The 1,117,172-nt window shown below is 38.5% G+C and overlaps 10 protein-coding genes, 2 non-coding genes and 4 pseudogenes across 59 annotated transcripts; 9 read left to right on the top strand and 7 right to left on the bottom strand.

Moving 5' to 3' along the window:
- Window positions 1-31,151: 31,151 nt before the first annotated feature.
- Window positions 31,152-31,663, bottom strand: LOC145521317 (large ribosomal subunit protein eL32 pseudogene; annotated as a pseudogene). Its single transcript, XR_014065318.1, has one exon. The product of XR_014065318.1 is annotated as a large ribosomal subunit protein eL32 pseudogene (transcript).
- An 18,430-nt stretch (window positions 31,664-50,093) lies between these two features.
- EGF (epidermal growth factor) lies at window positions 50,094-145,737 on the bottom strand. Its single transcript, XM_081516912.1, is given in 24 exon segments — window positions 50,094-50,197; window positions 52,193-52,298; window positions 55,865-55,982; window positions 58,903-59,070; window positions 64,989-65,097; window positions 69,885-70,010; window positions 71,043-71,159; window positions 76,454-76,564; window positions 79,352-79,516; window positions 80,237-80,404; window positions 84,369-84,592; window positions 86,005-86,109; window positions 93,725-93,783; window positions 93,785-93,874; window positions 97,620-97,756; window positions 98,852-98,977; window positions 99,963-100,083; window positions 106,402-106,535; window positions 107,596-107,721; window positions 122,644-122,846; window positions 125,349-125,576; window positions 125,988-126,169; window positions 128,181-128,379; window positions 145,610-145,737. Coding segments are annotated over 24 exon segments (3,354 nt in total).
- On the top strand, window positions 104,578-105,701 carry LOC145534251 (large ribosomal subunit protein eL30-like; annotated as a pseudogene).
- A 575-nt stretch (window positions 145,738-146,312) lies between the features above and the next one.
- Window positions 146,313-155,525, top strand: LOC145515701 (small ribosomal subunit protein eS26 pseudogene; annotated as a pseudogene).
- A 23,603-nt stretch (window positions 155,526-179,128) lies between these two features.
- On the bottom strand, window positions 179,129-197,167 carry LRIT3 (leucine rich repeat, Ig-like and transmembrane domains 3). Its single transcript, XM_081560622.1, has 4 exons — window positions 197,052-197,167; window positions 193,924-194,396; window positions 182,753-183,058; window positions 179,129-181,851 (listed from the first exon to the last, which is right to left on the bottom strand). Exons 1-4 carry the CDS (start codon window positions 197,165-197,167, stop codon window positions 180,743-180,745), a joined length of 2,004 nt encoding a protein of 667 aa, XP_081416748.1. The 3' UTR covers window positions 179,129-180,742.
- A 6,240-nt stretch (window positions 197,168-203,407) lies between these two features.
- RRH (retinal pigment epithelium-derived rhodopsin homolog) lies at window positions 203,408-216,473 on the bottom strand. Its single transcript, XM_081560756.1, has 7 exons — window positions 216,368-216,473; window positions 211,037-211,227; window positions 209,211-209,310; window positions 208,522-208,675; window positions 207,450-207,618; window positions 205,242-205,420; window positions 203,408-203,776 (listed from the first exon to the last, which is right to left on the bottom strand). The coding sequence occupies exons 1-7, from the start codon at window positions 216,471-216,473 to the stop codon at window positions 203,662-203,664; spliced, it is 1,014 nt and encodes a 337-aa protein (XP_081416882.1). The 3' UTR covers window positions 203,408-203,661.
- A 5,771-nt stretch (window positions 216,474-222,244) lies between these two features.
- On the bottom strand, window positions 222,245-230,096 carry GAR1 (GAR1 ribonucleoprotein). 12 transcript variants are annotated; one of them, XM_081560881.1, is made up of 7 exons: window positions 229,826-230,096; window positions 229,269-229,485; window positions 227,613-227,767; window positions 226,986-227,045; window positions 226,632-226,770; window positions 222,931-222,996; window positions 222,245-222,566 (listed from the first exon to the last, which is right to left on the bottom strand). In XM_081560881.1, exons 2-7 carry the CDS (start codon window positions 229,471-229,473, stop codon window positions 222,553-222,555), a joined length of 639 nt encoding a protein of 212 aa, XP_081417007.1. In that variant the 5' UTR covers window positions 229,474-229,485; window positions 229,826-230,096; the 3' UTR covers window positions 222,245-222,552. The 12 variants fall into 12 exon arrangements, with proteins under 12 accessions (XP_081417007.1, XP_081417282.1, XP_081417184.1 ...); XM_081561156.1 differs by having other exon boundaries at window positions 229,911-230,096; XM_081561058.1 differs by having other exon boundaries at window positions 229,942-230,096.
- Window positions 230,097-230,161: 65 nt separating this feature from the next.
- On the top strand, window positions 230,162-284,524 carry CFI (complement factor I). 21 transcript variants are annotated; one of them, XM_081560077.1, is made up of 19 exons: window positions 237,185-237,288; window positions 240,874-241,013; window positions 241,354-241,491; window positions 248,302-249,111; window positions 249,256-249,303; window positions 251,791-251,950; window positions 255,310-255,369; window positions 258,276-258,555; window positions 260,399-260,552; window positions 263,409-263,575; window positions 264,423-264,536; window positions 264,674-264,784; window positions 269,560-269,583; window positions 272,473-272,508; window positions 274,362-274,465; window positions 274,639-274,742; window positions 278,207-278,484; window positions 281,795-281,899; window positions 284,109-284,524. In XM_081560077.1, exons 9-19 carry the CDS (start codon window positions 260,482-260,484, stop codon window positions 284,324-284,326), a joined length of 1,332 nt encoding a protein of 443 aa, XP_081416203.1. In that variant the 5' UTR covers window positions 237,185-237,288; window positions 240,874-241,013; window positions 241,354-241,491; window positions 248,302-249,111; window positions 249,256-249,303; window positions 251,791-251,950; window positions 255,310-255,369; window positions 258,276-258,555; window positions 260,399-260,481; the 3' UTR covers window positions 284,327-284,524. The 21 variants fall into 21 exon arrangements, with proteins under 21 accessions (XP_081416101.1, XP_081415831.1, XP_081414861.1 ...); XM_081559975.1 differs by lacking the exons at window positions 237,185-237,288; window positions 241,354-241,491; window positions 248,302-249,111 and adding exons at window positions 230,162-230,326; window positions 231,128-231,184; XM_081559705.1 differs by lacking the exons at window positions 237,185-237,288; window positions 241,354-241,491; window positions 251,791-251,950 and adding exons at window positions 230,162-230,326; window positions 231,128-231,184.
- Window positions 284,525-297,184: 12,660 nt separating this feature from the next.
- On the top strand, window positions 297,185-312,137 carry PLA2G12A (phospholipase A2 group XIIA). The gene is made up of 4 exons (XM_081558610.1): window positions 297,185-297,611; window positions 304,144-304,220; window positions 305,404-305,569; window positions 307,857-312,137. Exons 1-4 carry the CDS (start codon window positions 297,416-297,418, stop codon window positions 307,973-307,975), a joined length of 558 nt encoding a protein of 185 aa, XP_081414736.1. The 5' UTR covers window positions 297,185-297,415; the 3' UTR covers window positions 307,976-312,137.
- A 3,742-nt stretch (window positions 312,138-315,879) lies between these two features.
- CASP6 (caspase 6) lies at window positions 315,880-336,545 on the top strand. 4 transcript variants are annotated; one of them, XM_081557782.1, is made up of 7 exons: window positions 315,880-316,227; window positions 328,632-328,674; window positions 329,205-329,351; window positions 329,736-329,812; window positions 331,860-332,035; window positions 335,109-335,268; window positions 335,976-336,545. In XM_081557782.1, the coding sequence occupies exons 1-7, from the start codon at window positions 316,008-316,010 to the stop codon at window positions 336,212-336,214; spliced, it is 1,062 nt and encodes a 353-aa protein (XP_081413908.1). In that variant the 5' UTR covers window positions 315,880-316,007; the 3' UTR covers window positions 336,215-336,545. The 4 variants fall into 4 exon arrangements, with proteins under 4 accessions (XP_081413908.1, XP_081414165.1, XP_081414081.1 ...); XM_081557955.1 differs by lacking the exon at window positions 315,880-316,227 and adding an exon at window positions 316,336-316,414; XM_081557865.1 differs by lacking the exon at window positions 315,880-316,227 and adding an exon at window positions 316,336-316,926.
- A 2,901-nt stretch (window positions 336,546-339,446) lies between these two features.
- On the bottom strand, window positions 339,447-425,429 carry MCUB (mitochondrial calcium uniporter dominant negative subunit beta). 5 transcript variants are annotated; one of them, XM_081558222.1, is made up of 8 exons: window positions 425,227-425,429; window positions 354,261-354,336; window positions 353,572-353,742; window positions 349,617-349,721; window positions 344,191-344,351; window positions 341,786-341,989; window positions 341,063-341,179; window positions 339,447-339,683 (listed from the first exon to the last, which is right to left on the bottom strand). In XM_081558222.1, exons 1-8 carry the CDS (start codon window positions 425,320-425,322, stop codon window positions 339,651-339,653), a joined length of 963 nt encoding a protein of 320 aa, XP_081414348.1. In that variant the 5' UTR covers window positions 425,323-425,429; the 3' UTR covers window positions 339,447-339,650. The 5 variants fall into 5 exon arrangements, with proteins under 5 accessions (XP_081414348.1, XP_081414264.1, XP_081414609.1 ...); XM_081558138.1 differs by having other exon boundaries at window positions 339,447-339,658; XM_081558483.1 differs by lacking the exon at window positions 425,227-425,429 and adding an exon at window positions 425,087-425,198 and having other exon boundaries at window positions 339,447-339,658.
- Window positions 414,642-414,715, top strand: TRNAC-ACA (transfer RNA cysteine (anticodon ACA)). Its single transcript has one exon. It is a non-coding gene; the product is annotated as a tRNA-Cys (tRNA).
- A 16,511-nt stretch (window positions 425,430-441,940) lies between the features above and the next one.
- Window positions 441,941-520,805, bottom strand: SEC24B (SEC24 homolog B, COPII component). Of its 7 annotated transcripts, none has more exons than XM_081557113.1 (24): window positions 520,639-520,805; window positions 505,956-506,699; window positions 495,175-495,348; window positions 486,878-486,982; window positions 473,895-473,975; window positions 470,859-471,076; window positions 464,009-464,193; window positions 460,459-460,561; window positions 458,667-458,793; window positions 457,640-457,749; window positions 456,700-456,812; window positions 453,920-454,038; window positions 453,511-453,566; window positions 453,060-453,266; window positions 451,022-451,145; window positions 450,438-450,596; window positions 449,769-449,942; window positions 449,050-449,160; window positions 448,226-448,401; window positions 447,477-447,614; window positions 446,418-446,522; window positions 445,558-445,650; window positions 443,074-443,177; window positions 441,941-442,837 (listed from the first exon to the last, which is right to left on the bottom strand). In XM_081557113.1, exons 1-24 carry the CDS (start codon window positions 520,763-520,765, stop codon window positions 442,723-442,725), a joined length of 3,768 nt encoding a protein of 1,255 aa, XP_081413239.1. In that variant the 5' UTR covers window positions 520,766-520,805; the 3' UTR covers window positions 441,941-442,722. The 7 variants fall into 7 exon arrangements, with proteins under 7 accessions (XP_081413239.1, XP_081413334.1, XP_081413421.1 ...); XM_081557208.1 differs by having other exon boundaries at window positions 464,009-464,190; XM_081557295.1 differs by having other exon boundaries at window positions 495,175-495,342.
- Window positions 520,806-526,827: 6,022 nt separating this feature from the next.
- LOC145525867 (elongin-C pseudogene) lies at window positions 526,828-527,151 on the top strand (annotated as a pseudogene).
- Window positions 527,152-617,098: 89,947 nt separating this feature from the next.
- Window positions 617,099-1,116,603, top strand: COL25A1 (collagen type XXV alpha 1 chain). Of its 3 annotated transcripts, none has more exons than XM_081556824.1 (34): window positions 617,099-618,017; window positions 619,098-619,167; window positions 867,275-867,319; window positions 869,344-869,351; window positions 897,900-897,917; window positions 932,126-932,152; window positions 932,298-932,324; window positions 985,284-985,355; window positions 986,096-986,203; window positions 987,992-988,027; window positions 1,007,077-1,007,103; window positions 1,009,121-1,009,165; window positions 1,032,248-1,032,301; window positions 1,034,221-1,034,247; window positions 1,036,903-1,036,947; window positions 1,044,168-1,044,200; window positions 1,044,600-1,044,635; window positions 1,049,425-1,049,469; window positions 1,063,090-1,063,152; window positions 1,067,296-1,067,364; window positions 1,068,314-1,068,358; window positions 1,069,959-1,070,003; window positions 1,070,985-1,071,062; window positions 1,077,351-1,077,374; window positions 1,077,998-1,078,042; window positions 1,082,090-1,082,134; window positions 1,084,266-1,084,346; window positions 1,085,197-1,085,259; window positions 1,085,905-1,085,955; window positions 1,088,367-1,088,393; window positions 1,097,728-1,097,781; window positions 1,103,210-1,103,263; window positions 1,104,694-1,104,720; window positions 1,105,667-1,105,738. In XM_081556824.1, exons 1-34 carry the CDS (start codon window positions 617,721-617,723, stop codon window positions 1,105,736-1,105,738), a joined length of 1,863 nt encoding a protein of 620 aa, XP_081412950.1. In that variant the 5' UTR covers window positions 617,099-617,720. The 3 variants fall into 3 exon arrangements, with proteins under 3 accessions (XP_081412950.1, XP_081413034.1, XP_081413113.1); XM_081556987.1 differs by lacking the exons at window positions 617,099-618,017; window positions 619,098-619,167; window positions 869,344-869,351; ... (1 more) ...; window positions 1,077,351-1,077,374; window positions 1,105,667-1,105,738 and adding exons at window positions 665,258-665,401; window positions 682,786-682,927; window positions 685,134-685,207; ... (1 more) ...; window positions 1,112,062-1,112,100; window positions 1,116,369-1,116,603 and having other exon boundaries at window positions 867,275-867,343; XM_081556908.1 differs by lacking the exons at window positions 985,284-985,355; window positions 1,068,314-1,068,358; window positions 1,077,351-1,077,374; window positions 1,104,694-1,104,720 and adding exons at window positions 984,484-984,543; window positions 1,092,837-1,092,917; window positions 1,095,566-1,095,601.
- On the top strand, window positions 875,715-875,787 carry TRNAC-GCA (transfer RNA cysteine (anticodon GCA)). The gene has a single exon. It is a non-coding gene; the product is annotated as a tRNA-Cys (tRNA).
- Window positions 1,116,604-1,117,172: the final 569 nt, after the last annotated feature.

Raw genomic sequence — 1,117,172 nt, 5'->3', positions numbered from 1 at the left:
TCCAGGAACTAAAGAATGGATTTGAGAAATGGCCACCACACTGAATCAGAATGGCTATTTCCTCTCCTGCCAGGGGCAAAGCTGGCCCTTGGGTTGAGCTCATTGGATCTCCTTTTACGTAGAGAAGTAGTATCCCCAGAAGGCCCTCAGCCCCACTATAAATGGACTCCTGTGGCTACCACCTCTGCTCCCTAGACTTGCCCTGACGTCTCTGAGTCTAGCAGAAGACACAGGTGGAGTTCCTTTTCTAGAAGCCTCCAAGGTCTCCTCCAGGCTCCCCGTTATCTGTTCCTCACTACAGGTCCAGGCATCTCTGAGATGCACTTAAATTCAGCCCTGGCACCCAGCCAAGTTTGTAAAAATGAAATGCAAGCACACTGACCAAGGGAGCATTTCAAGAAAAGATGCACCTAACAGAAGCAGAAAGACATTAAGAAGAGGTAGCAAGAACACAAAAGAACTGTATGAAAAAGGTCTTAATAACCTGGATAACCACAATGGTGTGATCACTCACCTAGAGCCAGACATCCTGGAGTGTGAAGTCAAGTGGGCCTTAGGAAGCATTACTACAAGCAAAGCTAGTGTGGGTGATGAAATTCCAGCTGAGCTATTTCACATCCTAAAAGATGATGCTGTTAAAGTGCTGCACTCAATATGCCAGCAAATCTGTAAAATTCAGCAGTGGCCACAGGACTGGAAAAGGTCGATTTTCATTCCAATCTCAAAGAAGGGCAATGCCAAAGAATGTTAAATCTACCCCACAACTGCACTCATCTCACGTGCTAGCAACGTAATGCTCAAAATACTTCAAGCTAGGCTTCAATAGTACATGAACAGAGAACATTCAGACGTACAAGCTAGACTTAGAAAAGGGAGAGGAACCAGAGATCAAATTTATTACATCCACTGAGTCATAGAAAAAGCAAGGGAATTCCAGAAAAAATCTACTTTTGCTTCATTATCTACACTAAAGTCTTTGACTGTGTGGATCACAACACACTGTGGAAAATTCTGAGAGAGATGGAAATACCAGACCACCTGACCTGCCTCCTGAGAAACCTGTATGCAGGTCAAGAAGCAACAGTTCAAACCGGATGTGGAACAGCGAACTGGTTCATCCTGCTTACTTAACTTATATGCAGAGTAAATTATGTGAAATGCCAGGCTGGATCAAGTTCAAGCTGGAATCAAGATTGCCAGGAGAAATATCAATAATCTCAGATATGCAGATGACACAACCCTAATGGCAGAAAGCAAGGAGGAACTAAAGGGCCTCTTGATGAAAGTGAAAGAGGAGAATGAAAAAGCTGCCTTTAAACTCAACATTCAAAAAGCTAAGATCATGGCATCTGGTCCCATCACTTCATGGCAAAGAGATGGGGGGGAAAAATGGAACCAGTGACAGACTTTATTTTCTTGGGTTCCAAAACCACTGTGGATGGTGACTGTAGCCATGAAATTAAAAGATACTTGCTCCTTGGAAGAAAGCTATGACAAACCTAGACAATGTATTTAAAAGCAGAGACTTTACTTTGTCAACAAAGGTCTGTCTAGTCAAAGCCACGGTTTTTCCAGTAGTCATGTATGGATGTGAGAGTTGGACCATGAAGAAGGCTGAGCACCGAAGGATTGATGCTTTAGAATTGTGATGTTGGAGAAGATTCTTGAGAGTCCCTTGGACTGCAAGGAGATCCAACCAGTCCATCCTAAAGGAGACCAGTCCTGGTTGTTCATTGGAAGGACTGATGTTGAAGCTGAAACTCCAATACTCTGGCCACCTGATGAAAAGAGGCGACTCATTGGAAAAGATTCTGATGCTGGGAAAGGTTGAAGGCAGGAAGAGAAGGGGGAGAGAGAGGATGAGATGGTTGGATGGCATTACCGATTCAATGGACATGAGTTTTGAGCAAACTCTGGGAGAAGGACAGGGAAGCCTGGCGTGCTGCAGTCCATGGGGTCGCAAACAGTCTGACACTACTGAGTGACTGAATTGAACTGAGCTACTGAACAATGAAAACATACTTAAGTCCTTTCCTTTCTAGTGAAAATCAACTTTTGAATTAGACAGGCAAACTGCAGAAAGTCATGACAATTTCTTAGACTTTCTCTCTTTATCCCTGACTTATGGCCTTCTCATGTGCACATTTCATCTGCCTGGAAAGTAGAGGTTAGGGCACTTGTGTTGAGTTCTCATATCCCTGCCCATGCTTTCCTACCTTGTGTGGCCAATCACCACATAAATATATAATTTGTTATTTGTGGCCTGTTGAAAAATCTGACTTCAATAGATTACAATCTTTACAGCAGTGGTCCCCCACCTCCAGGATCTAATGTCTGATGATCTGAGCTGGAGCTGATGTAATAATAATAGAATTAAAGTGCACAATAAATGTAACATTTGGATCATCCTCAAACCATCCCCCCCCTGCTCCTGGTGCATGGAAAAATTGTTTTCACAAAACCGGTCCCTGGTGCCCAAAAAGTTGGGGACTGCTGCTTTATAGCTCAAAGAATCAAGTTCTCCCGTCCTCCCTGGCAACTCCAGTGCCTTGGAGTTAAATATTTGTTGAACTAACGAAAAAAAATGTTAGTTGCAGCTGTGGATATAAACAGCATTTTAGATCTGTCTTCTTTCTCCTCTGTGTGCTAAGTGTGTGTTTGTAAATGTTTGTGTGCCCTGGGAAAGCCCTTGTCCTTTCTCACTGTATACTTACAAATAGGCAGAACTGTGTTATGAGCCACTGGATTAGTTGCTTATTCCAGGGGAAATTTTTTAAATCTCATGCAATATCATAGTTTGATTAGCAAAAGTTCTTGTCTAGGGCTTCAGAAAACAGGCTCTGGAATCAAGTTGCCTAACTCTGCCATCTGCCTGGAGGTAGTTATTTGACTACCTCAGTCAAATTGTGCCTCAGTTTTGCCATCTGTGAAATGGGCATAAGAATGATACCTACCACATAGTTATTGTGAGGAATTAATGAGATAATCCATGTAAAGCCCTTAGCATAGTACTTGCCACATAGCAACTGCTCAATAAATATTAGCTAATATTACTACTTCTGTTATTTCTTACTTTCTCTCTTCTGGGTGATAAAATACATGTGTTGTGCTTAGTCACTCAGTCATGTCTGACTCTTTGCAACCCATGAACTGTATGTAGCCCACCAGGCTCCTCCGTTCATGAGGATTCTCCAGGCAAGAATACCGAGTGGGTTGCCATGTTGTCCTCCAGGGGATCTTCCCAACCCAGGGATTGAACCCAGGTCTCCCACGCTGCAGGTGGATTCTTTACCATCTGAGCCACCAGAGAAACCCAAGAATACTGGAGTGGGTAGCCTATCCCTTCTCCAGTGGATCTTCCCAACCCAGGAATCAAACCAGGGTCTCCTGCATTGCAGGTGGATTCTTTACCAGCTGAGCCACCAGGGAAGCCCACAAATACATGAACCTCTGTTTTTTCCTCACTGTGATCCTCCTACAGTTTGTCTATATAACTTCATTGTCTTATTATTACCATGCATTCTACAAACAACAAAAATATCTTTTCCAGGTTAAAATAGAATGGGATGCTAGGTTAAAAAAAAAAAAATCAATGAGAGTAAATGTAAAGTTTTTTCTGACATTTCTGTCATGGTTTGTTTTTTGTTTGCTGCTTTTGATATCCATTCCTGATCAGCCAAGATCCTCGAGAGAAAGAAAAAAAAAATCTTCCATCTGAGTACCCAGTATTTGTGCCCAGATATTATTCTAACTTGTCCTAAAAGATCATTTCGCTCCACAGCTCACTTCTAGCATGAATATTGTAGCAAAAAGAATTCTTGAGGAGATAGAGGTGAGTTCTTGTGATGCATAGCTTTAATATTAGGTTTTCAGCATAATGCAGTGAAAAGTTGCCAGGGCTCTCAATACGACACAAAGAGAATGGCCTTCCTATATCATGGCTCTGGTGGGTGTGTCTGTCAATAACAAATTTGTGCTTTTTAATGAAGCTTTCTAATAAAAGAAACTTGACTCCAGAAATACAGACATCTCTCAAAGGATTATTATATTCAAAAGGCCCTAAGACTCTAGAATCTACATATAAAATTCTAAGCTAATTAAACATGTACTTGTCATTCAAAAGTAGTGAATGAAATATTGATCACTAGAAGCATCACTAGATGTAGACTTATTCCTTTACCTTTAAGCTCACAAATAAAACTTCAATTTTTAAGTGTCTGTAATGAAATCTGATGAAGAAAACTTGTCCCTGTGCAAGGAGGTATATTTGTCTATTTGAACTAGATTAAAGACATTTTGAGGTTTTAGACCATGGATTTTGCTTTGAACTGTGGGAATTATTTAAACCTCATTTAATTTATATTGCTATTAAATATAATAAGAGTGTATAATGCCACTAAAAAGGGTTCTCTTTGTCTAGAATTTTCGTGCACTATACATTTCTGTATTAATCAGCAATTATTTTACAGTAACTGCATTTTAATTATAACAGCATGCTTTTTCTTCAAAACTGCAGTTCTACTTAGTGTATTTATCCAATGTACAGCTCTGAAGCTAGAATAAAGTCAACATCCCTAACAAATAGGATGTTAGAACCTGTTTACATTTCCTTTTTTCTTTTTGTTACATAAAAATTGTTTATCAAGAAAAATACTTGCTATATCTGAAAAGCTGTTTTAGTCCTTATCAAAATATCTCACATTTACATATATATGTTTATTTTTTAAAAGAATTTTCAGTTTTATCTGTATTTTGAGCTGCTCCTTAGAGCTTAATTCATAAAGATTTTATTGAGCCTAACCACTCCATGGGGAAACAGTGGAAACAGTGAGAGACTTTATTTTCTTGGGCTCCAAAATCACTGCAGATGGTGACTGCAGCCATGAAATTAAGAGACACTTGCTCCTTGGAATGGAGAAGGCATTGGCAACCCACTCCAGTACTCTTGCCTGGAAAATCCCATGGACGGAAGAGTCTGGTAGGCTGCAGTCCATGGGGTTGCACAGAGTCAGACACAACTGAAGCGACTTAGCAGCAGCAGCAGCTCCTTGGAAGAATAGCTATGACCAACCTAGACAGCATATTAAAAAGCAGAGACATTACTTTACCAACAAAGGTCTGTCTAGTCAAAGCTATGGTTTTTCCAGTAGTCATGTATGGATGTGAGAGTTGGACTATCAAGAAAGCTGAGTGCAGAAGAATTGATGCTTTTGAACTGTGGTGTTGGAGGAGACTCTTGAGAGTCACTTGGACTGCAAGGAGATCCAACCAGTCCATCCTAAAGGAAATCAATTCGAATACTCATTGGAAGAACTGATGCTGAAGCTGAAACTCCAATACTTTGGCCACCTGGTGTGAAGAACTGACTCATTTGAAAAGACCCTTATGCTGGGAAAGATTGAGGGCAGGAGGAGAAGGGGATGACAGAGGATGAGATGGATGGTATCACCGACTCAATGGACATGAGTTTGAGTAAACTCCAGGAGTTGGTGATGGACAGGGAGGCCTGGCGTGCTGCAGTCCATGGGGTCGCAAAAAGTTGGACGTGACTGGGCGACTGAACTGAACTGAACCACTCACGAAACCTTTTATTATAAGAACTTTTAAACACATATAAAAATAGAATATAATAAGCTCCCATATTCTCAGCATCTAGCTTTTTAACATTTATTAACATCTACCATATCTGCCATATTTGTTTTAAGGTAAATCCCAGGCATTATGACATTTCATTCTGAAATATTTCAATAATCACTGCTTTAAGAAAAGGCATTTGTTTACATAGCCACACTATAGATATTGTGATATTTAGAAAAATTACTAATAATTTCTGATAATCATCTAATATGCCAGCCATTTTTTCAAAATCCCTGGCTATCTCCAAAATGCCTTTGTTCAGAGAGCTTCTCCTTGCTTTTTTTCATGCTGAGTGCTTTGTTAAAGAAACAGGGTCAATGGTCCTATGAAATATCCAACATTCTAGATTTTTCTGTTTGCTACTGTGGCATCATTTAACTTATTCATCTACCCCTCGTATTGTCTACCAGCGAGAAGTCAAACTTTTTAATTTTTTATTTTGTACTGAGGTATGTGCTAAGTTGCTTCAGTTGTGCCGAACTCTTTTGCAACCCCATGGACTGTAGACCATCAAGCTCCTCTGTCAATAGGACTCTCCAGGCAAGACTACTAGAGTGGGTTGCCATTTCGTACTCCAGGGGATCTACCTGACCCAGGGATTGAACCTGAGTCTCTTGTTTCTCCTGCATTGGCAGGTGGGCTGTTTACTACTAGCACCACCTGGGAAGCCCAGGGATGCAGCTATATTGGGGTATAGCCAATTAACAATGTTGTGATAGTTTCAGGTGAACAGTGAGGGGACTCAGCCTTACATATACATGCATCCATTCTCCCCCTCCCATCTAGGTTGCCACATAACATTGAGCAGAGTTCCATGTGCTGTACAGTTGATTCTTGTTGGTTATACATTTTAAATATAGCAGTGTGCACATGTCCATCCCAAATTCCGTAACAATCCCTTCTCCCCATCTTTCCCCCCATAAATCTTAAGTTCATTCTCTAAGTCTGTGAGTCTTTTTCTGTTTCATAAGTTAATTTGTATTATTTCTTGTTTGATTACACATATAAGGGATGGCATACAATATTTCTCCTTCTCTGTCTGACTTAGAGAATAGCTTGATTAGATTCAAGCTATTTTTGGCAAGAACACGTCATTGGTTTCCTAGGTGGTACAGTGGTAAAGAATCCACCTGCCAAAGCAGGAGACACAAGAGATGTGGGTTTGATCCCTGGGTCCGGAAGATCCCCTGAAGTAGGAAATGGTACCCTCCTCCAATTTTCTTGCCTGGAAAGTCCACGAACAGAGAAACCTTGCGGGTCATGGTCCCAGGGTCGCAAAGAGTCAGACACGACCAAGCATGTGCACACGTGTGTGATACTGCTTCTCAAAGGAGCACATGGCGCCTGCATATCCTACTTTTAGGGAGGCTGAGATTAATGTCCTCTTTCCCCCTTATACTATGGGCTAGTACTTTGACATCTTTCAAATATACAGTTCCCTAAATTAAAAGACACTTGTTCCTTAGAAGAAAAACCTATGACAAAACTAGACAGCACATTAAAAAGCAGACATCACTTTGCCAACAAAGGTTTGTATAGTCAAAGCTATGGTTTTTCCAGTAGTCAAATACGGATATGAGAGTTGGACTGTAAAGAAGGCTGAGCACTGAAGAACTGATACTTTTGAACTGTGGTGATGGAGAAGACTCTTGAAAGTCTCTTGGACAGCAAGGAGATCAAACCAGTCAGCCCTAGAGGAAATCAACCCTGAATGTTCACTGGAAGGACTGATGCTGAAGCTGTAATACTTTGGCCACCTGATGCAAAGGGCCACCTCATTGGAAAAGACTGATGCTGGGAAAGATTGAGGGCAGTAGGAGAATGGGGAGACAGAGGATGAGACAGTTGGATGACATCACCGAGTCAATGGACATGAATTTGAGTAAACTCCAGGAGTTGGTGATGGACAGGGAGACCTGGTGTGCTGCAGTCCAGGGTCGCAAAGAGTGGGACATGGCTGAGTGACTGAACTGAACTGAACAGTCTATGGAATCACAAAGAGTTGGACACCACTTAGCAAATGAACAACAATAAACCTTTCAATAAACCTAATCCTATGGGCATCCATTTTGATAATAGTTGCCTGAATCATCTACTCCACTGGGGGATTAAAAACAGATGAGATTTTATAATTCTTTTATATTATCCCACAGTAACTAAAAAAAGATCACTCCTTAAAGTGAGGCAAGGTGAAGGCCCACTGGTGAGGAGCACAGGCTGAAATGCAGGCAGCAGGGGCCTGATGACGAGACCATGTGTGCCTCAGCCTCCCGGGGTCTGCCCACCAGTGTCCTGGCTCCGGACCAAGAATCAGAGGAGGTGCTTAGCCTAAACCAATTGCCTTTGAAGCTGCTCTTGGAAATGCTGAGCTACCTGCCGCCAAGCATGCTGCTCCGGCAATGCCGCCAGATATGCTGGTACTGGCACCCCCGGTGGACACCCAAGATGCGTGGCTGAACATCCTGCCCTATAACCACACCAAGCTGTGGCCCATCGTCAACGCTTATCTGTCCCCCCACCCCTACCCCACTCAGGACCATGACAACCCCAGGCCCTGCCTCCTGGGCTGCTTCTGTGAGTGCAGAAACAACGGATGTAAATTCATCCTGAACCCCACGGGCAAAGAAGACTTCTGTAACCATATGATGTCAAACGGTGGCAATGACTAGGAGGAAGAGGAGGAAAACTTGGGGGTCAGGCCAGGAGCTTCTTAGGAGGCAAGCTACTGCCCTGCCTACAGGTGTTGGTACAAGGGAGAAATGTAAGACTTGGAGAAGGAGGGTTTGTGGCCGGAACCCCGGGTAGAGCAAAGATTTGGATTTGTGTCTCTTGCTGCTGGGCAGAACAACAAGGCAATGACCATCCGTATCAGCTAGTCCTCAAACTTTTAGATGCTAACTATGCCATCCTGCATCATTTTTTATAAACATTTTCCCGTCTGGTGGCAGACAGTTTCTCCTTTTGGATCACGCATGCATTCACCAATATCAAGAAGAGCATCTGCTTTGTGTTTTTTGAGCCCAGGGTCGAGGGCTTTGACTTGTAGCCTGAGCAATGTGGAGTCTCCACGTCCCAATCCAGTGTCATTGTGCGGGTCCGTCAGACCCAGTCGATGGCTGTCCCTGTAAAACAATGAGAGCGTGCCTCCCAGGAGCTGGGACCACCGGCTGGGCCAACTCAGTTCTCAAGGGCTTGCAGATCCTGGTGTCCTGGGTTCTCCTGGGTCCAATCAAGCGTCCTACTCGGCCCTGTCCTTAAATTCTGGAAGCTATGAGAAGAACGTTTCTACATCACATTTACTAACTGCTGCTGCTCTAATGCAGCCCCTCTTCTCCTGAGTGGAGATGCATGCGTAAACACAGGGCAATGGTGAGAGGGCTTCTCACCCTCCCCCGCTCCACGCCAGGCCCCTCTGGTTCAGTCCCGTGCCCTCTGCCTTTGTCTTCTATTTCTGCTGCAGAGGCTTCATTGGTCCCTTCCAGGAAGCCCTCTCCTCGTGTCTGAACTAGAAGGTCATCCCTATAGCTGAGTAATTCCAGCCCCTAACTTTCTGTGATTTCAAGCCTGGGACCAAGACTCAGAGCTGAAATCGAAACTAACTCAAAACATTGTTTGGAGGCAGAGGGTTCTGCCCACACTGTGAACAATGAATTTGGTCCCCTGAGCCCAACTCTACCCTGGATTGTATGGTGTATAAAACTTTTACTTTGTTACTTTGAAATTCTTTTTTAGTATGGAGATAATAAATCAGGAATATATCTTTCAGTCATAGGTAATAAATATAATATTTGCTTAAAAAATCACTTCTTAAAATTCAACATCCATTCAAGATTAAAAAACCTTATTAAAGTGAGTATAGGGGGAACATCTCAACAAAATGAAAGCTCTGTATGCCAAACCCACAACCAACCTAATAGTCAATGGTGAAAAACTGAAAGCCTTTCCACTGAAATCAGAGCAAGACCAGGATGCCCATATTGGGGCATTTCTATTCAGCATAGTATTGGAACTTCTAGATTCAGCAATCAAAGAAGAAAAAGAAATAAAAGGTAACCAACTTGGAAGAGAAGGAAGCAATCAAGATGGTGGAGGAGTAGGACATGGAGCTCACATCCTCTAAAAAATACATCTACATGTGAATGATTCTTACATAACGTCTACTGAACGCTGGCAGAAGACCTCAGACTTCTGAAAGGGCAAAAAAACCTCCACATAACAAGGTAGGACATGAGAAAAGAGAAAAAGGAATCAGAATGGGACCTGTGCCCCAGAGAGGGAGCTGTGAAGGAGGAAAGTTTCCCCCACCCTGGGATGCCCCCTTGCTGGCGGGAAGATCAGCCTGGATGAGGGGGAGCTTTGGAGCCTTGGAGGAGACCACAGCAATCAGTCTGAGGAAGGAAAAACAGAGAGTGACCTGCACAGACGGTTGGTACCACTGCCCTGCACTCTCCAGGCTGAGACGCTTGTCTGCCAGTAGAGGTGGGGGCTGGATGCTGAAGCTCAGGATTTAGGGGTCAGACCTGGGAAAAGGACCATGGTTGGCTGTGCAGAGACAGCCTGAGGGGGCTAGAGTGTGGCAGTTGAGGGTGTATGTGAAAGAACATTGGGCGTACAAGAGAGGCAAAGTGCCACTGTTAGCGGGCACATGAGGAGAGAGGTGGTATTGTCATAGAAGCTTCTTTCCCCATATGTATGTTCTCGGGCAATAGGAGATCACCAGGAGCAGGTATGAGCCACCACTGCCAGCATGGGCTCCAGAGGCAGGTTCAGGCAGCCGCCTTTGAGAGACCATAGCAAGCTCCAGTCACTGCCCCCACCATCCCAGGAGCATGCCCAGGCTGCTGCTGCCACTTAAGGATCACCAAGCAGGCACCAATTGCAGATCGCACCCAGCGCGGGCCCTGGGAGTGTGCATAGGCTGTAACGCTTGCACATGTCTTATCGAGAGGATAATAGCCAGCACACAGAGACAAGAGGCAGCACGCATCCAAACTAAAAGCAGCCCTCGCACCAAAAATACTAAATCCACACAAGTTACACGGGGACACTCCCAGGTACAAACAGCCTTCCAAGACTACCGTGGATAATTACTTCTCCTAAAGTCACAGAGTAAGAGAAATACAAGTAGAATGAAGAAGTAGAGGAACCACTCTCTGTTAAGAGACCTAGAGAATTCCCCTGAAGGAACAAACGATGAAGCAGACTTCTTCAGTCTAACAGACACTGAGTTCAAAAAGGAGGTAATGAAAATACTGAAGTAATTAAGAAAGACTATCAACATAGATGCAGATTACTGTAAAAAGAAGGTAGAAGGAGGAGCCAAGAAAAATTAGAAAATTCATTTGCTGAGATGAAAGCTGAGCTAAAGGCAATGAATAGCAGAATGAATAATGCACAAGGATGGATAAGTGATTTGGAAGACAGAATAATGGAAATCACCCAATCAGAACAGCAGACAGAAAGCCAAATGAAAAAATGAAAGCAATGTAAGAGAGACCTATTGGATAATATCTGGAGAAGGAAATGGCAACCCACTCCAGTATTCTTGCTTGGAGAATCCCATGGACAAAGGAGCCTCGTGGGTTATAGTCCATGGGGTAGCAAAGAGTTGGACACGACTGAGCAACTAACACACACACACATTGGATAATATAAAGCATGCCAATTTACACATAATAAAGATTTCAGAAGGATAAGAAAGATAAAAGGTGTTTGAAAATATATTTGAAGAAATCTAGCTGAAAACTTCCCAAACCTAAAGGAGACAGATATCCAGATACAGGAAGCACAGAGGGTAACAAGATGAACCCAAACAGACCAACATCAAGACACATTATAATAAAAATAGCAAGTTAAAGAAAGGATTCTAAGGACAGCAGAGAAAAGCAGACAGTCAATTACAAGGGAATCCCCATATGGCTATCACCTGATTTCTCTACAGAACACTGCAGGCCAGAAGGAAGTGGCAAAATATATTCAAATTCTTGAAAAAGGAATATATGCGATCTAGACTACTGTAGGGAGAAGGCAATGGCAACCCACTCCAGTACTCTTGCCTGGAAAATCCCATGGATGGAGGAGTCTGGTGGGCTACAGTCCATGGGGTCGCGAAGAGTCGGACATGACTGTGCAACTTCACTTTCACTTTTCACTTTCATGCACTGGAGAAAGAAATGGCAACCCACTCCAGTGTTCTTGCCTGGAGAATCCCAGGGACAGGGGAGCCTGGTAGGCTGCAGTCTATGGGGTCGCACAGAGTCGGACACGACTGAAGCGACTTAGCAGCAGCAACAGCAGCAGACTACTCTAGACTACTCAATCTAGACTACCCAGCAAGATAATCATTTAGAATAGAAGACAAAGAACTTCTCAGATTAGCAAAAACTAAAAGACTATAGCAATACTAAACTTATCCTTAAAGAAATATTGAAATAGCTTTTCTAAATAGAAAAGAAGATGATATAGGAAAAAGGAAATCACAATTAGAAAGTAAATCACTTAAGCCAGTATATAGATCAAAACGGAAAAATAATCTATTTGTGAAAGTGAAGATAAACACAAGGAACAGCAAAAGGATAAACCTGAAGATACAAAAGAGGACATCAAAATCATAAAATATGGAGGAGGAGAGTAAGAAAATGTAGATTCTTGTTTTAGAATGTGTTTGAGCCTTATGACTATCAGTCTAAGGTAAGAAGATACAGGAAGGAGTTCATATGCTTAAAAAACAGGTTAACCACAAATGGAAAACATAAAATAGATTCACAAAAACCTAAAAGAGAACCTAAGGATAAAATAAAATCAGACTACAAAAACAAAAATGAATAAAAGAAGAAATATAGAATCTACTGGAAAACAAAGTTTAAAATGGCAATAAATGTATATTTATCAATAGTTACCTTAAATATCAATGGATTAATGCTCCAATCAAAAGACAGAGTGGCAGACTGGATAAAAAAACAAGAGTCTATATATAATATGCTGCCTACGAGAGACCTACTTTAGGGGAAAAGATGCACATAGATTAAAAGTGAGTGGATGGGAAAAGATATTTCATGCAAACAAATGATGAGAAAGGAGCGGTTGCAATATGGAAAACAGACAAAATAGACTTTAAAACAAAGGCCATAAAGACAAAAGGAAACTATAAAATGATAAAAGGATCAATACAAGGAGAGAATTTTACACTTATCAATATATATGCACCTTACGTGTGTGTGTGCACTAAGTCACTTCAGTTGTGTGACCCAATGGACCCCAGCCCGGCAGGCTCCTCTGTCCATGGGATTCTCCAGGCAAGAATACTGAAAGAGGTTGCCATGCCCTTCTCCAGGGATATGTACCTAATATAGGAGCCCCCAATACATAAAACAAACACTGACAGACATAAAAGGAAAAGTTGATGGGAATAGAATAATTATAGGAAACTTTAACACAGTACTCACATCAATGCACAGATCTTCTAGACAGAAAATTAGAAAGACAACAGAGATCCTAAATGATACAATAGAACAGCTAGACTTAATTGATATTTTCAGGACATTACATGCTAAAAATCAGAATACATATTCTTTTCAAATGCACATTGAACATTCTCTAGGACTAACCACATACAACACAGGAGACCTGGGTTTCATCCCTGGGTCGAGAAGATCCCCTGGAGAAGGGAATGGCAACCCACTCCAGTATTCTTGCATGGGAAATCCCATGAAGAGAGGAGCCTGGTGGGCTACAGTCCATGGGGTCAAAAAAAGTAGGACACAACTAAGCGATTAACACTTTCACTTTCACTTTTCAACCACATACCAGGGCACAAACGACAACAAATTTAAGAGTATAGGAATTATTTCAAGTATCTTCTCTGACCACAACAGCATGCAACTAGAAAAAAAACAACTACATGGAGACTAAGCAATATGTTAATAAAAACTCATGGATCAATGAGTAAATCAAAAAGGAAATTAAAAAATACCTTGACACAAATGACAAAACACATCCATAAAAAATCTATGGGATGCAACAAAAGCAGTTTCTATAGGGAAGTTCATAGCATTACAGGCCTTCCTCAGAAAACAAGAAAAATCTCATAAACAACCTAACCTACCGCCTAAAATGATTAGAAAAGAAGAACAAACAAAATCTAAAGTGAGTAGGAGGAAGGAAATAGTAAAGATCAGACAGGAAACAAAATAGAAGAAAGTCAATCAAATTAAGAGTTGGTTCTTTGACAGGGGGAGCCTCTGGCCAGGTTCACCATAAAGAAAAGAGACAATACAAATAAATAAGAAATGAAAAAGAAATACCAACCAATACCCAAAATTTTTTTAAAAGAATACTATGAACAATTATATACCAGCAAATTCTACAACCCAGATGAAATGGACAACTTTCTAGAAACATACAACCCATCAAAGCTGAGTCAAGAAAATATTTGAACAGGCTGATCACTAGAAGTAAAATGTGTGAAAAGTGAAAGTCGCTCAGTCGTGTCCGACTCCTTGTGACCCCATGGACTGTATAGTCCATGGAATTCTCCAGGCCAGAATAATGGAGTGGGTAGTCTTTCCCTTCTCCAGGCGATCTTCCCAACCCAGGTCTCCCACATTGCAGGCGGATTCTTACAATCTGTAATTTAAAAAAATAAAATCAAACAAGAGAAAACAAACCCTCTACAAAGAAAAATCCAAATCTAGATGGCTTCAGAGGCAAATTCTACCCAACATACAAAGAACTTTTACCTATCAGTCTCAAACTCAAAATACTTCACACATTGTATGAAGCCACCATCACCTTGATTCCAAAACCAGACAAAGATACCAAAAACTGAAATTAAAGGCCAGTATCTTTGATGGATATAGACATAAAAATTCTCAAATGCTAGCAAACCAAATCCAACACATAAAAAAGATTATATACTATAACCAAATGAGATTCATTCTAAGCTCACAAGGATGGCTCAACATATGCAAAATCAACATGATACACCACATCAACAAAAGAAACGACAAAACCATATGATCATCTCAATAGATGCAGAAAAAGCACGTGACAAAATTCAACGGTGATTCATGGTAAAAACTGCTACCAAAGTGGGTATAGAGGAAGCACATCTCAACATAATAAAAGCCATTTATAACAAGCCCACAGCCAATATAATACTCAACTATGAAAAGCTATAATCTGGAACAACACAAGGATGCCCACTATCACCACTTCTCTTCAACCTAATATATGTAAACCATCGAGGACCTACTGCATAGCACAGGGAACTCTACTCAATATTCTGTAATAACCTAGATGGGAAAAGATTTTGAAAAAGAATAGATACTTATATATGTATAACTGAATCACTTTGCTGTACACCTAAAACACAACATGTTTAATCAACTATGCTCCAATATAAAATAAAAATTAAGGGAAAAAAGGACAGAGAAAATAAAGTCAGTCAGGTCTGCTTGACCCAATGTGGTTTTCCTACATGAAACTCTAAAACTGTGCTTTTGCTCACCCTCACTGAAAAAGCCATATGGCTTTCATTGTGTAAAGATAGAATTGTATCCACTCTTCTCTGGTTTAGTTTTTGTATCCATCTTTCTGTGTTAGTAGAAGTATAAATTCAATTATTTTTGATAAAGATAAAAAGGAATCTTCAAATTGTTCATTACACAAAAATAAAGGATCCTTGTGCTAACTGGCTGCTCATGAACAGAAATTAAATTCACACACATTATGGCAATTTCTACAGATTACAACTACCACAATTTTATGTGGTACATATTATATGGAAGTAGAATAAACAAAATTGCAATAACAAAAAGCACTTTGTTTCCCTACATATTTCTTATTGAAATATTTGAAGTGCAAAACTGGTTATGGCCTAAGAAGGCTCATGATATTTGACAACACTAGGTACTACTGCTGAAAAAGTTTGAGAATTTTTTAAGCAATCAAACATGGATTAATTTGAAACTAATTTTTATCACAAGAAATTTAGTGAAGGATTGCCATTATCAGATTTTTTTAAAATGTTACTACTGGTAACACAATGGTTAAAATAAAAGTATATACCTTCCAAAAAAAGAAAACCGGGCTAAGACATATAGATGGCCAATAAGCACATAAAAAGATGCTCAACATTGTTAATTATTAAAGAATGCAAATCAAACTTACAATAAAGTATCATCTCACATCAGTCAGAATGGCCAAATGCTCCTACACTTAGCAGGAATGTAAATTGGTCTAGTCACTATGGAGAACAGTAGGCAGACTCCTTAAAAAACTAACAGTAGAGTTGCCACATGACCAATAATCCCACTCCCAGGCATATATCTGGACAAAACTTTAATTCAGAAAGATACATGCATCCCTATGTTCATAGTATCACTATTGACAATATATGCCCAAGACATAGAAATAATCTAAGTGTCTCTTGAGAGATGAGTGGCTAAATAAGATATGAGATTATATATATATATATATATACACACACACACATATACATACACATACAAACAGGGATTCCCTGGTAGCTTAGCTGGCAAAGAATCTACCTGCAATTCAGGAGACCCCAGTTTGACTCCTAGGTCGGGAAGATCCCCTGGAAAAAGGTATAGGCCACCCACTCCTCTTGGGCTTCCCTGGTGGCTCACACGGTAAAGAATACGCCTGCAATGTGGGAGACCTGGGTTTAATCCCTGGGTTGGGAAGATTCCCTGGAGGAGGGCATGGCCACCCACTCTAGTACTCTTGCCCGGAGAATCCCCAATGGACAGGGGAGCCTGGTGGGCTACAGTACATGGGTCACAAACAGTTGGACACAACTGAGTGACTAAGCCCAATACAGCACACATACATATAATGGAAAATTGCTCAGCCATAAAAAAGCATGAAATACCATTTTTATCTACATGGATGGACCTTGAGATGATCATACCAAGTGAAGTAAGGAAGGAAGAGAAAGACAAACATCATATGGTATCACTTATGTGAAATCTAAAATATGACACAAATGAACTTATCTATGAAACAGAAGCAGACTCACAGACATATAGAACAGAATTGTGGTTGCTAAGGGGGAGTGAGGGTTGGAGAAAAATGGACTGGAAATTTGGGGTTAGTAAATGCAAACTATTGTATATAGAAAGGATAAACAACAATGTCCCACTGTACAGCACAGGGAACTATATTCAGTATCCTGGGATAAACCATTATGGAAAAGAATACAAAAAAAATGCATACATATGAATAATTGGGTCACTTTGCTCTATAGTAGAAATTAACACATTGGAAATTTAGTCTAGTTCAATAAAAATTTAAAAAGAAATTGGAAGGGAAGAGTAAAATTGTCACTGTATGCAGATGATATGATACTATATATAGAAAACCTTAAAGATTCCACACGAAAGCTACTAGAACTGACAAACGAATTCAGCAACATAGCAAGACACAGGATTAACACACAGAAATCTCTTGTATTTCTTTACACTAACAATGAAACATCAGAAAGGGAAACTAAAAACAATCCCTTTTAAAATTGCATCCAAAAAAAACACTTAGGAATAAATCTGATCAAGGAAGTGAAAGATTTATACACTGAGAACTATTAAACATTGATAAGGAAACTAAAAATGATTCAAAGAAATGGAAAGATATCCAGGTTCCTGGATTGAAAGAATTAATATTGCTAAAGTGGCCATGGTACCCAAAGCAATCAACACGTTTAATGTTATCTCTATTAAATTGCCCATGACATTTTTCACAGAAATAGAGCAAGTAATCCTAAAATGTATATGGAACCACTAAAGACCCAGACTTGCCAAAGCAATCCTTAGGAAAAAGAAAAAAGCTAGAGGCTTAATCCTACAGATTTCAGATAATAACACAAAGCCACAGTAATGAAAACAGCTTAGCATTGGCACAAAAAATGATATATGGACCAATGGCATAGCATAGAGGGCCCAGCAATAAACCTGCACACCTACAGTAAATTAATATTTGACAAAGGAGGTAATAATATACAATGGAGAAGGACAGTTTCTTCAGCAAGTGGTGTTTGGAAAGCAGAACAGCAAAATGTACATCAATGACGTTAGGACACATCCTCACACCATACACAAAAATGAACTCAAAATGGCTTAAAGACATGACACCATAAAGAGAACATAGGCAAAACATTCTCTGACATAAATCATACCATTATTTTCTCAGGTCAGTCTCCCAAGGCAATAGAGATTAAAGCAAAAATAAACAAATAGGGCCTAAACAAACGTACAAGCTTTTGCACAGCAAAAGAAACCATAACAAAATGAAATGACAACCTACGGACTGAGAGAAAATATTTGAAAATAATGTAACTGACAAGGGCTTAGTTTCCAAAATATACAAAAAACTCACACAACTCATTAACCAAAAAAAAAAACAAAAACCAATAGTCTAATTGAAAATGGGCAGAAGACCTGACCTGAATAGTCATTTCTCCAAAACAAACAAAAAAATCCAGATGGTTGATGGGTACATGAAAAGATGGTCAACATTACTAATTCCAGAAGTAATGAAGAGGCTGAGCCAAAGCGAAAACAATGAACAGTTGTGGATGTGTCTGGTAATGGAAGTAAAGTCTGATGCTGTAAAGAACAATATTGCATAAGAACTTGGAAAGTTAGGTCCATGAATCAAGGCAAATTGGAAGTGGTCAAACAGGAGATGGCAGAGTGAATACAGACATTTTAGGCATCAGTGAACTAGGATGGACTGGAATGGGTTAATTTAACTCAGATGACCTTTATATCTAGTACTGTGGGCAAGAATCCCTTAGAAGTGGAGTAGCCCTCATAGTCAACAAGAGTCCGAAATGCAGTACTTGGATGCAGTCTCAAAAATGACAGAATGATCTCTGTTCATTTCCAAGGCAAACCATTCAGTATCACAGTAATTCAAGTCTATGCGCCAACCACTAATGCCGAAGAAGCTGAAGATGAATGATTCTATGAAGACCTACATGACTGTCTAGAACAAACACCAAAAAAAAGATGTCCTTTTTCATCACAGGGGATTGGAATGCAAAGTAAGAAGTCAACAGATACCTGGAGTAACAGGCAAGTTTGGTTTTGGAGTACCAAATGAAGCAGGGCAAAGGATAACACAGTTTCGCCAAGAGAACATACTAGTCATAGCGAACACCCTCTTCCAACAACACAAGGAACAACTCTACATATGGACATCACCAGATGGTCAATAACAAAATCAGATTGATTATATTCTTTGAAGCCAAAGATGGAGAAGCTCTGTACAGTCAGCAGAAACCAGACCAGGAGCTGACTGTGGCTCAGATTATGAATGCCTTATTGCCAAATTCAGAATGAAATTGAAGAAAGTAGGGGAAACCACTAGACCATTCAGGTATGACCTAAATCAAATCCCTTACAATTATATAGTGGAAGTGACAAATAGATTCAAGGGATTAGACCTGATGGACAGAGTGCCTGAAGAACTATAGAGAGAGGTTTGTGACATTGTATAGGAGGCAGTGATCAAGACCATCTCCAAGAAAAAGAAATGCAAAAAAGCAAAATGGTTGTCTGAGGAGGCCTTACAAAAGCCAAGGAGCTAAAGGCAAAGGAGAAAAGGAAAGATGCACCCATCTGAATACAGAGTTCTAAAGAATAGCAAGGAGATATAAGAAAGCCTTCCTAAGTGATCAATGCAAAGAAATAGAGGAAAACAATAGAATGGGAAAGACTAGAGATCTCCTCAAGAAAATTAGAGATACCAATGGAACATTTCATGCAAAGATGGGCACAATAAAGGACAGAAATTGTATGGACCTAAGAGAAGGAGAAGGTATCAAGAACAGGTGGCAAGAATACACAGAAGAACTATACAAAAAAAGATCTTAATGAGCCAGATAAGCATGATGTTGTGATCATTCACCTAGAGCCAGACATCCTGGAGTGGGAAGTCAAGTGGGCTTTAGGAAGCATTACTATGAACAAAGATAGTGAAGGTGATGGAGTTCCAGGTGAGTTATTTCAAATCTTTAAAGATGATGCTGTTAAAGTGCTGCACTCAATATGTCAACAAATTTGGAAAACTCAGCAGTGGTCACAGGACTGGAAAGGGTCAGTTTTCATTCCAATCCCAAAGAAAGTCAATACTCAAACTACTGCGCAATTGCACTCACTCATCTCACATGCTAGCAAGAAATGCTGAAAATTCTCCAAGGTAGGCTTCAACAGCATGTGAACCGAGAACTTCCAGATATTCAAGTTGGATTTAGAAAAGGCAGAGGAACCAGAGATCAAATTGCCAACATCCGTTTGATCATAGAAAAAGCAAGTGAATTTCAGAAAACTTCTATTGCTTCCTTGTCTACACTAAAGCCTTTGACTGTGTGGATCACAACAAACTGTGGAAAATTCTTGAGAGATGGGAATACCAGATCACCTGACCTGCTTCCTGAGAAACCTGTACTCAGGTCAAGAAGCAACAGTTAGAACTGGACATGGAACAACAGACTGGTTCAAAATTGGGAAAGGAGTATGTCAAGGCTGTATATTGTCATCCTGCTTACTTAACTTTTACGCAGGGTACACCACGTGAAATGCCAGACTGGATGAAGCTCAAGCTGGAATCAAGATTACTGGGAAAAATATCAATAGTCTCAGATATGCAGATGAGAAATATCAATAACCTCCGATATGCAGATGACACCACCCTAATGGCAGAAAGTGAAGGGGAACAAAAAAGCCTCTTGATGAAGGTGAAAGAGAATAGTGAAAATGCTGGCTTAAAACTCAACATTTAAAAAACAAAGATCATGGCATCTGGTCCCATCACTTCATGACAAATAGATGGGGAAACAATGGAAACAGTGACAGACTATTTTCTTGGGCTCCAGAATCAGTGCAGATGGTGACTTCAGCAATGAACTTAAAAGATGCTTGCTCCTTAGAAGACAAGCTACGACCAACCTCAACAGCATATTAAAAAACAGAGACATTATTTTGCCAACAAAGGTCCATATAGTCAAAGTTATGGTTTTTCCAGTAGTCATGGATAGATGTGAGAGTTGGACCATAAAGAAAGCTGAGCACCAAAGAACTGATGCTTTTGAACAGTGATGTTGGAGAAGACTCTTGAGAGTCCCTTGGACTGCAAGGAGATCCAACCAGTCAATCCTAAAGAAAATCAATCTTGAATATTCATCGGAAGAATTGATGCTGAAGCTGAAACTCCAATACTTTGGCCACATGATGAAAAGAGCCAACTCATTAGAAAAGACCCTGATGCTGGGAAAGACTGAAGGCAGGGGGAGAACAGACGACAGAGGACAAGATGGTAGGATGGCATCACTGACTCAATGGACATAAGTTTGAGCAGTCTCCAGGAGATGGTGAAGGACAGGGAGGCCTGGCATGCTGTAGTCCAATGGGCTGCAAAGAGTTGGACACAACTGAGCAACTGAACAGCAACAAATTATTAGAGAAATGCAAATCAAGACTACAAGCAGGTATCACCTCACACCAGTCAGAATGGCCGTTGTTAAAAGATCTACAAATAACAAATGCTAGAGAGTGTGTGGAGAAAAGGGAACCTTCTGACCCTACTGTTGATGGGAAAGTAGGCTGGTGAAGCCACTATGGAAAACAGTAGGCAGGCCCCTTAAAAAACTGAAAATAAAGTTGCCATATGATCCTGCAATCCCACTCCTGGGCATATATCCAGAGAACACTCTAATTCGAAAAAGATGCATACACCTCAATGTTTATGGCAGCACTATTTACAACAGTCAGGACATGGAAACAATCTAAATATCCATCAATAGATGAATAAAGAAGATGAGGTATATAGATATACAGATAAAATGGAATATTACTTGGCCATAAAAAAGAATGAAAAATGCCACTTGCAGCAATATGGATGAACCTAGAGATTATCATACTATGTGAAGGAAGTCAGACAGAAAAAGACAAATATTATGATATCATTCTCATGTGGAATCTTAAAACTGATATAAATGAACTTACTTATAAAATGGAAACATACTCACAGACATTGAAAACAAACTTATGGTTACCAAAGGGGAAAGTGGGTGGGAGGACAGATAAATCAGGAGTTTGAGATTAGCAGATACACAGTACTATAAATAAAATAAGCATCAAGGTCCTACTGTATAGTACAGGGAACTATATTCAGAATCTTGGAATAAGCTATAACGGAAAATAAAAAATAATCATTCTCCATCAACTCAGGTAATTCGGGCCTCTAAAATACAATTTATGTTGGAAACTAAAGGTAGGATAAATTCTTAATTCTATCCTTAAATGATTTTCAGAGTATCTGTCTGGTGCAGCCATGACTTCCAAAGGTGACAAATGAGTTTTGAGATTTTTTTTTCCCCCTTTCACTCTCTTATTTTCATTACCTTTATTAACTCACTGGTTTTTATATTTTCCATATTTTTCAACCAATTGTAGTTATTATTTTCTTTTGGCTACTCAGCTTGTCCCATCTTTAGGCAGTGAGCGCCCTTTGGGACTGCTGTGTCCCTGTTGCATGTCCTCAGAAGTCTCTGAGAGCTTCCTCTCCTTTGGCCAAAACAGAAAGTTCCAAGCTCACGTGTGTTTTTCCTTACCTGGACCCAGAATCACCCATCATCTCTCTAAGGAGTCACAGCTACTCTTAGTGGGGGTAAGTTCCAATTTTTGTCTACTCTAAAATACATTTCAAAATGAAGCTGAATTTAACTACATTATCGATTTGAAAATCAACCTATTTCAAAGACTAAAAACCCATTTACGTGCTGCTCACAGAAGACATATTAATTAATATAATAATCACCAGGCACACACAAGTAAGATTATCAAAGCACTTTGGGCATTTCGTCACTGGCTCTTCAATATTCCCATTAATTTGGTACAAGGTAGTTTTATCCCCATCTAACAAGGTGAGCTGAATAGAAAAGCAGAAACTTAATTGCACAGAATATTAGATGCATGTAAACCTTAAGGCATGAGTCGTGTTCTCTCATTATTAACAAAAAGCTAGTCAAGACTTTAAAGAAATTGTACAAAGCGGTCCAAAAACTTGTTATGCAAATAATACTAACTGGCAGTTCTTTGCTTAAATGTTAATTAAGTAACTTAAAAGAAGTGTTTTGAGCATAATTTTAAATTTTTATTTCACATAAAAATAAAGATTAGTCAGGGATGTAAAGTACTGGCTAGAGCAAACACTCATTCATTTAGTCAATAAATATTTATGTACTTAGAAACACGAAACACTAACACTTAGTCTTTTGGGCTGTGATGTTTTAAATTAATTTTTAGAGATAGAATACTTTTCCTGTGACTTTAAATTATTTACATTTGAATTATCCCACAACTGTCAAAGGTAGGATTACGGTATCATGATCTCTTCAAGACATGATCTCTTCAAGATATAAGAAGGAAAAATTGGTCTAATTTCTCGAGACATCAAATCCCTTGAGTTCCTTGGCATTTGGCAGTTGATAGTCTCTTGTTTTACACTGTAGGTAGGGTAAGGTTCTCAAGCTATAAATCTGGGTTATTCCCATTTTGGTTGCCAGCTTGTCTTTATCACCATTGAAACCAGTCCCAGCCACCTCATTGTCAGCCATCTATTGTACCAGAGAGTAAATCTGAGCCAAATATATTCCTCCCCAGAGGGTTTCTCTGGCTGAAAGGACCTGGAGACTTCCAATAGGACAGTTTCACCATTGGAGTCTGCCTCTGTCAGCAGATGCCTTAGCACCAGCACTGTTACTTTTCAGCTTCTTCAGTTTACAGGGCACCATTGCGGAAAGAGCTCTGTTCCAGGAATGCGAGCATCCTAGGCTCCCAAGAAGTCCCTCTTGGAACTATGGCCCCTGATAATGCACAAGTCTCTGACCCTCAAAAATCCGTTAAATTCACATTAGCAAAGAGAAACACGCTCAAGGTCAGATCCGGGCGACTTCATATACATCACTGCGCTTCAGTTCTTTTTAGTTGGTACAAACCCAATCGATACAATGAAATGGAGAATTTAGGAAAATGGGTGGAAAAAAAAAAACAGTAATTGAGAACTTAGACACCATCCATCATCAGCAACCTGACTTTTTCAAAATATATGGGTTGCCAGATACGGTTGACTGAATTCACCAGAAAATAATCCAATAAACCTTTTTGCTGGGACACTGCCTTTCTTCAAAGTAATTTGAATGATATAAACCTACAAATGCCTCCTCCTGGTTAAAGTTATGCCTTTGGAGGCTGTGTAGCAAAATAGAAAAAGAGCATGTACTCTGGAGTTAAAACTATCTGGACTGAAATCTTACTCTATCACTAATTAGCTGTGTGACCATGGGCACGTTGCTTAGCCTCTCTTTGCCTCAATTTCCTCATCTATCAAACGTGGGTGGTAAAATACCTCCCTTGGGCTTCCCTGGTGGTCCGGTGGCTAAGACTCTGAGCTCCCAAGGCAGGGGGCTCAGGTTCAATCCCTGGTCAGGGAACTAGAACTCACATACCACAACTAAGACCTGTAGCAGTCAAATAAATAAAAATAAATATACCTTAAAAAGTACATCTCTCATAAGCAAATACATTTAACTTCTCAGATAGTGTTTGGTACAGCCTGAGCCCTCAATAAATATTAGCTAGTAAGCATCAAACCAAGCTGCCATTCCTGACCAAAAAAAAGAGAACTGTGATTTCTTTCAACATATCACCATCACTCTTCACCACCCACCACCAAAAGCTCATGAGTCACTACACTTTTACAGATTATACAGCACCTGTGGGGACGGTTGAATTTTCAAGGCAGTCCAATCGAGAAATCATAACTTCCACATATTTCTAGAACACCTTCTTCAAGTTAGTGCCTATCCAGTTGCAGATCAATCAAACCACTGCTGAGCCAGTATTGCTCTCCTGAGAACTGTTCAAACATTCTGTCTCCTGGCAGGCAAAGCAATACACCTCTTTGGTGGATTTTTTTTTTTCCCCTGAAAGGTCATTATCTACTTGTGGCCTTAAACTTACATTGAAATGTGTAAGTCTCTCTTTTTAACAGGATTCTTCAGGCCACTCGTCCTACACCACAGACCTCAGCAGCTCTCACTTCTAATTCTCACAACCAATGACTTGAACAAATATTGAGCACTTCCTCAACAAAGATTGAGCACTTCCTGTCCGCATGATTGCTGCAACTGTTATAATATTTTCACAAGAAAAATTTATAAATGGGTTTCACTCAACGCAAAATTTCCCCTAAATTCCTTCACGTATGCCGAATATGGGAAGAAAATTAGAGTTACCTTCAGAAAAGTACTTTTTTTTCCTTTTCTGCAATGAGGACTAGTCAAAGTAGCTTGAAACTATGAGAACATGCCTGAGACGTATTTGCTTGTCAACTATAAATAGATTCACATTTCTGGTTTAATAGATCACTCTGGAAGTTTCCCAGCAGCTTTCAGAAAAGCAATTTCTCAGGTGTTTCCATGAAATGATTGAAACAAAATGGATTTTTCTACCCAAAATGTTAATTCTGGTTCACATATTGAAGCATGTATTTTGGTAAATATATAATGTGATACTGTATCCTCCTTAGCTAGCTGTAAGCAGGAGACAGGGGATTAATTCGCCAAATGGAAAACCTTTGCCTGGATTATAGCTGACCAAAAAAAAGAAAAAGTGTTCTTACCTCAGAAGCCAGCAGACAGGCATGCTTAGGAAAGGAGTGTGGGGGAATCCATCAGGAGGCCTGTGGGGAATGGGAAGAAAAAAATATTACAATACATCTTTTCATTAACACTCTGTTTAATAAATTCACTTGTTTTTCCCATTCAAATTAAAAGACTTTTCCACTTGGACACAGTTTAACATTAAGGAAACTATAGCCTTTAGTAAAAGGAAAAAACTAACGTCAGTTTCACAATAATTAAAGAGAAACTTTCTAGTTGTAAAACTGGGAAACTTTTTGGTTGTCAAACTACAAACTACTTTTCCATAATATTATCCATCACGTCAATGGTTAATAGTTTTCTAATGATGGGTGCCCCACTCCCTTTACCACCTGCTGTACCCATGCCCCTAGTTGCTGTGTTAAAACATAATTAAGGAAAACAGTTTCAGTGATATACAAACAAAGTCAGGACACAGTCTCCACTTGAAGAATTGCAAAGTGGATCAGAAGGTGGGATGCTTTCAGAGAATAAAAAATAAGAAAAATTTTGGTAAAGGAAGAGAAAAATAGAAAACATATGATTGGCTGGGCCACACAGTTAACCTGGGATGAAAGAACAAGGAAATAAGTCGAGTCCAGAGTTGTCTGGGCGTTTGGGGATTGGTTGGCTGGATGTACTGCATTTCTGGTCGAGAGGGGACTTTACAGGGACACACAAGGTATCTAAGTATCTGTTTGCTGATATAGTACCCCAGGCAGGCTCCTTCCTGGGCCTAGAAATTCAGTGCAACAGCTGATAACAACTCAATGGAGAGCTGTGCACTGCTCTCTGGGTGTGTACTGAGGGGGTTGGGGACGGAAAAGGCAGACAACCATCAGTTACTGACTAGAGGTGAAACAAAAGACCAGTCCTCTCACCTCGGGAGAGGTGAATGCTTCAGGGCAGTTCCTGCCCGGATTTTCCACACCAGAAAGCCGGTCTCTAGCTCTGCCCTATCCCTGCCTCCTCTCCTCTTCTCTAGAACAGGAAACCCCAAGCAAGCTCCTTCTGGGGAATCTAACCCGGTGTTGCTTTTGGCCCTAGGAAGTAATGCCGAGGGTGGACGCTCTGCCTCCCTACCTGGCTGGTTGAAAAGGAGGCTCACTTCACTGGTAGGGGCGAGGGAAGGCTGCTAGTTCTCAGGCAGGGTGATTGCCAAGACTTTAACCTGTGGAGAACTGCAATGAGATTCAGGTGGAGAGCTGTGCGTTAACTGGTTCAATGAGCTAGGCATTTAGGGTATGTGGAAAACAGTAAGGCCTGAGGAATTTAAAAAGAAAATGACTGGCAGATCTACTAACCAACAATTGAAAGCAAAGTTTGAGAGAAAAAAAACCTCTGGCAGCTTTTTACAGGGACCCTCCTCTCCCACAGTTAGAAGACTTACTTGTAAGAACAGCAGAAGTTGAGAGAAAGTTGGATTCCCAGCAAAGGCCAAAGTCAGGGCCCTAATGGGGAAGACGTTTCTCCCCATTGCTGCATTTCTCTTTGTGGGATCCAGTCTCTGGCAGGATTTCCCCTGGGGGTGACTCCCAGCTGCACCATCACTATTTCTTATCAGCTCAGCATCTCTGCAAAAACAAAGGGAAGAACTCTATCTCAGGGAATTTGCTGGTGGTTCAGTGGTAAAGAACCTGCCTGCTAAACAGCAGGTGAGGGTTCAATCCCAGGGTGGGGGGTGGAGTGCCGGGAAGATCCCCTGAAGAAGGAGATGGCAACCCACACCAGTCTTCTTGCCTAGGAAATCCCATGGACAGAGGAGCCTGGTGGGTCACAAAGAATTGGACACAACTTAGCAAATGATCAAACAACAAACTCACTCAACAAACTCCCAGCAGAAATCCCAGGAGAGAGTGTTATTATCCTGATTGAGATCAAGTGTCCATTCTGGAACCAGTCAGTGTAAACTGAGGGATGAGAAATGCCGATTGGCCAGGCTTGGGTCACATGGCTAAGAAATGGCCTAAACCTTACCCATGCTGAGAATTAAGAAAGGCTATCCTAAAGAAAGAGCAAAAAGGAGAAAGGAGTGGAGACTAACAATAAGATACTGCCCTTTCCTGAAGGCACAGAGCTTTCTGCTTTCTAGAGATATTAACTTCCCTGCCTCATCCCTCATTTGAATAATCTTGGCCTACAGGAATCTTTCCCTTCTTTAGGTTGACTGATTCTCCTACAACAGCAATAATAGTAGCTCACCCTTATGATACTCACTATGTGCTGTTTACATATTGTTACTCATTTATTTCTCACAGCGTCAAATGAAGTTGTTACTATTATCAGCCACATTTTATAGATGAAGAAACTTAAATACAGAGAAGTAAATAATTTGCCAAGTTTACACGCTAGTAAGTGGTAGAACTGAGGGGCAAACCCAGCAGGCTGGCTTCAGTGGATATTAATATCTACCTTGCTATTTTGCCTTCGTAAAACACTTTTCTTTTATTGCCATTTTATACAATTAGGCTGTTTAAAGCATGGTTTCAAAAACAAGAGTGATGCCTGAAATCTTTTTCTCCCTAGGTTTACATAGAATTAATTAATCACAGAACTCAAAGACTCTGCAGTGAGTAATGGTGACAAAAATTCTTAGAGATTTTTACATGTTGATTTTTTGACTCAATCAAAAAAAGCCTTGGAAATAGAGGAAGTCTGAAAAAAGATCTTCTGTAACAGTATTTCTCAAGCTTCACTCATTCACAAATTTTCCATATCCATACACCACCCTCAACTATTATTTACTTGGTGTTTTTATTGAACTTGATCTTAAATTGACTCACTATTTGGACTCCAGCATGACTTACCTGAAATTATGTTGTTCTAATTGTCTTTTTCCTTTGTTGTTGTTCAGTTGATAAGTCGTGTCTGATTCTTTGTGACCCCATGGACTTCAGCACGCCAGGCCTCCCTGCCCCTCACCATCTCCTGGAGTTCAGCCAAGTTTATGTCCATTGGATCAATGATGCCATCCAACCATCTCATCTTCTGTCTCCCTCTTCTTCTTTTGCCTTCAGTCTTTCCCAGTATCAAGGTCTTTTCCAATAAGTTGGCTGTTCACATCACGTGGCCAAAGTATTATTGGAGCTTCAGTTTCAGCATGAGACCTTCCAATGAGTATTTGGGGTTGATCTCTCCTAGGATTGACTGGTTTTATCTCCTTGCTGTCCAAGGGACTTTCAAGAGTCTTCTCCAGCACCACAAAACATAAAATATATTAAGCATAACATTAAACATAAAGTATATTTCCTAAAACATATTAAAAATAAGCACCTGAGAAATCAACTTACAATGAGGTACCACCCAGAAAAGCTAAAATTAAAAAGACTGACAGGAGAATAGCCAAACCACATGCACATTATTGGTGGAAATATAAAATGGTACAACCATTTTAGAAAAAATATCTTTCTTATAAAACCAAAAGATACACCTAGAATTAGAATCCTACCTGAGAGAAATAAAAATATATCTCCACAAAAAGACTGGCATAAGAATGATCATAGAGGCTTTACTCATAATGGTTAAAAACTGGAAACAGACAAAAGAATGGAAGCAAACTGTGGTGTATTAACATAATAGAGTACTATTCAGCAACATAAAGGAACACAGTACCAGTGAGCACAGAAAAATAGGAATGAAGAAAAAATTAGGCTGAGTGAAAGAAGTCATACACAAAAGAGTACATATCATGATCCTATTTAATTGAGGTTCTAGAATAGGTAAACTTATCTATGGTGAAAAAAATTGGAACAGTGTTTCCCTGGAGATGAGGGCAGACAGAGATGAAGAAGGACCAGGCAAAAGGGAGCTTTCTGTGGTGATTCTGTATTTTTACAGGAGTTTGGGTTACAATATGTAATCATTTTGTCTACTCAGTAAATTTTACTAATACAGAAAAATAAATGAAATAGATAATCAACAAGGACCTACTGCACAGCACAGGGACCGCTACTCAATATTCTGTCATAACCTGTATAGGAAGAGAATCTGAAAAAGAACAGATATGTGTATATGTATAATGGAATCATTTTGCTACACCCCTGAAACTAATACAACATTGTAAATCAACTATACCCCAATATAAAATAATTTTAATGTAAAAAACAAAAAAGGAAAAAGAAACTATAAGAAGTATTGAACTCTTATTAATAACCTGCACACAGAAAGGTTTTAGGAGAAATGCTCTGTTGTCTGCAATGCATTAAAAATAAGATGAATTGATGGCTCCATCAAGGGGTGGCTAGAAGTTTAGATATGTGATGAAGCAAGCACAGTGAAATGTTAGTGGAGAATCGAAGTGGTAGGTTTACAGCTGTTCATTGTAAAATTCTTTACAACTGGCTGCATTTCAAAAATTTCCATAATTAAATGTTGGATGAAAAGTGAATACCTAACCATTAAAATAGTTCACCTAGCTACCACTTGAAAGCACTTTACCTCCCTCTAGTAGTCCATGTTCAGAGCCTGCACACACTGCTGGAGCAGAAATTTGCTTTTTCTTGACATCTAGATTTGCAAAAGAACATTTTTTTTCAGCTCTGTTTAAGCCTATAAACTGAGTGAAAAAGTTATGATTTAGGTTCATATCCATCTCTCCACTTTTCATGTCAAAAATTACACATTTCCTCCAATTTGTCTCCTTTCCAAGCCTCTCTGAAACAAAGGAACAACTGACTAAAATTTTGTAAATGAGCTCTATTGTCCTGCAGGAAGGTCATTCTTTAGGAAAAGAGAGGGATTTGGCTTTTGGAAGTCTTGGTCACTGCACAAATATGTCTCTAACTTAGCATGGAAACAAATGGAAACAGCATGGGAAAAAAAATCAAAGCAGACCATTATGGAACTTGGTGAGTTTTGTAAGCATCACCACTTAAACCATTGCCTAAGATACTGTTAAAGTTGCAGTATGCAGCTATCAAATACTTGAATGTAATAACAACCCAAATCAACATTGATTTGGACTAAAATATTTTTGTGTGACAAATTAATGACTGCCATTCACAAAGCTGAAACAGCAGTCCTTCATTAAAAGAAACTGAGAAAGCCAGAACACCAGAGCAAGCTAATATAAATCAAATTAGAATAGAAGAGCTGGAGCTTGGCAGAATAAATAAAATGATTATTTTTCAAAGCCATAACAATTACTATCTTGATCAAGAAAAGCACTAAAGAGAAACATTCATCAGTCTGAAAGAGTTTTAATAGCTATTAGCATAGATTAAATTTGTGAAGGAAAAAAAATAGCACATAGGCTTGTGCCTTGCTATGGAATCCAAAAACTCAATCAAAGCCTATAAAATGCAGAAATTATTCTAATTAGACAATAACAAGGACTGTTTATTAGAACTGTAATTCAAATGCAAGCTTCCACTTTACATTATCTAGCACTAAAAGGAATAAATTAATTGCTATTAGGAAAGAAGAAATCCTCATTGCTATGTGCTTTATATCTGTGTATAATCAAATAGAAGGTAGGAATCAGATCAATGTTTCTTCTTATAATATCTATGTGAAAGTTATACTTACTAACTACATAGATGAGATAAACTCAGACAAACTAATGATGTTTATTTGAAATTAAAAAAAATGACAGTGATACAAAAAGAAAAATTATAGAGCATATTAAGACTGTAAGCCTTCAAAATTGCCTCCTATGGGAAGAGGACAAACCTCTGCAGCTACAGCCAAAGATAAATTACAGAGAGCTAAAATGAAAAAAAACGACAAGAGAGACGTTCCCACTAAGAAAATCAGAGTGAGGAAACTATGGATTCGGTCTTGATATCTCCCATTTGTTTTGTTTTGTTTTCAGGTTTGATGCTTTGTGAACAAAATGTTCACACGAGCTGTCTATTCATTTTCCTCACTGCGCAGTCTGGCATTGGGATTGGTGATTCTGATGGCCAGCTCGGCTGCTCTTTCCACAATGGCCTTGCGGTTCTTGGAGGAGACGTTGTGAGCAATCTCAGCGCGGTAAGATTTGTTGCACATCAGCAGCACCTCAAGCTCCTTGACGTTGCGGACCAGGAACTCCCGGAAGCCGCTGGACAGCATGTGCTTGGTTTTCTTGTTGCTCCCGTAACCGATGTTGGGCATCAAGATCTGGCCCTTGAATGTTCTGCGCACCCTGTTGTCAATGCCTCTGGGTTTCTGCCAGTTCCGCTTGATTTTGACATATCGGTCTGATTGATGCCGGATGAACTTCTTGGTCCTCTTTTTGACGATCTTGGGCTTCACGAGGGGCCTGAGGGCGGCCATGATGCCGAGTCAGAGATGGCTGCCACCTCCGTAGGCAGCGCCGAGGAAGAGTGGTATCTCCCATTTGGTAAAAATAGAAAACTCTTGTTGAAACAGACACACCATGAACATGGCTAGGATCATGCATAATGCAGTGGTACTGATGCTGACAGGTTCACACAAAGATGCTTCCATTTATTTTTCATGGGCTTGAAAGTTGATCTCTACAGTGGTCCACGGTGTCTTTTTGGCCTAACACATCTCCCAGAGTACTTTGATTTTCTTTGCATCCCAAATAAATCTATCCATTGTGGCCATGCCTCTTAATTGACAAAATTGAAGAGATGGAAAGGAAGCCAAGTTTCTGATTAAATTAATGTGCCAATTTGCTGAATTATGGACGACCTCTTGCAAACCCCAGATGGATCCTATGGTTTTTCTAGGACTAGTTTTTTTTTTTTTTTTTTCCTTAACTGAATGAATGATAGTAACCAACTCTGACAAGCTAGGCTTGAAATTAACGGTTATAAGGTTTCATCCTAGGCTCCCCAAGGTAGAATCACTTGGTTACCCTCCCCAGTCTCATGCCAGAGAACTTTCTTGTTTTTCTGTCTCATCATCACTTCTCCATTGCACATTCACTCACGTACTTCAGTCTCTAGAAACTACCTATGTACTAGAGACTAAAGAAACTCTGGAGCCAATTGGAATACCGAAGCACTGTAGTATCACTACCAAGGAGGAAGCCTCTAGATTAGGCAGCAGAAGTAAAATGCTGACATAGTTTCCAGTATCTTTAATGTAGTGGGGAAGTCAGCTTTCTGCATGGTATGTGGGTGGGGGTATTGGGTGTAGGTTTTAATTCTGAACTACAATGTTTCCATCTGGATATTATTTGCACAGTTTACAAATCACAGACTCCTGGAAGGGCCATGTAGGCCCCCCATGAGAGGCTATTGAAAAGGGACATGTGACCATTGTAATTTCAAGTTTGCACCAAGTTCAGGGCCTGGTACAAAGATCAAGAATGCTATATAAAGGGTTTCCTTTAGGATATCTGACGTGAGAGCAAGTCTTTGTTTCCTTCCAAAATCTCACTGAAATGACAGAAGAGTAGAATCTAAAGTATGAACATCTATTTTAAGAAGATAACTGACAATTTTTTCTTTTTTGGAGTATTTTAACTTGACAGTTGTAAGCCCCACACATCGAAAACAGGTTTAACTTAACAATGTGGACAGGGTTTAAAGGAAATCAGAACCATGCCAATTATGTTGAAAATGACAGTCTTTCCCATTAGAAAAATTATACAAGGGCAAGATATAAAATTTGACTTAGTGAACCATTTGTATAAAAATGACCTGGGGATTGAGTTGACTGTTGCCATAGATGCATTCTGGCATTTGGCACTACTCAGTCTACCCACAGCTCCTGGTGAAAGGGCCAACCAAGGTGGCTGTGTTTGTATTATGACCATTTATTCTCCTGCCAGTGGCTAATTGGAGCAGTGTGACCCAAGGTGAACAAACCAAAAATTAAACAATGATAATCAGATTCTTTCTCCCAGGAACTAGGAACTGGGAGACTGGATCAGCTGCATCCCAATTGCTTTGCTTCTCCAAATGTGGTTTGTGGGTCAGCAGCGTCAGTGTCAGCTGGGAACTTTAAAATATACACTCCTTCCCTAGACTGAGTGAACCATTCTTCGCATTTTTTTAAAGATCTCTATGTGATTTGGTGGATATGAAGGTCTGAGAGACACTGAGCAGGACGCTGGGGAGGGGGGTGCTTCAAATGAAAGGTTGTGTAGAAATTGGGTTAGGTTGGCTTCAGAGCACACTGGAGCGAGCACAGGCAAGCCAAAGTTACAAGGAAACAGAAAAGGCTGGAAGAGGCCACGTTGTTAAGAGGAAGATCAGAGTGGAGAGAAGCAGAGATGAGAACCCCTTCGGGGTAAGAGACTAAGAAAGAGCCTAACTTCTTACATTCGTGACCAGTCCTCAGACCCAGAGATCTCTCTCCTCACATCTTGTATGGATGCCCTGTAACCTGTGGCAATGTTACATTCAACACTTCTTTAGGGCTAGTCTCTAATCCCTGATTATTTATGTTTCCTATCTGATGTAGTTGCTATCAGAACTAACAAGATTTAGGAAGCTGAGTGCAAAAGGGGAAAGAAATCACTTAGTTCTCCCAGGATCTGGGCCACATCTGGAGTATGCTTAGATGCTCAGGTGGTGCTAGTGGTAAAGAATCTGCCTGCCAACGCAGGAGACATAAGAGATGCAGGTTCGATCCCTGGGCTAGGACGATCCCTTGGAGGAGCGCATGGCAACCCACTCTAGTATTCTTACCTGGAGAATTCTATGAACAAAGGAGCCTGGTGGGCTACAGTCGATAGGTCGCAAAGAGTCAAACATGACTAAAGTGGACTTAGCACGAGTGTGTTCAGTTTGGGCCTCTCACATCAAAAAGGACACTGCCACCCAGGAATCAGACCTCCAAAGAGGCATAGTCTGAACTATGTCGGCAAGGTCTGAAACGTGATCAAGAGCGGAATGGTCAACAAAAGCAGCAGTATTTGGCTCTTGGAAAGGAAGATTCTCAGGACACATGGTTTGAAAAAGGAGATACTATTTTCTGATATTTTAAGGATTAAATGAAGAATGGGTCTTTCTAGATGTCAGACCCACCCCAGTGGATGAGTTAACAGCTCATATAAGGAAGAATTTTCTTACAACTCAGACAGTATAACAAACTGTCTTTGGGAGTACCAAGCTCCCTGTGACCACAAGTCTCAAGTCAAAAGCTGAAGCCAAAGACCCTCTTCCAAGACTTGGGAGATAAAATCCTACTTTGAGCATGGACCTAGAAGATCTTTAGGGTGTGTTGTATCTCTAAGATGGCTCAGTTGCCGGGCTAGGATTTTAAAGGCTCTTTTCCCTCTTCTGTCCTTGAGCAGACAAAGAGGAACTGCTTTAGGGATCTGAGTGATCATGCAAGTCCAGACTTGGCTATTTGCCTTTATTGTCTGAGAACTCTACTGAGTTTTATGACAGTTTTTGAATAACAAGATGGTAACAATTGTGAGGGAATAAAAAGTCACTTGGAGTCCAAGAGAGAAACAGAAAGAAAGCTATGAGTTTGGAATGAGAAAGGAACAAAAGTTGGTTTCAAGCGTTTTAATATTGCAGAGGGTTAAAAAAGCTGTTAGAGGATCTTGAAGCTTCTGCTTTCTTGCATTTGTGATCTTGATTCCCTCTCTATTTTAATTGCTTAAAAATTATCCCTATCAACTATCTCATGATTGCAGGAAGTACAGACAGCTTCATTATCATTTCCAGCTCAGACCAAACATAAGCAATGCTGTGTGAATCTGTTGAGTAATTTAGCAAACACAGAAAGTTGCATCAGGAATTGAAAGGCAGAATCTAAAACTAAAAGTTAAGGGGAAAGCCTTAACAATGAATTGCTAAAGGTCAGATGTTTTAGAAGAATGAAACAAATCGTATCACCAGAATTTGAATGACTCTTCTCATCATGCTTATAAACATCATTTTTTACTATCCCCATCCAGGTAATTTCTTATGAGACTCCAAATGCTAATTTCTTATTTTTCTATATGTTGCCTCCTACACAGCCTTTCTTTCTTCATAATCTGTGATCTCATTCTTCTTTCTTATCCCTCTATTTGCCAAAACTGTTCAGAGTATGTGGTAAACAGTACTCTGTGCTTCTCCTCATTCTTCCAACTGTGGAGGAAAATTCCCAGTTCAGAAACATGTTAATCCAGCATACATGCTGCATGGCTTCTGCGATCCAGAGTTCAGAAAACCTAACCCAGACAAATGCAAGGAATGTGAATAATTCTGCTTTGGAATCCATGAAATGCTCAATAGAATTGAGGGACAATTTCTTATGTATTCTTTTCACTATTTCTTTTTTGAAATAGTTTTTTTTTTTTTTTGGCAACTGTGAAATACACATTTTCCCCCCACTTCTTGTGTGATGTGATATATGGGTAGTTTACAGAGAAATAATAACAATAGAAATACCTATGTCCCTACCACTGAGACTTAGAGATAGAACACAACCAGACCTCAGAAGCCCTGGATGCCCATCACTGAAGGTCTCCTCTCCAGGTATCAAAGACAACTACCCTTTAGAATTTGTCAATGATTCCCTTGCTTTTCTTTATAAGTTTACCACATAAGCCTACATCACCAAATAGTATATTGTTTAGCTTTACCTGCTTATAACTTTATATAGTGGAATTATTTCATACTTAATTTTTTCTTTTCTGTTTAAATACTGTTTTTCAGATTAATCCACTTTCATGTGGGTAGCTGTACTTCACTTAACAGTATTCTGTAATAAACCTATATGGTAATTTCTTACTCACATCACTGTTGATGGATATTTATATGGGTTCCAGTTTTGTTTTGTTTTTTGCCATTATAAATACTATTGTATGTGCCTTGAGATATATTATTGATGTAAGAGTTTCTCCAGGATATATATCTCAGATTAGAATTGCTAGGTTGTAAAATATGAACATGTTCAAACTTGGTTGGTGATGCCAACGTGATTATACCAATTATCACCCCACCAGCAGAGAGTACTGGTTGTTCCATACTTCTTGGCAACACTTAGACTACACTGACTTAAACATTTTTCCCAGTGGTTGAGAGAGAAATGATCTCTCCTTGTGGTTTGATTTCCCTGGCTACTAAGGGGATTAATTGTCTCTTCATGTGGTTTTTTTTAATTTATTTTAATTAGAGGCTAATTACCTTACAATATTGTAGTGGTTTTGCCATACATTCACATGAATCAGCCATGGGTGTACATGTGTTCCCCATCCTAACCCTCCCCATCCCATCCCTCAGGGTCATCCCAGTGCACCAGCCCTGAGCACCCGGTCTCATGCATCAAACCTGGACTGACGATCTATTTCACATATGATAATATGTATGTTTCAGTGCAGTGGTTTTGAGGTCACATCTGTGTTCTCTTCCCTGCCTTTCTTTCTATTGCGCTTTGTTTCCTTCTTTAGGAAGTACTTATATAGTCTAGGTTTACATCCTTTGTCAATTTCAAGCTTCTTTTCAAAGTAACACCTTGCTTTTCTATTCTCTTTATGATGTGCTTTGAGGAACAGAAAAGTTCTTAATTTTAATTATAATTTATTGATATTTTTCTTTCTGAGGTCTTAAGAGATTTTCCTTTAACCCGAGGTTATTAAAATATGATCCTATAAATGTTTGTAAAGGCATTATAGCTTGGCCTTCCACATTTAAGTACACAGTCTACCTTAGATTGATTTTTTTTTGTAAATGTGTCAAGTGGGTATTTGTTTCATTATTTTCTGTACAGAAAACTGATTGTTTTTCAGGAGTGTGTACTGATACTCCATTCTTATCCTACTGATGTGCCACTCTGTCCCATTCTATCATCTTTCAAGTTTTTTTATATCGGTATTTTGTATTTTATTTGTCCATTGTTATTAATATATTCCTACAATGATATTACATCTCTTAATGGCTATTGGTTTGTAAATAATTTCTGGTATCTGATAGATCAAGTCCTCCTAGTTAATTCTTTTTAACTTTTGTTTTGTAAATAAGCTTATTTGTGTTATCTTTTAGATTCCTTATATAAGTGATATCTTATGGTATTTATCTTTATCTGACTCACTTCACTTAGTGTGATAATCTCTAGGTCTATCCATGTTGCTGCATATGACCTGATTCATTATTTCATTCTTTTTATGACTGAATAATATTCCATTATATAAACAAACCACATCTTCTTTATCCATTCATCTGTTGATGGCCACTTAGATCGTTCATGAGTAACTTTTGACTTTGTTTATTTAAGTTTACTTACATATTTGTTCTTTTAATTGTTCTTCATTTCTTATATTTTCATGATTTGACCTGGTATCATTTTACTTCTGTCTGAAAAATCACTAGTATTTCCGCTGGTACATGTCTTCTGGTGTCCAATTGTCTGTTTTTGCTATCCAAAGTTTTGATTTTTGCCTTCCTTTTTTCACCAATATTTTTGCTGGATCTAGAAATACATTTATTTTCTTTTAACACTTTAAATATATTATTCCATTTTCTTCTGACTTTTATCACTTCTGTTACCTGTCTTTTTAAAGTATATTTTTTAAAATTTCTGGATGCTTTAAAAATTTTATTTTTTGTATTTAAGTTTTTAAATATTTATCTTCTTTAATTTTACAGCATTTCTTTAATCTGCACTTATTAAATTCTTCTTTTAATTTGTTACTGTTATGCTTATTGGTTTAAATATTTAACCAAATTTTCATTTATCATATAATTTCCATTTGGTCATTTTAAGCTATCTCTTTAATTTCTGAATTCATTAGTTAATATTTTGTTAAGACATTTTGCATCTATACTCATAATTGAGTTTGATTTATAAGCATTCTTTCTTGTACTTTACTTGTCTACTTTAGAAATAAGAATTATATTAGCCCCATAACAGGGCTTCCCAGGTGTGTTGATGTAGGCAACACAGGAGACACAAGTTTCATCTCCGGGTCAGGAAGATGCCCTGGAATGGGGCATAGCAACCCACGCCAGCATTCTTGCCTGGAAATCCTGGACAGGGGACCCTGGTGGGGTACAGTTCATGGGGTCCCAAAGAGTCAGACATGACTTCGTGACTGAACAACAACCCCATGAAACGAGTTAGGCAGTGTTTTCCTTTAAAATAACTTTTTTTTTATTGTTTTATAGAAGTTTTAGTTTCCCAGAAAAATTGGGAGGAAGGCACAAGGTATCCCATATGCCTCTTGCCCCCACACAGGCATAGCCTCCCCCATTTCTGACATCCCCCACCAGAATGGTATATTTGTTACAACTGATGAACTTTCATTGACATATCATAATAACCCAAAGTCCCCAGTTTAAGATTTACTCCTTGGTGGTGTACATTCTTTGAGTTTGGAAAAATGTATGACATGTATCTCCCATTATAGTATCACATAGAGTATTTTCACTGCTTTAAAAATCCTCTGTGCTCCACCTACTCAGGTATCCCTCTCAACCCTTGGAACCACTGATTTTTTTATAGTTTTGCCATTTCCAGAATGCTGTACAGTTGGAATCTACCAGTAGCTTTTTCCAATTGGCTTCTTTTACTTAGGAATTTTTTTTAAGGTTCTTCCTTTTCATAGTTTTGATAGCTCATTTCTTTTCAGTGCTAAATAATATTCCATTATCTGAATTATCACAGTTTATTCATTCACCTATGGAAGGACATCTTGATTGCTTCCAATCAATTTGGCAATTATGAATAAACCTGTTGTAAACACCCATGTGCAGCTTCTGTGTGGAGACAAGCATTCGAAACCTTTAAGTAAATACCAAAAAGTTGATTGCTGGATCATATGATAAGAGTATGTTTAGTTTTATAAGAAATCACCAAACTGTCCAAACTGTGACATGTGAGATCTTAGTCCTGCAACCAAGCATGGAATCCACATGCTCAGTGGTGGAACGGTGGATTCTTAAACACTGGCTTCCCAGGAAAGTCCCTTAAATTTTTAAATTTCTGTAGTGGGTTTAAAACTATTTCTTCCTCTGAAAGTTTGGTAAGCTGATTTTTTTTCCTAGGCAATTGTCCATTTGGCTTAAGTTTAAAATTTTATTATCAAAGTTATTTATACTTTCATTTTTTAAAAAAAATTGATACCATGTCTATAGTTTTATGGTGATTGCAGCCATGAAATTAAAAGACGCTTACTCCTTGGAAGGAAAGTTATGACCAACCTAGACAGCATATTAAAAAGCAGAGACATTACTTTGTCAACAAATGTCCGTCTAGTCAAGGCTATGGTTTTTCCAGTAGTCATGTATGGATATGAGAGTTGGACTATAAAGAAAGCTGAGTGCCAAAGAACTGATGCTTTTGAACTGTGGTGTTGGAGAAGACTCTTGAGAGTCCCTTGGACTGCAAGATCCAACCAGTCAATCCTAAAGGAGATCAGTCCTGGGTGTTCATTGGAAGGTCTGATGTTGAAGCTGAAACTCCAATACTTTAACCACCTGATGTAAAGAACTGACTCATTTGTAAGGACCCTGATGCTAGGAAAGATTGAGGGCAGGAGGAGAAGGGGACGACAGAGGATGAGATGGTTGGATGGCATCACTGACTCAATGGACATGGGTTTGGGTGGACTCTGGGAGTTGGTGACAGACATGGACGCCTGGCGTGCTGCGGTTCATGGGGTCGCAAAGAGTCGGACACAACTGAGCGACTGAACTGAACTGAACTATAGTTTTATGCTCTTTTCATCCATAACATTATATAGTTTTTCCTTCTTTTTTCCTCTGATTACTTTTGTCATATAGTTGTTAAATTTTTCTCAAACAACTATATTTTGGCTTTTAAATTTTTCTTATGTTTTTTTCTCTATTTCAGTAATTTCTGCTCTTTGTATCTTTGGTTATACTTACTTTAGATTTACTCTGTTTTTTAAAAATTTCTAAGGTTGAGTGCTTCTCAACTCACTAACTTTCTTTTTTCTTATATAAAATAAAGACATAAAGGTATAAAATTCCCTCTAAATGTCAGTTTAGTTATATACCATAAACTGTGGTACACAGAATTGTCACAATTGTTCAGGTCCATTCTGATTATAATTTCTACTATGATTTCATCTTTCACCCACAAGTTACTTAGAAATGTTTTTGTAATTTCCAAGCATACTCATTATTGCTTATCATTTAACTCTTAATTTCATTACGGTCAGAGAATATGGTTTATATTACCACATTCATGTGGTCTTGTGAAACTTGTTGAAGATACATTATGGACTAGTAAATATTAACACTCATGAATTTCTATGCATACTATATATATCCGATTGTAAAAATTATATTTAAAGTCTCCTATATCCTTACTAATTTATCTCCTAAGTTTATTAACTACCAAGAGCAGTATGATACAATCTCCTAATGTGATAGAGTTTTCTTTAATACTTCTTACGAGTTGTCAATTTTTTGCTTTATATATTTGAGGCACGGTTCTAAGTTTATATGATTTTTGAATTATATTTCTGACAAATTGAACATTTTTTCACTATTAAGTAACTTTTACCTCTAGTAATGTATTTTATTATTCATCTTCATTTTGCTTCAGCTTTGGACACAATCTGGCTTTAAGAATAAGTAAAATGGAAAGAATGTCTACCCCACTAACTTTATAGTTTGGGTGTGAGAATTAATGAGATCAAATAAGATAATGAATATAAAAGTCCTTAGTAAATTAAGAAGTACAATGCAAATGTAAGATAGAACTCAGGAGAAAAATATCTTAATAACACAGATATAAAGGTTTTTTGACCCCAGTATAAACAATCATATATCCACATCTATGGGACTAGGTGGGCTTAAATAAGATTTGAGTACAAATGGTTTAAAAGCTCAATCACAGTCCAGGCATTACTAAAGTTTTTAAAATGGTATTTCCTTATCATTGAAGCAACAGGTATAAATACTAAAAGCAGGAAATAATAATGAAAAATTTGGAAAGTTACTGATGACAGAGATCAAGTGGTTTTAGAATTCTAACTGTATAATTTCCTACTGATTATTAGAAGCTACCACCTGCACAGTTATCTATGCTTATGCTGCACAGTGTTGTCTCATACTAATGTAGTCATGAATTAATGTTCTCATTAATTTTCTTTATCCAATGCATAAAACTTGAAAAATAAAAGACCAACTTGTTCCAAAGATAGATATCTAAGGCGGTGATTTTAATGTAAAAACAAAATTGAATATTCAGTATGCATTGATATTTGCATATAATGCCTCTTAAAATTTTGACCCAGGGGTTTAGGGCTCTGCTCTCTGCCCCAACTTCATGCTCCACTTGCCTGGGTTACAAGTAGTACAAATAAGGTCACCATAATGGCAACTTTTCTATTAATGTCACGAACCTCCATCCATAGTTCATCAGGCACTCTGTCTATCAAGATCTAGTCCCTTAAATCTATTTCTCACTTCCACTATATAGTCATAAGGGATTTGATTTAGGTCATACCTGAATGGTCTAGTGGTTTTCCCCACTTTCTTCAATTTCAGTCTGAATTTAGCAATAAGGAGTTCATGATCTGAGCCACAGTCAGCTCCCGGTCTTGTTTTTGCTGACTGTATAGAGCTTCTCCATCTTTGGCTGCAAAGAATACAATCAATCTGATTTCGGTGTTGACCATCTGGTGATGTCCATGTGTAGAGTCTTCTCTTGTGTTGTTGGAAGAGGCTGTTTGCTATGACCAGTGCGTTCTCTTAGCAACACTCTATTAGCCTTTGCCCTGTTTCATTCTGTACTCCTAGGCCAAATTTGCCTGTTACTCCAGGTGTTTCTTGACTTCCTACTTTTGCATTCCAGTCCCCTATAATGAAAAGGACATCTTTTGTGGCTGTTAGTTCTAGAAGGTCTTGTATGTCTTCATAGAACCGTTCAACTTCAGCTTCTTCAGCGTTACTGGTTGGGGTATAGACTTGGATTACCATGATATTGAATGGTTTGCCTTGGAAATAGAAATCATTCTGTCATTTTTGAGATTGCATCCAAGTACTGCATTTCAGACTTTTTTGTTGACTATGATGGCTACTCCATTTCTTCTAAGGGATTCCTGCCCACAGTAGTAGATATAATGGTCATCTGAGTTAAATTCACCCATTCCAGTCCATCTTAGTTCGCTGATTCCTAGAAGGTCAATGTTCACTCTTGCCATCTCCTGTTTACCACTTCCAATTTGCTTTGATTCATGGACCTAACATTCCAGGTTCCTATGCAATATTGCTCTTTACAGCAATGACCCTTGCTTCTGCAAGTCCCATCCACAACTGGGTGTTGTTTTTGCTTTGGCTCTATCCCTTCATTCTTTCTGGAGTTATTTCTCCACTAATCTCCAGTAGCATATTGGGCACCTACCAACCTGGGGAGTTCATTTTTCAGTGTCCTATCTTTTCGCCTTTTCATACTGTTCATGGGGTTCTCAAGGCAAGAATACTGAAGTGGTTTGCCATTTCCTTCTCCAGTGGACCACATTCTGTCAGACCTCTCCACCATGACCGTCTGTCTTGAGTGGCCCCACATGGCATGGCTTAGTTTCATTGAGTTAGACAAGGCTGTGGTCCATGTGATCAGATTGGCTAGTTGTCTGTGATTGTGGTTTCAGTCTGTCTGCCCTCTTATGCCCCTCTGTCAGTGCCTACCATCTTACTTGGGTTTCTCTTACCTTGGACATGGAGTAGCTTTTCACGGCTGCTCCAGAAAAGTGCAGCCACTGCTCCTTACCTTGGACGTGGGGTAGCTCCTCTCTGCCACTCTCCTGCATTGTTGCAGCAGCCGTGATGAAAAAGAAATGAAAAAAGCAAAATGGCTATCTGAGGAGGCCTTACAAATAGCTGGGAAAAGAAGAGAAGCAAAAAGGAAAGATATACCCATTTGAATGCAGAGTTCCAAGGAATAGCAAGGAGAGATAAGAAAGACTTCCTCAGTGATCAACGCAAAGAAATAGAGGAAAACAATAGAATCAGAAAGACGAGAGATCTCGTCACGAAAACCACAGATACCAAGGGAACATGTCATGCAAAGATGGGCTCAGTAAAGGACAGAAATGGTAGAGACCTAACAGAAGCAGAAGATATTAAGAAGAGATGTCAAGAATACACAGAAGAACTGTACAGAAAAGATCTTCATGACCCAGATAATCACGATGGTGTGATCACTCACCTAGAGCCAGACATCCTGGAATGTGAAGTCAGGTGGGCCTTAGGAAGCATCACTACAAACAAAACTAGTGGAGGTGATGGAATTCCAGTTGAGCTATTTCAAATCCTGGAAGATGATGCTGTGAAAGTGCTGCACTCAATATTCCAGCAAATTTGGAAAACTCAGCAGTGGCCACAGGACTGGAAAAGATCAGTTTTCATTCCAATCCCAAAGAAAGGAAATGCCAAAGAATGCTCAAACTACTGCACAATTGCACTCATCTCACACACTAGTAAAGTAATGCTCAAAATTCTCCAAGCCAGGCTCCGGCAATACGTGAACCATGAACTTCCAGATGTTCAAGCTGGTTTTAGAAAAGGCAGAGGAACAAGAGATCAAATTGCCAATATCCGCCCAATCATTTAAAAAGCAAGAGAGTTCCAGAAAAACATCTATTTCTGCCTTATTGACTATGCCAAAGCCTTTGACTGTGTGGATCACAATAAACTGTGGAAAATTCTGAAAGAGATGGGAACACCAGACCACCTGACCTGCCTCTTGAGAAACCTGTATGCAGGTCAGGAAGCAACAGTTAGAACTGGACATGGAACAACAGACTGGTTCCAAATAGGAAAAGGAGTACGTCAAGGCTGTATATTGTCACCCTGCTTATTTAACTTATATGCAGAGTACATCATGAGAAACACTGGGCTGGAAGAAGCACAAGCTGGAATCAAAATTGCCAGGAGAAATATCAATAACCACACATATGCAGACGACATCAGCCTCATGGCAGAAAGTGAAGAAGAACTAAAGGGCCTCTTGATGAAAGTGAAAGAAGAGAGTGAAAAAGTTGGCTTAAAGCTCAACATTCAGAAAACTAAGATCATGGCATCTGGTGCCATCACTTCATGGCAAATAGATGGGGAAACAGTGGCTGACTTTACTTTTTTGGGCTCCAAAATCACTGCAGATGGTGATTGCAGCCATGAAATTAAAAGACACTCCTTGGAAGAAAAGTTATAACCAACCTAGACAGCATATTAAAAAGCAGAGACATTACTTTGTCAATAAAGGTCTGTCTAGTCAAGGCTAAGGTTTTTCCAGTAGTCATGTATGGATGTGAGAGTTGGACTATAAAGCAAGCTGAGCACCGACGAATTGATGGTTTTGAACTGTGGTGTTGGAGAAGACTCTTGAGAGTCCCTTGGACTGCAAGGAGATCCAACCAGTCCATCCTAAAGGAGATCAGTCCTGGGTGTTCATTGGAAGGACTGATGTTGAAGCTGAAACTCCAATACTTTGGCCACCTGATATGAAGAGCTGACTCATTTGAAACGACCCTGATGCTGGGAAAGATTGAGGGCAGGAGGAGAAGGGGACGACAGAGGATGAGATGGCTGGATGGCATCACCAACTCAATGGACATGGGTTTGGGTGGACTCCAGGAGTTGGTGATGGACAGGGAGGCCTGGCATGCTGCAGTTCATGTGGTCGCAAAGAGTCAGACATGACTGAGTGACTGAACTGATGACTGATTCTATTAATATTATAACAGTGGCCTCAGAAAACAGCAAAATAATAGCTATAATACCATTTGATTTTCTGGTAGACATTGTGCTAAGTGCTCTGCACGCATCATTTCATGTAAAAATCACAACAATCCTCTGACAACAGTAACATTATTCTTCCCATTCTCAGTTTAGTTCAGTTCAGTCACTCAGTCATGTCCAACTCTTTGTGACCCCATGGACTGCAGCACATCAGGCCCCTTGTCCATCACCAACCCACCAACTCCCGGAGTTTACTCAAACTGATGTCCATTGAGTCGGTGATGCCATCTAACCATCTCATCCTCTGTTGTCCCCTTCTCCTCCACCTTCAATCTTTACCAGCATCAGGGTCTTTTCAAATGAGTCAGTTTTCGCATCAGGTGGCCAAAGTATTGGAATTTCAAACTGGGAGTTGTTTTACTTTGGCTCCGTCTCTTCATTCTTTCTGCAGTCATTTCTCTACTGATCTCCAGTAGCATATTGGGCACCAACCTGGGGAGTTCATCTTTCAGTGTCCTGTATTTTTGCCTTTTCATACTGTTTATGGGGTTCTCAAGGCAAGAATACTGAAGTGGTTCACCATACCCTTCTCCAGTGAACCACATTTTGTCAGAACTCTCTACCATGACCTGTCCATCTTGGGTGGCCCTACAGGGCATGGCTCACAGTTTCATTTAGTTAGACAAGGGTGTTGTCCATGTGATCAGATTGGTTAGTTTTCTGTGATTGTGGTTTTCAGTCTGTCTGCCCTCTAATGGAAAAGGCTAAGAGGCTTATGGAAGCTTCCTGATGGGAGAGACTGACTGAGGGGGAAACTGGGTCTTGTTCTGATGGGTGGGGCCATGCTCAGTAAACCTTTAATCCAATTTTCTGTTGATGGGCGGGGCTGTGTTCCCTCCCTGTTGTTTGGTGGTGGTTTAGTCCTGTCCCATTCTTGCGACCCCATGGACTGTAGCCCCCCCACCAGGCTCCTGTATCTATGGGATTCTCCAGGCAAGGATACTGGAGTGGGTTGCCATTTCCTTCTCCAGGGGATCTTTTCGACCAAGAGATCGAATCCGAGTCTCCTGTGTTGCAGGCAGTCTTTACGAACTGAGCCACAACCTAGGGCCAAACCATGGTGGGGGTAATGAAGATAATGGCAACCCCCTTCAAAAGGTCCCGTGTACGCACTGCTACACTCAGTGCCCCCAACCCTGCAGCAGGCCACCGCAGACCCAGGCCTCTGCCAGAGACTCCTGGACACTCACAGGCAAGTCTGGATCAGTCTCTTGTGGGGTCACTGCTCCCTTCTACAGATGAGGAAATTGTAGTTGAGAGAGATTAAGCAGTTTGAACAGGGTAACAAAGCTACTTAAGTGATGCAATGGGATTCAAACAGGGTTCTGTGACTTCAGAGACCATCTTTGTAACCACTACATTTTGTATTGTCATTAAATACGTACAAGCATCACTTCTTCTATCTGGAATCGATAAATGTGCACTCTGAGAATTTAGCTGAGAAGAGTAAGGAGAACATAAAAGGATGCAACATGTCAAAAGTTTAAGGACTAAAGTATAAGTAGTACTTTACACAGGAAATATTCTTAAACTCTCCTTCAATATTCATGTACTCATTCCCAACAGTGTTAACTTGCTTGGTTATCTGAACATCAACTTTACAAAACAGAAGCAACAGGGAAGGTGATGAAGAACATCTACGGATACAGGCATGAGAGCAGACAACCCGAAAGTTCATAAAAGTAATAAATGATAACAGGTTAAAGTATTTCAACTCAAGTTCTAAGGACCTTTGTATTCAGCAAAGGAGCTCTGATCATCACAAAATTGTAGCATACTATTATGTTATACCTCGTGTGTAACAAAATTCTTATGTCATCAGGAAAATGTGTAATTGTGCTCAATGTGTTTCATACTGTGGTAGAGAAAAACCATTATTCCAAAAAATTTTTTTAAAAAATATTTGGTGTTTAGAGCAATAGACCTTGATTACCTCAAAACCTCAGTGATAGAAATAACACCTTAGTTTGTATTGTTGTAGCTGTTACTTTAACTTGCTTCACACAAAGGATGCCTCATTTAGAGCTAAAGAAACCAAGGTACAAGCACCTGCCTCAGTGTCCAAAAGGAACTCACCTAAGGGTTCTGAAAAATACAGTTTTACTATACTTTATTGTTTTGGCAGGTGAGTGGTATAAATGAAAAATAAGAACCCAGATAATTCAGGCATTGGTCTGGGATTTACAACTGTTAGTTTAGAACGCACTCTGAAGGCTTAATTGTTGAGCAGGGCACATGGTTTTTCCTTCTGGCCCACCAGAAATGGAAACTGAATCATGTCAGAAGGGCCAAATATTCACTGTAGAGGAGAAAAAGTAGGAAATGATCACCAGTTAGGAAATTTTCCTGTTTGGTAATTTATGTGCTTCCTAAGGTCTCTGGTTCAGACAGGTAAGTGATTAAGTTGCAATGTCCATCACATTATTTTCCTACTGAGCTATGTCATTGTATGTGAATATGCCTGCAATGCAGGAGACTCAGGTTTGATTTCTGGGTTGGAAAGATCCCCTGGAGAAGGAAATGGCAACCCACTCCAGTATTCTTGCCTCAAGAAGCCCATGGACTGAGGAGCCTAGCGGGCTACAGTCCATAGGGTCACAAAGAGTTGGACACAACTGAGCGACTAACACATGTTATTGTAAGCATATGGCTACTAGCTACAGAAACCCTGCCAAGTTCCAAATGGAACAAAAGAATTCAGCATGAAACAATGCAGAGAGGGTTTCTCATTTAAAGACTTAGAAAAAGAAAAAGAAAAATTAAACAGCAACAACCAAATCTTGCCTGTCACAGCTGTTTAAATTACCTAGATAGTTCCCCTTTCTCCCAATCTTTCTTTTTTTTAAGAGTTTATTTAGTGCTTTTAATACATTTTCAATGATCACATGATAATCATTTATTTACATGAAAAGGATATAGTTGGAAATCAAGATTAGTAGGAAGAACTGGAATCATATGTTTCAAAAGAATTGAGTATACTACACCTTCTATTAGGTGCTAGAAAAGAAGGCAGAATGCTCACGTTATGTGTAGTAGGTGGTGTTGTTCAGTCACCAAGTTGTGTCCAACTCTTTGCGACCCTGTGGACTGCAGCATGCCAGGCTTCCCTGTCCCTCGTCATCTCCCGGAGTTTGCCCAAGTCCATGTCCATTGAATTGATGATGTCATCCAACCATCTCATCCTCTGTCACCCTCTTCTCTGCCTTCAATTTTCCCAGCAATGTAGTAGGTGACATTTAGTCAAACAGAATCACAATCAGGCATTGTGCATGAGAGCATGAGATTTAGGAAATAAAAATATTCAGTCTGGAAAAGTGCAAATCAAATATCTTAGATGAAAATGCTCTTTTTAAAAAATAGATTTTTAAAGGAGGATATTTCTGATAAAGATGTGAAGCCTCAACAAAGGGAAATAACTCTTCAGGGTGACTCGCTGACTAAGGACACAAAACGTGCTTTTTCACTGTTTTGACCAGGGAGATGGTGTTAGAGCCTGATCAAGGACACAAGCTCCCAGTTTGAGGTATCAGAGTCACTGTCCAGCTTGAAGATAACAGTTCAAAGAAAATGCTATGTTATGGGCTATTATAGTCTCATGTCATCTCTTTGGTTATCATTGGAATCTTAAAAGAGGTGCTAAAACACTAAAATGTAAACACAGCTTTGAAAATGCTCACTTTTGGAATAAGAAAAAATATTCACACTTAGTAATATAATTTTCCCATCATAATTGGGAGAATTATAAGTATAGTTTTTCTGAGGTCTATTCACTCATTAGAGATAAATGACAAGTCTTCAGATCCTCCAGATTATCAACTGTCATAGGAAAACCAAATGCAGACAAATCTGAATTAACTAGAGGAAAGGGTCATGCTGAATAATTGACTAATGTAAGTTATTCTCGTCCCACAAATCTTTACCAAAACTTTTAAGAAGTATCTGCTTGAGATGTGCTTCAACTGCTTTTCATGCTGACTTTTGATATAACCAAAGTTCAAGGAGCTGAAGAGGAAGGAAAGACAAGACAAGCAAAGGGACTAGTGTTAACGCATAAATTGAATAATCCAAAGCCCCAAATGATCCACAGATAACTGTATTAGGTTGTGTAATTAGTAATAACTATGTCTTGGCTCCAAGAATGATATTTAATTGGAATACCTTGTGAAATTTTATTTTATACCAGAGAGAAAGATTTCAAATATGTTTTGCTTAAAGTAACAATAGCAAGCTAGTCAAACCACTTTGCTTTAACTCTAACATACCCTTAAACTATAATTTATTACTTAACCAGGTATACAGTAAGATGTTTATGTTATATACTGATTTTATTTAAATAATTAGAAGAAAATTGATTGCTGTCCAAAATAAAAATAAATCAGGCAATTTGCTTACAATCTCATATTTTGAAAATAAGTAAAAATTCTGTGCAAGCATACAGAGGGAGAATTTACCATTTTCATTAGAAGAAAAAATTCTGTGGGGAAAATGATAGTAATGAAAGAAACAAAGAAATCTCTTAGGTAATGGTTTAAAAGTTTTCCTTCAAAGATTTTAAAATAGAAAAAATAAGCCATGTAATCTTGCAGAAATCAGGTTCTAAGTTAATAGATTTTTCATTAATTTATCAAAATTCATTCTGCAAAATTACCATCATGGACCACACTGATGATAAGTTAAATGCCTACAATGTATTATAACAATAATTTTAGTATTCTAACCACTTCATAAGATTGAGCTAAATATTCTGTCCAAATAAAAGAAATTATAACTGACCAAACCAGTATGATTGATTGTTTTAACCCCAGATTTCTTCTGGGCAGGAAAAAAATTTATATTGATTATTGAACACTTGAACACAATTTATAAAGCACTATTTCCCCCATTTTGGTGTCTAATGAGATACCAAATAATTCTCCAGGTTACTTTACTTGAAACTCTGCAGTAAGACTACTTGAAGGAAGAAGCAAAAACATAACATATATTTGCCTTCAACGCTGAGTAGGTGATTTGTTGTAGAGATTATAGATTGAAAATCTGTATTTTTCCTCTACTTTTTAAATGAAGTATTACCATCCATCAATACAGTTTATTCCTCATGATCTTACTTTTAATTCAAGTTTTCACTGGGTCAGCTCCATTTGGTGTGGAGATCTTTGTTGCCACAAAGGGTAAGCTGACGGGAGAGGACAGGCTTTCTCAACCCCCTCAGCAATGGGCCGTGCCCCTTCGGAGATAAGATGAAAGCTACACTTCATCCCCTGTTCACCAGAGCCTTTATCGTTGGATGATGCAATACAGCTTCCGTGTTCTGTGCCCATATACATCTGGGGCTCCATTCTCTATGATGACTGTTCCTAGGATGCTATACAACAGAAAAAAGACATTTCAGTATTCCCATCACTTACAGTGTCCAGCAAACGAGACCCTAACAGTGGTTGGAGAATAGACCTGAAATATGAGATACAAATGAACCTATTTTCAAGCCATTCTGAACCCAATTTTAAAAAAATTAAAATAGTTTTGGTTAGTTAAGATGATTCAAAGGACTGTACTACTTGACATTGCTATTTAGGTTTCTCTGTAAATTTTCTCTCTTTCCATTTGGCCCATAAATGACTTGAAAACAGAGCTCAGGCTTTAAATGCAGTTGCATTCCTATTCCCTGACACGGTATTCTACCCTTAACCTGCACCAGTTGAAGTTGGTTTACATCAATGAATAAGTAACTTTGGAGGCACTACTAGTATAGCTTATAGTTTACTGGGTTTTCCAGGAGTAGAGAAAGAATTGGTTCAGAGCCAATCTTGAGCTTTTATCTCATTTTCCACTCTACCTCCCCACCTCCAATCTCTACATGCTCTTTCATAACTGTTTGCAACAGAATGAGCAAAAAGAGACAGACTCTAATTTATTCCTGAAAATACTCAGCTAACTGAGTCCTCAGTGTTTTCTGGGCTTAACCATACTCTTTCATTTGCAAAATTACATTATATGTACCTCTAAAGAAGATTACTTTCATACCAGAAAATTATTTGCTTTTAGCTCCTCAAGAAAAAGTACTACGTAAGGTATTCCACTACTTTCAAAAATAACAAAACCCTAAGCAACTTTTGAAAATGCCAAATATTTTCATTATCCAGGTTAACAACACATATTAAAACTACAATAAATATTACATATAGTATATATTTTATGTTATTAATATATATGTATAATATATAAAATATTTACTAGAGTTTTAATGTTCAATTCTGAAGTATACTTTAGTATTCAGAGCCTTCTTCAAATTAGGAAATAAAGTCATACTGAATCTGGGTTTCACGGCAACATGAATGAGAAAGCGAGTTGGAGTGAGTTTTTCAAAACAAGAAGCCAGTGTTCTCTCTACAAGGAAATTCTAGGAGGAGAGAATGGTAATCAGCGTATTTATGAAGGGCAAATATCAGAAAATATAAGTGGGGCTGAAGTGCCTCTCATGAGCAGAGAAACTATTGTCTCAAAATTTTTTCGGACCTTTCTAAAGGTTTATGATACAAAGCATATTCAACCTTGTCCTGTGAGTTAGGAAATAACGACTATGATACATATCTAAGACCCAAGCCCAAGAAGCTTATCATAATGCAACTCTTGGTAAAAGTACTATGTCAAATCACATCTAACACCATTTCTACCTGAAGCAGATTGAGCTCCACAACAGCCTGAAAATGTGAGTTGATTTTACGGCCTCTTTTCCAGGGGTCTGACTGGATTTCACAGATGGCCAGGCATCTGGCTGAGGACTAGACCCTAATAAGACTTAAACAGTCCTCAATCCCTAGGAGTAACCCCAGATCAAGTTAAAATCATAAGAACCCTTTATTCTAGAACATGGAACACATTTTCTTGGAGTCATTTGCAATTTCTCTGGAACAATACTGACAGCAGCCAATATAGATCCCTAACCCCAAGGATGACCTCAAACTCCAGTGTAAATCAGAATAAGGTGGCACTCATTGTGTGCTTGCTTAAAGGCATCTAGCAAACTGCTCTGTGACCAGAGTTTTGAGTGAATGTGGTAACCTCACATAAGACAGGAGCCTGGTATTTCTTTAATCTCTATGGCATTCCAATACAGCCAGTTGCTCACAGAGCTTATACAATTTCACTATTGCTTCTGTGCATAGATGAGACTTTCCACAACCATGGAAACGTCAAGATCCAGATAAAGATAATCATTCACCAGGATCCAGGGGGGAAAACTGGCCAACATCTGCTGCCAGGCCTTCCTTGAGGGCCTCAGGTGGACTCCCGTTCCCGAGGTTTTGATGTTCCTTTACAACCACAAACTGCAGAGAACAAAAGGGAAAGAGAGAACACTGTTAAAATTCATAAATTATCTCCACATACATTAAAGTCTATGGGTTTGTAATGTTCATCCTATAAGAGGTAAAAGCCAAAAGAAAGGCCCTATCAAATTGGTTTCTCTGGCTAGTGAAGGGTTCAGTTTTCAGTGAGAAGCCTTATGTTACTCTCTGTTAAAACAACTAGGCACCACTAATACCTTTACTGAAGGATCTATTCTAATTCTGAAATCCCAACTTTTGGGCCATGGATCCCTAGGGACTACTTTTTCCCATAGGCAACCCATGAATCTACAAGAGATCTCAGGGTTGCCCATAGATCAGATAAATAATGCTTCTTACATGTATCTGCTCTAACTTTCCAAACATGTGTATAGGTGCTTAGTTAATAAAATTCACCTAAATATGATACCAAGGTCTGAATAATTTGGGCTCATTAGTGACTAATAAGAACTCATAAATGCAGCTACTATTTTTCAGGGATCCATGAAATGTCTTCTCATGCTTGAACAGCTTGGGAACCAAAACTCTAAAAGACAGGCCCGGAAAACAACATTCTTTCTCTTTGGTCAACAGAATCATTATTTATGTCATTGTTTGTACTGTCCACATTTGATTGGGCACTTGCAATGCAGGCTAACCAGAGTTAATTGGCTCACATTCACAAGAGATGAATCAACCTGCAATGCAGGAGACTCCAGTCCAATTCCTGGGTTGGGAAGATCCACTGGAGAAGGGATAGGCTACCCACAGCAGTATTCTTGGGCTTCCCTGGTGGCACAGCTGGTAAAGAATCTGCCTGCAATGCAGGAGACCTGGGTTTGATCCCTGGGATGGGAAGATCCCCTGGAGAAGAGAACAGCTACCCACTCCAGTATTCTGGCCTGGAGAATTCCATGGACCATATAATCCATGGAGTCCCAAAGAGTCGGACACGACTGAGCAACTTTCACTTTCACACAAGTTAGATTAGAGATTAAAGTATTAATAGGTCAAAGATAAAGGGAAAGAAAAGAAGTTACCCCGTACCCCAGGATGAAGGATGCAGTTTGGTCAAGTCCTTCCTTGCCACTCAGTAACCCAGCAGAGAGGCTGCCCCAAGGCTCTCGTTGATTATGCTCCATTGGTTCAGAAATTGGCCCTCCACATAATGAGCCCATAACTCAGAAATATAGTGAAGAAAAGAAAAAAAAGTTCCCTTGATCATGTTTCTTTTTGAGAAAAGTATAGGAAGAATAATGAGTGGTTGATTAGGGAAAGAAATGTTGGTGAGAGAATGGTGAATCTCTGAACACATTTTCATTTTCTTATTTTCCACAACACTAAGCATCCTTGCCACCTCCTCCTCATCAATAGTCTCCTGCGGTAACACAATGGAAAATTAATACATGCCCATTAAGGGCACATGCCCATTTTTCTCACTGGAGAAGGGAATGGCAAACCACTCCAGTATTCTTACCATGAGAACCCCATGAACAGTGCGAAAAGGCAAAAAGATATGACACCAGAAGATGAGTCCCCCAGGTCAGAGAGTGTCCAATATGCTACTGGGGAAGAGTGGAGAAATGAATGAATGAAGAGGCTGGGCCAAAGCAGAAATGACACTCGGTTGTCTGGCTCAAGCCAGACTTCAGTTCTCTTCACTGCAAATTTTCCAACCACATATCTCTCTGCTAGAAGACCATAGGTTCCAGGATTCTGGCCTGGGTTGGGGAAGGCAGCTGATGAAACCAGATTTGTTTCTGCTCCTTTTCCTCCTCGTTCAGGTGCTCAGCTCCCTCCCCTTCTCACTGATGGCTGCAGCAGCAGTTGGTGTCAAGATGGTTCTGACCACTGGGGGTCAGCCTCTCACCATGGCCCTGTATCAGTATGCTGCTCACGACAGCGGCAAGTGTCTCTGAGTTTTAAATAAGAAGATACACACAGATTACGTTTTTCCTTCTCTCCTATAATTTAAATAAAATGAACTAAACTTGCTATCTAAAACCTGAAGGAAGTACCATATAGACTAACAATGCTGCTGCTGCTGCTGCTGCTAAGTCACTTCAGTCATGTCCAACTCTGTGCGACCCCATAGACGGCAGCCCACCAGGCTCCCCCGTCCCTGGGATTCTCCAGGCAAGAACACTGGAGTGGGTTGCCATTTCCTTCTCCAATGTATGAAAGTGAAAAGTGAAAGTGAAGTTGCTCAGTCGTGTCCGACTCTTAGCGACCCCATGGACTGCAGCCTAGCAGGCTCCTCCATCCATGGGATTTTCCAGGCAAAAGTACAGGAGTGGGGTGCCATTGCCTTCTCCGAAACTAACAATGAAATCAGGGTAATTAAGGATTCCACGCGTCATGAAGCTTCAAAGATCTGAGGACATTTCTATAACTAAGTTCACCCAGAACCACCCATTTAGAGAATCACTAGAAACAGAAGGGATCTTACAGCCCATGTAATCCAAACGCCTTGGAGTCCTGATGAGGAAACAGAGGTTAAGTGACTTGCTGAAAATTAGTCAATTGCTAGAAGAGTAAAGTCAGAATTCTCATTTCTTATTGCATTTCTGTACTCAAGTTCAACCAAAAAATAAGTACACACTGAATGCCTACAACGGGCAGAGACAGATGGTTGTTTGTCAGTCAAAAGCACAGCCACAGGAAAGCTATTCTCTGAAATGCATATGAGGTGGAGGCAGGAAGATGCAATATAGAAGAACCCCAAATGATGCCTTTGACCCTCCAAACCCTCTTAATAAACTTTTCTCTATGTGCCCACAGGTTTCACTTCCCCATGGGCCTGCCGTATATTCCAGCTTCTTCCACAATACATACCACAAATGATGCCAACAACACACACTGAACCAGTCAACGTGTCTCTGACAGGATCCTGGAAATGGAAATCCCAACCATTCCAAGAGAGCTTATCCCATGTCTGCCCTCTAGTGTTCTAAGATCAGTGACTGAAGAGGACAATCTATGAAGCATTTTGAACTTTGCAGTTACTATGCTTTTTGGAAAATAACAGGGTTGTCAGATAAAATACAGGATACCTAGGAATATTAGAATTTAAAATTGAACTTTCAGTATGAATTTAACTAGGTGTTCTGTATTTTTATTTGCTAAAGCTAACAAACTGTTTTGCTGCTGAAGTTTAAGGATTTAAAATACGTCTAAGAAAAGAAGTTTTAAGAAAATTAGGAGCATAATCTTCAGTTTGTAAGACATCCATCTGAAAGGAATCACCTAAAAATTGGGAAAGACTTTTCACAAACATATGAAAAACTAAGTTATAGCAAGAAAGTGCATGATAGAAAAAAGGATTCCATAAATGTCTTGTGCCATTACATTATGGCACTAGTTTAGCTTGTCTGATTAATTTAGGACACAGTTGCCCCAGCCCCATTGCCCACCCAGGACCTCCCAGTTGTTGTGGTGTTGGGTAATATTAACACCAGCTGGAAGTTATAATAGGTTTCAGTCTCTCTCAACTCAGCAAAGAACGAGAAAAAGTGAACTGGGATTAACATAAAGCCAATTTCTTGCTTCATGTACTTTGGTTACATTACCCACATTTGGGGGCAAGAAGGCATCCCAGCCTCGCCATCTGCAGGCCTGCTACGGATCACATCTCCGCTCGGTTCTTCATAAGAAGTCTTTGGATTTTTCAATAGCCGCTTCTGAGTCCTGCAATACAGCCAAAATGTGAGACAATCCTAAAACAAAAGAGTAGCCCATTCAGCGATAGTCAGATGATTACTTTTGTTCCTGAAATTTAGGTACCTAAGATGCATGAGAGAAGTATTAAGGAAACTAGGAGCATAACTTTGGGTTTTAAAGCCTTCTTTCCTGCATTATTTTACAGATTATGTTTCACTATTTCCAAGGTACTGTGAGAAGGGAGGAGGAGGGCATGGGAGGCAGGGGAAGTCATGCATGTATTCATGGATATATCGACTGAGTACTAACTATATCCTGGGCCTTGTCCTAGTACTGGAGACATAGCAATGGAAAAGCAACAAAACCTCTGCTTAAGTGGACTTTGAATTTGTAAAGAGAGAAGTGCCTATAGAAACACTATCACAGCAATTGTGTGACACACACAATATTAACTCCATTTTACAAGTGAAGCCAGTGGGGTTGGAAGACAGTAGTGATGTACCCAAGGCACATGGCTACCAAGGGCAGCCCAGGAGCTGGGTCACAATGATGGGCAACTACAAATTGGCACGTGCCATCTACCTCTATAAGGATTAAGTCATGAGCTGCTGAAGCTGCTGACCTTCAACACCCCCTGAAAGAAGTTCAGGGTGAAGAGCAGAAGTGAAGCACTCTGTGCTCTGGGAAAAACTGGCAGGACACATCTTCGGAAAGTTAAAATTTTTTCAGGAAAAGATTTTATGAACCAAATTGTTGCATCTCCTTGTATCCAGAAAAATACTAAAATTCTTCATGGTGATGTTTGCTCCTCATGACTAGCAATAACCTGCAAAAAATATGTGCTTGATCACATGTACTACCCCCGCCTTCACCAAAATCACATGTATTTTGACGTCCCCGTCTACCTCTTCGGAGCAGTTTCTCAGAGCTATCTGAACTGCTGTCTCCTGAGCTGTAGTCTTCATTTTGCTCCAGATAAAACTCAACTCATAACTCTCCTGTTGTGCTTTGTTTTGTTTTGCTTTCAATCAACAGATGCAAAGCCTAGGCTCCATCTAGGTCTATGCTAGGCATGGTGTCATGCCCTAGGGGAGGGGGTAAAAGGAAAGGCGATCTAACAGGGACCCCTGTCCTCAGAGCCCAACCTCAAGAGGGAGAGAGACAGGTACCTCACATCTGAGCAGCTGTCTAAGGGAAGGCAGTGAAGGAGAGGTGGTGGGGAAGACACCAGCCAGCCTCAAGATTCCCAAACAGCGCTACTGCCTCAAGGCAGATGGCAGCTCAGTTCCCTTTGGAAGTGTAACCCTCAGCCACACAGGCCTGTCTGCCCATCTGAAAGTGAAAGTTGCTTAGTCGTGTCCAACTCCTGGCGACCCCATGGACTTTAGAGTCCATGCAATTCTCCAGGCCAGAATACTGGAGTGAGGAGCCTTTCCCTTCTCCAGGGGATCTTCCCATCTGCCCATCTGAGGAAAGGCAATAGGAAGACAGGGGCTGCTCTGGAAGCCCATCCCAGGAACTGTGAATTCCATGTAACAGATGGAACCCACTGGGAAATGGTGTGGGTTATTATTTTTAACCAAAGGCATCAAGGAGAACAATTGAAGTGGTTAATAAAACAGTTCCAAAGTTTCAAGGTATAGTTTGTGGAACATACTACTTCCTGTTGATTTTCTTACAAAGCAGGCCTTTCAAAAAATCAAGTTTCATGAAGTAATTACATTACCATACTTTAAAAAATTATTTAGTTTCACAAATAGCCTTTTCAGAGATACACAAGACAAGTAGTTTGGACAGTTAATCTAAATAAGACAGGCAAGACTGAAACAAAGGGAGGAATAACTCATTTTATCTCTTTAAAGAAAATTGCTTAACACACCTAACTGACAAACTCAGTGCTGGAGTTGTATTTACTGGTATACATCAGTGATGTGGCAATATTTAAGTTGGCAGTTTTAATTTGATCCCAAGAGAATCTTACTATGTTATAGTCCACGAAATAAGAAAAAAAAAACCCTTAATAATTATAGTACATGTGGACTTAAGTTTCTTCCTTCCATTTTTTTTTTTAACAGTATTTGCCAAACATCTGCTTTTCTTTTGACATTCTGTCCAATGGATGAATAGCTGATTATTCAGTATCTGTCTACAAACATCCAACATGTTGATTGAACACTAGGCTAAAAAGTACAGAGTTTACTGATGGACCACGGAATTGAAGTGTCAAATTTTTGCCCATGAATCCTGTGTCTAAGATAGAAAAGGGTTTGGAAGGTGGGACTCCTTGGGGAAGCTTACAGTTCTTGGAAAATCATAACAATAACAACAGAAAGCATTTATTAAGCCCTAAATTAGCCAGACAAACTACAATAGTGCATAAAATGCTTTTCAATATTGAGGATAGTGGATGATGCTGGCCTACTTTTTAAGAAAGTGGAAAATAAGCAAACAATGTGATGCCCAACATAGTGGGGTGTTTTTGTTTTTTTGTAATAAATATGTAAATACTATTATTCCACAGTTCTAAGCTTTTAATTGGAAATGATTAAAAACACAAACTCCAAGAACCAGAAACTTCCCTCCAATTTAGGGAAGATACTAATCTTCTTGAACAGAAGTTAATATTTTGTGGGAAATCAACTCAATGGACAGGACATATGAAAAATTATAGTTATACAGGCTGGGGATGGGGTAAGGGGAAGCCTGTGATGCTAAAAGAAAAATGCATGATGTAAAATAACCACCCAATAAACTACATAGGTCTATGGACAAAGACTAGAAAGGAACAATAAAACCACTGATGTTTTAGAGCAGTGAAACCCTGGATCATTTTGTTTTGTTTTCTTTTTAGTATTCTCCCAGTTTTTAAGTGAAATAAGTATGTAGAAGAAGCTCATCTCCAAGATCCCCTGAAGGAAGATGAAAGTTCCAGTGGAAGCAAAATCACCTATAGTAGTGAGCTCAGCACAGCCTCAGGAGCAGCAGGAAAGCCAGCACCACCACACAGACAGCCACCAGGCTGATGGTCCCCTGCTGCCCATGGCCAACATAGTGCAGATCCCATCCATCGAAGTCTGTGTACTCACATCACTTCCCGGTGTAGCCAACGGGACAGCTGTGACAACACACAAACAGAAGTCAGCAGTGAGCCATGGCCACAAACGCATGTTTTTGTACTCACTATCCAGTCATCTCTCAACCTCTACATTTCAGCCTCACATTTTGGGAAGAATATGGAAAATCCGTCAGGGGTCAGTTGCTGCTGTTGTTTAGTCACTCAGCTGTGTCCCACTCTTGCAACTCCATGGACTGTAGCCCACCAGGCTCCCCTGTCCATGGGACTTTCCAGGCAAGAATACTGGAGTGGGTTGCCATTTCCTTCTTCAGGGGATCTGCCAGACCCAAGGATCAAACCATGTCTCCTGAACTGGCAGGCAGTTTCTTTACCACTGAGACGCCAGGGAAGCCAAACGGGTCAGTGGAAAGCACTCTCATTTACAAGTTAACGCAGCATAGATTTCCCCCATTGGTCTGTTGGCCCTGGAATTGATTCGGGGTTATTTGCATACCACCTCGATAAGGCACTGCAGAACACTGATTATAGATCAATTTCTGTTAAAAGAACTACTGCCTCTCTCTAAGACCAACACAAAGCAACTCTGCCCTAGGAGCCAAGGGAGTTTTCAAACAAATGTTTGGCCAGATTGCAATCAATATAAGTCAAAGGAAGGAAGAATTTGAAAGCAGAGTCTTTTACTTGAGACCAGGTTATGAAAGAATGTGAGTAGTCTCTGAACAGGAAGCAGAGCAAACCATTTTTCTTACTTATTTTCTTAAAAGTCATAGATCCAAAAGGTCTCAGTGGTAACAATAAGCACTTACTTTCTTCAAGAGAGGAAAACTAAGTGAGGGAAAAAAGGCATTCACCAACAACCTGCTGTTTCATTAGTGAAATTGTTACTCGAATTATTGTTATTCATATGGGGCTTCCCTGGTGGCTTAGACAGTAGGTAAAGTATCTGCTGGCGATGGAGACCTGGGTTCGATCCCTGGGTTGGGAAGATACCTTACAGAAGGGAATGGCTACCTACTCCAGTATTCTTGCCTGGGGAATCCCATGGACAGAGAAGCCTGGCGGGCTACAGTCCATGGGATCTCAAGAAGTCCAAGACACAAGACAGGACAGAGTGACTAACACTATCAGCACCCAACACAAGCTATGAACTTTTATGTGAAAGTAAATGAAACAATACTGCCATCTACTGGGAATGCATGCTTCCAGAAACTCCCAGGATCTTGAGTAGAATTAATTATTCTTTGAAAGAGCATAAACTTTAAAAATAGTCTATTAAACATTTTGTGATGCTCACTTGTTAGGAATTTCTTCCCCTTGGCCCTAGATCCACTAATTATATACTCATGCCCCCACTTTATTCCAGAAGGAGATGAAGGAATGAATACACAGAGAACTGACATCAGTCCCCATGATGGGAAGAGGCAGCAAGGGGACAAGCTTTAGATGAATCATGCATCTACTGCATGGATGAAGCCCCAGAAGAGATCTCAAGTCTAGTTCTAGTTGTACCTTGAGTTAGTCACAGGAGCTTTGGCAAGTCACTTTCAGAGACAGAAGGGACAGAAACTAACATTTGTTATACACCTTAAGTTTCTGATACTGGGATAGTTAAATAGTATCATCGACTCAGTTCAATTCAGTTCAGTCGCTCAGTCAAGTCCAACTCTTTGCGACCCCATGAACTGCAGCACGCCAGGCCTCCCTGTCCATCACCAGCTCCCGGAGTTTACCCAAACCCATGTCCATCGAGTCGGTGATGCCATCCAACCATCTCATCCTCTGTCATCCCCTTCTCCTCCTGCCCCCAATCCTTCCCAGCATTAGGGTCTTTTCCAATGAGACAGCTCTTCGCGTGAGGTGGCCAAAGTATTGGAGTTTCAGCTTCAACATCAGCCCTTCCAATGAACACCCAGGACTGATATCCTTTAGGATGGACTAGTTGGATCTTCTTGCAGTCCAAGGGACTCTCAAGAGTCTTCACCAACACCACAGTTCAAAAGCATCAATTCTTCAGCGCTCAGCTTTCTTCACCATCCAACTCTCACATCCATACATGACCACTGGAAAAACCATAGCCTTGACTAGATGGACCTTTGTTGGTAAAGTAATGTCTCTGCTTTTAAATATGCTATCTAGGTTGGTCATAACCTTCCTTCCAAGGAGATCAACTCAAGGGACATGAATTTGAGCAAAATCCAGGAGATAGTGTAAGACAGGAGAGTCTGGTGTGCTACAGTCCACGGGGTTGCAGAGTCAGATATGACTTAGCAACTGAACACTGGGCACTTTTGTTTTGTTCTCAATGGTAGATTTCCATTTTACAGATGAGGAAAGTGAAATGCAGAGGAGTTACATAATTTGCACCAGGTCACACAGCTAGTGAATGGCAGTTTTGATTCAAACGGTTCTCTGATTTCAAGGTCTGTATTCTTTCTACTACTTTGGGCCACATCCAAAAAGAGTTTTAAGTTCCATGCACCTCTGAAAAACTGTTCTTCTAGAACTGACTCTGCAAGAGTATGAACAATATGAGTATAGGACCCATGGAGAACCATCCAGTTATTTCTGGCTTTCCTGATGCTATTTTAATTCTAGCAGACTTTGGTTATACACATCCACTATTGACACCTAGCAGCCATTTTTAAACTGGTGGATATTAACAGGTCACACCTCTGATCCTCTCAGAGATCGTAAAGTCTCAAGTAATAAGTCAAGCACATGATAACAGGTCTGGAGAGCCAAGCAGGTTGCAATATCAAAGTCTTTCAGCCTTATAAGGCCCAGAGCAATCAGCCGGCATTTCACAAGGGCAGGCCACACATCACTAATTTTTTAGGTTTTGATTAATTCTTCTCCTACATTAAACAGAAAATTTCCTAGCCAAATAAGTTTGGTTCCACGGCCAAACAATTTCAAGTTCTGGACTAAACAAAGGTAAACAAGACTTTTTCACATGTTGTGGTGACCATGAATCAAGAATCGAAGGCTAGCATATGCAGCATTTCTTAAATTGGGCCACACAATCCTTTTCTCATGAAATATTTCACAGCACCATAGTTTGGGTAACTTGGGCTGAAGAGGACCTGCCCTAGAGGCTGTGGGTTGGTTCAGAGCCAAATCAGAATAAATGAGGACCTCTTCTGTGCTCAAGAGGTTTGGAGTCCTCCAAGAATCCCCTGAGCCAGGGCCCTCTGAGGAGGCCTGTTGGTGTGGAGACTTCCGGTTCTCATATCGTCTGCATCCCCAGGGCAGCTGGGAGTTCCTGCATCTGGGAGGGGAGCTTCCATTGCCTCCAAGCAAAGAAGGAAGAAAGTTCCTTTACTAAACTGCTCACAACATTGTGACAGTCTCTGGGCTTCCCAGGTGGCACTAGTGGTAGAGAACCCACCTGCCAATGCAGGAGATGCAAACGACCTGGGTTCAGTCCCTGGGTCGGGAAGAGCCCCTGGAGGAAGGCATGGAAACCACTCTAGTATTCTCGCCTGAAGAATCCCATGGACAGAGGAGCTTGGTGGGCTATGGTCCATAGGGTTGCACAGAGTTGAACATGACTGAAGTAACTTAGCACTCATGTATACATGTGCAGAATGATGCCTGTGAGATGTTTCTAATAACCGTTGGACTGGGAAGCACTCCCTAGAGATTTTTTTTTTTTATGGAATTAAAAAAATACAAGGTGAGGTCATTGGGGCATGGAAGGACGGAAGGGTTGGACATCTGATAAATCCATGTTTTTATTAGATATATAATTCAAAAACAAAGTTATGATCCAGATTAATGGGAACTCTGCTGATATTTTAAATATTGCTTTTGATTGAAAGTGAAAGTGAAGTCGCTCAGTTGTGACCGACTCTTTGCGACCGCATGGACTGTAGCCTATCAGGCTTCTCCGTCCATGGGATTTTCCAGGCAAGATTACTGGAGTGGGTTGCCATTTCCTTCTCCAGGGGATCTTCCCGACCCAGGGATCGAACCCAGGTCTCCCGCGTTGCAGACAGACGCTTTTACCCTCTGAGCCACCATGCTTTTGACTAAAGGTGCTTAAATTTAAGTGTTAGATCCAGTGTAATTGTCATTTTGTACAGAAATGAAAGCAGTGTGCTAAAGAGTTCACAAGTCATTTAATGAATTGGTGCTATCAGTTCCAAGTGAAATGAATGTGCTACCTACAATACATAACTCTGCAGTACCCTTCTTCTTCTTATAATGCCTTTAATAATCCAAAGTTAGTGTTAGAGAGAAACATAAACCATTGCTAGGATACTTGTTTTCATAATTTCATTATTGGGAATAATAAAAAGCCATGAACAGATGAAAACAATTTGATTCTTATTATCAAAATCAAGAATGATTATCATCAAGTACTAAATTTATCTTAGGTTAGAAAACCACAGCATGAAATATGAATATGAAAACAGATTTCTATTAGGACTGAGTCATTTTTGCTAATTTTCATAAACATTTTCCACTGTTTTTGTCAGGATGACGTGATTTCTAATGCAAGGCCATATTTTTCATCACAGAATATAATTTATTCTAGTAATTTAGACTATGTTTCTACTAATTATTATTAATAATCAAAGCTTTTAAGCTTATAGCATCTACTCATGAGGATCAAAGGATTCTCTTACTCCATCATTAGGCACAGAGAAAATTACCACTGAGTCAGGAGGCCAGCCAGAAGAGACCTATTTATTTTTCAGTATCTATCCATTCCCTCATATTGCCTTCAGATTATAAAAGTCACTAAAAGTAAGATTTGATACAGAACTAGATCTTCTGGGTGTGGTTTTACTAAAGACTGAGGGGCCTGGTTTCTGGGCGAGTGCGGTGGGAGCACCTCCGAGCTCCAGGGCTTCCTTGAACGTCCTCTTCAGGTTGACACTTAACCCACCAAAACCATCATGGTGACAAAAGCAGAGCAAAGGTAGCCGTGGCTGCATTTATCAGCCGTTAACAACAAAAATGTAAATACCAACTATTAGGATGTAAAGGAGAAAAGTGGAAGCCCAGTGTAACTATATGTAACACTTTTTAAAAATTAGAAGCATAGCATTGATGCTCCCCATCTATTTGGCATAAAATAAAAGTTGTAAGAAATTCTCTCAGTTTAATTCCCAGACTGTACCAGTAGTAACATCAAGTTATTTAAGTCAGAGGGAAAATCACCCAGTTCCTTAAATTTTATATTTACCGCTGACACCTGGGGTGTGTGTGAAATATTCAGAAAGAGTGTAATACACACATTATATATATATATGTAAATAAAGATTTACATACGTGTGTGTATGCTTAGTCACGTCAGACTCTTTGCAACCCCACAGACTGTAAGCCCACTAGGCTCCTCTGTCCATCTCCAGGAACGAATACTGGAGTGGGTTGCTACTTCCTCCTCCAGAGGCTCTTCCCTGACCCAGGCACTGAATCTGAGTTTCCTACATCTCCTGAACGGGCAGGCAGATTCTTTATCACTGCACCATGTGAGAAGCCCAGATTTATATATATAAATTACATATATTTTTCACTATGGAAAAGTTTAATTATAGAAAAATCTCAATATGAGTTTTCTGAATTTACTAAAAGGTATGGGCTGCAATATCATATCTCTGCAGAAAAATAGTTTGACTTAATGGCAGCAGAACAGGTTGGCAATGCCAAAATATATACAGGCACCACTATTGAGGCTGCTGCTGCTGCTGCTGCTAAGTCACTTCAGTCGTGTCCGACTCTGTGCGACCACGTAGACGGCAGCCCACCAGGCTCCCCAGTCCCTGAGATTCTCCAGGCAAGAATACTGCCATGGGTTGCCATTTCCTTCTCCAATGCATGAAAACGAAAAGTGAAAGTGAAGTTGCTCAGTCATGTCCGACTCTTAGCGACCCCATGGACTGCAGCCTAGCAGGCTCCTCAGTCCATGGGATTTTCCAGGCAAGAGTACTGGAGTGGGGTGCCATTGCCTTCTCCGACTATTGAGGCAGTACTCTTCAAAATTCGGGGGGCATTCAGGGAAACGATTTTTCAAAAAATTGTGTCCATTCTTCCCAAGGTGAGATGGCGGAGTATAGTCTAGAAGAATCAAAGGCATTTCGTTTACTTTCTGAAGTGACTGGAGTCTTTCAGATATCAACATCAGGAACTAGTTTCTGTGAACAAATTGGCATATGGAACAATAATTTCACTTTCTTAACCAGACTTTATGGAATTTGCTACGGAGTCAGCCATTTTGCTTGAGGTTCAGCACTATTTGACATAAAGTATATTGGAGGCAAGTAAGAGAATGGTCAATCCTAAGACCATATGAACCCTGAGTACAGATCTCATCATAAAAGCCATCTGTCATCCATAAAAACACACCATGTAAAACAACAGTTAGCTTAAGAGGGTCTCACTGAACAACCATATCTTTTCATGGCTTATAAACCACCCACCACTATACAGTCCATTACCCCCAGTTCCCTGGGAGTCTCAAAATTTTATCCCACAGGACACTTGCTTCTAAAAGCAATTTAACTTTCAGGGGAGCCCTCAAAGACAGGACTAGCAACTTTGACAGACAGGAAATGTTACCATAACAGAGGAGATGCCCAAGTGGAAAAGTCCCTTTTATTGAATGGTTCATTGCTCTTTAAAAGAAAAACATTAGGGTGTTAGCTGACTATATAAATATTAGGAGTCTTTCAATACCTCTAAGAAGAGCAAACAGTTTTTGTTCCAATCCCAAAGAAAGGCAATGCCAAAGAATGCTCAAACTATCGCACAATTGCACTCATCTCACATGCTAGTCAAGTAATGCTCAAAATTCTCCAAGCCAGGCTTCAGCAATACGTGAACCATGAACTTCCAGATGTTCAAGCTGGTTTTAGAAAAGGCAGAGGAACAAGAGATCAAATTGCCAATATCCGCTGGATCATCGAAAAAGCAAGAGAGTTCCAGAAAAACATCTATTTCTGCTTTATTGACTATGCCAAAGCCTTTGACTGTGTGGATCACAATCAACTGTGGAAAATTTTGAAAGAGATGGGAATACCAGACCACCTGACCTGTCTCTTGAGAAACCTGTATGCAGGTCAGGAAGCAACAGTTAGAACTGGACATGGAACAACAGACTGGTTCCAAGTAGGAAAAAGAGTACGTCAAGGCTGTATATTGTCACCCTGCTTATTTAACTTATATGCAGAGTACATCATGAGAAATGCTGGGCTGGAAGAAACACAAGCTGGAATCAAGATTGCTGGGAGAAATATCAATAACCTCAGATATGCGGATGACACCACCCTTATGGCAGAAAGTGAAGAAGAACTGAAGAGCCTCTTGATGAAGGTGAAAGAGGAGAGTGAAAAAGTTGGCTTAAAGCTCAACATTCAGAAAACAAAGATCATGGCATCTGGTCCCAATTCATGGGAAATAGATGGGGAAACAGTGGAAACAGTGTCAGACTTTATTTTTTTGGGCTCCAGAATCACTGCTGATGGTGATTGCAGCCATGAAATTAAAAGACGCTTACTCCTTGGAAGGAAGGTTATGGCCAACCTAGATAGCATATTTAAAAGCAGAGACATTACTTTGCCAACAAAAGTCCGTCTAGTCAAGGCTATGGTTTTTCCAGTGGTCATGTATGGATGTGAGAGTTGGACGGTGAAGAAAGCTGAGCGCCGAAGAATTGATGCTTTTAAACTGTGGTGTTGGAGAAGACTCTTGAGAATCCCTTGGACTACAAGGAGATCCAATCAATCCATCCTAAAAGAGATCAATCCTGGGTGTTCATTGGAAGGACTGATGTTGAAGCTGAAACTGCAATACTTTGGCCACCTCATGTGAAGAGTTGTCTCATTGGAAAAGACCCTAATGCTGGGTAGGATTGGGGGCGGGAGGAGAAGGGGACGACAGAGGATGAGATGGTTGGATGGCATCACCGACTCGATGGACATGGGTTTGGGTAGACTCCGGGAGTTGGTGATGGACAGAGAGGCCTGGCGTGCTGCAATTCATGGGGTCACAAAGAGTTGGACACGATTGAGCGACTGAACTGAACTGAAGAAGAGCAAATTATTTGAGAAAATAATATACTAAAATCCAGAGCCCCAAACAAGTGCAGAATTTTCCTTTTCCAAGATGTTTTCTGCTTGCAGAGCTGAGATGGGTAAATGGCTGACAGTGACTCAGCTGATTCTGGCTCCCAGTGTCTATGAAGCCAACTGCCCCACCACCCTCCTACCATCCCTCCCCATTCTGGAATGCTGATGGTGAGAAGATACTGCTCTTGTAGGGGAAGGGTTCAGGAAGCAGAAATGGACTGTAATTAACAATTTAAAAAGCTCTCATTCAGCTCAAGAAATACTGACTTTTTAACGTAATACTTTAAAATCCTTGAAAGTGATTCAAAATGCCAGTAGTCCAGACAGCCTCCCCAACCTGTCTAGCCCGGCCAAGTTCTCCCAGTGGCCCCCCAAATCAACATTACAAATCAGGACATTAGTGAATAGTTAAAGAGAACCACCTGTGCTCTCACCTATATTGCATTGTGAATAATAAAAAAGGATTTATTCCAGATGCTATTAAATTAAGAAAACTTGGACCATTTCATTCTCGACCCCATCATCAATCTAATCAGGAAAGGAAACTCACCAGCCTGATTGACCAAATGATTTCTCAAAGCTCTAATGAAAACACACTTAAGTAGAGATTTTTTTTGGAATCAAGTCCCTCCCCTTGGATCCAAACCACCCACCAACCTACCACGGCAAATCTGTCCAGGCTCAGACAAGTTGCCAGCACACGTGCAAATGTAGTTTCCCTCCATATTTGTGCAGGTGGCATTTTCCCCACAGCTGTGCATGTCCAGTCAGCACTCATCAATATCTGTCAGGAAAAAGGAGTAAGAAAGAGAAGAGTGAGGTGCAGAGGAGATCAGAGGCTCATATAGTAATTGAAAAACCCAATATTCTGGAAAAGAAGCATCTTCAATTTGTGTCATGATACATGTTCTCAGAGCTCTGTACATTTTTAGATTCAAAAATTCTATTATCCATGGTAGAAAGAGTGATGAACTGGGTCCCTGGGGTGCATACCCATACAGGTAAACTCCTGATGTCAGGCTGGAAGCTTCCCTACTGCTTGGAAGGAAAGGAGACTTCCCAGCACAAATAGCTCCGTGGGAAAGTTGGAGATGGTAAACTATCTCTAGGTAAACATTTAGAAGTTCAGATCCTATTAAATACAACATTTTTGCCTTTTTAACACAGATATAAATGAAATCATCTCTTTCTTTCCCAACTACCCATCTTTTCTATTCTCAGTTATCACCACCGTAACCTTTAGCTCCTTCCTCTCTTCAATTTTCCATTGCTGTAAGAGGAGTCGCCTTACTACATTCCCCATATACCATCTCTCCTCCACTCCTCTCCTAAACATCAGTGCCACATTGATCTTCCCCAATCACATCTCCCATCATTGCACCACTGACTCAAATGCCTAATAAAATGTACTCATGCTCCCAGGTTCATCCAAAATAATACTTCCTCCACGAAGTCCTTCCCAATACCTCAAACAGGTATTTCTACCTATTCTAAACTCCCACTTCATTTTTAGTTCTCTTATGATGTACATCTTTCTTCACTACTTATCACAGCTGCATTGATTTTAGATTATATTCTAAAGGTAGGGAACAGTGCAGAGAACAAGAACAAGCTCAGTGTTTCTATGTGGCTTGAAGACTCCATGCCAATCAGGCAGGCTGGGCCATAACGCTCTGCTACATGAAAGGAGGTATGTGAGTAATAGAGTGGGAATCCAGAGTATACTGACTTTAAATATCCAAGAAAGTATACCTTCCTTTTTCTTCAAAGTAAATGAAATATAAAGCCTGTTTGTCTAAATTATCTATGAGCCTGTTTAATTAGAGCAGTGACATTTTCCTGACTGACAGCCAAATATGTGCTTAAAAGAGCATTTACAGATGTTTGTGGACTCCACAAAACTAATCTGATAAAGGTCTGATTTAAATCAACCAGATCCAGAAAATTGGTAGTTATGACTGATATTTCATCTTTAACCTCAACATGTGGGAGAAAGCAGTGCCATTTCAGTTTGTTATCAGGGCATCTGCCCCTCCCCGTGAAAAGATTTTCATGTTTTCAGGAGGAAAAGAAAACATTGGAAGAGACATTTTAAAGCCCCATAAAACTTGAGATAACTACTTTACTGGGCCAGGATGGCTTCAAGTCAGGTCTTCACTTGCACAGTGATGCTGTGCTATTGACACCTGGAATGGTACATGACATCCACTAAGTGAACTCCCAACCCAACCAGCCACACCCAGACCTTGGCAGAGGATGGTGATTTTGAAAGAGGTCTTAATCATTCGTTGCTTATATTTAAATGTAAGTGGCTTGAACTTATCAAGAGCCAGCCAGTGAACCCTTTCATAGAATCTTCACGCACAGCAGTGACCTCCAACAAACCTGTGTCAGCTCTGAAGTTCACCACAGTTCAGTTGCCAAATTCAGTGACAAAGAAAATGCTGTCCGGTTTCCCCCAAGATGGCTCAAAGTGTGGAGTATTGATCAGGCACTGATGTCACTCAACCCCCAGAGAAAGAATTGGAAAGGCAGAGGGGAAAACAGCCTCTGCAGAGTGTAGGCACTAAGTAGTGCGCTCATGGCCAAAGGGCACGGACTTGACTATTTACCAAGAACTGAAATATGCCAGTTTGAACAGATCACACAACTCCTCTTTTAGACTTAACATGTACCATCGCAGTTACATCCTGTCTTTTCTCAAACCACCACACCCGGCGTTCAGTGATTCTCCAAGGCTTGCCCCTACCCACTTCCTTCCACACACAGCTTTCTAACCCAGACAGTGGATTCCATCTCCCTGGTAGCCTTCTGAGCACCGGCAGACATAGCCACCTTCTGTATTGACACACTTGGAGGATGTGGGAGGGCAGACTGAGAGACCCATCTCACATTCATCTACATCTGTGGGCAAAACAATGAGCTAGTGAAATATGTATGCAATCCTGGTATAAATGACTATAGTAGGAAAGTGAAAGTGTTAGTAGCTCAGTTGTGTCTGACTCTTTGTGAGCCCACGGACTGTAGCCTGCCAGGCTCCTCTGTCTATGGAATTCTCCAGGCAAGAATACTGGAGTGGGTAGCCATTCCCTTCTCCAGGGGATCTTTTCAACCCAGGGATCAAACCCATGTCTCCTGTATTGCAGGCAGATTCTTTACTGTCTGAGCCACCGAGGGAAGCCCATAGTAGGAAAGAATAGTATAATCTTACATACACTCATCTAGCCATTTACAGGTACTGTTTGCAAACATAATGCAAGCCCTGCGTTTGGACATAAAGTTCATTTCTGAATTAATTTCCATAGATTTCTCAGTGTTTGACTAGCTCAGTTTGTGCAAGTAAATCACTTTGTGCCAGAGTTTCAAACCATAAGAACGTTTGCAATGGCCATCAAAATAAAATAGAAACCTATCTAGCTTGGATGGAAGGGGAGTTTGAGGGAGAATGGATACATGTATATTCATGGCTGAGTTTCTCTGCTGCTGTGCATCTGAAACTATCACAACACTGTCAATTGGCTATACTCCAACATAAAATTAAAAGTTAAAAAAAGAAACCTATTCAGCAAAACCTATTTAATAAATTAGAACTTATGATCTAAGCCTTTGAGGGGAAAAGTTGTTTTTATTGGAATTGGGGAGCTTATAAATTTAACTTGAACTCACATTCATGCTTCTAAAGCCAATTATAAATTCTTCTCCTTAATATCAACTATATATATTATGGAATTCTAATATAAACTCAATGTATTAGAGCATATACTTTATGTTTCATTTTTTCTATTCATATATCCACTACCTTTTAGCTAATATCAAATAATTTATTCACACCTGAGGATAACATAAATCCTTCTGGAGATTTTGAGTCAATACAATCTGAGAGAATCTTTTTTATTTACTATTTTCCAGATATGTGTATTTGGATTTTGCTCTTACCAGAACATTGTTTTCCATCTCCAGCAAATCCTTTCAAACACTGACATGCAACATCCTCTCCCTCTGAAACGCACTCAGCCTGTGTACTACATCCCATGGCATCACAGTCTTCATTATCTGCAAACAGCGAGAACCCTATCAGATTATTTTCAGACCTCAGAGAAAAAAGATGGACTTTAATGCTTTGCATTCTACAGAACATTCTAGAACTTCCTTTGTCAAGTTCTGGGACAGGTTAGCCTCCAAACAGAAACACCATGTTCATCTGTAATCTGTATCTATATCAAAGGATCCACAAGCCATATGTTTCTGTTTATATGCTCTCAACAAATCTTTAGTCTTAAAGAATTATGTGGTGTTTACACCTGTCTGTGAACTTATTTATAATTTTTTAAAGAATTTGCAAATTTGAACTATAACATTTCTAGGAGTAAATGGACTCAAATTTTTTAAATTGTGTTGCTTTATTTGAGAATTCCCAACCATCATGAAGGTGTCAACATATTCTTATCTCCCAAAGATAACATGTAGCAAGTAGGTCTATGTACCAACATGGCAAAGAGATTTGATCATAAAAAGATTTACTGTCAATTTACTAAAATTATGTTTCATATATAATAGAACATGTATGTCAAAATGTATGTTTTACTATCCAGATTTATGCTGTGACTTGCAAACCTCTAGGCACTTTTACAGTCATGAACCATGCAAACTAAATGCTGTAAATGGATCATTTCATTTCATACTCCATTGAAATGCAAATGCCCCAGGGAACAGAGTTGCCTGTTGAACCATAAACATGAGCAAGTTTTTTGTTTTTTTTTTTCCTTTAGCTGCTTATGTATGAAATCATTCTCCAAATGCCTCCCCTCTATTGGAGATGGGGGTATCTGACATACCACAGCAGGATATAAACTATCTTCTGTCTTTTCACTGGTAAATTTGCTCATCTAAGTATAGGAGAGGTCAAGAAACTCTCCAAAGTTGCCCATAAATTAAAGAAAGTTAAATGATCTAAGTAGGATTCAAGTCCCATGCGAATGCAGACATCGGGTAATTGCATTTGACTTGCTTAGCTATTTGAGCGAAAAGATTTCTTATGTGGGAACACATGCCTTTCATGCTTGCTTGGTCACCTCCTGTCACTCATGACTCGAGATGGATAAGTTCAGCCTAAATCAATTATCCATTGGATTCAGGATTTATTTGGAAGACTAGTTCCCAAATCACAAGGCTGTTCAGAGCGTATGGTGGACAGCATCCAATTACCCAAGACATTTTAAGTCACTAGCAGAAATAGAATATGATTCAGGAATTATTTGGTAACTTGCAATCCCCCAGGCAATGAAAAGCAATGGACATGCATTTGCAGTTGGGGGATAGGCCATAGCCAAAGTTCTTTTTGCCACCCACTGGCTCCAGAAGGAGGGAATGCCTGTGCTCCACGTGCCTCCTCTCTAAAATACAGTGACAGTTTCCGTCCAGTCTACTTCACATGGTTGTTTTAAGAACTCGAAGAAAAAGTAATTAAAAAAAAAAAAACCTGTTGAGAATTTTGAAATATACATATCTAGATAAGGGTAATAAAGGAGAAGAGCATTGTGATGGCCTATATCAGAATTAGCCTTATCACACTAGAAAAGACTCAGCGGTCTGTTAGTAAAACTAACAAAATTAATTAATTCCAAAATGCCTACTATGTGTCAGATCCTCATGAGGGCCAAAAATACAGTGGTGGAGGATATAGATGAGAGTTCTGCTTTCTTACATGATTAACTACTGAAGTATATGTGTAATGAGCACAATCAAAAATAATACTGGGTTCCAAGAGGGCTAAACAGCTTTCATATTGCCTGGTCAGGAGACTAGGAAAGTCTTTCTGAGAAAGAGCATATTATGAGATGTGAAGGATTCACAGGACTTGGTGCGGAGGGGCTTAGAAAGGGGACTGTAAGTCAAGAAAGCAACACCTTCATGTTACAGGCAAGGCCTCTGTAATGGAAGAAGGCCATCAAAAGGGGGGATAGAAGGGCACAAACTAAGGCTGATGAGGTGGATACAAGTGAGTTTCTCCAGGGCTCAACAGGCTACATTAAGAATTTCACATTTTAGTCATGAATTTAGAAGAATTTGTGATTTTAATAAATTTGACAATGAAACTTTTTATGTTTGAATCACTTTGCCATGTGGTACACAGATCTACTTGCCACATATCATTATGTGTCTTTGAGGAATAAAAAAATATTGACCTAAAATCTAATATAAAGTTTTCAAACTCTTTTTATTATAGCTACTTGCCTGAAATGAAAATTTCACTACAAAACATAAGTAAGACCTCAACCTCACACAGGTAGAACTAAAACTTCACAGGCTAAGACAAAATAGAATACAATCCAGGGAAGGAAAGATGAGGCAATTCACCTGGACAGTTTTGTTTATTCTGCAGGAGGCAGAGTACAGTCTCCAGGTACGAAGCCAAACATAGCCTATTATATGTATATTCCAAATCCCTGGCCATTTTGTCACTCCCTCATTCCACCCATGTGGCCTAGTTTACCATCTGTCATTCACTTCAGTTTTTGAGTCCCCCAAACATTAGGCTTCCAAAATATCTTCTATCAACTTAGAGGAAGGTTCTCTATACTGCTAATATTTATCTATACTGTTTTATTCTATCATATTGTTTGTCTCTGCATCAGACTGTGACTTTGGAGGTTGGGGCTACATTTAGCTCAGCATGCGATCACCAGCACATAGCACAGCGCATGGCAAATAAATAGTCATTAAATGAATAATATTCCTAACATAATTATGTTTCCAGTACTTCTTTTCTTGGCATGAATTACTGATAACTACTCAGTAATAATTTTCAAAACCTTTGGTCAAGTCATTAACTTAATAATACAGCTTAGTTTCAGTTTCCAAATCTGTAAAATGATAGATTGTGATAAGGGTCAAATTCAGTTCAGTTCAGTTCAGTCGCTCAGTCGTGTCCAACTCTTTGCGACCCCATGAACTGCAGCACACCAGGCCTCCCTGTCCATCACCAACTCCCGGAGTTTACCCAAACCCGTGTCCATTGAGTCAGTGATGCCATCCAACCATCTCATCCTCTGTTGTCCCCTTCTCCTCCTGCCCCCAATCCTACCCAGCATTAGGGTCTTTTCCAATGAGTCAACTCTTCGCATGAGGTGGCCAAAGTATTGCAGTTTCAGCTTCAACATCAGTCCTTCCAATGAACACCCAGGATTGATCTCTTTTAGGATGGATTGATTGGATCTCCTTGCAGTCCAAGGGACTCTCAAGAGTCTTCCCCAACACCACAGTTTAAAAGCATCAATTCTTCGGCGCTCAGCTTTCTTCACCGTCCAACTCTCACATCCATACATGACCAGTGGAAAAACCATAGCCTTGACTAGATGGACTTTTGTTGGCAAAGTAATGTCTCTGCTTTTAAATATGCTATCTAGGTTGGCCATAACCTTCCTTCCAAGGAGCAAGTGTCTTTTAATTTCATGGCTGCAATCACCATCAGCAGTGATTTTGGAGCCCCAAAAAATAAAGTCTGACACTGTTTCCACTGTTTCCCCATCTATTTCCTATGAAGTGATGGGACCAGATGCCATGATCTTAGTTTTCTGAATGTTGAGCTTTAAGCCAACTTTTTCACTCTCCTTTCACTTTCTCTTCATCAAGAGGCTCTTCAGTTCTTCTTCACTTTCTGCCATAAGGGTGGTGTCATCTGCATATCTGAGGTTATTGATATTTCTCCCAGCAATCTTGATTCCAGCTTGTGTTTCTTCCAGCCCAGCATTTCTCATGATGTACTCTGCATATAAGTTAAATAAGCAGGGTGACAATATACAGCCTTGACGTACTCCTTTTCCTATTTGGAACCAGTCTGTTGTTCCATGTCCAGTTCTAACTGTTGCTTCCTGACCTGCATGCAGGTTTCTCAAGAGACAGGTCAGATGGTCTGGTATTCCCATCTCTTTCAGAATTTTCCACAGTTGATTGTGATCCACACAGTCAAAGGCTTTGGCGTAGTCAATAAAGCAGAAATAGATGTTTTTCTGGAACTCTCTTGCTTTTTCGATGATCCAGCGGATGTTGGCAATTTGATCTCTGGTTCCTCTGCCTTTTCTAAAACAAGCTTGAACATCTGGAATTTCATGGTTCACATACTGCTGAAGCCAGGCTTGGACAATTTTGAGCATTACTTGACTAGCATGTGAGATGAGTGCAATTGTGCGGTAGTTTGAGCATTCTTTGGCATTGCCTTTCTTTGGGATTGGAACGAAAACTGATCTTTTCCAGTCCTGTGGCCACTGCTGAGTTTTCCAAATTTGCTGGCATATCGAGTGCAGCGCTTTCACAGCATCATCTTTCAGGATTTGAAATAGCTCAACTGGAATTCCATCACATCCACTAGCTTTGTTCGTAGTGATGCTTTCTAAGGCCCACTTGACTTCACATTCCAAGGGTCAAATTAGAGAATACATTTAAAGGGTCTGGTAAACTCTAAAGCTCTATAAAACTTATTACTAAAAATATTCACCTCTTTGTATTATATCAAAAATCACACTGATAAATTCCTATAAAGAGGGGTAAGAGGTTCCAGGGCCTTGTTAACTATAGTTTGCCAACCACAAAAGTTGTAGTTGAGTATATATGAGGTCCTAATATGGAGTTCTCCAATTGATTTTTAAGCCACATACTGTGTTAAAATTTAGATTTACTCAGAAATACAAATAAATAAAATGTTTCAAAGCAGAGCTGCACTGAGTGAATGGCAGAGACGTAACATGAAGAAGAGGTGGGGTTTGCAGGAGCTTTAAGGCTGAGCTAAGCCCTGTTTGAAACCACTATCATCATGAGTGAACAGAGTATAAAAGAATTAGGTTCCCTAAAGTTGTTACATATTGAATATATTCTTTAACATCTTAGTGATAAGTGTACAATATAGAAGAATAAAATCTAACATTTGTTGTTTGTGAACTTCCTGGAGCAGCTGAAGCAACCAACCTATATTTGCTTATCAGTTACCATCTGCTTTTCACAATGATGGAAGTAAAGCTAAATGGGTCAAATACCAAAAATACTAGGCATAGATGAGGATCCACTCAAATCTGTTCTGGCCTATTTTTCACTTTTGCCTCCAAGTTAGATTTCTTTTAAAAAAAAGAAGTCCAACAACTCTCATCAAGTAAAGCTCATGTCCAGTCTAATATGGAGCCATCTAACATGGGAAACCATTGGGAAGAGAAGGACCAAAGTTTGAGTCCAAAGTCTGGCATCACTCACTTTGTACAATTTAGTCAACATTAAGTTAGAGAGATCATTCAGAATTTCGAATGAGTAGGAGGAAACTGTTGGAACCAAAGCTGTATCAAAGATCTCCTGATTCATACCTGACACCATGATTTCAGCCACTAGCATGTGTTGAGACTCTGTCATGTTATCTTCAAGCTCTCTGCTGCTGGCTAAGACGTCCAACGGTGTGACTCCATTACTCAGATTTGCTCCACTACCTATGGAAGGCCAACAGATACAGTTAATTTAACATTTTTGATTTATGAAATGTTTGAGTTAATTTATGTTTATGGCTGCTTGTTGGTTATGAGTTCAGACTCATACTTAGAGTAGGAGGATTCAGAAAAACTGGCAGAATCTAGCTTAGAAAACCTTCCTCACCACACCACACCCTCTCAGCTTCCCTCCACGCACTTGAGATTGAGGGTGGGGAGAGCCAGGAAGAAAGACAGGACTCTTTTAGGTATTGGCATAAGTGGTAAAAGTAGAATACCAAAATCCTTATGCACAGAATAAGCTCATAATCACTGTTTGCCATTGTTGAGGACAAATTGACTTCTCCAACCTGCCTTCATATATACTCTTTCTCCTTCAGGCTGCTTTAGACATTTATTTTAGCCTGACTTTGCCAGTATTTAGAAATGTGGAAGAGCATAAATGAACCCTACCTTAACATAGGCATGGGACCTAAGCAACTCCCCAGAACACAGGAGAAATGAATCCTCTAAAACACTGTGTGTTCTCTAAGTGTGGTCCATGGATCCCTGGGGTCTCATTGCATGCCATCTAGAAGGTGAAAACTATTTTCATAAAAGGCAGATAACTTCGTTATTATTTTCACTGTGTTGACCAATGGGGCAAAAGCAATGATGGGTGAAAGTGTGGTGCCTTAGCATGAATCAAGTCATGCTTCTAGTGGCATCTCTAATATGGTCATGTTCTTCACTGCCACATACATACACATGCATGCATACACACACTCCAGTTTCACCTTTAAAAAGCCATGATGGAGCAGTAAAATTATTAATTTTTAAAAATCTTGACTATGGACTACTTGCTGTTTAACGTCCTGTATAATGAAATGGGAAGCACATAAAAGACTGCACAGACTGAACTCATAATGTCTATCTGGAAGAAAGGCACTCGTGAACTCTTAGATGTTTGAGCTAAAACTAGCCTCCTTTTCCCGTTGAACATGATTTTTACCTGAAAGAATGTTTGGTAAACTATGTCAGTAACACTTGAGGATTTGACATTTTTTCAAAAATGAATGAAGCGGTGCTGTCTCTTCAAGGAAAATTAACTCATAGTGCTTGTTGCCAATAAGAAGATTGGAGTTTTCAAGTGAAAAGTACAATTCTACAAAATTTTCCACAAAAAGTTTTTGACAAAATCCAGACAAAGACTTTTCTGATGAGTTTGATGGTAATAACTCATGAACATTATTGTAGGTATATTAGTATGACATTCAGAAGATCTGCATAACTCAATCAACCAATATTTTTAAATGACCAAAATACAACAAAATCATGCCTAGCAAAAGATTCATGCAAAATATAAAACAAGAATACTGGGTTTTAATATAGCAGAGGACAAAAAGTTCATTGCTATGACTTCAGATTCACATTGCAACAGGCTCTAAGAAACTACCATCTGTCTGGTTCTGAAATAATATCAAAAGAAGATACACAAAAAGGGCATCTGAAAAGGCTGTTAAGCAATCTTCCCTTTTCCAGCTCCATGTCTATCTGAGGCCAGATTTTCTTCATAGGCTCCAACCAAACCAACACAGCAACAGCTTTAACTGAGAGGCAGATGGGAGGATCTGGCCGCCCTCTACTAAGCCAGACATTAAAAATACAAATGTAAAACAATGCCATGCTTCTCACTACATATTTTTGTTTTGAAAAATAGAGATTTCCTTTTCATAAAACATATTCACATATAATAGATTACTGTAACTTTAATAGATATTAGATTTTTAGTTTTAATTTCTAATGTCATAAATCTTAACAGATAAAACCCACGCAAAAAAACCTTCAGTTTTTCAATCATTTTAAAAGCGTAAAAAGGTCCTGAAATCAAAAAGATTGAGAATTGTTATCCTAAGGCAACAATTAATAGATCTGAAAATCCAAAATATCCAGTTCTGGTCCATGGATAAATTAATCCGTTTGCTGTCAATCTGTCACCTAACTTATATCATGTCTATTGGATAAACATGAATTTTATAAACATCTAAAATAAAATTTAGGTTCTCTCTTATTAGATGTCTGTCAAGAGATGAATCCAAATACACCTTACTTGTCTGGATGCACATTCACGTGATGTAAATTAGTACCTCTGGTTACATGTCATATCAGATCTATTCTTCCTCGAAGTCATGTTTAGTTGTTTAAAATATGGATCTCAAGACTTGTCAGGCTGGATTCCCTACACTTGTTTGGTATCCTCAACTTATTTATTATAAAGGACTTTTCTTTTCATATTAAGACAGTCATGTGGCCGGGAAGTTGTATATGACTGCCTTTAAAATAGAGGCCATAAAACTTCTGGACAAAATGTCTTTGAATATTCCCTGAGTTGGTAAAATACTGGTGTTTTTTTCTAAGAATAAGTTGTGTGTGCATACCTGCTCAGTCGTGTCCAATTCTTTGTGACCCCATGGACTGTAGCCCACCAGGCTCCTCTGTCCTTGGGATTTCCCAGGCAAGAATATTGGAGTGGGGTGCCATTTCCTACTCCAAGGGATCTTGCAGACCCAGGGACTGAATCTGGGTCTTCTACAGTCTGAACCATCAGGGAAGGGAGGCCAATTGAATTTAATTTGTAATGAGGAACCCAAACTCATCAGAGAGAGAGAGAGAGAGAAAACACAGTTGGCATCCCTAAAAGTAAGGGAGCTTTTAATAACACAAAATATTAAAAATCAGCACAAGCACAGGAATTGATATAGAATGATATTCCTGAGCCAAAGTAAGATAATTCAGCTGCACAGTTTGTCATATTATCTGCCAATATCCAATGGCCATTGAGAGCCAGACACGTTTTTCCATCTGGAGCTTTCACAAAACCTTCACGACACAAACACTGAGCTGTTCCAAACCTCTCTTTGCAAATATGTTCACAGCCTCCGTTTTGATGTAAGCAGGGATCTGCTCCTAGCAGGGAGAAGACATGCATTCACAGATGGGCTTGGAGATGAAAAGGTTGCCGCTGATGCAAACTACAGCATACAGCTTGAGGGAGAGACACTGTATCTAAGTGGAGTTTATATCAAGAGCTATTTCAGGAGAGTTCCTATAAAGAGCCACTGGTTCTCAGATAAGCTCAGAAAGTTATTACCTTATGAGTATTTATTGAATTTAGCCAGTACTTTTGTTAGAGAAGCTATTTGGGAAGATAGGAATCCTATTTCCTGATTCATCATCCAGCCAAACTGACAAAAGGTGATTCAGAAAGAAGAGTTACAATGGAAAACTAAGTGGCTTTTCCATTTTGCTTTACCTACTCCTGGCTGAAGCTTCCTCACTGGCATTCTCAGGAGGTGGGGAAAAAAAAGCCCAATGTAGGTAGAAGCTTCCACTGCAGGTTTCTAAACTGCTCCCCCCTCCCAACCCTGCTCCTGGACTTAGTGCCTTTAATCTGGGTCTTTGAAAAGGAGCAAGTAAGTAAAAGCTAATTAGGAGAAGAAAAGATGAGCTTGGAGGGATAAAGCCCAAATTCATTACTAGACTGTCTTAACTTAAACAAAATTCAAGTCTCAGGAAATCTTAACATCTACCCAAATTAGTGAGAATTGCAACACCCCCCTCCCTTCCCTGCCATCAAGCAGTTTAAATAGTTGCAGATGACAGTCAAAGAAAGACTGCCCAGTGTACCTGGTTTTGCCAATGGATGAACTACAACCAGAGATGAGGGCTTCAGCATGCTGCCTCAGAGACATACGCTATTTTTGCCGGTCCTCTTGTTCATCTTTATTACCTATGGCATAGCCCAATCGGAGAACCACGCTTGATCCTCAAACACAGCCACAGCAAATGGGTGACCTGGAAGCAGTCAAACCCATTACAAACATCTTGCTTTTATCAGAAATATTTTTCAAAGGACAAAGAATACCCAATTCCTACACTAAATCAATTCTTTAATAAACTGCTAAGCAATGTAATGAGCCACCTACATCAAGGAGAACCCACGTGATGAGGAAACCTGTTAGAAGGGGAGCCTGGTGGTATGAAGTCCTAGCAAAGCCTGTTGCCACTCACCATTCAGAGAGTGAGAGAATGTGGGTGATTGACATAATATCACCAAGAAGGAGAAGACCCGGGCAGGAATGTTTCCGTGTTCAGTGATTCTATCACTATTTACAGACTAAACAACTTGACTATGTAAGTTATTTTCCTCCTCTTTGTCTTAGGTTCCTTGTCTTTTTTTTTTCCAGAAATTTTTCTTTTTTTTTTTTTAACTGATTTCCATAATGACCAGTAGTGATTTAGAATTGGCACTCCTTTTAATAAAGAACAAGTTGCTGTTAGGACTATGTATCTGCCTACCCTGTAAAAATACATTCTTCTTAAGCTAAGTGAGTACCAATTGGAAGCCAACTTTCCCTTTGCAATATTGTAAGCAGTAGTTTGACTCTTAACTGGAGCTGAAATGGGAAGATATGATTCACAAAAAGTAATATAAAGTAATAAGGCATTTTTATTTTCTTTAAAAAAATTTTTTTTAAGTTCCTTGTCTTTTGAATGGCAGTAATAAGTAGTAGACTAAATTCACAGGTTTTTGTAAAAATTTTTAAAAATCTAAGGTAACTGAATAACAGTCTCCTCAAATTCCCATCTCCAACACATTTCCATGCATTAAACCCCTACCTCCTTTCCTACTCTAGGACCTTGTTCTGTCAATTACCCCTTTCATTTATTCATTCTCTTCGTCTCTCCAGCTTCTTTCCTTTAGCTGATTAATATCTCCAGGTCTCTCCTATCTTAATTCCCTCATCCCCTTGACCTCTCTTCTTTTCATCTCTTTCCTACCCTTTGCAGCCAAGTTCTTTGGAAGTCATTTATTATCTGCTGCTTCTATATTCATGGCTCTGATCAACCCCCAAGTGGACTCTTCCCATCTTACCTTAACTAAACCCACCTCTCCATGCCACTGAAACTGCTCTGATAAGATATTCCAGTGTTTAGTAAGCTGGGAGATGTTTTAATATCCATCTCAAGTGGTTAGAGGCTAAGGCTAAGGACCCCTAAGTTTGGAAGCTTTTTATCACTGCACATACAGTCACATTTCCCAGGCCAGTCGTTGTTGCAAATGAGCAACGGATTTGGTGGACTAGGATGAATGTCTCCCTCTAGTGGCAGCAAACTCAAATTATTTGTCCAGGTGAAATGAGTCTCTGCCCATCTTTATTGATGGGGGCCCTTAAGATTCATTTTGGTATCTAGCCTTTGTTCCAAATTAAAGCCACTAATGCAGGAAGGGAACTTTTTACATAACTTTTGTTTTGTTTTGCTTACTGAGATAAAAAAAATACCTAACACAAAATTTACCCTCTAAGCCTGAGACTTAACCCAGTTTCTGTAGTGTAAACTACATTCACATTGCTGTACAACCAATTTCCAGAAAATTTTTTTTATCTTGCAAAACTGAAAATCTATACTCATTAAACAACTTCTCAGTCCCTGCCCGGCCAGTCCTTTGCAAACCCTATATTACTTTCTGTTTCTGTAAGTGTGACTATTCTATTCAATAAATACCTTAAGTTAACAATATTTGTCGTTTGTAACTGGCTTATTTCATTTAGCCAAACATCCTCCAGGACTGGCAGCCCACTCCAGTATTCTTGCCTGGAGAATCCCATGGGCAGAGGAGCCTAGCGGGCTACAGTCCATGGGGTTGCAAGAGTTGGACACAACTTAGCAAATAAACAACCTCAAGGTTCACCTATGTTGTAGTATGTGTCAGAATTAGCTATAGTTTTTCATTGCAAACCCCAAACTAGATATAATCTTCCTTATTTTTTGTTTACAGGAGAGCCACAATTGTGCGTTAAATTAAGAATGAATTCCTTCAATCTTTAAATGAAAAACCCTGAATTGGTCATTGAGATGCTACCATTTATATACCGGCAGGTGGCACTATAATGATGAGAATGGTTATTTAGACATTTTCATACCAAATTATTTGTATTTGTGAATGTGTTTAATAGGAAGTTGCATTGGTCATAGATTAGAGCAATGCAAATTATTTATAAAATATCTGCTATACGTTTTGGCTTAGAATATGGTGTCTTTACATTCTAGTTAGGAATTTTAAATCCCTTTATATATCAAAGCTGTAATTTTACATTTATTTGGGAGATTCATTTTTTAACAATGTGTATCTCCTTACTAGACTCAGTGACTTCACAGGAACCATATTGTACTCTCCACTCTATCTCTACTTCCTACAAGATTCTATAAATATCTGTTGGGCACATGGATGATAAAGCCTATGATTACATACATGTGAAGTATGTCAATTTTTAAGAAGCTTGGAAGCAGGTAGAATTTTAAATTATATTTATCTTGATCTGTTTAATGTATAATGCAAATCTAGAAATTCATTATCAAAGGCCAAAATTAATACCTTATACAAATTATTAGTTTTGTTAGCTTTTTCCTAAAAGAGAGAGACCATGTTTTCTCATCTTCTCAACCAACCAGTTTCTAAATTCCTGAAGCGTCTTTAACATCTCCCTGGCCTTTATTCTGACACCCAATCGGTTACTAAATCTTGTTTTTCATTCACAGTGTTGTTGTTGTTTTTTTTTAATACTCTAATCCTCCATTCTACTTTTAAATGGCAATGTTCTAGTTCAGGCTTTTATTAACTGTTGACTGAACAACTGTTGTAACCTCCTAACTCATTTCCTTCTCTCCAAATTCCAATCCAACCCTTGTACTGTTACCTAAATGGCTATCCTGATATACCAATTTTATCAGATACAGTTCCTGCTCAAGAATTATGCAATGGCTCTCCAGTACATTCAGAATGAATTTCAGTTAACATATTCTGGCAGGACTAACATACAAAGACCAAATTTTACAGCCTTATTTCAAATGATAATGTTTTATCAGCATTTATTTACCACATGGTCCAGTTCAAATACTGTCAAAGTGAATCCCCCACTGTTACATCATCTCATAACCATCTGTACTTCTAACAGATAGCATAATCTACAATGTTTCAAAACTATTTATGAAAATACATGACACCCTATGCAAAATCTGAAAATATAATAGAAGGGAAAATTTATTAATCTTTGCACAGAATGGCTAAAGGGAATGTTATCACTTGTGAAAATGACATTTTATAAAACATAAGAAATGATAACAGCTGAACAAAATCTTAAAAAAGTTTTAAAACGTTTAATATTTTCATTCTGCTTTTAAGAAATCTTGGCAAAGAGAAATGATAATGCAGCACTGTTTTTTTTAATCTAATATTCCAATGTTAAAATAATCTTCATAGCTTATAAGCCCCTGGAGAAATCTTTTAGCCTGTTTGTTTCTATTCCTTTCTCATCATGCGTTTAAGGGTATGTATGTGGGTATGGGGAGAGGATCGTGAGTGTATGTGATTGTGTGTGTGAGTGTGTGTGTGAGTGTGTGTGTGAGTGTGTGTGTGAGTGTGTGTGTGAGTGTGTGTGTGAGTGTTAACACTCATCAACACTCAATCAAGTTAAAGAAATCACCCATTTCAGAGCCTTACCAGGGCTTCCCTGGTTGCTCAGTGGTAAAGAATCCACCTGTAATGCAGAAGCCACAGGAGACACAGGTTCGATCCCTGGGTCAGAAAAATCCCCTGGAGGAGGGCATGGCAACCCACTCCAGTATTCTTGCCTGGAGAATCCCATGGACAGAGGAGTCTGGCGGGTTACAGTCCATGGGGATGCAGAGTCAGATAAAACTGAAGTGACTTAGCATGCATGCATGCATACTGGCAAAAATATAATCAAAGCCTTACCTACATCCTTCTGGGCAAGGCTTTGGCATTTTGAACCATCCAGATTGGACATTTCAATCACAGACTGCTTGGCATCGCACCAATACAACTTGTCAGTTAAGTAATCAATTGCTATTCCACTGGGCCAGACCAGATCTGAGCTAGCTATAACTAGTCGGCCACTGCCTTGAAGAGAAGAACTTTCAATTCGTGGATTAATTCCCATATCAGTCCAGAATAATCTCCTTTAATCAAGAAAACATATAACAAATAAAATTTGCAAGGAAAAAAATTCTTTTACTCTTTTATTATTAAAAACATCAATGCAAATCGCTTTAGGATAAACTAAAGTTGTACACCAAGGAATACAGAAAACATAGCACTGTATGCTGGACAAATAATGTTCAAAATCAAAAAATTATCTTCTCTATGTACAACAACTTGGACAGATAATGCTGAATTTAAGCTCTGATAATTAGATAAAGAAGAATAATTAGTTTTTTAAAATGTAGTATATTGTATATTACAAATATACAAATACATCAAAAGTTTGTGAGTGCATATTCTTATTAGTATTTTACACTGTAAAAGACAATGGAATCTTGCTAGTCTATCCCTTGGCTATACATATGTAAAATTCACTGGTTATGCAAAGTTATACCATAAAGGGAAGAGCACATTTATCTATTATCCAGTTTTATATGACAAACTTGGTTAACTTGGTCAGTTCTAAGTTCTGTGAGTCAAGTGCTGAGAGTTTTCTGAGTTCAATATGGTTCAATATCTTTTCACTGTTCTAATCATATGTCTAGCTCCAAATTAATGATCTATTTTCTATTGGTTTATTATTTCCCACAGACCATTATAACATTTTCATTATAGATAAAATAGTGTTGGTTTTTATCTTCAGTTTTTAACTAGGAAGGATTGTTTATTCTCTTAATTTTCTAAACATAAACCAACATTTGTCACCAATTCACAATTAACAAGTAGAGCCTTCTGCTGCTGCTGCTAAGTCGCTTCAGTCATGTCCGATTCTGTGCGACCCCATAGATGGCAGCCCACCAGGCTCTGCCATCCCTGGGATTCTCCAGGCAAGAATACTGGAGTGGGTTGCCATTGCCTTCTCCAGTGCATGAAACGGAAAAGTGAAAGTGAGGTTGCTCAGTCGTGTCCGACTCTTGGCGCCTTCTAATCTTTCACAATTTCTCTTTCCTCTTGTCTAAATCCAGGAATGACCTATCACTGCAACTCATGATTTTTCTAAAGAGAATTCATAAGCCATGTAATCCAAATATCATCCTCTCAGGGAATAGTATAGTTTTTAAAGAAAGTACAAAGTGTAGTGGGCTTATGCCTCATTGATTAATGAATCACAACCCATTTCTTTTCAAAAAGAAATTGAATTTGCTTAAAATGAAGGGTTTTCTAAACAATAAAATTTTATACAAAAAAAGCAAATCAAAAGACATTAAAAGGAGGAGGAAGTCATGCTAGCCATATAATTTCCAAACATTTGAACAAATCTCATGGATTTTCTTGGTTTCTGATTCCACTGATCACCTGAGATCTTAAGACAAATTTTGGACACTAGCACATCAAACGTAAAGTGTTCTATGATCTCTGCAAAAAGGGCCTTATTGTCACAATTACTTACTTGGCCATTGGATGAACAGCAATTCTTTGTGGCTGAGAGATGTCCTCCTTAATGATTATTTCACGATACTTTCCATTTAAATCACTTCCTTCAATGAGAGATTTCCTAAAATGCATGTAGTATAAAGGGGCTTGTTATGCTAACTTTAGTGTTTAAACAAAAATACTTTCTCTGTTGCTTATTGAAGAGCGAACTAGGCATTCTAAACTACCCTGTCACACATGTGCAGAAGCACATACACATTCTCACACACATTCTCACACACATTCTCACACACAAGTCAGGAGTAACACTCTCACAGTCTGTTGTTGTTCTTTTTAAAACACAATGTTTTAACTAGTTTCTCAATATTTAATCCAAGTAATTAAAATACGCAGTGAAAGGTAAGGTAAGAGGGGCTATGCCGGTGGCCTGACAGGGTTAAAACCAGGATGTGTAAATAAATACCGTCATTTCTTTCTCTTCACAACTTCCCAGCTCCTGCTGAAATCAGTAAGAGCCAGAGGAACCACCAGCCTCTGTCCACAGACCACAGGGAGCAGGGAGAGCAGATCTCTCAGGGCCACAGAGTCAGCCAACACAAGGAAGGGAAGGGGAGCGTTATATTGACTTTAATTTTCTTCCGTATGATTCTAAGACAAAGGGGAGAATTGAAATATTATTTGCTACCCTTCACATTAAAAAATGATAACAACTCTTTGGAATCTAGCTGGGGAGAAAACTTTTGTTTTCTAAGTTTTTCCATTTGCCAAACAAGTCTTTATTATCAAATAAACACTTATGAAGCACCTAATGTGTGTCAGGGATTGCCCTAAGCATTGGAGACACAGTAGTATACAAAACCCAGCTCTGTCCTTAAAGAGCTTAAAGATCCACAGAAGAGTGAGGGGGAGGGAGAGGGCCAGGAGGGAGGGCAGGAGGGAAGACAAAAAGAGGAAGAGGGAATTATATTACGGAATGTGTAAGAATGCAACTGGCACAGAGGGAAGTAAGTCAGAAAAACAAATATCATACGCTGTACTTAGTCGCTCAGTTGTGTCTGACTTTTTGCGACCCCATGGACTGCAGCACGCCAGGCAGCTCATGGGGATTCTCCAGGCAAGAATACTGGAGTGGGTTGCCATTCCCTTCTGCAGGGGATCTTTCCAATCCAGGGATCAAACCCAAGTCTCCCACATTGCAGGCAGATTCTTTACCATCTGAGCCAGCAAGGAAGCCCAAATATTGTATATTAATGTGCCGGGAGCCAGCTCACGAGATCCCCACCCATGACAGAGTCATGAGGAGAAGGACTGATGAGCAGAGCAACTCAGGCCTCAGGGATTCTCGAGAGGCTGCCTTAGCGCTCACCTTAAAGATGACATCTGTCTTTCTGACGCTTGCTATAATAAACCTCTTCCTATTTTCTGTGACTTAGGCAAAAGGCCTTTCCTGATTCCCTTCTAAAACAGATCATTCTGAAACCTCAAATCAACAAGGCCTCTGAACGGTAGCACCCTAGATAAAATTATCTGGGATATAGAGTATGCTGATCTAAATTCCTTTTGCTAACATATTGGTTTGTTTAATAAATGTACCTGTGCCTTTGGAGCTAATGTGCATAACTGCTCCGTAGTAATAAAACAGCATTGAGAGCCTCCACACAGAAAGCCCCTATGGGCACAAAACCCTTCACAGGAAAAAAGGCTTGTTAGGAAATAAAAAAAATATTGCTTTGTGAAACTGTTACTTAATCTATATTTACTCACTATGTTTTTACTCTTAACGTATTTAGCCTATATAATGAAAGCATAATAGTTAGAGATTTATATAAATAGAAGTTTAGCTTTAATACAAATAATAAGACAATTGTTGATTTAACTGATGATTCTTACTTAGAGCTGAACTTCAGCTTGCTGTTCTATGACTTTATGGAACCACGTTCTTTTCTGTTACGCTCAAGGCATGGAGTAAATTACCAAAAACAGGTTTTACCTTAAAACTTCCTGTTGATAAATTCTTTCCTGATGCGCTCGATACAAAAGTGTTCCGACTGATCAACCCTTATCAATGGAGTCACAAGGTGTTAGCAGGCCACCAGGCCAGAAGATTATGTAAACAAAATGAGGCTTTTTGTAACTAAAGACATGCAAACGGCTTCGATGAGGGTCGAAACTGTTGGCCCATTGAGCTAATTTGATAGGCCCATTAAGATATACCCATTAAGCTAAGTTGGTATGTCCCTTAAGCTGAATTGGTATGACTCTATGCTTTACATTTGTTTCTATATACCACTAAAAATATAAAAGCTGTCTTAAAAAACAATAAAGTGAGTAGACACTTGGAAAATGCTAAGACTCGCTGTGCCTTCTCATTCGCATCGCCGACGCCGTCCATCCTGAGGGAACCCCTGGACCTGCTGGAGCTGGACTCCGGCATTAATGCATATATATGGAATCGAGAAAGATGGTACTGACGAACCTATATGCAGGGAAAGAATAGAGACACAAACATAGAGAACAGACTTGTGGACAAAGAGGGGGAAGGAAAGGGTGAGTCAAATCAACAGAGTGACACTGACATGTATACATTAACATGTGTAAAACAGATGGCTAGTGGGATGTTGCTATATAGCATAGGGAGCTCAGCCTGGTGCTCTGTGACAACCTAGAAGGGTGGGATGGGTGGGAGGTGGGAAGGAGTCTCAAGAGGGAGGGGACATACGTACACGTATGGCTGATTCATGCTGCTGTGTGGCAGAACCAATGTAACATTGTAAAGCAATTTTTCTACAATTAAAAATAAATTAATTAAAAACAAAAAAGAATGCAACTGGCAGATTCAGGGCCATGGCTTGGAGTGCACCATGAGCCCCAGCAGCTCCCTGGAACAGGCAGGATCACAAACAGAGGGGAGGCCCTTCCATGTGAGGCCTGTTTGCCCGGTTTCCCCACTGCAACCTAGAAAGTACAGCTACATTTCATTCAATAAACATCTGGAAAGGCCTAGCCCTTGTTCTTTCAGGCAGTGTGTGCACACAACAGACCTGCCCAGAAACACAGGGCAGGATCATTCTCTCCTCCCTGTCCTACAGAACAGACGCTAAGGAGATCTTCTCCAGGTGGCTTGCTCGAGTGCCCTTTCTAGATGGGGGAAGGGGCTTGATTTCTTCTTCCTCACATGCCATATGCAAGAGGGAGACACAGGTAACACTGACTCAGGGCCCGGGCTGGGGCAAGGACACTTTGCAAACTATCAACTTAGGGCAGTGGATAATTGGAAATTATTTGTACTGCAGTGCCACTTTATTCCTAGATGAAGGAGTTGTAGGAAGGGCACTGCTAGGCAGAAGGCATTTTTGAACTCAATGTGTCAACTTCATTCAGTCACAGCTGTCACTGTGCCTGTGCCCTTGGTAGGAGGCAAGGAATTCTGAAGCCACTTGCGTGTGACCAGAGGAGATACAACTGTCAGTTCTGATCTCGTCGTTTTATCATCCCTAAATTGTCACCGTTTCGAGCGGGAGTGAGGGGATGAGAATTGATACAGATGTAAGCTCCTGATTCTGGAGCTGTCTCAGGCAGGACAGCTGGCATTTGCTCTCAAAGCTCCCCAAGGGGGTCACCCAAAACACACTTCTGCTTGATTCAGCCAGAAAGCACATCTTGAACGCCAGTGTTGGTCATGAGAAAGCAAAGACAAGGACGAATATTTGGGTTCACGAGTTCAAGCATAACCCTCAATCGAGTGGAACATCTTTCTTTTTAGAGTCGTTATCTAATTGGTCTCAATGCCACCACTGGGATCCTCTAAACCAAAGGTCCTCAACCTTTAGGATCTACTGCCTGATGATCTGGGGCAGAGCTGACCTAATAGTAACAGAAATAAAGTGCATAATAAATGTAATGTATTGAATTATTTCAAAACCATCCTCCCACCCATGGTCCATGGAAAAATTGTCTTCCACGAAACTGGTCCTTGGTACCAAGAAGGTTGGGGACACTGCCCTAAATCCACCCTGTTTCCAGGGCAAGAGCTGTCTATCCAGAACTCTAGAAGAGTGATTTTCTTACCTTATAGTGGTTTTTGTCACGTCAAAAAGATGAGCAAACAGATACTTTGTTTTCTTCCTGATTCTTTTTACTAAGGATCTGACTTTAGAAATTGGGACCTCTTATCACTAAATAATAATGTTGCCAGGGGAATTACCAACTTCCTTCCTTCCTACAGTTAGATGTTAATATGAATATGTCTTCTCCTAAGCCAATATAGACCATAAGCATCCATTCTGCTTTTTTTTTTACTTGGTTAAGAGTTACTATATAATCTAATATCACAAGCTAGGAATCCCAGTTATTTAAATCAAATTTCTAGCTAATATCAAGGTTTTCAAACTACAAACCTCTCATTTCCAGACAAATTAAAGGTTTTCTCTTAGCAGCTGCCTTTAGAGGGAAGAGGACTTGAGAAGGGCTTGTTATTACTCAAGTCAATGAACTAGGGAATTTGAGGTCTGATACTCCAGGATAGGGTGGTGCTTGTCTATCTCCTGAAGGCACTGCCTTGGCAGTAGGTACTACAGTACTATTAATCAAACACATAAAATTAGAGGTGCCATGCGAATGTGAGAAATACAAGGAGACCCAGCATCCTCAGAGAGTCCAAAAGTGGCTGACATCTGCCGTCCTGATCAACGTTTCTGAGAACAGCTGTGTACAAGCTCTGTTATTATGCACAGGTAACATTTTAAATGTCCTCTTAAGTAGGTTCAAAACAGAGAAGACCATTATTATGATTTTTATCATTATTACAACTGAAGTTGATTTTCACTTGTTATATGACTCTGGGTCTAGCACATTTAATCAACCCTGGTTGTTGGAGGCAGCACATACCTATGATTATTAAAAACATAGGTTTCGGAAATGGTCACCCTTGAGTTCAAATTCCAGATACAATACTTGCTGGCTGCTTGACCTTGGGAAAGTTGTTTTACCTCTTTGATTCTCAGTTTTTAAAATTTTTCAGTTGGGGATATGAAAACTTACCTTTTGGGGTGTCAATATGGATACCAAGCTCTTAGTGCAGTATCTGGTGCATATCAGTTATTCAATAAATGAATAAATACAAAAAGAATAAAGAAATGGGATGAAGGTATGGCTAAATGAATAAGCAAATAAATGAACGAATTACTTAATTAAAATATACTCCGTCTGGACAGAGAAATACCGCATTATTCTTAACAGCAGCACATCATACATCTGCCTCATTTTTAAAAGCCCGTTTGTTTCCCATGGGTTATCCAGGCCAAAAGAGATTTTCTGGGACATAGAAAACCTGCCCTGAAGCATTTAAACCCACTCCCTGGGACTTCTTCCTCTGTGTTGGGATCATTGATTTCAGAAGTGAAATCCCAGCTCATTCTCTCTTCTTTTACTTTAACGTGGTTGCAGAGGTGCCAGAGGTTTGAGTTGGCCACCAGGTCGCTCCATAGCTTTAAGATACTCTGAGAAAGTGTCCCAGAGCCTAGAATCTCTAAGCCTCCCCAGTGAGGTACTTGTGATTGGCTCTTTCTCACTCAGAAGCAGGAAGTGGACTCTCATTAGCAAACACAAGAGACGCAGCCATTTCTTTCCTCTCCCTCCTCCCCACTCCACCTGTTCCTGGGGCTCACAGAGGACACACACACACACTCAAGTGCAGCAGTGCTTCCTGCAGCCCTAGAGCAGTGTGCCCTGTGGGCAGACACACCACAGCTTCTCTCTGGTCCTGCTGTCTCCCATCAAAGAGAAGACACACCATCTCTCCCACCTGAAGAGGACTTTCCTCACAACTCCAGCGTGAAGCACTTGCTCCCTCCTTCACGCTCATTTAAAAGAGCCAACATGTGGGTTTCAGCAAGACTTGTCATTTGAATGCTGTACAACTTTGAGTAAATCACTTAGTCTTTATGAGCCTTAGATCCCCCCACCCCACCCCCCAACCTGTAAAATGAAGGGGAGGTTGATCCCTGAAGCCCCTTCCAGAGCCCCCTCTGGGAGTACCCACCTTCATTTGGCAATTATTAATGCATGCCCTTATGACATTTTTTGTACTGAGATTCAGACCAAGTGTTTGCATTAGTTTTTCTTGTGTATATGCACTTTGCCTCCCTGGCCACACTAAGCTGACCGGAAACATGGAGCTCCTCATGCTCCTGTGTATCTTCCATGCCACCTAGGTAACAGCTGACCCATAGCAGATCCTCAGAAAATGTGTGTGGATTGTATCCAGACAGGCTTTGCATTTCTCTGATTATAACAGCCTGAAGTGCAAAAACACACACTACTTTCTTGGTCCTCAATATTCACCCTTAATGAAAGGAGGGAGGTCCTGCTTGGTGGTAGGGAAGGGGAGGAGGTGCCGGGAGCCAGCTCACGAGATCCCACCCATGACAGAGTCATGAGGAAAAGACCTGATGAGCAGAGCTACTCAGGCCTCAGGGATTCTCGGAAGGCTGCCTCAGCACTCACCTTAAAGATGACATCTGTCTTTCTGATGTTTGCTATAATAAACCTCTTCTTATTTTCTGTGACTTAGGCAAAAGGCTTTTCCTGATTCTCTTCTAAAATAGATCAATCTGAAACCTCAATCGACAAGGCCCCTGAACGGCAGCACCCTAATAAAATTATCTAGGATATAGAGTATGCTAATTTAATTCCTCTTGCTAGCATATTAGTTTGTTTAATAAATGTGCCTGTGCCTTTGGAGCTAATGTGCATGACAGCTCCTTAACAATAAACAACATTGAGAGCCTCCACACAAAAAGCCTCAGTGGGCACAGAGCCCTTTGTAGGAAAAAAGGCTTATTAGGAAATATAAGAGATACTGCTTTATGAAACTGTTACTTAGTCTACATTTACTCATTATGTCTTTGCTCTTAACGTATTTAGTCTATATAATGAAAGCATAATAGTTAGAGATTTATATCAATAGAAGTTTAGCTTTAATACAAATAATAAGACGATTGTTAATTCAGCTGGTGATTTTGCTAAGCACTGACCTTGGCGCTACATTATTTTCAGCTTGCTGTGCCATGACTTTATGGGACCACATTCTTCTCTGTTAGGCTCAAGGCATAAGATAGAGTACAGAAAACAGGTTTTACCTTGAAACTCTGGGTTTATAAATTCTTTCTTTGTCATAATCTGCTGTGCCTGTATTCTTTAAAAAAATGTAACCCTGGTACTTTCTGTGCCTGATGCAAAAGTGTCCTGGCTGATCAACCCTTATCAATAAAAGAGTCACCAGATGTTAGCAGGCCTCCAGGCCAAAAGATGATGTAAACAAAATAGAACTCTTGAAACTAAAATATACAAACGGTGTCCTGGTCTCGATAAGGACAAGAAACTGCTGACCCATTGAGCTAATTTGGCACGACTCTACATTGTACATTTTCCTCTATGTACAACTAACAATATAAAAGCTGCCTTGAAAACAATAAAGTCAGAAGACACTTGGAGACGCTAAGACTCGCTGTGTCTTCTCATTCGCCGACGCCGTCCATCCTGAGGGAACCCCTGGACCAGCTGGAGCAGGACTCCGGCAAGGAGGGACTGTGGACAGCATCGGGGGCATCTTCCTCTGATGCCAGTCAGGGGACCAGCAATATCTTCCTGTTTTCAAAGTGAAGGATGAGGCCAACTGTATCATATATTCCATCACTCCCATCCCATGTGACTTAACAATGAAAGAGGAAACAAACCCTCTGTCTATCCAGTAGAATTTACAGCCAATCCAGTCTACAGCAAGACTTTCCGGTATTACCTACTTCTTCCTCAATAAGCCTTTCTCGCTGGGAACCATCAATATTAGCTCTCTCTATCCACTTCAGGACTGTGTCGGCAAAAAAAACCTACAAAAGAGAACAAAGGCCTTTCAGTTTGATTTGTTTAAAAAGTTAATGTGGAATATATACAAACAGGGTGAGTAAATCTTTGTATCATCCAGTATAATCATTCAGAGCTTGGCTTTGGAGAGAGATGCATCTGGAACTGAACTCTATTTCTGCTGCTTCCCAGATGTGTATAAACTTAAGCAAATTACTCAATGTCTCCGAAGTTCAGCTTCCTTATTGGCAAAATGGGAATAATGCTATCAAGTGCATTAATTATATATTATTATATAATTATTAATTATATATAATAATATATAATAATATATAATAATTATATATAATTATATAATTAATTAATATATAATTATATATGTATAAAATCTCTCTCTCTCTCTCTCTCTCTCCTTAGTCTTGTGCCTGGCACATATTTCTATTGCAGGTAATTTGTTCATCTATATCATATATAAATTAAAATCTAAATCATATATAATTATATATATAATTAATTATATATATACAATTATATACAATTAATTATATATAAAATATATAATATAATTAATTGTAATTAATTAATATATAATTATATAATCAATTATATACATAATTGATTAATATATAATTTTTTATATATATATATATATATCTCCTTAGTCTTGTGCCTGGCACATATTTCTATTGCAGGTAATTTGCTCATCTTTGATCACTGGTCAATAACAAAGCCATCATATTTAAACTCTAATGGCTTCTACAGCCTGAAAGGGAGCAAAGAGGAGCAGTTTAATGGGGGCTGTAAGCTCAGCTTTATCTTCCACTGCTTGATCCACAGGACTCTACTTCACTGCAAGTCAGGGCACACAGCTTCATCTCACTGTTTGGCATTTATTTGTTTGATTGCCTTGGTTAAATCATTTTACTTATTTATATATTTTTAAAACTGAAGTATAGCTGATGTGTGATATTATATGTTGCAGGTATATAATATAGCAATTCACCGTTTTTAAAGTTTATGTTCCATTTATAGTTATTATAAAATATTGGCTATATTCCCTGTGTTGTACAGTATATCCTGTAGCTTATTTTACATGCTACATAATAGTTTAAACCTCTTAATTCCCTTCCCCTATATTGCCCCTCTCCACTTCCCTCTCCCTACTGGTAATCACTAGTTTGTTGTTTTATATCTGTGAGCTTGCTTCTTCTTGTTATATTCACTAGTTTGTTGTATTTTTTTAGATTCCACATATGAGTTATATCATATAGTATTTTTCTTCCTGTCTGGCTTATTTTACTTAGCATTATACCCTCCATATCCATCCATGTTGTTGCAAATGGCAAATTTTCATTTTTTATGGCTTATTAGTATTATACTGTTTTATTTGTTTATACCACACCTTTATTCATTCTTCTGCTGATAGACGCTTAGTTGCTTCCAATCTTGGAAATTGTAAATAATGCTACAATGAACTTTGGGGTGCATGTATCTTTTTGAATTAGTGTTTTTGTTTTTTTCTGATATATACCCAGGAGTGGAATTGCAGGGTTACATTGCTGGGTTTATTTTTAGTTTATTGAGAACTCTCCATACTGTTTTCCGCAGTGGTTGTACCAATTTACACTCCCAATAACAGTGTGCATGGGTCACAAAGTCATTTAATCTCAATTTTCTCAGCTATAAACATGACAAAATCAGATGAGATATTTGCTAAAGTTCCTTTCATCTCTAACAATATATAATTTCATTTTAAATAATCAATTTTGTTCAACAGAACATACCCTGCAAGTACAAAGTTCCTTTTCAGTTTAGTATGCAGACTATCAAACAGGTACAAGAATGAAAAATTGCTATGAGTGGCCGACAATTTGATGATAGCATATGTAGAATATTAACTGTGAGTACATATATGTATATAAACCCATCACCAATAATGAGAATATTCATTAAATAGTAATTAAATAATGAGCTATCATCTTTCTGGATAAAATAGAAAAGGTTCTATTCCATAATTCAAAAATGGGTACTTCTTATATTAAAAAATAATTCTGCTAGTGCTCTGCTTCACCAGCATAAATGTGTACATGAATCATCTGGGGAATCTTGTTAAAATGCAGATTCTGATTCAGTGGTCAGGGGTGGAGCCTGAGAATCTGTAGTTCTAAAAAGCTCCAGGTCATGTTGATGTCACTGGTCCAAGGACCACAGTTTGAGAAGCAAAAAGATGGGACCATTGACCAGAGAAATGAAAAAACATGCATAAGCCATATGACCTAGAGTTCATTTTAGGTTTTCTTGTTCACCTCATTGTAAAAATTACTGACTGCATAGGAAAAAAATAATTTGGTAATAAACGAGTCTTGAACTGATTTTATTAATTTTTTTCCTGTTAATACAATTATTCTATGGAGTTACATAGATTCAGTTCATAGAAAAGAAATAATTATTTTCTAGTGTTAAATTATAATACTTCTATTTGCAAAAATAGTTATATTTGGCTACCAATCCATATCGATTAAACACAGAATCAATTTACTTCACTCTGTCCCTTTTGGCCATTTACTAGAATGCTTTAAATCAGAAAAAAAACAGAAGCACAAAGTTTAAAAATTCTAGGAACAAAAGCACCATCTAGTAATAATTAATCGTTATGGAGGGAGGTTAATAACTATATAACTTCATCATTACTGGGTGATCAATTTTCAAAAAAATACTATAACATGTCTTTTCAAGCACATTCTAATCTAGCGCAAAGATAACTAAGAAATTAAAGACCAAATAGCTGATTGGGTTGATAATTTAGAAATTCTAATGCTTACACAAAAATACTTCATGTAAAATTATGTAAATAACATCCTAGATTGCCATTCACGCATGGACTGTAAGACTTATGTTTCTTGATTTTCATGATCAGGAGATCACCAAATTCTTTCACTTATGTGTGTTAGTCACTCAATCATGTCTGACTCTTTGTGACTCCATGGGCTGTAGCCTGCCAGGCTCCTCTGTCCATGGAATTCTCCAGGCAAGAATACTGGAGTGGGTAGCCATTCCCTTCTATAGTGGATCTTCCCAACTCAGGGACAGAACCTGGGTCTCCTGCATTGCAAGCAGATTCTTTACCATCTGAGCCACTAGGAAAGCCCTCCTTCCCTTAAAGCTATGTATTAAATGCAAATTAGTAATCCATACTTACTATGCTGCATCCCAACCTCCTACTTCTCCCAAAACATAAATAAACCAAAACCTATTTATGGCACTCCCCTGGTGTGTATGGTACTGGGCTAGCTTCCCATTCTCACCTCCAAAGAGGAAGCTAAACCTCAGATTCTATTTAAATCATCCCCAAAGCTGAATCATAGCAAGGACCAGGGTTGGTTGCTTGTTTAGTTGCTAAGTCATGTCTGACTCTTGGGACCCCATGGACCATAGCCTGCCAAGTCCCTCTGCCCATGAGATTCTCCAGGCAAGAATACTGGACTGGGTTGCCGTTTCCTTCTCCTGGGCAGATTCCCAACCCAGGAATCAAACCTGGGTCTCCTGCATTGCAGGCAGATTCTTTACCAACTGAGCTACACAGCTTATGGTAACAGAATCACCCTTAAAATTTTCTCAAGTGACATTTCAATGACCATTTAAATTTTTCTTTGCCTAATCATTCCAAGCTTTGTAGAGGATTTTCAAGTAGCCCAAGTTATCTTTTATGATAAAAATCCTCTATTCTGTCCTTGAAGCACAGCCACGTCTGTTCAAGTAGCAAAACCATACCTTATTTTCCACAGGGTCACGATCAAGGGCAAAAACCATTCTTATTTGTTGTTGGAGCAGAGTTCCATAATCTGTTCCATCAAAATGCATGTATCGAATATCTTGAGAATTGTCAAACAGCGAAAATGGCGGTGGTCCTAATAACCAAATTTGAATATGGCAACATTTAAAATAAGCCTTGGAACCCACAAGGCACTTCGGACTCTTCCCATTCATTGCACCCTCTTCCTTAATTCGTGCAGTACTTGTTTTCTTCATTTCCCACCAGTGTTGTGGTATGTTAAGACAGGCAAAAAGGCTGCCTTTTCCATGAGTTGGCATATGGTCAGATTTTATCACTGGATTCCTCCCTGCCTATGTGTCTGCTTTTAAAATGCAAATTACTTCTAGAAAGACACAGTATTAAGTAACAAATATCTCAGCTAAATTATGCAAGTCTTATGCTGTAATCTCCTTGATTCACATATATTGAAACATTAATATTATCAGATTGTATTGATTCATGTCCAAATAAATACCCTTTTCTGGACTGGGCACTTTTTAAATGGAGGTAACACTGTGTGAGTTAATAACAAGACCCCTCATAATTTCAGAGCTCAGATTATGCTATATTAACTAAGAAGTTAAGACTATTGGAGTCTGTAAGGCAAGCTATGCAGGTTCATCATTTATGTTACCCCTGATTACAGGCATAATGAACCTCAGGAGAGATTATGTCAATTTGGGATAAATCCAGGATTTCCAAGGCTATTGAAGGACATGAGGGATGTAATATTAGAAGATGAAAAAATAGCTGGAGCACACAACTTCATGTTTAATTTTGTCATGGAAAGGACAGAACTTGTCAAAGTATTATGATTATTACATTTACTGGAGAGATGAAAATCAAATCAATCAACAAATATTTATTAAATGCCTCTTAACTATAAAGCATTTTAAGACTATTCTTATTCTGGTTATGACTTTCATATATACTGAATGCCATACTTGATGTTATAGCAAATCTTTGCTTAATGTTAATTAACTTTAAAATGTTTCTCAAACACATAATTATTATTTATACAATAGTAACTTATTTATACTTATGTGATCTGTTTTCAATTTCCAAAAATGAAAAAAAAATTCAACTGCCTATGCAGAAGCCAAAAGCAATTTAACTCTTTCTAAATTAAATGGTGTTTTTCACATAAACTTTTTGCAGAGATGCACTTTTGAATGTTCACAGCACTAACCTGAAGATCTACAGCTATTTTTGTCCAGTTGTAGGTCACACCCAGGAAGGCAGCCACATTTCCAGGATACTGGGCTGAGAGGGGTGCAAAGCTGGCTACATCCACCATTATCAGGTGATGAAGAGCCTACAAAAAGCAGCTCCTTGGTAATGATACTATGTCACTCAAGAATCCACCAATTTTTCCTCAAAATATTGAGGTGAACCAAATATACATTGATTTTTAAGACCATTTCCACTGTAACAGTCATTCATACTGTTACAATCAAGTTTATTTTTCAGATATTAGGAGGAAAATGTCACTGTACGCTATTTCCCTATAACCTGACATCGTGAATGTTAAACCTTCACATCCCAGTGACCCTTGCCTTCTTGATCTGTCACTCCGTTTGTGAACAAGTGCTCTGGCAGCTGGCTGGAATAAGTAGTATGTTTTGATGAGTTTGGCAGCTGGTCTAATTCTTCTGGCATGTATGCTAAGTCGCTTCAGTCATGTCCAACTCTTTGAGACTATATGGACTGTAGCCTGCCAGGTTCCACTGTCCATGGGGTTCCAGGCAAGAATACTGATTAACATATTTTTTTCTCCCTCACATTTTTGGACTCTTGACTGCTTTTGCCCTTTTTGTTTAAAGAAAGTTACACATAACTCATCTGCTAACTTTGAGTTATAACCTTCACTCTACATACTTAAGTCTCTGTGAAGAGGAAAGTAGGGAGATATTCATAGGTACACAGAACAGGCAAAGCACTCCATATCCACCATCTTGTTTAATGCTGGCCACAAATCCAGGAGGCAGGTATCATTAACCTCTACAGATGAGTAAACTGAGACCAAAAGAAGGCAAGTAACAAGTTTAAAACATGCTGCTAGTAACTGATGTACTACCTCAGGGCTGTCTAGCTTCAAAGCTCTGGCTTACAGCTACTACACTATGCCCTCTAAAAACAAGAAACAAACAGAAATCTTCATTAAATTCATATGTTAATCCATTATGTAAATATATTTCAATGTATAATGTTGGGAAATCTATTTTCCTTTGTCAGCAGTTGTGATTTTTAGGTGTCAGAAAATAAATGTTTTCAAACAAACAATAGGTAAATAAGCTTACCACTGCATGTTTTTCCATCTGTCTCAAGCACTGAGCCTTCAGGACAGAAACATATGGGACTGTCTGAAGTCAGAACACAGTCATGACTGCATTCAGACACATTGCTTGGGCAGGAAATTAACTCTAATTAATGAAAAATAAGGCCAAAATTAATGTTAAATCAGATTTATGGAAATTTGGTAAAATCAGTGCTAACAAAAAAATGATCTCCTGAAAAGAATAAGTTAAACAAAGACTAAACATTTATGAATTGCTATGGTAATGGAGATATAAAAATAAAGAAAAAATTCCAAATCTAAAGCAAATTAATGAAAGACTTCTGATTTTGGAAAATGACTCGTTTCCTCAAAGTTTCTTTTCTGTCAAATATTGTTAAGTTATTAGTCATCAAAATTCCAAAATATTTTAGATAGAACTTGGGCAAAGGATTCTCAAATTCACCTAGAAAACAAATTATATGGCTATGAAAAATAAAAACATTGTATGACTGTCATTAGATGAAAGAAGAGAATGAGAGGCAGTAAATAATATCAAAATTATCATAAAGCTACAATAATTAAAACAGTTGGTAATGTGTAATAATAGATCATGAGGATAATAGAATCAGATAGAAGGTTCATTTTAGAAAAGACTCAAGTACAGATAAGAATACAGTATATGATAAAGCTATTTTAAGTCACTGAGCATGTGGAATATCATCCAGTAAATGGTAAATAAATGAGTAATGATTTGGGGCAAAAATTAAATCCCTGTACTACACCACACATCAACATAAATTCTAAGTAAATCAAACATTAAAATGTAAAATATATACCATACAAGTTCTTGAAGTTTGGACAATCAAGTGAGATTATATGTGTCCTATTTGGCATATAATGAACTCTGTAACATATTAACACCACGCACTTAAGTACAGCTGCTCACTGGTAAACCATATGGCATTAGAAGAAGGGCAAGTTCCATAAACAATCACAAAGGTGGTGGGTAATTTCCAAGAAATTCATTACCATTCATCCTTTATTCTGTGCCTCATCTGATAAGACATATGACATTTTTTCATCTGTGAAGCAGTACTAGGCAATATATGTGTGTGTATATATATATATATATATATATATTTTTTTTTTTTTTTGGCTACAGTGTGACTTTTAGGACTTTAGTTGCCAGACCAGGGCCAAACTAGGCCCTGTGGCAATAGAAGCTCGAAGTCCCTTACCACTGGACCACCAGGGAATTCCCACATAATTTTAAACCTTTGTTTCTACTTAGCTATGTTAGTAGATTCAACAAGAAACCTATAAGAAGTTATTTGAGTATGTAATCCTAAACTTGAATTGAGAATATCCATATAAACTCATATTTCTCTTTTTAAAAAGTGCTTTCCTAATTTTGATGCCCCAAAAGCCCTCAAAACAATTACTAACTTTGTAGCGAATTATGTTCTCTAAATACAATTTCTCATTAAAAGGAAGAAGTAGCCTTGAGAGATTGCTGATTCTAGGTCTAGAACATAAAACATACAAGACAAGACAGGAAAATATGTCCTGCCAGGTAAGAGGAAACTATCAAAGACTGCTGGGACCTGGAATCCATTTGGAGAGTCTCCCATCAGCCAAAGAGGAAATAGTTTGCTCATTGGTAAGCATAACAACCGCAATGGATTGAAACATATAAAAAATGTTAAAAATTCAGGAGTTCATAATGATACTTACAAAAAAATTCCCAAAGTCCTTCTATGAAGACACTATCACCCTGATGCCAAAACCAGACAAAGACACTACCAAAAAAGAGTTACAGGCCAGTATCTTTGATGGATATAGATGCAAAACTCTTCAAGAAAATATTAGCAAACTGAATCTCACAACATACGCAAAGGGTCATACACTATGATCACGTTGGATTCATTTCAAGGTCACAAGGATGGTTCAGTATATGCAAATCAATTGATGTGGTACACCACATCATCAAAAGAAAGGACTAAAATCACATGATGCAGAAAAAGCATTAGATAAAATTCAATATCCATTCATGATAAAAACTCTTGCAAAAAGTGGATATAGAAGGAACACATCTCAATAGATATGACAAACCACAGCCAGTATAGTGGTAAAAAGCTGAAAGCCTTCCCATTAAAATATGGAACAAGAGGATGCCCACTCTCACCACTTCTAGTCAACACAGTATCAGAAGTCATAGCCACAACAATCAGACAAGAAATAAAAGGTATCTGAATTGGGAGGATAGAGGTAAAACTGTCAATATATGCAGATAGCATGATACTTTATATAGACAACCCTAAAGACATCACACAAAAACTATTAGAACTGATAAATAAATTTGTTACAAGACTGATATACAGAAATCTCTTGCATTTGTTTATACTAATGATGAAATATAAGAAAGAGAAAGTAAAAAAATCAATCCCATTTATAATTACATCAGGAAAAAAAATACCTAGGAATAAATCTAACCAAGGAGGTGAAAGACTTATTCATTGAGAACTATAAAACATTAATAAAGAAGATCACAGGTGATTCAAGGAAATGGAAAGATACCCCATGATCTTAGATTGGAAGAATTTTAACAATATTGTTAAAATGGCCAATCTATTGAAAGTAATCTGCAGATTTACTGTGATCTCTATCAAATTACCCATGGTGGTTTTCATAGAACTAGAATGAATAATCCTAAAATTTATTTGGAAACACAGAAGACCCAGAATTGACAAAGCAGTCCTGAGGGAAAAGAACAAAGCAGAAGGCATAATCCCTCCATATTTTAGACAAAATACTACAAAGCTACCGTAATCAAAACAATGTGGCATTAGCACAAAAACAGACATGGATCAATGGAACAGAAATAAACCCACACACCCATGGTCAATTAGTCTTTCACAAAGGAAGTAAGAACGTACAATGGAGAAAAGACAGTTTTTTCAGCAAGTGGTGTTCACATGTAAATCAATGAAGTTAGAATACTCCCTCACACTATACACAAAAATAAAAACAACATAAAGGCTTAAATATAAGACACGACATTATAAAACTCCTAGAAGGGAATATAGGAAAAACATTCTCTGACATAAATTTCATCAATGTTTTCTTAGGTCAATCTCCTAATGCAAAAGAAATACAGACAAAAATAAATAAATCGGGCCTAATTAAACTTACAAGCTTTTGCACAGCCAAGGATACCATAAACAAAACGAAAAGACAACAAGCGTTGGTGGTCAGGATGTAAATTGATGCAGCCAGTATGGAGGTTCCTTAAGAAATTAAAACTAGAGTTACCATGTGTGTGTGTGCTTAGTCGTTCAGTTGTGTCCAACTCTTTGCCTGGCTCAGATGGTAGAGTTACCATATGATTCAACAACTCCACTACTGGGCATATAACCAGAAAAAACAAAAGTTCTAATTCAAAAAGATTCTTGCACTCCAATGTTCATAGCAGCACTATATATAATAGCTGAGAAATGGAAGCAATCTAAGTGTCCAGCAACAGACGAATGAATATAGAAGATGTGAGATGTATGTACAATAGAATATTACTCAGCCATAAAAAAGAATGAAATAATGCTATTTTTAGCAACATGGATGGACCTAGAGATTATTATACTAAGTAATTCAGACAAAGGCAAATATATGACATCACTTATATATGGAATCTAAAAAATAGTACAAATGGTTTTATTGAAAAAACAGAAACAGACTCACAAACATAGAAAACAACTTAGGGTTACCAAAGGGGGAGGGTGGGTAGGGATAAACTGGGAACATGGGATTAACAGTCGCACACCACCATATATAAAATAGATAAACAGAAGGTACAGAGAATTGTATTTCATATCTCAATATCCAAAAAACTATAATAGAAAAGCATTTTTTTAAAAATAATGTAGATATATACATATATGTGCTTAGTCACTCAGTCGTGTCCAACTCTTTGGGACCCCATGGAGTGTAGCCCACCAGGCTCCTTTGTCCGTGGGATTTCTCAGGCAAGAATACTGGAGTGGGTTGCCATGCCCTCCTCCAGGGGATCTTCCCAACCCAGGGATCGAACCCATGTCTCCCACATTGTAAGCGGATTCTTTACTGTCTGAGCCAACAGGGAAGCCCATATACATATATATGTATAAGAGAATCACTTAGTTGAACACCTGAAAGTAAACAGTATTGCAAACCAACTATATTTCAATAAAAAATAAAATTAAAAAACCCATCAGCCACCTTTGAAAGGTGTTAAAGAACCAACCCATTATTCTAAATAAAGAAAACAATCCAAGATTTATACTGCCTTAACTTAAGATTCTTGCACTCCAATGTTCATAGCAGCACTATATATAATAGCTGAGAATTGTAAGGATTGTAACTTAAAGTAACCAAGTAGTTAATGAGAGTACATTTTCTTTATAAAAGTATTATAATTAATAATGTAAAAGAAATATAAGAACTAGATATCACCATTCAAATCCCTTGATGAAATAATGGATACAGGAAATGAGTGTTCATGGCTGCTACAACCATTCCCTTAAAGATGACTAGGCTCTTTCTTGCTCCCAGCCATTGTGGCAGCTGCTCTGTGTTGGGGGCAGTCCTGCACGTATGGCAGAAAAATGGTAATCCAAAAGAAGACAAAAAAGTTGCTGACATCGATCAGTTCTAGGCTCCAACTTGTTATAAAAAGTGGAAACTAGGTGCTGCAGGTACAAGCAGACCCTGAAAATGTTCAGATAAGGTAAGAAGAAACCAGTCATCCTCACCAACAAATGCCAAATGCCCAAAACCAATGGAAATCTGAAACAGAGTACTACACCATGTTGGTCAAAACTGGTGGCCACCACTACAGTGGCAATGATAATGAATTGGGAACAGCATGTTGCAAATCTACAGTATGTATGTCACTGGCAAAGCCCACTGGGGTCCTTGGAGGTGGGGGGGGGCGGATAAGACAGAATCTAGGTAATAAGGTCTAACCTCTTCTTTGGATTTATCAGATGGAACAGTGGCAAAGAATCCACCTGCCAAGCAAGAGATGCGGGTTCGATCCTTGGGTTGGGAAGATCTCCTGGAGAAGGCAATGGCAATGCACTCCAGTTTTCTTGCCTGGAAAATCCCACAGACAGAGGAACCTGGCACACTACAGTCCATGGGGTTGCAAAGAGCCAGGCATGACTTAGCAACTGAGCACATACACAACCTCTTCTTTGAGCTGGTTTTTTTTTTTTTTCAGTTGCCTATAGGAGACCTTGTGCATAACACATGGTATTAGGGTTCCCAGTGAAGAATTACTGTGCCTGACACTCCAGCTCCCTGGACTGCAGGGGACTGCATGCAGAAGCACTGTGTTCAACATCTCAATTCAACATGGTAGAGACAGGCCATGTACACAAACCTTAAGACCAGTAGAGAGAGCTGGAGTGTGAGCACTACACCAGTCAGGGGGGCCAATGGAAACTCTACCCCTACCTGCTACTGAGAACCCTATAAAGCAGCCCTGCCTGTTGGGGGAGCTGGTGCTATGCAGGTCAGCTCACATTTCTCCAATCTCTGATCAAATAAGGCTTTCCTTTGCTGCTGAACCAAACTAGGTCTCTTTCTATTGGCATTAGTGATGCTGGGCAGGAGGACTTTTGTGGGGACTGATTGAAAAGGGGTGGCAACATGCACGCTGGCTATTATTGACCCAGGTGATTCTAATATCGTTAGAAGAATGCCAGAATGGACTGGTGAAAAGTAAATGGTGCATATTTTTTCTTCAGTAAAACTGCCCAGAGTTTAGAACAAATGTCAGAAAGAGAAACAACCAGATGTTATGTGTCTCCTGACGGAAGTATAAACACACCAATGAAGCACTATTGTCAAAATTGCAAAGTCTAATTTGATCAAGACTGCAGATCTAGCTACAAGTGTTCAGAAGGACAGGGACATCATAGAAGATTTTCAATAAAATCCAGAGTATGAGAAATTCTGCAGGAAAAAACATATAGTTTCTTCAGTAAATACTTGAAAGGGGGAAAAAAGAAGAGAAAGAATCTGTAGGGTAAAAGAGAGAGAGGTATCAAGCTAATACAACACAAGGAACTTATTTGCATATTAAGTCAAACAAATCAACTATTTAAAAAATCTTTTTTAAGATAACTAGAAAACAGTTTTTTAGATGTAATAGTGTACTATGATTATATTTTTTACATGCTTATCTTTTAGCGATATATAATGGAATATAATAAAATATAGATAAACAAACAGTAAAATATATAAGTACATGCTTAATGGAGGTTTTGATTTAACAGGTCTTGGGTAGCGTCTGGTCACTTATGTTTTAAAAAAACAAACCAAAATAAAACTCCAAGTTAATTCTGATATATACTATTGGTCACCAACCCAGACCACAGGCATATTATAAACAGTGAAAATGGAGGAAATAAGGCAGTTAATACTTGTGACTTATGGTGACACCGTTTCCCATCAGGAAGCAGAACATATCCTTCAGGGCATGTGCAGTAATAGGATCCAGGGATATTTTCACAGCCCGCTGTGCAGCCATGATTCCTAAAAGCACACTCATTGACATCTACACCATGACAACAGCAAAAAAGTCAGAAGGTAATTTTTGAAAATAAATTGTAGTTATCATTAATATGTCAGCAATAAGTAGGATATCTCACACCTCTATCTGCTATAACTGACTGTAGCAAGACAGTTTTTGCTACTCTAACAAGGGGTGAAAGAAAGTCAGTTCAATTATCCGGAAAGCCACCATTTAAACTGTCATAGTTTATTCTTTCAAATATAGATTTTCATATCAGAATTACTCTTGGGATAAAGTAGCACTATTTCCCCTGAAAAGATATAGCCGTTTAAGGAAGGACCATGGAAAGTTCTTGACAAGGACAAGACATCCCATGCTCTGCTCTTCAGCCTTCTCAATGCTGACAGGGGCCCTTTACCTGAACGTGGGAACATTTCCCAGCAGTTTTACTCTGGCCGAAACCCAGCCTTCCAGATCACTGTTCTATGCAATAGGTCTCATCTACTGGTCCCATGCAAGCAGGGGGCCACAATTTACAGGCAGATCCCGGGTTTACCTAAAGTCTCATCTCAACTAATTCCACTGAATTCTTTTTGTCAGTACTTCACTGGCCCTCCTAGGAGAAGGGACACTGCATTTCTCCCTAGGTTCATTATACTGAGTCTGGAATCTCAAAACAGGAAAAGCCTAATATAACCAGCCCTGGCACAGTCTCTCAAGATTTCGACCAAACGGTTACATGATGAGATGTGGGAATCATATACTCTTTGAGGATCTCTTACAAGAGTTAAAAAACTTGACAATACTGACATTTTGTACACTGTCAAACTAAACCCATGGAAGTCCATGGAGTTCACTCAGAGAATTCCTGCCTTATACTCATCCCTGAGTAGCCTCTGAAAGTATTTGATCTAGGAACAGAAGATATAAAGGAGAACTGAAAGTGCTACAAAGGCTTTAAAACTGGGGGGAAAAATAACATTCCTTTTCTGGGGGGAAGAATATGAGGAAACTTGAATTTGGTTTCACATTGAGGCTCTTGATGACCCACTGACGACCAGCCACTGGCTAAGCTGAGCTGAGCTTGCTCACCACAGATTACCTTCACAGTTCTTTCCATCTTGGCTTAAAGTGTATCCCTCTGCACACATGCACACTTGGGACTTAGGCTCTTCCTCACACATGCTGCCTCTGCAGTTACCTTTCTTCAGTTTGCAGAGTTTCTGATCTAAAAGAGAAGACAGCTAATTTGGAGCAGAGGTGTATTTTGACAGGGATACTACATGATCCCTGCCTGGTTCTTAAGAACTCTAATCTTCCTACGACGTCAGCAGGGGTGTTGTTTCACAGTGGCACTGCTCTAGGGTCAAACCATAGCCCAGATTACTCAGCCTTCCAAAGCCCATTTATTTCTCTAATTGTACTTCTCCTACAGTAGCTCTCAGGGTGAACAAAGTGAAAGTGTCAGTAGCTCAGGCATGTCTGGCTCTTTGCAACTCCGTGGACTGTAGCCTGCCAGGCTGCTCTGTCCATGGAATTCTCCAGGCAAGTATACTGGAGTGGATTGCCATGCCCTTCTTAAGGGGATCTTCCTGACCCAAGGACTGAACCCGGGTCTCCTGCATTGCAGACAGATTCTTTACTGTCTGAGCAAACAGGGAAGTCCTAGTTCTCAGGTTGCTGCTACTGCTAAGTCGCTTCAGTCGTGTCTGACTCTGTGCGACCCCCATAGACGGCAGCCCACCAGGCTCCGCCGTCCCTAGGATTCTCCAGGCAAGAATACTGGAGTGGGTTGCCATTTCCTTCTCCAGTGCATGAAAGGGAAAAGTGAAGGTGAAGTCGCTCAGTCATGTCCAACTCTTTGCGACCCCATGGACTGTAGCCTACCAGGCTCCTCCGTCCATGGGATTTTCCAGGCAAGAGTGCTGGAGTGGGATGCCATTGCCTTGGAAATGTCATTCCTTGGGTTATAAACACTAAGTACAACTTAATAGCTTTATCTTTTTGACCTGCTTTTATGAAAATATGTATTTATTTATTTAAAAAACAAGGCACAAAAATAAATGTTTTTGTTTTTCTGATGCTGTTTCTTGTTGAAAATGCTGAAAATGAAGTATCTGTTTAAAAAGCAAAAAAGGTACAAAATTAAGAACATATTTTCTTAAGTATAATATTTATGGGTCAGATCTATATATTTATCTATTTTAGGGTCATTATGTAAAGAATAGCATCTTTCAGACAATATATTCCATTGCCATATGTCGTATCCTCAAATTTATGAATTTATTGCTGCCAGCATTCCTTGTTTCATAAAATAGCCCAGGGTGGGTAGTAAAATCTACTCAGTGAGGTAGGTGCTCAGGTTAAATTAGCCAAATACACTAAACAAAAAATGGCCAGCTTGGTACCTTTGGTTATCAGAACCAGAGTCATGGGCTAAACTGGCAACACATATATCGTTATTCACATTTTGCTCATTTTTTTTCTACCAATTTTAATGACTTTATGAAATACTATGGGATAAGCTTGAGTTTGAGGGCAGCTCTCAACATGCATTTTGGAGGCCAGAGCTCTGGCAATAGGTGACGGCAGGGGAAGAAGATTGGGGCCATGGACCAGGAGTCCTGGCATAACTGAGATCAGTGACAGCCTGAATAATGTGAGGAGCCAAGGACCTTCAAAAAGGACCACTGAAAACCCAGCCTTCTGTGAAAGAAACAAGCAACAAGAAACAAGTCAGCGAGAGCCGAAGCATGGCAGTGTGAGAGGCCTAAGCTGTCCTCCATGTAGGTTTGTGTCCCTGGTCTCTGTTCATCTGTGAGTACTTAGGATGATGGCACCTGACTCTGACTCTGCCCCTTTCCTTCTACTCAAAGTTACTAAACACATTCCTTGACCAACAAACCATCACACATGCAAACGTCTCTAACCTGTGTCCGACTCCTCGCAACTGTAGCCTGCCAGGCCCCTCTGTCCATGGGATTCTTCAGTCAAGAATACCGGAATGGGTTGTCATTTCCTTCTCCAGAGGATCTTGCCAACCCATGGATGGAACTCAGGTGTCCTGCATTGACAGGCAGGTTCTTTACCCCTGAGCCACTTGAGAAGCCCAAAGCATCACACGTTGAAAACATAGTCTTGTCCTCTTGAAAATGTTTCTAATGTACATTAAGATCTCGTGGGGGGCATGTCAACTTCTAGAGATTCTGACCTGATAAATGAGGGGAAAGGCTCATCTTCACCAGAATCTAGAACAATTCAGATGGTAGGAGTCTTTACAGCACACTTTAAGAAACACTGGCCTAATATGCTAAGGGAACACCCCACTTTCACCTAAGTTACCGACACCACCTTTTAGCTAATCTGTGTTATTTCTTTGGTTATTTTAAACTTGTTTACTCATATCTCTTGAAAAAATTAAATGGACAGTATTTCTGATTATTTAATACTACTGCAATACTACCTACTAAGTCAGGTAAGATTTACACAGAATAGTTTTGGATATTGATTCCAAAATTTTTGTTTCTTGTCCACAGTTTTTATGCCAATTACACATTTAGTTACATTGTTCTTCATGTTCCTACATGCTTCACATATCAACATTTTAATTAAGAAAATTAAGAACCAAATGATTCCAGTTTTTAAAGTAAGTGACTAAAGTCAGAAACTCGAAGACATATTGGAGACAAAATGTACCTACTTTGATTTCTAAAAAAGAGCATGTGATTGTTTTAACTGTACTTTTTATAATATTTACAAGTGAAAATCAATAAAAATCCAGCAAGATCTGATTCAGCCTTTTAATAGCCCCAAAGTGCTACCACTTTCTTGAGAGGGATCATGCTTCCTGTAAATATCTCTTATAAAAATATTTCCAAACCAAGCATGATAGATGACCACTGCACTCAAGAGTTGGGAAAACTGAGTTCTGTCTCAGTTCTGCTTTTACATAAAATAACTTTATCTCTTTGACTTCAGTTTCCATGAAATAAAAGTGTTGAAGTAGATAGTCCCTGAAATCTCTCACTGAAAAAAACATTATGGTTCTATACAGAATCAGATGTTTGTTGTAAATTTCTCTAAGTTTACGTCTTTAAAGATTCTCAAATCTTAATTACTGCTTATAAATGTTAAGGGATATTCAAACCGACTTATGAAGAAAACAGTGAGTGTCTAGGGTACAGGAAATTGCTCTTTCACCTACATCCACTGTTATTTATCTCTTTTCTTCTTGTACTTTTCTATTACCTCTTACCTGCTCTTCTGTGTGTTCTTATCATCATTAACATTGCCATTATCATCACAATTATGTATGTATATGTGTGTATATGTATGTGTATATGTGACTGTGGCTCAGACCATGAACCCCTTATTGCCAAATTCAGACTGAAATTGAAGAAAGTGGAGAAAACCACTAGACCATTCAGGTATGACCTGAATCAAATCCCTTATGACTATACAGTGGAAGTGAGAAATAGATTTAAGGGACTAGACCTGATAGAGTGCCTGATGAACTATGGACAGAGGTTCATGACACTGTACAGGAGACAGGAATCAAGACCATCCCCAAGAAAAAGAAATGAAAAAAAGCAAAATGGCTGTCTGAGGAGGCCTTACAAATAGCTGTGAAAAGAAGGGAAGCAAAAAGCAAAAGAGAAAAGGAAAGAAATACCCATTTGAATGCACAGTTGCAAAGAATGGCAAGAAGAGATAAGAAAGACTTCCTCAGTGATCAATGCAAAGAAATAGAGGAAAACAATAGAATGGGAAAGACTAGAGATCTCTTCAAGAAAATTAGAGATACCAAGGGAACATTTCATGCAAAGATAGGCTAAATAAAGGACAGAAATGGTAGGGACCTAACAGAAGCAGAAGATATTAAGAAGAGGTGGCAAGAATACACAGAAGAACTATACAAGAAAGATCTTCATGACCCACATAATCACGATGGTTTGATCACTCACCTAGAGCCAGACATCCTGGAATGTGAAGTCAAGTCGGCCTTAGGAAGCATCACTACGAACAAAGCTAGTGGAGGTGATGGAATTCCAGTTGAGCTTTTTCAAATCCTGGAAGATGATGCTGTGAAAGTGCTTCACTCACTATGCCAGCAAATGTGGAAAACTCAGCAGTGGCCACAGGACTGGAAGAAGTCAGTCTTCATTCCAATCCCAAAGAAAGGCAATGCCAAAGAATGCTCAAACTACCGCACAATTGCACTCATCTCACACGCTAGTAAAGTAATGCTTAAAATTCTCCAAGCCAGGCTTCAGCAATACGTGAACCGTGAACTTCCAGATGTTCAAGCTGGTTTTAGAAAAGGCAGAGGAACCAGAGACCAAATTGCCAATATCCGCTGGATCACCAAAAAAGCAAGAGAGTTCCAGAAAAACATCTATTTCTGCTTTATTGACTATGCCAAAGCCTTTGACTGTGCAGATCACTATAAACTGTGGAAAATTCTGAAAGAGATGGGAATACCAGACCACCTGACCTGTCTCTTGAGAAACCTGTATGCAGGTCAGGAAGCAACAGTTAGAACTGAATGTGGAACAACAGATTGGTTCCAAATAGGAAAAGGAGCATGTCAAGGCTGTATATTGTCACCCTGCTTATTTAACTTATGCAGAGTACATCATGAGAAATGCTGGGCTGGAGGAAGCACAAGCTGGAATCAAGATTGCTGGGAGAAATATCAATAACCTCAGATATGCAGATGACACCACTCTTATGGCAGAAAGTGAAGAAGAACAAAGAGCCTCTTGATGAAAGTGAAAGAGGAGAGTGAAAAAGTTGGCTTAAAGTTCAACATTCAGAAAACTAAGATCATGGCATCAGGTCCCATCACTTCATGGCAAATAGATGGGGAAACAGTGGAAACAGTGGCTGAGTTTATTTTTCTGGGTTCCAAAATCACTGCAGATGGTGATTGCAGCCATGAAATTAAGACACTTGCTCCTTGGAAGAAAGTTATGACCAACCTAGATAGCATATTAAAAAGTAGAGACATTACTTCGCCAACAAAGGTCCGTCTAGTCAAGGCTATGGTTTTTCCAGTGGTCATGTATGGATGTGAGAGTTGGACTATAAAGAAAGCTGAGCCCCAGAGAATTGATGCTTTTGAACTGTGGTGTTGGAGAAGACTCTCGAGAGTCCCTTGGACTGCAAGGAGATCCAACCAGTCCATCCTAAAGCAGATCAGCCCTGGGTGTTCATTGGAAGGACTGATGCTGAAGCTGAAACTCCAGTACTTTGGCCACCTCATGCAAAGAGTTGACTCATTTCAAAAGACCCTGATGCTGAGTAGCAAACACCCTATTCCAACAACACAAGAGAAGACTCTACACGTGGACATCACCAGATGGTCAACACCGAAATCAGATTGATTATATTCTTTGCAGCCAAAGATGGAGAAGCTCTATACAGTCAGCAAAAACAAGACCGGGAGCAGACTGTGGCTCAGATCACGAACTGCTTATTGCCAAATTCAGATTTAAATTGAAGAAAGTAGGGAAAACCACTAGTTCATTCAGGTATGACCTAGATCAAATCCCTTATGAGTATACAGTGGAAGTGACAAATAGATTTAAGGGACTAGACCTGATAGAGTGCCTGATGAACTATGGACAGAGGTTTGTGACATTGTACAGGAGACAGGGATCAAGACAATCCCCAACATAAAGTAATGCAAAAAAGCAAAGTGGCTGTCTGAGGAGGCCTTACAGATAGCTGGGAAGAGAAGAGAAGCGAAAAGCAAAGGAGAAAAGGAAAGATATTCCCATCTGAATGCAGAGTTCCAAACAGTAGCAAGCAGAGGTAAGAAAGCCTTCCTCAACGATCAGTGCAAAGAAATAGAGGAAAACAACAGATCGGGAAAGACTAGAGATCTCTTCAAGAAAATTAGAGGTACCAAAGGAACATTTCATGCAAAGATAGGCTCGATAAAGGACAGAAATGGTATGGACCTAACAGAAGCAGAAGATATTAAGAAGAGGTGGCAAGAATACACAGAAGAACTGTACAAAAAATATCTTCACACCCAAGATAATAACGATGGTGTGATCACTCACCTAGAGCCAGACATCCTGGAATGTGAACTCAAGTGGGCCTTAGAAAGCATCACTACGAACAAAGCTAGTGGAGGTGATGGAACTCCAGTTGAGCTATTTCAAATCCTCAAAGGTGATGCTGTGAAAGTGCTGCACTCGATATGCCATCAAATGTGGAAAACTCAGCAGTAGCCACAGGACTGGAAGAGGTCAGTTTTCGTTCCAATCCCAAAGAAAGGCAATGCCAAAGAATGCTCAAACTACCACACAATTGCACTCATCTCACATGCTAGTCAAGTAATGCTCAAAATTCTCCAAGCCAGGCTTCAGCAATACGTGAACCATGAACTTCCAGATGTTCAAGCTGGTTTTAGAAAAGGCAGAGGAACCAGAGATCAAATTGCCAATATCCGCTGGATCATCAAAAAAGCAAGAGAGTTCCAGAAAAACATCTATTTCTGCTTTATTGACTATGCCAAAGCCTTTGACTGTGTGGATCACAATAAACTGTGGAAAATTTTGAAAGAGATGGGAATACCAGACCATCTGACCTGTCTCTTGAGAAACCTGTATGCAGGTCAGGAAGCAACAGTTAGAACTGGACATGGAACAACAGACTGGTTCCAAATAGGAAAAGGAGTATGTCAAGGCTGTATATTGTCACACTGCTTATTTAACTTATATGCAGAGTACATCATGAGAAACACTGGGCTGGAAGAAACACAAGCTGGAATCAAGATTGCCGGGAGAAATATCAATAACCTCAGATATGCAGATGACACCACCCTTATAGCAGAAAGTGAAGAACTAAAGAGCCTCTTGATGAAGGTGAAGGAGGAGAGTGAAAAAGTTGGCTTAAAGCTCAACGTTCAGAAAACTTAAGATCATGGCATCTGGTCCCATCACTTCATGGGAAATAGATGAGGAAACAGTGGAAACAGTGTCAGACTTTATTTTTTTGGGCTCCAAAATCACTGCTGATGGTGATTGCAGCCATGAAATTAAAAGACACTTATTCCTTGGATGGAAGGTTATGGCCAACCTAGATAGCATATTTAAAAGCAGAGACATTACTTTGCCAACAAAATTCCGTCTAGTCAAGGCTATGGTTTTTTCATTGGAAGGTCTGATGTTGAAGCTGAAACTCCAATACTTTGGCCACCTCATGCAAAGGGTTGACTCATTGGAAAAGACCCTAAGCTGGGTAGGATTGGGGGCGGGAGGAGAAGGGGACGACAGAGGATGTGATGGTTGGATGGCATCACCGACTCGATGGACATGGGTTTGGGTAGAGTCTGGGAGTCGGTGATGGACAGAGAGGCCTGGCGTGCTGCAATTCATGGGGTCGCAAAGAGTCGGACACGACTGAGTGACTGAACTGAACTGAACTGATGCTGAGAAAGATTGAGGGCAGGAGAAGAAGGGGACGACAGAGGATGAGATGGTTGGATGGCATCACCGACTCAATGGACATGGGTTTGGGTGGACTCAGGGAGTTAGTGATAGACAGGGAGGCCTGGTGTGCTGCCGTCCATGGGGTCGCAAAGAGTCGGACACGACTAAGCAACTGAACTGAATGTATGTGCATATATGCATCTCTTTTTCATTAATCAATAAGCTTTTGAAGATATGGCATGTATCCCATCACATTTATAGTCCAAGTAGCACCTAACCTGTTGCCTTTTACCACACAGGGTGCTACAAACATCTGGAATACATGCACAAAAATCTGTGCTAGTGAATCCTGCAACTTAACTCCCTTCTTTGGTTTCTCCTTGAATATCCAGTCAACCTCTGAGTTAGAGCTCAAACAGATGGTCAGTACTCTTTTTACTATACCACAATGCTGATGGTTTTACTGATACTTATTAACAATATACATTCAATGCTGAACATACGAGAAAAGTAATCACTATTCTACTCTGAATAGTTGTGCTAATCATGTGACCTGAATTCAGACACTCAGACTTAAAAGCCATTTTAGGAAGTGGCAAAACAGAGGATTGAGAGCTGTATTTTGCTTAATCTCCTTAATCTTCTGCTGTTCTTTAGCCTCAAATTAGGCTGAAGCCCGCACTCAGAATGCTGCAACTGACCTCAGATAACATCCCTCCCGGAGCTCAGCAGTGCAGCCTGATTACCTTTGAGATCAAATTAAAGCTCCTTAATCATGGAATTTAATGTCCACCCCCAACTGTTCCTTCAATAACTGTCCAGCACACAAGCCCTTATGAGCTTTGCTACAGCCAAGCAAACTAAGATTTTTACCTTGGCCTAGTTCTGAAACAACACACGTGGGGTTCCCGAGCCTGCTTCTTTCCACTGATCACACCTTTTTCTTAACCTCTAATTCAGTGTCAGATTCATGTCATCAACAAAGCCTTTCTAGTCTCTTCCATTTGAAACCATTCACTTGCGTCATTCTTGTAACTAAATATTTAGCAACCCCAATGGTTACAAAATTTGAATAATGTTTTATAAAGCATTTATATTATCACATGTAATTTTCATAACAAGCCCTTGAGCTGTGTAGAGCAATTATTGTCTTCATTTTACAGATTATGAAATAGTATCTTAAGGATCACATATAGATAATAAGGGGTAGGACTGGGACTCGAATTCCAGGCTTCAGTGATACACCCCATCTCTCTAATACAGATAATATGTATGTACGTATACATGTAATATGTATACTTATGTGTGGGTATATAGAACAATGGTTTTTATAGAAAAACACATTTAGATTAGTGATATTATATATTAATATATACCATTTACTGATATATATCAGTTATTAACATATTAACTAATGTTATACTATATTTTTATATAATATGTAAACTATATGTACATAGTATATTTTTCTATAAATGTCCATGATTTTTGTTTATTTATTTATTGTCTATTTCATTAGTGAATTTCCTGAATCAATGGTTCACTCACCTTGCTCTAAAAACCTCCCAAACAGTATAATATAGGAGCTCTTTGTTAATAGAAAAGAAAGAGGAAGAAACAAGAAAGGTTATTCTGTGCTACTGCAATTCCTAATTATAGTAGAAAATCACTTAAGCCAGAATTTAGCTACTTGGTATCATTATCCATCTAAACCTAAGAATCAGAAAGTAAACAACAAATCAACAGCCTCTGAGCAGTTAAAAAATAAGTGCCTTTCACTCACAGAAGAGCCTTAACTAATTAGGCCCACTCAGTCTTTGTGTATTTCAGACCTATCTCTGAGGAGCTTGGCCAGCCCACAACATGATGATGGTGTGCAGGCCTCCACCCACCTCCTCACTGCCACTCCTCACTCCTCTGCACCCAAGGCAGGGTGGCTACATGATTCCAGGGTTCCTTCTTGCTGAGCCCAGACACAGCCTCAGGTCACTTTTCCCACCACTAGATGCCTCAGGTCATGACTCTTCTTAAAGAAAGATGGCATAATTTAGAGTGTGAAATTTAGAGTGTGAAAATGATAACTGCAATGAATAAAAACACGTCAAATATTTTTTTACATCCTTGAATTTATAAAGATGCTTTCCAAAAAAAGTAAAAAGGTTACCTCTGGAGGATACACTAACCCTTTATTCTGAAAACAGGTAAAGTAAGGGAAAGATTAAATCAAGCATTTAATTTACCTTTTTTTAATAAAAGATGCTCCTCAGGGAAATCATATACCTGATTGGAAAAGTTCTTCAACTAATAAAGCAGTGGTAGAATTAGAATGTCATTACTTCAACCCTCTAATGAAAAAATGGCTCTAGACAATGATAATCAATAGCTTGTAAAGCCATTATATGAAAGGCTTAGAGAAAACTCTACAATGGACTGACCAGGCTGGTAACACCTAAATCCCTGACCAGTCTTTGAACATCACAAGGGAAATGGAGACCCAGTCACTACATGCCCTCTGGCTTGGTCCCTAGCTACACACAGTACTACCTGCACTACCACCTGTAAAGTACTCTTGCAAAAAATCTGAATCTAATCAGGCTTCTAGGCCAAAACCACCAGTTTATACAGACTCATGTTAAATGATACCATGGGGATAGAATCTGCAAAGTCGAGAATGTGGGGAATTCTAAGGGACAAGATCTGGATTCCTCAACAAACAAATGGCAGAGGAAAGCCTCAGAGAATAAACAGAGGCCACAGAGAGGCATATGGAAACCACCAAGAAGAGACAACGGCAAGAAAGATAAAAAAAAATGATAAAGAGTTATTCAAAGTATTTAAAAGGCATTTCAAATGGCAGCCATTTGGTGTCAGGGCAAACTTGCATTAAAAACGCAGCTTTGCCTCAAATCAGTCCTATTCTTGCCCCAGTGGTGTGTCATCTTTGTAAATGTGATCCTTATCATTAAGAAAATATCTATAACTATCTATAAATGTTAGGAAGATATAGAAATCCATAATTTGCTAAGAATTCTAGAAGAAATAACACATTTGGGTACTCAAATTGATCATTTAAACAATATGAAAAGAGAATATAAGTGTAGGTGAGGATATGGGGAAACTGGAAACCCTGTGCCCTGTCAGTGGGAATGCAAAATGATACAGCCGCTGGGGAAAGCAGTGTCGTGTGCCTCCAAAAAACTGAAAATGGAATTACCATGTGATCCAATAATTCACTACTGATTATATGTTCATAAGAATTAAAAGCAGGGTCTCAAAAAGAAATCTGTATACCCACATTTTTAGCAGCATTATTCCCAATAGCTAAAAGGTGGAAGAAACTCAATTATTCATCAATGAATAAAATGGAATATATACATGCAATGGGGTATTATTCAGGCTTAAAAAGGAAAAAAATTCTAAGACATGTTACAAAACAGATGCATCTTAAGGACATCATGCCGATGTCCTTTATTTTACAATAAACTAGTCACAAAAAGAGAAATACTGCATGATTACACTTATAGGAGGTACTTAGAGTAGGAGTCAAAAATCCTTGAAACAGAAAGAACAATAGAATGGTGGGAGCCAGAGACTGAGGAGAGGCAGAAATGGGGAGTTGTTATTTAATGGGTGGAGAGTTTCAGTTTTACAAGATGATAGCGTTTACAGAGATGACTGGTGGTGATGGTTGCATACACACATACACACAAACCATAAATGAACTTAATGCCACTGAACTGTACACTTAAAAATGGTTAAGATGAGGGACTTCCCTTGTGACTCAGTGGTTAAGACTCTGCACTTCCACTGCAGAGGGCATGGATTCAATCCCTGGTTAGGGAACCAAGATCCTGCATGCCACATGGCACAGTAAAAAAAAAAAAAGCCTAAGATGATAAATTTTATATGTATTTTACCACAATTTTTACATTTCAGAAAAACTACATGAAAAAAATACTCATATATCTAGGATGATTCTTTTCTAGAAGTTTCACAAAAACCCTAAGGTTTTATAGTAGAAACCCTAGCAATGACATAATCAAAATGAATCAGAGTTGCACCTGGACAGCTTTAGCTACACTAGCTACTTTTATAAACAGGTACATTTTTAGGCAGAAGCAATTCTCCTCTCAGAAGTAATGACATTCAGCAATCTTTCTGTGCATGAAATGAATGCAAAGTATTTTAAATAGTGTTGATGACAGATGTCCTATATTTTCTAAAGAATATGCTCTTGAAATTCTCTTATGAATTTTAAACTGGAATCAACATTTTAAAGAATTACAGAAGAATGCAGAATTATTTGCACCTTTTACAAAAGAACATCTGTGAGCAGCAAAACTATAGTTGCAAATTCCCCAAATGTTGAACCCCAAATGTTAATGAAATAATGTCATTAACATTATATACAAAGTTTCCACACTGACTCTGAGATTCATATACAATCTGCCTTTCATATTTGTGCATTCCACATCTGCAGATTCAATCAACCATGGATTGAAAATATTCTTTAAAAAAATTCTATAAAGTTTCAAAGAGCAAAATTTGAATTTGCCTTGCACCTGCAATGGTTTGCATAGTATTTACATTGCATTTACAACTATTTACACAGTAATCCTGAGATAATTTAAAGTATAAGGATGTTAGGTAATATGCAAGTACTATTCTGTTTTACATAAGGGACTATTGCAGCCTTGGATTTGGTACTGGTGAGAATCCTGGAACAAATCCCCATGGGTACAGAGGGATGGCTGCAATTGTACAGGTGTCAGGGCAGCCACAAGAGCATTGTTGCCTCATAAGTTTAATCTTGACAACAAAAATGTGAGATCAAGCCAGTCTCTTTTCAGAGAGCCAGAGGAGAAGAAAGAGAGAGAGAGACTGTGTGTGTGTGTGTGTGTGTGTGTGTGTGAGAGAGAGAGAGAGAGTGAGAGCGAGAGCGAGATTGATTTTTCTGAGTTCCTGTAATAGAAAACATTTTCAAAAGAAAAAATAAGATTTGGGTCCCATTGATCTGTGCAAACTGAAGCTTTTAACCACCAGCATGCCATGGATAGACAAGAATATGCCAAATTACAGATTTTCCCAAAACAAGTAAGGCAAATCTAAGGTATGAAACTATAGAGAATAGTGAGAGTAAAGCTGAGGAGGCAGCATGGTGTTAGTCTGCCTGGGTTCAAATACCAGGTCTACCCCAGTGTGACCTTAAACAAGCATTTGTGACATTGCTGAACCTCAGCTTTTAACCTATAAAATGGTATAAAATAATCACATGATTTGTAGGGTGGTTAAGAGTAAATGAGATAACATAGCCCAGAGCAGATCATTCTGCACCCATCCTATAGTCATGACTATTACTATTATTTCTAAGAGCACTACAACCTGTGCCATTTTTCTATTTTATCTCCTATTCAACAGCCTATGTGATCCCCAAATCTATTATTCCTAGCCCAGATCTTTTCCCTGAAACCTAGACCAATTAACTAAGGCATTAAAAATAAAAAGTCTCTGAAGCACAAAAGAGACTAAAAGATTGAAAAAGACTCTCACTAGAGTTTCCCTAGTGGCTCAGACAGTAAAGAATCTTAGTGCAACGAGGGAGACCTGGGTTCGAACCCTCCAGGGAAGACCCCCTGGAGGAGGGCATGGCAAACCACTCCAGTATTCTTGCCTGGAGAATCCCATGGACAGAGGAGCCTGGTAGGCTATACAGTCCATGAGGTCGCAAAGAGTCAGACATGACTGAGTGACTAAAGCACAGCACAGAGCTGAGCTGCAAAGATCTGTGGCAGGGAAAATTGATTTAAAACACTGGGATTCGTTCATAATATACAAAAGGGAGCAGCCCCCTAAAAACTATCTGGCCAAGGGTGAGGGTAGGGCTTAAAACATGTAAGGAAGGCAGTATGTACTCAGATATTAAATATCTTTAGGACTTGTTCCTTGTGGTATTATTTAGGGGAGAAGGTGTCAAAGGGTGTTTTTTTAATTCTTTTTTTTTTTCCTACTACAGTTTATTAACTGTCCTCTAGGCACTGGAAATACAATGGAGAGTTGTATTCTCTATCCTCACGGGACTAAGGAAGCTGAGGAAGTCAGACAATTACGGCAAACCATGATAAATGCTCTGTGATGGGAAATCTGCTATTTTCTAAAAAGAGCTACTGAGGCTCCAGTGAGTTGGTCAGGGAAGAGGTTCCCGAAAGAAGAGATATTGGAGCTATTAATATTTCTTAGAGGATGAAGAGTAAGTCACTGCTGTGAATTAGAGAGTGTTCCCAGGGAGTTCCCTGGTAGCCTGAAAGAAAGTGAAAGAAATTATTCGTTGCTCAGTCATGTCCAACTCTTTGTGACCCCATGGACTATAGCCTGCCAGGCGCTCTCTCTCCATGGGATTTCCCAGGCAAGAACACTGGAATGGGTTGCCATTTCCTACTCCAGGAGTTCTTCCTGACCCAGGAATTGAACCTAGGTCTCCTGCATTGCAGGCAGAATCTTTACCGTCTGAACCACCAGGGAATGGTAATTAGGATTCATGGCTTTCACTGTCTCAGCCTGGGTTCAATCCCTAGTCAACGAACTGAGATTCTGCAAGCGGTGCAGCCAAAAAACAAAAGAGAGAGAGAGAAACCATGTTCCCAATCATGCTGAAAGACTGGAGGAGAGAGCAAGCGTGCCTCCTAGGGTAAGAGAAAATGAAAACTTTGAGGATGGCTGCAGCCCTGACTATAATGAATAGTAAAAGAGGAAACTGAGAAACAGGGTCCCTGTGAACCAGTTCAATAAAAAAGAATGGGTTTTATTATTGGCAATTGAGAGTGTTTTAACCCAGGAATAACAAGATTGAGTTCTCCTTTTTGAAGGGTGATGCTCCCTGCAGCATGGCAGAGGGGAGTCAGGGATACTAATGAAGTGGACCCCAGGGATGGAGAGCTGCCGAGAAGAGCACAAGACGGTAGGTGGTGGAATTGCTAGGAGTTGGAGAGTGATCTCACAGGGATGGATCTATGCCTGGGGATACGGAGGTAAAATGTCACTCACCAATGCCTATACCTGGGGGTCTTCAGCCAGACACTGGAGGGAGAAGAGCTGGGCAGAAGGGAAGGGAAAGGGAGTGAGTCGGTTATTCCTTCTGTGCCTGAAGCACTTGCAAGAAATCCAAGTAGAAATGCTCAGAAGCAGATAAACATGGGCCTTGAGAGGCAAAGGTGAGCTGAGCCTGAATATGTACATCCTCTGTGCCCCCTTGCTTGGCACGTCTGAGCAACTACAGGAAGCTTTGTGTTAGAGTCCAATGAGGGGAGGAGGAAAGAATGCTAAATCAAGTTGGTCAAATATTGATAGGCCTACTTAAATGTCAAATTACAATCTAACTGCAAAGGAAAGCTTCTGAAGGAATTTAAGTAGAGGAATTAACCCATCAGATTTACCATTTATAAGCAAGAGGAGAAAATGAAAAGATTAAGTGGCTGCTCCAACAGGCCAGACAAGACATGCTGGCTGTTTGGATTATGATGGTGGCAGTGGAAGAGAGAAGTGGACATTTGAGATGTATTAGAATGTAGAATGGAAAGGATTTGGCAGTAGGCTGAAAACTGGGGTGAGGTAGTGGCAGAAATCAGGGATGACTCCTAAATGTCTGTCTTGAGTCAGTGGGTAAGTGGGGACTATGTGCCTGACCCTGTTTGAGGTCAAAGATGACTCACCAGGTGCCCAAGCATCACCCTCTGCTTTGGGCTGTTCGAGTGGATGAACCACTTTAATTCCACTGGGTGGCACAAATGATGAGTTGAGGGTGATTTTAATCATATCTTTCCCTGTGTGCTTGTTAGCTATCCAAATTGTCTTCTTTTTCCATGTTGAATAGAAGATACGATCACCAAAGAGGGATGCTGCAAGCGGATTGCACCTAAAACAACAGGAGAAAAGCATAAAGAATGGCAGAATATTTCTTCCTGGACTTATTAAAGTTTCATTTCAATTTATGGTCTTAATTTTAATCACCTACATTTTTAATCTTTTCTCATTTAGGGTTAGAAACAAACATTAGGTTTAAATTTGTATTTATGTAGCCATAATCTGAATTAATAGGATATATTTTTAGCTTCAGATCCATTATCTCATTTTTTTTTTTTTTTTTGCTACTCAGCATGTAATTGTGGTGAAAATAAAATACAGAAGAAAATAGACAAAGGATAAGAGTGGATTGCTGGTTTCATCACTTTCACATGCCTAATTTCTGCTCTCGCTAAAGGGAGCTAGATTAGTTGCTGGCAAGATAGCAAATCAAGTGAAACATAGATGTTTTACAAAGCACAAGACATAAAAACTTTTTAAAAAACTAACCAGCTTGTGAAAATTATAAGCCAAAGGCTCTATTATTTTTATTTATTTTTTTACTTAATCTTCACAAAAATCTCAAGAAATAGGTGCTACTATTACTCCCACTGAAAAACTTCTGCTTCATTGACTATGGTAAAGCCTTTGACTGAATGAATCACGACAAACTGGAAAATTCTTAAAGAGATGGGAGTGCCAGACCACCTTACCTGTTTCCTGTGAAACTTGTATGTGGGTCAAGAAGCAACAGTTAGAACCAGACATAGAACAATTGATTGGTTCAATATTGGGAAAGGAGTACATCAAGGCTGTATATTGTCAGTCTGCCTATTTAACTTATATGCAGAGTACATCATGTGAAATGCCAGGCTGGATGAATCACAAGCTAGAATCAAGATTGCTCGGAGAAATATCAACAACCTCAGATACACAGATACTATTCTAAAGGCAGAAAGTGAAGAGGAACTAAAGAACCTCTTAATGAGGGTGAAGGATGAGAGTGAAAAAGTTGGCTTGAAACTCAGCATTCAAAGAACTAAGATCATGGCTTCTGGTATCATCACTTTGTGGCAAATAGAAGGGGAAAAAGTGGAGGCAGTGACAGACTTTATTTTATTGGGCTCCAAAATCACTGCAGATGGTGACTGCAGCCATGAAATTAAAAGTCGATTGCTCCTTGGAAGGAAAGCTATGACAAATTTAGGCAGCATATTAAAAAGCAAAGATATTACTTGGCCCACAAATGTCTGTATAGTCAAAGCCATGGTTTCCCCAGGAGTCATGTACGAATATAAGAGTTGGACCATAAAGAAGGCTGAGTGCTGAAGAATTGATGCTTTTCAAACTGTGGTGCTGGAGAAGACTCTTGAGAGTCCCTTGGACTGCAAGGAGATTAAACCAGTCAGTCCTAAAGGAAATCAACACTGAATATTCACTGGAAGGACTGATGCTGAAACTCCAGTATTTTGGCAACCTAATGTGAAGAGCTGACTCATTGGAAAAGACCCTGATGCTTTGAAAGAGTACAGACAAAAAGAGTAAGGGGCAGTAGAGGATGAGATGGTTAGATAGCATCACCAACTCAATGAACATGAATTTGAGCAAACTCTAGGAGACAGTGGGAACAGAGGAGCCTGGCATACTACAGTCCATGGGGTCACAAAGAGTTGGATGTGACTTAGCAACTGGGCAACAACAGATTATCCCCACTATATGGCTGTCAGCATAATTGATACCATATCAGGCCTGTATAGTTTCTCCTGTCTTTTCACTGACCCTACTCTACTCAGGACTGTACTGTGCAGCAAATAACTTCTGTTGTCAAGGGCTTTGCAATTAATTGTTGTTGTTTAAGTCATGTCCAATTCTTTGTAACCCCATGGGCTGTAGCCTGTCAGGCTCCTCTGTCAATGGGATTTCCCAGGCAAGAATATTGGAGTGGGTTGCCATTTCCTTCTCCAGTGCATCTTGTAATCAACAGATATGATTTAATAATCATTAGGATCGAGTAGCCTCTATGCTCTGTTAGTCACCAAAAACTGAAGAGGACCTTCACTGTTGTATTTCCAGCACCCACAAGACTAAGTTACTCATTCATGACTCTTGACTTAGGAATGCACTTCCTGTTTCCAAGTATGTACTCCTAGACCCTAGGTTAATCATCAACTTGTCTCAATGGCCCCTTCACAGTATGGAGTGCAGCTACAAATGCTTTCAGATCATTGTCCACTTGATCCCACCCTGTAAGTTACCCCAAAATATACTGATCCACTGATTGTATGGAGCAGCCTCCCTTCTTTTTCAATCTCAAGATACTTTTTCAATTCAGTGGGCACTTTCTGTTGCCTCCATCCTCCAACACACGCATTAAAGGAAGCAGGATGAGAGAAGTCATGTAACCTATCTAAGTCACTCACCTAATAAATAGTATATCTGGGACTCAAACTCAAGTCTTTTGGACCCCCAAATCTGTGCTAAACCACTACACCAGTTTAGCTGACAAAAGTAAAATTCATTTATCCACAAACTCCAAATGGCAAGTGTTTTATTTTACACGAAAAGCAAAACTTACCGCAGGAGATACTTGCTAAAAAGGACAGAACCTCCGTCATAATCACAGGAACAAATATGAGGATCACCTCCTTCTCTATAGCACTGAATCCAAAAGAGCCGTTTATCAAGCACATCCAATGATACAGCTGCTATTTTCTCTGATGTCTCTAACAGAAGCTTCACTTCCATACCACCAAGATCTGCTCTGTGCAGGCTGCCAGCCACCTCTGAAGACCAAAACACAAACCTCAGGGCAAACGTATCACAGAGACACTTCAGTGAATGTGAAGTCACTGAAATGGTTGACTCAGTATTTCAGTAGTCCCCAGATGTCTGCACAGGACGAGCTTGACTAATTGACTGAAAATTCAATTCAACAAATATTTATTGCCCTGTTACTGCAATTCCATGTGATTTCAAGTTAGAAGGAGAATTTTGCTTCTCTAGTGGGAAACCTTGGTAGTCAAGATGCTATTGGTAGAGGAAGCCTGCTTCGGTTCAAATCCAGGCAAATGCCCTATTGAAGATGGGCTTTGTGCACCATAAAAGGTGGTCTTTGTCTCAATCAGGAGGTCCCTCTGAGTCAAAATGTTATGATTCCTTGACTTTTCATCAGATTTTGAAATATATTTCAATGTCCAAAGCTAACAGAATTTACCTTGCTACTGGATCATCTGCTATATTTGCGGGATATTTTAAGGCACTTAAGAGAACCCGGGAATTGTTTCCTTTCATATCAGTTACTGTAATGACTCCTTCCTGTTGATCTGACCAAATAAGTTCTTCATTGATCCAATTTATTGCCATTCCTGAAACGTTTTTATCTATATCGCATACTTTCTGTAAAGCCAAAATTTTAAATTGTTATTAGTATTTCTTCATTCACAACAAAATTGTTTATTTTTATGTAACAAAGTTTATTGTTTTAAGTAATTGTCATTTTTGTACTTTCCCAAAATTATTTAAATGATAAACTATTTGTAGATACCATGCCATTGTTCAGATGCAGCAATATTCATTCTCTCATGTGAATATTTCTGGGCATAGAATTTATATCACAGTTTTGAAATGAAAATTTATTCTCTATTTATGTAAATTAGACAGTCAGTCATAATGTGTGAATAATTTTAACTACAGTAATGGCAGAATTTCAATTTTACCTTACAGTTAGTTTATTCAATTCCATTTGCCAGTGGAATTTCCCAGATTTTCACCTGAATCCAATTTCAAGCTTTGCTAAGTTCTAGCAAGACTGCCTTGGAGTTTGTGCATAGGGTCATGAAGTAGATTTCGCATTAGGGCCCCCCCTTTTCTTCTAGCACCTTCTCCACCAGGTCCTACTCTTTCTACAAGTCCTCACCCTTCCGGCTATGACCCCAGGATCCTCATAGCAGGGCTTTTCTTTATGCTTTCTCATGATAAAAACAACTTAACCAAGCCTCTTCTAATTTCAGGCTGTGCAAGTAAACCAGTCCTCTAACAGGGTGGAAGGTGAGAGACAGGAGGAAGCCCTGGTTTGCACCACAGCAAATTTCCATGATGTAATAGTCCCACAATCTCTGGTTTTCAGCTACCAACATGAAGTCACTGAACACAGAGTTGGGCAGAAATCAGTCTCCAGAATCTGTGCTATTCCTACATCTCATACAAAGTAATCTAGCCAATCCATTTAATCAATTGCTAATATATTAATTCACGCAGGTAAACAGTTTGCTTTTTAATGTTTGTCTTCTATAAACAATGTTTTAACCCAAAGGAGGGACTAATACTAGTGGATTTTAAGCTTCAGGCCAATCTGTTGCTAATGATTTGCCACAAATTCCCAACTGTCTAATGCTTTTTTCCAGTTCTCTGACAGTAAACCCTTCAGATTCTTAAACTCAAGATTTTGAAACTAGTCTACAGATGGCTGGAGAATAATGAGTAGCCATTTTTGTTAAAAGTGAGATTAGCAAGTATTAGAGATGTGATAAAACAAATTAGCACCTAATTGAAGGCTTTAGGAGGGTGAAAATCTTGCTTAAAAACAAAAATTAAACAAAAACACAAAAGCAAACAGTGGGTACTTTGTATTGGGGATAAATAGGAAAGATGAAGCCACCTGCTCTCTATAATTCACTTCCCAGGAGAAAACATTCCTATTGGGACTCATTTAAGGGTTTTACTAATTAAGAAGAAAGATTAAAGCTCTTTTGTATGTGCTTGAACCAAAATATTTTGCTATCTATCACCTGCTTTATTATTTTTTTCCAGCATGCAAACACCTTGAGAAGAAAAAAAATTTCTTTCTATATTTCAGGTGCAAAAATCCATGACATATTTTAAACAGACAAAACAGGGCTTCTCAGCCTCAACACAACTGATGTTTAGGGCCTGATAATTCTGTTTGGGGGACTGTCCTATATATTGTAGGATGGTTGGCAGTGCCTCTGGCCTCTAACACATTCTCTCTTCTCCCCATTCTAGATGTGACAACCAAAATGTTTCTAGACATTGTCAAAGGTTCCCTGGAGGCAAAATTGCCACCAGCTGAGAACCACTAGAATAGAAAATAATGATGTAAATAATCTGTCTTAACCATAAAATGGTGATCTGGCTTATTAAACTTACATCTTTCCAAAATTACATTGACATCCTCACTTTCTGCTTTGGGGACTTCTGAATATCAATGCCACATGCATGGGCTTGTTCAATAATGTGATAGTATAGATGCAGATTAAATACCTACATATGCTGGATGCATATCTGCATTGTAATAATTTTCATTTATCTGAATGTTACAAATTTTGCTTTATCATTTTTGACAGCCTGTTCAAAAATCCCTCAAATGACACAGGAAATGGTACTTTACCTCTTGCCTTGTCCCATTCAAATGAACTCTTTGCAAGAGTTGTCTTTCTAGATCAACCCAATAGATTCTTTCTTCATTGTAGTGAAAATCCATGATCACTGATACACCAACATCTGCCACCAATTGCTCATAATTCGTTCCTTCCAAGTCAATCCTAAAGATACTATTTCCATGGGAGAAAATTAAGACGGGCACAGGATTTGCATGGGAAGAAACCAAACAGTATACTTTCAATGCTTTTTTGTCTAATTTAGACAAAATACTTCCCCATGACAAATAACACAAGCAGAATTAATTTTTAAGTCCTATTTTATATTTTAAATAAATACCATTGTTTAGAGAATAAGGAATTCCTATAGATGTTCACAATTAATTTTGTAAATCATCTCCACAAATTGATTGTAAGAAATGAACGTTGCCAAATTATGAAAAGAAAAACAACTGTTTGAAGAGAAAGACACTTCCTAGCTTTATTATACATTCAAAAAGAAACCACCTACTGTATTCTATTATACAGAGGGTCTGAACAAGTATCAAATCTAATTATGTAAGTCAGAAATAAAATTACAGATACTACTGTTTGGGAAATGGATCTCTTCCTCCTCTAGTCTTACCTTATGAATAGAGCCTCCAGGTTACTGACAGAGAAGAATATGGTGAAATCTAGAGGTCTTGGATAGAAGCAGGAAAAACTGAAATGCCGTCCATGAAAGCTCTGAAATAGTTTGTTCCTGTTAACATTGCCACATAAAATTTAGGATTCCCAATTAAATTCAAATTGCATATACATTGCACGGGACATCCTTTACCTTTAATAATTGTTCCCTGCTTAAAAATGGCAACCCACTCCAGTACCCTTGCCTGGCAAATCCCATGGAGAAAATCCCATGGACAGAGGACCTCTATGGGATCGCAAAGAGTCAGACATGACTGAGTGACTTCACTTTCACTTTACCTGAAATTCAAAACTCAAGTAACTGAGTGGCCTATATTTTTATTTGCCAAATCTGAGTAGTGGACCTCACTGGACATCTTGATTTCTACAAGGCCTTGCCCTGTATACTAACCCCATACCTGAGATTCTCTTCTGTTCTAGTGATGAGCATCTACCCATTCTGACTCCTAAGTACTCAATACCTGCTTGGGAATCTGATACCTTTCTCTGGAAATTTCAGCAGAAATTCTAGCTGATTCCACACAGAGCTTGCCTGTGATGCTCCAAGACAGTGGACAATTTCAATCCCTGCAGCCAGGTTTAGAAAAGGTTGGTTTTCTTGATCTTTCCTGATTGAGGGTGGGGAGGCTTCTGCCACTCTGCCTTTAGATAACAATACCAGGTAACCACAAAGATGAGTGGAGGATTAGGAAATAATTCTAACATATTCTTACTGCCCTGCCAGGGTGACTCCATTCTGTTTTAATATTTTCACCAATAGGAACAAAGTCAAAGAAACTAGCAGACCTACCAAACTAATTAAAGCAGAATCTATCCTATGGTAGTTATTTTACTACTACTAATAATAATGAACTTTCACATCCTGATTTCATCTACCCTTAATATAACAACATGGGCTATATAGGCCATATACTATATTCAGTGAATCAAAGAGAAAAAAAGAAATCTGAAAAACACTGAAATCCATAAAACACAAATCATAGCATTAACTTCAATAGCTTTTCAAAAATATTTATAAAAATACTAAATATAACAAATATTATCTTAAGATTTTTCTCATTCATGGGTGAATTCTAGCATCCAGGGTTTTATCCCAGCTTTCAGAACTAGAAGACCCAGACATTATCTACTTCAGTGTTTCCCAAAATTATTCAAAAGAATCACACAGGATGTTGTGTGTGTGTCTTTGGCAGATCACTTCCCTGGAGATTCCAATTCAGTAAGGTTGGGCTGAGGACTAGGAATCTGTTTTTTGAATAGATAATCCAGGTGATTCATTTATCCTACTGAATTTGGAAATCATAGATCTAGTTCAGATGAGGAACTCGACAATGCTTCCCAAAGTCCCATCAAGAGTTGGTGGCAGAGTTAGATTTAGAACTCAGGTACTATCTTCCCAATCCAGCACTCTCTCCTGCCTCACTCTGGGTTGTCATGAGTCAAGACATCACAATATTCATTTTACTCAAGTAACTGATTTTAATTTGTCTCCCCTCCAAATGCCATTCCTATACTGTCAGCATCGTTTTGTGTAAACCAGAGCCTAGGCTGAGTATTGTAAAAATGAATTATAATATGATTTAAAAGAAAGTGAAAAGATTATTCCTGGTGAAATAGTATTAGTCTGTACTATGCTGGAAATGATAAATATGTTAGTGGTTTTTAAGACCTGTCAAGGACTCGTAACACCAGTGTGTGGTACAAACTGTAGATGTGTCAGCAGGGTGTGCATGTTTGAACAAGTAAATTTTCCCATGTCAAAGCCTACAGTGTTTATTTTGGGTGCAGTTCAGTGAGAAGAAAGGGCACAGAAAATCACTTCTAAGCAATACCCAAAGACAGCAAACAGGTCCCAGCAAATCAAATGGAAACTCTGACTTCTCAACCTGGGGATTAGTAGGGGATCTTCAGGAATTAGAAAGGAGTCCAGGATGTTTGGAGCACATTGAAGATCTGGGGCTTCCATAGCACAGAGGTTAATCACAAAAAGCGGGGTTTTGATTGAAAAGTTTGGGGGTGGGTGGGCGGCAATATTTCACAACCAGCACCTCTTCATCTGCTCTGAGTCTGGGAGAGTGGCCCCACCCAGGTAAATGAGAAGAGGAACCAACTGTCTACTTTGGGCCTTGGCGGCAAAAGCTCATGGGACCAAGTGAACACATCAAGGATACTGGCAAGCATATTAGCAAGACACCTAGTCTTCTGAGGCCCACACGGTCACCTGCCCTCAACACCACAGGTTTCCTGCTCTAAATCTGGAGACAGACTGAAGAAGGCACACAGGACAAAAGAGAAAATAGAGCTCTGCACCTTCAGGATTCAATGACACCCTGAGAAAAGAATGTAGATTTAAACTGATGGGCCTGGTATAAAAGAGCCTGATGCCTCCTCACTTGCTCCTACCTAAGCTCCCAATAGGAGTGATTTGTTTCTCCCCAGCAAGGAGCTGACTTGAGTATTATCTATGTTTTATGAAGTGCAAAAGTTTTATTTCACTCTAAAAGTCTATCCTCATCTTTTTTCAATTACAGGACTTAAAAGGATATACATTTACTTTTTGGGAAATCACAGCTTTCTTCTCAACTTATTCATTAGAGTCAAAACTCAGGACAGGTGAGAGAGAAACCAACCGGATGACTCAGAAGTAACACATTGAATAAAAACAGCTCATACAACTCAATAACAAAAAATACCCAGACAACCCAATCGGAAAATGGGCAGAAGACCTGAATAGACATTTCTCCAAAGAAGAAATACAGATAGCCAACAGGCATAAGAAAAGATGCTCATCATTGCTAATTATTAGAGAAAAGCAAAGTCAGTAGAAAAGAAAAAGATATCACTTCATACCAGTCAGAATGGCCATCATTAAAAAGTCTACAAATAACAAATACTGGAGAGAGTATAGAAAAAAAGGAACCCTCCTACACTGTTAGTGGGAATGTAAATTGGTGCTGCCACTATGGCAAAAGAGTATGGAGGACCCTCAGAAAACTAAAAATAAAATTATCATATGATCCTGCAATCCCACTCCTGGGCATATATGCAGAGAAAGCCATAATTCAAAAAGATTCATGTCCCCATATATTCATAGCAGCACTATTCACAATAGCCAAGACATGGAATGTCCATTAACAGATGAATGAATAAAGAAGATGTGATACACATATACAATGGAATATACTCAGCCATAAAAAGAATGAACTAATGCCGCTTGCAGCAACATGGTTGGGCCTAGAGATTATCATATTAAGCAAAGTAAGTAGGAAAGAAAAAGAAATACCATATGGTATCACTTATATATGAAATCCAAAATACAATACAAATGAACATAACTACGAAACAGAAACAGACTCACAGACCCAGAGAACAGACTTGTAGTTGCCAAGACGGGGAATGGGGGGATGCGGGGGGGGAAGGATTGGGAGTTTAGGATTAGCTGATGCAAACTATTATATATAGGATGGATAAACAACAAGGTCTTACTGTATAGCATGGGGAATTATATTCAATATCCTGTGATAAACCATAATGGAAGAGAGTATAAATATATATGTATAACTGAATCACTGTTGTACAGCAGAAATTAACACAACACTGAAAATCAGCTATACTTCAATAAGATTTTTTAGAAAATAATAACACATCTAGAAAGGTGAGAAGAGAGATGTGAACTTAAATTGTTACCAAACCAAACTTGGATCTGCTCGCCTGTGTGCAGTAAGGCCCATCTGCTGATACCAGGTTGTAGTGAAAGACAGCACAGTGTTTATTGTAGGAAGCCATACAAAGCCTGGAACAGCTAGTGCTCAAAAACCCTGTACTCCCCATGGCTTTCTGCAAAGTATTTATAATGGAAGGTGAGGCAGGGCGGGGAGGGCATCCCAGACTGGGAGATCAGCTCACAGGGCAGTGCCCCAGGGGTTATCAATATCAATCCTTAGGCACCAATAGGTGTGTGTAGGGAGGGCTACGTGTTCATGGTCATCAAATAGTTAAATACTTCCATTTGGTGGGGGGGTTACTACTTAAAACAACTCAGGAAAAGTACATCAAATCTGTTATGTATGTACTTCAGAGAGGAGCTGAAGCACAGGGTAAGAGGGAGGGGTCTGTTGCAGGAGGGTCCCATTGGGTCCTGCTCAGTTACAAAATCTTAATTCTATAAGAAAAGCTCTGAAAAATGTGAAGATTGCCACTCTAGACCCTGAATGGTGGTAAAATGGTGGTAAAAATCACCTGAAGTGAAAAATAGCCCCTTTCTGACCCTCAACTACTTTCTCATTATCAGCTAAAGAGGATCCATTGCCAGGTCCTCAAGATAGTAACTGAGGCTAGCAAGTTCTACAAAATTAAACTTGTTCAACAGAGTTGCTCAGTCTTTCCTGTGCTATCATACACTTTGATTCTCCAAGAGGGTGGGTGGTGACTATCACCATAATAGTAACAGCCGACCTCTTGAGTGTTGCCTCGAGGGTAGCACATTAAATGCATTATTTGGTTTCATTGGGTAATGTTAGGAAGTAGGTGCTCTTGGCATCTTCATTTTACAGAAGAAACTGAAGTTTAGAGCCATTAACTTGCCACAAGTCACATGTCCAATAAGTAACAACTGGAGATTTAAAGGCATGTCTTTCTGGTCACAGAGTTTAACTTTCAAATATCACACTTATCCTGAACTGAATTCATCAGGAATTCATTGTTTAGCATCTTGTAGTTCATATCTGTGCAGACACCCACTTTGGGTCACATGTTCTAGGCATCTCACCAAAAGGCTGGGTTCTCTGCATCCACCCATGTTCTAGGAACTAATTAGAAAGTGGGTCCTTTCAATGGATTCTATAATTATATCACCTGGATATTTTTATACTTAATTCTATAATATATTGCAACCCACATATAATATAATCGCTGCTTTCATGGCCCCTTTCTCCATCTTCAAAGCCATCGGCGTATGATCTTCAAATGTCTCTCTGCTTCGATCATCTTCCTCCTCCTCTGACATTCTGGCCTCCCTCTCATAAGGATGCTGGTGAGTACATTTGGGATCCACCTAAAAGTCCAGAATAATTGCCCTATCTCAAAATCACATTTGTGAACTCCCAGTTGCTGTGTAAGGTCACAGTCACAAGTTCCAGGAATTAAGACATAGATATATTTGGGGTCCCTATTCATCCTGAAACAACTAACAATGGTGAATATCTTTTCATGGACTTATTTACCATCCTTATATACTTTTGGTGAATATATCTGTTTAAATCTTTTGCTCATTTTTAATTAGATTATTTATTACTATTGCATTTGAAAGGTTTTTTTTTAATAATTCAAAGGACTTTAATACAAGTCCTTTGTCAAATGTGTGTGTGTGCTCAGTCACTCAGTCATGTCCAACCCACCAGGTTCCTCTGTCCATGGAATTTTCCATGCAAGAATACTGGAGTTGGTTGCCACTTACTACTCCAGAGGATCTTCCTGACTAAGGAATCAAACCTGAGTCTCTTGTGTCTCCTGCACTGGCAGGCAGATTCTTTACCACTAAGCCACTTGGGAACCCCGCTCTGTCAGACACATGCTTTGCAAATGCTTTCTTCCAGCACATGACATGACATGCATTTTCATCCTCTTGACATTGCCTTTTGTAGAGCAGAAGTTTTAATTTTGATGAGACACAATTTGACAAAATTTTTCCTTTGTATACTATGCTTTTGGTGTATCATTTCTAAGAACTCTTAACTCCAGGACATAAAGATTTGTTTTCTTCTAAGCTTTTACATCTTAAGTTTAGAGCTATGATCCATTTTGAGTTAACCTTTGTATAAGGTGCGCAGTTTAGGTTGAGGTTAATTATTTTGCTTGTGGATGTCTAATAGATTCAAAATCATGCTGAAAAGACTATCCTTTTTCTGTTGAATTGCTTTGGCATCTTTGTCAAAGATCAAATGACTATTTTTATGTAAGTCTATCTCTGGACTTTCTAGTCTGTTCCATTAATTTATGTGTCTATCACTCTGCTAATAGCGCAGCTCAGTATAACTTTTTAAAAAACTAATGATAATGCAGTTTGGGGGACTTCCCTGCTGGTCCACTGGTTAAGACTCTGCTTGCAATGCAGGGGGTCCAGGTTCAGTCTCTGGTCAGAGAAGTAGATCCCACATGCTGCAACTAAAGATCCTATATGCTCCAGCAAAGACTGAAGATCCCATGTGCCGCAACTAAGACCTGGCAAGGCCAAATAAATAAATAAATATTTTAAAAAATAATGCCCTTTTGAAGAACAGTAAACACTGTTAGAAGGTTCCTATGCTATAGGTAATTGTTCATCTTAAGTAAGCAGCTCATCAGCATAAACTATGCTCAATTTTATTTAAAGATTAATGCTACCAGACTAAAATGCATTCCCTTAACATTAAAGCATCGGAAGTTTTTTCAGATGTTACACACAAACACACACAGCATGACTCAGAAGTCACTATCTTGACCTGTTTTCTGAGTTTTGCCCTTATATTTTCTATTTTCTGCTGGACATTTCCAATTGGGGATGTTGCACAGCCCCAAAAGTCCTTATGCATGTTATAAATTGAGAGTATGCATCACTTTCTGATTCATTTGTACCTACTGAAAAAATTAAATATGATATGTACTTAGTCACTCAGTTGTGTCTGACTCTTTGTGACCCCATGAACTGTAGCCTGCCAGGCTCCTCTGTCCATTGGGGTTCTCCAGGCAAGAATACTGGAGTGAGTTGCCATGCCCTCCTCCAGGGTAAATATGATATAGGAATTCAAAATTTTGGTTTAAAGTTCATTGTGTTTTGCTATTTAGTCTTTGATAACTGTAATAGACAAAAAAGGTATTTCACAATTATATCTATATCAAATACAAGAAAATGCTTCACTGGCTGTATTTACAAAATCATAAAATAGGCCTTTTTAATTATATCTATCAGCTATTCACAAATTTTATTGAATTAGACTAGCAAATTTCTGCCTTCCTGTAATTCTAATCAGTAAATATAAACTAACCAGGTGTTGCATTTTATATTTTAAGCAAGTGGAATTGAGGGACAAAAATTCTTTATTTAGAAGTTTTTTAAAACAGTTTGGAAAATTCTGCATACAGGAATAATTTTAAGAATGCAGACATGAGTGTCTTTAATAAATGACATATTGACATTGATTCAACAACCAAATCACATGACAAAAATACCCATTTCCAACATCAGTTTTCAAACCACTTTCTACATCATAAATTTCCTACCATCAGCAAACCACTTTCTCACCAATTAGAATGTCACCTTTAACTTGGAGGGATAAATTTCTATTGTTTTAGTTATTTTTTGAGTAGCACACCTGTGACATCAACATCACAGAAAAGGTAAAAAAAAAAAAATTTAAATACTTGTCTCTTTTTAAAAAGAAAAATATGTAATATTTGATTGTTGTCATAAGTGCTTTACTTCCAGATAGTCTGCAGAAAGCATGTAGGGCAAATATTAACATTTTCATGGTTACTCCCTATTCAATACAAAGTATATAAAGAATCTAGTTTAGTCTTGCTTTTATAGGAGTAATGACATCAGTGACATCCCACTGCACTTTGTGCATTTCCAGTTTCAGTGTTTTTGCTGCCCTGTTTCCCTAAAACTGTGGAAACTGTACTGTAGGGCCCACTGTTATCTCACCCAAGAATTTTTGTTGATGCTCCAGTAAATGCAGTGGCTCTACTGCCTCTGGGTATAGGTGAACTATTTTTTCCAAAATATATCTGTTAATATAAAGAAGTCAAGAAGTCATTGACTGCTGAAAAAATTTCTTCTCTGATGCTTGTTTCTTTTACTGGCTTATGAAAAGGTATCTCAGTTCTTTGTACATTTCATTGCTGAAATAGAGAGGTGATACAAATGTGGCTAAGATCACTGACACTGGAGACAGAATACCCAGGCCGACTCTTTACTGGCTCTGCTATTAGTTATAATAGCCGTATGACTTGCAGTTCATTACTTAACCTCTCTGTGCATAGGTTCCTTCATCTTGGAAATGGAAGCACTTCACACAATGCAAAGCGATAAGCGAGTGGGACATGGGAACCACCACCTCCTGTCTGAAACAGCTCCAGTTTTTCCAGGGACGAAAATCAATCCATTTGTGTGAAGCACCAACCAAAATTCACTCTGTCTAAAATATATCCTCTGTTTGAAAATGGCACTTTATTCTGTCTCTTTAGTAGCAAAAAACCTGGTCATTTCACATGTGTCAACATAATCTGCATTAAAGAGGAATATCCATGCAGAAGGTGCTTCTGTTTAGCTTTCTGTTGCAGAAGATAACACCTTGATGTTAAAAAACAATCTCCTATTATCCTTTCATGAACCTTGTTGGGTGCTTTGTAAATGCACTGAGGCTCACAATGGAAAGTTTTCTTCATATACCTTATTTTTTTCCCCCTCTTACATGAAATTTTTGCCATGATTCATTAGAATAGCCAAGAAATATAAAAGTTTCAGAATTTTTTTCAAATGTGTTTTCCAAAACTAATGACTTTTAATCCACTTAGTGTTTTTAAAATTCTCAACAACATTGGTTGACTCTTAAAAGATATACATTTCCACACACTGGGTAAATTACCATTAATGATAGTAACCTTTGTAATTTCCTTGCAAACCAAGAAAAAATTAAGTTCCTATAGTAAACAGAATAATTGTAAGCTTCAAAGGGAAGGAAAGAAACACCAAAACATCCCTAGTAGGTTCTATCTCTGGACATATTTTGAAACCTCATTAGGGAAGGACCCAAAATGCAGAGGATTGGTGTCAGCAGCCATATATTATGACAGTGTTGAGTTTCAAGAATCTTCCATCTTTGACCTGTTTATTCAAGGATAGCTTATATAAGAAGAAAGATTCTTCTTCAAGCTTCTGAAATTTTAACCAGAAAAGCATTGAAATGAATGAAATAAAATACTATTTCTCAACTGACAAACCAGGTGCTAAAGAATAAGACAGCTGCTCTGATGTTGTTAGGGCTGTCTGTATCCTAGCTACCAAGCAGCCACAAAAAGAACCACCTCATGAATGAGATCTACTTACTACACACAAAGCTGGTCTGCAGCACTCTGATAGGCAACTCTGAAGTGAGGAAACAGGTAATGTGTTTCTCTGAAAGCCTTCATCTATTCTACATTGGATGGGGCTTTGCAAATAAATCAGTGCACACCATGAATCACTGTCACACTCACACAAACTCCAGGGTACTAATATCCTGGAAAATCCAGACACTGAGTGACATTAGCATGGCTAGCCTTGGGAGAATTCCAAAATCAAAGTCATAAGTGAAGACAGGTGCATACACCAATTCAAACTCCAGACTTAGGTCAAGAGATGATGAGGACAGACATTCCTGCCTTGTATTTAGCTAAAAAGACTGAAATTTCTACACATTAACTAATTTCCAGCATCAAAGGAAAGTTTTGAATGATGATGTTAAGGAAAAAGATCTCCTAAAGAAAAACATATTTGTATGTTTTAGTCTACAACTGCCCGCAGAGGTTACTAACACTGGCCATATAAAATAAAATAAAATATTTTCTGATACAGCAAGACCTTTCAAGAAATATAAAGGTCCCTTCTATTTAAAGTAATTTTTTCTTTTTCTACACCTGACAAAAACATCACTTATCCTTCCAGGCCCAGATCTCAGTCATCTCCTTGTCGTGGATCCCAACAACTGGGACAGCTGGGGACATGCCTGGAGTGATGGTTTACAAAGCCAATATTTATTAACATTACTGTTAAAAAAGAATCTCTACAAAATAAACCTTCACTCCTGGTTCACCTAATATCCAGGTAACAATGCCTTCATGGTGAGTAGTATTAGCATTCTGGATGCAAATACTGACCTGTAGGCAAGAAGTAAATAGACAATGGGGACAATTATGCTCTGATGGTCAAGGTTTTGTTGTTGCTGTTATTTTTGTTCCTGGTTCTTTCTTAAAGTTAATTTTAACATTAGAAACTATAACATAATGTAGCTCACATTTTGTTCCCTAGCTCTAGGATTGCTCAAATTTGGAGTTATTACTAAAACTTAACACTAAGCTGTTCTCTGGAATTTGAGAGTGTCTTGCAAAATACTGAGGAATTCCTTGAAGAAAAGTACATTGTTTAAAACTAGCCTGGACATTCTGAAAAAGTTCTCTATCTATTCAGGCTAGTTATTGAGTCTTTTTTTGTTCAGAACAAACAAAACTGCTTCATTAAAATAACTGCTGAAATAGATTAGGCATTTTACATATATTGGAAAGTTACTAGTGTCTTCTCCAATTTTTCTCCACTATAATCAAAGTGACTGAAATATTAAGAATGCTGAACTGATTTTAGAAGACTTATTTTCCAGTTAAGGAATTTTTGTTTCCTTTCATCTGAGGCATAATGTTTGATTTTTTAACTGTCTGGATTAAGAGACAATATGTAAAGTTAATCTAAATAACTCAGTACAATAGAACCTACAAGTCAATGATAAAAATAAGAGAGGAGACATAGTAATTGCTTTGTAATCCAAACTGTTTGATTCTCCTAATAGTAGACCACTGACTAGGAACTACTCTGCCTCTCAGCTTCACCCATCGGCACTCTCCTCTGTTCTCCTCCCACTCCGGCCACACCCCTGTGAGGCCACAGTGCCTGTGCAGGACAGTCCCTCCTACCTGCACTCATTCTACCATTTCATCTGAAATGTGCGGCTAGCCTTTTTCTTGTTTTCCTCTGTATAAGTGAGATCAATCTTTTAATAAAATCTTCTTTAAAAACTAGTGACTGATAGAAAGGGGCTTCCCTGAGGGCTCAGGGGTAAAGAATCTGCCTGCAATGCAGGAGACTCAGCTTCAACCCCTGGGTCAGGAACATCCCCTAGAGGAGGAAGTGACAACCCACTCTAGTATTCTTCCCTGGAAAGTCCCACGGATAGAGGGGTCTGGGGGGCTACAGTCCATAGAGTCACAAAGAGTCAGACACGACTGATCACGCATGCACTACACTGGTTTAACAGAAAATAAGAACAACCCACCTTAAAATGGCTGGCTAAGACCAGACTTCTGAAGGTCTCCTCCATGGCAATGCCTGCCTCATTTCTGACCTGTGTCCACCAGGCCAGAGAAAGGGCTCCCCCAGCCCTGGAACTCCGCAGCCCCTTCCTAGCCCCAGAGTTCAGGAAAGGTCTCCTCTTCAGGTGGTGTTCCCAACACCTGGGCCCTGCCTCCAAGATCTCTTCTGTCTCAAACTCAACCTTCTCCCATCGTGGAAAGAAAATTGTAAAGACTGGTTTAATCTGTGGCCAGAACTTCTGAAAAACACGTTTTGTTTTTACTACAACACGTCAGTGTACTATTTAGTAATTTAAGGTTTTAAAATGATTATTTATAAAGAGAGGCCCTAGAATATGATTTTTTTTAAAAAAATAGAATTGGGAGAAGAAGATATCTACAATGTTCTACATAAGGATGTAAGTCATCTGAAATAGATGAAGGAGGCCAAGATAAGAGAAACAGACGTAGATCAAGGTCACTGAGAGTGAAAGAGGGGTGGCTAACATGGCAGGAGGGTCACACTGAAGAGAGAAGACTGATAACTAAGTCTTTTCCACAACAAGTACTTGAGTTTTAAGTACAAGAATGAAAAACATTTTGTTCTAGTTGTTTGATGTGCTGGGTCAGGATGTGACCATGAGTTTATTTTTGTTTTGCCCTTAGCCTTCAGTTAAAGTCTGTACCCTCACAACCCAAAGCTCTTTTAAGAAATGAAACAGGGTGACGTGGGTGTAAGGTGCTGGAGTGGGAAAGGGACATGAGGGAAGCAAGCCACAGAGGCATCAATGATTCAGTGGGAGGACCAAGTGGACATAGAACCTTTCCTTCCACATTACCATCCCTGCCCAGCAATTCTCCAAGACAGAGGAGGGGAGATGGGATGGAAATGAGACTGTTTTTATTTAAAAATTCTAAGATACTATGACCCAGCAGGCCATAGAGCTTTGGAATTTATGAAATGCCAGTCCATTCTTAGGGATATAGTCTGTTCTTCTGACTCTTACAGCAGAATTTCAGTGCAACCCTACTGTATGCAAGAGGGATCCTGGGGCACTAAGGTAGCCAACTGGGGAGATCAATTTTAATTGCTACAATTACACACTACGAGAAAAGGTATTCACTATAAATAACCCCCTTTTACTTGAAAAATAATTAGCAGTCCTTTTGTTTTTCTCTTCATGCCTAAGTGAAAGGAGCTGAGCTAATAAAGAAGGATATAACGTTTATTCCATCATTTTACCACTTCTCTGAAACAGTCTCTCCCAAGTAGGATGTGCACCACTTAGAGACTATAAGATGGTTCATTATTGTGTAGAAAGAAAATGTTAGAAATGTTACATGTTTCATAATATTCATAATATTAATGTATATAACTAATGTAAGTGATAAACAAAAGTATTGGGAGCATATGTCCACATTTTAACTTTTTTAAAGTGGAAGGGAGTTTGGAGGTTACGGAAGATAAAACAAAAAACCCCAGCCATTTATACTATACAAGGAAATATGTCACTAGATTCTCATGAAGGCAAATTTGTAGATGATAAAGTAAGATTTTGAATTTAAAGCCAAATTACGGATCCATTTACCTTTAATGGGAAGCACTTGCTCTACTCAAATAAGCAAATATTTCTCACCTTCCAATTTCTAAATTGAATGTCAAATAAAAGGGTCAGCCCACAACAAGCCCCAAAATGTAAATTCGTTTAAAGAACTAATTTATCATTTCTTTATATGCCCTCAACAATTTTACAAATCTTAAAAAAAATTGGTTCCAAACATAGGAAAGAATACATAAGAAATTTAAATACATAGTGGCTTGTTTTTGCTACTGTTTAAGTGACCACTGGTAAGAAACCTAACAAGCAGACTTACTTTGCATTCAGTGAAACTTTTTATCAGTTGATGTCCCAGAAAGACAAATGCTGGAGCTACAGTTCCACAAGGGCACTCACTCAAACCAGTTTGATATGGTTTTGTATTTTTAATAAATATTTCTTCTGAGCACAAAAATACAAGCTATGTGTGTTGAAATTATTTTGAATACAAATTGTAATGTTATAAAACTATAATCAGGTTTTTCAACCTGGCATTTTTCCATGTGTAAAAGAAATTTAATTATTATAGAAGAAACTAAGTCATATCTATAAAATTGTTGTTGTTGTTCAGTTGCTCAGATATGTAATAGATGAGCGGTCCTGAGCCCAGACTGCCCATTATGCCGGTTAGAAGTACCAAGGGAAGGTAATAAAAAAAATGCCCAGATTCCATCACCAGAGGAGATTCTGACTCACACTGACCAGGTGTCAACCTCACTGGTGGTTCTAATGTGCAACCAGAATTGAAAACAAATGCTTTAACACAATCCTGACAACAGTCCTGGGAGGAAGGGGTAATTATCTTTATTTTACACTGAGGACAATGAGACACACAGTTCACAAGCAGCAGAACTGGGATCTGAACTCAGGCCGGCAGACTCCAAAATTGAAGCTCTTTACCACTAAGCTCTACTACCCCCGCAAATACCGGGAACCACTGAGGACTTAGTGGTTTTATTCATGCGGTATGCATAAGAGATCATTCCTGTAATTTCTGAGCACTTAGATTTTTTTTTTTGAAAAAGCTTTTGCATAACTCTAGCTGAAAAAGTAAACCAGATTTTGATTGTGGAATTACTCTGGTTTGCACATGACCGGGAAGCTGACGAAACCCTAGCCGGTGCTGAAATCAGTGATTTCACTGTTTCCTGCTAAAGGTGATCTCCCCAGATGGCTGACTAGCGCTGAGGTTTGGCTTGCATTTCTTCCTCACTCTATTTACCAGGAAAGTTTATATAAATAATGCAGGTAGAGACATCAAACAGAAAAGGTTCCTTTTCAATTGCTGTTTCTCCTCCAAGAAAAATAGGCTTGAAAGTTCAAAAGCCACTCAACAGCAGTTTTCCTTATTGCTCTCCTTTTGTACTGTAGCCCAAACAGAAGCTAACAGAATACTCAGTGATTAAAAAAAAGAAGCAATAGCAGCAGGAGGCATGGGGGAGGGGAGAAATGAAAAGACAACCCATGTCTGTGTTATCATTTGGTTTATCAGGCTCATAGTCACATGCAAGACAACATTGCATAAAGTTACCTGAATCAGACCACAAAGGATTCTTCCTCCTGGGTCAGGCTGGCCATAGGTCATCTATCTCAATGTCAAGGGTGAGGGATAAGGCAAGTAGAATTTAATTAGAGGAAAAATAGATGATGGCACCATATCTATTTAGAGAGGAGAAATACTATCCTCTGAAATGCATGGGCATATGGTGCAACCTGGGTAGTTATTGGCTAACATAAGACGTGGAGTGTCAAGTAGAGGTTTTAAACCTTTGACTTGCAAGGAATGAGGGAGCAAAGAGTCAGAGTCACAAAGTGGCATCCAGACATCCCACCCTCCATGGAGTCTGTGCCATGTCACTGCAGTGTTCAAATAAGGCATCTTGTGACATGATTTGATCACAGAGATTTAGCCAAGATATGGAGCCAAGAGGATATTTATTAAGCACAGTCTGCCATCCTCTGTGGTAAGTGCATTTCCCATATTATCCCATGGGATCCCCACAGCAATTCCAAAACGGGGTATTATTATTTTTCAACAATATTTCACTATGTGGTTGTGGTTTAGTCGCTAAGTCGTTTCTGACTGTTGCGATCCCATGGACTGCAGCCCACAGGCTCCTCTGTCCATGGGATTTTCCAGGCAAGAATACTGCAGTGGGTTGCCATTTCCTTCTCCAGGGGATCTTCCAGACCCAGGGATCAAACCCTGGTCACATATGCTGCAGGCAGCCTCCTGCATTGCAGATGGATCCTTTACTTGACTGAGCCACCAGGGAATTACAATATATTCCACTATAGCTCCAGTATTAACTAGGTAGCATAGATTTGAAATGAGGTATGTTTGCATCTTAAACCTCGGTTCCTTCCCTTTTGTGACACAGTCCTCTTAACTCATTGTCTCTATCCTGGGCTTCAGGTTTATTTCTTCAACTAGCCTCAGTGAAGGCACTTTTGAGCCACCAGCAGGGACTAGTGAGAAGCATGAGGTGTAGGTTCCCTTGTTAGCAGTGAGTTCCTTGAGACTCTAAAGCCATGTACAGAAGTTTATTTGCATCTTATTTTTTATCTCTCAGTTTCTGCTTCTTGACTGGTTCCCACTCTCTCTTTGCATCCCATGCAGATGCCTGGCTGTGGTCACTTGCCAATTACTCTCTCCCAACCCAAAGAGGGTCCAGGCCACTCAACTAAACTATGCTCAAAAGCTCTGCCTCCAACAGCTGAGTCACCGGCTCATGGGGTTATTTTTGCTTTTTGCCATCTTTTTTTTTTTTGGCCGCACTGCACAACATGTGGAATTTTAGTTACCCAACAAGACTAGGGATGGAACATGAGTCCCCTGCAGTGGAAGCATAGAGAATAACCACTGGACCTCCAGGAAAATCCCTGTCATTCCTTTTTTGCTTTTATTGTTTAGGACTTGCATTATCAGGTCAGGGATACTCATTCATTCAGCAAGAATTTACTGAGTATAAACTGTGACAGTGGATATGTTCTAGGTGCTGGGGACCCAGAGATAATTAGAACTCAGTCCTTCCTTCCAATACCCTAGGGTTATGCTCAAACGTTCCAGTGAATACTGCCTGGTGACAGAGCCTTGACTTCCTCATCCCTGTAATTTCCTTTATAGGAGAGCCAGGGCAGGAGCCCAATGTCAGCAGTTTGGCTCAGAACTGTTCCCTTTATTCCCATTATTTTGTGCTAATTTCCAGAGGCTTCTCTTTCTCTTCTGGAAAATTTACTATTTCCCTCAATCTACCTCTTTTGGGGAGCCAGACTTCTTCTCAAATGGGTAAAATGACAAGAAAGGAATATCAGGGCAGTTTATGCCCTTTAGTGAATGGAAATGACTGCCTTGTTTGAGCAACAGGTTGGAGAGCCACCAAGGATTAAAATAAATTCTTACTCAGCATTGCTATTTTGCATTCAGTAGAATTCCCACTTCCTCTTGATGAAGAGCCCATTTAATATGAGAAGGGTTGTGGCATATTATCATTTCTTAGCAGTTCCCAAAGTTACAATTCACCTGTTACTAAAACTGGCGATGCCTCAGAGTTTCAGAAACAGCTGTGGGGGAGAATGCAAGGAGGTTCAATTTGAAATTTAGCTTAACTTTCACAATGAAGGAATTACATTTGTTCCCAATTCCCCTCCCCATTTTTCACTGGTTTTTAGCAACCTTTTAGTTCCTACACAAAGTTATCCAAAGGATGATATTTTTTTTCTTTATGGCTTAGAGACAGTTTCAAAATTTTTAAAAAAGTCATCTGTTTCCCCAATTTCCCATATAAAGCTGATCAACTAAGTATTTAACCACTCCTCACATCAGAATCAAGACAGAGGTTTATGTTCAACTAGTTAAAAATAAGACCTATTAACTCACACACAGAAGAATAGTTTGAATTTTTATAGTTAGTCCTAACAGCCAATAAGGAAATAAACGTGCATTGAAAACAAAAAGGAAGCAAATACACACATCCAAAGACAAATCGGAAACAAATGCCAAGTATACAAGATGGAACAAAGAGGTATCAGAAGGTAGTTTCTGGGAAGACATGAACTCCTTTTGATTAGATTACTTACCCACACAAGTAGAATTCCCATTTCCGGAGGGAGAGCCTTCAAGACAATTCCAGTGGTGCAGAGCTGAGAGGCTAATAAAACTAAATTTGAAAACTACCATCAACACAATGACAAGGAAATGCAGCATGATGTTGATGGGCTTGAACTCTCAATAGAAAATAAGCTGACTTTGCTTGAGCACAGCCCAGGCAAAGGTAGGTACGTCTGACTCTCAGTGTGTCCGCTCAGGTTGGCCTGCAGCTCTGGGGTATCTTTTCCTCTGTTGCCCTCTCGCTCCTTCTCCTTCAACTCAAGACAGCATCCAAATGCAGCCTGAGGGGAAAGATTACTTTAAGTTTTGGGGAAGCTGGTAAGAAATACCTGACACTCTTATGACAAATTTCACAGAGTTGAACAGCCATGCACTGGAGGCCTGCCGCTATCTTCACTGTGACAAGGCAGAGTTGCAGGGCCAAGGCTAGAAACAGGAAAATAGTCAAGAATTGGTGGAAAGTTCCAACCACGACCCTTGATGAAATAAGGACATATGATTCCTCCCCAACACGGTTTCTCATTTTGAAAAGTAGAATGACCCCTCTTTCCTTTTTAAAGCTTCTTTGGCTCCCCTCTCCTTTAGTAGCACTTGAGTGAGCCTCTGTTTGCAAATACGAATATAGGCAATTCCATGCTCCAGGAAAGCAAGGACCACTGCCAAGGAGATAGATGACTGCTCACCATCAGCGTTCCCGGCAAAACCAGGGCAAGAGCCATGAGGGGGCTGTGGAGTTGCTTCTGGTGTCTTGGAGGTACCTGCTGAATATTGGCTATGTTTTAAACATCTGGCAGGATGGAGACAATGTTAAATCATCTCGTATAAATCAGTGGTGAACAGCACTGCTGATAATGCAGACTTAGAACAACTGATCATTCATCTGAGCAATACTAAAGAAAATTGACCTTCAGTTCATTATATGAGTGAATGTCAACACCAGTGCACATTCCTGGAGCTTTATCCTTCTCCCTCCTGTATATTTCATAGCGGAATTTGAAAGAGTATTCTTTCCAAATCAAAGGGAAATCCCTGATGCCAAATGAAGAATTACAGTATGCATAGTCGCCCTTTCTTGCAGCAGGACCATAATAAAACACCATGGGGGGCCAGGAGTACGGGGAAAAGAGGGAACTGTTATTATAGAGCAGTGTTGGAAAAAAGCAAGCTAATAGCACTGTTCTGCTGGAAGTTTTACTTTTGTTACCTTACAGTAGACAGAGAGGAGGATCCAGCCTCTCCAACCCAGCGCAGTACATTCTTACCCTTTCTCAGGTGGCACCAGCTGCAAACATTCAATAACTTCTAACAGTTTGGCCCGCATTAATTTGGGGTCCCAATTCTCACACAATCCAGTGGATATGCTCTATTCAGTAGCTAGCAAGCAGTAAGGCAAATCTTCCTACCTGGGAATAAAAACTTGAATAATCTTAACCTCTTTCTTTTTAAAGTGTGGCATTTTGTTTCACAAATCCTGCTCACAGTGCCAGTTTATGTTTTGCAAAAATTTTTATTTTGTTTCAGGTTCAAAAGATTTGTTAACAAAAGAAATCACTTGTTACACACAAATATATAATTTCAATATATAATAGAGGATTATTTGACTTAATTTCAATATACAGTCATTAAAAGAAGAGAAATAGAAACAATAGAGAAGAGTAACAGCACATATATCACCAAATTGGGATGACAAACATCCAGACTTAGCACTGGGAAGTCTCTCGTTAATAGCAATCTGGAGTTCCAGTTGGGAAAGGGTCCCAGGGTGCATCCACCCCATGGGTTAGACTTTAAATTGCAGTTTCAGGGACTCCTCATTTATAATCCCAAGCTGCAATCTGATATCGTTATCAGTTTGCGTATAAAAATGCAGCTCTGTTATTTTTAACTTTTATAATGCCATATATTTCACTTTGTGAATCACAAAACTTCTGAGTCCCCACGGGTTGGCCAGACCCTCAGGGGCTCAAGAATTCCCAGATACACTCCCTTGCTTATTATCTAAAGTGCCGCCTGACTTGCTATGCATGTAGGCAGGCATGGAATCCAGGAAATGTCCAGGCAGGTCCAAGACAGGTCAGAGTCCTGCTCTCCTGCCTCTGAAGCTGAACAAGACTTCCTCCATTTTAATTTCCCTAACAGCTGGCCTTAGGATTATTTAAGCTAAATAACATAGGAATAAGGCAAAATAAAATGGGCAGTCTTCTTAATTCTGTAAGTCAAATAACAATTCCACATAGTCAAAAGAAATAAAGTGATCAAAGAAATAAGTAATGGGAAGTTTTGGCCACAGCAATCAGAGCTGAAAAAGAAATAAAAGGAATACAGATAGGAAAAGAAGAAGTAAAACTCTCACTGTTTGCAGATGACATGATCCTCTACATAGAAAACCCTAAAGACTCTACTAGAAAATTACTAGAGTTGATCAATGAATATAGTAAAGTTGCAGGATATAAAATTAACACACAGAAATCCCTTGCATTCCTATACTCCAATAATGAGAAAACAGAAAGAGAAATTAAGGAAACAATACCATTCACCATTGCAACAAAAAGAATAAAATATTTAGGAATATATCTACCTAAAGAAACAAAAGACTTATATATAGAAAACTATAAAACACTGATGAAAGAAATCAAAGAGGACACAAACAGATGGAGAAATATACCGTGTTCATGGATTGGAAGAATTAATATAGTGAAAATGAGTATACTACCCAAAGCAATCTATAGATTCAATGCAATCCCTATCAAGCTACCAATGGTATTTTTCACAGAACTGGAAAAAATCATCTCACAATTTGTATGGAAATATAAGAAACCTCGAATAGCCAAAGCAATCTTGAGGAAGAAGAATGGAACTGGAGGAATCAACCTGCCTGACTTCAGGCTCTACTACAAAGCCACAGTCATCAAGACAGTATGGTACTGGCACAAAGATAGAAATATAGATCAATGGAACAAAATAGAAAGCCCAGAGATAAACCCACGCACCTATGGACACCTTATCTTCGACAAAGGAGGCAAGAATATACAATGGAGAAAAGACAATCTCTTTAACAAGTGGTGCTGGGAAAACTGGTCAACCACTTGTAAAAGAATGAAACTAGAACACTTCCTAACACCGTACACAAAAATAAACTCAAAATGGATTAAAGATCTAAACGTAAGACCAGAAACAATAAAACTCCTAGAGGAAAACATAGGCAAAACACTCTCCGACATAAATCACAGCAGGATCCTCCATGACCCACCTCCCAGAATATTGGAAATAAAAGCAAAAATAAACAAATGGGACCTAATTAAAATTAAAAGCTTTTGCACAACAAAGGAAACTATAAACAAGGTGAAAAGACAGCCTTCAGAATGGGAGAAAATAATAGCAAATGAAGCAACAGACAAACAATTAATCTCAAAAATATACAAGCAACTTCTGCAGCTGAATTCCCGAAAAATAAACGATCCAATCAAAAAATGGGCCAAAGAACTAAACAGACATTTCTCCAAAGAAGACATACAGATGGCTAACAAACACATGAAAAGATGCTCAACATCACTCATTATTAGAGAAATGCAAATCAAAAACCACAATGAGGTATCATTTCACACCAGTCAGAATGGCTGCTATCCAAAAGTCTACAAGCAATAAATGCTGGAGAGGGTGTGGAGAAAAGGGAACCCTCTTACACTGTTGGTGGGAATGCAAACTAGTACAGCCACTATGGAGAACAGTGTGGAGATTCCTTAAAAAACTGGGAATAGAACTGCCATATGACCCAGCAATCCCACTGCTGGGCATATACACCGACGAAACCAGAATTGAAAGAGATGCGTGTACCCCAGTGTTCATCGCAGCACTGTTTACAATAGCCAGGACATGGAAGCAACCTAGGTGTCCATCAGCAGACGAATGGATAAGGAAGCTGTGGTACATATACACAATGGAATATTACTCAGCCATTAAAAAAAATACATTTGAATCGGTTCTACTGAGATGGATGAAACTGGAGCCCATTATACAGAGTGAAGTAAGCCAGAAAGAAAAACAACAATACAGTATACTAATGCATATATATGGAATTTGAAAGATGGTAACGATAACCCTATATGCGAGACAGAATAAGAGACACAGATGCATGGAACAATTTTATGGACTCTGAGGGAGAAGGTGAGGGTGGGACGTTCTGGGAGAATAGCATTGAAACATGTATATTATCATATGTGAAACAGAACACCATTCTATGTTCGATGCATGTGACAAGGGCTCAGGGCCGGGGCAATGGGATGATCCAGAAGGATGGGATGGGGAGGGAGGTGGGTGGGGGGTCCAGGAAGGGGAACACATGTAAACCCATGGCTGATTCATGTCAATGTATGGCAAAAACTATTACAATATTGTAAAGTAATTAGCCCCCAACTAAAATAAATAAATTTATAAAAAAAAAAAAAAAAGAAATAAGTAATGAATTACACAATGCAGAAAACAGTTTTTGAGCTGTAGGGGATTTAGTAAATAAAAAGTCCCACCATGAATGAGAAGTATGCTTTTGTACATCAACTTCTACATCCATTAACTTATTGGCAGCAATGGTAGTAACAACAGAATGTTCTATCAAGGTACAATTATGTTTATCTATGAAATTTTGTAACTCTTTGGTTCCTTGCAAAATCTTACATAACAGTTCTAAGAAGAAGCTAATATTAGGAACAGACAAAGTAGGGAATAATATTTGGATCCATAATACCTAAGTTCTCATTGGGGAAAGTAATAATTGGTCCCCCTCCAATATAAATGATCAACATGTGTTAGATATGTGTTTGTGCAGCGGTGGTGGTATAATGGTGAGCAGCTGCCTTCCAAGCAGTTGGCCCTGGTTCGTTTCCTGGCCAAAGCAGTGGGCCAACCTTTGTGCTTCCCTGATAGCTCAGTTGGTAAAGAATCCACCTGCAGTGCAGGAGACCCCAGTTTGATTCCTGCATCAGGAAGATCCGCTGGAGAAGGGATAGGCTACCCACTCCAGTATCCTTGGGCTTCCCTTGTGGCTCAGCTGGTAAAGAATCCACCTGCAATGTGGGGGACCTGGGTTCGATCCCTGGGTTGGGAAGATTCCCTGGAGAAGGGAAAGGCTACCCACTCCAGTATTTTGGCCTGGAGAATTCCATGGGCTATATAGTCCATGGGGTCGCAAAGAGTCAGACGTGACTGAGCAACTTTAAAAAATAATGTGCTAGACATCTGGAAAAAGGAGTTACTAATTGATATATAGAAGTCGTGTTTACATTATCAGTTACAATACATACTAATTGAGGGGCTATTTTTTAAAAATTCTTACAGGATTTAGGGAAGATAGTTCATTCACAAGGGTTGGTGGGTTTCCCCAAAGGCAAGAAGTTGGTCCATATAGCAGTTCCTCAGTAGTCTTGTCACAGTCTATCAATAAGTGGGTACAACTATTAAAGTAAATTGGCACATAATATTTGTGTTCGGGGCTTGAGCTATATCTTTATCAGTGCTGTGTAATCTAGGAGACAGACAAATTTTGTCCATAGAAAGTCTAAGTTAAGAAAGGACAGACCTTGTCTGCTAGGAAGACAAAATTATCCTGAGTCTAGGTCTGGCTCATGTTTCAAAGACTTAGAATTGGACACAACTTAGTGACTAAACAACAACAAAACAGCAACTCTTGTGATAGATTATTCTTGGAAGCCTGACTATAATGTGGATTGTCACTCACACCTCAGCCTTCAAGGATATGCTACAAGTTAAAGAAAAGTATGAAGAAACCTATTTGGGACACTTCTCTTCATATTTTTCTTTTAATTGTAGCATATCCCTGAAGATTGAGGCATGAATGACAATCCACATTATAGTCAGGCTTCCAAGAATAATCTATTCACAAGAGTTGTTGTTGTGTTGTTGTTGTTTAGTTACTGAGTCATATCCAACTCTAAGTCTTTGACTCTGCAACTGCATGGACTACATAGCCTGCCAGGCTCCTATCTCCTTGGGACTTCCCAGGCAAGAATACTGGAGTGGGTTGCCTTTTCCTTCTCTAAGGGATCTTCCTGACCCAGGGATCAAACCTGAAGCTCTTGTGTCTCTTGCTTGACAGGCAGATTCTTCACCACTGTGCCACATGGGAAGCCCCATTCTTTACCCACAGGGGACTCAAAGTGGCCAATCCATTGGCTACTCACCAAGAATCTGTGTATATGTATCAGTCAAATTTTCTTCTTTTAAAGCCTACTGTTGACAGGGTTTCCCAGGTGGCACTAGTGGTAAAGAACCTGCCTGCCAATGCAGGAGACATGAGATGTGGGTTCAATTCCTGGGTAGGGAAGATCTCCTGGAGAAAAGCATGGCAACCCACTCCAGTATTCTTGTCTGGAGGATCCCATGGACAGAGGAGCCTGGCAGACTTCAATCAATATAGTCGCACAGAGTTGGACATTACTGAAGTGACTTAGCACACATGCATGCATATACTGTTGACACTTTTGAATTGTGGTGCTGGAGAAGACTCTTGGGAGTCCCTTGGACAGCAAGGAGGTCAAACCAGTCAATCCCAAAGGAAATCAACCCTGAATATTCACTGGAAGGACTGATGTTGAAGCTAAAGATCCAATACTTTGATCAACTGATGTGAAGAGCCAACTCATTGGAAAAGACCTTGATGCTGGGAAAGATTGAGGGCAGAAGCAGAAGAGGGCCAAAGAGGATGAGATGGTTGGATGGTATCACCGACTCAGTGGACATGAGTTTGAGATAGTGAAGTGCAGGGAAGCCTGGCCTGCTGCAGTTCATGGGTTTGCAAAGAATCAGACACTACTTAGCAACTGAACAACAACAGCATACTGTGTATAATTCAACAAATTGACTACTCTTGGTATACTTCTTTCCAGTTTCTGGAAATTTCGTATTCCAGAAATCCAAGGACATTCTTTTGTCTTATTTTTTCCATAAGCTCTAATTAGCACATAGTTCATTGATAGATACATGTAATTTTATAATCCCTGGGTGTAGTTCATTAGGTGGTGGTGGTTTAGTCACTAAGTTGTATCCTACTCTTGCGACCCCATGAACTGCAGCCTGCCAGGCTTCTCTGACTATGGCATTTCCCGGGCAAGAATATTGGATATTGGATAATCCAAGAATACTGGACACCCAAAAATATTGGGTAGCCTTTTTCTTCTCCAGGGGATCTTGCCAACCCAGGGATAGAACCTGGGTCTCTTGAATTGCAGGTGGATTCTTTACCAACTGAGCCACCAAGGAAGCTAATCTCTATCCAAAGATAGATTGCTGAGATGAGCTTTAGAATAATTTAATTAAACTTTTTAGTAATCAAACATAACAGGAAGGAACTATCTGGGAAGTGAGTCTTCCCAGTATAGATCTCAATTAACAAAACTAGAATCTACTATTCAGTGAAACAGAAATTTTTTGTGAGGACATTAACCCTGCAGCCAGGGAAGGCTTTATCCTATCAAATAAAAAATGAGGTTTGTCAGGGAACCAGGAAAAACCAAGCAGTCTTGGATTTCCCATAGCCCTGGCTGTTTGATTTACAGCTATTGTTTACCCATTTTAAATTCCTTGATTTAGTAGTAGACTCTTTCCATATCCTAAGGACATCAAGATAGCAAAAGTCTGATAATGAAGGTCAATTTTTTGTAGACACACAAGGAGCTTTATCTATGTGTGTCACAAACTTCACAGATCATTGTGAAATAATATTTATTTACCAAAAGATTTTAAAAACAAATATAAATCACTTAAAGGCAAAGAAATTCATATATTCTGTTATCAAAAGCCACATGATAAGAAAACTTTTTTTCTCTTAACAGAGAGAGAAAACCAAATTCAGTCCAATACCAGTTTACTATTAATAACAAAATTTGCTTATCTAGTTAATTTTAATTTAATCTTAAGAAATCCTTTCTATAAATCTTGAAGAGGTAGTACTTTTGCAAAGGCATCAGAGTGAAACCCGTAGCTCTCTATAATGACAAAAAAAGGCTTTAAAAGGCATGTTTAAAATCTGATTACAGGGGTTTCCCTGGTGGCTCAGTGGTAAAGAATCCACCCACCAATGCAGGAGACTCAGAGTTCGATCCCTCATCCAGGAAGATCTCACATGCCTTAGAGCAACTTAGAGCAAGCCCGTGTGCCACAACTATTGAGCCTGTGCTCTAGAGCCTGGGAAGCCCAACAATTGAGCCCATGTGCCACAACTACTGAAGCTCAGTGCCCTTGATCCTGTGCTCTGCAACCAAAGACGCCACTGCAGTAAGAAGCCTGTGCAACGCAATGAAGAGCAGCCCCTGCTCACTCCAACTAGAGAAAAGTCCAAGCAGTAACAAAGACCCAGTACAGCCAAAAATAAATAAATTTTTTAAATTATTTTTTTAAAAGTCTGATTACAGTGCAATTGACAAAGTAACTTGGTTACTGCTGTGACATGTAACATTTTAGATAGCAATTAGAATTATGACTGATCATGTTTTACCAGGACATGTCAGATCTTTATGAAATCTATATTATTTCTAGAATACCTATATTAATAACATATTCCATACAATATAGCCTGAGAAGATTTATTACTCATTTGACAATTTGTTACTATTCAGTCACTAAGTCATGTCCAACTCTTTTCAATTCCATGAACTGAAGCACACCAGACTCCTTTGTCCTTCACCATCTCCCCAAGATTGCTCAAATTCATGTCCATTGAATCAGTGATGCTACCCAACCATCTCATCCTCTTTGGCCCACTTCTCCTTCTGCCCTCAGTCTTTCCCAGCATCAGGGTCTTTTCCAACGAGTCAGCTCTTCACATCAAGTGGCCAAAGTATTGGAGCTTCAGCTAAACATCAGTCTTTCCGGTGAATATTCAAGGCTGATTTCCTTTAGAATTGACTGAGTTGATCTCCTTGCAGTTCAAGGGACTCTCAGGAGTCTTCTCCAGCACCGCAATTTGAAAGCACCAGTTCTCTGACACTCAGCTTTCTTTATGGTCTAACTCTCACATCTGTACATGACTACTGGAAAGACCATAGCTTTAACTATAAGCATCTTTGTTGGTAAAGTAATGTCTCTGCTTTTTAATATGCTATCTAGGTCTATCATAGCTTTCCTTCCAAGGAGCATTTAACAATATTTCCCATGAACCTAACTAGTTTAATATCTCTCTTTGGGATGTTCTACAGGCTCTTTGAGGGCTTCCCTGTTGGCTCAAAAGGTAAAGAATCTGCCTGCAATGCGGGAGACCTGGGTTCAATCTCTGGGTCAGGAAGATCCCCTGGAGAAGGGAATGGCAATCACTCCAGTATTCTTGCCTGGAGAATTCCATGGGTAGAGGAGCCTGGTGAGCTAGAGTCCATGGGGAAAGAATCAGACATGACTGAGCCACTAACACACACACACACACCTACACAGGGGCTCTTTGAAGCATCCCAAAGTTAGCCAGAGGTCAAAAGGGCTTCATTAGAATTTAAGTTATGTCAATAAATATCAAAGGGATCTTGCCTCTGCACTTCCAAGATGACCAAGAAAAAGAAGGAACAATGGTGCCAAAAAGGGCCACGGCCTCATGCAGCCTATTCCTTGTGCCTTGTGCCCACTGTGTGCCCAAGGATAAGGCCTTTAAGAAGTTCATCATTTGGAATATAGTAGAGGCCGCAGCCCTCAGGGACATTTCTGAAGTAAGTGTTTTTGACTCCTACTTGCTTCCCAAGCTGTATGTGAAACTACATTACCGTGTAAGTTGTGCCATTCACAGCAAGGTAGTCAGTAATCACTCTCCGGAAGCCCGGAAAAGCAGAACACCTCCACCCCGATATAGACCAGCCGGTGCTGCTCCACGCACTCCACCAAAGCCCATGTAAGAATCCAAGTCCTTAAAGACTGAGGAAATACTGTTTTTTCTGAAAAGACAATAAAATTATACTTAAAAAATATATCAAAAGGGTTTAGAACACTCAAGATCAAAGGTCACAATCTGTTATCATTATCAGTTTGTGTGCAAAAATGCAGCTCTGATTTTACCTTAACCTTTTTACAATGCTATTTGTTTCACCTTATGAGTCAGAAGACTTCTTAGACCCCAGGGGTTGGCGACCTTCAGGGGTTCAGTACTTCCGAGACCCACTCCCTCTCTTATCTGAGGTACCACCTGACTTGCTGTGCATGCAGGCAAGTGTCCAGGCAGGTCAGAGTCCTGCTCTCCTGCTTCTGAATCCTGAACAAGACTTCCTCCATTTTAACTTCCCAAAAAACACAAAATCTGGGAAGCATTGGGAATCCAGCACTGCTAAATGCTGTTCCTTCTCAAACAGATTTGGCTATGTTTTCACAAATCAGTGATAGAAAATAAAAGCTCCAAGTTTCCTGGATCACTTTCTACTTGGAACAACAGCAGTTATTTCTTCAGGAGTGAACCCAGGACCCAGAAATATCTGGCTCAGGCAAATCATCTACAACAGATTTGATGAATAATGGAAATTTCTGCCAATTTGCTTCGAGCTGTAAAACAAGCTTTCATTTAAGTTGCCCAGAGGTAGTGTTCCAAGTGCTAGTCAAAACATAGGTGAAGCAATAGTCAGAAAAATAACAGTCACAGTAGTGAACACCCCTTATAGAGAATGGGGACGACTCCAAGTCTTTCTACTCATATTTAATTATGTCCTCCTCATTTCTCACATACTAGGTCACTTTTCTGAAAGTCAGGATTCTTCTGATTTCAGCTAGCCTCAGCCAGGTAGCTTTGACCTTTTATATGAGAAATAGACCCCAGGGGCAGCAGGAGTTGTGTGTGGGGGGATACATGGAATTTCCATTGCTTTCTGGACTCACAAACTCAAGACTCAGAATGAACGTCCTACAAATACACTGCGTAAGGGTTACTAACCTTGTTAATAAGCTTTCCATCCAGCAAACACATTGTTGTCGTCACAGGTAACAGCAGTAGAAGGAACTTAGAAGACAGTGTGTGTTAGTGGAGAAGAGAGAGGAGAATAACATGAAAAATATAACATAATCCACAACTACATTCTGTTTGGATTTTGAATCTCTCATATTATTTTTGGTTGTAAAAAGCCTTGCTTTCCGAATTATATGGCACTTGGGCTAATGTTGCCATTCATGTTGAGCGTAAGCTTCTTCCTTAGGAGATGATGGAGTCAACATTGATAGAGCAGATGTGAAGACTAGTGACTCATGTTAAAGGTCAACCCCAGCTCATCCACAGACAGCCAAGGGTTGCCCAGATGGCAAACATAGGACAGAGCAATCCACCTAGAAAGGACATCCAGGGATATTTAACAAATCCACATTCTTCCTTCTAAATAAAACTGCATCTCTCCTGGACAAATGAATGTCCTTTTACAGTTGCCTAGAAAGCTATATAAGCTTTATGGTTTGAGCTGCCTAACACCTTTTAGTTTCTGCGATTGAATCAAATTAACTAATACAGTGATAATTAAAGAGCTCTATGTGACAGGGTGCTGTATGGAATACAAGAAGTAGAAGTCATATTCCCTAAGGTCAAGACTTTGCTGAGATTGATTAACCACTACGAAAGGAAGAGTTTATGAGTAATGAGCTAATGAATGGCCAATCACTAAGTATTCTGGAGGTATCAGGAAAGAAGGGGAACTTCACAAATTCTGTGGACCAGAACATGCAGCAAAGTTTCCTGGAGTAATTAAAAGCCTCAGACAGGCATGGAAAAGGAGGAAGGCCATGCTGACAACAGGACTGGGACAGGACAAGGTCAATAATTGCTTATTTATTAGATCCATAGATCCTGAAGTGACACAGCTGGATAAGAGGAAACTCTGCTGGCAGGTCTTAAGAGAATTAGATGTTAATGACAAGTGAACAGTTCTGAATGTTTTAAAATGTGAGTGGACATCAATAGATGAAAGGAGGCTATGAGAGACATGTTTATGTGTGCTGGTCATCATTCTAACTCTTCAGATAAAATTTCCCCATTGAAGCTCAAAGCACTTAATTCTCCTGGAGTATACATTGGCCATACACACAACTACTATTAATCATTGCCATCAATGATTGCCGTCAGCAGATTGCTTCCACTGTGTCAGGCATAGAGGAAGTGCAGATGCTTTATTCACATCACTTCCATTCCTCAACACCACCTTGTAAGGTGGATTGTATTGCCCCATTTCACAAGTGAGGACACTGAAGACCAGAAAGGCTGAGAATTTTCCTTCATAAATTACACATTTATGAAGACTATGAATTCTGAAATCATGATTCTCTCATTAGATGGTGCTTTTGATCAGAATGATCAGGCTAGGACATCATCAAAAGAAATATGTATATGACTGTCAGAATCAGAAGTAACAAGACAATGTGTTTTGTTAGGCATGACTATTAAATATCCACCCACAGAAAGAGTACACAGGCTATTTCTATTAATAAGGGTCAATTGTATCAGGACATTTCCTACAAGATTTGAAAACATTCCCTTATTTTTCAGAAAGAAAACTGTTGACATGTGTTGCATTCTTAACGATACATACATGCCAGAAACTGAAATAGTATTAAGGTAAAGAAATTAGGACCCCAGGCACAGGAGATAGCTATGAGAGTGGTTTAGTCACTAAGTCGTGTCCGATTCTTGCAAGCCCATGGACTGTAGCCCGCCAGGCTCCTTTGTCCATGGGATCTTCTAAACAAGAATACTGGAGTGGGTTGCCATTTCCTTCTCCAGGGGATCTTCCGAACCCAGGAATCAAACCTGTGTCTCCTGTATTGCAGGCAGATTCTTTAGCGACTGAGCTACGAGGGGGCAAATTACAATTTATCAAGATATAAATAACAGATATAAAAATTGTGCTGAAAAAAGAGGTCAGTTGTGCTCCTGGGTTTTTACCAAAATGAGTTGAAAACTTATATTTACTACAGCTTTATTCATAATTTCCAAAATTTGGAAGATGACCTTCAATAGATGCATGGATAAAAAAAATTGTGGTACATGAATACAATGAAATATCATTCAGGAATAACATGAAATGAACATCAAGCCACTAAAGGCATGAGGGAATCATAAATGCATTTGCCAATCTGAAAGGCTAAGTATTGTATAAATTTAACCGTATAGCATTCTGGAAAAGGCAATGCCTCAGGAAGCATTACAATGAACAAAGTTAGTGGAGGTGATGGAATTTCAGTGAGCTATTTCAAATACTAAAAGATGATGCAGCTAAAGTACTGCACTCAGTACCCAGCAAATTTGGAAAACAGCTGTGACCCCAGGACTGGAAAAGGTCAGTTTTCATTCCAATCCCAAAGAAGGGCAATGCCAAAGAAGGTTCAAACTACCATACAATTTTACTCATTTCAAACACTAGCAAGGTTGTTTTCAAAATCCTCAAGCTAGCCTTCAACAGTATGTGAACTGAGAATTTCCAGATATTCAAGCTGGATTTAGAAAAGACAGAGGAACCAGAGATCAAATTTCCAACATCCATTGAATCATAGAAAAAGCAAAGGAATTCCCGGAAAACATCTGCTTCATTGACTACACTACAGCCTTTGACTGTGTGGATCACAACAAACTGTGGAAAATTCTTAAAGACATGGGAATACCAGACCACTTTACCTGACTCCTTAGAAATCTGTATGCGGGTCAAGAAGCAACAGTTGGAACTGGACATGGAACAAAGGATTGGTTCAAATTGGGAAAAGACTACATCCAAGCTGTATATTATCACCCTGCTTATTTAACTTCTATGCAGAGTACATTATGCCAAACGCCACCCTGGATGACTCACAAGCAGGAATCAAGATTGCCAGGAGAAATATCAATAACCTGAGATATGCAGATATCATTCTAATGGCAGAAAGTGAAGAAGAACTAAAAAAGTCTCTTGATGAGGGTGACAGAAGAGAGTGAAAAAGTTGGCTTAAAACTCGACTTTCAGAAAACTAAGATCATGGCATCTGCCCCCATCATTTCATGGAAACAGTGGAAACAGTGACACACTTTATTTTCTTGGGCTTTAAAATCACTGCAGAGTGACTGTAGCCATGAAGATGTTTGCTCCTTGGAAGGAAAGCTATGACAAACCTAGAAAGCGTATTAAAAAGCAGAGACATTACTTTGCCAACAAATGTATAGTCAAAGATACGGTATTTTCAGTAGTCATGAACAGATGTGAAAGCTGGACCATAAAGAAGGCTAAGAACTAAAGAACTGATGCTTTCGAATTGTGGTGCTGGAGAAGACTCTTGAGAGTCCCTTGAACTGCAAGAAGTTCAAACCAGTCAATACAAAAGGAAATCAACCCTGAATACTCATTGGAAGGACTGATGCCGAAGCTGAAGCTCCAGTACTTTGGCCACCTGATGCAAAGAGCCAATTCACTGGAAAATACTCTGATGCTGGGAAAGATTGCAGGTGAAAGAAGAAGGGGTGGCAGAGGATGAGAAGGTTAGATAGCATCAGTGACTCAGTGGACATGAATTTGAGCAAATTTGGGGAGATAGTGAAGGACAGGGGAACTTGGCATGCTGCAGTCCATTGGGTTGCAAAGAGTCGGACATGACTTAGTGACTGAACAAAAACAACATGGAGATAATAAAAAGATCAGTGATTTCCAGGGTTTGGGATGAAGGAGAGATGAATAGGGGGAGCACAAAGGATTTTTAGGGCAGTGAAACTATTCTGTATAATATGATAATATTGGATACGTGTCATTATACCTTTCCTGCAACCCACCGAATGTACAACAAGAGTTGTAAACTGTGGACTTTAGTTGATAATAATAATGCATCAATATTGGCTCATTAATTGCAGCAAATGGACCACATTAATACAAAGTATTAATAATAAGGGAAACTTGAGGGAAGGCAATATGTGGACATTCTCTGTACTCTGCACAACTTTTTTATAAACCTTAACCTGCTTTTAAGAAAATGTCTATTAATTTTTTTTAAAAAAAGAAGGGGACTCACTATCCAATTAAGTAAACCTATGCTTAGTGCACAGCTTAAGTAGTTCCATGCTTCAAACAAATGAAATCAGATTTTTAAAGGTACTTGGTAAACAAGAAGTAAAAGGTAAGTCCTACCCACGTTCCGTCTTTCAGCTAAGTTGCCTCCAGTCACCTAGAATGGTTCCTCTGACCAAGAGGAAGAAATGAGCCCCCAGAAACTGGGTTGTTGTTGTTGTTCAGTCGCTCAGTTGTATCCGACTTTTTGCAACCCCATGGACTGCAGCACTCCAGGCCTTTCTCATTATCTCCCGGAGTTTGTCCAAGTCTATGTTCATTGAGTCAGTGATGCTATCCAACCATGTCATCCTCTGCCACCCTCTTCTTTCGTCTTCAGTCTTTCCCAGCATCAGGGTCTTTTCCAATGAGCTGGCTATTCAAAACTGGGTATTTAGTTTTAAAACAGCGTTAACAATCCGCAATATATAATTTCTAATTCTATGAAGCTGCAACAAAATTTAAATTAAAAAAAAGAAATATCTCTTTAGATTGCATAATTACATAATCTCAGTGTGCCTATTGGTTTGCAGCCTTGGAAGTTCCCTGGGAGAAACTCAAAAACTGGCCTCTGAACACAGAGGGCAGGAAGAAGCCAAAGAAAGAGGCAGACCACTCCTAACTGGTAGGTGGCAGGTTTAATAAGGGAACTTAGTTATGAGGTTTGTCTTGGATGTCCACAAAATGAATAAATCTTCACACCTACCCCATAGAATCTTAAAATTATATGTAGAGGCCTTAACTGAGTTCAGTCACATATTCCATCCAAATGATCTAAATAGCACATTGTTCTCTCAAGGCTGTGTCCTTGAAACGGCTCCAGCTGTGAAAACGGTGGGCAGAACATAACATTCCAAGGGCAGGGGAGGGGTTGAAAAGCCTCTGGTCAACTGGTGGTCACATCCTCCTGATGACCTCCTTCAACAATCCCTCCTTCATTGCTCTCATGTATTTTAACTTCTAAAAATGTCAAAGGTTAATGAAAAGAACGCTTCTATCACCCACAGGTCTGCCGTCCCTAGGTATCTGAAAGGGATTGGTTCTAGGACCCCCTGAGATACCAAAAGCCAAGGATGCTCCAGTCCTTTACATAAAATGGCATCATATTTGCATATAACCTACACACATTCTCCCCTATACTTTAAATCATATCTAGATTACTAGTAATACCTAATACAATGTAAACATTGCCTTCATGAGGCAAGTTAAAGTTTGGCTTTTTGGAACTTTCTGAAATTTTTTTCAAAATATTTTCCATGCAGGACTGGTTGAATATGCAGATGTGGAATCCACAGATATGAGGGGTCGACTGTAGAATCTTTCCCCTGAGCTTCAGTTCTGCTGAATCTATAGAAAGCACCATCGCATTTGATGGCTTGACAACATTACTAGAGATGCTATAAATTACATATAATTTCACATAATTAAAACTACTTTCTGGGAACTCCTGAAAATGCAAACAATAGTTTGCAGCTCTTCCTCTGTTTTTATCTATTCAGTTCAGTTCAGTCGCTCAGTTGTGTCCAACTCTTTGCGACCCCATGGACTGCAGCACACAAGGCCTCCCTGTCCATCACCAACTCCCGGAGTTTACTCAAACTCATATCCATTGAGTCGGTGATAACCATCCAACCATCTCATTGTCTGTCGTCCCCTTCTCCTCCTGCCTCCAATCTTTCCCAGCATTAGGGTCTTTTCAAATGAGTCAGCTCTTCGCATCAGGTGGCCAAAATATTACATAAATAAACATAAGTATTACATAAATAAAAATACAAATAAATATATTATATATTATATGTAATATATAAATTATACATTATATTATCTATATATAATAAATATATTTTATTATATAAATAAATATAAATTAGATAATAAATATAAGTGTTTATATTTATTAAACTGTGAAGTAATATCTTTGATCCTTTCCTTTTTACCTTCAGACAGAAATTATTTGTATAAAACTCATCATGGTTTACAACTTAAAATTGGAAAGATGTACAAAATGGATGATGAAGAGAAAATATCTAAGTAAATGATGTATTTTTAAATTTTCAAATACCAGAGAAACAAAATTAAGTTGCTTTCATTTGGTTTACCCAGCCTGACTCCCCACTGAGATGAACTCACTTTTTATTTTTATTGAAGTAAAATTTATAAAAAGTGAACAGATTTTAAGTATAAACTCTTATGAGTTTTGGTAAATATTGTACTCATCTCACACACTAGTAAAGTAGTGCTTAAAATTCTCCAAGCCAGGCTTCAGCAATACATGAACCATGAACTTCCAGATGTTCAAGCTGGTTTTAAAAAAGGCAGAGGAACAAGAGATCAAATTGCCAACATCTGCTGGATCATCAAAAAAGCAAGAGAGCACCAAAAAAACATCTATTTCTGCTTTATTGACTATGCCAAAGCCTTTGACTGTGTGGATCACAATAAACTGTGGAAAATCCTGAAAGAGATGGGAACAGCCAGACCACCTGACCTGTCTCTTGAGAAACCTGTATGCAGGTCAGGAAGCAGCAGTTAGAACTGGACATGGAACAACAGACTGGTTCCAAATAGGAAAAGGAGTACGTCAAGGCTGTATATTGTCACCCTGCTTATTTAACTTATATACAGAGTACATCAGGAGAAACGCTGGGCTGGACAAAGCCCAAGCTGTAATCAAGATTGCCAGGAGAAATATCAATAACCTCAGATATGCAGATGACACCACCCTTATGGCAGAAAGTGAAGAAGAACTAAAGAGCCTCTTGATGAAGGTGAAAGACGAGAGTGAAAAAGTTGGCTTAAAGCTCAGCATTCAGAAAACTAAGGTCATGGCATCTGGTCCCATCACTTCATGGTAGATATAGATGGGGAAACAGTGGAAACAGTGGCTGACTTTTTTTCTGGGCTCCAAAATCACTGCAGATGGTGATTGCAGCCATGAAATTAAAAGACACTTACTCCTTGGAAGGAAAGTTATGACCAACCTAGATAGCATATTAAAAAGCAGAGACATTACTTTGCCAACAAAGGTCTGTCTAGTCAAGGCTATGGTTTTTCCGGTAGTCATGTATGGATGTGAGAGTTGGACTATAAAGAAAGCTGAGTGCCAAAGAATTGATGCTTTTGAACTGTGGTGTTGGAGAAGACTCTTGAGAGTCCCTTGGGCTGTAAGGAGATCCAACCCGTCCATCCTAAAGGAGATCAGTCCTGGGTGTTCATTGGAAGGTCTGATGTTGAAGCTGAAATTCCAATACTTTGGCCACCTGATGCGAAGAGCTGACTCATTGGAAAAGATCCTGATGCTGGGAAAGATGCTGAGGGCAGGAGGAGAAGGGGACGACAGAGGATGAGATGGCTGGATGGCATCATTGACTCGATGGATATTGGTTTGGGTGGACTCAGGGAGTTAGTGATGGACAGGGAGGCCTGGCGTGCTGCGGTTCACGGAGTCGCAAAGAGTCGGACACAACTGAGCAACTGAACTGAACTTACACAGTAAACCAACACCTCAACCAAGACAAAATGTTTCTGCTACTGCCAAAATTTCCTTTGTGCTCCCTCCAGTCAATCCCACCCATATCCACAGACAACCATTGTTCTGATTTCTATCATCATAGGTTAGTTTTGTCTGTTCATGAACTTAGGTTTGCTTTTATGTCTGACTTCTTTTGTTCACCATACTGCTTTTGGTTATTCATCCATGTTGTTGGGTGTTCATTCTTTTTTTTTTTTAAATCTCCAGGAACTATTCTTTTGTATGAATAGATCAAAATTTGTTTATCCATTCTCCTGTTGATGGACATTTGGATTGTTTCCAGGTTTGGCTGAATGAATGTTTTCATTTCTTTTCAGTTAATACCTAATTACTGGTTCATAGGGTAATTATATTGGGGCTTCCCAGGTGACGCTAGTGGTAAAGAACCTGCCTGCCAACTCACGTGAGGTAAGAAACTCAGGTCTGATCCCTGGATCAGGAAGATCCCCTAGAGAAGGGCATGGCAACCCACTCCAGTATTCTTGCCTGGAGAATCCCATGGACAGAGGAGTCTGGCGGGCTACAGTCCATGGGGTAGCACAGAATCGGACACGACTGAAGTGACTGAGCACAGCACAGGTTAAGTATATGTTTAACTTTATAAGAAGCTGCCAAACATGTTTCCAAAATGACTACTCCATTTTATATTCTCATAAACAATGCATGTGAGTTCCAGTTGTTCCACAGCCTCACTCACACTTGGTATTGGCAGTCTTTTTAATATTAAACATTTTAGTAGGTGTAACATAGTATCACATTGCAATTTTAATTTGCCTTTCTGTGATATTGACCATCTTTTCAGATGTCAATTGATGATCATGTATCTTTTTTTCTGAGATGTCTATTTAAATCTTTTGCCCATCTTTATTGTATTTTAAATTTTTTATTGATTTGTAGAAGTTCTTTACACATATTCTGGATGCAAATCTGATCTATGTATCACATATACATAAATATGTATGTCAGACCTTTGAATTACAAATATTTCCTCCCAGTCCATGTCTTATCTGCTCATTTTCTTAACAGTATCTTTTTTTAAATCTTAAAACATTCATCTTTCCATAACCCAGATCAAACACCTTCAATCATGCTTGTGTTTACGTAATTACATCACCAATCTACTAAGTCTTTTTAAAATAAGGCCCCAATCACATCTCTGACTGTATTTCATAAGACTGTTACTCTGTTCAACATTAAAAGCAAATAACAGCTGAAAATATAATAAAATTCAATGCAATAAAAAGAAGAATGAGGCAAATGTATCCCTGGCGATATAGAAATTCTCCAAAATAAGAATGAAAAGGCAATTTTAGGAGTGTTTGTTTGTGTATGGTATTGTACAGTTAAGAATCTCTCTAAAAAATTTTGAAAGATTACACACAAAGCTGACAATTTGTTGTTATTTGTTGCTGTTTAGTCACTAAGTTGTGTCTGTTTTTCTTTAATTAACAGTAATTTTTTTGATGGTCTGACTACCTGATTTTTGTTACAAGAACTAGACATCCCAACCCACTCTAGTATTCTTACCTGAAGAATCCCATCGACAGAGGAGCCTGGTGGGCTATAATCCATGGGGTCGCAGAAGAGTTGGACACAACTTAGTGATTAACAGTATCTTTTGATGAGCAAAAAATTTTACTTTTGATGAAGTCCAGTTCATCATTTTTTCCTTTATGGTTATATTTTTGTCTGTGTTTTCAATTATTGCCTACTCCAAGCCCTCAGTATAGTCTCCTACTTTCTTCTAGGCACTTTTAGAGTTTCAGCTTTTATGTTGGGGTTTGTGATTCACTTTTATTATTATTTGTATATTATATGAGGTTGAAATTTATTTTTATCTACATCTATATTCACCGCATAGATAGTTCAATTGGGAACGGACTGACATTTTAATAATATTAAGCCTCCCAATCTAAGAATATTACATATTTCTCCATTTATTTAGGTTTTCTTTAATTTCTCTCATCAATGTTTTTGACTTTTCAGTGTAATGTTTTACAAATCTTTTGTTAAATTTATATTATATGTTTTTGAATGCTCTTAAAAATAAATAGCCTTTCATTTTATTTTCTAGTTGTTTGTTGCTCTTTTATATTTATAGAGATAAAACTGAATTTTATATATGGACTTGATCCTGTTACCATACTAAACATTTCATACATGAGTAGTTTTTTCATTGAGTCCAAACCCTAATGTTTTACTCATAATACTGGAGGTAAAATTTAAAATGTGAACAAAATCATGTGTTTCTTTTCTCCTTCAAACATTAGCTATCTTTACTTGCCATCAGTTAGGAGCAACCATCAGAAAGTTACCACTAGCGCCACCTGGGAAGTCTCACGTGGAGATCACAGTGAGTCTTATTCAAAGCTAAATAAATCTCAGCATACAGGGTGCCCTGGCATAGGTGGATTAGCAAACACCAGTGGATTCAAGCCAAAAAGAGGCTTTATGCTTCCCCTCTTCTAGCCTTGGAAGCCACCCAGACAAAGAACTGGATCCACAAAGAGAATGAGCTAGAGGGAGACCACAAGCTACCTCAGCAGCCACCCAGGCACCCACAGCGTAGACAAGTAGACCTGTCTTCTGTCCCAGCCTGGATATGATCACCACAGGAGACCAGATACCATGTAAGATGTTTGGTCCCGACCAATCCACAAGGTTGGCTGTACAGGAGGAGGGATGGGGGGCTCAAGTTTGTGAAACTGCTGCTAGAGACCAGGGCCAGTTGACGTCTGACTTTCACCAGTCATATTACCAGCCCCTCTTCCTTTGAAGAAAAGGCTTAGAGGGAAATAAAATATACAAAGGAAAAAAACAACAAAAGAGCTAATTTTTATACCTCTTTGCATGAAAATATCAGCATGGAAAAATATATTTTCTCCACTTGAGAGATCATTATTAAGTTGTGAAGAATTTAAATCAAATAAAATGTTTAAAATAAAATCCTTTTTAATAGAATACTACTTAAATGGCCATATTGGCTTTACAAAATGAAAGTTATTAATATTTGGCTGATTTATAGAGGTCCATTATGAATTTTTAATTAGTTTATATATTATTTTCCCCCTATAGAAGTAATACATGATTATGCTAGAAAACTTGGAAAATAGAAAAAAAAACAGCAAGAAGGAAAAAATCAGTTGCCTAAGGTCCTAACCATCTAGAGACAACAACTTATAACAAATGCATTCTTTCTGAATATTTTTTTAGAGTTGTAACTGTACGATATAAATGCAAATTTTAACTTTAAAAATAACATGTATATTTTCGATGATAAAAGTAATTTGTATTCATTATAAAAAAACTTCTTGACAAATATAGAAAATAAAAATCACTCTGCGTGTGTGCTCAATCACTTCAGCTGTGTCCGACTCTTTGCAACCCCATGTACTGCAGCCCTCCAGGCTCCTCTGTCCACAGGATTCTGCAAGCAAGAATACTGAAGTGGATTGCCATGCCCTTCTCCAGGGGATCTTCCTGACCCAGGGATCGAACCTGCGTCTGCTGTGTCTCCTGTATTGCAGATGGATTCTTTACCACTAGAGCTACCAGGGAAGCCCCCCAAATCACTCTAAAATCCACAATTAGCATAGTACTTTATAAAAAGGAAAATGAAAAATGACCACATCTGTGCCAAAATTTTACTTTACAAAGTTTTCACAAATGTCTCTGATTTTGAATCTGAAAAGAAAGTAGTAGTAGAAGGTTATAGTTCTAAGATGAGCTTCTATAGTTATACTTCTAAGGTAAATTTATAGCTTTTAAATTCTCTCTTTTGTGGGAAATTATTCTGAAAACTTTTTAGCACATCACTCTTTCAAATTTCTTAAACCCATTGTCTACATGATGCACCTAGAAGTAAATGAAGATTATATTCAATGCAATAACAAGTCCTAGTGTTTTCTCTGGGCTGTAATCTGAACTGATTCTATAATCTGAACTGATTAAAACCAAGAGATGCAGGGCTTCAAACTAAAATTGAAAAACACAACTTTAGTTCAATCATGGCTAAGTGTTTAGCAAATAATACCACTTAGGCATCATTAAGCAGCTCTAAGGCAGTGGTCTCAACCTCAGTTGTGCATTGTAAAATTACCCAGGAAGCTTTTAAAATCTCAGATAGGTAGGCCCAGTCCAGTGAAAAAAAAATCTCTGGGGTCTGGTAGCAGCACATTTAAAAGCAGCTGATTCAAATTTATACAGGTCCATTATCAGTTTTTAATTAGTTTAAATAAATACTATTTTCCCCTTATAGAAGTAATATATGATTATGGTAGAAAACTTGGAAAATAGGGGGGAAAAAGAAAACAGAAAGAGGGAAAAAATGTACATTCAAGGTTGGGAACGCTGCTGAAGGGAAAAAAACATTTCACCTTCACCCCCAGTAGTGCTTAGAAATGTATAGAATGTCTTTCATCTAAATGGCAAAATATGTTGCACACTTGTCCCATGGGGTAGATTAGAGATAACCAGAGATGAAGTGCATTTTTTTGTTTTCCAATTATATTTTTTCTCCTAATTTTTATTATAAATGTATTATATTTCAAACATATATAGTCTGATTCTCTTATTATAAACTTACACGGAGTATTTTTTAATTTTCAAAACTAGTTCAGTTTAGTTCAGTCTCTCAGTCGTGTCCAACTCTTTGCAACCCCATGAACCGCAGCACGCCAGGCCTCACTGTCTATCACCAGCTCCCAGAGTTTACCCAAACTCATGTCCATTGAGTCGGTGATGCCATCTAACCATCTCATCCTCTGTCATCCCCTTCTCCCGCCTTCAATCTTCCCCAACATCAGAGTCTTTTCAAATAAGTCAGCTCTTCGCATCAGGTGGCCAAAATATTGGAGTTTCAGCTTCAGTCCTTCCAATGAACACCCAGGATGTTCATATGTCCTTTAGGATGGACTGGTTGGATCTCCTTGCAGTCAAAACTAAATTAATATTAATTCACTGAAAATTTGTATTATATCTGTTCTCTACTTCACATCATACATACATTAAAATTGTCTAGAAATTAAAAACTCAAAGTAGGGGGAGGAAGTAGAGGGTAGGAGGTATGGAGAGGGTAACATGGAAACATACATTACCATGTGTAAAAATAGATAGCCAATGGGAATTTGCTATGTGACTCAGGGAACACAAACTGGGGCTCTGTAACAACCTAGAGGGGTGGATGGGGAGAGTGGTGAGAGGGAGGTTAAAGAGAGGGGACATATGTATAGCTAAGGCTGATTCATGCTGATGTTTGGCAGAAACCAACATAACACTGTAAAGCAATTATCCTTCAATTAAAAATAAATAAATTTGAAAAACCTCAAAGTAAAATATAGCTATAATAAGTGCAGGAGAGCATTTTGAAAATATATATGCAATTTGGGGATGGGGGTGCTTTTTAATCACAATAATAAGGCCAGAAATTAAAAAAAAGTGTGAATATGACTGATTTAACTATGTGACAAACCTCTGTGCAAAACACCATAAATAAAGCTAAAAGACATACATAAAAAGCCAGATAAGAATATTTCTGAGATATATATATATATAGCAGATATACAGTTAATATCCTTAATATTTAACTATTCTTGGGCAAATTAAAAAGGCAAAGACCACCAATCCACATTAGAAAAATGTAAAAGTCAAAAAAATAAGCTATTCACAAAAGAAACATAGACAACCAAAATATATAGACAGATGTTCAATCTCAGCGAGGAAAAAATTACTTCAAATTGAAATTATAAAGAAATGTTTGGCCATTTACAGGACTGTAAGGAGATCTTGATTCTCTTGGCAGGGAAATAACTCCCCAAAATAGTCTTTATTCACCTTCACCAGTTGTTAACATTTTGCCACATGTGCATCATTAACCTCTTGCTCTCTTGAAATATATATTGAAGAATAGATTGCATACATTGTAATACATCACACCCCTCCACTCCTCAGTATTACATGTACATCTTTTATCATCCTTTGTAAGGATTTTGTTTACTGACATTGAGAAAAAGATAATAATCTAGCTCATACTTAGTAAATATATTAGTGGATATCAGAATCACAAAACTATTCTCCAGAAGAATTTCATTGGTCATCATAACACTCATTAAACACCTGCCAAATGGACAGACATGGTTGTTTCCTTCTGCGAGTCTGACCTCTAAAACCTGACCACAGTGAAGAAACTTGTAGCCATACATCAAGAACTTTATTTGAATTCCAAGAGAGTAGCACAGGGCCAGTTTATCTAGGAGCAGACTGTCATATATATGCACATAAGCATGAACACCAGATGCACAGGCATATTTAAAGAAGTCAAGAAGCTGGGATATACCCCTTGAGAAATGTTTTGAACACTAAAACCCTAGGTGTCCAATTTTACAAATGTGCAAATTGCTAAAGTGAAATAAGATTCTGCTAAAAGTAAAAAGATATCAGGATTGGCAAGGGTGCATGGGAAGGGAGGTGAAGGAGTCCTAAGGAAAGAGAATTCAATGAATGTTGAATTTGTAAGTATTTCCTTGGCGTAAGGAAACTACTCCATTTGTCCAGAAGAAAGAGAATCAGTTGCTATGTTTGGACCCTAACATATGGCAAAGATCATACTAAAACAAATACCAAAAATGCCTGCCTAAAGCAGTCATATTCTAATAATATATATGCACCATTGAATTCTACCTGAAGATTCACCATAATTGCACTAATATCAGAGTCAATTTTCACTACTTTTCCTTAAATGTTCATCTTTCCTTAAGCTTAGGAACCTGATCTAATTGCCTATGTTCATTTAAGCTCTGGTGTATTTTCTAGTTCAGGTTGAACATATGAAAAATGATGATAATCACAAGCTCTGCCAAGCTGAAAAAATAGTTTCATAACAGATTTCTGTCTGTAATTCAGAGGTGAAGCTTTAGCTGGGTTTCTATTTCCTATTTCATTCTAATATTTGATCAACTATCCTGTATTTCTTTTTTCCCTTTTTTAAAAAATAATTTTTCTTAGTTTTGGAAACAATTTCAAACTCACAGAAAGGTCACAAATGAACTCCAAAAGGTCCTTTATCCACACTCGCCAGTTGCTGGCATTTTGCCACATTTGCACTACCAATCTCTTGTTTCCTCCAAACATATGTTGAAGTTTGGGTTGCATAAAACATAACACAGCACACTCCTTTACTCTTCAATAGTATATATGCATTTCCTAAGAACACAAATGGGCTTCCTAGGTAGCTCAGTGGTAAAGATATGCCTGCCAATGCAGGAGACCCGCATTCAATGCCCGGGTTGGGAAGATCCCCTGGAGAAGGTAAAGGCAATCCACTCTAGTATTCTTGCCTGGAAAATCCCACGGACAGAGGAGCCTGGTGGGCTACAGTCCATGGGGTCTCCAAAAGAGTCAGATGTGACTTAGTTACTAAACAAGGAACACAAATACTGACTTTTTTCACTTTTATAACCTTAGTATAGCTATTAAATTCAGAGAATTTAATATTAATATATTGCTTTTACCTAATCAATTATCCTTATCCCAGTTTCATCAATTATCTTAATAATGTCCGATATACTTTTTACTCTTCAGAGTCCAGGACCCAGTCCAGGGTAATATATTGCATTTAGTTGTTATTCAGTCTTTGTTCTCCTTCAATCTGGAATAATTCTTATTATTTTTGAGAATGTTCTTCAATTGGGGTTTATCTATTTTCTCATGATTAGATTCAGTCTATCACACCCCCATCCAGAAATACTATGTAAGTGATATTGTGTCCTTCTCATGAAATGATATGTAGGGGCAGGTTATGTCTGGTGTCTCCCATCAGTGACATCCATTTTGCCATCCAGTCAAAGGATTCTGCTCATCCACTGTATAGTAACTATTTTTTCCCATTGCAGCAGTGAGCAAGCTGTGGGAAGGCATTTAGAGACCATGAAAATATCCTGATCCTCCTCAAAAATTTCCCCTGGATTTATTACGCATTGATGATTCTCCCCCAAACCAATCTTTACCATAATGATTACAAAAGGGTGACTCCTGATTTATCAGTTTTCTGCTATAAGGAAGAACTTTGTCACATCTCTGTCTACCTACCTATCTATCTATCTACCTAATACCTACCATCTACTATAAACTATCAGTAATGACTCATGGATTTCTATTTTATTCAGTGGCTTATAAACTATTACTGTCTTTATTTCTGTTTATGCTTAAATTTTTCCAGTTTTAGCCAGGAGAGCCTTCAAGCTAGATTTATTGCCCTACCATTTGAGTACCTCTTTATCAGTTCAGTTCAGTCGCTCAGTCGTGTCCAACTCTTTGCAACCCCATGAACCGCAGCACGCCAGGCCTCCCTGTCCATCACTAACTTCCTGAGTCCACCCAAACCCATGCCCATCGAGTTGATGATGCCATCCTGCCATCTCATCCTCTGTCGTCCCCTTCTCCTCCTGCCCTCAGCATCTTTCCCAGCATCAGGGTCTTTTCCAATGAGTCAGCTCTTCGCATCAGGTGGCCAAAGTATTGGAATTTCAGCTTCAACATCAGTTCTTCCAATGAACACCCAGAATTGATCTCCTTTAGGATGGACTGGTTGAATCTCCTTGCAGTCCAAGGGACTCTCAAGAGTCTTCTCCAACACCACAGTTCAAAAGCATCAATTCTGCGGTGCTCAGATTTCTTCACCGTCCAACTCTCACATCCATACATGACCACTGGAAAAACCATAGCCTTGACTAGATGGACCTTTGTTGGCAAAGTAATGTCTCTGCTTTCAAATATGCTATCTAGGTTGGCCATAACCTCCCTTCCAAGGAGTAAGTGTCTTTTAATTTCATGGCTGCAATCACCATCAGCAGTGATTTTGGAGCCCAAAAAAATAAAGTCTGACACTGTTTCCACTGTTTCCCCATCTATTTCCCATGAAGTGATGGGACCAGATGCCACCTCTTTATATTTCGGCACAAAAAGATGTTATCTTCCCCATCACAGTCTTGAAATCAGCTATTTCTCCAAGAAAACGTGGGGTTCTCTTAGTGTGGCATAATATTAGAAGACAAGACTTTGGTGCTGGGTGTGCTCATCATTACTGGAGTGTAATTGCTTCTAGCTGTTCAAAAGATAGTGCTAAGAGAGGAAAAACATATGTACGCAGATAGATGATATTGATAGATAGATGTGAAATAATCAGTTCATACCTTCAATTTCAAATTTCAATCCATCTCACAAGGTTGTTTCTTGCCTTTCCCTATCCTGTATTTGTATCTCCCTGCACAGTAAAAATCCTGGTTTCCAAGAATATGAACCCATTCACTCATTTACTTATTCCTACAACTCATAAGAAATAATTTTAGAATTGCTACTCCTATAGTACTCTGAAAAGCAAATCTGAAAAAAAAAAAAAGAATTCAAGATTCATTTGCGGGTCATTTTCTCCCCCTAGACAGAGTATATATAAAGGGCTATATTCAAAAGATATTTGAGGGGAAATTTCACTTCTAGAAAGATAAGATAAACATGCTTATCTTTATTTCTTCTGTTCAGTACAATTAAAAACCCTGGACTTTATATATAAATCAAACATAAAAAAACTGAAAGGTGGAGAGAAGAAGACCCAAGGAATGACATGATGATGAGTTCCCTGGGTTTTCTTTTTGCCTTCTGTATCCCACACTTGGAACTGAAGAAGCTGGCAATCCAGAAATTTCAATAGGCATAGATAAACACAATAAGAACAAAAACCAGCTCTCTTAGCCGAAGAACTAGAAATCATAGCCTAGCAAGATGGAAATCATTTGAATAATAAGTGCCCTCCCCCAACAAAATATCACAGAGAAACCTGGGTCCCACCCCCACCCCATGCCAGCAAAGACCAACTGGGGACCCTGGATTTTCACCCTTCCTGGGCTGAAAAGAGATATCCCCACACTTCCCCAATTACAACTACATGTAAATCTATAATTATCTCAAAATGAGAAGGGTTTATAAAGAAATGCAAAGATGATTCAATGTTAGAAAATCTATTTATACAAATATATTAATGCATTGATTGTTCTGAAAAAGCCTCTGAAAAATTTCAACATTCATTTCTAATAAAAACATTGAGGAAAATAAAAATTGGTGAATACTGCCTTTATGTACAATATTCTGATGTCACAGATCATAGATTAGGAAATGCCAAATACCACTGATATGACATACCACCACATAGAAGTATGACCACGACAGACCATGTGCAGAGCCCTGAAGCCACAGAGAAGGGAAGGGACTCAACCTTCCATACCTCATTCCCACCAAGGAACCAGACATGCTTGGAGAAGCCATCTTTGAAGTGTATCATCCAACCAGGCTATCCCAGCTGACACCATAGGATTAGAAATGAACCAACCAATAGAGCTTTTTCCAAATTCCTCACCCACAAAATCATGTGCAAAATATAATGTTTTAAACCACTAAATTTCGAGTCACAAAGTTTAAACCTCTTAGGAGATAGAGAAAACAGTTTTTTATCTCTTCTAGTCTTAAAAGGCAGCATAGCTGTATAGAAGAGTTTTGGCTTGCATTTTCTCTGGTCTAAGTATTAACCCGGCTCGACCCTGCTTAGCATTTGAGATTAGACGAGATCGGGTGCATTCAGGGTGGTATAGTAGTAGACTGTATCTTCTTTCCTTGAATTTTATGAAAATACAGCTCTGCTGTAGTTTGTTTTATATGTGGCTTTTTAGAAGTCCAATGGCAGCCTAATTTCCTTAACCTTATAACTAATTTGATTTTTTTTTTTTTTTTGCTTGGAGGCCCTAAGGATGTTTTTCATTGTCTTTAAAGAGTAATGGTTTTAATCTTTCTGCACTTGGTGGCTTGCTTGCCTTTTTGTTTGTTTGTGTTAATTTCCCTTGTTCTTTAAGGAACGCATGCATTTTGGTTTTGTTGCTTTAAAGAGTCTTTTAAAATGCCTTTAAATCTCCCCCCAACCCCCCACTTAACATCTTACTATCTGATCTATAGGCTTTCCAAGTGGTGTTGGTGGTGGTAAAGAACCCACCTGCCAATGCAGGAAACAAGAGACATTTGATCCGTGGGTCAGGAAGGTCCCCTAGAGAACCCACTCCAGTATTCTTCCTGGAGAATCCATGCACGGGGGAGCCTGGAGGGCTACAGTCTGTAGGGTAGCAAAGAGTCAGACACAACTGAAGCGACTGAGCAAACACACATCTGATCTATAATTCTTAAATGGTGTCCTTTGACTCTCATCTTCCTTCTCTTCCTTCTCTTGCTCTCCAGGCTTGCAGCAATGGCAAGACATCTTTGGAATTTGCTCTTTATTTCTCTTACAATCATTGCAAATTTCATGGTATTCTCTATCTCCTATTAATGCTAAAAATGTGGTCATATGAAGGGGTTTTGAATTTTTAGTTAAACTAATAGATTCTTTTGAGGGACAAATGCATGAAAATAATAAGATTCCGGTGGCTACCGTTACCCTCCAGATTGCTATCTTGTTTTTTGAGATGCTTTCTTTCAAAATTCTTCTGTACTTTCACCCTTCTTTCTTTGTTCCTAGGAATCACAGAGAATATAAGAAACCCAGCATCAATGGATATCTATGTAATTACTTCAAGAATTTAACTCCTTACTATTGTCACAGTGTTAAATACTTTGGAAATTCCTTAAAATAAAAACAACTAGCACACTTAATAAATGGCATATCAAAATAATGCCAATGATCGGAAAACTGCTGCTTTGCTGTAAGGACTTAACTGTTTATAAATTATATCAAATTAATTCATAAAAACATTGGGCTTTTTTTCTGAATAGTTAAGGAATGAGTCATCTGTGTTACAACCTATATCAAGGACAAGAAAAATTACAGTGACTCTCATCCAACCACTTTGGAGAAGGGAATGGCAACCCACTACAGTGCTCTTGCCTGGAGAATCCCATGGACGGAGGAGCCTGGTGGGCTGCCGTCTATGGGGTCACACAGAGTCGGACACAACTTAAGCGACTTAGCTGCTGCTGCTGCATCCAAACACTTAGCTGAAATTAATTGCATAAAAAGAGGACAACACAAAACTACCCAATAGTTAGTAGCCTAATTTTTCCACTATTTAAACAAATTAAGACTCAGATGTTTACATACGAAATAAATTTTATTATAATTGAACAAAAGAGGCTACTTAATACAAATATTAGCATTCTCTTCCACTGAAACCAAAGGATACAATTTTATTGATATTCCTTTCTTTCTGCTACAGTCCAAATGATTGAACTTTTTGGTCCACAATGTCCTTTAGGGTGTCTTTCATCATTCCTGACTTCTGGAATATCTATGAAAGTCTTGAGTAATATTATGACAATAGGACTTACTCCACTGTTTTCTGACTGTTAGCAAAAAAAAAAAAAAGTTTGTTTTTCATGCGGAGTAGTTCTGCTTCTTTGTCATCGCAATATTGCTTCTATATCCATTGCACAAAACAGTGTTTCTCAAAGTCATTACATCACCTTCATCATTCCCCTGGGTTGAGTATCAAAGTGCAGTTTCCAAGACCCCAGGCTGCTGAATTCATATTTCTACTTGTAGAACCTAAAAGCCTCAATTTTAACAACCCAAGCAGATGGTCCTAAACCTAGTCCTCCAGGGAAGAGTTAGTACCTTGTGCTGCACTAAGTTAGTCTGGTCTCCCCACAGTCTGTGCTCCAGATCCTTAACCCTTTCATGCATGATAGTTTCCAAATGCTTGGTGATCTTAGTTGGTTTTTAATGGACAGCCCATAGTTGTAATCAAAGTTCATAATTATTTAAATTTGGCACCCCAAATTAAACCTGATCCTGTAGAAATGGTCTATTAATGCAGAGGATAACAGACCACTTGCCTTCTTTGATCTGTTACTTACACTAGAGTAACCTAATGCTAGCATTTTTAGCAGTTACCATACATAACTTGTGGAAGCCCAGGTGGCTCAGTGGTAAAGAACCCACCTGCCAGTGCAGGAGACACAGGATCCATCCCTGGGTCAGGAAGATTCCCTGGAGTAGGAAATGCTCAGTTGGTAAAGAATCCACCTGCAATGCAGAAGACCCCAGTTTGATTCCTGGGTCAGGAAGATACCCTGGAGAAGGGAAAGGCTACCCACTCCAGTATTCTGGGGCCTGGAGAATTCCATGAACTGTCCATGGGGTCACAAAGAGTCGGACACGACTGAGTGACTTTCACTTTTCCAGTGTTCTTGTCTGGCAACTTCCATGGACAGAGAAGCCTGGAAGGCCACAGTCCATGCAGTCACAAAAGAGTCAGACCGGACTTAGCACACACATGCATTCATAACTATCAGTTCATTGAATGATTGTAACCAACTGAAGTCATGAATTTTGCTTTTTACATGAACACCCATATTTATGCTAATCAAAACATAAAAATTTACATTTATCCCTGTTAGCTTCAATACACCATCTTATTAAGATACTTTTCAAGATTTGGTTTCTTCACCTGTTATATAAGTGTGTTCACAAACGGCTTCAACAGCATGAAATAGTCTCTAACAGAAAGTCACAGGTCTCTCTCCCTTAACCTATTCAAGGGCCTTAATTACAACATATTTATAATAGATTCCCTGATTTCTACAGTTATCTTAGCTACTCTTTCTTCTTTATATCTTTTACACATACAATTTTAAATCTGAGATTACTAAACAGCCCTTCAACTTTCCTAAGCTTTCTCTCACTTTATTAAAATTATTTCATAATTATTCAGCAGAAGTCTGTGTGTGTGTGTGTGTGTGTGTGTGTGTGTTTAAAATCTCTCTTTGTTAGCCATAATCCCTTTTTGGATTCAAGTCCCTGGGTCAAAAGTTTCTTCTTTGAACTTTTTGCAAAAGTTTACCAAGGCACCTCTCTGACTCTCTTCAGGGTTTGCTTTTCTGGACACTATGAACAATTTGCTTGGTGTTCTCAATATTTTTTATGTCACAGCACATCACTGATGATAGCCTCACATGTGACACACCCTCACCATGTATCCCGAGTTTTACAACTTCAAATATATTTTGTCTGAAAGTGAAATATTGTAATCATATTTAATTACCAGATATATTACTATCTATCATTTATGACTGGTCTTCACAATGCATATATGTCAGTTGTTCAGTTGTATCTGACTGTTTGCGACCCCATGGACTGTAGCCTGCCGGGCTCCTCTGTCCATGGAATTTTCCAGGCAAGAATACTGGAGTGGGTTGCCATGTTCTTCTCCAGAGGATCTTCCCAACCCGGGGATCAAACCCCGGTCTCCTGCATTGCAGGCAGACTCTTTAACATCTGAGCCACCAGCATATAGTGATAGTGAAAAACAGGCTGCTGCTTGTGTGGAATTCCATGCTGCTTGCTATAATATCAGCCTTTCCCTCCCACTCAAGGAAGCACATACTTGTAACAACATAACAGCAATGATATCATCAAGATAACCCTATGTTCAAACGTAAGTACTTTTAGAAACTAGATGATTTACAATTTTCTCTTACTATGAGTAACAAGTTGCTTGTGACTCACCTCATTTGCCAAGTCCAAGTTGAGGATGACAAAGGTGCTTTCTCCTGCCATTCCTATCCCCTCTCCACCACCAATTAGCTTTTCCTTGCTGGGAAAAATTAAGTCCAGGCTGCACTTGATTTTAATTATGAGAGCAGTCAGTAATTCACTTCATCAGGATGATCCAAGTATCCTTTCTTGACAAATAGCCTGCCTTTGTACAATTTGGGTGTCTTTTGGCTCAGTAGTCTGTAACATTCGCCCATAGCTATACTATTTCTAAGGTGGAAGTATTTTGGCAGTCTGTTTATATGAACTTTTTAAATATGGCAATGAAATTCCATGATGTCTTTAGAGTAAAGAAATGCACGTTTTTGCAATCATTAAATTTAAAATAAATCATCTGACATAAGTTGAACACAAAACTGTCTTTAAAACATATTTTTTTTAATCCAAAAAATGTATACTGAATTTAAAACTGTTAGATCATTAGACAATGCACATAGTGATGAAAGCACCAAGGTCAAACAGGTTGGAAAGGACAGGAAAAGAAGATAACAAGGGGAGGTTTGGGAGTTCTGAGCGGGACATCCATCCATGCTAATCTTCTAATACAGATTATGGTGAAACTAGGTTTCTCTTTTTTCTTTTTAATTAAAAGCCATTTGGAATGAGAAGTTTTTCATCCTCTGGCTGCTTATATTATGATTTCCACAATGTGTTACATTAAAGCCTATTTGTTTCTCATGTAAAATATAGTATTTTCTTAGAACTTGCTTCTCAGTATATTTCAGGACTCATGACACACCTTTATAAATCTGTTCTATACTCCAAAATCTTCAATGTAGAGACTATAATATTTAGTAAATATGTTTGAAAAATTTCTTTAGAAGAGCTAAATTTTATTTATCAATTCCCTTTCCTATCTAATCATGTGGGCCACTCCAATCAAATTTCCCTGATGTTTTTAACCTAGAGTTTGACTAAACCAATCCACTGAATTTGCTCTTTCAAAATCCTAAGACATCCTTTTTGGATCTAAAAGAGTTTCAAAGACCATTCCTTTATCCAGGTAATCAAAATATAACATGGCAAAAGACAAACTCTTTAGCCATGGTCCTTTGGCTGCATGAATATTTTCTGACAAAGCAGAAGGAAAAAAAAAAAATGAAGGAAGGAAGGGGAAGGGAGAGAGAGAAGGAAAGAAGGAAGGGGAAAAGAAGAGTAAATATAAAACTATTAAAGAGATTGTTTTAAAATGAGTACATTTTTTTAAAAAGACCCCATACAGTCTGTCAGCAGATGTATTAGAATGCAACAGTTACTGTCTTCTCAAAATGGTCTTACTATTTGCCATGATCCTCTTTTTAACTTATTTTTGCTAGTACCCAGATTTCTAAGGACAAGGGAAATTTTTTTCATAGTTTCAATACGAATATCACTATACTATATTATAATGCATAATGGTACTGAGAGCTGGAGCCCTCCCCGTCCACTGGGTTGCATTTAACCACAGTGAAAGCAAAATTATGTACTATTCCACTCTACCAGGGAATGGCAGCAAACGTGCACAGCAAATGCCATAAAGCACTTTGAACAAGAATGAACATCAAGGCTTAGCTGGTTATACTAATCTTTCTTCACTGCCCCCAAAAGCTATCTTTTTAAAATTCAGAGTTTACTTTTTATGACTGTTTTCACATGAATTTATTTTTAAGAAATAAAGCATTATCCTAAAATATATTATTAACTGACTTAGCACTACCCTAAAAATGATTTCTATGGACATTTTCTACAGAAAAAAAATCAAAATTATTTGTCTTTTCAGTTCAGAAGTCTCATAATTTTTTAAAACACACTTTAAAAGCACTCCATCTGTGATTTTTTTCATAAAGGATGTGAACAGCGTCCAAAAGTCATCCAAACAGAGGGTCAACTATACCCCTAGATCCTTAATTTTGTGAAAGAAATTCTGTGGAGCTCACATGTGCCTGAGCTGTAAAACTTTAGCAATAATACTCCAATCCAGAACTCTCACTTTTAATAGTCAGGAGACTCCACACTTGACCTAGAGCAAAGCGGCAGTTTTTCTGATTCGGCTCTGGGCCTTCGCGTCCACAGTTCCCCTATGCTTTGAGACCTGGGGGACAGCGTCTCAAACTGGATATAAGTCTCTTTTGCCAAATCATCTTCCCAGAGGGAGTCTGGCTTACACTGGAGTTTACAAACTTTGTACAACAGGAAAAAAATCAACGGCAAGACAGCAACGCAGGCAGCGCCACTCACCACCATCAGGAAAGACTCTTGAGAATCTCCTTCTTCTTCAGCTCTGTCAGTAGAAAAGGTGATACACTGGTCTTTCTGGGGAGGCATTCCCTTTGGACAGACACATGCTATATACTGCCAACCAGGCAGCAAGCCGTTTATGGTGACTTGGTTCTTGCTAGAGTTCACATTAAGCAGCAGCAGGTCCTTCTCACCATATTTGGAATAAAACACGGTCACATCCGAGTTCTGGGTGGTGTTAACGGTGTCCCATGTCAAAATCACGCTTTCTTCTGTTTCGCTGACTACCTGGAGGTTTTCTATTGTGGCATTCGTTTCCACCCGCAGCGCTCGACCCAACAGTGCCAACTCTTCTCTTCTACTGGCACTGGCTGGGGGAAGCTTCCTGCCACCCATCTCTGCCTTGGCACTTCTTCTCCCATCTGGGCGGAGTGACTGTCGGCTAGCTATGGTGGTGCTTGTGGATATTCTAGTGCTTGGAGTTGTAGATGAAGAAACAGTGGAGGAGAAGAAAGGAGACAAGGAAAAGGAAGCAGTGGAGGGAGGAGATGAAGTTGAAGTAGGAAGAAAAGTGGAAGAAGAGGAGGAATAAGGCCAGGGAGACAATGATGAACCAGGCAGAGATGTGGGTCGTCTAGATCCTGGCTGGACCTCTTGTTCAGGGTGATCCCCAGTTCTTCTTTCGGAAGTATCTGATGAGATGGTGGCTGTGACAACACCAGCCACTGTCACAGTGACCACAGCTTCTGACATCCCAGCCAAATTTTTGGCCTTACATTTGTAATCCCCAGCATCCATGTAAGAAATGCCCGTCAAGCTTATTATGGACCATCTGACTCCCTCCCCTGGAGATTCCTGAATTACTGGAATAGAGAAAAATGCATACACTGTGAGAAAAAAAGAAAGAAAAGACTCAAGCAACATGCCAACTGAAAAGTAAACAGTTTCTTGTCCTACACGCATAGCTCTCACATAAGCGAAGAGAGAAGTGGCACACGGCAAGTCTCTGAAAGCAGGTGATGGTTCTGTAAATGGTTTATATGGAGATCTAGGACATGCCAGGTGACATGAGATTTGTTTGGGAAATAGTATTTTTAAAATACATGGGGTTGAGAATTAAGAAACTTTGGCCTTAGTAAACTTTTGTCACTAAATAGTACGTGATTCTAGACAAGCTATCAGTTTTTTGACCTCTGTTTCCACATTTTTAAAATAAGGGGATAAGACAAAGTGATCTCAGATATCCCTTCCAATTTTAACCCACTGTGATTCTATAAAATGTTTATCACAAGACATTACTTAAATATTTCTCAAAATATTTTTTTCATTGTAATAAAATGCCAACTATCCACAGTCAGAAGGCATTATGGACCATTTTCTAGCATGCAGGAGTCAGAATTTCTGTTCCTTTCTTTCACAGTATATGTCATTTAGATAACCTGGTAAACCATGAGTTTTTTTAAAAATTTTCCTTTGATGGAGGAAAGTTAAAGACAGAGGCCTATCTGCAACCATCCAGATGCTGTATCATGTTGTTTTCCATCTAAGAAAAAAAAAAATCAGATTGTCGAATTTCATCTATGTGGTTAATCAAACTGAGGAAAATATTAATCAGTAAAGTGTACCTTTCAAATTTTTTCCATTCAACACTCTTAGCAGTATTTTATTAGAAACAGCCAGCCAATCTCAAACCATACAAAAACACAAGATTAAGTTCAGACATTTGTAAACACCTTATTTCAAAGGCCTGAATTAAGAAGATACCTGTATAATTAACTGGCGAGCTATCTGGTCTGGTCCACGTGAGCTGCGGGGTGGGGTAGCCAGTGGCATCACACCGCAGCAGGACATTGCTGCCCAGAGCAGATGTGATCTGGGTAGCTGAGGTCATCACTGATGGCTTCAGACACTGCTCCAGCTCAGCCCGCTGAAACAAAATCCCTGTGAGGCGTTCTGGTTCACTACACACCATCATCGGATCAAGAAGTACTATTGCAGGGTCAGCGACTTTTGACAATGACATTATTTTGGAAATGTGACAGTCACAGAACCATGGGTTGTCCTGCAGACCTAGACCAGAAGGGAGGAAAAGGTTGATAAAGTTTTTTCTGATGACATCCATCTACTCACAGCCTCATGGGATGGCATTTCTGCACTCAGGCCCTAAAAACATAAGTACTTTGAGGGGTCAGAGTCACCTCTCTGACAGTTTTATCCTGCACTCCAGCCACCAAATTCAATGTGTCCTGTCAGTTCAGATCATCCATGATCATGTATCTGTGCGTGCGTACTCAGTTGTGTCCGCTTCTGTGACCCCACAGACTTGTAGCCCGCCAGGCTTCTCTGTCCATTGGACTTTCCTGGCAAGAATACTGGAGTGGGTTGCCATTTCCTTCTCCAGGGGATCTTCCCAACCCAGGGGTCAAACCCGGGTTTCCTGCATTTCAGGCAGACTCTTTACCATTGAGCCACCTGGGAACCCTTTAATGACCATAGCTAATAGTTATTGAACATTTATTATATACTAGGCTCTGTTCTAAGCACTTACCTGTTATTATTTGATTTAACCCCTACAGTTCTATGAAAAGAATATTATTTCCCCCACTTTAAAGATGAAGAAGCTGAGACACAGAGAAACCAAATAACTTGACCAAGGTCATGTAGCTGATTAGTGTCAGAGTCAAAATCTGAATCTAAGTATCACAGAATGTCATAAATACGGTGACAGATTTCTAGAGTGCCAGAAAGTATTTATATTATTATAAATATTATTATAGGGGGTGCTGAGAGGCACCTAACTCAGCCTGCAATACGTCAATATTTTGTGTGACTTTGAGGTAGTACAATTTCTGTGTAACAAAAGCATAGAGTGAGACATAGGCAAAGTTAGGTGACAAGATTGGAAAAAAGTGGTAGAACATGGCTTGGCATGAATGTCGCATGTAGTGGCCATGGAGGTACACTGCTCAAATCCCCCTTCAAGAGAGAATCAGCAGCAGGAAATACAGTTAGCTGACAGCCTCCAGTTGCAAGTGCCTTCAGGATCGGCCTTGGCTTTCAGAACTGTTAGCCAAAGTATTGGACCCTTCAAAGAGGCTGTCAGTGAAAGCTTAAAGAAAAGTGAGAAAAATATTATTGGAAAGTAGAGAAAAGGGCACATCCTTGTTATGAAGTAGCAGAAAGTTTAGCAACACTATCACTGGTGTTTAACATAGAAAGTAGAAAATGTACTCAATGAAATGAATGTTCTAGCTAAGGACATTTCCACATGGTGTTGAAACTGCTGCCTGGTGTCTTCTTGCTGCTCATAGTAAAATATAAAGGAGAGACAACAGCTAAAGGAAGAATCGTTAAATGTAAAGGAGCTAAACCCAATAAAACTGCTTCTTACACCACCCTCTCCAAAATTCTCAAATTAAGAAAGGGTCTCAGAGCAAAAGTCAAATTCAGGTGGGTGGTTCTATATAATTAGTTGCTAGGATCCCAGAAAGATCTAAGATGGTGCCTTCAGAGCATTCAGTCAGACAGAAATATCCTTAAGGATCTTAAGGGTGATGTCCCATGCCAGCCTTACAAACAAAGCCCAAGGTTAGAAAAGATTTATCTCAAAGAGATTTGTGGTTGTGGAGTGGATTTGTATTGATTTTTAAGAAGAAAAAACAGAACCGCAAGTTTAAAAAAAGTCTAACCATGGTGGAAGACTTAACTATTCATTCATAAATTCCAGATTTCTATCTATGCCTATTTTTATTATAACAGCACTTTGTGAGTAGTTCATATTGCTCTGCCAGTGTTGGTAAAGCTTGCTATTTCTACTATCTTCTATATTAGAAATTTCTTTTTTTTCATGGGTGAATTACCTTAACCTTCTTCTCACATTTAGTCCCATGAATCTATAATCAGTTCTCTAATACTGATTTAAATTTTACTCAACTTGCCAATAAATATCAAATTCATTCTGTCATATAATATAACATGTGTAGAATACTCATACTTTCAAAAGACTTTGACTTGGTATGCCAGATTTTTTTCTTTATAAAATAATAACAAAAATAGACTTGTAGTTGTCAAGGAGGGGCGTGGAGGAGGGGAGGAAAAGACTGGGAGTTTGGGATTAGCAGATGCAAACTATTGCATATAGGATGGATAGAGAACAAGGTACTACTGCACAGCACAGGAAACTACATTCAATATCCTGTGATAAACCATATGAAAAAGAATAGACACATGTATAACTGAGTCACTTCACTATACAGCAGAAATTAAACTCATTGTAAGTCAATTATACTTTAATAAAAGTTAAAATTAAAATAATAATAACACAAAACAGCAGTTATTGGTTGCTTCCTATGTGACAAATACTGCACTTACCAAAAATTGTAAAAGGTCTACATTTTACCCTGCTTTAGGGTGGCCTGGTAGCTCAGCTAGTAAAGAATCCGCCTGCAATGCAGGAGACCTCAGTTTGATTCCTGGGTTGGGAAAATTCACTGGAGAAGGGATAGGCTACCCACTCCAGTATTCTTGAGCTTCCCTGGTGGCTCAGCTGGTAAAGAATCTGCCTGTAATGCAGGAGACCTGGGTTCGATCCCTGGGTCGGGAAAATCCCCTGGAGAAGGGTATGGCTACCCACTCCAGTATTCTGGCATGGAGAATTCCATGGACTGTATAGTCCATGGGCTCACAAAGAGTTGGACATGACTGAGCAACTTTCACTTTCACTATCCTGATCTTAAAGCTCTCATTCTTAACAACTGTATATATGTTTTATATTGACCTCAGGAAGCTAGTATGATTCTTCCAATTTCATACCAGAAGACATTAAGGCACAAAGAAATTACTGCCTTGACATTTTAAGTAGCTTCGAGTCCCAAGTCCTAGGTGTTTGAGCCTCCTAGTCTAATGCTTCTTCCACCATAACTCACTTATCTCTTTGCCGCCTAAAAGCATCTAGAGTATGGGTGGCAGCTGTAAGTGCTGTCATCTACAAATAATTAGTGTTAAAACAGCAATGACTGCAGCATAACTGTCTACATAGGGAAAGATCAAGAGCTATAAAATTAAGAGTTTCATTTATACTTTGAAACTGTTAAAAAAAAAAAAGTGTCAACGGTAAAACAAAATTCTTTAAAAATTAATCCAAAAGATTACATCTAAAAGCAATGTGTTTATTTTTAAATCCCTCAAAAATAAAATATTTATTCATGCTACAAACATCTAAAGTTAAGGGTACAACTTTTAAAGCCTTAATAATAACAGTAATCTAGAGCTGAACACATTCAAGAGTTTTTTTCTTCTGGGGACAAAGATACAAGAACTCTCTGAAAGTTAAACTATTACTTGTACTGCATTCCTTGGCAAAGCACCAACCACAACCAGCAATTTGCGTTAATTTTAAACTACTCTTGGATAGGGGTAAATGAACTTTGCCTTGTCCTTTTTCTCAAAGGACAATGTTTTTTGTGTATCACAGTAGTTGGATATGCTATCCTTTATGAAAAGGAAGCAATACATTTCAGTACAAAAGTTATTCTGTAGACTATTAGCTCTTGAAGGCAAAACCATGCCTTGTGGAGGCAATTTTACTTAACAATTCAAAACGTAAAGTAAAGCCTTTTTAACAAATGGTGCTAGAACTACTGGACATCTATTTGGGAACAAATAGACCTTAACCCCTACCTCACACTATACTCAAAAACTATTTTGAGCTGGGTCATAGTCATAAGCGTAAAAGCTAAGAATATAAAGCTAAAAACTGAATATAAAAGTTAAAACTACAAAGAAAGACTTCTCTGTGACTTGTGAAAGTGAAAGTGAAGTTGCTCACTCGTATCCGACTCTTTCAGACCCCATGGACTGTACCTGCCAGGCTCCTCCATCCATGGGATTTTCCAGGCAAGATTACTGCAGTGGGTTGCCATTTCCTTCTCCAGGGGATCTTCCCAACCCAGGGATCGAACCTGGGTCTCCCGCATTGCAGGCAGACTCTTTACTGTCTGAGCCACAGGGGGGCTTCCTGTGACCTGTAGGTATGCAAATATTTCTTAGATGGTACACAGAAATCACTAACAATAAAAGGAAAAACTGATAAATCAGATGTCATCAAAATTTTAAACTTTCTTACAAAAGACATTATGAAGAAAATTAAAAAAAAAAGACATCATGAAGAAAATTAATGACAAGTCACAGACTTGAGAAAATATTCATAATACGTATAATTAATGAAGACTTATACTCAGTAATAAAAAGATGAACATTAAAAATTATAAATATACAAATGTTCAATAAGTAAATGATAATGTCAATACTATTACTCATCAGGGAAATGCAAACTAAAATGACAATGTAATACCACTCCCCTGACATAACCACTCCCAAGAATAACGAAAATAATAAAGACTGACAACGTCAAGTGCTACTGATGATGTGGAACAAACAGACCGTGCTAATGGAAGTGTAGAACAGTACAACCTCTGGAAAACTGGCAGTTTCTTTCTTAAAAAGTTATATATCTAGCCATCCTATGACTTAACAATTTCAATCCTAGGAATTTATCCAAGAGAAATGAGAACATAGCCACAAAAACTTTGCACAAAAGTGTTAATAGCAGCTTAATTCATAATAAAGCTAAAAACTGGAAACAGCCATCTGTCCAACAACAGGACAAAAGATGAATAACTGGTACACTTTTACAACTGAATAGACTGAGCAATAAGAAACTACCAACATGTGCAATGACATGGTTGAATATTAATAAAATACATAATGTTGACTGAAAGAAGCCAAGCACAAGAGTACCTCAAATGAAATTATAGAATAGGCAAACTTAACTTATGGTCATAGAAATAAAAGTAGTAGGTCTCTGGGGTGGAGGAAGACTGATGAGAAAGGGCACAGGGAAACTTTCTAGGGTGATGAAAATACTCTGTATCTTGATGAAGGTGTGTGTTTTGTGCAGGTATAGGTTTACCATCATTTGCTAAATTGTAAACTTAAGATTCATGGTATGCATATGATATCTCAATTCCTCAAATTAAAAAATAGTTTAAGGAGTTCCCTGATTGCCTAGTGGTTAGGATTCCTGGCTTCCACTGCCATGGCCTGGGCTCAATCGCTGGTCAGGGAACTGAGATCCCGTAAGCCATATGGTGCAGCCAAAAAATTTTTTTTTTAATAAAAATTTTTTTAAAGTTTAAAAAATAAAAGTGATGTCTCTGGAGATGGACTGTGAAGTTGAAACTTGACTCTGCCTCTTTACCAGCTGGAAAAAGAAGGTGATGACAATTACAGACCCACCTCATGGGGTTGTCCTAGAGGCTGAGATACTGCCAGGCAGTCCTCAGATGAATGTCTGGCAAAGGGTAAGCCTTAATCATATGGATTTATCTCCTCTGTGCCTAGGAAAGAGCAGGTAAGCCAATAGAGAGTCAGAAGTATTTGTCGAACTAAATTAATGCCATTTTACAGAATTCTGTGGGAATACTCAGGGCCATCACTGCCCTTTGGCAAACTCCATTCTGATTTTTTGTTGTTTAGTTGCTAAATCATGTCTGACTCTTATGACTGCATAGATTGTATCCCACCAGACTCCTCTGTCCATGGGGTTTCCCAGGCAAAAACACTGGAGTGGGTTGCCATGTCCTTCTCCAGGGGATTTTCCTGACCCAGGGATCAAAACCATCTCCTGCATTGGCAGGCAGATTCTTTACTCCTGAGCCACCAAGGAAGCCATTCTGAAGAGAAGAGTCCTTTATAACTAAGCAACTTTGGGTTCCAGTAAGGACACAAAAAAGCAATTTATACTCTTCTACTACAGAGTTTTTCCTCCAAGATAAACAGTGTTAGGCCTTACAGACTTTGCCTATGTAAATATTTCCTTATTCTTGAGAAAGAGGTCATGGAAATTTACCTGTACTGCAAATCAATCTAGTTTCATAGTTAATTTAAATGCTTATTTGCAGGACACTACTTCACATTTTTATAACTACATTAAAGGACAATTTTATTAGGTTGATATTTTTATTCACACAGAAGAGAAATGGAGTAATTGAAAAGCCTCTCCCTAAATTCTTTTTTATTAAATAAATACTTGATTTAAATAGATCAGTAAAATAATATATATGAGGAAAATAACTCTGGTATTACTACATACTTTGCATTACAAAGCAGTGGGGAAGAGCATGGGTTCTACAACCAAATGGTTTGTATTCAAACCCTACCTCCATCACTATGGCATAAATGAATCCGGGCAAGTGTTTAAACTGTGCCTCATCTCTTCATCTATAAAATAGGGATGAAACAGTACTTATCATGGGGTTGATGTGAGACTAGAAGAAGTTATATCCATAAACTATAAGAACTAGGCTTGACCTAGCATCCATCGGTATTAGCTACTATTTTATTATAAATAGAACCTGTTAACAACAATAAACATAGGGCAATAAACATGAAATGAAAAGAGAATGTATCCCACTATAATAATACAAAAGTAAATTCTACAGGGCACCTGGAAAGATATAATTGCTACAGTTAAGCACTTGAGTTCTAAAAAATCTAGAGCTGGTTCTCACTACCATATTTTAACACTGAAATTGGAAGACTTAGGTATATTATAGTTAAACTAACAAAAAAGTCAAACTAGAGAGGTCCTTCTTTGTAAAATATTCATATCTCAACTGTTATGGACTGTTGTTGACCTAAAATCATAGCCTCAGAAACCGTCCAGTTTACATTCTAAAGGACTGTCACATAAATTGCATTCACATTACATTTCTATTAGCAAGATGGAGTAAATCCTGTTATCTCCATTTTCCAGATGTGAAAACTGAGTTTTCTGTGTGTGATGCACACACATGAATTAGTCTGCTTTTCAGGGGGTAGTACTTCTTTCCTCATTTTGTTACGCAGCAGTCATGACTTTGCTTTGGTGAGCTGCCACACGTGGCTGGACATGTTTCAAAATATCTTTTGTTGCTTAAATGGCACCCCACTCCTGTACTCTTGCCTGGAAAATCCCATGGATGGAGGAGCCTGGTAGGCCGCAGTCCATGGGGTCGCTAAGAGTCGGACACGACTGAGCGACTTCACTTTCACTTTTCACTTTCATGCATTGGAGAAGGAAATGGCAACCCACTCCAGTTTTCTTGCCTGGAGAATCCCAGGGACGGGGGAGCCTGGTGGGCTGCCGTCTATGGGGTCGCACAGAGTTGGACACGACTGAGGTGACTTAGCAGTAGCATTATGATTATAAAAAGTAATGCATGGTCATCGCAGAACATTTTGAAAATACAGAAAAGCAGAAAGACGTCAAAGAGAACAGTTAATCAACTTTTAGTCTTTTTCTTTGCAAATTGTAAAATACTCATGATCATGCATTATGTAAAATTACATAAATTTAATGTTATACTAAAAGTTTCTTGTGTAAGTTTTTAAATAATCTGAACTGTTCCTTAATAAAATGTTAGCAAACCAAACCCCAGAATATAGTAAAAGGATCATATATCATAATCAAGTGGGATTTATTCCAAGGATGCAAGGATGGCTTAACATCCACAATTTAATCAGTGTAATATATCATTTAACAAATTGAAGGATAAACACATGATCATCTCAATAGATACAGAAAAAGCATCTGATAAAATTTAACACCCATTTATGATTTAAAAAAAAACACTCTCAACAAAATGGGTATAGAGGGCAGGTACCTCAACATAGTAAAAGCCATATATGACAAACTCATAGTTAACATCATACTTAAGGATGGAATGCTGAAAGCTTTTCCACTAAGATCAGAAACAAGATAAGGATGCTTAGTCTCACCACTTTTATTCAACACTATATTGGAAGTTCTAGCCAAAAAATTTAGGCAAAGAAAGAAACGGCACTTGTATCTAAAAAGGAAGAATTAAAACTGTCACTATTTGCAGAAGACGTGAAACTATATATAGAAAACACTAAAAAACCACCAAAAAAAGAACTATGAATTCAATAAACTCACATGATACTAAATCAATATACAGAAATATCTGGCATTTCTATACACTTAACAACAAGCGATCACAAAGAAAAATTAAGAAAACAATCCCATTTATAATTGCAACAAAAGAATAAAATACCTGGAAATAAATTTAACTAAGAAGATGAAAGATCTGTACACAAAAAACTGTAAGATGCTAATGAAAGAAATTGAGGATGATGAAAATAAATGGAATGATATACTATGCTCATAGATTGAAAGAATTAATATTTTTAAAATAACTGTATTACCCAAAGTGATCTATATATTCAATGCTCTCTAATCAAAATTCCAATGGCATAGTTCACAGAACTACAACAAATAATTCTAAAATTTGTATCAGACCACAGAGGATCCCAAATAGCCAGAACAATCTTGAGAAAGGAAAAAGCTGGAGATACTATGGTTCCTGACTTCAAATTATACTACAAAGCTGTAAAAATCAGAGTATAGTACTAGCACAAAAACAGGCACACAGATCAGTGGAATAGAACTGAGAGCCTAGAACAAATCCACACATGTGTGGACAATTTACAACAAAGGAATAAAGAACATGAAAAGGAGAAAAGGCAGTCTCTTCAATAGGTTGTATGGGGAAAGCTGGACAGCCACATGTAAAAGAATGAAAGTAGACCACTATCTTACACTATACACAAAAATTAACCCAAAATGGATTAAAGATTTGAATGTAAGACTTCAAACCATAAAATTTCCAGAAGAAAATATAGGTGATAACCTCACTGACTTTGGTCTAAGTGATGTTTTGTGGATCTGACTCCAAAGGCAAGGAAAGCAAAAAGGAAAATATTAATGTTATATAAAATTATTTCTTCATATTAATATTAGGAACTAATCATTAGAGAGCTATTAATAGCCATTTAGTCATTTGATTTTATTTTCTAGTCTGTATCTCCATTGGGTAATTTTATCAGAATCAGGAATTGCATTCAAAGAAACTTTTAAAAATACATAGCAAAATAAAATTCCAATGTTATGGAATTTTAAGTTATGAAAATTTCTAGCCATTAGTGTTACTCATAAGAATCAAATTAGTCACTAGAATAAAGTAATTAAGTACTACACTATGGTTTTGCATGGCTCCTATCACAGTATATATATTAATATTTAAGGCCTCCACAACTATTGCTAAATTAAACTAATTTTTTTTCTCTAACCCACCCTAAAATGCTTCCCTTCTTATATAAACAAAAATGTCTAAAGGATAGATAGTGGTCAAAACATGAAATAGCTGTGCAAGAAAAATTTTGTGACTTTTTCTCTATCTGGTTCTTATGGAGAAAATATTTTTAGTTTCATAAGCACTAAAATGCATATACATTTCAACAAAAGTAATGCTAAAGCCATTTAAGTGCTGTCACAGTATTTCTTTTTTTTTCCAGTTAAAACACTTTTTATTGAAATGTAGTTGAGATACAATATATGTTATAGGTGTACGATATAGTGATTCAAATTTTTTAAAGGTTATACTCCATTTACAATTATAAAATACATAGTACTTTCCTTTCTATAAAAAAATATCAAATTTATCTTTCACTTATACTTTATTTCAGAAAGTATTTAGCAAGTGATATTGGTCAGCAGAAATTTCTGGCACAATTTCTTAGCATCCAGTTGCTTCTCACTCCAAAGTCTTATAAGTCATTTCACTGACGGAACACTCAAAATTTCTTCCGTCTTTCTGAAAATTACAACTTCTTCTACAGCCATGATAAACATATCTTGTGCAATTCAAAAAAGCCTTATGGGATGAGCAAAACTTTAGCAAATCAAATTGCTTTGTCAAAGCTTCAGGTCTGTGTCTCATACAAAAGTAGAAAAAGGCCTCACTGCCCACAGATATTGTTGAGAAGGGTCTCAGTTTACTGACTTCAATCGGGCAGTCACATTTACTGGCCTTCACCAGAGCACTGTGCAAAGCACTGTAGGAAGACAAATAAAAAGAAGAGAAGGGCTTGCTAGAAGGAGCTTACGTGTTAAGAATCCAAGATAAATATCCATAGAATCTAAACAAATTCAGGATCAAAATACACAAGATTATTCACAGCTAAACTAAGAGATCAAACCCATTGGGTCAGTAAAATAACTGGTGTTTAGACTAGGTTGTTTATTTGTTTTTTAATTAAGAATATATGGAGGCTATAGGGCTTTCCTGGTGGCTCAGATGGTAAAGAATCTGCCTGCAATGCAGGAGACCTGGGTTTGATCCCTGGGTTGGGAAGATCCCCTGGGAAGGGAATGGATACTCACTCAGTATTCTTGCCTGAAGAAGCCCATGGACAAAGCAGCCTGGTGGGCTACAGTCCATGGGGTCACAACAAGTTGGACACAACTGAGCAACTCACATACATACACACACATCTGGAAGCTATACTTCCTAACCAACTAAACCACTGCTACTTAATAAAGATGCAGATGCCCTTCCCTCACTCCTGAAGACCCTGATAAAGGGCTGAAAAGAGACCAGAGCAAAACGTCAGTTGTGGCAGAGTATGGAGCACTGATGTGCTCATGAGAATCAGAGTGGGTTGATAGATTTTGTCATTCTTCTCCAGGTTCTCTAAGAGCAGCATTTATCTCTCAGTTTATGAGGCAAATTTCCTTCCCTCCCATCACACGCACACACAAACACCTGCTGCCCTCGTTCCACAAACATGGATGCATTCATGCTCATACACGTACACATGTGGTGTGCACGTATACAGACACAAAAAGAATCATTATACCTTACACAGGGCAGACTGGTACACTGACCTTGGTCAAACGATAAAGTACTATTCCATCAAAAGTGCAAGTACAGAGTAAAACACCATATTCAATAGATGCGAAAATACTGGACAACTGAAGAAGGTACACAGAGCAAACTGTCTGGACCTGAAAAGCCCAGAGGCTGTGAGCTTACCGAGAATAATTCTTCTTGGTGGAAGGTCCAGGCTTCTGGATGATGCTGTCACTAAGTGGGACCAGCTTTCCAGGAAATCTGGTGGCAATGTGGTTAATTTGTTGCTTGATAAATCCAAGTAGGCAAGGTTCTTCAGGTACCTGACCGCCTCATTTGGCACATTGGTTATTCTGTTATTGTGCAAATCCAGGGTCCTCAGACGGGGCATGTCCCTCAGAGATGTCCAAGGGAAAGCAGTCAAAGAATTTCCATCCAAGCGCAATTCATGCAGATGGTTTAGGTTGTAAAAGCTGCTGATGTCAAGGCTGGCCACAGAATTGTAAGTCAGCCAGAGGTACTGGAGCTCCACCAGGTAGTAGAAGGCCTCGGCGGGGATCCTACGGACAACAGTCTTTTCTATGCGAAGCTTCACAGTGTCCACGGGAAAGTTTGTAGGTACCTCATTCATATCAAGGTCATTACATAGCACTACCCTAGTGTCACAAAGCAATGGAAGGAAATCTGTTTTCTGAGGCTCATTTGAAAAAAGTAATACTTATTTGAAATATGCATTGAATTTTTCGTTCCCTACTGTTTTGCACAAAGTATCCATTCAGCCTAGCTGAATGCTCATTAATAATTTGTCATTCTCATCACCTTCTTCTAGGTTGAACCATATGAAATGGTCATTGTTGCAGGTTAAAAACCATCAAGTATCATTAATTTCATGTGACTCAACCTGAGCTTTTTATGTGTCAGGCATGTGCAATATACATCACATTCCACCCCTTTTTAATCATCACAACAGGCCAATGAACTGATATTAGGGAATAGATAGGTACCAGCTCTAGAGTCAGTCTGGTCTTGGTTTGACTCTAAGCTCTATCATCTTTGTGGCCACGGAAAGTCACTTCTCCAGTCTCAACTCATTTTCCCACATGGTACTCTTATGGTGATTAATTGAAATGGATGGAAAAATTTACACCCTCTTGGCACTCAGTAGGTGTTTGCTATTATTATCATCAATCTCATTTTTAGATAAAGTAACTGAGGCCCATCAACATTAGGTAACTTCCCAGAGTCACAGAGCTAGTGATTACACAACCACCTTTCAAAACCACATCTGTCCAGCTCCCAAGTGCACACTCTAAACTTCTTTAGGAAATGCTCCATTTTAAAAGAATCCCCTATTGAAGTTATAAATTGGTCCTTATGAAGAGGAGCACAAGAGAAAGGAAGAAAGAAAGGAGGGAAGGGAGGAAAGAAATGGCAAGTGTTCATATTGGATGACTAAAATTAAGCTCTGTTTTAACAATGTGGCCAATGCATTGCTTTCAGCCTAAGAAATAAACCAATTAACCGCAAGTTGTTTTTTTTTTTTTTTTACCACTCATAATTTAGGTTACCTTGAGCAAATGACATCATGATCTTGTTTGTGGCATGTAGAAAAACAGGCATAGGAAAACAAGCCTGTCCATGTGGGGGTGTAAAGTATGAAAAATCAGAAAATTTAGATTCATTTAAACCTGAAAAAAAAGACCTATTTATCTCCCATTATATATTCATCTCCACCAGATTGCTATAAATGATTAATATAAAACATCAACTGAATTATGATACATTACACATGCAGTAAATAGTAACAATAAAATGGCCATTCAGTAAAACACATCACATTAAATCAGTGAATTTTTAAAGCCAGGCCATGATGTAAAGAGAAGGAAGCAGCATAAGCAATGTGCTGGTTGCCTCATCTCCTCTCTTTAGGAGAAGCGCCTATACATCATTGGAATTCTCTAGGCATACCTCTTCATCTCCATTCTGAATCACAGATTTCAGTGTACTTTATACCAGAATGATCCAGCTTCTCATTAAGTCAGCATTCCAGTGCATTGTATTGGAGAAAGCCTCACTTGGAAGCTAAAAGACCTAGTCTCTTTGTCAGCCAGTCACTGCAATAATTCAACACTGTGACCTCAGAAAAGCCATTTCGTTTCTATATGATTTATTCATTTAAAAAATGACAGTGGTCAAACTAGATTATTTCTGGAGTTCTTGTCAGACATAACATGCTATGATTTTTATAAAATGCATCAATAATGGGGCCACCATGAAGAACCATGAAGAAGGACTGTTTTCTGAAAGGTCTGATCTGAGTCATTAACTGCAGTATATCTTTTGCCAAGCAGGTCTTAAATTGTTACATTCTTCTCACTGTCTTTAACCACCTTGAGTGAATATCTCAAACAGATACCAGGAGTTAGTAAATTTTATACAATAACATGAAAAATTATACAAAAATATGTGTTAGTTATTATTTATTTGTATAAATTTGTAAGACATAAATTGAGTGATTCTTTTAACAAATTACTTTGAGGCTCACTGTTCACTTCAACTGAGTCACACAAAAAATCAGATTTTGTTATTAAAAATTCTCTCAAAAAAAAGTTTACTATGTTTACCCAATAAGAGTTCTTTTTTGTATTTAACTTCTATCTGAAAGGACTCATGCATATTATAAATAAACACTTGTTCTCACTTCACAAGCATATATTGAAGAAACACAGAGGTTAAGTAACTTCTGCAAGGTCCCACAGTGTCCAACACAAAAGGCTGACCCATTTCTTTCAAACTCTAACATCTTAAAATGAAAAATTCTGATTATGAACATCTCTAATTTCACTCATGTGATCGTCCTTTCTACTTTCTAAGGTCTATTCAGTTGGCATAAATAATCCTCAAAATGAAAGGGAAAACCCTGGAAGCAAATGATCTGGGCATGTCACACAACTTCTGATCAGCCCTGCCCCCTTCTGCTTTCTATAATCAGGTTGAACTGTCCACACAAATTTCAGTGCTTTGACCTCCTGCAAGGTTCATTGTGTGAATACAACTGCAATGAATATTTCAGTAACACAATGTGTTTGAGAGTCTCAAATAATTTGAGGGGCTTTGAAAGAGTTAAACTGCTCGAAGTGAAAACAATGGAGTAGGCAACCAGGATTAACACAATTACGTTAAAGCTTATCTAAATTAAGCCTCCTCTCTGATTTCTGAGCAGAGTCAATCGCTTTCAAAATAAGGCCACCTGGTTTGAGCCCTTTTCCTCGGAATCATTAGAACACTGAGTAGCAAGGAGAGAAGCATACCTTGATCCCAGGCCATCATCTCTGCCGTGATAATCACAGGTGCACTGTGAAGGACATGAACAGCTCACTCTCTCCAAAAAGCTAAGCGCAATGCACAGACTTACAAAGAGATGCATGGCTCCTTTTAGAGGTTATTTGGACAAAAGATAAAAACCAAATCCTAAGCATTCAGAAACTGGTGCGCCGGGAATACAAACGGCCATTTAGTAACAGCAGATTACACAGGATTAGCTGAGATCTGTAGTTACTTAACCTTCAAGTGTAGCTTGCAGGGGATCAATCCACCTAGACTTTGAAACTGGTTTCAGCAAAGTAACACATTCTAAGAGAAGTAAAAATCAAACACGTGTCAAGAAAATTTCAATAGTTTCTCATATCTAAATTTGCCAGGAAATGCCTATCAAATCCCTTTTCCTTAGATGTATTGCTACTATACCTTGAAGAAACACATAATGTTCAAAATACTTCAGTGTCTTATCAGATGTTAGAAAATACTGTAGATTACTTGCATGTTAAACATGATAAATTTTACTTTTTGCTTTCTACCAGCATGCATAATATTCCGTTTTATAAAATTTAGCTTTAAAGATAGAAGTACATGACATAAAATTGATTTAATCAATATTGCCACGTTCTGCTTAGCCCCCAAAACAAACTAGAGTGTTTTGGGCAAAATGCTTGAATTCACCACTGTCGCAGCAGCACTGAGACTCTGGTAAGAGAGCATCCTGCGATGCTCCCAGGTCCTCACTGTGCAGTGCAGGCTCATGACCAACACATTTATTTTTCAGTGAAGGTGATTATCTTTGTTCTGGAACATATTTTACTCCAAGCTAACTTCCCAAGTTATGAGCAATCAAACCTTATCTGAAGCTCACTTCTCCTGTCTGCTAGCATATATTAGGTTCTGTCCAAAAATTAGAATTAAATACTTAAAAAACTACTTCCATACACATAACATGGAATGGAATGGTCAGTCAAGGGTTTAGGTAATAACTATATAAGGCACTTAACTTTCTTTTGACATGGTTCTATTCATCTTTAAATCAAAAAAATTTTTTTTAAGAAAATTAATTCTATAAAAATAAGATTATGGAAAGCACTATTTAAAACTAATAATACACATACAGAAACAGCAGCATCAAATGAAATTTCTCAAACTAAAATACTGTAAAGTTGCAGAATCTACACAATTCATTTGCTCACTCAGTATTTACTGAGCATTTAAAGAATTCAGTGCTTTGTACTATGTACGAGGCACTAAACTAAGTCCTAGGAGTAGAATTGGTGCTTTTGAACTGTGGTGTTGGAAAAGACTCTTGAGAGTCCCTTGGACTGCAAGGAGATCCAACCAGTCCATCCTAAAGGAAATCAGTCCTGAATATTCATTGGAAGGACTGATGCTGAAGCTGAAACTCCAATACTTTGGCCACCTGATGCAAAGAACCAACTCATTGGAAAAGACCTTGATGCTGGGAAAGATTGAAGGCAGGAGGAGAAGGGGATGACAGAGGATAAGATGGTTGGATGGCATCACCAACTCAATGGACATGAGTTTGAGTAAACTCTGGGAGTTGGCGATGGACAGGGAGGTCTGGTGTGCTACAGTCCATGGGGTTGCAAAGAGTCAGACACAACTGAGTGACTGAACTGAACTGAGAGGTAGAAAGATGGATAAGACATGATCACTACACAAAAGTAATCACATGATGAAGAGAAGCACAGAATACATTTGGAAGAAGCACAAAAGATCACCAGACCCAACAGTATTGGTGGGGAAAGGCTTCCTAGAGCAAGTGGTACCTGAGATGCCCCTATGAGGCACAGCAATGTATTAAGTGGAAGATCGGAAAGAGACAAGCAGAGGAACAGCAGAGACAAAGGGAGGAAGCAAGAAAGAGCATGTGGTTCTTAGAGAAATATAAGCATTTCAGGTTGTGTGTACAATACACACACACAGGAGTAAGACAAAAAGCTGAAAAGTCCCTGTGGGACCATGTTAAAAAAGGGTCATGAGAGTCCAACTGACAGACTTATAGTTACTTGGCAGATGACTGATTTTTTTTAAGATATGTGCATTTTTTTTAAAAAAGGAGAAATTACTTTTCTTTGTTTAAAATATTTATTCATTTTTTTGGCAGTGCTGGGTCTTAGTTGCAGTCTTTGTTGTGGCAGGCAGGATCTTGAGCTGTGGTATGTGGGATCTTTTTGCTGCAGCATGAGAACTCCTCATTGCGGCATGTGGGATCTAGTTCCCTGACCAGGGACTAAACCCAGGCCTCCTGCCCTGGGGGCTCGGAGTCTTAGACATTGGACTACTAGGGAAGTACTGACTGAAGGTTTTTTGAGCTGAAAATTTGGGGGATGGGAATTTTATTTTTAAAAGAAGAGTATTCCAGTTATAAAGCTGATACACTGATTACAGTGGAGAAAGGCAGAGGATGGGGAAATAAATTGGCAGATTATAGCAGTTTACCAATCCAAACATACGGATAGTTGTATATATTTGGATTAGTGTCCTGATTTTATTTGCAGTCAAAGGTGCTAAAGAAACAGCTTACAAAAATAAATACATAAGAAAACACAATATGCAAAGATACACAGCCTCACTAGCAGTTAAAGAAATGTGAAATGAAATGAATGTTAAAGTACATAGCTTTTAGTTTTAAAAAACTGATACAGCGCTATTAGCAGGACTATAATGGGAAAAGTGAACTTATTCACTGCCAGTGGCCGTGTAAATTAGTTCAGTCTTTCCAGAGAGCAAGCTCACAACAATAATACTGCTTCTATATTTTTATCCAGTAATTCTGAGGAAACACTCAGATAGAATAATTTCTCCTTGCCTTCAACACACAAAAAGTATTTGTACTAAAATATTCCCAGTGGTTCATCCACAGCTCTATTCCCAGTGGTTCATTCATAATTCTTGTGTTGTGGAATATTTCAACAATTTAAATATCCATTATTGGTCCACAATTAGTACAGAACAGACTAGGTCAGATGACCTGGGAATATATTGGGCCACACGTAATGGAAATTCTTAGCTTAAACACTTGCTCATGACCTTATTAATGTTACTAGCTATATTATTTGTATTCAGTCTGTTTTACCAGATTATTGTTTCCTGCATTACCAGATGTATGCCTGAGCCTCAGATAAAAGTAATGACTTGAGAACTTAAAACAATTGACCAAATATATAATTCTATAATAAGATCAAGGATTGTAACAGTGGAAGTCTATATAAGGGGATAACCAACAAGAGGGAACAGTTCCTGGACCATAACAGACTGGTAAGACAGGTAGCTCAGACACTTTTGGTTGTTGTTAATGGGGCCTAGTCCAGGAACAGCAAACCGAGCGGCCTATCAACAAAATCCCTGCCTGACCTGGGAATGAGCATTCCTAGCACTGCAGGGCAAATGAGTCACAAAATCCTTCTCTAAACTTGGTCAAAATTATTACCCAAACAAGGGGATTATAAAATAAATAACGTTGCCCACTATCCAGTTCTACAAGAATCAAATCATTAGCCACAGTAGTCACTGACCTACAATACATACTGAAAGGAATTCAGGGTGAAAATCAGGATGAGGCACTTTTTGCTCTAGGGAAACTGGCAGAACTGACCCTCAGATGGTTATACATTTTAAGGAGAAAATTTTATGAACCCAGTTTCTTGCATCTTTCCATACTTAAAAGAGCACTAAAAACATTAGCTAAGATATCTATTCCTCGAAAAAGCTGTAACTTTTTACCAAGATATGTTCTTGATTGCACATATATACTGGCCTCCCCATTCACCTTTCTGGAACAGTCCTCAGAGCTTTCAGAAAGACTGTCTCTTGGGTTATAATCTTGAGGCTGGCTTGAATAAAATTTCCTATTCCTTTCTTACACTATTGATTAATTTTTTCATCAACAAAACAAGATAGGAAAAAAAGAACAAACATACAGAAACCCCCACTCTGATTAAACTTAATTCTAATGTCAAATATATGGAAATACATACACACAAAAATAGTAATTAAAAAAGCAGAACACATATTAATATGGCATTGACTGACATGTGATTTAAAAACAATAGTTCTTAATATTCATTTTATTATTTCTGTTAAACAGTAGGTGAATAATCGCACTAAAATTTGAAAATTGTGAAATGCTGACAGTTTCCCATTCTAGCTGGAAATAGATTCCAACAACTTATTTCAGTAATTATTTATTAAAGACTGCTGCTGCTGCTGCTAAGTCGCTCAGTCGTGTCCGACTCTGTGCGACCCCATAGACAGGAGCCCACCAGGCTCCCCCGTCCCTGGGATTCTCCAGGCAAAAATACTGGAGTGGGTTGCCATTTCCTTCTCCAATGCATGAAAGTGAAAAGTGAAAGGGAAGTCACTCAGTCGTAGCGATCCCATGGACTGCAGCCTACCAGGCTCCTCCATCCATGGGATTTTCCAGGCAAGAGTACTGGAGTGGGTTGCCATTGCCTTCTCTGTATTAAAGACTATTAACCATTATTTGTTGTTGTTGTTTTTTAGTTGCTAAGTCGTGTCCAACTCTTTGGCGACCCCATGGACTATACCCCAAGGCCCCTCTGTCTGTGGAATTTCCCAGGATACTGGAGTGAGTTGCCATTTCCTTCTCCAGGGGATCTTCCTGACCCAGAGATTGAACCCATAACTCCTGAATTGGCAAGCAGATTCTTTACCACTAAGCAACTAGGGAAGCCCATTAACTATTATTGAGTTCAGTTCAGTTCAGTCGCTCAGTCATGTCCAACACTTTGCGACCCCGTGAACCGTAGCACACCAGGCCTCCCTGTCCATCACCAACTCCCAGAGCCTACCCAAACTCATGTCCAGTGAGTCGGTGATGCCATCCAGCCATCTCATCCTCTGTTGTCCCCTTCTCCTCCTGCCCTCAATCTTTCCCAGCATCAGGGTCTTTTCAAATGAGTCAGCCCTTCGCATCAGGTGGCCAAAGTACTGGAGTTTCAGCTTCAGCATCAGTCCTTCCAATGAACACCCAGGACTGATTTCCTTTAAGATGGACTGGTTGGATCTCCTTGCAGTCCAAGGGACTCTCAAGAGTCTTCTCCAACACCACAGTTCAAAAGCATCAATTCTTCAGTGCTCAGTTTTCTTGATAGTCCAACTCTCACATCCATACATGACTACTGGAAAAACCATAGCCTTGACTAGATGGATCTTTGTTGACAAAGTAATGTCTCTGCTTTTTAATATGCTGTCTAGGTTGGTCATAACTTTCCTTCCAAGGAGTAAGAGTCTTTTAATTTCATGGCTACAATCACCATCTGCAGTGATTTTGGAGCCAATGTTTCCACTGTTTTCCCATCTATTTGCCATGAAGTGATGGGACCGGATGCCATGATCTTAGTTTTTTGAATGTTGAGCTTTAAGCCAACTTTTTCACTCTCCTCTTTCATCAAGAGGCTTTTTAGTTCTTCTTCACTTTCTGCCATAAGGGTGGTGTCATCTGCATATCTGAGGTTACTGATATTCTCCTGGCAATCTTGATTCCAGCTTGTGCTTCTTCCAGCCGTGTTTTTCATGAAGTACTCTGCATATAAGTTAAATAAGCAGGGTGACAATATACAGCCTTAACGTACTCCTTTTCCTATTTGGAATCAGTCTGTTGTTCCATGTCCAGTTCTAACTGTTGCTTCCTGACCTGCATACAAGTTTATCAAACGGCAAGTCAGGTGGTCTGGTATTTCCATCTCTTTCAGAATTTTCCAGTTTATTGTGATCCACACAGTCAAAGGCTTTGGCATAGTCAACAATCAGAAATAGATGTTTTTCTGGAACTCTCTTGCTTTTTTGATGATAATGACTATTACTATTAATTTATTCTAACATTAAAATTACAGGGAGGCCTGGTGTGCTGCAGTTCATAGGGTTGCAAAGAGTCGGACACAACTGAGCAACTGAACTGAACTGAACATTAAAATAGCAGTTGCTTCTGATCTAGTGGAAGAACCAGGGAAGACACCAGGTCACTGATACACTGTAATATATACCATGACAGGGAGAAAGAGACGGAGCAGGCACTGGCACCCTACTCCAGTACTCTTGCCTGGAAAATCCCAATAGACGGAGGAGCCTGGTGGGCTGCAGTCCATGGGGACGCGAGGGGTCGGACACGACTGAGCGACTTCGCTTTCACTTTTCACTTTCATGCACTGGAGAAGGAAATGGCAACCCACTCCAGTGTTCTTGCCTGGAGAATCTCAGGGACGGCGGAGCCTGGTGGGCTGCTGTCTATGGGGTCGCACAGAGTCGGACACTACTGAAGCGACTTAGCATTTAGCAGGGAGAAAGAGAAGAGGCCTTAATCTCATGTGTCTCTATTTATCAAACTAGATGAGTAATACATTTACATACAAGGAAATAGTGAAACATTCCCAATGGTAGCCAGTGCACAAATAGAACTAACTATAAACTACACTTGAGAAATTTATAGTCTATTAAGACAATATTCTATGTCTGTATTTGATTGAAATGAGCTCACATTTAAAATGAAATTAAACGACTATAAAAAAAAAAAGTAAAGAAAATGTTTTGATAAATGTGTGAGTTCCTCTTATTTCAGACTTTTCCAGAAGTCAGTGGGTTTTGAGGTATATCCATTGGTAAAATACTCGTCACAGGCATTGCTTGGGTAGTCTGACATTTGAACATGGCAAGCATCGCCCTTCGAAACCTATAATAAAAAAGGGAAAATCTGGCATTATCCCATGATGACTTGGAATGTTTAAAGAACTTTCAAATATGACTGAGATGCCACTACTGCCAATTAGCATCTCCAAATAAATTTCTACTTCCAACTTTAACATATCCTATTGAGACCCTTTATAAATGTATTATAAAGTATACAGTACAATTAAAGACCAATTTTGCACCACTGATTGTAAACATTGAAGATATTTAATAAAAATCAATAACTATGTCTAAGATGACACTTCTAATGTCAGTTGCAAGGAATCATTTACTTGAACTAAGGATGGGTATTTCAGACATTTGCTCTAATGAGCAAAGGCCAGTTTAATGCCTGACCTTTCCGAAAGAACTATCAATAGACTCTAAATTTAAGATGTGTTCTTTATTCTTCTTATGTGGTCTGTTTGATCTTAAAAGTTTTTATGTTTCTTCATATACCTACGGCTAAAGTTGCTTTCCCAAACATGTGCATAAATATATAAGCTTAATAGAAGCAGCACTGGCAATCCAGGATCAAATTATCATTACTTCACATCTGGTCAAATATTTAAGCACACTAGATTGGTTCAATCCACCTTTAAGCAGTAACAGGAAATGAAGTAGTCTAAGCTGCCCTACCCGGAGGCTCAAGGATAAAGAAACTGCCTGCAATGCAGGAGACTCAGCAGGAACCTCAGGTTCAATCCCTGGGTCAGGAAGATCCCCTGGAGAAGGAAATGGCAACCCACTCCAGTATTCTTGCCTGGAAATCCCGTGGACAGCCCATGGAGTAGCAAAAGGGTCAGACACGACTTAACGACTAAATGACAAAAGCTGCACTGAGGAGGCAGGAAAGAAATCCTTGCTCAGAGGCTCAACAAAAGGGGAAAAGGAAGATTCTCCATTATCGTCAGTGACTACACAATCCTGAAGCCTGTTGTGTTAACAACGAATTTTTCTCTAGCATCTGAATGATATGTCTTCCTTCTAGTAAATATACAGTTATGTTACCCACGTAGGGAACTCAACTGGCCTTGCTTTGTCCACTTTCCAGTAATAGAATCACTCTTTTCTTTGTAAAACTGATTACATGTATTTTGAATAGAGTAACCATAGGAACCAAGCTGAGCTCACTAACAACCTTCCAGGGTCATTGCTGCCAGAGGGCCATCAAAGATGAAACTTGCATTTGGGGATGCTTAGCTGGTGGAACTTGGTCTTGAATTACCCATGATCATCTCACCTCTATGTGGGAAGAGTCTGTCCAGAACTGGAGTCCTAGACATTTCAGGTCCTGAATGCTTCTGCAGTGCAGTTCCATGAACCAAATAACTCTTAATTTCATCTGAAGTGAGTTTCTGTCATTTACCTCCCCCCAAAATTTAGAACATTATCCACTGCCTTTCTAACATTCTTTCTGTAGACACTTTTTTTTTTTTAAGTTGAGAAGCATTTTAGACATGACTTACTTTTTATTAGCAATCACATAAATACAAGGATTGTAGAATGTAGAAGATTTTGCAAACAGAGGAGCTATGATGGCCATTGAGGGAGGAATCTTCTTTGGGTCACCAAAAGATGCCCATAAGCACACGATGGAATAAGGGGACCACGCCACCAGAAACATGAGTATCATTATCACAGACATCTGTAAAAGAAATCAGTATTCACCAAGCCCAGTAACTAAAATATCAAAATAGCTAGCATATCTAAAACTGCATAAAAAATTATCTGGATTGGAACTTGAATAAGTTTATGATGTTGATGACATAGAGGAAACACTGAAATTTTCCCCTCATTGTACTCTGCTAATGCACCTAAAGTCAGCTATGATAACTGGAGCTTGTGTAATGGATGGACTGGTTCATGAATATAAAGAATGCCCTCTTTCTGTTGGTGAGCTGAGGAGAATACAGCTGGATTTATCTTTTTGGGTTACTGAGCTTTTCAGTGCTTGCTTAAATTTTACAACCCAGGCTTGAGCGTCTCCTCACCCAATCTCAGCCCTGGACATGGTTGAGGAAATCTCTAAGAAAGTAGAAACCAAGACAAACAAACAAAACTCCAAAGAGGTAGGAGAGAATATTTAAGAAAATTAAAAGATAAATCCAGGAGATTAAATACCCAAATAAAAAGAGTTCCAGGAAAAGAGAACAGAGAAAATAAAAAGGGAAGTCAAATTCACGAGAGAAGTAATACAAGGAAGCTCCCAGAAGGGGAAATCTGAGCCTTGACATTGAAAGCACTCACCCAGTATCCAGCACATGGGTGAATAAAGAGCTATACCAAGGCACATCAGCATCACATCTCAGAGAGAAAACTGGAGACACAGAGAAAATCACAAGCTTCCAGAGAGAACACAGACCACCAGTAAACTGTCAGTCTTCTCAACAGCAACACCTAAAACTGAGAGACTATACAGTAATGCTTTCAAAAATCTCTGAAAATCATTTTTCTACTTTGAATTCTATGCCAAGTGAACAATCAATCAAATATAATAGGAGCATTAAGACATTTTCAGGCTGGCCAAATTTTAAAAATTTTACTTTCCTGCAACGTTCTCAGGAGTCTGTTAGGGGATGTGTTCCACCAACTGTGAGAAAATCAACCAAAAAAAAAAAGAAGACATGCAATCCAGAAAACAGGTGATCTGATCCAGGAGACAGGCCAAAGGCATTCTCAGCTTGTGATAAAGGAGATGTGGGGATACTGGCTTTCTAGGTAGTCATCTTAAAGAAGAGCCAATGTAATCTGGAGCAAGAGATCTGGGAGTGTCAGGAGGTAACTCCAACAAAAGGATAAAGTCAAGTTAGTCTCTGATGCATATGAAAATACTAAGAGGAAACTGAAACTTCTGATAGATTATTTAGAGATGAATTAGGGACAGGTGCATAGGACACTCAGGCTTCCCTGGTGGCTCATATAGTAAAGAATCTGCCTGCAATGCAGGAGACCTAGGTTCAATCCCTGAGTTGGAAAGATCACCCTGGAGAAGGAAATGGTTACCAACTCTAGTATTCTTGCCTGGAGAATTCCATGGACAGAGGAGCCTGGTGGGCTACAGTCCATAGGGTCACAAAGAGCTGGACACGACTGAGTGACTAATGCTTCCACTTTCCAAAATCACTTCATTTTCACACAGAACAGTCAGGAAACAAAGCTACAGAGAGATGGGAGTGGAGGGGGAGAAGAGAGGGAGAGAAGAAGAGAAAGGGAGAGAAATGGACAGAAGATAAGAAAGCAAAAGAAAAGAAATGAACTGTTAACTCCAAAGGGGGAATAGTTGTATAAAAAAAGAAATATAAACCATATAGCCTTACAGAGATCTGCAATAAATGAAATTTAGAGAATCACAATAATGTAAAATTGACTCTTCTTTTAGCCAAATATTAACATTTTATTGACAAGATGAGAGAGAGATATTGGTGGGGAGAAGGAAAAGATGGTGGTATAAGAGAAATTCTCTTTGTCCATAGTAGGAAATCAAGAAGTAGCAGCAAACAAAAATACCTGAAACAGCAGATGAGTACATTGTTTAGAAATATGGAGGCCAACACTAGAAAAAAAGAGCCCAAAAATAAGAATCGGGAGCTGGGGAGAAATGGGTACAGGGTCAAGGAACCATGTCCATGTAGAAGCTTGATTACAAAACTTTTTTAAGGATTTTAATGCCTTACCTTTGTTACATCTACCTGATCTGACCAATCTCTGTTGAGGTACTCAGGGCAGTTATTAGTACCATGATGTTTAATGGATTGAGTGACATGGTAATAACAGTAAAACATCACTGTCAAGGGCACGATAAAATTTATCACAACTACCATCATGGTGTAAGAAACAAAAGACCTGAAAGTAAGAAAAGGAAATAATTAAATCATGACATTAAATCACTACTCATCTAATGTATTATTAAATAGGGGAAGGGAAACAGAATAATTACCAGAAGTAATATCAGCATTGTCTAGTATTAGTAACAGCTTAGGAGGTACATTTGACTTTTAGTTCATTCGGACTAGGGATTGGCAAACTATTACCTGTGGGCAAATCCAGTCTGTCGCCTATTTTTGTAAATAAAATTTTATTGGAACCACATTCATTTCCTTACTGCCTATGGCTGCTTCCACAGGCAGAGTTGAATAGTTGCAGTGGAGACAGCCTTGCCTGTAAAGTCTAAAATATTTATTTTTTAACCCTGTACAGAAAAATGTTTAGACTTAGATTTAGTTTGAGAGAAATTTTCTGTTTACTTTTCTGAGTAATCTTTCACTTCCTTTAATGAACTAAATTACCTTCTTTTCCTTAGTAAACATAGAAGAGCATCACTGATGAGTAAGCAATCCTTGCAGTGACTGTGCTTTTGCTGTGTAATTCTCAGAAGATGCTTTATCACCAGAAAAGAAAGCCTGGACTTTCTCCAGAACTGCACACTGTCTAACTCCACCAACACTCCTTTCCCCCTCAGGTCCCACCTCTAAGGTGCAGCTATCAGAAGGATGCTCTGTATCCCCTTTGCTGCCAAAGGATAGAGAGGCGGGAACAGAGCAGGGAGACAAAGGGATGCCCTGTCCTTGCAAATTAACATAATTCACGTTTCTCAATTCGTCTCTAGTCAGAATCACATTATCTAAACCAAGGAAACCCTTTGCCACACTCTATATGAGAAACATTAGATCTGAGGTTAAATTTGAAATAGTGAAAACATGTCTGCATTAGAAGCTTTTAATTATAAACTGTATACACGTTTCTTACACATCATTTTTCCGCCAGTTTATGGTACAGGTGGCCCCAGTAGGATCTGGGGCATAACTAGCCCACCCAATGATAGGCATCAAAGCCCAAAACAGGCCATTGGTCCAGGCCCCCAGAATCATGCTGATGTAAGTGTTGGTGGTCATTCTTCTTCCTATTAACAAATACATGGAATATTAAATCATTTCCCAATGATGTGATTCATATCTTCATCTTGTTTTAACTGATTATTCAAAATTATCACCAAGTAGATTCTTTACAGAGCTCTTTAGTTCACACAAAACCTATGAATTCATATTCTGGGAAAAAAATAACATTTAAGCTGAAACTTAAATGATAAAATGATGTATCAGAGGATAGACAGGGAGAAACACTAGGGAAATAGCATTTAAAAAGACCCCCAATTGGGAAAGGGTTTCGCCAGTACCCTGAAGTGACAAGATCCCAGGCTATGCTGCAAAGGTAGTCAAGGGTCAGAACACGTAGGGTCTTGGAGGCCATGTTATGAAATTTGAATTTTATTCTAGGTATAATAGAAAACCACTGAAACTTCCAATCAAGGATTATCAGAGAAAGAAGACTGATCATGTCACAAGTCATTACGTTTATTAATACATTTTGAAGTGAAGGTGTGACAAGCAGAACTTAGGCAAATGGGTTCATTGAAAAAGCTGAGAAAAGTGCTGTACCTGAATCAGGATGGCAGATGGTCAGGTATCGATCCACGGCCACGACCATGAGCAATCCAATACTTGCCATTCCAAAAAAAATATTCAACCCAGCATAAATCTGAAAATCAAAATTAGAACGATTCCACCATTCTACACACCCTCCCAAGAGACATTTATACTTTTATCCCATTGCTAAAATACATTTTAAATACGTTGAACAGTAAATAAATACATTGAGTGTTTTCTATTTTGTGTGTGTGTTCAGTTGCTCAGTCGTGTCCAACTCTTTGCATCCTGACTCCTCTGTCCATGGATTTCACAGGCAAGAGTACTAGAGTGGGTTGCAGTTCCTCCTCCAGGGAATCTTCACAACCCAGGGATCGCACCTGCATTGCCTGTACTGTAGGCAGATTCTTTACCACTGAGACACCAGGGAAGCCCCATTTTCTATTTTACTAATGTTAAAATACATCATCTATTGTCAAATTGTAAGTGGCTTAATAAAGGTACTTATAGAAAACATTCTGGGACTTCAGTAAGTAAAATAAGCTTTTTTAAAAAAGCTAAGACTTAAAGTAAAACTTCTATACATACTCTACAGAGGGCAAAAACAAATCATAAATCAAGCGCAGTGCACATCACCAACAAAAGACTGGTATTCAGAAAACAGACAATTCACTAAAGGGAAAAGACAAACAGAAAAATGGGCTGTTCACACAAGAGGAAACCAGAGTGTCTATGACATAAGATGTACAATCACATTAAATATTGAAAGAAATGCAAATCATAAGATACTATTTTACATCCATCATAACACTACAAATTTAAAAGTCTGACAATCCCAAGCACTGGTGAAAATGTGGATCAACAGAAGTTCTCATAATTGGCACAGCCATTTTGAAGAATAACTTGGCCACACCTGATAAAGTTGAAGTTGTGTTATCTACAACCAAACCATTCCTCTGCTAGTAATGTAGCTAAAGAAACTCTCATATACTGCAGAAAGAGACATGTATGAGAACATTTATTGAAGCCTTGTTTGTGATTTTAAAAAATTGGGAACAGATAATTCCCTGGCGGTCCAGTGGTTAGGACTCTGCACTTTCATTGCCAGGGCCCTGGGTTCCATCCCAGGTTGGGGAACTAAGATCCCACAAGCCGTGAAGCACAACCAAAAACAAAAAGCAAGAAGCCCCAAACAACCTGAAGGTCATATTGCGAAACATCAAGATTTGACAAAACCTGTTGATGCATAAACGTGTATTCACTATTCTGTACCATTTTCATTTTATTCTCTACAGTTATATAGTTTAAAACAGCAAACAGTTCTAAAAAATTGGGCCAAAAGTCATTACTGCAAACTATATTAATTTATTTTCTTGTCAGTAAAAATTATAGTAGATATATTTATCAGCAATTCTCACAAAGAACTTACCACAGGAAAAAATCAACAACATGTAGTTTAACTGTATCACTTAGACATTATGACATAGACATTAAATATTTTATTGTTTCAAATGAAAGCAGAGTATTTCCTCTTGAATTTGCAATATGCACGTTTTTATTTGAATATGGAAATGTTCCCTTTTCTTCTCTAGCTGATTTCTAATTTTTTGCTAGTTTAATTTTTTCCTTTAGGTTGGGGAAATTTTGAAAATATAATGATGGCTACTGCTTTCATTTCTCTTATTAAAGAATTTATTTCCCAGTCGCTCCTGAAGCTGTTTTCAATAAGAGCACCATATCTATTATGCTACATAAAACGATTTGATTTTGTAAAGACACTTAAACTTACAAGTTCTTAATCTAGTTCATTTTGCTTTGATTATAAGGATCTCTGATACCTGACATCCTGCATATCCAAACTTCCAGCTTCCATGCAGATCTGAAGCAGCAGACATGGGGTAGCCAACGCTACTAACCCCTATATCAGTAACAGCCAGGTTGATGATAATGGCATTTGTGGGTGTTCGAAGTTCCTTGAACTTAATGAAGATGCCTAGAACGATTATGTTGCTGAGGATACTTATCATACCTGAGAACATAAAAAAAAAAAAATCACATACTTCCCTTAATTTGAATGTGCAAAAGTAAGATAAAAATATTTAAATTCCTTCAGAAACAAAGCAAATTCACAAATCGGTTTTGGCTCATTTACTGGAAGAGCTCCAGCTATTCTTCAAACTAGTTGCAATATTTTCACGGCCCTCTTGTGAAAACAGAAATATAAAAATAAAGTCACAAAGAATGTGCCACTTGTATAAACAAGCACCAAAGGCTGGCATTTAACAACATCACTATTGATCACTCTGTCCTTGAAGTGACTCCCATGATACCACCAATGCGGATTTTTAGGATACATATATTTATATGTGTGTGTGTGGGTGTGTATGACCATATGGTCTCCTTTGGCAGCTTAATTTCCTCTCCTCCTTCCGGAAGATGGAGGTTCTTCTTTCTCTATTGTTTCTCAGGCCTAGCTATCATTCTATCCTAACAGCACTTCTGTCACTTTTTATTCCTGAAATATGCTCCAGTCCCTCATCCCTTTTCATACAACTCATTGCCATTGAACATTTATTAAGCATCTACAGTATGTAAGATCATATGACTTTCAATATTACTTAAAACTTAACATGTTCAAATCTGATTACACACACACATACACATACATCCCAAATAAGAATGCACACAACAAGGTTTGGCTAGCTAGAGAGGAAGTCAAGCTGGCTCTCGGATCCACTGAGAAACCTCACAGGCCACATCACCCTAGTGAGGTTTCCACAGTCTGGGATCTGACTCTTAGCCCTGCAGGTCCAGAGACTCAGTGTTGTCAGTGCCCCAGAATTGGCTGGATTCAGGTAGACTGATGACTGAAATTCTTAATCTGAATGCCAATGTATTAATTTACAATGAGAAATATTGTTGAGTAGACTGGATGTGAATGTTAGCCTGTTTAACACCCCCATCTGATGAATAAATTTCCCATCAGCCAGATGTAAGCCATACTAGGTCCTAACACCTGAGAGAGGGTGGAGCCATTACCAGACTCCTAGGGGCTAGAGGAGAGGTAAAGGACAAAAGGAATAGAGGGTGTTCACCATCATGAAGAGAACTCTGGTGAGCAGACCCAGCTATTGCCAGAGAGAGGGAAGGTTTCCAAGTACCAACACACAAAGGTATCAGCTAAGGAAGAACTTCTATTATATTTGGCACCTTGGTCAAAACTTCTGTTCAACATCCTGTTATACTAATCTTCCAGGTTCCTGTTCTTTTCCTCCTGCATGCTGCTGGCAGAATACGCGTGCTACAGCATAGAATTAACCAAGGCTCTTCTCAGTTTACTCCCCAACGTCTGTGGGATACAAGTGCACATGTCCCAGCCTGATAGCCCAGTCTCTGCTTCAAACTCTTTTTACCTTCTCTAAGCAAATGTTCACACTTGTCAAATAAGCCCTCCATCTAGTTATCTATCAGATACACCAGGCGTGTGGTAAATTTCAACTCTCATTTCTCCCACTTGGAACACCCTATTCCTTTACCTATCCAAATGCTACCCACCCTTCAAAATTCTGTTCAAGCCTGATTCTGCCCTCAAAGTCTTCTCTTCCTCATAGCATCCTCTCATCACTAATCAATTTTCAAAGTACTTGTCTATATTATATTTCATCTTATGTGATGCTATATTATTTAACTCATATATTCCTAATCTTCCTGTGTAAATTACAGGCTTCTAATGACTTCTATGTTGAGTATGTGACATACAACAGATTTATTTAATAAACAGACAACTAAAACTCATATTGCTTAATATCTATTATTCCTGCAAGCATAATTAAAATACAATGATATCAAATTCTATGATTCTTTGGCTCATTATTTTTGCATCCAGTATTGTAGCTCCAAAAAGTTTAGTAAACTGAAGAATCTTTCTGGTTAGTTACAGACGTGTTGATTTTTTAAATGTCAGATAAAAACACAGTGTAGTAAATTTGTTGCCTACCAAGTATGCAACTAGAATAAAGTAATTGTACTTATGGGGTAGTTTTAGATATAATGTGGGGAATGAGGTAAACAGTTTAGTCCTTTTCTTTATTTTTTCTGCAGCTGTCTCAAGCACTCTGCTCTATTTCCTAGCTGCGAAAGTGTCAGTTGCTCAGTCGTGCCTGACTTTGAGACCCCATGGACTATAGTCCATCAGGCTCCTCTCTCCATGGGATTCTCCAGGCAGGAATACTGGAGTGGGTAGCCATTCCCTTCCCCAGGGAAATCTTCCTGACCCAGGGATCGAACCCACATCTCCTACACAGCAGGCAGATTCTTTATTGACTGAGCAACCATGGAAACCCATGTTTTCTAATGAGTAGACAACAGATTATTTAGTAGTTAGGTCTAAGTTCACTTAATTGGGGATTTCCCTGGTGGCTCAGAGGTAGAGAATCTGCCTGCAATACAGGAGACATGGGTTTGACTCCTGGGTTGGGAAGATCCCCTGGAGAAGGGCATGGCAACCCACTCGAGTATTCTTGCCTGGAGAACTCCATTGACAGAGCACCCTGGTGGGCTACAGTCCACGGAGTCAGATACGACTGAGCAATTAACACACTTTCACTTAATTTCCCTTTGGCTTCTGTGGCTCTTCTCCAATCTCTTCAGGAGATCCTTCTCAATGTACTTCCTGGTCTTTCTTTCTTCATCTCTACCTTGTTAAACATATGCATTGTCCAAGTTTCTGTCCTAACCTCTTTCTTTTCACATTCAACATACACTCAGTGAATTCAGAGTCCAGGCTATATGCTGATACTTTCCAGATCAATCTCATAAAATTCAAACCCATGTGTCCAGCTTTTTATGGGACTTCTCTCAAACTGAACCCAGAGATTTTCATTCCTTCCCCAAACATGTTCTTCTCCAGGTGTGAATATCTTCACCATTTATTCAGTGGCCCAAAAAAAGAAACCGAGTTGTCATCTTTGATGCTCCCTCACCTTCTCCCCCAGTCTCCACATCCAACCACCATGGATTCTAAATTCTAGCTCTTTCTATCTCCATTGCCACTACTTCCTCCTCATTAGTCTTCTTAACCTTTACCATACCTCCTTCCTAGGGTGCCTCCTACCTGGTCTGTTAGCTACAGCATATATCTAAAACACAAATTGGATCATGTCATTTAGTGGCCCCCTATTGCCTTCACAGCTTAGGTCCTTCATTAGCTGGTATGCAGTCATCCTCTCAGCCTAATATCTTCCCTTTATCCTATAATGCACCCATAGTGAATCTATTTCAGATCCTTAATTCACAATGCCCTCTTACCCCCAATATAAACTAGAAAAAGGGAGAGCTTAAATTGGTAAAAGTTTGTAAGAGCTAAAATCCAAAGAGAACTATTAAATTAAAAATGAAATTTAAAATGAAAAATAGGCTTTTTGTAACAGTAGCAAATGAAATAAATGCTTTGTTAAAGGTGGGGGCTTGGGGGCCCAAAGAACAATAAATATTTAAACAAAAGCATAATGAGGTAAGATATGCTCCCTTCAGTTCACCTGCTAAAAATACAACACATACACATTAAAACTGATCCTTGTGATTATACATGAGGGTTCTAGAGCCAAACAACCTGAGTTCAATACTGGTGTAGCTACTTAGTAGATGTGTGTGTTGGGAAAGTTACTTAAACTCTATCAGTATAAATGGAGAAAATAAAACAAATTCACTTACTGAATTAGTTTAAGGATGAATTATTCCGTACAGGTAAGTGCTTATAGCAGTGCTTGGTATATACCAAGTATTCAAATAATAACACTAGTAGTAGTGGTGGTGATGGTGGTTGTAGCAGTGGCAACAGTAGTAGTAGAGTCATCATTGTCATAGTAAGACTACTATTCTGTTATTGTTGTTACAAGAATAACAACAAGAGAGAACATTGTCTTAACAGGAAATTTTCTCTGCATGCTTCTTTTGTAACCAGATGAAAAAAGATAGCTTTTCTTGGTCATCTACTAAAAACTAATTAAACCAAAAGTTTGTATACAAAGTATTCCTATGTAGTTGTGATAAGGAGATTATCTTATTAAGTAGCATATTGTTTTCTCCTTTTTGTTGCAACACCAAAAAAAAAAAGAAAACAGAACTCACCCAGGGCTTATCATACAGAGGTATTCAAATGAAAAAGTTATTAGCATGTCACTAAAATTTACGAAAATTAACCGAGGAATCACAGTTTCTAGCAGAGAAGTGATACTCTAATTGTGAATAATGGGGAAATCAAGCAATTATAAAGAATAAACTGGGTATAGTAGGATTTGCTATGCTTTTGCTCTACTTTTGAATATACATGAAATTTTTCATGAGTCAATCCAAAAAATAATAAAAGAGTTACTTCTAAAATTCATTAGTATTTGCCCAACATACACTGTATATATCATTTAGGTATATTTGTGCATTATTTTTTTTTACTTTTCACAACAATCCCAAGTGGTAGCTCATTCTTATCCCCATTTTATCGATATGAAAATGGAAGAACAAAAAGATAAAGGAACTTGCTCACTGCTGCAAAGAGACTAAAAAATGAAAACCAAACTTCAGTTTTCCAATACAGCATTCAAAACCGAGCTCAATCGTCAAATTCTGTCCTCAATGATAATACAATCTGCTCTCTTTTTACAACTTATTTTCTTTCCAGGATCTTTCAATCTGAACTAGATTACACTACTGATGACAAAACTACAGAAAGTATGTACGAGAATAGTAAATGCCATAAAAATACATTTTTGCCACAGTGCACATTCTCCCCCAATAAAAATTTATTTGACAATAACCAAACATACAGATGATTATTTGTTTTCTAGAAAACTTTTCTCAGCCCCATCTCACTGCCTATCAAAATTCAAAATAACTTGTTAGATTAACCACCATTAACAATGTTTGCATTTATCCTTTCAGCTACATTCTCTTATTTGATCTTTACAGCCAGGAAGAAGAGCAAGTATTATCCTTATAATACACGAGCACAACAACCGAGAAAGGGTAAGTGACTTGCCGAGGTCGACCAACAGTACAGAATTTGAAACACTATCTCTGAACCCATGCTTCTTCTACTACCTTATGCTAAAAACCTCAGCTTTTCTTCACTCTTTCAAAAGCAAAATAACTGTTAATGGAGTAAACATCCATACCTGCAGTAATCAAGTAAGCTGCAACAATGTTGTGTTCAGTCTGTGAAAAGACAGAGCTATTTTCATTTTTAGAGTCTGAACTGTTGCCTAAATTATTCCTTAGCATTTTGGAATGAAGATATTGAGACATCCTTCATAATGAGCTTTCAATATCTACGAAATGTTTCAAAAGCCAGTGAGAGAAAAATTTTCAGAACCAATCATTTCCATTTCCACTTAAACACCTCAAAGAAGAGCCTTTTCATAGAGGCCCTCCTTTAACAAATCTAATTGGGCTAAAGAAGAAAGGATTTTAATCCCCAGAAGAAGGGAAAAGCTTACTAGCAAAATAAAGAGAAATACCAAACGACACACATTTTAACCAATTTGGGTATCAGCTTTATATCCAAGGAGATTATCGAGTGCACACGTCCCATTTAAACAATAAACAAACTCAGAAAATCAGATCAGGCCCTGACTTAATTGATTTGTGCTGGAAATTAAGCGTCAGCATTAGTCCTCTAAAACTATACAGGTTAAGGTGACTGTTTTCTGCTGATCCTTTCAAGTTTTCCATTTCACTTCCCTTTGTTTTTTCATAACAATTTAAATCATTAGAGATAAAGAAGTAATCTCCCTCCAACCTTCCAAATTTCACTCTCCTAATGATACTAACAGTTTCATGTATATTCTTTTTCTTTGCTTATAGAAACATTTATTTATAGAACTATTTAAGGTTTCCTCCACTTTTTCCCCCCATTCCTTTCAAAAAATGGGGAGTTACATATATACAAAATAATTCTGCAATTTGTTTTCCCCTAAAGCTATACAATAAATTCCAGGTCAAGAAACCTAAATCTACGTTATTAATAACTATATATTTCAAAGCACAGATACAGTATGATCTACTTCACAATCCACCTCAGTTCATTTACCCTACATTCTGATATGCATCAGTTGTTATCTGGTTAATAATCATAGCATACACCAGCAAAGTACCTAGAATGAACGATTCATCTCATAAACTACAGAGCAATTCTAATATTCTGGATTATCGTTAACTCCAAAAGTATGTTACATAAGTGGATGATAATCTAATATGAACATTTATTGCTAGAATAAGATATCCCTACCATCTTTTTTCTTTGTAATTTTTTATGCCATATATTATAAAAATCTGATTCTACTCAATAGTGAAATTCCTAAAAATCGGTTACTTTAGAAAAATGCACCAAAGTTAACAGTGTAAGTATATAACAGAACCACTAGAGGGCTATATTTACCTACTTAATTCTATAATCTTAGCATGGCCTCACAGGAAGGGGATAAACATAATCCTTTTGCCTCAATTTTTAGCTACACACTTGAATAAACTGAAGAAGTTGAAACCAGGTGGGTTCATCTGTCCCAGATCTTACAGCTACTAGTATTCAAATTTTTATGACACATATAGTAATATTGTGAAGAGTATACTAGAAAAGTGAATCTCATTAGTATTCCGATATCAAAATATTTTCAAACAACCCTAAAGCCATTGAACGTAATCCTAAAATGACCTCTCCATTTAAAAAACCATGGGTTATTAGGTTTCAAGTCTTTCTTTCTTGTTTTTTTTTGCAATCACTATTCACTCAGAACATTTTGAGTTTTTTGCTTTTGTTTATAGTTCCTATCTTTTCTGTAAAGGATTATGTCTAGTTAGTTGTACCACCCATTTAAATTTTCAAGAAATAATTAGCTCTATTTATAAAAACTGAAGAAAAATAATTCCAAAGATGACTAACTGCTATTGATAAAAGCTTTATAGATTATGAGTGTGATAGGTACATTCTAAATAATTTTTTATGCTTCCTTCGTAAGTCATAAGTCACATAGAAAAACTATATTGTGATGAGGTTTAGAATACTAAGAAATATAACTATAAGCATGTCAAGTTGACACAGCTCATGATTCTTCGATTTTATAAACTTTAATTGGCCTAAAATCAGTCCTCCTTTCGTAACTCTTCCCATATGCTTAGGGATACCAGGTAATATTGCTTGTATTCCACTAAACCTTTTCGTTGCTATGGCAACAAGTATATTTTAGCATGATGCAAGCACTCAGAAAGTTATTCAGCTAACATGTCAAAAGATTTAATATGTCAATAACTATTAAAGTATCTTTTACAATGGAGCTCAGTGATACCACAGTACAAAATGTATTAATGTTAGGTTCCCTAAACATATGAACTAGATTCAAAACCAAATGCCTTAGGGACTTCCCTAGCAGTCCAGGGGGCACAGATTCAATTCAATCCCTGGTCAGGGAACTAAGATCCCACATGCCATTCAGTGAGGCCCCCCCAAAAAAAAACAAAAAAAAACTAATATACCAAAGGAAACCCAGGAAGAACTACTATAAGGAAAAAAAAGAAAAATAGGATGTGGAAATAAAAGTTTAAAGATGGCTAATGCCTAACAAACTGGTCATAGCAAACACCCTCTTCCAACAACACAAGAGACAACTCTACATATGGACATCACCCGGTGGTCAATACAGAAATCAGCACCCAGTGGTCAATACAGAAATCAGACTAATTATTCTCTTCAGCCAAAGATGGAGAAGCTCTATACAGTTAGCAAAAACAAGACCAGGAGCTGTCTGTGGCTCAGATCATGAACTCCTTACTGCAAAATTCAGATTTAAATTGAAGAAAGTAGGAAAAACCACTAGATCATTCAGGTATGACCTAAATCAAATCCCTTAGGATTATACAGTGGAAGTGACAAATAGATTCAAGGGATTAGATCTCACAGACAGAGTGCCTGAAGAACTATGGATGGAGGTTCCTGACATTATATAGGAGGCGGTGATCAAAATCATTCCCAAGAAAAAGAAATGCAAAAAGCTTGTCTGAGGAGGCCTTACAAATAGCTGAGAACAGAAGAGAAGTGAAAGGCAAAGGAGAAAAAGATATATCCATCTGAATGCAGAGTTCCAAAGAATAGCAAGGAGAGATAAGAAAGCCTTCCTAAGTGATCACTGCAAAGAGAGGAAAACAATAGAATGGGAAAGACTAGAGAGCTCTTCAAGAAAATTAGAGATACCAAGGGAACATTTCATGCAAAGATGGGCACAATAAAGGACTGAAATGGTATAGACCTAACAGAAGCAAAAGATATTAAGAAGAGGTGGCAAGAATACACAGAACTATACAAAAAAGATCTTCACGACCCAGATAATCATGATGGTGTGATCACTCACTTAGAGCCAGACATCCTGGAATGTGAAGTCAAGTGGGCTTTACGAAACATGACTACAAACAAGGTTACTGGAGGTGATGGAATTCCAGCTGAGCTATTTTAAATCCTATAAGATGATGCTGTGAAAGTGCTGCTCAATACGCCAGCAAATTTGGAAAATTCAGCTGTGGCCACAGGACTGGAAAAGGTCAATCCCCAAAAAATGTTCAAAATACTGCACAATTGCACTCATTTTGCATGCTGGCAAATGCTCAAAGTTCTCCAAGCCAGGCTTCAACAGCACATGAACTGAGAAATTCCAGATGTTCAAGCTGGATTTAGAAGTCAGAGGAACCAGAGATCAAACTGCCAACATCCACTGGATCATAGAAAAAGCAAGAAAATTCCAGAAAAAACATCTACTTCTGCTTTATTGTCTATGCCAAAGCCTTTGACTGTGTGGATCACAACAAACTGTGGAAAATTCTTCAAGAAATGGGAATACCAGACCACCTTACCTGCCTCCTGCGAAATCTGTATGCACGTCAAGATGCAACAGTTAGGACCGGACATGGAACAATAGACTGGCTCCAAATTGGGAAAAGAGTACGTCAAGGCTGTATATTGTCACCTTGCTTATTTAACTTATATGCAGAGTACATTATGCGAAATGCCAGGCTGGATGAAGCACAAAACAGAATTAAGATCGCCAGGAGAAATATCAATAACCTCGGATATGCAGATGACGCCACCCTTATGAGAGAAAGCGAGAGGACCTGAAGAGTCTCCTGATGACAGTTAAAGAGAAGTGAAAAAGCTGGCTTAAAACTTAACATTCAAAAAACCAAGAACATGGCGTCCAATCCCATAACTTCATGGCAAATAGATGGGGAAACAATGGAAACAGACTTTATTTTCTTGGGCTCCAAAATCACTGCAGATGGTGACTGCAGCCACGAAATTCAAAGACGCTTGTTCCTTGGAAGAAAAGCTATGACCAGTCTAGACAGCATATTAAAAAGCAGAGACATTACTTTGCCAACAAAGGTCCATCTAATCAAAGCTATGGTTTTTCCAGTAGTCACGTATGGATGTGAGAGTTGAACTATAAAGTTGAGCATCAAAGAATTGATGCTTTTGAACTGTGTGTTGGAGAATACTCTTGAGAGTCCCTTGGACTGCAAGGAGATCCAACCAGTCCATCCTAAAGGAGATCAGTCCTGAATATTCATTGGAAGGACTGATGCTGAAGCTCCAATACTTTGGCCACCTGACACGAAGAATTGATTCCTTAGAAAAGACACTGTTGCTGGAAAAGACCGAAGATGGGAGGGGAAGGGAAAGACAGAGGATGAGATGGTTGGATGGCATCACCAACTCTACGGACCTGAGTTTGAGCAGGCTCCAGGAGCTGGTGATGGACAGGGAAGCCTGGCATGCTGCAGTCCGTGGGGTCGCAAAGAGCTGGAGAGAACTAAGTGACTGAACTGAGTGACTAGAATAGATATACCCAAGGTAAAAGGTGAAGAAAATCTCAAAAATGGTTTGTCTACAACCTATACATTACTTCTACACAGCCATTTTAGACTTTTTTAATGTTAAAAAAAAGTGTAGGAACTGTGTATTATTTGTCCTTAGGACAATACCATAGTCACTTTAGTGACAATACCATAGTCACTTTTTTTTTTTGCTATGTCTTTTACAGATCAAGTGTAAAAACTCTGGCCCTAACTTTAACTGAAAGTTTCAACCCAAGGATTCTAAATCAAACAGATTCCTTTCCGAAGTTGTAATAGCATAAGTGCTTCTGTGAAAAATTTTCAACATATTTGTTCATCATATATACTTATGTTTTACACATTTATTAATCCTGCTACAATTTCATTAATCAAAAAGGATAAGGAAAACCCAAATACTGACTTAGGCAATACTATATGCTACTCAAATAAACATTCATGAGTTAACCAAGTATTAGGTAAAGCATGCTAGAAAACTGAAGAAATAACACAACAACTCATTCCTTCTAAGAATGAACCATGCTGGGGAGGGAGGGACGGTTGGAATCAATGGCAGGGGAAATTATCCTATATCACAGTATTCTAACTTGCTATCATTGTTAGATATTGATACTATAACAGCATTGAGGACCACAACCAATTTCATTTGTAATGTCCCTATCCAAGAATATGAACATGTAGCAAACAATCAAATATTTATGGTCAGTAAAACCTTAAACCTGGAGTCCCTTAAAAAAGGAAAATAAAAACATTCAGTGAAACTTTCAACATTCCAGCTATGTTGAATGAAAAAGTTAAATATTTCTTCAGAAATGTCCTGTATTTCTAGTTCTCAACCTGAACAGAGCTGTTTCAACTTTAATAAATTCATAATTAATGGTAAAATTTTCTAATCAATTATGAGTTACAATTAGAGAAGTTGTCTTACTTTGTGTCCTAACACACAAAAGGGAAAAAATATCATAAAGGGTGCTGATGTTCTCATATACAAAAGGCAAACATTTTAAAGGGAGTGTTAATTTATAAATAATGTGAAGTACTGCTCTACTAGCCTGTTTTTCTTTAAAGCTCAGTTAGATATGTAAACATCCTCTTTTTCTATCTTAAATCTACTGGGCTGTCCCTTTAAACTCTGGTTTAATAAACACAGCTCTAAATTACTTAAAGAAATAAAACACTTTATTTACAAAATTCAAATATGCTCCAAATAAAAGCTGTCCCTTTATTAAACACCCACAAAGTTCCAAACATTGTACAAAATGTTAAAACAGTTCTTCATACTCTTTTGAAGCAAAGTTGCCTGTTCTGCCGCACTCATTTTTCCATGACATTGACATTTTAGCTCCACTGTCCTAAAATGACCAGTTCTTCAAAATTTACTCAAGAAACAAGTTTCTGATCCACTGAAGTAGATTATGAGGTTAATGCAGAAGTCAACTGGTGAAGTTTCTGTCAACTGTTACACTCAATGTCCTCTTCCTGATTAAGAGAAAATGAAAATATTAAAAATATAGAAAAGTGGAACTTTAAATAACACTATTACCCAAAACTCAACTTTAAAATCACCATTGGTTCTGGTAAAGTTTAACAAACATACTTTACCAAATTTAACTATCATTTATATTACCACCTTTTTGCTTTTCAAATTAATAATACGGCAAAGTAAAGCAAAAGCAGGTGAAAAAATTCAAAGGTAAAAGTGATATAAAATGAAACTGTATATTAGGCTAAAAAAAGGAATACCATGGTGTTCTACATACTTGCTGGCAAAAAGAAATAAAAGTTAGTAGACAATACCATTTCTAGAAATTCAGTTATTTCAAGTTTTTTCTTCCCCACTCACCTCTGAAACCACCACCCCCTCTTCCTCCTCTGAAACCTCCACCTCCTCTTCCACCTCTAAAACCACCTAAAAATAAAGGAAATATTCATTAAATAACTGTAACCTATCATATTTTGGTAAACCTATAAACATCAATATATTTCTTACAATTATAAAGAATAGTATTAGGTTGTTACAAAAGTCACTGCAGTTCCAGACCCTGAATTTTAAATTATAACTAGGCTCAAGTACTTCCTTATTAATCAAAATAGTAACCATGACAACCAACACACTTTCGCCAACAAGAAATAAGTTTGTTTATTCCTGTAACTTAAAAACTCATGTTATGGGATTTAACAAACTCTTGGAGAGCATTTTCTGTATCCTGCTGGTTGTGGAAGCTTCTTCCCTGCAAAAAGTAGTCAAGATGCTTGAAGAAGTTGTAGTCGTTTGCCAAAAGGTCAGATGAATAAGGCGAGAGGTCAGGTGAATTCAGCAAATGAGGCAAAACTTCACAGCCCAATTTGTTCAAGTTTCGAAGCGTTGGCTGTTCAACATTAGGTCAAGTGTTGTCACAGAAAAGAACAGGGCCCATTCTATTGATCTGGCTGCAGGCATTGCAGTTTTCGGTGCATCTCCTCAATTTGCTGAGGATACTTCTCAGATGTAATGGTTTCACTGGGATTCAGAAAGCTGTAGTGGATCAGAAGACTGGCAACAGACCACCAAACGGTGACCACCACCCTTTTTTTGGTGCAAGTTTGGCTAAGGGAAGTATTTTAGAGCCTCTTCTCAGTCCAACCACTGAGCTGGTCATCACTGGCATCATATAAAATCCACTTTTTGTTGCACGTCACAATTCAATCCAGAAATGGCTCGTTGTTGTTACACAGAATAAGAGAGGATGACACACTGCAATGATTTTTTTTTAACTGCAGTCAGCTCATGAGGCACCCTCTTGCCAAGCTTTTTCACCTTTCCAATTTGCTTCAAATGTCAAACAACCACAGAATGGTCAATGCTAAGTTCTTAGGCAACTTCTTGTGTAGTTTTAAGAGGATCAGCTTTAATGTGGTTCTCAACAGCTCGGAGTCACTTTCTGGTGGCCAGCCTCTGCACTCCTCATCTTCAAGGCTCTCGTTTCCTTTGCAAAACTTCTTGAACCACGACTGCACTGTACATTCGTTAGCATTTCCTGGGCCAAATGAGTTCTTGATGTTGCAAGTTATCTCCACTGCTTTATGATCCATTTTGAACTTGAATAAGAAAACTGCTCAATTTTGCTTTTTGTCTAACATCATTTCCATAGTCTAAAATACATATAAAATAAAGAGCAAGTAATAGGTCATTGTTCAATCACTACATCGTGTCTGACTCTTTGTGACCCCATGAACTGCATGCAGGACGCCAGGCTTCCCTGTCCTTCACTATCTCCCAGAGTTTGCTCAAACATGTGCATTGAGTCAGTGATGCCATCCAACCATTTCATCTTCTGTGGCCCCTTCTCCTGTTGCCTTCAATCTTTCCCAGCATCAGGGTCTTTTCCAATGAGTCAGCTCTTCACATCAGGGGGCCAAAATATTGGAGCTTCAACTTCAGCACCAGTCCTTCCAATCAATATTCAGGACTGATTTCCTTTAGAACTGACTGATTTGATCTCCTTGTAGTTCAAAGGACTCTCACGAGTCTTCTCCAGCTCCGCAATTTGAAAGCACCAGTTCTTTGACACTCAGCTTTCTTTATGGTCCAACTCTTACGTTCATACATGACTACTGGAAAAACCATAGCTTTGACTAGATGGACTTTTGTCGGCAAAGTAACGTCTCTGCTTTTTAAAACACTGTCTAGGTTTATTACAGCTTTCCTTCCAAGGAGCAAGCGTCTTTTAATTTCGTGGCTGCAGTCACCATCTGCAGTGATTTTGGAGCCCAAGAAAATGAAATCTGACATTGTTTCCACATTTTCCCCACCTGTCATGAAGTGATAGGACCAGACGCCATGATCTTCGTATTTTTATTGCTAATGTCATTAGCAAAAAATATAAAGAAATGTGCATTAAAATGAGGTATACTATAATCATATTTATTTAAGAATGTATTCTAGTATCAAAAGGCAAAGTTCAACAATGCAAAACTGCAATTATTTCTGCACCAACATAACATATATTCACATATTTGATCTCGCAGAATTTTTTAAAAGATAAAAATGGAGAAACAGTAGCAGTTTGTCAATCCAGCAGAAAGCTAAAATCCTAGGTTACAACTTTTTAAACAAGTTTTGTTTTAATACATTAGAAAAGCTTGTTAATTTAAAGTTCAATTTAGCCCTAATGTTAAAGGTATGAGTTCCTCAACTTTTGCTTATGGTATACACTTTTTAAACTGCGCTAAGTCTTCTTAATCCTAAGAACAAAAAGTAGCAGACATGGGTGGTTTGGTTCTGGGAGTACTACCATGCCTGCTAAGCCGCGTCAGTCATGTCCGACTCTTTGTGACCCAATGGACTCTAGCCCACCAGGCCCCTCTGTCTATTGGATTCTCCAGGCAAGAATACTGGAATGGGTTGGCATGCCCTCCTCCAAGGCATCTTCCCAACCCAGGGATCGAACCCATGTCTCTTATGTCTCCTGTACTGGCAGGTGGATTCTTTACCACTAGTGCCACCTGGGAAATACCATGGATACAACATTTAAGGTTAACTGAGCTGGAAACAGACACACTGATGTTCACATGCTGACAAGCTTTGAAATTTAAAAATTTTAAATTATTTTTTCTATTATCCAACACATTTGGCTTCCTACTGCGGTCCCTACTTTCACTTATTTTGGGGGATAGCTTTGTAAAGAATGATGAAACAGAAAAAGAGAAATTATAAGGAAACAAACACATATGTCCAAAATACTAATAGAAAAAGATTAAGATTTTAAGAAAACCGAGTTGTGAATTTTTAAAACTATTATATATAAGACTGAATATAGAATGGGAATTAGGGGATCTCCATTCAAATTCTCAAAGGGATACTTCCAAAGAAATAAATATGTACATATCTCTTAAGAGATTATCTCCAAGTTATCTGGACCCCAAAAAGGCACATTTACAGAGTGAAACGTTCGTTAAATTGAGAGGCAAAAATGAAAACAGAATTCTCTTTTCTGATACAGTAACCCACTTGGCAGCTCCTCTTCCTTACCACTTTGGCTCTGCCCATCATCCTGTCACCCACCTAGCACATCATTCCCAGATGCTGCATCCCAGCTCATCCCCAACCTTGCTTATCACCTGGCTGCCTACACAATAAATGTACCAAAGCTGTGGGGAAATACATAATATCAACATACTGAAATCAAAGCAATGAATTTATTGGTAATGGTCTTCAACCTGACATCAGAAGATATTGGTTTTATTTCTGAGCCGCCAATTGTTTGATTAGGACAAATTAACATTTCCAAGCTCCCATTTGCTCATCCATAAAATAAAGCTATCACCCTCCTTCACGAAGTTTTGCTAAATATTAATTAAAAAATTAAAATTCAATTAAAATAACTGTATATGTTGGAGAAACTAAGCATTATTACTATGGTAATCTTCCAAGATTTGAAAAGAGCCTTACTAAAAGAAATAAATAACCATAAGGGAGGTTGGCTTATATTCAAAATTAAATTGTACTCTTTAAGTAGGCTATGACTTTGAAATCTCAGAAATTTTCCTCCATGGGGAACTTACCACCTCTACCACCTCTGCCACCTCTGCCTCTTCCTCCTCCTTGACCTCCCCTGCCACCACCTCTTGGAGGTCCCTTTTCACCAGGAGGTCGAGGTAGAAACCTCTGCAACGGCAGCAGCTTATATGGGTCTATATAAAACTGCAAGTATAATAGAAACAATTAGTGTGATGAGCTAGGGGGTAATATAATCATTAAGAACAGACACACTAGACTCAAAACTGCCTGGGTCAAATCCCAACCCTATAACTTCACTAGTGATACACTGAGGAAGTCTCAAGTGCCTTTAAGTAAAACTGTCCTAAGGTAGGTCATTCATTTATAAAACCAAGGATCTAGGTGTCAGCTTGACTCACCTTCTGTAGCTTTTTAAAGGAAGATGCTTTCATGTTCTCTGATAATTTAACTGAAAAATACTATTAATTTTATTAAGGAAGAAGCAAATACAATGAAAGATAATCTTCTGAATTCACGTGTCATTTTTAAAATAAAAAGACATTTTAATATACAGAAATATTCACGAAAAGTAAGAAATGAGTTTCCAAACAGAAGTGAATTTTTGTTTTAAAACTTCCAGTTCCTGGTGGATTCATGTCAATGTATGGCAAAACAAATACAATACTGTAAAGTTAAAAAAGATAAATAAACTAATTAAAAATAATAATAATAATAAAACTTCCAGTTCCACCATACTATTGCAGGAGCATCATCATATTGAAAGCAAAGTAACTCAAGTGGCACTGATCCAAGTGACAATCATTTCTAAAACCGTCCAAAAAGGAAGGCACACTTAAGAGGCCTATCTTTTCAATTTATGTGGAAATATATTCCCCTGTCTTGATTTTCCTTTATGGTCCATTCTTAGCAATACTGCATCCACTTCAATGAAGCACCAAATTCAGTTTAATCAATACTTAACTCCAGAAAAAAAAAAATCATGACCTTTCAACAGGACTGCTACATTTTCCAATTAAAAAGGATACAAAATCTCTAAGCTGTCCAAATATTTCATCCACTTTTCCAATTTGTTCTTTGTTTTCTAAATAAACTGGAGCATTAAAATAAGGTACTTTATTTTCATCTGTGGTACATTTACACACTATGTCATCTTCACAAGGGTGCAGGAACTCTCCTAATACTGAAATAGGACATAAAATTATTAAAATATAAAACAGTTTCAAATGATATTGACCAACCTCTTCTAGATGCGTTCCTCTTGGCCGCCTAGGATTTCGCCATATCTGTCTTAAGGCAAAAAAGCTTTCCTGGCTTAGTACCAACTCCACAAACTACTAGCTACGTGACCTGCAGTAAGGGTCTCACCTTCTCTATTCTTCAGCGTCTTCATCTTTCATGTAGGGCTAGCAAAACCCTCGCCTAACACCTAGTAGTGTGAGGATTAAGTACAACAATAAGTGTCAAATGCTTAGCAAGTGCCTGGCATATTAAGACCACTCAACCTGTAAGTTATTCTATTATAGTTACTATCATTATTTGATTAAATACTATGTTTCATTCTATTGTCTCTTCTTCCTTCTCCCCATCCATAACTCTAAGACAGTCTGTTGTTCTCCTGCCTTTTTTCCCCCCTTCCTCTTTTAAAACTTCCCACTACCACCTTTTCACTGACTCTTCGATCCTTACCAAGAAAGTCTGGAATTTCATATTTTGTATCTAACTTTGTATCTTTGTATCTAACTTACATCCACCCCAAACTAAAATACTCACCATATTCCTCTAAAACCAACTCTCAATTCCCATCACCCAAGCTCAAAATCGAGGATCTTTTATTTCTAGTATTAGTCAAGTTCTAAGTTTGTTTCCACTGAAATATCTCTCCCATCTAACCCTTCCTTTTTTCTTCACCTTCGCAACGCTCTCAGTGTGTCATGCGTGGACCGTTATGGGGACAGGACCTTTGACTCTAGCCACTGCCCTCTTTACACCATTTTGCATACTGATCCAACTTTCTCTTCGTATATTAGACGCTATTTATCCTGTCTCCTCTTTAATGCCGGCTTCTACTGGCTTCTACTGTCAAATTTCTGCCTCACTTTCTAAAACTTCCACCCTACCTCTTTGATAATTACCCCAAAACTGCTCTAGTTGGGTCTTTTTTATTTTTTTTACCCCCCTCTGCAGTTTCCCTTCTGAGCAAGTTGTGTTGTTTTTTTTTTTTTAAGTCACTTGACTTACTTAAGAGTGGCAATTAAGAGTCAGGAAATTGGCTTTGTATTTCAAATATATCCCTTACTGATCACTCATCACTATGACCCTAGCAAAGAAACTTAACTCTGAATCAATTTTCTTATCTGTAAAATGGAAACAGTAAGGGTAAGGACACAAAATACCTATTTATGTCTCCTTTTCAGCCCAAACTCTAGTTCTATTTCCATAACGCATTTTTAGATGTCCTTCAGCTTTCTTACCTTCTACAGCACGATTAGAAGTCAGTTTACCGCCTCTCCGTAGGCTTGACTCCACAACTAAGGACCAACCCCGAGAAAGACAGCTGCTGCATCTACCTTTCAGCATCAGACTCTTAGTCAAACTTACTATTAACACAGACCTACAACCTCCGCCCCCGACTCCATTCCACCCTCCCTGCCCAAGTAGGCCAAGCTCTGAAGCCTACATACAAACTACTTGCTCTGGAGGTCCTTGGTCTTGGCCTTTGTTAAAGCCTCCGCGGCCGCCCCCTCGTCCGAATCCTCCTCTGCCGCCGCCGCCTCTGAAATTACCGCCGCCTCCACCTCGGAAGTGGTTGTTGCTGCCGCCGCCGCCGCCGCGACCGAAGCCGCCACCTCGATTAAATCCTCCGCGACCTCCGCCTCGAAAAGACATACTCGCTCCTACCTGGTGAGAAAAACAGTGCGTGCCTTTCAGTCACTGGGGCGTCTGGGTACACCACCTAACGCCTCTGGGCCTCAATCAGAAACCGTAAACGAGGAAAGCAATGATAACAGCAACCTTGCCACCTCAACCACGGCCAGAGGGCCAGCGACTCGCCCGAAAAGTGAGTGTGACCTGCCGACAGCCCTGTGAGCGCCGACCGACCACTCACGAGCCCCGTCGCCCCGGGTGAATACCTCCTCCCCCCGGCAGGAAGGAAGGGCCTCAGCCGCATTCCCTCCCTCCCTCCGCTGAGTTCCACGTTCAACATTCTCAGACCGCCTGGCCTCCTCCCGCTACTCACCGGCGCCACGTGCACCTCAGGCCCGGGTGCTCACACCCACCCACCCGGTACTTCCGCCCCACACGAGCCTCTTCGGCCACCGTACCGGGACAAAACTGAAGTGGGGAGGGAATCACCTAGAAACTCGAATAACTGGTTTAGAAAAAAGCCAGGCACCTGCTAAAGCAGGTACGCTGTCGCCTGTCCGAAAGAGCCTTCAGTGCTGGAAGAGTATCAGTAATATCTCAATATTACTTTACGACAATCAGCTTTCCTTCCCTACAGCGAACACAGGAAGTGACGTACAATATCGGCGTCATTTGAAGCATGACGTTGCAGGAAGTTCCGCTCTGCGGCGTTGCCCTTGGCAATGACTGGCGTCAGGGCCCGCCCCTCTCCCCGCGGCACGGCAAGTTCCAGTTGGGAGCTGGGTGGAGGCGAATGCTGTACTGTTAGACTGCGCTGCGGTCCTCTTGCTCCACAGTTGGTTGCGGCTCCGCCAGTTGTCTACCCCGCGGCACGGCAAGTTCCAGTTGGGAGCTGGGTGGAGGCGAATGCTGTACTGTTAGACTGCGCTGCGGTCCTCTTGCTCCACAGTTGGTTGCGGCTCCGCCAGTTGTCTATTGAGGAGATTTGAGCCGCGCTCTGCTGGAAGGTGTAGCTCTCCGCATCGGAACCCAATGAAAGGGCTTGTCTGAGTTCTTTCGAGTCGTTTGTTTCTTCCGAATCCTTTGAAGTACGCACGATTGTGGGCAGTACTGTGCCCATCGTTTTGTCCTATGGTTTCACTAAGTTCAGTTCAGTTCATTTGCTCAGTCGTGTCCGACTCTGCGACTTCATGGACTGCAGCACGCCAGGCCTCCCTATCCATCACCAACTCCCGGAGTTTACTCAAACTCATGTCCATTGAATCGGTGATGCCAACCAACCATCTCATTCTCTGTCGTCCCCTTCTCCTCCTGCCCTCAATCTTTCCCAGCAGCAGGGTCTTTTCAGATGAGTCAGTTCTTTGCATCAGGTGGCCAAAGTATTGGAGTTTCAGCAGTCATCCGCGCAAAGGCTTTAGCATCATCAATAAAGCAGAAATAAATGTTTTTCTGGCACTGTCTTGCTTTTTTGATGATACAACGGATGTTGGCAATTTGGTTTCACTAAAGCAAGGGGGGAAAAGTGTGTGTGTATGTGTGTGTGCTATTAAAGAAATTGTTGTCTGAAATAAAGCTAGACCATATTTTTATGTTTTGTGCCAGATAGTTTGTCTTATCTCCCAAAGAAGGCTAGCGACCCTCCATTTGCTAAATTTGAATTATCTTTTTTCACTAGGATCTTCTGAGGCCTTGCCTTGATGTGTAGCACAGTCACCCACCTTTTTGAAAGAAGGTAGGGATTGGTATCTTTTTTAGGGGGTTATTTACATATTGGAAGAACTTCATAGACTTTAACTACCGGTATTTTAGGAATCACAATATGTCACCTACACTAAAGTACAAGCTTCCTGAGAAAGCACCTAGCAATATAAGAAATTTCTTCTAAATACATTTTTATTCAGATTTGATAAATGTGCTTTAAATTCTATACATCATACAGAGGCAGAATTATTCATAACAGCCCTGCTCTGTTTTGCTCTGTTTACATTCAGTGTTTTATCTCCAGTTCAGTTGAGTTCAGTTGCTCAGTCCTGTCTGACTCTTTGCAACCCCATGGACTGCAGCACGCGAGGCTTCCCTGTCCATCACCAACTCCTGGAGCTTGCTCAAACTCATGAGATGCCATTCAACCATCTCATCCATCTCCTCTGTGGCCCCTTCTCCTCCTGCCTTCAATCTTTCCCAGCATCAGGGTCTTTTTCAAGGAGTCAGTTCTTCAAATCAGGTGGCCACGTATTGGAGTTTCAGCTTCAGCATCAGTACTTCCAATGAATATTCAGGACAGATTTCCTTTAGGATTGACTGGTTGGATCTCCTTGCAGTCCAAGGGACTCTCAAGAGTCTTGGTGTCTGTTATCTCCAACTCAGTGTGTTGAAACCATTGAACTTCAATGGAACCTTCAAGATTACATGATACCCCTTTATTTTACATGTAAGAAACTGACAGAAGGAAAGAAACTTCCCCAGCTAGTTAGAGGGACAAAGTGTAACCATGGATTCTCACACCCCATCAATCCTTTGCTGATTCACCACCCTCAGACTCCCTCCTTCCTCTTTTCAAGTTATTCATCATTCCAATTCTCTGTTTGTCTTCATGGTAGCATCATACTCTTGGTTTCTGAATCTTTGGACTCCAACATCTGAGCACTCTCCTGTCATCATCCCCACCCAACCTTGGTTGCAGTCTCTTTATTCAAAGCTATGTATTTCTAGTCATTCCATCTAAAGTAGATTCATACTGTCGATACAGGCCTCCTGTTGCCGCTACCACACTCTCGTCTATCCTAAATCACTGAATATAATCTACAACAACTCAAAAGTTGAGAAATAATTGCAGTGAACTACAACATCCTCACATTCTGAGCATCTTTGTTGTCTTGAAGTAAATGCCTCCACCCTTTTCTTCCTTCCATCTGTAATGCATGTGATGACATACTGAACTTAATAAAAGTTTCCTCATACCATAGCCATCTTCATGACCCTAAACAGTTTCCCATTTCCTTTAGTAACAAGTCTAAAGTAAAATTTCTCCATTGACTAGGCCTTCTGTATAATTAATTTTATTTCCCTCCAGTGCTCTACACCATTTTTCTGCCCCATCAGACCAGCATAATTGCCTTGCTTCTCTTTCTCTGCCAGTGGCAATCACCTCCTTCTTGGAAGAGCTCCATTTCCCATCCATTAGATCAGCCTTTTTCTATCCATTTACCCTGAAAGAACCATTGAATTAATTTTTATGTCTCAGAAAACCCTGCATAAAAATTTTATATACCCAGGTGACACAGTGATGAAGAATCTGCCTGCCAATGCAGGAGACCCAAGAGATGCGGGTTTGACCCCTGGGTTGGGAAGATCCCCTAGAGAAGGAAATGGCAACCCACTCCAGTATTCTTGTCTGGTCTGGGAAATCCCATGGACAGAGGAGCCTGGCAGGCCATGCTCCATTGGGTCACAAAGAGTTGGACACAACTGAGCAACTGAGCACACAGCACAAGTCTCCATCCCAGTACATTAACATGATCAGCAGCTTATAGACATGTAGACATAAAAATCCAATAATGACTATCAATGCTCTTTTTTCCAACTATGGTAAAATATGCATAACATAAACTGTACCACATTAATCATTTTGAAGTGCATAGTTAACACGGTTCACATTGTGCAACTCAGTGCTGTTTAAAGAATGGTATTTTTCTATGACTCTGCTTATTTTTGTCCAAGACTAAAACTTATTGGCCTACTCTGTGTTGTTTCCTCCTCCTCACAAAGGATCTCAATTCTTTTTTTTTTCATTTTTATCAAATTAGAGTTACTGTATAATATTATATGTTATCGTTGTACAATAGTTATTCATAATTTTTAAGTTTAATACTTGATTTATAGTTATTTAAAAATAGGATATCAATTCTCATGCAAACTGAGTAGGTGAGGAAACTTCAATTATTTGATTTAGTAGAGTGCAAATTGGCTTTAATAAATATTAATCTTTTTATAGGCGTACATGTATGTAAAAGTTATTTAATGCATAAGTTGTTTCACATTTGGCACGTGAGAGCACTTTCAAGTTTGGTCCTATGTCTTAATACCACTCACTAGCTTCTGACGGCTTCTTCTCTCTCTGACACTGGATGGCTCTGTCTGACATACACTTTTCCTGCCTCAGCCTTTTTTTTTAAGAAGCCCAAAGAACACAATCTGGCACTAAGGGGTGGTCATTGCTTCTGAATTATCATGACTTCTGTGTCTTATCATTGGACAGAGACAGGAGGTACATATTTTTAGAAAGGAAAAAAAAATGGTTGAACTATGTCCAATTTAAACGTGAAATTCTCCTACCCTGAAATTAAGACATTTAACATAAATATTTTATTTACTTGAGCCTATATACATATTTATGTGTGTGCAGAAAAAGTTGTCAAGTAAGTGTTAATGTTATTATTAACAGACAGCTGAATCCTATTTAAGATTTTGTATCTGTTGGTATTTTGTTTAGAATTTTTACAGCTATAGTGATAAATGAGACTGGTCTTTCTTTTTCTTTTTATTGTGCTATACATACTGGCTGTGTTGATTCTGACTACAGAGGACTGTGTGGATGATTGTGTAGGAGAAAGTGGAGTAGGATGTGAGGCCTCAGGAACTTGCCTATAGCTTACTTTTTTAAGTGCAGAGATTCCCTGAACGCCAGGAAGTTTTGTGTTCTACGGTTCTCTGCTTCTCCCGCCCCAGTGCTCACTCCAGAGGCACTTGGTTAGAACATGCACCACAGAGAATCTTTGTAGGCTTTATCGTGGAGAAAATGCTGAGGTGAGTTTCTGAAGAATGGGGTACTGGCTCAACTGTTTTGCTCTTTATTTAATTAATCACCTATCTATCACTTCTCTCAGATTCCACCGTCTTTCCTTTATGGTCTCCCTTATTCTGGATACAGTTGTCACCTGCATCAGTTCAGTTCAGTTCAGTCACTCAGTTGTGTCCAACTCTTTGTGACCCCATGGACTGCAGCACGCCAGGCCTCCCTATCCATCACCAACTCCCCGAGCTTACCCAAACTCATGTCCATTGAGTCGGTGATGCCATCCAGCCATCTCATACTGTCTTCCCCTTCTCCTCCTGCCCTCAATCTTTCCCAGCATCAGGGTCTTTTCAGATGAGTCAACTCTTTGCATCAGGTGGCCAAAGTATTGGAGTTTCAGCTTCAGCATCAGTCCTTCCAATGAACACCCAGGACTGATCTCCTTTAGGATGGACTGGTTGGATCTCCTTGCAGTCCAAGGGACTCTCAAGAGTCTTCTCCAACACCACAGTTCAAAAGCATCAATTCTTCGGCGCTCAGCTTTCTTCACAGTCCAACTCTCACATCCATACATGACCACTGGAAAAACCATAGCCTTGACTAGACGGACCTTTGTTGGCAAAGTAATGTCTCTGCTTTTTAATATGCTATCTAGGTTGGTCATAACTTTCCTTCCAAGGAGTAAGCGTCTTTTAATTTCATGGCTACAATCACCATCTGCAGTGATTTTGGAGCTACATCAGTTTGCAGTTAATCTCTTCCCCTCTATTGTATGTCTTCTAGTAAATCCTCACTGTGTCCGCTGGATGGATTCCCTCTTCATTTTTTAGTGCAGTGGAATTATTTTTATATTTGTTTTCACTGAGATGTTAGGAGGTAAGAGATACAAACTATAGAGTATGTCAGCCATTGTGAGCTATTTACTGCATTTTCTCTTTGTTAACTGCTGACAAATAGGAAATTTATTTTCTTACCTTGACTCCATATCCAGTTGCTTTAACAAACTTTAGGTCTAATAGTTTTCAATTAATTTTATCTGAGTAAACAATAATCTCAACTACAAATAGTGGCAATTTTGTCTCTTCCACTCCAACATTTATAAATTTTTCATATTTATTCCCTCTAATTATAACAACAATATTGAAATATTGCATCCTTGATTTTATTCCAGACTTTGAGTTTGGCTCCAGTGTTTCACTAGTGTATATAGTATTTACTGTTGGTTTCTACATTTTATCAGGTTAATGATATTTGTTCTTTTTCTAAATTACTTTTTAAAAATTAAAAATTGGTGTTAAACTCATATCATATACCTTTTCCGTATTTTGTGGTATAATAATACAGATTCTCTTATTTAATCTATTATTTTAATTAATTAAAGATTTCAGTATATAGAATTACACTCAGAAGAAATATCAACAACCTCAGATATGCAGATAATACCATCCTAATGGCAGAAAGCAAAGATAAACTAAAGAGCCTCTTGATGAAGGTGAAAGAGAGTGAAAAAACTGGCTTAAAACTCAACATTCAAAAAATGAAGATCATGGTATTCGAGCCCATCACTTCATGGCAAATAGATGTGGAAAAAATGGAAACAGTGGCAGATTTTATTTCCTTGCTCTCCAAAATCACTGCAGATAGTGACCGCAGCCATGAAATTAAAAAACACATGCTCCTTGGAATAAAAGCTATGACAAACCTAGACAGCATATTAAAAAGGCAGAGACATCATTTTGCTGACAATGGCCCAAATAGTCAAACCTATGGTTTTTCCAGTAGTCGTGTATGGATGTGAGAGTTGGACCATAAAGAAGGCTGAGCGCCAAGAGTTTATGCTTTTGAATTGTGCTGGAGAAGACTCTTGAGAGTCCTGTGAACTACAAGGATATCAAACCAGTCAATCCTAAAGGAAATCAGTCCTAAATATTCATTGGAAGGACTGATGCTGAAGCTGAGGCTCCAATCATTTGGCCACCTGAATCGAAAAGCCAACTCATTGGAAAAGACCCTGGGGCTGGGAAAGATTGAAGGCAGGAGGAAAAATTGGGACAACAGAAGATTAAATGGTTGGATGGCATCACTGACTCAATGGACATGAGTTTGAGCAAACTCCAGGAGATATTGAAGGATAGGGAATCCTGGCGTGCTGCAGTTCATGGGGTTCAAAGAATCTGACCTGACATAGTGACTGAACAACAACACTAATAGATATCCTAATGTTGAACACCCCCGTATTTCTGAAATGGTCCACATTTGGTCATGATATGTTATTCTTTTACTACAGTGTGTTTTATGGAGTATGGTTTGCTAACATTTTATTTAGGATCATTGGATGTATATTAATAATTAAGATTAGCTTATAGATTTCTTTCAAAGGCTTATCTTACCCGGTTTTGGATAAGTATGTCAGAGTATTGCTAATAAGTCAGAGAGCTTTTTATCTTTTTTCATGTGCTGAAAAAGTTTAAATAACAGAAGAATGATCTTTCTTTAAAATGATGGTAAAACTTAGTATCTTTGGGAGTTAAAAATCTTTAATTTTTCCATTTCATCTTAGCTATTAATTTATTTGAATTTTCTGTCTCATCCCAAGTCGATTCTGATAATTCTATTTTCCTTGAATTTTTTTTTTTTTGGATCTTCAGATTATTTGATAAATTGTGCATGACTTTATCACTTAAATTGCTAAGTGACAAGCCACCAAGCCAACATTGGCTAACTTCAGTAAAAGAAAATTCAGCAGAAAATAATAGGATGTTCGCAAGTACTGACAGGTGGCTAAGAAACTAGGCTTAAGAACTAAGGATACTAAGGAGGCCTAAAGAATCCAAGGAAGCTTATCTGAGCTGAAACCGTCTGACCAGTATGCTGCTTCTCCTGCTGCAATAAATAATTCACAACTGTTTCTTTTGTTCTCTTATCACTTAACTCAAGACCCAAACACCAGAGAGACAGAGACTCTTTGATCAGTCCCTGGGCTATAAAAAGGAATGGAAGGAGGCTGGATATGGATTTCTCAACTTCCATTTGGAAAGCAGGTGCCTGGAATTACTCTCCTACCAAAAACAACTCAAAATAGAAAAAAGATAGTTCCACACAGGAAATTGGGACCCTATTTATGAAGGACAGTGGATGTTGGCAGCCCCCTAGAAATGACCACTTCAATAGCTTTCCTCTAAAATTGTTTTACTCTCTCTTTTTAAAAATTATTTCTCTGAATGACTCATGTTACTTATCAAGTCTACTAATTTTTTACTTTCTGGTTTATTTACTATTGTTTATGTCTTTATTAGTTCCTTTCTACCATTTTGATTCTTTTTCATTATTTTTTAGATAGTATTCTGAGTTATATGCTTAGTTCACTTTTCAGTGCTTTTTTGTTATAAAATGTTTAATATAATTTGGATATATAAATGTCTTTTTGTTTTCTTCTATTCTTTCTAAGCTTAGAAATTCCACCACTGCTAAGGTTTAATATTTGTTTCAATCAAATTTCTTTTAGAGATAAGAACCTTGATTCTAGTTTCAGCAATATTATAAAGTATATCAATAAGAATGTTTTCAGGAAAACTGGAACCACTGTAAGTATTTTAAGCAGAAAAGAATATCAGAAACAGTTTGCATTCACGTGGGATGAACAACAGTATACATTTATAATTTTCTCGTAAGTCTTCTCTCCCAACTTCTGCCATAAGAAAGTCTGAAGAGATCTAGGTATCATTGAGATTTCTTATAGAACATTAAATTGTTTTATTACACTGATGGCATTACCTTAATCAGAGCAGATAAGCAAGAGGTGGCCAGCATGCTGAATGCCTTGATAAGACATACATGCTCCAGAGAGCAGGCGACAAATGGCACATGAGTAAAATTGTGAGAAAACAGAGCTCAGATTTCTTCCAAGACATCTAAAGTAAAAGAGAAATTATTTTGTCTTATACTTCATTTCACAAAGAAGGAAGCATAAAATTTAGTCAGTCTTTTTTGGAGATATTCCTTTTGGGGAATATTTGATTTGGGGACAAATATTTCACACTGAAGAAGAATGCTCTGGCTCCCAGAGCAGAAAAGAGTTCTGCAGTAATCCAGAAGATCCTGGGGTGTTGGAGGTATCACTGGTGGGGAAAAACATTGCAGAGTGTTTGAGGAAGACCCAGTGGAAGAACAGCACCCTGAGGTTCTGGAGCAAGACCATGCCATCTGCAGCAGAGAATTATATTCTTCTTGAGAAACAACCTATGCACTGCTGAACACTGGTAAATGTGGAATGACTGGTATGTCACTGTACGAGAAATGCACACTGCGAGCTGGGTCCCAACAGACCCATGAAGTACAAGGTTGAACAGGCCTAGCAAAAACATAAATGAACCTGTCACGTCTACAGCAAAGGGCACAGAGGAGCAAAGGGCACCAGCAAAGTACTTGAGCAGGTGGCCCAGATTTCTCTCTTTTCCCCCAAATCCAAACTGTTGCACCTGTGTCCCTCAGCTCACACCTGTGGCTCTATGGGAACCCTGGTATGAGCAGCTGAAGGAGAGAAACGTTTGAGTTTGCTTCAGAGATGGGTTGGCTCTGTATGTAGGTACAACCTGAAAATGGCAGCTGAATGACAGCCATGCTTGGTAATTGTTCTGAAAGACAGTGGTGGAAGAAAGTCCTCCCAATGGGCAGAGCTTCAGGTTGTACACATGGCTATCTACTTTGTGTGGAAAAAAAAGAGGCCTAAGGTTAGACTATATATGGAATCACAGGCAGTAGTAATTGGCTGATGGTCTTTTTTCCTATAATGAAAGATATTCAAAGATTAATAACAGGAAGGTCAGAGTAGAAACTTGTGGACATACCTATAGAAGTGGGAATGAAGTATAAAATCTTTGTAATGCATGTTAACACCACCAGAGAACATCCACTAGAGAAAAGTAATAAATAATCAACAAAATGACTCAGCTAACCGATATCAGCCAATCTCAGTCATCAACCACCTCAGTACTAGCACAACGGGCACAAGGATAAAATGGCTATGGTGACAGAGATGAGCAATAATAGCACAGGTCCTGAAGGTTTCTTTGGCTACTGCCATCAACAAATGTCCAGTCTGACAGCAACAGAGACCAGTGCTGAGCCCCCAAGATGGCACAACTCATCAAGGATACCAGCTAGCCACTTGGTGGTAAATTGATCATTCAGTTGTTTCCATCTTAAAAAGGCTGGAGGTACATCCTCACAGGAATAGACATAAATAAACAGACATAAAGACAGGTACCTTTCCTACCCGCAGGGCCACAGGGTCATGAGTCAAAGGATTACAGAGTATTTAATCCTCCAACAAGGGATCCCATGTAACATCCTGCTATATAAGGGAACCTACTTTCTAGCAAAGATGTGAGCATGGAGCTCTGGCCATGCAGTTCACTGGTCATACCATATAACCGCACCACTGTGAAGCTGACAGCCTTATGGAGCATTGGAGTGGCCTGCTGAAGGCCGAACTGAGGTGCCACTTATGACAATACTCTGAGGACTGGGTGCTGTCCTCCAAGAAGCAGTATATGCGTTGAATCGAAGGACCGTCATGCAGCACTGTGTCTGCAACAGAGAGAAGACACAGGTCTGCGACCCAAGAAACAGAAGCAGGAGTGACCACACTTGCCATCACTTCTGATGACCAGCTGGAGACTTTGTGCTTCCTGTCCCCACACTTCGTGCTCTGAGGTCTGTTTCTCAAAGGAAACACACTGTTGCCCTGGGGCACAACAAGAATCCCAGTGCACTATATGCTATGCCTCCTGCCTGGTGCACACTGAGCTGCCTGGGGAGAGGAGGAGTCACCGTCTTGACAGGATAACCTTTCTCACTTCAGAGGAAGGAAGTCTGCTGTTATACAGCGAGGGTGGGGAGAAATGTGTGGGGAACCTTATGAGCTACTCAGGTATCTCTTGTGACAGTAAAGGGATAGGAACAGCAGCCATGGTCTGAGAAGGGAATGGTATTCAGGGGCTCAGGCCACTCCTGGAAGAGGTTGAGGGTCATGCCACCAGGTAAGCCACTGAGGCCAGCAGAGAGAGAAACTCAGGGTGAAGGGAATGTAGAATGGACAGGAAGGAGGCAGAGGCTGAGGATTAACTGCAGCCCCAAGATCAACTGCAAGGGCAGGGGCTGCAGTTCCTTCCCCCACCCCCACCCCCTGCAACTTCCCTCTCCTAAATTATCTCTCAGGAAGAGAGGCCCACTGCAATTTTGAAGGAGCCACCCTTGAAACATACATGGAAAGTAGACCTCAAAGGTGCAAATGGTAGACTCTGAAAGGCCAGGAGATGAGTTTCCCAGATCCCCCTTTCAAGGAAGGTCTGGCTGCCTGGCTGTGAAGAGTTTGGTCAGCGGACACTTCTTTCTGACAGCAACTGAAGACCTGCCTCACCCAAGGGCATGCATTTCCTGGCAACTGTCACCAGGTCGCTGAGCAAGGCAGGCAGGACCCAGCCATTTCTGCATGACCCAGGGCCCCTGTGACTGGCCACTAGCATTCCAGAGCCCCGCTGAGCTGGCTGAGGCTTTGTGGAACCCACGTTGCAGTCTGCTTTCTCTTTCTGTTCATTCCTGCTTCTCCTTCCTTCCTTTCCCAGGAGCTGATTCCTGATAAGTATCTCCCACCCCAAACTCTGTCTCGCATCTGCTTCAGGAGAATCGAACTGTGACAGCATTTCTGCTGAGAGAAAAAGAATTTATCACAGGACAACCCATGACTGATAAAGGAACCATTTTGGTGAGGATTTTTAGTGTTCAGCATAGCATTCAATACGATGGACTTTTTACTCCTTACCATTTCCTAGTCTTTGTCGTTGAAGAAAAACATGATTCTGTTTTACCAAAGCATAAGGAATTTCTTTCAGTGGTTTCTGTCTACTCTAGCAAACAGAACAAGGCATTGTTCAGTATCGAGGTGGGGCATCAGTTTTCTCTGCAGGAAACACAGTCCCTCAGCTATTTGCTGAGGTCTTTTTTGGTTTCATTTACGGTAAAACTCTGGATTTTTGCCAAATTCTCCACAAGTTCAAAAGTACAAAGCTCTTTAGGAGGACTGCTCTTTTTAAATATTTTTTCAGAGGTTAAAAATTAAATTTCAAAAGAATACCTGGGGTGCAGAAGAGTCCACAGTAGAGACACAGACCCTGATTGTCTCCAACATGAAGCTTGGTCATGTCATTCTCTTACTTTTGTGCTTCTACTTAAGTTTTTGTGAGGTAAGCAATTCAATATTTATGCAAACTTTTAAGTAGATATTTCAAATATTGTAAAAATACAGAAAAAAATCGCAAAGATATTGTTTTGACTTAAAGATTACATAGTTCACTTGCCAACGATGACAGTATTTAGTCAGTAACCAAGATTTTATGTAATACCTTGATCAAAGAGCTTGAAGAAATTGCTTTTTTCATATGCTATTATCTGCGTAGAGATTGGATTGAATTAGAATTTTACTAATAGATCTATGATTTATATTAATTATTAAATCAGTAAACATTTATCAAGCCCTATCTATGTGCAAGGTATAGTGATGGGAAAGACTAATCCTTCCTTCAATAGCCTTTTGTACAGTTGTAGAAAGATGATACAAATATACCAATGAGGAAACAATAAGTATAATTTGAAAAATATTTGAAAACACGAGAAGGAACTGTTACAAGACATATATATTTAATTGCCCAAAAATGGCACAAATATCATCTGCCAAGGGACTTTAATGAGAGGAAAAATCCGTTCCTGCTTGGAGATCGGAAGGGCTTATGGGCCAAGTGGGATTTGAGCTAGACCTAAAATTCTGGATTAGATCTGATCAGTGGAGAGAAAGAAGAAGTGATTTTCAGCCTGAAAAACAGCAAGTGGTATGGCCAGAAAGACAGCAAAGCACTGGGCTCCTCTCCATGAATAAACCCACTTGATCAGAGTAGAGACTTTGTAGGCAACTCAAGGAGTTAAAGCCAAAACAACAGATTGTAGCCAATCTGGAAGGTAGCCTGTTAAGGTTAGAAATGTTTAAGACATTTAGAGACTTACTGGTGATTGCCTACTTTTGTGATCAAAGAATTTTGAAACAATTCCAAAAACTGTTTTGTTTTAAAGTCTGTTTATAGCGGCAAGTGTTTAAAGAAAACTGCCTAAGGTATCAGAATTAAATACTTAAGTTTCTTATAAGTTCTAAACTATATATGCATTGTTTATAGTATAAACCAAATGGAAATCAAGTAAATGCTTGTTGATTAAAATAGATTAAATTATTGCACATCCAGAAATAACTATCAAATTAAAATGGTGCTTTTATATTTATTGAAATAAAAAAGTGCCTCACTAAAATCTTATTTTTGTTAAGAAGAAAAATACACACACATAAATACACAAATATATTAATAAATGCTTATATAAATGGCAGTTTAAAAGTTCATGAGGGGTGTATATTAAACATAATGTTATAGCCACGTGTTTTGGGAAACAAACTCACTCGGAAGGACAATGCAGGTAATGGAGTGCAGTTTATTACACCGGTGGGCCCAAGGCAGAGTTTCCTCTTAGCCAAGGACCCCGACCAGCATTTGTGAAAATCTTTTATACCCCCTGTGTACGTGTCCGAACTCACCACCCCAAATTCCTTGAGATTTAAGTAAACAAAGGAAGGGTAAATATAATCACAATAATCTCATCATTTAGATGTTATGTGTTCAAACAGTTAAACAATTGGCCAATAATCAATAAGCCCGAGGTTACACTCCAATAGGTACATCAAAATTTAAGGCCTGTCCAGAGACAGGGGTGATTAGTGTATGTTTTCTCTTAGGTGATGAGTAACCTGGATAGGATCTTCAAGGTTCCTCTGTCCGGAGGGGGTCTTATCCTTCTATTGTCGTTTCCACAGGCACTAGGCACAGAGTTCAGAGTCCATTAGAGAGGTGGCCGAGCATGATCAACACGAACAGGGGTCCAGGCCCCATGAATTCCTTCTTCAATAACAGCTGGTATCTCTGAGTAATGGGATTACTCATGATTTTTATGTTTTATATAATTATGAATTTTCAGAGTTCAAAAATTTTGTCTTATTCATTCTTCATTTTTCTTTTTTAAATACCAGATAAATGTGTGTTACATTATAACAAGAAAAATTTGTTTTCTGAAAGGATATTTCAGCCACATTTTGGGTTCCTGGAACAAAACTAGAATAAAAAAGAAAACTGAAAACAGTTTTCTCTTACACAAAGGAAAAGAGCCTCTTTCTTTTACTGAACAATCATCCAATCGTAAAATTTTCATTCCTTTAAGAAACAGCATTTTGAAAAGAGTTAATATCATATTTGTGAAACCACAACTTCGTAAAATACTATTATTATTTCTTTATAAAAGGAAATGGAATGATTTTTTATGCCATGTGCTGAGAAATAATCATTTTTAAATGTAGTTTACCATAGAGATAGGGGCTTCCCTGGTGGCTCAGCAGTAAAGAACCCACCTGCAATGCAGGAGACCTGGGTTCTTCCCTGGGTTGGGAAGATCCCCTGGAAAAGGAAATGGCAACCCACTCCAGTATTCTTGCCTGGGAAATCCCATGGACAGAGGAGCCTGGTGGGCTACAGTCCATGGGGTCACAAAGAATCAGACCTGATTTAGCAGCTGAAGAGCAACAACCATAGAGACAACATAAATATGTTCGAAGTTTTAAAATGTATCTACATTTTCAACATGAAATAAAATATGTACAGCTGGGAGAAACTTTTGTATTTTAAAAGCTGGGAGCAGATTTCCTTGTAGGGGATAAAAAGCCCCACTCCCTTTTTATATCAAAACATTTCGATGGACTGATTTGAAAGTGGATTATGTCAATGATGGGATGGGCTGGCAGGAAAGTTGTTCTGAACAGTGAAATGAGAATCCTGGTTTTACTGAACCTCCCCAAAGAGATAAGGGGACTTAGGAAAGGGTGGGAAAGAAACTCAGAGCACAGAGGGAGTGGCTGCTGTGTCAATAACAAAGGAATACTAAAGAACAGGGGTCTCCGTCCTTGGAATTCTCCAGGCAAAAATTCTGGAGTAAGTAGCCATTCCCCTCTCCACAGGATCTTCCCAACCTAAGGATCCAACCATCTCCTGCATTGCAGGCAGTTTACCATCAGAGCCACCAGGGAAGTCCCAGTAGTGAATAGGGAAGCCAGATATTTTAGTCAATATGGTAAAATACTGTGATATACTTGGCTGTGATATAATCCCTGACCAAAACCTTAAATTTTTTTTTTTACCCTAAAGGCATATTATAAACTTTGGTTTATATGGGTAGTATTTTGGAAGGAAAGAACTGGGGTGATGGTCCACAGAGTGACGAGATCTGGAAAGAGAAGATGCACAGGAGGCAGTACACAGCGCAGAGAGTGATGTCAGCTAGCAAAGCAGAGTAGGCAGATCCAAACACTTGTCCCTCCACCAAAAAAAAGTAGGAAAGCCAAACAAACTTTCAAAACCAACTTTGTCAGAACTCCAGTTATCAAAATCCTAGAGTACCCAAGTGAATGCTGAATGAAGGAAAAAGGCAACTTAAAAATGGTAGGAAAACTGCAGCATTTCTACTTGCCCTTACCCCACCCAGATACCAACTCAGAGGCAGCCTTGAAGATAGCAATCCAGATTCCCAGTGTGGAACTTTAGTCCCCAGTTCTAAATGGAGCAGAGCAGACTTTATTTAAAAAGAAATTGTGTTTGTCTGTTCTAACCTATCCAGGGGCTACTTGAAAGCCTGAAACAATAAATTTGTCTTTGTTTCATCTAACTTGGAACTCAAAGTGGAAAGGCAGCAGGCATTCCTCAAAAACATTATAAAGGCAAGCAAATAAACAATCTACCGCCACCTGAGACAAAAGATAACAGTTGAGGCCTGAGATAGAGTGCTGAAGCTTGGAAGGAAAAGTTAGAGTTTCAGTTGGAAATGATGGCATTCAAAAGCCCCTGTGTATCCTGGGGAATTTAGAAAGCAACACACATGCCCAGGGCAAGATGAAGCCCAGAAAACACCTAAGAAGACCCCAAGCCTACACCTCCAGCGCAAGCATGCAGTAAAAGCTAAGACAGAATTGTAAACACTCTGGTTAAGCACTGAGCGCTGAAGTGCCCCAGCACAGAGCCAATTTGCAAACTCGGAAGAGGTTTTTTTGTTGTTCTCAATTTCAAGGATTCCTTATTCTTTTCTTTCCTCTTTCCTTTCTTTCTTTTATTTCCTTCCTCCTTCCTTTCTCTTTTTTCCCCTCCCTGCCCCTTTCCCTTTCTCTTTCTCTCTCTCCGGTTCCTTGTGTGGAAGGAAATCTTTGTCTAAATCCTAGCTAAGTGCAAGGTAAAGGAACCAAGACTTCAGAAACCACACATGACAAAAAAAAAAAAAAAATTTATAGAAACAATTTGGAAAAATTAGTAAACAGCTATAGTCTACAGGAATCAAGGAAAGCAAACACTGAGGAGAAGAAAGAATTTGATTTCAAGAATTACAGCATTATAATATTCAAAATATCCAGTCTTCAACAAAGAATATGAAGCATGCAATGATACAAGAAAATATGGCCCATTCACAGGAGAAATTATTTCTGAGGAAGAACAGACTTTGAACTCACCAGACAAAGACTTTAAGTCAAACATCTTAAATATATTCGAATAGCCAAAACAAAACAAGGAGGATGTAGGAACAAATAGAGAATATACATGAAAAGATAGAAATTATAAAAGGAATCAGACTGAAAAGTATAACAAAGAATTCACTAGAGGGTTTTAATAGCAGATTTGAGCAGGCAGAGGAGTAAGTGAAGCTGAAGGTGGGTCAGTTAAATTATCTAATCTGAGGAGCAGAAAGAAAATAGAATAAAAAGAGAAACTATCAGCATATACACAACTGGAATCTCAGAAGAAGAAGAGAGAGTCAGAGAATATTTGAAGAAGTAATAACCAAAAACTTCTTAAATGTGATAAAAGATAATGAATCTAGAATGTCCCTGGTGATCCAGTGGCTAAGAATCCGCCTGCCAATGCAGGGGACACGGGTTCCATCCCTGGTCTGGGAGGATTCCACATGCCATGGGGCAGCTAAGCCTGTGCACCACAACTGCTGGGCGCATGCACCCTGGAGCCTGTGCTTTGCGACAAGCAAGGCCACTGCAGTGAGAAGCACCACAACTAGGGAGGAGGCTCCAATTGCAGCAACTAGAGAGGGCCTGTATGCAGCAGTGAAGACCCAGTACAGCCAAAAATTAGTTAATTAATTAAAAAAAAAAAGAAAGGTGTTCAACCTCAGTCATTGGGGGGAAAATGCAGGTAAAACTATTCTCTGATGACATTTTTATATACCTAACTGACAAAGATAAAAATGTTCAATGTTGTCTGTTCTGTGGTCAAGAAGATGCAAAATAGGCCATGTCTTATACTGATGACCCCTGGAGAAGGGATAGGCTACCCACTCCAACATTCTGGTCTGGAGAATACAATGGACTGTATAGTCCATGGGGTTGGAGAAATATCAATAACCACAGATATGCAGATAACACCACCCTTATGACAGAAAGTGAAGAAGAACTAAAGAGCCTCTTGATGAAAGTGAAAGAGGAGAGTGAAAAAGTGGCTTAAAACTCAACATTCAAAAAACTAGAATCATAGCATCCAGTCCCATCACTTCATGGTAAGTAGATGGGGAAACAATGAAAATAATGACAGACTTTATGTTTTGGGGCTCCAAAATCACTGCAGATGGTGACTGCAGCCATGAAATTAAAAGGCATTTGCTCCTTGGAAGAAAAGCTATGACCAACTTAGACAACATATTAAAAAGCAGAGACATGACTTTGCTGATAAAGGTCCATGTAGTCAAAGCTGTGGTTTTTCCAGTAGTCATGTATGGATGTGAGAGTTGGACCATAAAGAATTGATGCTTTTGAACTGTGTTTGAGAAGACTCTTGAGAGTCCTTTGGACTGCAAGGAAATCAAACCAGTCAATCCTAAAAGAAATCAGTCCTGAATATTTGTTGGAAGGACTGATGCTGAAGCTGAAACTGTTTCAACAAACTTGAAACTCGAATACTTGGTCACTTGATGCAAAGAAATGACTCATTGAAAACGACCCTGTTGCTGGAAAAGATTGAAGGCAGGAGCAGAAGGGGACATCAGAGGATGAGATGGTTGGATGGCATCACCAATTCGATGGACATGAGTTTGAGCAAGCTCTGGGAGTTGGTGAGGACGGGGAAGCCTGACATGCTGCAGTTCATGAGGTTGCAAAGAGTTGGACATGACTGAGCGACTGAACTGAACTGATACATTGATACATTGATGATAAGAGTTCAAATTTGAGCAATTTCTAGAGAGAGAAGGGCTTCTCAGGTGGCTCAGTGGTAAAGAATCCACCTGCCAATGCAGGAGACCCAGGGTCATCCCTGGGTGGAGAAGATCTCCTGAAGTAGGAAATGGCAACTCACTCCAGTATTCTTGCCTGGAAAATTTCATGAACAGAGGAGCTTGGCGGGCTATAGTTCATGGGGTCACAAGAGTTTGCAACTGAGCATGCACACTAGAGAGAGAAATTAGCCAATGTCTTTCAGAACTAAAACTGCTCATTTTTTTGATTCAGCAACGTTACTCCCAGGTAAGTACTGACAAATATACTTAGCATATGGGGGAAATGATGTGTATTATATAAGGAGATTTATTACAACACTGTTTATAATAACAGAACATTGGAAACAATCTAAATGCCCTTTGTGGGCTACTGGTTGTAAATTATACTGGTGTTGGGGGTGCAGAATTAGAGAGTAAAGTATGGGTTCACATACACAGTGATGATCTCTGGAAAGGTTCACTAGGAGCTATTAAGTGGTTGACTCTGAGGTAGTGCTTGAGTGTGTTGAATGGATAACAGAAGGAGAGAAATATAATTTTTACAGGCACCCTTTTGAACATGTTTGTAATATTTCCATGTGTTTTCTATTTTTAAAAATATCAATTAAAAATGAAAAAAATTTTCTTCCATTTTACATTCACTACAGAAAAAACAAGACCAAGAAACTACACCATTGTTTTGCACTCACTGAGGCAAAAGTGATGGAAATGACCCTGAAATAAAATTGGAGGAAAAAATTGCCAGTGAAGACCACGATGAGAAGGAACTGAGGCCATATAGGGCCTAAAACTCTTCAATGGAATATTTTTGATATGATTGTTAACTTTCAGGATATGAGCTGTTTATTCACTTCTGCAAGAAAGACAAAAGTTTATACTGCTTACTCTTTTTGAAACTTTTCCATCTTATTCCTCAGTGTTTTCCAGGGAAATCGTGATTGTACCTGTTGGCCATCATGATGCAATCATCACAAAATCTCAGTGGCATATAACTTTATTTAGTTTACTCATCTATAGGTTAGCTGGAGATCATCTCATCTAAAGTGGGCTTAGCTGGAGTGATTCTTTGTTGCTGGCCTGATCATCTTCTTCCCATAGCTGTGGCACAGAAGCAGAAGGACAAACCCAGTTGCACAAGTACCCTCCAAGCATCTCTTATGTCACATATGCTGACTTCCTGTTGTCCAAAGCAAGTCACTGGCCAAGCCCAGAATCTAGAAGTAGGAAAATATACCTCCCCTCTCCGGAGGAAGAGATGACAGCAAAGGATAGGATGAAGAGTAGTAGAATTGGAGCCATAAGCAGTCTACCACAGTCAGCATGACATTAGCATTTGTATAGGATCTCAAGTGTTTATTTGTGCCTTCCCACATATTTTGCACTTACTCTTCACAAGAGCTCTGTGAGGATATTATTTTTATTTTCCACATTTCACAGAAGAAGAAACAACCATAAAGGTAAAGTCACTTACCAAAAATCACACAACTAGTTAGCAGTAGAAGGGGAATTTTCGACTTTTTTACAGCAAACAGTAGGAGGGAAAATGGTGGACTTTTGCTCTATTTGGTCATAATTGATCATTTTTTTTCTTTTGTTTATAGAATAAATTTGGAAAACGAGGAAAGTCAAAGGCAGTGAAGAAATTAGAGGTAAAGCTATATGGCTATATACCGGGATAGTAGATTGGCTTTTTTTTCTTGTTTGTTGTCTAATAACCAACTGTCCGTCTAAAATGACTTCACTGGGAAATTCCCTGGAGGTCAAGTGGTTAGGACTTTCACCATGCTTTCACTGCCAAGGGTGCAGGATCAATCCCTGGTCAAGGAACTAAGATCCCACAATCCATGTGCCATGGCTAAAAAAAAGGCTAACCTGTACTCCTGCCTAAAATAAAATATAAAGTTTATAGCAGGATAATTATTACAGCATCACAAATACCAAAGAAATGATCCCCCCTACAAAAAAAGAAACAGCAGCTAAGGGAGTTGAGTCATGTTTTAGAAATAACTAGGCTATAGTAGTAATCACTAAAAATTTTTGTGCATGTGCCCCCAGTATATGTGAATATATTTATTTATAAATAATATATACTCTATAAATACACTTTAAAAAAGAAAATTTTAAAAACAAGTATTTTAATGATAATCTTACTGTTAATCTTTAATGAAATAATGTCATCAAACACACTATTTTTAAATTTTTTCATTTGATTTTAATATCATATTAGTTGGAAAAGATACCTTACAAAGAGCAACATATACAATAAACACAGGGAAAGTTTCAATAATGATATTAGATGGAAACCTATATTTCAATTAGTCTTTTTAATATTATTGATTGGGGGAGAGTGGCTTCTTTTCATATCTGATTAGCTTTCTATTGTCTTGAACCCCATGGTATGGCTAATGAACAGCTTCTACTGTAGCTGGAAGTGTAGACTCTGCCATTTTCTTGTTTACTGATGTTGTATTTTGGCATTATTGTCAATTTGGTATAATTTCACTACATGAATCTCTAAATCACTTGTCCATCTGTGAAGATTATTTCAGCTAAAACTAGATGATGTAATCTATAATGTCCCATGATCAAGCACATGAGTATGATTCTCCATCCTAAAACAGAAGCCTTCTCTTGACCCCATGTTGTTGTTCAGTCACTCAGTTGTGTCCAACTCTTTGCGACCCCATGGACTGCAGCACGCCAGACTTCCCTGTCCTTCACCATCTCCTGGAGCTTGGTCAAACTCATGTCCATTCAGTTGATGATGCCATCCAACCATCTCATCCTCTGTCGTCCCCTTCTCCTCCTGCCTTCAGTCTTCCCCAGCATCAGGGTCTTTTCTTATGAGTCAGCTCTTCACATCAGGTGGCCAAAGTATTAGAGCTTCAGCTTCAGTACCAGTCCTTCAAATGAATATTCAGGACTGATTTCCTTTAGGATTGACTGGTATGATCTCCTTGCAGTCCAAGGGACTCTCAACAGTCTTCTCCAACACCACAGTTCAAAATCAACAATTCTTTAAGGTCCAGCTCTCACATCCATGCATGACTAATGAAAAAACTATAGCTTTGACGAGACGGACTTTTGTTGGCATAGTGATGTCTCTGTTTTTTAACATGTTGTCTAGGTTTATCATAGTTTTCTTCCAAGGAGCATGCCTCCTTTAATTTCATTGTTGCAGTCACCATCTTCAGTGATTTTGGAGCCCAAGAAAATAGTCTGTCACTGTTTCCATTGTTTCCCCATCTATTTGCCATAAAGTGATGGGATCAGATGCCATGATCTTAGTTTTCTGAATGTTGAGTTTTAAGCCAGCTTTTTCACTCTCCTCTTTTACCTTCATCAAGAGGCTCTTTAGTTCCTCTTCACTTTCTGCCATAGGGTGGTATCATCTGCATATCTGAGGTTATTAATATTTCTCCTGGTGATCTTGATTCCAGCTTGTGCTTCATCCAGCCTGGCATTTCACATGATGTACTCTGCATATAAGTTAAATAAGCAGGGTGACAATATACAGCCTTGACGTACTCCTTTCACAATTTTGAACTAGTCCATTGTTCCATGTTCGGTTCTAACTGTTGCTTCTTGACCTGCACACAGGTTTCACAGGAGTGAGGTAAAGTGGTCTGGTGTTTCCATCTCTTTAAGAATTTCCCACCGTTTGCTGTGATCCACAGAGTCGAAGGCTTTAGTGTAGTCAATAATGCCCTCCAATTATTACCCCATTTCTCTGTACTTCTTGACATCTAATCTTCAAAAAAGTTGCTATGCTCAATTTCTCTTTCTATTATTTCTTGGGGCTTCCCAACCCAGTCTGGCTTGAGTTCCCACATTCTACCAAAATAATCTTTGTCAAGATCACCGTCTTACTGGAGGAGTATCACACAACTGCTAATCATTCCTTCCTTCTCTCTGCCTCAGTGTCACCATTTTCTGTTTATTTGTCTTTTACTTCACTGGCCACGTCTTCTTATCTCCTTTACCAGTTCTTCGTTATCTGCCTACCCTCTCAACATCATTTGCTCACATCCTCCAGCGGATAAGCCAAAGTCTTTTCAGTAGCCAACAAGGTCCTATGTGATCAATCACACATCCCTCCAGTTCTCTGGCCTCATGTCCTCTTGTTCTCCCTTCAGCCATTCGCAGCCCTCCAGCCACACCAGCGTCCTGGTCCAAGAGCACATCATATATACTTCTACCCCTCAACTTTTGCTCTGGCTGTTTCCTCTGACTGTGACACTTCACCTCTAGATATCTCCATGGCTTGCTCACTCACCTTCAGGCATCTGCTCCAAGGTAAACTTTTCCTCAAAGTCTTCCTTGACAACCCTATATGCAAAAATAGCAATCCTTCCACAATCGCGCTCTCTCTTACTGTGTGTTTGTATTTGTCACCTTATGTCATGCTACATATTTATTTTTTTTAAATATTTATTTATTTGTCTGCACCGGAATCTTTAATTGTGACATGTGGGATGTCGCTCATGTCCTGGGATTGAACCTGGGCCCCCTGCATTGGGAACACAAAGTCTTAGCCACTGGATCACCAGGGAAGTCCCTATGTTTATTCTTTATTTACTTTTTGCGCTTGTGTCCCCAGGACCCAGAACAGTGCCCAGCACATAGTAGGCTCTCAATAAATAGTGAATGAATATGCTGTGAAGAGCCAATCCATATTCAAATATTAGTGAAGGTTCATTTCTTTCTTTCTATTTTTTCAATAAAACATACAAAGTTATTTTACCCTCTGGGTTATCTTTACATCCCCAGGGTTTATGTAGCCCACTTTGAAAATTATTGGACAATAGGAGAGGCTCTCCATCCTTGGGGAGTGTAAGAATCTCTATGGAGCTTGTTTACAGTACAGATTCCAAGATGTTCCCTCAGAAATTCTGATTCAGGAGGTCTACTGCTTGGGTGCAAGAATCTGCATTTGCAAGATTATACACCTCACATGAGTGATGCAGACCATCCCAGGCTACAGCTGGGAGTACTTTTCATGTATTTGACACTCTTCTTTTTCAGCTTTTAATTCCAGGCTCAATAAAAATGGGAAAAAACTTCTTTAGCATACTCCATCAGCTCACACATTGCTTACACACAGAATGATTCAGTTTGTCCCAATCTCCCTAGACAAGTGGTTCTCAAGGTTTTGGATTATAAAGACTTTATCTAGATGGCTATCTGTATCAGTCAGTTTTGACTACGCTGCAATAAGAACCAATCCTCAAATCTTAGTGGCTTGACATAGAAAAGTTAATTTTTTCTTGTGCAAAGACTGTGGGTCTGGGTGACTCTCCAGTAAACATGTCCTCCATGTGTTGGCCCAACCTTCTGAGCTGGTTTGATTCTATGGTGCCTCTGAAACACGTGTTCCCCTAATCACCATAGCAGAGCAGAAGTAAGTAGCATTGTTGAGCACTGGAAATTAAATGTTTCTACCTGAAACCAATACATGTTACTTCAGCTCACATTTCTGTGGGCAAAGCAAGTCACCGCCACATCTAGCCACAAGAAGGAAATGTAGTCTCACCATTTGCTTGGAAGTAAGAGTTACATAAGATTTTGTGTTTACCACAAAAACAAATCCTAAGAAAATACTTAGATCCACCACTCTACCTTTCATCATCAACTACAGGCAGAATAGTAGCTGTAATTTTAGTATCCATTATTGTAGAAATTAAGGAAGTTACACAATCAATATAATTCAGTGATGATTTAAATAATTTTGCTTCTTATTAATTTTAACAGCTTCCACACACATTGGAAAAATAAATGCACATGAATGTATGAGGAATAGTTTATATTCTGTCTACAGCAAACACTGGTGTAAAAATGCATGTACAAACCCCTTTAATAATGTCCTCTAAGATCATCAGCCTACTGCCCTAGACATTGAGGATCCATGGACAACTGTGACTTACCCAGTCCCTTTAGAGTTAAAACTTTTTGCCCTCAGGTTTTACACAGTGAATAAGAAAGCCTTACTTTTACTGTTTCCAGCCATCAACCCACAATAATTTTCTAACTTTCCTTTGATTATTGCCATTGTCAGCAGCCACAGTGTTGGTATTTCCCATTACCATCAACCTTAAATTTTAAATGGTATTAGTATCATAAAATTGATTCCACTTACAATAAGAAATTATAGAAATAGAAAACTGCTTAATTTCAAAGGCAATCTTCTCCCCCATGCTCTGGTTACACCTTCTCCCATCCCATCCTCAACCTTGTTTCAACAATTTTTCCCTTTCTCTCTTAAAGCTTCAATCTTTCCCATTCCATTGGACTACTAACCTTACCCTTTACTCATGATGAAATCTCACCTATCCTAACAACAAAAATCTCTCTTTACTGTGTCCCTTTATGATACTATCTTTCCATTTTTTTCCCCCTCAAAGCCTAACCTTAATGTTTTCTATACTGAAAGCATGATGACCTTCTTTTTCATTTAGCTGTTTTTTACTAAATTAATTCTATATACAATTACAAAGGCAAATAATACCATATGGCTTAAAATCATGGTGATATTAAAATATTTAATAATTTATTTAACAATTGGTTGGGCTTAGATGGACTTCCCTGGTAGCTCAGATGATAAAGAATCTGCCTGCAATGCAAGAGACCCAAGTTCGATCCCTGGGTCAGGAAGATCCTCTGGAGAAAGAAATAGCAACCCACTCCAGTGTTCTTGCCTGGAGAATCCCATGGACAGAGGAGCCTGGAGGGCTACAGTCCTTGGGGTCACAAAGGGTCAGACATGACTGAGCGACTAACACAGACACACATAACATAAAACACCTCTATCACACACACACCTCCTCACCCTTGATTCTAACTAGAGACAACAACTTTCAAATATTTGTTGTTTCTTCTGCTGTTTATATCAGATTCCTTAAAAACATATTCATACAGCCATTCTTTTAACTAATCCTGTGGTTCTTTTAGCCACTCCATCTTCTTCAGAAGTAGTAGGTGCCCCAGTTCCTAAGCTTTTCTGGGGTTCTCTGGGGGTTAATTTGCTTTATTCTTATGGACTTCCCTCATTAGGTTTGGGTTTCATTTCTCTCTCGTGTGCTAAACCTATTACCACCAGCCCATCTGCTTTCTGGCTTCCAACCTTTCAATAATATCCCAAGTCTATAATCCTCTCCCCCATTCTCCTTGGCCTTATTGATCATGCCTTTTTAAAAAATTCTATTACTCTCATTTTAATGAAACTTGGAGAGAAGACAGAAGTTTCTGTAAAGTCTATGTTCAGTCTCCCATGTCTGAGTACAGGACCAATCAACAGAGTTAACCCATGCTTCTGTTTCCATTTCTTCACTGCCCATTCTGGCCTCAGCTCACCAAGGTCTGGTTTCTGCCTCTGACATTCAGCTAAAACTTCTGCTTCAAGGATCCCAGTCATCTTTGTTCATCAAATTCAGTGGTCTTTTTTCAACTTCCTCTTCTGAAGCTCTGCAAAATTAGACACATGAACAACATCTCTCTGGCTGAAAAGCAAAATATCTTCTGCTTATTCCACATCTTCAGCTACTACAGTGTAAAATTCTCCTCAGTGTTCTTTGTGGGGTTTTTTTATTTGTTTTTTTGGGGGGTCTTTCTGGTTGTTCATGTGTTTTGTTTTTCACCATTCATTCAATGCATTCCAGGCCCAGCATGCCCCTGAAGCAAGTCTGAGAGAGGAGAAAGAAGCTTCATCTGAAGTGAAGGTCAGAATCTATATACTTACCCAGAACTGGACACTTGCTGTTATATTGTTGTAGCCACGCATTCCGGGAAACAAACTCACTCAGAAGGACAATGCAGATAGTGGAGTGCAGTTTGTTACACCGGTGGGCCCAAGGCAGAATCTCCTCTTAGCCAAGGACCCCAACCAGTTTTTGTGAAAACCTTATATACCCTAAGTGTATGTGCCCAAACCCACCTCCCCAAATTCCCTGAAACTAATCTGAACAAAGGAAAAGAGAGATACAATCAAAGTTAACCCATGATCCATATGTCTTAAGCCTAGGTAGTTAACAGTGGACAATTATCAATAGGCCTGTGGTCATACCCCAATAAGCATCATAGAATTTATGATTCTGTTCGGTTATACAGATAATTAGGGTATTCTTTTAGGTGATGGAGAACCTAGGTACGAGCCCTGGGGCTCTTCCACCTGGGGGGTCTGGTTTTCCAGTTCGTATGTCACTTGCATAGATACTGGGCATATAGCTCAAAGTCCACAGTCCAGCCCAAGATGGAGTCCTGCTTTCAAGATGAAGCCTATTCTGTTTCCTCCTTCAATATATGACTCTTCCTGAGACCAAGAGTCTTTTAATTTTTTGTTTTTGCTCTAAAAATGACTGAAAAGTCGATGACACTTGCCCAAGTTTCAATCTAAATCTCAGGGGAAAATGACACCTCAGAAAGGGATAAATTTGAGAAAAAAAAATTTTCACCCAATTAAAATATTGCTTTTTCAATAGAAAGGTGACTGTCCCTGAAAGGGTGACTGTCCCAGCTGTCAGGGCACTTAAATTTTATTAGTACAAGGTACAGGAGCTAAATAATTACAAAGTTCAACTCTAATAAGTGCTACCAAAAAAGGCACATGGAACCATGGAAAGTATTAACTGTAGATTTTATTCTAGACCAGTGTATCAGAAATTGGTGTATTTAATGATAAATTTGTCAAATTTCCTGGTTATTTGATAAAGTTTACTAAAAATCACGTCAGATAAAATGACTTTCACAGCTTTTGCAAAGTTTTATGTGGTCTTTAAGTGACTGATTTTTGTCTTCATCATAGCCCTTAAAGATTGTTTAACTGTGTTTCTGCCCCAGCTTGCTGTTACTGTAGCTGGAGGGCACTGAGCAAGAGTAGGGGTTGGGGGGGTGGGGACTCTTATGGCCAGAGGCTGGGGAGACCAGATAAAAGGATGCCCATCCTTCAAAGGGATGCCTGGAGCACAGAGAGAGAGAGCTCGCATTGACTTTCCACAACTGGCTTTTGACCCAATTGAACTATTTCCAGCCTTCACTGTGTTTCCTCTGGATCCCTGCAGGTCTTTTTTTTTTTTTTTTTTTTTAGCAGCACTGATCACATGTGGGATCTTAGTTTCCCAACCAGGGATGGAAGAGGGGCCCCTGCAATGGAAATACGCGGTCTTACCCACTGGACTGCCAGGGAATTCCCCCACAGGTCTAATTGGCCTCCTGCCTATCTGTCTGATCTGATCTCCAGAAAGATCTTCCTCCAATGCAAATTTGAGGAAATGCAAACAAGTCTCCCAGGGGCTCCCTCAGGACCTGCTGCCTTATCCCCCACCACCCTCTTACTCTATCCCTCAGCCTGAAATGCACTGTTTTTACTGTCAGGTTTTCACAGTTCTGCCTGGAGTGTGTACCCACCACACCCTGCCAGTAGACTCCTCCTGAGTGCTCTCAGAACTCAATCCAGACATCAGCTCTTCTTGGAGATGTCCCCAAGCCTCCTAGTCAGGCCAGGGACCCAGAACACAGTCCTGAAGGCATCTTTGGCCTATGTCTACCAGGGAGCTTGAGCATGTCTACCTTGGCTCATGTCTACCAGAGATGGGCTTGCCTGTCTCTCTTCTGGTTGGTATACTCCTTAGGCAGGGTTTCCTAACCAGTGACCATCCCAGTTGAAGCACACACAAACCTGGAGCCCATCAGGTGAGACTGCTCATGATGTGCACCACCCTTCCTGTGATTTGCTAGCACCAACCCTCTGCTAACACCTGACTTTCCTCGCTTTGCTTAGATGCTCCATGAGGCCTTTTAAAATGCACCTGGAGGGACTTCCCTGGTGGTTCAGTGGTTAAGATTCTGCATTTCCACTGCAAGTGTCAAGAGTTTGATCCCTAGTTGGGGAACTAAGATCCCTGATGCCTCATAGAGTGGCCAAAAAATAAATAAATAAAATGCCCCTGAAAAGATGTATTCTCTCCCACTCTGGATCTCCAAGAGTACTGCATCTTGTTTGTATGACTGTTACATCACTTACCCTAGTTATTATGTGTATTTCTATCTTATTGTCTAGATGTCAAACCCTTGAAAGACAGAGCCAATGTCATGTTCATTTTACCAGGATTTTGCACAAAGTAGGAGTTTGGCAAATGGTTTTGCATTTATTAATAGAATTGATCAACTTCATTCATTAGTTCATTCCATGAGACTATAATCAGCACCAAATTTGCTACTCCTTAAGGTGACTGATGAGATACATTGATTTCTTCAAAGGCAGAATTTTATGTTGGCTTTTGAATAATTACAGCTCCCACTGATTTCATGCCTCGTACCTGCCAACCATTATACACATCTTATTTCTAATCCTGGCAATAACCTTGCAAGATAGAAGATAATATCCCCATTTTACAGATAAGGAAGCTCATGTTTCATGAGGGTAGGTAACTTGCTCAAGACCACTTAACTGTAAATGCCCAAGTTGGGACTAGAAGCCAGGGTTGTTTGAGTCTAAAAACCACCAGACCACATCCCCCTCATCTGTGCTGTGAAGTAGGTAAGTCTGTTTTGTTTCTTTCCTTCAACTATTCATCTTTAATAAGATTTTAGCTTGTTGCTAAGTTAATGTTTATTTTGTGCTTTATAGCCCACTTCAACACCAGACACATCTCAAAAAGATTTCGTGGATAAAAAGTGCTTAACTGAAAAATACACACATCTCTCCTGCGATAAAGTCTTCTGCCAACCATGGCAGAAATGCTTCGATGGGCTGTGTCTTTGTAAACTTCCTTATCAGTGCCCGAAGAATGGTACCAGGGTGTGTTCCACTAATGGGAAAAGCTACCTAACATACTGTCAGCAGAAGAGTTTTGAATGTCTTCGTCCTGAGGCAAAGTTTTTAAAAAGTGGACCATGCACAGGTAGAGGTAGGAAAAGCCTAGTTTATTATATAAGAAGAAAATTGTCTACTATATTTTCTATTAGAAAATACTTTTCCTTTGAAATATTATAATGACAACTCAAAATTCTTCTCTAGACCCTCAGTAGTAGTTGGGGTGATAATAAAGAAATCAGGAATCATCAGAATACAGCCAGCCATTGAATCTAGAGCATGTGACCCTGAGGCTGGTCCTTCCCACTCCCTCAGGGCCTATGCCACTCTCTGCTGCCCAGCCCGTCAGAACCATCCCTACTCTCACTTCTACTTGGCTAAAGGGATTATTCCCAGAGCTGTTGAGTTGCTTTAGAACCCAGGGGGAAATGCTTTACATGAGATTGGTACTGAAATAGAACCTCTTTGGACCCCCAACCCCAATCATTTCTTCCACTTTCCCTCCCACCAACACCTACCCCTCCCCCTAGCCCCAGCCTCATCAGCCCTGATCCAAGGTTTAGCTCAGGCCACTGCTGGCCAAGGACATACTCCACCCTAGCAAATGACACATCAGATCAGAGAGCTTGTCAAGACTTCATCCAGGTGCCTAACGTAGCGAGGAGGCTGGGACCCTAATATGTGAATTAGTGGAGTGATTAATATGAAAAGACTCTTGGGCTGCCCTGGTGGCTCAGTGATAAAGAACCCACCTGCCAGTGCAGGAGACATGGGTTCAATCCCTGGTCCAGGAAGGTCCCACATGCCTTGGAGCAACTAAGCCCCTGCACCACAACTACCAAGCCTGTGCTCTAGAGCCCAGGAGCCACAACTCCTGAAGCCCACGCACCTTAGAGCCTGTGTACCACGACAAGAGAAGCCCCCACAATGAGAAGCCCATGCGGGGCAATGAAGACCCAGCACAACCAAAAATACATAAGAAGATTAAGGGTCTCACTGTCAGTCAGATTTAGTTGTGAGCCCCTCCAAGCACCCCCTCCATTATCGACAAGCTGTGCGGCCTCTCTGGACTGCAGTTTCCGCATCTGTAAAGTCTGAGTAACAGTTGTTCCTAACTCATAAGACTCTTGTGAAACTTAAATAAAACAATATACATAAAGCTCTGTGAAGAGTGAACAAGAAGTGCTCATGAAATCTGAACTATGACAGCAAGTTTCAAGCTCGTTGTCTTTGGATATGAATTATCACAGACATTTCATGAATTTACAGAAGAATACACTTGAAACATTCTTTTTAAAGATACCATGACGTGCACCAGAACACAGTAGCCTAAATATTTTTATGTTGCTGAGTTAAGATGCTGAGGTACTGTGGACAGAAGGAAGGAAGATCCCTGAGTCCAGCTCTCTTACCTTTTGGAGAGGAGGAAAGCAATAGTGGAGATTATCCTGTCAGTGTCAGAGTTCTGTTCTCTTCAGGCATACAGTGCCTTAAGTATGTGAGAATACATAAACCTTTCTTACATTTTCTTTACTTGTTCGGCTTACTTTTAAGAGCACAGATTTTGGAGTCAGATCAATATAGCAAGTACAGATTCCTGGCTTCACATCTTGAGCAAGCAACTTAATCTCATGTATGAAACTGGATAAATGTAGGTTCCTCGTGTATAAAAACAGGAATAAATATCACCCTAGTCTTCATAAAATTGACGTGAGGATTTTATGATTTTTTTTTTTACAACTGGGTAGCTCAGCCACTGATACATAATAAACTCATAAAATAATTGCTTACCATTATTTGTTAACATCTTCATAGTGTTCAAAGTTAATTAAAAATTATGCATTTTATTTCTTCAGAGGCTTTTAATCAAAAGGAGAAAAAATGAATGCCTGACTATTGCTAATTCTTTAAAAAAAAGTGTTTTTTTTTAATTTTAGGGCAGTTTAGTGTTTCCTTGTCAAATGGACAACGAGATTCAGAAGGAGTTGTTGAAGTAAAACTTGCAGGCCAAGATAGAAAAATGTTTGTGTGTGGAGACAGCTGGAGCATTACTCAGGCTAACGTGGCCTGTCTTGACCTTGGATTTCAACTGTGAGTGCTTGCTCACTAAATTTTCCCAGGGCTGATTTTATTCTTCCAACTATTTGTCTTTTGATTACCCTGTCTTTCCATGCCTCAACTTCCTCAAATGTAACCTGAGAATACTAACTACCTGCCTCACAGTGTAGTCATGAGGATGAAATGTGTTTATGCTTGACTAGTACTTAGAACACTGCTGAGTGCACAGACTGTAGGTTTACTCAGGTCTCTGAATGCAAATCCTTTGCTGATCCGTAGAGTTGCAAACTCTACATTTGCATCCGTACAGTTGCATGCATAACTGTTCTATTCATCTATGATTATGTCCATTCCTTCATACCTAATGTTATTTGTATACTCTTTCTTTCTCATTTTTTCTCATCAACCTTGCAAAGATTTGTCTATTTGATTATTGTCTTTAGCTTTTATATTTGTAAATTTTCTCTTGTTTCTTTGTTTTCATTAATGTTTGCTGTTATCTTTGGCTCTCTCTCTCACTCTGCCTTTCCCTATTGTACTTTTTCTAAATCTGTGAGTTAAATGCTTAGCTTGTCAATTTTCAGTTTTTCTTACTTTCTAATATAAGCATTTAAGGTACAAATTTCCCTCTGGTTAATGCTTCATCTGCATGCCTTTACAAGTGAGTATTTTATTTATTGTTCAGTTCAAAATATTTTCTAATTTTCAGTATAATACTCCCTTGACTCAAACATAATTTAGAAGTTTCTTTTTTTACTTTCCTAATGAATATATTAGTTTGCTTTTGGTTAACTTTTTGTTATAAATTTCCTATTTAATTGTATTGTGGAGAGAGAATTTCTCTACATGAGGACAATTGTTTAAATATTTTTTGAGACTTCCTTTGTACTGAGTATATTTCAAATGCTTCATATGCATAATAGATGTGTTAGAATAAAAATGTTTATTCTATTAGAATAAAAAAGCATGTCAATTGCTTTATTCAAATATTTCCCCACTTATTTATTTATAAGTTTTCAAGGTCTTTATCTTTTGAGTGTGTCCCTTATAAATAGCACATATCTCATTTTTTTTTAAAAATACAATATGGTGATAACTGAAGAGTTTAGTCCATTTACATTATTGTGATTATTTACATTGTTGATTTTCCTGTCTTATTTGGGGCTTGTTATTTACCCTTTTCATATCCTTTTGTTTCTTCCTTTTAAAAATTCTATTTAAAAATTCTTAATAAAGCTGTTGTTGTTTTCTTAATCTTCTTTTTCTTCCTCTACTTGGTTTGAAAATTATATACATCCTATTTCTATTTCATTGATGATTATCTTCACGTTTATACCATGAATCCTTAACTTATGAAGTTCTTGCCCTCTTCAGAAATAATACAAAGAATGTCGTTATCATATCAACTTTTCAGTATTTTGTTCCACCTTATTTGTGTATGTTCCTGAAGTTATTTGCTATCATTATGTAATAAGAAATTATCAGTACTGTTGTTCAGTCAGTGGTTATTCAGATGGACTTCATGTTTGCCAACTTCTTGGTTTGTTGTTGCTTCTTGCATCTCACTTCTTCATTTTTCATTCAATTTTCTTCTTCCTAAACCACATCTGCTAGTAGTTCATTAGTGAGAGTCTCTTATCGTCAAATTGAGTCATGAGATAGTTCTTATTTTTGACAGTTTGTGACCTATAACCTGTGATTCAACCTAACAGCAAACTCTCTCACTCTTTGATCTCCCAGTATTTTATTCTTATCATACTTTGTGTAAGCTCATGAACAGACTTCTCTGATTTAGCCAGTGGGTATTTCCCTTAACTCCTTAAGAGCTCATTGAGGGCATTTATCTAGCACTTTCAGATAGTCATACGTTGAGAGGTTTCTCAGATTATTCACCTGTCAGACTGCCCCGAATGACTCCCGTTTGTTCTCATATTTCGACTCAATTTGGCACAGTTTCATGACTACTATATCTTCATTATGGATCTGAACCTCTTTGTTCCCTTTAATTGTTCTCTTTTTCCCTTTCATTTATCGGATATTTATATTGCCATTACTGCTTAACTTTTTGCTTACATTTGCCTCGTGCATCTTTGCTGAACCTTTTATTTTTAACCCATTTCCCCCATTAACTTCTAGAGAAAAGCAGAGAGCAATTGAATGTTCTGGAAGCTCACTGTAACTCACCATCTCTAGGATACTGGGTCATTGAGGTAGCCTCTTAGCTACACAAATTCTGAACAAACTGAGAAGTCAGAGAAATGGCATATAGATGTCAAGATACCACTTAACACTGTCAAGACTGAATTGAAGCCATAGCTTAGCATAAAAGTAGAGAATTCAGCCAACTGTTAGAATTAAACTAACTCAACCTCCCTGATCCCAGGTAACCGTGGGGCCAACCAGGTAAGACTCAGCATGGGGCAGGGGGAGAATGGAAGAGCAGGGGTGACCTGGCCTGCTTTTTATTTCCAAGATTCCCTGATCAAATTAATCTTCTCCCTTTTCTGGAGAAAAGAGGAGTTAACCAGTGGAGAGGCCAAGGATGACACATCTCAGGTTGGAAAGAAATCAGGAATGTTTGATCAAAGAGGCATTTCTTCTTAACAAGAAACAGAGGAGGAACCAATATTTTTGGTTGCTTGTCGTATTTTGAACTTTTCCAGTCAGTTTAAATTGATTGTTTTTGTTTATCTTGACAAAACTCAGTGAGGGAGTGACGTTCCTTGTTACTGGGGCAGATATGGAAGCTCAGAGAATGTAAGCATCTTGCCTAACCTATCACCCATACATAGAAAAAAAAAGGAAATTAGTCCCTCACCTCCTACAGTAGAATTATAAACAGAAAGCACTAATTATTCTACTTTAACATTTCATTTATTTGATTTGCAGAGGTGCTCTTGATACTCATAGAAGAGATCCTGATCTAAATTCCGCTGAATGTCTGCATGTGCATTGTCGAGGATTAGAGACCAGTTTGGCTGAATGTACCTTCACTAAGGGAGTAATCAACAGTTTGGAGGGGTTGGCTGGCGTGGTGTGTTACACAGAGAGTGCAGGTTAGTGGAGTACTTGCCCAATATTTTCCCTTCCTTAGAGATTGTTTATTTCACACCAAGTCTGTAGTAAACAAACAAATTACAGACACCCTGTTGCCGGTCACACACAATGACAAAATCACATTTTGGGTTTTAGAGCCCAAATCAGTGCTTTTCCCCTATTGTACATTTTTCCCATTCAAATATTACTTCTATCCTGGTTCCTACATGGGAAATAAAGTTGTTTGATTCCCCTTTGATTCTTTGAACATATGGATTAAAATTGATGTAGCAAACACAAGTGAATACTAGAAGAAACTCAGCATCTCCCTTGAGGAGTCCAGCCCATCACATATTCCTTTAAAATGGTGAAGTGATCACATCTATGCTTGTGACAATCACTGCCACTTTTCTCCTTCATCCTGACGTTGGAATATTTTAGCTATATATATAGTGTTAAAGATCAAATCCTTTTTGGTTCTTAAAAAGAGAGCCATCAAAATGTAAATGGCACTGCCCGAGTAAGCCTCGGGTGGGGCTGGGTCAGCATGAAAGGACTGGCTGAGCACCAGGGTTTGCCAGTGTCAGCAAGGGCTCCGGACTCCCGGATGCCCTCCCCCAGTCTCAGTGAAACGAAACCTCCACAATAAACGCTGGCTTTCAGAGATTATCAAAGGACCTCCATAAGCCAGCTTTGGCATTTATTTTCCCTATTAATATATTATGTTAATGCTACCACTCATGCATTTTATATCACTTTTTATTTGTGCCTGACTTTATCTTCAGGCCCCCATTATTCCAAACATGTGATAAAGATGTCATCCACAGCTTCATAAATAAATTTCACAGAGACAATTCTACTTTACAGCTCCTCCAAAAAAGGACTCCTTTCAATGTGTGAATGGGAAACGCATTCCTCAGAAGAAGGCCTGTGATGGTGTCAATGATTGTGTAGACAAGAGTGATGAGCTGTGCTGCAAAGGTAGAGATGAACCCAGCCTTTCAACTCCCAAGTGCTTTCTTCTAAGAAAACAGAAGCAACTTTCCCATTGACTTAAGATCCCATCTTCCATTTTAAGAATGAAAAAAACCTCCCCTCTTCTATTTGTGTTTGCACAGACTGCCGAGGTGAAGGTTTTCTCTGTAAATCTGGTGTCTGTATTCCAAAGCAGTATAAGTGCAATGGTGAGCTGGACTGTATTACGGGAGAAGACGAAGTTGGTTGTGAAGGTAATTTAAAGTTTTGTGGTTATGTTTTATTATTATTATTTGATCCAGGGGTTTTAGCAGACTTTGTAATTATTACCTAGATCCAATTTGTCAATAGGGCTTGTAAAATGGCAATTTCTTTTTCCAAAGTTTTTACTGAAGTATAGTCAACTTACAATATTGTATTAGTTTTAGGTGTGGGCTTCAATTCTCCAGTGGTAAAGAATTGAACCTGCAATGTTCGATCCCTGGGTTGGGAAGATCCGCTGGAGAAGGGAACAGCTACCCACTCCAGTATTCTGGCCTGGAGAATTCCATGGACACAGGAGCCTGGCAGGCTATAATCCATGGGGTCCCAAAGAATTGGACACGACTGAGCGACTAACACTTTACCTCACTTCACAGTGGTACATATCCATATATATATATATTCTCTTCCAGATTCTTTTCCCTTAGAGGTTATTACAATATACTGAATATAGTTCCCTGTGCTATACAGTAGGTCTTTGTTGGTTATCCATTGTGTGTTGGGGTGTGTGTATGTGTCTGTGTGTGTCTGTGTCTGTGTTTATTAATCTCAAACTCCTAATTTATCCCTCCTCTCTTCTTTTAAAAAAATGGCAATTTCTAATTCAACATTCCTTCTGCATTTATTAACTGGAATCTTATAGAGAAGAACTATCTTGTTTCCATGAAATGCAGTTCATTATTGAAAGGCAAAATGGTATTTAATTCCTTCCTTTTGCTTACTAAATTTCAAACCAGTGAGCAGGTGCTCTTTGTTTTTTAGTGCTCACTGGAAAACCTCCAAAGGTGGGGAATATTTACTAGGTACCTAATGCATGCTGCAGTCCATGGGGTCGCAAAGAGTTGGACATGACTGAGCAACTGAACTGAACTGAACCTAATGCATCCCACCCAGACTGACTTCATGCTCCCATTAATGCATTCTGGAGGAAAAATCTTCCTAAGTTAATATATTTATTCATCTACTCAGTGGATATTTATTGAGTTCTTACTATGTGTGCTGGATCCTATTCTAAGATGCTGGGGTTACCACTGTGAATAACATTTCAAAATACCTGTGCCTTCATAGATGTTATATTCTAGTGGAGGAAGAGAAACAATAAAGAAAATAAGTAAAAATATCTAGTAAAATAATAAGTACTTTTTTTTAAAAAAGCAGGAAAGGAAGGTATAAAAGGGGGAATAAATTCTGGAAGTTTAGATAAGGTGGCTTGGGAAGGCTCACTCACTTGTATTTTTAGGTAAAGAACTGAAGGAAATGATGATCCAGCCATGCAGAAGTCTGCAGAAGAGTGTTCTAGGCAGAGGCAACAACCAGTGTGGTTCTGCTAAGATAGGAACACTCCAGTATGTTTGAGGGACAGTCAGCTAGGAGGCTCCTAGAGAGATTAAGAGACAAGCAGGAGGGGACTTCCCTGGGGGTCCAGTGGCTAAGATTCCACAGTCCCAAAGCAAGGGTCCCAGGTTCAATTCCTGGTCAGGGAACTAGACCCCACAGGCCCCAACTAAGAGTTCACATGCCACAACTAAAAGTTCCCATGTGCTGCAACTGAAACCCAGAACAGCCAAATAAATAAATTAAAAAAAAAAAAAACAGGCAATAGGAGAGGTTGGAGAGGTGCTTGGTTGGGGTGATCAGGGCAGATCTAGGGAGGTCTGTTAAGGAATGAAATGGGGACTCTAAGCAGAGGAACAGCATGATCTGAGTTGCATTTTAAATCAAGATTACTCTGGCTGCTGCGTGGGGAATAGGCTGTATGAGGGTGAGGGGAGAAGCAGGGTGACCAGTGATGAAGCTACTGAGTAATCCAGGGAAGATGACAGTGACTAGGAAAAGCTGGTAGGAATGGAAATGATGAGAAGCAGATTCTGGATATATTTTGAAACTAGAGCCAAAATGATTCACTTATAGATTGGGTGGGGCTGTGAGAACAAATGAGCAGTCAAGGATGACTCCAGGGATTTTGGCCTGAGAATGGAAACGATAGAGCTCCCTTCCTCAAAGATAGGGAAGGCTGCTGGAGGAGTGTCTGTGGGTCCTGGCATCCACCTTACTTACATGGAGCGAATCTGGTGGTGTGCTAGTAAATGTTTAACAGTGGGCTTTGAGGAGGGAGAGGGGCTCCCTGATTTGTAGCTTTTGCTAATTTCTGTGGTGTAAATTATTCCTGCTGCTGCTGCTGCTAAGTCGCTTCAGTGGTGTCCAACTCTGTGCGACCCCATAGACGGCAGCCCACCAGGCTCCCCCGTCCCTGGGATTCTCCAGGCAAGAATACTGGAGTGGGTTGCCATTTCCTTCTCCACTGCATGAAAGGGAAAAGTGAAAGTGAAGTCACTCAGTTGTGTCTGACTCTTAGCGACCCCATGGACTGTAGCCTACCAGGCTCCTCCGTCCATGGAATTTTCCAGGCAAGAGTACTACCATGGGTGATTTCAAGCCATTGATGTGATGTCACAGAACACAAGCTGGGAAGTGATAAAACAGCCTCTTGTATAGCGGTCGTGTCTGTGTCAGGACACCACTGTATTACTGTTAATGGTTTATTGTAGTGTTTTGTACTTGCCTTACCTTCCCTTTTCAACAGTACATGCCTTTAAAACAGAGTCTAACTATTTTTACCTTCCAAATGCCCCCAGTAAAGTGCCTTCTACATAAGTATTAAATAAATGCTGAAGATACGTATGGATAAGTTAATTGATATTAGTTATATTATGTATAATTACTTGACATGCCAAGTATTAATATTTGACTTTAATGAAATTTTGATTAATTTTCCATTGGTATCAGTTCCTAAGTTTTTAGCATTTCAAATCATGTCATTTCTTTTCAAGGTTATAAAGCAGTTGAGCAAAATACTTTTATGTTCATTAAATGTAGTTAAGTCTTCAGTGAAGAAAGGAAAGAAAGAAATTTCAAAATTTTTTTCAGGAAGGAAGACATTACCACCCTCAGTTTTATTGAGATATACTTGACATACAACAATGTGAGTTTAAGGTGAGCTTGATACATATATTGCAAAATCATTACCACAGTAAGTTCAGTTAATATCCATCACCTAATGTAGCTACAATTTTTTCCCCTGGTGATGAGAACTTTCAGGATTTATTCTCTAAGCAGCTTTTAAATATACCATAGTAATTACGGTCACCATTCTTTGCAGTCCACTCCCCAGTGCTTTTTTATCTTTTTTTAATTATTTATTTTTTAATCTTAATTTTGGCTGTGCTGGGCCTTTGTTGCTGTGCACAGGGCTTTCTCCAGTTGCCGTGAGCGAGGACTGCTCTTCACTGCAGTACCTGGGCTGCTCATTGCAGGGGCTTCTCTTGCTGCAGAGCACGGGCTCTCTGGTGCATAGGCTTCAGTAGCTGCAATTCCCCTGCTCCAGAGCACAGGCTCAGTAGTTGTGGCACAGGGGCTTAGTTACTCCTTGGCATGTGGGATCTTCCTGGACCAGGGATCAAACCTGCGTCCCCTGCATTGGCAGGCGGGTTCCCATCCATTGTACCACCAGCTGCTGCTGCTGCTAAGTCGCTTCAGTCTGTCCGACTCTGTGCAACCCCATAGGCGGCAGCCCACCAGGCTCCCCCATCCCTGGGATTCTCCAGGCAAGAACACTGGAGTGGGTTGCCATTTCCTTCTCCAATGCATGAAAGTGAAAGTGAAGTCGCTCAGTTGTGTCCGACTCTTAGCGACCCCATGGACTGCAGCCTACCAGGCTCCTCTGTCCATGGGATTTTCCAGGCAAGAGTACTGGAGTGGGGTGCCATTGCCTTCTCCCTGTACCACCAGAGAAGTCCTTTATTTATAACTGCAAGTTTGTACCTTTTGTACCTCCTTCACCCAGTTGTTCCCCACCCTCACCCAATTCCCCACTCTCCAATCCCTGCCTCTAGTAGCCACAAATCCGATCCCTTTTTCTATGGATTTTGATTTTTCAGCTGCCATATACAAGTGGCATCATGTAGTATTTGTCTCTCTCTGAAGCTCGACAGTTTGATTTCACTGTTTCAGTATTATAATATTTGGGGTTTCTTATCTATTTTCTCCTCTTCTTTCCCCTCTTCCTCCCTCCCCTCCTCCTCAGAATTTGTTAGTTTATGATAAAAAAAAAAATCCTACTGCAAGGGAGTAACTGCAACCTAAAGCTTACCTTTAGTATTAATTTCTTGAATCCATATCAAAAATACATTTAGTCAACTGTTGCTACTTCAGTGTCCGTCTTTAGAGTGACCTCTGCTTTGCATTTCAGTAATGATCCTAATTTTTCCCTGTCTAAGAAAGAGCAAATGAGAGCAGAGATGTGAAATAAATATATTAATATATTCATTGATTTCTCCTTTCAGTGAATAGATCAGAATCACCAAGCCAAGGGAGATTTGGAATATATCTTAATTTCATTTATCCTTTATAAACTTTTTCTTAACATGAGTTAGAAAAGAGTAAATAAATTTTTTGTCTAACTATATAATAAATCTGCTGTGAGGTATATATTCAAATATATCTAACATATGAACCTCTTTTAAACTCAAGTGAAAATGATTTCCTTGCTGTGGTAAAATTGGCGTGTGTTTAAATGTAAGAGGAAACATTTGTTAGGCACTATTAAAAATCAAAGTATTTGCTACAAAAAGTGGCATACTGTGGGCCCCTTTTATCTTTTTATAAATGTTAAGTTGTTACACTGTACTGAAAATTGATGATTAGTGTACATTTAATTCAAGTGAAAATGATCTCTTTGCTGCAATGAGTTTTTTTCTTTTGTTTTTAGAAACTGGACATCCTGAAATTAGAGGTAAATATACTTTTATCACGGAAAATTTATATTATAGAATTGAAAAGAAGAATAAGGAGTCATAGCTTGAAATGGTATGTTTTTTTTTTTCAAGTAAAAATGATGCTTTGCTGTGGTAAATTTTTTGTATGTTTTTTCCATTCCCTTTACTTGTAGCTCAAAGTAAAAATTTTATTAAAGTCTTGGGATGTTGCAGAATTGAAACAAAACGCAAGCACTGCTTTTATGTTATATTGTTATATTTGAAGGTAACCGTTAACCAAGGATGATACATATGACCAGTTTCAATGTTTGCTGAGACACAGAGGCCTTGTCCTGCAGTGGGGTCAACTTTCCTTCTCACACTCCCCGCTCACAGCCTGCCAAGCGCCTTCTCTGCACATTGCACCTCTGCCAGATATCCTTCTCTTCCTTTCCTTTCTCCTTAAAACCAAGACAACTGCTGAAGAAACTGTCCCCAGAGGAAAGATAACATCTTTTCACCTTAGCTATTTTCTTATTTACTTTTGTAACAGACATCCCCAAATCTTCCAGCTCTTTAGAGTCATCCTTTTCTTCATCATTCATCTAAAATGACCGCCAGAAGCTTTTGGTCCTCCTCAGGATTTCTCAGGATTCCTGAATGACTTCTATATACTCAAGATCACCCCTGTTCGAAATGGCTAATTTCAACTCTTTCTTTGCATTCCCTGCCTCTCCTCATTTTGCCCTCCAACGCTGCTGCTGTCCTTTTTGTTTCATTTTGGTATTTGTTTGTTTGTTTCCTCTTCTTAATTCCTTTTCCCCTCCCCTCCCTCTTGCCCTTCCTTCCTTTCTAGTTTCAGACTTAAGGTGCAAAGTGATGAGTTAGGGACACTCCTCAGCTCAGTGACAACTCCTCACCAGAGATGATCAGCACATGGTCATCTCTGCTTCAGGCAAGGCCCCTCTCTTCCTTCATTGATTCTCCATTACTCCTGTACCTTAGACTCACTCATTCCCCATAGCAACCACTGTAATGTGATTTAACATGTATGTCTTTTTGTTCATATACATTCTTATCCAGTGTTGGTTGTTACCTTGTGAGGGTACATTTGTAATTCACACAATATGGTGTTGTGTATCCTCTATTTCCTTTTTACCTTTTCACAAAGCATTACATTTTTAAGACCTGTCCATGTTGTGATGCAGAGAAGGCAATGGCACCCCACTCCTGTACTCTTGCCTGGAAAATCCCATGGACGGAGGAGCCTGGTAGGCTGCAGTCCATGGGGTCGCGAAGAGTCGGACACGACTGAGCGACTTCACTTTCACTTTTCACTTTCGTGCATTGGAGAAGGTAATGGCAACCCACTCCAGTATTCTTGCCTGGGGAATCCCAGGGATGGCGGAGCCTGGTGGGCTGCCATCTATGGGGTCGCACAGAGTCGGACACGACTGAAGCGACTTAGCAGCAGCAGCAGCAGTAGCAGCATGTTGTGATGTTTCTGTCTAATCTGTTGCTTCTAACTGCCATGCAATAAAACACTATGTGGTGCTCATCTTTCACAAGTCACTCTCTACCTGCTCAGTACTGGACTCTCAGCCCACACTCACGTGCAATGATGAATATCCTCTCCTTAAGGATGTGTGGGAGATTTCTCTGAGGCATCTACCTGGGCCAGAAATTGTTGGAGTCATTTGACAAATTAGAGCCTGCATGTTCTGTGACGAAGCTGCGCACCTCCCCAATACCACCCAAGGGCTCGCCTCAGCTCCACTAACATTTAGTACTATCCAGCTTTCTAATTTTGCTGGTCTCATACTCTCAAGTGATAGGGCATTGTTTATTCATTTGAACTTTTGTCATAACCAATGATTCTGGGTTTCTTTTCACATGCATACTAGCCTTTTGAGTTTCCTCTTCCTTTTCATCTATCCTTTTGCCAATTCCCATCTTTTGCCTCATTTCATATTGGGGCCTCAGTCTTCTTTCTTCTAGCATTCTAGATATTAATCCATTTTCAGTTTTAGACATGCAAATACCTTCTTCCATTCTGTCACCCACCTATTAACTTTGGCCATAGTGAACTTTGTTGAATAGAAGTCTTTAATCTTTAAATTTTTAAATCTTTATTTAATCAAAGTCATTGATTGTTTTTCTTATGATCTGTGCTTTGGAGCTTTCTGCTCGTCTTGTAATATCCAGTATATCTCAGCTATACTGAACTTTCCCCATTTCTCTTTGTTGAGCAGTTAATGTGAAGTCTTCTCTTTGGTTTATGTTACTGCTTTTGTGAAAGCTCCGAGGAGAAAATAACCTAAGTGTATAGTGTAACAGATACATGTAAGTCTCGAAACCCAGTTATAATACCCAGGATTGCTGCAGCAAAGTAACATTGCCTCTCTGGGCTGCAACCTCATCCAAGACAGAGCAACCTATTGTGGGAATTCACCTTTGGATGCTCAGGTCAAAGAAATCACGATTCTGTTCACAACTGAAATGTTTTAGGACAGCAGAGTGAAGATGGAATCATCCTGTATAACTTCAAGCCGAAGTCTAAGAAAGGAAAAGAAGAGCAAATCTGTTCTTGTTTTTGTTTAACTTCTGACTTGTGCATCCCAGATACTAATAATAACTCTGCTGGATACTGAAACTGATGAAATATTGCATGACCCCTGTTAAGAGATACCTTATTATATACAAAATGTGAAGACCCTTTTTAACGTCAGCTCAAGACTCTTTTGCTCAGCGTCTTGAGCCTTCACAATTACCTACCTACAGAAAGGAAATAAGATGATTTTGTATTGTCCTTTTTAAAGGTAGGACAAAGTTTAGACAGAAAATTATTATCAAAGTTTAAATGATTGTAATGATTTAATTTTTACTATAAACATAACTTAAACATTAGAACTTTTGTTTGATTGTAGAAGAAACAGAAATGTTGACTGCTGATATGGATGCAGGTAAGTTAACATTATTCTTTTTCACTAGTGCTTCACTGGTCAAATATGCATTTTAATGTCATGTGCGTGTATGTGAGTATATATGCATATATGCAATATAATTGATTCAAGCACCAATTTCCTTTGATTTCAATTTAAATCGAAAAAGCCACTGCTACTTTTCTTATCATTTTTAAGAAAAACAAGCTTAAATACTTCTTGAGAACTACTTTTAAAATGGGTTAATATATATGGCTTATTTTGAAATGAAAAAAATAGTCTAGTTCTACATACAGTTTTTCTGTTTGCTATGAGCTTTGTCAGGTCAGTTTTGTCAAAGCCAACCAGATTTCAAGCGTGACCCAGGACATACATTTTAAGTACAAAAATAATAGATTCTTTTGCAATATTTTAAACCATGATAACAGGAAGTCTGTGAAGATCTGTTTTTTGGCCAGGTCTACACTGAGAGCCAAATTTAAATAAAGTATTAAGTTCCTGGGAAGACAGTGACTGATAGGAATTTTTGAGTCAAACTGACATTAAATCCTGACTTAGTTATTTGTTAGCTGTGTGACCTTAGGTTAGTAACAAGCTCAAATACAAATTGGGAGTGAAATATCTCCCTATTTTAGGAGGATTGAAAACTGAAGCTCATGTAAGACTCCCTTCTGATTGCCAGGCCCCAGAGTTAATCAACAATTTTTTAAATATCAAGCAATGAGTGGAAGATTTAGATCTCAAAGCTGCAGATATCAGTCAGAGGGATTTCCAACAAAGGCCCTTTATCTTCTCCTCAGGGTAATAAATTAATTTTCGGGTTCAATCCAAGCTGATTTGACAGTCCTCAATAGATGGGGGTCTCTTTTCTTAAAGGTACAAGCAGAAATTTAAAATTTATCATCCCACTCTTCCCCTAACCCAGTTCTTAGGCTAGATGGGACTCCCCCAAAATCTTTTATCCACATTTGTTCACAACTTCTCTCCCTTGAGGACCTACCTCTTTCTTATGTGCTCAAAGTAATTGACAGTGACATTAATTTTCCTTTTTCATTTGGAACTAAGAAGCAAGTTTACAAAAATTTTCATGACATGATAAAATAGAGCGAGATAATAAGAAGAGCATCTTATACTTTTACTTTCTTCCTTTATCATCCTGAATTCCCTTGCAAATTCATGTCTTAAGCCTGACTCTAGCATGCCTCCCAGTGACAAGTGGGCTATGTCTGAGTGTTCACCGAGGAAGGAAACACCATCACATGTTAAGTAGCTAAAAACACAGCCCCCTCACAGCCTACTGATCCTGGATTGTCCAGGGGTTCCTGGCATGTTACCTCTCAGTATTAATATGATGATTAAGTGATTAAACTATATACAAAGTATTTAGTATGGGATCTGACACATAGAAAGAATGCAACATTAACATCATTAATGTTAATATTACCGAAGAGTCCCATATAAACAGTCTCTAGAAAGTAAGAACTATGAAAGTGAGACTCCGGAGTTCTGCTTGTGAACCTCATCCAGAGATGTCAACCCCATCTTGAACTGTCACAGTAGTAATGTCTGGGCATGTGGCTTCTCTTATCTGCCAGAGGCCTGTCAGTGTGTAACCCCTCAGGCAACCTCCTTCTGCCACAAGTCCATCTTTAGGTAGAACTTTAGAGAATCAAGCCAATTTTAAGCTTAATTTTTAGTATTAAGCCATCATTTTTAAGCAAGGTGAATAGCATCCAAAGTAACTTACTAATGAATCTGGCCTGCTTCAGATTAGTTGCGACTCGGCTGTTGTTGTGGCATAGATAATCAAGAAGTTTGCCCAGAAGGTAATGGTTTCAAAAATCATAATGATACAATCTCTTCTTTTCTTAAAGAAAGAAAATTTACAAAGTCACTTTTGCCTAAACTATCCTGTGGAGTTAAAAACAGCATGCACATTCGAAGGAAAAGAGTCGTAGGAGGCAAGCCAGCAGAAGTGGTAAACCCGCACAAAAAGTTATAATGTCATTTCCCAGGAGCAGCCCAAGTTTGAAAAAAAAAAAAAAGTGGGGGGAGAGGGATGGTGATTATTAGAGACTGAGAACCTTGCAATGGAAATCTTCAAGCCACCTGTCTGGCAGAATGGCAATGACCACATGAATGTCTTTACAGGGAGACTTCCCATGGCAGATGGCAATCAAGGAAGATGACAAAATCCACTGTGGAGGAATTTACATCGGTGGCTGTTGGATTCTGACTGCTGCACATTGTGTCAGGTAAAAAAAAAAAAAAAAAAAACCCTCTCCAGTAGATTCCTGATTTCTGAAACAATGAAATTAGGTAATAGAGGTTGTGATAAAGTAAAATGATAAATAAAAACATATGTAAGAAAAATCGCTAAGTTCCACTCTATTGTCTGCTAAACACCCTCTCTGATGTTCATGATCAGGAGTCCAGAGGCCAGTTCCTCAGAACCCACTATGTTCCCCACAGACCAAGTTGTTGACCTCAGCTGGCAAGGGCAGATCAAACCCGTAGGTACCAAGTTGTTTCACTTGGCTCATTTGCATGGATCAAGGTCAGCCTGAGGGACAGAGTTCAGAATTCTGGCTTCAGTTCTGACGTTTAGAATGAATGAAACACCATTTATGTTTCACCTCTTACAGACCAGATACTGCGCCCAGAGTTTCATAGATGTTATTTTGTTTTAACATTCTTAACATTCCCGAGAGGCAAAGATTATTCCTCCCATTTTCTAGATAGGCAGACTGAAACTAGAAGTTATATAACTTGGCTAAAACAAAACTACAAGTCTGTAGCAGTGCTTGCATGGGTGCTAAGTTGCTTCAGTCCTGTCCAGCTCTTTTCGACCCCATAACTGTAGCTACCTGACTAAAGCCCGCCAGGCTCCTCTGACCATGGGATTCTCCAGGCAAGAATAGTGGAGTGGGTTACCATTTCCTACTCTATGGGATCTTCCTGACTCAGCGGTCGAACTCCCAGGTCTTGTATCTCCTGCACTGGCAGGCAGGTTCTTCTCCACAGCATCACCTGGGAAGCCCAGTCTGTAGCAGAGCCAGGGTAAAACCAAGTTCAGCATATCTGACAGTAACTTAGATGAAGGCCTGTTTAGAAAATCTGCAGGTGACCCAAAGTTGAGAGGGACAGGAAATCTGTTGAATGACACCCATAAAAATCCTCATGGATTGGAGCGAAGCACCAAATCGCATTTCTTCCTTCTGAACGACCCTTTTCTCTTAGCGTCTATAACACAACACTCTTCTGGTTTTCTACCTACTTCTCTAGCCACACCTTCTCTGCCTTCTTTGCAGCTTCCTTCTCCAGTGACTGAGCATTATGGCTCAAGTGAAATACTGAAGTTCCTCGATGTGTATCCTGGCTTCCTCTTCTCTTCTTACTTCTTCTTTCTAAAGTTATCTGCACTTTAAAATACCACCATATGCTGACACAGTGGTATCTCCAGCCTAGACTTCTCCAACCCTGACCCTACAGTACACTATCTTGGCTGTATCAGAAGTATTAGTACATCAAATTCAAAAGGTCTAAGACTGAGCTCTGAGACTTCCCTAGTGATCCAGTGGTTAAGACTCTACCTCCGATGCAGGGGAACACCGGTTCAATCCCTGGTCGGGGAACTAAGATCCCACCTGCCCCACACTGCGGCCAAGAAATTAAATATAAAAAATAATAAGACTGAACTCATGACTCGCCCCTTCCCCCAAATATTGTCCTGACCTAGTGTTCCCTATCTCAGCAGATGGCAACACTATTCATCTAGCTACACAAGGCAGAAATCTAGAAATGATCGCATTTCATTCCCTCAACACTACCACACAGTTCAGCTGTATAACACCAACTCCAGATGTCCTTTAAAAATTTTTTTTAATTTTTAATTGGAGGATAATTGCTTTACAATGTTATGTTGGTTTCTGCCATACATCAACATGAGGCAGGCATAGGTACCCATATGTCCCCTACCTCTTGAGCTTCCCTCCCATCTCCCACCCCATCCCACCCTTTTAGGTTGTCACAGAGCACCAGGATGAGTTCCCTGTGCTATATAGCAACTTCCCACTGGCTCTCTATTTTACATATGCTAGTGCATTTATTTCAATGCTACTCTCTCAATTCATTCCACCCTCTCCTTCCCCCATTGTGTCCGTAAGTCTGTTCTTTATGTCTGAGTCTCTTTTCCTGCCCTGCAAATAAGTTCATCAGTACCATTCTTCTAGATTCCATATATATGTGTTAATATACAATATTCGTTTTTCTCTTTCTGACTTACTTCACTCTGTATAACAGGCTGTAGGTTCATCCACCTCACTAGAACTGACTCAAATGTGTTTCCTTTTATGGCTAAGGAATATTCCATATTCCACAATTTCTTCCAGATGGCGTTTTTAATTGCCAGTTATTTAATTCTCAAAGTTTCTTTTTATCTCCACTATTACCATGCTCCCACCTCTCTCCTGGATTATACCATCTGCTTCCTAGTCGGCTTACCCACATTCACTCGGCACATTAAATATTTATTAAGTAAATTGAATGAATGAACAGTTAACCTTTGAACAGTATTTAGGACCTCTTGTCCTGAAATATAACCAAAATTAATGTGAAACACAGCATTCTTAGAACACTGAGTGTAAATAAAAACATGCTAAACACCTCATTAGCTCCTAGCAGTAAGGTGTTTCCCTGAGAAAGTGATGTAAGCTGTGCTGTACTTAGTCATTCAGTCGTGTCTGACTCTTTGAGACCCCATGGACTGTGGCCCACCAGGCTCGTCTGTCCATAGAGAGTCTCCAGGCAAGAATACTAGAGTGGCCATGTCCTCCTCCAGGGGCTGTTCCCTACCCAGGGATCAAACCCTGGTCTCCCGTATTGCAGGCAGATTCTTTACTGCCTGAGCCACCAGGGAACCCCAAGAATACTGGAGTGTGCAGCCTATCCATTCTCCAGGTGAACTTCCTGACCCAGGAATTGAACCAGGGTCTCCTGCATTGTAGGCAGATTCTTTACCAGCTGAGCTACCTGGGAAGCCCAAGAAAGTGAAAGTAGATGCCAAATTTGCTGGAAACCACAAGGTGAAAATTGGTAAGAAAATGGAGTGAGGCATGAGGACAGGCAATATTTAGCCCATTCACCATTTCAACCAAATTTTAAAACAGCTACTGTGTTCCAGATACAATACTCAACACAGGTATCTGTCTGTAGATGAATAAGACCCAGTAAAGGTTCTTGAGCAAATAAATACAATGCAAAGTTAGGATGAAGTCAGTTTTAAAGGTTACAATGATGATTCCCAGGTCTTCACACTGGGAACCTCTGGGATCCTGTGCTCTGACTCCCCACTGCCTCAAGCACATTCCTGGCTAGATGCTCTCTGGTTTCTGTTTAAATACCCTCAATTCCCATGCTCTTACTTCAGAGGCAGACAACTCATTCTACTGTTGGCATCTCTGGTAAGTAGTGAGACCTTTATGTCCCTAATAGTTAGCAGGTAGATGAACTATTCCTTACTACATTTATCCACTGACTTTAATTCTGTCCTAAGAAAATTTCATTGCAATGCTTCATGGCAGCAAGGGTTAAAAAAATCTGGGAAAATGAAAAAGCTCCTTAAAAGGGGAGAATTTGAAGATGAAGCATCAGAAGTCAAATTTATACTTGCTTTCCCCCCTTACCTCAATATATTTTCCCCCTTTCCTATCTGTTACAGAATGAGCAGAATTCATCGTTACCAATTATGGACATCATTTACAGACTGGTTAAGACCTGACCCTCAGATAGTTGTTCAGTTTGTGAATCAAATTATTATCCATGAAAACTACAACGGAAGTACCTACCAAAATGACATAGCTTTGATTGAAATGAAAAAACGCCCAAACCAAAAAGAATGTGTGTTGAGTAAATCCGTCCCTGCCTGTGTCCCCTGGTCTCCATATCTATTTCGACCTAATGATAAGTGCATCATTTCTGGCTGGGGTCGAGAAAAAGGTATGTTTTACAGTTTGTTCATCAGAATTCAGGGATTGAAAAATGAATAGGAAGAGAAACGCATAGGAGCTAATCTCCCAGTGTTCAGAGAGAAACAGTGCATCAAATCCAGAAAAGTGAGTGTCCAGCCAGGGCCACCTCATGGGCAGAGGACCTATGTGGTTGCCCAGCACCCCATGCTCTGGGCACCGAAGGGCCTTGTGCTTGGTGTACTACTCTGCTGTCACCATCGTGAAATTCTCAATCATTTTTACAGGGGCCCCACCTCACATTTTTAATTTTTAAAATTAAATTTAATTTGGTTCTACAAATTATGTAATTGATCCTGACCCAGAGTTTCAAGGATACCTATACTCTGCGATAGTGAAACATCCATTGAAGGGTAACCATTCGCCAAGAAAAAAACAGAGTGACGGGGACAAATAGCATGGACTTTTTGGATTTGTTGGAATGATATGAATGAAAGATAAATGTTTTTCAAAGGTATTGTCACAGTATATGCCGAGTCAGTGATCCCATAGCCTTTCACCTCTCTCCTCTGCTCTCCTCTGTTCTTCATGCCTCACACCCCAACATCCCACAAAGAGAAAGATAATTTAAAGAATTTATCCTTTGAGCTTCTAAGAAGACTTGAGGTGAACATTCATATAAATCAGAGATATACTTTGCTTTTAGTTCAGTTCAGTTCAGTCGCTCAGTCGTGTCTGACTCTTTGCAACCCCATGAATTGTAGCACTCCAGGCCTCTCTGTCCATCACCAACTCCCGGAGTCTACCCAAACCCGTGTCCATCGAGTCAGTGATGCCATCCAACCATCTCATCCTCTGTCGTACCCTTCTCCTCCTGCCCCCAATCCCACCCAGCATTAGGGTCTTTTCCAATGAGTCAACTCTTCGCATGAGGTGGCCAAAGTATTGGGAGTTTCAGCTTCAACATCAGTCCTTCCAATGAACACCCAGGATTGATCTCCTTTAGGATGGATTGACTGGATCTCCTTGCAGTCCAAGGGACTCTCAAGAATCTTCTCCAACACCACAGTTCAAAAGCATCAATTCTGCGGCACTCAGCTTTCTTCACCATCCAACTCTCACATCCATACATGACCACTGGAAAAACCATAGCCTTGACTAGACGGACTTTTGTTGGCAAAGTAATGTCTTTGCTTTTAAATATGCTATCTAGGTTGGCCATAACCTTCCTTCCAAGGAGTAAGAGTCTTTTAATTTCATGGCTGCAATCACCATCAGCAGTGATCTTGGAGCCCCCAAAAATAAAGTCTGACACTGTTTCCACTGTTTCCCCATCTATTTCCCATGAAGTGATGGGACCAGATGCCATGATCTTAGTTTTCTGAATGTTGAGCTTTAAGACAACTTTTTCACTCTCGTCTTTCACTTTCATCAAGAGGCTCTTTAGTTCTTCTTCACTTTCTGCCATAAGGGTGGTGTCATCTGCATATCTGAGGTTATTGATATTTCTCCTGGCAATCTTGATTCCAGCTTGTGCTCCCTCCAGCCCAGCATTTCTCATGATGTACTCTGCATATAAGTTAAATAAGCAGGGTGACAATGTACAGCCTTGACGTACTCCTTTTCCTATTTGGAACCGGTCTGTTGTTCCGTGTCCAGTTCTAACTGTTGCTTCCTTACCTGCATACAGATTTCTTAAGAAGCAGGTCAGATGGTCTGGTAGTCCCATCTCTTTCAGAATTTTCCACAGTTTATTGTGATCCACACAGTCAAAGGCTTTGGCATAGTCAATAAAGCAGAAGTAGATGTTTTTCTGGAACTCTCTTGATTTTTCGATGATCCAGCAGATGTTGGCAATTTGATCTCTGGTTCCTCTGCCTTTTCTAAAACCAGCTTGAACATCTGGAAGTTCATGGTTCACGTACTATTGAAGACTGGCTTGGAGAATTTTGAGCATTAATTTGCTAGCATGTGAGATGAGTGTAATTGTGTGGTAGTTTGAGCATTCTTTGGCATTGCCTTATAAAAACGATTCCATAATATCATCCAATAGCCAGTTGTGTTGAACATGCCTTAATCATTTACAAAAAATTTCTGCAGATTATTTCCAATGGGATCCAAGGTCTACACATTGCATTCAGCGGCTATTTTTCTTAAACCTCTTTAATCTAGAACAGTTACGTCTTTCTTTTATTTAAAATGCATTTATTTTAAATAAATCTGGGTCAGTCTTACTTTAGAATTCCCACACCTTGAAATTTGCTGATTGTATTCTTGATGCAGCATTGAACATGTGTTGCTATTCCATGTATTTTCTATAAGCTAGTAGATTTGTTCTTATACATTGGCTTATTTATTAATCATCACATTTATTGAGCCCTAACTGTGAGTACAAGATAGTAATGCTAAAGTGCTGGAATCTCACTGATGAAAATCACGGACATAGCCAACAAACAAGAGGTGCTAAGGCTACAAAGTGGAATGACAAGGGTCAGCTCTCCAGGACTTACAGTGCAGAGGCGCCATCAGACATACATGCCACCACCAGACAGCAGACCATGAGGGAGGCTTCAAGGAGCATACAAAACAAGAGTTCAGGGGAGGAAACGTCTCTGAGGCTCAAAAGTCACCCATGTTGTACAAGAGCCCCCAGTTTTGGAAGGCTTATCCTGAGTTAGGGGAAATAATAAGTTGCTAATTTTTGGAAAGCTCTTATCCTGAAGAAGGCAGTCATCTTAAGATTAACTTGAGGGACTTCCCTGGTGGTCTAGTAGCTAAGATTCTGAGCTCCCAATGCAGAGGTCCTGGGTTCGATCCCTGATCAGGGAACTAGATCCCACATGCCACAGTTAAGTCCCAGCGCAGCCAAATAAATTATTTTGTTTAGTTGCTAAGTCATGCCCAACTTTGTGACCCCCATGAGCTGTAGCCTGCCAGGATCCTCTGTCCATGGGATTTCCCAGGCAAGAATACTGGAGTGGAGTGCGTTGCCATTTCCTTCTCCAGAGGATCTTCCCAACTCAGGAATCAAACCCAGGTCTCCTGCACTGCAGGTAGATTCTTTACTACTGAACGAGCAGGGAGGCCCATCTCACAGTACCTAGGGCAGATATTCAATAAGGCTTCTTGACTATTTTTAGAAAGACAATTACAGAAATGGGATACGAGCAGTGTATGACTAAATTTGCAAGTGAGTTCTTCTCAAAAGTTTACATATGTATTAAAGAATATATATATATATATTTTATATGTTCCTAATGGTTTACTAAATTATGAAAGTAAACACTTAGATTCCTCATTTGTAACTTCTAAATGCCTCTTTGTTTTTTCACTTTGTTTAGGTAACCAAAAAGTATATTCACTTAGGTGGGGTGAAGTTCGTCTAATAAACAACTGCTCAAAGTTCTACCCAGGTCGCTACTTTGAAAAAGAAATGGAGTGTGCAGGTAAGCACAAAGTGGCTTCTGGGAGATGGCTCCATAGTCCCTACCAAACACCTTTGTCCTCCCCACTGAGTCACCGCCTTGTTCTGGGCCTCCAAGCTTTTCCTTCGGCCTCTGGCTGTAAAGATCCCCTGGAGAAGGAAATGGCAACCCACTCTAGTATTCTTGCCTGGAAAATTCCTTGGACATAGGAGCCTGGCAGGCTACAGTCCATGGGGTCGCACAGAGTCGGACATGACTGAGGCAACTTAGCAGCAGCAGCAGCAAGTTCCCGCAATCTAACACCCAAAGGAAAACTCTTCCTTAAGCCATTATACAGCAGTGTTCCTTTAGCCATTATACAGCAGTCTTCCTTTAGCCATTATACAGCAGTGTTCCTGTAGCCATTATACAGCAGTCTAACAAGGTGATTAAGAGCACAGACTCTGGAACCAGACTGCCTGGGTTTACATTCCAGTTCTGACCAATTACTAGTTTGTGACCTTGAACAAGTTTCCTCATCTGCAACATTGGTGATATTAAGAGATGAGAAAAGTGAGGTGCAGAGCAGTTATGCAAGTTGCCCAAAGTCTTACAGGGGCTTCCCTGGTGGCTCAGTGGTAAAGAATCTACCTGCAATGTGGGAGACACAGGAGACATGGGTTTGATCCCTGGATCAGGAAGATCCCCTGGAGAAGGAAATGACAACCTATTCCAGTATTCTTGCTTGGGAAATCCCACGGACAGAGGAGCCTAGCAGGCTACAGTCCATGGGGGGGGTCACAAAGAGTCAGATACAACTTAGTGACTAAACAACAACACAACAAAGTCTTACAGACAAGCAATGGTATATTCGGGATCGAAGCCTAGACTTCCAAGTAAAAATGCAAATGATCTCATTCCCAATGCATCCAGTTGGAAGTCAGTTCTCCCCCCTTAGAAATCCCTTTGGCTTCTCAGGATCCCTGCCCCTCTCTCCTTCAATATCAGAGGTATGCTAGCACCACCACCTAACATAACCACATCAATGCCTACTTCTGGCGGTGACCCAAAGGCAGGGTGCCAGCCATGGCAGGGCATTTAGCACACTTTGTTGAAATCACTTACAAATAGTGGATTATAGAAAAAGGCAGAGTTATTGACATCTTGTAACTTCTTGGATGTGTGTGTGTGCTCAGTCGCATCCAACTCTTTGTGACATTTTGGACCGTAGCCCGCCAGGCTCCTCTGTCCATGGAATCCTCCAGACAAGAATACTGGAGTTGGTTGCCGTGCCCTCCTCCAGGGTATCTTCCCAACCCAGGAATCAAACCCGAGTCTCCTGCGTCTCCTACATTGCAGGCAGATTCTTTATTGCTGAGGCATCAGGGAAGCCCCAACTTCTTGAATACAGTGATTTAAAATCTTGGAAAGTCACAAGAGTGAGAAGAAAGTAAACAGACCATTTCCTGTGCCTCCCCCCCACCCCACCATGTTAAAATGGAGCTAAGGATTACAGAGCACAAAAGGAGAGAACAGCACAAAATCTACCCAGGCACAATTGCACAGTTAAGAGGATAAGCTCTGAAGTCTGGCTACCTGGGTTCAAGTTCAGGCTCTGCCACTTATTAGCTGTATGACCCTAGACAAGTTCATTAATGTCTCTGTGCCTTATCTCATCTTAAAATAGTGATACTAATAATCCTTCCCTCATAGGGTTGTGATGAGGATTAAAACAGTGAACAATTAATACATATTAAGCACTCAGTGAGTACTAGGTACTCCTATTATTTTTCCACTCAGCCGTTGATGCTACTTTGAGATTGCTATCTCATTATGAAATATGCTTCCACAAAGTAGAGGAAGCAGGACACTACTTGCTAAACTTGGAGAATGAGTATTAATAAAAGACACAGTATTTCGCAACCTGCATTTCCACAACTCTTTGGGCCTGCTCTTTAAGGGAGCCCATCATTATTGCCTGTTAGGAAAGTGTAAGAAAGTCAGTGTTTGGGACTTTCCTGGAGGTCCAATTGTTAAGACTCCACGCTTCCAGTGCAGGGGGTGGGAGTTCAATCCCTGGTCGGGGAACTAAGATCCTACATGCCACACAGCACGTTCAAAAAATACAAACAAAAAACTTGAAAAAAAAAAAAGAAAAAAAGAAAGTCCGTGTCAGTACAGACACTGGTGGGAGAACAGCCTTGACAATGGAAGTAAATGTGTGATTTTCTTTGTCCCTTGTCTTCCTCAGGTACAGATGATGGTTCTATTGATGCCTGTAAAGGGGACTCTGGAGGCCCCTTAGTCTGTCAGGATATCAACAATGTGACTTATGTTTGGGGTGTTGTGAGTTGGGGTGAAAACTGCGGAAACTCAGAGTTCCCAGGCGTTTACACCAAAGTGGCCAATTATTTTGACTGGATTAGTCTTCATGTAGGAAGGTCTCTTATTTCTCAGCACAATGTGTAAAACTATGATCTCTCTCTTCTTTCTACTCTTTTTCTCTCAGGAGCTCCTTTTAATTGAAATGATACTGAATAATTAGTACTTCTTCAAGGTAAAAAATAGAGGTGGTTTGATGGGACATTTTTTAAAGGTCTCTACAAAGTTTATGCCATTTTGGAATTTTGCTGTATAATTCTCAAATAAATATTTCAGTCAAGCATACATATTTTATTTTATTTTATTTATAAGAGACTTGGATAATCTGTTCATTCAGGAGTGCCGTATGTTTCTTTTTTAAGATTTATGTATGTATTTTTTGACTGTGGGTCTTTGTTGCTGCGTGTGGACTTTCCCTAGTTGCCACGAATGGGGGCTACTCTTCACTGCGGTGCCCTGGCTTCTCATCGCGGTAGCGTCTCATCTTGTTGCAGAGCACACACTCTAGGCGCAAGCGCTTCAGTAGTTGCAGCACTGGGGGCCCAGTAGTTGTGGCCCGCAGGCTTAGTTGCTCTGAAGCATGTGGGATCTTCCTGGACTAGGGATTAAACTGGTGTCCCTTGCATTGCAAGGCAGAGTCTTAACCACTGGACCACCAGGGAAGCCTGGGAGTGTTGTATTGACTGTACTGCTGCTGCTGCTGCTAAGTCGCTTCAGTCATGTCCAACTCTGTGTGACCCCATAGACGGCAGCCCACCAGGCTCCCCCGTCCCTGGGGTTCTCCAGGCAAGAACCCTGGAGTGGGTTGCCATTTCCTTCTCCAATGCATGAAAGTGAAAAGTGAAAGTGAAGTCACTCAGTCATGTCCGACTCTCAGCGACCCCATGGACTGCAGCCTACCAGGCCCCTCCGTCCATGGGATTTTCCAGGCAAGAGTACTGCAGTGGGGTGCCATTGCCTTCTCCATTGACTGTACTAAGGTCTAGCAAGTGGAAGGACTTTGGACTCCCATGAGCCCGGTTCAAACCCCAACTCTACCACCTGCTCATGGCTTGGCCCTGGGCAATTTACTATCTTTTTTTGTGTCCCATTTCCCCCTTTTAAGAAGGAAACTGGAATTTTGAGAAAATGAAGCTACATATTACCATAAAATGGTTGCCATAAAACCTGTCACAGGAAAATAATGGACCTCACAGCTCTTGTCCCATTTTTCTGTTTAAGTATTCGAAGTTCCTGGAAACTTTTAGTTCCTTATTTCACAAGTCCTCCTTAAATCCCACCACAGTCCAGCACCACACAAATCCGTATCTCCAGCCCTGACCTTTCCTAGAAGTCCACACTGTGCATCTCACTGAGCACTTAACATGTCTCCTTGATACCTAATAGCATTTTCAAAGAAAGGCCAAACCCAAACTCTACCCCCATTCTTATTTTTTTTTTAATAAATTTATTTATTTTAGTTGGGGGCCAATTACTTTACAATATTGTAGTAGTTTTTGCCATACATTGACATGAATCAGCCATGGGTTCACATGTGTTCCCCCTCCTGGATCCCCCACCCACCTCCCTCCCCATCCCATCCCTCTGGGTCCTCCCATTGCCCCAGCCTTGAGCATTTGTCTCATGCATCGAACATGGAATGGTGTTCTGTTTCACATATGATAATATACATGTTTCAGTGCTATTCTCCCAGAACGTCCCACCCTCACCTTCTCCCTCAGAGTCCATAAGACTGTTCTATGCATCTGTGTCTCTTATTCTGTCTTGCATATAGGGTTATCGTTACCATCTTTCAAATTCCATATATATGCATTAGTATACTGTATTGGTGTTTTTCTTTCTGGCTTACTTCACTCTGTATAATGGGCTCCAGTTTCATCCATCTCAATAGAACCAATTCAAATGTATTTTTTTTAATGGCTGAGTAATATTCCATTGTGTATATGTACCACAGCTTCCTTATCCATTCGTCTGCTGATGGACATCTAGGTTGCTTCCATGTCCTGGCTATTGTAAACAGTGCTGCGATGAACATTGGGGTACACCCGTCTCTTTCAATTCTGGTTTCCTCGGTGTGTATGCCCAGCAGTGGGATTGCTGGGTCATATGGCAGTTCTATTCCCAGTTTTTTAAGGAATCTCCATACTGTTCTCCATAGTGGCTGTACTAGTTTGCATTCCCACCAACAGTGTAAGAGTCTACCCCCATTCTTAAACCTATTCTTCCCACCTTAGTAAATCCCCTACGGCCTCAATGTACAGTGGGCATGCAGTTGCTCTCTATCACATGAGCCTGTTTTAATCTCACCGTAGCATTTGTCATCACTCAACACATTCTGTTTTCACTTGTCTACCCCTTCCCCAAAATGCCCACCCACCCACCACCCCGCAGCCCCCACTACACTGTAAGACACAGGAGACTTTGTCTTCTTCTTATCAGCATCCCTAGCACTTTGTTCATGAACAGTGCTCACTGATTTTACTATTATCTTTTTTTTAAGGGCAGCTATCAACATCCTGAAGACAGAGGTGTATTTCTTCACATAAATATTACCTTTAAAACCTGAGAGCCAGAACCAGTTCTGGATAGATTCCAGTTGTTTTACTAATATGAATGTCCATTTCTACATTTGTTCCAAAATCAGTTACTGCCCAGATTCTTTTTCCTTTTTAAAATTTTAGTAAAATAAACATACAGTTTTTTGGGTTTGTTTTTTTTTTTTTTTTACCGTTTTAACCATTTTGAACTGTGCAGTTCAGTGGCATTAAACACATTCGCATTTTTATGCAGCCATCTCCAGAAATCTTTTGTCTTCCCAAACTGAAACTGCCCCATGAAGCAGTAACTCCTCCTTCCCTCCCACGCTGCCCATTTTTAATTCCTTTTGTCATTGAATGCAAGAGAGCATCTGGTTACTTATAGCTGTGAAAGAAAGGCCCCAAAAGCAGTGATTACTTGACAATTGTTTATGATTTTGCTCCTGCATCTGGGGATTGACTGGACTGGCTAGGTAGCTCCTGCATCCTTTCATACAGCTGCCATCACGCGGGGCTGGGACAAAGATAATCTCGAAGCCTTCTTCACTCATGGCTGGTGTCTGGTGGCTGGGCTGGGAGACTCAGCAGCTGGGGTCCTCAGGCATCTCTCTCTATGTGGTCTTTCCACATGAGCTCTCAACGAGGTGACTTGGGCTCACCAGACTTCTTACATAGTAGTTGACAAGTGTCCCAAGAGAACCTGCAGAACCTGCACTGGCTTTCTAAACCTAGCCTGGCAAGCTTAGCTTAGCTTCACTTCCATCACAAAGACTGGACCAGGTTCAAGGGGAAGAAACATAACTCATCTCTTGACAGGAGGGGTGTCAAAGAATTTGTGGCATGTTTTAAAACCACCATTTTGTGGATCAGAAGGTGAAGCCCTCATGCACATACCATTCCATATATCAGTCAATAGCACAGATTCCCAACAGGAAGAGGCTACTTTGCATTTCCAGCAGGAAGTGACACCGGTACTTTACTACCACCAGCAGAAGGAAGAAAGATTTTCTCCCTACCTGACAACAGCTCAGCCAACTTGGAGTACATGCCCCGTTAGCAGGTATCTGTTTATGAGCAAAAAGAGAAGAGTACTAAGGGCTACAAGCTGGGAAACTCTGCATATGGGCACCCTCAGCTGACCCAGGAAGGAGCAGCACCGTGGCAACTCGATGGACCAGTCTGCACAGTGACCGGAGACCTAGAGACCGCACAGAAGAGTGGACCAGAGTGGGGCAAGAAGAGTGAGGAGCCAGCTTCTCCACGGTGACCCCGTGTGGTAGAGACTGGGAACAGCAGGAGTGGGATGACCTGACTTGAGGGCTCTCCCAGTTTAGAGGTTTGTGTGAGGGCTCCTGGTTCCACACCACAGAAGCCAATAGTATTGCTTAAATGAAAAACAAACAAACAAACAAAGATATATTCAAATATATTGTTCAGTTCACAGAATCTCCAAAAAAGCCAGAAAGTTGGAGGCAACAAAGGACTGCTCGTCAGAGATCCCCACTGCCACTAGCTTGGGTCCCAGGCTCTATGCCTAGCTCCTACTGCAGAAGCTGGGCACTGGACGCTACTGGTTCACCCTTTGCCATCACTGCTTCTGTGAGTTAGCATGATCTTCCCTGAAGGTGGTCAACAACAGAGGTCACTAGATGTGAAACTCTGCCATCACCACATTTAACCCTGGTTCAGAACTCACCAGCGTATAACGCAGATGGGAAAATAAATTACAAAGCTGCACTTGCCAGGTACAATGGTAAGAAACCTCATAGGAGAATCATAAATCATCCTTAAGAGTCCAAGAAGACTTCCCCAGAGATGAGCTTAATCTGAATTATGGAAAAACTTTCCAGGCAGATACAAACACAAAAGCCCTGTGACTTGAGGAACCAAACTCTTCACCAAAGGGATGGAGAGCCATTCAGCATGACTGGAGCCCAGGGTGCAGCTGAGGAGCTGGAGACAAAGAAAAGTTCACATCAGGGAGGGCCTTGTGTCAAAGAGTTGGCACCAATGAAAGACTTTGGAAAGCTCATGCTGGAGGCATTGCGGAAGATATATTGGAGGGAGTGAGATGAGGTAGGGAAGAGAGTTAAGAGATAATTGGAATAATCCAAATGAAAAATGATGAATGGAGAAACCAAAGCAGGGTCCTTATAAAGAGAATGGAACTAATTCTAGATATGTTAAGGAGCGAAACAGATGATATCTGGGGACAGAAGACATATGGCACTAGGGAGAGGACTAGGAGTCTAGGGTAATTCCCAGGTTTTCTCTTGGATAATGAGGTGATCGGTGTTGCCACTGATTGCAGAAATAGAGGGAAGAGAGGAATAGAAGTAGGTTTAGTCAGGAATATTTTGAAGCTGTGCTGTCTATGGGAGTCCGGTGAAGAGAAACAGTGGGAAAATATAAAGTAGGAAATAAAAGTTCAAAATCAATCGGAGGTTTGAAGGTAGTCAGAAACTCTACTGAGAGAAATCACACACCTGAATTTATCCTGACGGTCTAAAACCTGCAGTTTCACTGAAGTGGATTCCTTTCCATCTTCTCCAGTGCTTCCTCTTTGTGTGCCAGTAATCATACATTCCAGCCACAAAGGTCACTTGAACATCTCTCTCCCTGATTACTATGGTCTGAAAACTTGTGCCCCACTGTGAAAATTAATAAAGGGAAACCTCACTAAAATGCAGTTGGGCCATCAGGAAGGGAAGCTCTCATGCATATGCCCTCTGAATATCAATCAATGGTACAGATCCCAACAGGAAGAAACTACTCTGCATTTCCAGCAGGAAGTGACACCACTACTTTACTACCACCAGCAAAAGGAAAAAAGATTTTCTTCTTGTCTGGTAACAGCTCAGCCAATGAAAGATTGTCACAAATTGGCCAGTGAAAAGCCAGTAAACATCAAGCTCAGAGTTTTCTCCAACGGCCATTTCTTTTATAACAGGTCCCTCCCAACTTTCCGATATCCTCTATAAGAGTTTCCTTTCCTTTGTTTGCATGTGGACTTGAATGCGGTTCACCATAATTGCATGTCTTGAATTGTAATTCTTTGCTGCTCCAGAATAAACCTGTTTTATTGGGAAAAATAACTGGCTGTTTTATTGTTTTAGGTTGACCCTCCATACTTATATGCTGAAATTCTAATAACCAGTGTGATGATATCAGAAAGTGGGATCTTTCAGAGGTGTCTAGGTCATTGGGTTGGAACCCTCTTGAATGAGATTAGTACCCTTATGAAAGAGACCCCAGAGGTCCCACACCTCTTCCACCATGTGAGGACACGGTGGAAAGTCAGCAGTCCACAACCCTGAAAAGGGCTTTCTCCAGAACCTCACCATTCTGGCACCCTGATCTTTAACTTCCAGCCTCCACAGCTATGAGAAATAAACTTTTGTTGTTTGTAAGTCACCCAGTCTGTGGTATTTTGTTACAGAAGCCGAAAGGTCTGATGGTAGACCTCCTCAAGCAAAGAGCCATTCAGTTCAGTTGAGTTCCGTTGCTCATTCGTGTCCGACTCCTTGCAACCCCATGAACCCCAGCACACCAGGCCTCCCTGTCCATCACCAACTCCCGGAGTCCACCCAAACCCATGTCCATCGAGTCGATGATGCCATCCAGCCATCTCATCTTCTGTTGTCCCCTTCTCCTCCTTCCCTCAATCCTTCCCAGAATCAGGGTCTTTTCCAATGAGTCAGCTCTTCGCATCAGTTGGCCAAAGTATTGGAGTTTCAGCTTCAACATCAGTCCTTCCAATGAACACCCAGGACTGATCTCCTTTAGGATGGACTGGTTGGATCTCCTTGCAGTTCAAAGGACTCTCAAGAGTCTTCTCCAACACCACAGTTCAAAAGCATCAATTCTTCGGTGCTCAGCTTTCTTGGTAGTCCAATTCTCACATCCATACATGACCACTGGGAAAACCATAGCCTTGACTAGACGGACCTTTGTTGGCAAAGTAATGTCTCTGCTTTTTAATATGCTATCTAGGTTGGTCATAACTTTCTTTCCAAGGAGTAAGTGTCTTTTAATTTCATGGCTGCAATCACCATCTGCAGTGATTTTGGAGCCCCCCAAAACAAAGTCTGACACTGTTTTCACTGTTTCCCCATCTATCTGGTATGAAGTGATGGGACCAGATGCCATGATCTTAGTTTTCTGAATGTTGAGCTTAAACCAACTTTTTCACTCTCGTCTTTCACTTTCATCAGGAGGATTTTTAGTTCTTCTTCACTTTCTGTCATAAGGGTGGTGTCATCTGCATATCCAAGGTTATTGATATTTCTCCCAGCAATCTTGATTCCAGCTTATGCTTCCTCCAGCCCAGCAATTCTCATGATGTACTCTGCATATAAGTTAAATAAGCACAGTGACAATATACAGCCTTGACGTACTCCTTTTCCTATTTGGAACCAGTCTGTTGTTCCATGTCCAGTTCTAACTGTTGCTTCCTGACCTGCATACAGATTTCTCAAGAGGCACATCAGGTGATCTGGTATTCCCATCTCTTTCAGAATTTTCCAGTTTATTGTGATCCACACAGTCAAAGGCTTTGGCACAGTCAATAAAGCAAAAGTAGATGTTTTTCTGGAATTCTCTTGCTTTTTTGATGATTCAGCGGATGGTGGCAATTTGATCTCTTGTTCCTCTGCCTTTTCTAATACCAGCTTGAACATCTAGAAGTTCACGGTTCATGTATTGCTGAAGCCTGGCTTGGAGAATTTTAAGCATTACTTTGCTAGCGTGTGAGATGAGTGCAATTATGTGGTAGTTTGAGCATTCTTTGGCATTGCCTTTCTTTGGGATTGGAATGAAAACTGACCTTTTCCAGTCCTGTGGCCACTGCTGAGTTTTCCAGATTTGCTGGCATATCGAGTGCAGCACTTTCACAGCATCATCTTTCAGGATATGAAACAGCTCAACTGGAATTCCATCACCTCCACTAGCCTTGTTGGTAGTGATGCTTCCTAAGGCCCACTTGACTTCACATTCCAGGATGTCTGGCTCTATGTGAGTGATCACACCATCAGGATTATCTGGGTCATGAAGATCTTTTTAGTACAGTTCTTCTGTGTTTTCTTGCCACCTCTTCTTAATATCTTCTGTTTCTGTTGGGTCCATACTCTTTCTGTCCTTTATCGAGCCCATCTTTGCATGAAATGTTCCCTTGGTATCTCTAATTTTCTTGAAGAGATCTCTAGTCTTTCCCATTCTATTGTTTTCCTCTATTTCTTTGCTGTGATCACTGAGGAAGGCTTTCTTATCTCTCCTTGCTATTCTTTGGAATTCTGCATTCAAATGGGTATATCTTTCCTTTTCTCCTTTGCTTTTCACTTCCCGTATTTTCACAGCTATTTGTAAGGCCTCATCAGACAGCCATTTTGCTTTTTTGCATTTCTTTTTCTTGAGGATGGTCCTGATTCCTGTTTCCTGTACAATGTCATGAACCTCCATCCATAGTTCATCAGGCATTCTGTCTATCAGATCTAGTCCTTTAAATCTATTTTTCACTTCCACTGTATAGTCATAAGGGATTTGATTTAGGTCATACCTGAATGGTCTAGTCTTCTAGAGTCTAGAAGACTCTACACATGGACATCACCAGATGGTTAACATCGAAATCAGATTGATTATATTCTTTGCAGCCAAAGATGGAGAAGCTCTATACGGTCAGCAAAAACAAGACCGGGAGCTGACTGTGGCTCAGATCATGAACTCCTTATTGCCAAATTCAGACTGAAATTGAAGAAAGTGGAGAAAACCACTAGATCATTCAAGTATGACCTAAAGAACCATTACCTTCAACATATTAAGATTATGGAAGCGGACCTTGTTCTGATGCAGCCATTTCTTGTCTTTCACTTCATTTCCAGCTTGAAAGCTATCAAACCATTAATTTTTTTACGGCAGAGGCTAGAACCTACCACTTGAAAGAGAAAGTGTTAGTCGCTCAGTCATGTCCAATTCTTTGCGACCCCACTGACTGTAGCCCTCCAGGCTCCTCTGTCCATGGAATTCTCCAGGCAAGAGTACTGCAGTGGGTTGCCATTCCCTTCTCCAGGGGATCTTCCTGACCCAGGGATGAAACCCAGGTCTTCCGCATTGTGGGCAGACTCTTTACCATCTGAGCCATCAGGGAAGCCCCACCTAGCACTTATTCCCCCTTAACTTGAGCCTCTTTTAGAAACTAACCTTCCAGCCTTCGCATTGGGTAAAAATTGATCATTATGGCTGAAATTATTTCACTACGTGGCATTTATTTTTATCATGATAACACTGCTGAGGCCATTTAATGAGACACTGGAAAAGACTAAAAACAGAAACTTCCCATGATCATTAGCATTTCGTTCATTTTATTTCACACAACACAAAGGATTGCATAATATTCTAGTTTCCAAGCATTCTGAGTTAATATGTCACATTAAACCCAATACATTTTGCATTCTTACTTCATTAATACCATCATGTACCATGATGTCCATGTCCAGTGAAGAGACCATAAGGGGTTTTTAGAAGCGTATCTGACTGATCTTACTTATAACTGTACTGTGACACTCTCTATAAAAAATGGCATAGTTGCAGCTGCCCAGAAGTTCCCATTCCAAGGCATTTAATCATTCAGACAAGAATCAGCACAAAAATAGAATATTTTGTATTTTCAGAATTAGCTTTGATAGTTTCCACCATAATTAGTTTCCCTAGTTCCTCTTCCTATCTTTTCTTCCTTGGACTGCAACTGTGTTTTGACCCTAGTACCCCACAGAGGTGCTCCTAAAATTCACCAGTAACTTCCATGTTATTAAATCCCATGATCAATATTCTGTCTTCATCTTCCTCCACACCAGTTGAACCGATGGTTCTATCTTTTTTAGATATACTGGAATGTAGCACTCTCCTGTTGCACTTGGCTGTTTCTTCCTAGTCTCTTCTACTGATTCTTAGTTACTTGATCTCCAACATCTTAGACCCTGTTCTGCTTCTCTTTATGAATTCACTTTTTAGAGGATCTCATCTAGTTCCATGGCTTTAAAAGCCCTTTCTATGCTGATGATTTCCAAATTTAGTTCCAGCTCTTATCCCATTCTGAACTGTGAATTCAGAATACTCTTCTCAAACATGGTATGTCTGAAAGTAATTTTCTAATTTTTCCCTGAAATCTTTTACTCCTGGAATCTTCCCCATTTTAGTTAGTAAGAACTCTCTATCCTTCCAATTGTTTAAGCCAAAACGTCAACGTCATCCTTGAGTTTTCTCTTTCCGTTTTTACCATAGTCAATCCATCAGTAAATCCTGTTGGCTCTGCCATCAAGTTACATCTAGAATGTGACCACTTTTCATACTTCCACTGCTTCCTCCTTGGGCCAAGCTATAATATCTTACCTAGTTTATTAGGTCTTAACTGACTACCTGGCTTCAGCTCCTGCCCAATCCACAGACAAAGTGTATATAGATAAAACTAGCCATTTGCTAGCAGGAAAGATCTGGAAGCCATGGGTTTGCAACCAATAGTGTCACAATAAGTATAGGCTTTCCTGATTAGCTGAAAGTGTCCTGTAAAGGAGGCTCTTTTCAAACATTCTAAGCTAACTAGTTAGAAGAAAAGATGGAAGTGGGTCATCTAAGAGTTATACGATATTATCAATCAGGCCTGGCTTCATGAGCAAGCATCCTGTGCGTTTGCATAAGGCCCTGGACTCAGAAGGGTTCCAGACTATATCTCCCATTAACATCCTGAAATTCTTAATAATTTTTGAACAAGGAGACCTGGATTTTTACTTTGTGCTAAGCCCTGCATGATCAGCCTTGATTATGTAGCTGATCAGGTGATCAATGCCATACCCTGGTATCTGACAGCAGGAATTGAGAGGAAAAAGTAAATCTTGGAATCACTACAGCAGAACAAGTATCTAATGATTGACTATGAAGAGAAAGTGAAAATAAAACTTAGAATCTTATTTTCTGGGAAGATGGCAGTGATTTCCATGAAGAACATAGTAGAAAAGATTTGTTTGAGAAAAAAACAGAGATCTCTATCAGCCAGAGGAAATGGAGTTTGAGGATTTAACCCCTAAGGAAAGCTGAGACAAAGAGGACGAAATCTGAATTCGCAGAGCTGAAGCTGTATTTGTTGTTGTGTAGTTGCCAAGTCGTGTCTTTTGCAACCTCATGGACTGTAGCCCACCAGGTTTCTCTGTCCATGGGATTTCCCAGGCAAGAACACCTTGCTATTTCCTTCTCCAAGGGATCTTCCCAACCCAGGGATTGAACCCATCTCTCCCGCATTGGTAGGTGGATTCTTTACCACTGAGCCACCTGGGAAACCTGAGGTTGCATTTAGAGTATAAGAAATTAGGTGTGATTACCAGGAATACATATACAGAAAAGGTATAAAGGAGAGACTTGGGACATCTATAGCAGGGCTGGAACTAGGTAACATTGCTATATTTTGTCTTTGTGAAGACTTATTCCTATACCACAGAGTTTCTCTGAAAGAACCAAGCCTGGTCAAGGGAGCTAGGTGGGACCTCAAAGGTACTGTAGGACAATATCCACACTTTAGAGATGAGAAACCCAAAGCTCCAGAAAGCAGACCAAGAAAAGAACTCTATGTTTTCTCTTCCCAGCCGTTGAAATGTGCTGTCCAAAAATTAAGAAAAAAAACAATCTTTGGCATCTTGTGATGGCAGAAAGAGGTCTGGGAATTTGCTGGGGGTCCAGTGGTTAGGACTCTGCTCTCATTCCTCAAGTGGTGTGAAAGAGGCCTTGATTTGACTGGATCCTATCACACGACTTCTCTGTAGGCACTTCAACTCCTTTACTGTAAAAAGGATAATACCCCTCGAGCACATTTCTCCTCTTCCTCCACTGTGGTTCGAGTTGCTCACAGCCCTGAGGTTCCTGGCTGAGCATCTGAAGGCAGACTTGAGTCTGGCTGCTCCCCAGTCACCTAGCCTGGGGTTAGTCTCATAGGTCAGCCGGGGAGGGACAACCTTTCTAATTTGTCCAAAGGCTGTATTCCTGAAAAGCGCTGTTTTGAGTGTAAGAGAGCGAGTCCATGAAGTGCCTGGCACAGAGTAAGCTCTAAATAAAGAGACATATAATTCTTATAAGCTCTGCAATGTACATTTATTATAAACTCAAGAAGTTTGTTAACAAACATAACTCCAAACTAGAATCATTGGTGTAATTTTTATAGAAAGGACACATCTATTCTCAACACTTGCAGTATTACCCTGGATCCTATTGTAAAATTCTTGGAAACTGCCAGGATACTAAAATAATTAGGTGTTTATAGCTCTGGTAAAAACTACTGCAACTGTTATTTCAGGATTCTGCACTGTGCTGGGATTAAAAATACAGGGAAACGTCACTGGAGCCATGAAGCTACAAAATATCATCTTCAGTAGGAAAATTGTGCTATTTTTTTTTTTTTTAATGCTTTCAAGTTTATAGTATTGGCTTCTTCCCTATTACGGAAGAAAACTCATGGTTTTTATTGTCAAACCATTTTCTTCTAAAATTTCTAAACCAGCATCTACATTTCTCAGCCCGGTACCGCCAGGGCCTTCGTTAACATGTTCCAGTTCCTGTCCCCCAATTGCAGCCACCGCAGTTCAAGAAGACCGGTGAGGACCCAAGACGAGGAGATGAGAATCTGAATTCTCATCCCATGCACCACAAAGAATCACACGGTTTCAAACCCCAGATTCAGCTGGTCCCCTAGCAACGCTCTCTGCAAGGGACTACGGAGGCTTGTTTCTCTGACGTTATCTACACCCTGAATAGCTTGTCGCTCCGCTCGGGATGGCTGGGCTGCACGCCCCCAAGTCAGAGGAGGTCACAGGGGTTCACCACCTCGCTGCTGCTGCTGCTAAGTCCCTTCAGTCGTGTCCAACTCTGTGCGACCCCATAGACGGCAGTCCACCGGGCTTCCCCGTCCCTGGGATTCTCCAGGCAAGAACCCTGGAGTGGGTTGCCATTTCCTTCTCCAATGCGTGAAAGTGAAAAGTGAAAGTGAAGTCGCTCAGTCGTGTCCGACTCTTAGCGACCCCATGGACTGCAGCCTACCAGGCTCCTCCGTCCATGGGATTTTCCAGGCAAGAGTACTGGAGTGGGGTGCCATTGCCTTCTCGTCACCACCTCACTACACCCTTCAATTACCCGAAGAGCTTTCAAAATATAACAATGCCCACTGACGCCGGGATGAACTTAATCAGCCTGTCTGGGATATGGGGCCCGGCATGGTATTTAGTTAGTACAACCATCCCCTAAGGTAGTACTAACGAGCACCAGGTGCTACTGCCTCCCCGTCCAGTCGGGAGCACCGCGTGGGCCAGGAGGGAGCCTGGGCCACTCTGCGTTCCCACCTGCCCCGCGCCTCTGACGCACCACGCCCCGCGCAGGCGCACAGGGCAGCGGCCGGCTCGGGTCCGCGCGTGCGCGTCGCCCGGCGTCTCTGCCGCGGCACGGTCTCCCGGCGGGAGAGCTCATTGCGCGCGGCGAGCCCCGCCTCCCAGCCGGGCGAGGGGCGTGGGTATGGAGCCGGCCGCCGCCGCGTAGCCCCCGATCCGCGCCGCTGCTTAGGGCGCCCTGACGTCTCCGTGGGGTGGGCCGGGCGCGGCCTGGCGCTGCGCGGATGGCCCTGCTCGCCGTCCTCCTCGTCTTCTTCCTGACCGCCGCTGGGAGGTGCCAGGAGCAAGCCCAGACCACCGACTGGAGGGCCACCCTGAAGACCATCCGGAACGGGGTTCACAAGATTGACATGTACCTGAACGCCGCCTTGGATCTCCTAGGAGGCGAGGACGGACTCTGCCAGTATAAGTGCAGTGACGGTGAGGGGGACCCCAGGCCTTGCGGGGCCTATGCTTTCGGGGCTTTTGGGGGGACTGAGGTCGTGGAGGTGTGAGATGCCAGGCGAACCTTGTCGGTGTCCTTCTGGCCCTGGAACACCGTAAGCACCGCTAGGATCTTGCCATTCTTGTGACTGAGCAACCTGCTGACAAGTTCACACCACTGCTTTTAGAATGTGAGAGATCGCCTGAGAGTACTCTCCATTCTGTTTCATTGCTTCTGAATTACATTTTTTTTTTTTTTTTGCAATTGCATGATGACGATTGCCTAAGAACTTAGTGACATACGCTTCATAGGGATGGAGTGAAACAGACAGATTTTAGAGCCTTTAAATTAGCTGACTATGCAAAACATACGGAGAATTTTCAAGTCATGCTGTTTTATGATAACTTTTTCAAGAATTGGTTTAACTTTTAAAGCTACAGAAAATAAATTGCGACCTTTGTACAGACTTTGGTGTACTTTATTGTTGAGAAAGAGTTCTGATTGACTCTTCTAGAATGATTCTATCAATACCTGACAGGAATTTTCTTTCCTTAGATGTCAGTGACCTGCCTTCTCATTGTTGGTTGCTATTAATATTATTCTTTTGATTTACTTTTTCATATTTTTAAACTTGAATTCTGTTTGAATCTGAGAATTTGTTTGGTTTCATTGCTGGTGATAACTTGGTATTTCTACCAAGATAACTCTACCGAGATTACTTGGCAGAGATATTTCTTTTGAAGTCCTTGACTTTTTTGAATACCTAAATGCTACAGTAGTTCAGATGAGGTACTTGGGCTTCTTTTTTGAAATTCAGAATGCTAAGAGTAATTGGGAGACTGTGTTTCCCATATACGTGGACAAGTGTGGGGCCTAGTTAATTTCATGTTTAGCAGCTCAAAGTAAAAGGCAACTGGGTGACTTTAGTGATAAAACTGAACTATACACAAGTGAATTTAAAGGGACTCTGTCATGTGAAAGTATGATGCAACATGCAGTCATAATTTCTGGTTTTCTGTTAATGGAGGTAAAGAATGAATTATATGTTGTATGCTGTGAACTGCTAAATATCATTCCTTCTTAAACATATGCCTGAATGCTACTACCAGTATTCGATCAGGAAAGATGTTTTTGTCCTTTTAGAGCTTGTTAGGAGGAATAAGAGAGTAGCTTGAAGATTAAATGGTTGCTTTTCTGGAGACACATGTCACCGTTTTACTTAGTCATCCCCATTCATTAAACAAATATTTGAGTGCCTGGTTTGTGTCAGGTGTTCCACCAGCTGGAGATTTGGCAGTGAACAAAACCGACAGAAAAATGGGGAGAAAATGTGAAATAAAACTGACAGAATCCGTGTCCGTGGAGCTTACATTCTGGTGGGGAGAGACAGTAAACTAAAAACTAAGTAAAAGAAGCCAGGTCTGCGGTGTGTGTAAGTCTGGAGTGTACCAGCACTTCCAGAAGAGTACAGCAAGGAGCCAACAGTGGTGGTGCAGGGAGGTGATTAGTTTACTCTTTTAAACAGGTTCAGGGAAGGCCTCACTGATGAGATACTACTTTAGAAGAAGTCTGAGATGGTGAAGGTGACACTGTGATGATCTAGGGAAAGAACAATCCAGGCAGAGGGAACAACAGGCATAAAGCACCAGAATTGAAGGGCCAGGAAAGGATGACTGTAGGTTTTGGCCTGAGCCAAAGGAAGGATGTAGCTGCCATTTACTAAGATAAGAAGAGTTGGAAGGATCAGTCTTCATAAATTTATTATGAGTCAAGGGTTCTGGAGTTTATTTTATTAAGTTTAAAATATCTCTGAAGTTAAATGGATGCTATTCTTTTTCTTTTAACTTGTATATTAGAGTATAGCTGATTAACAGTGTTGCTGTAGATTCAGGTGGACACTAAAGGGACTCAGCCATACATGTACATGTATCCATTCTCCCCCAAACTCCCCTCCCATCCTGGCTGCCACATAACATTGAGCAGAGTTCCCTGCGCTGTACAGTAGGACCTTGTTGGTTAGACATTTTAAACGTAGCAATGTGTATATGACCATCCCAAACTCCCTAACTATTCCTTCACCCTACCCTTTCCCCCAGCAACCATATATTGTTCTGTAAGTCTGTGAATCTGTGTTTTGTAAATAAGTTCATTTGTATAATTTCTTTTTAGATTTCACATATAAAGGGTGTCTAATTCTCCTTATCTGCCTGACTTAACTTCCCTCAGTGTGACGATCTCTAGGATCCATGGATACTATTCTTATTAAAAATATTGTTTTAATCTTCCCTTTTACTTAAACCTCTTCCACATCCTCACTAAATTTACCATTCAGAGTTTAGAGCAAAGTTTCCAGCATAAAAAACACAAATGAACTTGAGAATTTAGGAAATGGTATGTTTCAGTGAAAATCTTTTTGTGTCTTAGTAAGTACTGTCTGCTCATAGGACTCATAGGTTCCAAGTCACCAAGTTAATAATTCTGACATAATGAAAATTGTTCCTTAATTGATGTTGCTCGAGAAGTCTCCCTGGAACAGTGTTTCAACCTTTCCTATATTTTGAAGTGTGAGTGACCTTATCAGAACCAAATAGAAACAGACAAATCTCAAAACTAGAGAAGCATGGTAATTAAGGGATGTAGCAATAAAGAAGTCAAGGGAGCCTTTAAAAAAAAAAAAAGACTTAATGGTGGAAGAGATGTTGAATTAAAGGGCACAGATTTGTTGCATTCATTTATCTTTGCTCTGTGGGAGGACCAGCCGTATGAAGACTCTCCCCTTGGCCATTCTCCCTAGGGTGGGAACAAGGCTTTATTGAGAGTGAAATAAAGTAATTTAGGGGAACAAACTTAATGGCCGCTATTTTTTTTTTTTTTTACTTTTTTCTCCTTGACAGCAGACAGGATTGAGGGGAAAAAAATCTCCAATTTCCTTTGAAATATAGAAAATAAAAATTGGCTTGTAAAGTGTTTTTAGAATTATGAGTAAGTCATTAATTCATTCAGTGATTGATGTCTTAACAGGATCCCTTTGGCTGTTGTACTGAGAATAAAAAGAATCAAGGGAGATGGGGGGCGGGAAGCAAGAACGGAGGCAGAGTGACACGTGCAGGAATTCAGACCAAAAATGGTGGTTCTTTTGTTCAGTTTGGTAGCAATAAACGTGGTGAGAAGTGGTTGGATTTTGGATATATTTTGAAGGAAGAGCCCAAAAGGTTTACCAATGGCTTAGAAGGAGGGTGTAAGTAGAGTGAAAAAGGATTCCAAAGTTGCTAGTCTGAATAATTGTGAGGATGGAGTTGATGTTAACTGAAAGGGGGGATATCATGGAAAAAATAGTTTCGTGATTCATTAGGAAAATAATAGCATATTTGTATGCTTTTGAGAATGACTAGTAGAGAGTAAAAACACTAATGAGGAAAAGAGAAAAGAGAATTACTGGAGTTACATCCTTTGATAAATGAGAGGAGTGACTTCTAGTACATACATAGATTGGCCAGGAGCAGTGATGGCGTATCTCTGTTAATTGCAACAAAGGTGTAGGACACGCGCACAGATACCGGTTGGGGTAGCATGCAAGTTGTCTTCTCCTTCCTTGGTTTTCTCAGTGAGGTAGAAATAGAGGTAATCCGCTGAATGAGAAGGTGGGAATGAAAATGTTGGTTGGTGTTGTTTAGTCTCGGTCAGCGATGTCCAATTTCTTTTTCGACCTCGTGGACTGTAGGCCACCAGGCTCCTCTGTCCATAGGATTTTCCTAGGAAGAATACTGCGGTGGGTTGCCATTTCCCCAGGAAGTATTGGAGATTGAAGAAAATAGGAGAGTGAGTGTACTAGGGGGGAAAAGTGGCATTAGGGCTTTTTGGAGATTGATAATCAGAACTTTAAACTCTCAAGTGTTTGAGAAAACAGGTTGGAGTTCTGTACTATGCTTCCTACAAAACGCAGTAGTAAGAGCTTTCTGAGACCCAGTAGCCTACCCCCTATGCCTCTCATCTGCTTCAGGGTCTTTCAAGTGAAAGACATTGGTCTGTTGAAAATATTTAAACCAAATTAAGAAAAATATGTAGAAAAGGACTATCATTGTCTTAGTCCAGGTGGATCTTTAGATTTCAACTGCCCATACAGATGATAAAATGTAAAGCATCAAGATAAGAGCAGTTGTTTGGTTAAAAAATGAGATCAGTGAATAGGATTTGTGTGTAGTTGTGCGAAGTGGGTTTGTTTTGTTTTTAAAACTCTTATTCATAGCCCATTTTACCCTTAGCTTTCTGTACAAAAATGCTGAGAAATTATAATTTCTAATATCTGCTTATGTATTTTAGGAGACAGTGACCACAACACATTCTGGATTTTTGGTTTGACTCTATGCTCCTTTTGCTGTGGAGTTTCTCCTGGCACTGTGTATTAGCCTGCTCAGGTTGATATAATGAAATACCACAGACTGAGTGGTAAACAACAGGAGAGTCTTTCAGTTCTGAAGGCTAAAAAGTCTGAGATGAAGGTTGAGCCAACCCCTCTCTATGGTGAGGGCCCTCTTCCTGGCTTGCAGACCTCGGCCTTCATGCATGGTGGGGGCGGGGAGTGCAAGGGAAGCAAGTTCTCTGGGGCCTCTTCTTATAAGGGTACCAATCCCATCATGAGGCCCCTACCCTTGTGGCCTCATCAAAACATAATTGCCTCCCAAAGAACCTATCACCAAATGCATTGATAGTTAGGGCTTCAGCATATAAATTTGGGTGCAGGGAGACACAGTTTAATTCATAGCACTTAGTAAAAACTGGCACCCAGTAGAAATGCTAAGTACTTTTAATGTTCAGCAGCTTATAATACCATTTATAACAACATTTAAAATAGTATTAATACAGTTGTAATCTTGGTGTCCGTATCAAATTAACTTTTTTCTTTTTTTTTGAACTCTTCTTTTTATTTATTAAAATTTTTTTTAATTTTATATTTGAGTATAGTTGCTTTACAGTGTTGTGTTAGTTTCAGATGTATAGCAAAGTGATTTAGTTATTGTTGTTCAGTCGCTAAGTCGTGTCTGGCTCTTTGTGACCCCATGAACTGCAGTATGCGGGCTTCTGTGTCCAACACTGTCTCCCTGAGTTTCCTTGAACCCATGTGCATTGAGTCAGTGATGCCATCCAACCATCTCATTCTCTGTTGCCCTCTTCTCTCGCCCTCAATTTTTCCCAGCATCAGGGCCTTTTCCAGTGAGTCAGCTCTTTGCATCAGGTGACCAAAGTATTGGAGCTTCAGCTTCAGCATCAGTCCTTCCAGTGAATATTCAGGGTTGATTTCCTTTAGGATGGACTGGTTGGATCTCCTTGCAGTCCAAGGGACTCTCAAGTCTTCTCTAGCACCACAGTTCGAAAGTGTCAGTTCTTCGGTGCTCAGCCTTCTTTATGGTCCAACTCGCACATCCGTGTTTAGTTATACAGGTACATATATCTATTCTTTTTCAGATTCTTTTCCCATATAGATTATTACACAGTATTGAGTGGAGTTCCCTGTGTTGTACCATAGGTGTGGGTTGATTATTTTATGTATAGTAGTATGTATATGTTAATCCAACCACCGAATGTACCCCTCCCCCCGCACCTTTTCCATTTGGAAACCATAAGTTTGTTTTCTAAGTCTGTAAGTGTTTCCGTTTTGTGAATAGATTGATTTGTACCATTCTTTTAGATTTCAGATATAAGTGATATGTCTTTCTCTGTCTTACTTCACTTGGTATGATAGTCTCTAGGTCCATCCATGTTGCTGCAAATGGCCTTATTTCATCCTTTTTTATGGCTGAGGAATATGCCATTGTATTTATGTACCACGTCTTTATCCATTCATCTGTTGATAGACAATTCAGGTTGTTTCTTAATGGTAAAGAATCGGCCTGCAATTTAGGAGGTGCCAGTTCTGTCTCTGGGTTGGGAAGATCCTCTGGAGGAGGAAATGGCAACCCACTCCAGTATTCTTGCCTGGAAAATCTCATGGACAGAGGAGCCTGGCGGGCTACAGTCTATGGGGTCGCAAAGAATCCCAGATGACTGAGCAACTAACACACACACAGTAGTTATGGAGGTTTGTGTGCAATGGAACAGTGACTGAGGTTGGTAAGATACAGTTCTTGTCCTGTAGATTTTAACCTAAAAATATAAGCATTAGAATGTGCAGGAAAATAGGTTGGATTTATGTTTCATACACATGGACCCAGTCTGGCCTGTAAGCTCTGAAATAGAAGTCCAGAATAAGGATTTATATGTGCGTATGATGTAGGATTACAAATAAACTGTCAGAACACTTTATAAACTGCCATCTATGTGTACATGTATACACTTGTACATATTTTGCTTGAGAAGTAAAAATAATTTGGTAGACAAATCAGCATTTTTAATGCTTATCCAAATAAACACATATTCACTTATGTCAGCATCAAACAGTAAATATTTCCAAGGCTAGTCTAGCATATTGTAGACTGTGTGTATTTTCTAACATATTGGAAAATTAATTTTTATAACATTTGTATTTTATAGGATCTAAGCCTTTTCCACGTTATGGATATAAACCCTCCCCTCCGAATGGATGTGGCTCCCCAGTGTTTGGTGTTCATGTAAATATTATTTTTTATTTGTAAGTTTTTATGATTGGTAGTCTTTGTAACACTCTTGATAAACTATCAGTGTGTTCTCAGGTTCAGAAATAATTTTGTTTGTTATAATAGTGATCTTTTATAGCTAAAACACAATAAGTTCTAATGAAACTAAATAATGTAAAAGTCATGTTTTGATTTTTCTAATCCTGTAGATGTTAATACCATTTAAATGATATTTTCTTTATGTCACAAATACGATTGAAAAGTTTGGAGTATAGAAGTAACACTACTTAGGATGAAAAAGTATAGGAAAGCATAGTATTGTCTGTGTTGAAACTAGACTGAGTGGGAAAGCTGTGTGTTTGTTATAAGGGAGGCTGAATCTGAGCCAGTATTATGGGAAGAAAATGTTTTATGAAAGTGATTCCTGGACACAAAAGTTTTGGATATAAAATTATTTAAAATAGTTGAAGATGACTATGAATTCTAAGGAATAATAATATCTTTAGGGAATTGGTGAACACTTAAAGATTAAACATAAAAACCAAAAAAAAAGAATTCAGTTGTAGGCGCTTAGACAGTGTCAGTGATACTTCATAAAAAGGACATTGTATTGAGAATCTGCCTGCAATGCAAGAGACCCAATTCAATCTGGATCAGAAGATCCCCTGGAGGAGGGCATGGCTACCCACTCCCGTATACTTGCCTGAAGAATCCCATGGACAGTGGAGCCTGATGGGCTACAGTTCATGGGGTCACAAAGAGTCAGATACAACTGAGTGAGTAACACTAACATTGTATTGAGGGAGGAGACACAAAATACTTTGGAATAGCCAAAAATCATACTTGTGTAGCCCCTGCAAAAATCTTCTAAAGTTCTTAGCTTTATCTTTTTGTTTTTAAAGCTATGTTTTATGTCTTGGAAATTGTGTTTGCTGCCAGCAGATGACTGTGAATACTCTAGCACAGCAAAATAGGGAGCTTTGGGGCATGGCTTCGAGGGAGAGGACGCGGTCACATGGGGGGTGCAGGTGAGAGTAATGGAGAGAGATTCAACCTGAAGAACATTTGGAGGCAGAAACAAATTTTGAAAATGATCTATACAACAGTATTGTCTTTGATTTCTAAGTCTCTTTGAATGCACTACTTTGGAGAAAGTTTGAGTTTCATCAACAATAATCCATCCAAGTGTCGCTTTCAGCTTAACATCGGCATCCCTTCCCTGACAAAGTGCTGCAACCAACACGACCGGTGCTATGAGACCTGCGGCAAAAGCAAAAACGACTGTGACGAGGCGTTTCAGTCTTGCCTGTCCAAGATTTGCCGAGATGTGCAGAGAACACTGGGCCTGGCTCAGCACGTGCAGGGTAAGGCTGATTTCATGCGATGGGGTGAGTGTGTGTGAGTATAAGATTTACTGGCAGAAATCTCTCACTCTGTACTACCTTATCTATTGTGACATAGTCCTATCAATTTCCCGAGATGATTTTGTCGTCTCAAATGATTTACAGTCACGGAAGCAAGAAGTGGTAGGAAACCTTGGGAGGAGGGTGTGTGAGGCAGAGAAGAATTCGTCCAAGATCTTGTGCCCTGTTGTATAGTCCTAATTATCCAGAGCCTGAAGTTTGAAACTCTGGATCCAGTGAACTTCCCGGTATACCACAGTGGATTTGGAGTAGGAAGTTCCAAAGAGTTGCATCTTAACTCTGTCTCTTTATATGTGTCTGTGTTGGGAAGGTCCTTAAAACCACCCCCAGGCTCAGTGATTTGCTAAGTGGACTCACGGGACTCAGCATGTAGTCATATTCATGGTGATGCTTATTGCAGAGTCAGCAAAGATGACTAGATGTTTCAGGATCCTCATTTATAGAATGAGAATGATAAGACCCATCTTGTAGAGTTGTCATAAGGGTAAAATGAGCTATTTGTAGAAATACACATTGCTGTACAAATACCAGTAGTTAACAAGATTTTTTTTTTTTTTTTACTGACAAGCCAAAGAATATACCATACACTAAAATAACAAGAGGAAGGGCAATAAGAAGAGGCAGGAAAGGAAATTGCCATTTTTAAGCATTTTCCATAAGATACTGTACTAAATACTTGAGACATGTTTTCACTGATGTTCACAGAAACCCAAAGTACTAGTTGGCATTATGCCCCTTTCTAAAGGAAGGAAACTGAGGTTCAGAAAGAAGTATCTTGTCCCAAGTTACTTATATCTGGCTACTCCAGTACTCCTCAAGTCTCATAGGTGTCTTGGATTTTGAAATCCTAGTATTAATAATAACTAGGAAGTAATAAGAAGGAGGAAATCTCTGTTCCAAGTGAAGCTTGAACTCACTCTCTCTGAATCCCTTTAAATGCTTTTGGCTAAGGTAAACTAGTTGTCCAGCTGAAGCACAGATACATATCATTTCTGCTTTCTGACCTAAGGATATACTAATGTTAAACAATGAAACCAATTTCCTTGCGATTTCCTATTTAATAATCATAACCTGTACCCTTCTGCAGTTAGTTGTATTCCTTAATGGCGCAGTCTTTTGGAAACTTTGAAAATGCCAAGAATTTGTAATGAAAAGTTTCTTTCTTAACCTGAATGTTGGAAACTAGAAGTATTTGAATAACTAAAAATCACTCTGTGCCACGTCTCTGTAAGTATATTAAGATAATCTTGGACTTTGGTGGCGCGGTGGATAAGAATCCGCCTGCCAATGCAGGTGACACAGGTTCAGTCCTTGTTTGGGGAAGATCCCACATGCCATGGAGCAACTAAGCCCATGTGCCGCAACTGGAGCCTGTGCTCTAGAGCCCGCGAGCTCCAACTGCTGAAGCCCTCTTGCCCTAGAGCCTATTCTGGGCTACAAGAGAAGTCACTGCCATGAGAAAAGCCCGTGCACCACAACAAAGCATAGCCCCACTCCCTGAAACTAGAGAAAGCCGGTGCACAAAAACGAAGACCTAATGCAGCCAAGAAAATGAAAATAAAAAGTTTAAAAAAAATAGATAATCTTACCTGGGTGTTCTAGGTTTCTTAGAATAAGAAAAGTTAAATCTGTTGTCTTTTCTTACAGTCTTTCAAAAAATTAAGAATTCCCACTAGAGGGAAAACACCTTCGATTTGTGTGTCTCCCCTCCCTAGCCAAATTTGGATATTGGTCAAAGAGAGAGACTGAGGTCCATTTACTTTAAGCACCTTAAATGTGTAACCATTAAAAGCTATTGGCTTATAATTAAATGTTTTGAGGTTTCTCCATTTTTAACTTTCATTTTTTTCTGCACCTAAAAGTCACTCCTTAAAGTGCAAACTGAAGAGTATTATCAGGCTTCTCTGTTAATGGTATTTTTCAGATACAAGGGAAATTAACAGTGATGAGCTTATCAGTGATACTGAGAGAGACTCATTGTCTGGTACAAAAAGTTGGGTTGAATAGTTGCATGCAAAGAAAACATACAGGTGAAGAGGCTGAAATGAAAAGTCTTTGTATGTATGTTTATGTGACTAATTTGCAAGAGCTTGGGAAGACATTCACCTAAATAGGTTTAAGTGCCCACCACGGCTGTGCCTGACACTGTGCTGAAACATGTAATATATGTGAAGAGTGAGTGATGCTTTGCAGTTGCCCAGCAGTGATGGCACTTCTTACTTTGCAGCCTGTGAAACCACCGTGGAACTCTTGTTTGACAGCGTTATACACTTAGGCTGTAAGCCGTACTTGGACAGCCAACGAGCCGCATGTAGGTGTCGCTACGAAGAAAAAACTGATCTTTGAAGATGCTGACAAGTGGTGACAACAGATGAGGACAGAAGAACATAACCTTTGACAAAGAGCTAATGTTTTTACAGCCTAAAGTTGCCTTATTTTTGTGAAAGGGTTATTTTAAGACCTTACTTTGACATTAAAACTTCAAACTAAAGAAACAAATGCAGGTTATCTTCCCAGATGTTTTGCTGCCTCAGTGTGCCATATTGTCTGACCAGTCACAGAAAGCAGTGCATGTTAAGGGGAGAATATTTTAAAGAAAGAGTATGACTCAATTTTCACAACTGTGTTTACCAAAAAATAAGGTCAAACGTGAAATTCATGATAAGGTATGTTCAACATTATCTTATTTGGAAATATGGTGAAGTTTTCACTTAGAAGTATGTTTGTTTTCTTTAAAATTTAAAATATATGTATATGCCCAGAAGGATCTGACTTTTATTTTTGCTCTTTTAATTAACACATAATATACGGTTTCTCCATAGCCCACTGAAACAACGAATAAGCCACATTTCTATGAATGATGGGACTAGTTACAAGGACAAGGGCATGTCTGTTTCTCTTGTAAAATTAGAACCATCTGCTGGGACCTCTTAGGAAGCAAAACTAGGATATCTAGGTATTAATATAATGTGCCTATAAGATGACATGAACAAAATTCAGAAGCATAGCCATTCCCGTTTTATGAACCACTCATGACAAATGCCATATTTTGCTATAATCTTTGCCTATTGGAGAAAAGATGGATTCAGAAGACAAAATGACGAGTCATTTAACACACATGAGAGCAATATAATCTATTATGCTTTGGTATTTACTCCTTAGTACTTGCTCTTCATAATAGATTTAGGGATATTTTTAAAAGACCATAAACCTATTACTAATAGTGGCCTTAACAAAACTGTTCTTGATATTGTTGGGTTTTTTTTTTTAAAGTCTTTAACTGTGGAATTGAAAGAGATGGAAAAACAAGATACAAAAAACTGTCTTTTATAGAACTCAATTTATGCTGAAAATTATTAATGCATATTTAAGAGCAAATCCCAGAACTTTAGCTGCCTCTGAAAATCTTTTCAGCCCCTTGGAAAGCTCAGCTGTGTCCTTCTACCGTTCTTTGCTTACCACTGGCTGTTGACTTTCCCTAGCCCAGGCTATGTATGTCTTCTGGGTAACGTACAGCCAAAGTTATTAAGATAAACCGCTTGGAAAGTCAGAGAAAGACAATACCAGGAGAAATGTTCTTTTTAAATCATTACAGGCAGAACTGAGAAGAACTAAAATATGTTTTGGAAAAAGGACCACATTTCCTAACTTTGAATATATGTCATTGCTGAGAACTTGATGGCTTCCCCAACTGATATGATGGCGCTCTTCTGCTAACAGATGTCCTCTATTAAACAAAGCAAGTGTGTATCTCAGGGCTAAGTAAGCAAACTAGACTCCAGTCAGCAATATTTAACCAGGTAGCTTTAAACTTAGAATAGATTCATGGATTTTCTTGGCAACCTTGGCTTTCTCAAGAGGACAGAGTCAGAATGTCTTTGTAAAATATTTAATTCATGATCATAAATTATATACACATATCAGCAGAAGCAGATTTTATGTTCAGATTTTTAAAAACTTGTCTAGGAATAATTTTAGATTTACCAAAAAGTTGCAAAGATAGTATAGAGGCTTCTCATATACACTTTATCCCTAATGTTAACATTTTACATAACCATGAAACATTTAAGGAACCAACATTGGCTGGTTCTATTAATGCAACTCTAGACTTTATTTGACTTGCACTCTCATCTCACATGCTAGTAAAGTAATGCTCAAAATTCTCCAAGCCAGGCTTCAGCAATATGTGAACCATGAAATTCCAGATGTTCAAGCTGGTTTTAGAAAAGGCAGAGGAACCAGAGACCAAATTGCCAACTCCATTGGATCATCGAAAAAGCAAGAGAGTTCCAAAAAAAATCTATTTCTGCTTTATTGACTATGCCAAAGCCTTTGACTGTGTGGATCACAATAAACTGTGGAAAATTCTGAAAGAGATGGGAATACCAGACCACCTGATGTGCCTCTTGAGAAATCTGTATGCAGGTCAGGAAGCAACAGTTAGAACTGGACATGGAACAACAGACTGGTTCCAAATAGGAAAAGGAGTACGTCAAGGCTGTATATTGTCACCCTGCTTATTTAACTTATATGCAGAGTACATCATGAGAAACGCTGGGCTGGAGGAAGCACAAGCTGGAATCAAGATTGCCAGGAAAAATATCAATAACCCCAGATATGCAGATGACACCACCCTTATGGCAGAAAGTGAAGAAGAACTAAAGAGCCTCTTGATGAAAGAGGAGAGTGAAAAAGTTGGCTTAAAGCTCAACATTCAGAAAACTAAGATCATGACATCCGGTCCCATCGCTTCATGGCAAATAGATGTGGAAACAGTGTCAGACTTGATTATTTTGGACTCCAAAATCACTGCTGATGGTGATTGCAGCCATGAAATCAAAAGACGCTTACTCCTTGGAAGGAAAGTTGTGACCAACCTAGATAGCATATTAAAAAGCAGAGACATTACTTTGCCAACAAAGGTCTGTCTAGTCAAGGCAACGGTTTTTCCAGTAGTCATTTATGGATGTGAGAATTGGACTACCAAGAAAGCTGAGCACCAAAGAATTGATGCTTTTGAACTGTGGTGTTGGAGAAGACTCTTGAGAGTCCTCTGTACTGCAAGAAGATCCAACCAGTCCATCCTAAAGGAGATAAGTCCTGGGTGTTCATTGGAAGGACTGATATTGAAGCTGAAACTCCAATACTTTGGCCAGTTGATGCGAAGAGTTGACTCGTTGGAAAAGACCCTGATGCTGGGAAGGATTGGGGACAGGAGGAGAAGGGGACGACAGAGGATGAGATGGCTGGATGGCATCACCAACTCGATGGACATGAGTTCGGGTAAACTCTGGGAATTGGTGATGGACAGGGAGGCCTGGCATGCTGTGATTCATGGGGTCGCAAAGAGTCGGACACGACTAAGCGACTGAACTGAACTGAGTTTTTCCACTAATGGCATTTATTTTTTCCAAGATCCACTCTAGGATACCATACTGCAGTTAGTCATCATGTCTAATTAGCCTCTAGTCTGTGATGGTTCCTCTGTCTTTCCTTGTTTTTCATAACCTTGACAACTTTGAGAAGTACCGGTCAGGTGTCCTGTAGAATGTCCCTCAATTTGGGTTAGTCTTTCCTTGTGTTTGGACTAGGGTTATAGATTTTTAGAAAGAAAACCAAGAGTTGACCAGTTCTTCTCATCAAATCATATTGGTAGTTGATTGTTACCAGCTTGTTAGGTTAACCTAACTCAAGACATTTGGATAAGGTAGTATCTGTTAGTTTTCTGCACTCTAAAGTTACTATTTTCCCTTTCCAATGCTTCTGTTCTTTGGAAACCAGTCACCAAGCCCTGTCTGTGGTAGGTAGGGGATGGGCAAGATTACATTCCACATTTTGATTTTTGATATATCTAGATATAGTACTTGAAATTCTTGTTAATCTCCCCCTCACCCACTTATTATTCAATTATTTGTATCAGTATGGATTCATGCTTATTTCTTTTGTACTCTGGGTAATATATACAAATCCTTCCAGCTTGGCTGTTGGGAATTATGTCAGGTTGACTCTGTATGTCTTTGACCTGCACCCTCGTTTTAACTTTTGAGCATCTCCATACTTTCTGGCCAGAAAGTAGGAAAGTTGCTTCAGGCTCATCTTCTATATTCCCCGCCCCAGCCCTAGAATCAGCATCTTTTCAAAGGTTACTTTGATTGAAGAAGGGTTTCCAATGACACTTAGAAACCAAGATCTGGACAGTGGATAGCTTATTTCTACTGGGGTGTCACTGCTTCTAGACCCTCCCACCAAACAGGGCTAGGAGATATATGTGTACTAACCCATGTACATGTACATATCTGTAATTACTTATGTGTATATATATATTAAGCTGTCTTCACTTGAATTCTGTACAATGGGGCATGTATTTAAGTTTTAAGGATGGTATTTTCCTTATCTACAGAATACATTAATGAAAAAACAAAATCACATGCCAAAAAACTAGCTTTCAGCAGCTCTTTGCAAGACATATATTGATATTTTAAAATAATAAAACTATATTGCCTGCAAACAATGCCTGTCTTTTTAAAATCTTTTGACTCACCTCTTCCAGGGACAGATATGGCTGTACTCATTTCATAGGTGGAGGAACCGAGGTACAAAGAAGTTGCAATGAAGACAATTAAAATATGAGGGCAAAAGCAAATTAAACCCATCTTCTTGAGCAGGCTTTCTTCAGTGACCGCCCAGAATAGTCTAGACTAGTAGTACTAATTAAAAGGTTGTTTGTTAGCTTATAACTACTTCTCCCTAAAGTGAAAAAGTGGTATTTCTGGCAGTATGGATAGAAGCGCAAGATTGTCAGGAGGTCAAAATGGTCATTATTTTATGTACAAAACAGGAATAACATCTAACAAAGTGAAGATAATGGAATCTTTCTGCAAAAACAACTCTTTTTAGTACACTGGCTTTTTTAACTTTTGGGTGTAGAATGAAACCAATTAAGTAAGGATCCTTCCACATAGTTGCATTGGTCACAGTTCACAGACACTACCCACAGTGTATTCAAGTCTTGTAGAACGCCTGGCTCTAATGTTTGAAATAGCCCCCTTCATTTGCCGTTTTTCCTCAGAGAATTGGTTCAACCAGTATATGAAAAAGAACTAAATGAACAGTTACCAATCAAAATAACTAAAACTAGAGCAACAGTGTCATCTTTGCATTCAGGCTGCAGTGATGGTATGCTTTGGTTTGGTCTCAGGCTTCATTTGGTTTCCAAAACATCCTTCAGTCTCCTTGCTGACTATTTAACGAGGTTTGTCTTTGTTGGCTCTCAAATGTAGGAATCAGAATTATAAAAATTCGGTATTTCTATGATTTGTATAGGAAGAAACAAGGTTTAGTGGGGGTAAACACTGAAAAAAGAAAAGCCACATTTTAAGTTTTAGAATTATCTCTGAATTTAACTTTAGCCCATGTATTTCATTCCTTGGATAGGTTACAGTTGACTAAGAGCTTCAGTTTCAGTAAATTCCATAAAAGTGACTATTTATAATGGCAAGAATCAAGCCATCCTGTCTGGTAACTTTTGGTCTTTAGTATATCTTAATTATTTTAATAATATGGATTTGCTGTGAGTTCTCTGTTTTCCTTCTTTGAGAAGGAAGAGATTGCTCGGTAGAATTCTAATTCGTCTGTGTCTCCAATGAGAGCATGCTGCAGTCACTGGAGGGCCTGTTAAAATATTCTCCTGGACGCCACCTGCAGGTTCTCATCCGTTATGTCTGACTGCGTAGGTCCCAAGAGTTTGCATTTCTAGTATGTTCCCAGATGATGTGGTTACTGCTGGTTCAGAGGCCACAGTTTGAGAACTGTCTAGATAATCTTCAGTAGCTAAAAATAACACCGATGGAAAGCTTACTGTGGGCTGGGTACTATTCTAGGAGTTTGGCAGTTTCTGTCTCAACTATTGAATTAATTTGGTCCCCATTTTAAAGAGAAGAATCTGAAGCTGGGAGTGGTTCAGTTCAGTTCAGTTCAGTCGCTCAGTCGTGTCCGACTCTCTGCGACCCCATGAATTGCAGCACGCCAGGCCTCCCTGTCCATCACCAACTCCCGGAGTCTATCCAAACCCATGTTCATCGAGTCGGTGATGCCATCCAACCATCTCATCCTCTGTCGTCCCCTTCTCCTCCCGCCCCCAATCCTACCCAGCATCAGGGTCTTTTCCAATGAGTCAACCCTTCGCATGAGGTGGCCAAAGTATTGGAGTTTCAGCTTCAACATCAGACCTTCCAATGAACACCCAGGATTGATCTCTTTTAGGATGGATTGATTGGATCTCCTTGTAGTCCAAGGGACTCTCAAGAGTCTTCTCCAACACCACAGTTCAAAAGCATCAATTCTGCGGCACTCAGCTTTCTTCACCGTCCAACTCTCACATCCATACATGACCACTGGAAAAACCATAGCCTTGACTAGACGTACTTTTGTTGGCAAAGTAATGTCTCTGCTTTTAAATATGCTATCTAGGTTGGCCATAACCTTCCTTCCAAGGAGTAAGAGTCTTTTAATTTCATGGCTGCAGTCACCATCAGCAGTGATTCTGGAGCCCAAAAAAGTAAAGTCTGACACTGTTTCCGCTGTTTCCCCATCTATTTCCCATGGAGTGATGGGACCAGATGCCATGATCTTAGTTTTCTGAACGTTGTCCAAGGCCTCACAGCCAATAAAATGGTGGAGCAAAGATTAGAACCTTGGCAGCCTATTTCCCAATCACACCCTTTCTCTCAGGGTCAAGGTGAGGGGATAGCTATTGCTTTAAAAGGCTAAACTTTAGCACTTATAATTTTGAAATGGCTATCCTAATACTTTATACTTACATTTCCTAAGGTAAATCTTTAAAATATATCACCCCATATGCTATAAAGGCAATACAGTATTCTGAGATAACAAACATCTGGGGGGAAAATTTAATTCCTTTCATCTGTTCCTTTCAGGTAAATGGAAGGTTAGCCAATTGGAGTTCCACTTCTATATAAGGAGTATTTTTAGGGCTCAAGTAGAGAAGACCATGAAAAGTAGGCAGAAGAACAGGAAGCTCTGGTGGTCAGATAACTCATTCAAACTGGGTAAAGTCCAGAGCACAAATGCTGAAATTATGAATCTCATTCAATGGGTAAATATTTATTGAGTACCTCCTACATCCTAAGCAACTTCCTGGTAATGGTCAAACCAAAAGAAGGCCAAGTCGGCTTTCAATATGCTTAAGATGGTGGCAATAAAAATTTACTGAGCTTTTCACAAGCTAGGCACTGTTCTGAATACAGTAATTTAACTCAACTGTCTCAACCAGCTTATGAGGGAGATAGTGATATTCCACGTCTTCACTGCACTAGCAACAAAGTGATTTCAGAAATATTTTATGCCTACAATAAAATGAACAGTAAATGGCATGGGGTGAGTAAAATCCTTCGATTTCACATTCTGTGTCCTTTTTTGAACCACAGCATAGGTAGGAAGTTAGATTTTATTTTTCTCTCTCAAAGGGTGAATGCTAAAGTCGCTTCAGTCCTGTCTGACTTTTTGGGACCCTATGGACGGTTGCCCGCCAGGCTCCTCTGGCCATGGGATTCTCCAGGCAGGAATACTGGAGTGGGTTGCCATGACCTCCTCCAGGAGATCTTCCTGACCCAGGGATTGAACCTTGTCTCTGGCATCTCCAGCATTGGTAGGCCAGTTCTTTACCACTAGCGCCTCCGGTGGTGATGGTTTAGTCACTAAGTCGTGTCAGACTCTTGCAAGCCCATGGACTGTAGCCTGCCAAGCTCCTCTGTCCATGGGATTTTCCAGGCAAGAACACTAAAGTGGGTTGCCATTTCCTTCTCCAGGGGTTCTTCCCGACCCAGGGATCGAACCCAGGTGTCCTGCATTGCAGGCAGATTCTTTACCGACTGAGCGCCACCTGGGAAATCCCATTTATAGAAATCGGATCTCTTAGGCTAATATATTGGAAGTCGTGTCTTAACACATTTCCCCCCCGTCTGCCATTGGTTACTTTTTAAATGACGAGACCATGAGAAGTTGGAAAAGATGAGGCCACGTTTTCTTCCAATCTCAGGAGTTACTCGTTGAAGCAAATTTACACAATAACCCGCCACCCGAAGAGGAGCTCAATTAAATGCAGCAAACATGCTCTAGCTCAGTAAAAGTTATAATCTACAGAGCCCCAAATCGGGTCTCCGAATTTCTGCATGATTCCTTTCCAGAATTAACACTACATATGAAAGTCAGACTTGAAAATTCTGGAGTTGCCTCTAGTTTACTTTGTCCCGAATCCGCTATACAAACAAAGAGCGTTTTAAAAATCCTAAAAAGTCACCGGCACTGGAAAAAGGACTACTTGGAAACGGGGAAAAACACGGCAGCGCACACCTTTGAGATGCGAGAGGAGCAGAGACTGGGGCGGAGCTCGAGCGATCCGGGCTCGCCGCAGGTGATTTGTAATTGCCTGCAGCCTCCCACCCCAGGACCGCGGGTTGTCCTCGGAATCGTTGCTGACGTCTCCCGAGGGCCGGCTTCGGCTCCCCAGGCGCCAGCCGGGCGAGACCGCGTCCTCTGCCTTGCCCGGGCGCTCCGGCCGCGGCGAACTCCGAGCGAAGGTAAGGGCACCACCGGACCCCCCACCCCGCCTCCACCGCTAGAAGGCCGGGAGCCAGGGCGACGGGGGCGGAGGAAGGGGCGGGGGCAGCGGCCGGGCTTCAGGAAGCGGAGGCCGCCCGGGCGTCGGTGCTACGCTCTCCGCTGCGATGAGCTCGGAGCCTGGGCTTCGCCGGGCTCGCGGTGCAGGTAGGTGGCGGGTGCCGAGCGGGGCGCGCGGGCGCGAGCGGGGACGCGGGTTCCTCCGGCTTTGCTCGGCGGCTGGGAGAAGTTGAGGGTCTTGGAGGGAAGCGCTCAGGTCGGGTGGGCGCAGCTGAGCTTCTGGGCTCAGGAAAAACAACTCAGGGACCTCGCCGCCGCCTCCTTGCGGTCCCTGGTGGCGGCGCTGGGCGCTGGGGGGTGCCCCGGCCGCTTTTGTTCTCCAGGCGCTGATCTCTTTCTAGCTGTCGTGGCTATTTGAACTTTAACTGCGCCTGGTCATAAGAAAAGTTAACTTTTGGGTCTTGTTGGGCCTTATTTTTTCACTTCTAAGTAAAGATAAGTGGTTGCCTGTAGTAGCGGTGGAGCGTGAGCAGCCCGCGGGGCGCCCGGGCAGAGAGAAGCCCCGGGCTTGCCCGCCCGGAAACTGGAGATGGAAGTCAGGCCCTGGCAGCTTGACAGCCCCCATGGTTCTCCTGCATCCGGGAAACCTGCAATTCTTTGTGAGTTTAACTTAAAGCCACGGTAACTTTTCTCTGGGGGTTTCCTTGGTGTCTCAGATGGTAAAGAATCCGCCGGCTAATGCAGGAGACCTGAGTCGGATCCCTGGGTCGGGCAGATCCCCTGGAGGAGGGCATAGCAACCCACCCCGGTATTCTTGCCTGGAGAATCCCACGGACAGAGGAGCCTGGCCGGCTAAGGTCCATGGAGTCTCAAAGAGAGGGACACAGCGACTAAAACAACAAACAACTTTTTTCTACAAAATAATCAGCTTCTAGACACATGCTTTAGGACGTTCTTCCCTGTTACTTATAATTATATTACTGATAAGGTTTAGAAACTCTGAGCCTGGCCCTAGTTTTAAAAAAGGGCTGGGCGGGGTGGTGGGGGGAGGAAGGTGGAGAGCTGTTTGACGCGCCCGCGGACAATCCACATAGAATGCCTTTATTTCAGAGCTTTTTGTTTTTTGCTACATAAAACAAGCCTTGTCCCAGAGGCACGTTGTAAAAGTCACCACGGTTGTTCAGGAAGTGTGGTTACCCTGACGGGACAGTGTGAGGTCCATCAACCATTTCCCTTTTGGAACCCGAGGGGACGGGAGGGAAGGAGGGCAGGATGCTTGAGGCACCACTAGTCACTGCACGTCCCCCGCAATTCTTGTGATGGTTTCCTTCCTTTTCCTGCTTGCTCCCCTTTCTTTGTTCACATTACTCCTTTTCCTGTGTATTCCAGGCCTGACATGAGTCACTGAAGGTAGGGTTATTAAACCAGTCCTTGATAAGGAATATGGGTAGATTGTCACAGATACTGCAGTGAATGAAGATGATGACAGTAGATACTGAAGAAGTTTGGAGAAGTGAGCACTTGGTTTAGAAAGGTTTCTGGTCTCTCCCTGGTGGGAGTGGTTTTACCATGTTAACAGGGAGTGCTCGGACTTTGGAATCTGCAGGCAGAACCGGGCCTTTCGGTACCAACTCCAAAGCACCAACCTTAGATAAGCCCCTTGCACTTTCTCTGTCTCAAAGGGCCTGTGGAGCAGAGTGAGATAAAGTTATCTCATGTGCCAAGCCATCAACAAATGGTAGCTGGAGGCATTCTCAGGTTAAAGTGTGGAGGAAAAAGAATGATTGATTGGTTTTGTAAAAAAAATGGTTTGAGCAAAGAGATGGTTACATTATGATGGAGAGGAAAAGTGCATAAATCAGAGACAAGGAGAAGGGAGGAGAGGTCAGGAGTCTGGTTGACCCATTTCTGAGAATAATTGCACATGAAAAGGAATTTATAAATCTTATATGGAGTATCTCCCTCACTAAGATTTATTTTCTCCATGTCAACAAAACCAGTTTATTTGTATTTATGCAGTATGTCATTCAGTCACTAAGTTGTGTCCGGCTCTTTGCAACCCCATAGACTGCAGCACGCCATGCTTCCCTGTCCTTCACCATCTCCTGGAGCTTGCTCAAACTCATGTCCATTGAGTCAGTGATGCCATCCAACCATCTCATCCTCTGTCTTCTCCTTCTCCTCCTGCCCTCAGTCTTTCCCAGCATCTGCGTCTTTTCCAGTGAGTCGGCTCTTCGCATTATGCAGTATAATGATACTGTGCACCCTTCCTGAAAGCTGGCCTGTTGGGCACATACAGTTTTAAATGACTGTGACAGAATCATAATGATGTCGGAGAGGCAGCAGTAAGCTGTGGCATGAAGCGAGATTATAGTTCCCTGCCCAGGAATTGAATCTGGGTAACCTCGATGAAAACCAGGAATCCTAGACCAGTAAGGGCTAGAGGCCAGAACCTGTTTTTCCCTGACTCTTGCCCCCAGTGAAAAATGCATTTTTCACAGAGGCAAAAACTGTAAATGCAGGTACAAAGTTTATTATTGGAGACATAGCACAATGACAGATGGGAGCGAACACAGAGAGACTGTTAAGATAGCAAGCCAGAGATGCACACCTGCAGAGAAGGGGTGTGGGTGTGTCCTGTCTAATGAGGAACACCGTAAAAAGACCGTTCATTTCAGTCACTCAGTCCTGTCCAATTCTTTGCAAGATGGTTAAGTCATTTATATAGGACAGTGCTGGTAGCTAAGACGGTACAGAAGCTACCTGCAATGAGGGAGACCCGGGTTTGATCCCTGGGTTGGGAAGATCCCCTGGACAAGGGCATGGCAGCCCACTCCAGTATGGTTGCCTGGAGAATCCCATGGACAGAGGAGCCTGGTGGGCTTCAGTTCATGGGGTCACAAAGAGTCAGACATGACTGAGCAACTTTCACTCCTGCTCTTTGTTTACCTTTGGCCAGTTGTCTTGTTTTGACACTCCTACATGCCCCTACTCTCCACCCCCCGGTCAGTTTGTCTCAGGACCCTCCCCTGAGTATGCATGCACCCCTCAGTTAAGATGGATGTCATCGCAGAAGCATATGGTGGGGGGAATAGCAAGACTTACTGTGGTCTGACATTCCCTGACTTTTTGGCCCCTTGAAGCCTTTTGCACATGTGTAGTGTGTCCTTTGCCCTAAGAGTGGGAAATGTATGACCTCTTGATCTTCTAACAGAGTTTATCCCCTCTCTGTTCCTGCCATAAGGTACCCAGTGGATAACCCATAAGTTCTGGTTATCCACTGTATTCCTGTTGTTTTTATATCAAAGAGCAGATCTTAAAATGTAGATAGCAGTCTGGTCATAAATACATAGCCCAAAGCCCCTCTGTCTCTTGCCTCAGGAAATGTAAACAGGGGCCTGGTAGTATTTGGCCTGGAGCCTATCTTTTTCTTCCCCCAGGAATTGTGATCAAGGGGCCAGTTGTAAATGTCTATTCTAGAGCCCAGCTGTCTCCTGCCTCAAAAATGTATGTTCTCTGAAGCTGGGTTAAATTGATCAGCTCCGAGGAAGTTTTGGAACTTCCGTTCTAATGTCTGTCTCCATAGCTTTCTGTTCTGATTCAGCAAACTGCTAGAACAGACCGGCAGCTGGACCAGGTCAGTGCTGATATTGTAGGATACAAGGCTCCTGTTTATAGCAGAGTGAAGGTTAGATCACTTCATGGGAAATAGATGGGGAAACAGTGGAAACAGTGTCAGACTTTATTTTTTTGGGCTCCAAAATCACTGCTGATGGTGATTGCAGCCGTGAAATTAAAAGACGCTTACTCCTTGGAAGGAAGGTTATGGCCAACCTAGATAGCATATTTAAAAGCAGAGACATTACTTTGCCAACAAAAGTACGTCTAGTCAAGGCTATGGTTTTTCCAGTGGTCATGTATGGATGTGAGAGTTGGACAGTGAAGAAAGCTGAGCGCCGAAGAATTGATGCTTTTGAACTGTGGTGTTGGAGAAGACTCTTGAGAGTCCCTTGGACTGCAAGGAGATCCAATCAATCCATCCTAAAAGAGATCAGTCCTGGGTGTTCATTGGAAGATCTGTTGTTGAAGCTGAAACTCCAATACTTTGGGCACCTCAAGCGAAGGGTTGACTCATTGGAAAAGACCCTAATGCTGGGTAGGATTGAGGGTGGGAGGAGAAGGGGACGACAGAGGATGAGATGGTTGGATGGCATCACCGACTTGATGGACATGGGTTTGGGTAGACACCGGGAGTTGGTGATGGACAGAGAGGCCTGGCGTGCTGCAATTGATGGGGTCGCAAAGAGTCGGACACGACTGAGCGACTGAACTGAACTGAACTGAAGGTTAGAGCCTGTGAGGTTCAGAATTAAGTTTTCAGAGCCCAGTTTCTTTCTACATCTATTGTGTTAACAGTGACAACAAAAAAAACTTTAAAAAAATGCCTCATTGAGATTGTCCTGTTAACTTTGAAACTGAATGTCATTTTAAACAAATTAACCTTGAACTACTTAGTACTAGCTGTCTTCCCTAAATCTATAAGCTGACGGCAATATTTGAGATGACTCAAACGCACAGCTTAAATTACATCAGCCCAGGAGAACTGTGATGCTCCTTCCTCAGACTATGAAAAAGAAGCCTTAGAGACCCAATAGCATGTACATTTCCATTGCTTTCACTCTCAAGGACTTGAGTTCGTTTGTTGACCAGCCACTTGGCATAACCTCTGCCAGGGACACTTCAAGCTGCCTTAGGCTCACTACCAACAAGGTGCAAAAGCTGGGGGAGGTGAGCTGCTGGGCCTGCTACTCCTCTGGGGTTCTCAAAAGAGACTCAGTGCTTTCCAACCTGTGCAGGTTCTTGGAGGGTGAAGGAAGTGATTGGCTTTCAGATAAAGATTTTTTTTTTAATTGGAGTGTAACTCCTTTACAGTGTGTGTTAGTTTCTGCTGTTCAAAGATGTGAATCAGCTGTATGTATACATATAGAGCCTCCCTCATGGGCCTCCTTCCCACCGCCCACCCGCTCTATGCTATCCATCTAGGTCATTACAAAGCACTGAGCTGAGTTCTCTGTGCTATAATGGCAGGTTTCCACTACGCTATCTATTTTATATATGGTAGTGTGTATATGTCAATCATAATTTCCCAGTGCATCCTACCCTCGCCTTCTCCCACTGTGTCCACATGTCCATTCTCTACAGCTGCCTCTCTTTTCCTCTCCTGGAACTAGGTTCATTTACCATTTTTCTAGATTTCCATATATATGCATTACCGTATTTGTTTTTCTCTTTCTGACTTACTTGACTCTGTAGGGAAGACTATGGGTCCATCCAAATCTCTACAAATGACCTAATACTGTTCCTTTTTATGTCTGAGTAATATTCCATTGTATATTTGTGCCACATCTTCTTTGTCCATTCATCTGTCAGTGGACACTTAGGTGGTTTCCATGTCCTGTCTTTTGTAAATAGCGCTGCAGTGAACATTGGGGTACATGTGCCTTTTTCACTTCTGGTTTCCTCAGGGTATATGCCCAGTAGTGAGAGTGCTGGGTCATGTGGTAGTTTCATTCCTACTTTTTTAAAGGAATCTCCATACCGTTCTCCATATTGGTGGTAGCAATGTACATTCCCACAGTGCAAGAGGGTTCCCTTTTCTCCACATCCTCTCCAGCATTTATTGTTTGTAGATTTTTTGATGATGTCCATTCTGACTGGTGTATACCTCATTGTAGTTTTAATTTGCCTTTCTATAATAATTAGCAATGTTGAGCATCTTTTCATGGGTTTGTTGGCCATCCGTATGTCTTCTTTGGAGAAATGTCTATTTAGGTCTTCCTCCCGTTTTTTCATTGAGTTGTTTATATTTTTTAACATTTATTTATTTATTTGGCCGGGCTGGATCTTAGTTGCAGCACACGGGATCTTCGATCTTTGTTGCAGCATGTAGGATCTTTAGTTGTGCATTTGAACTCTTAGTTGTGGTTTGTGGGATCTAGTTCCCTGACCAGGGATTGTATCTGGGCCTCCTGCATTGGGAGCTTGGAGTCTTAGCCACTGGACCACTGGCAAAGTCCCTGTTTTTTGTTTTTTATATTGAGCTGCATGAGCTGTTTGTGTATTTTGGAGATGAAGCCTTTATCCGTTGCTTCATTTGCAATCATTTTCTCCCATTCTGAGAGTTGTCTCTTCATCTTGTTTATGGTTTCCTTTGCTGTGCAAAAGCTTTTGAGTTTAATTAGGTCCCATTTGTTTATTTTTGTTTTTCATTACTCTTAAGAAGTGGGTCAGAAGATCTCGCTGTGTTTTATGTCAATGAATGTTTTTCTTATGTTTTCCTCTAGGAGTTTTATAGTGTCCTGTCTTAAATTAGGTCTTTGATCCATTTTTAGTTTATTATTTTGTACAGTGTTAAGTACTGTTCTAATTTCATTCTTTTCTGTGTAGCCTGTTTTCCCAGCACCACTACTTGAAGAGACTTTTTCTCCATTGTATATTCTTGCCTTCTTTGTCATAGATTAGGTGACCATAGGTGAGTGGATTTATCTCTGGGCTTTCTGTCCTGTACCACTGATCTGTATTTCTGTTTTTATGCCAATACCATACTGTTTTGATTACTGCAGCTTTGTAGGATAGTCTGAAGTTGAGGAGCCTGATTCCTCCAGCTTCATTTTTCCTTCTGACAATTGCTTTGACTATTTGCTTTCAGCAATTTGACAGTTGCTTTCAGGATCTTTTGTATTTCCATACATATTGTAAAATTTTTTCTCTTAATTCTGTGAAAAATGTCATTGATAACTTGGTAGAGATTGCATTGAATCTGTAGATTGCTTTGGGTAATATAGTCATATTGACCCATCCAAGAATATGGTGTGTTTCTCCATCTGTTTGTGTAATCTTTCTGTCTTTGATTGGTGTTTTATAGCTTTCTGAGTACAGGTCTTTTGCCTCCTTGCTGCTGCTAAGTCACTTCAGTCGTGTCTGACTCTGTGCGACCCCATAGACGGCAGCCCTCCAGGCTCCCCCGTCCCTGGGATTCTCCAGGCAAGAACACTGGAGTGGGTTGCCATTTCCTTCTCCAATGCGTGAAAGTGAAAAGTGAAAGTGAAGTCGCTCAGTCATGTCCGACTCTTAGCGACCCCATGGACCGCAGCCTACCAGGCTCCTCCGTCCATGGGATTTTCCAGGCAAGAGTACTGGAGTGGGGTGCCAGTGCCTTCTTTAGGTAGGTTTATTTCTAGGTGTTTTATTATATTGGTTGTGATGGTAAATGGGTTTGTTTCCTTAATTTTTCCTTCTGATCTTTCATTGTCAGTGTATAGGAATGCAACAGACTTCTGTGCATTAATTTTGTATTGTGCAGCTTTACCAAATTCATTGATGAGCTCCAGTAGTTTTCTGGTGGCATCTTTAGGATTTTCTATGTATAGTATCATATCATCTGCAAACAGTGACAGTTTTACTTCTGCTTTACCAATTGTATTCCTTTTATTTCTTTTTCTTCTCTGATTGCCATGGCTAGGACTTCCAAGTGAAAGTGTTAATCGCTTAGTCATGTCCAACTCTTTGCAACCCTGTGGACTGTAATCGTCCATGGAATTCTCCGGGCAAGAATACTGGAGTGGGTAGCCATTCCCCTCTCCAGGGGAATCTTCTCAACCCAGGGATTGAATTCAGGTCTCCTGAATTACAGGCAGACTCTTTACCATCTGAGCCACCAACTTCCAAAGCCATGCTGAATAATAATAGTGAGAGTGAACATCCTTGTCTCATTACTGATCTTAGAGGAAATGCTTTCAGTTTTTCACCATTAAGAATGATGTTTGCTGTGGGCCTATTGTATATAGCCATTATTATATTGAGGTAGATCCCCTCTATGCCCACTTTCTGGAGAGTTTTTATCATACATGAGTGTTAAATTTTGTCAAAAACTTTTTCTGCATCTATTGAGATGATCATATGGTTTTTATTTAATTTAATATGGTGTATCACATTGATTTGAGTATATTGAAGAATCCTTACACCCCTGGGATAAATCCCACTTGATCACAGTGTATGAATCTTTTAATGTGTTGCTGGATTCTGTTTGCTAGTATTTTGTTGAGGATTTTGTGTCTTTGTTCATCAGTGGTATTGGTCTGTAATTTTTTTTTTTTTGGTAATTTATTTGTCTGGTTTTGGTTATCAGGTTGACGGTGGGCTTGTAGAATGAGTTTGGGAGTGTTGCTTCCTCTACAATTTTTGGGAAGATTTTGAGAAAGATAGGTGTTTTCTCTAAATGTTTGACAGAATTTTCCTGTGAAGCCATCTGGTCCTGGCCTTTTGTTTGTTGAAAGATTTTTAACTACAATTTCAATTTCCGTACTTGTGATTGGTCTGTTTATATTTTCTAATTCTTCTTGGTCCAGTCTTGAAAAGTTGTACCTTTCCAAGAATTTGTCCATTTCTTCCAGGTCATCTATTTTATTATCATATAGTTGCTTATAATAGTCTTTTATGATGCTTTGTATTTCTGCAGTATTAGTTGTTAATTTCTCCTTTTTGATTTCTAAATTTATTGATTTGAATCCTCTCCCTTAATGATTCTGGCTAAAGGCTTATCAATTTTGTTTATCTTCTCAAAGAACCAACTTTTAGTTTTATTTATTTTTGCTATTGTTTTCATTTCTATTTCATTTATTTCTGCTCTCATCTTTATGATTCATTCCTTCTACTAAACTTTAGTGTTTTTGCTGTTGTTGTTATTGATATTCTTTCTCTAGTTGCTTTAGGTGTAAGGTCAGATTGAGATTTTTCTTGTTTCTTGAGGTGAGATTGAATTTTAGATATAGATTTAATGTGTTTAGTTTGAGTGATTCTATTTCTTTATTATGTAATTGTTTAATGATAAGGAGGTAAGAGTATTAAAAGGAGGTAGAAAAAAAAAGTAGATCATGGAATGCTTTTGAAAATGGAAGGAGAGGAAACCCTGCACATTGCTTATTAGAGCAGTGTGGGGAGCAGGAAGGAACCTCAGTAGACAATGTGTGGAATAAGAGGTCTTCTGGGAGGGCAATCTGTGGGGTAGGAGGAATCCCAGTTGGAACAGTGTGTGACTAGGAAGTCGCCCCAGTAGAGCACTGTGTGGAGTGGGAAGTGTCCCAGGGGAGCAGTGTGTGGTCGAGAAAGTATCCTACTGTATCATTGTGTTCCAGGAAGTATTCTGGGTGGAGGAGTTGATGGGCTCGGAGGGTGGGTAGCTCAGTATGTAGAGTAGGAAATCAGCCTTGAAGAGTTGTGTATTCAGAAGGGCAGCATCCCTGAGCAGAGGGGAGTCTTGGTAGGAAATGTCCCCTGTGGAGCAGTGTGGAGCAGGAAGTTCTCCCTGGTACAGCAGTGTGTGGAGCAAGATGTATTCTGGGTGTGGCTGTGTGTGGTGTGGGAAGAGTAGGACGTATATTCAGTGGAGCAGTGTCTGGGGTAGGGAGTATCCTCGGTGAGCCCTGAGTGCAGTAGGGAAGGGTCCCTTGTATAGCACTTTTTAGGAGATCTCCAGGTAGAGAGGCGTGAAGGAATAGTGAAGGAACTGTCCTTGGTGGAGCACTGTTGTAGTAAGAAGTGTATCACATAGAGCTGTGTGTGGAGTAGGTATCCATGTAGAACACTGTGGAGTAGGAAGATCCCAGGTGCAGAGCAGAGCGTGGAGTAGGAGACACCTCTTGTAGAGCGGTGTGTGGAGTAGGACATTTCTGGCAGCTTGTGGCATAAGAAGGGAGGTTGTCTCCTCGGGTGAGCACTAAATGAAGTAGGAAGTCACTGGTGGAAAGTGTGCAGGGAAGGAAATAACCGTCCACAGAGCAGTGTGTGGAGCAGGGAGAACTCTGGGTAAAGTATTTGTAGAGGAAGGAGAGGTTGTATCCCGAGTACAGCAGTGTGATGGGAAGTAACCTGGCAAAGTACTGTGTGCAGTAGGGTGTGTCCCGGATACAGGAGGGTGTAGGTGGTACCGGGTGACCTTGGTAGGTCAGTGTGTGGAGGACGAAGTCCCCAGGCTAGACAGTGTGTGGATTCAGAGCTCCTGTAGTAGAGCAGGGTGTGGAGCTGGCTGCATTCCCTTCAGCAGCATGTGAACTAGGAAGTATTCCAGGTACAGCAGATTGTAAGTGTCCCGGGTAGAACAGCATGTGGTGTAGGAAGTAATCCTGGTAGAACAGGGTGTGTAGGAGGTAGTGTCCTGGGCCCAGCAGAGGGTGGAATCGGAATTGCCCCCTAGAGCTGTGTGTTCACTGGGTCGGCATCCCGAGCGGAGGTGTGTCTGATTAGGAAGCATCGGCTGCTCAGCAGTGTGTAGAGCAGGGAGTGTCCTGGCAGTAGAGCAGTGTGTGATGTAGGAAGTATTCTGGATAGGGGAGTTTTGGAGTAGGAAGTGTCCCTGTAGAGAGCTGTGTGTGGTTGGAAGTGTCCCCCGTATCAAGTGCACAGGGTAAAGAGTTCTAGTAGAAAAGCGTGTGGAATGTCTCTGGTAGGACAGTGTGTCCAGCAGGAAGTATTAATAATCCCCAGGGTCAGTGCCTGAAGTAGAAGTCTCCTGGTGGGACAGGGTACGAGGTACCACGTAACCTTAGTAGAGCAGTGTGTGGAGTGGGCGGGACCCCTTCTAGAACACTGTGTGGAGTAGGTCATGTCTCAGTAGAGCATTGTGTGAAATGGGAGATCTCCCAGTAAGCAGCTGCATGGTAGGGATGTCCCCTGATTGAGGAGAGCTTGGTAGGAAGTGTCTGCAGTACAACACGGTGTGGAATACACAGGATCCGCCTTAGAGCATGATGAGGGTAGCATGCTAAGCCTCAGGAGAGTGGGGAGGATGCATTAGAGAGGCTGCTTCTGACTCCTAATCTTTGGTGTGAGTAAAAATCACCTTGTCACATCTCCCAGGATTCTGATTCTGTAAATCTGGGTTAGGGACCGGGAATCTGCATTTTATCACCCAGGCCAGGGATTGATGCAGAAGGTTAATAAGGAAAACTGATTGGGGACTATTGGACAGGGGAAGGGTGATGCCCCTCTGGGGTCTTGGCTGGTTTGAATGCTGGGTGCAGTCCAGGAGGAGCAGGCTGACAGTGACTGGTAAAGGGCCCTGGGGTTGAATTCTCCCTCTCCTCCTCCTCTCTCCCTAGGTGGATTTTTGTCAGTGAGGAGACATGAGGTTAGAACTATCGGGCGTGAGGGAGAGACTCCAAGGAGTGAGGGGAACACCACCCTCTTGGCAGGGGGATGATGGGTAGGAGTTTTACCCTTAGGGTCTGTCCTCCTTCCTTCAAAGACTTCAACTGAAAGGGGCATCTTGCTATATTATTAGTATTTGTGTAATCGTCACCTTCTGTCCCCTCTCAAGCTCTTTATCAGGTAAAAGCAGATTCATGAGCATATGGACTCTTCTGATAGATGTTGGACTCACTACTGCTGTCCAGTAGAGAAGCCACTGGCCACACATTATATAAATTTAAATTAGTTGAAGTTAATTAAAAATTGAGTTCCTCGGTTGCACTAGCCAAAGTTCAAGGGCTCAAAAGCACATGTGGCCAGTGGCTGCCCCCAGAGACAGCTCGGGTATAGAGAATTCTGTCACTGCAGAAGGCTCTGTTGCACACCACTGTTCCTGGGAGGAGAGGGATTCAGTGAGAGGTTGTCTTGTGGGTAGGAAAGTCTGATCTTGGCTTGGGAGAAGAGGGTCCCTATTACAGGATCATAACAAGTGCACGTGTCATGCAGGAGATCAGAATCTGAATCTTTGCCCTTCCCTTCCTCCACCAACACGTCTGCCTCTTCCAGGCAGTAGGGTAATCCAGTGGCAACCACACTGTGTTTGGTTCTCTTGCTTGACTTCACTCCTCTGTTTCAGAGAATATTTGCAAAAACATTTTCTGCAAAATAAAGCAATTTCATATTTCATTTAAGCTTCATAATCACAGAGCTACACTTGTTATTTTTGGCATAGTGTGCAGCAAATGAATTTGAGTAGTATTTTTTTCATTTCTGTTTATGATCTTTTTTTATTTTGCATGTAAGAGTTGGAGGTGAGAAAGAATTCAGCTGTGAGTTTACGGTTCATTTATTTATTTTGGCTGCGCTGGGTCTTCCTTGAAGCGCGTGGGCTTTCTGTAGTTGTGGTGTGCAGGCTTCTCTAGTTGGGGCACGTACAGTTCATTTATTATTAATAGCACTTTCCCTTCCTTCTCCCTTACCCCTTCTCACATACTTTGACTTTTAAACCAACCAAGACAGGAGCTTAGCATATAGGAATCAAGGCAGCTGGGAGTTCCTAATGTATTTTATGACCATAAATCAAAAAGTATATTAACAAAACCCGGCTTTCTTTTAATAGGTGAAGAACAAAACATGACCGAAATAGATGCCTTCCCTAGGAGGTAATAATGTTCTGTTTACTCACAAAAGTCTTTTCCTTTAGTGTTCATCATCAGCCTACAGAAATCAAAGTAAGAAAGGGACATGGCCGCTGAAAAGCAGAGCGGAGAATGTCAGGTTTTAGCATCTGGAGGGTTGGTTGCAGGTGTGCAGGTTGGTTGCTGCCCCTGGTTCTGAAGGGACCTAGACTGAGGCTCAAGATATTGAACAATTGGGACGGCCTTGGCCTGGGCCAGACCATTGTCTTAGGTCCCCCGTTCCTGGAGCCCTGGGGGAAAGACACCCAAGCAGAGGAATTGGGGGTGGGGTGGGAGGGGTTGGCTCAGGATGGCTGCCGTTTACCAGTTGGTACAGAGATGTTTCAGGACTTTCCTGACCAGTGTGGCTGGGAGGCCTGCCCAGGGCATGGCCTATTGGCCTGGTAGAGGAGGAAGCAGCAGACCTCTGTGTATTCTGTGCGTTGACCTTGGGCTGGAAGAGCTCATTATTTAATATGACCTGAGTGATTGTTTTTTAAACTTTTTCTAAACAGAGAAATGTTTGACCCGGCTGAAAAGTACAAAATGGACCACAAGAGGAGAGGAATTGCGTTAATCTTCAATCACGAGAGGTTCTTCTGGCACTTAACCCTGCCAGACAGGCGGGGCACCAGTGCTGACAGAGACAATCTTAGGCGCAGGTAGTATTGTTTTATTTAACGTCCAGATGGTCTGATATTTAAGTGATAACTTCAAATAACAGAGCAAGAGTATTTGAGGATGAACCTCACTTGGACCCAGCCTCCCTTAAGAACTTGCCTGAATTTTCCCCTTAATCCTGTTCTATTAAATGTCAGCAATCTGCATAGTAGACGGCAGTGATCTAACTTAAATCAGTTATCATGAATAAATCCTTTCCTGCCATGGGTAATCGAGGAAAACCATCATTGTCATATTTGATTTTTCTTTCTCCCTAAAGAAAAGTCAATTTATATGTCATAAAAATGTGTATAGATTCCTCAAATAATTAGGAGTATATGACAGTTTTGAATAGCTCATAAGCTAGTATCCAATTTAATCTCCAGGTTTTCAGATCTAGGATTTGAAGTAAAATGTTTTGATGATCTTAGAGCAGAAGAACTATTGCTCAAAATTCACGAGGGTAAGTAGTTTTCCTATCCATCTTCCTTTGATAGGACTGAGTACTTTTTAATTATCCTTGTATGAAGCCAGGTCCAAATAATTAACTGTTGTAAAAAAGGCTTGTCAATTAATTTAGCATGGGTTATAGGTTTTGCTTGTGCCTCTCTGATTATACATTACTCAGCAGATTGAGAAACCTTTGCAAAGTATTATGCCTACCAAGTTATAGTTTATATACCACTAGTTACAGTCTGTTACTCTGGAAATGAATGTAATGATCTTTTCATTTGGCAATTAAAAGCCTAAGATGCAAATACTACAGATGCTGGGCAGTCATTTTTTAACTGACTCCTTCCATACCCAAGTTTTTTACTAACTTCAAAATACCGCTGATTTACATACATTATCTCTTAATTTCTACGTAACTATGCAGTAGGTTGGAGAAGGAAATGGCAACCCACTCCACTATTCTTGCCTAGAGAATCCCATGGACAGAGGAGCCTGGTGGGCTGCTGTCCATAGGGTCACGTAGAGTCAGACATGACTGAAGCGACTTAGCATGCATGCAGGCATTGGAGAAGGAAATGGCAACCCACACCAGTGTTCTTGCCTGGAGAATCCCAGGGACAGAGGAGCCTGGTGGGCTGCCATCTGTGGGGCTGCACAGAGTTGGATGCGACTGAAGCGACTTAGCAGCAGCAGCAGCATGCAGGAGGTAAATTAACAACTTAATGGGTATAATAATCACTACATGTCATGGGTTTTTAAGTAATTTGTCAATGGACTATTACAACAATTACATCATTAAACTTTCTTCAGAATTTGTTTTTAATTGAGGTATAATTGACATACAGAGGAGCCTGGTGTGCTGCAGGCCACGGGGTTGCATTTGTGTACATTGGGGAACGACTGCCACCATAAGTCTAGTTACCGTCTGTCACCATAGTTACAAAATCTTTTCTAGTGCCTTTTAAGATTTATTCTTAGCAGCTTTCAAATATGCAGTACAGTACTGCTAACTGTAGTCATCATGCTGTGCATTAACATCCCCAGGACTTATTTTGTAACTGCAAGTCTATACCTTTTGACCCCTTCACCACTTTGCCTCACACTTCTTTCCCCTGTTCCAGCTGCCACCAGTCTCTTCTCTGCAACTCTGAACTTGGTTTTGCTTGCTTGCTTGCTAGGTTTTTAGTTTCCATATATAGTGACATGATCACGTCCTTCTCTGACTTGTGTCACTTAGCATAATGCCCTCAGGGTTCCTCCATGTTGTTGCAAATTGCAAATTTTCCTTTTAATGACTGAATGCTATCCATTGTATATGTACAGACCACACTTTCTTTATCCATTCATCCATTAATGGACATTTAGGTTGTTTCTGTATCTTGGCTGTTGTAATAATGCTGCAGAGAATACGAGGGTTCATATATCTTTACAAGTTAGCGTTTTCGTTGTCTTTGGATAAATACCCAGAAGTGGAAGTGTAGGATATGGTAGCTCTGTTTTTAATTTTTTGAGGACCCTCATACCAGGGTTCTTCTTTAATCTGTAAATAATTTCAACTGGCCAACTTTCCTACTTTGCTTGCTCCTCAGCTTTGGAGGGCATCAGCCTCTGGTCTTAACACTCTTTGGGAAGCTCCAGGCACCGCAGACATAATAGTGGCGGTGCTGCCTTCCTTAGGGTGCAACGACGCGTAGGCAAGTGTTACGGGGTTTCTGTTTTTTCAGTCTGCTCTAAGAGGGTCTCTGCTCATTCAAACAAACTTTTTAGGGGTTCCCCATAATAATCCCTTTAAGTTTTCCATGTCATTATTCTGTGTTTTAAAAAAGCTAACAAAAACCTGTTCAAACTCTGTTACTTTGAACTATAATAATTTGGATGTTTAAAAGTCAGATACAGTATTGTATAAATTATTGCTTAAATAAGTTGTTTCATTAGACATTTTATAATAAAATTTCCCCTCAATTATGTGAAACTTTAATATTAGTAAATTAAAATTTTATATGTAGATAATAAGTACCTTGTGTTCATTTCTAAATAACTTTTGGGGTCCTTTTTAGCGTCAACTGCTAGCCACGTAGACGCAGATTGCTTTTTGTGTGTCTTCCTGAGTCACGGTGAAGGCAACCACATCTATGCGTATGATGCCAAAATTGAAATTCAGACGTTAACAGGCTTGTTCAAAGGAGACAGGTGTCAGAGCCTGGTTGGAAAACCGAAGATATTTATCATTCAGGTAAGACTGATTATGTTATAGTCTTAATTATAAAGGCCATGGTCCTGTACCTGTGATTAGAAAGAACTAAAGCTGATTTTGGAAGATAACTTTCTCCAGTAATCGGAAAAGGCCCTTTTTGAATCCTAGCCAATCAAAGTTGCAGCTTGAGCTATTAGTGGTAGTTGTTTAACATAAAGATGCTCAGTATCTTTATTACTTGGAAATGACTCAAAATAACAAATATTGCTTGGGAATGACTCCCTGGCCCAGCCCAGTGTCAAGGTAGAGCCTCTGGAGAAGGTGTCTGCTGATGGACCAGTGCAGTGGCGGGCCGCCTGTTCAGACCAGGTTTAGTTTGGGGGCTGGAGAACATGCCAGCCAGTGAGGAGAATGTGGGCATGAAGACTTCTAGTCCCAGCTAGACTTCTAGTCCTTTCACATTTTCCCTCAAGCCAAGATGTGGCTAGCTGCTGCCCACCTTGTATTAAGAATAAAAACATTTGGGGAGGAGCTTCAATAACAGGTACCCTAAGGTACCTTTGGTACCTCAGTAAGGATTTCTGGGAAAAAATGAGAATTCCTGATGTTGCTGGGCTGCATGAAGGACACAGCCACATTTCACACCCTGCCATTCCTTGAGAGAGGCAGTAGGGGGCTACTTAAGAAAAAGCAGTCAAGGATGACTCCCTGGTTTCTTGTTTGGACTGCATGTCTGTGAGACACATTGGAAATACAGGTCGAAACTTGAGACAGGCAGCCTAGGCTAGAGAAGTTAGTTGGGAGCAACAGGGGGATGGATGGTAATTGAGACAGGCAGCCTGGGTTAGAGAAGTAAACTGGGGCAGTAATGAGCAGATAGATGGTACTGGGAGGCATGGGAGTAGATGAGCTTCTCCGTGTTAAGGATACCCTGAAAAATGTATGTAGAGAGGGAATTCGTTTGTGGTCCATTGACAGCATGCTGTGACTGCCAGGGCTCTGGCTTCAGTCCCTGGTTGGAAAACTAAGACCTCACAAGCTGTGCGGTGCCACCAAAAACAAGTGTAGAACAGAACTGAGGGATACCGATGAGGAATGAGCAGAGGGAAGACGATGAGGAGGATGGCTCAGAAGAGTAGGAGAAAAATCACAAGAATGATAGGTGATTGTTCATGAAAAAGGGGGAGTGGCCAGCACTGTCAGGAACTAAATCAAGGAAAATGTTTTGCCAAGTTGTTTTATTTCTCTATGCCTCAGATTCTTCATAACAGGAGCACTGCCTCATAGGGTGATTGAGAGGATAAGATGACCTGGCCTAAGATGAAAAATGCTTTGAACAGTGCCTAGGAAATGGCACACCCCCAGCCAGTAAAGGCCGGCTCTTACGCTTACTGCAGTTGATTTGACAAGTGATGGTACTGAGTTCCACATGTTCTACATTCCATTTAGAAGACAGTAGAAAAGGTCTGAAAATAAGCCTGATAATACAAAATAAGATTAAAATCTCCCTGTAAAAATAGGGTATTAGGAATCTTCTGTTTATCCGGTAACTATGAAATCCATCAGAATGTTTCTTTTAAAGCTTGTAATTCTTCAACCATTTCAGAATTGATGGACACATTTATAATATAGCAGAATCTTGTTAGAGCACTGTACTAAGTTTACTAGGGCTGCCAGAACAGAGTACAGGCATATCTCACTTTATTGTACTTTGTGTATTTTTACACTTTCGCTTTTTTCAAACAAACTGAAGGTTTGTGGCAGCCCTATGTTGATGCCATTTTTCCAACAGCATTTGCTCACTTTGTGTCTCTGTGTCACATTTGGGTAATTTTATATTTCACACTTTTTAAATATTATTTGTCATGACGATCTGTGATTTTGACATTATTATTATAAAAAGATTATGGCTAGCTGAAGATTCAGGTGATGGTTAGCATTTTTTTAGCAATAGAGTATTTAATTAAGGTCTGTACTTTTCTTTTAGAATTAATGCTATTGCACACTTTAATAGACTACAGTATAGTATAAACATAACTTTTATATGCACTAGGAAACAAACAAATCCATGTGACTCACTCTGTAGCAATATTTGCTATGTTGTAGTGGTCTGGAACTGAAGCTGCAGTATCTCTGAGGTCGGCCTGTACAAAGACTGGGTGGCTTAGACAACGGAAGTTTATTTTCTTGCAGTTAGAAGTCTGATTCAAGGTGTCAGCAGGGTTGATTTCTTCTGAGGCCTCTCTCCTTGGATGGGAGGCTGATTCTTGTCTCTTTTGTCTTCACATGGGCTTTTCTCTGTGCCCTGGTCTCTTTTTATAAGGACACCAGTCATAGTGGGTTAGGGCCCACCAATAGACCTCATTTTACCTTAATTACCTCTTTAAAGACCATATCACCATATACAGTTACATTTGAAATATTGGAGATTATATGTTTTATATTGAAGCCCTCAATATTATAAATGGGGGTGGGACCTATTGACTGAAAGAAGACCAAATTCCCAGGGAGAAGGACCCTGCCAAAAAATAAATAAATGGAGTGGGGACAAAAAGCACATAATAGTCATTTAATATTAGCCTTTGTATGAGTCAGAATTAGTAAGAATTTGAGCCCGCACTTTAAAGTAGGAGCAGAAGGCAGGAGGCACATTGATAATGACTCTCAGGTCAAGTGGTATCATTTTGACCCTTGCAGCTTGGCAAGGAAAGCCCAATCTGGGAATATATTACCTGATTAAATAGAAACACTTAGGGATGTACTATAATTATCTAAAAGAAGGGGTGGCTCTTGGTGCTGTGGTGTGCATAATGCATAACAAACTTTAAAACCACAGATGTTTTCCCCTCTACAGTATACCTTTTGATCAACATAATTTGGTGTCTAATTGAGGATGCCAGTTTTTAAAAACATCAACTATGAGAAAGCCTAGGTAGGAAAAAAAGAACTGTCAGCTTTGGCCTGCTGTAAACCTGAATGCGTTGTTTCTGAAATGCCTATAAAGTGGATTCTGTTGATGTTGCTGTAAAGGCGTACTGAACATTCACTGTGAATGTGAAGCACTGGGAAGAACAGGTAACTAAAGGAGGGGATTTTCCTCCTTGTCCTGTAGGCATGTCGGGGCAGCCAGCACGATGTGCCGGTCATCCCTCTGGATGCAGTTGATCATGGGACAGACATGCTGGATGCCAACCTGACCCAGGTGGATGCAGCCTCCGTTTATACACTTCCTGCTGGAGCTGACTTCCTCATGTGCTACTCCGTGGCAGAAGGTGTGTGGGTGTTTCATACAAATGTATAATTGGCTTTCTTGGCTAAGTTTTGGTACATTTTATCTTGGCTTGATTCAGGTGATGTCTTCCTAATTGGACTTGTAATCTGGTCGTGAAGCCCACAAGCTTAATGGACATCTGCCATGTGATAAGAGTGATGTTTAAAACTATAAAGTACCTTATAGAAAAATCCTTCCTGAAAACTATTATATGTTAAATAAAGCTCTAAGGCTAATTATATTGAACATCTTAGCAGCAGAATGTGTCCGTTAGTGATGGTAATACTGTTTTTATGGTTAACACTTGTGGAAAACATTGTTGAAAAATTTTTTAAGTGTGGCATCTAAACCACTGGACCACCAGGGAAGTCCCTGAAAAGTATTTTGATGACAGTTGTTCTCTATTGTAGTAAATAATTTTATGTTTTTCTTTTTTCTAATCACTGGTCTCAAAAATCATTGCCTAGGTACTACTAGCTTGGGAATTTTTAGGAAGTGGAGAAAATTACATAGCATTAACATCATTTTTATAGAACTGTGTGGAATTAATCTTTTTTTCCACATGAGAATAGTCAGCAGAGAAAAAATTAAACTGAATCATGGACACATCTTAGTCTTGCCCAATGATTTTTGAGAACTCAGATTTGAAAAGTGCTTTTCTGTCACAGGTAACCAGGAAACTTCAGTGGCTTCTCCTGTCTTTTTTAGGTTATTATTCTCATCGGGAAACTGTGAATGGTTCATGGTATATTCAAGATTTGTGTGAGATGCTGGGAAAATTCGGCTCCTCTTTGGAGTTCACAGAACTCCTCACCCTGGTGAACAGGAAGGTTTCTCAGCGCCGAGTAGACGTCTGCAGAGACCCAAGTGCGATTGGAAAGAAGCAGGTTCCCTGCTTTGCCTCAATGCTAACTAAAAAGCTGCTCTTCTCTCCAAAATGTAAATGATAGGTGCTATTTTGTTTTATGTATTCAAAATAGATTTTCTCTTCTTTTCACATAAAGGAGTATCGCTTGGTTGAAGCAATTTAAATGGTACAGCAATCTTAAATGTTTTAAGCTTTAATAACTTAAAAAGTTCATACTGGACATGGTGAAGGGGTTTTGATATATGGAGAAATGAAATCCTCAGGGAATTCCTATAGCTAAAAATCCACAAGCATTTGTAATACTAGACTTTTGTAGTAAACTGCAAGTTTACTCAATATCTGGCTGATTTAACTTGTATTTTGTGACTTTTTTTAATAAAACTTGATAATGTTTTTAAGGGCTTTTGAAATCTAAGAACTTGTTTTCCTTTAATATTTGAAATTTTAATTAAATTTTTCTAATTTACATTCTTACTTGTATAATTTATAGATGACTTGTTTTACTTGGTCATAAAAATTAATCTACATATGAATTACCACTTTTTTGTATAAGACTAACTCTTTAAAAAAAGCCTTCAAGAACTATTACATGGCATTTTGAAGAAGAAATATAAAGCAATTAATTCTTAGTAGAGGCCACAAACTTGTGAAGTTTGACTCTGTCAGTATCTTGCATGGTAAGTTATTATACACTGTCTGGTAGTCCCACTCACAGACCATCGTATTTATGGAATAATAGATGGTGTTGTTTTTTTTTTTTGGCAGTGCTGTGCAGCATGTGGGATCTTAGTTCTCAGATGAGGGATTGAACCCATGCCCCCTGCAGTGGAAGTGCAGAGTCTTAACTACTGGACTGCCTGGGAAGTCCCAGATGTTATTTTTAAGATTCAGCTCTTACTAATACGATATGTAAAATTTGAGTAATATGCTTTGCTAAATAATCTGCCAAAGGCAGAAGATGGTTAAAAGTCTGGGTTTTGATAACAAACTTGGGACCTGCTAGTTCAGCAGTAGTTTGTGCTGTTTCAGGTATAGTTCAAAACACGTGCCAACTATATGCCAAGGTCAGTGGGGCATTTATACCTTTTCCTGTGGTCATGACAGGGGTTTCACTGTCAGTTGAACAGTTTACCTTTCCTTTAACCTCTGACCCTCAGGTGCTGCTGTCTCAATGGCTCTCCTTGCAAGGGTGAATGACTATAGTAACTCCTCAGCTCATCCAGTGAGCACAGGCCCAGCCCTCTAGGCAAAGATTATAAAGCTCTGGTTACCTAAGAGAAGTTGGCTGATGTTATTAAAAAGCTCAACCCCTGCCACCCACCACATGCATACACACACATTTTGTTTTTCCTTCAGTGATCAGTCAGGGTTTATTTGAATAAAATCCTCTTGTTCAGATGCAGTGACACTGGTACCAATGTATCTGGGCACCAAAGTGCCATCAAATTTGAGCTGTGGAAACAATAGGGACACAGCTGAATTTTGTTTATAATAGTTGTCTTATAAGACAACCCTTTTGTAATAAAATTAACGTGCAGTTTCTTTGGAATCCTTTAGTTTTGGTTTCAGTCTGTTTAACTTAGAACTTGAGTAGAAAGATCATACTGTGTGTTAATAAATGATCTCTCTAATCAGTAACGTTTTAACATATATGACATCTCGCATTTGAGAAACTACAGTTTAAGTATTTAAAAAGGTCAGAATGTCCTGCCTCTGATCACTGAGCTGTCATCCCCGGTGCTCAGAAAGCAGTTTCACCTGTCACAAAAAAAGTACAATGTGACCTATGTGCAGCTCCTTCTCTGAAGAATTAAACTCGATTTTAAAAGTAAAGTGTATTTTACTTTGTAAAGTGGGATGACACTAGTCAAAGGGAGCTATCTTTACTAAGAATTCATTCATTTTTCACATGACAGATTTTCTGAAGCTCTAAAGACAGAAGTATTCTTTGATAATTGTCTTTCATATCCTCTTTCAGAGGTCAGTGAAATTTTTCTGTACAGAGCCAGAGATGAACTGTGTTGGGCTTTGCAGGCCACGCTGTCTGCTGCAAGCAAACCTTGATGCTATATTGTGAGAACAGCCATAGACGGTGCATCAGTGTTATTCATACTTGTGTTCCAATAAAATTTTATTTACAAAAACAAGCACAGGTATTAGTTTGCGAACCCCTGCTCTAGTCTACCTGTCTTCCCAAGTTTTCCTTTAGAGGGAGAATTCAGAAGCCATCCTTTCTCTTTCCTATTCCCAGCTTTCTCCTAGCTCTATACCTGAAAACGCCACAGACACCTCTCTCTCTCAGGTATGTCACAGGGGCCAGGCATTCTTCTTGGTGCTGGGGATGGAAGCATCAGTGAATTCAGTACGGCAAACGGCACTCCCAAGAGGTAAGGCCCACCTTGCCCAACTGGTTTCTCTTAACTTTCATTGTATTGATAGTCTTGTCCCTTCCTGGAAACAGGGTTCCTCAAAGGCAGAACATGTCCTAAGTGCTTGTCATAAGTGCATATTCTTAGCTTGTTAATAAAACACTTAACATACTGCTAATCCAGACTGTCCGGGTTTCAGAGATACTGATACAGACTAGCACCTGGATCACTGGGTGTTGCTCTAATTAAGGTATTCGAAGTTTGAATCTGATTTGACTGAAAGGTATGCCCTTAAAACAGTGTTCTTTTAAAGCAAATCTCAGTATCAGGGTGTCATCATTACCCTTTCTGTCCCATAGTCAATCACTGAAAAGGTGACATCCTAGGTAGTGGATTAAACACCATTAGTTGTACATTTATAAAGATTTATGATCTACTCTGAGTAGGTGCTTAAATCTTTTCTAGCTATGTACACTTGAGCAAATTAACCACGCTAAACCTTAGCTTCCTCACTGGGATTAAAAACAGCAACCTCATAGGATTATAGGATTACAAATAATTATATGTTAAGTGCCTAGAACAATACTTGACAACAAATGATAAATAGTAACTAAGCAAATATTAAGATGAAACATTTCAAATGACATGATAATTTTAACTATTGAATGATAAAAATCTTCCAACTACTGTGAATTAAAAAGAAATTAATGACCAGATGATTTTAAATGAAGCCTAAGAAAGGGAACCCAAGCACACTGACCGTTTCACGTCTGCACGGGAAGGAACACGGGACAGGCTGACAAAGCTTCTTAAATGCTGAACTGTAACAGCAGCAGCTTTGATTTTGATGGATGCAGCCCAGATCCTTCCAGCAGTAAACCTCAACAAGCCGTGAAAATCCACAAACCGAAAATCTCAAATGAGAACATCAAAGAATACCTGTTTTGCAAGCACTTTTTTTTTATTAACAAGAGACTGAAACAGTCATCAAATGCAAATGAACTATGGGATTCAAAAAGTTCCAGTTGCAAAATAAACACACAGTGGAAAAATTCACTGACATTAAAAATGTAAGATTACTTCTTTTCATCGAGTTCCTCTACTTGCATCCGCAAATAGAGAGAGCGGCGCACTTGTCTCAGGGATTCAGTAGCCTGTCCAAGGGAAGAGGAGGAGGCGCTGATCAGAGAGAACCACGAGCATATCAGATTACTGTTCCAAGGAATTTTATAACTTTAACATCTCCTGAGGTCAATACATGGATCTAAACTACAAGTGGCAACTGCCTACAATATTTCAATTTATGTGGATTCTTTTGTAAAAGAGTTTTATAGTATGAGTTTATAGTATATGGTTTATATACTATATATAGTATATGGTTTATATATAGTATATAAACTATGAGTTTATAGTACTTCCCTATAGTTCCTATTATGTTCGTTTTCCCCTTTACAGTGGTTTTTCTAGCTCATGAAAAACAATAGCAACAACAAAACAACAACAAAAAAACTCCATTAATCTGACCTATTAGCTTCCCCTTTTTCTCAACTTTATTACCTTAAAAAAAAAATCTAAATCTTCAGTGCCCAGTGCTGGAAACTAGTTAGGAGAACATTCTTTAGCCTTCTTGGATTGGATCATTTAAATGTAAGTACCTCCAAAAAATATCATTACATTTTTCCTAAATAATGATTATATGGAATGTAAATGTATTTTTAAAACCTCTTTATCTCCAATTTTTGGACTGTAAATTCCTGTTATATATTACCTTTTTTTTTAATTTGAGGGATGGGTAGTTTAGAAGGTACAGGTAACAAAAGATATGATGATCACTGGCTATTAAATGATCATGTATTGAACAGTAGAAGACATTTTTACGAAAGCTTTCTTATAAAATTACTAAGAAAAATTTAAAAAGCCAATGGGTCTGCTGAGAGGCCAGAGATAACAGCTGCCTAGGAATCAGATTATAAGGAAGTGTTCCAGAGTACAGGCTCCAGAGCCAAACTTTTGGCTTCATACCATGGTTTCCCCACTTTCCAACAGGGTATACACCTCTATTTTCTCATCTGAAAGAAGGAAAAGATGAAAGGAGGAATGCCATATTGATTCAGTTTTTAAGGTGAAGAAACTTGGAAAGCCTTTAGAGAGTTTAAAATTGTTTTATCAGAGTGCTCACCTTCCTAAAAGTCTTTTATGTTCTTAATGGGTTCAGAATTTGCAACTGAGCTTGATAATGGACTTCTTTAAAAACACATCTTCACTTAGAAATAGATTTCTGTTGAAAACTATTATTTTATTATCTCAGAGTCATTTAAGACTTTTCCTATTTACATTTAAAGCTATCCCCATGTAGAATACAGATGACAAGAAAAAAACTGTAGGAAATTAGTATCAGGACACGTCAGCTGTTTCACTGAACAATCCAAAATACAGAGAAGCCTCTGTAGGACCAAGATTTAACCTGTGTGAGTGAGCCACTGATTATGCTTCCCTGACTCTAAATTCTGGCTCCCAAATAAGACCACCTATAAGATGTCATATTTGTAATGAGGTACCTTAGCAAGGTCATCTTTTAGCTTGTTGTACTGTACCACATCAAAATGCTGTTGCTTTGATCTCTTATGGAAGAAGTGAAGAAACTGCCTACTCTTTACAGCTGAGTAAGTGTAATCCTAAAAAAAAGCAAAGCAAAACAGAACATGCTTTAAATGAACATAATACCTCGGCAAGAAAGACCCTTGTCTTAGCAACAACAAAGCAAAGGAAGGCACATCAGTAAAATATTTGCCATCATATCTGTAGCCATCAGAGCCAGCATAAGGTAACCGCAAGTGAAACATTTAGTCTCACTTGAGATCAGCTGTTCCCTTCAAAAGCAAGCAAGCAGGAAAGAGAAATCACACATGCAGGGATAGAAAAGAGGAAATGGAAAATGGACATTTTTGGCAAAACAATCACAAGACAAAGCTAAAGTTACTAGGTGGTTTGAAATATAAATTCATTTATAAACAGGGCACAGAGTACACAAATTTGATTTGTGTATCTCAAAGGAGGAGTTTCAGCTGCACTATATTTTCACTATAGAGGTTATACACACTTTCTCTGTGCTAATATAAATCTCCATCCTCTGGACAAAACAACAAAATTTAACAGCTGATAAGAACCCAAGTAGCAGTAATTCAGTAAGTAAGGTTTTTTTTGGCTCATTATTTGATTTGAGTGAGGAATTATTTACAAAAGACGTTATAACTTAACCATTTTCTACACAAACTACTTACCTGTTGAGTGACTATAAAGTACGCAAAAAAGACCATGGAATTTGCAAATGTGATGAAGTATGTAACTGGTTCCATGATATCCCAGGAGTACACCCACCAGGTGAGCCAGGCCATTGCTCCGCCCTGAACAGACAGCATGGCTAATCCAGCCCACAGGAGTCCACTGATTTTGGCTTCTGAGCGCGCTTCGATTCTAGCTTTCATCTGAGGAAAAACCAAATGACTGTTAGTTGTTCACAGGGCACCAACTTAAAACAAAAAGCAAAGGAAAGAAAGTAACACACATCAGCATTAAAGAGGTAAGATTTGTGAAAAATCAGAATTTATAAAACATGTACGTTCATGAGTGATCACTTATTTCCAAATCAATTCATTAGTCAACCATTTTTTAAATTATAAAGGTAATACCTGGTCATGGAAAAAATTTAGTACAGAAGGGTATACAATGAAAAACTTGTATATCCTTTAGAAGATGAGGGTAAAATTATGAGACTAAAATTACGTCTACTTTCTTTGACCTGGCAATTTCACTTCTGTGTATCCTACAGGTAATACTTGCACACACATGATTCATTATAGGTTCATTCTTAAGGGTAAAAAACCAAAAACTATCAATTTTTCATCAAGCTATCATGCAGCGTTAGTGAGAAGGCTCTCTAGGTCTTTCCTGGATATACTGTCAGTGAAAAAAGGTGAGACTAGTGTACGACAGCATATACTGTTTACTGGAGAAGGAAACAAAAGCATATATTTGCATTTGTTTGTACACAGATAAAGTCTGAAATGATTCACAGTTCAGGGATATGGTACTTGGAGGACAGTAGGAGGAAAACTTTCCATTAGCCATTTTTTTAGATTTTTGAATCTTAACACAAGTCAAATGTATTACCAACTTTTTAAAAAGTAAAGAAAAAATGAAAATGTGGGTGTGCTTAGTTGCTCAGTCATGTCCGACTCTGCAACCCCATGGACTATAGCCTGCCAGGCTCCTCTGTCCATGGGGATTCTCCAGGCAAGAATACTGGAGTAGACTGCCATACCCTCCCCTCCAGGGTATCTTCCCAACCCAGGGATCAAACCCAGGTCTCCCACATTGCAGGCAGATTCTTTACCATCTGAGCTACCAGGGAAGCCCGAAAAAGTGGGTACACAATCCAAAAACAACGTCCCTCTCTCTGGCATCCCCTAAGTATCCTTAGAGCTAATTACTATCAAAAGTTTCTTTCAACAAGGTAGTACTGTATAGAACAGGGAACTATATTCAATATCCTGTGAAAGTCTCTCAATCATGTCTGACTCTCTGCAACCCCATGAACTATACAGTGCATGGAATCCTCCAGCCCAGAACACTGGAGTGGGTAGCCGTTCCCTTTTCCAGGGGATCTTCCCAACCCAGGGATTGAACCCAGGTCTCCCGCATTGCAGGTGGATTTTTTACCAGCTGAGCCACAAGGGAAACCCAAGAATACTGAAGTGGGTAGCCTATCCCTGCATAGCTCTATGTCCTGTGACAAACTATAATAGAAAAGAATATAAAAAAGAATGTATATATATGTACTACTGAATCACTTTGCTGTACAACAGAAATTAATACTGTAAATCAACTATACTTCAATAAAACATTTTTTCTATCTCCAGAAACTCTTTATTCATACACAAAGATACACATATACCTACCCATTTATAAAAATCACAAACAGGAACAGAGGTTTTAAAAAATGCATTTCATACACAAAGATACACATATACCTATCCATTTATAAAAATCACAAACAGGAACAGAGGTTTTAAAATATGCATTTTTCCCTTAAAACAGTCTCCTGCCCCTCCTCCCTAGAAAAGTTTGTGGTTGTTTTTTTTTTCCTTCCGCCACTGATTAACTTCAGATGTTAGGAAGCCATTGCTAACTTTCCAGTTGCAGCTCAGCTGAGCAGAGTGGGAGTGGAGGGGCTACTGTCTTACAAAAAAAAAAAAAAAAGGTAATGCTCCAGCTAGTGCATCCCAGTTAATCTTACACTCAGTTACTGAGACACTGTGGCCCATCCACAGAGAGAACGCACAGCACAGAGTTTAAGATGGCAGCCTGGAGTCAGACTGCCAGAGTTCAAGTTCTCTTCCACATATTAGCTATGTACTTTTGCTGTCTTAGTTTCCTCATGCAAAGAATGAGGCTGATAATGTCGAACTCACAGGTTCACTGCAAGGATTAAAGGAGAAAATAAACCTATGTGAAGCATTAAAAAAAAACGCTCACATGGAGCAATTATACCAACATTGGGTATTAAAATCTCATGGGCAGAGGAGCCTGGCAGGCTACAGTCCATTGGGTCGCTGAAGAGTCAGACATGACTTTGTGAGTAAACGATGATTATTTACAAACAGACTCAATCAAGATGCTTCCAAACCTGTTCTAGGGGCTGCAGCTGTCCCTTCAGGTGGTCAATTTTCTCCAGCAGATGGTGCTCTCTCTTCTTCTGAAACTCTTCTAAATGTAAGGCAGTGAACAGTCTGTAAACCAACGATTTCATGTTTTCCATCTCAGTAGCCTGCTCGCTGCTCAGTTTTTCTAAGAAGATAGAAAGGAAACGTAAGGCAGTCACACCTTTTCCTCGGGGAACCAAATCTGAGTCCCCATGGCTGGCTGCCTGGGCGCACCCCACTCCTTGGGGGGCATTTCATATCGGCCTTTATTTCTGTCTCAGGTGATTCCATTCATCTCTTTCTGGAATAATAATGACCAGACAAGTAGGCTTAAAATTCATTATGTTTTTGTCTTTTTTTATTTTGTAATATGACCAGCACTGATTCTTTTCTTCAAAAAAAAAAAAAAGGAAGAGTAATACAGGAAAAAGGAATATCCATCTACCAGAACCCAGGTAAATACCTCACCTGAGTTTATAACACATCAGTTTACAGGTTCACTTTTATACTTGAGTTAACCTAAGATCCTTCTTAACTCTCAACTCTCTATCTAAAATCATTTTAGGGTCCACTGGGGAGGGAAGCTGGTGTATAAACATATAAACAACAGTACAATATGTATTTGAAAAGCAATTCAAGTGTAAGTTATTTTCAATAAGATATAGATCTAAAGGGAATCACAGTTTCCGATTTTTTTAATTATTTAAATTTTTTCTTTTTAAAATTTTTAGAAATATTTTTCTTGCAGGTATCTTCAGAGAAAAGGCTGGTATCGGTGCTGGAGTATAAGATCAGCCTGAATCATCTAGTTACATGAGAAAGAAAGAAAATGTTTAAAATAAAAAGGGGCAGGCAAGTCACAAGGACATGGGAGCCAATGATGTTCAAATTGTACCAGATATGGTTAATGAGAGACCCTTCAGCTGGTTCCTGTGTCCTTATGACTTACTCCCATTTTTGTTAGCATTTCCTTATTTTTTTTGTTGACATAATATTAGTTTCAGGTGTAGAGCATAGTGATTCTGTATTTTTACATATTATACTCCATTAAAAGTTATTAGAAAATAATGGCTATAATTTTCTGTGCTGTATTCTTGCTTATTTTATACATAGTAGTTTGTAGTTCTTAATCCCCTACCCCTATCATGCCTCTCCCCCTTTGTTTCTCCCCACTGGTTACCACTAGAGTTTGTTTTCTATATCTGTGAGTCTGCTTCTGTTTCACTATATCCATTAATTTGCTTTATTTTTTAGATTTCACATATAAATGATATCATATAGTATGTGTCTTTGTCTGACTGACCATAATACTCTAGGTCCATTCATGTTGCAGCAGATGGCAGAATTTCATTCTTTTTTAATGGCTGAGCAATATTCCTTTTTAATGGTTCAGCAATATTCCTTCTTTTTTATGGCTGAATAGACATTCCAAAATGTCTACTGAGGTCTGAGGATATACAGCAATATTCCTATATATACACACACATCTGTTGGTGGACACCTGGGCTGCTTCCATATCTTGGCTATTGTAAACAGTACTGCTATGAACACTGGGGCACATGTATCTTTTCCAGTTAGTGCTTTCACTTTTTTCCATATACATACCTGGAGTGGAACTGCTGTGGCATATGCTAGTGCTAGTCCTATTTTTATCTTTTTGAGGAACCTCCACACTGTTTTCCAAATGCCTGCACTGATTTACATTCCTACCAACAGTGCACAAGGGCTCCCTTTTCTCTGCATCCTTGCCAACATTTGTTATTTGTAGGCTTTTTGATGACAGTCACTCTTAACAGGTGTGAAGTGATATTGCACTGTTTGGATTTGCATTTCTCCAGTAATTAGTGATGTTGAGCATCTTTTCATGTGCCTGCTGGCCATCTATATGTCTTCTCTGGAAAAATGTCTACTGAGGTCTTTCATTCATTTTCCATTTGCATGAAATATCTTTTTCCATCCCTTACTTTCAGTCTGTATGTGTCTTTAGCTCTGAAGTGAGTCTCTTGTAGGCCACATACAAAAGGTTCTTGTCTTTTTCAATCCAATCAGCTGCCCTATGTCTTTCAATTGGAGTAGTCAGTCCATTGACATTTAAAGTAATTATTGATAAGTATGTACTTATCTCCATTTTGTTACTTGTTTTCCAATTTTTCTTGTAGTTCTTCACTGTTTTTTATTTTATCTAAATCACCTCCTCCCTCCCCTCTCCATCCCCTTGGCATCTGTTGATGATTCTTGCCTGAATTTGGCTGCAATAGAACGATTTTTCAACTACAGCAGCCCTCCCATATTTACCAGTCAGAACCTGGCATTCTAATTATAAACATGGGCCCTCCCTTATGTGTTGATTTACTTGTCTCATCATCTGTTTATTAAGGCATAGACTCACTATTCATCCTACTCTCAGCAGTCCACAATCACAGTTTAACTGACAGCAGAATTCTCTGGGGCCAATGCAGGCAGGAACACTAAACTACAACTGTTGAAGTGCTGGAGGCTCAGTACTGACTAGTTTGAGAAATAAACACACTCACATTCATGAGTTTTACCTCCAGCAGTCCCATCAGGTTCTCAGAGTGAAGGTCAGAGATCTGCTTCCAGCAGAGACAGTAGAAAATTAACCATTCTGAAGTAGTCCTGCACATTACTTTCTCTATACCTAGGAAATAACCAGTTGACCCTCAAATAACATGGGGGCTAGGAGCACCAACTCCCCATGCAGTCAAAAATCCACATGTAACTTCATAGCTGGCCCTCTGTAGCCATGATTCTATGGATTCAACCAACTGTGGACCACGTAGTACTGCAGTGCTCACTGAAACAGATCTTCATGTAAGTGGACCCACACAGTTCGAACCTGTGTTGTTCAAGGAATCACTGTGCTCTACCAGAGCTTAATTTGACCTGGAGGAAGGGCAATCAGCCAACTCCAGGCCCCTCTAACCTTTCTGTCTCATATTGGAAAGAGAAAAGAGATAAACTCTTCTGAAGGTCACAGCACAGTAATCCTGGCCCAGTAAAAGCCCTGAGATTTAATCATAAGATTACAGACTGCTTCTCCTCCCCAATACCTTAACATTACATCAACAGGGCTCCAGTTCTGTGCAAGACCCAGACTCTATTCAAGTAAGAATTTCTGGAGAAACTTGAACACAACAGGGGAGAGAAAAACAGGGACCCTAGAAGAAACTGAAGCCTCTGATACCTACAGCTATAGCAAACAGCTGGACTCCTGGTCAGACTCACACAGTACCTCACAATAGAGACCTACTTGCTTCAGCTTCTATTTTCAATAATATCATGTCCAGCTTTCAACAAAAAATTACAAAGCAGGTAAAAGGTAAAAAGAAAACCATCTAAAGAAACAAGGCAAACATCAGAATCTCATATGGTAGGGATTTTGGAATTACTAGACCAGGAAATTAAGACAAATGTGATTAATATGGTAAGGCCTGTGATGGGAAAAGTAGGCAACATGCAAGAACAGGTTTGGCGATGACTTTTTAGATACAACACCCAAAGCACAGTCCACGTAAGAGATAACTGATAAACTCAACTTCATTAAAACAAAACCTCTCCTCTGCAAAAGACAATGACAACCAAATGAAAAACTGGGAGAAATACCTGCACAATAGATATCTGATAATGAACTGTTGCCCAAAGTATACAAAGAAACCTTAAAAATTAACAACATGCTTAAAAAGCGGGTCAAAGGCTTGAACAGACACCACACTAAACAAGATATATAGATAGCAAGTAAACATGTGAAATATGTTATCAGGCAAGTGCAGACTGAAACAATGAACTGCTGCTACTTCACACCTTTAAGAAAGGCCAAAATCCAAGACACTGCCAACACTAAATGCTGGCAAAGATGTGGAGCAACAGTAACTCTCATTCACTGCTGATGGGAATACAAAACGGTACAGCTTGTTTGGAAGAAAGTCTACCAGTTTCTTACACAACGAAATATATGCATTACACAGGCAATCATGTTTCTTGGCATTTACCCAAACAAACTGAAAAATTATGTCCACATAAAAACCTGCATACACATTTATAGCCATTTCATTTGTAATGATCAAGACTTGGAAACCTCCAAGATGTCCCTCAGTAGGTAAACAGATACATAACCTATGATACATCCAGGCAATGGAATAATAGCGCTCACAAGAAATGAACTGTAAAGCCATGAAAAGACAAGAAAACTTAAATGCATACTACTCAGTGAAAGAAGCCAGTCTGAAAAAAAGCTACGTGTTGTACCATTTCAACTATACAACATCCTGGAAAGGCAAAACTATGGAGACAGTAAAAAGGTTAGTGGCTACCAGAGGTTAGGGGTTAGGTAGAGATGAAGGAGAGCACAGAGGATTTGAGGGGCAGTGGAACTATCCTGTGTGAAATGACAATGGAGTGGTGAATCCATGTCACTATACATTTATCAAAACCCATAAAACAAGTGGGAGATAAACTGGAAATCTGGAATTGACATATACATACTCCTATATACAAAATAAACACTATCTGCCAGATTTGCTCAAACTTATGTCCATTGAGTCAGTGATGCCATCCAGCCATCTCATCCTAACTGTGAGATAATTAAGGTCAGGGAAGCCTGGCATGCTGCAGTTCATGGGGTCTTAAAGAGTTGGACACAACTTAGGGACTGAAAAACAACAATAAAACAAACAGTAAGTACTGTATAGCACAGGGAACTACATTCAATATCTTGTAATAATCTATAATGGAAAAGAATCTCATTCATACACACACACATAACTGAATCACTTTGCGGAACTCTGAAACATTGTAAATCAACCACAGTTCAGTAATAAAATAAAGCCTTAAAAACCCCATAAAATATACAACACCAAGAGCAAACCATAATGTAAAGTATGGACTTGGAGTGATAATGATGTTTCAACGCAGGTTCATGATTAAAAAGAAATGTTCCATTCTGTTGTTTACAGTAGGGGAGTCTGTGGGGGATGGGTACACTAATATACAGGACCTCTGTACTATGTGCTCAGTCTTGCTATGAACTTGAAACTGCCCTTTAAAAAATAAAGCCTACTTAAAAAAAAAAAGTTAAAAACTGTACAACAGTATACACTTGAGTTCATGATTTCAGGTCCACTTCTTCTTAACCCAATAATGTCAGATTAAGCATTCAAGATCCTAGAACGAAGTCTTAAAAGTCTAAAGAGAGTATGTGAGACTACATTAATCCCTGACACCCAGCTTCTACCGATCATTTCTACCCTTGCTAGAAAAGCTTAAATACTGGTTCTCTAAAGCCTTCTTGGTCATTTGGTTAATTAAAAAGATTCTCAGGATAAGCCTGCTCCCTGAAAAAGGCCCAGAGCAACAGGGAAACGTTAAGATAGTTCATAGCTGTGCTTCTTACCTTTCTTAGGGCACTGTACATCATATGTTATTTTATCAATAACAAGTTTAAAATCATTCATTAGCAAAATTTCCATCAAGGTTGAAGCTGCAATTTCAGTGCCATCTGAAAATGCAAAAATATGTCCTTGTTTTAGAATAATAAGAACCATTTTTCAACATACGGAAAAATGCTAATCCAGGTCTTTATAATACAGTAGTGGACATTTGCCTTTTTGGGTGGGCAGAAGCTCCCTAATACCCAATACTGTTCCCACTGGGAGTATCCTCCCAATACTGCCCGCTACACTGGACCAAGACGAACAAGCAGACACCCCATCACCCACTCTCTGTCAGCAGGGCTGGGGTCCAGACTGATGTTCCTGGTGAGACTGTTCCTACAGTCAGTCATGTACAGAGTCTGGGGTGGGAGGCAGGAACTCATCACAGCAAGGCCAGAACAGTGGAGGTGGAGGCTGAGGGATGGGGTGTCAGCAGCAAAGCCCATCAACCATTCCCAGGCTAACTTCTTCACCCACGGCCTTTTGAGGCTCCTGTCCTCTTCTGAGCCTGGTTTTCTGTCAGTTCCAATCAGAAAGCCTGCTGACACACTCTTCAGCTTATAGCCAAACCCCTGACTGCGTGGTGGAGGAACGTAGGTAGTAACATTTTTAAAAAGCCCACCTTTCTCTTATTTTTTTCGAACTTCCCTGGTGGCTCAGCTGGTAAAGAATCCACCTGCAATGAGGGAGACCTGGGTTCGATCCCTGGGTTAGGAAGACCCCTGAGAGAAGGGAAAGGCTACCCATTCCAGTATTCCGGCCTAGAGAATTCCACGGACTATATAGTCCATGGAATCACAAAGAGTCGGACACGACTGAGCAACTTTCACTTTCCCTCGTGGCTTAGACAGTAAAGAATCTGCCTGCAGTGAGGGAGACCCAGGTTCAATTCCTGGGTCGGGAAGATCACCTGGAGAAGGAAATGCAACACACTCCAGTACTCCTGCCTGGAGAATTCCATGGACGGAGGAGCCTGGTGGGCTACAGTCCATGGGGTCACAAAGAGTCTGATGCGACTGAGTGACTAACCCTTTTCTTTTATTTTTAATTACTAAAGGTGAGTGATTTATATTGTTTAAACCACCTCAAACTACCACCACACAGGGCTCCCTCCCTTTCAGGCTTAGGAAAGATGAAAAGAGGCAAAATTGTGAGAGGAGTACACGTGCCCTTGTGTGGTATGTTTTAGAGGCAGGAGAGATTCTAATAGTGATTTCAAATATCCTAGGAACATTTCAGAAAAAAAAAATCTCTAGGAAAATTTCAAAGTCAGTGTGCTTTGCACAGCTTCCTATATAGCCTAGCTGTTATATTTTTGAAGTTTAATGTAATCAAGGGGTTAAGATTCAAACTCATTGAATAATAAGCAAAAAACGTGCTGGGAGGGGTTTCTCTATCATTATTCTTTCAGAATAGTCTATACATGATTACCTGATATAAAGTCCAAGACGTATATTTTCGCCTGGCCTGGCATTTTCATGGCTGCATTCAACCAGAGAGGTTTCAGCTACACTAATACACATTGTAACAGTAACACTGCTAGTAAAATCAGGATGAACCCAGATGCCTGCCTCCTGTCTGGTTCTCAGCAATTCTTTTGTTCCAGAAGGCAGCAAGTCAAGTCTGCACCTGGGTCTGTTCCTAGAATTTGGCTGTTTGGGTTCCTGTTCATCAGCTGGGGTGAGATCATCTTCCCAGGAATTGCCAAATAGCTCAGCCCACGTTATGGGCAAAACTGTGACAAGCTTAGAACACTCTTTTCAAGCCCAAATTAAATGCCGGCATTTCCACCCACAGAGCCTCTTAAAAAAAAAAAAAAAAAGATAAGAAACACACCAAATCCGTTTTATCTGATTTGCAAGTGTCATTTAAAAATTTACATTTAAATGACTTCAAACTTGCTCCTTAAAATATTATTATAAAAAGAAATCAGCTGAGTATGATTTCTCAGTTGAAGTACTACATTCTCCTTTATACTAATACAGGATCAGCTAGAGACAGATATGAAACACTTTTAAGGAGCTCATGATACAGTGATGAATTTTTTCACCTATTCTTGGGCAAGTACTGATATGAACCCCAAGAAAGTTTTTTCACTCAGTCCAGAGAGCTCCTTTACTCTAAGAATTCTGGTGTTTTTCTGGCGCACACGCCAGGCGAGCACTGTGTTTGGTGCCCTTCTGAATTCTGCCTGTTCTGAGGAAGGCAGGCCTGCCCCATAGGGAAGGCCCAGGGGATTTGGTGTTCCTGTGACTGGCAGGAATATGTCCAGTCAAGGATGAAGTATTAGGCCATTGTGGCCACAGGGCTAAATCCTCATTTCTCTGATCTTGGTTTTACCAGGAAGAAACTCCCCTTCCAGCTGAATCCAAAGTCCTTCCAACAACTTACATGGAGGCTTTCTCTAGTCTGCCCTACCCCTCCTACCTGTATCCAGTTCCCCCCCTTTATGGCTGACGTGGAGTTAGCTCCCACCTGAGGGTCTCTGTCTGGAAAGCTCTTCTCCCATCCCTGTCATGTCTCTTTCAGGTCTTCACTCACATGTGACCTTAGTGAGCACCTCCCCCAAACACACACACTCCCACCTCCCCATCACTCTGCTTTTTCACTGTAACACTTATTATCTAATATATAAATTTAAAATTTATATAATTTATAAATTAAATAAATATTTATTTGTTTCGTTCTCCTTGTAAAATAGTTCCATAAGAACAGGAGTTTAATCTTTATTGTTCTTTGCTGTCTCTAGCATCTAGAACAAGGCCTGGCATATGTTAGTGTGAAAAAGGATTAATACACAGGAACCTCAATTAACTAGTCTGGAGACCAGAAGGGGGAGCTCTCACAGCCTGTGAGGGCAGCACAGCCCAACAGGAAGAGCTCCTCTTCTTTTCCAGCAAGGACTCAGCCAATGAAAAGTCATGGACCCTTTGTTTGCTACTGTCCTCCCCACTTCCTTTGCTTCTACAGAAGCATCCTCCTTCCCTCGTCCTGCAAGTCCTCACACGTGGGGCGTGTGAGCGGCTGCAGACACTGAACTGCAGTTCTCCACTATCTGCAATAAACACATCTTTGCTGGAGAAATATCTGGCAGTCTATTTGTTTCAGGTCAACATCTGTTAGGTGCTCAATGTTTGTTAAGTAAATAAGTTCTTTAATCTCTACTCTTCCAACTTTTGTATCTATCCCTTAATTGGTTCTGAACTTGGACAGGGAAGAAGAATGTTAATTTCCCTTCCAAAACTGTAATAGTAATCATTAACTTTTAAATAAGCTTATTCTAAGAATTTAATACTACAATAAAATAACAGTGCAAATTTATTCATTTATTTATACTTATAGTAGCCTGGTATATTGGGCTGGGGTAAAGAATTCTTTATTCTCTTTTAGGGGCAGTAAGGCCTACTTTTATGTCCTCAGATCATACAAATATAAAAGCTACATCCTAGATTTATTTAAAAGTCTATCTGATTAACTACCTCTGCTGGTATCAAACGAGCTTCCTGAGAATTAATTCTGTCAAAAAACACTCGAGACCATAACTGCTTTATAACAAAGATCAATGAACTATTTGTGCATTATTCACTGTCTGTTTCAATCATGGAGCCTGCATTTCATTTTCTAATTATTCACATTTCTTATAGAAAACTAGATGCTAATTACTATGTCATTAAAATTTTCTCAGAGAAAAATTTGGGGACTAAGTTTATGAAATAACCAAAACATGAATTAAACTTATTCCATTTCTTTTTTCTTCATTAGAGTTCATTTTTTTTAATATTACTCATGTTCAAAAATGAAGGACTCAGTAAAGACCAACCATTTATTACATAATAATTTTCTAGAAAGTAAAGAAACAAAGGTTCAAAAGAAAAGAAAAGAATAAGACAAAGTTGGAAATATATATATATATACCTGCTGTGAAGATGGCAGCTGTTCTGATACCTTTATCTTCACTTTGTAGGTCCTGAAGGAATGAACCGACTGTTGAAAGCATTGGCTTGACTACAAATTGACAGCGCTCTTTTCTGGATGGCAAAGTAAGTGTTATCAAGGGAAGGCCATGTTTATAATTAATTGTGATTTCTGTTGGGAAAAAAAAAGTTGCTAATAGAGGATGGATAAAATTTACTTTTAAAAATAACTTTATTATTAAACATTATGAACAACAAAAATTCTAGAAGGAATACCTAAATATGGAATTCATAACCCTCTGAATTCCTGTAATAATTTGTATTACTCTTATAGTGCCTTCATTATACTAGTTAACATATTCTCCCCACCATTCTATTAACATTTTATTAAGTGTGTACCACACTTTGTTATAATTATCTGCTTAGAGTCTTCCCAGGTAAAAATTTACTGAGGGCAGAAACTACCTTCAAGTCACCTCTAACTCCTTTGATTACTGGGATGGGAGTTTGCCAAAAGACATCAGAGATCTTATGGGAGCAGAGATGGAAGAAACTGAACTCTGAAGGGGGAAGAGTGGAAGGGGAAACACAAGAAAATCTGTGTTGCTCAAAACTCACATTTCTCACTTAATTTAGAAGGATGAAAATAAATCAGCCTGAGGAAATCAAATAAGTGATAAGAAAGCTTACCATCAGATGGCATCAGTGTACTATAAAGATTTGATTGATAGAATTTCAGGTTTCCACACAGTTTCACACACAAAACCTGTAATGATATAAATGATTATCCATGTATAAGAGTATAATATAAAAGATAGGGGAAGGTAGCAACTACCCTCCTATAAAATGTTTTTCAAATGTAGGTGGTAAAAGTTAAAGCCCCTCCCTTTACTTCTTCACAGTCCCCCAACTTTCCCCAAAGATAATCACAGTAGAGGTGATGAAGACTCGCTCCTGGACCAAACTTTAGTTGGGATCTTCTGAGCCTGACTAAATCCCAACCTGTGCATGTCCTCTAGGAGTCCAGTTAAGCAAGAATGTTGTCAAAGTTAGCTTAGCCACCCGCTCCCCACACACACACAACCCTCAGTATCTGATCAAATTCCTCGTCCTCCACCATTCCCCAGGTATTATCTGATCATCCCAGTCTGTCTTCAACAAGAATCCTGCCAGGTCAGATTAGCAAAAAATTACCCTATCCTCCTAGCAATTTCCCATCCACCACCTCCCTCCTCCATGTCCCCAACTCTGCTCCTTGGATACAAATCCCCCCTTTTCCCTGTTGTATTCAGAGGTGAGCTCAATCTCTCTCCCGAACATCAAAATCCCACCATGGCAGTCACCCTGAATAAAGTCTACCTCACATTCCTTAACAAGTGTCATGAATCCCCTTTTCTTTCACAGTGGTTTGGTGTATAGCCTCCCAAATGTTTTTCCACCTTCACATGCAAGTTAAATTTGATGCTAGAGTTAAATTTAATGCTAAAGACAGTTTATAAGTCAGGTTCCTAGATGCCAATGATGATACATTGCTCATAAAGTACTTATTGTTTAATGTGCTGATGAAGTTTCTGTACTACTATTGAAGAAATCATTTTAGAGGCAGTCATTAGACAACCAGGAAATGCTGAAAGCAGGTCAAGTGCCCAGGGAAAAATATCAAAGCTTTCTCAAGCTTCTGCATACCTAATAATCATCTGGACACCATAATATTGTCCATTGATAAATACACAGCTTCCTGGACTCCACTCCCAGAGATTTTTGATCTAGTAAGTCTGAGGTAGGGGTATAAGAATTTGCATTTTTATTAATCTCTGGGGTTATACTCAAGTTATAGGTGTGAAGACCATACTTCAGAGTAGCTGGGTTCTAGCAGACCCTCTGTGGCTTTCAGGTCACTACTTCTAAATTTCAGCATAGAATCATTTTGAAATTCCAATTTTAGTGCTGGACAAGGGCTACTGCCTTCAAATGATATTTAGTATCAGGTCAAAAGAAGACTCAGGCCTCTCTTTCATCGCATCTTTTTCCTAAATACAATTCTAACCACTTCACTTAAAACCCTGAAGACTTCAACAGCTTATATAAAGCACTGATAGAAAGCACAGTGACCCCATAGTTGAAAAGACTGGTATTCTAAACTCAGTTTAGCCACTTGATAGCAGGAGATCACAGATAAGTCACAGGACTGAGCTTTTGTTCTCTGAAACCTCAGGTGGGGATACCCATATCTTGTGGGTTTTGTGGAGTCAACCTAAGGAGTAAACAACACCAAGTATCAAGCAAGGGTCAGGTACAGTCTGTGAGCCTCACCTGAGCAGTATAGGCCCCCTCCCCTCTACAGCTCCATCACTTACTATTCTCTTTCAGCAGGAACTTGGGCCAGATAAGCTGTGTGCCACTGACATATTGAAATGCCTTCTTTATCCACTTCCAACAGACCCTGTCATTCCCTCCATGCCCAGCTCTAAGTCCTTCTGCAGGGTCATGATGGTTGAGTGTGATGGCTTTGCCATCAGAACCAAGTTGGAATCCCTGCTTCAAGATACACTAACTGCCATGATCTCTGACAGGCAGAGGAAGTTTCTGGAAGAAATGAGTTCTAAGAAAAAGAAAAGGGCAAGTTTCCTAGTAGAAAAAAGAAAAGGAAAAGAGCCAGGGCTTTAGTAAGAAAAGGAAAACAGCACTAACATGAGAAAGATCTGTTTGAGCTTCAAAGTAAAAGAGAGGCAGGTGTTAGTGGAAAGGAAATGTATAATGATCACATGTTGGGCCAATTAACAAGATCAGATTGCTTTGCGAGTTTTAACATATTTTAGATTATGTATCTTTATTATTAAGTAAAACAAGACGTGATTCCCACTCAAGACAGTAAAAATTAATACTTAAGCAACACCTCTGCTCCATGTTCAAAAAGAATACACGTTCCCCTTGTAGCAACATCAAGAGCAAAACAATGTGATAAGCAAGACTCAAGCAAGTAGGGAGTCCACTAAGGTTCTCTATTCTGCAGGAAAAGGGTTTCAATGGAAAATGATGCACTGTTTATACCACACTTTCCTTGGGGAGGGGAGTATTAACGATTTTATTTTTATTTCTTTTTAAATCAATATATTTTTATTGAAATACAGTTGACTTACAATGTGTTAATTTCTGCTGTACAGCAAAGTGATTCAGTTATATATATATGTACATAAGATATATATTATATATTCTTTTTCATACTCTTTTCCATTGTGGTTCATCACAGGATATTGAATATTGTTCTCCATGCTATACAGTAGGACCTTGTTGTTTATCCGTTCTGTATATAAAAGCTTACATCTGCTAACCCCAGCCTCCCACTCCATTTCCCCACACCTCCCTCTCCCTGATTGGCAGCCACCAGCCTGTCCTCTATGTCTGTGAGTCTGTTTCATGTGCTAAGTTGCTTCAGTCGTGTATGACTCTTTGGGACCCTACGGACTATAACCTGCCAGGCTCCTCTGCCCATAGCATTTACCAGGCAAGAATACTGGAGTGGGTTGCCATTTCTTCCTCCAGGGGGTCTTCCTGACCCAGGGATTGAACCCATGTCTCTCACATCTCCTGCAATTAGCAGGCGGGTTCTTTACCACTAGCGCAACCTGGGAACTTTGTTTTGTAGACGGGTTCATTTGTGTCATATTTTAGATTCCACATATGATATCATATGGTATTTGTCTTTCTCCTTCTGGCTTGCTTGGTATGGTAATCTCCAGTTGCACCCATGTTGCTGCAAATGGCATTATTTCGTTCTTTTTGTGGCTGAGAGTTTTCCGTTATATATTTGTGCCACGTCTTCTTTATCCATTCATCCACTGATGGGCATTTCGGCTGCCTCCATGTCTTGGCCACTGTGAATACTGCTGCTGTGAACTCAGGGGTGCATGTATCTTTCTGAATTATGGTTTTGTCTGGATATATTCCCAGAAGTGGGACTGCTGGATCATATGGTAATTCTATTTTTAGTCTTCTGAGTAACCTCCATATTGTTCTCCATAGTGGATGCACCAACTTACAGTCCCACTAACACTGTAGGAGGGACTTTTCTGCACACCCTCTCCAGCATTTACTGTTTGTAGCGTTTTTTGATGATGGCCATTCTGACTAGTAATAGGTGATATCTCATTGTAGTTTTGATTTGCATTTCTCTAATAATTAGCAATGTTGAGCACCTTTTCATATGCCTCTTGGCCATCTGTCCATCTTTTCTGGAGAAATGTCTGAGTAGTATTCCATTGTCTATATGTACCACATCTTTATCCGTTTGTCTGTCAATGGACATTTAGGTTGTTTCCATGCCTTGGCTATTGTGAAGAGTGTACAGCCCACTTTTTCAAGTTATCACATTCCAACCCTGTTTGCTGGTGTGAAGCCATTTGGGAACTATTTGTAAACTGTAGGTAATTGGTAGGTATATAAATTTTGTCCAATCTGGTAGTAATCTAATTGAGTTCCCCACCTCATCCCAAACATCAGTTTTATCTCTACCTGCAGTTCATTTTAACATTCTTTCCTCCATATAAATTTGTGGTGTTTTGACTTTTCCTTTTAACTGGATAAAATATGTGCCTGGTTCCTTCATATCATAAGAGTAGAATAAATTTTTTAATGCATATTCATTCTTATAACTGTATGAGAGTCATATTTTTATCTTTTCCCAAAAATTATCTTTTAATAGTCCAGAACAGAAGTAACTGAGAGTTTGACTCTTTGGGGGTAGGAAAGATTAAAGCAGCCCATGACAAGATTGAGTAAAGATTCTCAGTGATCTGATGACCTAATCTGTGATACGTCCAATATCACTGAAACCTGGTCAGGGACTTTAAGGTGGCAATTTAAGAACCATTTCTGAGCTCTGACTACAAACGTCTAGTTGGAGGCAATATAAAATTACTAGTCAGAAAGGGGTGAGGACAGAATGAAAAATAAACTTCTACTTAGAGCCTGTAACCCAGAGTTTTACTATATGAGAAATTAAATGCTAAGAAGGAACCAAATTTATTAAGAAGATTAATTCCATTTAGGGAAAGTAAAGAGAGTCATCCAAAACTGACTTTAACACCAATTATAGAGTCTTCAAAGAGATAAACAGGAGAATTAGCTTCCAGAAAACCAATAAGAAATTATGATATTAAACTTGTAGAAATAAAACAAACATTAGTAAGTTAGATCAACTAAGATTTCTAGAAATGGAAAAAAATCTATATACATGTAAAAAACCCAGGTTAATGAACTAGATAAATTCCAGACAAGACAAAGTCAACAGAAAAGAGAATTAGTGAATTACACAATACTTCACCCAGGTACAAAACAGAACCTTAAAATTTTAAAAAGCAATCAATCTCATACACTGAACGTAAAATGGTACAGTTCAGCTCTGTTCAGTTGCTCAGTCGTGTCCAACTCTTTGCGACCCCATGGATTGCAGCATGCCAGGCCTCCCTGTCCATCACCAACTCCCGGAGTTTGCTCAAACTCATGTCCATTGAGTCGGTGATGCCATCCAACTATCTCATCCTCTGTCATCCCCTTCGGTACAACCATTCCGGAAAACTTTCAGCAGTTTCTTATAAGATTAAACACACACTTCCATGCGACCCAGGCATTCCCACTCCTAGCAGTATACCCAAGAGAAATGAAAACTTACGTTCACACAACTGCACAAATGCTTTTTCCTCCCTCTAGAGTTGAATACTCCCTGTTCACTAGTGTATTGCCAGCACCTGGAATAGTCCAGTACCTGACACAGTATAGGGACTCAATAAACACATGATAAATGGATGTATAAAGATTCTCATGGTGCTAAGGGAAAATAACTAACAACCTAAAACATAATATTTAGGAATATTACATAAGGTTGAAAGAAATGAAGAGATTTTCAGATGTACAGAGATGTACATAGTTTCTTTCCCACACATCTTTGCTAAAGAACTTCCTAGAGAGAAGGGAACTAAACCCAGGCAGGAGAATATGATCATGGGCTGAAATGTGTCCTCCCTTCCTCACCAAACTCGTATGTTGAAGTCTTAACCCCACGATCTCAGAATATGACTGTATTTTAAAGATAATTAAGTTAAAATGAGGTCATGAGTGTGGACCCTGATCCAGCAACACTGGTGTCCTTGTAAGAAGAGGTTTGGACATAGACATGCACACGTGGAGGAAGACCCTGTGGGGACACAAAGAGAAGGTGGCTGTTTGCAAGCCAAGGAGAAAAGCCTCAGAAGAAACCAACCCCGTGGACAATTGTACCTTGGAATTCTGGCTTTCAGAATTGTGAGAAAATGAATCTGTTGTTTAAAATCTGAGGAACTCTGTTATGGAAGCCCTAAGAAACCAATACAGAACCAAACCTGTAAAATATGTTAATAAATAAACTACTTACTGTAAGGAATTTTGAACCATTTTTTTGTGTGTGTTAAAATGAGTGGAAAGCTAAACAAGATTTGGCATGCTATCTTTAGTGGATTCTTAGAACACGTGAAGATCCTCATCACATCAGAAGAAGGGCAAAAATAGCGAGAAACCAAGAGTTTGTTAGGAAACTTATAACTGAGTATGTTAAACACTTAAAGGAAACCATTCATACACAATCTATAGTTTCTACAGTGGTAGAAAAGGAAAAAAGAACAAACTTTTTTAAGCCAAGTAGAAGAAAGAAGCAAAAAGCCCTATAGAAACCAGAAAATTAAAAAAAAAAAAAAGATGAAAAGAAATACAATAAAAATCATTGTGGAAACTTGGAAATAGAGAAAATGAGCATCCCCAATCCCACCACCCCTAGCTTATGCCAGCCTTGCCAGAGATATATATCCTCATATAATCATAGAGCTGAACACTAGTGTTTTATAAGCATTTTCTTCATTAAAAACTTTTCATAAACAAAATAAATAGCTCCATAACCACATATCCTACAGGTGTAACAGAATTTACTATTTACCTATTGTTGGACATTTTATACATTTCTACAAATTTTTTTCCATGTCAGAGAGTATAATGCATGCTCATTTTAGAAAATCTATAAATCACAGACTCTCAAAAAGAAGAAAATAAAAGTCACCAATAAGGTCATTTAGTAACTAGAGTCTCACTTCTCAGGTGGCGCTAGTGATAAAGAACCTGCCAGCCAATGCAGGAGACATAAGAGACGCAGGTTCGATTCCTGTGTCAGGAAGACCCCCTGGAGAAGGACATGGCAACCCACTCCAGTATTCTTGCCCGGAGAATCCCATGGACAGAGGAGCCTAGTGAGCTACGGTCCATAGGGTCACAAAGTGTCAGACAAGACTGAAGCAACTTAGCACGCACACACCACAGTTATATACCTTCTAGTTTATTTTCTACGTATATTGTATTTTGTTTTCACCATTACAACTAACCTGATTCGAAACATCTTTGCAGGTAAATCTTGGTTAGGATTTTTTCCTTTAGGGTAGACTGAAGAATGACTGAATCATAAAGTAGTGATAGTTTTAGGACCCTGATATCATATTATCAAACTCTGGAAGTAATATTTTATTTTTTTATGTTGTTTTATTCAGAATAACCATGAAATTATTAATCTGAATCCAAACAAGAAAACCTGCATAAAGTTCAGAATCAAACAATAACAGACCCAGTTGCACATCCTTGGAACGAGAAGTTTCCCTCTGGAGGCTCATCCACAGACAGGCTCACCAGACATATTCACCAAGACAGCCCACAGGTACCACAAGCTCAGTAGCTCCTCAACTGAGCTCTTTCTTCTTCCTCCATGGACCTGATCTTCTCCTTGATGGACTCACACTACTAACTGCCAGTCATTAGAACTAGAGGCCTGAGTGTTACCTCAAACAGTTAATATTCTATAAAGTCACCTGGTAGACCAGTAGTTACAACTGAATGGTCACTAAGGCCTACTGGTTCTACTTCTTAATAGCACCCCCAGATCCATCCTCCCCTCTCCATCTCCACTTCCACTGCCCTAATTCAGATCCTCACCATCTCCCCCAGATCACTGTAATGACTTCCTAACCAGTCTCTCCCACCAATCCATTCCAGGTTAAGATCTCTAATTTTCTAAAATTACATAAAGTCAAACCAGTTCAAGATTTAAAAACCTCTATCTGTTCTCTGTTGCAAAGGGAAATCATTCCAAAGTATACTTTCCATGAGCTGATTCTCATTAGCTTCTCCCACCTCCCCTTACCAACATCGCCCACCTCCCAACCCTCTATTTCAGATATGCCGAGGGTATTTCTCAAGTAAGGAACACTGTTCATGCTTCCTTGTCTTCACGCTTACTCCCATCCTGCCTAGGAAGCCCTGCCCGGTATACCCACCTGCACGTCTGAACACTCTCATGTTCCCTCTGTAAAGCCTACAGAACTTCATCTGAACCCATCATCGCATCCTCCCCTCCTACTGCAGTCAAGTTGATCATCCCTTATAAAGGCCAGTCCCTCCTCAGATATTCTCCATCTTATACATCACAAAGCTTTTTTTAACTCCCCCTTAATCACTGCCTCTCACACTCACTCCTCTCTAACCACTGGCCAGCAAAGATCCTTTTACTGTCTCCATAAGTTTGCCTTTTTCAGAATGTCATATAGTTGGAATTAGATAGTATGTAGCCTTTTTAGATTGGCTTCTTTCACTTAGTAATACACATTTAAGATGGTTCAATGTCCTTTCATAGCTTGATAGTTCATTTCTTTGTTATTTTTAATTTTTTATTGAAATGTTTCACATATAACATTCTGTAAATTTAAGGTGTTCAGATGTTGATTTGATGCATTTATATATTGTAATATAACTGCCACTGTAGCAACAGTTAGCAGCAGCTCTATCATATCTCATAATTATTTTTCGTGGTAGGACTAATTAAGATCTAGTTTCTTATAATCATTGAACTTGCTAACACAATATTATTGTCTATATTTCTCATTTCTTTTTAGTGCTTTAATATCCCTTTGGATGTATCACAATTTATCTTATTAACTTATCTTGATTAACTTAGTTGAATGCTTCAAGTTTTGGCAATTATGAATAAGGCTGCTATAAACATCCATGTGCAGGTTATTTCTCAGATTTTAATTACCAGAGTATTGGAACACAAGGAGATTAAGTAATCTGTCTAAAGTCACACAGCTAATGAGTGAGCACAGTCAAGCAGTTAGGAGTGCCTCCCCCCCCCCCACCCCGCTTTTTAAATTGCTTCACTGCACTGTCATCCTGTGGGAAAAGCAATCCTGGCTCAGGTTATCACCTGCTGTGCCCACATCTGTGTGGAGCAGTGGGTTCTGTTTTCAGATGAAGAGTAAAGAAGGGGTCCTGGGAAGACAGAAGCAACTGTTAATACCAGTTCCACACTATTGAAACCCATGTACAGAAGGCTCCCAGGTGTAAGTGAACTGAACCAGAGGAATGCAATATTTGCTACTTCTATTACAAACAAATCTTAATTGCATTCACACAATAATGTTGAAACCAATTTATTAATTGTAATTTATTTTTCCGCCAATATATTCTAATGTTTCAATATGTTTTGCAACAGACTAGAGTGGGACAAGCAAATTAGTCTAATATCTTCCCTCTTGGTTGTAATCCTTCTTTAGAATTTTGCTCTCAAAAGCCGTTTCCTTGTTGAAGAAAGAAGGAAAGAAAGAGAGAAAGGAAGGAAAGGAGGAGAGGAAGGAAAGGAGAAGAAGGGAAGCAGGGAGAGAGGAAGAAATATACATAAAGACACACACAAGAATATAATTTCAGGGGTCCTGCTGAGGTCAGTCCAGGAAACAAAGGATGACTGGATTAAATGCCAAGTGTTTACAGGGATATAAATGGGGCCTGGCTGAGATTCTACAGTCAACAGGTGAAAGTTATTATTGGTTATGAACCAAGTACTGTATGCATTACTCCTGTATCTTTTCTGTTTCAATCTTGCTATGTATTAACTACTCTTCCTAGTCTGCCCAGATCAAAAAGAAAAATGTATTTTAACAGTGATTATTCATGTAGCATGTGAAAGAGACTGGAACATTAATTAAGATAAATGCCTAGTGTGTGCTACAAAATGCAATTTTTGTTCGGAAGATTTAAAATATAAATCTAGAGACAAGTCAGAAGAGTTCATCAAAAGAGAGTTGCTATATTGCAGTTTGATTTTTGCTTTTGTCCAGGGAAGCAAAAAAGAAATCATGAAAGCCTGGAACTCAGTGTGAGGTTCTGCAGAAAATCATGATGCACCACAGGTAGAAAACTAATGAACTCAAGGATGAGCTTCAAAGCAAAACAGTTATATAACCAAGGAGTTCATCTACTTGCTTCACACATTCCACAAAACTGCACTGTAGGTGGTACATAAAATACAGTTTAAAATTATTGAGTTCCATTCTTTTCTGTGCTTGTCTTTTACCCATTTCCTTGTTCAATATTTCTTCTGCATCCTTATTCCTTTCATGTTAAATTTTGCTCACTAGAACTTTGATCAGTGCTTTCACTGAGAGCCTATGTTGAGTAGTAAACCCTCTGTCTATGTTATAAATTCAATTTCTGTCATTTTCCTGTTGAATTTAATCTGTTTATATTTGTTGCTATATCAGATAAATTTGGATATCTGTCATCTTATTTTGTGCTTTCTGCTTATAGTGATTGTCTTTTGCTTCCGTCTTTTTTCTTATCTTCTAATAATCTAACTGTTCCTTTAGACTCCGTTATCTTTCTCTGTTAGTTTGGAAATATTTGGGTTTTTTTTCTCTGAGTCCTTTTAGTGTTTGTCCTTTACATTCTGAGACATTCTTACTTGGCTTAGAGTGTAAATTTCTCTATCCTATGGCTGAACAACAGGATCTTAGTACCAATCACAATTAAGAACAGATTATTTTGACCTTATTTTTTAGAACCTCCCCTCCCCCCATAGACCTGGGTTCAATCCCTGGGTTGGGAAGATCCTCTGGAGAAGGGAAAGGCTACCCACTCCAGTATTCTGGCCTAGAGAATTCCATGGACTGTATAGTCCATGGGGTCACAAAGAGTCGGACACGACTGAACGACTTTCACTGACTAAAATGGCATCTCATGTTGTTTTATACAGTGGTTGTTTCTTGGATTCACCTGTAAGTTATCCAACTATTTTGCTCTCCATTTCTTCTTACATTCTGTTCACTTATGTGTTCAATTTCATGCTTCCTGAGAACTTTCAATAAGAATCTTTTAATCTCTCAAACTTAATGCTGTTGAAAAGTATAGTTTACTGGATATAAAATTCCAGATGGTTACTTCCTCTCAGAACTTTGAAGATATTCCTTTGCTTTCTGACCTCTATAAACACATCTTCTATAAATTTAAGATTTTCTGAAAGATTTTCTTTCATCTTTCTGCTTCTGGGATTCCACAGTTTCCCAAAGTGTGTCAGACAGAGGTCTAATTTCATTTTTATGCTTGGGACTCATTTAAAGATTCCTTCTGAGAAGGGTTCTTGTGGGGAGAGGAGAGGCCCGAGGTTGGGAGTCTGAATCCAAGTGTGGCTGGAGGGCATCCACACAGAGGGGCAGTTGGCATGGAGGTGTCGGGGCCTAAGCATGGTGAGGAGGGCGTCCACACAGTGAAAGGGATTAGTGTGGGGTAGCAGAGCCTGAATGGGGTGAAGAGGACACCTGCATGGGAAGCAGGCTCAGAACAACATGCTGGAGCCCAAATCGGGTGAGGAAGGCATCCATGCAGGGAAAGGCTGTCACATACCAGAAAAGTGACCAAATGAGGAAATATATTACTATCAAGAATAATGGAAGTCAGATTTATTCTGTCAAACAAGGGAGCTACACCATGGAAAGGAGAAAACTGGAATAAACCCTGTAGTACTAGAATGTATTTGAAAGTATTGGTATGAATTCAAGGTTTTTAACATCTAAAAATATAAATAAAACCAACAAAATACATATAGAACTTCAAAAAAGACTGAATGTGTATGTATATATAAATGTAAAAGATTTAAGTTTTATATATGTTTCTATAAATAAAAATATATACAATATTTTTTTTGAAAGGGACAGTACCACTCTCAATAATGAAAACATATGGCATCAAGATCTTGGCTTCTAAGTACCATTCTTATCCAAAAGGAACCAGAGCTCCTTGGAGACCTCCTTGGAGAAATGACTAATTTCAGGGCTGGGGCATGAAAAGGACAAGATGAGCTTGGGAAGCAAGGAAGTGCTCAATGAATGATGGGAGACATATTAAAAGGATGCATCAGTCAACTTGAAAGGAGTCTCAATGATCAAATCTGGAATGATCTGGGCATTAAATGATAGAAACAGATTATAATCCACTGAATAGGAAATTATGAGCCCACTCTGATATAATGAAGTAAACAAATGATAAAGAACAAGATATTTACATAGTTTTAATATGTCTCCAAACAAAGGCATTAATACCAAAGGAACAATAATAACTGCAAAGAAGAGAAGTCTGATCTCAATTAAGCGACCAAAATGCATATTATCAGTCATGGGGCAAACTGATGTCATTGCAGTGAGAGAGAACATATGTAATACTTCTGTGATATTCCTGACAAAAATGTATAATCTGAATCAAACAGGAAGGAAGCAACAGACAAACCCAAAGAGAGATACTCTACAGAATAACTGTAATCTTCCAAAGAGTCAAAATCATCACAAGTCAAGGAAAAAAATGTGATAGTATTTCAGACTAGAGATAACTAAACTCAACTGTGATTCTGAACTTTTCACAACAGAAAACATTACTGGGAAAATTGGCAAAATTTGCATGGGGGTCTAAGAATTAGATAGTGGTAAGGTTAGTTTTCTGATTTTGATGGTCATTTGTCGTTAAGCTGGAGAATGTTCTTGCCTTTGAGAGGGAATGGCATTATGTCAACAACTTATTCTCAATTAGTTCAGATACAAAGTGTTTGTACAACTTTTCTACAGTTGGCGATTGTTTCAAAGTAAAACAATGCTAAAAGTAATAGGTTTAGTCAAACACCAAGATTGCTATTTATGTAGAGAAGTGACCTATTAACAAAAAGTCAAACGTTAAAAAAAACTTTTTTGGACACCACTTGGAAGCTATGGTTACTTAAGGAATTAAAAAATTTTTAATTGCAAATTTTTTTTTAAAAAGCACAAAAACTCATGTACCCTTTACAGGTTCTTATTTAGGAACTCTACCATTATTCTTCTGACATATGTCAGTAAAGCTTAAAAGAGAAACTATCATATTTATCCTACGACAACCATTTCTTAGCAGGATATTATTTAAGATCATTCTGAAAATCTTACACAAGCCCACCACACACGCAGAGTTTAATTATTTGAAGATTGATTCACACAAAATCAGCTGCTTCTTTCAATTTACATCCCATCTATGACCCACCTTGAGAAGTCTGTCAGTTACTAACCCAGTCAGGGCCTCACGTTTCCAGGACAGCATCAGTTGTTTGTAAAATAAACTGACCTATACAGTCAAATTTGAATACTATTGCTTCTCTTGTATGTTAACAAATGGCTAAGTATTTTCAGAATTAAAGTCTAGTAGAGAGTATATCACCATAACTCCACTACACGCCATTTCACTAAAAATAAGTCAGGGAGTATAACTGAAGGAAAAAAAATTAAGTTAAAAAAAATTCAGTTTTCATCCCTTTAAAGTAGCAATAGCAGCTTTTTGTGCTCCAAATTTATACTCTAAATATATTAAGAAAATGACAAGTATCAAGAAGTAGAAAATATGGCTTAAAAAGAAGTCTAGCTTATTTGAAAAGGAAACAACTTTTCCACGTGAGGTGAAGAAGAGATACTGATGTATAATGGTCAGTAGCACAAACTAGCCTAATTTGTGTAACTAATATAAATCAGAGAGTAGCAGTTTATTTAAATTTCTTAGCTGAAAAGCAACAGTGATACATTGATGGAGAAAAACAAATAAAATCAGAGTACTTCCAAATAGAAGCCTTTTTAGCAGGACTTTAATTACTCTGCTACAAAAGCACTCCATGTGACACTAGTCTCAGTAGCAGGCTTTCAACAACCATGTGGTTCTACCTTTGCCCTTCCCACATCCACAAGTGTAAACTCCATTATTACTGCTTTCAGGGATTGCTTGATCGTATCCCATAGATATCATTAGATTGTGTAATTTACTTTAAAAAGATTTAAGACAGAAGCTGGATAAGAAAAAGCAACAGACTTGGTTCCTAACATTTGGCTATTCAAAACTATCAAATGGTGAGTTCTTACCACCTTTAAAAGATATTCAAAATAGCATGGCTTAGGGTCAAAAAACAACTTCAAAAATGCAGTCATAATATTTTACCAAGTCAATGTAATTATTAATTAATGTATTTTCAATTCATTCAATTAATCAATGTATTTTCCCAAACTAAAGATATTTCTTTAGATAGTGTTTGGTCTGGTCTAGTATGTGTTATACATATATGTATATATTTATGTACATTTATGTATATTTATTGGAGAAAGAAATGGCAACCCACTCCAGTATTCTTGACTGGAGAATCCCAGGGACAGAGGAGCCTGGTGGACTGCCGTCTGTGGGGTCGCGCAGAGTCGGACACGACTGAAGTGACTTAGCAGCAGCAGCAGCATGTATATTTATATATGAATCAGTTTAGTTCAGTCGCTCAGTTGTGTCCGACCCTTTGTGACCCCATGAATCGCAGCACGCCAGGCCTTCCTGTCCATCACTAACTCCCGGAGTTTACTCAAACTCATGTCCATAGAGTTGGTGATGCCATCCAGCCATCTCATCCTCTGTTGTCCCCTTCTCCTCCTGCCCGAAATCCTTCCCAGCATCAGGGTCTTTTCCAATGAGTCAACTCTTCGCCTGAGGTGGCCAAAGTATTGGAGTTTCAGCTTCAACATCATTCCTTCCAATGAACAACCAGGACTGATCTCCTTTAGGATGGACTGGTTGGATCTCCATAATATAATATTTATATATATTAGAATGAATATATACATACATATTTATTTAAATCAGTGCATATGTTTCTAGTCACAACTTTATATACTGGAGAAGTACTTGAAGATCATTGCATGACAAAGCGGGTAGTTCCATAATGGGAAACACATGGGCGCTATATAAAGGAAACGTATCTGGATGTCTTTAGCAAGCACAGAATTCCAAGCTATGACACACTCTGCTGTGGGGACGTGGAAGTGACTGTTCCCCTGAGTGACAGAAACTAAGAAGCAGATCTCTGTCACTGGAGATCTGGGTGTGTGGGGAACTGATGAATGAAACTGCAGCATATAATGTCTGAAAATACAAAGTCTTCCCCTCAACAATTAAGTCAACAAATATTTACTGGGGCATCTGCTATGTGCTGAGTGACCAGACTCTTTCAAACTTCTGTATCAATCCAGCCATACTTCCCCACTTTCTTACTGTTACAGAGATGAAGTCCTTTTCTGTTCCCCCTAAGGCTAACACATTTCCCCTGAGCTCAGGATCCCACCCCTTCCTGCTACACCAGAGACCTCGCTTTTCTGAGTATTTTCCTAATCACATCTTTCCCATCAGCGAGTAAGCCCGCTCCAGCATCTCCTACCTTCTGGCTATCTTCCTTCCATCTCCACCCTGTTCGTAGCTAACTGACTTCAAAGGGTGGGTCACATTTGCTGTCTTACTTCCTTCAGTTCAGTTGCTCAGTGATGTCTGACTCTTTGTGACCCCATGGACTGCAGCACACCAGGCTTCCCTGTCCATCACCAACTCCCGGAACTTGCTCAAACTCATGTCCATTGAGTTGGTGATGCCATCCAACCATCTCATACTCTGTCAACCCCTTCTCCTGCCTTCAATCTTTCCTAGCATCAGGGTCTTTTCAAATGAGTCAGTTCTTCACATCAGGTGGCCAAAGTATTGGAGTTTCAGCTTCAGCATCAGTCCTACCAATGAATATACAGGACTGATTTCCTTTAGGATGGACTGGTTGAATCTCCTTGCAGTCCAAGGGACTCTCAAGAGTCTTCTCCAACACCACAGTTCAAAAGCATCAATTCTTCTGCACTCAGCTTTCTTTCTAGTCCAATTCTCACATCCATACATGACTACTGGAAAAATCATAGCTTTTACTAGATGGACCTTTGTCGGCAAAGTAATATCTCTGCTTTTTAATATGCTGTTGAGGTTTGTCCTTATTTCCTTAGCTTTCACTCATTCTTTACCTATTGCAGTCTGGCTTCTGTTCTTTCGTTTCATTGAAATTACTTTCAGAAGGCCACTGCTCTCCTTATCTCTAAAACAAATGAAAACTTTTTAGTCACTGACTTCAAAGGAGTGATCATCATACTTTATCACTTGATACTCGATCTCTCTTCTGGCTTCCATGATATCATGTTCCCTTGGATCTCTGATCACATCTTCTCAGTCAGCCTTCTTTAGAGATTCCTCATCTTGTCATCCTTTAAATGTTCGTGTTTCCTAGAGTTCCATTATATGTGAGTGAAACTAGTCACTAGTTTCACCTACTCACATGGCTTCAATTAAATTCTTTTCCTAATGACTCAAAGCTGCATGTATCTCCAGTTCAGAGCCTCTCTTTGTGCATCTAATTTATATACATGATAAAACGTTTCAGGATATCTACCTAGATCACGCAATTTTCCGTTTTCTAAAAACTGCCTCTGCTTTCACTTCAAACGTAGTAATGATGGACACCCCCAAATCAGGTCTGTATTATGTGAGCCCCAGTCCCTCCATCACAAAGGAACAGACATCTGTTCCAAGCTGGGTTGATCAGATTCCCAAGCCAGGAATCTGAGACTAAATCTGTGTTCAAACTGGAATTCTCAAACACTGCTGGTTGATTGTGTAATCTACAACTTTGAAAACTGACAATAGCTCCAAATACATACATACTTAATGACCCAGCAATCTACTCCTATATATAAAACAAGAGAAATAATTGCATATGTGCTCAAAAGACAAATGTAAGAACATTCATAGAAGCACTCTCTATAATAAGCAAACACTGGAAACTACAGAAATCTTCAATGGTATTATGAAAAAAGGAGGTATTCATCAGATGGAATATTGTAGCAATCAACAACATGAATGAATCTCACACATATGCTAGGCAAAATGGTACAAAAGAGTACATGCTCTAAGATTTCATTTTTATAAATTTCAAAAACAGGCAAATACTTCAGGATTTAGGCAGTGACTAAAAGGGAGTATAAGGGACGTCTAGGGTGTTGATAATATTCTGTTTATTTATCTGAGTTTTAATAACATAGGTATGTTCACTCTGAAAATGCATTAAACTTAGGCACAATGTATTTTCTATATGCATGTTATTCTTCAAGATTATCAGCTAAATCTGAACTAGACTCTTGAAATGACATTTATAATTCTTTACAATAATAGATTTAATACAGGGATAATGAGAAGAAGTATAATGGAGAGAACAAATAAAGAATAATAGAGCCCAGAGAAAGAAATTATTTAGGAAGAAAAAATTTCTATGGGAGGTGCCTTTCAGATAAGAACATTTACCAATTGTTTGCTCCTTATCTAAGCTAATTATTATCCATAATTATCTCAAAGGAAGAGAATAAAGATATGAAAGGCCTAACCAGATGGAACTAATCAAGCTGTCTTCCTGGCTTTGATGCCTGGATGTCTGAGATGATAGAAGGCTGAGGGCCCCATGGGGTAGCACAGTTGGCAACTCCACTCAAGTTCTGCAAACCAACACACAAAACGCTCTCAATCTATCCCACTGCAGGCATACTTACAGGTTTTTGAAAAAATTTCTTGTCAAATATCATGTTCTATTCTAATAAAAGTGAAACAAAAGACATCAGCTTAAAACCAGGATGACTTAAACTTTAAAAGGTATGTCTTTGCATCTGTCATTTCTAATGTTATGAATTTGTAATTATATATATCATTTTGGATTCCTTCCTAAAACACAATGGATATATTTCTATCTTCTGTCTGCCTCTTAGAGCTCCACTACTTTCTAACCTCACATCTTACTGCCTCCATCACAGTCTCAGTCATCAGTTTGTAGTCTCAGCCTCAGGGCCTGACAGTCACTTGGCCACCACACCCTGATACCTATCAAGATGGTGATGAAACAAAAATTGGTAGTCACAGAAGACTCAAAGGGAATAAAAAATAAAAACCAACTAAAAATATCATAACCACTCAGTAAGTCACCCCTGGAAATAACTATATGGCAGAACAAATGTTACGGCATGATGCTATTTTAAGTCTAATTGCATCCAGTAATTTATTTTAAGAAAGAAAGGAAACTGCCACAAAGATCAAATTAAATATGGTTCAGTTCAGTCACTCAGTTGTGTCTGACTCTTTGCGACCCCACGGACCGCAGCACACCAGGCCTCCCTGTCCATCACTAACTCCGAGTCCACCCGAGTCAGTGATGCCATCCAACCATCTCATCCTCTGTCGTCCCCTTCTTCTCCTGCCTTCAATCTTTCCCAGCATCAGGGTCTTTTCAAATGAGTCAGCTCTTCACATCAGGTGGCCAAAGTATTGGAGTTTCAGCTTCAACATCAGTCCTTCCAATGAACACCCAGGATTGATCTCCTTTAGGATGGACTGGTTGGATCTTCTTGCAGTCCAAGGAACTCTCAAGAGTCTTCTCCAACACATTTCAAAAACATCAATTCTTCAGTGTTCAGCTTTATTTATAGTCCAACTCTCACATCCACACATGACTACTGGAAAAACTATAGCCTTGACTAGATGGGCCTTTGTCAGCAAAGCAATGTCTCTGCTTTTTAATATGCTATCTAGGTTGGTCATAACTTTTCTTACAAGGAGTAAGCGTCTTAATTTCATGGCTGTAGTCACCAACTGCAGTGATTTTGGAGCCCCCAAAAATAAAGTCTGACACTGTTTCCACTGTTCCCCATCTATTTGCCATGAAGTGATAGGACCAGATGCCATGATCTTAGTTTTCTGAATGTTGAGCTTTAAGCCAACTTTTTCACTCTCCTCTTTCACCTTCATCAAGAGGCTCTTTAGTTCTTCTTCACTTTCTGCCATAAGGGTGGTGTCGTCTGCATATCTGAGGTTATTGATATTTCTCCATGCAGTCTTGATTCCAGCTTGTGCTTCATCCAGCCCAGCATGTCTCATGATATACTCTGCATATAAGTTAAATAAGCAGGGTGACAATATACAGACTTGACGTACTCCTTTTCCTATTTGGAACCAGTCTGTTGTTCCATGTCCAGTTCTAATTGTTGATTCCTGACCTGCATACAGATTTCTCAGGAGGCAGGAAAGGTGGTCTGGTATTCCCATCTTTTTCAGAATTTTCCACAGTTTATTGTGATCCACACAGTCAAAGGCTTTGGAATAGTCAATAAAGCAGATGTTTTTCTGGAACTCTCTTGCTTTTTCGATGATTCAATGGATGTTGGCAATTTGATCTCTGGTTCCTCTGCCTTTTCTAAAACCAGCTTGAATATCTGGAACTTCACGGTTCACGTATTGCTGAAGCCTGGCTTGGAGAATTTTGAGCATTACTTTACTAGCATGTGAGATTAGTGCAATTGTGCAGTAGTTTGAGCATTCTTGGGCATTGCTTTTCTTTGGGATTGGAATGAAAACTGCCCTTTTCCAGTTCTGTGGCCACTGCTGAGTTTTCCAAATTTTCTGGCATATTGAGTGCAGCACTTTCACAGCATCATCTTTTAAGATTTGAAATAGCTCAACTGGAATTCCATCACCTCACTGGAGAAGGGAATGACAAATCACTTCAGTATTCCTGCCTTGAGAACCCCATGAACCATATGAAAAGGCAAAAAGATAGGACACTGAAAGATGAATTCCCCTGGTCGGTAGGTGCCCAATATGCTACTGGCGATCAGTGGAGAAATAACTCCAGAAAGAATGAAGAGATGGAGCCAAAGCAAAAACAACACCCAGTTGTGGATGTGACTGGTGATAGAAACAAAGTTCGATGCTGTAAAGAACAATATTGCATACGAACCTGGAATGTTCGGTCCATAAATCAAGGCAAATTGGAAATGGTCAAACAGGAGATGGCAAGAGTGAACGCTGACATTTTAGGAATTAGAATTAGCAAACTAAAATGGACTGGAATGGGTGAATTTAACTCAGATGACCATTATATCTACTACTGTGGGCAGGAATCCCTTAGAAGAAATGGAATAGCCATCATAGTCAACAAAAGAGTCCGAAATGCAGTACTTAGATGCAATCTCAAAAATGACAGAATGATTTCTGTTCGTTTCCAAGGCAAACCATTCAATATCACGGTAATCCAAGTCCATGCCCTGACCTGCAACACTGAAGAAACTGAAGTTGAATGGTTCTATGAAGACCTACAAGACCTTTTAGAATTAACACTCAAAAAAGATGTCCTTTTCATTATAGGGGACTGAAATGCAGAAGTAGGAAGTCAAGAAACACCTGGAGTAACAGGCAAATTTGGCCTTGAGTACAGAATGAAGCAGGACAAAGGCTAATAGAGTTTTGCCAAGAGAAAGCACTGGTCATAGCAAACACCCTCTTCTAACAACATAAGAGAAGACTCTACACGTGGACATCACCAGATGGTCAACATCGAAATCAGATTGATTATATTCTTTGCAGCCAAAAATGGAGAAGCTATATACAGTCAGCAAAAACAAGACCAGGAGCTGACTGTGGCTCAGATCATGAACTCCTTATTGTAAAATTCAGACTTGAAGAAAGTGGGGAAAACTACCGGACCATTCAGGTATGACCTAAGTCAAACCCCTTATGATTATATAGTGGAAGTAACAAATAGATTTAAGGGACTAGATCTGATAGACAAAGAGCCTGATGAACTATGGGCGGAAGTTCGTGACATTGTACAGGAGACAGGGATTAAGACCATCCCTATGGAAAAGAAATGCAAAAAAGCAAAATGGCTGTCTGAGGAGGCCTTACAAATAGCTGTGAAAAGAAGAGAAGTGAAAAGCAAAGCAGAAAAGGAAAGATATTCCCATTTGAATGCAGAGTTCCAAAGAATAGCAAGGAGAGATAAGAAAGCCTTCCTCAGTGATCAATGCAAAGAAATAGAGGAAAACAACAGAATGGGAAAGACTAGAGATCTCTTCAAGAAAATTAGAGATACCAAGGGAACATTTCATGTAAAGATGGGCTCAATAAAGGACAGAAACGGTATGGACCTAACAGAAGCAGAAGATACTAAGAAGAGGTGGCAAGAATACAGAGAAGAACTGTACAAAAAAGATCTTCACGTCCCAGATAACCACGATGGTGTGATCACTCACCTAGAGCCAGTCATCCTGGAATGTGAAGTCAAGTGGGCCTTAGAAAGCATCACTATGAACAAAGCTAGTGGAGGTGATGGAATTTCAGTTGAGCTATTTCAAATTAAATATAGAAAAGATGCTTATTTTTAAGGTGATTCAGTGAAATCATAATATGCAAACCAATAGACAATTAGCCCAACACGTAAGGACAGAATGTATATGAGTCTAGGACCACAGTAAGGACTGAACACTTCGCCCTCAAGCAACCAGCCTACTGGCTATGAAGACAACGGAACCTCAGAAGGAAAAAAAAAACGTGTCATTGGTTGCTACGAGGCATGGGGCAGATTACAAGTGCAAGACAGGCAGACGTCAAAGGAAGAAAGGCCTAGGGGAAAGTACTCAGTGGAAGGTCAGCAGAGCCAAGAGATGAGAAGCAGGCAGTCCCACAATGAGGAAGGGAGAGCAGAGAACTGATGGCGGGGGTGATGCCTGAAAAGATGAAATAAAGTATTTAATACAATACACTCAAGTTTCGTTTTGCTCTGTGATAGGTCAAAACAACATCATTTTTAACAACCGCAAGTTGTTATTTCAGTATAATAGTAAAAGCTTGTTAGACTTCTATTTCCTGCATTTTGAATGTAGCTGCAGGCAGTTAGAGTTTATGTACATACAATATAAGGTTAAAAGACTTGTAAAGGAATGAATGGAAAATAAAAAGAATTCTCTCAGAAATTAATTTTTCAAGGAGACAGAGCATGGTGAAACAGGAAATTCATGCAGAGGCATCAGCTCACTAGGGCTTTTTTCCTGTTGGTTCTCTCACTGACTCACTCTTGCTATGTTCCCTTGGGCAAATCCCAAACCTTCTTTCAGGAGCTGTTCAAGGGTATAATTAATAAGTAGATAAATCATTTCAAATATTTTTTTTAAATTGTGAAACCCTTGTATGTCCAAATCTATTCCTACACAGGAGGAATGTATAAAACAGATACATGAGAAAGGAAGACCACAGCCCAGGGACTGGCCCACGTTGGAACTCTCCTGTAGGAGACAGCATGTTCACTGTGCTTAATTCCATCTAAATTAAGTATTTTAGAAGCTGCTGTTTACATGTAATTGTGTGTTAATTATACATTATTTCATTAATTGAATTTCTAAATAAAGAGCTGGGTTTGCAAGACTGTCTTCTTGTCAACACTTGACTTAGTAAGCGTCACTGAGTACAATTAAAAACAATTACATGTAGAGAATGTCCTGGCTGTCCAGTGGTTAGGACTCTGCACTTCCACGGCCAGGGAACTGGCATCAGGCTGGCTCATCAGTTACCAGGGAAACTAGCAGTGGGGCATCCACCACCCCTTTGATAAGACGGATCACCTGCTGGGGCCTGGGGCAAATATGTAAGAAGTCAGTCATGTAAGCAGGGTGTAGGTGAGGCAGGCACTGGCGGAGCACGAGACGTACACAGAGCAAGAGGACCGCCACACTGAGGGGCATGATCATACAGCGTGCAGTGTCTCTCTAGCCCCTCTGCCGAGAGTGCACCAGCTGGCAAGAGGGAAAGGTTTACAGGTCCAATTCCAAGATCACAAAGCAAAGAAGTGGAGACTGGGAGTTGATGGATAATAAACTATTAACTGCCACCAAGTGTCGGCAGCTTCTCAAATGGCTCAGTGGTAAAGAACCTGCCTGCCAATGCAAGAGACACAGGAGGCATAGGTTCCATCCCAGGGTCAGAAAGATCCCCTGGAAGAGGAAATGGTTACCCACTCCAGTATTCTTGCCTGGAGAATCCTATGGACAGACGAGCCTGGTGGGCTACAGTCCGTGTGGTCACAGGGACTGAGCATGCACGCCCAACTGCCACCATACTTTCTCTTTTTTCTCATCCACTTTGCCCCCACCCCCTTTCTTAAAGGAAAAGCATAAGCATATGTTGTGAGATTCAATATTTATCACTATATTTAGTAAACAAGCCAAAGGCTCTCAAGTTCATTCTATTATGAAACTTATTTTCAGAGTTAAAAAGACTTCAGGTGAATTGAAGGAGTATCACATTCCTATCTAGCTATCCAATGTTGGGGGAGGAGGGAGAGGAAGTGTGATAGCTGAAAACCAAATTCCTAAATCCTAAAGCACAAGAGACTGAGTAATACTCATAAATTAGAAATATGTTCTTTATCATCAAAAAGTCACAGGTCAACTGTCTGATTATGGTGTGGTGTTAAATTCTGCACTAAACAGAATTATAGAGGCCGGATGTGTATTCAGTTGTTTCCTGAGCACAAATTATTTATTGCTTGCTTCCTCTGAAAGAATTTCCTGTATGGCAAAATACCCTAGCTTGGTCACATCTGCGATGCCACCGACCTCACCCAGAGATTGAATATTTAGGCGGAGAAGATGAAGGGAGAGAGCAAACTACTGCATAAAGAATTAAAAGGAATTCTAAATGCTCCGAAATCTGTGAAATGAAGAAGCTCAGTAACTATTCAAATAGCAAGTCAGCTCATATAACAGAAGAGTCCAAGGAAGGCAGTTCATATAATTCAGGGGAAAAGAGGACAACTTTTGTAGCTAAAAATAACCCTTCAGAAGAAAACCTTTAGAGGGTTCTTTTTTAATCCAATAAAAGAAAAAAGAAAGAAAAAGAAAAAAAGAAGCCATGTTTCCCAAATCAAATTTTGAGTAAACCATCCAGCCTGGATAAATACTCTAGCTTCAGGTCTTAAAAGTTCTCAAGAGGATGGACTAGATTTTAATTGAGGGAGATTAAGAAGGAAATTCGATCTAGGTTTCTCCGAGACCCTAACCAACCAGGATCCACGAAGAACTCTTCTCCAGTGACAAGTCCCAAATTGCTGCTCCAAGGCTTCACACTTTGTGACCCACAGTTCCCTCTCCCTAAATGCCCTCCCCTCCTTGACTCTATCCTTAAAATTCTAGCCGTGAAGCCAAACAAGGGTGTAAAGATAGGAGCAGGGCTGTTTGAATTTGACTCCTGGTCCTGTCCACAGGACCTATGCTCAGGGTCTTAACCTTCTAGTCCTCATCATCTCCCTCAAGGAAACCCCAATTTAGAAGAAGGGGATAAATGATTCTGTCTCCCACAGCAGCCCCTGCTGACTCTTCCCATATCAATAAATGCTACTACCATCCACTCAGCTATTCAAAATTCAAGTCCTTCTTCACTGCCCTTTCTTTTCATACATACAATCCCTCAGCAAGTGCTATCTGCTCTAGTTCCAAAACAAACTCCAAAATTCATCAAATTCTTCCCTTTTTCCACTGTTGTCAACCTTTTCCAAGCCACCAGCACATCTCCGTGGCTACTCTTGCCCTCGTCAATCTGTTCTCTATACAAGAGCCAAAATATCTTCTAAAAGCATATATTAAATCTTGTCACATCCTTGCTAAAAGCTCAGTAGCCCACCAATTGCACTTAGAATAAAATTTGAAGTTTTCCCCTGTCTGGACTCTGTCTACCTCTCTGACCTCTTCTCTTCACTCTAGGCTCTCTAGGCATACAGGCTTCCTCTCTGTTCCTGAAATTCATCAATTTCATTCTTGCCCCGGGACTTTGAACATACCATTTCCTCTGCCTGGAAAACCCCTCCATCTAGTCTGTGCATCACTGACCCCCATCATTCAGCTCTCACTCAAATGCTGCCTCCTCGAGTGGACTTCCCATCACCCCGTTCAAGGCTATTTCTCTTGCAGGACTCCTTGTCTCTCATCTCTCCTTGTTTTAATTTCTTTCTAGTTCTTCTCTTGACCTACAATTAAATCAGTTACAGACTCACTTTTCACTGGCCTACCCCCACTAAAACTTCAAGAGAACAGGGACCTTGACTCTTGTGCTCTCTTGTCAAGGAGCCATATTTTGGGGTCATGCATCCTGAACCTCATCAAAAGCTGTTCACTTCCTAAATTACCTAATGGATTCCATTTGAGGAGGCAAAGCCTGAGCCCTTTGATTCTCCCAAATCATGCAGCACATCACCTTATACTCAAATAATTACTGAGATTAATTTAATTCTTCCTCAATACCTATAGACTTTTTTGGTTACTCTAAATATTTCAATGAAAAATTAAACTTCTTTTGTCATTCCTTCCAACATGCTTCCAGATACATGCCAGTAAACATACGTCAACTTCCAATGGTCACAGAAAAACTGGAAGGATTAAGATCTATTTGGGGATAAAGTTAGTATCTTTTGAGGCAGTTTTTTTAAATTTCAAAAGCTTAACTTTAGAAATAATGATAATAATGGTCAGAAGAATTGAAAGCTGTGGTGCATCTTGAGCTATGTTAATTTTATTAGAAATTAAAAAAAAACAAAACTGATATCCCTAGCAAAAGTGCACAATGGAATCATTTACCCATTACTCTAACATGTAATACTAGTGTTATTTTTCACGTTAATCTCCACGATTCTTCCTTTTCTCATCTCTATGCTTCAGTGTTTAACAAATATCCACAATCTGTTGTGTGATGGTTGAAAAAAGGAGCCTGTTTTAATCATAATATAATAAAACACAGCAAATATACCTCAACTTATTCAGTTCAGTCCTGCAAGTATGACTGCTATCCAGGCGTCCTCAAAATAGAATTCTTCTTAGAAACACAAATAATTAACAGTGAATTCCTAACATTTCTGCCAGCTCCCCTTTAACTTCATCTTAAAACCTAGCTGTACCTTCCAAAAGCTGTAGAAAACAGCATCCATCCTTTTAAAATTTTAGCTGTTTCTCTGAAACCCAAAGCCTAGCCTACAAAATGGAAATAAATTAGGCAAAGCACTCAAACACTGCCTTGAGAGCATAATTAAGTCCAAATAGCTGAACTGGTAACTATGCATTTGATTGGTAAGTAACATACGTCACTTATAGATTACAGTCATGATTTCTTAAACAAAATATCAGATATTAAGATCAAAGTTTTTCAGTTCAGTTCAGTCGCTCAGTCGTGTCCGACTCTTTGCGACCCCATGAATTGCAGCACGCCAGGCAAAGTTTTTAACAAGTTAAAAAAAGGTGACCATTTAATGATAATAGGTAGGTATAGTATAAGCATTTTCCCAGAGAAATTCAGCATCTGCTATACCTTCCTATTTCAAAAGTCTCTCCTTTCTGTTCCACATATCTTTATCCCAAACTATTTGAAAATTTTCATACATAGAGGAAATATTGGATTTCTGAAATGGATTGGATTCAAATGAGTAACAGTTGGAGCACCAGTCCTGACTGTGGGACAAAATGAATGACTTTGACAAGCCACCTAACCACTTCAGGCCACAATTTATTCATCTGAAAAAGATGGAATGGGACAAGATGATTTCTGTATTACCATCATCTTTGAAATTCTGTCCTTGTGAAAAATCATAAATAATTACAACAATTAATACTACAAATAAATTCAGAAAACACGAATGTCCATAAATAAAACCATCATTTCCTAAAAAAAGAGATGCAGTGTTTTCACAAGGAAACTGGAACGGCCGGATGGAGGGGGGAAGTGAAGAACAGATTACATTGGGTGCCTACTGGTGATCAAATTTCAAAGTTACTCTGATTTTGTCTCTGAAGTAAACTGCAAAATAATCAGACTGCTGCTAACCGTATGTCTTAGGCTAGCTGGAAATAAATCCTTAGTCATTTGTTAAATCAGGCACAAGGACTGGCACATAGTAAGTACGCACAAAAAAGTCTGTTAAATGAATAAATGAGTAGACAAATACATACACAGTTTGGTTCTTACCTCAAGAGCTTAAGTTTTATAAATCAAAATGGAAAAAATTCAAAAATACTTCAAATGTTACATAAGGAGACACAGTTAGGCAGCTGTCCTGTCTAGAGTGAGTCCCAATGGCCAGACTCTCTCTGGCCTTCTTAGCTGAGCAGGGCTGTAAGACCTGAGTTGGGCCTCCACCTTCTCCTGGGACCACCTTCTCCTGGGAATGTGAAAATCTGAACAGGCAGAAAGTGACCGAGGTGGCTGAAACATCTTATGGGGGAGCCCTGGAGAGACAGACAATTCCCTGCTGCAAAGTTCACAGACTTGCTCTAGTTCCCCTCCCTCCAGAAGACAGGTATCTATCCAGCTGTTCCTTCCAGAAGCTACTAAAATTCTTTCAATAGGTTTCTTTGTTTAAGAAAGTCAGAGTTGGATTCTGTTTTTTTCCACCAAGATTAATCATGATTAATACAGGAAAGGTATCAGTTCAGTTCAGCTCAGTCGCTAAGTCGTGTCCGACTCTTTGCGACCCCATGAATCGCAGAACACCAGGCCTCCCTGTCCATCACCAACTCCCGGAGTTTACCCAAATTCATGTCCATCGAGTCGGTGATGCCATCCAACCATCTCATCCTCTGTCGTCCCCTTCTCCTCCTGCCCCCAATCCTACCCAGCATTAGGGTCTTTTCCAATGAGTCAACTCTTGGCATGAGGTGGCCAAAGTATTGGAGTTTCAGCTTCAACATCAGTCCTTCCAATGAACACCCAGGATTGATCTCTTTTAGGATGGATTGATTGGATCTCCTTGCAGTCCAAGGGACTCAAGAGTCTTCTCCAACACCACAGTTCAAAAGCATCAATTCTTCAGCACTCAGCTTTCTTCACCGTCCAACTCTCACACCCATACATGACCACTGGAAAAACCATAGCCTTGACTAGACGGACTTTTGTTGGCAAAGTAATGTCTCTGCTTTTAAATATGCTATCTAGGTTGGCCATAACCTCCTTTCCAAGGAGTAAGCGTCTTTTAATTTCATGGCTCCAATCACCATCTGCAGTGATTTTGGAGCCCAAAAGAATAAAGTCTGACACTGTTTCCACTGTTTCCCCTTCTATTTCCCATGAAGTGATGGGACCAGATGCCATGGTCTTAGTTTTCTGAACGTTGAGCTTTAAGCCAACTTTTTCACTCTCCTCTTTCACCTTCATCAAGAGGCTCTTTAGTTCTTCTTCACTTTCTGCTGTAAGGGTGGTGTCATCTGCATATCTGAGGTTATTGATATTTCTCCTGGCAATCTTGATTCCAGCTTGTGTTTCTTCCAGCCCAGCATTTCTCATGATGTATTCTGCATATAAGTTAAATAAGCAGGGTGACAATATACAGCCTTGACGTACTCCTTTTCCTATTTCGAACCAGTCTGTTGTTCCATGGCCAGTTCTAACTGTTGTTTCGTGACCTGCATACAGGTTTCTCAAGAGACAGGTTAGATGGTCTGGTATTCCCATCTCTTGAAGAATTTTCCACAGTTTATTGTGATCCACACAGTCAAAGGCTTTGGCATAGTCAATAAAGCAGAAATAGATGTTTTTCTGGAACTCTCTTGCTTTTTCGATGATCCAGCGGATATTGGCAATTTGATTTCTGGTGCCTCTGCCTTTTCTAAAACCAGCTTGAACATCTGGAAGTTCATGGTTCACGTATTGCTGAAGCCTGGCTTAGAGAATTTTGAGCATTACTTTACTAGCGTGTGAGGTGAGTGCAATTGTGCGGTAGGTTGAGCATTCTTTGGCATTGCCTTTCTTTGGGATTGGAACGAAAACTGACCTTTTCCAGTCCTGTGGCCACTGCTGAGTTTTCCAAATTTGCTGGCATATCGAGTGTAGCACTTTCACAGCATCATCTTTCAGGATATGAAACAGCTCAACTGGAATTCCATCACCTCCACTAGCTTTGTTCATAGTGATGCTTTCTAAGGCCCACTTGACTTCACATTCCAGGATGTCTGGCTCTAGGTGAGGGATCACACCATCGTGATTATCTGGGTCATGAAGATCTTTTTTGTACAGTTCTTCTGTGTATTCTTTCTACCTCTTCTTAATATCTTCTGCTTCTGTTAGGTCCATACCATTTCTGTCCTTTATCGAGCCTATCTTTGCATGAAATGTTCCTTTGGTATCTCTAATTTTCTTGAAGAGATCTCTAGTCTTTCCCAGTCTGTTGTTTTTCCTCTATTTCTTTGCACTGATCACTGAGGAAGGCTTTCTTATCTCTCCTTGCTATTCTTTGGAACTCTGCATTCAGATGGGAATATCTTTGCTTTTCTCCCTTGCTTTTCGCTTCTCTTCTCTTCCCAGCTATCTGTAAGGCCTCCTCAGACAGACATTTTGCTTTTTTGCATTTCTTTTCCATGGGGATGGTCTTGATCCCTGTCTCCTGTACAATGTCACGAACCTCTGTCCATAGTTCATCAGGCACTCTGTCTATCAGATCTACTCCCTTAAATCTATTTGTCACTTCTACTGTATACTCATAAGGGATTTGATCTAGGTCATACCTGAATGGACTAGTGGTTTTCCCTACTTTCTTCAATTTAAGTCTGAATTTGGCAATAAGCAGTTCATGATCTGAGCCACAGTCTGCTCCCGGTCTTGTTTTTGCTGACTGTATAGAGCTTCTCCATCTTTGGCTGCAAAGAATATAATCAATCTGATTTCGGTGTTGACCATCTGGTGATGTCCATGTGTAGTCTTCTCTTGTGTTGTTGGAAGAGGGTGTTTGCTATGACCAGTGCATTCTCTTGGCAAAACTCTATTAGCCTTTGCCCTGCTTCATTCTGTACTCCAAGGCCAAATTTGCCTGTTACTCCAGGTGTTTCTTGACTTCCTACTATTGCATTCCAGTCCCCTATAATGAAAAGGACATCTTTTTTGGGTGTTAGTTCTAGAAGGTCTTGTAGGTCTTCATAGAACTGTTCAACTTCAGCTTCTTCGGCGTTACTGGTTGGGGCATAGACTTGGATTAATGTGATATTGAATGGTTTGCCTTGGAAACAAACAGAGATCATTCTGTCGTTTTTGAGATTGCATCCAACTACTGCCTTTCAGACTCTTCTGTTGACCATGATGGCTACTCCATTTCTTCTAAGGGATTCCTGCCCACAGTAGTAGATATAATGGTCATCTGAGTTAAATTCACCCATTCCAGTCCATCTTAGTTCGCTGATTACTAGAATGTCAACGTTCACTCTTGCCATCTCCTGTTTGACCACTTCCAATTTGCCTTGATTCATGGATCTAACATTCCAGGTTCCCATGCAATATTGCTCTTTACAGCATCGGACTTTGCGTCTATCACCAGACGCAAGAGAGGGGCTAGGCCGGGCCCGGGGCCGGGGGCGGCGGCCGAGAGGGGTTAGGCCGGGCCGGGGGCCGGGGGCCGGGGGCGGCAGCCGTCAGGGGCTAGGCTGGGCCGGGGGTGGCGGCGAGAGGAGTTACCCCAGGCCCAAGGAGCAGGGGCTGCGTGGGCACAGGAGGGCCGAGAGGAGTTACTCCACATTCAAGATCAGGAGGGGCCGTCGTGAGTAGATACCCCTTGTTGAAGGTAAGGAGCAACGGCTGTGCTTTGCTGGAGCAGCCGTGAAGAAATACCCCACGTCCAATGTAAGAGAAACCCAAGTAAGATGGTAGGTGTTGTGAGAGGGCATCAGAGGGCAGACACACTGAAACTAAAATTACAGAAAACTAGCTAATCTGATCACACAGACCACAGCCTTGTCTATCTCAATGAAACTAAGCCATGCCGTGTGGGGCCACCCAAGACGGATGGGTCATGGTGGAGAGGTCTGACAGAATGTGGTCCACTGGAGAAGGGCATAGCAAACCACTTCAGTATTCTTGCCTTGAGAACCCCATGAACAGTATGAAAAGGCAAAAAGATAGGACACTGAAAGATGAACTCCCCAGGTCAGTAAGTGCCCAATATGCTACTGGAGAACAGTGGAGAAATAACTCTAGAAAGAATAATAAGGTTAGAGGAAGGTAATTGTGATGCAATAGCTTATAATTAGTACTTCCAGTGATGAAGTGTTTCCTGCCCACAATGTGAGATAAGAAAGAAATCGGTAAGAGATAAGGGCAGGCCTCACCCCTATCCTGTCACTGAGGCTGATGAGCCAGAAGGAGTCACTGTAAACCTCTGCTATGGCGTTCCAGAATTCAAGCTGACCTTAGGGTTAGAGGCTGTCAAGGCATCTGCCTGGCATTTACAGGGCCTGTGCACGAAAAGTGGAGAAGGCAGTGTCTCTAACACTGTCCTCAGGGACATCATGTCAATCTCCAAAGACCTCAGAAACTATCTGATGAGAAAGGATGGCGTATTTAAAGGCAGAGCTAAGACAGGCAGACAGGGATGAGCATCTAACCTGTCACTCAGTAGCTCTGTGATCTGGGTGCATTAACTTCTCTGAATCTCAAGTGTGCTCACCTATACAATGGGGACCACAGTGCTACGTCTTGGGGTTTGCATGAGCATTAAAGCTGAGCAGGTGTGTAAAGTACCTGAGCACTCAGTCAGTCCATCATCATCACCATTACCCTGTTACTACAATTGTTGTAAGCTCTCAGGCAGAAGCAACATGACCCCAAAACACAGTTATGGGCAAACTCCACTGATAACCTAAAAGCCCTTGTTAATTTCAGGAAGAACAGCACAACACAGAAAGAGATTCAATAATGGACTTGAAACCAACTGGGATGGCTGGTATATCAGACACCGGTTTGGGGAGGGTAGTAAGCATATCCTCTAAGAAACTTGTTCAATTGATAATTTTCTTTGCTGCATGTAAGTCATAAGCAACAAAGAGCCCATGGAAAAAATTAGGTAAATTTTAGACAATGTAACTATTTAAAGACTAATGACATTTACTAGAAAAATCATATCCTCAGTCAGGCCATATGATTATTTTACTTCTACAGTTGCTACTTGACTTTGGCCTAGTGTTTCTGTATCTTTGCTAATTTTAATTTGTTGCTAGGCTGTTTCCTCACTTGCCATTTGGTTATGTAAAAATGCAATAATTTAATAAGAAACAAAGTAACCAAAAAAGTTAATATGAGAATTTGTTTGGGCTTCTCTGAAGCAGAGCCTATGACAAGGATGTGGATGCATTCATTTATTTTGGAGGGGATCCTACGAAGCAGGAGTGAGAGAGGGGAGGCATGAGACAGGGAAGGAAGAAAAGCTGAATCTATGAGCATTACTGAAGTCACTGCTAGAGACAACAGGGGATGGATTCTGCCAGGACCCACAAGAAGCATTTTAAATACCTCCCAGGACTCTCCATCTGGAAGACAGGAGGCTGCAGCATTGACTTAAGTCTGGTTGAGGGTTGCCTTCCCCACCACAGCCTAATGATAAGCTTTCTGGAATGACTATCAGTTGGGGTTCAACCAAAGAAGCAAACCACAGTGACTGTGTGTGTGTGTATGACTGCATGAGGCTTGTTACAGAGAGGTGGCCTTGTGCAACTGTGGGAGCTGGTTAAGCGGTTTCTATAAGGTTGTCAGGGCTTCCCTTGTGGCTCAGCTGGTAAAGAATCTGCCTGCAGTGTGGGAGACCTGGGTTTGAAGATACCCTGGAGAGGGGAAAGGCTACCCACTCCCGTATTCTGGCCTGGAGAATACCAAACATCCACAGAGCAGGCAGGCAGTCAAGGAAGGGGGAGGCAAAGTTGGGGAGAGAAAAGCTAAAAACCACAGCACAACCTGGAGCCTGTGAAATCTGTATCATTCTCAAAATCTGTACCATTTCCTGCTGCCTCTGACCTTGGTGACAAGGGTTCTCTGCAGAAGCCAGAGCCCTGCCTCAGAGAGGGAAACTCACACGACTGGCCTGGGAGCCAGAGACACTACAGAGGACCCAGGGGGAGAAGGAGCAGGTACAAGTCCAGCTGCTGCTTCACGCCAGTGAGGTGTCATCAGCTCAGCAACAAAAGCTGGGGCCAATGACCTGTCTCTTTAGCTTCATGGGTCTGTGGAGGGAGAGGGACTGTGCTCATGGAGCTGTTCTTAAAGGCCTGGGCCTGATCCAGACCACACGATTCTGGACTTGGAACTGATGCTGTGATGGGACGACACTTCTGGGGCCTTGGTTGGAGGTGAAGTTATGTTTGCACGTTGGAGGGATGTGAATCATCAGGTGGACAGTGGTACACGGTTTCAATATGGTCCTCCAACATGAGGAATCCCACTCTGTGGGTGAGAATGTACAAACCTCCACGTGAAACAAAACCATACAAACTTGTATAGAACTAAACACACAAATGAGGACAAGGAAAACGGGGAAATGTGAATAAGACTGGTAGATTATATCATTGTTAAGATATAACAAGACTTGAGAGTCCCTTGGACTGCAAGGAGATCAAACCAGTCAATCCTAAAGGAAATCAGTCCTGAATATTCATTGGAAGGACTGATGCTGAAGCTCCAATACTTTGGCCACCTGATGCGAAGAGCTGACTCATGGGAAAAGACCCTGATGCTGGGAAAGATTGAAGGCAGAAGGAGAAGGGGATGACAGAGGACAAGATGGCTGGATGGCATCACCAACTTGGGCATGAGTTTGAGCAAGCTCCAGGAGTTGGTGAAGGACAGGGAGGCCTGGCATGCTGTAGTCCATGGGGTCGCAAAGAGTTGGACACGACTGAGCAACTGAACAACAACAACATCCTGGCTGTGCTATTATACTACTTTTACAAAATGATACCTTCGGGGAGAAGGGGTGAAGTGCACACCAGATCTCTCTGTATGATTTCTTAACAACTGCCTGTGAATCTGCAAATATCTCAATAAATATTTCAATTAAAAAGACAAAGACAACCATCTGAGATCCCATTCCTGGGCATCTCCTGCCCTGCATAATCCCTTCCTCTTGAGTGTGAGAGGGACCCACTGATGTGCTTCTAATGAATGCAACACAGCAAAAGTGGTGGTGGTTTAGTCACTAAGTCATGTCCAACTCTTGTGACCCCATGGACTGGGAACCTACCAGGCTCCTCTGTCCATGGGATTCTCCAGGCAAGAAGACTGGAGGGGGTTGTCATTTCCTTCTCCAGGGGATCTTCCTGACCCAGGAATTAAACCCAGGTCTCCTGCATTGCAGGCAGATTCTTTACTGACTGAGCTAGTTACTTCTATGATTAGGTTTCAAAGGACTGTGACTCTGTCTGCTGCACAGTTCCTTAGCTTGCACACTTTGATGAAGGTCCCTGCGAGAGGCCACAGGGCAAGGAACTGAGGGTGACCTTTGACCAAGAGACAGTGAGACATGAAGCCTGCGGCCCACTCCCCTGTGAGGAACTGAACTCTGCCAACAGCCAGGGAGTGAGCTTGCAAGCCCCAAGGTGACTCAGCTCCAGCAGACACTCGACTTCAGCCTGGGAGACCCTGAAACATGCCTGGACTCCTGACCCACAGATAAAAGTGTGTTCCTTTAAGGCACTAACTTTTGACATATTTTGCTATATAATGACAGATAACTAACACAGGCTTCTTATTTTTTAATCCCTCTTTTTGGCTCCAGTATTTTGTTGCTTCATTTCTTTATCCTTGTGGGTTTGAATCTCTTTTTTATTTCCATATTCTTCCTTTCTTAGGGTAACAGGAAGGAAATCATTATGTATTTGTTGAATCTGCCATTTTTTACTACAAGTCACTCTCAAATCTTGTTATAAACTAGTTGTGTTCCCTCGCCCCCAGATTCATATGTTGAGGCCCTAACCCTAAAGGTGGTGGTAGTTTGGGATGTAATTAGGTTTAGATGATCTTCCCTGGTGGCTCAGACAGTAAAAGTGTCTGCCTACAATGCGGGAGACCCGAGGTCAATTCCTGGGTCAGGAAGATCCCCTGGAGAAGGAAATGGCAACCCACTCCAGTACTCCTGCCTGGAAAATCCCATGGATAGAGGAGCCTGGTGGGCTAAAGTCCATGGGGTCGCAAAGAGTCGGATACGACTGAGCAACTTCACTTTCTTTCTTTCTTTTCTTTAGGTTTAGATAAAATTTTGAGGGTGGAGCCCCCATGATGGGACCACTGCCCTTAGAAGAGGAAGAGATACTAGAACTTTCTCTGCCATGTGAGAAGGCAGCCATCAGCTAGCCAAGAAGAGGGTTCTCACCTGGAACCAAATCTTTCAGCACCTTATCTTGGACTTCCAGTCTCGAGGACTGTGAGAAATAAACAACTGTTGTTTAGACCACCCAGTCAGTGGTATTTTGTTATGGCAGCCTGAAATGCTAAGATACCATGAGACCAACAAAATTAATGAGACAAATTAACAAGCAGTCTCTTTTAAACGACAGTCATTTTATTCTAAAATTTTCACGTCATAAGTCTAGTACGGAAGATGAGACTTCTGTTACAAAATGAGTCTTTTCATTTTAATCACTTGATCAATGTAGCATAATCAGAGGGCTTTATGTCCTTATAGTTTTAGCTAGCAGTGGAATTTAAAATGCCCCAGTTTGCCATCTGCTTCATTTTCACCAGCATGAGCAAAACCAATAAAAAGAAGTAGCCTTCAAACATCCACCCTTTTTCCAGAGAAAAAGAAATACATGCCTAGACTGATTCTATTTGAATCACAGTGAGATTTGGCCCTAATTTCCAGATATCTCCACTTATATGATACAGAAGCAACTGAATTACTCCTTTTACTTCTCTTTTAAGTTACTATTCAGAAAGCAAAAAAGGAATGCCAGAATCATGTAAGCATTATTGGTGGATGTGAGGAAATAAAATATCCCTGGATTTCTCAGTGCTCCTGTAAAAGGCCCTGGCTTCCTGAGACACAGAAATATACACAATATAATGAATGCTTGCTCTCATCCTTAGAAGCATTTTACTTTTCACATACCCTGAGGATTAGATCTATAGTGATCAGTCTAGTTAACTGCTCTCTTCTGAAAGGGATGATAAAACTTCTCTTATCTCCACAAGAAGCCAAATGGTGACATTCCAGACTAGGCCCACTGGCTGAGCTCCCATACCGCCAGGAAGACTGGAGAGCTATCTCCAGAGAGCTACCGCTATCTCTCTAGGTTCTTACACTGAGGACTTGGAGACATCTCCTGGTCATAAGAATGTGCAGACAGGAATGCTTAACCTGCCCTCACAAAGATGCATTTATATTCTATTAATAAAAGTTTAGAGTCAGAACCCAGGACCCTTTCATCTGTCTCAAAGGAGCAAAAGTTTTTCTCTCTCTTTAGGGAGAGGAAGGGAGGGGAGGAACTGCCTCTAAATGAAGAAAATACATGTTCTCTGTCTCAAAGCAGTGGGGTGAAACCTGCCATCTACTTAGAGAAATTCCACAAGCTCTCACGTGCTGCCTGTGGGTTTAGTTGTGGGGAACCAACAATGCAATGGTACTCTGATTGTGGATCTGGTTGTGCCAGTCTTTACTGACTCTTCTTCCTGACCCAGGTGCCCCATCTTCCTACAGTGTGTGTGTACACACACACACATACACCAATCACATAACTACACCAGTAAGCTAGTGTCTCAAACCTTTTACAGTTCTTAACAGTCCAGATTAACAAACCTAAGAGCAAGCAAGGAGGAACTAAAAAGCCTCTTGATGAAAGTGAAAGAGGAGAGTGAAAAAGTTGGCTTAAAGCTCAACATTCAGAAAACTAAGATCATGGCATCTGGTCCCATCACTTCATGGGAAATAGATGGGGAAACAGTGTCAGACTTTATTTTTTTGGGCTCCAAAATCACTGCAGATGGTGATTGCAGCCATGAAATTAAAAAATGCTTACTCCTTGGAAGGAAAGTTATGACCAACCTAGATAGCATATTTAAAAGCAGAGACATTACTTTGACAACAAAGGTCCATCTAATCAAGGCTATGGTTTTTCCAGTAGTCATGTATGGATGTGAGAGTTGGACGGTGAAGAAAGCTGAGCGTCGAAGAATTGATGCTTTTGGACTATGGTGTTGGAGAAGACTCTTGAGAGTCCCTTGGGCTGCAAGGAGATCCAACCAGTTCATCCTAAAGGAGATCAGTCCTGGGTGTTCATTGGAAAGATTGATGTTGAAGCTGAAACTCCAATACTTTGGCCACCTGATGCGAAGAATTGACTCATTGGAAAAGACCCTGATGCTGGGAAGGATTGGGGGCAGGAGGAGAAGGGGACGACAGAGGATGAGATGGCTGGATGGCATCACCAACTCGATGGACATGAGTTTGGGTAAACTCCGGGAGTTGGTGATAGACAGGGAGGCCTGGCGTGCTGAGATTCATGGGGTCGCAAAGAGTCGTACACGACTGAGCAACTGAACTGAACTGAAGAGCAAGCAAGTAAGTTAGAAAAGGAATATCCACTAGGAAGGAAAAGAGATTCCCTCAATATATTTTAGATTAAATCTCACAGAAAAAGCCTCCTCAGAGGTAAGAGCATCATATAGCATCATGGGATTAAAAGATATAATAAAAATATGTCTTAAGCCCCCCAAGATTCCCCATGGAAGGGCCATGGGTCTCACTTCTCTCCCATTCTAAGAACACCCTGTTCTTCAAGCCAAGTTCAGGAATCAGGATTTTTCCAGCCCCTTCTCAGATCTACTCTAACCACTATGCTGGTAGGGCCCCAGGGAAGTCTAAGCATCTAGTGCAATGTTCCAGACCCAAAGAGCTGATCGTTCTTAAGTCAGTGTGGGCTTCCCCAAGCATCAGATGGATGACTGTGCTGGACTGAGCTTTAAAACAGCTTATAATCTATGAGTCAACCATTTTATTACAATAAGCACCAAAAGAGTAGAAGGAGGGAAATGTAGGCTACTCTTGGCATCTGGATGAGAGCTGGAATTTATTACAAGCATCAAGCTCTAGTAAGGCAAGGCAAACGCTGCATCTGAACTGTGAAGGCTCAGATTCCAGGCCTCTGAATTCTACCCCTTCTTTTTCAGACAAGGGCACCAGGGCCCCAAAAGGTAACAGGAGTGCTAAAGTCATACAGGTGGGCTTCCCTGATGGCTCAGTGGTAAAGAACCCACCTGCCAAGGAAGAGGATGCAGGATTGATCCCTGGGTCAGGAAGATCCCCTAAAATAGGAAATGGCAGCTTACTCCAATATTCTTCCCTGGAAAGCCCATGGACAGAGAAGTCTGGCAGGCTACAGTTCGTGGGGTCACAATGAGTTGGACACGACTGAGCATGCACGTGCCCAAGGTCATAAAGGTCAAAATTACAACTAGAACCCAGGTCTTTTTTTTTTTCCCCCTTCAGCTAAGGCAACAAAGAGAGGATTTATCATACATGTGCTACATTCAGCCGCAACTGAGAACTAGTCCAGAATGTCACAGGTCCAGGGCAAAGGACCAAATGGGACCATTTTGAAAGAGCAAGGTGGGTCTCTCAAAGGTGGCTGAGGCGATCACAATGGCCACAGATGTCCTAGGTCCACTGAGACAAGTTCCAAACAGCAGGAATACAGTCCAACACTTTGTCCCAGTGTCCCTGGCCTCTGGCTCCCCTTGTTTCTGCTCCTGTGGCTTCCATGGGTGCACAAGTTTACCTGGGCCTCATCTTTCTTCTTTTGCTCTTCAGCTTGCACATTCACTTCTTTCTCCACTTCACTTTCAAGGTGCAGAAGTTTCTCAGAAGATGGTGCTAAGGCCAAGAGGAACCCAGGTCTCTTGATAAAGTACATTTGCTATTTAATCATTAAAATGTGCATTTCCTATAGTGGAAATGAATTGTTCATCACAACCTGGACAATACATCCCTTAAGCCTTTGTCCAAAGAGCAACCTCTTGATTGGCTGGTACCTCCAAGGCACCTCAATACTACACTGTCCCACATCTGACATACAACATTTCTAACTACCAAGTCATGTTCCATGACTTTAATAAGAGGTCAGTACAGCTCACTTCTTACTGGCACTGGACCAGCCCAGGGAACGGATAAAACCAAGGTTTTTGAAAACTTGAGACCACTCACAGGATCCCGCAGAGAAGAACATTCTAAGGCAGAGTCACCTCCAAGGACCTTCTAGACAGTCTTTCCTCAATTTGTTGTTCAGTCAACTAAGTCATGTCTGACTCTTTTCGACACTACAGACTGCAGCATGCCAGGCTTCCCTGTCCTTCACTATTTCCTGGAGTTTGCTCAAACTCATATCCATCGAATTGGTGATGCCATCCAATCATCTCATCCTCTTTCGCCCCCTTCTCCTCTTGCCCTCAATCTTTCCCAGCACCGGGGTCTTTTCCAAGGAGTTGGCTCTTCCCATCAGGTGGCCAAAATAGTGGAGCTTTAGCTTCAAAAACAGTCCTTCCAATGAATATTCAGGGTTGATTTCCTTTAGGATTCATTGGTTTCATTTCCTTTAGAATTGATTGGTTTGATTTCCCTGAAGTCCAAGGGACTCTCAAGAATCTTCTCCAACACCACAGTTCACAAGCATCAATTCTTTGGCATTCAGTCTTCTTTATGGTTCAACTAGTACATCCATACATGACTACTGGCAAAACTACAGCTTTGACTATATAGACCTTTGTTGGCAAAGTATGTGATGTCTCTGCTTTTTAATACACAGTCTAGGTTTGCTATAGCTATTCTTCCAACGACCAAGTGTCTTTTAATTTCGTGGTTGCAGTCACCATCCGCATTGATTTTGAAGTCCAAGAAAATGAAACCTTATACTGTTTCCACTTTTTCCCCATCTATTTGCCATGAAGTAATGGGACTGGATGCCATGATCTTCATTTTTTTAATGCTGAGTTGTAAGCCAGCTTTTTCACTCTCCTCTTTCACCTTCATCAAAAGGCTCTTTAGTTCCTCTCCACTTTCTGCCATTAAAATGATACCTATCATCTGCCTATCTGGGGTTGTTGATATTTCTCCAGCAATCTTGATTCCAGCTTGTGCTTCATCCAGCCCAGCATTTTGTATGATGTACTCTGCATATAAGTTAAACAACCAGAGTGACAATATACAGCCTTGATGTATTCCTTTCCCAATTTTGAATCATTCCATTGTTCCATGTCCAGTTCTAACTGTTGTTTCTTGTCCTGCATACAGATTTCTCAGGAGGCAGGTAAGGTGGTCTGGTATTCCCATCTCTTGAAGAATATTCCACAGTTTGTTGTGATCCACACAGTCAAAGGCTTTAGTATAGTCAATGAAGCAGAAGTAGATGTTTTTCTGGAATTACCTTGTTTTTTTCAATGATCCAGCATTAATACATTAAGAATATCTTCTACCTTCTCCACTTTCAGCTTTTTTTGTCCAAATGAAGTGATAGCTGATTGGATTTTTTTAAATATATTAAATGTCATGGATATTCAATCCTTTTTATCCAAAAGTTAAAATTTAAGCACTCTTCAGAGATGATAAATGTCCACCCTATTTATTCTGACACAACATTTGGCTAGTATATAATAGCTGACTGACTATATTCTGAACAGCTGAACATGAATTGGTATATTGAAATACATTCACAATTTATTTCTTTTAATGCCAATTTAGAGAACAAAAAGAAAATTCACCATTTGACTATGGAAAGACAACTGCATATATGTACTTTAAAAGGAGTTCAGTGAAAGAAGTCTTAGCTTTCAGTTCTCAGACAAATTCTTTTCTTTTTAATCAAGCCTCACTGCCAATGTGAAAAATCAAGGCCCCAGACTATAAGTAAAAGAGAAGCTGACCCAGTGTTCCTGAGGTTTAAGCTCACGCCGGAAGACCCTGGTTCATAGTCACTGCAGGAGCAGGTCCTCCCCAGTGCTTCTGTGTCCCAGCTTGGGACACTTCTTCTGGTCATCCCCTTCCATCCGCACTGCAGGCTGAGTTGCCATGTCTTTGTAAGGCATTCTCTCCAGGGACTAGCGAGAGGGCTGCCTTTTCCTCCCTCTTTTTAATGCCAGAGTCCAGTAACCTGACAATATGCCCCATGGTGCCCCTCACGGTGCTCCTGGAAAGCTGAGAAATCTCAGGCAAACAGGCCAGCAGGTAAACTGCCGTGACATTCCTGAAGAGCACACACAAACTGGTCCCTACTGTAGCCCTCCCAACAGAACCATACTTACACAACCTGCAGAGAATCGATGAAGCGATTTTTAGGCAGATATTTACTGAGTGCCCAAAATTCACACAGGCTGCATGCCATGTTAAGTGCCCTGTTGCAGAAATTCTCAGCAATCTGCTGAATTTAGAAGTGGCAGCAGGTGTCATCAAATGAAAATGGAAGAACACTACCTCTCTTCCCTCAGGCCTTTCTCCTCTAGTGAGACAAGCAACACTTGGCCAGTAACTGCATCTGGGGATAAGTTGACAAGTACTTCCGGAGGCCTGACATCACCCCTGCACTGACTACACAGTTCAAAAGGCAGACAGGCAACACCAGGGAATATTAGGCAGACTTAAGTTCTGCCTCCCTAACTGCATCTCTCTGGTAGAATGCCAGGGAGTAATTGGACTAAATGATCCAGAAAATATATTTACTGAAGATGACAAATTACAGAAAAAATCAAAATGGCTAAAACTGCTACTGTGGTATCATTAGCTCACTTTATGACTAGATGCAAAGTAGGAGATTTAAGTGTATAGTACACTGACAATCTGAACCAAGTTCTCTCGATTACAGGGTCTGTTGACAATAAGTCTTTTCCATCATTCTGAATAAGAAGATTCACCTTGGTGTTCTAAATAAATTCTACTAAAAACCATCATTTCATACTTTGGACACTCTACATGATTATTATTACATGAGAACATAGAAAGGAATGGGACACACTTACTTCTCAGAAAGCCCAGTGAAAGTGAAAGTGAAGTCGCTCAGTCGTGTCCGACTCTTGGCAACCCCATGGACTGTACCTGCCAGGCTCCTTCATCCATGGGATTTTCCAGGCAAGATTACTGGAGTGGGTTGCCATCAGAAGTGACCCTAAATAATCATTCAGTCTCTGCCTTACATGTACTTGAAAGTCAAGAGGGCTGCAGCAGATGACTCTTCAAGTTCCAATAGCTGCTTTACCCAGCTTCATGAGAAAACTGGAAATTAAGCGAGTTTGGTACTTTTCTCAAGTCTTTTTCAACAAAAGGCTGGATTTGAGTCTGTCTTATCACTCTAGTGATTCCCTGCACACTGCCCCAATTTTTAGGGAAAGCACCTATTTTTCTTAATTATGTAGGAAAATTCTGATCAACATGAAATAAGACGTCTGTATTTATACTTGCACACGCATACAGAGCCACATGCTCTGGCACTGAAGCGAGACTGACACTCTTCAGCATTGAAGGAAACATTAGTCTGTTGTCTGGAAATAATAAAGAAAACATTAAATAATGAGTGGAGTCTTCCAAGCAAGTGTCTAAAACAGACTGAATTTATAACACAGAACATACCTTAATGCTTTTTCTGGCTCTCTTACTGCCAGTATCTCCATGGGGACATTACTGCTTTTATATTCTTCAAATGACTAATGGAGGAAAAAGCCTAAGGGAACTTTCGGCTGTGATGAAAATATTCTCAGCTTTATACAGGGACAGGTTACACAGATCTGTGCCCTGTCAAAACTCATAAGTTGTGCACAGAGGATGTGTGTATTTTACTGGATGTAAATTTTACCTAAAAAGGAATTATAAATAGATACTGAACTCTAGGGATTAGATTTTCTAAGCAGTGGCACAGAATGCCTATTTTAAAATCTCTATTTTTATGTGTATTCAAGGCTTGAACAAATGATTAAATAAATTGAAATGAGGCAGAAAGTTTCCTCATTGTTAAATATGCAACCTCTGGTGTTAGACTGCAATTGTTGGTATCAAATATGAATTCATGGTATATATATATGTATGTGTGTCTGTGTGTATATTGTGTGTTATATAAAATACACTTATAAAATATACAGGAATAATATACATATACTCACTTATTATTTTTCTTACTAGCTTTGTCTTCAATTGGCAGCAAAGAAGACACATAGCCACCATATCTTGGTGTTTAAATTACCACAAGGCACCAAAAGACATGAAACAACAGACTGGTTCCAAATAGGAAAAGGAGTACGTCAAGGCTATATATTTTCACCCTGCTTATTTAACTTATATGCAGAGTACATCATGAGAAACACTGGCCTGGATGAAGCACAAGCTGGGATCAAGATTGCTGGGAGAAATATCAATAACCTTAGATATGCAAATGACACGACCCTTATGGCAGAAAGTGAAGAAGAACTAAAGAGTCTCTTGATGAAAGTGAAAGAGGAGACTGAAAAAGTTGGCTTAAAGCTCAACATTCAGAAAACTAAGATAATGGCATCTGGTCCCATCACTTCATGGCAGATAGATGGGGAAACAGTAGAAACAGTGGCTGACTTTATTTTGGGGGGCTCCAAAATCACTGCAGATGGTGACTGCAGCTATGAAATTAAAAGATGCTTGCTCCTTGAAAGGAAAGTTATGACCAACCGAGATAGCATATTAAAAAGCAGAGACATTACTTTGCCAACAAAGGTCCATCTAGTCAAAGCTATGGTTTTTCCAGTAGTCATGTATGGATGTGAGAGTTGGACTATAAAGAAAGCTGAGCGCAGAAGAATTGATGCTACTGAACTGTGGTGCTGGAGAAGACTCTTGAGAGTCCCTTGGACTGCAAGGAGATCCAACCAGTCCATCCTAAAGGAGATTAGTCCTGCGTATTTATTGGAAGGACTGATGTTGAAGCTGAAACTCCAATACTTTGGCCACCTAATGAGAAGAGCTGATTCACCTGAAAAGACCCTGATGCTGAGAAAGACTGAAGGTGGGAGAAGAAGGGGATGACAGAGGATGAGATGGTTTGATGGCATCACCAACTCAATGGACACGAGTTTGGGTAAACTCTGGGAGTTGCTGATGGACAGGGAGGCCTGGCGTGCTGCAGTCCATGGGGTCGCAAAGAGTCAGACACGGCTGAGTGACTGAACTGAACTGGACCAAAAGAAACCTGGATTCTTTGGAGAAAAAGCTAAGTCCAAGGTTATGGCAACAAAAATACAGCCTAGAACATCTTTCTACACTACAAACTGAAGTAGCACTCAGAATCTGAGAACCTACAAGTTAAAAAATTCCCTGAGCTGAAGGATACAATTTCCAGATTCAAAGGGCCTAACAATTGATGCTTTTGAGCTTTGGTGTTGGAAAAGACTCTTTTTTTTCTAATTTTTTTTTTAATTTTTATTTTTTGGCTTCCTGGCATGTAGGATCCTAGTTCCCTGACCAGGGATCAAACCCACAGCCCCTGCATTGGAAGTACAGAGTCTTAACCATTGGACCACCAGGGAAGTTCCCTGGAGAAGACTCTTGAGAGTCCCTTGGACTGCAAGGAGATCAGATCAGTCAATCCTAAAGGAAATCAGTCCTGAATATTCATTGGAAGGACTGATGCTGAAGCTCCAATATTCTGGCCACCTGATGCAAAGAACTGACTCATTAGAAAAGACCCTAATGCTGGGAAAGATTGAAGGCAGGAGGAGAAGGGGACAATAGAGAATGACATGATTGGATGACATCACCGACTCGATGGACATGAGTCTGAGCAAACTCCAGGAGTTGGTGATGGACAGGGAAGTCTTGGGTGCTGCAGTCCACGGGGTCGCAAAGAGTCGGACATGACTGAGCGGCTGAACTGAAGTGAACTGAACAGTTGACAGCACAATGATGAAGCTATCCGCCACAGGCCCACCTTTATAAATTTCTGAACATCAAATTTATTTTAGGGCAAAGAAAAGGTCCCATAAGTTTCCAAAGATTTAAAAAAAAAAAAAAAAAGATTGCATACTAAGAGCCAAGAAGCAGAATGACACTGGATTTAACACTGGAACCTAAAATATAATGGAGAAATGCCTCCAAAATCCCAAGGAAAGTGCTCTAGATCCAGAGCACACAGCCAGTGCAAGCAAACTACTCCATGTTAAGTCTTTAAAGCATTTATCATTCACATATGTACAAATCCCCTGGAAGAGCTGCTCTACCAAACTGATTGAACAAACCAAGAAAGCTCTCCAGGGGTCAGGATCCAACATGCAAGAGGAAGACAGCAAGGGAAGATCACGAGGGCAGCTGCAGGCAGAAGCCTCAGAAAGAGCTCCTCAGGAAGGTACAACTGGAAGCATCTCTAATGAGTGTCCACATACCGAGAGGACATTCACCCAACCAAAGGGAGGTCTGAGACTGAATTACTGAGGAGTAGGAAGAAAATTCAGTGCAGGTGTGTGTGCACACATGCCTTCAGACCAGCAACTGTTAACTTCAGACAAGACAAATCTTGGACAGAAAAGGAAAAGTAAGCCCTGAACACCGAGCTACGAGTATAACTGTATAGAAAGAATGGGAGACAGAAGTACAGGGTAGGAGTGAGGACAGCTGAATTCTCATCTTCCACAGAAGCCAACAGAGAATGCCTCAAACTGAAATATCAAAGGAGAGCAATACAAGCATTTGTGAATGATTTCACAGCCATGATGGTAAATGAAACTTATCAGTTAAAAAGTCTAAGTGCCTGCTTTTAGGAAGTAATGTTTTTCACAGCAACTTGTATAACTATCTGACTCCTGATGACTACACATACAAACACAAGAAAAATGAAAACTAAATTTTAAAAATTGGTTTTTGTTTACCATTTTTTTTAACAGCCTTTCCAATAAATTCAATTTTAAAATCTCACAGAATAGTTAGATAAGATGAAACCACATTAGATGTACTTTTTGCTTTTCTAATCAAACAATATTTAAAAACTAGATTAGAAAGGATGCAAACTATAAGCAAACAAAAGCAAAAGGAAGTCAGGTACACAGCAATGACAACATTGCAAGCACCTTACTGTTCGCAAAATACTTCCAAACATACCTGTATTCATAGACATATCCAAAGATGGAGAAACTGGGGATCAGAAGGTTACTAACTTACTCTAAGAACTAAGAGAAAACAGACTTATGATATTACTCTTAGCATAATTCTAGCAGCCTTTTAGTAGAAAAAAAATTTAAGAATATTCCTTCCTCGAACCTTCCTACACAGTTGGTGGGAAGGTAAGTTGGTGCAGCCACTATCGGAAACAGTACGGAGGTTCCGCAGAAAACTAAAAATAGAATTACCATATGAGCCAGCAATCCCACTCGTGGGAATATACCTGGACAGAACTGTAATTCAAAAATATACATGCACCCCTATGCTCATAGTAGTACTATTCACAATAGCCAAGACATGGAAACAACCTAAATGGCCATCAACAGATGAATGGATAAAGTGGTACATATAAACAATGGCACATTCCTCAGTCATAAAAAAAGAATGAAATAATGCCATTTACAGCAAAATGGATGCAAATAGAGATTACCATACTAAGTGAGGTAAGCCAGAAAGAGGAAAAAAATACCATATGCTATCACTTTTATGTGGAATCTAAAATATGGCACAAATGAACCTGTCTACAAAACAGAAACAGACTCATAAACATAGAGAATAGATTTGTGGTTGCCAAGGGGGATGTGGGGAGGGAGAGGGATGGACTGGGAATCTGGGGTTGGTAGATGCAAATTATTACTACATTTAGAATGGATAAACAAAAAGGTCATCATGTATAGCACAGGGAACTACACTCCATATCCTATGATTAAACCATAATGGAAAAGAATATAAAAAATAATGTATATATGGGGACGACTCTATTTGCTGTATACCAGAGACCAGCACAATACTGTAAATCAACTATACTTCAATTTAAAAAACTATTTTTAAAAAAGGATATTCCCTCCTTGCAAAATGACAAAAACAAAAAGATAACTGATAAGAATTTGTCTGTTGAGGTGAATGTCTTCCTAGTTAAAAAAGAAAAGAAACAACGTAGGGAGCTTACCACCAGATAAATTGTCAATGGTAATTTTTTTGTACCCATATCAACTAGAGTGAAGAAACACAAAATATTCCTAGCATTCTTATGATAATGCAGCTCTGTGTCTAAGAAATAGTAGGATTCCTACATGATCAGGAAGATAGACAAAGTCAGACAGGAAAGTAACATATATTGTTGCCGTTATTCAGTTGCTAAGTCATATCTGACTCTGTGATCCCATAGACTGTGGCTCAGTAGGCTCCTAGTCTATCCTCCACTATCTCCCAGTGTTTGTTCAAATTCATGTCTATTGAGTCTGCGATGCTATCCAACCATCTCTTCTTCTGCTGCCCTCTTCTTTTGCCTTCAGTCTTTCCCAGCCTTGGGCTTTTCCAATGAGTCAGCTCTTCACATCAGGTGGCCAAAGTATTGCAGCTTCAGCTTCAGCATCAGTCTTTTCAAGGAACATTCAGGGTTGATTCCCTTTAGGATTGACTAGTTTGTTCTCCTTGCAGTCCAAGGGACTCTCAAGAGTCTTCTCCAGCACCACAGTTTGAAAGCATCAATTCTTCAGTGCTCAGTTTTCTTTATGGTCCAATTTTCACATCCATACATGACTACTGGAAAAACCATAGCCTTGACTATATGGACCTTTGTTGGCAAAGTGATGTCTCTGCTTTTTAATTCACTGACTAGGTTTGTCATAGCTTTCCTTCCAAGGAGCAAGCATCTTTTCATTTCATGGCTGCAGTCACTGTCCACAGTGATTTTAGAGCCCAAGAAAAGAAAATCTGTCACTGCTTGTGTGTTTTTCTCCTTCTATTTGCCATGAAATGATGGGACCAAATGACATAATTTTAGGTTTTTTTAATGTTGAGTTTCAAGCCAGCTTTTTCACTCTCATCAAGAGGGTCTTTAGTTCCTTTTCACTTTCAGCCATTAGAGTGATATCACCTGTATATTTGAGGTTGTTGATATTTCTCCCAGCAATCTTGATTCCAGCTTGTGATTCATCCAGCCTGGGTTTTCACATGATGTACTCTGCATCTGCTGCTGCTGCTGCTAAGTCGCTTCAGTCGTGTCTGACTCTGTGCGACCCCATAGACGGCAGCCCATCAGGCTTCCCCGTCCCTGGGATTCTCCAGGCAAGAATACTGGAGTGGATTGCCACTTCCTTCTCCAATGCATGAAAGTGAAAGTGAAGTTGCTCAGTCATGTCCGACTCTTCGCGACCCCAGGGACTGCAGCCTACCTGGCTACTCCGTCCATGGTATTTTCCAGGCAAGAGTACTGGAGTGGGTTGCCATTGTCTTCTCCGGTACTGTGCATAGAAGTTAAATAAGCAGGGTGACAATATACAACCTTGTCATACTCCTTTCCCAATTTGGAACTGGTCAGTTGTTCCATGTCTGGTTCTAACCATTGCTTCTTGACACGCATACAGGTTTCTCAAGAGACAAGTAAGGTGGTCTCTTGAAGAACATTCCACAGTTTGTTGTGATCCACACAGTTAAAGGCTTTAGCATAGCCAATGAAGCAGATTTTTTCTGAAATTTCCTTGCTTTCTCTATGATCCAACGAATGTTGGCAATTTGATCTCTAGTTCCTCTGCTTCTTTGAAACCCAGTTTGTACATCTGGAAGTTCTCAGTTCACATACTGCTGAAGCCTATCTTGAAGGATTTTGAGCACAACCTTGCTAGCACGTGAAATTAGCGCCAAGTGCACTGAGCACCTATAATGTGCTGGGTACTACTCCAGGCCCTGGGGATATGAAATGGACATGATCCCTGCCTTCATAAAACCTACTGATCAGCAGAACTGAAAGAAAGAAAAATGCTATGAGAAAAGTGATTAACATTCACCCAGGGATTAATCTTAAGACCACTGAAAAGACAACTCCATAAAAGAAAGTCTGTCTACATCTCAATTTCCATATCCCAGAATAGGAATGAAGGTGACTGAAATGGAAGGTTATTTGTATAACTTTGCCCAAGATGCCTAAACTGAAGGGTTCTCTTTACTGCTTTCAACTAAAGCAAGCAGGTATCTAGCATGGCATCCATGTTTGCAGCAGGAAGGAAAATACTTACTGAAGCTCCAGGTACTTGAAAGTTATTTCTATGCCTATGAGAAACAGGTGATATATTCTATAAGATGTGTGTTTGCCAGTTCAGTCACAATTCTACCTGGCCCTTCAGCTGGGACATTAAGGTGAAAGTTGTAGTTTGGGTTCTATGAATATAAACTGAAGATTACTGATAAACTTAAAAAAAACTAACTTCTTACATGACAAACAAACGAACCTTTTCATATCTGCCCCTTAGGTACTGGATGTAGCTCTTTAAAGTTTATGATTTTAGATCATGTTATAGCTATTAACCATTTAGGATTTTGCTTCTAATTATTTCAAACATATCAACTGAAATAGCTAACAAGTTTTCAATTCTACTGTGATAATTTTTCCAGTACAGCAAAATTACTACTTACAATGTCTGAGAAAAGAAATAAATACTTCTGAAATTCATTCATTTATAAAGCTTCCAGCATAGGCTTATATGTGTTTTTATACGTGCCCAGGTCTTAGAAAGGGGTTTCTCTAGTGGTTCAGTGGCAAACAATCTGACTGCAATACAGGAGACTCAGGTTTGATACCTGGCTTGGGAAGATCCCCTGGAGAAGGAAATGGCTACCCACTCCAGTATGCTTGCCTGGGAAATCCCATGGACAGAGGAGCCTTGTAGGCTACAGTCCTTGGGGTCACAAAAGAGTAGGACACAACTTTTTGTTTAAACAACAAATAAACAACAATAACAATTTAGACCTTGTTATTGTTGTTTAAAGCAACTAAGGTGCAAACCTGGCCTGGCCCCTCCCAGGATTAGAAATTCACACTGTGGGGGTTGATTTCTGGTTCTCTTCAATAGCATATTTTGTTACATTGATTAAATCTCACATTTGATTAAATCTCACATTTAAATAAAAGCAGGGCTACCATGTAGAGTTGTGGAGGCTCTGTATTATTCAAGGGCACATGTCCAAGTGGGGACATTTTATCATAGACATTGTGATAACAATAACAAGGTCTTTGAAAAATGTTATGATCTCAATAATGATGGAACACTTAAAACATGGTTTTATAATTTAGTCATTTAGTCACTGTTTCTTATTAAAACCTAGAACTCTTTTAAGAGAATACTCTTGAGTTCCATAAACTTTTGTTTCAAGGTTGTTGTAAAAGTAATTTTCAAAAGTTTTTTGTTCTGTTACAGGAATTTGGTTATTTCTCCTTCCATCTAATTGTCATTTTCAGTCAGACTTCAAATATTTTTGTTTTGACTCAACCTCTGGATAAATTTAAAGTTGAATATAATACATAGAAAAAACCCTGATGTTGGGAAAGATTGAAGGCAGGAAGAGAAGGGGACGACAGAGGATGAGATGATTGGATGGCATTACCAACACTATGGACATGAGTTTGAGCAAGCTCTGGGAGATGGTGAAGGCCAGGGAAGCCTGGCATGCAGCAATCCATGGGGTTGCAAAGAGTCAGACACGACTCAGTGACTGAATAACAATAATACATAAATCTCTTCTATGTGGCAGTGGTGAGAAGTTCTGCACTGACCCATAGTTACCTATGAATTAATTTAAAAGTCACTTCCCCTTCCTCAGATACATTTATGACCATTTATCAGAAAAGCATCATAACTGACATCACAATGTCTATGATAAAATGTCCCCACTTGGACATGTGCCCTTGAATAATACAGAGCCTCCACAACTCTACATGGTAGCCCTGCTTTTATTTAAATGTGAGATTTAATCAAATGTGAGATTTAATCAATGTAACAAAATATGCTATTGAAGAGAACCAGAAATCAACCCCCACAGTGTGAATTTCTAATCCTGGGAGGGGCCAGGCCAGGTTTGCACCTTAGTTGCTTTCTTAGACGATGAAGGGGGGTAATCTGGGCACCATCTCATAGGACTTCGATGAACGTCTGTGAGATAAGGCAGGGAGAGAGCCGACACCATGCCCTGCCCCTGCCCTGTCTGAGCCAGCATCATGGACAGGATGCATCAAACAAAAGCAGTGCTGACTTCAAATGCCACTAGTGTCAAAAGAGGGGAAACAATACCTAGAGGCTTGACTTAGAATGAAAGTGTTAGTCATTCAGTTCTGTCTGACTCTTTGCAACCCCATGGACTATAGATTGCCAGGCTCCTCTGTCCATGGAATTCTCCAGGCAAGAATACTGGAGTGGGTTGCTTCTCCAAGGGATCTTCCCGATCCAGGGATCAAAATGGGTCTCTTGCATTGCAGGCGGCTTCTTTACCATATGAACCACCAGGGAAGCCAGCTTCTTCATTAAAAATGAGTTAATAAAACACAGGAAGTCTTAAGCCGGACCAGTAAGACTGAGAATTTTGCAATTTCAGTTTTAATGAATGTTAATACTTAAAGGTCCAATAAGAAAATAATTTCTGAGTGACTATCTGGCTGGGCCCTTCAATTCAGGGCCACTACTCCCCTTGAAGTGGCCTTGGGTCCACCTCACCCCAACCTCCACTACCACCATCCCAGGATTGCTGCACCAGCCCTCGCAGTTCCCCTGAACCCCAAATGCTGTGAACAGCCCTCTATGTATAAACCCTCCTCTAATTACCCTTATCTAACTGAGCCATCTATTTCCTGTTGGGACTAAATTATACAATCACTTCACACACTAACAGTACAGAAGAGTTCCTGCATCATGACATGTTTTACGCTTTGAGTATCTGTTTTTCTCTGCTATTTGTTGTTTTTGTATTTTTTTGACTATAATTCTTTTGGGCTTCTCTGGAAGCTTAGATGGTAAAGAATATGCTTGCAACACAGGAGACCTGGGTTCGATCCCTGGAAAATGCCCTGGAGAAGGGAATGGCAATCCACTCCAGTATTCTTGCCTGGAGAATTCCATGTACAGAGGAGTCTGGCGGGCTACAGTCTATGGGGTTCCAAAGAGTTGGACACGAGTGAGTGACCAACCCTTCTACACTTACTATTTTTCATACATTTATTCAATTCACTCACCCAGTCGCGTCTGACTCTTTGTGACCCCATGGACTGCAGCACGCCAGGCTTCCCTGTCCATCACCAATTCCCAGAGTTTACCCAAACTCATGTCCATTGAGCCGGTGATGCCATCCAACCATCTCATACTCTGTCAACCCCTTCTCCTGCCTTCAATCTTTCCTAGCATCAGGGTCTTTTCAAATGAGTCAGTTCCTCACATCAGGTGGCCAAAGTATTGGAGTTTCAGCTTCAGAATCAGTCCTACCAATGAATATTCAGGACTGATTTCCTTTAGGATGGACTGGTTGGATCTCCTTGCAGTCCAAGGGACTCTCAAGAGTCTTCTCCAACACCACAGTTCAAAAGCATCAATTCTTCTGTGCTCAGCTTTCTTTACAGTCCAACTCTCACATCCATACATGACCACTGGAAAAACCATAGCCTTGACTAGATGGACCTTTGTTGGCAAAGTAATGTCTCTGCTTTTTAATATGCTGTCTAGGTTGGTCATAGCTTTCCTTTCAAGGAGCTGCTGCTGCTAAGTCGCTTCAGTTGTGTCCGACTCTGTGCGACCCCATGGACTGTAGCCTACCAGGCTCCTCCGTCCATGGGATTTTCCAGGCAAGAGTATGGAGTGGGGTGCCATTGCCTTCTCCACTTTCAAGGAGCAAGCATCTTTAAATTTCATGGCTGCAGTTTCTCATGTAGCCTAAATTAAGGATTCAACTGAGCCTTGGGAATGGACTAGAACTAGGGACTGGAGTGTCACACTGAGATTAGCAAGCCCTCTTGGTCCATGTTGCATTTCTCTGTTTCTCTGCATGTCAGTGTCATTCTGCTTTATCACTACAGAATGATCTGCACTGCTTCCAGGTACACATGATAGAAAATGATCATTACCGACCAGCTGCAAGTATGTAACTCCACTATTCAAAGGAGCAGCCAGCAGAGATGGCAATCCTATACTCAATCCAATTTCCTCAGTCAGGTGACCAACTGAATGAAAGCCATGTTCTACTAAGATAACCAATTCTGTTACAACCATGTATTTAAGAGCAAGGAAATTTTCAGAGAAAGCAAGATGACTAGCTGAGACCACAAAAGTCATTTCTAAAATTTCAAAACAAAGACCATTACTATGCTAAAATATAATAGTGATAGTTTTAACAGTTACTGCTGTGCCTGTGAAACCTTTTCTAAGATCTAATAGCTTTCAGTAAGCAGGATAATTACAAATAATAACATATTTCATCCTAATTCTGTTCCAAAGACACATTCAGGTAATATAATTACTCTGCAAGAGAGGTTACACTTGGATGTTTCCACATAACTGCAGGCATCAAAACAACTGTTGATTACAAAGCTTAGTCACTGCCACAAATTCAGACTTCGCTAATTAAATGGAGGCACAATCCCACTAAGTAGAATAACTAATTAAATGAAACTGCTTGGATTCATTATAAAGTTAATTTCATATGTGAAAAAGTGTTACAGCCTGTTAGAAGAGCATCCATGCTTAAAGCTTAAATGGACACCAGTTACAAACAGCACACTTGGGTCACTTCCAGCAAAACCTCACAGCAAACATTCTAAACCCAAGCCTTCACAGAAAGATTAATATCACTTACATAAAAAGTCAAAACACAAACCACCTCAACTAAGTTGTTAATACACTATATATAAGCAATCCAAAGCTTTTTCTTGGTGGGGAAGGCAGATGGCAGGGGTGGTCAGCAAGGGATGTACAGCTGTGGACCAATATTTAGCTCAATGTTTGGGTTTACCAATCCTTAGACTACAGCAGTTTCTGACTCTGTGATGAATATAAGAGGCTGTGTACCTGAGAGACTTCACAGAACAATAGATATAAAAGGAAGCTCAGAGTTCACTTCAGCTGACCTCCCATTTTGACTCAGACCCCACTCAGGTTTTAACCACCCCCACTTCAGCCTACTTCTTGGTTTCTCCATAGTTCACCCCTTGCCATCCTGTCTACTCAGTCTAACTTCCTCCTGCACTTACATGTCTCATACTTTTTTTTTTTAAATCTCTGTCTGCCTTACCTGCTCCTGTTTGGATTGCACTCTCTGTTCCTAAATCAGTCAAGTTCCCTGATTCCTGGTCTAGGCTATCGCACTGTAATCAAAGCAACCACTCCCTTACCCAAGCCAACCACAGTCTGGCCTGTCTCCCATCGCACCTTGGCCTGACCTATGAGTGCAGCTGCCGCTTCCAAGTACTGCACAGGCGCTGCCTCACCCCTCCTGTGATGGCTATACACTCACGGCCTATAAGCTCCAGATTCACCCTCTTTCACTGCTCTGTGAAAATGAACCTGAGTTCTTTAAATGTTTTTCCTTTGATGGTTGGCACTCAAGTTTTGTCAGTAGGAGGAGCTGAAGAGACACTGTAGGAGGAAAAGGAGTTTTGCTTCCTGTTTCCGGTGTTCTCACTGAGCAGGCTCCCGCAGCACCAGAGGGTCCTCCAGTGCTTCTCTAGCTTCTGCTTGAGGTTTGTCTAGTCACCTAAGAGCCCTGTATTTAAGGAGCAGTCTACCCAGTCTCTTCAATAGGAGATGCTGAGAAAACAGGCACATTAAAGCAATGAAATTAGAACATTTTCTCACTCCATAAACAAAAATAACCTCAAAATGGATTAAAGGTCTAAGTGTAAGACCAGAAACCATAAAACTCCCAGAAGAAAACATATACAGTACATTCTTTGACATAAGTCCCAGCAATATTTTTTGAATTTGTCTCCTCGGGCAAGGAAAACAAAAACAAAAATAAACCAGTGGGATCTTATCAGACATTGCGCGGCAACGGAAACAAAAAGACATGGTACTGCGAGAGAATATATTTCAAAATGATGCTTGATTAGGCATTAGTATCCAAAATATCCAAAGAGCTCATACAACTCAATGTTAAAAAAAAGCAATCTGATTGAAATATGGACCGAAGACCCGAATGGACATTTTTACAGGGAAGACATACAAATGGCCAACAGGCACATGAAAAGTTGCTCAACATCACTAATCAGGGAAATGAAAATCAAAACCACAATGAGCTATATCATCTTGCCTCTGTCAGAATGACTATTATCAAAAAGACAACAAAAAATAAATGCTGGCGAGAATATGGAAAAAGGGAACCCTAGTACACTGTTGGTAGAAATGTAAATTGGTATAGCCACTATGGAGAACAGTATGGAGGATCTCAAAAAAGTTAAAAGCAGAACGATCACATAATCTAGCAATTTCACTTTCTGGTATAAATCAGAAGAAAATGAAAAGACTAGTTTGAAAACACATGCACTCCAATGTTCACAGCAGCATTATTTACAGTTGCTAAGATATGGAAGCAACCTACGTGTATATCAACAGATGAATGGGTGAAGAAGATGTAGCACAAAAATATATAACAGAATATTACTCAGCCATAAAAAAGAATGAAAACTTTCCATTTGTAACAAAATGGATGGACCTGGAGAGTATTATGCCTAGTGAAGTAAGTCAGAGAAAAACAAATACTGTCTTTTCACTTATATGTGGAATCTGAAAAATAAAACAATGAATATAACAAAAACAGGCTCACAGATACAGAGAACAAACTAGTGGTTACCAGTGGGGAGAGGGGTTGGGGGGGCAAGGTAAGAGAAGGGGATTGAGAGGTATAAACTAATAGGTCTAAAATAAAATACAAAGATGTCAAGTACAGTACAGGGGATATATTTTACATTCCCAACATTTTATAATAACTTTGAATGGAATATATAAAAATACCGAATCATCTCAAACTAATATAAGATTGTAAATCAACTATACTTCAATTAAAAGCAGTATATGCATTGGTGAACAGGCAGAATATATATGATTTCTTAAACTAAGCTGAACTCTGCCCACCCTTTCTGCCCAATCTTAGGAGTGATTTCCTTACCCTGAAGCAACACAGAATGACAAATCTTTCACATACCTTCTCAGATGTTTGAAAACAAAGATTTTGCTTCTGCTTTGCCTTCTTTTCACCAGATTAAACACATCCAGTCCCTTTAATCTCTGATATAAATCTTTATCATCTTAACAGCCTTGTGGATGCACCTCCCCTTCCACCAGCTTGGCAGCATCCCTTCCAAAGCCCTGTCCCAGTACCAAAACATAATTCCTCATATGGTCTGACAGCCTGGTGCAGTGTAACAGGACTTTTGCTTGTGATTAAGACTCTGCATCTCCCTTCAATGAGTTAGGAGCCACACTAGCATTCTGGAAATTCCGTGTTCAAAGGTGGCTCGTGAGTCAACTGAAATACCCAGATCTCTACACAAAACTAACTATCAAGCAGGATTTACTGATCTTATACTTTTTCCTTCCCCCGCATCAAGAGAGAGACCGCTTTCTTCTAGCACTGCTCAATTGTTTCTTTTCCCCTACTACTCTTAAAGCAATGTGCTGTGTGCTGTGCTTAGTTGCTCAGTCATGTCCAACTTGGGGAAGGCACTGGTGACCCACTCCAGTACTCTAGCCTGGAAAATCCCATGGACAGAGGAGCCTGGTAGGCTGCACTCCATGGGGTTGCTAAGAATCAGATGCCAACTGAGCGACTTCACTTTCACTTTTCACTTTCATGCATTAGAGAAGGAAATGGCAACCCACTCTGGTGTTCTTGCCTGGAGAATCCCAGGGACGGGGGAGCCTGGTGGGCTGCCTGCCGTCTATGGGGTCGCACAGAGTTGGACACGACTGACGCAACTTAGCAGCAGCAGCATGTCCAACTCTTTGCAACCCCATGGACTGTAGCCCGCTAGGCTCCTCTGTCAATGGGATTCTCCAGGCAAGAATACTGGAGTGGGTTGCCGTGCCCTCCTTCAGGGGCTCTTCCCAACCCAGGGATCGAAACCAAGTCTCCTGCATCGCAGGCAGGTTCTGAGCCACCAGGGAAGCCCTCTTAAAGCAACAGCCCGGATTAAAAATACTGCTGCAGTATGGAATAAGAATAAGCCTCCAGTAAAAGATAATTCCACACAACCCAGGATGATCTATTATGTTCAGATATGGCCAGACCAGGCCCAGCCACAGTTCATAATACAGTAAGCATTCATTTTGGTGATATATTTCCAATTATATATATATATGTTACATATATCACCAAATATTTTTGTTGTTCAGTCACTCAGTCGTGTCTGACTCTTTGCAACCCCACGGACTGCAGCACATCAGGCTTCCCTGTCCTTCACCATCTCCAGGAGCTTGCTCAAAGTCATGTCCATTGAGTCAGTGATGTCATCCAACCATCTCATCCTCTGTCATCCCCTTCTCCTCCTGCCTTCAATCTTTCCTAGCATCAGGGTCTTTTCCAATGGTGGCCAAAGTATTGGAGCGTCAGCTTCATCATCAGTCCTTCCGACGAAAATTCAGGGTTGACTTCCTTTAGGACTGATCGGTTTGATCTCCTTGCAGTCCAAGGGACTCTCTAGAGTCTTCTCCAACACCACAGTTCAAAGGCATAAATTCTTTGCCTCCCAAAATAGCCCCTTGAACAACTCTTTCATTGAAGTCTCATTTACTGTTTCATGAACAATATAGTGTCCAAGTTCAAGGAATGTATAGGAACCTATGAAAATCTAGCCTTTCGTTATATAAAGCAATAACTATGTTGAAATGCATGAAAAGTAATGAGAAAGGAAAACATTTCTGATATTCCAAAGTCAAAGTTATGCATTTAAGGCTGATCAATAGTGCTATCGGGCTTCGCTGGTGCTCAGATGGTAAAGAAACCGCCTTCCACTGCAGAAGACCTGGGTTCAATCCCTGGGTCAGGAAGATCCCCTGGAGAAGGAAATGGCTACCCACTCCAGTATTCTTGCCTGGAAAATCCCACGGACAGAGGAGCCTAGTGGGTCATAGTCCATGAGATGGCAAAGAGTCGGACACGACTGAGTAACTAACACACACACACGCATCTACCTAAGATTTCCCTGTTTTAGACTATATTTATAACAGGTTAGCCTACAAAATGCCACTAAACTCAAATATTAGATATGCACGATACTTTTATAATTTTCACTACAGCTCCTTTATCTATTAATGACCATAATTCCTCTACAGTAAGTCCTTCCCTGAGACGTACACTGTCAGCATATTCTCCACCTCTTTTTCTCATCAGGTGTCATTGCACAAACTTGGCCTCAAATCCTAATTGAACCACTAGAATTTACTTCTCCCTCTTCCTTAGTTTAACAAGTATAAGTAAGACCACACCCTTTCCTATTAAGTTGCAGCCCGGAGGGCAGCTTATAATGAAGTAGACCAGGTGTCAAATGTTCCTGCTCTAACCTAAATTAAAAATGCTCCATTTCCACCATTTCCTTTTTAAGTTTTCCAGGGGGAAATAAAGTTTCCCTGAAAATATCTACTGCTGAGGAATACCATACAAACAAGGCACGACAGAGCCTTGACAATTCAGTACCCACAAAAAGCAAAACTGTCCTGTTTCTGGCCAAGGGGGACTGCAGCCGGAAAGCTAAACATCCATTAAAATTCTATCTTCCTTTTGTCAACGGTTTTCACGTGTTCAGTGGAATGTGGCTCCCAGCCAGCACATCTCTCAGCCCCCCTGGTGGCACAGGGTGGCATCTGACCCTTTCAGTGAAATATTCATTCAATGGAACATGAGCACAAGCCTTATGTGACTTTGCCAGGCCCAGCCTGTAACACCTTGAAAAGCCCTTCCACGCTCTTTTGAGTTTGGAAGCCACACTCTGAAGACGGCAGAGGGACTGGTCAGCTTAGGGTCCCTGAACAATTACGAGGAGCCGAGTTACTGCTGACCTGAAAAGCTTACCTCAGACGAATTTCCTGAGAGAGGGAAGAGTGACTTAAAGCATACAGAAGTTCATGGACTGTTGGGTCTTTTGTTTCAGCAGCACAGCTTAGGTAACAGAAAATTCTTAAAAAAACAAAAAAAGTTTGGGGAAGGAAAAGCGAGGAAAAACATACATAGACGGCAAACTCTAACGCTGGGTTCAGATGAGAGACAAACAGCATCCATGGTTTAATAATCCCAAAGGGAAATAACCTACTGGAATAAAGCCTGGGACAGCGTACTGCCTCTTGAACATCACTCAGCCACATCTTCACCTTCTCACTCATCACGTCACATCTCCCACAGGAATAAGAACTCACCCCACGACTCTGATTCTTCCCCTGACTTCAGATGGCAGTTCATCATCTTAGTCCCAGCCATGGATTCTTTTCCTGCTCTCCAGTGCCAGACACCATAGCTTCATGGTTAGGTATAAGCCTAATCACAGAAAACTGCTGGAATTCCTACACACTTTCATATTCTTCATTTGCCCATTCTACCAGTTCCTGTTATTTTAGCTCCATTTACGGTGACCAGGACTTTGTGACTGTTCCTTATTAATGAAGTCACTGGTCTCATCCCATTATACATATGCTACTGCTGCTGCTAAGTCGCTTCAGTCATGTCCGACTCTGTGCGACCCCACGGACTGTAGCCTACCAGGCTCCTCCGTCCATGGGATTTTCCAGGCAAGAGTACTGGAGTGGGGTGCCATTGCCTTCTCCACATTATACATATACTGGGTTGCTAAATTCAGATTCATCTCCTAGAATAGCATCTCTATGACTACTGCCAAAAATGGAGTCTACAGATTAGGGACTGGCAAATTATGGTCTATGGGCCAAATCTGGCCTATTGCCATTTTTGTAAATAAAATTTATTGGAACACAGCCATGCGCTATTACATAGCAGCTTTTGTACTGCAATGGCAACACTGAGTAGCTGTAACATCATAGGCTGCAAAGACGAAAATACTTACCATCTGGACCTTTAAAAGTTTACCAACACCTGGTATAGACCAACATCATTTCTCATAAAGACAATGGCAGTTATCTTCTTATACCTCATTCATTCAGCACCACTACAAGCACCTGAACTAGCAGAATAAGAAAACCAAAGATAAATAAACATATATATGTATATACGGTACCAAGGATATAAAAGATATGTTACTTACTCTTCAGGAGTTACTAGTGTACAGAGAAAATGAATATTCATGGGGGGAGGCAGACATGCTGGTAAGATATATACACAAAAAGCCCTAATATAAAAGAGTGTACAAGTACCAAATGAGTAGTAAAATGAGTCAACTAGGCAGACACAGGAAGGAAAGATAGGGAAAAAATGGGCAGAGGATCTGAATACAGATTTTCCCAAAGAAGATGTACAGATGGCCAACATGTACATGAAAAGGTGCTCAACATCACTAATCATTACAAAAATGGAAATCAAAACTACAATGAAGAATCCCCTCACACCTGTTAGAATGGTGCCTGCATGCATGCGTGCTCAATCATGTTCAACTCTTTGCAATCCCAAGGACTGTAGCCCGCCAGGCTCCTCTGTCCCTGGAATTTTTTAGGCAAGAATACTGGAATGGGTTGCCATTTCCTACACCAGAGGATCTTCCCGACCCAGGGATTGAACCTGCATCTCTTGAGTCTCCTGCATTGGCAGAGAGATTCTTTATCACTGTGCCACCAGGGAAGCCCCACCTGTTAGAATGGCTCCATTCAAAAAGACAAGAAATAAGTATTGGTGAGGATGTAAGGAAAAGGGAACCCTGTGCACTGTCAGTGGGAACATAAATTGGTGCAGTCACTATGGAAAACAGTATGGTGGGCCCTCAAAACATTAAAAATAGAACTACCATATGATCCAGCAATTTGAAAACACTAATTAGAAAAGATATCTACACCTCTATGTTCACTGCAGCACTATTCACAATAGCCAAGACATGGAAATAAGCTTACCGTCCATCAATGGATGAATGGATAATGATGGTGCAATGGAATATTATTTGGCCATAAAAAAGAAGGAAATACTGCTATTTGAGGGGTGGGTGAAATGAATGAAGGAGACCAAAAGGTACAAACCTCTAGCTATATAATAAGTAAGTCCTGGGCATGTAATGCATAGCATGGTGACTACAGTTATAATGCTGCATTGTATCTTTGAAAGTTGTTAACAGTAAGTCCTAAAAATTCTCATCACGTGAAGAAAAACTTGTAACTATGCATGGCTTCTTTGGTGGCTCAGATGGTAAAGCATCTGCCTACAATGCAGGAGACCCAGGTTCAATCCCTGGGCCAGGAAGACCCCCTGGAGAAGGAAATGGCAACCCACTCTAGTACTCTTGCCTGGAAAATTCCATGGACAGAGGAGCCTTGTAGGCTACAGTCCATGGGGTTGCAAAGAGTTGGACATGACTGAGCGACTTCACTTCAATTCATGGTGATGGATGTTAATTGGACTTATTGTGATGATCTTTTCGTAATATATGCAAATATCATATTATGTTATACACCTAAAACGAATGTAATGTTATAGATCAAATATATTTCAATTTCAAAAAAAGAAGGAAAGGTGATTTCCATCTAGTAATCAAGACAGGATTTATGGAAATGATGAAGCCAAGGTACGACTTTTAACCAGGAATAGAGCGGGTGCATAGTAGATAAAGATAGCACAAGGTAAACTGTTTCAGTCTATAAAACATATTCCATCCACATACTGTTTTTCAACTTCAGGTTTCAACCACTGGTAACAATGCTTTGGGCATTTGTAGTACTGCTTTCTGAGAGCCTCCAACAGCATCGGCCTCATAATGTCTCTGGCTCATCTCCCCGTTTTTCTTGCTCTTCTGCTTTAATCTCTCCACTCAGAGACTTGCAGCTGGGCTGCTCTTCCACTGGACAAGATAAGGCACAAGCTACGCTGTTGTAACAAAGGGACTGAAAAGCACATGGGACTCCAGAAATGTTTCCTTTCCTGGTAGGTAGGCAGTTGAGGGTAAGAGGACATTAATGCCATCCAGGGACCCAGGTTCCTTCTATCTAGTTGTTCCACCATCATCTAGAGGGTTATTTGCCTCCACAGGGTCCAGCTGACCCATCCCTTCCACATCTACATTCCAGCCCAAGGGAGGGAGAAAAATGTAGAAGACAGAACAGAAATCAGTTTCCTAATTAAGGATGTGAACCAGAAATTACACTTTTATGCCATGTGGGCTACCCAGAACTTAGTCATGTGCTAGCTGCAAAGAAGGCTGAAGAACATAGCATTTCGGAATGGTCCAATACACTAGAGCCAGAGTGCCAAGATTAGTGATGCCAGAGGAAACAGGCTAGGAAACAGGAGGATTTCACCTGTCTTTTCCAACATCATCCATCCCCAATCTAATTTTTTAGTGCAGTGCTCCCCAAATTGTGTCCTACAGACCACTCTTCTGGGAGAAGCTATTAGGAATGCTGTGGAGTAACAGACGTCTGTGATCAACGTCCTTCCCACTCTCAGATTGTTCTGATGCCCAACAGCAAAGGTGTGTAGCGAAGGAACACGTCTAACTTGGTATGGCTTAGCCCAGAATTCTTCAGACTTAAAAGAAGAGGCAATTTGTTTTTTCTATATTATCTATTAACACCCTAGGGATCAATGTCCAACTACAGGGTATCAGTTTGTGATACAGAGTTTAATTTAATAAACATAATTTCTACAAGGTTTTAACATGGCATCTAAAACTCTAATCCAAGTCAAATCAAGGACCATACTTCACAGAGAAAGCTTCCTGCCACCTGATCAGAGAGCCTACTAGACCCCAGTTCCTCTCAGATTCCAACTCTCTGTGCTCATACCTTTTCTCCCTACTCTAGATGTGTCTGCTAAACTCTTCCTCACCCCCTGCTCTCAGAGCTTGATTGAAATCTCACCTCTTTTCATCTCTTCAATTCCTAATGCTGTTTCTTCTCTGAATTCTTCCAGTATTTATTGTCTCTGATATTTGACTCTCATGATCCAAATGGTGAATAAACATGTATCTCTTTTATGTATAGGTATGTTGTCTTACATGTAATTTTTAGGGATCTTTTCTGCAAGCATTCACACCTAGCATGAACCACCACAACTCCCATTTTATAACTGATTTTAAGGGGATTATCATTCTAAATTATTGAAGTTTTAATGATTAAGTTTTTAGTGCTGATGTGCTCAGTCATGGCTGACTCTTTGTGACCCCATGTACTGTAGCCCTCCAGGTTCCTCTGTCCATGGGATTTTCCAGGCAAGAATACTTGAGTGGGTTGCCATTTTCTTCTCCCAAGCTTTTAGTACCAACACTAATAATTTTGGGCAATCACAAAACAGCACATCACAAAACAAAAACCAATATGATCTAATGCGCTGAGAATTCCATTTACGAACAACCTCATCAGTAGAGAAAAGCACTGCCTTCCCCACATGTAAGGAATCACCCAAAATCACCATCACGCTTACAGAACAGCCAAGAAAACAAACACCAGGCTGTCCTGACAAAATTTATGTTTCATTAAATCACGTTGACTTATGTCCTTTAAAAAGCCTGATGTGAAAGCATATCTGAAACAAAACAATGAACCAAAATCTATTTGAATACTACAGTTTTAATATAAATATGATACATGAAGATTATTTTGGTTAACCTTAAAACAATCTTCAACATTCAAGGCTCAAATCACAAGAGGTAGGTAAGAACACTTTAGGTGTCTCCCTGGCTGGAGTCAGTGAGGAAGAGGAAACTGAGAAGGTCAGATCTGAAGAGAATGCACCATGAAGGTAATCTATATAATGTTTAGTTCTTTATCATTCAGCCCTTCATTCCTCTACCCAATAAGCATTTATTATGTACCTACTGTGACAGGGCAGAAGCCAGAGAAAAGGAAAAACAGTTCTGACCACAAAGGGCTGAGAGAATCCACATGGGAAAATCGTATGAACCCAACTAATGCTAATACAGGTTAGAGTGAAGTCTTTTCATACTGTTCATGGGGTTCTCAAGGCAAGAACACTGAAGTGCTTTGCCATTCCCTTCTCCAGTACTGCAGGTACCGTGGGAGTGAAAAGGAAGTGTAATTAATTCTGCTGGCAGAGACCTACAGAGACTGCGTAAAGACTGGGGTAGGCTGTGTGGGTACTGGAACTCAGTCTTGGAGGATGCGACTTCAAAAAGGTGAAGGGGAGAGTGATCGGGGGCAGTGTTGCCAGTGGAACATCATAAAGGCCACCAGGGACAAGCAGCAAGAAGAGGTGTGAGTCCCTCGTGGCTGATGTGGGCCTCGCAGAGGATGCAGTGGAAAGTGGGACTGGAGGGATGAAAACACATGATTTCTGGGTCAACTGTAGCTTATGTACAACGCTTGCTTACCTTGGTTTCACTAACAACAAACCCACAAAAGCATCTTGTCACAAACCCACAAGGTCAAAATAAACCATACATTCTCCTGAAAAAATGAAAACGGCTACACGGTACATTCTCTGAAACATTCCCAAAGCAGAGTTACAGAAATGAGTTATCAGACTATAAAACGTCACAACAAATATCCTCTAGCAAGGGCTCAGACAGCCAGCACTATGCAGTTCTGTTTGCACACATTTTCTAAAACAAAATTTCAGGTTTAAGGTCACATTACTGTCAGTCTCTCTAATAAAAATGCACATTTGTATTTCAGCTACATTACTGGCTGAAAAAGCAGTTTTTCATCAACAGCTTTTAAAAACCCCCTCTTCAAATATCCCATTCATCTACTAGTCTTCAAGTTCGATTTAGAAAAGGCAGAGGAACCAGAGATCAAATTGCCAACATCGGTTGGATCACTGAAAAAGCAAGAGAGTTCCAGAAAAACATCTACTTCTACTTTATTGACTATGCCAAAGCCTTTGACTGTGTGGATCACAATAAACTGTGGAAAATTCTGAAAGAGATGGGAATACCAGACCACCTGACCTGCCTCCTGAGAAATCTGTATGCAGGTCAGGAAGCAACAGTTAGAACTGGACATGGAACAACAGACTGGTTCCAAATCAGGAAAGGAGTACCTCAAGGCTGTATATTGTCACCCTGCTTATTTAACTTATATGCAGAGTACATCATGAGAAATACTGGGCTGGATGAAGCACAAGCTGGAATCAAGACTGCTGGGAAAAATATCAATAACCTCAGATATGCAGATGACATCACCCTTATGGCAGAAAGTGAAGAAGAACTAAAGAGCCTCTTGACGAAAGTGAAAGAGGAGACTGAAAAAGTTGGCTTAAAACTCAACATTCAGAAAACTAAGATGGTGACATCTGGTCCCATCACTTCATGGCAAATAAGTAGGGAAACAATGGAAACAGTGGCTGTCTTTATTTTGGGGGGGCTCCAAAATCACTGCAGATGGTGATTGCAGCCATTAAATTAAAAGACGCTTGCTCCTTGGAAGAAAAGTTATGACCAACCTAGACAGCATATTAAAAAGCAGAGACATTACTTTGCCAACAAAGGTCCATCTAGTCAAAGCTATGGTTTTTCCAGTAGTCATGTATGGATGTGAGAGTTGGACTATAAAGAAAGCTGAGTGGTGAAGAATTGAAGCTTTTGAACTGTGGTGTTGGAGAAGACTCTTGAGAGTCCCTTGGACTGCAAGGAGATCCAACCAGTCCATCCTAAAGAAAATCAGTCCTGAATATTCACCGGAAGGACTGATGCTGAAGCTGAAACTCCAATACTTTGGCCACCATTGGAAAAGACCCTGATGCTAGGAAAGATTGAAAGCAGAAGAAGGGAACAGCAGATGATGAGATGGTTGGATGGCATCACTGACTGAATGGACATGAGTTTGAGTAAACTCTAGGAGTTGGTGATGGACAGGGAGGCCTGGTGTGTTGCAGTCCACGGGGTCGCAAAGAGTCGGACATGACTGAGCAACTGAACTGAACTACTAGTGAAACTCATACCAAAACAAACAAAATATCTGACACAAAGAGACAGCCACACATGAACACACACACAAATAAACACACAGTCAGAAAAATACACACAGTCAGGATTTGTCAAGAAAATTGATAACTTCTTCTTTCCTCCAATCAGGCTCAGGGCACTTACTTTTACTGTCATGCCTTAGAAATGTAATTTAAGAAGCACATTCAGTATAAAAACACTCTTACAACAACAAAATAATTGAGAGTTCCCAGTGGAATTAAATATACTAGGATTACCACCTGTGTCCACAGCAGTATTATAAACCAAACCATCTTACTCAATCAGGTAATAAGAACCTCGGGTAGAAGCCAGACTCATGGTGTGACCCTTGTCAATCTTGAAGACTTTTTCCCCCCTTAAGTTTGCCACAATAAAACTGTGCATCTGTCAGTTTCTTGATATGAGGTTCAATGTTTCATGTCACTTCTTGATTCTGCGCACAGGCTATAGCAATTTCAACTCTTGCTCCATTTCTTGCCTCTCTTTTCACTGTTCCCTATTTCCTGCCCTCAAATCTATTCAGAGAAGTCTCTTCAATGGACTCTGTTGACAGTGCAGGTTTCACACATCACTTCTCATCAGCATCGAGCTGATGAATCCTAGATCGAGCTCTAATTGTCCCCGAAAAAGCTGCTGAACAAATGCCTGGACTGCATGCTCTCTGTTCCTGTAAACTAAGGTAAAAACGATGTAAAATCAAATAGCGTCATTTACGAATTAAATAGGAAAGTCACAATAAAAAGTTGACCCAAACTCTATTTTTTACCCAGGTGAGGCTAGTGGAGGTACGAAGGAGCTGGGAAGATTTAGGACAGGTAAGGGTAGTAAGAAGCAAAAAAGGTGAGACGACAGTCAACAACCTCAGTACCACTGCCTTTAAGAGACAATCACACTTGTCAATTACATCTCAAGACAAAAAAGAGAACCATGGCATCAAAAGTAGATTCTTAAGGCAACTCAATACAATCAATATGTGTGGCACACTTTCTGCGGGTGAAACACCAAGGAGACTGGACAGCAGACTGATTTGCCGCGCTCTCACAAACCGTGCTGTGCTTAGTCACTCGGTCGTGTCTGACTCTTTGCAACCCTTCTGACTGTAGCCCACTAGGCTTCTCCGTCCATAGGATTTCCCAGGCAAGAACACTGGAGTGGATTGCCATTTTCTACCCCCAGGGGAATCTTCCCATTCTAGGGATCAAACCTGTGGGATCAAATCCAGGGATTGTCTATGTCTCCTGCAATGCAGGTGGATTCTTAACCCGCTGAGCTATCAGGGAAGCCTTTGAACACATTTCTTCAAACACCAAAGAGCTGATTTTTAGAATTTAATAAAGCCTTCTTTACGTACCACTTTTCCCCATTAAAAGATAATTACAGAAAAATGGGTGAAGATATGAATGGAGGGAAAAATGAAGGCAGAGATGATGAAACCTCTCTGAGTATAGTAAATGAGTATGGTAAATACATAAAAGGCGTGTCATAAGATCTTTCACATTTGTTAGAAGGTGGAGTGAAAATCTGACTCAAGGCTTTCTGGCAGCCAGAGCATAGAGTGAACACCCCTGGCTGTATACTTCAGTCTGCATAATAAACCCTAAATCAGCTCAGGGGAAGCCCAATTCTAAGACTAAGACTAGACAGTGGTATCTTCCATAAGTCCTTGTAAAAGGCACCTCTTAAAGTGACCACCAAGTTTTATAGTACTGTTTCTTAAAAGGTATGCCAATGAAGAAAGTTCAGTAAAACATTTGGGTGGTGGATCCCACACCATGCAGTCTAAACACATAGCTCAGAAAAAAAAGCTGACATGTTGTTTTAAAAACCAGGAAAATTAATACTGCATGGTAAGTTAAATGGGATCAAAAATCAGATACTTCTCAAATACAGCTAAGATAATGCTATTTTATTATTAATACCTATTGGTTTATAGCCTGTAGGTTAGGCCAAGATGTCTATTATATAACGGTTTTAGGATTCTAAAGCTGGATTCTCTTGAAAAATAACACTTCACAGATGAAATAACTAGCAATGACAGAATTAAGTATTAGAACACGACAAATCATAATTCCTAATACTACTATGCCATGCTCACCCCATGTCAAATAAATTTCAGCTTCTTTTTAAAGGGTAAAACAGTTATTAAAATCATTAGTTAAAAATGCCACTTTACTGACTGCCTAAGATCATAAAAGAGGATTTTCAACCACTAAGACATTCTGACACTGACAATATTTTATTCAACAGTGTGTTTACAACCTGTGGTAAAATAATAAAATGGTAATTTTAGAGATGAAAAAGGCTTTTGAGACCACTTAGACAAATCTTGTTTTGAAAAGGGAGTAAAACAGGCTCAAGTAGGCTGAATGACTTGGCTAAGTTCAGGAGCTAAGTGGCGGCGGGGCTGGGTTGACCATCAAACGTTCCAATTGCTTAACACCAACGAAATTAGCTGCTCATTTTTATTCTATGAAGTAAACACATTTCGTTTACACAGCTACTGACCAACCAATATTTAGCCTCTGGTTTTCTACTGCAGTTTCATAGGGACTGCATTCAACAAATATTGAATATTTATCTGTCAAGCTACAAAATGATCTTCCAACTTAGAACTTGCTGTAAAACAGAATCCTGTTAACTTGAAATAAACAGTAAAATAAAAAAAATAAATAAAACTCAGCACTAATACCTATGTGCTGGGAAAGTAGTAACGTTTAACATTTAATAGACAAATTGGTCTAGAATTACTTTGAGACCAAAACATCCATGTCTTCTCTACAGTGTAAGTACAATCACAGGAAGACAGCTCTGAAGTCAGGATTATAGACTACAACTTGCCAATTACAAACACATGACAGAGAATCATAGGAAAGTATCAAACAAGAATGACACGTTTATTAAAGATGAAAACAACTTCTAAATTGACATTTGGTGGTGGCATTAAAGGCTTCCCTGGTTCCTCAGATGGTAAAGAATCTGCCTGCAATACAGCAGACCAGGGTTTGATCCCTGGATCGGGACGATTCCCTGGAGAAGGGAATGGCTACCCACTCCAGTATTCTTGCCTTGAGAATTCCATGGACAGAGGAGCCTAGTGGGCTACAATCCATGCGGTCTACAGAGAGTTGGACACAACTGAGTTGAAACATGTTTATGCTTTGTTTCTAGGGGTTAGGAAAAAAAAAAGCAGAGGCAATACTTCTCTGCAAAGTACACTTGACTTTTTAATATTTTAAACGTAGCTTATGTAGAGACCCACATACAGTGCCAGTGGCTTGAAATCACAGCAGGGAGTCTCTTCAGCTAAGTAACAGAAGATCCAAATTAAGGAAGGCACAATAAGGCAGGAGCTTTCTGTTTAGTGATTAATTCATTAGGCATCACGATCACTCGAAGCTGCATGCTCGAAAACAGAAAAGCCAGCAGGAGCCGTGGACTGCCTCGACAACCACTCGGCCACAGTGCAGGAGACAAGCAGAGATGTGGGACCCCCCTCCCACTCCCCCCTACCCCCGAACATGACTGTGGACAACAGGCCATGTCGCAGCCAAAGGCAACACAGCGTGCTCTGGCTCTCTTATGCCTCAGACTAAATGTGTCCTTTAAAAAGCAATTCAGCTATACTAAACATACCCATGTTGACAAACTTTCTTTCTACCCCCAAAATACTGGCAATTACTCACCTACCATGTGAAACATATAAACTGTCTATTTTTCAAAATCACCAAATGCTCCTGTAAGGCACATTCATACTTTCGGCAAAGGCCAAATATAATTGGGACTGCTTACTTGAGATACTATTAATGACAAGTCCTTGCAAGCTAGGATTTTATGAGCTGTCAGGTCACATATATCACTTTTTTTTTCCTGCTGCTTTCAGAGGCTCTAGGGATCTGAATGTTTACAACAAAATATAAAGAGAAATAATACTTGTCTTTAGTCACAGGACTTTTCATATCAAATGGGGCAATCACAAAACAGTGAGATCTTAGAATGAAAGATGTCCTTCACTATCAGTTAATTTGATTTACAGAAAATGGTTTAGTAGCCCTAACTAAAACTCTGAGGCAGCCAGGATATTTGTCAGTTCCTTTATGGTACAATTTCAAGAGCATATAAAGAAGTACACTCAAAACTTCTCTTTATTCTTTGGGGGTCTTCAATTAGACAAGTAAATCGATGGAAGCATTTCCATTTCTAAAGTTCAGCAAATTGACTTCACAGCACAGTGAAGACTTAAAAATCTGCAAATTAGAAACAGTCAAACATAAGGCTTCTTCAGATGATTACACAGACGCCAAGTGCTAGTCCGAGTTCCCCTGTAATTCCCCTAAAAGCCAAGTGAGCCCCACGATATCATTTTCCACCTCTTTAAAAGAGCACCCAATTCCTGCTGGGGCATGCAATGGCACTCCTTGGATAGCATCAGGTGGGAAACATGGAGAAAAGAGCTTAGAGTTGACAATCTGAGAAAGAGCAGCCAGTCTGAGGACCCATAAACATTCTACTCAAAATGTTAAATGGATTTAACAGAAAACTGACTCAGTCATTTAAATTTAAATGGTATATACTGAAGGGGGGGGTTGGTGGTCCTTGCATTGGGTTGCTTTACTGTTTGGTATATTTTTGACTGTAAAGTGCAACATTTATACTAAGACACAAATTTCACAAAATGAAAAAAAGCCTCTCTCCAATTAAGTCTACCACTTCACATCTTAAGAAGTCTGCCCCTTTCCTAGTTATAAGGAACAAAATGTTCTTCCTCATTCTCTTTCAAACTTTCAGGGAAGGCATTTAAAAATGCATTAAAAGATTTTTTTCCATCATTCCAAGCCCCGAGAGGCTTGGAGAGGAAAAGAAAAAAGAAAAAAATGAACAGGAAGTGAAAGTGACAAGAAAATGGTAACGGCATCACTTTCCGCTTTTCTTTCACAGCGCACAACTGAAGGGAACACATCTTTTCCTCGATAACAATCTGAAACGGATTCATGAAGTGGGGAGGCGGTGTTAAGAACTCAAACCACGCGCTCCCCAACCGCTCACACCTGGAAGGCTCGATTTAAAAAGTATGTCTTTCCTCATCAGGCTCTGAGTTGGGGCACCTGAGCTCCTGTCCGGCTTCGCAGCAATCCCAGCTACTACCAGCACTGTCCCCCTCTCTTCCTTGCCTCTTTTAGGGCACATCCACTCCTCCCCCCTCCTCCAAGCGACGGTTCCACACAGACCACATACAACCGTGTCAGGCCAACTGTTACTCACCAGCACACACGCATGATTCACCCGTCTCTCGAGTCTCGGAACAAAACGCGAGTTTTTCTTCCCTCTTCGAAAGGGAAGTGCTGGAGGTTTTCAGGATGGACATTTCGCTTTCCTACCACAGTGCTCACTCGGGGCAGTACTCCAGCCGCCCTACCGTTTTCTTAGCCCCCTTCGGCACCGATGATCGAGCCGACAGCAGAACGGCTCTGAAAATTTATTCCAGACAGCGGTTTGGACACGGACAAACTGCCTCCCGGGGTATTTGTGCTGCCCCCCACCTCCGGGCCGCAGCCTCACGGTCCCTGCACCCCAACTTAACCGAGGTGACGCGCCGGCGCACGTCCCCGCCACCCCGGTTTTCCCTTCCCTGGGCTCCCGGGGGTGACTCCGATTGTGGACACCCGGCCCGCATCCGCAGCCCGGGCGACCACTTGCCGGGGGTCCTCCCGCGCGCCGAGCCGGGCGGACGGGCCAGCAAAACGCAGAGGGTGTCCCTCCGCTGGGCTTTCGCGCCCGCCGAAGTTGCCCCACGCAAAGTTTTCCGGTCGCCTGCCTCGCCCCGGGCTCGGGCTTACCTGGGGCATGGGCGGCCGCCGGTGCGCTCGGCCTGGGGTTCTGGGGGTCGGCAACAGCCACGCGCGCCAGGGCCAGGGGCCCCTCCGGAGCATCATCCCGCCGGGCGCGGCGCTCCCGCTCCAGTCAACGGGCCATCGTCGGCGCCTCGCCGCGGGGAGCCGGCGTTCTCCGTGGGCGCAGCCTCGCCGGGCCCCCGCCTCCTGGCGCCGCGCAGCGCGGGGAGGGCTGACGGGAGGGTGTGTCCGTCTCCCCTCGGCTCGTCTTCGCGCGCACCCTGGCGCGACGCTGTTTTCTCTCCTCCGACCAAAATTTGAAAAGCGGGGGAGGGCGGGGTGGAAATAAAGCGCGAGGCAGCCGCCCTCCGCTTCTCCCGTTTTGAGGGGCAGCGCGGTTGCCAGGCCGGCCTCCTTGCCGCGGAAGCCCTTTCTGGAATGAAGGCGGCGGGCCCCCTTGCACCTTGCGGGCTGATTTCAAAAACTCGCGAGTAAATCTGGGTCCTCGGCGCTCTAGGGGCCGTCCGCTCCATTCCACCCCGCGGGGCGGGGAGGCGTGCGGTGAGCGGAGAAGAGCCACGGCCGTCTGGAGAGAGGCGGGGTCTCTCTGGAAGTTTCCCTCCTGGACTTGAGAAGAAAGCAGGAAGAGAAGCAGGTCCACCAAGGCCCCACCTCTCAGTTGGCTTAAGGCGTTGGGCTGTGATCGTCCTAGGCCCCAGAGGTTTTGCGGTTCACTAAAATGGTGACCCACCCAGAGCTATTTGGGACAGTCTTTCCCACAACCGAAGTGGCTTCTTCTTTGAAGCACGGGTTTAACTGAAGGAGGTGAAAGTTCTTAGTCTTCCCCGTGATTGGGAGATCTCATGTTTGACTTGGAGACATTTTGTTTGTAAAAACAAACACAAGCCATCTAAAAGGAGCCTAGTCCAACTTTCACATAGCTTCCTTACAACGGAGTTGCTAGATAAAACACAGGCTGCCCAGTTAAATCGGAGAAGGCAATGGCAACCCACTCCAGTACTCTTGCCTGGAAAATCCCGTGGACGGAGGAGCCTGGTAGGTTGTGGTCCATGGGGTCGCTGAGTCGGACACGACTGAGTGACTTCACTTTCACTTTTCACTTTCCTGCATTGGAGAAGGAAATGGCAACCCACTCCAGTGTTCTTGCCTGGAGAATCCCAGGGATGAGGGAGCCTGGTGGGCTGCCGTCTGTGGGGTCGCCCAGAGTCGGACACGACTGAAGCGACTTAGCAGCAGCAGCAGCCCAGTTAAATATGATTTTCAAATAAACAACATATTTTTTTTTTTTAGTATAGTGAAATTCGCTCAGTGGTGTCCGACTCTTTGCCACCCCATGGACTATACACTCCATGGAATTCTCCAGGCCAGAATACTGGAGTGGGTAGCCTTTCCCTTCTCCAGGGAATCTTCCCAACCCAAGGATCGAACCCCAGTCTCCTCCATTGCAGGCGGATTCTTTACCAGCTGAACCACAGGGAAGCCCAAGAATACTGGAGTGGGTAGTCTATCCCTTCTCTGGCGGATCTTCCCGACCCAGGAATCAAAACCGGGTTTCCTGCATTGCAGGCGGATTCTTTACCAACTGAGCTATCAGGGAAGCCCTTTTTTAGTATAAGTATGGCCCAAATATTGCATGGGTCATACATTCTTTTTTTCTAGAATATTTGGGACATACTTAAATTATTTATTACTTACCTGTAATTCAGATTTAACTGGGCATGCCCTATTTTTATTTGCTAAATCTGCAAGAGGCTTGAGTTAATGAATTAGCTGGCAAACAATGCAACAAGTGGCAAATCTCACCTGATGACTGTCTCCTTTATTGAAAAAAAATGTAAGTTTCTATGATAGCAAAAACTGTGTCACCGCTTAAGGCTCATTCATATGTGTTAATGAGCATCTGCGTTTCAAAATACCATTGCTCTTCACTGAGCGTGGCACATTAAACAATAAGTCCACATGGGAAGTAATTTACTTTACCTGAGTCCTAGAAGGAAATTTGCTAGTATTTGCTAGTATTCCCAATGGGAGATCTATCTTGTCTTCTGTGAATAATGTTGCAATAAACAAGCAAGTGCAGATATGTTTTTGAGATACTTATTTCATTTCTTTTGGATATTTATCTAGTAATGGGATTGCTGGATCTGTGGTAATTCTATTTTAATTTTTTAAAGAAACTCATACTGATTTCCATAATGGTTGTACCAATTTACATTCCCACCAGCAGTGTACAAGGGTTCCCTTTTCTCTAGTAGCCTAGATATGGAAACAATTAAAGGGGTCCAAGGTACGACCGGGCAAAGAAAATTATATATAGATGACATACATATATTCATAATGGGATATTAATCACCCATAAAATAGAAGGAAATTCTGCCACATAGACAATATAAATAAATGGAGAGAACATTATGCTAAATGAAATGTTATAGAAAGACAAATACTATATGATCTCACTAATATATGGAACCTAAAAAGTTAAATCCAGAGAACCAAAGTAGAACAGTAGTTTCCAGGGACTGGGAGATGGGGAAAATGGGGAGATGTTGGTCAAAAATTACTTTCAGTTATAATATGAATAAGTTCTGATAATCTAATGTACAGTGTGGTGACTATAGTTAGTAGCACTTGAAATTTGCTAAGAGTAGTTCTTAACTGTACTAACCACACCAAAAAAAAAGTAACTTTATGAGGTGATGAATGTGTTAATCAATTTGGTTGTGGTTATTATTCACAATGTATACAGATATCAAACCATCACATTGTTCAAGTTAAATATATACACTTTTTATTTGTCAGTTAATTATACCTCAGTAGAGCTGGGGATAGGGAGGGGGAAAAAAGGAATTTTATTTGGAGAGAAATGGAGAAGAGGAGGAGAAAATGTCCATTTTGAGCACAGACTGCTGCTATATCACTGTAATACTCTTTTTTCTACAGGTTTTTTGGGGCTACATTCCCTTCAGTTGCCTTTTTATGGAACAACAATTTTGTAATATTTTCTCCGGAGAAAACAGAAAATATAATTGTCTTCTCTCTAGCACATTAATTTGTTTTTACATATCATTAATAGTTTAGAAAAGTCTTTAAGTGTTACAATTCACTATTGGTAATGTCATGAAAATTCTTATGATTGTTCTTAAATTTGGAAAAGTTTCTGTCAAGTGTTTTTCATACCTGAGCTGTAACAGTTGGAAGCATAGTTCACAGACTAGCTTCTGAGTCCATTGATTCCAAGCATTTCTTTTTTACTAGCCACATACACTGGTCATTTGGCACTGCAGGGAACATTCATAATTCAATGCAATCTCTGGTCCTGCATTTTTGTCACAACAGTAGGGGATAGTATTCTTGGAAGTCATTCCTACAAGGGCATGGCTAATGATATGTAATAATATTTGGAAATGATGGTGAGCCACATACAATTATCCCACTAAACCCAAACTAGATGTATTTTCAACTCAGTTTTTGTTGGATTTTGAAAATGGTCATAGCCACTCAGCCACCTGACACGAGGGAACATATGACAGAAGGGTAATTGGAAAGGAAAGTGACAGTGGTCTTAACTGATTCCAGTTAAAATATTTTACAAATATTAAGAAACATGTCACCAAGCGAATGCATCACTAGGGATTGCCCCCCACAAGGGGACTTGGGAAGGGTTTATGCAAGTGAAGACCCTTGAAGTTTAAGCTAAATCAAGTTTGCTGACACCTAAATCCTCAAAAGGGGATTCTCTGGTGGCTCAGTGGCAAAGAAATCCACCTGCAATGCAGGAAACGCAAGAGACGTGGGTTCAATCCCTGGGACGAGAAGATTCCCTGGAGAAGGCAATGGCTACCCACTCCAGTATTCTTGCCTGGAGAATTCCATGGACAGAGGAGCTTGACGGGCTACAGTCCATGAGGTCACAAAGAGTCAGACATGACTGAGTGACTAACTTTTAAATCCTCAAAACATGCTATTACTCCAAACCATTCCATAGCACTTAGCGCCTGCGTATTTTGTAGAACTTGTCACACTATTTATTTACGCTCATATCTGGCTCTCCAGCTAGATTAGAAATGCAGGGGCAGGTGCTGCGTCAGAGTGCCTAGCACAAAGACCTGCTTTAAATTAGACACTTGATCAGTGAGGAACAGATGAAACTGCTAAAGGGCAGGAAGATAAATTGCAAGAACTCAAGACAGATGCCACAGAGGAAAGGTTTGGGTGCTATGGATAACAATATTCAGAGAAGGAAGTGCCCTGCAAGTGCTGGAGGGTGAGGACCAGAGACCTCAGAACTAACGAAGGATAAGACAGGTACAGGAAGAACGTTTAAAGCCACCAAGGTGATTCTATTTATATAAGATATCCAGAAAGGGAAAATTCATGGAAATGAAAAGTGGATTAGTAGTTGCCTGGAGCTGAAGGTAGAATTGGGAGTGAGGCAAATAAATGAGCATGAGGAATATTTTTGGGGTGCTGGGAATGACCTAAATTGGATTGTGGTTATTGTTGTGTAAGTCTTTAAATTTGCTAATAATCATCTGTACACTTTTGAGTGAAATTTATGATACGTAAATGATAGCAATAAAGCTGTTTAATTTTTTTTTGTTTGTTTCTGAAAAGGGAAAACGAAGATTCAAATGCGAAGAGGTTGTAATATGTCAGTAGTGTTAATGAACTAGCTGTAATTGTTCAGTCTCACCAAGATTCCCGCACATGGTGGTGAAGTGTGTTGTGCACATGAGCCAGTGTGTGGACAGGGCAGCCCTAGAGCCTGTCTATCTGCAGTGTCCAGAGCGCTTTCACTTTGCTGACTCCCCAAGTTACTAGTTACTGTGTGGCCAGTAAAAAGAAGCAACATGCGAAATTAATGCCCAGACACTGGCCTGTGGAATATTCTTCAAATATTACAGCTCACATATGAAAAACACTTTAAGAATTGACATGACATTATCAGTGCTGAGTTATAAAATTCAGAGACACTTTTCTAAACTAAAACGATGTATGAGAAAACAAAACTGTCATGGGAAAAAAAAGAGTATTACAGTGATGTGAGCAGCAACTAACTTTTAAAAAATTATTGTGGTGGGGGTTGTGCTTTTAAAAAGTTTGTTGTCACTGATTTTCTCACTCTTAAATATTCATTACCATGCCAACTTTGCATTCCTAGTTTTAGTATTTTTCTTAAAGAAGTTCTCCCAAATTATATAACCTCAGGCTCCACAAAACTTGGATCTGCCTCTGTGGGTCAGGCATAAGCATTTTGTGTTATCTCGTTTAGACATTATAAAAACCTTATGGGATTCCTGTTATTAGATCCCCATTACTGGTGAAGAAACTAGCTAATAGATTAAGTAACTTATTTAAAGTCATATAGTCAGAATTCGGGCTTCCCCTGTGGCTCAGCTGTAAAGAATCTGCCTGCAATGCAGGAGACCTTGGTTCGATCCCTGGTTTGGGAAGATCCCCTGGAGAAGGGCATGGCAACCCACTCCAGTCTTCTTCTCTGGAGAATCCCCATGGACAGAGAAGCCTGGCAGGCTGCAGTCAATAGGGTCGCAAAGAGTCGGACACGACTGAGTGTCTAAGCACACACACACAGTCAATTCAAGCCTAGAACTGTGTAACTATGACACCATGTTTTCCACTCCAAGACCCCAAGATAACCTTGACCTTACATTGCCTGTCTCTTCTGACATCACTTAACCACCAACCTTCTCATAGCTATAGCTGGGATCAGCGAGTGAGGTGAATCAATTGCAGAGTCACATCCTTTATTTAACATTTTGATATTCTATTCGTGGATTTTTTCCATTAATTTTGATTTTTAAAATATTACATTAAAATGTTATCTCAATGGCTGAATTTTGTGGTGTATTTGGTACCCTAGACAAGTGCTTCAGTTGCCTCATCCTACTTTTAGCCTTGTGTCACACTGAATGAAGATGTGAACAACCACTTAATGCTTTAATTTCTAATGAAGGCAGTACCCACATTTCAGCCATTGACTTTCATACAATCTGTCTTTGCAGACATTATTCACTTACGTTCTCAAACTACCATTTGAAAACTCAATTCTTCACAGATAAGTTGACCAATAATAATATTGGATTATCTATTGATGGGACCACTTGCCAGCCACTGGCAAAGGAGTTGGCTTCAGTCAAGGTTGAAGGAAAGTTTATTTCCACAGAAAGTTTTGTATTTATGTCACCTGGTCTTGTAAAATCCTCTGAACGGAGCAACTTCACCACATCCTCTGCAGATGCTAGCAGCACTGGCTTGCAGAGTGGACTGGCAGACTGTCAGATCCTTGAGACTAGGTCCCCTCAAGTATGTTACTTGGAGGCCTCCACACTGATTGAATTCCAGTAGTGACCTGAGAAGAATTTTCCTCTTCCCTATTCTGCCTCCAGGCCCAAGGCTTTGGGTTTCATTTTTAACGATTAGAGTCACAAAGAACTTTGTGCCCAATAAGAATACATATTATTTTCAAACTCATATGGAAGATTCACAATGTAATGACCATAATTGAGGCCTCAGAGGAAATCTCAAAAAAACTTTAACTTGCAAACATATAAGCTCTGTTTATGAAATGAGAAATTAACAAAAAGATAAAACATCATTACCATTGGAATTTGAATAACAAACATAAATATTCATAGATTAAGTGGAAGATAAGTAGAAGTTGAGAGCTATTTTTAAATTATACAGCAATGAAAGCACTTGACGTTAAAACCTTCACTAAAATGTATAGTCTTAAATGCATTTATTAGAAAACAGGAAAGTCTGAAAGTAAGCTTACATTCTAAGAAGCTATAAAAACAGTAGCAAAAATAAACCTAGAGGATGTAGTGGGAAGAAAATGATAAAGGTAAAATCAGAAAACAAATCAAACTGTTCTAAAGCAACCTCTCTCAGAAATAGTGAGTCAATAAAACCAAAAGTTGTTTCTTTTTTAAAGGCGCCAAGACTGACAAACCTGAAACAAGAATGATTAAAAGAAAGAAGGGATACATAAACATAATAGAAAGGATATAAAAACTAGCCCCAAATAATTGCTTGTATCAATCAAGTTAAAACTATAAAAACTAAACTTGGCTCAACAAAGAGAACCTGAAGAGATCAACAGTCACAGATTGTAACAGTGGTTAATAATATACCTGGAAAAATGCCCCAAGCCCAGAGATTACTGATCAAGTTCAACCGAAAGTTCCAGAATAAATAATACCTATCTTACATACCTAGACTTTAGCTAACTTCTTTACAAATTGTTCCAAAACCTCAAAACAGATAGGAAGCTATCCAATTCATTTAACAAAACTAGCATAATGCTGATATCAAAATTAAACAAGTACACACAATAAAAGCAAGTCACAGACCAGTCTTCTAAAGTAAATAAAAGATCCTAAATGAAGTGTTAGCAAATGGAACCCAGTAGTGTAATAAAAGAATGATCAAGTAAAAATTCATGCAAGCTGCCAAGGTCAATTTCCAAATTTCACATTCTTTTAATCCAAACACACCCCACCTAAACCAGGCTTGGGGGCTATTTGTTCATAAATCGTTCACTGTGTCCACCCTTCCTCTCTTCAGCCTCCTAGGGTAGGCTGGCTAGATGTCACCTTTGGGGGTCAGATCACATTACCCCTCTGTTCAGTGCTCTTTGAAGCCTTTAAGCTTTGATCTTTCTTGCTTAAACATCGAATTCTTTCATCCTTCTGTCTCCCTGTTATTCTTAACTCTAAAAATTACTTATCAGTTCAGTTCAGTCGCTCAGTCGTGTCCGACTCTCTGCGACCCCATGAATTGCAGCACGCCAGGCCTCTCTGTCCATCACCAACTCCCGGAGTCTACCCAAACCCATGTTCATCGAGTCGGTGATGCCATCCAACCATCTCATCCTCTATCGTCCCCTTCTCCTCCCGCCCCCAATCCTACCCAGCATTAGGGTCTTTTCCAATGAGTCAACCCTTCGCATGAGGTGGCCAAAGTATTGGAGCTTCAGCTTCAACATCAGACCTTCCAATGAACACCCAGGATTGATCTCTTTTAGGATGGATTGATTGGATCTCCTTGCAGTCCAAGAAACTCTCAAGAGTCTTCTCCAACACCACAGTTCAAAAGCATCAATTCTGCGGCGCTCAGCTTTCTTCACCGTCCAACTTTCACATCCATACATGACCACTGGAAAAACCATAGTCTTGACTAGACGGACTTTTGTTGGCAAATTAATGTCTCTGCTTTTAAACATGCTATCTAGGTTGGCCATAACCTTCCTTCCAAGGAGTAAGCGTCTTTTAATTTCATGGCTGCAGTCACCATCAGCAGTGATTCTGGAGCCCAAAAAGTAAAGTCTGACACTGTTTCCACTGTTTCCCCATCTATTTCCCATGAAGTGATGGGACCAGATGCCATGATCTTAGTTTTCTGAATGTTGAGCTTTAAGCCAACATTTTCACTTTCCTCCTTCACCTTCATCAAGAGGCTCTTTAGTTCTTCTTCACTTTCTGCCATAAGGGTGGTGTCATCCGCATATCTGAGGTTATTGATATTTCTCCTGGCAATCTTGATTCCAGCTTGTGTTTCTTCCAGGCCAGCATTTCTCATGATGTACTCTGCATATAAGTTAAATAAGCAGGGTGACAATATACAGCCTTGACGTACTCCTTTTCCTATTTGGAACCAGTCTGTTCTTCCATGTCCAGTTCTAACTGTTGCTTCCTGACCTGCATACAGGTTTCTCAAGAGACAGGTCAGATGGTCTGGTATGCCCATCTCTTTCAGAATTTTCCACAGTTGATTGTGCTCCACACAGTCAAAGGCTTTGACATAGTCAATAAAGCAGAAATAGATGTTTTTCTGGAACTCTCTTGCTTTTTCGATGATCCAGCGGATATTGGCAATTTGATCTCTGGTTCCTCTGCCTTTTCTAAAACCAGCTTGAACATCTGGAAGTTCACGGTTCACGTATTGCTGAAGCCTGGCTTGGAAAATTTTGAGCATTACTTGACTAGCATGTGAGATGAGTGCAATTGTGCGGTATTTTGAGCATTCTTTGGCATTGCCTTTCTTTGGGATTGGAACGAAGACTGACCTCTTCCAGTCCTGTGGCCACTGCTGAGTTTTCCAAATTTGCTGGCATATCGAGTGCAGCACTTTCACAGCATCACCTTTGAGGATTTGAAATAGCTCAACTGGAATTCCATCACCTCCACTAGCTTTGTTCGTAGTGATGCTTTCTAAGGCCCACTTGACTTCACATTCCAAGATGTCTGGCTCTAGGTGAGTGATCACACCATCGTGATTATCTGTGTCGTGAAGATCTTTTTTGTACAGTTCTTCTGTGTATTCTTGCCACCTCTTCTTAATATCTTCTGCTTCTGTTAGGTCCATACCATTTCTGTCCTTTATCGAGCCCATCTTTGCATGAAATGTTCCCTTGGTATCTCTAATTTTCTTGAAGAGGTCTCTAGTCTTTCCCAATCTGTTGTTTTCCTCTATTTGTTTGCACTGATCACTGAGGAAGGCTTTCTTATCTCTCCTTGCTATTCTTTGAAACTCTGCATTCAGATGAGAGTATCTTTCCTTTTCTCCTTTGCTTTTCGCTTCTCTTCTCTTCCCAGCTATCTGTAAGGCCTCCTCAGAGAACCATTTTGCTTTTTTGCATTTCTTTTCCATGGGGATTTTCTTGATCCCTGTCTCCTGTACAATGTCACGAACCTCTGTCCATAGTTCATCAGGCATTCTGTCTATCAGGTCTAGTCCCTTAAATCTATTTGTCACTTCCACTGTATACTCATAAGGGATTTGATCTAGGTCATACCTGAATGGTCTAGTGGTTTTCCCTACTTTCTTCAATTTAAGTCTGAATTTGGCAATAAGCAGTTCATGATCTGAGCCACAGTCTGCTCCCGGTCTTGTTTTTGCTGACTGTATAGAGCTTCTCCATCTTTGGCTGCAAAGAATATAATCAATCTGATTTCGGTGTTGACCATCTGGTGATGTCCACGTGTAGAGTCTTCTCTTGTGTTGTTGGAATAGGGTGTTTGCTATTACCAGTGCGTTCTCATGGCAAAACTCTATTAGCCTTTGCCCTGCTTCATTCTGTACTCCAAGGCCAAACCTGCCTGTTACGCCAGGTGTTTCTTGACTTCCTACTTTTGCATTCCAGTCCCCTATAATGAAAAGGACATCTTTTTTGGGTGTTAGTTCTAGAAGGTCTTGTAGGTCTTCATAGAATCGTTCAACTTCAGCTTCTTTGGCGTTACTGGTTGGGGCATAGACTTGGATTACTGTGATATTGAATGGTTTGCCTTGGAAGCGAACAGAGATCATTCTGTCGTTTTTGAGATTGCATCCAAGTACTGCATTTCGGACTCTTTTGTTGACCATGATGGCTACTCCATTTCTTCTGAGGGATTCTTGCCCACAGTAGTAGATATAATGGTCATCTGAGTTAAATTCACCGATTCCAGTCCATCTTAGTTCGCTGATTCCTAGAATGTCAACGTTCACTCTTGCCATCTCCTGTTTGACCACTTCCAGTTTGCCTTGATTCATGGACCTAACATTCCAGGTTCCTATGCAATATTGCTCTTTACAGCATAGGACTTTGCGTCTATCACCAGTCATATCCACAGTTGGGTATCGTTTTTGCTTTGGCTCCATCCCATCATTCTTTCTGGAGTTATTTCTCCACTGATCTCCATTAGCATATTGGGCACCTACTGACCTGGGGAGTTCATCTTTCAGTGTCCTATCCTTTTGCCTTTTTATACTGTTCATGGGGTTCTCAAGGCAAGAATACTGAAGTGGTTTGCCATGCCCTTCTCCAGTGGACCACAATCTGTCAGTTTCTGACAGAAATTACTTATCAGTTTCTGATAATAGGAGACAGTCTAGAGATACCTTTCGTTCTAGTAAAATTACTCAGGTTTCAATAGGAAACACATACTAACAAGTCTTTCCTATTGTTACTATGCAAATCATAAAACATTAAGTCCCAAAGGAGCAGAATTTGAAATTGAAATACAGAAAAAATTTCTGTAAAATTTTCATTAAAATTTCCAAACGGGTACTTTCTAAACTGGTACCATGGGATGGGGAGGGAGGTAGGAGGGGGGTTCAGGATGGGGAACACATGTACACTCGTGGCGGATTCATGTCTGTGTATGGCAAAACCACTACAATATTGTAAAGTAATTAGCCCAACTAAAATAAATAAATTTATATTAAAAAAAAAAAAACCAAAAACTGGTATCAGCTTTCCAAACTGGTAGAATATTTCACAGCTTTTCCAAGGGTCATTCTGAAATTCCTCCATTGTAAGAAAGGCTAATATGTGAGTTGGGAGTACTAAAAAGACTAAGTAATACCCTGATTTAAAGTAAATTTCTATGTAATAAAGAACTGAGAGAAACATGAAAATTATTTATTTATTTCTAAAGAGAACATGATTTAATATTATAAAGTCATTGCCTACTAACTTTAAAAGAACCTAGTAATTATTTTGCACTTACCTTAATTCTATTTACAAATTACTTAAATTAGTACATATGGACCAGCTACATCATCAGTAAAGTTTACAAGCAAGGTAGAAGTGCAGGTTACACATATTTCTGTTTTAACAATGACAGTATAATCATTTTATGTCTACCCAAAATGCATTTTAAAATCTAGTTTAAGAAAATTATAGTGTAAATCTAAGCATATGCATCACTACACACTAATCCAATAATCAACAAATTAGTTGGCTAATAAGCTAAAATAATACGTACCTGAAAAGCAAAAACAGCCGTAAAAACCATGAACATCTCTGAGCAGTGATGATGCAGTCATAAAAAACTGGCCCGTCACTGACTATAGGGTAGTTTCTGTCAATTGTCTGACAGGCCATTGACCCAAAAGCTGGAAACTCTCACACACACTCACTCCTCATCCTTGGATCCTGCTTGCCTCCCCTACTGCCAGAAGCTGCTCCAAGGACCTAGCCTTGAAATAGAAGTGTGGTCTTGAGGACTGGATGCGTGACTACGGCCACCCGAGACAAGCCATGTAAGTTCCTTTGTTTATGAAATCTGCCACCCACCCATCTGGAGCAGCTACCTCTTCCTTCGGCCCCTCCTTGTCCTCTGCACGTGTGGGGGTGTGTTCCAGATTTTACTCAAGAAGCTTCTGAGGAGGTTGCAACCCAAAATCTGTATACACGCACTTTGGGGAGTTTTTGCAAAATTGACAAGCTTCTACAGGAACCAGGTTTCTTAGGAGTAATCTCTAATAAAAACTGATTTTCACTTGACTACAAACTTAGCAATCGTCAGCAAACTCATTTGGTGGGTTGCTGGTAAGCAATGCTTTTCAGCCCCAAAATTGAAATGAAAATTTACCAAACTGTGCCTTGTTAACTAATGGGAACTAAAGTAAGGGCTTTCATTTTTGGCTCAGCTCAAGATGCCTGAGAAGGCAATGGGTTAAGAAAAACCTCGAATAGCCAAAGCAATCTTGAGAAAGAAAAATGGAACAGGAGGAATCAATCTGCCTGACTTCAGGCTCTACTACAAAGCCACAGTCATCAAGACAGTATGGTACTGGCAGAAAGACAGAAATATAGATCAGTGGAACAAAACAGAAAGCCCAGAAATAAATCCACGCACCTATGGACACCTTATCTTCGACAAAGGAGGCAAGAATATACAATGGAGAAAAGACAATCTCTCTAACAAGTGGTGCTGGGAAAATTGGTCAACCACTGTAAAAGAATGAAACTAGAACACTTTCTAACACCATACACAAAAATAAACTCAAAATGAAAAAAAAAAATAAAATGGATTAAAGATCTAAACGTAAGACCAGAAACTATAAAACTCCTAGAGGAAAATATAGGCAAAACACTCTCTGACATAAATCACAGCAGGATCCTCTATGACCCACCTCCCAGAGTAATGGAAATAAAAGCAAAAATAAACAAATGGGACCTAATTAAAATTAAAAGCTTTTGCACAACAAAGGAAACTATAAGCAAGGTGAAAAGACAGCCTTCAGAATGGGAGAAAATAATGGCAAACGAAGCAACTGACAAAGAATTAATCTCAAAAATATACAAGCAACTCCTGCAGCTCAATTCCAGAAAAGTAAACGACCCAATCAAAAAATGGGCCAAAGAACTAAACAGACATTTTTCCAAAGAAGACATACAGATGGCTAACAAACACATGAAAAGATGCTCAACATCACTCATTATCAGAGAAATGCAAATCAAAACCACAATGAGGTACCATTTCACGCCAGTCAGAATGGCTGCTATCCAAAAGTCTACAAGCAATAAATGCTGGAGAGGGTGTGGAGAAAAGGGAACCCTCTTACACTGTTGGTGGGAATGCACACTAGTACAGCCACTATGGAGAACAGTGTGGAGATTCTTTAAAAAACTGGAAATAGAACTGCCATATGACCCAGCAATCACACTGCTGGGCATACACACTGAGGAAACCAGAATTGAAAGAGACACGTGTACCCCAGTGTTCATCACAGCACCGTTTGTAATAGCCAGGACATGGAAGCAACCTAGATGTCCACCAGCAGACGAATGGATAAGAAAGCTGTGGTACATATACACAATGGAATATTACTCAGCCATTAAAAAGAATACATTTGAATCAGTTCTAACGAGGTGGATGAAACCGGAGCCTATTATACAGAGTGAAGTAAGCCAGAAAGAAAAACACCAATACAGTATACTAATGCATATATATGGAATTTAGTAAATCAGTAAAGATAACCCTGTATGCGAGACAGCATAAGAGACACAGATGTATAGATCAGTCTTTTGGACTTTGTGGGAGAGGGCGAGGGTGGGATGAATTGGGAGAATGGCATTGAAACGTATATTGTCATATGAGAAAAGAATTGCCAGTCCAGGTTCTATGCATGAGACAGGGTGCTCAGGGCTGGTGCACTGGGATGACCCTGAGGGATGGGATGGGGAGGGAGGTGGGAGGAGGGTTCAGGATGGGGAACACATGTACACCCGTGGAGGATCCATGTCAATGTATGGCAAAACCACTACAATATTGTAAAGTAATTAGCCTCCAATTAAAATAAATAAATTAAAAAAATAATAAAATAAATGTTCTAATTGAAAAAAAAAAAAAAGCCTCTGTGTCCCCTAATCATGGCTCACTTCTCTGTCTCTCGGAGGTATCCTAAGAAGGCAGAGGAGGAGGATGCCCAGTTTTCTGTTTGACACAGATCCCATCTCTGAATTTAGAGATAAAAGATGAGTGATTCATGAAGTATCTATCATTTTTATTTTTCAGGAGGTCTTTGTTTCATGTGCCAAAGATTAAGTGTTTTGTTTTTAAATTTTAAACTGTCTTCAGTAATTAGAGATTCCACCTAAATAATACCTGCAGTGCTGCTTTCAGTCTTGTTAATTTTCATTGTTTTTGGCCTTTGAAAGTATTTTCAGTGTCTTCAAAAATTACTTTGAACAGAGGAGTCATGGTTTTCTAAACACTTTGCTATTAATAATATATGCATTTCATAGCCTCACAGGTTGACTACAACAGATTCATATCTATAAACAGCTTTCAAATAGTTTTTAGCACACAAATATACATTAATGTATAAATGAAAATTAGAATTTTTTCATCAATGCACTCGATTTGTGCTAGGATATATTCCTTAAGAGTAGTGTGTCATCTATAAATCAAATTGTATGTTCCTATTAAACAATGGTTCGAATAGCAGATTAGCAGATTTTCACATCACCTGGGATACCCCTAAACTGTTAACTTTAATGACAGTTTCAATTAGTTTAAAAGGGGCTCAGAGAACTCCTGGTGAGCATGCCCCGTTCTCTCATCACTCCCCACCTCAGAAAACAAATGGCCAGAGACTTGTCCCATAGGAGGGAGTGAGGATGATAGATAATCTATCTACAGCCCATTAGGATCAACCTCTTCACACCTATGTCAATCTCCATTCTCTAACTGAAGTCTGGCTGCCTTTAGAGGACAAAGCTTTTCAAGGTGGCTCTTTTTGATCTCAAACCCCAGGTAGGCATCTCTCTGCGCATTTGTAGACATCTAGATTAAACTTCCCCAAATCTCAATTTCAAGCATCCCATACCTGACCGTCACTTCCTGTCTTTCCAGTTCATTCCCTCTGGTCTCCACACTCTAACAGCCCTCTGACCTCAACAGCACCTTCACACTACTAAGCTCTTCTCTATCACTCGGTTTGCATCCCTTTCACTTGAATGAGAGAGTAGCTTCCCTGTATACATCCACAGTTCCTCTGTTCTTCTGTTCTATCTTAAACCCAACTTTCCACCAAGCAGTAAATGTGGCTGGAAGGAAGAGGCATGCTAACTGGTTTAAGTTCATGCTGCCTGACAACCCTACTACAAGCCACTGGTCAATCGATCTCTTACTCTTCCTAGGCGACTATTTCTTGGGATTCTAACGCTCTTTACCCTTTCTCAACTGATAACTCCAAGTGCTTCTTTAATAGGGAAAACCAGAGTGACCAAAGGCGAACTTCCACATTTACCTACCATAAAGATTCACCCCCCGGGTGCCTCTTCTTCCAGACAGCCACATGGCTCTCTTCAACTGTCACATTTTCAGAAAGGCCTTCCCTAGTTACTGTCAAAACCAGCATTCTTGATACTTTTTCTGCCTTATTTTTCCCCATTGCATTTCCCACACCTGACATACAAACGTGCTGTCTTTTCCCCAGTCCTCCACACACTCACTCTGGAGTGTAAGCACTGTGGAATCAGGATTTTCTGTGTTTTGAGCCTAGACCAATATCTAGCAAGTATTAAGTGCTAATAAATACCTATTAAATGAGGAACAAACTATCCAAAGACAAAAATATTTAGAAACATGATACTTTGTATTGTATAATTACAGTATATAGCTGCCCTTGGAACACTGCTGTTTCTCCTAATTCAGTAAGATTCTCTCCTGCTGGAGGCTGCATGGCACGGGGACACATACAGTGCTGGGGGTGGGCTGGGCTGGGAGTAGGTGGTGGGTGGGTAGAACAGTTGACTTCTACTATCAGCTCTGTCACTAATTAGTAATGTCATTTAGGGCGAGTCATTTAACCTCTCATTTCCAGCAGGGAATGTGAGAGAGTACTTTTATTTTTATCCAAAGAAAAGAGATCCAGCAAGCGCAAAACCACTCATTACACACATCAAGAGTCTTTTCCCTTCCAAAGTTCATCAGTAGGACTTTTATAGTATTTATAATAAAATTTTATTCTACAACCTAATGGATCATTAGCAGTTTATATAGTAAATAAATGTTAGTAAACGAGATTTTTAAAAATCAGAATAAGATCACTCTCAAAGTTCCAGATGGTAATATTAAGTCAATTAAACAGGATAGTCACATGTTATAAAAATTTTGCTATGAATGTGCAAGAATAAAAAATGCCTAATTTACCCAAGAAAGACAAATTAAGGTTATGATTGGTTAACAGTCATATATATTTTGAAAGTAGGGTTTGTTTTCTGAATACAAACAGAATAAGTACTTGGTAATGTCCACAAATTGATGAAAACATATTCACATATATTACTAGTTGAAATACAGTATCATTGCATTTCCTCGAGCAGTAAATCCAATACATCCTAGATGTAAGAATACCACCAATTCTCCCCAACCATAAACACACAAAACACCAAGCCATATTGTCAAGCAAAATATTTTTAATTAGTAGGCTGATCATAAATAAATCCACATAAAAGATTTAACAGAATTACAAAGTGTTTTGTGTTTCTTTTGTGGACTCAATTCATAATATGCATTAGTCAACCTCATTCTCTAACTGCGACAAAAAGAGTTGTCATCCAACAATGCAGCACAGTTTAAGCAATTCATATTCTGTAGTTACATTTTTACATTTTCTTTACAAATGTAACATTTATGTACATTATATATATATTTTTTCTATAGTTCATGTACTGAAACTCTATTGTTTTTACAGGGAAAATATTGAATTCATTTAATGAATATGAATCATTCCTTGTTAAAAAGTAATTCATATAAACAAATAACAGGGTACCACTGCCTTTTGGCATCTTCTGTCAGAGTTCAAGTCCAGAAGTGTTGTATTAATTATAAGAAAAAGGAATTTATCTAATTTTTCATTGACATATCATCCCACATAGCTATGGAAGTTTGCCAGCTTGCAATGAACAGAGAACTGTACTGCTGCACTCTGGAAATGTGTGGAAACCAATTCAAAATATACTTGGTGAAAAAGCATCATCAGCATCAAACTTAGGGTGAAGAAAATCTGTCAAGTTCCTTCTTCCTCTTTACCTTTTGCCAAAGCCTCAGACAAGGTGCTATGCTATGCACTGCCTCTTGTAACAAGTGCCTTCATTTCAAATTTCCTATGTGCTTCTCTGACAGATTATGCTTTACCTAGGTTATAGAGCTCTTTCTTCTTATTCAATTTTATTTCACTTCACTTACAAATCTGCTGCTGAACATGAAGCAAAAATTCATAGTAAGAGAAGGCGGCTTCTGTCCGGTCTTCAATCAAATGTTGAAAAAATTCTGTTTTGGCAGGACTCTCATCTCTGAAAAAGAAAAAGGGACGTTTATCTAAAAATGCATATTATTAAAAAGAATACTTATACATTAGAAAAAATAGGTGGGGACTTTTACGAAAAAGGGTAGGGGATGTTAATCAAGTAACAGCTTTCTACCACTACAATGTATTCTGATATTATTATTTAAAATTTGATTTGAAGACAATTTCACGTGGATTGGACAGGATAAGACAATTTCATAATTAAGTTACAGAAGTACTTACTTTACTACGTGAAGAACTGGGCTTAATGGTCTGCTGTCTCTAAGCCAAGTTATAAAGGATCTGGCTCTCTCTGATGAAAGTGTGTCTAGCTCTGGAAGATGTGTCTGATAAAAAATGCAATTAGGAAGTCATTTTCTTTCTCATAGACTTAGGCAGTATTAGAACTCAATCATAATCACCACTACCACCAAATGCCAGCACTCGATTCCAGCCCCAACAGCAGCAACCGAACACAAGAAATTTATTACATTGTTGATAAATCTGTTTTTCTGACTAATAAGATGTATTTAGTGATAAGTATGCCACTGATATTTTACCTGAATATTACAGTTTTTCCAGACAAGTCAATAAAACATACACAATTAGTATGTTACTCATATTGTGTTATACTTTTTGTTTCTTCCAAAGGAAATATTCAAATCAGGGGGGCTATCAAGCTTCAATTTCACTTATAAACAATTATACATTATTCTAATAACAGACATTCTTAGAGAATTTTATGTTTCCTTTGTCCTTAATATTTAAGGGCAAGAAATTTTTAAAAGAATAGTGTGAATGTTTAAATATATTTAAAAACCATACGCAAGACTATTTTTTAAAAGACGTAAAGAGTCTATACTTTTTATATATATGTGTGTGTATATGTGTATCTGAGGGCTTCCCTGGTGGCTCAGACGGTAAAGAATCCACCTGCAATGCAGAAAAAGTATATTCTTCTATGTGTACAATGAGTTTTTTCCGAAGTACATAGTATACAAAAATTTAAACAGAAAAGTTTGAGTTAGTTATATTTAAATTTATATCAATATTTAAAAAGTACAAGGAAAACATTTTTATGTACATTCTTTCATATATTTTCTAAATATATATAATATAGCCACGATTATATATAGAAACACATTTTGAAAATACAAATGGATATTATACACATTGTTTTCTTTTTCAGATTGTATTCTTTTTAATAGATTCATAGATTTTACTTGGGCTTCCCTGGTGGCTTAGCGATAAAGAATCCACCAGCAATGTAAGAGCCACAGGAGATGCGGGTTCAGTCCCTGGGTTGGGAAGATCCCCCTGGAGAAGGGCATGGCAACGCACTCCTGTATTCTTGCCTGGATAATCCCATGGACAGAGGAGCTTGGGCTACAGTCCATAGGTCACAAAGAGTTGGACATGACTGAAGCGACTTGGCATACAAGCACGATATCCTCTTAAGTATATGTGTGCATATGAATACTTCTATGAGTATATCTGTAGGATACATTCTTAGGAGTGAATAATTTACTGTGTCATATGCTGTGTGATTTTAATATCAACAGATATTGTCAAATGGTCCTCCTAAAGACTGTGTAAATGTATACAGTTCAATCAATAGGCCTGCTGACCTATTCCCTCTGCATCATTGCCTATCATCAAATTAAAAAAATTTTTTACCAGGGGGCAAAATCTGATAAATGAAAGAAATACTATGCTGTTATTAATAATTTATTTTGTTTTCTTAATTATAAATGAAGCTGAACATTGATTCATATAGCCACTACTATATTTTCCACCTATGAATTACCTGTTCAAATAATTTTCTCATTTTTCTTCTTTGTTGAGTCTTAGAAATAAACTCTGGATTAATGTGGCAAATTTTACAAAATAAATAGTGAACATGGTTAAGAATTATGTTGACCTGTATTAATTTTAGGAGAGAGGGCATATTTACAATATCCAAGAATAAGGTAGGCCTTTTCCATTAAGTAGCATAGAGAACTGCTTTCAGAATCATACTTCTTTGGTATCAACATACATACAATACAGGCTTACTGAAAAAAGTATGTTTATTATCAGCAAAATAATTTAAATTAGAGAAGTTAAAGTAGTTGGAAAATAGTTTGGAGTTGCTCAAAAATTTTACCCTATGACCCAGCAATTCTACTTCTAGTTACATATCCAAGAGAACTTGAAAACATGTTCACACAAACATTTGTACACAAATTGTTCATGGAAGCGCTTTTCACAATAGCACCAGAGTAGAGATAACATAAATGTCCAAGAAGAGATGACTGGATAAACAAAATGTGATACATTCATACAATGGACTATGATTTAGTCATAAAAAAGGATGAAGTACTGATACACATTACAACATGGATGTTGAAATCATGGTGAGAAGAAGTCAAGCTCAAAAGGCCATGCATTGTGTAATTCCATATGTATGAATTGTCCAGAACAGGTAAATTCACACAGATAGAAAGTAGGTTAGTTGTTGTGCAGGGAAAACAGAAAGGAAGAATTGGGAGATACATGTTTCTTTTTGAGGTGATGTAAATGCTCTGAAATTATATACTTTCTTGTAAACACTGTGAATATACTAAAACAAATGCATTATACATTTAAAAATGATTAAAATGGTGACTCTTATGTGCATTATATCTCCAAAAAAAAAAAAAAATTTAACAAGTACACAAAAAGTTAAAGCTATATAAATCCACTGACCATTTTCTGTGGTATTGATGCAAAATCAGGATACCCAAGCACATCCTCTATAAAGTTACTGTCACAGCTCTTTCCAATCCAAATGTAAAAAATCTAAAAACAAAACAAATCACAGTAAAACTCCCTAATTGGATACCCATTACAGCTAATTTTCTCAAAATCATCAAACATAAAAGAGGCAAAGTACATTAGCTCAAATCAAGTAGGAACAAACATGAAAGTAAAAAAGAAAACTTGTAACCTGCATATTTGGAATCTGCATTCAGGAATCCAGAGTGGCTCATATCTTTTCTGCTTAAATTTCAAGCTTCTCATAAAATATATTTTACCATTTTCCTTACTTTTCCCCCAATGCTTCAACCAAGACATATGACTTACTATATTTCCTACCCACTATTTGCATGATTTCAGTCACTGTCTCTGTACTTTAACTAATGTCCCCCTGCTCCCTACCACTGCCCCACCCCGTACTGTGGCTACTGGAATTCTTTTCCTGCTCACAAGGTATCATTCATGAAGCCACCCTGCCTATCCTGACACCCTTCACCACCACCCTGTCCAATGACATCTCCTGAAATCCTAATTATTAAAGGCATTTCAGAAAATAGATCAAGTTGAACTACAAAAATTCTTGAAGTCTCTTAGAATTTTATGACTCTAGACGAAAAATTCCTTGAAGTAAGGAATTTATCACTTTACTTCTCTTAAATAAATTGATCTCCTGTGCCAGTTCCAATGTATTGCCCCTGAATTCCCAATCCAGCTTTCATTGCCTGATCTGTGATAACAGAGCTGGATCCTGTAAGTGTTTCTCCTTTTGCCAGCTGCAAGAATTAAGCTTTGTCACTAACGGTACTTACAGAGCCACAGTCCATAAGGAAAGCACCTTCTCGTGTCAGTTTCTCTGCAGACAATTTTTGAAGAGGTGGCTGAGGTACAACCCTGTCATTAACGTGTATTGCACCCTGAAAAGAAAAAGGAATGTGAATGACCTTACATTACTATTTTCCCAGGCTGGAAGCTAATGGCCACTAGCTCTGATACTGAAAAATGATACTTGATAATTCTGTAATATGTAAAAACTACAGTTGACCTTTGAACAAAGTGAGTTTGAACTACGTGGGTCCACCTATATGCAGTTTTTCTCAATATACACTACAGAACTACACAATCTACAGTTGGTTGAATCCGTGGACACTGAATAGAGGATACAGAGGACTGACTATGAAGTTATACATGGCCTTTCAATTGCACAGCGGTTGGTGCTCATAACCCCCACGCTGCTCAAGGGTGAATTATATTGATAATATATACCTCCTTGGCTGTAGAATCAAAACTCTCAAATGTATTTAAACTAAAAGATGCTCAAAGGTATTCAAATTTAAAAGATAAAAACTTGACTAGGTAAAAAGATCTGCCCATTTCCTTCCCTTCTGGGGTCAGGATATATTAAAAGTACAACTATAGTATCTGCTACAAAGGACTTTTTGAGTCCAAAGAGTAGGAAAAAAAGATATTACATATTTGCATATTAAAAATAGTGTTGGATACCAGATTAGTTTTACAATAATGTAGTCAAAGTTGCACTCTGATCACATCAGAAAGTGTCAATATCTTCAAAATATAAATGGAAATGCCCTTCCATAATGCAGCTTTGTAGTAAACGTAACCAAATAAACAAAGTCAGTCACTTCCCAAATGAAACTATTTTTGAAAATGCCATAACCATGATACTATCTAATAGTCCTGTTGTCCAATCAAATCCATAGTTAACGTCTGTATTTAATGTATTATTGTCACAGGGGAAAAACAGATGGAAGAAATTGTTAACAACACATTACTATTTTAGATGCAGAATCAAGACAGAATTAACTAATTTAAATTTAAAAATTTCAAATACAATGAAAAAAAAATCATACCTCATCTGTCAATCTGTCTATCCTGTAGAGGTTGGGATGAATCATTTTCATTAGATGAACAAGTGGCTGACACTTTATCTGACACATGGCATATACACGATCATCCAGGCGTGTGCTTGTGCCAGTTCTAAATGCTTTCTACATGGAGAAACAATACACATTTTTCAGTAAAACATAAATATGGTGGACAAATATTAAAACAGATATATACCATCAGCCACGGGAAAAGCACAGCCTTCACACCAGATAAGCCTGGATTCAGTTTTCAGCTCTGACAATTTAATTGGTAGATATGTGAGCAAGTTACTTAGCTTCTCAAAGGTATATTGACATCATAAGAAAAAAGGGGAAAATAATACCTCTAGGCAGCTGTAAGGATTAAATATGATGATGTATATATAACACGTATTATGGTGCCTGAGATGTGGGAAGATGTTCAATGAGCAGTAGGCCCTTTCCTTAGAGTCTCTTTCCAGGAGCACACACTAGGAGTGTGCTATACACACAGCATTATTCAAGCTGCTCCCACATATCAGAGTGAGAGCATACAGTTTCATGAGAGTCATCATGTATTTGTATATCTTCATTTTCCATTCATCTCTTCCTGTTTAAAATTCTTCCAATGCTAAGCTCCAACTGTCTAATCAAGTATTTAATCACCTACCACCCACCAGAAAAACTAGGTTTGGAAACCTATATATTGAAAATTTCAGAAGACTTTATTAAATCTACAGTGTATAGAGAGCTACCTGTTTGAGAAGGGCCAAAACATAAAGAGGAAACAACTTGAGGGAGCTGGGTGCTATCAACCCCGAGTGCTGTAAATTTGAGACAGTTGAGCCGTAAGCAGATAATGAGTCCACCACAGCGTTCACTAAGGCATCTCTTGCATCTGATAGACTTGAGGAAATTGATCGATCCACAGCTATAAAGCAACCAAAATTAAAAAGTTTTCAACCATTAGATGCCAGTAAATACTGTAAGAGATAAAATTTACATGCAATACGTAAGAAACAAACAGAAATTTCATTTTTAGGTCAGAAAAATACATTTCACTTGTTCCCTTGAGTGTGGCTGCCCCTTTGTAGTAAAAATCCTCCTCTTGCCACCAACCCTGATAATCAGTGAGCTATTCTTCATTCTTATAATTTTCACTTTTCCAGAATGTTGAATGAATGAATCATTTGTATGTAGCCTTTTGAATTTAGCTTCTTTCACTTAGCATAATGCCTTTGACAGTCATCCACGTCTGTTTACATATCAACAGTTCAGTTCATTCCTTTTTATTGCCGAGTTGTATTCCATCATATGGATGGACCACAGTTTGTTCATGCAGTCACCATTTGAAAAACACTTGAGATGCTACCAGTTATTAATGATTATGAATCCCACGCATGATTTTTAAACTAAAGAATTTGTAAGAATGAGAACAGCCCAATTCACACTGTTGTAAATGAAAACGTAAAATATAAATACATTTTAAATGAGGAATTTCTAGGGTAAAACAATGTCCAGGCTTCAGTTTTTAGTATAGAAAAATATATTTCACCTGTTGCTTCACTTTTTTACTTACCCATGTTTGCCAGGAGGCAGATGGCAGCTTGTACATCCACTCCTGCATATACGTCTGCTAATGAACTGACCACTGGCAAGCAAAGAGTGTGCACTCTAATTCTCCGCTCACCTAATGAAAGGATGAATGCACGTCATTGCAAAATACATTAGGCCAAGAAATAAAGAAAGCATATAGGTCAAAATATAATTCAAGTTATTGTTTGATGGTATTAAATTACCAACAGGATTTTGAAATGGCAAAAGCAAAGTTTTACAATGAACATGTTTTAAAGGAAATTAAACATTCTCTAAACCTGGACATAGACTATGAACATACACTACATTTTGAACACTAGGTTCTGGTTTTTATCTTAGCATCACTCATTCTAAATTATATGTTACATGGTATAATGTCAGAAAATAGATCACATAGACCTTAAGTGCCATGGAGAATTTCTCATGTTATGGATAAAGAAATAACGCTCAGGATAACCCAGACAGATTTAGTTTGAGTTATTATGTTAACATGATTCTGGGGGTACAAGTCTTCCACAAGTCAAAAAAGGTACTCTCTGAAGATTCAAAAATGAGTATTAAAAAAAAGAACGGAATGTATATTTGATGAACACAAATTCCATTACTTCCCATTGGTGTTCACTCTCTTTCCCCAATCTCCCGGTAGGTGAAAAGAAGGGAGAATTACTGGGGCAGGTTACACTTCACTTCTGTTAACATTACCTTTGCTGGATGTATATAATAGGGCTGTTTGAAAGCACACTAAGGAAGTATCTGTCAAACTTTCTTCAATTGAGAGTTGTACTGCAAATCCAGCATCAGGATTGATGTTGGCGAGGGATAACAAATCAGTGGAACGGACAAAGAAATTTCCATGAAAAGTGTGCATGGAAAGACCTAGGGAAGAGAAAACTTGTTATAAAAGATGAGATAACACTAGTCTCTCTACCTCAGGTTAAAGCTACTTTTAAATAAAAAATATCTCCGATTTTGAATCAAAAGGATAACTGGAGAGCAGTACTTTTCCCATAAAACAGAGATAACCTAAACTGAAGACTGTTTGAATGATGAGGAAGGCAATCATTAATTTGACAATTTTTACTTAAGATCCTCCCTATTCCTCAAATTCATCTGAAATCACCTCCAATATGGGCTTTCTCTTGACTTCCTCCCAATAAGGCAAAACATTACCTCTGCCCACTTATTCAAATTACTTAAAAAACTGAACAATGATTATTTAATAATAATATTTAAAACAGGGTACAGCTAGTTGGATCAAGTAGAAAATCTTTTTTATGATAATGAAAGGTGGTCACAGGTTGTCAATATATGAATGCTTATTAATTTTGAAAAAAGTATATAATATAAAGCATAATTTTTATAATTTCATACCTTTAGTACACCTTATTCTCATAACAGCTTCAAATCCAATTTTTCTTGTGAGATACCGTTTTAGATCTTTTTGTAACTTTTCTGCTTGTGAAGGATTATGAGTATAGTGGAAAGATGGATAATAATAGATGCACCCTGCAGAATACTTGGACATGCAAGCTTTAGAGAGAAAAAGGAAAAGTATTAGCTACTGAAACGATAACATTTTACTTGTCCAACAGCAGTGCAGATTTCGTATTATGAAGAAATCTAAGTTATAATGAAAAAAAACCTACAGTGGTCAAAAATGGGGATAATATATAAATCTGAGAAAGAAATATTTATAAAACATAATATATATTTACTGTTGAGCAGAATGGTAAAAGAATTTTATTTAAACAAAAACAACAACCCACATTAGCATTTTATATTTGTATAGGGTTAGGGTTTTTTTTTTTTTAAGTTACTGGTAATTTTCATAGACATTATCTAATTCACATGTCTTTCTCCCCAAACTATTGAGAACTCTTAGTAAACAATTTACATTTAATTATATGCCAAAAATGTTTATGTAAAAACAGATAAATACAATAGTATCTCCTTACCTAGAGAAGCGAGATCAGAATACTGTGAACTTAAAAGGAACAGATCCACTGCAGTCTGCTGCCCTGAGCAATCTAAAGCGAGTTTCTTATAAAAATCAGTTGCAGGGCCAAGATGTTGTACAACCTAAGTCAACAGGTCATAAAGTAAGAGCTAGAAAACCTTGAATTATGCATATATTTCTGTCTGTCACAATAAGGAAGGGAATATCCTCTGTCCCCCTATCAAACTAAGGATTTTTTTTTTTTAATGTCTAGGTATTGACATAGATTTCTTATGAGAATAATCACTAACATTTATAAAAGCACATATAGGGCAGCATAGATGTCTTATATAGTTAAATTATTTAATCCTCATAATAATATATATTTCACAGTTACCAACATTTTTACAGATGAGGGAACTGAGGCAAACAAATGACTATGTAACTCAACTAATTACATAGTTATTGAGTGGTAGATGCTGGAATATCCACGCAGTCTGGCTCCAGAGTGAATGCTGCTACCAACTATTACATGTATATTGTTACACTATAACCTGAGAGACTAACAGATTAAGCAAAGTCTTTCCTGTAGGTATGAGGACACTTGAGCTGAGGAGGTGGCACTAGAGAAGAGTTAAGAATGCAAGAGCTCGGCTCCAAGTTCTTAATTATTTCACTACATTGCACAACAAAATGTTTCAATTATAATGTATGACTATTATATTAGAGTTTAAAACAGAACAGATACTTAAATTCTTGAGTCTCAGGCAGATAGACAATACTTCTAAAAGTTAAATGAGAACAAAAAACTAGAAACTGTATCAAAGAAATCAATACACACTTTGCTTTTGTTCAGTATTCCATAATGGATTACAATGGATCAACACACTGGATAATGCTAGCTGTACTTGTTGATGAGTTAAAAAATATACTTGTCCCCAGTTTACTTTGAAATTAGCTTCTTTCTCAAAAGCAACTTAAAAACACAATTTCATAAAAAGTAAAATACGGTGCTATTCAAAAGTAAAATACAGTGCTATTCTTCTTTAGCAAACTGGTAAAGAATAAAAAAGTAGCAATCCTTAATGGTGCCCAGAAGATCAGAATCCTTAAGGTATAGGTTGATTAAAAATCCCAATAAGTAAAATAAAATAGTAATTTTAATACAGTTTATACTCATTGATCCAATAATTTCACTTCTAGAATTTATCTTAGGGAAAAACTGAATATGTGGCTAAAGATTTACAACACTATTAAAACTGTTTAATTCATACTCATAATTAGTTGCAATGGCATTTTCATATATATAAGTTGAGGTCAGACGAAACTTATTTACAAAACAAAAACGAGTATTTGAAATTGGGGTTAAAATACCCTGACCAAATCTTCACCATAAAACCCTAGGAACATCCAGCCTCATTTCACTCTTAAACAGCAAGAAGGCAACTAATGAAATCATGTTTTTCACATTTTCTAAAAAACATTTTTTAAGTAGAATTTTTAGGGACCTCCGAAAATGCTCACTATGAATGAATGTTCACTTATGATGCCCGATTATGCTTACTTGTATTTACTTAACTACTATTATCTTGACAGTGAGATAACTGATCATTTATATGTTTCCATGTTCCAAGTTTTATACAATGATTTGTATTACCTTCATTAAAAGTTTATTAGTATGTGCATATTAAATTATATCTCAGATTTAGTAAGTTTTACCAATTGTGAAATAGAAAAGAGCACTGGAGTCAGAAAATCCAAGTCACATCTTTACTATTAAATATTTATTTATCTTTTGGCAAGACTGTTTAATCTGTTTCCTCATCTGTAAAAAAAGGGTTAGAGTAGATCATTTCTAAATTTCTATGACTCATAAACAAAGTATTAAAAAGAACACACTGCAATACAACAACAAAATGGTAATTTGAATTAAACTCTTACCAGTTTTTTTTTTTTACTATCAAAGAATTAGAAAAATAGACTGACAAATAATTAAACAAGTTGATAGAGGTAGAAGCCATGATCTTGAATATGAGAGAGGAACTCATATAAAATACCTTTGTGCTTGATCTCTGATTAGGATCTTCTCTGGACTGCAGAAGTCCTGCCCCCAAGGAAGGTAACTGTGTCTGAAATACAGACACACGGCCACCTGTTGGAGACATTAATTTAAAGGCAGCCTGGAGGGCAGGACCCAGGGCACTGTGTGTTTCTCTTGTATTGGTGAACATATTTGGTAATGCATTCAATAAGTCTTTTATAAGCTGGGAAAACAAAGATTAAAAGTTGAATTACTGAGAAGGAAGGGCAATATTCTTCTTTAAAATATTCCAGAGTACAGTATATGCCACTACATTTTGGAGGACTGTAAAGTGAATAGTCAACAGATATGCTACCTACATTGTTTATTGCAATGTTAATGTATACCAAGTAAACACATGTTCAACATTACAATCAGTTGAAGCAACAAAAATACTTTAATACTTAAAAAAAAAAAATCAATCTCACCTCTTTGCTTTCATATAGATTCACAAGTAAGCTATCCGGAGTAGGTAGAAAAACATCTATAGGGAAAACATATATTTTAACCAAAATATAAATAAACTCAAAAGAATTTCGAATTAAAAAAAATCTTAGTTTTCTAAGTTCATACATGTAAAGGGTATGCACAATATTGCTTTATTTAATATATATCCTCTGTACATATCATACGTGTGTGTGTGAGCATGTGTAAGTACACACACACAGGTGTAAAAAACTTTGACTCAAGTACTTTCCACAAAAGCAATTATTTTAAAACAAATACCTAATGAGCTAAATTATCTGTACAGCATTATGACAAGATGTATTGTCAAATAAAGTACCCTTAATTCCAAAATTGTTTTATTAATAGAGTTTTGTTTTATTCACTGCTTACCATCTATATCAGATACAATCAACATTTGAGGCTGTGATAATCCTTCTTGTAAATTGTAGAAATGAATAGTGCTATCAAAGGTCACGAATCCTATTCTTGTTCGTGAATCTCCAGGGAGCCTAAAGATAAAAATGATAATTTTAAATTCAAACTGCTAAGTGACATATTCTATTTTAAAAAAATACTAAGAATAATTGTTTATGTTTTTTTATAGAGGACAGAATAGTTACCCCTATCTAAACCAATGCATATCAGAAAAGAGTAAGTATATAACATTCCATTTTCAGATGAAACCAGACATGTTTAGAGTTCATGCCTCTGATAAACAGAAGTATCTTCAAATAATAAATCAAAACTTAAAATGATTTGTTTAAAAAACAAGGATTTCTTGCTAACTTTCCTATGAAACAAATTCCTTTAAGTAAAAATTGCTCATATTTTCTCAATATCACAAAAATCATGTATATTGTTTAAGTATTTTAAGGACAGACTGACAAAATGAGTACTTTTCAAGAAAAGATTTTAACAAGTAAAATTTTAAATAAAAACCACATTCAGAAACATCGAGACATTTTATCTATGATCACTCTTTTAAAAATCTTCTGTGAGTATCCAAGTATTCAAATTTTCTGTCAGCATTCAAGTCAGTAATACAGCAAAGAATAAATAACCATTTAAAAGCCTGTCAAGCTATCCTTATTAATAAGATAGATGCCCTGTCTTACAAAAGTATCAGTATATTTCTAAGTACCATCATGTTAACTGCTATAATTTTTAAATGTAATTTATTACAATTTTTTACATAATTTATTGTTTTAGCAATGTCTTTAAAGATATTTTTTAATATTACAGGATGCCAAAACAGTGTGCATCAAAGTAAGAAGCATTATTATTATTATGAAGGATCAATTAGGCTACACAGAGGCTGATTCATGATACTGTAAAGCAGAAACTAACACAACACTGTAAAGCAATTATATTCCAATTTTTTAAAAAGGCATTTCAGAGAACAGAAAACAACAAGTTATGTAGGTATTTAGCTTAGCAATACTGGTCAAGGCTTATCTTGTTTTTACAGACTAATTTCTTCACCTCTTTGAGATTTCTAAGGTCACTGATTATTAGAGTCATTTGTTATCAATCACAATGGAGACTACATACCTATTCTTCCTCTAGGCCAAAATACAAAGCTGAGCTAGAACCGCTCCAGCATCAAATTTCCTTTCTCAAAGTTATATACACAGCCCTTTCCATAATATTGCTATCCTATCACCTTTACTTTTGTTTTTACTTTCCTGATACTTTTAATTTCCACTTTAATCAAACATATATGTTTTAGAAACCGTTTTTCATTCCCAATATTATCTTTTTGGCTTTCCATAGACCATTTAATTTGCAAACAGTCACTCATCTCTGTTGAAAGTGAAAAGTGAGTCGTAGTCTGACTCTTTGCAACCCCATGGACTGTAGTTCACCAGGCTTCTCTGTCCATAGAATTCTCCAGGCAAGAATACTGGAGTGAGTTGCCATTTCCTTCTCCAGCGGATTTTCCCAACCTGGGGATTGAGCCCTGGTCTCTTGCTTTGCACTGGCTCCTATTTCTAGTGCTATATCATCAAATACCTTCCCAGCAAGCTAACTCTTCAGTCTCAACAGCTATTTCTTTGCAGAGTGTCTTCCTTTGCTACTCACTGCTCAAGTCATGTCTGAATTAAGCACCTGTGACTTAAAAAGGGCAAATGCTTCAATCAAAGACAAAAATATGAAATCACTAAGTTACTAACAGAAACTTAAAGCAAATCATTTAATATCTCTGGATGTTTTTAATCTTGAATGTCTCAATGTTATCAGTTTATTCACAGGCCAAGATCAGTGATATGCAATTACAGCGACTAGAGCTAGCACTCAACAGAATAAGGACTCTCAAACACAGATGGAAGATGGGAGAGAAGAACCTTTTGGAATCACCAAGTACTTCTGACAAAATATTCATGTATTTTGAATATTGAAATATATTCAATATATATTCACCCCTACACTTCTACACAAGTCAAGAACCACTGAAGTAGGAAGCTACTCTTACTAACAACCTGAAGTCATATTTCTTATGGGTGTTGGAGTAGAAAAAGAAATGTACAAACAACTTTGTTTCCCAGAGATCTGGAACGTCCACTTTTCAAGTTAGTTAAGGGTCTCCTTCGTGACTAATACTGGTAGATAGACAGGCAGGAATTAGAGCCAAGTTTAATCACCTTATCCTATACTTTGTTTCCACTTTCACCATAAAGCTTATTACTAATGTGCCAGTTCAGTTTCTGGCTTCTTGAAATATTCAGCACAGTATCAATTCCCTCTTTCCCTTTATCTGGCTCATTTTCTCATTAGCACATCTGAAACTATCTGATGAAAAACTTCTTGCTCAGGCATAAATTACAGCTCGATTTCTCTCATCCAGATCCTTGATACCCTGGCTAGGTTGAGTTTTCTGGATCAAAGTGCTCAGACTCACTAAGTCAGGGGGATACTTATATAAAATCTAAATTCCTGAGTATTAAAACTATTATGGTTTTAAGATTCAGATATAAAGTTATATATCCAAATAATATATGTAGCAGATCTTTATTCTAAAGTAGACAGGATGTACTCTTTTAGTGATAAATAAAATCAAACTTAATAAAAGCCAACCCCATAAATTGCTAATAAACACACTTCACATTTTATACATTTACACACACACACACACACACACACACACAGACTGAGTAAAAAAAAATTCTTACTTGTCTAGATTTTCTAACAGTGACTGGCACAAAATTGTCAAATAGCCAGCTTCTACTGCATTATGAGATACATCTAAAACAAACAAGTAAACTGCGGGTTGAGGTGGACGGAGCTGAAAGGAACAGAAATAATATAACATATTTAGTAGGTGTAAGTCATTCTTGTTATATTGCAACTAGTACTGGATATTTACTGATTGTAAAATATATATATATCTACACAAATAGAATCAATGTTTTATAAGATCTTAGATAATGAAAATGACATTCCTTTGATTTTTTTTCTTTTAAATTTGGTCATGGATTAAGCATGATTAGGCAGTAATTTGCACAGTAATGGTTAAACAGATGGGCTAAATGTCTTCCTGACAGAATGATGGCTGAGATATCTTTCCAAGGAAAATTAAACATATTTATTATTAAATATTAACCTTTAAATCCCTTCCCTACTCCTAAAAATATTTTACTTTAAACATTTATATTTTTAAACCTGACAATCATTAGTACCATTGGGTCACCTGATGGCAGTTGAATCCCAAGGGTTAAGTGCTAGGTGTAAAGCAAGTTCTTAAAAGCAATTTTTGACAAAAATACAAGTTTTTCTGTTGAAGGATCTTAAATACTAAACGGTAAAAAGAATATTTATATTCATTCCAAGCAAGTAATGAAATCAAAATGGCAACAAATTGTAGATGACAGTATTTATTAGGAAACATTACCAATGTTTCTTAGTGATGTAACTGCATTCTTCTAGGAGATCAAGTCATCTTTACAAAGATACAAAGAGTTATCTATTTGTTAAGTACAAGCTTTCAGCACTATTTCAAAAAAATCATACTCTGGACAATTTAAAATTTTAAACAAGAATTCACTTAAGAGTAAACTACCAAATGACTGATACAATAGCACTCCAGCACTAATTTTAACACTGAATAGTTACCATATAATCTGAAGAAGCAATGAACTCCACTGTTGAATTCTGAACTTCTGGCCGTTTATGAGGCTCTCCATAGGATCGGGTAAGGGGATTATACATAAATTCTTCAGGAACTAGATAAGATTAGGAATCCAGTACAAATTTAGTAGCACAATTTCTAAACACATATATATGCCTAGAAATAAACATCTCTATCATTAATATTTATGAAGTTTGTAATAGCTTTGTGAAGATTTAATGGTAAAAACTAATCCCCTAAATCTTCTTTAAAAAATAAATCAGGAGGACAAGAAAACTTATCTTCAGAAATCAGATGAGAAAACCAGGACACAAGTAGCCTTGCTTCTTAGGCTTGTGTCCTATTTATTATGTCACATGACATGGGAGAGACATCAGAAACACAGATTTGAAAGCAATCATAGTAAGAGGATCTAAGAAATGTCCCTAAAGGGGACAGTAGATACACATGCACACATGTGTCCACACATACCGGCAGAGATCTACACTGAGTTGAATGAACCAAATGTACAAAAAGAAGACAATCTAAACTTGTCAGGGTCAAGCGTGATTAGTGTGCATGCTCTCATCTGTCTGACCTGCACTGCTTCACTTCACTTCTTCAAAAATAATTTATGAATTTTTTTTACCTTCTCCCTTCCTCGTCACTCTCCACATTATCAATTATCCCCATGGCCAGCCAAAAATGAAGTGTCCCTAGCCTGTATTCTCTTCATTAAAAGTGTCATGAAAGTTTATAAACAGTGAGGAGAGACCAGATAACAGCAAAACTGTCAAAATGTCTAAAATAATATAAGACACATTATTTTAAGAATCTGAGGGACTTCCCTGGTGGTCCAGTGGCTAAGACTCTGCTCCCAATGCAGGTGGCCCAGGTTTGATCCCTAGTCTGAGATCTAGAGCTCACCTGCTGTTAACTAAAGATCCCACGTGCCACAACTATACATCCTCAGCTAAGACCTGTTACAGACAAATAAATGAGATAAATATTAAAAAAGAATGTGAAACTCACCATCATTAACTCTATAACACAAATTGCATTTCCATCTACGTTGATCAATGAAGGATACAAAAGGGTTGATATATGTTCGACAAGATCGGCACCTCACAATGGTATTGGATGTTATCACTGGTAATTGCTAGGAAAGAGAATAAAGATGTTGTAGCAGAAAAAACACCCCTGAGGAGAAATGGACCTGCTCTGCTCCCTATGCAGAACAGAAAACACATTTGTGTTTTGAAACTGAAGTATTTTAATAAACTCCAGTGGTGCACTGAGCAACATAAGCAGCTATAAAGTTTCTCCCTCCTCTGTCACAAACTGTAAAATAACACTAAAATAAAGCCAAATCAAATGTAATGAAAGTTACCGGCAGACAAGAAAAGTCTGGTTGGCCAAGATTATATAATAACCTCAGCTTATAAGCTAAACTGATAAGAAGCAAGAGTGAGAAACACATACTGTATAAAATGTCTCTGTCTTTGCCGCCTGACTGCACCTGGTACCAGACTCCAAGGCCCTGCTTGTTAGACAACCACACAGCCCGGACCAGGACCACGGTCACCAGAAACCAAAGACAACGTGCCTTAAAGACAGTACATCTCTCAAGGCTTAGTTTGGGAAAGGAACTTTATACATAAGTAACCACATGTTATTTGTGAAAAAGTTAGGAAATATATTTAACTGAAAATGAAAAAATTAAAAATTACCCAGAATTCTACATTCCCAAGGAAGTCACTGCTGCCAATTTAGTGTATACACTTCCGGAAGATATCAAATATGGAATACATATTTAGACAAAAATTTTCACCTATGTATATGGGACATTACCTATTTTGGTTTAGAGATAAAGGTTGCAATTTTATTACAGGTGGTCAAATAGTACTTACTGAATGAATATAATGAAAGTACTTATCACATATTATAATTATTTTATTTTCTTTTCACTTGAGGAAAGAAGACTGCACAAGGAACCTTAATGACCTTTGTATCCTCAGCACTCAGCATGACAGGTAATAAAAAAATATTTTTTGGTTGAATGAGAGCAAAAGAAACTCATTAGCAATGAGAGGGTAAAAAAACCACAGTTATAAAGAAGTATGAGGGCGAAATACAACTTATAAAGTATAAATAAAATGTATCTGATTAAATGTTTTTTCTGAAGTTTAGAAATTTTAGTTTAAATATAATATACTTGTATGAAATACCAGAAATATGTATAAAAATCCAGCATGCTAGATATTAAACAGACTATGGAAACTTTAAAAAATAATGTTTTAATTCAATAGGCTTGAATAATTTAGACTTTATTATTACAAAGGTTATTTGATTAATACAGTTGGGAACAATCATATGGTTTTCCTCCCTAACTGTGCGTCATTGGTGGTATTTCCTTTATGTTTAAAAAAGAACTAAAGCTTATCTGTCTTCTATGGCCGTTACACGGTACCGCTAAAACTACTAATCTTTCCAAATCCAGTTCAGATCTCATTGTTTGTAGAAAACATCTGCTACTGTACCCAGAGGAAACCCCTTCCAGTACTATATTCATTACCTAACTACTTCATAGATTCTGATTAGTTACAGGTATTAGTTATCCTGCACTGCAATTATCTGCCTTTACATTTTTGCTCCTGTCAGCAGGTGACAGAAAACGTTCGTTGTATCAAAACTGACAGGAATAATTAATTCCACCTTCAATAAAACAAAATGAAAAAAACTGTAAGAAAATATACAATCTAAACATCTTGCACATAAGTACAGAGGTCAATATCCACAAATATCTTAAAATATGTTACTTTACCGTTAGGTCTCTGAAGGGATGTAACAACAATCCTAAAGGAAGCTTAGCTTTATTCAGTAACGCCTGTGTCTGTGGAATATTTGTTAAAGTACACCGAAATGAACTGTAAAGACAGAAACAACATGGACTACGTTAGCTATCAGGAAAAATATTAACACTGATCTGGACAGTCGTAGACACCTAGACATTTAAGAACATATGTGAAAATCACTGGACATACTACAATAACTATAACTACGAGGGTCCTGATGACTTAACAGGTATATATGTAAATTTATATGTCAAAAGATCCAAATTAAGGACTCAACATTTTCATGGTGAAAAAGTATAACACACTTAGGAAAATACAGTAACTCTAGTATGACTATCAGGGCATGAATAGGAGGGAGCAGAAAACATGAGTGAAAAGGTACCTTTGCATCTTAAGGATGCTGTTCCTGTTCTACTGTGCATCCTTCACCTGTTGAACTCCTCCTTTTTCTATGAGACTAATCAAAGTTCTAGCTTCCTGTGAAACCACCCTCACCCCTGATCACAAGTCCAAAGGAAAGACTTCTTCCTCTGTGCTCTGAGATCTACTTATGCTTCTATGGCATCAATTAGTCTGATCTGCTTTAGTTGTGTCCTTTATCTTCTCTATCAGCAATCTTTTGTTTGTTGTGTCACCCTAGCACTATTCCTCTCACAAGACTAAGTGCTTACAACTTGAGATCAGCAGACGCAGAATCAATAAAGGAGCAACCAGAGATACAAAGCAGAGGTACTGAAAACTGTGACAGGAATTTTAAGAAGAGTAGTTGACAGTATGTAGAGATAATCCAGATATGGGTTGACTCCACACTGGTAAGTTCCTCGAACACACCCAGTTGGTTTCTGCTTCAGGACCACTGCATTTGCTGTTCATGAAGCTTGGCACTTTCTTTCCAGAGTCACATTTTGCTCTCATTTCATTCAGATCTCTATTCAAATGTTAACTCCTTGGGAAAACCTATCCTGACTCCTCAATTAAAAATAATCAACCTCAATCCTTTCTACCCACTACTTCACAGTTATTCTGAGATTACATTACGTACCCATTGGTTTGATTATTCACAGTGCGTCTTCCCTAATAGGATACAGGTTGCACGAGACTGAGAACTTTGTTTGCTTTACTGCTTCATTCCCAGCACCTAGAAACAGTGTCTGGCACCTAATTTAGAAAGCATTCAGTTCCAGTAGTCATATATGCATGTGCTGCTGCTGCTGCTAAGTTGCTTCAGTCGTGTCCGACTCTGTGCGACCCCATAGACGGCAGCCCACCAGGCTCTGCCATCCCTGGGATTCTCCAGGCAAGAATACTGGAGTGGGTTGCCATTTCCTTCTCCAGTGCATGAAAGGGAAAAGTGAAAGTGAAGTCGCTTAGTCGTGTCTGACTCTGTGTGACCCCATGGACTGTAGCCCACCAGGCTCCTTCGTCCATGGGATTTTCCAGGCAAGAGTACTGGAGTGGGGTGCCATTGCCTTCTCTAGTATGGATGTGAGAGTTGGACTATAAAGAAAGCTGAGTGCTGAAGAATTAATGCTTTTGAACTGTTGTGTTGGAGAAGACTTGAGTCACTTGGACTGCAAGGAGATTCAACCAGTCCATCCTAAAGGAAATCAGTCCTGACTGTTCATTGGAAGGACTTATGTTGAAGCTGAAACTCCAATACTTTGGCCACCTGATGCGAAGAACTAATTTGAAAAGACCCTGATGCTGGGAAAGATTGAAGGCAGGAGGAGAAGGGAACGACAGAGGGTGAGATGGTTGGATGGTATCACAGACTCAATGGACATGCATTTGGGTAAACTCTAGGAGTTGGTGATGGATAGGGAGGCATGGCGTGCTGCAGTCCATGGGGTCGCAAAGAGTCGGACACAACTGAGCGACTGAACTGACCTGACTGAAATACTGAATGACTCATCTTAATATGCAGACACAATTATTATTCCTGTTTTACAGCTGACAACACAGATTTGAGACATTGAGTAATTGGCACAGCTGCATGGTCCATGGGGTCGGGAAGAGTCGGACACGACTGTGCGACTTCACTTTCACTTTTCACTTTCACACATTGGAGCAGGAAATGGCAACCCACTCCAGGGTTCTTGCCTGGAGAATCCCAGGGATGGGAGAGCCTGGTGGGCTGCCGTCTATGGGGTCGCACAGAGTCAGACATGACTGAAGCGACTTAGCAGCAGCAGCAGCACGGCTACGTATCAGTGGAACCATGGTAAGTACCTACGTCTGTCAAACTCTAAATCTATGCTCTAAAGCCTACTACTCTGCTTTGCTGTTTAGGTAAGAAGTATTTTATGTATTTTACACATAATTGAATAGAAACATAGAACTATTCCCTATCTATGTGATCTCTTACACATAAACATATACTATATTTACCTACTTGGGGGAGGGTGCCTAACCATTCATAGTACAAGGCCATAATTCACATACTTATTGACCTGATAGCAACTTACATGTAGTTTGGGCAGCTATTTTCAATCTAGAATCAATGATTATACATTTTTATAGAAATGATCTTGGCACTACCTTAGGCACTGATTGCGGGCTGGTGTAGGGTGTGGTAGAAGAGGTGGAACCCTCAAAGCACCCCCATTTTCTGTTTCCTGTATTAGAAATCTATATAAGACTTTGGTTAAAAAGAGAGGAACTTGTTAGCTTTTTTTTTTTTAAGCTAGAAAACTATTGCCTTAAAAGTACATATATATATATGTTGCCTCTAAAGAACACTGATTGTAATGCAAGGAAGACAGTGTTGTCTGTGAATCAGAGTTTATGAGGAGAGATTCCAAAAGCAGGAAGATGTCTGGGTACAGAGAAACAGTCTATACTTTAGGAGACAGAAAAACAGAAAGCAGGCAGTAACAGAGAACTTTTGGTTTGGGGGACACTGTGAGGTGAGTAACAGAGCTCAGCATACACCAGTGGCTTGTAGCCATCAGATGGAGGCTGCCAACTAAACTTCTCCGCAAGGTGAGGAAATACTCAATAAAGAAAATCCAAATCAATATTCAGGCTAAATAAATGCATAAATACATGTTGGGGCAAGGGTCTTCTCATTCAACACTAAGTGGGAAAAGAAAATTTAGAAAAAAACTACTTATCTAATCTGTATCCTTTTCAAGCAGAGATTGAATTGCATTAAATTAAGATTTCACCTAATTTAAAAGGCATCAGAAGTTACTACTGGTGAAAAGTGAGGAGAAAGAAATTTAAGAAAAATATAGTTAGATTTGGGTTTCTAAAACCCTTCACTAAAACAGAAAAAACTTTTCCTAGCATTAGATAATAGGGAATGAGACAAGGAATGAGATTCGATAGCAACAGAGGACAGGAACCGATGACTTAAACTAAATTTTACATCTAGAATTTCTACACAAACTAAATTACAAGAGTTCACATTAACAAAACTTCCAATCAAGAAATTAATACCATAGTATTTTTATTATGTTTGAAAGTCATGCAATGTTTTTGACAAAGTTTTACTTACTAAAGATTATAAATACTTACTCTGGGCTACAGTTTAATTTTTTGAGGTCTAAATTCAAGTTGGGTACAGGAGCCCAAACAGGAGTCATGGGTAAAATATTCCTCTCCTGAGTAAGGTTGACAGGTCTCAAGCTTTCCGGCTGTGAAGAACTCTGAAGACTCAATCCTCCCAGACTGGAGGACAGCTGGTTCATACCAGGATACTGCTGAAAGGGCAATTTGAAACAAAACTAAAGAACAATGTATCAAACACAAATACAATTTATTAAACCATGTATAGGAAATTAACATACAGAAAAGCAAGAAGATAAAATTTGAATCTAGCTTTGTAACAGTAGAAAAACCTAACAGGGCAGCTCAGTTTAAAGCACTCTTAAAAAAACTCAAAGTGAAAATACTGAAAAAATTTAAACCTTATGTGAATGGTTAAACTACAAAATTTCGACAATGCTTTTCAACATCAAGAATTTGGTTTCTCTGAATATCTTTCATACTGGAAAGGAAGAATAAGTGTTTATTTTTAAAGTTTTTCAATTTTCAGAATGTGTTGCTGCCATGAGTTCTGCTTGCTTAGTTTTTGTTTCCTTTTATATTTTTAGTATTATTATGAAGCCATGGCTCTTATTAACTCAAAGTGACTTAATGAATTGTAGTTACTATTCACTTTGATGCCCACACTTCCCAATCTTTTGCCAGTGACAGCCTGTTACAGCTGATTCCAGCGTCCTTTTGATATGAACCCATTGTCTCTTGTTAGTTTCCTTGTTTTCTGGCATGACATTCTGTATCACTCTTTCTTCAGAACTGAAATTAGCCATTTATCCAAAAGAGTCCTGGTTCCTTTTAAATTGGGATGGTATCTAGACAGCATAATTTAGATAACATTGCTATTGTGCTGTTATTACTTCCAGACTTCTACAACAGAGATAGAAATCATAGAAGAAGGAAAAAAAAAATAATGAGTTCACACTGACATTACCAATTCAAATTTAGGTAATGGCATTTTAACTTTTTTGATTTTATGCCTATATCGCTCTTCTCTTTTGCTGAAAATCTTGAATTCTAATGGTAACAGCCTTATGCATATGTGCTCAGTCAAGTCTAACTCTTTGCATCCCCATGGACTGCAGCCTGCCAGGCTCCTCTGTCCTGGAATATTCCAGGCAAGAATACTGGAATGAGTTGCCATTTGCTCCTCCATGGGAAATTCCCAACCTAGGGATCGAACTCCGTCTTCTGTGTCAGCAGGTGGATTCTTTATCATTGAGCCACCTGGGAAGCACTGGTAACAGCCTTACTTATTTGTTTCATCCTACAATATCTTAAGATAGTTCCAATATAACAACACTAATATAGTGTAAGGTTATTTAAAGATTTCTTTGTAGTTCTTTGCCCTTAGATTATTTTCCATTCAGAACATACAAAATACTGAGTTTTAAGATTTGTAAAAACAATACTTTTTTCTATATCAAAATGTATTCAACTTGATAAACTGGTTCACTTCTTTTTTTTGATTTTAATTTTCAAGGATTGCTTTCTATCTTTCATTCATGTTTTTTTGAGTAAAATTTACGTATTTTTAATGTCAAAACTTTACAATAATTCAGAAATATCTTGTTTCACTCTTGATCCCTCTCCCTAAGCTAACTATTTATTAGCTTTTGGTCTTATCTTCCATTGTCTCTCCTTAATAATACAATATAAACTAATATATACACTGCTCTAAATGTGACCTTTTCACCTAAAAAAAAAGTGCTAGCAATAACTCTACTTCTGTATATAGAGATTCTCCACGTTCTTTTGTATAGTTATCAAACACTCCATTATGTAAACATACTGAGGAATTCCAGCTAATCAGTACAGAATGATAAAGTCAAGAAAATCACTATTTTACAACCCATATGGGAATAAATGATACAGGTAATGGTCATCTGGAATAGATGATAAACAGATAGCAAGAGATGAGTGAAAAGAAAGCTTAATGAGGAACTTCATAATGAAAAGACCAGGCTGTCACCAAATGAACCCACTAATCTATCTTAGAACCACTAAAGTGAGACAACCAGGTATTATTATGTTGTACACGGAACCAAAATATATATTTTGGCTTATGAAATAAATAAATGAAGTAATATTCTGAATTTAATCAAGCCACTGGATCTAATTTCTAGTCCACAGAAAATGAAACAGAGGAACAAGTCAAATGATGCCACAAGAAGCAATTAGTCAAATTCAGAATGTGGGACAATCTATAGATCAAGAGACCTAGTTTTAATTAAGAGACATACGCTAATACAATTGGTGATTCTTGTTCAATTAGTGAGTCTTGATTTGAACAAACCAACTATAGAATAGCAACCTGGAAACTACCAGGCAACTCTGAATACTGACTGAATTTTAAACAACATTTAGAAATTATTGTTAATTCTGTTGGCTCTAATAGTGGTATTACGGTTTGCAAGAAATTATCTTTTTCATCTCCCTGCTTCGCCCTGCTCAGGTTTAGCTTTAAGACCCTTAGCAAGAAAAGGTGTGTGTGTGTGTGTGTGTGTGTGTGTGTGTGTGTGTGTGTGTGTGTGTGTGTGTGTGTGTGTGTGTGTGTGTGTGTGTGTGTGTGTGTGTGTGTGTGTGTGTGTGTGTGTACGTGCGTGTTGGGGATAGGTAAGTGTGTGTGTGTGTGTGTGTGTGTGTGTGTGTGTACGTGCGTGTTGGGGTTAGGTAAAACAAGTAGAGCAAATTGTTGATAGTAATTGAAGCTGCTGAAGCTAAGCAAAAGAAAAAGAACACTGCATAATAAAAGGGATTCTCTCAGTTTTCAGTAGAGCTATAAAGGAGGGGAGAAAAATGATTATATGGATTAGTAACAGTGTATAATAGAAAACCCCAAACAGACCCAAGTTTAGGATAAGAATTTAGAATTTAAATTTAACAATTTAGGATATTATATAAGGGTGGAATATTTAATCAATGAGAAAGAACAGATTATTTAATATCAGTGAAATTAGAACTATTTTGGAGAGGGAATGAGATTTATATTTATATACCAAAATAAAACCTTAAAAGATGCAAAAGTAAAGTCACCAAAGAACTAAAAAAATACACAGAGGGAATTTTTCCCTAAACTTAAGGTTGAAAAGACTTTTAAAGGATACAAAGGTAAAAACAAAAGAAATTATAATATGACTATATAAACATTTCTCTAATGTATTAAAAAAAAAAACTTTAAAATTGAAAACAAATGTGAAGTGGGGGGAAAAAAACTATAATACAAATTAGACAAAAAAAAGTTAATGTACTTATTACAGACAGCTTTTACAAACCAGAAGGACCTGAACAGAATAATGGTAAAATAATTTGAACAAGGATTTCAGTACAGAAACACAAATAACTAATAATTATGAAAACAGTAAAATATTTTTGCTTATAAAAAAATAATTCTTGGCATACTGAGAAGTGGGCAGTCATAGACACTTTTGCTAGGAATATAAATTGGTTCATTATTTCTTCATATCTGAGCACCAAAAACTACTGTCTGCTAGACATCTCCACTTGGATGCCTATTGGGCATTTTAAATTAATATGGCCAACTTTGATTCCCATTCCCAGAACTATTCCTCTGTCTTCCATCTAAATAAATACACTACCCTCTATCCAGCTGTCCTGCCAAAAACCTAACAGTTATCCTTGATGCTTCCTTTCTCTCACCTACCACATCCAATGCATCAGTAAGTCAAAAGATATCCCCTATCCATCCACTTTTCACTACCTCTGCCAATACCACCTTAGAACAAAGCATAATCATCTATTTCCAGGATGATGCAAAGCTTCCATCTGTCTCCCTGTTTCCATTTTTATCTTTACAAATACTCCTATACCTAATCTGTTCTTCACTTAGTAGCCAAATGATTCTGTAAATACATAAACCAGATTTCATTCCATTCCATAAAATCTCCTATGTCTCTCCTTTGCACTTGGTGTAAAACTCAAGTTTCTGACTATGGTCTTTCCCAAACTCTCTGATTTCATTACTGTTATTCTTCCCTTTGCCAGCTGAGCTATAGCCACACTGGGACTTCAGTTCTGAAACACACTCAAGTTGCTTCTGCCTTACGTTTCTGTATATGTTTCCTCGGCCCGAAATTCTCTACCCCCATATTTATCCTTGTCTGCCTTTTCCTGTCATTCAAATATTAGCTAAACATAACTTCTACAATGAGGGCTTTCCTGTTTACTCTATATACCCAAGCCCTGCAATTTCTTCAACTCATCTTGTTTCACAGCATTTGTAATTGTTTGAAATCAGCTTGTTAATTTATGGATTTACTTATTGTCCTATCGGTCCTGCCTTCCCACCAAGTTTCTTGAGAGAGGGAACTCTGTTTTGTTCACTTGGCTTCCTCCTGTAGCCTCAGTGCCTAGAGTAGGGCTGTCACAGAGTAGAAACTCAGTTTTTACTGAATGAATAAGCAGAGAGAAATTCTAAAGTCTGGTATTAGAGGCTGTGATTGACTAATTTTACCTGAAGAAATTTCATCTAAGGAAATAATGAGACAAATGCACAAAGGTTTGTGCACACTTGTACATGTTGATTTTGATGCTCAGTTATGCCCAATAGCAGTAGGGTGGGCAATTGTAAAACATTACGCAGCTATTAGATGAAAGGTTCCCTCTCACACTGTTCAAGGATCTTAAAAAAATGTAAAATGATGCTCATATTTATCAACTTGTATGTGTAAATAAGTCATTTAGATGCCCAGCTCCTTTACTGGCTTTCTCCTGTAGATGCAAATAGCAAAAAACCTGGAAGGACAAACTACAAGTGTTACTGTTTACATCCTGATGGTGGCAATACCGGCTGATATTTATTTTCTTCTTTTCTGCTTATCTGCATTTTCCTCCAACTGATCATGCACCTCTTTTTAATTAAAAAAAAAAAAAAAAGCCATACAGTATCTGTATCTGTTTTTTTTTTACATATTCACTAAAATATATTTTTTTAAAGATTTAAAAAATTTTTTTGGCTGTGGTGGGTCTTTGCTGTTGCACACGGGCTTTCTGTAGTTGTGGTAAGCGGGGTCTACTCTCCAGTTGTGGTACAAGGGCTTCTCACTGCGGTGGCTTCTCCTGTTTTGGAGCACAGGCTCTCAGCACCCAGGTTCAGTAGTTGTAGCGTAGGAGCTTAGTTGCTCCTTGGCATATGGGATCTTCCTGGACAAGGGATTGAACTGGTGTGCCTTGCATTGCAAGGCAGATTCTTAACCACTGAACCACCAGGGAAGTCCTAAAATGTTTTTCTACTTTTTCTTTTAAAATTAATTTATTTTTTAATTTTTAGGGGTTTTTTTTTTTGGCCACACTACATAGCTTGTGGGATCTTACTTTCCCAATCAGTGACTGAACCTGAGCCCAGGGCAGTGAAAGCACCAACTCTTAAACACTAGACTGTGAGGGAATTCCCTTCTTTTTAAAACATCAACTTTTTCTGTTTGTCAACTCTGAAAAACTAATTTTAAGTTTTTTGCTTCCTCAAAGGGCAAGTACTGGGGTTTCCCACTACTTAGTAAAGGTCATCTCAAATAAATGAATATCAAGAAAGCCCTTAAGATTTCAGGGCCCTCCCACTGGGTTATACTAAATGCAATATTTAGAGTCATTTCAATTTTACTCCTGTGGCTCAGCTGGTAAAGAATCCATCTGCAATGTGGGAGACCTGGGTTTGATCCCTGGGTTTGGAAGATCCCTAGAGAAGGGAAAGGCTACCCACTCCAGTATTCTGGCCTGGAGAATTTCATGGAATGTATAGACCATGGGGTTGCAAAGAGTCAGACATGACTGAGCAACTTTCACTTTTCAATTTTACTACAGAAAGCTATTTAAAGTAAAATATTCCTATTCTAAATAGGACTTGAAAAATAAGTGGCTTCTTTTAAAATTAGCTTGTTAATGTTAGTATTAGATTAAAATCTATAATTTTTTTTAAAAGTAGACAGATAGGAATTTAAATGCACATCCTAGCTATGTGCTTATTAAATCATTATTGCTCACTTATCCTGAAATAGTGGAGTTCCATCCGGACCAATACAGCCCTAAAGGAAACCTAACAAAACGGAAGGCAGGGAAACCGGAACTAACCAACCGTGCTTCTCCAGTGCCTTTCCCAGTTTCCTTCTTCCTTCAGTGCTGTAATTCTAAAATTAAATTCCAGGAAGAAATGTTTTCCTTTTGTTCTCTAATTTTCATCAGTTCACCATAAGATGAAATCTCTGTAAAGTTAGTCTACTAAGAGCAGTTTTTTATTATAAGTAGAATGCTTTTGTCATTTAAAACTGTTTCCGTTTATTCTACTTTTTCTCAACAAGTATAAATGTAAAATACTTACTGTCCTTTTAATAAATTGCTATGGTATTTAAGAGGTAACTCCATGAAAGGTCAAGTCAAAAATAATGAACAAATGCATTAATGAGCACTTGTTGAGGCTTTTACCAATTTTAGTTATATGTCACAGATACTTCTTCAAGTTAAACGCTGAAACCAAAATCCCAAACTATATTTATACCATGTCAGTTTTTGAGAAAGCCAGCTTAGTAATACAAAATTTAAAATAACATTTAATTTCCTGATCATAAAATGAATATCTGCACATTACAGAGACTCGAAAAATAAAAGTACAAGGCAGAAAAGAAAAATCAGTTTTATCTTCTGTGTATACACACACACATAAACACACACACACAAACTGGAATCAAAGTCTGTGTATGTTTAATCTAGGATTACCTACATTAGCACCTATGATCCATTTGAATCACCAGGGACTTGTCAGAATTGCTAACTTTCACAATTTTTATATAACTGTATATGACTAAATACATACTTGAGCATACTGCTGGAATCCAGAATACATTGGGCTACTGGGTGGTCCTCCAGAATTAAGTGGTGCTGTGGCATTCTGATACCCAGGCTGAAGAGTCGGATAACCATACCCAAATGGCTTAGGCATTTTTGAAGGCTGAGGAGCAGCTGGAGCTGGCGCTGGAGCAGGGTCAGGAGCGGGGTCAGGAGCAGGACTACTTGCTGATGAGGAAAGCACGTCTAACAAAGGGAAAATCATGGTGTTCACTGAAAAACAGCACTCCACAAAGACACCTGGGTGAGCCACAACTTTTGGCACTTTCCTTTCTTTTATTAAAACTTTTTATTATGAGAAATTGTGAATGTATACAAAAATGGAACAAAATGATAAACCCATATATCCATTACTTAGCTTTAAATATTTTGCTAATCTTGTTTCACATGTTCCTATTCCATCTTTATTTTTTTAACAAATATATTACAGGAAAACTCCATCTTGTACCATTTCAATGACAGATACTGCAGTTGATATTCCTAACAGATAACATATTAAATGTATATAATAAATACAATATAGCATATATTATAAGTATATATTTATGTATATGAAAATGCAGTTATTTTTTCCCTTTATTCTTTCAGCAGATATGGGGCTAAGAAGCAGAACACAAAGCGAAACAATAAAAAGAGTGTCAATTACTCTCTTCTCCAACTTGCCTTTTTATCTGACCTTGACATTTACTTCAAAAAAAAACAAAAAAAGGCCCATGGAAGAAGTGGCCTATTTCCACAGTCCCCTGGAAGTCTGCTTTATTTTCAGAGGCAAAACTGTGAAACTATTAAAGACAGTGTCTAGAATAGTATCCAGCTCCCAGAACAATGTCTGGTATATAGTAGAGGCCAAATAAAATTTAATGAATGAATGCTTTTCCTTCATTTCAACTTAAAACAGAAACTAAAACTTGATGAAAACTGTAGGAGGAAAAAAACTGTAGAAAACTTAATTATCATATACAAGAATAACATCAACAAAAGAAAGCCTATTACTCTACTACACAAAACCATTATTAACATTTTGTTATACTGTTAGTCTTATTTTTAAAGTTAAATCTAAAATATATGTGTCTTTTACACTGCTATATTTAAAAGGACCTACTGAACAGCACATGGAACTCTGTTTAATGTTATGTGACAGCCTGGACAAGAGGGGAGTTAGGAGGAGAATGGGTACATGTATATGTATGTCTGAGTCCCTTCCCTGTTTACCTGAAACTATCACAACATTGTTAATCAGCTATACTCCAAAAACTAAATAAAAAGTTTTTTTAAAAAATAAAATATATGTATTTTAATCTATTTTTCATATAAAATTATATTCTTCACTAGCAATCAGATTCTGCAAAAAAATTCTTAAAACTATTTGACTTTAATAAATTTATTTTTTCAAAGTTTATTGAGGAATCCCATCCTTCTATCAACTCTATTAGCTCTCATTTTTGAAGAGATCTTCCTGGACATTCTTAAAAGGACAAAAGCATCAATGTCATGTCATTTCTTTAGATTTCCTGCTTGTCTCTCCTGACAGTGATGGGAATAGAAGCATTAACAGAAAGGTCTCTTAACATAGCAAGAGTCATCAGCTTAAGAAATGAAGAACTGGAGTCCTAAATATGAGGGTCCAAAGCTCTTCCCCTTATTTAGGAAAGGGACAATATTTCGTACATCTCTACAGTCCCTAAGATCTATCTAGTATCTGACATAGAGACTTACTTCACTTAATCTTACTCTGACAAATTCTCATCTTTCCTTAATTTTGGTGTAGTATAAATAGCTAGAAAACTTGCCCAGGATCATTCACTAACTATCAAGGCATAGTCCATAACAAGATTAAGATCTGTTGATTAAATGAATACAGACAAACACAGCAAGGTCCAACTCCAAGGCCACCATCTTTTAACTCCACTACATTGGATATTTTACTTCGGGTTAACTTGATGCTCATGAAATACTATAGTTATAGTTTTCATCTTTTAGTGAATGAAGTGACTCTTGTAGAATATTCTGATAATGAGGATTGCTTTTGGAATGGTCCACAACTTCTCACTCATACACACACACACAGATCCACAGATCCCTAGGGGAAAGAATCCTTAACCACAAAAGACTGAGTAGCTCATTTAAATATTCTTCAAATATTAAAAGGGAACTCTATATTAAGCTGAGAAGACTGAAGTTTTCTACTGATTCATATGACAGTGATAGCAAGACAGGGTGTGAAGTCCAGCACATTCCAATTTCAGTTAAGCTTCATCCTGGATAATTACCAATGTGATAAGAAAGAGAAGAGCATAAAAAGTTGTTTTGTTAGTCCTAAAGTTTGGAATCATTAAAAAGAAAGGCAGAAGGTCAGGTGTGGTTGTCAGGCTGTGGGTGTTAGAAGACAGACAAATAAGGAAAATAACAGTACAAGATGCTAGAATGAAACAACTATCCATTATAGAAGTCAAATTTGTAGATTTTTTAAGACTATCCACCACTCCTGCTCCTACATGATGATCAAAGTTATTTTCAGATATGGTTAGAAGTAATGCCTCCAAAATCTACCCCCAAACTGGTTAATCTATTTACCGGTGGAGGCAGGCAGGAGCCATAGGAGGAGTAAAGTGTCAAAGACTATTAATACTCAGAGGCTAGTTGGAAGAAATTCAAGGACCTAAGCATGAGAACAGAAATATAAATTTAAGGAGTTATTAGCATAAAAAAGAAGAGAAAGATGAGAAAGATTATTCAGTATTAAGTCTTCTAGAAAGAGGAAAAGGATAAAGAGCATGGTAACAAAAATCAAATACTAAATTTCCTTAGGCCTCCCATAGACAGCATCCATAGTCGTTACATGACAATTACACCATAAAATTAAGGCTGAAAATAACAGGAAAATGTTTCCTTTCTCTGTTAAAAATATAGCCTGCTAATTATGTACAGTAAGTGTTCATGTTTGAAAGTAATTGATGGTCAGTAACTTTTCAAATAAACTTCAACTATGCACAAAACAAATTACCTGGATAGCTGCCTCCTTCTAGAGCATCATAACTGTTGGGCATTGGAGAAGCACTGCTTGTCGTAGAAGAGCTGTCAACACCTAAAAGGAGAATCAAAATATCTGCTAAGTTTAAAATGACCATGTATCTTAAAGCAGCCTTGGGCAATTTTGAAAAAAGATGTTTTTCTGATCTAGGAAAATTCCTGATCCTAAAAACATGAGATGGCTAATGTTTAATGAAATTTTAAAAACCATATATAAATTTCTGATAAGAACAGGGGATGAAAGTGGGAAGAATACGGAGCTGATGAGTAGAATAAAATTTAATCAGACACAATGAAGGTATCCTAAAGATATATAACTTTAGAAGTAGTAAAACACACGTATCAATTTAGAATGATAGAAATGTTAATATAATCACACCTCAAAGACAGGCTCTACCAAATCGCAAGCTATTAAATACCTCTTATCAATATCAGGCTATTTTAAGATAATTAAATTTTAATGACTTTTATAACTCAGCATAGCTGTATGAAACCCACATAAGAGGAATCTCTGGCTTAGGTTGCCACCTAGCATGTTACTAAGCTTTTCTATGTCTTGGCTTATTCATCTGCTCAATAAAGATTAAATAATATCTGCTATTTTAATAAGATAACAAAAATAAGTGGTATTCTATTAAATATGTGTTAGACTATAAAAACTTTTATTACTGTGTTCATTTCAAAACTTGTAAGATTAATTGGAATGTCCAGTGGCAATTTATGATAAAACTTAGTAATGTCACACAGATAGTAGAATACAATATAAATCCTCTCATTTATTCACTCAACAAATACTTTATTGAAAGCCTATAGTTAACATAGGTAGATACACAAAAGTATATACTACTGAATAAAACTGAAAATGCATACAGCCCCTCTCTTGTGTTGGCTTTTTTCACCAGAAGACAAAATTCTGAGTTACAGAGATGATCCCTAGCTCTTAATACCAATATTGTAACTGGGGTTAAAACTATATTTTAGGTTAATTTTCAATTGTGATATAAAAAGAATAGGTATGCACAATATCTTTCATTGAATAATTTAGGTTAACTACAAGAATTCAGTGTACTGACTCAGGGCATAATAGCTAAAATTCTTTGTGTAGGAACATTTTGTTATTAGTAAATAACATGATTTAGAGGCAAAAGATTATAGTTACATTAGACTCTGCCACTTAAGTGCTACACAAGTATGGGTAAGTGACAATCATCAATAATACTCTCTCCTGGAAAACAAGAACAATTTTTTAAATGCCCTATGTGTGCTTTTTAATGTTCTTGTGATGCTTAAATGAGGCAGTGGATATTAAGCAACTTACAAACCATGAGGGCTCTAAAATAAATAACAGGCAAAAGACATTAACACAAAGTGCTTTCTTGGTGGTAAAGAGAAAATTGTTGCATATTTTTGTCATTCCTCTTAATTAAGAGTGAGATGTATGCGCTCTTCCTTTTTGTTCCTTTTATTTGTGAATTTACATCTAAAGAAGCATGCTGAATTTACATCTAAAGAAGCAAGCTTCAAAAGTCTTGAAGTAATAGGATTAAAAAACAATATACCAAAACCCAAATATTCACCAGGAGATGAATGGATAAACAAAATGGATTAAATGTAGTATATCTATACAATGGGTATTATTCAGCAATAAGAAGGAATTAAGTACTGACACAGGCTACAATATGAATGACCCTTGAAAACATGTTAAGTGAAAGAAGACAGACACAAAAGGTCACATGTATGATTTATATGAAATACCCACAATAGGTAAATCTACAGAGGTAGAAAGTAGATTGGTGGTTGCCAAGGGCTGAGAGGAGGAGGATATGAAAAAATGAAGACTGAAGTTAGATCCCTTTCTTACACCTTATGCTAAAATTAATTATCATGGACCTAACTGCTAAAACTCTTAAAATATGGGAGTTAATCTCCACGACTTTGGATTAAGCAATAGTAGATTTTTAGATATGACATCAAAGGCAGAAGCAACAAAAGAAAGAAAATAGATATAATGGACTTCATCAAGTTAAAAACTTGTGTTCCAAAGATATTATCAAGAAAGTTAAGAGATAACCCCAGAATGAGAGAATATCAAATCATATATCTAATTAATAAAGGTCTAATATCCAAACTTGGGCTTCCCTGGTAGCTCAGCTGGTAAAGAAAGAATCCTCCTGCAACGCAGGAGACCCCAGTTCAATTCCTGGGTCAGGAAGATCCCCTGGAAAAGGGATAGGCTACCCATTCCAGTATTCTTGGGCTTCCCTGGTGGCTCAGACGGTAAAGAATCCACCGTGCAATGCAGGAGACCTGGCTTTGATCCCTGGATTGGGAGGATCCCCTGGAGAAGGAAACTGCTATCCACTCCAGTATCCTGGCCTGGAGAATTCCATGGACAGAGGAACAAAGCAGGCTACAGACCATGGGGTCGCAGAGTCAGACACAACTGAGTGACTTTCACTAATATCCAAAATATTTACAGAACTCTTATGACTCAACAATAAAAAGACAAATAATCAAATTAAAATGAGCAAAGGATCTAAACAGATATTTATTACAAAAAAAAGATAAACAAATGGCCAATAAGCACAAGAAAAGATGCTCAACATTATTAATTAAGAGAAATGCCAATCAAAACTACAATAAGGTATCACCTCACACTGATTAGACTGGCCATCATCAAAAACTCTACCAATAAGAAATGCTGCAGAGGGTGTGGAGAAGAGAACCTTCATTCACTGTTGATGGGAATATAAACTGGTACAACCACTATGGACACCAGTATGGAGGTTCCTTAAAAAAGTACTAACAAAGCTATCATATGATCCAGCAATCCTACTGCTGGGGGTATATACCCAGACAAAAACAAAAACTCTAATTTGAAAAGATATATGCACCCCAATGTTCATAGCAGTACTATTTACAACAGCCAAGACATGAAAACAACCCAAGTGCCCATCAACAGACAACTGGCTCAAGGAGGTGTGATATATAAATATATGTAACAGAGCACTATGCAGCCATTAAAACCAGAATGAAATATCACCATTTGCAACAACATGGATGGACCTAGAGAAAATTGTAGTTAGTGAAGTCAGACAGACAAAGACAAACACTGTATGATATCACTTATACAGAGAATCTAAAAAATAATACAAATGAATTTATATACAAAACACAAACAGACTCACAGACATAGAAAACAAACTTATGGCAGCTAAAGGAAAAGTGGGGCTGGGACAAATTCCTGCACTTTGCAAGCTGTGCTGTAATCATACACTGTACTGGCTGAGTAATCACAGTATGCTGCCCTACGAGTACACAGAGGCAGCTATGCTACTATATTGATATTTGGAACCATGATACCAAGTAAAATACTGCTTTCTGCATCCAAACTAGTTTTAGCTCAATGAGAAGCTCTGGTACTTGCTGCCACTCTTAAACTTTAGGTCCAGTCTGCCTCAGTCACTTCACACTACAGCTACTGATAACAAATATTCTGAGATCAAATGGATGTGACACTCAGGGAACATTTTTTCTCATTCTTTTACTGGCTCTATGTCACAGGTTGAGAGAAGACAAGAAGCTGGAAAAGAGCGGGAGCTGAGTCAAAAGTAAGAAGGTCAAGTAAATAGCTCAGAATCTGTGAAGCTGGGGGAAAACAAACCATGGTACACTAAAGCCTTCTAAAAAAGACTTTAAGCCATTCTCTCTCCTCGGGTCAATAAAGTCAAATGCACTTATTAATATTTTTCAACTTGAAATTAATGAGGCAATTTAAAATTGCATTTCCTCATAACATGTATAAAACACGGAAAAAGTATAAGCCAATTCCACCTCTACCACTTGGCAGTTGAGAGAAAATGCGTGGTGGTGGTTTAGTTGCTAAGTCATGTCCGGCTCCTGTGACCCCAGGGACACTAGCCTGCCAGGCTCTTCTGTCCATGGGATTCTCTAGGCAGCAATACTGGAGTGGGTTGCCATTTCCTTCTCCAGGGAATCTACTCAACCCAGGAATCGAACCCAAGTCTCCTGCATTGCAGGCAGATTCTTTACCAACTGAGCTATAAGGGAAGCCCGAGAGAAAATGGACAAGACTCCTAACATTTCGAGGTGATTTATTATTTGTAACAACAGATTTTATAACTACACAGGGCTAATGTTAAGATTAAAGAGCTATAACAGATATAAACTAAATAGTTACTAGCCAAAGACTGAGAAAACATTATTCATCTTTTCTCTTCCCTCTTCCTATCCTAAAACAGTGCTACAAGAGAGGAAAAGAAAGAACAAGACAAAACCTCCTGATTGATAAAGCCAAGCATTTATTCTCAAGCTTCGACCAAACTTAATATGCTTCCCTCCTCCAATTTTCTGCTACCTTAGTCTTATTTCTCACTAGCTTATTCCTTATTTCAAAAGCCTCTAGCACGAATCAATTTCTTCTGTTAATGAAAAATCAATTTGCATTTCTAAAATGCAAGTTTGGTTACGTTATCTTCCCATGTAATCTCCTTCAGTGACCTCTCACTACCTTCAAGATAAAACCCAAAAACTCCTTACTAGGAAATGTGAGGTTCTTAAGGATCTTATCCAACCTACTCACCTTCATTCCAAATCTTCTTGTCATTTCCCTCTGCAAACAATAGGTCCAAACTCGCTAAAGTTCCCCAAATATACTACTATCTCTCATGCTTCTTGTTTTGTTTCAAAAAAGTGTCTCTGCCTCTCCCGAGCTCGCTCACCTGCCCTCCAGAACCCTCCCAGTCATCTCCACCCTGCATCTGGTTTCAGATTCTCCTATATATTCCTATAAAGCACCATGATTAACACAGGACTTACTGTAATTTCATTCTATATTCCAAATCAGACTGTGAGCTTCTTGGGTTTTCAATCAAGCTCACATATGGAGCATTGTTAATCTGTTTATAAATTGGTTGTTCAGGACTCAAAACATTTTTCAGAGAAATAATAAAATAACTGGTTTTTATTATCCCAGTTCAGTCAATACCAAAATCAGATTGATTATATTCTTTGCAGTCAAAGATGGAGAAGCTCTATACAGTCAGCAAAAACAAGACCGGGAGCTGACTGTGGCTCAGATCATGAACTCCTTATTGCAAAATTCAGACTTAAATTGAAGAAAGTAGGGAAAACCACTAGACCTATTCAGGTGTGACCTAAATTAAATCCTTTATGATTATACAGTGGAAGTGACAAATAGATTCAAGGGATTAGATCTGATAGAAAGAGTCTCTGAAGAACTTTGGACAGAGGCTCGTGACATTGTACAGGAGGCAGCGATCAAGACCATCCCCAAGAAAAAGAAATGCAAAAAGGCAAAATGGTTGTCTGAGGAGGCCTTGCAAATAGCTGAGAAAAGAAGAGAAGCTAAAGGCAAAGGAGAAAAGGAAAGATATACCCATTTGAATGCAGAGTTCCAAAGAATAGCAAGGAGATAAGAAAAACCTTCCTCAGTGATCAATGCAAAGAAATAGAGGAAAACAACAGAATGGGAAAGACTAAAGATCTCTTCAAGAAAATTAGAGATACCAAGGGAACATTTCATGCAAAGATGGGTATAATAAAGGACACAAATGGTATCAATCTAACAGAAGGAGAAGATATTAAGAAGAGGTGGCAAGAATACAGAGTAACTATACAAAAAGATCTTCATGACCCAGATTACCATGATGGTGTGATCATCCACCCACCTAGAGTCAGACATCCCAGAATAAGAAGTCAAATGGTCCTTGGGAACCATTACTACAAACAAAGCTAGCGGAGGTGACTGAATTTCAGTTGAGCTATTTCAAATTCTAAAAGATGATGCTGTTAAGAGTGCTGCACTCAGTATGCCAGCAAATTTGGAAAACTTAGCAGTGGCCACAGGACTGGAAAAGGTCAGTTTTCATTTCAATCCCAAAGAAAGGCAATGCCAAAGAATGTTCAAACTACCGCACAATTTCACTCACTCATCTCACACACTAGCAAAGTAATACTCAAAATTCTCCAAGCCAGGCTTCAACAGTACATGAACTGAAAACTTCCAGACGTTCAAGCTAGATTTAGAAAAGGCAGAGGAACCAGAGATCAAATTGCCAACATCTGCTGGATCATCAAAAATGCAAGGGGTTCCAGAAAAACATCTATTTCTGCTTTATTGACTACACCAAAGCCTTTGACTGTGTGGATGACAACAAACTGTGGAATATTCTTCAAGAGATGGGAATACCAGACCACCCTACCTGGCTCCTGAGAAAGCTGTATTCAGGTCAGGAAGCAACAGTTAGAACTGGACATGGAACAACAGACTGGTTCCAAATCGGGAAAGAAGTCCGTCAAGGCTGTATATTGTCACCCTGCTTATTTAACTTATATGCAGAGAACATCATGCAAAATGCCAGGCTGGATGAAGCACAAGCTGGAATCAAGATTGCCAGGAGAAATATCAATTACCTCAGATATGTGGGTGACACCACCCTTATGGCAGAAAGCAAAGAAGAACTAAAGAGCCTCTTAATGAAAGTGAAAGAGGACAGTAAAAAAGTTGGCTTAAAACTCAACATTCAGAAAACTAATATCATGGCATCTGGTCCCATCACTTCATGGCAAATAGATAGGGAAACAATGGAAACAGTGACAGACTTTATTTTGGGGGGCTCCAAAATCACTGCAGATGGTGACTGCAGACACGAAATTAAAAGACGCTTGCTCCTTGGAAGAAAAGCTATGAGCAACCTAGACAACCTAGAAAGCAGACATTACTTTGCCAACAAAGATTCGTCTAGTCAAAGCTACAGTTTTTCCAGTGGATGTGAGTTGGACTATAAAGAAAACTGAGTGCTGAAGAATTGATGCTTTTGAGCTGTGGTATTGGAGAAGACTCTTGAGAGTCCCTTGGACTACAAGAAGAACAAACCAGTCAATCCTAAAGGAAATCAGTCCAGAATATTCATTGGAAGGATGGATGCTGAAGCTGAAACTCCAATACTTTGGCCACCTGATGTGAAGAACTGACTCCTTGGAGAAGACCCTGATGCTGGGAAAGGCTGAAGGCAAGAGTAGAAGGGGGCGACAGAGGATGAGGCGGTTGGATGGCACCACTGACTCGATGGACATGAGTTTGAGCAAGCTCCGGGAGTTGGTGATGGACAGGGAAGCCTGGCATGCTGCAGTCCATGGGGTTGCAAATAGTCAGACATGACTGTCAACTGAACTGACTGATTATCCCAGTTATTTCATAGGCATTTATAAAACTCATAATCCATATTATTGATTAAATACCATATATTTATGACAAGCTGGAAAAAATAAGCATTTGCAAATCTTTAGTATTTCAGTTAATTAGTTTTGGGGCTAGCCTGGATATCCAATTACCATCCTATAACTATTTCGACTTGAATGTGCCCTTTGAATTGTAACTCCGGACACTGGTACCAAATCTCCTTTTGCTATGGCTTTAATACTCTGCCCTCTCTCACTGTACGGAAAGTTGGAGTTTCCAGTGATAGCAATCATATACACAGACACTTGCAGGCTCAGTGTTCAGGTAACAGGTGCCACTTGCAAACAGATGACGATATTTTGTTTTCAGTGAATACCGAAGACCCTCAAACTAATATTGTTCTTAATGTCACTGATATCTTTTTACATCTTTCACAGGCCCAGTGCATGTGCTCAATTTCTAAAATTTTAAAAACATACTAAATATGTACTGAATTTAGCTGGAAGATATTTACTTTTTAAAATAATCAAATAGTAGTACATCAGTTAGAGAGAAAGATAGATTGGGGCTTACCTCAGTGGTAAAAGAGTCTGCCATCCAGTGCAAGAGAGATGGGTCCCATACCTGGTCTGGGAAGATCCCACATGCTGAAGAACAACTAAGCCACAACTCCTGAGCCCGTGCTCTAGGGCTCATGAGTAGCAACTACCGAGTCCTGTGCTGCAACTACTGAGCCCGTGATCCACAACAAGAGGAGCCACTGCAATAAGCCTGTGCACTGCAACTGGAGAGTAGCCCCCACTCTCTGCAACTAGAGAAAAAGCCTGTACAGCAATGAAGACCCAGCACAGCCAAAAATAAATAAGATTATAAAAAGACAAAGTCAGATTGAACCCTTTTAGGGATTTTCTTTGACAAGCGGTGTAAGGGTGGTGGAAGAAAAGGGAAGATGTGATCAAAGAAGAAAATCTTCCAATTATAAAAGTTCTAGGGACCAGGGAATCTAATGTATAGTATAATGATTATAGTTAGTAATACTGCATGATACACTTGAACTATTAAAAGGGGGGGGGCAATTTTCTTTGGAAGTTAGAAATAAGGCCAATACTGTCCTGTTCTTTATAAGAGTTGACTTAATCTGTTCTATGTCAAAATACAGCATTACCTTTCAAAATAACCAAGTCAACCAAAAACATATTCTCTCTGAGGTAGTGCCTGGCACTGAACAATTACTATTAGTCTGTGTGAAAGTGAAGTAAAAACTGACTAGCACCTTAAAACTCATTATGAACAAAAAAGTTTTTTCTTCTAACATTATTTACAAAATATAGCATCATGCTGTCACATTATAGGAGAGAACTTCCTCTTGTCCTCCGGCCTCTTCCCAACCTGAAAATTCCCTAGAGGAAAGGCGACTGGGCATACGGGGAGCAGGTGACAGTGTTAGACAATAGCGTCTTCCAGGGACTAGGGCTGGCACTAGTCTTTGGTTTTTTACTGCCCCCTTTCACTTTATCTCACTTCTCAATTTTATTTCACTGCTGATTACCTTTCACTCCCATTTTCAAGTTAGTACTCCTTACTATTACAGGTATGACAGGATTTGTCCACAAAAGGTCCACTCTAGCACTAACAACCGAAGGATAGAATATCTGCAACTGAATAAACTTAGTGAAGAATTTAAGATATAACTATTATGAGCAGCTTGTTATCTGCTTGCTTTAAATTTAAGTTTATTCTCTAACAATTCTGAACTTTCACAAGCTTCCAGCAAAACATAAGACTGTCCCCAGTACAAAATCCTATTTCAGTTTCCAAGTATGCAATTAACAAGGAAACTTGAAAAAGGAAGCTTTGTAGCATGTAATTTTAAAGATATAATTAGATGGTTAATGTAAAATCAGAATTGAAATAAAAATTTTCTTTTAAATCTGAAAACTTAAAAAAAAAAAAAAGGAAATGAAAGCTTTAAAGAAATATCCCTGTACTTGACTCCTGAATAGACACACTTTCAAGCAAACCGTAAGCTTTAATAAATGAAATGCTAAAATAAGTGGAGAGTTACTTTAACTGTAACTATAAAGAATATATATGGGCTTCCCTGGTGGCTCAGATAGTAAAGAATCTGCCTCTAATGCAAGGTTGGGAAGATCCCCTGGAGGAGGGCATGGCAACCCCTCCTGTATTCTTCCCTGGAGAATCCCATGGACAGAGGAGCCTGGTAGGCTACAGTCCATGGGGTCGCAAAGAGTTGGACATGACTGAGTGACTAAGCACACACAGCCCAGCATAAAGAATATTAATATTATGATTTCCAAACCTGCTAGTTGATATTTTACTACTGCTTAACAAATTTTTCCAAAATTGGAGCATAATTTCACATGAACTAAACATACAAGAATCTAATAATTACAGGAAAAAAAAACCACACCACTGAAATGCTTAGCAAATAGAGCACTCCAAATTCTCTATTTCAGAGAGCTACTTACATGTAACCTCCACACCAATTTGAGGCACTTTCTTTTACCATTTTACATATGGAAAAAATACTTTAACTGACCAGGACTTTTAAAAAATCATTTTAAAGCTAAATTTCCTTTCTGTTTTTTCTTTCCCCTCACTCAGAATGTCCCTTTAATTTGCAACCAACAAAAACAGGATTTTTATTTACAAATCATAACGAGATAACACCAGGATCCTAGGAAAAATGTCCATAGTACAGTCTTATTTTATTTTAGTGTGAATAGTGAAAGTCACCCAGTTGTATCCGACTCTTTGAGACCCCATGGATTACACAGTCCATGGAATTCTCCAGGCCAGAATACTGGAGTGGGTAGCCTTTCCATTCACCAGGGATCAAACCCAGGTCTCCTGCATCACAGGCGGATTCTTTACCAGCTGAGCCACAAGGGAAGCCCTTACTATTTTGCTGCATGATAAAAAGGCAAAGGAGGAAGACAATACTTAAGTAACACCACGGTGACCACTGCCATGTGCTCTTTAGTCCCCTCTACTTCAGGGCTTCATATTCTCACTAGGAGATGAAGACTATGCTGTTCACACCTCTCTGCAGACAGAGAGACCTAGTTTGAGGCAAATGCTTTGTTCAGATCTCAATCAACTCATCTGCAAAATGGAGCCAATTATCTCTGCATTGCAGGATTGTAGGGAAGAATAAAACTGAGATAAGAACATATTCTCAATGTTATTAATGACAACTAATTTTTAGAGAGATTTTAGTATTTGCCAGACAAAGCTCTTAACAGAGAACACCTTCAATCCTCAAAACAATCATGTGTAATTGTTACTATTATTCTCCACTGACAAGATGAGTAAATTGAGACTCAATGAGTTTAAGAAACTTATCTAAGGTCACAAAGCTAGTAAGTGACAAAATCAGGGTTTGAATCTAGAAGAAATGATACAAAACCCCACAGGTTTAGTTAAATAATGTAAGATGACAGGAGAAAAGCCATAAATGCTAAATCTTTTTGATTTTCTGATTTTTTTTCCATCTAAGAAAATAGGATTTTCAACCAATGCACCTAATTATTCAGCAGAACAAAAACAGGGGCAATTTAGACTGACAACATTACACAAAGTAACACATTTTTGAAGTGTGTAAAATTAGGATTATAAGAGTAAAAACTGAGACATATGTAGGATCTGAATAATACATGCATTAAATAATTACAATACCAGGGCCTGGGAGCAGTGGCCCATCAGCAGCAAGGGCCATCCATTACAGTATGATCTTGGTTCCTAAAATACCATTCTCCACTACAGGTACCAGGACTGAAGGAAATGGTCCATATCCCAGGTTGCAGCAGCCCAAACACAAGATGAGCTAGGAACATCTTAGTGAGGACTTAACAGACTTAAAATAAGTGCTTAAAGATTCATGGGAACATTTTTAAAAGACAGCTTGAAGGAGCTGCCGCTGGCCAGGTTTAGGACAAACTGCTATTAGAATAACTAATGACAGTAATGGATTATTACCCACTGAATAAAACAAGAATCCATGAGTCATTATAAACCCAAAGAAATCAAAAGGGAGAAGAGAAAGCTCTTCTTCACAGTGAAACCTGAACTCATAAACAAAGGAATGTTAGAACTAGAAAATCTCCAAAGAATGTTCAAACTAATGTAGGCTAGTTTAATAAAGAACAGGATATTTATAATAGTATCAAAGAACTTCCCCAAAAATTACTTATTAATTTCAAGGGAAAAGAGAAGACCTTTACAGTTGAGAAATCTGGCAGACACCATCTTAATCAAGTCATCAAAGTTAACATCATCAATATGGGAACAAATCAACATCATGTGCCTCTTGACAGGAGGCACTGAGAACACATTACTTCAGTGGTAATCTTCAAAAATGCGTGATTTCAATTTAATCAAAAGTGTCAAAGTCAAGAAAAATAAAGAAAGGTTAAGGGACTGTTGTAGGTTGAAGAAATCTAAATAAATAGCGACTAAATTCAACACATGACCCTGGACTGGATCCTAGGCCATGGAAACAGCTATAAAAGATCTTATTGAGACAACTGTTAAGATTTGACTACGAACTGTGTAACAGATATTAAGGTAACAGTGACTGATTTCCTGATAACTATATTATGCTTGTGTTATGTAAGACATTGTCCTTACAGTTAGGAAATACACGTTGAAATATTTAGAGGTGAAGGTTCATGGTATCTCCACCTTACATTCAAATGACACAGGAAAAAATGTATACAGAGAGGATGAGGCAAAAATGGTTTATCTTGGTAAAGTATATATGGTAGTTTCTTCCACTCTTCTGTAAGACTGAAATTATATAAAATAAAAAGCTACCAAAAATTCATAAAGATAAATGGGTATCTGGATTTTTAAGGGAAGAAAAAAATACCATCCTTTTGGAACCCTTTACTTTCACCCTGCCCCCACAAATCACGCATAAGGCTTTGAATGTTTAAAAAATGCAAAGGAAACAGAAAGCTCTATTTAAACAGACTGTTTACAGAGCAAATCCCTCCACTAGGTTATAAAGATAACAGAATCATGGTCATGTATAACTTGAAAGATCATCACTTATTGATTCAGTCTTAAAATACTAGAATTAACAGAGGAACTGAACTACTTAAAATTCAGCAGTTATGCTTATCAAAGGTAGAAAACGATATTAAACAGGCTGCAACACATTGCATGCACAATTTCTTCAACTAGTAAGATGTGAACTTCTACTTCATGAAGTAGGAAAACAACTACAAATTTGGGGTCTTCAAAATATATGACAAGATGGGCCACAAAGACAGACCTCAGAGAAACGCTCTCCAATTTTTGTATCAGTTTTATAAAACCCACATGATTCATTTTGATTATCCCACAGTAGCATGCAAAGCAGAAAATAAAACATTCCTAAAAGGGTGCTACAGCAATCATCAGCCAAAAGCATTAGTCAGGACTCATTCCTTAGCATGTGGCATGAGAGAAAATAAATTTCTGAAGAAGAAAGCACTTTATCATCATGAAAAATGCATTGTTACTTACAAAATGGTAAAGATGTCCAAAAGAGGAAACACAAAACAAGCAAAACAGCTCCAGTGACCCCCCCCACCTTCTATAACCCAAACCAATCTATTGAGCTAAATCTGCAAAGACATGTTGTTTTAAGGACGAGTAAGACTATGGACATAAAAAGAAAACTTGAGTAGGAAAAGTTCAAGAACTGGGGTAAAGCTAAAGCAGACCTGCTTCCTCATCCTCCTCCTCCTCTTCCTCATCATCGGAAGTTGATGACAAGGGAGTTGGTGCGGAGCTAGCTTGATTATTAACATATTCACCATACTGCATGCCTGTAAAGTGGAAAGCACAAACACAGAGTCAAACCAACAGGAAAGATGAGAAATAAAATTTTGATATTGCATCAAAAGTGAGAAAGAACTCTGACATTCCAAAGAACACCCCAGCATGCATATTAATATTAGCTAATTTATAATCACAACTGAAACTGTTAGAAATCTCTGCGAAGCAGTTTAGTAAAAGCAGCTTTAATATGAACTAGTTTAAGTGTAAAAAAAAAAAAAAGCACCATGTCTGACACCAATAATATTTAGGAAACTCCACTGATATTCTCTGAACATTTTACTGAGCTCTACACATGTTTACCTTCTTTGACCTTGGGGCCCTTGTGGTATACTTCCTTTGGGACCATGTATTCTTGGTGAGTAGTGATCATTTCTACTGAAATGAATTTATACAGCATACAACACACATACAAATACTTGGTACCTTCCTTCTGCTAATGCCACCCTGATGGTAACTCAGTTCTCATAACGGAAAAAGAATGACAGTTAAAGAAAAGAACTGTATCTAGCATAGTTCTCTGCTCAGAGTACAAGCTGAAAAGATTAAAAAAAAAAAGAAGACGGGTGCTTATTAACTGTGCCCCTACAAGTGAGACAATTAAAGTGATTTTTCAGAGATAGCAAATCATCTCAGCATCAGCCTACTGCCTACATGTGAGTCTGAATTAAGTGAAGGAGACTGGTCTGCAGTGTGAGATACAGCAAGAGAAGGCAGCCTATGGAAAAGGCACAACTGGTAACTGTAGAATACCTCCCTTTAAAACAAAAAAGTTGGCTGCATATTTTTATTATTTAATTATTCTAGCAAAATCAGGACAAAAAACTAAGATCCACAAAATTTTTAAGAGGGAAAAATTTTAAAACATATATATATATATATATATATATATATATATATACACACACTTAAAAATACATACTCTTCATAAATAAGAATAAACATCCTTACAAAGAAAAATCTTAGAGCTCAATTTGAAAAAGAAAAAAAAGAACCCAGCAAAATAATGTGGACTTTCAAGAACATTTCACAATATTGGAAGCACAATGAAGCCCTGCCTCACTAAAAAATCATGTGGTAGTGGTAGTCCTCTCATGCTCGTTTGTTTTTTTTTTTTCAGGAGACCTTCTTAATTAGCATGGAGAAACATAACTCATATGTATAATAAGAAAAAAATTTTAATGAAGTAAAGTCTGAACTTAGAAGAGAGCAAAGGTTAAACTGTATATGAGTAAAGCTTTGATCTTCATGACTAAAGACATCATTGATAAATCTGCTAGCTTTGCTGAAATATGTTTTAAATACAGATAAAATAGCAGTTATCACAAATTCACCTGAAAAAGTAAAAATCAGTGCGAAGTAAGTTCAGGCAACACAAAAAATAAACTTGATACCTTGAAAGACCAAATTCAGAGTGGAAAGTTCCTCTAATAAAAGCCTAGTTAAAATGAAAATTTGACTAATATTAGACTTTAGATTAAATACACTAAGTTTATATTTAGACACGCTAACAGTAAAAATATTTTATAGAAAAATTCTTCAATTTAAGGACTTCTTTAAAAATGAAATACTTTCTCAAAACACCAATTAGCACTGCACTTTAAAAAGTACATGTATGTGTATGTATATAATAAGAAACAAGAGAAAGAAGAAAACAAGAAATCTCCATCTACTGTGCTAAGCTAAGAGAGGCCAAAAAACAGGAAGAAAATCCATTCTTTTCATGACTGTGTAGACTGTTGATTTTGTATCTAATCAGAGGAGTCAAACCATAGGGCAAACCTATATGTGTTATAAGATAAATATTTTCCTCTTTTTCCAGATTTACTGAATAAAAACAGATTTCACATATTACTGGAAAAATATCCAATGCTTAATTGGAAGCAAAAAAAAAATTTTTATAGAGCAACTACTTAATGCACTGGAACAAACCTAAAAATAAGATGGAACAGAGTAATATTATTTATTATATCATTTTAGATCATTCAATGGTTATCAACATACTATATTAACTGAATGTCTCACAACATACTTAATTTTCCTGTCCTAAAAAGATGCAATCTTTTTTGAGAAGTGCTAGAGATGAATGTATCAATATTTAAGCTCTTTCCCAATTATGACTCAATCTGCTCTGAATTTAACCTTTCTTTGCTCGTTTAAGTAAACTTTGCTAAAAGTTTAGAATACTAGTGGCACAAGAATATAACATTCTATTTAATCTACAGAAGAATGGTAAGAGTTCCAGAAAAGCAATCAATCCATATTTAAATGCCCTGCTCTAGACTGTACACAGTACACTGTAGAAATGTATATGGGGTACCTCCCACCTCAACTACCACCATCACCATCACCAACAAACAAGGAAGCGAAGCCACATTCCTATTTTATTCTGTCTGAGTTTTCAAGATATAAATCTAGAAAACCAAGAGGCAGAACATTGTTTCACAGATTGAATGACAGGATAAAGAATCTGTTACTCACAGGTCCCCAATATTTTAAAAAAGACATTCTCTTTAAACTACCTATCATTGAAATACTCTCTTCAGAGAGTTGGAGTTGCTTAATAAAAGGCATCTTTACTGTTCCCTAGATACAGTTACACTGGGAATAAATAAAACCAGTCTAAAGAGAAAACAAATCCCTTGAGGAGGCTAGCTTTTTTAAATTCAAGAGCTCAGACTTTTGAGCGACTGTTACCTTTCCTAATCTAGTCTTCTAAGTACCTACACCGGAAGACTTTGCAAGGGTTCCCAGAAAAGAATGGTTTTACGGGAATCACTTTCCACAGTACTTTCTTTCCTATACTTTATCCATCTAAGAAAGTACTTGTGTTAAGAACAGATTTTTTCTCAACTTACAAAGGAAACACATTCTCTTAACTTATCCTAAATCTTAATAGGAAAGTTTCCTCCTTCTTTAAATGATTAATCAAAGCACCTTAAATCTACAGACTTTCTTTTACTTTGCCATACATGCTTCAGTTAAAAATTAAACATATTAGAAACAGGGTTGGCTTTATTAATTCAGAAATATTGAAAAGTAAGGTAGTGGGAGTAATGATTTATTTAATGATTCTGCATGTATACAGGCCCCAACCACTAACTATCAAAGAAGCAACTGCTTTTCAGAGTTCAATGAGAACAAAGCAAAAACAGTAAGAAATATTAAATAGACAAGCAGCAGGACATTATGGATAAAATGGGGTCTCTGAGTTCAATTCCAAGAAATACCACTTACTAGCTGTGTGTCTTTGGGCAAATTACTAACCTCTCTGTTCTTCATTTATATCATCTGTAAGACGGGGCAATGACTACCTCAAATGGTTGCTGGGAGGATTAAATGTAGTAATATATTTTAAATCTTAGAATGGAATCTGAAATACAGTAAATACTATACAAGTATTCGCTACAATTACTACTGAACTTCAAAAACATGTTTTTGTGTATATTTAAATGAAAACAATTATTTTCAACTATTCTTAATACTTATCCCTAGGGCGAGTCATTAGAAAAAGAACCTTCCACCAATTTGAGCAATATTTTGAGTAATGCCAGTTCCTTTAAAAACAAGTAGAATATTTTCTAGGGCTACCAGTCTTTTTCAAGATACACTGGCTTTCTCTCAAAGTCTATGAGATATTCAATAAAGTACTTTACAACACATTTTATCATAAAATATTTATAATAATTATAATCATTTCATATCTTCTTCTATTTTATACAGTATTTACTTTTTTCTACCTTCTTTCAAAAACAACAACAAAAAATTTACTAGCAGGTAAACCTATTAGCTGGGCTTTCCAGGTGGCTCAGTGGTAAAGAATCTGCCCGCCAATGCAGGAGACATGGGTTCTATCCCTGGGTCAGGAAGAACCCCTGGAGGAGGAAATGGCAACCCACTCTAGTATTCTTCCCTCGGAAATCCCAGGGACAGAGGAGACTAGTGAGCTACAAGTCCATGGAGTCACAAGAGAGTCATATACACCTTAGCAACTAAACAACAACAATAAACCTATTAGTACTTAGTAGTATTTATATATATTTTATAAAATATATAACATACTGTATATATATTTGTATATGTACAAATTTTTACTATGTCTGATGAAATTAATAGAATTATTTCTAATTTTTATGCATGATTCCTATTTAAATACTAAAAAAAAAGACAAATAACAAGAGTTTGATAAACACTATGCATATATTTGGGGCTTTCCTGGTGGCTCAGAAGATAAAGAATCTGCTTTAGATACCTTGGAGAAGGGAATGGCAACCTATCCAGCATTCTTGGCTGGAGAATTCCATGGAGAGAGGAGCCTGGCAAGCTACAGTACATGGGGTCGCGAGTTGGACGTGACTGGAGCAACTAACACTATGCATGTATTTTACCACAGGAATACAATGCTTTTTAAAACAGTCCTTGCTTCACAAATAGCCTGATATTAGGTACATATTACAATGCCTTATTTCAAATTTGGCAATGAGAAACAGCATATTGATTCACTGTCTAGTTTTTATAACTTACTATAAAAAAGAATAACTTTGACGTTTAAACTTGACAGCTTTTAGTAATTTTGGTTTATGAGATATAAGATGAAATTTATTTCTCAGTGGAGTTTATGATACCTCCTGAAACTTTAGGAACACATTTCATTGGATTAAAAATTAAATCAGACTATTTGACAAAGAATAAAATGTGTCTCACTGGTTTGAAAATGAGGACTGCCTTTGCCAATTAGGTTATGTGGAGATACTACCTGTGAGATAAAAGTATGTGATATTATATTGACAACAGTATAATGAAATTTACAGTATTTTGAATAACTGCTACCTCAGTAAAACAAACACCTCTCTAAACCTCAACTTCTCTCTTCTATAAAAGAAATACATGGTATGTCTGCTTCATGTGATGATCAAGTGAGATAATAAAACCTAAAGCTATTTTTAAATTGTAAACTGTTACATGAAATAATAATGTTACCAGCTATCTACAACCTGGAAAACAAACTCAGAAGGTTAAAAAACCTAAAAGAACAATATTGCTTTAATAAAACCCTTCTAATACCATTCCTATCTACCTTACATGAACAAAATTTTCTCAGTAATTATTTGTACAAAAATAAACAACTATAAATTAAGTCTTTCTAAAATTTATCTTATTTTAATAATGAACTATATGCAACCCAGGTACAGAAAGCTATGGTGGGGAGGAGGGAAAGCCATTAACCTCAATGAAAGATGTATTTCCAATGAAAAGGTACTTCCCATTTAAAAAACACCAAAATTCATAATGTTTATTGTTTTCACCAACTAGAAACTCAAAATAACTGTATTGATAGAATAATCAAGAAGAAAAAGTGTTAACGCTTAGACACCTGTCGTTATGGACAATAAAACAAATTTTAAAACTTCAATTACATATATATACATATGTGTATATATATATAGTAGCAGAAAAGCATGATGGAGTGTTAAAAAGTTTCTAGCTTAAGTATATATTTTTACTACATTCAAGAGAGGAGATATGATATTAAGAAAAAGGAAAAATGTAAACATTCTAAATGTTAAAGAAGGGCTCATTTCACTATTTTTTTTAAAGGATGACAGACTTCATCTCAGTGGATACAACGAAAAACACAACATCTTTGTTTTAAAAGTCAATATATGCAGTATACTGAAAATTATGTAACTCCAAGTATTTAAACTTCTGGTGAAAAATTTTAGATGTCGATCTAAAAATGTTCAAGTAGTTCTAGTTTTCTTCAAAAAAATTTTAGGAGGTATGCAAGCAAAAATTTGAAGTCTCCTCTAAAAACCAGTAAAAAATGCTGAGAGAATAACTAAGAAAGGGTATCTCTCAAACTCTGGGGAAAAAAGCACAACCTAAAGGTTGAGAACTATGTTTTATTTGGCGGCCTTTCTGAGGACTTCAAGCCTGGAGGCTGGTATCTCAGACAGCTCTGAGGGGCTGTTCCGAAGGGGTAAGGGAGGAGCCAGGATATAAAGAGGTTTGGGGGACAAAGACCAGGCAGCTGGAACATCAAAAGATCACCATTAGTTGAAAATCAGTTAATGAATGTAGCACTTTTCTACATATGGGAAGATGCACTGAAATCACCCCTTTGATATGCACCGCTGCTATGGAGGGCAGTGTCCAGTTCTTTCCCATTCCGAGTTCCCCCAGGCGCTCCACTGCGGGGTGGCTGCAGCGGTTCAGGGCTAGGGAGCAGGCAGCCCCACTGCGTCTGTCCTGAGTTCCCTCAGGGCTGACTGCTGGCGGGCAGCTACAGTGTCTTGGTGGCTGCCCCATGCTTTGTTATATAGCAGGCAACATTCTTCATTCACAGGAGAAAAAGACTAATCTCTTTGAAGTATCAGTATTTCAGAAGTCGTATCAGACCCACAGCATATCAGACCCACAGCATACCCACAGCATACGGTACACAGCTGTAGCCTGCACAGCTACAAGACGTATCAGGCCCATGAACTACTATGTGCACAACACGCTTGGTGCCAGAACTCACACAGACCTGTGTGGATATTTCAAATCTATCCAAAGGCAAAGAGACCACTCAGTAGCCAATCTTCTATTTCAGAAAACAGAATAAAAGCAGCAATTCAAATGTCTCCAGAATTATCTTTTCTGTTACTTATTCAAGGAGCGTATCTTGGGTAAGATAAGAGCTTAACAGCTGACAAAAACAATAATTCAGCCTCATAGAGACAGCACAAGATAGAAAGGTGAGTGTTAAAGATCTTTCATTCAACTACTCCCTAATTTATAATCTTGAGCAAGTTACCTAATTGCTGTGAATGTCACTTTTCTCATCTGTAAAACCAGGATGTCTGCCTAGTAGAATTGATAAGGGGATTAAAATAAATTAGCGGGGGCAATGTAAAGGGCCAAAACAAGCAAGATATGTAATATCTGGAAGGCAGCCATCAATGGTTAGGAAATACACCACTCATTTAGTTAGGGCTCCTACCTACCCTTAAATTTCTTCTACTCATGGTAAGTAAAACTCTCATAATAGTCCCTCACTTTGAAGGTAAATGCTGTAATAACTAGATTCTATTCCTAATACGCTTACTGGCTTGTTGGGAACCAATGGATGCCCTCTGGTGCTGCAGTTGGCTTTTCTTAAAAAAAAAAAAAAGAATAAGAAAATCTATAATGTACAGTCCAGTCAAATGATAGAAAAGCCTCTGCTGACCACGGGAACACTTAGCAGATAAGAGCAGTGAGACAAGTCGAAGGATTTATGTTGCTTTTTCCAGGTTTCAAAACATAAGAGGGTTCTTCAGACTCAAGGTGAGGAGTTGGCATTACATAGTGATGCAGTGCCTAAAACGTTACTAAATGATTGTGATGGGAACACAAAGCACACATCCCTAAAAACAGTTCTAGCTCATCAAATGAGAAATGTAGTGTTTCAACCTGAAACATCAACAGATTTGGAATTTTAGCCAGACAGAAAACAATCAAGAATACTGCCAAAAGGAAAGGCAGTGTGGGGAAACAGGGTTAAAAGAATACCTGTCACCTAACACGTGCAAACTATTAATCGAGCAAACAAATAAACCATATTGTTTGTCAACAAGGCAAGAGTGTGGCTTACAATTTCATTTTCATCCTCTCATTCTCAAAACTGGGTCAAAAGCTACTTTCTATTAATTATACTGACAAGCAAAGAAGTCATCAAAGAGGATATGTAAATTCACTAAATAAGGAAATCTTGGGTGTTTCATCCTAGAAGAAACAACAATAATCTTTAAAAAAAAAAAAAAAGGAAATGAAATGGTCCATAATAGAGGGATGATTAGTAAATTATAATATACTGACACAATGAATTAGTCATCACGACTACAAAACTGTACAGACATATATAGAGAACTGCATAATTTAAAAAATGTAAAAGCAAAATACAAAATATTATGTAAACTGATTACAATTATATAAAATACATAACAGACTTAACAAAATTCTACAACATATATAAAATCATAAACAGAGGCTAGAATATATTAAAACAATCATCTGAATAGAAACTATAAATTAGTTTTTTCATATTTTCTATAAATTATGGTTATTGAGTTTGACTTTTTAAAATCAGCTATTTGAATTAGCATGTATATATATGTACGGTTTGTACTATACCTAGTATAACACATTTCTCAAATACCTTTCTGATGCAATAGCTCTGACGGCTGTGTAACCGAGGCCACAGGCTCCACTGGACGATTTGCAGCAGGAGGCATTCTAGTTGACGAGGCTCCTGACACAACAGTGGATACTACTGGGCTGGACTTGGGAGGCTGAACATTTTGCATTACAGAACAGGACAAGGAATCTGCAACTGAAGACAAGAAACTGTTTCATCCACAGCAATAAGCTTGAAATACATTAAAATACCAACAAAACACAGTTTATCCGAAGTTCTTGTAGAAACTTCAGTAGCATCACGTTTATCTAGTATGTCTGTACCTAGGAAATAACAGGTCCAAAGAAATGATTTTCCAAAAAATGAAAAAGTTACTCACTAAATGTTTTAATAACCTTTAACGGCAATTTTCTTAAAACATTCCACAAGCTTCCAAACCTTGTTAAACAAAATGAACCCCAACGATCTTTACTAAAGATCACTATCATTAATATGAATTATTGCACTATGCAGTGGTACCTCAGATGATAGAGGCGGTTTGCTTCAACAGTAATGTGATTTGTGAATTATACAGATGTTTCCAGTACTAGCTCAGATCCCATTTTGTACTGAAAACTGCCACATCGCACTTGTTGTCTCTAGTCAGATGCCCTGTCTCACAGGTAGCTAAGTAAGGTTCTGAGATTAACATTAGGTTGGACTTCTGGAGCAAAGTGCATGTGATTTATAGTCGGTCTCTGTGACAGCTCAAATTGCCCGACCTACAAGATCATCTTCAGCCAATCAAGAGATAATGGAAAAACCTATGATGACAACCTAGGTGTTCACTGGTAGATGAATGGACTTTAAAAATGTGGTGGATCTAGATATATACACATGGAGGTATGTATGTGTATGCATATATACGTGTGTGTGTATATACACACATATAGTGCATGAATGGATACAGAAAATATGGAAATAAAGAAAATACACACACATACACTGGAATATCATTCAACCATAAAAATGTAGGAAATGCTGCCATGTGACAACACGAATGGACCCTGAGGTTATCATGCTAATTGAGGTTAAGTCAGAAAAATAGAAATAGTGTATGGTCTAATTTATATATGAAATCTAAAAAAGCCAAACTCACAGAGTTTTGGTTACCAGAAGCAGGGAGATGAGGGAAATAGGGAGATATTGGTCAAAGGGTACAAACTCTGTTAGGAGTGGGTTCTAGAGCTCTAATGTACAGTATGGTGACTATACTTAAAAACACTGTTATAATATACTTGAAAGTTATTAAGACTGTATACCTTAAATGTTCTCACCAAATACACAAAAAAGGCAATTATGAGAGGTGACTAACCCTACTATGGTAGTCATTTTGCAATAAATTTGTATATTATTATGCAGCACATCTTAAACTTACACAACCAGTATACACACACACACAGACAGGTACGTATGAAAACAGTAAATATACTAATTTTACCTTTGCTCATATGAGAAACTAAAACACATATTTTTTATGTGTTTAGAAATATAGAAAAAATATAGAAATATAGAAAATATAGAAAATATTTGCCTCTGGTAATGATGATCTAAGTAATTAGGACTAAACCTTCTAAGGAAGATAATGTTAAAAACTGTATTTAAAAAGATTCTTAAAATCATCAAAAATCTAACATGACATAAACTAATCTCTGGGGAAAAATCTGTAAGAAATTGAAAACTCAAGAGAAATAAGCCCAACACTCAGAGCTGCTTTCACCCTGTGGATATCTATTGCAAACCAGATCTGTTCTTGGTGGCCCTGCAGAGTGTGGAAAATAAGACATCTCCCACAGCACACCCCAGATAGGGCACCTGATACGGCACCCCATATCTTCACTTTTAGAATAGTATCTGAAGGGTTGTAACTTCAGGACCAGAATAAATCAGGAAACCAAGCCTTACAAAAGCCAGCAGCTTTGATTCTGAACATCTCAACAGTCCACTACATCTAGGGCCTTACACTGGGATGAATGTGATCACAAGCTGGTAGTTCTTGGAGGAAACTGGCAGAAGGAAATATAAATCCTCTCTGGAGAATGATTCCATCACCCTAGGCCTCTAGATGGTCCCACAAGTAATTTTTCAGAAACAAAATTCCAAGCACCAAGTCAAAGATAAGTAGTTCAGGTGTGTACAGGACCCTCTGTTCTCCAGTCTCCAGCTTGATACATGGCATCATCCTGCTTCAGTTCAGTTCAGTTCAGTCGCTCAGTCGTGTTTGACTCTTTCCGACCCCATGAATTGCAGCACGCCAGGCCTCTCTGTCCATCACCAACTCCCGGAGTCTACCCAAACCCATGTCCATCGAGTCAGTGATGCCATCCAACCATCTCATCCTCTGTCGTCCCCTTCTCCTCCTGCCCCCAATCCTATCCAGCATCAGGGTCTTTTCCAATGAGTCAACTCTTCGATTGAGGTGGCCAAAGTATTGGAGTTTCAGCTTCAGCATCAGTCCTTCCAATGAACACCCAGGATTGATCGCCTTTAGGAAGGATTGATTGGATCTCCTTGCAGTCCAAGGGACTCTCAAGAGTCTTCTCCAACACCACAGTTCAAAAGCATCAATTCTGTGGTGCGCAGCTTTCTTCACCGTCCAACTCTCACATCCATAAATGACCACTGGAAAAACCATAGCCTTGACTAGACGGACCTCTGTTGGCAAAGTAATGTCTCTGCTTTTAAATATGCTATCTAGGTTCGCCATAACCTTCCTTCCAAGGAGTAAGCGTCTTTTAATTTCATGGCTGCAATCACCATCAGCAGTGATTTTGGAGCCCAAAAAAATAAAGTCTGACACTGTTTCCCCATCTATTTCCCATGAAGTGATGGGACCAGATGCCATGATCTTAGTTTTCTGAATGTTGAGCTTTAAGTCAACTTTTTCACTCTCCTCTTTCACTTTCACCAAGAGGCTCTTTAGTTCTCCTTCACTTTCTTCCATAAGGGTGGTGTCATCTGCATATCTGAGGTTATTGATATTTCTCCCGGCAATCTTCATTCCACCTTGTGTTTCTTCCAGCCCAGCGTTTCTCATGATGGACTCTGCATATAAGTTAAATAAGCAGGGTGACAATATACAGCCTTGATGTACTCCTTTTCCTATTTGGAATCAGTCTGTTGTTCCATGTCCAGTTCTAACTGTTGCTTCCTGACCTGCATACAGGTTTCTCAAGAGACAGGTCAGATGGTCTGGTATTCCCATCTCTTTCAGAATTTTCCACAGTTTATTGTGATCCACACAGTGAAAGGCTTTGGCATAGTCAATAAAGCAGAAATAGATGTTTTTCTGGAACTCTCTTGCTTTTTCGATGATCCAGCGGATATTGGTAATTTGATCTCTGGTTCCTCTACCTTTTCTAAAACCAGCTTGAACATCTGGAAGTTCACGGTTCACGTATTGTTGAAGCCTGGCTTGGAGAATTTTGAGCATTACTTTACTAGCATGTGAGATGAGTGCAATTGTGCAGGAGTCTGAGCATTCTTTGGCATTGCCTTTCTTTGGGATTGGAACGAAAACTGACCTTTTCCAGTCCTGTGGCCACTGCTGAGTTTTCCAAAGTTGATGGCATATCGAGTGCAGCACTTTCACAACATCATCTTTCAGGATTTGAAATAGCTCAACTGGAATTCCATCACCTCCACTAGCTTTGTTTGTAGTGATGCTTCCTAAGGCCCACTTGACTTCACATTCCAGGATGTCTGGCACTAGGTGAGTGATCACACCATCGTGATTATCTGGGTCGTGAAGATCTTTTTTGTACAGTTCTTGTGTGTATTCTTGCCACCTCTTCTTAACATCTTCTGCTTCTGTTAGGTCCATACCATTTCTGTCCTTTATTGAGCCTATCTTTGCAAGAAATGTTCCTTTGGTATCTCTAATTTTCTTGAAGAGATCTCTAGTCTTTCCCAATCTGTTGTTTTCCTGTATTTCTTTGCATTGATCGCTGAAGAAGGCTTTCTTATCTCTCCTTGCTATTCTCTGGAACTCTGCATTCAGATGGGAATATCTTTCCTTTTCTCCTTTGCTTTTCGCTTCTCTTCTCTTCCCAGCTATCTGTAAGGCCTCCTGAGACAGCCATTCTGCTTTTTTGCATTTCTTTTCCATGGGGATTGTCTTGATCCCTGTCTCCTGTACAATGTCACGAACCTCTGTCCATAGTTCATCAGGCACTCTGTCTATCAGATCTAGTCCCTTAAATCTATTTGTCACTTCTACTGTATACTCATAAGGGATTTGATCTAGGTCATACCTGAATGGACTAGTGGTTTTCCCTACTTTCTTCAATTTAAGTCCTCCTGCTTATAGTCCTTCAATATTCTGCCAGTGCTTGAGGGTGAAGACAAAACATCTTATCCTGAAAACTTAATGTGGTCAACCAGGCCCTGAATGATCCCAGCCTCCTCCTGGTCCACGGTTCTCCTCTAGCTTCACAGTCTTTCAGTCCCTTAACTTGCTGTGCTCTCTTCCATTAAAGGGAATTACACGTAATCCCCTTTAGATGTAACAGACTTTTTTCTTTAAAAAAATAATTGATACAAATAAGTCTATGCCTTATATATGTGTATGTAGTTATAAAATCATAATAAAAGAAATACCCATGAACTCAGCATCCAACCGTGGAAAGAAAGCATTTCCAATATTGCTCACGCTCTCGGCGCATTCCTCACAGAGGGCATTCCCTTGCCTCCCTCCCTCCTGTGTTCACCATCCCCTTGCTTTTGTTTTTAAATAGTTTACCACACAAATAAGTACCTCTAAACATTATTTCTGCTTGTTTTTTAACTTTATCACAATAGCATACTACATATATTCTTCCATGAATCCTATATTTCCAGGACTCATTTGTGTTAATGAGGGTAGCTCTATTCAGCAGTCCATTGGAAGGATATACATTATTTATCCATTTAATTACAAATGGACATTGGGGTTCTGATTTTTTCATTTTCACATGCAGTACTACAGGAACACTAAGGAACCTGGCCCTGGTGCATATGTGCAGTTTCTCTGGGCGGAGCTTCTCAATGCGTGTGCCACAGCTCAGAAGTGTGTAGCTGTGCAGCAAGCAGTGAGAATTGCCCTTGGCCCCAGGGGTAGCCTGTGGGAAGTGAGCTCTTTGGCCAAGGGAACAGACTAGTCTCTTTAGCTCAGAATCCCCAAAATGTCATTTCCCACTAGCACTACACATCTAAAACAAGAAGTGGTGTTCTAGGGCCTCCTTATTCAAAGTGTACTCCATAGGATAGCAACACCTTAGTCAGACACTTGATAAAATCCTTAGGCCAGGCCACACTAGCCCTGGTGAATCAAGACCTGCATCTTAACAGGACCCTGGGTAATTCACATGCACAAAGTATGAGAAGAACACTTCTCTAGAGTACACAGAAGTGGGATAGCTGTGTTCTAGAGTATAAGGCAATGTCACCCCACTCCAGTACTCTTGCCTAGAAAATCCCATGGATGGAGGAGCCTGGTAGGCTACAGTCCATGGGGTCGCTACGAGTCGGACACGACTGAGCAACTTCACTTTCACTTTTCCCTTTCATGCACTGGAGAAGGAAATGGCAACCCACTCCAGTATTCTTGCCTGGAGAATCCTAGGGACGGCGGAGCCTGGTGAGCTGCCGTCCATGGGGTCGAACAGAGTCGGACACGACTGAAGCGACTTAGCAGCAGCAGCAGCAGAGTATGGTTACCTTCAATTCCACTAATGCCGAATTTCCCTAAAATATTAACCAATAGATCCTCCGACAGTGTCTAAGATTTTTTTTATTCCACATCCTTGCCATGCCCTGGTATGGTCAGTCTTTCCAAGTTTCATCATCCTGACACTAGGTATAAGTAGTTTTCCCATTCTAAGCTGCTTTTCCCTGATCATGAGACTGAGTATGTTTTCATTTGTGAAATGCCTGTTTGTGATTTTTTCTTGGGTGTGTATTTTTCTTTTCCTTATTGATCTTATGTGTTATTTGTGTAATTTTGGATAAAATACTATAAAATTTTTTTCTCCCAGTTAATGGCAAGTAAAGTTCTTAATTAGAAATTAGTAAAACTCATCATGCTTATTCTTTATGGCTAGCTAACATTGTGTGTAGTGTCCTTAAGAAATTCTTCCCTACCTGAAGGTTCTTCCGTATTTTCTCTGAAAAGTTTTGAAGTTTTGCCTTTCTGCATTTAGATACTTATTTTATCTGTAATTTATTCTATACATGGAAAATTCATTCTTCAGATTGCAGCTCACATGTCAAATATCAAGGAAAACTTCCCTAAGCTCCATGACTAACTGGCCAGATGTACCTAGAATACTCTTCGCCAAGCACCATAAATGTCTGCCTTATGATACTTAAATGACAATAGCAGTTTTACATTTATTTGCATTTATTTGGATAATGTTTGCCTTCCTAAGAAGATTACAACTTTATGAAGTAAGGCATCAAGTCTTTTTAGTTGCTATTTTATCTCCCAGAACTAAAATAAATGCCTGTCACATAGTTGGCTTTCAAATATCTGTCCAAAAAAATGAAGGCAAATTCCACAAGTATTAAAGACCACCAAAAAAAATGCCAGGGAAAAAAACAACAACAAAACTACCCCTTTCATAAAGAGAATGTGACAGATGAAATATGATATATTTAGTGACAGAACACAACTCAAAAATAAACCATTTATCTATTTATTTGTTGGCATTAAGGTAGTTCCTTTGTTAGTTGTTAGCGGCTCCTCAGTAAATGTACATACAACTCTGTTGGAACTAGGGACATTAAATTCTCAACTAACAACACCATTACCCATTCAAGCTGTTCAAACTAGAAAATTTAAGTCAACTTTTATTATTCCTTTGCCTTCATAAACCCTATCAACCAGTTCTTGAAATCATCTCTTGCCACCTGTCTTCTGTCTAAACGAATCCCAACCTATGTTATCATCCCTCATCTAGATAGTTGTAGTTAATTCCTTCCTAGTTAGTCTTCTTGTCTGCAAGTTCTTCCTCTTCCAGTTCACCTACCACACTGCTCACAGAGAAAGATCTAAAACACAAATCTGACAGTGTCACCACTGTGCTTAAAAATTTCTGATGGTTGCTGATTACAGATAGAATCAAGCTTATGTTTTTCCTTCACCCCATCCTTTCCTCTCACCTTCCCAATGCCACAGCCCAGCAGAAACTGGGAAACTGAGATACCAGAAAAGGAATAACCGATAAAACCACATTTTGAAGGAAGTGGTCATAAAGATGGACCTTTCATCTTCTGAGCTTAAAGGAGTAAATATAGAAAATCTTCAGGTGGCAGGTACAAAAGTAAGACAAGATAAGGTTCAAGAGTGTCTATGAAAAACTGACGAGTATGAGGGGGCAAAATTATTATTATCTCACAACTCTGCAATCTCAACACAAGTTCCCGAAGCTAAAATAATTTCTTAACTGTACTATTTGTACCTCCAATGTAGTTTTCTAACTTATTTCTAACTTGAGCTCCTTATCCAGATAGTCACCTCCCAGTATCTACTTGGCTTTTCCTCAGGCACATCATCACCTCAAGATGACAGATATATATTAACATATCAGTGATTACACCTTAGTATCATGTAAGTTGTAGATTTTTACACAAGGATTTTATCAATGTTTATTATTATTATTTTTATGAGTAGATTTTTAAATGTTTCTTTTTTAAAAAAATAAAACTGTACTTGGTAAAACAGCATTAATCAGATAGTACTATTTTACAATATGTCAGCAAGATGTGATCCTTGTTGAACTTGTATTACTCAACCAACTTCACCTCAAACTAGGAAAGAGCTTCTAAACCTTGAGAAATTTACCTATAGCAACAGTTAAAAAAATTTAATGGCCTAATGATACCTTTTAAACACTAGCCAAAATTTCACCCTAAGTTAACTAAACATAGCACTCAAAACATACATCACTATGTTTTTAACAAAAATAATCTAAAATTCTAGTGCTAAATTATATTAATGTGTTTTTTCCATAAAGAGGCAAATGAGATAATGTTTAAATGTCTCTTTTATTCCACATTTCTGAATATGAACTCAACTGCCTAAAAGTAACAGCATGTATCAATCTCTGTATTTTTGATAATCACTTAACTCAGGTTATGCTTTTGGATCTCAATCCTTCATGAATTGCTGAAGTTTACTATATTACCTGAAAATGAAACTAATGTAATCAATAATAAAATGCAATTATTCTTATCAATTACTCAAAGATTGGTTTTCATACAAAACCATGCTTAATATGTAGGATTCTTACTTTTACAATATAATTTAAAAGTGTCCAAAGCAATTAAAGTGCTTGTCTTTCCAGAAAATTACAATCAATATACCTATGGTTCCCAAACCTTGTACTTAGGCACCCAAGTTGCCCTTGCAGCAAACTCACAGTTCCAAGGGATGTTTTAAATTTTCCAAGAGAAAAACAGTAACATCTGTCAGAAAACCTTATGAACTATTAGTACGATGTAGTGTGGGGCACTGGAAAAAAATATTGAGAAACATCAACTGAGGAAGTTTAGGAACTCTGTAATACTGAATTTTAAAGTAAGTTTTAAAAGTAATCTCTTTATTTCTTTTGAAATGGTGACAAGCAATAGGTCATATTAACCTGAGATATATTTAATTTGTCAACTTCTGAACTACAATTAAAAAGTCATTTACCAATCTAAGGGGGGGGAAACCCATTTCTTTAGACATTAACTTCTAAAATTATATTTATTATGGCTTTCATAATATAGTATTACAATTAAAACAATGGAAATACACTCCCTTCTCTTTGCCTAATGGACTAATTACTAGTCATTCAAATAGAAGGTAATTTTGTAATTATCCTTATTCTTTATTCAATATTTTTTTCAATAGTAGGCCCTTGCCGATAGGTATTCTACTTATAAGCCAAGTGGCCCCACATTTTCTGATACTACATCTTAATATAAATTCATTCTATCCGGTCCTATTCCCATCTCAGAAATAAGATAGGAATTACCTGACTTTCTTCTTCTTTTTTGTCATGAAAGTCATAAAGTCCTTAGGTCAGAGGGACCTTAGCTAAGCTGATCTGTAAAAGGATTGCTGAAAGGAAAAAAAAAAACAACAGGATTTCTACGGGACAGAAAGCCCTGGTTCTGAGATGGGTAGACTGAGAGTCAGAAGAAACTGAGCTTCAGGACACATCCTGTTTCTAGTTATCGGGACTATAGGCTTTCCTAGTTTGCAAAACAAAGGGACAGCACTACAATTTGGATCTGTTACTGGATCACTCAAGATCCAGTCAGAAATTCAGATCCCCAAGACTACCCTGGAGATTATTCTATTCTAGCTCAGTAAGTTGGGTTTGAGGGATTCTATGCAAGGGATTCTGGTGCAGAGCCAGGTTTGGGAATTGTGACGGATACTTCAAGTTGACTTACCTAAGACCCAGTCAATGCTGACCCCTTTTTTCAAGCCTGTCTCTACCATGGAGGCTCCAAAGCAAACTATTCATTTTCTGGCCTTCCCTTAAATTAGACATGGTCTTTTAAAACAGCAATGGCAAATGACACGGAAAATGAAGTCTGTCAGTGCCACGAACCCATCGTCTTTCCTCTCCCTTCTTTCTGCTTTTAATTTTGACAGGTATGTAAGTTATCTTGTTTCTATAAACCAACATACTAAGGCTGGCAGAGTGGAAAGAGACAAAAGACAATGAGGACATCTGGATCTGCATCTGCCTAGACTCCTTGTTATGTGAGGGAAAAAAACAACCTTTTCTGTTTCAACCACTATTATTTGCTTGTAACCCAAGGTGTTTCTAAATAGCATAGCACTGAAAGAATAGGTGATCAAATGTATAGCTCAGATCTAATATTCTAAGGGTCTAACTTTAAATAATCTAACTGTCCAGGGAAGGATACTTTTCTACAACATCCTTGACATATGGCTATCTAGACTCTGATATACAATCTAGAGACATCATTCAGAAAACTATCACAGATTTCCAATACTCATTTTTTACATACTGTTTCATTCAGTTCAAGAGCAGGTTTTGTTAAGGTCAAAGTGACAAGATAAATATTTTATACAAACCCCACACTAAATAAACTACATATATATCTTGTGTATATAACTTTTAAACAAATAAATTTAATCATATCTAGGTCTAGGAAGGTGAGAAAAACTAATTACAAGGGTATTCTTCAAGTATTTTTCTCCATCTTCATTGTCCTTCATTCTAACTTATCTATCTGGGGCTGAAAAAACATCAGCTTTAATGTATAGGAAATATGTCTTCTGTGAAAGTTGCAAATAAGGGTTCACCTAACCAGGCCATAATTTTTTCTACAGAGAATGGAGCTATGGCTGGAAGAAAAACTGTCCCAAAGTTGAACTAATATAAAAAAGAAAGTAGCAGCTAACTAAATATATCCTCAAATGGACTTTTCCACTGTGCCCTATTCCGAACTCACATTAAAGACAACTACTGCAGAGGCAAGAAAACTTATCAGTAAACACCAACTGAGATCCTAATCATGGCAAGGAACCATGCTATACAAGGCAGACGGTCAGGTGGCTAACTGTGAACAAATGAAGGGGAAGGGTTCAAGGAGATGCTGCAAAATTTTACAGTAAATAAAAGCAAATAAATAGCAAAAGTAAGCTAATTGCTGATTTTTCTAATGGGCAATGTCATCTATAACCTTCACGCAATAAAAGCGGATTGGAAATGCACTGACTTTCAACCATGCTTTGGTGGACTTTTCATTCAACTTACCGGTATTTGTTGGGTTGCTGGCTGTAGCCAGGGAGGTGTGGTTTCGAATCAGATTGTCTTGGGTTGATGGAAGGCCTGGAGCTGACCAAGAAAAAGTACTGTATCCTGAAAGACTCTGCTGCTGGTGGTACTGTTGTGACGGTGGAGGTGGAAGCGGTGATGGATGGCTGACCGCTGTATTTAGACCAGAAAATGAATTATCTCTAATTGGCCTGACAGTTGGAGCATTCTGTGAGGTAAACATTTGTTGCCCGTATGGATCACCAGCAGGTAGAGAGGGATATGAAATACTAGGATACGCAGCATTAGAAACAGTTGACAAAGCATAGTGACCACAAGTAGAGGGAAATCCCTGAGAAGCAACAGAAGAACTGGCAGAGTACATGGCTGGACTGTTGTAATGATTCACAAAAGAGGAGTACGGCTGGGAGGCACTCGTATGCAAATGTGATGCTGAGGACGAGGCACCTTGGAAAGATCCCGGAGTGGATCCCACAACATGAGGGGCAGGAGGAACCCTGCCATACATCTGCTGTGCTCCTGGTTGCTGGCTGGCTGTGTTAGGAGTCACCACATTCTGGGTTGGTACCGTATAGAGACCAGAGTAGTAATCACCACTCTGGCTATCCAATGGCAATGAGGTCATTTTCCCAGGTCCTTGAGAGTAATGTCCTGAGGGAACAATATAGTTTTGAGGAGGCAATCCATACTCAGATGGAATTTGCATTTGATTCTGTGCTGGACCTGAAAAAGAAAAGCAAGTATTGACAGGAATTAGTAAGAAGGCAACTAATTTTTAAGCATAGTTCCCATCTAAATGTTGCCCTAATTTACTTCATAATCCCAAACTGTTACAAGAGGTTATAATCTAACAGACCTGCCGTGGTAGTCAGCCTCCAAGATGGTGCCCAGTTACCTCCATGATATACCTCCATGATATACCTCCATGATATAGCCTCACACGATATACCAGGATTGGACTGTGTGACCAGCAACATACAACAGAGGTAATGATGTCACTCCTAAGACCTGTCCTATCTCAGGCACTGGCACTCTTAGATCTCTCAGTGTGGAAGATCAAAGCTGCCAAATTGTGAAGAGCTCTCTGGAGAAACCCATATAGTGAGGAATCGCATTCTCCTGACCAACAGCCAGAGAGAAACTGAAGTCTGCCCACAACCTCAAGAGTGGGTCTGGAAGCAGACTCTTCACACCAAGTAATAGAGTCTTAAAGATAACCAGAGCCCCAGCTGACAGCCTGACTACAATCTCATGCTTGAGACCCTAATCCAGAACCTCCCAGCTAAACTGCTTCATGTCCCTCAGAAACTATGAGATTAGTACTTGTTGTTTTAAGTTGGTAAGTTTTAGGCTATTTTGTCATATAGTAACAGATAACAATATACCTACCACAGACAAAGTTCAAACCTTTCTTACTGCCCCCCTTTTTTTTTAAATTATAAAACTAACAATATACCTACTATTAAAAAAATTCAAACAATGAAGAACATAAAGTGAAAAGTACAAGTTCCCTTCTTTCCCTGGTAGCTGAAATCCTACTTCCCAGATGTAGTTTAGTTAATGGTTTCTTGTGTATTCTTTGGATACCTATATGTACAATATCTGTAATATATATATAAACATATATACATATATTTAACCACAAAGACCATACTACAGTTCGGCAAGGATATCCTTCTGTATTAGCATATATAAATCTTTATTATTCTCCTAAAATAATCTAATAATATTTCATTGTAGAAACATAACATTATTTACCAAATCCCCATGATGAATATTTATTCCAGGGAGTGATCTAATTTATGAGGTCAACCTCTGTGATGAATCTGCAGGATAAGTTCCTAGAATTGAAACTGGAGGTTCAAAGGGTTTAGGGGCAATTAAAATTGACCATTATTGCCAAATATCTCCAAAAATGTCTATCAATTTGTACCTCTCATCAATGATACTTTAGAATGCCTCATCTTCCCAACACTGAGTACCATTTTAATCTCTGCCAATCTAATAAGAGAGAAACATTTTAGGTTGCAGTGCTAAACTATGAGTGATGCTGAGAGTCCTTACAAATGTTTCTTAGCCACTTGGGTATCTTTGTTACCTACCCTTTCCCCACAAGATCGTGTGTCCTTCAATATCATTTACATTAAGCAATTTAACCATGTTATTATTCTGTGTTGCCTGTATTTCCTTCAGGTTACTTAACTTTGTTCACATTGTCTCTTGCTATAGTTTCTCAATTATCATGTAGTAAAATCTTTCATGCTTGATAAAATTTTAATTTATACTTCATAGAGCCTCCCCTACTCCAATATAAAACCACCCATGTTTTCCTCTAGTGCTTTTAATACTTTCATTTTTACATATTTATTTTTGATCACTATAGAATGTATTTATTTTATCGGTATCATTAAAGTTACCATAACTTAATATTAATTTCATTAACAGTCTAAACATTACACTTTGTGCCACTCACTGTTCTAATGTTTTACATATATTCACTCTTTATTCCTCCTCATAACCACCTGAAATAAAGAGTATCATTATAACTATAATAAGATAAATGAAACAAAATTTAAGTTAATAAAGTCACATACTTAGAAAGTAATAGAGCTGGGATGTGATTCAGATAATCTGGCTCAAGTCCATGCTTTTAAACAATGATGTGCTGGCCCTTGCTACACTAAAATCCTACTAGCTTTCTTCAGCCCAGAAGGTCAATTATCTCAAACAATGGAATTCTAGTTTTGGTTCCAAGGGCAAAATTGAATTATCCTAGAATCTAATTTGCTTGTCTTTTGGAATGAAATAGGTATCTGTACCTTACCTCAAATGAAAAGTGAAAGTAAAAGTCGCTTGGTCATGTCTGACTCTGTGACCCCATGGACCATAGCCTGCCAGGCTCCTCTTTCCATGGAATTCTCCAGGCAAGAATACTGGAATCCCTTCTCTAGCGGATCTTCCCAACCCAGGGTTCAAACCCAGGTCTCCCACATTGCAGGTGGATTTTTTACTGTCTGAGCTACCAGGGAAGCCCAAATGAAAGGATAATCAAATATATATATATATACATATATATATATATATGTACACACACACACAGATAAGATATATGTATATAAATTTCAAGCTGCTTCAAGTTCACTGACACAAAAAGTGTCACTGTATTCCTCGCCATAATAATGTATAAAATAGAAAATATGTATTTATAAAAGATACATGAATAATTTCCTTATTCTATTTTCAATTCCTAGTAAATAATCTTTAGTATTTAGTCATTTAAATACATTCTCCAAAGATAACAAAAAATAATGTCCACACTTCTGTAATTCCAAGTATACAAGGAACCAAAACTCAGGTAACACTATTTCACAAGGTATATAATTTACTTTTCTTACAGGATATTTCACACGATCATAGTTCACTTAAAAGAATTTATTTATGCAAAAGGAAACAAGTCTTAACACAAATCTTTCATTAACATGCCTTAAAAAAAAAAAGTGTAAAATGTTCTTCTCCTCTTACTAAAATAGATCTTAAAAAATTGTTTTGTCACTCTTCATTATAGCCCCAGAAAACTCAACAATGTACACATTTATTAATCAAGAGATCAGATAAATCTGTTTAAATATCTACTCACTCTATGATTTGATTTGGCTTATCTATGCTAAATGATCTCTGAAAACAGGACAATAACCATCATTTTGTCCAAGCTATTCAAATGCCCTTCTTCTAAAAATAACAAGAATGTTGGAACTGGTAAAATTTATCAGAAGTAAATTACCCACCCAAAAAAGTCTATTTACTTTTCAATCCATCAAGGAATAGGAAGGTACTTACTTTGGAGAGAGGGTGCAAAGGTAAGAATAGCTAATTTTATGTCAATGCATACCATTCCTTATCAAAATCTAAATGATCCAAGAGTACCCTCCCCAAAAATTCTAGTATAATTTAACCAAAATAATATGTGAATTAACTCCTTTGAAAGTAAAATAATTTTCTGAATGTTTAAAATCAATTTTTTAAAACCTGCACTAAAAAAAAAATAAAGATCAGTTTAAATTGAAAGAAAATGCTAGGACAAGAAAATAATTTTTAAAATTTTGTCTTACTGTGACCTAACAAGGTGTACATTTTCTACAGCTTTAAAATGTACTAGATAATTCTTAACTTTGTCTTGGGGTATATTAATAGTGAATGCTTAGTTGCTCAGTCGTGTCTGACTCTTTGAGACTCCATGGACTGTAGCCCGCCAGGCTCTTCTGTCCATGGGATTCTCCAGGTAAGAATACTGGAGGGGACTGTCATTTCCTACTCCAGGGGATCATCCCGACCCATGGACAGAACCTGGGTTTCCTACACTGCAGGCAGATTCTTTACCATCTGAGCCAACAGGGAAGCCCAGGGTATACAAATATTAAAGTTATATTTATTCTGTATAAACTAAAAAATGAGCCTGGCAAAGATCACAAATGCACCCATTCTCTTTAAAAAAAAAAAAGACACTCTCTAAATTATGGGAATTTTACTAGTATTAGCATTTTCATTTACTTATATTCCCGATAATTGCCTCAGCAACCGTGGCTGTTTTAAAACATGGTCACCAAACTCGTTGACACTCTGCTGATTAAAGGGTAGGATCTGTCTACTCCTCCTGAATTTGAGCAGGCTTGTAACAGCTTTCACCAATAAAGAATGGCAGAAGCAAAGCTGTGTGAATTCCCAGACTCTGTCAGACAATTGAGCATCTGTATTGTTTGATGGGATTATTTGCATGTGGATCCCTAAGCAACTCCATAAGAAGCCCATTTACTCCACAGCTGCCATGGTCTGAGGATGCCAAACCACACAGAGTGGTCACTGCTAGGCACTCTGGTTTGAAGTACAAGTCTGAAATATTCTAGTCTAAGTGCCAGATGTGTAAATAAATGAGCCTTCAAGATCATCCTAATCTCCAACCATCAAAATCACCTTTCCATCTTCCCAGCTCTGGCCCTAGGCATCCTAGAGCAGAGAAAAGCCATCTCTGCCTTGCCCTGTTCAAATTCTTAGCTCAACACAATCTGTGAGCATAATGGTTGTTTAATTCCTAAGTTCTGTTGTAATTTATTATGTAGTAATAGCAACTAGAATAGCAATTACTATTTTTAAAAATTCAGGATTCAGATTCTAAAGCCAAAATACTATTTACAACAGTACACACAAAAAGCAGTACTTAAAATACAAATCTAATGAAATATGTGAAGAATCTGTATGCAGAAAACTACAAAACACTGACGAAAAATCAAGGACTTAAATAAATGGAATGATATACCATTTTTGTGGAAAGGAAGGCTTGACATTAAGATGTAAATTATCTTAATTCTGATCTTTAGATTCAATACAATCTCAACAAAAACACATGAAGGCTTTTTTTTTTTAAATAGATACCAACAAGATGACTCTAAAATTTCTAAGGAAAGGCAAGGTACTAAAATAGAAAAAAAAAAAATAGCTTTGAAGAAGAATAGCAGATTGTTAGTTCCTTGTTTAAAGCTTTCTAACGGTTTCTCTTGCCATCAAGAATAAATTCAAATTTTCTAATATGGCCTGTAAGATAGTGGGAGACAGGATAACCCCTCCCTCAACCCACGTCCATGTCCTAATCCCTAGAACCAGTGAAAATGTTAGGTTACATGGCAGAGGGGTGGTAACATTACAGATAGCATTAGGGCTGTTAGTGGACCTTCGAAGAGGGAATATATAATCCAGGTAAGCTCCACATAATCATGAGAGTCCTTAAAAGTGGAAGAGGGAAGCAGAAGGGAGTCAGAAGGAGATGTGACTACAGAAGACTCCTCTGAGAGAGCCAATGTTGCTGGCTCTGAAGTTGGAAAGAGTGGCCAAGAGCCAAGGAATGTGCACAGCCTCTGGAAGCTGGAAAAGGCAAAGAAACGGATTCTCTCCTAGAGCCTCTGGAAGTGAATGCAGCCCTAATGACACCTGGATTTTAGCCCAGTTAGACTTCCAGCCTACAGAAGATGAATTCATGTTGTTTTAAGCCACCAGTTTATGGTAATTTGTTACAGCAGCAAAGGTAAAACCAATGCAGACGTTTTATGATCTGACCCCTGCCCTGCTTGTGTGTGTGCTTGCGCTCAGTTGCTAAGCTGGGTCCGACTCTGTGACCCCATGGTCTGTAGCGCGCCAGGCTCCTCTGTCCATGGGATTCCCCAGGTAAGAATACTGGAGGGGGCAGCCATTTCCTTCTCCAGGGCATCTTCCCCAACCAGGGATCGAACCTGTGTCTCCGGCATCAGCAGGCAGATTCTTTACCACTGAGCCACTGGGGAAACCTCTACCACTCACAGCTCACTACTCCTCCTTTTCACAATGATTTCCTAAAGGTATACCTTAATATACTGCAAATCCTCACATGAGTTTGCCAAACTTTGATTCATAAAATGTATTAAAAGCTCTGCTACAACTAGGAATGCCTCGTGTTATGATGAAGTGACAGAGAATGCTGAGCTGTAAAGAGATATGACTTGCCACAAGAAAAGGAAAAGAGCCATGGCACAATATCAGGTAAGGTTGCATGCTAGAGCTTTGCGTCAAAAGGCCATCAAAGAGGTTGACTAGGGCAGAATATTGTTAAGTTGCCTTATAAAGATTTCTGAAGAGGATCACGTTAATATATTTTTCCTAGAGCTTGCTCTTTTAAAATACATGTGTTCTAAGTTCCACTCCTTCAAGAATGTCACCAAAAACTTTAGCACTCAAGTAGCCATGAATGAAAAGGCTGAAAATCTCTATTCCACATACACTCACTCTTACCACAGAGAGTTCTCAAGTCATGCTTGTTCACTTCCGATTGTTCATACAGGCTCTTCCTTCTACCTGGAACCTTCGAGGTCCCCTTCTACCGCTTCACCTAACCAACTCTTACTCATCCTTCAGCTCTCAGCTCTTCCTCTAGAAAACATTCTATAATTCTACAAGTCCATGCCCGCTTAATGTCGTACTACAGTATATTGGACCTCTGTGACAATGCTTTCCACGTGGAACTGTAACTAAGTGTACACTCTATAGGTCAAAAACCTGGGCCTAATTTGCTCTCAGCTCTATCATATCCTTAAGGCTTAGGATAGTGACTGGCTCATAGATTCCACTGTTGTGTTTTGAAGAAAAAAAATAAGCCCAGTAAATAATCATCAAATATTTCTTTATCAGGCATTTATCTCATCACAATTATCAACAACCACATGATATTTAAGGGCTTCCCTGGTGGCTCAGTGGTAAAGAATCCGCCTGCCAATGCAGGAGACTTAAGAGATGCAGGTTCAATATCAAGGTCCCCTGGAGAAGGAAATGGCAACCCACTCTAGTATTCTTGCCTGGGAAATCTCATGGACAGAGGAGCCTGGTGGGCTATGGTCCACGAGGTCCCAAAGAGTCAGACATGACTGAGTGACAGTATGCATGCACACGCATGATATTTAAAGAGAAAGAATTCAAAACTTGATACTTACACTCTACTACCAGAACAAATTACAAGTCTGAATATTTTTTTCTCTGCCATTCTACATTTTTTATTCTTTAGCAGTTCAAGTATAAGAACATTCGAAACAAAAGGAAAGTAAAAATCTACTGCATTTCATTGCATCTAAAGTGTTTTGACGTTGCCGCTTTTTTTCCTTCGTACTAGATGTATGAGTTTCCTAGTAGAAGTGTAATAAATTACTACAAATTTAGTGGCTTAAAATAGTACAAATTTAGTACTTTACAGTTTGGAAGTCAGAAGTCCAAAATCAGTTTCATTGGGCTAATGTTAAGGTGTCATGGGCAAAGCTGGTTCTTTCTGAAGCCTGAGGAGAGAATCCATTTCCTTACCTTGTTCAGCTTCTAATGGTCACCTGCATTCCTTGGCTTGTGGCCCCTTCCCTCCATTTTCAAAGTACATCATTCTAACCTCTGCTCCTACGGTCTTGTTACTTTCTCTGTAGGCTGACTCCCCCAGTTTCCAATAAGGATGGCTGCAAGTATATCAGGCCCACCCAGATCTAGGATAATCTCCTCAGCTCTAATCACAGCTTCAAAGGTTTTAGCTGGTCAGCCTGACTGATATTATCATACACAAGGGAGATATAGCCTCTGATTTTCTATAAGCACCCTTGCTATACTTATTGAGAGAAAATTATCACAAAATCTACCCAAAGGATAGATAGATCTCCCTCAGTGACATAATTTCCTTCCTAAGATCAGATTCTCACCAAAGAAAAATGGATTCTATTCCTGCTTTATGCAAACTCGATATGAAAATCAAAATTTACACAGCAAGTATTTTATGGAACATCTAGTCACTATACCAAAAAAAATCACAGGCTCTTAAATGTTTCCTCATTCCCCTCATTTCATAGAGAAGCAACATTTTGAATATAAAAATGTTTGCTTCATTAGTCTTTTCCTGAATTGAAAAGACTGAATTAATTCAGGAAAAATTGAATTCCTGAATCAAATTCATGAAATTTAAAAAATTTCAACACTTAAAAAAAATTTATTCTTATTGTTTATTTTTTGGTCATGCCACACAACATGCAGGATCTTAGCTTCCCAACCAGGAATCGAACCTGTGTCCCCTGCAGAGGAAGTACAGAGTACTAACCACTGGATGGTCAGGGAATTCCAGAATCTCAACTTTTTTAAAAAGGCAGATTAAAAAGTTTTCATTATCTTCTAATGAACATCTAGGTCAGCAAACTACAAGCTTCTCTGTCCTACTGAAATACAATTCATACTAATTTGGAAAAGTAATTACATTACTAAAAATTTATTTCATTCATCACTGAAATAATTCAATAGTCAGCCTGTATGTACTTTAACAATCATCTTTATTAAAACATTGCTGAGCCAGTTGGTGAACAGTCACAGTCCTGATCCTCCTTCCCTATTACATCCCACACCATGTTGTTCTGTTGCCCTAGACCCACTCACGATCCAGCAACTAAAGGAGTAATGCCAGGCTCATTACAGTCTGACAGAATTCTGCTCCAGGTCAAGGCTGGGATCTATTCCATGGTCAGTACGGTAAGTACTAATTAACACATATTTTGAATATAAAGTATCAATAATATTGCTAAAATACATTTTTTAATGAGCATAAAATGTATACAGACACATACACTTCTAAAAAGTCTGCAATTAAAATCCTAGTGATTTTAAAAATGGGGAATCTGGATCACATCTGATTACCCTGGATTATTCTTCTTGATGGAAGGCTAACAGCTACAAAGGTAACTGTTCTAGACAGAGCCTATGGAACCATTTAGATGAAATCTCACTGCACTAAGTATAGATTTTTCCTGCCACTCCATCAGTTGTCCTCCTGGATGCCACCATAATGAGTGCTAAGAGTGAAGGGGCAAAAAGAAAACCAATATTGGTTGAAAACCTACTACATGCCAGGTACTCTGCTTTTCTATCCATAATCTTATACAATTCTCATAAAATCCTGTTAAGTATCACTATCATCACTTTACAAACAAACAAGGACGTGAAAGGTTATTAATTCATATAATTTCACACAGTTCTGAAGTAGTGAAGAAGCCAGTCAGTGAAGGTTCCAAACCCATTTCACAATACCTATTTCTCAGAAACACCAGAAAAAACAAGCGAGTTAGGACTTGGCTACGGTCTAGGCAAGGCATTTTACTACTCCCTCTTGCCTCCCTATTTCATCTCCCTTTTCTTCAATTCCTTTTCCTGGCAGCATTTGGCACGCAATCGTAGAAAACTTAAAACCCCTCTTCCCACAAATCAGCTAGCTGAGGTAGTGGCCTATTGGAGGAAACCTTCCAAGAGGAGAGTCTTTGCAGGGACGGCTGGACAGCGTAAGAAAATTAGTAGCCAAGTTCAAGTACTCCATTGAGTGCCTATCGCATGCTGCCACTGGGAATGTGATGAGGAAAATTCACATGGTCTCTGCTGCCTGAAGAATTTATATAGCGGTGTTTTGAAGGAAATGAAATGAAGGAAACCCTCATTTGCAAAGCATCTCATTTTACTAAACACCAGGTACTTTAAAAAACAGCACCTCATTTAATGTAATCTTCTCAAAAACCCTAAGAGGAAGGTATTATTATCCCCTGAAGCCCAGAGATGTTAAGTAATTTTCTCCACAAAACCCTGGGCTGTAACAGAGCCTACACCTTTTTCACTAGCCTACATTTTCTGGCAATTCTGAGTATGCTTAACCTGCTGGAAATAATAGTGGCTTCCCCAGGGCTGAATACAACAAGATTTGCTCTAACATGCAGTGCTATCTCTGAAGATGCTCTCATTTCTAGGAAAGTCCATTGAAGATTGGCTCAAAATCCCTTCTATTTCAACGTCTTTAGCATCTAATACTTCAGGGTTTACAGATGAATCAGAAAGATGGAAGTTAGCTGAAATACCGGGATCAGTGGCAATGAATGTGATCTATAAAAATTGTTACACATATTATCTCAGAAATTGAGGGGGAGGTGTGGGGTGGGAATAAAAATACAATAAAAATAACTAAAGCAACACAACAACAAAAAAGTAAAAACAATCCAGATAACAGACACTTGTGTATATATTTTATAAGATCCTTGAGACATCCATTCATCAGTTTAGGAGGAAATTATGTATACAGAAAGTTATATTATACCATGGCACTGTCTTCATGAGGACCAGATGCTTCTGGTTGGCTATAAAGGAAGACCAGAAACTTGAGACAAAGACACTGCTCTGATCAAAAAGAACTTACTTCAGATACACTAGTATCTGTATGTACACTTGTATCATTTTAAATTGTACATGTGCTCTCAAAGTTGAAGAGTTTCCTATGAGTGAAAGGTATGTTTATGTAATGCTGCTGCTGCTAAGTCACTTCAGTCGTGTCCGACTCTGTGCAACCCCATAGACAGCAGCCCACCAGGCTCCCCCGTCCCTGGGAGTCTCCAGGCAAGAGTACTAGAGTGGGTTGCCATTGCCTTCTCCAGTTTATGTAATGAAGTCTAACAATAAAGTAATGAAGTCTGATAATTCCCATTACTATCTCATCTTTCTTGCATTATGGACAATAAAATGATAAAACTGCCGATAGCATCATTCTTGGAAAAGGCACATGGTAGGAAGAAAACACATTTTCATTGGAAAATGAGCACCATTTGCTTCCTAAAAGAAGAATCAGAAAGCAGAGTTTTATTGATAAATGAGTGCCCCCTACCAAAACAAACAAACAAACAAAAAAAACACTTCCAAAATACCTCTTTCAATTCAAGTCAACTGGGAGAAATTATGGAGTTATGTCAGGTTCCCTGGTGGCTCAAGGTAAAGAATCCTCCTGCCAATGCAGGAGATGTGGGTGCAATCCCTGGGTTGGGAAGAATCCCTGGGTTGGGAAGAGTCCCTGGAGAAGGAAATGGCAACCCTCTCCAGTATTCTTGCCTTTAGAATCCCATGGATGGAGGAGCTTGGCAGGCTACAGTCCACAGACCCAAAAAGAATTAGACATGACTTAGCAACTAAACAACAACAATGGGATTATGCCGTAATTACCAGGATATTATTCACTCAGTCTTTCCTTGTTTGAGGACTCTGTTTTGGAAGGACTCTCAAAAGGCAAAGTGTAAGCTGAAAAATATTCAACTAGTACTTTCTATGAGAACACAATGATTCTAAACTGCCCATATACTGCTCCATGAAACACTGAAGTACAGAAATGTAACTCCAAGGAAGTAAGTTCAAAAAGAAATATTTCACAAACTCAAAAAAGTCAAATTGTATCTTCAAATAAGTGCGGGGGGGGGGTGGTGCGGGGGAGGGGAGGAATAAGTGGGGAAAAGTATGTCAACAGTTAAACACAGAAAACAAGGACAAATATTAACGAAGTCTGGGCTTCTGCCTCCCAACCCTTTCCAAAGTCAAAGTTTCCAGTAAGAGACTTCTTAAGAGTCTGTTAATAGAAAGAGATCTGGACTTGGAACTAGAAAGACTATATTAGACTTCATTTAACAAATGAAACTATAACTTGTTCTAGGCCTTGAAAATACTGAATATACAGCAGTGAACAGGAGACAGGCAGCTACCCTCAAGAAGCATTGGTGAAAAACACCCATCCAAACCTTTCTGGATCTTGATTTCATCTGTTTAATTAGGGAATTGAACTAGGTGTCTTACAGACTACTCCAAAAACACCTGGACCTCCACCTCTATTTTAACCACAACAGCTCTGTTTTTTTCAGATGTCTGTAGCAGGGCTCTACAAATTCCCTGGGAAAAGAAATCTGTTTTTAAAAATGTTTGATAAACATGAAAGTAAGTGATTGCTAGGTACCACTCCAGTTTTACAACTCTGTCTTCTGTGATGTTTCAAATTCATACTTCTGATCTATTTCTTTTTCACCATGTCTGGAATTCCACAGAGATACAAAAAGGCAAACTAGTTTATGCAGAACTGAAGAATCAATCACAAACCCAATGCTTAACCATTATCTATGGATTCCAAAAGCAAAAGTTACTTTTCTCTGAGATTAACAAGCAAAACAAAAACAGATTTGATCTTGTTACTTACCTACTTAAGCCACTTTTTTTCACAAAAACAAACAAAAATTAACTCTAGTTCTTTATCTTAATCTTCAAATTCCTTAACAGTCAAGACTTTTCTGTAATTCGGCCCCTTTTAAGTATTCTTTTCAGCTTTAATCGTTTGGGTCTTCCCTCTCACCTAGCACTTTTTTTGCCTCTTGGCCCCTAAATTTTTCAACTTAGGTTCATGCCCCTGCAACAGGCCTCCCCTCCTACCTCAACCTGTCAAATTCCTCAAGGTCATAACCAACTTGAATGTCACCAAAATACACGTCAATTTAGGAGAAAGGAAGGGATTTTATCTGCTAGGCTAATCTCGAGTCCCCAACTGCACGAATGCAACAAATGCTGAAATGAATTATATCAAAGGAAAGTAATGATTATAAACAGTAGAAATCAAGCATCATTTATATCTGGTTGCTAAATGTATTAACTGATTTTTTACATATTTAACATCTTGATTACAACTGATATCCTGCCACTCCTTGAGTATTCACAAAATTTGTAAGACTAAGGCAAATATTTGCCACCTTAAAAATTGTACACTACGACAATAATGCATACTCAGAAAATCAAGACAAGACACAATCCTCGGATCACTATTAAACATGGATTCACAATATTCTAAAAGACTGGGGATCTCTTCTTTCAGTTCTTCCACACACAAAGCTATTTCAAAAACTAAACAAAAACAAGAATTTATGTTAAGTTTACAAGAACAAAAACTGCTCACAAATAATATCTTCATGTTTGTTCAGGGCAGAAGAACAAAACCTACTACACTGTTTACATTCAAAACCCAACAGTAAACAATGACCAGAAAAAGTACAGCATGTAACATTGACAACTATGGCTGATCCAAAGGATTATGAAGACTAAGCTATCCCGTTTGACTTACAAAAAAAAAAAAAAATTCAACTTCTGGTTCTCAGGATAAAACGATAAACTGCAAGCGTGAACAGCATCAGCTATAAAAATTAAATGTTCGCTGAACTGATTTATAAAGTCCAGTAAGTTTTCACTAGCAGACTGGATAAAATAGGTCAGTCCAACAATCATTTGAAGAGCACCACCAGACTTTGTTCTCTTATACAAACAGAGAACCAGACATATTCTTCTAAAGTATTCAGTCAATTAGTTTCGAGAGTTCTCATCTGAAATATTATCGTTTATACAGAGAGGGCCCCTCTCCACGGGCCCCAGCCACTAACTGAGGGAATGGATATCCTACAAGCATCATTTTTCAGCGGAGACTGTTACATCCCCAAAGCCCACGACCTCAGTGTGAAAGCGGCCTTCACGTTGGATTGCCTGCTGTCGGTATGAAGGCCTTGCCTCAAACAGGGCCAACCCTAGCACGTTTTTGTGTTTCTGAAAGTGAAGCTGGGGGGCGGGGGGTACACCCAGATCTAAAAGTATTCGTTTAAATCCGTTTGACACCTGCTCCTTTTCAAACATGACCAGCCAGCTCCAGACGCTCGAGTAGCAGCCCCAGCAGCAATGACAGATCTTGAGGCCGAACTGGGTCAGGGTTAGTTACACTTGTGTTGCCTATTTACACCCTTTGTCTACAAACTTGAGCACTAACTTAAGTTTCCTTCCAGGCAGCGTGCCCAACGGGCCTCAGAAATCAGAGCAATTTTCCCCGAGACAGGAAGGGCACAACCTTCCCCAGCTCCATGGCTACAGCAGCCTTCCCCGGACCACGCACTCTTGAGGCCCCGGGTGTCTCGGCGACAGGGGTCGCTCGGGGCATCCCGCCCGCGCCCAGGCTGGATAACCGGGATTCACGTGGTCTCTGGGCTGCCCCTTTTCTACGCCTCAACTCACCCCGGCGGCTTAGGGCCTGGGGCCACACTCCAGAAGCCGCCCGAGTCCCCGACGTCCCAGATCGGCACCGCGCCGGGGCGCCCCTCGCCCCGCACCCTCCCCCCTCTCCCCGCCCCCAGTCAGGCTCTCGCCGGGCGCCCCCCGCCCCCGCCCCGGCAGCCCCCAACTCCCACCGCCCGATCGCGCCGCGCAGGCTGCCCCGCCGGCACTAGGCCCCACGCTCCGCCGCGGCCGCCCTCCTCACCGTTCTGCTGGTGCGGCCCCGGGCCCGGGCCTGCCGGCGCGGCGGCTCCTGAGGCGGCGGCTCCGCCAAGCTTGGGCGGGATCCGGGCGCTGGCGGCTGGATGAGGGGACCCGGCGGGGGCCGACATGACGGCGCTGCTGGCGGCGGCGGCGGCTCGGCTTCGGCGGGGTGGGCGGAGGAAAAGGGAAGGCGGGGCCGGAGAGGCGAGAGGAAGAGGAAAGAACGCGGCCGGCGTCACCGAGGGAGTCACTCGGGACCGCGGCAGGAATGCTCGCGCTCCACCCCGCAGCCCAGCTGGGCCGCCGCGGGCACCGGGACCCCGCCCGTCCCTGCCCCGCCGCCGCCCCGAGCTCAGAGCCGCGGGACTCCCACCCCGGGTCGCTCCCCGCAGACACGGGCTGCGCTCGCCGCAGCGCCCTCTGCAGGCGGAGCCTAGCGCACCCAGGCCGGAGGCGGGCTCGGGGCGGCGGCCTCCTTGCGGTCCCGGCGACCTCCGGTCCGGGCGGACCTTCTGTCGCTCCGGGGAGAGAGTGGTGGACCTGGGTCGAAGGGGCGCGGGGTCGGCTCCTGTGCGGGGCGGCGGTGGCGGGGGGGGAGTTCGAGAGCTGCGTGCGGGGTCACATCCGGAGCCCAGGGCTACGTCTGGCCGGACTGACCCCACTCAACCTTCCTCCAAAGAGGAACCCGGGGTTTGTCTTTGTTTTTCTAATCTTGAGGCGTTTTCCCCCTTAATATTAAATTCTAAACGAAATAGGCGTTCAAACTCCCTGCCCTTTGGCAATTATAATCCAAGGCAAAGGAAAAAGAAACATTTCTCTATGATAAACACAAAATCGCAGTCAGAACGGAGAACTTTTCTCACTGACTTACATACTGGGAAGAGCAAAGGGGAAGATGGAGTAAGGGAAACTGAAAGACAAACTCGAGATTTTTGCCAAGGGTTGGCTCATCCTGTTGGTATTCAGAAGAGAAGCTGAAGCACCCAAAGCAAGAACTCAGCTTCGTGTGTCTTCGTGAGGGAAATCTTTGAATCTCTGGCATGTCCCAGCATGCTAACTGGCAAGCAAGCCCTGGACTACATTACCCAAGTCGTTTTGCCATCTTATTCTGGCCACACTTACTCTGTGTTAGAAATGAAATTGTTCAAAAACATCGAATTCCAAAGGGAATCCGGCAAGATGATATTTCTAATTACTGAATGATTATGCCGACCATAAAGTGAGTTGTAGGCGTGGAATAATGCAAAGTTCCCCTTTTAGTTGTTGCCATGAATTAATGATACTTGGTGCTTTAATGCACCAGATGAATTACAAATAGGGTTTCAGTAGTTAGATTTGTACTGGAGAAGGAAATGGCAACCCACTCCAGTATTCTTGCCTGGAGAATCCCGGGGACGACGGAGCCTGGTGGGCTGCCGTCTATGGGGTCACACAGAGTCGGACACGACTGAAGCGACTTAGCAGCAGCAGCAGTTAGATTTGTAGTTTTTCTTTTTGGAATTTATCTTTATTCTTATTTCCACAATTCTGGCTAGTTTTTCCCTTCCATTTTATACATTTACACTAATAAAGGACCTAAACAGTACCAAATGCTAAAATATACTAGTTCCTGCATGTGGAAGATACATTGTTAGATTCTTAGGTTTAAAGCCTATGATTTTGTTAAGTGTAAATTTTCAGAATCTTTAGAGAAAAATTACACATATAAGACAATCCTGTCCTAGAAAACAGTATCACATTGATAAAAACTACTTGAATTTTTAACATTTTAGGTAGATAATAAAAGAAATACAATGTAAGAGAAAATAGTATAATGGGCTATCATATACTCATCAACTAGAGTCAACGTTTGTCAATACGGGGTAATCTTGTTTCATCTATACTGGCACCAACCTCTACTCTCCTGAGATTATTTTGAAACAAATCTCAGACATACTATTTTATAGGTAAGCATTAAACATGTATCTTTAAATACATAACATAATCACAATATACTGTTATACTTAAAATCATTAAAAATAATGTATTTGTATATCATCAAATATACAATTAACAGTTGTGTTTTGTAATAGTTTGTACTTTTAGTTTTATGATTTTCAACCATACATTATATTTCATCTACAAAAAATGAGCAAGTGCTTTTCCACAGCATTCCCAGCTTTTCCACAAAAACCTAAGCCTCTGCATGAGCAAAAGGTCACACCTTGCTTCATCAAGAAGATTATACAGTAACAGTTTTCAACACTTCCTGGGAGTCCTTTAAAAAGTGGCTCAGAAAAAAAAAAAAAAAAAAAGCCCCTTAAGGGAATAATTAGGCAGTTGGCTTTCTGCCCCTGGAATGTATCCTCTTGGGTGTAAGAAGCCCATTTTAATCACAGGTGTAGAGGATGAAGCTGAACCTTGTCTCTTTAGAGGAGACTCTTCTAAGAGGAGGACTAGAACGCTATGTTTGAACACTTCTTCCCCACAGTCTTTTTTTTCTTCTTTTGGCCACACCATGGGAATCTTAGTTCCCCAACTAGGAATCGAACCCATGCCCCCTGCTTTGGGAGCACAGAGTCTTAACCACTGGATCTCTTTGCAATCTTCATCACCTAAGCTGCTTACACTTGTCCACTAATTCATCATAAAATTTTCTAGCATTTTTATGAGTCTTTTTGCATGACAGATTCTACAGTCTTTATGAAAATATGTTATTTCACTCTACTGCTTCAAGACCACGACTGCTGTCAGCAAAGAGGAAAAGGAAGAAGGACTGAATAAATGCTTACTATGTACCAGGCACTGTGCTAGTCTCTTTAGGGATATTTCTCCCGTTTAGTCCTCACAGTAACTCTATGGGATATTTTTCTTATCCCCATTTTACCAGAGAAAACTAAGGCTTATATAAAATTTAAGTAATCCTGGTAAAAATCATGAATCTGTAAATAGCAGACCCAGTGCTTAAACCAGAGTCTATTTAGCATCAAAATCTTTGCTCTATTCACTACAAGCTATAGTTGGTTAATTTACATTTTTCTTCATAAAGCTATGCTAATTACAACATACTATTTTGCTTGTCAAAAGATTTTCAGTTTTACATATTTAGAATTTGTACCAGTATTCTTTTGAATGGTGAATCTTAAAGTGTTTGAAATGCAAATTCTCAGGTCCCACCCCAGACCTACTGAACTCTGGAGATGGGACCCAAGAGCAAGCTCTCCTGGTAATTCTGATGTACTGGAAAATTTGAGAACCACTGCTTTGAATAGCAAAATGAAGCTGAATTGCTTCCATTCTTTTTTTACATTGGGGGATAATAGTTCTTTTCTTCAGCACATTTCTCCAATTTTTTTGCCAATCATTGAAATTGATATTTTGTAGGTGTGTGACTACAGTGCCAGAGTGCTCAATATGGTAGTGTCAATCCTGCTTGTTTTGATGGGCAATGCTGAGAACAGGTCTGTGTCTAAAAGGAAAAAATGCTGTTATTGAAAGTGAGCTCTGCCACAGGTGCAGGAAGCACATTTTTGCTAAATGTCACATTCTGACACGTGCCACTATTTGTCATCCCCAATTTGGGACTCATATTCTCTGTAACAGAAGTTGTGGGAGCCTTGAACAACTGAACACTTATTTTTATATCAAAAAAATACTAATCCAGTTCCTTCTCAGTTGTGTCTGGCTTCCATCTTCCACAGCTTTTTTTACTCCCTCTAGTTTTTAAATCACATTTGACCTTTGTAGAACACCTTTCCTCTTTTAGTGTCATTCCCTATTAGGAGTCCGTCTACTAATATGAAGACACAGTTTTCTTTTTTCTTCTCCTTATTCTGATCTGTTTACACATTTACTGCATTTTTAATAGGCCAGGTATTGGGGATACAAAGATTAATTGGATGTAACCTGTCCCCATATATCTTTTACATATATCACTACTGACTTTCTTATATATGGATTTCTTTGATTTTTATTTTTCTTAAAACTTACTTTTATTTTTTCTCATGTTTCCTGTGTATCTTCATTTCTTCTTTTTATTAGGGCATCCTAAGTTGGGTTCCAAGACTCATATTATGATAGGAAGAAATAATTTCACTGTTGCTCATATCATTTGATCACCTATGTTGGTGTCATTTAACTAGCATTTAAGTCTGAAGTGTCTAAGACAACTAAGATACTAAAAGATAAAAAAAATAAAAAGGTTGGACTATTAGGCAAATAATTAGCCTATGTGCAAAAAGTGCACTTACAGAAAATCCTCTCAAGTTCTCACTTGAATATTTGGCTGTTATTTTAGCTATATGGTAATTTCTGTGGCTATCCACTCACCCAGCCCACAGCAGGTTAGAAAGAATGAATCATGAGGCAGAGGAAGGAAACACTGTGGATATAGGCACAATGACAGCAGCAACACCATTAGTTGGTAGAATAAATACAGGAGAGATAAGAAAATTGGGAAAAAGGTAGATGTGAAAATGCATAGCAGCCTGAGGCAATTAGTTCAATTGAACAACCTTATATATTCCACTGAGAATATGATAAACATAGCTCACAGGTCTCTACCATCTGAGAATTTCTAAGCTGGTATTCTGAAGGGAACTGAATAGAGCGGACTCTCATTTACTGAGCATCTACTGTATAACTTGAAAACTCTTTACAATATCACTCTTTTATATACAGATATTCATAGCTTTGCCTCTCAACTACTAAGAAATCTAAATTATGCTCTACACTCTGTTTCAGAAAACAGGGATATACAACCCATTTTTAGAATCTTAGAAACTTTCACGTATGAACAGGTTAAGTTCCCAAAGATCCTTTCTTCAAAAGTCCCAATACTCACAAATCCAGGGTGAACTCTCTTAGGTCACAAATGTGTTTCCACCAAACAGAAATTTTAGTTTCTCTGAAGCTTTAGAACCAAGGTTACTCATCTCTTTTCTGTTGATATAAGATGTAAAGTGGTGCATCTCAAACTACAATGTGCCTATGAATCACCTGAAGATCTTGTTAAAATGCAGATTCTGATTTGGTAGATTTGGGAAGGGCTGAGGTTCTGAATTTCTGGCCAGCTCCAGTTGATGCTGATGCTTGTGGTCCACAACCACTCTTTGAGCAGCAAGGTTCCAAAGGCATCTTTTTGTTTACATTTCAAAGTCCACTGAGAAAAGGAATGCCCTCCGAAGGGAGCCTTTTAGCAGCTACTGTGTATTCCCACCCACTCATGTGGATGAAAGAAGAGAGTGAAAAAGCTGGCTTCAAACTCAACATTCAAAAATGAAGGTCATAGCAGCCGGCCATATCACTTCATGGCAAATAGATGGGGAAACGATGGAAACCATGACAGACTTTATTTTCTAGGGCTCCAAAATCACTGCAGATGGTGACTGCAGTCATGAAATTAAAAGATGCTTGCTCCTTAGAAGAAAAGCTATGACAAACCTAGACAGCATATTAAAAAACAGAGGCACTACTTTGCTGACAAAGGTCCGTCTAGTCAAGGCTATGTTTTTTCCAGTAGTCATGTATGGATGTGACAGAAGACTGAGAACCAAAGAATTGATGAACTGTGGTGTTGAACTGCTTTTGAACTGTGATGTTGGAGAAGACTCTTGAGAGTCCCTTGGACTGCAAGGAGATCAAACCAGTCAATCCTAAAGGAAATCAATCCTGAATATTCACTGGAAAGACTGATACTGAAGCTGAAGCTCCAACACTTTGGCCACCTGATGCAAAGAGCTGACTCATTAGAAAAGACCCTGATGCTGGGAAAGACTCAAGGCAGGAGGAGAAGGGGACAACAGAGGATGAGATGGTTGGATGGCATCACCAACTCGATGGACATGAGTTTGAACAAGCTCTGGGAGATGGTGAAGAACAGGGAAGCCTGGCATGCTGTAGTCCATGGTGTCACAAAGAGTCAGAGACGACTGAGCAACTGAACAACAATAGCATATTGAAGTATAGATTAAAATGGGTCTGGCATATCCATGGCTTTCCACACCAGTAGTACTTTTTTAAGATACTGACCCACTGGTGACCCAGCAGAAATGATTCCTCCAACTTCCCCAGAACCCATGGCGGCAGGCAGTTGGGGGTAGAGGGGGGAGCCATGGTGTAGGTCTGGGGACCAGGTGTGGTGACTGCGGGAATGGCAAGAGACTACTAACGTTCTTCTGGATGCAAAGCAGAATTTCATAAGACTCTAAATAGTGGCAAAGAGAAAACCTATGGTGGTCGTGAGGGCCCTGATGCCATGTATGTCAAATTAGTATCTTCCGATGGTCATGAATTTATTGTAAGAAAAGAACGTGAGCTAACATCAGGAACAATTAAAGCCATGTTGAGTGGTCCAGGTCAATTTGCTGAGAACGAAACTAATGAAGTCAGTTTTAGAGAGATCCCTTCACATGTGCTACCAAAAGTATGCATGTATTTCCCCTACAAGGTTCATTCCATGGAGATTCCTGAATTCCCAATGACACCTGAAATTGCCCTGAAACTGCTGATAGTGGGGAACTTCATAGATTGTTAAATAAAATAAATTGTAATAAACTGTTAACTTTTTTCAGTATTTAATACCCATAGTTCCGTTAGTAATTTTTTTCATATATACAAGGTTGCCTGTGTGCAATTGAACTTTAAATTCATTGCAAAATTGATTATCTTCTGTTCCTTTGCATAGCTGATTGAAATTTGTTGATACATCAACAAACAAAGGGCATTTTCACAAATTGAGACATGAACAAATATGCCATTCTTAGGTGGTTTTGCCTTACCCTTAGATGTGATTTTTTAAATTAGAGCTGTGGTGATACAGTAAATGCTGAAAGTTAGGCATAAATTGAACATGTTCTATAGGTAATTAATGGGGTTATATATATATGTTTTTAGTGTTTTTCAAAAAATCTATTCTGATAACAGTTGTTAGCATTATTAGAGTTATAGAATTGCATATCATTGCAAATAATTGCATTATAAGCATGTTTATAATTTAGCCAAAATATTGATTTTTATAACTGTCAGACTTGAGAGTTGAAATTTCTTAAGCATCTTTTGATAAATCTCAGTATTGTTTAAGTGTATCTTATCTTTTTGTTTATTGCTACAATTTAAGAACTTTATTTAAAATTTTGGAAGATTACTATGTACAGCTTTAGAAGCAGAGACTTTTTTTTCTGATTTATCCATTTTATTTTTTATTTTTTTAATTTATTTATTTTAGTTGGGGGCTAATTACTTTACAATATTGTAGTGGTTTTTGCCACACATTGACATGAATCAGCCATGGGTTTACATGTGTTCCCCATCCTGAACCTCCCTCCCACCTCCCTCCCCATCCCATCCCTCTGGGTCATCCCATTGCCCCAGCCCTGAGCATTTGTCTCATGCATCGAACCTGGAATGGTGTTCTGTTTCACATATGATAATATACATGTCTCAATGCTATTCTCTCAGAACATCCCACCCTCACCTTCTCCCTCAGAATCCATAAGACTGTTCTATGCATCTGTGTCTCTTATTCTGTCCTGCATATAGGGTTATCGTTACCATCTTTCAAATTCCATATATATGCATTAGTATACTGTATTGGTGTTTTTCTTTCTGGCTTACTTCACTCTGTATAATGGGCTCCAGTTTCATCCATCTCAATAGAACTGATTCAAATGTATTCTTTTTAATGGCTGAGTAATATTCCATTGTGTATATGCACCACAGCTTCCCTATCCATTCGTCTGATGATGGACATCTAGGTTGCTAGAAGCAGAGACTTATTTAACAGTAACCACATGGTCAACAAGTAAACTACGTGACTTTCGTTTCACGTGCATTGTGCATTTTGGGCAATCCAAAGTACTATATTTTCATTGACTCTAAAGTTTCCTTTGCAACCAAACCACCTCCTAATGGGTTAATATGCTTGATGTTGACATTAATCATTTTGCCACCCATTCAACGATGTTTCCATTTTGCCGATTACTTTTCCTCTGGCTGGGTATTGTTTGTCCTAGAAAACTACTGTATTAGCGCAGGCTGCCATAACAAAATACCATAGCCTGACTGGCTTAAACAACAGAAATTTATTGTCTCACAGTTCTGGCAGCTGGAACTCTGAGATCAGGGTTCTAGTGAGAGCTCTCTTCCTAGCTTGCAGGGCTCCACCTTCTCACTATGTGTTTTCTCATGGTGTGGGGAGAGCTATCTCTCTTGTAATAAGGGCACCAGTCTTATCAGATCAGGGTTCCAAACTTCTGACCTCATTTAACCTTAATCACCTCCTCAAAGGCCCTCTTTCCAATACAGTCACATGATGGGTGGTGGTGGTTTCGGCTTCAACGTGTGAATGTAGAAGCAACAAATCAGAATCGGAGGGGCCTTTAGGTGATCCAACTGCTAGTCTCCTTTGGCTGCAAAACCCTTGTTTACTTATCAAGTGAAAAGACTCTTATTTTCCAGCTCTGCTCTGACATGAAGGAGCTGGAAAGCTCTATCCCAGAAGCAAATTACTTTGTACAATCTTTCGTGCCATCTGCTGGAAGCAGGTGAAATTGATACACTGTTGTTCCGAAAAGCTGATTTTTTTTTCTTAAATGAAACTAGGTTAAAATATAAGGAGTTTATTACAGAAAATTAGTTAAAATTTTTTAAACCACTTTAAAGGATAAACTTCAATTAGCTGAAAAAGAATCAGTTGTGTGAGACAATTCACTATTCAGAAAATGCCAGATGAAAAAAATTCAAATTGGTATGAAATTTCAAAAATTTCATATCAATTCATTTAGAGAGGACATACTTTAAAAGAAAACTATGATGGGAAGATGTCTAAAAAGCTTGCCTTATTAAAAATGTCCAGGAATTTTCAGGGTTGAAGGTATCCTCACCTTGGGACAAAAGTTCAGCAACTTGCACCCAATTCCAGATTCCATCATCTGTCATTCTATTTGTCATTTGGATTTCATTTAGTTTGATATTTTCAGTAATTACAAAGCTTTTATTAATATCCTTAAAGTCTTCAAAGTCATATCCAAGTCTAATTCCAGTAAAATTTAAATCTGTTATGGGCTGAATTGTGTTCCCTCATAATTAAAAAAGGGCTTCCCTGATAGCTCAGTTGGTAAAGAATCTGTCTGCAATGCGGAAGACCTGGCTTTGATCCTTGGGTTGGGAAGATCCCCTGGAGAAAAGAAAGGCTACCCACTCCAGTATTCTGGCCTGGAGGATTCCTTTTTACTTTTTCAGTGAAAAGCCTCAGTATTAATACATCTCTATGGTGATGGTTTGGTGGCTAAGTCGTGTCGGACTCTCACGACCACCCCCACCTCCACCCTCCGAGGACTGTAGCCTGCCAGGCTCCTCTGCCATGGGGTTTCCCAGGCAGGAATACTGGAGTCGGTTGCCATTTCCTTCTCCATGGAATTTTCCTGACCCAGGAATCGAACCCAGGTCTCCCACATTGCAGGTGGTTTCTTTACTGACTGAGCTAGGAGGGAAGCCACCATACATCTCTAAGGAAACTTCTAAATCTTTTTTGGATTAAATTTGTTCAGTCTACAACTGGATACCATGTGATCCAGTGTCTGTGAGGCATCTCACTCAAAGATAATGGGACTAATTTTGTAAATAAGTTTCCTTTAAGGACACTTATAATACTAAAGATCTTTATTATTTACAAAATTAGTCCCATTATCTTTGAATGAGATGCTTCACAGACACCGGATCACATGGTACCCAGTTGATGACTGAACAAACTTAATCCAAAAAGAATTTCCAGTCCACATTGTTCTTATTTCCTGGATCGGGGGGGGGGGGGGCGGTGGTGGTATATGAATAAAGTGGGCCTTTCCTGCCTACTTTCCAAGACGAGAAAGAAAAAAAAAGTCCTTTGTTTTCCATGAAACTGTAGTGGAGCTATAAATTGCATAGCTGAAGCATATAATCTAATCCATATATTTGCTCCACAACTACTAGTGGGAAAATTTGCAGTCCTGATGTCTATTAGTTTCTCCCCCCTCAACTAAAGTTTGGAAAATATGTACTTTGAGACACACTCTGGGCTGAGGTAACATTTCTTTTCTGTGTGTGTTTTATTATTTTTTTTTTTGTAAATTAATTTATTTATTTTAATTGGAGACTAATTTACTTTACAATATTGTAGTGGTTTTTGCCATACATTTACATGGATCAGCCATGGGTGTACATATGTCCCCCATCCTGAACCCCCTATTACCTCCCTCCCCATCCCATCCCTCGGGGTCATCCCAGTGCACCAGCCCTGAGTGCCCTGTCTCATGCATTGAACCTGGACTGGTGATCTATTTCACATATGGTAATACACATATTTCAATATGATTTGTCTCTCAAATCATCCCACCCTTGCCTTCTCCCACAGAGTCCAAAAGTCTGTTCTTTACATCTGTGTCTCTTTTGCTGTCTCTCATATAGGGTCATTGTTACCATCTTTCTAAATTCCATATATATGCGTTCATATACTGTATTGGTATTTTTCTTTCTGACTTACTTCATTGTGTATAATAGGCTCCAGTTTCATCCACCTCATTAGAACTGATTCAAATGCAGTCTTTTAAATAGCTGAGTAATGTTCTATTATGTATATGTACAATAGCTTTCTTATCCCTTTGTCTGCCGATGGATATCAAGGTTAATTCCATGTCCTAGCTTTTGTAAACAGTGCTGCGATGAACATTGGGGTACACGTGTCTCTTTCAATTCTGGTTTCCTCAGTGTGTATGCCCAGCAGTGGGATTGCTAGGTCGTATGGCAGTTCTATTTCCAGTCTTTTGAGGACTTTCAACACTGTTCTCCGTAGTGGCTGTACTAGTGCATTCCCACCAACAGTGTAAGAGGGTTCCCTTTTCTCTGCACCCTCTCCAGCATTTATTTTTTATAGACTTTTCAATAACAGCCATTCTGACTGGGGTGAGATGGTACCTCACTGTGGTTTTGATTTGCATTTCTCTGATAATGAGTGATGTTGAGCATCTTTTCATGTGTGTCTTAGCCATCTGTATGTCTTCTTTGGAGAAATGTCTATTTAGTTCTTTGGCCCATTTTTTGATTGGGTCTTTTTTTTTTTTTGGAATTGAGCTGCATGAGCTGCTTGTATATTTTTGAGATTAATTCTTTGTCAGTTGCTTTATTTGCAATTATTTCCTCCCATTCTGAAGCCTGTCTTTTCACCTCGCTTATAGTTTCCTTCTTTGTACAAAAGCTTTTAAGTTTAATTAGGTCTCATTTGTTTATTTTTGCTTTTATTTCCATTACTCTGGGAGGTGGGTCAAAGAGGATCCTGCTGTGATTTATGTCAGAGAGTGTTTTGCCTATGTTTTCCTCTAGGAGTTTTATAGTCTCTGGTCTTACATTTAGATCTTTAATCCATTTTGAGTTTATTTTTGTGTATGGTGTTAGGAAGTGTTCTAGTTTCATTCTTTTACAAGTGGTTGACCAGTTTTCCCAGCACCACTTGTTAAAGAGATTGTCTTTTCTCCATTGTATATTCTTGCCTCCTTTGTCAAAGATAAGGTGTCCATAAGTGCGTTGATTTATCTCTGGGCTTTCTATTTTGTTCCATTGATATATATTTCTGTCTTAGTGCCAGTGCCATACTGTCTTGATGACTGTAGCTTTGTAGTATAGCCTGAGGTCAGGCAGGTTGATTCCTCCTGTTCCATTCTTCTTTCTCAAGATTGTTTTGGCTATTCAAGGATTTTTGTATTTCCATACAAATTGTGACATTATTTGTTCTAGTTCTCTGAAAAATACCGTTGGTAGCTTGATAGGGATTGCATTGAATCTATAGATTGCTTTGAGTAGTATACACATTTTCACCATATTGATTCTTCCGATCCATGAACATGGTATATTTCTCCATCTTTTTGTGTCATCTTTGATTTTTTTCACCAGTGCTTTATAGTTTTCTATATATAGGTCTTTTGTTCCTTTAGGTAGATTTATTCTTAATTATTTTATTCTTTTCTTTGCAATGGTGAATGGAATTGTTTCCTTAATTTCTCTTTCTGTTTTCCCATTGTTAGTGTATAGGAATACAAGGGATTTCCGTGTGCTAATTTTATGTCCTGCAACTTTTGATTAGCTCTAGTAATTTTCTGGTGGTGTCTTTAGGGTTTTCTATGTAGAGGATCATGTCATCTGCAAACAGTGAGAGTTTTACTCCTTTTCCAATCTGGATTCCTTTTATCCCTTTTTTCTTCTCTGATTGCTGTGGCTAAAACTTCTAAAACTATGTTGAATAGCAGTGGTGAGAGTGGGCACCCTTGTCTTGTTCCTGACTTTAGGGGAAATGCTTTCAATTTTTCACCATTGAGGATAATGTTTGCTGTGGGTTTATCACATACGGCTTTTATTATGTTGAGGTATGTTCCTTCTATTCCTGCTTTTTGGAGGGTTTTTATCATAAATGGATGTTGAATTTTGTCAAAGGCTTTCTCTGCATCTATTGAGATAATTATATGGTTTTTATCTTTCAATTTGTTAATGTGGTGTATCACATTGATTGATTTGTGAATATTGAAGAATCCTTGCATCCCTGGGATAAAGCCCACTTAGTCATGATGTTTGATCTTTTTAATATGTTGTTGGATTTTGTTTGCTAGAATTTTGTTGAGGATTTTTGCATCTATGTTCATCAGTGATATTGGCCTGCAGTTTTCTTTTTTTGTGGCATCTTTGTCAGGTTTTGGCATTAGGGTGATGGTGGCCTCATAGAATGAGTTTGGCAGTTTACCTTCCTTTGCAATTTTCTGAAAGAGTTTGAGTAGGATAGGTGTTAGCTCTTCTCTAAATTTTTGGTAGAACTCACCTGTGAAGCCATCTGGTCCTGGGCTTTTGTTTGTTGCAAGATTTTTTATTACAGTTTCGATTTCCATGTTTGTGATGGGTCTGTTAAGATTTTATATTTCTTTCTGGTTCCGTTTTGGAAGGTTATACTTTTCTAAGAATTTGTCCATTTCTTCCAAGTCGTCCATTTTATTGGCATATAGTTGCTCATAGTAGTCTCTTATGATCCTTCGTACTTCTGTGTTGTCTGTTGTGATTTCTCCATTTTCATTTCTAATTTTGTTGATTTGATTCTTCTCCCTTTCTTTCTTGATGAGTCTGGCTAATGGTTTGTCTATCGTATTTATCTTCTCAAAGAACCAGCTTTTAGTTTTGTTGATTTTTGCTATAGTCTTCTTTGTTTCTTTTTCATTTATTTCTGCCCTAAATTTTATGATGTCTTTCCTTCTACTTACCCTGGGGTTCTTCATTTCTTCTTTTTCTAGTTGCTTTGGGTGTAAAGTTAGGTTTTTTATTTGATTTTTCTCTTGTTTCTTGAGGTAAGCCTGTATTGCTATGAACCTTCCCCTTAGGACTGCTTTTACTGAGTCCCATGGGTTTTGGGTTGTTGTGTTTTCCTTTTCATTCATTTCCATGCATATGTTGATTTCTCCTGTGATTTATTGGTTATTTAGAAGTGTGTTGTTTAGCCTCCATATGTTTGTATTTTTAACAGTTTTTTTCCTGTAGTTGACATCTAATCTTACCACATTGTGATCAGAAAAGATGCTTGAAATGATTTCAATTTTTTTGAATTTACCAAGGCTAGATGTATGGCCCAGGATGTGACCTATGCTGGAGAATGTTCCGTGTGCACTCGAGAAAAAGATGAAATTCATTGTTTTGGGGTGAAATGTCCTATAGACACCAATTAGGTTTAACTGGCCCATTGCATCATTTAAAGTTTGTGTTTCCTTGCTAATTTTCTGTTTAATTGATCTATCCATAGGTGTGATTGGGGTATTAAAGTCTCCTACTTTATTATTGTGTTACTGTTAATTTCCCCTTTCATACTTGTTAGCATTTGCCTTACATATTGCAGTGCTCCTATGTTGGATGCATATATATATTTATAATTGTTATATCTTCTTCTTGGATTGATCCTTTGATCATTATGTAGTGTCCTTTGTCTCTTTTCACGGCCTTTATTTCAAAGTCTATTTTATTCGATGTGAGTATTGCTACTCCTGCTTTCTTTTGGTCTCCATTTGCATGAAATTTCTTTTTCCAGCGCTTCACCTTCAGTCTGTATGTGTCCCTTGTTTTGAGGTGGGTCTCTTGTAGACAGTGTATATAGGGGTCTTGTTTTTCAATCCATTCAGCCAGTCTTTGTCTTTTGGTTGGGGCATTCAACCCATTTACTTTTAAGGTAATTCGTGATAAGCGTGATTCTGTTGCCATTTACTTTGTTGTTTTGGGTTCTAGTTTATAAACCTTTTCTGTGTTTCCTGTCTAGAGAAGATCCTTTAGCATTTATTAAAGAGCTGGTTTTGTGGTGCTGAATTCTGTCAGCTTTTGCTTGTCTGTAAAGTGTTTGATTTCTCCTTCATATATGAATGAGATCCTTGCTGGGTATAGTAATCTGGATTGTAGGTTTTTCTCTTCCATCACTTTAAGTATGTCCTGCCATTCCCTTCTGGTCTGAAGAGTTTCTATTGAAAGATCAGCTATTATCTTTATGGGAATCCCCTCATGTGTTATTTGTTGCTTTTCCTTTGCTGCTTTTAATGTTTGCTCTTTGTGTTTGATCTTCGTTAATTTGATTAATATATGTCTTGGGGTGTTTTGCCTTGGGGGTTTTACCTCAGAGGTTTATCCTGTTTGGGACTCTCTGGGTTTCTTGGACTTGGGTGGCTATTTCCTTCCCCATTTTAAGGAAGTTTTCAACCATTATCTCCTCAAGTATTTTCTCATGGCCTTTCTTTTTGTCTTCTTCTGGGATGATTCTTCTTCTTCTCCTATGATTTGAATGTTGGGGCATTTAACATTGTCCCAGAGGTGTCTGAGGTTGTCCTCATTTCTTTTAATTCTTTTTTCTTTTTTTCCTCTCTGCTTCATTTATTTCCACCATTCTATCTTCCACCTCACTTATCCTATCTTCTGCCTCAGTTATTCTACTATTGGTTCCCTCAGAGTGCTTTTGATCTCAGTTATTGCATTATTCATTATTGATGGACTCTTTCTTATTTCTTCTAGGTCCTTGCTAAACATTTCTTGCATCTTCTCAATCCTTGTCTCTAGGCTATTTATCTGTAACTCCATTTTGTTTTCAAGATGTTGGATCATCTTTACTATCATTATTGTGAATTCAGGTAAACTCCCTATCTCCTCCTCTTTTCTTTGGTTTGGTGGGCATTTCCTTTACCTGTTCCTTTACCTGCTGAATGTTGCTTTGCCTTTTCATTTTGTTTAGATTGCTGTGTTTGGGGTGGCCTTTCTGTATGCTAGAAGATTGTGGTTCCTCTTTATTGTGGAGGTTGCTCCCTGTGGGTGGGGTTGGATGAGTGGCTTGTTAAGGTTTCCTGGTTAAGGAAGCTTGCATCGTCAGTGTTCTGATAGGTGGAGCTGGATCTCTTCTCTCTGGAGTGCAATGAAATGTCCAGTAGTGAGTTTTGAGGTGTCTATGGGTTTGGTGTGGCTTTGGGCTGCCTGTATTTTAATGCTCAGGGCTATGTTCCTGCGTTGCTGGAGAATTAACATGGTATGTCTTGCTCTGGAACTTGCTGGCTCTTGGGTGGAGCTTGGTTTCTGTATAGGTATGGAGGCTTTTGGATGAGCTCTTGTTGATTAATGTTCCCGGGAGTCAGGAGTTTTCTGGTGTTCTCAAGTTTTGGATTTAAGCCCCTGCCTATGGCTTTCAGTCTTATTCTTACAGTAGCCTCAAGACTTCTCCATCCATACAGCACAGATGATAAAACATCTAGGTTAATGGCGAAAAGATTCTCCACTTCAATGAGCAGATTACTGAGAGCTTAAAAAAATATATCTTAGCAAATTTTACCCAGGCAGTGATGATGTTCAGTACCATTTTGTTTCATTTTTTTAAAATTACCAGAAAACGTAATCTAGGTGTTGTTGTTGCTGTTCAGTAGCTAAGTCGTGTCCAACTCTTTGTGACCCCATGAACTGCAGCATGCCAGGCTTCCCTAAACTTCACCATCTCCAGGAGTTTGCTCATACTCACCATCCACTGAGTCAGTGGTGCCATCCAGCCATCTCATCCTCTAGTTAGATTACTAAAAATACTTTGTCACTAACGAATCTTTCGAAAAGTTCTCTTTTATAGTTGGACTTTTTAAAAAACCCAGTATCTGAGGCGCTAAAATGCAACAGCCTTCCACTATTTAAATTTTAAAAAAGATTTAAAAAGCAGCGTCCCCACAACCAATTGTCTTGATTTTCTTCTGCTACGGGATAAACTGATGGTGGGCTTTCATCGCCATCTGGCGGACTATGTGTAGATGTGTCGCAAGACTCTACAGTTGAGTGGACCACTTGAGTAGGCAACTTGGCAAACCGGTTAAATCACAGTTCCTTCACTCTGCGTGGGGCTGGGTAAAATAATCCAGTCTCAGTTTGGAACCTCTCTTGAAAGGAGGAGCTGTACATGTTGGAACTCTAGGAGGCCATTGACAGCCTTAGGGAATGCTTTTCAACAGCTTTTCCTCCCTTGCCTGTGATTCCATCATGGTTATCAGGGAAGAAAAGAAAGGAGGAAAAGGATGAAGGAATGAATGAAAGGCCACTGTGAGCAGGAGGACAGAAGCAGAAGACATGCCGAGAGGAGGAACAGAGAACACTCCTGCCTGCTGGTGGCAGGTGATGAAGGACCTGATTACAGCTCATTTCAGAGTTTCTACTGCAGTTCTACTCCTTATAGGAATAATCTCCCCTCCTTTCCACTTAAGATACTTCGTTTCTTGTAGTCAAATGAGTTTAAACCGACACCACCCTCCCAGGTCCTTGCATGACTCCTGATAAAGTTATTAAAGGAAATGTCTTCAGACCCAGTTCAAAAGTCAATCCCCAGTCTCACTATTACAGTTTAATCACCTTGTATGGGCTTGGTGTTGTTTCATACAGTAAATATTTCAAAAGTGCTTGCTCTGTGCAATGCACAGTGCTTGTCAGTCCTAGGAATGTAAAGACTAGTAGGAGATAATAGTTTCTTAGTGGGTTTCCCTGGTGGCTCTGTCAGTAAAAAATCCGCCTGCATTGAGACCTGGGTTCGATCCCTGGATTGGGAAGATCCCCTGGAGGAGGGCATGGCAACCCACTCCAGTACTCTTGCCTGGAGAATCCCCGTGGACAGAGGAGCCTGGTAGGCTGCAGTCCATGGGGTCGAAAAGAGTCAGACATGACTGAACGACTAAGCACAATAGTTTCTTGGGGAGAGGAAATAACATACAAAATAATAGGTAACCAGTTCCATGACAGAAGTATAAGAAAAGTGATTTGGGACCAAGAAAAGCGCAATTTATTCAGATTAAAAAAAATTTACCAATGCTGAAATGCTAACAACGTGCTGAGAATTGTGTTACCATCTGAAGATATGGTGCAGAATGAAATATAATCTCATAGTTTAAGGAACTTAAGTTTATCACAAAGATAAATGTAAATGTATTTGGCAGCCAAAGGAGCACCAAAACATGTGTTTAAGGGGCAGATCTGAGAAGGCACCCAGAGAGGAGATATCTAAATTGATATTGAAAGGTTTAAAGGTTAAGTAGGATTAGATGAAGATGGGTTAGAAGAAAAGATTTCACAGAGGAAATTTGCAAATGCAGAATGCTGGTACTGAAACAGTTTTCTCAGCAGCATTAGATATTAACTTTCAGATTCTGTTACTTTCCACTTTTCTGTTTTTCTTCTTACTTGTCTGGCTCCTTCTTTTTTTTAAGTGTAATTTTTTCTGAGCTATGGTTGATGCACAGTATCATAGAAGTTCTAAGCATACAACATGGTGATTTGCAATTATGAAAGGCTGTACTCTGTTTATAGTTTTTTAAATAAAATATTGGTTATATTCTCTGTGTTATACAATATATCCTTGTAGCTTATTTATTTTATACACAATGGTTTGTACTTTTAATCCCTGCCCCTATCATGCCCCTCCCTTCTCCCCCATCTCCCCTGGTAACCCCTAGTTTGTTCTCTATATCCATGAAGTGAATCTGTTTCCTAGTTGTTATATTCATGAGTTTGTTGTATTTTTTTAAATTCCATGTACAAGTGATATCATAGAGTAGTCGTCGTTCTCTGTCTGACTTATTTCACTTAGCATAATACCCTCTGTAATATCTTTTCCTTTTACCTGTCAGGCTCGTCTCAGTCTTCTTGGTCCTGAGTTTCTTTCCCTTCTCTTTCCTCACTCCCTTGCTAGGCGTGTTTTAACTAACAAGTCCATATCCTGAGACCTGAGCTGTGATCAGTGAGTGCTGCTGACCAGCTCATGTCTGTGCCCTCCATCAAGTTCTCCATCACCTGGTGGTGGGGCTGCTGTGGCTCATGTTCTCTAGCAGTTTCATTGCCACCAGGATTCCTGCAGCAGCCACACGTCTCCTTGAGGAATGCCTCTCAGCCTAGGGTGCGGAGGCCTCTAAATTTTGAAATTTCCTTCCTTGCTCACTTTCCATTGACTTTAAATATGGTAGCTGCTATCTGCAGTTGCTATTTCTGTGCCCTTAGAATCTTCTTATATCTCCATTTGTGTGTGTGTGTGTGTGTGTGTTAGTTGCTCAGTCTGACTATTTGCAACCCCATGCATTATAGCCCACCAGGCTCCTCTGTCCATGGAATTCTCCAGGCAAGATTTCTGGAATGAGTTTCCATGCCCTTCTCCAGTGGATCTTCCCAACCCAGGTATCGAACCCGGGTGTCCTGCATTGCCGGCAGATTCGTTGCTGTCTGAGCCACCAGAGAAGCCCATCTCCCTTAGCAGATCTCTACATTTTACTACTTAACTAATATTTATATTAAACTTTTCTGTTTAAATAACTGACACAGTTTTTGTCTCCTGATTGGAACTTGGGTGATGGAATGAGGCTGAGAGAGGAGCTGGGAATGATTACAAATAGCATAAACCACAACAAAGAAAAATTAAATGGTTTGACTTCATAAAAGTTAAGGACTTCTCTGATAGACATTATTAAGAAAGTGAAAAAACTAAACAACAAGTCCTACTGTACTGCCCAGAGAACTATATTCAATATCCTGTAATAAACTATAATGGAAAAGAATATTTAAAGAGTATATATCCTGAAATATGACGGCATCACCGACTCGATGGACATGAGTTTGAGCAAGCTCCAGGAGTTGGTGATGGACAGGGAAGCCTGGCATGCTTCAGTCCATGGAGTCGCAGAGAGTTGGATTCTACTGAGTGACTGAACTGAACTGAATTTTCCCCACCCCACCCACAACTTGAAGCTTTCCTCGAACATACTGAAGAATCTTAACAACTAATCATTGAATGATTGATTGCAAAGTTGACCAGGCTTTAGCTTTAAATTCCAAAGAATTGCTGATTTCAAGGAGTGCCTAAGAAGCTTTGCAAATAAACACATTGTCCCGATGTCTGAAATGTTCCCTCCCTTTCCCTCTGTCTTGCAAGTTTACATTAGTGTGTTTCAATATCTCATTAGCAGAATGAATAGGATCCTCTATTCATTTGAGGTGAGGCAGTTGAAGGATTCATATTATCTTGCTTGCATGTGTTTATCAGCGTCTCTCTCTTCACATCTACTCACCTAAGGGCCCTTCCTTTTCTGTCTGCCACTGATACAGTACTTGCTGATATCCCCTCTGCCTTGTAAATATTCTTTTAAAAAAGTTATTTATTTATCTATTGATTTTTGTTGCACTGGGTGTTTGTTACTTTGCACAGGCTTTTCTCTAGTTATGGCTAGCGGGGGCTACTCTTCATTGAGGTACAAGGGCTTCTCTTTGTCGTGGTTTCTCTTGTTGCAGAGAATGGGCTCTGGGTGCCCAGGCTTCAGGAATTACAGCTCGTGGGCTCTAGAGCACAGGCTCAGTAGCTGTGTGCGGGCTTAGTTGCCCTGTGGCATGTGGAATCTTAGTTCCTTGACCAGGGATCGAACCTGTGCCCCTGCATAGGGAGTGCAGAGTCTTAACCACTGAACCACCAGGGAAGTCCCTTCTTTTCTTTCTTGACCAGTTTCACAGCATTTCTGTTAGGTAGTCAGAATAGGAAACAGGAGTCCAGAATGGCGGTGGCTAAAAGGCAAGGAAGGGAAAAGCCTGCGAAAATAGAACAAAGGAAGGTCTGAGGAACGGAGTGAGGACCTTAGGTAGAACAAACAGCACTCCTGGCTAGCCTAATTTACATAGGTCAGGCCTAGGGGGAGGAAAAATCACATAAAAAGAGGAGCCAAAGGGCTCGCTCTCTCCAGCTCGCATGCCTCTCTATCTCTCTCTCTCCCCCATGCAATGGCACGCTCCTACATTCTCTTCTCTTTGAGTCTTTGGGTCGGCATGCCCTCACGCCTCGAGGATGTATTTTCCTGCTATTTTCTAAATAAAATAGAGCTGTAACACGGAGCTGTAACACTGATCTGTCTAAGAGCTATAACACGGTCTGTCCGAGAGCTGGAACATGCCAAGGGCTCTAACGTCCGTCGCTTCAAATTTTTGTTGGGACGAGACAGAACGGAGGAGAATACACTTGCCTTACACTCACCTGACATTTCCAACATCTGTTATGCTTTAGAGGGGACCCTTGTCTAAAAATAGAAGTTCTTTCCAGGCCATGATATAAATTTCTAGTAAAAGCAAATGAATGAAAATATAGCAAGAAATGACATTTCACAAGGAAGTTGCCCTGAAAGTGGTCTGTTGTAGTAAATAGAGGCCAATGCCCAGACCTTAGTCCCCACGGCCTGATCACTTCCACCCCTTGGGACTCCATCACGTCGTGTGGTTGTCTCTTTGATTCTCAGCAGACTGTGTGGATTACACTATGTACATTGGCATTTGTTACACAGCAAGTGCAAACAGCTGGGTTTCTTGCTGTTCATTCACTGCCAAGATATTATTCCTCATAAGGCCTTTTAACTGCTTTTGCAGTTAGTAACTTCAGCAACTGGGAAATCAAACATTTTACCTAGTGGTTTGTTAATGCAATGCTATTTTCCAGATGTTTTCTAGAGCTGTTCCTCAGATGTTGATTTGTGATGGTGTTGATATTTTCTTTCTATAGCCTTTTATTATTTTTAAGCAGTGATATTTAATTTCGTCAGGTGAAATGTCCTTTCCAAACTCTTTGTTTCTGATGACACACAGTTATTTTGTGCCTTGTGTTAATCCCACAAACTATGGGACTTGGCCCAGTTGTAGACAGGACTAGACAATAGACACTTTAGAGGAAATGCTGCACCAGACTTTGGCTTCTATCAAGGCTACCAGATGGATCATAGGCCCAGGGAGATTATTTACTCAGATCTTCCCTTTATTCACAAAACATAGCTAGAAGTTGTAGATGCTAAATGATTTTATTCTGGGCCACACAACTAGTTGTCAATAAAATGAGAACTAGAACCCAGATCTCCCAGGTACATTGTGTGTGAGTGCTAAGTCGCTTCAGTTGTGTTCAACTCTTTGTGACCCTAAGGACTGTAGCCCACCAGCCTCCTCTGTCCATGGGCATTCTCCAGGGAAGAGTACTGGAGTGGGTTGCCATGCCCTTCTCCAGGGATCTTCCCCACCCAGGAATCGAACCTGAGTCTCCTGCATTGCAGGCAGATTCTTTACCACTAAGACATGGGGGAAGATGTCTCCTAGGTACAGGGGAGAAGAAATCTTTTTTTTTATTCTTTTCACCTGAAGGCATATGTGTAGATTTGTTTGTCCCTTTCAGTGGTCCAAGGTCACATTCGTTGACAAAGAAGTCTCTTGGCAGCATTTTGAAAAGGCAGGACAAACTCTTGCTGCCCCAGTCTACAGGAACCATCACTCTTCTCCAGTGAGCCGCCCTGAGTGTCTCTACCACCTTCCCACTCTTCTTAGAGACTGGCACCAAGATATCACACAGATGGAATGATTCCCGTGCAAAGCTGTTTTGCCAAGAATGGTTCCTGTTTCTCTACTCTCCAATTCCTCCTTTCTCCCTACAAGCTCTCCTAGATCACACAAGCCCACCAAGGTCCCCCGAAAGTGTTGTGATCATCTATTTCTCCATCCCTCGTGAGAGAGAGAGGAGAAGGAATCAAGCTCAGGATGCTATGAGGCAGAAATTTTTTGAAAGTTTGATAGCGGTTTATAAATAACAGAGGGTGGATGCAGCCGACAGTAGGAAGTGTACATATGGGAAACACCATCACCAAAAAACGTCTTCCTTGAAAAGGAAGGATGACAGCATACAGCCCAAATCCCCAAAAAGCTTGACAGAAATTCTCATAAACCTGTGGGTAGGCTTACATTCTACGACATAAATTTTAAACTCTGGATGTGGACCGAAAACATCACCTTCTTTAGGTCTTCCCATGGACACTTAAGAGCTACAGAAAAATGCAGTTGACCAGCAAAACACTGTAAGATTCAGCCATAATCTATCGACTGTCAACTTGAGGGTAACTGGTAAAGTAATTTGTGGTCTTTTTTGGCCTGATTTAATTCATGACGTTTCTGCAGCTAGCTTTACAGGAGAAACTGAAGCACAGCTGCTGCATTGTAAACCCACAAAGTGAAATAAACAGTGTCCAGTAACTAGCAACAGGCCCCAGTATTGCTCCTCTAACAACCCTACTTGCTTCCTTCACTGGAATACTTCCTTGTGGGCTCAGTGATGATTCATGCATCCAGGACAGTGAGATCTGGGATTCAAAAGCACAATCGGGCAAAGGAAAGGAGGCCATTACTTGCTATTGGGATTTGGACCAGATGAGTCAGCAATAGCAAAGAAGGCCTGGAATAGGAGCTTCAAAATCTAAGTCAAAACTCACCCCGAATGGAACAGACCTGATGCACTCTATTGGATTCTATTTGCTCTTTTACTATTTGCCATCCTTTCAGTGTGTATGTATTCAGCTTTGTTAGTACTATTGTCTTGTAATGGCCACCAATGCATTCAGCAGACTGTGGTGGTCCAGTCTGGCACCACCTTTAAGGGGTTCCCCTCACCTGGGCACCAAGGCCAGACTCCGCTGTGCAAATATATGAGAATCTGCTGTTCATAGGCCGGGTTCACCAGCTCCACCCCGCCCACGTGGCTTTCTCTCACCTCTTGGATTTCCATGTTGCTGCCTCCCTGGGGTTTGAGTCCTCACCCATCTGCTTTCAGCTTAATATTTCGGTTTATTTTTTCTCTCAGCCACCTTTTCTTCTTTCTCCCTTGTCCTTAAGAATCCACAGACCATCTTGGGGTAGCAATGCCCTTCTATGCTTGGCTTCATCCTCCAGATTTACCAAACCATATCCTGACCTTGGAGACAGCTTTGCTCCAGTCAGGTCCAGATATACCTTAGAAGTGGTGGTAGTGAGGAGTATATTTACAAAGAAGTTTTCTATTCAAGATGGTTGTAGTAAAGAGAGTTAGATATGGAAAGGGAGAGTAAGAGAGTGAGTAACTCAGTTGTTCATATTATTCAGCTATTCAAAAAATATTTGTTCTTCCAATGTGTCAAACAAATGTAATATGATTATGTGTGTGTGTTAGTTGCTCAGTCATGTCCGACTCTTTGTGATCCCATGGACTGTAGCCTGCCAGCCTTCTCTGTCCATGGAATTCTCCAGGCAAGAATACTAGAGTGGGTTGCCATTCCCTTCTCCAGGGGATCTTCTTGACCCAGGGATTGAACCCAGGTCTCCTGCTTACAGGCAGATTCTTTACCATCTGAGCCACCAGAGAAGCCCAGCTGATGATATCAATATGCATTTATATTAAAATGCTCTGTATTCAAATTGAGGGATTCCCAGGTTACTCAGTGGTAAAGAATTTGCCTGCCAATGCAGGAGAAGAAGGTTTGATCCCTGGGTTGGGAAGATCCTCTGGAGTAGGAAATGGCAACCACTACAGTATTCTTGCCTGGAAAGTTTCAGGGACAGAGGAGCCTGGCAGGCTGCAATCCATAGGGGCACAAAGACTTGGACACAACTGAGTATGTATAGTTCATTTACTTAGCAAGCTCTTAGCTTCTTTAGGTCAGAGACTGAATTTTCTATTACCTCTTTTTATTTTTTTGTCTTACAGATTTTTAAAAAACTATTTATTTTTTAATGAATGATAATTGCTTTAGAATTTTGCTGTTTTCTGTCAAACCTAAACATGAATCAGCCATAGGTATACATATATCCCCTCCCTTTTGAAACTGCCTCCCATCTCTCTCCCCATGCCACCCTTCGAGGTTGATACAGAGCTCTTGTTTGGATTTCTTGAGCCATACAGCAAATTCCCATTGGCTATTTTACATATGGTAATGAAAGTTTCCATGTTACTCTTTCCATACAGCTCACCCTCTCCTCCCCTCTCCCCATGTCCATAAGTCGATTCTCTATGTCTGTTTCTCCATTGCGGCCCTGTAAATAAATTCTTCAGTATCATTTTTCTAGATTCCGTATATATGTGTTAGAATATGGTATTTATCTTTCTCTTTCTGACTCACTTCACTCTGTATAATAGGTTCTAGGTTCATCCACCTCATTAAAACTGACTCAAATGTGTTCCTTTTTATGGCTGAGTAATATTCCACTGTGTATATGTGCCACAACTTCTTTATCCATTCATCTGTCGATGGACATCTAGGTTGCTTCCATGTTCTAGCTATTGTAAATAGTGCTGCAATGAACAATGGGATACATGTCTCTCTTTCAATTTTGGTTTCCTCAGGGCATATGCCTAGGAGTGGGATTGCTGGGTCATATGGTCGTTTTATTCCTAGTTTTTTAAGGAATCTCCATACCATCTTCCATAGTGGCTGTATCAGTTTCCATTCCCACCCACAATGTAAGAGTGTTCCCTTTTCTCCACACCCTTTCCAGCATTTATTGTTTGTAGACTTTTTGATGAGGGCCATTCTGACCAGTGTGAGGTGATATCTCATTGTAGTTTTGATTTGCATTTCTCTAATAATGAGCAATATTGAGCATATTCTCATGTGTTTGTTAGCCATCTGGATGTCTTCTTTGGAGAAATGTCTGTTTAGGTCTTTTTCCCACTTTTTGATTGGGTTGTTTGTTTTTCTGGTATTGAGTTGTATGAGCTGCTTGTATATTTTGGAAATTAATCCTTTGTCAGTTGTTTTATTTGCTATTATTTTCTCCCATTCTGAAGGTTGTCTTTTCACCTTGCTTACAGTTTCCTTTGTTGTGTAAAAGCTTTTAAGTTTAATTAGGTCCCACTTGTTTACTTTTGTTTTCATTTCCGTTACTCTAGGAGGTGGGTCATAGAAGATCTTACTTTGATTTATGTCATCAAGTGTTCTGCCTTTGTTTTCCTCTAATAGTTTTACAATTTCTGGTCTTATATTTAGATCTTTAATCCATTTTGAGTTTATCTTTGTGTATGGTGTTAGGAAGTGTTCTGATTTCATTCTTTTACGTGTAGCTGTCCAGTTTTCCCAGCACCATTTATTGAAGAGGCTGTAGGGCAGAGACTGAATTTTTATCTCTCTTATTTTCCTTCCTGAATGGCCACTCAAGTTTTTAAGTGACTGAACTGACAGATCTGCCAAACCAAGGCCAGCATGTCACAAACTGTGAGCTGTAGATCTGTGTACAGATGTCACCACCCATTTGGAGGACAGTTCCTGTGGACTGTGGACCTGGCAAATCACACTGTGTGGGCACGGTTCCTTCCGCCTCCCCATTCAGCTCCAAAACACTGAAGTTTAATTCAGATAAAATTTCATTAAAATGAATATCAAGTAATGACTGTATTAGAGGACCAAAACCAGGACCTTTATTATCATTATTATTATTTTGTTTTTTAGAAATGTATTTTATGAAAATATAGTTAATTTGCAATGTTGTGTTAATTTCTGCTGTACAGCAAAATGACTCAGTTATACACATATATACATTCTTTTTCATACTGTTTTCCATTATGGCTTATCACAGGATACTAAATATAGTTCCTTGTGCAATATAGTAGGACCTTGTTGTTTATCGATTCTATATATGAGTGAGTGAGTTCAAGTCACTCAGTCATGTCCCACTCTTTGCGACCCCATGGATTATACAGTCCATGGAATTCTCTAGGCCAGAATAGTGGGTAGCCTTTCACTTCTCCAGGGGATCTTCCCAACCCAGGGATAGAACCCAGGTCTTCCGCATAGCGGGCAGATTCTTTACCAGCTGAGCCACATGGGAAGCCCAAGGATACTGGAGTGGGTAGTGTATCCCTTCTCCAGCAGATATTCCTGACCCAGGAATCGAACCAGGGTCTCCTGAATTGCAGGCAGATTCTTTCCCAATTGAGCTATCAGGGAAGCCCTTTCTATATATAATAGTTTGGATCTGCTAATCCCAAACTCTTAGTCAAACCTTCTCCTACTCCCTCTCTCCCTTGAAAACCACAAGTCTGTTCTCTAAGTCTAAAACTGACACCTTTAGTCAGTAAAACTGGTGTGTGTGTGTGTGTGTGTGTGTGTGTGTGTGTGTGTGTGTGTGTGTGTGTGTTGGCATGAGGCTGGGCAGACATTAGACTGAGGATGTTATGAAAAGGCATATTTAGCTTGAGGGGCCTGTGGAAGTCAGAGGGGCTTGTGGTTGCCAGGCCATTTGCCTGCCATCTGACATTGCTTTGTGACTTTGGAAGGAGTTCAGGTGGAGACCTAACAGTGCTCTTGTCTCTGTAAGAGCAAGACCTAACTGCCTTGTCTCTGTAATCTTCCCTGAACACCCCCTCTGTAAGTGTTAGCTGCCACTTCTGTTTTCCCACAGAGTGCTGTTTTTCTGTTTATTTAGGTACCTATTTACCTTTTGTCATTCTTAAGTTTAAATTTTTTAATATATTTTTTATTTTTGGCTACTCTGCATCTTTGCTGCTGTGTGTGGGCTTTCTCTAGTTGCAGCGAGCAGGGGCTACTCTCTAGTTGCAGTAAGCTTTCTTCTCATTGTGGTGGCTCCTCTTGTTGGGGTACACCAGCTCTAGGCATGCAGGCTTCAGTAGTGTGGCACCCAGGGTTTAGTTACAGCATGTGGGATCTTCCTAGACCAGGGATCAATCCCGTGTCCCCTGCAGTGGAAGCAAGGAGTCTTAACCACTGCACTGCGACGAAAATCCCCCTTTCATCATTCTTATTTGTATATCTGAACTGAGTGACTACTTGCTGTGGGTCAGACAGCCTAGATTTTAATCCCCAGGTCTAGTCATCTCTATGATTGTTGTAATTAAACATTTTTAGTCCTGACTTCTTCACTGGTAAATTGACAATAATCATAACTATCTCATAGGTTTGCTGATGAAGGTTAAATGAGATAATGAGTGTAATACACTTAATTCAGTACTTGAGAGATAGTAAAAGATAAAAAAATTATGTTATTGTGTTTATTATTGTTGTTATTTTTTTCCTTTCTAGACTCTAACTTTATGAGAGTTAAATCTCTCTATGTAGAAGGCATCAAGAGATTTTTTTCTGTAAAAGCTCAGAAAGTCAGTATTTTAGGCTTTGCAATCAACATATATCTCTGTCACACATTGTTAAACAATAGTGAATATATATGTATTTATATAATATAGTGAATATATATAAATAATAAATAATAGTGAATATATATATAGGTTTCTGCTACTACTTCTAATCATAAAGCAACTAAAACTCTTGTAATTTCCCAAGAACATTAGAAACATCTTTTAAAATTTAGTCTTTGACCTCAGTTGCTGACATAGGGCTCCTGAAAACCTTATAATCTTCTGGTGTTGGAAGTATCTTTTGTTCTAATGAGGTGATTCTCTCTCTTTTCTAAAAATTAATTACTTAATTATTTTTTAACTGTGCCCGGCTGCATGTGAAATCTTAGTTCCTCAACCAGGGATCAAACTAGTGCCCTCTGCAGTCTTAACCATTGGATTGCCAGGGAAGTCTCTCTAAAGAGAGGATTCTAGGTGGATTCCTGGATGATTCTTGGATGAGGACTGGTCACTAGAAAAACCAAGCCATGATATGAATCTTAGAATTTTCAGCTCACAACCTCTCCTTCTTCTCCAGAGAGAGAGGAGAGGGGCTAGACACAGAATTAATATTAGATCATGCCTAGATGAGGAAACCTCCACAGAATCCCAATCATATGGGGTTAAAATTGCTTTCAGATTGGTGAACACATCCACACACTGGAGGGTGATACACTTCAGCTGCAAGGAAACAAGCTTCTGAGCTCAGGACCCTTCCAGATCCCGCCTAGAACTTGATATTTCTCTGTATCCTTTATCATATCCTTCAATACTGGTAAACTAAAGTGTTTCCTGAGTTCTGTGATCCACTCTAGGAAAGTAAACAACTCCAGGGAGGGTTATGAGAACCCGATTTATCAACAACTTGGACAGAAGTTCTGGGTAACTTGGGGTCCATCTGAAGGGAGGGACAGTTACATGGGACTGAGCCCTCAATCTGTGGAATGAGATGCTGTCTCCAAGTAGGCAGTGTCAGAATTGAGTTAAATTGTAGGATAATCGGTTGGCGTCAACGAATTGCCTGGTGGGGGGAAAACACCCATAGCTGGTGTCAGAAGTGCTATGAGTCTGGTAGAAGCGTGAGAGTGAAGGAGATGCACAGGAGGGGAAAAAATGAGTTTTTCCCAATACACATTTTCTTTCTCTATTTCAAATAACCTTTGAAAATGCAAAATTCATCTCTAGCTCACAGGTTGTGCAAAAACGGGCTTCACACTGGCTTTAGCTTGCAGACCCCTCCTATCCGGTCCATAGTACCCAGATCAGTGCTCTGTGGGTATAGAATTTAACTGAGAAACATCTGATTAATTAAATGTGTGATTACATGATGAGTGCTCTAGGAATGCCGCTGTTCTTTGTTTGCCTCTTACAAAGGACTCCATTTTGTGCCCTCACAATCTGTACCAGAATCTAAGTCCAGAATCTCTCCAGTGTGTCTGATTGTAGGAACAAGCTGGATGAAGTCCCCAAAGCGTGGAGCCAGAAATGAGTTGCTTCTTCCACACAGCTAGGCTTTCTGAGTGATCCAAACTAGCAAGGGAGCTGTGTGCACTTAGTGAGGTTCAATTATTCTGGGGAGAAAAGTAGTGAGAGTATTAGAACAATATTATTATTATTGCATTTGGATGGCAGCTATTCATGTTTCTTCATGAATGTGTAAAATCCTCCCTTCCATGTTGATTTTAATTGAATTCTGACAAATCCAACTTTACTGAGGCAAGAGAAAATGAGAATGTTGGTGTTAGAATAGCTTTCCCCCTTGTTAACTGTATTTACATACCAACTCCTGGGACAGCATACATTATTTTCTCCTTTGTGCCTAGGTTTTATCACAGCAGCATCAGTTAGCTCTGTTAAGTATCTTTCTACAGATATACAGGAATGCGAGTGAGATTTTTACTACCAACAATTCAGGCATTGGCTCTGCTTCTCCTATAAAGTCAGTTTTAGGAAATAATTAATATGACATTAAATTTGAAGCACAGACTATACGTGTACCTTCGCACATTTTACATACTTCTCTCTTATCTTTATATACTCAAAAATTGTGAGGTTGATTATCATTGTTTATGTCAGGTGAGCTCTATACATTCACACATTTGCTCACTAGAGCAATGTTGAGATATAAAATCATCAGTAGTACCCATATAAATTGCATTCTTTAGCCGATTTCTTACTTTGAAAGGTAGAGATGTTTCTTAGCTGAGAAGTAGAAAAATTCCCAGTAGGTGTCGCTGTTGTACACTGAATTAGCCAGGAGAGCTTCAGTTCAGTTCAGTTCAGTTCAGTCGCTCAGTGGTGTCCGACTCTTTGCGACCCCATGAATCGCAGCACGCCAGGCCTCCCTGTCCACCACCAACCCCTGGAGTTTACCCAAACCCATGTCCATCAAATCAGTGATGCCATCCAGCCATCTCATCCTCTGTCGTCCCCTTCTCCTCCTGCCCCCAATCCTTCCCAGCGTCAGGGTCTTTTCCAATGAGTCAACTCTTCTCATGAGGTAGCCAAAGTATTGAACTTTCAGCTTCAGCATCAGTCCTTCCGATGAATATTCAGGACTGATTTCCTTTAGGATGAACTGGTTGGATATCCTTGCAGTCCAAGGGACTCTCAAGAGTCTTCTCCAACACCACACTTCAAAAGCATCAATTCTTCGGCGCTCAGCTTTCTTCACCGTCCAACTCTCACATCCATACATGACCACTGGAAAAACCATAGCGTTGACTTGACGGACCTTTGTTGGCAAAGTAATGTCTCTGCTTTTAAATATGCTATCTAGGTTGATCATAACCTTCCTTCCAAGGAGTAAGCATCTTTTAATTTCATGGCTGCAATCACCATCAGCAGTGATTTTGGAGCCCTAAAAAATAAAGTCTGACACTGTTTCCACTGTTTCCCCATCTATTTCCCATGAAGTGATGGGACCAGATGCCATGATCTTAGTTTTCTGAATGTTGAGCTTTAAGCCAACTTTTTCACTCTCCTCTTTCACCTTCATCAAGAGGCTCTTTAGTTCTTCTTCACTTTCTGCCGTAAGGGTGGTTTCATCTGCATATCTGAGGTTATTGATATTTATCCTGGCAATCTTGATTCCAGTTTGTGTTTCTAAGAAATAGAAATAATAATTCCACCCACAAGTTAGTTATCATAATTGTTTAAGCAAGTACTGTTGGGAAGACAAGAGAATAAATGGTACCTAACTTATTTTTATGTAATTTTGAAGACGTTGTCATTTGAAACATTTGTTTCATATACATAAAGTAAAATGTCTTAGGAGAATAGCTAAGAAAGAAAAATTTCATTTTCTTAATTTAAATAACCTTAATTTTTATTTTTTACTAAAATAACTAAAAGGAATCTATAAAATAGAAATTATAAGGAATGCAAAAAATCATAAATAAGGAACATGCATAGACTATAGACAACACTATACTTTTAACAATATTGAAAAAAATTTTGTTAATATAATGATTATTAATCTGAAAATCTGGTAAAGTTCTGTGGCAGTCAAACTAAGTCTGGAAATAAAGAAAACCTCGATTCTGATTCTGGTTCAAAACTTAAGACTTAATCATTTTATTTCTAGGCTTATCGAGTAGTAACAGTTGCCAAAATATCAAGTATAAACTGTACATTTAATGACCTGCACTTTCATTTACCTTTTATGATTGAGCTGTTGAAAGTTGTATGATGTGGCTAGCTTTATATATATATATAATTTGTGTATTTGTTTTTGGCTGTGCTGTATCTTCGTTGCTGAGTGGGCTTTGCTCTAGTTGTGGTGAGTGAGGGTTCCTTGCTTCTTGTGGTGCCCTGGCTTCTCATCGTGGGGGCTTCTCTTGTAGAGCACAGGCTCTAGGGGGCTCTGGCTTGCAGCACACAGGCTTAGCAGTTGTGGCTTGTGGGCTTTCTTTAGTTGCTCTGCCGCATGTGTCATCTTCACTGACTAGGGATCAAACCTGTGTCGCCCTGCATTGGCACGTGGATTCTTATCCACTGTACCACCAGGGAAGTCCTATGGTGTGGCTAGTTGTGACAATACTCCAGATGAGTTGAAGAAGGCTGAGAGGCATTAAGATCTTCCTTCTATTAAATGTTAGTATGCATGCGTGCTCAGTTGCTTCAATCATGTCTGATTCTGTGCAACCCTATTGACTGTAGCTCGCCAGGTTCCTCTGTCCATGGGATTCTCCAGGCAAGAATACTGGAGTGGGATGCCATGCTCTTATTAGTATAGCCACTACGGTTGTTATAGAAAGGTAAGTTTGAAACTACTTGGACTATTTTTCTTTTGACATTAGTTTCCATGTTATCGGGAAGGAGAGTTATCCAAGCTGTGGTCTGTGCACCTTTTCGCTCCTGAGCAGGGGCGCCCACAATGAGAGCATTGCTGCTGCTCTGGTACTTCCCTCTCATGGAACAAATCTGCAAGGTCTGGGCAGTGACTCATAGTTCAGGAAAGACACACCTTCCAGAGGCAATGATGAAGAAAGAAGGATATTATATGTTTAGTCTCCGCTATTTATATCCTTCTGGTTTTCACTTAAATTGTGACTTACAATTGTTTGGTTATGGTGACCCATTAATTCACCAAACAGAAGCTCCATTTGAGTCAAAGACTCCTTTTTTCAAACTTAAAAGAAAGTGGTCTATATGTTCTTATACTTTCCCTATAGTATATTCTTTCATTTTAATAGTATTCAAAGTCTATCCAATAGGCCTGGACTCAGCTTGAATAAAAATATATAGAGTTTCACATGAATAGGTAAACAGTAGCTAGTATTTTCATTAAAAATGAGCACATATAAAGACCCAATTTTTTTTCCTCTCCATCCTGGCCCTTGATAATATGCACTAAAAATTGCTGTCATACTTAGGAATATTTTTAAGACTGAAGCTGACCTGATTGGTATTGAAATATTTGAACATTCTGGTTGTGTCATATGGCAAGAGCCATGTGCCATGTAAAAATATCATTTGTATATTTAATTGTGCATAATTTCTTTAGCATCTGCCTCTCCCTCCAGGCTGCAAACACCCCAAGAACTCTTTTATATAAAGTGTCTGTACAAGTGGATACTTAAACATTTTTGATGATTGGACTAGCAAAAGAATCAGTAAAGATAAACACTGCTGTATTAAACATATGCAATATTAGCCAAGGTTAAATTCAATCTTAGTTCAAAAATAATTTTTGACTCGTGAATCAATCAGAATATTCTGAAAAGTAAGTGCTGCCATCTATCTATAGGAGAATTTAAGATGCTAAGGAACTTACAATCTTGGTTGTTTCTTATTTTCCAGCTCCTTCACACCTCTTCCAGAATACAGATTTCAGTACCTTGTTTATTGACTCTGCTGTTTCATAATGATAAACCCAACACTTGGATAACTGACAGTTGCAGAATACTTTCTGGTTTTATATTTAGCCTCCAGTCACACTAGATATGCCAAGTCCATGAAAATACCAAGTGATTTAATTGATGCCACGAAGTATTTACTGCATACTTTCTTGTGCTTGATGTACTATATTGTATACACACTATGATGTTTTATTCCTTTGTGCCTTTGTTAATGACAATCTTTCTAGTTTGAATGCTTTTCCTTTCCTTCTTCTCTGGGTAACCACTATTCATTCCTTAAGACTCATCTCAGACATCACCTACCCCATAAAGCTTAACCTGAGCCAGAAGGCTGGGGTCCCATAAGACTGTACGTAGCTGTGTAATGGCCATTTTATTTTAGTACATATAAACACTATCTGTTTATGTATCCAAATGTCCCACTGGACTATGAACTCCTCAAAGTAAAGCAATCAGAAGAGAACTGGCCCTTATTTCCATTATCAAATATACCAGCTTACCTGAGTGTACACCTAAATATTTGGTCTTACTTCCTAGTAGAATGAGTGGACTGCCATTGATTCATTAGGGCCAATCCATCTATTCGGGCACTTCTTTTGCACCTGATTTATAGTTTGTTTAGTTACAGAATTCTAGTTTGGAAATACTTTTCAGTTATTAGAAATTTTGAAGGCATTGCTTCATTTCTTTTTGTTTCCAGTACTGCTGAGAAATCCAAATCTTCCCTACCATTCCTTTAAAAAAAAAAAAAAAACAAACTCCACATTACAGAAAATGTTAATATCTACAAAGAGCACAAATGGATCCTTACCTGCTATCTTTCTGCTTCCACAGTTATCAATTCACAGCTGATCATGTTGGATCTAGTTCTTCTCTCCTCCACAGTTGCCTTTTTTTTCTCTTTCCTTTTTTTCTGACCGTGCCCTGTGGCATGTGGGATCTTTTCCTGACCTGGGATCGAACTCGGGCTCCCTGCATTGGGAGGGTGAAGTCTTCACCACTGGACAAACAGGGAAGTCACTCTATTTGATTTCCATTTTCTGTGGCAGAGACTTTCTTCTTTGGGCTTGTCATCTCTTGGCTCTCTGCTTATAATCAAGAAGTGTTAGTCGCTCAGTCGTGTCCAACACTTTGCGACCCCAAGGACGGTAACCCACCAGGCTCCTCTGTCTATGGAGTTCTCCAGGCAAGAATACTGAAGTGGGTTGCCACTTTCTTCTCCAGGGCATAATCAAGAAAGTGTGAGACTAAAACTGATTCACACTGAGCCTGTGGGAAGGACTTTTCAACTGTGAATTTCACTGAAGAGGAATCTGGGTGGGTCATTTATAGGGGAAACTCTGAGGTCAGTGCCTTTAGGTCTTGATCTTGGAAAGGAGTTTCAGTTTCTTTTCTGGAGGGTAAATGTCTGGCTGCCAGCATGCTGGGAGTTGTGTTGGGGAAGAAGGCTAGAGATGTCTGCATTCAGCAATTCACTAGCCATCTGCTCTCGTGGCATCCCTGCTCTTTTTCCTAGGCTGGAGTAAGTGACCTGAGATTTTTACTGTTTCTCAAACAGCTGTTACCTCCACCTCCTTATTTAGGAATGCTCCTTCACACTGTTTCAGATTTTTCTTGACATTGCTAATTTCTGATCTTTTTGAGGCTGTGGTGCAAATTATGTTGATTTTGAACTTTCCTTGCAGCCAACTTGGGATTTGAGTGTGTTGGGGGTGCTAAATCAGTTATCGCACATCCATATGCTTTCTAACTCGCAAAATCTTGTTGCTGCTTTTTCCTCTACTGCTTTCCCCACACGTGTATGTTTAGAACGAAACTCATTTATCATACTTTCAAGGCCTGTTGGGAGGGAGAAAGTTAGATGTGTGTATTTACATCACCTTAATTTGGAAAAGCCCCCCCACTCTTTTCTTTAAACCTTAAAAATGCCACAACCTTTGTTTAATATAAAGGTGAACTCTCTTCCTCATGGTTGGTTTCTCCCTGAGACTTCTAGTAGCTGGGAGTTTCCCGGTCCAGTGGTTGGGACTCCGTGCTTCCACTGCAGGGAACATGGGTATGATCCTTGGTGGGGGAGACAAATCCTGCATGTGGAGTGGCATAGCCAAAAAATAAAAAAGATAAAAAGATTTCTGGTAGCCACTGTGTGTACTGAGGCCTCTGAACTTTTGGGGTTTGCAGAGATGGGGTCAGCTACTAGCAGAGAGTGTGTGGTCCTACCAGATGAGTATGTCTTTGATTTCCTTCTTGAAGCCCCATCCATGTATTTCTGGTGATAGGCCTCCAGGGTTTTGGAGATGGGCTAGCCCATGGCATAAATGTGGGCCGCCCTTCATGCGGGGATGGATGTCCATGCAGGGGAACTGCTCTTTGCCCGGGAACAGATCGGGCTCCAGGAGCATGTATATATAGTACAGAGCAAGCGGCCCAGTCACCTACAGGGGCCACTGTTCAAGTTGTACAAACAGTTGACTCTTCGTGCTGTGCTGAGGCTGTGGTCACCTACTTGCTTTCCAAGACCTGAACAGACTGCAGTGGACCCTCGGGAAGCACGGCGGCAGGCAGAGACAAGGATGCCTCCACAAGGAGCTCTACAGCTGGAAATACCTCTTCATGCACACCTACCTTTCTCACTAGAATTCTGGGGTACTGTATTGGCATGTTTTTGTTTTTTCCTTACCTCATTGGCCACCCAATCAAAAGCATTACTTTGGAGCGCTTGGAGTTTTTTTGAAGTGTTTTCCAAATGGCAGGCACTGTTTAAGATAATGGCAAATAATTAAGGAACAAAACAGACAGTTTTCCCTCCTCACAGAGCATGTATTTCCCTGTTTCTTTGTTGAGCTCTTACCCTTTTTCTGATGTTTAAATTATGTAGGGCCCCAAGCTTTGGTCCTTAGATATTTTTTGTTTTTCCTAAGTTATGCCATTCAGTTCCATGGCTTTAAAAACATCTATAAAATGATGACTCCAAATCTCATCTTACTCACTGCTTACTCAACACTATCACTTGATACTTGTAGGGGGCTGAATGGTGGTCCCACAAAAGGTATGTTTACTTTTTATCCTCAGAATCTAGGACTGATATTTTATTTGAAAAAGATTTTGTAGACTTAAAGATGTTGTGATGAGGAGATGATTCTGGATTAGCCATGGAGAACCTAAATCAAATGACACGTATCCTTATAAAAGACACACAGAGGAGAAGACAGACACAGAGGAAAAAGAAATGTGAAGATGGAGGTAGAGACTAGAAGAAGGTGGCTATCTGTTGAGGAATGCCAAGAGTTACCAGAAATTGCAACAGGCAAGGAACATTTTTAAGTGTAAATATGTAATTATAATTAAATCACTATACTTAAATAAATAATTAATTTCAGGATATAAGATCAACACACAGAAATCAATTATATTTCTATATCCTAGCAATAAATATTTTGAAAAATGATATCAAGGAAATAGTTCCAATTATGATAGCATGAAAAAGAATAAATCCTTAGATATACTTTTAACAGAGGAAGTGCAAGTCGTGTATACTGAAAATTGCTAAATGTTGTTGAGAGAAAGAAGATTTAAATAAATAGAAACACATCCTATGTTCATGGATTGGAAGACAACATTTTTAAGATGGCATTATTTCCCAAATTGTTCTTAAATTCATACAGGTTTATGACAGTTCCAGTGAGACTCCTAGCTTTTTGATGCAAAAGTTGACAAGCTGATATTCAAATCATGTGGAAAGGAAACCTGAACATCCAAGGCAATCTAGAGAAGAGAAACAGTGTTGGAGGACTCATATTTTCTGATTTCAAAACTTATTGTGAAGTGACAGTAATCAAGATGGTATGGTACTGACATAAGGGTAGACATATATTAGTGAAATATAACTGAGGGTCCAGAAATAAAGCCTTACATTTATGGTCATGTGATTTTTGCCAAGATTACCAAGACCATTCAGTGGGAAAAGAACAGTATTTTCAGCAAGTGTTAAAGCAACTAGATATATCTGCATGGAAAAGAATAAAAATTAGACTTTTGTCTCTCACTATCAATAAAAATAAAAGGTAACTAAGAATGGAATACTGAAATGTAAGAGCTAAAATGATGAAACTTTTAGAAGAAAACCTAGGAATAAATTTTCATGGCCTTAGGTTAAACAGCACACAAACAACAAAAGAAACTGTAGGTAAATTGAAATTTATTAAAATTTAAAACTTTTGTGCTTCAAAGGACACCATCAAGAAAGTGGAAAGACAACCATGGAATGGTAGAAAATATATGCAAAACATGTATCTGATAAGAGATTTGTATTCAGAATGTATTATAATAACATTTAATTCTATAATATATAATAAAGAACAAAACTCAATAATAAAAAGACAAATAACAATTTTAAAATGAGCAGTGAATAGACACTGTGCTGTGCAAAATGATGACCCTCCCAAATATGCCCTTGTTCTAATCCTTGGAACCTGTGAAAGTGCAAAGACCTAACCACTGGACCTCCAGGGAATTCCCTAAAAAATGTTGAACTGTACACTTTAAAAGGGTAAATTATACAGCATGTGAATTTGATCTCAATAAAGTTTTTTTTCCTTTTTAAAAAATGATTCAATGAACTCCCATCTATTCTTTGCCCAGCTTCATCAATTGTTTACATTTTGCTCGATTTACTTTTTCATATTCTTTCTATGCATCTTTTCTGAAACCATTTGTAAATCATTTGGGATGATTTGGGGATGATTGCGGAATACGACTCAGCAATAAAAAAATTAACTATTGACACATATAACACAGATGAATCTCATGCAGAGTGAAAGAAGCTAGGCAAGAAAAAGACTACATACTGGATGTTACCGTTTACATAAAACTATGGAGAATGCAAACCAATCCACATGGGCAGAGAGCAGATCTGTTGTTGTCTGAGGGATAGAATGGGAGGCTGAGAGGAACAAGAGAGAGGGATTATAGACCATTGTCTTGATTGTGTGATAATTTCCTAAGTGTATGGTGGTGGTTTGTGCATGCTCAGTCGTGTCCGATTCTTTGTGACCCCATGGACCATACATAACCCACCAGGCTCCTCTGTCCATGGGATTCTCCAGGCAAGAACACTGGGGTGGATTGCCATTTCCTTCCCCAGATCTTCCGGACTCAGGGACAGAACCTTCATCTCCTGCATTCAAAAGCAGATTCTCTACTGCTGAAAATAGGTAGAATTTTATTAAACGGTACACTTGAATGTGTACACTTTGTTACATGTCAACTGTAGCTCAATAAATGTGTTCAAACTTTTCAAGTTGTACACTTTGCTTTTTAAGTTTGCATTTTTTTGGCCACACAGCATATGCAATCTTAGTTCCCTGACCAGGGATCTCACCCATGCCCCCTGCATTGAAGTGCAGAGTCTTAACAACTGGACCACCAGGGACGTTCCAAGCAGAACACTTTAAATATAAGCAGTTTATTGTAAGTCAATTCTATCTCAAGAAAGTTGTTCAAAGAATCAGAAGACAAATGAAGATTAAAAGAATACTTTAAAATCATAAGCAAAGCGCTGATTTCCTTAATATAAAATCTCCACCAAATCAATTAGAAAACAAGAAAACACAGCTGAAAAGTGAATAAATGATAAGAGCAGTTCATGAAAAAGAAAATATAATTGGACCTTAAACAGAGACAATACTCAACCTCACTGAGAAAAATTCAAATTAAAGCACCACTGACACTGTTTTCACTGACCCTGGGCGGATAGCCACAAATTTCATACAACACTATGTTGACATGAGTTTGGGGAAGCAAGTAGTCTTCCACATAGACAGTAAGTGTATGGACTGCTGTAACATGTAAGAAGGATACTTTGATAATATGTATTTAACTGCTGTATCCTTCCCTGTAGTTATTCCACTTGGAATTTTTCCTACAGATATACTTGTATAAGTGCAAAATAATCTACCTTCAATGTTATTAATTAAAGTTTTATTTGTTGTTAAAGACTGGTAAAAGTCTAAATGCCTGTGCATAGGAGATTGGTTGCATAATTATAGTTCAACTGTTGAATGGAGTACTGTGTATTGGTAAACAAAGAATGAAAAAGTTCTTTATATGTTGAAATGAGAAAATCTTACCTGAAATGAAAAGAACAAGGTACAGAATAGTGTGTTATAGTGTGCTGCCATATGGATTAAAAATCAGTCTACAAATACCTTTTGCCACAATACACATAAGTCTGTACAAGTGCAGATTTGCTTCTGGGGAGTGGTTTGAAGAAAGGTTTGGGAATGTCTTTTCCCTACATCTCTTTTATAAGACTTAAGCTTTGAATTATTTGGATTATTTGAATATATTTCCTACACTACAAAACCCCCTCTTTTGTTGATATTAATAAACCCCTCTGGGGCTGCCAAAATTTTAGCTCATAAACATATTGATTTTGTTTCCCCCTCCAACATTTAAAAAATAAGTTCATTTTTAATCCAACATCTCTTGGTGTTTTGCAGTAAAAACTTATTTCTTATTTTCGGTTTACATAGTTCATGATATTTCTAGATATTGACGTCCTCATTATTTCTTATTGTATTCTGGAGGTAAAAGCTGAGTGAAAAAGGTCTGAACATTTTTTTTCAACACTTTGGAAGAATATTGCCAAATTGCCCTTTGAAAGATTATACCAATTTACATTCTCACCTTCAGTGAATGGATAGGCCCCTTTTCTTGAATTCTCATTGGCACTTGTGCAATCATTTTCTGGGTTACATTCATATCTCATTATTTTAATTTTTCATGTTCTAAATTGCAATGAGTTTGAAGACTATTTCAAAGTTATATTAATCATTTAAGTTCTTTAAAAAAAATCTTTTTCTGCTTTTTTAACTATGTAATACATTGATTTCATTTTCACAATATATGATTCAAACTGTATGGAAAAATGCAAATATAGGTTAGGATATAGTGTTAGGTAAAGAATCTAATTATATTTTCCCATAGTTAACACAACTTTTAAGTTGCCATTCATTAAAAATCTACTTGTTCTGTGCTGAGCACCAAAGTGCTTCACTAATTCTAAATTCTTGGATATATCACAAAATTTAGAGTCTGTTTCATTAAACTGTCTCTCTTCTATCAGGCTCTAAACATATCACCTAGTTATTTTTGCTTAAGAGTTTTAAATCTATTCTTTATTCTTTTGCTGCATAGTTCTGGACATGCACATTTAAATCTAATTACATTAAATTTATAAATGAAATGTAGGAGATCTGAGATTTTGCAAAATTAATTTTTCTCATCTGAGAACACGTTTTACTCCATTCATTTGCCACTACTTTCATATTCCCCAGTAATATTTTGTGTGTGTCTTTATGTCGGCAAGCATATTTCTTGTTAAGCTTACTCCAAGGTATTGGAAATTTATAGCCCCTTCCCTGGTGATTAGATTACTTTATGATGCTCTTTCGACTTTGTGTCCTTTTATATCACTCAGCATCCCTCAGGTCCCCTGCTGTCAGAGCAGTTGACAGGAGGTTCAAATGCCATCGGTCTGATGGATGTTATTTATTCTCCTTGGGCTTGAGCTGACCACCTCTTAGTCTCCTTCTATGGCCTGTGGAGAGTTTGCAGTGACCCTCTGCTGGAGCAAGGACCAAGAGCTGTAGTAGCTCTCCTTCATTTGCATAAACAGCTAACTGGCTGGCTGCCAGCCTGTAGTGCTCCTCCACAGGGCTCACCACTCCTGCTTCTGATCCCTGCTTGGATATCTGATTCCAGGCACTTCCTTCCTCACAGAGCTTGTCCCCGCCCAGGGCTCCCCCACCCCCAACAACCCTAGAAGAAAGTCAATTGCTTGTTTCCATTTGACCCCAGAGAACTGTTCCTATATTGACTAAATAACAATTCAGGATTGCAGAACATACAAATGAGCCTAGTCCTCAATCAGAAAATTTTAAAAAGAGGAAAATAAAGATAATAGTAGTCCTTTTCTCTTGAAACTCTGTATGCCACGCACTTTCCAAGTGTTTTTTTCTTAAGGTAAAATAAAATTTTACATTAAAACTTTTTTCTTTTCTATTTTTTTTCCAGCAAAGAATTGTGGTGAGATACACATAACAAAATTTACCATCATAAAGTTTTTAAGTGTACGGTTCAAAAGTGCTAAGCACGTGCACATTGTTGTGCAACCGATCCCTAGAACTTTTTCATCTTACAAAACTGCAACTCTATACCCATTAAATAATAGCCACTCACTAATCCCTCCCCTCAGCCCCTGGCAACAATCATTCTCCTTTATTTCTCTGAGTCTGAGGACTCTTGATAGCTCAGCGAGTGAAATCAGACAGTGTCTTTTTGGAACTGGTTTACTCCATTTAGCAGAATGTCCTCAAGGTTCATTTGTTCATTGTAGCATGAGTGAGAATCTCCTTCCTTTTTTTTTTTCAGCCATGCTGCAGTCAGGTGAGATCTTACTTCCCCAACCAGAGATGGAACCTGTGTTCTCTGCAGTGGTGGAAGCTCGGAGTCTTAACCACTGGACTGCCAGGGAAGTCCTTCTCCTTTCCCTCCTTTTTAAGACTGAATAATATACCATTCCATTGTATATATCATATTTTATTTATCCATGCTTCCATTCACAGACATTTGGATTGCTTCTACATTTTTGGCTATTGTGAACAGTGCTGCTATGAACATGGGTGTACAAATTTCTCTATGAGACATGAGATTTCAATTACTTTCTTTTAAAAAAACTTTGATGTATAGTTGATTTACAATGTTGTGTTAATTTCTACTGTATAGCAAAGTGACTCACTCATATATATATATAATCTTTTTCATATCATTTCCATTATGGTTTATTGCAGGATATTGAATATAGTTCTCTGTGCTGTACAGTAAGACTTTGTTGTTTATCCATTCTGTATTCAATTACTTTCTAATTGTTTTACTAAGTTTATCTCATTTAACCCTTATTACAACTTTATTAATCAGGTGTTATTAATATCCAAGCTTTATTAATGTGAAAATGGAGGTGCAGAGAGGCTAAGTAAATAGTTGTGTATGAGTGTGTGTTCAGTCATGTCCAACTCTTTGCAGCCTCATAGACTGTAGCCTGCCAGGTTCCTCTGTCCATGGAACTTTCCAGGCAAGAATACTGGAGTGGATTGCCATTTCCTTCTCCAGAGGAACTTCTTGACCCAAGGATTGAACCTGTGTCTTCCATGTCTCCTGCATTACCACTGAGTCACCGGAGAAGCTCCTTTTAAGGTATATCTTATACTGAAATATCCTGTATAATGACTTGAAATATTACTCCAGGAAGGAACAATGAGCCTGAGCATGAGAGTTTTCATGGTTAAATTGGCAATGTGGGGTTTGGAAAAACTGGTGATGGAGGCACCCCATGACCTGCATTCCTATATCATTGATTTGATGATGTCCTAACTCACATATATTCCCTTTATGCTTTTGCAGTATAAATTCCAAAACCTTGTGAGAAATGTAAAAATGTGTTCTGGGGAATTTTTTAAAGTCAGTTGTCTATAAAATATATTATATATTGATCATAATATATATATCAATATCATATATATTGATTTTTTCATTTTCACTTTTTTTCAACTTAGCTACACTTTAAATTATCCATCTTCTTTAAGGATCAAAACACTACTGAGTTTTCAGGATTGAGAAACGAATGTCTTTATTTCCTGCCCTCCAAAATAAATTATTTGGGTTGTTTTTACAAGCTAAATTGTATTTAACTTCCTTTTCGTTTTTTGGGCTTTTTTACCACTAGACTTTTTTAAGTTAGTATAAACTCTATACCTAGCAAATACATTTCTTTAAAAAAAAAATGTAAAGTCCTTTCTAGAGATAGAAATCACTGAATACTTTTTTCATAAAATTATCCATTAAATAGATGGAAAATGCTTTGCTAAGTCCAATGAGTTTTAGTTTTTCAATGAGATACGCTGCAGTGGATAAATAAAGAAAATATTTGAGGAAATTAAAAAAGTGGCCTCAATTTAAAAATAAGTAAAGCAGTTCCTACTATGGAGGGAAATACAGACATTATTTGTTACTCTACATTTAAAAAAAATTATTTATTTATTTCTGGCTGTGTTGGGTCTTAATTGCTGCGTGGGCTTTTACCTAGTTGCAGTGAGCCTCGGATGCTCTGTTGGCGCGTGGGTTCTCATTGTGGCACCTTCTCTTGTTGCAGAGCACAGTCTCGAGAGCATTCTGGCTGCAGCAGCTGCAGCATGCAAGCTCAGTAGTTGTGGCTCCCAGACTCGAGCACACAGGCCCAGCAGCTGTGGCACATGGGATGAGTTGGTCTGTGGCATGTGGGATCCTCCCTGACCAGGGGTTGAACCCGTCTCTTCTGCATTGGCAGGCGGGTTCTTTACCACTGAGCCACCAGGGAAGCCCTACTCTATCTTTTTTTTTTTAATTACAGGACATTAATTCGCTGCTTTGACAGCTTATTATTTTGTTTCTTTATTTGACCTCTCGGCATACAGAATCCTAGTTCCCCAAGCAGGCATCAAAACTACACCCCCTCCATTAAAAGCATGGAGTCTCAACCACTGGACGGCCAGGGAGGTCCAACTGTTCTGTTACTCTACTTTGATCACATTTATATGATAGGATTTTAGGGCAAAACTATTAATATCTTATCATAGGGATGGAGGTGATAATATCATAATAAGGTTAATATTCAGGCTTCTCTGGCTACGTAACAGAACCCCAACTCAGATTTGTTTTGTGATTTTAATTGCTCATGGAATCCTTGACAGGGTTGACAGATATCACTCACTGAAGACAGGATATATGTTGGATGATGCCTTAGTTTGGTATATGAAATAATAGGTCTTTACTCATAAAGTGGTTAAGAGCATGTTTTATAAAATGTTTGTTCTGAGCATTTTTTTGGGGTGGGTAACTTTGTTTTAAATTTCAAACTTACAGAAAAGTTACAAGAGTAGTATGAGTAACTATCAAATGCCTATTGTTCAGACTTATCAGTGGTTTATATTTTGTCCCATTTCTTTAAAATTTTCTCTCTTCTTTTTTAACTGAAGTATAATTGATATACAACATTATTAGTTTTCAGAATGATTTGCTATTTGTATATGTCCCATTTAAAAAATTAATTCTATTTTTAAAATTATTTATTTATTTATTTTTAGCTGTGCTGCGTCTTGAGGACAACAACTAGAGAAAGCAATGAAGACTCAGCACAGCCAAAAATAAATAAATAAATAAAATTTTAAGTGAGATTAATTATTTTATTTTTTTGGATGGTTCAGACAGTAAAGAATCTACCTATAATACAGAAGACCAGAGTTCGATTCCTGGGTTGGGAAGGTTCCCTGGAGAAGCAAATGGCAACCCACTCCTGTATTCTTGCCTAGAAAATCTCATGGACAGAGGAGCTTGGCGGGCTGCAGTCCATGGGGTCGCAAAGAGTTGGACACAACTGAAGGACTAACACTTTACTCTCTAGTTGTGGTGAGTGGACTTCTCATTGTGGTGGCTTATCTTGTTGCAGAGCATGACTCTAGAGTGTGAGGCCCTCAGTAGTTGCATGTGCAGGCTTAGTAATTGCACAGGGGCTCAGTTGCCCCGTGGCATTTGAGATTTTCCCAAAGTAGGGATCAAACCCTTGTTCCCTGCATTGACAGGTGGACTCTTAACCACTGGACCATAAGGGAAGTCTCCCATTTGTTTTTATACTATTCTCTATATCTACATACATACATACATATAACACATATATGTCTTTATAGATACATATGTCTGTATAGATATATGCACTCTATATATTATATATGTGTAAAAATATATTCATATTTTTTTCTCTGAACCATTTGAGAGTGTGTTAGAGGTATTATGCCTCTTTATCCTTAAATACTTGAGTGTGTTTTGCTAAGCACAAAGAATTCTCTTACATAATTGAAATGCATTCACAAACTCAGAAAATTTATTATTGATTTTATACTATTATCTAATCTATAGTCCTTGTTCAAATTTTAGCAGTTAAATCAATAGTATCCTTTCTTTTTCCCTAGTCTAGAATCCAATCAGGGTGCATATACCATATTTAATTGCCAAATCTCTTTACTCTCCTTTAATCTGCAACAGTCTCATCCACCTTTCTTTTTCATCAGTCTTGTTACTTTTGGAGAATAGAAGCCAGGTGTTTTATAGAATGTTCTTCAATTAAAGTGGTGAGTATGTGGGGAATGGAGAGAGAGGAGTGACAGGGGCTTCACAGATAGCCTTGACAGTCTGCTCATTATCTCTGAAGTGGTTTCCATTCTATTTTCTAGGTAGCTCTAGAGAGACTACACATGAGAGAGAATGCTCATTGATTTAAGTCAGACAATGCAGTATTATTAGAAAATGTTGGAACATGTGGATGTAATCAAAGTGATGAATGCTTCAAATCATCTTTTAAAAAATAATACTGTTCAGAGGTGGTCTCTAACCAAAACTTCTAAATAGCGAGTGGCTATGTTGAATATATCATAGAAATTTATAGCTCAGTGGAGCTAGATATTATTTAGTGCATTTTCTAGAACAAGAACTTCAGATTCACTGAGCTTAAGAAATTTGACTATGGTAGTCAGTGGAAAGCCAAGATCAGATCCCACATCATCCTGATTCCTTGCCCAGTGCTCTTTCTTTTTCGTTCTGCCCCCAAGTGATCAAAATTATGCTTCACTGTAATTGTCATCTTGAATCCCATTTGTGATTTGGTGGTAATCCAATTTTCAGTGTATGCATCTCTTTATTAAACAAGTGAAGCTTAACCAGGAAATTTCTCATTTTAAGGGCTACCACTTAAAAAGCATTACTAAAATTAGCATTTATTTTGTATCTCAAGGCATTCATTCTGCCACTAGAAAGGTTTCCATAGCCAAGTGAACAACTGTTTTGATACGTTAATTTCTGATGTGTAAACTTTTATATTTTAGTTATTGGTCTTAAGAAAACAGAGTTCCTCCATTAATTGTTCTAATTTAAGAACAAATTACTCCAGAGGAATGCAGATCCATTCCTCTTGTTAGTGACAAAAATTGTATACAGAGCTTTCCCCTCAACAGGGAGAAACGATTGAAAGTCAGACTAGTGTAGTGGGAAGAGCGTGTGTGTGTGCCCAGCTGTCTGTCTCTTTTCGATCTCATAGACAGTAACCCGCCAGGCTCCTCTGTCCATGGGATTTCCCAGGCAAGAATACTGGAGTAGGTTGCCATTTTCTCCTCCAGGGGATCTTCCCAACCCAGGGATTGAACCTGAGTCTCCTGTGGCTCCTGCGTTGCAGGCGGATTCTTTACCACTGAGCCACCAGGGGAAGCCCTTAGTGGGAAGAGCATGAACTCTAATTAGCCAAATAGAGTTTCAAAATCTGTAGCAGACAATACTAGCAGTATGAGCTTCATTCCTCATCTGTGTAATGGAAAAGATAATACTGATTATCTGACTCTCTGGTTCTGTAAGTACTTACTCTTAAGGATGACAGAAATGTATCTCATGGTGGAAGTGCTCAGTGTGATTATTTTCAGCTGGGTAAATTGCCCAAGTGCTGTGCCCTGAGTAGGTATTAAGGAGCATCATTAGAGGGTGTGGAATCTGATCCTACCAGCTGGTGCTAAAAATAATTTAAGACTGTCATAAACAGTCCATACAATTATTCTTTAAACTTGCTTTGCCCCAGGTTTGGGGTTAGCAGTTAGCAACAGTGTTACACTCCTCCATTAAAAAAAAAACCCACAACTTTTTCATTCTTCAAAGCTACTCCAGATTTTAATTTTCACCAGGTTTCCCCAGCATAAATATTTTGGGGGTTCCTTATGCTAGGGCTTTTTCTGTTTCCTTTGGGTGACCACTGCTGTATTTATGAATTCCTTATTTAATTGAAAAGGTGACCCAGGCATTCAGACCGTACACTGATTCAGACTCAACACTTTCACTACCTTGACCCAGAGTTCAATCCCTGGTGGGGAGCTAATATCGTGAGGGTTGGTGAAAAAAAGACCCAAGAGTCCATAGTAAGTTAAAGAAACTAGACACAGAAGAGAGATTTCTTGAAATTTTAAAGTATTTCTGTGCTTTTTGTTTTTCTATTAGTTTTCTCATCTCTAAAGCAAATTGGTAAAATAAATGTCACAGTCTTTCATATGAATACTCCCTTCCTGTTTAAGTTGGTAATGTTGTTCGGCGTGAATTACAAAGGTCTGAAAATGGGACCTATAATGGAAATGGAAACTCAACAATATAATGACGGTATTGCAAATTTGAAGCTGACACAGACTCACTCGCCTCCTGAATGGATTTCTCTCCTTTCTAGTCCATGGAGGTGCTCCTCTCTACTCTTCTCTTTCTGTTTGAACAGGACAGACACCGAGTATCACCAATTATCTGTATGAATCAGTACTTTTGAATTTGACAATTTTCTTGGAAAAATATTTTAAAAGCCATTTGCCTAGCATGTGAAGATTATAAAAAGGCTAATTTGGAAGGAACAGGGGAGACGGCAGGTACAGGCATTCCCTCTACAGTCTGACAGTCGGCCAACCAGGCTCTTTATCATTCAAAATGATAAAATAAGTCATTCTAATGAAAGAGGTGTATTTTTGTAGTTTTAGTTTCACAGTCCTTTCCACTTCATTTTTATCATTGTCTTCCAGGCACAGACTACAAAAATAACAGTAAACTGGAATACTGTGTTAAAAAATCTATATCTATAGAAAGAAAGGCAATCTTTTATTTCATAAATTTAAAATGATTCATTAATTTTTGGCTGCTGTGGGTCTTCATTGCTGCATGTGAGTTTTCTCTAGTTGTAGTGAGCTGTGGCTACGCTTTGTTGTGGTATGTGGTCTTCTCATTGCAGTGGCATCTCTTGTGGAGCACAGACTCTAGACTTCAGTGATTGTAGCACAAAGGCTCAGTAGTTGTGTTACTTGGGCTTCAGTAGTTGTGGCATGGCACATGGAATCTTCCCAGACCAGAGATAAAACCCGTGTCCCCTGCATGGGCATTAATTTTTATTCTTTATTCTAATGGTGCATAAACATATATACACAGGCTGCTAAAGAATATACAACATACGAACACACATGTGTTTGTGTATTTTATTTCAGGCCACCTCAATTTATTTTTGTAAACAATGTTTAAAATATTCAATAAAAATGTGGTGATGAGAAGGCTGAACCTGATACTGGGGACTGGACATTTTCCAGGTGGCAGGCACGCGTTAGACACAACAGCGTCTCAGTCCCCAGGTGTGATTTTTGTACTAGTGCAGGCAGCTCTCAATCCTGAGCTGCACCGAGCTTCCTTCTCCTGGCACCTCTATTTCAAAAAGAGCCCCGCAGGTAAAGCGAAAGCTGTAACAGCTGAAACTAGAACCAAGTATGATAAAAAGCACTAGTAGAGTTTTGGTGGCATATAGTAAGCTTTTTGAAGAACATAGCAAGCCACTCCAGTATTCTTTCCTGGAGAATTTCATGGACAGGGGAGCCTGGTGAGGTTGCAAAGAGTTGGAGACAACTGAGCAACTAATACTTTCATAGTAAGCTTTCTTTCTTGGTAGTTTTACAGAGTAGCGAATTTTCTTTTCTGCCTGCTTTTTTTAACCTGTCCCTTGGGAGACCCTCTGATGATCAGCCCTGGTCTGATATTGATTTCCTTTCAAAGACCACTGCTCATGTTGGTCGGCATTTCCGGAAGTGCCTCCTGTCCCATGGGGCTGGGGCTCTAGGTGGGAGAATGAGGGGAGAGCTGGGAGGGAACAGCTGTCTGTCACATAGTAACCAGTGACGGCTGCCCATCAGGGCCCAGCTGGAACACATGGCAGGCTGCAGGGACCAGAGTCGCTGAAAATTGAATCCTTCCACCTAGCTTCTGACCCTATGAATCACAGAGCAGGAGTTATTCTTATATAGTTGAAGTTCCTAATTTTTATTCTGCTCCACATATCACTTTTGATTTTACTCAGAGGAACCAAAAGAAGGCCTGAGAAGCAAAGAAAGTGGTATTTCAGGAACTTGAGTGCAAAAGTCTCCACTGAAACCTCACTTAGATGCTAACAAAAATCAGTTATATTTTCCAGCTGGATGCCTACCTTGAGAATGAATGCTCTTATGTCATCTGTTGGTTACAGTTGATTATATACCAGTGGGTCTTAAAAATGAAAGATTAAAGTCACAATATGTTTAGTACTGGTTTTCAGAGATGACTTTAAAAAAAAAAAAACAAACTCAGTGGCTGCAGAAATGAAATGCTTAGTCATTTCTGAGCACCGATGTGGTCAGAGCAGCCTGTTTTAGACACTGACTACTTTCAGGTCTCAAGAAACTCTAGCTGTTAATGCTTGCTTAGGGTTGTTCCACCTACTTACAGGGCAATTCAATCCATCTGTCAAGGTTTGTTAAGGTTTCTTTTTGTGCACTCTTCAAAATAAGCAGAAGACACACATTAAGTCATAAATTCTTGGGGAGTTTACGATTTAATGAGAACCAGAGAGAACACAAACAAACAGAGAACTGTAAACATAAAAGACAAAACAAAACAAGCTCTCTTCCTTATAGTGTACTTGGTGCCTTTAGTAACAGAGGTCTTACCCCTGTGCCAAGGGCACTCGTACTGTTACTCGTGGGTGTTCAGGAAATAAAAGCCTTTTTGGTATTTTTCCTCTCTTCAAAAAGTGGTAAATGTAGCACCACAGTTTCATAGTTCCAAATTCATAAAGTATACAGCACAGCTTTGATAGAGAAGTAGCAATGTTCTCAAGTATCAGAAATGATGACTGAATTGGGCAAACTAGTCAGTTCCAATCATGCAGTGAACATGCTGTTTTGGAACTAAAGGGCAAGAATTGTATGTGGAGGATTCTGAGGCTAAACTTCGTGATTCCATGGATCTAAACTAAGCTTGTCAATTTAGTTAATTCATTGAAGGAACATTTGAGTGCCAACTACCTGCCCAATACATTTTTAGGAGATTTAAGAATGAGTAACAAAGAGGCCTTTCTCTCAGTGAGCTTATGGTGTATGAGGATGGAGGTAGGGGGAGTTTGGGCGGAGAGCAAGTCGGCAGAAAATTGCATTAGTGTATGGCAATTACTGTAATGACTTTTATTTTCTATTTTTGGATTTAGTAGTGGAGTATGGATAGTTGGTAGCTATACTTCTACTATAGTTTCTGGTGGAAGGGGATTGTGAATTATGGAACCGTTGCTGGATATAGCTGTTAAGGGTTAGAGAATTAAGGAGCAAAAGAGCATTATGCTTACTGATGGACTTCTGGTACTCTGAGGGCAGTGGAACTCTCCGTCATGACTGTAAGGTGGGAGAGAGTCTATAATGACCACTGTCAGTGGCTGGCTCATTTCTTCTCTGCCTTATCACGATAGTAACTCCAATGGCTGAACTCTAATGGCCTGAAGGATTTCTGTGGTAGTGTTGGTGGGCTGGATATTCCAGAGAACTGATGTCTCCTCTCCCCCACCCCCAAATCCCATCAATAACTGATGGGAGTAGGTGCATAAATACCCCAATTTTTGCTCTCCCAATAACTCTGAGATTTGGCCCACAGAGTTCTACAGAGTGATTAATTGGTGGAAGCATTTAGGTGATCCTAGAAAATTGGGAAGGGTAATTACATCAACTGCTGGCAATCCCCCAATACCCCTTAACCAATCCAATTTTTCTTTCCTTTGCTAGATCCAGACAGGGTAAGGAACTTCCATAGGCCAATGTCCAGAGATGAATAGTCATGTTTTGAGGGCCAGTCCACAGACTCCTGCTGAGAAAAGCAGATTTTCAACTTTTTTACACATAATTGGTCATGTTTTATACCATGCATCCTCCTTGGCTACAAATATAGATAGATTAGCAGTGGGCCAGTCTATGAATTGGTCTAAATTAGGTAGCCATTCATTCATTCACTCATTCATTAAAAAAATATTTATTGAGAATCTATAATGTGCCAACTACTACTCTAGGCATTGTGTAAAGCTGTGAACAAAGCAGATCTAAATTCAATCCTTTATTAGTCTCTGAAAGCAATGCTTATAGAGATGGCAAGCAGGAAATGATAGCCAAAGCTAGGAGGTACACAAAGGGTATGTCACTCAGAAATGCAAAAGCCACTGAAGGTAGAGAGTCACGCCCATGTGACAGTGGAAGACGAAGTTAAGTTAGAGTTAAGGAGACAGAGACTGGCAAAGTCATGGTAATGCTGGGACTCTAGAATGGACATACCACAAACCTGTTGGTGAGATGGTGCCAAGGTACCTGACTTAAAAAAGCTACACTGGATTCTAAAGGCCCACCTAGTTTCCAGACTCCACTTGTCTCTGAAAGCTCGCTTTGCTGTTCAGTTCAGTCGCTCAGTCATGTCTGACTCTTTGAGACCCCATGGACTACAACATGACAGGCTTCCCTGTCCATCACCAACTCCCGGAGCTTACTCACACTTATGTCCATCGAGTCGGTGGTGCCATCCAACCATGTCATCCTCTGTCATCCCCTTCTCCTCCTGCCTTCAATTTTTCCCAGCATCAGGGTCTTTGCCAATGAGTTAATTCTTTGCATCAGATGGCCAAAGTATTGGAGTTTCAGCTTCAGCATCAGTCCTTCCAATGAATATTCAGGAGAATTTTAAGCATTACTTTGCTAGCATGTGAGATGACTGCAATTGTGTGGTAGTTTGAACATTCTTTGGCGTTGCCTTTCTTTGGGATTGGAATGAAAACTAAGCTGACCTTTTCCAGTCCTGTGGCCACTGCTGAGTTTTTCAAATTTGCTGGCATATTGAGTGCAACACTTTCACAGCATCATCTTTTAGGATTTGAAATAACTCAGCTGGAATCACCTCTATTACCTTTGTTCACAGAGATGCTTCCTAAGGCCCTCTTGACTTTGCAATCCAGGATGTCTGGCTCTAGGTGAGTGATCACACCATCGTGGTTATCTGGGTCATGAAGATCTCTCTCTTTTTTTTTTTTTTATGAAGATCTCTTGTACAGTTCTTCTCTATATTCTTGCCACCTCTTAATATCTTCTGTTTCTGTTGAGTCCATACTCTTTCTGTTTTTTATTGTGCCCATCTTTGCATGAAATGTTCCCTTGGTATCTCTAATTTTCTTGAAGAGAGCTCTAGTCTTTCCCATTCTGTTGCTTTCCTCTATTTCTTTGCAATGATCACTGAGGAAGGCTTTCTTATCTCTCCTTGCTATTCTTTGGAACTCTGCATTCAAATGGGTATATCTTTCCTTTTTTCCTTTGCCTTTACCTTCTCTTCTTTCCTCAGCTATTTGTAAGGTCTTCTCAGACAGCCATTTTGCCTTTTTGCATTTTTTTTTCTTGGGGATGGTCTTGATCACTGTCTCCTGTACAATACCACAAACCTCCGTCCATAGTTCTTCAGGCACTCTGTCTATCAGATCTAATCCTTTGAATCTATTTGTCATTTCCACTGTATAATCGTAAGGGATATGATTTAGGTCATATCTGAATGGTCTAGTGGTTTTCCCTACTTTCTTCAATTTAAGTCTGAATTTGTCAATAAGGAGTTCATGATCTGAGCCACAGTTAGCTCCCAGTGTTGCTTTTACTGTATGTATAGAGCTTCTCCATCTTCGGCTGCAAAAAATATAATCGATTGCTTTGCTCTAGACCCTGTTTGTCCATATCTTTGGGGAACAAGATTCTGTTTTCTTATTTCCCATTGTATTGTTATGATTATGATTTTACAACAGTCCTTCACTCATTAAGGAAACTTGTGATGAATTCTTTTTTATTTTAAAGCTGATTAACACAGAAATTTGAACATGGAATTAAATTCTCAGTTTTCACTGGTAAGGAAACCGAGGCCCAATGAAACAAAGTGATCTTCTGGTACGGAGAAAACCCCGACTCCAAATGCACGACATTTTAGGTCTATTAGCAAATGCTAATAACCTCAATTACTGTAAGTAGGCCTAGAAAAAAGGACATTTCTTGGGTATTCAGCATTCTGAACTGGCTTTCTTCATAGTTTCCAAACACATTACCCTCATTATGTATGTTTTACTAAATTTGCACTGGTCCAACCCATAGTTATCAGTGCCATTCTCTAATCCTCCTATTTATTCTTTTGTTTTATACTACTGCATATATTTTTAACCCAATAGCATCAACATCACTTGGAAACTTGTTAAAAATGTAAATTATAGGGTCCATCCCAGAGCTACTGAATCAGAATCTCAGGAGTTGACACTCAGCACTTTCTCATAAGCCCTCTGGTTGATTTTGATGGCATATTAGTGTTTGGAAGTTATTGCTGTAGGTTAAGAAACCATCTGGATCCACTTGCAGCAAGTATTCAGAGTGTTCCTACAGATACCTCTGGAGAAGTTTTGAAGAAAGAAAAAACACTATAGCCTTTGAAAAATTAATCTCTCTGTTTGATGCTTATTAGGCTTATTTTGGTGGTGGTGTTGATAATGATGTGTATTTGTATCTGTGTGTGTGTTTCAGTTCTAAGTACATCAATTCTAGTGGTGTGCTAGGAAATGTTTAACAACTGGCTCTCTGGAAAAAGAAAAGGAAAGACATCATTTACAGGATTTACCAATTTCTGTCATGTAAATACTCCCACTATGGCCAGTTTCAAGGTGTCAATGGAGTCAAGAGATGTGGAATTGGGAAGAGATCAGCATAGTCAACTCTCAAAAGTACTGCCTCTACCCACTGATTTTTTTTAAAAAATTGAAGCATAGTTGATATACAATGTTGTGTTAGTTTCAGATGTACAGCAAAGTGATTCAATTATATATCTATCTACCTATTCTTTTTGAGATTTTTTTTCCCTTATAGGTTATTTCAAAATTTTGAGTATAGCTCCTTGTGCTACACAGTAGGTCCCTGTTGTCCATCTATTTTATATATAATAGTGTGTATATGTTAATCCCCAAATCCTAATTTATCCCTTCCTTGTTTTTCTGTTTGGTAACCACAGGTTTGTTTTCTCTGTCTGTCTACTATTAATTTTAATTCTACACATTTAAGTATAAAACTTAAGACATAGCTGTACCTACATGTTTGGTGAATAAAATCTGAGAGAAGAAAATAAAGCTATAGGGCTGGAATTTTATCTTTTGGGTAGGAAAAAAATTAGTGTAATTAAAGCTTTTAATTAGCATCTCAAACCATTCTTCCTTGATTTTAATGACTTTCCAAAAAGAGAAAACAGAAAGAAAACTGAGATTAAGCATGTATTTATTTAAAATGTGTTTTAAAAATAGCTCTCTTTATCACCCACTGCAACAAATCAGGCTATTTAAATACAGGGCATTTTCAACATAGCACTTTATGGCAATAAAACACTTTGCAAATCAATTTTATTGTTCCTCTCTGTAACCTCAAGAGGTAATAGATATGAGCTCCCTATTTTTACAGATGAAGAAGGTAAGGCACAAAGAGATCTCCAAACTTTCACATAGTGCATTAATAGAAAGACTGGGATTAGGACTCAAGCTCTGGAATTTCCCAGCCGTAGTTTATTAGGTTGTATTTTCTGAAATCTGAATAATTAAAAACGAGACTTTAATTGTATTTGGCCTGCAGAAGTGACTGAGATTTCTGAACGAGATCAAAGGTTCACCCTCTTGCTTGACATCCCAGACTTCCCATAGTCCTTGCTGAGAAGCATCTTTGAGGGCCAGTATCCTGCATATACCTAAACCGATCCACCCTCCAAACCACAGCTGGCTGGGTTGGAGCTGGACACCAGACCCACAGGTGGCCAATCAGTAGCTTGGCCTGTGGCCTAAGCAAAACAAGACAATTGTACTCTTTCTTTCCAGAGCTTGGAATCATGAAGGATGAGAATATTAGCATGGGAACTGAAAGCTGAAACTTATGATATAAAGATGTGCTGGAAAGCTCATGGTGGATTGTAGGTAAACTGGAGTTATGAAATAGTAGAAATGACTAGTGAGTAGCAGGTTTGGCTTAGAGAATAGATATAGTGATTAGATTAGGAAGCAAGTACTTAGAGCAAATAATGTAAATAAGTAAATGTTCACCAGAAAAAAAAATACACGAGAAACAGACATGTAGCAATTGGAAATGGGGAAGAGACAGAGAGAGTAGTGGGTTCCTAGGGCTGCTGCAGTGGCTGGCAGCTTGCCAGGTTCTATCCACGTATTTGTGCATAAGTTCTGCTGCACAGAACAGAAAGTCTGGATTAGTGACTTAGCCCAAAGAGAGTTTGTGGTCTTCAGGTAGCAAGAAGTCTGGAGGCAGGCATTCAGGGCTGGAGTCGCAGCTCCACACTATGACATACCAGGCTCCTCCAGCTTTGCTCTTTACCCTCCTTGGCATGTGGCTTTCCTCCTGATATTAGCCATCTCATGGCCTCCGGCATCACGTCCATTTGCATGCCTGAAGAAGTGATAAAGAGAAATGTGTTTTCCATACATAAATATCAGGGATTCAAAACTTCTGCTTTTATCTTATTGGCCTGAACAGTAGCATGGATCCTGGCCACAAAAAAGGTAGAAAATAGAGTCTCCCTCCCCCCTTCTCTCTTTTCCCCTCTCTACCTTCCTCCTTTCCTCCCTTTTTTCTAGGGAATGTGTCGTTCCATTGTGCTCTGGAGTAACGGTAAGAGTTAAAATTTGGAGCACTTACTATATGCTTTATATACATGATTATACCTCCTATTCACAGCAGCGTGATAAAGTATGACCCTGTTTTGTCAATGAAAAATAAAAAGGGATATAGAAAGGTTAAGCCAATTGCCCCATTCACACAGTTAAGAGCTGATAGAATCAGGATTCGAACTCAAGCAATTGACTTCAGAATCCATATTTTTAACCACTCATTAGAGCCAGAGTGTATCTACAGCAGAGTGACTGGATTCCAGAAACCATGCTGTCAGACAGAAGGCTGAAGGAACTAGTATTTTCCCCAGAAAAGAGAACATTTCTGAGGACCTGACTTTTTCCAGTGTGTGAAGGGATGAGGTGGAAGGGTGAAATCTTTATGTTGCTGTAGAAGGCCAGAACTAAAGCTTGCAATGGAAACAATACAGAAAAGCAGATTTTAGCCTAATGTTAAGAAAGACCTTTGTAACCATTGGAGCTGTACTGAATTAATATGTTCTACTGTTCAAAGTGAACCTTTCTTTATCACAAAAGTTTATGCAGACTTGGATAACCAACTCTCTGGAATAAGGTTCTTCAGGTAAAAGATTGCCTTTCTAATTTGTGAATTTTGTGATTCCCCTGCCCTTTACCTGGTGGCTTCCTTAGGTACCCAAGGCAGTGTCAAGGTGGGACAGTGTGAGACAGCTTCATGAGCACAGGAAAGAGAAGGAGCCTCCATGTCGAAGGAGCCTTGGAGATGGATAGGAGGAAGCATTGTTATTTCCTAAATGTAAAATTGAGTTCCTGATATGAATGCAGTGGGATTAAGCTCACATCCCATGGTTCTTTGCCCTTATTTGTAATCAGGCACATGTTAATCAGACTTACAGGAAAACTCATCATTGCTCAGGCAGGAATGAGCTTGATGAAACAAATCATCTAGCTTAATTTGAGAGGAACTCAAGGAGACATTTCTGACTACATGTGTCAAAAGAGGACATCTCTGGAGGGTGAATGGTTAAGAGAGGGGTGGAAGGATGCTGTTGAAGCAAGAATGGGAAGCTTAGAGAACCAACCCCCAAATTTTCCTACTTCACAAATTTCCAGAGTTCTGGACCTGCTCTTTTCCTCATTCTTAGTCCAAGCTGGCATGAGTCCTGGTCAGATCTGAGTTCTAATCTTGATTGTTCCCCTTAGTAGTTGTGAGATGGACCTTAGACATTTCAATAGCTCCTGAGTCTGCTTCAGCTTGTTGATCACCACCCACCTGAAAGAGTTGTTGTCAGGATCAAAAAGCACTGGACAAATCTAAATATGGCTTTGTTGCTAAAAAAAATATCTACCCTTTCCTCTTCTGCATCCAGGGAAGGAAATCTTCTAGAATTGTGCCATTCAAAGGGTAATTTCCAGACTGTCACTTGTCCATGAACTGTTTATTACTGGTTAGAGGTGAGATTAGCAGCTTGATCTAGGTGATAAATTAGGTGCACTGCTTCTTTCATCCAGGAAACTGACTGAAACAAACAAACAAACAAATCAGCTGGACTGGACAGTGTTTAGTGACCTAGTCCTTAACGCTCTATACAAGTGCCTCATCTCATTGTGGATCAGTGACAAATATTCCATGGAGCAGCACATGCAGTAGCTCTGCTCCCTGGAAGCTTAGACTAAAGATTAAGGACATAGTAAAAAGGACCTAGAAGCATAACTGCCTAGGTTCAAATCCTGATTCCACTATTCAGCAATTCTAGGTGAGTTACTTACCTTGTTGTATTTTGGTAATCTCATTTGTCAAGTGGACATATTAATTGTATCTGTGAGTTCATTTATGTGTGAACTTTAGAACAGAGCCTGGCATCAAGTAAGTACCATGTAAGATTTTGCTTACTATTGGGGAAACTTTAAAAGTAAATTTTGGTCTTATAGGAACTAAGGTGATTTGTTTTCACTCTCTTATAGATTACTTCTCCAGAGGACCACATTTTGTCAGAACTCTGCACCATGACCTGTCCCTCTTGGGTGGCCCTACATGGCATGGCTCATCGTTACATTGACTTAGACAAGGCTGTGGTCCATGTGATTAGATTGGTTAGATTATGATCAGTATTCCTGCCTTGAGAACCCCATGAACAGTATGAAAAGGCAAAAAGATAGGACACTGAAAATGAACTCCCCAGGTCGGTAGGTGCCTAATATGCTACTGGAGATCAGTGGAGAAATAACTCCAGAAAGAATGAAGAGATGGAGTCAAAGCAAAAACAACACCCAGTTGTGGATATGACTGGTGATGAAAACAAGGTCCGATGCTGTAAAGAGCAATATTGCATAGGAACCTGGAATGTTAGGTCCATGAATCAAGGCAAATTGGAAGTGATCAAACAGGAGATGACATGAGTGAACATCAACATTCTAGGGATCAGCGAACTAAAATGGACTGGAATGGGTGAATTTAACTCAGATGACCATTATATCTACTACTGTGGGCAAGAATCCCTTAGAAGAAATGGAGTAGCCATTATAGTCAACAGAAGAGTCCAAAATGCAGTACTTGGATGCAATCTCAAAAACAACAGAATGATCTCTGTTCATTTCCAAGGCAAACCATTCAATATCACAGTAATTGAAGTCCATGCCCCGACCAGTAATGCTGAAGATGAAGTTGATTGGTTTTATGAAGACCTACAAGACATTTTAGAATTAACTCCCCAAAAGATTTCCTTTTCATAATAGGGGACTGGAATGTAAAAGTAGGAAGTCAAGAAACACCTGGAGTGATAGGCAAATTTGGCCTTGGAGTACAGAATGAAGCAGGACAAAGGCTAATAGAGTTCTGCCAAGAAAACGCATTGGTCATAGCAAACACCCTCTTCCAACAACAGAAGAGAAGACTCTACACATGGACATCACCAGGTGGTCAACACCGAAATCAGATTGATTATACTCTTTGCAGCCAAAGATGGAGAAGCTCTATACAGTCAGCAAAAACAAGACCAGGAGCTGACTGTAGCTCAGATCATGAACTCCTTATTGCCAAATTCAGACTGAAATTGAAGAAAGCGGGGAAAACCACTAGACCATTCAGGAATGACCTTAATCAAATCCCTAACGGTTATAAGCGGAAGTGAGAAATAGATTTAAGGGGCTAGATCTGACAGAGTGCCTGATGAACTATGGACAGAGGTTAGTGACATTGTACAGGAGACAGGGAGCAAGACCATCCCCAACATAAAGAAATGCAAAAAGGCAAAATGGCTGTTTGAGGAGGCCTTACAAATAGCTGTGAAAAGAAGAGAAGCCAAAAGCAAAGAATAAAAGGAAAGATATACCCATCTGAATGCAGAGTTCCAAAGAATAGCAAGGAGAGATAAGAAAGCCTTCCTCAGTAATCATTGAAAAGAAACAGAGGAAAACAATAGAATGGGAAAGACTAGCAAGCTCTTCAAGAAAATTAGAGATACCAAAGGAACATTTCATGCAAAGATGGGCACAATAAAAAACAGAACGAGTATGGACCCAACAGAAACAGAAGATATTAAGAAGAGGTGTCAAGAATACACAGAAGAACTGTACAAAAAAGATCTTCACGACCCAGATAATCACGATGGTGTGATCACTCACATAGAGCCAGACATCCTGGAATGTGAAGTCAAGTGGGCCTTAGGAAGCATCACTATGAACAAAGGTAGTGGAGGTGATGGAATTCCAGTTGAGCTATTTCAAATCTTAAAAGATGATGCTGTGAAAGTGCTGCACTCGACATGCCATCAACTTTGGAAAACTCAGCAGTGGCCACAGGACTGGAAAAGGTCAGTTTTCATTCATCCCAATCCCAAAGAAAGGCAATGCCAAAGAATGCTCAAACTACCGCACAATTGCACTCATCTCACACGCTAGTAAAGTAATGCTCAAAATTCTCCAAGCCAGGCTTCAGCAATACGTGAAACCGTGAACTTCCAGATGTTCAAGCTGATTTTAACAAAGGCAGAGGAACCAGAGATCAAATTGCCAACATCCGCTGGATCATCAAAAAAGCAAGAGAGTTTCAGAAAAACATCTATTTCTGCTTTATTGACTATGCCAAAGCTTTTGACTGTGTGGATCACAATAAACTCTGGAAAATTCTTCAAGAGATGGGAATACCAGACCACCTGACCTGCCTCTTAAGAAATCTGTATGCAGGTCAGGAAGCAACTGAACATGGAACAACAGACTGGTTCCAAATAGGAAAAGGAGTACGTCAAGGCTGTATATTGTCACCCTGCTTATTTAACTTATATGCACAGTACATCATGAGAAACGCTGGGCTGGACAAAGCCCAAGCTGTAATCAAGGTTGCCAGGAGAAATATCAATAACCTCAGATATGCAGATGACACCACCCTTATGGCAGAAAGTGAAGAAGAACTAAAGAGCCTCCTGATGAAGGTGAAAGAGGAGAGTGAAAAAGTTGGCTTAAAGCTCAACATTCAGAAAACTAAGATCATGGCATCCAGTCCCATTACTTCATGGCAGATATAGATGGGGAAACAGTGGAAACAGTGGCTGACTTTATTTTTCTGGGCTCCAAAATCACTGCAAATGGTGACTGCAGCCATGAAATAAAAAGACGCTTACTCCTTGGAAGGAAAGTTGTGACCAACCTAGACAGCATATTAAAAAGCAGAGACATTACTTTGCCAACAAAGGTCTGTCTAGTCAAGGCTACGGTTTTTCCAGTAGTCACGTATGGATGTGAGTGATGTGAGAGTTGGATTATAAAGAAAGCTGAGCGCCGAAGAATTGATGCTTTTGAAGTGTGGTGTTGGAGAAGACTCTTGAGAGTCCCTTGGACTGTAAGGAGATCCAACCAGTCCATCCTAAAGGAAATCAGTCCTGAATGTTCATTGGAAGGACTGATGTTGAAGCTGAAACTCCAATATTTTAGCCACCTGATGCGAAGAGCTGACTCATTTGAAAAGACCCTGATGCTGGGCAAGATTGAAGGCAGGAGGAGCAGGGGACAACAGAGGATGAGATGGTTGGATGGTATCACCGACTCAATGGATATGAGTTTGAGTAAACTCCGGGAGTTGGTGATGGACAGGGAGGCCTGGAGTGCTGCAGTCCGTGGGATCGCAAAGAGTTGGTCACGACTGGGTGATTTGAACTTTACTGAACTGATAGATTACTTACCCTTCTGTGGATTTTTTATTTTTTGTTCTTTTTCTTCTTTCCTCCCTCCCTCCTCCCTTCCTTCCTCTGTCCTTTTCCTTCCTTCCTTCCATCTCCTTTCTGTCTCCTCCTTTCCCTCTTTTCCTCTCCCCACTCTTCTCGTTCTCCTTTTGAAATAGATAATATCGTGACCTTTTCTGCTAGCTCTAGTTATAATGAGCCCTTGGTGAATTCACTCATCAATGTTTATTTAATTTAGGAAGCTTGGCTTATAGTAGGTTGTGACTTAAAGTACTCATCCTGGGAAAGAAGATCTCTAAATCATTTTTTTTTTCCAGGGAAGAGATAGAGGTTTTGTGGTTTCCCCGAGGAAAACAGATTTACTGACCTCTTTCATCCCTGTTGATTAGGATGGTGATTTCTGTTCTTTTGACGCTGCTCCTCTGACACCAGCTCTTCTCTATGTACATAAAAGCCATCAGAGACAATCTTCTGTGAGTTGGTTCGAACTAATGCATTTTCACATTTGTAAAATAATAACATAAGAACAAAGAGTTAAACGCTTTTGTTAAAAAGTAAAGCACTTCTGTATTGTTCTAGGGCAATCATAGTGCATAGCCTTGTGTATCTGTGTACATTTCTGCTAGATAGTTCAACTTGTGAATTTCATATTCTTCGTGGTAAGCTGTGAATAAAATCCATCTTTGCCCAAATTTTCAATTTCTCAGAGAATCTATTTTTATATATTGCCATTTCAGAGCAAGACTTCAATCACTTGACTTGGCTTGTTTTTCCTGTGTGTGTGTCATTTGGGTGACATTGTCCTAAATTTTAATTCTTTCTTGTTTTCATTCTGTAAGTGATGGAAGAATCAGCATTGCATTATTTGGGGGAAATTATTTGTAGAATAAGAAAAAGCATTCACCAGATGTCCCACTCCACCTGTATCTTTCCCTATCATGTAAACAGAGATTTAAACTCTATTCTAGGGAGCTCTCACACATAAGTTGATTCTTATAATGACACCACTGGAATAGGCAACAGAGATCATTAAGCCATCTTAACAATGACTTTGTGTATATTTTTGGAAAAGATAGAGTTATCAGTGTCCCAGCTGTCACTCTTTCACTTTATTTTCTCCACTCCCACATCTTATCTATAGGAACCTCTACCTACAGTCAGAAGGAATGGCACTTTATCCTATTGATAAGTGTGTTCAGTGGGATTACTTCCAATCTTTCCCTTAACAATCCCTTACTGTTCTTATAGGGCTAATTTTCAAGTTTTAGAAGCTTGTAGGTAGTTATTGGGATAGATTTTTGCAGGTTTTTGAAATGAGTTCTGTTGGTTTCTCACTAGCTTTAGCTTTTATGATACTGTAAACATGATCACTAAGCAACTAAATATTTTTTAAGAGTCTGCTTGTTGGATGCTCAAAACCACTTATTTCTCTGATTCCTGACAATAATTAAAACTAATGTTAGAATATAGAGTACCTGAGATGATAACAAGGCAATTTTAATGATAAGATATAACGTTAGAAAAATATACTCCTTTGGAAGTTTTGTCTTAATTTCTATTCATGCCCTCATGAAAAGCTTCTGATGAGTCTAAAGAGAGAAGTAGAAATCATCATTTTTTATAAAATATGTTTTTTATTCATGAGTGGAATGAAGATAGCACTTGCTAATCAATTAAAAAATGCTTTGAGTCTTCCTCATTGTAAGGACCTGGGAGTATCTGTCTTCCAAATGGAAAACTAAGATAGTTGAGGCGCAACATTAAAGAATGCATTGGCTGTGTCCTGTGTGGAGTATCTGGTTTGACTCTTTAGCACAGTTACACCCACTAGACAATTGTTGAGACCTTGATTCCTCTCTCCCTTACAGGTCTCCCCTACCTTCCCATAGTTCAATTTGTTCCCAGGTCTTGATGAAACTAACACATCAATTTTTTGAATACATTCCCCTTGCTCCTCTCCACTTTTGCACCTTAATCCAGATCATCTTTATCTCCAACCTATGTACTTGCAATAGCTTCTAAATAATCCTTCAGTCTCTAACCTTTGCTCCATACCGAGGCAAGAGTATCTCTGGGAAACGCAGATTTGATCATGTCACCAGTCTGTTTAAAGTCTCTAGACTCCTTCCCATTGCCTTCAGGGGAAAGTCCAGGTGTCTCAGTTTGCTTTAAAAGACCCTTCCTCCAACATGATCAGTTACCTCTCTCCTTCCTTTTGAGTTCTTTTTTCTTCCTCACATACTCTTTCCTCTGACAGGTGCATTCTGCCCCCACTTTTCATCTGTTGAACTGTCCTTCAGGTCTCAGCTGAAAGGCTACTTTATCATGGAGGCAGATCCTCTCTTAGATGCCTTGCTATAATGTTTTCCTTAGATGCCTGCCTTCTCTGCTGGACTATAAGCTTCATGAGGACTAGGACTTTGTCTGTTGAGTTCCCACATAGTTAGTACCTAACCCAAGTGCCAGACACAACAGAAGTGGTCAACAAATGCTTGTTAAATGAATGAAGTAAGTGAGTCACACATAGCTGGCATGTAGTAAGCATTTGACGAATGGCAGCTCTTTGCATCTATGTCTAGGTCACTATCAATGTACACACGCATACACATGTGGCATGGTCAATATTAATCAAATAGTCTTGTTGTATATAATAGAGTCACACTGAAGACTATGATAGGAAGGATACAGTCTATTTATTTATTGAAATGGTTGCAAGTATGTAAATTGGCTCTCCACCCAAACTGGAAAATACTCTTATAAATAAACATGTTCCAGTGCTGCTGAGACTTAAATTTGAATGAGCTTTCTGTGTAGGAGAGGTAGTAGAAGAGTACATATGTGGTGAAATTTTAGTAGCCAGTAGTATTTGAACATACACAGAGGTTATGGTGAGCAAATGTTGAAGTTATTACTATTTAACATGCTTAGTACTGAGAGCTCACACTGAAGCTGGGTACAGTTGATCATTTAAAAGGCTATGTCCTTGCCAGATGGAGTAACATGTTCTGATTTAGGAAGGAATTGAACAGGTTTGAGGTTTTGTTAAACCTTAGCTTTACTACAAAGCTCTTCCTGGCTCCCTGGTGTATGTTGGAACTTCATGGCATTAAAGGTGAAGACGATGGTAAAGTGAGAGGCAATGAGGAGTGTGAAGTAAGTGAACAGGCTGAACGGACCAACCCTCAGCAGCTGGCTTCCAGTTGCTACTTGCTTTCCAAAGGCAACAGTGGTATGCACAAGGAAAAACAAATCAGGGAGTTAGAAAAATGTGATTGTGACATTTATGTCACTTTCCCTGATTGAAATATTGAGAACTGAGAAGTGACTTTCCCAGCCAGTTTCTCATTGATAAGCTCTGTTCCAGGAATAGCTGAGCCACATGGAGTCAATGACTGCAATCCCTTTCCTTTATTACTTTATGACCTCAGTTTCAGCAGAACAAAAAGTATATGTTCAGAGGTTCTATAAGTACACAGTATGTTTTCTCAGAGATATATCCTCTTTCAACCTCTCAAATAGAGAAATACATGTTTTCTCTTTGAAAAATTAAAATTAAGAAAGATTTTCAAAGATTGATGTATATCCAAATTGGATCAATATCATTTTTCAGTCATTCTCTTGAGCTCACCCCAAATCTCTCAGTTAAATGCCATCTTTAAAGATTCGACTCTGAAGGAGAGAATGAGTGACTGTGCTCTAAGTATCTGCCTTCCATGGCTCTACTGTAGTAATTCTGTTTTGGTAGATGTGATATATCTTGCTCTAGTCTGCCTACTGGGGGCTTCCCAGGTGGCTCAGCGGTATAGAATCCACCTGCCAATGCAGGAGACAAGGGTTCAACCCCTGGGTCAGGAAGAACCCCTGGAGAAAGAAATGGCAACCCACTCCAGTATTCTTGCTGGGAAATTCCGTATACAGAGGAGCCTGGAAGGCTACAGTCCATAGGGTCACGACAGAGTTGGACGTGACTGAGTGACTAAACAACAATAGCAGTCTACTGGCTCATGTTCTCCTTAATTTATTTTGGCCATGCCATGCAGCTTGTGGGATCTTTGTTCCCCGACCAGGAATTGAACCCATGCCTTCCAGGGCCCTACACAATAAAAACATGGAGTATTATCCACTGGATAGCCAGGGAATTCCTATATTCTCTTGCATTTTAATTATTCCAATTGTCTTATTATATGTGGCTTGAGCACTGTTAAGAGATGTGAAAAAGATGTCCTTTTGGAAATCTATATCTGTAGAATCAAAATGAATGAACTTAGCATACACAACACCTAACTCATGACCCCCTTCTGGTTCCAAAATAACAGCCACGTAGTGCTGAGAGGTGTAGAAGTCAACTTTCTCTCTCTCCTCTTCTTGAATTCTTCATTGAAAGGGTTGAGCAGATCATAGTTTTTTCAAAGCTGTTTTAAAACACACACACACAACAGCATTTTTTTTGCAACAGAGACAGTCATGAAATGGAATTATTTCAGGATGTATGAATGACTTGCTCACTGTACCCCAATAGTGACCTGATTGGAGCTCATATCACCCTGTTCCAGTCAGCTGCACTGGGTCCTTGCATGTGGATCTACAGCTGGGCCCTGGGTGATTCTCCACTCACCAGTGACTCTGGAAAAACTTTGCTTCTGATTTTAGACAAGAGTTTTGAGATTATGTAAAATATCTTTATATACTACTTTTCTTCCATATAGTTTATTTTTAAATGTTATGTCATGACCATTTCCATTTATGAATGATCTGATGAAAAGATAAACATGTTTTAAATTATAATTTAAACATTGAAGCAAAATCCCCTAAGGCTTCATATATTTTCAAAATATATAAAATATTAAACAATAATATGTTAAATTAAAAAATTAAAAAGAACCACAAAAATAGTATGTTAATGTGCCTATTATATAAAAGTGGGCTTCCCTGGTGGCTCAGATGGTAAAGAATCTGCCTGCAATTCAGGAGACCCGGGTTCATTCCCTGGGTTGGGAAGGTCCCCTGGAGAAGAGAATGGCTATCCAATCCAGTATTCTTGCCTGGAAAATTTCATGGACAGAGGAAACTGGTGGGCTACAGTCCATGTAGTCACAAAGAGTTGGACACGACTGATCGAATAACACTACACAAAAATACGTCCGTGCTACAGGGGAAAAACATATGCTCATGATATATATAATTATATATTTACTTTTTATGAGAAGTGGACTTAATTTACTGATAGGATGTTTATATAAATTATAACTGTGACTATCTCTCTTCTTTTATCATTCTTTTGAGGGGTTTTAATTAAAAAAATAACACCCTAAACTAACAAAAAATACAAAACAACAATAAAAAATGAATTTTGAAATGAATAAATACTTTAAAAACTAGAAAAAAATAACATCCACAACCAAAGATTTAAATAAGAAAACAATTCCTAAAAATACGTGCAATAGCTGTTCATAGTCCTGCACAGCTGTTATTTTATTTAAATATCACAATTTTAAAGAGACACCGTCATCCTGGGATATATGATGCATGCATGTATGGTGTGTTGCTGTTCTAGAAAGAGTCAAGGCAAATCCCATTTTTATGGCTCCAGTTTTTAAATCCCAGGAAGACTTTGCAGAATGAGACTGACAAGAGGGACAGGTGGATATTGGCTCCAACTTGGTGACAAGTTTTCAACCTCAGCTGCATTCTTACAACAGGGGAGTGAAGAGCAGCTGGCAGCCTGGGAGCCACTGTTCTACAGATGGAATTCTTGCCGCAGAGAGAAGAATGTTCTCTCTGGCTCCCCAAGCTTTATGAACAAAGAGCACAACTTAAGAGATTGAACCTACTGTTTGATCTAAATGGTGGAGCTTTATTCCCCAGACCCTCTCTCCCATCTTTTGTATTACAGTCTTAGTGATTTGTGTTTAGAAAAAGGTATAAAGTTTCCCAACTTATCATTAGTCAATGATTTCTCTGAATTCAATATGCTCTTCTAAAAACTCACCTCTCACATTTGTGAGGTTTGGGGTAAGAAAATAAATAAGGCCAACTTATCCTATATCCACAAATTTATCAGTTATAAATCAAGCCAGCAAATTGTTAAACAGGAAATGTTCTTTCTCCTAAGCTGGACTTGCCTACAAGAGCAGGGACATGTGGAAGAAGTCAGTCCTATTCTTCTGCCATTACTGACTCTGTCCCATACAACTGGGGCTCCATGCGAACACGTGTGTTTAGTGGCTCAGTCATGACCAACTCTTTGTGATCCCATGGACTGTAGCCCACCAGGCTCCTCTCCCCATGGAACTTTTCAGGCAAGAATACTGGCATAGGTTGCCATGCCCTCCTCCAAGGGATCTTCCTGCCCCAGGGATCGCACCCGCATCTCATGTGTCTCCTGCATTGGCAGGCAGACCCTTTACCACGAGCACCATCTGGGAAACCCATGTGCACATGTATTAATGCCCCAATTCACATGTCTAGGCTCTGTCTGCTTGCCTATAGCTACCCCTTGGTCACCTCAGAACTAGGAATTTTGGAAGCAGGTTGGGGGCTATTTAAGCTGGGAGTTCTATGGTCCTAGAATTCAGAAAGTGGTCCAGAGGGAAAGCTCAGGCTCTGAGGGGCATGTCCCCCTTACCTGCAGTAGGGGGAAGGGTAGGGCTGGAGGGGAGCTAGCAGTGCTCATCAGCGCGAAGTTCGAGACAAGGGCCCCTTTATCTGGGTCTAGGACAATACTTTTCTTTCAAACTTCGAAGTCTATAATATTGTTCCCTCCATGGCCAGGCAGGGAGGAAGACATTGTGGTTAACTTCTAAATTCTCCATTTAATTAAGTATGGTTAAAGCCAGTAATTATTTACCTGGTGTTTATGGCCCATCTGCTCTCAAACTGGGAATGATTTCAGTAAAGAAAAGGTAGACTCTTTACTGCTGCACATAAAATATGAAACCCAGTGGTTCAACGTGGAGATCATGCCTCCCTTACATTTTCTATAGCCTTTGGAAGGGTGACTGCAAATACAGACTCATCTCCTCCCAGTTAGTTGTATTTGACAGAACTTTGGTCTGAACGGTAAATGGTATCCATTATTCTAATCCTATAAATAAGAGAAGCTGGAAAAGCCTTTCACTTTATGGTTACTTCAAATACACAATAAAGTAGAAAAAGAGCCAGTAGCAGAAGCAAGAATCTACTGGTTCTTAGAAATCAGTGAAATACAGGTTGTGATAGAACACAGAACCAAAAAGACCTGACCCATATTGCCTCACAATGTATTGAATAGAAATTTAAAAGGAAGAGCAGAGGGAGGCATCCCCATTTGCGTTACTCACAGAATTACCCATAAATTAGTGACGTGATGTAGGCGAGAAAACCCGCACAGTGTTAGCAGGAAAGCTAATGTTACATAGATTTTTACTGTAAGATCCAGGGGAGCCCAGCCAAGTGGAAAAAATAGCTGAGTTATGGTGGAAACCAGTCAGCTTGTTAAAGCTGAACAACCAGGTGTTTAGGAAAAGAATAGCACAAGAGACTGGTTTCTTTCCTGCTGGACACAAGCATTCACTGTGAACAGAGAAAAGGAATCTTTGTGACAAGCATAGAGGAAGAAAAAAAACGACGAATTTGTTTTGTTTTGTTTTGTTTTAATAATAATGTGTTTATATTAGCTGTCCTGGGTCTTTGTTACTGCGTGGGCTTTTCTCTAGCTGCAGCAAGCGGTGGCTATTCTCTGGTTGTGGTGCGTGGGCTTCTCACTGCAGTGGCTTCTCTTGCTGTGGAGCATGGGTTCTGGGGTACGCCAGCTGCAGTAGCTGTGGCACCTGGGCTCAGAAGTTGTGGCCCCTGGCTGTAGAGCACAGGTTCCACAGTTGAGGCGGAAGGGCTTAGTTTCTTTGTGGCATGTGGGATCTCCCGGATCAGGGATGGAACCCGTGTCTCCTGCATTGGCAGGTGGATTCTTTACCACCGAGCCAAGAGAAGCCACTACAATTGGTGGATCTGAATGCTTACAAACTAACCTATGACACGAATCCATTCTGGACTTCACAATGTAGTCAAGGAGAGCTACATGTTGAGCTACAATTATGCTGTATTTCTTGGAACAACCTTAGTTGAAGTGTTTGTTTTAGCACAGAGTTTATAGCAATACAAACTGGGATAAGTTCACATAGATGGAGGATACATTTATTTTTCCCATATAAATTGTTTTCCTCCTAAAGAATAGTGAATTAGACAAACAGGATGGATGCAGATCACTCTCATCCCAAAATAAAAACCTTTGGTGAATGTTGCGCAGTGAATAAGAACCGTTCAGAGTAAAAGATCATAGATCTTGGCTTTAAAAGAATGCGTGTGTTTTAATCAGTTATGTCTGACTCTTTGCAGCCCCCTGGACTGTAGCCTGCCAGGCTCCTCTGTCCATGGAATTCTCTGGGCAAGAATACTGGAGTGGATAGTCATTCCCTTCTCCAGGGGATCTTGCTATCCCAGGAACTGAACTCGAGTCTTCTGCACTGCAGGCAGATTCTTTACTATCTTCTTTACCAGAAGCCCTGGTAAAAGAATAGTATTTACCAAAAATAACAATAAATTTTGATCTAAAAATATAAAGAATATTTATGTTCATAGAAATGACATAGGGCTTCCCTGGTGGCTCAGTGGTAAAGAATTTGTCTGCCACTGGAGGAGACAAGGGTTCGATCCCTGGTCTGGGAAGATCCCACATGCTGAGGAGCAACTAAGCCTGTGTGTCACAGCTACTGAGCCCATGCTTTAGAGTCCGGGAATCTCAACTACTGAGCCCTCATGCCTCAACTACTGAAGCCCATGCGCTCCAGAGCCTGTGCTCCACAGCAAGAGAGGCCCCCACAATGAGAACCCCAAGCACTGCAACTAGGGAGTAGCCTCTGCTTGCAGCAGCTAGAGGAAAGCCTGCTCAGCAGCAAAGGTCCAGCACCACCCAAAATAAATAAATAAATAAATAAACTTATTTTAAAAAATGAAATAAATACTCATGCATGACTTCCTGTTGCTTTGGGGATAAAAACCCTGTATGACCAGGCCCCTCCCTGCCTGTCTAGCCTTATCTCCCGAATCTCTCTGCTCTGCACTGATCTGCATTGTTACCTAAACTTCTCCTCCCCCATCCAACGTGCTTTTCTCTCTCACTCACAGTGTCTGATTTTCTTCCTTCTCTTGCCTAATCCATTCCCTTTCTAGTCTCAACTTCAATGTTACCTTCCCAGGGAACTTTCTCCATTATAAAACCAGGCCAGTTAGGGCTTCTATTGAACACTTCCATGAAACAACTGTAGCTTTCCTTCTGTGTAGAAGTAAAAATTTCTAACACAGTGATCTTGGCCTTTTCCCACTCAACTGCTGAAGAGTGTGCTAGTTTGTTTCTTCCACTTTCACAGCTTCCAGGGAAGTTTTTATATAAGGTGGGGGAAAAGGGGAAGTGGAGAAGACATCAGGGAGGTGAGAAATGGTGAACAAAGTAGAAATAAAGGACCGATGTGGCCTTAGGCTGGGGGCTGAAATGTTTTGTGACTTCAAGGAATGAGTCAAGTGACAAGGAGAGGGAATTTGTGGAAGTGTTGCTGAGGATAAGTATTTCTTCCCTGTTGTTAGGCTGGAATTTATCTGTTAGTTCCTGGACTGCATTCTTTGCAACAGCGCTGAGACTGAATCACATGTGTCCTGGTGTGAGCAGCACTTCTCGCAGTGTGTACAGTAGTTTGTATAATTGTGATGCTTTTCTTTTCTTCCCCACCCCGAAGACTTCAGGGCAGGACTCATTCCTGTGCTCTTTGGAGCTCAATTCCCAGTGCCTAAGACAGGGTTTGGCCCATAGTAAATACTCAGTAAATAATAACTGAATGGACAAGTGAATACACATATGTGTCAATCCATTCTATGTTAGATTTCTAATCACTAAATATCTCCCTAGGCCTCAGGGAAAAAATTATGCTCCTTGGCCAGAGTTCTGTAAAAGATGTTCTGAGCTGGTTTTCAGATACCTGCTATTAGAAACTTTTAAAATAAACTGTTTTTTTTTTTTTCTCACCACATTCTGATGATACTAAAAGGTGCAAGGATTGAATATTAATATGATTCTTATAATTGAAATGAAACTCATCCAATACTTGTACATTTTTCAAAGTATTAAAATACTTCCTGAAAGAATTCTATCTTGGTACACTTGTTAGCTAAGAGTTTCTGTCTATTGAAGAGCAAAGAGAGTGTATATAATGCTGCTACTTACTGAGAATTTACCGTAGGCTTGGCAGTACAGTATTTACTACTCACAGGCTACATCATTTGAACACATAAATAATACTTTGATGTAGGTATTAATTCCCAATTTTTACCAGTAAGGAAATTAAGGTTGAGTGGTCTTGCCCAGGTCTCCTAAGTTAGAAAATGGTGGAGCTGGAGTTCAAACCTAGGCCTGCTGATTCTGAAGTTTAATGCTGGTGAGTGGCAACATCATTTTTTAATTTTGAAGAATAAACTACCTAATTGATTAAGAGTTTAGTTAACTTATAATTATAAGAGTTTAATTAACTTGTAATTATAACAGCAAGTCGGGTTTCACAGTCTTGCTCCACCTTCTTTTTTCCAGAGACCATGTCCACTCATCGTGCCTCTAATCCACACCGTCCATTATGGAACTTTTCTAATATTTAATACTACACGGCTAGATAGAGACAACGCATAGTTAATGTACTTCACAAGAGGTCTTATGTCAGTTGAGTAACTTGACAGAAGTCCAAAACAGTATGAAAACCCACTTTCAGCCACTTTAGTCTACCAGCTATTTCTCTTGATTAATTACCTGTTGACCTTTGTTTTCATAAAAATCCACGTTGGCTTTTGCAATTTCATCTTCTGTGTTATTAACCCTCTGTGTTCATCTAGATCATCTAGAAATCTTTCTCCCCATCAAAAGGATTACCCCATCCTCTTTTTAAAGACTTAATAGAACAGAATACATACATTGAAGGCAGCCAAAAATTGATCCTGGGAAAAAGCACTCAATGAGTTGACTAGAAAATAAATTATATCTTTTTTAAAAAGTTTATTTGAAAACAAGACAGAACTGAGGCCCAGATGGGGTTAAGTAACTTACTGAGACAAAATGGTTCCATAGGCCAGGCCAAGAACAGGAAACCCTAGATATTCCTCATAATTATTGTGTGGCTAAGGGTAGACCCTACTGCTATCTGTGGTTCATTTCCTTTTCCTCTTAGTGGTGGAAAAGAGTCTGAGAAACATACATTGAAAAGTTCTAGAGATCCCTTAAAAAAAACTTTGCATAAAATATTAGTAACATAGCTTTCTAGTCCTTTGGTTTAAGTCAAGACTCAGTTGAGGCTTAGTTTTCTTTCTGGTGTGTGTGTGTGTGTGTTCAGTCATGTCTGACTCTTTGCAACCGTATGGACTGTAGCCCGCCAGGCTCCTCTCTCTGTGGAATTTTCCAGGCAATAATAGTGGAGCAGGCTGCAATTTCATGCTCCAGAGTATCTTCCCAACCCATGGACTGAACCCGTGTCATTCTTTACCACTGTGCCACCTACCCGAGGCAAAAACAGTGAGAAAGGCAGGAGGTGACCTGGAAGAGGGTGATATGGAGAAGGAGAGTTGGCTGGAATTAAGTCTTCGGTGTGCTCAGACACAGCCTCACACTCTTCTATGATAAGAATCTCTATTCCTTCCCAGGCCCGAACTCTTCTGGTAGAGTGATCAAGCATTCCTGTTTGTCTGAGACTGGGGGGGATGGGTCCCAGAATGTGGGACTTTCAGTGCTAAAACCAGGAAAGGCCTGAGCAAATCAGGATGAGCTAGTCAACCTTCTTGTGTTCTCTCTCTTTTCTTAAAATTAATTTTTATTGGAGTACAGTTGCTTTATGATGTTGTATTAGTTTCTATTGTACGGCAGAATGAATCAGCCACATATAATATATACATCTCCTCCCCTTCGGACTTCCTTTCTATTCAGGTGCATTAAGTAGAGTTCCCTGTGTTATACAGTATGTTCTCATTCGTAATCTATTTTATATATAGTATCAATAGTGTACATGTATCAATCCCAGTCAGAAAAACAAATATCTCATGTTAATGCATATATGTGGAATCTAGAAAAATGGTATATATAGATGATCTTATTTGCAAAGCAGAAATAGAGACACAGACATAGAAAATAAATATATGGATCCTTTTATTTTTTTTAAAGATAGCATCACACTCAATGGACATGAATTTGAGCAAACTCCAGGAGATAGTGGAGGACAGAGGAGCCTGGTGTGCTGTAGTCCTTGGGATTGGGAAGAGTCAGACAAGACTTAGTGTCTGAACAACAGCAGCAACTCTTTTTTAAAACACAAGCTAGTTTTAAGTTTTCTCTCCATTTTTAGAAAAGATCAGTGTTTCTTCATTAAGAACCATATTCAATAGTTGACTTATATTTAGCGGCCATTGTATGAAAAAGATGTGTCTTAGATCATAGACTCATGCTCAGTAAGGTGAGGTGCTCATAGTATCAGAGAGTATCAGGAACAGAATATGTTCTAAGGAATAGCAGATCATATTGTAGCTCAAGCTTACACAGGGTTATACACTCATTGAGAGGAACAGCCATAGAACTGCAGGCATTGTTTAAATTATTTATATTCTCAGGATCCCCACCCTTCACTCCACAAGCATGTATAATTAAATTCACATAATTTAAATCCCTCTGCTGAAAGAGACATGTGGATGTAGAACAAGACTGATAAAGCAGTCAAAGACCTCAGAGAATGTAGAGAGTGGCTTCGAGGTGAGCAGTTGTTAAAAACAAGTGTGACGCATATAAGATAGGGAACTTCCAATCACAGTTTTGGCTGAGCCTCCAAAGACTGAGAATAAAACAGGATGTGCCCGGTCACAGTCAGGCACAGAGGTAGGTCCTGAATTCTGCCTTCAGGACATGCTACATGATGGGGTCAAAGAAGCTCTAAGAAAAAGATTTGGGAGAAGAGAATTGTGGTATGAGTAGCCAGTTCTCCCATGGGCAAAGGGAGTGGGTTTGTTTGGGTTGTACACATTCACACTGTAAGCTACGTAAGAGAGGCTTCAGGGAGCCCTTCTGGAAACCTGACACATGTCCGCTGGGGTTGACAATGCACATGTGCTGATACTGACACACCACTGAGAAAACTAAAAGGGAGAGCCGTGCCCTTCACTAACTGCAAGGACAGGATACATGAATTTTCCTTTGGAGCAAGTAAAACCATGAGGATTGGGGACAGAGGAATAGCCTAGAGCCAACTTAAAAGTCATCCTGGCAAGAGGATTGCCTGGAGGGTTATGGAATCCCAACAGAGAGAATCTGGAGTGTACTGCCAAATGCTCTGGAGATTAGAGTTGGGGTTATTAGTGACCAGCAGAGAAAAAGGCCCCTTCCTTTAGAAAATGTAGACTTCTGAAGAAACTTCAAAACCACTCTGCTAGAGAAAGTTCCAGCTCTAATCAACAGCCAGGCTGAGAGTGTTCCAGTGTTAGATCACAACGGCACCAGCTACCATAATAACCATGACTGCAGGCCTTCCCATGATGCCCTCTTCCCTGGCGCTGACCGTGGAAAGGTCAAGGATGCTGATAGCATGCTGGAATAGAAGGAGGCAAAATTAGGAGGGAGAATAAAAGCTGACACTTAACTTTCTCTCCCACTCTGTCCACCACACAAAGCCTTCCAGGTTGAAAGGGTTTTGAACTGATAGAGGAAAATCTACATTAGATAAAAGTTGGAAATGTTGATGATTTCACATAACTGAATATCTCAATTATTCAAATATAACCTCTTGGGGCAGAGAGAGATTAGAGTCATGAAGAAAGTGATGGAAAAGTTATAGGACCAGTTCACGATTTCATTCAAAGTATAGGAAGAAACTAGTTTTTAGATTGGATTTAAAGGGACTGTGTGTATGTGTGTGTTTGTATGTGTATATGAGAGTGACAGAGGAAGAGTGAGAGAGAGACCCAATTGAGTTCAGCCTGTTTAACAACAGCTGGCATTTACACTGTACTTATTATGTGCCTGGCACTGTTCGTTTTCATGTGATAAATCATTTAATACTCATAGCAACTCTATGAGACAGGTACTATTATTTCTCTCATTTTGCAGATGAAGAACTTGAGAGCCAAAGAAGTAAAAGTAATTTGACAAGGTCACACACCCAATAAGTGGAGAAGTTGGGGTTAAAACTCAGATATAACTTAGGAGTTTATACTTATAATCACAATTGGCAGGTGGTGCTAGTGGTAAAGAACATGTCTGCCAACGCAGGAGACAAAAGGGACGCAGGTTTGATCCCTGGGTTGGAAAGATCCCCTGGAGAAGGAAATGCAACCCACTCCAGTATTCTTGCCTGGAGAATTCAATGGTCAGAGGAGCCTGGTGGGCTACAGTCCATGGGGTCACAAAGAGTTGGACAGGACTGAAGCTACTTACCATACTTAGCACAAATGCAATATGCTTTGCTTGTTCTCTTAAGAAAATGGTTACAAAGAGATGCTGTGGGATTCACAGAAAAGTGGTTTTTGATTGAGCAAGTTAGAGCCATGGTCTGAAAGCACCTCTTATTTAGGAGGAGGCTGCCAATGGCCAGCACTTTGGAACTCCAGCTGGAATTTGAGTGCATTGCAATCATGGGGTTGCTGTAAGTTTTCACTCCCAGAGGACTCTCAGCAGACCTGAAGTGGGGGTTGCCACTTTTCACCAACAGAGAGACTTTCTTATACATGGGTCCACTGAAGGCTTCTTCTTTTTGAATATTACCTATTCTATTTCTCCCCTTTTGAATTATTTTGCTTCTGCTCTGGTCCCCACTTCTGGGCTCCTCTCTGTCTTGAGTCATCAGAGTGCTAATGTTAAATGCCATTATTTCATTATGTCCCTCCTTCAACTTCAAGACTAACTTAAAATCTTTCCTGATTAAGTAAGTACTAAATACCGTATTTTGTGCATAATGCTCGCTTTTGTATGCAAGGATTCCAGACATCACAGCTTCAGGATGTGCCCCAAACGATTTGATCTGATTAATTACTGGAGAAAAGATTTATTTCCATGTAAATTAGACATAATAGAGAATATATTAATGAAAAATTCTGTAGATACATTTTGGCAGAGTTAAAATTTTCCAACCTTGAAAGTCAGTGAATACTAAGTCATAGTTTTCATGAACTCTATTACTCTCTTACACTTTTTATATCACTGTAATATAGTGAAAATTATTTTATTGCATTCATGCAAAATTTAATGTCAAAATAATGAGGCTCCACTGAGGCTTACATCAGGAAAACTTAGGCACTTGAATGCTATTTTTCTTATTCCGTTCTGGCCATACTACCTAAAGTGCCAGTCAACTGTGAGAAGAAAGTGGTTGGAAATTAGTGAGGAATCAGATAAAGGAAGGAATATTGGGAAGTCAAACTAAGGTCACTTAGAAGGGGACTGAGTTCTCCTTTTCCACTCTAGCTTCTCATCTTCCAACTTGGACTTCTTGAAAGAGTAAATCTTGGATAGGTTCAATATGAAATTAAAGTTTTTCTAAATTATTTTTTATATATGTGTGCATGTGCGCATGCTCAGTTGCTCAGTCATGTCTGATTCTTTGTGACTCCCGGGACTGTAGGCTGCCAGGTTCCTCTGCCCGGGCGATTTCCCAGGCAAGAACACTGGAGAGGGTTGCCATTTTCTTCTCCAACATTTTTACCGCCTTAGAGTACTCTGTATTTTTAATTTTTGAAAGTAGAATAAAGATTAAGTTCTAGACTTGAAAGACACTTCATTCATTCATTCACTCTTTTTTAAACAGATGTTTTCATTAGATATTTTCCAACACTTACTCAACTATGTTTGATCTACCCAAATGGCAATTTCATGTGAGTCAAATAAATGCTGTATGTCTGGGACTCTGTTAAGTGCTTAGAATGGTCTTATCCAGTCCCTCACTTTACAAATGAGAAAGGAAAACAAAGCTAGCTTGTAAAGTCTGTTGATAAAACTATTATAAGAACAATAAAGAATAATACATTTCTAAGAGCTAAACAAAAATATGCTTGTTAGTATATGCATTGGAGGTGTAGTTTTGCTTCCTGTGGATTTACAGCTCCTGTGGCACCATTTATTTTCCTGATACTTTACTGTTCTACATTTTGAACATGTTGATGAAGTCCTATGCATAGGTACTTAAAAAAAAATGAAAAAAAAACTTCCTAAAGTGTAAACAAGTAAAAACATTATAAAGTGGGAAAGTCTGAAAACATGCTTGTTTATTTTTCATGTTAAGGTGGAAAAATCTTTAGCCTCCTGGGTAAATATTCATTATCTTAATTGACTTCTGGCTAGTTAAGTCTTTGGGAGGCTAAAAAATAGTCTGTGGGTAAAACACTTTTGCTGGAAACTACAGGAGTGGAATGAAAGCAACATCTGAATTTCACTCTGAAACCAAAAAATCTAATACAGTAGTAATGATTTCGTCATGCTGCTTTTTCCAGGCATGATCAATAAAAGAGGGGAAGTCAAGTCCTACTTTGAACACTGGAGTTCAATAAAGAACCAAGTAGAAGAGCTGAAAAAGAAATTAGAACTACATTAATTTGGAAGCACACACTGGTAAGAGAAAGTCCAAACAGAGGAGTGTGAAGAGAAATGGAAAGAAACAAAACTGTTCCATTAAAAAGGTGTTTAAAGGGCTTATTCTCCCTCAGTGTGCATACATATAAATTCCATTAGTGTTAATGGACCTAACTGCATGACTCACGGGGAGAATAGAGTGACTTGTGTATATGTAGTTAAATGAAGTCTAGGAAAAGTCAGTTAAAAACCACAGATGATAGTTAAGGAGTCTAATAGACTTACAGATATCTGCAAGAAAGGTGTTTAATTTTATTCAATGGAATAATGCATTTTTCTTTCACTGAAGACAGAAGTTATAAAAATGGCAAATGGAAATAAGCCTAAGTTTAGCTCTCAAAATTATTGCTTACAGTTAAGGGATATATTTTGTGTTCTAAATGGTAAAACTGATCCCTAGTAAAAGATTTATAATTTGTATTCAAATTAGAAATCATATAAGGAATTCAAACTACTGTCCATTTTTCCTAGCTTTCATAGTCAGAAAGAAAAGAGAGAAAGAGAGGATAGGAAGAGAGAGGGAGAAAGAGAGAGAGAGAGACAGAGTGAGTCAGAGATAGATTCATTTGCACAGAAACAAAACTCTGCTCTTTGGTTGTTTGTAAAATGGGGCATAATCAAACCAAATTTTTAAGAAAATGCATAATGGTACATAAACTAGTAGATGGAAATCTCATAATCAAGGGAGAAATTGTTTCTGGAAGAAACCTTGTGATTACATTGAGGTAGTTCAAATGAACAATAAAGTTCTTTATCCAGAAGAGATAGAAAACTAAGGATGTTTTTCTTCATAGAAAAAAGCTAATGGTTACAAATAAAAGTTTTCTTTATGAGTATTTACTACTTATATCTTATAAGCCATGCATTATTTGAAACCAGGCATGCTGTAATCCTCTACTTTAGTCCTCGTGATTCTATGTGTATTAAATAGATTCTCAAATATTTAAGTAAAGATGAATAAATGAAGATGAAAGTGGATTTGGAAATAAAAAATGTCTGCTTGAAGTGTTTTCTTTGAAGTCTCTTATCTTTCCTCTGCCTTTGGAAAAAGTTGGGTTTAGCACTGAGAAATGCTTTAGACAGAAGTTGAATGCGTAAGTACTGACGTGATCTTTTTTTCTAGTAAAAGGAACTACATTTAGGAAGAAGAATGTGAGTGAATTCTCTTTTGGTTTAGTTTAATAAGAAGCAGATCTTAGAGGGACTTGATATCATGCATTTGCATTAAGCTTTAATCCTTTACTCTATATCTCTAGTATTATGGTACTGAAGTCATACTTATTGTAAAGCAGTAAGTCTCTAATATTGCTATCTCCTTCCCATCCACTTTAATTTTTAATCATTTTAAAGGGTTCTATAGATTTTAAGACCTAATACAGCAATATTTTTGAAACAGAAAGTTTATAAAATTTGCACATTCAACTGCACTAGCATCAGATGTACATACTGTATATTGTTTAATCAACCAGCTCTAAGTTAGGAAAATTATTAATAACTATGGGAAGCCTAAGAAGACTATATGATGTGCAATGTCATTTCTTCACTGATAGTGCATACACAGTAGTACCAGAACTAGAAGGGTGACTTTAGTTTTAATGTAAATACTAATCACTAGAGTGATGCTGCTAAGATGAGGCTACTGGGAGGGCTGGCATAGAGGGTGGGATGGGAAACTGAAAATTGCACATATTAAAAAGAATTAAAAAGGGCTCTGCAGGACTTCCTTGGTGGACCAGTGGCTAAGACTCCATTCTCCCAATGCAGGGAGCCTGGGTTCCACCCCTAGTCAGGGAAAAGTAGATCCCACATGCAGCAGCTAAGAGTTTGCATACTCCTAAAGATCCAGCATACCACAACTAAGACCCAGTGCAGCCAAATAAACAAACAAAATAAATATTTTTAAAAAGGGGCTTTGTAATACCAAGTGTTGGTGAGTGTGCAGAGCAATTGGAACTCTCATACATAGCTGGTGGGAGTGTCAATTGTTGTGCCCACTTTGAAAAATGGTGCGGCAGTATTTCTTAGTGCCGAGCATTTGCAAAACGTATGAACCAATCATCTTCTAGGTACACACACAACGGAAATGCATAGGTATTTACCTAAAGACTCAAGCAAGTTATAGAAACACTATTTGTAATAGCCAAAAATTGGATCCAACCTAAATATCCATCAATTGTAATGTGGATAAATAAATTGTGTTATAGTCAAGCAAAGAAATACTGGGTTGGCCAAAAAGTTAGTTTGAGTTTTTCCATAAGATGTTACTTGAACTAACTTTGTGGCCAACCCAATGCATACAGTAACAGGAATAAATATGGATACTGCGTGGAATCTCAGAAACATAGCATTGAGCAAAGAAGTCGGGGGAAGACAAGTCTGTACTGTTTGAATCCATTTATAGAAAGTTGAAAAGAAGCAGGCTGCAGTTCTTTGTGGAATGGCAGAGGAAGTCGTCCCTGTTTCTTAATCTGGGCACAGGTTACCCAGCAGGGTTCACTTAGTGAGCATTTATGGAGCCGGACACTTATGATTTGTGCAGTTTTCTATTTTTGGATGCATGTTAACCTTCAATAAAAAATTTACTTTCATCCTCAAATAAGTATAGGCCCCGTGGAAGCTTGGAACTCAAGCCCTAAGGGAAGAACTTTAGGGAAGAAGGGTGATGGAGCTTCAAAAGGGAAGAAAAATTAGGAGAGTGTTGTGGTCAGAGCATTCAGTCTATGATCGCTTAAGGGAATACAATGAGTATTTTGATAAAACCTGAGGTCATGATAAATAATAATATAGACTCACCATTAATGTTCAGAAAATCTGAGGAGATTCAAGCTTAAGTCAGAATAGTCACAGACATGGTTTTCAAAAGAACAGGGACAAATAAGACTAGAAGACAGGATAAAATGCTAGAGTTGAAAAAGCAAACTGTTGATATAAAAACAGAATATCACATGGTAGTTTGGAATGAATGGCCTGCAAAACCGTGAGTGGGTTTAAAGTTCTCTTGCCCATGCATGAGGCCTGGGCAACTTTGTAAGGTTTATATAGAAGGCTGGAAAACAAAATGACGTGACTTCACGACTTACCATTTTATTTATAAATCAGTTATCACATAGTCATGCCCTATACTTGTAAATTTCCTTCTGTTTTTCAAACTATGCTCTGACTTCTTCATGTAAAACATGGTGTAACAAGTAAATCAGATATTCAAAAATTAATTAATTAGGCTGCATCAGGCCTTAGTTGCGGAATGTGGGATCTTCTGCTGTGGCAGGGGCTCTCCAGTTGTGGCAGACGGGCTCCAGAGAGCGTGTGGGATCTTAGTTCCCTGACCAGGGATCAAACCCATGTTCTCTGCATTGCAAGGTGGATTCCCAACCACTGGACCACCAGGGAAGTCCCAGTAAACCAGATTTTAATTACTCATTTCATTTCCAGTCTTTTTTGATGCAGGGTTATAATTAAGACTGGCAAAAACCCCAAATAAAATTCCCACTGATTTATGATTGAGAGATGGTTGGATGGCATTATCCATTCAATGGACATGAGTTTGAGCAAACTCCAGAAGATAGAGAAGGACAAGGAAGCCTGGCGTGCTGCAGACCACAGGGTTGCAAAGAGTTGGACTCTACTTAGAAACTGAGAAACAACAACTGATTTATGGATCCCAGGTAAAGTGAAGCAATAATAAAAGCTAAGAATTACTGAGTACTTGCTGTATATGAGACACTGTCCTTAACATTTTACATCTACACTGTCTTATTTAATTCTCACAATTATCCTGAAACTTAGAGGAAAAGGTATACAGTGATGAGGGGCAGAGCCAGGGTTCAAGGCCAGGTTAGACTGACTTCAAACTGTATTTAGTTTTATCCTGTCAACTATATTTAGCCATCAGACATAAAAATGCTTTGAAATCTCAGTGAATGTACCTGTAAGTCTTCCTTAACTCAGCCCTTACCAAAAAGAGAAGGCCTTCCCCACCACCCCGCTAGGTCCCTTTTTTCAACCATGAGAGCTGGATCACATCCACAGGAAGCTATCAGAAGGTGAGGGAGGTGGTGGGAGATCTCTTTAAGGAAAGGTTGGGTCATCCTTGGCAAAGACACAGCACTATATGGCTCCTGTGCACTTGAATGGAGCCCCTTAGGGTGACCCTCCCGCTCTCTGTGTGGCCGGCCTTCACCCCCACATGTAGCCTCTGCTTCCCTTTGGTCATCCTTCAATGTGAGCTGCATTCTCTTCTTTCCCCAATGGTCTATGACAAATAGAGCCTGGTGTCATTCTCTCAAGGGGAGAACAAGGAGTGGTGGATCTTGAAATACGCCCTTTCTTCATCTCTGTGGGTACAGGATCAATACATAGAGATCATAAACTCATATATCTACAGAAGGGACATTTATTTAAATGACTGACAGCAGAGGTGGTGCGACCTTATTATCTAAATTTTTCATAGAGAAAAAGAGGGTTAAAATGTGTGTGCATGTATGTGTGTAGGGGATGTGGATTTGAGGGTCTAAAAATTCACCGATGGCAAGGAGCAGGGCTGAAAGCTGCCTTTATAGGGCGTTTTTCATTAGATTGAGAAAATGAACATGCAGGGTGTGAAGGGTGATGGTGGGGGACTGATGGGAAATGTGGCCAGCAGGAAAAATTAATCTTTCTCCAGGGACACGGCGTCTACTTAGCCCCAGCTGATGGCTGCCAGTTGGCAATGAAAACAGTTGCCAGATCTTCTGAGTTTTCAGAAGATGGAAATCCAGATTTTTTTTTTAAAATGGGAAATCTCCTATTTTTAAAATGCCGTGTGGGCCAAACCAAACATGATTGTGGGCTGCATTCAGTCTGTGGCCTACCATTCTGAGACCTTTGATTTATAGTCCTCGCAAAACATGACGTTTCTGTTCCAATTTGTAATCCCAAGACTTGTTCCTTCCAGACTCAGTTTGTTCTCTGTACTTCGCCTTCCTCCTTCACTCTTTGATTATTTACATACATATCTGATGCCCCCTCAAGATGATACATTCTTTGGATGGCACGACTTGCATCTTTTTCAGTTTCCTATCTTCTCTGTGGTTTTCTTTAGTGCTTTAAATAGAGCAGCACTCAGTGCTGGCTTGACAAGTGTTGGTTAATGCAAGCACAAAGCTAGTCCAGGAAAATAAAAAACTCTACATGAGGTCCATTTGTTGAAACGTAATTTGACAAAAAACAAGTATCTGAAAGCCATTTTGGGATTTCCACTTTCAGTGATAGTTGACGATAATTCAGTCCAAACTTTTTTGTAAAATAAACTAAAATATCTGAAAAAATATGGAAAACATCTTATTAAGAACATCAAAGGGCTTCCCCTAGGGCTCAGGGATAAAAAATCTGCCTGCCAATGCAAGAGACACAGATTTGATCCCTGTGTCAGGAAGATCCCATGGAGGAGGAAAAGGCAACTCACTCCAGTATTCTTGTCTGGAGAATCTCACGGACAAAGCAGCCTAGCAGGCTACGGTCCATAGGGTCGCAAAGAGTCAGATGCGACTGAACAGTTACGCATGTAAGAACATCAAAAGCTGAACAAAATAATGGGGAATTGCTCTGAGAGCACAGAGGGAGTGTAAGAGCAAACACCGGTGAACAGATACAGCTTTTATTCTTCATGGGGCCCTTCAGACTGAATAGAGGGAGACGGAGGGAAGGAGGAAGAGACCCATAGGTGGGGTAGAATTGGAAAAAAGATGGAGACCTTGGAGACTCACCCTCCCCTGGCAGGGACTCTTGCTGTGTTTTTCCTCCCTTACACCCAATATTAGATATGTGACCTTTCTGGGGAAACAGGTGAGCAGTACTTTAGGCTTTAGAGAGACAAGAGTAGAAGCTCGGAAACAGATCTGAGTTCAGAAACCTCATAAAACATGACCCTTGCCCCGGGACATGTCTGTAACTTGACTGTCTAATCCCTGTAACCTCCTTCCCTTGTAATTCACTCCATTAGGCTAACTACATGCTCAGTTGTGTCTGACTCTTTGTGATCCTTTGGACTGTAGCCCTCCAGGCTCCTCTGTCCATGGAAATTTTCAGTCAAAAATACTGGAGTGGGTTGCCATTTCCTTCTCCAGGGGATCTTCCTGGTCCAGGGATTGAACCCAAGTCTCTTGTGTCTCCTGCATTGGCAGGTGAATCCTTTACCATTAGCACCACCAATAAGTGAAATGGTTCTTGAATTTGTGGTTAATAGAACTGTTAAAGCTCTACAAAGTGTGTTGAACATTAGCCTGAGGCAGCTCGGTTCTTATTCTCTGGGCCTCGCTTTTGAGAGCCCCTGTTTATATCCTCCTCCAGCTAGTCCCCTCCTCACAGAGTGAAGGTCCACTGGGTCAAGGGCATGGACAGCCTACTGCTGGTTCTGCACTCACTTCCCACCATCCTCTCCCAACCCCCCACCCGCCTCAACCATGTTCAGAATACTGAACAGCGGAATTCCTTGCCAAATGATGCAAAGCCCATTTCCCAGGTCTCCACAGGCTTCTTTGGGGTCCTCCTCCAAAGGGCCTGACTTGTCTTTGGGGTGTGCATCTCCAAGTTCCAGAGAGGGGCCTGGAGGTGGGTTGTGTGTGTGTGTGTGTGAGTGAGGGGGTCAGGGGATAGGTGTGGACAGACTTTGTGAGGTTGGGTCCCCATAAGATCCGATGCAGTGCTCAATCATAGGACTAAAAACAGTTTACTGATCACCAGTGTCACCAAATAAGCTGTGGTCTTGAATACCGCCATGACTACGGGCAGGGTTTAGATGCACTATGTTGAAAGCTACACATATCAATAATTATCAAAATATGGGGCTTGAGTTCGTTGGCCACTTGAATCAGATTTACTTTTGTAAATGATGCTTTTCTAATTGTTCTCTGGATAAGTTTTGTATTCATTGTATTTTAACTTGCAATTTGTATAAATTCACCATCTGTTGTCATTAAAAAAGTATTTGAAAAAAAGGTTACTTAGTTGACAAAAAGGTTACTGAAAAGAAACACTCAATCATTCTAGGAACTTTGTGAAGCTGAGATTGTATAAGGTTCCCTGAATTGGACTTGTTGCTATGATAACATGAAGAGCCGCCAACTCGTTGATAAAATTGTACTTCACATCAGTCTTGTAAGGCCTGGAGTCCCCAGTCAGAGAAATTTCCTATTCAAGTGCGAGAGGTGTAATAGATGACTATATAATGGGTGGTCTGAAAAAGTTAATGAGGTGATTAAAATACATAGCTTACCTGGATTTTTGCCTATAGCCTACTGCCAGACCCCTCCTGATGCCACACTGTACCCATTTGCAATGATTCTCCTCTAATACTAACTTCTAGAAATTTATGTAAACACATATCTATCAGACACATTAGTGACAAGAGTAAGAACATGTCTATCATATTAGCAATGAGCTAAATATCCCTTGTTCATTACAGTAAATGACATCTCAAAAAGTGAGACTTCAAATATTCTTTGTGATGTCAACATGGTTGAGGAAAATTACCACTTTTCACAAACAAGCACTTTTACTTTTAATGATTATTTAGGGGTATTGGAACAACATGTCAGACATGTCCTGTTGGGAGAATTGAATAAAATCTGTTAATTTTTTTTTCTTTTTAGCTATAAATTCTAACTGTAGTATTGTCTTTTAATTTCTATTCATGTCTGTGGTTGGTAGATAGGTTTATGAATGAGATGCTAAATCTTGATGATTTTAATGTTTGCCTTTTGTTGAATACTTGGTTTAATGGAAAGCGGTTTAATAACCAAGTTTTTTTCTGTTTTTAAAAATTGAGGTAAAATTCACGACACACAATTAGCCATTTAAAAGTATACAATTCGGTATCATTTAGTTTATTCACACTGTTGTGTCACCACCACCACTTTCTAGTTCTAAAACTATTTCATCACCCTGGAGGAAAATCTCCATGCCTGTTAGTGATCACTGTCCATTCTCCCCTCCCTCCTCATCTCTTGGTTACTATTAATCTGCTTTTGGTCTTTATGGATTTGCCTAATCTGGACATATCATGTAAAAGGATTCATACAATATGTGACTTTTGGTGTTTGGTTTCTTTCACTTAGCCTAATGTTTTTGCTGCTGCTGCTGCTGCTAAGTCGCGTCAGTCATGTCCGACTCTGTTTTGAGGTTCATCCAAGTTATAGCATCTATCTACTTTGTTTCTGTTCATGGCTGAATAATATTTTATGGTACAGTATGCATGCTGCTGCTGCTGCTAAGTCGCTTCAGTCGTGTCCGACTCTGTGCGACCCCATAGACAGCAGCCCACCAGGCTCCTCCGTCCCTGGGATTCTCATGTATATATCAAGACTTATCCTTTCATCAGTTTATGAACATTTGAGTTGCTTCTCCTTTTTGGCTATTGTAAATATGTAGTAAACATTCATGTACAAGTTTCTGTGTGGCTAGATGCTTTCATTTTTCTTCAGTATATACTTAAGAGTAGAATTACTGTGTTACATGATAATTCTATAACTTTTTAAGAAACTGCCAAAACATAACCAAGTTTTAAATACTCAGATTGCCTTTGAATTTGAAATAATATATGGCATCTTTTCTTTTGATGGCTTTATTTATTAAAAATTTTTTTTTAACTTTTTATTTATTTATTTTTTTAGTTGTGGCATGTGAACTCTTAGCTGTGTCATGTGGGATATAGTTCTAGTTCTATACAAGCTTTTCTGTAGACATATGTTTTCATTTCTTCTGCAGTAATATCTAGCAGTAGAATTGCTGGGTTATATGGTGACTCTATGTTTACCTTTTTGAAGAACTGCCAGATTCTTCCAAAGTCTATACTATTTTGCACTTCCACTAGCAGTGAATGAAGGTTCCAATTTCTCTACATCTTTGATAACACTTGTTATTATTAGTCTTTTTATTATAGCTCTCCTAGTGAGTGTGAAGTGATAATCTTGGTGCAGTTTTAATTCATGTTTCCCTGATGGTTAATGATGTTGTATGTTTTCATGTAACGTACTTATTGCCTATTTGTATATCCTCTTGGAAAAATGTCTATTCAGGCTTTTTTTTTGGCCTGTTTAAAAATTGGGTTGCCTTTTTATTATTGAGGTGTACGAGTTTTTGTATTTTCTAAATTCAAGTCCCTCATCAGATATACGATTTGCAAATATTTTCTACCATTTTGTGGATTGACTTTTCACATTTTGATCATTGAAACACAAAAGTTTAAAATTTTGATGAAGCCCAATTTACCCGTTGTTGCTTTTATTGTTTGTGTAATTGCTTAGTGTATCTAAGAAATCACTATCCAAACCAAAATCATGAAGGTTTATTCCTCTGGTTCTTCCCAAGACTTTATAGATTTAAGTCTTTCATTATTTTGGGCTAATTTTTATAATACAGTATGAAGGAGGATCCAGTTTTATTCTTTTGTATGTGAATTTTCAATTGTGTAAGTGATACTATATATTGTTTTTCTAAAACTGTAAACTTTTTATGTAATAATAAATTTGAGGGGGCATATTTCCCCATTTATGTCAGTGTTAACATCCATCTTCCACAAAATGGAAATAAGGAGTTTCTCATTTTCTTTCCTTGAATATTTTAGCCCTCAGCTCACCATTCTCCATCACTATCCCTTTCAAATTAAAAAAAATGATTTCAAGGCCCATGCAGATGATTGTTCAAATATCTTGGTGTCTCTGTATTGTATTTTATTTAACCTAATAATCTTGTTGTACAGCTTACCTCAGCCATTTGCCTCCAAGGTCATATTCTAGATTAGTAGTCCTCAATTAGAATCAGAATTAACTCTTAATTAGAATTGGCTGGGGAGTTTTTAAACAATACCAATGACAGTCCTTCTCCAGCATAATTACATCAAAACCTCCTGGGATATGACCTGAGCATCATTATTTCCAATGTGACACCAGGACTGAGAAACACTACCCAGACATTGCCATCACCAATCACTTTATAACTTGCCTTATATCAGATACTCCACTCCTCAGGTGCCACCTGCTAATTTTCTATCTCACTGGTTTGAATAGACTAATTCCAGTAAATCTTCCATTGAAATTTATAATCCACTCAACTCAGCATCTTTTCATTGTCCCTCATATCTCTAGAGTCTATACTTTCCTTATGTGGTTATATTGACGGCTCCCAGTGAATCCTGCCTCCAGTATTCATGCCCTTGTGTAGTCCCCCCCAACCCCCAACCCCCACTAGAAATAATGCTAGCTATGTGACTTGCTTTAACCACCAAAATGTGGTAGAAAGGACACTGCTGTTTGAGAAGAAGCCTAGATACCCTGCTGGAGAGACCATGTGAAAGGACCACTTTTGTTGTTTAGTCCTTAAGTCATGTCCAACTCTTTTGTAACCCCATGGAGAGTAGCCCACCCAGCTCCTCTGTCCATGGGATTTCCCAGGCAAGAATTCTGGGGTGGGTTGCCATTTCCTTCTCCAGGGGATCTTCACGATTCAAGGATTGAGCCTGTGTCTCTTGCATTGGCAGGTGGATTCTTTACTCCTGAGCCACCAGGGAAGCACAGAAAGACTATACAAAGAAGCTAAGTGAAGAGGAAGAGGCCCTGAGGGAAATGTACTAGAGCCAAGAAATGCAAATGACAGTGAGGCTCTGGGCTCCAGGCAGTCCAGGTGATTTCAGTGTGCAATGCTGAGACCCACTCAACTTCGAAAATTGAGATTCATACCAAAAGTATGCTCTACAGAGGCATATTAAACTGATGAGAAAACTGAGGCACAGAAAAGTTAAGCAATTTACCTCAAATTACATAGCTATCAAATGGTACAGCTGGATTATGGGCTTAGGCTGTCTGGCCTTGGAGTCTGGACTTGTAACCATGATCTGAGTCAATGCTACAAACATGTTTTGTCTACTTAGCATTATAATAAAAAGTTGGTCGATTTGGTAAGTTCAATGAAATGTTGCTTCTTATCAGAATTAGCAATATAGTTGGCAAATTTTGGGGAAAAATCCATTAAGTGAGATTATGCATGCATGCATGCATGCTAAGCTGCTTCAGTCCTGTTTGACTCTGTGCGACTCCATAGACGGCAGCCCACCAGGCTCCTCTGTCCACAGGATTCCCTAGGCAAGAATACTGGAGTGGGTTGCCATTTCCTTCTCTGAAGTGAGATTATAATCCCACATAATTTAAGGTTTAAGAAAAAATTCACCTCCTCTCTAAAGACAAACAAAACAAAGCAAAAACAAAACAGCAAACCACATAAAACTGACTCTGCAGAGAGAAATGGGATTTTGGAGGACAAATTAACCTCAAAAATTAATAGTGCTAAAAAAAGATATTTTCTAAAGAAACTGAAACATTTTTCTCTCATGTAGTAATATCTAAAAATAGCATAATATAATTATTCAATGCCTTACTTTGGTCAGAGAATCTTTCTAAATACATGTAAGACATCAAAATTTGGAGTGTGTGTTAATTCACCTCTCTGCTATATAGCCTCTACTGATAAGCCTCTTAGAAGCCTATGGGAATGGATTATGTCCTCCCCCCAACTTTTTTTAAAATGAACACATTTAACGACATTAAATCTTTTCCTTCTATCTTCAATTTTTCTCTTTATCTTGTTTTTCTTCCATTCACCTCTTTTTCTTACTTTAACTTCCTACCGTGTCTCTCTGTCAGAAGTCTTTGTTTATTTCTTTTTTCTGGGGTCTGAACATTGGTAACAGGAATTGTAGCAGAAATGCTGTCTCCTGGGTCAGGATGCTGGCTAGGCTAGCATTAGAAGGAGGAGAGATGAGAGTGATTGAATAGCTTGACTAGTTGATTCTTTTTGAGTTGCACCAATGGGAGGCATCAAAGAAATAGAACATATTTTACTGTTTAATATGCCTTTATAGAGGGCATCCTAATTTTGCATAAGATAGGAGAAGACATATCTTTCCAATTTTTCCCCAGTGGGTGTGTCAGTAAAACAAGAATGCATCAAAAGAGATGGTTATTGCGGAGCCTGCTTAGCATTATGCTGTTTACAATACCGCTTATGAAGTTGTCACAGAAAAGACTGATTTCTTATGACTCTGAATCTGTTAGTTTCTAACAGATTATCTATTGTAACAGATTACCACAAACAGTGAATTAAACAATACACACATTAATTATATTTCTGGTAATAAAAAGTCCTAAAATCAAAGAACCGGCAAAGCCATATTCCTTCTGGACACTGGGGGAGAATTTCTTCCTTGACTTCTTCAGTGTCTAGAAACTGCCCATAGACTTTGGCTTTGACTTCCAAATTCAAAGCTAGTATTCACATCACTCTGACCTCTGCATCTCCTCCTACTCTGAAATCTTGTTTCCCTCTTAAAAAGACCCTTGCAATTACATTGGGGCCACCCACATAATCAAAGAAAATCTCCCCATCTCAAGATCCTTAGAGAAGGCAATGGCAACCCACACCAGTGTTCTTGCCTGGAGAATCCCAGGGACGGGGGAGACTGATGGGCTGCCGTCTATGGGGTTGCACAGAGTCGGACACGACTGAAGCGACTTAGCAGCAGCAGAAGCAGCAAGATTCTTAACTTCTCACACCTGCAATCTATTTTGTCAAGTAAGGTAACATTCCTCATTATAGGTTTGGAAGATTAGAAATGTAGACATCTTTGAGAATCCATTATTCTTCCAATTACCAACCAGCTGCCATTGATATTGTCCAGTTGATAAACTGGGGTCAGCTAGACTCTACCATTTTTAGTGCTATTTTTACTTTTTTGAATCCTTCTTCATACAGGAACCAAAACAAACAGAACAACAGGGGTTCAAATACCCAGAGTTTTCCTGATCCACACATTTTCTGTGCTTGATGCATCAAGCAGAGAAATCAAGGTTTTGAAATCCTAGTACTAATGACTGGTACATTTCTGGCATACCATGCCCATCAAAGAAATAAAGTAAAACTGATCCTCTGGATAAAGATTCCAAATCCACAGAATTCCAGCTCTCCCTTTCCACTGAGATCTGGCAGTTCTGAGAGCCTGTGAGAATTCTTTTTTCAACTTTTTATTTTACATTAACAAAGTTGTAAGAGTTTCAAGTGGACAGCAAATGGACTCAGAAATACATGTACATGTATCCATGCTCCTCTAAGCTTCCCTCCCGTCTAGGCTGCCACATAACACTCAGCAGAGTTCCTTGTGCTATACAATAGGTCCTTGTTGGTTCATTTAAGAATTGTTAATATACCTTCTCATGGCCAATTTCCACAAAGGATAGTATAAGAACATTACATCGCCCTAATTAAATGTGTGACCTACTGTCAGCCTCCATCAGCACAGAAAATGGCTTTTCTATTTAAATGGTAACAGCTTGGTGCCTTGCCCCAAAGAAAAGTTCCTCATACTCTTTGTTTCTATACTTTCATTAGAGAAACTGGCATGGAGACTGTGAGGGGAAAGATGAACAAAGAGGAAGGTGAGATGACAGACATCAGGTGTTGAGTTATAAGACAAGGTTTCCACCCTTGGGACAAGAGAAAGTATTGAAAGTATTGAAGGAATTTAGGTGGATAGGGAGAGGAGGACATGGGAGAAGTCAAGGGTTATTTACTGCGTATTTTGGCTTGGGATGCTGGATGAATGGCGGCTCCATTCACTGAATAAAGGAGGAAGAGCAGGGTTTGGAGGGAAGATGCAGCTCAAGTTGTAATTGCTTAGGACATCCCAGTGGAAATGGCTATATGGCTCAGGAGAGAGGTTTGGGCTTGTAGCATGGGTTTATCAGTGTAAGTACAGTAACTGACAGCACTACTGAAGACAGTGTACAGAGTTAGAAAGAAGATGGCCCAAGATAGAGTCCCAAGGAGCACTGACATTTAGAGAATAGAGAGAGGAAAAGCCTGAAAAGAAGCTTAAGAAATGGTAAGAGGGGTAACTGGGAAATCTGCAAGAGTTGACATGTTAAAAAATTTGAACCCATGCCTTGGGAGCTATTATTGGAAACAGGTTTCAGTTCAGTTCAATTCAGTCGCTCAGTTGTGTCCGACTCTTTGCGACCCCATGGATTGCAGCACACCAGGCTTCCCTTTCCATCACCAGCTCCTGGAGCTTACTCAAACTCATGTCCATTGAGTCAGCGATGCCATCCAACCACCTCATCCTCTGTCGTCCTCTTCTCCTCTGGCCTTCAACCTTTCCCAGCATCAGGGTCTTTTCAAATGAGTCAGTTCTTCACATCAGGTGGCCAAAGTATTGGACTTTCAGCTTCAGCATCAGTCCTTCCAATGAATATTCAGGACTGATCTCCTTTAGGATGAACTGGTTGGATCTCCTTGCAGTCCAAGGGACTCTCAAGAGTCTTCTCCAACACCACAGTTCAAAAGCATCAATTCTTTGGGGCTCAGCTTTCTTTATAGTCCAACTCTCATATCCACGCATGACTACTGGAAAAACCATAGCTTTGACTAGATGGGCATTCGTTGACAAAGTAATGTCTCTGCTTTTTAATATGCTGTCTAGGTTGGTCATAAATTTTCTTCCAAGGAGCAAGTGTCTTTTAATTTCATGGCTGCAGTCACCATCTGCAGTGATTTTGGAGACCAAGAAAATAAAGTCTCTCACTGTTTCCATTGTTTCCCCATCTATTCGCCATGAAGTGATGGGACCAGATGCCATTATCTTAGTTTTCTGAATGTTGAGTTTTAAGCCAACTTTTTCACTCTCCTCTTTCACTTTCATCAAGAGGCTCTTTAGTTCTTCTTCACCTTCTGCCATAAGGGTGGTGTCATCTGCATATTTAAGGTTATTGATATTCTTCCAGCAATCTTGATTCCAGCTTGTGCTTCATCCAGTCCAGGATTTCTCATGAGGTACTCTGTGTATAGTTTAATAAACAGGTGACAATATACAGCCTTGACATACTCCTTTCCCTATTTGGAACCAGTCTGTTGTTACATGTCCGGTTCTAACTGTTGCTTCCTGACCTACATACAGATTTCTTAAGAGGCAGGTCAGGTGGTCTGGTACTCCCATCTCTTGAAGGATTTTCCAGTTTGTGGTGATCCACACAGTCAAAGGCTTTGGCATAGTCAATAAAGCAGAAGTAGATGTTTTCTGGAACTCTCTTGCTTTTTCATTGATCCAGAGGATGTTGGCAATTTGATCTCTGGTTCCTCTGCCTTTTCTAAATCCAGCTTGTACATCTGGAAGTTTTCAGTTCATGCAGTGTTGAGGCCTGGCTTGGAGAATTTTGAGCATTACTTTGCTAGCGTGTGAGATGAGTGCAATTGTGCAGTAGTTTGAGCACTCTTTGGCATTGCCTGTCTTTGGGATTAGAATGAAAACTGACATTTTCCAGTCCTGTGGCCACTGCTGAGTTTTCCAAAGTTGATGGCATATTGAGTGCAGCACTTTCACAGCATCAACTTTTAGGATTTGAAATAGTTCAACTGGGATTCCATCACTTCCACTAGCTTTGTTCATAGTGATGCTTCCTAAGGCCCACTTGACTTCACATTCCAGGATGTCTGGCTCTAGGTGAATGATCACACCACCGTGGTTATCTGGGTCATGAAGATCTTTTTTGTATAGTTCTTCTGTGTATCTTGCTATCTCTTCTTAATATCTTCTGCTTCTGTTAGGTTCATACTATTTCTTTCCTTTATTGTGCCCATCTTTGCATGAAATGTTTCCTTGGAATCTCTAATTTTCTTGAAGTGATCTCCAGTCTTTCCCATTCTATTGTTTTCCTCTATTTCTTTTCATTGATCATTGAGGAAGGCTTTCTTATCTCTCCTTGCTATTTGGAACTCTGCATTCAAATGGGTATATCTTTCCTTTTCTCCTTTGCCTTTCACTTCTCTTCTCTTCAGAGCTATTTGTAAGGCCTCTTCAGACAATCATTTTGCCTTTTTGGATTTCTTTATCTTGGGGATGGTCTTGATCACTGCCTCCTGTACAATATCAGGAACCTCTGTCCGTAGTTCTTCAGGGAAACTCTCTCTATCAGATCTAATCCCTTGAATCTATTTGTCACTTCGACTGTATAATCCTAAGGGATTTGATTTAGGTCATACCTGAATAGTCTGGTGGTTTCCCTACTTTCTTCAATTTAAGTCTGAATTTGTCAATAAGGAGTTCATGATCTGAGCCACAGTCAGCTCCTGGTCTTGTTTTTGCTGACTGTATAGAGCTTCTCCATCTTTGGCTGCAAAGAATATAATCAATCTGATTTCGGTGTTGACTGTCTGGTGATGTCCAGGTGTAGAGTCTTCTCTTGTGTTGTTGGAAGAGGGTGTTTGCTATGACTAGTGCGTTCTCTTGGCAAAACCCTATTAGCCTTTGCCCTGCTTCATTCTGTACTCCAAGGCCAAATTTGCTTGTTACTCCAGGTGTTTCTTGACTTCCTACTTTTGCATTCCAGTCCCCTATAATGAAAAGGACATATTTTTGGGTGTTAGTTATAGAAGGTTTTGCAGGTCTTCATAGAACCGTTCACCTTCATCTTCTTCAGCATTACTGGTCGGGGCATAGACTTCGATTACTATGATATTGAATGGTTTGCTTTGGAAATAAACAGAGTTCATTCTGTTGTTTTTGAGATTTCATCCAAGTACTGCATTTCTGACTCTTTTGTTGACTATGATGGCTACTCCACTTCTTCTAAGGGATTCTTGCCCACAGTAGTAGATATAATGGTCATCTGAGTTAAATTCACCCATTCCAGTCCATTTTACTTTTCTGATTCCTAAAATGTCGATGTTCACTCTTGCCATCTCCTGTTTGACCACTTCTAATTTGCCTTGATTCATGGACCTAACATTTCAGGTTCCTATGCAATATTGCTCTTTACAGCATCGGACTTTACTTCCATCACCAGTCACATCCACAACTGGGTGCTGTTGTTGCTTGGATCTGTCTCTTCATTCTCTCTGGAGTTACTTCTCCACTGATCTCTAGTAGCATATTGGGCACCTACTGACCTGGGGAGTTCATCTTTCAGTGTCCTATCTTTTTGCCTTTTCATACTGTTCATGGGGTTCTCAAGGCAAGAATACTGAAGCATGTTTAATCATAGCTAAACGTGACTTGAAAATGATTTCCTTATATCTAAAATGGAGCCAGTAGTTTCTTCCTTGCATCACAGGATTATGAGTTTTAAATGAAAAAGTGTATTTGAAAATATTTTGCAAAGCGTTACTCCAGTGGTCTCAAACTTTGGTGCGCCCCAAAATCATTAGGAAGACATGTTAAAATACAGATTGCAGTGTTTCTGATTATTAGTGATAGTAGTAGTTTCTGAGTCAGTAGATGTTGGGTGTATGATAAGCCGCTTCGGTGTGTTCGACTCTTTGAGATCCCATGGCCTGTAGCCCACCAAGCTCCTCCTGTCCATGGGATTCTCCAAGCAAGAATACTGGAGTGTGTTGCCATTTTCTCCTCCAGGGGATCTTCCCCATCCAGGGATTGAATCCATATCTCTTAGATATCCTGCATTGCAGGCAGGTTCTTTACCACTAGCACCACCTGAGAGGCTCTAGATGGTGGGTGAGGGCCTAGAATCTGAATTTTGCGTAAGATCTCAGAAGATACTGATGTTTCAAGTCTGGAGCCCCTCTATGAGAACTACTGTGTAATCCGTTGTGTAATGCAAAAGTAAGAAATTAGGCTTTTGATTTAATAGCAGAATTCACTGTTTTCCTCTGATTTGTGTTTTATACCCTAATTTTTTCAAAGTTGTGTCCTCCATCAGCAATGCTGAAATATCTCTACCCTGCTTCACGCCTAGTAATGTTGTTCAGTCATTCAGTCCTGTCCAACTCTTTGCAACCCCATGGACTGCAACCCACCAGGCTCCTCTGTCCACGGGATTTCCCAGGTAAGAATACTGGAGTGTGTTGCCGTTTCCTTTTCCAAGGGATCTTCCCCACCCAGGAATGGAACCTTCAACTCCTGCATTGGCAGGCAGATTCTCTACCACTGAGCCACCTGGGAAGCCATTGTACCTAGCAATACCTGTTTACATTTATGACATATCAGTTTACTATTTTGTCGATTGTTTACATGAGTGAGCAACAACTTGCCAATTAAGCTTGATTAAGAAGGATATGAAAAACATGATATTATATTTCTCGTGGGGAGAAGGAGATAAGAAGGAACTCTTTGGAGTAAGAGGTAGAATTGTTTTTTTCTTTGAAGTCAGTTAGATACAGAATGCTACTTGTTACTTACTTTCAAAAAGCCCCCTGGAGAACTTGTAATTTGATCCAGAGGGATCAGCAGGAGGAGAGACAGGTAAAAGGAAAAGTTGACCTCATTCTTCAGTCCTTTCCGAAATTCTGAGAAATGTGTGTATCTCAACACTCCCTTCTTTAGTCCCACAAAACAGGGAATCAGGAAAATGCATTAGCACCCTAGCACAGATTAGGAACACGGGGCGGAGTGGAGACTCAACCCCATCAAGACAGAAAGAAACTAGAGGAGGAGAGAGAAAACCTCCCTAGTCAGAGACGGCAGTGAGGCCGTGGGAAGAGAAGGGAAGTGGGGAAATGTACTTCAGGCGTCAGCCAGACACTTGGCCTCCAGGCATGTGGGAAGGTGAGGGAGGAGGGAAGAAGGCTCTGCACCAAACCGGGATCGCCGGAGCTCCCGCCACTGCTTCCGAGTGAAGACATAGAACGCTAGAGCTTTCTGCTTCTCCCTATGTAACCGGGATAAAGAGAGGGCACAGCGCCGAGTCAGAACAAGCCTGGATCGCCATTCCCCAACTGCCGACCTTGCTTCGGCCCCCGGCTCAGGCGGGGCGAACTGGCCTTAGGGGACGCTGAAGTTACTCGGAGAAAGAGGGAGGGTTCGCCAAGCTGCTCTCCAATCGCCTTGGCAGATCCAGTTATTTGCATCTATTATGCTAATGAAAGACCTCCGGCTCAGCTCCCTCCTGAGCGGCCAGCCCCTCTGGGGCTCTCCCCGGCCCCGCCCACGGGGTGGGCGAAGGTGAATATATTATGCTAATAAGGCGGGCTTCTGCCTGCCTTGGGAAGGGGGGCGCCCTGCCACGGGAGCCGCGAGCTGGAGGCCGCTCGCCCGGAGTGGGCCGGGGGAGGGACGCCGCTCGTCGGAGCGCGCGCGCACTCATACACGAGCATCCCGAAGGGTATTTAAGGCTCGCACACGCCGGGCTGCGGAGATACTTCGGGCTGCCGCGACTCGGGCCTCACGACTCGCGTTTTCTCCTTGGGTATCTCTTTCTCCTCTGCTCTTCCCCACTTGGCCACTCTTTTTGCACTGCGCTCTCGCGGTCTGTCTCAGCCTTTTTGCTTGGAACTGAATCTATGTGGGAAACGGATTGGTGTGAGATAAAACACCAAATAGGTAGAAATAAGGCAAACTAACAGAGGCGCAACAGGTCCGGTGCTCTGTGGCAAGGGTCAGCGGCGGCCCCTCGCAGCGCCTCGGCCGCTGTCTCCTGGACCCCACGCGGCCGCTCTCTTCAGAGGAGGTCCCCGTCCTCGGAGGGGCCAGGAGGGACACCGGGGGGTGGGTTTCATTCTGGATTTTACCTTATTGCCACCGGTCCGCGGACTGAGGGTGCTTTTCCCTCGCAGCTGGGAGGGGAGAAGAAAGCGGAGGATGGTCCAGGTCTGCGGTTCTCGGCGCTGATCCATCCTAGCGCTCCGGCTCCGACTCCGCCAACTAGTTGTGCAGCCATTGGGACAGAACTTTGCAGGAATCATCCTTTTTCTTTTAAGATTATTGGAAGTGCTAGAGGGTGGGAGGAGAAGCCGAGACAGCCGACCCCGCCACGATGCTGGTGAAGAAGCAAGCAGTGAAAGGAGGGGGACGGGAGCTGGGCTCAGAGGACCGGAGCCCAGCCGGGCAGCGTTGTGCCCGCACCGTGTCCCCGTGCGCGGCCCTGGCGACCCTCCTGTCGGTGGTGGCCGTGATGTCTTGTCTGTACCTGGGGGTGAAAACCAACGACCTCCAGGCGAGGATCGCTGCCCTCGAGTCTGCCAAAGGAGACCCTTCCATCCGTCTGCTGCCTGATTGTGCGGATCAGCTCAAAGCAATGGTGCAAGAGAAAGTGGAGCGACTTCTGGCTCAGGTATGAAAAGCTGGGGTATTTTGTACTTGGATAACGTCTTACAGTCGCGATTCTGTGTACACGACCAACCTCTACGTTACTGTGTGCAGATGTGGTATAGCTTGTGTACACATATATGTTAGGCCATCATCTCTGCTTACTGTAGCATATATTTGTATATGCACATCCTCTCATACCACCCTCTCTGTATCATTTTCCCTTACTCTTCTTAATGTTTGCATGCTAAACATATATGGAAGTCTAAAAGGGGGAAAGGTGGCTAGAATGGCACCTGGGCTGGCATTTTAGCTCTTTTTTAGTTTATGAAGCTGTGTGTGGATCTTTCCCAATGTTGTGGAGAATATGCCTTGCAGAGATAACATCTGTTAGATCCTTCATACAGTATAAGCAGGTTAGGGTCATTGTGTTATTAACATAGTGATATGAATGGAAATCACTCTTAAAAGTGAAATAACTACATGTGATTTTATTACTTCACACATTGAATGTTTTCTTGTTAAATGTTTAAAAAGAAAAAAAATAGTCGCCTTATTTATTTTTTGTCAAGGATGCAGTGCCATGGGTGTTTGTGCATGCAGAGCCATTGGAGTTGAGAGTTGAAAGGAATCTATGTTATGTTCATCAAAACCAAGAGTGCTTTAGGCTACACTTAGGGGATTTTCTGGGACTTGCTCTTCCAACAGAGAGGTTGTTTGGCAGTCGTGGCAGCACAGCATGATAAATAGTTGACATTTATGTATAAAATATTGGTTGTTTTAAAACTCCTAGCTTACCTAAAACTGCAGCATGTTAATACTGATTCTGTACAATGACTGCATATGCCTGAGCTGAGAGGGAGGGTGATGGTAGTTGAAGAATGAAGAACGATGTTATATAAGTCCCACAGTCTTCATACCATCTCAATGGTCGTTTTCTTTTTTTTAGGGCTTGGGTACTGTTACCTTTTGACTAGAGTCCAAGTACATATGCAAACGTTAGTTATGCAGGCTGGTAAATCAGGCATATAGCCAGAGAGTCCCTAAAGAATCCATTGCTCTACAGTGCTACTGATGATTGTTAATACCTCTTCTTTTCCTCCAGAAGTCCTATGAACATATGGCTAAAATAAGAATCGCGAGAGAAGCACCTTCAGAATGCAATTGCCCGGCAGGTAAAATGGAACTTATTTCACAAGGTTTCCTCCATAGCAGAGCATTTTAAAACAAAGGTCCTATGTCTGTCAAGTCTACCTGTAATAATAGTAAAGAAAGAATGCAGACCCAACTTACTTTAATAAAAGCAACATGTCTGGGTAAAAGAATGGCAGATAAAGCCACAAATATTATTTTAAGCAGCATACCAAGGTCTGCTAAGGGAAAGCAAGGAAGATAGAGATCTTCGTCAAAGAAAATACCTGCAAGATGATGTCAAAAGACAAAGTTCTTAGTTTCACAGATTGAAAATTATTCTTTGGTTTTACTTGCTTTTGTTATCTATAGTAAAAAGGATTGCAGAACACATTAAACTTGAATTCCTTAGTGGCTGATACTGCATTAGTACAGATTTCTGTTTGTTCCCTTTGACGGACGATTATGTTAGCAAACCACCTACACTTCTTTGCCTGCTTTTATGTTCTAAAAGAAAGGTTCTCTCTCCTATCCTATAGCAATGAGGACTAAAAAGACATTAGTTTTTTATCTCGAGCTTCTCATTACAGACTACTGTGTTCTCAATGACTTCTCAGAAAAGGCTGTTACATTTTTACCATTTTTCTGTGTGGCTTTAGGGAACTATATTAATGACATCCTTCTGTATTAGTAGAAGGATGGAGGAGAAAGACATCAATGAATCAAAATCTCTGGGTAATCATTAAATCTTCCTTCACAGACCTCTGAGGCTTGGTGGTCAGTCTTCTGTAGACCTACAATTTAGAAGCCTTTGGAATATGTCCATTGGAAAGTATCTAGTGGCTTCAGCTGAAAGAAGTCATGAAAAACTTCCATGAGTCTTGAGATTTTTGTTTAGATAAATGTTGTTAATGTATTTCTGAATATATTAGTTTCTTTTATCATCATGTATAGGAAAGTAAGCCTCTTACATTTTCTTTCATGTTCAGGAATATGATACTGAGTTACACTGTATGGAAAGACTAGTTCCTATATTTTTTTCACATTCTGGGGTTTTTGCCTCATGATAATTTGTTTTGACACAGCTAAACCAGGGACCATGTTTAGAAATTTCAAATGTCAACTCCTGATTGTATGTCATAAAAATTTCACTGTTTATGTTTTGCTATATTATCGACCATAACGGAGCTGTATTTTTTGAAAATGAAGCCCTTTCAATTGAGAAGGCATATAAATTAGGTAACAGGAAAACAAAGAATTAATGTTTACATTGTATGTTTCATTCTTAGTTGTTTAAAGTTGGGAAAGATCTCAGAAGTCAGAAATTCAAGGAAGGCACTTTTCTAGTGCAGGAATTAGCCCGCAACAACCTCATCAGCCTATAGGGATTACTTAAATTCCCAAGACAGTCGGTACAGGACTTCACTGATCATACCACTCAGAATGCAGCATTTTCTGTATAGAATACTCTCTCTAGCTGTGTGAAAAAGGCTTAGTATTTAATTAATGAGATTCTTAGTGAACTTGGTAAAAAGTAGAAAAGTGACAACCGCAGCCCTGAGTTCTGTTTTTTTAGGGGTTTTAACTGCTTCATGATGTTTGATGTGAGTTGGTTGTTGAGGTCTAATTTGCAATGTGGAAGAAAGTAATTACATTTAGAGTTTACCTGAGATTATCTTGGATGATCATTTGGAACCATTTTTCTTCTAAACATAATTTAACAATAAATGGCCATTTCACCATAATAACAAGTAAGTAGGTAATTTCCTTGGCCTTTCTGTTGGCTCTCAGGATGGCTGCTTTACTTTCTTGCCACCACTAGAGCTCCACATTACACCAGTTTTCACCAGGTTATTTCAGAGGTAAACTTTTGAAGGTGCATATTCCAATACACAGAATTAGACAGGTTTCTTGCTGACAAATCACTCTTGTAGAAAACACTGTCTTCTGCTTGTGGAAGAATTAGACATCATCAAAATGAAGGCAATATGTTGAAAATAGTATCCTGGGGAAAACCAGCTATTTTGAGTTATGGTCAACAAGGTATTGTTTTAGGGAATGGGCTGGCAAAGAGGATTGGAAAGAAGATACAGCCCTTCCCACCTGGTTTGGCTTTCCCCTTTGTTTGCAGTGACTAAGAGTTGTCACCCAGACATCTGTTTGCAGGGCAGAGTGAGACAAGTCTGTGACCTCAGCTGAGTTCCTGTGGAGAGATGCCCACCCCTTGAAGTTGACACTCTTGTTGACAGTCTCCATCACAGAGCCAAGGACTGATAGCAAAGGGCTGTTGTGTTATTTGTGTTCACTTTTTGATAGAATTCAATACCACTGAAGTGTATCTAGGTAGGCTACAAACAATCATAGAATTGAAAGCTTTTTTTTTCTTTAAATTGGAGTATAATTGCTTTACAATGTGTGTTAGTTTCTGCTGTATAACAACGTAAACCAGCTATATGTATACATATAGACCCTCCTTCTTGAGCCTTTTTCCCACCAGCTCCCTCATCCCACCCGTCTAGGTCATCACAGCACAAAGCTGAGCTCCCTGTGCTATACAGCAGCTTCCTACTAGCTATCTGTTTTATACCTGGTAGTGTATGTATGTCAATGCTACTCCCACTATTCATCCCACCCAGTCCTCCCAGACTCCCCCCATTCCCTGCCCCATATCCACAAGTCCCTTCTCTATGTCTGCACGTCATTGAAAGCTTCTTTTTTTTTTTTTTTAACAGAAGAACGAAATTTTGAGGGAGAGTTTATTTGATAATGAACTATTGCCAAACAGTTCTTCACTGTAGGGGAAGCATTCTTACATTTAATCTTCACAACAACCCTAAGAGTTAAATATTAGTAATCTCATTTTACGGGTGGAGAAACTGGACTCAGAGAAGGTGACTAACTTAACATGGTAAAGGCAAGGTCAGGATTCATGCCCACATCTGACTGAGTCAAACACAAAGTCTAATGAAGAATTGAGGATGCATATAGGTTTTGGAGCTGAACAGCTCTGGATTGGAATCCTAGGTCTGCTACTAAATACTTGTATTACCTTGGTCAGACTAATGAACCTCCCTATATTCCAGTTTCCATCTATAAAAAATTTGACTAATATTACTTTCCTTATAAGTTGATAGTTTACCTAAATTCTGGCATATTAGTGGCTATTCATTAGATGATATCAGTTACTATTCTTTTTAATATATTGTGTGTTACTTGACTCTGATCTGGTCCATGGGGACATGTGATATAGGTGGGAAAACTGAGACCTGAAGATGTATAACTTACTCAAAACCCTATGGCTAGTTAATGACAGGTTTTGGATGAGAACACTGTGCTTAATTAAGCAAACATATCTGTAGGCCATTTATGCAGATAATCAAATGAGTCAGGATCTCTTGGTGCTACATCAGTGAAGATGTTACAGATACTATATTAGTCTACTAAATTATTTTTACCAAAATTCTAGGAAAAGCTTTTGACCTTGTAGGTAAATCATGATTGTAGTGGATAGAACCACGGCTTAAAAGAGTATGGGAATAAAGAATGTCTTTGCAGTTTTGATACCAGATGTTTACAAAAAGAAGTACTTTGACTAATTTTCATGCTTATTTTTTAACAGCTTTATTGAAGTATACTTTATAATATTTAAGAATATGATTTAAAAAATTAAAAACTATTCATGGAGCTGGGAAGCCTCAACACAACCCAATTTTAAATCAATTCATCATTCCCCAAAATTCACATTTACTTTTTTCAGGTGCTCAGGAGAAGGTCTATTTTTTGAATATTTGCTTTAAAGAAACTTCAAAATAACAAGTTAAAAAACATACAAATTAGAGTTCTGTTTAACAGAATATTTGATTTAGCGGTAGCTGAACCATGGAAATTCGGCTGACTTCTGTGGCTTGGCCTCTGTAAAACTTTGACCCTCATAGGAGAGAATAAATCGGCTCTTTCCTGTGGCTGTAGAATTCCATTTGGGATTCTGTTCTTAGAGTCCTACATAAAGTATGTACAGATCAGGCATATTTATGGGAAGGCTTCTGTGTTCCAACTTATAAAGAACACTGGGAACCAGGCAGATAAACAAATGGTGTTTAGATAACAAAGGTTTCTGTACCTTACTCATCAGTTGTGCTGCCTGCCCGGAGTCTTGGATAAAAGAACCTCTGTGGTGAAATGGGTAGAGAACGTGAATGGGCAGTAAAGAATCTCCAGAGTTCTAATTGTGATGACTGATAGTGAACTTTCTTCCATGACAGCATTTCTGGAGGAGCAATCAGGATCTACTAGTAGGATTGCTTTAATGATAGACCCTGCTATATTCAGATAGAAAGCCTGTCCTGATCAAGGGGTTGCTTATTTGTCATTGGGGTCATGGACTGTAGATCTGTAAATTAGTTCAACAAAAAATCCTGAAGCTATTATGTCTGGCAAGTGAGAGAACTTTGGGGGAGTCCCAAAGAATTGTTATTCAGTTGCTCAGTCATGTCTGACTCTTTGCGACCCCATGGACTACAGCACACCAGGCTTCCCTGTCCTTCACCGTCTCCCAGAACTTGCTCAAACTCATGTCCATTGAGTCGGTGATGCTATCCAATCATCTCGTTCTCTGTCATCCCTTCTCTTCCTGCGTTGCATCTTTCCCAGCATCAGGGTCTTTTCCAGAGTCAGCTCTTTGCATCAGGGGGCCAAAGTGTTGGAGCTTCAGCTTCAGTATCAATCATTCCAATGAATATTCAGGGTTGATTTCCTTTAGGATTGAGTATATTTAGGTTATTCTTAAATCTTATTTTTGAATAAGTTATACCGATTTTCTCTTATGACAAAATTTTGATAAAAATATAGTGGAAAAAAAAAAAGAACCCAGAGTTCTAACCCTGGTTTTGCCATTAATGTGTTATACAATCTCAGGGAAATCACTTTCAAGAATGACTTTTACAGACTATTTTCGTATCTCCCAGATAGCAGTGTTAGACTAGAATGATTTCAAAGGGCATTTGTCAGTTCTCCAGGTATGAAGAGCCTGTTGTGTGCTAAATATCTTGACACAGGGAAAAGGCTGATGAACAAGGCAGACTTGATATCTGCCCTCATGGCACTTACATTTCAATGAGGATGACAGACATTTTAAAATGACATGAATTCACCAGCCTGACAAGTACAACCCAGAAAAAATACAGTGTGCTTTGGAGCACGTGACCAAGATTTCATCAATACTGTTAATACTATGGATTTTCTTTCCTTTTCGTGCAGAAAGAGACTTTCATAGTAGGAGAAAATCATAAAATGAGAAAATCTGGCTTCTGATTACAAATAAGAACTTTAGCAATGTATAAAAATACACCTGGCTTTTGTCTTTCCAAGAATTTATGGCCAGATGAAGGTACACTGATAGCTGATTTACACTGATATCCACCTGAAACAAAAAGTGGCTTTAGTATATAAAAGGCTGTGGTAGATAGCATGGTGATCTGTTTTTCTACATTTCTTTGGAAAACAGTGAGATTTGGGCTGAAAAAGAATTGAAACTTCCTACCTGGTGGTACTGAAAAGTTCCACTGAATCTGGCTCCTCTGCATTCACAGGTTATGATGAAGTAGTGTAGCACATCTAGTCATCAACTCAGTTGAGTCTAGCCAGAAATAAAAAAGATTTATCCCATAATTTCTGAGGTCCTTCCACACCCTTCAAGTCCATGAAAATGGTTGGATACAAAGTCATATTAAATGTCGGTAAGTAGAAATACTTCTGATTCATAAATATGATGCTACAATCTCTGGTGACTCCTTTTGTGGCAACTTCTCGATTTGGGGTGGAAAATGTTAACTGTAACTTTAAGGTTGTGCGTCCTTTCCCATCATATGAAAAGACCTTTAAATTACCTTGCTAACATAAATCTACTTTATCATATAAAACTGTATTTCCTACTAACATGGTTTTTCACTTATGCTGTACGTTTTTCTTTACCGGCTACAAAATGAATGGAAAGAGTGAATCAAGTAAGGACATAATAATGTATAGATTTTCAATTATGTTAGGCAAAGAATAGTCAGAAGCGATTTGCAGAAAGAAAGCAAATTAAAATGCCATAAATGTTATTTAAATGAGACTAGCAGGCATTCCCCTCTTCTACTCAGGCCAAACAATACAATGTGACATCTGAGTGCCTCCAAGCCTTCATGTTAAATGGTTTCAGTCCTAATGAGTGCAGCAGTTTGTGTGTAACACTTTTAGTTGGTGCAGCAGTGGCAGCTGACAAAATGCCCTGTCACCTGAAGAATGGAGGACAAATTGCCTCTTGAAGCAGGTTCTCTTCTTTTTCAGCTTCTCTTCTGTTTCTCTTGTCTAAAAGTCATTAAGAAGCAAATGCTTCAAATACTCTTTTCTCTTTCTTACTTTGGTAATTCTGTTTTTTTCCCACAAGCTGAGAGTTATTTAAGAGAAGGGTATACATTCTGTGCAGGGGTTTGTTGTTTCCAGCTCAGCTGAAGAATGTATAGGTACAAGTAGCCTCTCAGGACCTTAATAACCTCTGTGCTTCTCATGGTTTGTAAGTGTGCAAAGTCAACTACGTGGCATGTTAGAATGTCAAGATTAGGTTTAGGGATGGAGAAGGAAGGCATCCTTTCATTGACAAGATTAGGTGAATGGAGGGCTAGTGGGGAACAGGCCAGAATCAGGACTCTTTTACAGTTCAAGGGGACACTGACTTCTGCAGGGGGAGCCTCACTAGACACTCATCAAAATGACATCAATCTATGTTATCTTGAGTGGCTACCGTCTAAAACCTATTATGAAAAAGTGTTTTTAGTTCCTCCTTCCATTTTATAATGGAGTAGGAAATGGCAACCCACTTCAGTATTCTTGCCTGGAAAATTCCATGGACAGAAGAGCCTGGCAGGCTACAATCGGTAGGGTCACAAAGAGTTGGACATGACAGAGCAACTGAGGATGGACCACTTTATAAAGGCTACTTGGTGGTTTGTTGGGAACTGAGAATATGAAAACAATGTTATGAGTCAGTCTGGGCTGATGTAGCAGCCCAGTATGTGACCCCTAAATCCAGAATCATTCCCATCCTCCCTGGTTTGCCAATACAGGTCAAGTTCCATGCAGTGGTTTAATGCACCATGATATTTAACACTTTTTTAAAGAATTTGTGTTAAAAATTGCAACACACCCGAATATGGTTTAGACATGCATAGTTACTGTTCCATTTGGATTGTGTTCAGCAACCTTGCAATTTAAAAATGTTTTATTGTCAACTTTTAAAAAGGAGGAGATGCTTTATGTGGGAGGCAGAAGTAACTGGAAATTCACTTATGAGTTAAAATTGAGCACTTTTCACTGGTATCATATATTTCTTCATAGGAATATTCCGTGTTGTTTAAACAACAGGATTCCTTGAAGAAATGCCACCAGATGGCAGGCACTTTCCCTTTGTGACCACTAGGAGGAGAAACTGAGCTGAACCAGTGGGACTATTCTGTCACCTGCTTCTCACTTAAATTCCTGGTAGACTTCTACCTCTCAAATTGTTTGCTATGGAAAAGTTTAATCGATTCAATATAATTATTAATAATGATGAAGTTTAAATCTATCACTCTGTTTGTTGTATTGCTGTTTATCCCATTAGATCTTTGTTTCCTTTTCCCATTTTTCTGCCAATAACCCATGGATTTTTTAATAAATGCTTTGAATAATTTCAAAAAAAAAAAGAAAAAAATTTAATGGAAGGAACAAGTAATCTCTTCCGTCTATATTTGAAAACCAGGATGTCTTATCAGCTTTAAGATATTTAAAGTAACCTAGTAAGTTGCTCTTTTGTATTAGTCAAAAATTTAGTTATTTAGTAGATAAATTCATGTATGTGAACTTGAGGCTGGTATTCCAATAACTAGAATAAATGAACTAAATGTAATTGAACTTATCAGTTGAAGGTTTTGTGCTTCTATTTTGTACTTTCTCAGAACCAAGAATTGTTGGGAATTGCTATCATGCTTTTGACATAATTTCACTTGGAGGCTCCATTTCAACTTCAGTCATCACATAATACATTAGTTGGAATGTGTTCTTAATTTTTATCATACTGTGCCTCTTAGTCTGGTTGGTTTGTCTGATTTGCCAGAAATGCCAAAAACTATGTGTTCGTTTGGATAATCATAATTTTGATTTTGGGCTTCTTCCCAGGTGCCTGAGTGGTAAAGAATCTGCCTGCCAATGCAGGAGATGAGAGTTCGATTCCTGGGTCAGGAAGATCCCTGGAGAAGGAAATGGCACCCCACTCCAGTATTCTTGCCTGGGAATTCCCACAGATAAAGGAGCCTGGTGGGCTAAAGTCTATGGAGTTTCTGAAGAGTTGGACAATACTTAGTGCCTAAACAACAACAATAACACTTTTGACTTTAGGAGCTCTAGGCTTCTGGATTCTGTACACAAAGTTTTTTTTTTTTTTTTAATAAATTTATTTATTTTAGTTGGGGGCTAATTACTTTACAATATTGTAATAGTTTTTGCCATACATTGACATGAATCAGCCATGGGTTTACATGTGTTCCCCTTCCTGGACCCCCCACCCACCTCCCTCCCCATCCCATCCTTCTGGATCATCCCATTGCCCCGGCCCTGAGCCCTTGTCACATGCATCGAACATGGAATGGTGTTCTCTTTCACATATGATAATATACATGTTTCAATGCTATTCTCCCAGAATGTCCCACCCTCACCTTCTCCCTCAGAGTCCATAAAATTGTTCCATGCATCTGTGTCTCTTATTCTGTCTCGCATATAGGGTTATCGTTACCTTCTTTCAAATTCCATATATATGCATTAGTATACTGTATTGTTGTTTTTCTTTCTGGCTTACTTCACTCTGTATAATGGGCTCCAGTTTCATCCATCTCAGTAGAACCGATTCAAATGTATTTTTTTTAATGGCTGAGTAATATTCCATTGTGTATATGTACCACAGCTTCCTTATCCATTCGTCTGCTGATGGACATCTAGGTTGCTTCCATGTCCTGGCTATTGTAAACAGTGCTGCGATGAACATTGGGGTACAAGCGTCTCTTTCAGTTCTGGTTTCCTCGGTGTATATGCCCAGCAGTGGGATTGCTGGGTCATATGGCAGTTCTATTCCCAGTTTTTTAAGGAATCTCCACACTGTTCTCCATAGTGGCTGTACTAGTTTGCATTCCCACCAACAGTGTAAGAGGGTTCCCTTTTCTCCACACCCTCTCCAGCATTTATTGCTTGTAGACTTTTGGATAGCAGCCATTCTGACTGGTGTGAAATGATACCTCATTGTGGTTTTGATTTGCATTTCTCTAATAATGAGTGATGTTGAGCATCTTTTCATGTGTTTGTTAGCCATCTGTATGTCTTCTTTGGAGAAATGTCTGTTTAGTTCTTTGGCCCATTTTTTGATTGGGTCGTTTATTTTTCGGGAATTCAGCTGCAGAAGTTGCTTGTATATTTTTGATATTAATTGTTTGTCTGTTGCTTCATTTGCTATTATTTTCTCCCATTCTGAAGGCTGTCTTTTCACCTTGTTTATAGTTTCCTTTGTTGTGCAAAAGCTTTTAATTTTAATTAGGTCCCATTTGTTTATTTTTGCTTTTATTTCCAATATTCTGGGAGGTGGGTCATGGAGGATCCTGCTGTGATTTATGTCGGAGAGTGTTTTGCCTATGTTTTCCTCTAGGAGTTTTATAGTTTCTGGTCTTACGTTTAGATCTTTAATCCATTTTGAGTTTATTTTTGTGTACGGTGTTAGGAAGTGTTCTAGTTTCATTCTTTTACAAGTGGTTGACCAGTTTTCCCAGCACCACTTGTTAAAGAGATTGTCTTTTCTCCATTGTATATTCTTGCCTCCTTTGTCGAAGATAAGGTGTCCATATGTGCATGGGTTTATCTCTGGGCTTTCTATTTTGTTCCATTGATCTATATTTCTATCTTTGTGCCAGTACCATACTGTCTTGATGACTGTGGCTTTGTAGTAGAGCCTGAAGTCAGGCAGGTTGATTCCTCCAGTTCCATTCTTCTTCCTCAAGATTGCTTTGGCTATTCGAGGTTTCTTATATTTCCATACAAATTGTGAGATGATTTGTTCTAGTTCTGTGAAAAATACCATTGGTAGCTTGATAGGGATTGCATTGAATCTATAGATTGCTTTGGGTAGTATACTCATTTTCACTATATTAATTCTTCCAATCCATGAACACGGTATATTTCTCCATCTGTTTGTGTCCTCTTTGATTTCTTTCATCAGTGTTTTATAGTTTTCTATATACAAGTCTTTTGTTTCTTTAGGTAGATATATTCCTAAGTATTTTATTCTTTTTGTTGCAATGGTGAATGGTATTGTTTCCTTAATTTCTCTTTCTGTTTTTGTACACAAAGTTTTTATTCTTATATTTTAAATGTAATCAGCACCTATTTAAATATAGTTTTCACATTTAGGCTAAGTGGATGAATTGTAGCCAGCCCTAGCTTGTGCGTTATGGTAATATAGTCAGAATATGTCAAACTAGAAATAGGTCCACTCCAGTATTCTTGCCTGGAGAATCTCAGGGACAGAGGAGCCTGGAGGGCTGCTGTCTATGGGGTCGCACAGAGTTGGACACGACTGAAGTGACTTGGTAGCAGCAACAGCAGAAATAGGTCTGGTTGTGGCAAAGGTAAAATGTATTTTTCTTTTCTCAAATATTTCAGATGTAAGGAGAGTGAGAAGAGAGAGAAAAAAGCCACCCATATCCTATAATCTCTTGGAATCATATCTCTTTAATATCATGTAGCAAGCTTGGTACTTTAGAGTTCCTATTATAAATCTGGACAATGGTCAAGAGAGGAAGAGTGATTCTCTCTGTCTCCAACATCCTCTTTTACTCTTGTAGCAGCTAATGGGAGAGAAAAATCTTATAGGAGTCTCTCCATCCAGTCAATTACAGGGCCAGAATGGTGGTATTATTTTTGATCCTTTAGATACTAAAGTCAAATGTGCCTAGAACTTTGACACAGTTCTTTCTCAACATTCCTGTATCTTTAAGTCAGTTCTGACAGTTATTGAAGGTAAGTTGTTTGTATTACCTTTCTAGGAACTGTGAAACTCCAGTTTGTGTCTTCAGTTCAGTTTAGTTGCTCAGTCATGTCCAGCTCTTTGTGACCCCATGGACTGCAACACACCAGGCCTCCCTGTCCATCACTAACTCCCAGAGTCCACCCAAACTCATGTCCATTGAGTCAGTGATGCCATCCAACCATCTCATCCTCTGTGATCCCCTTCTCCCGCCTTCAGTCTTTCTCAGCATTGGGGGCCAAAGTACTCGAGTTTCAGCTTCAACATCAGTCCTTCCAATGAACACCCAGGACTGATTTGTGTCTTAAGGGCTCCAAAATCCAGCTGGCATTTTAAAAAAGTGCATGACATGATCATAAGATAACACATTTCTATAAACCATGGACAAAAACCAACCTTTTGACCTGAAAGTCATGCTAGAATTGCTGGCAAATTCTAGGGCTTTGCCAGTGAACTTTGGAATACTAAAAATCGTTTTTCTACTGAAAAAAATTAGGGCTCACTGTCAGAGCAGACAAAGTTTGAATGGACACAAGCATCTTAAATAGATGCTTATGAGGATGGTTATCAACCTGGTTGGGTGTCAAATGAGTTAAGTGTGTCATGGGGCATAGGTCTCTCATGGGCAGATCCTATGCTAATTACTGTGTGGTTTCACAGAGTAATTGCAGTTGACTTCCTGAGGGAGTGAGTTGGGAGTCCATTTCTACCAATCTCATTTATAAGCTCCATGGCTGGGGTTCTGGTTTGTGTCTGTGTATCTCTAGGGCTTATTGTAGAGTTCTCTATAGAAAGTTAGCTGTAGAAGTTCATAATGAAGATCTGTCAACTTGATTTGGTTGAGAACGTTTTTTGTGGTTTATCTCTACATACACTAATTATCCTTATCCCTATGTTTTTTAAATATTTTCTCTGAGGATTTTTAGGGCCAAAGGATATTAAAGCTAATACAAATCTTAGAGGTCAAGTGGTACAGGGGTTTTCCAACATTTCTCAAAGAGCCTGAACTTTTAGAAAAAATGATATTTTATGAGGAAATCCAGTATATAAAATTGTGTATAATGTTAGCCACACTCACAGTGATTAACCTTGGAGGTCAGAGGAGACAGAGACCAAAACCTTATGTGACCTTTTTTTCCCTTGGCCACCTCACTCCCCTATAGTGGCCCCTGAGGAACTCCAGAGAATCCTAGAAATCCTTTGGGTATTGTTAATAGATTACTCAAAGTCCAAGCCCCAGTGTGATCCCAGATCCTATGTCTAGAGACACTATGTTTGTCAATACATAAACACTCTCCAAAATTCTGTAACTAGAAACATTACAAGGAAGGATGGAAACAAAATTGTATATTAAAATGAATGGAATCCAGAAAGGACTATTAATATAATATTGTCCTTTAATAGTTTTAGTAGTCTAGCAAAGGAGACGTAATAATAGAATTAGCACTGGAAAGCTCTAAAAGTGCACTGTGTGACTGAGCATGGGACTATGTGTCAGGAAATCATCTCATCCCTTTTCTTAAAGTCACTTATTTTTTAAGCTTCCAAGTCACAGTATTGTTGTTTTTCTATGACAGTTTTGTGTGTGTATGTGTTTTCATATTTCTTCCTATGTATTTTTACTTATTCTGTAATTTTGGATATGTCTATGAAGCTTCCTCACCAAGTTACAGCAATCCATTGCCTCTTTTGTGTATGTATTCAAAGCAATTGATTTTCTAAACTAATAGTGAATATTTGGTTTGCAAAGTAGTATACAAAAGATAACTATCCCAAAATTATATTATTTATAGAAAATTTATATTGTGGAAAAGTTGTCATTAAAGATACTTGTAAGATCTTTGAGACTTTCTTTTTGATCTGATTTTCATTGTGTTAAACTGATGATGTTTATGTATTAAAATTTAAATTGACAGGGTAATGTGAATACGTGAATTGCACATCTGTGTTTAAATAATAGGAATTAAAAACATTTTAGCCAATGCTAAAGGGATATATGTAATACCTTTCAGAAAGAAAGTGTAAATCTGGGTACAAGCATTCTGTAGCAAATACTGCAAAAATAAGTTTGAAATACTAACCTCTTCCTTCTGTTGAAATGAACATCCAGTGTCATCTGCAGTGCTGTTTACTGTATTGAGTAGCTAGTCGTGGATAGTAGTTTGGTCAAGTGCAACAGCTTGATTGTCTTATTGGGTAGATAACAGAATGACAACCGTACATGTTACTGAACTTTGGTGAGCAATTTATTTTCTCCTTAATACATTATGGGCTTTTAGGAAGTTTGGAAGAGAAAAATGACCTTTCTTTTTTAAATGACTTTGTAGTTGCTTTGCCTTTTGAGAGAAGACAGAGCAGCAAAGATAGGCTGACTTAGTACTAGTGGCTGGAAAGACCCTTTATGCCAGCCAAAGCTACTGTGAGCTGTAAAAGAGAAGTCTAACCAAACAAACTGTATTCCCTGAATTTACTGTCAAAACGGTAAAGATATACTGACAACTTCCCAGGAGTTTAAGCAGCAAGCTTGACAGCGTGGCTTAGTATTACTATACATGTTATGCATCTGGAAGTTTTTAATAAAAGAACTCTAGCATGGAGAAATTATGCACGTAAAGGAACTAGGGCCTTTATGTTCTTGTATAGTTTCCTTCTGTGCATAGTTATTTGATGTTCTAGATTTCCACTATTTCTGACGATACATTCCTGAATATTGCTTTGATTCTGCAATCAAGTTCTGTATAAGGAATGCTGTGTGTTGGTAGTAAAATTTATATTATTAATGCCAATTTTAGAATGTTAAAAAGTTAATTTTAAAACTTAAGTTTTTTTTTAATCTATTTATTTATGGCTGTGCTGGGTCTTTGTTGCTGCATTGGCTTTTCTCTAGTTTTGGTGAGTGGGGGTTACTCTCTATTTGGGCTAAATGGACTTCTCATTGCAGTGGCTTCTTTTGATGTGGAGCAAAGGCTAAATAGTTGTGGCACACGCGTTTAGTTGCCCCATGGCATGTGGGATCTTCACAGATTAGGGATCAAATTCGTGTCTCCTGAATTGGCAGGCAGATTCTTTACCACTAAGCCACCAGGGAAGACCCCAAAAGTTAAGGCAGAAAGCATCCTTGAGTTGAGATGTCTGAGGTATACTTTTCTGTTTTTTATGTGTGAGCCCATGACACGTTAGGCTCAGAATGTATTTAATTCTCTTAAGCCTTCATCTGTTTGAGTGGAAAACCTTTGCTTCCAGCCTCAATCTTCAAGAAGAAATCCCAGACTAGAGGAATTTTGTAATCGATCACATTTATTTCCTAGATATGCTTATCATACATCATTTTTCTCTTCCTTTTCAATTTTTTGAAGTCTCCATTTTTGTTTAACTGTAGTCCTATACCACTAGCATTTTGAATGTTCACACTGCTTTTGCAGATGTGGTGAGATTAATAATGTTCATTGAACTCCTAAAAACCAAGAATGAACACAGCAAACACACCCAGAGACAGACGTGATTCTCTATCAGGCTGTCCATGAACAAGCATTGCCCTAAAGTGAGCAGTTGTTGGCAGATAGAATGGACAAGGTTATCTTTGAGGTGTAGCCATGTATCTGTGAAACTGCAAAAATAGGATCTTCTATGCTCTCAAATAAAAGCTCCCATTCTAGTCAAACCTCTCTCCTCTCCATCCTCTCTTCTTCTCCTTCTCTAGCATGAATATAAACTCTATTTTGCCTCTATTCTATGGGTGACACTTTACCTGGCTTATAGTCTGCCTCTAAATTGACCATTCAGAGGCTTTGTCATCCTTAGTCCCCAAACCTCTAGGCTTTTCTGGGCAATATTATGCTTGTGATGAAATCCAGCAACATAACTGAGAAAACATCAATGGCAAATGTCAGGTTCTCTCAAATTTCAGAAAGTAACTGCTTCCCCAAAATTACTGTTAAAAGATAATTTTCCAAAAAAGGTAAAATCAATGAACATGAGTTAAGGATTTTACCTGAATCAATAAAGAAGTAACTGGTAAGATGTGATAACCATTTCAAAGGAGAATTTGAAGACAGATACATTTATAGATCTAGAATATTGAAACTAATATATAAATGCAGGGAAAAGTGAACTTTTCCTCAGTAAGGGAGGTAAATCATTTGCACTCAGAATTTGCATGTCTGTAGACAACAGTTAATTTTTTTAATGTACTAAGTTTTTTAAATTGGCGTTTAGTTGTTTTACAGTGTTGTGTTAGTTTCTGCTGTATAGCTAAGTGAATCAGTTATATGTATACATAAATTCCCCTCTTTTTTGGATTTCCTTTCCATTTAGCACAGAGCACTAAGTAGAATCGGAGAAGGCAATGGCACCCCACTCCAGTACTCTTGCCTGGAAAATCCCATGGACGGAGGAGCCTCGTAGGCTACAGTCCATGGGGTCGCTAAGAGTCGGACACGACTGAGCGACTTCACTTTCACTTTTTCCTTTCATGCGCTGGAGAAGGAAATGGCAACCCACTCCAGTATTCTTGCCTGGAGAATCCCAGGGACGGCGGAGCCCGGTGGGCTGCCGTCTATGGGGTCGCACAGAGTCGGACATGACTGAAGCAACTTAGCAGCAGCAGCAGCAACTAAGTAGAATTCCCTGAGCTGTACAATAGGTTCTCATTAATTATTTATTTTATACATAGTAGTGTATATGTCAGTCCTAATCTCCCATCTCACCCACCCCTCCTTCTCTTCCTTAATGTCCATGTGTTTGTTCTCTATGTCTGTGCCTCTGTACATCTGTACCATTTTTCTAGATTCCACATATATGCTTTAATATATGATATCTGTTTTTCTTTTTCTGAATTTACTTCACTCTGTATGACAGTCTCTAGGTCCATCCATGTGTCTAGTTATGTGACTTTGTTATTAGTTGTCTGCAACTTACAGCATTTTACAATAGCTTCCAAAGAATCGGGTAAGTGGGAAAGATGTGCTCTAGATTATACATAGTTTTCTGTTGGAGCATATGTTTTCCCCCACATTATATGAGATCAACTTCACAGCAAAAAATTCTTTTAGGTTAAAAAAATAAATTTTTTTTTTTAGATTTCAGTGTAATAATGGTTGTTTGTTTTCTGTCTTTATCCTTGTTCTTATCCTATGGGTTGTGTGGTACTCAGTTTTCTTATTGTTGCTAAAATTATGTAAAGGACAGTTCCCTTCAGTTTGACTTGAAATGCTTTATTTACTAGACCCATGGTGGCAGTGTTGATTGCTATGCCTGTATTACTAGTATCATGGACATAAGTGGCCTTTAAAAAGGTAACACTGAAAATTTGTTTAAGGGAGAAACCACTTTGGAAGACTCAGCTTCCTGTATTTGGGTATCAATGCATAGTTCTACTAATGTAAAAGGAGGAGTTGCTGACCTTGCTCTTATGTTTTGGGATACTATGCACAGGCAATTATTTCTACACAGACCACATTTGCTTGGTGTGAGCGTGTGGCTGGCTCTGGGGTCCTGTGCTGCTAGCTTGGACATCCTGGCTTTGACTTCAGTTATCTTATTTACTAGTTTGGCTTTTCACTGGGCACTCCAACCAATTCCCTTCATATTCATTCATGTGTTTCCACTTCAGATAGCTGTGTTTAGTCCATACTGGGCTTCCTTGGTGGCTCAGCTGGTGAAGAACCTGCCTGCAATGCAAGAGACCTGGGTTCCATCCCTGGGTCAGGAAGATCCCGTGGAATAAGAAATGGCAGCCCACTCCAGTATTCTTGCCTGGGAAATTCCATGGACAGAGGAGCCTGGTGGGCAACAGTCCATGGGGTCGCCAAGAGTCGGACACGACTGAACGACTAACACTTTCACTTTCTAAGATTTATTTCCTGTTCTTGGCCAGTTACCTCTCCTGTTTCTCTATTTTGTTTGATCTTCCTCCCCTTCTCTTGATACCTATGGACAGTGTTCACTTACCAGCATCTCAAAGACCTCAGCCCTCAGCTGCCCAGGGGTATAGATACACTTTGCTCCTGCCTGTTTCAGTTGCTTCCACCTTTTAACTAAGCCCACTGAAATTTTGGCAGAAGAATGGCTGAAACTATATAATGGCCCTCCCTTATATTCTTGGAAGAAAGTACCTTAGGATAGGGGCTGGGTGGGTGGTGACACATTGAACTACGTGGTGATTGGTCAGCTTTTTTGGTAGGGAAATATTTACCTTCTTCAGAAGCAGTTTATGTTCTGGGAGTCTCATATTACTAGATAGAGGAAAGAGTTAATTATAAATATTAAATATTTTGTATATTAGTATGTAAAATTTCTGTATTGTAGGTAGTAACTGACTTCTGGTATTACCTAACTCCAACCAATTCTGACAAAGACTAAGGGATCAGGTGTATGTAGTCTTTAAATGTCTTTTTATTCAATTAATAAAATATATATTGCCATTTACTATGAATGAGACCCTGTGCCATATGCCTTACTATTTAAAGAAATAAGTAGGCTGCTAAACTCTTACAAAGGAACAGTGGTGTCAGAACTGCAGACTGGACTACGAGGGAAGTAAAAGCTAGAAAAATATAGCCTGTAGCCAACTGTATCTAATTTTAATGGGTTTAAAACTACAATGATAATTGGTATTTGAACTCATAATTCCAGTTCATTTACTTTTCATGAGTTCAAAAATAGCAGCATGTTATTAAAGAAGTTACTTGGATTTTTAAAAAACTTTTTCTAGAAAATGGAAAAGTTCTCTAATGAATGTTGTGATACTTTGGAGAAATGCTGGTTACATGCCAATCAGGTGATTTTTCTCAGGATAAATTATCTCTGTGAGTTAGTTGTTAGGTCAAGTGTAACACTTTTAACCCCTCTGCAGGCTACTTTCCATTAGCAGTTATTTTTATGGAGACTTGTAGGCTTTCTTAAAAGTCAGTTCAGATTCTATGGCCATGTTTTCTAGTGAGGACAGAATCTCTGGGACTTGGCTAGCCTCTCTTGGCTTTTAAAGAACAGAGTCCATTCAGGCGGCCTTAAGTAAACAGGAGTGCAGGGATTCTGCGCTTTGTCACTGTTGACGTTGTGGGCTGGATAATTCTTTGTTGTGGGAGTGGTCCTGTGCACTGTGGAATGTTTAGCAGCATCCCTGGGCTCTCCTCACTAGATCCTAGTTGCACTCCGTTTCTAGAACACAGAAAATGTTTCAACATTGCCAGACGTTCCCCAGGGGTCGAAATCACTGCCAGTGATTTCAGGATGTGATTGTGTGCTCAGTCATGTCTGATTCTGTGCAACTCCATGGACTGTAGCCTGCCAGGCTCCTCTGTTCATGGGATTCTCCAGGCAAGACTACTGGAGTGGGTTGGTTTTTCCTCCTCCAGGGGATCTTCCTGACCCAGGGATCAAATCCACAGCTCCTGCGACTCATGCACTGCAGGAGGATTCTTTACCACTGAGCCATCTGGATACCCAGTGAGTAAGGAAGGCAGGAATATCAGCTCCCCAGCAGGCTCCTCTAGAAGAATAGGAGACGGAAGGTGATCAGAACACTCAGGACGTATTAACAGTATCATCCCCTCACCTGGAGGCGGCCAGTGCAGCACCCTCTGAGCTTTAAGCATTCCATCTCTGCTTCTGCTGCTTTTGTCAAGGTCACTCTCTTCTTTCCCCCTTGTTGTATAAAAGAGAAGGTATTGCCCCACTCAGGTCGACCTCCTTCTTTGTGTTTGATTATAGCATTGTTATTATTATTGAAATCATACATACATATGACAACAAACAAACATTTGTATGGCACACAATGTCTCCTCCTAGAGGAGTCTGCTGTAACTCGTTTGTTGTGTATCTTCCCAATGCAAACTGATTTACATCATTCTTTTTCAAGGCTATAGAGTAATCTGTTGTATAAACATACCACAATGTATACACTAAGAAGACAGATCACTTTTAAAAGTTTAGATATTGCTTCCTAGTTCTTTTCCTGTTTCCTGAAGGAAGATTGCTTTGATTTATACTTTTATTCTACACAGCCTGAAGCTGTACATGTGGCAGCTTAATAAATACTCATTGATGAAAGGTATTACTGATGTAATGTGCTGATGATAAATATTTAACAACCGCTCTAAAAACAAAGCCCTAATTTATAGCATTTGTAGATTTCCAAGATGTGAATATCCTACCAGAGTCAGTTGAAAGCTAACAAAGTGACATTAGGAAGCAATAAGTTTGGGTGTTGACTAGTTTTGTTTTTCATGTAATTTATTTCATTGTAAGGTTATACAATTTAAATTTTAATAATGACTATTTTAACGACAAGCTTCCTAAATCCTGAAAAGTGAAAATTGGATTTCCCGAGTTAGCATCCAGTACCCATTGGCACTGGTATCCCTGATTCCATATAGAATGTATTATGTGGTTCTTGATAATGTCTCCAAATGGTAATGCTGTCTTTGATAGTATTTTAGAATCTCAGTGTTGTGAAGATCTTTAAAGGCTATCCAGACGTAACATTGTACCTGATACTTGAATTCTCTCAGTGACATTTTGACTAAATGATCATAACTCATTATTATCTCTTGAATAGACCATTCAATCTTTGGACCAGTTTATTACAAAGCTTCTTCTGTTTGTTAGGTTAAAATTCATCTTACGGGCATTCACCATTTGATTCTGTACACCATTCCACCCTACATCATAAAAAAGAATTCAAATACCTCTATCTTGTGACAACTCTTCAAATATGTGAAATCATCTATTCTAATTTCTTATTGAGAGTTTTGTTCTAAAATGCCATTGACTTATTCAGACATTTCAGGGTGTCTGCTTCTTTCTTAAAATGTTGCACATTGATTGAATAAAGCCTCAGATGCCTGGTGGTCATCTATGAGGAGGAAAGAGAAAAAAACTTCCCTAGTTGTATATACTGTACTGCAAATGCAGCCTAATATGACAGTAATTTTCTTTCTGGTTCCATAATTCTATTAACTGACACTGAGTTTAATATTGATGAAAACCCCTAAGTATTTTCCACATATGCTTCTGTTAAGCCCTCTTTCTCACTCTTGATTTTGCAGTTTTGATTTTTTGGGGGGAGTAGGGAGGCAAATCAAGCCTTTATATTGTATTCACTAGATTTTCATCGATTTTTATAGACCCAAATCCCAGCCTTTCAGGACTTGTTGGGATTGTGATTCTTTCAATACATTTCCAACTCTTCTTGGCTTCATATGATCTGGAAATCTGATGAACTGACCAGCATGGTTTTCTTCTGATTCTGTGATGAAATGCCCAAGCTTAAGAGAGCTCAGGAGACAACCAGATGGCTTTCTAGTAGTCTTTCCCTTTTGCTTACCATTCATCTATTTATGGAGAAGGCAATGGCACACCACTCCAGTACTCTTGCCTGGAAAATCCCATGGATGGAGGAGTCCATGGGGTCGCTAAGAGTCAGACATGACTGAGTGACTTCCCTTTCACTTTTATTTTCATGCATTGGAGAAGGAAATGGCAACCCACTCCAGTATTCTTGCCTGGAGAATCCCGGGGACGACGGAGCCTGGTGGGCTGCCGTCTATGGGGTCGCACAGAGTCGGACACGACTGAAGTGACTTAGCAGCATCTATTTATGAGCACCTTAGGAATTGTCTTTATAACAATGATCCATGTACTCTTGTCTTGTCTTTTGTTTATCTCAATGTGTCCAGCTGTGTTCCCCAGAACACCATTTTGTCTTTATGTTAGCAAACAAGTTTCAAGACAAATTAGAGATGAACTGAGTTAAACAAATATAAGTAGATTTATTTACTATAGGATATGTGTATTGTGACTCTCCAAAATGGGGAATATAATGTATCATGTTTTAAACATTTGTAGTCATGGAACACTTTTCTGTTTAGATAAAATTATATGTCTAAGAGCCACTTGTTCATGGGTTGATAAATGCTTTTGTTAAACTAGGGTGTTCTGTCTTCAGATTGGAGTGTAAGAGCCACATAAAAGCATTCAGATAACTTAAAAAATTTTTCTTTCTAAGTATAGCCCTGGTGGCTCAGGTAAAGAATCCACTTGCAATGTAGGAGACCTGGGGTCAATCCCTGGGGTGGGAAGATGCCCTGGAGGAGGACATGGCAGTCTACTTCAGTATTCTTGCCTGGAGAATCCCCATGGACAGAGGAGCCTGGCAGGCTACAGTCCATGGGGTCGCAAAGAGTTAGACAAGACTGAGCGACTTATTGCTCTACTACATAGTATTTATGGGTTACAGATGTACAGTGTAGTGAGTCACAACTTTTTAAATTATAGTCCATTTGTTGTTGTTATAAAATATTGGCTGTATTCTCCATGTTATAGAATATATTCTTGTAGCTTATTTTACACCTAGTGATTTGTATCTCTTATTCCCCTACCCTTATGTTGCTCCCTTTCCCCATTAACAATTTTTCTCTTTTTATGCCTTTTGATTATTTTTAAGTTATAAAAAATAACTTCACAGTGAATAATCTTATGTCTTTATGCCTTTGTATGGATTGCCTATATTACCTAGAAGTAGAATCAGTAATTCAAATATTATGAATGTTTCTACATCCCATAATACATACGAATTACATAGAAAGTGCATAAAAGTGTTGTTCTTTTGGCACCCTCTCTAGCATGGCAGGGAACTCGTGAAGTGGGGTGGTAATACAACCATAGTAAAAGGAATTAGGAAATGGTATTTTAAAATATTTAAAAATTCTTCTTGATTCTATAGTTAAGTGAAATCTCCTCATAATTCCTTCCAAAGTCTGTTCATTTTTTCACCCTTTAGCTCTAGTTTAGTTTTTGTGCTATAAATGAGAAAATATTGTAGTTTTGTAAGTACAAAAGAGTGAACGCGTGCTGAGTCACTTCATTCGTCTCTGATTCAGCAATCCTATGGACTGTAGCCTGCCAGGCTCCTCTGTCCATCGGATTCTCCAGACATGAATACTGGAGTGGGTTGCCATCACCTCCTCTAGGGGTTTTCCCCACCCAGGGATTGAACCCATGTCTCTTATATCTCCTGCATTGGCAGGTGAGTTCTTTACTGCTGAGCCACCAGGGAAGCCAAGCCAGTGTTCTGATTATAATAATCATTTCTGAAGCACTTGATTGTTCTTGAAGTTTTGTCGTGAGGCTTTTATTCATTGGAAAGATGGATTTAAAATGCAGCCAGAAACCTATCAACATTCTACTGTATTTTTGGAATATTTGAAGAATTGCTTAGTATGAACTTTATTCTTCATATAAAAACAGGATTTCATGGAGAGGTGAACTAGTTTCAAAAATGTACTTGAAGCAAAAACATAATTTAACAGTGTGACTCATCAGTTTCCCATTAGGTTGGTTTTCTGTTGCCTGCAGGATGGCATATTGACATGTTCTGGAAACTCAGTGAGAACACATGATTATATTAATGGAATTGCATTTGACTGTAACTTAGAAAGAGCAGCCCCTGTTCTAGAGGTTTTCAGGGAAGGGAAGTGTTTTCAAGGAAGAAAGTTACTAGAGTGACTAGGAAATGGGCTTATATTACTGCAAAATAGAGCTATAGTCTTAAAAAAAAAACTTCTATTACACTCTTTACTTTAATTGTTTTTGTTTAGTCCCTAAATTGTTTCCAACTCTTTTGCGATCCCATGGACTACCCATGGGATTTTCCAAGCAAGAATACTGGAGTGGGTTGCCATTTCCTTCTCCAGGGGATCTTCCCACCCCTGGGATCTAACCCACGTCTCCTGAGTCTCCAACACTGGCAGGTGGATTCTTTACCACCGAGCCACCAGGGAAGCCCCTTTACTTTAGTGTCGCTCCTTATTAACTAGCTGGGCATATCTGTTAAACCAGTATTTTTGGGAAAAACAGATTAATAACAATTAAGACCTTGGAAGTGGCCTTTCCCATTGAATGCTGTTGTACTTCTTGCATATAAAAATATGCTTTGAGTAGATTATTAGTTGTGACCATTAAGGAACCATTAAGTTGTCTCCTTTAGGTCACAGTCAGCTCATATCCATGTGCCTTCTAGAATGGATGCTCAGGCCAATTAAACATTCTAAAGGTGGCTTGAGATGTGGAGTGCTAGTCCTTCCTTGCAAAGTTAGAATTTCTACTGTTTGATTAAAAAGCAATCTAAAATGTCAAAATAACAGTTCTTCCCATACCTCCAACTTTAAAAAATACCTCATTTATTTGGAACCTAGGTTTTCTTTCCTGTTTTTGGAAAAGAGAAAAATTCTAAAAATATAGCAAGCTGATGTCAGGGATTTGTTCAAGACAGCAATTTTCAGGTCGTGACATAAAGTCAATTCAGAGCAACCTCATAATCTATAGTTGCTGGGTTGCATTCTTAATCACAAAAGAAAAATTAAGCAATGTCTTGAAACGTTGTAGGTTTTTTCCGTAGGTCTTTCTACTAGTGTTTGGTGTAAGAGGTCTTCTGACTCTGATTGCCGAGGTTTTTAGTAAAACCAACACAGAACAGATGACGTAAATAACCAGCACTAGCCTTGACATCAACATGAGCTTCAATAATGGTCTGCCATTTTTTTGATCATAGGGTGCATTTTTTTTTGTAAGATCTATACCACAGAAGTTAGTCATGCAGTTTTTTCCTCTGAACATCCTCAGTAATTATCTTGGATTTTCTAAATGCAATTATCATTCTGCAGATCAGCAAGGCTTATTTCAAAAACATGACCCTTGAGGACATCAGGTCAATTTTAGTTTCTTGAGCTCTTGTGAGTAGTGTTTTCTACAGTTCTCATAGCTGGTGCTTTCATGTCCTACCAATCTTTTTTAGAAAATAGATCAACCATTTTCTTCTTGGCTCCCTTTTTTCTGCCTTCCATAAGGCTTTTGTTGTTGCCAACCACCATGGTGCTGCTTGCAGAGCCAAAAGGGTGTGTTTCCTTTAAAATTGATAAGATTCAGGTTAAGCATTTTTGGCAAGAGTATTTTATAGGCAATACTGTCTCAACCTTTGTTGCTTTAACAGCTAAATAGAATTCCATTGAATGGATATATAATTGAAACAAGACTGTCAATGGATAAACATTTGGGTTGTTTTTCATCTTAAAATATCTTGTCAATATAGAGTAATGCAGTAATGCACTTTGGTAAAGAGCAGAGAATACTTAAAATTTTCTCATATTTTCATCTTCTTCATTCAGGCCTGTTGAAGTTTTTAATATTTGTATGTTTTCTTTGGTCCTAAAGCAGACCCAGAGAGTGAGCATTCACTTGTGTGAAAGACAGCAGTTTAAGGTCAGTGCAAATGCTTGAATCTCAGTGTGATTATTCAGGCTGTTAAAAGGATCATCACCAAAGAGGGAAGTGTTTTTGCACTGACTCTGTTCTGAAGGCTTCTGTGAGACTATGCTTGCTCTGATGCAGCGGGGTGTAGATCAGTTTGTGGAAGAGCTCTATGAAAAGTAGCTTCCACATAAGATAATGTAGACCCTTTGCTACCTGCTAGACCCTGCTGCATCTTTCAGTACCCTTAGAATCATTAGATTGGGATTTCTTTATTAGACCTGACTATTCATGTTTGAACCCTTAATTGTAGGATTTTCATAAGTGGTCTGTTCTTTAGAAAACATGTTTTTTAAAATATCTTTTATATTAGATTATTTGCTTTTATACACTTTTTTTAACTTTTCAAGAACTCATAGTTTGCTTTTAATTATGAGAGAGGTATATATATATATATATATATATATATTTTTTTTTTTTTTTTAAATCACAGAATTACCTTCTTAATGGCTAAACACCAAATCAATTGCATTCCTTGGTCCTTGACTATGAAAATCTCATAACTACAGTTTAAAAAGATTTTAAACTTAAACATTAAACCAGTTGTAACAAATTGGAGGATTAGTTTACTTTCTTAAAAAAATCGTTTGTTGAGAGTTCTTCAAGGGAGGTGAACCCCATGTCCAAGTCACCAAATTCTTTATAAACAGAACTGAAACTGAAAAGAAGTCCTTGGGGAAAATATTCTTATTTTAACTACCTCATTAAGAGAAGGCAGTTTCTCATAATTAGCCAAACCTAAGTACTCTGTGTAGCATATTGTAAATTTTCATAAGAAATTCACTTCTTATATGTATGATAGTATATTTAGTTCTTTAGAATTCTGTAAGAACTGATAAATGGCCATTCAGTTCTATAAAATAACTTTCATAGAAAGAACATAAAAAACATTTCCCAAGAAATTATAGGACTAAATTAAAAAAAGATAGTTTAAGGCAGCCAGCCTTTTTCTTTGATGAAGCTGCTAAATATTTATTTCATTATACATTTTAACATATATGAAATATGAATGCTAGACAGAAGATATAATCATTTTACATTTATAAATCTCCATAGTTGCATGCGGGCTGACTAGTAGACTATAATGGGTTTGAAATTGAATAGATCAAGTTCTATTATTGTGTTGCAGAGAGGTGGCTTGGATTGATGTACTGATTCAACTCAAGTTCATTAAAATAACAGCACATATTGAGTTGAGAAAATATTCACATGCAAGTCATGGTGTAACATAATGATAATAAGATATATTAAATGGGCCAGAAAAACTCTAATATTGAACTGCAGAAGTAGAATCAGATACATGGAAATGATCTAAGTTCTATGAAAGACTTCCAAGGTATTGATATTTACTAATGAGTGAAATTTCTCTATGAACTATGTGTTAATATTTTCAATAAAGACTCTTATTTGTTATTGAAGTGTAGGAAGCCAGATTTTCTTGGGACATTGTTCTGATATTTATTACAGGAATAATTCAAATTAGTTGCTACATATTTTGAGAAGAAATTCTGTTTCAAAACTGGAGAAATCAGTAAGGTTTTCCTTCTTCCCTCTCTTACCCCACTCCTGCCTCTTGTCTTTCAATCAGGTTAATTACTCGAAGCAACTGCTTATCATTTGAGGCTTTTTAGAAAAGTTTTAAATTAGTACAAACGTGTGAATGATGATGGACTTTACACAGGGGTTTCCTGTCTGGTTGGTAAAATATATTGTCATGGAGAAAACAGAGGTGCTAATCCCACTGAAGTTTTCAATCATCCCTTTCAGAAGCACAGATGGAAGGAGAAGGTGGAGAGGAACATATAAGGCTGCATTTGTAACTTGTGCCTGGGACAAGTAGGTAGCAGTTCTCCTGTGTGATGCACAGACTGAACCATGCATGTAGTATTTTGTTTAGTTTTGAAGGAAATACTGACAAATGAGAGCAGTTCTAGAGGGATGAAAGGCAATGAGGATGAAAAACATCAAAAAAAAATTTTTTTAACATCTGAAATTTATCTTAAAGGAATGACAGCAGAAGAGAATAGGAACACTTGGCTTGAAAAAGACAAGAGCTAGAGATGGTGGTAGTGATGTTAAGGAAGCAGGGTGGCTCTTGTCAGATGTGTGGTGGACCATGTCTGCTCAGAACTGCAGGGCAGAACTTGGATCTGGGAAGCAGTTAACAGGGAGCAAATCTTGGTGCCTACCCCACTCCCAACAATGTGGTTGTTTAAAAATGGCTTCCTTTCTAACACAACATTGTAAATCAACTACATTTCAATTTTTAAAAAAGTAGCTTCCTTTTGCTGTGGTGGGCTGTCCATCATGGGGAGATTTCAAGAATGACAGTGCAAATAGTTATTAATTGCCTACTATGTGTCAAGCACTGTCTTAAGTATATGCAATACTATGACATAATCTTTATCCTTGAAAAGTGAAAGTGAAATTTACTCAGTCGTGTCCAACTTTTTGGGACCCCAGGGACTATACAGTCCATGGATTTCTCCAGGCCAGAATATTGGAGTGCGTAGCTTTTCTCTTCTTTAGGGGATCTTCCCAACCCAGGGATCGAACCCAGGTCTCCTGCATTGCAGGTGGATTCTTTACCAGCTGAACCACCAGGGAAGCCCAAGAATACTGGAGTGGGCAGCGTATCCCTTCTCCAGCGGATCTTCCTGACCCAGAATTGAACCTGGGTCTCCTGCTTTGCAGGAGGATTCTTTACTAGCTGAGCTACCAGGGAAGCCCCTTTTTCCTTGAGAGCTTATCATATAGTAAAAAGAGACACATGTAATAAGCATAATTAAATGTTATCAGTTCTGTGAGAGCAGTGTATGCAGAGAAGAGTGAGCCAGGGAAGACTAGAGAAGAGATTGTCTTTGAGTTTAACACTGGACAGTACATAGGTGTTTGCCCAGAGGAGGGAGGCTGAGAGGAAGAGAACCCTCACATGGCTTTCTGTCAGAGGTTTTGTAGGAAGGCGTTTACCGCTTTGGCAGCAGGGTGGTGTGTAGACAAACCCCAGGGCCTGTTATAATTCTATAGGTCTACCAATGATTGCCTTCTAAATAAAACTTTACAGAGAGAAACCTAACATTGCACTCTATTCTTCATTTTGCCTGAGGTTGAATGAAATTGTCATTTCTGTTAATATTTCTTATATAAAGAGACAGAATTATTTAAACTCTTTGGGAAAATGCCTGTTGGCAGTAAAGAGCACTTGTTTCCAAGGGAAGACAGAGTCCCTTTCCAAAATCCTCTTTTCTTCTCCCTCAGGCGCCTCTGCATGTTCTGTAGTTGACTACATCCACTGTTTTCTATTCTGTGTGGCAGGATGTTACAAAGAGTGTCCCTCATATCTCTATCTTGCTTTGTGTCCAGACACACTAATCTTTTTGTTAGGTCGTGGTTGGTCACCTCAGCTGAAACCCCATGAAACCTCTGGGGAAAATGGTCAGTGATGAACTTTTGTGACAGACAGACATCAGTTCAAAGCCTGTGCAGTGTTAGGGTTGACGGAAGCTGTAATGGTCCATGAGAAGAGGCTCACAGGGGGTCCTTTTTCAGGGCAAAAGGACAGATGGTTTTCTCTACTCGAGATCATACACAATGCACAATAGCTCCAGTACTTGCCTCCTAACCATGTTACATGCCCGCCTTCTTCATGATGGGAACGGACACTTTTTATAGACCCAGCAGGGGAACATTTACTCATTGCTACTGTTCTTCTCAGCTGTTTTGTTGGTAGGCTAAGCTTGCCCTTTTGTAGAGTGACAAAAAGGGATTTAGTAAAACACTGGCTCCATAAAGAGGGTCATTGTGTATACATGTACCTTCGGTGTAAAAACTAATGTATTTTAAACACAGTCAAAGGAAAGTTCAACAGTCAATAACTCTGGGTCTCAATTATTTGTGGTAAAATATAATCAATGGTTTTTAGTGTGTTAACGCATGCTGAAAATTTTCATAGACAAAGTTAATCATCTGTGTATTATATAAGATACACAGTATATTATTTCTAGACAGTTTTAAGTATCATAACCGTATGTACTGTACCAAGCTACTTAAATATCTATCGTACCAGTGTTAATTGCTGAATTTAGTCATAATTTTTCAGTTATTCATAGAATATGGTTTTTCCATTTATACTTTCAAGTATCTTAAATACTTAATTTAGCTTTACAAAGAAAGAGATAGTTTTGTATATTTCTTTGAATTCTTAGACTATTTGTTTTAATAGAAATTAATTGGAAACATAATTTCTAGCATTTTCATGTGATTGCTTCTGTTTCTTAGGACTTGGCATATTTCCCACATATTCAACAATATTCATATAAAACAATAGATGAAAGAATTTTATATAAATTCACTAAATGAAAGGTAATCTGCTTCCCATAGTTGTCAATTAATCTGTGGAAACGACTTCTCCCTCTGTAAACCAATCTAAAGCTAAAAAGAATAATATCAGTTTAACTTATTAGAATCTTATTAAATTGCGTATTTTTCTTTTCATCTCTTTTTTTTATATCCAAAATTGAAAATTTGAGGTGAAAATAATCTTTACATAGAAAATTAGGGTATTTTTTAATTAAAGAATCAGAAAAGCAGATTTTGAATTGAGTTTTGATTGTCAACTTTTTTCCAAATTGAAAAAATAAAACATCTGATTGACAGGAAAATAAAGTACACTGACAAATTGGAGATTGTGTAATATAAATACAAAGAAGCATCACATGATACATGATTGATTTTTAAGGTGAGTGGTACTGATTGTATATGCTATGTGGAGGAAAGAGGATTTGGTTCTGTGTGTCAGGTAATCCTGTGTTTTGCCATGTAAAGAAGAAATGTTCTTTAAAAATTCTTTGTTTTTATACTCATTTGATCTCTATAGCAACCTGTACAGCAGGTATGATAGTCATTATTATCACAATTTGCACAGAAGAAAACCAAGACCCAGAGGTAATGCCACTTGCCCAAGTTGGAGGAGTCAACTTTTTCTTTTTCTGATTACTAGGACGGGTCTTCTGCTTATGCACAGAGTAATAATTTCCTTAAAATAGGATTGCTGACACACTGAGAAAGGTGGCCATTAGTACCTTTGATAATATTGGAAACCATTGGATCAAACATAATTGCTTTCAATCAACTAATTACATCTATTCAGAAGTAATAATCATATGAAAACAGATTATTTTGAGAACTTGGTGTATTATTATCTTCTGGCAAGCAAGAAATGCAAAAGTTACATTCATTTTCTGTATATTAATGATTATTTACCAGCCCAAACTGCTGATGTAGTTCAGTGCCAATGTGATTCTTCCACAAGACTATATAAGATTCTATGTGGTACTTAACAAATTTGAGGTAAATTTGAAATTTCAATTACTAGCATTTAGTTTAATAAAAATCGGGAGATATATTTCTTACACAATCAACTCATGTTTAGTTTTTAAAAATCTCATTACTTTTTGTTGGAAGACTTCTTAGTCTTCCAACTTGGTGACCTAGTGACTTCCAAATTACTGACTTAGTAATTCAGATAATTACAATAATCTTTGTTCTTGTATTAATTGAGACTCTGGTGAGATTGGAGTATTTTGGTGAGCTGGGTGGGGTTACAAAGGAAGTAATCCAATGTGTGGCATCTAATGTCTCTTGATCTTCTCTGTCTGGAACTTAGTTCAAATATTACCCAACCCTTTATATCTTCTCTACCTCTGGTGGTTCTTCACAAGGCCTTATGAGGACATTTCTAAAATGCAAATCTTATGTCATGCTTAAATATCTCCATTCACTCACCATGCTTTTAAAAATAATCTTACTTTATTTATTTTTGGTTGTGCCAGGCCTTCATTGCTGCTCAGATATTTTTCTCTAGTTTCAGTGAGTGGGGAGGCCGCTCTCGTTTTTGCAGCACAGGCTCTAGGGCGCATGGTCTTCAGTAGTTGCCACTCCCAGGCTCTGGAGCACAGACTCAATAGTTGTGGCACACGGTCTTAGTTGCTCCAAGGCATTGGGATCTTCTCAGGTCAGGGGTTGAACCCGTGCCTCCAGAATTGGCAGGTGGACTCTTTACCACTGAGCCACCAGGAGAGCCCTCCCCATGGCTTTTAGGATGAAGCCCACTTGACACAGTGCTTATAGTCTGACATAGGAAGCCTTCATTCCCTCAGATATGCTGGTTTCTACTTTGTGTCTTTGCTTTCTTGTTTTTGCCTGCAATGTTCTCTATTCATCTCTGCCTGCTTATGCTTCAAAACCTGCTCAAATGTCAATCCAGATGACATGCTTCCCCCAAGTCTTCCAGGCATAGTTAGAACCTCTCTTGAGGATTTCAATAGATTGCTCTCATAGTAATAATTCTTCACATCTCAGTTATTTATTTGGGGGCCTGTCTAGCCTACATAGTGCCTCCCTCATAGTGTATACTCAGTGTGCATTTGATGGAGGATCTCTGCTTTCAAAGAGCTTTATGAAGAGTTAGGAACACAAATATCAGTGAACTCATGTTACAAAAAAGATTTTTTGGCTAATCCTAGATAATGCTCTCATGATTACCTTAGTTTCTATATCCTTTAAATTATGGAGTTGGATTAAATGATTTCCAAAGTATATACTTGCTTAAAATTTGGCCATGTAAGGAGAGTAACAATGTGATATATTTTAATAATGTCATGTAGGAAGTGGTGATCATTTGCACACTGTTGCACACATTAAGGAAAAACTTCAGCCCCCTCCATGATTTCATTGTGATACAATTGGAAAGATGCTTCTTGATTCTTAACCCAACTTTTCAAAAATTTACAAAAATGCCCTGCATGCTGAGTGAAGACTTCCAGAAAAAAAGTCTTTACAATGAAAACATTGATGGAATTTTGAAAGGATTTAGTTCCCTCCCACCCCTGCTGATTCTTTGAAAAAGTTTAGCATGAACACTAAAAAAATTATATGCTTTCTCCCCAGGTTCTAAGTCCCATCTTAAAATTTGAAGCACAAAGGAACTCATCAGTATGAAAAATAACTATGGTGTCCAGGGTTGAAGTTTTTTATATAAAGAATTCCCTGGAAAGGTGCTAGTCAAATTTCTCTTTTGCACAGTTCATAGCATGTAACTGGTATTCAATAATATTTAATATAATGAATAACAGAGTCTTTGAAAATTTAGGCCTCTAAAGACCAAATCCAAGATGGTAGATGGGATTTTCACATGACTGTGAAGACAAGGTAGAAGTTGACATAGTTGGCCTCCTGGGGGTGTTTCATCACACAAATGAAGGTGTGTGAATATTCACTTTATTTATTTTAGCGAAAGAAAGACTATTCTCTTTAATAGCCACTTATTTAAGGCCAAAGGATAAAGAAGGCCAGAGGAAGTGATGTCAATTTCAGTTAGGTTCTATTTTATAGAATGTAGTGGACTATAAAATTTGGCATTTTTCTCTCCCAGCTTTCTTTAACAGCCAACATTAGTTTATTTGCCTTCATTAAATTTACATTTTAGCTTCTGCTTTTCTATGTTATTAGGGATTTTGCATTTAAGTGTTTTTGAGTAAAAATAATAAATGGAAAAGAAAATGGCACTATATTCTAAATTAATGCAAACAAGAAAGTTGATTATTTTTCACTGAGGCAGCAGTGGTGTAGCTAGTGAGTGGAGCTTAGGCTTTGGAATCAGATAGAACTGGCTGTGATGCTGACTTAGCCACTTACCAACTGTTTGACCTTAGGCATGTGACCGAAATCCATCCAGCCTCAGTTTTCTCATTCGTAAAATAGAAATGTTAACATCCATTAAGAATTAGGAACAATGTATAGTAGGCCTCTAGCATCATGCTGTCACATAGGAAGGTGTTAAACAAATGGAATATAATAATTTCGCTGGCTAAGTCATAGATGCCTCTGGTCTTTAATTCTAGTTTTTACTGAAAGAATTACATTCCATAAAATTTTCAGTGCCTAACACATTGCCTGACGCATGGCAGAGTCTTGGTAAATATTTACCAAGTAAATGAACTAGTATAATTTTGTGCAAGAAGGGCCTGCTCACGTATACCATTGGTGTTGTGTAGTATAAATACTAAACAGGGAAAACTGAGAAAAAGGTCAAGAGTGGAGTGTGTATGTGTGTGTGTGTGCTCAGTCATGTTCACCTCTTTGGATACTCCATGGACTGTAGCCTGCCAGGCTCCTCTGTCATGGAATTTTCCAGGCAGAATACTGGAGATGGTTGCTATTTTCTATGCCAGGGGATCTTTCCAACCCAGGGATTGAATCTGTGTCTCCTGCATCTCCTGCATTGGGACGTGGATTCTTTATCACTGCACCAACTGGGAAGAGTTGGAGAAGGAGCTCTAAATGCCTGAACTGTCATGAAGCAGGGCTGGACTGCATTCTCTCGGGGAAGGTTCCAGGAGAGGGTCCTACCCCTTAATTCTCTACAGATTTATGTGCATGGTGAAGGGGCAACATGGTGAGTCACCATGAAGGAGGGAACCAAGAGGAAGTGGTCTCCTTAACAAGGGGTGGCCTCAGATCTCAGAGACTGGGTACCTTCTGTTAAGCTAACTCATGCTCTGAGGCCAGCCTTGTGCTGAGGCCTAGATGAATGGATTTGCCCTTCTGCGCGATGGAAGTAGTCCCATTTAGCAAATACCTTTTCTGGCTCATACGTACTAGGTTATCATGACTGATTTTTAATCTTTTTCTGTTTCATAAACATAAACAGTATTAGATTTGTGCATGTCTTTGGCTCCACTTATTTTATTTCAGAATAGTTTGTTATTTTTGAAGGAGTTACACAGGTTCATTGTACAAGAATATAAAGATAAAAGAAGTATTTTTTCCTAAAAAACTGCTCTTTTCTCCAGAAGAAATCATAGTAGCCTATTTCTTGCATAATCTTTCCAGAGGTGGTTTATGCATGCAAGTATTCCCTCGTGGCTCAGACGGTAAAGAATCTGCCTGCAGTGCAGGAGACCCAGGTTCAATCCCTGGGTCAGGAAGATCCCCTGGAGAAGGGAATGGCTACCCACTCCAACATTCTTGCCTGAAAATTCCATGAACAGAGGAGCCTGGAGGACTACAGTCCATGTGGTTGCAGAGTCAGATACTACTGAGTGACTATCACTGTCACTTTTTTGTTTCATATATGTTCCATATGCTTTATTGACTTGGACAGTACTCACCACTTATGACCTCACAACAGCAGTAATTTGCAACATAAAGTATACACATACATTGTGATTAAATGTGCATAAGTACCTACCCTAATTCTAACAGTTCCTTGAAAAGAAGTTCAAATAACTGTAGATAGACATCCTTTGGTCACTCCAATCTCTTCATGCATATGCTATTACCTGTGGTGAAAATAATTGACCTTTATTAAAACAGTGTTGTCTTTGTAATACACTGCAGATATTCACACCTTTTAAAAAGTGTTTAAAGGTGAGTTTCGTCAGTGTGATGATTTACTTATCATCCAGATTTTATGGTAACTTAAATTTGGCATTTTAAAGTTTTAGATTTGTTTCTCCCTGATAATCTCTCTTACAATGCACAAATTTTCCATACCAACAAAATAATCTCGATGAATGGGTGTCATGAATAAGACAAGACAATATGAGCTAAATCCAAACCTCAGATAAAGCCTAATTTGATTTTGGGTTTTTTGGGTAGTTTTGTACTACATTATTCATAAAGGACATATACAAAGCTGTACTGACTAAATTAAAATAAAATATGAAGTGTGAAATTTTTTTGTTTGACTATTATGCTGAAAACTGACAATGGAATTTTGTTTAACTTGATCAGGGACATTAAACATTTTTAAAACATTGGCTTAAAAAAAAAAAAAAAAAACATTGGCTTATTTCCTAGTTTCTTAGATTTTTTTTTTTCATTTTTAGATCGTTATAAATATGATTGAATAGTAAAGAACATTTAATGTTTTGAATGTGAAAAGAATATTTGTGTCTTATAGGTTTGGAAAACCTTTATTCAAATAATGGGTAAATATGGGATTTAACCAGATGTTTTAAGCCCTCTTATTTTGTCAGTCATAGGAATGAGAGCCTGGGCTTGTATTTGCTACCAATAGGGCTAGATAAATGGAGGTTTCTGATAGTGTATTTGGAAAGGTGACTAAAAGGACAGTTTTTACAAACCCATCAAAAACTCTGTAGATGTTTCCCACTGATTTTAAGAGCTGTAGCTCAGCATTTGGGTTCATTAGCTTTTCCATCATGTGATTTAGGATGATCTCAGATTCAAGTGATGTAGTTTAATCTAATTAAGACATAATGCAGAATAAGCTTGAAGTACAATAGTGAAGGTTCTCAAAGAACTCCCAAAAGGCTGACACAATAAAAGTCATGGGTTCGGTTTATAACCAAAATTGCTACTTGTTTTTCACTTGAACAAACATGTAATTCAACTATACAGAAAAAGATTTGTGTCTACATTTTTATGTCACTTTTCCTGTGGCTGAGAATAATCTTTACCCTGTCTTCTACAGTGAATACTCATTTATTTATTTGTCTTTTTTTTCCCTCAGAGAATACCTCTTTTGGGGAGGGGGGCACTCCGCTGGGCCCACGGCAATGAAAAGCACCAAGTTCTAACCACTGGACTGCAAGGGAATTCCCAAGAATATCTTCTTAGGTGGTATTTACTAGTAAATGGGTGTAAACATTATGGACTGAGGAGGTCATGCTGACTGGTCAGGAGGCACCCATTTAGTTTTGAAAGTTCGCCCTGGATTATTAATATCATCTTTCCTGGCTTCCTTATCTTGACACATTTAGTGCCAACAACAAAAGCAATCTATAAAGTATATTTTGAGGTGAATGGAAAGTTTTTAGGATACTCGATGTTATGCTTAAAGCATAAGCTTGTTATTAGCATTCTTTCTTTGAAATATCCCATTTTTTTATGCATGTTTCTGAAAGTCATTTATCTTTACCTCTTTATTTCTAGAGAATAAGTGTAGCTTGTCACTTCCTCAGCTGCTCTTCCATAGCCTTCCAGAAAATAATAAAAGTAGTAGCTGATACGCTTTATACCATGTATAAAGCATTAAGTATTTTTCACATAATATCTCAGTTAATCCTTACAATAACCTATTAGCCTAATTTTACAGATGGGATAAATGAGCCCTCAGAGGCTAAATAACTTTCACATATCATGTACTTTTTAAAATGGAGGTTCAGTTCAGTTCAGTCACTCAGTAGTATCCAACTCTGCAACCCCATGGACTGCAGCATGCCAGGCTTCCCGATCCATCACCAACTCCCAGAGCTTAGTTCTGTCTTATTCTGGAGTCCAAGCTTATACTTCTTAACTATTATACCTAATGGGAGCTTCCCCAGTGGTTTAGCAATAAAGAATCCACCTGCAGTGCAGGAACCACAGGAGACATAGGGTCAGTCCCTGTATTGGGAAGATCCCCTGGAGGAGGGCATGGCAACCCACTCCAGTATTCTTGCCTGGAGAATCCCATGGACAGAGGAGCCTGGCAGGCTACAGTCCATAGGGTCGCAGAGTTGGACATGACTGAAGCGACTCAACAGGCAAGCATGTATACCTATTACTATAAGAGACTATTAAAAAAAGAAAACTTTAGCAAAGTAAATATTTGGAGGTACTCTTAGTAGCAGGAAGGATGCATAAGGAATGAAAAAGCACCTGGAAGAAGAGGACTGTTGAAAAGCATTATGTTAATATGTTGTTGTTGTTTAGTTGGTCAGTTGTGTCCAACTCTTTGCGACCCCATGGACGGTAGCACACCAGGCCTCCCTGTCCCTCACCATCTCCCTGAGTTTGCTCAAACTCATGTCCATTGAGTCGGTGATGCCATCCAACCATCTCATCCTCTGTCATACCCCTTCTCCTCCCACCTTCAATCTTTACCAGCATCAGGGTCTTTTCCAATGACTCAGTTCTTCGCACCAGGTGGCCAAAGTATTGGAGCTTCAGCTTCAGCATCAGTCCTTCCAATTAATATTCAGGACTGATTTCCTTTAGGATTGACTGGTTGGATCTCCTTGCAATCCAAGGGACTCTTAAGAGTCTTCTCCAGCATGAGTCTCCATCTGATGTTAATGTGAGAGGAATGCAGAGAAAGGGCTCTGTTCACTGATATGGCTCCTGTGTAGTTTCTGTGCTTTGAAAACAAGTATACCAGTAAAATTTGATACATCATGTAATGCTTTAATTTTTTTAGGGTGATTTTCTGAGTACTTATCTTCTTAATGTTGCCTGTTTTTAATAGGCATTTAGTATGTAGATTATCAGAAAAAGCAGATCAGTTATTCTGAAAGTAAAATTTTAAAAAGTCGGTTCTATGAGATGGATGAAACTGGAGCCCATTATACAGAGTGAAGTAAGCCAGAAAGAAAAACACCAATACAGTATACTAATGCATATATATGGAATTTGAAAGATGGTAACGATAACCCTATATGCGAGACAGAATAAGAGACATAGATGCATAGAACAATTTTATGGACTCTGAGGGAGAAGGTGAGGGTGGGACGTTCTGGGAGAATAGCATTGAAACATGTATATTATCATATGTGAAACAGAACACCATTCCTTGTTCGATGCATGAGACAAGGGCTCAGGGCTGGGGCAATGGGATGATCCAGAGGGATGGGATGGGGAGGGAGGTGGGTGGGGGGTCCAGGAAGGGGAACACATGTAAACCCATGGCTGATTCATGTCAATGTATGGCAAAAACTATTACAATATTGTAAAGTAATTAGCCCCCAACTAAAATAAATAAATTTATAAAAAAAAAAAAAAAAGTCTGGTGGTATATAGCATGGGGCCACAACCATGGCTGTTTTGGAGAATAATCCTGACATTCATTCGTATTCTGCTGTTTTATCTTTAATTCCTTGTGTAGTTCAAATGATTTATAGTATATACTATTATTACATCAAAAAATACATGTTAAAATAGGTGTCTATTGCCTTAATTATGTCATCTTAATGAAAAAATATTAAAATATCACTGTTAATTGATAAAATATATAAATAAATTATAGTTTATTGATAATTGATAAAATTGATAATTTATAAAATGTATAAATATATATATAGTAATTGATAAAATATATAAATAAATTATAGTTTATTGATAATTGATAAAATTGATAATTTATAAAATGTATAAATATATATATAGTAATTGATAAAATATATAAATAAATTATAGTTTATTTAAAGAAAGTGGTGTTGTTTAAACTGTTCCTTCGACTTTCAGCTAGTGTTTTTTTGCAGATGTGATCTTTAGTCCAAATTTTTAGCCCATGCTGAATACTTTGCAGTGTCTCAGTTCTCAAATTTTAATAGATAGGTTAATAGATTTGAATAAGAGAGTTGAACTGACATAGCTCATGATTTGCCCTGAAAACCTGAGGATTTTCTAATTAAATACTGAATGATAGTCAGTGCTGCTCAGCTTACTAAATCATGCATTTTTCCATCTTAGTGACATGGTTAAAATTGGAAATGTCAAAAATGCCTGAACAAGAGGGTGATTCATGGACTTGAGCCTGGACTTGTTTTCAATTTTCTTTATTAAAAAAAGACATTATAAGTAGATTAACTAGAAATTTTAGTGTACCTATTAACCTGTCTTTTAGCAAGACTGTGTTTCTAAGTTGGAAGACATTTACTTTCTTCAACAAAAGTGGTGTTGGTCTCTTTAAAATATAATATAATTAATTAATTTCTCAACATCAGAGGCGAAAACCATGTGTTGTTGGATTTCTTTCTTTTTTTTTTTTATAAATTTATTTATTTTAGTTGGGGGCTAATTACTTTACAATATTGTAATAGTTTTTGCCATACATTGACATGAATCAGCCATGGGTTTACATGTGTTCCCCTTCCTGGACCCCCCACCCACCTCCCTCCCCATCCCATCCCTCTGGGTCATCCCATTTTAAATCTCCTTAGAGGGACTTGATCAGCCTGATCTCTGGTTGCGAAGCTCAAAACTCAAAGCAGATCGAACTGAATTTATTATTCCCTAATAAATACAAAATAAATAAAAGTCAAATTTGCTCCTCCCTTTGCACCTTTCTCAGTGAATGGTGCTCATTATCCAAACCATCCACTTGAGAACTATTCTTGACTTCCCCTATACTCTTTGTAATTTTTCATTCACTGAGTCCTGTCTGTCCTCCCAAATGTCTCAGATCTGTCTGTTCTTCTCTGCTCCTTCTGCTGAGACTCTTGTCCTGCCCACCCATATCTTTCCTTGGGTGAAGGTAACAGCCTACTGCCTGATTTCCCCTACTTCGTTATTGCTTTCTTCCAGTCTGTTTTCCACAGTGTAGCCAGAGGGATCTTTCTGAAGTGGAATCTGGTGATTCTTGAAACAACTGCAAATATCTGAACAGGGTGGACCCTTTAGTGGAGCCTCCATCAGCCTTCCAGCCTCGCCTCTCACCCTTCGCGCGGTCCTTGAGCTGTGCTGCGCTGTCTTCTGTTTGCCCACGTTGTGGGGTCCTTTTCAACCTCTGGACCTTCACCCCTGATGACACAGGAGACTCTTCACCCTCCTCAGCCTTCAGTTCCTGCTTAAACCTTCTTCTCTTCCTGGAGCTTAAGTTCTCCTGCTTATGTTCTTTTGTCTGGATTCCGTAGAATGTAGTCCTTAAAATTTTTTTCTGCACTTGTAATCCTTTTTTATAATATCTTGTTAGACGGTTTGACTCTAAAGTACATGTAGGGAAGGGACTTTTTCCCCCAGCGTTGTGTGTCCAAAGTTCAAGAGTTTCTCATAGCCCATGGAGGACACTTAGCAAATATTTATTTAATGTATGAATGATTCAGGTATGCTATTTTTTGGGGGGGAGGGTAGAGTGTAGTAGCTCTTGGGCTTCCCTGATAGCTCAGCTGGTAAAGAATTCACCTGCAATGGAAGAAACCTGGGTTTGATTCCTGGGTCAGGAAGATCCCCTAAAGAAAGGATGGGCTACACTCCAGTATCCTTGGACTTCCCTGGTGGCTTAGACAGTAAAAACTCCGCCTGCAAGGTGGGAGACCTGGGTTTGATCTCTGGGTTGGGAAGATTCCCCTGGAGGAGGGCATGGCAACCCACTCCAGTATTCTTGCCTGGAGAATCCCCATGGACAGAGGAGCTTGGTGGGCTACAGTCCATGGGGTCACAAAGAGTCGGACACGACTGAGCAACTAAGCAGAGCACAGCACATACTAGCTCTTACATTACTATGCAAAGTACATTCTCAAGGTAGCACAAAAGAAGAACATTTAGAAAATGTAAGTGGGAGAACACACATGGCCCAGTGACAGAAAATGAGGCAGGAATATAGTATAAAATTCCAGAGGCAGAGAGAACTCTGTTTTAAACAATGTTCAGATTATCAATCTATCCATCAACCTCATAACAATTTCCGTTGAAACAGAGTCTGTAGTTTTTCACAGTAATGGATTGTAGGAACCGAAAAACCTCAAATTAGATATGTCTTTCTAATATCTAAACTAACTTCTTTTGCTGTAATATAAGCTCATTTCTTATCTTTCTTAGGTGAAATTAAGAGCTTTATACACCTACTTGTGTTACTACCAAGTTTTTCTGTTTTCCTCCAATACATGAGGTTTCTTTTTTCCTCTTTGTTTCATATTGTATCTTGTTTTCTAATCTTTTAATTATTCTTATTGCTAGTGTTTTTAAAAATTTATTTATTTTTTAATTGAAGGATAATTGCTTTACAGAATTGTGTTGGTTTCTGCCAAACATCAACATGAATCAGCCATAGGTATACATATGTCCCCTCCCTCTTGAACCCCCCCTCCCACTTACTGCTAGTATTTGAACCTGAGTATGCCATCCTTTATGCTATAAACCAGGATCACCAAAAACTGGTTAGTAATAAATACAGTGAAAGGATTACTACTCTTAAGACTGATTATTGTGTTCTTTTGAAATATGCCTCCAGCAAATCTCTGCATGATATATTGTAAAGGATTTCATAATTTGTGACTAAAAAAAGTATTGCCCTTAATCTGAAAGATTTTGATGGACAAATTGCCCAAAAATCATTCCTTCTAATAAAATGCTACTGTGCATAAAGAACTTAAATATATCTTTCTCAGCATTTTTTCAAGATTGAGCTTATTTATGACCCTTTTGTCAAATAAACGCTGAAGGCAGGAATGTGCACTTTGCAAGTTGGATGACCTTTTTAAAAAAAGAAACTTTTGCTAATGAACTAAGAAGAATGGCTCTTTCTGGCTCACAGTGGTTTAGATATATAGAATGATGCTGTATTATATGCTATAATTTTTTTTAATAGGTTATGGCTAGGATGGGGGAGTTTTAGAGCTTGCATTACACTATGCATTTAAGAGTAGAGTAGGTAAATGTATGGGAAAATGGGGGAAGTGCTCTGAAAATGTACCGGCCAGAAATCCAGATCAGGCTGACCTTAAAGACCTTGCATGAATCGAAAGTTCCTTGTTATGAGAGAGCAAAAGGGAAATAATATAGGCCAAGGATATTGTAAAATTACTGTATTTTAAAATATAAAATAAAATTATTGTACAGTAAAATAAAATATTGTTATTAGATCAATGATACTTTGCTATAAGAGCACCTTGATAGATGCTTCCGAGATGCTCAAGTGGGCAAAGTCACCTGTTAGAGTGGAACATAGTTTATTTCTTTATACGTAAAAGCTGATTTCCATTCAAGGAATATTTACTTAGCATTTGTAATATGTCTAGCACTAAATTGTATACTGTGAGGAGCGCTATTTTAAAAATTTCTTGTGTTGAGAACTTTTAAGATCTATTCTCTTAGCAACTTTAAAATATATAGTATAGTACTGTTAACTCTTCCCAGGTAGTCAATGGTCAAGAATCTACCTGCAATGCAGGAGATGCAGGTTCGATCCCTGGGTCAGGAAGATTCCCTGGAGGAGGAAATGGCAACCCACTCCAGTATTTTTGCCTGGGGAATCCCATGGACAGAGAAGCCTGGCAGAATACAGTCCATGGGGTTGCAAAGAGTCGGACATGACCGAGCTCGTATGCATGCCCAATGGTTAAATCACATATGATCCTCAGATCCTGTATACTTTAGTGAACACTGCTTATTTTCCCCTTTCCCACCTCCTGGATGAAGCACTTCTGACAGATCCTAGCTGCGTGATTTCTTCCTCAGACTCTACTGTGGTTTTAATATATTGACCTGTGATGTAGCCTCAAATAGTTTATCTTCTTGCATTGTTTATTTCATGTCGTTGTATCTCAGTTATGAACCAAATTAAACACTCTTGGGAGGAACCCCATGTCTTGAACAATGGTATAGTAATGTGTTATAAACATGAAATGATGTTGGCTTTGAGGAGTATTCTTTTTGACTTTAAGAAGTTAAACATATGTTGAAATACTATACTTTGGAATAAGGCTGCTAAACTTTTTTATGGTTTTTATTACCTCCCAGTTTTCATAGGAAATCTTCCTTGGTTGCTTTATTTTTAAAATGATAATAACAATAGTTTGTATCATTATTTATAAATTTACAGATTACATTTAGATATGGAAATGAATTTGATTATCACTTTCTACTTGAACTAAATTTTGAAAATCTTTTTGCTGCAGTGTTGATTTCCTCTCCACCCCATGTATGAAGGTATATGGTACCTTCACTATACAGGCTTGTTGGGGAAAACGTAGAATGTGAGAACTCATTGAAAAGATAGTCCTACCAAACAAAGGCAGTGGCTGTTAATGTCTTAGCATGTTTCTTTAAAAAAAAAAAAGTTAAATATGTTTTTACATGGTTGAGATCATATGCTATAGATATTTTATTCTGTTTTTCACTTAATATTATTCAGTAAACATTTTCCATGTTATTAAACATCTTTATAAGCATCATTCTTAATACTTACATGGTAAAGATATCCCATGACTTCTGTAATACTTCTACTGATTTCATATACATTTTTTCTTATAATCAGACATAAGAAAATAGTATAGCTTCTAGGTAAGACTTTTTTTTTCTTTTTTTTTTTAATAAATTTATTTATTTTAGTTGGGGGCTAATTACTTTACAATATTGTAGCAGTTTTTGCCATACATTGACATGAATCAGCCATGGGTTTACAAGACTTTTTGATGGAGGTAAGATATGTTCAAGGGGCTTCCTTGATGGCTCAGTGGTAAAAAAAAAATCCACTTGCCAATGCAGGAGACATGGGTTTGATCCCTGGGTGGAGAAGATGCCCTGGAGAAGGAAATGGCAACCCACTCCAGTATTCTTGCCTGGGAAATCCCATGGACAGAGGAGCCTGGTGGTCTACAGTCTATGGGGTCACAAGCAGTTGGACATGACTTACTGACTAGACAACAATAAGATTTGTTCTAAGCACCATTGGTTATCTGTATAAGTAGAAATATTTACTTTCTGTTTAAATTTCAAAAACTTTTTTCCTTCTCTGTTTTAACTCTTTAAATCAGATTGACTATTTTCCCTCTTCACTTTGTTGTGTATCTTTCTCCAAATTAAGGAATCAGCTCATTATGAAAATTTCTCTTCTCTTGTTCTCTATTGCCCCATACTCACTGAATAAAAAGATATTTCCAAGAGTTTACAGTATGATAACCATCAGTCCAAAGAAAACATTTTCAAAATGTTGATGTTGGCAGTGAAGGAATCTTTATAAAAGGAACTGGGTTAAATGAAAGAGAGTTTTCTCACCTCTTCTTGCTTTATACCTTATGCAGTTGCACTTGGAATCATAAATTTAAATTCGGTGTCTCAAGTAAAAGTTTCAGAAAGAGTTCATTCATCTCTTGTTAATCACACACCAAATGTTTATTTATTTTCAAGATTTTCCTTACAGTGCAAGCAACGTATGAATGATAAGGCAGCCACACAGTAGCACTTGTGTCTCTTTCTGTTTTTCTTTTGTTGTTGTTCTGCAACTAGCATGACTTTAATGGGGTTAAGCAGAGAAGGATGCCAGAGATAGTTATAAGAAAATGGAATTAGACAGTGGCTTTCTGCGTGTGTACTCAAGAGTTGTTTATATGAATGTAAATATTTGGCAGTATAAATAGAAATATGTCTTATATTTGAATCGATGATTTTGGTAACCCTACTGCAGTCCTTTGGGGATTGTTCAAAACCATTTGAAAGACCTTCTTTTGTAGGTAACCACTGACTTCCACCCAGCTGTCTGCAGGGATCTATCCTCTGTTTATAAGGTCTCATACTAGGGAATGCAGAAGTGACTCAGAAGTATAAGTCCCAATCGCCGCCCTCAAAGACCTTAGCCAGGGAAATAGAACATAAGGAGTTCATATATTTAAAAGTGACTTATAAACTTTCAAGTAATATAAAATATAGTATGCTATAATTTAAAATTTTAGTAACAATGAATCAGTGTGTCACAAAAAATTAAGATAAAAATGCAAATAGAATTCAAAATTGGTAGATCATAACTTTTGGCCAGAAAACTCAATTAAGGGTCTTAATTGGACTGGACTTTAATGATTATATTGAAGAATTTGATAATTTGAAGATCCTTCAGATAGAGGAAATGGCAAGAACACGTGCTTGGAGGTATATTTTGTCTGATCATTTCTTCACGACATTGTAGCTTAGTGGTTAAAGCATAACTCTAGAGCCAGATTATACGTGTTCAAATTTTGGTGTCTCCATTGCTGTTATTTTCATTACTTTAACAATATTTATGTTGTGGTGTTGTATAATATTTGACTGTAAAGGTAATAAAAGCAATAATTTAAAATGATAATGATGATTGTTAATGTTTATTGAGCACTTATTGAGCAGTACAGCCACTGTTTCAAGTGTTTTACATGCATTAAATTCATTTTATTCTCAAAATAATTATGAGGCAAGTATTATTATTTATTCCTATTTCATCAATGATAAACTGAGGCACAGATAGACTTGCACAAAGTCCAACGGCTAGTATAATGGTCACAGAGCTCATAAGGTTGACTAGGATTATATTGGGGAATAGTTTATATATTTATTTATTTTTTCAACTTTTAAAATTTTAATTTTTTTCCAGTTTTATTGAGATGTAATTGACATACAAGTTTAAGATGTACAGTGTAATGGGGAGCAGTTAAATTTAAAATGCATATGGGTAATGGAAAAGACTATCAGGATGAATGTTGTGTGGTTAGTAGAAAACCATTCTGATTTCTATACCAAAGAGTGGTATGGTCAGACAGTCTTTTAGGGAGATTAAGCTCAAAAGTGTAAATGACACAGACTGGAAGGCAGGAGACCAAGCTGCTGCAGTTTTCAGCTGTGAAACTATAAGGCCTGAGATTGGAAGGGAGCAGGAAGAATGGGAAGGAAGTGCCAGAAAGGAGGATTCAACTGGGCTTTGTTACTACTTGGTAAGGGAGACGGAGGCGTCAGTGATGACTTACAGCTGTTTGACTTAGGTTAATGGTGATCTCATTAGGAGGTAGTCTGTCCTCATGTTTAACCAACTTCCGAATGCTTAACATTTCAACTAACCTTCTTTTGAAATTCTTTTTCCTTCTTTCTGCTGGTGACTATTGTTAAATCTTGGTTTTCCTCTTACCTAATTCCTCCTTCAGAGTTTTTTCCTGTAGTGCAAAGTTTTCAAAGCCTCAATCTGAAACATTTCTTTTTCTTTCACGTGCCCACTTCATGATACAGTGTATATGTTGTCCAGTTACCTTTAATCCAGAGGCAGTGTAGCCTCATGCAGGGAGGAAGCCCTGGGCCTGAGTCCCAACTACACATTATTAGCTGTGGAATAACAATGTCTTTGATCTTAATTCGCTCATTTATAAATGGGAAGGATTCCTGCCTTATGCAGTTATTCTAAGTATTAAATGAGTCCAGGGAAAAGGGTCAAAACACACTAGTTCCTTACCAAATTTTATTTGCTCCTTAAAATAAATTTTTTTCCAAAATTTTTTGGCTCTGGGCATGTGGAATCTTAGTTCCCCGACCAGGGATGGAACCCGCACTCCCTACATTGGAAGGGCAGAGTCTTAACCACTGGACCTCCAGGGATGTCCCCTTCTATTTGCTCCTTTTGTTCCTCTTACTCCTATTCAAATATTTTCCTTCAATTCAAGTTTCCCTGATGGCGGCTCTCCCTACCTTAGGAAGAATAGTTGTGATTTTCTTTTGCTTGCCATATGTTAAGCTATACGTTATCATCATTCATGGATTAATAGCATAGTGATTGTCTTTCTGTTTTAAACATGGAATGAGTTAATACTCTAAAAATTTAAGATATGAACTACAAAGAGATGGAATAATAAACTGGTTTTATGTGAAATTACATTTCAGACTGGGGGTGAAAATTTATCTTCAGATTGGATTAAGTGCAGTCTGAAGACAAGCTGTGGGAACATGATATATGCAATATGAAAATTTCCACAGCTCTTACGTATCTAGAAATTTTATTTGTACAGATGTTATGAATGATACAATGATTGATCTTTTATATAGCAGTTAGAATGGGAATTTCATTTGATTGAAAATGCTGTTGTGAAGAATATGGATCTCAGTAAGATGCTGACTCACATAGATTAATAGGAGGCACTATCTTTGCAGATGGGTGAGACAATACTATTTGCTACTGGGAAACTAGTCAATGAGTTCAAGTTACATGTGTGCTCAGTCACTTCAGTCTTCAGTTGTTTCAGCTCTTTGTGACCTCACGGACTGTAGCCCACCAGGCTTCTCTGTCCATGGGATTCTCCAGGCAAGAATACTGGAGTGGGTTTCCATGCCATCTTCCAGGGGATTTTTCAACTCAGGGAACGAACCTGCGTCTCCTGCATCTTCTGCATAGCAGGTGAATTCTTTGCTGTTGAGCCACTGGGGAAGCTCTGAGATCAAATTAGGTAAGTTCTTATTAAGGATTTGAAAATGACCCACAAGCGACTCTCTGAATCAGTTAACTTTTTGAACTCCAATCGTCTGTCTCGTCAAAGCTATGCTTTTTCCAGTAGTCATGTATGGATGTGAGAGTTGGACTATAAAGAAAGCTGAGCGCTGAAGAATTGATGCTTTTGAACTATGGTGTTGGAGAAGACTCTTGAGAGTCCCTTGGACAGCAAGGAGATCCAACCAGTCCATCCTAAAGGAAATCAGTCCTGAATATTCATTGGAAGGACTGATGCTAAAGCTGAAATGCTTTGGCCACCTGATGTGAAGAAGTGACTCATTGGAAAAGACCCTGATGCTGGGAAAGATTGAAGGCAGGAGGAGAAGGAGACGACAGAGGATGAGATGGCTGGATGGCATCACCGACTCGATGGACATGAGTTTGAGTAAACTCCAGCAGTTGGTGATGGACAGGGAAGCCTGGTGTGCTGTAGTCCATGGGGTGGCAAAGAGTCAGGCACAACTGAGCGACTGAACTGAACTGAACTGATCTCAAGGGTAAAATATTAAAAATAATCTCAGAACATAGAGTGTGAAAAGGTTTTATGTATGATCTATTATACACCCATTGTTTTAGAGAGGAAGAAACTGAGGTTTAGAGTTTGAATGGAACTTGGCTAAGATGCCCAATAATGACAGTGGTAAGTCAGAGGTCAAACTTAAGTCTCTTGATTCCCAGCATTCTTACCACTCTGCCACAAAAGCCCCATAAGCATTAACATTATTTCAACCAAACACTGGTCTAGAAATGAGGCTTCTGAGAAACTGGAAAAAAATCTGGGGAGTATTTATAGACTTCTGAGATCACAAAACTTCAGCTCTCCTCAAATATTCACATGAAATGGATGCTTCAGGAATATCCGTCACTTTGGTACCTTGTGCACTGACATCCACTGGAGGACCTGAACTCCAGTTTGAGAGGATGCCTCAAAAGCAGCTTACGATCAAGATAGTTGCAGTTGTACATATTCACCCAAGGTGAATTTGATATGCAAAAATTAATTTATTAATAATGGTTACACATTTTCTGAATGAGGAAAGAACTCTTACAGTTTAGCTGTTGATCAAATTTGATTTTATTTTGAAAATTATTAGAAATATAGTACCGGAAGGCCACTTTAAAACAATGTGGTAAACTCTTTTGCATTCCTGCGTAAGTTAAATCAATATCAACACACATACATACACTGACACACACACACACACACAGACAGGACAGTTCAGTTTTGCCACTCAGTCGTGTCCGACTCTTTGCCACCCCATGGTCTGCAGCACGCCAGGCTTCCCTGTCCATCACCAACTCCTGGAGCTTGCTCAAATTCATGTCCATCAGGTCGGTGATACCATCCAACCATCTCATCCTCTGTCGTCCCCTTCTCCTCCCGCCTTCAATCTTTCCCAGCATCAGGGTCTTTTCCAAGGAGTTAGTTCTTTGCCTCAGGTGGCCAAAGTATTGGAGTTTCAGCATCAGTCCTTCCAATGAATATTCAGGACTGATTTCCTTTAGGATTGACTGGTTTGATCTCTTTGCAGTCCAAGGGACTCTCAAGAGTCTTCTCCAACACCACAGTTCAAAAGCATCAGTTCTTCAGTGCTCTGCTTTCTTTATAGTCCAACTCTCACATCCATACATGACTACTGGGAAAACCATAGCTTTGACTAGACAGACCTTTGTCAGTAAATGACTTTTAATATGCTGTCTAGGTTGGTCATCGGAGAAGGCAATGGCACCCCACTCCAGTACTCTTGCCTGGAAAATCCCATGGACGGAGGCGCCTGGTAGCCGTCCATGGGTCGCGAAGAGTCGGACACGACTGAGCAACTTCACTTTCACTTTTCCCTTTCCTGCACTGGAGAAGGAAATGGCAACCCACTCCAGTATTCTTGCCTGGAGAATACTAGGGATGGCGGAGCCTGGTGGGCTGCCATCTATGGGGTTGCACAGAGTTGGACACGACTGAAGCGACTTAGCAGTAGCAGCAGCAGGTTGGTCATAGCTTTTCTTCCAAGGAGCAAGTGTCTTTTAATTTCATGGCTGCAGTCACCATCTGCAGTGATTTTGGAGCCCAAGAAAATAAAGTCTCTCACTGTTTCCATTGTTTCCCCATCTATTTGCCATGAAGTGATGGGACTGGATGCCATGATGTTAGTTTTTTGAAAGTTGAGTTTTAAGCCAGCATTTTCACTCTCCTCTTTCACTTTCATCAAGAAGCTCTTTAGTTCCTCTTCACTTTTTGCCATAAGGGTGGTGTCTTCTGTGTATCTGAGGTTATTGATATTTCTCCTGGCAATCTTGATTTCAGCTTGTGCCTCATCTAGACCGGCATTTTGCATGATGTACTTTGCGTATATGTCATACGCATAGGACAATGACTAACATGTTACCATCTCTGTGTAGTTTCTCTATGTGGCTCTTTTCCAAAAGGCTTTAGATTCCTGTGAGAGGAGGAGAGATTAGCATTGATGAGCAGACAGTGTGGGAACTTGATTTGCTCTGTTCTATGACTTCTGGACTGTCATTTGAAATCTGTAAAATACCCATTTTAACTAAGTAAAGATACAAGGGCAGAATGGATATATTCAAAACTCAAAGCAAAAAAAATCTGGTTAAAGTGTATAACAGATGCAGTATTCATTGTGAGTTTAATATATTTGAGATTGCCAGAAAGCATCAACAGTTTGAAGTTATCCATTATTTTAATGAGAGGAATTTATATGATGTTGCTGTTTTTGTTTTTCATCAGCTTCTCACTTCTGCTTTATTGGTTTAGGGGAAAACCAGAAAAAAATGTATAAAGGTTTTTAAAAAATAGTCTAGAACATATTAATAAAGATTATTTGATTGAATGAGCAAGCAGTAGTTTTCATTTGGGAGGGAGTGTAGTTGAGGGGAGAGAAGGAGAAGCACACAGGAGTTCTCGGGATGGCCTTCCCAACCACAAATATTCACCGTTTCCCATTCAGAGACACAGCGCCTTGGGCAGAACCATGGCTCTGGAGCAACGAATTAAAATAAATTTGGAAATCACCCAAACCACAAGGCCTGTGAGCTTTGCACCAAATTTTCAACTTCAATAGAGGCTGGTTTTGTTTTAGCAATATGGCACTTCTTTGGTTTGATGATTTAAGTTTTATTTTTAAATTAAATTGTAGTATATGATGAAGTTACTCTTGAAATGTATGAATTCAGATGTTACAAGGATACTATTTATGAGAAAAATAATTTTTCATTATGGCTAAGCTCAGAATTCTTGAAAAGTATCAAAAGTTATATATTTTTTTTTTGTTTTTTTGCTCCAAGTAACAGAATGCTCCCATTAAGTAAAAATTTTCACTGAGAAGAGGTATTTTCCCCACTCAAACAGGATACATTTTTTTCTGTTAGTTCAACTGACAGATTTCACCTTGTAGAAAAAAGATAGCATTTTCTTTGCCCAGTGACACCAAGGCATTCCTAACAAATGAGATTTTTGTAGGCTTTGTATTTGCATTAGCTTTTTGAAACTAAGAGAATTCTGCATAAATACCTAGCACAGTGCTTGGTGCATGGTAAAGCTCAAGAAATGTTAATTTTCTGTTTTTCTGTTTTCTTTCTTCTCAAAAGGCATCCAGCATTTATTTCAGTGAATTTCTCTATTGATTTGGAAGCCCTGTCAAAAATTGGAAAAATCTCACTGCTGAGCAGTGTGTCTCATTTTCAAGCATATTGATCAAAATGTAGTAACAGGCAAGCTTATTAAAGGAATTTCTTTAAATTCAGCTCAATTTAATAAAAATTTATTTACTAACTACCATGCACAAGGCACTTATATAGACATTTTAGGGGATAGAAAGATACAACTTTATAACACATGTAACTTAAGAGTACAACATAATTTCTGTATAGCTTATAATCCATGGTTGGTGAAAATGAGGGGGACATATATTCAACATAATGTAACATTATATGTGTGTGTGTGTGTGTATACATGCACACACATCTTCACATGTATAATATAAACATATGCACATGTACACATAACATCTTATAGAATCCAGGTCTCTAAAACTTCTAACCCATTATTCTTTCCATTATACCACATACAGCTTCTCAGCGAAGAAGTAAAGTGAAAGTTGCTCAGTCATGTCCGACTCTTTGCGACCCCATGGACTATTCAGTCCATGAAATTCTCTAGGCCGGAATACTGGAGTGGGTAGCCTTTCCCTTCTCCAGGGTATCTTCCCAACCAAGGGATCGAACCCAGGTCTCCAGCATTGCAGGTGAATTCTCAAGAAAGAAAGTGGGTTTTGATTCCCACCTTCCATTTACTTAGTTGGTGTAACCCATAAGTGTTTCAGTATATTTCCAAAATTTTAAGCTTTCTCTCACTAATTAGGGCATTGAAGGAAATGTGCCTGAATTAGCAAACTATATGAATTACAGGTTATTTCTAAGTAAGCATAAATTTAAAATATTTCAAGTACGCACAGTAACCCAATTTTCTTGCTAACTAATGTTGTCTGCGTAGAGGGCAGTAGAAATCTTATTGGGCATGCTTTAATGAGCCTAAAAAACTCAAGTGTAATTAGTGTTCTAAAGTACTTAAAAACAGTTCACCTAGGAAGTTTAAGTAGGTCATGCATATTTACTTTGGTAATTTTTTTTTATAATTTTAAATTTATTTTTAATGGGAGAATAATTGCTTTACAGGTAATTTTTTAAAATAAACACTTTCTTTAGTAGATGCACAGGTTAAGGTTAATCTTGAAAAGGTGATAGACTCAGTAATCATTGGCATTAAAACTATGGTTATTACTGTGTTGCATGTGTATACACACACACACATATATATATATATATATAATCTTTGATTATTCCTCTAGAGATTGTTTTTGACTATAGAGAATAAGACAATGTTCCCCCTGCCCCCCGATATATAATAATTTGTTTTGGACCAGGGTGGCAGAAAATAGCTCATTAATTCATTTTGCGAGGATCTACCTTATGCCCTGAGGAATAAGAAGATGATGAGAATGTTAAGATGATATGACTCTTGGCTTCAAGTTACTTGTAGTCTATTGTGTGCTTCAAGTTACTTGTAGTCTATTGTGTGTTAGTTGCTCAGTCGTTTTCAACTCTTTGGGACCCTGTGGACTTTAGCCTGCCAGGCTCCTCTGTCATGGGAATTTCCAGGTAAGAATACTGGAGTGGGTTGCCATTCCCTTCTCCAGGGAATCTTCCCAACCTGGGGATCAAACCCAGGTCTCCCATATTGCAGACAGATTCTTTACCACCTGAGCCACTAGGGAAAAGCCTAGTCTATTAAGAGGTGATATAAAGAAATAACTACAGTGGGGGGGATAATATCATGTCCCATCAAAAAGATCCAAACAAAATGCTGTGAGAATTTAGAGAAAAGAGCTGTTACTTTTGCCTGGGATACTCGAGAAAACCTTTCTAGAGGACCTGGCATTTGAGCTGGGCTCTTAAAGGCAAGACTGGATTTGCACATAAGAAAGGTATTTATGAATATTTTCCACTATGTATATGAATTAGTTTGTTGTTTAGTCACTAAGTCATGTCTGACTCCTTTGTGACCTCATGAACTGTAGCCCACAAGGCTCCTCTGTCGATGTGATTTTCCAGGCAAGAGTACTGGAGTGAGTTACCATTTCCTTCTCCAGGGGATCTTCCCCACCCAGGGATTGAACCCACGTCTTCTGCATCTCCTGCATTGGCAGGCAGATTTTTTTTTTACCACTGAGCCACCAGGGAAGCCTATGAATTAGTTAAGGTGGTTAAAATATCTAGTTCTTACTACCATTTCCAGCATCCAGTGGGCATTCAGTAATTGTTGTTGAATAAGTGCATGAACCAGAGGTTAATTGCATGCCACTAGCTGTCTTCCTTATAAAAATGCTGTCAGAAAAGTAATTGGAAAATTTCTGCCCAGGTGCCGACTTAAGCAATGCCTCTGCACTTATCAAGGGCTTTAACTGCTTAGTTGCCCTACATTCATCTTCATTAACCATCAGGCTTTATCCCTGAAAAATGGTGCAGCTGCTTGGTGGCTATTTCCCATACCCCTCACTAATCAGCGGTCCACCAGAGAGCTGGGTTGATGTTTCAGACAAACATCTGAAACTTTAGAGCACCTATTCTGTTTCTTAAGAATTTTAAATTGAGGTAACATTGGTTTGTAACATTTTATAACTTTCGTTTGTACAGCATTGTATTTTAACTTCTGTACACACTACAGTGTGTTAACTACCAAAAGCTTAGCTTTCATGTGTCACCATACAGTTGATCCCCTTTACCCATTTCACTCTTCCTCTCTCTTCCCTTCTGGTAATCACTACTCTCTTCTCTGTATGCATGTGTTTATTTGGTTTATTCATTTATTTAGGTTTTCTTTTTGTTTCTGTTTCTTTTTGATTACAGTGATTATAATATTTTTTACTCCACTGTTTATTTATGTGGATTTTTTCATATAAGCTTCTTAAAGGTAAAACTCATGTGGTTTCATCTTTGATTCCCTCACAAACCCCAGAACAGAGACCTCTTCCTAGATGACTAAACAAGTTTATAAAATGAATACATATATTAATGAAGATGCTTAATGAGGGAGTTGGGAGGAATGAATAGGAGAAAGAGGATAGATTCATATGTGGAGAAAAATGAGCGCAGTGGAGTCAACTCTACAAAAGAGTTAGAGTGCAATTTAACCCTAAAATATTTATAAAATTTTAAGATTTGTTGAGTGTTTATTCAGATATATTTTGATTTGGTTATAAAGATACAGATATAAAGATACACTAATTATAATAAATATGTTAAGAAAGTTCATACAGTATGATCTCAAATTGCTTCCAAGAAAATGAATGCCTTGAGTTATGATGGGGGAACTCATGTGTGCGTGAGTGCCAAATTGCTTCAGTTGTGTCTGACTCTTTGCCATCCTATGGACTGTAGCCCACGAGGCTTCTCTGTCCATGGGATTCTCCAGGCATGAACAGTGGAGTGGGTTGCCATTTCCTTCTCCAGGGGATCTTCCTGACCCAGGAATCAAACCCGTGTCTTGTGCACCTCCTGCGTTGCAGGTGGATACTTTACCACTGAGCCACCAGGGAAGGTTGGGAACTCACTCATCACCAGTTAGAACACTGTGTACTTTTCTTACATTGTTTTAATATCCAGTGATCAAAATTTCACTGATGGATCTGACAGTGATTTTGTCTCTAAAGCTTTAACTGTAATGACTTGCTTGCTGTTGGAACTAGTAGCTCCCTGGCTCTCCTGTAATGCTCACTATAAAGGTTCATCGTGTGTATGCGCTTCAGTTCAGTTCAGTTCAGTTCAGTTCAGTTCAGTCGCTCAGTCGTGTCTGACTCTTTGCGACCCCATGGACTGCAGCAGGCCCGGCCTCCCTGTCCATCGCCAGCTCCCGTTTACTCACACTCATGTCCACTGAGTCGGTGATGCCATCCAGCCATCTCATTCTCTGCCGTCACCTTCTCCTCCTGCCTTAGTTTTATAATAAAAGATGCGATTTTACATGCAATATCATAAGGAAAAATCTGAACATTGATCAGTATAATTACCCTGTTTGTAATGTTGCTTCTGAGCAGACTTACGGCATTTGAAATATCCCTCTGAGGTAATATCTATCTTCCTACTTAAAAAATGATTTCCTGACACTTTGGATGCTTTTATTGTTGTTAGTGTTTTCGTTTTGTGTGTTACTTATGTTCTTTTAGAATACTATTTTTTATTACTTAATAAAACACAACTAGAGGATCACCTATTAAAAAAAAACACCCCAAAACCAGTAGCTAAGGCCCAGTCTCTGCATTCCCCACTTCCTTCTTGGACATAGTTCTTTACATAAGGCTTCTTTATATTTTTCTTTAAGATTTAATCCTTACTCTGTGCGGCACTTTTGTTCATCGTCATCTGCTGTGGTTTTGCCCAATGCTCTGCCTTTGTAATCACCACCGCACTCTAGTCCCTCAGTCAGGGTTAATCTAGTCCGTGTTCATTTAATATCTGCACGGACTGGATGGATGGATCCACGTCTTGAATTCCAATCAAACCTGCTATTTGCTGATTGTATTTCTTCTTGTCTTGAGTTTTTTCTGCCTTTTCTTTTCCCATCACTATGCTCTCTACATATGGTAGAACATAGAACATCTCTGTTATTTCAGAAATGTTATTTCGCTTCTCTGGAGTGACCCTTCAGTAGATGCTTTGACCTTAAAAATAAGCTTTCTTTCCACACCTTCATACCAGTTAATTATGTCCTGCATACCAGTCCCAACCCGGAGTGCCAAGTACCTGGGGACATTTCAGGCTTCTGTCTTTGCTTATAACAAACAGGATCATGTTGGTCTAGGAGACGGGTGTCCCTATTTCCTAGTTTGCGTAGGACAATTCTTCTTTTTGCCTGCTAGTCTGGTTTAATTATTAATAGAACCCCCTTCACTCTCAAAACTAAAATATGTAATATGGTCACTTAACCTCCTCCTAAGATATGACAGTAGCCAAATTTTAACATTTTGTTTCCTGTGTTTCAATTTTAGTGCCATATTGAGAAACTTGGAGGTTTAGTTTTTAAAATCAGATCACATAAACTGTCTAGTTTATGAAATGATTTTGAGTTTACAGCTATTTGAAAAGAGATTATAAAGTATAAAGATAAAAAGTGGACAGACCAAGACACAAAAATTTTTCTCAAGGTCCACACATTTCTGGATAATATATTATCATAGGCTTAAGAATTCCTAGGAAGCCAATTTTAAAAGATTTGTTTTATTTCCCCTTATTAAATATTCTGGAAAGCAACCCACTGTCCAAGACACTTTATTTTGAGTGCCTATAATTGTATATGTTTAGTTATGTAAGCTCTTTTGGGGACCATATAGCAAGTAATGCAGTTATTGAATCACTCAAGTGAGGAATTATAACAATTCTAAAAATATAGCATCTCAAGATAGCTTTTAAAAAATAGCGATAGCATGCCTTTCATGTGCAGTGTAGCAAAAAATGACTAGGCCCTGGTAATTATTCTCAGGGCTGCCGTCTGTGAATTAAAGCTTAAAAGCTTTGAATTGCAGATGCTTCAATTCCTTTTTATTCACTTTGTAAAGTCCCCTAAAATTATTGCAAATTACTGCAACAGAAAGAAAACAGTGGGATCTTGCAAGTACATTTAAGTGAAAAATATAATCATTGGAAGGCCTACAAGGTGACACAGCACTTTTTCTGATAGTTCTATGAACTTTACAGATATTACTATCCTGCTTTTCCTGATAGTTCAATGGATACTAAGGTCTGGAAAAAAGAATAACCCATAGTATAGACACTATGATTTTCCATTGCACATGCGTAATTTACCTTGATTTAGGGAGTTCAGTGTCTATGTTTGGGCTATTTTTATGATGAAACAAATTTGCTTCTGTTTCTTTTCTTCTTATCTCCTTCTGCCTATTTCAGGATAGGTAAAGAGGATAGTGTTTTAACATGATTGTAAAGTCAAGAAAGGAGGTCTACTGTAGTCTGGGGCTTTGGGAAAGTTCTAAGAACCTTTTATGTAGAAAAGAAGTTTTATCTTCCAGACCTCTTTCGACTTTGACTTTTAACTTCACTGCCTCCAGTAATTTTTTACACATTTCATGTGTATTAAGATAGACATAAGAGAATCTGACTCAAAATCACAGGTTTATAGATACAGAAGGGACACGAGAGAATTTATCCTCCTAACTTTACATTAGCACCACAACTCCCAACTCCAGAGAGGGTCATCTATGTCAGACATGAAGGCTTTTAGAGATGATAGTCGATTCCATTATTAAACAACCCCACTTTCTGAGAGATCTTTCTTAGATCTCACCTAAGTCCTTCATATTGGAATTTAAGGTTATTTCCTTTGGTTCTGTCCTCATTGTCGATAGAGAACAGCTGGTCACTGGAATAACTGATCAAATACCTTAAGAATGTTATTAAATCATCCATCAGTCTTCCCTTCAGCAGGCACAATAATCTCTCTTCCTTTAATCTTTCTCCATAGATATTACTTTCCAACCCTTTAATCATCTTTGTGGCTCTTCTCCACTTTAGTAGAGTTAAATTTGGACCCTACAAATTGGGTACAGGTTTTAAAAAACTGTTCCTTTTAGAATAAAGAGCAACTATCTGGTCCTTGAAGCTTTTGGCAGTGTTCCAGCTGCACCCAGAGGCCCCTTTCATCCCAGAGACAGAGTTGGTTCCTAAACCTTTTCCTTCCAAGTTCACAGCACAATTTTTTCCATGTGTGTTGATGGCATGAAGACTCATGGGATAAAAAAGAGATGAAGTCCTAATATTAAGGTGACACTCTGTCTACTCCTATTTTCTTCCCCCTCCTACATTGCTAAATTTTATTTAGTTTATGAATATAACTATTAGTTGAAGTGATATTTTAAGTAGGCTAGTTAATATTGTAAAATTAAAGTTTTTAAAGATATCAAAAACAACTTAAGGAAGCTTCTTTTAGTTTAATGAAAGAAATACAAAAAGGTTTGCTAAGTTAACAATGAATAATCATTTGTGTAAAGAATTTCTGGAACTGTGGGAGTAAAAGAGTGAAGAAAGTTTTCATGAAATAAAAAAAGCCACTTATTTACACTTGTTGCTATAAAAGTGTGAGTGTCTAAATGCAAATAATGTCAATATCAAGGTAATTTTTACATAGAATGTGAGTTTTAAGTAACAAAGAATAATAATTCAAATATAGTATATGACTTCTGGTCTACTGGGTTTATACCACAAACCCTGTCCAGCTCAAGCTCCATCTTATGAACACTAATATTGGCTAGTCTCCCAGACCATAAAGCTACCATTCTTAATTTGACCTTCACCCCCACCCCTCCACCTCTTGACAAACTTTGACAGATTGTGTGTTGGTGTGTGTGTTTATTACAGGGAGTGAAATGGAGTGCATATGGGTTAAGAACATTCATTATTCCAAGATTAGGGTTTGCCTTTAAAAAATGAGGCTGAAGATGTTCAAGCAGAATAGACTATTAGAAAAATTGGTGGTGGAAAATGACTTGTTACACAAATGATATAAAGCTGAGGAAACGTGGCTGTGAAACACAGCGGCTATTGGAGTTTTTGTAGGAAAAGCTGGGATGACAAGCATACAAGCATGTGCAAAGCAAGCAGTATACCACTTTATAAGGGCTCAGGACACTGATGTCACAATTAGAGAATGTGGGCTCTGTGAAAGATGAAGCCCATCAGCCATGAATATTCCAGACCCAGGGCTCTTGGTCTTTGTATTCAGTAACACTTACATGCTTGACACAACTTAAGGACACAGGTGGAAAAAAGTCAAGACTTGATATGGTGTCTTTATGTCAATTTTTTTAAAGTGCAATAGAAGTGTATTATATATGTAATAAAAAAGACTTATGAACACATCAGGAATCTGCACAAATGAATTCAAGTCATGGAGGTAGTTTTCTGGGGGTAAGATTGGGGTTACTAGGTTCCACTAACTCTACTTCAACAACAAATTCTAAATGTTTCCTGTGCTATAAATTAGAAACTACTTGTTTTTAATTAAGACCATCTGTAAACTCAGAAAGACTTGAGGACTAAAGGAGTGCCAAGGCTAAAACTGGTGGTGTTTATTTCTCAGGCCAAATGTTTTCTGCTAGGTAAACATTTCATAGATTTGAGATATCTCATGATCTGTTTCCTCTAAAGATCTCCCATTAAGTAGCTAACAGGTGATTTAATGACAGTGTGTTCAGAAACCATCTAGAAAATAAGACCACCCTCTTTGGTGTATATATATATTGACTTAATACAATTTTTAGCAATAGATCTTGATGATTAAAACAAGGTGTCTATTATTTTAGGGATAGAACAAAGAAGGTGAAAATAAAGAAATATGGCGCTCTAGAAAATATAAACCTTATAGATGATGTTTTAGAAAGAAAGAGGGCATTCAGGTGGGAAGACAAAGAATGCTGGCAAAGCTAAAAAGGAATAGCTTCAATGGAGAACAAGAATGATTTGGCTCTAATGGATAATACAGATTTCTAGAATATGAAGACTGAAAGACACCTTAGAGACTGTCTAGTTTAATCCTTTAAATTTATAGATTAATAGCAAACAAGCAGACAGATACCCTGAGGTGCAGAAAATTCTTCCTTTCTTTTGTCTTTATATTCAGCTGAAACACTGGAGGGATGAATACTAAGGAAGTGAGCAGTTATTCAAGAAATAAATGTGGGAGCCATTGTGTAGTGTTCTGGAAGAATTAATCTTCATTCAAAGTAACACATAATAAATTGATATTAGGAAAAGCAATTAAGTGATTTCATGGGATTAAAAAGATTTGTAAATTTTTTAGTTGTAAAAGATTTATAATTTTTAGAAAGGATTTATAATTTTATATGAGATAAGATGTACAAGTGATCACAATTCAGTAGCAGTGGTTGAACTTAATGGACTGCTAAACTCCTAGGCAGGCAAGTGTATTATCCTAACTCTTACATTGGCCTTATAAGGTCCTACTATTATAATCCTCCCTATTTTACAGCTCAGTAAACTGAACCATAGAGAGATTAAACCACTAGCTCAAGTGAGAGTCTCAGGGTTTGAGCTCAAGTCTATCTTTGTGCAGAGTCTATTCATAACTGACACTATTGAGCCTTTGACGGTACAGGGCAGTACACTAGTAAGTGTACTACAAGAAAGATGTATAAGGACTTCGATGTGGAAATGAAAGATTATTGGAGAAAACTGCTTGGACCAAGGTGGAGGGTAGGGTTGGAAATAGGTCTCTGGGAGATGGTGGTCCTTGTAATGGCCTTTGAAGGATGGTAGATTTTAGTTGGATATTATTGAGAAGTATGATCCTGAAAGTTTAAGGATGTCATATCTTCTTTTAGCAATAATGGAATGGATTCCAGATAGTTGGTTCAAAGATTGCCATTAAACCATTCCTTTACCAACATACATTCTGTGCATTAATAAGAGTGGAAATTCTCCAATCTTGGCTTTAAATAATCCTTAGGGTAACTCCCTTGTTTACTCATATAATTTTTATTTCTCTTTTTACTGCCTCAGTTGAAGGTTTATACCCTTTTAAACTTTGCATTTGAAGAGTTCCATCTGGTTGAAACTCAGTTTCTCCCCAAATATGTTGAATTCTAAAAGAGAATTTTTCAAAATGCCTCAAGCATGAGATGTTTTATTCATCTCCACTGACAGATGAATTGCTCTTGCTTTTCTTTTTCTGGTTGTGTCATTTATTTGAGCAGTCATGTCTCAGCACTTATTTTTTGTAATGTGTAGATCACACTGGAGATGTTTTTATATTTCCTTTCTGGTTATCCACAAAAGAGAACAGAGTACTGCTACTTGAATGCTGGGATAATATCTAGCATTGTAATAAATAGGGCCTGTTGTAAATTACATCTCTTGTGCATAACTGATTCAGATCAGTCACTTAGCTTTTTAGCATGTTCAACGGACCAACTGGTAGCATAGCTGCTAGTCAAAATATTTCTTTATAAACTTTAATATTACATGTTTCTAACACTTTGAAGCCATTCCTTCATTTTCGGTGATCATTATACATAATTTAAAACTATATAACAATGTTTCTAGAAAATTTTCCTTCAATATTTTAGAAAAAATTTTTCAGGAGCAAAAAAGAGCTCACTGTTGTCTGATTGTCGTCTTTATAAATTCCTGTTGAGGAACAAAGATAACAAAAAGATTAATATATAATATGTCTAGCTTTTAACATGGTCTATGAATTGATATTTAGAAAATATAAGTCATTAGAGAGAAATAGTAAATCAAAAATGTTCTCAAAGCAAACAAGATAATCTTAAAGTGTAAAATAATAAATAATGATGTATTTCTAGAAAATAGTTACTCAGAGGAGACTCAGAGTCAAAATACCTTTCTTGGATTAGGATAACTTTTTCAATATAAACAATATTTAACAATCAACTACATTTTGTGCCAGGCTTATGGACTGACCATTATTTATTCATTTCCTGAAGTACTTGAATGGGGGAAGTGGCCATTTATGGTTGTACCCATAAATTTTATGAGAGCTTTTAAGAATGAACTGGAGGGACAACCCTGAGGGATGGGGTGGGGAGGGAGATGGAAGGGGGGTTCAGGATGCGGGACACATGTATACCCATGGCTGATTCATGTCAATGTATGGCAAAAACCACCACAATATTGTAAAGTAATTAGCCTCCAATTAAAATAAATTAATTAATTAAAAAAAAAAGAATGAACTGGAGAAGTTACAGGTGTTTGGGGCATGGCTTTGGGTTTCCTCCAATTCAGGACTAATATTCTCTGCTAGGTTTTATTGCTTCTGATGCCTGGCAAATAAAATTCAAAATGGCTCTTATATATACAAATTTAAGTTAGTTTATTAAGTGTATCTTGTTTTATTCAACAAATGTAGTCTTGAAGAATTTTTGTACAACAAAGTTTTATAAATTAGATTTTTAAATACATATTGAAACTTATTTAAATGGTATTACAAAAGGGAAGAAATGTTTGGCAAAATTTCTCCAAGGTTTTATATTCCAAATTTTTGTAACTTTGTGTTTTTTTGAACTGTTATTATTTTACAGTAGGCTATAAAGTTTTATCTTCAAGCAATTTTATGAAGACTACAAATGAAATAACTACAAAGTATAATCAGTATACAAGAAATCAGTGTTAGATATTTAAGCACACAGAAAAGGTTATACCTAGAGCTAACTGCCGAATTTGTGCCAATTAGCAGGTTATATACTTAAGACATAACTTTGCCATAAATAAGTAATAAATATCCCTGATATAGAGGCTATTTCACCTGAACTCTACTGCAAAATCTATACTACACAAGAAGGTGACAAAAGACCTAATTGCACAGTGAATGGCATAGATTGAGCTCCACCTATTCCTTGTTGTTTGTTTCATGATTTTAGTGAATGAGCTTGGTGAGGTCTGTGCTCTTTGTCAGATGCTGCCACTGAAATCTCTGCTCAGTGAGCTTAATTGTTAGCTGATGACTGAGCAGAGATTTCTTTAAATGCTTCAAATCAATACAGTAACTCTCTATTTTGGGACAAGTTTCTCTCATGATCTAAGATGGCTGCCGGCAGCAACTGGTACAGCACATTCCTTGGGGTGGGAGGGTGGGGAGAGGGAACTAGCTTCTTTGAGCAAACCAAGTCGACATAGACTAGCTCTTCCCTGAAACTAATGTTAATTGCTGGCAGAGTGAAGGACATGATCATAGTTGGCTCCATTTAAACATTTGGAGTTGGAATGAGTGTTAGAGAGCCAACCACATGGCTAGCAGAGTTAACTTCTGGAGAATAACCTTCAATAAGGGAAAGGCACAGTCTTGAAAGATAAAAACAGCTCAAAAATGGAAGACTGGAGACAATAATTGAGAATTCTTGCCCAAGGCTTGGCTTTTTGTTCTTGCCTTCGTCTTTGTTTATGCAAAGATGCAGTTTATTGTGGGAAGAATATTTACTTTAGTCACACTAAGATTAATTTTCAAATTTGTCTGTATAAGCTTCTATTCACTTTTAAAATTTTCTGTAATACAGTGAGGTTTGAATGAGGTTGCTTCAAGAAACGGTGTGGGGCAATGTAATGAACACTGAGAAAAAGTTTGTAAGGAGTAGGTAGGTAGGAAATCAGAAAATATTTGAAACTGAGAAATATTCTATTGAATTTCTATTATTCAAGCTGGGGATCACTATTATGTTTGGAAGCAATAACTATGATCTTTAGAGCATGAAATTATTCAGTAGCTGGAGAATGGTAACAGGATTGTACCTATTAAGTGGTATTAAGTATGGTACATTATTTCTCTGGCCCCTTGAAGCTTATAATTACCCACTGCAGAACACTGCAGTATGAGTAATGGAGCTTCGTGTTCTATGGAGTAATGTCAGATGACCCATTTATTATCTCTGTGAAGTGGATCAGTGTTATTATAGTCATTACCTGTCTCCTACATGATGAATACATTGACTCTCAAAAATATGAATCACATTACTAAAGATCATGCACATAGCTTATATTATGAATGTTTCAGTTATTTCTTCCAATGTTTGTTCAATGCTCATTCAGTGAGCTTCCTTTGACAAATGGCCTTAAATATTATTTCTTCCAATAGTCAGGAAAAGGCAAATATCTACATACTATCTTTTAATATTCTCTGTTTCCTGATGTTCATGAGGTGAGATAGTTTTGTACTGGTTGAACTAGAATGAATCTGGCAGCCAGGGTACTACAGAAGGAAATCCAGTGTAATTAACACGGAGGAACAAAGAAAGAACAAGAGAAAGAGAATATGGTTTAGCAGCCTCAAAATAAAATTATTTATTGTGTTTAATTATGAGAGTGATTATATTTTCATTAGGCAGCACATTCCTTTGTCTTGCTAAGTGAATTGGAATGCTCTATACAGCTGATTAGCATTAAGAAGTTGTGACTCCCTTAAAAAAATAAAACCAACCCCAAGTCCTTCAATTCGTATTATGTAGGGTAAAGCCATATTTGACAGAAAGGAAGAAGGCAAAATTCATTAAGTATCCAAAGATAGTTGTTGCTAATGTTTGGTCTAATTCCAACATTTTGGACTTCCTCTTTTCCACTGCAGATAGCAATTATCACTTTTTAATGTGGCTTTGAAATTTTAGAACAGAATCTTTGTGAAGTGCATCAAACATTCTTGAACTGTTTTCGGAACATTCTTTTCATGGAGCCATGGAACCAGCTGCTCTTCTGCCTTAGTCAGTTAGTGTTTTGTCATTGATGCTTTTAAGAATGTGTGTATAATAAAACAGAATTTGAGACATTGATCCTGCTGCAGCTATTTTAAGGAGGCAATTATAGCAAAATGAGACACTGATTTATAATGTATTGTTCTCTGGTCTAGACCAGATTACGTGATTTGTCACAGAGGTTACCTATGTATATCACTTAGGAAAAAAAATGCTATGGAAGTAACTGCAGAACAATTGAATGGACTTTTTTCATGCTAAAGAATAATGCAGTCTTACATTAGGGAATTATTATGGACTAAGGCTCTTGATGTCTTTCTTGATAACTTCACAAAGGCATTAAAACAATGACACAACTATTAGGATAATTCAGTCTGAAAGTGTTTTTGTTGAAGACAAAGTTTTATTTATTCTATATGTATAAAAAGAGTTGTTGCTTAGCACCAACGTTTTCTGATCCAATATCTAAAGTCATCTTGTAGTTTTGTTGACTGAAATAATAATATTTAACTGTTTCATTTTTTTTTCCTCTGTGCCATGTTAGAAAATCGATCAGTGTGATGAATTCTGAGTACTTTGTGTGAGAGACCGGTAGAGAAAAATTGTCAGCATGGATTCTGATATGTTCTCTTGTTCATGGTGTGGCTTATCATCAAAGTTCTGATGCTTGTACTTACGAGTTGAAGGTACATTTCTCTCTTTTTATCCACTTTCTCTACAAATTGATTATGTATAGAACTAGGTGACTTCTGAAATCAATAGCAATCATATTTGGATTTTTACTAACATCTGGTTAACCCAAGATATTAAAGTGATGACTTCAGAATTCTTTGAAATTAATTATCCTATGCCAAAGAACTATCATGTGTTGAGTAATTATATACAAGTTCTATATGAGATGCTATTTATGCTTTAGCCTGTGTAGTTTTCACAACACAATCATTAGATGTAAGGATCTAATTTCCTTATTTTGCACTCAAGGAAACAATCTCAGCAAGTTTCTCACTTGCCTAATTACACACAGTAACCGGGAGAGCTGAGGTTTAAACCAGGTCTGTCTGAATTGCAAGGCATGCTTTTTCTTCTGTCCTGTTGCCAGTCAGCCATAGAGAAACATCTATTTCAGTAAACACGAATAAACCTGCTTAGAAAATGCCATTTAGTTTCAATCATCAGGATAGAATTCATAGTATAAAAAAAATAAAGCAAGCTGAGTCACAGTACCCATCGAAATAGACTTTCATCACATCCCTGACCACACACCTCATGTCACGTAAAAAGAGCCACTGTCTCCTTGCAGTTGTCTTTCCTGGATTTCCCTGTGAAATTTTGCCCTCTTTGATATATAATATCACACATCACAAACAAGAATGTGATGCAGCTTGAGATTGGCTTAAGCTGAACTTGTAGTCACTAAAGTCTTATGTGTAAAACGAGGAAGAGGAAGCTGAATGAAATAATAGCTCTATCTTGGAACTTCTAAACTGTAGAATTCCAAGATGAATAGATGAGTTTGTCACGTAACATGGGTCTTGACTATAAGTATTCAGTAGTTTTTGAAGACTGAAATGCAATCCATATGTCATAGCAGTAGGAGAAGGTTACATTGAGTAACCTTCATTGACCATGAATAATTTTATTGTTTAACTTCTAATTTTTATCAGCACTTTTGAGTTTATATTTTTGGTAGTAGAAATCTATTTCTGTTTCTATGTCACTTAACCTCCGTTTGTTTTCTGTGCCACCAATTTAAGTAATCTGTTTGAATGTAATTTTTCCATCTTTTAAATTTTTTTAAATTAAGTGCTTTTGAAATAGAACCTTTGAATTGGCCAAAGTGCTCCCCCTTTTGTTAGTTGAAACAGTATGTCTGTGGTTATTAACATATCAGTGGTAAACTTTCTGGCAACTTCTGGGTCCTTAAACAATATTAAATACATATCTATAATTTAGACTATCTCAGAAACTTTTAGTTAAATGTCATAGCTGTTGATTGTCCTGAGGCAGGAAAGATAAATCATTGAAAGTGTTACAAATAACATCACTTATGATGCAATAATGTATTTCATTACAATATTATATCACTGAAAAGGATTTTAGGAAAATTGTTCTGTGTGTGTGCCAAACCTAAGATAAAAACTTTCACCTTGATAGTGAAAGTACAGTAGATCCTTATTATTCATAGATTCCGTATTTACAATTTGCCTACTTGCAAAAATTTGTTTGTAACCCTCAAGTCAGTTCCTGCAGCACTTTTGCAGTTATTCATGGAAATGCATAGAGTGATGAAAAATCGGAGTTGCCTAAAGCTCACATGTCCAACTGAAGTCAACAAGGTGATGATTGCCCTTCTTGGTTCAACTATTGAACAGCAAATACATTTTTTTTTTTGCAGTCTATTTAGTACCAAATTTTGGGGGGTATTTTTGTGCTTTTGTTGGTTGTTTCAGCGTTTCATATGGCCTCAGGTATAGTGCTAAGTGCTATCTAGTGTTTCGAAGCACAGGAAGGCCATGCTGTACTTACGGACAAATTATGTATTAGACAAGCATTGTTTAATCTTGAGTGCTAGTGCTGTTGCCCACATTTCAACATTAATGAATCAAAAATATCTATTAAAAAGGTATTTTTAAATGGAAACACTCATAAAATAAGTTATAAATCGAGCAGTTGACAAAAATAGTGTGAATCAAAGGCTCACAGGAACCTAACTTCCTATTTCCATTAAGAACAGTGGTTCAGAATTTGCAAATTTAACATGTGTGGTGACTTTATAAAATTTAACTACTGTAAATAAAAAGAATAGACTATAGTTAGAGTCACAACAAAATAGCTCCAAAATTGTTAGGAAGATTTTTCAAATGTTGTTATTTTGAAATCAATTTTTCTTAGGGGAGGGGGGCAACCCCACAACGTAAAGCTGTTTTATGCTTTTGCCAGATGCTTCTCCTGGGATTTCTCTTAAGGTATTAGCATTACTCTTGTACAATTTTGTTCATTCTCGCTTTCCAATTTTACTGCTTCTTTAGACCTATACTGTAACATCGTATAATTGTACAAAAATGACAGTTAGTTATGCAGTTGGGCTTTTAAAAGAAATTTGTTTAAAGAATAATGCAAGTAACCACAAGATAAGCTATTCATAAACAGAGAGATAGAAAAAGTCTCCCTTGCAGTTTACTCAGTTACTGAACTATTAGGAATTGCAATGCGGCAAACTTTAGTGGACCCTGTGCATTAAGGGATGATGTTCCCATGCACACCCATGGCTGATTCATGTTAATGTATTGGTAAAAACCACTACAATATTGTAAAGTAATTAGCCTCCAATTAAAATAAATTAATTTTTTTAAAATAAAAAAAAAACGGATGATGTTCCTACCGTAGTTGGTCTCTGGTTAAGAAGGGATCTTTAGAACACTGTAGCAGGTTTTCACATTGTAGGAAAAGCCTTGGTAGAATTCATTCTGATGGCTCAAGAAAGGAGAGGTCTTTAGATTTTTCCCTTTAGATTGATAGGAGATAAGGCTTGATTACTGTTGAACATATTAGCATGTTATGTAGCAATTGAATGGTGCTTTGCTGCAGATGGTGACTGCAACCATGAAATTAAAAGATGCTTACTCCTTGGGAGAAAAGTTATGACCAACCTAGACAGCATATTGAAAAGCAGAGACATTATTTTGCCAACAAAGGTCCATCTAGTCAAGGCTATGGTTTTTCCAGTAGTCATGTATGGATGTGAGAGTTGGATTATAAAGAAAGCTGAACACCAAAGAATTGATGCTTTTGAACTATGGTGTTGGAGAAGACTCTTGAGAGTCCCTTGAACTGCAAGAAGATCCAACCAGTCAATCCTAAAGGAAATCAGTCCTGAATATTCATTGGAACGACTGATGTTGAAGCTGAGACTCCAATATTTTGGCCACCTGATGCGAAGAGCTGACTCATTTGAAAAGACCCGGATACTGGGAAAGATTGAAGGCAGGAGGAGAAGGGGACGACAGAGGATGAGATGGTTGGATGGCATCACTGACTCGATGGACATGAGTTTGAGTAAACTCTGGGAGTTGGTGATGGACAGGGAGGCGTGGTGCGCTGTGGTCCATGGGGTCGTAAAAATCAGACACGACTGAGCGACTGAACTGAGTTGAACTTGGATAGAAGATGTGGCTTGATTAATATTGAACATATTAGTATGGTTATTTAGGGATTAAATGGTGCTTGGCATAAATCTCTGCTGTTTTTCTGTAGACAATTTAATATTAAATATTTTTCTGAAAACAGTTCTGTTAAATTTATTAAAACAAGGTGTCTGATGCCATGGGCAGCCTATGAAAGCAAGCCAAAATCTAAACCCATAAATGCCTCAAGGTTGTGGAATCAAAACCTAAGAGCAGCTCATCACAAACAGCCCACTGGGCTTTAAGCTGAAGCCAATCAATAACTTCCTTGCCTTACTTCTGCCTCTTCTCTATAAGTCTCTCCTGAGCTCCAGTTGGTAGAATGTTCCTGACCACTTCCAGTGTTGCTCAATTAGAATCTGGTTTTGTTCAAATAAACTCTTAAAAATTTTACATATTAAAATTTATCTTTTAACAGTTCTTTGTGGGTTATTTTAGAAGTAGTTATCAGACACCTACTGATAAATGATAATATAATTAGAAAGTTTCACCTTCTTGAGATCTGGCTGCTGTGTTCTTCAAAGTGTGATTCCAAGGTCACCTGCCCCATGATTAGCTGGAGGATTATGAAGTTTACAAATTCCCTAGGGACCCACTCCAGATTGATGAAATCAGATTTTCTGGGAGTGTTGCTCATGTACCTGTATTTTTTAACAAACATGTTGGGTACACTACTCTTCTTCTGAGTAGGTGGAAAACCAGAGTATTATATATTATTTAGCCAAGTGATTTACATTCTTTGCCAAAAATAGATTTGGTTTTTAAAAAAATCTCCAAGGAGTACAGATATAGCCCATTAAGTAAACCTAATATGTGAAAATAGAGATAAACTCTAAGGCAATATGATATTTAAAGCTGTATGTCAAACTTAGAAGTATGAAGTCTTATACTTTCAGTGCAGTCACTCAAGTGACCTCCATGTATAGGTTTTCCACATATCCTTTCATACATGTTTCCCCCATGTGGCAATTCCAGTGACTTTTTTTTTTTTTAGTATTTCAGATTATTTTAGAACCTGATTCATAACTTCCCAAAGCAGTCTGATCACTTTTTTCACCTTCTCCTTTCTTTTTAAATACAAATGACATTATCCATCATCAGGTTCATCAGGTTATCATAAGTCCTGGCTCAGAATAACTGACTATTTCTAAAAGTCATGTGCACTTTTAAAAGAAAATGCTGAGGATATTAAAAATACCAAAACAAGAGTTCAGAATCTGTTTAGAACAATGAAATAAATATCAAGATAACATCTTAAGGTGCTTACTTGGAAGAGGACGATGTAAGTTCTGAGATGTATATTTCAAAATTAGTAGATATAGGTATATTTCCTATTAATATTGATAGTTACATACTCGTATATCCTTATTTATAGAAACATCTTATATTCAACACTAGACGTAAGCTAGTTTATATGCTATGCTTGGCTGTAAAAGGCATTATTTAGTAATAAATGTGGAGGACATTATTATTTAATACCTTTACTGAGCCTACTGGATACATTTTGTTAAGCAATAGCCTGATTCAGTTCAGTTCAGTTCAGTTCAGTTGCTCAGTCGTGTCCAACTCTTTGCAACCTCATGGAAAGCAGCACTCCAGGCTTCCCCGTCCATCACCAACTCCCGGAGTTTACTCAAACTCATGTCCATTGAGTCAATGATGCCATCCAACCATCTCATCCTCTGTCGTCCCCTTCTCCTCCTGCCCTCAATCTTTCCCAGCATCAGGGTCTTTTCAAATCAGTCAGCTCTCCGCATCAGGTGGCCACAATATTGGAGTTTCAGCTTCAGGGTCAGTCCTTTCAATGAATATTTAGGACTGATTTCCTTTAGGATGGGCTGGTTGGATCTCCTTGCAGTCCAAGGGACTCTCAAGAGTCTTCTCCAACACCACAGTTCAAAAGCATCAATTCTTCTGTGCTCAGCTTTCCTTATAGTCCAACTCTCACATCCATACATGAACACTGGAAAAACCAAAGCTTTGACTAGATGGACCTTTGTTGGCAAAGTAATGTCTCTGCTTTTTAATATGCTGTCTAGGTTGGTCATAGCTTTTCTTCCAAGGAGCAAACGTCTTTTAATTTCATGGCTGCAGTCACCATCTGAAGTGATTTTGGAGCCCCAAAACATAAAGTCTGTCACTATTTCCATTGTTTCCCCATCTATTTGCCATGAAGTGATGGGACCAGAAGCCATGATCTTAGTTTTCTGAATGTTGAGTTTTAAGCCAACTTTTTCACTCTCCTCTTTCACTTTCATCAAGAGGCTCTTTAGTTCTTCTTCACTTTCTGCCATAAATGTGGTGTCATCTGCATATCTGGGGTTATTGATATTTCTCCTGGCAATCATGGTCCCAGCTTGTGCTTCATCCAGCCCAGCGTTTCTCATGATGTACTCTGCATATAAGTTAAATAAGCAGGGTGACAATATTCGATTGTACAGTGGAAGTGACTAATAGATTCAAGGGATTAGATCTGATAGACAGTGTGCCTGAAGAACTGTGGATGGAGGTTTGTGGCATTGTATAGGAGGCAGTGACCAAGACCATAGCCAAGAAAAAGAAATGCAAAAAGGCAAAATGGCTGTCTGAGAAGGCCTTACAAATAGCTGTGAAAAGCAGAGAAGTGAAAGGCAAAGGAGAAAAGGAAAGATACACCCATTTGAATGCACAGTTCCAAAGAACGGCAAGGAGAGATAAGGAAGCCTTCCTCAGTGATCAGTGCAAAGAAATAGAGGAAAACAATAGAATGGGAAAGACTAGAGATCTCTTCAAGAAAATTAGAGATACCAAGGGAACATTTCATGCAAAGATGGGCACAATAAAGGACAGAAATGGTATGGACCTAACAGAAACAGAAGATATTAAGAAGAGGTGGCAAGAATACACAGAACTATACAAAAAGAAAAAAGAGCTTAATAATCCAGCCAACCACGATGCTGTGATCACTCACCTAGAGCCAAACATCCTGGAATCTGAAGTCAAATGAACTTTAGGAAGCATCACTACGAACAAAGCTAGTGGAGGTGATGGAATTCCAGTTGAGCTATTTCAAATCCTAAAAGATGATGCTGTGAAATTGCTGCACTCAATATGCCAGCAAATTTGGAAAACTCAGCAGTGGCCACAGGACTGGAAAAGGTCCATTTTCATTCCAATCCCAAAGAAAGGCAATGCTAAAGAAAGCTCAAACTACTGCACAATTGCACTCATCTCACACGCTAGCAAAGTAATGCTCAAAATTCTCCAAGCCAGGCTTCAGCAGTATGTTAACTGTGAACTTCCAGATATTTAAGCTGGATTTAGAAAAGGCAGAGACACCAGAGATCAAATTGCCAACATCCGCTGGATCATTGAAAAAGCTAGAAAGTTCCAGAAAAATATCCTACTTCTGCTTTATTGACTATGCCAAAGCATTTGACTGTGTGGATCACAACAAAGTGTGGAAAATTTTTAATAGACTGATTAATAAGATTTAACTAATAAATACAGTAGATAAGATGCAGTTTCCTGAGTTTCACAGAGTTTTGAGTGTATTAAAGAGCTTATAATGTTTTAGGAAGAGAATCATCTTTACTCAGATAAAGATACAGCTTGATTTCCCTATTAATTAAGATCAAGGTGGGGATGGAAGAGATGAGCCTCACTCCCTTTCTCTCAGAACCCTTTGCTGACTTTGTTTTGGTGCTTCTAGCTATTAGAAACTCTCACCAACTGATTCCCCTAGGCCTAAACTCTGGAGATTCAGGGTTTTTAAATCAGTATTTAGGACACAGAATCATCATAAGTGCACTTTTGCTGGTGAACTTGCAACAATAATGTCCAATGTTTTCATGTAAAAATGTACCCCAGATTTCTATGGGAAAATTTAAGAATAAGATTGAGACCTGCTTGGTTGCAATAGATATATTAAGATAGTAATGTTTATTTTTGGGTAAGGTCTGCTATGTTGGCCTGATTAATAGGCTGATACAGATTAGAAAAATGCAAATATCTATAACAAAATTAACTTACATTTTAATTTAAATTATTTCTATATTTTATTTCTATAGATGAGATAAAATTAAAAATTATAGCATGAGGAGATTTAGCCTGAAAATAAAGAAGGACTTCCTGATCACGTATGGACTTAGAGTATATTTAGGAAAAAATACTGAAATTTCATTCTTAAAATCAATCCTTAGTTTATTTGAGTTGGTTTATGTGTAATATCAACTGAAGGCAAGAGGATCAGCTTCTGTGGTGCTGTTTAGTCCTCGGAATACACCATATGTACATATACCTACATGCTCATATCCATGCAACCATTCATTTTTTAATTAGTTTCTTAGTGCTAATCATTTTTATGTAATTAATGAAACTAATCACACTTCTTTCTAGATATATAGAAGACAGAGTTATTGAAACAATAAAGTGGATTTGTAGAGAATCTGTTTAGGGAATTATTTAGAACACTGGAAAACAAAAACCAAAAGGCAACAGTGCAGCTTTTCCGTTCAGCAATGTAGATTTACTTCATCCTGAGCCCAGGACCGACAGCTTCCTTTGGGAACATGTCTGGTTTATAGCTGCAAAGACAATATGACCTTTTAAAACTCTCTTGGGTCACTGAGGAAATAGTTGACTAGGTGAGTGAAGTACAGTCTACATCTACATTCTACAGTCTACATTTAACATTAATCTAAAGAGAGATGGAATGTATAAGTTAACATATTAAGAAGTTGTGTAGTAATTATTGTATAGTAATTATTAGGTTGGTTATTAAATAGCTCAATATTCATTTTTGAGGAATAAGCCCTAATAAGACCCAGAGCTTATAAAGTTGAATTTTTCATTTATCAAGTTTCTCTGAAAATCAACTTTTTAAAAAATATAATTATTTCAAATGTTGAGAAGTATTAGAATTGAGGTTGAAGAATCAAGAGTTTTTGGGAACGCTGTGCTTGAATGAAAATACATGGTAATAAGTATAATTTCAAAAATACGATTTATGTCTAATTTTATTTTAAAATTTTATGAGTTTCTTGATGCTTTTATGTCTGTATGCTGAGTTTGCACTCACTTTATCCTCCTGGCACCTCTTTTAGTGGTTATAACAGAACAACATTGGCCCATGACCGTGCCCTTATGAGGGTTTTGTTGGCAAACAAGATCTTTAAAATTTTTATCACTGAAGAAGACTGACATAAAAGGAATATTGAGATATAGTTATTGAATGATAAAGCCTTTAGATTTCAGATGTGGTCATGAGTTCATGCATGTAGTAGGTTGATCCGTGAAAGGAAGGCCAAGGCAGCCAGGTGTATGGTAACCTTGGTGTAGAGCCCCTTGCACAGAAGGTGTGCATTGAGTCTCCTGACTGTTAACAGTATTGCAGTGCCCTCAACCTGATATTCAAAAGCACTATTGCTTAAAATAATGCAAGTTTTTAAAAAGAGTTATTTTGTGTTTATATCTCAATTGCCTTTTAAACCCAATTTCTTGTTATATGAATATGTGTTTTGGGGTATTAGAAATGAAGCGTTTACACAATGTGTTTTAAGGACAGCAGAAACCTGCTGGGTTCAGATATATTTCTGCAGATTCTCGAAAACATTACCTGGGATTTCATCCATGACCATTTCAAAGAAATTTAGTAGTTTTCTGTGATCCCTATGGGTTGAGGCTTTCAGAACTCATCAGAGAAATTCACAGAAATTTTCACTCTACTCTGATTTAATGGAAATTAAGCTAACTTGAGAAAATTTGAAACTGCCTCAGTTTTCAGTGAATATTTTATTCACACAAAGAGTCATATGGACTTTTTTCCCCTATAGGGTTTTATCAGTAATTCACTCCAAATTATTTAGCACTTGATGTGGATAAGACACTATGCTAGGTTGGGAAACTCTTGTTTCCTAGGAATTTTGGATCTAAAGACCTACCCTCATATTCAGTTTGTGCATTGTTGAGTCTTAGTTCTACATGTCAGCTATAAAATTTTCTGGAAAAATATTTATAGATAAGGGTAAGATACTTGTTGATTTTATATTTTTTCGGAGAAATTATAAATGTAGAAACCTCATAAATAATGTGACTCTGAAAAGTGAAATAACAATATTATTGGAAATAAATCATATTATGTTTGGTTACTAAAAGGAAAGAAAATTATTTCCACGTTCTTAAAGAAATTTGAATTTAGTTCCCCAAATTTAGATTTTAATAATGTCCTTTTGAGCTTTTTTTCTATTATTATAATCTTAGTGACGTTATCCCTGTTAGGTTTAATTTGATCTTAATAGCAAAACACATTTCTATATACTATGAAAAAATTCTACTCATTATAGACAGTGCTATGGACATGATAGCAAAAATATTATTACCATATTTAAAACATGCAATGTATTCAATTTTCAGATCTTCATTAAAAAATAACATTAAAATTTTCTGTATTTCATTGGGGTAACCACAGGGTGCTTGATAAAAAACTTTTTGGATAGTCTTTGTGTCCAGTTTGAGTTGCTTTTGTCTATAAACATCTGTGATGTAGACTTACTTCTGAGTATCTCATCATTTGAGATAAACCACAAGTACCTATAGTGAACTACACGTCTGCTTAATCTCAAAAAATCTTTAGGTTCAGAAATATGGGTTCACTGAAAAGCAAGATCAGTTAATCTTTAAAATAAAATATAATGAACCAATAAAAGAACTATAGTTCAAGTCACTGACATCATACTAAATGTATTCCAGAAAATAGACATCTTCTCATAGTATGATTTTGATGAATTTTTTCTCTTTTAGAATATACAAAGACTCAATTGATTGAGAACTCCTTTATTAGATTAGCAGTAAGGCTATAAACGACATATGGCACCTTCTAGCCTGCTTTCTAATTAGAAAACAAATAATACATACAGATTTTCCATTGCATCAATGAGCACAGATACAAATAAACATGACTTGTTTTTCAAGGGATTAAAATAGTATAGAAACAATAAACATACAGCCATTTTTATTTTAATATGACTTTTCAAAACAGGGTATCAAAAGAAGCTGATTTACTGGAGGATAAATTGATATTTTGTAATTTTATAATGTCATGTGGTAGATGATCTCAAGATAGAAGTGAAAATTATAGCTATAGCTTAGACATCAAAGAAGTGTTAGCCTTTTTCTTCAGGCTAAGCTACGCTAAAATAAACTCTACAAAGTCATGAGAGGCTGTTTATACTAAGATGTACAATGATTCTCTCAAGCTCATTGAGAATGATAGACAGGAATTGGTGAAAATGCAAGCCTGGCATGGGAGAGGTAAAAAGAGTAATTAAAGCCTTATACCTAGGTTTATGCTTCCTTCTGGGGGGGCTGGCACAGAGTGATGGTCCAGGAGCTTAAGGGTCGCGGGAAGGAGAGGAAGAAGACGCAAGTAACATGGAATGGAGATTGAGGTTAAAATCTGGTAATTAAAAGACTTAAGTTATTTGTTTTCAGTCTTTCTTGTACCTTAAAAACCCCAAAACATAAAACCTCAATATTTCGGTGACCATTTATAGTAACTGCCTTGAAATGCAACTTCTGACAAGTGGGAAACTGGATAATACACTAGGTTAGAAATAAAAGAACCCAGAAATCTAGTCATGTGTAAATCAAAGTTCTTTGTGGCCCCAACTTTATCACCTATAAAACAATACATTTATAGATTATCTGTACAATACCTTCTAGTTCTATCTTATTGTGATTTGGTAATTCTATAAATAAACTGGACTAGCTTACTTGCTTTTCTACTTGGATGATTCCAACTAGACAACTTACCAGGAAAAGTGTATATTGATTCATTTATACAAATTTAAATTTGTTTATCCCTGACTAATTTCTTGAATTTATAACTAGCTAGTCAAATTCCACCAATAGCTGGGTTATAGTTGAGATCCATTAGATTACAGAAGTCTAGTGAGGCATCAAGAGCCTTGTGGCGGTATTCTAGCTATCGACCTATTAAGTAGAGGATGTTATGAAGGAGGAAAATGATCATTTTGGTCTCATTTTTAAAACTTTTTCTTTGTTTTTTTTGATGATCACTTTGGTCTTAAATCTATTTTAGATTTAAATTTTAGAGATCAGTATAATCTCATTAGCTCCCATGAGAATGGTACTCATTTTGTCATTTTTGCTAGATGAATTTAGGGTGTACTTTTTCAGAATATGTATTTAAAGGGTAATTTTTTTAAAGTGAAGAAGATGAAAATTAGTGATATTTACATATATATATATATTAGGTTTGGGTCTTCCCTGGTGGCTCAGATGGTAAAGAAACTGCCTCTAATGTGGGGACACTGGTTTGGTCCCTGGGTCAGGAAGATCCCCTGGAGAAGGGAATGGCAACCCATTCCAGTATTCTTTACTGCAGAATTCCATGGACAGAGGAGCCTAGCAGGCTGAAGTCCATGGTAGCAGAGAGTTGGACAGGCATTAGTGACTAACACTTTCACTTTCACACTTCATATTAGTTTCAAACCAATAAAAAGTTCAAAAGCATTTCAGTGGGTAAGAATATGTATCCAACATTTTCCTGAAGTTAGGAGATTTACATGGTTTCTGGCCTAAGAGCTGAGAAAATACAGATTGCATAATTTGAACAAGGACATGGCAGAATGACAAATTATATCAAGATTTGAAACGGGTGGAAGCAAAATCTACACAGAGACTGGATTGTCTTGAGTTTGGATAACATTTAGATTATCCAACATTTGGATAACATGAAGCCCCTTAGCTGCCATAAAGTGTAAGTTTAGTTCAAAAGCCAAAAACAAACAAAAAAAATAGTAGCAATTGATTCTACAGAACTTTAGTATTTGGTAACACTTTCCACTGAGGTACAATAATAAATCATGTTTCCTAGTCTACAAAGTATTGTGGAGCCTCCAAATTGCATCTTGTCAAACAGAACAACCTATGTTATAGGATTTATCCTAAAGGTGAATGTTATTTTCATCATTATTGGCAACTGAGAAATGATTTTACTGTACAGCTCTACTTGATATATGATACTACTGTCGATTATCTGTATGAATAAGTCAACTTTGGGATAAACACATACCTCCAAAAAGAAGACATGAGTATAGAATAGTACATAAGGACATAGTCTGTGGAGCCACATCACCTGGGCTGTGGGAGTGTAGACAGATTATATGTGACTTTCATGTGACTCAGTTTCTGGCTTGTCAGGTCCTACTTATAACTGAATTGACATCTTTGAGACCCATTGCTTTATACATTTCAAAGCTTCAGGATTAATATTAGGATATTAATTGTATCTGTTAAGGCTGTTTTCAAGGTTTAATCATCTAGTCCACAAAAAAGGTCGAGTGTGTCTAAGTGATAAATATTAGTTATTATATTATTTGTTTTACATCTCAATGAAATACAGCGTTAATGGTCATATAGCCAAAGAAACAAATGGAATTAGCCTTAAAATATGGCCAAACAAAGAAAATCTGAATCTCATTTCAAAGAAATGTAAAGAGAGCTGATTGTTACAATCATTTTATGTACAAGCCATACCAGATTTTTTTTTTTTTTTCAATTTTCAATCATGCTTGAAAGTATAGCAAGAAAGCCCTGTGTTCCAAGCACAAGAGAGAACTCCACATCAATGGTGATTATATTGCTTGGAAGAAAACTGAGTTCTTTTAGTAGTGAGGATCTTTTTGTATACTTACTGGCTATTTGTATAATGTCTTTGGAGAGATGTGTATTCAAATTATTTGCTCATTTTTAAATTGTCTTTTTGGTAAAATTTGTCTTTTATTATTGAGTTTTAGAAGTTCTTCATTCTGGATACGTTTCTTATCAAATGCATGATTTACAAATATTTTCTCCCATTCTCTGGATTTTCTTTTCATTTTTTTATGATGCTCTTGAAATCACAGGTGCTTTATTTTGATGTCTAATTAATCTATTTTTTCTTTTGATATCAAATTTCTTTTAAAACTGCCTAATCTAAGGTCATGAAGATTTGCTTTTTTTTTTCCTAGAGTTTTTATAGTTTTTAGCTATTACATTTAAGTCTATGAGTCATTTTGATTTAATTTTTGTGTCTGATGCGAGATAAAGGTTAAACTTCATTATTTTGCTCATGGACATCCAGTTGTCCCAGCACCATTTATTGAAGAGGTGGTCTTTTCTCTATTAAATGGTCTTGGCTCCTGTGTCAAAAATCAGTTGACTATAAATGTAAGTCCCATATCCTTTTTAAATTCTAGACTTTATCTAATTTGTTCCAGTTAAATGGAAAACTGAGTATGATTTTTCTTAAAGATGCTTTATAATAAAGTCTCCTTTCCTTTCATCCAATTGATAAATCATTTCCATTGGCAGTTTCTTTGTTATTAGTACACCAAATTTTTTATGTCTCAGCTGAAACTAATATTCTTTTATTTCTGTAAGTCAAATGACCTTTGTCTTCCTTGCAATGTTTTACTAAGTTAACTTCCTACTTAGATGTTCCTTATACTCAGAGGAAAAATATTAATTTGAATGGAAGTTGCCTGTGTCTACCGAAAGAAAGAATTTGAATTATACATCCATTATATTTCTAGTTCTTTAATTCATTTGTTGATGTGTGTGTGTGTGTGCATGTGTGTTAGTCGCTCAGTTGTGTCTGACTCTTTGCAACCCCACGGACTGTAGCCCACCAGGCTCCTCTGCCCATGGAATTCTCCAGGCAAGAGTACTGGAGTGGGTTGCCATTGCCTCCTCCTGGGGATCTTCCCGACTCAGGGATCAAATCTGAGTCTCCCGCATTACAGGCAGATTTTTTACCATCTGAACCACTAGGGAAGTCCCTAACAGATATCTTTAGTAGTCAAAAAGATAATATTGTATAACTAAAGGGTCATATGGAATAATTCTAACATTAACAAAATTAGAGAGATTGGGAGAAGTTTCATAGCTCTCAGAAGAAATTTACTTAAAAATCTAGTACCATTTCCAAAACAGAAGTAAAACTTACATAAAGAAATCCTCCATTGCCCTTTCTGTAAACCCCAGTACACTCAAATTGCAAATTTATTATTATTTCCCAGAATTTCCTTTTTATGAAACATTGTCTTGTCTGGGTCCTGCACAAGCTACAAAATAAGCCACATCTACTTGATTAACTCAGTTGCCAAAATTTAGATATCACCTTTGCAGTCTCACAGTCTCTCACCTTTTCCCATGTGTCTTTTAGGCTTACTAAGACCATAATGTCAATTACAAATTCCAACTTAACCCCTAACACTCTCATGAAATGACATGCTAGTGCTATCGGCAAAATCCGTCAGGTGTTCAGATTTTGTGTGGACTTGGAAAAAGTGAAATTGGAATGTGAAGGTAAGTTAACTTTTTTCTTCTTAGAAACTTTAATGAAAAATATAATAAAATTTGTGCCCTCTTTGGCAGCAATATCTTGATACTGTTTGATTATTTGGGATTTTATTTAACTGATTAAAATTCATTTCTCCAAACTTCCTTAATGGATTTGAAGAAGCTGATGATAAAAGTAAATTCAAGGACCTCATCAGCTAGGGCTAAATGAACCCAAAAACCTAGTTCTCTAGTCTCTCATTCAGTCTTTTTTTTTTTCTTTAAAATTATTTATTTGGCCACTCTGGGTCTTAGTTGCAGCATGCAGGATCTTTAATTGAGGTATGTGAGATCTAGTTCCCTGACCAGTGATTGAACCTGAGCCCCTTGCATTGGGAGCCTAGAGTCTTAGCCACTGGACCACCAGGGAAGATCCTTTCATTCAGTCTTGATTTTCTCTTCATGAGCTTATGTTATCTCTCCCATCTGCATAATGGGTCTGGTAATGGCTAAGGGACTGGCTTGCACCAAGTGTCCATTTCATGTTTGTACCATACTACATATAGTAGTGATATTCCTGAAAATTACAAATTAAATGTTTACAAATAGAATAATTTAAAATACACAAGTCAAGTTTACCAATCAGATTACTATTGTAAAATGATAACATAAAAAGCTTTTATAAAGCTAACCACCTCCTGATTTACCTGTTTAAAGTTATATTTTAGCTTTTTAAAAGATTGAAAGTAGAGACCAAATATATTTACCAGCTAAGTAATTTGAAAAATGATGTCTTTGAATTTATTAGGCTGGGAAAAGCATTTTAGTGATGTAGTTGAAAAGATTAATGAAATGCAAAGTATCTCCAAGTTAGTGGTCTCCTCTTTGAAAGATTCATAATAGCAAATGTAGTGAAATTACCAAAATAATAAAAGTAGCAATAATTAGGTAGCTGCAGTCTGAAAAGTTACACCTTGTCATCTGAAGTGAAATATTGACTCACTGAGAAGCTGAACTTTGACTTTAGACTTTTTCTTAAGATCTTGGAAACCCTATGAAAAGCATTTGTTAGGCAAACACAGTAAAAATTAGATTTTTTACATTTGTTTTTAGTTGAGTGATGATAGCTTTACAATACTGGTTTGATTTCTGTCATACGTCAACATGAATTAACCATAGGTGTGCATATGTCTCCTCCCTCTTGAATCTCTCTCCTACCTCCCTTCCTTAAAAATTAGATATTTTAAACTAAAAGATTAACTTAGAAAATCAAGAAAAAAATAACTAATTTTTAAAAAGAATAATTTACCTGTTGCTCTCAGAATTTACCTTTTAAATAAAACTCCTAGCACAGATTTTCTTAGTTGCTTTGGATCAGTATAAAGGCAGAAGCCTTAGGTAGGCAAAGTTTGTCTTAAGTATCTTCTACTTCTCTTTAATATGTATGGTTGTATTAGTTTCTTAATAAAGCACCACAAACTGTGCACCTAAAACAACAGAAACCTATTTTCTCGCAATTCTTTAGGCTAGAAATCAGAAACCAAGTTCCTGGCAGGGTCATGCTCCCCCCGAAGCTTCTAGGGAAGGATCCTTCCTTGCCTTTTTCAGCTTTGAGCCTCAGGTGTTCTTTGGTATGTGACAGCATCACCCAGTCAACGCCTCTGTCTTTACATGGATGCCATCCTCTGTCTGTATCAGTGTCTCTCCTCTCCTTTTCATAAGGACAATAGTCATATTGAATTAGGGCTCATTCTAATCTAGGATGGGTTCGTCTTCACTTGGTTGACAAATCCCCCATTCCCAAGTAAGATTGCATTCACAGGTATAAGTGATTAGGAGTTGAACATCTCTTTTAGAAGGACACAATTCAACCTATATATTATCTTTACTTTCCTAAGCACTTCTATGAAAGTCCATTCAGTTTATTTTATCTTTGAATCTTGTTTGTTTCATTGATCCATCCATCCATCCAACAAACACAATTAAACCTGCTGTGTGACAGCCTGTACTTACATTCTATTAGAAGTTGGCAGACAATCAAGCCATTAAAAATATAAAAAGATTTTTTCATAACAACTTAAACAAAGATAAGTGGCTCAGATGGTAAAGAATCTGCCTGCAACGCAGGAGACCCAAGTCCAATCCCTGCATCAGGAAGATCCCCTGGAGAAGGAATGGCAACCCACTCCAGTATTCCTGCCTGGAAAATTCCATGGGCAGAGAAGCCTGGTGGGCTATAGTCCATGGGGTTGCAAACAGTCAGACACAACTGACTGACTAACACTTTCATTTTACAAAGATAAATAAAGCATGAAAGAATATCAAGAAATGTGGAGATGATAGGCATGGCATGTGCATGGCAGCTACATTTCAGACAGTCAGTGCCAGCTATCTGCTCTGCTAAATGAATACATCTGAACTTGTTGGTGATCAGTAGCCAATGTGTTGACTCATTCATGTAATATAGGAAAAACATCCTCCCAGAAATAATTCCTTAAGTTAGACAAGTGATCAAATATAGATAATCCAAATTTGATTTTTATAAGGTAGGAATATCTCTTGCTGTATTCATTCAGCTAACCAGTGTTATGTGTATTCTGTGTGCCAAGAGCTCTGCTAGGTGCAGGAGATGCAAAATTGAAAGCAAAAAAAGGCAGCTTCTGCCCTCCTGGAACCGTATGTTATAGGGCTTCCCCTCAAATCCTGATGTAATGTGGAAATCATTCTTGGATAACAAAGAACCAGCAGCTGATTGGTATATGAGGAAGAGTCAATTTGAATCTGACTTTACTAATGTGTTTCCTGCTGATCTCAAAGCAAAAGAATAGAATGTAATTCGTTAGTTGTTGAAATGATATCTCTTAAATATTCATAGCTTATTGGTTAAAGGCCATGTATCAATATTTTAGGGAGTAAGAAAATTTTTGGTATGAGTGCTGATGGCTGACCTCTGATAAACTATGTTGTTTTCCTTGGTTTAAAGTTTGGGGTTATTTTTACATAAATATTATAGTGGAAAATATTGTTATGAACTGCATAGCCCAGCTGTGAAATACGAAAGCTGGTAGAGACCAAATTTTATTTGGCGATTTGTTTATTGACTTTTAGAATATAAAACCAAAAGAAACCATGTACTTTCATTTAAGAAAACAAATCTTCATTTTGTAGAGGACAAATCAAAGTTTGCTGAGTATCTCACCTAAAAAAAAATGACCCAAGTTGTTACCCTGATTTCCTGTAGACTGTGTATATCTGCCAGCTATTGTTTTACTAAGATGAATGAATCTCTGCCAGAGGATTTAAAAGCTCTTTTAGAACTATAAAATTCCTTAGTGTGCAGAAATAAAATTTGCTGAGCTAAATGTTCATCAAAAGGTAATGCATCAAGCTAAAGGAAAAGTCTCCAGATGCGCAGGCAGATTGTACATGTAGATTTTCTTGTATATCATGTTAAAACAAAAGTTATGGAATGGATCTGTTACTGACCTGAAAACCAGATTAAACCAGAATGGAACCCGCCAAGATTGTCCTCATCGGTGTTATGCCAGTTGTGCTAAGATCCACGGGCAGCCATGGCATTCAGTGAGTGCTTAGTAAGCGTCCTGTCTTTGACTGAATTACATCGCCGGTTCTGATGCTCTCCAGCTTTACTGAAGCCGAGGGTAGATGTGTCCTGGCCTCCCTTTTGTGGTGTGTTTTATCTCAGGTTGATACTTTTTTTTATTCTCTCCACTTGGCCCTCCTCCAATATGTAACTTGTTTTACAGATTTTTATTATATCCAAGCTGAGACTGTTGTTAGGAAATAAAATATATACATTTTAATAATTGTGAAACTACTGCTTATTGGTTTTTCTAACAAAGTTGATAATCTAGGACTTTTCTTGACCTTAGTGGTTTTACACACAAACAATGTATATTGATTTCCGGGCCACTCTCAGTTTCCTGTAGACCAAGTATGTGTATTATTAACTATAAGTCAGGGAATCATGCTATCTATATTTCTTTTAGAATTTTGGGGTTTACTACAATGGAATTTCATTTTAATTCTATTGTATGAAACAGTGTAATTGATATTATGTAATTTTTAATGTATTTTGTTGTTGTTGTTTTTTTGCTTGGGATTAGGTTGGTTAAAATGCACCATTTGTGAGGCTAAAGAAACAAATTTATTCCCTCTGAACCTGAAGTTTTATTGTCTTTCCTGATCACACATTGTCCCTTTAATCACAGATCAGCAGTCTCACCATATGTGTGTCATTGACTACACAGAGAATTCAAGCAAAATGGTAGAATGGTTTGAGGCTAATCTGTCATCACTTTGAGACACCAGCTTCTCATGTGTGACAGTAGGGTTACTTTCATGCATGAAGGATGTTGGGTAGAGCACACAACACTGTCTATGTCATGTTATAGCAGAGTTCTGTTGCATTTGTTGCTTAGTTGCTAAATTGTGTCCAACTCTTTGTGACCCTATAGACTGTAGCCCACCAGGCCTCTCTGGCCATGGGATTTCCCAGGCAAAAATACTAGAGTGGGTTGCCATCTCTTGTGTTACTTGTCATAAAATAAGATGGTGAGTTCTCATGCTAGATGAAACTCATTCTTTTTAATTTATTGAGAGACAAAGGCATTATTAAAGCAAGCTTACACTTGGGACAGCTAAGGTTAAGACACTGTTCTGGTTATCTATTTTTATAGAATCAGCCACCTCCAAAATAGCAACAGTCATTTAATTTGCTCACAATTGTAGTAGTTAGGACTGAGTTTGTCTTTGTTTGACGTGGAATCAATGAGGTAGTTCAAATAGGGCTTCAGAATCTGTTTCAAAGATGGCTCATCACATGGCTCATAAGTTGGTACTGACTGTTGGCTGGAGTTTACCTGGGGCTGTTAACCAGGATTCTCAGTTCCTTTCCGTGTGGGCCTCCCTATTGGGCTGTTTGGGCTTCCTCAACAGCGTGGCAGCTGGATTCCCAGAGCAGTATTCCAAAGAACAGGAAATACAGGATGCCAGCATATCAAGACACGGGTCTAGAAACTGGCTCGATATCTCTTGTGCTAAATTCTACTGGTCACAGAACCCACTCAGATTTAAGGGGAGGGAACATAGCCCTTGGTAGAAGAGGAGTGTCAAGTAATCTATCATCATATTCCTTATAGTGAGTAGGGAAGATTATCACTGTTTCTATAAAAATATAGGCACTTGGCCACTTCTGTAATCTTAGGTTAGACTCTGTCAGTCACATCCCAAAACAATGAAATCAGGTCAACAGATATTATGATCTGACAATTAGCATTCTAGAAATCCACTCTACCTTTTTTGCATATTTTTCTCTTTCTAGGTATGTACCAACACATGAATCTCCTGTAGTAAACTTGAAGTCATCATCATTTCTAGGCAAAAACAATCCATCCTTTGTCAGTGGTCTCAGAATATTTTCTATTATGTATCTCTATAATTACTTGTAAAAAAGTTTCTTCTATTTTCTTCTATATATGGTGAAGCATGTTATATTTTATTATTCCTGCAGAAGAGGACAGATGGTTCCTTGCCTCCATCTCTGTTAATGAAAATTTTTGAGTATGTACCATTTATGTATCAGATTACTAACATTTCATTTCCTTTACAAAAAAATTAGAAATTAAAAAAGTAGAAAAAAAATTAAGAACTTATAGTGTATTATCCTCATGTGCCTGGGTTTGTGCACCTCATTGTAGGGAACTCTAGAGTACCATTTTTTTCTCTTTCTTTGTCTTTCCACCTTATTCTCTATTCATTTTTGGCACACAGTCTGAAAATAGTTCCTTGTCTCTTGATATGAGTGTTTCATTCTTCATCTTAAGAAAGGGGATCTAATTCCCCTCTTTAATCTGGGCTGGCCTTGGTGCTCTCTTGACCAGTAGAATGTGGCAGAAGTTAAGTTGTACGAGGTCTGAAGTTCTGTGAAGGCATGCAGCCTCCCCCTAGGCCTTTTAGAATGTTGTCTCTTGGAATGTTCCCTTTTAGAAATTAGCTTCCTTGTTGTGAGAATGCTGAGCCATATAGATAGTCTGTGTGTAAGTGCTCCTGTTGCCACTCCAGCTGAAAGCCAGGTGAGTGTGTCATCTTGGATGTCCAACCCACTCATGTCTTCAGATGACTCTAGTCCCAGCCGTCATCTGTAACCATGTTAGAGAACCACCCAGTCAAGCTTCCAGAATGATGAGAGAAAAGAGCAAATTGTTCTTTTAAGTCACTAAATTTATAGGTAGTTTGTTATGTAGCAGTAGATAACCAGAACACATTCTTCCTTATTCTATTGATTGGTCTTACGATTATTAATGCCTTCCTATGAGTCATGACTCTGAAGAAGGAAATGGCAACCCACTCCAGTATTCTTGCCTGGAGAATTCCACAGACAGAGAAGCCTGGTGGGCTACAGTCCGTGGGGTCGCAAAGAGTCAGACACAACTGAGCGACTAACACACACACACACACACACACACACATGAGTCATGACTAGAGAATCTCATTAAGAATATTAAAATGTGTGTTTTTTATAGACAAGGAAACTGAGGCTCAGAGATATTAGTTAATCTCTTTAAGGGAAAATTGTCAGAAAGAGAGGGTCTGAAATTAAAAATGCGGGTCTTTTGAATATGAGAGCCCATATTCTTTCTACTGCAGCATTCTTCATGTCAGACTGCATGTCACTGTGAAATAGTATTAATGTCATTCAACATGGCTATCTGGTTTGCTAAACAGCCCATGGCAGGGCTTCCCAGGTGGTGCTAGCGGTAAAGAATCCGCTGCCAATGCAGGAGATTCAAGAGATGTGGGTTCGATCCCTGCGTTGGGAAGATCCCAACCAATTCCACTGGAGTGGAGTCATGGCATTCCACTCCAGTGTTCTTGCCTCAAAAATTCCTTGGGCAGAGGAGCCTGGTGGACTGCAGTCCATGGAGCTGCAAAGAATTGAACACGACTGAAGCAACTGAGCACAAACAGACCATGGCAGATAGAAGCTCTTGTTGGCTCCTTGGGTTCCTCAGGGCTTGGAAAGAGGTTGAAAAACAAAACAAAACAAACAAACAAAAAACCCAGCCAGATTAGAAATATAATTGGCAGTGTCAGGGACCCCCAGCAATGGAGGTGTCTCCGAAAAACCCTATAGTCATCCTGCAAAAGAAAAAGCTTTAAAAATCTTCCAGGTTAGTAGAGTAGGATGCCAGTTTACAGCAACAACAATTAAATAACAATGTTTTGTTGCCCATACCTCTTCTGTCTCCAAAATTATGATCATCCATTCCCCACCCAGTTCTGGAAGGGTCAGAATAAGGAGCTGGTGAGCAGGATAGGAGGCGAGATAGATGAGGAGTCCACTCAGCTGCCTCCCTGGTCACAGGTAAGCTTTGTCTGTGTTAGTCATTCAGTCATGTCTGACTCTTTGCGACCTCATGGACTGTAGCTCTCCAGGTTCCTCTGTCCGTGGAATTCTCCAAGCAAAAATACTGGAGTGGGTTGCCATTCCCTTCTCCAGGGGATTTTTCCTGACCTGGGAATCTAACCTGGGTTTCTCACATTGCAGGCAGATTCTTTACCATCGGAGCCACCAGGGAAGCCCAGCTTTGCCTAGGGGTAGGTGAAATTGCTGGACTGGGGAGTGATAATGGCAGTCTTAATAATAACATGAGACTGGCTTTATAGATGATCAGATTGAGATATTTTCCAACTTAAAGAAAATATAGGCATTTTTATTATTTAGGAGTTATCAAAAATGTCATGATTGTCTGAGTTTCCGGCCATGGCAAGGGAAGAAATTAACCCACTGTGTAAGTTCTGAAGACAGTGGGAGACTAAATTAGGTCATGTTGCGATTTTATCTGTTGAGTTATGCTGCTATGTCACCTATGTTATCTTGCAGCTAGATTTTACTGTGCAGTATTTCTTAGGGTGAGCAGAAAACTAAAAGAATGAATGTGGTTAGATTATGAGCTCTTTTGGAATGGATGTGAATTTAAAATTTTTAAGCAAAGAAAGATCTCTTTGTGGAAAGAACAGAGGCACTCAGAGATTCTATAACTTTTTTATTAAAACTGAAAATTTCAGTAAAAATATTATAATCAATATAAAATGGAGTTTTCTAAAAACCATATTATGTGACTTGCATTTTGTTTTGATGATGATGCTGTTAAAGGCCTTTCAACTTTTCAGGTGATTTTTTTGAGGCTTCTCTCCTTTATCTTACTCCCTCTCTTTTCCCTTCCTGAAATTGTTTCATCACCAAACTATAACAAAATTAGTATATAACAAAGCACAAATATTATATTTTGATAGTTATTCTTGAAAGCAAGTGTTTCTGTTGAAGGTTTAGTGTTAATAAGCAGTAGCAACATCATATAATCTTTTTAGTGAGACAGATAATTATATAGAAATGCTCATAGTTTGTATTGCAAAGATAATGATTGTGTTTTACTAACCAAATATTGTTGAAAGAAAGCAAAGGAAATTTATTAATGTTATTACTGATGACCTTTTCTGTTGTGTTTTATGGATTTGTAAATGAACTATCTTCCCCAAAGACATTAAAATTTATTGCTGCATGCTCATTCACTTCAGTCATGTTTGACTCTTTGCCACTCTATGGACTATATAGCCCACCAGGCTCCTCTGTCCTTGGGATTTCCCAGGCAACAGTACTGGAGTGGGTTGCTGTGCCCTCCTCCAGGGAATCTTCCTGATCCAGGGATAGAACCTGAGTCTCTTATGTCTCCTTCATTGGCAGGCTGGTTCTTTACCACTGTCACCATCTAGGAAGCCCAAAATTTTTAAATCTCATCCAAATAAATAAGAGTATTTTACTCAAAAGAGTAAAGGCAGCATTAAATATAACAGAAAAGATTAGCTGATAAGCTCTTTCTTTCCAGATATGAAAATCTACTGCTACATATCTGGAAAGAAAGAGCTCACCAGTTAGTCTTTTCTGATTTTTCCTACATTTTAATGCTGCCTTTATTTTTATTGAGTAAAATACCCTTATTGATTAGGATGAGATTTTGTCTCTGAAGGAGTTCACTAGATCATCCAGTCAAATCAGGATCTCTCATTTAATCTCCTATCAGCTGTTTGGTATAATCAAAATAAAGTCTTTACCATTCAGTATTATTATGTGCTTAACTTCACCTGCTTTTGGAAACAGAAATAGATACTAGCTTATTCCCAGTATGTGTGGAGCAACTTACACCCTTTGTGTTCTGGCCATCCTTTCTTGCATAGAACTCTCAGTGAGGCTGTTAAATTTACTTGAAATATTAAGAAGTCATCTTGCTTTCACCACAGATATCTGGAGAAAGAAGATTTGCAAAAAAATGCCATATTTAACATTTTTGATCATAAAAATGGAAGACATATTCACTGAATATGATCAATAATATAATAATAAAGTAAATTTCATTCAGTTAAAATTATACACTACTTATTTTCTTAGGGCAGTGGTAAGAGCAGGAAGTAGAAAACTATTAAGAAATAGTCTGGTTTATGTCTGTGTGCTTAAATGAGAAGACAGAGGATGGAGAAGGAAATGGTCATGCTCAGGGCACCTTGTATTCCGTGTGAGATGGTTCATCACACCCACAGGTTAGTATTCAGGAGATGCGGTACATTGAAGGAAAGCATGAGGACTCATGATGTATTTGTGCCTGCTGCTCTCCAAAATGGAAGCAAAAATATTTGAGTTAACATTTTCCTTCCTAAGATGAATCTTTGTAGGGTCGTCAATAAAATAAATAGTCTTTATAGAACAGTAGATTGGATTAAAAAAAACAACAACAAACTAACTAAAATCACTGTGCTGATACCTTCCGAGAAAAATTCTTGTTTTTAAACCACTTGAATGAGATCTAAAAATGTCAGTTTTTCTTATTGACTAATTTTTTTTCTTGGAAAAAAACTTTTGCCTGCAAGGATCTGCAAGATCTGCTGGGCCAAGTGAGGTAGAGGCTGCAGCTATCTTTAGTGTGTGGAGCAGTGTCTGCTACAAAGAGAGAGGCCTTGGTAGATGTTTGTTGAATGAATGCAGGTAGTCTGCCGGGGTCCAGCTCCGACAGCCAGGGAAACGCTGAAGGGATGAACGGGGTCGGTGAAGAAAATGATGCAACCTCTCACTCAAAGCACTGGGTTGCATGTTTATCTTAAGCATCAGGTTTTCTTTTACACTTTTACAAAAGCATTAGGTCAGAGGTATGACATTTTCGGTTTCCCCTCACCCAGATTTACTGTCTCTATAAATCATTGTTGTCCTTCAGAGTTCCCTCTTACGTGTCCTTGTGATAACATTGTAACTCAAGTTTGTCTCTGGGCTGTATACCACATTCCTCAGTTTATTTATCTCTCTAAATCCTGGTATCCCCTAGTAACTCAAGCTCAGTATCTCCTAAAAAGGCTTTTAGCTATTAGTATCTCTAAAATTCCTAGTTTCTGTAAGCTATAGTAAAATATGCCAACACTGCAACATACCTTAAACTTTTAGCTTCTAACTGTTCTTAATTAGTCCTAAATCCTAAACTCAGCAAACTGCTTTTGCCATAAACATTTCCCTTACAAGCAGGTTTCAGATAGCAATGTTTCCCATGGCCTCAAGCTGAGGTCTGTGTGCTCATCCTGGAACATTCTTTGTAAAGGTCCTTGAACAAATGTAACTTTATGAATTATTTCCTGGGCAATTGCAGAAGGCTTTGTGCTTTCTCATGCAAGAACAATAAGCACCTTAACATACTTTCCAGCCAACTCAACTGAAGGAAGGAAAGGACGAGTCAGAATCACAAGACCTAACTCCTTCATCCCGGGACCATGCCTGGGGGATGAGGAGAAGGGGGTTGGGGCCATGCCTCCATTTTGTCAGTAATGCCTAACACGGCTCCCGACAGTAGTCCACAAGAACATAGTGTGCTAAGTGATTATTATTTTTGGTTTACAGGATTGCCTGTGTTCAGAAGCATAAACATCAGGCTAAAAGCTCCAGTCAAAGCAGTTTTTCCTAGACTGATGCATGGTAAATGGAAGGGTTTGCTTCAGAGTTGTTATTCAATGTTTATATTTTAGCTCTTCCAGTCATATGATTTTCATATTATTGCATGTTAAACTCTAATTGGCTGAGGACATACGGGAAGGGTACACATGTGTGTCTCTATAATTCTCTTTTAAGCCACAAGGGCACCTAGTTTATGATCCCTGGGAAAAGAGGTGATTACAATGTGTCTGCTTTAGAAAGACCGGGCAAGGCCTTTCAGTGATTGTGGAAGAAGCTTTAGAATGTCTTAGCAACAGGTGTTGTGATGTCATGTTGGAAAACTTTTTAAAAAATTATTTATTTATTTTTGACTTTGTTGGATCTTAGTTGCGGCCCATTGCATCATGCAGGATCTTTTTTGTAGCACATGGACTCTCAAGTTGTAGTGTTCAGGCTTAGTTGCCCCACAGCAACTAATCCCTGAGGAAGGATTGAACCCACATCTCTTGCATTGCAAGGTGGATTCTCAACTTCTGGACCATCAGGGAAGTCCCAGGAAAACCATTCTTTAATGGAGTGTGCCTACTACTGTTCCTGGAAGCTCTGTGTAGGTTAGATTGCTCTGCAAAACATAACTCTCCAGGTCTATTTGGATGAATTGTCAAATAAATATTCCCTTTTGTTTCTAAGCTTTTTCAACATCCTGAGGATTCTCTTCAATGAACAATAATGAATATGTTAGTAATCACTGTGCATGCATATGTGTTTAGTCGCTTAGTCATGTCCACCTCTGTGCAACCCCATGGACTGTAGCCTGCCAGGCTCCTCTGTCCAGGGGGTTCTCCAGGCAAGAATACTGGAGTGGGTTGCCATACCCTCCTCCAGGGGATCTTCTCAACCCAGGGATCAAACCCACCTCTCCTGCAGCTCTTGCATTGACAGGCGGGTTCTTTACCACTAACGCCACGTGGGAATCCCTAGTAATCACTGTGCGTGCTAAGTCGCTTCAGTCTTGCCCAACTCTCTGCGACCCTGTAGTAATCACTAACTTGATGTAAATAAAGTTAGGAACATTTCTTACATTATGGGGCAATGTTTAGTGCTTATTTCAAAACAATAGATAGCCTGTTTTTTTCTGTTTTCTTCTGCATTATTCAAGCAAATAAACTGCTGTTTTCTCGCTAACATTTGCCTAAGGAAAAACCATGCACTAACTGGAAAAGTAGTGTTCTGAGAAATTTCAATGAAAAGTGCCATTCGGCACCCGAGCTGTATCCTACGTGTTTTGTCAGTGAGGGAAGCCTCAGGGACAAGCCATCACGAGTGAGAACAGAACTGCACTGAGGACCTCGAGTGATCCTCTCGCGATTCACTCAGACTCCGCTATTACCTTACATCACTATAACCAGGCTCCAGGAAGACTGCCAAGATGTCCGGGTTTCCCTCTCCAACCCCCCAGAGCTAATTGATGATCTGACATGGGATGCCTTGACTCAGCCGTATCGCATATACACAGTGCGGTCTAGAGGCAGCAGGCATACTCCTGCGGACTTCTTTGTTTGGCAACTTCCTAAAGCAGCGTGGGGCACGCAGAAACATCGGGCACTTCACCGAAAAGCAAAGTTCATTGGTGAACCCTCTCCTGAGGGTAAACGGGATGTTAACTAGGGTCTCTAATGTGTTGGATTTTAGGTTAAGGGGTGTAATTTATGGGTTGTATTGGTAAAATTCAGGCTTTTTTGTTTGCAATCATAAATTTTATTTCTAAGTTCTCCACAGAAATTAGGTACCAAAAGCAGATTTTTATACACAACTGAGGAATTTCAACAGAAAGAACCCCATTTAGTGGAGTTTGAGGCCAAGTTCAGCTGATTGGATGGGTCCTTGGGGGTCACTGATGTATTGCACCAGACAGTAGACATGAGGGAGTTGTCAGACTGCCACTGGGGCTTTCCTTCCCCCCTGATCCCCTCCCTGGTTCTTGCCAAATCTGCTTTGCATTTGAAGTTGATTGAAATGGGTCTCACTGTTAACCTGTCAACTGAAACCCTTGTGATTTAGAAGGCTTTTTGTTCATTTCATTGGTGCAAGAAATTAAAGTGAGAAATCTGGATCCTTTTAGAGCAGTGGAGATGACCAAACAGAACAGCATCTGGACTTACCCCCAATTAATGGAAAAGTGTTGTCAGGTGCAGAAATGAAATTTTTTCAGAAAGGTAGTTCTTTGGTGCCAAAAGTTTGTTGTGGGTAATGACCTCTCTGGAGCTATTCAGAAAGTCCCTGGAAAACATTATGAAGAATTATACCATCTTGGATTTAGGTGCATTTATTCTTCCTAAGAGCACAAAATGCTTTCATATATAGGTTATCTCATTTATCTTCATAACATCAGCATGAAATAGTCTGTGGCAGGTATAATTATCCACTCTTATGGAGAGAGAAATTGTATGTCCAGAGAAACCAGAGAGTCACAGAATGTTTATGTTTTATAGTGTTTTTCTTTCCAAATAGATGAAAATACTGTTTATTATGCAAGGAAGCTATTTATTATGGGTGAGTTGTGTACAGTAGAAAGGTGTTAACCATTTTGTGCCATATGATAACGTTAGGGGAAAGCCATAAGTTGCTGTCTATTAAATCACTTTGTATATTGTCTATTTTTGGTGAATTGAATGGGTTATGAATGAAAACAAACTTGTCTGGAAAATGGGTTAAAATAATCTTTTTTCTTGGTCCTTAGAAACTGGAAATGTAACTTGTGCAGCAATAACGAAACAGAAACAGATGTTATTTTCCAGAGTAGAAAGCAGCCTGACATGAACACCTTGGTCACAAAGTCTGGGGGTTGAGCCAGATTTAAAGCATTGTTACTGTATTACATCAGAGATGCTGTGAAGAAAAAAATGATGTAAAATTATGGGAAGTGAATTGGACTCTTTTGAAAAAAAAGGTGTTTAGTAAATTAAGTATGTTGTCAAGAATCCCTGAAGTATACTTGAGGAAAGTGTTAGGGGGAACTTTATTAGATAGGATACAAGGTTTTCTAAGGCAAGAGAGAATCTAAAAATATAGCGACAACCAGGATAGAAGTTTTCATCCTCTTTTGTAAGACTGGGTAATTGGCCAGGGTGGTCTGGCAGCTTGACAGTATCAGGAACCTAGGATGCTCTGTCTTTTATATTCAGTGTTTCATTTTATGGTCTGAGATGATCCTTATTTTCTTTACCATGTCAATATTCCAATCGCTGAGGGGTTGAAGGTTGAGGAAGAGACAGTGTATCAATCAGAGTCCTATATATCAGTGTTTATCCACTTGGCTTCCATGGTTGCTCAAATGGTAAAGGATCTGCCCATAATGTGGGAGACCCTGGTTCGATGCCTGGGTTGGGAAAATCCCCTGGAGAAGGGGATGGCTACTCACTCTAGTATTCTTGCCAGGAGAACTCCACGGACAGAGGAGCCAAGTGGACTACAGCCCATGGGGTCTCAAGGAGTTGGACACAGTTGAGTGACTTTGAGAAAGAGATCCACTATCCATTGGTCAAAACTGAGTCCTATGGACACATTTAGCTTCAGAAGGGCCTGGGGAATAAAGTCTTTAGGTCGGCAGCCATATGCTCAGCTAAAATGTGAAGGGCTGATACTAAGTCAAGAAGGGGAGAAAGCATATCGAGGAAAACCCAGCAGTCTCCAGCACAGAAATATATGGGGCAAAATTTTAATTATTTTGAGATGTATCAATTCTATGGTTGTTTTAGAGTTAAATGCTATCCAGTGTGGTTTCTGGGGCTTCCCTGGTGGCTTAGTGGTAAAGAACCGCCTGCAATGCAGGAGACGTGGCAGGAGCTGCGGGTTCAATCCCTGGGTGGTAAGATCCCCTGGAGCAGGAAATGGCAACCCACTCCACTGTTCTCGCCTGGAGAATCCCACGGACAGAGGAGCCTGGCGGGCTACAGTGCATGGGGTCGCAAGAGTTGGACATGACTTAGCAACTAAACAACAAAATAAAAATGTGCTTTCTAGACAACATTGCTGATGAGTGTATGAATATGTCTATCATCTGATAGATTTCCTTAACTCAACTGAGACTTGTGACATAGCTAAATCATTAAGATAATGAATTTTGTATTTTTTATATTAAAAGGGTGAATATAAATTTGATTACTTTTGCCATGTTCCGTAGTACTTTGCATTGGAGTAATCATAGTTTGGTAAAAAATTCCTTAACGCTCCTCCCTACTCTCAACACACACATTAAGATAGTAAAGTTGGAAGAAATACTAAGAATTTACTTATTTATCAACTCTATATTACAAAATCAAATTTGTCAGTCATGGTAGTATTAGAAATACCATTTAGCTACAAGAAAGGGTAAGGAACCATTTGACCAGAATACTAAAGATTAGTTTTTAGGGGTGAAGGTATATATTTTTGTTCTTTGGTCTCTAAGTATTGTAACAACTTTTAAAAATGTTTTTTTGAAAGATTTTAGAAAATATTTTTATTTACTGGATTGAACTTATGAAAATACCATCTATTTCTGTTTGATATCAAAGTAGCTGTATTGTGTCTATAAGCAGCCTATCTTTCTATAAACAAAAGTTCTCTTTGGTTTCAGCTTCTTTAAATTTCATAATTGTTCATAAAACCTTGCTCAGTTGTTTCAGTCGTGTCTGACTCTTTGTGACCCTATGGACTGTAGCCTGCCAGGCTCCTCTTGTCCGTGGCAAAAATACTGGAGTGGGTTGCCATCTCCTTCTCCAAGGGATCTTCCTGACCCAGAGATCGAACCCTTCTCTCGCATGTCTCCTGCCTTGCAGGCAGATTCTTTACCACTGAGCCAACAGGAAAGCCCCATATGACCTCAGGGCAATATTTATGTTATTTTCTAAATACTCTAGTGCTTGCAATAGTTGTTTGTTTTGTTAATTGCTTTTACTGTTTTTTGCTTTTCTGGTCTTAATAAAAGTGTATTAAGCCATTTTATTAAGCCAAATGTATTAAGCCAAATTATTCCTAAGATGTGAAGGAAAAGAGGTTTCTGGTTGTGATATGTCTCTCATTCTTTGGTACAGAATCTTTCAGAATTATTATGTTAGCTTATAATGCAAATATCAACCTTTGCTGAAGTCCAGTTGGGAATGATCCACCCATTTTGGGATCCTTTGGGATCGAATACTTTTCTTTAAATTTTTAAATTGCACTAATATAGACAGATAGTTTAAGTAATCTAAATGCTGATGATAAAAAACTTTTCTCTGCCCCTCACTCTTTCTGCCCTTAATTTCTATTCCACAGAAGCAAATGCTTGAAACTATTTAGCTGTTGTTTCTGTTATTTATTTCTCTATTTCTAAATAAAATGCTTGTGAGACTATTTTAAAGTCTTTTTAAAGTAAAAAGCATGTGTTTTTAAAATTGATATCTAGCTTTTAAAGATGATTTTATTGTATTCTGCCTGCAACTACATATGCCCTCAGTATACACAGGTATCCCCCCTTTCAAGAGCTGTTTTATTATTTGTGCTTCAGTCAATGTTCAGTGGTTATTGTATTATGATTATATAGAAATTGATCAGAGATGAGCCATGCTTTATGATTTAGGAGTGTTTTGTGATTATATGTTCTTTTGGAATTAAACATTGCTTTGTTTTTGTTTACTTTATCTTTCTATGTTCATCTCACCATTCACTTCACCTTAAAACATTGCCAAAGCGATTAAATTCATCTCACTATGGTTATAAAAAAAAAAAAAAGGCCCAAGAAACCAAAAAACAAACAAAAACCTCTGACAACCTATAGGGCTCTTTTTGTTTGTTTTCTTGGTGACATTCTTCTTAGAGTTCCCAGTCTTCTTCCCTTCTAGACTGGTGTTCTCTAGGCCTGAGAAGCATTGTCCAGCATCATCCTATGACTTTCTTTTGCTTCCTCTTCCTCCTCCCTTGATTCCATATTCTCTTTCTTGGGTGAATCTCTGTGTTGAGTGGACTACATCAGCCTAAAATTAATTCCTGAGAAAGGGTATATGGGAAGTAAATTTTTCAGGCCTTTTATTTCTAAAGATGTCTGTGTTTTGTACTTAGCTAGTAAAGAATTCTAAGTTGGAAGTCATTTTAGCTCAAAAAATTGAAAGCATGGCTCCATTTGTCTTCTAGTTACCATTATTGTATTGAGAACTCTAGTGCCTTACTGATTCTTTATCCTTCATATGTGTCCTGTTTTTCTCTCTGTATTTTATGAAGCTCTTGTTTATCTACAATTGTCTGAAATCTTAGTGTGATACACTTTTGTGTGACTGTTTTCAGTCAGTGAGATGGGTAAGCACTTTTCAATCTATAATTTCCTTTGTTCTAGGGTTTTAGGAGGAGAGCGTATTATTTCTATCCCTCTATTGCCACTATTCATCTCATTCATTCTCTCTCGTCTCCTTCTATCTCTCTCAGTCTCCATATACATATATATAATCTATAAAAGTATAGATATATAAGAAATATATGTTTAGATATAAACCTATATATCTATCTGTCTGCACATATATAAAGATACAAATACAGATGGATGGATAGATAGATAGGGAGATAGATAGATAGGTAATGTGTTTTGCAAATGTTTTCTCCCAGTCTATGACTTTGTCTTTTCATTCTCTTAACAATGTCTTTTAAAGATCAAAAGTTTTTAATTTTAATGAAGTCCAATTTATCAGTTTTTTTCTTTCATGCATTGTGGTTTTGGTATTGTATCTGAAAGGTCATCGCCAAATCTAAAGTGACATAGTTTTCTCAAATGTTATCTTCTAGGAGTTTTGTAGTTTTACTTTTTACATTTAGGTCTACATTTACTTTTTACATTTACATTTTGAGTTAATTTTTGTGAAAGGTACAGGGCCTGTGTTTAGATTCTGCTTTTATATGTAAATGTCTAGTTGTACCAGCACCATTTGTTGAGAAAGGTATCTTTGCTCCACATTGTATTGCCTTTGCTCCTCTTCAAGGATCAGTTGCCTATATTTGTGTGAATCTATTTCTAGGATGTCTATTCTGTTTCATTTATCTATTTGTATATATATATTGCCAATACCACACTGTCTTTATTACTGTAGCTTTGTAATAAGTCTTGAAGTTGGTAGTGTCAGTCCTCCAACTTTGCTCTTCTTCAACATTGTATTGACTATTCTGAGTCTATTGCCTTTCCATTTAAATTTTAAAACCAGTTTGTCAGTATCCACAAAAGAACTTGCTGGAATCTTGATTAGTATTGCATTGAGTCTGTGAGTCAAGTTAGGAAGAACTGGCAGTCTAACAATATTGAGTCTTCTTATCCATGATTGTGGTATATCTCTTCATTAATTTTGTTCTTTGATTTCTTTCATTTGAGTTTTATAGTTTTTCTCACGTGGATCTTTACACATTTTATTAGATTTATACCTATTTTATTTTTTATTTTGGTAAATTAAATGGTATTTGTTTTAAATTTCAAATTCCAATTGTTTATTGTTGGTACATGGGAAAGCAGTTGTGTCTGTTTATTAACTTTGTGTCCTGAAGTCTTGCTATAATTGCTTATTAGTTCCAGGAGGTTTCTTTTTCTTTTTCCAGTCCTTTGGGATTTTCTACATTAGCAACTTGCCATCTATGGAAAAAATAGTTTTATTTATTTCTTCTCAATCTGTATACTTTTAATATCCTTTTCTTGTCTTGTTGCATTAGCTGGAACTTTCAGTATGATATTTAATGGGAGTAGTAAGAGTGGGCATCCTTGTGTTGACCTCGTATTAGAGACAAAGCTTCTAGTTTCTCAGCATTAGGTATGATGTAAGTTTGTTTTTTGGAGGAGGAAATGGCAACCCACTCCAGTACTCTTGCCTGGAAAATCCCATGGACGGAGGAGCCTGGTAGGCTGCAGTCCATGGGGTCGCTAAGAGTCGGACACGACTGAGTGACTTCACTTTCACTTTTCACTTTCCTGCATTGGAGAAGGAAATGACAACCCACTCCAGTGTTCTTGCCTGGAGAATCCCAGGGACAGAGGAGCCTGGTGGGCTGCCGTCTATGGGGTCGCACAGACTGGGACACGACTGAAGCGACTTAGCAGCAGCAGCAGCAAGTTTGTTTTTAGTAGATGTTCTTTGTCAGGTTGAGAAAGTTCTCCGCTTCTGTTAGTTTTCTGGGAACTTCTATAATGAATGGGCATTGGATTTTGCCAGGTACTTTTTTCTGCATCTGTTGATATGATCATAGGGATTTTCTCCTTTAGCCTGTTGATATGGTGGATTACATTAATTGATTTTTGAATATTGAACCAGTCTTGCACAGCTGGAATAAATCTTACTTGCTTGTGGCATATAGTTATTTTTAAACATAATAGGATTTGGTTTCTCTATAATGTTTATTTTCTGTGTTCTTTATGCTAAATTACTGAACCAAGTAATCACCAACAGAAAATATAGCCTTTTTTTCATAGTAGTCTTGTGATAAATTTCCTTAATATAGATAGGATTTAGAAACTGATTGTGATTGGTGAGTAAGAGGACATGACTGAAGATCACGCTAAACAGTTGAGATTTGTTGAGAAGGAAAAGACAAGAGATGGAAAAGAAAAGAGGAGAAATAGATATTCAAAAATAAAGTATTTCAAAAGATATTAAAGAATATTTATTTTTGTGGTTCTAGTATTATGACCAGAAAGAGGTATATATCTAAGTAACTGAATAAGCAGGAAATAAGTTGAAGACAGAGAATTTTGGAAATTGTCTATGTATTAGTGACAGTTGAAGCTGTATAAGTGTATGATATTGTTAAGTGGGGGAATGGAAAAAAGATGAAAAATTTGAAGTGGACACTCAGGAATACTTATACATAGATAGATAGAAAAGAATCAACAAAAGAGAGATAGAAGATGCATATCAATGGAGAATCAAAATGATAAAATATCACAGAAGTAAAAGGAGGAATTGCAAGGACCAAGGATTGTAATCAACATTGAATATGAAAGAAAAATTAGAAAGATGGGAGCCAAACAAAGAGCTGTGTATTTGATAATTGTAAGTTCATTGATAAAACTTTTCTCCTTAAAGTATAAGGAGTGGACGTTAGAATGCATAAGGTAAAACAGGAAGTGGAGGCAGTGATTATAGACTATGCTTTCAGAAGTGTTGACAGTGAAAAGAAGAGAGAAGTTAACTCAAAGGCACAGCAAGATTGAAGGAGGTATCTCATCAGCAGTAAGGTTTTAGCATGTTTGTGTGTCAATGGAGACACTGGAGGGATAGAGTGAAGATTCAAGATGGAAAGGGAATATTAGACAGAATGAGGTTGCCATTTAATATATTGCTGCCTCAAAATAAGCCAATATTTAAGTGATCGGTTACTGAATGATTTAGATGTCTTTTAGAAAGCTTTAATATATAAAGGTGTATATCAGTTAGTTTAGGTGAGGCTGTTCTTCAATAATCCACAATCCCCAAGTCTCAGCAGCTTAAAAGAACTAAGGTGTATTTCTTGCTGACACTCCATGTATATCATGTAACAGGTCAGCTGGGGATTTTGCTGCAGTTCATTCTTACTCTAGTATCCAGAGTAATAGAACAGCTCTTTTTCTGAGGATTGCTAGTCACTCTGGTACAGGAAAAAAGAGACATGATAAATTAAACACTGACTTTTTAAGCTTTCAGTTGTAAGTGACTTTTGGTCACTTGCAGTCACAGTTCATTCACCAAATCAAGTCACATGGCTGTGCTGTCTCCCCAGGGCTGGGAAGTACAATCTTAATTTAACACATGCCAGGAAGGAGAGCAGAGTATTTGCAAGCCAGAGTATTTGCAAACAGTCCTAATGAGCACCATAAGGAGTATATTTACCTGGAGTACTACATTGAGTTACAGTTATCAAAAATCTAACGTTTATGATCATTTCTATAAAGAGTTGAGCAATATACTTTTCTTTAGGAAAATAATCCTATACTACAGCTTTGCTCCTAAGGGGAAAATATGATTGGAATTAGAGCTTATTTACAGTTACAATGTCATTTTCAGAACTCTGTCTCAGAAGTATACAATATGGTGATAGAAACATAAAAAGAATACATTGGATTTTACCAGTTATCACTTTTAAATGTGAAATAATGAACTTTGGTAAATAAAATTAGCATTTTTTTCTTAGAACTTGTTGACTAAAGACCCTTTTCATTCTTTAAAATTCTAGATAATTCCTTTAAATAGTGTCAAGTTCTATAAAGGAGGAAAATAGAAGATGAAACAAAGATCTGACTAAATTCTCAGGCTAATAGTTTAGTTCCCTCTAACTGTACAGTTGCAGTTTAAAAACATTCCCTATTATCCCAACAGGAAACATTTCCTTTGTACAAGTGATGGGGCACATTTGGTTCAGCGTAGATTCAGTTCCCAGTTGCAACTTATGAATGCTGTACAGGGAAATGTTTAGTGTTCAAACAAGAATTATACTTCATTATCCTAGTTTCAAGTTTCTGCATCATCTCACGAACCTGACAGCTTCTTCACAAAAGTACTTATTAGAAGTCTTCAGAGAAGCATCCTAGACATTTGTAGCATTAATAAGGATTTAGATTGTAAACAATTTTAAGTATGGGCATGGCAGGTGTGGTAATTTTATGGATTTTGAAACATTTTCTCATCACAGTTGAGACAGACCTATCTGCAATACTTTGCTGTGTCTGTTAAAAAGGCTCCAGGGCCAGCATAGAACACAATCAGGGTGCTTTTACTGTTGGGTGACATCCATTTTCTTGATGTCCTGTACAGTCTTGCAAGAGTTTCTCTGTAGGACGTGATTGTTGAGTGAGTTTTATCTGGCTATCAGTGAATTTAAGAGAGTAAAAGGAGACTCTCTCTACAGTACTAATAAAGTTCCTTTGGAACATAAAAGAAGTGAAATCAGATGTCTAGAAGCCTGCCAGAGAGATAAAATCTAATGTGCTTTAGCCATTGTTTTTCTCCTGATTAAGTGCATAGTGTTAAAGCTACATATAAGTTTGGTGTGTGTGTTTGGGTGCATAGGTAGAATCTGATGTGATTAAAAAAGGTAGACTTTACTGTTTAGGGAGCTGAAAAGAGAGTGTTTGTTATTTCCAAAAAGGGGCTTTTCACCAGGGTTGTGTTGGTTTCAAGAATCTACGAAAGAGGTAAGCATCGGCTAGACACCACACTCAGTTTTTAAACAACTGGAGTAAGACAAAATGAAAGAGGTTCAAAGTAAAAGCAAACAGTGTAAAATACAGGGAAAAATTAATTCTAAGACATATACAATCCAAGAAAAAAATCAAAAATATTTTTGTTATCAAGGATCAGGGCTTGTTTAAAATAGATTTTTAAAAGTAATTTTACTTATTTATTTATTTTTGACTGTGCTGGGTCTTCATTTCTGCTCGGGCTTTTCTCTAATTGTGGTGAGTGGGGACTACTCTCTACTTATGGTGCCTGGGCTTCTCATTGTAGTGGCTTCTCTTGTTACAGAGCATGGGCTCTAGAAATGCGGGCTTTAGTAGCTGTGGCTCCCGGGCTCTAGAGCACAGGCTCAATAGTTGTGGTACATGGGATTAGTTGCTCCACGATGTGTGGGAATCTTCCCTGATCAGGAACAAGCCCATTCTCCTGCACTGGGAGGTGGATTCTTTACTGTTGAGCCCCCAGGGGAGCCCTGAAATAGTCCGACTCTTTGCAACCCTGTGAACTGCAGCACGCCAGGCTCCTCTGTCCTCCACTATCCCCTGGAATTTGTTCAAATTCATGTGCACGTCCACTGATACATGTTAATTATTTAATTTAATGAAATATAAAATATTTTGACAGGATAAGTAACTTATTCATCTGCTGAACCAGTCACCTTAAATCTGTACTAATACTCAGCATATTGTCAGGTATAAAGTCTTAGAACTTTTTAGTTGATTTTAAGGATTTTGAATTAAGCTGTTGGCCTGTAATTTTTTTTTTTTTTTAAGATGTTGGCCTGGAATTTTAAGTGGAATTGAGGCTTAGAAAAAGCCTGAATAATATTTTCATGAAAATAAGATATAGGCTTTTGAATTTAGGTGTTTCCCATGAGTACTTCCGAGGTGGTGCAGTTGGTAAAGAATCTGCCTGCCAATTCAGGAAACGTGGGTTCAATCTCTGGGTTGGGAAGATGCTCTGGAGTAGGAAATGGCACCCCACTCCAATATTCTTGCCTGGGAAATCCCACAGACAGAGGAACCTGGCAGGCTATAGTCCATGTGTTGCAAAGAGCTGGACACAACTGAGCATGCATGAGTACTTATAGATTTTAATGTGAAATTTAAAAATATTGTCACATGACTTTATTTAATATTTGAGCATATAGTTTGACTAAATATATGTGTTTGTAGGATTTACATAGATTAATAGATTTTTTACATAGGTTAATAGATTTTAAATGGACCATAAGTAATAGCATATTATTTATCTAAAAGTCTGCATTTTAACATTGCATGATAACTAAGTTAACGATAAATCTCTGTAAAATAACTCTGGCACCTATCAGTATTTACACACTGATAATCAAAATGTCTCAGTGGTTGATTGATTTTCTGTGCCGTGCAGGAGCGCCATAGCTTTCTTGTTAAATTCACTACCACTACAGAGGTAGTGGTTTTGAGGCATAAGATTCATAAGATGAAGTACAGTTGTCTATTCTTAGTTCCTCACGCACAGAATAATGCTTGGTAATAGCTGCTCTTTATCTGTGAGCTGCACTAAATTCTTATAAATTATAGGCTCCATATTTCTGAGGACAAATTTAAAAAGAAACCTTCTTCTGAAAGATTTAAGGTGGAGAGTACTGTCATACTCATTGTATAGAATCCAGGTAGAGATGCAAGTAGGATGCATGATTTGTGTCTAGGATTACAACTGTATTAGAGTAAACACATTTAACATATACATATGTATGTATATGTATACACATACACATGTATACATATGTTATATATAATATATATATACATATATGTTAATGTATTCCTAACTATGAGAGAGATTTCTCTCTTTTATTGTTTAGATATCTGAATTTACGTAAGTAACCAGATTGTGTCCATGTCATTAAATATTGCTTTGGGTTTAAAGAGAAAAGGCTGTCTGATTGAGTTTCCTCTCAGCACTGCAGTAGTGATTTGCCAGAGGTCTCATCTCCCTGTAATGAAGGTATATTATCTTCTCTCGAGTGGGTCCCGGCAACCTGTGTGCAATACACAGAGAACATCTTTGTATTAGACATGGAACATGAGTCCAAATCAATTACACCAGGAAAGATACCACATTTACTTCTCGGTGGATTACTTCCTTCACTGCTGCTGCTCTTTCAGAGATAGGACAGAGGGTAAAAAAGAGCTCTCTGTAAATATGAAATTTAAAAGAATAGCTGGAAATCTCTATGTTGAGAGCCAAGTATGCTATACCACATTGACTTCCTTTTTAGAATACCAGAAAATGAAAAACATATGGGGTGACTTGTTGAGTTGATTTTTGTTCTGTACTCTATTCTTGTTATGGATTCATTTTCAGAATCAAACATTCTGAATGCTTCTTGGTGGATGCATGTGGGTTTGAAAACATCACAGCATGTGGGACCCAGTGAAACAAGAATTTCATTTGTTTTCCTTGGCTTCTGTATGTCATGATCTGTTCAATATGACAGACTAGGAAATGGTAAATTTTAGCAAGGTCTTAGGGCTGAGTCGTGAACTTCACTTTGGTTAGGATAAGAAGTCTGGTAATGAGAAGTGAACTGATCTTCTAGTTGGTTCTTTCATTTATGCAACTCATATTATTGGATTTTAGTTCTCACTGTTGAGAATGGAGCACCTCATTATGTGTCCAAGCGCATCCTACTTTATGTTTTTTCTGTTTGTTTAGTACCCATTCTATTCTATCAAATGAACAGAGAGGATCTGTTAAGATGAATAAATATAAAGTTGTACCAGCCACTTATTGTTACAATAATGCCATGTAACAAGCAGCCACACTATCTCAATGACATAAAACAGAAAGCATTTATTAAGTTCTTATGTCTGTGGAGGTCAGCACATCTAGACTGGGCTCATCTAGGGCAACCAGCTGGGGCTGCTCTGCTGCATGTCTCTCTCTCTCCTCTTGGGACAGAGGGCTACACCTGCCATGTTTTTCTTGCAGCAGCAGTAGAAGTATAAGAGGGCAAGCTCAATCATACATGTGCAGATCAGTGTTTTAAAGGGGAGGTGTCACATTATATCCATTAGTGTTCTATTGGTACATGGATAAATCCAAGTCAAGGAGCAGAGAAATATTTTCATCCGCTCTACTGGAGGAATGCAAAAGTACCTGGTTATAGGGAGTGGTAAAGAACTGAAGCCATTAACACAGCTTACCACAAGGGTTATTGCTTTTTCTCATACTCTTGATAAGAACAGAACATTCAAATAGAATGAATTGAAGGAATCAAAGGAAGAAGCTTACAAAGTAATAATCCTGGTCTATTGCTTGATTAAATATATAATTGCCTAGTTATATGCTTTTCTCCTGACTCTATATGCTCTGTGGAGTAATGATGAGAAAAAACAGAAAAAATCATTCAGTCGTGTCCGACTCTTTGCAACCCCACGGACTATACAGACCGTGGAATTCTCCAGGCCAGAATACTGGAGGGAGTAGCCTTTCCCTTCTCCAGGAGTTCTTCCTAACCCAGGGATCGAACCCAGGTCTCCCGCATTGCAGGTGGATTCTTTACCAGCTCAGCCACGAGGGAAGCCCAAGAATACTGGAGTGGGTAGCTTATCCCTCCTCCAGCAGATCTTCCTGACCCAGGAATCGAACCAGGGTCTCCTGCATTGCAGGTGGATTCTTTACCAACTGAGCTATCAGGGAAGCCCAGAGTAATGACATCTTCTTTATTTGTTATATTATTCTCAGGATCTAGAATAGCTGTTGGCATGAAAGCAAAGCATACATCATTTCAATGAATTAGTGAACTTTAAAGTTAGGCTTCTCCCAGAATCAGTTGGGATAACAGTCTCATTGATCTTTTAACTGAGATATAATTGACATATACCATTTTATTAGTTTTAGGCATACAACATAATTATATAGATAGATAAATAAATTTAGTTAACACCCATAACCACACATTGTTGCAATTTTTTCTTGTGATGAAGGCTAATAAGATCTACTATCTTAGCAACTTTCAAATGCACAGTACAGTTTTGTTAACTATACTCACCATCCTCTCCATTATATCCCCAGGAATTATTTACAATGGAGAGTTTGTACTTTTTGATGATCTTCACCCATTTCACCTGCACTCTGCTTCTGGGAACTAAGTCTGCTCTCTGGATTTATGCTTGTTTGTTTGTTTTTAAAGGTTCGCTATATAAGTGAGATCATAGAATATTTGTCTTTCACTGATGACTTATTTCACTTAGCATAAGATGCTTTCAAGAAGCATCCATGTGGTCTCAAATGGCAGAATTTCCTTCTTTTTATGGCTATATAATACTCCATTGTATTGAATATACACCCCACGTTTTCTTTATTCGACTGATGGATACCTAAGTTGTTTCCATGTCTTGGCTATTGTGAATAATGCTTCAGTGGATATGAGGGTGCAGATATCGGTTAAAAAGTATTTACTTATTTATCATATCTTTTTGAGCTAACAAACTTATTCTGTCTTGCTTGAATGTTCGAGATCTTGCCATTGAATCTGATAATTAACTGGATATAGTTGAAATACTTTAACAGTTAGTGCTGAAAAGAAATTGCTTGTTTGACAAAAAATGGTCTAATTTTTAAGGAAAGAGAAAGGTATTAGTTAAGATTATTTTCATCAATTAATATCTTGATTCCTCTCTCCCTTTTCAGTGGTTTCTTCCTCTTGATGTATAAAAGAATTAAGTTGATTATATCCTAAAACTTTGATCTGACTTCTTAAAGCTACCATACCATCTCTCTTCTTTCCACTGTCAAATTTCTTGAAGGCATTATGTATACTTCATGGGCTGTCTCCAGTTCCTTAGCTTCCACCTCCTCTTTTACCTGCCACATTCCAGACTGACCCCACTTCTGCCACTGCTTACTGAGGATCGAGTTCCTAATCCAAAGCTTTTTTCCTTTTTTTTTTTTTTTTTAAAGAATTTATGTTTTATTTAAGGACTCTTTGTAGCATATACTATTTCACTTTGTGAACCCAAACGTTAAGCTAATAAGGGGCTGCTTTACTTCAGGAGGGCTTGCAACACAGGTGACACAAACTTTTTCTTAAGGTGTGTCATCCTTTGCCTCTCTGTAGTGGTAGCCACAAATTAACTATTCCTTTGGCCTTTTTTCATTTTGCATTTAAAGTATTAACCATTTCTGTTCTCAACACTATGTAGGCTTCCTGGAATAAACAGATGCATAGAACACAGTGCTTGGCATACCAAGATTTGCATGAACAGCTAGTTTACTGAAGAGTCACAACTTTATAGGAGTCCCACCATGAAACTTTAAACATGTTTCCAGTCACTGCCTTTAATTTTCAGTTGAATTCTCTTTTTCCATTTCTTAATGATATCTTAAACAATATAATTTTCTGGTCATTTTCATTGATTGAAAATTCAGTCCAGGTCAGAACTTTAATCTCAAACTTGACTTAAATCTTCTGTCCTCTCCTCTGCCTGTGGCTGACTTAACCAGCTGCTCTCAGGACTTGCAGAGGGTGGGGGCTATCCATCCGCTTTTCACCTCTCATCCCAGTTCTTCATTTTTGGGTGGTGGATCTAAACCTCACCAGCACCACCCTTCCCTCTCCTGGGGGCCTGCATATCTCTCATCCTCACTTTGTTGGTGTTGCTGTTTCTCTGACCAGCACAGACTGATGTTTGATGGCCTGAAATACTTGGTCATCCACCACATGGCCACATCTGCCTTTCCAGGATTGAGTGGTATAGTCCTCAACATACCCTGTGTTCTAGTCAAGCGAAATTACTTTTGCATCCCAAGCAGATTCTGTGTTTCCCTGGGCTGTCCCTCTCTAGTTCTAATCCAACTTTAAGAAACAGCTTAAATGGTTACTTAACTTACATAGCTCTCACTGTCACTCTTTTTGGAATTAATTTCTCTTTCAGCACTATTCCTGTTGTACTTCATTTTTTTTTCTTAGAAAAGTTGCCACTTCTCCTTTGATTGTAGTGATTTATAGGATGCTTCTCTTTGGTACCAGTGTGCAAATTCCTTTAGCGCAGAGACTGAATCTTGTGTTTCCTCCAGTGCTTTCTTACAGTCGGTGGAATAGAAACTCACTCTTAGAGGGCTCTCAGATGCTGAGTGTGCTATCTTTTTCAGAGATTCAGCAATTTGGGGCATGATGTTTTAAAAGTCAGAATATTGCTACATGTGTAAGTGCTTTTCATAGTTCTTATTGCTATCAACACTCAATAAATGATTTAAGCTGTAATATCCATTTTTTTTTTGGATGGTAGATATTGGATCTGTTAACCCAAAATGTAGTGGATACTCTTAAGGCAGAATGCATTCCTTGTGGAGTGCAGGGGAGACCTCAAAGCCAAAGGTGGTTGGTCCCAGGGAGTGGCTTTCAGTAACATGGCTAAATGCAAGCAGCCTACTAAGCCCTCGATCTTTCTGAGCAGCTGCTGGGCTTTCTGTGTTTTGTGTGTCCCTTTCTTGTGGGTGACAAGTACCAAATCTCTAAGGCACGCAGGGGTATGAAAATGAGAGTTTGGGGTTCATGGCCTCAGCTGTTTGAATTTGTCACCCTGCTCAAATAGCACAAATTCTCTTCTCCCTTTAGCATGGTCCTTCTCAGCTTCCTACAAGAATGTAATATTTTCCCCAACCTGATGGGCAAATGCATAATTTACTTCATCACTGAATTACTATGAAACCAACTGTTTTCCTAGTGTGTGGAATCAATGTAAACAAAACCAAGAAGCATGGTTTGTGGCTTAGTTAAAATGCTGCTTTCTGTACATTATTCCTGCAAACTTTCTGCTTTGGGATAACGATCTGGTGTGTATTAGTAACCTTGCCTGGAAAGTGCTGAAGGAATTTGCCAACTTCTCTTAAAAATAACACTATTCTAGCCCAGTAGGGCAGAGAAGGCATTGGCGACCCACTCCAGTACTCTTGCCTGGAAAATCCCATGGATGGAGGGACCTGGTGGGCTGCAGTCCATGGGGTCACGAAGAGTTGGACACGACTGAGCGACTTCACTTTGACTTTCCACTTTCATGCATTGGAGAAGGAAATGGCAACCCACTCCAGTGTTCTTGCCTGGAGAATCCCAGGGGTGGAGGAGCCTGGTGGGCTGTTGTCTATGGGGTCGCACAGAGTCGGACATGACTGACACGACTTAGCAGCAGCCCAGTAGGGTGATATGCTTTATCCAGCAGATATAAAATAACTTCTGAACTCATAAATTAAGGCTATTTCCTAAGTCTTATTTTGGGTCACCACTTTGCTTCCTTATGTGTCGCAGTGCATGAAAATGCCTCTCAGCAGCTCTAAATGTCAGGTTTGATGTGTGTGCCTGATTTTATTAGTTAGGATTAAAATCTATGGACTAATAAAGAAAAAAGATATAGATTATGAAACAGTAATGAAATGACAGTGTTTAGAATATATAGGCTCTACAAAATAACTAATAAATTCCTATTATATCCATCTATTTCATATTTTCTCCAAGAAGAAGTTGAATCAGCTGATCAGATAATTTCAAGATCCATTTAAAAAAAATTTCCATTGTACCCACTCATTAAGTTTGTTAATATCATACATGACTTTCCCTAAGACACTGACCGACCTACTGTTCTACTTACAACTTCAGTCTCTCACCTGCATCTGGCAGAGTGCATTGTTTATGGTGCAGAATCAGGTGAGCTCCACATTTGAACTGACTAGATTACAAGGGTGTGGATATGTATTTGTTCTGTGAATGTGTATCTTTCTTCCTCCCTTCCTTGCTTCCTTACTTCCTTCTCTATTTGAATGCTTAGTGAATATTTTCCTTGTTCTTATGATTAAAATATTTGTCAATATGTTTCTCAGCATTGTTTTTTTCCCCGTAGATTTTGCTGGAAACATGATGAGGCCATTCGTTTGAATACCTGGGATTTGTTTCAGCCTAAGAAAGTTTTTCTTTGATTTGTCTTTTATTATTGTTTCTGTTCCAACTGATTTAGTGAAATACCAAAATAATTGGCTGTCTCTCCATTCTTTTGTCTACAAACATGTCATCTTCGCTCTTGTTTTTTTAAATTTGTTTTCTTTTGTATTAATAGAGAACATCTGAAGTTTTTCCTTCACATCACTGGTTGTATTTTATGAAGCGTAAATTTTGCTCTTTATTGCCTTTCTGCTCAATTTATTTTATTCCTGCCTTGTTAGAATTTTTTTAAACATGAAATTTTGAAACATCATTTATGTTTAAAGTACCACAAATGAAATGAAAGGCAAAGGACAAATATTTGGTGGAGGAAGAACCTCCACCAGTATTGAGGTTTATAAGCTTAATGAAAAAAAGCTCTTTCAACTGAGAAAAATATCCACACCTGTTTTAAAGAACCTTCAGTCCTTCCCTCCTGTGTGTCTCTTTCATTATCACACAAAACATTTCACTTCTGACACTTCTGGTCACCAAATGTTGGGGGTTTTCCCTCACACCACCAAGTAATTCTCTGCAACACCAGCTGATTTTCCTGCAACATAATTCTGACACTATCCACCTGAGGCAGAGGACTCAGTTTCCTGAGACTGTCCCCCGCTTCAGATGCCAGTCACAAGTCCAGGTTGTCGCCTGTGCTTCAGTGCTTCTGACAGGTTGTTACATCTGAGGTTCCCATGACCCCTTCCTTAGGGTTGATTAATTTGCTGGAGCAGTTCACAAAACTCAGAGAAACACTTACTTATATTTACCAGTTTATTAAAGGATATGATAAAGGATGGGCTTCCCAAGTGGCTCACTGGGTAAAGAATCCTCCTGCAATGCAGCAGGTGCAGGAGACATGGGTTCCATCCCTGGGTCGGGAAGATTCCCTAGAGGAGGGTACGGCAACTCACTCCAGTATTCTTGCCTGGAGAATCCCACGGACAGAGGAGCCTGATGGGCTACAGTCCATGGGGTGGTTGCAAAGAGTCAGACACGACTGAAGTGACTGAGCACACACACAAGCAGGGTAAAGGATACAGATGAATGGCTAGTTGAAGAGGTACATAGGGTGAGGTCTGGGAGGATCCTGAGCACAGCTTCAGTCCTGGAGTTGGACTGCATTACCTTTCTGGTATCTGGGTTTACCAACCTGGAATCTTTCTGAACTCTGTGTGACCAAGATTTTTATGGAGGCTTCCTCATTTAGGCATGATCAATCATTAACTCCATTTTCAGTCCTCCTTTCTCAAGAGAACAGGGGGTGAGGTGGAAAATTCCAAACTCCTAATCATGTCTTGTTCTTTGTGGTGACAAGCTCCCATCCTGGAGCCCACCCAGAATTGCCTCCTTGGAACAAAACACACTCCTATTGACCAGGAAATTGAAAGTGTTTCAGGAGCCCTGTGTCAGGAACTGGGGTCAAAGACCAAATATGAGAACAAAAGTTGCTTCTAATACTCTTATCACTTAGGATCACAGAGACTTTAGGGGTGTGTGCTATGGCCTGGAGGCAGAGACCAATATATATTATATATGTAAATATATACACACACATGTATTTTTTTCTATATTTTTCACAATAAGACAGAAGCTAACAGAGGCAATTGCAAGCAACTGATGGAAGATGACAGACAAATTCAGGACAAGTGCTAAACCTAATCAGTAAAAATTTTAACCAACATAATACTTTTTTAAATATAAAATTTCGAGATTAAACAGCAGATACAATGCTGAAGTAGATTGGCTGAATGGATAATCACAAATCTTGCTAACAGCAGAGCAAACTTTAATAAACTTCTTGAAACCAATTTATTGATATATGTCAAGAAACTTAAAAAGGAAAAAAGAATCCATTGATCCAGCAAATCTTACTTGTGGAAAGTTATTGTAAAGAAATTATCAAAGGTCTTATGAAAATTATAAGTACAAGGGATGCTTGTTATGCTTTAAAATTGTAATTAGCCTCCAATTAAAATAAATAAATTAAAAAAATAGAAAATAAAAAAGTTAAATATCCGATTCAAGAGAATCATACATGATAGAATACATACATGGTGTAATATGCATCTTTTAAAAAATCTGTTTTAAGAGAGAATTTATTGATGTGGGAAAAACATTTTAATGTTAATGGAAGTAAAAGATAAAGATTGTGTATGATTCTCATTAACTAAATAACCTGTTGTTTTCTGTCTACATACACACATGCACGGGCACACACGCACACACACACACACACACACTCTTCATTTATTATTATTGCTATTTAGTTTATCCTTTGGTCTTTTAACCACAGCCCATTCTCTTCTGAATTTCTCCTTTTTCATGGAAGGCATGCCATCTTGTGTCCTATGGAAAATTTCCTACCATAAATACGTTTAGCTGTCTCCTTGCTTTGTCTGCAGTACCTTTCTCCTTAGGTTATGAACTGGATTTTTCTTTCTGCAGTTTGATATGAGAGATGAGCCTATGATTGATGATGGCCACCGAGTTACCGTTGGCCCCCTCCTTGGACCACTTGAGTGCAATCCCACTCTTAAGTTCTACAGTGCACTAGAAGTTTGATTCATATATCTTGCCCAATGTTTCCTGTCTGATTGACTTTCGTCTAGTACAGCTCAGCTGGGCTGAAATGATGTTTTCTCTTGTGTTTCCCCCTCACTGCACATTTCTCTGACACTGGGAACAAATGGAATCATGAGAAACTTACATGGAGGGATTGTGTTTAGAGATATATATCACCAGTTGTTCCCAATCTCGATGCCCAATTATTTCTAGCTTGGTTTTTGTTAGTGAGGAGAGAACAGGTTAGGGCAGCTAGCTTGAGAAGCAAGCAGGAACAAGAGTAGCTGGTCAGTTTTGTTTGTGGTCCCCTTTGTATTTGTGAACCAGAGAAGAGATGGTAGGGGAGGAACACAGGCTCTATAGGCCCACATTAGAGTTGACACTGCGGTTACTACCTATCGATTGTGATTTCCTGATTTGTCTCATTGGCTTTGTCATTAGTGGCATATTATTCCAGATTTGTAGGTCTCCCATTACTCTTGTTTTTCCATAATGTGACTTTTCTAATGTTGAGAGGCTATCTTCATACTTATAAAGTTGGAAACTTTATTATGAAGTTGGAAAAGACTGCTTCAGGGGCTGCTTAATGGAATACAATGTCAAGTAGAAAGAAGGAGAAAAAGATGTTTTTAATCCTTAAACCATTCTTCTCCAGTTGGCCTACTTTACTTGCTCTAGTATGAGAGAGAAGATGGCATATCTCTATAGTTTGGGCAAGCAGTACAGCTTATTTTAGCAAAAAGATCACATTTTTCCATTGCACTTGGCTTTGCCACATTATGTCATTGTAATCAAAAGAAGCTGCCAGTCACAGAGAGTAGAAAAAAACATAATTATATGGAATTATACAGTAGCTTCATGTTGAAGGTATGCCATGATGTCAATGTATGAATTCATAATGTTAACTACTGTAGCTCTTATAATGTGCCATGTGTTGTTTTGAACATTTTGTATTTATTAACTCATTTAATTCTCCCATTAACTCTATGAGGTAAGTATTCTTTTCAAAGTCTTACAGATGAGGAAACTGAGGTATGGAGAAGTTAAGGAACTTGCCCTAAGTGTTATAGCTGGGAAGGGTTAGAGGTAACATTCTAGGGAATTTCTTGCTGGTCTAGTGGTTAGGACTCTGCATTTCATTGCTGAGGTCATGGGCTTTGCAGTGTGGTTTAAAAAAAAAAAAAATAGAAGAGCATTCTAAATTTTTTCTCCTAAAATTCCAAATTCAGGTTTTTTTTTTTAAATTTCATTAGTAATCTAAATATAAGTAAAGAAAGCTAGAGAAGTCTTTGAGAAGAAGGATGGAAAAGTTTGTTGACTGTCATCTATGTCTATATCTAACCTATAATACACAGAAACACAAACACAGAACTTTATATGTATTTTAAAAAATTTTTATTTATTTATGTCTGCACTGGGTCTTCATTGTTATGTAAGTGCTTTCTCTAGTTGCAGTAAGTGGGGTCTTCTCTTCCTTGTGGCGCACAGGCTTCTCATTGTGTGGCTTCTCTTGTGGCACATAGGCTCTTGGAGGCGTGGGCTTTGGGAGCTGTGGCACACAGGCTCAGTAGTTGTGGCCTGTGGGCTCTGGAGCTTGGGTTCAGTGGTGTGGCATATGGGCTTAGCTGCTCTGTGGCATATGAAATCTTCCTGGACCAGAGTGTGAACCCATGTCCTCTGCCTTGGCAGGTGGATTCCTATCCACTGCACCACCTGGAGAAGGAAATGGCAACCTACTTCAACATTCTTGCCTAGGAAAATCCCATGGACAGAAGAGCCTGGTGGGCTACAGTCCATGGGGTCACAAAGAGTTAGATACGACTGAAGCAACTGAGCACGCATGCACCACCAGGGAAGTCCATTGTATGTTAATATTAAAAAGGGTCCTATTCCAATACAATAATCTCTTTCTACTGTTTCTCTTTTCTTCCAAGTATTTTGAAAGTATTTTTTATAACTTTGCCTTTTTTGGTATATAGAGATAACACCAGTGATTTCCCAGTATCATACTCATAAGAGTTTTCCTCTATAAGGATGAAAAAATTGCATTGGCTGATTCTTTATTTTCTCATACCACTTTCTATAGACCATCAATAGTTTGAATTTGTGAGATGGATAAACACAGTTTTGAGTCTAGGTTTTGGCCATAAAACAGAGCAAATCATACAGTAATGTTAAATTCATGGCTTGGATCTTTTCAGAAACATTCTCTAATCAAATCAGCTCCTGGGAACAGATTATTTACATCTGGGAGGCACATATTATGTAAATGCTTCTCCTTCCCATGTCTGTTTAGAGGGACTCAGAATTATCCCCAGGTGGAGAAGTCTACATTTTATCGTCTCCTGGGTGTAGCAATCATGTGTCATTTGTCACACTGTGGAATGAGCTACCCTTCTGGAGAGGACCATTTGAAAGGGCTACCCCAGAAGGGCCTTCAATGTCTTTGGTGAGGTTTTTTTTTTTTCATTTTCAACAATTCCTGAATCTACTAGAACATTCTTGGGATGCTTTAAAAAATGTTTTGGGTGGTTTTGGTAGGCATCATGCATTGATGTAAAAGATGAGGTATGGCATGCATTCACAAACAAAATTAACTTTAAAACCAAAGGTCCTTTTTCCCCCTGAATATTTCTACCATTTATAGTTCTCCCAAGTATTTCTTCAGTTTTTTTACTTTAAAAATCCAAAGATGTAAGAAATATCTGAGAAAAGAGGACAGTGGAAGAAATGTGCAATAAATGAATAGATATTTTTTTAAAAGTTTGATTCAGACATATAAGATGATGGAGTGTTAGAACTGAGGTCTTTCAGTTTACTAAGAAGACTTGAATCACAAAGAATTGATTTCTCTAAAATGACACAGTCAGCAATTGGGCCATGGGAAAGAGACTTCAGTGTGGTTCACTTTCATTCCACCAGGTCACAGTCACTTGAAGGTTGGGAGAATAACCAAAGTTCTAGTGAGAAAGATGCCTCATTGTTGTTCTTCTCTCAGATATTTAGTAGATTATGACAAATAGCAGAAAGACCCTACCTTAGTCTGCTTCAGCTGCCATAACAAAATACTACAGTCTGGGTGGCTTAAAGATAGAAATTGATTTTCTCACCATTATAGAGTCTAGAAGTCTCAGATCAAGGTCTGGCAGGGTTGGTTTCTGCTGAGAGCTTTCTTCCTGGCTCAAAGATGGTCACCTTCTTGCTGTATTATCACATGACAACAGAGAGAGAATAGCTCTCTGGTGTCTTTTTCTTATAAGGACACTGATACTATTAGACTAGGGCCCCACCCTAAAGACCTCATTTAATCTTAATTAGTTCCTTAGAGGCCCTAGCCCCAAATACAGCCACACTGGGGGTTAGGGGGTTCATATGAACTCTAAAGAGGGGAGGGGATGCAAATACTCAATGCATAACAAAACTGTACTGTTTCCTAATCATAGCAGGGAACACATTTAATTTTATCTGAATCACAGTCAAGAGGGAAGAAACTTAGATCTTGTATGAGACACATCTGGATTTGCTCCTGTGGCTCCTTTATTTAGTACCTATATGACCATGGATGAATTATTTAATCTTTCTGAGTCTTGGTTTTCTCATTTGTAAAATGGTTCATGACTACTGTAGCATGCACTTAGCACAGTGTTATTCATATGGTTAAGTGCTTAATATATAAAAATGATTATTATTATTAGCTCGTAGATTTAGTATAGAGCAAGGACTCAATTTGCCTTATCCAAGAAAAACTATTGTAAGCAAATATATTCCCTCGTCTTTAAACTATTTTATGATATAATCTTAGGAGAAGTAAATAATCTTAGGAGAAGTAAAGCTATAATTATGTGTGTAGTTAGGGAAGAAGCAAAGCTACATATACCTTAAAAAAATGCCTTTAAAATTATTTTCTTTGGCCTTGAGATTGACTGTTTACAACACTTTTTCTCTACACATCTTTGAATTTTTAAGTCATTTTATACCAGTGAAGAGTTATCACTGACTCACCTTCTTCTGGGAACCCCAGAGGGCAGAATCAGGACCAAGTGATGGGCTTTTGTGGAAGAAAGATTTAATTTCAACTAAAGAAAGAACTGCAAAACAATCTGAGCTGTTTGAATAAAGAATGAGTTTTCTCGCGAGGTGGTGAGTTCCTTATCTGTGAACAAGGACCACTTGGCAGGAATATTGTAGGGTTTCAAGAAGAGGACAGGAAGCTGCTAGAGGACTTCAGAGACTTCTTCTACTTTAAACTTCTGTGATTACAGAATGTCATTTTCAGGAAGTCTCTCACTTTAGAAAAGGATGTACAAATGGCAGTTACCTCAGTGTCTGGCTTATGACTCAGAAAATAGAACTCTGATTGGTCTGTTCAGGCAGCCCTGGAACTTGAAGTTCTTTCAGATTGTTCTTTATGTCTTAGGGCTACTGATGATGACTTTGGAGCTAAATATAGCCTAGAAAGTACCATTGTGTATAGAGTCACTCTGAGCCAGTGCAGCAGACTTCCTTCTTACCTTGGTGTCTAACACTTCATTAGGCTCTGGACATGATCCTTTTGTTAGATGCCAGCACAAGCATTTCATTACAGATTCAGGAAATGATGAAGAGATAAATGTTAAAAAGAATGTTTCCAAGGAAGATATTAATGGAGTGTTAATGCATCTCACTCTTTTCCCAGAGTAGAATTCTCTAGAGGGTTTTGGGTTTATGAGCGTGAGAGTTAGTCCATGCCAATAGAATCTGTAGCTTCATTTAGCAACAAAGTAAATATGAATATTAATTAAAATACGGGGTTTAGTACTTCCTTGTAAGCAAAATTCCTTGAAAACTTCCATCTGGAACAAAGCCATATGCTTGCTCAGTCATGGAAACCTAGAGCCAGAAAGACTAATATATACTTTCCCTAGCTCTGAAGGCAAGACAGTAACAACATTGTATTCTCCAAACTGAAGAATTGTCGACAGCAGCATTTTCATGAAGGGAGCTTCAAAGGAAACTTGTGAAAGAACCTTTAAAGGAGTTTCCGGAGCTCAGTCATTTTTAAAAAGCTGCTCTGTGTTTTAAAGGTATTAGTAATATAGGCTTCATGAATACTTTAAGTTTAAGTCAATTTAGTCTTTACCATTTTGGCTTGGACACTGTAAATCACAAAGCCATTCTGAATATGCTAGCTGTCTTATTAAAATCCAGCAAGGGAAATGTACATACCGGCCTATGTGTTGTGCCTGCCTTGAAATTTTGTGCTTTTAGGTTCAGCATTTATTTCTAAAGACAAAGAATGCTTTAAAGTGCACAGCATTTTTTCACCTTAGAGTTTCAATTTTTTTTTTTTTCAAATGTTTCTGAGATGCTCTAGAGAATCTGAAATGCATCATATAGTTGATCAGTGTACAGATGAAAAGCTGTGCTTGCTGTATCTCTGAGTTGTCCTTAAAGTGACCTTTTATATTTGAAATCACTTGAGGGTAGGAGAAAAAGAAAGAAAAAAGCACAGAAAAGTGGCGTTTGTAAAATGAAATGAAAGTTTTTGCATTTCTTCCCACCAGTTACCAAACAAATGTTTGTTTTTTGCTCTGGGGACTTGAGATGTGGTTGATGAATGGAAACCTATGAACTTGATTTTTGTTCACCATTTGGTATGAGTATAAACTTCATTTTCAGTTGTTCTGCCTCACTCTTGTTTTACATTCTCTTCTCTTTTTCTCCTTTCTAGATTTGTGGCAGGTGGGTATAGGAGCAAAGGACTTGATATTGTATAATCAGGATGCTGGGGAATGGTGAAAAATCTGGTTGTTTTATTTCAATTTATTTTAAGGTATCCTGAAATATGATAATAGGTATGGGAGGGGAGAGGGGCTTCTCTCAGTCACCATATCACTTAGGTTAATGGTCCTATAAGATTAATATATGATAGTTTTTTTTCTATTTGGTTATTTAAATATAGCAGTGTGTACATGTCAATCCCGAACTCCCTAACTATGTCTCCCCTTACCAGGTAACCATAAGTTTGTTCCTTAAGTCTGTGAGTCTGTTTCTGGTTTGTAAATAAGTTCATTTGTAACATTTTTTTTAAGATTCCGTATGTAAGCGATATCATACTATATTTCTTTTTCTCTGACTTACTTCACTGAGTATGACAATCTCTTGGTCTACCTGTGTTGCTGCAAATGGCATTATTTCATTCTTTTTTAACATGCTAGTTTCAGTAGTTGCATATAATGAAAGTAACTAGGCCAACCCTTGTTTTAAATATTCCTGACACTAGGTAAAAATGTTGCAGTATAATGAAGGATTCTGATAAAGTTAGACTGGTTCCACTTTTTCTTTTCTTTTTTCATGTTGTGACCTCTGTTGTTCTCAGAAAAGCAGCTTGAAGCTTGAAGGTCTAATAGGAAACCTTTTCTATATTATAGTACAAAAAGTTTCAAGGCTGCAAGTTTGCAATTTATCCTAACACCTGCTGTGGTAGGCCCCAGGCTCTGAGTCTGCCTCTAATTCCAGGGGCCTTATGGTGTGTGTGATTTCAGTTCCTTGCTCATACAGTGAAGGAACGTTAAGTCTCTATAGCCCAAGCTTTGTGTAATAGGAACGTTTTTTATGAATTGTGTGTAGAGCTATCTAAATGAATTTTGTTTTCAGCTGTTACCTGGGCATCCTTAGTGCTTTAGTACACTCTGTAGAACAGTTGGGAAATGCCAATAGCACCTATGAACCAGAAACATTACCTGAACTTTTACCTTGTTTATCAAATGTTTTACTTTCAAATAGTTATATTGATTTTTTTTTTTAAACTGATGTCTGTCTTATTCAAACATTATTATATATAGCTGTTGGGATCACTATAATCATGTCATAGCTCTCCCTTTTGGATTACTTTTACTTAATATTGAATGAAACCTACCCTCTGCCCATATCCCGTGCTCTGTGCTTTATACAAATAATTTAAAATAATAACAAACTACCTTGGAGGAGTATAGTGTATCCTATTTGGACAATTAGCAATTGGTCTCTACTTTCAAAAGATAGTAGTATCTTTAATATAGGTAATAACACAATCTTTTCCCATAGAAATTAAATTTCTGTTAATTAATTTGATCTTCATTTGAGTAAGTTTTATGAATTATTAATATTAAATTTATTTAATTTCAAATCAGGTAGTCACCACTCAAAGTAGGGAGTTTCCTGGATGGAACTCTGGTCTGTGAAGCCCCTGAAATTGAATGTAAAATCATTCATGTATGTGAACCTTTTAGGGAGAAGGTCCATAATTTTTGTCATTCTCATAGATATTCTGTCCCTTACCCACACCCTCAAACACATACAATATTCAAGAATCAGAGAACCAATATAAAGTAGAAGGGACTAGCAAAAACTTGGTGAGCTGGTGAAAAGATTTTAAGGATTTATTTCCAAGACTGCTGTGATTTAATGACCTGGAGCCCAATGAGGAAGTGCTTCCTGTTTTATAGAACTTTCTTCCTTTGGTACAGACCTTCCGAGGACCTTCACTGCATAGATGACATTAGTGTTAGGAATTAGGATATTATATGTTCAATTCTTTTTCCTTCTGAAAACAAAACACTCTAGAAATGTTATAAATGTGTATCAAAGTATTATTGTAGTAGTGTATTTTACAAATTCTAAAAAAATAACCAATTTTTTCTTTGAAAATTTAAGTAATTGCAATAATTGATTTTATTTTCTAGAATTTCAGCCCTTATGATATTATTTAAAAGGGCTTTTAAACTTCAAAAATACAAATTTGAAGTGTGCTTTAAAAGTTTCTTAGTGGAGACCTTCTTCATATAAGAGATTTAAAAAAATATTTCTGAATTCTGAAAGTCCTGTAGATAATCATCACCATCGCCATCTGTGCCAGGCACTGTTGTAAGTACTTTTCATGTATTAATTCATGCAATTGTAATAATCCTATGCAGTAAGTACTACTATTAGCCCCATTATACGATAAGAAAACTAAAACAAAAAGAAGTTAAATAACTTGCCCAACATACTTTCTCCCTGTAATTTAAATGTGTGAAAAAAATGTATGGTTAAATTTCACGATCCTGGTTTTTCTTTATATCTGGTCATCAGAGCTGGGGTATTAAAAGCCTGAACACATGCATTTGACTCATTACCTGGGCTTCAAAATCAAATTTATTTCAGAATTTAGCTTTGAATTTTGAAGTCACTTTTGCAGTGTTGCCAAAGATCTTATATTATGGTCATTTGCATATATTTACTAATTAACTTGAGATCTACAAGCAATTTGTCAACATTTTAGTCTTCCTAAATTTCCCATTCTCTAAATAAAATTTAAGAGCAAGATATTAAACATTTGCACTCAAGTGAAGACTTCACTCTAACCAAACATATTCCTGTCTTAATGTATTTACCCTTTTAACAACATATTCTAAGAGCAGAAAGTTCACCTTTTACCAAAACCGCATGGTGCTTACCGCATTGCATTGCAGCATCTGTTTGACAAAAGCCTTGGAACACAATAATTAAAGTATGCAAATCTCTTCATAATGGCCTGATTTTACAGCCGTTGCTCATAGAAAATCCCAATTGATTTCAGATGTGAAGCATTTTGTTATTAAGTTTTAATTGTTGATTAAATAATAAGAAACATACACAGAACTTTCCAATCCTGTATTTAAAAATAAAGCAACCTTCTGATAAACTTTTCTAGTATGTCTCCATGAGTTCAAATTCTAGAGAAGCCTGCATTAACAAAAAACACAACATAAAATCTTCAAATTTGGTTTTGCAGATGATCTGAAAAAGTATGTATGTATAGGTTTATAAACCAGGAAGTAATCAGTGACAGGTGTTGGTTAAGTGCTTTTGTGACTGGTTATCTCAAATAAAGAGTTTGTGAAACAAATTGAGACTGCATACTCACATGGACACTACCTTTGTCTTCCCTAGCCTACCAGGTTTCTAACAGGGAGTCTGGTTTCTGAAATTCGGAGAAACTGAAGTGAGGAGCAAATGTTTAGGATCATGAATGCATATCTGGGGTCTCAGATGACTGTGGTGTCACAGGATGGGATGGACATGCATAGCTGCTGGATGGGACAGGCTTTGAAATCCTCAGCCCTTGCTGGAGCTGCCCAAACAGTTGCTGTGTCAGGTGCAGCGGGGGGTGGGGGGAGGTGAGGCTGGTTCGGGCAGGTTGCTTGGAAGGCTGTCGGTGACTCAGAAGAGGATATGCGGTGTGTGCCAGTTCAGAGGAATCTCAGAGATTTTGATTTAATAGAGTGGGACACAGGTGGTGACTGTCACCTTGAAGGTCTTCCTGTCATTAGTGGCAGATGATTTGCTGTGCCTTCAGATTAGAAAGTGAGGATATAATTTCCTGAAGGCTTGTCCTCGGTGACAGGCGAAGCTTGGAAAAACGTTTTTGGACAATTGTTTCCCCCTATTTTTAAAAATGGAAGTGTGATATTGCTCCCATGAGTATATTCCTTGATGTTGCCTGCTTGCGTGATATCCTACTGTCCTATTTAAGGCCCTTTGTTACCGAAAAACTGTAAACTCTTCCATTAGATTTGAAGCCTAGATGTTGGCTAGGTATTATGAAATCTATTTTTCAGATGAAGAAACTGAAACTTAGATTAGTTTGTCACAGGCACACCATAGCCAACAGATGCAAGGTGAAGTGTCAGTCTAAATTGATTGGCTTCACATTTAGTTTAAGTGCTCTTTCTACGATACATTGCTGCATCTAAATGGAAAGTTCTAGTTATTGTCTGTTGTTGTTTAGTTGCTAAGTCATGTCTGACTCTTTTGCCACCCCATGGACCGTCGCCAGCCAGGCTCCTCCGTTCATGGGATTTTCCAGGCAAGAGTACTGAAGTAGATTGCCATTTCCTTCTCCAGGGGATCTTCCCAAGCCAGGCATTGAACCCACGTCTTCTGCATTGGCAGGCAGATTCTCTTTTCCTTTAATTTCATGTTTAGGCTAAAGGGCCATGTTTTTGAAAAATCCCTTGAGGGTCCATAGTTAATAGACTCTGACCTAACATAGTTAAGAGCATTTTGGAGTTTTCTTTCCTCAGGAGAAAGGCACTTGACAATTCCCTCTTTTCAGGAGTGTTTCAGTTATTTGAACTTGTTATACTGTATTTGAATCACTGGCATGGGGATGGATAAAGGAGGGAACATCAACCAGAATAGTAAAAAGAAACTTACTCAAGTAGATAACTGAATTAGGGCAATAAATTAAAGTCACTTCCCCAGAAATTGTAAGATCAGTCTATATTAAGCCCACTATATGAGATGAAAATAGATATTTTGCTTGTGTTTAAGTCACTGACCAATTTAGAGTACTATGTTCAAAACACTACTCAGTTCTTTATGAAGCAGCAGTTTGTGACAGCTTAGGTCAGTGTTACCTATGCTGTCTTCCTCACAAGATTAACATATCTCTGCTCTTTTGCATTATTTATATAGTTAATTTTGATAACGGGCAGTTTGTAGTCACTGATGTTTGCTGTAGAGGCAGGCACCCACAGAAGCAGATTTAACTGGGGCCATAATTACACAGTGAGTCACATTATCTGGCAATTCGGGCTCTAAAGTTTTAAATTATTCAAAAATGTTTTTGTTGTGAGCTCTGGCACATCCTCATTAGCATGGAGCTAGTCAGCCAGGCTGAATCAATCATGCAGGGAGAATTCGTGTCTTGCCAGGCTTGTCACCTCCTGTTAACTCACAAGATAAACTTGGCCTGGGACTCATCTTGGATGGGAAGAGTGTCGGCTGTATTGAGAGCAGATGGTGCCCACTCCATTTGGCCTAAAAGGTTCAGTTTAAAAATGAAGGAATAGGGGTCTGGAGATGGGGGCAAGTCCTAGGAAGAAACCTGTGGGAATAAAGTTTTGCATTCTCACTTTGGTCCCTGGATCCTCTGTTTTGTTTCTGAGTTTAGATTTTTACCGGCAACTCACAAGCGCTAGGATGGGTGGGTGGTTCTCTAGGCTGTTGTTCAAGCTTTGTTTACACTGAATATCTTTACCTTTGAACTTTTCTTCCTCCATCTCCCTCTATAGGCAATGAAACTGAAACTCGGAGAGAAATGTGTCCAAGTGACACAGTGAAGCGGTGACGGATGGGGGCTCCTAATTCAGGCCAATACAGGCTTCTCTCCCTTCCATCTCTTGTCATTATACGGGAGAATGTTATTTCCCAATTTAGAAACTTGATTTGGTTTGTGTATTTGTTTGTGCTATTTGTCCCCAGACCAGGAAATCGATATACAGATATTCAACCTGTGTTAGTTTCCTGGGGCTGTTGTAACAAACCACCACCAACTTGGTAGCTGAAAAGAGAAATGTATTCTCTTATGGTTCTGGAGGCCAGCAGTCCAAAATCGAGACGTCAGCAGGGCCATTCTTCCTCTGAACTCTGGGGAAAATTCCTACCTTTTCCCTTCCAGCGTTTCCAGGCATTTCTTGGCTTGTGGCAGCATAAGTCAGAGCTCTGCCTCTGTCTTCACGTGGCCTCCTCTGCGTTTCTCCTCCTCTGTGTCTTCTCCTCTTACCATGAGGACATTTGTCATTGAGTTTGGAGCCCACCTGGTTAATCCAGGATGATCTCAAGACCCTTCTTTAATTATAGCTGCAAAACCCCTTTTTCCAAACAAGTCTCATTCATGGACACTGGGGTTAGGACTTGGACATAACTTTTTTGGGGACGGGGACACAATTCAACCCACTGTGCCATTTTCATGCTGTCTTAATTCACTCAACACTCGGTTTATAGGAACTTTCTCATTTTCAACTTTTTTTTCCCTACTGCAACCTGTGTTTACTGACCCCTTTTAGTCTCTGAGAGAAACCTTAATTATCATTAATGTTTTCTCTGTCATTAATGGATCCTCTATTCTGATGAGTCAAGTCCCCCCTCTAGATTCTCTGTCAATTCCTTGGGGAAAGAGGCTATGTATTTTATCTTTGTAGCCACAGTGGGTGGCCCTGGTATGTGAATGGTAAGTGTTGAATAGATGAATGGCTGTATGACAATTAGTAGAACCTTTCAAATATTCATGATCCATTATACTATTCTCTAATGCAGTTCTATCAAACAACATTTTTAATATAGAGATTGGTGCTTATTGGAAAAGACATTTGGTAGGTCATGAAATGTAGTTTAAAAATAATTTAAAATGAGAAAATATTCATACCATGGGCCCTCTATAAAGATGTAGCTTGAATAAGCTCCAGGAGTTGGTGATGGACAGGGAAGCCTGGCATGCCGCAGTCCATGGGGTCGCAAAGAGTCGGACACGACTGAGCTACTGAACTGAACTGAAAAATTTACTAGATGCAAATCCTTCCTAGATGGCGCTAGTGGTAAAGAACCTGCCTGACAGTGCAGGAGACCTAAGAGAGGTGTGTTCGATCCCCAATTTGGAAAGATCTCCTGGAGGAGGGCATGGCAACCCACCCCAGAATTCTTGCCTGGAGAATCCCATGGACAGAGGAGCCTGGCAGGCTATAGTCCATAGAGTCACAAAAGAGTGGGACATGGCTAAAGCAACTTAGCACACATGTACATCTGCAGGTCTTCATTCAGTTCAGTTCAGTCGCTCAGTCGTGTCCGACTCTTTGCGACCCCATGAATTGCAGCACGCCAGGCCTCTCTGTCCATCACCAACTCCCGGAGTCTACCCAAACCCATGTCCATCGAGTCGGTGATGCCATCCAACCATCTCATCCTCTGTCGTCCCCTTCTCCTCCCGCCCCCAATCCTACCCAGCATTAGGGTCTTTTCCAATGAGTCAACCCTTCGCATGAGGTGCCCAAAGTATTGGAGTTTCAGCTTCAACATCAGACCTTCCAATGAACACCCAGGATTGATCTCTTTTAGGATGGATTGATTGGATCTCCTTGCAGTCCAAGGGACTCTCAAGAGTCTTCTCCAACACCACAGTTCAAAAGCATCAATTCTTCGGTGCTCAGCTTTCTTCACCGTCCAACTCTCACATCCATACATGACCACTGGAAAAACCATAGCCTTGACTAGATGGACTTTTGTTGGCAAAGTAATGTCTCTGCTTTTAAATATGCTATCTAAGTTGGCCATAACCTTCCTTCCAAGGAGTAAGCGTCTTTTAATTTCATGGCTCCAATCACCATCAGCAGTGATTTTGGAGCCCCCCAAAATAAAGTCTGACACTGTTTCCACTGTTTCCCCATCTATTTCCCATGAAATGATGGGACCAGATGCCATGATCTTAGTTTTCTGAACGTTGAGCTTTAAGCCAACTTTTTCACTCTCCTCTTTCACCTTCATCAAGAGGCTCTTCAGTTCTTCTTCACTTTCTGCCATAAGGGTGGTGTCATCTGCATATCTGAGGTTATTGATATTTCTCCCGGCAATCTTGATTCCAGCTTGTGTTTCTTCCAGCCCAGCGTTTCTCATGATGTACTCTGCATATAAGTTAAATAAGCACGGTGACAATATACAGCCTTGACGTACTCCTTTTCCTATTTGGAACCAGTCTGTTGTTCCATGTCCAGTTCTAACTGTTGCTTCCTGACCTGCATACAGGTTTCTCAAGAGACAGGTCAGATGGTCTGGTATTCCCATCTCTTTCAGAATTTTCCACAGTTTATTAGGCAGGTCTTCATTAGACAGTATTTGATCTGAATTTGTAGCTCTGCTATGGTATTTTGTGTGGTTTTAGATCTACCTATTGAATGACTACAAATTCAATAGATGTTGAAGCACTTTATTCTCAGGAAGACTGACTATTTGTTTGTAAAAATTAAATATCTTGGGATAAATAAATAAGTAACATTTTTGAATACTTGGGTAGATTGACTTTATGTACCAGCAGGGAAGTATTTAATCTTAAAACAGATGAAGAGAAAAAAAACATCATGTTTTTAAGATACAATCACAATTGTAACTTTATTGGAATGAGTAACTTTATTGGAATAATGCATATTCACCAATCTTGTGCCTCAATTAGACAAGATTTCCCTAACCTATAACCAATATAAACTAATGTTAGTTAATACTGATTGTGTGTGTTAGTTGCTCAGTTGTGTCCGGCTCTTTGTGACCTCATGAACTGTAGCTGCCAGGCTCCTCTGTTCTTGGGATTTTCCAGGCAAGAATACTAGAGTGGCTTGCCATTTCCTTCTCCAGGGGATCTTCCCGACCCAGGGATCAAACTCGGGTCTCCTCCATTGCAGGCTGGCTACATCTGAGCCACCAGGGAAGCCTAATAATGATTACCTTATGGAATAATCATTGAGTGGTAAAGATTCATTCTCAGGATCCCAACTTTCAAATAAAATATGTTAGCTGTGCAAAAACCAGCTTTGGAAATGGTACAAACCATATGCTTTGTAGTACTAGAAACCTAATGTCATTTTTCATGACCTTGACCCTGAGTAGAAGCCCATGGAAGTTTCCAGATCCTTTTTTGATAATAAAGCTTAACATTCAACTAAAATGATGATTTGTATGTGTAAAAAAAGGCACGTCTGTGGTTTTGCATTAGAACAACCAATAAAGTTGCTATGTTAATTGCCTTCCTTTCTCCCTACTGGTGGAGGAAGGATTCCTGCCCAAGAGTTACAGGGATGCCTGAGCTCACAGCACCTGACATTGGACAGATGAGATGGACAGCAGTTTACTGGTCACACATATTCTCATAGCTGGGGGAGGAGGGCACCACATGTCATGCAGGGTCACACAGGGTTTGCATAACCAAAGCCTGTGAGAGGCAGGCTCCCGAGTATGAAGAGGGTGGGGTGGCCCTGGTTCCCATGGGAGGATGTAATTGGCTTGCTTGAAAAATTCTATAGATTGACAAGGAACTGAAACTCACTGCTCCGGGATTAGCAAGAACTGTGCCTAGTCCCCTTGATAAAAAGGGTTATTTGGCTAGAGGACCTGGGGGAGCAAGATGGGAGGGGAGCTTAGGCCATCTGAAGCCCTCCCAGTTTTACTAAATGTCAAGAGAGCACATAATATTGGGTCTTTAGTCCTTATGCCTCACTTGTTACTTGTGATTCACAGGGTTTTAATATTTTTAGTCACAGAATTATATTCATTTCTCATAGACATCAAGAACTCAGGGGTGATCAATTTTTACTTGGAGTCTATGGACAGGACTTAGAAGGTGGCCTAAGGTTTACGTTTTACAAGTTCTAGCACCTCTCTCAACATTTAGCTTTTAAATTTGACAATATAGCATATTCAGTATATGTGAGAATTTTATCTGACAATGATTATATTTTGAGTTTATGAATGATTTATTTTAAACAGACTGTAATTTTTGTTTTGTTGCTTTTGTAACAGAGTTCTTACTCTATGAGAATTTTTATAGAGATGATCCCTGACTTAATCATGGTTCAACTTACAATTTTTCAACTTTATGATGGTGCAAAAGCAATGGACATTCAATAGAAACTGAACTTTTGAATTTTGATATTTTTTCTGGTCTAGTGATGTGCATTATGATACTCTCTTGAGATGTTGGTCAGTGTCAGCAGCTGCAGCTCCCAATCAGGCATGTAATCAATAGGGTAAACTTTCAATAAATGTAGAATCATTCCGTACCCACACAACCATTTTAATTTTTGCTACCAGTACAGGATTTACACTTTATTATAGAATAGGCATTGTGTTAGATGATTTTTCCCAACTGTAAATATTCTGAGCATGTTTAAGGTAGGTGAAGCTAAGCTATAATGTGTCTAAGCTATAATCTCTTAGGTGATTGAACTTCCAATATTTTCAATTTAACATTGTTTTATCAGGATGTAACCTCATCATCATATGTTGAGGAAGATTTATAATTGATTATTTTTACACTAGTATTTTTGCCAATTCAGGCTTGCCGTTGGCTCATAAAACAGGTTCAGAGAGAAACAATCACTGTAGATTTCTTACTTAAAAAATGTGTAACTTTGCATGCCTCTAAATACAGTAAAATTATATATTTCTTTAATGCAATTTATTGATACACTCAAAATAATATTTCCTGTTTTGTATCAGATACATAAGACTCTAAATGAAGGACATTTATTTTATCAAAAATTTTCTCACATCTCACTGCATGGTTTTTACCATGTTCAATTTTAAGAACTCCAGCAACTCCTAGCAGTACCTTCTTAAGGATCAAGCTCTTCTACATTGAAAGCTACTATTTAGAATGTTCATTTACTCTAAGGCATCTTAAGTGCTTAAGTATGACATTTTATTTTGAGTATTTTCGTGGTATCTTGTATTTATAGTTGACTAGTCAATCATGTTTACTGTTTATCCCACCATGATTTTTCCATGATGTAGATTTGATTTATTTTCCCATTCAGCATAGGTATAGTGAGTGCTTGACAGAAGGGGAGGGTGACTGATTTAAAGGCACACAAGAGATTATAGCACTACTCTCAGGCTTAGAGATTCTAGGATGCTGTTTACTTAACTGAATTGCATTTTAAAAAAGCTTTTAAATGTTGGTCTCAAAGAGGGATTCTGAATTTTAGTGTTCTAATAGTACTGAAAGGAGTCCAGTCATTAGTTGGAGAATTGAAATGGCTTGTGGCAAAGTGGTATAATCAAGATGGATTATAATCAAGATGGATTATGGTCTTGCATGCAGGACACTTAGACCCACAGGAGGCAAGCAGGATCCGATTGTGGTCAGGACATGGATTTGTAGGAAGGCTAACATCAACCAAATTCATCTTCAGGTCCCAACTTGGGCATTATGATCTCAGGGATGCCTTTCTATCCCTCCTGCCACCCCTTGGGATTGTGTCCTTGCTAAGTATCTTATTATTCTTCCACTATTCTATTCTATCACATTTGATTATATTTGCTTCCTGAAATATGTTTCCCCTGCTAGACTATAAACTTTATGATGGCAAAGACTGTAACTATGTTGTTTACTGTTTTTAATCTCCGTCCCTTAGCACATGCCTCACAGAATAAATAGTTGCTGAACAGTGAGTAGAGGGAGAAACAAAGGGAGGTTTAAGTACCAGAAAGTGTTCTCAGTGAGCAATAAGTGAATGGCTTAGACCCTGCATTGTCTCAGCATTCCAGCACCGGTGGTTCACGGTGACCCTGCAGAACATATTAGACCTTCAAATGCATGGAGCTATTTTGTCAGGTTCTAATCCCTTGAGGAGAAACTCTTTATTTTCATTACATCTGCATACGTGTGTGTGTGTTGAAAAGGTTTAATTTTAAGATCTACCCTCTTAGCAAATTACAAGTATACAATACAGTATTGTTTACTGTTGTCACCATGCTATATATTAGAGTTCCAGAAATTATTCATTTTCACAACCAAAACTTTATACCTTTTTGCCAACATCACCCTATACCCTCTTACCTCAGCCTATGGCAACAGCAAAAGTTCTCACTGGTTATGGGCATTGAAAGACCTAAAAAAAGGTGTGAATTCCATAGCCTGCATTGAACTATAGTAAATTCGTTTCTCCACTTGAACTAAACAAAAGAGCTTATGAAAACTTCTTATTAAGAGTATTTTTAGAAAGACCTGCTATGGATTTCCTATTTCAAGAACAATATGTTTTTAGCATGTAAGTAAATTTTATCTCTAATTTTCATCTTTCCTATTAAGGGATTGTTTCTTCTCCTTAATGAATAAAATGTCAGAAAAAAATATAAGACACTGTTTAATTTCCTCCTTACTTCCCAATGGAAAATAAAGTATTGATTTAGAAAATGCTATGGAGTACACCCTCTGTTCAGATTAGTTCTGTGACATTTATTTTCCTTTGAACTAATGTTCATAGCTGGAAACCCCAAAATCCTTTATTTTACAAATTATTTCATTGATTTGTACAATTAATATGGAGGTTAATTCATGTATTATGTAATATACTTTTATATAAATGAATATATGAAATTACATTGTTTTTAAAAATAAATCATGGAATTGAAAATATTGAATTCTGGAACTCTTGGGGCTAATTTGACAATATCAGTATAACAATTTACTACCAGGAAACATGCTCTGTGATAGGAAAATATAAAATGCTTTAGTTTGTCCCTTCTGTTCCTTGCCATTTTGGGAGAAAAAATATTCATTTGACTTTAGATAAGCTTTTAAATATAAATCCAAACAAATTAGTTAAAGGAAAGCTATGTTTCATTATATTAGGATAGAAATAAGTTGTTAACATATATAAATTTGGACTATTTAGTCTTCATTGAAATCCCTAGAACTGGGTGGAATCTGATCAACCTAACCAAAATGATCCAATTCAGCCTAAATATGCAGTTAGAAAATTTGTTTATTTAGCTGTCATTGAGTGCTTATATTAAGCATCAGGTAGGTGATAGATAGTTAGCTATAGATGTATATGTACACACACTAAGATAATTGAGACATGGTCTTATACAACAAGAGAATATAGACAAATATGAGTAAGTGTCATAACAGAGGTGAACAGATTCCTGTGACAGTGTTGCTAATCATTCCTGGCTAAATTAGAGAAGGATTAGAACAGAGGGAAAGAAAATTTAAGCAAAGTAGTATGTACAGGACAAGATTTACTGAGGAGCCTACACAGACAGATGTGAGGTACCACGTGTAGCTGGACACACTGAGTGAATGAAGTGGAATAGTAGCTGCAACTGGAGAGGTAGTGTGGGAATGAACTTGAATATGGACATTTAGGCCAGGTAAAGGGAACTAAAATGTATCTTGTAGAGAGTGGGTGCATGCAGAGGATTTTAAAGCCATTATTAGATTTTTGGCCAGATGATTTTCAGAATGGTGTGAGCAGGGAGAAATTGGGAAGAGTAGCCCAAGACACATGCAATAGCACAGGTGAGAGGTGCTGAGCCCCTGGACATGGGATGAAGAAGGGCAAACTTGGAACCGTTTGATGAATTTTCATCAAGAGTTTCTAAAGAGATGCAAGGAAATTTAATTTAAAAATATTTGATTCTTTCTACTATGGTTAATATTTCATTTGTCTTATAAGCTTGTAATACTTTCTGAGTCAAATTTTGGCGTAGTTTGAATCACAGCTTGGTTTAGTTTCGTCTGGTTCCAGATTAAATTTTTGGCACAGCCTTGAAATAGCATCCCCTGCGAGGAAACGTTAATATGATATATAACAGCTCCTGAGAGTCATATATGTCAACAGGAACTGGAACTTCATAGGCATATTTTGAGTTTAGCAAAGGACATACTATAAATAATAATGATAATAATAATATAAATTTGTGAATCTTATGACTGAACATTGTTTATATGCATGTTTGTGTGAGATGCATGCAGTAGAATGCATTGGGATGATAGAATAATTATCTCTTCCTATTTGTAAGTTAAAGAAAGAACTTTAACTCACAGAGCAACTGCAAAGCAAGAGAACTACATTGCATTTGAAAAGTAATCTAGCAAAAACTTCCCCTCTCTTGCTGGTACTTGCTTTTGATCCTCAGTATTTATTTGATAGTATTTCTTGCATCTGTGATGGTGAGAGTTCTGTAGTAAATTCACTTAAAATCTTCAGCATTTTAAAGCCAGAAAAGAAAGCAAGAATGTGTAGGAAGAGTTCAGAGAGATATCGCTAAAATTTCGCTTCACCTTGAAAATAGTCCTGGTCAAGGGACTGTCATGATTCACTTAATTTTTCAAGAAGGTGCAGAGCCTCCTTCAGAAAAACTAATGAGCCATTATGGGAGAGTTGGATGCTCAATTCTTAGTTCATCTTTCTTTCTTAGGATCCTCAGAAATGGCAATCTGAAGGTTCAACTAGTTGCTGTTATCCATGTTCTCTCTGCCCAAATTTATTGGTGTAAGGATTTAAGGATATATTAACATATGAATGGAGGGCAAGATGAACAGTTTTTACTAAATTGTTTCTCTAGTTCTAGAAATCATGAATCCATCAACCTTCCACCTCTATCTATACAAAATTATTGATAAGTTGTGTCACTATAGAATAGCTCCTTCTGTTATTTGCTCCAGAATATCTTTGATTCTTTTGCTTTTTCAGTGGTGGTCTTTTCTACTAGACCATAAGAGCCTACATATCCATGTTGTCAATGGGGTACCTGGCCCTGAGGTAATGCACATTAAGTATGTCTCAAAAGAAAGAGAGAGGGAAGCTTGGAGGGAGAGAGAAAAGAGGGGAAGCTAGTCTCAGAAAATAGAAGACAAGACAAAATCTCATCACTTTAATCACTGTTACAAATGTAATTATACTGACCCTTTTCTTAAAATGCTAAAAACATTATGATGATACATTTCAAGAGCAGCCCCTGAAACAATGAATATTTGTTTTTCTTGAATGTTCTCAAACTTGTTCTTCATCCATTGAATAATCTGTGGGCAAAAGACTTTACTTTGTGCTACATAGGTGGAGTTAGTGATAGAAAATATAGAGGAGCTATGGGGCATAACTCAGAAAGAACTTGGCTCAACTCTTGATGTGTCCCTTGCCTCACTTTGCAGCCATATATTGCCTAGGATTTGCACACATGTTATCTTGAATGGGACTCTTGAGAGAGAAAGATGAGTTTTATAAAATGGACTTTTGGTTCAATTTCAAGGATTATTTAAATCTACTTAAGATGTTATAGAAATTCCTATAGGGTTTTTGTTCCCTCTTACAGACTTTTATCTAAAGGACAAAGTTTCCATTTTCCTTCCATTTCATGAAATTGAAGAAGAGCATACTTGTTAAACAATTCCTAACAAAGACTTCATTGAGCATATCCATTTTCTAGAAATTTGATTAAAATTCACTTTCCAATTTCAGTGGCACATTATTTACATGATTCTTTTCCACTGCCTGTAAATAAATTTCTTCTTGCAGATTTCCCAGTCCTAACTAGAATGCAAACTGTCAGATATATCGAATTCACTAAAGATGTCACTCAGCAATAAAAAAAGAAAGGAATTCAGAATTCTTGAAAAAAGCCACTAGCCACAGAATATAATTTACATATTTGGTTTATATTAATGAGGGCATTATTTGGCATTAATTTCCAAAGACAAAAGCAATGGCACAGTGCAACAATCAGAACCTTAATAAGACTTGCGTTCTCACAGCTCCAGGAAATCTTTTCATTGGAAATATGCTTCACTGTAACCGACTTGATACAGATCAGCAGAGTGCAAAGCCCATTTCACAAATATTTTGATGTTTAGGCCCCAGGAAAAAATGGCACCTGTTCCAACTCTGAATGCAGAACCCAAATAAACATCAGAGTCAGAGCACCACTAGAAGTTGGCTTCATTGGTTTTATTTGTGAGCCAACAGTAACAGGGAAGACTGGAATTTTATACATCAGATTTGTTGGAAAGCAGATTCAGTTGCATTTCCAGCCAAAATGAAAGCAGGAAAATGACACTTATTTGATTGAGGACATAAAGAGAAAGAAGGAAAAGTGACAGAATGATAGTTAGATTGGCAGAAAGAAGCTAATGAGTCCCAGCTGTATTTAAAAGAGAAAGTTTAAGGTTTTTAAAGCATGAATAGTCATGGAAGGAAGGAGATTGGGATAATTGATCTAACAGACACGGCAAATGAAATCCATTTGTTGTTCAGTGGGGGCTCTGGACTATGCCACTAAATACCTTTAGCTCATCTTATATGTTGTAACTAAAAATACACATACTTTCACACACTCATAGATAACTCACATCGATTTGAACTGCACTGATTTGAAATTCAAGTACTATGTGTATCACTCTTATTAAATAGAAAATTTGAACTAATGTTATTCATTTTCCATGGTTTTTAAAAAATAAAAATGGAAATCTAAACTTAATGTCATCTTTTTAAAGCAAGGGCTCAAGAAATCAGAATTTTTTAATGTTGAAATCCCAGGTGCTTTCAGATGCTGAAGATGCTACGGTCTCAGGAAACATTTATTTGAACACCTGTTTATGTACAAGCCCTATCCTAAAAATAAACCTTATATTAACAAATTATTTACATTACATTCAGGTGGCACTAATGGTAAAGAAACTGTTTGCCAATGCAGGAGACATAAGGGACACGGGTTCAATCGCTGGGTCAGAGATCCCCTGGAGGAGGGCATGGAAACCCACTCCAGTATTCTTGCCTGGAGAATCTCACTGGCTGAGGGCCTGGCAGGCTCCAGTCCGTAGGATCTCAGAGTCAGACATGACTGAAGTGACTTAGCACACAGTGATACTGAAATAGCACATGCTTGATATGAATTGTAATTTCCTACCAGGTACACTAGCATGACTATTAATCTCTATTATTGTTTTAATAATGTAGAATGTCTAAAACGGCCTTTGTGGTGTGTGCGTGCTCAGTCGTGTCCAACTCTTTGCAACCCCATGGACTGTTCCCCCCCAGGTTCCTTTGTCCATGGAATTTTCCAGGCAAAAATACTGGAGTGGGTTGCCATTTCTTCCTCCAGGGTATCTTCCTGACCCAGGGGTCAAACCTATGTCTCTGTTGTCTCCTACATTAGCAGGTGGATTCTTTACCACTCTGCCACCTGGGAAGCCCAAAATTCCCTTTAAAAACCTTTAAAATTAATATGTATGTACTAATTTTAATTTATATCCATATTTTCTTGGTTTTCTGTTTTCATGTTGATGGTTGAAAATTATTAGAGATGACACTGATATCTGATTTGGGGTCTTTAGTGTTGTTAGAGTTGACAAGTTTTTTCTGACTCAACCTAATGCACAGGGACTTTGTGACAACTCTACATATTCTGCTTGAAAGTAATGAACTTTATTTAAATATTTTAAAAATTTCCATTTTTTAATTTATTAACTGTTGCAGTTAAAGCCTAACCTTGAGCTAATTTATCTACTTGAATTCTTATTTTTGTTAACTTAGAGAATTCAGTTCTAGGTGCAGATGGTGTTACTTGGCTGTCATCGTATGTTGAAGATAATACATTTGAAAGATGTCTCTCTGAGTTCAGGTCTGGAACCTAAATAAGAGTTCAGGGATCATATTTCTCCAAGCCATCCAACCAGACTTGGTAAGAAATGAATTATTGAAACAGCAAGAAGATAGTCATAGATCAAAGTAGGCTTAATTCTGATTATTCAGATAGAGCCTGGGCTGAAAGTTCATATTGATAATATCATAAACCAAGTTGTGAAAATGCTTCAAATATTTAAGAGAACAAAAAACATCCACATATGACAGAATTGGGCTTCCCTGGTGACTCAGATGGTAAAGAATTCGCTTGCAATGCAGGAGATCCGGATTTGATCCTGGGTCAGGAAGATGCCCTGGAGAAGGGAATGGCTACCCTCTCCAGTATTCTTGCCTGGAGAATTCCATGGACAGAGGACCTGGGGAGTGATAGTCCATGGGGTCACAAAGAGCCGACACAACTGAGCAACTAACAGACACATGATAGATTTAGAGAAATTGATCAGCATAATTATTCATTAACACGTGATTCCCATAGACCTGTTGAACGAATAAGGAGAATAACCCTTGTCAAGTAAATTTTTAAATGAATGCTGTAACTTAGTCTGGATTATTAAGTTAAAATTACCTTGAACTAGTCAGAGGAGACACACTATTTTAACTAACAATTCTCCTTAAATCCAGTCTCTTAGCATAAAAATGTGTATTTGTTGCTCAGGTCCACTCCAGTGTGTGGGGGCAGTGTGAAGGTATGAGATGGAGGGATTGTCTCTGCTCTTGAATTCATTCAGGGTTCCAGGATCCTTTAGTTGTATCTCTGTGCTAACATCCATTCAAGGCCTTGTCTTCCATAGTGGCTAAGAAAAGAGGAAAATCTTGGAGGATTTGCATAGAGGGCTTTTTGCATAAGCCAGGGCTTACCTGGTGGCTCAGAAGGTAAAGAATCTTGCCTGCAAAGCAGGAGCCAGGTTCAATCTCTGGGTGGGAAGGTCCCCTGGAGAAGGGAATGGCAACCCACTCTAGTGTTCTTGCTTGGAGAATTCCATGGACAGAGGAGCCTGACAGGCTACAGTCCATGGGGTAGCAAAGAATCGGACAGGACTGAGCGACTAACACTAGGGCTAAGAGTGGTCCATATTATTTCTGTTCACATTCCATTATGTGCCCAAGCACAAAAGGAAACAGTTTGGTGAATACACAGCATTCTCTTCCACAAACATTTCCTGTAGAAACATTTTGCAATTCATAATTTTCACTAATTAAGACTGACCATACCACTTGTACATCCACATTACTTAGGTTTTACAACTTGGGCTAGGTAATTACTTAGCAAAAGTGTTGAAGTAATTTGCAGTTCTGGGATCATCAACACAGATCAGTTTTACATTGGTTCTAAGCTGAAGGGGTCAGGAAATCCCCTGAATTATTTGTTTTACTTTTATAATTAGAAATGACTCTTTGGTGTATTGCAACAGATCAGAACCAGAAACTGGTAGGATTTGATGAGCAGAGACACAGGTGGCTTCTCATAATGAACCCGATATGGAGAATTTGGAGCAGTTCAAGAGCTGAGCTGGCTTCCAGGTGTTCCTGTTCCCAAAGTCAGACTTGGGTTACCTGCCAAGGAAGTAAAGCCTATTCATCAAAAAACACCTTTAGCCATTTATGCTGCTTAGGCTTCCAAAGGCTGCCATGCAACACTCGCAGCACAATTTCCTGCTATGGGGAGATGGTTGATCTTCTGCAATTAGTCTGCTTCAATTTCCCCACTGCTTCCCTTTGTTTCTAGCCCACCTCTCTCTCACCCTCAGTTCTTTCATACCCTATCTTGCATATCCTCTAGTCACATAAACAGTGCACTCTGGAGTATTGATTGCTACACGGCTGCAGCAAAGACCACAGTGTCTAGTGGAAACAATTTTGGGCTGATGAACTGGCAGCTTAAAGTTGACGCCACCAGTTTAACCTTTTACACACCTCTAAACCTTGCCGGATTTACTCAAACAGACTGGATATCAGTGCAGCTAAGTGCTTGGGTTTTATTTCACTTACCAGATAGGATAACTTTTGTCTTAGCCTGGGATGCCAAGGAAACAGAGCCTAGGAAGTTTACTAGTTAGTACTTTATTGGGGAGTGAGGAGAAAAGTTGAGCAAGGCAAGAAGGGTGGACGGTACAAGGAGTACATTTCCAACCAGGCCACAGCTTCACACAAGCTCCCTGAAGATTGCCAAATTTCATATGACATCATCAGAGAGGACAGAGGAGCTTGCCTGTCAGAGTAGTCTCTCAGGAAGTGGAAGAGAGAAGAATTTATCCACTGGCTCCCTCCTGTTAAAATTAGGTAAAATTCCCTCCCCGAGAGAGAGGGGTACTAACTCTCAGCCTTTTCAAATTGTGTCATTTGCATCTCCAGGCAGTTGCCCATGATTCTGGTCCTGCTAGACTCTGTCAGACAGGGCTTCCCAGGGCCACTGCATCTGAGCCAGTGAATCTGCTGTGGTAGCCACTGTCTGCAGGACCTCAAGAATCATGACTGCTGAGGCTCTTCTGGCCAGAAAGCAATGTGCAGATTGGGGGAGGGGAGTAGGAGGAAAGGATGAGAGCATGTAAACTGAGTGCAGTAAACTGGGATTCTTGCATCTCATTCTTTTTAGCCACGCCTATTCTGGTTTCCATAACTGTCATATTAGTCCAATTCATATTAAAGTGATCTCCTTGACTCTAGACATTCCTCACTGCAATCTAAAGTCCTAGTGTATTCAACTTACATGGTAGTTAAGGAGACTGAGAAAAGTCAGGTAAAACAATAAATGTGATAATTTCATGGAGTAGTAATAAGTGCCATCTAGGAAACAAAGCAAGGTGATGTGTAGTCATTGCAGGTGCCCTGAGAATCCATACAGCTTGGTGTTTGGAGGCTTTTACCATTTTCCCCGCCTCTCTCCATTGCCTTGCTAACTTCAACAAACTCATCTCGGATTCCTCTCTAACATGGTCTTCCTGATCCAGAAACTTGAAACTATTTGCAGTCCTCCACATTTGACTGCTAATTTTATTTTGGGGTTTTTACTTGTATCAGTACTTGAATAAAAAATGCCCTCCATTCTTCCTAATTAATTTTTCTCCTGTTCATCCTTCAAAATCTGATTAAAAACTCACCTGCTACAGGGAGCCTTTCCTGATATGCTTTCCCTTTGTTATATCTTCAGTTGCCTGGATTTATGTCAACTGCCTTATATTATGTTAATTTGAACTGATTTCTGTAGTATCTTAAACACGTTCTTAAGTCCCTTTCAGAGTTCTTTATTCAACATTGCTTTCCTGGCCCCGTGTGCAGAGCCTTGGGCAAAAGTGTTGGAATGACTGGCAGATACCACTTAGGAGATTCAGGGCTGTGTAGAGAGAGGTTCAGTACATAGTACCTATTGCTTGAGGTTGGACGTGAACCACTTCTTCATACTTTATACTCGTTCATGTAAGATCCCTGGTTACATCATTAACTGGTTCTGTGATCTTATCTGACTTTTCACATCTAAAAATGAGTCTTATAAATGAACTGCAACATCTTTTCTAACCTCAGTATAACTTTAAAATATTAATGTAGTACGGGAGTAATATATATTTTCTGAATTGTGTAAGGAAATAGACCATAAATTCTGGAACTTAAGTGTGGAAAAGAAACACTCTATTATATAAAATGAAGATAATATTTAGCTTTAAAATTTAGAGTGCTGGAAAAGCAACAGGGTCTAGGTATAAATGTAAATTATCTTATCTCTTCCCTAACAACTCAGACTCAGTGTCAAGTGTTCAGGAGGCTTAAACAGTCAATCCAGGTATTCTGTTATAGGTATGATATAATATTACTTGATATAGATAGTTTGAGATAAAGAAAAGAAGAATTGATCTATTAGGTCATAAAGCAAATCAAGTAAAAAGAACTAATGTGATTTTCAATCATTGAGAACAATGTAGACTCTCTTGACATTTTGGACTCGATAATTCTTTGTTTTGAAGGGCTTGTCCTATGCATGATAAAACGTTCAGCAGGATTCTGTGGTCTTTACCCACTGGAAGCCAGTACCACCCTCTACTCATGAGAATCAATATTTCCAGAATTTATCAAATGCCACTGGAGGTAGAATTGCCCTGGTTGAGAATCACTGAATTAGAACGTGTTGAAACCCATATAAAGGAGTTGAAATATGTAAAGTATTATAAGTATTTCTTATATTGATTGCATAAAATATCCAGAGTCTAACAATATTCATATTTATAAATGATTTATTATAATGAAGGACAGTAATTCAATTATTTAGTGTGTAGGATGGCAAAAGGATTTGGGGGTACTTTTATTTTAAAACTTTATTTTTTGAATTTGGAAAACAGTGAATCCTAGTGAGAATTTTTAGTTCTTTCCTCACTTACAGGTCAGGCCAACAGGTCCCTGGCAGTGCCTTGGGGTCAGTGGTTGGGTCACATAGCTTTTCCTGCTGACCTCTGGCTCCCTGGCTGTCTGTTGGAGCAACAATAAGCCACTCTTGCAGTAATTAGAGCAAATGTGTTAAATTGTGCAGATGGACAGAGCCTGGTCACAAGAGAACTTTTGGGTGGTGGTTGCTTATCCACGATCAACTGAAGCAAAGCAAACTTAGTGATGAAAACATAAAATAAGTGACATTCTCCTCAGCTTTTCTTTTCCTTTAATTTAAATTTGGTTTGGCTGCTACATCCTTAAAACTGAGTAACAAACTCATGATAATATTTATTAGTTTGGGTTAATTATGGCCAGTTTCCAAGGCAGTTTTATTTTCTAACAGTTTGCTCTATTTATTAACATAATGAAATTTTGGTTTAACTTCACATTACTAATTCAGCATTTAAAAAATGAACCAAAGAGCTGTTATTTTCTTCTCTTCAACTTTTTACATATGCTCAGTTTTCAGGGAGCTCTTATATGAGTAATGGAATTATATTTTTACTTAGACGTTTACTTATTCATGGATACATCTTGATCCTAAGTTAAGAAAAAAATGTAAATTTCTATGCTAGAACAGAATTTGGAAAAAGCAACATGGATCTTGGCCCCTGTATTTAAACTGTAGTCATAATTTTATTATACTATTCCTACCTAAGCATGATGCCTTTTTATTTTTTATTTACATATTCTAAGAGACATTGGTTTAGTCAGTTATAATTTTTTGTTATTTTACCCTCTGACCTCTTCAAAAGTGTGTGGTATTCAATACTTACTTTTTTTTTCTATTTATTCTTTGGTAATCAATTTTATTTCCTATTGTGCTACTAATCTCTTTGTTCTGATTGCCTTGTTTTTTTATGTAGATTATTCTGTTTGTTTCTAATGCCTTCCTTTCATACTTTTTTTTGGTTTGGTTTGATTTTTTTAATTGATTAATTTTTTTAAAAATTTATGTATTTTTTTAATTGAAGGATAATTGCTTTACAGAATTTTGTTGTTTTCCTGTTAAACCTCAATATGAATCAGCCATAGGTATACATATATCCCCTCCCTCTTGAACCTCCCTCCCATCTCCCTCCGCATCCCACCCCTCTAGGTTGATACAGAGCCCCTGTTTGAGTTCCCTGAGCCATACAGCAAATTCCCATTTGCTATCTATTTTACATATGGTAATGTAAGTTTCCATGTTACTATTTCCATACATCTCACCCTCTCCTCCCCTCTCCCTGTGTCCATAAATCTGTTCAAGGTATGTGGACCTAGAGCCTATTATACAGAGTAAAGTAAGTCAGAAAGAGAAAATAAATATCCTATACTAAGGCATATATACAGAATCTAGGAAGAGGGTACCGAAAAATTTATTTGCAGGGCAGCAATGGAGAAGCAGACATAGAGAACAGCCTTTCATACTTTTGACCCTCTCAGTTAGCCTACCAATATTTCTGCTGTTCCTACGGATTCCTCTCCTCACTTTCAAAATGCTACACTGGTTCCCAGTGTTGATAATACACCACATATGCAGCCATTCCAAAGCCAAACCCAGAAACCTGTCTTGTGAGTTTGGAGTACCCAAGATTGAGGTCTTTTTTTGATCCTTTTCTTCACAATTAATGCTTTTCATAGTTCATTCTTTTCTAGTCACCTATTGTGTACTTCACACCCTGCTTCTTACTGTCGAATTTCTTAACTGTTGGCCATTGTGATTTTGGAAGAAAGCCCAAGGGGAGCTTGTGCAGTGGAGGGAGGGACCCAGCAGAGGGGTATGGTGCTGATGGTGAGAGAAGTAGGAGCAGATGGTTCTCCATCATACTTTAGTGTTCTCATGATGTCTCCATTATGAAGAAAGGTGACAACTCACTCATAAATTATATTTTTATTTCCTTAAAAAACTGTCACCAAAAAAAAAAAAAACCCACCTGTCACCAAAACCACTACTATTAGCATTAGAGACATTTAGATTGTGGTAAGAGCCAGTTGAGTAGTATATTCTACTGAACTTGTGACAGTATCTTTATTTTTTTCATGGCTATTTGTTCTTTATTTTATTTATTTACTTATTTTTTGCATATATATATATATATTCTTTTTCAGATTCTCTTACCTTTTAGATTGTTACATAATTTTTTTTTTTTTAGATTGTTACATAATATTGAGTAGCGTTTCCTGTGCTATACAGTAGGGCCTTGTTAGTTATCCATTTTAAAATAAACTCGTGTGTAGAAATTAATCTCAAACTCCCTAATTATTCCTTTCCCCCTAAGGTCATTCCCTATAGTCTGTGAGTCTGTTTTGTAAATAAGTTCATTTGTATCATTTCTTCTTAGATTCCACATATAAGCAATATCATCTGATATTTGTCTTTCTCTGTCTGACTCACTTCACTCAGTATGACAATCCATCCATGTTGCTGGATGCATTATTTCATTCTTTTTCATGACTGAATAAAGCCTCATACACTAGAGAATACTTTCACAACAATCTTGCCGTTTTCTTTTTTCATGTAGAATGTATCATATTTTCTTTTAGTTTGTTTCTGTTCATTATCTCTATTTTAGAGTACTATAAGAAATTTTAGCATATGATAAATAATTTTACTTGACATTTTGTAACATTGAAAGTCTGTTTATATGGATTGTTCCACTTACTAGAGCTGCTTTTTTTCTCCTTCAGCTCTATTGAGCTATAGTCAACAAATAAAATTGTAAGATGTTTAAAAGTGTACATTGTGATGATGTGATATCCATATATCTCATTCTGAACAGGTTTCCTCCCATCCAGTTAATGAATGCAACTACAGAATTGCTTTTAATCATACAATTAAAAGTATATTACATCAATATGTAATAAAATATAATAGACTTATGGGAGTGTTATTATAGACTTATGAGTGTAGCCAAAGTCTTTACAAGCAGAGAAACAGAATTTGGTGTTAAAAGAAACTCTCATGTTAATATCGGATGTTTATAGGGAGAGCAACTAGGTGTGGCAAGGAAAGATTTTCACTGTATAGCCATTTGTTTCTTTTGAATTTTGAACCAGGTGATGATACTACCTATTAAAAAATCATGTTAGATCTTTAAAGCTTAAGGTATTCTCTTTAAAATTCTGAAGCTTGCTCCCTGTAAAACCTTCCATAAATCACTGAAGCACAATACCATGTACATACCTCTATGAACCCACTGATTATATTTAATTCCAGCAATTGTCCATCTCTCTGTCTCCTTTATAGATAACTTTGATGGTAGGGCCATGACTCATTCTTCTTTTTATCTGGAGCCCAGATTTGCTACTAGAATATTATGCTTACTTAAATAGGAATTTAATGATTGAATAAACATCTTGTTTGATGGGTTTTATGTTTGTTTCTATCTTGCCTTATTACTATAGTGCTGTATATTCAACATGTTTTGAATAAAGGACTATACAGCATAGCATAATGCAGCTTCTTGATAGCATTTCCTAGAAACTTATAGTGGAGAGGGTTAGAAGTGTCACTGAAAAAAATGCCTTATCTGTTTTTTTCATTATCTTTAAAATATTGCCAACAATAGGAAGGCACGCAGATTGGTAAATAGCAAGGTTAATTCCCCTGCCCCTTCTCTACTTAACCCTGCCAGCCTTAGAGAATTTTGATAAGCTGAAACTGAAAACTATTTTTCTGTTTTCTTTTCTTTCTTATTTTAAACTGTCATGACTTTCCATAAGCTAGATACTGAAATACATTTAAAATAGAGTATTTGCCTTGAAAAAAAAAATCAAAGAACAAATTTTATAGGAGCATATAGGGAAAAGTGCTGCACAATTTATTTTTTCTTTAGTCCAACAGGTGGTTTGTCAACATCCATGTAATTTTATATAGGAGTATTCAGAGGCTTTAGGCTGTAGATGATGGCATGCCAGTTATGTGCATGCCTTTGATCCCGTGTGTGCTTTGGTGTCAGGCATGGCACGGCGCTCCACGCCGCTCTGTGGCAGTGGCTGTGGGACTGGGTGCTCAATGCCAACAGGCTGGTTTCTCAGTGCCAACAGCAGTCAGCGACTGCTCCTCCTGGGCAGGAACAAGCAGCTGTACATGCAAAAGATGTATTTTTTATACACTACATGGTTGTCTTGTTACCAATAGCTTTCAAAATTCTTACAAGCAAGATTGTGCTTTTAAAATAAATATGAAATAAAGTTGCAGCAGCGGTTTTATTTTGCTTCAGTTGGTTATAGCTAAGAATATATATCAGAAGCAAGAGTATTAAAATGCTTTTGAATTTATTGCCATCTTTCCTTAAGGAGCTAAAACACATTGTACATACTGTCTTCAAGGTTCCCTTGAGCAGTTATGAAATAGTACAGGTAAATGTATTGGGGAAGCCCCACAGGAAACACCAGAAGTTATTTTGTTGACTAAATTATGGAACCACTTGACTCTCTGCACTGTACTCTGGAGGTCATCTGCCAAGGAGAGTTTCCTAAGCCAAGTTAATTGAAAATGGTTATGATCTTACAGGAGTATGCTCTTTGGATTTTAGTTGTCTTAACTCATGTTTTTCAATTGAGACTTGATCTTGAAGATATAGCTTTCTAGAATCCCAGTAATTTTTGTTGAGTCAAAATTCATTTTGTGAACTTTCATCTCAGTTTCTTCAAATTCAGGAGCTACATGTAAGGCAATTGACTATCAGTTAAAAACTTGAATTTAAGTGTAGGATCTTGCACTAGATCTTGTATACTTGTCTGCTAGATGCCTTTGCTTTCATCAAGCTTAGGCTGAAAATGAAAAAGGTCTCCAGATGTTATTCTGGGTAGCTAGAATTCACATGCAAAATCACATAGATTTACAACAGTGGCTCCTGACTTTTATTGGATTGCAGACTCCTTTGAGAATCTAGCGATACACAGAAAAAAGTACTCATGTGAAGCTTTTTGCTTGTAACCTTAAGAGGATCAAAGACTTGCTGAAGTGAGAGTAAGAACCCTTGATCTGTGGTTCACTGGTCACAGAACTGGAGGAAATAGAGTGAATATTTGTTTTGTTTATGCTCTTTTCTTCTTTCTGTATGATTTACAGGGGAAATCCTAAATTATTCTTTTTTTCCCCATAGTCCTTACCCACTTAAATCCCCAAACAGATGCTAGATTTTGTATCTCTACACATCAGTTTGCTTTGTAGTTGAGGTAACACCAACATAGTGTAGATTTGAGGCAATTACAAAAGGAATAGTCAGGAGTGGCAAATTTAGATGGAAAGCCAGATTTAAAATCAGTTACAGATGAATACTCTTCAGAGCTTGCTGCTTGACCATTTAGAATTAAACATTTTTAGCTAGCTAATTTTGCTAGAATACGACATACAACTTGCTTTGGTTCTCCTGCTTTTTTTATTTATCATACCAGTAGACATGGAAATAAAAAAGCAAACCAGCTTTCAGTTTTTTAGTTGTCCTCATTCTCATCGAGGGAGGCCTACTTCAAAAACTGGGTCTCAAAGATCCTTAGCTTTTATCTAGAACAGACAACGCACTTGAGAAAGTTCCTTTAGTTTTTTTGTTTCAGTTGACATTGACACACTGGGTCAGACTTGTCCCAAAGCACCATTTCTAAAAGGCTTCCTTTATGTGTTTCTAATTGGGATTCTTTCTCCGGAGGGTCAAATTAGAGCTCCTGAGACTGCAACTACAGCACTGGCAGTTGACAGCATCAGCTCAGTTCTCCCTCTTGAGATATGTAAGACAGCCCCTTAGCGTTTGTTCCTACAGACTTTTGACAAATGGCCCGACTCTGACTGTGTACCTAATAGACATTTTTTGTTTTTCTTCTGGAGCAGTGCCAAAACCATCGTTTTTCCTTTAGCACTTTATTTCTGCTTTGTTCTCTTTGCTTTTGCCTTTTGTTTGCTGTGGTTCAGTTTGTTCAAAAGCATTTGCAAATTTTCTTGTTTATGTACGGTTATCTAGCATACTGACGTAAGAGTGACTGGCTTAATCAGCCTTTTGGATATATTAGCCTCTTAGGAAAATTCATTCCGCTTGATTGAATGAAACAAAACTTTGAACACCTAGACTGTTCTGTTGGTCTGTTGATGAAGATAATGCATGATAGATTAGGTGGTAATAACTTCCATTCAGCATTATCACAACCAAAATTAATTGTTTAGCAAAGACACGATATAACTGAAGACACCTGCCAAAGATTCATAGATTTTTCAACCAGGTACCAAGACTTTAGTGCATTCATTTTAACCTTCTGTAGCATTTTGGCACACAGATTTTCTAGGATTCCATTTTGGGTAATTTTGAAACAGGAAGTTTTTATAAAGATTTTAAATTGCCTCATACATCTAAGTTCAGGTACTAGAATTTAAGTACCTTACAGTGTCTTTTTAGAATCCTGTTGTTTTAAAGCCTGAGAAGTAATTTATGACTGTGAAAATAGAAGTGATAAATTGAAGACCGAGGTATGTGTTGCTTTTCCCCAACAGCCTGAGGGATAACAGTGGAGGTCAGACAACTTAAGTCTGTTTCTCTTTCTTTGGTTCTGTCATGTTCTTGCAGAAGAAGGAGAGGTATTGTTTCTGAAAAGTGGAAATAAGAGTGCCAAGTGATTCCTATCTTTAAATACTGTGACGTTTGGTTAGTTTTATGCTCCCTTGACCAGAATTGCTTAAAATGGGGAAATCTGGGGCTTCCTGGTGGTCCAGTTGTTGGGAGTTCACCTTGCAATGCAGGGGAAATCGGTATGATCCCGGGTCTGGGAAGATCCCACATGGCTCGGAGCCCCTAGGCCCATGTGCCCCAGCTACTAACGCCTGCAGACCCTAGAGCCCTTGCTCTGTAACAAGAGGCCCCCATGGTGAGAAGCCCGTGTACCTTAGCCTCTGCTCACAACTAGTGAAAGCCTGTGCAGTGACGAAGCAGCCTATAAATAAATAAAATTTTTTTTTAAAAAGGGAAAATTTAATATTATGAATATACTCAATGTCATGAACGTCTTTCCTGCCTTGTTTTATTTTTGTAAATAGTAATTATTATTTTAGTCTATTCTTTTCTAAATTTATTTTTTAATTGGAGGAAAATTGTTTTACAATGTGGTATTGGTTTCTGCTTTACAACAACACAAATCAGTCAAAATTTTGTACACATATACCCTTCCTCTTGAGTCTCCCTTCCCTGTCCCATCCCACCCTCTAGGTCATCACAGAGCGCCAGGCTGGGCTCCTTGAGTTATAGGATAACTTCCCACTAGCTATCTGTTTTACACATGGTAGTGTATATAGGTCAGTTTTACTCTCTCAATTCATCTCACTCTCTCCTTTTCCTGCTGTGTCCACAAATCATTCTCTACATCTGTATCTCCATTCCTTTCTGGCAAATAGTTCATTAGTACCATTTTTCTAGATTTTATATATAGATTTTATTTTTTTTTTTAATTTTTTTTATTTTATAAATTTATTTATTTTAGTTGGGGGCTAATTACTTTACAATATTGTAATAGTTTTTGCCATACATTGACATGAATCAGCCATGGGTTTACATGTGTTCCCCTTCCTGGACCCCCCACCCACCTCCCTCCCCATCCCATATATGATATTTGTTTTCTCTTTCTGACTTACTTCACTCTGTATAAGAGGCTCTAGATTTGTCCACCTCACTATCACTGACTCAAATGCATTCCTTTTAATATCTGTAATAGTCCATTGTATATATGTACTGCATCTTTATCCATTCATCTGTCAATGGGCATCCAGTTTGCTCCATGTCTTGGCTATTGTAAATAGTGTTGCAATGAACTTTGGGGTACATGTGTCTTTTAGAAGTGTGGTTTTCTCAGGGTATATGCCTAGTAGTGGGATTGCTGGATCATATGGTGAATTTATTCCTAGATTTTTAAGAAATTTCCATACTGTTCTCCTTAATGACTGTATCAGTTTGCATTCACACCAAGAATGCAGAGGATTCCCTTTCCTCCACATCCTCTCCAGCATTTATTGTTTATAGATTTTTTGATGCTGGCCATTCTAATGGGTGTGAAGTGATACCTCATGGTGGTTTTGATTTATATTCCTCTAATAATGAGCAATGTAGAACATCTTTTCATGTGTTTATTGGCCATTCCTGCCTTGCTTTAAATACTTTGACTAATATCAGAGCTTCCTTTGTGCTCTGAAAGGTCTAAGTATATGGAGAAAATATAATAGGATCATCTTTTTCCTCTTTGCTCGTTAATAATGTGTTTGCCAGGCCCTTCTTCACATCCACTAAAGAAAGACAGAGTCTCGAAGTGTTAGAAAAGATTTCTCATGATTGAAATCTCAAGAATAGGGAAATTAAACTGAAAGAGAAACTTCCTGTATGTTTTGCTTCACTTGACACACTTTGGGATTTTAATTTCTCACTTTCTTTTGATTAAAAAGACATGCTTTCTCTTCAAATTTCCTGTTCATATAGAGAATTGGTAAACTTGAAATTGCAGTTCTTCTAAACACTCATGCTTCATCTAGGAACACCATTAGGGAATATTTGGCTAGGTCTAGTCAAACATCCCCTTTCATGGAAAGTGAAAGTAGAGAGTGAAAAAGCTGGTTTAAAACTCAACATTCAAAAAACTAAGATCATAGCATCCGGTACCATCACTTCATGGCAAATAGATGGGGAAACAGTGGAAACAGTGGCTGGCTTTATTTTCTTGGGCTCCAAAATCACTGCAGATGGTGTCTGCAGCCATGAAATTAAAAGACGCTTGCTCCTTGGAAGAAAAGCTATGACCAACCTAGACAGCACATTAGAAAGCAGAAACATTACTTTGCTGACAAAGTATTTACTTTATTACTTTACAAATAAAGTAAAGTCCATCTAGTCAAAGCTATGGTTTTTCTAGTAGTCATGAATGGATGTGACAGTTGAACTATAAAGAAAGCTGAGCTCCAAAGAATGATGCTTTTGGGCTGTGGTGTTGGAGAAGACTTTGAGAGTCCCTTGGACTGCAAGGAGATCTAACTAGTCCATCCTAAAGGAAATTAGTCTTGAATATTCATTGGAAGGACTGATGCTGAAACTGAAACTCCAATACTTTGGCCACCTGATGTGAAGAAGTGACTCATGGGAAAAGACCTTGATGCTGGGAAAGAGTGAAGGCAGGAGGAGAAGGGGATGACAGAGGATGAGATGGTTGGATGGCATCACCAACTCAATGGACATGAGTTTGAGTAAGCTCCGAGAGTTGGTGATGGACAGGGAAGCCTGGCATGCTGCAGTCCATGGGGTCTCAAAGAGTTGGACAGGACTGAGTGACTGAACTGAACTGAGTCAAGCATCCAATTAAGTAGAAGTTTAGCAACTAGCCTAGAAGTTTTAGAATTTTCAGCAAGGACAATTCATTGTAATGATTACCTTTTTATGTTGGCCAAGTTCACATTACATGCAGGATAATAACCTAGCCAGTGTGTTGAAAAGCAGAGGCATTTCTCTGCTGACAAAGGTCCATATAGTCAAGGCTATGGTCTTTCCAGTGGTCACGTATGGTTTTGAGTGTTGGACCGTAAAGAAGGCAGAACACCAAAGAATTGATGCCTTCAAACTGTGGTGCTGGAGAATACTCCTGAAAGTCCCTTGGCCAGCAAGGAGATCAAACCAATCAATCTTAAGGGAGATCAATTCTGAATATTCACTGGAAGGACTGATGCTGAAGCTCCAGTATTTTGGTCATCTGATGTGAACAGACACTCATTGGAAAAGTCCCTGATGCTGGGAAAGACTGAGGACAGAGGAGAAGAGGGCATCAGAGGATGAGATGACTGGATGGCATCACCAATGCAGTGAACATGAACTTGGGCAAACTCTGGGAGATGGTGAGAAACAGGGAGACCTGACATGCTGCAGTCCATGGGGTTGCAAAGAATAGGACATGACTAGGCAACTGAACAACAACAACAACAACTATTTCTTTAGTCTTAGTTTATAGTGCCTGATGTAATTAGATTGGATAAAAAGATTAGTCATATATCCAGAGCATCTTTTGAAACATAAAAGGTTCTATTTCTAAGAATCAATGAGAGATTAATCAACTTTGGAGTAATTGAAAGGTAAGTCAGATAATGATAGTTTGTGTATTCCAAGAGTGTGAAATTTTATTTCCAATTATTTCTAGGATTCCTAGGGATAACCTGGAGGGCTTCTTGAAACCAACTGATTCTAATTAAAGAATTTTTGATGTCACTTTTTTTTTTTCAGGACAATTAAGAATTTTCAAAAAATCAGGTTAATGGAGGGAAAAAAATCTATATCTATCTTACATAAATTACTACTCCACAAGCAAATTTTAGTAAAACAATAATGCTATAACTCTAAAGGATATAAAATACTTTTCTGTGATTACTCAGTAGTTAGTGTCAGTTATATTATTACGGGAGAGTTGATGAAGTAAATGCTAGCTAAGTCTAGTGTGTCCTAGAAGAGACATGAAATGGTCAGTAATTCTAGAAAGTTCTTTGTGTTTAAGGAGACATCATTCATTAGGACATTTGTTAATTTGTAGGTAAATTTCAGTGGGATAGAAATGACCTCTATTAACATTCACATTTCTTTTACTGAGGTGAAATTTACATAAGAAAAAATTAATCATTTTAATACATATAATTCGGTGGTATTATGTACATTTACAATGTTGTAAAAACAATATATTATTTTTTTTTACTAAGTGCTAAATAATAATATCTGTGGCATTCTTAGAAATTACTTATGCCAGGTTAAGAGCCTTTTTAAAAGATTTGAAATTTGTCTCTCTGCAGATCATACCTAATTAATTTTCAGCCAACCAAAAGAGAAGTCAGGAAAACAGGGTTTAATATCTAATAATTATTTTCCCTGCATTTGCAAAGCTGATTCAATTGGAACTATTAAATTAATAAATGAATAGAGAACTTAATTTGCAATTTCAAAGCTTCAGTCAAGGAATTTAATATTAAGGGTAAACAGTTGCATGATTTCATTTATATGTGAAATCTAAAACACAGAACAAATAAAAAAATGTAACAAAGCAGAAATAGACTCATAGATATAGAGAACAAACTAGTAGTTGCCAGAGCGGAGAGGGAAGGGAAATGGGTAAAGGGGATTGAGAGGTACAAACTTAGTTATAAAGTAAATAAGTCATGGGGATGTAATATACAGCATAGAAAATTTAGTCAATAGAGCCAAATTTTCTTTAACTATTGTAAAGTTTTATATCTATTAAAAAAAAAAAGAAAATTTAGTCAATAATACTGTAATAACTTAATGTGGCAACACATTTTAACTAGACTTATTGTAATGATCATTTGTAATGTATAAAAATATTGAATCACTATGTTGTACACCTGAAACTAGTATCCTATTCTAAGTCAATTATACTTCAGTTTTTTCAAAGAGGTAAACAGTTTCACAACAAATTCAGTGACATTTTGATGTATAGATCATCTTGAGGTCTAAAACTATTCAGATAGCAGAATAATGAAGAATATAAATGTACATATAATATATTTCAGTATTGAAATTTGTTACTAGACATAAAGATCCCACTTTCACTCTGGATGCAATTTTCCCATCTTACATAACTGTTGATTCTATTAATGATAATTATTTTAGAAACATGCTGTTAAAATAAATTGGATAGCTGCAAGAAACTTTTCACCACATCTCTATATTTCTCCTTTTCTTTCTTACCCCCTAGACTGAAATAGAACTACTTGCTATGTAACATCCCTGGGGTTTATCCAAGTATAAATTCCCATTTTCTTGACAGTTTAGAAATTATGACCACAGTTTTTACTCATCTTGTAAGTACCCTTAGGAGGTATTACTTGATTAACTAGACAGGAGAGAACGGCCAAAGACCTTAGAAACTTAAGAAGCCTAATAGTTTCTCATTTTAAGAATCGCAGTGGGGCTAGACAACTTTTAGAAAAATCACAGAAAAAATAGATCAAAATGTGATCATTCATAATATTGCAATGGCCTCTGTATGGCTTTCCTTTCTTTATCTCAAAGTAATAATAACCAATTTGGGGAAGTAGCTTAGGTAAATTAGAGACTGTGTGTATTTACATTATATGTTCATTAAGCATTCATACAAAATTATTCTCAGGAATAATCAATCCAGAAACATTCATTAAGTGTGAAAACCAGAAATGGCCTCTTGATCATTTATGTATTTCCACATTATCATCCATCTAATCCCATAGAGCAGCCAGCTATTATATGCTTCACATCATTTTTCATTAATATATATATTACATCCATTTTTAAAAATCCTACTTATTTAAGAAAGAAACTGTAAATAAAATATATAGTTCTGAGCCAAGTATTTCCCAATGATCTCAATTCAATGCTCGTATTGATGTCTGCTTTTCTGTGTTTTGTAGACTCATTTATATTTAGCAACTCCCAACCTCAGTGACATATGTTATTCTTATGGCTTATAGTCAGAACTGTGTATGTTGCCAGTGTCATATTTTTAAATTCTAAATTCCCATGGGCAGAGATTATATTTTATTAATGCTATTTAAAATCACCTCAGGGCATAGCCCTGACATGTACTTCAATAGGTTCAATTAATATTAATCAGTGAACATCTAAGAGTAGTGTAGCCTTCCATATATTTCATTACTTGATTGCTAAAATTTAATATATATTAAATTATTCAATAATTTTCAACTTTCTTTAATGATGGCAAGTGATCCAGTAGGAAATCATTTTGAAATAAATCTTGACCACTGATAATTGACAATTTGGATTCATTGCCAAAGCGATTCTATTCCACATTTACAGGATACTTTCTTTCTGTATACCAGTCTTCCCTGGTGGCTCAGATGGTAAAGAATCTGCCTGCAATGTGAGAGAGCTGGGTTTGATCCCTGGGTCCTGAACATCCCCTGGAGAAGGGAATGACAACCCACTCCAATATCCTTGCCTGGTGACTTCCATGGACAGAGGAGCCTGGTGGACTACAGTTCATGGGGTTGCAAAGAGTTGAGGCGGACATGACTGAGTGACTGACACTTTCACTTTTTTTCCCCTGTATACAAGCACTGTGTGGTAAGGAAAATGGGGCTTCAAAAATAGACAACTCTCGATTTTGGAGTGTATGTGGAAGTTGAGATTGAATTTATTTCAAAGACGTGGATATGATAATACAAATACATGTGCTGTGATAAGAAACTGTTGTGGGGGAGTAATCAATTGATATATTGTGTGTTTTTGGAAAGTGAAAGTCTCTCAGTCGTGTCTGACTCTTTGTGACCTCATGGACTGTAGCCCACCAGGCTCCTCTATCCATGGGATTCTCCAAGCAAGAATCCTGGAGTGGATTGCCATTCCCTTCTCCATGGGATCTTCCTGACCCAGGGATTGAACCCAGGTCTCCTGCACTGCAGGCAGATTCTTTACCCTTCAAGCCACCAGGGAAATCAGGTGTTTTTGGAGAAAGACTTCAAAGAGAAGATATATGAAAGGTGAAGATATATGAAAATATACAAGATAGAGGAAGGAGAGAATAGAAGTGGGTGGGAAGAAGACTCCAAAAGAGTGAGAAGCATAAGTCAAGTCACAGAGGTGTGAATATTTGTGAAAGGTTGAAGGCAGATGCAGCTGCACCCTAAAATGCGAGTGGAGGAAGGACTGCAGAGGAAACTGGTCAGAAATTAAAGCAAGAGTGGAAAAAGTCATTGACTACCATGCTGTGGTTGGGGCAGAGGAGGGTGATAAGGCACCACCAGAACTTGGAAAGTGAGAGAATGACAAGACAAAACTGGATGAGAAATAATTATTGCAACAATATGGGGGATGCCTTGGAACTGAGCAAGACTGACACACGGAAATATGTGATAATTTCCTGGGAAGAGAGGGGGACCAAGTGACAGACTCAGGACACATTTGAGTGGTGATAGATGAACAAGCATCAATGAAAGTTTCATTTTTTCTAATTTGGGCACGTGGCAAGATGGTAGGATGGATATTTCCTTTGAATAAATTGATTTTGAAGTTCTTTTATGAAGGTAAGAATAAGCTACTCTTTTCCTATGTTAAGTGATACTTAAAATTGATTGCAAAATATGTATAAGTAAAAGCAACCTCTGTTATAATTTTAAAATATTGTTATTAAGTTTTATTTCTGTAAGTTTAATTCTTTATCTGGAAAATTGTGTGACTTAGGTTAAGAATTAAATAATCATCAATTAATTAATCATTAAGATTTGCTTAAGTTATGGATTCTATGACTGTAAATTTCTGTTGATCTAGTTTTTTTGAACTGAAACTTTCCCATAGTAGTACAGTGATAGGAAGACACTGTATGAAGTTCAAGTTCTTTATATTTCCTGATACCTTATCTCTACAATATTTATTTTCACTTTAATTTACACTGCCTAGATCCTTTTAAAACCGAATAGGAAGTGAGGAAATTTGTCCTAACAATTAGTTTAAAACGGATTAATCTCTCCTGACCTCTGCTAAAGAAAAAATTATTCACGATACTGTGAAAGAACAGTAAGGCAAATTTTTTTTCAGGGGACTTTTAGGATAGGTATAAGAACCACTGTGATGGAGTTTTGCAGTGGGGACAGTGGGGAGAGAAATTGGAGTCAACTCCAAATACAACAAGGAAAAGTGGGGACTTGTAGCTAAAGAGCAGGCTGGGGGTCAGCAGATGAAAATTACTAAGAGGAAGCCTCAGGGTTAAGACTAGTTCTGGTCACAATGAACTAACAGGATTCTTGCTGAAGGCAGGCCTGAGTGATCACACGTCACCTGGTCAATCAGGTATTGGAGGTGATCACAGAGGATGGGGGGGTTCTGGTTAAACCAACTTAGCAAGATTCTCACTAATATTGGACAATACAGAGAAGAACATGGAAGCCCAGAAGTTGAGGACTAGTTGAAAAGGAGATCAGAGGAGCTTGTCTTAAGTTTGACCATGAAGAGAATCTTTGTCATATCTTAGCTCAGAGATCTTGACCGTCTGCTATCTACTATGATAAAAATAACTTCTCTTAACCTGGGTAATCTTTGAAGCAGTTCATTAATAGAGGTAACACATTCTCATTTTAAGACTGATTTTTAGATATACAAATAGAAATACTCTACTGTATTTTCAATTGATTATCAGTGCAGATCCAAAATAGGATGGGGGGTGGGGAACCACCATGATTACAAATATCAATACTTTCTGCAAGTAGACATTTGAAAAGTAGTTTCCCCTGAACTGATTTTCCTGGCCAACGGTTCAGAGGAGTGAGCAGTCCCTTGGGGTCATGTGCAGGCTCAGAGTGAGGAAAGTGAAACCTGTTTTTCGAGTGCTAGCGAGTCTATGATGGAGAAGCCTTGAGCTAAAGTCAGGACTCCTTAGGTGGAAAAAGATGACCAGATTTCATGATGTAGTGTTAATCTGAAGTATGTTTGCAATTTAGAAGTCTGCATCTAAGTTCTGTTCATCATGGGGCATTTAAAACTGAATAACAAGCTGAGATGTCGACTGGGATTAAAATTAGGAAAATGCAGGTGGAAAATGCAAATACTGTGAAGGCATGCAAATGTTGTGAAGGATTTCTAAGTTATTTTATTCCTTCTCTTGCCATGACCTACACTAATAAGAGAATAATGTGATCCTGTCTTGGGCCACACAGTTTGGGATTTAACACAGTTTTCATGGTCCTCATTCCAATCCATGTAAGGCCCCTGTGAAGTTCTTTATTTCTGGTATAAACACAGGTTTGGTCTGAAGACATTAGCAGGTTCCAGAGACACACTGGCTCAAGCTTCTCAAGCCCAGTAGTTATACAAGTATAAAATTTAGAGGTCATTAATTGAAATGAAATAATGGGAAATGAGAAAAGGAAACTCCGTATTCTGTAAGAGTGGAAACCTACTTCTCTGTCCTTAAGGGAAATTGCTTCAGAGGGACATGGACTGCATCACTGCTGCCTCTTGACAGCTTCACCTTGGAGAGACACAAATTAAATCCTTTCAGTTGCTGTTTTGAAGCTAAAAGTGTTTGACCGGTTCAGCCCCTGAATGGTGTTTAAGGAATAAAGAGAAAAGAGCAGGAAGTTCTAATTGGCAAATTACTCCTTGTTATTTAGTTTGGCTTCCAAGTTGGAAATTCCAATAATGAGGAGCTTTGTGGGACTTGCCCTTGAGGAGAACCAGGGGGCTTTTCGTTCAATTACTATTTAATGTGAAGATATTCAAGAAACATATTGTAGCATTTAAGCCATCACTTTCTATTAAACAAACATTGTCATATAATGATTTTTAAATCTCTCTTCATAGATGCTTTTATGATTCTGAACCATCTAAGTGAAGTGTAAATTGCAAAGAAGACATAAATTTTTGTTGTTATGTAGTATTTATAGGGGTGATATTACTTAATGACAGTTTCTCAAAAATGTTAGAAAATATATGTCTACCTAACAGTTATCTTAACTTCTTCATCATGGTTATTCTAATCCTGACTAGAATTAAAAAAAAAAAACAACTCTAAAGATTTCTTCAGAGTCATTCTAAACTGACTTTACAGCAAGTTGAACATTTCCTTTTGATGCTAATATTTCTGAATGTTAATGAATAATTTATTTGATTGTTTACTTAATAAGTTACAGAAGCTTTTTTGACATTAATTTTGACTTACACACAAACTTTTTAAAAAAATGGATTTCAATCTGCAGAATTACCTCATAGACTAATTAGCATTACTCTAGAATGGAGGATTATTTCATATTTAGAAGTATATCATAGTGGTTAAAAAGAATATTTTTCATTTTCTACTTTGATGGTACCTTTGAACTTCAATATTTGACCTTGTCAAAAGTTCTAAAAGGAATGATGAAAAAGATTAGAGTTTTGCTCAATGAATGCAATTTTAAGAATAAATGATTAATAAGTTTTCATTAATCTTCAGAAGATGGCCACATCATTTAGATAAATAACAACTAAGATTTTAGTTGAACACTTCTGTTTACTTTTGTTGCTTGGATTTTAAATTTTAATATTGTTGGATTTTAAAGGAAAAAGGGACCTTTCCTTTCTTGATTATTGAAATTTTCTGTCTTCACTTAATAGTTTGTTACTTGGCTAAAGGATTTTATGACATCAATGTTACTTGAAACAATCATGCGGTTGCAATGACTGTGAATTAATTACCAATTTCCTTTCTACAATTAAATGTCTCACACAGGAACAATTCATATAATGCTTTTGGAAATGCTAATGGTTCCTCAGGTACTAATCTTGCCGTGTTTCTGAATACTTATAGAATTGTGTCTCCCTGAGTGGGTCAGGGACTTATCCTATGTTGTGAAGAGCTACACTGAGGTGTCAAGCTGGTAAATGGAATAGTTTTCTGATGAGATGTGCTTCTGAAACTTCTTCCCTAACGTGTTTGTCTTCACTGATCAAACAGAATGAAATTGCTTTTTTTTTCTTTCCAGTGTTTTATAAAATTTCTCTAAATTGGAGCTTATATTTGGAAGTTGTGAGAACAATTGAAAATGCTCTGTCTTTGAGATGCACAGAGGACAAACTTCTTGATTAAGGGGTTCAACTCTTTTACTTTGATGAAAAATTATACTAAGCACTTCTACAAATTATTTTGAGAGCCCATTAAATTTGGAGTAGTGTAACAAGTTGTGATTTAGGAGCTGATGCAGAAGAGGCAGGCACCATGTCATTAATATGTATGTATGACTGGCAGAGCAGATCAAATTTCTCCCTATAATCTGGTGGAATATATGATTAGACTTCCCTTTTGTAATCCCTTTAGATTACCTTTTGGTGGGGGGTAGTAGTTTGAGAGTGGGTTGGAAGGCAACGGACTCTAGGTGGGGAAATAAATAGGGCATTGCCAGTGGTCTCAGAGCTTCCCAGGTGGCTCAGTGGTAAAGAATCTGCTTGTCAATGCAGGAGGTGCAGAAGACGTGAGTTCAGCTCCTGGGTCGGGAAGATCCCCTGGAGTAGGCAATGGCAACCCACTCCAGTATTCTTGCCTGGAAAATTCCATGGACAGAGGAGCCTGGCGGGCTACAGTCCATAGCGTCACCAAGAGTCAGACACGACCAAGTGACCAAACATGCACACATGCCAGTGGTCTAGACTGGAGATGATAGAGACCTAAATTAAAGCAGTGAACCAGAAGGGGGATTTTTAAGAAAGTGATCAGGTTGATTGTTGACTGATTAATGTGATTAGTGAGGTGGAAGTTTTATACAGGATATTGAACTTTACACTAGAATTTTGTAGCAGAAATTGTTATTTGTTTACTGGAACCTCCCTCCGCCCCACCCCCCAAGCAGATTATCTGTAGCTCCAGAGTGCTTCTGGGACAACAGAGTCAGGACTTATAAATGAAGTAAGGAATTTACATTGTTCTCCTTGGTCAGCCAAAGACATACTTGACCTGTTCTTGTATCAATACATTCTCTCTCCTGCACCCACTGCCCCATCTTCCATACAAAGGAGATCCTATTCTAAGAATCTGTAAAAATCCCTTACAATGTATAGCAATCTAATTTTATAAGAACACATAAAATGCACCAAAGTCTTTTTGTTTGTATAACATGCAATGCTCATTTTTGCCTCAGAAAAGTTTAATATTAATAAATATGACTTTGACTTTGACAGAAAAAGAAATTGTTATTTGTTTAAATGTTTATTTTTCTGGATGGATCTAGGTTATTCTTTCAGGCTTATTGTGACAGTTTTATAGAATATCTAAAATTGCAAGTAAAGATATGTTTAATATTTTCTCCTGCTTAAAATCCTTTAACATATTCTCATTCCATTAGGTTAATGCTCAACCCAATTTTTAAACATAGTATATTAGCTATCTTCCGCTGTATTAGCAAACTACTCCAAAACTTAGTGGCTGGAAACAACACACATTTATTATCTCACAGTTTCTCTGGGTCAGGTGTTAAGGAGTGGGTAGTACTGACTTCCTGGTGGCTCAGCAGTAAGGAATCCACCTGCCAAGGCAGGAGACATGGATTCAATCCCTGGGTTGGGAAGATACCTTGGAGAAGATGTCGGTAACCTGCTCCAGTATTCTTGCCTGGGAAATTCCATGGACAGAGGAGCCTGGAGGGCTACAAGTCCATGGAGTCACAGAGAGTCAGACATGACTTAATGACTGAGCATACACACGTGTAGTACTAACTTCATGGTCTGTCACAAAGCTGCAGTCAAGGTGTCAGCCAGAACTGTAGTCATCTCAAGGCACAACTTGGAAAGAATTTTCTTCCAGGCTTACTCATGTGAACCTCAGAGGACATGTGGGCTCCAAAGGACTGCCTCATGACATGTCACTTGGCTTCTCCCAGAGTGAGAGATGAATGAGTGATCCACAAGGAGAGGCAACGCCTACACCAGAAGCCACAGTCTTTGAATAACCTAATCTTGGAAGTGACAGCCCATCACTTTTGCTGTACAGGCATATCTCATTGTATTGTGTTTCAAGATCTTTTATTTTTCACAAGTTGAAGGTTTATAGCAACCCTGCAACAAGCAAGTCTATCACTGTCATTTTCCCAATAACATTTGCTCATTTTGTGTCTCTGGGTCATGTTTTGATAATTCTCACAGTATTTCAAACCCTCCACCAGCAATAACATTACAACTCACTGAAGGCGCAGGTGATGGTTAGTGGTTTTTTTTAGAAATAAAGTATTTTTAAGTGAAGATATGTACATTGTTTTTTAGATGTAATGCTCTTGCACACTTAATGCACTAGAGTATAGTGTAAACATAACCTTTACATATGTTGGGAAACCAAAATCTTTTGTGACTTGCATATTTGCTTTATTGATGTGTTCTGGAACCAAACATGCAGTATCTTTGAACTATGCCTGTAAACTATTAATTAGGAGCAAGGCAATAATTCAGCCCACACTCCAGAACTAAAGGGTATACAAGCCAGGGATCCCTGTGGCTTTCTCAGAGGCCGCCTACCACACGTGGCTGACATCATCTGGACCCTAACTACCTAACTCTCCAGTTTCATGCCTTGCCAGGTTTCCATTCACACTAGACTCCAGCCAAGTCAAACTTCCTTCAGCTCCTGAAATGCTCCATGCTCTCGCTTGCTTGCAGACTTTCCCGTCTTCACTTGGCTAACTCACATGTGTCCTGTAGATTCCAGCTCAAGTACCCTTCCGCAGGAAGCATTTCCCTGACTATTTTTTCCCAGTTCCCTCAACTTACTAAAAGCTTGTGTTCCTTCTTCAATTTTAGCATGTGTCAGATTTAAGATTATTGCTTTTTTAATAGTATGCCTTTTCTACCAACCATAAGCTATATCCTTAACACTAGGGCTGCTGCCTGGCACAATACTAGATACTTATTAATATTTGTTGAATGAATAACTGAATGAATACCATAAAATATGGTCAGTGTGATCAACAAGCTTATTTTGTTGTTGTTGTTGTTCAGTTGCTCAGTCGTGTCTGCCTCTCTGCAATCCCATGGATTTTGGACTTCAGCACACCAGGCTACCCTGTCCTTCACTGTCTCTGGAGTTTGCTCAAACGCATGTCCATTGAGTCGATGATGCTATTCAACCGTCTCATCTTCTGTTGCCCCCTTCCCCTCCTGCCCTCAATCTTTCCCAGCATCAGGATCTTTTACAATGAAAAAGAAATGCAAAAAGGCAAAATGGTTGTCTGAGGAGGCCTTACAAATAGCTGAGAAAAGAAGAGAAGCAAAAGGCAAAGGAGATAAGGAAAGATATACCCATCTGAATACAGAGTTCCAACAAGCTTGTAGTGCCATAAATATGGATCAGAAAGCCACTACATGTAACATCCTCTGAATACATTTTATTGACCTACTTCCCAAGTTTGTTGCTTTAAAAAAGCCAATTTCTATTTTATATAATGTTCTCTATTTTCTCCTCTCAGTTTTATGACTATGCTACAGATTGAGTTTGGAGTTAAGAGAGTAAGAGTAAGGAAAAAAAAGCTCTGTTTAAGCAAAGCTTCAATTGTTTGGCAGAAAGCAGTTCTTGTTTTGACTTAAACTGTCCTCACTTTTTTTCAAAGTTGATAGCAGGCAATGCCAAGAATCAAAAAGAATTTAGTTTGAGTATATTTACTTTCAGTCTAGGTGGAGTCATAAGTGGTTTTAAAATTTTTGCACTGAAAATGTGGACATAATAGTTTGTATTTTCTGGCTTCACAGTTGGGGCAACTTTATGTGATTATGCATTTCTTTTCAGTTAAAACAAATGAGAACAAATCCTTTTTAGTGAGTAAACACAAAAATGAAGCAGAGCAGAGAGAAATAATTAATCTATTTCATTTAACTTCTTCAAAGAGTAGACTCTTTGTGTCTTAGTCATTTCCACAATTCCAACTCCTCAGTCCCATATAACCTGTGTCCTATCTTCGTGTCTTCGTGGAATTTCTTCTGGCAGAGCTTACCAAACCGACTTACTGCCCAAAGCAGGGAGTTCCCAGCGTTTATCTAGTAGAACTTTTCTACTGCATTGCATTCTTGATCACTACCTCTCTTTTGACACTCTTCTCACTTGGGGGTTTCAGAATAGGACTCTCCTGGTGGCGGTGGTGGTTCTCCTCTTTCTTCTATTCGTTTTTCTTCATCACCTTTTTTTTTTTTTTCTTGCAGTTTCTTCTCAGCTGTCTTCTGGAGGTTCTCTTTTATCACTCCCTAAGGAGGGCTCTACCAGTTCTATTTGGACCCTCCAATTCTTCTTAGTCTACAAGAAATTCCTTTACTTGTATTTTATCTGTCATTTGTATCTTGATGACTTCACGTTTCCAGCTCAGATTTCTTCCCCAGGCCTCAGACTTTTATTTCCCTTTGCTAACCTTTTTGGGGCTTCCCTGATGGCTCAGACCATAAAGTGTCTGCTTGCAATGCGGGAGACTGGGGTTTGATCCCTGGGTCAGGAAGATACCCTGAAGAAGGAAATGGCAACCCACTCCAGTACTCTTGCCTGGAAAATTCCATGGATGGAGGAGCCTGGTGGGCTACAGTCCATGGGGTTGCAAAGAGTTGGACACGACTGAGTGACTTCACTTTTCTTTCACTTTTAACCTTTTTACCCAAATATTCTACAAGCACTTCAGACTCTGAAACTTGCTTCTTCTTTGTACCCTCTTGTGCATCTCAGTTTATGGCTCTATCATAGGCATCCAGTTCACACAATGATTCTAGATTTTATTGTCCACTCTCCCATGCAATGATTTAATTACTAAGTCCAGGTGATTTTATTAATATCTTCTAAATATAAAAGGAAATATAAAAGGTTTTCAACCTTTTTCTCCGCTAAACACCTGAGAGTTATGACAGACTTATAGATGTCATTAATAATGGGTCACAATATCAGTGATTCTTATTGGAAGTAGGGGTGCACTCCTTAGGGGAAATCCTTAGAGGGAGTGGAGGGGCCGTGGGTAGTCAGAAACAAGTCTCTACGTGGTTCTTATTGCCTTCAGAGATTGAGAATTGCTGTCCTAACTGCTGTGAGAATCAGATGCTCTCTAGCTAGTAGATGCTTCTGATTTACCTGAAGACCTTATCAGTTCTCTGGATGACTGGAATGACTGGAATATTGTTTCACCTTCAGTCTAATCTATCTTTTATGTAATTACCTGAGTAATTATCTAATATAAAAACCTATTATCTCCACTTGAGACTTTTAAAGGTTCACCATTACCCATAAGTAAAAGTTCAAAAACAAGTTCTATAGTCTGGCCTCTGTCTTCCTTCCCAGGTCTCTGCCTTTTGTTTAGTTCACAGCTCCGTGGAACTCATCCTTTCTGAGTATCCCCTTCCTCTGTCTGAGGTATTATTGTCTTTGTTTTTTATTTGACTGACAGCTGTCCATCATTTAATACTCATTTCTTCCAAGAAACATTTCCTGACCCCCATCCCTTGCCCCACAGTCCTCCCCAGATCAGTGTGTTCTAGGTGTTCCACATGTGCACATAAAATTTTGTGAAAATTGAAATAATTGCACGTGCACATGTTTACTGTTATTATGTGTTTTTATTTTCTTTCTCTTTACTGAGAATATTTTGAGGTTGAGGACCATGTCTCATTCATCTTTGTCTCTAGTGTGTATATGGTTTTTTTGTATGTTTATAAATGTTTGTGGAAGAAAAAGTTGAATTAATAGGTGTAAGCAGTTTATCCATTCTTTCACTTTAATATTTTTATTGCACACCTACTGTGTGACAGTCATCACTCTGTACACAGATTGCTGTAGTAAAATTTTTTATAAAAGTTAGAAAATTCCTGCCCCCATAGATTATTTTGCTAATATGGGTTGATATAATAGCCATTGATAGTTACATGAACATTTTGATAAACATTAAACAAGTTAGACTTTTTCTTGGTGAATAAATGAATCTATGCTAAGTAGTTTTCAAATTTCTGCTCTAGATATTTCTTCCTCCAACATTTCCTCCTGGGCAAACATTTATTAGGTAGAGTTATGAAAAAAACCTATAAATCACAAATAAACCATAGTGAATACTAAAAAGTATTGGACAATAGTAGAAAATAATATTAAAATAGGACCTGGTGTTTTAGTTAAATTTTAACTTCTGTTACTTGACCCACAATACCAAGCATTTCTTTAATATCATATTATAACAAGATATGTTATTTCTCTAATACTTGGACAAATTGAAATTGCAAAACTAGTTTCGCTACAGATATTCCTTACTAAATATCATGTCAAGAAAAAGAGAAATTATATCTTATCTTTGAAACTAGGAGTGTAGAAAAAAGGTCTATAACTCTAGTCTAACGGTAGTAAATGCTTTACTAATTAATATTATAAATGGGCTGTTTATTAATAGTTGTCTTTCTAAACCATAATGAGTATAGTCATTTTCAGGAGGAAAAAATTAGGTTCACAAATGAAGTATTTCATTAGGAAAAATGTAAATGAACATGTAACATGAATACTGCTACTTTTTATGGCACTACCTATCGCCATGAATCAATCCTCATGACCTAAATACTACTATTTAGTATTTTCAATTGGAAAAATGAAAATAGAATATATTTCCACAAATGGGCTGTTTATATATTTGGGCTGATTATGTGCTTCCACAAAGTAATGGTAGATTCTGGAAGATTTAAAGAATTATGTTATTAGAAGAGAACTTGAAAATTATCATTTTCACCCTTCAGTTCAGTCGCTCAGTCGTGTCCGACTCTTTGCGACCCCATGAATTGCAGCACACCAGGCCTCCCTGTCCATCACCAACTCCCGGAGTTATGTCTCCTTAAAATGAAAAAAAAAATGAACAACCAAAAACATCTGTACCATTAATTCCTTATTTTCAGAGGATAATGCATAACTCCCCAAAGCACACTCCAATATATCAAAACCTTTATTTTGGCTCAATAGGTTTTGCTAATAACTGATCAAAATTTCTTATTTTACTTTAAAAAAAATTGATTCTATGATTAAATTAAATTTGTAATATAATTTATTCAAAATGTAGTTATTTGACGTTTTATTTAAATTAAAACTTTTTAACATATTGTCAAGGATGAAAGTGGAAATTGCCTGCCAGCCCAGTGGTTAGGACTCAGCTCTTCTACTCCAGGATCTAGGTTCCATCCTGTTGGATGGGGGAATGAAAGTGGGTAATTGCAAGTCTGAGATAATACCCTTATCCTTTACCTAGAAATCATAGCCTATCTAGCAGTATGAGGTTCTAAGAAATTAGTCCTCCAAAGGGTGTTGGAAGTAGCCTCATTGAAAACTTTTCTTGAGAATCTGGGAGCAGAATTTCAATAAGAAGCTAAAGCTATATAGTGAGACTTTAATTAAAATCTGTTGGCTTTTCCTCCCTGATTTACTGCTGCTTAAATGAGCACCAACCATTGTGTATCTCACTCCCACTGTTTATTGATGCACGTGTGAACTAACCGTTCCTCTGAAAGTGAAAGTCGTTCAGTCGTGTGCAACTCTTTGTGACCCCATGGACTGTACAGTCTATAGAATTCTTCAGGTCAGAATACTGGAGTGGGTAGCCGTTCCCTTCTCCAGGGGATCTTCCCTACCCAGGAATCAAATTGGGGTCTCTTGCATTGCAAGTGGATTCTTTACCAGCTGAGCCATCAGGGAAGCCCAAGAATACTGGAATGGGTAGCCTATCCCTTCTCCAGGGGATCCTCCCAGCCCAGGAATCAAACCAGGGTCTCCTGCTTTGCAAGTGGATTCCTTACCAGCTGAGCTACCAGGGAAGCAAGCCCTTACCCTGTTCCTCTACCCCCATTCTTTTTTCTTTTTCAGATCTAATATTTTTAATATTAAAACCTCACTGACACTTTTCAGTACCACGAGTCTCCAAATCTAGTTCTAATAACTTACTTAGTGACCTTTATCTGTTTCAAAGGCTAGTGCTCTCCCCTGTCTGGCGCCATGGCAGCTGGGTACGGGGAAAAGCTGGAGGCACCCCTCTGCCCCGCTCTCCTCCCATAAATGATGTCATTGGCGGGTGTGCTGACATTGTCCAGCAGTGGCACATGCTTGTCATCAAGCACTACAGCATACCTGGTCTTACCCTGTCAATATTCATGTGCACTGGCTGGGTTCCTGATGAAGGAGGAGCTGAGGAGGCCTAGCTTCTGTGATGGATTTGCCCTGGTATGTGTTGTCTTGCTTTTCCATGTGCACCCCACTCTTCATCTCCCAAATACAGGTTATATCTGGATCATGATGGATAAGATGAAGGATTTTACTATCCTGGTTGATTGTATCTTTCAACTTCCTGTACATCTCAGACTCCTCTCATCTTTTTTGCTTGTATATTCTCATTGAATATTAATAAAATATGTGATATTAACAAAGCAAAATATATGGCCTAGAAATGATAATCTGATTAAATCAGATAGTGAATACAACGGTATATTTAAACCTTTATTCAGAATAATCTTGCTTTGAATCATCTTTCACATTTCAGTCACTTCGGTATCTAGAGCAGTACAATAAAAATACAGTGCTATCCACTTGCACAATTTAAAATTTTCTCATAGCTATGTTTTAAAAAGTAAAAAGAAACAGGTGAAACTAATTTTAATGTGTATTTATTTAACCCAGTGTATCCAAAATATTTTTTCAACAAACAATCGACGAAAACATTATTGAGATTTCTCCATTCTTTTTTTTTCCATTCTAAGTCTTCAGAAATGGCACAACCGTTGTATACTCTCTCCAGTTTGGGAATTCCTTGCTGTCCTTAGGGAATCCCTTGCTGTACTAAACTTCTATATCTCCTCTTAAGAGCTCTTTGTCTTATAAGGTTAAACGTAGTTGTCTAATCAGATATTATTGCAAAAAAAAAAATCTGAAACAAGGCAAAAGCTTGTTAGAAATATGAACTTTCATCTCTTCTCAGCCTTTTGGCTAAGATCAAGCGAATTAAGAGCTTTCATTTACTACTGTTATGCTGCAATGCATCCCCAATAGCTACTGTGCCTTGAGATATTAAGTAGTGATGGTATGGAACTATTGTGATGAGCAAGGTATTTAAAATTATTTTTCTTTTTTTATATTATTCTTTAAAAATCTCTATTTTTATATATGAATTATAAACTAGTGGCTAATATAATTTATAAATAAATATAAATACATTATAAATGCAGGTTCAAAATGAAAGGGATATATGTTCAAAAATATTTGATGACCACTGGTATACAGGATAAAGTCCAAATATTTCAATTCATTTTTAAGGTCCTTTTACTTTACCCATATATTAACCCCATTGAAACTACCAATGCTTTCCCCCATGTTTCCTCTCAGTTAAGGCCACCAAAGAAAGCCTGATTCTCCTTAATTTGTGTGCTTTAACTCAACATTTTATTTCTTGTATCTGTGATTTTGCTCAAGCTTATATTCTTGTTTGCTTCTCTTTCATCTTTTTACCTAAAAAATAATCTTTTCTTTCAGGATTCAACACAATTTCCACTTGCTGGAAATCATACTTGAATGGTTACTCCATCCTATGTTACTATCTTTTTGACTCGAATTCTTCTATTATTTTTTGGTGTCATTTATTTTGACATCCATCTATAAACTATCTTTTATTATTGTTTATTTTTGTTGTTGTTGTTGTTTAGTGTATATATTCTGTTTTCTCAACTAGATTTTACGTATTTTAAAGCAGGGACATTGTGTGTCTTTTGTTGACCTTTTAGCACCTACTATAGTGTACAGAGCTTCATAACATCATATAAATTAACACTAGGCTAAAACAAAGTTAAGATTTTAATACCCTTGTTTTTAACCTTAATCATCTTCATCATGATGGCCTATCTTATTCTTTATGGTCTAGAGGGATTTTATTGATAAATGTGTATGTTCTATGGAAATATGGGTTTAATAAGTAATTGCTTTGTGAAGCCAAGAAATTTCCTGTTATCTCAGAACTCCATGGCTTTTATCCTTAAACAACTTTGTCTTTGTAAGAGATAAGTATAATTTAGAGACTTTCCCTGAAAGGCTTAGTAAACTTGGCTAACTCTATATAATCTCCCATAACTTGTGACAATCTAGCAGGAATGGAAATATGGGGTGGTTTATTAGCAGAAACGTTGTCACATGATGTAGGTGAGAAGATAACATTTGACGTCTGTCAAAGGAATGGGACAAATTTCACAAATCAAACCCCAGCTTGGCCCAGGTTTCAGTGTCTCACATCATATAATCACCATTTAACTCATACTCCACCTGTTAGTGGTATATTGCCCTCTCTGAACATTTTTGTGTTATCTTTTTAGTTTTGAAGAAAATGAGAAGTTATTTTATAAGATTTGCTGTATTTGAGCACAGCAATTGGGATTTGAGTGAAAATTACACAAAAATGTTAGAAATTATTTGACAAAATAAGGTACGTACAACTAAATAAGGGAAAGGGAAGTTATTGTTTAATGGGTACAGAGTTTCAGTTTTATAAGATGAAAAGAGTTTTGCAGATGGATGGTGGTGATGATCCAAGCTCCCTTAGCCTTGGAATCTGTTTTATACTCTCTCTAGTTTGGGAATCCCTTGCTGTTCTTGTTCTCAGTTTCACATTAGTTATCACACAATGTGCTTCTTCTCGTGGTTTTAAACTTCTTAAAATAGTACTAATTCCAGGCAGGTAAACTGGAAAAGAACATGGGTATTAACTTTTCTGATTCTCTCCTCTCCAAATGAGTCTTTGGTGATTAGATAGCAGACAGTCCCCTGAAATCACCATTGTGAGGTTTCCTCCAGTGTACCATGGGTCGTTGTTTTAATCCTACTCTAGTATAAAGATAGTCCCTGCCCTACTCTGGGATGCACTGCAAGATAACAGCTTCATCATGCTCGTTTTTAAGGGCCAGGTTAACATTCAAGCTAGAGTGGATGTTTCCTGGCCAAGGCTAAACTCTTAACCATAGATATTCAAGCATTTTCAGACACAGAAAAGCCAAACACACTTTGGTATAGAGCTGACTGCAAAGCCAAATCCATACCATGATTTATTGGCTGAAATATTCCTTGGAGAGGTGGGGGCTCAATTGCTATAGAACGGAATATAGCATCTCTTTAGATACCAGAGGAGGCATGCATGCGTGCGTGCTAAGTTGCTTCAGTCATGTCCGACTCTTTGTGGCCCTATAAACTATAGCCCACCAGGCTTCTCTGTCCATGAGATTCTCCAGGCAAGAATTACTGGAGTACATTGTCATGCCCTCCTCCAGAGGATCTTCCCCACCCAGGGATTGAACCCACGTCTCCTGCATTGCAGGCAGATTCCTCATTGCTGAGCCACTGGGGAAGCCCAGAGGAGGCTTTAGGGAGTAAATTTGTCATTTCTCATTGTTTTTGATAATTTCAATTCTATTTAAGTTTCTTTTATACAAAGTTTTGTTGTTGTTGTTCAGTCACTCAGTTATGTCTGACTCTTTGTAACGCCATGGACTGCAGCATGCCAGACTTCACTGTCCTTCACTACTAACATACAGTATGAGTGTTGCCTTTGTTCATACAGGTGTCAAGGTATTGTGTTTACGTTTGGGGTGTGTACGGATCAATATGCACTGTTCCCCACTCAAATGTTGATGGCCACCACTCCATCATCACGTTCAACAATATTTCTTTGCTAACTAGATCCATGTTGTGTAAAGGTACATAACGTAAACAAATAATATCTCAAAAGGAACTAACATTGGCTGTTTACTAAGTGGTGTTAGTCCAGTTAGTCCTCATACCAGCACTCCGAGATTGGTTTTACTGTCCTTTTTTTTTTTTCCCCTTTTAACCAATGAGGAATCTAAGGCTTAAAGAGTAACTTACCTGAGATCACCCAGCTAATAAATGATAGAGCTATGTTTCCATGCCTCATATGTCTGGATCCAAAATCAATGACTTTCCTACTTTAGCATACCATTTCAACTAGAGCTTATTTATGCATCAATAACTCACTCTCTCTTTGGGTACTGGAAAGAATAATGGACTAACTATAACTCAGCCATGTTGAGGTTCCATTATACCTTACAAATGTTTGATTCAAGCAGCACATACTTAGGAATGAAGGACTGGTCCTAATACTCAAGTGGGTCAAAGCACTGGAGAATATTTTATGGCTAGGATAGAATATGCTGTTCCAGTGTAATGTTCTGCCTGGTCATGAGTGATTCTTACTCAATATTTTGAAGCTATTCCTCCCTTTCTCTTATCACACTTATCTAATTCTTTAATGAGTGAAAAAATGAGTTCTGAACATGAGAATGTAAAGTGAGGAGAGAAGTATCCTATGAAGCATAATTCTATAGCTTTTATTTATTTTTAAATATTTGTTTATTTGGCTGTGTCAGGTCTTAGTTGCAACATGCAGCATTGTTGCGGTGCAGACTCTCTAGTTGTGGTGTGTGGGCTCAGTAGTTGCAGCTCACAGGCTGAGTTCCCTGATCAGGGATCAAATCCACGTCCCCAGTATTGAGGCAGGTTCTTTTTTTTAAAGATAATCTTTTATTTTTTTAATTGGAGGATAATTGCTTTACAATATTGTGTTGGTACATCGTGAATCAGCTATAAGTATACACACACCCCTCCCTCTTGAACCTCTTTCCCACCCTCCACCCCATCCTGCCCCTTTAGGTTGTCACAGAGCACTGGGTTGAGCTGCTTGTGTTATACAGCAACTTCCCACTAGCTATCTATTTTACATATAATAATGTATAATGTATATATTTCAATGCTATCTCTCAATTCATCACACCCTCTCCTTCCTCAGCTGTGTCCTCAAGTCTGTTCTCTTATGTCTGTGTCTCTATTCCTGAGCAAGACAGATTCTTCACCACTGTACCTCCAGGGAAGTTCTAGAATCCCATAGCTTTCAAAGAGAAAGTTATTAAGTCACCCCTTATCTACTATTTGGAATAAATGCAATAGACGTTGTGTTAGACTGTAACAGATATCTGGTATAATTTAGTTTCTTTTGTCCTTGAAACAAGAAGATTTGCTATATTTTGGAATATTATTAAAATGTGCACTAATTTGTGTTTATATTACTATCAAATTTCATTATCGTGTTTTGTTTTTATTCTTAGTACAGTACATGGTGGTATGATAATGACATATGCTTGAATTCTATTCTCAAATCAGAGCATGTCAGGTTAGGAAATATTGTTCTACCTTCCTGTTTCCAGAAATAAATTTAAGATATGAATTTCACCACTTGCAAATGTTCTGATTCTGGAAAGCCTTAATTTAAAAGTGTGTACAAAATGAAGTAAATTGGCTTCTAATGAGTCAGTTTGTCTTGTTTTAGAAAGAACTTCAACATTTATCAAGAAAGTATCTCTTTCATTTGTGTGCTTTACTTTTTTATCACGAGATGTAGGAAAAAATTCTAGAGTTTTAAATCTTCTTTTCATTTAAATTAGCAAAATGGTGAAACTTTCCCACATACACATTTTCTTCCTTAAGAAGAAGAAGGGTACAGCACAATAAAGCACATAGAAGTTAATTATAGAGCTTGGTGAGTGAGAACAAGACTTGGTGTTGGAATAGGAATTGAAATTACTCTGTGCCTCTCTTCCCACCTTTTTGTTTTCTTCAAAAGGGGAACCATTAACAGGCAGCTTTGACTGAAGGAAAAAAAAATCACAACCTAAAATTTGAGAATTATGTTTTATTCAGGAACCTAACTGAGGACTACAACCTGGGATAAAGCCTCTCAGATAGCTCTGAGGGACTTTTCCAAAGAGGTAAGCGAGGAGCTGGAATATATAGGCGTTTATGCTGGGGGGAAAAAAGAAAAAGACATAGACAAACATAAAAAATTACTGCTAACCACAAAAAACAGACATCTCAAGTTAATGATTTTAGTGCCTTTCTATGTATGGGAAGATGTAAGAGTCTGAGCTATTGAAATTATTCCTTTGATACTCAACTATCTGGGGCTAGTATCATCTTTTTCTCCATCTTGAATTCCCCTGCGGGCAAACCATCCAGGAGCTGCTGCAATGGCATATGGCTTGATAGCAGGCAATATTCTGTTGTCTACAGTAGTATTTCTAAAATCACAAAATACTGCTTCCCTAATAACCTTACCAGAAAAATAGCAAAAGTTGTTTTTATGTGATATTGAAATCATGTTCAGTTAGCCATTCTTTCTATGTTTATATCTACTATCAGTTGCAGTTTTCATCTTGTCAGCCCACCAAAGGTGGGGCGTTCTCTTTCAGGGGGATAAATCTGTATATTGAATGGACTACCTAGATTATAGCAAACTGCCTTGAAAAAAAAAATCCTTGTAACCATTAGTAATGTCATATCATCATGATTTTTTTCCCTAAGGGAAAGCAATCTGCTACCTGACTTTCTTCCACACATTCATGTAGTTGATGTTGATGTTTAACGGCTTCCCAGGTGGCTCAAGTGGTAAAGAATCCTCTTGCCAACGCAGGGGATGCAGGCAGGAGAGGCAGATTTTGATCCCTGAGTCAGGAAGACCCCCAGGAGAAGGAAATGGCAATCCACTCCAGTATTCTTGCCTGGGAAATCCCATGGACAGAGGAGCCTGGCAGCCTATAGTCCACGGGGTTGCAAAGAGTCAGACATGACTTAGCGCCTGAGTACAAAAGTTTAAATTTAAACATCCCTTTGATAGCTCTAAGGAAGCAGTATCCTATTTGTTGACATTGGTTCAATTGCAAAGTAGGGGCCTGTTAGGTAGAATTCCATGTCAGAATCCTCTCCTTGATTTGTTGCTGTTGTTATTCTAAGGGAAAAAATGAGGGTTTTCTTTCTTTTAAAGAATACTGTAAGTATTGAGCAAACATGGTAAACAAATAGGCTACTTCACACTTTTAGGACACTCAGCCAAGTATCAAGCATACTTAAATGTATTTATTGAGAAATTCCCAGTTATAATAAAAGGGAGAATAAAATAAGTATTTTTAATCTTTTGCTCTATCCAAAGAAGAGAATAGAGAATGTTTCTATACCCAAAATAGATAATGAATTAGTAGAACTAAACTATTTGGCTATTTAAGTCTGTGTTTTGCTTGTTTGATTTTGTGTACAATTGTTCCTCTTTAGAAATTAGAATAATTCAGTTATTGTTGAGTGTCTGCCATAGAAGGAAAACTTGATTAGTTTTCAACTATTAATACACCTTTAAAAAAAGTATAACAACTATTCATTCTCCACTAGCAGTAAAAGATTAAACTCTAGAAGGAAAATAAAGAAAACATTTCAATTTTTACAGTTTCTATTTTCACATCTGTCTTTGTGAGTTTATGTGATATTCCCTTAAAAATTGTTTGTAGAACAGAAAAATAAAAAATTTGTGTATCGTTAAGGAAAGATTGTAGCCAGAATGGAAAATTTCACAAAATCATATATTTTAGACTTTTATTTTAGAGAATGATTATAGCTAATAATGTCTAGCCTCCACTGAGTACTTTGCCCACATAATTACATGGTGTAATTTAACATTACATTTTAGGATGTTAATTAAAACCTTCAATTTAAGTCAGGATAAAATTCTGAGAAATACATGGGATATGGGAGTGGGAGTGGAAGCTGAATAACTGTCTTACTGTATTAAATTAAACACTGATTAAATAGGGAGCAGAAATTGCAAAAGAAAAAAAAATCTTGCACAAAGTAGAATGCTAATTTGATATGTTTTAAAGTTCATGTTGACACCTGGAATAGTGTGATAAAAATGATCAGAGAATGTAGTATTTTACCTCTTGTGTGTCTAGACTTGAATTTTGTGAGTTTCTTTTTCTTCATGAATCAAATATACTCTGAACTTTTAATGTGAGGTCATCAGTGCACATTCTGGGCCTCGGGAGAGTGGATTGAAATAGCACGTAGACTTTATATATCTGTCCCTCAACTTGTATAAACTTACCTTGCTGTTTGTTTGCATTTGTGTGTCAGAGGCCATGAGGAACCATCAGGAGATGCAGAATTTCAAGATGAAGTTGAAATCCTAGGGAGACAGAAGTAATCCATGGTGGCTTTAGGGCCCAGGCCCAGGTCCAAGAACAACAGCTGGTCCCATCAAATGCTTTAAAATAATTAAGAATATATTATGGTTCTTTACACAAATGTGGAAATAATTTCAGTTTTCAATTTCAGTATCAATAGAGTATTTTTTCTTTGTAATTGTGAGATGCCTTATTTCTTAACCATTGGCCCCCAAATGAACATATTACTACATACATATTTTGTTAGGGAGAAGTTCAATATACTTAGCTGTATTTCCATGTACTTACTGATTTACCCAAGCCCTGTTTTTGCCATAATTTAATCATTGTATCTTAATCATTTACTTACCCATTCAACAAATGTTATTACTGTAAGCTAGGAACTTATTTATTGGTTTTATTGATCAGATTGTGAAAATAATGAAAAATGAGTTTTCATTTAGAAGGGCACAATTAATGGAATGATATGATTTTGCTGTGTTAAGTAGAGATCTCTAGATTTAAATTAAACCACAAAGTTTGTGGTTTGGGGCAGTAAATCTGACATCATTAACATTGGCTCCTTATTTTTCTAGCTCCTGATTATTTTTTGAGAAGGGAAGACTTCCTTATTAAAGTTCTTGTTAACAGAGAAAAATTAAACTCCCCACACATCAGTCATTATAATCTGCTCTACACGTGAAATGTGTCAAATAAATATCACTGAAATCTTTGAGAAGAAGTCTTACAGCCTCTAAATAGTGGGCTTAAGTATATTTGATTCCTCTTGCTCAGCCTTAGAGGGTCTGCAATGTTCACTGCAGATAACTTACTTCATCACTTGAGTGTAATGAATGTAAGTAGTGATGAGCTGCACAATGCGCTATTGTTGGATAAAGTAGACATCCATCGATGTCAATTGTTATTAAGCTGATTGATGGCGCTGTTACATTCAACTACATCCTTACCAATCATTTCTGATAGAGGGGTGTTGAAGTTCCAATTACCATAGTAGATTCATCTATTTCTCCTTGTTGCGCTTTCAGTTTTTGCCTCATGTGACTTGATGCTTTTTTGTTAGGTGCCTATACCCAAGTGTTGTATGTCTTCTTGGAGTATTTGCCCCTTGTAATTGTGTACTGCCCTTCCTTGTCCCTGGTAAATTTCCTTGCTCTGGAGTCTGCTCTGTCTGAAATTAATGTAGGTTTCCAGCTTTCTTTTGATTAGCGTTAACAAGGTATGTCTAGATCTAGATCTATTTCGTCATTCACTTACTTTTAATTTATGTGTCTTTTTATTAAAAGTGGGCTTCTTATAGATAACGTACAGTTGAACCTTGTTTTATAATATGATCATTGGTGTGACTTTATCATTGAAATTTAAATTGGGTACTGATATAGCTGGATTCATATTTACCATATTTATACTGTTTTTAATTTTGTTGCCCTTGTTTTTGTTCTTATTTTTGTCTTCTGTAATTTTTCTGCTCTTTAGGTTTGAATTGAGCTTTTCATATGATTCTATTTTCTGTTCTTTCTTAACATATCAGTTACATTTCTTTTATCACTTTTCTTTGATGGTCTCCCTAGAGTTCACAATATACATTTGCAACTTATCCCAGTCTTCTTTCAAAGAACACTATACCACTTTGTGGATAGTGTGAATATCTTATGTTTACAAAATAATCTTAATTCCTTTCTTTCATACCTTGTCTCTTTGTTGTCATTCAATTCAAAGCATACATAAGTATATATAATATACATTTGTATGTACTTGTACATAATTGAATATATTATTGTCATTATTATTTTAAACAAGCTGTTATCTGCTAGATCAGTTAAGCAGAAGAAAAATAAAAGTTTTTATTTTACCTGCACGTATGCCTTCTCTAATGCTTCCTTTTTTGTGTAGATCTCAGTTTCTGAACTATTTCATTTTTCTTTTCTATGTGGAAGTTGTTTTATCATTTCTTGCATGACAAGTCTACTGGCAACAAATTTCCTCAATTTCTTTTTCTAAAATAGTCTTCATTTCTTCATCACTTTTGAAGGATAATTTCACAGTATAGAATTCTAGGTTAGTGGTTTCATTTTTAAAGCATAGTTTCAAAGGGTACAAAATTTTCAACACTTTAACTATTTAAAGTGTTTTTTGAGAAGCTGGATGTAATTCTTATCATTGCTCCTCAATAGGTATAGTGTTTTCCTCACTCCCACCCCTTGACTTTTTCAAGATTAAAAAAAAAAGAAATCTGTGATTTTCTGAAGTTTGAATATGATGTGCCTAAGTGTCCCCCCGCCACCCCCCATTTATGGTTTTTCTCTGAGCTTCCTGGACCTGTGGTTTGATGTCTGACATTAATTTGAGGAAATTTTTAGCCCTTGATGGGCTTCCCAGGTGACACAATGGTAGAGTTCACCTGCCAGTGCAGGAAATGCAAGAGACAGGAGTTCAGTCCCTGGGCAGGGAAGATACCCTTGAGTAGGAAATGGCAACCCACTCCAATATTCTTGCCTGGAAAATTCCATGGACAGAGGAGCCTGGTGGGCTACATTCCATGGGGTCGCAAAAGAGTTGTGACTGAGCACGTTATTTTAAATATTGCCTCTTTCCTTTTTCTCTTTCTTTTCCTTCTACTATTCTCATTAGGCATATGTTACACTTCTTGTAATTGTCACATAGTTCCTGGATATTTTGTTCTTTTTTAAAAGTCTTTTCTTGATTTATTTTTTAGTTTTGGAAATTTCTATTGTCATATTCTTAAGTTCAGAGATTTTTTCCTGGCCATATCCAATCTACTAATGAGCCAGCCCATCAAAGGCGTTCATCATTTCTGTTATAGTGATTTTGATCTCTAGCATTTCTTTTTGATTCTTTCTTAGAATTTTCATCTCTCTGCTGACATTATCTATTATATCTGTTTTTGCATGTTGTGTACTTTTTCCGTTAACATCTTTAGTGTGTTAGTCATAGTTTAAAAAAAGAAAAAACAAAAAAACCCTGGTCTGATAATGGCAACATCGCTGCCATTTTTGACTCTTGTTGATTGTCAAGCACTCTGGTGCTTGTTTATTGTCTTCAAACTGTATTTTGTTTTTTAACCTTTTAGTATGTCTTGTAATTTTTTGTTGGAAAATGGACATGATGTATTAGAAAAAGGAAAGTGTGGTATTTAGGCATTTAGTAATGTGATAGACAGGTGTTGGGAAGAGGAAATGTCTATTGTTCTCTGATTAGAGCTCAGTCTTTAGTGAGCCTCTGATCATGGACTGTCAATTTCAGCAGTGCTTATTGTTTTTTTTCTCCTCTTAGGTGGGGACAGAATGGCTTGAGGGGGTGTTTTCCTTCCTCTGTGTTAGTTAGGTTCTGCTATAACCCCAACAGGTTTTGCAGTGGTAAAATAGTTTCTCCTGAAAGTGGGCCTTTTAAAGAAGAATGGAATACTCTGCCATATTTCAGAATGGTTCCAGAACTTTGGAGGACTTTTCTTCAGTATTCCTGTGAGGACATGTTTGAACTCCTAGAGGTAAAACAGAAGTTTGTGGGTGTCCTTATAATTGAGACCTTGTGGAGTTTTTAACTCTCAGACTTGTCCGCACTGAGCCTCCAGCAATTCATCAATGCTATTTTAGATTTCCCTACCCTGGCACTAGTTCTGGTGGTGGTTTTCGCTTTCAAGTTGTGAAAGTTGTGATTATCTTTTTCTGCCAGTCTTTCTCTCTAATTTGGGCTTGCTGTATGCCATGTCACCTAACTTCTCTGAAAGATCTTTAAAGAGTTGTTGATTTTTCAGTTTGTTTAAAGCTTTTTTACTTGTTGTTAGGAAAGAAGGGTAACTTTTAAGCTTCTTTATATGTGGGACTGGAAACTTAAAGTTACTTGTGTTCCTTGAAAGCACTGATTATGTCTAAGTCATCTTTATATATCCCCTTAATGTAATTATCATAGTGCCTCCCATGTAGTTGGTTCTCAATACTCTCAAATGAATGACTACATATGTGTCTACACTGTCATAAATTTTTTTGTGATCCCTTTCTCCTGTTGAAATTCTGTTTTGTTTTGCTTTTTACTCATCTGTCCTAAAAAGTGTGGCATCTCCACTGTTCCAAGTCTGGACAGTGAATCTACAACTGAAATATGTAACTGGAACTTGTCCCAACTTCAGTCATATGGTCAAAGGTCACCTTCTCTAAGATACATATAAAGCAGAGGGGGTTTCTTGTGTACTGTTGAGACATCATCTTGGCAGCAGCTTCTCTGGATCTCATGCTCCTTTCACAGATCTAAGCACTGCTGGGGCTACTTCTCACATTGATGCATCAGGAGCTGAAATTCTAGAACTACTGACTCTTTGATGCATCTATTCTACCCTAGCTTCAGGAGAAGTGTTTTGTAAGAAAAGCTACAACTCTTTTTATTGCCTAATATCTCACCCTTCTCCCCACTGGAACCCCCGTCACACCTCCACACTTCTTTCTACAGTTTTCATCAACATTACCCAAGGAGTGGAAATGAATGATGGAAAGTAGAACAGAAAAAAATAGATATAAAATTGATGTTATGACTGTCCATCTAGCTCAAATGTAAAACACTAAAAATATTAATCCCTGCACACTTCATTTTCTAGTTTTGCTCTCTGACTTGAAACCCACTCTTTGGCTTTTGACAGAACTCTTCATAAACCTACCTTTTGACTTTCTGTCTGCCTCTACCCAATCCCACCCCATAGAGTTTGGTGTCCTTAGGATTTATCTTTCTTCCTACACAAGTAAGTCTTTGAGATCATGACTCCTACAGCAGTTCCCACAGTCTGAAATACTGTTTAGCACGGGAAAAGAAATACTATGTGAAGTGGTAAAGCTCCAGCAGAACCATCCGGGTGGGCTTTTCTACTTTAATTCTGTATCTTTTTGAAGCCTCCCTGGTCATACAAACTATTGCTCTGCTCCTTCATTTTTATGATTGTAGAGTGGCCAACTGTTGGATCAAACACACTCACGTGCCCATACACATCTACACACAGACAAATATAAAAGTAATTTTTGTTAAAGAACAGTAGAGATCCATACTAACCAAATATATTTTCCTAAATACAACCTAACTTGCAGATTCCTATGCCCATAACCATTCTACTACCATTTCATACTCAGAGGTCAATATTACAAAAGGAATAGTCTATTACCGTAAGTAATGGTCCATTACCAGGCTTATGGGTTACCTGCCAATTGATGGCTGCTCTCTAGCTGTCTTGACATGGTCTTAAAAGTTATACTTTCCTGTAGCTCATGCCAACTCAAATTCTTAGCTAACATGTCACTTACAATAATCTTTGGTCATGGAAAGGAGAAAAATAAAGAGATCCGTTTTGTTTCTGTTCAAGCCACTCCCTCAGAAGTCAGGGTGCAGGTATTTCAGTTGCTGCTTAAAATCTACTGGATAATTTTTGAGAAAACTTCTGATGTATAATTTTATGATTCTAAGCACTACAGAAATGTTATACTTTATTTTGAATCTTATTTAAACATAGGAATTTGATTTTTGGACTGCCATTTTGTTTCCATCTTACAAGTATTTCATTGGCTAGCTATATTCACAAATTTTTAATAACTTCTTAGTGTTCTAAGAATTAGTGGTCTAGCCATCTAATTTGATTGAAGTTTGATTCTTGCCTTAACAAATAGTTTATTGAAGTTGTTCTTTACTGTCTGGCAGTTTTCTTATGCCTTAAATATATAATCATTCCTTCCTTCAGAAGACCAAAAATTGGGTGGTCTTGAAGCTGTAGTACTAATACAATTTAAACTCAAGAGTAATTTTAGCATTCAGATTGCCACTTCTATGCTACCAGTGCTACGCATGCCTTGCCTAAAGAAAAGACCCAATTACCTGTTTTTGGCAACCTCACACTCTACTACCTGCCAAAAACGAAATTGCTCTGCATCACATTGCTATTCCTTATAAACGTGTTTGAATCTTATGCTCCAGACTTACTGAAGCACTTTGAATTCCCAGGGTATAGACTGTTTTCTTATGTTTTCATGACTTCCACACACTGTTCCCTCAGTCTTGAAGTCACATATCACCTCTCAGCCCCACTCTCCATCACCTTCTACACCTGCATAACTCCTTATCCTTCATAACTCAGCTCAGATGTCATATCCTTTGGAAAGCTTTGCAATTCTGCCCTCTCCTTCAAGCCTGGATTGAATGTCCATCCTGCAGTTATATTTACACAAAATTATCTGCCTTTACATGTTTATAGCTTTATAAATCTCTCTCCTAATTGGTGAGCCTGTTGATCTTAGGAACTAATGCCACTTATGTCTGTATTGTCAGCACATAGTAGATGACCAGTTAAAATTTAATGAACTGAGGGAAATATTGCTTGTGGGTACTTATCCAAGTATTCATTCTGGTCTTTCTATTGTACCTGGATGATGTATGTGAAGCTCACCAATCCACTAAATCGTCCACATATTCTATAGAGAAGGCTTTTTATTTCTTAAAATATTTGGACCTTATCCTGGAACTGTTATCATTATTGTTCTTACTGTATGTGTGTGAGGGATGGACATTGACAATTATTGATCATCTGTGATTGGTAGATTAGTATATTTTCTCATTTAATGCTTATGATGACCCTTTAAGATTGGTTTTTTATTGTCTTCATTTTATAACCAAGGACACTAAGAAACACTAAGTAATTTTTTCAGTTTCATATCTGTTAAATGGCAGAGCTAGGATCTGGATTCTAAGTCTATCAATTATTTAGAGCTCCTCCTTTTTGCACTATGCATGTTGTATTTATTTTGATGCACAGAAAGTGCTCATGAAAGGTTCCCAGAAGAAGATCTTTATGTATGGAAATAGCATTAAAGGAGTGATTCATAGAATGGTTAGCTCAGTCATCATACCCTTATATTCCCCAACTTATCATAAGTAGCTATTCAGTTTTAAATATATTTGGCCTTAAACATGTCCATTAAACAACCACAGTGAGCATTTGCAGAAACTATACTGCTATAAAAATAAAGTCCCCTGGACACTTTGAGAATTACAGAAAATTAATAACAACACTTAAACTAAAAGTTACATTTGATATCACACACAGAAAAATCCATACATGTTAAGCCGTCAAGATAGAGCTTTGCTTTAGAAAAAAATCTCTTGTGATATTAAGGGATCACTTTGGAATTCTCAAAAAATGTGATATTATGTCTCTGCACAGTGTCCAGGATACAGGATCTGGTTTGCACATTTGTGACAAATCTCTTCCCAGAGCTGCAAAACAATTTGTTTCTGTCATCAGGGGGTTAAAGAAGCAGTTTTCTTCCTGTGCTGTTGAGAGACTTTTTTTTCCCTAAGAGATCAGGGAAATACATCAGAAGAGAAGATTACTCACATTTGCCCCGGTGCTACTAAAATGGTTGTTTTTTGTCTCTCCTGTGTAGAAGCCTTTCCTATTCTTCACTTATCAAAGAAATTGAATAAGTGCTCCTATGCCACCACTGCTGTTTCAGTTCTCTGATTTTCCCCTTATCAATCAGATTTTAACTTGGTTGTATAGGGATCTTTAGTTCAAAGCTCAGCTGAATTTGGTGGTCCTCCTTCAAGTCTCTGTGGACATTTGCCAATTTTGTAAAACTACTACAGAGTTCCACAGACTTTTGCATTCTTGGCAAGATTCCACCTCTAAGAGATCTGGGATAAGAATAGAAACAACACTACATAGAGAATAAAAAAACCTTTGTGGGAATGTGATAGAGTAGTTCATATCATGTGCTTCCTCATTTTTTTCTGCTCTGTAATGATATGAATTTTTCAGGCTATATCAAACGTAAAATTTACTTTCTTTGGAACTATTCTAATTGTTTGAGAATTAATTTTTTAATAAGGAAATATTTGTGTATTAGCTAAAATTTTAATATATACTGAGAAGAGATATTAGGGAGAGGAAAAAAATTTGCTTTTTTAATAGATAGCTTAGCAAAATAGAAATGTTGGATTTTATCATTTATTCACCTATTTAGATAACCTTTGAAGGCATCAGGGAAGAAAAATTCTATGGAGTTTCTTAATTAAATTCATTAATAGTAACAGTGGCAAAAATAATGATCATTTATTGAGCACTTATTTAATTTTTATAAATAGGAACTTTCACCAGTGTTTTACATATATCATTTTATTTGTCACAAGAATCTTATGAGGATTAAATGACTTTTTTGCCTTCTCCAAAAGAGGCAAATGAAGTAGAGAGAAGTTAAGAAAATTTCCTAAGGCCAGACAGTATTTCAGTTAGTATGCTTTTGATGACAAGAAGAGAAAATAAAACAGTAGGGACATTTACTGTCTGACCTAACTATCAGTCCAGAGTTAGAGCTACTCCAGGGTTAAGTCAGTGAAATCATCAGAGACCCGTTTTCCTCTCATCTTTCTACTTTGCTGTCCTTAGCAAATTGTCTTGTCCAGCTACCCTTCAAGATGGCTGCTGTATTTTCAGACATCGTAGGCAGAAAACTGTCACCAGACAGAAAAGGAAGAAGCACTTTTCTCAGCTCTCCATTTAGAAAGAGGAGTCCCTTCCCAGATATTCTATAGGCAGTCTTGTACTGTCATCTCATTAGCTGGAATTATGTTATATGCTCAAGCCTAAACCAATCACCAAGGAAAGGAGACAGTTCCCACAGAATTGGCCTATCCCAGTAAAGATTCAGTCCAGTTCAGTTCAGTTGCTTAGTCGTGTCTGACTCTTTGTGACCCCATGAACCACAGCACGCCAGGCCTCCCTATCCATCACCAACTGCCGGAGTTTACCCAAACCCATGTCCATTGCGGAGAAGGAAATGGCAACCCACTCCAGTATCCTTGCCTAGAGAATGCTGTGGACAGAGGAGCCTGGAGGGCTGCTGTCCATAGTGTTCCACAGGGTCGGACACGACTGAAGTGACTTAGCATGCATGCATGCACTGGAGAAGGAAATGGCAACCCACTCCAGTATTCTTGCCTGGAGAATCCCAGGGACAGAGGAGCCTGGTGGGCTGCCATCTATGGGGTCGCACAGAGTCGGACACGACTGAAGCGACTTAGCAGCAGCAGCAGCATGTCCATTGAGTCGGTGATGCCGTTCAACCATCTCATAATCTGTCGTCCCCTTACCTCCTGCCCTCAATCATTCCTAGCATCAGGGTCTTTTCCAATGAGTCAGCTCTTCGCATTAGGTAGCCAAAGAATTGGAGTTTCAGCTTCAACATCAGTCCTTCCAATGACCCAGGACTGATCTCCTTTAGGATGGACTGGGTGGATCTCCTTGCAGTCCAAGGGACTCTCAAGAGTCTTCTCCAACACCACAGTTCAAAAGCATCAATTCTTTAGTGCTCAACTTTCTTTGCAGTCCAACTCTCACATTCATACATGACTACTGGAAAAACTATAGCCTTGACTAGATGGACGTTAGTTGACAAAGTAATGTCTCTGCTTTTGAATATGCTGTCTAGGTTGGTCATAACTTTCCTTCCAAGGAGTAAGCGTCTTTTAATTTCATGGCTGCAGTCACCATATGCAGTGATTTTGGAGCCCAAAAAAATAAAGTCTGACACTGTTTCCACTGTTTCCCCATCTATTTCCCATGAAGTGATGGGACCAGATGCCATCATCTTAGTTTTCTGAATGTTGAGTTTTAAGCTAATTTTTTCACTCTCCTCTTTCACTTTCATCAAGAGGCTCTTTAGTTCTTCTTCACTTTCTGCCATAAAGGTGGTGTCATCTGCATATCTGAGGTTATTGATATTTCCCCCAGCAATCTTGGTTCCAGCTTCTGCTCCCTCCAGCCCAGTGTTTCTCATGATGTACTCTGCATATAAGTTAAATAAGCAGGGTGACAGTATACAGCCTTGACGTACTCCTTTTCCTACTTGGAACCAGTCTGTTGTTCCATGTCCAGTTCTAACTGTTGCTTCCTGACCTTCATACAGGTTTCTCGAGAGGCAGGTCAGGTGGTCTGGCATTCCCATCTCTTTCAGAATTTTCCACAGTTTATTGTGGTCCACATGGTCAAAGGCTTTGACATAGTCAATAAAGCAGAAATAGATGTTTTTCAGGAACTCTCTTGCTTTTTCTATGATCCAGTGGATGTTGGCAATTTGATCTCTGGTTCCTCTGCCTTTTCTAAAACCAGCTTGAACATCTGGAAGTTCATGGTTCATGTATTGCTGAAGCCTGGCTTGGAAAATTTTGAACATTACTTTGCTAGCATGTGAGATGAGTGCAATTGGGCAGTAGTTTGAGCATTCTTTGGCACTGCCTTTTTTTGGGGTTGGAACGAAAACTGACCTTTTCCAGCCCTGTGACCACTGCTGAATTTTCCAAATTTGCTGACATATTGAGTGCAGCACTTTCACAGCATCATCTTTTAGGATTTGAAATAACTCAACTGAAATTCCATCACCTCCACTAGCTTTGTTCATAGCAATGCTTCCTAAGGCCCACTTGACTTCACATTCCAGCATGTCTGGCTCTAGGTGAGTGATCACACCATCATGATTATCTGGGTCGTGAAGATCTTTTTTGTACAGTTCTTCTGTATATTCTTGCCACCTCTTCTTAATATCTTCTGTTTCTGATAGATCCATACCATTTCTGTCCTTTATTGAACCCATCTTTTCATGAAATGTTCCCTTGTTATGTCTAATTTTCTTGAAGAGATCTCTAGTCTTTCCCATCCTGTTTTCCTCTATTTCTTTGCATTGATCACTGAGGAAGGCTTTCTTATCTCTCCTTGCTATTCTTTGGAACTCTGCATTCAAATGGGTATATTTTTCCTTTTCTCCTTTGCTTTTGGCTTCTCTTCTTTTCACAGCTATTTGTACGGCCTCCTCAGACAGCCATTTTTCTTTTTGCATTTCTTTTCCTTGGGGTTGGTCTTGATCCCTGCCTCCTGTTCAGTGTCACGAACCTCCATCCATAGTTCATCTGGCACTCTATCAGATCTAGTCCCTTAAATCCATTTCTCATTTCCACTGTATAATTATAAGGGATTTGATTTAGGTCATACCTGAATGGTCTGGTGGTTTTCCCCACTTTCTTCAATTTCAGTCTGAATTTGGCAATAAGGAGTTCATGATCTGAGCCACAGTCAGATCTCGGTCTTGTTTTTGCTGACTGTATGGAGCTTCTCCATCTTTGGCTGCAAAGAATATAATCAATCTGATTTCAGTGTTGACCATCTGGTGATGTCCATGTGTAGAGTCTTCTCTTGTGTTGTTGGAAGAGGGTGTTTGCTATGACCAGTGCATTCTCTTGGCAGAACTCTATTAGCCTTTGCCCTGGTTCATTCTGTACTCCAAGGCCAAATTTGCCTATTACTCCAGGTGTTTCTTGACTTCCTACTTTTGCATTCCAGTCCCCTATAATGAAAAGGACATTTTTTTTGGGTGTTAGTTCTAGAAGGTCTTGTAGGTCTTCATAGAACCGTTCATCTTCAGCTTCTTCAGTATTACTGGTCGAGGCATAGACTTGGACTACCGTGATATTGAATGATTTGCCTTGGAAACAAATAGAGATCATTTTGTCATTTTGGAGATTGCATCCAAGCACTGCATTTGACTCTTTTGTTGACTATGATGGCTACTCTATTTCTTCTAAGGGTTTCCTGCCCACAGTAGTAGATATAATGGTCATCTGAGTTAAATTCACCCATTCCAGTCCATCTTAGTTCGCTGATTCCTAGAATGTCGACATTCACTCTTGCCATCTCCTGTTTGACCACTTCCAATTTGCCTTGATTCGTAGACCTAACATTCCACTTTCAATATTGCTATTTACAACATCGAACCTTGCTTCTATCACCAGTCACATCCGCAACTGGGTGTTGTTTTTGTTTTGACTCCATCTCTTCATTCTTTCTGGAGTTATTTCTCCACTGAAAGCCAGTAGCATATTGGGCACCTACCGACCTGGGAAGTTCATCTTTCAGTGTCCTATCTGTTTGCCTTTTCACCTTTGCCTTCTGTTTTACCTCCAGTGAGGTGAAATAGAAATAAAAATAGACCCTCAGAGGAAAGTGAACAAAATGAGGCTTTGTTAGCAAGGAAGATTAGTGGGCAGGAGACTATGGCTGCTGGAGAGGTGGCCAACAATATCTCACGGCCTGAAGTCCAAACCCATGAAGGCTGCTGCTTCTTAGCCTGTGCTCTTAACCACAGGCTATGAAAAGTTTAATACTTGATTCTAAAGCAGTTTTCTCTTATCTTCTGTAACAATCACATATTCTAAAGAGCAAAGTTGAGCAAAGTGTGATGTTGGAGAAGACTCTTGAGAGTCCCTTGGACTGCAAGGAGATCCAGCCAGTCCATCCTAAAGGAAATCAGTCCTGAATATTCATTGGAAGGAATGATGCTGAAGCTGAAACTCCAATACTTTGGCCACCTGATGCGAAGAACTGACTCATTGGAAAAGACCCAGATGCTGGGAAAGATTGAAGACAGGAGGAGAAGGGGACGATGAGGATGAGATGTTTGGATGGCATCACTGACTCGATAGACATGAGTTTGAGTAAGCTCCAGGAGTTGATGATGGACAGGGAAGCCTGGCATGCTGCAGTCCATGGGATCACAAAGATTTGGACACAGCTGAGTGACTGAACTGAAAGAGCAAAGAAGCATATTTTTCAAACAGGAATTTGGGGTGAAGGAGATTTCTACTCCACAATTCACTGTATTTACTATGGACAGATAAGCTTAACCTGTAAAGGATATATGTATCTTAAAAGGATATTTGTATGATACCTTAATGTATCTTAAGAAGAGTAGACAGTAGTCATTATCATTAATCACATCTACTTCTCATGAGAAGAAGTAAATCTCTACAGAATGAGGAGTCATCTCAGACTTCATTTAAATATCTGGAAGATCTTCTATAACATCCAACAATTATTGCCCATGTTTATTTATAAGAAAATGGAAATATAGTGATATGATTTCATTTGTATTACTAAATCCATCCATTTATTTACCGTTTCTTTATCCAGTAAATATTTATTTAGTGCAAATTAAAAAAAAAGATTACGTTAAAGGGAGTAAGACAGAAACAGACAAACAGAAACTAGAGAGAATAAACAGAAATCTGGGGAAGCCGTAATCTCAGTCTCAAAGAATAAATATGAGATTCTTCCAGTGTATAAAAGCATGCATTTCTTTAGTCTTAGGGTAATATTCACTGTAGAAAAATGACATTGCAAAATATATATTTTCAATCAGTATGTGTTAAGCATTAAACATCTACTATATTCCTGACATTATTTGGTATTGTTGATTTAAAATAAATACTATATTCTTTCTTTAAAGAACTGATCAACTAATGAAGGAGAAAAGCAAGCACTTGACTACAATATTATGAAAGCTGGGTAATGGAACGTATTTAAAGTCCAGGAAGATCAGGGGTGGAAGATCAGCGGTAGCTTCACAAAGGAGTATAATGTTTGGGCTGAGGCTTAAAGAATAAAAATAATTGGCCAGGTGATCTAGCCATTACCCAACTGGCCGAGGCCAAATCTAGTCCAGAAGCACTGGACTGTGCCCACCAGTGTCCATCAGGGAAGTTCTAAGGGTAGGATTCCAAAGCCAAGACAGAGGGCACTTTACTGGCTTGTTACTGAGCCAGAAAGCATAAACATAAAGCAACTAATTCCTGCTGGATGCAGAGAAGTGGAAGGAAAGACATTCCACATAGAATGAATAGTAGTTGCAAAAATATACCACAGTACATTGAGGAAACACAATTATGGCTGAATAAAGATTCTATGTGTAGATGTACAAGGAGAAGCTGAGTAAAAATATGAAGCAGTGACCATGAAAAGATTCTGAAGGGCCTAGTGTGCCATGTAGAAATTTGGAACTGATCCTGTCTATGAGGAATTCTTGAAGGATAAATGTTATCTGCTTAAAATTTTAGAAAGATCACTCTGGAGCTGATTTGGAAATACCTTTCAGAGAAATGGGATTGTAATTGTAGTCACGGAGACCAGGTAGGGTGCAGTTGCAATAGTGCAGACAAGGGCAGACGAAGGGCCAAGCTGAAACAGTGGTAGTAGATATGGAAAGGGGGAAGGGAAACATATATATGTTATCCAGTCTCTGTAGATTTTGAAAACCTATTAGATGCAGTGACACTAAAGAGTCCAGGATAAATCTCCAATTTCTTGGTAGACAGTGGTGCCATTACTCTTGAGAGGATAAACTGAGGGAGTGTAAAGCATGAGTTTGAGGCTAAGAATGGGGAGGAGTGAAGGAATAACCTGAAAAATCCAGTTTTGTGCAAATTGTAAATGAGGCATTTGGAGACTTTGCCCATGTGAAACTGGTAATATTTACCTAGAGATCAGGAGTGATATGTGACTTAAAGCTACAGACTTGAGAGGCATAAATATTTAGGTTGAGCCATAGAGGTTGGTAAACTCCTACAAGAAAAAGAGCTAACAGAGAAGAGTGTAAAGGATATGAATTTTGGAAAACATTAACATTCCAGGGACAGTGAGAAAAAGTGGAGTGAGTCTGTAATTCACAAAACGGGATTATGGAAAACAAGAGTAAAGAAATTTCAAAGTGACTGCAAAAACATAAACATGATAAACATGATAGAGAATTTATCCAGGAAGTAATAAGGTTTCCTGGATAAATACCAGCTGAATATCAACCCTAGGGGACAGATTTCAAATCAGTGATGTGGTCCCTTTTTAGATGTACCTCCTTTCCTCCAGCCTTGTGATTCAAGAGTGTTAGGAAACATGGCCATTAGGTAATATCAGAAGAAATGACAATGGAAGCTCTTTTAATGTTTTACTTGACATCATCTTAGTGGAGGATAGAGGACTGCTGCTGCTGCTGCTGCTGCTAAGTCACTTCCATCATGTCCGACTCTGTGCGACCCCATAGACGGCAGCCCATAGGGCTCCTCTGTCCCTGGGATTCTCCAGGCAAGAATACTGGAGTGGGGTGCCATCGCCTTCTCTGGATAGAGGACTAATGGGGAGTTATTTATAATATAGCAGAAAGATCCAAAGTAGGTTGGTACTAATAGTTTTTGGTCAATAGACAGTAAGTAACAAATAGCTATAGGTTGGCAAGAATAGAGAAGGGGAAAAATGGAGTGAGTGCTCACTCGAATGTCTGAGTGCTCCTGGGACAGCGTTTGCAGCTCCCTTGTCTTTTGTGGTGGGTGTCCTGAGCATTCTCAGTAGCACTCGCTCAGCACTGAATGACAGGCCCAGGGATTTCCTTAAATTTGTACCTTAAAACAGCAGCCCACAGCAACCTTTTTGTACAAGGGACTGGTTTCGTGGAAGACAGTTCTGTGGATGGGGGAGGGGCAGGGGGGATAGTTCAGGGATGACTCAAGAGCATTGCATTTATTGTGCATTTTATTTCTATTATTGTTACATTGTGATATATAATGAAATAATTATACAGCTCACCATAATACAGAATCCGTGGGAGCCTTGAACTTGTTTTCCTGAGCTCAGGTGGTAACGTGAGTGATGGGGAGCGACTATAAATACAGATGAAGCTTTGCTTGCTTACCACTCACCTTCTGCTGTGCAGCCCGGTTCCTAACAGGCCACAGACGGGTAGAGGTCTGTGGCCTGGGGGTTGGGGACCCCTGCCTTAAGGGAGACAATGTGGTGTGGCTGGAAGGACAAGAAATACAGAAGACGTGGGCAGATGGTGATCTTGGACACTTCCGCTGATCCATGGGTGCTACTTTCTTCTACCCTGAATGATGAGGACTTAATGCAGAACTTTAAAAGAAAAGCTCTTCCCAGCAATTATTTGTTCTTTGATTCTAGAGCACACACACAGTCTCTCTGAATCTTCTCATATTATTCAAGGTGTATCTACATCAGAAATGATTATTTGAATTTTTAAATACTCTATGCATATATTTGGCTTCCTTGGTAGCTCAGCTGGTAAAGAATCCACCTGCCATGCAGGAGACCCTGGTTCGATTCCTGGGTCGGGAAGATCCCCTGGAGAAGGGATAGGCTCCCCACTCCAGTGTTCTTGCCTAGAGAATCCCAGGGACCGCAGAGTCTGGTGGGTTGCCGTCTATGGGGTCTCACAGAGTTGGACACGACTGAAGTGACTTAGCAGCAGCAGCAGCATCCATTTCTGATACTTGTTACCGTGACTTTAGAGATGTCAGCATTATTCTCTGTATAGGGGATGGTATTGCTCTCTGTTTATTTTAGGTGAAGTTGCATGATGAAAGGGGAGGGATAACTGACTTTAATCTCCTCTGTTTTCCTCTCCCCACCCCAGACATTTCTATGTTTCTCTTGTCAACATTGAAAAAAGTTATCTTGCTGTATGACAATTGGTTTGTGTTCTTCTCTTGATGGAAATAGATGAAAAATTTTATATTAGCTCAATACTATAATACTTATTACCCACTTCTGAACTGTTATGTTGAGGTCTAAAAATTAAAATGTCTGGTCATCTTTGAGGATGAAATGGGGGTGAAATCTGTAAATAATAGACTTTGCGGAAAATACCTCTTGGAGATCTCATTAAGGTAAGAAACCTAGAAAAAAATCTTTCCTTGGGAATTTCATGGAGGTGGGGGAAAAGTGTTTTTAGTAACAGCCTCATTTTCTTTAATATCACTTTTTGTCTAAATTGTTTCATTGGGACTTATGGTAAGTACTGTATCTATCATTAGGTTTTACACTAAACTAAGTTAAGAAACCTTTTACTGGCGCACTTACTACATTCTGAAAGGATATTGAGAATTATACATGCATAGAATTATACATGCAAAATGAAATATTGCTCCATTTGGATGAGAACTTTAATTTCTATTCTTTAGTATATTCTGTCCATTGTTGATTAGACATAGGGACAAATGCTTTTATTTGTATTCTTCCTGTGTAGCAATTTTATTTCTTCATTTTTTACAGCTTCTGAAATAGCTGAATGCTTTTTCAAGGTATTCATGTGTCATGAATAATACTATAAAGTAGCTGTGATGAAAAAGCATGTCCATCTTTATGGCCAGCCTCTCATAAAATATATAGTTTCAGAATTTTGTAGCTCTCCCTTTTGAGGAGGGCAAATTTTAAGGTAAAGAAACACCCTTGCACTCACAAAATAAATATAAATGTCAATGTTTTGTTTTAAGTAGGTGTAGTTTCTGCAAAAGACGAGGCATGAAGAATTGAAGTAGAAAATCACTGCTCATCTTTCTGAAGATTTAAAAAATATGTCATAGGTCACTATAACAATAATCTGTAACAGGATATTCTGGGATGGAATTGGGGAGACAGAGAAGAAAGATAATGTTATATAACTCATTGTTGTGTTAAAAATTTGTTTTCTTTTAATAAAGAGATTAAGAATGTCCCTTTCCCTGTGTTCTCATCTTGATTGTATGAGTGGTATCACTCACACTAAAAATGTAGAAGACCCCAACAATTCATTCATTAAATGCATTTGGGGATCATGTCTGACATCCTAGAAAATAATATGCTGCTGCTGCTGCTCAGTCGCTTCAGTCGTGTCTGACTCAGTGCAGCCCCATAGACGGCAGCCCACCAGGCTCCTCCGTCCCTGGATTCTCTAGGCAAGAACACTGGAGTGGGTTGCCATTTCCTTCTCCAAGAAAATAATATATTCCTGAATAAAAGTGATACTTAGGATTGTTATAGAGTAAGATCATTTTGACAGAAAATTTTTTCTAGAAGTTTCTTCTAGAATGAACCATATTCAATAAATGGAAATATAATTGATAGATTTTATGGGGGAAACTTAAGTGTATTTAAAATGAAAAGCTGCTGCTTGGTACATTAAAGTTTGCTGAAGAGTTTTGGGGTTTTATTTAATATCTTTACCGTCTGTTTCCTTGAGAAAAGCAGCCTTAAGAACAAGTACCAGAACTCTTCCTAGGGTATTTTACACTCTTTAAAAGAAGGAAAATGGCCTATTTCCAAGTAGTTGGAGACATTTTCTAGTTCTTCATTTCACCTTTTCATATCTCTCCATTTTTCTTTTTGTTATGCAGTATGAGATTATCAAATAGAAAATTATTTATGAGTTTCTCCAATTTCTTTGTCATTTAGTTTGAATAAAATGACCAGAGTTTTTTTTAATATAATTGTCATAGATAATTACAAACAAATGCAAAAGCATAGAGACTAGCTTAATTAAATTAATTTTTCCTCAACCAGCCTGAACAATGAGCCATATACGGCCTGTATTCTACCTTCTTCCTCCCCATGCTAAGATTATTTTGATAAGTTTCAAAGTAAAATATTCTTTTATATGCAGATATTTCGTTATTTATCTCTAAGAGTTTAGGACTCTTTGTTGTAATCACAATCCTGTTATCACACCTAATATTTAGCAATAATTACTGAATATCACCAAAGAGTCACAAGTATTTTCATTTCCTTGATTTTACATAAACTTTTAGTGTTTCTCTTGTTTGAATCAGAATCCAAGCTTTTCAAAATTGGTTAATATGTCTCATAAATTTTTTTTCATCTGTAGGTTGCCTCTCTATCTCATTTTCTTCATTACTGTTGGTGAAGAAGTTAGGTAATTGTCCTGTAGTTTCCCACAGTCTGGATTTTGTTATTGCATTCCCAAAGGTGTCTTTTAATGTGTCCCTCTGTTCCCAGTATTTCCTTCAAATTGGTAGTTAGAGTTTGAGGCTTAATCAGACTTAAGTTCATGTTTTGGCAAAACTGTACCACAATGGGAATTTGGGGCTTCTGCTGGGAGAAAAATAATATCTGATTTTTGCTCTCTCTAATCTGACTTAGATGAACACTAATTGGAACTGTCAATGCATTAAGGATTGCAAAAAAAGTGATTTTCTAATTTAGTATTCCTTTTTCACTTATTAGTTAAAATATTTTTGAAAGAGGAACTTCTTATCATCATCTATTCGAGTTACTCTGAGCTACAATTTCTATAGAAAAGGAAAGAGTCATACCTAATTCTTTCCATTCATTTATCACTGTTCAGAATAATGAATTGGTTTCCTAACATCTGCCCAAACTGACCAATGTCTGTCTGCGTGTTTTAATATCATTAAAAACTCATGAATTTAATGTATCAATATTTTGTAGTTATTATCTTTATTAGTACTTAAATTGCCCTATCTTTTATCCAGATTGGCTTCTGAGCCCTTTCACAAAACTCTGGTGGTCTTGATAACTTCCTTTCTACATAGTATGACAAAATACTACAGGTTCCTCTAGATTATTTCCTATCCTAGACCTGAACTTAGACATTTCTCCAGGGAATTCTAGTTCCTTTCCATGGCAAGTGGTATTTTAATATCAACATTCTGGGTTTTTTTGTTCTTGGAAGAACTGTTACTTTGAAATTTGTTTGCCACTTTAAAGAAAGTAGATACATGGCTATGGATGCAAATAAAATATTAGTGCTTTATAGGCTGGATCACATGACTTTATATGTGATCCTAAAACATAGGTGATAAATTAATTTTTATTTTAATAATGGAACTGTTGACTAGCACAGACTTTGAGTGCATAATGTAAGGCAGAAAATAAAGGTATTTGGTAATGCTGCCAAAAGGAATGTAGTTTGAAAGTACTGCTGAATTTGTCTATAGAGTTAACATTTTGCCATGCAGATTTGATTGTGAAACCATCACTTAAAAAGTATAATTGGATGCTAAGAAATAGAATGAACTTGCTATGAAAACAAATAATTTGATGGTCTCTCATATATTTTACATAGTTGATTGAAGTTAATGAAATTAGACTCTTTGTAGCACTCTCTGGGGACAAGAATGAAAGTTTCAAAACATTTATTTGTGTCTGTGGTTCTTAAAGTTCTTGTGTTAAGGAATCTTTTTTTTCTTGAGTGGCAGTGCTATTACCAAGCCACTGTGAGAGTTCAGTGGTTATGTGACATGTAAGTATTTACTTAGTAAAAGGGTAGATTTTAAACCTAAGCATAATGATAATTACATTAAGTATAAATGGTCTAAACACCTCTCCAATTAAAAGGCGATAGCAGAGTACATCATGAGAAACGCTGGGCTGGAGGAAGCACAAGTTGGAATCAAGATTGCCGGGAGAAATATCAATAAACTCAGATATGCAGATGACACCACCCTTATGGCAGAAAGTGAAGAAGAACTAAAGAGCCTCTTGATGAAAGTGAAAGAGGAGAGTGAAAAAGTTGGCTTAAAGCTCAACATTCAGAAAACTAAAATCATGGCATCTGGTCCCATCACTTCATGGCATATAGATGGGGAAACAGTGGAAACAGTGGCTGATTTATTTTTTGGGGCTCCAAAATCACTGCAGATGGTGATTGCAGCCATGAAATTAAAAGACGCTTACTCATTGGAAGGAAAGTTATGACCAGCCTAGACAACATATTAAAAACCAGAGACATTACTTTGTCAACAAAGGTCTGTCCAGTCAAGGCTATGGTTTTTCCAGTGGTCATGTATGGTTGTGAGAGTTGGACTACAAAGAAAGCTGAGCGCCGAAGAATTGATGCTTTTGAACTGTGGTGTTGGAGAAGACTCTTGAGAGTCCCTTGGGCTGTAAGGAGATCCAACCAGTCCATCCTAAAGGAGATCAGTCCTGGGTGTTCATTGGAAGGTCTGATGTTGAAGCTGAAACTCCAATACTTTGGCCACCTGATGCGAAGAGCTGACTCATTTGAAAAGACCCTGATGCTGGGAAGGATTGGGGGCAGGAGGAGAAGGGGACGACAGAGGATGAGATGGTTGGATGGCTCACCGACTCAATGGACATGGGTTTTGGTGGACTCTGGGAGCTGGTGATGGACAGGGAGGCCTGGTGTGCTGCGATTCATGGGGTCGCAAAGAGTCAGACACGACTGAGCAACTGAACTGAACTGAAGTATCATTTTGGATAAATCGCAAGACTCAACCATATATATTTTCAGAAATTCAGTAGAAATTAAAGAAAGCTGGAGTGGCTATTTTAATATTAGACAAAATAGATTTTTTTTAATGATATATGGTTGATTTACTACTTGTGTTAGTTAGTGGTGCACAGCAAAGGGATTCAGTAATATACATGTTCTTTTTCATATTCTTTTCCATTATGGTTTATTATAGGCTACTGATTATAGTTTTCTAAGCTATACCGTAGAAACTTGTTGTTTGTCTATTTTATATTTAGTAGTTTGTATCTGCTAATCCCAAACTCCTATTTGTTCTTCTCCCTCTTCCTTTCCCCTTTGGCAACCATAAGTTTGTTTTCTATGTCTGTACAAAGTTTGAGGAAAAAAAATCACAAGACAATTAAATACATGTTTATCCACCTGTGTAAGTGATTTTTATACATTTACGGTTTTATATGTTACATTTACATATACATACATGTGCATGCATGCATTTTAAAGTTGGAAGTTTCATATATATTTGAACTTATTTGAAATAAATGGGGTTAGAATAATTAAATGTGACTGATAGATTTCTATAAGGCAAACATGATAATCATGCTGCAACTCTGTATGATGGAAAATGCTTCTCATAAAGGAACGAATTCCCAAAGGGAACAAAATATTACAAAAATAGAAATACAGAGCATTTAATGTTACTCTTTAAGCTTTTTTATAAAAATGATAGCCTGGATATGTGTAATGGGTTATTTATTTATAGAATGAAGTTCATTGAACTCTTGGTTGCGAGTTTTGAGTTTTCACAGGGGAGGAGGAAGAACATTTCAGCAGTAGCTCAATCAGTTCAGAGTGTGAAAGGGAAACCTAAGAAAAGCATTGAAAAGGTCTCAGCTTTGTGAAAGAGCCAGATGTCAGCCTGAAGAGTAGCCTTTGTCTGCTTTCCATGATGGGGAGAGTATGGCATGAACGAGATGATAAACGTATGGAATACATTACTAGGAAAGGCAACTGGAGGAGAGCATAGGTGAATTTAAGAAACACCTAGACTTGTTTTTGGAGAAAACAGATTGGTGAGTCTAGGAAAGCAGGAGAGTTGTATTAGCTTCTGCAAACAAAGTGACTGATGGTTACCTTGAGAAAGATTTTTTTTTTCTTTGTATACTTTTTACATTTGTATGTATCTTCAATCTCTATTATGAGATGGATGAAACTGGAGCCCATTATACAGAGTGAAGTAAGCCAGAAAGAAAAACAACAATATAGTATACTAATGCATATATATGGAATTTGAAAGAAGGTAACGATAACCCTATATGCGAGACAGAATAAGAGACACAGATGCATGGAACAATTTTATGGACTCTGAGGGAGAAGGTGAGGGTGGGACGTTCTGGGAGAATAGCATTGAAACATGTATATTATCATAGGTGAAACAGAACACCATTCCATGTTTGATGCATGAGACAAGGGCTCAGGGCCGGGGCAATGGGATGACCCAGAGGGATGGGATGGGGAGGGAGGTGGGTGGGGGGTCCAGGAAGGGGAACACATGTAAACCCATGGCTGCAAGGTATGGCAAAAACTATTACAATATTGTAAAGTAATTAGCCCCCAACTAAAATAAATAAATTTATAAAATAAAATAAAATAAAATAAAATAAAATTTTAAAAAAAATTGTAAAAAAAATAAATAAATAAAATAAAGCTTATACCCCCCCCCACCCCTGAATCACACTATTCTTGTACAAACAATTTCTTTTCAACTTTATCTTTCAAGAGGTCAGTTAAACTTAGGTTTGGAGCATCAGAAACTATTTACTTTAGCTTTTTTAGCAAACTTTGCTGCTTGCTGCATTTTTATTCACTCAGTAATCATTGAGAGTTTGGCTTTACCTGTGCATTCCTCCTCAGCCTCTACCTTTCATGATTATGGCTAAGACTCATAGGGTTTGACAAAATATGTTGAATATTTATGGTTTTTCTGAATCCTTTTGGATTCTACTTTGAAGTATTTTCAAATTGTCCAGAGGAATTTCATGATGTAAACAACATAGTCTCATCATACTTTAAAAAGGAAATTATTAATTGTCTCCCAGTCCCCTTATCGTCCACTTAGATTTTCATTTAAAGCTCCTCTGAAGTAGTCAGTTTAATTTTCCTGCGATACTGATTCTGGAATTCTGAGACCAGAAATAGCGATGCAGTATATAGCATGTGACATCCTTTTTCACTGTCACATCTGAAACTCTGCACCCTCTGAAACAAACCTTCTCAGAGTGATTTGTGTGGAAATTTATGATTAGCTATGCTTATTAGAGGTTAATATTTTTCTCTGGAGAAGATAAACTTGATGGTAAAGGTATTAAAGAGGTTTTTTAATAAACATTTTCATTCTTTCGGTTTAGAAATGCTAGAGGGACAATAAGCAGGCATCCTCATCTTGCAATACTGTTTTAAAGTTTCCTGATCAACTTTAAGGTGACTGCATATAATTTAAATCTAATTTAAACTTAAATTTTGTTGTAAACAGTCTTTGCCCTCATAGACGTGCTTATATATTCTGTATTTCTGCCCCCCCAAAAGATTCCTTTATTATCTTGCATGTTCCTTTTATGTTCTCATAATTTCTTGAATTTTTTCTCACCATTTGTTTGCAACATTATATATAAATATTCTATTCATAATATAGCCAAAGCATCACTTTCATGGAAGTTAAACAGAACTTTTGGTAAAAATAGAATGCTATATTTTTGCCATATCTTCTCTTTTATATAAAAAAAGCTACATATAACATTAAATATGTTTTCCTCTTATCTAGAAATTCAAATACTTCAGATGGAAATTGGATTAATTTTGGCTTTCCCAAGTCAGTTTAACACAATCTTTATGTTAACATAGATTTCTATTAATAGTTCCATATTTATTGTTAAATCTTTCTTTCCAAAAAAGCAATATTCTGACTCTTTCTATAAAATTCTGCAAAAGATTCAGTTTAGAAGTTTTGACTTGACTATATTTTTATTACTGTACATAAAATCTCTTAAAGGAAAGCATCTTTTAAAGATATATAGATCAATAGAAAATTGTGTGAAACAATAATAGTTAACATTCCTCCTGCATGTGTTGTGAGTCCTGTATACCCTGAATGCTTTACAAGGACCACATGCTTTGAAGTAGTTTATGTTAAAATACCCATTTTACAGATAAGGAGACTGAGTTTTCACAGGTTGAGTAACCTATCCAATATCACAAAACTAATAAGTACTAGAGCCAGCAATGAATCAAGACAGTATGATTCCAAAATCTATACTTTTAATCAGCAGCTAATATGATGACCTCTATATTATTTCATATGGTTTTATAGTCTCTCAAATTTTGTGATTAACAGTGATTATATAAATGTCCTATTCTTGAAGTAGTTTGGGAAGTATGGGTCCCTTTGTTTTTTATCTTCTTGATGAGTTATATTTCTTGTTTTCAGTTGAAATTACCTGACACAGACAGTACAGATATTTAAATTAGTAAAGAAAACAAATGTAAACAAAGAAGAGTGATGAAGACTTAAACAATCAAAGATCAAAGTTTTGTTTTGTTTTTCTTTGAGAATAAGAGTTTTTAATTATTACTCAGAAAGTGAAAATGGTTCGTAATATCAGAGATGTTTGAATTATATTTAAATTGCCTCTACCACACAGATAAATATTTACTTACCTAAATAGGACAATTTCCTTGATCATCTTATAAAAAATGTTATACCTGCACGTGGATTATGGGGCTTCTCACTTGAAGCAAGTGCTGGTATCACAAGCAGGAACATACACTTGTCCAGAGATATGTTCTCTTTGTCCCCATCTCCCTGTATTTTAGAGCATCTTTGCTCAGCCATCAGGTTCTGCATCAGATTACCTGGGGCCTTCCTCTGGCTCATAGTTGCTTATCTGCAGGACAGCTTGGGTCTTAGAAACTAGGTATCACCTTAAGCAACTTAGCACTTCCTTTTCTGCTTAAAGAAAAATAGCACACCATAGCACACCATAAATCGAGAATTTTCAGAAAGTATAGGATATAGATAAAGGGGCTCAAAAAGCTATCTAGAACAATGGAAAGGCCTCCATGTATGTGTATTCAGAGAGCAATGGAAACAGTTTACTGAAGCAGAGACTTCTACGAAATTGATATGCTTTCTGTGCCTGGTGAATGTTATTCTTCCATCATCCAAATGAGTATTATTTACATTTTAGAAAGTGAAATTTGTTGTTTATATGAGATAGTATACTTTCAGAAGACCAGTCAGCCTCTTCTGCCACAATCAGACAGTGGCTAGAGCTCTTGGCTGGGAGCTGTGCTGTTGAGTGACATTCTGTGACAGGCATGCTTTTTGGTTGGTGTGTTTATATAAAATTGAAAATGGGAGTAGCTGAACTTGGTTAACTAGTTGGCAAATGGAATTATAAATATATAGAACTTAATAATAATAACAATAATAAAGCAGGTGTCTTAGTAGTGGGCTTGAAGAACAAACTATTTTCTGCTGAGAAAATAATAGGGCAAAAAATTTTTAATACTCTATTTTGCTGTGCATGACAAAAATAAGCATTAAATGTCACATGATAATGACAATGTCTATTTGCTCTCATGTCACCAATCAACTGTTTTCTATAGCTGTCTAACTCTTCATTCCAATCCCAAACACTTTTACTCCATTTTAATTCCCTAAATCTTTGCTAAGTTAATGAATTCATCTTCAACTTCTGGATAAATGTAAATCTTTGGGTATACAAAGAACTACTCTTCTCTGGTGACTCAGAGGTAAAGCATTTGCTTGCAATACAGGAGCTGTGGGTTCAATCCCTGGGTTGGGAAGATCCCCTGGAGAAAGAAATGGAAACCCACTCCAGTATTCTTGCCTGGGAAATCCCACAGACAGAGGAGCCTGGTGGACTACAGTCCATGGGGTCACGAAAGAGTCAGACATGACTTAATGACTAAACAGTAACAGCAAGGCAAAGAACTAATGTCTACTTTTTTCTATTGCAGTCTTTATATGATTAGTTCTGTGCATGTGGACATGCCCATCAGGGTTGCCAAGAATAATATGATAGCTTGATCTCCTTTTGCATTTTCTAGATAAAAGCCTTGGGTAAGTATGAGGGTCACCTTATTAAGTCCAGCTAGGCCTTGTTTTGCAAATACCCTGGCCTCCAACCCCATCTTGGTTCATTTTACTATTGTCTTATTCAGAAACATACTTCAAAGGCTTTTCAGAAGAGCAGCTGATTTTCACAGTCTGGAGAGCTTTGGCTTAGGATCCTTCAATCTTCCCCAAAAGAAGCATGAGCTGCTCACACATTGTCTCTATATGATCTCTTGGTATGAAGCCTTTGGGCCTGGACATATTGGCTGCACATGTGCTGCAGTCCAATAGCGTGCTCTTGAGAAGATAAGTCAGAGAGAATCCACAGTCTATATCTGTTTCCTGGCATTTTGGTTTTGCACTCTTATGCCCCATTCCAATGAAGAAGAATGGGATGAGTTTCTTTTGTTCCAGAAAACATGATTCAGCCCCCAGTTTTCACACTTTCTGGGTTTTAAAAAAACCCACTAGTGTATTTTTAAAAGAAAAATACATCATTCATCTGTTTTGTTCTAGTGGAAGCTGAGTCTTCAATTGTTGTTCAATTGCTAAATCATGTCTGACTTTTGCCACTCCATGGACTGCAGCATTGAGGTCTTTTCCTCAATGATTTAGCTCTTTGTATCAGGTGGCCAAAGCATTGGAGCTTCAGCATTGGTCTTTCCAATGAATATTCTACGTTGACTTCCTTTAGACTGGTTTGATCTCCTTGCTGTCCAAAGGACTCTTCAAGAGTCTTCTCCAGCACCACAGTTAGAAAGCATCAATTCTTCAGTCTCAGTCTTCATTATGGTCCAACTCTCACATCTATACTTGACTACTGGAAAAGTCATAGTTTTGACTTTATGGATGTTTGTCGGCAAAGTGATGTCTCTACTTTTTAATATGCTGTCTAGATTTGTCATAGTTTTCCTTCCAAGGAGCAAGAGTCTTTTAAGGGCTGTGGTCACCATCTGCAGTGATTTTGGAGCCCAGGAAAATAAAATCTGTCACTGTTTCCGCTTTTTCTCCTTCTATTTGCCATGAAGTGATGGGACTGGATGCCACTATCTTAGTTTTGTTATGTTGAGTTTTAAGCCAGATTTTTCACTCTCCTCTTTTTCCCTCCTCAAGAGGCTCTTTAGTTCCTCTTCACTTTCTGCCATTAGAGTGGTATCATCTGCATATTTGAGGTTGTTGATATTTTTTCCAGCAATATGATTCATCCAGCCCAGCCTTTTGCCTGATGTGCTCTGCATATAAGTTAAATAAGCAGGGTGACAATATACAGCCTTGTTGTATCCATTATTCATTTATTTTGTCCTAACGGATGCTGAGTCTTTAGAAAGTACATAGTTGGCATTTTGATAGTCATGAAATGGAATGAATTATCAGTGTGTGTTGTTGTTTAGTCACTAAGTTGTATCCGACCCCATGGACTGTAGCCCGCCAAGCTTCTCTGTCCATGGGATTTCTCAGACAAGAGTACTGGAGTGGTTTGCCATTTCCTTCTCTAGGGAATTTTCCCAACCCAGGGATTGAACCCAGGTCTCCTGCATTGGCAGGTGGATTCTTTACCACTGAGCCATTAATGTAGTGTTAGCATATCTCTATTCACTATCATTTAAAGAATTAGGATTTGCAGAATATCAGAAATTTTAGTTCATCACTTTGAATGTTTGAATAACCTTTTGTTACAGCTACTTGAAATTACCAGGTGTTGCAAAAATATTCAAGCTAAAAACTGTTTTATTTGGGACAGTGTTTTTCCATATGAACTTCAAATGATGGCTGATTATATGGGCTGAGAATAAAGTGAATGATTTTCTTTTAAAAATCTGGACAAAATAGGTAAGAAAGGTGAGCTGGTCATTCAAAAGCAAGACTGGCATCTATTTAAGCTACTTGTTCTTGTCTAATCATTAGAAGTCTCTGCTTTACCTTCTGTAGTTGCTGAAAAACCTGTTTTCAAATGTAGTCTTTGTTACTCATCAGATGACTTAAAAGAAGGCTTATTTTGACTTCCAGGGGAGGATTTTCAAACTAATCATCAACAGTCCACATTTCCACTGATGAATGTCTGAAATCCTAAAGTTTTCAGACATGTGGCATGAAGTGTAGTGCCAAAATGCAGTATCTTAATGCTGTGTGATGTAAATGATTTGATTAAGTTGACAGTCAACTACCAAACATAAGAACCTTATGTCAAGTACTAGGTATGAATATGAATCAAACTAAGTCCAAAAGAAAGTCACAGTGACAAGTAAAAGAATCGAAGATTCCTAACTTAATAAATATAAAGCCACACATTATTTTTGAGGAATCATTTTGAAAACTTTTTTTAAAAAAGGAAGGAAAGTTTAAAAAAAATCATGGCACAAAGTGAACTTGAATATTCAAGAGGATTATGGTGATGTATTTAATGGTTCTCTTCTGATGGAGTTCCAGTGTCTGTGCCAAGCAAATGTAATGGAAATGAGGAAAATTAAATTCAAGAGTTTGCTTTATGAAACCTCAGTTCTTCTGGCAGGATCTGAATGAGGACTTGTTTGACTAGTCAACCCTAGATATTATCTCTTATCCAACATGTGCCTGTGGCTTGGATGGACTTCCTTTGTAAACTGTCAGTGAAGAAAGGAAGAGCTCACTGACCCCCACTAGAAGGGTATTATACATAAGGAGAAAGATTTAGAAACCCCTGCAAGGCAAATTATTTCATTCATTTATCCTTTCATTTATTCAACAAACATTTATTGAAGCACTTCAAAGCAGTGTGCTGAATTTGAATAAACACATAATATTAAAGAACTGGGCTTTTAAAATTATGGCGTCTTTGATTTGTCGTGGATGTTTTCCAACTAAATTCCCTTAAAAAGTTAAAAACACTTTTGCAGTGAGAAATACTAAAAGAAATCAGTTAAAATTTACAATGGACTCAGAAAAAGCTAAAGTCTTTTGATGATAATTTTGAAGTAACCAAAATATTATCATCCTGATTACATGACTAATTAATGCAAAAACATGCTATTAAAATTTTTGATCCCAATATGCTTTGCCTCAGATATTATTGAACAAGTTGTTAGTTCTGTCAATTTTTCTTAGAACGGGATTCTTAGAAAACAGCTATGTATTTGTGTATGTGCATGTCTGGCTGTGTGTACTTTTTAAGAAGAGGGATTAAATTAGTTAATATGTCAGAGGATTTTTAGTTGTAATCCACAAAAGGGCTGAAAAGTCCATTTTACACTAATGGAGGGCATGGGGGTGTGATTTTTAGTTTCAGTTTGTCTTTTTCAAAGCATTATTAAAGTTGTGTCCAATAGTCAGTCCCCTTTTAATTTAAAATCCAAGCTCTGCATGTGCTTAGAAGATCAGCTAAGTCCAAGGTTTCTTGCTTTGTTCAGACCCAGAGTAGTAAATTTGACCAGTGTTTGGTGTAACTTTCACCAGTAAAGACAAAAAAGTGACAGAGTTAAAATTTTTTCTATTAATGTGTTTTAATTTAACCTTCAATTTTCTGAACCTCTTGAGATCATAGTTGATTGTCATCTCTGTTCTGTAGATAAGCAGTCTGGGGTTCATACAGATTGAGTTGCTCAAGGCCCTCCAACTTCAGTTGGGCAGAGACTCAAACTAAATCTTCTCATGCCAAGATATATGCTCTTTCATTACAACTTAGGAACCTGCAAGAAATCTTGGAGATTAGTAAAAAAAATGCTATGCATGTAGGAGGAACTAGCATTGTTTTGTAAACACTGTTATTTACCTAAAATGAAAGAAAGTGTTAGTCACTCACTTGTGTCCAACTCTTTGTGACCTCAAGGACTGTAGCCTGCCAGGCTCCTCTGTCCATGGAATTCTCCAGGCAAGAATACTGGAGTGGGTTTCCTTTTCCTTCTCCTGGAGATCTGCCTTACCCAGGGATCAAACCCAGGTCTGCTGCATTGCAGGCAGATTCTTTACAATCTAAGCCACCAAGGAAGCCATTATTTACCTATGAAGTTATCAAATTCATATATATATATATATATATATATTTTTTTTACTTGACATTCCCTTGTGTCTCAGATGGTAAGAGTCTGCCTGCAATGCAGGAGACCTGGGTTTGGCAACCCACTCCAGTATTCTTACCTGGAGAATTCCATAAACAGAGGAGCCTGGTGAGCTATAGTTCATGGGGTTGCAAAGAGTTGGACATAAATGAGTGAGTAGCATTTTCACTTTCAAGGGAAACAAGTTTTTGAAGTTTCATTTTGCCCATGATTTAATACCTTAAAATTCAAGGTAACTTCTAAAGGAATAAGAGGGTAAGGGAATAAATCTTGTGTGTGTGTGCTCGGTTATGTCTGACTCTATGACCCTAGGAGCCTGCTAGGCTCCTCTGTCCATGGGATTCTCCAAGCAAGAATACTGGAGTGGGTTGCCATTTCTCCTCCAGGGGATTTCCTGACCCAGGGATTGAACCAGAGTCTCCTGCCTTGGAAGGTGTATTCTTTACCACTGAACTACCTGGGAAGCCCCTATTCTTTGCTGAAAGCAATATTTATTCCACTCGGTGTGTGTGTGGGTATGTGTTTGCAAGCATACGTGCATTTATATGTTTTAACTTCTCTTCGGGCTGCACGCCTTGGTCTCAGATCTCACTGTGGACCAGTGGTCATGGCCCTTGTCTAATGGTCACTTACCCTGGGTCACAAATAGCTTTCTTTATTGTATTAGAGGGCTATAAATTTTTTGTGATCCCAAGCTGAGTTTTAACCAGTCACCTCAAGGTGAAAAGCTCAGTATCGCATTACTGTTTCCTTGGGCTGTCATCCATTGCCTCTGACCAACATGTCATAAATGTTTTAAGACCCTGCAGCTCTTTCAGCATGGTTCTAATCTGAGGTCTACAGCTCGGGCTCACATCTCAATGAATCTTGGAAAACTTGCTCCTGCACTTGTGTGTTCATGCAGAGCAGGCAGACTCTTCAAAATAAGTGGTGATGTGTCCTGGCGTATTTCAGATTAAAATGGATTCCCTGTGAGTCTAGTGTTAAGGACAACAGTATTGCACAGGGCTTTTTTTCGCCCAAAGAGTTATTAGTCAGACATATGAGCCATTATGCAGGAAAGAGAAGAATTGTCCTGGAAATGCTTTGGCTGACTTCTAAAAGAGCTCTCAGGAAGTGATATATGCTCTTGAGCACTCTACTGTGAACTCTGTTAAGTGTTGTGGATATGTTTTAAAGTACAGGATGGACACACATACAAAGACATTTCAAATTAAAATAACTTTAAAGCAAAAATATTGGACAACTCAGAAACACACGAGAATTGTATAGGTAGTGGCTCTAGAGTTTTGAGGGCAGAGAAGTACTTTGCACTGAGGAAGACTTCTTTAGTGAAAAAAGTTTGAGTTGCATTTTAGAGTGATGGGATTTGAAGGGACAAAAAGAGTATTCATGAGCAAAATAATAGAAAAAGTGAAAGCCTTTTAGGAGAGTAGGGAAATGAGCCTAACTGTAGTTAAGAGTTTACAGGAAGAAGAATCAAAGCGAACAAAGTAGAAATTAAGACTGTAGTCCAGGTTCTTCCTTGGTGGTCCAGTGGCTAAGACTCCAAGCTCCCAATTCAGGGGCCCGGGTTCAATCCTTAGTAGGGGAACTAGATCCCACATGCCACAATTAAGAGTTGCCATGAAACAACTACAGATGCCGCATGTTGCAAGGAAGATGGACGATCCCTCGAGTGACAACCAAGACCTGGTACAGCCAAGTAAATAAATACTAAAAACAAACAGAAAGACTGTAGGCCAGATTACAGAAGCCTTTAGATTGATCCAACTTTACCCTGAAGCATTTCAAAAAAAGCTTGCACCAACTTCCTATTCAACTACTTATACAATACTTTGTCTTCCAGGGGCTGTTGCCAAATTTGTATTAATACTTTGCCCTTTACAGTGAGGGAAAAGAGAAGAAACTCAGTAAATTTAGAATCTATTCCTGTACATAAAAAATATAGGCTTTGCTGAAGAGGAGACTTTCCCAGATCTTTTTCACAAAAATTATCTCTGTGTTCAATCCCAACTGTAATTATTAGCAAACTTGACTTCAATTTGGTGATATGCATTCATCTTTCAAAAATGTCAGTCCCTAAGGCTGAGTCCAAAAGACAGTTTCCTTCATTGTTACATCATGTCATGTGACTCAGTACAGTTCTCAATGATGTTAATTCAGAAAATAAACTTTCAAGTGGAGTTTAAAACTGATATGGTCTTCTTGGCGTTCTGACCAAGAGTAAGTACTAATATATGAAACCTAAGGAGTAAGGAATATTTTGTTTTTTTAAAAAATAGCGCTCATATTATTTTTAATAAGACATTTAGACATAACATAACTACATTTCAGCACTTGCAAGCAATTTGTTTAGTTCTGGTTGCTACAAATTCTAGAACTATATATTTTTAATTTACTTTCTGAAAACACATTCAGGATTTCCTAACAGCTTCTTGATTTTTGATAAATGTAATGAAATGACCGATGAAAGATATCTTCCTCTGTGTTTAAGATGCAAAGTCATTTGCCAAAAGAAAAAAATCTTATATTATTATGTGAAGATAGAGTGTAGAAGAAAAATAAACCTGTTAACAAGGAAGCAGTAGAAGATAAAGACTCAGATTAGACTTTCATAGAGAAAAAATATCAAAGGCTTGTTACAGAAGGGATAATGTAGAATAATCAGCTCCTTATACGTTTATAGCTCAAATGTACTAATCTGAACTTAAACTCTATTTAGAGAAAAAGAAATTTGCTTAAGGAGTAACTTTATTCTGAAATAGAAGCATTTTATATTTATATATAATGAATTTTGTAACCTGAAACTTCATGCAGAATATAGTGCTTCATATTTTTGTCAGTTCAATTGAATCTATAGAAAATGTTACCTATTCAGCAATTGTAATTCTAGAATATATTCAAATTAAGTCACACAGTAGATGTAACTGCGCTAAACGTCTCAAGCAGATCTGACCTCATTGTTTATGATCACTCATATAAGAACGGAGGTGAAGTTTACCTTTGCATTTTTAATGAAAGAACAGAGTAAATAAAGTCAGTACAACTACATATGAGAAATTACTTCTAAGCACTTTTGAATTCTTCACTTTGTAGAAAAGAAGAGAACCTAAGGTTTATTAGTAAGAGGTGATGCCGTGCACCTTCCCTACATTCTGTGAGGTACACATTCTAATGAATAAACTGATGATCAGAATTAAAACTGACCTGCTCAAAATGGGTTGCAGTTGTTTCATTGGAAGAGCACTTATTTCCTGGGTTTTTTATGGGCATGACTCTGTTATCTTTTATTATTGGGTTTTCTCATGGGGAAGGTGGAGGTCAGTTTGATTTTTTTCTCTCTGTCTTAGTAATGACCTGATCTTTCTGTCAGGATGATTAAATGACCTTTTATTTGTAAATTTTATGTCTCCAGTTTGATTGCCCTTGTGTTAGTTTTCCTGGAAGTAGCTTATATCTTCCTTTGTTTTGGATTTCTTGAACTACTTTTTCTGAGTTTCCCATTGTGCTTGTCCAGCTGTCTCCTTCAGGTGTAAGTCACAGCTCCCTTTTCAGTCCTCTCAAACTTTTTATTAATAAAGAAGTGTCAAGTTTCATGAGACCAAGGTGAATGGAACAAAATCCCTGCTGTCTAGAAGTTTACAGATTTATGGGGGAGACAGACAGATTAAACCAACCAGTTTAGTACATTTATGATGCTTATGATAATAGTGGTACCCAGTAAGTTCACTGAAAGAACAAATATCTCAAATCTATTCCTTGAATATTCTGAGAACTTTAAAAAAAAAAAAAGCTGTTAAAAGTCACTGCTGTTTTTTGGGTGTCCCCGGTGACACTACTGTAAAGAACCCATCCGCTAATGCAAGAGTCTTGAGAGATACTGGTTTGATCCCTGGGTCAGGAAGATCCCCTGAAGGAGCGCATGGCAACCCACTCTAGTATTCTTGCCTGGAGAATCCCATGGACAAAGCAGCCTGGTGGGCTACAGTCCATAGGGTCGCAAAGAGTTGGACACGACTAAAGCGACTTAGCACGCACGCATGCACACTGTTTTTATAGTAGATTTAATTTTAATGTCTTTAGTGCAATTTAGATAATAGAGAACTGGATTCTAGTCCTGGATATGATCCTAAGTTCTAGTGAGGAACTTATCTAGAAGTAGTTACCCATCTATAGTATAGGGAAAAGATACTTGGTCCTAATTTGTGGGATTATGGCAAAGTTAAAATAAGGTACTTTAAAAATTGAATAATTCTCTTAAAATGTACCTGAAGACTTTTGTATCATTGGATTCATCTTTATTTCTGTTTCTAGTGGGTAGGGAAGACTGAATTGGCATACATTTTGTAACCTTTGTAGATAATGAGCATGGAACTTAGCATAGTACCTGGAACATTACAAACAATAAATATGAGCTATTACAAAATTTACTAAAAATAGCAGTGTTTTCATGAAATGGCAAAATTATTTACCATTGATGACTTTCATCTTAATCTTCCCAACAGAACTTGACAATGCAAAGTTTTCTCATTTATGTAGTTTGAATGTTGTATTTTTGGATCAATAAAATTGGAAAAGTAAGCTTTGGTCTTGTTTAATAATTTCTCCATTATGAACATATTCATGATGAAATATTTATTAGCAGGCTAGGAATTTTCTTTTATTTATGGATTGAAAACAACTTAGTCCTCTTACTACTAGAAAGTTTTAAGAATTTATGGTTGCATGTGAACTTTTAACATTTGAACTGGTTTTTGCAACTTGTGTGGCTGAGATCTCAGAATCACTGACTTGAACCTCAGTTCTATTTGGCCACAGTTGGCACTGGAACCTTAAATTGTGCCTTTATGCCTGTCCCTCATTGTAAAGCCACAATTATTCCAGTTCTTAAATTCAGAATTATTTTTGTCATCTATTGATATTAGATATTAGAAATGTAGACTCGGAAGCTGAGAAAGTCTTCAGTTTACTTTTTTTTACATTTCACTCACATTTGTGACCTTCAACTTAACTGTATGTGTCAGCAGATTAGAGAAAAAATATTTTTAATGTTGCATAGCTATTGCTTGTTTTTGCAACTTAGAGAATGATGAGGTTGCAAAAGCTATAAAATAGAATCACAGGTATTAGCACTAACTTTGATAATTGTGGGTTGCATAAAATACCTCTGATATTTTACCTAAATTGCATGATATATCTCATTGCCCCATATTCCTTTTTAATAGGTATTTTTATGATTAGTATAGTATCTAAGATTAAAAGTTTTTTTGAAGGTTTTTTCCTCTGGTTTATAAATCATCTTCTCTTTGTATCTTCAGAATAGTGTTTTGGTGAACACTTGTGCAGAACACTGTGTAAGATACTTTTCAAAAATTAAACTCAACTGAGACAGGCATTGAGCTGTGTAAATTAACATCCTCAAGTATCAGGCAAAATCGGTAAGATTAAGCTTGCAAAGCACTTATCTAATACTAAGATGCAGCATAAACTATGCCTTTGCATGTGTGTTGATTATTTTTTTAATATTATTTCAAATTTTAAATAAGTTTCTTATAAAAGTGTATTTTCAGTTAAACAAAAAAGAAACTTAGAGTCTATTCATTACCTCCCAGAAACTTCAGAGTATTAAATAACTCCTGTGCTAACTTTTTGGATGCCAGTCAAGTTGTGTGTTATTTTTAAAACATAATGATATGAATAGTATATAGAATAAGGATTAAATAATAATCAGAGAACAGTGTATATCTGGGTACACTGCAGCTATTTGATCCAATGTATAACTATTAAGGGAATTCTAATTATTCAAGAAAAAATACAGGTAAGACGTAGTATGAAGAAGGCAATAAATTTTTGAGGAATATAAATTCTAATGTTCATGATTGAGTATCAGTATTTAATGAGAGCTTTTTAGAATAAAGAAGGCAGAATAAAAGTAACATATATTCCTAGAGGTGTAGCAACCAGCTCAGTCAGTAATAGATGAAATGATCTTAAGCCTAAAGTGGTCCGAAAGAGCAGGGAGCCACCCAATGTGAAATAGGGACCTTGCATGTTGTAGAAGAGTCTGTTTTGTGTGTGCAGATGAGTTAGAGTCCACTTATATCTTCAGGAAAGTGTGCTACATGGATCACTTCAGAGAAGGTAGTGAGACTTCAGGGAATAGGTTAGGTAGTTTTGTTGCCATTTTGGTGTTGGGAGGGAAGGATAGGGGATGAGGAGTATGGTTGAGTTTATGTTATGGGTGCTGAACCTCTTATTTGTTCTGTCCAGTTGAAAGACTTTATGAAACCTAGGGTATTTGCTGTCTACATAACTGACGACTGTTGATGTTGACCTTAGTCATCCTATATATGCTGTTTCTCTCAAAGAGTTTTTGGTTTTCTTTTTTACTAAAATAAAAAATGATGCCAAAGCGTGAGTACTAACAGTAGCATTACTCAAGGCTGGGATTAAGCCATGGCTCTTGGATTACTTGGATGTTGTGTCTCCACTAGCTCCCTGGAACATCCTGCCCACCCACCGAGTGATTGTTAGGCAAGTCCATCATCATCCCTCATCATACTCACAGTCACATTTCCACACCAGCTAGGTGATCCTGTTGTTCACTATCTGCCAGACCCTTTTCTTGCCCTGCCTCTCCACCACCTCTCCCAGCTGAACCATGTCATACAGCCCCCCTGTGTCAAAGGTCCGATCAGTGAACTTAGTGTGATATTTTTTAATTAATAGGTTTTATTTTTGGGGGAACGAATATTTTTAGAATGATTTTAGATTTACAAACAATTAGCATACAGTTCAGAGAGTTTCCATACACCCCACCACTGCTTCACAGTCTTCTCTATTAGTAACATCTTACATTAGCATGGTTCATTCGTTACAATTAATGAACAACATTGATAACAGTAATATTAACTGAAGTTCATGTATTACTCACATTTCTTTACTTCTTACCTGATATCATTTTCCTATTGCAGATCTCATCTGTGATACCACATCACATTTAGTCATCATACTCTCTCTTTAGACTCCTTTTGAGTTTGACAGTTTCTAAGACTTTCCTTGTTTTTAATGACCTTGACTGTTTTGAAGATTACTTACTCATTAGGTGCTTTGTAGACTGTCCTTCAGTTGGCATATTTCAGACGTTTTTAATAATTAGATTGGGGCTATGGATTTTGGGGAGGAAGACCACAGAGATAAAGTACCGTTTTCATCACATAATATCAAAAGTAGTTACTCTCTACAGGATATATGACTGTTGTTGACCTTAATCATGTGTCTAAATCACTGATTGGATTCTCCGTATTTGTGGTATTTTGGTTTAGACAGTAAGCCAATGTGGGAAACCTGGGTTGGGAAGATCCCCTGGAGAAGAAAAGGGCAACCCACTCCAGTGTTCTTGCCTGGGGAATCTCCATGGCAGAGGAGCCTGGCAGGCTACAGTCCATGTAGCTGCAGAGTCGAACAGGACTGAGCGACTAAGCACAGTAATTCTTTGGGTACTTTCAAGAGACTTTCAACTAACACATTTAACTAAGGGATTCTGATATTTTGAAAATGCAGTTTTCCTAGGTTCCTATAGGTTAGAAGGGACACTTCTTATAAGAGTTAACTAAAATAGTCAGGTGTGGGTGATGAATAATTATTAATAGTCCAGAAATAATTCCAATGGTCAAGCATAGGGCAAGATATAACAGTGCTTTCTTACTTAGAAATATTAAGAGCTCTATATTTTAAAATAGAGACAGAAGCAAGATTGCTAATTAATTAGAGAAGAGTCCACACGGCTCCTCTATTTATTTTTTAATATTTTCAGTGTTATATGGTTCAAATCCTATTAGAAAGATTCCATCACAAAACATATCTCAATGCATAGATAGGAGAGATGTTACGTGGAATATAGTCATTTAAAGACTAATTTCCCTCCCCTCCTCATTCTTCAACTTTATCATCATTATTATGCAAATTGGCATCTATTCCTTCAGTTTTATGGATGTTGAGAGTCAAACATACAACATATGTTTTAATTTACCAAGTAAAATTCTATACTTTCCTTTTGGTACCAGAATGTTTCTGAGTTGAACATTCAGCATCCTTCGGCTAGTATGTTAATTATGCATTACTCATAGTGAAAGGTTCAAATTTATTATGTTGCAACTGTTCAGTCCTTGACAAATGACTCTGATAGGTCACACCCATTTTTAAGTAAATAAAGAATAGCAAGAGCAGAATTTCTTCTTAAAAAAAAAATGTGTAGTACTGGGAGCTTCTTTGGCAAGGTACCATTTGCTCTTTTACTTTAAGTCTAGAAAACTCATGTGCTTTCCAACAGAGTTAATAATATTTTTAGGGGAGAGTCCTCCTGGAGCTTCCTTAGTAGCTTCCACATCTATTACCCCTTTGGCTTACTCTACTCTCCGCATTTAACAAACATTATGGTAGCTTCTACTTTATCCTTTTAAAATATACTGGGACTACTTTTAGGGTTAGAAACTCTTATGTGTTCTCATTTATTTTCTTAACAATTTTTTATTTAGCATTTTTACGTACTAGGCAATGTCCCTGGTGCTAGCTGTGCAAAAAGGAACATATTCACTTGGAGCACGCACAAAGAAGAATTAGTAAGTCGGTTCCACTGAAACGCTGAATAGCTGGAGGGAACAGAGGAAGATAAGGTTGGAAAAGTGGTAGTGTTGCAGAGAATTCTGAATGCTTAAGTTTTTGCATTCTATCCCTTGATGGCATTTTGTGCAGTGGAAGTATGTAGTCAGAGATGTCCTTAAGGAAGATTAAGGGCAATATGTTTATTATGTTGGAGAGGGGGAGCTAGCATTTCACTTAGAATTTTATAATTATCTGGGTAGATGGAATTGAAGACCTAAATTGAGGCAAAATAAGTGGAATCAAAAGAAATAATTGGTGCAAGATATATTGCAGAATGGGCAAGAAAGAAAGCGAGTAGTCAAAGTTTGTAAGGTTAGAACCTGAGGGAAAGTATAACACTTAAGAGAAATGAAACCCAAGGGGTACATCTGAGGGGAAGATAAGTTATGTTTTGAAAATTTTGTATTTGAGAAATTTGAAAGTTATCTATGTAGACATAGAAGACTATTAGGAATGCAGGCTTATATCTTGTATGGGACCTAGGCTGGCACTTTAAACTAGGTGACGGAGCCCAGGATACAGAAGATGAGAGAACGTACAGGGAAGGCAGTGAGACAAGGAAGAACCGAAATGTAGAGAACAGGCACACAGATATTAAGGGTGACTGAAAAGCAAAGGTCAGAGGTGGAATGAGAACAGAAAAACTGATGCCCCAGAAGCCAGAAGGAGAATTATCAAATGCTTCAAATGCCGCTGGGAAGTCTAAGGACAGGGGCTGAAAAAAGAAAAAGGTCATTCAGTTTGGAAGGTTATTGGTGAATATTGAGAAAGCTCTTTTGGAATTGTAGGATAAAAATCAAAATGCAAGAAAGAACAGGAATATATAAAAATGTTAGTTAGGATTACTATTTGCGAAAACAGAGGAGCACTAAGCATATGTCCCAGAAAACAAAACGAAATGAAATAAAACAATCTAGAGACCAACTAGATAGTGCTCAGATGTGAAAACCATTGATTTATACAAAGTGAGAGATTGGTATTGCATTATAAATAAGTTATACTGGGGCCACAGGAGATAATGGAACATGAGCTTGAACTCTGGGCATAAAAATCTGGTATGTGATTCTTGATATGGTGTTATATAATATCATACCAGAATAAATTCTCAAGAAATTCAATTTAATGTAAAAAGTAGTTTAGGCTCCCCTGTAGTGTTAGAGAGATTAAGTATGTGATGTGAAAATAAACATGTTTCAACCATCTCAGTCACCAAAAATGATCATATCTTGAGAATTTTCAGTGGAAAACAGATTTTTTGATACTTTTTATTGCTGATTTTTCTAAGAGGTAATTTTAAGCAGTTTCCTTCATTACAGTTTTGGGTTTTGAATTTCAGCTTTGCAAGATAAATATTAATACTGTGGCCTTAATTAGGGAAAAGCATCAGTTCAATTCAGTTGTCACTCAGTCCTGTCCGACTCTTTGCGGCCCCATGGACTGCAGCACGCCAGGCCTCCCTATCCATCACCAACTCCTGGAGCTTACTCAAAATCATGTCCATTGAGTCAGTGATGCCATCCAACCATCTCATCCTCTGTCATCCCTTTCTCCTCTTGCCTTCATCTTTCCCAGCATCAGCGTCTTTTCAAATGAGTCAGTTTTTCGCATCAGGTGGCCAAAGTATTGGAGTTTCAGCTTCAGCATCAGTCCTTCCAATGAATATTCAGCACTGATTTCCTTTAGGATGGACTGGTTGGATCTCTTTGCTGTCCAAGGGACTCTCAAGAGTCTTCTCCAACACCATAGTTCAAAAGCATCAATTCTTCGGCACTCAGCTTTCTTTACAGTCCAACTCTCACATCCATACATGACGACTGGAAAAACCATAGCTTTGACTAGACGGGACCTTTGAGTAAATAAACAGGTGACAATATGCAGCCTTGATGTACTCCTTTTCCTATTTGGAACCAGTCTGTTGTTCCATGTCCAGTTTTAACTGTTGCTTCTTGACGTGCTTACGGATTTCTTAAGAGGCAGGTCAGGTGGTCTGGTATTCCCATCTCTTTAAGAATTTTCCACAGTTTGTTGTGATCCACACAGTCAAAGGCTTTGGCATAGTCAATAAAGCAGAAGTAGATTGTTTTGCTGGAACTCTCTTGCTTTTTCTTTGACCCAACGGATGTTGGCAATTTGATCTCTGGTTCTTCTGCCTTTTCTAAATCCAGCTTGAACATCTGGAAGTTTGTGGTTCACATACTGTTGAAGCCTGGCTTGGAGAATTTTGACCATTACTTTAGTGAGATGACGGTGAAGAAAGCTGAGCGCCGCAGAATTGATGCTTTTGAACTGTGGTGTTGGAGAAGACTCTTGAGAGTCCCTTGGACTGCAAGGAGATCCAATCAATCCATCCTAAAAGAGATCAATCCTGGGTGTTCATTGGAAGGTCTGATGTTGAAGCTGAAACTCCAATACTTTGGCCACCTCATACGAAGTGTTGACTCATTGGAAAAGACCCTAATGCTGGGTAGGATTGGGGGCGGGAGGAGAAGGGGACGACAGAGGATGAGATGGTTGGATGGCATCACCGACTCGATGGACATGGGTTTGGGTAGACTCCAGGAGTTGGTGATGGACAGAGAGGCCTGGCGTGCTGCAATTCATGGGATCACAAAGAGTCGGACACGACTGAGCAACTGAACTGAACTTAGTGAGATGAGTGCAATTGTGTGGTAGTTTGAGCATTCTTTGGCGTTGGCTTTCTCTGGAATTGGAATGAAAACTGACCTTTTCCAGTCCTCTGACCACTGCTGAGTTTTCCAAATTTGCTGGCATATTGAGTGCAGCACTTTCACAGCATCATCTTTTAGGATTTGAAATAGCTCAACTGGAATTCCATCACCTCCACTAGCTTTGTTCATAGGGATGGTTGACTTTGCATTCCAGGATGTCTGGTTCTAGGTTAGTGATCACACCATCATGGTTATCTGGGTCATGAAGATCTTTTTTGTATAGTTCTTCTGTGTATTGTTGCTACCTTTTCTTAATATCTTCTGCTTCTATTAGGTCCCTACCATTTCTATCCTTTATTGTGCCCGTGTTTGCATGAAATATTCCCTTGGTATCTCTAATTTTCTTGAAGAGATCTCTAGTCTTTCTCATTCTATTGTTTTTCTCTATTTCTTTGCATTGATTGCTGAGGAAGGCTTTCTTATGTCTGGTTGATATTCTTTGGAACTCTGCATTCTGTATTCCTTTTTTTCTTTCACATCTTTTATTCTTTCAACAAATATTAGTTAATTAAGTCCTTTCCAAAATCTGTACCAGGCATCAAGGAATCAAAGATGAAGAAAATGTGTCCTTTGCCCTCAAGGAACTTCTAATCCTGTAGTGGAAACAGATGAAACAAATTAATGCAGTAATGTGTTGTAGCCTGTAAGACAATATATGTGATTTCAGAGGGCACAAAACAAGGGAACTCTGTTCTACTTGTGGGCAGGGTCATTAGGAACAAGCTTTGGAAATTTTGTGACACTTAAGTCTTGAAATATGGATAGGTGGATTGTTCTTGCCATTTAGAAAAGAATACATGTAATCTTTCTCCTGGGAGAAGGCAATGGCACCCCACTCCAGTACTCTTGCCTGGAAAATCCCATGGATGGAGGAGGCTGGTAGGCTGCAGACCATGGGGTCGCTAAGAGTCGGACACGACTGAGCAATTTCACTTTCATGCATTGGAGAAGGAAATGGCAACCCACTCCAGTGTTCTTGCCTGGAGAATCCCAGGGATGGGGGAGACTGGTGGGCTTCCGTCTATGGGGTCGCACAGTGTCGGACACGACTGAAGTGACTTAGCAGCAGCAGTGTTTCTGCCTTCAATTTAAGTTGTTTTTCTATTGCTGAATTTAAAAGAATAGATGAGAAGGAAAAGAGAAAAGATGGAAGGGAAACAGACTTGAAAAACTGGGAAGATGAAAGGTAGGGTTTTTTTTTGTCCCCTTATTCTGTATCTTTCTGGAAGCTGATTACAGAAACCTGCCTACTCTTTGTAAAAGTACTGCATAAAACTATTTTAATTTAGTATAATTATTGGCATTGCTATGTTTTGGTCATAATGAATATATAGTTAAGAAATAGAGCAGTCTGGAATATATGGAGTAATGCGAATTGTTATACTTCCATTGAGAAGTTGTTTTTCACTTTTTAGCTTGTCACAATCACTTTTTTGACTTTCAGAAGCAGTAATTAATCAAACAAATGTATATAAGGAAGTCAAATAAATATATATTTTATTTTATTTTTTATTTTACAGTTAACAATATCAGAAAATTTAGGCTAGATTTCTTAGGCAAATACTTGGATTTGTTTTTCAGAAAGTCCTAAAACAGATGAATGCTTCTTTGTTTGAAAGTCCTATTAAATTTTCATTACAATATCAGATTTTTTAAGCCACATGTCTCCTCTAGAAAGTTTTATTTTAGAAAATGGCTGTTTAATAAAGCTTGTTTTATATACTACCATTTTCATAAATTTCCTTGTCTTATCGTATTGTATTTCTCATCCAATAATATTCTGGGAGAGATTCTTTTCTTAAGGAAACAATATTGTTTTGTTTAAAATATCAATCCTGAAAATACAGTACATGTAGATATTTTTGGGTTCATCATTAATGCTTACTAAAATTTTTAACAGTAAAAAATTGAAAAAAAATGGAATTAATTTCTCTCTATCTTTCAGATCTAAAGACATTTACTCAAAATTTTCCTTTCTTTTTTCTGAAGAGATGATCCAAAGCATACTTACTTGATATGAAGCAAAAAATTTCAGTGGGTGATAGAATATTGAAAGCTACGTTGTTACGGAATAGTAGACTGAAAGGGCTTTGTACATTTTTCCTATTATGCATCAAGCAGGTCTTAATCAGTTCATATGTGTGAGGCAGAGGAGTTGCCCATAAAATAGGATGGAATCTCGGGAAAAATGTGAAACATACACAAAATGATCTTGAATTCTCCCAGCTGTATCACTCACCAGTAGTGTGACCTTGGGCAAGTGACATAATCTCTCTGAAACTTTTCCTTACCTGTTCAATGTGGATACTACTACTCTGCTCAGAAATTTAATGAGGAACAAATGAGATTAATATATTATGCTTCTATCACAATAAATAGCATATAATAAGAACTCAGTAATTTAAGGGAATTTATTTCAATAATTCATGTGAGAGATAAAAGCTAAAAAGAGGACACTTTCATTGAGAATGAGAAGGGAGGGATATATTTAGGAAATATTCATAAAATTTTAGAGATTTAATTTAATAGTACAGTTGTGAAAAGATAGTAATAAATAGGAGGGAGTTTGAGTTTGAGATGTCCAAAGAACATAAAACATGTAGGAATCCCATCTGCTACTCATTGGAACTCTGGGTTTAACATCTTTTGATAGTTACATAAAAATATGGCTGCTCATCACTGTCCTTAAGGTAAGTTTAATGAATAACATATTTAAAATTAATTCCCCAAATTATGTTTAATTAGGTGAGAAATATAAAGGAACTTTTGGGAAAAGAATTAATCTTTTTTTTCAGTGTGACACATTTGTGTAAGAGTATCATAAACTTATGGAGTCCTGGAGGTAATTTATTCCTTGCTTCTTGTGTATAAACATAAATTTTTTTTCTGTTAGGATTAAATCTCTTAGGTAAAAACTGTATTAGTGTATTTATTTTATTATACTTATAAAATCTCTAAGGAAACAATTTAGTATAGTGGTTAAGAGCTAACACTATGCAGCCAGACTCCCTGGGTTCATTTCCCAGCTCTGCTACTTACTAAGTGGTTAAGAAGTTACTTAACTTCCCTATGCCTCCATTTTCTGATCTGTAAAATGGGGATAATAGTATCTATCATATAAAGTTAAGATGAGGATTAAGTGAGTTAGGACAGTGCCTGGCGGAGTGGCTTGTGCTGTATATGTGTTCGTTGTTAATATGATGGTGGTGATGGTAGTGGTGATGACAACACAGTTTTGTGATGATTATGTGCAAATAGAACCTGGCACAGTCCAGTTTTATTGAGTAAAGCAGGCAGGCACCTTCTGTGAGTATGAACAGCTTTATACTGACTGGAAAGCAAGTCATTTGCATCACTTCCCATTTCTATCCCTTTCATGATCTGAGTTTGAATTCCATATCATTTATTCTTATTCCACGTTGCTACTGTCAACTTTAGTTATTTCAGTAGATTTGAAGTGATTTCAAAACTATTAGCTTTGACTCACTTCAACTCTTGGAAATGTAAAATAAAACTTTTTCAGGAAGACTGGAAGCATGTGACACAAAAATTGGTGTGTCAGCTCCAAAATGAGGAAAACTGCATTGAATAAATAAAAATCTCTGTCTTCTTATATTTTGCAGTGGAAAGAGACTTTTCTCAGCCACTGCCACAATAAGATAGAATTAACTTCTTCTGTTGTGGAAAAATTTTAGCTCTCTGAACTTGAGTTTTTATGGCTTGTGAAAGTGAAAGTCGCTCAGTTGTGTTTGACTCTTTACAACCCCAAGAACTATACAGTCCATGGAATTCTCCAGGCCAGAACACTGGAGTGGGTAGCCATTCCCTTCTCCAGGGGATCTTCCCAACCCAAGGATAGAACCCTGGTTCTGCATTACAGGTGGATTCTTTACCAGCTGAGCCACCAGGGAAGGTTTATGGCTTTTATCATAATTTTATGGTATTAATTGTTTGTGTGTCTCCCCTTACATACTGGTATCCTGTGGATAAGAGAATGTGTTATTTTTCAGCTTTTCACCCCCTACCAGTTTAGCACAGTTTCTCGTCCAGAAAGTACCAACATTTTTGCTGTTGTTGAATGAATGTATTAGTCAATTCAAAAGGATTGCTCAAATTATTATGAAGTTAGTGTATATTAAATACAATCCTCTACAGTTCAAGTGGATTAATAGTGAATAATGGGGAATATTCCCCAATAGAACAATGAGAGCATTCAACTGACTAGCAGGAGAATCTGTCTAGACATCAAGAAAAAATGAAAACAAATGAAAATATTAGGTAGAAGCAAATCCATCTAAGAGATTGTGAGGTTTTGCTTTAGTTCAATCTGAGGCTCAAGATTATTATGAAACTATATTTCAGAATGATCTGTCTTATTTAACACCATTCTTCCATTCGCCTCCTGAAAAAAAAAAAAAAGGCACAGTAACCTAGATCATCAATCTGTTTCCAAGAACATCAGCAGAAATTGTAAGATCCCTCTGACCACGAGGCTCTGTAAGCTTGCCAGTGAAAACATGCATATTTTTCTTTTTGCCTTTTGCATTTGGTGCACCATGCAGTAGGGGAAACAAAAATCAAGTCTCACAAGTTCTGTGGGCTGAGTTTCCGCCAACACTCACCTTCGGAACCGTCATTGGGAGCCAGCTGCAGCTGTTGGACACACCAGGGAGGTGCTGGACTTAAAGACAAGGGCCCACAGGAAGAACACCCCCCAGGATTTCAGCATAGGATTCCACACAAGGTGGCCTGTGATGCTGAGTTGCAGACACTCTGCAGTGTTCCCGCTCCCATCACGACATAGCCCACACTACACTCTTGCCTTGTGATTCTGCTAGTTAAGTTTTTCCCTCTATGAACTTCAGCATTTCACCTAGAAATAACTCTTCTACATGTTATAAGCCCTACTTATATATTTGAATGGGGTTATGATTAAATGGTGCCATTTTTTTTTCCAGAATCTACTTGAATCTTGATCTGTTTCAATAAATGTATATTTTTAATCTGATGCTAGAAAGCATTGAAAAGCAGCTTTATGATAAATACTTTTTAAAAGCATTATTAGTTTTTTGGGTTTTTGACAAAGGCCTGCTTGACAGTTCTGATGATGCAAATGCTTCATGTCTTTCATTTTATTCAGTTAAAGAAAAACACAGATTTGAGAGTGTCTGGCAATATATGAGAAGTAGATAATCTCAAAAATTACTTAAATTAGTACAATTGTACAAAGTAGGATAATTAATTTAATTAGACGGTAATAACCCTCCAAAGGAGAATCATAAATATCAAGCAATTTTAAATAGTACTACAACCATTGATTCTTGTTTTAAAGTTAAAACAAAGCAAAAACTTCCAGCATGTTCTAGGAAATGAATCATGTGTGATATTTTTTTTTTTTATAAATTTATTTATTTTAGTTGGGGGCTAATTACTTTACAATATTGTAATAGTTTTTGCCATACATTGACATGAATCAGCCATGGGTTTACATGTGTTCCCCTTCCTGGACCCCCCACCCACCTCCCTCCCCATCCCATCCCTCTGGGTCATCCCATTGCCCCGGCCCTGAGCCCTTGTCTCATGCATCGAACATGGAATGGTGTTCTGTTTCACCATGCGTGATATTATTCCAATGTTTCTTTGTGTTCTGGAGGGTTTAGAAAAATTAATTTAACCAAGAAACTCAAACACAGCAAAAAGCTTCTTAGAAAACAGACTAGTCAAGAGGCTCTCTGGACAGACCCTGGAAATGGTGATATTCCAGGACCAGCCAAGAGCAAAAGACAAGAAAACACCTCACCACCATGTGCTACAACCAAACCATGCCCATTCTCTACGGGTGATCCGGAATTACCCTCGATGGGTGATAGCCAAAGAGTTGAATGTGTATCTACCAGACTACCCTAAATGTGAAGATTTCAGTCACCCACCACAATGTTGGGGAGAATACCCTTGTCAGAGTAACAAATGACTTCCTTACATGGCAGACTTTGCTTTCTCTTGTAGTCTTATCCTTCCACACTTTATCTCAGTACAGCTTTCAACACCATTGATTATGATCTGCTTGAGGGAGTTTGCCTTTTTGTTGGTTTCCGTTTTGAAATGGTTTTATTCTTACCCTTCAGACAGTTGACATCATGTATCAATGGCTGCTCACTGTTCTGGGGCTGAAGTGCTTGAGGCGTGTGTTCAGCGGGTCTAATACTAATATGGGCCCACAGGCTGGCTTTAGGCCCTGTGACTGCTAGATGCAGTAGCAGCGTTAACTGAGCTGTTTAAAGGTGTTGCTACCTTTTTTCCCTTGGTGGCCGGTGGGGAAGAAGGAAGAAGTGGGAGGCTGGCTTTGTTTTTAATGGAATTATGAAATTATAAATCTGGAAAGAAATTACACAAACTGACAGTCTGTGCTATGTTCTCTGGAGCAGCAACTTGGCCTTGTGCTGAAATATTGTTGTATATAGCTATTCCACCATCTTTTGCTCTCTACTATATTTCTGTTCTAAAAATTTTTATTGGTTTAAATTTTTTCCTTTACATGATTTTAATGATTCCTAATTTTGGTTTTCCATTTTTATTTAGCCCTTGTTCACTTATCAAACTGTTCACTTAGTATTTGGCAATTAGCTTACCTCATGATTTACTTTAAACAGAACATTAGCATCATTGCAGGATCCTCTGACTCGACTTATTGTTGTTTAGTCACTCAGTTGTGTCTGACTATTTTGCGACCCCATGGACTATAGCCCATCAAGCTCCTCTGTCTATAGGGTTTCCCAGGCAAGAATACTGGAGTGGGTTGCCATTTCCTTCTCCAGGGGATCTTCCCAACCCAAATGCCTCTCCTACGTTGGCAGGTAGATTTTTTAACACTGACCAACCAGAGAAGCTCAGCTCTACTTATTAACATAGTAGATATTCTCATTAGGAATGATATGCAAATTTTTTGGTCACTTTCTCAATTAGGAGTCTCTAGAACATCAGGGTTAGGCACATAATAAGCAGTCAATAAATGATCATTGATTAATAAGTGAACAATTACTAAGGTCACTAAAGGTTGACAGTGAGTGGGACAAGAGGGTAAGTTCTACTTAAAGAGAAAGTTATAATTTTACTGTGAAGTATAAAGCAGGTATTACTTACATGGTTTAAAATATCTGAAAAATCATGTATATGTGACTCTTCCATTTGGGAAATTCTGCTAAATGCTAAGAATATAGACATATTTATTGTGAATGTTTAAACCTTCAGGTTTTACATTGTCAGTCAGAACCCCAGGAAGCACATGATGTGTACATTTATATGAACTTTCAAGTGAACACATAAATTATACCGATTGGTGATTTGACTGAATCTAAATGGATTAGGTGGAAGGTAAAATATACACAGAAAATGTAAACAGATTAAAAATGTAAACACATTAAAATTCTTAATATATTTTTATTACAGATTGTGTTAACTATTTTTCCTTTGGGCTATATATATTTTCAGTGTTAATGGAATATATATATATATATTTACTTTTCAATGTTAATGAAAATTTTTGAGGGAAAATAAAGTATGTATACTTACTCTCCCACAATTTTATGGAGAAAATCTAACACATACAAAATGAGACTTTTTCAGATCACAAAATATTAGCTCTTACGACCGTTTTCCCCTTCAAACATGATTCTGGTCATGTCTTGACTTTACTCCAAACTTTATGGAATAACTTAAAATTTCTTCCTTATTTGTTAGTATGTACAACTAACTGTATGTGCATCTAGGATGTACATCTAAAATATTTCCCATTTTAATGTACCTATAGATGACTAATCTAGTAATTCTTTATTTAATAACAATAGGATAGAAAGTGTTTATAAATCACTTGAAAATTAAATTTCAAAGAACAAAATAATAAAATTAATAATGGTATTCTGTTCTGGTTATTAGGACCACCATCAGCGATACTAAAATTCAGTAAATGTTGGTGTTTTCTGGGTTTTGAATTGATATTTGATGATTATTTTCCCATCATAAAACTGTGAGATGATGTTGCTATCTGAGGAATGTTACCAACCTTTAGAGGATCTATCTGTATCTGTTACTGAGAAAATCAATCACTATTTGGGTGGGAAATTACATTTTCCTTGACTTTTTGCCTTTTTTGGGTTTTTGCTAGGGATATGTATAATAAAAGGCTCACCTTACTTGACTATTTTCTGAGGGAAACTATTGTGGGTAGAAAGCTTTTTTGCATAGATAAGTATGAGTTGGGATCACCAGTATTTTAGTCATGTGCATACCCCTTTCAGTCTTATTAAGAAATAACTTTGTATTTCACTAGGGCCTGAGTAGTGTCAATGGCACTCTAGTAATTTTAGAAAAATTTATAAAAATAAAACAAACATTGTTTTCTTAAATGAAAGATCTGTGATTTTCTTGAACTATAATATTCCACTGAATGCCTAAATGAAGGCACTATTGTAGTACAAATCATTTAATCATACCCTCATAATTAATGAGAATAATATACAGAGCTCCCTTTGAATCTTATGTTAATTTCATTACTCTCATAAGTCACATCATCAGGAATCTGCCTGTAAATTAGATTTGGATGTAGTTTAACTAGCTTGAGAGAACACTTTGAATTTTATACACTAGCTAACCCAGTTTAATATTTTGTATCATTTGGCACATTCATGTTGTATGTTTTGCTATATGATAGCAATAGAAAATTTCAAGAGTAGTTATTTATTTCTCCTTTGAAGCAAAAAAGCCAGTGATACTGTGTGTATGAAGCAGGGATATGGGGTATGGTGGCTAGAGTTGGTCATATTCTCTGGAGCCCTTTTGACTCATTTTTCAACTAGTTCAAAGTGCTATGTAAATACTGAGTGTTGACCCTGATTGAATAATCCATTACATCTTTTTATGTGAGTCAAATGATTAGTGTCTCAGCAGAAGGGCATTGTTTTGGTTTTTCTTTTTGTATATTAACCACTGTTCTTAATTGTGGCTCTTGTATCATGGAAACAACAGTAAAAAAGAAAATTAGTAGGATCCAAGAGTAAACAGCAAAATAAAAGGGGCTTGAAGATATGATCTATTAGAAGATATTAAAGAATTGAGTGTTTTCAGCCTTGATGGAGAAAAACAAGAAAGATATGACAGCATCTTAAATTATATAAAGTGAAGTAATGCTAAAATAAATAAAAGAAAGTTGATAATCAGTAGACCACAGAAACAGGTAAAGCTGCAATATTTTGTTGTGACGCATAGCTGAACCATAAGTAGCTAGCATTAACAATGAAATGCTATGTTTTGAAGCTAAAATTCCAAGGAATACTTCCTAAAGAAGGTCTGCTGCCACTGTGTTATTCTTTTAGAAAAAAATACACACCAGGTGGAGGAGCCTGCCCAAAGGATGAAAACGGGTTTTGTCATTATGGAATCTTTGGTCTAATAGGTCTCAATATTCTCATGATGCCCATCATGAAGGTTATCTCTAGGATCATTTCCAAACCCTAGAGAGTTGTTACTAGAAGATGATTTGCACCAACATGGATGGACCTAGAGACTGTCATACTGAGTGAGACAAGTCAGACAAGGACAAATACTGTATGATATCACTTACATGTGAAATCTAAAAAGAAATTATACAAATGAACTTATTTACAAAACAGAAACAGACTCACAGAGGATGAACTTATGGTTACCAAGGGGAAGGATGGTGGCAGGAATAGATTGGGAGTTTGGGATTAACATGTACATACTGCTATATTTAAAATGGATAACCAATAAGGACCTCCTGTGTAACATGGGGAACTCTGTTCAATTTTATGTGACAACCTACATGGGAAAAGAATTTGCAAAAGAATAGATGTTATGTATTTGTATAACTGAATTACTTTGCCATACACCTGAAAATAACACAACATTGTTAACTCCAATATTTTTTTAAAAAGTTAAAAACAAAGAATATTGGCAGCAGAAATTATGTTCAGAAGTTTAAAGAGTATATGAAGAATTTGTTTATTCTGAGGTGAGAGGTCAAGGTCTTGGTTTCTCTTCCTAAACCACTCCCCGCTTTCTGCCATCTACCTGACACCCACCCAGACACGTGTACGCACACACACACACGGAATTTATCAGAGATTCTCTGAGATAGCCCAGATTGTGTGTATAACAGTAGAGTGATCCCATCTGGAAACACCGGGAATAATGGTAAATCTGTCTTCAGAGAAAAGCCCCAACCTGATAAAACCAGATTACAGGTATAGGCCTCAGCCAGAACACAGTGGAGAAGGAAAATAAACCATTAAACCCTACACTGTGTAGTAAAGTTGGGGCAGCTCTTGTTGGGAGCTGGGGTCGGGTGGTGTGGAGGAGTGTAAACTTTTATGTGGGCCCTCTATAGAATTATGTAACTGATTTAGCACATCTGGGCAAGGAATAGCTTGGCAAGTGTAGTGCTGATTGCAACACTTACTGTTGAGAAATAAGACATCTTGGTGAGGTTGGGAACCTGTAGTGGTCATGGTGCATGTCATTTCAGAGTAATCAGAAGGCTTTGGAAAGAAGATAGAAAACTTGCAGAGGGGTTTGCAAGCTGAGAATGTGGGTGAATCTGTATTATAGATTTCAGGAAGGAGAGAAATTATAAAATCACTATCAACCACTAGATATGAGCGACCCATATTGATCTTATAATTGCAGGAAGAACAAAGTTCCAAAATCTGGGATCCTTGTAATATGAGTTATACTTTAGACAGAAAAAATACTCCAGTGATAATAATGACCTCAAATACCTATTTTGAAAATAACACAAGGGATTCTCATTGTTTCACTCTTTCTCCAAATTCACCCATACAAAAAATGTAAACTGAGTTTATAAAAGAGATTTACAACTAGTAAATAAAAAATGTTTACTCCAATTAGTAAAGAAAGAAATGTTAGTTAATTTGAAACAGCATCTTTCATCTATTAACTTAGAAATTTCAAGATTAATGGCATTATATAGTGCTGGCACAGATATGAATACCTCAAGTATCATATATTTCTAGTCAATTTCCACAAGAAGGATCTTTGACTTCTTAGCTCAGTGGTTGTATTTCTGAGACTACTTCCCAAGGAAATAATTCCTATTAAGGAAAAAAAAAAAACCCAGCTTGTTGTAGTCTATCCAGGTTGCTGTAACAAAACACCATAGATTGAGTAGCTTATAAACAACTGAAATTTATCTTTCACAGTTATGGAGACTGGCAGTCCAAGGACACAGCATTAACATTGGTGGGTTCTGGCAAAGGCCCTCTTTCTGACTGCAGACTGCCAATGTCTTGCCATCCCCACAGGATGAAAGGGGTAAGGGGTCCCTCTGGAACCTCTTTTATAAAGGCACTAGTCCTATTTATGAAGGCACCACCTCCCCAAATATCATCACCTTGCAGGTTAGGATTTCAACATATGAATTTTTAGGACACAAACATTCAAATCATCACTAACCATATGCACAAATAGGTTCATCATGATTTATTGTTAATAATAGACAAAATGTGTGGGCAACCAAAATGTTCGACAGGATCAAAGATTACTGTAAAATGAAAAATTTACCTAACAAACATGATTAAAGATAATGATTATGAAGACTGATAAAATATGGGAAATGCTATTTGTGTAAGTAAGTTTAAAAAGATTAAAAATTATCTGTATGTGAAACAAGCATATCAAATATATAGTCATGAAAATATACTGTAGTAAAACAGTAGTTCTGTTAGGGACTTGAGAGTTATTTTAAATTGTTTTTTAAAACTTTCTAAACTGGGGACTTCCCTGGAGGTTCAGTGATTAAGACTCTGCTTCTATTGCAGGGGGTGCGGATTTGATCCTTGCTTGGGGAGCTAAGATCCTCCATGCCTTGTGGCATGGCCAACATCAAAAAATTAAAAAAAAAAAAAGAAAACTTTCCAAATTGCCTGTTATATAGTTATCTTGCTTTCATTTATTAGCATCTTTAAAAAAGTTAGCTATTTAAGGTAAGCAACATTATGCCTATTTTATAAATGAATAAATACAATGAGTTTTCAAATTGTTAGACTCCAGAGGCTTCCATGTCTCCTAGGCAACTCCAGTTCTCTTGTTTCTCCCCCAGAAAATTGAGCCAGAGATAGATATGAGTATTTCATGTTTCATAGAACCCTTAAAGTGCACGTGTTGTGATTTGCCCTGAGTTCTGTCTTCCTCCCTTTCTCCCTCCCTCTCTTTTGGTCTGACTGTCAAAAAGGATAAATCTGTTGCATGGGCACTAGGCCGTTAGACTAGATATCCTATTTACCCATTGCTAGTGTTTCTTCATAGAATTCACCTTTTAATTCAAGTATAATGATGTAAATGCTGTGTTGAGTGTGGGGAGCCTTTAATGTGCCATTAGGAAGACCTTGATAAAAGAAAAGGCAGGTGTCTCACCTGTGAAAAAGCAAGAATTGAGGGGATTAGTTTCCCGAGTCCAGCACAGGGCTTACTGCACTGGCCAGTATCCAAGCTACTGAAGAGATTTGCAGCTGGCCTTGGAGAAGCCACTGAAAGCCATGGCACGTCCCCCAGGAGACTTCTGGGTATTTCGTAGAAAAGGACCTATCCTTAAAAGACAGGCTTTCAGTTTTAGGTTATTTTGGACTCTGACATTCCTTTGGTGCATCAGGCTAAAGAATACACGGTGGTGTTTACTTGAAGAATTATCCCAGTGTCTTGATTTTATTTGCGATCAGACTCTGCTCTCAGTTGAATGTCCTAAGACATTCTTTAATTACATAGAAGTAGACTGGGAAACTTTTTTCACCTCGCTAATCCCTTGTCTTCCATCTTCTCCTTCTATTCATTTTTGCTTCTTTCTGCCTGAAATCATTACCATAATCTTGGCCTCAAAAAGTCAGCATAAGCCAAAGGCATTCTCATGAGGGATATATTACTTTCATGTGTGGCCTAAACATAGCACATAAACTACTCCCTGGAAAAGAAAACAAAAATAGTTCAACGGGAGTTATAGAATATATTCTTTATAAAGAGATTTTTTTTTTCCACTGCGTGTCCTGATATTCTAAATGTTCCCCAATGTGATGAAACAAAATGTGGGTTCTCAACTGGCACCAAAGCATTAAAAACATTCTGTGACTTGTGTTTTAAAGTGTTGTGAAGATAAAAAAATTTTTCAGTACTTTCCCCCTGAAGGTCAAAGAGTTATACTGCATTTAGATGATGAGGCTACCCATTAAATCAGGGGAAGGGGGCTGCTGAGGGCATGATGGAGTCACTCAGGAATAAAAAAGTATGGATATCTGAAGAATGCCAGTTCTAAAAATGATTTCTATATTGAGTCAGATAAAAGAGGTTTTTAAATTTTTTTTCACATATTTGTATTTCTTGGATATCTCTCATAAACCTAATCATACCTCCTGGAAAGTTGCAGGAATAACATAAAAAGCACAACTCAAAAGGCTTCTCTCTTGGGATATTCAGTTCAGTATTGTTACCTCTCTACATGAAAGTCAAAGAAAATTTGAAGGTCATAGTGTCTAAAGGAAAATCCTTGTAAGCAATCGCAAATGCTGTGTCAGTTTGAGAATACTTTATCCATAGTTGTTATACTCTCAAAGTGACACAATGAAATTTTTTTTTTTGTATTTCGTTGGTTCATAGATTCACCAAACATCTATTAATACTGGATCATTCTCTTAGGCACTAGGGCTCAAAGATGAATTAAACTGATTCCTTGTCCTCAAGTACTTGAAAATGGTAAATGCAACTTTTACAAGAATAATCACAGTACAACTTTAATAGGTGCTATAAAGGTGATGGAGAGGGGCAAGACGATATTCAAAATATCAGTCAAACCGTGTGGTTCAGGCACCATGAATCAGAATAGTTGTTGTGTTATTGTTCAGTTGCTAAGTTGTGTCTAATTATTTGAGGCCCCATAGACTGTAGCACACCAGGCTCCTCTGTCCTCCACTATCTCCCAGAGTTTGCTCAGATTCATGTCCATTGAGTCGGTGATGCTACTAACCATCTCATCCTCTGCTGCCCCCTTCTCATTTTGCCATCTATCTTTGAATCAGAATAGATACCAGCATTCATTCTGGAACAGAGTTTGGGAGATATACTGCTGGGCTAGGTCTTTTTTTTTTTTTTTTTTTTTTTTGCATGGAGATCCTGGAGGCTTCCAACAAGGAACCAGGATGGCCAGGGTATTAAGAGGAGAGGTACTTGGCAGGGAGCTGATGGGTGGGGGTGCCTTCAAAACTGGCTAACTAACAACCAATGAGGTAGGGCTTATGTATACCAGCTGCAAAACAGCTCTGGATTTGGAATGTTACAATTTATTTAAAAATGAATGTCCAGATAGTGCCAGCACAATTATTCTAGAGTGCTGTCTATTTTAGATTCATTGAGTACATTTCTGCAGCTGTCACTAAGCTTTGTTTCAAATGATGTATGTATCACCCTAGGGCAGGTGGGCCATGTAAATACTTTGATGGGATTCTGCTCAGCTTGAGGTTCTGGATTTAAATGACTGATAGCATGTGTGGGTTCACCAAAGATATTACTATTACAAAAGGGTAGCTATGTTGCTACCTTTAATCTGACCATATTGCATTTCATCATTGTTGCTGTAGTGAAATGAAAAACCTTGCCATACAGTGAATACTTTAATCTATCATCATAAAGAAGGCATTGTCAATGTTGGCTCAAGAAATCTAGGCTAATGACCAAACTGGTGATAGTCTTTAAGTAAAAGTATAGGCTATTCAGTAGTTATCTTTGTATGTGTTCTAAATTAATATTTTTGGTCTTCATCCAATAGAAAAAAGTAAGAAAATTGAAAAGAAACTTATTCTTTAAACACACATACTCACATCTATAAAAACACAAAAATAGGTATTTACAAGTCTTTTGGCATTATTTGGCTTACTGCATCAATGTTTTACATCACAGCAAAGTGTTTCTGTCAGGTAACTGCAGAAGATGGGTTTCTACTTTCTTCTGGAATGTAGAACTCATCTGGTTAGATTGTAATTCACAAAGCTGAACAAAGACTAGCCACTGATTTATTACAACTCGTGATCCAATTGAATGAACATGATCTTACTTCCGAATATTTCTTGATGAGGGAGCCAGAGTGTGTAGCAAGATCAAACAACTGTGCTTCATGATTGTGTGTACTCAGGCAGAATGGCTAGGACTCCAGGGGGATTTGTGTGCCTGCATCATGCCCTGGGCACTTCCCCTCCACAATCCCTGTGGAATTTCTCAGCTGCAGCCATCAGTCCTAGGGGTTAGATGAGCCTGAAAGAAACAGACCACGTTGCTCTCATTCATTCCCACTGCCTTGTTCTTGCCACAGTTCTGAAGAACCAAAGAATCGTGGGCCCTGGCTGACCTCCCCTGCATTTCATTTGATACAGCCTCACTCTATCTCTACCCTCTACCTCCTCAAGGCAGAAAAAGATGGCAGCTATTATGATACCTGCTTAATGATATGCCTGCCTATTTGATGTGGAATCAGTTGACTGACATTCTTGTCTTTACTTTGGTGGACCTAGAGTTGCTACTTTTGAGAGTGGGTATTAGGAAATAAATTATTTTGTTTCCTAGAGAAGCATATTGCCAAAAGGTGCTTTAGTACAATCTTTTGGCGTTAGAGATAAAAAGTCTAAGATTCTGCAAAACTTCATGACAATAGAGCATACGCGGTCTCTGGTTCTCAAACCACTTATCCTGCTATATCCTTATTTCAGGGATAATTAAAATCAATAATTGCTGATGGAAGTCCTGAATTAATTCACTTTATGTGACTAGAAGTATTGGAAATGATTTCACAGATTCTAAATGAAACCAATAGAAAGATACAAATAACCCTAATAGGTTTGGGCTCAGTTTTGTGACTTGTTACAGATTATGCAATATCATCATCAAATAATTACCTATTTTGCTTGGGTGGAATTTTGTAATTATGTCTCTGAAAGTGACCTTGAATGCTATCAATGTCTAAATACAAGAGCAATGTTTTCCAAGTTTGGGGGCTTCCACCTTCAATTGTAAAGGCATGTGTGTTACATCTTGAAAGAAAAAAATACAGACTCTGCAGAGAATCTCATCCATATTAACATGTCAGAATTCTGATACTGTGTCTAAGGCACAAGATTGACATTTGATCACTGTGTTAATAATAAAAAGAACATTTTGTTTTATCTACCCAATGTATGTAAATAGTACCATCAAGTTTTTATTCTATAAGGCTTAGATCCTAAGAGCCAGTTTTGACTTTCAATCTTTCCTACTCATGCTTGATATCTGGTTAAGTCTCCATGTTTGATTTTTCTTATCAAATTACTTTTAGTATCTTATTTTTGTCCCTATTGCCACTATACTCTATAACTTTATGTCACAGCTTTTATGAGAGATTCAAAATTGACTTTGATAACTCCTGTCACGTTAGTTTCCCCAAAGTATGTATCACTTTCTTCATGTCGTTATCTTGCTACTCAGTCTATAGTGACTTCCTATTATCGACTGGAAAATTTCCTAACTTCTTCTCCGGTCATTTGAGGATTTCCATATTCTAAACTCACCTTACTTATCCAACCTTGTTTCAAACAAAAATTCATATTCCTATGAAGGTGGTCTCATGGTTAGCTGCAGTGCACATGGTTAGCTGTATTTATTCATGTCTTGCTCTAATATCCTGCCTTGTCCTTTTTTTGACTACTCTTTTAAATCAAGCTAAAGTTTCACCTCTTTGAAAAGCATCTCTCAATTCTCTTCTCTGAGCTTTTGTGTTATAACCAATGCATGTACAGTACAACACAGTATTATATGCTGGCTAATACTACTATTTCATTCTTATTGTCTTGTTTTTGTTTTAGGCCTTGTATGTCTAACAAGATCACAAGATCTTTTCAGGAAGAATCCATACATACATGCTGCTAATAACATGAGGCATTCTTGCCTATTCTTTGAGTTAAAGTATTTTAAAAGTGAAAAACTGTTTTAGATATGCCCACTTTTATCTCAGCAGGAGATATTCAGAGAACAATCAAACTCAATCCAGTATCTAAGGGATTTATTTTATTTATAGGATTCCTTTTACACCTTGAATATTAACAACTAACCTCAAAGCTTCCTGGTAGAACTTACAAATTTCTTAATGATGATTATGTAATAAGGAGGCTGAATATGGAGAATGATTAATGATGTATGACCTGATCAAGTCATACATTTTCACAAATATGCATGTAGATGGAATATAAATGACAAAACTGATTAAAATCCTAATAGTCTCATTTTTGTTCACATCTAAATATAGATATAGAGAATCACTATAAATGAAAATTTATCCTATTGAAGATTTTACATAAAGCTCTTTGTGTAAGAAATTCATTTTAATCATATCGTACAGTTGTCTTATTCAGGATACCTTCTTTTGTGTTTTGAAAGACACCTAATGAGCTCATTTACTGGCACATTAAAAATATGAGTCATTTTACTAAAGAGCATAAAATAGGTTTTATACTACCAATTCCATTCTGAGCATCATGGTTCCTTCTATATTCACTACAGTCCATCTTTTCCTTGAAGGTTTCCCCTCTAATGTTACCTGGTATCATCATAAGATGCCATATTTTAAAATTGTTCTATTTTATGAAAAGCTCTTGTGAGAGAAAGTTGCAAAATTAAAGAATTCAAATTTTACTTTGAAATTACCCTCTTCCTTATAACCTTAAGTTGTAACTTTTGAACTTTCACCCTCGATAGTTCCTGAGTTCCTGGTCTATACTCTATCAGGGCTCTTTCATAAGTCTGTTAAGGATAACTGGCATTTGTAGTTGGTCTTAAACATATTACTTACTGGCCTCTGACACACATCCAAACCTTGGTGTGCCTTGAGGGTTCCATCTTGATTAGAACAAAGGATGTCAGGTAGAAAGCCAATACAATTTTGGTATATGTTTTCTTTGTTATTTAAGGCTGTAAAAGTGTGTGTCTACCAAGATAAAAGAGAAGGCAATGGCACCCCACTCCAGTACTCTTGCCTGGAAAATCCCATGGACGGAGGGGCCTGGTAGGCTGCAGTTCATGGGGTCGCTAAGAGTTGGACACAACTGAGTGACTTCACTTTCACTTTTCACTTTCATACATTGGAGAAGGAAATGGCAACCCACTCCAGTGTTCTTGCCTGGAGAATCCCAGGGATGGGGGAGCCTGGTGGGCTGCCGTCTATGGGGTCGCACAGAGTCGGACACGACTGAAGTGATTTAGCATATTGGTTCATGTACAGCATAGAAAAGAAACTCAGCTTTCCAAAGTTAAAATCGTATGTCTTGGACTGGCCCTTCCACAGTTGCATTGGAAAATGTTTGCTTGCCATGTGATGGAAATAGCAGCAGTAAAGTGCCAGAATTATTATGAAATCATATGGGAAAACATTTTATACATAATAATCTGTTCATAATGTTTTTGTATTCTAGGGAATTTGCCTGTCAGGATGAATCTGAGATTTAACTGTAAGGAAGCAACTCTGTTTATTTTGAAGGCGGCAATGAAACTCTGTGGGGTGGCTGGGAGATTTCAAGCATCTTTTTTAATGGCCGAGTGGGACTCGATTTTCTGGTGAAGATCACCTATATTAGCATTTCTATGAGAGGCCAATAATTATCCTAACCTGCACTGCATTTTGTTCTCAGTTAGTTTAACAAGATAATTTGACATTCTGTAGAGTACTTTTCATATGCATGACATTTCAAATACCTCATAGCATTGAGTAAATTAATTCCGTGTATAGGCAAATGGCAGTTCCTCCTTAAACTATGGTATGAAGGATGAAATGCCATTCCTATTGTTACTTAGGAAACCAAGAATAGTGATAAAAGAATTGTGTGTTTTTACTTAACAGCTCTGTTAAGATGATTATGATAGTGATGTTGTAAGAAGACAGAATTTATATCACAACAGAGTAAATTCATGACTATGCCTAGGTGGCCTAGTCTAAAGAATCCACCTGTCAATGCAAGAGACACAAGAGACATGAGTTCTACCCTGAAGAAGAAAATGGCAACCCACTCCAGTATTCTTGCCTGGAAAATTCCATGGACAGAGGAGCCTGGTGGGCTACAGTTCATGGTATGACTGAGCAACTGAGCAGCATATTGGGAAAAAGACTGGAGGAGAACAATGGGCCAACAAAAACATATGATAGGGAAAAAAAGCTTAAGTAAGACGACAACAGGAATGATGAAAAACCAGGGTCTAGGCAAAAGAGACTCTTACGTAGGGTGGAGACTTGGGGTTGAGTAATAGTGGGGTTAGGTTTTCCCAGTGTTACCAAACAGAGACTTGAATTCACTCACTCACCACACAGCAAAGCTGCTCTTCTGACACTGGGTTGTGGTGAAGGAAAGTATAGCATTTATTGCAGAATGCCAAGCAAGGAGAATGGGCAGTTCATGCTCAAAAGCCCTAGACTCTGGACTTTTTTTCTTTTTTATGTTTGAATATAATCTCAAAGTGTTTTCTTTTCCTCCTCCTTTTTTTTTTTTTTTTTGCTGTTTTTAAAAATTTATTTATTTTTAATTGGAGGATAATTGCTTTACAACATTGTGGTGGTTTCTGCCATATATCAACATAAATTGACCATGGGTGTACCCTTAGGGAAGGTTTTAAAAGAACATTTTGCATGAGAGTTGCAGCTTGTGGACTTTCTTCTGTTTGGTTGGTGGTGAGGTATCAGGGTGATGCTTTGGGAATCTTTATCATCAACTTGGTTCCAGCCAGTCTGGGGTCTAGTGCTTGTGCTGTCACCATCTTCCACAGGGTAGGGGGTCTTAGTTTCTACAGAGAAACTCAAAGATACATGTCAGATTGCTTTGTATATCCCTTGAGAAGGAACTCAAGACTGTTTTATCACTGAACTGTTTGCTTTTCCTTTTTTTCTTCATTCCCTTACTTCCCTAATTACTAACTGGGTCTGTTCTTTGGAACTCAGGAAAGTGCTAGGAGACTAAAGTCTTTTTTCTGCAAATGAGAAGTGTGGACCACAGAAGAGCTTTTGTACCCAGGAAGGCCCTACAGGGTCTTAGTCAGTTTCACTGGTGGGAAAACCTTATCTTTTGGGCCAGTATATTTTCCTCCATATATATGGAAGCTTATTGATCAGGAGAAATGCACAATAAAATGTATTAAAATAATCACCCCAGTACTTAAATGCAGATGGGTATGAGAGAGACCAATAAGAATTCAGAGCTGAAGACCAAAAACCCAAAACATCTGAGGTAGACATTCTTTATGTTTTGTAGGTAAAGAAGCAGGTTGTAAAAGGTTAATCTGTCTAAAGTCACACAACTAGTATGTGGCAGAGTCAAGTTCAAACATATGTCTCTATGGCTTGTTAAAAAACAAAATCCTACCTAGTACATTTCAAAGAGCTTTATTGGCTTTATTCAACAATTTGTAAATTGAGCAACATCTCAACTAGTAGATAGAAAGGGGCTCTGAGGAATTGCACAAAATGGAAACATTTATAGGCAGAAGGGAGAAGGAACAAGTGAGTTATACTAGGCAAAATGTGGTTTGGTTTTGCAGGCTTACTTTCCTTTAGGAAATGACAGACGTGTATCAGGCAGATTACCTAACTGGTGCTAATCAAGCTATTCCTGACTGACTGGTTAAAGAATCCATTTCTGGGAGAAACCAAAACTGTAATCAAGTCTTGATTCAGTGATGTGAGGTCTAGCATGAGTAACTCCACTTTGGGCCTGTTATTTTATTTATAACAGGCTTATTTTTTTAAATTGTACTGTGCTGTTTTTAACCAGAAGAAATGTTACAAAAATGCTGTTGTTATTTCATCTTTTAAAAAACACAGTCATCCATTTAACTAACATTTAATTATGTCCAGGTTCTGAGAACAAAATAGTGAACAAGACAGACACTATCCCTTATTTTTAAAAGATCAATATTTTTCTTATTTATCTCATTCTGAATGCTTTCATGTAAAAGATTTGTTAAAACTGATGTGCATGCATGCTATAGTTAACAATACTGTATGGTACATTTAAAATTTTGTTGAAAAGATGGATTTCGCGCTAAGTGTTCTTACCATCAATAAATTTTTTAAAAAATTGCATGCATTGTGTAAGGTTATATTAACTGAGCATATACATAAATATGTGCTTCCACATTCCAATAGGTTAACTAGAAATGTTTTCAGTGTATGGAGAGAGAACAGTTTCTTTTTAGTTTTATAAAATAAAAGTTTATCCGTTTTTAGCCAGTGATTTCTCATGATTATTTTACATTTAAAATAAGAAGCCAAAAAATAAGCCTATAAACTGAAATTGTAAACACAGACTTTCAGAAATACTCATGAATCTGTTCTTTCTGAGTTTGTTTAAAGCTCATATTTTCCTTAATGGGAGCTCTCTGTGTTTGTATCAGAAACTAGAGTGATCCACATTGTGCTTGGTAAACGAGCCCATCCTTTAGTTTTAGAATTCACAATTTAGGAGTCAGACTCTCTGGGTATAAATTCCTAACACACCACTTATTAGATATGTGATGTCGAGCAATTTACTTAGTCTCTCTGTATCCTTACCTTCCAAACTTGCATTGTGATCATACAATTAGTATAAATAAATAGAACAATACATGGTCAGTGCTTACAATGCATGGTCGGGGCCAGATGGGTGATGAACACTCATAAATATTAACCATCATCATTTTCCTTTTTATTACGTTCAGGTATTTTGTGGATTTTTTTCCCATGGCACCATGTGGTCATCATGTTTGCTGACTTCCCGGGACAGCCTCTTATTCTCTCTTTCTTGTTCTCATTGCTCTGGTGCACTGTGACTTGACGCGTGTTTCATCAGGTCCAGACCTCCGTGTTGCCCTTGTCCTCTGGTGTGCTCCTATTTCTGCCTTGGAGGCTTCATCTTGACTTTTTGTTTACTCATTCTCTATCACTAATTATCAGAGTTAAGCCAGTTCTGTTATGATTACTTTTCCTATTATGACTAATTTTGGCAAATGCTTGAATAATTAATTTAGCATCAGCTTAAAGACTTGTGGGCCATTTACACATGTGTATTGGCATATGTGCTGCTACTATATTCATCATCCATCGCTATTTGGCACAAACTTATGACATTGCAAAGTCATCAGTGAAAACAAGTCCCAGTTTCCATTAGCCCACTTTCTTTTTTCCATTTCCCATTAGGAAGATTATTTCAATCTTTGATAAGTTAAGAATTAGTATTATTTAATTCATTGAGTGTATGACAAACTGCATTCAACCCTTGGTCTCTTGATCTTTAAAAGATCTGTTTACCACCCTATATTCTATTAGAAAGATGGAATCTAGAGACCTCATTTAAATTTTTTGCAAGCTTGAGAACTGAACTTTTTTTTCATGTTAATATATGATACTGTATAGGTAACAAGCATTCATTATGTAGCATATAATCTCACAAAGAAACACATCTTTCCTATTTCCCAACCCCTATTCTCTGACATCTTGCAGCCCCTCTCCCCTGCAAGTAGAGATTTTTTAAAAAGCTGTCATGACAAATCCCCTGTAGGATCACGGGGTAAAACATTCTAGTACCGTAATAATGAAACACTTTATGTGTGAGAGAATGATAGAAATAACAACTGTGCCACATCAGACCTCATTAAAGTCAATGAACTGCAACACCGGTTATTTGTAGTCTTGAACAGTTTCTATTCAATATTCTACTATATTTATTATTTAAATATTGAAAACAGCAATAAGGATAACTCCTCATTTGCTAGAATTCCGCTTCTGGAAACAAAGCATCTACACAAAGCTCAGAAAACATTTCATTGCACTAGATTTAGAAATCCCTTTATGTGCAGTAGTTTTCTAGTATGTTCTTGTGAGAGTTTCCATTTATCTCATAAATATGCTCATTTCTCCTTATAAAATTTATAAATATCAATTAATTCTTGGGTAAACATAAAATGCTTCATTTAAGCCTAGTGTAAGCAAGAACTGAACTTACAGTGAGATAACTTGGATCGAGGAGGAGTTTCAGAAGGCCATTGGCCTCTCTCCACAAGGAGTAGAAACTCAGCCCCTTTAAAAACAATCCTAATGATCAAGTAATGTCAAGAATTAGATTCACCACAATTCTGATGTAAGTTGTACTGATTTGTTTAAAGTAAATAATTAAGTTAATTTAAGTTAAAGTTATTTTATTTGTAATTAAATTATTTAATTACAATTGTTAAAATTTTTCTTTATTTCAAATTGGAAAAATATAGAGCTAGATAAGACAGAAGTCCTGTTCTCAGTGTATTTCATGAGAAAGTAAAAATGTACTCTGCCAGAAAGTTATACCTTACTGCTTAAGGGCTCCTCTAATGAGCAGTATATTATGGAATAACTAGCCCATTTTCTTCTAAACTAGTGGCTATTCACAATTTTGGCTATTACCCCAAAGAAGTACAGGCGTATCACAGAGATATTATAGCTTCAGTTCCAGACCACCAGAATAAAGCGAATATCACACAAAGCCAGTCACACAAATTTATTGGCTTCCCGGTGCATATAAAAGTAGCGTTTATACCATAATGTAGTCTATTAAGTGTGCAATAGCATTATCCTTTAAAAAAGTATATACTTTAATTTTAAAATATTTTATTGCTAAAGACTAATAACCATTATCTGAGCCTTCAAAAAAATGAGTCACAGTAGTAACATCAAAAACCACTGACCACAGAGCACCATAGCAAACATAATAATAATGATGAAAAAGTATGAATGTTACATGAATTGCCAAAATGTGACACAGAGACATGAAGTGAACAAATGTTTTTGAAAAGAAATAACACTGATAGACTTCCTGGACACAGGGTTGCCAAAAACCTTTAATTTATAAAAACAAAACAAAAAACATAGTATTTGTGAAGAACAAAATGAAGCACAATAAATATACAAGATATGCACCTATTGCATTTTACATTTAAACCAGTGCACACATACGTATTCACCCAGTTGTCTTTAGGTGGCCTAATGTGTACACTATTAATGTACTCAAACTTTCTTGCCATTTTTCTCTTTTTGTACCTTCCATGTGTCCTACAGTTTTACCCTCATTAATTGGAGACATTTTTGTGGAAATGGCAACCCACTCCAGTACTTTTGCCTGGAAAATCCCATGGACGGAGGAGCCTGGAGGGCTACAGTCCATGGGGTCGCGAAGAGTCGGACACGACTGAGCGACTTCACTTTTCACTTCACTTTTGTCGTATATTTTGTGTTTCATAAGTTTTACTTGGAATTGTCAAAAAGTTCTTGGTATGAAAGCTAGAAAATAAGCATGTTTATGAAAGGAATATTCACAAAATTGCTTTAAAGATTTGGTGTTTTTATTTGATTTGTTTAAATCCCCTATAGATTTTGGCAAAACAACCTTAATTATTAATCTTAGAGTGCTAGTACATTTTAGATATTCATACTCCATTAAAGGGCTTCCCAGGTGGCTCAGTGGTAAAGAATCTGTCTGCCAAGTAGGAGACTCCGGTTCTATCCCTGAGTCTGGAAGATATCCTGGAGAAGGAAATGGCAACCCACTCCAGTATTCTTGCCTGGGAAATCCCATGGACAGAGGAGTCTGGTGGGCTACAGTCCATGGGGATCTCAAAGAGTTGGATACAACTTAGTGACTTAACCACCACCACAGTCTATTAAAATTGTGGTTTGGCCTGGTAAGGGTATGAAATTAAAATTTTGCAACTTCATGCTTACTGTTTATAACTAAAATACTAATGAACTATTTTTGCTAAGAAACTATTCATTTTTTTATTATTCTGATAACTTGTAAGAATAGAATCTCTGAAACATTTGATAGTATGTCTCCTGTGTTGTTTAAAAACAGAGGAAACACTTTTACAACTTTTCAACTAAATTCATTGCTTTTAAAATAAATACTGCATATCTGGAAAATACTCTGTAGTGAGAGTTATGGAGCTTGGCTATTGTAAACTTAAATTATTACTTATTATTTATTATGATTAACTTTCTTTTATAAGCTGACATTCCACAGAGATAAGAAACTTGAGGAAATTTGTAATAAAAACACACATAAAATATATTTAAAATGAACAAGCCTGTGTTATGTACAGTGAAGTAAAGGCTGATTTAAAATACTTTAGGAAGTAAATCTCCTGAATAAGAAAAATTATTTCTTTGAAAAATTAATGTGGTGTGAAATAGCATTGGCATGCATCAAGTAGCCCTTGGGCTGAATTTCTTTAAAGGTTTGTCAAGGGATAAGTGTTGTGCTAGTTGCTATAGATGTAAGGATGAACAAGGGAATCCCAACCCTCAAGAGCTCATAGTCTCGTGAGGCAGTAACAAGTAATAACACATCTGCCTAAGTAGCCCTGTTATAAGAATATGAAGCAGGCTCTTGATCAAATGGGTTTCTTCCCTGATAGCTCAAATGGTTAAGAATCTGCCTGCAATACAGAAGAACTAGGTTCGATCTAGGTCAGACAGATCCTCTGGAGAAGGGCATGGCGATCCACTCTGGTATTCTTGTCTGGAGAATTCCATGGACAGAGGAGCCTGGTGGGCTGCAGTCCATGGGGTCGCAAAGAGTCTGACACGACTGAGCGACTAACACTTTCATTAGTCAAATGAAGCAGTTTGGAACATTTGCCCTGGTTGTGTCTAGTCTCTCGGGAACTCGAATGCAGTGTGAGTTCAAAAAGGAGAGACAACATGGTGAGTCAAAGAGCACTGATTTTGCCATCAGGAAGCTGTGTGGGACCTTCTGCAGGTTGCTTTCACCTACCTCTCTTGGCCTTCATTTTCATTTGCAGGATTCTGATTTATAAACCCATTTAGCCAACAAACTTTCACTGTAAATGGTTGCAGTTCAATATGCAAACTGGAGCTACTCTAGTAGTCAGTACGAAGTACAGGGTGAAAACTTTTGGGCTGAATCACCTCCTGTGGTTGTTTTAGTACAGACATTCTATGAGTATGGAGAAAATACATTTTAGCTAATATTCAACTTCTACTAGGCATTTGCTGTTTAAGCCTTTACTTCTAATTGTGGAATGCAGAGCTTTGGTCTATGTTGAAAGAATCTCAGGCATTAAACAAGTGAGCAGGTGAAAGGACTTTGGGGAAGTCCTAAAATTCAACTGTGCTCCTTGTAAGGCTAATCTGGAAGATCTGAAGGTAAACTGGTTTAGACTTCTGAAAGTAGCTGGATGATGGGGGAGGATGGACCATTGAGAAAGAATGATCCACTATCTCTTCCATGCCTGGACAGATTCCTCCCTCCCTGGGGGCATTTGCAGCTGTTAGAGGCCAATTCCTGGGACTGATTGTGATACAGGGGCATCCTAGCTTTGCACTCATTTCTTCTCTAGGCCTACTTACTCCAGCATTTATCTGCCTGCAGGGCTTCTCCATCTGCTAATTGCTCCTTAATCCATCTTCCCCTGCTTACCCACAAACCCTGGTTCCTGCTCTTTCCTTTGCTTTACATTTCTATTTTTCTGTCTTCAGAATTATGGATAAGGGTACGGTTGGCCCTTTGTGTCTGTGGGTTCTGTGGATTCAACCAACTGTGGATGGAAAAGATGAGAAAAATATTTCTAGAAAGTTCAAAGCAGAACTTGAACACCAGTGACTATTTACATAGCATTTTATTGTATTTATTATGTACTGAAAGTGATCTAGAGATGATTTACATCATGCAGGAGAATGTGCATGGGTTACATGAAAATGCTACACTGTTTCATGTAGGAAATTGAGCATTCAAAGATTTTAGTGTCTGAAGGGTGTCCTGGAACTGATTTCCCTGTGGATATCAAGGGACAGTCATGAAGTACTTTGTGGTACTTTCTCTGATGTCCTTAAAGAATTTCCATGTTTCTAGAGATGAAACTTCTTCTAAGAGGTTTTAGCTTTTTATTAAATAGGTAGAATTGTTTAGAAGTCTTGCTATTTTTATAGACAGTGTGACAGTATTATTAGCACAGAAATAGCTTATAAGTTTTGCTGCAATAATGAAAAATAAGGGAGACAGTTAACATAATGTAGAAAGCCGTTTAGTTTTCACCCTCAAGATAATCATATAAATGTAGTGAAGTTAATGCCATTTACCAGATTTTTTTGGCACACCAAAATCAAAGAGGTTAATTGGAAGTTAGTCAATTTACACATTACTGAAAACCTAAGTCTTTTAACTCTCTGCTTCATATTCTTTTTATTACCCTAAATTGCCACTTTGACAATATACCTACCATGTATGGAAGGTAATGTTAATCTGTCACAGTTTCATTCACACATATAATCAGTGTTTCTTATCAAATAATCAAATATTTTATGATCGCTTTATGACTAAATATAAAAAGAATATGAATAAAGCAAAAGAGGGAGCTAGTATTTATTGAACCATTAGTTTATGCATGTATTACCTGCCTTCATGTAAATTCAGTCAAGAATTAATTCCCTAATGACTCAGGCCATTAGTAACCATTAGGTCATTTTTATAATGAGATGACTACTATTCTCCCTGTCCTCAGGTTTTGATGACAACAGACCTAAGCACAGTCACCAAAAGCATGAGTCTTTGCTTTGTTTCTTTTTTTAAAGAAAGAACTTTTATTGAAGTATGAGTGATATGTCAAAAGCTGTACATATAATGTGGAAAAGTTGATGAGCTTGGAATAGGTATACATCTGTGAAACCATCACCATCATAAAGGCATAGATAATCCATCCTCTCCCATACCATTCACCATTATTATCATTATTTTGTGGTAAGAATATAACATAAGATGTACCCTCTTAGCAAATTTTAGCAATGAATTATTAGCTATAGACACTATGTTGTATGGTAGATCTCCAGAATTTATTTATCTGGCATAATTAAAACCCTGTACTTCTTAACCATAATCTCTCCTTTTCTCTATCCCCTGGCAACAACCACTACTCTCTGCTTCTGTGAGTTTGACTGTTTTTGATTCTACAGATAAATGAGATTGTACAGTGTTTGTTTTTCTGTTTCTGGCTTATTTCACTTAGCATAATGTACTTCAGATCTATCCATGTTGCTGCAAATGCCAGAATTTCCTTCTTTAATTTTCCATTGCATATACATACATACATACATACATATATATATGTATATATATATATGTATGATATATACCACACATTTTCTTTATCCATCATTCATCTGTCAATAGACATTTGTTTCCGTATCTTGGCTGTTGTGGAAAATGTTGCAATGAATATGGGAGTACAGGTATCTCTTTGAGATTTTGATTTCAATTTCTTTGGATAAATACCCACAAGTGGGACTTCTGGATCATATGGTAGTTCTAGTTTTAATTTTTTGAGAAACCTCCATACTGTTTTCTGTAGTGGCTGCATCAGCTTACATTCCCACCAATAGTGTAACAGGGTTCTCTTCTCTATACCCTCTCCAACACTTATCTTTTTTTCCCCTTGACTAGTAGCCATCCTAACGATGTGAGGTGATACTTCCTTGTGGTTTCGATTTGCATTTATCTGATAATTAATGATGTTGACCACCCTTTCAAATCTATGTTGCCATTTGTTATGTCTTCTTTGGAAAAATGTCTATTCAGGTCCTTTGCCCATTTTTTTTAAATTGGATAATTTGGCTTTTTGCTATTGACTTGTAGGAGTTCATTATATATTTTGGACATTAACCCCTTATCACATCCATGACTTGAAGATATTTTCTTCTATCCTGTAGTTGAGATTTTTTTAGTTTGGTATAACCCTGTTTTGGGGAGTTTTTTTGCTTTTGTTGCTTATATTTTTGGTGTTATATCCAAAAAATCATTGCAAGGCCAATGTCAAGAAACTTTCCCTCTGTATTTTCTACTAGGAGTTTTACAGTTTCAGCTTTTATATTTAAGTCTGTAATCCATTTTAGTCGATTTCTTCCCTTTGTTTCTATCCGCCTTTTTTCTCCCTGAAAAGCACACACAGCAGAAATGTATGTTGAAATAGAAAGCCAGAGGTTAAAACAAAATACCCAGCCAATTATGAATCCTGAAACTTTTCTTGAATGCTTCGTGTGTATTTAATTGCAAATGTTTATTAGAGGTAAAAATATTTTTTAATACAAATAGAATTCCAGTTAAAAAAAAAAATCTCTTCTCAAAGTACCTATCTATTTCAGTTCAGCTTAAAATATTACTAGGAGTGGAGAAGAGTAAACAACCCATGTCATAAGAGAATTGACAGGTTTTGTTAATGTATCTGATAAACCAGAAAAGAGTATTATAGATACCTGTAATAACTACCCACCCTCAAGACCATTGGAAGACCCATATATAGGCATATGTTAATTTCTAGATACATCTCTAACCTTTGAGAATAGCCTTATCACAGGTAGGTACATCATTACTGAGGAGTAGTGGGCTCCAACAATATTAGTTGTGGGCCAAAAGAACTGGGTTGGCTTAAGACACCTTGCTATGATGTGATTTGATGACCTTGATCTGTCTGCAGTTGAAGTTGTCAACACTGGTCTGTAAAACATTGCCATTATGGCTCATTTTTACTAATTTATGTCTCAGGCTGACAGTCTTTGTACCATCTTTCAAGCAAAAAGTCTTTCTGAAGCGTGAACAGTATCAGTTGCCATGAATTTTCTTATTATGAAGAGCAGTCTGGTTTTATCACCTCCCTCTGTTTTCTATAATTTATTCTTTATTTCACGAATTGTCTCTTCGTAGGTTTTTACTTCCTCTGTTGCTGATAGCTTCTGCTTTTCCTCTTCTCATTCATGTTCTTGAATCAGTTTCTTTTGTAGAGTCATGTTTTTCTGCTGAGAAAATTCACTCAGAATTTGTGCTGCAAGGATCTGGCCAAATTCAGTGAATAAGAGTCAGGTTCCGGCTTCTATATTTGTTCTTACAGCTCATGCCTGGCTGACACTTCATCACTCAGTTTGGAATAGGAATGGTCATTATCTTTTTCAACTAATGTTAACTATTGTTAACATCGGTCTGGTCTGGGAAGCATCTATCATTTGTCTTTTCTAATTTTTTCACTCTGGTGATCTGCCAGCTGTCCATTGTCCAATTCATTCCATGCATATCATTTTTAATTAATTTTGCTTTAAATTCAAAAGTGATATCAAATTATCTGCACGGTAGACTTCTTAAAAACTTCTGTTTATTTTCTTTGTACACAAGGTCTTTTATGTGTCACTGTGCGCTTTGTGTAATTTATTAGTTCACAAGATCAGTCTAGTGCTCATTCCAGTCTTCTGTTTCTTACATATTATAACATGCTCTTCTCAAGTCTAGTATTTTCTTTGTAAATCCAATAGGGTTTAGATTCTCATTTCTCATAGCTTAGCTTAGCTTCATTTTTTCTCTCAAATATTATGAAACTCTTTGGAAAACCTTGTCCTAGTCAATAGGTATCTGTCTTACCCAATATCTTTTCAGTTTCCTTAGACTATTTTTTTCTCAACTCTCAAAATAATAAGCAACTTTCTGTAAGTCTTCAAATTAAGTATTTAAGGCAAACATGTTCTTTTTTCTTCCTGACACGGCTTACGGCATCTTAGTTCTCCACCCAGGATAGAACCCAGGCCCATGACTCTGGAAACACTGAGTCCTAACCCCTGGACTGCCAAGGAGTCCCCTTAACTTTGTTGCTTGATTTCTTCAAATATATTGCTTCTTTGATCATTCTTTTATAATCTGATACTTTAAAAATATTTTTTAAAGTTTGTTTCAAATTATTATTAGATATTTATATAATCTATTGTTTTTAACTTGATAAATTCTACTATTAATATTTAAAAGAAATATTTACGAAGAAAGTGATAAAGTAATTCCAATAAACAGATATAATTATAAGCTCCAAAAACTTTTCATAAAAATCAGATCTGGGCCCTTCTGGCACCATTGTTTTGAATAAGACAGCAGTCAGTTTAAGTATCTTCCATGGTAATCTTCTCTCTGGTAGTTCTTAACATTTTTTTCTTTATCCTAGAATATTTCTAAGTTTCTCCTTCGTGTTTGTGTGATTTATTTTTACTTGCCACTTGAGTATAAGTTCTATCTTAGATCTCCTATTTTTAATTCTGGAATAGTCTCAAATATTATCTCTTAAACAAAGGCTTCCCTATCACTTCTTTTGAGTTCTCTTATAAGTAAAATTTTTCCTCTTAGCATTGATGGATGGGGCTTCCCTGGTGACTCAGTGGTAAAGAACCTGCCTGCCAATGCAGGAGACGCAGGTTTGATCCCTGGATCAGGAAGATTTCCCTGGAGAAGGAAATGGCAATCCACTCCGGTATTCTTGCCTGGGTAATCCCATGGACAGAGGAGCCTGGCAGGCTACAGTCCATGGGGTCGCAAAAGAGTCAGGCAAGACTTAATGACTAAACAACAGCAACAACAATAGATGGATGGATGGATAGATAGGTAAGTAGATAGCTAGATAGATAGATGACAGAGTCTTATTCTGTTTGGGCTACTATAATAAAATACCACAGATGGGTAGCTTATAAACAACAGAAATTTATTTCTCATGTTTTGAAGGCTGGGACGTCTAAGATCAAGGTGCCAGCATGGTCACCTTTGAATGAGGGCCCTTTCTCTGGTTCATAGCTGGTGAATTTTCACTGTGTCCTCACATGGTGGAAGGGACTGGGGGCTCTATGGGGTCTTTTTTATAAGTTCCATTCATGAGGGCTCCAGCTTCATGATTTAAACACCTCCAAAAGACCTCACTCCTAATATCATCATCTTTGGGGGTTAGAATCCCAACCTGTGAATTTGCATGATACACTTACATTCAGACCATAGTGGATAGTTAGATACATAGATAGATAATGGGTCTGTCTCTCTGGGCTGCATTCTACATCTTCCAAATCTATTCCTTCTTCAACCATATCCAGACTAGCATTTAATAGATTTATCTTTTCTTTTTTTAATTTCAATGACCATTTTCAAGGTTTCTAAAGGATTTTCTTTCAAATCCACTTGTTCCTTTTTTCCTTGTTGATATTTAAAATCCCTTGCTCTTTAATGGATGTTACTTCGTTTATCTCTTACAGCACAATTAACATACTAATCTTTGTCTGATGGTTTCTTAAAATTAATTAATTTTACTTGAAACAAATCCATGATTTTATTATTGAGTGCTACCTTTCTTAGCATTAGATTTCTTCTTATGTTTTGGAACTTTGATTTCTATACCCTTTGTTAAGTAGGCGGTTTTGAGTGTATCTGTGGGTATATAGTTTTCTCTGTATGTGTGTTTACCTTTCTTTTCTCTGTGTTCACCCTTTCTTACCTAATCATTTTATGTTTGTCTTTACCTGACCTCCCAGCTTTCTAGACCAGATTTGTCTTAAAATGGCATTTCAGGACTCCTGTGCCAGATTTATGTTGGGAATATCACAGAATTAGGTATAAAAACAACAAAGGCTTACTTCATTTTCCAACTGACAGATTATATCTATATTCCAGAGATCTAGGTTTTTTTCAGCTTCTCTTCAGCGTTTATAAGCCCCCAGCTTCAAAAAGTGAGTCTGGCTCTGATGAGAGAAGTTTTGAGCATTTATTCTTCAGGGATAGAACCCATGGGCACCATTTCTACGCCTAGAACTAGGACAAGGCAGGTTCATGCTTTATCTCTCCTCTCCACTTTGCATTTCTGATCTATTTCTGGCCTGCGGACATGCCCATCTTTTTCAAATACAAATACTTCTAAATGTTTTTTGCTTTTTATAATTGACTCTTTTAGAGTAGAAGGAACAAATCAGAGCATAAACTCATGTGCCATCTTTACAACATACCACTAATGAGTTTTTCATGCATGTTATTTTAATCTTTTCAACTTCTTTGCTTCTTCAGAGCAGATATATATCTAACACATGAGGACCTATAGTCCTAACTATGCAGATCACAGACAACATAAGTATCTAGTAGTTGCTAAACACTTCTTACTTAAAGTAATTTTGTGATATAAAAATTCTGATTCCTAATCCAAAGGACATTGTATATTATATATATCAGAATTCATCAATATATATATGAATATGTGTGTTTTTGAGTGTGTATATAAATGTATATTTTTCATACCTATTAGGATTCCCTGGGTTTATTTACCTGTTTCTATGTTTCTCCTTATGCTCCCCATCTGGCCAAAAATACCTTGAGTCTGATGAAAATCTCTCTTTATTCCACAATACAGAAAGAAATCTGGAATTTCAAATGACACTTTTGAACCCTGCTTCAAACTGCTTCTCCTAATATTTTCAATTGGTTTTATTGTTTGATTGGTTTTTAAACCTCTTAGAAAACACAGATGGCCAGACTTACTCTGTCTAAGGGCTTGCTGGGAAACTAATCTGGCCCGCTGATGTCTTTATTTCCTTTGATGGTGTCTCCATGTGGAAGTCAGTGGCTCAGGATTACAGTAAGAGTCACCTGGGTGCAAAACCCGTGCTTGTGTGCCTTGCACTTAGAGTTTAGAAGTCATTAATCCACCTTTGCAACTTGTTCTTCAAAACCAGGCAGTTCTGTATTTTCCTTGGCTTCTTTGTCCCAGCAAATATAATAAGATATCAATTCTCACTGTGAGCTGATTATTCTCTTCTATCTACCAGGATCATAATTCAGTGGGAGCTGTTCCTAACCAAGGAAATGAGAGCAGAAATTATATAATTTGGCTTGAAATCCATGAATGTCTAGAAACATGTGCAAGTCTGACACATACTAGCTTGGTGGTCTTCATAGGCAACTCACTGAAAAAAAGAGTTTTTTCTCTTTTTTAATATGAGATCATCATAAAGACTAAACACTTATTGAATGACAATAATGAGCTAGCCCCTTAGAAAAATGAGACCAATAGTTACTCCCTAAATGCTTTCCAATTAAAAGCATTCTGATTTTAAGTCAGTGGGTTCTTAGAGAAACTCCAATATGTAAAAATTCACATTTAATAATAAATAAAATAATAATGTTTAATAAGATAGAAATATTTGTAAAGATTATTTACATTACTAGTACATACATTTAACTAACTGCCAACTAAATATTTTCAAAAGAAGTCTGATGAATGTGACTGAAGAGAAACTGTAATCACTTTTACTTAGTGCTTTTAATTATTAATATACTGAAATCTTCAGAAAAGAAATTTTCCTAAGACACATGAAATTTCTTACAAACCCTTTCTTACTGATGATATCTAGGCAGGATGAGCAAAAATTCCGAATCTTCAGTGTTTCTAAGTAACACGTCATTGGTTAGAGATCTAGGACAGCTTTTATAATTAAATGAAGCTAAAGAGTTATGCTGGAATACCAGAGACAAAGTTAGCCTTTACAAATCTCTGGTCCTTTTCATGTTAGTTAAAACAGTGATAAAATATATAGAAATCATTTACTAGCCATTTTGGAATAAAAAATTCCAAAAATTGTTCTTTGTCTTTCAGGTCCTCCAGGGAAACGAGGTAAGAGGGGCCGAAGAGGAGAATCTGGTAAGTCTCTCTTTCAGCTGTCCTGTGTCATTCATATCCTGGTTAGGTTCCCACATCTGTTCCTCCTAATTAGTGATTATATTGTTTTGTTGGGTGTTGTGTCCATGCATATGTGTGTGTGTGTGTGTGTGTGATGTTTAAATCTTCTCTGCTACATCTAGAAATTTTTTTTTTATCTTATTTCTATCTAGCTGTAGGAAGGAGACGTTTGCAAAATGTTATTAATTACAGTTTAATAACCCCTGGCACCCTATTTTGGCTTGTTTACAGTGTCAGGTTAAATCTGCCCCTTCAGTGTGCAGTGGAGAATTTCTTACCACACACAGTGCGACAACATCACCTGCTTTCCATCTACATAGGTGGTCAGTCAGGGCAGGTTCTTTGCAGAAACATCCACCTTGGGACACCAGGGCATATGTCTTGGAAAGATTATTATTATTTTAGCCAACTGGTAAAATTTTGTCATGCTTCTACCCTCATTCTTTTCAAAACTTGAGAATTTTTATTCCTCTTGTATAGCCATAGCATTTTAGTGATGACAGGAGCCTTAGTAATCAATCCAGAGTTTTCATTTTCTAGTTGAGGAAATGGTGGCCCAGAGCGATCAGGTGGTTTAGCAAAGCCCATGCAATTTTTTTTATGAGCATAACCTGAAGCACAACCAATTGTCCTGATACCCATTTCAGTGTTTTTCTTTTTTTTTTTTTGGTTTCAGGCCAAATCCCTATATGCAAAGTCAAATAAAAACTATTTTTTTGAAACCAAGATATTCAAATGAGTGTGTTCAATTACAGTATTACTAATACTTTATAAAGTCTAAGACTCCAAAAATGTAAATGTAAATGTGAAGTCTTAACAGGGTATCAGTTCTTTCTTGAAAGATAAGAGGAAGGTAATTAAAGGTCTGATTTTAGTAAGAAATGTTGTTTTTCAGTATTTGCTACCTACAAGTACTTATTAGCATTAAAAACAATCCACTAAGGGTTACAAAAGTGGAAATACTAACCCATCAAAAAGATAAGAAAGAAGATTGGGTTTTTGTCTCATCTGCTCCATCTTGGAAAAATTCTGTCAAAGTAAAAAGGTTGTATGAAAAAGTACCTGCTTAATTCCTTTAAAGAAATTCTCAAAGTTATCTTTAAACCTCATTCACTCTAAATAATTGGAAAGTTATATAGATATCCCCCTCATGAATTGTGAAGGTTTATAATAGAGGATGCTTTATAAATTTGTTTTCAAGGAAAAAAATGATAAAACATTGGTGGACCTAAATAATCACTGAATTGATATTTGCGTCAAAAGAAAGAAAGATGATTAAGGGGAAAAAAGTGAAAAGTTGTACTTAGGCAATTTTACAGAAAATATAAAAATCGAATATAAAAATATAAAAATTCCCAACTTTCTGACTACTGAGAACTGGTGCTTTAATTGAGCATATGGTGTGTGAAATATTGAAATTTTCTTAGACTTTGCCTTATTTTGATGAGAATACACAGTTTTAAAGAAACATATAAACATCAGGACTTAGCCTTTTATAGATTGAAAATACTACTAAAAAGTAAAGATCCTTAAAAAAAATAATGGTACATTTCTGATTTAGCCATTTTACCAAATTCAAGAAAATTGTCGATCAATTATTTACAACTGGTCAATCATGAAGACTAAAGACCCTCCTGATTCATGTTATCTAAATTTTGGATATATAAATTAGACAATCTTTGCTTAAAATACATGAACCTCTTGGTAATTCACAAACAGGTCACAGGGAATCTGAATATTCCTTGAAATTTTACATAAAATTTTGTGGGCACATAGATGTAAATGTATTTTTCTGATATGGTCTTATAGATCCATGATCAAAAAATGACTAAGAATCACTGAATTCTTAAGTGACTTCTGTGTCTCTTGGATTATGTTGATGATTATGATGATGCTCTAATGTTTTATGTCATTTTACTATTTGGCATATTCACTAATTTACTTCTCCTCTTTTTCTTATTCTCTCCACTCTCCTCCGACCATAGGTCCTCCTGTAAGTATATTTGCTGAATTTTGGCTCTTCTGCGTTAATCAGGACCACGTATGTTAAAACTTTGTTAAAATATCAAAGTATAGTCTGCATTTCAATTAGAAAAATGTTGCTGACCTTTAGTATTTAACTTTGGGAAATTATTTTTTTTAAGTATACTATTTTGTGATCATATGATGTGTTAGAGTACAGCATGTGTCAATTAAAAAAAACTTTATTTTTAGTATAATCACAAACCAATTATTCTCTTGGTAATTTTGGAATAACTTATGAATCTCCTGATATTAAATGTTTTTCCTGGAATCCTGAGGTTTCTTCAAGAGCAAACCCCCAAGCTCTTTCACACTTCTTTCATTCGTTTAAGCCTGTATCTGAAATATTTACATTTGCCAGTACACGAAATGTGGATGGCAACATGATCACGGAAGTGATACCCCCGGAGGGCTTGGTCCAGGCTCACTCCATAGGCAACACTCCCTTTGAAGTCCCTTGGAGTTTTGCCTGCATAAAGAGCTTGAGTTGGGGCCCTGGGAGAGTTGCACTTTCTTTTTTCTTTCCTTGAGTAGGGTCATAGCTGCAGCATTCCAGTCTGCTTTGGACTCACAGGAACAGATTATCTTGTCAGCTTTGAGCTAGATGTGTTTTTGAGTAATATCCTGGATATCTGTCGTCTGACCCCAGTGCTGTACTGTGAGCTGTACGTTTACAGTAGCAGTGATCATTGGCCTTGAGATGTTTTCTCATCCCGAATAGCCATTGTGCTCCAGGGTTCACAACTTCTGTAACAGGCTAGCTTGGTCCAGGGAGAGGGGCTTAGCATATCCTCGTTTACTTGATTCAGAGGAAGCATTGGCTTCCAAATATCTTTTGCAGTCTTCCTGCCATGTTCAAGGATGGAACATAAATCATCTTAGAAATGACTGTTTTTCTGTAACTGACTTTCAGCTCTTGCTTAATGCTAGGCAGATGGCATGCCCCAGGTCTTTGGCTTCATATTTAAACCTCTGTCTTTTAAACTAGAAACAAACCACTACCACTCAAAGGAAACCTTGGAGATTACATCCAGAATAGAATGTTCAGGGCTTCTTTTTGTGGATGTACGTATTAGGAAGGCGAGAGGTAGTTCTATTTCATCTCTGCCTTATGATGATGTTCAGGATGCTAGAATTTCCTCTTTGGTCCTTCACAAATTTAGACAGCCGTGTGGCTCCTGCTTTTTGGGGGGCTTTCTATTAGTGTAGGCTCTCTACTCTAAAAGATTTCAATTGATTTCACTTTTTTAAATTATATATTTAAAAAGAGGACTAATGTGTTTTAAGCCCCTGTATATGGCAGGCAATATTCTAGGCACTTTACATAACGTTTATTTTGTCTCTGATGTTACCATTCCCATTATCATTAATATCCCTAAACATTACCATTTTTCAACAAGGAAACTGAGACTTATGGAGGTTAATTATCAATTGGGCCTTCCAGGTGGCTCTGGTGGTAAAGAACCTGCTGGCCAACGCACAAGCCATAAGAGATGTGGGTTGGATCCCTGGGTCGGGAAGATTCCCTGGAGGAGGGCATGGCAATCCACTCCAGTATTCTTGCCTGGAGAATCCCATGGACAGAGGAGCCTGGTGGGCTACAGTCCATGGGGTTGCAAAGAGTAAGACACGACTGAAGCGAATTAGCAGGCACGCATGTACAGCTAAAGAGGATTTGCAAAGTTTGAATTCAGTTAGATATATCCGATTCTAAATACTTTCTGCTTACCACATTATCTTTCTTCCTCGAACTCATGAGTATACTCATGGCCCTCCTGCAGTAACACTCTCAAGTGAGATTGAGGAGGGAAAAACACTTAATAAAATTTAATTTAGAAACCTTACATTAACATATTTATTTGATATATTTGGAAAACTCGGCAATATCACAGTAGAATTATTTGTGGATGGAGTGTTACTTCTGTCAGTTTCTATATCTTGCATAATGAGATCGTTTATAATTTAAAACTTAAAATAAAACTTGAAATAGATCCCACATATCGATATACTCTTAAGGAAGTTGTTCAGCTTTTTACTCAGCCTTATACATTTTGACAAAAAGATATTGCTACCACAGGAATCTTTGCTATAAACAGCTGCAGTGGAACGATTTTATGATAATGTATGTAATTTATTTTTATGTGAATATCAGGTGCTTTTTTTCTATTTTCTTTCTTATAAAAGTAATATGTGTTAAAACACTGCTCTAAAGAAATCCATGCAAGTGCTTGGAGTACCTAGCTTGGATTTTACAAATGTATTTGCTAGAATGATTTGCCTGACAACTGTGTTACCTGATTCTAGGTGGCATGAAATTATACCTTCTATTTTGGATATCTCAAAAACACATTTATGTTTCAATAAGAGCAAAGAGTATGATCAAAATGTACAAAATAACTTCAGCATTTTTGAATGTAGCAAACTGTGCACTAGTTTTGACTTTTTAGAGTCAGTGGGAGACGCCCTCTCTCTGTCCTTTTGTCCCCAAAGGAGGTGCCATTCTGCTTCCCATGTAACAGAATCAAACAAGTCCTATAACAGTGGCCAGAACAGAGTCAGGAGATCTGTTTTAACTGGCTTTTTCATTTGTATCAGTCTATGGAATGCTATAATTGTGCCTGACTGACAAAGATATGATGTTATTGTTAGTAGAGTAGAACCCTCCAAGGTGTGAAATACAACACCAGGGTGCAGCCTGTTCTGTTCTGTCCACCTTCAGCAATTGTCAACAATTGATTTGAAGCCCGGAATCTTGTTGACAGATGAATGAAGCAAACTTTAGCCAAGTTAAGCTTACAATGCTATTTCTGCCAATGTGGTAGATGAATTAGCAAAAGAAATCTCTGTAGAACTTTTAGATGAGAAACTCTGATATCTTTACTTCATACTGGAAAAAAAAACAATATGACTTTTAGGTCAATAGTAAATATTTTCCAGATACATCCATAACTGCAGTTTATAATAACTACTTAACATGTCAGCCCGGTAAACTAGAGATATATTATACCCACCCATTTTACAGAGGAGGAAACAGAGGGTGAGGCAAGTCAAGTAAATCTAGCCCAAGGACAGACATCTAGTAGGAAGCAGAATCGGAATTTGCACCTAGGTTTATTTCTCTTCAAAGCCCACATCCCTGCACCCCCATATTTCTACAGGTTGTTTTTAGGCAAGTAAACTTTAAGTGTTACTACCTTCTTTGCAAATATCTTTTTTTGTTTGTTTGTTTTATCTTATCCTACCTTCTATTATCTAAGGTTCATTTTAAGCTTTTCTTAGCTACCTGTAGATCTTACATCTCGTATGTGATCTTTCATACTGCTGTTGACTCAAAACACACTTATAAATCATCTAATTCTCATCTAACAGCAGTAATTGGTGAAGACATGAGCTTTGGCTCTTGAGTTGAGAAAACTTAATATAAAATTGTAATGGAGATTTTCCGCAAACGTTCTTTTAATTGCTTTTGCTATATTCTTGATTAATTATCAAAATATTTTTATTTCTATTTGGGCTCAAATAATGTGCTTTTGACTATGTGGTTGCTGTTACTTTTTCTATAATAATAAGATGCCACTGTTGTTGGAGGGAAGCAAAGCACTTATTTTGTAGGAAACAATATCCCTAGAAAATACTGGAATGGCTTGATAAATTCAGATGTAGTCACCATAACAAACCAGATAAGCAATCAAAGCAAACCTGGAGAATTAATTTGTTTTTAATGGCCGTTTGAAAACAGAGTTATAATAGAATGACTATAGGCTGTCACAGATGGGTAGTTCATTTTGAGACCTTGTCTCCTGGAACAAAAGGTAGAAAGAGACACAACTGTAATTCTTACATAGAATAGATGTCCACAGTGTCTTCTGTTTTGAGTGGTTCAAGCTGCCATGTTTGAAGAGGGAACATGAGTTCAGTGGCAACTTGTTTCAGCGCTTCCTCTGATATTGTTTACATAAACTTAGTGCCAGATTAAGCAGAACTTTGAAATTCTGGAAGGAGCAGAGATAAGAGATAAAGAAATCCCAAAACTGAGATAAATAAAGGCACTAAAGTAAAAAAAGAAAGAGGAGGAGGAGAAGGAGGAGGAAAAGACATACAAAAATATTGACAATATATTTTTGCAAAATTATTCTTTCTTTTGGTCTATTTCTGGATACCATCTGTTTTAGAATAACTTTAGCTGTTTTAACAGACAAACTCGGAGATGTTAGTGGCTTACCACAATAGACATTGATTTCTTACACATGATAAAGAGCACGGCTTCTTGCAGGAATCCAGACTCACAAAGACTCTACCATCTTTCACATGTGTGTTCTGATGTAACCCTGCACATAGGCATGAAGCCATTGGATAAGAGAAATAAAGAAAGAGATTGGATGGTCAGGTGGGAAGATTTTTTTGGCCAGCACTTGAAGTACAAGATTTTATGGTTTATATCATTTCTGACCACATTTCTTTGGCAAGTGTCAAGTCACATTTTCACACCTAACTGCAAGGGAGAGAGAGAAATATAGCTGTGGGCTCAGACGAAAAGCTAAACAAAGTTGGTGAGTAGCCAATCTCTGCTGCCTTGTCTGGAAATAATTCCTGAAGAAATTGAAAGAACCAGCAATGTCCAGAAAGATGTATATAGATAACATCGCTTGGGGAATAATGTCATCTCTGTCTTTGTAAAATTTTAGAAAGAAAAATTTTATCAAAACTATTATCACTGGAAACTTCGAACAGAAACAGGAAAGGGAAAATATTTTTTTGAAAAAAAGAGCAAAAAGAGCAAAATAAGAGCAAAATAACAGTTTAGGGTGTGGTTTGTAAAAACAGGGTATGAACACCAGGTTAGGATCCCCAGCTTCCCCAAGTTACTTCATACCTTCATTGATAATGAAGACTTATTATCTCTAAGTACTTACAAAATCTTCAAGCACCAACTGACACTATTATGGTTTTCTCTTTCTTCTCCCTGTTGCTATTCAATCGCTAAGTCCTGTCTCACTCTTTGCGACCACAAGGACTGCAGCACACCAGACTCTGTCCTCTACTATCCCCCAAAGTTTGTTCAAATTCATGTCCACTGAGTCAATGATGCTATCCAGCCATCTCATCCTCTGCCATCCCCTTCTCCTATTGCCTTCAGTCTTTCCTAACATCAGGACCTTTTCCAGTGAGTTGACTCAACCTCATGTGGCCAAAGTATTGGAGCTTCAGCTTTAACATCTGTCCTTCCAATTAATATTCAGGGTTGATTTCCTTTAGGATTGACTGATTTGATCCCCTTGCAGTCCAAAGGACTCTAAAGAGTCTTTTCCAACACCACGATTTGAAAGCATTATTAAGCTGTTGTTGTTTAGTTGCTTAGTTGTGTCCAACTCTTTGTGACCCCATGGACTATAGCCCATCAGGCTCCTCTGCCCGTGGGATTTCCCAGAGCCAACAATACTGGAATGGGTTGCCATTTCCTTCTCCAGGTGATCTTCCCAACCCAAGGACTGAACCTGTGTCTTCTTCACTGGCAGGCAGATTCTTTACTGATGAGCCACCAGAGAAGCCCAGCCTTTCTTCTCCTTACTATTTCCCATCCCACTGACCAACTTCACTACCTTGCAGTGGATCCAAGGTGACCTTCTCAACTAGGAACTGTTCTGTTATCTATCTTGTTTCATATTCCCAATTGTCTCACATCCAAGTTTAATTTTTACTAATGCTTCTATGAAAAAATGATATACTTTTAGAGTTACTTTTATAAGGTTTTAAGAGTGAGCAACTGCCATTCTTGTGGTGGGAAACACGCTGCTATGCTAAGTCACTTCAGTCGTGTCTGAGTCTTCGCAACCTTATGGACCATAACCCGCCAGGCTCCTCTGTCCATGGGATTCTCCAGGCAAGGATACTGAAGTGGGTTGCCATGCCCTCCTCCAGGGGATCTTCCCAACCCAGGGACTGAAGCTGAGTCTCTTCCCCTGCATTGGCAGGCAAGCCTTTACCACTACACCACCTGGGAAGCCCAAATTAAAACAAAAACGTGAGTATTTAGGGATGAATCTTTTCTCTTCCAAAGATTCATGGAGGACGAAATAATGAAGAGCTAAAAGAGTGTTTCTTTTTAGGCTAAAAAATAAAAAACAAAAACAAGAAACAGGTAGCACAAGGCAACAGAACTCTTAAAAGTGAACCCTTCAGTTTTGAAGTCTTTGCTTTTAGTTGCTGATTGGGCAGCTGCATAGTTTTTCCAATATCCAGTCCACAAACAAATGGGGTGGCATGTCACTTCTTCCTATTTGACTATCTTATGTCCAAATATGTCCTTCACTTCACTTCTGTGTATTCTTTGGCTTCCCTGGTGGCTCAGACGGTAAAGCATCTGCCTGCAATGCAGGAGACCCAGGTTCGATCCCTGTGCCGGGAAGACCTCCTGGAGAAGGAAATGGCAAGCCACTCCAGTACTCTTGCCTGGAAAATTCCATGGACAGAGGAGCCTTGTAGGCTACAGTCCATGGGGTTGCAAAGAGTTGGGCACAACTGAGCAACTTCACTTCACTTCACTTTGTCCAAATACTTAGTTGTGTGGCTAAATTCCTAAGGCTGTCTGTTTATACAGACCAGTAATGATGAATAGAACAAATTAGGGAAGTAATTATATGACTTCTATGGATTTATGAGGCAATAACAAGCCATAGTCAAGAAAGCCACTCTAAAATAAAGTGCTGTGAGAAAAGCAGCTTGGACACATTTTTGGTTTTTGGGTTTTTTTAATATTTATTTTATTTTATTTTTTTTAATTAGTTTATTTTTTATTTTTTAACTTTACAATATTGTACTTGTTTTGCCATACATTGACATGAATCCACCATGGGTGTACATGTGTTCCCCTTCCAGAACCCCCCTTCCACCTCCCTCCCCATCCCATCCCTCCAGGTCATCCCGGTGCACCAGCCCCGAGCACCCTGTATCATGCGTTGAACCTGGACTGGCGATTCATTTCACATATGATAATCTACATGCTTCAGTGCCATTCTCCCATATCATCCCACCCTCGCCCTCTCCCATAGAGTCCATAATACTGTTCTTGGACACATTTTTGAATGAACATTTAAAACAACTAATTCCTATTAGAGTATAGTATAGTTGCTTTACAATGTTGTATTAGTTTCTACTGTATAGCAAAGTAAGTCAGCTATATGCATGCATATATCCTCCCTTTTTTGGATTTCCTTCCCACTTAGGTCACCACAGAGCACTGCGTAGGTTTCCCTGAGCTCTACAGTAGGTTTTCATCAGTTATCTATTTTATACATCGTATCAGTAGTGTATGTACAGCAATCCCAATCTCCTAGTTCATCCCACTCTCTCACTTCTTCCCTTGGTGTCCCTACATTTGTTCTCTATGTCTGTGTCTCTATTACCGTTTTTCAAGTAAGGTCATCAATAAGATACCATTTTTCTAGATTCCACATATATGCGTTCATATATGATATTTTGAACAAGGTCAAATGAGTGACTTAAGGCTACATTACTGTTTCGTTATGAATGACTGAGCATTTAGTACTCTTTGGCAGCATATGATTGCAGAGAAGACCTCAATGTCTCCATTCTTCCAAACTGGCTGCATAAAATGCTATGATTTCTTCTTACACAAAGAGTGGCTCCTGCCTAATCTCTGATCATATGCTGTGATGCTGACCTACATTTGGCCCAAGTTAACTAAGTGGCTTGTTTGATGTGAAAGTGAAGTCACTCAGTTGTGTCCAACTCTTCGCGACCCCATGGACTGTAGCCCACCAGGCTTCTCCGTCAATGGGATTCTCCAGGCAAGAGTACTGGAGTGGGTTGCCATTGCCTTCTCCTTGATGTGAATTGAGTCCTAAACTATAACAAAGAAAGAATTCCCTCCTTTAGATACGAAATAAACTTTGGTTCTTGCTTTGGTGGAATTAAAAAGACATCAAGCCTTGGAATCTAAAGTGCCCCAGGTTACCTAAATGTTCTTATAGGGCTTTTTTTAAAGTCATTATGAATGATTCTTTCTGAGGCACTTTTCATCTTCGCAGCCCTCATACTTTCTTAAGATGTACCTAGTGTAGTAGTGTTAGTCACTCAGTCGTGTTGGACTCTTTGCGACCCCATGGACTGTAGCCTGCCAGGCTCCTCTGTCTATGGGATTCTCCAGGTAAGAATACTGAAGTGGATTGCCATTCCCTTCTCCAGAAGATCCTCCCGATCCAAGGATCAAACCCGGGGCTCCTCCATTGCAGGCAGATTCTTTACCGTCTGAGCTACAGGGAAGATCCTAAGATTTAACCCTAAGATTTACTTAGGGTTGAATAAAATAAAACTTTTTCTTGTTTCTTTATGCGTTAATGTTTTCAGCCTAAAAAATACATATATATGTCTCAAGCTTGTATTTTTGCAGAATGTGTTAATAGAAATTATTTCTGTGTGATAAGAAATGAATAAAGGATGAAATCATAAGATATAGAGGCAAGAGGGACTTTAAAGGGTTATTAATAATTAGTTCATAAAGTTATTTAAAATTTAGTGCCCATTCATTCACTGATTCATTCGTCAAACTCATTTTGTGTGCCTAATATTTGCCATGCTCTCTGCTGTATATGATGGGGATACAATAGCAAGTAAACATACCCACTGCCTTCAAAAACCTTAGAGTCTAGTGGGAACAAAACAAACCAAGAACATAGCAATGTTATGTGAAAAATATGCTCAGGATATATTGAGGTACAATGGGAGAATCATAGAGGGGTAAATCATCCAAATTTGGGTGGGAAAGAGATCAGGATGCCTCTGAATGTAAGTCACAGTGTTGTCAATATGAAAAATCTTATTAATAAATAATGCAATGTTTTCATGGAGGTTGCATGTTAAAAGCCTTTGTGATACAAGAAAGAAAGGCATTTGGGGAAACTGCATATTAAATAAGGTTGAAATGTAAAGTTTGAGGAGAAGATGAGGAAGTAAATAAAAAGCAGAGACTGTAAAGGGCCTTGCATGCCATGCTAAGTAATTATCCTAAAAGTATGGAATCTGAAGGATTTAAGAAGTTGGGTAGCATGATCAGACAGACATTTTAGAAAGATCACTCTTGCTAAAGAATGGGAGGAAGACAAATGGGGAGAGAGAGATAGTTAAGATATAGTTGCAATTATTCAGATGAAAAATAAAAGGGCCTGGAGAGATATAGAGAAAGGGATAGATTCAGGGTGTATTGATGAGGTAGAAATGGCAAGATGTGTGACTAGGTGAAGGGATGAGGAGGAGAGAGAAGTAGGCGTGATTCTCAGGCTTTGTTCTGGAGAATAATAGTGCAGACTACAGGACAGAAACTAAAGAAAGAAGAGCAGATTAGGGAAGGAGATGACGCTGAAGTCTGATTGGAGCCCATATCCAGATTGAGAAAAAGGACAGGAATGGAGTGGCCTGAGCTGGCCCAGGACTGAAGTGAGCAGGAGTCAGGAGGTCCCAGGGGAGCAGCCTGAGCTGCAGACCAAACCAGAGAGGTGAGGGGCTTGCTCTTCCTAGTCCCAGCCCTGCTGTGCTCTCCCTTTCCCCCAGCTTCGGACTGGTCCCATTTTACAGTGTTCTGTGGAAGAAGAGTAGAAATAGGAAAACCGATGTGTCTTTACAAAGCAGCTGAGTCACCATGTCTTCCTATCAATAAACAAATGAGATCCATATTTGTGTAGCTAACCCACAGAAAAGGAAGAATGTTTGGCAGGCGCAGCAGAAACCCAATCTGGAAACTACAAATTTAAAAACAATTATTTTAAATTTCATATCACAAACTTCCTTTTGGAGGCTTCCGTTAGCTACATCTATGTTAGCATACTCTTCTGGGAGTAGAAACATAAGTGCTCCAGAGCTTTGGTACCCAGAGTCATGGATTTCAGAGGACACATAAAAGCATACTTTCGTCCTGTACTGCAGACACCATCTTTTGTTCTGATATATCGTTTCATTACACGGTAGTAGACACACATGCTTTGTGTCTTGATTTGCAGTTTGGGGAACAGTTTCAACTTGCTCCCTCCCAGAGTGCATTATTAACAACCAATTGGCATACAGTTTCAGACTTTTTCATAGGTGAGACTGAAAATTGAAAGAGTGGATTAGAGGGTTCTCTGCAGGCACCCTGGATAATTTATCGCGCTTCTGTTGTAATGGCTGGATGGATATATCTTTCACCATATGTAGCTTTTCATTTAGACTTCTAATCAATGGTAAAGAATAAGAACTGCTTTTTAAAAACCATCCCTTGGAGTGGAACTAATCAGCTTGTGGTTTCCCTTCAGGTAGTCTGACCATTATCCAATATGCCCTCTATGTCCTCACATAGGAAATGACCTAAACTTCCACTTCCAGTTGTGCAGGATTATTTATCCAGATGCCCCCCTCCATCTCCATCCAACCCTCTACTTTGCATATTAAAGTTAAGCCTCTAATCACTGGATCTTCATGTCTGGAAAGTTGATATGGCATCACCATTTCATACAGACTTACTTTGTATCTTATATGGTGTGACCTGAAAAGAAACTATTTTTGAATTCTTGTATTGTTTACCAGTTTGAAAGTTGTGTGAAAGAGGAGAATTTATTCCTCCGCCTGACTGGATCCCCTGGGCTTTATTTGTTAAGAATGCTATTTTCCCATAGGCATTAGCTCCCATGTTTAGAGGAGAAAAAAATTCCTTATTTTAGCTTAGTTTGGTAATGTTCATAGAGTTTAGGAGGAGAGACTTTGAAGGGCATAAACAAATGGATGGTGATTTCAGATCATTGGAATATTTTGAGCAAAATGAAAAATTGCTTGACCTTGTACCAAATATCATAATTCCTACAAAACTCACTACAGAAATCATATATTTCCTATAATGTGAAATTTCCTATATGTATATATTCAATTAAAACCACAAAGCAAATGAATTTAGATTGGGAAATTCCTCTTATTTATCATAGTGAGAAGTTTTTATTTTATCATCAAAAAGTAGCATTAGAGACGAGGCAATTTCTTTCATTCCTATTCATTTCTGTAACTTCTGATACTTTCTAAAATCTCTAATATAGAGCACCTGGATCATTTTCTAAGTTTGTGTTCTGTTTAAAGTAGATTAAATAGAAAGTTTTCATTTATGTAAATTATTACTGGAAATTGACCTGAATCTTCTCTCTGTAGTAGTAGGAACTCAATCTATTGTACAGTGATTACAAAAATGGGACCTACTTTAGTACTTTCAGTGATTTATAATATCCTTATTATATTGTCAGTAGATTACACTCCACAGCCAATATAAAAATTTCTTTGGGGAAGAGTTTTGGTAGCAGTCAAAGGGCATGGTTTATATTAGAATGTTTCTTGTTTGGGGCTAGAAGTCAGTATCATTTCAGGTGTGAAATGTTTCCTGCTTTGCTTGTTGACAGTAGCTACCACAGGTGGCTTACTATTAAAATAATTATCATAAGTCTCTTAGAAAATGACATCTCTTTTGTTGTGTATTTGTTCCCACTTTGTCTCACTTTGTGCTGGCTAGCCTTTTATTGAATAAATACCTTAGCATATCAAGAATGGTATCTAAACAGCATCCTAAATTGCAGATCTTCAAACTTTTTACTTTTAAACTATAACCAAAGCTAGTTAAATGTTTGGCTTTATCTAACAAGGGCATCATATAAAGCCCAGTAAATGAATGTGTGTGCTTATGTAAAACTAGCTCCTCATCTAACATCCAAATGTATATATAATGGGATACTAAAACCTCCATAATGAAATATTAAAGTTCTAATATTTGGCATTTATAGGCTTTTAATTTCTTTCTAACATAGTTAGAAATAGTTCATCTGTAGCAATTGACCAAAATATTGACTCTTAACTTTTCTGTTAAATAGAAAAAATTTTTTTAGAAAAGGGATCTTTTCCTAAGATTTTTATCTTCAAATTAGGGAAAGTTTCAGAGTGCATAAAATACTATAATTAGAATTTGAGTTGATGAGAACCTCAGAGATAGAGTCCAAGTTTTCCCTTTACTTTTTAAATTAATTAACTAAAAGTGGATCCCAAACACAAAGAAAGACATTGTCACACTGACATAGAACTATTCTGCAGTGATGAAAATGGGCTTATGAATAATGGCATACAGTATTTTCTATCTAGAATAATTCATTTCTAAGAGGATGTCTTTTAAAATCTCCTTATTTTTATAAGTTCAGTTCATCAAAGTCCTTATGTCACATCTGTTACAAAGATCCATCTCTTGTTGATCTACAGCCAACTAATTATCCAGAAATGACCCTTCTCACAGTTCATTGTGTTCTTATCATAATGACACAAACCAACATCAAATATGTTTTCTTGAGTGCTGTTCAAGATGAAGTAGCCGTGTGCATTCTGTATCTGCACATGGAGGTTTTGGTTTCTTAAAAGAATCAAGAACTTTTAGGTAAAGATGTCTTTCAGTTTCAATCAGCCATAAGCTTTTACATTGACATTTTTATAATATTTGTGTGGTTAAGAAATAGAATAGCACCATGAAGGAAATATTTCCTACTTTTAAATAATATTAGTTTCTAATGACTTGAATTAAACCTCAAAACTCTGCTGATCTCTAATTGCTTGTTTTTACCTCAATTTAAGTGAAAATAGAGTTAAAAGAAAGCTTGAGAATCTACTTGCTATGGAAGAATTTGAATTATTGGCGTTATTTATAAACTTTACTTTTTTTAGTTTTTGGATTCAAACCTTATTTAGACAAAGTTAATTATTATGCAAATGAAAGGATAAAAATTTATTGCAGAATGACGTAAGACTGAATGAGATGTATGTTTGTTGTAAAGGATATTGCTGCAAAAACGAATTATTTTCTTTCCCTGGAAGAGTTAGAAGAAAGCATGATTCTATCACATTGTTAGGTTTGATATTTCTCATTATTCTTAACTGCTATGGGCTCTTCATGAAAGGCTGATGCTGAAAAGAATTTAGAAACCTGGGAAATGTCTATACAGAAAATAGGTGAAAACTCTTATTGTCTAGGATCATAAAGGAAAGCGGTTTCAAACATATTGTTTCCTTCAAAAATTTGAAAATGAATCATGGTTTGGTTGAACTACTTGAGCTCTCTCTTCTGATGGGGATTGCCCTTCACTGTGCCTGCCTGCAGTCACAACATGACTGTACAAATAAGGAGGCTGGATTCTACTGTAGTACCGATGGTGCATGTGGGAATAGACGCAGGAGTAAAGGAACCCGGAACTGCACCACACCTGGCCTCTGACATCGGTGAAAAATCCTCCCTCGACTTAATGGCAGAACCAGGTCCCTCGACTTCCTTTGTGAATAAGGACAGTGCTACATAACTCTCATGTCCTAGTTCATGCTTCATACACCTATACGGTGTGTGTGCATGTGGGTGTGCGTGAACTAAAACTTCTCCCCCAACTCCCCTTTCCATGAGAAAAAGAAATAAACGGCTAAGGTTTGCAGTTTGTCAAAAGCTTTGAAGAGATGGCTTTAGCAGACTTTATTTCTGGAGGCTTATACCGCCCCTCCACCCCTTTAGGAAGGACCTGGTGGGTTAGCCTAATTTGCTTCATGCACACCAATTATTAATACAAGCATCTACCTGTGCCTACTTCCTTTCATTTATACAATTTCAAGGATGGCCAGCCAGCATGCTCCAGGCAGGACATAGAACCATTCATGCATGTGAACTCGAGCTTTATTCTCTCCCCAGTAGGCTCCTGGCATGCTGTGGCCGCAGCCCAGGGAAGACTATCTTTTAGCCCTCAGCGGCTATTTAGAATCATTCAGAAAGAACCTGCTAAGCCTCATCAATAGAGGTAATTTAGCCAGTGGCTCTAAAAATGCTAAGTTACAGTCCCAGTCTCAATTAAGAACATTCATGTTATAGGAGAACTGAAATGTACTCATTGTACTCTTGATGATGTTACAGTCTCTAATTTAGTCCCAGCATCATTAACTGCATAACGGTATCTATTAAAATAAACTAATAAAATAAACTTTCAATCATTTTTGTCACAGCAAGAAGAGAGGATTAACTAGTTTCCACAAATTAAACCTATGTAAAAGGGTCTTCCAGTTGCTTGGCAAGAAAAAAATCCAATAAAATATGGAAATCTGACAATGTACAAATTTCTCTGTGTCACTTGTAACTGCAGATTCTCCCACTGAAGGGTCTGTTCCTTATTTTTCCTTGTTCCTCTAGCACTACCATAGTGCTTGGCATTTAGTGGATTGATTGACTGAATAAAAATTCATATAAAGATAAACTTTTAAAATCAAATATTATATGCCTTTCACTGTCCAGGATGGAGTTTAGAATAATAGCTAAAAAGTCTAAGTTCTGGAATCTGAAAGACCTGAATTTATGTTTCAGTACTCCTACTTTCTAGCTGTGTGATCTTAGGCAAGTCACTCACTCTCTGTCTCAATTTCCACAGCTGTATAATGGGGCTAACAATGGTACCTATTAATGTTCACAAAACAAAAGACACAGTACTAACTGTAGCAGCACCATAAGTGTTAGCTGTTCTAAGAGCATACCATTTAATAGGAGATGTAAGATACCAAGAGCCATAGTTTAAGGCAGAATATAATGTCATAAAATAATTAAGGAAATAATCTGTGGCTATTCAGAAGAAATAAAGTTCCTATCTGCTGTGAGAAAACAGGCAGGTCTTTGAAAGAAATGAAAGCTCTAAAAGCCTGGATGGGATTTCAACAAGTGAAGTGGGCAGGAGGGCAGCCAGCCTGGGTAGATAGCAGGAACAAGAATCTCGGAGGAGGTCGGGAGCCTGGAGCAGTAGGAGAGAGGTCACGGGACCACGGCTTCCCAGGTGGCTCAGTCGGTAAAGAATCTGCCTGCAATGCAGGAGAGGCAGAAGACGCAGGTTCGATACCTGGGTCAGGAAGATTCTCCTGGAGGAGAAAATGGCACCCACTCCAATACTCTTGCCTGAAAAATTCCATGGACAGATGAGCCTGGAGGGCTACAATCCATGGACTCACAAAGAGTCGGGCACGATTGAGCACACACACATGCACACAAGGGCCATGGATCCCTCTAGTGGCTGAGCCAAGGGCTTGGACTCCCACGTCTAACTGAGCCTTGATTTGGTCAAGATGAGATGTCATTATCTTTGGTGGAGCCAAGTTGAAGTTTTGAAGTTGGGTCAGATCCTGCTGGGACTGCCTGAGTCCTCCAAGTGCCATATTTCTTCCTCTGGCATTTCAGCAGCACTTTGTTTACATAGCCACTGTAATCCTCAAAGTTTCATGACTTGATTGGTAAAGTTTCTTTGGCCTTGTTACAAAAAATGTAGGAAATGGTGACTCACCGAAATTCTATGGTAGCTTATCATGAACAATGTCTGGAAAGGTGAATTATAGGAAATCCATAGCCTTTTAGGCAATATATGGGCTTCTCCAATGGCTCAAGTGGTAAAGAATCTGCCTGCAATGTAGGAGATACAGGAAATGCAGTTTGATCCCTGGATCGGGAAGATCCCCTGGAGAAGGAAATGGCAACCCACTCCACTGTTCTTGCCTGGAAAATCCCATGGACAGAGGGGCCTGGTGGGTTACAGTCCATGGGGTCTTGAAGAATCAGACATGACTGAGTGTCCACTCACTAGACAACATACTTTGCATAATTGCTGTATACTTCTAATAATTTTTGAGTCTCTATTGAATATAGATAATATTATTTTTATTATTGTTATAGTACATGTTATTGAAATTGTATTCCTGCAATTAAGCCTGAACTGTGGTGTTGGAGAAGACTCTTGAGAGTCCCTTGGACTGCAAGGAGATCCAATCAATCCATCCTAAAAGAGATCAATCCTGGGTGTTCATTGGAAGGTCTGATGTTGAAGTTGAAACTCCAATACTTTGGCCACCTCATGCGAAGGGTTGACTCACTGGAGAAGACCTTAATGCTGGGTAGGATTGGGGGCGGGAGGAGAAGGGGACGACAGAGGATGAGATGGTTGGATGGCATCACCGACTTGATGGACATGGGTTTGGATAGACTCCGGGAGTTGGTGATGGACAGAGAGGCCTGGCGTGCTGCAATTCATGGGGTCGCAAAGAGTCAGACACGACTGAGCTACTGAACTGAACTGAATTAAGCCTAAAGAGATAGGAATATAGCTAAAATAAAGTTAGAAGTATGGTTTTAAAAGCTGTTAAAACATCACTGGTTAAAAACTATAATGATAGATTAAGATCACAATAGACATTCTACTAATTGAACTTATTAAAGATAGTCTACTGGGTATATCACAAATGTAATGTGGAAAGAATAAAAAGTTCATCTGACAAAGAAATGGAAGACACTGTCCTGTGGCCTTCTTATATCCTCACTTTCCTCCTGAACAGATTAGATGTCTTGTTCGATCATTACACTCCTGCTCATTTGTGGGCACCTCTAACTCCCTCTGTCTTGCTCTGGGGAGACCACAAACCTACTTAAATCCAAGTCACCCTCCACTCTACGCCTGCACCTGCCCAGCTGAAGGTAGATGGAGGAAAACAACTCTACAAACTGGTCTCATTTTAAACTCCCAACCGCTAATCTTGAGGATGCACAGTGCTGTCCACGTCTGCAATCCAGTCACTGTCTAACTTTCTTAGCTGTTTCAAATTTTTTCCTTGCTCAATTCTCTAGCATCTCCTTCACACTTAATGTTGTTCAAAGCATTGTTTGTTGTTTCTCTGAGAAAATAGAAGCCATCAGAATAGAATTCTATGCACTCCCACCACCAAATCTGATAGTTCACTCAGATGTGTACCCTCCTTTCCTCCTGCTACAAGAAATGAACTGTTCCTTCCTTGTGCAGTTGAACCAATCCCCTCTGCCTTGCTCAAGGTCATTGCTCTTCAATTGTTGTTTCTCTGCTATATCATCAATTTTTCCTCTCTATTAAATAATTCTGTTAATACAAATGAAGCCATAATATCATCCATCTTAGGGGAAAAAAATTTCCTTGACCCCATATCTTTCTCTAGACACTGTTGCATTTTGCTTCCACTGTTCTTCACAGCAAAACTCCTAGGAAGAGTTGTCCATGATAACTATCTCTTGATGCTAACAAGATATTAATATCTACCACTCTGCTGGATCGTTCTTGTTAGGGTCACTGATTACCTTCACTATGACAAATTCAAGGATCAGGGTTCTGTTCAAATGTTACTAGATCATATTTAACAGAGCCTATTGCTCTCTTCTTGTTGAAACACTTTTATTGCTTATCTCTTTGGTGGGTATCACTCTTTCAAAGTGCTCTTCCAATCTCACTGGCCACTTCTCAGCCTGGCTAGTTCTTTTACTTCTCCTTGATCTCTAAATGTTGTGCTCGAAGGCTCAATCCTTGGACCTTTTTTCTTCCTTATTTACATTCACTTGCTAGGTGATTGCATGTAATCTCATGGTTTTAATATTATCTATATGTCAAAGGTTCCCAGATTCATATCTGCACCCTAGACTTCTCCTTTAAACTCTGGACTTGTATATCTAACCATCTACTCAACATCCCTACATGGCTGTTTCACAGATACCCCAAACCACATGTCCAAAACCAAATTCTCCAACCTTGCTCCTCTTTAGTGTTCTCCACAACAGTAAATGACATCACCATTCCTTAGTTGCTCCAGTCAAATCTTGGAGTCACTCCTGACTCCTCTTTTTTCTCACACCTTGCATTCAATCTATCTACGAATCTTATACCACTTTCTCCACAATATTCAGTTCAGTTCAGTCACTCATTCATGTCCGACTCTTGGAGACCTCATGGACTGCAGCACACCAGGCCTCCTGGTCCACTGCCAACTCCTGGAGTTTACTCAAACTCAAGTCCATTGAGTCGGTGATGCCATCCAACCATCTCATCCTCTGTTGTCCCCTTCTCCTCCCACCTTCAATCTTTCAGAGAATCAGGATCTTTTCAAATGAGTCAGTTCTTTGTATCAGGTGGCCAAAGTATTGGAGTTTCAGCTTCAAAATCAATCCTTCCAATGAATATTCAGGACTGATTTCCTTTTGGATGGACTGACTGGGTCTCCTTGCAGTCCAAGGGGCTCTCAAGAGTCTTCTCCAACACCACAGTTCAAAAGCATCAATTCTTTGGTGCTCAGCCTTCTTTATAGTCCAACTCTCACATCCATACATGACTGCTGGAAAAACCATACCTTTGACTAGATGGACCTTTGTTGGCAAAGTAATGTCTCTGCTTTTTAATATGCTGTCTAGCTTGGTCATAACTTTTTTTCCAAGGAGTAAGGTCAGGAAGCAACAGTTAGAACTGGACATGGAACAACAGACTGGTTCCAAATAGGCAAAAGAGTACGTCAAGACTGTATATTGTCACTCTACTTATTTAACTCATACGCAGAGTACATCATGAGAAACGCTGGGCTGGAGGAAGCACAAGCTGGAATCAAGATTGCCGGGAGAAATATCAATAACCTCAGATATGCAGATGACACCACCCTCATGGCAGAAAGTGAAGAGACCTAAAGAGCCTCTTGATGAAAGTGAAAGAGGATAGTGAAAAATTTGGCTTAAAGCTCAACATTCAGAAAACAGATCATAGCATCTGGTCCCATCACTTTATGGCAAATAGATGGGGAAACAGTGGCTGACTTTATTTTGGGGGGCTACCCTAATTTGTAGACTTATGGTAACAGAAATGTCATTCTTGGAGCTCTTGGTGTCTTGTGGGAGTCAGTAAGTTATATTTGTTATGACACACCCCCAAACACGTTGGTCCCTAAAGTACACAAGCTTCTGGGCTTGCAGAGCCTCTCCACCTGAATTTTGAAATAGGTTTTCATTTTAGGGCTCTGTCTCACTGGAGCAAAAAGCATTATGTGACTCATGTATTATCAATTATTTGCTGCTTTAATTCATTTATTAACGTAAACCTGTAAGGCAGCTGCAGAGAGCATGAAGTCCATTTTTTGCACAATATTTAGAAAATTGGACATTTACATAAATTTAATCAGACTGAGAGATGTTTACAAATTGGCATCTCATATTATCTGGCACAATCAAAATAGTACACTTTTAAAGATGTAATAAAATTGGAAGAAGCCAAATTATTCATCATATACAATTTAAGAAAAATTTGTTAGGCAGTAAAAATTGCCTTTGTAGTCTTTAAAAAGCATGTATTTTCAAAACATCAGAAGCTGAGCAGGTGTCTCTACTCACATGTATTCTATGTGTTTATTGTATCCTATTAAACTTATGTTTGTAAACTTGTCATTTATTTATACCTTCCAGATTCCATGCCAGTTGGTGAAAAAACCTGAAGATGTAGTTTGTTTTACAAGTTTGATACACATTTATATCCAAAATCATACATCCTTTAAATTGCTTTATAAAATACTACAGCTAAATCCCCAAGCCCAAATATTTTGGTCTGCAAAGTTGCAGTTTCCCAACAAATTCAACTGAGCAGGGATCTCCAGTCTACATGAACCATGGCCTTCTATAGTTGATTCTTGACTCTAGAAATCTCCTGCCCCTGTGTCTATGACAGCCCCATTCCTAGAAATGATGTGGGGCTTACATAGAAGGTGAATTAAAAACTTTTACTTATTGAATTTTAAAGAATAGTTTTAAGAATTTTTCATATTCTTCCATGTAATTAAAAACACCATGAATTGATGAAGTTCGAAAATGGAATTCAAATCACTGACCTAGATCTTTGAGTGAATGAATCTACTATGGAAAAAATTTGGTTCTGTTTAAAAATTTCTGCAGTGAATTATGTATCATGCTAAATATTTTTATGATCAAAACGTGGGGCTAGAAAATGTTGAAAAGTATAGAAAACTCTCAGGATAGAAATGCTGCTAAGCCACCTCAGTCATGTCCGACTCTGTGCGACCCCATAGACGGCAGCCCACCAGGCTCCCCCGTCCCTGGGATTCTCCAGGCAAGAACACTGGAGTGGGTTGCCATTTCCTTCTCCAGTGCATGAAAGTGAAAAGTGAAAGTGAAGTTGCTCAGTCATGTCCGACTCTTAGCGACCCCATGGACTGCAGCCTACCAGGCTCCTCCATCCATGGGATTTTCCAGGCAAGAGTACTGGAGTGGGGTGCCATTGCCTTCTCCGAGAGACCCCTATTAGGTCATTGTTTTGTAGTGCTGCTCTCTTAGCTGCCTGATCAGCTGCTTGGTTTTTTTTTGTGTCACTTTCATGCTCCCTTTTTGGTGTCCTTTACAGTGGGAGACTGAAACCTCAGTGGGCAGATGGGCTGCCTCTAAGAGTCTAAGAATTTGATCACCATATTTGATTGGGGACCCTCGGGTGGTCAAGTGGCCCCCATTTTTTAAAATAATTACTCATAATTCCACCACCCAGAAATAACTCCCATTTTCATGTATTTTTTCTCCCTTCCCTTCCCTTCTCCTCCCTCACTTCCTTCCTTGTTTCCTTCACTTTCTCTTTCTTTATTTCCTTCCTTCTTTCTTCATATAGATATATTTACAAATATATGTCTGAATAAATACATATATGTATATACATGTAGAATTATACCCCAGAAAAATATCTAATCTGCATTTTATATAATACAATATGAATAAATAAAATATATGAATTGTATAATTGGAATAACACTGCATTATCATTGTTGTATCATAAGGAAATAATCGTGTGCATGCTAAGTCGCTTAAGTCATGTCTGTCTCTTTGTGGATCCTATGGACCGTAGCCAGCCCAGCTCCTCTATCCATGGGATTCTCCAGGCAAGAATACTGGAGCAGATTGCCATGCCCTCCTTCAGGGGAACTTCCCCACCCAGGGATGGAACCCTCATCTCTTATGTCTCCTGCATTGCAGGCAGGTTCTTTACCGCTAGCACCTCCTGGGAAGTCTTAAGAAATAATCATATATAGTTAAATATTTGTATAGAAATATGTAGACACTGTTTATGGTAGCAAAAGTCTGAATCAACCTCAGTGGAATATTAAGCATTCAATACATTTAAATATTGTAAATTAATGCATAAATAGAATCCTTATCTTTCTTATGCTCTGTATGTGAAATTTTAGTGACAAAAAATGCGCCTGATAAAATTCTTTACTTTCTTATGTTCCCACTATGACCATTTAATCATAAGATAAACATAGCATGGTGTTAGAAAAATAATAATGTTTTAAAATTACTGTTGGAAGGACTTAATCTGCTTAAGTATGAGTAAATGTTTAAATAAATCATGTTATTTATTTATAAAAGGTAAACATCATGGAAGAAATCTTCCAAGTTGTGAATGAATTTTTGTTTCCTTTACATTGAACCCAACAAAACCATCTCCATGTTCACTCTCACTTTCTCTCTTTTCTCTTTCAAATGAACAAGAAAGACATATCCACCAGGCTTGAGACTATAGCTATTTATTTTCCTCTTGCGTAGAATATGACTTTTCCTTCCCAGAATTAAAACCACAGAGGATTAAGTATTTTTCAAAAGAAAAGCTTAAATTGAAATACTCTTATCTAAGTAATATTATGTGACTGTGACTAAGGTAAGAGTTATTAATATCTATCCTGCAGGGTAACACAACAGGCAGTATAAATTATGAATAATGTTTGTTTCAGCCAAGCATGTAAGAGTCTTTGGAAGCATGAGTAGCTTACAGACACTGAGAGATTAGGCAGTCTTTGCAAAGCCATTTCTTAATGCACATAATCTGTATTGCTGTATTTCTTCAATTGTTTTTCTCTGTAGTTCATCATTCCCATGTTAATTTGTTTTTAAAATTAATGGACACTTTTTATCTAAATTTGAATTAGTCGAATGAATTGTTGGTGTTGGTTTTATAGCCCACTTTGTATTGCCATACTACAATGGTATAGCATTTTATAATTTGCAAAGTCATTTGCAATATTCTCACATTAATTAGATACAGAGGCTTAATCAAACTAGGGAGTGATTTTTCTTCAAGAAATCAGTCTCATACTTTTTGTCCTAAGGCACGTATGTAGGTGTTTAAATCATCCCCTGCCACCCTTGCAAGCTTCTGCCTTAGCTCCATCTCTGGCATCTGAAGAAGATTCCAGTGAGGGAGGAGACTTCCTCATTGACATAGATGTGTTTATTTGCATGAGCAGAAGCCGAGAGATTAAGAAGTTATATTTTGAAAATACAACTCTGAAACGTAAGGATAGCTGACTTTCTAATGGTTCTCTAAAAATACTGTAACCAATTTGAGGACCAGTCAAAATATTCTCACCTTTCAGCAATTCAGTGATTGTTTCCAAAGCACCTTGTAACTTGGGCAGTGGGGTGTCAGGGATTAAATGTGAATAGACTCACAGGATGAGCAAGATTCCTGCTTCCTGGTGCTGCAAATGTATAGTACACATGTTCTGCTTACTGGCACAGACTTTAGGTCAAACTGCGACTCAGGGAAGGTTAAGGGATCCCACTGAGATGGTTCTATGTGAGTGCGTGCGTGTGCGTGCCATCACTTCAGTCATGTCCAACTCTGTGACCCTATGGACTGCAGCCTGCCAGGCTCCTCTCTCCATGGTATACTCCAGACAAGAATACTGGTGTGGGTTGCTGTGCCAGCTCCAGGGGATCTTCCCAACCCAGGTATTGAATTCACATCTCTTAAGTCTGCCTGCATTGGCAGGCAGGTTCTTAACCACTAGTGCCACCTGGGAAGCCTGATGGTTCCTATGATAGAATTCCAACTGGTCCTCAGAACGGCTGCCACCAGAATAATCCTGTTGCCAATGAAAAAATCTGAAGCTTTACCTGCATGCTTGCTTCATGTGCTCTTTTCTCCTGAAAAGAAAAATAAACTTGACATCGGAATATGTGGATTTGAACATTTTCAAGAGGTAATGAAGTTACAATGATCATCTTCAAATGATCTTTTTAGATTGTAAAGGCTCGAAAGTACAAAAGCCTGGAAATGATTATTTTAAAGTTTTTTTTTTTTTTTCAGTTTAAGACAGTGAAATAAACTGAATCTGAGTACACTAGAAGTGATAGTCAAGCTTAGGTTTCTTAATGCTGAGATTCTAAGTTAAGTGCTTTCTAATTACCTTGAAGCAGAGGGAACACCTTTTAGAGGTTCATGAACAATCATCTAGGTTATGGCCAACCTAGATAGCATATTTAAAAGCAGAGACATTACTTTGCCAACAAAAGTCCATCTAGTCAAGGCTATGGTTTTTCCAGTGGTCATGTATGGATGTGAGAGTTGGACGGTGAAGAAAGCTGAGCGCTGAAGAATTGATGCTTTTGAACTGTGGTGTTGGAGGAGACTCTTGAGAGTCCCTTGGACTGCAAGGAGATCCAATCAATCCATCCTAAAAGAGATCAATCCTGGGTGTTCATTGGAAGGTCTGATGTTGAGGCTGAAACTCCAATACTTTGGCCACCTCATGTGAAGAGTTGACTCATTGGAAAAGACCCTAATGCTGGGTAGGATTGGGGGCGGGAGGAGAAGGGGATGACAGAGGATGAGATGGTTGGATGGCATCACTGACTCGATGGACATGGGTTTGGGTAGACTCCGGGAGTTGGTGATGGACAGAGAGGCCTGGCGTGCTGCAATTCATGGGGTCGCAAAGAGTCGGACACGACTGAGCGACTGAACTGAACTGAACTGAAGAATCATCCTCAAGTTTTTGTAACTTAAAGTGATTTTATTTAAAACTTATCACTGTAAAAATGTATGTGGGTCTGATATCCTAATCAGTACTTCAAAATAAGATGGTATGTGAAAGTACAAATTTTGTGTGCCTTTCTCTGCATGTGCTAATGGAAAAATGGCATTTCTTCCATCTGAAAAAGAATGACACAGGATTACCAGCCATAAAAAAGTATCATGTGGTGAAACTAATTGCCTCAGTCAAAAATCTAAATGACTTGGTTGATTTAGAAAAGAGTGTTATTACTTCCTAGCGACCATAGTTGTGATAACAGCCTGGCAAAAACTGGTTAATACTGCTCTTTAATTGCCTAAAGTAACAATACATACTCCAGCGATATGTCTTCTCATTTATCATGTTCCGTCTTGGTTTACTTGCCTCACAAAACTTTTAACTTGCTTTAAACGCTTTTCTGTTAAGCATCAGCTACTGGCTGATTGTTTTCCACCATGCTGTTCTGATTACCACGTTTTCAAGTCAGCTTTTCCTGCTGTTTCTTTTTCTTCACGCTGGTGCCTTAGCGGCCTTGAGGGCATTGCATTGAGCTGTTGACGTACAGTAAATCAGCAACTCCATTCTCCATCTTTACATGTCTGGCCTAAACTTAAGTATTTCTGTGATTTAACTACTTCTCTTGGCATGGCTCTTGATTATGCTAGATTGTACTCTTCGGGTTTTTATTTATAGAAACGTTTTGATGATTAGCTTGGGGGGAAAAGGTCCTTTTCAGCCATTGTTAAAGATTCAACTTAAAAGTTTTATTTGCTAACCTTCATCATAATTTTTAACTCCTCAGAGTGCATTTTAGAAAACCAGAAGAAATTCACTTTCACCTTTGATTGCTAATAATACCTGACCTGCCTCTTGAGCACCTGACCTGCCTCTTGAGAAACCTGTATGTAGGTCAGGAAGCAGCAGTTAAAACTGGACATGGAACAACAGATTGGTTCCAAATAGGAAAAGGAGTATGTAAAGGCTGTATATTGTCACCCTGCTTATTTAACTTATATGCAGAGTACATCATGAAAAATGCTGGGCTGGATGAAGCACAAGCTGGAATCAAGATTACTGGGAGAAATATCAATAACCAGATATTCAGTGACACCACCCTTATGGCAGAAAGTGAAGAAGAACTAAAGAGCCTCTTGATGAAAGTGAAAGAGGAGAGTGAAAAAGTTGGCTTAAAATTCAACATTCAGAAAACTAAGATCAAGTTATGTGGTTCCATCACTTCATGGGAAATAGATGGAGAAACAGGGGAAACAGTGGCTGACTTTATTTTGGGGGGCTCCAGAATCACTGCAGATGGTGACTGCAGCCATGAAATTAAAAGACACTTACTCCTTGGAAGGAAAGTTATGACCAACTAGACAACATATTAAAAACCAGAGGCATTACTTTGTCAACAAAGGTCCGTCTAGTCAAGGCTATGGTTTTTCCCATAGTCATGTATGGATGTGAGAGTTGGACGGTGAAGAAAGCTGAGCGCCAAAGAATTGCTGCTTTTGAACTGTGGTGTTGGAGAAGACTCTTGAGAGTCCCTTGGACTGCAAGGAGATCCGACCAGTCCATCCTAAAGGAGATCAGTCCTGGGTGTTCATTGGAAGGACTGATGTTGAAGCTGAAGCTCCAATACTTTGGCCACCTATGTGAAGAGCTGACTCATTTGAAAAGACCCTGATGCTGGGAAAGATTGAGGGCAGGAGGAGAAGGGGGCGACAGAGGATGAGATGGTTGGATGGCATCACCGACTCAATGGACATGAGTGTGGCTAAACTCCAGGAGTTGGTGATAGACAGGGAGGCCTGGCGTGCTGCATTCCATGGAGTCGCAAAGAGTCAGACATGACTGAGCAACTGACCTGAACTGAACTGAATATTTACTACCTATAAGTTAGAATAGACTTGAAAATGATCCGCTAGTATATGAAAACACTTGTACTACTCAGTGGCAACAAAGAAATTCTGAGATACTTCTTTGGATGATTTGTTCTGAAGAAGTCTTTGTCACATAGTGTCTTGGGTCACCAAGGCGTTTCTGAGATGCTCTTCTTGGGCTCTTGTCTACTCTCTATGCTCCGCTCTCCATGGGGTTGAAACCTCTCCTCCATCACTTTGCTCACTTAGCCAGATGGCTTTACTACCATGACTGCCAGATTCCAGCTGCTAGACTGCTTTCTTATAGGTATTCACTAGGAAACACTTGCTATTCTAGGTGTCTCCAGGGGAATAGCTTGTTACATCACACTGAGTTAAGGAGACTTGGAGTAGGCAGTCCTGGAATCTTGTGTATGATTTGTAAGACTTACATTGTGTAAGCCATGTTTTAGGGAGGTTGCCAAATTTGCTGTTTAGTTTGCATTGTTTTTCTGGGAATCCTCTCAGTCAACCCACTTCCATCTCTCTTTTTCACATTCCCCACCCTGCACATATACACATACATGTACACACACCAAACATACCTCACATTCATATCTGACGTTAGGGTAATCTGAGTTCCCTGGTGCTGTATATGTTCCAATGCCTATATAAAAGTCCACTTTTTATCTTTACCATAATTTACTATTTGTTCTCACTGTCACTGATAAAAAATTCATAATGCAATGTATATTTGTGCAGTTTATACAAACATTGTGCTAAAAGTCATTTGTTAAATGTAATGGCAGAAATGTTAGTTTTTAAAGATAGACAAGAAAAGCATGTAATTTGTAAAACAACCATAGGAATAAAAAAATGTCAGCAATGATGCTAAAATATATTCCTTTGAAGAAATTCTTTCTGATTTTAGAGATGTCTACATTTTAGTCTTTACAAAAAAAAACCATATAAGAGAGGTAATTTATTCTGAGGTTCTATAAAAGGTTCATGGTCACATTTCAGAGTGTGCATTAGCTTAAAAGTTTGGAAAGATCAAAAGCATAAAGCATCCAGAGGAAGAGTGATAATGCAAGAGCTAGTGAGTATGTACTGTAATTTTCATCCATTATGTGGATCTGGGAGATCCATATTTACATGTAGATGAACAGCCCTGTACTTATAGGTTCTCTGTGTTTAGAGATGATGTTAGAGCTATTTGCTACCCTCAAGAACCTTCGCTGACCTGGTTTCTGTACAGATATCAGTTAAGAGGCTGGGTGCCCTCTGGCCCTAGGTCTTCATCTGGAAGCAGAGATTCAAGCTGTTGCAGCCTGGGAGTACCTGGGAGGTTTAGTGTCCACTCAAGTTAAGAGTGCTCTGGGACCATGCTGATCTCAGTTAAGTCTGCATACAGCTCTGAGTTTAAACTTCCAGTATAAAAGGCAAAATGGCCTGCTGCAAAATGTTTGAACTTTGGAATCAGTTTGGATTTAAGGTTTGCCCCTTTTACCTATAGGCTGTGTGATTTTTAGCTTATTTCTATGAGTCTCAGTGATCTCCTGGTGGCTCAGACGGTAAAGCGTCTGCCCACAATGCGGGAGATCCAGGTTCAATCCTTGGGTCGGGAAGATCCCCTGGAGAAGGAAATGGCAACCCACTCCAGTACTCTTGCCTAGAAAATTCCATGGATGGAGGAGCCTGGTGGGCTGTAGTCCATGGGATTGCAAAGAGTCGGACGTGACTAAGCAACTTCACTTTTCTATGACTCTCAGTTTCTTCACTTATAAAATGCAGGACAGTTATAATAAATGGAATAACACATCCAAATTTGCCTGGGACTATAAGGAATGAATGAATGGTATTCTCTTATCCCTCTGCATCATTAAAGAGTCAGGGGTGGGGTGAGTTACATCCACAGTAGCTTGGTATAACTCCCCTTCCTGGTTTGATTAGATAAAATCTAGACAAAGCTCTTGGATCTGTTCTATCACCAGTCAGTTAGAGAACATGGTCCTAGAGAAATTCCAAGTCTGAAGAGAAGCTAAAAGAGAAAGAAAGAGTCTTCTCTGAGAGTTGTATTAGCTTCTTGTTTTTTTATGTAATACTCAGTGGCATACAGGTGATACAATGAGATTATACATTATTTACTTTTTAAGATTCCCTAATTCAGTGTGAACTTTTTCTTTCATCTCATCTATGCAAAATCCAATTGGAGATTTGAAAAAGGTGATGTGTAATCAATAATTTTATTCACAGGTGATTTTCCTTTAGTAAGAAGCACTTGCAATTATGCTGTTTTGAAATTTTTATTAGTTTAAGCAACAAGAAAGTGACATTCAAAATAAATCTGATTGACCAGAGATTACATAATCTTGTTTGTATGAGGAGTTATGATGCACTTTAATTGAGCCAAAGACCACTCATATCGTTTTAAAATGCCCTTAGGTTGGATTATGCAGAGTAAAAGATAGATGTTTATTTTTTAATAGACTTAAAATATTATTGAAACAATGAGAAATGTAAAGAGTTGGTGAATTCTAAAGTTAAACAGCTGCCTCTTTTTTTCTTCGTTCTGTGCCATCTCTGAATATGTAGCTCATAATAATAATGTGCTAGAAGAGCCTCCCTTTATGTAACCCAGTCATTATTATCATGTGAGATGTATTTCACCCTTTGCCTTTCTTTCTCCATTTTAATTCTAGAGCATAGTAAAACTCTTGAGTCATTTTGGAGTTACATATAACAGATCATAGCATCAAGATTTTAGATAAATAACATAGAGTAAAAATATTAAGAAATAACTTTATTAAAACACAAAGTGAAATTATCTGTAGTTAGGTATTATTATTTTCAGAAATAATTTGGAAAGATGTTCAGAACTAGTTTAAGTTTTGATACTGAAAATACTCACTTAAGAAGCAATTTTGTAACTGTTTTCCTTTCTTTCTCCTTTTCAATTTCAGGGTCAGCCAGGTCCTCAGGTAAGTGAACACTTTTTCTTCTCACAAATTAATTTCAAATTTAGGATTTTTCCAGCCTAGAGGTTTTGCAATTCTTTTCAAAGCATATAAAAAAGCTATGAACCAGTAATCATGACACCACACAGTAGACCAAATATTTCCCAGGAGTAAATCTTTGGGGCCTCTTCAGGATTGCGTGAGTCACATCAGCTGTTGGGCCAGATGGCAAGTTTAACAATGTACTATCATATAAAGCAAGACTCTTTAATAGATCTGAGACAGTGCCACGGTGCTTTAATGTAAGATAAAATGACTTAGTAGTAGATGTTGGGTAGGAACTGGTTGGCATTAGGTACTGATTCATCAACACTAATACGTTGTTGTCAGTCCCCACAGACTGATTACTTAGATTGCCATCCTCTCAACTAATTTTGATTTATTATAGATAGATATTTAATTTGTTCTACATTTTATTTTTTTAATCTTTTTTAAAAATTTATTTTTAATTGGGGGAAAATTACTTTAATGTTGTGTTGGTTTCTGCCATACAGCAGTACAAATCAGCCATAATTAAATATATATCAACTCCCTCCCCTCCCTATATTTTCAATATAAACTAACTGCTGCAGACATGATTTATCATTGTGAATGCAGTCAACAGACAATCTTTTGAGCCCTAAATCATAGTGAAGAAAATGAGGAAATATTAGGAAGGGGAGGAATGTGTATAAAGATGGATGAAACGCACAGAAGAAGAGAGCTGTCAGAAATGGACAGTCAGTAAAAAACCCTCAATATTAGGAATTATTGTAGTCAATAGGAAACCAGAGAGAAGGAAATACCATTATTAATGTTTTACCTCTAACGCCATAATACCTGTAAATAAAATAGTTATTTATTGAGTTCCCTTTTCATCTCTTTCCCCTCGATATGCTGAATACTATTTCTGTCCTAGATTGTTTCCTAAATAAGTGATTTTCCTAAATAAGTGTAGCCAGTGCCACAAACTGTCTATTATGTGCTGATTCTCTCACTAGACCATGATAATATATTTATATTTTATGAGCTCTGAATATAAGGATATCTAACAAAACAAACAAAAACCCCTCAGTAGAATATTCCTTTTCACACTACTCATGAGAAATAGCTTGAGAAGTAATTAATTTATATTCACTCATTATTCACAATAATGAATATTCTCATTATTTATAATTTTCACTTTAAAAAATATTTATTGGAGTATAGTTGATTTACAATATTGTGTTAGTTTCAGGTGCACAGCAAAGTGAATTGGTTATACATATACACATATCCACTCTTTTTTAGACTATTTTCCCATATATACCATTACAGAGTACTGAGCAGAGTTCCCAGTGCTATATGACAGATCCTTATTACTTATGTATTTTATAGATAGTAGTATGTAGTATGTAGTATAGTAGTATGCCATTGATCTAAGATCAAACCAGTCAATCTTAAAGGAAATCAACCCTGAATATTCATTGAAAGGACTGATGCTGAAGCTCCAATACTTTGGCCACCTGATGCAAAGAGCTGACTCATTGGAAAAGACCCTGATGTTGGGAAAGATTGAGGGCAGGAGGAGAAGGGGGCAACAGAGGATGAGATGGTTGGATGGCATCATTGATTCAATAGACATGGGTTTGAGCAAACTCTGGGAGATGGTGAAGGCCAGGGAAGCCTGGCATACTGCAGTCCTGGGGTTGCAGAGTTGGACATGGCTGAGTGACTGAACAACATAATGTACACGTCAGTTCCAGCCTCCCAATTTATCTCTCCTTCCCTTACCCCTTGGTAAACATGTTTGTTTTCTATGTCTGTGACTCCTGTTTTGTAAATAAGTTCATTTTTACCCTTTTTTAGATTCCACATGTGAGTGACATTATGCAATGTTTGTCTTTCTATGTCTGTCTTACTTCACTCAGTATTACAATCTCTGGGTCCATCTCTGATGCTGCAAATGGCATTATTTTGTTCTTAATTTTCACTCTTATGTTCTAAGTAATCTCAAGCTAATTACTGGAGGGAAAAAACCCATGAAAGAAACTCATAGTTTCGTCCCTAAATTTGAAACTGCTACATTATGCTGCTGCTGCTGCTACTGCTGCTGCTGCTAAGTCGCTTCAGTCGTGTCCGACTCTGTGCGACCCCATAGACGGCAGCCCACCAGGCTCCACCGTCCCTGGGATTCTCCAGGCAAGAACACTGGAGTGGGTTGCCATTTCCTTCTCCAGTGCATGAAAGTGAAAAGTGAAAGTGAAGTTGCTCAGTCGTGTCCGACTCTAAGTGACCCCATGGACTGTAGCCTACCAGGCTCCTCTGTCCATGGGATTTTCCAGGCAAGAGTACTGGAGTGGGGTGCCATTGCCTTCTCCGCTACATTATAATGAGATGAAAACAAAGTAAAAGTTGCTTTGCATGCTTTATTTTATTTAATGCTTACAACAGCCCTGAAAGTAATATTACACTAGATCTAGATCTAAGAGATATATATTTTTGATCTCTTCTTATTCTGTATATATACTGGGCTTCCCAGGTGGTGCAGTGGTAAAGAATTTGCCTGCCAATACAGGAGACGCTAGAGATGCAGGTTCAATCCCTGAGTCAGGAAGATCCCCAGGAGTAGAAACTGACAACCCACACCAGTAATCTTGCCTGAAAAATTCCATGGACAGAGGAGCCTAGTGAGCTACCGTCCTTAGGATCGCAAAGAGTCAGACATGACTGAGCACATACACACATTCTGTATATATCCATATCTATATATGTATCTGTGTCTGTGAACCTATGAGAACTATATGCACACAGAACCTAGGAGAACCTATGAGAAACAGCGCAGAGCTTGCCTTAGAACTGCCCTACTGCAGGGCAGGAAAACTGATGCATTTAATCACTAATTTCCCATTCTTCATTGGTGAGAGTTGTACCTGGGTGTTAACTCCCTGGCACTTCTGGCCTACCCTAGAAGGTATAACACATTCCAGCTGTTCAAGGAATGCAGGAAGCCGTAAGAACATATGGGACCTGTATTCTAGCACAGTCTTGGAGAGAGGCAGCGGTGTGTGTTGGCACCTACATCTGCTACAACATTCACGTGCTAGTGTCCTATAGATGAAATAGAGTGGAAAACTCAGATAGGGCTATGGGGACTTAGAAAACTGGACAGAAAGACAGCATGAAAAGCATAATAAGACATTAAAGAGGATAACTATAAAAGAAGTACATGGGGATAAAAAGAACCTGGTCATAACAAATTTTGAATGCACAGCAATAGTGAATGAGCAGATGAAGGATAATAAACCAGCACAGGAAGCCAAGAATAGTCAGAACCAGGGACATTTATGGATGGATCATGGTAGCTGAAATTTGAAAGTGTATCATGGCACTTTAAGAAGCCAAGAGATACCCCCACATTGTCTTTCTACACCAGAGGCAAAGAGTTTTGTTGCTACGTCCCCAAGGAAAGGTCTGACCTATTTCTTATTCCTACATCATTATAGTATTTTTCAAAAGAAACTTCCAATTTTAGATTTTAAATTAGAGAATTATTAATGAAGTTTTCACTTAGTACTAGATGATTATTACGGAGAAGGCAATGGCAGCCGACTCCAGTACTCTTGCCTGGAAAATCCCATGGACAGAGGAGGCTGGTAGGCTCCAGTCCATGGGGTCGCTAAGAGTCAGACATGACTGAGCGACTTCACTTTCACTTTTCACTTTCATGCATCGGAGAAGGAAGTGGCAACCCACTCCAGTGTTCTTGCCTGGAGAATCCCAGGGATGGTGGAGCCTGGTGGGCTGCCGTCCATGGGGCTGCACAGAGTCGGACACAACTGACACGACTTAGCAGCAGCAGCAGATGATTATTAACTGTTTGTTACTCATATGCAAATGTTTATGTCAGTTAGCATTTTCTTGCATAGATTGAACATTGCCACATGATCTTATTCACATTGCTGTATGATGTAAAAGTCTTAGAAAAACTCAGTACTTTCTTTGATATCACACATTATTTAGTAAGGACTTCCAGATTAATAGGATTTTATTTTGCAGACCAGTGGTAAAAAGGGAAAATATCTTATCAAGGAGTTCTGATCATCTTCCTAAAATTGCAAACGGCTTGGATGGACTTAGATTGTTAAAAAATTGCAAAGACTAGAAAGCTAAATAGCAGTGAACTCTGTTACAGTGACAGTATGAAATTGAACACGAAAATAGGCCTTAGGGAAGAGAGGTGAATCTATGCATTTACCTAAATGGGTGAGAAAATGGTTCTTGACAAGGGAAATGAGATGGTGAAAGGATATTAGAAAGGAAAAAAAAAAAAAGGCAGTTCTAGCAGCTGTGGTTAAGATGGGAAAAGAGACAGGGGAATGAATGGAGAGGATATTGCTGTGAATCCACTGAATCAGAGGAAATCAAATTCTTGGAGAGGAAAAGGGATGGGTTAGAGTAAATAATGTCACAGAGACTTGAAAAAAGCAATTGGGTAGAAAAAGAAAAAAAATAACGTTGACAACAGAGAGTAAAGGAAGAAGGGGAAGAAATGAGAAAACAGACAGATGAACATTTGTATTTCAAACTAGAGGTAATGGGAGTTATTCAGGGATGGGGCAAAGTTAATCTGTTGAAATGTAAGTCACCCTGATATTTTTTATTAATCCATATTAACATAATTCAGTTCAATAACTCGTGTCTATTTTGCCTCTATTAGGTACAAGGCTGTGAAATTGTAGTGAACAAGACAGACTCAGTCTCTGTTCTTTTGATAGTTCTTTTAATAATAATAGTCAAGTAGAATGTCAAAGTTCTGTCAGTTCTGCAGACCCATCATTCTGAGGATGACTTTAACCATACCTGCAAGTCCTACTCTGTGTTTGCACATCTGGGGAATCCCCAGGTTCTGCTGGGACTTGACTTGAGGCATTTAAGAAAGCCTTTTTCCTACACACACAGGTGAACCAACATCAATGCCATTGGCCTAAGTGTGGTCTTCGTGTCATGCCTTAGTCCTAATAATGGGATTCTGCCCAGATCCAGGCACCCCGCTCTGATGACTTGAGTCCTTTCCTAGCTCCACATGTCTACACTGTTTTTCCATTACCGTCTTCATCCAAGGTCCTCCTTCTCCTTTCCTCTCTACTGCTGGGCTGCCCTGGTGGTTCAGTGGTAAAGAATCCGCCTGCAATGCAGAAGATGAAGGAGATATGGGTTTGATCCCTGGGTTGGAAATGGCAACCCACTCCAATATTCTTGCCTGGAGAATTCCATGGACAGGGAGCCTGGTGGGCTACAGTCCATAGAGTTGCAAAGAGTCAGACACGATGGAAGCGACTTGGCACTGACGTACCCTGGGTGTTAAGAGTCATGGTGTGTACACTCTGTGCAGCCTTGCTAATGGCTGACTGAACAGGTCGATGCCTCTAGCTCACTGCCTGCTTGACAGGACTCTCCATTTCTATTTCTCTTGACCCTGAATCCCTCTTGCCATTCTGCACACTGTACAGACATGCCTGTTGCCTGGCCTGTCACTGCTGCAAAGGAGCTGAGTCAAAAAAGTGGACATTTAGGTTTTCCTATCCCTGTAGTGGAGTCATCAAGTGGGAATTAAGTGTAGCATCAACCAATATCAACTCATACATGTTTTCCAGACAAAGTTTTTCTATCGTGGTTCTTATTATGTCATTCTTCTGACTCACAAACTTTGAATCTCAGTATGATGACCATTTAGACTGCGGTAAAATCTAGTTCCTTGCCTGACATTCAAATTCTTTGACTTGACCTGTTTTTCCAGCACTATAGCCTACTGATTTTTTAAAAATAGTTTTATTTATTTATTTTGGCTGTGCTGGGTTTTCGTTGCTGCTCAGGCTTTTCTCTTGCTGCGCTGGGCGGGAACTCCTCTCTAGGGGCAGTGCACGGGCTTTTCGTTGCAGTGGCTCTTCTTGTTGTGGAGAACGGGCTCTAGGGTGCATGGGCTCAGTAGCTGTGACTCCTGGGCAGTAAAGCACAGGCTCAGTAGCTGTGGCTCACAGGCTTAGTTGCTCCATAGCATGTGGGATCATCCCAGATCAGGGATTAAATCTATGTCTCCTGCGTTGGCAGGTGGATTCTTTACCACTGAGCCACCAGGGAAGCCCCTATCCCACTGATTTTTTTCTTTTCCCCCTGATTTTTAATTAATTTTTTTTCTGGGCATGATGCTTCATCCGAACTGAATCAAACCATTAATTCTTTTCTCTTCAAGTCTGTTTTCCTTCCTTCGTCTTTTCTTAAACCAGTATTTTCTCCAGAAGTGCTTCCCTCTCAGTGCCTAGGTACACTCAATTTCTACACACCCAAATAGGATAACCCTTCACACTTACAGGTGACTTTTTCCATCAAGACGTTGTTACTTCCCTTAGCTGAATATAATTTCTCCCTTTGGCTGATTCCACACAGCATTTTATCCTGTACAGCTTTTTATATTACTTTACGTTTTAAAACAGAGAATAGAGACAGTGAATCCAGACAGATCGTAAGTCCAATCCTAGCTCTACCACTTACAAGCTCTGTGATCTTGGGAGAGTTACTCAATCACTCTGAGTCTCATTTCTCCCATCTGTAATGCAGAGATGATAAACTCTTATCTCAATGGAGGATGTGAGGGTTAAAATAAGATAACATGTATATAACTTTTTTCTTTTTTAAATGTATTTATTTCTTAATTGAAGGATAAGTGCTTTACAGAATTTTGTTGGTTTCTGCCAAACATCAACTTTTAACACAGTGTCTGCTACATGCCAGGCACTCAGTCTACGTTAATTCCCTCCCTCCCTTTTCCTCTTTCTATTTTATCATAGTCATTTATAAACATCTTTTCTTTCTTTATTACTAGCTTTTATGATTCTCAAGAGTGGAATCTATGCTTTCTTCAGTCTTTAGTGTCCTCTATAACGTCTAACTCAGTTCCTTGTATGTAGTAGAAATTCAACAAATTTTATTGAGTCACAAATGGTATATACAAGAGCTTAAGGAAAAGGAAGCTGAGGAGGAGAGAAAACTATCAGCTTTTCATAATTCTAAGTGCACCAGGCAGTAATACCATCTGTTATCAATTATACCATGTAAAACTGGTCTGAGGTTTCTAAGCTCTGAGATCTTTCTGAACATTTATTATTGTTAATATCTAACATCCATGTGGTTGGGAGGATTTGGATGCCTTTGTTTCCTTTCATTATAGTCATTTATTCATGTTGATATTTAATTTTTGGTGAAAATAAACAAATATCACTAGCCCAGGGCTAATTTATAATGTGTAATTATATTTTGTAGCCATTTATTTGTAGGGTTCAAAGCCTGGATTTAATTTTTAACAATCAGGACAGCTATAGAAAGTAGTTCATGGTGGTTGCAACACCACATTGCTTAAGCAATAATATTCTCCCATTAATAATAATTTAATACAAATTGTAGGAATTAGTTGTTTTTTTAAAAACAAAAACCTTCTCAGGATTCTATCTTGCACACTTTAAAAACATATTGGCCTTCTCTTCACCCTGAATAACTCCATCAGCATAGTCAGTAGAGGATAATGAAACAGTGGAATCATTATATTAATGAAAGGTACCCCTTCTATGACAGGGGCGTTTCTTTTGCATAAACTTTGTATAATTATAAAGCCCTCCTTATAACTCCCCTTTGGAGTTGCATGTGAACATAAAGGAGATACAGTTCCCTTAGGAATTTGGAAGACTAAAGCTGCGTGCATGGTGTAATTCTGTATTACTCACTGAGAAAAAAATGCAAGAGAAAAACCACAAGCAAATACCATTAGACAACTGCACATGGAGGCGTGTGCCTTCCATTTGTACTGGTTCAGATGCACTTGAAAAGAAATGGAAGATGTCACTTTGCCTTTTCCCCCCAAACTCTTTTTTACTTCTTCTTGTTTTTTTTTTGCTTTGACATTGTCATTGTCATTTCACAACATTTTACTAAAATTTACAAAAATAAAGCTGCACATGCCTTGTAAGGAATTATTCTTGAAAAAAAAAAATACTATCTTTGGGGACAGTATTTAACTTTCTGCTCATATGTTTTTAATTATACATTAAGCTCCTTCTAACCTAACACTTTAGCAATTCCTATATTTCATGTCTGCGTTTTAGTCCAGCCTTTGTCAGATCCATATAGTCTGACTTGGGGGCAGGGGGAGGACGTATACATTCTCCAGGAAATCTGAAATGCATGTGTCTGTGACTGCATGTGTGTATGCATGCGTGTGTATATGTGCGTACATGTATACAGAGTCTTTTGCTATACAACTGTCAAATTAGTAACGTATCCTATTCTGAATAAACCATGTTAGACCTGGTAAAGTATTATCATGCCCCATTATCTACACTTTATGTGCTGATTGTATGATAAAAAGAATAGTTATAAAAGTCTTAAGATTAAGACTTTTGAGGTATTTTATTAAGTAAATGGTTAACATGACATGAAAGACTCCATTGTACTCCAAATAGCTTATACTATTAAGAGTACACACAATACAACAGCTTATTTATTTTACTGTAACCATATTTCTTTATTTTTACATGGTCATTTATGTATTGAATTGAGGTAACATTATCTCAAAGTTTAATGTTACCTTAGGATTCTTTCCTACTGAAATTAGTTGAAGTAAATTTACTGCCAACTTTGTGTTTTGTTTTTTACTAAACATATTCCTTTTAATTCTACCTGCATAAAGGTGAATAACACATAATCTTTCATGAATAATTAATCCAACATGGATTTGGATATATATAAACTGTTATCATTCTCCAAACTTACTCATTTTTGCATCTCAATTTTTAATACAATGTTGATATATAGAAAATGTACAATAAAGTTTTGTTGAATAAATGTATTTATTTAACAATTTAGATTTAAAACTAATTTTATATTCACTTGGTGATGACATGACTGAAAGAACAAAGATATCAGCTTTAACAGTCCATTTTAAAAGCAGCATATGGAATACATTGAATAGGTTAGGGGGATGGGCTCCATGGGAAGACACCTCGGTTTACACCTTGGTCTACCACTTACCAGCTGCATGACTTTGGCCAAGTTATTTTTCCCTCAAGTTTTTCAATGTAATATAAGGGTGATTGGTTTGACTTAATACATGATTTAATGAAGCACTTAAAACAGAGTAGGCACACATAAAGGTTATTATTAAATTTAAACACTTTCATGAGTGTTATTATTAAACTTAAACACCTTCATGGGCTTCCCTGGTGGCTCAGACAGGAAAGAATCTGCCTGAACTGCCATCAAAAAGTCTACAAACAATAAATACTGGAGAATGTGTGGAGAAAAGGGAACCCTCTTACACTACTGATGAGAATGCAAGCAAGTACAGCCACTAGGACAGTGTGGAGATTCCTTAAAACACTGGAAATAGAAGGGCCGTTCAACCCAGCAATCCCACTGCTGGGCATACACACTGAGGAAATCAGAAATGAAAGAGACACACGTACCCCAATGTTCATTGTAGCACTGTTTTACAATAGCTGGGACATGGAAGCAACCTAGATGTCCATGGACAGACGAATGGATAAGGAAGTTGTGGTGCATATACACAATGGAATATTACTCAGCTATAAAAAAAGAATGCATTTCAGTCAGATCTAATGAGGTGAATGAAACTGGAGCCTAGTATACTGAGTGAAGTTGTCAGAAAGAGAAACACCAATGCAGTATATTAACGCATATATATGGAATTTAGAAAGATGATAATGATGACACTATATGCAAGACAGCAAAAGAAATGCAGATGTAAAGAACAGACTTTTGGACTATGTGGGAGAAGGTGATGGTGGGATAATTTGAGAGAATAGCCTTGAAACACATATATTACCATATGTAAAATAGATGACCAGTGCGAGTTCAGTCAGAGAAGGCAATGGCACCCCACTCCAGTACTCTTGCCTGGAAAATCCCATGGACGGAGAAGCCTGGTAGGCTGCAGTCCATGGGGTCGCTAAGAGTCGGACACGACTGAGCGACTTCACTTTCACTTTTCACTTTCCTGCATTGGAGAAGGAAATGGCAACCCACTCCAGTGTTCTTGCCTGAAGAATCCCAGGGATGGCAGAGCCTAGTGGGCTACCGTCTATGGGGTCGCACAGAGTCGGACATAACTGAAGCAACTTAGCAGCAGCAGCAGCAGCAAGTTCAGTGCATGAAGCAGGGCACTTAAAGCCAAGTGCTCTGGGACAACCCAGAGGCTTGGGGTGGGGAGGGAGGTGGGAGTGGGGTTCAGGATGGGAGGACACATGTGCACCTGTGGCTGATTCAGGTGATGTATGGCAAACATCACCATAATATTGTAAAGTAATTAGCCTAATTAGCCTAATTTAATTAGTAATTAAAATAAATTAATTAATTTAAGAAAAAAGAATCTTTCTGCAATTCAGGAGACCCAGGTTCAATCCCTGGGTCAGGAAGATCCCCTGGAGAAGGGAATGGCATCCCACTCCAGTATTCTTGCCTGGAGAATTCCGTGGACAGAGGAGCCTGGTGGGCTACAGTCCATGGGGTCTCAGAGTCGAGCATGACTGAGTGACTAACGCACACACAGACACCTTCATACATACCTTCTTATATAAGCATTCACACTGAGACAGAACCATGAAGATATATTACCCTTGACACTTGTTATGATGGATTTATATTCAGTAGAATAATGGCCTCCAAAGGTAGAGGTTTAGGATAGTAGTTTAATCTTAAAATTAAGTAATTCATAAAAAATGATTATCACTGTTCGATATACTTATTGTATAGATTCTCTATCTGAAACAAACATTTATGTGCACATTTGTGTATCTAATTCTTTCTAAAGGCTTCAAAAACTTTGGTTAGAAATATCGTTCTTCATAGTATTTTATAATATTAACTTACCCCAAACAAGGGCAAGGTATATAAAATGTACAGATATCAGTTATATCTCATACTGCTATATAAATTTAATTCGGTCCCAATCCAAGACCCAAGAGGACTTTTTAAGAGAATTTAGCAAGCTAGTTCTACAATTCATTTGAAAGAGAAAGGGACCCCAGTGACCATGAATGTTTGAAATGAAAAATGAGGGACAACTTTCCCTGCTAGATATTGGAGCACTGAGTCTACAGTATAGACTTAGTTTGCAACACACTGTAAGACTTCTGCTCCTGGTCATGATAAAATGACTGGGTCCAGATTTAGCCTCCTCCCTATACAATTAAATCACTAGAAAAAAATATGTAAAATAATAGTTTTAAGGCACTAGACAACAGGCAGCACACAGAAGGAAGACAAAAAGGTGACCCTTATGATTGCTTGAGCATGCTGCCTGGAGAGAATTTCTCAGCTGCAGCACAGGAAGGAGCACCTAAACAGTGGTCTCTGACCTTGGAGGAGGTTAAGGCAGTTGGAATTTTTGGGTCAGGCTAGAGAGCAAAAAGCCATATGGGAAGAACTCAGAAGATATGCAGAGAGTCCCCACTGAGAGCTCAACTCAGTACGCATCAATACATGTGTGTCTTAGCTTAGCTGCTGCAACAGAATGCCACAGACTGGGTGGCTTAAACAACAAACTTTTATTTCTCTATAGCCATTATTTTGTAATAATTTTAAGTAGCGTAAGGCTTCCCTGGTGGCTCAGTGATAAAGAATCCGCCTGCTAATTCAGGAGACCCGGGTTCGATCCCTAGGTCAGGAAGATCCCCTGGAGAAGGAAATGGCAACCCACTCCAGTATTCTTGCCTGGGAAATCCCATGGACAGAGTAGCCTGGTGGGCTATAGTCCATGGGGTTGCAAAAGTGTCAGACATGACTTAGTGCCTAAACAACAACAACAATAATCTATAAACATATCAAACTGATAATGTTGTATACCTGAAAGTAATGTAATATTGTAAATTAAATAAAAACTTAAAAAAATTTTAAAAGAAATATTGTTCTTAGTGAATTAAAACTAATTTAACTTGAAGTGTTTCAAACTTTAAGAATTTTATAAATGTTCACAAGTTTATTATATATGCATATGTAATTTCTCATATGTCTTTATGAATTTCTTTGATAATTTTGATATCCTACAAGAATTCTTAATAGCTAAATTTATTTTCTCTCTATGTATCTCCAGTCATATTTCAATTGATATCACATTTTTATACAAAATATAAATTGTGAATTGTGTAGAGATTAAAATGAAAGAATGCTGTGGTAGAAAGATAACTCAAGAAACATCTTACCCTATCTTCTTTCTTTTGACTAGACCCATCTAAACCTAGTTTAAACAATGACTGAAGAAGACTCTATCTCGCTAAGCTAATGTGAACCTTTTCATTTTGGGTTTTTTTTTTCAAGTGATCAATTTATTCAGTATAAATTATTCAAGATCTTAGATCAGGCAGAATCTACTACAGTAATTCACATTCCGCAAATATCATTTTTACAAAAAAATACATGGAATTAAAAATAAATCAATGCTGATACATCCTCAATTGATAGTGTTGAATAAATATCATCAATTAGCATTTTGCTTAGACTAGTTATGGCACAGTCTTTGCAACCTCTTACCTGGCAACCTGAGCTATAGTCCTACTTGTAAAAGTAGGTAAGCATAGTGAGGTTTTGAGTTCCCGAAAGAAATGTTACTCTTTGCAGTAAATACCGGGGCCACAGTTTACATTTGTCCAAGTTGTGCACTGCACGAGGCTGCTCAGCTCATGCTTTATTTGCCAGGCTGGTGGGGGCTAAATCTCCCTGGAGGAAAGCCTCTTTATCTAATTAATGCAAATCTCAATTTGGGTCATCAGGACTCTGAATGAAGTGCATGGAAAGTACACTGAAGAAAACGATTGGAAGTCTTAGTGGTGGGCATCAGGATCTGAGATGAGAAGAGTGAATCCAGGAGGAAATGTGTGGGGCTTCCCTGGTGGCTCAGTGGTAAAGAATATGCCTGCCAATGCAGGAGACACGGGTTCTATCCCTGATCTGAGAAGATCCTACATACCTCAGAGCAGCTCAGCCGTGTGTCACAACTATTGAGCCTGTGCTATAGCCCAGGAGTTGCAACTACTGAACCCATGTGCGGCAACTACCGAAACCCTCATGCCCTAGAGCCCGTGCTGTGAAACAAGAGGAAACCCTTGTAATGAAAAGCCCGCACTCTGTAACTAGAGAGTCTTCCCTGCTTGCCACACCTGGAGAAAAGCCCACGCAGCAACGAAGACCATGGGATTCTCCAGGCAAGTATATCGGCGTGGGTTGCCACTTCCTCCTCCAGGGCATCTTCCCAACACAGAGATGGAACCTGAGTCTCTTATGTCTCCTGCATTGGGAGACCTACTCTTTACCACTAGTGCCACCTGGGAAGCCCACAAATAAATAAAATTATTGAAAAAAAAAAAGAAAAGAAAATCTGTGGTGAGCAACAGGCATCATTCTGGAGAGAAGCCACCACTGGGTGTAGAGGAGATAGACAAGCAGTAGCTGAAACTATGGGAATGAGTGAGATGCTCAGGGAGTGTGTATAGAGGGGAAGAGAAGAAGGCAGGGTCAGGGGGAGGGTTAGTCAAGAAGTACAGAAGAGGACGAGGAAAAGGAATCCCCATCAGACAGTGGAAGGCCCAGAAAACTTTGCCAAGAAGCTGAAGAGTTCAGCCGTGTGAACTTAGTTACTGGGTTTACAATTAGGATGTCAGTTAGTAACTTTAGTCATCTGTGGTTTTTTAAAGCAGTAATGCCATGGTTTTAGGAGTATTGAAAATGTAAGGAGAGTGAAAATGGAATATACTCTTTCTAAAATTTGGAGTCACAGGCAGGAGGGAGAAAGGAGCCAAAAATATCTGCGCATGTTGAGATGTGAGAAAAAAAATCTTTCATTGAACAGAGTTCATTTCATCTTCAAGAGACTGTGTGAAGTTGTTTATTCCTTTTACTGTTAGTTTTAGCTCATCTGAACAAGAGTCATGAGTCTACAAATGAGAAATGGTAGTGACCTAGAAAGGCATAGTTTCTAGCCAAAGTCAAATATATCCTCCTAAGCATTCATGAGAACATATTGAACATACAGATCTGTGGCTTTTTGATTGTCAACAGAGAATTAAGAGAATATTAATTTTGGCCCTGATGTCTTGTTAGAAATCTTTGTTGCAGGAAATCTCCTCATGTATTTATTGGGTACTTACTGCATATAAGGTATGAGACTACACATTTGAATTAGTAAGACAGGTGCGTGTGTGTGTGCTCAGTCATGTCCAACTCTTTGCAACCCCATGAATTGTAGTCTGCCAGCCTCCTCTGTCCATGGAATTTTCCAGGGAAGAATACTGGATTGGGGTGCCATTTCCTTCTCCAGGGAATCTTCCTGACCCATGATCGAATGTGTCTCTTGCCTCTCCTGCATTGGCAGGCGATTCTTTACCACCCTGCCACCTAGAATGCCCATTAAGAGAGTAGGGGTAGGGAAATACTATTTACAGAAGACCATATGTTCTTTTAGTTAGTTCCCATTACTCCCATATGAGATAACTATTGTTTGTTACATCTTACAGATGTGGAAACTGAGACTCAGAGAGGTTAAGTGACCTGCCAAAGGCTATGTGCCAGGATATATTAAACCCTCCAAAGTCAGTGTTTCTCACGTTTCCCTCTCTTACATATTCCTCTCCTCTGGCCCTCGAGGGTCTTGGTAGTTTTGTGTGAAGCATACATCTTATACCTAGCTAGCATGAGTTAAGTTTTATAAAAAATTTACAAGTACTTTAGGAGTTCAAAAATAAGGAAAGAACATATCCAAAAGAGGGTCAAGTAAAGCTTAAGGAAGAGAGGTCACTGAGATGAGCCATCAATGACCAACAATAATGATAGTGGGATCATAGAGGAGGCAGAGATGGGACTTTTACTGCAAGGACTAATATTTCTTTTAGAAACTCAAATTCCTACTGTGTTTTTTAAAAAACATTTGATTTGGTTGCACTGGGTCTTAGTTGCAGCACATGAGACTCTTTGATCTTTGTTGCAGCATGCAGGACCTTTAGTTGCAGCATGCAGGATCTAGTTCTCTGACCAGGGATCGAACCCGGGCCCCCTGCATTGGAAGCAGGGAGTCTTAAATATAGGACTACCATGGAAGTCTCTCAACTTTCTACTGTGTTTTCCCCCAAGTAGCACTATAGCTGAGGTTGCCAGGTCAGTTCAGTTCAGTCGTTCAGTCATGTCCAACTCTTTGCGACCCCATGGACTGCAGCATACCAGGCCTCCCTGTCCATCACCAACTCCCAGAGTTTACTCAAACTCATGTCCATTGAGTCGGTGATGCCATCCAACCATCTCATCCTCTGTTGTCCCTGTCTCCTCCTGCATTCAGTCTTTCCCAGCATCAGGGTCTTTTCCAATGAGTCAGTTCCCCGCATTAGGTGGCCAAAGTATTGGAGTTTCAGCTTCAACATCAATCCTTCCAATGTATATTCAGGATTGATTTCCTTTAGGATAGACTGGCTGGATCTCCTTTCTGTCCAAGGGACTCTAAAGAGTCTTCTCCAAGACCACAGTTCAAAAACATCAATTCTTCAGCACTTAGCTTTCTTTATAGTCCAACTCTCACACTCATACATGACTACTGGAAAAACCATAACTTTGACTAGATGTACCTTTGCTGGCAAAGTAATGTCTCTGCTTTTTAATTTGCTGTCTAGGTTGTTCATAACTTTTCTCCCAAGGAGTAAGCATCTTTTAATTTCATGGCTGCAGTCACCATCTGCAGTGATTTTGGAGCCCAAAAAAATAAAGTCTGTCACTTTTTCCCACTGTTTCCCCATCTATTTGCCATGAAGGTTGCCAGGTAAGAGGTTTCAAGAAAGGTGTGTTGTAGTTATTCCAAGCAGAATGAAAATGTATGGTGTTTATTCAGCAGAAAGAATGGCATAAGCAAAGATACAGAAAGTGAGGAGAGTGAGGGGCATTCTGACCACAGCTGGTATTCAAGGCTGACTGGTGGGAAGGATTCTTATGGGAATGTAGGCAGGGGTGGAATGGGGGATGAGGCAGAAAAGGAAAGTTAGAAGCAGATAATAGAGAACTTTGGGCACAGAGTTAACGCTTTATTTGGTAGGCATCAGAAGGGTCATCTCAACTGAATTTTAATTATGTAACTGCTTCTTTGGGGAATTCTCAAACATATTTAAAAGGAAGAGAAAATAGTGTTATAAACTGCCCAAAGCCCATCACCCAGCTTCAAGAATTATCCAAGGCTAAACCCTAGGGAGTATCAAATAATAAGAACTCACACAAAGGAAACCACTTGAATACAAGACCCGGCAACACCCAACCACTAGTAGCACCCTGTGCAGGACACCTCATCTAAACAAAACAAAACAAAAATACAAACCCAATCATCAGCAGACAGGATTACCACCTCACTCAGCCTTGCCCATCAGAGGAAAATCAAACAAACAAACACTCAGCACAAATCTCACCCTATACAAAGCTTACACAAACTACCGGACCAGCCTTAGGAGGGCAGAAACCAACAGGAAGAAAGAATTCAACCTTGAAGCCTAGGAAAAGGAGACCTCAAACACAATAAGTTAAAAAAAAAATAATGAAAAGGCAGAGAAATATTACACAAATGAAGGAACAAACTAGAAACACAGAAGTCCAAATAAATGAAGAGGAAATAGGCAAACTACCTGAAAAATAATTCAGAATAATGATAGTAAAGATAATCAAAAACCTTGAAAACAAAATGGAGACAATGCAAGAATCAATTAACAAAGACCTAGAAGAATGAAGGAATAAACATACAGAGACAAACAACACAATTACTGAAATTAAAAATACTCTAGAAGGAATCAATAGCAGAATATCTGAAGCAGAACGAATCAATGAGCTGGAAGATAAAATGGTGGAAATAACTTCTGAAGAGCAGAATAAAGTAAAAAGAATGAGAAGAGCTGAGAATAATCTCAGAGACCTCTGGGACAATATCAAACGCATCAACATTCAAATTATAGGGATCCCAGAAGAAGAAGAGAAAAAGAAATGGTATGAGAAAATTTTTGAAGAGATTTATAGTTGAAAAATTTCCCCAACATGGAAAAGGAAATAGTCAGTCAAGTCCAAGAGGCAGAAAGAGTCTCATACAGGATAAACCCAAAGAGAAATACGCCAAGACACATACTAATCAAACTAAAAAAGACTAAACACAAAGAAAGAATATTAAAAGCAGCAAGGGAGAAGCAACAAGTAACACACAAGGGAAACCCCAAACACTTAACAGCTGATCTTTCAGCAGAAACTCTTCAGGCCAGAAGGGAATGGAAGGATATATTTAAAGTATTTAAAGGGAAAAATCTACAACCAAGATTACAGTACCCAGCAAGGATCTCATTCAAAATTGACAGAGAAATAAAAAGCTTTTCAGACAAGCAAAAGTTAAGATAATTCAGTACCACCAAACCAGCTTTACAATAAATGTTAAAGGGACTTATATAGTCAAGAAATACAAGAGAAGAAAAAATATCTACAAAATCAACCCCAAACAATTAAGAAAATGGCAATAGGAACATATATATCAATAATTACTTTCAATGTAAATAGATTAAAGGCTCCAACCAAAAGACACAGACTGGCTAAATGGATACAAAAACAAGACCCACATAGATGCTGTCTACAAGAAACCCACTTCAGACCTAAAGACACATATAGACTGAAAGTGAGAGGATGGAAAAATATATTCCATGCAAATGGGAAGCAAAAGAAAGCTGGAGTAGAAATCCTCATATTAGACAAAATAGACCTTAGAATAAAGAAGATTACAAGAGATAAGGAAGGACACTATATAATGATAAAGGGATCAATTCAAGAGGAAGACATAACAATTGTAAATATCTATACACCTAACATAGGAGCACCTCAATACATAAGACAAACACTAACAGACATAAAAGGAGAAATTGACAGTAACACAATAATAGTAGGAGACTTTAACACCCCACTCACACCAATGTACAGATCATCAAAACAGAAAATTAATAAGGAAACACAAGTTTTAAATGATACATTAGATGAGATGGATCTCATTGATATCTTCAGGACATTCCATCCAAATGCAGAAGAATACATCTTCTTCTCAAGTACGCATAGAACATTCTCCAGGATAGACCACATCTTGGGTCACAAATCAAACCTCAGTAAATTTAAGAAAATCGAAATTGTATCAAGCGTCTTCTCTGACCACTTCGCTGAGACTAGATATCAATTACAAGAAAAATAAACTGTAAGAAACACAAACACATGGAGATTAAACAACACATTTCTAAATAACCAACAGGTTACTGAAGAAATCAAAAGGGAAATAAAAAAATGTCTAGAAACAAATGACAATGAAAACACAACTCAAAACCTATGGGATGCAACAAAAGCAGTTATAAGAGGGAAGTTTATAGCAATACAATTCTACCTCTAGAAACAAGAAAAACAGAATAGACAGCCTAACTTTACACCTAAAACAACTAGAAAAATAAGAAGAACAACAAAAAACCCCCCAAAATTAGTAGAAAGAAGGAAATCATAAAGATCCAAGCAGAAATAAATGAAAAAGAAATGAAAGAAACAATTGTAAAGATTAATAAAACTAAAAACTGGTTCTTTGAGAAGGTAAACAAAATTGACAAACCTTTAGCCAAAATCATCAAGAAAAAGAGAGAGAAGAATCAAATGAACAAAATTAGAAATGAAAAAGGAGAGGTTACAACAGACAATGCTGAAATAGAAAGGATTATAAGAGACTATTAGGAACAACTAACTATATGGCAATAAAATGGATAACCTGGAAGAAATGGACAGATTCTTAGAAATGTTCAATCTTCCAAGACTGAACCAGGAAGAAATAGAAATTATGAACAACCCAATTACAAGCACTGAAATTGAAGCTGTGATCAAAAATCTCCCCCCAGCTAAAAAATAAAAAGCCCAGGACCAGATGGCTTCATGGGAGAATTCTATCAACCATTTAGAGAATAGCTAATGCCTATCCTTCTAAAACTCTTTCAAAAAATTGCAGAGGAAGGAACAGTTCCAAACTCCTGCTACACGGGCACCTGATACCAAAACCAGACAAAGAAAACACACAAAAAGAAAACTACAGGCCAATATCACTGATGAACATAGATGCAAAAATTTTAGCAAACAGAATTCAACAATACATCGAAAAGCTCATACACCATGATCAAGTTGGTTTATTCCAGGAATACAAGAATTCTTCAATATATGCAAATCAATCAATGTGATACACCATGTTAACAAATTGAAAGATAAAAATCATGGTAATCTCAATAGATGCAGAAAAAGTCTTTGACAAAATTCAGCACCCATTTATGATTAAAACTCTTTAAAAAATGAACACTGAAGGAACCTACCTCAATATAGTAAAGGCCATATAAGATAAGCCTACAGCAAATATTATTCTCAATGGTGAAACTGAAAGCATTCCCCCTAAGATCAGGAACAAGACAAGGGTGTCCACTTTCACCACTATTATTCAACATAGTTCTGGAAGTCCTAGCTAAAGCAATCAGAAAAGAAAAAGAAATAAAAGGAATCCAGATCAGAAAAGAAGTAAAGCTCTCACTGTTTGCAGATGACATGATACTGTACATAGAAAACTCTAAATATAGTATCAGAAAATTACTAGAGCTAATCAGTGAATTTAGCAAAGTTGCAGAATACAAAGTCAATACACAGAAATCACTTTCATTTCTATATATTAACAAAGAAAAATCAGAAAGATAAATTAAGGAATCAATCCTATTCACCATTGCAACAAAAGGAATTAAATATCTATTAATAAAATTACCTAAGGAGACAAAAGAACTGTACACAGAAAATTATGAGACACTAATGAAAGGAATCAAAGACAACATAAACAGATGGAGAGACATTCTATGTTCCTGGGTAGGAAGAATCAATATTATGAAAATGACTGTACTAACAAATGCAATCTACAGACTCAATGTGATCTCTATCATATTACCAATGGCATTTTTCACAGAACTAGAACAAAAAATTTCACTATTCATATGAAACACAAAAGACCCCAAATAGCCAAAACAGTCCTGAGAAAGAAGAATGAAGCTGGAGGAATCAACCTTCCTGACTTCAGATTATACTACAAAGCTACAGTCATCAGGACAGTATGGTACTGGCACAAAAACAGAAATATAGACCAATGGAACAATATAGAAAGCCCAGAAATAAACCCATGCACCTATGGGTACCTTATTTTTGACAAAGGAGGCAAGAATATACAATGGGGAAAAGACAGTCTCTTCAATAAATTATGCTGGGGAAACTGGACAGCTACATGTAAAAGAATGAAATTAGAACACTTCCTAATGCCATACGCAAAGATAAACTCAAAATGGGTTAAAGCCCTAAATGTAAGACCAGAAACTGTAAAACTAGAGGAAAACATAAGCAGAACACTCATTGACAGAAATCAAAGCAAGATCCTTTATGACGCACCTCCTAGGGTAACGGAAATAAAAACAAAAGTAAACAAGTGGGACCTGATTAAACTTAAAAGCTTTTGCACAGCAAAGGAAACTATAAGCAAGGTGTAAAGACAACCCTCAGAGTGGGAGAAAATAATAGCAAATGAAACAACTGACAAAGGATTAATTTCCAAAATATACAAGCAGCTCATACAACTCAATGCCAGAAAAGCAAACAACCCAATCAAAAAGTGGGAAAAAGACTTAAGCAGACATTTCTCCAAAGAAGACATACAGATGGCTAACAAACACATGAGAAGATGCTCAACATCGCTCATTATTAGAGAAATGCAAATCAAAACTACAATGAGATATCACCTCACACCAGTCAGAATGGCCATCACCAAAAAGTCTACAAACAGTAAATGCTGGAGAGGGGGTGGAGAAAAGGGAATGCTCTTGCACTGTCGGTGGGAATGTAAATTGATACAGCCACTATGGAAGACGGTATGGAGATTCCTTAAAAAACTAGGAATAAAACCACCATATGACCCAGCAATCCCACTCCTAGGCCTATACTCTGAGGAAACCAAAACTGAAAAAGACACATGTATCCCAGTGTTCACTGCAGCACTATTTACAATAGCCAGAACATGGAAGCAACCTAGATGTCCATCGACAGATGAATGGATAAAGAAGTTGTGGCACATATACACAGTGGAATATTACTCAGCTGTAAAAAGGATCACATTTGAGTCAGTTCTGATGAGGTGGATGAACCTAGAACCTATTATACAGAGTGAAGTGAGTCAGAAAGAGAAAGATAAATACCGTATTCTAACACGTATGTACAGAATCTAGAAAAATGGTAATGAAGAATTTATTTACAGGGCAGCAATGGAGAAGCAGACATAGAGAATAGACTTATGGACAAGGGGAGAGGGGAAGAGAGGGTGAGATGTATGGAAAGAGTAACATGGAAACTCGCATTACCATATATAAAATAGATAGCCAATGGGAATTTGCTGTATGGCTCAGGAAACTCAAACAGGGGCTCTGTATCAACCTAGAGGGGTGGGATGGAGTGGGAGATGCATGGGAGGTTCAAAAGGGAGAGTATATATGTATACCTATGGCTTATTAATGTTGAGGTTTGACAGAAAACAACAAAATTCTGTAAAGCAATTATCCTTCAATAAAAAAAGAATTATCCAAGGCTAATATTGTTTCATGAATCTCTCCCTCTCATTTATTTTTTGTTTTTTGATGGTGTATTTAAAACTAAAACTTGGATATCATATCATTACAAGTGTAAATGCTGAAATATTAATCTCTAATTGATAACCTTTCTGTAACATAGCCATCATTTCATTTTTGACTCTAATAAAAATAATAATTATTTAAATGTCATCATACCCAGTTCATATTCAAACTACCTCAGTTGTCTCAAAAACATCCCTTTATTGGTTTGAATCAAGATCCAAAACCCACGCTTGGAATTTAATTGCTATAGCTCTTCAATCTCTTTTATTCTACAGTCACCTTCCTTCTCATTTTATTTTTTCATGTCATCAATTTTTCCAGGACATTTGTCCTATATATAGAATGCCCCACATTCTGGATTGATCTGACTTTCTTATGGTGCTGTTTAATTTATTCTCTTACCTTCTGTATTTCTTTTAAATATCTTCTGTAAGTTCTGTTTAGAGGGTTGATTAGGTTCTGATTTGATTTTCAGGAAGACTCTCTTGTAAAGGCATAATTTACTTCTTACTTCATCATGTCAAGAGGCATAAAATGTTTGGTTGATTGACAGGTCAGTGGTATTGGCCTGCTTTCCACAACGTGTCACCTAATAGCTTTTGCATCCTTGGAGGCTCGTTGCCTATAACAACTTTTTCATTGTGAATTACAAATAAGCCCTGGATGTTTTTTGAGCTGAGAAATGATATGTTCAGAAATGTGCCTTAGAAAACAGAACCTGACAAAAGAATGTAGGGTGAAGTAGAATAAAGGAAGACTAAAGATGCTTACAGACTAAATTCTTATTTTCATGAAATGAGGGTGCTAGCAACGAAATGGAAAGCTAGACTCAAAGGATTTGGGGGAGAATGAATATAGAACTTGTCAATAGAGTCCATTTACTGAATCAGGCATAACACCTGAGTTTTTAGGCTTGCAGAGTAGCAATGTGTGCACCAAAAACAGAGAAGTCAGAAGTCATGACTGGCTTGCAGTAGAAACTGAGAAGTTTGGTTTGGGAATGTTGAGCTGATGATGGCATATCTTGGCTTAGACATCTGGTGAGCAGTTGCGAATGCAGGATTGCAGCTTGGAAAAGAATTTAGGACATAAGTCAGGTAATACTTAAAGCCGAATAGTATATTTGATAGCTGATGAAGGAAGTAAAATGGAAAGACAAAAGGTTTAGACACAAATGTGGGCAATCTTGACATTTATGGGCTTTGTCAACCCTCCTCAAAGCTCTGGTTTATTTAGTTTTGGTTTAGCCCAGGGTAACTCATTTCCAGGCCTCCAATGAGTGGCTCAGCAGTTTCCCTTCCCATAGCTCAGCTTTCTTCTTTCTGATGGAAAGAAATGCCCTCAAGACCAATATGTATTTCAACTCATGTTACTTTATTTTTCCCAAGGCCAGAATGTAAAAATATGACTTCTACTCTGCTACCTCCTTTCTCTTCCCTCAAATTCAATTTCCTTTCTTTCTATGACCAGTCTATTATTTAGGGAAGTTTGATGGAGACGGTATGAAGTTAGGACCTTAGAATGGTGAAATAGAGGGCAAAGGCAACTTTTCTTCCCTTTGACTTTAAGACAGGGGGGCGAGAATGTGTTTGAAGACCGAGGAGAAGAATCCAAGGGAACTATAATGGGTTTTTTATTTTTATTTATTTTTATTTTTTATTGAAGTATAGTTGACTGACAATGTTGTATTAATTTCAGCTAAACAGCAAAATGATTCAGTTATATATATGTGTGTGTGTGTATATATATATATACACACAATTCCTTTTAAATATTCTTTTCCATTATGGTTTTTCAAAGGATACTGAACATAATTCTCTGGGCTATACAGTAGGACCTTGTTGTTTATCCATTCTGTGTGTAATAGCTTACATCTGCTAACCCCAGCCTCCCACTGTCCCTCAGTCCCTCCCCTTTGGAGCGACCAGTCTGTGCTCTGTATCTGTGATTGTTTGTTTCATAGATAAGTTCACTTGGGTCATATTTTATATTCTACATATAAGTGATATCATGTGGTATTTGTCTTTCTGACTTACTTCAGTCTGACGATATCTAGTTGCATTAATTTGTTCTTTTGTATAGCTGAGTAGTATTCCGTTGTATATATGTAACGTCTTCTTTATCCATCCCTCTGCTGATGAACATTTTAGTTGTCTCCAGGCCTTGGCTATTGTGACTAGTGCTGCTGTGAACACAGGACTGCATGTATCTTCTTCAATTATGATTTCGTCCACGTATATGCTCAGTAGTGGGATTGCTGGACCGTATGGTAATTCTGTTTTCAGTTTTCTGAGGAACCTCCATACCGTTCTCCATAGTGACTGCACCAAGTTAGATTCACACCGACAGTATAGGAGGGTTCCCTTTTCTCCACATCCTCTCTGGCATTTGTTATTTGTAGAGTTTTTAATGATGGCCATTTTAACCAGTGTGAGGTAGTACCTTATTGTAGTTTTGATTTGCATTTCTCCAATAATTAGCGACGTTGAGCATCTTTTCATGTGCCTATTGGCAATTTGTATTTATTCTTTGGGGAAATGCCTCTTTAGGACTTATATCTATTTTTCAGTTGGGTTGTTTGCTTTTTTGTTGTTGAGTTGTATAAACTGTTTGTATATTTTGGAAATTAATGGTAATGGTTGAAAAGACAAGTGAGAGCAACAATGAAAAGCAGCATGAGGGTGGAGGGAATAAATATGATATTACCTTCACACCCAGGAGAGAGGAGGTGAAGATATAGGAAAATATGGAGATGGAGAGCATGGTAGTTGCAGAAGCTTCCATTAAATGCTTTTGCTCTACTTAGTCATCAGCTGAGAATGAGGGAGATTGGGCTTCTAATTTATATAGGAAGCTCAGGAATCATAGAGAAATCGCATTCAGGCTCTCCCAGCCTCATCTGACAGTTCTTTTTTCCATCCCCTCTCTGAATCTCCTTAGACTCAAAGGGAACATGATACTCTCCCATTCCTGGGTTCTGTTTAGGTGCCCTTCACAAAATCAATATTGCTCTATGAGATACTACAAGGGAAGCCAAGAATCAAAGTGACCTTCAAATCCATATTTCTTAAATAGCCTGGGCAAAATGATTTGGAGACAGTATATTAGGAACCATGCAAAAATAGACGATTGTAAATGAAACACAAGGTTTAAAGATGGATCTACTTCTGAATACATTTTAGTTATATTGAGGACACTAAGAGTATTGTAGGATAGTTTACACCATTAGCTGTAAAATCACAGGGGCTACTGTGGGCATTTAGAGAGCAAGTTGATACTTTCTTTCGACAAAAGGAATGTTTAGGATTCCAAGTCTTTCACCATGGAGTTCATTTTATTTGACCTCTTACAAATGAGTTTTAAAAAAAAAAGTAAAGTTAAACAAAAAAAGTTTTGACAATCTCTTACAATATTTGAATGTAAGGGATGATTCTAGAAAGAAGGGACCTCTTGGTTTTGATTGGCAGGTGCAGTAATTTGACTGTATTTAATTTGTATTGTGTTAGGAAAGAAAGCCAGAGTGAGCTTCCCTGGTTCCTGCTGTTTTATAAGCCCTTAACTCCATTGAGCTACATCAACCTTGCTTTTGAGAGTCCTTTTTTTAATGTTTGGTTTTTCTAAATTTTCTTTTAGTGCTAGACCTCACTAATTGTTTCCTTATGGCAGCTACTTATGATTTAAAACTGATCATGGGTACATATAGTTCCTCGTTCAAGGCTCAAGCTGACATCACAAAAGAACTTACAGTTACGATCTTACTACAGAAAATGCCCAGAAAATAAGAGCTGTAAAGATTAGTTTCTCAATAAAGGGGGCTGGTTTTGATATTTTAAATTTCTGTAATATACTGATCCTCCTTTTCTGCTTTGTCTCTTTTAATCTTCAGTGCAAAATGAAAGGTGTAAAGTCTGAAGCTATGAATCTGTTTATAGCTATAACTCCCTTTCCTGGCTTAGCAGAGTTCGACACTATAATAAACACAGTTCTTCTGCAGCAACATTGAATCTGGTTCTTGTATAATTCTTTTGTATGTTGTTTCTTTGAACACAGGGAGTTTTGAGGCATTCTTATATTTCTGTGTGTTCAATTCACAAGAGTTGATTGAGCACCTACTGTATACTAGGATGACTAAGTAGTTCTAGGGCCTAAAGTTTGATCTTATTTAGTCATTAAAGTAATGTGATTAAAATGACATTAAAATGTTTTGTTTTTGGTGATAATTCCTGAACATTGAAATAAACTATATTAAACCTGCAGATTCTTCAAATGTTTTCAACTTTCTACCTAATACATTTCTCACTGCATTGCTTATTGATTTTAGGAAATCAATATGTTTACTTTCTTCATCCTCAGGTCAAGTATCTGAAAAAGAAATTTACTTTTATGTTTATAATGGTTAAAGTGTTTTAAATGTTGAGTGTGTGAATCATAATTATTACCATTAGTAGATCAGGCATTCTACAAGTTCCTTCATGGACAATGTTTTATTTAAGCAAATAGTAAGCATTGCTTACTCCATTTTTCAGATGAAGAAACTGAGGCTCAAAGAGAGTATTTAACCTGCAAGATCACACAGGTGATGACAACCAGGATTTGAGTCTGGATCTGTTTGACTCCAAACCTTGAGCTTTTAATCACCAAGATAATTTATTTTATGTATTTTATTTAAAAATAATTCCCCCCATTATACTTTTTTCTTTTTCTTTTTTACTTTTTTCTGAAATGTTTAAAAAGAAATTATACACAAGCACACATACAACCATACACTGATCTATACTTATACATAGGAGTTCCTACATTTTCACTTCAGGTTTTCCATAAAAAGCTTTATATTTGCACATTATTAGCTGAAGTTATTTGCAAAGTCAAAATTCTGTGAAACAAAAAAAATGGTGATTTGAGAAATAAATGTTCCTAAAAATATATTATGGTGGTAAAGCAAAAGATGATATATACATATGAGTTCAAGATTGAGGTATATCCTTGGAAGAACACATGTTCACATTTTAGTTAGAGGTGAACCTATGTGAAGTGCACTTTATTCATACAAAGGTAGATTTATCCATATGCAAATAGCTAGGGTCCCTATTTTTCAAGTAAATGGTAGATTTTTTCATTGTTAATGCTATTTGCAGTATGATTTTGTGCAGTTTCAGATGTATGCTGAGAACCACGGTCCCAAATTCAGTTTCTTCTTGCCTATATGGGTTTGAGTATCTTATCTCATTGGTACAATGGGCCAAGCGAATGATATAGTCAGGGAGAAGATAAATCTTGCAATGAATAGAAATGAGGCTTCCATCCTACTTGAGCAAGAGAACACCAAATACTTCATGTTTCCTTCATCCCTGAGAGACTATGGATATTGATAAAGAAATGTTTTCAAGGGTGCCTAAGCACACAGACATCAAACATGCAGTGGCCACCGAAGTTGTGCTGTGCTTCCAGAGAATGGCCGTGCAGCAGACTGTCTTCTTTTTCCTTAAAAGACTACAGAAATGATGGCTTTTAAAATATAGTAATTCCATGTTCAGTTTATGGGAAATATACTTTATTTATAAGTTAACCTAGAAGAAGGATGGTTTCGGTATGGTGGCAGCACAGTATGACTACCATATATCATCCATGTTTTTTTTACCCAACTGTATGAGAACTCTCTCTCTCTCTCTCAGCTATTTTTGATTAGGTCAGCCAAATCTGCCAATACTCTCTTTGAATTTGAAATACATCCCTAAAACCAGGTTTTACACTTCATATGGTTCACTTAACTCTGGAGCTGCTGTGTTTATCAAGGTTGAACCAGCTTGAAAAGTGAAAGTTTTAGCTGCTCAGTCATGTCCAACTCTTTACAACCACATGGACTGTAGCCCACCAGGCTCCTCTGTCCTTGGAATTCTCCAGGCAAGAATACTGGAGTGGGTATCCTTTCCTTCTCCAGGGGATCTTCCCCATCCAGGGATCGAACCCCGGTCTCCAACATTGCAGGCAAATTTTTTTACCATCTGAGCCACCAGGGAAACCCTAAACCAGCTTAGGTCAGTGCTTTTCTTCAAATGCACTAAGTTGCAAACTTCAAATGAGTAGGACTTCTTCAACCATGATGATCTGTCAGTGGCCCCCAAGTCCAAAGAGTTAACTGGGCTTGTTAATTCTACCTCAGAAATGTCTCCTAAATCTAGAACTTTCCCTGTGTCCTCATTGTCATGATTTTAATTCAGATTTTTGCCATGTCTCTCTTGGACCAAGGCAACAACTTCCTAAGAAGAAAAGCATTCCATGCTCTCATCAAAGTTTCATGAAGCACACTTGATCTTGCCCCTCCCTTGTTAAATTGATGACCGAATCAGCCCAGTGACCTGAGTATTGTTAGCTAGTCTTTCCAAATCTCTTTCCTGCTATTCCCTATCTCTACTCCCCACACCACATATATTCTTACCACTCTGAACTCCTCATCTTTCTCTGATGGCCAGATAGCCTCTCACACATCTGCATGTTCATCCCTTCTGCCTGAACAGGCACATTCCCCCCACCTCCTACCCCAGTCTCCCTTATCCCAGCCAACTTTCCAGAGCCAGTTACAATATCATCTTTTAAATTCCAACTCTCCTACCTTCATTCCTTTCTGTACTCCTACAACACAGCATCTATTTCACTAGATATAATTATATTTACATGTCCAGACTCAGACTACATTGCCTGACTGATGAAAAAGTGAAAGTGAAAGTGTTAGTCACTCAGCCATGTCTGACTCTTTACGACCCCCTGGGCCTGTAGCCCCACTAGGCTCCTCTGTCCCTGGAATTCTCCAAGCAAGAATGCTGGAATGGGTACCCATGTCCTCCTCCAGGGGATCTTCCCAACCCAGGGATTGAACCCAGGTCTCCTGCATTGCGGGCAGATTCTTTACCATCTGAGCCACTACAGTTGGCCATAAATGCTTAGAAAATGAAACTTGCTTGTCCTCACAATTCTACAGTAATGCAAAGATTCATCAGAAAAAGGATTGTTTTATATCAAAAATACAGATGATTTACACTTTTCTGGGGTTCTTATTCCATTATTCTTATTTCAGCAGTTTTGGCTGCCAAGAATTTCCAGGGTTTGCTCCTTTTCCATTTTTATACTTCTGGCAAAATTTATTTATTTTTTTCATGATTCCTGTCTTATAAAAATCATTCCGTCTTTAGCTGTTGCCAGTTCAAAGTAGACAAAATTTACAGTTCTTGTGAGTGAAATGCCTTTATTGGGCCATTCAACCTCTATGAATATATCTGTCTTTTCCATATATATTTCAATTACTTTTATGTAGATTGAAATTCATATTTTCCTGAATTTCATTTATTGTGCCTCTTATTCTTTTGCTTTTAATTTGGTTTTATCATTTAATTGAAGTAGATAATAGACTGTGGAAGAAGAGCTAAAACCTTAGGTGTTTGTATAGAAACAGAATTGAGGAGACTAAAATTATTATAGGCCCACATTAAAGTCTTGTTACAAATAGGTTTGTTGCTCTAAGTTCTGTATTTGAAGTCATTTGAATAGGAACTAATTTGAAGTTTGCCACTGAAATTTATAAATGCTTTGGTAGTAAGTTAAGAACACTAACAGTGCTCTAAAAGAAATGTTCCAGATATTAGATAACAGCACTAATAATAAAGATTTTGTTAACACCTCCAAGTTTATGTAATTAGAGCTAATTATATAAAACTATTTATAAATATTGTTTCAAATATTCTTATTTATTTATTAAAGTAGACATTATTAAAAATCTGACTTCAACATACTAGATAAGATCAGAAGGACAGGAATCCTAAAGAAAGCCTCATATAAAGCTGTGACTCTATTTACCTATTTGTGATAAGTAATTTTACGATATTTCCTTCCCATTGACCTCAACCTTGTTTTAGCAACAGGCTTTTACTTTCAAGTACTTACCAACCAGCCATTGATACTGATACCTGGACAACATATTTGTCCACTAAATATTAGATTGCTAGCTCAGTGTAGGTGGAAGCAGCAAAGAGCCATTATAAAATACTCTGATTCAAATAATTTATTAATTTGTATTGCTTCCTATCCTTCAGTTTATACCAGAGGATTTTGTTTTGTTTTACTCTAAAGACAAAAAAACAAAACAAAACACAAAACTTAAATCATGACCCAGCTTTAATTTTAAAGTAATCAAAGTAACCATTCTTTCAATTCTAATGTTTTAATTTAAAAGGATCATGGCTTCCAAATTTTGAAATACTACCTATGTTGCTAAGGTAGCTCATGTATTTCTGCACATTTAACGCATATTTACAGTGTAAAGGATCCAGTTTAGAAAGAAGGGTGAGATTTCACTCAGAGCAGAAGAAAACACCTGCGTTAATCCTGGGAGCACAAATGGGGTCTGGAGTGTCCAGAGCAGCCACCGCAGCTGTGGATGGAGGCTGACCTCTGCTTCAGCTCTGTCTTGAGCTGGCAGGTGCCAGGACGCCATTCTGTCTGCTCAGAAACACTCCCTTTTGAAGCAGCAGTATTTATTGCTCAATTGTGAATGCGAATTTTCATATGTTCATGAATTAAGCATCCTCACTCGTGGCAAGTTGTCTAAAGGACTCTAGTGGACACATGTGGCTTTGGCATTAGTAATTGGACTTTGGGGAAAAGAGTCATCTCTGTTGCCCACTGTAAAATAATTTCATAAAAGCTTTGACCTCAGACCTGCCATATCAGCTAACAAAGTGAATTTGGGGGACGGAAACAATGAGAGGCTTGGCCTCTAAAATCTTGCACGCAAAAGAAAACTAAACTTTAAAGAGAATCTTTTGGTGACGATGGGAGGAAGAGACTGGAGATGAGTTCACAGTAATTGTAAGTGACCTTACAGTAGCTGGCTGTTTTAGGGGTCATTTTTCTTAACACCAGTATATGAGAAGTGTTTGGCAATAGGCTATTTAGCTTCTCCAGAAGAGTCTGTTTAGCTTTTCTAAATCAGTGTGTCCCACTATATCCTCCACCAGTGTTTAGAGCATTGCCAAACTCTTCATAGGCATTCACCGAATGTACATAAAAATCTAATTAGTTAAACAACATGCTACTTAATCAAATCAAGACCAGAATTTCCATTGTAATTCTCAAAATTGATGCTAGGTATCCTCTAATTCTTTTCTTTAGGTTTCTTCTGCTCGACCAAAACCAAAATCCTTCTTGTAGAGCATTAGTGAGCATTTTGTGTGCATCAAGAATGACCAATACATTTCTTAAACTTAATTTTAAAAGATACCAGACAAACTGTTCTCATTACATGCTACCTGATTCACTGAAAATATTAAGAAAAATGTTAAGAAACATAGTTTTCTTAGGTTCCCATTTTAATGGCAAAATTATCAGGGCATAAGAAAGAAAAGGGTTTGTCTAGTTGCTTCCATAATCTTAGCCCATTTCACTCTCCCAGATGCTCTAAAATTCCTCTTTCCTACATTTTAAACTTGAGATCTTGAGGCCACTGTCCTTGACACTATGAAAGGCAATTGGAAGACATTCAAGAGAGCATCTAGTGAAAGCAGGCACCCAGTAGGTTTTCTGAGAATCGAGTTCTAGAGCTGCATCCCAACACTTAGCCCCCCAATCCACTGCTTTTAAAGTCACACAAGACTAGCTTACAGTCCTGGCCCCCTCACTTACAAGAGACCTAACCTTGATAATCTTCAAGTTTTATTTCTGGAATCTGTAACAGGGATATCATGATACTTTCCTCATTAGATTGGGAGAAGAGTAAATGTAGTAACAGGTGAAAGTCCTTTGTTGATGGTGAAATGTACAAAATAGAAGACATGATGTTCTTGTTAATGTCATGCTAACCTTACAGCTGTTACCAGAAGTGCTGCAGAGTGGGAATTTGGCACAGCTCCTCTGCAACTCATGTTTAGCAGTATACATTTTGGTAGATAGAGCATTCTTACCTTCCCACCTGAAATGAGACAGCAGTCTCCATAGGACCTTGGGAGGGACACTTTGCTAGGACTTTGGCTTTACCTCCGTCTTAACTTGTGTTTGTCTCCCAACTCTGCTAAAGAAGACGGTGAGAGATTGAAGGTAGCTGAAATGCTCCACTTCCTCTGGTAGGCTGAGTCCTGAGACATGACTTCATCTTTGTTGTTTTTGTTCAGTCGCTCATTCCTGTTCGATGCTTTGCGACCCCATGGACTGCAACACACCAGGCTTCCCTGTCCTTCACTATCTCCTAGAGCTTGCTCAGACTTCATGTCCATTGAGTCGGTGATGCTATCCAACCATCTAATCCTCTGTTGTCCCCTTCTCCTCCTGTCCTAAATCTTTCCCAGGATCAGGGTCTTTTCCAATGATCAGCTCTCTGTATCTTTAGCTCTTAAAAACTTTGAGAGCTAGGGGGGAAAAAAATCGATGCCTCTAGAATTCGTGTTTCCTGCTAGTATTTTTGTTCAAAGGTAAAAAAATCTCAGTGGCTGAAGAATAGACAACTGTCCAACAAAATAGAAATCCCAAGGCCCACCCATCATCTGATTTATGACAAAGATAACACTGTACTTTGATGGGCAAAGGAGGCATTTTCAGTGAATGCTTTTGGGTTAATTTGATAGCCATATGGGGAAGAAAAGCATCTTGACTTTGACCTCACATCATATAAATGACCTTGGAAGAGGCAAAAATTTCTTAAGTGGAACACTAAAAGAGATAACTATAAACAGAAAAAATGTCAATTTGAGTTTAAGAACTTCTATTCATCGAAAACACCTTTAAGAGAATGTAAACTCAACATGCAGTGTGGGAGAATATATTTGTAATAAATACATTCTTTTCTGACAAAAGACTCATATTCAGATATGTAAAGAGCTCTTATCTGTCTATCTAATCTATTTATCCAATGTATAGTATATGATGAACTCTAGCAAATAATAGGACAACTCAATAGAAAATGATATAAACAAATATTGTATAGAAGAAGATACAAAGATACAAAATGATCAATACATTTATTAAAAAGAGTTCAACTTAATCAGTGGAGAAATTCAAAAATTAAAACACTATGTGAAACTACTACACCTCCCACCAGGATGTCTAAAATGAAAAAGATGGAAAATACCAAGTATTGGTGATGATACAGGGGAACTGAAAATTTGCACATTGCTGATGGAAGTATAATTGTTAGAACCATACTGAAAAACTATTTGACAGTATCTACTAACTAATAGCAGAGACATTACTTTGCCAACAAAGGTCCATCTAGTCAAGCCTATGGTTTTTGCAGTAGTCATGTATGGATGTGAGAGCTGGACTGTGAAGAAAGCTGAGCACCAAAGAATCGATGCTTTTAAACTGTGGTGTTGGAGAAGACTTTTGAGAGTCCCTTGGACTGCAAGGAGATCCAACCAGTCCATCCTAAAGGAGATCAGTCCTGGGTGTTCATTGGAAGGACTGATGTTGAAGCTGAAACTCCAATACTTTGGCCACTTCATGCGAAGAGTTGACTCATTGGAAAAGACCCTGATACTGGGAGGGATTGGGGGCAGGAGGAGAAGGGGACGACAGAGGATGAGATGGCTGGATGGAATCACCAACTCGATGGACATGAGTTTGGGTAGACTCTGGGAGTTTGTGATGGACAGGGAGGCCTGGCGTGCTGCAATTCATGGGGTTGCAAAGAGTCAGACACGAATGAGCGACTGAACTGAACTGAACTAACTAATAACCCAAACATATATATTCTCTGTAATGTAAAAATTCCACTCCTAGATATACACTCAATAGAAATGTATACAGTTTTTCAGCAAAAGACATACACTAGGATGTTTATAGGAGTATATTTGTAATAACCAAGACCTAAAAATTCTTGAAACAAATGGATGTCAATAGTAGGACAAATAAATAAATAATGGTTTATTCACACAGAGTGATATTAAAAGTATTGAGAACGATCTACAACTACACACAAAATTTTGCATGAATTTCACACATGCTAAGCAAAAGAGGCTAAAACACTGAATGGATGATTCCATTTATATAAGTACATTTATATAGAGTACAAAAACAGGTAAACTATTCTATCAGAGGTCAGAATAGTGATTACTATTGGTGGTGAGAAGTAATAAGCAAACATAGCAACAGGAGCTTTTGGGTCTTTAGCTACATTCTATGTACATTAGATATGTTTAGCTTGTGAAAATTTATTCAGCATTTTATATACTTATGACATGTATGCTTTCCTGTTTATATATATATAATATCATTTTTGCATTCTAATCATATTATAATTATAGTTTTAGAACTTAAAATTCCTTGAGAAACCTCATTGACAGGTACAGATCTGTGTCCTTTGCATGAATCTTGTGACTAAACCTAGCTGATCTATTCAAGCTATATTTTAAAATTTATTAAAAATTTTTTCTCTTTCTTTTCTCCTTATTTCAGGGCCCTCCTGGTCCAAAAGGTGATAAGGTAAGAAAATATATAGCAGAAACAAATTAAGTTAGTGGAAATCCATACTGGCCTGACTTATACTGTGTTATATTTAGATCTTTCTAATGAGCGTCATTTATAGACTTTATTCTAAAAACTATCTTCTCATTTTCCTACTCTACAGGGAGAACAGGGTGATCAGGGACCTCGGGTAAGTTGTTCTCTTCCTTTTCTGGGCAGAAAATTAGTTTTTAGCTCCAAATTCATTGAATTAAAGTAGCCCTGGATCCATAACTATGTTGTGTCATGTGGTTTAGTAATGGCTAACAAAAATACCATACTACTTATAACTGAAATAGCCTTAATTATAACTAATGTTTATATCTTGTTGCATTATCTTAGCTTGATGCCTGTAAATAGGACACTCTACAACAATGATCCCTTCTGATTAAGGGCCAGAATCACGACTAAAAGTCAACAACAACCACCCTTCCATTGGCTATTGGGTCCTTCAGATTAGTATGCATTGTTTTGCAACATAGAGGCCATGTGGATTCCTGTTGAGTTTGGCTTTTTTTGCAGTTAAACTTTGTGTGCCATTGCATAAATATGTTGTATTATAGATGAAAATATTAATGCATTTTATATATTTTGTTCATAAGTTTGAATGTAGTTATTTGAATTTCTTATTCTTTATAGAATTTTAAACAGATAAAAGGTGTAATATCATTTAGCATTTCAGGGAGGAGGAGCATTCTTTTATTCTTCTCAAATGTGGCTTTTTAACCCATCATAACACAGTGGTGAATGCTTTGTTGTTACCTTGGTAGTGCCAAGTCCTCTGCCTCACATCTGTGCCTTATTACCCAAATGTTCAGACATACTGTTCCAATGATGTAGTGGCTCTGTGCAGACATACCTCTCAATTTTCTCATGTCACTATGCACAAACGCGAGTATTTGGTTGAAGAGAGTCATTTTTTACAGTGGAAAAGCACTTTTAAAACTTTCAGGTTGAAAACAGACACTGTGTAGGTTTTTTTGTAAAATTCACTCTGTGAAGTTAATTATGGAATTCACTTACACTGCAGTATCATGAAAGATGCAGTCAATGAAAACTTGAAAAGTTTGTAGTCTTACTCCTGTTTGGTAAACTAGATGAAAATTATGGTATGATTTACTTCCCTTTCTATTCTTCTGCCATTTCTTCATGTAGAAATAATGACTATGCTTCAGAGCATTCTGTTTCTCATGGCAGTTTTTCTGTCTGATGTCCAGTTGAAAGTTCATCTTAATGGTCAAGGATTAAACATCATGAGTGGCATGGATGTGAATGGAATAAAATTCTCATAACCTTCAACGATTAGAATGTAGCCACTTACTCTGTATGTAGCAGTTATTTCTCGTGGCATGTCCCCATGCACTGAGTGTCATTTCTTTCTACATGCAAAATATCAAAATCACTCAACTTACCCTTTCCATGTAAGAGAGAAACCGTTTCTATTCTAAGAAGTCTTCTTTTGGCAAAGGAAATGAAAGGGTGGTTCACAGCTTAGCTGTCATCAGTGTGCACACAGTCCTCATTTTCAAAAAGGTGTGTTGGCTTTCATCGTTCCAAAAAGTGATGATTGATTATAAAGTGAGGCCAAATTTTCAGGATGAAACCTGAAACCATGTGAAATTCACCTGGTTTCATGTTGCATTACAAACTAAGACTTGGACCAGGTTCCTTGCAAGTGTGGCCAAAGTTCATGAACTACTTTGACAAACCCAGACTGCCTTTCATACAGATTTCAGCCAGTTTTCACACTGACTGGGGCCAAGTTTCACACAATTCAGGGGCCACTTAGCATTTTAGCTGGAAAGTGGCAAAAATTGATCCCATTTTCATCTGGATTTTGCTTTGGGTTGAAACAATTTCGACTGAATTCATAATGCAAGATGAATCTTTATGGATAAAAATTTAAATATCCTGGGAAGTATATGTGAATGTGCACATGAGAATTTATGGAATTGCCTGGCTTTTCTCAAGTTCCTAATTTAGAAACAAGGCAGGACACATTCAGCAATCTTAGATTTATAATATAAATAGTGTCAGCTACTTATTAGAAAATTCACATGTCAATATGGCAAAATGAAGATTTTACATTTCCAGAAAAATCAAAAGTTAATTAGAGCTGGAAATGTCTTTAATTTTAATGGAAACCAACATTTCCCACATTCTCTATGAGCATACTATTCCAGCTAATGCTGACAGAGGCTCTCTTTTTAAAAATTTAGATCTTTGTATTTAAATACCCTTTCCATTTTCATCCTATCATAGAATTTTGAATTTTGAACAAATGTTTACCATTCGTTCCAAGTAATTTATTTCTTTCCATAATTAACTATATGATCTTCCATTATTTTAATTCTTTGTTAAATGACTTTCCACTGGGATGTATGCTATTTTCTTGAAAGTGAAGTCCTCTTTTTTTTTTTTTTCTTTTTGGCTTCCCAATGCCACACAGGAATATAATAGGTCATAATATGTGAATCAAAGAAGGAAAAAGTTGAAGATAAAATAGATATTAAGAAAGTACAACTATCTTGAAATACTTGGACATATATTTATCAATATATATTGTATGTCTACTATGCTCAAGGTACCATACTTAACACTATAGAGACTATAAATGTATCCACTTCTTTCTCTCTTCTAATATCAGCAAATTCAGCCTAGTCTCATCTCAGTCTATTCTCAGTTCTTGATCGCTACTGTATATTCCAATTGATTTTATTTCTACTCTTACCCTGCACAATGCATTTCCTAAACAGTAACCAGAAACCATTTTATGCTTTAAATTAAATTGTGTTACTCCTTGTTTTAAACCTTAGAATGAAATCCAAACCACTTTTCTTGGCCTACATGGACCTTCAAGATCTTGCCCTTCAGTTTACTTCAGTTCAGTCACTCAGTCATGTCTAACTCTTTGCGACCCCCTGGACAGCACCACACCAGGTCTCCTTGACCACCCCCACCTCCTGGCAGTTGACTGAAACTCATGTCCATTGAGTCAGTGATTCCATCCAGTCCTCTCATCCTCTGTCGTCCCCTTCTCCTCCCACCTCCAATCTTTCCCAGCATCAGGGTCTTTTCCAATGAGTCAGTTCTTCACATCAGGTGGCCAAAGTATTGGAGTTTCAGCTTCAGCATCAGTCCTTCCAATGAATATTCAGGACTGATTTACTTTAGTATGGACTGGTTGGATCTCCTTGCAGTCCAAGGGACTCTCAAGAGTCTTCTCCAACACCACGGTTCAAAAGCATCAATTCTTCGGCACTCAGCTTTCTTTATAGTCCAACTCTCACATCCATACATAACTACTGGAAAAACCATAGCTTTGAATAGACTGACCTTTGTTGACAAAGTAATGTCTCTGCTTTTTAATATACTATCTAGGTTGGTCATAACTTTTCTTCCAAGAAGCAAGCATCTTAAAATTTTATGGCTGCAGTCACCATCTGCAGTGATTTTGGAGCCCCCCAAAATAAAGTCTGTCACTGTCTCCACAGTTCCCCATCTATTTGCCTTGAAATTATGGGACCAGCTGCCATGATCTTAGTTTTCTGGATGTTGAGCTTTAAGCCAACTTTTTCACTCTCCTCTTTCACTTTCATCAAGAGGCTCTTTAGTTCTTCTTCACTTTCTGCCATAAGGGTGGTGTCATCTGCATATCTGAGGTTATTGATATTTCTCCCGGCAATCTTGAATCCAGCTTGTGCTTAATCCAGTCCAGGATTTCTCACGATGTACTCAGCATATAAGTTAAATAAGCAGGGTGATAATATACAGCCTTGACGTACTCCTTGTCCTATCTGGAACCAGTCTGTTGTTCCATGTCCAGTTCTAACTGTTGCTTCTTGACCTGCATACAGGTTTCTCAAGAGGCAGGTAAGGTGCTCTGGTATTCCCATCTCTTGAAGAATTTTCCACAGTTTGTTGTGATCCACACAGTCAAAGACTTTGGCATAGTCAGTAAAGCAGAAGTAGATGTTTTTCTGGAACTCTCTTGCTTTTTTGATGATCCATTGGATGTTGGCCATTTGATCTCCTGTTCCTCTACCTTTTCTCAATCCAACTGACATCTGGAAGTTCACAGTTCATGTACTGTTGAAGCCTGGCTTGGAGAATTTTGAGCATTACTTTTTTAGTGTGTGAGATGAGTGCAATTGTGTGGTAGTTTGAGCCTTCTTTGGCATTGCCTTTCTTTGGAATTGGAGTGAAAACTGACCTTTTCAGGTCCTGTGACCACTGCTGAGTTTTCCAAATTTGCTGGCATATTGAGTGTAGCACTTTCACAGTATCATCTTCCAGGATTTGAAATAGCTCAACTGGAATTCCATCCCCTCCACTAGCTCTGTTTTTAGTGATGATTCCTAAGGCCCACTTGACTTCACATTCCAGTATGTCTGGCTCTAGGTTAGTGATCACACCATTGTGATTATCTGGGTCATGAAGTTCTTTTTTGTATAGTTCTTCTGTGTATTCTTGCCACCTCGTATTAATATCTTCTGCTTCTGTTAGGTCCATACCATTTCTGTCCTTTATTGTGCCCATCTTTGGATGAAATGTTCCCTTGGTTTCTCTAATTTTCTTTTTTTTTTTTAATTTTAAATTAGTTTATTTATCCATTTTTTAACTTTACAGTATTGTATTTGTTTTGCCATACATTGACATGAATCCACCATGGGTGTACATGTGTTCCCCTTTCAGAACCCCCCTCCCACCTCCCTCCCCATCCCATCCCTCCAGATCATCCCAGTGCACCAGCCCTGAGCACCCTGTATCATGCATTGAACCTGGACAGGCGATTCGTTTCACATATGATAATTTACATGCTTCAGTGCCATTCTCCCATATCATCCCGCCCTCACCCTCTCCCATACAGTCCATAATACTGTTCTATATATCTGTGTCTCTTTTGCTGTCTCGCATACAGGGTTATCTTTACCGATTTACTAAATTCCATATATATGTGTTAGTATACTGTATTGGTATTTTTCTTTCTGGCTTACTTCACTCTGTATAATGGGCTCCAGTTTCATCCACCTCATTGGAACTGATTCTAATTTTCTTGAAGAGATCTCTAGACTTTCCCATTCTATTGTTTTTGTCTATTTCTTTGCATTGATCACTGAGGAAGGCTTTCTTATCTCTCCTTGTTATTCTTTGGAACTCTGCATTCAAATGGGTATATCTTTCTTTTTCTCTTTTGCCTTTTGCTTCTCTTCTATTCACAGCTATTTACAAGGCCTCCTCAGACAACCATTTTGCCTTTTTGCATTTCTTTTTCTTGGGGATGATCTTGATCCCTGTCTCCTGTACAACGTCACGAACCTCCATCCATAGTTCTTTGGGCACTCTGTCTATCAGATCTAATCCCTTAACTCTATTTGTCACTTCCACTGTATAATCGTAAGGGATTTGATTTAGGTCATACCTGAATGGTATAGTGGTTTTCCCTACTTTCTTCAATTTAAGTCTGAATTTGTCAATAAGGAGTTCATGATTTGAGCCACAGTCAGCTCCCAGTCTTGTTTTTACTGACTGTATAGAGCTTCTCCATCTTTGGCTGCAACGAATATAATCAGTCTGATTTTGGTGTTGGCCATCTCGTGATGTCCATGTAGAGTCTTCTCTTGTGTTGTTGGAAGAGGGTGTTTGCTATTACCAGTGCATTCTCTTGGAAAACTCTACTAGCCTTTGCCCTGCTTCATTCTGTACTCCAAGGCCAAATTTGCCTGTTATTCCAGGTGTTTCTTGACTTCCTACTTTTGCATTCCAGTCCCCTATAATGAAAAGGACATCCTTTTTGGGTGTTAGTTTTAAAAGGTCTTGTAGGTCTTCAAAGAACCATTCAGCTTCAGCGTCTTCAGCATTACTGGTCGGGGCACAGACTTTGATTACTGTGATATTGAATGGTTTGCCTTGGAAACGAACAGAGATCATTCTGTCGCTTTTGGGATTGCATCCAAGTACTGCATTTCGGACTCTTTTGTTGACTATGATGGCTACCCTAATTCTTCTGAGATTCTTGCCCACAGTGGTAGATATAATGGTCATCTGAGTTAAATTCACCCATTCCAGTCCATTTTAGCTCACTGATTCCTAAAATGTTGATGTCCACTCTTGCCGTCTCCTGTTTGACCACTTCCAAATTGCCTTGATTCATGGACATAACGGGGCTTTCCTGGTGGCTCAGACGGTAAAGCGTCTGCCTACAATGTGGTAGACCTGGGTTCAATCCCTGGGTCAGGAAGATCTCCTGGAGAAGGAAATGGCAACCCACTCCAGTATTCTTGCCTGGAAAATCCAATGGACAGAGAAGCCTGGTGGGCTACAGTTCATGCTGTCGCAAAGAGTCGGACATGACTGAGTGACTTCACTTCACTTAACTTAACTTAATGGACATAATATTCCAGGTTCCTATGTAGTATTGCTTTTTACAGCATTGGACTTTACTTCTATCACCACTCACATCCACAACTGGGTGTTGTTTTTGCTTTGACTCCTTTTTGCTCTTGCCCTTGCCTACTCTATAACCTCATCTTGGGCTGGTCTTGATCTCCACCCACTATGCTCCATCCATTTTGTCCTCCACATGGTCTTTGAACACAACACACTCTCAACTTGATGACTTTCCACTTGTTCTTTACTGGTCTTCTTGTGATTTGTTTTTCTTATCATTGAGATTTCCTCTCAAATATCTCCTTGGGGAGAACTTCCCAGCTACTCAATCTAAATCTGAGATTATCCTATTTTGTTTACTTATTTACTTACTTCTTTTTAAGGAAGGGCATCTGCAAAACATTGTTATTGTTCAGTCACTCAGTTCTGTCTGACTCATTGTGACCCTATGGACTGTAACACACCAGGCTTCCCTGTCCTTCACTCCCAGAGTTTTCTCAAACTCATGTCCATTGAGTTAATGATGCCATCCAACCATCTCATCCTCTATTGTCCCCTTTTCCTCATGCCCTCAATATTTCCCAGCATCAGGGTCTTTTCCAATGAGTCAGCTCTTCACATCAAGTGGCCAGAGTATTGAATCTTCAGCTTTAGCATCAGTCCTTGCCCTTCTTTAAAACAAAAACTCCATGAGAATAAGGACTTGTTCATACCTCCATCACCTAGGACCATAAGAACTAAATGAATATTTGTTGAATGTTAAAAGAAAATATTATTTCATCATTACTGCCTTCAAGGAGCTGGTGATCTCATGAGTGCCTAAATAAGAAAACTATGTGGTTATAGATTATATGCCTTGAATGGCTATACTAAATCATGCTAGGTAAGTGAAGCATCTTCCATTTTAAATAATCACTGGAGACTATAGAAAAGACAGCATTTGAACTAGGACTTGATAAATGGATAATCATTAAAAGATTAGATGAAGAGCAAGACACTAAACATTCCAGGAAGAAGAACTAGTTCAAATAATATTACACAAGCAGGAAATGACAGGATTCATTTAAGGAAAAAAATATTCCATTTGCCAAGGAAATAAGTTAAATATAGAAAAACTGTACCTATATAAGTTTGCAAAAGTTTTATTAAAGTTACATTATAGAACATTTTTAATGTCTTGTGAGGTGGGCAATAAGGAACCATTGAAGATTTTTCAGTATAACATTTATTGTATATTACCACTAGACTATTTAGTATAATTACCAAATGTTCCTTATGAAAATCTATATGGTAATAGTATCCAGTATGGAGAGGAATTGGAAAAGACTGAAAGGAGGGAGACCAAGTAGACCAGGAAATGATGTCAGTCATCTGGACAAGGTCGCAAAAGTCTGGGCTATGAGGATAATGTCCAGTCCTCAGTGGAAAACTGAGTAGAAGGCATGGACTGGCTTAGTCTGGAACATCAGGTATGACTGGAAGTACAGGGCCACACTGAGCAGAAAGCTCAGTATCAGAATGAGCCGTGGAGTGTGGCTAAGTTGGTGAACCAAGGCAGAAATTCCAAAAGAGTGACCAGAATATTGGAGAAAGCTCTATGTTTGCAGTGGAATTCAAAAGGAAAGTTGTATCATCTCATCAATAATGTCTGCCACAAGCACCAAGCAAAAACCTGGGCAGACAGAAAGGGAACAGCAGGATTGTTAGTAGTAGAGGAGAATTTGACAAAAGTAAAGTCTTAAAGCAGAAAATGAGAGAAAATTTTGACCTACACTGGATTTACATCCAAAATCGGTGATCATGGGTAAAGTTGTGACAGTGTTAAGTTTTCTAAAAAAAAAGAAGAGAAGTAATCAGGGAGTAAAATTAAAAATATCGAGATGAAAATTTAATAGCAGTCTTGTAGCTAACTGGATGTTGTTGCTGAAGGTGATGAAGATAAAGATAGAGCTGAGGTTTCCAGCTTGATTCCTTGATAAAATTGACCAGAAGAGAGCTAGGGGAATAAATGATAAGCTGAATCTTAGTTATGTTGAATTTGAGATCTTGATGAGTTACTCCATTGGAATAGTGTAGCAAACAGTTGGAAATCAGTTCAGTTCAGTCGCTCAGTCGTGTCCGACTCTTTGTGACCCCATGAATTGCAGCACGCCAGGCCTCTCTGTCCATCACCAACTCCCGGAGTCTACCCAAACCCATGTTCATCGAGTCGGTGATGCCATCCAACCATCTCATCCTCTGTCGTCCCCTTCTCCTCCCGCCCCCAACCCTACCCAGCATTAGGGTCTTTTCCAATAAGTCAACCCTTCGCATGAGGTGGCCAAAGTTTCAGCTTCAACATCAGACCTTCCAATGAACACCCAGGATTGATCTCTTTTAGGATGGATTGATTGGATCTCCTTGCAGTCCAAGGGACTCTCAAGAGTCTTCTCCAACACCACAGCTCAAAAGCATCAATTCTGCGGCGCCCAGCTTTCTTCACTGTCCAACTCTCACATCCATAAATGACCACTGGAAAAACCATAGCCTTGACTAGACGTACTTTTGTTGGCAAAGTAATGTCTCTGCTTTTAAATATGCTATCTAGGTTGGCCATAACCTTCCTTCCAAGGAGTAAGCGTCTCTTAATTTCATGGCTGCAGTCACCATCAGCAGTGATTCTGGAGCCCAAAAAAATAAAGTCTGACACTGTTTCCACTGTTTCCCCATCTATTTCCCATGGAGTGATGGGACCAGATGCCATGATCTTAGTTTTCTGAACGTTGAGCTTTAAGCCAACTTTTTCACTCTCCTCCTTCACCTTCATCAAGAGGCTCTTTAGTTCTTCTTCACTCTCTGCCATAAGGGTGGTGTCATCCGCATATCTGAGGTTATTGATATTTCTCCCGGCAATCTTGATTCCAGCTTGTGTTTCCTCCAGCCCAGCGTTTCTCATGATGTACTCTGCATACAAGTTAAATAAGCAGGGTGACAATATACAGCCTTGACGTACTCCTTTTCCTATTTGGAACCAGTCTGTTGTTCCATGTCCAGTTCTAACTGTTGCTTCCTGACCTGCATACAGGTTTCTCAAGAGACAGGTCAGATGGTCTGGTATTCCCATCTCTTTCAGAATTTTCCACAGTTGGAAATATGAGACTAGAATTATGAAGTGGTGTTGTGGCTGGAAAGAACAGTTACATAGCAAAACTGTCACAGAGTAACAATTGAAACCATAGGAGTAGAAAAATAAGGGGTGACAGAATGAAGATAGAAGCACTTTAGAAGTATCCACATTGAGCGAGTGGGATGAAAAGGAGACTCAGGAAACAGTGAACATTCAAAGGAAAAACCAGGACACTGCAATGTTTGAACAATAAGGCCGAACTACTTATAAAAAAGAAAAAATTGCGGGTGGCCATCAGACTGTTTGTAATTAAAAAAAAAAAAATCCACAGGGATGAGAGCTATTAAAAAAAAAACATAAAAATCAGGGACTCTGTAACAATCTAGAGGGGTGGGATGGGGAGAGAGATAGGATGGAGGTTCAGAGGGAGGGGACATATGTATACCTATGGCTGATTCCTGTTGATATTTAGCAGAAAACAACAAAATTCTGTAAAGCAATTATCCTCAATTAAAAAATAAATTAAAAGAAAACTTTAGGACTTGGTGTTCTGGAGTCCTGGGGTAGTAAGGAGGTGCATTTCGTTCAGTGGTGAGAGTGAAAGTCAGATTGCAAGAAGTTGAAAGTAAAGGTAGGAAAGATGACTATCTTTGAATGCTGTTGATGGCGTATGATTTAATGCAGAAGAAATGACTAACTTTATTGGCATGAACTTTCTGTCAGTGTACACTGAACCAATTTCAAGCCTACAGTTTTAGGTATAATATAACAACCATAGATATCATTTGGTTTTCTTCTACAAGAAACTGAGAGTTAGGTTTCCATAGATGAATGCATCCTGACATTGGAACTGCACTTCTCTCCTTGATTCTTGGGGAGATGTCATTACAGATTTGCTGTTAATCTGTGTTTTTGCAGTCAAACATTGCACTTCAGCAGTTGGGCCTTTAGGCTGTATAGTCAGGAGGGTGCTTTTCTATGCTGTCAGTTACCATACTTGTGAACAGTCTTCTTCATTTCATCCTCAGGGGTCTGTATTACAGACTGCTGAGGCTAAGCCTTTACTTTGTGTTCAAGTAGAAATTGGAGACCCACCATAAGGGAGTCGTAGGGGGTTTCCTAAGCCAAACAAAAGTTGGACTGAGAAATAATACCTCATGAAACAGTTATAATTGCTCATCACTTAGAGTTGTACAACTTACAGAACATCTTTCTAGGTAAATTATACATATCGTCTCTAAGCCTTACTACAGTTCAGCAAAGTACATTATCAGCAAAGAAAAATAGGAAAAGTGAATGCAAGAGAGAGAGATGCTTATATCCACATGGGCTGGGGTCAGGCTGGGTAGGGATCAGTTCTAATTTTGCCACTATCTGTCTTCATGGTTATGAGAAGGATTAAATAATATAATGTATGAAGAATCTATAATAAGCCCTCAACAGGTCATAGCTGGTTATTCTCCTAAAGTTTCACATGAAGAATCTAGGCTAAAGTAACGTGTCCAGTTCACACAATTTGTAAGTGATAGAAGTGGAATTCAAACCCAACTCTCTCAGCCTCTGGTTTATGTGTCTCCTAGTGGATCATGCTACTTCCCTATCAATCAAGTGATTGGTATGGCCATCAACCTCAATATGAAAAAGTTTGGGTTACCAAAATATCTAAGACTCGATTATTTATTTATTGAGTTCTTAAAATATGCCAGCCACTCTATGAAGACATATATTTCAAGAATTCTGGGGGCTTCCCTGGTGACTCAGCAGCAAAAAATCACCTGCCAATACAGGAGATGTAGGTTTGATCTCTGGGTGGAAAGATCCCCCGGAAAAGGAAATGGCAACCCACTCTAGTATTGTTGCCTGTGAGCCTGGTGGGCTGCAGTCCATGGGGTCTCAAGAGTCAGACATGACTGAGCGACTAAACCTACCTACTCACAAACTACATTTTCCATGTACTCCATCATTTATTCTCAAAGGTGAGTTAGTAGCACAAATTTTTTTGTTTTTTGTTCTTTTCTTTGACGTGGGCCACCTTCAAAGTCCCCACTGAACCTGTTACAACATTGCTTCTGTTCTATGCCCTGACTTTCTGGCCACAAGGCACGTGGGATCCCAGCTCCTCGACCAAGGACTGAACCTTTACCCCCTTCCCTGGAAGGCAAAGTCCCAACAAACACTGGACTGTCAGAGAAGTCCCAGTTTCACTGATTTAAATATGATCTTTTTTTTTTTTTCTGATGTAGCTTGAGCTCACACAGGTTAAGTGACTGATTCTAGTTCTTTCACACACATCTACCAAAAGACAATGCTGGAACTCAAACATGAAAATCAAGTTCCGCCCTCTTTCCAAAATGCTAGGCTGCCTCCAGATCACTTCTAGGACCTTTTTCAACCTTAGGATCCATTCGTCTATGAATCAGCTTGAAAAAGTTGGGGAGCACAAGTGAAAATAAGTGCATCTTTTTTCTTTGCAGTCATGATAGTCACAGTCTTTACAATTCATGCACTGTCAACCCTCCAGAAAACAAAGGTATGGCTGAGTGCCACTTAGTAAACCCTGGAACCTCTCGTCATGGAGCTTAGAGAGGCAGGGCAATGCTGACTTCCATCCAAAGCACGTCAGAATATCCAATTAGCTTGTTGTGATACAATTTCACTTCTCAGCTTAGGGGCACCAATTTGGAAATTGTGTAATAGCAAGACCCTGGTGTATTTGCTGTTAGTGATTTTTTTTGTTCAGGATAGCCAAATGAATGAAGTCTGTTTTCTGTAGTTCGTAATGCTGTGCTTACATGTTCTACAAGGTATTTTGTTGCAAAGCTTCTCTTTGCAAAAGAGATTGAGTTATATTTCTAGATCAGAAGCTGAACCTGAATGTCAACTGTAAAAGACTCGAGACTTTTCAGCATTTCCACGTTGTTGTCTGAACCCATTGTTACTACTGACCTTTCTCCTTCATTATCAAAAAGGACTTTTGCCCAGTTCATGCGTACTTCTGCCCTCATCACGAACCACAGCCCTGGGCTTTGATGTTAATAACTCAAATTTCATTTCCCTGTCTAGTGACTTAAAAACAGCCTTAAAAATAAGCAAAGCTATTTTAATGTTTTATACCATCTTTTTAAATTAGGGTATTATGTTGTTCTGAAATTGTGGTACATTTGTTACTCAAACTTAGGCAGTAAAATGAACAGACATGATGAAGTTCTCTTTTGGCTACAAATTAATCTTCTAATCAGTTGGCTACCATCCCCTTGCCAAATAACACAAAGTCCTGATAAATAAAAGATTTAGTGGTTATTGGTCTTATTATCATCAGCCAACAGCTGGTTTTAAATGAGTCCTGAGCCCTCACAGTTTCAATAAGCCACCCAGGAGCACTGCCTAACTATTTTCATCAAATTCTCTTCTCTTCCCAGTGTATTCAAATAAATTTTCATAACAGCTGGGACTATGAAAAACTGATAGCATCTTAAAAACATCTTCAGCAAGACAGATTAAGTTCCAGAAAAGGAAAGCATTTAGAAGTTTATTTTATTATCTTAACCTTTGTTGACTTGAATGATTAAACAGATTCTTTGGCTCTGCTAAAGCATTTAGGCCTGGATATTAATTTGATGTTCTTATTTACTTAACCCTTGCCTTTCTCTTTAGCCCTAATGAATACACTACTCATTTGGTACTGAATGTATTGCCTGTGAAAAGGGAATGGATATAATACAATGGAAAGAAATAAATTGTGAGAAAATTATTTTAATGATTTCCAGATTCAGGAGAAGTTGGCATGGAAACTGCAAGCTCATTAAAATTTGCAAACGTTCTTGTTATATTTTATAATCAGAGTTCTTTTTTAAGTGTTCTGTCATACTTCAAACCACTAAGAGCCCAGGAGCATTTGTACATTTGTCCTAATGTGGGTTAATTTAAGGAATAAATTATTTTTACAAACAATCATTGATAAGTAGACAATATTTCCCTTGGAATTCAATGTTGCAAATTACACCTCAGTTACTGATTTTATAGCTGTGCCCATTAGGGAAAAGAAAAAGAGGTATTATGAGATGTTGAGGAAGAGACTCTATCTTACATCACTTTGAGTCTTGACATTTTTGTCTAATGTGAAGTATAGTACATATAGTCATCCAGTGGGATAAGCTTTTATACAAAATATTTGGAAGTAAAAGTGAACATTTCACAAAACTCTTATATTTAAACAATACACACACACACCGTGTAGCTGAAAAAGCCTGAGGTTTGAGTCCTTAACTGAAAATTAAGAGCTTTAATTAATAATTAACAGTGGAATTATCAATGACCTTAGATGTATTAAAATAAAACCAAATTCATTCCTAAGTATATCCTTTGACAAGGAATTCTGGAGAATAATGCCAGCTGGTTTAAATAACTGTTGGATTTCCTTTTAGTCTTTTTTTAATGCAGTGACCTTCATACTAAAATAGCTACTCATTATGTTTTATGAAGTAAGGGAAAGATTTCATTTGTCTACACTTGTACTCATTGCTTATATCAAATGCAATATTCTTTTTTTTAAGTTATTTTACTTTTTTCATGATTTATATATCTTGACTTATATGTTACAATCTATTCAGGCTAATATGCTTCATTTCATATTTTTCTTGAAAATGAGTGGAATGAAAGATTTTAGATGTATATATATACATATATTTAATATTATTCCATTTATATTTCTTTTGTTGGAATTTTGCAAGTGCTGCTTTCTGTGAAATATTTTCTAAATAAGTTAAAGAATTCCTTGATAGAAAATTGATCTTTTCTGAAATGCAAAGCTAAACAGCTGATTTTATTCTTTTGTCTTATATTTAAGCAAGATAGTTTTCACCTGAATTCACAAGAATTCAAGTGATTAGTTAATTAATTAGATTTATTAATCCATATAATATGTAGCTATGATTTGCATTAATGTCAGCCACTGAAGCATATCGTAAAATGTGGAGGAAAGGCAGATTTGGGGTTGATGACTTTCAATATTATATAAGAAAGAGAAAATAAGCCTTTAGGTAAATAAAATCTGTATTTGAAATGGACAAAAAAATAAAACCTAACATACTGTAGTTGGTAATATCTATAAATAATGGGCATATTGCAAATAGGAAATACAGGAATTTACATGAACAAAATCCAACACAATTACCACCTTTCTTTTTCTATCACTCCTAAATGCAAAATTATAGTTGCAACAAAATGTTAATGAGGTGGATTAACCAAATAGAAATCATGAAATTATGAAACAGCAGATTTTTAATGGTGCATCAGGATTTGCCGAAGGGACTAGAATGCAAGACTATATTTTTGACTCATCCCTTCAGAATGGGTGGAAACATGGCTTATTCATTGACAGATCATGTTCAGGGAGAACAGTTCCTGTAGGTCTGAGTGAGAGGGGGTCTCTGGAAAGTCATTTAGTGCCAGACAGCAGCATCCTTTCATAAGCATACCTCCACTAATGTGTCCAGCAGCTCCTTGTAGCAGACACAGACTGTAAATCACAAGTGGCAAACAAGACTGGCTTTGTAGGAAAAAGATGTCAGTTGTAAGGTCCTCCTTCACATATAATTCTAAAGTGACTAGAGGGAGTCAGGAAGATTTGATTGTCATTCCTTAGAAGTTGGTTAAATTTTATTTGAAGAATGTTGGTATTCAGATGAACCTTTGTTGACCACTATTATTTTTATTATCACAAGTAAACTTTTAAATGACTTACACATAACGAATAATAATAATTAATAACAATGCAACACTATTGTTTTTATATTTCACATACCAAGAAAACTTCTGGACCTTCGTGTCATACTTTATGACTGTGTAAGTTTAGAATAAATCTGTTGATGAATAAATCTAAGTGGTGGATAAAGTGGCATCCACATCCTCCAATATAGCATTAAAATATCAAAGAACTAGGTGCATCAGACTGTCTTTCCAGGACAGGAAGTATAGTTAGCTCCAGTCCTAAAGGAGTTCGTTAGAATTAAGATAGGGAAATGGTGGTTTGTAACTAAGAGAAATCGGCATGGCAGAGACTCACTGCTCTTCTGGGTTGAAGCCTGTGTGATGTGATGTGAAATAAACAGGAACTAACTATAACCCTAGGAAGTACAAAGGAACAACAGGTGGTAATTCCTGCCTCATTCACCATGTCTTCAAAAGGACATGTCAGCCTGAACATTCCAAGTTTATTGGCAGGTGAGAAAAAAAGCTACCAGAGACACCACTGGATTTTCAATTAAGAATACATTCAATTAAAAAACAAAATAGTTTGATTGCTTGGATCTTTCATCAGTTTATTTTTAGAAGCTGAGTTAATCTATTTATCTAGATTATTAAAATTGTGGCCCAACTTTGAAAGATCGCACCCAACTCTTGACTGCATCATAAAAGGAGGCCATCGGCATGTGACATTTCCAGGATGGCTGAAGGGAGATTCTTCCACTGGTGAAGTAGGAAGTATGGAATGAAGGATGTGACTGAGGGAGCTGTGCCCAAACACAGAACATGCCAGAGAATCTTCTAAAACACAAGTTACGTGTGTTGTGGTATTTTGTTTATTTCAAGGTGTACAAGTGGTTTCTCATATCAAACACTTGCTTTTTTGAAACAATGGCTTAAAATATTATAATGCATGTTATTCTGTATGTAGGTGTTAAGACAGATATCATTCTCATTAATAGGAATTATTCTGCTTATAGAGATAGATATATACACATATGTGTATGTGGATATTTACTTACAATTATAATGCCTATACTGTCTTAATGAAAAGAATTCTCCATAAGCATAGATTATTATTCATATATACAAATTATAAACCCATAGAAATGTGAACCAACCCACTCTTGTTCATATTCTGACTCCTACTAAGAAAAGGCAGGTAAATATTGAAAGCAATTTGTTCTTTTGGAAGTAAATGATATTTCTTCCTTAACTGCTTTTTAAAACAGCATTTTTGTGTTTAGTATGGCATTTTAGAGTTATCTAAAGAGATTATAAATTAACTTTAATTATTTCATGCTTAATTTTTCTTTGCACATGTCTTAGCCTGCAAGGAACACCATCCACAATGTTCCTTTGCAAAGTAAGATGGAAATGGTCACAGTGACAGTCCTTGACAATCACATCAACATGGCTGTGACTCTGCAGTGGTCTACTGACTGAGCTTTCTCATGATCATCTTTGAGGAACAAAGACTTTCCTTGACTTGAATATCAGAGGAAAGTTCGAAATCTAATTCAGAACTCAGTTGCTGTTTCTTTGTTATAGTAGTTCAGTCACTCAATCATGTTCGACTCTTGGCAACCCTGTAGACTGCAGCACGCCAGGCTTCCCTGTCCTTGACCATCTCCTGGAGTTTGCTCAAACTCATGTCCATTGAGTCAGTGACCCCATCCAACCATCTCGTCCTCTGTCATCCCCCTTCTCCTCTTGCCTTCAATCTTTCTCAGCATCAGGGTCTATTCTAATGAGTCGGCTCTTCACATCAGGTAGCTGAAGTATTGGAGCTTCAGCTTCATCATTAGTCCTCCCAGTGAATATTCAGGATTCATTTCCTTTAGGATTGACTGATTGGATCTCATTGCAGTCCAAGGGACTCTCAACAGTCTTGTCCAACACCTCAGTTCAAAACCATCAATTCTTCAGCGTTCAGCCTTCTTTATGGTTCAAATCTCACATCCTTATGTGACTACTGGAAAAACCATAGCTTTGACTATACAGACCTTTGTTAGCAAAGTAAAGTCTCTGCTCTTTAATATGCTGTCTAGATTAGTCATAACTTTTCTTCCAAGAAGCAAACGTCTTTTAATTTTATGGCTGCAGTCACCACCTGCAGTGATTTTGGAGCCCCCCAAAATAAAGTCTGACACTGTTTCCACTGTTTCCCCATCTATTTCCCATAAAGTGATGGGACCAGATGCCATGATCTTAGTTTTTTGAATGTTGAGTTTTAAGTCAGCTTTTTCACTCTCCTCTTTCACCTTCATCAAGAGACTCTTCAGTTCCTCTTCGCTTTCTGTCATAAGAGTGGTATCATCTGCATATCTGAGGTTATTGACATTTCTCCCAGCAATCTTGATTCCAGCGTGCTTCATTCAGCCTGGCATTTCATGTGATGTACTCAGCATGTAAGTTAAATAAGCAGGGTGACAATATACAGCCTTGACGTACTCCTTTCCTAATTTGGAACCAGTCCGTTGTGTTCCATGTCCAATTCTAACTGTTGCTTCTTGGCCTGCATAGAGGTTTCTCAGGAGACAGGTCAAGTGGTCTGGTATTCTCATTTCTTTCAGAATTTTCCACAGTTTGTTGTGATCCACACAAAGACTTTAGCATAGTTAATGAAGCAGAAGTAGATGTTTTTCTGGAATTCTCTTCCTTTTTATATGATCCAAGAGATGTTGACAATTTGATCTCTGGTTCCTCTGCCTTTTCTGAATCCAGCTCAAACATCTGGAAGTTCTCAATTCATGTAATTTTAAAGCCTGGCTTGGAGAATTTTGAGCATTACTTTGTTAGTGTGAGAGATGAGTGCAATTGTGCGGTAGTGTGAACATTCTTTGGCATTGCCTTTCTTTGGGATTGGAATGAAAACTGACCTTTTCCAGTTCTGTGGCCACTGCTGAGTTTTCCAAATTTGCTGGCATATTGAGTGCAGCACTTTCACAGCATCATCTTTTAGGATTTGAAATAGCTCAGCTAGAATTCCATCACCTCCACTAGTATTGTTGGTAGTGATGCTTCCTAAGGCCTACTTGAGTTTGAACTCCAGGATGTCTGGCTCTAGGTGAGTGATCATACCATCATGGTTATCTGGGTCATGAAGATCTTTTTTGTACAGTTCTTCTGTGTATTCTTGCCACCTCTTCTTAATATCTTCTATTTGTGTTAGGTCCATACTGTTTCTGTCCTTTGTTGTCCCCATCTTCGCATGAAATGTTCCCTTGGTATCTCTAATCTTTTCGAAGAGATCTCTAGTCTTTCCCATTCTATTGTTTTTCTCTATTTCTTTGCATTGTTCACCTAGGAAGGCTTTCTTGAGTTTCTATGCTATTCTTTGGAATTCTGCATTCAGATGGGTATATCTTTCCTTTTGTCCTTTGCCTTTCATTACTCTTCTTTTTCTCAGCTATTTGTAAGGCCTCCTCAGACAACCATTTTGCCCTTTTGCATTTCTTTTTCTTGGGGATGGTTTTGATCACTATCTTCTATACAATGTTACTAACCTCTTTCCTTGGTTCTTCAGGCTGTTTCTTAGCTACCTTATTTCCTTATATTTCTTAATGGTTGAGGACATCAGAATTTTCTAGAATGGACTCTAACATGTTCCTTGCATTTAACATAAGTTATGGAAGCACCTTGTAATTTTTCAGTATTGATTCTTCCTTAGTTTTAATTTATTTTTATCCTGAAGAACTGTTATTTGAGAAGGTAAACATTGGAAAGATTGTAAATCATTACTATAGTTTTATCAGATGTTTTGAAAATCGGAAGCTATTTTGTCTTAATCAGCATGACTGATGATTAGCATGACATATGATACATCATGGGCTTCCCTGGTGGCTCAGATGGTAAAGAATCTGCCTGCAATGCAGGAGACCTGGGCTCGATCCCTGGGTCGGGAAGATCCCCTGGAGAAGGAAATTGCAACCCACTCCTGTATTCTTGCCTGGGAAATCCCACAGACAGAGGAGACTGGCAAGCTACAGTCCGTGGGATCTGAAAGAGTTGGACATGACTTAGCGACTAACCACAGCATGATACATCACATGGCAAAAAGCCTCTAGCTACAAATTAAACATTCTTATTATTTACATTTCTTTGATATTATGTTTTGTTTAAAGAATTTATAGTCTGTATGACAATTGCAATAATTTTGATAATGAAACAATAATAAGAAATATTTTACCTTTATATTATGTTATCTTTTATCCATCAAGTAGATAACTGCTATGTTTAAATTAAAAACTTCATCCCTTACATACACCACTTTTACTTTTTGGTATAAATAAACATAAATTACTTCTACTTTGACAAAGCAAAGTTTATAAAGAATTTTCAGTGTTGGGAAATTCTAGACTACAACTTTATAAAGCCATTTTTGTTGCCTTTTTTGCTCAGTACAAAGTTACTATTCAGCCTTACAACCTTTTGTTTTGTAGTCATTCATAATTAGTCAATAATATTGTAAAAGGAAATGAACTTTGAGGAACAACAGGAAGAGGGGAATATTTGGACATTTGGATCTGTTCAGAAAATTAATGTAGAAATTTACAACTTCATTTTTCATTTTACTCTTTGAGGCAGAAAAGTCAATCAAAATCGACAGAAAAAGCTTTCTATGTCACCAGTACAATGTTGAACATTAATGCTGTAACTCTATCCTAGTCTTTGGTAATACTTCCACTTGGGATCCCTATAGTTCTAATAAAATGTGTCAGAGAAGAATGCAGAGTTTGAGTCATGGTATCTACCTAGAATTTTATAAAGTAACTAAGATTTTCAGAATGTGTCAAATGAAATGGCACATGCCAATAGGGTTATAGTTTGAGAAATGGTCACAGCTTATATGGGATTTCTTTTTAGAGTGGAGAGTAACATCTTTGGTTGTAGTGGTGGAGAGGAGTGCAATGTCTTTATTTTTCCTTGTTTTTGAAAGGTGCTTTACTATTTTGTACCATCTTCCCTCTATGTTTTGTATTGAATCAATAATTCTCATGAGACAGATTAGAAGCTGCAAACTATGTACAGATTCCAATAGTAGATACATTTTATTTGGCTTATCCAAATTACTTGCTAATATTTTAATGTTGGGCAGTTTCACACAAAATCTTATTTTAAAACTCCTCTTGGAAAATTAGAGAATCTGACATCACTGGGTACATATTCTTTTATATCAGTTGGCTGAAGCTGGATGAAGTCTCTCTACTTTAGATAGGGCATGCATTCTGCCCACTTCAGTTATTTACATGTATGCATAGCCCCTGTTGGCACTGGAGTTTGTAATACTCAAATTAGAGATGAGGATGATTTTGCTTCTGATACTATAATGACGTGCGTTTGTGCTAAGTTGCTTCAGTCGTGTCCAACTCTTTGTGACCCGATGGACTGTAGCCCGCCTGGCTCCTCTGTCCATGAGGATTCACCAGGCAGAATACTAGAGTGGGTTGTCTTACCCTCCTCTAGGGGATCTTCCTGACCGAGGGATGGAACCTGCTGGAGATGTAAGAGACAGTTTCAATCTCATCAAAATAGACACAAGTAACAAAACATCCAATGACAAATCATTTGTCTTCTAGGAATAAGGATACATTATTGCCTTGGATTTAATTTACATGTAATTTGTTTTTTAATTACATAGAATTCTTCTTACATCGGTGATTGTCAGCCTATGGTAATAAAGAATTTTTTAATTAATATACCAAGTCTGTTCAAAGGTCTAAATTAGGAATTGTTCAAGTTGATAGTTTTATACCAAGATGGAAATATAATTTATGCTATCTTTCAAAATTTTGTTGAAATATAAGTTGTAAATAACAGAATTTTTATTAAGCTACCCCTGCTATATATAGAATAGTAATTAAATGACATGCAGTAATATTAAAAGATATATTTAGTTTTTTAATTATATATGTTTAAAATTAGAAACAGTATAGACTTTGAAGGCTTGGTCTTCAAAGTCATTCCTTTGGTGGAAAAATGCAGCCCCTAACTACACAATTTCCTCTAGGTTTTTCTTAGCAGTATATAGTGTGTTGGTCTACTACTTAAGATAATAGTATATTGTAGCTAAAGTTCATAGATATTTAAAATCATAATATAAGTTTAGTTCCATATGTTTTTATTGGACTCAAATAATTTCCTTCTAGTATACTTCTAGAAACATCCATACTTAAAGGCATTGTATATTTCTTCTGGGTTTTTGTTGTTCTGGTTTTTAGTTAGATTAATGGAAGCATCTCCCCTTATAAACATTTCTGAATAAATTGGCTTTATGGAGCACCAATAAAAAATCAGTTAATAAATTGTTTGGAATTGCTCTTTGTAGCTATACTGACAAATCCTAAGGAACAGAGCTAATTTGAGTCATTATTATTTGATCCTTTTTGCTCTGTATCCTCCTTAATGTAAAAATTAATTGAAACCTGATTTCTCTGAGTGTAACAAATACAGAATCTGAGGGTGTGGTTAAAATGATTTTAAAAAGATGGCATGAGGAGGATCCTATAAAGTAGATCATATTTCCCTTTATGAAAAAGAGTTGCATGCATTTGAAACATTTTTTCTTATAGTATGTCTAACTGCTGGATAGTATAGAAACAAAACACTGATTTTTATTAGAATTATAAAATATTTTGGCAATGTCATAAAGGATTTCCAGGTAAATCTTGATTGTCCTATTCTAAAAGGGTGGTGAGAGGGCAGATAATATGGGTAAGAGAAATTCACTTGCTGCTCTATTAAATTTTCTCTTATAACTGCAAAATAAACTCATTTCACAGCCAGTCAACTGACAAAAAATTCACATAGGATATCCTAAGCTCATGATTTCTGAGTTTTGTTCAAACACCTTTAGTGTCAAGGAGATCACTCTCTTGAGAAGCAGACTGTTCTAATTCTAGACAGTTCTAAATATTACAATGTAACTTAATCATTCATTCATTTAACAAATATTTATTGTTCCTTCTTTTGGATTAATATCGGCTGTTCACTACTTCCTATCATTTAGTTTTCATCCTGCCTTCTAAACTAATTCCTCTTCCACATGACAACCCATCAGGGATTTTATAGAAACACCGAATGAAGTTCAGGGTTGCAATGAACCCTAAAGCCCTGTTCGTTCAGATGTGCTTCTCTCAACAAGAAAAGCACAGCATCAGCCTCACTATTCCGTGTGATGTGCCCCAGGCAGTTCTGAGCCTATTCATAATAGCTCTCATTTCCCAGATCACCTTCTTCTGCTCCAACATCCCAGTGCCTTCATCCATTCCTCATGTGACACCTTTATATCTTTCTCTCCTGATTGTTTTCTTTTTTTTTTTTTTTTATAAATTTATTTATTTTAGTTGGGGGTCAATCACTTCACAACATTGCAATAGTTTTTGCCATACATTGACATGAATCAGCCATGGGTTTACATATGTTCCCCCTCCTGGACCCCCCACCCACCTCCCTCCCCATCCCATCCTTCTGGATCATCCCATTGCCCCGGCCCTGAGCCCTTGTCTCATGCATCGAACATGGAATGGTGTTCTGTTTCACATATGATAATATACATGTTTCAATGCTATTCTCCCAGAACGTCCCACCCTCACCTTCTCCCTCAGAGTCCATAAAATTGTTCCATGCATCTGTGTCTCTTATTCTGTCTCGCATATAGGGTTATCGTTACCATCTTTCAAATTCTACATGTGCTTCTGTCTGCCCTTAAAGGGTAACACTTCAAAACTAAACACGTTAATTCAGATGTAGCCTGGCCTAAGCTGGGTAGAACCTACTTGCTTATACCTATGTTTGTATTAATATGTCTGGAATTAGGTTAGCTTTAAAACACATTGGCAATCATCTCATGTATTGATGAATACATACATTTATTATCAACTTAAATTCTAAAGTCTGTTTTTTTTTCACTGCTACTAGGCCTTAACTCCTTCACTTTTTTTTTTAATTAATTAATTTAATAATTTATTTATTTTTTAATAAATTTATTTATTTTAGTTGGGGGCTAATTACTTTACAATATTGTAGTGGTTTTTGCCATACATTGACGTGAGTCAGCCATGGGTTTACATGTGTTCCCCATCCTGAACCCCCCTCCCACCTCCCTCCCCATCCCATCCCTCTGGGTCATCCCATTGCCCCAGCCCTGAGCATTTGTCTCATGCATCGAACATGGAATGGTGTTGTGTTTCACGTATGATAATATACATGTTTCAATGCTATTGTCCCAGAACGTCCCACCCTCACCTTCTCCCTCAGAGTCCATAAGACTGTTCTATGCATCTGTGTCTCTTATTCTGTCTCGCATATAGAGTATTGTTACCATCTTTCAAATTCCATATATATGCATTAGTATACTGTATTGGTGTTTTTCTTTCTGGCTTACTTCACTCTGTATAATGGGCTCCAGTTTCATCCATCTCAATAGAACCAATTCAAATGTATTTTTTTTAATGGCTGAGTAATATTCCATTGTGTATATGTACCACAGCTTCCTTATCCATTCGTCTGCTGATGGACGTCTAGGTTGCTTCCATGTCCTGGCTATTATAAACAGTGCTGCGATGAACATTGGGGTACATGCATCTCTTTCAGTTCTGGTTTCCTTGGTGTGTATGCCCAGCAGTGGGATTGCTGGGTCATATGGCAGTTCTATTCCCAGTTTTTTAAGGAATCTCCACACTGTTCTCCATAGTGGCTGTACTAGTGTGCATTCCCACCAACAGTGTAAGAGGGTTCCCTTTTCTCCACACCCTCTCCAGCATTTATTGCTTGTAGACTTTTGGATAGCAGCCATTCTGACTGGTGTGAAATGATACCTCATTGTGGTTTTGATTTGCATTTCTCTAATAATGAGTTATGTTGAGCATCTTTCCATGTGTTTGTTAGTCATCTGTATGTCTTCTTTGGAGAAATGTCTTTTTAGTTCTTTGGCCCATTTTTTGATTGGGTCGTTTATTTTTCTGGAATTGAGCTGCAGGAGTTGCTTGTATATTTTTGAGATTAATTCTTTGTCCGTTGCTTCGTTTGCTATTATTTTCTCCCATTCTGAAGGCTGTTTTTTCACCTTGCTTATAGTTTTCTTTGTTGTGCAAAAGCTTTTAAGTTTAATTAGGTCCCATTTGTTTATTTTTGCTTTTATTTCCAATATTGTGGGAGGCGGGTCATAGAGGATCCTGCTGTGATTTATGTCGGAGAGTGTTTTGCCTATGTTTTCCTCTAGGAGTTTTATAGTTTCTGGTCTTACGTTTAGATCTTTAATCCATTTTGAGTTTATTTTTGTGTATGGTGTTAGAAAGTGTTCTAGTTTCATTCTTTTACAAGTGGTTGACCAGTTTTCCCAGCACGACTTGTTAAAGAGATTGTCTTTTCTCCATTGTATATTCTTGCCTCTTTTGTCGAAGATAAGGTGTCCATAGGTGTGTGGGTTTATCTCTGGGCTTTCTGTTTTGTTCCATTGATCTATATTTCTATCTTTGTGCCAGTACCATACTGTCTTGATGACTATGGCTTTGTAGTAGAGCCTGAAGTCAGGTGGGTTGATTCCTCCAGTTCCATTCTTCTTCCTCAAGATTGCTTTGGCTATTCGAGGTTTCTTATATTTCCATACAAATTGTGAAATGATTTGTTCTAGTTCTGTGAAAAATACCATTGGTAGCTTGATAGGGATTGCATTGAATCTATAGATTGCTTTGGGTAGTATACTCATTTTCACTATATTAATTCTTCCAATCCATGAACACGGTATATTTCTCCATCTGTTTGTGTCCTCTTTGATTTCTTTCATCAGTGTTTTATAGTTTTCTATATATAAGTCTTTTGTTTCTTTAGATAGATATATTCCAAAGTATTTGATTCTTTTTGTTGCAATGGTGAATGGTATTGTTTCCTTAATTTCTCTTTCTGTTTTCTCATTATTGGAGTATAGGAATGCAAGGGATTTCTGTGTGTTAATTTTATATCCTGCAACTTTAGTATATTCATTGATTAGCTCTAGTAATTTTGTGGTAGAATCTTTAGGGTTTTCTATGTAGAGGATCATGTCATCTGCAAACAGTGAGAGTTTTACTTCTTCTTTTCCTATCTGTATTTCTTTTATTTCTTTTTCAGCTCTGATTGCTGTGGCCAAAACTTCCAAAACTATGTTGAACAATAGTGGTGAAAGTGGGCATCCTTGCCTTGTTCCTGACTTTAGGGGAAATGCTTTCAATTTTTCACCATTGAGGATAATGTTTGCTGTGGGTTTGTCATATATAGCTTTTATTATGTTGAGGTATGTTCCTTCTATTCCTGCTTTCTGGAGGGTTTTTATCATAAATGGATGTTGAATTTTGTCAAAGGCTTTTTCTGCATCTATTGAGATACTCATATAGTTTTTATCTTTCAATTTGTTAATGTGGTGTATTACATTGATTGATTTGCAGATGTTAGAGAAACCTTGCATTCCTGGGATAAAGCCCACTTGGTCATGATGTATGATCTTTTTAATATGATGTTGGATTCTGTTTGCTAGAATTTTCTTAAGGATTTTTGCATCTATGTTCATCAGTGATATTGGCCTGTAGTTTTCTTTTTTTGTGACATCTTTGTCTGGTTTTGGAATTAGGGTGATGGTGGCCTCATAGAATGAGTTTGGAAGTTTACCATCTTCTGCAATTTTCTGGAAGAGTTTGAGTAGGATAGGTGTTAGCTCTTCTCTAAATTTTTGGTAGAATTCCGCTGTGAAGCCGTCTGGTCCTGGGCTTTTGTTTGCTGGAAGATTTCTGATTACAGTTTCGATTTCCGTGCTTGTGATGGGTCTGTTAAGATCTTCTATTTCTTCCTGGTTCAGTTTTGGAAAGTTATACTTTTCTAAGAATTTGTCCATTTCTTCCAAGTTGTCCATTTTATTGGCATATAGCTGTTGGTAGTAGTCTCTTATGATCCTTTGTATTTCTGTGGAGTCTGTTGTGATCTCTCCATTTTCATTTCTAATTTTGTTGATCTGATTCTTCTCCCTTTGTTTCTTGATGAGTCTGGCTAATGGCTTGTCAATTTTGTTTATCTTCTCAAAAAACCAGCTTTTAGTTTTGTTGATTTTTGCTCTGGTCTCTTTTGTTTCTTTTGCATTTATTTCTGCCCTAATTTTTAAGATTTCTTTCCTTCTACTAACCCTGAGGTTCTTCATTTCTTCCTTCTCTAGTTGCTTTAGGTGTATAGTTAGTTTATTTATTTGATTTTTTTCTTGTTTCTTGAGGTACACCTGTATTGCTATGAACCTTCCCCTTAGCATTGCTTTTACAGTGTCCCATAGGTTTTGGGTTGTTGTGTTTTCATTTTCATTCATTTCTATGCATATTTTGATTTCTTTTTTGATTTCTTCTGTGATTTGTTGGTTATTCAGAAGTGTGTTGTTTAGCCTCCATATGTTGGAATTTTTAATAGTTTTTTTTCCTGTAATTGAGGTCTAATCTTACTGCATTGTGGTCAGAGAAGATGGCTGGGATGATTTCAATTTTTTTGAATTTACCAAGGCTAGATTTATGGCCCAGGATGTGATCTATCCTGGAGAAAGTTCCGTGTGCACTTGAGAAAAAGGTGAAATTGATTGTTTTGGGGTGGAAAGTCCTGTAAATATCAATTAAATCTAATTTGTCTAATGTATCATTTAAAGTTTGTGTTTCCTTGTTAATTTTCTGTTTAGTTGATCTATCCATATGTGTGAGTGGAGTATTAAAGTCTCCCACTATTATTGTGTTATTGTTAATTTGCCCTTTCATACTTGTTAATATTTGCCTTATATATTGTGGTGCTCCTATGTTGGGTGCATCAGTTCAGTTCAGTTCAGTCGCTCAGTCGTGTCCGACTCTTTGCGACCCCATGAATTGCAGCATGCCAGGCCTCTCTGTCGATCACCAACTCCCGGAGTCCACCCAAACCCATGTCCATCGAGTCGGTGATGCCATCCAACCATCTCATCCTCTGTCGTCCCCTTCTCCTCCCGCCCCCAACCCTACCCAGCATTAGGGTCTTTTCCAATAAGTCAACCCTTCGCATGAGGTGCCCAAAGTATCGGAGTTTCAGCTTCAACATCAGACCTTCCAATGAACACCCAGGATTGATCTCTTTTAGGATGGATTGATTGGATCTCCTTGCAGTCCAAGGGACTCTCAAGAGTCTTCTCCAACACCACAGTTCAAACACATCAATTCTTCGGTGCTCAGCTTTCTTCACCATCCAACTCTCACATCCATACATGACCACTGGAAAAACCATAGCCTTGACTAGACGTACTTTTGTTGGCAAAGTAATGTCTCTGCTTTTAAATATGCTATCTAGGTTGGCCATAACCTTCCTTCCAAGGAGAAAGCGTCTTTTAATTTCATGGCTGCAATCACCATCAGCAGTGATTTTGGAGCCCAAAAAAATAAAGTCTGACACTGTTTCCACTGTTTCCCCGTCTATTTCCCATGAAGTGATGGGACCAGATGCCATGATCTTAGTTTTCTGAATGTTGAGCTTTAAGCCAACTTTTTCACTGTCCTCTTTCACCTTCATCAAGAGGCTCTTTAGTTCTTCTTCACTTTCTGCCATAAGGGTGGTGTCATCCACATATCTGAGGTTATTGATATTTCTCCCAGCAATCTTGATTCCAGCTTGTGTTTCTTCCAGCCCAGTGTTTCTCATAACGTACTCTGCATAGAAGTTAAATAAGCAGGGTGACAATATACAGCCTTGACGTACTCCTTTTCCTATTTGGAACCAGTCTGTTGTTCCATGTCCATTTCTAACTGTTGCTCCCTGACCTGCATACAGGTTTCTCAAGAGACAGGTCAGATGGTCTGGTATTCCCATCTCTTTCAGAATTTTCCAGTTTATTGTGATCCACACAGTCAAAGGCTTTGGCATAGTCAATAAAGCAGAAATAGATGTTTCTCTGGAACTCTCTTGCTTTTTCGATGATCCAGCGGATATTGGCAATTTGATCTCTGGTTCCTCTGCCTTTTCTAAAACCAGCTTGAACATCTGGAAGTTCACGGTTCACGTATTGCTGAAGCCTGGCTTGGAGAATTTTGAGCATTACTTACTAGCATGTGAGATGAGTGCAATTGTGCAGTAGTTTGAGCATTCTTTGGCATTGCCTTTCTTTGGGATTGGAACGAAGACTGACCTCTTCCAGTCCTGTGGCCACTGCTGAGTTTTCCAGATTTGCCGGCATATATATTTATAATTGTTATATCTTCTTCTTTGATTGATCCTTTGATCATTATGTAGTGTCCTTCTTTGTCCCTTTTCACAGCCTTTATTTTAAAGTCTATTTTATCTGAAATGAGTATTGCGACTCCTGCTTTCTTTTGGTCTCCGTTTGCATGAAATATGTTTTTCCATCCCTTCACTTTCAGTCTGTATGTGTCCCTAGTTTTGAGGTGGGTCTCTTGTAGACAGCATATATAGGGGTCTTGTTTTTGTATCCATTCAGCCAGCCTTTGTCTTTTGGTTGGGGCATTCAACCCACCATTTACATTTAAGGTAATTATTGATAAGTATGGTCCCATTGCCATTTACTTTGTTGTTTTGAGTTTGTGTTTAAACATCCTTTCTGTGTTTCCTGTTTAGAGAAGATCCTTTAGCATTTGTTGGAGAGCTGGTTTGGTGGTGCTGAATTCCCTCAGCTCTTGCTTGTCTGTAAAGCTTTGAATTCTCCCTCATATCTGAATGACATCCTTGCTGGGTACAGTAATCTGGGTTGTAGATTATTCTCTTTCATTACTTTAAGTATGTCCTGCCATTCCCTTCTAGCCTGAAGAGTTTCTATTGAAAGATCAGCTGTTATCCTTATGGGGATCCCCTTGTGTGTTATTTGTTGTTTTTCCCTTGCTGCTTTTAATATTTGTTCTTTGTGTTTGATCTTTGTTAATTTGATTAATATGTGTCTTGGGGTGTTTCGCCTTGGGTTTATCCTGTTTGGGACCCTCTGGGTTTCTTGGACTTCTGTGACTATTTCCTTCCTCATTTTAGGGAAATTTTCAACTATTATCTCCTCGAGTATTTTTACATGGCCTTTCCTTTTATCTTCTTCTTCTGGGACTCCTATGATTCGAATGTTGCAGCATTTCATATTGTCCCAGAGGTCCCTGAGGTTTTCCTCATTTCTTTTGATTTTTTTTTCTTTTTTCCTCTCTGCTTCGTTTATTTCCACCATTCTATCTTCTACCTCACTTATCCTATCTTCTGCCTCCGTTATTCTACTTTTGGTTCCCTCCAGAGTGTCTTTTATCTCCTTTATTTCATTATTCATTATATATTGACTCCTTTTTATTTCTTCTAGGTCCTTGATAAACATTTCTTGCATCTTCTCAATCCTTGTCTCCAGGCTATTTATCTGTAACTCCATTTTGCTTTCAAGATTTTGGGTCATTTTTATTATCATTATTCTAAATTCTTTTTCAGATAGATTCCCTATCTCCTCCTCTTTTGTTTGGTTTGGTGGGCATTTCTCATTTTCCTTTACTTGCTGAGTATTTCTCTGCCTTTTCATCTTGTTTAGATTGCTGTGTTAGGCGTGGCCTTTCTGTGTTCTGGTGGTTTGAAGTTCCTCTTTATTGTGGAGGTTCCTCACTGTGGGTGGGGTTGGACGGGTGGCTTGTCAAGGTTTCCTGGTTGGGGGAGCTTGTGGAGCTTGTGTCAGTGTTCTGGTGGGTGGAGCTGGGTTTCTTCTCTCTAGAGTGCAATGGAGTGTCCAGTATTGAGTTTTGAGATGTCTATGGATTTGGTGTGCCTCTGGGCAGCCTGTATATTGATGCTCAGGGCTATGTTCCTGCGTTGCTGGAGAATTTGTGTGATATGTCTTGCTCTGGAACTTATTGGCTCTTGGGTGGAGCTTGGTTTCAGTGTATATGTGGAGGCTATTGGATGATCTCTTATTAATTAATGTTTCCTCTGGCTTTCAGTCTTATTCTTGCAGTAGCCTCAAGACTTCTCCATCCATACAGCATCAATAATAAAACTTTTAGGTTAATGGTGTAAAGATTCTCCACAGTGAGGGATACCCAGAGAGGTTCACTGAGTTACATGGAGAGGTGAAGGTTGGGGGGGGGTGTTGAGGTGACCAGGAGGAGAAGAGGGGGACTCAAATGTGGAGAGAGCAGTCTAGCCAGTAAGCACTTCCCTCTGTGCTTTCCACAGTCTGGAACCCTCAGAGTGGTTCACAGAGATACATGGGGTGGGGGGAAGGTAATAGAGGTGAGCATGAGTAGAAAGGGAGGAATCAAGAGGGGAGAGAGAGATCTGGGCAGTATTCTGTTCCTGAAATGTTCTCTAGTATCCAGAACACCCTCAGAGAATCACAGAATTGGGTTGAGAAGAGAGGGAGGAGGATGGGAGATAGAGGTTCCCTGGGGGAGAAGAAAGAGCGTCAGAAGGGGGAGAGAGTAATCAAGCCAGTAATCACACTCCTGAGTAAAAATGGGTACTAAAGATTGGGTTCTTAAATGTTCAAAATTGATATCAAATATGTAAAACAAAGATTAAAAATCTAGGGTAGAGGTTAGACTCATAAAAAATACAATAGAAAAAAAGAAAACAGTATAAAAAGAAAAAAACAGCAAAACAGTAAAGCAGTAAAACAGGAAAAAAAGTAAAACAGGAAAAAAACAATAAAAAAGAAAACACAAAAAGTATAAGATATATGTATGCAGTTTGCTTTAAAAATAGGGTTTTTTTGGTTTTTTTCTTTTGTTTTTTGCAAGGTAATAGTGGGTTATGAAAATGAAAATTAAAGGTGTAATAGAGGACTTAAAGAAAAAAGAAAGAAAAAAAAATTTTTTTTAATTAAAAAAAAATGATAATAGTAAAAATATATCCCGGACTTTCTCTGGAGGTGTTGTGAGCAGTGTGGGGTCTGTTCAGTTTCAGATAGATCCTTGTTCCTGCTTATACTTTTCAAGATCTATAGGCGCCTTTCAATGCAGTCGGTGTTAACTACAGGGATTTTAATCTGTTGTCCTGTCACTTCCAACGCGCTTCCCTCTGTTTATTTGGCTTCTGTTTGGAGGTCTCTTCAGTGTCTAATTTCTGCCCTGCCACAAAGGGGCGGAGGTGGTCTCTTTAGGTTCGCTTGTTCAGTCGTGCTGTCGGGACGGAGGAACACTGCAAACCAATATCACTGGCTTGTGTGTGGAGAGCTCGCAGTGTCTCCGCCGCACTGGGTTTGCCCCCGCTCACGGCGTGTGTGCTTTCCCCGTCTACCCTGCTCAGGCTTCAGGTTACTCAGCAGGGGAGTGGGCCCTGAGATGCGTGCACTTCCCAGGTCTAAGCCGCTGAGGTTCAGGTTCCCGGGTACTCCAAAGGCGCAGACTCGGTTGGGCCCGCGGTTTGTGCCAATCCCCGGTCGGAGCAGCTCAGGCAGCCTGGAGTTTGGCGAGCGCGCTCTCCCCTGTTGGGGCGGTGCGGCTTATCACCTCCGTGGTCCCCGCCTCGGTTTATGGGCATGCCCGGCTCCGGTGTGCTTTGTGTCAGTTCTGGGGAGCTGGTCTCTGGCTGCGACCCTCCCGGCGGCTGTCGACCCTCCAGGATCTCAGGCAGTCTTTCCTTAGAAACTGGAAGCCTGTTTGCAGTTTGGTAGGGGATGCCCTCTCTGGGGTCAAGTTTGCCCCTTTCCGGCTCTGGCTGGCCCTGCCTGCCCGCTGTGTCCGGCGGGGGATGGGGCGGTCCGCAGCCGGCTAGCTCTCCTCTGGTATCGCTCAGTCCTTTGTTCTGTGAGCGGGCCGGCAGTGCCTTAGATTTGGGCTTTTCGCAGGATAGTTCTCTCGCTGTCCCACAGTTTAGGTTGCTATCTTGCATTAGCTCCCTCAGATTGCCCTCAGGGCATTCAGCCCGGTCCTTGCCCTAAGCAGTGCCACCCGCTCCTCTCCGTTCAGCCCCCACTTGCTGGTGGCGGATGCGAGCGTCTGGGGTTCTTTGCTGGGAGTTGCCTTTAGGCACGTAATCTGTGGGTTTTATTTATTTTTTCTCTCGGTTATGTTGCCCTCCGAGATTCGAAATCTTCCCCCAAACCCGCCGGGAGGGTTTCCTGGTGCTTGGAAATTTCTCCTCTTTTATGACTCCCTCCCCGGGACGGGTCTCTGTCCCTAACTCTTTTGTTGCTCTTTTTATCTTTTATATTTTCTCCTACCTCCTTTTGAAGATAATGCCCTGTCTTTCTGGATGCCTGACGTCCTCTGCCAGCATTCAGAAGTAGTTTTGTGAAGTTTTCTCAGCGTTCAGATGTTCTTTCCATAAATTTGTGGGGGAGAGAGTGGTCTCCCCATCCTATTCCTCCACCATCATAGCCCCGCCCTCAACTCATTCACTTTGTATCAATATGGCTTGTTTATTGGACCCAAACACAATTCTTTACTTTTATCCCCACATTGTTAGTATACTCCATCCTGCTGAGATCCTCTCTTAAACTCTGACTCTCAGTTCAGTTCAGTTCAGTCACTCAGTCCTGTTCGACTCTTTGTGACCCCATGAATCACAGCACGCCAGGCCTCCCAGTCCATCACAAACTCCCGGAGTTTACCCAAACTCATGTCCATCAAGTCGGAGATGCCATCCAGCCATCTCATCCTCTGTCATCCCCTTCTCTTCCTACCCCCAATCTCTCCCAGCATCAGGGTCTTTTCCAATGAGTCAACTTTTCATATGAGGTGGCCAAAGTATTGGAGTTTCAGCTTCAACATCAGTCCTTCCAATGAACACCCAGGACTGACCTCCTTTAGGATGGACTGGTTGGATCTCCTTGCAGTCCAAGGGACTCTCAAGAGTCTTCTCCAACACCACAGTTCAAAAGCATCAATTCTTCGGTGATCAGCTTTCTTCACAGTCCAACTCTCACATCCATACATGACTACTGGAAAAACCATAGCCTTGACTAGATGGACCTTTGTTAGCAAAGTAATGTCTCTGCTTTTTAATATGTTCTCTAGATTGGTCATAACTTTCCTTCCAAGGAGTAAGCGTCTTTTAATTTCATGGCTGCAATCACCATCTGCAGCGATTTTGGAGCCCCCAAAAATAAAGTCTGACAATGTTTCCACTGTTTCCCCATCTATTTCCCATGAAGTGATGGGAGCAGATGCCATGATCTTAGTTTTTTGAATGTTGAGCTTTAAGCCAACTATTTCACTCTCCTCTTTCACTTTCATCAAGAGGCTTTTTTAGTTCCTCTTCACTTTCTGCCTTAAGGGTGGTGTCATCTGCATATCTGAGGTTATTGATATTTCTCCCAGAAATCTTGATTCCAGCTTGTGCTTTATCCAGCCCAGCGTTTCTCATGATGTACTCTGCATATAAGTTAAATAACCAGGGTGACAATATACAGCCTTCTCTTTTCCTAATCTGGAACCAGCCTGTTGTTCCATGTCCAGTTCTAACTGTTGCTTCCTGACCTGCATACAGGTTTCTCAAGAGGCAGGTCAGGTGGTCTGGTATTTCCATCTCTTGAAGAATTTTCCACAGTTTATTGTGATCCACACAGTCAAAGGCTTTGGCGTAGTCAATAAAGCAGAAATAGATGTTTTTCTCTTGCTTTTTCGATGCTCCATCGGATGTTGGCAATTTGATCTCTGGTTCCTCTGCCTTTTCTAAAACCAGCTTGAACATCTGGAAGTTCACGATTCACGTATTGCTGAAGCCTAGCTTGGAGAATTTTGAGCATTACTTTACTAGTGTGTGAGATGAGTGCAATTGTGCGGTAGTTTGAGCATTCTTTGGCATTGCCTTCCTTTGGGATTGGAATGAAAACTGACCTTTTCCAGTTCTGTGGCCACTGCTGAGTTTTCCAAATTTGCTGGCATATCAAGTGCAGCACTTTCACAGCATCATCTTTCAGGATTTGAAATGGCTCAACTGGAATTCCATCACCTTCATTAGCTTTGTTCATAGTGATGCTTTCTAAGGCCCACTTGACTTCACATTCCAGGATGTCTGTCTCTAGGTGAGTGATCACACCATCGTGATTATCTGGGTCATGAAGGTCTTTTTTGTACAGTTCTTCTGTGTATTCTTGCCACCTCTTCTTAATATCTTCTGCTTCTGTTAGGTCCATAGCATGTCTGTCCTTTATCGAGCCCATCTTTGCATGAAATGTTCCCTTGGTATCTCTAATTTTCTTGAAGAGATCTCTAGCCTTTCCCATTCTGTTGTTTTCCTCTATTTCTTTGCACTGATCACTGAGGAAGGCTTTCTTATCTCTCCTTGCTATTCTTTGGAACTCTGCATTCAGATGGATATATCTTTCCGTTTCTCCTTTGCTTTTCACTTCTCTTCTTTTCACAGCTATTTGTAAGGCCTCCTCAGACAGCCATTTTGCTTTTTTGCATTTCTTTTCCATGGGGATGGTCTTGATCCCTGTCTCCTGTACAATGTCACGAACCTCCATCCGTAGTTCATCAGGCACTCTGTCTATCAGATCTAGTCCCTTAAATCTATTTCTCACTTCCACTGTATAATCATAAGGGATTTGATTTAGGTCATACCTGAATGGTCTAGTGGGTTTCCCTACTTTCTTCAATTTCAGTCTGAATTTGGCAATAAGCAGTTCAGGATCTGAGCCATAGTCTGCTCCCAGTCTTGTGTTTGCTGACTGTATAGAGCTTCTCCATCTTTGGCTGCAAAGAATATAATCAATCTGATTTCAGTGTTGACCATCTGGTGATGTCCATGTGTTGTTGGAAGGGGGTGTTTGCTATGACCAGTGCGTTCTCCTGGCAAAACTATATTAGCCTTTGCCCTGCTTCATTCTGTACTCCAAGGCCAAATTTGCCTGTTACTCCTGGTGTTTCTTGACTTCCTACTTTTGCATTCCAGTCCCCTATAATGAAAAGGACATCTTTTTTGGGTGTTAGTTCTAAAAGGTCTTGTAGGTCTTCATAGAACTATTAAACTTTAGCTTCTTCCGCGTTACTGTTTGGGGCATAGGCTTGGATTACTGTGATATTGAATGGTTTGCCTTGGAAACGAACATAGATCATTCTGTCGTTTTTAAGATTGCATCCAAGTACTGCATTTCAGACTCTTTTGTTGACCACAATGGCTACTCCATTTCTTCTAAGGGATTCCTGCCCACAGTAGTAGATATAATGGTCATCTGAGTTAAATTCACCCATTCCAGTCCATCTTAGTTCGCTGATTCCTAGAATGTCGACGTTCACTCTTGCCATCTCTTGTTTGACCACTTCCAATTTGCCTTGATTCATGGAGCTAACATTCCAGGTTCCTATGCAATATTGCTGTTTACAGCATCAGACCTTGCTTCTACCACCAGTCACATCCACAGCTGGGTGTTATTTTTGCTTTGGCTCCATCCCTTCATTCTTTCTGGAGTTATTTCTCCACTGATCTCCAGTAGCATACTGGGCACCTACCAACCTGGGGAATTCATCTTTCAGTGTCCTATCTTTTTGCCTTTTCATACTGTTCATGGGGTTCTCAAGGCAAGAATACTGAAGTGGTTTGCCATTCCCTTCTCCAGTGGACCACATTCTCTCAGACCTCTCCACCATGACCTGTCTGTCTTGGGTGGCCCCACACGGCATGGCTTAGTTTCATTGAGATAGACAAGGCTGTGGTCCGTGTGATCAGATTGGCTAGTTGTCTGTGATTGTGGTTTCAGTCTGTCTGCCCTCTGATGCCCTCTCGCAACACCTACCATCTTACTTGGGTTTCTCTTACCTTGGACGTGGGGTATTTCTTCACGGCTGCTCCAGCAAAGCACAGCCACTGCTCCTTACCTTGAACGAGGGGTATCTCCTCACATCCGCCCCTCCTGACCTTGAAAGTAGAGTAGCTCCTCTCCACAGCCGCTGCTCCTTGGACATGGGGTTGCTCCTCTCACCTGCTGCCTCCGACCTCGGATGTGGGGTAGCTCCTCTCACCCGCCGCCCCTGACCTCAGACGTGGGGTAGCTCCTCTCGCCCATCTCCCCTGACCTCAGACTTGGGGTAGCTCCTCTTGGCCGCGCTTCTGCGCTGTCCATGGCAGCTGCCGTGCTTGCCATCCAGCAAATATTACATCACTCTGTGGTTCCATTTTCTAGGGATTTGAGATATTCCCTTCTCCAAGGGATCTTCCCAGCCTAGGGATCAAACCCAGGTCTCCTGCATTGCAGGCAGATTCTTTACCATCTGAGCCACCAGGGAAGACCACAAAAGTGAAAGTGTTAGTCTCTCAGTCTGTCCAACTCTTTGTGACCCCACAGACTGTAGCCCAAAAGGCTCCTCTGTCCATGGAATTCTCCAGGCAAGAATACTGGAGCCATTCTCTTTTCCAGGGATCTTCCCAACCCAGAGATAGAACCTGCATCTCTTGCATTTCCTGCATTGCAGGCAGATTCTTTACCATCTGAGCCACCAGAGAAGCCCATAGAAACGGATACACAGAGAGAGAAATCATTCCTAGATCTAAATTTGAAGAAGACTAACCTAATCCATTATATAACTGTTGAATGGAGGTAAGACTGAAAACAAGAACTGTGGAATGAGTTAAGCTTTGTTACCAAGGTTAAGTGTTCAACCAGTTATAAATCCACTTGTTGATTTGCTTTCAGTTCATATTTCTCAACTAATATATGAGAATAATATAACATACATCTTGTTATAATCCAGTTACACATGTACATCCATCTAATAACCTTTTTCTAAAAAGGGAAAAACAATCGTATTTTTAAACTGAACTTATTTTCCAGATTTTTACCAACAATCCTTATAATAATCTATTCTAGTCTTATGTCAATGAAATTCTACCAATCTATCTATATTTTGCAGGATTTACCATCTTCCTTGTTTTCTCTTGTTACTTCTCTTACTTTCTATACTTCCTGAAAAATAATCTGAATGGTTTGGTAATTTTTTTGACAAATGCTCAGTATTTTAAAAGTCATTTTGTCATTTAGATTCCCAAAGTTTTCATTTATAGTTGCTTCACTTTTCATAGCATTTTATACTACCAGTATTTGTCATTTTTAATCCAAATATCTGTATTTTTTCTGTTTGACAGAGAATTAGAAACTAAATAGGAAAGTGATGCTGTTGATTTCAGTTATTAACAATTTACTCTCAGTTGACCAAAGGCCCAGAAAAAAGCCTGTTCTTGTATTCTTCTTCTGGTCCCAGTTCTCATGGCAAATGCTCTTCTTACCCTCATTATTTTCCCCCAGATCCTGTGGGGCCTTAGTGCTCCTGACCCTCACTGTTCTATGCCACTCTTTTCTATTAATCCTTAGTTTGACTTTCACTTCCTTTTTTTATTTTCCCCTTCCTTCCATCTAGTAAGATAGTCATTACAAAGGAAATCCAACAAAGATTGGGAGAGGGGAAGGGAAATGTAAAACATGTTAGTCATTCAATCGTGTCCGACTCTTTGTGACCCCATGGACTGTAACCCACCAGGATCCTCTGTCCATGGAATTCTCCAGGCAAGAGTACTGGAGTGGGTAGCCATTCCCTTCTGCTAAAGATCTTCCCAACCCAGAGATGGAAGCCAGGTCTTCTGCATTGCAGGCAGATTCTTCACCATCTGAGCCATCAGGGTAGCCCAGAAAGGAAATGAAGGGCCTAATAATTCATAAATTGGTTGATGATACCTTGTACAGAAGTTGACTCTAGCAATGCCTTTGAAAATTACTTTTTCCTTATTCATATTTGTTTCATGCCATTTCCCCAATATTTAATAATTTTCCCAAACATTTCACAAGTCAAGAAGCATGGGCAATTGTACAAATGGGTAAATGTTCATGAAGCTTCATCTCAACTGTTAATAATGTTATGAAGCTTCATCCCAGAGCTGGAAAATGGTAAATTATTCTTTTTTACTTTGTGAACATAATTGTTAATATTCCACATCACTCAAGGAGAAAAGCTGACAGTGCCTTATGTGTAAATAAATAATTCAGTTTCGATAATGATATGATAGGCATATATCTGTAATTGTTTAGCCACATATGGTAATCATAAAAGTTGCAGCTGATGAGGTGGTAGAACTGGTTACTTATCTGAGTAGACCAGATGCCACTTGGTTTTTGAAATGTACAGTTTGTTCTTTATGGGTACTAGAATTGGAAATGCATTGAGTTAAAAATAAGACCTAGGAAATATGTTTTTATTTTGGAAACTGAGCTATTAACTCTTATCTTTAAAGACAACAGAGAAATATTTGTCCTTCGTTTTACTTATGTATAATTCCCTCATTTCATACACAGAATAAAGTTGTGCACCATTCATTCTTTTTTATTGCTATTTACTGGTAATTAAAGCAAGGAGTGAAAGTGTTAGTGGCTCAGTTGTGTCTGACCCTTTGCGAACAGTGGACTGGATAGCCCACCAGGCTCCTCTGTCCAGGGAATTTTCCAGGCAAGAATACTGGTGTGGGTTGCCATTGCCTTCTCCAGGGGATTTTCCTGACCCAGGGATCAAACCTGGGTCTCCTACATTGCAATGAGGTTCTTTACCATCTAAGCCACCAGGGAAGCCCACAAATAAGGCAAACATTTCATTAAATGTTTACTAAATTAAAAGACAATATTACACTTTGAATTAATTCCTGTAATCATAGGGAAAAAAAAAAACTTGCTCCTGTTACATGTGGCAAGTTCCTTTGATACATGGCATATTAAGAACTTCTAAATAAAGAGAAAATTGACCCCATCAGAAATTGCAACTACAGCTAATTTTGAGCTCTCATTTTCAGTACCTTTCAGAGACAAGTTAATCTTTATTTTTAACATTTTTGACTGGCTTATTATCATCTAAACATTGACTTGAAGGTATAAAAGGAAATCTGAGGTTAAAATAAAGACTTTGAATTTTATCAGTGTACTTATTTCAAGTCAGTTACAGCTGCACTTAAATATGACTTTTAAAAGTAGATATAATAATCATCACAGTATGTTACAACTTAGTATTTAAAATGTATACCACTTCATGAAATAACATCATCACCAACGTAGCCAGGAAATGAAAACTAAAAAGTAGAAAGTTCATATTATGATTTCTATAGCCATATCATTATAAAGTTTAGACTTAATTTCACAGAAATCAGGGAATTCCATTCTGAGATTCCCAAAGAAACCATAACTCTTACATAGATTACAGCGGCCTCTTTCATGAGGAGCTTAAATCATGGAATTCCTCCCAGCTGGATCCATCACTATAGGGTGCAGCACTTGGTTTCCAGAAAGGAATTATACCTTGTTTTCTTCTTTCTCCTGGAAGTCCTGGATAACAGTCATATTCTGAAGGTTTTACAATTTAAGAACCAGTGGTCTGGATTGCAGCATCTGTTGATACAGTGAGAACCTGTAGCCCTTTCTTCACACAACAAATGTTATAAATATAGTTCCTGCAAGAGACTAACCAAATCACTTCCTTTCTGGAGCAAAGCCCTCGCACACTTATCTTGTTTCTAAGTCAACATTCAGAAGCATAGATCAAAGACCTTTAGCTGGTTCTCTGTGGCCCAAATCACTCCTCAAATGTATTTTTGGACTATAAAGTGTTTTAAAGTAAATTTTAACTGATTATTGTTGTTGTTTTTCAGTCGCTAAGTTGTGTCTGACTCTTTGTGACCCCATGGACTGCAGCATGCCAAACTCCTCTGCCCTCCACTGTCTCCCAGAGTTCACTCAAATTCATGTCCATTGAGTTGGTGATGGCATACAACCATCTTATCCTCTGTTGCCCCCTTCTCCTCCTGCCTTCAATCTTTTCCAATGAGTCGACTCTTTGCATCAGGTGGCCAAAGTATTGGAGCTTCAGCTTCAGCATTAGCCCTTCCAAGGAATATTCAGGGTTGATTTCCTTTAGAGTTGACTGGTTTGATCTCTTTCCAGTGCAAGGGACTCTCAAGAGTCTTCTCCAACACTTCAATTCAAAATCATCAATTCTTCAGCAGTCAGCCTTCTTTATGGTACAACTCTCACATCCATACATGACTATTGGAAAAACCATAGCTTTGACTGTAAAGACCTTTGTCAGCCAAGTGGTATCTCTGCTTTTCAATATGCTGTCTAGTTTTGTCATAGCTTTTCTTCCAAGGAGCAAGCATCTATTAATTTTGGGGCTACAATCACCATCTGCAGTAATTTTGGAGCCCAAGAAAATGAAGTCTGTCACTGTTTCCATTGTTTCTCCATCTGTTTGCCATGAAGTTATGGGACCATCTCCATCCTAAAGGAGATGAGTCCTGGGTGTTCATTGGAAGGACTGATGTTGAAGCTGAAACTCCAATACTTTGGCCACCTCATGCGAAGAGTTGACTCACTGGAAAAGACTCTGATGCTAGGAAATATTGAGGGTAGGAGGAGAAGGGGACGACAGAGGATGAGATGCTTGGATGGCATCATCGACTCAATGGACATGGGTTTGGGTGGACTCTGGGAGTTGGTGATGGACAGGGAGGCCTGGCGTGCTGCCATTCATGGGGTCACAAAGAGTTAGACACGACTGAGCAACTGAGCTGAACTAAACTGATGGCACCAAATCCCATGATCTTCATTTTTTCAGTGTTGGGTTTTAGGCCAGCTTTTTCACTCTCCTCAAGAACCTCTTTAGTTCCTCTTTGCTTTCTGCCATTAGACTGGTATCATCTGCATATCTGAGGTTGTTGATGTTTCTCCTTGCAACCTTGATTTCAGCTTGTGATTCATCCAGCCCAGCATTTCCCATGATGTACTCTGGATATGTTAAAATAAGCAGAGTGACAATAAACAGCCTTGACATATTCCTTTCTCAATTTTGAACCAGTCTGCTCTCCCATGCTCAGCTCTAACTGTTGCTTCTTGACCTGCACAGAGATTTCTCAGGAGGCAGTAAGGTGGTCTGGTATTCCAATGTCCTTAAGAATTTTCCACAGTTTATTGTGATCCACACAGTCAAAGGCTTTTGCATAGTCAATGAAGCAGCAGTAGGTATTTTTCTGGAATTTCTTTGCTTTTCCTATGATTCAACGGATGTTGGCAATTTGACCTCTGATTCCTATGTTTTTTCTAAATTCAGCTTGAACATCTGGAAGTTCTTGGTTCAGGTACTGTTGAAGCCTAGCTTGAAGGATTTTGAGCATTACCTTGCTAGTGTGTGAGATGAGCACAGTTGTATGGTAGTTTAAACATTCTTTGGTGTGGCCTTTGAATTGGTAGCAAATGTTTAAAATATGAAGCATTCATTACAAAAAAAAAAAAAACCACGGAAACAGCACCTGAGATTTCTGGCTTCTCCTGAAGCATGTAAAGATGTAGCAGCACTATGTAGACCTTCCCCTGAGGCAAAATCAATCGAGTCCTCCTCATTTCCTTTTAGTCCCAGCTTGACCCCTATTGCCAAGTCTCCCCACTTCCTCTTGCCTTAAACCTGCTCGCTTATTTATGTTATCTGCCTGGTACTTATAGCTGTTTGCATTTACCCCATGTGCAACAAATAGCATCAAATATAAATATTACTTCTCCCATTGTGGCCATTGGATATAAGTTAAATAAGCAGGATGACAATATACAGCCTTGACATATTCCTTTTTCAATTCCTTGATTAATATTCTGTGTAGGGCTTTCAAAAGTCCTAAGTTACATCCAGTACTTGGGGTCCATATGTAAACTTGCAAATTTAAAGGATGCTTTCAAGACACAGACTATTTTAGTTTTGACTAGTTGAACAGATTGGGAACACACTAAAATTTAGGATGTGGACTAAAGGGGATATTAGAGAACAGGACTAGTTAAATAGTAGAGGAACATACCTAGAGTGGTATTACTCCAAGTAACAGTTCTCCCTGGTGAACTCTTCCAAGTACTCCATGATCTTTTGTTGCTAAGGTCAGTTTCGAAGAGTTCCATTATCCCAGGGGGCTATCAGGTGTTGGCTGTGAGCTCAAATTTATTTATGCAGGAGGGTGAACTTCAGAGCTGGGTTGGGAAATACGAGGATGACTGTCCACTCATTATAACTGAGCCGCATGGGACGTTCGCCAGCTCTTTTATAGACGGGCTTCCAGCCATCTGCCCCGTCTGCAGGAAGAAGAAAAGACGCTGCCATCCAGGAAGCATGCCCAAGGAATTTTAGAGTCAAGACAATCTAGTATCATACAAAGGAAGTTTAGCAAATACCCACTAAGCCAGACACTAAATAGAGTCTCTAGGGAATAACAGGACACTTCTTTCTGCTTTTCTCCCAGAATGAAGCGTGCAAAAAAGTTGAGTTTTTCTTACAGGACAAATGCTGATTTTTCTTTCAGTGTACCATCAGCAAATGAACCCTCTATTTGCCTGGCACTGATCTTTCCTAATCCTACTGTGCCTTCTCTCCCAAATATAGGCTGTTTCCTTCCAGACAGTGGATAGGGTATATTCAATATGAGGTAAGCCCTTGACCTGGCAACCTCAGGTGAAAAGCACACTTGGTTTTATAGAAGTATAGGTGCAGCATATTATTGTATTGTACATTATCATGATACTGTACTATCTTTGAGGGAAGATTCCTGGAGAATTAAAAGATTATTAGTCTTTTATTAAATAATTTGTAATTTGTATTTCAAATGCAAATTTCATGCAAATCAGATGGGTGGAATTAAAGCTTGCTTTAGCATGATTTCCTTTTTTATTTTTATTTTTTTTTTTTCTTTTTTTTTTCTTTTTTTTTTTTTCGTTTTTTTTCGCGGGGGCGGGGCCTCCCCGATTTCCTTTTTTAAAAGAGGGAGGTTGTTAAGCAAATTATTATGCACTACTTTGTACTTTGTAACCTGATTAACGCCCTAAACAAAATCTCTGGATTTTTTTTTTTTAATTTCCTAAAAGATAAAAAATTTTTTCAGATCTGTTTTTGCATTTACTTGGAAAACATGTATGCTAACCATAATGTGCTTATTTATTCATGAAAGCAATTCATTAAAAGACACTAGGTAACAAATGATCAGGCTAGTCCTGATTAATATATAAAATTGCAATCATAAATTTATTTCTAATTACTGTAAACTTGTATTAATTATAATATGTAATTCAGATTACCATGTATTTAAACAGGACATTTGCCAATCTAGCCTATATTAACAAGTTGTACTGTTCAAAACTAAATGCATTGCCTTAACTTCACAACTTACTACTCTTCCTACAATCATTAATTCTGTTCAAAGGATCTTTGTCATCAAATTGGGAACAAGCTTACAGTCCTTTCTTGAGGACTGTAAGAGTCAAACATGTTTCAGAATTTAGAGTTTTTAGGCACTAGGAAGTTATTGATTTTCATCCACCACATATTGTCTGACACCGTTAGTGAGGTCTGAGGCATCGTGTAATCAAGCCAACAGTTTCTGCAGTGGAGCACATGCATGTTCATGCTAAGACAGATTATTAGTGACCACAAATAGCCTCACGTCTGCTCAAATAAGTTTTTGTCACCAAATGAATTTGCCACAAAGTTATAAAAATCTTTAGTTAAACTTAAGAAATGTTTTGTTTTCAGGGACCTTGGATTTTGGAATTGCAGAGAAGGGATCGTGGACTACATCTTAATTCTTAATCTGTTTTTTGTAATTTGGCCAGGGTTGGCTTTCTAGGTGGTGCTAGTGGTAAAGAACTTACCTGCCAATGCACGAGACATAAGAGACATGGGTTTGATCCCCGGGTCAGGAAGATCCCCTGGAGAAGGAAATTACAACCCACTCCAGTATTCTTGCCTGGAGAATCCCATCAACAAAGTCTGGAAGGCTATAGTCCATGGGGTCACAGAGTCAGACATGACTGAAGTGACTTAGCATGTCCTCCTCAAATGCATGTATGGCATGGCATCTTCACTGTATAAACACCTTCATGGTTTCCCACCATGTCCCCCTTTAATGCTTCTTTGAAGACCTCCCACTACTATACTGTATCAGCTTTTCTAGGTTTTTTCCTAAAAACTGTATGCTTCACCCCATCTAAACTCAACTTACCAGCAATTTCCAAGTATACCTTCTACCTTTTTGCTCACTATACTTCAGACTGGAATGCCTTCTACCAGAGGCCCCAAGTCCACACCCCACCCCCTCCTTGAATACCTTTTCCTTTTCATTCTTCTTCGCCCGTCTCAAATCCCAACTTTACAGAAGCATCACTCCATCCCCAAGTCAGAATGTGCTTAGAAAGCATACTGCTTGCTCCTCTAATCAGCATTTTTGTTGTTGTTGTTCAATCACTGTTATGTCAAGTCTGACTCTTTGCGGCCCCATGGACTGCAGCATGCCAGGCTTCCCCGTCCTCCACTATCTCCTGGAGTTCAAACTCATGTCCATTTTGTCAGTGATTGCATCCAACCATCTCATCCTCTGTTACCCCCTTCTCTTGCTGCCCTCAATCTTTCCCAGCATCAGGGTCTTTTCCAGTGAGTCGGCTCTTTACATCAGGTGGCCAAAGCAATCAGCAATAATTCAGTATACTTTCTATTTGAATTGATAATCATGTGATAACCTCTCCTCCCCACTAGATTTAAACCTCTACAGCTTCTGTCCCTATATTTTGCATATTGTTTGTTAGATGAAAGAATGGACGTTTCAGTTAATCTCTTTCAGCTCATCAATCTGACTTCCCACAGCAATCCCACACCCCATAGTCATCACTATTGCCCTTATCCTAACCTTACCCAAGTGGAGAACAAGGTCTATGTCTCAAGGGAATACGTAGACCATTACCTAATCTTTTTAATCCAAGTGTAGATTCAGCATTTCTTTGGAAAAGAAAAATATACTTTCTCTTTGGCTCCAATATTCATCTTGATGATACTGTCTGGAAGGAAAGTGTCAGAGCCCTTGGAGAGTGACCACAGGGTACTTGGTTCTGCGGGTCTCACCTTAAACATCACTTTCCTAGGAAGTTCTCCCTGACCATCTCACCTCGGCTTTGGTCCCCTTTCTGTGGATTCTCGTGGTTTTTGTTTTGCCAACAGTCATCATATTCTCTTCAGGGGTGTGATTCTCAATCCAAACTCTCAATGAGTAAGAAATATGATTCCATTTTCTATAACTACTTGATTTCTGAATCTAAACCTCCATTTACCTGTGCCAACAAAACAATCAAGATCAGTCTTCTTGGGATTTCTACACTTTTGTTTCTCCTTTTGGATCAATTCACAGTTGTTCTAGGGTCTTATAGCAGCAAAAAGCCTAGGGATGGGAATTGAGAGGCATCTGGTCTTCCACCATCGGTCGACACAGTCTGCTGCTGAGAAGGCAGCATGACCCAGCTAAACTGCATGGCCTTCGGAGACATTGTGTCACTGCTGCATCATCAGGGCATCACGGGGGACTCAGCTGTTTCTGTGCCACACTTCAGACACAGAAATCTTTTGCAGGGCTTTCCATAGGCCTGTGCATCTAGGCGTGTCACATAGCCATTTCTTCTTTGCGGTATTACTGCCTTGCTGGAAATGCTGTGGGGAAGCCAAACTTAGGCCCTCTCTGCTCTTGGGAACCACAGTTCTCCTTCCTCTCTTCCAGTTTGGGAAGTATCTTCCTGGATATTTTTGGTTTCTAGCAATGTTGGCAAACAGGTTTTGTTTTCCACTGTCTCCTCATACCTCTCCTGATGCAGTAGCAGATGGCCAACCCAAAGCTTTATTGAGAGATTAAAAGAAATGGAGGAATATAAGAGAAAAAGAGCATAAAGATGTATGTGAAAAGAGATCCCAACCACATTTATAACTGCCTGTTCAATGTCTACCTTTCTTCATTATACTCTAAGCTCCATGAAGCCTAGGATAAGCCTTTCTAATCTCAATATCCAAATATTGCCTTTTTATAGTAAGCATAAATTCTTATAGTAGTATAAATTCTTCTTGAATAAATGAATGAATAGATGGGAATGAAATTCAGAGACTGTGAAGAATTTATGGAAAGTATGGTGGCTTAGAGTGTAGATTCTGGGGCAGATGGCCAGTGTGTGAATCTTGGCTGTGCTACTTATTGCTAGTTGGGCAAAAGACATAGCCTCTCTGTACCGCCAATTCCTCAGCAGTCAAATGGTTGTTCTGAGGATTAAAAGAGCTAACATTGAAATTTCCTGGTAGTCCATTGGTTAAGACTCTACGCTTCCATTGCAGGGAGCACAAGTTAGATTGAGGAACTAAGATTCTGAATTGATAAAGCTCTTAGAACTAATGCCTGGCACATAGTATCCTATGAGTGTTGACCACTATCATTACCATCATTATCGTTATTTATTGTCTCATTATTATTAAGAAACCGCAGTACAGGATTGAGCCAAAGACTTTGTTGTTGTTCAGTCACTAAGGCGTGTCCAACTCTTTGTATACCAGGCTCTTCTGTCCTTCAGTATCTCCCGGAGTTTGCTCAAATTCATGTTCATTGAGGTGGTGATGCTATGATGCAATGATAGCAAAATATTTATTTAAAAATTTACATAATTTTAATTTTGCAGTATTTCCCATACTGTGAGGCTATTTTGTTTTCTTTCTTGTCTCCCACATCTGTGCAACTCTGATTTCCTCAGGCTCAGGCAGTGATTCTTCAGGAATCCTACCTGTTTTCATGGGGGTCTCGTCTTTTGTTGGTATTTCTTAGTTGTATGTCCTTAGTAAACACAACACCTCCAGAAACCCCTTCTCAGATCATATGTAGCAAGGAAAACCTGTCTCAGTATGTATAGTTCAGGTAGTTTTTCTTATCCTTTACACCCTCCAGTGTTGAAATTTATCCACCATCTTTCTGCTTAGTTACAAGATCCTTTGCAGTTTGTCTTCGCTTACTTGGCATTTCAATAGCTATAATATTTAATGACATGACTTTGTCAATGTAGAGATTGCATTATTCTCTTCTAAATAATTTGTAAATTCACATTTGTTATTTACGTATGAAAAGATAATTCCTGGAGTAACCAAGGTTAACATTTATGATAGAACACAATAGCATGGAACTTAGAGTACCTATAAAAAACAAATATTAACATTCCGAGCCAAATATTTTATTTAACTACAGAAAGCTAGTTCTTTCCATAGTTATCATAAGACAGTCTTTTTCAGCCAGCTATAAATACTGATTTTCACAGGCTCTGATCCTCATTTTATTTGGTTGTTCAAAAAATTCTTGTAGCTATTTAGCTTCATACAGCTGATTTTTCTATTCAGACAGATTATACCATCTACTACAATATGGAATGATTTATCAGCAAATTTCTTTCTTTTAATTTTTCCCTTATTTAGCCTTCTAAGAGTTCCTGCTGTTAAACTAAAGTAATTCCTTTACCTAAATATTTTTGCATTCTATTATAATATTTCCCCATCTGATCTCTCTTAGCTAGAAATCATTTTATCAACTTATAGGAATATTTGTCTTTATTTATGCTGCACACATACCCACTATAATGGTTATGCTGCAATGCATGATATGCTTTGGGTAAACAATTATGATACTATTTACATTATGGAGATACTCAGGGTTTCTCATTTTTCAGCATAACATTTATCATTTGTTCCTATACAATTTACTATGAGGCCCCCTTGACCACCTTTATAATTAACATAATTGTTAATATTTTCCTCCAGACATCTACAACCTCACAGACACTCCCTTGTGCTTATTAGTGAGCATTCATCATCAGTGATACTGGCCACTGTTAGCCTGTTCTTACGATGGGTCATTTATGTGCATGTATTCAGCACAATTAATGATACAGTAAACAGTGAAGTCAAGTATATGTGTCTACCATTTTGAGTCATCTGCCTGTTTAGAATTTTTGTTAGAAGAGTTCCTATTCTTCCTGTTTCTGCAAACACTTTTTATTAATTCTATTTGTAGTTGCCTCTTCCTCTGTTCATCCCTTAAATTGAAGTCTTTCCAAGGGTTCCTTCCTAGGTCTATTCTCTCTACCGCCTCCCCAAGTGACTTCACATAGCCCTGTGACTTGGAATTCCTACCTCTCTCCTGATTCTTTTATACATATTCAACTGCTGCCACTTGGCTGTCCATAAACACGTCAAATTCAGCCATCTAACTGAATTCATCATTCGAAACCAACTACCTGCTTCCTTCTAGTATTCCCTCTACCATCCTCCTGTGGCTCAAGGTAGTGACATAGGACTCTGCTCCTCTATCTCCCGAATGTTCTCAGCGAAGCTACAAGTCTTGTGAATCTTTCCTCCTTAAATCACATGAAACTATGAATTTGTCCTCCTCTAGTTCTAGAACACAGTCCCTCAACTAGACTACTGTATATTCTTAGTCACTCAGTCGTGTCTGACTCTTTGCAACCCTGTGGACTGTAGCCCGCCAGGCTCCTCTGTCCATAGGATTCTCCAGGCAAGAATACTGGAGTGGGTTGCCATTCTCTTCTCTAGAGGATCTTCCCAACCCAGAGATCAAATCCAGGTTTCCTGCATTGCAGGTGGATTCTTTACCATCTGAGCCACCAGGGACACCTGTAACATTTTCCTAGATGATCATCCTATCTTTGATTTTATTATGGCTCTGCCAACCCCTGACCCCTCACTCACCAGACTGGAGAGTCTTCCATGACTCTGCCAACTGAGTATTAAGTGCACATTTTATTTCCTTTGCAGTCTCTGCATTTCTCCATCATAATGGTTATCACTTCCTATCTTTACTGCCCACTTATTTCTCCCTATTTCCCCACTACACATTAAACCTAGTGAGCTTGGGGTCTTACTCGCCATGCAATCCCCAGGGCCTAGCACAGGGAAGACTACACAGAAGGCACTCAGTAAATGCTTCTTAAATATTGCTGTATCTTAGTCAGTTTTTCAGCTTTCTGATATTTAAACTATAAAACCAGTAGAGAGAAATTATAAACATGTAAATTTCATGATGACAAAGTCTGAATCAGAATTCCTAGATTAAGTTTCTGGCTCTATCATTGCCTTATTGCATACTTTTGACAAAACACAAAATTTTCTCGCTATAATGTAATCATATAACACTCATCATTACTGAGTACACAATAAAAATGACAATAGCATCTTGTATTTAATGGCTTCCAAGTAGTTAGCAGCATTTCTTATGAATTATGTATTTGTCCTCCATCCCTCTGGGGCAGGCCAGCATCTTTCCTTCTAGAAGACAATGAAGGGGGAGAGAGTTCCTCCTGTAATGGAATCCAAACCCTAGTCCCGGTTGGTTACCTTCTTCGCAAAATGTGGGGAAGATTCATGAAGTTGTCTAAGTCTTTACGCCCAGGAAAATGGGTTATAAAAAGTAGTTTTATACTCATGTATATCCAATTTCTTAAGCACTCAAAATCTTTGGGGGTGCAAATGAGTACCAATTATTTCAGTATTTCAGCTGATGCCTGGGCTCTTTCTCCATGTTTTTCTGGAGACAGATTTTTTTTTCCACACCCACTCAAACCATCTGTGTACCAGGCAAATTTTCTGAGATGTAAAACCAAGTGAAATATGTCCATTCCATTTATTTAGAAAGGAGTATAACTAATGATACTGTGGAAGAACGGCGTGTGTAATGCTAAAGTGCCCTCTCTGTGTGAACAGCTAGGGCGGCCTAGCAGTTACGGTCACACAAACCCTGGGTGTGCAGACAAGCACTCAGCACCAGTGCTTTCAGACTCGCCCTCCAAAGACCTCCTGCAGGAAGCAGGGTCAGCCCTGCTGACCCTGATACCTGGGAGTATCCCCTGTGAGGTCAGGTTCTCTACCACTGTCCATTGGTAACATTTATTAAAGTTTTGTGCCAGGTTTACATTCTACCCCAAATTATGTCAACATTTGCTTTATTTAAAAATGTTTCAAGTTACTTCCCATTGGGAATTCGCTGGCAATCCAGTGGCTGGGACTCCACAGTTCCACGGCAAGAGGCATGGGTTCAATCCCTGGTCAGGGAACTAAGATTCTGCAAGCTCCACAACCAAAAAAAAAAAATTACCATTCATTAAAATTGACTCTTAAGGAAGAGGCACCACATTTATTATTGTCTTTAAGCTCTCCACAGGACACTGTCATCATTATCCCAGTTTGAAAAGCACGGAGTCCTAGGATATTGTAGCCCAGGCCATGAGTTTTTTGTTGGAATTCATGAGAATTGTCCACCTGTCTCCTTTCTACTTCACTGCATGTAAGCTCCTGAAGTCCTTTTGGCTAGCTTGCTAATGAAATCTTTTAAATGTTGTTCTAAGCACCTAATTGGCAGCATGTCCACAGTTAAGATGATTGACGAATATAAAATCAGCTTCCTCAAACAGAGATTTTCTGTTTGAGAAAAAGGGTCTGTCTGAGATGGGAATCACCTATCCACTTCTCTCTTTAGATCTTACTGGCAACTGGAAATCAAACTAAGTTCTAAAACTTAATGGTTTTTGGTAAGCATTTAGAAAATATGATCAAACAGCAAGCTGGTCATGCTCAGATATGAGTAAAAAAAGTGACTTATTTATACATGCAAATTTCAAAACATTTGTAAGATCTACCATGTGTGCTGTTAAAAAGGTTTTTTAATTTTAAATTATTTTTGTTAGATAATCCCGTTTCAAGTGACACTATGATTTATTGCCACTAATCAAGATTCCGATCCCTCATAGACTTCTTGTTTGTATCTGTTTTTGTTCTTTGTTACATAAATATGAGGTTTATATATAAAATTCTGACTGTGTAATATAGGGCTAATGAGTCACAGATGGAAAGATGCTGGCACGTAACCATCTAATAACATTTTAAACTCATATTCCATAGTAAAACAAAAGCAAATTGTACACATCTGTTTTCCAACTCGTAGCATTGCTGAATTTGTGGACAGTCTATGTTTAAAGAACTTTTACTTGAGGAGAAGAAAAAGAGGCTATGGGTCACCTTGAAACTACCCAGCCACCTAATAGCCTTATCAAAAAGGATTTGGCAAAAGAGATGAGATGTCCTCGACTTTGCTTCCTCAGAAGTCCCAGCTCTTAAAGGAGGAGAACCAAAGGCATTAGGGCTGAAGAGCTGTCTCAGACTACAAACATAATTTTACTGGCTGTCTTAAGAAAAAAAGATTCCTAATAAGGGGAAATAGGGGAGAAAATATACCCAAATTAACAAAATTTAAAAACTAGAAAATTTCTGGCTTTTTCCAAAAATATCCTTAAAATAGATTTGGGTGGGAAGTGGGGAGAGTGGGGAGTAAACACAGGAAGGAATCTTGCAGACGCTCAAGGCCATATATTGTCGTGGTTGTTGTTTACTTTTTGTATGGTAAACGGATTCTGCGTGGGAAAAAATATTGGAATACAAGCCTCTGGTATCACATGTCATTGAAAAAGAAATAGAACACAGGCAAAATTTCTCTCTCAGACCTACCCAATTGATAAAGCCTGTGAGGACAAATTAGTACAAGCTAGTAAAGTTCAGGCCCTTTAAAACATCTCTCCCTCGTTCTCCTCTATTAAGGAATTCAAAACCACTTTTCTGCTTCAAGGGGGTGTGTGAAATGTCAAGTTCGCTTGGAAAAGTTACGTGACAGAAGCGATTACTGCAGAGTGTGACCATAAATCCCCCTGACATGAAATCCGCATGTTATAAGAGACAGATTTCCATCCACCACCTCTGCAGGAATTCCTGAGACAGGAAAGACCTGAGAGTCATCATATGATCGGAGAGAGAAATTTTGATATGTGGGTGGTAAGACTATATTTTGTGAGGCATACTGCAGTTATTCGGAGGAATATGTCTGATCTGATTGCAAAATTCTGTTCACTAGTGTCCAAAAAAAGATTTAATACGTGTATATCCTGAGTTGTAAACAGAATTCCAGTAGAAGGAAATTACAGTGTTGTGTTCGTAACAGAGTCTGTAGTTATCTCCATTCTGTACTAACATTTTATATGTGAGAGTCCAGAGATCTTGAGGATATGCGTGGAACCCCAGTGGACCTGAGTTCTCTAGTTGACCGTTCCCTTGAAGGAATGCTTGGCTTGGGGACCTCATGTATCTGATTTTGTTTAGGGTGTGTCAAACAAGGCAAGACTTAGAGCCGGGATGGGGTGGCTTTAGGAACATGCTTGTTTTGTTTGTCCACTGGTGGCATGTCTGTGTGACGTTTTGTGTCGTGTTTTGGTGCTGTGCCCTGTCCATAGGGTCTGCCAGGCTTCCCCACAGTTGCTGCTCTGCACAGTAATCAGATCCTCACCGTCAAGGTTTGTGGTTGACACCCATGCCTGCTCAGTCAGAGCCCGCAATCAGCATAAGAGTGAGCAAGAACAGCTCAACTGGCTTGCCGAGTCCAGTCACTCCCTTTCATCCCGCACAACAGGTCACTGGGCATCCAGGACCTCACCTCCATCAGTGAGATCAAATGTATATTAAAAAGGAGACTCTTAGCCCGAAAGAGGGGAGGATATTGAAGTCGAAGAAAGGCAGGCAAGCTCTCATAGGCTGTGCCATGCCTTGGTAGTCTGATTGGCATACATCGCCATGCTCTGTGATAGCTTTCAGTACATCAGATAACCCTAAATACTCTGGACTTTGGGCGTCAATAACATGACAGCCGCGTTCATGCCACATTATGCTGGTTGATGAATCTGACAGAAATTGAACTGATACTTTGTCTCTGGACTTTCTGCTCGGAGTACAGGTGGCTCGAGGTTACCTGCTTCTCTATATGCAATGTTTAAAAAGACCCAACACCCACAGCAAAAAAAAAAAAAAGATTCATTTCTAACTAAAAATCTGGTTTCACCATCCCATTTCAGGGTTATGGTTCTTTCAAGAAGAGCCAGAGGGTCTGATGTCAGACACAAGTACCAGTTCTGTTTCGCTGGATGGTTATTATAAGTCTAATGTGTGTATCTTTATTTCTTTCTTGGGGTCTTCTGATGCCTATTCTTCAACTCTCTCACCTCTGAACTCCAACCTTTGACCTCACCTGACTGATCAGATGGTGTTTCCTAAAATCAATCATGGGTTTCTCTCTGCTGATCAGCAGCTCATTAAACGCCGCCTGATTAAGGTAGTGCTTATTCTTGCTCAAGTTGGATTTCTCCTTTACATTCAATTTTTACTCTGTATACTGTTGCTTAACCATTTATCTTTCATGGGTGGGGTGTGGGTGGTGGGTATTTATTTTAAAATATACTAAAGTGAAATTATGTTTCATGAGCTGCATTTGTTTGAAATGTATATGAAAATACCCAAAGCAAAAGGTATAGAAAGCCTATGTAATTTTTTCTTAAATGAAGAAAAAGGAAAATAGCTTAAAAATTATATCCAGTGATAGATCCAGTTTCTAAGCTCTCTAGCTTTGGTAATGTATAAATTATTTCTCAGCTTGTCTAGAGCCTTGTGTGTCTAATTTTATAAGTTATGAAAAAGTAGATATTTGTCCAATTATAAATGCAGCCATTTTATTAAGCAAAGTGAATATAACCCATGCAGCATTGTCATGGATAAAGTTATGCAGAAGTTTTCTGCCAGCTCTGATATAATGATAACATGCACACTACTTCCAAGGGTTGAGAGTGCTGGTTCCTGAGCTTTGATTTCAACAGTATCTACTCAGCTCACCCAGCATGAATATTTATTTGCTTCCTGCTGGCAGGCGAATTGCCTACAGGCTTTACGGTTCTGGTTGTTCGGGTTCTTTTTATAGTATAAACGTGGATTAGATAATACAAATTTTAAGTGTTGAAAAGAAGACCTGGGTCTTTATCTTTCACAGTTATTGTTGGTCTGTCCCCTTCTGTACTGCAGGGTGACCAAGGACAGGCTGGACCTCCGGGCCCTCCAGGCCCACCGGGCCCAAGGGGGCCGCCTGGGGACACAGGGAAGGATGGCCCCCGCGGAATGCCAGGCGTGCCCGTGAGTTGCTTTTTTGGATCAGTTGTTCTCACTGGTTTTGTTTCCTGTGAAGCACTGAGAATTGAGATGGAGCTGGGGGCGAGGGGGTGGTGGCGGTCAGGTGAGTGGAGTGGGTTGAGGGAACTGGAATGAGAGGAAAGTCACCGGTCAGAGAGGGCACTGCCAAGAGGATTCTGCTGTACACTCAACCCACTGGGCACCCATGCAAACCACAGGAGAGGCCTGGAAACAGCGACTGACCTGGTGTTCAGGTAAGCCTCAAGAAACCTGCTAGCAGAGATGCCTGATCACATGTGTCCTGACTGCCATGCTGCTGCTGCTACTAAGTCGCTTCAGTCGTGTCCGACTCTGTGCGACCCCCTAGACGGCAGCCCACCAGGCTCCACGTCCCTGGGATCCTCCAGGCAAAAATACTGGAGTGGGTTGCCATTTCCTTCTCCAGTGCATGAAAGTGAAAAGTGAAAGTGAAGTCGCTCAGTCATGTCCGACTCTTAGCGACCCCATGGACTGCAGCCCACCAGGCTCCTCCGTCCATGGGATTTTCCAGGCAAGAGTACTGGAGTGGGGTGCCATTGCCTTCTCCCCTGACTGCCATAGAGGACCTCAAAACCTTTGATTTAAATGGAAGACTGGCTTGAAAAACTAGATGGGAGATTGGTAACATTTCCCAAAGGACCAAAACAGAGACAATAAAGTCCTATGCAATTTACAGAAAGTAAAAGAGGTAAATCATCCTAATGTTTAATCCTTTGCAAGTAATTGCTAATAAAACAGTGAAATTAATGGTTAAAACAATAGCATTTACAATTTGAAAATCATTTGTCCTTTGTATGTGAAGCTTATGAATAGGAATGACTTAGCCATCTCAACACTTTGATCTAAGTACTAATACTACTTAGTTGCTTAGATTGGTGAAGTGTCAATAATAGAGTAACACAAGACATCAGATAAATGATTTAATTTTGTAGAAGCAAGTCAGCGATTTAAAGAAATACATGGAAAACGTCAAAAATTTGTACATTTATGACTTTTGGACCAGAAGTTCAGGTTTATTGCTGAATTAAATTATTTATTTAATATATTGCTTTAACTTATTTTCATTAGTGTTTTCACAGTACATAGGCAATAATAAAATATTAATCCACAAAGTAGAAAAATTTGAAAATAAAGGTAACCAAAAAAGAAAAAAGTCTGCCATAGTCATTAATGTTTGGCATATTTAATTTTTATATTCACATATTTATGTATGTGTTAAGTGACTCTTTTTTTAAAGAATATAGGATACCTTAAACTTTTCTGAGACAACCCCCTCTCCAAAAGCTGTGGTAAATTTATCTTATGAATGAAGTTGACTTTCAGCATAATTTTCTGGTTGTTAGGACTGCTTTCACTGGACCATCAGAGGTAGAGGTTTCATCTTAAAACTGTCTTCTAAGGTCTCACTTTTTCTCAGGATGAAACCCCAAAAGATAGAGAAAGCCATAGCTGCTTTACAATATAATCACTCCTACCAGTTTTATTTAGAAAACTTTCTTGGCATGGTTCTTAAATTTCTTCAGTAAGTAACATAGAGTCATCATATTAAATCTTAAAATGTTTATAAAAAGCATTTGAAGAAAGAATATCAGTACTCTTTAAATTTCATTATGTTTGCATTCCTCTCTTTAGCCTGAAAAGTATATATTTACATTCTCAATCCCCAGTGGATATTGTGAAAAAGAAAAAAAAGATTGAAATTGGTTTGTACTGTTTACGGCATTAATAAAATTATCATTATTCTTTTTCAAGGGTGAATCAGGGAAACCAGGAGAACAAGGCTTGATGGCAAGTATCTGAATTTATCTTTTCCTATGTTGAAAAGAATGGAAGCACAAGTTACTCAAAGCTGTGGTCAATATTGTGTGTAACAAATGTATCTATTGTGTAACCTATAACAAAAAAGAGTAACAATTAGTAAAAGCTAAAAAACTGATAGTGATAACTGAATCACTTTGCTGAACACCTGAAGCTAACACAACATTGTAAGATAACTATACTTCAATTTTTTTTAATGGTAAATGTGTGTGTGTGTGTGTGTGTGTGTGTGTGCGCGCGCGCGCGCGCGCACGCATGTGCTCGCTTAATTAAGTCCGACTCTTTGCAACGCCATGGACTGTAACCCACCAGGCTCCTCTGTCCATGGGATTTCTCAGGCAGGAATACTGGAGTGGGTTGCCATTTCCTCCTTCAGGAGATCTTCCCGACCCAGGAATCGAATTTGCATCTCCTGTCTCCTGCATTGCAGGCGGAATCTTTCCCCACTGAGTCACTGGGGAAGCCCTGGACTCCTTTAAAATAAACAAGCAAGAAAAGTGATAGATTCTGTTCATCACATGGTAAGGATAGCATGAAAACACATCTGCAGAACTGATACAGGAGGAAAAAAAAGAGGGAGATACCAGGTGAAGCAAGTGACAAAGAACGCTGAGGAAGACTTCTATAAGAGAGATGAAATTCAGGGATATGCCTTTTAAACAGAAATGAGACGTCAAAAAATCCAGGTGTGACTTCCCGTGAATTAGTAGAGCAAAGCTTCCACAGAGATTCAAGGGGGTTTTCTTTTGTTGAAGGGAGAGAGCAGTTGTGCCTTTTTGACACCACAAATTGATAATTAAACAGTAAAGTTAATGGTTAAAACATCAGCAGTTATGGTGTGAATATCATTTGTGCTTCCATCCAGAAAGAGTTGTGCCTTCCTAATTTCTGACATTAAAAAAGATCATGAAATGATTCCTCTTGGACTTGCCCGTAGACACGTGGGTCCCAGCTCCTCAGGTTTGTTTATCCTTTGCCAGAGATAAAGAATTTGAGGCAGCTTGCTGAGCCCCAAAGAGTAGAATTCCTTCAACCTGCCTCTTCCTGTCTCTTCCTGCCTGTCTCTGGAGTCGCCTTTCTGACCTACTTTGTGACATAAGCAATATTGGGGAACACAGGGTTTTGGTCTAATAACCCAAATTCCAGAGGATGGTGATGTCTCACACTCGCCCTGGATGCAGTGATGACAATCAACTTGATCATGTCCATTCCACTCGATGTGTGGCATGCAGCCTGCAGGTGTTCAGGATATAAAATGTATTTAAAAAAAAAAAAGTTAGCTGGGTCGTAGTGAATGCGCAGAAACACACTAGTTGGCCAGTAATTAAAACAAATGTGTGCATAGGGTAAAGGTCAAAGGCTTCTCCTTGCACAGGATGCCTTTAGCAGCCCTCCTGGGAAGACACTCAGCAAGCTGTAGTCCTAGCTGTCATGGAGCTGTCTTCAGAACATCACTGATGAAGTGGAAGCATCCTGGGACCACACCTGACCCACTGCCTGGAAATTCTCTGTTCCTGACCTATAGTATCAAGATAGATATTTGATATGGATGATCAGGCAGAGGGTGCCATTGTAGATTCTTTTTTTAAAAACAAGTAAAATAAAAGAAAAGCAACAACAGCAAAAGAGCATATGTGAAAATTAAACAAAACATCTGTCATCTGTGGTAACTTTGCATACAAGTGCAGCATTAGCTCTCAGGATTATAGGATCACAGAAGGTGAAGGATCTTTGGAAATCTTTAAGCATTTGAATGCACCTGTAATTTTTATCATGGATAATGATCAAAACATATTACTCCCATTCACTGTTACATCAAAGGTTACTTGGGATTCTCAGGAGCCCAGATATGCAGAGTCAACTCAGATTTTTATCACTGCCAGTATGATAAATGGTTTATCAGTTTATCACCCCAATGTCCAAAGCAGCACCGTAATATATAAAGTTCTAAAATAAAAATGGCTGGTTTTAAAATTATAATCTTATCTTCTCTAAATTCATATATGTGCTCTAGGATACACTTTGGGAATAACAACTACTCTGCTACTGCTATTATTTTATTGGGAATAAATACTACTCTACTATCCCCTACTCTTCCTAGCTTAATATCATTAAGTATAAATGTCCCATCTAGTCCTAAATGAATTATATCATTGTCTTAATTCGCTCCAATTTCCCATTTCACATAGCTACTTTTCAGATAAAGGTAATCCTGGGATATTTTTTCTCAAATTTTTTTTCTCTTTAAACTCTTCAGATTTAGTTCATACTCTCATTTCAAAAAATGCAGCTAAGAAATTCAGTTGAAATCACAAATGTTCGAAGGATATGTATAATATACTTACCTTATAAAGTGCATTGCACAGTTCTTAACAATGTAAAATTCTTCTTTTAAAGGAAACTTGTGTAATATATATTTTAAAAAGTAGATTAGTATACATCTCAATGAATCTTCACAGTGTACATAACTGTGTAACCACAAACCAGATCAAGAAATAGAATGTCTCATATCCTAGAAAACTTGCCCGGCTCCCCTCACCATCCCCTTCTTCTGCCTTCTGCCGACATAGATTAATTTTGCCTGCATTTGAATTTTATAGTAATAGAATCCTACAATACGTAACTTTTGTGTCTGGATTCTTTCATCTGGCGTTATATTTGTGAGATCATCCACCTCTATTTTAATAGCCTTCACAGCTGGTTACAAAAAAAAATTAAGAGGAAGAACCTTACTTCCTTGACTTCCCTGTTAAAACTACATCACTCAAATGCAGTAAATGAATGAATAGTCTGTCTGACCTTGGGCAAGTCACTTAACCTCTCAATTTTTCATCTGTAAAGAAAGGATAATAATACCCTCTCTACCTCCCTTATAAGGTTGCCAAAGACAAATGCAATAAATTAGGAGAAAGCACTTTAAAATATATAATGAAGAATTGTATGAGTATGTTATTATTATTATCACTCAATTGTTCCCTCTAGAGTAAATTACAGGTGAGCGTGGATTTATATAACAGATGTATTCCTGTAAAGTTCTATGTGAATCAGATTTTCATAAATCAACATAGCTTAAAAGTACTGGGAAATTTTGCTATTTAAGGCAATCCTATTCAGAGTCTTTTCATAAAGGAACATAATCCCCTAATTCCTCTTCCCAGAAAACCAAATTTTTATATATTATTTGCTTAAAGAGAAATACTTCTAATTTTAAAGAAATCGCTATTTATGTTTGTTAACTTAAATAGCACCTGGGTATTTTAACCTATCTCAAAGAAGAGATACTAGAAATATAATAGCAGCTTTCATGAAGCGAAAAGTTTCCTTAGAAATTTTCTTTTTCTTTCAAATATTACATGTAGGGGATGGGGAGCAGTGGGTGTGTTTTGACTCAAAGTCTGGTAGAAAGAAAAGTACATCATGCCAGTAATTCTGACCTCAGAACAACTTAAGAGTGTATGACTATAGTCTGTGACTCTTTTTACTGATCTATAAAATGTAGGCAATGATTTCTCTTCTACCCCTCTCACTGGGATATGGTAAGAAGCAAGTGAAATAATAAAAAATATGAAAATGCTTTATGGAACAAAGACTTTCATAAGTGAGAAGTATTGCTGTTAAGACAAAAATGTCAGATGCCGTAACTTTGCTTTCAGAAAGCCCACTTGATGAGCCCTAAGGGCTAACAACAATGTGATTATAGCTATCAATTAGAGTGTGTCAAATACTGAGAGTGATAATGCACCTTATTCCTTTCGTCTTATTTGTTGCTGTCATTGTTTTTGGCCTTCTCTTATGTATCACATCTTCATATATCATCAGCTTTTCATAACACACCACCAGTTCAACCAAGGGAAGATAATAAATGCCACTGCTCTCATCTTTTCCATAGTATGCTAAACCCACTACATCTGTTGGGTTCTATCATGGGAGTGTTTGCTTACATGAGGATCTTGAGAGGCACTATAGAATTTTTTAAAAGTTTAAGTATCTCTAATGACGAAATGGAAAAAAACTAGAAATGATCTAAAATTAGCTCTTATAAAACTGTTTATAAGTGTGTCAGGTGGGGAGTTAGTTTTTGTAATCCAGGCTATATATTTTATATTGCAAAAATAATCATGTGAAGATTAACAGCATCTCTGATAGAATAAAAGAGAAGTCCTGCCTGTCAAGCAGTTCCACATTTATTTAGCCCTGCTGTGCATATGTTCCATAAATAAGGCCTTTGGGTTTTCCGAAAAGATCTGGAGGAGATTTTAAAAGGCAGAATCTTGAGCTAAAATAAACTGGACCCCATTTAAATAAGGAGAAAATCACTCTGACTTGTAGATCTAGACTCAAGAATCAAACCAAGAACTGACCACAGCTGGAAATGCTAAATTTCTGAACCCCAGGACAAGTTATCTTTATTTTTCAGTTCTTTAGAACTTTGAATAGTATTAAAATAGTATTTTTGAAGGTATCTTTCCTTTTGATATTCTTACAGTTTCTTTCTTTGACAAAAGCAGAAGTTCTCAAAAACATAAAAGATAAATAATGTATATCCAATATACCAACTTGTCCCAGTTTCCTGGAAATTATTGGGGTTTTTTTAAATATTTATTTATTTATTTGACTGCACTGGGTCTTAGTTTCAGCATGTAAACTCTTAGTTGCAACATGTGGGATCTAGTTCCCTGACCAGAAATCAAACCTGAGACCCCTGCATTGGGAGGTCAGGGTCTTAGCCATTGGGCCACCAGGGAAGTCCTTGGAAATTATTTTTTCATCCAGAGCGTCTATAACCAAGGTTTCCTAGACCATATCCCTTTCCCTACACTGAACTCTTTCTTCCTCTCCCTCTCCCTGTATAAACACAAACTCCATAATGTATCCATTCATCTCTTTCTGAATTATAAGAGTACTTATAGTGTCATTCACTGGGCCCTGGTGGTGTCTGAGAGTTTAAAACTCAGAAATTTTTTTTTCTGCTATTGTTCCTTAAAGTGAAATTTGTATTATATCTAAAAATTTATAGATATTTTTTAGTTTATTTTGGTTTTGTCTGCAAACACGTTCAATATATTTAGGTCAAGTGAATACAATGTATTTCATAGTAGCTAATAACATAAGCATAAATAATTGCTTCTGCTTCATCTAAGATAAAATTGAATCAACCAATATGTGAAGATTTACTTTAAACATATTTAGTTATAATGTGCTGCTATCCCACAGATTTGATAAAAACTTATCATATTACTTAATTGTACTTTGCTCTCTCAGCCTTATTAATCTGCAGGATGATAGACATCAGAGACAGCAGCAGGCTTCCCTTCATGATTTTAATCTGGTGGAGCAAGTGAAAGTGTGAAAGTGATAGGCACCCAGTCATGTCCAACTCTTTGCAACCCTATGGACTGTAGCCTACCAAGCTCCTCTGTCTATGGGATTCCCCAGGCAAGAATACTAGAGTGGGTAGTCTTTCCCTCCAGGGGATCTTCCCAACCCAGGGATCAAACCGGGGTCTCCCACATTGCAGGCAGATTCTTTACCATCTGAGCCACCAAGGAAGCCCCTGGTGGAGCAAACAAGTCTTCAAATCACAAATAACCAAAATGACCTAAATCATCTTAGGGTATTTAGTTATTAGACTAGATTTAACAGTGAAAATTTTTTTTGTTGGTTAAACTGCGTTACTTCAGTTATGCACACTGCCTGCTGAGATGCCTTAGCAACCATTCTAATGCTTTATTATCGTCAGTTAATTTAACTGCCCCCGTAATACATGTAAATGCCACACCAACAGAGCTCTTCTGACCTACAGCTTTTTTCTAGAGCCTGTAATACTTGGTTTTCCAAATGGGCCAAGGCCTGCTTCCTTGCTCTCTCACATGTACCTAATATCCAAATCTCTATGAGACTCCAGCTCTCACATGTAGATATTTGGAATGCTCACAGGATCAAACTCCACCCACCTCAAAATGCCCACCTCTTTGCCCCATTATTATAGTGCACACCAGTGGTATGGCTCAGAAGAACGACAGACCTGGGAAGAAGGCAACTCATAGTCCCTGAAGTGAGCTCCAGTCATTGGGGTGGAGAATTCCAGGGTCACAGGTACCCAGAGCACAGTCTAGGGTCAAGGAGTGGGCTACCAAAGGAGGAGGGCAACCAGGAAAGAGATCTCTAAAGCATGAACCCCAGTGCCAGAACCCTCTTGCTCAGGACAAGGGCAATACCAAGGCCATGTGTCCACTTCTGCTTTGGTTGGTCACTTCCTTTGAGAAAACTTCACACACACTCATAGATATTCACATTCCTCTAAGCTAAGTTAGAAACTCTTCTCCCCTCCTCCACATTTATCACATCACATATAATATTAACTGTATTCAAATATTAGTGTATTCAATAAACTGAGTGACTGAATAATATGAATTGATGAATCAATAAGTCAAATACCAATGCAAGGAAATCCTATTTAGATTTTCTTTTATCCAGTGTCATAGCACACCAGGAGTAGGATTAGGCAGGATAAATACGACTACAAAACTACTTTTTCTTCTGTGTCATTGTGTATTGATCAATGTATTATAGATAATTTGAAATATGTATGTTCATGAATAGGCATGGTGTAACTAAAAGACTGATTTTCATGAGGACAGTGCAATAATAACTGACAACTTTTAGTCACACTCCATGAGTATTTTTTAGTAGAGCATAAATGATTTAGAAGAAATCTTAGGACTCATCTAGTTAATCACTTTAAAGGTAAAGAAACAGCATCAGAATGAATAATAACATGATCAAGCTCACAAAGTAGTCCATGGCAGAACCAGGGTCAAATCCAGTTCACTCGATTGCAGTCTTATGCATTTTACACCCTAGATCTGCTAGATCTACACTTTCTAACATAGTAGCCATTAGCCACGTGTGGCCATTTAAACTGCAATTAAACAATATTAAATTTACAGTTCAGTTCCTAACAGTTGTACTAGCCACATGTCAAGTTTTCAGTCACCACATGTGGTTGCTAGCTGCCATACTAGGTTGAGCAACAGAGACTATTTCCATTATTCCAGAAAGTTCTGTTGGACAGGACTGGTCTAGGTAGAAAACAGATCTGAACAGTAGATGAGTATATATTAGGGTCCTAAATTTAAGTCTTCCTTCTACTGGTTGTGGGATATTTAAATTTTAGCAGTTAGTGTTTTTTAGCATTGTTGATTTAACATGGGAAAAGCACTTACACGTTACTCCTTAGAAATATTTTTTCCTGAGCATAGTATCGGATGATAGGCCTTCATAAACCATAAATTTGCTGCCTTTATGGTACACTGGGGAAGTATGCTTAATCACAGAGGGCAGAGGAAGCCTGTTAATTTTTCTTTCTTTCTGGATCATTTCCATTTTGGATGTAGCACTGAGAAACAATTTATTAAATATTTAGAAAGGATAAAGTGAGCTAATTTCAGCCCTGGATATCTGGTAGGAGGTGTTAGAGTCTCTGTTTGGGGATCTAATCAGAGCATAGATTCTCAAATATCTAGATTGTCTTAAATCTGTTGGCCATAGTTAATGTTCAATTTTTAGTCTTGGGTCCTGGTTTCGTCAAGTGGTAAGAAAAATGTATAGCTTCTTTAATTTCCTGAGCATTAAGAGACCTCCCTTAAAGAGGTTAGAGCTTCAAGATTTTGAGAAACACCAACAAATGAATCATCTGGGTTTAATATTTTTCCCCAAAAGTCAGCACATGAGATAGAGAAGTCAAAAAGAATTTATTCTTTTAAAAAATTAATTACTGCATTTAAAACTTTTTTCATCAGATATTCATGAATTAAAATATAGTAACATGTCATCTTATAGATAGGCTCTAAAGGAGACCTGTTTTAGAGAAACTTCTTCAAATAGAAATTATGGAATGATATTATTGAAATGAAAAAATCCCAGATACTTGAAGTGCCTCAAAACTGAGGACTTTAAGGAGAAAAATAGAATGATGTCTAACTTCCCATAAGAAGAGCTTCAGTTCAGTTCAGTCGCTCAGTCGTGTCCAACTCTTTGCAACCCCATGGACTGAAACACACCAGGCTTCCCTGTCCCTCACCAACTCCCGGAGTTTGCTCAAACTCATGTCCACTGAGTCGGTGATGCCATCCAACCATCTCATCCTCTGTCGTCCCCTTCTGCTCCTGCCTTCAATCTTTCCCAGCATCAGGGTCTTTTCTAATGAGTCAGTTTTTCACATCAGCTGGCCAAAGTATTGGAGCTTCTCCATGCATTTTCTAAATAGATGATGATGGATGAACCACCCTAGTGTTTTGATTCTATTAAGTACTACTGTGAGACAACCATTTTTATTTCAAAATATTGTTTATATATACTGGAAGATTTTGCTTTTTTAATTTGATTAAAAGTTTTAGACAGCCATCTATTAAAAAAAAAAAACAACGAGCTCTTTCCAGTGATAGGAAGGAAGATAGCTAGAGTTGTAAAACAATGGCAGAAGTTTGGTAAATGGAATTTAGTAATTTTCATATTTACTAATTCATTGTTTCAATGCAGTCGATAATGATTTATTTGCTAGGAACTGACCTAGGTGCTGAGGATGTAAAATATATGACCTGAAGAATTTGCTCCCTAGTCAAGTAGCTTTTATAAATATGTAAATATATTAAAATACAGCCAGTTAAAATGTGCTTAAGGAACATGAAGGACAAAAACAGGCTCTGTCTGGGTGAACTAGAGAAGGTTCACAGAGGAAGTGAGTGAAGGTTGCTGAGCCTCAAAGAATGATGAGGACCTTTACCTGAAGTCTTCATGTATGGATGACTCAGTGTGACTGAAGAGAGAATCCATGGAGGACTCACAAGAAAAATGAGGCTCTCTCAGCTCAGCTCTGTCCCACTCTTTTTTTGTTTATGCTGTTTTCCTTCTTACCCAGTTCATCTGAATCATTGGCTTTTATACTGAAAACATATCAGCACGTGTTATATTCTAAACATTTCCCCAAAGTTTCTAGTTTGGCATTTCCACACACTTAAGCCATGAAATCTGAATCTTGTAAAACATCACTTGAATTATACTCCTGACTCCCATATAATAGTGGCTAGAGTTTATGTTTCTTGAACCTCTCTCATCAGACATCCAAGTGGAACACGGAATGTTAAAAAGTCCATCTTATATGAATCCTTCTTAAGTAAGACAAGCTTCTATTATTTATTTCAAATTTCCTCTTACTCTTTATAACCAATTTTATGTATTTTCTGATCTTGTGACCAGGTTAATAGCTTTCACAAAGTTATAATTAACGTCTGTTGCACCAAACTCGAGAAAGTCTGATATTAACATTTTATGACTCCAATAAGTTAGATTATATGTTATATCATTTTTCCTATAGAAACAGACTTTAAAAAGTATTTTCTTCATTTTGCCTAACTTGTATTAAATCGTGGAACAATTCTTAACTCAAAAAGGAAGTGATTTAAGTGCCTTAATAGACTGGGGCTTTTATTCTCTCCTTCACAGATGGACCGCCTCTCTTTTGCTCCCTTTGTTTTTTATTACAGAAGCTGGTTGTATATTCTTGCATCCAGGAATGACCAGCAGCTTTCAGAGCTTCAGTTTTACTGTTAGCCATCGGGGACAGAACAGGAACTATGTCCGCCCCCCGCTCACACAGAACATCATTTCCTAATAGCAGGCAACCAGAAGTTGCCTTAAAACACCTCCCAAGAGGCATCCTAAAGCACATCATTTAGAAACTCTACATCCTGTTTAAGTAATTAATACCTCAATCAAATTTGTGCTAGCATCAGTAGTGTCAGAAAAATTTGTTAATTTTTCTTCTGTTCCATGATCTTTCCAACAAAAGACTTTTTAATTAAAAAAATGATATGTTTATAAGCTGGAAAGTGCAGCCAATGCATAATAGTTATAGAAATATCCATTTCTTAACTGCCTGCTTTGAAGATTACCATGGGTTGATAATTCTACCTACTCTTTGCATGATGGCTTTCTGAAGTGCAATAGAGACCTTAGACCTACATTCACATCCATGACAGTCTCTGAGCGAATGAGACCACGTGGCCAAAATGATCTTTGCTTTGCAGTTTCAATGTAGAAACTATGAACTGAATTACTCCACTCACTCTTGCACTTAGAGGTAATCTAGAGGCTATGAGATTAGGCTTGTAGCATTAGAATGACTTGGTGAACAGGAGTGAAAAATCTTGTCATTGTTATTTTTTTCTGTTGTTTTTATATTCTTTTTATTTTAAACTTTTTATTTTGTATTGGGGTATAGCCAATTAACAATGTTGTGATACATTCAGGTGAACAGTGAGGGGACTCAGCCATACATATACAATGTATCCATTCTCCCCCAAATCCCCCTCCTATCCAGGCTGCCACATAATGCTGAGCAGAGTTCCATGTGCTATACAGTAAGCCCTTGTTAGTTATCATTTTAAACATAGCAGTGTGTACATGTCCATTCCAAACTCCCAAACTGTCCCTTCACCCTGGCAACCATAAGTTCATTCTCTAAGTCTGTGTTGTCATTCTTATCACGAGACACTATTGTCTAAGATATAAGGGGAAATTTGGTTTACTCTATGTACTCATTATTCATTCCTATAATTTTTATCAAGCTCAGTTCACTTCAGTTGCTCAGTTATGTCCGATTCTCTGCAACCCCATGGACTGCAGCACACCAGGCTTCCCTGTCCATCACCAACTCCCAGAGCTTACTCAAACTCATGTCCATCGAGCTGGTGATGCCATTCAACCATCTTATCCTCTGTCACCCCCTTCTCCTCTTGCCTTCAATCTTTCCCAGCATCAGGGTCTTTTCCAATGAGTTAATTCTTTGCATCAGGTGGCCAAAGTAGTGGAGCTTCAGCTTCAGCATCCATCCTTCCAATGAACACCCAGGACTGATTTCCTTTAGGATGGACTGGTTGGATCTCCCTGCAGTCCAAGGGACTCTCAAGAGTCTTCTCCAACCCCACAGTTCAAAAGCATCAATTCTGTGGCACTCAGCTTTCTTTATGGTCCAACTCTCACATCCATACATGACTACTGAAAAAAACATAGCTTTGACTAGATAGACCTTTGTTGGCAAAGTAATGTCTCTGCTTTTTAATATGCTGCCCAGATTGGTCATAGCTTTTCTTCCAAGTGGCAAGCGTCTTTTAATTTCATGGCTGCAGTCACCATCTGCAGAGATTTTGGAGTCCAAGAAAATAGTCTTCACTGTTTCCATTATTTCTCCATCTATTTGCCAAGAAGTGATGAGTAAGCACCATTTTGCTGACAATCACCTGTAGGCCATACACATGTGAGCTCCCTTCCCTCTCCACAGCCCTGCCTTCTACCACCCACCTATTGCCTCCTTGGTGTTCTTTGAACACTCTGAGCATGTGCCCACCTCTTGACCTTTGTACTTCCTCTTCCCTTGCCTGGAATATTCTTGCTCCTTCTACATGCATGACTGTCTTGCTGGCCTCTTCTAGAGTTCTATCCAAGTGTCACTTTACCCCTAGGCCCTCACCAAATCCCCAATTTTAAGTGCCACCACATATACTTCTCCCAGTTCCAACCCCCCTATTACCTTTAATACTTACCACCTGACACAGCTTTATACTTTACTTGTTTATTTTATTTTTGTGCTATCTTTCTCCATTAACTAGACTATGAAGTCCAGGAGGGCTTGCATTTTCATTTATTTTGTTCACTACTGTATCCCCAGTGCCTAGAACATTGCCTGACACTTAATGGGTATTTAAAAAACTGCTAAGTGGATGAATTCATGAATGAACCCAAAAGAACTGAGCATTTACTATGCCAACTATTGTGCATGATAAGAGATGTTTAGAGTGAAGAAAGAAGTCACCCAACAATCACAGCTCTGTTGGTAAATTCTGGGAAGAAGTGCAGTCATAAGGGTACTTTGAAAAACAAAAGAAGGGGACCTAGCCCTGAGAGGGGCGGCCCTGAGCTCTGAATTATGTAATGGCTGGAAGAGGGAAGACCAGAGAAAAAAAGGCCAGTAAAGGAACAGACAGCAGAGGTGCAGAGGGGTAGAAATGAGAAAGCATGGCTTCTTCAACTGAGGAAAGGTATGAACCTGAAAGCCTTTTAAGAAAAGTCCCTCAGGCATCACTATGCAGAAAGGGTTGAAGAAGGCTAAAAATTTGGTGGCTTTTAGCTGGGTGTGACATTAGCTTAGGTGAGAGAGATGAGGGTTGAACAAGAACAGAGCAATGCTGCTAAAGAAGAGGGTGAACTGGAGAATGTTCTCGAGTTAAGTATCTGGAGGAGTAAAAGATCGCCCTCAAGCCCCAGTAACCCACCATTTGGTAAAGGCAATCACTAAGTGGGAACTACAGTATTCGTTTAACTTACTTGACTGCCATTTTTATACATAATATTTTATATAATCTTTAAAAATGGAATCTAGTGGGGCAGGAACAGGAAAGAGAATCAGTGCACTGTATAATTTCTTGCTTGTTGATAAGTTTTTGCTTAACTTGTCATCACTCTCTAAAGTCTTTTCTGAAAGAACATGAAAACTTAGGTGCCAACATTTATGTACAGATGAGTGATGTTATTACTCCACACTTAGAAGTTTTCAGTGGCTCATTTGATTCTTATGTTTTGAATAGTTATGTTCACTTATCCTTTAATGAAAAAAGCTCAGACATTCTGACCAAGAGCTTATGTCAAAGTGAGTATATTTTAAGATATAGTTTAACACTTCTAGAATTGAACTTAAATATAATTTATCATATTGAGATTCTGAATGTTACACAATTTTCAATCTTTAGGTAAGGATAAAGAAATGATAACAGAAAATAAAAGAAACTAGATTATTCTCATCTTAACTGGTTGTCTACAAAGTAAATGCAAACATAAAAGTGCCCGCCAAGAAAATACGTAAGAAAAGAACAATTTATTGATTAATAAAAATGAACTAAAAAGATTGACTCAGTTTTGAAAACTATTTGATTCAAAGTTTTAAGACATGGGATAACAATAATGGATTTATTTTAGAAACCTTAGAACATGAGAACAGTTTTAATTTTAGGAATAATAGGAAACACTAGCTTGACTGGTGAATAATGAATTTATGAGTCTTCATCCAAGTCGTTATTCAGGCCAAGAATATAAGTTTGCAAAAGATTAGATAAGTTAGTCAGTGGTTCTATGGCATTTGCTCACTGTTTTATAAATTTGTATTTATACTAGAGGCCACAAAACTACTCAGATGTGGACATCTTAACCAACTGGTAGCAACATACCCTAACTTCGAAATCAATTTTTGATCAGTGAAGCTTTCATTGATTGGTAAGCTTAAATTTAATAACCACAATGCCACAGATATATAATGGGATTATTCATCAGTGCATACTCAAAAAATATATACATAAGCAAAATACTGATCAAAATAGCTATCTGTGTGTATGTGTGTGTGTCTGTACTTACTTGAATGCATGTCTGCGTCTTATATTCAACACTGCTTTTTCCTAGTTCCTGGAATGTTAGGTCCATGAATCAAGGCAAATTGGAAGTGGTCAAACAGGAGATGGCAAGAGTGAACGTTGACATTCTAGGAATCAACGAACTAAGATGGACTGGAATGGGTGAATTTAACTCAGATGACCATTATAGCTACTACTGTGGTCAAGAATCCCTTAGAAGAAATGGAGTAGCCATCATGGTCAACAAAAGAGTCCGAAATGCAGTACTTGGATGCAATCTCAAAAACGATAGAATGATCTATGTTCGTTTCCAAGGCAAACCATTCAATATCACGGTAATCAAGTCTATGCCCCAAACAGTAATGCCGAAGAAGCTGAAGTTGAACGATTCTATGAAGACATACAAGACCTTTTAGAACTAGCACCCAAAAAAGATGTCCTTTTCATTATAGGGGACTGGAGTGCAAAAGTAGGAAGTCAAGAAACACCTGGCGTAACAGGCAAGTTTGGCCTTGGAGTACAGAATGAAGCAGGACAAAGGCTAATAGAGTTTTGCCACGAGAACGCACTGGTAATAGCAAACACCCTATTCCAACAACACAAGAGAAGACTCTACACGTGGACATCACCAGATGGTCAACACCGAAATCAGATTGATTATATTCTTTGCAGCCAAAGATGGAGAAGCTCTATACAGTCAGCAAAAACAAGACCGGGAGCAGACTGTGGCTCGGATCATGAACTGCTTATTGCCAAATTCAGACTTAAATTGAAGAAAGTAGGGAAAACCACTAGACCATTCAGGTATGACCTAGATCAAATCCCTTATGAGTATACCGTGGAAGTGACAAATAGATTTAAGGGTCTAGACGTGATAGACAGAGTGCCTGATGACCTATGGACAGAGGTTCTGACATTGTACAGGAGACAGGGATCAAGAAAATCCCCATGGAAAAGAAATGCAAAATGGCTGTCTGAGGAGGCCTTACAGATAGCTTGGAAGAGAAGAGAAGTGAAAAGCAAAGCAGAAAAGGAAAGATATTCCCATCTGAATGCAGAGTTCCAAAGAATAGCAAGGAGAGATAAGAAAGCCTTCCTCAGCGATCAGTGCAAAGAAATAGAGGAAAACAACATATTGGGAAAGACTAGAGATCTCTTCAAGAAAATTAGAGATACCAAAGGAACATTTCATGCAAAGATGGGCTCGATAAAGGACAGAAATGATATGGACCTAACAGAAGCAGAAGATATTAAGAAGAGGTGGCAAGAATACACAGAAGAACTGTACAAAAAAGATCTTCATGACCCAGATAATCACGATGGTGTGATCACTCACCTAGAGCCAGACATCCTGGAATGTGAAGTCAAGTGGGCCTTAGAAAGCATCACTACGAACAAAGCTAGTGGAGGTGATGGAATTCCAGTTGAGCTATTTCAAATCCTCAAAGGTGATGCTGTGAAAGTGCTGCACTCGATATGCCAGCAAATTTGGAAAACTCAGCAGTGGCCACAGGACTGGAAGAGGTCAGTCTTCGTTCCAATCCCAAAGAAAGGCAATGCCAAAGAATGCTCAAACTACCGCACAATTGCACTCATCTCACATGCTAGTAAAGTAATGCTCAAAATTCTCCAAGCCAGGCTTCAGCAATACGTGAACCGTGAACTTCCAGATGTTCAAGCTGGTTTTAGAAAAGGCAGAGGAACCAGAGATCAAATTGTCAATATCCTCTGGATCACTGAAAAAGCAAGAGAGTTCCAGAAAAACATCTATTTCTGCTTTATTGACTATGCCAAAGCCTTTGCCTGTGTGGATCACAATAAACTGTGGAAAATTCTGAAAGAGATGGGAATACCAGACCATCTGACCTGTCTCTTGAGAAACCTGTATGCAGGTCAGGAAGCAACAGTTAGAACTGGACATGGAACAACAGACTGGTTCCAAATAGGAAAAGGAGTACGTCAAGGCTGTATATTGTCACCGTGCTTATTTAACTTCTATGCAGAGTACATCATGAGAAACGCTGGGCTGGAAGAAACACAAGCTGGAATCAAGATTGCCGGGAGAAATATCAATAACCTCAGATATGTGGATGACACCACCCTTATGGCAGAAAGTGAAGAAGAACTAAAGAGCCTCTTGATGAAGGTGAAAGAGGAGAGTGAAAAAGTCAGCTTAAAGCTCAACATTCAGAAAACTAAGATCATGGCATCTGGTCCCATCACTTCATGGGAAATAGATGGGGAAACAGTGGAAACAGTGTCAGACTTTATTTTTTTGGGCTCCAAAATCACTGCTGATGGTGATTGCAGCCATGAAATTAAAAGACGCTTACTCCTTGGAAGGAAGGTTATGGCCAACCTAGATAGCATATTTAAAAGCAGATACATTACTTTGCCAATGAAAGTCTGTCTAGTCAAGGCTATGGTTTTTCCAGTGGTCATGTATGGATGTGAGGGTTGGACGGTGAAGAAAGCTGAGCGCCGAAGAATTGATGCTTTTGAACTGTGGTGTTGGAGAAGACTCTTGAGAGTCCCTTGGACTGCAAGGAGATCCAATCAATCCATCCTAAAAGAGATCAATCCTGGGTGTTCATTGGAAGGTCTGATGTTGAAGCTGAAACTCCAATACTTTGGGCACCTCATGGAATGGTTGACTCATTGGAGAAGACCCTAATGCTGGGTAGGGTTGGGGGTGGGAGGAGAAGGGGATGACAGAGGATGAGATGGGTGGATGTCATCACCGACTCGATGGACATGGGTTTGGGTGGACTCCGGGAGTTGGTGATGGACAGAGAGGCCTGGCGTGCTGCGATTCATGGGGTCGCAAAGAGTCGGACACGACTGAGCGACTGAACTGAACTGAACTTTCCTAGTTCCCTTCTAATAATATATGACACTATCTTTGACTTGCAATCATTTTTCCTGCTAGCACGATCACAGGAGTATATGCATACTTTTGGTAGCTGAGAATATATCCTTGGCAACATAGTTATGTAAATCTATAATATATGTATTCACAATTCAAAATTAATGCTACATCTTAAAACTGCTTTTACTTTTGGAGTTTAGCAAAAATGGCGGTAGTTTTGTAACAGCGAGAAAATATGATTTTTATAACCTCCTTTGACTTTTATTAAGTATTGTATTAAAATATACAACTAATAAGATTTTACAGATTTCAGAGCTGTGAGCAGTTGTTCTAAATCTCTGACTTACTATGATCATGCAACAAAGACAAAATTAGAAAATACCAGATATGTTCATCTCTAGTTAAAACATCTGATTTAAAATTTGCTCTTATTTTCATCTGAAAATTTCCCCTCCAGGGTTATATGTCAATGTACAAAACGTCCAATTTAATGAACAGTATTCTTTCAAGTGGCAGTTAGGTTTGAAATGGGAAACAAACCTTTTTGAATTGAACATATACATTCTCAGTCTAAACATTGAATTGATGTACTTTTTGTTATATGATTTCCTTTTCAACATCAACATTTTAAAAAGTGAAATACTCTGGAGACACTTGAAAAAATAGAATCCTAGACAATGATGAAACCCAAGTCTTTTCTTCACTCTCAGATCTCCTATCACTGCAACTTCCAGATTCTGCCTTTACTTAGCATTAACATTCACTTCCCAAACAATTTACCCAAGTGAGGAAATGATTACACATGTTTATGTGCTAAGCGGAAGGAACCTATGCAGAGCAGGAGGCTCTGATATGGTTACAGAGATAATTGATTGAGAAAGATCCCTGAGGATGGAGGCCAGGATGGATCCCAGAGTCTATGGATGCCTCTGCCCTGTGGGAGGAGAGCTTCTTCCCGCTCTGATATAGGAAGGAGAGCCACATGGGTTTGGGTTGATGAGAGACATGATGTCGGGAAATTTATTCCTAGAGACTTTGTTTTCTCTGCAAAATCTAAAACAGAGAATTTTAAATTGATGGAGTAAGATAAAGTGAAGAGAAAGTCAGACCATGCAGATATATGAGATAACAAGTTCATTAAGAAAATGGTTGTTTGAGTAAATCAAAAAGAAATATATATGGCAAAATATTAATTGTTACATATAAGTGTAACATATAAGTGATGAATACATAGGTGTAGATTATATTACTCTTCCTACCCTTTATCATGCTTTAAACTTTTTGTAATGAAAAGGAAAAAAGAAAAAATTTCACTTTCTTTCAGTTCCTAGGCTTGTAGGCCAGTATTAATTTTTTTATATGTCTGAACATTCCATCTCCTTGCCTCTATTGTCACCGAGTCAATAAAGCTACATCCTACATTTTTTAAAAAAGGAATATATAAAGGTGATATTTCGCGGTGCACTTTCAATAACCTAGGGCTGATTACATGAGGCAATTGTTAGTCTTCCTGAGGATTGCAAAATAATTTGCGAGGAACAGATTCTCTGAATGTTCTTAAACATTGTGTATTTTTAATTAAAAAATTATGCATGACCAATTCTTCCTCTAATTGCCATTCTCTTGCTTTATTTTATGTTAGAGTCCAAATGTAAAATGCTGATTAACTGAAATGTCACACATTGAAAATAAGTTAGCCATCAAGTGTAATGGAATAAAGAGCTTTTTATTAATACATGGAATGATGGAGGATCTATAGCTTTGTTAAAATACACTAAAGTTAAAAGCATTTTTGAAGGAATTGGAAGAAAAGTGCTTAATATTTTTATTTAAAAACAGACCTCAGTAGTCAGAATTATAGCTCTCATTATGCTGTTTTCTACCATCTCAAAGAATGCCTTGCTCTAAATAAAGCCAACAGATCCCCAACATTGACTTGGCAGTCAAAGAACTCTAAATCTCAGGACTGCCATATTTCCATTTTAAATGTAAATATTCCCATTCATCTTCCTAAATATTATATTTCTTCTCCCCCCTCCTCCCACCCCAGTGTCATAGTTTATGCAACAGCTGACAGCATCTTTTGTTCACTTTTTTGGTGCACACTAGTTGCCACAATTGACTTTGGCATCCCCTAGTTTGGAAACAAGTTTTTATGCAGGTCGATTGGCCCCATTTTAAAAGAGGAAGAATAGACCAAAACCTGTTTCTTCATAATGCTATTCAATGATTTCCTTTGCAAATCTGCTTCCTGAAGTTTTGCAGATGCAGAAGTCATAGAACAAGTCGGTAGGCTGGGAACTGCATTGCGTTTTAAGTGCTTGTAGAAGCAACATCTCCAGCCTTTTCAATGAGACTGAAGTGATAGATTTGCAGGTATTTGAAGAAACAGATGCACTGGAAGGACAAAGGTTATTTTTTAAAATTAATTTGTAGTTGATATACAATGTTGTGATTCTTTTTTTAAAAGCGAAAATCAGGATCCTACTGCATAATGGTCTTCAAAAGAGAACAAGAGAAAAGAAAAGACCCATTGTGTACTTCCAACCAAAAATTCTCATTTTCCTTGATGTACACAACATCAGCATATTTCAGCAAAGAGAACCTTACAGAATAGGACAACTTTAATCAGTCGTTTATGTTCAAAATGGTTACAATATTATGTTAATTGAATTGTTTTTCTTTTTTAGGGTCCTCTGGGGCCTCCAGGACAAAAGGTAGAGTATAAACAATACTGTGAAAGTAATTATATCTCCATTGCCTAATGACTGGCCTGAGAAGGGAATGGAATTTGCTACTGTGAGCCATACCAAAGCAGTCTGGTTTGTGCATTCTGCTTTCTAAAAATACAATCATATAACGTGAGCCATTAGATTTCTGATTGACTCCATTATAGAAAGTCCAATAAATCCAGAGCAGACTCTTTTTAAGCTGTCTGCCAAACGTGTAGGTTATTGAGTTTTTAATTCCAATACTAGTAAAACATCGTGACAAAACTTAGAATCTGAAGGGTCATAAGACATTGCAAATTAAATGCATGGTCTTGCACATATATATGATTGTCAAAAGACCATTAAACAGACTAGAACAAAGAATGTATTTGTTGCTTGGTGGCTATATTCAAGTGGCCCACTAGTATCTCCCTTTGCTGAAGCAACCCAAAAAATGGCTTCCCAATTGTCATTTCAACATTATCCAGAGCCATCAGACTTGACCCTTTACATTCTGGAGAAGAGAGTCTATCACTTTTAAAATTACATCAGTTCTACAGTAGTAAATACATCAATAGCAGGTAGATGGCCCTTTGCGAACAAAACATCACTGAGCCCCCACTCCCTATCCACCTCCCACCCTACAAGGAGGACATACAAGGATATTTAACCTGCAGAAAACCAAAAAATAATAATGATAATTGTATTACAACAGGTGGAAAAGTGATTATTCTTTATCTTTGGAATCTATCAAAGATAGAGACGTTTATCCCCCAAGCTTGGGCATGTGGCATCTGTTGAAACATGATCCCACAAACCAAGTAAAAGCCAGTGTATAGTGAGACAACTTGTGTATAGGAACACTTTGTCCTTCGCAATAATGTCTCTATTAAGTATGGTGTGAAATTGTAAAGCTACCCTAATCCACATGCTACCAGGATAAAATTACTGCCTCAGGCTTTGGGAAGTCCTTTAATGACCCACTCAATATAATCACCAAGACAGCACTAAGGAACTTGCCATCTCAATTTTTTTTGCATGAAATGACTATATTTTTAATAGACTTTATTTTTTAGAGAAGTTTTAGATTTCTAATTACTATTTTAATCTTTTCCATTATTCTTTAAAAAATTTAATATCACGCATCTACTAAGAAAAATCTGTTTTACAGTGCTAAACAAAAAATAAGCACATTCTGTTTAAAAAATGATTTCTCCAGAGCCTTAAAGGAAGGTGTGTGGAGGAAAATGACATCACTATTTGAAAACATTTGTTAATGTTTCTGTATCTAGTTAAATGTCAGATTTCCTCAGGTAGTAACTACTTTTCTCTTCTGCTGCCCAGTCATCCTAATCACCCCAGTGCTCATATGTGCACGCATCCAAGTGCTGTGCGTACACACACAGACAACATAATATTCAGTGTATAGGACTGGTATTGTTCCTAGTCTATGTTCACCATTGGTGACATCCTGTCTAGTCTACTTTGGAAGATATATTCACCCTCACACGGTTTAAACATATTCCCGGAGTCTGGGGGAAATGCTTCAAATACAACAAATTTCACTTGACAACATGGGTCCCTTCCAGTGGTTGTTATTTTAATTACCATTTATTTTATGGTATTTCATTTCATGAAATTCAAGAGTTACTGGTACAGCTAAGCTTTTTTGAGATGAAACTAAGCCTATTTAATTCTCGAAAGCACCCAAATTTGGAGCCATGAGGCCTTCTGATAGCTTTGGATCTCAATTTATGATGTGAAATTTTTTAAAATCATATTAGGGTTAAGTAGATATTTACAAACATAGTGAGATTTAACTTCATGGCTTCTGGAAAAGCTTGATGAGTCTGTTTACATTATTGTGTGTTAGAACACAGTGGATAAGATCTGAAAAACATAGCCTCTCAGATATGTTTTAGTAAGATAAAGTTATAGCTGACATAATTAATATGACATAAATTTAGAATTGAACTATTTTGTGCTTATGATATCAACTTATTTTAATCATATGTCTCCTTAGGGTTCTGTTGGAGTACCTGGAATTCCAGGGATGAATGGACAAAAGGTGAGTTCCATAGAATATACTACTTTTGATCATTTGGGGAGGATTAAAATCACAAAGTTGTTCTAATCAGTAATGTTGGTAATCAGTTTATATGCTTATAAAAATGTTATATATACTTTTGAAATATAGGAAAATTATGTTACAAATGATCAAATTAGTTTAATTTGTAAATGAATGCATTAAATAGCCAAAAACTCTTAGACAATTTTCATTTTATTTGATATATATGAGATATAATGGTATCTTTCTCATAAATATATTTGGAGTAGGAAAAATATAGTATTTAACATTGATTGTGATAAAGTGCACTCTGGTTTATTCTTGTTATGGCACACTAATGTGTATTATTTCTTGCATAATGAAAGTTATTCCTACAGGGAGACGCTATTGGAATTGTGAATTCAGATGCAAGCTTTTTTTACAGCTAAGCAAAATTAAGAATTAAATAGATTTGCTAAGCTCTGATAGCATGCTTTTATTGTACTATTAATAATGAAGGGGGGAAAAAAGTTAAAAAAAAAAAACCAACCCACAGCTCTACATACACATATCTATGTGCCTGTGTGCATTTTTTCCTGCAACATACTTGCCAGTGGGACAAAGCAATTATCAAAGTCACCGCGGGCCAGTCTGCCAGGGGCCGGAGAGCTGAGCCAGGGACTTTCCTGTCTCCCTCAGAGCTTCTGGGCTGGCCCTTTGAGATCCTGTGACCCAGCTTGTCTTCCAAGAGGACTTGAAATCCAGGCATCCTGAATTGAAATCATAAAGGGCCCAGCCCTTATGGACAGAATAGACCTCCTCCTGACCTCTTCTACCTCATCCATCTTTTTTCTCCAATGAGACATAGACAATAACAATTTAAAACCTACACAGTGGCTAAGAACATGGATTGGCAGCTCAGAGAATGTAAATTTTGACAAAGTCCTTGAATTCTGTGGCCTCAGTTTCTTCATCTTTACAAAGGAGACAAGCAATTCCTACCTCATAAGGTTACTGTGAGGATTAAATGAGGAAATAGGCATAAAGCCCTTATAACCATGTCTGATATTGCTATTAAACTTTTTATTCAGCTCATTTTAGTGAAATCCTGGATATTTGAGTGATCTGTGTTGTAAGAGACTCTCATTTCCAGAATTCCTTGATTCCCAAGTAAAATTAGTGTTCTTAACCAAATATTACAGCAGCCTGTGGTCCATAAATCAAACACTGGGCACTCATCAGTAGTTCAATGCTCATGTCACTGCCCCGTTTTCCACTTAGTAAAATGCATACCTGTTTGCTTCACAGATCCTGATAAAGACAGAGGATTAATATTTCATTTAGAATATTGTAGATCACGGAGGGAAACATAGGTAAAAATTTGAGAGCATATTCATTCTATGATGAATTTGAAAATTATGTAACAGGATAATATTTAGAAAGGACAAAATACAGATATAACATAAATGTTGTTTTTAGTATTTGTACATATAAGGTTAATGTTTTGCTTTTACTTCTTTGTTTCTTTTTCAACTTTGAGATAATCATGAAAATTTATAGAAAACTTTACCCTGAAAAAAACAAGTCCACAAGTTTAAAACTGTCACATATATGCTTATGAAGACTGCATATTCTTTCTTTTTCCAAAGGAAGTATGCAATTTCCTTAGCAAGAGAAAGGAATGTGACATTTTCTTGTCCTAGTCACCAAGTTTAAATTATATTTCAAGGAAATAGTTAATATTTGCAGTTTTATGTCTTGTTATACATCTTTGTGGCATTTTTAAGGGTTTTCTGTAAAATCTAGAGAATCTAAATGATTTCATACTTTTATGAAGGTATCAGCAAAATGTAGTTCAAGATTTTTTTTAATTCATATAACTTAACTAAATCTTTGTTTATAGAATTTCTTTTAATGATAGCCATTATCTAACACCTGTAATATTTGCTATATCATCTTTAGGACAATAAAGTACAAAAAAAACCTAAGTCCATGTCACTGAAATAGCAGGTCATTTAGACAGTAAAAACAAAGTTGAAAATAGAGTAATATCGATAATTTACACTAAGAGCTATGAACTTTGCCTAGGTTCTCTAAAATTTATTTTTCTAGAAAGAGATCCTAGGATCACATTAATAATTTTTTAAGCACCTTGATGTTCTTAAGCTGTCTAGAGAAAATATCTTCTTTGCATGATACAATTTCATTTTTTTCCAGAGAAGTACTTTTGATGCTGAGATCATTTTCAAGTGCTGGTTAAGGAAGGATATTATTTCTAAGCTATCAGAAACATGGCAAATAACTAGAAAATGTATAGAAACTTCTCTATTATAAGAGAGAAAGAAAATGACTATATTAAGCAAATATTTTACTTGTCTTCCACTAAAATATTTTCCATCCATTCAGATTGAGGTGATTAACTTTGGCCAGTAATTTGATGGTGATTTTTTTTTTTTTTACATCATTTTCCTTTCAGTTTTGGTCAACTTGATTGTTAATCTGAATACTTCTTATTTTTGTAATGGTCCTCCAATTCTTCAGATTGTATTAGGAGAACAGACTTACAGAAGCAGTACCATGCATTAAACTCCAGTTTAGCCCCTTCTAACCTTATAATCTATCAAGGGCTACTAAACACCCTTCTGTGAAAAGTGGGAGACAGTGTGGTATGTGGTCTCTGCAGTGTGAGAGAGGAGGCGTCAAGTCTTTGTCTTCCTTTGTGTGAGTTACTTAATGTTTCTAAGGCTCCAGTATAAAATATTAATATAAACTTTGCAATATTAACTAGATAATATGTCTAAAGTGAACATAATGTAATAGGTGCTCAATAAATATTATCAACTATCTGTAGTATTAATAATATAACACTTCAAGAATTTCAACAAATGAGCCCTAGGCTTACCCTCTAACAGGAAGAGAAGCCAGGAAGAAAATGAAGGTGTAAACTCACATGAGAAGGTAAAATATTTCTCTGCTACCTGCTATGTCTCCAGTCATGCACCCTATTCCCAATAGTAGGAATACAAGTACCATAGAAAGGAGAAAGACATTTCTCACACTACTTTGAAAGCTCACTCACCGGTGTGGGGTCTTGTAGGAGTGCTGTCTGGAGTCAGACACTCTGTGCTCTTACACCTCATATGCAGCTTTGAAACTTCTTCCCAGATGGGCTCAAGGTGGCTTCATTGTAGAGTGAGAGAAGGGGCTGTTCTAATCTATATCTAAGTCTCTAAGAAATACTGTGCATCCACAAAAAGTCACAGGTGTCTCTTTTCCATTCTCTGTTCCCAATTCTAAAAGCAGTTGTTTCCATAATTTGAACTTGTTTCCAATAGCCAAAGCAGTTAGGGAAAATTTAATGTTAGGTCTTACCTAAAAAGAAATAAATGTTGCCTTCTTTGCCTCTGGCTGATTTATTTAGCACAGTTCAGTTCAGTTCAGTTCATTTCAGTCTCTCAGTCGTGTCCGACTCTTTACGACCCCATGAACCGCAGCACACTAGGCTTCCCTGTCCATCACCAACTCCCGGAGTCCACCCAAACCCATGTCCGTTGAGTTGGTGATGCCATCCAACCATCTCATTCTTTGTCATCCCCTTCTCCTCCTGCCCTCAATCTTTCCCAGCATCAGGGTCTTTTCAAATGAGTCAGCTCTTCGCATCAGGTGGCCAAAGTATTGGAGTTTCAGCTTCAACATCAGTCCTACCAATGAATATTCAGGACTGATTTTCTTTAGGATGGACTGGTTGGATCTCCTTGCAGTCCAAGGGACTCTCAAGAGTCTTCTCCAACACCACAGTTCAAAAGCATCAATTCTTTGGCACTCAGCTTTCTTTATAGTCCAGCTCTCACACCCATACATGACTACTGGGAAAACCATAGCTTAACTAGATGAACCTTTGTTGACAAAGTAATGTCTCTGCTTTTCAATATGCTATTTAGCACAGAAACTTTTGTTATTCTCACAAATAATAGATCTTGTTGGTTCAAAGATATTATAAACATTTTATTTATGCTGTTTGATTCATTCCCTCTCTTTCTCACACACACACACACACTCAGACACATAATACATGAAGAGACACATATCTGCGTGTGTGCATGCTCAATCGTGCTCAACTCTATGTGACCCCATAGACTACAACCCAACCCGGCTCTCTGCCCATGGAGTTTTCCAGGCAAGAATACTGGAGTGGGTTGCCATTTCCTATTCCAGGGGATCTTCTGGACCCAGGGATTGAACCTGCATCTCTTGCATCTCCAGCATTGGCAGACAGATTCTTTACCACTGTGCCATGTGGGAAGCCCATACAACTGAATGTTTGTCAATTAAACTCTGCTTCTCAGATATACTGGAAAGTGCGCTTCAAAATAATTTTGTGGTAATTTTTTTAGGCTAAATAATGCTTGACACAATAAATGGCTGGGGCTGTAATTTTTTGTATCTATATACATATATATATGTATATCTATATATATATATATATGTATATCTCAGAACTTTAAAAATCTCAACTCTTAACATGTTATTAGAACCCTGAATTTTTCTACTGTTTCCACATTTTCACATTAGGAATAAATCATCATAATAACAATGTATTTGAATAGCAAGCAGCGCCCAGCACTGTGCAAATGCCATAGGAGAAGAGGGCTAGGGATAATGAGGGGACATTACAGGTCTACAGGTCTACTTTGTGCAACCCTTAGTTCATATCCTTATCTCTGTTACCATAAAATTAACATTAAAGAGTTCCAGGATTAAGAACAAATTATTTTGTCTAAGCAGGCTAAAATTAGGGCTAGGGATAATGAGGGGACATTACAGGACATTACAGGTCTACTTTGTGCAACCCTTAGTTCATATCCTTATCTCTGTTACCATAAAATTAACATTAAAGAGTTCCAGGATTAAGAACAAATTATTTTGTCTAAGCAGGCTAAAATTTTTCTGAGGACCCAGAATCATAGGGATTGTTTCCAAAGCAAAAAATAAGTATCGGATGATCTTGTTTCATGTATTTTTCAAATGCTTGCTAGGATTTATTATATCTAAAACTTCAAATACAATATAAATAAAATATTGATATTAATGTATCATCCATGAATCTATCCCAGATAACTATGTGATTTTTTTAAGTAACATTAAAATTTAATTAGTTTATAGCTATGGTATTTAAGAGTTCCTTTTCATCTCTTATCCATGAGTCTCACAGTTTTTCACTGACATTAATCCTCACAGCATACTTCTAATGGCATTTTTATTGTAAGTATATTTAGAGAGCAGATAAATGGAAGCCCTAAGACTTTCAAAGGTCAAGCTGGTTATTCAAGTCTATACAGTAAGCTATATACAATGAACTCAATGCTTTTTTATTCCTGATTCATTTTCTGCAACCGCTAAATAAAACTCTTCTCTTTTGCAACCTTGACTTTATCATTAAAATGTCTGAGTTAAATTCCTGAAAGATTTGAATATATTATAGTTCTGTTTATTTCCTATCTAGTTAGCTTAAGTTTACCCAGTGATCTATTACCCAATGTATTTATAACTTTCCAATTTTACACTTTAAGAAAAGATATATAGTGTAAATAAAGTGACTGATTTTTTTATTCCAGATTAATTAATAGCTTGGGGAAAGTGTCTTATAGCAATTTAATACTTTGCTGGTTAAAGTAGAGAATTAAATTATTTTTATTAATTTTTCTATCTTTGAAAGTTGGTGACTGTGTATATTCTAGTTCTAATAATACATGATTGTGTTTTCTCTGATAGCTATGAAAATAGGATGCTTTCTTTCTTCTTGAAGCAGTATCATTGCTTTCCTATTATAGGATATTTCTCTTTTTTCTAGTTTTATTGAGATAAGGTATACAGCCTAAAGGTTTTACTTCCATATATAATGAAATGATTACCACAATAAATTTAGTTAACATCTATCATCTCATGTAGATACAATAAAAAGAAATGGAAAAAAATGTTTCTCCTTATAATGAGAACTCAGGATTACTCTCTTAACAACTTTCATATACATCGTACAACGGTGGTAACTATAGTCATCGTCTTGTGCCTTACATCTCCAGTATCTTATAAATTGGAAGTTTATACCTTTGGTGAAGGTCACCTTTCCCAGGTGGGTCACCTTCCTTCAATTCCTCCTTCCCCAAAACCTCCAACCCCCAACCTCTGAAAACTACAAATCTTATCTCTTTCTATGAGTTTGGTTTTTTTGCTGTTTTTGTTTTTTTTAGATTCCACATAAAGGTGAGATCATAAAGTATTTTCATCTTTCTCTGTCTAACTTATTTCACTTAGCATAATGCCCTCAAATTTCATCCATGTTGTCACAAATGGCAGGATTTCCTTGTTTATTATGGCTAAATAATATTCCATTGTGTATGTACATACACCATAACTTCTTTATCCACTCATTGTCAATGGACCCTAGGGTTGTTTCCATGTTTTGGCTATTGTAAATAATTTTGCTGTGAACATGGGGTGTAGGTGTCTTTTTAAGTTAGTGTTTTCATTTCTTTTGGATATATTCCCTGAAGTGGAATTCCTGGATCATGTGGTAGTTCTATTTTTAAATTTTTGAGGATCCTCCATCCTGTTTTCCATAGTGGCTTTACCGGAGAAGGCAATGGCACCCCACTCCAGTACTCTTGCCTGGAAAATCCCATGGACGGAGGAGCCTGGTAGGCTGCAGCCCATGGGGTCGCTAAGAGTCAGACACGACTGAGCGACTTCACTTTCACTTTTCACTTTCATGCGTTGGAGAAGGAAATGGCAACCCACTCCAGTGTTCTTGCCTGGAGAATCCCAGGGATGGCGGAGCCTAGTGGGCTGCCGTCTATGGGATCGCACAGAGTCGGACATGACTGAGGTGACTTAGCAGTAGCAGTATACCAATTTACGATCTCACCAACAGAGCACAAGATTCCCTTTTCTCTACATCCTCACCAGCATTTTGTTATTTTGTGTCTTTTTGATGATAGCTGTTCTAACAGGTACCATGAGATATCTCCTTGTGGTTTTGATTTGTATTTCCCTGATAATTAGTGATGTTGAGCATCTTTTCATCTGCCTGTTGGCCATTCATCTACAGAACATTTCATATAGTAAAATCACATCATCTCTGAGTACTATGCATATACTCAGAGGCATTTTTATATATAAGCTTACTCTTAAAGAGACTTTTCGCTTAATTTTACCTACTGAGTGAAACAAAAGATATTTCTATCCTTTAAATAATTAAATTTAAGTTCCTTTAGGAGGGAATACAAAGTTGGTTGAAGGAAGTAATGTAATGCTTCTTGACTTGAAATTTAAAAAAATGGTGGGGAGGGAGGTGGGAGAGGAGTTCAGGATGGGGAACACATGTATACCCCTGGCGGATTCATGTCAATGTATAGCAAAACCAATACAATATTGTAAAGTAATTAGCCTCCAATTAAAATAAATAAATTTATATTAAAAAAATAAAAAAAATATACTCTCCCTTGACTTCATTTAGGGATGTTGCTATAAATTTTAATACTCATTACCATCTACTAAATGAAGATATTGGGAGAGGTAAGAATAAATAGTTGAGGAAATGGGATTGGTGGGGAAATCCAATAGGACTGGGTATGAGAGGAAGGAAAGCTGATCACAGGATGTTGCAAAACAAAGCATCAAGAAGGCAAATATCTTTGACTGAATTATGACTTCAAGTCCACTTATATTCCATTTTAATTGAAAAGGCACTATATTTTATAGATAGTATCATCAAAATATTATATACTAAACCTAATTAAACTACATATATAACTTGATGATTTGGGGGGGAAAACTTATGTTAAATGTATTCGTTGATTATTTGCCGGTTTCTTCGATCTTCCATTCAACAAATCTTTTTTCAGTCCTTACTAGTAAGTAAGTACAAGGCACATCTGAGCACTGACATTAAAGTGGTCTCTGCCCTCATGGAATTTCAGCCAATAGGGGGATAGGGACATGATATAAACAAGTACACTAAAAATCTGTTAAATGACAATACTGTTAAATACTACAGCAGAGAAGCACAGGGCAGCCTGTCCTGGTGCAAAAAGGCAAGGAATGCTTCCCTGAATAGACAACTTTAGGTGCAGCTTAGATAGTGAATAGCAGTTGGCAAAGGGAAGGGAAAATATCACCACACTGCAGTACTTCCAGATAAAGTTAGACAACCTTGGTCTTAGAATTTTGTTTCTAAAACAACATATTATTAACCACTATAGAACCTAGACTACTTTTTTTTTTGCAAATTTCTTACCACTAAAATAGTTGGTTGATATAAATCACAAAGCCTGTTCTTTTATCATTAGATCTGATCTCTGAATGACACTCTTGATTTTGAGATTTGCATTAAAAATAAGGCTTCAATGAAATAACTTATTTTAACAATTGTAGTGGCTTAATTTTTACCCAGTTCCCAGGTGGCTCAGTGGTAAAAAATCTGCCTGCCAATGCAGGAGACACTGAGATGTGAGTTTGTTCCCTGGCTGTGGAAGATCCCTGGAGGAGCAAATGGCAACCCATTCCAATATTCTTGCCTGGAGAATCCCATGGACAGAGGAGCCTGGTGGGCTACAGTCCGTAGGGTTGCAAAGAGTCAGACATGACCAAGCACACACGAGTGCACGCTCACACACACACGCACACACAATCTGTTCCATACCAGGCCACATTGCCAAGGGGATAGGAACCATTATCCAACTGTGAAACAGCATGTGTACATGTGTGTGTTAGTAATTCAGCTGTGTCCAGCTCTTTGCAACCCTGTGGAGTATAGCCCACCAGGCTTCTCTGTCCATGGGATTCTCCAGACAAGAATACTGGAGTGGGTTGCTTTTCCCTTCTCCAGGAAATCTTCCTGACCTAGGGCTAGAATCTGGATCTCCCACATTGCAGGCAGATTCTTTGCCGTCTGAGCCACAGAGGAACCACGAAACAGCATCAGTGGGGTTAATTTAGGAGAGATCAAATTTCCTTCTGGACCTTCTGTGTCTTCTCTGACCAACACAGACATAGAAGAGTGCAGTGTGTAATATTTACTAACATGTATTCAGCATTTACTGTCAAGCTCTTCCTAAGTTTGCCTCACTTATTCCTCACAGCAATCCTGTGAAGTGGATACTATTATTATCTCCACTGCATTTATGAGAAAACCAAGGCACAGAAAGGATATTTTGCCTATGGTCACCAAGGTGTTTGTAGTAGATTTCAACTTCAAAGTCAGTCAGTCTGCTACAACTGTCGAGAATATGGATTTGAAACTCAGGGAATCCCAGGTCTGTTGTTCAGTATTTGTATGGTCTTAGACAAGTTACTTTCCTTCTCTGAATTTAGTTTCCTCATTTGTCAAATGAGGATTGTCATGTTTACTGCAAAGTTTAATTGGACAAAATAAAGGAAGTAATGAATGTAACTATTTAATTTAAAACACTATGAAGTAAGAAAAGACTATATTCCACTTTGAATTGGGAGCGTTAGGAGCTCCACGACTCAGAAACCTCCTGAGTATATAAGTGAATGTTTGTAAGAGCTGTTGTCTCTTTCTACTACTCTTCACTGATCTTTTTTGAAAATTATGTCTAATTTTTCCCATTAGACATAACCATTTCCATGAATAATTAGGCACATCTTTTCCCAAGTGAAAAGAATAATACATCGACTTACTATTAGGAATTATATTTAGAAAAGAAGAAATTAGCTGGGATTTTGAACTTTAAAAGTGAGTATATTATCAAAGCCATGTTATATTGCAAGTCATAAGATACTTAACAGAGCCAGTTTTTAAAATAAAGGTATTTATTGGTCCGTTAGGTGGAATTCCAGGGCTTCCCTCATTGCTCAGTTGGTAACGAATCCGCCTGCAATTCAGGAGACCCCAATTTGATTCCTGGGTCAGGAAGATCCCCTGGAGGAGGGACAGGCTACCCACTCCAGTTTTCTTGGGCTTCCCTGTGGCTCAGCTGGTATATAATCTGCCTGCAATGCGGGAGACCTGGGTTCAATCCATGGGTTGGGAAGATCCCCTGGAGAAGGGAAAGGCTACCCATTCCAGTATTCTGGCCTGGAGAAGTCCATGGACTGTATAGTCCATGGAGTTGCAAAGAGTCGGACACAACTGAGCGACTTTCAGTTCACAATATGGAAGTCTAGCACTAACGCAGCCTTCAGCCTTGACACCTAAGCTTCATCACTAAGAACCCATTTCTTCCATCTCATCAATCTGTCTTTCATGTTGCAGCTGTCACCCTAATTCCCCCTCTTCTCCTGGTTGGAAGGTAGCTGCTAATCATGCCTGGGGCTTCATTCTTTCCTATCTACATCCAGAGTGAATGTCTTTCCCCAAACATCCAACACCACTTTTGAGTTTCCTTGTTGTTGGATACACATCGGTCCCCTCCTCCTCCTCATTTCCCAGCTAGGGGAATGCCAGATGCTGATTAGCTATTACCACTGCAGTTCCTTTTCTAGCAACCCCAGCCATGTGGAAAGTTGCAGTAAACACTAAATATCTAATTTAAGAGAGATTCATGTAAGACACCAGAGCTGAGCAAGTGTGTTGTTTCTGACTTATCCCAGTCCTAACAAACTCTTCCGCATCACGTACCCCCTTCATCCATTTTGATATTTTGTCTTCCTGAAACATAAACCTTTGTTCTCAATCTGTTTTTTTTCCGTAAGAGTACTCACAGAGAACAATATCTCTGATACACAGAAAAGAGAACCCCACCCCACACTGTGACATCATGCTCCCTGGCTGGTTTTTGGCAACTTTTACACCTTTTATAAGTTATTTAAGAGGGAATACTGGACAGTGTTTTCCTTAGACTGAGGCAGTGCTCCTCTTTGCTCTCCTTTGTCCCTCTAATTGTGTGTCCCCCAGCACAGGCTGAGGAGTCCACAGGGCCTAGGAGACAAGCCAACTCAAGGCTCAGCTCCCCACTTGTAGATCACGGCCCAGGTACCCAGGACCCAAGAATTCCTGCCTTCTCTGTGCTGAGTCTGCTTCCATTGTCTGTAGTGGCCTCTTCCTCAGGTCCATTTTCCCAAGGGTGAACCACCAGCTGATGTGTGCACTGATATACTTGTGAGTGGCCTGGAGCAGCTAAGGGCGGGGAGCTGTGGGCAGAGCTTGCAGGCTGTGGTGTCCACACGCAACTCCCAAGGCCCTTCCCGAAGAATAAGAGAACTGGAAGAGACGGGAGGAAGGACGTTAGCAGGCAGGATTGGAATGGGGGGGTCATCTGTGTGTACGTCTCCCTACACCTTTTAGGGGTGTGCTCAAGGCAGATCATTCTTCTCATTTGTGTAGATTTCATCCAAATAAACTCAATTTAACTGTTTTCTGTGACCCCTAAATTCTTAGCTATATCTTTGCATTTGAATTTCTATGTTCAAATTATATTTTGTACATTTCTGTCTGTACAAATTATATTTTGTACATTTTGAGACATTTCTGTCTCAAATTATATTTTGTACATTAGCAGTACAAAAACTCGAATAAAAAGACTTATTCAGACTTATTTCTGAAATAGTCCTTACTGTAGTATTATTGACAATAAGACAACTATCAAGTTTTCTTATTTACATTTTTAGATACTTGTACTTTTTTAAAAGTATAATGAATGTTTGGTTATTAGGTTTAGTATTATGTTAAGCAGTTAAACCCATTTCAGTAGATTATCTGAAATAAGATATTTTCATTGTTTCTGACTAATAGAACCATCTACTTTTCTACTGTTATCCATATTACCAAGGAGGACAAAGAGATTTTAATTTTAGGGAGGGAGCTTGCTGATTGGATAAATGAGACAACACTCCCCTATAGGGATGTCACTTCTCTGATGTATGACCAAACCCAACCGGTCAGAGTTTTCTGTTTCTCCTCCATGAGTAACAAAGCCTCTGCCTCCAGGAAACAAACAAAAGAAGCATTAGGCACTGAGTATGCAAGTAGGAGCTACAAACTACTGAAGTGCTCCACATAAGAAGGAGTGAAGCTGAATTCCCAGTATGGCTGAGGAAGGTGGGAAGGAAGGAAAGAGGAAGGTGAGGTGGAAGAGGAAGAGAGGAGAAGGCAGCGAGATGAGCAAAGTCTGAGTGCTCTGTGATGACACACCTTTCAGGAACACCAGGTATTCAATCCTGAGCTCACAAAAGGCCTGAGAAGAGTGAATTTCCTGAGGCAGCTGGTGAAGAATCACTGGTCTGGAGCAAAACAGAGAAGACATACAGATGCAAGAACTTGAGCACAGGACCCCAGAGCAGGTCCTGGGCTTGCATAATGGGTGAAATTGGGACTTGAAGCAAGTTTAATCAGATGTCTGAGGAACATGGAGCCACCACTGACATCTTTAGTCCAACAAAACAACAACTACTAATAATAAATGGACAACTAAATCTTAATCCTTTAAATCTGAGAGAGGGTAAGCATTTAATCTGTCCCTAAACACTGCATAGAATAAAAGCTAAACCCCATGGAAGCTCAAGCAATTTGCTCTGTGTCCCAGGACCAGAAGCAGAAAACTTAAGATTAGATTGGAGGCTTCCTAATAAGCCACTTTCTTATTTTATGCAAAAATTAAAGACAAAAGAAACCCAATAAATACGAATGAATTCTTTAGACACAAGTTATTCAAATAGAAGGAACACAAGATAGGGAATTGGAAGACCCGGGTTCTAATCTCACATCTACCTCTTTGCAGCATTTTGTTTCTGGAAAAGGTACTTTCCTTCTCTGAGTGTGTTTCTTCATCTATCAAGAATGGCTCACTTGGCTGCTTTCAACTAAAACATTGCCCTTGGGACTTCCCCGGCAGTCCAGTGGTTAAGACTCTGTGCTTCCTCTGCAGGGGGCATGGGTTTGATCCATGGTCAGAGAAATAAGATCCCCTATATAAGATAATAAGAAATAAGATCCCCCATATTATCAATGATATTGTTCAAGTTGACTAAGTCCTATTGATTTTATATTTAACTTGCTCTATTAATTACTGAGTGAGGGGTATTGAAATCTCCAACCATAATCGTGGATTTGTCTGTTTCTCTTTGCAGTTCTATCAGTTTTTGTTTACATATTTTGAAGCTGTATTATTAGGTACATCAAAATTTAGGATTTCTATGTCCTCTTGATGAATTGACCCCATTGTCATTATGAAGTGATCTTCCATATTCCTGGTAATGATCTTTGCTTTGAAATCTACTTTGTCTGAAATTAATAGGTGGTGCTAGTGGAAAAGAGCCCACCGGCCAGTGCAGGACACATAAGAGATGTGGGTTCAATCCCAGGGTTGGGAAGACCCCTTGGAGGAAGACATGGCAACCCAATCCAGCGTTCATACCTGGAGAATCCTGTGGACAGAGGAGCCTGGAGGGCTACAGTTCATAGGGTCTCAAAGAGTCAGACAAGAATAAAACAACTTAGCATAAACTCAACTAGAGATAATCATCTTATAGGCAAAATGTTTTTTGTCAGCATTTCTATGTGAGGTCAGCATTGTCATTATTTCAAAAGCAGACAAGACATTACCGCCCCTCCCCCCCAAAATACTGTGAATCTATATCTTTCATGATCATAGATGCAAAACTTCCAAGCAAAATGTTAGCAAATCAAATCTAATAATGGTTCTTGATGTGCAGTTGGTTAACTCTGCTAATGTGGAACCCTCAGATACAGAGGACTGACTATATGGAACTTGAGCATCTCTGGATTTTGGTATCCCTGGGAGTCCTGGAATCAATCCCCTGTGGATACCTAGCAACAATTTTATGTGAAAACAGTAGCTTATCATGACCAGATGGCATTTATACCAGAAATTCAGAGTTAGTTTAGTATTTGAGAATCAATCAATGCAATTTTCCACATCAACAGATTAAAAAAGAAAAACCGTGTGATCATATCAATTTATGCATAAAAAACATTTGACAGAATGTGCTTCCCTGGTGGCTCACTTGGTAAAGAATCCGCCTGCAATGCCGGAGACCGGGTTCAATTCCTGGATCGGGAAGATCCCCTGGAGAAGGAAATGGCAATCCACTCCAATATTCTTGCCTGGAAAATCCCGTGGACAGAGGAGCCTGGTGGACTACAGTCCATGGGGTTTCAAAGAGTCGGACACGACTTAGCAACTAAACCACCACCATGTATGTATATGTTGTCCTATTTTGTGAGTGCTTCTGCTTAGGGAAAAGCAGATGTTACAGTGAGTCTGTAAGGTAAATGATGACACACATAGGTTCTGAAAGGATCTTGGAGGAACTTGAGATGACATGATAAACTACACAACTGGCATTGTCCCAGCTCCTACTCACCCTTCACTGAGGCACACAGGGTGAGGGAAGGAGCAGATGAAAGAGGGAGATAACCGGATAGGTGGAAACATTTATAACGACTGGGTCTCCGTACTCACAGGCACAACTGTTGGAGCCTCCCAACCTCCAGACAACCACTCTTCCCCTGACAGAGTCCTGCCTCAGTGCTTTGCCTTGGCAGCCATGGACATTCTGCTCATTCTCAGCATCCTGCCTCTCAGGGGACTCCTCCCACCCTTCACTGACCCCAGGCTATCCCTCTATTTTTCAACTGTATTTTAGGCTGACCTGCGGAACGTGGACGTGTAACTGCTGGGTCAATGTCTCTCCCCTCTTCTTCCTGGGTCCCCGTCTCTTTTCCCACCACTGCCTTTTGCCAAAGCTGAGACAAAGAGCTGTCCCTTACACCAGAGTTGTTGGTCTTTTCCAGTTTCCCAGCAGAGAAGACTTGCTATCTCTAGCTCTCACCAGGCCTGTAAGGGCTTCACATTTCCATATCAACTTAATATATGTTATTTGCATCTCCTGTATTCATTCATTCCTCCAACGTAGATGTACTGAACAATTATTATGTGTAAGGTACAGTTCGTAGGCAATGTGGAAAGAGGAGTAAACAAGAGAAACAAAGTTCACATTCTGGTGGTGGAGAGGGAGTGGGAAATCGGGACACCAGATAAAATATAAAATGCCCAATCAAATTTGAATTTCAGATAAACAAACAGCCCATCATTTTTCATGTGATATGTCTATTCGATATTTAGGATACATTTAGTTAAAAACTCTTCTCTTTGCTGTTTATCCAGAATTAAAATTTAACTGGGTGTCTTATATTTTTATTTCCCAAATCTGGCAATCCTAGTGGGGGAAACAGAAAAGAAAAAAATTTATCTTAGGTGTTAATTAGTGCAGTAGAGGAAGCAAAGTCAGATATAGGTGGACATAGGGAGTGGTGGTGGTCGGGGTGGAATTCTGGACAACCCCTGTAATAAGGGGACAGTTGTGCCAAGGATAAGAAGGTGAGACTCAATCCCTGGATATCGGAGGGAAGAAGGTCCACAGGAGAGAAGCCCAAATGCAAAGACACTGGGCGGCTCCTGCTCAGTATCTTGGAACAAAGAGTTCAGTGTGGCTGGAGTGGCAGAATGGGAGGTCAGAGAAACAGCAGAGCCAGACCTTGGCTGGGACCCTCACTCTGAGTGCGATGGGACAGCCTTGGTGAGAACGAAGGGAAGGAATTTATAAGCTTGCCTTGTTTTTCGGAGACTGTTGGAGGTGGGTGGGTGGCAAGGAGATGGATTAGGAGATTGCTAGAGTCAGCCTCTAACCCCACCCTGGTTGTAGCTCCCCCAGCCCTTCAGCAGCCTCTGCTTCAGATCTGCCCTCTGCTCTCGACCCCTCACACACTACCGACCTTGGCAGAGTCTGGTGATCGATTTTAACACCACAGTGGGCATCTCCATCCTGAAGTCTCGCTGTACAAGACTTGCTTGAATACTAATGTGCTCATTCTCTGCTTTTAAAGGCATTTTGTTTATCATGCCTTATAATAATTACAGAATTTTATAGTTTAAACCAACGCTGTTTGATAGAAACATAAAACGAGCTCCAAATACAAGCCAAATACGAATTTTCTAGTAGCCACATTTTTTAAAGTATCTGAAAAGGATTTGTTTAGAGTATGAATGACACTTTAAAGTTAGAGGTAGGAGTCTTAGTTTTTATTTTTGTGTGGTAAAATGATACATTTCTAGAAATTTCAAGGTAAAATATGTTGGTCATTTTCTATCTCCTATGTTCACCCAAGTTTGTGTTCATCCTCATTTGCCTTAGGGACTAGTGTGGAAGACTAAACTAAACTGAATTACTTGCCTGCTTAGTCATGCCCAACTCTTTGCAACTCCATGCCCGCCCAGCTCCCCTATCCATGGGATTTTTTCCAGGCAAGAATACTGAAACAGGTTGCCATTTCCTCCCCCAGGGACTCTTTCCAACCCAAGGATCAACCCACATCTCCTGCATCTCTTGCCTTGCAGGCGGATTCTTTAGCACTGAACCATCAGGGAAGCCTCTATAGAGAAAGAGAATAAATAGAACATATACCCCATTTTCCTGACTCTTTCCCAGATAGTTCTAGCTGAAGTCCCTGTGGGCATTTCACTGCCTTCAGAGAATCCTCCTCTACCAAGGGTTATGTACCCAATAGCTGCCAAAGCTTCTCAAGCCCTGAAGCCTCACAAAAGGTTGCCCCACTGCCCACCATGACAGCCTGCAGGAGAGGAAAAACCAGCGGCCACTGAGATCCTTCTGTGAACTGTCACTGTCAGGAGGAAAGACCCAGTCCATCCAGTGTTTTAAAGAGGTATCAGTGGCCAATGCTGCCCATTTTTAGTCTTTATTACACATATGCACCAACCACACCAACTCCAGAGGTAGGAGAACAATTTTAAGACTGACACCATGTTTTGCTCAATATCACTCATTTAATTTGCTGCTGGTGGATGTTCTGTGCAGCAGCCCCACCTCCTTATCTGCAAGGAGTATGTTCCAAGACCCATATGGATGCCTGAAACTGAGGAGAGTACTAAGCGCTTTGTATACTAGTTTTTTTCCTATATGTGCATGCCTATGATGAAGTTTAATGTAGAAATTAGGTACAATAAGAGACTCTCTGAATTGCTCACATTTGTGGCCATTATTCAGAGAAGACAATGGCACCCCACTCCAGTACTCTTGCCTGGAAAATGCCATTGATGGAGGAGTCTGGTGGGCTACAGTCCATGGGGTCACTAAGAGTCGGACATGACTGAGCAACTTTACGTTCACTTTTCACTTTCATGCATTGGAGAAGGAAATGGCAACCCACTCCAGTGTTCTTGCCTGGACAATCCCAGGGATGGGGGAGCCTGGTGGGCTGCTGTCTATGGGGTCGCACAGAGTCGAACATGACTAAAGCGACTTAGCAGCAGCAGCAGCAGTGGCCATTATTAAGTAGAATGGGCTTCCCTGGTGGCTCAGACGGTAAGAATCTGCCTACAATGTGGGAAACCCAGGATCAATCCCTGGGTCGGGGAGATCCCCTGGAGAAGGGAATGGGAGAGAAGATCCCCTGGAGAAGGGAATACCCACTCCAGAATTCTTGCCTGGAAAGTTCTATGGACAGAGGAGCCTGGCAGGCTACAGTCCATGGGGTTGCAAAGAGTTGGGCATGGCTGAGTGAATATTTAGTAAAGTAAGGATTACTCAAGCACAAGCACTGTGATGCTCTGACAGTCGATCTGATAACCTAGCCTGGCTACCAAGTGACTAGCCAGCAGGATATGCTGGACAAAGGGATAATAGATGTCCTGGGTGGGATGGAGCAGGGTGACATCAGACTTTAGCATGCTACTCAAAACAGCACCCAGTTTAGAACTTACTGTTTGTTTCTAGAATTTTCCTTTTGATATTTTCAGACCTTAGTTGACCATGGGTAACTGAAGCCTTGGGTAGCTCTGTGGTAAAGAACCTGCCTGCCAATGCAGGAGACATAAGAAACATTGGTTCAAGCCCTGGGTCAGGAAGATCCTCTGAAGAAGGAAATGACAATCCACTCCAGTATTCTTGCTTGGAAAATCCCATGGGCAGAGGAGCCTGGAAGGCTACAGTCCATGGAGTCGCAAAGAGTTGGACACGACTTAGTGACTAAACAATTGAAACTAAAGAAAACAAACCTAAGGATAAGGGGGGGGGGGGCAATAGCAGTTATTTTTGTCTTCTGTTCAGATGAGCTCTTTCTGAAAATGTAGTACTTAAAGGAAACAAATATATATTGACAAGGTGAATGTAAAATTATACTATGCTAAACATTTAAAGCTATAACTCATTTTAAATTCCCATTGTGATTGAAGTGACAGGGAGCAGTATTACTACTAAATGACCTGTTTCTCTTTAGCACTCAGTTTTGTAAGGAAACTACATTCCTTTCTACCTTCAAGTATTCTTTCAAATTGCCCCTGAATAGCTGTACCTGAAATAATTGTAAAAGCCTTGAGTGATGTTAGAGTGTCTGGTTTAAAAAGAAAGAAAGTAGTGTCATCCTTCTCAAAAGTCAGTTCAACTTATTTTTAGCTTAAACGCACAAATTGTCATTTGGGAGTAATGCACTGGGAATTTAAAGTATAATAAAGAAAAACCCATCAATCTACCTGTAGTTAAGATGTTAGCTGCATTTTTGTTTATTACTATCTTTATAATGTCCTTAGTACTTGTGAATATGAGATGCATTCAGAAACAGATGAATAGATTATCCAATAAACACGAGACTATTTCTCCACATGCACACACACACATACCCATAAAACCTCATTCCTCTTTTTTTGGTCTATACTTTTCTGATATATTTCTCTGTATGTGTACTTTTTTTTACTGTATTATGTACAACAGTAAAGTAATATAACTGTAACTATTTGAGGAGACCTCATGAGATTAATAATATTCTGTCCTCATATGCTAGAAAATACTAATACACTATAAGATGTATGCTTTATTCTTCATTAAGTCTTTCCTTTGATTTCTATTTATTATGCCTCTTTATGAAGAAAACTTTTCTCAAAGAAAAAAGTTCCATCTCAATTAGATATCCTTTTAAGTTACTTATGTAGATATCTCTCTTCTCATTCAAAAATAAGCTCTCTGGGCACAGGCACCTGTCATGTCTATTTCATCTTTATATCCCAGGAAACACTCTGCTCAGAGTAAAACATGCAGTAAATCTTCACTAAATGTTTAATTGAATGAATTAATGACTTCCAGAATCCCTCTGCTTGGCCTTGGTACTCAAAGTTGTACAATGTTTCATCTGTAGCATTACTTTACCACAACCTGGGAAACTAAATTTGAACAATGATAGAATGTTTCAAAACCTCCTAATATAAATTTGAGTGTATTTTTCTTATTATAACTTTTTAGAAAGGTAAAATGCTATGAGTCACTTTTCCTTCTTTTTATCTTGCCTTGCTTCATTCAGGAAACAGCCTTATTCACTTTTTAGCTTTAAAATCTTGCTGGATACTTATTTAACCTTACAAGGGATAAATGTAGAACTGAACCTCAGGAAGTTCTTATTTGTACTCATTAAAATAGGAGCCTGGTAGGCTACAGTCCATGGGGTCGCTAAGAGTCGGACATGACTGAGCGACTTCACTTTCACTTTTCCCTTTCATGCACTGGAGAAGGAAATGGCAACCCACTCCAGTGTTCTTGCCTGGAGAATCCCAGGGACGGGGGAGCCTGGTGGGCTGCCGTCTATGGGGTCACACAGAGTCGGACACGACTGAAGCGACTTAGCAAAATAGCCACAAAAGTAATTAAAATTATGATACACAATGCTGATGAAGTTGGGAAAAAGTAACAAAGTTGGTGCCTGGAAAAGCAGACAAGGCTCATATCCTGTTTGGAAAGCAACTTAGAAATATTTACATAGATGTTTAATTTATCTTTAATAGCAAAAATTGGAAACAATGTAAGTATTCAACAATTTGGGGCAGATTAAACAAATGATCAGACCTGACTTTGATAGATGATAAACTATTTATAAGACACAAATACTGTGTAAAACCAAACATGCAGTATAGAATAATAAAATAATCAGTATGTCAAACTATGTAATAAGCTTACGATTGCTTGAAATATGTAAGCATAAATTTAAGAGACTAGAAGGAAACAGAACAAAATGAAAACAGTTACAGAGTGATGGGATTATGGATGCAATGTTTTGTTTCCTTTTACATTAAAAGATTATTTTAACAAAACATGAAATCAAAGGAAAAAAAGGATCAAGTTTTAGTCCCTCGATGTTCATATTTTAAGAAGGATGTTATGCAGATACCTAAGCAGCATTTGTCTCCCTTGCTTCAAAATCTCAGCATGTATTTCGTCTGGTTCCAGGGGCTTAACCATTTAAAAAAAAAATAATTCTGGCTACCATAGTTATTCTTTGGAAGTCTAAACAAAGTTTGTATTGTTCCCTGGCAGCATTTCTTGTTTGCATTAAACCATGAGTTATGATATTAGTGCATCCTGTTGTAGGTTCTTTGAAGAAGCAGACTCCGTAGCTCTTTTTATGGTTACATGGTAAATGAGAGTCCTCTTTAGGGTTGTATTCGATTTCCCATGAGTTCTTACCCTTGTGTGTGCTCAGTCACTCAGTTGTGTCTGACTCTTTGTGACTCCATGGACTGTGATCCGCCAGACTCCTCTGTCCATGGAATTTTCCAGGCAAGAAGACTGAAGCAAGTTGCCATCTCCTCCTCCAGGGGATCTTCTATTCTTACCCTTGGTTATGTACAAAGGGCATGTCAAAATTTTCTTATAATGGCCATCGTTTTTCTAAGTCAACATTTTTGCCATTTTATCGAGGAAAATGCAAATGATTGCAGTGTAACTTTATAGAGGAAGCAGAATTTCTTCCATGAGTTAAGACTTTAGCAATTACAGTACAATAACCCAGTATAATTTTAAAACATTTTTTGCCCTTTTAGAAAGGCACTATAAGGCACCCCACTCCAGTACTCTTGCCTGGACAATCCCATGGAAGGAGGAGACTGGTAGGCTGCCGTCTATGGGGTCGTGAAGAGTCGGACATGACTGAGCGACTTCACTTTCACTTTTCACTTTCATGCATTGGAGAAGGAAATGGCAACCCACTCCAGTGTTCTTGCCTGGAGAATCCCAGGGACGGGGGAGCCTGGTGGGCTGCCGTCTATGGGGTCGCACAGAGTCAGACACGACCGAAGCAACTTAGCATAAGTTTCACATTGCCTAGTTTATCTGGTAGGTGTACAAAATCATCTTTAAATAAGTTACATTTAGTCCAGGTTTGTATACATTCTTGAGGTCATTTATTAATGGGGAGTATAAACCAAATGATAATGAGGATAGAAATATTCATCATCAGCCCTCCCAATTTCTAGATGCATTCATTCACCAATGCATAATTGTATTAAGAGCACAACTTCTTAAGGCAGAGTTGTGTAAATCTGGAAAAATTACTTTACCTTTCTGTGCCTTAGTTTCTTCATCTATTAAAGAGAAATAAAGATAGTACTTATCTCATAGAAATTTGTGAGAATTAAGTGAGTTAATGAATGTAAAATTCCTGGCACTTAAAAAATGTTACCATTTTACTAGGGTATGTGTTTTTGAAGGTAACAGCACAGATATTAAAATGTCACAATTTCTGCCCTTCAGGCAGCTTACAAGTGAAAGTGAAAGTCATTCAGTCATTCACTCTTTGAGACCCCATGGACTACACAGTCGGTGGAATTCTCCAGGCCAGAATACTGGAGTGGGTAGCCTTTCCCTTCTCCAGGGGATCTTCCCAACCCAGGGATCGAAGCCAGATGTCCTGCATTGCGGGCAGATTCTCTACCAGCTGAGCCACAAGGGAAGCCTAAGTATACTGGAGTGGGTAGCCTATCCCTTCTCCAGTGGATCTTCCTGACCCAGGAATTGAACCAGGGTCTCCTGCATTGCAGGCGGATTCTTTACCAACTGAGCTACCAGGAAAGTCCTAAGTCAGGCAGCTTAGAGAACATTCTTAAAAAATCGACTAAATCTGCTATGAACCTAAAACTGCTCTAAAAAATAGCCAACTTTAAAAAAAATCAACTAAGGAGCAGCTTTTTAACCCTCGGTGGAAAGAAACTTGCCCAGTAGTTGAAACACGTAATAAATGACTTGGGAATGTTTTTAAATGAAATTCTAGTTGCTGTAAGTTTAAGCTTCATGGAAATAACAAAAGCCACATTGCTTTCTGTCTTCTCCCAGTTTTATTGAGTTACAATTGACATATGACATTGAATTAGTTTTAAGTGTATACCATAATGATTTGATAAGTGTATATGTTGTGAAATGATACCACAATAAGTTTGGTTAACATCCATCATCTCACATAGTTACAATTTTTTTCCTTGTGATGAGAACTTTTAAGACCTACTCTCTTAACAGCTTTCAAATATACCATAGAGTATTGTTAACTGTAGTCATCATGGAAAATACTTTTCCTTTGCTTCTGAGCACTTGAAAAGATTTTTCCCCTTCCGCTTTGGAGAACAATTGTTGGTTCAGAGTCTAGAAAGACTGGTATACCTCATTATCTTTCTGAAATGTGTAATCTTTCTAGCTAATAGCCATCATCATTTTCTCAAATACCTGTCACTCAATATGACAATGAAAACAACCCTAAATGTTTATTTTAATCATCTTTACAGTGAAACTGGGAAGAGAAATCAAAGCAATTTTTATTTTTGTGTCAGATGTGTCTAAATGAATTAAGTAGATGTGTGTATGCTTCAAGATTTAGGTTTGGAGATGCTCATTTTCCTTAATTCTAATAAATACAATGATTTCGTCTTTGTTTTCCTGAGCTGAGGAATCACTTGAAAATTCTCCATCAAGTCTTAAATTTTCAGATGTCTTTTACTCATTGATCAAATATTTACTTGGTGTACCTAGCATCATGCTAGATATTCATTTCCACTGGTAATTTGCTTTTGCTTTCTTAGTGAAGAAAAGACTGAACACAAGAAAATTAGCCCTCTTGTATCCCTGGTCCATAGCACATAGAATTTTGGCCCAAACAAGCTGACTTGTATAACTAGTTTAACATACTATGTACTTCTTGAATATTATTGGATGGTTGGTTATATCCTCTAACAATTTGTATAATGTGTTGATTTTGTGTGTTTTACTTAGTAATATCTTTTTTATTATTATTTTGAGGGTGAACCCGGGTTTCCTGGAGCAGTAGGACAGAATGGAATACCAGGGCTAAAGGTTGGTACAAAGAAAACTGAGCAGAATCATTTGAGACATGATTTTTCATGAAATTTTAAGCTGTTACAATTTTTTATATCCCACTGGTTTTACTTGGATGGACTCTTTTGTCAATAGTAAAATATGTTATAGTATAAAACTTTGTGACTAAAGAATAAGTGATGTTCATGATTCTCATTACATTAAAAACAGAGAGTGTAAGATATGATTGTCTAAACTTTGACTTCTGGGATACTTAACATGAGAAAGCCTGTATTTCAAATAGGACTATTGTCATTTTACCACTTGATGAGTGTACTAAAACATGGGTCACGTCCACACTACCAACGTTTGCATAATTTTTACGACATACTAAAGAAAATGTTTACAATGCCACTGTGACTTTTCCTCAAGATTTGGCCACCTCTAGAACTTACATAACCCAACAAGTTAATCAAATGAAAAGCATAATAAAAATGTAGCATGTTTGAAATTTAAAAATGGATATAGTCTGCATTACTAAATAGGAAAAAAATGTAATGGAGATTTGGGGGGGTGATTCCAAATTTCCTTTGTTTCTGAAGAACAAATGAATCTGTTAAATATAAAAAGATTAGTGACAGTTTAGTTTAAACCAGATAGGCAGACAAATCCCAAATCCTTTGATGAGTGACCATCCCTTGAAGTACAGAACTAATGTCTAATCCCATCAGCTGTGCTGCTGTGTATCCATACCCACAGATGCCCGTCAGCTGATTTTACAGATCACATTGCTATTGACAGGCACCTAGAACAGACCTAAAATTTATAGACCTGTCCTTTGTCCTGCAGGAGAGGAAAGAAAATATTCCTTCTGGAACTACAGCCATTTTCCGTCTTCTTCCCTCTCTAGCTCCATGCTAAAAAGTCAAATGATAGGAGTTAATGCTTAATGCTTGTTCTCAATACTGTTCTTCTGTTGCCTAGCAACCATCAGGATGGCTGTTAAGCAGTGAAAGGTAACCAGAAATTCAAAAAGCCAAAGGGTCCGGCCAAGTTTCAGGGAGTGAAAAGAGTGTCACCTTCAAACTGACTTCAAGAGTGCATTAGGATTTTAAAAAATGCAATAACCACCTTAAAAATAATTTTTAAAGCAGTGTGACCTTATTGCAACACTTTCTCAAGCTTTTCTTAAGAAAGATATTACCGTAATGTGTGTGATTTGCTGTAGATTTATTCTCTGATTCTGTTCCCTGTCTCTTTCTGGGTAAAATGAAAATGAGATTCTTTTCAGAACACAATTTTGCGTTTTAGTCTTTATACTGCCATGATCATCATTTTTGCGTAAAGACATCTCTCCTAAACTCACTTAGATTCTGCCTCAATCTAGTATCTTTTCTGAAAAAACTAATGACTCTTAAAGTACACCTGATTTAGAACACGGTGGTTAACAACAGATTGAAGAGCATTCATGACATTGTGAAAGGGTCCAAGTTCAAGCCTTAGTCATGTCAGGGCAAGATAGTCTGGTGAACTACACTGGTACTCCAGACCCCAGAAATAATCCATGCACCAGGGGGTGTTTTGAATGAAAGATTTCACGGAAGGATGTGCTAGCTCATCTTACTGAGTCTGAGTCTGGTCGGAATAAGATGTCATAATCTCAGAATTGCCTCAGCATTGCTCTCCTTCGTGCCCTAAAAGCCAGGCTTTGCTGATCATCTTAAATATCTCTCTTTAGTCCTCAAAAGAAAAGAATTAAGGTGACATTTGCTATTGATATCCGTATTCAATTTTCCAGGAAATTCATCATTTGCTTTTAGAAAGCAACTATATATTGGCAAAATAGAAAATATTACATATAATTTAACTAGTATGCTCAATATTTGATTTTGTTTAATGTTGCTTAATTAGGTGTTTTATAATTTAATGTGTCACTCAATCTTTGTTCTTTTGTGCAGGGAGAACCTGGAGAACAAGGAATAAAGGTGAGATGATTCTTCCTGTTTTTAATCTCCTCCCCCCAAGAGGTACCAAACTAAACTGTGTTTATATGTGGATGGATAGATAAGTACAGGTATACAAGTATATCTTGGAGATATTGCAGGTTCCATTCCACATCACTGAAATAAAATGTATATTGCAATAAAATGAATCACATGAATTTTTGGTTTCTCGGAGCATGTAAAAGTTATGCTATACTGTAATCCCCTAAGAGTTCAATAGCATTATAACTCAAAAACAGTATGTATATCTTAATTGAAAAATGATGCTGTTAGAAAAATGGTGCCTTTTGTCTTGCTTAACACATGGTCGCCACAAATCTTAAATTTGTAAAAAATGCAGTGTCTTCGAAGTGCAATAAAGCAAAGCTCAATAAACAAGCTATGCCTAGATATAGATGTAGATAGGTATACTGGCCACTGTTTCTTTCAAACTGCTAATTAATGGAAGGAGAAACTCCAATAGTGTAACTCTTATGTATGTTCAGAAGTTTGGGTAAAAAGATTTAAAGAAATGGAGGAGAAAGGAGCAAATTTAAACATTCTATGTCAGGCTTTAAAATGGCTTTCAAAAACCTCTGGGCCTGCAAAATTTCTGTTCTGCCTATTTGCTGATGCCATTCCAGTACTGTTCTAAGCATCCATACCTCTATTACTTCTTAGGTCACTAGGTTAAAGGGATACAGATGTTTACCTGTAGCAAATATACTGAAAGTTGTCCCACAAAGAATTCCCATAAAAACCTAAAAAGAGAAACAAAAGGAGAAGCAGAGTGCATATGTTAAATTTCTCTCAGACAGACATCCTTCTTCCTACTTTGAGGAATGTTCTCATGCTATGGACTTTACCAGTGTTTAAACGTGTGTTGTCTGTGTAGGCAATTACCAAGATATCACATAATGCTCTTCATAAGTGATATGATCTTTCTGAAAAATCAGTATCATCACCACTAGTCCCAAAAGAAATACATCTACAGATCCAGCAAGCTCTGTGAATTTAACTGTATTTTTGACCACTGTAAAACAAAAATAAAAGACATTGATTTAGACGGAAGGTGAGCAAAGCAGAAAGGTGGCTTTTCTCAGTCAAACCCTTTGCCTCCTGACCGTTCTGAACCAGTTTTCCTAATAAGAAAATTTGTTTTATTTGTTTTGTTTTTTAACAAAGGGATTTCCAAGCAATTTTTTAAAGCATGCTAATGGGCTGCCTATCAAAAGTTTTTCATAACTGATGATCAGTATATTTATTTGGCATCCAACCAGTTCATGGTAATTAATGTGAAATTAATTAGTCATCAGATGACTCTTTTGTGTAGAAAGTAAGGAGGGGCAAGCAGCAGTGCCAGCATGGTTCCAGGGGCTCATGGGATAAAATGACTCAGACTCCTGGGAGCTGTGGTGTACCCGTCTCCATAAAAGAATTCCCGAGCAGGTTAGCCTCATGCTTATTTGAAACAAGAAGAGAAACTAAAGAGAAAAAGTTAAAATCTCCCTCTCTCAACACCCCTCCTTCTCTCAGGGAAATCATTATCAATAACGTCTCTCTTATTTTATGGAAAATGTTAAATGATAGAAACGTGACCTCCTATGGGAGACAGAAGGGTGTTCTTACGGAATACAAGAACAATAATTCATTGTTATTGCTAATGGCCGCCATTAACAGCTTATGTTGTGTCAGATATGGTCCTAGTTGCTTTAGACACAGGAATTATTTCTTATAACTCCGTAAAATATTCTTGTCCTTATATTGCACATGAGAAATTTGATGCAAATAGATTTTCACTTGCTCAGTAGGTACTGGAGCTGGGCTAGGTCTCTGGCTCCAAAGTCTTTGATGTTTCCACTAGAACATGCTGTATGACTTAAAGAATTCAGAATTTAGGACACAAAACATGGATAATACCCAAATGACTTGTTTCCTACTGCATTGCTTTGTGGGTAGAAAGGAGATATCAGTGACAAAATAGGCATAGGAGCTCTCAAAACTAACAAAGGAAGCATAAATTCCTCAAATTATTTTGCTGTGATTTTTGAAGATTTTCTAATAAGGTAAAATTTTTATTTATTTACTTTTTTAAAACATTTATTTCTCAATGCAAAACATGTATGCCTAGATAAGTCAATATTCACTGCACAGTTTTGAGTGCTGTGTCATGCACTTTGAGAGCCCAGAGATTTGAGATGGGCTCGAAGACAGAGTAGAGCTTACACAGATGGAAGGGAAAGGAGAGGGCAGAAGTCCAGAATCAGGAATGGGACAAAGAAGGAGACAGAAGGGATAAAGCAGAAAGCATATGGAGGGAATCAGGAGAAAGTCTTTATTAGAGTGCTCTTTGAGCAGAGAAAACAGAAAGAGTTAAAGCAGCTCTAAGTGCCAGAGTAAGCTATTAAAAGTCAGAGAAATTACTTTCTGTTAATATCATGGAGTAGTTTAAAACTATTCAGTCATCTTCATTGTAATAAAGTTTATTTGGACGGGTTGATATCAGGCAGTTGGTCAAGTAAGGTACATTAGCTCTGTTTAACATTTACAACAGCTATTAATATATAGTGCCTCTGAAAGGAAACTTAAAATAAGGAAAAGTACTCGTTGCTGAGTATCACCACTATGTTTTCATATATTTCTTATCTCCCCCCTTAGGGAGATGCTGGAGAGAATGGCCCCAAAGGTGACACAGGCGAAAAGGTACAGTGTTTTTAAGAAATATGAGAGCATGCATATGAGCAAGAGTATTATTTCATATACATGAAATGGGAGATTTTGAGAAAGTTGAGAGATCATAGCTTAATATGACAAGATCAGAGATAATTTTACAAGATTAGAAAGCATTTAAATATTTAATTGATAAGAGGTGATTATTCTACAAGTCCCTAGCTACAAATTTAAATATTTTAAAAGTAAAATGGTACTTCAAAAATTCTAGAAAATGTGTAGTTGTGTTTCTAGTAATATGACTCAAGACAAAAACACCCCACTATTTATATGTAAATAGAGCACTCCCTTTATACACAGAGATGTAAAAATAGAGTTCCTAAAGTGATTCCGTTTGTCCCAGTTTTAGGACAGAAGATTGCAGGGCTGGGATGAGATGTAAGAGTTTGATAAAAGTTAGTGTCCCTTGATTACAGCCTCTAATGCAGTCTTGAAAATTTGCCTCGACTTAAAATGTACTAAATCCAAATATTTTGTCAGCTTTCATATTGTCCTTTTTCTAAAATTTTAAACCGTTACTAGCATTTACATTGCAGTGATCTTTGGTTCATCTTCCTACCTCGTGTTTTTCCCCCCAGGCTATCACAGCTTTTGCTTGGTTTCTTACTTCACAGACGTCTCTGACATAGAAAGGAAATTTTTACTTCATTTGTGGTATATGTTAAGAATTGTGGAACATGTATGCTCAGAAGCTCAATCGTGTCTGACTCTGTGACCTCAAGAACTGTAGCTGACCAGGCTCCTCTGTCCATGGGATTTCCCAGGTGAAAATATTAGAGCCGGTTGCCATTTCCTACTCCAGGCATCTTCCCAACCCAGGGATCAAACTCAAATCTCTTGCATCTCTTGCATTGGCAGGCGGGTTCTTTACCACTAACACCACCTGGAAAGCCCGGATGAAAATGGAATAGTGAGATTTAATTTAAATCAGGCTAATTGATGAGACAAAGAATGATTCATTTAGGCTTGTAGTTGAGAATAAGAATGGTCTAATTTGAAAATTATTACTGTACAGATGGATAATTGTTAGTCATAAAACCATGCCCATAAAATAGAGAGAAATTTGTCTTTCTTATTCTTATAAATATTAATATAAATATGGCATGGGTGGTAGGGATAGATTAATGATAGTAGATTAATCTACTCATAGATTAATGAGTAGCAGTTGTGCTTGTATTCAAGGGATAGTCTAGAAGTTCCCTGGCACCAGATGGCTCAGTGGTGAAGAACCCGCCTGCCAATGCAGGAGACACAGGAGACACAGGTTCGATCCCTGGGTTGGGAAGATCCGCTTGAGTAGGAAATGGCAACCTGCTCCAATATTCTTGCCTGGGAAATTCCATGGGCAGAAGAATCTGGTGGGCCACCGTCCATGGGGTCGCAAAGAGTCAGACCCAGCTGAGCACACTCACAGTCTAGATGTTAGGATAGACTCTCACTTTCTTGCAGACCAGGGTTTCTTAACCTCAGCACTACTGACATTCAGGCTGGATAATCCTTCATGGGGTAAACGTCGGATGTCTAGCATCGTTCCTGGCCTCTCCCACTAGATGCTGATAGCATTCCCAAGTTGTGACAACCAACCTTGTCTCCAGAGCTTGCCAACTGTCCCCAGGGGAACAAAATTATCCCGCGTTGAGAACCACTGCTGTGACCCATTTTATTATCTGTCAGATTCACGTATCACACTACAATCCACCACAACATGAGTCTGTTTTGATACTAATGAGATCAGTGATATACCTCTATGACTTTTTGAAGTAAAAATTTCAAACCCCAGATATATAAACATGGATATTATATTTAACTTTCTTGTTTTGCTTAAAAGCAGAGGTCAGCAAACTTCCCCTGTAAATGACCAGAAAATGAATCCTTTAGTTTTTGTGGGCCATATGGTGTCTGTCACGACTTCTCAACTCTGTCATCATAGCATGAGAGCAACCGTAGACAATATGTGTACTGATGAGAGTGGCTCTACTCCAATAAAACTTTATTTCTGGACACTGAAATTTTAATTTCATGTGCTTTTCACGCGTCACGAGATATTATTCTTTTGACCTTTTTTAACCATTAAAAATGCAAAAACCATTCTTAGCTCTTGGGCCACACAAAAACAGTTGGCTAGTTGCATTTGACCCTCAGGCCATAGTTGCCAACCTCTGCTTAAAGAAAGGAAATCTTCTAAACAGAGAGCTGTTTCTTCAAGTGAAAATAGTCTATGCCAAGTCTGAGCTACGCCTATGTGGATTTATGTAGAGAGGTTTAAGCTTTAGAAGATGTATTTTTAGAGCTTCATATTTTGAATGTAGGCCAATAATTATTTCTTTAATCACACATTTTTAAAATTTAACATTGTAATACTAAAGCAAATTTTTTTCTTTGTAAAGCCTAAATTCATCTCAAAGGAATACTGTTCTTATTTTTTATATTAATGCAAATCATTTACCATACTGACTCACACATAGTAAACTCTCAATAAATGTTAGCTTTCTTACCACATGGAAATGGAAATCAACTAGATTGGTTATTTTTCTTTTTTATCAAAAAGTTTTATTAGTCAACTGAAATTAGGTACAAGAAATGCTTCAGTTAAAACGGAAATCATTTCTATAACTTTAAATGAGTCTAAACAGAGGGTTGTAAATAGGAATATGTAACATATAATATGTAATCTGACCTGTAGCATTCATTCCCAAGAATGCTGTAATTGGGATATAATTTTTGATGTTTTTTTTAAACATTTCCTGCTTCTGTCATATAATTTGTTTCCAGCATGTTAGAAACACTCTTCTCGTGGCCTTTGGGTTCAGTATGTGAAACTCATTCATCATTTACCAAGTTTGAGATGTAAAATCAAAAAATGCTTCTTTTCTGCCATTGATGTAGTAAATTACGTCATCGGCTGATTCACTTTAATAGGATTTTTTTCCCTTTGATCCAACTCAGTGCCTTTGGATGGTAAAGCAATCTAAACCTTTCCAGACTGGTCATCTGGAAATGCTGGGGACTGTTAAAAACCTCTGGACTGGGTTTTCTCTGTGGCCAGCAGCTACGATGCACTCTGGACTTAAGAATGACCTACCAAAGACTGATTTTAATCATACATGGAGTTACTGTGGGAAGGTTATGTCCTGCACTTGGAGTGTTAACCTCACCAACTAACGTAGAAATGGATTTCTTATCTTTTATTCCCACACTTGAAAGTAAATGGTGGTGCATTTAAGTCACTTCAGTCATGTCTGACTCTTTGCAACCCTATGGACTGTAGCCCACCAGACTCTTCTGTCCATGGGATTCTCCAGGCAAGAATACTGGAGTGGGTTGGCATGTCCTCCGCCAGAGGATCTTCCCAACAGGGATCAAACCTGCATCTCTTGGGTCTCCTGTATTGGCAGGCAGGTTCTTTACCACTAACGCCACCTGGGAAGTCCATATATTGTATACAGGTATACCAGTGATTACAGTAGTGCATCGGTATCCCCAGGGGATTGATTCCAGGATCCTCCAAGATATCATAATCCTAGGATGTCCCTTATTTAAAGTGGGGTAGAATTTTCCTATACCCTATGAACTTCCTCCCATATTCAGTTGACCCTTTAACAGTGTGGGTCTTAGGGATACTGAGACTCTGCCACGTTTGAAAATTAAGATGTAATTTATAAAAAGCCCTCCTTCTACATGATCCCTTCATATCCCCATTTCCTCCATATTGTGGTTCTGCATCTGCCAAATTCAACCAACTGCAGATCATGTGGTACTACAATATTTACTGTAGATGTTTTTGAAAAGCAAATCCACATACAAATGGACCTTTGCAGTTTAAACTCATGTTGTTCAAAGGTCAACTGTACTGTAAAAAGCATCTCTAGATTACTTATAATACCTAATACTATGTAAATAGTTGCCAGTGACCCAGGAATTCAAGTTTCGCTTTTTGGAATTTCCTGTAATTTTTTTTCCCCAAATATTTTTGATCTGAGGTTGGGTGAATCCACAGATGCAGAACCCAGGGATATGGAGGGGCAACTGTATTGTAAGCACAGAACAAGGACAGGGTTTGAAACTTTGTCTCCCTCTCTCCTAGTATCCCTGCTTCCAGAACATGGCTGGCACAAAACCGATGCTCAATAAACACTTAGTGAATGAATTAATGAGTGATAGAAATGTCCCCACATTCACTTCATTTATCTACATATCAAATGTTGTGTTTAAAAATAATCACAGCCCAAAACAGAAACTTTTTGTACTTGAATGATCGATTTGTTTTTGTTGTTCAGTCCCTAAGTCGTGTCCGACTGTGACTCCATGGACTGCAACACACCAGGCTCCCCTGTCTCCCCGAGTTTGCTCAGATTCATGTCCATTGAGTCGGTGATGCTATCTAACCATTTCATCCTCTGCCACCCCCTTCTCCTTTGCCTTCAATCTTTCCCAGCATCAAGGTCTTTTCCATCAAGGTCTTTTATGATCAATAGCAAAATCAAATTCATTTACCTCAAGTATCTTCTAAAAGTATTTTTCGTTTTATGATTTACCCTGTAGATTTACCCTTTCATTTCGAAACCAACGGGTTTATGAAGCTAAGAGTACCCTTAGAGAGACACAGTTTGGTGTTTTTCGTACTTTAGTCCTGTATTCATTTTTACTTTTAGAGGAAAGAGGATTATAAACACTGTTTTATTTTCACTACTTGCAACATCATCCTTTAAAATGTTTAACTTCGAAATGTCTTCCAGCAGTTGCCTTGCCACTTTCTAAAAGTTATAAAAATTCCTTGAGATTTCACAGTTCTAAATTTTGAAAAGAAAATTGAAATATCACTTACAGTTGTCCATCAAATGAAGCTACTCCAATGTCCACAAATAAATCAGCCTTTCAGGAAATTGACCTTTTCTTCACATTCCCTTTCTCTGAGAACTAAATCTAGCCCTTATTCTCTTTAGTGAATTATCCAGTCACTTTCTGCCTTCAATGCTGGAGACCTGGGTTCAACCCCTGAATTGGGAAGATCCCCTGGAGAAGGAAAAGGCCACCCACTCCAGTATTCTGGTGTGGAGAATTCTATGGACTGTATAGTCCGTGGAGTCGCAAAGAGTGGGACATGGCTGAGTGACTTTCACTTTCACTTTCTATTAAAACACTGGAATGAAAAAGTTTTTACCTAGTGTTAATACAAGCAACTTCCTTTTATTTACAAGTTTACTACAACCATTATGTCTTGTCAAAATGAGATAAACCAGTAATTCTTTTATTCTAATAAAAAAAGCACATGGCAATAGCATTTAAGAAATCCAAAATTCACTTAGCCTCAAGTTGCTTCAATATCCTCATCTATTGAGAGTAATAATATCTATCCTATCTCTCGGGAGTGTTGTGAGGTAAAAATGAGACGAAAAAAGGGATTTAGCAAAGTCAAACTTGCTTTTATGAATACAAAGGTCTTATTGTGCAAACGATTGCAGCCCTGACTCACTGGTGTTGATAGCTCTCAGATTTGATTTAGTAGAAATAGAAATAAGTACTATTTTATTAACCACATTTATTTCACTTCCCATTCAGGGCTCAATTAAGTGTTAATGTTGGGGAAAAGAAACCAGCATCATTTTACAATAAGACAGTATTTGGGGTCCTCTTCTATTTGTTTCATCATGTTTTAATTTTTCCTTGAGTAATAGCAACTACAAATGTCAAAGAAACTCATATGTTTCCTCAAATAAGCTAATTTATTATTTCCTTCTCCTTCCTAAGCTCTTTTTTTTTTCTTCCTCAAGGTTTTTGTTTTTTTCATTTTGATTCTTGACTACTGACCTGCTGGAAAACATTCTTTCTGAGATATGTTCATTCATTCACTATATATGTATCCAGCGTATTTTATTTAGACACTGAATAAAAATAGGGACTAAGCTTGCCCACATGTGGCTGATCATCTAATGGAGGGACAAACAAAGACTCGGCAGAAAACATACACACATAATCCATAGGCAGTGAGCGTGGAGGACACGCAGAGATGCTGCGTTGTGAGATGCCGATATGAGGGGCGAGTGTCTAGGCTGGTCGGTGAGGAGTTGAGGCGAAGCCACTTAAGACTTGAACAGACAAGCTTCCAGCCATAGGAAAAGAAGACAGTGACTGAGGGAGGGAGCAGGTACCTCATGTACAGAGGTCTGAGGTTTACTTCTTCTCTGGAAGAGATCCATGCGCAGCTCTAGGACGAGGAGGTAGACCCTGGGACTCTGTGAGCGCTTACACAGAGAGAACAGTCAAGGCGACCCCAGGAGGTGTCTCTCTCCTTGTGGCTGCTTCTGTTTTCTTAACAGTCATCGTCTACATTTTCTCCCTTTTGTTTTCCTTGTAGCATGTTCATGGAAGAGAGGACCAGAAGGAGCTTGGAAATCTTAAGCCTTTGCCAGGCATCACCTCAGAAATAAGCAACATCCCAAGCACCCCCTGAATTCTCTCCCAGTAGTGTCTATCTGCCTGTGGAGAGCAGATTTGCCTTAGGAATGTAGTCACCCGCCATGAAATCCAGATGGAATACAATGCCTTTTAGAAAACCAGATTCTATCTCAAGATTTTCTCTCAGATCTTCTGTGTGTCCCTGTCACCCACAAGTCATCCATCATCCTGTAACTTTCTGGTGACCGTGTTACAATGAAATAAGTGTAGGGCTGGGAAAAAAATGTGCCAGTCATAACTGTGGTGTGCTTCACGAGGAAAACAAACTGACCGGCTACGTGGCTTTTTCCAGCTCAACATCATTAACCCTTTGACTTCATCTGTTGAACCCTGACTTTCTAAAGACCGAAAGAGTTAGGGAGCTCCTAGCAAATGATAGCCAGTGACATTAATAAATTCCAGAAATGGAGAAAACTACAATTCCAGATCTGCTAATGTATTGCTTTAGAATACAACTGTAGCACTCTATCAAGGGAAGAGATTCATATTCATCTATTTCTATTTATTTCAAGGAATGTAGTCCTCATGTATTTTGCATTCAAAGTAGTTTTAGAAAGTATATTGTTGATCTTGGAAATTATTGACATCTTCACAGCCATATGGATACAAATTCTTAGGGAGCGTAGTTCGACCCATTAGTCATGGCGTTTCCCTTGGGCGCTCCTGTCAATAACGGCTCTCTGTGTGTTTCCTCTTCTTATAACTTGTAGAATAATCTCTCCTGGGTTCCATTTTAGGGTGACCCTGGATCGTCTGCTGCAGGAATTAAGGTAACTATATGCTTGCAAGTGTCTGACTCCAAGAGTGACAGTTTTGACTTTTGTATGTCTCTTGTTTCTCTTCTCTTTTACCAATTTGGATGGTTCTAACTCTGTTCCTATTCTCCTACAATAATTGGCTTCCAAACACAACAGGAAGTATCTGCTGGAAGTCTAATAAAGGCTTAAACAATCCCTTTCTGATTGGTTTTAATGGAAATGTGGATTTGTACGTAAGCTTTAGACATAGTCAAAGCAGAAAAAAAAAAGTTCCTATGTTGAGTAATATATAGAGTAACAGAGTGAATGAAATGCATGTGTCATCAGGGAGGCTGAAAGTGTCCAGGGGTCTAAGGGTTCTGGAAAGTTCTTTTAAGACTGGCTTTTCCATCTTTGGTTTTCTTTGGCCAGGGAGAACCCGGAGAATCTGGTCGTCCAGGGCAAAAGGTAATATTCCTATTCTAGCGTGGTTTTAGTACTATTTTATATTCACCATTTTACCATGTCTACTATCCACTGTGTAATAGGAGAACAATTATTGAAAATGATGCTGTTTTCATGCTTTGTATGCAGTGTTATTGTTTTTCATTTTAAAAGGGTTGATGCTGACCATAGCAAAAATACAAACACATTCTGTACATGTGAAAGGAAGTTTTATGAACTAAAGTCTGCATGTACTGAGCTGTTTAAGACTAACAAGGATCATCTGGGTTGGAATGCCAACAACTTATCTTGCATGTTTAAAGATACTCTGCATGCTTCAATCTTTCACGGGAAGAAATGAATACTTACTAAAACTGTCTCAGTAGGGGATGATGGACAGTTCTTTTAAGATTATATTCCTTTCCTCACATTTCAAATACTTCCCAGCTGATAGTTTTTTATGTGAATAATATCTTCCTAAGCAATGAATGTTATGTTATACAAAGAGATTTGTTCATGAACTAAATTTTAGTTGTAGACACTAGCCAAACCACTTTAACCAATCTATAGTCACATACATTAATTTGTTTTTATCATTTGTGCTTCACTTTAGTGACAAATTAGAGGACATGAAGTGAATATGTTTATTCTCATTTGAGTCTGAAGCTGGAAACAACTGTTAGTAGTTTATCGTCTAAACATCTAGATATCAATACCCAGTGCAGATTTTAGATAACAAATGTAGCTAACAAGTAAATGTGAATTCCACACTAGGTTAAATCTCCTAAGATCATGACTCTGCCTTTGTCTAGCAGTAACTGATGTTATAGAGAAAAAACATGAATAGAGACATAGAATATACCTCATTAGTATAAAGAGAAAGAGAGAATAAATCCCACTATAGTAGTTTGGAATCTTAAAACATAACATTAAAAACTATTCCCACATTCTTGAAGTTTTTGAGAGGATCATTGCTTTGTTTAAACACTTAGGATTAAAGTATTTTTTGAGAAGGTCTTTCACATTCTTTTAATATTTCCCTAATTTAAAAATAGGTTTTTCTCTTGAAATTAAGAATCTGAGAGAAATGATTCATTAAGCCTAGTTTTAGGTAAAGTTGAGACTTTTCTGAAGAGCCCAGCAGAATGCTGCAAATTTTTCTGTTCAATGCCTAAAATTTCCTACTGATTCTTTATGTAAGAAATTTGAAATTAGTGATGTCACAGAGATCCACAATCTGTTTTGGTGTGAAAGAGCATCTGATTTTCTCTGATGACCTAATTTTAAGTTCCTTAGTCTTTAAAAATTGAAGGCTAAATTTAAACTGCTCTCCAAATCTGCGATAAAGTAAAAGAAATGTCTGCAAAACTGGTATGTCTTTTTAAAACACAAAACAAATTTGCTATAATTTCATCTAGGCTTCACTATTTTCAGAGTAGAAGATCCAAATTGATTTTCAATAGGTTAATGAAACAGTGCCTTATCATGATTACTTAAAAATACATTTTAGATTCTTCTGGAAGTTTGTAGGTTTACTTATGGAAACATTGGCTTTTCTTTGCATTTCACTTAAAACCTGTTTTAAATTTTATTGAGAGAATTAGATTATATCTGAATGAATATGTGTGTGAATGAATATATGTATGAATATTACAATTCATCTGAATGAAAATGTGCCCTGAAATGAGCAGTATCTTTTCATTAATATTTAGGCCAGATACTACCCTTTGATGCAATATCAGTTTCCCACAATATTTATGACTTTCTTTGTTTAATATCTGGATTTGGCAATACTTATTCCAACATTGATTTAAAAGTAGAGTGTTCCCATGCTTGCTGGTTGCTTAGATTGGAAAATGACAAACAGAACTGAGTACAGAAGCCATTCAAGGAATCTTCAACAACATTTGTCTCACCACTGTAGAACTGTGTTGTGGGTTCTTTGATATTTAAGCTTCTGCATTTGGGATGTTCTCAGAAAGCAGAGGATATCCTGACAGAATTGAAGTGCATTGATTAGTTCTCCACTTTCTGGTATTTTGCAGTATGAAAGTTTGTTTTTTAGTAATGTTCATAATGTAGGAATGATTTCATTTCAGTTTTTTTTTTTCTTTTATAAACTGAACAGGAGAGTCTGTGATTGATATGTGAGTTAGGGTATATATATTTATAAGGTGAGTGTGTAGATTAATGAAATAGGCATTGTGTTTCACCACATGATTTTTTCCTTCCTAACTTCACATCTGATGGCATTGGTGGTAAGGTGGTGAGCATACTGCCTACCTAACTTCTCCACATCTTTTTGAAATATATTTTTTTTTAGTTTTAAAGGACTGAAAATGCTTCTTGCTCCATTGAAAGGGACCGGCACAGTAGAATATATCTAGAAACACTGGGCATTGTCACAGGGACGTGGGGTGAAAGCAGGGTACTGACTTTAACAGTAGACTAGATCTCCAATAATGGAGAATAAAGAATGAAAGGGAGAGAAAAAAAGAAAACCAGAAGTATAATGTATCCGTATAAAATGTAATCTACTTGGACAAGTAATCTTTGAGTGAAATAACAAACCAATTCTTAGTTATGACCCAGACCTGACCTTGGGCTATATATGCCCAAGAACTCAGGTCAGAGAAGCTGAGTTAAGAAATAGGCAAGAATAGAGACATTAACTGAAAAACTGTCTCTTAATTAAATGATAAGCCTTCGTAGTATAAAGATAGAGAATTTATATAAGAAGAAACATCTTCCTAAAAGTGTTGAGATGTTTCTCGAAGAGTCAAATTAAATGTTTTATAATCTTTTATTATGTGAACTTTTAAGTAAACATAAGTTTGGAAAGGTCAAATTTATAAAAATCCAAGACTATGAAATATGAATTAATGCAATATTTGTTCATTAAATAGTACATTTATAACCTGTATGCCTACATACATATGCATATGACATAGGGAACAGCTAAATGCTCAAACTCTGTAAGTATTCAATCTATATTATAAAATATTCCATAATGTCTTATACATCTTTCTCATTGTGAGAAACATGGGTGTGTGTCTATGTATGCATGTGTATGTAAATATCTTACTTTAGTCATTGATCTTTTATTTTGGTGGGATGGAAGAGTTTAGTGAGAAAGCGTTTGTAGAAACAGTGTTACAACCCATATGTTTCCACATGTCTTAAATAGGATGTCTTGAGTTTGGGGGCAGGGCTTTTCTAAGACAAAACAAAACTATCGACTTGTCAGCAATATGCTTACTTTTATTGGTTGCTTATTATACTGCAGCTTACTGTATTTTCAAGGGTCTTATACTTTTTTCTTTGTAAAAGAGAATCTTCAGTGAAATATGGATAAGATCATTTTACTAGATCTTCCTAAAGTTATTTATTGAAGGAGAAAAGGGAAAGAAAAAAGAAAATCAAAAGTATAATGTTGTATCTGTGTAAACTTTAATCTACTTGGATAAGTATTCTTTGAATGGAATATCAAATTCTTATTAATTATTCTTTCTTCTCTGGCTTAATCTCATCTTAGTCTTTTATTCACAAGGCAAACTTTCATTCATGTAGTTTCAAAAAGAATAGCTTTTCTTTTGCATTCCTGAAGCACCTTTGACCTAAACCATTAGGAAAGTCATTGTTCTTTCTATGTCTAACCATACAGGTTCATATAAACAGTATCTGAAGTCATTTTGTGATCATACCAGAGCAAATTATAGTTCTCCATTGTTTGAAAGTAATAATATTAAAGATTAAATGTCTGATTGCCGTTAGTAGACTTTCCTTGGAATAAGGATTGTTCAAGCATTTAGAGTAGAAGAAGTGCCTTCTTCTACCACTTTTATCATGAGTTTGAAGCTTCTGTCTCTTTTGGTATAGCTGTCATAGCACTGGCTTGCCATCCTGAAACGGTGTGACCCTTTTACCTTCAAATGTTATTTCCACAATATTTGGTCACCTCCTCCCAACACGGGATGGGCTTTCATTTTCTCTAGTAATTCTTTTATGCTTTTTTTAGTGGAATTTGGGAGATTTTCTAAGCAATAGAACTTCCTGTCACTATACTTTGTGCTTAAAATAATGTAGACAATCCTGTGAAAATGAGAAGATTTAGCTTGACTCCAGTGTGCTCACCCAAAATGTACCGCTTAATCTCAAACCTGTATTCAGAAACAGCTGCATGGTACCATTAGCTCTCAGTAGCTAAGCAGGGCTACCCCAACTCAACAATTGTCAGCTACATGGGCTGGAGTTCAGTATAATCTTAACCATGCATTTATCTTCTCATCATTCAGGAATGGAAAAGAAATACTGTTATACTTGTAAGTGAGGAAGACTTTTCATGTGTATTGTTTTGATGTGACCATCTGTTCATACAGCCAACTCTTGATTATCTGAGGTAAGAGACCTCTGGAGTAGGGTGCATTGTTCAAATGCAAGTAATCCTCATTTCAGCTGATAGTTTCAGCTTCCGCAACAAATCATTTACCAGACAGCAATAAAACATAAGGGTTCCTTCTCCTTTTCTCCCTCTCACCTTCTGGTAGCAATGACAATGAGCAAGGAACTGACAGGGAAAGGGAAACTCCTGAAAATCCTGCATAAGGGTCAGCCCATCCCTGAATCAAGAGTTGACTGAACTGTATATATAATATCACAAAATGTCTTGAAACTAGACAGTATATATATTAGACATATATATATATACACTTACAGCAAGAATTCAACTGGGAGCATTTGCCATGTTTTTCTCAGATACTGTGCCTGAGTGAATACTGTTCTATAATGCTGTGTGATTTTCCTATCTATGTAGGGTGAACCAGGGCTTCCTGGGCTTCCTGGACTTCCGGGGATAAAGGTAAATACGCACTGACAGTCTTGGCTTCATAGAAATGTAATTGCGGGAGTCACAAAAATGAAAAAAAAAAAAGTGAAAGCTAAAAGTATACTGCTGTTCTTTAAATACTCACCAGCCATTTCAACCAATTAAATTTTTTAATTAAAAACAAAGCACAGGTAGCAGAAATAGAATTACAGACAGAAAACAAACTTACAGTTACCAAAGGGGAAAACGAGGCGGAGATAGATTAGGAGTTTGGGATTAACAGACACACACTACTACATGTAAAATAGATAAACAACAAATCCTACTATATAACACAGGAAACTATACTCAATATTTTATTTTATATATATATATATATATATTTATATATAAACTGAATCACTTTGCTGTATACCTGAAACTAACACAACATTGTAAATCAATTACACTTCAATTAAAAAAGAAAATGAAGCACAGGTATTTCTGAGTTTGGCATGGCTATCTGGATATATATTCCACTATATAACCTACTGTGCTTCTCAAATAAATGTAAAAATCATTTCATTTGAAGTCATAGGAATTCTTTCAAGTCTAGAATGTCTCCCTTCACATTTAAATTTTACTCGTAAAATCCTATCAGATTTTGACCAGAATTAGAGTCTTAACATCCCCATAAATCTAACATCCGGGCAGCTGTTTTTGTGATTCACCCATTATAATAATCCCTCCAAAGTGTTTTGTGTTTCCACTTCCTGTCAATAGTTCTCACTGCAAACTACAAATCATATTACTAAGCTTTATTGACCCACGTACTATTCCCATAAAATTTGTATGTGTCTTTTTAAATAACTGCTTAAAGCTTAGTTTGAAAACCTTGTTTTACATGTTTTTAAATCATCTAAAGATGTTAAGAAATGGGTTTTTTGTTTAAAATTTTTCATGTGGCAACTGACAAGGCTTTAAAGTTCTGCTGCCTTGGCTGTAGTCACTCCCTTAAAATCAGCTTCTTATTTTAAGGTTCTTTTTTAATTCTAGAATGGTTTGATATGATAACGGAATGCAAGCAGATTTTTCTTTACATCGTTCTTATCTTATAGGATTTTAAATTAATCTCAAGAGTGCTTTAGATGATTCTAAAATTAAAGTTCCTAGTTTCAGTAAGAGAGTTGTATATACTGCTTTATGAAGATCGTATTTGAAATGTCTAACATGCATAATATGATTTTAGAATAAATATAGTAAATTACTGAGTTCCCAGACATCATATGGTAAAATATATAGTATTTTATGAGGATATTTGTTATAATTAACAGATATGAAAGCTATGAATTCCAGGTTGGCACTCAGAAATTTTGGTTCTGCTTTTTGTTTGATGTTTCCAGGTTAGTATCATAGATGTTTGGATAGGTCCTTTTAATATATATTTTAGTCTTTTGTCTTCTCCATTGAAAAGTACACTCTATGACAACAGTTTACTAAAGAGTTGAAATAATTTCCTTATCTTTTGATATTTAGCAAAAATAACTTAATAAATTGTATGTGATTTACAATTAGTAATCCCACATTACACATCTTTAGGAATCCCACACATTAAAAAAAAAACAAAACAAAACACTTTTTTACTAATACTTGGAAAACCATAGATTTTTTAAACAAATTTAAGAAAGTTATATTCAGCACTAATTTAAAAGAACCTGATAGCATTTTAAATAAGAGGGGGAGGGGGTGCATTTAAAAGGAGGAGCGTTTTGGAAAGACTAGGGCAGGATTTCCTGCAGTACTTGCTTGTAGGTCAGCCGGGCTCTGCCACCAACATCAGTCACATGCCAGGAATCTCAGTGCTGCGAGGAAATCCAGTTGTCCTTTCTCCTGAGTGTGAGCTTTCTTGTTGAGAGAGAGTACATAAGGGTGAAGGTATTGGGTTTTTTCCCTCCAAAACAAACAAACAAAGCTACTATTTGTTCTCATTACCTTTGATTTCTGTCCTCCACTATGAAAAATATACCAGTGCATTTCCCTAGTCATCAGTGGACCAGTCCAAAGGTTTTGAGCCTTTTCAAATTGGGAAAGATGGTGATTTGCCACCTCTAGTTAATGTTTTTATTCCTAGGGTCTTGGGAAGTTGCCAGACAAATTTTGTTGAAATCTTATAGCTGTCATTTTCCATTGTTTTTCTAAGCTGACTGGGGACTATGGTGAAAAGAAGCTATTGATTGACAAAAACCTTTCTATCATTCACTAGAGATACTTTTCTAGGTAAATATCAAGTGCTGCTGGGTAACTTGCCAGTATTCAATTTAAATCACTGGTTCTATTTTTGGATTAATAGCTCTATCTTCTCTAGTTCAGAATGTAAGCGATATCCTTGCCTTATAATGTAGTACGTGCTCAATATAAATGAGTAATTTTGTAAAGGAGACAATTTAAAAATACATCATAGTCAGTAGTAGTCATTGGATAGTTTTAAATGTAGAGTTAAAAGTTTATAACTTTATGATATAAGTTCATTAACTTGGGATATTCTTTATTCCTTTCATATGTCTTGCTTCTATTAGGTAGCTAACCACAGGACAGTTAACCTTGATTTCAATTTGAATGAGTAATAATATTTAGAAGATGAAACCATCATGTATGGATTTAGAATGCGTGGTAGCAAGGGCATTAGTCATAACCTTTCTAGACCTGTGTTTTTGTTTACCCTTTGGAAGTACTTCCTGTTGCTATTCACCTCCTTATCTGCTGGTACTCTAGAGAGCATGCAAATGCCATCCATTATTTCCAAGACATTGAGGAAACCAGCCATGACATACCAGGGAAGCTTTGATTGCCACCTGTTGCTCTCCGGAAATGGTTGGAAACTTAATGAGCATCCACATGCCCTTGCACACGGCTCTCAGGAAATGAGCAAAGTGCCTAAGAACAGACAGCAGACTCATCTATCACCTCAGAGTCCTACTCAGAGAAAAATGCTAATATTTTTGGCATACATAAAAGTCACTAAGAGCAGGCATCGCTTAATTTCAAACTACTCTCAAGCTTTCTGCACAAGTATTGGAAAGTACGCTCACCATGTGGAAGACATTTGGAATTCCTATTTCATGCATTCATGGTTCACATAGTGTTAAGATGTTCAACTGGGAAAATTAAATTATGCACAATGTACCATGCAAACATTGGTCTTCTGGAATAAGAATTGAGCTTAGAAAATTATTTTTATAAGTAAGCCTTTAAATACATTTTTCATGGGTAAAGCTTATTGTGACTAGCTTTTCCAATATCACTTAAAAGGGGAAGATTTCAAAGTTCCTATTTTTAAACATTTTTTGCCTTTCCATACATTTTGAAACATTATGTACCCTTTTCATGGTTATGTTACCCTAGTCATTAAGTCACAACGGGCAGTGATCAAAAGCCTTGACTTCAGAACCAGACTGCCAGTGTGTAGATCTTGGTTCTACCCCTCGCCAGTTTGTGAAGCTGTAGCATGATACTGAGCAAGTTACCTAATCTCTGTGTGCTGGGTTTCCCTATAAAATTGAAATTATTATTGTACATAACTCAAGGGGTTGTTGTGAGGATTAAATGAATTCATATATGTGCAACTCCTAAAATAGTGCCAAACACATAGTAAATGAGATATAAATTTCAGCCCTTGTTATTTCTTTCCCTTGGAGCAGCTCAGAACATTGTTTATGCACCTGTTCTGTAGAGTCTTTCCTCCTGTGAGTCATTTCAACCTAGAGATCATAAGGCCATTTATACCCTACAGGTTCATAGATGTAACTGAAAACTCCTCTGTAGTGATGGTTGAATGTTACCTTTAAACAAGTAAGATAACCTACTTTCTTGCATCACACCATTCATCTTTTCCTCTAACCCAGTACATTCCAAGAACAAAGGATAAAAGAGCACAGAGTTCTGGGCATAAGACATGGTGCTAAGTTCTCCTTCCCAACACTGTTCACAGGAAAAGCAAAAGGAAAACCTGATATGTAATAATGAAATACTCTAGGCCCCATTCATAGCGTTGCCTAACCCCAGACATTTTTTACAGATATGGATTTTCAATGCTTGCTTTTCTCCTTTCAACATTGACTACAAGTTTATCTCATCATATTCAGGAAGTAAATTCAGAAAAAAATGTAGCTGATACAATAAAATAAATGCAGTAGGGAGACATATTACAGTAAAAATTACAACAAATCAGAAAAACATATCATTTAGGTGGCAAAGAAATTTTTACAGTGTTTTCCCTCAAAGCTTGATATTTTTGTTCTGGCTTCCACATTAGTGAAAATTTGACATTCAGATCAAGAACTTGAGGATTGGGAGACAGTAACTAACTCATTATATAAAATCATCCTTGACACTAAATCATATAAGGACTAACTTTTACAGGTGGCAGAAATGTTGCTTTGTCATCCTTAGAATTAAAAGCAGTGCTCACTAACCTATGGAAACTTATCTTCTAAATCCACTGGAGATGAGGTTCCTTCCTCAGAAATACCAAATCACATTTTGAAAATAAAAGAACAAAGTTCTTGGAAGTAACATAGGATGTGTAATGAATTCCTAAAAGAAAAGGAAGAAATACTGGCTGAAAGGATAACATTGTGTTATTGTTACTTATAATTATTTCCTGCTTGCACAAACTGTGTCTGAGCAGTTAAGTAGTTTAAGAATTCAATTAGGAAACTCATACAACCAGAAATCAGAGAGTTTTTCACAGCCATAATGAAACCTTGAATAAATACAAGTATGCTTTCATGATGCAATCCCATTAACAAAAGAAAATCAAAAAGTTATGTTTTCAAAAAAAAGAAAGTTATGTTTTCTGGGTTTTAAATAAACTTGCTATTGTATTCATTTTCATCATAGCCACCAAAATGTTTAATTTGTACTCAAATGTGATCCTTCAGGGAAGTAAGTGTTTTGGGGACAGATTCCACTTTCTCATTCTTTTTTTCCCCCCTCAATAGTTTTACAAGTCAATCATTACCAAAAGTGACTGCCTGGAGGTTCTTATTACAACAAATATTCTTGCTGTTATCCTCAAAAGTAGGTATTATGCTGACTTGAATTCTAATTAGCCCTTAAGCTAGAAGAATATTGTATGGTTAATGCATTCACTGTCAAGACACATTAGTCAAAATTATTGGTGATGCCTTTAGCACCCAGGCAAATCAGCACATATTTTCCAAACCCTGTTGTACTATTTTTTGGGCAATGAAAATTGGATGTGTTCGGGGTAATAAATATCATGGAAAGCATGACTTGGTTCAAGCTGGTATATTAGACAGGTTAAAAAAAAATAATATCTTTTACTCCTTAATTGATAATGACATAAAAATAAAACAAATGGTAATAAATGAAAAACCGAAGAATTTTCTATGGGCAGTAACTAATCAGGACTTTCTGGCCACCATTCCATTTAACAGATGGTAGGTTCTAGAAGGTTATAGGGAAACAACTGCTGAACCATTTCTGTATGAATGAAGCTGTCTCTACATTCTTACCTTGATTAGTAATTCCATCAACATATTTTTTGACTCTTCTCACCTATATGAAGGACACTCCTTTTGTATTTGACCAAAAAGAGATATTAAATGAACTGTCCCAATAGCCATTTGAAGGGTAAAGATACTTTGAAGGGTACAATACATATACCATGTATATGTACATGTGCTATCCTTAGTCATCAGTTGTGTCTGACTCTTTACGACACTTTGGACTGCAGCCCACAAGGCTTCTCTGTCCATGGGATTTTCCAGGCAAGAATACTGGAGTGGGTTGCCATGCCCTCCTCCAGGGGATCTTCCTGACCCAGGAATCGAACCGATGTCTCCTGTGTCTCCTGCATAGCAGGCAGATTCTTTACCTGCTGACCCTACTTTCTTGCCATGTATTAAATGTGAGTTTGAAGAAAAATCGGTCAGGATTTTATTATGGAATTCCAGGACTTATTGACTTAATGGTAAATTGTGAGATTTCAGAAAAATCATGTTTTTAAGGGACTTCCTAGCTTTTTCTTACCTTTTTGTAATAAAGCCAGATTTTGTTGCCATCTTAGTTGGTAACGATTATTGTTTGCTTTGTTTGGGGTTTGTTTTGTTTTGTTTTTCAGGGCTTTTTGGCCAGAATACACGGAACTTAAGCTATCTCAATAGACTGTTTAAATTTTTTTAAAGTGATGGTGAATGAGTTGATCAAAGTGGCTTCAGTCAAAAATCTTATCTTTGCAACATCTTCTTTTATCTTGCAGAGTGAATAGATCCCACCTTCACATAACTTAATTATCTTTTGGTTTACTTTATTTCTCTGTGTACATACTGCCAATTTATAGAAGAAAACAGAGAGAGGAACTCTAACATTGACACTAATCAACAGGGGAACGTTTTGTTGGGTACGAAGAAAAGATAATTTTTCGAATATAGCCCATATTAGTTACTACGACTTATGCTCATTGAGCTTTATATTACAAGATCAGTGCTGTGGCTGCTTAAAGGGTTAGCTACAGTTAGAAAGCTCAGTGTGAGATCCTTAGGGCCTCCAAATTTGGTCATGTATAAGTACAACTTTGATTTCAGCTATAGCTATTGTTTGTAGATTTGGTTCTGTATCTTTAGTTACCCCCACTGTTTAAAGTTCCCATTCAAATTAGCAACCTGTGTCAGATTTTTAGAGAGATCTGTTTGCTGCTACTGCTGCTCCTAGTTTATTTCTAGACCTACCGTTTGTGCTTTATCCTAAATTAATAGCATTTATTCTGCCCAGCCCAAATCCCAGTTTACTTGCCAAAACCACAGTCACCCCATTATTCACATTTTCTACCAGCTCAACACAGGAAGATGTGTTACCATCTTGGTATTGAGACCTAGTTTTCAAACTCATTGGTTGTGAGCTAATTAATTGATGTTAAGGCGAAACAAAGGACAAAACTCATGAAATAACTAAAGATCAATATCTAAGATAAGACAGGAAAGTTAAACCAATTTTTTTTCATTTGAAATTTGATGCTGCATTAATGCCATTTCCAATAGCATGTACATAGCTGAGATTTCTCTTTCTCTGACAACCATTTGATCACTGACAGGCATGTGGTTTGGGTAGCAGAGTTTGGTGGCCAGCCATTACTTGTGTTGTAGCAATTAAAAGGTTGGATTGTATTAAGGGTTCTGATAAATAGTGTATTTTTTTTATTTAATTTCCAGGCTTTGGTTAAATCACTGCTCTGTATTTATTTTAAGAGTTAGCTATTACATTGTTTATATTTTTCTGTTTGCCAAGAGGGTAGATCTCACTGGACATTGCCTGGACCAGTGAAGACAAAACAATAACAAAAACAGCAGATTATCCTGGGTTTAATCGTTATGGTCATGGTAGAGGAGTAGAACATTTTAAGATGCTTGTTCCTCTCCATTCTTGCCCTCTTCTCTTCCTCCATCTTTCTCCCCACTAGTTGGTTGCCTTCACTCTTTTGATTCACTTCCAATGAGATCAACAACTCCATATGAATGGAACTCTGTTTTACTTTGTAATCTTATTCTCAATAATAACAAAAGTAAAAACCTAAAATGTTATCTGTCTTGAGATAGTGAGTGAATAGGTGGAGAGATGAAGGAAAATTTAATATATATATGTATATATATAAATGAGATATATGTGTGTATATATATGTATATATATATATATATGAGTAAAGCAGATTAAAGTGGCTTTGAAGTAATTATGCTCTTAACTTATTCCTATGCTATTCATCGATGTCCTGGTGTTCATAACAAACCAATGTTTGTTATGACTTTCCTTCATTTTTTTAGACATTTTTTGGTTGTCATTTTTTAAAAAAAGCACTAACACATCATCAACTGAAAAGATTAATATTGTTTAAGAAAAGGTCATATTTTATTGTTTTCACTTGAATGGTAGAGCTATTTTACTTGATGTTTCACTGTATAAATCCACATTTCTCTGATAATGACAGCCAACGTCTGCCCTTTTCAAAGGATCACTGCCTCATGTTCTCATGTTATTCCAACAGTGGCCCACTGAAATTATAATTGGGTTTTCTAGTTCAGGTAATTGCCTTATAGAAAAGTAAAGGAAAAAAACTCTGGATTTAATTGTTTCTTAATTAAAAGTATGATAGGAGCTTAATTCCATTATGGGACCAATTTCCTTTGTTGCATCTCTCCCACACTTTGTCTATTCAGGCAATCTGTGTGAATAACTTCTAATTTAGCAATATTTTATTTCCTGTTGATTATATGAGCTTAGATATGTAAAAACAGCTCTGTGAATCATCATACAGTTCAATAGAAACAGTTGCTTCTCCTGCATATTGTCCTGAAAAGTTATGAAAACTCATTTTTGTGTAGTCTGATTTACTTCAAAGATGATTTTGCAAAAGCATGTTGTGTTTGAATCATATTTTAGCTGCTTTCCCCTACCTTCCTTTCACTCAGTCTCCTTCCTTTATCCTGGATAACTAGAATTATGGCTAGAGAGAATAACCAGTTGCTTATTTTTTAAATCACATCAAAGTATTTATAGAACCATAGGTTGTCATAACCTTTCTTCTAGACATTTTAGGAGATTCTAGGACCTTTAAAATCTATATCAATCCTTGCAAAGAGGCAAGATTTTTTTTTAAGGTTTACATTATCTAGGGAAATTTAACAGGTATGACCATTTTCTCCTTTTCTTTTCTTACAGGAAGAAAACTCATTCTTAGTAAACCTGTCATTTCTCTACCTTACATGTGTTTGGCTTTTCAATCCTAAATGTTCTGGCAGACAGATATTGACTCAAAATGATTACATAGTCACATGAGAAAATTTAGGGTTACTTCTTGAAAGGAGTTGAAGAAGTACTGAATATAACCCCATACAGGTTGTAAAGAATCAAGAAGTCAAAAAACAAAAAAGAATCAAGAAGTCACTATGTATATTACTAACTAGCTATGGAGATGTTGTAATAATACTACTAATATTAATAATAATAATGGTTGCTGGCATTTTTGAGCCTGTAAGATAAGAGCAACAATAACATTTATCATTCACTTACTTTGTTCTAGAGTTGGTGCTGATTGCTTTGCTCGCATTATCTAATAAGTCTTGACTAAGCCACCCCCAAATGACACCAGAATCTTACATTATTTGGCACCTCAGGATTCCAGCTTGCAAAGTCAGGCTTTAACTCAATTCTGTACCTTTGTACCAACAGTTGTCAAAGATTTAACTTCAAAACCCTTTTACACACCTAAAAATTAAGATTTAAAGAATTTTTATTGGTTTATACCCATTGCTGTGTCTGTATTAGAAATTAAAATAGAGAAATTTAAATAGGTCATTATATGTTAATTAAATAACATTTTATGAAATATAGCTGAGTTTTACAAAACAAACAAAAAATTAGCAGGAATAGTGACATTATTATCTTTTTATTTTGTTTTTTTTTCAAATCTCTTCAACATCTGGCTTAATCAAAGACAGCTTGATTCTCTTATCTGCTTCAGCTTTCATTCTGTTGCAATTTGTCTTGGTTGAAGCACATGAAGGAAAACCAGCCTCATATAGATATGTAATTGGACAAAGGAAGATTATTTTAATAGCCTTTCTATAAAAGTGTGGGTGTTCTTTTTTAATACTACCCCAAACTCTACAAGTGGTAGTTACAACTTAAAGGTTAGGTGCAATGTGAAATCTGAAACCATGTCAATGAAACTTTCCTACTCTGTACACTAATAAGGGTAAGTGAATAGGCACTCTGAGACCTCTGGTATAAGTCTAGGAAAGTAAGAAGCAGCCCAACCAGCTTAAGACCACGAGTAGACATATTTATGCCTTATTTACTTCAATAATTCTTTCAAGCCTGAGACAGGAAAGGGACCAATGATTATTTCCTCCCCATCCTGCCAAGATATAGACTGGATGGACACAATGTCTCTGAAGTAATTGAGGGCTCTGGAGTTAAATAATCATAAAACTGTGGTCCTAAAATTAAATATGCTATTGTTTTCCTTGAGTAAATTGAAGGAAGAAATGAATGTATTGAGATGGCAGATGCTTTCTTAGAGTGGCATGAAAAAGTATAACTAATCATACTTAAAGTCTTTAATACTAGCCAGTATTAATAGTGCTAAAATTGTTGAGAGTCCAGTCCTTTGCTAATTTTATATCTTGAAATAAAAATTTTTACCCTGAACATTCTGCTTGAAGGAAATTTCTATCCATTTTATTCAGGAGAATTTAAATAGATTCTGTTTTTAAAAAGGAAGAAAAAGCATTCAGCCACTGAGATCACAAAGCCTTATTTATTTGTGAATTATGAAATTGCATGCTTCATTTTTTAATAAACTAAACGCTTGCCTGAATAAGAAAAACATTTTTGCGTTACTCTTTTTTCTTCTCTTTTATTAGTGTGCTTTAATGGTGCTTCCATTTGCTTTGCTAGCAGTGAAATCTTTATTTCCACTTAAAGATATATGAGTCTTGTTTACCTTTAAACTTTCCACCTGTTAACTTGCATTATAGTTTCATGACAGAAAGTGTTTACTAAATATACACTGACTTTAATACAGCCTTTTTTCTTGAGGGTGGAAAGGGAAAATTTATGTACTTGTATATATCATTTCGTTGAGAGAAATATCTTACATGTAAATAAATGTTTCTTAACTTTTTTTGCTGTTGTTTCAAATAAGTTAAACTTTTTTACAAGAAGTAGAATGGTCATCATTGATTTTTCTGAATATAGTTGATTTTCATTTTAGGCCATTACGAGATCCATCCAAGGTTATTTGTTCAGCTTTTCCTCTCCATTATGTGTAAGGGTATGGAGACAGGTAGAATAGAGTTATAGAAATTTCACAAATAATAAACCTAGAGCATTAGTTCCCATACATTTTTTTTCTTAAACCAGTACCATGAGCATCAGAGCTAGAAATAAATCCATTTGAGTTATTCATCAATGTGATAGATTTTGCAGTTGATATCCTTTTGTTCCCTACCCAATACCAAGGTTTTATATGGCATATATTTTTTAAAAACTCAGTATTTCAAAAATATTTGATGGCATTCTAACACTTCATCCTCTCTGCATCTTTATGCTCAGCGCTAAAAAAAACAAATGTTGAAATACAGCTACTTTAAAAGAAAATCCAATTTATCAAACAACATTAGCAGAAATAATCCAATGGGGGAAAACAAATAAGCAAACAAATCCCAGGAAATATGGAACAGAGTCATTATGTTTTTGTTTTGTTTTGCTTTAAAACATCATTACAGATTTCAAGAAGTTAGAATTTTACATTTGAGCTCATGTTGTTAAGAAGAAAATAAAACTTTACGGTTTATATGTGAACACTGGTCTCAGGTGTTTACTGGTGCCAAATATATGGTGTTTTTCCAACACTGGTTCTCCAACTCTGATTCTCTGACACCAACTCATGTCCTATTGTGACACTCACTGCTCAGAGTTAGCATCAGATTCCACAGGTTTAAGGGTTCAGTCCCACAAGACTGCCCTCACTTCAGACCCCAGTCCAAGTACCACCCACCTCACCCCCTCCTTATCTGCACTTCCATCTGACTTGGTTACAAATTCCAGGGTACTCACAACCACCCACTCCCACCCCTATTCAAGTTAGATAATTTGCCACAATAACTTACAGAACTCAGGAAAATGCATACTTAACATTATAGTGTAGTATAAAAGGTGAAAGTGAACAGCCAAATGAAGAGATACAGAGGGTGAACTCAAAAGGGTCCTGAGTGCAGGAGCCCGTGTCCCTGTGGAGTTGGGGTGTGCCATCCTGCTAGCACATGGATATGTTCATCAGCTCAGAAGCTCTCCAGTCCCCATTGCCTAAGTCATCTTACTGAGGCTGTGTTATGTTGGCGTGATTGATTAAAGCCTTGGCCACTGGTGAGTTAACTCAGTCTCCAGCCCTCTCCCCTCTCTGGAGATGGTAAGAGGAGGGGAAAGGTTGAGAGTTCCAACTTTCTTATCACAGCCTGATCCTGAAGCTCTCTAGGGGCCCACCACAGTCACCCCATTAGCAACAGGTATTTTTAAAAGGAGCTTATTGTGAGTAACAAAAGATGCTCCTATTTACTCTTCAGTTCAATTCAGTCACTCAGTCGTGTCCGACTGTTTTCGACCCCATGGACTGCTGCACGCCAGGCTTCCCTGTCCATCACCATCTCCAGGAGCTTGCTCAAACTCATGTCCATCAAGTTGGTGATGCCATCCAACTATCTCATCCTCTGTCCCTCTTCTCCTCCTGCCCTCAGTCTTTCCCTGCATCAGGGTCTTTTCCAGTGAGTCAGTTCTTCACATCATGTGGCCAAAGTATTGGAGCTTCAGCTTCAGCATCAGTTCTTCCAATAAATATTCAAGACTGATTTCCTTTAGGATTGACTGATTTGATCTCCTTGAAGTCTAAGGGACTATTACTCTTACTACTCAGGAAATTCCAAAGATTTTAGAAACTAGGAACAAGACCACAACTGGGTTTCCTCCGGGTAATAGAGAAGAGATTTTGGAGGTGTGGCAAGGAGAGATTTTTTGCTTTTTATGCTGAACATTCTTGAATCTCTTCCCTAGCCACATCCACTGAATCAGTCATGCATTGCTGCCTACCATATAAGGGTCCCAAACTGCAGTGACTTAAAACTACAATCAACTCACATTTTAGGGAGGAATAAGCATCTGAGTGTAGCTCAACTGGGTGCCTCTAGCTCAGTGTCTCCCAGGAGGATGCAATCCAGCTGTCAGCCAGGGCTGTGATCTCAGCTGAAGCCTCTAAGGGGATGGAGCACCTGCTCCCAAGTTCACACATATGGCCGTTGGCTGACCTTGGTCCTCACCTTGGGGACCTGTCCATAGGGCTACTCACAACATGGCAGCTTGTTTTCTCCAAAGTAAATTGACTGAAGTGAGAGAGAACAAGAAAGAGCCCTCAAGATGGAAGCTACAGTCTTTTTATAACTTAGTCTCAGAAATGATATCCTATTACTTCTTTCATAATCTGTTCATTAGATATGAGTCAGTAAATCCTGTGCACACTCAAGCAGAAGTGTTTTGCAAGGGCATTGAATACCAGCAAGTGGTATCATTGAGACCCATCTTAGAGGATGCCTACCACATCCACCCCAACATAATGGACCTGATTTGGTAAATGATAAAGAAGCACAAGACAATAGATGAGAAAGAAAATTGTAAAGACATTTATCTGGTTTCTTTCTCACTTTTACTTTTCAGAGCTTCTCCAATGTTTTGCTCAAAGTGTTGTCACTGATCAAAACCAATTCTAATTAATTTTATAGTCAGTATCTGGATCTCAGCAAAAGCTGTATACAATCAAAGAAATAAAATCCCAGTGAAGTGAAAAGTGAAAGTCGCTCAGTCTTGTCTGACTCTTTGCGACCCCATGGACTATGCAGTCCATGAAATTCTCCAGGCCAGAATAGTGGAGTAGGTAGCCGTTCCTTTCTCCAAGGGATCTTCCCAACCCAGGGATAGAACCCAGGGATTGAACCCAGGTCTCCCACATTGCAGGAGGATTCTTTATCAGCTGAGCCACCGGGGACAAACAATAGTTCACATATTTACTGTCAAACATGTGGTGATCTCATCTGTCCATTTTTTTTAAAGGGAGAACCAGGTTTTATTGGTCCTCAAGGAGAACCAGGCTTACCAGGGTTACCAGGAACAAAGGTAAGTGGAGTGTTTTCCCCTTCTTTTCTTCCTGAAAATTTTTTGTGACATATTTTCAGTCCATTTTGTTGCTCAGGTGACCAGATAGTTTTGCCTGATAGAGAACTAAATCAGCTTAGCACCCATTCCCAACACTTCTAATAGGAATAGCATATTATTATAATTAGAGTAATAGGAAGTTAATTCCAAAAAGCTTTAGGCAAAGCAACAGGGTGGTGGAATACATTTGTTGTTCCAGTTGTCCCCCAGTTGTACCTAAATTGATGTGATGCTATTAGTCTTCTGGCCATATGGAAAAGTGAGGCAATTATGAGAAGGAGAGGTAGAACTCATTAACTCCAGCTCCTCGTTACCCATTTTAAAACATACTTGTAAATCAAACATTATTGCTATTCCCCCATCACTCCCTAGATTTCATAGGCAAGTACGGATGTCACATAGCTTCCTAGTGCCTCATCCCAAAAGGATCCATCCTGAAAAACATCTGCAGAAAAATTCTGTAATGAAAACCATCTCATGATCTTCCACTTGGCAACCCGAGAGAGGGCCCTGAAAGCAAAATCTATATGCCGCCATATAAAAAAAATTGTGTTGCTGTGGATACAGCCAGAGCCATGGTTCCCTTTTTATCTACCCAGAAAGACATAAAAAGGTACCGTTTTGAGGATGGAACTTTATTCATGACAGACTCATGAATCAAAGAAAGAGAAAACTTAGATCAAACTACATTCTTTTATTTTTAAACCATAGCAGTCTTTGCCTCAATGTGTATTGCATTCACCAGAAATAAGCCAGGATGATTTCCAAGAGCTCGAGAAATATGTTCCTGGTCTGTTCTGACAGAGGAGTCCTCATTTCCGCTGGTCAAGAGAAAATAGCTCTAATCCTAGTAAATGGAAACTATGCGTGGCCTAAGGGGGACTGAAGCTCTGTCAAATTTATGCAAAATTGCTCTTTTCTCGGCAAGTTCTTTTTCACATAATGAGCTGACAAGCTTCTTAACAAAGTATGAGGAATGTCTGCTTTAGCCTGAACAGATTTACACACAAAACGCACTTTCTAGAATAAAGAGAGCTAGATCAAGAGGATAATGGGCATCCTGTGTTCACGTCAGAACTGTTGTACTGATTCAGGCTTGCAGCCTCAGAGCCAGGTAGAGAAAGAGGTGGCTTTGTGGATAAGTGCAAAGAAGCGGGAAACCTGCTCAGTGCCAGAGAGGACCAGGCATGAATGTGATCCCTAAGTGTTTGTGGCATTTTGTTTGCGAAACAAGGAAAAATAGAAGAAACACAGACAGACCCCTGGAGAGTAGAGTTCATCCCTAAATATCTTTTCTTTTGTTCATTTATTTTAAACTGTTCTATAGTCAAAAAATTCCAGATGTAGAGCTATAAAATCAACATTAATTACTGTTCATGAAGAACCTGGGCTGATTTTACAGATCCCATACTTTTATAACAAATATTACTTTGCACTCCCAATAAAAGTAAAGACTGTACTGTAACTGCTTTGTAGGTCCACAAGAAAGGATGTGAATAAGAAATTCATTTAAGAATATTTTGATGTTAATTTTTGGCTAAATTGCCTAACATGAAATTGGTATCATAATGGAAAAATCATGATTATTTAAAAATTTCTTTCAGCCAAATACTAGTCTTTTTCCAGTTGTGTAGACAGTCTGGATTTGTACCAATAAATTCAGATTAAAAAAAAACTAACACACATATTTTATCCCCAACACAATGAAGAGAGCATAATGAAGATGTATAATGGTATCTAAAAACCTGTTTTATGTGCTGCTGTATTCTCAGCATCTGTATCAGTGCCTACAAGAAACCTAATCAGTCTAAAGAAATAGGACTTTATCATGAACAATTTAGAAAACTTTGAATAATATTGTTTATTCATTAATTCAACACATTTTTTGCCAGACATTTTTCTACTGTTGAGAATGGAGATTAAATGCAACAAAAATAGTTTCTACTGAAGCTTACACTGCAATATGTGTGAGAAAGATATGGAAGGAAAGAAAAAAAAAGTAATTCCAGAGAATAATAAGCAATTAATTAGGGGCATGATGTTAATAAGTGATTCTAGGTAAACATATATAGACTTCACACCTATGATGTATATACTGTAGAGAAATGATTTTCTAAGATTTTTGCTTTTCCCTAAAATAAGATTATAGTTACCATTTTAGAATTCATCTGTAAAATATTAAGCAAATAACCAACATTTATATATGTAAATTCCATATACCAGTAGAAGTACTTCAGTTTCTAATCCCTGGAAAATCCCTTCTGGAGCATCTTTTCCATCTCCTGCATCCAGTCAAGTCCCTTGCTTTTCTTCCAGCCTCTCCATTTTCCTACTCCCTTTTGGTTCATACTGAGAAATTTAGTGAGTCTTCCATAATCCTGGCCCTAATCTATCCCACCTCCCCTGCAAAACCACAGAGTTTTCCCAAAGTGGGCATGATACAGATAAAGATCTTGGGATTCAAAGACCTCCATCACCCATAACAAATCCAACCCTATTTTCTTTTCCTTTCCAAGATGAATCCATCCTTTAGTGAGGAATGTGCCTCCTTCATCCATAAACATGCCATCACCAGAAGTCAAAACTTGTTTGATTATTGAAATTCTACCCATCACACAGGAAGCTGAACACTCTCAACTCTGTGTTCAGGGAGTGTAAAACAGAACCATCTTTTTAGAGGGTGATTTGGAAAGATGTTAAAATGTTCTTATTTTTGACACAGACATTTCCCCACTAGGAATTTATCCTAAGAAAATGAACAGAGATGTGCAAAATATTTACATACCAAAACATCTATGCAAAAATTGAAGATTGAGTACAATCCATTCTAAATTACAGCTCTCCCATGTTAAAGGCTTTGGGAAAATTACTTAACCTTTCTGAGCTTCAGTTTCCTCATCTGTAGACTGTGGATACTAACACCTTTCTCATTTGTCTTGAGAACTCAATAGGATAATGCACGTAAAGTGTTGTGTGCACTCATCAAAAGCACAGTCATAAGCAATAATAATTGTAAAATACACCCTACTCATCCTTCAGGACTTGACGCAGGTCTCAGCAAAAATAAGTCAGTCCAGACTGTTGAAAACCCTGTGGAGCTTCTTCTTCTCTCACATATGACTTTACATTATCCCTTAACTCTAAACTATTTTGTTCATGTGGATCTTATCTTACTAGAGCACTGACCCCCTGAGGGCAGTGACCAAGATCATCCTTCCCAGATCTATAAATATAGCAAAAACTGTAATACCTACATGTCTTGTTCTGTGACAAGGACTTTTTATTTTAAGTTCTGAAACCAGACTGTAATTTTCTCCATTTTATAGAGGAAACTGAGGCTTTCAGAACTTAACTAATTTTCCCCAAAACACAGACCTGGTAAGTAACAGAGCCAGGATTAAAGCTGCTGCTGCTGCTGCTAAGTCGCTTCAGTCGTGTCCGACTCTGTGCGACCCCATAGACGGCAGCCCACCAGGCTCCCCCGTCCCTGGGATTCTCCAGGCAAGAACACTGGAGTGGGTTGCCATTTCCTTCTCCAATGCATGAAAGTGAAAAGTGAAAGTGAAGTCGCTCAGTTGTGTCTGACTCTTCACGATCCCATGGACTGCAACCTACCAGGCTCCTCCGTCCATGGGATTTTCCAGGCAAGAGTACTGGAGTGGGGTGCCATTGCCTTCTCCAGGATTAAAGCAGAGAACGTCAAATTACAAAACCTGGTGCTTAGTCATTTTGCCATGCTTCTTCCTAGTAGATCTTAAAAAGTCACTGTGGAGTGAAGACTATGTCAGTGCTTGTGGTGAGGCTTAATGATGACCCTTATCAATTCCCTTTAAAGGTCTTTCTATTTACCAAAGTAGGTGTCTGACAGGCATTTACCAAACCATTTCCTTGTCTATAAAAATGGGGATGAAAATGCAAGCACTGTATAGTTGTTTTGATTATTAAATGACATAATCCATGTTGAGGTTAATACAATGATGAGTATGTAGTAAATAAATAGTAACTTTCTACTTTCTTTGATTTTATTCACCTCACTCATCAATCTACAGGGACCGGTTAGGGGGAAGATGGGTCACCATTTACTTGTTTTGTGATTTGTGACAGGGCGAACGTGGGGAGGCAGGGCCTCCTGGACGAGGGGATCGAGGGGAGCCCGGAGCCCCTGGACCAAAGGTCAGTTATTCTCACACTGGAAAACAGCATTCTCAGTTTGGAAATATATACCACTTACTTTTAGAACATGCAACTAAAATAAAATTATTCAAGGGATATTAAAACAGCCCAAAATCACAAATAATTCATTGAAATGCATACCAATTTGTTATTTTCTAAAAGGGGTTTTACAATTCAACTTTTCCAGTTTACTCTGTTCTATTCAGTCAACAAATTTAATAACACATCCAAATGTCAGTGGGGAGGGACCGTCACATTAACACATTACCACTCAAGGCATATTAAAACCTACTGAGTCCAGTGATTAGGACTCTTGACTTTCACTGCAGAGGGCACAGGTTCAACCCCTAGTCAGAGAACTAAGATCCCACAAGCTGAGCGGCATGGCCAAAAACAAAAAAATCCCTGCATTTAAAAATATATATATAAAACAAAAATAAACAAGCAAACAAAAACCTACTGAGGAAAATGTTGATCTAGACTGTGTTCATTTCCATGTTAACTTGATGGTGTGTAACACCTTGAAAATATGAGAACTAAGGATTTATTTGACTGTTCAATCTACTCCTCTAAACTTCCTGCAAACTGATATGGTAACACTTTATTTTAATAACCCATCCTAAAGACATGGGAAATTTATAAGCAAACACTTTTGAGACTACTGAGAATTATCTACAGAACTCTTCCCATCCACCAATGGGTAGTCAGTCTTTAGAATTATAATGACGTGAAGGTTGGTGAAGAGACCAGGGAGTGAGCTAATGATGTGGTGATAATACTTATGTTCAGTGTTGTAACAGTTTACATTATATAGAGCCATATATTAAGGCAGTTAAAATAAAGTGTTTCCATTTTTCTTCATTATTCTGAGTCGCTGCTAATTTCTTTTTTCTATTCTTATCTCTCTCTATCATTTTCTCTTTTCCATCTTCATGTTCTTCTATAATAGGGGAGACAAGGTGAATCAGGAACTAGAGGCCCAAAAGGGTCAAAGGTCAGTAACCGGGTAACCATTTTAACATAACATGAGGCCATCAACAGCCGTGCTTCTTGCCTTTTCCACAGAAAAGTCATGTTTTGGATTAGACTCTCACACAGTGGGATTGCAGTGATTTCATCCTGATGATGATATCTCAGGACAGTTGTTTTGTTTCATCTTGTTTTTGTGTTCTTGTGCTTCAGACCATTCTTTAAGAGAAAATGTACTTCCTGTTTCATAAATATAGCTTATTTGGAAAAACTTAACTACTTAGTTTACATTATGTGCAATATAATATTATTTTTTATTTCCTGGCTATCTTTGTGATAAATATTCAAATATAGTTTGCTTTTAAGTCAGTTGGCTCTCTTCATTGCATTAAAATTTCACCACCAATGGAAATTCTCTCCTTTATCATGTTCTTATGGAACCTGTAATAATCTGTATACTATTAGCAGAATCATGTTATTTGAGATGCTATTAATGAATAGCATGGGAAATGGGGAAAACAGAAAACAGATATTAGTAATTCTCCATTCAAGCAAATTGAATTATTATGGTCAGTGTTACTAGCATATTGTGGATAGAAAAAAATCATAATCCTTTTTACTGCTTATCTTCACTGGTCCTTATCAAGTTTATAAGGGTATGTAGAAAGATACAGAAAAATGCTTTGAATCCTTTTTAGGAAAAGGGCCCCATAAATTTTAGGCTATTTGAAAGAACCCTCAGTTCTACACAGGTTCAAATCTCTCCTCCAAATTTTCTGTTGAGATTTCCAAGACTTTCTAAAGTGTTCTTAGTGATATATTTTGCAGTTTGAGGCTTAGGTGATTCCTGGTGTCTGTCCAGGGGTGGGGGTGATGTGGCAATAACGCTATAAATGGACATTTAAAGACTTTTCTTATTACGCTGGAAAAAAGAGAGAGAGCCAGGTTTGCCCAGCACTTGACCTTCAACCTGGCCACCCTGGTCTAACAGGCTGCTGTCCTTTTCAGCACTTCCTAAGGGCTAAAAGGCCTCTCCCAGTAGAAAAGTTTTCCTTAGATCCTTATCATCAGAGGAAGACCCAGTTGGGGACCTTTCCCTCCTAAATCTCCCAAACTTGAGCTCCCAGTTGATCTCTCTTTCTTCTTTGTCCTGATTATATACACTTTTTCTTCTTAGAGAACAGACAACCTATTAATCGGTTGGCTCTTTTCCCCCTTGCACCAAATCTCTTCGTATAAAGGCAAGAACATGGCTCAATCTGAGAGATAAAAGCTTAACTTCGGGTGTCAGAGAAGCCACTTGCTTTGCCTTTGAAGATCCCTAGTAAACAAGTTACTGTATGTATTATCATTTCAAGATACTCTGTCATCTGAAGGGGGAAATTTAATTCACTTTAAGGGGCATCTTAAAGAAGCGTTTGCCATGTCAGGGGTTATTGTATTTCAAGTTGCTGTTTTACATTTCAAAAGTTCATATTGAAGGGGCCACTGAATGATGGTAAATACTTGGATTTAAATCCTTGGATTAAATACTTGGATATCAAATCCTTGGATTTGAGATATTTGGGGACTGTTACCCTCACTACTAACTAACTAGGTTCTTTTTCTCTTTTCACTGGGGAAAGGGGGATCGTGGAGACAAAGGGGACTCTGGAGCCCTGGGACCAAGGGTGAGTGTGTCTCATCTACAGCTTTGGCCTCCAACAAGCCTAGAGTTGAAGTATATGTCTATGTGGCTTTTCAAAAGGCACTTGGAATAATACCCAATAATAGCAAAGGAGATAGACTACTGTGGTTATTCCTGCTACCCCTCCCTTTCTTATTTTTTATTGTAGTCAGTGGGAGCACTGAGTCTGTAAATTTGGACACATAAGATAAGCTCCACAAGAAGATGTAAAGAATTCTGTCTACTTTCCCTCTGCTAAATGAGCAGTAGCAAACCCACAGCCATCTAACAATAGAACTTTCCACTTTTCAATTAACTCAATTATAAAGAAAGAAACAGTCCAAATTTTCAGCACCTTTTTAAAACACAGAGAATTAGGACATAACTAATGGAAATTCAGTGGCAGAGCTACTGAGTAGGGTAGACGTCTTAAAAATATTTGTTCCCTCCATATATGTATATATATATATATACATATATATATATTCAAATATATATATATGCATACATATTTATTCCCTATTTGATTCCATTTTAATGGAGTTCTATTCGTGTTGGAAAAGCAAGCATTTCCTATAGTATAATGTTCTATCTTCTTAAAGAATGAGGAAGCAGTCTTTGTGGTGTGGATGAGGAGAAAGATGTCAGGGGTTGCTTTAATAAATACAGATAAAGCCAGCAAAAGTTTGTCTGTCAAATCAGATTAGCCTACATATAAAAATTTTCAGGGAGCAATTTTTGATATTGAATCCTTTTTCTTTTTTATCTGATTTAATATCTTTAACATACCACAGGCAGGAATTGGAAGTAGTTTGCCTGCTTTGAAATAAGGACAAACTTTGAACATGATTTATTTATTTTAACATGTATTTGGGCCTCAGTCGGGAATCGATGGTCAGAGAGAGCGTGCGTGTTGCTATTTCTGTTTCTGCCACAGTCCCTTCTCCATCCTAGCCTAATGTTCTCTTGGTTTATTTTTTCTTAGGGTCCACCTGGTCAAAAGGGAGATCCAGGAGCCACCGAGATCATAGACTACAACGGCAACCTCCACGAAGCCTTGCAGGCAAGTGACTGCTCCCCATCCTGACACAGACAGGGAAACCAGTGAGACCTGGAATGTGTGGAAATATCACCTTCCACCCGCCTCAGATCTCAGAGGGCTCTACCGCTCAAAGCATACCTTCTCCCTCATCTCTTGAACCCAGCTTCTTCTCCCTGGCCCAGTTTTACCCTCTTTATTTCCTACTGTTTTTCAATCCTTCCTTTTATTTTCCTTCTACCTCCAGATATATTTAGTTTTATCTGGTTTAACTTATATTGGTTTTGCCAATCTTTGTCTCCTTTCTTGAAAAGTGAACTTAGCAAAACCATTAAGAGCCCTGTGGCTCTGGAGTTGGAGCGGCCTAGGTTCAGATCTCTTGCTTACTAAGTGCATGAGCTAGAGCAAGTTATTTAGTTCTCTGTGAAGTGAGGACAATAATAGTATCTGCCTCAAAACATAAATAGTGTTGTTGTGAGAAGTAGATGGCTAAATACTTGGAAACGTGCCTGGCACATGAGTCCTCTATAGTTGCTTCTTAATACTACTACTGTTCAGTTCTTTTTCTTTCATCAAGTAAAAACGCACAGAGGGTAGTCAAGAGGGTTACTCTTCTAATTTTCCTAAATTATCACTATTTTGATGACACCAATCTGTTCAGAAGCCTTAGTGACCTCCTTGCCTACTCTATCAAGTCTAAGCGTCTCCATCTGATGTTTAAGGCCCTATAACCCTGTCTTTCCTATACAGAGTTTTTTATTTCTCCACAACATAGTTATCATATCTATAAAAATCGCTCCTTTTTTTCCCTTTCATTCATCCATCTAAACCCTCTTCAACAGTTCACTGCTGCCACCCAGAAGAGTTCCTCCTCTGAATCCTTTTAAATATTAGCAGTCAGGACCCAGTAGTTTAACATTTAATTATTCTCCCAAATCCCCTAATTTGCTTTAGTCTTGCCTCTTACCAAATTGTAAATTACTTGTTGATGGGAAACTTGTTGTATGGTTATTTTGACTCCCGCAATGTGTCCAACCCAGGTCTGGGAATGTAAATATTAAATAAAGTTATTGGTTGAATTAGTGATTATACTTAGTTCATATGCACAATCTATTTCTCTGCTTGAAAATCAAGTTAGTTGTTTTAAATATTTTCCATTTTGTACTTGCTTGAATTTTTTTCCATCTATATGATTTCACTAGCATTATCAAATTAAGGTAGATCTACTACACTTCTATGGGTCCTTTGTTGCAACTGTCATTTTTAACTAGTAAAACATTTATTACATAGTTTTTACAGAATCTATCTTCAGCTTAACCTATTTTTCATTCTTTTTCTTCTTCTGGTAAAGCACAAAGAAAAGCATGCTTACTGCTTGGAGAAACTTCCCTTGGGCAGTGTGTTTAGTCGACAGCTTGCATGAGTGTTCCTCAGCACAAGTGAATTAGACTCAAGCAGTAGATTCTGGGCTCCTGTCAAGTTCTAGAACCTGCTTTCTAAATTGCCCCCTGTTCCCCAGAAGTTGCTATCTGCATGTGTAAAGAAAGAAAAGAATAGGAAGTTTCGGTTACCTACTATGTTGTCAGAGTTCTTACTTATAAAATGTAGGGACACATTTTCAACTTTCTGAACAATATTGTTAATTTCCCTTGAACTGCTTCCAGTGGCACCATGATTCTTTTAACTACCTTTAAGAGGTATCCATTCTCTTATCTTCCAAGACATGCTCCAATATTTTTGGCCATGGCCATTTTATGGAAAAATTGTGAAAGAGTTTTAAAGCCTTTACATGAACAGAGCTTGGCATGAAGCAAACTACCCTTAGTCGAAAACTAAAATCTGCTTTGATTTCCCCTCTGTTATTAACTAGTTGTGTCCCTTTGGGGAAATCACAAAATGTCTATATTTCATTGATCTGATCTGTAAAATGAGAATGTTTCTAAATGGATCTTTTCTAAGAGCCATAAAATCTAGTATTATGCTTAGTTTTTTTTTTTCCTTAGGAGCTGAATATTCTTTGTTGATGTGCCTGAATACACTGTACTTTGAAAAAAAAAATCTAACACCTACATCTTGATATGAAAGAAGAGATGTGCACTCACTTTCTTTTTTCACCTTGAGTTCTATATGACTGTAAACCAGTTGGTATCCATCACAACCAACTAGTTCATGTTTATATCTCAATCTTCATTCAGTCAATTCAGTCTCTTAGTCGTGTCCAACTCTTTGCGACCCCATGGACTGCAGCACACCAGGCTTTCCTGTCCATCACCAGCTCCTGGAGCTTTCTCAAACTCATGGCCGTCGAGTCGGTGATGCCATCCAACCCTCTCATCCTCTGTCTCCCCATTCTCCTCTTGCCTTCAATCTTTCACAGCATCAGGGTCTTTTCCAATGAGTCAGATCTTCACATCAGGTGGCCAAAGTACTGGAGCTTCAGCTTCGGCATCAATCCTTCCAATGAATATGCAGGACTGATTTCCTTTAGTTTTGACTGGTTGGATCTCCTTGCAGTCCAAGGGACTCTCAAGAGCCTTCCCCAACACCACAATTCAAAAGCATCAATCCTTCAGCACTCAGCCTTCCTTATGGTCCAACTTTCTCATCCATACATAACTACTGGAAAAACCATAGCTTTGACTATATGGACCTTTGTTGGCAAAGTAATATCTCTGCTTTTTAATTTGCTATCTAGGTTGGTCTTAACCTTAGGATTTATTATTCTTAGAGAATTGTTTAGGCAACTAAGCATTGTGCTTGAAAATAGCTTATCATTATTTTTTCACTTCAAAACTATTTCTTTGTTTTCCCAATATAGTACTCTAGCAGATTGAGTACTTAATAAATAAACTAAGTAGCCATTAGATTGAAAGGAAGTAATAGACACTTGTTTTTCTAGTTCTCTAACCAGTGATGGATAGTCACAGTTTTGCAAATTCTATGTCACTATTGCCTCCTCTAAAAAAAGGCCTGCAAAAAAAAAAAAAACTAGAGTAATTAGATAAATAAGAGCATACTATAGTTATAAAGTATCACCCTAGAAATATAAAATTTTACTGTTGCCTCTACTGAAAATTGTTACAGGCATACCTCCTTTTATTGTGCTTCACTTTATTGCAATTGGAAGATACAGCAATTTTTTTTTTTACAAATTGAAAGTTTATGGCAACCCTGTGCCAAGCAAGTCTATTGGCTCCATTTTTCCCACAGCATTTACTCACTACATGTTTTTCTGCCACATTTTGGTAATTCTCACAATATTGCAAATTTGTTTATTTTGATTATATTTGTTATGGTGATCTGTGATTTTTTTTTCCTGGCCTCGCCACGTGGCTTGCAGGATCTTAGTTCCCTGACCAAGGATCAAACCCCAGCCCACCGTACCACCAGGGAATTCCTTGTGATCAGTGATCTTTGATGTTACGGTTGCAAAAAGATAACGACTCTGAAAGTTCAGATGATACTTAGCATTTTTTAGTGCTAAAATATTTTTATTGAAGTATAGTTAATGTCCAATATTACATAAGTTACAGGTGAGCAATATACTGATTTGTCATTTTTAAAGGTTGTAGTTATAAAATATTGGCTGTTGTACAATATATCCTTGAGCTATAAAGTATTTTTCAGTTAGGGTATGTACATTGTTCTTTAGACATAATGCTATTGCACACTTAATGGAACACATTACAGTTTAAACATAACTTTTACTTACACTGGAAAATCAAAAATTTGTATGACATGCTTTATTGCAATATTCACTTTATTTCAGTGGTCTGAAACCCTAACCCGCCCTATCTCCAAGGTATGCCTGTATTTACATGGACATTTGTCATAAGTCATTTATTTTTTTTAAGGTGATTATGTTTCCACAATTAGCAGCAAAACCTTTTCATTTAAAAGCTCTTAAAAGCTCTAACTCAAGCTTTTAAAATTTCTCAACACCATATAAACTAAACCTGTTCTCTAGGGTAAATCAGAGGTGATTTTAAGCTTGCTTCATTATAAGACATGAAAGAAAATAACCTTTAATCCTAAAGAGATTCACATTAGCATCTCAGAGAATAAATCACCCGGCATCCTGCTAGACTTCAACCAATTTACAGCTTTTCTATCTCATGCCTTCCGTTTCACATCGCAGCTCAGTAGAGAATGACATGGCTTTCTCCATCACTACCCAAAATTCTGGTTTTCAAATCATTACTGAAGTTCAGCAGAGAACCCTGCTGAGTTTATGTCGTGTTAACTTAGAGGAACCACATACAAGAAATCCAAAGTGAGCCAACATATTTGCAAAGTCCCTGAGTGTCTACACACTGGTTCTTCAGGATGGCAGTAAAAATTATGTTTTTGAGAAGTTAGCTTAGTTTTCTGTCATTTGTTCTTCTGTTAACTGGGTGGAAACTACCCTGTATAATTTTTTGGTCTCACAAATATAGTTATTTAACAAAGTCATTTAAGCTCCATCTGTTCAATAGTTCAGTTTCCAATAATAATATTCTTTCATTTATGCAATTCATTATAAAACATGTTGTTATCCTTAAATTAAGAAAAAAAAAAGACAAACTAGTTTTGCATTTAGGTGGAAAATGAAGCATGTATGGCACAGATTGGAAAACTTCTTAGAGTTCAAATTTTAAACTACTCCCCTTTCTAAGCTTTTCTGGATTTGCTTTCTAGTTTAAAAAAAAGAATTTTTAGTTGGAAGGCTATGGCAAGGAAATTACTTCTGCTCAGTAATTTTCTAATAGCCTTTTAAAAATGACTCATCTATATACAGGAGCTGAGAAGTAGCTTTCTCATAACCATAAATTCAACTCTAGCTCTAGGTGAATCCTCTAAGTATAAAATAAGTGGTATCTTATGTTACATATATATAACAGTATAAAAATCTGGACCTTGATTTATTTATAACCTTGCCCCCATTTTGTGGCCATTTTGCCTTTTACCTTAGAAGCACTGGGTTGTTTTTTCCTACCCTGTTCTCTCTGAAGCTGTAATGACTATGACTGATTTTACCATAGAATACAAACTTGAACCATCTCTACATGTGCATAAAGACATTGTTTCTAAGAAATGATGACACTGTATCACTAAAAACTCAAGTGTCTGAAGTAAGATAGATGGATAATGTTAAAATTATTTTTTACAACACGATAAAAGCAGCGCCTTGAATTAGATAATGGAATGGAGTAGTGGTTGGTGATGGACAGGGAAGCCTGGTGTGCTGCAGTCCATGGGGTCGCAGAGTCGGACACAACTGAGCGACTGAGCAACTGAACTGAACTGAACTGAACTGAACTAAACTGATGGAGCAGTGGAAGACAAAGGGATGGAGTTAAACTTATATTCACAAGTTCACATGTAATTGGACACTGTTTTTTTCTAGGACCAGAGCTCCTAATAGAAAATGTTCTCCCCTCGAAAATCCCATAAAGTGGCACAGACCTTCAGGGGGCAGCTAAGCCCGAGCACCACTAATACTGTCTGTGCTCCGCAACAAGAGAAGCCACCGCAGTGAGAAGCCCATGCACCACAACTAGCGAGTAGACCCTGGTTGCTGCAACTAGAGAGAGCCTGTGCACCGCCTTGAAGACCAAGCTCAGTCAAAAATAAATAATTTTTAAGAAAACAAGCTTTTTTAAATCACCAAAAAAGAAAAGTGGTGCAGGCCTTACAGAAGTTTTTGTATAACACTTAGACTAGAAAATCTTAATACAAAAACATTTCGTGGATTAGGGATTTGTTGTTTTAGAGATTCACACTTTGAGAGAATATATTTTGATACAGTATTCAAGCCCTTTACTTTAAGAAACAAGGTGAGTCTCATGTCAGTTCCTATCTTAGTCATGTCACAAACACACACACACACACACACTTAAGCTAATTATAATGCAACAAACAAGATACAAACTAAAAGACAAAAGCATGACTTAGACAGTTAGATATTTCATTTTCTCTAATCAAGGTACTCGAGAAATAGAGCCTTTATGAATAGCAAAGTTTCTTAGCTCACAGTTATGCTGACAAACCACAGGTGCATACTATTTTACTTCATAATTTAAATCAAGTGAATTAAAATTTTGACATTTTCTTTCTCCTTTATCCATAGGGTTTTAAATAAAATTCTAAAAATAATTTGTAAAAAGAATCTTTACAATCTATTGTATTCATTCAAAACAGGATGATATGTTCTCAGTTTCTTGTCAGTTCTTACCAAAACATAATCCAAAAGTTGATTATATTTCAGAAATGTATTACTGTACTTTGGCACACAATTAGGTAACTGTCTTTATCAATACATTTTCCCAACAGAGGATTACCACCTTAACAGTCACGGTAACTCCTATTGCATGATTTCTGTGGTTTGTGACTTTGTATTCAGTGTTGATGCATGCCGGTCATAATGGTACTAATGTAGCCATTGTTTTTATCTGATAGTTAATATATTTTCTTATGTCAATAACCTTTTACAACATTTGCCCCAGTTGAATCACTTTGTCTGCTTAGTTAAAAAAAAAAAAAATTTATTGCTATTTTTCTTAAAAGTCTTTGGCCTTATCTCAATAATACAGCTTTGTTCTTTAGTGTTTGGGAAATTAAAGCATTTGTGGTGGGTGGGAGAAGTGTTTCTAGAAACAGAGGAAATATTAAGAAGTTAATTCAGCCCTGAAAGATGAATGTGGAACAGGGCAGCAATGATTTTACATTGTCTTACAAATCAACTTGAGAGCATTATTTTAAACCAAATATGGTGGGGTTTTTTTTTTTTTTTTTTGCACATTTGTAGGTAGTTTTTATAATTCTGTAACCAGTGAAATGTTTCCTCTTTGCAAATCAATACTGTAGGATATTTGATTATGATAGAAATTAGGGAAGTGTATAGTGTGCTTATTATTTAAAGCATACATTTTAATACAGATAGTTGCTATCTTTTAAAACTTTGTCTTTTCTGGATTTAGGGTCCCCCTGGACCACCTGGACCTCAAGGACTACAAGGGCCAAAGGTTATTCTTTGTTTTATTTGTTTCCATTTACTACATATGGTGCAGAGAATCCATATTAAATATATGTGTCTTTGAAAATCAGTCTTACAAAATACTGGAGGAGCTGAGATCAGCAATATTGCTTAAGAGAGCTGAAAATAGAAACTGAGTTCTGGACTGAAGGAAGAGGAATCAGAAAAAAATACAAATTAGGGAAGAAGTGAAAGAAATAGAAATGGCATTAAATTTAGAGGGAGAACACTCAGAAAAACAGAGTATTAAACAAAGGAGAAATAAGTTTTATTACCGAAATGGTAAGTGTAGAGGAACACCTAATGTGGTATGTGGAAAAAAAGGCAAATGTTTAAATAGAGAAGGATTGAAGGAGGATTTGCTCTGACATTAAAAAAGGTCCTTATCTTCAATCCTTTTGTAATAAAAAGAACAAGAAAAGCTTCAGCTTGACGCATTCACAAATGATAATTTTAGAAACCATTTTCAGTCATGTTTATATATATTCAATTGTTCTGCCATTTAAACTTCATCTAATAAAACATACCAACTATAAACAGAAGGAACAAAATTATTTGATTATATCAAAGCTTGGTTGGTAGCATTAGCTTTTCCTCTCCAAACTAAAGCTTATTCAACCATGCTCAATCAGTTAACACATGGCCAGCAATTCTGTCTTTTCAGGACTGAACTACATATGTTGAAATATGACTTTTGTCATTGGGTTTTTTGTAGGTGATTCAAGCAGTGTCAAAATCCATCTTTTATTTATGCCTCTTAAGGCAGTTTATTTGCAAAATCTATCACACACACAAACGCACACATCAGTTTTTGTACTTGTCTCTTTCAAGATACTTAAAAAACAGAAAACTAGCACATAGAAACAATTATTTTTCTATTAGAAAAAGGAATGCGGAGTAAAATATTACTAAGATCCTTGGCTATATGAGATATATTTAGAACATACACTCTAATTTCAAACAGATTTCATGTATAACATTAATGTAAGTTTGGGGATTTTTTACTTTTTATTTCTCCACCACATTTTGGTCCCTAAGAGATATAACACACAAAAGTGCTCCAATAATATACAGCCTATATTCCTGGTAAACAAGTTGGCCTGGATCCCTATTCTTTATTTTTTTTTTTCTAGATTTGAATATTTAATATAATTCACTAAATTTACAAAAACAAAATTAAACTTTCAGGTTTAATTACATAATTTATTTAAAATATTGATAGTATAGTTCGTAATTTTTTTAATATAGATTGTTTCAGTTATTTTGGAGACAAGAAACATTTTTTAAATAAATAGAACTTAAATAGTATATGCATCTAGAGGTTCCTTAAAGAGATGGTGACAATCATGACATACAGAGTGGTTTATGTCATTAAATTAAAATAGTCTATCTCTTCTTTGATAAATAAATTCATGATCCGCAATCCCATTGCGGTATTTGATATGGTATGCAAAAGTCATTGGATCTCTGTTCTTTAGTATCTTGGTGAGTTAGACTAGAAAATCTAAAAGAAAATCTACAGATTCCTTTTTTCTCTGTGTAGAGTCAACCAAGGTCTGAGTTCCTTGCTTTATCCCCTCATTTGACTAAGTCTCCTGAAGCAAAATTGTCCTCAGTGCTAAATGTGTGCCTTATTCTGTACAAGCTTCAAAAAACTTGAGACATGACTCTTCTTTATAGCTCAGAGGCCTGCAGAAGCCCAAAAGGACTTGACCCAAAAGAGGCAAGAAGGACTACCTAGCCAAGAAATCTATGTTGTTAAAACCTACATCCCCTGTGCTTTATAATTCAACTGTTATTCATGTATTAATCATATCAATCAATAATTAATTGGTGGACCTCTATTCCATGATAAGTACTAATACCTAGTAAAGATAGGAGGCTATAGTAAGGGGTTTCAACAAGGAGCTCTCAGTTCTAGGATGGAGAAAGGAAAGTAAAGGCACAGTTTTTAGTAAATAGAGTAAGTGCATTGGGTAAGAAGTATATAGGAAGCGTGCTCTCTGCCTTGGGGTCAAGAATGACTTCTAACTGAAAGTGAAAGGCAACAGAAATTGGCCAAATGAACGTCTAGACAAGTAGGGTGGGGACGGAGTTAGTCATCCTCCTTTACCTCTTACCTGCTACCCTTCCCACCTTGCTGACACTCTGGCCAACCTCATACACCTGACAAGATCTTGTAATTGGGATCCTGGGTTAGCTGATACAGTCTTTGATGCTTTCCATGAGCTCCCCTTGAGAAAGTTGGAATAATTGGAGTGAGATGTGCCTATGACCTAGAGTCAGCAAATGCAGTGTGAGTCAAATATAAAACTCATTCCGGCTCAGGACACAGAGCCTCAGACTGAATGTGAACCAAGTCAATTAGTATTTCTCCTTTCTTTATCAAACAAGGACTGTTTGACTTCTTATATATCAAATGTGCAAGCTAAGTTGCTTCAGTAGAGTCTGACTCTTTGCGACCCTGTGGACTGTGGCCCGCCAGGTTCCTCTGTTTATGGGATTCTCCAGGCAAGAATATTGGAGTGGGTTGCCACACTCTCCTCCAGGGAATCTTCCCAACCCAGGGATCGAACCCCCATCTCTTATGTCTCCTGCATTGGCAGGTGGATTCTTTACCACTAGCACCACTTGGGAAGCCCTATACATCAAATAACTCTTTACAAACTACATTTGGTGGGTGAAGGATAAATAATTCATGAATTGTATTTTTCTTTTAAACATTTGTGAGTCACATTTTGAAAGGAAAAGTGTAGCAACCATTATCCAACCCAGAGTGCTGACAGATATTCAGATTGCATGAAACTAGGGCTTAACCAGTTGCATCCAACCTCAGCAGACTTGTTTTGTGGCAAAATAAACTTTGCCACTACCACAAAGAGCAGGAAATCTAGAATTTAAAGGAAAAAAAAGTTTTTTTCTTTTTTTCATTTGTTTGTCATGCCTTCCTTTAACATTTGGAAGGATCAAATTTCACACTATGACCGAACAGCTCTTAAAGTTTTTACCAGGGAAAGAAGCTCCAACCATTTCAATATTGTGGTTTATAACATCAACAAACAAGTCTTTCTAGAAAAACAGCCTCAAGTCAGCTCCTTTGGAAATCTGTCTGTGAGGCAAGCCATTCACTGACTCCAAAGAACTGGTTTTACAAAGTTTCCATGGTGTGGAAATCAGAGATATTTATAATGGGATCTGCTTAAATGACCCATTGATATAATATCTTGTCTTTCAAAGAATTTGCTTGTTCAGTATGTTTCTGATTGAAAGTTGACTGGACATTTGTTGTCTGAATAAATCTCTAGCACATTTTTTAAATTTGTTTTTAATGGAACATCTTCAGTTAAGAAAAATAAACCCATACATTTGAGGTTTGTCAAGGGTTCTAATAAATCATAATATGAATAGTAACTGTAGTTCATTCCTAGCATAGTATAGGAAATTGAATTGATCCCAAAGTAATTTTCTGTGGATTAAGATATTATCTGATTTATTATATCCTTCAGTGAGGCTTATCTGGAAATAGCACATTCACAATCATTATGAATTTGTATTTACTGTTCAAACAATGCCAGGTAAAATATTACAAATGTATGTGGCCTTGCATTTTTTTCTTAAGTTAACTGCTATGTTTTTGCTCTTTTCTCAAATTTTAAAATAAGAGACATCATACAGATTTTTTAAGGAGAAAAAAATTAACTAATTGAGGCATATAGGTTGTCACTATAGGATAAGCTCTGCCATCAAATGATAGCAATTTTTTTAGCCTGAATCTCACATGATGGGGTAAAATTAAAAAAAAAAAATGCTGGATCTTAGTTAGCTATGGATAAATATTATTATACATAATATTCAAAAAATGTTATTTCACTTTGTGTAATGATGTGGTATGATGTAACAACATATTCAAGTTTGGATGCATTTGCTGAAAGTTAAATTGTACTGTTACCAGCTAGCATCATTTTTTGCATCATTTTTAGTGTACTATGCTACCAATAATAAATAAGAAGCTAGCCATTAATTTTTATCTTAACAGGGAGAGCCAGGATCTCCGGGAGTCCCAGGAGTTGATGGAGAGCAGGTAATTTTCAAAGTTATATACTGTCATTTAAAGCATCATTATTAATCGCCTTTTATTATAGGTTTGAAGACATTGTTGATATATAATATTCTCTTTTTTTTACCTTATGTTCTAGAGACTACATTAACTTTAAAAAGCAATTGGTTTTAAATTAGACATTGCTTTTCTTTGTAGAAACATACAAGCTATATGATACCTTAGATTTGTCTTAATAACTCTGATCAATCTACCAATGACATATCCATGAATTTTTATTAGACTTGTAAGATCATTACCAATTTAGTAAGAATTATCTAATTCTTATCAGTGAATACAAATTAATTTAAGATTTAAATCTGTGACCATAGTTTCTACAAAATTAGATATTGCTTACACATGTTATTTTGATATTATATTTTTTCCCAAATAAATATTACACCTAATTTTCTAGATCATTAGAAAAGACAGAAACAATATGACAGTATTTCTGAGAGTTTCCCCCTAACACAGAGATTGGCAAACATTTTCTATGAAGGGCCAGAGAGTAAATGTTTTAGGCTTTACAGACCATATACATTCTCTGTCAAATTTTTTAAATTTATTTTAAACATTCAGCCTGTACAAAAACAATTCCTGAGCTGAATTTGGCCCTATGCCATGGTTTGCTCACCCCTGAAAGAAATGAATCTGACCAGGCAAATGTGGGGAATATTCAATATTCAGAGAGTCTAATCACAAGAATTAGTTTCAAGATATCTGATGTTTCCTGGGCTTCCATAATTTACCCAAGAAATGACTAAAATCAAGAAGATCATAAGAAATCAAGGACATTATTTATACAGCTTGTGGAATAAACTCCTCAGAAGATTGTATTAGATAAGAAAATTAAGAGAAGGGTTATTTTAATATCAGAGTTGTATATTGAAATCATATAATGTCACACTAAGTTAACATGTGGTAGCTAAAAGAAGACTTTAGATGATCCGCTGTATCCATTAGAGATCACATTAGTGTTTAAAAACCCACTGGTATTTCCCTAGTTAATCATTATAAATAATTTGATGTACATTATGATATACTACATAGACATCCCTATACATACAATAGCTGAATTTTTTTCTATAGGCTTTACAAAATCTTCTATACTAGGTCCACTGGGTTGGCTATCCTGCTGCTATTACTAGATTCCTAAAACCAACCAGGATCTGATTAGCTTTAAGATCCATCTATCTATTTAGATACCCATCCATCCTCTTAATAGATGACTGAAGTAGGTGCTGTGAAATAGATGTAAGTAACAAGAAAGAACCTTCCTATCCTTATTTAGTTTTTAGTACAGAAAAGTTGAACAGGTTATTGCAACTAGGAAGCCCTATAATCATAACTAAAATAGCTATGATCATCCATCTGGTCATAGTGCAATAAGCCTCCTTGGATGAAAATGGTTATTGATGTACATTAATTTCAGTATTAGTATTGCAAAATTCCTATGTTTGCCTTCAGAATCCACATATATCTATTTCCTCACTGTAAAACAAGAATAAAAATCACATCCTGGATCACCTCATAGAGGTGTCATGAGAACAAAAAAAAATACAAAGTGGAAGTATTTCTAAGCATTAATTGAACATGAGTGTGTAATGAGTGATCTCCCAGTCTGTAGATTGAACCATTGAAAACTGTTGGTGACTGGAACTTCTGCCTGCAATTAAGGAAGGATAGCAGATATATAATGCATGGAGATGGGAGAAACTTATTTGTACCTTTGTTACTGTAACACTAGGTCCTGGTTCAAAATGTGTATTGTTCTGTTATGCATTAAATCCATTAAGTTGTTTTCAGGACTGATGATGTAGAATTAGCTACCAGGTAAAAACATGGAATCAGAAGAAATGATGTCAACACTTATGCTTATGCTTTTCATACTTAAATGGCCTAAGTAATTGAATTTAATCTCTTCCATTACAAGGGGAAATTATAGTGATTAATGTAGAAGGTTGCTATAAGAGGTAACTCTACCTAAAAATGAAAATCAGAATCATCTCAGCATAGGATCCATTTATTGACAAAATTCATCTGGAATTCTATTTTCCCTACTAGGTAACCATCAATGGTCAGTATGATTCTTAAGTGCAAATCATGTCATTTTTAGGGACTCAAAGGCTCAAAGGGAGACATGGGGGACCCAGGTATGCCAGGTGAAAAAGGAGGAATTGGACTTCCTGGACTACCGGTATGTTTATACTTTTAAAGATGTGTTCATATTGAGATAAATTAAATAATCAGAAAATGTTGTATTATTAGCTACAGTCGCATCCAATGATTTATATAATGTTTTTATTTTTAAATATTTGAGGTATTTTTGGTTAATAACTACAACTAAGGCACTGGAAGAAGTTTTAAAGCATCTAAGCAAATGAATTACAAAATAAACCTTTATGTTTTCTTTAATTATTTTCACTAGAAGATAGTAAAATAAATAGAGTTGGTCATTAACATAAGGTATAACTGATCATTTTTAAATAAATCATAATTTTAAAACCAAAAAATACAGAATAATTAAAAACAAATTACAATAGAAAGTGTTCTCTTTGTGTGTGCAGTATTATGGGGTGATGTTTTTATGGTTTTCCCCATAATTTTTACTGAGAATTTGGAGAGGTAAATGTAGAAAAATATAGGAAAAATATATAGAAAACCTCACTGCCCTAGATCATTTTTTAAAACAAGGAAATGCATAAATATCAGCGAAAACTAAGACTGCTATTTAAAGTCAGCACCACCATTAAAATATAATAGTTATAATAGGACATATTTAGCAATGTATAATTTAACCCATCAAGCATAACTTAATTTTTATTTACCTTATAGTTTATTTCACAAATCATCCACAATCCTAGGGATTTGAGGAAGCTTGCTGTTTAGCTTGAAGCTAAAATGCAAGAAGATAAATCCTTGTCTTATGTATCATGTGCATGATATTATAAAAATTTCAAGAGGACGATGGATTTGGGGAGAAAATTCAGCTGTTCCTTATACTTTGCAAGTAACTTGACTGGCTCACTCTTAATGGTTGTTTGTAGGGTGCCAATGGAATGAAAGGAGAAAAAGGAGACTCGGGATTGCCAGGTCCACAGGGCCCTTCCGTAAGTCCATGGTGGCTCAATGTTCATGGTTCCCGAAAAACCCTGAAATGGGCCAATTATTCACCAGCTTCAACCCATGCCAGATGGCTTATCAACAGTAGAAAGACCATGATCCTCTTGGTCTGTCAAACTATAGAAGAAATATCTGTCAGCCTTGTACAGGGGGAGACAAAAGTGTCTCAGAGGTCTGAGTTAGAAGCAGTTTTTCAGAGGACTGTCTAATCCTGAGGAGAAAATCAATGGTTTTCCCATGATGCTTGTGGGTCGAGCTCTGTGAATATAGAACCTACGTTTTTTCTTGTTTTTTTCTCCAGAGCCCCTGTTGTTGCTTAGTGAAATATTTGAGAGTTTGATCATGGTTGTAGCATTATAGCATTTCTTGGTAATCAGTTGCTTCCTTTTCTTTTAATGTGCTTTTGATTTATTCTGGCTTTTGTAGAACAACTGTATTTTTTTTTAAGTTTGTTGGTTTTTTTTTTTCTCACAAAGGAATTTCCAAATGTAGAGAATCAAGCACATTACTTCTTCCAGGATCCTTCCTCTGCAACCATTAATGGCCTTAGCAGAACCCTAGCTTGAGATTGAAGCCTAACTGCCTTATCTAAATGAAGTAACCAAATCCGTGTTTATTTTCCCCACATGCAGGTCATAGGCCCACCAGGCCCACCAGGTCCCCACGGCCCACCAGGCCCCATGGTAAGTTTCCCTTCTCTCCAAAATGTAATCATTTTTTTAAGAGCATACCTTTGGAAAAAAACATGAACTCATCCCTCAAAACAGCCAGCTTGTATCTGGTACTTCCCAGGCAGAAAACAGGAGGTGCTTTTCTAATTTTACAGTGTTGTCTTTCACTCTCCCAAACATATCTGTTGGAAAGCAATAGGGTAGTTTTATGATAGGAAATTTGAAGAAACAAGTTCGGCAAGTTTTACTGTACCTCTCCAGTGACTAACACCATAAAGAATCTGCAATGTAGGAGACCCCTGTTCGATCCCTGGATCTGGAAGATCCCCTGGTGAAGGGAATGGCAACCCACTCCAGTATTCTTGCCTAGAGAATTACATGGACAGAGGATCCTGGCAGCTATAGTCTATAGGGTCGCAAAGAATTGGACACGACAGACCAACTAACACTTCACTTTCACATAGTATGAACATTGAAAAATCATTTTAACCAACCACTGTTCTAGGCCACCAATACCATAACAAGATTAATAATTGTAGCTATTAATGAATGTTTTTAACAAACTTTGGTGGGAGAGAGGGGTCTGAGCCCTGTGTGACTTTTGAGATTTTAGTTCCCTGACCAAGAACTGAACCTGGGTCCTCGGTAGTGAGAGCTCAGCGCCCTGACCACTGGACCACCAGGGAATTCCATGTTTCTAACCAACTTTGAGGGCTGTGACCCTTTAATGAAACATTCAATAAAAACATTTATAAAACAATATGATAACAGAAGCTCACTTCTACACGATATGTTAATATATTGTTGGATCTTTTTCTTTTCCCCTTTGACGTACTTTGGCAAATACAGTGTTCACTGCAGATATCTTTCAGTGGCCAGTGGAGAAATGACTATAGAATTCATGTTTGGTGAAGAAGGTAGCCATTAAACCAGCATAATTCTCCAACTGTCTACATAATGACCGTTGTGTTAAGGCTGGAACTAGAAGGCAGAATGCTTCAAATGCTTTTGACTGGGACAGGTTGGGCACAAGTCAGGCAACCTCTTAGGTCACATTCATCTCAAAGGTGTCTTGATAAACTACATGTCTTCAATCCCAGAGATTAAACAATGTGTCAGTCACTCTTTCCTCCAGTTGTGCTCCAAGAAAGAGCATCATTGGAACGGTTTAAACCACAGAGCATAGCACCAGATCCCAATCATCTATTAGGTTTCTATTTCATACCACAAAACAATTATAATTAACCATATTTTTGTAAAACTAAACAGTTCCTTAAGAATCAAGAAAATGGCATACTTTTGGCTTTTCTGTACTCCCACCACTTTTTTAGAAAATTAAATTTAAAATGCTATATCCGTTCATATTACGAAATTAATTAGTTTAAAGGAATTTAAAACCACTTCTAAAATGAAATAATACTTGATAAGATGACCACTTCCTTAAAATGTTTATCCACAACTTATTCAAAGGGAAAATATTATTCCAAAGTAGACATGTGTAACAAATCTATGTATTGCTTGATTAAAAAAAACAAAAACTTTTTCCTCTTGTACGATTTTGCTGACAAGTATTTAAATACTCCTGTCTCCAAATAGTTTATTTAAATGACTTAAAATTTAAAGCAATCCACAGTAACCTTTATTTAGTTAATTTAGCTTAGCTAATTAGTCTCTATATTTAGATTTTCCACAAAATACATGGGAAAAGCCCTGACTCATGGATGTGTTATGACTTCCTTCCATTGGTAAACAGTTATTACATTTGAGCCTTGAATAATTCATATTTGTAAAAATAAATGCATTCTAAATAATAATGTTTAGCACTCCTCTCCTAGAATCCTTTTCTTAGCCTTAAATTAAAGAAATGATCCAACAGGGTTCCAAACTTGACTGTCAATCTCCTCACTTTCTTCCTCCTCTAGATTTTTTGAAACCTTGGGGTTAGAAGAGTTAATAATTGTAAAGATCTCCTCTCTACGGGTACTCAGAGTTCCAAACGTATTTTTAGCAAATTTCTCTTTTAAGGCTGACCTCTATTTCATATAAATTCATAATGTATCTCACATAGTCCACCTAGATTTTTTTTTTTAATAGGAATTTGAGAAATAGAAGTAGTATGGGTTCACAAACACTTTTTTCTGTTTTTTTTTTTTTTTTTTCCCTCCCTTGTAACCCTGGAAGATTCCCCTCTCCCTGTCAGAGATACTCAGCAGAAAGAATTGCTATTAATGAATTTCCTATTACAGAGCCATCCAAGAGCTAGAAGGAACTTTCACTGAGTGTTAATACCCACTGGCCTGCCTCTAGCTGTAGATCAAACAAGATTCTTGTTTTACATCTCTTTTGTTACTTCATATAATAGTCACTTCTGCTGAGAAACAGTGATTCAGTTCTTAATTAAAAGCTGTGTTTTCTGTTTTCAGGGACCCCATGGACTTCCTGGACCAAAGGTAATCCAACAAATCCCTTGTTTGTTTGATTTCTATTTCATTGGTAATCATGGAGAAGCATGACGGACGCATGCCTGTCCTGTCTTATTTATTTGTCAAGTAATGTTGATAATCTTTAAGCCTTTAAGTATCCAGATGTTTAAATTTCACAAGGAATGACTTACCACAAATTTAAGTGTTATCACCTGGAGATTAATTAGTCCTCATTTTGCCTTTTTCCTTGTCACTATGTCAGTTTCTTAAGTTACTAATCACAATATACTCAAAATCAACATTCCAAAAAAAAAAAAAAAGTGAATCTGATGAGGTTCGGAAACTAGTCCAGATGCTCTTTCTTAGTATGGTGTCTCTAGTTATATATTCAGATGTTATTGGTTGATACTTCTTATTTGTCATATAGCAGTACTGCATCTAAATGCTTTGATTGTCCAGCATCTTAATTTTGTATTTCCCTGTAGGTCACTAGTGTAGAATGAGGTAGGGCATATCAAGTGTGCTATACTGAGAAGAAGATTACATCACATACACATATTCTATATTTGGAACTAACAAGAGGACAATGGAGAATAGCCCTTCCTTGTCAGAATTAGTGCAGTTCATATTGTGAAGATGGATGAAGATGTGTTCTTTCGTGTAAACCAAGAAGACATCTTGGAGGATTAATGAGACAAACTTCTTCCAGCATCTGTGATAAGGACCCATGTTCTAATCTCAGCTTTGTCACTGGCAGCCATGTGTCACCTTGGGCAGATTATTTCCCCTCTCTAATCCTTCCTTTACTCAAGGAGTTAACTTGCCTCAGAGTGTTGTGATGATTGGATGAGGTACGGTTATAGAACACTTAACAAAAGATCTGGTGCAGCTGTTAATAAACACCCACTAAATGTCAGCTGCTATAGCAATCTTCTGTTTTGATGCTTTGTTCTGAACAGAAAATTTTAGCTAGTCCTCAAGGCTGCCTTGGGGCTTCGCTGGTGGCTCCAACAGTAAAGAATCTGCTTGCAATGCAGGAGACCTGGGTTCAATCCCTGGGTCAGGAAGATCCCCTGGAGAAGAGAATGGCAACCCACTCCAGTATTCTTGCCTGGAGAATCCTATGGACAGAGGAGCCTGGCAGGCTATAGTCCATAGGGCCACAAAGAGCTGGACATGACTGAAGGGCTTTAGCATGCGTGCAGGCATGCGAGGCTGCTTGAGAAAAGATTCACGACTCCTGACAGCTCTTCGGTAGTGAGTTGATGCATCTAGTGGAGATGGGTTGGAGGAACACATAAACGCAACATTGGCACTAAGAGTCGAAAAGCCCATAGGCAGCCCACTCTCTCTTTTGAGGACTCCCCCTGGCCCACCAGCTTTAGGAGTGGTACAGGGATTGGTCTGACTCCAGAAACCTGAGTTTCCTTTTTGAGGTAAAGCAGATGACTCAGCCAAGAAAGGGAAAAGTTCATGCCTCTTTATTCTTCTTAGAATACTTTACCTTCTGGTAAGGCCAATGAGTTACAGTGTCTCAGTGGCATGAATTATAGTTTAAGATAAGGGCACTGTTGTAAGGGTCAAAAGAGAGAGCTTATCTATCAGCTCTGTGGTCTTAGTATTTATCTAACCTCGTTGGACCTCTCTTCTCACTCTGGACTAAATACTATTTCCTTCTCTTGGCTTCTCTTTGGATTTTAAGGTACTGCTAAGGACCAGATTAACTGTAATGACTCAGGCCAAAGCCACCAAGATCATTTTTAATTCTATGAGTGATTCAGTTACCCCATCACCATTAAATTAATAGATACCCAAGATCCTTTTGATATCTACAATGCAGTGATTTACTTTGCTTACACTTAACTTCAGTTGTTACTTAAATCATAGATTTCAGAGAATTAAAAAGTTGAAAGCCCCACATAGATTACTTGTGCTAGCCCCTTGATTTTATAAATATTAAGCTATAGGCTCAGGAGTTTTAGGTTATTTTCCCTAAACTACACTGCTAAGTAAATGAAAGATCTAGGACTAGAATTTAGGTTCAGAGTTGAAATTTGAAATTTTTGCCCCAAAATTGGGAAAAGAGTATGACAAAGCTGTATATTACTTAACTTATTTGCAGAGTATATTATGCAAAATGCCAGGCTAGATGAATCACAAGCTAGAATCAAGATTGCCAGGGGAAATATCAAGAACCTCAGGTATGCAGATGATACAATTCTAATGGCAGAAAGTGAAGAGGAACTAAAGAGCCTCTTGATGAAGGTGAAAGAGGAAGTGAAAAAGCTGACTTGAAACTCAACATTCAGAAAACTAAAATCATGGCATCCAGGCTCATCACTTCATGGAAAACAGAAGTGGAAAAAGTGGAAGCAGTGACAGATTTTATTTTCTTGGGCTCCAAAATCACTGCAGACTACAGCCATGACATTCAAAGACTTTTGCTCTTTGGAAGGAAAGCTATGACAAACCTAGACAGTGTATTTAAAAGGAGAGACATCACTTTGCTGACAAAGGTCCAAATATTCAAAGCTATGGTTTTTCCAGTAGTCATGTACGGACGTAAGGGTTGGACCATAAAGAAGGCTGAACACCAAAGAATCGATGCTTTCTAATTGTGGTGCTGGAGAAGACTCTTGAGAGTTCCTTGGACAGCAAAGAGATCAAACCAGTCAATTCAAAAGGAAATCAGCCCTGAATATTCATTGGAAGGACTGATGCTGAAGCTGAAGCTCCAATAGTTTGGCCACCTGATGCAAAGAGTTGACTCACTGGAAAAGACCCTGATGCTGGGAAAGATTGAGGGCAAGAGGAGAAGGGGTTGACAGAGGATGAGATGGTTCGATGGCATCACCAACTCAACAGACATGAATCTGAGCAAACTCCAGGGGATAGTGAAGAACAGGGAAGCCTGGCATGCTGCAGTCCATGGGGTCACGTAGAATCAAACATGACTGAGTGACTGAACAATAAGCTGCCTTCTCAATTAATGCTCACTGCTATCAATGCGTGATTCCTCACCAAAGAAATTCATAGCTTACCAAGGCTGCCCTGTCTATTCATCATCTCAAGATCACTTGCTTAATCAAAGTCCACACACATGCAAAGCCATGAATCTCAAGTTTAAATCAGTTAACCAAAGTTGATTGCTGAGCCTTGGCTTTAATCTCACATACTGTGGCTCTGTGACAGTCACAGGATCATATTTCACTGACCATAGCACGTTTGGATTTCCTATAGTGGCAGTATTGCAGACTTCCTATCTCAGAAATGCCTAAATCCACTAGGTCATGCCAAAGTGTATATTATTTTGTGACCCCTTTGAAAGTTCAAATATAAAGCATGGTTCCATGGATGAGTCTGGCTCACTATTCCCTAGAATTTCCTGATGAGGAGAATCACTTAGGGGACATTAACAATATCGTTCCTGTGCTGCTGTGGCCTAGGTGGGGCCCTGGACTCTTTACAAAGCACTGCACTGACTTTCATCTTCAGGCAAATAGGGGAGAAATACTGCCCAGGTTAATAATCCTTCCTGCCATGCAGGCATAATCTCTCCCCTCTCCCACCCCCACCACTCAAGATTGTATAAGGCATTTGAAAATGAAACCATCTTTCTTCCTCAAATCTTTCAAGATCTTATTGATGAAATTAGTATCTATACTTAAAAGGTGAAAAGTGGACAGGTCACAATTCTATTTCTAACATACTGCTGCTGATAGAAAATAGTGTATTGCATTTTTAGATTTTTAAAAACAGAATTGAGAATTTATCACTTTTCATGACTTTTATAATGTCACATTAAGTTAACTTCAAACCTCCTTTATTCTAACATTGGGCAGATGCATGGTTAGTAAAACCAATAAAAGTTCTGTGATCTTCACATTCTCTTCCAGGGTTGGGTATTTGTTGTCTATCCTATCGATTAATCCACATAGGGACCTGACTTGGCAATGTCCATGAATGAGGAGTCACCAAATGGCATTACTTCAAACATCGGCTGCTACATTTATCACATTCCCCTGGACAAAATGCTTAAAGGCTTAAAATATTCGTTTATAACACTGTCCTGCATATTCCAGTTTTCTATTCCAGCAGAGTGGCTCTTTCCTGCTGAACATCCTTGCACATCCTCCCCTCTGACTGTTTTGATTTGCTTGGTCAGAACAATGTAGCGTAACACCAATTTCCTTGAACTAAAACTGAAAATATTGGAGCTCAGCCATATACTATTTTGGTCATTAGGAGCACATTTTCTAAGGAGTTTTGCTTCCTAGAAAATTATTTAATTCCAGCTTGTCAATTTTTTGCATTTTTAAAATTAGTTTTGAACTGGTATAAGACAAATCTAGCCTGACTCTGCTGTTACCTAAAACTGGAATCTGCAACCATGTCAGAGACTGGCTCTCTTCTCTCGCAGTTGAAACACCCATGATAGCAACCAAAATTGGCATTTGCTTTTGCATTTAGGGTGAACCAGGGTTAAATGGTGTTAAAGGATTGAAGGGTGAACCAGGTCAAAAGGGTGACAGAGGACCCCTTGGTCTTCCAGTAAGTAAAGAAAACTTTCCATTTCAGTGCAAATCTCAGACTGTTCTTTCTACCCTAAGTAAGAACTCTGGTTTACTCGGTCACGATCATACAGTTGAGATTTCTGTAATTAGAAAACATATTGTGTTCAAGCAGAGCTCAGCCCGGTTTTATTTTCTCTGATGTCTGCTCAGGTGTCAGAGGAAGACCCCATAACAAACGACACCATAAGTGTTCGATTACATACGTGCCAGCCTTCCTCTTTTACAGCTGACAATTCTTCCCCCATCACCCTCCCCTTTAAAAAAAAATATTAAATGGATTGTTTCATAATTTCTCCCAAATGCTTTTATAGTTTAGTGTAGTGTAAGATCCTCCCTCAATTTTTATTTTTTCTTCTTCGATACTAGAAAGCACAGCCCCTTGTCGGTGGCAGGTATGCAATTGGCCATTGTGGAAGGCGTGAGTTCAGTGCTGTGGCTCCTTACCTTAATCAGTCATATCGTGGTCTAAATGTTGTGTGTTGTTTGTGTTGGAAATGCCCTCTTATGAGGTTCTTGTGGCAATTATGAATAGTATGGAAGAAGTATTTGGCAGTTATTTAGAGATTTTTATTTTTAATGGAAAGATTGCAACTTTCATGCACTTTATGCTAGTCTTCTTTCTGCAGTGACTAAAAAGATATTGTTCAATGATCATTAAATATGAGGGCTTTTTGTTTTGGGTCACACTGTGTGGCATACAGGATCTTAGTTCCCTGAAAAGGGATTGAACTGTGCCCCCTGCAGTGGACACACAGAGTCCTAATCACTGAACTGCCAGGGAATTCCTAATGTGAACTTTAGCTTCAAGTTTTTTTTTTTAGTTTCAAGCTTTTTAATATTCTTTCTATTCAGTGAATGCAGATAAAAGTCAGCAGAGAACATTATAGATTACATTATTAAAATATGACATAAAAATGGTAATAGAAAATATTTCATATACATATTTTATGCATAAAAAATTGGTGACTACTTATTTTACTTTTTCCACAGGTACTGTATTCTAAGTAGTAAAGTATTCCTCTTGATAGCCAATGGCTTACATAATTTCAGGCGTATAGTAGATGCTTAATATGCATTCATTTATTGAATGAATGATGTAAGTCTTACATTAGAATATAGGTTAAATCACACCAATTAAATCATGCCACAAGTATGAAATCCAAAACCTCTATAACGACTGAGTCAGGAATTCACATTCCAGGTAAATATTAATATATTATTTGCATAAAAATTTTTATCATCCCCTTATTTATTTTTAAATGCTATAATAGTGGTGGCTCTGAAGAAAGTATCAAAAAAGCAAAGTAAAAATTTGGATTTCTATTTTACTTAAACCCTCAATCTGATTTCTTTGAAGTTTGCCCTAATTTCAAATCTAGGATGGTCAACCATTTTTATGCAACATTTAGCCTAAAGCTCTACATCTTCTAGCACTAAACAAACAATAACACACACACTTTTTAAAACTTTAATCATTGCTAGCTAAATTAAATTTTGCAGTTATAATCTGACTCACTATAGGATTGTACAGAAGGAATTGTAAAATAAAAAACTAAAAGTACCCCTCAAATGTATGATGTAGCCTCATTGGTAGAGTTTGCAGCTGGAATAGATTTTTTTTCTTCCATTTTGTATTATTAACTACATCTGAAGCATAAAATGGGGAAATAGTTCTGCAACCTTGCCAAGAGAATTTATAGAACTAGTGCATTGTCTTTCTTAAATACTCCTTGATCAAATCAACATTTTTAAAGGACTATAAATAAACATTTGAGTTTTGAGATACAAAAGCTATTTTAAAAAAGTAATTGTGCTTATTTTTTAAACAAGCATTGAAAATGTCATCTTTTGGTCATACGTTATACATAGCCTAGAAATGAAGGAAAGAAAAGCATGCACTGCCTGAACACAGCATTAGATTTTTAAAGCATTTCCCACTCAGACTCTGATGCTTGATTATTTGTAGTGAGCTGAGGAACCATGTTTGGGGCAGTTATTTTTTGTTTGGACTCATGAAATTTTTCTGCCTTTTTCCCATTCCTAGAAGTCCCTCTAGTGGTGACTAATGTGAACACAGTAAGAACAATGCAGAAACAATTGTTTGTGTCAAATCCAGAGTCACCCTGACATGTTAAAATTCTGCATTTGTTTTTCATAAATGCCATTTTAACAAGTAAAACTAGAGCTCTTTTCTTCTCTGAAATTCTAACTTGATTATTATAATGAGCCCTTACCTAGGAGACTGGCCATTATCTTTTTTCCAGAACCTAAAGAAGTATATTGTGAATAGCACAGTCTTTAGAAAATTTAATTTCATATGGAAATTAGCAACCCGGACTGTTATTGGTAACTATTTCAAAGCCCACTTTATAAACCTCATTCACTTGATTTCCAAATAAGGATTTGCTGAATGGAAATGTCATTAGAATGCCATCATCTGTGGGGTGTTTATTGTCACGTGTTGTTTTTTTTTTTTAACTAACAATTTGTAGCAATGTGATTTTCATCTCAGAACCCTGTGACTGCGTATTATGTTGTTTGAAGTGTTACATTTGTTCATCAGTACCTCATACTAATCTCTGTTCTTGTCATTTGTGTCACACCCACCAACCCTGCTACACACAGGGAGCATCTGGCTTAGACGGAAAGCCAGGATCCCGGGTGAGTCAGCACCGCAACTTGCTCCAACATGTTTTGTGGCTATGAATTCTCTGCTTTAGGACAGACTCCCATCAAGCGATGAGGAGTTCATGGGACTGGAGCGGAAGGAGAAGGTGGACAAAGAGAGTGACAAAAAAAAGGGAGAAGCAGAGAAAGCATGGGTTGCAGGCCTGTTTGATACACAACCTAAACTCCAGAACATCTTCTGAAACCTGGGTTCAGGTCCGGATAACTTGCAACATGGGAAGAGTGATCAGTCTGATTGACTTTATTGTCTTAGAATCCCAGACAGATTTTTTCATAACCCAATGGACACATCCTGCAATTCCATGTGAGAGGCCCTCTGAAGGAATCAAAATCATGTGAAATCATTTTAACTTGCTTTCCTTTTTTATGTTCATGTCTACATTAGAAATGTAACTTCTTCCTTGGAACTGACTTTCAAATCTCTGTTCATCGAAATGATTCATCTGTCTTCTGTCATTTTGTCTCTTTTCTATGGTTCTTCAGAGCTCCCTCTCTTAAAGTTCAGCTTCAGGTCTTCAATATTTAGAAGTTTTCTGAAGATGAGCTTGGAGTATAGGCAGTAAGAAAGAGATCAAACTTGATGATAATCCAGCAACACTAGAATTAGTTTAAAACTCTGAATTATTTCATGTCACAAGGCTCTAATATTATAAACAAGAAGAATGAAAGAGAAATACGAATACTGTTTAAAAAATTCTGCTGGAATAGTTCCTATGTTTGTAAATGCCATAACAAATTCATTGCAGATCTAAGCATAGTCTTCCTGAAAATGAACAAATATATCTGAGGTCCTTGCTAGATATTTTAAAATAATTTTATTTATTTATTTTTATTTTTGGCTATGCTGGGTCTTTGCTGCTGCCCAGGCTTTCCTCTAGTTGCAGAGAGTGGGGGCTGCTCTCCAGTTGCAGAGCTCTGTCTCCTGATTGCTGCTGAGCACAGGCTCCAGGGTGCGTGAACTTCTGTAGTTGTGGCACATGGGCTCAGTAGTTATGGCTCCTGGCCTCTGGAGTGCAGGCTCAATAGTTGTGGTGCAAGGGCTTAGTTGCTCCACAGCATGTGGGATCTTCCTAACCCCGGGATTGAACCCATGTCTCCTGCATTGGCAGGTGAAATCTTTACCACTGAGCCACCAGGGAAGCCCCTTGCTACATTTTTAAGCATCAAAAGGAATTTCAAACTCCTCAATTTATTTACTTATTTTTTATTTTATTTTATATTTTTGCCACACCACACGGCTGCAGGATCATTGAGGTTTCCTGACCAGGGCTAGAACCAATGCCCCCTGCAATGGAAGAGCAAAGTCCTAACCACTGGACCACCGGGGAATTCCCAAGCTCTTCAATTCTAAAAACCTGTTTCAGGATGTTATAATTTTCACTGGACCTCAGTGTTCCTTTCTTCATTCAAATATCACCTAGTCTGCCGCAAAAATCCTAATCCTGGATCAGAAGGCCAGAGGGCAATTATGCCATTACATCACCTGGCTGCCTGGTTTGTGCCTTGCAAGCCCACAGAGCTGAGCCACTGCAGCAGAACCCATAAGAGGAATTCCTTCCTTCTAAGCCCCCTACTCCTTCCAACAGAGCTGAGGAAAGTTTGAATAGTTAAAACACTGTTCTCATTTATTTAATGTTTTTTTTCACTTGTATAACTGTTCGAGCCTCTTAAGCAGCTAAAAACAAGACTTTGGAGCATTTGTGGCCAAGAGGAGTTGGGGGTAACTGTGGGGCCAGAGAATGGATGTGAAGAAGAGGTGATGTGAGGCAAAAACAATTACATTTTTCTTCATATGGTTTTAGGGGCAAAGTGAAGATGTTCCATTTAGCCAGGGAGGAAATAGATAATTAAAGTTGATGAATAGTTTTGTGTGTGTGCCCTTCATTGAAATATGCAGTTATATAAATCATTCCTTTTGCATGAGTTTCTTGAAAACTACTGGCCTGAAAGAATCAAGAATAAAGCAGTTTGAAAGGAGATGTATTGTCTTACTTTCTAAGGCATTATTCACCCAGGAAAAGTCCAGGGCAAATTATAACTGCATTTCTTAACAACCCTTGGGATATGTCTCATATCTTCTTATTTTTATCTTTTTTTAGGGTACAGATGGCCCTATGGGACCCCATGGCCCTGCAGGTCCCAAAGGAGAAAGAGTAAGTCACTCCTGAGGTTATAGAGCTGTGGCCTAAAGAAAACACAAAGTGTGGCTTTTCCTTTTTAGCTGATCTGACATGTTCATTTCCCAGAAGAAATAAAAGACCATCTAATAGTAAACGGAAATAGATATTATCTTAAGTTCTACTCAGAGTCCTCACACAGGGAGAATGACAGAGTACTAAAATATGACTGCTTTAATTAAAAAAAAAGCAAAAACAATGCATATATTTTCATAGCAAAAATAAATAGCTCAGACCATTGCTTCTTAACCCATAAGGAAGATATTTTCATTTGGCCTTAATCCAGAAAGTTGAAGTCAATAGGGGTAAAATTTCTGGGACTATATAACCTGGTTAATAATCTTTTATATAAAGCTCCTATATTCATTCAGATTAAGTTATAACCTTTTTTTAAGGGAAATTTTTAAGGGAAAAGACCTAAGTATTCTCTGCACAGTTACACATGCTTCTTTTATTTTAAGCAAAAGAATAACCTTTCTTTAATCATACGGAAATAATTTTAGTGCTTGATAAAACAAAAACCTTTTACAACCTCTCTGTATCTTTGGGGGGGAGGGGGTGGAAAGACACTCAGAGTAGAAGATAAATATCTGACACAAAAAAGAAACGTACTAAAGCACCAGCAGCTGGTTATCTTTCTAGAACTTCTCTCCCTTTTTTTTCTGTTTTTCTCCCTCTTTTTCTTTTCCCTACCTTGGAAAACTTAGAAGGTTTTTTTGTGTCTGAGTAGAACTGTGTCCGGAGAAGGCAATGGCACCCCACTCCAGTACTCTTGCCTGGAAAATCCCATGGACGGAGGAGCCTGGTGGACTACAGTCCATGGGGTCGCTAAGAGTCGGACACAACTGAGCTACTTCACTTTCACTTTTCCCTTTCATGCACTGGAGAAGGAAATGGCAACCCACTCCAGTATTCTTGCCTGGAGAATCCCAGGGACGGGGGAGCCTGGTGGGCTGCCGTCTATGGGGTCGCATAGAGTCGGACACGACTGAAGCGACTTAGCAGCAGTAGCAACAGCAGAACTGTGCCATCAATTTCCCCACCATCCAGGATGGATGTAAAGAAAGTATCCTAATAGTGAGGTCTTCAAAATGTTGAGATGATTTACTGTGCATGTTTGTGGTCTTTTAAAACTAGATAAGAGTTTCATCAGTCTGGGATAATTTGCTTTAAAATAGAGAGCCCTATAGAGATTTCTTTGGCATACATTCCAATCCCATAATATCATGTCCTATAAAGTGAATTCACTTAGTAAATATTTATCACATTACAATATACAAAACACAGTGTACTCTAGTGTGAAATGGAAATGCTCTCCTCCCATTTATGAACTCTGTTTTGCTAATTGTTCTAGTGAATTGTATAATACCATTATAATTGATTCATGATCCTACAACCTTTTATTAATACACTGTATATATTTACTCAGTACAGTAAAGGAATCAGCCATATTCCATGATCTAAAACAGTTTATAATCTAATTGTAGAGGAAAAAAAATATCTCCAAGGAATAACTTGATAATGATGCCAAAATGAATACAAATAGTGCAGACTGTGCATTCAATGATGAGGAAGGCTGGCGTTACTCAAAAATGCTTCTAGAAAGAAGTGACTCCTAAAGGAAGAAATCATATGAACCTGATTATCACTGTCTTATTTCTAAGATCAAGCCAATGACTTATGAAGATCACATCTTAATTAAAAATATTTAAAAGCCAAGAATCTCACGCTGCTGATGCATTCAAGCATTGTATCAAAAGATCCAGCACATGGACTAAAAATGGAGCACCGAATCTCAAGTAGTCTATTGGCAGAAGGCCCTGGGACTCAAGAGGGTTTACCGTTTGGTAAATCAGCTGTTACTTCCGAGAGCTCTACAGTGTCACAAGAGTATCAGATTTCAGCGCTGGGGTGGAACGCACCAGGGGAGCGAATGAAATGACTAAGAATGTGTGCAGGCATAGTTTAAGTCAAATGGTGTGCGGGGTAAAGTGTTATGCTTATATTTACTCTGCGTGTTAACTATCATAACTGGATCAGATAGCAGTACTCTCCAAGTGTCCCTCACCCTAAGTGCTAAACTGGAGTGTGATTCTCAAAGTTAATTGGTTGAGGTGCCATCTGGACTCTCTTGAAAAAGTGTCAAATTTTAAAGAGGCAGGAATCAAGAAAGGGGGCCATTCTGGATTTATCCCTCAGTGTAGACAGGCAAATTAAAAATCCTGAATGAAACAAGACCAGCCTAAAAGAAACTAGGCATTTGATGGACAGTATTGTTTGAGAATTGTCAAATACATGACTAGCAGTGTTAGTATGCGTGACTAGCAGTGTTAGTATGCGTGACTAGCAGTATTAGTGTACAGCTCCTCAGAGCACCTGATGGTCCTGCCTTCAGCTGATTTCTTCATCTTGGCCTTGTAACTACTTAGAAACTCTGTAGAATGGGTTAAATTAGAGAGGCTCAGCATTCTTTTGGAATGAATTAATCCAGGAAAAGAAGTGGCACATTCAAAGCCATGTGTTAATATTTTATTCCTAAAAGTTTTCAAACTAAGACCATTAGGATGCTTTTGGTTCTAAGTGACAGAATCCCAACTCAAAATGGCTTTAAACAGTAAAGAAATTGATAGTTTTATGCAGCAAAATATTCAAAGGAGGAAGTCTAGTCTTTGCTTCCGACCCCTTTCCATGAGCTGGCTTTGCCTTTTGACCACAGGCAAGCTGGTTATAGTGGTTCCAAACTTCCCCTCTGGAGAGGCATCAGCAGAGAACAAACACAGGCACCCTCTTCTCCTTTATCTTCCTTAGCATCAAGGAAACCTCTACCCAAGCTTCCCAGCGACTTCCCCTGACACCTCATTGACCAGAATTGGATCATATGTCCATTTCTGAAACAGTCATTGGCGAGGGGGATGCAATTGTCATTATTAGCTTAAAGTAATTATTTGGGATGGGCAGTTCTATAAAAGGAGTTTTCCATAGACAAATGCTTCATGACAGCTTAATTCAAATCAATCATGGTGTATTAATTTTAAAAACAATAAAGCTGAGGTATTTAATCAGAGGAGGAAGAAGGAAATAGGTATATCTTAATAATCTATGGAGATATTTCAAACTATATCTACTCTAATCCATTGAGTTTTTTCAAATTAGACAGACTCCAAGTTATGTGAATTCTCCTAAATCCCCACCTCTCACTACACACACACACACACTCACATCATCACCACCAGCACCACTACCTTGTAAAAAAATCATAAATAACACTGCCATATGGCAGAACTTATTTTGAATAAGTACTGTTTGGGTTGCCAAGGCCTTTTCATTAAAAACAAGACCTCTAACTGTACAATAACAATGATAGTTACTATTTATGGACATATTATTTTGCAAAATATAATTTCATATTTTATAATAACATTTAATCTTTAGAAAAATTATTGCAGAATGTGTATTCTTCTGATTTTACAGCCGATGAAACAGACACAGAAAGGTTAAGAAAGTTACTCAAGGCCACACAACCAGTGAGTGCCAGAACAGGCATTCAAATTTAAATCTGTTTCATTTCAAATCCTGGCTACTTTACTGAATGCAACTCCTGTTCTTTCAGTAATAAACATAAAGTAATAATCAGTAAAAGTTTGACAAGATTTTATTATATTTATTCCCAGTAATCTCCTGATACTATATGTGCTTCTAAATGACAGTGTTAATTAACACCAACGACTCCTAAATTTAAAGAAGATTGTTAACAATGACTTGAAATTTGCCCCCATGGGAATCTAGAGAGTAAAGAAACACAGAATAATCCTTGGATTTGTATGCACAGTTATCAGCTGAACTTGTCATTTTACCCTTGAAAAAGATTTAGCACCTTTAAACTTCCTCGAGGGTGGTGATTAAAGAAGGTAACATTTTCTGTTTCAGTTCAGTTCAGTTCAGTCGCTCAGTCGTGTCCGACTCTTTGCGACCCCATGAATCGCAGCACGCCAGGCCTCCCTGTCCACCACCAACTCCCGGAGTTTACTCAAACCCATGTCCATCGAGTCGGTGATGCCATCCAACCATCTCATCCTCTGTCGTCCCCTTCTCCTCCTGCCCCCAATCCTTCCCAGCATCAGGGTCTTTTCCAGTGAGTCAACTCTTCACATGAAGTGGCCAAAGTATTGGAGTTTCAGCTCCAACATCAGTCCTTCCAATGAACACCCAGGACTGATCTCCTTTAGGATGGACTGGTTGGATATTCTTGTAGTCCAAGGGACTCTCAAGAGTCTTCTCCAACACCACAGTTCAAAAGCATCAATTCTTTGGCGCTCAGCTTTCTTCACCGTCCAACTCTCACATCCATACATGACCACTGGAAACACCATAGCCTTGACTAGACGGACCTTTGTTGGCAAAGTAACGTCTCTGCTTTTAAATATGCTATCTAAGTTGGTTTGGCCCTCATATAAACATCGCCGTTCCTCCTGAAGTTTTCATAACTAGACATTGACAGTCAAACTTTGGAGATGGCAGCAGAAGAAAATACTACTTGAAATGCAGAACATTTATTTCTTATCACAATTATATCATATTTCTGGACCACCTCCGATTGCACTTATTTTTTATAAGTTTTTATAAGTTTGCCTTGTCTAAGCCAAGGCAAACTATTCTCCTTAGATAGGTACATGGAGAGAGTGATGAAGGCAGTAAATTCCTACATTATCAAGCATTGAGGAGAAGGCATAAAAGTTTTTCAACCCTCTTTTTCATAAAGGAAGCAAAACGTTCATGACTGTATTGATTTGACTTGATTCATTAATTCTACAAATATTTACTGATGTGCTATTTAAGCTGTGGGCATGCAGTAGGGAACAAAGCCAGGATCCAGATACCCTGATGTGCATATTCTAAGGAGGGACTCAGCAGAGAATAGACAATTTATAACATGGGTATGTCTCCCAGTATATGAGCAACCTCAAGTAAAATACAACTCAATTTAAGTAGGATGGAGGGGAAGGGGGGTCAAGGAGGAAAGGCTTGCTGAAGAGGAGACGTTTGGTAGGAGGAAAAAAAGCATTTTATCCTTACATTTTTGAAAGAGTAGTAACTTAAAATAATTAGTAATGAATAAACATTTCACATGAATGCCAAAGAAACCCAAGCACAGCACACTAGATAGGCAAGTCCTTTTGCACAGCTGGACACCTTCAGTCTGACCTACAGCCCTTTCAAAGGTGATTCTGTAAAATGCACTAATATTTTCTTTTGCTGTATCACTGGTAGCAACCCTGGAAGAGCCTGCCTTTTTAGGATTTTGATAGAATGATGCTTCAAATAGAGGCTTGAGACTCAAGGCATTAGAGAAAGTGTCTGAATATAGACGTTTGTGTTTGATTGGAACTCTCATCTTTTATTATAGGGTGAAAAAGGAGCTACAGGAGAGCCGGGGCCCCGAGGACCGTATGGTCTGCCCGTGAGTTCTGTGTCTAGCGATGTTTCCCCCAGCACGTGTAGACGATCTGTTACTGGAGCAGTTAACTCTCCCCTCCTGGGCAGACTAATCCCATCAGAGGAGCAAAGAGCGACCCACTAATTCTCTTCAACACCAGTGTAACCATGTGTTTCAGAGATAGGTCATATTTGTGCCATATTCTCACACTCAGGTACACTCATCCACGTGCTTCACAAGACTGAGAGGATCAGAGGCTGTCCAGGAGATGGACAGGGCTAAGCTGAAAGCAAGATTGGGGGCCATGCCTGGGCCATCTGACTGGACCCATAATTGGCCCTTCCTTGGGAGGTCATTGTATCAGAAGTGGGTGTAGAAGCTTTATTTAAAACAACTCTCTTCAGACTTTATCCATTTTCAGAGATAACTTACAAAAACTGTTCTTGCTAATAAAAGTTATTTCTAAATTGATATTTACAACGATTTTGCTGTTTCTGACCTTTCTAAATCACTGTGATGACAACTGATCTGCAGAACAGAGAATGGTGATAGTGTTCTATCTTCTAAAAATTCTCAGTCCTCCCCACTTCAAATTGAGGGCCTGGGGTCTGCTTCAGAATATTCTTTTCAGGGTAATTGTGAATGATGCAATGGGGTAAGACAGGACTTCAGTAGAAGCGTATACTTACTGTCATCTCAAGGTTTTTAACCCCTGTGTAGCTTCCACATACCTTACACATTCTAGTTTTTATAAACTGAAATAAAGGCATCAGCCATGATTATTTGAGTGCTAAAAGAGATGCCGATTTTGAAATAGATTTCAAAATCTAATTGATGGAATCAAGTATCTTCTCAGCAACTTTTGGGTGGATCCATTGTGTGACCCTGGTCATTGCCCTGAAAATCTGCTCCACAGGGGTGAATGGGTAGGGGGCCATTCATCTACAAACAGTTTTTAAATTGTGAGCTTCACACCCTCAATATTTATAGACAAGGTGCACATCTAGACAAATTAAAGCTGTATTTAACAGTTTTCACATTCTTTGCTCACTTATAATTTATTAAGCTGCCAAAGTAAAGTAGTTTTGATTAGCATATTCTGTTAGTGCTTGTGTGTTTTTTAAATCAACTAAACAGTATTTTTGCTTTTGACTTACTCCTAGATGAATAACTTGGATATCAAGAATTAAACTTCAGCAAAATATCACACTATTTAACCTGATACATAAAAAAACATGTTCGTGACCCTTAACAGCAACATTAACTCTTACATTATAATCACTTCACTTGATTTAGTGAAAGAAATTTGCATTACTAATCGATAGAGGATTTTTTCACTTTTTTGAATTAGTTGTTTTAATACTAATGTTGCATGTCCAGGCAGCCTTAAATAGAACAATAACCTATTCATGAAACTTAGGAACACTAATGTAGCTACTATGGTTCTTTGGCAGGGGAAAGATGGAGAGCCTGGTCTTGATGTAAGTAAAACATACAATAAACATCTTCCCATTATAATAGATGCTGATGGTCTCCATCATCAATCACAGCAAGAATAATTCTAATTTTTTTCTGTGTACATAGTTACGCATACAGCATATATTGCTGTGCATGTAGACAGCTATATGAAATCTACCACTATGAAATCTGCCTCCATGAGATAAACATGGAGGCAAAGACCATAATTATTTTGGTATAAAATTAATAACTGACAGTTGATATACTCCAAAATACTTTCCCAAATTAGAGACACTCAACATCTGTGGCTGAACCACTTATTTTAAAATATGCATAAAATTGAAACATCTTTTACATGCTACCCTTAGGGAAATGGTATGTTTATTTTCAAAGCTGTTATACAGTATTTTTCTTTTTAGTGTTAAAGTCTCTATATATCTTATAGTAACAGAATTCTCTAAAAATAATGTTAAAGTCAATCCCTCTTAAAATGCTTACTGCTCATCCTGTATTATGTGAACAATAGCAGTAGCAAAAGTGATAGTAGTAGTGTATCAAGCACCTGTTGTGTACAGACATCATTCTGGTACTTTATCTTCAAGTTTAATGCTCACATTGGCAGTTGTGTAGTAAATATTAACCTCATTTTATGTTCAAAGGACTAAAATGCTGAGGTGAGTGATTTGCCACACAAATCCAAGAACTTGCCAGGATTCAAACTAGGGTCTTAATATTCTCTCCACTATGCATTTCTTTGGAGAGGCAGCAAGAAATCCTTTGTTTATAGACACTTGAGATGTTAGGAAACTGTTATTTCCAAGTACTACTTTACCCATCTAAGTTTTGAGATTTGGGACCATGCCGTGTTTCTCTATATTTGTGCTCGGAAACATGAAATCTTGTTTCTTTCAAAATGGTTTTGCCACATTTACATCAATAGATCTTTCTGGTTTGCTTTTTATCCTGTAGGGTTTCCCTGGTCCACGAGGCGAGAAGGGTGACCTGGGAGAAAAGGGGGAAAAGGTGACCTCTCCAACCTAGCATGTGCCTGTTTGATTTTTCTGCTTCTGTCTGCTTTGCTGTTCAAGCTGTGTGATTCTTTCATACATCTCATTTTTCTCCATCCTGTGCTCCAAAAACACACTGATGTCTGATCTAATGAACCAGGTCTTCACAGAGGAATAAAGAAGGCTACACTGAAAGAAATAAGGGCACTGTTAGCATAGAAGAAAAGAATTATAATCCCCAGAAAACCAGGCTACAATTTTTTTGGACTACCTGACATCAATTAGTTGAAAAACTGAAGTTTCCAGGAGGTGTCAAAAATGAGAGGGGCAGGCATTTATTACATTAATAATATTAAATAGCACAAATCTGCAATAGTCTTCTGGCAGAGCTCACCTAAGCCTATAAAGCCAGCACCTCATTTATCTCCACAACATTCCCAGTAGAGACAGGATATGTCCCGTATCTTGATTTTTTCAATTGGAAAATGGAAGACAAGCATTGTTTCTGAGACCATTACACGGGGACCAGGACTTGTTGCTTTCAGACACTGCAGACATTTTAAACGAAGATATTAGTGTATTTTATGAGATTGGTTTTTAGGTTCTATCTCAAGATAGATAAGGAGCCAATATCAGGCAAAACGGTTTTATGTCTGGAAGCAAAGTTTGGATTATGGCTATTGTAAACCACTTTTTCTTCTTTAGTTATATATAACTATATAGTGTTATATATATATATATATATATATATATATATATATATATATATATGACACAGATGAAGAAGGGGAAAAAAAAAGAAACCTCTATAGAATAATGAAAATCTTAAAGTGGCTGAAATTGTACTTCCACAGTTCAAATTTAAACCAATTCTCTTTCTCAGATTGGGCTTCCCAGGTGGCTCAGTGGTAAAGAATCAGCCTTCCAGTATTGGCAGGAGATGCAGGAGACACAGGTTCCATCCCTGGGTCAGGAAGATCCCCTGGAGGAGGAAATGGCAACCCACTCCAGTATTCTTGCCTGGAAAATCCCCTGGACAGAGGAGCCTGTCAGGCTACAGTCCATGGGTCGAAAGAGTAGGACATGACTGAGTGACTGAACACATACACACACACACACACACACACACACACACACACACACACACACACACACACAGTTCTCAGACTAATTTATGCTCTACTTAACACACTATTTTCAAAACCCTCATAGATGTTAAAAGGCAAGGCCAAATGAGAGTTGCCCCAAAAAGGATATTAAGCCTTCTGTGTATTCTTTGGGCTTTAAACAATACTTAGCTTCCCACTGCTAGGAAAGCCCATGTGAGCGGTTATATAAAACATCACCATCATCATTGTCAACATCATCACATTTATTGATGTGTTTTATGTTTTTCCTAGAGCTTTACATATGAGAGTCTTTTAATCTTCATAACAACCCCCTGAGGCTGGTGTTATCATTGTTCCCATTTCATAGGCAAGGAAACTGAGGCATAAAAAAGTTCTTTTATTCTGAACTGTAAATTGGAACTATCAAATATACATGTTTTGAGATACAAGCTTTGGGCCCAAGGTGTGTGTGTGTGTTTGCCTTCAAAATTATAGGCATTTATTTTATACTTACCTAATGGATTGCATGAGTCTAAAACTTCATCCACTCAAAATAATGTTATACTTATGAAGATATTCATTCTAATGATCTTTTAAACCAAGAAGAAATTACCAGTATTGTAACTTGTGAAAACCTAAAGCTACAAATTAAATCCTCAGAATAATGTTAATCACTCAATACCAAAGTATTCTGTATTTCAGATTCCATTATTAGAAGTTTTATACTTAGGAAATTAGATCCAAATGTGAGCACTTTATGTATATCATTCTTTGACATCGGAGATAAAAATTAGCAAAAGCCCTTATATATTTATACCCACAAAGACATAGTTGTAAAACTATGCTGATTAATAATAACACTGACACATTATTCTCTACAATAGTATCTGTTTTCCATAAAGCCTGAAGTTCACTAAAATGTTGTTGAAAAATGATTCCCTAAGCCTGTTAAAGTCAGCATTCATATGACAATGCTTTTTCATTGAATGATTAATCTGAGTTGATTAACCAAAGAAGAAATGGAGTCCTAAATTAATAACACCAAGCACACCTGATGTCAGCCACACCTATGTGAAGAGGAGTCCACTGCCTCCCAAATAAGTCTAAATCAATTTTATGTCACAGAACTGATGTTATTTGCTGAAGAAGAGTGTTGATTCATCTTGCATGAGTGAGCAATGTACTCCCAAAGCTCCTCCCATCGTACTTCCTATCACACCTGCTTTCATTTCATTTCACCCTGGCATCTCGAGTCTTTGTTTTTGATCGTGATCAACTAAACCACACAGAATTTCTCTTTCCCCAATATTAGAAAAACCCAACTGGTTTTGATTCTGAGCCTTCTGATGCAATCTTTTTGGCACACAGGAGATCAATGTGGAGTTTCACTCACACAGTCAGAATGAATGCATTAATTTGAATGCATATCTCATCTATATCTGTTATGTATGTCTTTAAATATTGATGCTGTTTTGCTTCTGAAATTATTCAGATTTACTGTATCTGTCATCTTGATTGCAGAATGAATACACTCATTTAAATATGTATTGCATCGTATTTTGTATTCTGCACTGCACCAGCTTCTTGTCTATAAATATGCAGAGATATTTATGTTAATGTGAAACAGCTGAGGTACATTCCTTCCTTCTCCTCCTTTTGCCTCCTTTCCTTAATTCCTCCACCCCTGTGATCCATGCAGACTTCCACAACCTTTACCTTGATTCCTAAATACTAATTCCCATGGCTACATTCCCACTATGTAATTATCCTGCCTACCTCATTTTTAGTGTTAGCTCAACTGAATCCAAACTGCTTTTCCCCTCTGGAACAAAACTTCTTTTTTTTTTGCTTTTGTTACCTTGTGAGTAAGCTGGAAACCCATTTACCATTGTGAATACCTGGCATGACATCAATCAGCGTGAATTAAAAAACATCTTTGGGTTTATAAATAAGTCTCCTTCTCCAACTGACATTGCTAAGAAATCTTAGCACTTTTAAAATTTATTTACCTGACTCAATAAGGGAAGTATTTGTTTTTAGCTTCCTTAAAAAGAATGTTAAAAGAAAGAGAAGTATCTTTTTAACACACTATGTTTAAATGAGAGCTACAAAAAATGATGTCAGAAAGTTGTATACATTTCAAAAAGATACAAGCTGTTAGTATTTTTTCCTATTCCTCTGGCTCATGTAGCTTTCATCTTTTACAGGATTGGGGGGGGGGAAACAGTTGCAGGTACTGCAAATTGGCTGTAAAAGTCTCCATTATTCCTCTCAACTTCCCCTGCCACTGGCTGACTTCAATACAGTTGATATCTGCCATCTCCACTGGAGCGGTGGCGGGAACACCTCATTTACAAGGACCCTGGCATTGGGTCTAAGTCAGCACTGATCCTCCTTTCTGATGTGTCAGCTTTTAAGTTCTTCTTTCATCTTGCTGAGTCTTTTTAATGAAACCTTGTATTTCACTCCCCAGAATCCATCGCCACGCTGAAAGTCTGTTTTTTCGTAACATCATGCCTTATCTAAACCAGAAAACGGTGGTAAATGCCCTTCCAGACTTTCATTGGCTAAACCATCTTTTGAATCACCATCACTTCCCCCCACCCCAAATAAAAACTGTCTTTTATTTAAACCCTTGTATCCACAGGGGGAAAAGGGAAAGAAAGGCAAAAAGGGGCCTAAAGGGGAGAAAGGAGAACAGGGTGCTCCTGGATTAGATGCACCGTGCCCGTTGGTATGTCTGACTTGTGCAACTGTCTCCAGGTGTCCTGTGTGGAGGCTGAGCTGGGAGAGGAGCAAGCTGGAGGGGCCGTACCAGTGCAGTTCTGACTGGGTCTTTTTCCAAAAGACAGAAAGCATTTTATTTTGTTATGGGAGCATAGCCGCTTAACCATGCTGTGATACTTTCAGGTGGACAGCAAAGGGACCCACCCATACACATACATGTATCCACTCTCCTGATTGGGATCTTTTCACACAGACTTTAAAGTCCCTCAGGTTGTCTTCTCGTGTGTTCCACCCCTTGCCTCTGGCCACCAGCTCTTCTCAGGTTTCTCAGCAATCAAGGATTGATGTGCATCCAGGGCGTGAATGCAGGATCAGAGGAGGAACCAGGACTCCTCCCTCCCGCTCCCCAGAGCAGGTCCAGGTGCCCAAACAAGCCCTGGTTATAGGACCACATCAAGCTCTGTTTTCTTTTGTCCAACCTCGCTGGCTGTTACCTTTCCCTTCAGAGTTGCTCCTCTCCCAGTCTTTTGTTATCGTGGTTATTTCTTTAGCAGAATTTGTGCTCAAGTGATTTCTTCTGTTTAGTAACGTTATGAGTTAATCTTTACAAACAGGGATTCCGTGGCGTTAAGGGGGAAAAAGGGGAGCCAGGCCAGCCTGGCCTGGATGGGCTGGATGCCCCTTGCCAATTGGTACAGTATTTCTCTTTCCTACCACCCTGCATGCCATTCCTTTGTTTATTACGTATTCATCCCTCTCAGTGTAAAGTGGTACTTCCAGAGCAAGCTTTCCATTTTAAACACACCACATGCATGTGCATGAATAGCTCCTTCAGTGACTCTGCAGAGTGAAGAGAGCAAGCATGCATTTCAATCAGTGACTGCGAACTAACCTCCTGACATTGTTCTCACAGCTGACATGGCCGCCATGTCTGTGTTCTGGGGAATGTCAATTTATCCAGTAACTATTTCAAGATGACATTAAAAGTACATTAAAAAAAAAAAAAGTAAAGGTACAGCTAGGCTTTAACTTTGGGTTTTTCCCCTAAAGTTAGATTTTTTTCTTTAAATGAAATAAAGGCATTTTTGCCACTTCCACTAAATTTCTGTCAGGCTGTAAATAAGGCCAAACCTACAAAGTTAAGCTTCTGTGGTCAAGATTTAACCAGTTCGAAGGAATGCTATTAAGAGACCATAGAGAAGAAAACCAAACTTCTTGAAGCTTCTAAAGGTGATAATAGTCTGTACCCCATACCCTCTTCTTTGTCACATAACCTTTTCAATTTAATGGCCTCTCCTTTTGAAACTCACTTTCCTAAAGTTAGAAAGATGTTCCCTACCTCCATTTGGCATGAACTCAAAATCCTTCTTACACTAAAATCTAAAATTCTACTGGGTGATCCTTCTCCTTGTACCAATCTGGCATTATCGATTTTTTTCCCAAATATAAAGTCATTTTAAGGTGTTCTTTTTTATTTTTTTTTAGCAATTAAAAAGAAAGTATATTCTGACTTTCTGAGGTGTAAAGGAAAATTTTATGATTGTGTTGATGGTTATATTTGGTTTGCATGTTCTTATATTATTCTTAAGTACTAAGCATGATTCTTTAAAGATAAATTTATGCTTCTCAAGTCTTTTAAGAGATTGCATAATAGAAGAAATTTTTAATCAGTCAATAAATTGCAGTTAGAAGATTTCAATATGATGTGCCCAGTCTTTTATTTTGTTTGCTTGATATTGACAATAAATAATATTTTACAATCATTTTGCTGGGAGAAAACACAAGCATGCTTCATAGTATGTCAGTTTTTCTTGTCTTATTTATATCATTTGTATCTGAAGAGTGCTTACACCTTAAGTGAAAATAAATTTTGCAACATTTAAGAATCTTTTGTCTATTCAGGACTTGTTAATTGGCTTCTGAAGAATTTCAATTAAAAAATTGACAAAGACTTTGGATAACATTTTACTGTAAAGATATAGACACTACTTATCTTTTAATGCAATTAATTTAATGTTGTACTTTTTCTGCTTTCAATCTAGAAAAGTTGAAAGATATGCCATGTGAAGAGCTATAAACTTCAGATAGAAATGGTTCATCACTGATTACTCATCATTATCATGCATTTAGCCATAAAACATAGTGACCAGGAAGAGAAGTTGTTTTCATTTTTTGAATAAAGATAATTATAAAATGCATTTTTATGAAGAGAAATAGTACAGATTTATTATCTAAAGATGTAACTAAGTAGACCACTAGGTTTTACAAATCATTGTTCAACATTAAGAATAAATATTTTTATATTTTATTTATTTTCAAAATATGTACTCACTTTGGAAAACATTTGAATTTTCTTCATTTTAACTAGTGTTGGGTAGTCTAGTAGGGGTGGATAAAAGATGCGTATGACTAAAGCCACCTAACAGCTATAAATCTATTTTTAAGCCTCTGAGCTTATTAATTATGAAGTATGATCACTTTTGTGGAAGCTGAGGAATTTTTATTCTTCTTTTTAAAACAGGGGCCAGATGGATTACCCATGCCTGGCTGTTGGCAAAAGGTAGGCATTACGGAGTTATTTCTAAAAGAAGCACTCTCCCTTTATCTTCACCTGGCCTAGCCCTTTCCATTTAGAACAGATTTTTGTTTTTAATTTGACATTCCTGAAATGTATATGGGTATTAAAAAGCAAAAGATTCCATCTCTGGAATACCTTTTGATGGTGTTTACTGCTGATTTATTTCTAAATGGATGAGTGCAAATAGCACCTAGCAAACACTGTAATTTGGACCTCTCCCTATTTAATCTTTTCTTCAAAATGGAAAGGGGCAGTGCATCTTGACAGTGGTTTGCTTGTGTCAAACTCCTTTCCCTCCTACTGTTTAAAATTATTCTTAATTGTGATTCCTTTTCTATTTATACTCAATTACTTAGATAAAATATGCAAATGCACGGTAGAACCCTGTCAATATTAGTCACAAAGCTGAGAAAGCAGAAAATGTAAGAATGATTTTTCCTTCAAAGATGCCTTGATTTATTTGGGAGAATATGGTTATATTTAAGTTGATGTACTTTATGACAACAGTTTGCTCTAGACTCTACATGTGGCCACCCACAGTCACTGTGAGTGTATTCAGTAGAGAAGGGAGCTTATTCTTCACAGAGAACCTGTGTACAAACGCGGTGTGATAAGCCCTTTCATATAGGTGACATCACTTTATTTAATCCTCATCATAATCCTATAGGGTATCACTGGGCTTTCCACGTGACTCAGTGGTAAAGAATCCACCTGCCAATATTGGCAGGAGATGCAGGTTCGATCCTTGGGTCAGGAAAATCCCCTGGAGGAGAAAATGGCACCCGACTCCAGTATTCTTGCTGGGAAAATCCCATGGACAGAGGAGCTTGGTAACACGAGGGACTGGGCACACAGCACAGGGTATTATTAGCCTCAAGGATGCTGATGAAGGAAATGAAATTCAGAAAAGTTAAGTGATTTCCAAGGGCACAGACCTAGTATGTAACATAACTAGACATAGACAGTGGAAAGCAGTGGCAGAACTTTAAGGAGGGAAGAGATCTGTGTGCTGTGCTGTTCAGAGAATACCAAATCTTTACACCGCAACGGTGCAAACCTCAGCATAAAGCACTGTGCGTACCCTACCTAAGGTTAAAGGAATTCCACTGATGTGAAAATGAGCTGAGGGAAGTATACATGCTCTTTTATCATTTTGAATTTTTTCCTCTAACATTTGTGGCTTATTCAGTCATTTTTTAGAAAATTTATTGAAGTATAGTTAATTTAGTGTATAATATTGTGTTCATTCCTTCTGTACAGCAGTGATTCAGTTATACACATACGTAGTCTTTTTCATATTCTTTCCCATTCTGGTTTATTGCAAAATATTGTATATAGTTCCCTGTGCTATACTGTAGGACCTTGTTGTTTATCATTTTTCAGGCGTTTTTGACAGGCAAGCATCACGGGCAAAACTGTAGGACGGCAGAGAGATATGGAGAGACGTCTTATTTACCTCTCATTTCATCAACTCTGTTGGTGAGGAGATCCTGTGAAACTCACTCTCTTGCTTAGCTACTTTCACACCCCCTTGGCCAGAGAAAGAAAACCGTTCTCTCCCAGTCATTTATTCAGTAGTAGCTTCGCATACTCCACTTTCAGCCTGTCAGACCACTAGCTCCATCACATCGGAGGTCAACTGGTTCTTGGGAAGATGAGCCTGTCATCATAGTCTTCTTCACCTGAGAAAACTATCCTTTCACTGTCATAACCCCTGTTCTCAGAATTTTTGATACCATCCTGAGCTGGAATTACCATCTGCTCTTTAACCTTGGCCCTGTAATCTGATCCTGTCATGATTTTTTAACCCAGTCATCCGAACACTTTACATGGAGGGAGATGTGAAAGGCCTACCTTATTCAGCCTCTGATACTACTCAGAACTTGGGTTCACATCATTTGCAGCCTCTTCTAAACCATGTCCCTTTTGTGAGGCATAAAAATAATGGCAACAAGCAAAGGATTCATCATCTTGTAGGTTCATAAAATGGCCAAACCTAGTAATATGAGCTAATGTGAGTTGCTCAGAAAATCAGAAATTTCCCTTTTAGGTACTTATTTTTCCACAGAATATATACTACATTTAAATCAATTAGACTTCAATAAAATTTTTAAATGGTAAAAAGAGAATAACTCAGTGATAAAGCTTCAATATTGCTTACCACATTCCCCAACACAATCAAATGCAAACCATTGTGGTCATCCTCTCCCAACATCTTCCTGCATCAAAAACAATTAGACAGAGTTGGTAGAGGCAAACTTAAATTTAGAATGGATAAACCAGGTCCTCCTATATAACACAAGAACTATATCCAATCTCCTGGGATAAGCCATAATGGAAAAGAATATTTTTTTAAAGTGTACGCATGTGTAAAATTCAGTCACTTTGCTGTACAGCAGAAGTTGGCACAACATTGTAAACCAACAATACTTCAATAAAAAAAAACAATTAGAAAAATAAAATGTTCTAAAATTTCTTCTGTGGTCAACTTAGCCATCTCAAATATGCTGTTGGTCAAATCAAATTAATTTTTAAGTGATATTATTAAAAGAAGGCCAGTAGTCCTGTTTTAGTGGGCCACTTTTTTGAATATTAAGTTTAGTAGTCTCTAGAGTGACGCAGGTTCAAACCCTGAGTTGGGAAGATCCCCTGGATCAGGAAATGGCAACCTGCTCCAGTATTCTTGCCTGGAAAATCCCAGGCAGAGGAGCCTGGTGGGCTACAGTCTATGGGGTCACAAGGAGTCAGATATGACTGAGCGCACACACACAGTCTCTAGAGCATAGTGATAAATGTTTGAAAATTCAGGTTGTAGCCACGGTAGAAAGCACGGTGGTTAATGAACAAGTCCTATTGCTTTCATGCTACTCTCAATAATAATTTTTTTCATGTAAAACTATTTGATCTCTGTTTAAATTACTTTTCTTTCCAGATATAGTTCAGTTATCTGTATTTGGAGAATAATGATGTACCAATTCACATTGTAATTCATACAGTGAGTAAAAGGCAGAACTCATGGTTCAGAAAATACTTACAAGCTATTAAAGAAAGTTATCATCTGTCCTTATCCAGAGATTAAAAACCACTTAATAGGAAAAATACCTATAGCCTTCACATTTTTAAATGTTTCATGAAATTTTGTTTTTTTCAGATAGGGCAGGCTTGCAACAGAATCTTCCTAAAGTAAGGTGACAGATTTTTTAAACTAAGTTTTAAAATCTGGTGGGAAAAAAAGAGTCTTTAAAATTCTGGAGACTATTTACAAAACATTGGTTTCTCAAAAAATGTATTTGGTTGAAATTTGTGATGAGTGGGAGGTGGAGAAAAGAATAATACTTCCTGTACACATTCTCTGGCCTTAGCATGATGTGTGTAACACTAAATGAACTTCATTGCTAAAGATCACAAAGTACCCAGCCTCTTAAGCATACTTAATATAGCATCTATTTTTACTGGAGAGAAAAAAGCAAATATTTTTAATTAGTGAAATGAAAGATGACCCTGAGAATGAGTCACCATTGTGATGGGGAGATGAGAGATCTTTATCATTGTCCGTCTCTGGACATTCTACTGATTTTTCTTTGAGAAAAAGTCAAGTTTGTCACCAAGATCTGCTCTATAAGTTATGCCTCAAAGACTTTTGTTCTTCTGTTCTCTCAGACTTCACTTCAGCTCCAGGGCAACCTTAGTACTTATGGCTGCCCAGAAAAGGAACCAGACATTTCTAGATCTTTAGATCACAATAGAACCTGTCATACAGCTTGAAGACTTGACAACAGAGAGGTCGGTCCTGCACGCCCTTCGCAGCAGGGGAGGGCCAGAAAGAGGAAATAAGAACCCAGGGACAGTAGAGTGTTATAGTTGAGTGTCAGTGAAATAAACAGTGCCACTGCACTTGTGTTTTAATGCTTGGAGATGATTATATAAGCCATACATAGAACATGTATTTTAATTATGGTGTGTCTGTGATAAAATTCTAATTTTCTGCTTTCCCAGAATAGTTACTGAGACAAACACTTCCCACAGACTTTTCAGTAGTAGAATAAAAATGTGGGTTGAACCTAGGATAAAATGTTTGATGAGTTTTAGAAAAGTAATGCATAGGACATATCAATTAGCTCATTGATTAAAAAGAAAAAACTTCTATTCAGGGTTCTACCAGTTTTCTTAAAACAAAAGCCAATTGGGAATTTTTATCCTAAACTACTAATTCTCTATATTTCTCTTTTTTGTTGTTTGTTTTCCTGCAGTGATGAATCTAACCTTCAGAGCATGACGTTGTGTATATAATGGTCCACTTTTTATATTTATAGTTGAAATTGGATTGCAGATTGTACAAGTCTGAGATATGTTTACATGTAGCTGCTTCTTCCTGTTTGCTGTAGTACACATATCCATCTTTTCTTCCCTTACATCTAAAATCGGGCAAGATGTGAAACCAGTAAGAAGCCTGCAGAAAATATAGATCAGTATCTCTTTGTCTTATGCGAAGATATGTATTTATATGGACCCAGTGATAGAAATTGATTGTTCTTGCTATTTTCTTACCTTGGGCTTGTTAATTGCATGGGCAAAAAGCGCCATGAGATAGTTTACATGAAATTGTGACCAAATATGAACTCAAAGCTTTGAAAATGTGCTATACTGACTGACTCTAGAGTTTATCATCATAGCCCTACTCACCTTTGCTGTTCATACCCACACCACCCATTGAAGCTGACTAAAAAAGCATGATCATGTGCCAAGCCTGCTTGCTGTGCACCTTCAGATGCTAGCATGCCGCGTGATGAGTCATTTGATCACAACGGAGCTTTTATTTCTTTTGTCATCTCAAGGGGGTTACACCATGGCTTATTGCCAAAAAGTGATAAGGTGGCGGAGAGCACACACACAAATGATCTTGTATTTTACGGGCGCTGTGGTCCCAACTACAGATCTTCAGCTTCCAATTTTGTGGGCTCATGTGGCCTCCTTGGTTAAAACGTCCAGGGGCTGAGCTGGTTGCTGACACCAGTTTTCCTTGGGCTGCTCTTGGCAGTGAAGACAAGGATAGA

This window comes from Giraffa tippelskirchi, chromosome 1 (genome assembly GCF_054371585.1).
Source record: "Giraffa tippelskirchi isolate mGirTip1 chromosome 1, T2T-mGirTip1v1.2.pri, whole genome shotgun sequence".
Classification (NCBI taxonomy): domain Eukaryota; kingdom Metazoa; phylum Chordata; class Mammalia; order Artiodactyla; family Giraffidae; genus Giraffa; species Giraffa tippelskirchi.
Note: the sequence above shows the minus strand (reverse complement) of the source record. Positions and strands in the feature narration are given on the sequence as shown.

Bases quoted from the DNA above. Each gene is read 5' to 3' on its own strand.
- LRIT3 (XM_081560622.1), bottom strand. From the start codon at position 197,167: ATGCATCTCTTTGTAAGTCTGTGCATTGCGCTTAGCTTTTTGGAGAGA. The intron at 194,397-197,051 runs GTATGCTTCTCT...TTGTGACACTAG, and splicing joins GATGATGGCCTGGGATCAAG to GGTAGTGCTATGTAATGACC. The intron at 183,059-193,923 runs GTAAGCTCACAG...CTTCTGGTCTAG, and splicing joins ACCAAGAAGAATTATTCTCG to GTCTGCAGGACAACCCATGG.
- RRH (XM_081560756.1), bottom strand. From the start codon at position 216,473: ATGCTAAGGAATAATTTAGGCAACAGTTCAGACTCTAAAAATGAAAAT. The intron at 211,228-216,367 runs GTATGGATGTTT...TTATGTTCTCAG, and splicing joins AGCTTACTTGATTACTGCAG to GTATGATAAGTATCCTCAGC. The intron at 208,676-209,210 runs GTACAGCACTTT...ATTTGTTAATAG, and splicing joins CATCTGCCATCCTGATTCAG to GAAGAAGAATGACCACCAAC.
- GAR1 (XM_081560881.1), bottom strand. From the start codon at position 229,473: ATGTCTTTTCGAGGCGGAGGTCGCGGAGGATTTAATCGAGGTGGCGGC. The intron at 226,771-226,985 runs GTGAGTCAAGCT...TTATACTTGCAG, and splicing joins CCTTTAAAAAGCTACAGAAG to TTTTATATAGACCCATATAA. The intron at 222,997-226,631 runs GTAAGTTCCCCA...CTTTATTTTTAG, and splicing joins TGGCAGAGGTGGTAGAGGTG to GTGGTTTTAGAGGTGGAAGA.
- CFI (XM_081558735.1), top strand. From the start codon at position 240,990: ATGACTGATAAAGGAACCATTTTG. The intron at 249,304-255,309 runs GTAAAGCTATAT...AATGCATTCCAG, and splicing joins AGGCAGTGAAGAAATTAGAG to GCCCAGCATGCCCCTGAAGC. The intron at 264,537-264,673 runs GTAGAGATGAAC...GTGTTTGCACAG, and splicing joins TGATGAGCTGTGCTGCAAAG to ACTGCCGAGGTGAAGGTTTT.
- PLA2G12A (XM_081558610.1), top strand. From the start codon at position 297,416: ATGGCCCTGCTCGCCGTCCTCCTCGTCTTCTTCCTGACCGCCGCTGGG. The intron at 297,612-304,143 runs GTGAGGGGGACC...TGTATTTTATAG, and splicing joins CCAGTATAAGTGCAGTGACG to GATCTAAGCCTTTTCCACGT. The intron at 305,570-307,856 runs GTAAGGCTGATT...CTTACTTTGCAG, and splicing joins CCTGGCTCAGCACGTGCAGG to CCTGTGAAACCACCGTGGAA.
- CASP6 (XM_081558039.1), top strand. From the start codon at position 316,008: ATGCGAGAGGAGCAGAGACTGGGGCGGAGCTCGAGCGATCCGGGCTCG. The intron at 316,415-329,204 runs GTAGGTGGCGGG...TTTTCTAAACAG, and splicing joins TCGCCGGGCTCGCGGTGCAG to AGAAATGTTTGACCCGGCTG. The intron at 329,352-329,735 runs GTAGTATTGTTT...TTTAATCTCCAG, and splicing joins AGAGACAATCTTAGGCGCAG to GTTTTCAGATCTAGGATTTG.
- MCUB (XM_081558138.1), bottom strand. From the start codon at position 425,322: ATGATGCTCCGGAGGGGCCCCTGGCCCTGGCGCGCGTGGCTGTTGCCG. The intron at 349,722-353,571 runs GTATATATATAT...TTGCATTTTCAG, and splicing joins AGCTGCCATCTTCACAGCAG to ATGGCACTGAAATTGCAGCT. The intron at 344,352-349,616 runs GTAAGAAGCACA...CTATCTTCTTAG, and splicing joins TGTACAGTGCCCTAAGAAAG to AAAAACTGAGCAGCGAGCAG.
- SEC24B (XM_081557113.1), bottom strand. From the start codon at position 520,765: ATGTCGGCCCCCGCCGGGTCCCCTCATCCAGCCGCCAGCGCCCGGATC. The intron at 448,402-449,049 runs GTAAGTAAAAAA...GTTGCTTTATAG, and splicing joins CTGCCTCCTGGCAAACATGG to CTGTGGATCGATCAATTTCC. The intron at 445,651-446,417 runs GTAAGTACCGTT...TTTTGTTTTTAG, and splicing joins TCCTTATGGACTGTGGCTCT to ATTTTTTACATTTGGATTGG.
- COL25A1 (XM_081556908.1), top strand. From the start codon at position 617,721: ATGCTGGTGAAGAAGCAAGCAGTGAAAGGAGGGGGACGGGAGCTGGGC. The intron at 618,018-619,097 runs GTATGAAAAGCT...CTTTTCCTCCAG, and splicing joins TGGAGCGACTTCTGGCTCAG to AAGTCCTATGAACATATGGC. The intron at 1,092,918-1,095,565 runs GTAAGTAAAGAA...TGCTACACACAG, and splicing joins GAGGACCCCTTGGTCTTCCA to GGAGCATCTGGCTTAGACGG.